The sequence below is a fragment of the Acomys russatus genome, chromosome 11 (assembly GCF_903995435.1).
Source record: "Acomys russatus chromosome 11, mAcoRus1.1, whole genome shotgun sequence".
NCBI lineage: Eukaryota > Metazoa > Chordata > Mammalia > Rodentia > Muridae > Acomys > Acomys russatus.
The window spans coordinates 22,745,018-23,898,450 of NC_067147.1; the positions used below are offsets into that span (position 1 = coordinate 22,745,018).

The following is a 1,153,433-nucleotide window of genomic DNA, read 5'->3' on the forward strand; positions in this document are numbered from 1 at the left end:
TAATTTTTAAAATAAAAATTAAAAGTCATTGATACAGCAAAAGAAAAACTTCCATAGTATCTAAAAGTTAACAAAAGTCATTTAAGACTGTCTTAGAGAAAAAAAGTTAAATCGCTTATTGAGATGGTTATAAACAAATGGGAGAAATATCATGTGGTTGGTAGAAAAACTAATCATAGTACATATTTTCTGTTTTGTTCATATTTATTAGTGAACTCAGTATTATTCTAACAATCTAAAAATAATTTTCTTGGAGCTTGCTTAATTCAGATGGAATAGTGAAAGACAAAGAGTAGCCACAATATCTTAAAAGGAAGTGATAAGAGGAGCCATGCTTTTTACTCTAACAGGATTCAACACTTACAAATTGTCATTGTTAAACCAGTGGACATTGATATTACATTATGTGACTAGGTCAAATTGAAAAAAAATTTAAGATCGACAAATAGGCCTATATTTATTTAAAACTGTTAAGGAATGAGTTTTCACTGTAGTGAAATGTTGACTTCAGTATACAGTGTTGTGACCAAATCATTATATAACTGGAAAGAGTAAAATAATAGTCCCAATGTGTGCCTTATTTTCACAAAAATTCAAACATACATTTTTTAAAAGCACAATTTTACCTTAGGTAAAATAATTAGAAGATGGTCTTTATGACACCAGGTGATGAAAAGTTTATTAAATAGGATATAAAATGCACAAGTTGTAAGTGAAAATACTGATTAATTTCTCTGACAAAAGACCTAAGTGTGAAGATAAATCACAGATTTAGAGAAAGTAAATGATTAGTATGGGAAACACAAAAGCTGTCTATACTACCAGAAAAGCAGCATATCCATCCATCCATTCATCCACTCATCCATTTGTCAACCCATCCACTTACCTATTGCCTGTGATTCTAAGAAGATGAATAACCAATACACATGAAAATATGTTCAACTTCAGCACTTTTCACCAGTTAGGGACTATCAAGAGGGCATTGTCCTATCAATTATCTGTATGGGGGACATTTTAATATAAAAGAACCAGTGAAAATAGGTTAAATACTAAAAGAACATCAAGAGGATCTATAGAAGTCACATCTCGGGTGAGCTCTCCTTCTGTCAGCACAGTTTCTCCCTCTCCCCTCTTGTTCATGCTAGAAACACTAGTACTGGGTGACCATATCTGCTCCGGCCACACCTTTGGTCTCTGACCAGTGCTGGTGAGCTACTGGAAAACGTTGCACCAAGTCTGTTAAGTCAAACCTTGTTCTTGGGATGCCTTGGACAGGTCACTGACTTCTACTATCTCCATGGGAATGGTCCATATTTACCATCCCTCTAGGCTCCCCTCTAGGATCCCTTCTGGAGAATTTCAAGTCTCTCTGCCCACATTAAGGGCTGCTAAGCTTACATACCTCTGCAATAAAATTTGGTCCCAATACCCCTTAAATGGCGGATCCAAAGATCCAAAATGGAATTTTTCCATTATGGCCAGGAACTGGGAAAATGGAAGGAGGCACCCTATGTTCAGGCGTTTTCTCTTCTTCGCTCTCCCAAACTTTTCAAATGTACACCTACAGGGATTTTTCTCCCTAACCTACTTTGTCTTCTGCATATGTATTCTGCAATCCCGCCAGACTTCCTATAACCAAGACAGTGCCAAGGCAGCTACTCACAGGTCCTCCAGTCCAACCTCACAGATTGTGCCAGCTGGACCTACATTGCCCCTCTTAGCCACAGATGTTCTCTGACCCTGAACAGCTAACCCAATAGCCTGCTCTTCCCAGACTTGGCCTACATTTCAGCCTTTGGCCCCCTCTCTGCAGGAAACAGGCAAAGATGATTGATTCCTTCACTGCTTATCCATTTGTTATCAACAAAAGGCTGGAATGGTGTGCTTCAGAGCCAGGACAAATAGCTCCAGGTTCTCCCAGTACTTCTCGGTTCCTATTTGCTGCAGGGCATTGCTGGCATTCCTCACTCTCTACCTTGAACCTTCCTGGACAGGGGCTTTTCCTTTCCCTTCACTGTATAATCCAGACATTCATTTTGTTGGTCTCTCTCTCTCTCTCTCTCTCTCTCTCTCTCTCTCTCTCTCTCTCTCTCTCTCTCTCTCTCTCTCTTTCTCTCCTTCCCTCCATCTGTCTTTTTCTCTGTCCACCTGAGGCACTCATCTATCCCTCTTCTTTCTCTCCCAACACTTCTACAATAAATATTTCCATGTCATATCTGTTACATCTTTATATATTTTTAATGATAACATCTTGGACTTTGGCCTGGAACTTAGAGTGGTAGGGGAAAAAAAGGAGTGGACAAGCTGCACATAGTCAGTTAAACCAAGAGACCTGAAACAGAGTGATAGGGGAACAAAGAAGTGGGCCAGCTGTACTTAATTAAGTCAAGACAGGCAACACATTTATGACTTGTGTACCTTAGCTTAGATAAAGGGTAGCAGTGACTTTCCTCTTATACCCTTTACTGGTTAACAGACGAACATGACATACCCGAAGAAGCAGGAGAGGAGCTGGGTTAGGGTTAGGGTTAGGGTTAGGGACCTTGCCAGAAAGATGAAACTTGTTCCTGAGATGGCTGGACCAAGGAAACTGTCTCCCAGCAGAATATTGATATGTTATCCCTGCCAACAAAATAAGCCAATTCGAGTCAAATTGAAAGTTTTAAAAGGGCAGGTTTATTTGGTACTGGGGAGGAGCTCCTGGGGGAGTCCACCAGCCTCAGGAGACGAAGCCAGAGGAAGTCTGCACCCAAACTATGGTGGGAAGGGTTTTTAAGAATTGTAGGTGAAGGAAAATGGTGTGTCTGCCACATGCTGGACTTGTGCCCACAAATGGCCATCTGGGGTGGAGGGAAGTTGGCAACTCCACATGAGGGGCACTGGGACAATGTCCAGAATGCCAGGAGTAAGGAGCTAGGCCTTGGAGGTTTCCTCAGAGGTGGCAGGGTTGGAGAGAGAAAGAATGACCACATACCATCTCCACATGTTATAAGAGATTGTCCCCAAGGAGGAGGCTTCCAAGTCATTTCCCGTTCTTTTCTTCCAAGACCTGTGCACAATAGTGTCTATCAGTAGGGTATTACCTTTAAGTTTTGAGAGGGAACCAAAGGCAATAGCAATGTCCCATATTATTTTGGGAATCTCTTTAACTCCCCGGACCAATCTCAGTGGGAAGGTTCCCATGCCCAGCACTGTCACACTCACTTTTGTTAGTCTATGGCTTTTAGGAGAGGTATGATCACCTCAAGTGGCATAACTTCTTTCAGCACAATATTTTGTGTATTAGACACACATAAAATGATGCTTCCCTATCCTTACTCAAACACATGTATATTTAAATTCTTACAGAGAAGCAGAACTATTTGAGATGCAGAGCAATATTCACAATGGAATTTTATCTAATCAGTGATGAAAGTCTGTATTTAAGAAGAACTTGGAATGCAGTTGTTTCTGTTATTGCTTTGGTGGTAAAAAAAAAAATATGAGTAATAGAGAATAATGCAAAAAGAAAAAAAAACTTCAAGGTGACAGCCTCATTTCAAATGGAAGGAATTCTGAGGATTCGTTGTGTCTTTGTTGAAGGTCACAGAGCCTGCTTTACTTATGTGCAATATAATGCAGATGGGCATTAAAAATGAGTAGTCTTATTTAATTTTAATTTGCTTTACCTTTTATTGCAATATCTGCCATGGAAGTCATTCTAAAGGTGATTTTGAAAATATGGCCAAACCAAAAATAGAGATCATTATTATAATGGCTAGCACATTTTCGAAGAGGTCAAAAGCTCTTTCAAAGAATTAATTAAAATTTGTGGCTCTCTAGAGAAGTAAATAAATATTATTCCTCTTATGGAATAGTAATCTTGGCCAAATAAAGTATTGTGTTGATGTGAACTTTAGATAAGAGTCAAATGGTCGACCGTCATCTAGAGTGTTTAGAAAACTGAGTATTCTTCATCATGTTCCCTAGTATAGCTACCATACACATACATTTCTGTGGGTTAGTAAGTAAAAACACACACACAAAAAAAAACATAGTGGCTGGAGAGATGGTTCCATGCTTAAGAGCATTGGCTGCTCTTTCAAAGGACTCAAGTTCAAATTCTAGCACCCACCTGACAGTTCACACTGTATTTAATTTTAGTTCCAGGGGATCTGACACTCTCACACAATCGTACATGGAGTCAGAACACCAATAATAATGATAACGATAATAATTTAAAAATCAGGTAAAGAAAACACAAGCAAAGCAATAAAACAACAAATGAAGCTTAGCACAATGGTTTTAATCTTTAACTATCTATTGGTATGTGTGTGTGTGTCTGTGTGTGTGTGTTTATGTGTGTGTGTGTGTGTTGAAGATGTTGAGTGTGTGAGTGTGTGCATATCCCTTGTAGGACCTCACAAAGGCCAGAAGTCAGAAAAGGGTATTGGTTATTCGAAGGCTAGAGTCACAGACCTTTGTAATGTGATTGACAAGCAGTCAAGAAAATGAACTCAGGTAGTTTGCAAGAGCAGTGACTACTGTTGAGCCTCCAATCTGACTTTAATATTTAAAATAAATCACTTTCTTGACTTTGAGCGTTTTGTCTATTTTAGCTACATTTTCCTGTTCTAGCCTTTTGTTCTTATTTCTTTGAAAATGATTGTGAATTATTGCTAAGTATCTATAGGCATTTTCAGTTTATGTTTTGACATATAAAAATATTTAGCTGTGTGGAGAAACTTAGTATTGAAATATTGAGTTCATTTCCAAGGAAGTGAGTAATGTATGTACCCACGTAAATGAATTGCTGATTAAAAGCATGTGTATAGTTATGTTCATTGAAAAATGAAAAACATTTCAATGAGAAAATTTAACAGTATACATAAACATTTGGAAAAATGGTATTTTAGAACACTTTAAAGTGTAAATCACCATATTTCAGGGTAGGAGGTAAGTTTTTCAGGTTCTATAATGTATAGTACATAATTATTTGATTATATTGCAACTATGAAAAATATACAACTAATCTATTGAAAACTATAGCATTTTCACTATAAAACATGGGCTATCTATCAATGACACATTTTAGTGGTGATGCAGGAGTTCACATGTGTCTAAAAATGAGAGTTTCCTAAATTTCATGGACTAGATGAATTAATTATTAACATAATAAAACATTGGGCTTTGTTTATGGACTTTACATAGAAATTCATTTTTATTAAAAATATTTTACTATTGCTTCAACTAATGTATAAACTAACTACAAAATCTAAAGAGTAAATCCAAAATATATCCATTTTAGAGTGTAATTTAACAAATTTTTCTCAGAAACCAATTTAATGGACTATTGCTGGACCACATTTTTTCTCCTGAGAATATTATATCAAGATAAAGAAGTTAAGCTATTAGAGTTGAGATAGGATAGATTATTGAATTTCATTCGGAAATTTAGACCCAACAAGACAGGAAAGACACTTTCTTCAAACGGGACAAATGCAGATGGCCAAGTCACTATGAATGTAACATGTATAGAACTCATTATTCTCATGATTGTCACATGGTTCTCACTGATGTACGTAGTTTGTTTTATACATGTGCAATAAAGTAAATGTATCATTAAAAAAGAGAACCTATACATGGTGGGTACTGATAGCAATAAGTTTAATTAATATAAAACAGCATTAATGCAGTGGTTGAACCACAGAGTTGGCAATATCCATCTCTACACTTACCCTGCCAAAATCAGCATCCCATAAGTGCGTTTGTCAGCTACTTCTGAATCGGGGAATTTCTTGTCAAGATTTCTTTGGGGGAAAGTTTAATTTCCTTTTTTAAAAAAAATGCAATTTCTCCATTTACTCAAGATAATTGCTTCTGAAACTTTGAGAAACTGTAAAACTCCATAGTCATCACCTCGACCACATACTTTATTGCTTGTCACTGAAAGAGGATGAACGGTTATGATTTTCACTGTATTGGAGAATTTCTCACTTCTGATGTGAAGTCTCCATTTCTGTTTTTTATTTCATACACGTAGTCCAGCAGTTACTACATTGTAGTCAATTAATACATCCTTCATCTCACATCTTTTGTATGTGGCAGGAGCATGTCAAATCTACTTTCTTAGTGCTTTGTAAGCACCTGATTTGCTTTGCAGTCTCCATTTTATCCTCTTCTTCTTGAACAATTTGTTTAATGTCCTCCACCCTTAACCTTTAAGAATTGACAGACCTATCAATTCATGGTGAGTGAGAAGCTGTTCCCTGAGCAAAACAGGTTCCTTCCCTATGACACTTCGCTCAGCATTACATGATAGGTCTGTGGTTAGTCTTCACTAGAGCATACCTTCTGTTTGAACTGCCAACCAGCTTTCAAATGCACAAACTCTTAAACTAGCCCGAAAGGAGAGAAGTCAACCAAAACATCATGAATTTTCTACCTGTGGATTCATATGGACCATTGAAACTGTAGACCATGGTTGGTTAACACAGACATGACCATCTTCACCAAATAGTGTGAGCCACAAGTCACAAATGAAAAAGTCTAGATTTTAAAGATGCATAACGCATTATTTTACAATGTCATGTATGAGACTATTCACATATGGATCTTGCAGTAGTAACAAACAGTAATACACACACACACACACACACACACACACACACACACACAAAAGCACACACACACTAGTTGATTAGTTGATTTTCTGTTGGTGGCTGTGATTCTCCCTCACATATCATCTATGTCCAGGACTCAGGTTTACAGAGTAGTTGAGATTTACAATGTCAATGACTTAGTTGCAAAGGACAAAATGCAAGTGTAATGAAAGAAAATCAGATACTTCTTTTTTTTCCTGACCCTAAAATTTTATTTTCTTATTGTGTCTTTCTCTGGACCCATTAACAATAAATTGGCAGCATGTCTTGAATTCTGGGCTAATTTAAGAAGTATTGCTCCTGAGGGAGATTTCCTCCCCCTATGTATTCTCATAGGGTATCAAGTCTCTTCCTGGTAACCTGCTGTCCTTCCTCTGAGTGCCACCAGGTCTCCCCCTCCAGGGGACATGGTCAAATGTGAGGCACCAGAGTTCATGTGAAAGTCAGACCCCACTCTCCACTCAACTGTGGAGAATGTTCTGACCATTGGCTAGATCTGGGTAGGGGTTTAAAGTTTACCGCCTGTATTGTCCTTGGCTGGTGCCTTAGTTTGAGTGGGACCCCTGGGCCCAAATCTGCCTTTCATAATGTTCTACTTGTAGGTTTCTAAAGGAGGGTAATAAGGGGAAAATGGGAGGGAGGAAAGAATGGGAGGATACAAGGGATGGGATAACCATTGAGATGTAACAAGAATAAATTAATAAAAAATTAAAAAAAGGAAAAGTGATCTCAGAACTCTGAAAAAAACCAATAAAATTGTAATTAAAAACTGTAAAAAAAAAAAGAAAAGAAAAAGAAAAAGAAGAAGAAGAAGAAGAAGAAGAAGAAGAAGAAGAAGAAGAAAAAGAAGAAGAAGCAGCATTGGACACTGACACTGCTTAAGGCTCATCTCTAGCTTAAATTCTTATTACTCAAAGTTTGGCCCGGTGCCCAGCACCTTCAGAAATGCATTGGAGCTTAGGAGAAATATAACATCTAAGGCCCCAGCTAAGAGCTATCAAACACAAAACTTCTTTTTAAGAGGACCTTTAATTTTTAAGTACATTAAAACTTGAGCAATAGCAATATACAAACACATTCTCTCATAATTATTCACTAAAACTCTTGATGTGACAAAAAGTGGGTCAGGAAAATATCCACCCACAGGAAGATATAATCAGTCACATGGAAATGGGTAAAGATAAATAGGACTCTTAGGAAGGCACCAAGAAGTAGGCCCAGGAATGCAATTTATAACCCAGAAGCTTGTGTTCATGCCACGAGCAATCATTTCCATTGTTAGACATATTCACTAATCTAGTTTTACTCATGGGTTCCACTTTTTTCCTCTTTAGTAAAGAGATGTCTATGCTCTATTGCATATAACTTGTGTTCAGCGAGGTAAACATATGACCTATACTTATCTCCAAGGTTGGGGTAAACATACCACCTGTGCTCTTCTTGGCCATCGCTAGCTCTAGTGTTTTTCTAATTAGGCATTCTCCTCAGCATCTCCCCTGGGGTTGTCCACTCCAGGATATCTTAAACTTTATTCACTCATCGCCCCTTTCACCCAAGAAATCTTTACATGACTGCAGAAACACAAAATAGGTATATAAAGCCAATAATAAAGAATATATAAATTTAAATACTTTGATTTACCATTTATTAAAGACCATGAGAAAGTTACATACAAATATGATGGGATGGGAGTGTTTATTTGTTTTTACAAAAATATTTAAGTCTTGAAAGTCTACTTGATCTATGAAGCGTACAGGCAGCATCTTCACTGTTTTATTTTCCAGTGCAGTGTTTTATTTCTGGTTATATTTTTGCCAAGCTCCCATGCACCTTTGAAGGTGCTGGGCATAAGACCAAACTTTGGGTGAAAAAGATTTTTATATTAGATGTAAGCCTTAAGAAGGGTTGAACTCTAAAGCTTCTCAAACTAGTCAATAAAATCAAAAGAGAAGGATGTTAACTATTTACTTTTCATGAACTCCAATAAGGACACAATAAGAAAATAAACATAGCAGCTAGAAAAAAAACTTGATCAGTATTTTTTATTTTATAATTATCACTTCTTAGGATGCCACATAAACACACACTGAAAAATGGCAAAAATGTTTAGGACCATTTCAGATGTTGCTGGACAGGCTGTACTCCAAGCCAAAAGTCATTGAACATTAAAACAAAACAAAACAAAACAACCCCCAAAACTCAAGTTAGCAACTTAAATGGCAATTTTTCAAGTGATACATTCTAACACAACACTATCTCAAAGCACAGAGTTTAACACACTGAAGAAGAACAGTAGGAAAACATTAACAGTTTGTTTCCATAGTTAAACCTTTACAATTCTATTAAAACAGAAAATGTTGTGTGACCACACAGTAGTAGTAACCTGAAATCTGATAGAGGGGTTTCGGGTAGTGTTTACTGGCTTGACATGCAATGTGCACATGTGTGTTCAGAACCAAGGGGCACTGAAGTCAGGATGAAACACAAACATCACCTCAGATTTGCTATGTATATGGTTTTAAATACTCTTTTAGTCATTGCACACCTGGAATCATTTTACTATTGCCTTGTTTTTAATTGCTTACCCCAATATTCATTAATTTTTTGTGGGGTTTCAAGTCATGGTTTAAGAATCCTAGGTCTTTCTGCTCTCTTTGTATCCCTGTGTGAACCAAGCTCCTCAGGTTAGTGAAAATGGAATCATATGACTTTTGCCATCTGAGAATAATGGGATTCCTTAATTAGTATTGGTGGGGATATATCACACTACTTTTTAAATCTGGACCTATCCTATCTTTACAGCAGCTGTGTCACACTGTAGACTTCTAGTATGTCTGGGTCACCATTCCAGGGCTTTGTCCACTTGTTTGTGGATTTTTCTTTTTGTTTTGCCTTGTGATTGTGGTTCTAGGGTCTAATGCATGTACCCTACTTCTGACCTACAAAGTATTTTTTTACTAAGCCCTTTGGCTATTATTGTTACTTAGAATTTTTAGTTAAATTTTTTTTGATACTTTCATATTTTATATTTCATATTCATATTATTCATTATTATATAAATTTCATTTAATTCATCTTGAGTATACTCCCTACCTTTACTTTCCTTTGTCGATCTTCTACCTTTGACAAACACCCCATTTCTTCCCAAGAAATATTTTCCAATTCATATCTTTTTGCTTTGTTTTATGATCTACTATGTTCAACCAAGGCCAAACATGTGACCATAGCTTTGAAATTATCCGTTGTATCCTGGCATTCTTGCTAGTCAGTACGCAGCACAAGATAATGATTTCTCTGCTCCCAGAATCCATCAGTAGCTAATATTTCAGAATCAAAGTGTAGAAAACCACAGTTACTATCTTCATCATGACTGACTAGTAATTGGGCCAGTCTTGTGTAGATCCACTTCAGGCATCCATAGTTATTGAGCATGCATTCCCTCTAATGAAAAGGGTTTCCAATACAATGAAAAAGTCTGTTGACTTTATAAGCATTGCACAACTATCTTACATTGTACTGTAGCTTATAGTGTTCCTAGCTAGGTCAGTCCATAGATTTCATCTCTTTCCTATACCTTGCTTAATACTAAAACTGTCTGGCATCAAAGTCAGCCAAGAGGGAGGAAGCTTCTAGCTCAGTTTCAGCTTTCCTAGAGCTTTAAATTGAGCTGCCATTGAGTTGCTATCCTGAGTCCAAGAAATTAATTATTTGAAGTTGATATTTAGAATGTAAATCAATTCTTACAATTAATACTGTGAGGTTAAGCTTCACATTATTTTAGAAACTGGAGATATTTTTTTAAATTATTGATTCCATTATTCTACACATTTAATATCTATTCCAGTTTCAATTCATGTATTATACTTTATACAATGAAATCCATCATTTGCCAAAAATCCTTCATTCTAATACCATATTTTTAAAAAGAACATACTTATATTCCTTTTAGTACATTCTAATATTACTTTTTATTGGATCGCTGGTAGATAGATAGATAGATGTAGATAGACAGATATATACATAGATATTTTATTATTATTATTACTATTATTATTGTTGTTGTTGTTGTCATTTTTACAGGATCTATAACTACCTAGAAGATAAGTCTATGGAAATTACTACAGGAGATAATTACCTAGGTCAGGTTAGCTGAGAAGATACATTCTAACTGTAGGCAGTAACATTCCGTAGGTTGGGGTCCTGGACTGAATAAAAAGAAAGGGAGCTGAGTATAAGCACCCAACACTTTCTGCTTCCTGCCTGGATACAGTGTGACCAGCCACCTCTTGTTTCTGTTGCCATGCCATCCTAGCCATGATGACTACGTCTCCTGAAACTGTAAGTTAAGATTAAGGTTTCTTCCTTAAGTTTCTTCTTGTTGGGTATTTTGTTACAGTAGCAAAACAAGTTACTATATAGTATATGAGAGAGTCATGTTAAGGAATTGGCTTACATGATGATGTAGCAGGTTCGAAATCATTTGGAATAGTTAATAGGCTGGAGATCCAGAGAATAGGTCATGTTTCAGTAAACACTAAAAGGTGACTGCTGAAAGAATTCCTTCTTGCTCAGAAAAGGACCATCTTACTTATTAGGCATATGAGAGAGGTCAATGTATTCCATTTGAACATGCCAATTGGAATGGTAATCTCATAGTAAAAAATAACCCCAGAAAATATACTGGCAAGCAGACATAAAAATAACCACCTCATTTACTCCTATGTGCCTCAGTTGGGAGGAGCTATGCATTCGCAGGAGATAGTTGCTATTCTGAGCTCTAAGTCTTGAGGATTTCTTCTACAATGCTTCTGTACTCCTTTAATGAAAGCAAACTCCCAGAGAGTTTGGCAAAGCTCATGAAGTTTATATCTTGATCCATTTTTACTTACTTGTTACTTGAAGGAACCAAAAATTGATACATAGATCTGAAAGGTGGATGAATTAAGACATGGATTTTATGGGTCTTGAAAAAGAATTTGACATTTTGTCAATTTGATCTCTTATATTACAAGGGGAAGTTGATGGCTTTTTCAAATAGGTGGTCAAGTCATTAAGATGTAATTAATGACAACACTGTCTTTGAGACCTGAAATGATGTGGCATAATGTGAAATCCTTTGTTAATATTATTTTTGAGAGGTTGAAGCATCCATGTGAAAGGTTCACCAAGGTAGGTGGGAAGATCTATAAGAATAGACTTCAAAGCAATAGTTGGGAACATTAGAAGGCAGTACTTTAAAATAAATAAACTTTGGACATGTAGGGGCAAGAGAATTCCATGGACTGTCAGAAAACTCTTCCCTTCAGGTTTGTCATGTCAGGTGTCCTGCCACAAAGATGCATATTTTATAGGAATCCTTGTACAAAACTATTATATCACTCTTGAAATTAATCTCATATACAAGCAAAATGCAAAGTTCAGGATCCAGAATAAAAGATGCCCTCTTCTTGATCTGCAAAGACAGATCCTTGCTGGCATGCCAATGGAAGAGAGACATGCTTTGCCTGGCTACAACATTCTAAAGAACTCTTTATGATATTATATAAGAGAAAGAAGCTTGAGGTGGCTATTTGGAAATGCTACAGAGTGAGTGACAAAGGCCAAATTAGTTGCCTTTGGTGGGACAACTTTAGCTCATGTTTGGCTCTCTGTTGTGAACACCAGCGAAAACCGACTCTGTTGATCAAATGAATAATCTGGATATAGTCTCCAATATACTCTGCCTTCCTTCAATATGAGCTTCCACGTGTACTGTCTGTTTTAGTCGGTGTTCTATTCCTGTGAAGAGACAACACGAGCACGACAGTTCTTATAAAGGAAAGCATTTAGTTGAGACTTGCTTCAGAGATGTAGTCCATCATCATCGTGGTGGCGAGCATGGTGGCATGCAGACAGACATGGCATTGGAGAAGCAGCTGAGAGCTCTATATCCAGATCTGTAGGCAGAACGAAGAAAGAAACTCCAAAGCCCATCCCCCAAAACAGAGTTTCTCCACCAAGGTCACACTCTCTAATCCTTTTCACATGGCACCACTCCTTGATGACCATGCATTCAAATCTGTGAGCCTATGGGGCCATTCTCATTCAAACCATCAAACTACCTTAAAGTAGATCTTACTTTTCAGAGTAGTCTTTAGATAGATTATGTGGGCAAGATGAACATAAAGAAGGTTCCTTTTTTTAAGTGTAAAATTGCCATTCTCTGAGGATATTATGAAAATAGTGCTTGTGGGACAGTAGGGGCCCTCAGAAACTGTCATCAGCCACATCTTTTTCTCTATATGTCAGTTTTCTATTGATTCTAAAAAAATTCAGATATGTCTTCTTAGGCCTTTCAGAGGCATTAGGGTTACTGGGGAAAGAAAACATCCTTTATTTCACTGCCATTAGCTTCGCCCATATAAGTATAGTGACAGTTGGGTGCTAAGGTATTAATTACACAGCAGTGGGGTCACTTTGCTTCTCCCCAAACAATGAACCCAAATATCATCCCCCTATAAGAGTTACAGCAACCATGAGTCCACCCTTCCTCCCACGGCAATGAGAATTTCCATTATAATATGCCTTAATTTTGATTTTGTGATTATTTTCTTCTGAGCATCACTTATTCATTAACTTCTCTGCATCGCTTATGTCTCTTATGATTCTCCAGCACCATGTTTTCCGGCCTTCCTTCTTCTAATCAGCGAGGCCTAATTTTTGTTTGTTTGGTTGGTTTAGGATGCCTGTGGCTATTGACAACTTGATCAATGCAGCCTTCATCAGCAGATGAGGCACTCATCTGTAGGACCATGGTCAGCATTTTCCTCACTTGGCAGGATCACTTGTTCATGGATTGTGCAAGCCACTGATGATGTGTTTACTGTTACTAATTACTGTCATGGTTTGCACACATTTGGCGTGATGCTGCTTACTGTGTGTTTATTCTGTGCAGACACTGTACAAAACACCCAAGGTATGTCATCTAATTTAACTCCTTTGATGAGCTCTGATTTGCAGGTATTATGTCCATCTTTATGAAGCATCTGATAACAGAAATTTAGTAAAAGCTGATCCATTATTTTAGCAACATTACAAGACAATCTCTGTAAGAAGGGCACTGTATGCCCTAATTTTTATGCTGACTAGATAGTTTCTTTGGTCACTTGTCATACATTATTTTAAATGGGACTACACTGGAAAGCTACAAAAGGAACATCAATTTCTCTAGTTGACATACACTTGCTTCAGTGGACTCCTGGTGACCACCCCCAGGACAAATTTCAGAACTCTATGGTGGCTTCTTTATAATAGTAGATTCTGTACCAAATAATTCTCTGTTGAGCATCCAAAACCCACTTTCTTTCTATCACAGGCACCAATGTGCATTCAGACAGCAGTTTCAGAGAGCTTTAAAAGTTAAAATACAGTTGCCTTTAAGGTTCTGTCCTCTCTTCTACTGCAGGGTTTAGTCTCCATAGCTGCCTGTGAGGTTTGGCTCGTCTCTGTTGCACACCACTTAGTGTGTAGACCACAGGTTGGGTTCTCCTGTCTTCTCGCTTCATCATTACCTTTGAGACGTGGGCAGTCTCTTCAGTGCCTACCAATCTTAGTTTGTTCCTGTGGAAAGTGAGATCTACAATGGAATTTACCTCATAAGAAGTAAATGCGTAAATTCCAAGAAGTTCAGCGTATAGGTAAGAGTATGTGACCTGGAGCTGAGCCAGCTTAGCTAGCAATATGAACAGGTCTGCCTGATCCTGCCTTACACATCTATATAAATAAGATATAAGCATTCATATAACACACGAGAGCAGGAAAAGATGATTTGAGCAGGATAAAAGGCATAAAACATCTAAAACTGAGTGTCTACCAACAGTGTTATTCTTACCACAAAGCCTTCCCTCCTAAGTCCACCTAGCAGAAATGGCTTCTCCTCTATACATGTAGAACATATACTTTAGGTAAGCAGATAGATATGTATTTTAAATTGTTATATAATTTTTCCAGTTTTACAAGTCTCTCAAATGAGAGTTCAAGTCAACATTACCATCTAGTAAAAAATTCTTACCTTTATCTCCATTTAAAAGCTATTTGCATATGTTTGTTTATAGGGCTTACATGCTATATAAATATGGCTGCTCAGAGATACCAGCAACTTATTCTTATTTAGTTATTCAACACACACACACACACACACACACACACACACACACACACACATTGAGAGCCAACTGTATACCACTACTGCCTTAACATACGGCACTATCATAGCAAACAAGATGTGAGGACTCATGCATTTGACTCTGTCAGCTTGGGGTTAAGAAATGTGCTGGTGAGATATGACAGTGAGATGATAGAAATGGAAAACACTGGCATTGAGTTGGTAAGCTAGATCATTGGGAGGTCAAGATGTTAATTATTTTAGAAGGAGGCCTCGGGTATTCTTCCTTCAGTCCTGTTCCCTTGAGAAGCTTAGGTTTTTGCTTTCCTGTCTCATTATAGCTATCTGCCCTTGGTTTGCCCATCTCCTTTGACCACTCATCATGCCTGTGGCATTTATTGGAACTTTTACTGTATCTTGGACATTTGCTTAAATTGTGTCTCTCCTTTAATACGTACCTCATATTTTCATTGGGGGAAATTGTGAGAAAGAAGTTTAGCCATTCTTAATATTAATAATTATTGTTTAGAGAGGTAATCTGTTAAAGATAAGGAAGGCTGTGCTAAGTCAGCCCACTGTTTATATTTATATGATAATCATTTGTATAGTTCATAAAAGCTAATTATCCCCAAAGTGTCAAAATATGTATACAGCTACCTCTAGGTCATTTGTATTCTCTGAGCACTGTCTTTGCAGGAATGAGCATGAAGAGGAGAGATTACTAAGCACTGAGAGCTCCATCCAAGAGCAGATGATACATAAGCTGCTGGCGAGCCAGGAATTAAAAAAGGCTTTGCTGCTGGTCGCTCTCCAAAGAAGGCAGGATCAGTAAAAATCCTGCAGAGAGACGCTGTGCTTTTTTTTTTTTTCCCCTCTTTTTTCTTTCAGTATTTTGGGGTAGACATGCTCTAAGACTGTGGTTTTAACATATTTTGATGTATTATATTATCCACTGACTTGATCCTATTACTTATTGCATCTGCCAGCTCCTGTGTCTCTAGTTATTTTTCATGTATTTCTTTTTTACCTTGGGACTCTGGGACCGTATATTCAAAGCCCCATTTAACATACTGTGGTAAAGTTTATTGTACTGAACACCATCCCTATTGGGAACGTTGCGATGGTTAATGACAGAAGCAAAGAGACTGGATCACCTTCAACTTCTGAATCAGATCTAGTCATCCCAGACTTCCTTCTGACATGTAAACTAAGCCCTTTCCTTTCTTCTGACCCTTTTCTACTCCTTGTAAGCTTAGATAACACCTACAAAAGCAAAAATTCCAAAGCAGAACAAAACTAATTGTACATCAATTACACTCTCATTCCTCGCTTGTTTGTTTTTACTAACTTTTTGAGATGGGACCTCTTCTAGTCTAGGCTTCCCTGGAATCCAGCCTGGAAGTCATTCAGCAGCCCAGAGTGGTCTTGAACTCATAGCAACTTTGCCGCCTCAGCCTCTTGAGTGCTAGGGTTACAAGTGTGTGCCACCGTACCCATAATACTGCTTAGCTGAAGACGGTGGCATGCCTAAACATTATTCTCACACAGCTGAATGTGTCTGTAGCATATTTTATAGAATTGTATATTATATAATTTTAGAAGTGTTTCTAAAGCTCACAGAAATCACAGAGACAATCATAAAGCCAAGCACAGTACTTTTAAAGCAAAGGCAAGACAGAAAGTTGAGTAATAGAAGTTAATTATCTTACAGGAAATCCTAGCATGCCGTTAGCCACAGATAGTTTCCAAGTATTCACTAGTCTACTTAAAGTATTGATGTTTGTAAAATAAACTTAGAATCTTGGGGTGAGAGTGATCTTGACAAATATTGAAAATTTTCCTTGTTTTAGACATTGCAAAGTTAGGGCTGGAGATATTCTGTTTATAAAATCCTAGTTTCTCTCTCTCTCTTTTTTATTCTAAGACAGGTTTCTTTGCGTACTCCTGGAACTCACACTGTAGACCAGGCTGGCCTTGAACTCAGAATCTGCTTGCCTCTGTCTCCAAGTGCTAGATTTAAAGACATATGTCACTACCAGGTCCTAGTTGGGTTTAAGAGTAGGATCATGAAGGATCACATTTAAGCAGGTAAAGGTTTTATTTGAGGCCTCAGCTGAGTAAATTGGCTGATAACATCTTCAGTGAATTGTATGGCTAAGATTTGCATACTGTTTTGTTATGTTATGATAATGGTAATAGAACTTTATAATTTCTAAATGAATTTTTAAAATAATTTTTGGTATTAACATAAATAAATTTAAAAATAAGAACTGAAATGAAGCTTCAAGTTATCTACAAGGTGCTGCTGTACCTGCAGTGTGGCCCCTTCTGCTATTCATGATGTCTAGTGGGACACACAGAGGAGTCCAAGACTCTGGGGACAACAGTCATGGCACTGTCAAAACAAGATGCATAGACTAGGGGTCAGAGGATACACTCCAGACCCAGCTAAATGCTGTCCCCTCTTCCCACACGAAAGAAATACAAATATTTTAAAAGGTATTTAACATACTAAGAAGCTAACTTTTCAATAATAACACTAAGTGACCATGTGCTAGTGATTGCTAGCAGCATCTCATGAATGATTTATCTAACAGCATACGTTGTCTTAATGTTTGGCAGCCCTAAATGATAGAACCTCACTGAAACACGGGTCCTAAGTGTCACAGTCTCAGGAAATGTCTTTGAAGGGTAGTACCTACTTGTAGTGCCTGTCATTTTGATTATTGTTCTTAGGTGGTCATTAAGCAACAGAAGCCGGTTTTATTGTTGATGTTTTTAAGCACAAAGAAACTCACAAGAATATCAGTCATCAAAATGCCATGCAAGGTTGTCTGCTAAAGCCAACTATAAAGAGTTAGAGCTGTCACAGGTAGACTTGCTACCTCCAAACAGGGGCAACGAACGATCTGGGCCATCACAGTCATCCATTATTTTGCCTAACTGAGCACAGTACATTGAAAATAGGAACAGAAAGTGCAAGGTGGGTGCTATTGTGGAAAAGACATGTGAGATCCACTCTCTTCATCTTGTGAAAAGTTCCTTTCATTCCGAGGAACTTGCAGACTTTTCAAAAGCATTTATACCATGTTCATCACCAGAGAAGGCTGATCCTGTTCAAGATTTGACAGTCTTCTAAAGACCCATGTCTGTGACAATTTGTTTCCACGAAAGAGGAATGGTTATATATGTTAGTGTCTGGGGTGTTAACTGTCAGTTTCTATAAATTATACCATCAGGTTCTAATTTTTTTTTCTTGCAACTTGCCAGGTGATATCCTTGGAGCTTATGTTCTTTCTGGAAAGTACAATGTACAGTGTAATGTAACTTAGAAAACAAATATAAATATAAATGCTTCCACAAACATTACTGCTTAACTGGCAAAGCATGGCTCTGTCACTTAAATTACCAAGAAAGTATTCAAAATAATTTTTAAAAATTATTTATATATTCGTTGTCTGCTACTGCTTTGAAAACACTTCAAATATCAGTGGCTTAGATCGACAATAAAGTTTTGATCTCTTTCTAAGTCAAAGGTTTGTAACAGGCTCAGCCAGGCAGGTCTCTCTTGGGATCTGCTGTGCAGCTGCAGTGTCATTGCAAGGCTCATTCTAGGCTACAGGACTATTGTAATGTGCATATATTAGTCATGGTTGTCTAGAGTAACCGAAGTTATATGCTGAATCTCTCTCTATATAAATCTATGTAGAAAGAGGATTTATTAGAATGACTTAGAGGCTATAGTCCAGATAATCCAACAATGGCTGTCTGAGAAGTAGAATCCAGTAGTTGCTAATTCCATGAGGCTGGATGTCTCAGCTTGTCCTCAGGACATGCTGGAATCCAAAACAAGTTGGCTTTAATGTGAGTGAAGGACTGAACTTGATAGCAAGGTTAGGGCAAGCAGGCCATGAACAGAAGCATGTCTTTCTATAGGCGTCTAGCAGAAGGGGTGCCCCAGATTACATCTGGGTTTGAAGATACTGATTAAAGGTATGCCTTTTCTCAGCTCAAATAATCTGGATTAAAGATGTGTCTTCCTTCCTAAAGATCTGCATTAGAAGAGGGTCTTCAGACATCAAATTCCCTGGTAGGTGTGCCCCTTCATTTTGGGGTTTTAGTTCCAGATGTAGTCAAGTTGACAAATAAGAACAGACATCACAGTGTGTAACTGGCAATTTGGTGCTGGCTGCTTCCCAGAGACCTCAGATCCTTACACCCAAGTCTCTGCATTGAGTCTCATTGATGTCTTCAAGGCACAGTGACTGGCTTTCCATAGACTTACAAAACCCAAGAATCCTTGAGTGTCTAGGCAGAATTTTCATGTGTCCTTCGTAGGCTAACACTGAACTTCACACTGTACCTCCCATGATATTTCAACAGTGCCAGGTCTGTTTCAGTACAACAGAGTTCTAAAAAGGGCATAGAAAGTAAAAGATATGGGATCATTTGGTGCTTTTGGAGGCTTGTTATGGTTATTAGCTAAAATGTTCCTAAAGGCTTTGTTGAGCGCTGATGGAATTTGGGGGAGTTATTAGGTCATAAAGACTCTGATCTAATCAATGTACAATTTCAAAAGGTGAAAGTATTATTGGAATGTGGTAGAAACTAATGGATAGGGCTAAGTGGAAGTAAGGTAACTGGGTCAGTTTCTTGCAACTGTGTACATGTGTTTATTTCTTCATAACTGAAGAATTGCAAAAAAAAAAAAAAAAAAAAAATCCTGAAATCTGCTTCATTAAAGAGAATATAACCCCAGATAAAAATAAATGGTTTGTTACAAGGCTGGCGTCAATATTGTTGCAATTTACTTTTGTCTGTCTTTCTACCTTTTGAAAACAGCTACTGCTTGTAGTCAGATCTTACCTATTTCTGTATTCATCTGCTTCCTGGGTGCCATGAGGTGAGCAGCTGGGCTCTACCACGCACTCCCCTCTGTGATGCTCAGCCTCACCATATTCTAAAAGCAATGGAGTCACAGGCTGAACTGTCTGAAACTGTGTGATGCTATTTTGGGGGGAGGAGATGAGAACAATCATCTACTCATCCTAGATAGGTAAATGACGATAAACCAAAGTAATTATCTCACCAAAGTACGATATGGTGAGCCAATGGGTTCATTGGAGTTGATTACAGGAGCATAGATAACTCAACATTAGCCACAGCACTAAAACCCCATACTAGTTACAGTGACAAGTCACAAAAACTGGAACCCAGCAGCTCTCTTCAAGGCTTATATACATCTCAACATGTTTAAGAGTCTCTTATACTTAGTAGTCTTTTTTTAAAAAAATATAACCTTTGGAAAGGAGGGGTCTTGTGACTCTTGTAAATTTCAGGATGTACTGAGACTTATCGGTGTTTATTTGTTTATTAATTTTTTTGTTTACATGTATTTGTGTGGCCATATGATAAATGTGTGGGGGCATCTTTGGAGGTCAGACAACATGTTGGAAATCCTGGAGCTGAAGTTACAGGCTGTTGTGAGCTGTCTGATGCAGGTTCTGGAATCAGAATGCCAATTCTCTGGAAGACTAGTAAGTGCTCTCCAGACTCTACTTCCTAAAACTTAATGAAGTTCCTTTTAGAACTTCTTGGGTCTTAATGAATTTTCATCCAGAATGGAATGTTTCTATTCAGAGGAAATTGCTATAGAGTGAACTTTGTTCCAAAGCAAATATTTTTTCCTCTAATATTTTATTGTCTAATAATACATCATAGAAATTGAAACATTAAAACACACAGAAAACTGATACTAGAATGTAGGATTGTTGCTGAATTACTTGACAATATGGTCCAAAGGTCTTTGAAATTATTTTTTTGTTTGTTTTTTGTTTTTTGAGCAATCTGTAAAAGTTTAGAGATGTAGGCAAAATCTAATGTTAGAAGCAGAGACTGATGGGTAGTTCTCATGAGAACTTAGAAGCCCCACGTGCTGATATGAAAATAGAGAAAAAAAGAGTATTTTCATAGAGTTTCTGCTGGGAATTGGAATAAAAGCTATGTATATTATAGTTTATAAATCTCTGAAGTGTTGTCTCTTAAGGAACAATTCACACAATAAATGGAGGCATACTAGGGGAGATGCTGTGTAGGGGCTGCCCAAGCCCTTTGGGCTTTACTTGGTGATATTACATGCTGCAGATGCCAGAGGTGGAGATATTTATTTAGTATTTGGCCTTTTATATTTTCATATTGCTTTGATTTCCTCCTTTCTTACTGTGTCTGCATTCCTCCCTTTTGGAATAAGAATATTTACCTTGTTATGAAGAGGAAATGATATGAATAAATAGTCTATATTCTTATGTATGTCGAACACAATCAAATTACTAAACTATGATATGCTGGTTAGTAGGCACGTTTGCCTAGAAACTGTAAGACTCTTTAGAAGTAAAATATTTGTGCTTAAATGAGCTGATTTCTTCCCACTTGTCAAAGTCCCTAAACCTTGTATTAGGAAGGCAAACATTTGCCAAAAACTGTCTGAAGGAGTGGTTACCATAACTATCTGGACTAAGGCCATATTGTGTATGAACTGCTTGCTAAGAAAGAAATTCTTTTTATTTTTTTATTTGCTACTTACAAATATCTGTGTACTTTTATTGCCCCCTGCAAAGCATTTACCTGCAGAACTTTCATTCCTGGGATCTCTGTTCCTGTTAAAATGCCTGACCCTGATAGAAATTCTTTTTGGTGGGTGTAGAGCTCAAAAACCACTCATAACCAGACCTATAACAGCTATAAGAAATTGGAGAGGGGAGGCGGGTGCTGTTGCTGGACTTTCCAAAGCATTGCTGTGAGCCTCAACCTGCACGTGAATAAAGAATTTCTCTTGTCTCCTCAAGTATATGCCCGATTCTTGCTGTAATGTGCTCTTTGGTTTGCAAGGAGGTTCAGAGCTATGGGTTTTTCTTGAGTCTCAAAGGAGACTTGGGGCTTAAAGTCTTCATCCATGCTGAAACTGTTATAATCAACTATGGGGCTCTTTGGAGATTGACTGAATGCATTTTGCATTTTGGAATCACCAGGACCCTTTGGGAGTCAGGATGGAGTATTGTGATTTGGATATGTGATGTCCCTTCCCCCAACTCGCCCCACCACCACCACCCCAGCTCACCAAAGGCATGTTATTGAAGCTTCGGCCCAGAATTAGTAGTGCTGAGCGGTGCTAAGAGCACAGTCATAAACAAATATGCTACTGAGAGGTGGGGTCTTGGAGAAAGTAGGTACCTGGGGGCTGGGTAAAAAGGAGAGTGAAAAATCTGTGCACTAGCATTGTGCACTAATCCATTTCTTTCTGTCCGTGAAAGTGGATACAATGTGACTAGCAGCTCAATTTCTTACCACCTTGGCTTCCCCACACTGATGGATCATGGCCTGCAATTGTGAGCCAAGTAACTTTCTTCTTTAAGCTGCTTTCATTACAATTGCTTATCACATCAACAGTAAACACAAAAAAAGTAAAAATGGAATTGCCATTTTACTCGATTAAAAACAATAGCAAAAATTATACCACATTTGTTAGCAAAAAAAAAAAAAAAAAAAAAAAAAGAACCTTGAAATGATTTGGAGTTAGGAATTATGAATAATGATACTCTAGAACAAGAGCATGGGGGAAATGCTGGGTGAATGAAAACCCATTTCCAAGGAAAGCACCATGATTCTCGAAATGATCTTGCAACAGAATGACGATGTGGCCAGTCTCAGCAGTGATGGGCTATAAGCAGAGAGGACCAGTCCCAGTATGGATGGGCTGCAGCCTAAGGGGGTAATGATTGGGGGTTGGAAGAAAGGCAGCAGAAACGAGTGCCACTTCAAAGGTCCTCTTGGATCCTAGAATTTTTGAACTATAAAAATTGCCATGGACAAATGATTCAGATTTAAAAAAAAAAAAAAAAGCAGGCTTCTCATTTTCATTATATATGCTTTCGTGTCTTACAATTTGAAGCAGAGTGAGCATAATCTATTTTAAAAATATATTTTATTAATTTATTTATATTACATCTCAATTGTTATCCCATCCCTTGTATCCTCCCATTCCTCCCTCCCTCCCATGTGAGAATAATCTTATGAGTGGAAATATCAAGCTCTTAGAATCTGTCTGTGGCTGTATATAAGGCATTTAAGTGTGTTGTAAACACAAAGCCTATTTTCACTAGGGGGAGGTTTTATACATCATTTCTATGTTGACAGATATGTGAATGTTTACAATTTTAGAGGATATCTTATATATAATATCTATTACACTATTTTAATTATTATGTGTAATTACTAAATAGCTATGTATATGGAACGATCTATTTTATTTGTATATGAGATCAATTTGGAAACTTTCTTACTTGTATAAAATTTTTTTGTAGATGTTATAGCTGAAGTCTAAGACTTTCCCCCTTTATAACAAGTATCCATTTAAAACCCTAAAGTAAGATATGATCTGTTGCTTAAAAAATATGTATGCTATTTTATTGATTTTTGTAATTCAATGACGGTCTTTCTCTTTCGTCTTATCCATGCAGAGTAAGTTACGGTTAATTCCCAGAATTACCTTTTTTCACTAAGCCAGAGCAATTACTGGACTTCTTTGCATATGGTACAGACTGGCCCATTTAATGTCATTCTGTCTCTCTTCTTTTTGACCTTCCTATATTACCGAAGCTGCATTATGTGTTGTCAACTCCCTTACAGCTGGAGTTTTGCAGGTGTTTAAATATCTCCCAATAGACACTTGGGAACTTGGAGGAGGATGTGAGAAAGGAATAGAAAAACACCCATCAAGTCCTTGGTCCTGGAAAGCCTCAAGGTGACTTTAACACAGCTGCACCATTTGTCTTATGTTAAAGGAATTAAGTTAGCTGTCTTATTTAAAAGAGATTATAATGTGACATAGCATATCAACAAAGCAGTTCAAAAAAAGAGTGGGAATTCTACCTCGGCATTAGCAGTGGAGATGGTGAATACGGTTAGATCCTGGCTACATTTTAGAGCTGATCCAACTAGTCTCATAGATTGAATAATAACAACAAGGGGTGACTCTCCTGTTGGAAAAGGATGTGACAAAATTGTCATGTTGTGCTCACTCATGTGAGATCCCACCCATAGTTCAAATAAGAAGAGGATGGAGAAATCATAATTGGCTGGTGGTTGCGATAGGTGATCTTGTTAAGGATAGTTATTACGATGAAGTTGAGCATAAAAGACAGAGATATGGATTTAAGAGAGTTAGTAAGAAATAATTTGTGATTGATCTTAGCCAAAAGATTGAGAAGAGATTAGGAGAACAATTGACTCAGAATTTTTGGTTTGTTTGTTTGTTTTTGTTTTTAGAGACAGTGTTTCTCTGTGTAACCTTGGCTGTCCTAGACTCCCTAGGTAGACCAGGCTGGTCTTGAACTCACAGTGATCCACCGAGTGCTGGGATTAAAGGCATGCGCCACCACGCCTGGCTTGACTCAGAATGTTGATAATGCTTTCAAGGCACAAAGTCTAGGAAAACATGATATTGAAATTTATTCCAAGAAATTTATGTATTGGTCTTCATTCCTACTTCCTGGCACAGAGACCCTAATCCTGTTGGAATTTCTTGTGTAATAGGAGCCTCTGTTATTTTCTAGAAGGCATTTGCTTATCAGAAAGAACAAACTCTAATTAGAAGTGTTTTCTGCCCTTCCCCAATCTTCCTGAAAGGTGAGAGAATCTGAAGTTTGAGTTAAGAAATGCTCTTTCCTACAGGATGAAGTTTTCACTAAAATCTTTACTGGGTTCAGAGAGCTTCCAGATTGCTGAACTACCAAAGGTCTGTAGAGATAGTAGTTTGGTAGGCCATGAAAGCCCAGTGGTCCTTCCTCACACCTTGTCCTGTGTGACTGTTTTCCAACTTGATTTTCCTGGGCTTTGTCCTTTTGTAACAAATCAATAATCTAGAATCTAGTGGGACTCTACTGTTTGCATTGGTCTTGTATGGATGGTCCCTTAATATGTGGGATCTAGCAGTGTTATTTCCAGGCAGATGATGTTACAATTGAGTTAAGCCATATGACACACAATGGATGTGGGTGGAAGAACTGAATTGGGAATTGGTGTGTGTGTCTGTGTGTGTGTGTGTAAACCCTTGTGTCTGGAGTCAGAGCAGTGAAATAGGAAGTTTTGAGAGTATAGCAGCAGCATTTGTTTGTTTTCAGTACAGAACTCAATGTAATAGAGAGCTAAATGGCAGTAGACAGGTGGGGGAAAAGGTTTATTAAGTATGCAAGAAATAACCGTTCCCTCTAATGTACTTAATTAGTGGATAAACTGGATGATGATGTAGAATAGAGTGAAAAGACCTATTTGAATGATGTCCTTAAGTAGAAAAGAAGGACTAGACTCCAGTACTCACATAGATGGCTGACTTGAAATGGGCTCAGAGGTAATTGGTCATTAGTAGCAATCAAGGAAGCAGTATACATATGTAAAAGTACAGGTAGGGGCCGGAAATCTCTATTCTAATTAATTTAATTTTATCAGTAAGACCAACGATTGAAAATTAATTTGAGATGATTAATGGATTAATTAATGAATAATAGGTAAGTGGTACTGTTAGAGTTTTACAAGCTTAATTAAGGCCCATTTAGGGCTCCATTCAGTGCGTAGACACGATTACATCAGAAGTAGGGTGGTTGGTAGAGAAAACTGAGGCTACATTTTATTTTAGGGAGGACAACAGTAAACTCTAGGCAAGATATCAGATCCTCTAATGGTGAAATTATCAATTGAACACAGCCTGGAGTCACCTGAGAAGAGAAATATCATTGGGATTCCATCCCTATCATTTTGGCCTGTGCCTGTATTTATGGAGAACTGTCTGGATTGCCTCAGTTGATGTGGGGAGACCATGCGAATTTTAGGTGCCATCATTTCCCAGTTTGGAGTCCTGAACTATAAAAGAATGAAAAAGTACTTGAGTAGTAAGCACACGTGCATTTATTTACTCTCCTTCTCTGCTCTTTAGTAAGAATGTGATGTGGGCAGCTATCTCCTGCTTCTGCTGCTGTGACTTCCCCAAAGTGGTAGGTTGTAATCTTGACTGGTGAGGAAGCTTATTCTCCCCTAAGTAACTTTTTGCCATGATATTTTATCACAGCAACAGAAATGGAAGCAGGACAGGGCCCAACACAACACTTAAGGCCTATGATGAGCACTGATTGTGGTTGTAAACAGAACCAGAAAACCAAACCCAAGCCACAGAGAACAGCTCCCCTTGGTCAGTGTGGTCTAAGCATAATCAGATCCCAGCAGAAACAAGAGCACTTACTTATCCTGCTTCTGATAGTCTGTTATGGTATCAGGAGGGGTAGACAGATGCCTGGATGCCCTCTATTTCTTGGAGCTTGAGATGTTGGGGTAAACTGCAAAGTATGGAAACCAGCTTATTTTTCCTCAGTATATACAATGCCAAATTGTGGACTGTTTTATATATATATATATATATATTCAAGTGTTTGTGCATACAAGCAAGTATTTGTAAGCAAAGAGCTGAATCTTAGACTTCCGCCAACATGGTCTCTGACTTTTCAAAATAAGGGTATAATTTATATAAAAGAAATAAAATCCCAAAATGTCATGATAATGTATTCTTTTCAAACAGTTAAAATGTTTCTATGCACGATGCTCTGTTTATCTGCAAGGCATATAGCATTATATTGGGTAAGAAATCTGTGACAGAGACATGGAATAGCCACAGTCACAAAGCATTGAAGGGCAAATTCAGACCCCAGTTTTGATTTGGAGTCTATGAACCTATTGAGTTATATTGTTTTAGATATTCCAGAGAGCTTTTATTTTAATTTCCTTATTTATAGCTTTAGATACTTTCCTAGAAAAAAGAAAACTGTTAGTTCAGTTAGTTAAAGCCTTTATAACAAAATGCTGAAGGCTTGATGGCTTATAAGCAACTAATTTGGAAATCAATTATAAGAGGCAAGAAATTAATTCTCACAGAGGCAGAGAATAGGCATCTAAGATTAGGAGGCGTGCATCATGGTGTGCTGGCTCAATCCCTCTTCCAGGTTGTACAGGGCAAAAGTGTCCTTACACGGTAGCAAAATGTCTAGAGCACTCTCTGGGTCTTCATTGTAACGACAGTACTCTCTCACATGGATGCTATGCCTCATGATTCAATTACCTCTCTAAGGCTGGCCTACAGTGCTGTCTCTTCTCATTAGAGATTAGAATGTCAACATACAAATTTAAAGGATGAGACAAACAACCATTCAATTGCAAAGGCTATCCTGAGAATCTGTCCAACAGCAAAAGAAATATTTTTCTTTAGCTCCATGTTGAAAAATAATACCCACATCTTATAGTCATTGATACCTTTCCATCAATTTTACTAATAAGTAAGTGACTTAAATTGGCAAGTGTTTCCATTGGACATGCTGTAGCTATTTCTGCCTGGGAATTCTAATACATTGCAATATATTTTGCTTGAAACAGAATTTTCCGAAAGACTTTTATGCAAAGAAGAATATTTTCAACTTGATTGCCAACAAAGAAAATTGTTGATGTTGGTTTAGTGAGGCAATTTGTAAAAGAGCAACCATGCCCCACCATTTCTCCACTGAATACTCTATTTTTGACTGCAGATAAGTGTGTGCATAATGCAAGCCTAAGAGACAGGGAGAAATTGTGTCTCTCTTGCACCTGTATTCGTCTTGTAGGCAGGTGTTTATAAATGCTTTAAATGAGTGTTCGTATAATATGGTGTACTTTTTCATCACTGTGCCAGTGTGAGCAATCAGGCTCCAGAAAGAGATCTGTGCTTAAATAAACTTGTCAATACGTCGACAAAGTTGATCTCATAAAAAGCTAATGGGCTTCACTGTTGAAGTGTTTGCTTGGAAGACCATTATGAAGACAAAACTTCTAACAATGCCAGTGGTAGTGCAAAAGAAAGCTTCAATTATTTACTATACTAGTGTTTTAAGATCAATATTCCTTTAATTTATTCAGTTTGGAATCAGGCTACAACTTGCATCCCACTAGTTCACTGGTCTATCCGGAAAAGGTTGTTTATAAAGAGTGTGTGACAGTTTGTAAAGTTCATCAGAATGTGTGAGATCTGGCCGAGGTGACAATAAAATACAGCAAATGCCTTTGTTAGCAAGCACGGAGCCAGGAATTGGTGGCCTTGTTATACTTTATTGATCAAGCCCTCTGATTTCCCTTTTTCTTACCTTGTTGCTTTTCTGAACCGGAATAGAGTAGTGCAGGTACCAGCAAGCAGAACTGCTTTAATGAAAACCTAAAACAGAAAAAACCTCAAAGGATTTTTTTAGAATCTCTTATTTCAAAGCCAATTTTCTGTTCAAAAAGCTAAACAAACCAGAGTTTAAGAGACTATTGGCCCCACTGCTAAAATAAAAAAAAAAAAAAAAAAAAAAAAAGATAGATTTTAATGTTTTGAAGAAAAAACAAGGACTTCTATCTTATTCCTTTAGTTCCCATGCAGTTTCTATAATAATTTTGTGCTTTGAGTGAATAATGCTTTTTTATGCTTAAAAACAAAATAATGTTAAAAGGTGTGAGTTGAATTAAGTTTTGGACACATTAAAATATAACTCTCACTTAAAGTTTATTTTGGAGCCAAATATGAGTGACCATATCCTAGGGGCGCAGATTCAGGTCATATCAAATTCCTTGCACCATCATGGTAATAGTTTGATGAAAAAACTTTTTTTATTTTTATTTTAAAAAACTTTGGGAGATGATTCTACAAATGCACAATTCTCCCTTCTCTTTTTATAAAGACTTTTTACAACAACAGAACAAAGTAATGGGTGAGTTAAGGAATATTTCAATGACTTTGGTTAAAACATGAAATAGGTGCATTAAAGCCTAGTGTAATATGGCTGCTATAGGCATGGGATGCTGTCGCAGGCCATGATTAGTTCTTCTGGTTGTTGGAGGCTAGTAGTCTGTGACATTAATCCATTTCAAAAGGTTTACCGATTACTTACAAAGATGACCATTTCTTCATTTGTTCCTTATGCTGGTCTGAATCTTGTGTTTTATAATAAATTTCATCCTGGAATTTGACCTTAGAGAACTTTCTACAAGAATGTGTAAAGGATTTTCTTCCTTCCTTCCTTTCTTTTTTCACAACTGTGCAATGTTCTTTTGCGTAGTTGTGGCATTATTTCTCCTGTTAGAAAGCATTGAGGTTGTGTCTAACACTTTCTCAGAGAAGTCATTGATCCTATAATGAGCAAGGGTTTGTTGCTATTTCATGCAGTGAAACTATATCTGTGAAGTTAATTTCCAGACACTTCATCCTTTCAAACTCACTACTTCTGGCCCTGCTGCAAGTGAGCCAGATTTCTGAAAAATGTGTTTGAACATGTGCACCGTTATGAGTGTATGCCACGTATGTGCAAGTGCCTATGGATGTCAGAAGAGCTTCTTAGAACTCCTCAGGTGTGAGCGGCCTGATGTGAATGCGAGGGCAAAACCTGGGTCCTCTGCAAAAGGAATAAAGAGCACCTAGATGCTGTGTAGGCTAAACTGCTGAGCTACTTCTCCACATCAACAAATTATGTGGAAAAATGTCTGTAAGCAAACTGTTTGAGTTCAACGTGGAAGCATGAATATCATCTGTTCATATGATCTTCTTACCTCAATAGAATAGTGTGTGAAACTTAAAAAGGGAGAAGCTCATAGGGTGCTCTCCACAACGGATGGGAAGGCCCCATCGCTAAACATTACATAGATGTTACCCTTGACCTTGAAAGGCGTTCTGGATGCTACCAAAGGAAAAAAATTGTAAACACCAACCCAGGCGCAATCCCTTTGAGATAGATCAACGGTGTCCTGTCTGCAAGATGTGCTAGGACACAGAGCTTGTGGGAGTAACCAAACAGTATCTAATTGTTCTTAAGGCTCACTCCACAAAATGGAACCCATACTCAACACTGCTTGGGAGACCGAGAACCCAAGACTTGATAGCCCAGGGACCTAGGATAAAACCAAATATTACTGTTAAAAACGTAGTATTAAAAGGACTATTAGTGAAATTGTCCTATACTCATAGACCAGTGCCTTGCTCAGCCACCACAAGAGAAGCTTCCTCCTGCAGCAGACGGGAACAAACATAGAGACCCTCAGTTAGCCATGCGGAGAGGGAAAGACTTTAATGTACTCAGTGTAAACATAATGTCTCCATCAAATCTCTCATCTAGGGCTCCAAGAAACCCACAGAAGGGGAGGTAGAGAGCCAGAAAGGATGGGCGACCTCCTGAAAACAAAGACCTCTTAATTAACATGATTGATGCACATGTGAAACTTCAGAGACTGAGGCAGCATTCATGGGGCCTGCACAGGGCTGTACCAACTGGGATCCTAGAACTGAAAACAGAAGTGGACAAATGTCCTCCTTCCTGACCAAGAAGCAATCTCCAATTGGTAACCACTTACAAATAAAAACTGAGTTTCCTCCAAGGGAGTCTCATTGGGAAAATAAACTTAAATGTAGGTTACATGCCCAGCAGTAGAAAGCCAACAGAAAATGGACTCAATGGCATTTTTGAAGGTTCTTTTTCTCATAGGGTCATGTCATGGCTCTTCTTTTTAAAATTTGATTTAAATTTTATTTTATTTATATTTGTTTTCTTCTCTCTCTTTTTCCCTACAGGTCATTTGTGTACATATTATGGCTTCCAGCTTAGTGTTTTTATGTGATTCCTGAGTGTGTGAAGAAGCGAGCCTCTGTTTCTTGTTTCTTCTGTTTGTTTGTTTCATCTGTTTCCAATGTGTTAGTTTGTGTTTTGTCTTAATACATTTTATTTATTTAAATATTTGTTGTTATCCCATAGAAGCCTGTTTGTTTTCTAGTGAGAGACAGAAAGGGGGTGGATCCTGAGGGGAGAGAGGGTGTGGAAGAGCTGGAAGAAGTAAAAGGAGAGGGAGGGAAACCTTCATCTGAATATGTTATCTGAGGGAAAAATTATGTTTGATAAAAGAAAAAAAGTCTCAATAGCAGCTAGAAAACAAGGAAACATGTTGGGAATAAACCACAGGTTTCCAAGATGCTGTACGGAGCAAGGCAGGTTAAAGAAAAAGACCACAGAGAAACACATGGTTAAAAACAGGCTGCCGAGGCACGAGTAGACACATGCCTTAGCTCACATAAGAATTACTGGAAGCAGAGAAGAATCGGGGGTGGGGGGGTGGGGGTGGGGGAGTCCATAATTCTACTTTGCATAATTCCAGAAAGCACAAGGCTGACTGAGTCACTTCCCCTTTAAGATTCTCCTTTGGCCTCATTTGCTTTCAAAATAGTGTAAGATCTTTAAGGTGGCAACCCACCTGTTTTGTTTTCTTCTGATTATTTTCCCCATTTACTCATCATGTTCCAGTCATATGACCCAATCTGCAGGCCCTTTCTACAGGAGATACCTGCTCCTCATCTTTTACACCTCAGCTCAACTCTTGCATTCCTAGAGAAATGTTGCTGACATTAACCCTAGTCATGCATACCGAAATGTTTTTCCTGTACTCTGCTTTTTGCCCTTGTTACACCCACCACATCTGCAATTCGATCCTTTATTTATATCCCACCTCTTCTCCAAAACTGAAAACTTCACGAGGCCATGAAAAGAACTTGAGTTAGGACAGAAGAACAGGAAAATTATGATGACAGGGGAAGGGAGAGGGCCCCTTCACCTGGGGGTTTGAATGAAGCTTTTGCTGGCTGAGAAGGAACAACCCCCGCTCAATTAACATTTACTAGAAACTCTGCCAGCAGCATTAATGTTCCTGTCACATATAAGTGTCTTGTGTTAAAATAGTAAGAGCTGAGGTTTAAGCCCAGGATTGAATGTGACCTTAGTCCTTCCACTGGATAATGAATGAGAATCCCAAGAAAAACTTAAACTAAATACTAAAGGACAAAATCAATTGTCAATAGTGATGGAAGAAATAATGTGCCCCTTGACAAACCCTTGTTTTCTATTGCTTTCTCACAAGCCTCAACCAACCCACAGTATTTTATCTTCTACTCCCTTGATTTTATTACACAAAGAGGAATATTATAATTAGACATGGGGAAATGCAGCCTAACATTAACAGGACTTAATTTATTAATTAATGTAATTAGCTTAATTTATTAAGTAAACAGAACCATGTATTAAGTAGAAGATACATGCCGTCCAAAATTAAATTAAACCAATAAAACCTGAGGTTTGGTATGGTGGTCCACACACCCAGTGTAGGAGGATTGGGAGCTTGCCTTCAGCTTGAGTTGCACAGTGAGATCTTGTCTTAAAATGATATGTTCTATTTAACTGTATTGGTTTTTATATTTAAAATAAAATCAAATGATGGTCTAAATTTTTAAGTTAATTTTAACATGGGAAGAAAATAATTGAAAGTATTTATCTCCTACTTTCACTGCATGCAACTTGATAAACCAAAGCTGGTAGGTATCCATGGGAGGCCTCCCCTTTTCCTAAGAGAAGGGGTGGGGAAAGAGGGGAGAGCGGAGAGAGAGGGATTGGGAGGAGAGAAGAGAGGGGGACCTTCATCACATATAAAGAATAAATAACTTAAGCAAACAAATCTGGGGGTAGTGGTGAACAATACATATACTCACATTTGCATCTGAATATCAATAAGCATTTTTTAAATTTCTAGAAGAATATGTTGAAGTAAAGACTAAGACAAAGCTGAATACATAGCACCTGGCAGAAAGACTCCATTTTCCTTGCTTCTTTGCAGAGAGACTTAAGCCATGTGGTTCAGAATAGGATGGGAGATCTTCAGGAAGCACGGGACACTAGGGGGAGTCCAGATTCAGTGCACAAACTTCAAAACATCTTGTCAAGCTTGGAGACTGCACCTGTGTGGAGCAAGAAATAGATCCCCGAGACCCTGGGGGAGGGGGTTAGGACTAAGAGTAGCTGAAGGGCCAGTAAAAGCTGCCAGAAAATGTTAGCAGTTGCCTGGACGCTGGGAATACAGCTACAGGGTTGGTCCCTCACAATGTAATAGAATTTGGAAAAAAAATCTCAGGATTTCTACAAAACCCTGATGATGGTGGCTTAGGAATAAGAGCCGACTCTTGAAAAGCTAAAGGGGGCCACGTTTCAGCGAAGTTCGGAAATCCCATTCCCACACTGCCACGGTGCTCCTCTACTAAACTAACTCCAGATGGAACACAACTCAGTATTTTCTTTTGTTTTGTCTCCACGTCCCGGTCCCCCACCCCAAGATGGTAGCAATGAGTCCCACAACCCTCATGCAGGCTAACAGAAATAAAAGAGATCAATAGAATGGAAAAGTTCAGACACAGATGCAAATAAACACAGGTAGCACCAGGCTTAGCTGCATTTAAAAGGAAAACAGGCTTCAACATCACAATGGCTCAAAGGCTCTAAAATGAGTCTATAATGTTTAGTATAAAGATGCTGTCTCCACCTGGTCCTGCCTGTTCTGGCTGTAACAATCTTTCTACTCCTGCAGTGGTCCCTAAGCAATGAGAAGAAGGAGTATGGGATAGACACTCCCATTTATGGTTAAGCAAATCACAGTTACTTTTCTCTACACTTTACCCAGTTGTGCCTTTCTGACTTAACCGCCACCAAGGTGCACAAAGCAAATTCTATGATGAGGATTTACAGTCTGATCCTAGTTCTTGCATGCAGAGCTCTTACTGACTGAGCCGTCTTTCGGGTCCTACGCTTGTTTTCTTGTGTGGATTCTAGAGATGCAAACTCACTTGGGTCTTCACACTTTTTCAGAAAGCATCGTATCAGAACATCCATCTCCCTAACCCAAATCTTCATCCTTATATGTATGTGGTATGTATCTGTGTAGGAGCATGAGGACTCTCACTTATATTCTGAGGCAGGCTCTCATTTGAACATTGTCAATTTGGCAAGTCTAGCTAACAAGCTTGGAGATTGGGGAAGTGGAGGTGAGTGTAGTATTGTCTCAGCCTCCAGATCACCATGAGTATGGGAACTGTGTCACATCCATCCATCATTTGCATATATCCCAGAGATCCAAACTTGGATCATTGGGCTTGTACAAGTGCTTAACCAACACCCCAGATCCTGTGTTCATCTCTTGATACAACCTCCTTAAATTAAGATTTCAATATGTGAACATAGGTGTAGATGTGGGAAGGAACACAAACATTATGACCACAACAATGTTCAAAAATCATAGTTCTTCCACAAACTGCATTTTCCTTTTATAACGAGCATGTGGATCATTCCTCCCATGGTTTTGGTTAATATGTTAAGTGACTATAAGGTGGAATTTCAAACACTGTGCAAATATATCATATTCTTGGTCAAGATAATTTTATACACGTTCATGGAGATGTACATGCTGGCATAGAATGCCTCTAGCTATACATTTTATATGACAGAGCTATCTGAAGTGCTAGAATTATAATTCATGTCTTTCCCACCCCCCTGGGGGGGGGGTTCTAGTAAAACTGAAAAAACTTAGAGACATTTTCTGTTGACCTTTTTGGGAACCTGAAGTGTTCTGCCCAACTCTTTGTTGTTTGCTTTTTTGAATAAACAATCTGTCAGAAAATGAAGAGTTACTATTGTGTTGTGAGTAGCACCCCAGTCGAGCTGTTCCCCCAGCTAAATAGGTTTCTGTGGGCTGGTCTGTCTGTGATTCTCAACACTGAATGTAGGAGAAAATGCATTTGGGGTTCCAAATAGCATTCCTAGGAATAAAAACTGTGGTAGGATGGGGACTTCATGTTCTGTTCTAGTCTCTCTGTCCCGTTGGCAATCGCTTGCTCTCTCAGGCCATTCTGAGGCTCTGAACAAATAGGAGACAGTCTGTGTTCATACTTTGAGTGGCAAGTTTAATTTGGACAATCTGCAAATTTGAGAACAAGATTCCACCAGCTCCTTCTGAGCTCCCTTTCTCCTCAAAGTGGCCACAGCTCCTCTAGTCAGGCCACAGTCGTGGTTGGATTTAGTGTGTGTACACAGAGCTGTTGGAACAATTCAGCACTGGTTTCCACTGGAGCTCAGAGTCGATTGTTAAGCCCTAGAGAGCGCCTTTTAAAATTGCATCTCTGGTTTCCTGGGTGATGTACACATCTGCAGTCATGTGAGAACAATACACAACGTTGTTACTCAAAGTGTGGGCTACTTGAGTTTGGTACAGGAAGGAAGAAAATGAGAAGCTGTACAGCATTTAGATTAAGCTTCCTGCCGGAGAGGGAACATTGGGAATATGCTATTTTGCACAGCGTTAGAATTGAAACCCCATAGGGCCAGCATACTCAAACCTCAGTGTATGAATAATTCTTTCACTTCTCTTCAGGATGGAAACAATCCTCTAGCAGATAACCACAGGCACTTTGAGCTACTGGTGTTTGTTACAGGGAGTTCTTACATTGCACAGCAACACAGGAACCTTACGTGTTTGTGTACCCTGAAATCATGCAAAGTCGTCATAATAACAAATGGGCAATCTGTGTTTGTTGTGTGGCCTTTAGAAAGGATAAAAACATTAAAATATCTTACTGTTGGTTTTAAATATAGAAAGAAAATAAAAATAGTAATATGTGTGTTTAGTAAGTTTTAGGTTAAATTTTAGAATCCTTAATAATGAAACGGTTTGTAAAAACTTACCCAAGGTCATTCTATCTATAGCTATGGGTTGGAAAACACATCACATGAGAACAAAACACAGTTGGTATGAACATACATCCAAATGGACACTCAGAGTGGCTTATTGGCAGATTTATTGTTATTTTTGACTAATCTGGGAGAAAGAAATATTTTTTTGGAAAAAAATGAAGAACTGGTTTCATCTTAAGAAACGCGGATGTGTTTTGATTACAGCAGGCCAGGAACTGTGACTAAAACATTCTTCCATCTCTTATGCTTCCTTTGGGCCACAGTGAATAATTTTTCCAAAGTGTATGTATCCTTCTTGCTATCTTTTATATTAGTGCCACCCATAGGTCCATGTACTGAAATCCTGGTCCATGGCATATGACACTTTTGTGATGTGGTGGAAATTCTGAGAGGTAGGGATGAGGAGAGGTCTTAGGTTACTGGGGACTGGCTTGCAAATGGCTTTTTTTTTTTTTTTTAAATGTGTAGAACTGTGTGCGCGTATTTTTATTATACTTCAAATTGCTCTGGTAAGTCCTCTCAGAACCACCTCAACTCCCCCACCCTTTTCCTACTCTCTCAAATTTTGTGCCTTTAAAAAAATTCTTAACTCAATAACTCACTGGTATCAATTTGTGTTTTCCATATACTTACAGTGTGGTGTATCACCTGAAGTGTTGTCATCCTACCAATGCCCACACTTTTAAATAAACAGACTTTCACGAATCCCTTCACGTTCCATGCTGGAATATTGGCTGCCTTGGTCCTGTGCAGGTCCTGTGCAGACAACCACAGCTGCTGTGAATTTGCAAACACAACAGTCCTATTGGGTCCAGAAATCATTGTCTGGCTTTGGTTGTCCCTGAAACTGACTTCGACAATCATTCTGATTCCTCTTCCAAGATGACTCCCGAATCCTGGGATAAAGATATCTTATTTGTGGGTGAACATTCCAAAGTCACTTACTCCCTGTACTTTTACCAGTTGTGGGCTTCCACAGCAACCCCTATGCCCTGTGCAAAGTAACTTCTCTGCTGAGATGGAGAGCTGCGCTAATCCTGGTTCATGACTGTTCACCAGCCCTGCTCACCACTCCCTCAAAGGGTACTTTGGGAGCCATTTCTTTCTCAGTCTCTGTTTCACCCCACAGCTGCCAAGCGAGCAGCTTGTCCCGACACATTCCCTACCATAATGTATTTGCTGTCTTGACAAATGCCCAAGGCAATGGGGCCAACTAAGCACAGAGTAAAACCTTTGAAACTGTGCGCAAAGAAAAGATATGCTTCCTTTAATTTTATTATCTGAAATGTTTTCCTACATATTAGAAAGCTAACACACTGCTGGAAAAAATTAAATGCAATTAAAAAATTAAACCCATCTTCTTGATGGCTAATATAAAATCTGAGGGAAGGATACCTTATAATAAGTAGAATCAAGATTATCTACTAAATGTGAGAACTTTTTTTTTGTGCAGGCTGGCCTTCAATTCAGAGATCCACCTGCCTCTGCCTTCCAAGTGCTGGGATTAAAAGTGTGTGCCACCATTGCTCAGCTTATGTGAAAACTTTTTTAAAGGAAGTGGTTTATGCTTAGCTGGTAGAAATGAGTTTTTAAATTGATTTTAGACCATGAAATAATTTGTCAAAGTAGCTTTTAGGAAACATAGCAAGAATGCATAAGAATAGTAAAATAAAGCAGATCAGGCCCATGTTTAACACATTTTATGAATCAAGTTTGGTAATTATTAAAGGCAAGAATTCCACATAACATACAACTTTTTTTGTAGAACCACAGAAGATAAGTAAATACATTAATTTATTGTAGGAAAGATGACTATAAAAATGCCTTTATAGAGAGAAACAGTAAGTGGTTACATTATGGGAAAGGGTTAAAAATAAGTATATTTATCAGCAGTGTTTTCTCTTTGCCAATATCATCACATTTGTAGACAAAGAGGAAGTGGCTCTGTAGATGAATTTTGCTAGGATAATGGGTAGAACAGCTTAAGAATTGGATTGATTTCCCAAAATGAGCTTAGCTGGCGTGAGGAAGAATGGTTGGGAATATAGCAATCTGCTGACAAACTAAAGCCTGAGATGATAAATGTGAGTCAGTCCAGTTAGAAGAAGAAAGGAGCTTGTAGGAAGCCTCAGCAATTGCTGTTTGATATGATCATAATTAGCATATTTATTAGGAATCTGGATAAGAAATAAACACCAAACTAATGGAACAGTTGAAAAATGAGCTAGGAAGATCAGTTTATAGTAGTGACGACAAGAAGACACAGGTGAGTGGGACGAAGAACTGCTCTAGTAAAAGAGACACCAAACAAAGGAAAAAAAAAAAAAAAAAAAAAAAAAAAAAAAAAAAAAGGACAGGTCGTTTCCAAGTGGGGGAGGTTACTCTGAAGCTCACTGATGCAATATTCGGGAACTGTATATTAACTAAGGGTACCTGCGAAGACAATAAACTTGGGCATTGCAAATTGTCAGGGCTTTGCCAGCCCAGTAAATTATTATGCCTGCCTACACGTAGATCTCATTTTTTAGCAAGAAATTACTGGAATAGGATGCCTGGATTGCAGTCTCTGTTTCTAGACTATCGTATGTTATGTCACACATATATACAAATATGGGATATTGAAAGCAATAAAATTCTCATGAGTTATGAAGTAACGTAGATACTCTTTTTCTGATGACAATGTACTCACTGCAGTTCATCCTAAGTACAGATGGTGAGCTCTATACCATGAGGTTTTGCAGGTGAGCCCCGAAGGAGCTGAGGACTTCTATGGTGAAAATTGAAGAGCTCTGCTAACTAGCTCTTTGCCTCTTGCCTTCTTCTTGAGTGTTGTCTGTTAATTCTTACCCCATAAGTCTAGATGCCCAAAAATACTCATATGATGATGATCATTTTTAAGTTAGAAATTCTCTTTTTTCATTTTTGAAATTATCTGACAAACTGTGAGCCAACACTTCAGTGATAATCATTTCCAGTGGGAGGGATTTCATGGTCTTTTAGTGACCATGCAAGATATCAGCCACCAGTAGTTGTTATTTACCCAAAGTGCAAAGGTCAATGAAGTTTCTAGAAGTGTTCACCTATACCTAAACATCTATGTTCACTTGGGATATAAAATGGACATATATGTATTGATTAAACTGGAAAGCTAATATCCAAACCTACAAGATCTTTGGAGAAGACTCTCTTAGTCCCTCAGCAGAAAGGCAGCCCTGTGAGCAAATGAAATAGAAATAAAAGGGAATAGTTTTCTTACTTAGTCTTCATGGGAAAACCTTGCGTCCAAATTTTATTATTTTATTTTTACACTCCCAAATGGTTCAAAATTACAGTTATGAGAGCAATTGCATCTACTTGTCCTGATGGCGAAGACACTCAAAGCTATTTAAATCCAGCTTCCACCTAAGACTCGTTCTGCTCACCACAGAGCAGGAGACTTCCGCACCCTGACAAATCCTGACAACGGACAACTTCCTTGTTCTTGAATGAGGCTTATCTTAGTTAGTGAAATGGTTTCAAGAGCAAGTCTCGGAGCACTGTCAGATCTTTTTGTTTACACTTGTGTGGAAATTAAAACCTCTACTGAGACTCAAAAGAAAAAAAACAAAAACTTGAAACAAAACAGGATCCAGAACTAAATACCACAGCAAGTAACAAACACTGCTGCGGAACACCAGCAGTGTGTAAGCCCTGGCATTCAAAGTGTGTGTGTGTGTGTGTGTGTGTGTGTGTGTGTGTGTGTGTGTGTGTTTGGGGTATAAATTGAGAACCAAAGCCGAAATGTTTTACTCCTGTAATTTTTACGATTTATTTACTTTTGCTTTTTCTTATGGATGTTTGGCCTGTATGCATGCCTGTGAACCACATCCACATCTAATGCCAACAGAGACTGGACGAAGACATCAGACTCCCCTTGAAACTGTTACACATAGTTGGGAGCTTCCTTGCTAGAAATTGAGCCTGGGTCCTGGAGCTGCAGTCAGTGTACCTAACCGACGAGCCAGCTCTCTACATCCTCTTTATTCCTTTCTCATAATGTGTATTGTTTAATAGCAACCAGTAGTTGGCGTTAAAGACTGTTGATATTAACACGGAGACTGTCTTTTTCTCCTTTTTATCCACCTGAAAATGTGAATATCCATTTATTTCAACCATATTAACATATTTAAAGGCACAAAATATATCAGAGACACTAGTTTCATGCAACGACTTTGATGCTTTAAATAAACAGCTGAGTATATATATATATATATGCATATAAACACACTCACATATATATAGATATATATATGTGAGATATGACAATTTTGATTTCACTAAAGTGTGCTAGATGCATTGGAAGTATGTTTAAAGGGGATTTATTTAAAAAGTTTCTACTTACTCTCAACATTGTTTTTCCTGTAGAAATAGAATTACTTCAAAAAGGTGGGAATGTTAGAAGTTCACATTTTATTTTGGTGGTTTATTTGTGATTTACATAAGTTAGTTGGAATTATGCACCTCAGCAGCTGAGTGAGTCTCTTTGAGTGTCTGCTTACATTTCTCATTATTGTGCATCACTGTGAGTGAGAAACTAGAGAGAGGAGTAATTTGTTACCAGTTTACATAGAAAAGGAGAGAGGTTGAGAAAACGTCATAATTTTCCTAGAGGTATATAGCTTAGCTTGGGAGAGGAAGGGGTGTTCTTTTGTGAGTGTGTGTGTGTGTGTGTGTGTGTGTGTGTGTGTGTATGAATGTGCATGTGTGTGCCCAAGGTTGATGTCTAGGATCTCTTTCAATCTCTTGTCACCTTATATACCAAGACAAGCTCTGTCATTTTAAACCAGGGCTCATTGATTTGGCTAACTTAACAGCTGTCTTTCTCTAGGGATCATCTGTCTCTGCCCTCTCATGTACTGGGATTACAGGTAGGCTGTGACAACTCTCTAGGTTTTACATGGTTGCTGGGGATTCAAACTCCAGTTTTTATGCCTTCATAGCAAAGACTTTACCCACTGAGTCATGTTCCTCGCCCCGAGAAGGCTTTGAAGAACATTTATTTATCCAGGTGTGTCCCACCCAACTAGTTCCCTTGTGTCCCGTCTATGGAACCCCATAGTCAAGAGCTCTTAAAACATCCCTCACTTGATTAAAGGCTGTAGGAGCAACATAACAAAATTCTGTCTGGAATTCACACAGCTGAGGTTTAGTGATACCAAGCATATCCCATGAGTTCACTGCTTTGTGAAACACAGAGCTCCATTGATGTTAGGACTTCTGGTTGCAATTTTGTCTTCTACAACACTGGATGAATGGCTCCACTGTGCTTCTCCCTCTGCAGACAGACAGATGGCTAGTGTTCAAATTTTTATTAAAATATGGCTGTCAGAAAAGTCTCTTGCATTCTGCTGGAAAATAGTTAACTGCTTGCCACCAGCCCTTTTCATGTCTTCAGAGTCCTTCCTCAGTGCAAACTGAACTACCCCACAGAATCTACCCCTGTCTTCAACAGCCTGAAGACTGTTTTGCCTTGGTGACTACAGAACAATGATTTCCCAGAGATACAAATGTGGCAAAGAGTCAAACCCTTTCCTCTTGAACCATCTAGCTCAATCCCTCTTTAGCATCTTTTAGTAGCCATTAACCATCAGCCTTTTGTTTGTGACCTAATGTCTGCCTGACTCCTGGGAAAAACTATTGGACTGTATTGCAAAACCTCACAAAACTTTAGCCTCTACCAATGCTAAAGCAAAGACGTGGTAGCACTTAACTAAAGAAAGATACCATCCACATCTCACTGAAACAATTTGCCTGCCTCACTAAGTCCCCTTAGCCTTAGCTGTACTTTGTTAAAACAGTGATTTTGGTGACCATAAAAGGTCCTGTAACACTTTGCATGTTGGAACATGCCATTCAGAAGAAGTCAAAGCCTTATTTTTGAACCATGCTCAATCATAATTGTCTCAGAATATACTCTTTTATTTTTTTAAACTCCTTTAAAGTAAAGTGGTGATTTTACCTTGACACTCATATAACGTGACATAACCATGCATATGGTGTCCTGTATATAACATCCAAGGAAGAGGGAGTTATGTAGAATGTGAGCAATGAGGGTTGGGATCTCAAAGGAATCTTAGACTTCACTGCAGGAGCTTTTACAGAGTGTCTGTTTCCTCCTATATCTTACAGAATGGGGCAATACTGATTGATTGCCATGTATCCTAACAAAGCCATAGCCTTCCCACAGACTTGAGAACCCAAATAGCAGTAATGGGTTGTGTTTTTTTGTGTTTTGAGAAACACTTTATTGCAAAGAATGATCCTTCCTCACAAGATAGCCTCAAAGACACTTCCTTTATTTACCTCTGAGAAAGCCGAGGGCCCCGAAAGTCCCCATTCTTTGTCTCACAGGAACCAGCTAAATTGTTTTATTCTGAATCATCACCTGGAAAATAAAGTCCATTAATCAGACTTGATTATGCTTCAGTTAAACTTTCTCCTTATCCAGTCTGTGAACTTTGGTCCAGTTCAGCCCAAGCCAACATAATTTTCTCCTAGGAGGGCCCTTCTAAGAAAAGGGTGACTGATCTCAGGGCAAAGCAGGCTTTGACAGTTGTCCTCTGTCCTGACACCTCCAACCTTCATTCCTTCACTGGGTTTTCTGTCTGGGGGTTTGCGCAGCCATGCCTACTCTTGCTGTCAGCGAACTCTGCTGCCCATGATGCCTGAGATCCCCCTTTCTTCTGAGTACCTCTCTCCTTTAGTCCTCTTACTTAAAATCTATATTAAAAATGCCTTTTAATAAAATTTTTTTTAAAACCTCTCCTTCAAAACAAGAGAAAAGAAAATCCTTTCTGTCTAATGAGCTGCCCCAGGTCTGGTAGTTACTATTATCTTCCAACTGTAATAGCGCTTTCCCTACTTCTAACAGCACTAACCCTTTCCAGTAAAGTCTTTCTTTCCCCAAGTCCAAATTTGTTCTCTATTTGACACATCTATGCCCTTTAAGGCAGCTTTCTCTTCAGCTAATGTGAATAATTTCTTAAATCATTGCTCTGAGAGTAGGACAATTATCCTTGTGTCCCTGGCTGCTGTGTGTGCACTGAGACAATGCCTGAAGTGAGTCATGCAGAAATCTCTGCACTGCCATAGTCCCTTTTCTTGGAACAGCTAATTAAAATTATTCCTCTCAGACCTCAGTGAATTCAATCTGGTTATCTGAAATTAATACCAGGTTAAAAATTGGGGCTAAATGAGAGACGCATGGGAGAATAGCAAAATAAAAGGATACAGAGGGTCCTAGAAATCTACAAGTAGAACAATATGATAGGCAGATTTGGGCCCAGGGGTCCCGCTCAAACTAAGGCACCAGCCAAGGACAATACAGGAGGTAAACTTTAAACCCCTTCCCAGATCTAGCCAATGGTCAGAATATTCTCCACAGTTGAGTGGAGAGTGTGATATGACTTTCTCACGTACTCTGGTGCCTCACATTTGACCATGTCCCCTGGAGGGGGAGACCTGGTGGCACTCAGAGGAAGGACAGCAGGTAGCCAAGAAGAGACTTAATACCCTATGAGAATATATAGGGGGACGTAATCCCCCTCAGGAACAGTCATAGGGGAGGGGAATAATGGGAAAATGGGGGGGGGGGAGGAATGGGAGGATACAAGGGATGGGATAAACATTGAGATGTAACAAGAATAAATTAATAAAAAAAAAAAAGAAAAAAAATTGGGGGTAACTTCAATTTCTTTTCTTTCATTCTATTTATTTTCTGGTTGTTTTAATTCTCTGTTGCAGAAGACTGAATCCAGGGCATCACAAACCCTAGGTGTTTTAGTTAGGGTCTCTATTGCTGTATTGAAACACCATGGCCAAAAGCAGTTTGGGAAGGCAAGCTTTTATTTAGCAGACATATCCTGAATCACAGTCCATTGAGGGAAGCCAAGGTAGTAAATCAGACTGGGAACCCAGAGGCAGGAGCCAGTGTGGAAGTAATAGAGGGGCACCACTTAGTGGTTATCCGTTATGCCTATCTCAGGCTGCTTTCTTAAAGCACCCAGTGTCACCAGCCCAGGAAGGGCATTACTCAGTATGGTCTGGAACCGTCCTGTCAATTGCTAAATAAGACAAAGCCTTACAAGCTTGCCTACAACCTTATCTTGCGGAGGCAATTTCCTGACTGAGGTTCTCTTCACTCAGATAGCTTTAGCTTGTGTCACATTGATGTAAAACTGGCCAGCAACTTAGGAAAACTAAGCTGGGATTTTAGGGGAAACAACCATTCAATTTTATTAACTCTTCATAGATGGACAATAGAATAAAATTATTTAACTTAAAAATATTTATTTTATTTGTACGTGTGTGTGTGTGTGTGTGTGTGTGTGTGTGTGTTCTCAAACTCATTTGTGCATGTGTGGGTGCTATGGAGACCAGAAGAGGGCTTCAGATTCCTTGGAGCTGGAGTTACAGGCCATTTTGAGCGACCAGGAAAAGGTACTAGGAACCAAATTCCACTCTTCTGGAAGTGTTCAGTGCTTTTTACTACTATTTAGATACTAGGTTAAGATGAAGGATGTGTATTCCTTTGCTTTGGTCATGTACTGGGACTCGTGAGTAAAGCAACAATTTAACAAATTCATGACTTTTATGTGAGTTCTTAAGAGCTTTTTTAGGAAATAGTAGTTACACTCTGGTTTCATTTGAGATATTTTTAGATTTTAATGAAAATGGGTTTGAAATTATAGCTATGATGTTTTGTACGTTTTCATAAACCTAAACATTTTTCCTCTGTTATAAAGGCACTTGGTCTGGCTACCATCACATTATTTAATGACCAACTCTACCATAAAATGTAAACAGAAGATGCCATTATTAAAGTTAATAGGGTATATCTCTTTGATGTTGAGTAGATTAAATTTTTCAAAAATTGAATTGATAAAAATTTTAGATTAATTTATAAAATTATACTTGCCCTTGGAGTCTAAACATTTTGTTCATACTTTAGCAATTTCATTCTTACCAATAACCTCAATTTGCCCAAGTTAGGGATTTAGATGGTGAAACAAGATTTATGTTATCAAGCAAAAATCTAGGTTTTTACTAAATTGGGTGGCTAGCATTAAACACTTGACTTTAACGTGAATAATGTAAATAAGTATGGCTTTTAGATGGACAAGTGAAATAAAAAACAATCAATGTAATATATGCCTGATTTAAAACTCCACATGTTTTCACAACTACTAGCAAGGTAGAAAATTATTCACTAAGTTAATGTGTGGTGTACCACATGTTAGCATATGCTCACCAGCAATTTGATAAAAGTTTTGTTTTGTTTTTTTAATGGAAAGTCTGGCAATTAAATGGATCCATGTCAAATCTTCAGATCATGTTATTACAATCTTAATTTATTTTATTCATAGTTTAAGATTACATTTAAAGATATTAAACAACATTTAACTATATAAGACAACATGATAAGGTTAAATTATTTGGATTTTGTATATTGGTGTACTGGAGCATTCTACAACTCTGAATCTCACTAAATCTGTCAAGTCAGATAAAAACCTTTTGGAATGAGAAAATGAAATCGTAGCCTAGAAGGGTTTCTGACACACTAGAATAAGACAGAAACGATAGAATCTGTTCCTATCACGTCCTAGGTCTCCAGCTTGTCACAGAGATGCCTCTGCCCATGGTTTCTCTTATCTTTGTAGGCCCTCTATCCTCCTTCTGGGAAGATATGGGGATGAAGCTAGCTCAATCTCCTAGTAACAGGCATCATGGAGATTAAGGAGGACACCCTCTAACAGGACTCCTAGTGGAGGGAGGAAAACACCAACTCACCCACGAAAACTTCAATTAAAAAGTACTCTGTCTATACTATGTGCAAGGATAAAGATAGAGCAGACATTGAGGGAATGTCCAACCAATGCCTGGTCCAACCTGAGACCCGCCCCATAAGATAGACTTAAACCCTGACACGATTAACTATACTCTGCTATGCTTGCAGACAGGAGCCTAGCAGAGCTGTCTCCTGAGAGGCCAGCAGCAGATCCAAACAGATGGGGAGATTCACAACCAAACATTTGGCATAGGTTCCCTAAGGAGTCTTAGGGAAAAGTGGGGGGATCAGTAAGGGAACCTGGAGGTGACAAGAGCTCCACAACAAGACAAACAGAGCCAACTAACCAGGGCCCTGAGGGGCTTATGGAGACTGACGCACCAACCAAGGACCATGCATAGACTGGACTTAGACCCCCTACACAGATGTAGCATATGGGCAGCTCAGGCTTCATGTGGGTCTCCTAACTAGGGGAGTAGGGACTGTCTCTGACATGGTCCAGTCCCTGCTTCTTGATCATTTTCCCCTAATGGGGCTGCCTCACCAAGCCACAGGGGATGAGGACTTGCTCAGTCCTAATTCAACTAGATGAGCTGGGGTGGTTGGGTGGGTGGAGATCTTTTATATGAGGAATAGTGGAGGGAGATGGGAGAAAAGGGAGGGAGGGTGAGATTAAGAGGACTGGAAGGAGGAGGCTATGATCAGGATGTAAAATAAATAAATAGATAAATAAATTTTAATAATTAAAAAACTTGAGGAATGCATTTGCAATTAACAGTAAAAGGAATCAACCATTTTAGTTAAACTGAATCAATATTACACTTTATTATATACTTATGGAAAATTTTTTTGAATTATTATTTTTTAACTTATTTATTTTGTTAAATGTTTATGTAATTATATGTGGATGTATCTTTGCCTGCCTGCCTGTATGTTTGTCGTGTGTGTGTGTGTGTGTGTGTGTGTGTGTGTGTGTGTGTGTACACCCAGGGAAGCTAGAAGAAGATGCCAGATACCCCAAAACTGGAGTTATTATAGGTGTTGTGAACTTCCCAGTGTGGGTGCTGGAAATCAAACCTTTGTCCTCTCCAAGAATAGAGAGTGTTCTTAAACATTAAAATATCTTTGACTTCATATGAATTTATTTTTGTGGAGAAATGAAGGTTGTGGTTAATTAAAGCAGAGATTTTGAGATAGAAATCTGAATTCTCCAAAATAACTGACTTAGCAGATATCAATTTCAAATGTGTATTCATTAGCTAAGAGTAAAGAAAGTAAAAATGAGATTGGATCTGGGTAAGAGAAAGGCATCAAGATAGTAGCAGTAATGTGAGTTTGATCATTTGCAGGCAAAGAGGGGATTGCGGGCTGCACTGTAAGGTCTGCATAAAAGAATCCATATGAAGTGTGACAGAACTGGCTGGATCCTGAACTTGGAAGTCATGTTGTAGACATTGTCACATCATCATACTTTTTTCGGATAAAGATTAATATTTATACTTAGTAACAAAACACCATGTATAATTTATTAAGACATTATTGACATAGAAACAGATGTACACACTTTCTGTATATTGCTTGAGCTTGGAGGTAAGTGCCTGTATTGCGTTTCTCATCTCTTTCACTTTTCACTTGTTTACACATCTTCTAACACCGACTCCTGTTCAGAGACCTAGAGATATTTTACTCTAATTTCTCTTTCAAAATCAGTCTTTCTAAGTTTATATGCATCCATATGTTCACTAGTTCCTCAAAACCTCGGGATATTTGTCAGTTACGAATACCTCAAAGTCTCTACAGACTACCAACGTATCAAGGTTTTGAGAAAGGAAAACAGTGAGCTCTTGAAATCCCAACCCAGTTCTGCTGCTCACAGGTAGGCTTCATAAAATGATGTGGGAGAGGTAGGTATCTGTAATATAAAAGCTGCCGGGCGTCACAAATATAGGTCAAGACAAACTCAGAGAATATCAGTTTGAGAAAAGGTCACTTCGGATGAGTATCTGATTTACCTAATAGTAAGATTTTACCCAGAGGGTCAACACAGTATTCAAAGTTCACATGGTCTTGAGATTGATATCTAAAATATACACAGGCATGCATGCACACACACACACACACACACACACACACACACACACACACACACACACACAAAATATTATGCATTATGTAATAATAATATATCCCTCTGATATTTTGTATATATTCCTAAGCTAAGGCTATCAGCCATTATGTTTCTTACAGCATGTTAAAATTCTCCTGCCTAATACGAAAGCAGAATAAAGGCAGTAATCAGAAGAGCAGAGGTAGACATGCCAGCAATGCCTGGGGTTCTTCCCTAGGATCCCCGGTTTTAGGTGAGTATGCAGCTTCACACAGCTCTGACCTGGTTGGAGTTAGGCTCTTTAGCTCTTGCTTAGATTCTGGAGAATCTGTTTCTTACTTGTTAGCTGATCCCTATTTATATTCTTCTGCCTGCTTTATTCTGACTTTCCAGGCCCAAACACAAAACCAAATAACAATAGCAACCACAAAACCCACCTGGCCTTGACCACCAACTCTAGTTTTGGTACAGATCCTTGTGAGTTTATTGTGGATGTCGGCAGAGCTGTGTGTCGAACATGCTAGAAAAGAACTACACCACTGGGCAGCACCACCAGGTTCCAAAATGTAAATCATTTTGCATCACTCACATCTACACTTTACACTAGATCTTTCTTTAATGTTTCAACCAGTTTTAACTGTGGAAAGATACTGTAAATGGGAAATTCCTTTTTGGTGGTATACACTATTCTTAAAGAAATAGAGTGGGATGTCCGCAGTAAGCATCATATACATTTTACTATCCATTTTTCCTCCTCTTGACAAGGAAAAGAAGATGCCAATATTGAGCTAAATAAATTATGTGCAGGTTTGTATTTCTAGTTTTTTCCCTAAAGATACACACACATTTACATTTAGTATTTAAGGTCACAGCTTTGCAATTTGCAGAGAAAATAAACTGGAGTCTCATTAAATAGAAAACGAATGAGCATCACTGACACATTTGCTTTGTTACTAGAATTGTCTTTTATCTGGAAAGAGACCCTTGGTGTTAGCTCAATAAATGAATCCAGGAGACAAGGTAAGCCACATCTTCATATTTAGTTACAAGCTACTTCTCATCCTGATGAAAAAGGATCTTGTTATTGCAGTAAATTAGCTATTGGAAAGTCTCATGGTTTCTGCCAAAGGGGAGAGGAAGTAGCCTTGAGGAAAGGAATGTAGATTAGCTGAAGTTGAGATGCTGAGTGTTGTAATGAGAAAACAATGACTGAGTCAATGAATGTAGTTTCCTTTGATGGTATAGTCACAAGCAGTGTTTCCTGAAGCAAGAACCTATGATTATGCTCTTACATTCTTATTTTAGTTACTCTTTTCAGTACTGTGACCAAACACTGGGCAAGAAGTAAGTTAAAGGAGGTCAGATTTATCTGGCTTAAGATTTGAGAGGACCATTCTTTCATGGCAAGGAAGGCAAGGCAACAGGCAGGAGAGAGACAGCGGCAAAAGGAGAAGGCTAATTAGTCATGTTGCATCCTTACTGAGGAAGCAAAGAATGATGATTCCTTGTGCTCAGATCACTTTCTACTCTTTAGTCAACCTGTGCACGAGTCCCAGAAAATTATGTCCTGTGTTTTTAAGGTGGATCTTCCCACTTGAATTAAACTAATCAAGATGGTCCCTTAAAGGCTTCACTGCTAGAGCCTTTCTCTCCATCTCCTGTATCTGTCTGCTCCCTCAGCTTATGCGAAGATGCTCTGCTGGGACCTCTGTCCTTTAAACAGCTTTTTTTTTGTTCCCCTGTTCCTAACAAGATCCTTGAGCTCCTGGAAAAGCTAGTTGGCTCTGGGGATACAAAAGAGACTGCATTTCAGCTTCTCCAGCACATAGGTATCTCTAGTCAAAAACTATCAGGAGGGAAAACTTGATGTTTTGACAGTGTCCTTGTCTCACATCCTACAAAGAAAAAGATATTCTCTCTAAAAACAACCAGACTTTCTTCCTTTATCACCTTCAGAAACTATTAAAAATCGTATTTGAATTCTTTGTCCTTGGAGGCCTGTAAGTTAAGAGTGGCTTGTATGTGGGATCTGTCTAGTACCCCTGCTGGGTAACTGAGCAACACTGTGACATTTCAGAAGCGGCAGCTCAGATGAGTGCTGCAAGATGCTGTGATTTATAAAAGCCTTTTGGTTTCTAATCTTCATGATGTAATATGTAGTGCTTCATGAATGACATTTTTACTAGCCTGTGTAATAAAATACATAACCATTTTGCTTGACACGTGTTTGTGTGGTAGATAAATGCTTCTGAATATATTGTAATTATTTATCATTATTTAGCCTTGGTTGATCTCTGGTAGCATCGCCATTGAAGAAGACATGGTCTGTGTGCTTTAAAAAACTGATACTACGTGATTCAAACCACATATATCCATATGTAAATTCTGGGGGCAGGCGGAAAGTAAACAAACTTAAGGTAAACTTACATTTAGTAAGTCTCTATAAATATATATGTGTGTGTACATATATACACACACATATATATGTGTGTGTGATATGTACATATATCACATATATATCAGGTTTAATAGATATATATCCACGCTTGTTCAGGCTTCTTTCTGGCCATTATTCTCCACAAAATTAATATGCCTTCTTCACTGGATTTCAGGAAGTTACAAATGTAACCTGGAAGTCTGTATTTCCTGTGTTCCTTACTGAAGCCTCCACACTTGCATAGCTCATGATACAATGACTTTCTGTTAAACAAACAACATATTTATAAATTTAGGTGGGCTGGTAATGGAGGATGTATCTATGCTGAGTCAGGGAAATGAGACAGTATGGTATGTTTTGGAAACTTCCCTATAGCCGAGTACAACTTCAATTCACATATCTTCTTCTTTAAGTTAGATCATGCAGGCATCTCTGACTCAGCAACTTCTTCATATAGGGTTAGCACGCACTTGAGAAACAGTAATTTTGTAAAGAAACCCTCCCAATTAATCAAAAAGAAACACAAGTGCATAGAACTTGAAAAATAGCTATAGGCCTTATTCTTTTTATGAGTCCCCACTTGTTTTGAGATAGATAACAACCACAGATCGGGAAGAGGGTAGGAATTCATTCTTATTTCAAATTAAGATAACCATTACCAGTTTTTTTTTTGGGGGGGGGACCTTACTAATGTTCCATGCATTTGGAGGTTTTTGCTATTAGTTTCTTGTTATAGTTACCTTTGAAGAAAACTTTTAGTAGTGAAGATGAGATTTTAACAAAGGAGGTGGGGCAGGGACTGCTCCATCTTTACAAATGTTCTGGTGTCTTGGGTACATGAGTTTTTAATAGCAACATTGGTAATAAGAAGCCAGAGATACAGTTTTGTTTCCATCCGTAGGAGTGAGAGCCAGAAAACTATAACTATGAACATCAGATGTCTCCTTACAGAAGCCTAGTCACAACTTTATAACTCAACTGCCTTACTTAGCAATGCTCTGATAGAATGTATGAGTCTGTTTTAGTCAACATTGAATATTACTGTACAAAAGCAACTATTTTAATGTGCATTTTTATTCAACAGAAATACTAAAGGAAAATGAAGTGCTCAGTTAAGAGGTTACAAAGACATTACAAACTACCATGCAGGTGATTAAGTTATATATATATATATATATGTGTGTGTGTGTGTGTGTGTGTGTGTGCATACTTGTGTGTGTGTGTGTCTGTACTCGCATATGTTGTACATATTTCCATTGCATGTGAGCAGGTCGGAGATGGGCAGTTCATCTCTTCTTCAGTCACTCCCTAGCTTTGTGTTTGTTCTTTCTTTTGAGGCAAGGTCTCTCAGAAACCTGGAGCTCACTGGTCTTTCATCTAGACTGACTGAGCAGTCAGCCTCAGGAATCATCCTGTCTCTGCCTGCCAGTCCTGCGGTTACAGACAAGTGTCACTACCCCCTGCTTTTGAGGTGCTTCTTGGGGATCCAAACTTAGTCTTTCATGCTTGAGCAACAAGCAAGTTATGGAGCCTTGAGCTTGTTGAAGATCTATTAGAATGATGGAAGACTATTTCCACTGTTTTAATTTATATGTTTTCCTTGTGTTCAGCTTACCCCTGTTATATTTCATAAGCCCACACATTCACCTTGTGTGAAAGGAAAGGGACTTCATATTTGACACCTGTTTGAACAAAAGAATGTCAACCCTGAGGTAACTCCTTTTGTTCATGATGGGATCTTTAGATCCTCACAGAAGAAGATGGAAGAGTAGTTTAAAATATTCAATGTTTTTTTGGGGGGACAAGTCACCCACTATGGTAAATCATACCGCATATCTGTTGACTGATACAAGATGAAAGATAAGGAAACATGATAATGATGATAAGAGATATTTAAAAAAACATGTTTTTCCTTTTGGAGTTTAAGGAGCACTTATCAAAATAAAATCTCAGTATCCTCCTGGCACCAGGATGAAGAGATTAGCTCTCAGTTTATTTAATTTTAAAATGTATGCATGCCTCACTACTCTTCAATCTGTGCCCTTCTATTTATGTTACCAGTCATGAAGGGGGAAGGATATCAAAGATAAGCAGAGGCCATGCCTACTTAATTTGGTATTCTAAACTGAAGATACAAATTAACTCCAGATGAAGTGCACAAAAGTGAAATTCCCTAAAGAGGAAAAAAACAAAAAACCAACAATCTTCTGCCACATTTTTACCCATTCTGGACTTCCCTAGAATATGCCACAAGTGTGCCTCAACAATGTAGTAGTAAGTTTTCAGAAACAAATGGATAAGCTGACCTGGAGAGATTTTATTTCCAGCTATCATTTTGATATTGTATTTCTTTTTGAGTGGAATTGATATTTTTTTTTGTTTGTTTCTGAAAATTAGCAAAGAGGTACATAAAAGTAGGACTTGCAAAAAAAAAGTGTTTGAATAAATGAATAAATACAAGATCTGCCTAGCTGCAAATTAGTAAGTGGCTGAGGTTACAAAACGGGCATTGGAGACAATTTCTTGCTGTTTTACAATCACCTCCAGGAGAGCAGCAGTAAGGGAGGTCGCAGTGCCAAGCAAGCCCTTTCCTTTGTCTTATCTTTACAGAAAAATAAAACATGTTGGCTTTAGTCTTGATTTCATTAACTGTATGTTACTGGAGGTTCTGTCTCTTATTTTTAAAAACAGTTTGTTATTATTATTATTTTTTGTCCTGTACCCATACCCACAAAGACTGTCAATTAGTGCCAATTAGCTTGTCTCTAATAGCAGGAATCTCATTGATCCATTTCTAGTTCGAGTCTTCTTTTGGAGTGATCTATGTATTTTATACAAAGCTCACCTTTTTACCTTTTCTTGAAGAAATTTCCTGATGAGAACATAGCCTTGGCTTGGATCAGTTTGACCCACCTGACATCTTTTTCATTGTGACACTTACTTATATGCACTTTTGTTCATATTCCATGCTACCATCTTTACCAAGTCTTATGTGAAATCATTGACATATAGTAAGCCACAGGCATTTGAAACATACAGTTCATTAAGTTTTGACATATGTGCATGAATGTGAGACCATGACCAGAATAAAGTGATAGAGTATATCCATTACCCCCAAATTGCTTTTTGATCCTCAGGATGATTTTCTGCAGGGTACTAGCTCATTCCTGAAAAAGAATTGATGGAAAAGAGTGCACTCAGCATTTGTGGTTAATCTCCACCCTCTCCACCCACCTTTATTCTAGGGGTGCTGTTACAACGTATACAAGAAAATGTATTGTTACAGTTGAAAACCATTTTATCACTTCTATATAACAGTGCTGAAAAATGCTTTTGTTTCTTATACCAGAAACAGGTAGCTACCAATGTCCATTCTTTTACTCTTCCCTCCGTAACAATTTCCTGGAGATTTTGCTGGACAGAAATATGCTCTTCCTACTGACAACCTCATTTCCAAGTTTCCTCTGCAGTTAGAGGTGATCCAGCTATGCCCAATAGGGTGCGAGCAGAGGTCTGAGTACAACAACCTATGGTTGAAGAGGAGAGTGGATGTGTGTTCTTTGATAGTTTGACTGGCTGCGGTGGAGTTCTGATGGTCCCTGAGACCCTGAGAGAGAAAGTGTGTATTGAAGGTGGCAAGACAAAAATGACAATGGATTTCTGAAAGTGTTCATGGAAGTATAAAAACCTAACAATGTCACTGAAGATATTGTAACTTCCATCATTATGTTATTGAACACAAAACTATATTCTAATTCTATTTTCTTGTCCTCATCTCCCTACACTCTATTTGTTGTAATTGGAACATTTTTCCTATGGTGGGAATATTTGTGCATACTCCCTAATTCAGATGTGGAAGTCTAACCTCCAGTGTGTGGCAGATTAAGAATTAAGGAATGCGACTTGGGGAATGGATGGTGTCACAAGGTCTCTCTGTTCATGACTGGAACTGACACCCCGGGATAGAAGACTAAGAACCTTGTTCATTTCTTTAACCAAGTGAGGTCATGCCACAGGCTCTGTCTAAAGACACTAAGCTCTTATCAGAGTTATGGAGTCAGCTAGCTGCTTAGTTTTGGAATCCTTAGACTTTCCAATGACAAGAGTATACTTTTGTTGTTTATAAACTACCCAATTTATGGTACTTTTTATTATAGAAGCAAACAAGTTATGTTTCATAAATAGGAAGACTGAATAAGTGAATAAAACACGGCTTTGAGTCATCTTACTGTAATGATCACGTGCGTCTTCTAAAAAAAAAAAACGCCAACAATAAAGAATGGACTGTTTGAAGTTAGTTCTAATGCATGTCATGGAAGTGTAGCCATTTCTTTAGAAGTGGCTTAGCAAGATTGGTAACTGGGAATATAAAGACTTAGACGCCAAATTTCTCACTGAAATGTAATTCTGTGGAAATCTGTTCTTAAGACTTATTCTTTGAACAGAACTTGGGTATGCACCTTTCTCATTTATTAGATTCACAATGTTAATATTCTTACTTCTTGAGGCTATTGCTATGTTACCTTCATGTCAATGTCAGCTAGAAACTTTTAAAAATCCTAACAAGACTTCATTTGATACCATCAAGTAAATAGCCTGGCAGGATGCTTTTACAGGGCTACGCTATGAAGAACTGAATGTTGAATATACCATCATCCTATACTTTCTCATATTTAGAAAGCCTAATTTGACGTTATCTTGTCACCACAGCTGCACAGATTTTCCTTGTTACTGTCACAGCCCTAAACATTTGAACCACTTTATTATACTGGTAGATATTATGTAATGAACATAGTTTCAAATGACCATAACATATCAAGACATTTACTGCTGCTGAATTGAAATACCAGGCTCAGCAGATGAACAGGTTGCCTAGCAACTGATACTGAAAGCTCCAGCAACTGCTCATGCCCACTGAGATTGACAAGGGAGCCATCACTGGATGCTCATACTTTGCTTTTTAACAATTCTTACAGTGAAACGAAAGCTACCAAAAGGAGATGTTTATGATTAAATATAAAATTTGAGGAATCTATCTATCTATCTATCTATCTATCTATCTATCTATCTATCTATGTATCTTCTAGATTGCCTTTAAATATATAGTTATAAATATAGCCAGAAAGTTTTCTCATTGAATTTCTTGTATTAATTAAAATGGGATGAAAAATGCCCCAGAGAGTGAAGTAAGTAGAAAAACTAACATTTGAGCAGAATAATATACAAAATGAACTTACTGTGAGTTTCAGTTTCCCGATTTGTACTGGGGTCCAATTTAGTTTGGCTGTGAGTCATAGTTTGTGCATGCATGACTAAGCATGTCCAAAAAATTTTACCTTAGAATATAATACCATGAGATGCTCCCTGTATATCTGCACAGGTGGAGTCCTGCGCTGTTCACTGCTCTGAATGCAATCATGTTTGTGTGTCATGCTCCAGTTCCCAAGCATTGCAGCCTTCTCACTTGGAACTGCAGGCTTCTAGTCACTGGGAATGAGATCTTTTTAATAATCCAAGTAATTCACATTTAAGAAACCATCTTTTTTCTATGTTATTTCCTACTCTCTAGGGCTTTCAAAACATGTAAACATGAAGCACCATTTAGAATGTATCTCCTTAAAGTGCTTTTAAGGTCTTATTATTTATATAGCAAATTTTGTGACATGTTCAAGCAAAGAATTGTAATAGTCTTTGTTTTGGGGAAAAATGAATTAATTCATCTTCAGGTCCTTCATATTTCAGAAGCAAATTATTAATTGTAACTACTACTCTATTTCAAATAATATTAAATTAATAATTTGGTATAGATTTCATCAGGAAATTAATATTTTTATCTTCATGAATATAAAGTATATTATACAGTTAGCATATTTTAAAAATACATGTACCTTTTGATCCAACAATTATACTAATAGGAATTTATCTTCAAATAGGTTCACTATAACCAGAAACAGAACTTAAGGATATTCAATAAATATTAATTATGAGAGCAGAAACACGGTACCCTAAATTTCCATTAATTGGTACCAGTGCCACACATTTTTCTGTAGCCTTGTATCAGTGATTTTTTCATCATTTAGAATACCCAAAAGAAATAATTTGAAAGAAGGAATGATTAATTTAGAGATTCAGTTCATAATTGCTTGAACCATGTGTTGGGCTGGTCATTGGATTTTGCATGGATGTTTAGTAGGGGACAAGAAACAGAGAGAGGAGGGACTTACAACAATATGTAACTCACAATAAGACATTCAGACTTAACCATTTTCAACAGCTGGGCCCCATCTCCCAAAATAGTGCTAATAGAAAACTCCTCTGTCACTCTACAGAGGAGTTTGAAGCAGGGGCAGAGGCGGGGGCATTTTCTTCTCAACTTACAAGGAGCTATAAAATAGAATACAAGATATCTATGACAAGAATGATACAGATATATAGTGACACAAATATATATATTTGGTATGCATATAAAAATATATCAAATTGGTAAAGACTGAATAAGATAATGTAAACAAAGTTGCCATTTGTGTTAGTAAAAGTACCAAACACATGTATTTACGGGTGAATACATGTTTCCATAGCAGTTACTTTTAGGGGAAAAAGTGTTTAAGGTAAATGGAATGAAAGGTAAGATCATCTGTTATTTTCTACAAAAGATTTTACCTTTAATAGACCAAACAAGCATGGGCCTTTAGAGATGGCTTTGTAGTTGTGAGTACTAGTTGCTCTTGCAGAGGACCTGGGTTTAGTTCCCAGTACCAACATGGTGCCTTTAATTCTAGCTCCAACTGATCTCATGCCATCTTCTGGTGTCCATGACTACTGCATGTAGATAATGTATTTAGTACATACCGGCAAAACACACATACACATGCAATTTAAAAATACAACAAAATAATTAAAATCCCAAACACATACTTTTTTTCCAAGGCAGAGTTTCTCTGTGTAGTCTTGACTATGCTGAACTAGCTTTGTAGAACAGGCTGGCCCCAAACTCACAGAGATCTGCCTGCCTCTGCCTCCCAACTGCTGCGATTAAAGGTATGTGCCACCACCACCTGGCAGATACTACTATGCTCCAAAAATTCAGACTTCTGTTTGTTTTCTGCATATATGCATGAACTTAATTTCTTTTATTCCATTTGCAAAGCATCGTTTTTATCATTGGATCTCTAATAATCCTGTTAGGAAAATGATTACAGTCATTGTCCCTAGATCTTCTGCTGGTCTTATGTGTGTTTCCAGGGTCTTAAGCAAATTAACTCATGAACTTTCAGAATTACAAGCAATTATCTCTTGAGAAGTCCTGAGAAGAGTAAGGGATTAAGAACCAGCAAATGTAACACTGATCTCTCGTTTTCTTAAAGCCCAAAGCCAGTATCTTAATTAGCCCCTATTAGGTTTATTTCACCCTTCCATATAGTAATGAAACTTGTGTCAAGGAAGTAGAGTTATTGGCCTTGCATTACCTCTTATACAAACATCGCCTATACAAGAACATGCTGAACAAGCATTCTGTCAGAGTATGGCATGCATGCTTGCTTTGATTGGTAGTTTCCACCTGACGTGCCTTCTTCAGTGACACAGCACTTACATGTTTGTTACATTAAAGACTACTCCAAGAAGTTGACAGAGGGAAAGACTAGGTTAACTATATAATGGTTTCCTAATTCTGGTCCTGAAAAGGCAATGCATAGAATTAGTTTTGATTTTTAAGGGTAGCAAGAAGGGCTGGTCTGGGGTTATCAAATGATTTCTTAAATGTGGCTCCTAATTTTGATGTGGTGGAGAACACATGGGAGGCAGAGTGTGTGAGTTGTTAGTGATTGGCCCTCTTCTGTCTTCTCCTACTATTCTGTCTCCCCTACTATTCTGACACCCACCCCTCTGTCTTTCACCCTATTGGATGAAGAAAGCCTGAGTATTTTATGTTAACTTTCTTTTCATTAGTAAAGTGCAAGCTGATCCTATTGTATCTTTCCATCTTTCCATCAAATTTTTGGATTCCAAGACCTATGTGCTCCTCATTGTTATGCTCTGGTACCATGAAGAGTCTTCTGAGAATGTTTCTCTACCTCTTGTTTGTTGTCCAACTCAGAGTAGTCATCCCTGGAACATTATACATACAGACAACAAAAATAGATGCAGTAGGTTGTATTTATATATGTATGTATACATATACATATATGTGTATATAAAAATGATTACATAAGATAAGGAGACTATCAACCTGTAAGTGGTGGAGAATGGGAGGGGTTGGGGGAAGAAAGGGTAGGAGGGAGTGATGTAATCCTATTTCAACTAAAATTTATTTTTAAAATGTGAAAAAGGAAATGTGGCTCTGGTATCTCACATGTTGAATAATTACAACTGAAAATTACCTCCTTTAGCCTACGCTCTGTATATCCATTAATTAATATAGCCTAGTGTGCCGTGTGCTGTTTAAAATACACCATCACAAGCTCACATTAGTGAGTCCTGCTTAATAATTATGTGACCCCAGAGTCAAACATCAGATCCATCCTTACTATCTATGTGACCAAAGGCTAAACCGTATGTCTCAGTTTCATAATCTGTAAAATGAGAATGACAATAGTATTGGCATGAGCATAAAAAGTATAGTTCATGTAAATTATTTAGCACTGTTTTAGTCCATATTAACTATTGAATGCAAGTAAGCTCAATTGACACAAGTTGTTATTATACACTTTCCATTATTCCCCATTGCCTATCCTACTGTAACAAAAAAAACCACCCGCATCTTCAAATTACTCCTAGCCCTCCACAGATTAACAACTAAACATGGTGAAGCACAAGGAAAAGCACCAAAGCCAATGGAAGCCATTTTTTTTTTTTTTCTTCTCATCCGCACTACTTCTTGATTTCTTGGTGCGGAGTGTCTGACTGTCCAGCAACACCCTAAATAAATGTCTTGCTCTTATTTCCATACAATCCCTTGTCATTATGAATCCATCTGAACAGTATTTGTATTTTATAGGCATAAAATAAAATAAGAATTAAGGCAGCCAGGCAGTAATGGTGCACACTTTTAATCCCAGCACTAGTGAGGCAGAGGCAGTTGAATCTCTGAGTTTGAAGGCCAGCCTGGCCTATAAAACTAGTTCAAGGACAGCCCGTGCTAAACAGAGATACTTAGTCTCAAAATCAAAAGTAAAACAATAGGAAAGTTGTTTTCTTCAAGGCTGTCAAATACAAATAGCCAAGACACTAAGAATGTAAACATCTATATAATTCCTGATTGTGTCATGGTTCCTCTTGCTATAGGTAGTCTATTGTATATATGTGTAATAACATAAATATATATGTAAAAAAATTAAAAATGTTTAAAATAAAATAAAATGAAAAATAAAACAATAGCAACAAAACTGCGCTACTGCTGCAATCTTGTTATAAAAAGACAAACGAGCAGGGAGGTGGCAGCGCACACCTTCAACCCCAGTAGTCAGGGGGTGGTGTGGTGTGAGCAGAGGCAGGTGGATCCCCATGAGTTCGAGGCCAGCCTGGTCTACAGTGCGAGCCCAGGACAGTCAAGGCTACACAGAGAAACCTCATCTTGAAAAACAAAACAAAACAAAACAAAAAAACAAAAAAAACCCAAAACCCAAATAAAAACATAAATGTGACAATTATTAATCTGCCTTTTAGGAATCAGAGAAGACATCTCAAAAGCAGTGCAATTTGAGTAAGACTGACATGCAGCAGCATTATTATTAGTGTCAGTGGTCATTATAAAGACACAATTCTACGCTCCAAGGGAAGGCTTTATGTTAAGGCTTAATTAATAATTTGTTTTACGTAGAAGACTTAGTGATTAGTATGTATGGAGATGTGTGCATGTGTGTGTGTGTGTGTGTGTGTGTGTGTGTGTGTGTGTGTGTGTGTGTTCCTGTAAAGTTAGGGATGGAGAAAGAGGCAGAGAAAGGAAGAGAGATAAGGCTGGACAAAGCAGAACTCAATCCTAGAATGCTTTGAAAGCTTTATTAGAGACTGGCAGCATGGAACCATGGAAGGTTTCTTAAAGTATGGCTGTGAAATAATTAGACTTTTACTTTAGAAAGATAACTTCAGACGGCAAGAGAAAGAAGACTGAACTAGGACAGCAGCAGAGGGAGTGAAGAAAATGGAACGGACTGATTGACGGGAATTTCAGAGGTGGTATCAGTCTAACTTGTGGTTGATGGCAATGAGAGAGGGAAGCAGGCAGATACTGGGCAGTGTGATAAGGAAGAATGGATGGAGACGATGGCACCATTGACTAAGGCTCCGTCTGAGTTTGTGACAGAGAGCAATATGGACCAGACAGGTGGAAATGCTGTTGCTGGTTGAGACTAGTGAACAGCGCACCGATCAGTGGATGACCATCAGCAGCTGTGTAGGCTGGAATGAGGCTTGGAAGCCGGCGTCTGCAGGCGGTGTTCCTCACCCAGCTTACTCTTTCTGGGCAGCAGCATTTTAACGGCTGCTATAAGGAGAGATCTGCTTTCCCTGGGTATCCCCAATCACAACAACAACTACCAGGGACCTTTCCTTTGGGGTTTAGGAAGGTAACAGAAGAATGAGCTGACACAGCTACCCACCCTAGGCAATGAGGGACAGTACAATGGATTTAGCCGAATCAGGGGACGTCTCTATAGAATGATCTCAGGGGTTCACCAATCTATAAATGTACTTTTTTGGTTTATTTTATTTTATTTTATTTTATTTTATTTTATTTTATTTTATTTTATTTTATTTTATTTTATTTTTTGAAGCCAGTGAAGTTCTTCAATCAAATGTGGTAATGATTTCTTTACTTACAGCTTTTTACTGTTCCTGTTCCAGAAGGTACTGTTCATAAATTGATCCATAATTGATCAAATTTCAGTTTTACCACAGAGCCATTAGTGTGGCATTCAGAGACCTTTATTCTAAATGTATTATACTTAATGCGTGTTTTTAGCTGTTACTTAATGATTCTTTCCCATGTGATTGGCCTTTCTTCGTCTCCTCTATAATTTAACCCCCAACATGTGCTCTAAGTTTAGTTTGAGGGGTGGAAGAAGGAAAGCTGGGAGAACATTCTGTTGAGAATTGAAAAATAGTCTGCCTCTCCTGACAGGGAGACTCACTGTCTCATGCTTTCCAATTGGAAATGGTTACTCCCAAGGACTTGTAGTGTGTCTACTAGCCTTCTCCCTGAAAAAACTATATTAAAATACTTTACAATTATTTGTATCTGAGGAATTTTACCAGGATTTTTTGTTAGCTATTGATTAAATAAATGGAAGGAGCTAATTGGTGATGAAACTATATTATAAAAACGCAGGTTTTTTGAAAGCAGCATGGGAGGGGAGGAAAAGAGGGAGTGCGCACTGGAGATGCAGGTAGCAGGGAAGGAGAGAAGGTAGGGAGGTGGGGAAAAATAAAAAGGGGCCATGGAACCAAAATGTTTATATAGCAAATCTCTAGGAGAGGGGAAGCCCTGCCCTAAGTAGAGGGCAGGCCTTGCCAGCCACGCCCTGCAGCGGGACCTAAAAGCTATCATTGAATAATTACTCTTAAACTATAGATAAGATATTCAATGGAAGAAAATGTGCAGTCAGCAGAGAGGCAATAGCAAACTGGTAAAGGATAGTGTCTGGGGAAGAGAAAAATGGTAAGAGGACAGTAAACAGTTACAGCATTCTACTTTGGCCCATCACCAAGTCACTTCTTTGAAAGATTTTTTTTCCTTAAATGTTCACGAGCCATTCATTTACAAATCTAATCTAGAATTCTCTTCAAAATGGATGCCAACTCACTGTTCTATAGTTTTTATAATTCCTGGGACATTTGCCCATCTCATATCTGGCGTATATTCCAAGCTGTGTTGTCTTCACAGACTACACAGAAATTCTGAATTCTTCTCTGCTGTCTCTTGGCGTTTCGAAGCATTTGCTTTCCTAGGTTTGTGTGCATTTAAAGGGACTTGGTGATCTGTCCCTATCCTTACCTCTCTTCTGAAATCTAAAATATGAAATTTCTTCCTAGTCCTAAAAACTCTTAATTTTGTATTATGAGATAGGTTATAATAAGGAAAAAGGAGATGTGGTTAAATATTATGGAAACCAAAAAAGTATATATAATAAAAAAACATTATTATTGGATGTACCAGTATAGAACTTAATACTTAAGGCTTGTTAAATTTTCCCCAAAATGAAGTATGTTTATTCCATTTAGCTTATTGTTACTTTAGAATATTACTCTTTAATTCCCTTTACATCACCTCACCTTTTAGGCTTCAGTAGGATTTTTATCTCTGCTGTAATGCCTCTCAGCTTATTCCTTAAGTTGAACTCTAAGGGCAAGATGTGTATGGTAAGAACCTACCAAAGCAATAGAATCATCTAGATACCATATTTGTCCTCACAAGTGGACAGATTCAACTGGCAGATAAAACATACCAAGAAGCTCTGAAAATTCTCTCCTGGTGGTTCTTTAAGCTTAATGGTTAACTTCTTACATCTCAACACATGGAAATTTCAACCAATAGGAACGAGAGAGAGGCAAAAGAAAGCCACTTTTATCTATAAGGAGACTTCTTAGAAATTCTTATATTATTCAGGACTTCTACTCATACCACAATCCCTAAATAGCTAGCTGTAAGACATCAGAGTGACCAGTTATTTGACTGGATATCACTATAAATAGTTAAAAGTCTTGACTTTATTTGAGGCAAAAAAAAAAAAAAAAAAGAAGAAGAAGTTACTGGCAGGAGAAAAAGTTGTCTTTGACTTTTCATTGTTCTGGAATTCATATTATACTTATCAGTGATGTTATTTATTTATAATTGATTTTAAACAGCCTTCTTTGTTGAACTTGAGTGCATTTTTAACAGTATTATACTTTACAATACATAATTCATGATTCATAGTTCAGCACAGAATGTTTCTTTAAGTATATCAGTACCAACTTTTCTCAGTACAGCTCATTTGTGTTTCATAGAAGTCAAGGATATTGGCGGTTGCTTTGTGCGACTTCATCTAGATTTTGCTATTTATGGCTGTTTCTGATAAGTGCCACATCCCTACTGGATTTGATTAAGCCTTGAGAATAAATCACTAGAGAAGAGCAACTTTGCAAATCTCACTACAGATTCTACTGTTTGTTGATTACCAGGCCAATCCTGGGAAAACATGCTGAATGTCTTCTCTTCTCAGTGGAGCTGCTACAGAAAATTGTGCTGCTGGGACCCTACTATGTTCATTCTCCTTCTCCTTTTGTCTGGTTGGTCTTGGGATGAGTCCCGGTGCCCTCACTTGACTTCCTTATTGTATATTAGAAGCCACGATTCCTACATTATTGGTAAATCTGCTCTGTGGATGATGTCTATTATTCATGTTCAATGATTATCCCTCATGAGCAGATGGGTGGCACATGTGTTCTCCAAAGCAAGACTTCCTGGGATACACTTATTCATTAATATCCTCTGTTAAATACATTCTTACTCATCTCCCTGTCTACATCTTCCTGAAAACGTCTTTAAAAACTCCAATTAAACTCATGTTCTGCAATTCCTCATTCTGCCTTTAAACTTGGCGCTTAATGTGTTGTCTATACAATAGTTACTGCCGCCATCCATATGAATGCCCAATTTAGACATTGTAGTCATATTTCACAACTTCCTTTTCCTCCTGCCATCTACCCAACCAAGCATAAGTACAGGTAATTTGACTACTTAAATAGCACGTTAATCAGAACACGTCTTTCTAAATGTATCGTGTCCTCTAGGGAGACAGGCAGCTCTCATGTACTATGCCGCATCCTAACTTGTCTTTCCCATCTACTCTTACCTGGTCTATTCTTCTCATGTCCAAAATCTAATGAAGTCAAAAGGCAGACCGGAACTTCTCCGTCGAAACGTTTCAAAGCTTCTCCACTGCTTCCTGGAATAAAGACAGTGTTTTACATTATGGACTGCAGCTACAATGCCTCATTCAGTGTGGCCACTCTCAAGCCACAAACTCAGCAGCAGCTCTCATGTGTCCTACAGTACGTGGTCCTCTTCAGACAACTCATTGTTTTTGTCCATCCAGTCACTAAGCTTTTGTACTAGACCTCAGACCACTGCTCATTCGGTGCTAACAGTGGACATGAGGTTTAATTTGCAGTCAAGTCAAATTCTCTGCTGATGTTTTCTCACATAGCACTGTGTCATGGCCCTTCTCTCCTCCATAGAACTTGGTTATTTAATGACTTCACAGCTGACTGTGATCTCCACAATACTCCATGCTCCACAAAGCATAGATTCATGCTCATTTTCATGTACTACCATGCTCTAGTTCTCAGCAAAGTTCTTGACACACAGGAAGCATCTGGTGACCGGTTATTGAATAAATGGATGAATTAATGATGGGAGTAAATCGTTTAGGACTCAAGTTCCTTTATAGTTCAGGTGGATTTTGTTTGTAGCCATGAACAACAAGATGTCTGTCTTGCCTTTGATTTCTCCACAGGAAGCTGATGGTGCAGAATCGATTATAAGCCTCATTGCTAAGGCTCATCTGCCCTTTCTGTGTGCCTTGGCTGCATCTGTTTCATTTCCCTTTTTGTTTTCTTCCGATAAACTTTTCTCTTTTGGTTCAACTGGGAAGCAAGAGACAGGAAATATCCACTTAGCCTTGACTCCCTCTGCATTTCCTCACCTTGGTATTGACCCCTTTCTTCTCCTTTCTAGAAGTTGCCTCCTAATGAAATAGATATGGCTTCGAGAGTGCTCATTTTCACATTGCCTCGCCATCTATTTTCTGAGCTTTGGTTTAAGAAAAGAACTGTCATCTTTCTGGACTAAGCTGTTGGCACATCACTCTCAGGGCCTGTGAATGGGTAGGAGGACTAGTTCAGTAGTCATTGGTATTCTCCAGGACCCCGCCTATGAAGGCTCCTGCAGAGACTTTTCTACACAGGGTACAAGGCTGACCAAAATCAAATGCATGCTTTGTTTGCAAAGTCATGTGCCCTGTGTGTATACCTTCATCTATAAACATCCTTCTATTTCCAAGCTTATACAAAGTTACCAATGGATAGAAACCTTCAGTTATGCAAGATAAATAATTCTAGAGGTGTTCTATAGGAGGTAGTGCCTCCTATAGATAATTCATTTAACACAATGTGTTTCATTCTGAATGGTCTTTCTGGCCTAAACAAGAAAGAGAGGCGCGCGCACACACACACACACACACACACACACACACACACACACACACATACAAGCTCTTGGAGGTGATATATCTCTTTATTTTCTTGATCACAATAACATTTTCACACATATGCATGTGCCCAAACTCATCAAATTATATGTATTATAAATTTGAAGGTTTTGGTGTCCTGTACCACCTCGATGAGCTTTTGTCTCTCTTGGGCACTGCCAAGTCCATCAACTCCAAGTAATAGCGTTAACTCCTACCAATTTACCTGGCCTCAGCCCAGGCTCTGAAATACCAATTATGCTGAGGCCAGTGCTTAATGTAAATTGTGGTACCATCTCTCTGATGGAAGATGTTAGCTAGAGAATGAATTCTCTGACCTACTCTACTATGGGAGTGAAAGATCACACAGCAGTGGCTGTCTTGCAATACACTGAGGTAACCACAAATGAAGCCAAAGCCAATGGGTTCCCACTAGCATCTCTGGATCACCATCTTCAATAGGGTCTTTTACTGCCACTCCTCCTACCAAATCCCCATACTACAACCTGTACCCTGTTCCTTATCTGCTAGCTAGTATATGGCTGCAGAAGTATCAGACCAGTATCACAAGCTGCATACATCAACAGGGATTGGGGGGGGGGGGCTTGGGCCCTCTAAAACTGCAGACTTGGGGTCCAGGCGGGGCAGGCAGGGCAGGATTACTCTTTCCTGTCAGTGCCCACAGCCCTGTTATGATTGATTCTGATCCCATGGATGAAGAGTTGCTGATGTCTCTGATGTCCGAACTGGGACTTCACTGAGCTACTGAGCTGCTTAAGCTGTAGCTGGGGCAGAAAGAGTTTGATTTCAGTGCAGATTTTCCCTGTGGCTGCTAATGCCAAGTGTTCTTAAAGATTGAGGAACAAAGAACCCAAGTCTGTTGTAAATAAATGTTACTTGCAAATAGAAAAGAAATTCTATGCAAATAGAAAAGAAATTTTCATACATGCATCAATAAACCTAGTTTAAAAAATAGTCATAAGAACCAGAGCCATGCTGTATACTCCAACCTGTCCTCTTGTGAGGCCTTCAGTCAGGCTTCTCCTGGCTTGACCTTTCACCTCTTCCTGCACCATTTTCAATACCTTTACCTAATTTGTTTTGTTTCTTCCTCAATTCCTGTCCTGCCTTCCTTCCTCTCATTCTTTCTCTTCCAACCCTTGAGTGTATATTTTCCACTAATTTTTAAATATTAAATTCTTATTAAAATATTTTCATTGTTCTTATTAAGATGATACATGCACAAGACAAAAATTCAGATAGTTCTTTAGGGCTTATCATGAAACATAGCAACCTTGACTATTTTGTGTCACTATTTTCTGTTGTTCACTGAAACTCATATTCAAAAAGTATGTTCAGAGAATCCTCTATATGACAAACTCTCTAGTTATGTGGGATGCATCAGTAATAAAGTAGATAAAACCCCTGTAATTATGAGGTTTCTATTCTCTCAGCTAGGGCAAGAAAAAAATAGAAAAATACAGAATATATATATATATATATATATATATATATATATATATATATATATATATATAGTGTGTGTGTGTGTGTGTGTGTGTGTGTGTGTGTGTCTTTGATTGTGATGGAAACAATAGAGAACAAAAAAAAAAAAAACAACAAACAAAACAAAAGATGAGGATGATGAACATGGGAAAGAAGTGTATACTAGTGCTCAAATGAGTTTCACAGAGAAAGACCTAAGGGAATGATGAACTTAGCTGTGTGTGGTCCAGGCTGATATGATACCATGGACTATGCCGTGATGCCTGTTGTGTACATGGAAACCAATACAGCTAGAGCAGAGGCAGATAAAGGCAGCACAGGGGATGATCAGATAGGAGGCCTGGCTCCTGTAAAGCACCGAAAGTCAAAGCATTTCTTCACTCCCATAAAGTTTCTTTGGAGATTTATCATACCTAATAGACAAATGATGAAATTTTTAGCTTTAGATTGTAGATAATTTTTTTAAATTAAATTTATTTTTATTCCATATGTATGTACTGTATTTAGATCATCTTTTAGTCTATTTGGCTCTTATTCAAGAAGTATTTTCTCTTGCTACATCGCCTCTTCTGTCCCTCCTGTTCCCATTCAGCTTCAAGACCTTTAAAAATTATTATTGAACACATACCAGAATAAATATATAAATACAGCCTGCTGAGTCCATTTAGTGTTGCTCATATGCACATGGCTTTATGGCTGACTACTTAGTATTGGATTGCCAGTTAGTGGGATTACCCCTGGGGAAAGCTAACTCTCCCTCCCTCTCTCAGAAATCCTTAATTGTCTGTCTCCCTTCATCAGAGGAGGCTCTACGAGAGCTCCCCTTCCACACTGGCATGTCAGCTGGTGTTATGTAGTTGGCCACATTGTTGGGATTTTGCTTATGTAGAGAAGACACACTGTCCCAGCTGACTTGCCGGTCCTCTGCTCTTACAGTCTTTCTATCCCCTCTTCTGTAATGTTCCCCAAGCCTTAGGTGTAGAGGTTGTATTGTAGATGAATCAGTGACATCAGGGCAGGCCATGGTCAGTTGTTCTCTGTATTTTGACCAGTTGTGGAAATCTGTACCAATCACCACTGTCTTTTTCTTTTCCTTCCTCCCTTCCTCTTTCTTTCTTTTTCTTTCTTTCTTTCTTTCTTTCTTTCTTTCTTTCTTTCTTTCTTTCTTTCTTGATGAGGGATGAGCTATATACTTATCTGTGGGTATGAGGATATGTATTTAGAACACAGTTAAAAATGGCAGTGGCTTAGGAAAGTGACAGTAGTAGATTCTCCTCTTTGGCACATGACCTCGCTAGGTATGCATAGCTGCCAAGGTTTGTAGGACTAGTTTTCATCTCCCTCTTGCTGAGCTGGTCTTAAATCTGGTTTGTTTCTTCTCATTTAAGGAGAGCTTAGTCTGTAAGGCATTAGTATACATGCTGTTCTTTTCCATTTTCCAAATAGTTATATTGTAATTTCATTTATTTAAAGTAGCATCAATTACCCCAGTATCTTAAGAAGGCAAATGATGCTCACAGTTGTTCTCTACTGTATATTTGTCCTTCATCATCTGATCACTCTCTCAGTGGTTCTCAGTTTGTGGTGCCTGAGCTACAGGGGTTGGTTCCCCAGACTCTGATGTATGCTTAAATTTAACACCCCTTTATCATAGTATTTGTATTTCCTGCTCTGTTGGCATTTGCCAATGTTACTAAGTTGTTACTTATTCCTCGGCACTTTTGGTGGGGGAAGGGGCAGTCAGAGAAAACCAAGAAACAACATAAAGCTAGGTTCCCAGATAAACCATATTAATGAACTGCACAATTGATCATTTGTATTAAATCTCCATCCAGAAATACATGCCCCTTTCTTTTCACATACAATAGAAGAGGCAGCACACACACATCTCCAGCTTGTGAGAACACCGTGGTAGTCTCTGGATACCTCATGTTCCTTCTAGCACGTTGAAGAGAGCATCTAGATTTATTTTTACAAGTCTGGTGTGGTGCTGCACTCTGGGTGATCTCAGCCAGGTGTATGGAGACTGCCAGTTTCAGGCCAGCCCTAGTACAAAGCCGGACCTGTCAAAAAACAAAAACAAACAAACAAACAAAACAAAACAAAACGAAAAGACAAGAGCCCGAACAATCTGAACATAGTGAACATGGCTTATGGTTGAAATCATGGCAGTTGAGCAGCCATGAGTACAGCTGAAATCCAGTAAACACAATTTCTGGTGTTCTGTGGGGCTCCACCCTCTGTGGCTCAAGCTTCCGTGTTGGCTCTACAGCTGAAGTGGAACAAAAGTTTAAATCAGTTTGCTAGAAACTTTTTTTAAAAATACCTTTAATTATTCTTTTACTGTTTTCTTAAATATCTTTCCGTCTGGGGTACATGATAATTCAGAAGCAATTTTCCTGTCAGCATGTTTTCTTTCTTGCTTTATTTTAATTTTTTTCAAGGACTTGAGTGATCACGAGGGAGGTAGTGCATGTACTGTGGAAAGTTTTGTCCTAGAATTAGTTGAGTAAGTCCCATTTTGAACTTCAAGTGAAAATGTTAATTTTTCTCTAGAAAACTGGAGAATTAAATGCAGGGCTCTGCGGGTAAAGCAATCTCCACAAAACTCTGATTCCAGACAGTCGATGCAAGACAAACCGAGACCATGGCTCTGAGGTGAACGCATCTTCTTAGCACTTGGCTGGGGTGCTTGATTGCGGCAATGCTTACCTCCGATGGTTATAGAAAGGGCAAAGGACTTTGATGAGTTTTAATGGTTCAAATAATTCAAATGATTATCTGTGATGTAAACATAAGTTTGGTTAAAAAATGCTATTATCTGAAATCTTCAAGTGCCCCCGAATGTCTTAGAGTACAGAAAACCACCTATGCCTTTTCTCTTTTCAATGAGATCTACACAGAGATGTTGAAGCAATTTCAGTGATCTTTATTATCATGTAGTTAGGTCACTTTATGAAATTCCAGCATGGGCCTTATTACAGGACAGAAAGTGTCTGAAGGAGAATTCTTTGTGTTATTTTACTAGTTCAAGGTACAACATGGCTACCTACAGGTAGGTTTTCAAATAAACCCAGGCAAGTGATTCTTTTTGTTCCTATTCTTTCTGTAAAGAATAGAGGTCCTCTGTTCCTTTTGGTAACACTAGATCAAACTCTCAAGCTAAAAAGCAGACACAGTTGTAGTATGGGCTCAATGTGCTTCTGTGTGAGGGGAACTTAAGTGTGCCACTGCCCTCGGGAAACTCTTTTAGAATGCTCCCAAAGTTGGTATGGCAGGCACATGAGGCTGAGCACAATGCAAGATTATAAGCTTGTTGCTGATTGACCCTGATAGGTCTATAGAGGAGGAGCAGGGCTCATGCCAGGAATTGGCTACAGGCAGAAATCAATAAATAATCAATGCATAATGAATATATATTGAATGCTATCATCTCATATTAGAAGACTGCTTTGGCTTGGGACCTAAGGAAGTAAAAATCTCTTATGAAAAAGGCCATGATGCTATCTCACTAGGGTTGTTATCCCACTACCAACTAATGGAATCAACAGGTTGTTTGGTTACTTCTTATTTTGTTTGTTTATTTTTTACATTAACACCCTAATCTGCCCTTTTCGTTATTCTGGTTACATCAAGAAATATCTCTGATAGCTGAAAATGTTTCTAACAAATTGGTTCCCAACTGCTTTTGTTACCTTAGTCAGAAGAGGAAGGAAGATTGGTTTGTTTGTTTGTTTCCTTCTTTGTTTTCTTCTTTAGAAAAAGGAATGTGTTGCTGCTGCAGGGTGATGGTCAGTCTTACTTGCTTTTAATACTGTCTGTTCTTCCAGCAGAAAGGAAGAACTTCAGACATCTAGGGTTAGGTCATTTTACCAAGTGACAGATGCAAAGCTGGCTCCTGTGACATGGTGGTTTGCAGTGATTACCATGCAAAACACTTCTCTCTCTTTTAGAGATAGTTGTAAAGCATTCTGTAGCATTCAAAACAAAGCCAAAAACCTCTATCATTCAAAAGCAACATTTACTAAGTGAGGGAAAAGTAATGGCCTAAACTATGTTTTTTTTTTCTTTTTGTTTGTTTGTGTTTTTGTTTGTTTGTTTGTTTTTGTGGAAGAGGAAAATGAGGAACACATCATTGTGAATATCTCCCGTTAAGAGGAGCATAGACACACTTGAGCAAATGTCGTTGTTGTGTGGTGGAGCATCTTTCGGGTATATGCTCAGGAGTGGCATGACTGTGTGTTGAGGTAGAACTATTCCCAATTTTCTGAGAAAGCACCAGATTGATTTTGAAAGTGGTTGTGAAAGTTTGCACTCCCACCATCAATGGAGGGGTGTTCCCCTTTCTCCACATCCTTGCCAGTGTGTGGTGTCCCTTGAGTTTTTGATCTTAGCCATTCTGATGGGTATAACATGGAATCACAGAGTCCTTTTGATTTGCATTTCTCTGATGACTAAGGATGTTGAGCATTTAAGTGTTTCTCAGCCATTCGATATTCCTCTGTTGAGAATTTTCTGTTTAGTTCTGAACTCTATTATATTAGCCCTTTGTCAAATGTAGGGTTGGTAAAGATCTTTTTCCAGTCTCTAGGCTGCTATTTGTTCTGTTGACAGTGTCATTGGCCTTACAGAAGCTTTTCAGTTTCATTAGGTCCCATTTATTAATTGTTGACTTTATAGCAGCCTTATCCATAATAGCCAGAATCTGGAAACAACCTGGATGTCCCTCAATCAAAAACTGGGTAAAGAAACTGTGGTACATTTACATTATGGGATACAACTCAGGTATTTTTTAATTATTTATTTTTATTTAATTAATTTATTCAGATTACAATTCAACTGTTATCCCATCACTTGTGTCCTCCCACCCCTTCCTCCCTCCTATTCCCCTCCCCTAGGTCTATGACAGAGGGGGACCTCCTCCCCCACTATGTGGTCATAGGCTATCAAGTCTCATATTGGTAGCCTGCTTATTCTTTCTCTGGGTGCCACCAGGCCTCCCCACCAAGGGGAAGTGGTGAAGTATGGGGCACCAGAGTTCATGTCAGAATCAGTCCCCGCTCTCCACACAACTGTGGAGAATGTCCTGTCCATTGGTTAGATCTGAGAAGGGATTCGATGTTTACTGGTTGTATTTTCCTTAGTTAGTGCAGTAGTTTAAGCAGACCCCCCTGAGCCCCAATCCACCCATCAAGATGTTCTTCTTATAGGTTTGTAGGACCCTCTGGATCCTTCTATTTCCCCCTACATTTCTCTCACCTAGAGTCCCAATAGGATGGCCTCACATCTATCTGAATCTCCTGTTAAGTGAAGACTTCTATGGGGCATCCCTTTCGGACTAGTGTCCAATTATAAGTGACTACTCAGCTATTAACAACAAGGAAATCTTGAAATTTGAAGGCAAATGGATGGAACTAGAAATGAGTGAGACAATCCATACCCATAAAGACACACATGGTATATACACTCACTTAAAAGTGGATATTAGCCCAACATGGATGTCCTCTGAGAGTCTTCACGCAGTGGAGGATCAGGAGAGATCCTGAGACTCGCTACTGGACTCTAGGTGAAAGTGGTATGGAAGAATGGAGATATAGGAGAGCCCAGAGGGTCCAGAAGCCCCACAAGAAGACCATCAGTGCTGGTAGATCTTGACCCAGGGTGGCCTGCAGAAGCTACTGTAACAACCAAGGACAATACATGCAGTGAACCTAGACCCCTGTTCAGATCTAGCCAATAGACAGCTCATTATTCTTCATGGTCGTGGAGAGAATGGGGACTGCCTCTGACATGAACTCTGGAGTCCCCTATTTGACCACCTCCCCTTGGTGGGGAGGCCATGCAGCACTCAGAGGAAGGGGAATGCAGGCTATCTGGATGAGACCTGATAGGCTGTGATCATATGGTGGGAGAGGAGGTCCCCTTCTGTCAGAGGTCTAGGGGAGGGGAATAGGGCAGAAGAGGGAGGGAGGGTGGGAATGGGAGGATACAAGTGGGCGATAACATTCAGGATGTAATTTGAAGAAATTATTTTAAAAATTTAAAAATTTAAACATAAATAAAAGTGACAAACTTAAGAAGAAGAAGCAGAAACAGAAGAAGAAGAAAGAAGATGAAGAAAGATGAAGGAAGAAGAAGAAGAAGAAGAAGAAGAAGAAGAAGAAGAAGAAGAAGAAGAAGAAGAAGAAGAAAGGAGAAGAAGAAGGAGCATAGACCTATGCAGATTCCTTCCAAGCAGGACTGGTATTACTGCAGCATCCCATAAAACTTAGGGCTTAGTAGCTTTTACTATGGTAATACAGGAACATTCCTTCATTGATGTGCATGTCCTTGATATTACCTTCTAATATAATGAATCAGGGTGTATATCAATTTTAGGAGTCAAATTCTTCATCAGAATTAAAGACTCTCATTTAGACCCTCAGGAGACCACAGATTTATCATTTGGTCCTCTACATCCTACCCCTAGAAGCAAGAATGTACCCCTCCTGTTCTTTGCCTTCTTCCTTTTCTTCTGTGCCTCAGATTCCTTGTCCAACAGATTCTTTTAATCCTTCATATGTAACTTATCAGAACAGTTACTCTGTAGCCCCATTGGGAATAAAGCTCTTGCTTTTATGAGGAGTCAAGAATTGGGCCTGAATGGTCACATGCTTAATCTTGATCACAACTTAAGCAAAATATAGAAAGAAGATGGGAAAATGGCATGATTTTTTTTTTCTCCACACACTCGTATATTGTTATGGCTCCATAAGGTTTTTACAATTATATTATATCATGTATTAGAGAACCAGTTTTCTCTAGAGATATAGACCTAAATTCTGTGTTAGAAAAAAAGGGAACTTCATTCATTTTAATTTCTCACAATAACAATTGGTACACAGCTGGAACGGCCCCAAGGCCAGCCTTTGAAAGCACCCCTTGGTAGACTATCCCTGCTGGTGATTTATCTTCACCTCTATCACCTGGACTTTTCTTCCTATTCCACTGCACTATGGCGCCTCTTGAGTTTTCTTAGTGTTTCTCCACAGTGTGGCTGCTTTGTGGTTCCCAAGGAGTCTTACATACTTTTGGCTAGGAGAGGAGCATACAGCTTTTTTGTCTCCAAATTGCCTTCTTTATATACCATGTGTGTTTCTTTCAGTTCAACTCTCAATTCTTTCTTATTCTTATTTTCTTCTCTCCTTAACTCCTTCTTTCTCTATCTAGTCCCTCATTCATTGATCTCTAAAAATAATGATCATGTTTATTGACTATGTTGCTGAAAATAAAAACAAAAGCACCTATTACCAAGAAGAGTGTTAAATTGATTTTATTAGAATATAATTTATGTTTTTGAAACCATCTTTTCTCATGCTATAAAATAAAATCTTTAGCAGAAAACTGTCTAATACATAGGATTTTGAAATACTGATATTTATGCAAGTATAATGTGGGGCTTAGAAGAGAATTCATTTCTATATGATCTTTACTTGAATCTGTGGCTACAAACAAGAAATGGAGTATATTGTTTAATTCTTCAAACTCAACCCATCAAATATTTCTAGACTACCCAGTGCTTGACCAGGGGGCATGGAAGCATATATAATTTTGCAGGAATATTACATACAGCTAGATAGGTGCTTGTGAATGTCTATGACTTTTCTTTGGACGAAGAAATAAATCAGGAGAATTTCTCCCAATGATGAAATAATATGCAGAGGTTTTTTCTGAGTGCCAAATAAATTCTGGAAACTCCACTGTAAAACAGGAAGTTAATGATACTAATTAAAACAGGGCCAGGAAGGTCCCTACACAGCTGTGCTGAAGCAAAGCTTTTGGAGTTGTAGGCGAGGCATCCTGCTCATAAACACATGGCTGTCATAATGTCGATCTCAACAGAAAGATGTGCAACCTCAGCTCTGTGATGTCCCAGAAACATGTTGCATAAACAGTGATGGTCTCTGCTTGAGTTCCTGAGAAAATATCTGAGCCGTATGGCTACTGAGAATGCTATTATTTATTTCATTGGACTATCTTTTAAAGGAAATTATATGAAATGATCTGTAGGATCTGATGCTTTGGGACCTGCATTGAGAAAGAACATTCACTACTTAAAAATTCATGTATTTTGAGAGCCTAAATGTTTTTCATCAGATAAATATTCTGCAACTCAATTAAAGCAAACAGTGCTAATAACCAGTGCCCCGTCCCTGCTGAGGAGGACCAGAATGGATTTCTGTGAAGTGCTCTCTGGTTCTCTTCCAAACTTGGCAGAGGTAGAGGTTTGTTTTGGCTTCTTCCTCTTCCATGCTTCTCTGCAGTAAGGGAAAAGCACTTGGCTCGTACTAAGACCGGTGCTCCATCACAAGCACCTCTCATGTGAGTTGCCAGAACAGGTTTTTATGCACCTACTGCCATTCCTCTCTAAGACAGCTGACTAAATGATCTTCCTGGTAAGTGAGTGTGCAGGTGAGTAAAGCTGAGAGCCCGTAATAGTGCTTGAGACTCTCAGTCCAAAGTATGACAAATGGCAGGCCTAATACTTGCACCACTCCATGAAGAAAAGTGGGAGTAGATTTCAGCCAACTGACGACAGTCCAAGGATGAGATTACAGAAGAGATGCTTTATTCAATACCTCTCATCAGACAGGGCATCTGATATAGCTTGTTTGTCTGGAGATTGGATCTTCAGAACTTTGAAAATAGAGGAAAACAAACAGTTGCTTACAAGTTCACCATACCTCAAGATCCGAAAGCAAAAGCAAGGTATAGTTCCTAGTACAATGGCCTCATAATCAATCTGATGAGAGTCTCTGAGAATTTTCTTGCATTTGGAAAATATGGTATCAGGATCTTTCTGCTGAGTAATGAGGTCACTAGACACTAACGGAAGATGTGGCTTTGCTTTTCTTATTCTACTTTTCAGACATGTGGGTCAACGAGAGGATGGGATTGTTAGAGCAGGGTCCTGTCAGTTGAATCAGGTGCTCAGTTTCCCTGTGATCTAATAAATGAGAAAATGAGTAGGGCAGTCTTAGAAAATTCTTGTCAGACTCTGGCACAGAGCTCCCTGGGGAAAAAATCTTAGCTGTTGTAGTTGAAGACAGCAGGCAGCCAGGGTTTGTGTAGAAATAGATAGAAAGGTTGGAGACAAAGAAGGTTAGAGGGGAAAGGGGTTATACACCTCTTTAGACTATTTCTTGTTGACTAGGGGTATTGAGTTCCCTGGTATAAATCCGGTCTTTGTTGTCAGAATATCTCCAACCAGAAATCCAGAATTCCAGAAGTCCAGCAAACAAGAAATCCAGAAATCCAGCAATAGCAAACATAGCAGGAGGAACTAGCAGCAGCAGGAACCAGGAGCATCATGTGCAGTAGCACGGGCAGCAGCAAGGGAAGCAGAAGCCACCATAGGCCCTCTCTGGGCTCTCTTATTTGTACCCTCTCAAGAGTCTCCAGAATTCCAAACATAAACTATCTGCAGCTGGCAAAAAAAAAAAAAAAAAAAAAAAAAAAAAAAAAAAAATCAAGTCATTCCTAGAGCATGAGATGAATTATGATTAGTGGCTGTGGACAATGTGAAACAGCCCCATATCCCACACACCTGGGATTAAAACAAAAACATATTCAATTAACATAACTGGGTTTTTAAAGAAAACAAAATTCTAACTACAGATTTTATTTTGGGGAATGGCACTTTATTCTATATAAAGAATTAAAATTAGTGGTTTCTAGGCGTTGCATTGAAAAGGTGTGGCAAGGTTGCAGATGCAGTTGAGCGGTGGAACATTCACCTAAGTATGACCAAGGTTCTTGCTTCAGTCTCTGGAACAACAGCAACAACAAAAACAAAAGTGCCACAATTGGGCTTAGAGCATTATTTGATCAGATTGCTGCTGAGTTGTGGGCACAAAGATCACCTTTCTTTGATTGCTTCTACATTCTCCCCCTGCTTTAATAACAGTTCTACAAGGAGAAACAAACCCCCAAATAAATAAAAACTTTCCTCAGGACAATATGTACCTTTTATTTGTGGTTATTTGACTCATATATAAGCTGTCTTAATTATACCTCAAAAGTTGAAGTTTTTGACAATGTTCCAAAGAAATACCAGACAATTACTCACTATGGGACAAAACCAACCTCTCATAGCTTTTCTCCCTATTAATGATTTGCTATGATTTCTTGATGGGTTGGCTATGTTATATTCCTCCCCAGACAGATGTGAGTCACCTCCTGCAGCATTCTTCTCTCTTTATGACATGATTTTATGGCCATGAAATAAAATGAGTAGACTGGACCTCTCATCCACTAACAAAAAAAAAATCACAAACATAATATTAAATTCATGATTTTCATACCCTGCTTGTCTGAGTAATCAATACTAATTACCCTGGATTATATTCTGAAGTTAGTTTATCCTGTACATATCAGTGCAAAATTGCATCACTTAAAAGTCATAGGCTCGGCAGGGAATGTGGCTCAGTTGTAGAATGTTTGCTTAGCATGCCCAAGGTCCTAAGTTCTATCCCCGAGCAATGCCTGCCTACATAAAATACTAAGTGTATCTTGAATACTAACCTTGAAGAGAAAGTGCTTTTGAATATATAATAATACTATAAACAAACATTAGCCTTTTCTCATTTTATATAAACTTTGATATCTCTGTCAATTGTGCCCTCACGTTGAACCAAACTCAAACTTGTGCTTTGAGGACCAGCTTAGTCGTTCTTCCACAGTCTTCTGCCGGATTCTTCTAGTTATTCTCTATTTACTTAAATCTCATGAGAGCACAACCAACCTTCCCTTCTTCCTAAACATTTGTCAGTCAGATGGGGGACATAAATGCAGAAGCTTGCCACTGGTGTTTTGTCTCAATTGATAATGGGTCTTTGCTATACCTCCTGTTTGATATTGGAGAAGTTAGTCAGTTCTTTCTTTTCAAAATAAAAGTAGTGTGAGAGAATATTGCTATTAAGTTCATTTTTATTACTAAGTGAACATTTGTACACATATCATAACCATTTGAAAGGAGATTAATTTTTGCAAAATCTTGGTTTTGAGCATTCATAAGCATGAGTGAATTCCTGATGTGGACCAGACAGAGAAAGTCTCCAATTTTATTTGTTTTGTTTTCTATCCAGATTTTCGAGGGGCATTTGCTTTGGCTGAAAATGTTTCCAATCGCAATTTGTTGTTATGCATTTAGTTATATCAATCAGGTTTCCCTGGAAGAATAAGAAAATATGTGTACACATGGAAAGAGGGAGATTTACTATTAAGAACTGAGTCATGTGATCATATAGGCTGGCAAGACCAGTATCTGCAAGGACAATCTAGCAGCAGGCGACCCAAGAAAGAGCTGCTGTCATAGATCTAGTCTGGACCCAGTTAGAATGAAGACTCTCCTTCTAAGGGAAATTAGTCTTTTCCTCTCAGGGTCTTTAACTAATTTGATGAGGCCCACCCATTCTATGGAGAACACCTGCTTTACTCAAAGTCCACCAATTTAAATGCTAATCTCACCTTCAAAAATACCATGAAAGCAATGTCTAGGCTCCTTAAGTGAACACTAAGTTTATGATTTACTTATGTTGGTTCCTAAGTTATAGACCACCTTGCTCTGTAAGAAATGACATAAAGATACCTCTGTAAAACTCAGGAATGGTGTAATGTTGCTGCTGCTATGTACAGGAGCCTGACACTTCTTAGGAGGGTCTTCCTGGTTGTCTCACAGAGGAGATGCTGGTGTTGATCTCAGAGACTCAGTGAACTGCACAGCTAATTGCAGTTTCTATATTTGCACTGGTTGCTTGGAGCTCAGATCCATCACGTGGCACAGCCCCAAGACTGAATCTAGGACCTCACGGCAGACATTTGAGGGCTAGCATAGCTCTGTCACCTTGATTCCCCTTCTTGGTATCTTTTATTTATATATGCCTGGACATTTTCCAGTGTTCTCCTAGCTTCCTTCCTTCTTTCCTATGCAGCTATATTGTGTTATTAAAATTCCGTTAGCCTGTGTGCTCTCAGTGATGCGAAGTCTCTTGAAAATAGGGGTTGTTTCTTGTTCATGGTTGAATCACTAGTTCTTAAGGATGCGGACTGCCTGCCATGGGTTTGAAATAAACGTGTTGAATAAATTAATGTATATCTTTTTATATGCCACCCACTTCTCCAGTTCAGAATAGAACACAAGTTTATTATTATTTGGGAGAGGGTAGCGTTTTATTCCAGTACATACTTATGTCCTTCAAAGCATGAGTCTAGATTTTTGAGGGGAGTACGAAAGAGACAGATATTAGTTCAGGCACTTTTGTTTGTTATTGAGAATGGACACAGCTCTGAGCTGTCAAATAGAAAGCATGGGGCTTGAGGTGCTGATGCTGGACCTGCCAACTGTGCATCTTTCCTTTTGTGGGAAGTCACTCCAGAATGGAGGTCTGTGCTTCCACTGTGGGTGGGCAGTTTTGACTCAACAGTGGATCTCCAATAGTCTTCTTCACGTGCTGCGTGGGTGGTCTCTAAGTGGAGAACTGTTTTGACACAGCAACTTCTGTTCTAGATGCCAAATGAAGAATTTCAGATGTTCTGGCTGCATTGAGGTGACTGGCTTTGGACCCCTAAGTTTGTGGCAGGTTTCTTCAGTACAGCTCCTTTTCTGGTGCTGTTCTAGTAGTCCGCTTCCTCCAAGGGTCTTAATGTCCTCCCCAACATGACTAAACTTTGGACAAGCCCCTGCCTGCACGTCTCCTTTGTGCTCATTTTTCTTTTATTTTATATTTCCTTTATTTTAGAAAACTTGTAAATTCTTTATCTGCCTCTCTGGGATGTAAAGTTTTAAAAACACATTCATGGCAGTTTTACCTGCCAGAGGCTGTTTCTCAAGGATGTAGGAACCATCCCTTTGAAATACAATATTCAAGGAAGAATGTATGTCTAGTTTGTAATTCCATGGGAGACAGCAGCCTCGTTCTGCAGGACTCTTGCTGGAAATTTAAGCTTTGTATGTCCGAACATAAAAATATAAGGGATTTTTTTTTTTTTTTTTTTTGCTGTTTTTGTTTGAGAAATTTACAGACACCCCGGTCCCTTGTCTTAAAAAATGTTCCAGTCCTTTGTTTCGTTCCGACCGATTTGTAGTCTCTTTTCTTACTGCAGCACCCTTGCCAGTGTGGCATTTTGCTTTGTCCCTGGATGTAAGGGCTCACTGACCTTACACTTTAAGGACTACTGACTTCCAAACCAGAGTTGCATTGCTTCAACATGTCGGCGACAGCATCCCAACACCACAGAAACAAACAGGACATTAGGTTAAGAGGTGATTGGCAAGATCAGATGAACAGCTTGTACTGGGGCTGATGAAGTGGCTCAGTGGTTAAAAGCACTGGCTGATCTTCAAGAAGACCCAGGTTTGATTCCCAGCACTCACATGGTGTCTCGCAACCCTACATATGGTGTCTCACAGGTGTCTGTTATATAGGTTCCAGGGAGTCTCTGCCTTCTTCTGTCCTTTGAGGGCCCTGAACACACAAATGCTGGTAGAACACCCACACACATAAAATTAAAGAAAATACATCTTTAAAAACAAAAGCAGGTGCTATAATTTTCCTTGTAATATTTATCACTGTCACTTTAGAATCAGTTTTGTTAAAGTGCCATATTTTCTAACCCAAGTTAATGCTTTCTCTTAATCATTGTTGGCTGAACAGTGGTGATTTTGAAAACATTCCTCTCACTTCAGAGGGCTTAATTTCTATCCCTGTGATAATGTTCAACTATATCTGAGTCTATATATATGGACTCATCTTGCATTATGGAATCCACTGTTAGACATAACTGCACTGATTGTCACCTGAAGTGGTTTTCTCTGTTAGATCTCTAGAAAATTAAAATACATAAACAAATTTAGAAAAGTGAGGGTTTTACAGCTGGACAAAGGCACCATGAGTGACTCTGATGTTTTTGTAAGAGAGCACAGATGCCTTTTGGCTTGGATGAAGTACGCTTTTATCCTGATCAATCTCTCTCTCTCCTCTTTTGATTCAAATCCTACTGGTCTTGCTGACACCCAGGATCATGCTTTCGGAAGTCTCTCCCTAATCCATCTGCCTCTCTGCAGTCTCATAACATTCCCAGCTTTCATATACTGGGCCAGATTGTTCTAGAATCGTATGCATATGGAAAACTGCAAATGCCAGGAAATTGCCTAACCACTTGTGCTCTAGAGACTACTTATTACAAAGATCTCCTTCTCTGCACGTTTCTCAGATGACCCTGTGGATGGACTCCTTGTTAATGGGTTCCATGATGAGACCAGACAACAGACATTCTCAATTCCTAATCTTTTTTTTTTTTTTTTAAGATTTATTTATTTTATGTATACCATGCTCTCTGCCTGCATTTACACCTGCAACCTGAAGAGGGCATTAGCTTACATTATAGATGGTTGTGAGCCACCACGTGGTTGCTGGGAATTGAACTCAGTGCTCTTAACCTCTGAGCCATCTCTCCAGCCCTCAATTCCTACTCTTTGTCCCATAATTGAACTGTTTGTACCTACTACCAATCTGAACAAAATATTAATAATTTAGTTAAACCGTAGTTAAGACAGCTTGCTTTCTTCGGGCCCTGATCTTTGAATTATCCTTGAGTTTTAACAAATTTAAACAAAGTTTAATCAAGCTCTAGGAGGTTAAAAAACAAAAAACCTCCTCAGAGTTGACTCCTCATAAGAGACTTCCATGATTTGTTGAACTCCCTCCCATACCTCGATTTTTATTTTCCTTTTTTTTTTTTTTTTGGATAATCACAAAGGAAAGTGTTTCTTGCTGGACCCCGAAGATGCTTGTTCTGTTCATCTTGCAATAATGCCCTTGCTTCCAGTGCAGTATTTTTGAATGAGTCTTTCTTTCTCTATCTCTGCGATTGCAACTCGAGAGATGAAAATGATTGCCCTCTCATCGATTCCCAGGCTTTGTTGTTGTTGTTGTCTGTCCCTACATTCTAATTTTCCTGGTCCTGAAATCTATTTACTGCAGCACTTATCATAGCTACAAATCTCACTGTAAAAGGATCTCAGGGACAAGATGGTTTTGTCACCATGGAAACCTTTGTGTCGACCGAAACACCAGAGACACATTAGTTTATTAACTTGCCTGGACTGTGGGAAATTGGTAGAATTTCATTAGTCGATGCTGACATGAATTGTGAGGAACTAGAGCCTGACAGTAGTTTTGAGAAACTGAGAATTTTACATCGACATGCTACACTTTCCTGAGCGTTGGTTTAACCGCTGACTCTTTAGGCTTGATCACTTGTTTTTACAGATGGGCTGAAGATAATCCGAGAGTTTGCATTCGTTTATCTCACTGGTGTCCAGTTGCAATGAATTGGCGATAATAAAACCAGTGTAGTATTATCTGTACCTAGATCAAATATAGGTAAAAGTACACCTAGGATGTCGGGAAGGTCATCTTTAGGATTGCCTGCCACTCTGGATAGACTCCACAGTTCTAATAAAGTAGCTCCTGCCCTCCTACCCCATGACAGCTGGCATGTTTCCATTTTAAAGCCTTTGTTTCTTATCTGAAAATACTTCAACAGAACATTTACAGTTAAATCTGAGAACTTCATAATCCCCAGTATTGGGGAAATGGCTGCAGTATAGGAGCCAGTACACCTTTGCTCACATACTGGAGTGTTATTTATTTATGGTGCAATATATATATATATATATATATATATATATATATATATATATATATATATATATGGCTGTATAGTGTGGGTAGGTGTGTGTGTGTGTGTGTGTGTGTGTGTGTGTGTGTGTGTGTGTGTGTGTATAACCTGTAGAGGCCAAAGGCTTCAGGTATCCTGAGAGATAGAGTTATATGTAGTTGTAAGCCACCTGATATGGGTGCTGAGAACTGACCTTGGGTCTTCTAAAAGAGTTGTAAGGGGCCCCTTAATGTTGAGCCATATCTCCAGTCCCATGGGTTAATTATTCATTGACTCACATGCTATTACTAATAACAAAAAGAAGTGATCCATATTAATAAGCCTTTAATAATACTTAAGTAAAATTGCCTATTTTGCCTTAGTGTTTGGCATTTCTAATCAATTCTCAACTACCTAAAACACAGATCCTTTGGAATCCTAACTGCTGGAGATAGTAGCAGATCCATCATAGTTGCTTAATACTTAGAAGTGTGTGTGATTTGATGTGCATGCCTGTAAAAAATACTAAAATAAATACCACAAATAATTTAACAAACATTTATTGTGTGAAAATTACTGTGCTATGTCCCGTAAGAAATACAAAATGGACCTGATATGAATTCTGCCCTCTAGGCACTTACAGTCTACCAGAGGATGTCAGAAGTAGTAACAAGATAGAAGGTCTGAGAGGTCCTAAGAGGAGTACAGAAATGGTGTCCAAAGCGGTCACAGTAGAAATTGATTGTAGCTCAGAAAATCATGGAAAACACCATCAAGATGAAATATTCATGTTTTACCTGAAGCATAATTAAAATTTAGATGTGTGTAAAGGGTAAAAACCTCTAGTGTAAGGGCACAATGACCTGGAAGGCTAGGAGTACAGCGGGCGGGGAAGGAACTGCCCAGGACTCATCCCCATGTAAGGGACAGCTGCAGTTAGCCTTGAAGATGTGTTTGTGTGTACGCTCACAGGTGTGTGAAACAGTGGGACACAACTTAAAAAGGAATAGATTAGAAGACGTTTCCCTGACCCGCCTTATGATTCCTACATACTCTCCACCTGGATTTAAAAATATAGATGAAAAAACAAAAATATAAAAGGAGCCATGATGATATTTTTGCAAACCTCCTAGCAAACCCAAACTTCCAGTCACAATATTTTGGTAAGCAATTTCTGGTTAACTGCCATGTAATATTGAATTAGTAGAAATAAAGAGAAAAAAAAAACCTTGAGAAATATAAGGATTTATATTAGGACAGCCACTATTTAGAAGAAATAGTAATCTAATGTGTTGAGTTTATGTATGTTTAAACCTACTGAATTTATATTTTGAAACACCTGACTAATGCGATTTTTCAAAAACATTAAGATTGTACAAATTGGAGCGAGTGGCTTTCTACACAGTCTTCATTCATAGTGATAGGCTTCTGAGGTGGAGCAGAGAACCATGGATTTCAATGTGTGCGCACACACACAAAGAGACATGTGTACCTATGTACATGTATATGTAAGAGAGGAATGCAGGGTATGAGACAGAAGGAGAGTTATCAAACTTTCCTTCTCACCCCAAAAAATCATGTTATAAATTCAATAGACTATGCAATTATATCATAATTAGCATTTAATTTATTGAAAAATCTTTATATTATACTTTTTCATAGCGATACCACTTTTATCTTTAAAATCTGACTAAAAATATACTTTTAACCCCTTGACACTGAGAATGTTTTCAACATGGGACAGGGGTTCTGCCTGAGCTGTGTAGTTAAGGCTCCAGCTTAGGGTCGCGCTTGAAGACTGAAGGACCGTGGCCTATTCCTCTCGTCCTGTGTGCCAGGGTTCTCCAAAGTAGCCAGGAGAAGGAACTGATCTACATGAGTTCCAAACACGGAGCACACAGCTCAAGCTTAGCTAAAAGCTAACCAAACTAACACTCTGGGACAACTGAGGACACTCCCACTCTTCTTGTTACCTTCAATGCCTTGGGCTACATGATACACTCTTTCCAGACACCCCAAAACCCTGGCAATTGCTCAAGTCCTTCTTGGCCTTGCTGAACATGGTTCTGAATAAGCGAGAGACAGCACTATGAGAGGGGGCACTGGGGGCTTTCTGTGCAGTTAGCTCATCTCAAGCTTGGAAAGTTCCAATCAGGGGGAAGCACATTCGTGCTCCTTTTCTTTTTGCTGGGGAGGGTGCAGATCGGATAAGTAAGGTCCCGGATATATTCATTGATGGTTATGCTATGAAGAACTCTGAAGGCAGAAGTAGTTTTCTGTGAAACGTGCAGCAAATGGAATCACCAAAAACACTTGCCCTGCATCGCTTTCCGTTTAGTAGCCTACTGTTCTCTGCCCCTTGTCATTATGCCACAAGTCAGAAAAGAAGAGGACGTTATGAAGAGATGATGGTCGCAGATTTCCGACACCCGGTTTACATGGTGCATTGTTCCACAGGGCATGTAAGTAGGAAATACAGAAGCACTATACAAACTATTATTACATTGAGAAATCATTAGGTTTAAAAGAGTAATAATGGTATGCTTTTGAAACTCTGAATACATTTTCAGTGTCGGTATTGAAAAAGAAAACTTTATAAATATGTAAATTTCTGCTCAACAAATCCAAAATAAAATGCACTAAAAAACTGATATGTAGACAAAAGTTTATTTACACCATACAACATTTTAAATATTTTATACACATCTGCAGCAGAGAAAGCTACTCAAAGCCTTCTAGAGAAAACTGCAATAATAAAGATGTGAAATATATTATTCATATAAAAGTGAGATTATTACTTTATTGCATTTAAAGCAATGAAGAATGTAGCTCAACAAACATTCATTTAATGACAAAAACTTTGCTTTTATATTATAAAGTAAAAAGTGTAGTAATGGCCAAACAGACTGTTATAAACTTTAAAAACTGCATAAATATGTACATTGTGCTTCATGGTGAAGTTTTCTGAAAACTAAACCACATGAAGCTGTTACAACATGAATTGTTGCTTGAGGTTTATCTAGAAAGATTACCTTACAAATCCATTCCACGGGTACTTACAACACGGGGTGGTGAGAACTGTACACTTGGCCTTCTTTCTACTAGCCTGACCAGTGAGCATTTACCATACGAAAACACTGATGTTGGCGCAGGAAGGTCCTGACCGAGGAAAGTCACACTGTCCAGGTGGAAATGCCAGGCTTCCCAAGTCTCAGTGTCAGTGCATTTGATTGTGTCTCCACCGCAGTTTGCTTTGATTGTGTTACACTTCTGTTTGGAAGTCACCTTCTTGCACATCCAGAGGCAAATTCAGACACTTCTCCCACTCTGCAGGCCTCAGCTCCAAAGCATCCTTTGCCTCCGTGTCTAAGACATTGATTGTGGTGTAATGTTGGTATTCACTGGGGGGTTTAAAAGTGTCCCATGGATTCTTGTTTGGTGCTGGGTTTTCCTGTTGAGGAGAAAAACAGAGGTGATTTTTTTTTTTTTTATTAGTATTATTCTCGCCATGAAGAGAGTATGCAATTTCTAGGATTCAGAGATGATTTAAAATTGAGGGTAGCTACACAGGGAAGTTTCAATATAACTTTTCTTTCAAGGGACGAAGTAATAAAGTAATAATCTCACTTTTATATGGTCACTGAGTTGTTCTATAGAGTTCAGGAACTGAAAGATGTGAACAGTACCATGAAAGGCAAAGCAGATGATATATCCAAATGTCATTATGGATGTTTGTTACAAAAAAAGACGAAGAAAAATTAAATCATTGATAAGAATAGATGTAGAAAAATCTAAAGATTGTGGCAGAAATTTTAATAAACAAATGTGAAGATAGTTCTCAGGACATATTATTTAATGCTAAATAGTCACCCAACCCACCCAACCTAGTAGCACTTCATTGAGAAAAAAACAAACAAAAAACCAAAACAACAACAACAAAACTAAATCATTTTCTTCAATAAATTAGCATATTTGAATATTCATACATTGCTATACTGTCTCACTTCGTGGGTTTTGGATGTTTATTCTCTACCCACGATATTCTATGTAGTTGGGTGATACACCCATTACCTTTTCCTTTAAAGATCACAGTCATATGGAAAATGTATCCAGCAGTACAGGGGAATATTTCAACTTGTGAATACTCACCATTCATAATATGCACAGAATACTCAGTAAGCTTTAGTGCACATGCCTCCTATTATCTAAGACTTGGGTTTCTCCGACTTATGTGTGCCATCATAGCTGCCATTTTGTAGGGCTCAGTAAGCACATGAACAAACTCCCACAGTAATGCTCTGTCTGATATTTTGCTATGATTTACTAGTGAATTTGATTTATTTCAAATCAATGTGATTTAAAGGTTTCTGTGAGTGGAAGGGTTTGAATGGCCCAGAATCAGCTGAGTATCATCGAAGAACAAGATGGAAATCACAACTGGAAACTCCTTAGAAGAAAATAAAACCCAAACACTGAAATGACTAGGGGGTTAATCTGATGAAAGCCAAATTACATAGAGTATTGATCAAAGCTGAGTTTACTGATTGTTGCAAGGGGAGATGTCAAGTGAGGGTTGACGCTTTTACACTAATCCTGGCTTTAATTTGACACAGAACGTCATTAAAATGTATCGTTATCCATGAGAGACAATTGAACTCAGCTTCACTAGATAATTTTCGCACTCTTAGTCCTTTTCCTAGCTCTTTTTAATTTTGATTAGCCCTTGAATTTATTCTCCAAGATTCCTAAGATTGCTTGAAATTTTTTCTCAGTCGTTGTTTATAGGAGACTCTGATTAATAAAAAAAATACTCTAGCAGCCATTAATGTCTCAATCCTCCTCCCCAAATATAGTCTTCAATCCATTATAGCCAATTAGTGAGTGGAACACAAAATTATTACTTGTTTTTATATTGGTTCTACACAGTGCTTCAAACCTCATATCAAATCATACAAGCAAGATCATCTATAGAAATACTTATATCTACAAATAAAACCCTAAAATCCTGAGTACATCACGAATTAGTTGTATTATGAAGAAATCAAAGAAAAGTAAGATCTAATGAAGAGTAAACTTTTAGGATAGATGAAGATTTGCTTAGCTCTATATGTTTAAAAAAATTCATGCTTCATCTCTCCTTTCTTCTCACCTGCTTTCCCTCAGCTCATACTCTTTACCAGCTGCTTTTCACTTCCTATTATATTAAGTTCAAGGGGGGAAAATAATACAGCTCATCTGGAGAAGCAGAACGGTTCACTAGGAACCCAAGATTAAAAGTCTGATACGGCTAGGTCCACATACCAGTTCTTTCATGCAGTATGAACTTGGAATTTATTTTGTAGACAGAAATAAATAGTTGAGAGTCTGTAGGTGCTGTGGGTCACTTGAGCTTCCAACCACCAATGGAAAGGCTCACTGTTATTAATTCTGCTGCAGCAAGCCCAGAGTGAACCTATCTGCTTTAGACAAGAGCAGTGTTTACAATAGTTTTCAGGGACTCTTTAGTGTGATGAAAAAAATCCAATTAATCTGATGCTGACTGGACTTCAGGTATTCAAAATGCTAGCTCGTTTGCTGTTATTGGAACAGTTGGGATCCCCTTCTGGTTTTAAAAATATGTTAATGATCAAACACAGAAACTAAAGTCACTGAGTTTAAGCATTGGCACAATATCTAAATATCATTTGTATAATTTTTTAGCTTAAGATCAATTGAATTTCTGTGGAGTTCAAGTATTAAATGATAACTTGAGTTTCTTAACCATTTCTGTTATTATTCTAAGACACTGCCAAGTTAACTCTGTCTTCATCCCTACTCACAAATATGTGGTAGTCCCTTTGGCCTGAAGTCACCTGCCCTTCCATGAGGAATGATTGCTGGACCCAGCAGGCAAAGGAAACAGACCTGCTACAAGCAGTCAGTGAGCTAGTGGACAGGGTAGGTGGCCACAATCTGCTCATCTGCACGTGTGTTGGGTATAGCATAGCAGGAGGGTAGTGTGTAGTCTCTAATAAGAGAAAGAGCCTTATATACTCTGTGGCTCAGGTGAATAGCTGAAAGGGATCATTGAAATCTGCAGAGAGAGAGCTACAGAGGCTTCGGAAGGCTTCAGTGGAGGCCTGGATATAATGGTACAAAATGATGTGACTTTTATAAGTTCCTGAGTGTATGTTCTTGATTTTGTTTTTGTTCTGAGTTCAAGTTCAGGAGAAAGAAGAGACAATTAAAATGAAGTGTAATTGGTAAAAGCCTAGTAATTACAGAGCTACTGTAATCCAACATATATAGTTTGTGAATATGCCAATTTGGCTTCAGGACACATCAGTAGTAGCTATATTGGGTGAATTTGAGAATTAAGAACCATCCCAAGCATAGCAGATGCCTGAACATTTCCAACAGCTGATGTAGCCAGGAATGGCATATAAAGGTCCAGCAGGGTTAAGATGCTCTAGCTCTCTTTTCTATTTTGTTCCTTCTTCATTACCACAATCCTCTCTTGGCTTCCTTCATTCTCCCGACCTCCCCACAATTTTTGGCAAAGCAAAAGAGAGAAGGATTATTCTAAATGATGATGAATTCCTGGAAGCTGCTTGGAAGAAAGAGATTTTGACTAAATTGTGAAACCATTCAAGGTAGAAGAATTTTACCTCTGCGGATCACCTAAAAGCACCCATTGCTTTATTGGCTATTGTATATATCTTCCTGCCTAGAAGTAAGAAAAAAACACTAAGTGATATTTCAGTCCCCTTTTGATTTTTCTGGTTGTTTTATTTTGCATAATGACCACCATTAGCAGTGTTGGGCAGGTGGTGGAAAGAGGCAGCCCTCCCCAAAAAACAGAAAAACTGTTTCCCTAAAAATGTCTGTCTTCCCAATTATGCAATTTTTCATTAGCAATGTATCCCTACAAACTATGTGACTGAATTAAGGATAATGAACTCATTTGCATGTTTGTTATTAATCAGGGATGAATAAAGAACCCCTTTTTTTCTCTTCTCAGATATTTAGGACAATAGTCATGCAGCAGTAATGGCCGTGTCTTTCCCATTCCCAAACTCCCAAATGATAAATATTTATAAATCTCTCCTAGAAAAGGTGTACCACCGCAAAAGTGTGGTGTGATTAGCAGACTACTTTGGCTCTTAGGAAACAGAGATACAGACATTTGTGTCATTAATGATTTAATGCCCAGACTAGTTGTTGTAATTTACACAACAAGGGGAAATTACAATCATATTACAGCAGTCAGTCAGCTGTAGCTAGTGCATAAGCCTTTCAGCCTTGTAAACACAACCTCTACTTAAAAATGAAAACACACACAAAATGATGTTTCGATGTTTCTTCAATTTATTTTCATGTTAGCTTTCAATATTCTGAAATGAGTAGCTAATGTGTTTAGGTCTAATCTCAGTAGTGTCATTCTCGTTTGCTGCTCGCTAAAAATTGATGATTTAATATTTGGAGGAGTAGAGAAAGAATCACTCACAAAACATGAAGTTTAAGTATCTTCTATATATTTAGCATTTCTTTATTCTTTGGAGAAAATAGTTTGATACATATACTGTTTAGATTCTAGTTAAGAGGCAAAGTATGTAGCATTTGAATAACCTTCATTTTAAAATCATGGACTGAGCTATTACTGCTGTGAAATAAATCCATAGTTATCACTTACCAGTAACTTACCATGTCCAACAGTGCATAAGTACTAGGAGGAATGAAGGAAAAATACAAGGACATATGTGTGTTTCATCCCTTACCTTTTCATTCACTAATTTCATTAACCAGTTGGCTAGGACTAAGATTCATAAGATACACGTGGAAGAATCAATAGAAGATGATCAGACGCCATGTTATTCATACATATGGAGATTACAAATAATATTAGTATAAGTAATATAGTATATCTTTCATCTGTATATATAACTGTCTATAAAAATTATTTTACTATCTATACCAATTATCTCTATTTGCCTCTATCTATCATCTATCTATTTATTTATCAATCAATCTATCTATTGTCTAGCTATAATCTATTATATATCATCTATAAATCATTATCTATCATCTATTGTATGTCATCTATAAATCATTATCTATCTATTTTATCTATCTGTCATATATCAATCATCAATCATCTATTATCTATCATCTATCTGTTTATGTATCTCTCTATATCTATCACCCATCTCATTTATCTTATCTATCTATCTATCTATCTATCTATCTATCTATCTATCTATCTATCATCTATCCACACTCATTTATATATTGATCATTCATCTATTACTATCTGGTAAAGAAGAACCATCCCCAGGCTGCATTGCCTGGGCAAGGAACACCACATGTGAACTGAAAAGCTGGTGCGAGGCAGCTGACCCAGCATACCTCAGTGTCTTCGCCTTTGTTTTTGTAATGTTACAAGGACGGAAGTCTGTACACAGCATTCATTGCTGTGCTCTGTGTTTCAGGTAAGAGAAAGTCAAGCTTTAGGAGTGAAGAGCTGCAAGACCCGCTCAAACTCAGGCAGTTCGTGGCTGTGCTGTCAAGTACTTCAAACTCCTAGAGTCCTGGCACAGTTCACTTACCAGTCATTGCAAGGCCTTCTCTGAAGCTATGACTGTGCCAGGCACTGAGTAAGGGCACAGAGTTAATTTCATGGAGCCCTATACTAAAATGGTAGTGGTATGAATGAATGAGAAGGAAATGGTTACCACCAACAACCCAAGTTCCGGATATTGGCTTTCATCCAAAACTCTCCTTTCCTAAACAAACAAATCTTCTGGAGATAAAATTGTGTTGTTCTGATTTGAGTTGTATCATGTTTCTACTGGTATTATCTTTTGTGGCCTTAAAATGGCAGGCATTAGAATAACAATGGAAAAATTTAGCAAACTATTTAGAGATTTGAGCTATCTGAATTTTAACTGGTGGTACAATGCCCACATGAAGCCAACCTGTCTTTGATACATAATTAATCCTAATTAAAGCTTATCAGGGAGTACATTTTAAATGAAAATGAAATACTTAGAGATTCTGTGATTCTTAGTAAGTCTTCTGGTCACCTCTCCCAGGTGCATTTTAGGCTTGTTAATTTCCCTGTGTGCACTAGTTTTCATTTTTGTTTTTCTTCTACAGTTGTCCTGGAGGGCAAGGGGCATAGCTGCCCCCGGAAGTGGCCCAGCTGGCTGTGGGGCACCTAGGATGCAGAATATACTCACCATACCGCTTGTATTTGCTATGTCCCGAAATCTGTCCAAAGTTTGAAACTTCTGATTTAGTTCCTGAAACAATTCCATGTGCCTCTTCCTTGTGTGCATGACCTTCTGCAAGAGAGAACAGGGTGGCTCTCATTCCTAATTTGACTCACATGTTCTTAAAAACTGTTTAATACTGAGGCTAATCCTGGCAGGGCCCTGAAGTCCCCAAAGACATCACATATGCAAATGACATGTCGCAAATCCTTTTCCCTATTCCTAGTTCTTTCTAAAAAAGAATGGGCCTTTTCTTTCCACTTGCAAGGTTACAATATATAATATATATATATATATATATATATATATATATATATATATATATATATATATATATTTTTTTTTTTTCCCCTTCTTTTTCTTCTTGTGGCCATCATTCTTGTGTAAGATTTTTTTCATCCCTTAAAAGTTGAGTCTGTTCTGCAAAAAATGTTAGAAATTTGGACTTTGTAAAGCACCTGAGTCCTTGATGTTTGTCATGGGAACTATTGCTTCTTTATGTCTTCTTTCTATAAACAGAACAAACAGCTCACTGCACTAAGCGGAAACATAATCCCAGGCACTGCCATTAATGCTGACTCACAGCTCTAACGCGCCTGAAAGACATGTGGGATCTAAACTCTTGCACTCTCAGTGAGAATAATGGCTGAGCTTTGCAGAAGGGAGATCTGGCCCATAGGTTCCATTTACTTGCTTACTGGCTGGTGCAGAATGCCAGCAGTCACAGTTTGGAGTATTCATTGTGTGGCGGATGAGCTATTAACATCACAGGTATAAGTGTATTAATTCCTTTCCTCCCTAGTTACATGCCTTTCTCTCTACTTCATTATAACCCAGCAAATGGGCTTGCAGGTATGAATTATCTTGGGAATTTGGAGCTGAATATTTTTCTAATACAAAGCATTTAAGGGACGCTAGCAGCAGAGTGTCAGGGAATGCGCTGTTCGCATCTCCAAGCCCTCTTCCGAGATGTTCACTCCCAAAACTTCAGAATCGGCATTTTGATGACTCTCCAGCACTCTTAAAAGTTCACAGTATTTTGAAACCTACACATCTGAATGCCATTCGCTTCTATGTTTTGCATGAGGCTATTAGATCTGTGTCCGGGCTCTGATTTGAACTTTCATGAGACAATCACTATCTCCATTAGCAAATATTTTCAGATGGAAGGATTTGTTGTGTGTCTTTGGGGAAAGGTTGGAAATGCTTAGTTTTCTTCTAAAAAGATGCTTACAGAAAGGACAAACAGGGAGAAGGACAAATGGAAAATTAAACTGAATATTTTAACATATTATAAAAGCCTGTCCCCTTCTCTGCAGACTTTAATTTCCTAACTTAATGAATAGTGTCATGGCAATCACTGTTATGTTAATATCTTTTTTTTTTTCTCTCTCTCTCTCCCAAAGCCCTACATTTCGGTGAGAGAATCCTGCCATTTTAAGTCGTGCAGTAACCAATTTCCATCTTGCTGCTGGAGTTCTGGGACTTGGCTGTTGAAGAATCAGGTGGTTGAGGATGAGAACACGGCAGCATGACTCATGATGGGACATGAAACATAGCAAGCAATTACCGCGCCATTAACTTCCCATCAGTCTCAAAGAGAGTACATGAAACAGGTTCGCCGGATTTAGAGAGAAACACCAGGCAAACATCATTTGACTAGTGATGGCTGATGGAGATTTATGAGAGTGAGGATTTAGACAAGCAATTCAGTAGAGGATTTTTGAGGACTATGTAGCTGGCAAAGAAATTCAGTATGCCCTAAGCTTGGAAGACAAGTAGTTCCATGTACTATCAGGTCCTAAGACACTCATTAAATTACTGTCCTGTGACACACAGAATGCTTAAAAAAACACCACATTATCACAGAAATGAACATTACTACACAGTCATTTATTTTTATGTAGAAGTGATGTCATACCACCATCCTTTCACTAAGCACACTTCATTGCATCGCTTAATGCATACTTATGAACACCACACACTGTGCTAAATGCTTGAGTAACAATGGTTTAAAAAAAATATGGCTGAATTACTACCTCTGGGTAGTTCAAGGTCTAATGGAGAACAACAGAATTAATTGCATTGTAATCCAAAGAAATGGAAATTTATAGCTGTGATTAAAAACATGAGGATACTAAATAAGTGAGAAGGGAAGCTAAGAGAAATGCAAATAAGATAACCTCCAAGTGTTTACAAGTTTATATTTAAATAAAAGGTATGAATTATTGTTCGGATCATCCTCTGTCTCTCTCTCTCTCTCTCTCTCTCTCTCTCTCTCTCTCTCTCTCTCTCTCTCAGAATTCTGATTAGCTCAATTTTCAACCATGCCCTTGAATCCCTTCTTAATGAAACTATCTTTCTTCAAAGACAAGAAACACACTGTCCTGAAGCTTCCTGGTTCCAAAGGCACAACACCTCTGCTTGGCTGCAGGCATTTGATGATTAGGTTTCTCTGGCCACTTCATTCATTCTTTTCCTTCTGAGCTTATTTTGACTGTTCTTTGACTGAGCTCTCTTGTCCCAGGTTGCTGGGAATGTCAATCAAATTTACTACTGTTCCCTGGCCAAGAGCTAAATTAGTTCATGTCTTTCCAACAGGAATCTTTTGTTTGTGTTTGTGTCTTATTCAAATTTTGTAATAATTCTTGTAATCAAATACCTTCATTATGTAAAGAATATTTAAAAAGCAAAGCCTGTGTCAAATGAATCATTGAGAAACTTGATACATTAACTGATTGGAGGTTTTATGGAAAGAGTCTTTTTGAAAGAGCAGTACTTGATTTTGAATTTGGAGGATTTTATTTTTAAAAATTAGATTGATTGTACATACTAAAAATATACAATGGAAAAACAAAAGTTGTAGTGGCTGCCAATTTTATATAACCAGAGATCGTTTTGAAATATTTCACATAGTTCCATGAAAGGTATTATAATAACAAAGCTAAAATATCCTGCAATAAATATGGAGGCCAATGACAATTTGGATGCTGAAATATAGAGCCTTTCCTACTCGCAAACATTAGTTGCAAATATATTCTCTTGCCAGATAATCATTTTGAATTGAAGTGGCAACGGTGGCACTGCCAGAAATCACCATAGTGATAATAGCCTACGTGCTGGAAGGGGCATCAATTATAGCAGCTGTAAACAGCTCACATCGTCACACAGACTGTTTGGTTTTATCCACACAATTCCATCTTCTTCATAGATAGCCTCAAGTGCATCTTCATATCTCTGTAAAGAATGAGGTAGCTTCCGTCCATAAGAACGCCAACTTTACAAGTGAGCGTTGCAGGATTTCTACCCACTGATGTTCTAAGTTTAAAACTTATCTGTACTTTTAGGTTTTTTTGTTTTGTTTTGTTTTACAAGATATTAAGTTTCCTCTTACCAGCTTCAGAAACCTTTCATTTGTGGCATTTATACTTTTGGTGATCTTAGCCACCTAAGTAAACATTTTCATGCTTATGAATTTTATCGGTCCATTTTTATGACTATTCTTGGATGTTTACTAACTTAAGGTTTTTGTTTATTTGTCTGTTTGTTTACTTCTTTCTTTCTTTTACGACTTAAATCCTGTTTCCCAAAGAAATCAACATTTATATAAAATTCAATTTATACCTCAATGTTCTAAAATCTTATAATGATGATTAAAAACTCTAGCATATACTTTCTGTGTAGAGACACAAAAAATAGTCTGTTGGGAAGTATATACATAATTCAGTTACTTTTATTGAAATCCATTGCAAATACTCTAGAGATGTTTTGTAATTAAAAATCTGTACATAGTAATGCTCCTTTGCACTCAAATTAATATCATTTAACACTGTTGTGAAGGATGAATTAACCTTTGCCCCAAGATGGCTGCCAGGCTGACTAAGTGGATATATGCTCTCTCAAGTAGTTTGGTTCCTTATTTCTTCTTCATTTTTATCAAAAACAATAACAACAGAAACAACGACAATGACAAATAAAATCCTCTTTTAGAGATGGAAACTCTTTTCTTTCAATTTATACTTTTATAACGAAAAAGATGTGCCATCGTTGGAACCTGTTAGCTACTGACATTACAGAAATAGTGATACGTTAAGGGCGTATTCATTATAATTTGGACATTTTTAAAAATGAGATTTTAAGGCACCTGATGTCTTAAGCACCTATTATTTTTTAAGAAGTCTTAGAGGCCCTTTAAATTCTTGGAGCATGCCAAGTCTGATAGCTCTGGACAAGGAGACATTTCATCCATCTCACTCTTGGTGGCCTGAAGCATAAACTCTAGCTGTCCTGTAGCTACAGCTTCAGCAGTGAGGCTGACCTTACAGGCATATCATGGAGGCTGTCACAAAGGATGTGAAGCCCTAGACCACACAGAGGAATGCCACTTAAGACAAGGCAGCCATTGTTTCTCTAATGCCTCATAGTAACCCTAGGAGGCAACAGCCATTACCCCCATTTCATTGACCAGGAGGCTGAAGCTCAACTTTGCTTTTGCAAATGGTGAGTGGGCTGAGTCCCCACATCAGCTCAACATGCTGCTCTTTTGAGTTTATCCCAGAGATTCAGAGAGCATTCTTCTGTAGACTGCTCAGGTTTTTAAATTATGCTCTGTTCAGATGGGAGAGAAGTGAAAACTAGGGGAGGGCTTAGGTATCCTCTGTAGTAGGTCCCTAACTCTGGATTGGGAGTTCCTTTGAGGTACTGCAATGAGATTTCTAATGCTGGCACTAATATTTTGTCTCTGGATTCTTCATAGACAGTGATCTCCTCCTCTGTGAATCCTTGACACCTAGCACACTGTCTGGTAGTTAGTAGCTGCTTAGTGAATGCTAACTGAATAAATAAAATGAATGAGACAGCTTAGGTGTAGAAACAAGAAGAGTGTCTGAATCATGAAAAGCTATCGTAAATTTTATCTTTTCCTTTCATTAAGTACATTTCCTCATTAGAAAGGACATTTACTTTTAAAATTTTGTATGATTTTGAAATTGTGTGTACATACGTGTATCTGTGTAAGGGGGCGTGCCCATGAGTATAGGTGCCAGCTGAGTCCAGAGGCGGTGGATCCCCCCTGGAAATGGAGATACAGCTGGTTGTGAGTCATGGATGCTCAGGCATCTCTTCAGCCCCAAGGAGCATGTGCGGTATTGGCTCTAGCCAGGAGACATGCCTTCTCTTTCTCAGCCTGCTACGCATTCCCACCCCCTCCATAAGTGGTTTTTGAGGAACTGAGAGTAGATTTGCAATAAACCAGTGATTTTCACTTTCAAATTTAGAAGTGTGAATCACAGAGTTGTATTTGAACTATAGAGAAAAAGTCTGAATTATAAAGAGAGGTTGTACTAGTGCATATGGGTTCTTTGAACTTACAGAAATTGTCAGAGAATGTAAGAAATTTTTTCTTAATTCAGCTTAAGAGCGAGGGGCCGGGAGACCCTATGCTCACATGAGTTATAAACAAGTGTGGTGAATCACCATTTTTTTTATGCCTAGACTTGCATTGCCTATATCCACCTGGATAGACCTAGAGATGTTTTTGTTCATTACTCCTCTGTAATCCTTTCTTTTCTCTAGAGTGGCCTTTTGAAAGTGACCTTTAAAGAATGCCAATACTCCTATTGATAACGAATAAGGTGAATATTGAACAAATTAGGCCTAATTCTGAAAGCCATATTGTGAGGGGCTGATGGTTAATGAATCATTACATCGGGAGTGTCAATAATCTGCATCCCCAGGAACCACAGCATCTGTGTCTGAAATATGCTGAGGTAGATAAATATGCACCGTTGTTTTCAAATAAACTGTACAGAGGTGTAAGAAAACCAATTGAGTGATATGTTTTGTCAGTGCCAGTCAAGAATATATTTTGTTATAAATGTATTATTTTTTGAAACAGTTTAAATGTAATGATATAGAAGTGCTGGATACAGTCTAGGATTAAATTGTTCAAATTGCTTGCCCTTCAAATGTGTGCTTTAAAATAAACCCTGATTGTCTAGTACTTTGTACCTACTCTAAAGGGTTCAGGGACAAAGCGGGAAGGAGCCTGTTTTGAATAAGATGTTTCTTTCAATTGGTGTGCTGTCGATTTAGAAATTAATATAAAGCATGCGTTATAGCTTAGCCTTGTTTCTAGTGATATCAAGTAATTCTAGTTTTTCTCGTGCTTATTCATGTGCCCCCAATTCTTCCAATAAAAGCCAAGCCCTGTGAAGAGTGGTCCTATGATCCAACATATATGTCTGATCTCACTCCTTGCTCACCACCATTGATGCAGTTCAGTGAGGCGCATGGATTTGGTGGCTATGTGAGAAACAGCCTATGACATTTCAAAGAATACATGATTCCAGTGGAAGAACAAGACAAGGGTTATGTCTGTGTTTTGGAAGAGAAGATTTAAAAACTTTCTCTCTCTCTCTCTCTCTCTCTCTCTCTCTCTCTCTCTCTCTCTCTCTATATATATATATATATATATATATATTAACATGGAACAGATACCATTATGCATGGCAATTTTATAATAGTTATTTGCAATCATGTTTCCAGGAATTCCTTGAGCTGTTTGTTTTCACCAATATGAATAGTTTTATCTGTCTGAGTCTTCGAATCACACTAAGCATCTTCATGCCAACACCACACTGGAAGTCATCCTAACCAGTTGTCCATCTGCTTTGTTGGTTCTGTTTCCCATATATATAAAAATGCAAGCCATCTTTGTCCTGCCGTCCCATGTTCAATTAAAGAGCAAATTTGACAGATTCACCTGTGATGGCCAGCTCATCACTTCCTTCCTGGGTTAGCCACTTAAACCAATAACTTCTTATTTTACCCTCTCCATCTATCCTGAATTTTACTAACATAGTCATCTTTAAATTATTAGCCATATCATACCAAATTATTCTCCAATAGAAACTAATAAAAAATCTAAACAACGTACAGTCAAATAGGCTTAGCAGTTTTTAGCAGCACATTATTTAAAAACTTCTCTTGTGGGGTATAAGATTTAAAATTACTCTGTTTATTTCTTTTCCACTGACCATTGGTTAATTGATTTTTGACTTCTTGTTTTGTGAGCATTCCATACTTCTGCAAGCCTCTGTGTCTTTTCTTTTCCTTGGATTTGAACTGCCATTTCTATCCTTGGGCCATGTTTGATGTGATCATTTTGCAGCCCAGAGTGGATACCTTTGAAGTGCTTCCTCCATAGTCGCTTATGGCGCAAAAGCTGTTTGTTAAAGCATACTTCATTGAAAATCTGCTGTTTAATTTTTAATCATCTGTTCACCCTACAAAGAAAGTTAATGCACTCTCACTGAATATCAGGATCTCTTCTAGAAGCTGGTGTACTAACTAAGGAAGACATTTTGTCACATAAAATAGAAGAAGCATAATCATATTTTCTGTATACTTTCCAGAGCATAAGGATCAGCACTTCTCCACTTTATTTCTAATCTACCTTTCTTTGGTCAGGAATGCTGTCTTACCGTGAAGGTCCTTTCAGTGTATCCCAGCTATAGTAACTAACACTTTTAAGAAGGCTATTGTTTTTATCTTCATACAATAATTATGTCTCAATACAATAGTTTTCAAACAAAATTTGTGTTTGTTATTTCCTTCCTCACTTCACTCCCGGGCCTCGCAGCCCTTTGTGCCTTCAGCTTTCCTGTTCCATGTGTCTCCCTGTAACACTTCTATTTTCCCTCTTATGGTCCTCTACTTAGTTTCATAGTCTCCACTCATCCCCACACCCCTTATTTATATGCATAAAATATTAAAAATTAGAATGTGCACGTAAGAGGCAACACATGATTTTTTTAAAAATCCGAGTCTGAGTCACCTCACTTAATGCAATGATTTCCAGATCCATTCATTTTAGTCCAAATTTCATTTTTCTTATGGCTTAATAAAATCCCATTGTGTGTATGTATCACATTTCCACTATCCATTCTTGTGTTGATGGACAAAAAGGCTGGCTCCATTTCCTTGCAAATATGAGTAAGCATCAGTAAACATAGGGCATGAAGTACTTTGAATATACATTCAGGCATGGTATAGATGGGTCATGCTGCAGTTCTGTTTTAAATATTTTTGAGAAATCCTCATGTTTTAAGGGAAAAGAATTAATGGAATATTAGAATTGTATATGAGCCTTGGGTGGTGTGTACTTCTGATGCTTTCAGGAGCCCACAAAGCAGCTTGACAAGGGTAAAAAATGTCTCTGGTGATTATTGTACGATAAAGCCCATGCAGGGAGAAGGCTAACATGGATCTTGACATAAGTCAAACTAGTCTAGTCTCTATTTAGTAAGGGAGTAGGGAATTAGCTTGCTCTTCATTGGCTACCCTAAGTTAAAAGTACATATATTAGCACCATGAAAAATTAAAAAAAAAATTTTTTTTTGACAGAGACTTTGTCACAGCCCTAGAATTGTACACATGCTCAAGAAGGAGGAATTCCCAGTGGTCCACAGGGGGAAGGTAATGTCTCCGAGCCCCGCCCCACCCCCACTCTGCCCCACCTCGGAAGCTTCATCTCCTACCATAATCATTTAATGACTATAGCAGCTAAAGAGGTAAGGAAATCAGCTCCTAAACTACAACTGTTCTCTCCTAACAGCTATCTTTGTTAACACTCTGGTTTTATGCGTGAAATACAAGGCATAGCATCTGCTTAGGGAAGCTGCTAGCTGTTGCCATAGAGAGTGGATGGAAAAAGGAACATTTTCCTTCTAACATTCTCAGTGACACAGTGTGATTTAATTTCCTTCCAGTTTTTGTTCTTCCCATGTAACTCGGGCTGGCCTGGAAATTGCTTTGTGGTCCAGGCTGCCCTTAAACTAACAATAGTCCACCTCTTGAGTGCTAGGATTTGTTTTCAGTGTTTAATTTTGTCGTTAATAGCTTGTTGATTGAGTGAAGCTTAATATCAGATCTAGGTTTTTATTGTATTTTTTTCATTGAAGTCTAGTGGGTTAATTTTTATGTTCATCCTTTTGTGATAACAAAACAGATTATTGCTTTCAGGAGTACACATATGCACACACACATACACACAAACACACACAACTTCCTTTAGGTAGTCACAAGAAAGGTCATGCTGTACATAACACATAAAAACAGAAACAGTTTCATTCTTTATTCTTTCGCTGTCTAATGGATTAACACAGTATTTAATCATTAGAGGACACTGGCAGCTTCAAATGTGAAGACTGCTAAATACTTTTGTTTGATTTAAAAAAAAAAAACACAACGATTTGGTACTTTTGCTTGAAAATTTAGGCTTCGGTGACAAACATATCCCTAGCTATGTGGCTATAATGTAGTTGCCTACATATTTGTAATTTAAGCATTGATGCTGGATTCTTCACGACTATCTTGTGGCAAATTGAGCTACTACTAAGCAAAATCATTTTCCTTGGACACTTGGCAGGAAACTAACCATCACAATGGATAAAAGTCACCCTGTGTCATACTGATGTGCATTGTTCATCGCAGAACCACAGCATTCACTTACACAAATGAAATGACTGAAGCGGAAGTTTCCACACTCCAGGAAGTATCAGTTAAGAGTATTGAGCTCTGTGTATGCATCACAAGGGTACAGACATGTTGTAGAGATTTATCATATATTATACCCAATTATGTCAGCAGGCTATGAATCACATCCAATTATCAAGATGCATAAGTGCATTTATGTGATACTTAAACACCATTAATTTTGTGCTTAGCACAAGCTGCCCTAGACAGTATCATTTCAGTGACTTCCAGCACCAATATCACAGGATCAATATAAATTCAATGCAGAATGGAAAAATGAAACTCCTCATCTTGTTTATATCTGTAAAAAGACATTGACCAAACACAGGCACACATTGAATCAACACTAGCTAGCTATTGGAAAACGGACCACAGAGAACCTAAGCACAGGAGTCACAGCACAGCAAAAGCCAGTCTCAGAGCCTTGCCAACTAGCCAAGCCATCCCCTTGGGATTCCTGCAGGTCTTCACGAAAGTAAAACTGGAAAAATTACTTAAGTTAAAAAAAATCAGGAAATTGCCATTCTTATATTTAAATGACCCAGATTGGTTGGTTCCTTCCCATATAAGTTACATACTACCAGCAGTTATAAAGTAAATATTTAGTTGAAAAGAAATATCAGGCAAGCATTCCTTGGAGGAGTAATTAGAACTCTAGACCATTTACTTTCAGACACATATAATGTAAGGTTCCTGATTTTAGAACGTTGGCTTCCTTAAATAGTGATTAAATACTGACAGAATTATATTCACAGAGCTACATATGGTGCTGTGTTTGAATAGTTATAAGACCATCTTGAATTAAGCAATTAAAAATTATAAAGTAATTCATAGGAACTTACCTCAAAGTCAAGGTCCGAATACCGTGATTTTCTTCTCTGTTAGTTCATTTTGAAAGAAGGAGAAAAGCAATAACATTATGTTTAGTCAGTTAAACCAGTGGAAGTCATTACAGTCAATGAAAATAATCCCAGTTCTTTGTGTTATGCCATTTCACTGAGATTATTTTCCTGATTTCAAAATATTCCCAAACCTCTTTTAAAATTGAAGGGTATAATCACACATACACTTTCCACCTTGAGTCCTAATGCCTGGGTTGAGTGAGGAAAGCTGCTTCCTAAGACAGTCCACCTGCATTCAGCCTTGAAAGAGGTTCTAGTTCTAACATAAACACTTTGCAGGCATATGGGATTAAATGTGCTATCAGTAAAATAATCCAGATACTTTGAGACCTCCCACGAACAAATATCCAGATTATTTGTTGAACAGGTTCTTGCTATGTAGCTAAAGCTATTCTTGAAATTTAGGGTCTTCTTGCCTCAGCTTCCAGAATGCTGAAACCACACTTCATGGCAGGCAAATCCTGCCTGCCTGTCTGTTTATCCTCTGACACACACACACATTAGTTCTGTACAAATTTTTCACACTTAGGTCATCTCTTGCCAAAGTATTTCTTGTTACTAGCTCTTAAGAACTACATTATTATTTTTTAAATTCCCACTTGGTCAAACAGTGCATAATCCACACTCAATCACAGTGTCTCACAGTGTTTCTCTCTGACTCTAAATCCGTTAAACATTACCCAAATCTACTTACAGACACACACACACACACACACACACACACACACACACACACACACACTGATGAAATAAAGTAATTAGGCAGTGGGCTTGATAAAATCAGGAAATGTGATTAAAACAAAATGAATGTAAGTTCATATGACCATGCAGCGTTCATGATATCAGTGTGGGGATGGTATTTTTGGCATCTGCTCCAGGGAACCACCAATTCTTAAAGTGGGTGAGGTGTAGAGGGAGATGCCTGCAAACATATAAAAAGATCTCATCTTTAGAAAACAAAGAAAATTTCCGTGCTTTCTCTTTAAGTAGATTTCCTCCCCTTCGAGGGAGTGGGGGAAGAAACATAAGGGGAAACCTGCAATCTTTCTAGCCAGATTGTGTTTCGTTTTTCCCCTACTCCCATCTCCATACCCATAACCTTAAAGTCACTAGCTTCTCAGCATCCTGCCAAACTGCAGATCTAGCGTCTACTGTAACTGCTCGCCAGGAAAAGGCAAAAAAGTACCCATGAACTTTATTGAAAATATGATTTTTCTGTAGCTAGAGCTAAAAGTGTCACTATAAAAGCAGAACCCTTTGCGCTGCCTACCCTCAGAAAAGGTGTCTGCAGACAGAGGGACTAAAAGAAGAAATAGGGACAGTTGTGACATAACCTTATTGTGGTGAAACTGCTGAGCACGGGGAATCCAGGTTTGAAGGGATACCGAGGAGAGACAAGAAAGAGGAATGCCTTATTGAAATGGAAACTCACACATGATCCTCTCGAATTTTTTTCTTGCCTCTGACAGCATGCTACCTTCATGCTGGTGACATCCAGGAAGAGGAAGGAGTGTGAGAACGCATTCAAATAGATCTGGTTCTGTACGGCAGTTTGCAGCAGTTGGCTAAACTAAATGTCAGGGCTTCTACTCTTCTATAGATATTCCACCTTCTTGGCACTGTGATTTGGCAAGATTTTTTTTTTTTTTAATAAATATGTGTTAAGCAAAACTCTTTATTAATACAGCAAAGTCTAAACATGACATCATCTATCTAAAAGCAATTATTATAAAATATTAGTCATGGGCTTTGCATTCCATCTGAAAATTAAATGGTGGAATCTTACAAAATGGGTCAGTCAGCTAGAAGACAGAGCGAGCCTTCTGCTGCATGCTCTGAGGGGCTCTCTGTTGCCAAAGGTGGACACAACCATATGCTGCTGCATTTGTTTTGGATCACAAGGCAGTGCTACCTAGGAACTGAAATTTTTGATGCACATATGCTGCAAAAGGCTCCATGTTATAGGAGCAAAAGGAAAAAATGGGAACTTGAAGAGCCCCAGCAACCGTTCCCAACTCTTCATACCAATGTCCCCTATGTCATCGTGCAGCACGGAAAAGGAAATGGATGCTCTTCTACAAACCGTGCGCTCTCTCTCTCTCTCTCCTCTCTCTCCCCCCCCCCCCCCCCACTCTCTCTCTCTCTTCTCTCGCTCTCCCCACCCCCACTCTCTCCTCTCGCTCTCTCTCTCTCTCTCTCTCTCTCTCTCTCTCTCTCTCTCTGTGTGTGTGTGTGCTTCCTCACAATAATGTTTCGACTTTGTGCATCTTATAAAGTAGTTTCTATGGAATGGTTGGGAAAATAGTGTCATTTTGTGAGTTAATGCAACTGAACGCCAGTGGACTTAAAGTAATGTGAGCAAATCACTCAGCAGGTAAGCACGTGGACTGTGATGAAAACTCGGGTCTGTTTGAAGTCCAACCTTTTCTGTGTGAGATCTCACTAGCTCAGCCATGCAGCATAGTACTTTACACACTAGTTGCTTGTGATATTTTGTAAAACTCTTCTGGAACTTAGCAAGAGTAATACTAGACCACCCACTGGCCATCCGCATTTCATAGCAATGGAACTGAAATGTTTTGGAAGCATAAAGTAAGGTCAGATGGACTAATTTTTCCAAGCAAATTGTATTTTGAAGAAGAAGAAGAAGAAAAAAAAAGTCAATTTGATGATGATTATTTCACAGAAAACCTGTGTTGAGTAAAAACAAAACAAAACAAAACATAATGTCCATTCTAATAGCTAGATAATGGGCAATGCTACAATAACAAACAGGTGTGATACTTGCTACTGAGAAGGTCAGTCTGCAGGTGAGCAATCAGAAAAACCCCAGCACATTTGTTTTTGTCTGTTTCTGCCCTATGTGCACATACATGTTCTGGAAAGTGTTTTGAGGCTGAAGTTTGCTGAGACTGTGACTCACATGTTTGTTTACATGGCCTCCTGTGCCTTGTAGAGTGCCACCTTAAGGCATAAAAGTGGTTAGAAATAAGGACTGTTGTTTGCTTGGTGTGTGTGTGTGTGTGTATGTGTGTGTGTGAGTGTGTGCATAGGCATGTGTGCGGAGGCTAAAGGACCTCAGGTACTGCTCATATTTTGGCTTATTTATTTATCTATTTATTTTGGGACAGGGTCTCTCAGTGGTCTGGACTTTGCCGAGTATGGTCCTCTGGCTGGCCAGTGAACTCCAGGCATCTGTCCATTTCTACCTCCTCAGTGTTGGGGTTTTAAACATGTGACAACACTGTGCCTAAGTTTTACCTGGGCTCCAGGGGCTGAAATGAAATCCTTATGATCACAATGCAAGCTCTTTACTGACTGACCCATCCCCTCAGCTCCGACTGTATGTTAAACAAAGAGAAGTAAATGTGGCCAAGCCACTTAATTTTTTTTTAATAATGAATAATTTGAAATTTAAAAGAATGTTACATGTAAAATTAAAACAACGTGATGTAAAATATTTTGCAAGGATATAATTCATTCTGTCTATATAGCCTTTTCTTCCGAGCAACATCCTTTTCCTATGCAGTTTCATTTTTTGTAATATGCCACTTAGAACTCATCCCAACTGCATTATGCTCTTAACACTCCATTAAAATTCTTGTCAAAGGCCTCTAATGAGCTCCATTTGGACAAACAGCAAGGTCAATTTTCCACCCTCATCTCACTGGACTCTCAGAAGCTGTAGAAAGTTAATCACCTCCTCATTAGAGCACTCCTCAGCTCTCGGTTTTTCTCCCTTCCCCCTTTTCTCTTCTTTCATTGACTGCAGCTCCTTTTGAGATGTCTTTTGCTGGCAGCTTCCTATGCCCCTTCATTCCAAACATGGAGCTCCTGAGGTCTTTTCTGCCCTAATGCTCTCCTGGATTACATGGCTTATCCCTTATATTTTAATGCCATCTTTCAATATGCAAATATCGCATTTTTGCATGGCCTTTCTCATCGCAGATGATGTTAATAACTAGTCAACCAAGACAAAGGCTTAAAACTGACCCTTCTTTGCACATTACCTTCCTCCTCCATATAAATCCACCTATGGGTCGCCTATTTGATCTCTAAAAGCTCTGTCTGTTCCCGTTTTGCCACCTACACATCCACTTCTCTAGTCCTCTCTTAATTATATGTACAGCTCTAGCATTTAGAAGAAGATATGTCACAACAGTTTGCAGTCGCAAAGTTATTGGTGAATGTTTGAAGGGGTGTAATATGACAACCCCAGAATTCAAACCAATGTGACAGCTTTTATTGCTCCTGTTTTAAAGAGGGAGAGTTTGGTTAACCAAGTGACATAAATACACAAAGAAAACCACCTCAAGTAGACAGATTGGCAGCTAAGAGTATCAGAACAACTTATTAGGAAGGCAACCCTTTTACTGATAGGAGGGAGAATATTTTTTTTAGAATAATTTAAAAGTGAAAAAATGTGCCATGGTCTCAGGCTACTCAAGAGGGCCACTTAGTGCACATGTGCCTGGAGAGGCCTCCACATGCAACTCTTGTAGAATGATGAATAATTTCACAGAGGAGCTAGGTCATTATTTGTGTCACTGAAAATTAAACTGGACAGGACACTAGAAGATTCACAGCAAGTAATGAATTCCACTGACTAATGAACGGCAATATGAATGCATTAGAAGTTTCTATTACAGGATGAGCAATGGACTCACTCACAGGGAGAAAGCTTTGATAACAAATCCATTAAAAATAGCAGTGCCAACGAAGTCTGCGAATAATTAATTTTCTGAACTAGCTTTTATTCAAGCTAATTTTGTTTGTATGCCTGCATGAAAGATAAGATTCTCTAATCCAAGAGCAAAAACAAAGCAATAAAGAGAGATTGTTTTCTTTTTACCAGATTGACATGAGTATATATACGTGTGTGTGTGTGTGTGTGTGTGTGTGTGTGTGTGTGTGTGTATGAAGCATGGTTTCTGCACATGGTCAGTTTTATATGGCTTCTGTTTGAGACAGTGTCTCCTGGTTCCTAAGTGAGGCGATAACATTCTGTGTAAATTCCTGAATCTCTATATAGTAGTAATTGAGCTTCTTCAAAAACACTCAGAGTGTGACACTAATGACATAATCATAATACAACCGTACATCTGAAGTGTTGCTCACATTCTTCAAAAGGTTTTCGTGTAATGTGGTCCCCATGGCAGCCAAAGAGAGGCACCTAGGAAGTGTCATTATCACTAAAATATTTTACTTTCGGTAACCAGTAGGCTGAGTGCTAGTATTCTGTATCTGGGGTGGGAGGAGCCTAGAGAGGTATTTACAAACACCCCTTTACAAATGCGGTGAGACTTCTCTGAGGTCACATCAAGATAGATATTTTGTGTTTAAAAGCACTCAGAGACGTTGGAGCAGCAAAGGTTCTGTGTACGGTAAAGTAATGTTGTACTGTACTATATAAACTTTTTTCCATTTCGCAAATGTTTTGTTGATAAGCGGCACTAAGGCAAGACTTGACAGGGGAGTCACAGAAGTCACTCTGGCATTACGTGAGGACAACATGTCAAGTGGTAGGGAAGCAGAAAAGGCACATAGGGAACCATAACGTGCCCGATGGATTAACAGAAGAAGCCAAGAGACCCCCTAACACGGATGGACAGAGGAAGATGAGGTGAGACTTAATCTCAGGAGTGGGGCATCTGGTAGAACGTGGAGGTGCATGAGAGCTGTGGCACAAACTGACGTAAAATAACCCTGAGTCCAGATCTGGGAAGGGGTTTAAAGTTTACCTCCTGTATTGTCCTTGGCTGGTGCCTTAGTTTGAGTGGGACCCCTGGGCCCAAATCTGCCTATCATATTTTTCTACTTGTAGATTTCTAGGACCCTCTGTATCCTTTTATTTTGCTATTCTCCCATGCGTCTCTCATTTAGAGTCCCAATAGGATGCCTTCCCCTCTGTTCCAGTTTCCTGGTAAGTGAAGGCTTTCGTGGGACATGCCCCTTGGGCTAGTATGCAGATATAAGTGAGTATATGCCATTTGATTCTTTCTGCTTCTGGGTTAACTCATTATGATCATTTCTAGCTCAATCCATTTATCCACAAATTTCGGGATTTCCTTGTTTTTAATAGCTGAGTAGTATTCCATAGTGTATATGTACCACAGTTTCTTTATCCACTCTTCTACTGAGGGACAGTCATAGGGGAGGGGAATAATGGGAAAATGGGGGGGGGGGAGGAATGGGAGGATACAAGGGAGGGGATAAACATTGAGATGTAACAAGAATAAATTAATAAAAAAATAAAATTAAATTAAAAAAAAAAAAACCCTGAGTCCAAACCTAGACTCTAGCCAGTGCTTCATGCTGGCTGAATCTTCCCAGAAGTCAGTGACAAGAGACTTGTGCTAACCCTGAGAGATCATGGAAAAGGAGTAAAGGATGGGTCATGACCAAACAGATGTAGGTCATGCACAGTCACAAGCTGTTCAATACACACAGCGTTTCAGACTCAGAGAAAATGCTGGCCAACCTTGACTGCCAATAATGCACATATAAATTGCCAATAAATAAATAAATAAATTAACGAACAGGAACTACTGCAACCCAGAAATTAGGCTGATCTGCCCTTTCAAGATATATTTTAATTAATTCTTTGAGAAATTGTATTTTGACCATACTCATTCTCCATTTCTCTCCCTAACCTCCCAGATCCTTACTCTTCACTGCTCTCAACTTCACGCCCTCTTTTTTTTCTTAGTAGCTTGCTGAGTCTAATTTGTGCTGCCCATTGGCTCACTGTGGGGCCATCCACTGGAACGTGGTCAACTTAAGAGGGGCACAGCCGTAAAGAAAACATACTCTTCCTCCTCCAGAAGCCATGGCCATCAACAGCTTCTCACCTAGGGCTTGAGCTTAGGACGCCTTCCATGCTAAAAGGTCTGGCTTTTTCTCATGTAGGTCTTATGTGGGCAACCACAGCTACTGGGAATTCATGAGTGTGGCAGTCCAGTCGTGTTGACAACTCCACTTGTCTTTTTTTTAAACAATAATGAACTTAAAATTTTAAGACAATAACTTGAAAGAACTACGTTCTAAGACTTGAACTCTGGTGCTTAAGATCATGACACCATGATCCATCCTCGTCACTGTTCAACTTTACTCCATCTCCCATGTACACGCACGCACTGTGTACCTGATCTATTTTGTTTTCTGAAGGTGAATATTTAACGTACTGAAGACAATTTTATCTTCACCTTAAGGGAAGTAGTTAGAGGACATCTTGGGCCAGATTTTTATGAAAACCCAAATTCTAAGAGTTTTTAGAATTGGTTTAACAGGATCATTCTGGAAATAAACACAGTTAAGGCAATGTAGAATGTAATAATAATGGGCATGGAAAAAAAATCTGGATACACTTTTGTGCCAAGGAACTCCGTGAATGTCTTAAACATTTACACCCAATAATTGGGGGTTAGCAGAACACGCTCCCAAGGAGGCTGGAGTCTTTTCTGCTGGCACTGCAGCATTTGGGGCCTCCTCCTTTCTTTGTTGCTTCTTGCTTACTTGAATAGCTGCTCCCACCCACTCACCCACTCAGGGCTCTTTGCCTTTCTTTCTTTCTTTTTTTTTTTTTTTCTACCTCAACTTGTGTCTTTTCTTGTGTGCAGTTTTCCTGTGACTACTGAATTCCGTGCTATCAGCTAACAGCATTTACCCTTCTTGTCACCTTTTTTGGAAGAAAACTCCTGAGTTAATCTCACATCTTCACATTATGCCCATGAATAGATCATGCAATGGCTTGTCAACTTCTGCTGCCCCAGTCTTCCAGGATATATGTCCCTGCATATATAACCTCCTGTTTTATAAAGAGGCGTCAGAGATTTAGATTTATCCTTAGACATTGGATCCTTAAACAGACGCTTTTACTTGAAGATCATAACAACTTATTTCAGTGCTGTGAAGATTAATTAATTCATGTTTTTAACAGGATTTGAGAATCTGCTAGTGAAAAATTCTATAAAAATCCTAATTTTATTATCCACTCTTTCATGTATGTATTTTCTTCAGTTGTTTCCTAAAAGGTCACCTAAGCAGTTACTATTAAACACTTTCAAAGAATGAATGGCAATTAACCTGGGCCCATGAGGGATCACAGAGACTAAACCGCCAAGCAAAGAGCATGCATGGACTGGGCCTAGAACTGCCCCCCTTCACATATATGAGCAAATGTGCAGCTTGGTCAACATGTGGGTCTCCTAACAATGGAAGAAAGGGCTGTCTCTGACTCTGTTGTCTACCACTGGATCTCTTTCTCCTAGGAAAGGGCTGCTTTATCAGGCCCCAGTGAGAGAGGATGCACTTAGTCCTGCTGCAACGTGGGGTGCCAGGGTGGCTTGGTACCCCTTGGGGGACTCCCCTTCACTGAGAAGAAGAGAGGGGAATGAGAGGAAGGGGCATGTGAAGGTGGGACTGGGAGGAGAGGGCGGAAGGGACTGTGATCAGGCTGTAAAGTGAGTAACTTAATAATTTTTTTAAAAAATAGAATGAATGAGGAACTAAGTTTTATTCTGAATTCTGAATTTTGTTTTCAAAATATGTTTTATGATCTCTAAGTCACTGAAATGTAGATCCATTGATGACTCATATATACATGTTTATATACAAACACATATATATGATTTTTAAGCTTAAAACATATATTTGATGTTTATAATTAAAAATAGGGATATAGAGATTTGAAAAAAATTAGAAGGTGAAGCAATTGATACTTGGAAAATATACACTCTTGTACAAGTACACAAAACATGCCCAGTAGCAGACTCAGTTGGATTCTAGATGTTAAATGGAAAACATTTTCACAACACTCAAATTATTTTAGCGTAATTCCATTCAAATTTCTATAGCAACTTTAAAATAGTCATTGTATAGAAAAAAAAACTCCCACACTGTCATTGTTACTTTTGATATTATATTCTTATGTATATATTTACTTGATCCTCTTAAAACCCTTTGCCATTCTGTATGAACATTTTGTAGCTTGTGTTTATGTGATAATTATTATAGTGGATACACTAATATCTGTGAGTTATGATTGGCATAGCAGTAGCAATTGTAGTAGTTTAGAAAAATGGATGCTTCTGTCCAGAGGGCACACCTGCTACTCTGGAGTAGAATTTGCTTTGCTGTCTCTATCTACACCTTCGATTCTGAGAATGATTCTTACATGGATTTGTGCAGACTTAAGACTTTTTCGTTTTGGACTATATTTATATTCTGGTTTTGTTCGAGAATTTTCTTGTCCTACTTGTGAAAACTAGAATTATCTACATTTAATGGTCCATTTTAGTTTGGACAAAGTGAAAGCCACAGCCTTGGGGAATCTAGAGGAGCCACTGCCTTAAGGGACTTTTGCATTTTAAAACATATGTTATCAGAATAATTCTGATGGAAAAACCACATGAGCAACTACAGTAGTTTTTCTATTAATAGTAGATTATGCAATAATATAATACATTAACTCAACTGGCTATATATGTATATACATGTACATATACAGTAAATAAGAAAACATGTGGGTTTTTAAAATATAGACTCTATATCTTAGTAATGGGTTTATAGCAAGACTTCAAGGTTAATGGTATATGTCAGTAGAAAATCAGATATGATTCTTGAATCCAACTTGTGTAAGTCTAATACAGTAGGAATGATGATGAAAACAGTGAGTGATTCTCTACTACACTGAGATGAAAAAAGATGAAAGTAGTTTAAGTTTTTATTGCTGGTGGCATTATGAAAGGCAAAAGCTGTTGTCCTGAGTCTTAGTATAGTTAGAATATACACTTTTGCATTTAACAATTAAAGACCAATACTTTTAATGCTCACCACTCTATAGGATCAAGAACAAAACATTCATTCTAAATAATATTGATCCAATAAATAATAGTTAGTTTATAGTCAGTGTAGTGGTACACCTCACGCAAACATTTCAGCTTCATATTAATAGATGGCCTTGTAGAAGATTTAGATCTAGCTTTGAATTTGCAACACAATCCAGTTACTACGTTATGTTTCAAAACGCTCTATCATATCAGTGAAACCTCAAGAGGACCTGCTGTATTTTCTTTATGAATGTCACACATGAGTCCCGGTATAAGAGAATTAGGATTGATCATTATCATTTTAAGCACCTTGGGACTGTTTAATAACATCTTGAGCCAGGAGATTCAAATGCACTACTAGATAATCTTTATGGTCAGTTATTAATAGGCAACATACCAGGAACTCTGCCAAAACTAACATGTGTCATGCCCAACACCAATATGACATGAATCAGGTTGTATGCCCTTCAGATATCAAGGACCTCTTTAACTTCTTACGACTCACCTCTAGAGAGCTCATAGATATCGTCGATCCTGTTTCACTTCTTGATAGTCCTGTATTGTCATCCAACTCAGAGGCCATGAAATTCTTCACGGCCGTGCGAGGCTCAAAGGGTAAACTCTGCATATGTTCCTGGGGTGCGAGATGCTGGTCTAAGTTCATATTAAACTGGTCCATGACGGGGGCATTCATATTGAATTCAGGATTCACTTTGTAGTGCAGTAGCCTTTCATGCGGCAAGGTCTCCATGCCAATATTCATCTTGCTTTCCTCTTTCATCGATGGCTGGGTATTTACAGAACTTCTAGGCATCACAATATAGTCACTCTCCATCACTCTTTCCTGAGGGTGGACGATGTCCATATCAGCCCCTCTTAAGTTGTCATCCGTGCATAGGTACACAGTTCTCCGCAATTCAGTGTTCTCTTTTTTCAGACACTGACTGCTCAGCTCATTCATGCTCATGGGCATGTGCAAGCCTGTGGGCTGCTGGATGATGACTTTGGAAATGACATTTCCAGGCAATGTTGAATAGCTTAGCCCTTCAGGGTTTGTTCCCTTTTCTTCCTCATCATCATTTAGAGAGATCCGAGAGAGTGTTCCTGTTATTGTTGCTGCTCGGCAAGGACCGATATCCTTATGCAGCACTGCAATTAGAGGACGGAAATTAATAAGAAGCAAGTCTTTAGTTTTTAATCATTATTCTATATCATGTATCTTCACACTAAACAGTAAAGTAAAAGAAAAGTAATCTTTTAACAATTTATTTGCATTTGTTTGCCTATGGTCCAGATTACTCAGATGCTACCACAGATCTTAAGTGAACCATAGATAAAGCATATCTGAAAGTTCATTAACTATCTTTCCAAAAATCTCAGTGTCCTGCCCTGAAAAAAGTTCTGCATTAATTTTCAGGTAGAGGTAGATTACCAGAGAAGATCTTTCCATCAATCTTCTTCAAAGCATTTCCATAAAAATAGAGATCTTGTTCATACAAATTTGCTACTTTCTTTCATCCGTTGTTCTAAAGTTTTCTAGAAGCTTTGTTCATTAAAAGAGCTTCTCGAGGGCTGGGTGTGGTAGTCCGTATCATTAATCCCGGCACTTGGGAGGCAGAGACAGACAGATCTCTGTGAATTCGAGGCCAACCTAATCTACATAGTGACTTTCAGGACAGCCAGAGCTACGTACAGTGAAGCTGTCTCAAAGCAAAATTGGTGCAGGATGGCCACTTTGCCCACAAGGCAAAGCAGAAAATGTCACCTGTACAGGTAACTATACAACATATAGTTCTGAAAGTGTGAAAACTTTCGGACAGGAGGAATTTTGCCAATTGTCCAAGTTTTGAATAGAAACCTAATTGTGAATTAGCACAGAAGTTCAAATATAGGAGATTATGAATAATTTTGCTACTGTGAGGAAATAAAGCCTTTAAAATTGCCCAAAGCATGAGCCACTAATACACTAACTGCTATCTTTAGGGATGCTTTTTATCTATTATCGAATTATTGCCTGCTTGTTTCCTATATCGTGTCATGTTAAGTATTCATATTTTTTTTTCATGAATCTACAATGTGGTCATGGATTTTTATATTTTGGATTATTAATATATAAAAATATTAGAAGTCAAGCTTTAAGATGTTATTTCAAAATCTGGCGTGGGGGTAGTATGCAATTACAGCACTTGGGAGGCTGTGGCAGCCTTGGCTACTTACACTTTATAAAAGCAAAAAGCAGCATCAAAATAAAATCTAAACTTCTGAAGATAGTAAGAGAGCAGCAATACATTGCAATTTCCAGAAATAATTATAAATGAAACAGTAAAGGGTGAAGTTTGTTAGTTAATTTAACTGTAGTTGAAATTAAGACAATGTTTAAAAGCATTTCCAAATTCTCAGAATCATTTTAGTTTCCAACATTACACACAAATTAATCCAAAATTAACAGCACTAAAATTTAAAGAAACAAAGCCGGGCGTGGTGGCACACGCCTTTAATCCCAGCACTCGGGTGGCAGAGACAGGCAGATTTCTGTGAGTTCGATGCCAGCGTGGTCTACAAAGCGAGTCTAGGATGACAGCCAAAGCTACACAGAGAAACCCTGTCTCAAAACAAACAAACAAACAAAAAAAAAACCAAGAAAACAAAAAAAAAAAAAAAACCCAACAAAACAAAACAAAACAAAAAACCCAAAAAAAACAAAAACAAACAAACAAAAAAAGAAACATTATAAGAACATATTGTATTATATTAGGGATATATAGATGTTTTCACACCTTTGCTAATAGATTATAAACTATGAAGGAAGCCTTGGGGTAGTAAGTATTGGTATTATAATCTGGATGCATGATACATTTAGCTTTTTACAATATGATCTGTTTATTAAATATCTGAGAAATGTAATTATTTTTATGTCCATGTTTGTGTCCACAGTATGTGAGAGATGACCTGCTCCTTTGATTTGCTTAGCATGTAAACAAGCCTGGTACGTGCACCTCCTGCACAAGGCAACAATGTTGAAGCAAGACCTTCGAGAGAATTTAATCAAGTTGTGAACGGCGGAACAAAAATCAAATTTAAGTCACACAGAAGGCAGCCTGAATAGCTAGCAGAAGCAGATGTACACTCCAGCAGCTACACAAGCAGTTTCCGAGCTTAGAACGGGGTGCTCAGGGCTTATGAACGCAGCCTTTCACATTTAGTACATTTCAACACATGCACAAATCCCATGGAAAACTGAAGAAAGCAGCTGAAAAGCTCAACTAAAAAGGCCTTGGCTGAAAATGAAAACAGAAACAGAAAAATGTTGTAACTTGTTTTTGAATAATACAGCGACACTGGTCTGTGTTTAGAAGGCTTAACCCAAGACTCCAGTGCAGACTGAGGAAAAAGGAACAGTTGGTGAAAATACACCCTTGTGCATGCTGAAAAGCTGGGAGCTGCATCTCTGGGAAGAGGATCTGACATGAAGATTTTCAGCCATCACTGTGCATCACTCTGAATGGCTTGTAACAATCCTGGTTACTGTGTCCTCAGCCCACAGTTTCTGGCCTAGAAGGTCTAGGTAGATCTTCAAACACTGCATTTCTAGGAGGTGTTGGGTGAAGCCAACACTGCCTGTTTGGGCACCACACTCTGACAAGCACTGGTTTGATATGAATAGCTGTTAAGGAAAAGAAAAATAAAATGTTCTCATTCTTCCCTGTCAAGAACTCTAAAGAAATGAAGAGAGGAATGGAAGCTAGATTGAGGACAGGCGATTATGAATTAAACACATCCCTAACCATTAAAATAAACTCCAGCCTCCCGACACAGACAAGTTACATTCTATAAATGGGGAAACTTGCCCCATGGCTTGTGAATTGTAGCAGATGGCTAAGCCGAAGAAAAGTATTTTACCAGCTAACTTGTAGGTTCATGAAACTAAATACCAGTGAGACCATGCCTTGGCAACATTTTGTTAGATTTTTTTTTTTTCTATAGGAAAAGAAAGGTTGTACTTCTCTCATAGGCCCACTATGGGTAGCCAAACCATAGCCACTAGCTTAGGGCTGCTGTGGCGGTGCCCCACCCAGGGTGTTTTGATTGAATTCAGGAATACAAGATTAGTTGCCCATGTGCTTGAGATTATGGCAAGAAATATGATTTGACATTTGCCCAGATTTTAATGGCTCTGAGTTGAATCTGAAAACAATACATAAGGGAGCCTGGAAGGTAGGAGGTGGGTGCCTTTCCCAACACAGCAGGCTCTGTAGTCCTTGTCATGACATTTAACTCCTTAATAGCCAGTATAGATGGAGACTTAGAAGGTTCTGTTTCAACGGTTCAGTGGCTACACAATCTCAAATGGATGCTATCCAGAAAAAAGTTAAGATGACAGCTAACAGAGATAAAAGCAGAGGGTTTTTTTTTCTAGGAAAACATACCAGAAGCATAAATTTTACATAATCGTAGGAGAATCCTTGACAGCACCTAGAAAACACCTTAGGCATTTAAGATGACAAGCTGACACTTGCACTGTAACAAAAAATCAGAGGTGAACGTAGACCGTATCCATACAAGTGAATAGGCAACTGTGACGAAAGATGGATGTGCATGCATTTGTATGGGCACTATAATTTAAATTTATTGACAAATAGGGGGCTATATTCAGCACTAGGCCTGGGAAGATGAAAAAAAAAAAAAAAAAAAAAAAAAACCAAAAAACCAAAATACAAAAAACAAAACACCAAACCAAACAAAAATCAACTAACTAAACCAAACCTACCCCAAACAAACAAATAATACATGCATACTGAGCTAAATGATAGTCGATTTCAAATGTTTGGGTGGATATACAGATTAAGTCTGTATATATACTTTTATTAAGAAGAAGACAACACAGAGAACAAGAAATACAGAATGTGTGGCAGCATGTGCTACATCTTGATGTGCTTTGCAATACTATTTCCCAACTAGTGAAAAACATACAAAATTGAAAATGTATGGTTTTCTTTTAAGCTTACAAGCCCTCTTTTCTAGTGAAAAATTAGCAGTGGCTAGAGGGCAGCTACTATTAACACACATGTGCACACACACACACACACAAACACACACACAAGTGGTAGTTCATCAGTCTAGTGATTCATGGTCTATATATGATAAAGAGACAGGCTATAGTGATTTGCCTTATGACTGCCCTTATTCATGCAGATAGAAGCTTATGGCACATGTAGTGTGTTTTGATGCTGTGGTGCTCTTAATAATTCATTCCTTATTACTTCTCATTTTTCATTCCTTCTTTCTACCCTCTATGTATAGATACCTGATGTTATGGTGATTGTCATTGGAAGATGCCACCAGTCACCCAGATGAGTGTGACGCAAAACACAGCATTTAAAAAAAAAAAACCTTCACAAAATGATTTCACATCTTTACAGATTATATTTTAAAGGCCAAAGTGTTCTTACCTGATCGACAAGCAATGTCTACATCCTTTTCGAAGTCTGTCTGTAACAAGAAATAAGGCATTGAATCATCATTTAAAGAAGATTTCAAATGTTTTTGATATTCCTATTTACTGACTCTTATACATAAATGGCTGCTACATATCATTTATTGTTTTGTGCAAAAAAGAGTATTCTCAGGGAATAATCAGAATTTCCTACAGACAAAACTGTATATAAAACCCATGGACACTGGGATAGTTTTGATATGGTAACATAACCCCTTACAAAACGATGGAATTTTATTTGAGACTTTTGGTTCCAGTGGTAACTCTAGCTACTTGGGAAGATTAAGTATGAAAATTACACATTCAAGGCCTATCTGAGCCAGAGAATGAGGTCAAGGTCCATGAGACTAGGCTCAATCCAAAAAATTTTAAGGGGGTAGGAGACTGTTTTCTTAGCATGCCTGAGGCTCTGGGTTCAATCCTAGTACTGGATAAATGTGGAAGTGGTGGCATACATTTGTAAGCTAATGCTTAGGATGGTGAAGGAAGGAGGACCAGAAGGCACACTATTGGGTACCTAATAAATAACGATACATATTTATTTATTATACATACATGTCTTTGTTCTTTGTATTTTATACTTCCGGTTTCAGTGTGTTACCTGTGATATTCTATTATGTAGCTTTGCTAAAGTCACAACTCTGCAGAATTATATTCCTCCTACCATTATAAAAGGCGCTCAGGTGCACAGATTAAAGCTGGTGGTTAACCATTTGTTAGTGTGGCTGGCCTAGAATCTTTGAGATGTTAGCCTTCCCTTAAATTCTTATTTTAAACAAATCAAGTTATTTTTTTAATGGTAAATCAAATTAGCCTGTTGTAAGGAACTTCTGTCAACACTATGCCTTTCTTTACTAATGTTAATTTTAAATTATTATTACTATTGTTGTTGTTCTATGTATAAGCACACATTGTGTTGGGGTCAGAGGAAAACTTTGTGGGGTTGGTTCTTTCTTTCTAAGTTGAAGTGGGTACTAGGGACCAAATTCAGATCACCACGTATGCATCTGCTATACCATGTAGCCATCTCACCATCAGCATCTTAAGGATTTTTATGGCCATCATGTTTTTGTAAAAAATTGGTTATTATTTCTCAATTTTTAGCTGCTAACATATTACTTATGATATTCTTAGGTTTCAAGTGCAAAAATGTTAATAATAAATCAGTTGTGCCACAGAAAACTCATTCCTACTCGGTCATCCTTCTCTGATGTTGTATGGTTGGCCGGTTGTTTTGTTTTGTTTTGAGACAGACTCATGTTATGCAGTCCAGGGTGCCCTTGAGCTAGACTCAGCTTGCCTCAGCCTCCCAGTGCTGGCATTCCAAGCATTTGCAGCAACTCCTGACTTCCGTTTCTGATTTGATGAAGGTGATTTTGTCTCATTTAAAGCTTGCCAATGTGTTTATGCCTACAGCAGCCTTGACTCCAACAGTACTCTGGGCTTGTGTACTGTCTGGACCTATCACTGGAAGGGTGCCTTTTCCTTGTTCTTTCAGTCCCTTGGTGCTCTCTTTAGGCTGCATAGGAGAACTGCCATTACCTTGAGGCACCCATAAAGTTACATATTTAACTGATCCAAGTTACAACCCCTCTGAGGACTCTATAATTCAGCTAAGTCTCAGTTGGTTGAGGGAGCATGATCAAAACCTGCTTAAGGAAACTCTCAAAAATTAATAAAAAGAGAGAAAGGAAAGAACATACACACACACACATACACACACACACAACTAGATGTGAAAGTCCATAGTGTTCCTGTTTAGAAATCATTATCTTGAATTTTGACAAGATAAAAAATATTATCATTCTAAATACTGCCAAAAGCAGACCCTTGATTCGAAGGCAATCCATGATTAAAATGTATTAGGTGTTAAAGTATAAAGTATTTATTTTAAAGATTTGTTTTATGATTTGTGTGTGTGTATGTGTGTATGTGTGTGTGTGTGTGTGTGTGTGTGTGTGTGTGCATATACTCATGCATGCAGGAACACATAGAGGCCAGAAGGGGGTGATAAACTCCTTGGAGCTGGAGCTACAGGTAATCCTGTGGGTGCTGGGAACTGACCTTCAGTCCTTTTGAAAGGCAGCAAGTATTTCTAAGCACTAAGTCATCTCTCCAGCTCCCAGAATATTAATCTTAGAGAACTAAGGCCAAATTATGATTTTTTATGCTATTTTATTAACAAAGATTTTGTTATATAAGTTCTTGAGAAACCATGAGTTAATTATCAACAGGAAGGAAAATAAACGCTCACCATGATTTGAGCATGCCCATTAGGAAAAGAACTTGAAGAGTCAGCATTGATTGGATCCTGGCAGTTTCTCAATCGGCATCTAAATGCATCTTGTACCTGTGAGGAGAAAAAACATTAATTTTCTTTTTTAATCGATAATAACTAGACATTGCCTATATTGATAATCGATTATGAGAAAATGCTTTCTTTGCTTGTATGGTATAAGACTAATTTTGTTTCCTTTGTTTATTTGCTTTTGAGACAGGGTCTTGTTATGTATCCCTGGCTGGCCTAGAACTGACAATATACATCAGGCTGGCCACAAACGGAGATCTACTTACATGTGCCTCCCATTACAAAACCTCAATAGAGGTTAAGGACAACCACTGTTTTCTGATCACATGACACTTTAGCATCAGGATGCACACCTCACTTCCTCACTTCCTGTGGTTCCTTATAGGCCCCTCATAAGTTGATGACTATGTCCACAGGCTGCTTATCCCAAATCTGTGGCTAGGTCATGGATTTTTTTTAATGCTTTATTTTTCAGACTTCATGCATTTGATATTCTCCTTCCCCTCTACCACAGTCCATTTTACTGTTATTAAGGGCACAGCTGATACTGTGTTTTCTCTATGTTGAAACATTATTATAGAGACTGAAGAGTAAATGCATGTGGATCTTGTCTTTTGAAAGGCACAGCTGTATAGCATCCTGGCTCAGTTTTGATGTGAGATGTGCATAATGTAATTGTTGGCCAGGAAACAAACAAACACAAACCAAACAGAATAGACCAGATCAAAGCCTACATCCATTAGTACGTTTTTGTCTCCCTCCTACCTACTTTTGAGTCATCAATACTCTCCCCAATTGCAGTTTGGAGCTGGAATGTGGACCAGAGTAGTCACCACCACAGACCGCTTTACAGTCCATGTAAGAGGTCTGCACACACATCTCCCCCACTAGGGTTCGCTGCCAGCCTCCGTGACTGGCTGAGAGCAGGTGCCCTCTGATAACGTCCATTCTACGATGCTAATATTGCTGATCTCATGTCCCTCCGAAAGAAGGATCAGTTCTCTGATACATTTCTTTCATCTACCATATCAATTAAGAGTCCAGCTGCACTAAAATCTACTCTGATTTCTTTTCTGAGGACCCAGACGAACAGGAGAACTGACTCATCAGCTTCTCTGAGCGAAGCAGACAGGCCCAAGGCAGAGTAAATGGTTCCTTCTGTGGAAATGTTCTCAAGAAACTCTGTTTTAGATCAAAAAGTCATTGTGGGTTATAAAATGACACATTAATGATAGAAGATTGGTAATAAGTTTAATGTTTATCATTATTTTTCTGTTACTCACAAGTCTGAATTAGGAAAACTAATTATTGTATGTTTTCTTCCTTATAACCCTACAAACCACTGTCAGAAAAACAGTTCCATGCTCAATTCTGTATTTACCCCAAGGTAACAGTTAAAGTACAATTTGTAAAGGAAAATAAATAATGTTAGGAACATTGTCTTTTGAGAGCTTGTGACATGAAACGTTCCTTCAAATCTATTTCTAAATACCGGCATATATAAAATGTGAAACACTGCAGTGGGAATGAAAGTTCTCATGTAAATTAGATGAGGGGGTTCCCTGAGTTTTGTTGTTGTTGTTTTGTTTTTGTTTTTATTTTGTTGTTGTTGTTTTTTTACTGTCTACTTGATGTTTCCATTGATACAGTTTAGAGGGGCTTTGATTTGTAACCTTCTTTAGCCTATTACTATAAAAACCTCAGTAAAGTGTTATTGTGTTGAAACGTGGAATTGTGACTGATATAAATATGTGTTCCTGGGACCTGGTCAGTCTTACTTGGTTCTAAGATAAGATGTTTCTTATCTCTTTTGAAAGGGAGAGAGTTGTGCGTGTGCACTGACTGTAGCAATACAAAACATTAATTTCACCACTCCTTGTTAAGTGTTCTTTATTTTGAAGCCAATGCCAAATAGTTGTCAAGGATCTTATAGCTGATATTAAAATATATAAAATCAAATTCTGTAAATTTCTCATCCAAATCATTGTCTGGATGATTGAAAGAGATATAAAATAAGTCTCTTTTTCAAAACATACACTTAGACACACACAAAAACACTACATTCATCTAAACAACTTCCAAATGTGACAGAGGGTCAGGACATGTCTAAACTGGAGAAAGGCAGCAGCTTTCTCAGTCAGTTGATACAGTTTGGAAGAAAGAGAAGACAGGAAAGCACACACATTTCCCACTATGTTTAAGGTCATTTTAAAGTTCTTATGGGTACCATAATTTACGAGTTAGATTTTAAGACATTTTTTAGTGCAGAACTCTCATTCATAAGGGTTTCCAGGAGAAATTTCATTTGATTCCAAATGCTTTATTTGCTTTTTTTTTTAAATCAGAAAATACACTGAGCCCATCTAGATGAGTTGGCATTAAATATTTGCTCATCTCTGTGGGAAGAAACGATGAGACACAATGCACAGGACTCATCTCCTTACCACAGAGGGCTGAAGGGAAGATAGTATTTGGAAAATGTTCCAGTCATGTGCAAACATTTTGATAACTGGTTTTTTGTTTTTTGTTTTTGTTTTTTAGCATGTAAGCAAAGAGCTTTATCCTTTGTGAATTATACCCATGAAAACTAGGGATTGTTTAAAATTCAAGTTCTAGAAAAACATAAAAAATAACAAAAAGAAAAAGTAGACCATTCTATGCCATACCATACTAAAATTAAACCTCTCTGAATCTCCTATGCCAAAGTTATAGTTACAAGGCTATGCTGTAACTGTCCTTGATTTACTATTTATAAGGAACTAACTTCTTACTTTAGTTAACAGTTTTATTTAAAGCTTACTATTAGATATTATTACAAATCTGAGTTCCTGCAAAATTAACATTTCAAAAACTTTTTGGAAGCCAGTAAACCCAATTTTTAAATGAATCTGTGGGGAACAATGAAATATTTAACATTAATTATGTCACACTTCATATCTAGATTATAAAATGTCTTCTCTTTGAGATATTCTGAAATAGGTCTGTCATTCTAACTGATGATCAGCCAGGGCTAGAAGTAAGAGGGAGTAGCAAGGAACAGATATGTAACTAACTTTTAAATATTTATGAGACTTTAAGAGAGTCTGATGGTCTGTAATGAGTGAGATAAAGACAAGGGGACAGAGAAAGACATCTTTAGGAAGAAGCAATGTGATAACTACCGGTGCTATCTCCACTAAGTTTCAAACTGCAGCTAGGGGCCTGCTTAAAAAAAAAGAAAAGAAAAGAAAGCTACGTTTGTAGTGGTATCAATGACTGGAGACTCACAGCTGAGGAAGAAGGACATAGAAGGCTTCTGTGGCAGCTCTTACCTCCACCCATATCCTGCCAAAGTTAACAGCCTACACAGGAGAGCACAGGAAGAGAACCCTTAAAAATGGCGATAAAGATGCTAAAGTGTAGCTCTCCACGACTGAGGGCTTCTGGTGGTGGTGCTGCTCAGGAAAGACCCAGTTTACTTTAAGAGGCTGGCTACTGGGAGTTTGTCCATGCTTCAGCAAGTATATGGGCACCACAAATTGGATGTGTGTGTGTGTGTGTGTGTGTGTGTGTGTGCCTTCTTTTCCTCTTCCTTCTTTTCCTCCTCCTCTTCTTCTTCCTTTTCTTCCACCACAAAAATATGTGTTGAAAATAAAACTGCCAAGAGAAGGAATCAATCTTTCCAAATTCATAGTTTCCTGGTTGAGAGCTGATTCCATAGCAGTTTGCAGGGGGGAATGTCTCGCTCCTGTCTCTCCCTCATGGGGCGAGACATTGGGTTTTCTCAGCAGCAGCAAGAAAGAGAACTTCTCAATTGGAACTCACTCCAGAGGCAGCTGGCAGAGAGTCACTGTGCAAAGCCCATGCCAGATTTAGACATTGCGGGAGAGGAACACCCAGCACCATTGGCTGTGTTACAAACCCCAGAAGCCTCACAGGGAAGAGTCGCACAGTGTTTAGCTGCTGATCTGAGCTCACCCCAAATCCCCACCTCTTATAAAAATAAGACAGTTTTACCCCAAGCTGCTCTTTGTGAATTCTTGTGAACTCACGAGATCATTTTAAGTCAGGAATACACAAGTTTTACTTTTGTATTCATTTGTTATCATTATTGGGGAAGAAGGGTTTTCTATGTGCTAAGTCTATAATCACCACTATTGTTTCATACTTGAACAAATGGCACAGATATTTCAACGTAATATTGTATTTCATATTTAATCATTAAATGAACAAGTCTCAGTTTCATAAATATGCCAATTGACATAAGTAATATGAATGACTTGACATTTAAAAAAATATTACTTGACTTTCCTCCTATTGAAGCTAAAAAAGGGAAAGTTTGTCCTTTGCTATACAATCAAAGACACAGAAGGAATTCTCAGATTCCAGCCCTGATGGACCTTTATTGGGACCGCTCCTCCCATGCTAGAGGATCTACCAACTGCTCTTTGAAATTTCCATCCTTTTGACCTTCAAATTAGCTTTTTAGATCCATCTTTGGGGCATGTGGAAATTTCTTTAGATGATGTTTCAAACACATGATCTGAAAATGTAGCGCTGCTCCTTTAGTGTGCAAATGTGAGAGGAAAGAGAGGAGAATTATATGCTAGACACCATGCCTCGCACCTTCACAGGAAGCATTGCAGTTCAGGCTGGCGTGGTAGCCTTCGAGGCAGACAGGCTTGTGATGCACAGAAGAGCAAGTTCACATTTGGACACTGTAAGACTCTTGCTCAACAGAATCACAACAGGTGACAGAGAAGAATGTGGAACCAGGTTTCTTGCCTTGAAAGTCCTCGTTCCTGCACATCATTCTGTTTATATCCTTCCAAATGTACTGAGCAGAGATCGAAAGACTTTAAGACTAAGAATGAACCCAAACAAACAAAAAAGATATTTAAAAAAGAAATAACCTGAGTATACAGGGAGTGCAGGTTACATTCTCTATATACTCAGGTAATTATTTTAGTCCTTCTCAAGTCCCTGATGGGGTTGAAGACCAGAGAGTTTAGTTTTACAATGAAGTTTAGATGGTTAGGGGTTAAGAGGTTTTTAGGTCTAGATAGATGTTTTAAGTTGATAATGATGAGGTATGATAGATATTGATTTATATTCAGAATTTTAGATGCACCAAAAAAGGAAAGCTGTTTTCTTCAAGGCTGCCAAATACAAATAGTCAAAACACTATGAATGTAATATTTATATAATTCATGATTGTTTCGTGGTTCTTCTTGCTGTGGGTAGCTTACTCTATATATGTGTACTAATATAAATGTATTTTATATTTAAAATTTAAAAATTAAAAAATTTAAAATAATAATAAAAAAGGAAAAGAATAGGTAAATAAAAGGAAAGAAAGATTCCACCTTACACCAATCAGAATAACCAAGATCAATAAAACAAATGACAACTCATGCTCACAAGGATGTGGAGTAAGGGGAATGCTCATTCATTGCTGGTGGAAAAAAAAAAAAGAAATAACCAGGTAAGTTTTCATTTTATTTCTTTAATCAACACACATTGGCAATCTGTACCAGTAAAAAAGAGCCGCAAGGCGAGATCTTGAGGGCATAAACAGGTGAAAGTGGGAGCTGCCTATCAACCTGCCAGTGTCCAGCAGCCTCTGCTCCCTGCCATAGCTGCATGATGCTATTTCCCCCCACTCCACCCACAGAGTAGGAAGCAGCTGATGGAAAATGTTAGTGGAGGAATTTAGAGTAACCATAACTCACAGTTGGATGCTCCCTGGCAGCCATGACAGTGTATCAGGTTGTGTTTTAAGCTCCCTGTGTCTGAACTTATTCACTGAAGCCACTTTTTTTTTTTTGTCAGACTTCACAGCTTTGTTAACCTCTTCTGCCTCTGTACAGATACATGTATGAAGATTGAGAAGGATACAGATGCTCACCATATAGCTGAAATGATGACAGCCAGGGCAAGCCCAACCTAGAAGCAGCATGATTTACACTTCCTTGCCTAAGAAATGGGATGCAGAGTGGGGTGAAATAGGTGGCTTCTAAGGAAATGGTGTTAAGACCAAGAGCACATTGTCGTAGACTGTGTCATGTCCATGTTCACAATTGAGGCTTATTCTGTTGCCTCTTGCCAGGCACATCAAGGCACATACTTTATTTTACTAAGAACAAAGCAAAACTACAAAATCTTTAAGTGATTTTTCCTTTGGAATTTTCAATTCAGTATGAGAGGTATGAAGGCGTTAGTTAATTAATCAATTGTCTCCTAAACCCTCTGCCCTCCAACAACATGTGCCAATCAAGTAAGTCCTGATGCTCTCCACACTTGGTCACTTACTCTGTTTTTCAGATGCAGTACGAAGTAAGTAACTGTCATCAAGGCCACCAAATGCTCTAACTAGAAGTCTGACATGAGGGAAGGAGGGAGGGAGGGAGGGAGAGAGAGAGACAGAGAGAGACAGAGAGAGAGAGAGAGAGAGAGAGAGAGAGAGAGAGAGAGAGAGAGAGAGAGAGAGAGAGAGAGAAAAGGAGGGAGAAAGTGACACACACAGAGAGAGAGAGTCAGACAGACAGAGACAGAGACAGAGCAAGTCATGTTTATTTTTAAAGATTTTCCTGCAAAATTGCTTCACAGGTTTGAGTGAATATTTGAGGCCTCATGTGGTGCAGCTTCACCTTTACGCCAGACCTTGGGAGAGACAGGAGAAGACCTTGGCCCTGGTACTAATGTCACGGAACCGCCACAAGATGCTTACACCCAGGCTCAACAGGACCATCCATATAAGGCTCAGATTTTAAACACTTCCCCCCCTTCACTCAGTGGCAGGGTTTCTTGTAGATTATTTTGTATCACAATCTTGTTATTTTCCCCATCTGATATCAAGCTGTAAGACTGTCTTCGAGCCTGGCACAGCCAGAGACAGAGATGAGAAGAATGTGCAGAAACCAAGAAAGTGGTTTCCTAGCAACAGGAACTATTTCAAAGGTTTCATAACTCTTGTGTAGTTTCATTTCCATAGCAATGAGGAGAATAGTAAATAGTATGCGTTCTTATCTGTTCATTTAAATGAATTCTAATCAACAAATGCAGGAAACATCTATACTTGTTTTACTAGATTCAATCTGATTAGCTAGAGCACATGTTAGCAACTAGGTTGTACGTAATATTTTATGATAAATCGGATACCTAAATATATTTTTATTGTTTTTATCGTTTTTGGCTTCATTTTTTGTTTTCCATGGAGACATTTACTAAAACAACTCTCCAGACAAAGGTATTTTAGAAGAAGCAACTATAGTGTTCAGGGAAAAAAAAGGTATTCAAATACTATTTGTCAGGCCTAAAGATAAAGAATAGGTATTTAGATGTATTCATATTTTTTATTATAAAATAAATAAGGCAGTGGGGCAGACAGCTCTGTGGGTGAGTCTTTGCCTTGCAAGCAAGAGAATCTAAGTTTGAGTCCCTAGTGTCTATGTCAAAAAACCCTGCAGTCTTAGCTCTTGGATTGGAGGAGGGGACAGAGGTGGGAGGATACCTAGAGCTCACCTGCCAGCCAGCCCAGCCAAAAGGGGAGCTTCTATCTTAGTGAGGAAGTCTGTGTCATGGCAATAAGGCAGAAAATGAGAGAGGACACTTGAATCCCTTCTTTGGCCTCATATATGAGCACACAGGCAATGCATTGTCACCTTAACATATACCACAGCCATACAAACTCATTGAAGTGAGCTGTCAGCTGTCAGCACCAGTGCAGTTGTTTCTCCCTTGTTTCTGGATTAGAAATTATTTTTTCTTTTAAAATTGAGCCCATTGAAAGCAAAATCACACTTAAAATACTCTGCATATTACAGTCTAATGTCATAATTACAGTCTTCTATTCCTCCTGTAAGCCAAGGCTATCTTTCATTCTCTTCCACAAAGATTGGACAGGTCAAGATCAGTGAAAACAGCAACAGAAAAAAAAATACCCAAATTATGTTAAAGTGTAGAAAACATACAGAAATAAAATTATGTATGCACCCAGTCTCCAAATCAAAAGTATTTCCTACATTGGTTGTATATTTTCAAGAAGAAAAAGTTATAGACAAATTATATGAAACTATTCTGGAGAAAATAGCAGAAAAAAAAATGGTGAAAAAAGCAATAAAGACAGAACTATGTTGCTAGGTCTCCTGTGGATTATCAGGGTTGAATGACAAGTTATGAACTTAAGAGTTAAACATTACAATGAAGGGTTTGACAAACAATATTTATGAGCTTTGCTTTGGCATATATTTATGGCAATAGTCCTGGCAGAAAGCTGAGGAGGAGGAGGACATGCAAAGGCGTTCCTTTTCTCTTACACTATAGTCAGGGTTCGAGCAGAATGATCCCAATATGAGCCAGACCCTGCCAATGTCTGTGACTACACATGTAGACTACAGGGAGGCTTTCCTTTCAAGGAATAATGATATAATGTATTTCATGTAATGTATAAAATGGTTTAAATAATAATTTTTTTAAAACTTAGTTATTTAATAACAAAATTTCTCTTAGGAATTTTGAATGACTTGCCCTTAACTGAAATGTATGAGTTTTAGCAAGGTTACACAGTGTTCAATGAAAAAGAAAAAAAACCATAGGAAAAATGTTCATTGTAGTGTTAGAACTAAGGAATGCTATAACAACTCACTATGACTTTATCAGTAATACAGTTATTCATTTTTAATTGCATGCTGAACAATATCAGAGAAAATGGGCTTGCTCTTGCTCCCATTGATAGAGAAAACACGTATTTACAGACATCTTATTTAGTAGAAGTATTTATTTTATGATTGGACTTAATTGCACTTAAATCATGCTTTTGACAGTTAATAGTCTAATTAGAAAGCACTGAAAAGTTTTGATGGGCATCAAGAATTTTTCTGCCAAATATATTTCTCCCAGTAAGTAGCAAAAATTTGATAATAAGCTATCATAATATCTGTCACTTAGAATTCTATTTATTTTGAGCATAGCCTAACAGCATCTAAAAAAAAAAAAAAAAAAAAAAAAAAAAAGACATGGGCTAGGGATGTCCCTCACAGGCAGAATGCTTGCTTAGCATCCTCAAAGCTATGGATCGAGTCTCTAGCATTGCATAAAACTGACATAGTGAGTCTGAGGTTAGCATAGGTTACATGAGACCATGTCTTCAAGAGAAAAGAGATATTTCACATAAAAAATAGAGTGCTGTCCATTCTTTAGTAATTAGGGCATTAGTTTCCTCTAACAATTGAATGCCCATGGATGTCTTGCACCTTGCTTAAAGCCGAATAGGCCATCCTTAATTCTTAATTGAAATGGCTCTATGTCTATTAATTTAGAAGAATTCTGTGAAAAATACTAGAGGAGTGTTAATACAGACGATCCACAGGATAGTCATAATTGGAAAAAAATTTAATCTAAATTATCATTTAATTTCTTTTTAACTTTTATTACTTTGCTATATAAAGACCTTGATATTTGGGAGATTTCAGAAGTGGTATTTTTGGTAGAAGTTGGTGAGCAAGGCTTGACAGTTGTAAGCTACTTCAGACTTTGAGAAGTGGTGAAATATCTTTCCTTTGCAAGATGAAGTCACACTGCGTCTGTTTTCATGGGTTCTCATAGAATATTCTTAGAATACACCTGTGAGTTTATTGCTGACATCTGTGCCTTCTTGAAATAAGGCAGAAATACTGTTCTTCCCACCTAATAAATCAGGTTAATGCTTTCTGTTACCTTCACATATCACTGTAAAACAACGGGGTGTATGAAAGGAAGCACCCACACTTTATGGTGTGCACGGCACAACAAACTAGCTAATTTGACCCAACAGTCGACTGTTCTCGAAATCACTCACATGGCATGGTGTCAGCATGTTCTTTAGTTCCCCACTTATCCCCAGAGTAAACACTGAAATGACTCATAAACCTTGTAAATACCATGTCGGTGCTTGCAAGCACTCGGAATAATTTTCACAGTGGTTGGAAAACAATATTTTATCCCTTAACAACACAAATCTTTAGTCTTTCACTGCCTCTTAGTGTCTCTAGGCTCGGGAAGACTTCCTCCTCCTTTTCCTGAAAATAAACTCTAGACTGTGACCCAGAGATATTCTGTGAATGTGGGCATACAGGTCTTGTGGACAATCACTGCGTATAATGACTAACAATATGCAGGTACTGTAGTTGTTACCATAAACATCCACATCTAAATCATTTATCTCAGTAAGTTTAAAATGTAATCTATTGGCATGTGAAGGGAGACTCAGCTATTAAGGACCAAGAACATGCTCCATGCAGTAGCATAAACAAGAAGATAGGTAGCAATAGCTCAGTATGTGTATGAACAGTGCCGTTCCAGACATGCCCACCTTACTGTTTCTGCCCCTAGCTTCTCCAGCGTACCTCTATCACTGCACCTGTCTTGAATCTGGTCTTTCTGGGGTCTTGGCACCTCTGGACGTGACTTTCCCTCATGCAAGCCCATGTCTTTCAATCTGTCGCTTAAGGAGTGTCAAAACCTCATACGTTTTTGCCTTAACATTTCTTTTCTATTTTGAATCTTAAGCAGTTGTCAGTGGAGAAGATCTTCTTAGACTGAAGACCAAGGTTACAATCAAAATCATTCCAGTAAGTTAAGACACTCCATGCCTTCCTCTGAGGTGGCACTCAGAGGAAGGACATCAGGCTACCAAGAAGAGACTTGATACCCTATGAGCAAATACTGGGGGAGGAGGTCCCCCTCAGTCACAGTCATAGGGGAGGGGAGTAGCGGGAAAGCGGGAGGAAGGGAGGAATGGGAGGATACAAGGGATGGGATAACAATTTAGATGTAATATGAATAAATTAATAAAATATTTTTTAAAAAAGACACTCCATCCCACTTTCACTTATCTCTTTCACAAACAAATTGCATTTCTCACCTCTCTCCGAAGAATGCAATGGACCATGACTATCACAAAGCCTTGCAATGAATCAAACACAGCAAAAAGTATTTGAAACAATATGGAACGTTTATCTGTCATGGCCAGAACCGCAGACATCCATGTCAGAGCCAGAAGGGGCAGCACCACACAGGAGCTCCAAAGAGACGCCCTGTTGAAAGAGAAAAAAAAGCAGTATTACGTAGTTGCATGTCAGGGTCCAGGCCATAACCAAAACCCCCATTCACTCTCCCACAAAGCACTCTTGTGCGTGGCGCCAAGACCATTAACTTGGAAACCACAAAACAGATAACACTTGAGAAGCTTTCATAGACTATCCCACAATCATTATAAAGGTAGTTGCCAATTAAAAATAGTCAAGTATTAGCAAACACATTTTTTTTTCCATCATAGCATTTTTTTTTTCCACATGCACTGTAAAGATCCGTAGCAAGAAGACGTAAATGATGGGACTAACATGGCGTTACTGGCGGTGGTGGCTGATAGAGCTGTCGTAGAAACTACTCCACACTTGGCACATTTGAGCGTCAAACCGCTATGAGGCTCGCTCATCTGACTGCAAACAAACAGAACACCCACAGAAAGAACAAAAACGTTGAATTGTCACCAAAAACGTTGCAGCTGCAAGTTCATTCTTAAATACAATTTCATGCAGAAAAAGTATACTTATCAAGGATGAACATTCTAGATCATTTTACAGATGCAATTACAGTATATGTCCTCTCTGCAACATTCAACCTTTTAACAGTGTGGGCCTTTGTAGTGGCATTCAAAGTATGCTTCCATCAGTCACATTACAGATGGCCCTTTATCTGTAAACTGCAATTGGCTAAGACATTAAGTTAAATATATGTATATGTTTGAGTAGCCATATAGTGATAACCCTTTATTCAGACCCACGGTAAACAAACATGTAGAGATTTCCAGCTTCAAAGGTTTTTGTAACCATCTGAAGAAGTTTCAAATGTCAGAAAGACCTCCAGAAATATTAATATTTATGACAGGAAGTCCAAGAAAGTAAGGCATGTATCATATACATGCATATATGTACTTATATATTCTTCAACTGTGAGAGATGTACCTCTCCAGATTCTTATTTTGAAATTTTTACAGCATAAATATATATTCAAATTACAGGGTGATCTGAATATAAGGGCTGATGGAATTTGATGAAATATTATCTAACAATAAAGGAGTACTTATTTTCTGCAATAATAAACATTTATCATAGGAATTAAGTTCAAAGCAAGAGGCTTCAGCCATACAACATTTAACAATCCATGCTGGTCTAAGACATTTTGCAGGGGAATTCAGATTCAAATGCCGTGGATCTTACTGTTACTTTATGGAAGCAAAATGGGGCTACATAGACAAACTTCACATACATTGCCCTTACGGAAACTTGCATTGTTCCTACAACATTATGTGTTCATCAAAGTATAACTCTTCTAGGAAAACCAAAAAGAAGTTACTTAAGTCAAAATTTGAAACATCTTGAAAAAATTTTCTGTGGTGTACTTCTGTACTGCATTCTCATGTGATGTTTATATCCAAAACATATTTGCCATCTAAGTTTTTAAATTAGTGTTATAGCAGAGCTTATTATTGTGTATAATACGGTCGATGAATGAGTGCTTGATTTCTTTTCAGTGAGTACACTCATTTATAAACAGTGCCTACATGGGATAATAAACTTGAAATATATTATAGATTGATCAGAAGATTTCATGAGAAAAAAATCAAGGGTTTGGAGTTAGGTTGTAAATTCTACATTCATAAAAATTATAAATTTAGGTGATGATGAAACACAAAGTTGAATGGCCCATATCTTCTGATAGATATTTGTGCATCAGAGTACAAGACCCGGGCTGCTCCCCCACTCTCCTCATGTTGTCTGTCTGCTCCATTATCACCACCATAAGACTTGAAGCCTGCTGCTCTTGTTCCCTTCTCAACTCTTTCTGTTACTTTCTGGAAAATTTCTTTGACTCTTTTAGCGTTAGTATCTAACAGATTCCCTTAAAGTAAGTATTCTCTCCTCTACTTTAAGAAAGTTCATGAAATGTGTAAATGGCTGTGTGAAGCCGTGCTCCTTGATTTCAAGTAGGTATGACAGTAGTTCAAAGCAGTATGTCAGAAAACCCCATAGCAAAAAAAAAAAAAAACCGAGAAAATGTAATTTTTTAAAAAGTTCTTAAATTTTGTTTGAAGATGTTTTTGTTTTAAGATGTACATTATAACTTTGTTTTAGTTATTTTGACTTATCATTTCATGTAATATATATTTTTATTTTTAACAAATGACCCTTGGTAAACATATTTTATATATTAGAAAGCATTTATAGTTTAGATGTTACACAGCTTGTCAAGATTTTTTAATTATTTATTAAACATTTATTCATTCATTCCTTTATAAATATTTATTTAGCACCAAAGATATGCTTGAATACTTCTAATAAGTGATTATAAAGTATAAAAAGCAATAAATTTAGAAAGAAAAAAATGAAAGAATGAATATCATGGTCCTATATTCTACTTTCAATCATGTCATCTAGATTCAGAAAATATGATTTCTCTATATATGCATATATAGATATATGTATATGTATATATTCAGCCAACCTGAAATAGTTATCTTTATAATTAGTGAATTCAATTATTAAGCCAGTCTATATCAATGCTCAGTGCTTTCTCAGTGCATCTGATTAAAGTCCTCACTGAAGTCTTCATTACTGTCTTCACTGTTTCTCTGGGCACCAAAATTAACTTCACACATTCACAGTAATTTTAAAGTTTCCTTTATTCACACTTCAAATTAGGGAAGAAATTTGAATCTATATGTAACTTATCTAAGAATTTCTATTTGACAAATGTTGTTTAAACTTGATCATTTCCTCAATAGCTTGCCTGTGCTTGGGGCAGTGATCAGAATTCTACACGTAGAGAGACTTGAGTGTCTTTGCAGATGTCTCTCTTTGGAACAGAAAGACATGGACTCAGATTTGCCATTGAAATTTATGTGACTTCTAAGGATGCCTTTAGAATTAGAGGTTTCCAATGATCGTTATCGCTGCCAATATAAAGATTAAGATGAGTGATTTAAACTTATGCTGCGGCAATGGTATCATTTAAGTCTCTGTTTACCACTTACAAAGAAAAGTGTGATTCAAACTTGACATGATAGACAAAATAATGACGTGTGAAAAGGAGCACTGGCCACAAGTTTGAGGACTCTTCAGCATTTTAATGAGCTCATCTTCTTTTCTGACCTCACTGTCTTGGGTGATGAGGTCATAGAGAACTTTATTGCTCATGTTATTTCATGCATCATAAGATCCACTGTTGAGTAAGGCTTGCCAGTTGCTAATGCTCCTGTGAAATCATTATATGCGTTACTTCATATAGGTAATGAGGCAAAGAAATTTTTCTATTTAATGGATGAGGAGACTGGGTTTCAGAAAGACAACTTAGCGTGTCTGGAGACAAATGCGTGCAGCTAGCGCACTGCAGAGTTATGACTTCAGATAACTCCTTCAGAAAATCTTCATGTGCTAGTATCAGAGCTCGCTTTCTCTACCCCGTAGAGATCAACAGATCAACAGAAATCAACAGAGATCAACAGAAAAAAATGGATACTCTATTCCAGCTACATGTGGCAAACCAACAAGGGTGTGTCCATGGAAAATGACACAATGGAATTTATTGTGTTGACAGTAAATTTAGGATGGTTTAAGCACTAATCTCTAATGCAAAGCAATATGTAAATTAAAAGTGAGCCTGTGTCAGGAAGGGCCATCTACAGATGCTTTCATTATGCCATTGTAGTTTTAGGGTTTTATGTAAACAATACCAAATTTATTTATTTTTTAATAAAAATCCATTAAATTTGGTTTTTTACCAGGGAAAAGAACTACCTGGGGTACCTTACTTTATAATCATCCCATAAAGTATAAAAACAGAAAGATCTTTAATTCCTCACTACTAAGTGATCACACATTATAATCTTTTAAAAATACCATAAGTATTTTAAAAGGAGAACAATTATAAAAATACGTTTTGAATAAATGTACTTTTTTCCTAGAAAGGAGAATGTTATAACATTTTGTAAGAAAAGACCCATGAAGAAATAAAGGGAATTAATATCTTATACAAGTATTTAGAATGGGGTATTACTGTAACCTAAAATGCACCTATAAGTCTATATGTGAAGTGCTTGTTGACATAGTAATAACAGTAAATGTGAGATAGTTGTTTTTATAGATTGTATAAATGGCTAAAATGGACAAATAAAAATTACCAATAACTGTACTAGTAAATTACATTTTAAATGTAAAAGAAACACATGTGATAAAAATAATCTTTGGTAAGCATTTATTTTAAGTGATTAAGTAAGTTTTTTTTGGTCTATACAATTAGAGAGAATTCCTGCCTGCCGCCACCCCACCCCCCAACCCGCAGCACTATTTTACTCTATTTAGTTTTGTTCCAATTTTGTCCTGTCTGAAACTAACATTTTATTTAATCTAACTTCTGTCTTTTGTGAGACAGGACAAAAAAATTTTGTGGTTTGAAATCCCTTCTGTTAAAACAACTATTTTGAATCTAGACTTAGTGTACAATCCTATCAGATGGGCAAGCAATATGCACACACATTTTATATACTGTTATTTTCTTATTATTCCACATACTATCTTCTTATACTATATACTGGTATTTTCAATAATTCACCCTTGGCAAATCTAAACCTACATATTAGATTTATTTCTTCTACTATGTAATATCACATTATATAAGTTAAACCTTAAGCGACAGCATCTACCAGACATACTAGCATATCAAGAACAAAGCTCAGGGCACAGCCCAGCGTGTGACAAGGCAGACCTGGACTATAGGATTTACTTGTAAAGAACCTTCAAAATCCACCAATGACAGCTTACCCGGCTCTGTGTTTGAGCTTTTTATCTAGGATCCCATCTCTGGAAACAAGTTTATTAAATACCAGAATGCCAATCACCATGTTGACCTGTCAAATAGAAAGAAAGTTGACCTTTCAACGGTACTGAAGGGGATCAGGTTCCTGTTTCTCCAGAAAGCAAACCTTAAACCCCACACGTAGGTGCATGATTCTGAAGAGTGATATGAATAACTTCTTAAAGGCACAATGAGCAGTTCAACAGTGGTGTGTGCCTCTAACAATTAAAGTCCATTAAACACATTTAATTTCCATGGTTTGCAGTTTAACATCGCAAAATTGACCTCCAGTTGCCTAAATTTTAAATAGTACCAAACTCCACCAGCATTATTCTTTTTAATGAAACTTTGACTAAAACAGTGGACTAAATGAGTTTAAAATTGAGCTTAAACTTTAAATCTCCCAGCAAGGGGCTGGGCTGAGGGCAGGGAAGACAGAATGGCTAAGTCCTCTAGTGCAGGTGGGGGATGGGGATGGGGGTGGAGGGTGATTTCTGATACTCTTTATTTTCCAAAAAACAAACAAACAAACAAAAAACCCAAAAGCCTACTCAATCTCCAGATTCCTTCAGGAGATGGATACTGACACCAATTCTTAAAATACACTCTCCTGGGTGCTTTTTAGTCATTTCTAAGACTTCCTAACTCTCACTTACATGGCCTTTTGCATAATATCATCAGAAGGGAAATCAGTAAGAAAATGTTCTCTTTCAAGTAAGATTGTTAAGTCACTGCAGTAGTTATTGGTAGAAGGTGATGACTATGAATACCCACCCCAATAGGAAGACCAAGAAAGTCAAAGAAGAACCTTTTCTTTTCACATAACTTAGCCCTTTACCCTCTACTAGTGGGACCCAGGATCTCCTGCCCCTGTTCTTCCTCTGCTAAGAGAAGGCACAAATCTATCCATTTTCTGATATGTGAAAGATTGAAAGCATGTCTGTTAAGGTATCACTCTTAGTGTCTCAGCAAGATACCACTCAGTCCAGAGAAAGAACACTGTACTTCACTTTATCTGAACTAAGAGAAAAACCTATACATATTATGTAGGCTTATGTATATTAACCTAGCAGCTTATGAAAATAACTCATTAATTTAATTCATTTAATAAGAATCAATGCAACAAACGGACGTGTTCCTAATAGTTTTGATGTCCCTAGACTCTTCTGTGACACTATTTTCTTCAGTGGTCTGTCTATCTATATGTCTGTCTGTCTATCTGTCTATCTATCTATCTATCTTTCTATCTGTCTTTCGGTCTATCTCTATCTACTTGCGAATCCTGGGCAATTGCTGTTCTCTGTTACAGCTTAAAAGAAAGAACATTCTGCAAAGGAAGAAAGACTAAATAGTTATTAAGAAAGATGTTTCCAGCTCCCAAGTTATTGAATGAATCATTCAAAAACTGAAGGGGAATTATCAAACTGATATTTAATTGAACAGTGAAGTACATCTTTGTATTTAAGTTATATAATTTAACCCCCCTTAATTTTCTTCAGATTGACAAAACCAAAATGATGAGTATGAGAGAGAGGTTGGGAGAGAATATGGAAAAGTGGTAGACATTTATGCATGTTATAATTTTTAAAATTAGGGAACCATTTTGTTATTCCAAGGGAAAAAATAATTAAAACCTTTGTAACTAACATCTAATGGTGGTTTTAACAGAATTATATTGACCCACAGGGAACTTCAAAATATCTGGAGATGTGGTAGGCAGAGGGAGGGGATGCTACTGAACATACTAGAATAATAGGACTGATTATGGAGCAATGAAATGTCCATTGTAATGTGGTGCGTGCCTGTAATCCAAGCATTTGGAGACAGAGACAGGCAGATTTCTGTAGCTCAAGGCCAGCGTGGTCCACAAAGCAAGTCCAGTACAGTCAAGGCTAAACAGAAAAATCCTATCTCTGGAAAAACCATCCAACCAACCAACCAACCAAACAAACAAAAATCCATTCTAGAATGTTTGTATCATTGAGGTATAAAAACTGATGTGTATGTTTGTATGTATGTACATACGCATCTATGTATGTATGCATGTATGTATGTATACATATGGGTAAATGATAGGTAAAGGCTTTTGGGAGTGGACATCTTGAGTAAATCTCCCTATTCATATATAAATACATTAAAAATAATATAGAGGTGCAATGATAGTAAGCGTGGGATTTTTATCTACTGTAGAGGAGGAATTTATTGAAGTTCACTAGAGCTTCTTTATCTGAAAAGACTGTAAGAGGAATTCTGCTCTCTCAAGTTTAATAATCTTTAGTACTTAAAAATGAATATTTTAGAGTAATATACGATTGAATGCAATTGATGTTAAAAATTAAAGTAATAAGTAATTGAACTTTAAGATTTGTACCCACCAAACACTTCATCAAAATTGCGACCCTAAGTGAGCCACTGTAATCTTTCTTTTGTTCTACGCAATCAAGTAAATGAATTCAGAGTTTACCAGGACAACAGCGGCTGCAGGTCCAACGAAGGCATAGAGCAGTCCTCCTTCAAGAGACAGCCAGCAGCTAAAAATAGCATTAGATAAAACTAACAAAAATCAGTGATAAGCATCAGAACAATGAATTGTGATGCAAACAGCATAGGCAGTGTTGGCACCTTTCAAAGATTCATAACTTAAATCCTAGAAGCTGTAGAAAAACCTAGAAGTAGAGCATTTTATGAGAAAGCACCAGTTCACATCCCTCACTGGAGAGAAAAACTAATTGGGCTTTATTTTGTGGCACCTAAACGATTTTAGACAAAGTATTTGCATATTGCAGCTTCTACTTTTTCTGTTTTGTTTTTATCGCAAAGAGATTATTACCTAACAAATGCTGCTCTGTCTCCCTGGCTGGCTCTTTCACTGTGTTTAGAAACTCTTAGAAACGGAGCTTACCTGCTTTTCCCCAAGACCCACTGAGAAACCGAGAGAAACCGGTGTACCAAGGCAGGAAACGGAGAACTCATGTTTACATGGTTTCCCTTTGATTTTACCATTTTCCGGACTACCAAGAACAGTCACTGGGACAAGACTGTGCATTAGAATGAGTGCAGCTGTGTTTGTTCCATGGAATAAGTTCACCAAGAAATGTAGGTTTGCACTGATGGAGCTGCGGAACTCTTTTGGGTAAAAATGTTCATTCTCTGGAGCAAAAGGAAATGAGGAGGCCCGAGGGCACCGAGCGGATGTCTGCAGGCTGCAGCATATGGATGCCCATGCCCAGGAGAGCGATGAGAAGAGGGTGAGGGGCAATATCTACAGCTGCTCTGCAGCCAGGCCATTACCTCCTGCAACAGTTTTTCTGATATTTGACCCCTCGGACTGTTGCAGTCCATGCAGCCAGTGAGCTGCCTTCAAAAGCTGCAGCATGGAACAGTGACTGGTCCAGGGGTCTTCTAACACTGGGCTGCTCTGTAATTATTGAGATAGGGTTCCATATTGGGTGCATTTACCAAAATTCACAGAAAAAATGATACATTTAAGAGCATAAACGCACCTCTCTAAATTATACCTTAATTAAAATTTTAATCTAGTAGTTACATATACATAATGAAATATTAGTATATGCAGCTAAAAATATGTGTGCACTTACAGATCAGCATGTGACTTGGTATGCTTTGACCTTTACAAACTCAAAAGCAGGAAACATAGTATCTACAATACCACTCAGGTGCTTTACAAAGGCCTGATTTACACCAACACAGTTACTTTAATAGAAAAAGTAATAACTTAAACCACTGTGCTATAGTAAATAGAAGTCTTTAAATCAATGCATAGAATTTTCTTTCAGTGATACTGATTCCGTATAAAATCAAGAACTCCAAAGATACGAGTGTCTCCACACCTAAGAAGGTGTCACTGGGATAAGCAGGGGAAGTGATGTCCTTTTATATACTCTTCATTTGGTGAGTTCAACATGTGGCTTAATTATCAGTAACTCCTAATTTACACTTGGAGACACTCTCCGCATCTCATTTATATCTTCAATATAAAAATGGGCACATGAAACCATGAAAGTATATTGCTTTAAATTACAAATATTAAAATTAATCTTTACTATAAATTTCCTCATAGGGTTTGTGAGCATCATAGGCATAAGATGGACCATCAAACCAAGTTCTAATTTCCTCGATAGCCTAGGAAACTTCTAAAATGGAACTTGGCCCCTGGCCAATCAATTCCAGTATAGTATGACCATAAAACAGCAACAGAACCTGAAGTAATAGCTAATGGTAATAGACATAGACATCAATGATACTTGAAGCTGATAGAACAGTCACTGAGTAAAACATAATAGAAAAATAACATCAACTTTTTTTTTTATCAGTTCTACCAAGAGTATTTAAGTTTTGACATGTACAGTACATATTGATATTATCTTTAAAGGGGAAAAAAATCTTAGGAAGAACTAGGAACAGAAATGAGGATTCTGAAAAGAGCTGCATTGCTTTCTCTTGTGCACACAGGTCACCTTGTATCATTTTTCAAGCTTTTACCACTGTGAATGACTCCGAGACAAGGTGAACGGCACCAATAGACAAGAAAAGGAAACCCCTTTTGATCACTTTCTTAGTTATCGACATGGGCAGCATTCCAGATGGACTTACTAGTGATCTGTGCCGTATCCTTTCGTCCTGGTGAAGCCTACAGACGTGGCCACTACTAAAGCTGGCAGCCCTGCAAGAAAAGCAAGGTGACATTTCATATGAAGCTACAGCCACTGTGGACACTTGCCTAGGATAAGCATGGACAAACTCCACATACTCACAGCAACTAGTGTTGGGTGGAGTAGGGGAGGGTCACCTCACAAGGTATGTTTAAATGGAAAACTTTCTTTAAGTGCAAACATACAGATAGACAGGTGGATTTTTTTAACTTAGTGCACTGCCCTGGTGTTGCTAGGTTACCGTTGCATTTGCATGGCTTTAAAGTAATAACACAGATTTACTATATCTTTTAAGTTATTTTTTTCTCTAAGGTGTTTGCACTGTTATAAAAGAAATTTATAGTTATAAGACCAGAAAGGAAGAAAACTGGATACCCTGATGGGGTGGACTCATAAGAACAGAACACTCAGGTGGCCATAGTTTGATCCATATCAAGTTCAACCTATAAATAGACTCCCAAAATAAATTTTATCACTTAACATTTTTTTTTCAATTTACTCATGACAACATGGATATAGGAATAGAGAACTCAATTACCTGAAAATCTACACCAATTCTGAACTTAAGACTTATTTCCCCACATACATTAACAAAAATGGACATTTCTAAGAAGACCATGTTTTCTTTTTCAGTTAAAATAAACTATACCAGTTAATCACACTCTTATAGCCCCTCTGCCTGTCCTCTCTCTTCTTATCTTCTCCCATACTTACTGCTATTTTCTTTCTTCTGGGAGTCTGCTCTACTGACATTATATACATTCCCCACATATGAAGACAAGAACTATGAAGACCACATCCAGGAGAGTTGCTTTTTTTTTTAAATTAATACAGAGAGCTATACATTTATAATATTAATTACACTTGCAATCCTCTTAGTCCTTTCCCCTCCTCATCCTGAATGCTGTTTGTAGACTGAGTATTTTGATAGAATGGATTGACTCATTAGAAAAAAACTTCTACCGTAAATGATATCTAAGAAATTAGTGATCTTTATTTCATACAAATTGGACTTCTGTTGTTTTATAAATTCACTGTGTGTGCTTCTCTCCACTGAAAGTCTATATAATTTTGCTACTCAGAGGATTTTGATATTGTATCTAACTTTGGAGGTGAACTGCAAATATTTTCTTCAAGATCTTTCTTTAGTCACAATATTAACTAAGGTGACTATTGATTCCTGAAAGGGAAATCACTCTTTAAGACATAACTTCCTGTACTCGCACTCTCTCTTCCTTAGATCTATGGTCCTATTTCACAAGAAACATGTTCCTTGGCTCAATACTGCCTTAATTTCAGAAGATTGTTGACATGGAATCTAGACAAAAGTCTTATGAAACTCACAATAGAACACATTCTTCCATTGCTTCTCTAAGGAGTCTGAACACATCAGCTAAATATGGATGTTCCCCTGCTGAACGCTGGCAGATAATCTGTCAGTGGTTTTAATCCTGTTTTCCAGGATGAACTATTCTAGTTTTGTAGTGAGTGCATTAGCCTCTAACTACCCAGGTTCATTTTCACATCGGACTCTCATAATCTGATGTAGTGGCAGCAGTATGTGTGCATGTGTGTGCAAATGTGCATGCATGTTTATATGCGTACAGATGTCTTTTTTTGTGTTGCTTCAGTATAGGAATTTTTAAACTCAAAGACAAACATGAAAAAAAATCCTGTGCTTTTTCTAAAACTAGCTTAAAAAATAACTTTGTTTTCACTCAAACTGGTCCAATGAAATCACCATATTTAAGATATCTATGCCATGAAGCAATTGGAAACTTTCCCCATAATGATGGACAATGAATTGATCAATGGTCAGTTTGGTAGTAATTGTATGTTTCTACTATGGAGCCACTCCTTAATTATGTTTGAAGTTTCATTTCCTCACTAATGGTTCCTTCTTTTCCCTGTGGTGTGAAACAGCTTTATTCCTTAAGAGTTTGGAGATTTCTTGGAATAGAACACTTGAGGTTTCCCAGTTTTTTTGCTACATGTCCAATGAACATCATGATTGGGGGCCCGGACAACTTAAAGCATTTTGCATTTTCATAAAATATCAGCTGAAAACACATTGTCTTTCTAACTGTAGGTAGCTCAGGTCTCAAGGTATGCCATGTGGGTATATTTATTGTTAGCTTGCTAACCAAAACTTTTGGTACTTATTCCCTTATAAAGTTCCAAATGGACTTGCAAATGTTCATAAAATGGTCGCTCTTATGCATTTCTGCTTCATAACCTGGGTTCAATCACTTTTTACTATTTTATGATGTTATGTCACTTCAGCAAAGCATGAAAAGTATGTTAATATGCTTACCCCATCCAAGGCACAAAAAGCGTTTCCTTATAAGCCGGGTCCTGATTTTTCCCGTTACAGCCATATATGACTGCCACGCTTCTGTCAAGACCCAACAGAACGAAGCCAAGAAGAAAAAATGCAAGAATGCAGTGGTGGTTGTGCAGATGCTCTGTGGAGACAGAAAAAGGGAGCATACTCAACCTGGGCAGGACCTACGCTTCAGAGGATTGCAATACTGGTCCTCATCTCTCCTTTGTTCTCACAAGACAGGAGGCCCTACTACATGCTCCACACAGCCTTTAACTTGCCATCCTCCTGCCTCAGCCTCCTGAGTTCTATGATTACGGGGATCTGGTACTACTTTCCACTTGAAGAGTTTGAGTTCTGACCGGCTTTTATTTCACATAGTCACCTTCTCTCAGTGTTACAGAAACTGTTTGCAGAAATTAGAAACCTTATTGTCTCTATACATTACACAATCTGCGCGACACAGAAATACATGCCCTGATTCCATTTGTGGTTTCTGTGTCTTTAATGAGGAGAGCCCACACTACAAATTTAAGCTCAAGGAAAATTAAAATTACTGCCTTAGTTGTTTTCTTTTTTAAATAAAATTATGGAAATGGTCCTTGTTTTAGCTTAAGTTGCAGACATCATGTATAATTGTTTTGGCTACATTTTTATCTTTCTTATTTAACCAAGAATTCTTTTTTTGTTGTTGTTGTTGTTTGTTGTCCGTGTTGATCATAAGATTATACTAGCAAGCTCAACAATTTTTCAAAAGAAAGAACGAACGGACAACTTCTTTTTCTATGTGTCATATGCAAGTTATAACAGCAAAATACAATGTAAGATTTGGCTAGTAGCCTGGAACAAAGGGAATGTACATTGTAAAGTATTTAATAGTTGCACGGTACACTACTACATGGTCATGCATGTCTTAATCGAGTAATCTTGAAAAGCTAATTGAGTCACTGGCAGTACACAGCTATGATTTCATCAATATTTTTCTTCATGGAATCTAATCATCCTAAATGTGTGGACCATTAGCCGTGCCTTGTCTGCAAATGACCAGCAGCTTCATTTTATGCAGGCTGCTACTTATTTCCCTATTGGTATGACTTCTTTGTGTGTATCTTGTTGTAACACAACTCCTCATAAGCCAGAACCAGCAACAGGATCAATTTCTTGCTTCCTCAGTCAACCCTGTTCCAGAAGTTGAAAATAGACAACAATGATGCTAGGCTGCTAATTAGAGGTTAGTAGACTCGGAGGTGCTAGAGCTATAGTCCCCCCCTCATCGTCACTGGGATTTAAACCAAGAGTCTGGACATGCAGAAACCCAGCACTGATCAGATAACAGAAATCTGACCCATATTTCTGGCCCAGGGACAAGATTTGGTGGGTTGAACTGCCCAATTGATAATTTGTTCCAAATAGTCCTGATCATATAGGGTAATTATCTAGCAGGAAGCTTTCTGATAAAGAACAAAGACAAACCGTTACACTCTCTTTTAAGAGTCAATAAAATGGGCCTGTAATAGCAATTTTCAAGTGACTGCAATAATTTTACGTAAATATTATCAGTTTCCCCAGGCATCATTATTCTGATGTGTGTAGTTTAGGATTATTCTTTCATTTTCCCATACACTCCACACTTTACATCAGCAACCCCTAACAATCGTGTGCTCTCCAAGTCTCCTAGTACTAGGGCTTTCCCACTGGTGAGTCTCAAAGTCTAATTAACTCAGGCTCCTATCTGATATGCTTTCAGTCACTGTGGTCACCTGACTCACCACAATGACTTCTGGCCACAAAGCCCTTTCTTTGCATCCTCTTCTAGTGTACTGTTAACTCCCATGACAGTTGTGCCCTCATACATCACAATTCTGAATTTAAGACTCACTAGCCTCTCAAGTTCAACATCAAAATTTGTTTTCTCTGTCTTGCCTAATGCAGCTCAGCTCCAGAACTGTCACAGCAGATACGTGCTTCATATTACGAAAGTCAAAACCATTTTTATTTAGTAAATTGAACTCTGTTTATAAGTTCCATGATGCAGCCTTTATCTCCAATTGGGAACAGAAAAAAATAATTTCTGAAGGGAACAGATGAAAATGTATTACTTCTAACAAATCAGAAGCTACAAGAGATCCTAGAGAAAAATTAAAAGTAGATGAAATCATATTGAAGGTAGATACCTCAGCTCTGAGCTGGGTATTTGGAGTAAGGAGGACTCAGAAAAAAAGAAAGAAAAGTATGACAATATGTAAATGTCATGGACACTCTAATAAAGAGATTGAAATAAATATGGCATTTAAAGAAATATTATGGAAGAACTCTTCAAAATTTAATATGTTCTTGGTTATAGGATAGATTAATCAGGAAACAGAGAGAGACAGAGGAGGGAGGGAGGGAAGAAGGGAAGGGAGAGAGTGGAGGGGGCGCAGGGACAGAAGCACACATTCCTTGATGCATTGTTGTGAAATCCATTAACATCTGTTAGCATTTGAAAGTGGTCAGAATTAAAAGAATGATTGCTTACAATGGAATAAGAATCTGAGTGATATTAATGTTTTTGCGAACTATGCTGGATCCAAAAAGGAAGTGAGAAAATGTCCTTATTCTAAGGAAAGAGAACTTTGAAGTTAGAATTCTACACCCAGCCAAACTATTATCCAAGTGACAGGCAGAAATATATTTTTAGAATTGAAAGGGACTTTGAAGTTTATTACTTTAAGGTTCTCTCTGAAAGAACTGCTAGACAATGTGAACCACCAGTAAGAGCTTCAAGTGGAGAGGATGGAAGTAAGTCATAGACAGCAAGCAAAAGCAATAAAACATATTGATTCTAAATAAATTTTTTATTTAACATATTCCATATAATCTTAAAAATACAGCCACCTAGATACAAAAATTCAAAATAACACCATCAAGGATCAAAAGACTCGAGACATGAGGGCTACAAAGGAACAGAGGAACAGAAAGACACGCTAAGGCTCTGTTTTCCCCTTCAGGTATGTTAAGAGACCAAGTAATATATGACAGACATATCTGAACACTTACGATAACCTTGTTAAATTATGACAATCATTATAAAATAGAAATAATATATTTGTGAGATAGGAAAGGAAAAATAAGACTAAGAGACATTGATAAGAGACATTCAATTAAAGATAAGGAGAAAGGGAGCAAACAGAAATTATAATAAATAGAAAAATGTTTCCCAAAATATCGGAAGTCATAATAATTTTAAACTCACAGACAAAATGTCAAAAAAAAAAAAACCACATTAGTACTTGCTATATATGTGTATGTATGTGTATATATACATATATACACATATATACATGTGTGTGTGTGTGTTCCTATAATGGTTTTGTAAGGAAGTCTCCACCCAATCCTACTGGCAAAGGAAGATAGAGAATAAAGAGATGGGAAGAGTCTATTAAGGAAATTCTAATACCAGATATCAGATGTGACAGTGATCACATCAGAAAAATCATTAAGTGGGATGGAAACAGACTTTTCATCCTTATATAAGTAGCAAGCTATGAAAAAGATTTATAAGTAACACAGCTTAGGAAACCAGTAATGATTTGCTGAAACACTTTGACAATTGAGGCAGCCAGAAGGAAAGCAGATTATACTGAAGGACTGGGGGTACCAGTTGTCAGTCACAGTCAAGTGGACTTGCAGGGTACTGCGGGTCCTTACCATCATTGGGTCCTTACAGTTCCACCATTCCCATGGTTCAACGTCACTTTTTCTTGTCTTTATGGTGTGGTATCATCATAAAGAAGTTTGAGAATAAAAAAAGCTACCTCACAAATTGGCTATAACAGCTAAATATATCATTTAAGCTCAGTGTGGTGGCACACACCTTTAATCCCAGCACTGGGGAAGCAAAGGCAGGCTGGTTTCTGAGTTTGAGACCAGCCTGGTCTACAGAGCAAGTTCTAAGACAATGAGAGCTACATAGAAAAACCCTGTCTCAAAACAAACAGACAAAGAAACAAACAACCCAAGCACCATACTTGTCAAACAGTTATTTTTGGTGGAAGGATAAACTTTTAATTGTTATATCATGAGATGTAGTACACATTTTACAAGTATATATGCTTATTGACAACAGATAAAACACTGCATGTTGCAAATGAAGTCACCCACATAACTACAAACACATCAGAATGTACAATGTTGCCTGCTTGCCAGTCATTACTCTTCTTCCAAGCGTATCCACTACTCTGATTTTTATTAATAGAAATGCTAATTATGCTTAAGTACACATTGGTCAACTTTACAGTCTCCTTCAGCTTAGCCTACAAATAAATGTGTTGAAATACCTCTTTTAAGCCAAGCAAAGTGCCTTTTTGTAACTTTTGTTTTGCTTCTGATTCCAATCTTGGCCAGATTTGCTAAAAGTCTAAGCTGTACATTAAGCTCCTTATGACTTGCTCCTATCTGTTCATTATGTCTGAAATATCCTTGAATTCTGCTTCCACAGAAATTCCCATTTCCAAAGCTCCTAAGTGGAGCATTTAGCACCATGCACCTTCACATTCTATTTAAAACTACAATTTTTTTAAAAATACGGTCTTTAAATGCTTCTTTATCTTGAACGGTCTAAAATACTATAAATCATCCAATTCCTGGGGTCCTCCTCAAACTAAGGCACCAGCCAAGGAGAATATAGGCAGTAAGCTTCGAACCCCTACCAAGACCTCGCCGACGAACATGATATTCTCCACCGTTGAGTGGAGAGTGAGATCTGACTCTCACACGAACTCTGCTGCCCATTTTCTGACCACGTCCCCTGGATGGGGAGGCCTGGCAGCACTCAGAGGAAGGATAGCAAGTTACCAAGAAGAGACTTGATATTCTAAGAGCATATAAAGGGGGAGGAGGTCTCCCTCAATCACAGACATAGGGGAGGGGAGAAGGGGAGAAACGGGAGAGAGGGAAGAATGGGAGGAAACAGGGGAAGGGCTAACAATTGAGATGTAATATGAATAAATTAATTAAAAAAAAGTAAAAAAAAAAAAGAGAGAATGGAAAAAAAATAAAAAAATAAAATAAATCATCCAATTAAGGATATCTCAGCCGGTGCTTCATTTCCTCTTGAGTTAGTTTTGATAATTTGTGATTTCCAAAGGAGTTATCATGTCCTGTATATTTCAGTGTGTTAGAATATAATTTTATATAATATTTTCTTACAGATTAAACCATTTTATTTCTAATGTTGCTTAATCATGCTTTTTCTTTCTTCCTTAGTTGTTATTCATTTATTTATTTGCTGAAACAGGATCCCGTTTAACGCGTTTTCATCTTCTGAGTCCTGGGAGCACGGGGTAGGCTTGCTTTTGATTAGATTTATTAGAGGAGCCTATGTTCTCCAAACCTTAACTATTGCTTCGTTGTACTCAAAAATAATATACAGTTCCCAGGGTGAGTTTCTTCGTGCGAAATGTAATCTTTATGGCCTTTTATTTGGCAAAGCTTTCAAGAAACTAATAAATATGCAAACTAACATGTTTTCCCCATCTCCAACACTCAAATGGGGAAAACATTAAGCTTGTAAATACTTTTAAAATCTAAAAAAAAATGAGCCTTTTAAAGAGGGACACAAAACGCAAAATTCCATGAAGGATAGAATGTAGAGAACCTTAATATTGCTAAAGGTTAAAGAAAAACCAGAATAATGAGATGAAGTGTTTCAGCATAATGTCTGAAACTAAAAAGTGGCAGCCCATGCGAGAGGCACCTACAGGATGTATTGAATTATATAACATTTGGATACATGAATTGAAGTATGTGATATTGTATGGATTATCCTACTGATTTTTTTGTTTACAAAAACAATGAAACTAACATCAGTCTTGAGATTCACACAAGTGGGGTATAGACACCGTAATCTTGTAATATAGGCATGAGGGCGCAACCTTACTAACCATCATAATGAGCTTGAGGGTAGTGTATTTACATTTTTCAAAATAAGGTAGCTCTTATAAACTGAGTTATGGTGATGATAAATAAGATAATGGATGTAAGGAACTTTAAACAAAGATAATATATATTCTATGAATTCTAATAATTACATCACATCAGCTTAGTCAGTCATATGAGCTGAATTTTTAAAAGTTTGTTTAATTAATTAACTAATTAATTAACTAATTTTACATCTCAATCGTAGTCCCCTCTCTCCTCTCCTTCAAGTCTTACCCTCACTCTCTCTTCCCCCGTCCCCCTCCCCTACTCCTCAGATAAGGGGAACCCTCTCCTGACAACCCCCACCAGGACAGGACTTAGCATATCCTCTTTCCATGTTGCCTGGTAAGGCAGCCCCGCCAGGGAGAAAGTGATCCAAAAGCAGGCAACAGACTCTCCAACCCAGAAAGACACAGATGATATGTATTCACTTATAAGCAGTTATTAACCATAGTGTGCCAGATAACCATACTACAAATCACAGACGCAAAGAAGATAAGTAACAAGGAGGACCCAAGGGAGGATGCTTAAATATCAGTCAGAAGGGGAAATAGAATAGACAGCAGAAGCAGTTGAAGAGAGGGAACAGGTCGGAGAGGGAGCTCTGAACTGAGTTTTTATTGGTGAAACAAGCATGTCTGAAGATATCTGACTTCTTCTTAAAGCATGATTGGGAAAGTAGCCTATCAGAGACGTATTTCAGCTTAAGCCCTGATTTTTGTAGCAACAGTGAGATGGAAATGTCTTACAAGGGAGGCAGAGGATGATGCACTGTAAAACAAATAACTGAAGATACATAGGTTAGAGAGGAAGCGCGTTATGCTCTTTTAACTACCAGGTATAAACCTGTACATCGAAGAATGCTGACTATTCTAATGTTGACTTGCACACTGCTACATCATACTTCTTGAAGTCAATCCAAACCATTTTCCACATAGAGTGACTACAGTTGTCAATGTGTCAGTGTACAAGTGACTATCATCAAAGGCATCATTAACTAAAACAGATAAATGTGCCATTTTCAGGTGTAATTTTTTTGGTTCTGTAGATGCCACCAACATTGTCCCTTGAGGTCACCTGGGTAAAAAAACCTAATCACAATGACACAACTCATCAAAGCCAATGTGAACAAAGCTCCATCATTTCATAAAATGAAGAATCTAAATAGAGACTTCAGGTTTATGTCATGTTATCTAATTTCTCTTATTCCATAACTGCGGTAACATATAACACACTGATGATAATATTATTTAGAGGTATTGACAGTACTTCTCCTAGATCTAAATACTTAGCCTGTGCCTTGTATTTTCTCTTTTCAGTAATGGGAGGCAGGAACATAAGAGATATGATGAACTCTTCCTTCTTGTAAACTCTTGGTTCACCATTAAGCACAGTGTGAAGGGCAGAGACAATAGGATCATGGGTCCATAGTCAACCTAGGCTACCTTGTGGACCCTTGTCCAAAAACAAATAAAAAAACAAACAAAAATGAGCAATAGCCCAGATGGATAAGGAAGAAACACCATCATGTCTCCCACCATGTTCTTTGTGATATTTGAAGGACATTATTTTCTGCATAATCAAGATCCCTACCAGAAGACAAACTCTAAGTGTACAAAATTGCAAAGAAAGATAGTTAAATATAACACAAAATAATTGGATGAATGAATTGAAGAAACAGTGCTAATTATAAGCATCTTGAAAACCTTATTTGCTAGTTTTTGTAATTTCATATTAAAATAAGGCAGTGCTATTAAAAACACAGATGCCAGATAGGTGTGAACAGAGATAAAAATCCTGTTCCATAAATGTCAAAAATACGAGTCTCAAAGAAAGCAGGCTGAAGATTTGAAGACTTTGAAAAGATTATTATACAAGTCAGAAATTTTTAATTTTTTGAAATACGTATTTTGAGAGTCTAGCCATTTGTGTATCAAACATATTAGGTGCCACGTTATATTCCATTGTTTTCCAGTTTGGGAAAATATCAGTCTTATTTAAGATAAAATGAAATGAAGGTTACTTGCTAAAAAGAAAAAAAAAGACCACAGTTTAACTAAAAATTAACTAATAATTTAAAATCTTCAAAATGTCTTATAAGCTCTAAGACAGGTCTAGGGATTGATTTACCCTGAATTTTCTGTCTGGAGAAGAAAGCATTTGTTAGTGGGTTCATATTCTGGCTCAAGTACTCCTTCCTAGCTATACATGCTCACTTACAACCAGGGACAATAATGATGCAAATAAAAATTGCTTTCTCATGAGCTCAACACAGATGATAGCAGCAAACATGCCAAACTGGGTGTTGAAACAGCTGTGGGGCCTCATAGGTATAGGCAGCTATAAACACAATAGCCTCTACAGGCAGCTGAGTAAAGCTGGGAGTAGGACAGGTGGTCCTCCCCAGGGCAGAGCACACCAATCGGTTGTCCCATGTCAAGTGAGCAGCCCTAAAAACATACATACAAATAAATACATACATATATACTCGTAATAACAACGAGTGAAAAAAGATGCTATGAATTTGAAGAAAAGCAAGAAGTATATGGGAAGATTTGGAGCAAAGAGGGGAAGGAAGAAATGTGTTGAGAGAGGGCAGTGAGCCCGGGCTCCCGTTCCTGACCAAGACAGCTGTCTGCAACTGATACCGCTTGCAGGAAAGATTAGTTTCTTGGATAGAGTCTCACTGGGTTTAGGACTCAAATGTAAGGGTAGATCCCATGCCCAGGCCAGTGCAAAGTGAACTCAGTGGTATTTTTGCAGACTTTTTGTTTCATCTTGCTTTGTTTGGGCATTTTTTAGTCTTATTGGTCTTTTGCTTATATATTTTGATTTCTGTTTCTGTGGGTTTCTGTGTATGTGTTTCTTCTTGTGTTGTTTGTTTTTAAGAGAGAGAGAAAAGGGTGTTGAGTTAGATGGGTGAAGAGGTGGAAAGGATCTGGGACCAGTTGGTGGACTGGAAATTACTAAATGAAAAAAAATTTAATGTTGCTTTCTGGGCCAGTGACGTGGTGCATGGGGTAAAGGCAACTGCAGCCAAGACTGACAACCTGAGTTCAATTCCTGTAAACCCCCATGGTAGAAGGAGAGAACAGAATTCCATGCGTTGCCATCTAATTTTCACACATGTGCTATGTCATACACACAGAACAAATACATGCGAAAATCATATTTTTAAAAAGCACTTGAAGTTGCGTACAACTTGTAGTGTACACAGCAAACAAAATACAGCACAGTAGCTGGAATAGCTAGGCTTTGAAAATGTTTCTCGGATGACTTGTAAAGGAGAATAGTTTTTCAGCCCAGAAGACATTTATACTGTTTATCATATTTTCTCAAGAGTCCTGTTGGAGCACGGAATGAAAGTATGGTTTTGTTTTTAGTTTTGTGTTTTTGAGGAGATGATGAGAAAAGATCCTATGTTTTAGTAGCAGAGTAATGTGTTTCGACCTTGCCTGGACACTGTTATCACCGGGCATCTCTAAAATGTATGAGCATGTGTTAGTGCCACTGCCTTGTCTTCAGGATGCCGTCATATGAGTGGAGTTTAGCCTAAGCTGTAGAAGTACCAAAGCTCCCAGGTGGTGCTAATGGGCATCCACGGTTCGGAATCAGCAGTTTGGCCATAAGCTGGCCGTTGCCAACAGAAGTTGCCAAATGTTTGCTCTTCCACTAACTAAGTACCCAGGGTCTCACAGCCTCTACTATTTATCTGTACAATGGGAATGGAATTATCTACTATGGATAGCTACTGTACTTAGCACCACAAACTTCTACATGGTTGACAGAAACTCAGTAAGATGAACAAGAGAGAGTACCATGCATATTTTCAGTTTTCTTATAGTGCCTTGACTGGACTCAATTCGTAAAGTTACTCTAGAAAGAATAAGAGAAATGAGACATTTGTTTTTTTTTTTTTACTTCATACTTTCATTTAGAATGCCATTTGAATGGACAAATTTTCTTACAGAACCTGCTAGGAAAGCATAAGTGAATGACTAATATTCACAAGAATTGTGGAACAATGAAAACTATGAAAAAGCAGCCAAATTATAGTAATCCTGTCCTTGCTGGCATGCAGGAACAAAAGCAGACAACCGGCTGACTCTACTTTGGCACTCTCAAAGCCTGTGGGAGGAAATCCCTGTTGCTAACCAACTGAATTATGCTACATGCTACCATCGAACATAGTCTGGAATCTTCTGAGTGGCAGTTAGTGGAGAGAAACCATTTCCAAAGTATCAACCTGAACCCTGAGATTTGTTCTTTCTATTTTTGATTATCTTCCACAATCCTCTTTACTTACATCTGAGCTAACCAAATTCCGATATTTCAAATCCAACAAGTCAAGTTTCTAACAATGAACTCCTTCACTTCCCTCTTAAACCAGTGCCTCCTTCTGTAATTGGTAGCAATGAAGGAACCTTATTAAAGCCAATAGGATGCTATTTTTGTAATGTTTCATCAGTTATCAGTTCCTACTCAGTTATTTAATAGTTACGCATCAAATCCACGGTCTCTTTATTCCCATCACCCTAACTGAGGCTATCTCTCAATCTTCCAAGGAAAATCAACAGAAGAGGAAGATCTGCACCAAGAAATTCCCTCTGTACTCCTTGTCCATGGTTCAATCTCAGGCAGCCAGAGTGAAGAGAAAGCTTCTAAACTGGGCAAGCCTTAATGGGGTCCCCTGGATCCTGCTCTCAACAAATTCATAAAAGAATGGCCATAGGATATGTCTGGCATACACCATGTACTTAATCACTCTAAGCTATGGTTGTCAGAGTTTTTAATAATTATTGGAGGGGAGATGGGCATGGGGTTTCTACATTGGACAATTCTAAATGTGTTTAAATATTAAGTGAAGAATCAGAGAGAAGCTTGTAAATCAGAAGAAAGGAGTGATAGCCACAAGCTCTGTGACGACGTGGCAGCACAGAAAATGGAATCCGAAGCACAGAAGGATCAGTCCCCGATAAAGGAGAGTTTGGGACAGAGGAAAGGCAATGAATGAAGGATGGGTGTGGAAAGAGATGGATTAGTGCTCTTTATGGTTGAAAGGTGAGATGATCTCAATTTGTGATGGCTTACGCTTTTGTTCTTCAAGTGGGAATAGGATGTGAGAGCTAAGGGTGATGAATCAGAGGTTTGAATACATGAGAACAGAATAAAATTTCTTTTGCACAATTGGAGGGTGGAGAAGAGAGAGGAGACAGACGGAGAGGGAGGGGGAGCTGGATGTTTGGTGAAGCTCTTTTAGCTTGGTAAGCATGTTTACACCAGTTTGTTCCCAGTGGATAAGTGACTCATGGTATAAAACCACATATTTTGGACCTCTCTTCACAGGAAAGATATATTAATTTGTTCTTCTGTTTGGGAATTCCATTCCTTGTTTATTTATTCATTTTATGTTTTTGAGATAAGGCCTTTGCAACGTGGGATGTCCTGGAATTTACTATGTAGACCAGGCTGATCTCAAATTGACAGATTTGCCTGTTTCTGCCTTTTGAATGAAGGGATTAAAGACATATGCTACCATACCTGATGATTCTTCTCTGTTCAATGATCCATCACAATGCACAAATCCGTCCTTTACTCTCTGACTTCTAATGTACCACAAAAGATATAAACCAGCACTCTGATGCCTTTTAGGCAATCAACAGAAACAAAATCAAATTTATGCCCACTGGTAGGGACATTCTGAACTCAGCTGCAGAAAATCCCTTGTTCTGAAGAGATATTTAAGAGATGTCTCAAGCTGTTTGCTATCTTTTAATAAACAATTATATTTGCAAATTTGGTGCCATTATAGGCTGGGCTCTCAGTTTCCCAGCACCTGGGGAAAATGGCTATGATCAGGGTTCTATTAATCGAGGTCAGAACAAAACAATACCACCAGAAAAAACATGAATTTTTGTTTTGTTTTGTTTTGAGACAGGGTCTTACTACATAACTCTAGCTGTCCTTAAACTCACTATGTTGACCAGGCTGGCCTTAAACTCACAGAGATCTACCTGCCTCTGCCTCCTGTGTGCTGGGTATAAAGATGTGCACTTCTATGCCCAGCTTAGCAGCATTGCTTTTCCAAGTATGGACTATAGACATCTTTGAAAAGATATCCATTTAATGAGTAAGAATGGTGCATGACAGAAAAACCCTAGGTATTCTTTTTACTATGTCTTTAAAGGTTCTGTTGTTAAGAAATTTAGGGTCAAGGTACTTATTGTATACGCAGTCTCAGAAAATCTTAAATTAAAAAGGTTATATGTGTTCTACTCAAGCGTATAAATGCAGAAAAAACTATGTGATTAAAAAAAAAAAAAAACACCTGTCAGCATTTATAATACTTGTGTGTTCAGCTCAGGTAAGTGAGGTCAGGATAACAAAGACACTTCTAATTTTAAGTTTATATTACTGGAGATATATTACAGAAAATAGATCATTCATATTACCCAATTTCTTTTATCAATACAGAACATACCAACATTTTATCATTATAACTCACTTCTTAATCTAGAGCCTAAGGGGGATAATAAAAAGTTGACTGAAAAAGAAGAAAGGAGCCAAGCATGATTTTATATTATTTCAGAACATGGGAAATGAACAGGTCACCATCCATTGGCTTCTCACTTGTTTAGGGATGGTGACAGTTGCATCACATTTGTGGCTGGTAACAAAGGTTTCTTTCTTTCTTTCTTTTTGTTTTGTTTTGTTAATTTTCTTATTAAGAGCCTTTGGCTCCGTGATGACGTACTATGCATTAAGCCATGTCCTCTGATCGCTTTTGAAATTGACTTGAAGCCAGAGCAGGAAAAAGTGTCAATAAGAAAAGAGAAGCCAACTCCAAAAGACCATTTGGTCAAAAATAGATCTTAGAAAATATTTTAAGTACAGTCCTTTATTTTTGTATCGCAGCTTTAAATTATACCGTTTAAAGCAGTTCGGATGAGTTGAGAAACTCCCTCCACTTTTAGTCTCAAGCATAAAAGTAGTGTAGAGACAAGAAAGCTTTCTGAGCCTCAGTTGAAGGGAAGAGGTGGAGAGGGGTGGAGAAAAAGGGGAAATGTGTTCCCGGTCTTCTCAGGAGAGCTGTAATTTCCTTCTCCCATTTGAAGTGAGTGAATGCCCGTTCCTATCACCCCACCTCCAACCTCGCCCCATTCTCTTCTCTCCCATGCATTTCTGTCTTCAGAAGAGAGGCGTGGTCACAGCCTGCCTCATAGCAGGGAAGACAGAAGAGAGGGGATTTGTCCTATTGCGGCCACAACGCTTCAACTCTAGAACGCCGTGGGAAAGGGTGCCTCGCTACAGTGTCCACCTCTCCCAAGGAACCCAAAAACTATGTAAATAACTGAATCCGTTGAAAGCAGGCGAATACTTTGAAATGAATATGTGTCTCCTTATCTAGTTCACTCCATTTGATCCCAAAACACTGTGTGTATATTTCTGTGAGAAATTAGATTATGATTCATATTCAGCTCTCAATTATTACATCCTCTCAGGGGATGAAGCATGCCTTGTTTGTGAATGAAACACTTCTTTCAGGGAAAGATACTTTTTCTCAGGTACCTTAGGTGATATTTGATGCCTGACAACAGCAAATACTGATTGTATCACAAAAATCACACACTCTTTTGTTTTCCCTTCCTACAGGGCTATAAAATTGTTTTCTTTTATAGTATCGTACTTTTGCTTGGAAATTCTTATTTTTATTATTATTTCATTGGTTACAGCTTCTAAAGAGAAAGGATGACTGTTTCCTTTTTATGTCCAGTGTAGTATCTGGTACATGGGTCATATCCAGCACATCAGCTCTGCTATCAGTAACTTCAAAGAGGATTTTGGTCTGAATAGATGTGCTATTGCCTCCAGGTGATGGAGACATGTTCTGTAATCTCTGTAGTGGAGAGGGCTGCTTTCCTCCAATAATTGTTCTCTTTGTTCTCATGATAGGATCTTAAAAGCACTCGGTTCCCTGTAATGAGCTGAATTTTCCTCTATTTGGGTTAAGGTCATAGGATTAGAGACCTGATGTGGCAGCTAAACAGGACAGTATGGGAGATGGCAAGGCACAACATTCTCTCTCTTCCCATTTTCCACTGTGGATGTAGACATGATGGCTGGATCTGAAGGAGTTGTGCTGGATCCAGAATAAAAATCAGAAGGAATTCATTCGTTCTTGATCATCATAGAGCGTCCTGCGCTTGTGTGAGAGAAAAACAAATCTGCTCTTCTATGCAATGACCAGTTTTAATCCTGTCAAGATTAAACCGAACTGGTATACTTGGCATCAATAAATACAAAAACAAACATTTATTATCTTGTCCCAAATTAATAAAATACTGCTTACAATGCTTGGGCAAATGTAACCTGTGAATCAACTAAAATTAGTAGAATCATTTGTGATACTCTTGAAATTAAACCAAATACTGATATATCATTTAACAAATTCAGAGCCATATTGTCTTCATTTCTACAAAATTCTCCTTCAGTTTCTCAAATAATTAATGATATTAGTGAACTGTGGTAGTTTTACAAGACAGTTCAATACATGTAATCTCATTTCATCCATATGTTCCATAGGAAAGTAGTGTAATTCCTATGACTAATTTTATGGCTGAATACAAAAGTTTTACTAAAACTGAGAAACTTTTTAAAAGCCACACCACAGCATCAGAGGCATGACTTATACTCACATTTGCAGTTTTGTGACAGGGCTCACGTGCTCTCCTGTACAAGTGTGGTCACAGTGGGTATCTGTGAGCTAGCCATTGCTTTATTATCTAATGTTATTAGACTAAAGCAGATCCTAGACATCTAAAGCTTCACACTAATACAAATTGCTATCTTGGTCCTCCCTACCCTCCTGAAATATTCATTTCAAAGTCAACGTGTGGATCCAAAAAATACTATACTTTGGGAGTTAGCCCAGACCCAGAACGACAAAGGCCTGATGGTGCCTCACCTCCAAATCCTTAGAGTCAGTATACCTCCAAAGAAACAAAAGAAGCAGAAGTGGAAAGAAACTATGGGGAGAAGTGTCTAGAAGGAACTCTCGAGATAGGGTAAGTAGGGCACAGGTGGTATAAATAAAGGAAGGGGAAAACGAGGCTTCACCAGGCCAGGGGATGCAGAATGCAACACAGAAAGAGACAAAAGACACAGAGATAAATAAGACTAAGGATCATGGTAAAAATCATAGAGAAAGATTTATTTTATGAGCTTAATTAAATATATACTACATATGTGTTTACTTATACAGAGCCACACACATATATACATATATGTAATTTAAGTGGCATTACACCACACTGGGTGATAATACTTTCCCCAGGAGTCACAGGCTAACAAATATCTCAGAATCAAGCAAGGGAAAATTACTTCCTAGGCATTGGACAGAAAAGTATAAGAGATCCAGAAAACAATACAGGTTACTACCATTGCCCTTATCTATCCCCCAAAACTTGAAGAGAATACCCTTATTGCTGAGGATAAAATACACTTCAGACATAAGACATGGAGGAATTGAGCTGTTGCTGACTTGGAAGCCTCTTTTCAGAAGGTACTATGCACAGTGCCAGGGAAGAAAAGTAATCAATAGTCCTACTTAGCTGCAAAGCCTACAGACCACAACAATGACTGATCAGGAAAGACATCCTTAGCTGGTAAAAGCAGTAGCACCGATATCTGGAGGGTTAACCAATAACTGCCTAATTGGACTTAAGGTTTACTCAATATGAAGGTACTTGGGCCTGATATTATAAACCTAGTCATCTACCAATATTTGGAGAGGTTGTAGATCCTAGAGGACTGACTAATATTGACATTTTCTTAAAGCAAGATTGCTTCTAGCTGTATTATAAATACACACCCTTATATCCACAGATAAGTGTGACTATCCTTCTTCATCAAAGAAGCTTCTTTTTGCAGTAGATGGCAGTTATTACAAAGAACCATGGTTGGTGCATCTGCTGCACAGCCCTATACCTAAGAGTAGAGTAATTTTAAAACAGTAACATGGCTGTTGTGACAAGAGATCACATTTACAGACTTTTTAGTTCTATGTAATTGGCTGGAATACAGGAATGGCCTTAGTACATATCTTCAATCCTAAACAATGTAAGCGATTAGTTTATAGAAGGAAGCAGGCATGTTTGAAAGTGATTTCTAATTGAGGGGCAGACAAGTGACAAATCAGAGAGAGACTTGACAGAATGAGTCAGAGATATGTGGTGCCCACCTCTCATGAGCACAGACAGGAAGGAGTGGCTACTTAAGAAGAGCTCAGGGAGAGAGAAGGGAGTTGAGTTTGGCACAGTTCAGTCAGAAGCCAAGAGAAGGGAAACACTCTGGGCTCAGCCAAGGTTGGAAGCTTCCAGCCTCCATGCGATCTAATTCTCTGTAAGCCTGGGAAATTGAAAGTTTCGTCTTCCAGCCTTCATCTTCTGACCTAGGCCTACAATGTTTTCAGTCTAAGACTTACTGCTGAATAAGCTCACCCTGTCTAGCTCTTTCTGAACACTGGCTGGCTGTCTCAAGTTAGCTGTTTTGGCTCAAACTCCTCTCCAAGCTGACTGATTCAATCCAGCTTCTGTCAGCTCCTGACTGAATTGCTCTTCTTGAAAAAAAAAAAAAAAAAACTGCCTCTGAACTCCATGAACTGAACCGTACTGAGTGCACAAACTGAACAGAACTGCATGAAGTCAACTGAACTCAACTCTCTTCTCTCTCCCAGCACTGCTCTTAAGTAGCCTTTCCTTCTTCTCTGTTCTTCTAAGAGTTGGGCATATCTCTGACTCAGTCTGCACCCCAAATGAGCATCATTGTTTAGAATTAAAGGTGTGTACTAAGGGTGTGTCTGTACTCCAGCTGGATCACACAGACCTAGAAGGTTTTTGAATGTGATCCCTTGCCAGAGCAGCCATTTTGCTGGATTAAGATTCCTCTACACCTAAAGCCAAAAAGCAACAAAACACAACATAACAACAACAACAACAACAAATCATCGCAGAAGTTGCAGAAATTTTGTAAAAGGATCAGAATGCCTCCTATGAGACAATATCTTTTAGGCGTATCAGGGATGCTACACCTATGAAATCTGAATAATATGACTCCCTAATCAAAACATAAATAATGACTACACAACCTGACAGGCCAATGGGGATGGGGCAAATCCACAAGGCCTTATCACTACCTGTAGATGAAGAAATACAGGTAGTTAATGGTTGCTGAGAAGGGCTTGATCAATTTTTCCCAGAGACAAGCCCACTGATAGGTTATGAATCCCAAGTAGGTAAGCTATAGACACACACATATATTGTCAACACCAAATGGATTCAGCAGTGTGTGTGTGTGTGTGTGTGTGTGTGTGTAATAAGTATAGTAGAGGTCAGGCAACTTGGAGGTATGGAGAGGAAGAGAAATGTTTGAGGTGGAAGAGAGAGTGTTTTAAACATTGTAATACAGTATATTCATGTATGAAATATTTTAAAATTAAAAAAATAATGATCTCAGCATCCTGCAGTTGCCTAAAGTACTTTGTGTAGGGTTACGGCTCTCTGGGTTTTCTATATCCATGTTACTATGCCTATAGTTAACATTTCTATTATTGTCCTTATTCAGATCATATTAGACAGCCATGCTGGTGAGACTTTATGGGTGTCTTGAAAACATATATAAAAGGAACACTGTACAGACTAAGCAAGCTGTACTTAGAAATATGTGTATTTACATATATACATTTATTATATGTATATTTGTGTATATATCTATGTAACAATAGTAAATGGGAAAAAAAGGACTGTGGATTTGAAAAAGAGAGATTATATGGGAGGGTTTGAATGGAGAAAAGAAAGGGAGAAATGATAAAATTATATTATTTCCAAAAATTAAATTAATCTGCCAAAAAGATCTTGTATATTAATATCCTCTAAGGTGGCACATTCCATCCTAGAGAGAAGCTCTTTAAGACTCCGGATATAGGCAGTCATGGTGGTGCATGCCTTTAGTCCCAAGCACTCAGAGAAGCAGACACAGGCAGATCTCTGAGTTTGAGGATAGCTTGGTCTACAAAGCAAGTAAGGACAGCCCAGGCTAGACAGAGAAACTCTGTCTCAGAAAGAAATAATACTCTGGATATTCTTAAGAAAGGCTTCCTAAGAACCAGAAAGTAACCAACTCAGAAGCATCAGGAGGTCTTTGCAACTCACCATATACACTAGATTCTTCCATCCCCAGGCTTTTAGGAGCGACAAGGACACTGAAAGACACTCTTAGGTCCTATGTGCCCCGTGGAAGAGGCAGGAATCTGACAAGCTGTCTGGAAGAGACACTCTAACATAGAGAGCTGTCTGCAAGCTGTGCAGTGTGCTCTATGCTCCCTGTTTTTGTTAGCTGTGCCCCAAGTGTTGGGTGGGCTTTCTCCCACGCAACTGCCCTTAAATTGTTTCTATCCTGTAAGTAACCCCTCATTCATACTTCTCTAACTGAACTCCAATAAGCTCATTAGTTCACCAGGTTCAACTTGTAGCATCAACACTTTGTCACTGATTCCCTAATTGGTGTGAGTAGACACTTGTTCAAGTTCTCCCAGGAATAGTGTCATACAACACAACATTTCTAAGCCCTTGAGTTATCCTTAGTAATTTTTCTACTAGAATTTCCTCTATTCATATCTGAAATCAAACAAATCCATGCACTACTTGAGAGTGAGGAGTTGATGCCCTAGGAGTAACTACTGTACCAGCCATGCCCTCTGACCACTTCCCTTAGTTCTCACATTGGATGCTCAGCCAGCCTAGGCAACTGGAGCAAATTAAAATAGCTACACTTCAATCCTGGTGTCTTTACCATTCTTCCCAAACACAGGACTGAGATGCTCATGGGAAAACAACAAAATTCTGCTCTTTGTGAATACCACAAACACCAGACAGGATGCAAAGAAGTGAAGTTTGGGGAGATGCAAGGAAACAGACACATCAAACAAATCTCGTTCAAGTAGGTATTTTGACAGTGCTAGAGAACGGGAAGGAGCCATGCAGAAGAAATGCTTACATCTAACCTCACTCACCTGCTACTCAAAGAGGGCGCTGCAGCAGCTGTGAATGGATCAATATTCAAATCACTGACAAGGCAGAGAGACTACAATCTTTCACTTTTAAAAGACTTGACTTATTTAATGTAGAATGCTTAGAATGGAAACATCTTAAGTGTGCTTAAAAATGTAGCATTTGGCATAGTGTGATTCTGAAACCCATAGGAGATTCAGTTATGATACATATTTTAGTCAGTTCAAGTGGGCCCAGATCTTTACCATCATAATTTTATAGATGATAATAATATGAGGATAGATTTTTCAAATCAAGCCCCACACATGAGGAAAAATGAACGAGCTGATATTGGGAAGATAACAGCCCTGTATTTAATACCCTAACTAGAAACTAGATGAGCTTAGGGAAATGGCGTGAAACCTGACAGAAAAGAAATGTGGTTTTTAAGACTTGTAGCTACTATAATATCTTGAACAAAAAACTGGAAAGGAAGGAAGTGGCAGGCATGTAAGTTATGAGTGCAGTACAACATGGCTCCAGTATGTAGTTCCAGCCTCAAGGTAAACAGAAACAAACTCAGTAGATTGTGGGAAATCTTGACCTCCAAATTTTGTGACATGCCCTCCCATCATTCACAGGACCTGTGGCTTCCTGTGAGCACCATTAGTAAATTCCACTGTTCATCATCACATTCCCATACATTCCCCACCACATAGGTATTTAAGATGTAAAGACCCAAGGTAGACCTTTAATTTGATACATCTGATGTTACTGCTCATCAGTGTAATCTCAGGGTAACCCACGGAGGCTGGATTGTGTTAAAACAGAAGGTTTCACTGCAGAATGAGTGAATGACTATGTGGGTAAACTACGTGCTGGATGGAAGCTTTTGGGTTTTGTATTGCGGTATGCATAGCTACTGGAGGAGCTGGCTCATATCCATGATGTAAGTTTACTTTCTTCTTTTTATCACCTCTCTTTCTCCCTCCCTCCTCACTCCTCTCTCTTTCTCTCCCCCCTCTGTGTGTGTGTATGTGGGTAATGTTCACCTATGTATTATATTTTTGCATGTATGTGTGTGAGTACATGAGCACATGTATGGACACGCATGTGGAGGTCTCAGTTTGATATGGGGAAATCAGGTGGAGGTCTCAGAAATCATCCTCCATTGCTTATCTACCTTATTCATTGAGGTAGGCTCTCCTAGCAAAACCCAGAGTTCATTAGCATGGATGGGCTTATTACCTAGCTTGCTCTTGAGAATCTTGTCTCTGTCTCCCAGGGGTGCCACTAGGGCCACCCGGCATGGACATGGGTGCTGGGGATCTGAACAGCAGTCTGCATGCATGCATGCATGTGCAACAGTTGCTTATCTGTTGATTCATCTCCACAGTATCCATAGTGAGAGCCTCTTGAAGCTCAGTACCCAAGCCATTTCTCTCTACAGTGCTGTGCCTGGTACTCAAGCTCTCAACCTACTCAATCTAGAAGTGAGAAGCAACAGCTTATTCTATGTGTAACAGACCCTAGAGACTAAAGGCATACCACATGATACTGTCAGTGCACCTGATTTATATATATATATAAAAAGCTATATTTGGAGTAGTGAGTCATCCACACATGACTGAGTGTGTGTAGATAATGTTATGATGGTGGCAGATTTCTATGCCATAAAAGGAAACCCACAGTAGTTTGCTGATATGTACTTCAATACAATATGTATTTAGAATCAGTTATAACTCTTAGGGCTTGAACACTGGAACAAGTCTATGTTAAAGGAAAGAGCCAGTGTTGAATACACACAGGAGCCAGACTTCATCACTAGTTGAGCTAGAATTCCACAAACTTTGCAGTGTTGTAAGCCTGTTCCCAACATGAACTATTTGTTTTTGTTTCTGCTCCCAACTCTAATCATGAATACTAACTGATTAATATATTTTTCTCTTCACTTTGTTATTCATAATTTATTCATATATCCTAGATTAATCATTTTATGAGATACTTTATATGAAGCAAAAATCGGTGCTTAATGAGATCATTCATTCAGTTAAGTGTCTCCATAATCAGTATACACAACATTGGTCTAAACACTTTCTTCATATTGTTTTGTAATAAACTGTTGGCCCCAGCTTCAGAAAATCAGTAGTTTCTTTTCTATATAAATTTACCTTTTAAGAGACATTATAGAAACCAATTTGTAGAGCACCTTTTTTTCCATAAGAAGGCCACTTTCTTCAGGCTTCTTTTTGGTGTTTTTTTTTTTTTTTCTCATTTCTTATAATAAGTCTCAAAATTTTGTCCCATTTTCTTCTCTGTATAGTATGAATCACATAAACATAGTATACACACTCCTCTATTGATGAACTATGTCTAGTTTCAGACATTATGAAAAGGGATGGTATGGACTTTGGTGATATGTTATTGTTGTTGTTTTCTATTTCCTCACAATATGTCTGGATTTTGAAGTTCAAGATAAAACTTTTACCTTACCTTGCAGCCAAGTTAATAATACACTTTGAGAAAACTAAGATTATGCATTTATCTACTGTCTCATTATATATTCAGCCCATTCATGTTTAATCTGCATTGAAAAAAAAAAAACAACGCAAACAGCCTTGGTGTGCTGTGGGTTTCCCATGTAATTCATTTTTCCAACATTAAGGTAAGTACATAGTTTCAATATTAAACTGTGCACTCTTCCATGTTCCTGACTCAAACATTATGTGTGTGTGGGGAGGGGCGGTGGCAGTGGTGGTGGAAGTGATCATTTGTGAAAAGCAGCCAACAGGTTGAAAACAATGTCAGAAACATAATTATCTCATAAATGTTAGAAGCAGCAGGTGGAGTGCTGAGTGCTGTTCTGGGTCAGTTGGGTCGGCAATGTCACTTCTTTCCTTTTAAAACTGTTAATTTTTGTGTGTGTGTATGTGTTAAAAACTCTTTGTTCCTTTCCTATGCATCCTCTTCTTCATTGTTTAATAAATGCAGAGTAAAGTCCTTTGTCAGAGACAGGCAAAACAGACAGGCATCAAAGGCAGACAAATCAGACACACACAATGGACAGGCAACACAGACAGACCTCAGACCACAAACTACAGAAAGATGGAAGACAAGGAGATAATACATTCAAATTTGGGCTCACTCTTGGTTAAACTACACCAAGTAAAACTTTTTAATTTTATCCCTTGTGTGACATTGACGCAATGGATGTCTGTATACCAGTATTTGTGTGAACATAAGCATTTATTTCTCTTGGATAAACATTTAAGAGTAAAATTACTGGAAAGACTAGGTTAATATTTAAGGTCAGCTTTAGAATCACCATGGAAATACATCTGAACAATGTTTCTAGAAATGTTTTCCTGAGAAAGAAAGAATAACCATGAATGTGTGCAACCTCATCTCATAATCTGGGTCCAAATCTAAGTATGAAGCAATGGTTTCCTCAAAATGATGAACTGTGCCTTCAAACTGTGAGCCATAATAGGCCTTTCTTAAATTGCTTTTCTCAAGTGTTTTGTCACAGCAAGGATAAGAGTAATTAATCCAGCTATGTTCCATGGTCTGTGCATGCATAACTTTTCAAGAAACTGACAGTTTTCACATTTGACTACAGTAGCATTTTACATTTTATAACGCTATAACCTACAGATTTCAGCGGGTTCACATCTTGAACAGCACAGGATGTGGGCAGTTCCATTAATCTCAGACATTCAGTGCATGGGTATCCTTGCCTGCTCTTTGTATTAATGTGTGCTTTCCTGATTATTAGTAAGGCTGAGCATCTTTTAATTTATCTCTACAAAATTCATGTATAGCTTATGTGATCTGGCACACTCATTTTAATTTATACCACAGCAAATGTGAATATATATATATATATATATATCTCATCTTGGTTCTAACTAAAGCACCCATAGCACTTCAAGAGTATGTTCTTTATAGAAGAGGTTGAGGGAACTTCCAATAAACAAGACAGGGTGTCATTGTTCTGTTTGTTAACAATCTGTATTTACTAGAAAAGAAAGCTTCGTGAAAATAGTATTAGTTATTATAATAATCTTCATGGTACTGGCACAATTTGAACACCATTTGACTAGGGACAGGAAGTATTAGAAGACATTCCTTTGTCTTCGGGTCATATATATGTAGGATTAATATGATGTACGGAATTTCAATTTCAATATCCATCTTGCTCGAGTTTTTGTCAGTTTGTTTAGAGTGCATGCTGCATGGCAGACACTGTGCTAAGAGTTTTATCTGCATCAGTTCCAGCCTTCACAATAATTCTTCTAGAAAGTACTGTCATTTTTTTCATTATCATATAAACATGATAGAAGTGAGGCTGAGATACACCGAGCTACTTCATGACACTATAAAATCTATGCACCGTGCTGACAGCCATGATGGGATGAGATTATTAAGTGAAGGAAACAAAAGGTTAGGAGTAGAAAGTGTAAGATATACTTACGTTAGAGTCAGAGGGACAGTGGATCCTCGATAGCACTCCAGCCAATGAAAACATCTTTCAGGATGAGCCATGATTCACAGGGCAAGCTGCTATTGAGCTAGTGTCAGTCCTATTTAATGTCTACATAAAATCTCAGACTCTTAATTAATAAAAGCCTCTTTTCTCCGCCCTCTCTGTCACAGAAGGCCCTTTAGAGAGAGGCCAATCTCCTGTGAGACTTTTACATAATGTCTGTTAATATGTCAAGAAGATAGATTAAAATAGAGCAAAAGAGAAGATAAGGAAAAAATATAATTACAGATGAAATCCAGAGACTGGACAGTCTGTAGATAGCTGAACAGATACCCCGTGGAAGTTGAGTGCGAGGTACTATCCACCGACACCACAAAAGGGAGGGGTAACCTGAGTCTTCACTCTCACTTCAATTGGATAAGCATTCAACAGGTTTCTTCCTGATTCCAGAGCACAAGTTCCATTTACTTGCAGTGCCTAGTTTTAGAGAATTTGCACCTGTAAACTCTATCTGTGCACTTTTGAGACAAAAGCCTTCTACAGACCAGGCATGTCCTACTCAAGGACCCACAGACCTTCACTTTGAAAGGAATTTGTCAATCTGCTGCCATACCTCTAAGTCTCTGCAGAGTTCAGGAGTCTCATAATTAGCAAATACAGATGGCCCCTCAGGCTGATCGCTCTATTCAGCAAGTATTTTATTTCAGAAAAGTTGTGTCCAATCTACCACTCCTACTGCAATAGTCTCTCTCTCTCTCTCTCTCTCTCTCTCTCTCTCTCTCTCTCTCTCTCTCTCTCTCTCTCTCTCTTTATATATATATATATATATGTCGTTGCTTGAGGTAATGCACAGTGGAAGGGAATAAGTCACCGGAAGTTTATCTTGAGAATGTGTCATCTGCCTTTCTCTTTGTTTCCTTCAAGCAGCTTTGTTCCATCATGTCCTTTCTACCATGATGTTCTTACTTGCCTCAGATCAAAGCAATGAAGTCAATTTACCAGGAACTCATACTTTGAAAAAACCCAAGGATAAATAAATAATTTCATATTAAATTATTTATCACAGATATCTTGTCACAGCAATGAGGAAATAGCTAACCTATCAACAGATAGCCTTCTTGGTTCAAGTTGTATGGTTCAAGAAACCTTTTGGAAATTCTTCATTCTCCTTTATTTTATTTTCTGAGCACACACACACACACACACACACACACACACACACACACACACACACACACGCATGCATGGACACACACACTAAATATATATTGTATCATATATTACTTAAATATTAACTATAAAATATGCAACTTATGCATGGTATATAATATTTATAATTGGCTTAATGTATTAGTAAACTATCTCTACTGGAAATAAAACTCAGATTCAACTTTTACCACGATGACAGAGCACACAGGATCTGCAGTTGTTCACAAACTGCTACAGTTCCACTGCTAATACAATTCTCTAGCAAACATTTCACATGTACCTCTGCGCAAAAGTGTGAGGAAGATGAGAGTCTGTCCACACATAGCAAGAAAATTCGGCTGTAATATCAGCTTTGCTTTTATCTTGTCGACATCCACTTTAATATGTTTCATAAAAAGAAGCAATAAATTTTCACACTGACAAGTGTTAGTAAATTAATCAATCTTCATCCTATTGTGACTCTATGGATCCAGGGGTGTCTTGAAGGTGATCCCAAGTACAGATGGTTTGGACTTCCCTGATGAAGATTCCATAAAATCCCATACTACAGACTCTATCTCACCCACAGGAATGGTGTGATGACAATACGACACAATTCAAGTGAATACATTTTCCAATAAAAGTCTTTTAAGTGAAGAGAATTATTTTTATTACTAAGAAAGTGGCCATCTGTTTCTGAAGAATTCAAGTGAGAACACAAATATCTACTTTACATGGAGTAATTTTCAGATAATGCGTTTTTATCGCCTCATGTGCTGGAACACGACTCAAGCTGAACAGCACTCTGTCCCATAATTTTTTTTTTTGACATGTGGAGGGCTATAATTATTTCCAAGGGAGGAAAAATTCATATTAGCATGTGAAAAATGTTGCCGTGCCTCAAAATGTACATTTGGGAGATGAGGATCAGTGGGATAAATAAGCAAACATGCAATAAGTGGTTAAGAAAGGATGCCGTGGAGTCTCTGCAGTGTCTTCTGATATATCAAGAATAGAAAATGTTCACCCTCATGAGGGAGTCACAAGAATGAAAGGTTCAATCTCTTGAAATAGTCACTGAAATCTTACTTACGACAGCTGTTAACAATAACCCTATGTATCCTTGACTATCCAACATCTTGGCTAACCTGAATTTTATAAGAAAGGGTTCCACATTTGATATGGGTAACTGACAGCATAGCTGCTTAAGTGCCAATTCAAGAAAAAAGATGACATGGCTACACAGACCAACTGGAAAGGGATACAAACCGTCTGTACGCGCAACCACGCCGTTACTAGTTTATCAGCATGCACATAATCTCTCCTATTTCTCCCAAGATGTTAACAAGATTTACTGATTCATAGACATATGCTGATCCTGTCTCAAAAAATGAATAGTGGAGGAGATATCAGTGTTTAGATGAGGATGAACAATTGGAGACCATGGAAGAAAAATGCCAGCTCTCAGTTGCACTGTGGTTAGTTATATCGTTTTTTTTTCTTCTTCTCTGATAGCATTAAGAATGTTGCAGCCACTTTCGGAAGTAAAGTTGGATTACCGCATACCATTAGTCGCACGTGGACAAGAGTCAAGAGAAATAGTGCTCCCTGCCTAGTGATGCCATGTGATGCTGCTGTGGCCAGGAGACAGCTATGCTATCCATAACACCTGCAGTGGCTCTCATTCTCCCCTTTCTCAGTTGTGTAGTTTCCAGGCCTTATTATTCCTAAGTAGAAGGACCAATCTTTATTTATTATTATTTTTTATTTTTTAGCTCAGCCTTTGGAGGAGGCTGACTGCTCCCCTCTCCCTTCCAAAGGCTTGTCCCTCTGTTGGGAAACATATTCACTATGTGCTTTTGTTATATTACCCAGGAAAGTAACTTCAATTTTAAATTGCGAGGGGCAGCTGCATACCCATTTCCTTAAGAATGACGCCCAAATTCTTCAATCTAAATCTAGCAGCCTTAATAAGGTTCGACCTGTTTTTCTAGTTTAGACATTTTAACTGAAAAAAAAAAAAAAAAAAAAAACTACAGGGAAGTACAGTAATGTTTGGTCAAATAAAACCCCACAGTTTTGTTTCTCTTCTTGCATTATAATTTACAGATGAGATACGGATTTAAAAGACCCTTGCATTTACTGACATGGCTAATTGAAAGTTGGCTGCGGATTTTAGTAACATCAGGCAATGGATGGAATACTTTCCCTTTCTTTCCCCTGCCAAATCTCTGCAGCGTCTGCTGCATCTGCCAGAGCAGACTTGCTGCCGTGGGAGAGTTACAAGCATGGAAACCTAAGTGGCAGAACAATGCCAAATAGATCCTTGGTTTCCTCATAGCAACAATGTTACCGGCGATGAATTAGAAAGGGTGATATCACATTATGTCGTCAACACAGAGCTTAAGAATTTATTACTGAAATCAGGATACCTAAACCAGGAAACCTTATTTGTTAGCAGAAAGTGGCAAGGAACAGAAGTCTGATATACATCAGATCCTTGTGCCTTCTAGGAAAAACCGACCAACCAAATCTAACCTAGGAATTGAATTTTTGCATAACCCAGGCAGGATCTCTCTTCAAGCATTATCCAGAGACCAAATTTGAGTGTTTCCAGTCCCACTGCACAGGTTTTGTCTTCATTATATAAGTGCCATATGTGTAAGATTTATTTTAAGAGCTAGCATTGCACTGCCCTAGTAGAGTGACACGTGAAAGGGATCCAGTGTGGGAAGTGTTGGAGCGGAGTGTAGGGGACCCAAAGGCTGCAGCTTGCCATCAAATGCTCTACATTGGGTAAAGCACAGCATTTAGTTGAATCACTATCACTTTCTTGCCCCTCTGCTGGGAACGTTGAAATATTCCCCTTCTATTTTTCTCCATCTGTCCTATTTATCTTGTAACTCCATATGTAGATTTAGGTACAGCTAAACGCACAATGCCTTATGGAAAATGACTTCTGACATGCACATGTGTTAGGAAAAAAAACTTAGATTGTCAGAAAACATTTTCCTCCTCCGAATCTATCTTTGTAACAGGGATTATTCTCTGTAGTTTAGATGAAACCAAGTAACAGAATAGAAAATATTACTACAATCTGTATTTTATGTTTTTAATCAACTTACATGAACTGGAGTATAGCCATGGAAACTGGAACTCTAGTTGTTTCAAAAAGAGGATTTGAGAAAGAGTGTTAGTTGAGCATGTCAGTGAAGAGCTGAAGAAATGCACTGGACAGTGATGGAACCAAGAGACTAGCAAAATCAGAACGATACTGCCACACCAGGCTACAGAACTTCCAAATCGGTGCCACTCTGAAAGCAGTGGTCTTAATCCGCACTTTGGAACACCTCCCTCTGCTCCTGCCAGTCAGGTTTGTAAGAAAGTGGGTCAGGAGAGCATAAACACACAGATGCTAGGATTCCTTTTCAGACCAGGCTCCTGTCCCAGCTTGAGTGGTCTAGTGCTGTATCCTGACCATGCCTTTCCCCTAATCCTATCTTGTCCCTCCCGAGAGCAATAGAGAATCACAGAGCCTTGACATGGCCAAGAGGAAGCATCTGTTTCTGGTGGGAGAAGAGAGAGGTCAAGTGCACGTTCTTTAGTGCCTCAGATTTGGGAAAAACAAACAAACAAACAAACAAACAAACAAACAACAACCATGCTCTATGCCATTCATTCCTAGACAGTGGAGTTCTGGAAGGATGAACAGAGGGTGAATAGCCAAATCCCACCCCTTTGCCTAATGAGTAAGAGGAAGTTGTTGTTCATTTTGTGGATTACCAAGCAACTGATTTTCCAAATATACAGCGTTTTGAAGATGTATTTATCAAACCAGAAAAAATAAATAGACTCTGTTTTCGTCTTGCTTTTTTTTTTTTTTTTTTCATATTGAGTACATGGATATGAGCTACTCTATGTTCTCTTACGCAGAGACTGCACATACTGGGACAAGAGAGACTGAGCCCAGAAGCCGGTCCTATCCAACGGGCAAAGAGATTCAGGGAGAGCTTCCAGATGGGAAACAGACAGTGGAGGAAGCTAAGGCGGAAGCAGAATCACAAAGCAGGACTCAGGCTGTCCTGGCTGCTCACTGCCTCCTCTCACCATCCACTCTCCACCACTGCGGCACACTGATGTTCCTTCCCAGCAACAAGGAAGCAATAGAATCTTACTAATGTAGTTTCCTATAATCTGGAGGAGGCACCGGAGAGGGAGCAACACAGAGTGAAAGCAAGAAGTTGCAGAAGATGCCACATAGAACAAATAAATGCATTCGGCCGAGGGCTGTTTGATCTGGCTTATAAGCTCTCTGAGGGAACACAAACACCTAATCAGTAAGAAAACAAGTAATCCAATTACAAAATAGGCAAAAGGCCTGGATAGACATTTCTCCAAAACCCAAAAGGAATATGAAACAAAAAAAGGTTCAACGTTCCCACATCACCAAGGAAATGCAAATTAAAACGACATTGAGCTGTTATCTTTGCCCCTATTAGAATGGGCATTAATATGGGGATGAAAGATAAATGTTAGAGCTGATGTTAAAAAAAAAAAAAAAAAAAAAAAGAGGGGTAGCATTGGACACTGTTAGTAAGAATGTAAATTAGTATAGCTATTGTGGAGGCTCTATGAGAAATTAAAAATAGAACACCCACATGATCCAGCAATTTTATTACAGAGCATAGTCAAAGTCATGATATCTGTATGTCTAAGTGACAGCGAGTCTCCCGGGCTAACGGCAGCAGTACTACATGAGCCAACATACAGAATCAACCTAACTGTCTACATTCTTTGAATGTGTTCTGCATAGGTATGTACTAGAACAGGGCAACACTGTTGGGAATTTTAGCCAAATAGAAAGCAATTAGGCTAGGCAGGCAGCATGAATAGACCAAGCCCAACACCAGGTGGGTAAGGGGGGGTCTGGCCTCCCTTTTACTTCTTCTTATACTATCTTGATTATCTACCATGGGATGATATGCAAGAGGCTGGTTTCTTGACGTTACACTTCCTATCTTTGGTCTTTGGGTATCACGAATAAATAAATTTCTAATTATTATAAACTACTTTTTATAAATATATATATATGCATATATATATTACTCAATCTTGGCACTATATTGTAATACAACAAAATAAACATAAGGCATTGTCAGTTAATGGATTAATTAATAAAGCAACTATGAAACATATATACATTATAGAACACTTACTAGGCCTTGAAAAATAATGAATCCTATGAATGGACATGGAGGATACTATGTAATATGAAATAACCCAGGCACCGAAAGACAAACACTACATTGTCTTTTATTGTTTTGGAATACAAAAACATTCTTGCATAAAAGTAAAGAGCGGGTAGTGGTTATTGAAAGCCAGAGGAAGAGTTTGGATAAAGAATACAAACATTGCCAGGCGTGGTGGCCCATGCCTTTAATCCCAGCACTCTGGAGTCAGAGGCAGGTGGATTGCTGTGAGTTCAAGGCCAGCCTGGTCTACAAAGTGAGTCCAGGACAGCCAAGGCTACGCAGAAAAACCCTGTCTTGAAAAACCAAAATAGAAAAAAAAAAAAAAAAAAAAAAAAGGAAAGAACAAACTTTTCTGTTAGACAAGAAGAATGAATTGATTGTATTCAATAATGACATATTTTATTTTAATAACTGTGAATAGCCCAGGCTGGCCTTGAACTCCTGATCCTCTTGCTTCTGTCTCCTTCAGCAAATTGGGAAAAATAGAAGGATCCAGAGAGTCCTAGAAACCTACAAGAAAAACCATCAAGGCTGTCGGATCTGGACCCAAGGGCTCTGCTCAAACTACTGTACCAACAAAGGACAATGCATGCAGTAAATCAAGACCACTATCCAGATCTAGCCAATGGACAACACATTCTTCACAGTTGTGTGGAGAGCAAGGACTGAGTCTGACGTGAACTTTGGTGCCCCCTATTTGACCACTTCCCCTTGGTAGGGAGACCTGGTAGCACTCAGAGGAAAAGTAAGCAAGCTACCAGGATGAGACCTGATAGGCTGTGATCATATGATGGGGGAGAAGGTCCCCTTCTGTCACAAACTTAGGGGAGGGGAATAGGATGAAAGAGGGATGGAGGGGGGAATGGGATGATACAAGTGACAGCATAATAAATGAGGTGTAACCTGAATAAATAACCTAAATAAAAATAAATAAATAAAAAATAAATACTGTGAATAGTAGATTTTAAATATTCTCAATCCAGAAAATTAATGCTAGTATAAGAAGTAATTCATGTTAATCAGCCTGATTGGATATATGTGTGTATATATTGTATTTATAATTTATATGTATATAATATATAATTATATATAATTTGAAAGCTTCACACTACCTGTTACAAATACCTTCAAAACCTTACTAATTAACAGTAAGAGAAAAACTCTTGATAAAGAAAAGCATTTAATAGGCCTTCTTTTTTTTTTTTTTTAACCTTAAACATCAATTGTTTCCTAAACAAAGAAGGAAATTGGAGGTGATCGAGTAGACAGTTAATAGGACCTCACCAGACCTCATAATAGTACTTATATATTACTATTTCTAGAAAATATTTGTATTGGGGAGGAAGTATGAATTTTTTTCTGGGCTCATGGTTAACACTCCTAAAACAAAAGGTGGCCTAAAAAGGAAATAATATCTTTATGTTACTGTAAATACCATATGACATGGAAACCCTCATAAAATATGATCCCCAAGAAACACCTAAACTACGTATTTTTGTGGTAGGTTTAAAGAATGGGCAGTGGTGGTCAAGTGTGACAGGGCAGAGTTTGAGCTCTTGGTCATAATCTGAGGGGAGCTCATCAAACCTATTGTTCAGATGCACAACATCCAGGGTTGAGTGAAGCGAAGATGCCCATCACACTGTTAGTCTTATGACCTCCTTCTCGGGGAGAACCTGGGAGCGCTGCAAGGTTGTACATCTTGCTTCAGGGAGCAAAGGCAGAGTGGAAGCCCAGACATTCACGCTCATTTCTTAAATCCCTCGGGTGTAAACCATTTAATATTGTACCAATGTGCTGTGCATAGCAGTAGTGTGTCAGGAAGCTCGTCATTTACCATGGGAGTGGCTGCCATATGGGCATTCCTCCTTGAAGAAACCATGATGTAAGCAAGATACGGCAGCTTTTTCTAAGCCAGGCTTCCAGCCAATGAACAAATATTTTATGCATCACTCAATTCTGAACAGCAGTACAAATACAGTTACTTAATGTGAATGGGGTACATGAGGCTGGGATTTACACACATGAGCAAATGCATTTTAAAAAGGATAAGACATTTGGGGAGGGGGAGCACAGCAGGTTTCTACTTCACATGCGAGTTGTGATGCTCACTGGTGGTCATTGTTGGGTCTTCAATGAGACCCTAAACCCCCTCTGTCTTACTTTTCTCACTTTCAAGTAAGGGTAACAATAGTAGTGCATTAGTCATTTTATAATCCAGGCATGTACTGTAACATATGCCTACCATATAGGAGATGCTCTAGGGATCTTAATAAAGATGGAGGCAGCAACCACACAATCATAATCAAGCAAGCATTTGTAGAACTCTGAGACTCATCTGAATGAACGCATATACCCATTCAATTAGCCCTGACTATAAATTCCTAGCCAAGCAAGTGAATGCTATAAATGAAGATTCTGCATCTGATATCAAATATGGTAGACTCACATGGTTATGAAATCATTACCTATGGTTTGCATAGATATTTACTATGAAGTTGACTTACAAATTAGTTTGACATATTAATATTTTTATCTTAGTCTTTAATGCTTGTCAGAGAATACTGGAGAGGTAGAATTGTATGACTGTTGAGTATCATGGATTCTGAATGTAAGGAGTACTAGTCAGACACTGATAAATCTAATGAAGGACTCAGAACTTGACTTGGAGTGACAAGCAGCTATCATTTATTACAACAGTAGCAGAAAAACTTGATTTTCCACCATAAAAGACTCATGACCTCCCATCTCTAACCTTAGTCAATAAAGGGTTATCATTAACTGCTATGAGATCAGACCCTATTACTAATTCTTTTGAGCCACCAATGAAGCAACTTTTGCTCAGTGAGATTAGTGCTTTCTGTTTCTGAAACTCCCTTCTGTAATTAACCTTGCTATTATTAGCTGCAAAGCATAGATCCCGTTGCAGGCTGCTTCAGGATTCTACTTTATATTTCAAGGGCCAGTTACTATCAAGAGTTTCTCCTAAGAAGGGGTCTATAACACCCAGTTATATTAATGAAAGATGACTCAATCCTTCCCTATCCTCTCCTCTCATTAGCAATCTGAACTGAGATTGTTTATTCATCGTCAGACCTGGGGCCATTATGGTCTGGAGATGTATGTGCATCCATAGCCAATGAAAACTGGTGTTTCTGTTAAGAATTTCATCACCTGCAGGTTTTGAACAGACTCTGTCCTCTCAAGCAATAGGCTGCCTGTGAACTGCTCAGAAGTTATTTGTCCAGTGCTGTGCCTGACATTGTTTCCGAGTGTAGCCACACACTGATCCTGGGAGAGATATGTTCCACATCAAAATACACAGCATGGTACAGTCCGGCAAGTCTGGGAGGGACATCACTGAAGTATAATGCAGAAAGCAAAGGAAGAGACGGCTCTCCTGGTTCAGGCTGTGTAGGTATCTATCTATAGCAGAGGCAGTGCTGGGTGGCAAATGATGTTTATGGGAGCTGAAAAGTACACATTCCTTTGCCAAAGATCAAGAACCTTAGTTCTGATTTGTCATTTCTCTGTACACCCAGCCAAAGCTGTCGTTGGTGCCAGGGACAGACAGGTGTGTGGGTGAGGCACAAATGGGACTATATAATTAAAGAGTTAGAGATAAAATAAGTATGGTTGCCTCAAATGTGAGAGCCCAAACCAAAGGGGCAGAGGTAAGAACAACCCCATATCAATTATATTACATGCGTAGTTTGTGGTTGTCTTTAAAATTCAGGCCTCTGCCTCAGAGGAATAATGTGTAAGAAAACACAAATCTCTCATACCAAAATATTCTTTTTTTTTTTTTTTTTTTTTGGCTTTTTGAGACAGGGTTTCTCTGTGTAGCCTTGGTTGTCCTAGACTCACTTTGTAGACCAGGCTGGCCTCGAACTCACAGCGATCCGCCTGCCTCTGCCTCCCAAGTGAACCCACACTATGTGGCTCATATCCAGCTCACGGCATTAGTTTCATTCTTCTGTGCAGATAAGTTGACCCTGTCTTAGGATGTCTGGAATGTTCTTTCATTAGAAAGTGTCAGGCTTTCCTCCCAATTATTGTTGTCTTTGTTAGGGCTATTGCTATGAAGAGACATCATGACCACGGCAACCCTTATGAAAGAAAATACTTCATCAGGGCTGGCTTACAGTTGAGAGGTTTAGTCCATTATCATCATGGCAGGAAGCGTGGTGGCATGCAGCAGACATGGTGCTGGAGAAGGAGCTGAGAGGTCTAGCTCTGGATCGGCAAGCATAAGAAAGAGACCATGTGCCACAGTGGGTCAAGCTTGTGCACCTAAGACCTCAAAGCCCTCCCCACAGTGACACACTTCCTTCAATGATGCCATACCTTTTCTAGCAGGGTCATAGTTTCTAATAGTACCACTCCCAAAGGGCTTGAGGGGGCCATTTTCTTTCAAACCACTGTAGTCGTATAATTTAATTTGTTAGCTACATTTTTATTTTTAATACAGATAAGGGCGTGATAGAGGACAGAGATGATTCATTTTGGGGCTTCTGGCGGAAATGAAATGTCATACGAAAGCAAGCATGGAACGTGATTGACAAGTCTGTGACTTTGAAGGACACCCAGCTTTGTTAATGCCAATGATCATCTTGACACATAAAGAAAATGCACCATAGAAATGATTTTTTTTGTCTTCTATCGTCTTTTTCTTTCTTTAGCGATATGTGTGTGTGTGCATGTGAGTTCAGGTTCATGTGTGTGGTTGAGTGGGTTATGGGCATATGGAAACCAGATAACCTCAAGAGCTAATCCTAAGGAGCCACCCATCTTGTTTTGGGGCACAGTCTTTCATTAGCAGAGTGTTTGCCAATAAGTCAGGGCTGGCTATCTAATGAAGCCTAATTTCCCATCTTGGCCTTCCAAAGTACTGGGATTACATGTGCATTCTAAGACTCTCAGCTTCTTATGAGCTGAGAATGGAACACAGGTCTGCGGGTTTGCACAGCCAGTACTTTACTGACTGAGCCATATTCTCAGACTCTTATCATTTCTTTATATTTAAAAAATATTTATTATTATTACTCTATGTATGTATAATGTATTGTGTGCATGTCATACATGCACATGCACACTTCTATTTATGTTGGTGCACACATACAGGGATACATGTATGGAGGTCAGAGGAGGACTTGCTAGAAGTCAGTTCTGTACTTCCACTGTGGATTCCAGGGTTCGAAATCCAGTGGTTAGGCTTCCAAGGCAAGTGTTTTTCCTCACTGAGCCCTCTTACTGCCATATCTTTACACACAGACTTAATTATTAGCCTTGTATAACATATCAAGTTAAGACATCAGTTAAAGAAAAATGTTGCCTATGGTGGCATAAGCCTATAATCCCAGCATTGGTAGGATCAAGTCTACTTGGAGTCACATAGGGAGTTAAAGGTTAACGTGGGCTATATGAGTCCCTGTCTCAAACATACAAACAAATATACTGGAAACAATAAAGCCAAACATTTGTCCAAAGCGTAGCAGTGTTTATGCTAGCAGCTTTCTTAGGGAGGCATATGTGCAAGGATAGCCATTAGTCTGTGAAGATCTAAATCAGTTTATCAAGACATAACAATGCAAAAAGATTAGAGTGAGATTTCAGTTGCTAGACAACAGAAGGCAATGAACTTGAAGAAGAAAAAAAGGCTGTTTCAATTGCAATGTAAAAGGTGCTCTCAGAAACCAAGCTTTATGCTTCTACAAATTTCATCCTCCCAAACAACAGAACACAGAGGGAATTCACATCTCTCCTCTTTCTATGGGTTTAGATTTCATAGGAACCTTTGACAAATAACAGAAAACAGTACAGTGATCACTGGGAATCCTCAGGATACCACATAGCAACAGAAAATTCTCAGGTTAAGTTGAAATTCAGGCAATCATCTGAGCCACTTTCTTCTGCCAGGCCATTTGGGCCTGACATCAGAGGAGAAGCTGAGTGAATTCGTACTCAGGTGGTGCATGGAATTAAAAAGAGCACAAGCCGTGGAGTCTAGGGTACCTTCATTTGACTCTCAGCTCTACCACTTGTGACACTGGCCTTCTGCAGCCTCAGTTTCCTCAAAAACAGTTACACTGCCTCAAACAGTGGAATTTCAACAAATCAGCATTTGGCAAGGTACATAGTTTGGTGCCTACTACTTAATAGATTCTGGTGTTTTGTTTTGTTTTGTTGTTTTGTTGTTACTGTGATATTTAGTTTAAGACAGGGTCTCATGTGGTTCAGAGTGGCCCTAACTTTGTGATATAGCTAAGGATGCTATTGAAAGCCTGATCTTCTGCCTGCCCATTTTGGAGTCTGAGATCAAAGCATGCACCACCATGTCAGTTTGTCTGGTGCTACGGACCAAATACAGACCTTCATGCATACTAGATTAGGACTATATACTAACTGAATTATATAACTATCTTCCTGAAATAATTTATTCCTTGATTATAATTTATTTTTACGATAAAAATTCACATTAGTCTTTCAAGCTCAAAATCCATATGCATTTGGAGACTGAAGTGATTTTTTACCCTTTCTCACATTGCAGCCATTCTCCACGCTGTACATAAGTGTTAAAGTGCTGGCGAAGAGTAGTCTCAGAAGTTAACACAGGATCTGCACAAGCCTGAAGTGAACATGTCCACACACATGTGACTCACAGAGGCACAGACACTAAAAATAAAACTTTAAACTTCACACTGTTCCTATTTTCCTTTTGAATTAGTGTTAATCATATGATACAAAGGGCATATGATCCCTAGAGATACAGACTTGGAAATCCCTTTTCAGACAGAAGACTTTATTACATGCTGCAGGACTTTGTGTATCAAGGAATTTGGCAAATAATAATGAAAATCAGCAATGTGTTAGCCATGCTAGCCTTAATCCATCAGAAAGGCTAGCATAGTGTCCATTAACATTACATATTTAATAGCATGGGTATTCATACACATTTAATTCTTAATAAGAGATTCAACAAATCAACATAATAGAGAAATTTTAATTATTTTTAGCTACAATATTCTTTTTTCTTTCCTTGCAATAGGTTGCTCTCCATTGACGAGTTGGGCCTTGTGATAAGTTTAGATACAATGACTTTTAAAAGACTATTGTTTTTTTGTTTTAAAATTCAGGCTTCCATTTTTAAAAAAGCCCAACATAGCTTCTCTCCAGTTGGTCTAATATTTATGGTGGTAACTGCTGCATTCACCCCTTGGATTCAGCGACACATTTTGGCAGGGATTCCATTGGACCTGTATGGGCTAGGCAGCTCATTCAAGTCCCCTCTGCCAATCCTGTCTTGGTGCACCTGGGATGTCTGGCACATACTTTAACTATTGGTGACATGACAATTAAGAAAGGATAGGTAAATAGTGTCTCCTTTGAACAGTAGGGCTCCCCCACTGTGATCAGAAATAAGCCCTTGAAGGTGGGAAGCAAGACAAGGCGCTCCAGAATGAATGTGGAAGGAAGTAGACTGGAAAGTGGGAGATAAGAGATAAGAAAGGAGTGAGAAGAGTCAAGTCAGGAGAGAGAGAGAGAGAGAGAGAGAGAGAGAGAGAGAGAGAGAGAGAGACAGACAGAAAGAGACAGAGAGAGACAGAGACACAGACACACACACACACACACACAGCGCGCGCGCGCGAGAGAGAGAGAGACAGAGAGACAGAGAGACAGAGAAACAGACACACACACAGCGAGAGAGAGACAGAGACAGAGAGAGAGACAGAGAGACAGAGAGAGACAGAGACACAGACACACACACACACAGAGCAAGAGAGAGAGAGAGACAGAGAGACAGACACACACACACACACACACACACACATACACACACACACACACACACACACACACACACAGAGAGAGAGAGAGAGAGAGAGAGAGAGAGAGAGAGAGAGAGAGAGAGAGAGAGAGAACCAGCAATGATTAATCAGATGTTCAAGTGTTCAAGAGAGACAGAGAAACACACAATGGTTAGACGTGAAGGCTGTATTTCTGAAAAGTATCTGCAACTAACTAAAAACAAAACTTGTTATTAATGAGGACTGCCGGGGAACATTAACCAATGTGAGACTCAGGGCACACTTTCTTCTTAAAGGGTGGCTCAAAGTAACAGGAAGGCCAGCTCTGGAATGAGACCTGGGCAGGTGCCACACTGGGAAGGGGAGGACTCCATTTCATTAAGGAACCCTTTAAACAGGGTAATCCTCTGGCTACACCTAGGTAAACCTGTGCCCGTGGTAGAGGCTTGGCATCTAGCTGTAGGCAGTGGTGCAGAGACCAGATTCAAGGATAAGTTCTGTTATGGGAAGCCTGTGCTAAAGCCAGACGGCGTTAGAGTATGGAGAGGGCATAGGAAAACCTCAAAATATGGATGGAAAGCTACAAGTTGGTTTTGAGTGGGCGGAGACTGTTACAGTGAAAAAAACTATTTTAAGATGATTACTATGGGAAACAGGTGGAAGAAGGTTTGGCCCAAGTACATGGCTGTTTAATGAGCCAGGTTTGTGCAGACAGAGTCGAGGAGAGTAGACTACAAATGAATTCATCAAGGGGCAGTCTTGCAGGCTAGCTTCTGTTCTCTTTCTAATGATGCAGAACACGGGCCTTGGCGTCCTTCTACAAAATTCCCCTGCTAAGCTTCTTGACAAGGAAACCAGTATCACACATCAACCCTTATGGTTTATTCAAGCTTTTATAGCTCTTGGGCAAACAAACTCAAAGTAAGAACCTATAAATTCTAAAGCTTTCTTGGAACATCTTATTATGCCCAAAAGGTGCTGTATGTTTTTTAGTGCTAACTTTAATCTTTTTTTTTTTTCATTTTCAATAAATAGCTATATTCTTAAGGCTTTTCATTTCTGGATTATTTTTTGCCAAATTTATGTTAGAATCTCAACTTTTTACCTAAGTATCTTATCAAAAACTTCCTGATTCTCCCTACACATATTCTATAAACTACCATAAATCCCATCTTAATATTTTTCTGTCTTCTATGTTTTTTAAATTTCAATTCAATCGAACAAGAAAAAAAGGCTTGCATATTAGTGACCATGCATTTGAGAAGGCACTTTAGTTAGTTGTCAAATTCACTGTCAAAGTTCATATGAACACCATGGTAACAGAAAGGAAGTCCTGTTTCAGCTCACACTTGCATTCCTTTAAGAAAAATTCAGGTAAACAACCAGATGTTAAAGAGCAATTTCCAAGGCTTCTTGCCTGATTTCACACAAAGCCCCACAGCTTTGGCCTTGCTTACCATTCGTTGTGCCCTTGCATCCGGTTCAAGTTAGATGCAGAAATATTAATGCTAGTGCCCAACAGCATCAAGTCAGCTGTTATGGTTCTATTTTCTGACCTTTACCAAGAACACAGCCAGGATGGATTATTTTTCTTGCTCGATGGAGTCCACAGGAAAGCTGGGCTACAAACGTAGTGGGGGGAAGAATGTGATGACTGTGTAAAACATACACACGAAGGCAGGGTGCCTGCCAGAGAGAAGAGATGAAGCATGGTTTGTGAGGTAGGATCAACAAAGAGAGGCTCAGGGTTCCAAGTCCAGTCAGCACTGCCAGGTGAGGTGGAAGGTGACAGATGATCTATTCTCTCCTGCCTCTAACCAATCTGAGAGCATAAATCTTAAGAACAATGGGCTCTGGGGCTCCTTCAACATTTGAAAAAGCTTAGCAACAAAGGCAATTTGGGCCCCTTTTGAGAAACAAGTTAGCAGGCCTATGAGTCATGGTTGTTTTCTCTTTTCAAGGAAGAGCTTGCAGAGCACAGTAGCCACCTCTTGGCTGCTTTGATTTTTGTAGTAGGGGAAACTTATATACGCAGCTCAGCCTTTCCCTCGACACCACTGTGCCTAAACATCCTAAACATGCTTTGTTGGTGCAGTAACATAACAGTGCAAAATGCTAATGACTTAGTGAGACTTCCTCTAGATTATCTGTGAACCTACACGAGTGTGTCCAAAGAAAAGCTGAATGCATGTTAGTTCACACACACACACACACACACACACACACACACACACACACACACACACCTCACGAACACAAATTGCTCATGACTCTGTTCCTAATTACAGCTACAGACTCACTGACTTTTTACCATATGTCAACCAGTGTGCCACCTTTTCTTCACAAGTCAAAACTGAGGTATAAAAGAGTCATGTGGGCAAAACCCCCATAATCCCAATCTCAACACATGCCCCACCACCTGGAAACACAGCCATGGCCAGAGTCTCCCCAAAAGATCTGCTGCTGTCTATTGTAAGAGGATCTGCTCTCAAAACAAAGCAACAGTTATACCATCCGCCTTTGGAAGAGGGTACTCCCCCTCAGTCCTGGAAGAAAGGGGTTGACCTATGAAATTGTCCTGGGTGGGGGTTGGTTGCTCACTAGGGTAACCCTTGGTTATCAGTTTTATTTGATTTTCATCACAATCTAATAATCTCTTCCTGAAAAACATTTTCTAATTGTGTCACCACCCTGTTACAAAACAGAAGTGAAAACAAATTTCTTTTAATATGTCTCCCAGCCCCCCTGGCAGTTTCCTAGAGCATAAGTTTCCAATTACTTGCCAGGTTCATCTTCCTTTACTCCACACTGGACATCCTAATCTTGAGTAACAATTTAGCGTTCACAATTGTTTTTTTCTTACCTCGTTTTTCTCCCTCCTCTTCAATGCATGCATTAAATTTAATTATGTCGCTCTTCCCCTTAAACTTATAAACCTTGGACTATAATTTGAGGGCATTTTCTTACTGTCTTTGTTTTGTTGTCTAGGACCAGCTTAATCTCACAAAGCCCATCTTACCATTTAGTTCCGGGAATAGACCTCAAGATCTTTTTGCTTTTTTTCCAAACAGTGGGTGGGTTTCCATGTAAACAGCTTTTGAATTCAGATGCTAAAAATGCTGATTTTCATCATTCCTGTGGCAAATGTGTTTCATTGGGGATACATCTCTCTTGAGGAAAAATAGGTGGGAAGCAGAAACAACACCCCTTGAGGGACTGGAGGGGTACAGTTCCTCATCCTGAACTCAAGAACAAAGAGAGCTCTTTGGTGAGATCAAAGTGGGAATCTGCTGTTTCTCTAAGTGAAATCCCTGGAGCTAATCTCAGGGTTTGGGAAGTTGCTCCACTTGATGCTTTGTCTTGTACCTTTCCCATTGCCATGACCAAATCAGAATGACATGAAATTCTAAAGGAAGGGGCCTGATCACCAAGGAATTCATTCTCTTCCTTCACAGATTAGCTGTATGATACTAAATTAAATGTGTTTTATTGTATTCCTTGTCACAACTATCCATTATGTAGTTTCAACTGGCTCCTAGCAACGAGTAAGGCTTTTTCATTTGTCTAAAAGAGAGTGGATTCCCCTCAAATGAGTCATTTACCATGGCCCCACTTTTCTAATCCTGGATCTTGGCAGGATGAGCTAAGACTCAAATTAAAGTGGCTTTGCTAGTACCATGGAAAATCCATATTGGGTGAATCTATACCACTGCAGGGGGAGGCACAGCAGGTGTGGACAGGCTAAGAACCTAACCCACTGGAGCCAAAGCCAGGGGCTTGTACAGAGAAAGGCGACCATGCTACACTAGGGTGCAGCTCCGTATCCGAGGATTCCATGGGCAGCAGAACAGTCTTCTTGGGTTCCCATTTGCTTCAGGTCCTCTCCGACCCCTTGTCTCTGTCTCCAGTCTCCTGGACCATGAGCACATCAGCTGCTCTTGTTCTGTGTGTGAATATCTGCATAGGAAGATGGTTTCTGGATCCCTAATACCTATGGACAAGAACCTAGGAGAATCTCTGTTGTGCCTACTGTGTAAGCAGCTTGTGGTACTTGCTCATCTCTTTCTGAGCACATATGACAGGCAGAAAGGGGCTTCTGCGGAAGACCTGTTCCAGAAAACATGCTCCTATGCAAATGTATGTTCTAAATTACCAAAGTCATTCCATGCTCTATGGCTTAATCATGTGCTGCCAGGCTGACTGAGTTGCTCTGTTCTCCAGGAACCATTGTCCTTTTGACTAAGCTTTCTTACTAATTAATTGGCCCGCTGATGTATTTCAGAAGGGGATTTTGAACGACTGGTTACTAGGACATTTCCGTTTGGTAGAAAAGCAATCTACGGAGATTCTGTTTCCTGTTACAGAGACTGGGAGAAGTTATTTTTTGCTGTTGTTGTTTTGGTTTTTGTTTCTCTCTCTCTCTCTCTCTCTCTCTCTCTCTCTCTCTCTCTCTCTCCTGTGTGTGTGTGTGTGTGTGTGTTTATAAATTTACCTAATTTTCTGCCAATGAACTTTGCCCTAGGTTATTGGTTCAGAGTCATTGGAGCTTTGAGAACTAGGCTCAATACTTGAAGCATGTGCTAGGCCTTGTTCCTGTACTGAGGTTTGGGAATCAGAAGACTGATTAAAAACTGTTCCCATCTCCTAAGAAATGAAGGAAAGTTTTGGAAGACTCTTGTTATGTTCCAGCTAATTTGTGTGCTTTTTGTTGCTGTTGTTGCTTCAAGACAGGGTTTCTCTGTGTAGCCCTGGCTGTCCTGAAAGTCACTCTATATAGACCAGGCTGGCCTCAAACTCTCAGAGACCTGCCTGCCCCTGCCTCCCAAGTGCTGAGATTAAAGGCTTATGCTACCAAGCCTGGCCATTTTATGCATTTTATGATTGTTATTTTATTGAACTGTGACAAGGTATGACAAGGTAGATTTAGTTGTAGTAGCATTCCAACTATTTAGATAGGATAATTGAAGACAGGGAAATTGAAAATGTGCCCAAGGTCACACAGATAAGAAGTGATAGAGTCAGGATTCACAACATGGCACTCACAGGGATTCTACAATAGAGCTGGGGCCTGCAAAGACAGGCTATTCTACGTATGATGTCAGTAAAAGCCTTTCAAGTCCATATTCAACAATGCTTTATTGTTTTGTTGATCTCCATTGGGAACCACAGGCTACCAAGCGTCAGATTTCTGCTATAATGGATTATTTTCTCTTTCATAGATTGGGATTTAGAGCAAACACGAATTCCAAATATGCATTTGTAAAATGTCTCCATGGCTTGCCGACCCCTCCTTGCTCAGGCTGCCATCTCTCTTTTGAGGAATTCATCTCCTGCTGGTCACCTGGGAGCCCAGCCAAGAGACAGGAGCACTGACACCTCACAGCTGTGTGAGTCTGGTGACCACAGCAGCTGAATGCTGTAGGAGGCTTTCTGTAATACATCTTTTTCTCCTTGGAGGGTTACCCTGAAGAGACAAGACACAAAGAGAGAGCCTGTCTGCCTAGTGTAAGAAGAGAAAGCCCAGGCAGTTTCAGAGTAAGGAAACTGAGCAGGTCTCTCTTCAGACTTCCCTGTAGCTCCGAATATATTTTCCAAGTGGAGGAAAAACTTGGCATACTTCCTTAGCAAATCTGGAGTTCATAGACAAGGAGAGCAGGTGTGACAGGCTAAACATTGTCCTCATTGAGTTTAGCCAGTCAAGACAGAAGGTATTACTATTGAAACTGGTGATGTTAGAGTTAAGTACATTTTTTTCCCTAAAACTTCAAATTACTTATTTGTGTGCAAATATATGTGATATACAATCAGTATCTGTTCTGCATGGACTAAGTAGTGTCAGTTTTTAAATATAGGTAAGAATTTGTCATTAATTAAGAAATAATGTTATAAGAAAAAAATCGATAAGGAAAAAGGTGGCCCATGTGCAAAAGAAGATTGGCATGGACAAGCATAAATGTCTCTAAGTGTAGAACATTGTTCTCAGTATAGAACAACATGATAAAAAAGTAGTTACAAGAATAGTTAACATCTATTATCACATTCTTACCCATGTGCTAGATACTTTTAAAAGCAAGTCATAGAACTTAACCCCTCTACACCATCATGCATAGATTCAAGGAGAGAAGACTTCTGAGACATAAATGGTTAAATACATTTCATTGGTGTACACACATCCTGGAATGTACTTACAGCAACTAAGAAGGCTAGGATGTCATTAGGCAACGTTATCAGATGAGTTTTTCAATCTGTATGTGATCCACTATTGTCAGAAGCGCATATATATATATATATATCACACATATAACACTCATTCACAAATTTATACATAGGTGAGTGAGGTGCTGTGGAAAGAATAAAACAAGAGGCGAATACTTGGAATGGAATTCTTACTATTTCTATGGGAATGCAAAATTGGTAAAAACATGTAAACAAAGTTTTTATTTTTTTTTCAAACATTCTCTGTTGCTCTTTCTAGATTATATCTAAATGTTGTATCCATCAGCTAAAATACAATAAGCACTTTCTGCTGTGCACGAACTGCTAGTTATTTCATATTCTTCATTATCTTTACCCTCAGGGTAACCCTCCAAAGCAGACAATGTGCTTGCTACCATTTTACAAAGGATGCAACTAAGCCATGTCAGATGGAGTAGGAAATTGAAAGCACAGTAACACATGCACGGAACCCACATGTTCCCTGTGACAAAACTTTGGTTCTTACTGTATATTGTGAATAGACAGATGCTCACTGTTTGCTCAGTAAACATGATTGTCACATTGTAAGTCCAAAAGAGTCACATATATAGAAGAGTTGATGTGACAGTTGTTGAAATGTGCATATGAATTAACTATCAATGCCATTCATTAAAAACAGATTAAATGAGATGAAGACAAGGACAAAGTACCAAACAATGGCAGGGGGAATAATTTGTGAGATTATGGAGGGAATTCTAATACCTTAATTGTTATACTGAATTAATTCATCACTAATACATTACTGTTATGTTTTCTGTGAATTGATCAGAACTCAGTTAATTAAAACCTCTGATGTTTAACCTTCTTTTAGTATTTTGCTGAAACGAGGAGGTAGTTACAGCAAAGTGTTTTTTTTTTTTTTGTTTTTTTTTTTGTCTTCTCGTAAAAGCAACTGATCAGAATGTATGAGTGCCTTTGTCATCAGGGCAGATTAGAATTGCTTTCCTAGGATGCCTTGTTATACAGAAACCACTAAGAACAATGTGTCACAGGGTGCAATGACATTAGAATTCTGAAAGTATGGTTATGAATCTTGTATGTCAAAGCTCCATTCTTTAAAGGCATGCTTTTGCCTTCCTCGGAATGCAGCTCCATAAGGAAGTAATAAGAAAATAGAATACTTTGTGTGAAAGGTGGATTATTATGAACCAGCACAAATGTCTCCAATGACTGCACAGAACGTTATTCTTGGTGTGTATCACAATTAAAAAAAAGTGGAAAATAATAGTTAGCAACATTAATTCCTTGTTAACCTGCCAGATAATTCTGTAAGCATGTCTCTTGTATTTTGTCACTAAATACTTACAATAAGACTACAATGTGAGTACCAGTGTAACTCATCCGCATTTTACAGATTTTTGAAACTACAGCCAGAGTGTCCGAATTACTTTCCAAGACTCAGAAAAAAAATTAGAGCCACGTACCTATCCTCTTGGACTTGTGTTTTTTCTAATAGCATTTATTGTATTGTATAAAAATAACTTGGGATGGGTGGCAGAAATGGCTCCATGGGTAAAGTGCTTGCTGTGCAAGTGTGAGGACCTGGGTTTGAATCCCCCGAACACATGTAAAAGCCAGACTCAGTAACATACACATCTGTAATCCTAGTGCTCCTGTGGTAAGATGGGAGACAGAGACAGGAGAATCTCTGGGAGATCAAGGGACAGCTTTCCTGCATACACAGACAGCAATCAACAAGAGAGACCATGTTTTAACCAAGGTGAGAAGCTATGGGTCATACACAGAGTTGTTCTGTGATTTCCATATGTGCACAGTCACGTGCACACACACACACACACACACACACACACACACACACTGGAGGCAAAGGCAGCATTAAATCCATGTACATCCTTAGGAGGACTGCTTCTATAAAGGAGGTTTCCTGAAGGCTGGCACCATGGCAATTTATGAGCCCACAGCTGCAGAGCCCTAAGAAGTTCAATGGAAGTGCTGACTCTTCAGATCTATGGCACACCCCTAAGCTGTGCCAGCTCCATGAAGACAATGCAGTCTGGTATCCCGTGTTCGTGTTCGTCAGTGTGTCGAACTAGTGTTTATGCTGAGTACCTATGAAACATACAGTCACAGGACAGGATGTCTGTGAGAGGGATGTTGGTAACAGATACAGAACAGCTTCCAAAACTCAGTGTTTGAGTGAATGGGTCAATTCAGAATGGACACTATTGTCATGAATTTGTGACCCTGAAGTACCTTTTACAATAAATAAGAAGGTTCCATTGGGCCAAAGGATCCTTAGGCTGATGAGCTACTGGAGTTAGACAGTGAGCTGAGCTAATTTTATACCATCTGTATACTGTGCCTTTAAGAAGTCCCCCTCCCCAAATCCTCCAAAAGTAGCTCAGATCCTCTTCCCAGTGCCTGGAAAAAGAAGGGTTGAATTAGAAATCATTCATATATATATATATATATATATATATATATATATATATATATATATATATATATATGCACTCTTTGATGCAAATGTGTTTGAGTGTTTCTCTTTCACAGAGAGTTTCTGCCTCCCCAATAACCCCCCCCAGGAATGCTGTACTTTAGACTGATTCAGATTTGGAATGACGTTAATGTGAGAGCTTGTTTACGTGCTACTTTCTCCAAAACTCACTGAAGTGTTCCCTGATAGAACCTGACCTGAGGAGGTTATGTGCTCTGATTTCTTCCTTCCAGTCGGCCTGCTTGTTGATGCCTCAACCTTTGCCATCGAATGTGATGAAGATTCTAGCCCCCAGTTTCTCCTAGTGCTGTCTGTTCCCTTTAGTCAAAAAGCAGGTATGGTTGCAATTCTAAGACAAACCTTTTTGTCACCTTCACAGCCAGTGGCAATCTTACCACAGCTTTTCCCGGTGAGAAATCCAGTGTTTTTGATTCAGAAAAGTGAAGGGAAGTTTGATTATTTAATGTAGAGAAATGTGGTAAATGCGTAATTATCATGTGGGTACAGCAATTAAAGAACAAGAGAACGGCTGGGCTTCCCTTGGCTTTGGTGATGGGATAGCAAGCCTCAAGGCAGTTGTGTATAAATGTGAGGCCTTTCTTATTTTGATGAATTCTCTTTTCTTTCAGAGAGAGTTGGCCCCTGAAAGTCAGGCACAAATCATTCCATTAACTTCAAAATACTCAGAGGACACCATAAATAAGTATTTTTGTAAATCCTTTGTACTAAGAAAATAAGTGCAGGCCTACAGAAGTGTTTAGAGTCATAGCTATTCTCAGGCATTATTTAACATATAATTTTGATTTTTTTAAATTTTTAACCAAAAGAAACATTTAAAATTCGGTTACATATCATTTCTTTTATTTGATATAAACAGATTTTCTGAATATTTACTGTACTGGTATGATTATATAATATATGGTTTATGTCTTGATGAAAGAAGGAATAATAATAAATTATAATTATCTATAATTAATCCAAGTTCTGCTTCTTTCAAACAATGAATGTATGATGCTATAATAGGGATCTCTAAGACAATGAGGAATTGAAATTGTTAAAGCTACAGCACATATTCCTATTTTTGCTTATTTTAAGTGAAAAAAATGAAACACTTTCCCCTACAGAGTTTCACTTATGTAAATGTGGAAGAAGCTATAAAGAAAATGAGAGCTCTTAAGCACTTTTGATATTCAGCATGAGGAGGCCAAGTTTGGGGATCCAATTCAGTGTGGTGGGTCTGCAAGAAAGTGTCAGCACGCGATGTTCTTTACACCTCTGCTTTACATGATAGACTTGGAAAGCACACCGAAGGAATGGGGGTTCCCTCTCAGTACACTCATGGTGTCCCAATCATCCCCTTTGATATTTTCATCCCATTTTTCCCTGGAAAGAAAGCCACCTCTCAATTAAACCTGTGGGGAATGCGTGACACTTGACAACATGCTCTATCAAATGAAGAATGCTAACTGTGCGTGTGTGAGGCAGGCTGGGGCACACAAGGAGAACACCAGGGCATTTCTAAGCTCTGTTTCATCATATTTTTCCCACTGATGCTTTTTTCCTGCTCTGTTCAGACCCTCCCTCCTGCAACAAGATCCATCCAGCAAGATGTACCAACAAGAAAACATTTACCGATCCCCCTGGTGCCTATGGGGGTTTTGCTTTCACCTTTCTATCGAACTAAACCTAACATTCTACCATGACAAGAAAAATGAAGGTGAAATAGAGAAGGGAAAGAAACATAAAGGGAGGGAGGGAAGAAGGTTTGGGAGGAAGCAAAGCAGAGAAAGGGGAGAGGGAGGGAAAGAGAAAAGGAGGAAAGAAGGAAGGGTAAGAGAAAAAGAAGGACAAAGGGAAAGAGAAAGATATGAAAGATCACTTTTTTCCGTTCTGAACATATTATTTCCCTGCTCTTCTATAATGAACTCTATAGGTTCTGCTCCTTGGCATGAACACTACAAGTCAGATAAAAATGTTTTATTGTTTGTGACCTGGTGATTGAAAGGTAAATCCCACAAAATTGGTTTGGCATTGAATCCAGAGTGTTTGTCTAGAGGTGAAAGGCTTGTGCACTAGCGTAACACTGATGTTTCTTTCTCAGACATTCTAAACCACAGCCTGGCATTGTGAACACTGCAGCATCTGGTCACCTTTTCATCCAGGAATCTTTTCATCTCCTTGACCCCGTCTTCCTCAAAATGCTTACTTGATCTGTTGGTCCTAGATGCCTTCCACTCACACGTTTTCTTGCCTTCTGAAAAGCATCCAGCACTACCACCCCCATCCACTTTCACATTCCAGAGGTATCTATTTTTACTCCAGTTGGATGCATCATCTGTATCTCAGGCAGCTGGTGACTGGTGAAAATTTACTCCTGATGCACATGATTTCAATCAGAGTCCATATGGTGGACACAGAGACAAAGCTCAAAGACCAGCAGGTCCTCCCTCCCATCAGCAGCAGTTACACACTGCACCTGAAGCCTCTGTGAACTCTCCCTAGGCACTGGATGTTGTCTTTTGTTCCCTCAGAACAGGCGTTTTGTGGAATCACACAAAGAAACCTGAAAGCTACCATGTTATTTTTAAGTGTTTAGCATGTGAACACCCCCCCCCCCCCGCCCAAATGGACGTGCAGAGAAAACGCTGCAAGCCACCAAGGGAAAGTGCCTTTAATTTGCATGTTGTGTGATTCCCCCAACCCACGGCTTTGTCCGGGGTTAATACTCATGTGAACTTTATGTTTCCTCCCTACTACAAAGACTCAGCAGAAAGGATTTTCAGACTATAATACCACCTACCCAGAATTTTAAAAATGCATTCATTTAAACTGCAAGAAATTTGTCTCCTTTATCATGATGTGTGTGGTCAGTAAGAGAGTTATCCTAGGTGGTCATGTTGGTCTTAGAGAAGAGAACCGAACATGATGAATGAAATTTTCATACAGTTTCCTAACTGTAAATAATCGTTGGCAGAATGGAGCCAGACCCCAGTGTCCAGAGAACTAGATTTCCAAGGAAGAACACAGTTTAAAACGGAATTGAGACAAATATGAAATAAAATAGAAGAGGATAAAATAAAAGGGATACTTTGCCATCTTGAAATAATACGGACATCATGTATTCTGGCCCTGGCTCCCACTTCAGCCAGGACACTGGAGTCTGTGCTCTCGTTCTGCTGCCCGCTACAACCGCCCTGCCTCAAAGGCTGCCATTTCTTTCCCACATGCTGTGCTTCTTACGCGCCAGCTCTCCACATTCAAATTCACCCCTCACAGTAAAGCCAACCTTGTCATAACTTTGGTTCCCGTTCTCCATCCTCGTGGCGAGAGTGGGGGCCCACCTTGGGCCAATCTCAGAAACCCCCTTGCGGCCCCTCTAGACCTGGCTTGGAAAGCCTTGCACTGGCGCCACTGGCTACTGGCCACCTCGTCGTGTTTTTCTTACTTCAGCAAATTCCAGTTTGTTTATAAGCTCTTTTTCCAATTCCACTTCCTGCTGGGGCTTCCCCAAGCTGTCACCCCCCCCCCCCCCCACATTCCCATTTTATTGTGTAGAGTTAGACCCTCTCTCTTCTCTTGAGCGGACAGCAACCACGCCTTTATAGTCATCAGCCACCTGGCTATCTTTAAAGTGACAGAATGAGGATGCTATGAGACCTAGTTGTCGCTCTACTGGTCTTGGTGAAGAGAGGGACAGAGAAAGAAAATCTACCAATCACAGAACACATTTCAAAGTAAGATGGATAATCCTGCATTCATTGAAACCATACTTTCCTATTGCTACCTACTGCTTTCTCTCTCTCCCTCTCTCTCCCTCTCCCTCTTCCTTCCTCTCCTCAATTTTACATGTTTTTACTTTTTTGATGTAATTAATTCTTAATCCCCTTGTCATTTTTATTGAGCTACTTTTTCTCTTTCAAATAAGAGATGCACTATATGCACAGCAATATGGAATGCTTTATTCACTGTAATTTTGTTGGTACAAAAAGACTCAAATATTTATAATATGCTATAATTAGAAGTAAGTAATGAATGCTCATATTTTAAAAGGCTGAGGCCAGCAAACTGAAATTTTAATATTTCTTCATTCAATATTTCTTTAATATCTTCTCTCTCTCTCTCTCTCTCTCTCTCTCTCTCTCTCTCTCTCTCTCTCTCTCTCTCTCTCTCTCTCTCCCCCTGTGTGTGTGTGTGTGTGTGTGTTTGGTGAATCTGACAAGTAAAAGAGAGATACAAGATAACAGAGATACAGGCAAAGAAAAAAAATTTTTTCTCATTCCAAAATGTTTATATTTTTTAGTTGAAACAAGTTAGATGATGTTTTGTTTAGGCTTCAAATAGAAAATATATGTTCAGAATAAAATGCCATATAATTAAAGAAACTTAGCTGCTTTCTTCTTAATTAAAAAAAAACACTTTCCATGTTTGCTTATAAGCAAATAAAAATAGTTACTGGATGAATGCATAAATTATTCTTTTTCTTATTTTTGATAAGGTATTAGATTGATCATAGCCCATGGCTTGTGGCTCATCTTTGCCACTAATGTGAGCAAGGCTCTCTTTTTGCAATCATCAAGTCACTCATGTATGTAATATATTCTTGTGCCCCAGCCCCCAGCATGAGAGATGGGAACTTGGAAAACCTCTGCTTCAGAGCCAACTCATGATCTTCTAAAAAAAAAAAAAAATTGAACTTGCTCAACTAGCAGGAGCCACCAGCCACCATGCTGACCATTCCTTCTTCACATTTAAATATTTCCCTAGGTATTCACATGCATGCTTAAAGGAAGATTTTTTTCTTATAGAACAATCTTGAAGAGCTCCTTCATTAACAATACTATTTAAAATGTTTCCAATTTAAGAAAAATGTATATTCCTTTATAGAACCTGCGTGTTTAAAGGACAATACTGTCGTCTAATCTACAACTAATGATGGCGAGGCTGAAAAGATGGACTAGCAATTAACAGTGCTGGCTTCTCTTCCAGTAGACCTGGGTTTGGTTCCCACACACATGGCAGCTCAAAATTGTCTATAATTCCTAGTCTTCTTTTGGTCTCCTCATGAACCAGACATACATGTGGTCTAGCGATGTGCATACACGCAAAACACCCATATACACAAAAATTTGTAAAATTTAAAACCAATGAAGAGAACATTGTTCTTTCACAAGCACACTGGTCTGCTTGAAAAAATATGGCTATTTCTCTAAAAAAAATTCCTTTAAAAATGTTCTTAGGCTCAAAAGTGATTCACAAACTATGGAAACAAAGTTTGAAAATAAACTTAAGTTGCTTTTCATCAACTTTGTAAGTTATAGCAAACGTATTGCTAAAAAAGTTATAGCAAAGATTACCAAAAAAATGGCCTAAACTTCAAAAGAAACTCTAATCTTTGATAGACTCAACTGATTTGGATTTTAGTTTGTTCTATTCTCAGTAAAGTATGTATAATCACTTTGGCTTCCTTTAAAATAAACAATTTGATTGTTTATGTAGTATTTTAAGATAATATACAGCCATATATGTTATTGTTATACTATTGGGTAATTCGGTTAGGTCACACCCACAAGTCTATTCTTTTTTTTTTTTTTTTTTTTTTTTTAAGTCTATTCTTTAACAGCTTCTAGAGTTCATTTGAGAAACCTTGGTCAAGTAGGAGCTAAGACTCAAAGAGCAAAGAGAATGTTCCACATCCTCAACGTTTTCTCTTGACAGACTTTCCTTTTGTTGCTGTGTTACCAACTGTATGCTTATTTACAATTAATGCATTTAACTGATGAATGTACTTGACATTCTGCACCAAACTCTCTATTCATAGAAAGCCCAGTGATCTGAAAAACTAGTTTTTGACAAGCATTCACGGCTGGAAGTCTCATATCAAAATGTCAGCCATCCTGGAGTGAGCATGCTCGTTAAGTGTAAGTCCATCAACGTCTGCAAAGCTGGCTCAGCTGAGTGTGTGACTTGTGCAGTTGAGCAATGGAGAAATGGATAATGTTGTACTTTTTTCTTTATCCATAGAAAACTGTCCCTTAATTATCAAAAAATCTCCAAGTCTTTAATTTTACATCCTTTATAATAATTAACACTATAAATCTCGTTAATATTTGATGAAAGAAGGATCATGTAGAACTGAAATATAATGTAGATCCTACAGTTCATGTGATTTTTTTTATTTCACAAAGAAGCTATAATCTAGCATCTATCTAGAAAATCCTACTTGATAAAGCTATGCCAAGAATATAATACAGCCATGTGGATTTTACTACTTGGTCCACCTCTTAGGCATACCTATAAAATCGTATGAGAACACCCAATGGCCATTTGTGTGCCAGTGAGCAACAGACACGATACCTCTGGATTTGACATGTAAGTGATTTAGGGCTAGAACTGACTCATGTATAAATAGCAAAGCTTAATGCTAACTAAAGGAATGCAAAAATTATTGGCTAGATTGCATATTTATGTAATTCCAGCTCTGATTAAGGAGAGGCACTTGAAACGTAATTAATCCTGAATGCAGAGCTACAAATGTAAGCTACACACATATCCGCTTACTTCAAACTGCAAAAGAAACTTCAATTTAAAGATGGCGTATTTTTTTATACTGAAATAATTTTGATTATTCAAGAATTTTAATACTTTATGCTCTCTAAAGAAATCTCAGGGAACACCAGCATTTTATGAGGGCTGTCCTCAGATTTAATTCTAAATAAGCATTTCTTGTGTTGTAGCTAAAATATTGTTTCAGCAGCTACAAACCTAAATTCAATATTTGGTTCTTCCTTGTATTGGCTATGGGACCTAGGACAAGACATTTAACATTTGTAGTATCTAACCTTAAAAAAAAAAAAAGATTGGTTTGTATAGTAATGTGATGACAGACACACAAGGCTTAGTACCTTGAAGAAGAAATGATCAATTAAGTGTTAGGAGTAACAGCAATAGTTAGGATGAGGGTGGCCCTGCCAATAGCAGTAGGATTCTAGACAGTTCAACCTGCATATGCAAAACAGTCACTGGGCTGAATCTCTTTAGTTAGCAGCTCATCTGATTCCGTGGGAGATAACAGCAAAGGCAAAGGCAGTTCAGAGCCAATCCTGGGATGTCAGCTTTTCCTCTGTAAAGTACTCTCACTATAACTAGCTCAGCCCTGACTCCTAGCCAGCCTATTTCAGAACTGGACAACAAGAGAAGGCCATGATAAAGTCAAGGTGAAAGGAGGCTTTTCTCTAATGAGCAGAGACTGATCATGCATGACAGAAGAGGAAAGTTAAATCACTTTATTGATTGCTCAGAAAATCAATATGAAGTTTCTATCCAAAGGCTCTCTTCCATGCTGAGAACAAGAAATTTCAAAGCCAGAAGAAGGAAGGGCTTGGACCACCTCCCTCCCCCTAAGCCAGGATGTGTCAATACTTGTGTGTAGATGCTGGAAAACTCTAGGAGCCTGAAAGCAAACCTTCCCTCTGGCTGCTTTAAAATGTTAGTGAGGTCATGCTGTCAAAGCAGTGAGTGCTCAGAGACAAGTGTAATAGGAACTGGAGTAAATGCAACTGGATACAGTGTCATGACTGTTCAATGTAATCAGCTGGCCTGACCTCATTCCCATGCACAAAGAACCTTTTTGAGAGTCTCGTGTCAATGATAATGCTTGACTCTATTATAAAGAGGGTTTTATGATTATAGTTGCACATTATGGAACATTGCAATGCTGACATGAGAAATATTTAAGTATGCACAATATGGTTCAAACCTTGTATACCACATCACTATTCTAACAAGATCAAAAAGTCAGAAAAATAATATAACCCAGTATGACATGTATCTTAAGAGTGTTCTCATTGCTTTCCAGCATTAGTAAAAATAAAAAGAAATCTCAATATTAATAAATACCGAATAAAATAACTTTGAATTGGTCTTTGTATATAAATGCTTTGCACATTCATGACTATTTTGAAACTGTCAGTAATACACAACTATTGTGAACCAAAATGTATATTTTTAATGAAATTGTCAATATCATTAACCTCTTCACGCTCCAATTCTCAAAGCTACATTAGGAAGGACAGCAGGTTACCAAGAAGAGACTTGATACCCTATGAGCATATACAGGGGGAGGTAATCCCCCTCAAGAACAGTCATAGAGGAGGGGAATAAGGGGAAAATGGGAGGTAGGGAAGAATGGGAGGATACAAGGGATGGGATAACCATTGAGATGTAACAAGAATAAATTAATAAAAAAAAAAAAGAAAGAAAAAAAGATTTCACAGTTGTCAAAGTGACTGACTGATGGGGACAGGGCAATCGTTTTACTGCCCAGGAGTTGGACAGAAACCTGAGATACTAATGCCAAGATGACATGATTCCCAAACCTAGTTACAAAGTGCTGAATTTGCATCTCATTGAAAATTAAATGGAGCTAAAATCAATTTTCAGTTCAACTTTAAATAAAGTTTACTCAACTATGGCTATATTTTGAGCCCCAGGTATGTTTTATATAAAATGAGCTTCTCATTTGGAGAATCCAGTTACACTGCCTACATTACATATATGTATTATGTATGTATGTTTGTTCACAGTGTAAATGCAGTCTTTAAAAAGTCTATTGCTCTTGCAATGGCTCAGCACATAAAAGTACTTTCTACACAAGCCTGATGCACTGAGTTCAGTTCCATAGGTTCCATGATGGAAGAAAACAAACTTTCCCCCAAATTGTTCTCTGATATCCACACATCCGTGTAGCAAATGCAAGCCAGTACTGAAACACACACACACACACACACACACACACACACACACACTACTGCTACCACTTATAATAATGATGATGATGATGATGATGATGATGATAATGATAGTAATTGTAAAATTTTTATTTTACTATCGGACTATGACTATTCTTATTGGACTATGAAAAGTCCAATAAGAAAGATTATTTGGTATGTTACTAAAACATAATGAAACTAGTAAACATATTACCAGATTTGTAAGCTAACAAACTTTTAATTTCATTGTACATTTATTTGTTACTTTGTGTTTGTGTGTGTTTGAGTGACTGTGTTTGTATGCAGGTGTGTACAGGTGTGTGTGTGTGTGTGTGTGTGTGTGTGTGTGTGTGTGTGTATAGTGAAGTCAGGGACAACCTGTGGAGTTGGTTCTTTCCTTCGACCATGTAGGTTCTCGGTATTGAACTCAGGTCATCTTGCTTGGCAGCAATACCTTTTACCATTTGGATCATTTTGCCAGCCCAAGTTCAAACTGCTCTTACATTCTACCTATTATAAGAATCCCTTTACAGGCTGAGATGAAGCATTTGGGTGAGATTTCTAGCTATATAAAACTGTGGATTGGAAAAAAAAACTATGGATTGGGCCACTAGGAGGAGGATGCTTCTATATCCAACTGTCATCTCTACAGAGACTGAGCTGTTCTCTGTCCATGTTACAAATCACACAGACCCAGTGGAAAACTAACAGTATCCTTATTAATTAAAAGCAAGCAAACACACCATGTTTTTAAAATTCAGTTTCCTTTTGAAATTATTAAAATGAATCATTCAATAAAGTAACAAAATTTGATATGAAAATTTCCTTTCATCAAGAAAATAATTAGTACTTCCCCTGCCCCTCCCCCCCCAAAAAACCTCTAAGAACGCTCTTTTTACCTGCATTTCTTGACTTCAATATCTTTATATTTTTTCTGAAATTTGAACCATTTCTTTAATTTCCTTTCAATTATTCAGTGTGTTCATCACAGGCAAGGACTGGAGCAGGGACAGAAGGAAACAACCCTGGCTGCCTTGAAAGCATTGTCTGGCTTCTGCAGAAGAGTGGGCCATTACCACCCGTGAGGCTGCTTGGCTCGTGTCAGCCCACCACAGAACTGGAGTTTGCTAATGGAAATGTTCTCCAGGACACATGTGGAGACAGCATTTGAGGAAAACAACAAAGTAGAAACAAAGTGCCCAGTGGCATTTTCTATTTTAAAATTATCTAAACATTAAAGTAGATGAATAGTATTCTGGACTTTATAGATGTTGGATCAAAGTTGTTGTTGTTGTTGTTGTTGTTTCATTTAGGAATTATAATTTGGTAGCTTTCCATCGAACTCAGATTGCTTTGAGAGGTAGCTTCATGATTAAGATACGTATAAATCTAATTTAGATTTTTTTCTTAATCTTCTTAAGAAAAGCCAATAATAGCACCAGGCAGCTTTTGCATCTTGAACATATCAGGTAAAATATAATCTACAAGACTGCTATAAGAATGAAGTGTGTGACTCAGTTCAGTTGGGCCACTGAAGAATTTTGGTGAAGCTAGACTTTGTGGCATTTGCCTTAATCCCAGCACTCAGCACTCAGCTCTCAGCACTCAGCACTCAGCTCTCGAGAGGCAGAGGCAAGTGGCTCTCTGAGTTTGTGGCTAGCCAGGTCTACAAAGTGAGTTCTGTGACATCCAGAGATACACAGAGAAAGCCTCTCTCTCTCTCTCTCTCTCTCTCTCTCTCTCTCTCTCTCTCTATCTCACACACACACATACACACACACACACACACACATATACACACATACACACGAAAAGGTCTTGTGGATGTGAAATTTGGAGGATGGAGGGAAGAGGGCTTGTGAAGATTGTTAAATTGAACTGTATGGGCAGCTGTATCTTCCTATGTTGACCCACAGATTATTTTATAAAGTGTCCTATGGTCTTCAAACAGCCCTTGCAGGACATGGGAAATGGGGACAGGAGAGGATAATGGGGCGAACACATTTGCAGCTTATGATATACTTGAATGAAAATGGCATAATTAAACTCACGATACACACCAATAACAATAAAAAAGACAAATACATAACCTACTTTGGTATGTGACTACATTTGTGGCCTCATATCAGTGTTGTTTGTGAGGGCTTTCACAATTCAACTCCTGCACCTTCCCCTCAAAGAATCTAACTCAGCCAGCGTCACTGTCAGTCCTGGGGCTTCCAGCCACAGAGGGTTCCCTGGGGGAGTCTGGCTGGAACAGGGTTGAGAACCACTCTGCATAAAATAACACTCCAGTTTGTTTCTGGAAAAGGAGATATTATCTGAACTCAGGTGAGAGACACAAGAATGAGAATATGTGGAGCGCGCTCAGGCAATTATAATTTGGATAGTGATCATACTAGGAGAAAGCCAATGGGGTGGGACCATATTTCTTGGGCAATGACTCAGACGTTCCAGAAACTTAATTCATTAATAAGTTTAATTTGTGCCCACAATGCCCATTTCTGACATACTGTCAGGTCTCTACAAGTACTCTAATTTTAACACGGTATGTGAAGCTAGGATCTGCATTACATAGTACATGGGGCATTCTTGGTTTTGTGAATGGGTTGCCCCACTTGGTATATAATTTTTACCATTCATTTTCCTGCAAATTTAATAGTTTTACAACTTAATAAAATTCCATTGTGTACATGTACTACAATTCCCTCTTCCATTTATCAGCTGTTGGACATCGAGGCTAGTTCCTTCTTCTGGCTATTGTGAAAAGAGTAGCAGTGAGCATGGATGCACCAATATCATAGAGCAAGTTTCAGAGGGTTTGGGGTATATTTATTTATGGAATATAGCAGATTTATTTGTAGCTATCTGAAAAATGTCCACACTGATTTCCATAGAGGCTGTGTTAGTATACAGTCTTATCGAAATGGAGAAGATAGAAAAGTTTAAGAAGAGACAGGAGCAGGGAGGCAGGGAAGAGGGGAGGATGTGGAGGAGTGTCAAGCAAAATTAAGTATTATGAAAAATCCCCATGGAAGTCTAGGCTTTTGTTAGTCTAGTAAACAAACAAACAAAAATCATAAAAGGTGGCCCAGTGGTTGAAATATTTCCTGGTCCTGCAGAAGACCCACAGCCAGTTAGTTCATAGCACACACACGGAGGCTCAATTGTTAGTATTTCTGTCACTTCTAGAAAATTTGACTCCCAGTTCTGCCCTGTTCAGGTAGGTACATACATCATGCATACATACATACATACATACAAACACACATACAAACACACATATATATATAATAAAAATAAATGCTTAAAAAAAGCTTAGTGTGCATGTGTGTGTGTGTGTGTATGTGTGTGTGTATGTGTGTGTGTACACATGTGCACATGTGCACCAGGAAAGGGTGTTGGTTAACACAGAGATTCACCACTGCTGCAATTTGTGGCTTTGGAGCAAGGGCTCCAGTTACTACACAGCACAGGAAAGGTGTCTACAGAGTGAGTGAGACAGTTCCGTTCAAAGGAATTGGTAAAAAGCATGGAAGAGACAGCTAGGAGGAAAAGTGTAATGCAACTAGCATAAAGGCACAAAAGAATAGATGAGGTCCAAATGTCCAAGGTAAGAAAACCACACTAACGACTTTAGCACATGCAAGGAAGTCTCTGTGGGCTTGGGGGAGCATGGAGCTTTTAGTGTAAATCTTCCCCAGTTGTATTTAATTTTTATGTTGCAAGAGAAGCAAACATCCTAAGGAGATTGTGCCTCACTTTGTAAGTTTCCTCTTTTTCCAAGAAATTTTATTTGTTATAGCTTTATCTTAATATATGTATATATTATTATTATTACTATTACTTATTATTATTTATTACTACTTCTTATATTTCTTCTTCTTCTTCTTCTTCTTCTTCTTCTTCTTCTTCTTCTTCTTCTTCTTCTTCTTCTTCTCCTTGTTATTATTTATTTGGTTAGAAGTGGAGACTATCACTGAATAAGGATGGTGATATTTGCATCTCCCAGAGCCGAGTACATCTCTTGGCCTCCTTTCACAACTTGTCTGCCATGAGATTCAAGGATGCTTGTGTGGAGAATGGAAGACTTGAAACCTTCTCTGACAAGATGATCTGGAAATGCTATCCATCATGGCATCTCACATGTGGAGGAAGCTGTTTCTCTTTTTCAGTTGTGCCATTGAAATTTGCTTTCACTGGGACTCAGCAATTTCAAAATAGCAAAATTAAATATATCAAAATTAGCATATTTTATTGCAATTCTTATAACATCCTGGAGTATGTCTGAGGTCATGCCTGTTTTTTTATTTGGTGCATCTGATCACACCTCATGCTAGATGAACTTGGATTCCAAAGGAATATATCTCAGTTTTTTTTTTTCCCTGAGAAAACATACAATTTTTTTGTAAGCTGAACTTATGGCATTTCTGAAGTTCTATCCATTTTAACAGCTGGAGACAGTTTTCTTATAGAAAACATGTTTTTTTCCTGAAGAGTGCTGAGAAGTTTCCCAGCAGTACTTGTCAGGAAAGGCCGTCGTGATCCGTTAGCCTCGCTGCCATTTGTTTTTTTGTAAAGTATTTTTATGACAATTTTCTATTCCGCGGTGTAACTGCCTAAAATTATTCAAGTACGAAGGTTATTGTAAAAGAATTGGAGATGATGCAAACACTCCCACAAGTGAATGAGCTGCTATGACGTCAGGCACACTCCTGTCTTTCACGGTAGTCTTTCATAATTTCTATTAGGAAGCATTTTCGTGTAAGAGACTGAGGGTAGATCGAGCCCATAGCAGGGAGATACTGTTCCTTTACACTTCTTAGACTGCTATAGATTCATAACCAGCAAAATGATTCCATCTTTACTTTATCAATGTATCATTGTTAACTGACAGCAAAATGCAGTAGCAGTTGCAGATGTTTCCTTTCTATATATCAGGACATAACAATTTTAGAAATTATTAATAAAAAGAGAATGTTTAGCATAGAATATCTATTAAAAGTTATATTTGAAACAGTGGGGAGAAAAGAAACTTCATTTTTCCTGTGGGCAAGGACTTAGGACTATAGCATGGTATTGAAATAGAGATGGTCTGTTCATAGCGGCCTTAGTCATAATAGCCAGAACATGGAAACAGCCTAAGTGTTCCTAAGTACAAGAATGGATAAAGAAACTGTGGTACATTTACACCATGGAATACTACTCAGCTATTAAAAACAAGGAATTCCCAAAATTTGTGGACAAATGGATTGAACTAGAAATGATCATAATGAGTTAAGCCAGAAGCAGAAAGACTCAAATGGTATATGCTCACTTATAACTGGACACTAGCCCAAGGGGCATGTCCCATGAAAGTATTCACTTACCAGGAAAGTAGGATAGATGTGAGGTCATCCTATTGAGAGAAGTATGGGAGAATGGGGAAATAGAAGGATCCAGAGGGTCCTAGAAACCTACAAGAAGAACATTATGATGGGCAGATCTGGGCCCAGGGTTTCTATTCAAACTATGGCACCAACCAAGGACAATACGTGCAGTAAACATTGAACCCCTACCCAGATCTAGCCAATGGACAGGACATTCTCCACACAGATGAGTGAAGAGTGGGGACTGACTTTCACATGAACTCTAGTGCCCCATATTTGACCACATCCCCTTGATGGGGAGGCCCGGTGGCACTCAGGAGAAGGATAACAGGCTACTAAGAAGAGACTTTATAACCTGTGATCATATACGGGGGGCGGGGGCGGAGGTCCCCCATCAGTCACAGTCACAGGGGAGGGGAATAGGGTGAAAATGGGAGGGAGGGAGGAATGGGAAGATAGAAGAGATGGGATAACAATTGAGATGTAATACGAATGAATTAATAAATAATTAAAAAAAAAAAAGAAAAGAAATAGAGATGGTCTCCATTCCAGCTCCCTTAGCAGAGGACAATATTGCTCACACTTAACCTCAGCCACCAAGTGTCCAATAAGCGATGTAAGTGACTCCACAGATATTTCTATTTTACTGTTAAGGATATAGGTGCAGAAACAGGCTAGATGACTAGGCCAAGGCATCTTTTACTTGCAGGCACCCTTTTTTTGCTGTAACAAGTTGAGTCAGAATTCATGACGATGAAGAAGTCCTAACACTAATGGAAGTAGCCTCACTTATATGCGCTCTCAGGGAGGAATGACACCCTCTGGGCAGTGCTCAGAGAATGCACAAGCACTTGGGGCATGTTGAGGACCCCTTCTGGGTGTCCAAATTGTTGCTCTTTAAGCTTGGTGAAGTTACACAAGTATCTGCATTCTTCACATAAAAAAAGACAAAAAAACCAGCATTCCCGAATGCTGTATTTATTCAGTCTCATATTATGCATTTAAATGGCAAAAAAGTACACTACTAAAATTTTTATCAATATGGCTAGTAATATATTCATATCCTATTTTCCAACAAGAAATGGAGAATTACAGAGAGAACTGTAACAGATTTTTCACCTCATACACATTTGTCCATTGACTTATAAGCTTCATGGTATTTAAAATTATCTCCTTCGTAGGCTCAGCTTTTGTTGAAATCTCTCTGCCTAGAACTAGGAACTTGCATCAATTTATAATGCTCTGACTCACTTTCTTATTAGGCAAATTTGAAACAATATGTTATTTTTGGCTTTTCTGAGTTCCTTTCTCTCGATATCTTCTGCTTCCTTTTTTTAGGAAGGTCAAAGAGTTTAGTAATCCTTCTGCCATTGCCGGGGTGCAATTTTAACCTTATCTGACATGCAGTCAAGCAGAGGTAAGTAGATCACATGGGGCCCACCTACCCAGGATAGGTACTGACAGACATGCTTCTATTTTTTTTTTTTTTTTAACCACGCTTCCATTTTTGGTGCAAGCTTCACTTGCAGAGGTTCTTAACTGGAATTCTTATCATGGCTTCCTACAAAGCAGTTTCAATCTATTCCTATCCATCCTGGAGGCAGAGCAGACTGTGAGAGTGTGGGGCAGGTGGGCCAGGAAGTCTACAGGTGGGGTCCCCCAACACTCAATTCACTTTGCTCTCATTAGAAACATCGTGTCTTGTATCTATGTGGAATAATATAAATGTATATGTAAAAAAAATATATAAAAATTTTCTTTCAAAAAGAAAAAAAACTAGCAACAAACAATTAGAGATCCCTGAAGATAGTTCTGTGCATTAGCACATTAAGAAACAAATTAATATACCCCATTAGTAATACATATAATGTTTATTTTCTGTTGTAGTTTAAATTTTATATCTAAATTTTAGAATAAAAATTTTTAAACAGGGGAGGGGAGAAGGGGAGAAATGGGAGAGGGAAGAATGGGAGGAAACAGGGGAAGGGCTAACAATCGAGATGTAATATGAATAAATTAAAAAAAAATTTTAAACAATGAACAAAAAGGAAACATCGTGTCTGAATACCGTTCCATATTTATGCAGTCTGGTTCTTGAATATACTTCCCTTAATACGTGTCCTTGTTGAAATGTTTATTCCTGAATCATGTCTCTTTCCTTCTTTAGAATTACCGTTTTAGCACAGAACATGTCCAATACGTAAAGGTAACTGATATTTCTAATAGTGTTATGCTTTTGTATTTGTATTGCTGAATAAAATAACTTTAGTGCTTTTGTAATCTAGATAATTGCATGCTGCTCACCTCCATGAACAGTATTGTCTATATCCATGTAGATGTAGTACGCAGACACTCCACACAAATCTTTGTCAGGATTCCACGAAAAGGGACCTCTAGGTAGCTAGCATGTTATTTATGTCCTTTGATTTCCAAGATTAACTAACTGCCACACAGAAGGAGAGTTCGACAATATGAAAATGGTCTCCCTCGCCATCTTACTTTCAGCTTGGTTTCTTACTAGTTTTTCTTAAGCCAAAGACTTTTTTTTTTTTTTTTTTTTTTGAACTTTTCTTAGAATTGTCCTTCACTAGCAGAAAATAGTTGTGCTCCTTCTTAAATCTTTTTCTGTGAATACAATTTCATTTTTGAAAATGGAACTTAAGTATTTCCTTTTTGGTGTTGTTTGCTGTAGAGATCTCATTCAAATTCTCTTTTGTTACTAAATAAACCTCAGAAGCTTAGCAAATATCCTCTTCAGACCTGGGCACAAGAGTTGGGGAGGTGCATCCCTACATTCCAGCTCTCACCAGTAGAGACTAGCAGGCATGTTTCTACAAATAGATAGGTCTGCCAACAAGCATTAAGAACACTGTCATGAGCTCCCCTGCAGGAGGTTTCTGGAGAATCTAGGTTTTCCTTGGTGTGCATAGCTAAACTTCATTATCACCCAAAGAAATTACCAGCAAACGTTCACAAGAGAATGTGCCCAGAAAAATCAACTTCTCCCTCAAAATCCAGAGTAGCTCCCTTTGAGACACTAATGTAGACCAGTCATGAAAATCTTGAATATAATCAGGAGACAAGATGGAAAATAATTAACTTTTTCTCCATCTGTGTAATGCATTTTTTTTCAATTGAGTTCATCATCACTTTCTACCTGTGAAAATAGGTATGCAGAATTTTGTTTACTTCAAATAGCATTCGTTTAAAATAAATAGCTAATGAGGCCAAATGAGAAAGTTGCAACAGGTACAGAATGGAACACAGATGCCTTTCAAAATAAAATCATTTTTAATTGAATAAGTAAAAACATTCAATAAGGTTTATCTGTGACATGAGTGTAAGATTTATACCACCAGGATTTAATGTTCAAAGAAAATATATTAATTTTCTTGGAAGCATATAAGGTTAAAAAAAAAGATAATACAGATATAATTATTTGCATACTCAGTTTCCATATCACCAAAACAACTTCATGGACAAAATAGAAATGCTATTTAAGAGTAAAACAAGCCTGGTGGTGATGGTGCACGCCTTTAATCCCAGCATTTGGGACGCAGAGGCAAGTGGATTACTGTGAGTTCGAGGCCAACTTGATCTACAAAGTGAGTCCAGGACAGTCAAAGCTACACAGCAACAACAACAAACAACAATGAGTAAAACAAAATCCATATACCACAGATGTCTCCTCCAGTGTTTGAAAAGAAACTAAGAAACACATGCTATTATTTCATTAGTATAAAGACCTGGGTTGTATTAATAGCACATAGGTAAATATCTGAGTTTAACCTCATTAAGATTGTATTAATAAGCAAATGAACATCTGTGTTCAAACATTTGGTTACTGGTCAGTTTAGAAATAGTTGGCTACTGATTATCTCCTTTCTATAATTTCACTGAAAAAATTTAGCCTTAAACATCAATGGCTTGAAGACTGCATATTCACTAATGGGATTAAAATTTGCCACTCACTAAGAAAAGTAGTAGAATGCTTGCTCAGTCTAAGTTCTAGTCCTTGACTTTTTGAACATTTTTCTTCATTTGAGAACCACTGTGATTCCATGTAAAATGTGCATCACCAAACTCTGATGGCCTGAAAGTTCTGTCCATATATCCTTCTGTGTCTAGTTGCAGAAGATATGCATTGCACATACTAACAAGAAAAGGTGTTCATGTGTGTTGGACCTGAGAGACAGGCTGTTCTTTAGCTGGTCACGAAGAAGCTCAAGAAAATGAAGCTACTCTGTAATCACACCAGGTTTTGATGCAATAGAATTGTGCAGTGCTCTGGAGGACAAATGTTCTACTTGGAGAAGAAAATATACATAAGAACTAATCATGTACAATATCAAAAAATATCAAAGGATTTAAGGACAAGAAGAAGGAAGATTTTATCTGTATCAGAATAGTTTTTTTCAGCGCGGAGAATAGTTCTTTTATGGGGTTGTGATTTCCCTTCAACTATTCACCAGCATACACCATCATAAGATGCAAATGCAGATTCATGATGCACCTTATTCCAGAGTGTTTTCCTAAGTGTTCTTAACTGGTTACTTACTCTTCTGTGTAGTAAATCTATATGCACTTTCTATAGATGAATAATAACAGTTCCTAAAAATGAGTATCAACTCTGTAAAATCATGTTAAGATTAAACACAATGCCAACAAATTTGAAGCAATATATTTTAAACCTTATGCAGATGATATTTTTATCAGGTATATCTTTCACATGAGATTTATTTATTTTATAATATTTTTATTTTTTACATATACACTTACATTATTATACACACATACAACAAACTGCATGCAGCAATATTTTTTAACTGGCAAGTTTATTTTTAAATATTATTAGAATGTCCTAAGGACCTAGATCTGGACAAAGAGATTTAGATGAAATAAAATGACCTTGAAAATGATGAATGACTTTGTAGGCCATAGTAAATGAAACATTACTCTTGGCATAAGGATGAAAGGTATATAGGTCAACAAACTAAAGGTTCCACAAGAAGACTCTCACACATAGGTGTTTGATTTTCACAAAGGGATCAAACAATTCAGTGGAAAAGGAAACTCTTTTAACATCTCATATCAGTAAATAAAATAAGATGAACCAAAACCCCACTTCTATAATATTCAAAATTCAAAATATGATCTTATATGAATCACCAATCTACACAAAGGCCAAGACTCAAAGGAAGGTTTACAGAAAATAATTTTGATAATATTTTATGCTTTGGAGGAGCAAAATTATCTCTTGTAGAAAGGTCACAGAGCACAAATTCAAAAAGAAAATATAATATACAGGGGCTATAAACTTCACAAATTCTTTGCTGGCTCTTTTGCCCTGCTCACTCCCTCTCTCTTTCACTCAAGGTGTCCTGACCTCTCCACCCAAGGGCACTCTCTTTCATACAAAGTCTCTCTGTCTGTTTTTCAGAAAACTTTAATTCAAAAAATTCAAGTGAGGAAAAAAAGAAGAGAGGATGGAGAAGGTCAGTAAGTAAAGGTGGTTGAATCCCCCAGCTCTGAGGCAAAGGCTGTGGTGCCTGAAACCTCAGTGTTTGGTGGCGGGATGCAGAAAGATTCCATGGGATTGGTGACCATCCAGTCTGAATAAAATGTCTGTTTGAAATAGTGAACTCCACGTTGTCTCAAAAAATTCAGTAAGACAACCATAAAGGAAGACTCCTGAATTTTAATTGTGGCTTCTACAGGTGTCTTCATGGCTGGCTACACACAAAAACTTGAAGAAAAAAAAAAAAAGCAGCACCAGGTGTGGTGGCACACAGTCTTGGGAGGCAAAGACAGGTAAATTTTTCTGAGTTCGAGGCCAGCCTGACCTATAAAGTGAGTAGTCCAGGACAGCAGAGTTACAAAGAGAAACCCTCTTCAAAAAAATCAAAACAAACACCCCAAACACCAAAACAAACAAACAAACAAACAAACAAAACAAAAGAGCAGAACTCACAGCAGAGAATGTAGAGTGGTTGGTAAGTTTTGACAAAGTGATAACTCTCATCAGTTATTAAAGAAGTGTAAATGAAAATGTTAGCAATGGCAAGAAATGCTGAGATGGCTAAACATTTCTGGAAAGGGGACTAAATGATGTGACCATGGTGGCAAACAGTGTCTATTTGCTTTAAGTTAAACACACTCTAGTGTTGGTCTAAAATAGCACTTTTAAGTACTGAACCCAAGAAAAAAATGAAAGCATATACTATATTTAAACTTTTATAATAATTTAAATTTCATTTATTGATAATAACAAAAGATACATTGGGTTAGAAAACACATGAAGTGTTAAGGAGAAGGATAATGGGAGATGTAGAAGCAATCATGTACAACATCAAAAAATATCAAAAGACTTAAGGCCAAGAAGGAAGCCTTTATCTCTATCAATGTGTTCAAAGCACATTATATGCATGTATGAAATTCTGAATAAAAAATTTAAAGGATAACATTTCTAAGTGATAATCAATTGGATGTGGGTTCGTAACCTGCTGCTATAACACAATATAATAATTCTTGTGAACTAAGATAAAAAAGACTATTTTTATTCAGAAAATAAAACAATTCACTATTGATAAGAGTAACATGATTACATTTCTAAAGGAATGTTATTAAAAGATCTAGAGCAATGATGGTAGTCATCTTAGGATTCTATTAATATGAAATGATAAAATTAACCAAACTATTATAGGAAGAAAGAAGTCAACACTGGTAGGAACTGACTGAAAGGAGACAAGCATGAACTTTCTCGAATGTAGGAATATTCTGCACATTGACTCTAGGCTATAGAGTAGATGTTGGTCAAAACCCATGACATTATTCACTGCAATTTAACTACATGTAAATTTTACCTCCATTAAAATGGCATAAACTTTCACTTGCAAGTTGAATAGGTTCCAGAGAGCTAATGTACAACGCAAAAGCTATAGCTGATAACTACACATCGTATACTTGAAATTCACTAGTAGTGTGAATTGCACATGTTCTTAAGTCAAAAATATTAACTGTTAGATGACAGATATGTTAACTGTAAAATTCATCTCACAGGGGCTACTTTTAAAAATTAAATAATAATGCCAACATCAATTAAGTTATTATGAAGGTGGAGAAAGAAAAATAAAAGACTGGTTCTGAGGGTAATGGCAAAACCATTACCATGTTTTAGTTAGGAAGAATGAAGTTTTCGAGAATAGTTTCTATGGGAAAACTGGATCTGATCTGTAGGTCACTGGCAAGTGAAACAGGAAAGGGATAGAGCAGAAGATGCCCCATGGCATAGTGTGTGTGTGTGTGTGTGTGTGTGTGTGTGTGTGTGTGTGTATGTGTGTGATGTGTAAAAGTTCGGAAGTGGAAAAAAGAGCTGCTTGCTAGGCAAAGTGCTAACTGACAGAAAAGTTTTGAAAGTGACTGTTGGTAATTGTGCTTAGTAAGTCCAAATCAGGAGTATGGCCACCACGCTGGTGACTTAGTGAACATAGCTACATTAAAACTGAGAGTATAGCCAGGAATCGTGTGAAAGAAAGGAAAAGTAAGGCTTTTGAGGTAATGAGGTGGGAGGATATGGGAGCCAAGACTTGTGGGAACTTGAGGACAGTGTTACAGGTTTTGGATTTCATGCTGACTGTAATGAGGCTTCATTTAGTCTGAGGGTTTTAAACAGGCGTCACAATCTGATTTACAATACTAAAAGAAGAATGCCAAGACTGGTTGTGGCAAACAGTTAAGTAACCGGACAAATGGCACAGAAGGTGGTAGAGCTTACAGCCTCTCAATGCAGGTCCCATTTCACCTGGAACCATTAGTCCTGCTGTCCTTGCCAGCCCAACCAAGCCTTCAGACCACTGCACCTAGGGCCTAGCACTGCAAAGTGGCCAGAGACCCTGGTTCAGTCCAGCCAAACCAGTCCTATGTATACAACCCATGGAAACAGCAAAGAGAATGTTCACTGCTTTTGAAAGCCACTAGCATTCAGGGAACTTGTTAGGTAGCAATCATTAGCAAGTACAGGTATACCTTTCACTGAAAGAAAGGATGCTTTCTGTGCAGCATAAAGGATTCTTTTCTAGCTTTATTTCACAGGTTGGAAAAGAGTCCCCATGAGAGCCTAATCAGTGATATAGTCACTATTATCCCCAACCAGCACAACAAAACAGAAATAAAAATCTATATGAAAAAGAGAACAAGAACTAATTTGTATGTTGCAAAAATAATAAACATCATTCTTATCCATTAGGAAAGAGCCCTTTAAAACACAAATAGAATCTAATTGCCAGAGGGAATTTTAAAGAAATACAAATCATATTCATTTGAAACTTCTGCAGTTCTGCTTATGTACAGATGCCGAGATGCATCATCACTAAAGACACTCCATGGAGACACAGAATACAATGTGAAGCCATTTTTTTTTTTGTCTGACACAGCACAGAGGGCATCTTGAGCATTAATGAATTATATCTCTATTTGTATTTCTACTGTTAACACTACCCACTTCCTCTTTACAAAACAGCTAAATCCTTAACTTTTGATTCAACCCAATAGCCTAGAAAAAAGCACACATATTTCAATGTGCTCATTTTTGAATTTCATGCATATTCAATTGTCCTGGTTAGGAACGGGCTGTAGCCCAGTCCTATGTCACCGCTTTCTTTAAGGAGTAGCATTCAAAAATGAACTGACTCATAGAAGTTCAAAACCAGACTCTATAATCTTCACATTCAATGGTACTTAGTCTTGTCCCTGATTATAGTTCCTTAGCGCTTACCCTTGCTGTAGCAATGTTTGTGATCTAATATACATAACAATATCCAACTTTAAGGACGAAGGATGGCTAGAGAGGCCAATCTGGACTCTGTTGGGGAACAAAGTGGCGATTAGCGGTGCTCTCCTTTTTGTTTCTAATATTAGTTTCCTGCCCAAATTGTCAGATGAGAGCTTTTCTCCAACACAAGACTTAATGCTTCATGCTCTACTTTAGGAAGTTTTCTTCTTCAAAGAAAGCAAGCTTTATTGCCTGACATATTGGGCATTTGTTAAGTACTTTCAGCTTCTTCCACTTATAAAACACCCTACTTGGTTCCGAGTGATTTGATTCAAGCTTTTGTATTTTATACACTGGCAACCAATAGTCACTACAAGTGAAGGAATCTGTGTTCAGGTGTTGCTCTAAAAAGGGAATTCAAAGTGGTTTTCACCCTTTTCATCTCTGCGGAAGCCTTTTCTTACATTGTCATTGGTGCCCCGTTCCAGTTCTGCAGGCTACGTGGGCTAGCTCTTAAGTAGATATTTCAGAACTTGAGGTCATTTTTACATAAAAAGGCCAGTTTAAATATAGGCTGGCCTGAACTTACACTGAAGTTCTTCTGTTTTCATGTACACCGTTACTTTTGGAAAATTCACATTGCCTACAGTTGGCAAACTGTGACTCCCCATCCGACCTAACCACATTCCCCTTCGGGAGAGTGTACAGTGAGAGCTGCTTGAGTGGAGTGCAGTAGATTCAGCAAAGACGGCCAAAGCCAACACAACCTAGGATGCTTACCAGGCATCTGCTTATACCAAAGTTCTCGAGCCTTGCATGTTGGTTCTGGACTGTGCGTGCAAAGGGTATTTGCTCTCTTACTCTTCACATCTTTTCAATCTTGAGTGAAAATGCCATTAGCATATCAGATCACTGAAAAGTCTGTTACAAATGACTAAGGTGAGTGTTAGAGTCCTTCGCTAGCCTGGGTTCAATCGCCAACACTGTAAACAGCCTTTAGTGTTTCTGTTACCTCGAGGGCCTTTCAGGTTCCTTGTAATCATATCAGATTCCTGTGGTTTTATGTAGCACACTGACATTTTACAGTGCATTAGAGATTGTAAGAAGTACCCATATTTCAGCATATCTTTACAAACACTAGCCAACCTTCATAGCCTGGACATAGGAAAAGGTTAAAACTATTATATATAGAAGTTTATTATATCTTTACTGGGTTGGGTGTTAACGGGACAGAAAATCCGACAATTTTCAGCCTCTTTAGAAAGGCTCTCAGAGAGCCACTCAAGTTCTCAATTGCATTTCAGATAAAAATCTGATTCAAGTCAAACATCTACCATCAACCCAGGGCCTTAAAAGTATCCGCTGAGTCTCTAGAGCTTAACTCAACTCTCTTATCTCATCAAAGAATGGCAAAAATATCAACAAAACTTAATTGGGCTGCAGTTATTAGAAGTCGGGCCTCCAGTGTTGAAGTAGCTTCAGTTTTGTCACTGTACCCCTCAGTCGTACGGCCATACTTCATTCATTCATGTGACATAATTCATTTCATGGCATGTATAAATAATATTATTCTTAGGAATTTTAAAGTCTAAAAGTAGAAAATCTTATCTCTAGAGAATTACAGTGGCTAGTGTTTATCAGCAAATAAAGTTATAAAACAGTGGTTCACAATCTTCTTAATGCTGTGACACTTTAATACAGTCCCTCATGTTGTGGTGACACTGCAACCATAAAATTATTTCATTGCTATTCCATGATTGTCATTTTGCTTCTGTTATGAATTGTAGTATAAATATCTGATATGCAGGATAACTGATATGCAACCCACACTAGAGTTTCAACTCACAGGTTGAGAAACTGCTGCTATAAAAGAAAGCGATTGTTCTAAATGTAGAGGGATGGTACAGATTGTGTGGCATGTTGAAGGAACATTAGTGAGAGAGTTCGGCAATGCCATTTTCTAAGGTGTGCTAGAAGTTTGTCAGGCAAAGAAAAGGAAATGCTGGATGGTCACAGTTCCTGTGACATGGATCCCTGTAGAAATGCACTTCTTATGGTCATGCTAGAAATCCAGTTCTTTGCCTTAGCAGCTGTGAGGGAAACAGTTATTTCATAATTCATCTCCACAGAAAGACTACCTTTTAATTTTCCACAAAGCTGACTGACATTCCAGAAAGAGGCCTGAGTGTGGTGGTGTTCACACTACTCCCTGTAGAGGAGCAAAGAAGAACTTTAGCAGATGACCAAATCAAGTGCTTGTTTTCCAATAAAATTAAGAACATTCTCATGGCAAGTGGAAGATGAATTGTTACAAATTAGAGGGCCAGGAGCAGAACACAGACTGGCAATAATAATCCAAATGAGAAGTTCTGAGGGCCAGGTCTAAAGTGGGATGCAGGGATAGAGCTGTGATTGCTGTAGTGGTTCTCAACCTTCCTGATGCTGTGACCCTTTAATCCAGTTCCTCCGTGTTGTGATGGCCCCCAACGATAAAATTATTTCATTGCTACTTCATAAATATAATTTTGATACTATTATGATTTTTAATGTAAATATCTGATATGCTGGTTATCTGATATGGGAACCCTATGAAAGGGTCATTTGACCTCCCAAAAGGTTGTGACCCACAGGTGGAGACCCATCGGCTCAGGGCAAGGAATTTCTGTACTGCACCACTTCCCGAGGACCAATGGACAGTTGGTAATCAGAGTAGACTTGACATTCTCAGCTGCTGTCTGACACAATGCCCTGACGTTTGCTGAACGAGGTCTCCCTCTTGGGTAGTTTTTCTCCGTCTTGATGCTGGGCTCCAGAAACACTCACTGAATGCCCAAACTGGCTTTCTTATCTTTCCATGTCTACTCCTGACATCGGTACAAGTTTAGTAACTCCTGTCTGTCAACCAATTCCACCTGCATCATCCTTGCTTGTCGTGAACCCGTCCTTTAGGTTGATCTTGTGTCCTATTTTCATGTGGTCCCTGGCTTTTTCTGAATAAAGTTGGACTTTTAAAACCAAGACATACACTTGGTTACAGTTAAAAAAAAAAAAGTATTTGAAATCCTATCGAGGGACAAAATAGTCCTTGAAAGCCAGGCATTGGCAAAATTAAGAAGTGAGCGAACTGATTGCTTTCTTAGTTTGAAAAATTTTAAGGAATTCCTAAGAACCTCAATAGAGGTAGCAGAAGGCCTCAAAATAGACTCAAATGGATTATACAGAAGGATTACATTTAAATCCTTCTATAAACACCAAAGCCAATCAACAAATTAGATTTTAATAAATCTAAATAAGAGGCTTTTGCTTCTTCCATTAGAGTCATATATATCTGAGAGATCATAAACACACATTTGGGAAATTATTGGCAGGCGTTGTCTTACAGGAAAAGTATTTTAAGTAGGTATGCTTTGAAAGGCTATAAAGATGATTTTACGACTTATCAAGGAAAAGATCCATATTTGTTAGGTGTTAGCATCTCTTTGACTAAAATCTAAGAACTAGATTTTCATCACAACATGCTGTCTGTCACTTGGAGCTGGAAGAAAACAGCTCCTGAGGAAATACAACATCGTTATCATATCATCTGAGATACTGTCCAGAGTAGGAAATGCTCATCCTTTGTGAAACTATTGCTACAAATGCAACAGACCCAAATGGTGGATTTCTGTAAATTCTTGTATGGGTTATCTGTTTGGGCCATATGACGAAGTAGCTGAACTAAGCATTGTTAAAAGGGAAAGACTTAGTCTAATTCCTACTTTTAGATGTTTCAATCTACAGTCCTTGGTTCTATGAATCTGAGATATGGTATCCTGCCTGCAGATGCATAACAATGGTGAGGCTGTTCACTTGAATGCAGGCCAGAAGGAGAGCAGCAAACTAACGGAATGTGTATGAAAAGATGCATCACCCAACATAAAACACCACTGACCCATTTTCTTCATTTCAGACCCATGTTTCATAGTTCTAGTAATTTTCAAAAGTCTATTCAGATTATTTTAAACCAGTCAGCAGGTTAGAACACTCATTAAATTGTAGCCCTTATAATCTAATTATCCCTACGAATGCAATCAAACACAAGCAGAGGAAAGTTTTACCAACCTTTTATGTGTTTTAAATCCACTCAGGTTAGCACTTAAAATTAACCATCAGAATTTATTCATGTAATAAATACGTGTCATATGCTGACAATACATGTACTACATACTGGCAATAGACTTAGGGATGAGTATAACTACGTCTTAACCCCAGAGGTGTGTAGTGAGGCTCAAAACAAGTAACAGAGCACAGGGGGATAGGTAAGCACCAATGATAAATGTATCCAAATATAGAAATATACCCAGTACATATGCACACAACCTTGATCAAGTCTTCTGGAGCAATGGCTAGCATGAAGTACTGCATGGAGCAAGAAACCATCAAGTGACTATGGTGAGATAAAAGCAGTGTGGTGTTACAGGTGTGATGAAATAAAACCCAACAAAATAAAGTGAGAATGGAGTGGTCAGTAGAATCATGTTAATATTAAGGCAGGTTTATAAGTTGTAGAACTCTTAAGTAAAATTTATTTCTGAGATCTGGTACATCAGTGAAGAAAAATTAGTGAATAGAAACTTTGATTAAATATATTCCGTTCCCTTCATATGGTCACGTTTTGAATAATCACTTCTGAAGATAATTCATAAGGGCATGGGTCAGATTGAATTCTACTTCTGTGAGTTGAGCTACGGAGTAGAGTGGGTTAAGTGATGCTACAATGCAGCAGCTGTATCTGACAGAGACAGGGCTATGTTTGAGAACTGAGGATTCAACAGGCATAGGCAGAATATGTACTGGCCTTGTATCAGGGTGACAGAGATAGTGAAGATGATTTCCAAAGCTCTAGCATATATAGTTGGTTAGAGATTACCCAAAAGGCACTCAACGTTTAGAAGTGTGTCAATGTGGAATGAGGACACAGAATGACGCTAGTAGAGAATAGGAAATTCCACAAGAGGAAATATGAAGCCCCAAAATAGAACACATTCAGAGGTACATTTGGCATTGTTCATCATCTCCAGCGTAGTCACTGCAGACACTCAAGGAATGTGTACCAAACGCTGGGCTCTGGGGTCAAAATGTCACAGGTACTGGCTCTTGAAACCTTGCCAAGAAACTATGGAATAAGGCTATGGACCAATTTCCATATCGTATAACCAGAAGTGGAACATTTAGAATACTTAGGCTTTCCTCCTGAAGATGCCTTTAACTACCTGCATCCTAGAGAGAGACTGGTCCCTCCCAGCAAAGGATGCAGAAAAACAAAACTCAAGGACCAGGAATCTGTTCCATGTGCCTCTCAGGGGGTACAGAATGGAAGCTGTGAGGCACACATAGCCAGCTTTCCTGGAAGCTGAAAACACATAGGCAGTCACAGGCCCATCGTTTAGGTGAATGTGTGAATAAGCTGTGTCTTTGGTCAAAGAAAGTCTTAGGCTAATTAGGAAAAAGAGAGAGGGCTTGACACAATTTAAGATATCTGAATGGAGGACTACAATTTTAAAAGATATAGGTACGACCAATGAAAAACTTCTTCCATTGCCCATATCTTTCTAACTTGGTCAATCTTTATTAAATGTTCCCTTAAAAACTACATAATTAAAATATGTCAAGTGGACTGCAGAGATGGCTTGGCTGTGAAAGGCAAATCTCATAACCAAAATTCATCATGGTTAGAAAAATAAAATAAGTACACAATAAAGAGAGGCAACTTTGTAGAGTTTAAGTGTTATGAGACAGCAATTTTCTGTTTCTTTTACAGTTTTTCATAAAAGACATAGCTAATTACACACTCCAATACTATATATATTAAACATTCATGAGATCAAACTGCCTAAATATTATTGAGCAGATAACATACATACCACGTAGTTTACAAGTTTCCCTTTATCAGCCAATGAAGACTTTTCATTAAATTCTAGTCTTCTAAGACTAAAGCTATTGCATAATTTTTCCCTCATGTATTTAAGTAGTTTTCAAAACTTTATACTTTTGTACTGGATAGAATGGCCTAAGCTTATTTTATCATATTTTGGTATTTTCCCTATGATACAATAGTTTAATCTTTAATCAAGTAGGGGTCCAGTAATGTACAAGTCATAAGGATCAACTGGCATTGTTTTCAAAAAGTCCATACTTCTGAGGTGGCAGCTACACTCCCTTCCAATCTAGTTTTATCTATAGATAACCAACACACAATTCTCTACCAAACTCAATGCAAAAGATTGGCCTCAACTGAGATATTCGTTTTTGGGTAACTGTTATACAATAATACGCTCTCTTTGGTAAAAATACAGATATTCAGTATATATGAAATAATAAACACCATTAGTCATTTCTTACTTTTGATTTTTTTTGTTTGTTTTTGAGATAAGATTTAAGAATCCCTGGCTATCCTAGAACTCCATAAGTCTAACAGGTTGCTCTCTAGCTCACAGAGGTTCCCCTTTGCCTCCTGAGCACTGTAATGAAAGGTGTGAACCACCATGTGCTCTGTACTTCTATCAGTTAAATAAATTATATTTAACTTTCCACTGAGACATGTATCCTGGACCTCTTAGAGAAAGGGCCAAAGCCTTATGCCCAACCATTCTGTACTAGACATTGGGTTAGGTGTATTTCTGACTGAGTCTTGTTGACTGAAGGCCACAGAACTCTTCTACAGAAGAGCATTATATCCACTTTCAGAGGATATTTCATACAGAGTATTGACAAAGTATCCAAAACCACAAAACACATGAGCTCTGCCTGAGTCTCCAGAACAAGTTTTGTTACTGATTTGTTAACAAGCCTTGATCCAACAACTATCTGTTGTAGGTATGTCATTTAATTATAACCTAGTAGTGATGTTGAGGATGAGAAGCTATCTAGAACTATCTCTGAGTATACTGAAATTCTTGGTTGCTTGTGATTACTCAACCACTACTACCATATAACAAATTGAATTATTTTGAATAGTATAAATATTTTTGTCCAATTTTCCTTCCTTCAGTTGAGTTCTATGAAATCTTTGAAATGATAAAGCATATGGGAGACTTTTGGAACAAAACAAAATTATATTTGGGGAAATTTTAGTAATTAAGTAAACCATTTCATTAGTTTGCCTGTATCTTAAATGTTCCTTGTTGCAAATTAACAGCATCAAAATTAATCCACAAAACTACGCAATTACACGTGCTTACTTTATGGTATAAACCTATGGCCAGTAAATCTGAGTGAAATATGAATATCCTGCTTGAGGTTTTAAAATGCATAAAGAGATCAAAAGACAAAGCTTCTTCATGAGAAAAGCTCAAAATATAATGAAGCAAGTTATAATTAAATTTTACAACAATATTTTAAGAGGAGAGATAAGATGGTGCATTTGATTCCGTATTTTACTGCCAGCCATTGAATCTACAGTTTAAATATTGAGTATATTCACTATTTAAACAGTGGATTATTTTGGCTTGTTTCTTCCCCAATTCAAAAGCAAGCAGAGAGCACAGCATGATAATCAGGTCAATTATATTTTAGCAGATAGTCAGGAAAGACTACACTTCAACACTTCAGCATGATTCTGGACAGCAGCAGCAAATGCCAGTTTTCACACAAAGTAGACAAGACAGTAGTACCAAATAATTTGCTCATCAAGAGTCTTCTCATATGTTTCCATTTTTCAAGTGGTGAATACTAAAACACTAGTCAAAACTTGTCAGGAAAGTCAGACGTAGGAATCTGACCATTACAACTTGTCTATAGTAGCTAAGAAATCCTACATACAACTCACACAAAACACAGTTGGTCACCAATCAATATTTTTACTTTTAACATTTTACTTCCTTGGAGCTTATATGGATTATATCTACATAAATTATACATCTTCATCTTGTTTATGGAAAGGTGGGTATAAACATTCACATGTCAAACACATATAAAATCAAATATGACCCATTTAATTAAATTCAAGTCTCACACATAATTGCTGCCCCTTAGGAAATCTGTTATTGCTGAGAATGACTTAGAATAAAATTTTATTTTTTCCATTTTTATCTCCTCTTCACTCTAATATGAATTGTCTTAAGCTTGTAAGAACAACAATGCCAAACCAATAACACAAAATTAATGTAGAATAAGAGAACACCACATAATCACCACCACCTACTATCCACGCCTCCCACGAGCATCAATAACTAACAGCAAAAATTAGCATAGTCAATCTGGAACAAGCCCACTATGGTTCCACATGAAATCTATTCTGTAGTTAGTTTCCTGGGGAGAAACCATACCACATTAAACTTTTCTTTAGTTTTTAATAAGCACACACCAGCCACTTCTCACAATCAGAAATGAGAAGGAAAACAAGACTTGTCTCATCTTGCTACAGACATTGAAAATATTTGGAAATATCAAAAAGATATGTTTATTTATAAAACAAGGATACTAAAAGCTTGCAAAGGCCAAAGTGAACAACACATAAGAAGTTTTTTGTTTGTTTTTTGAAGATTCTAGTTTCTGGATATTGCTAACATTTGGATATACACAATCACCACCTGGCTGTCATTAGTCATGTGACACCACTGAACTATTGAAATGCAGGTAGTAATGAACATTGTAACAAGTTTTATTCCCCTAGGTGTGCTAGTAGTTCCATGTTCCACCACATGAGATAGCTTTAAAAGCACAGTCTCTGATGAACCTCACTGTTCACCATAGTCCAGAGAGAGGCATAACCCTAGAATTTAGAGTGTAAAAGTGATGGGCAGTAAGCGTTTTATACAAAATTCTTTAAAGGAGGCTCAACCAAACTTTAGCTTTATTTGCTTTTCCTGGCTCCTGCTTTAAAGGGAAGGGCTTCTTTTGCATGGGGAAGTTCAAAGACAGTCAGCTAAAGGACTGCTAGTGGGAACTAAGTGAGCAGAGATGACCAGAAGCCCTGCACATGGGGAGGATTAGAACGAAGACCCAGGATGGGAGTTCACGTCCTCCCTCTTTCCTTCTCTCTGTTTCCTTCTCCTTCACTTCTTCCAACTATTCTGTCTTTCTCAGCTGAGCATCATGGTCATCTTTATCTTTTCAACTGCAGGTACCTCTGTGTCTTCTTTCCTCTTCCCATCTCTAATTGGTTTTTGCTCTTCTCTGGTCCTTCCTCTCTGTCTGTTTTCTATTTTGCTATCTACTTCTTTTTTTTTTTTTAAGTTTTACATTAATTGTCTTAAAATGGCCATGTGCTTTATTTTAATAAATTTCTCACTCTTTTGTCTCTTTATTAAGGAAAAGAAACAAGAAATGATGTATTGAAAATATTCAAGAACATGAAAGTAGTTTTTAGTTTTATAGGTTAATGGGATAATGTTTTGGTTTGTCTTCAGGGTCAGTGGCTTCCCCTTGGGTCTTTTGGCCTAGAGCAATGGGCCTCAAAGAGGAAGATGTACCTCTAAGGTCCTATCTAGACGCAGAATAGGAATTGTGAATCCAATCAAAGTACCCATAGTCTTTATCGATGCTATGAATATCTATTGAAAAAGCTTCTAAAAAGAGCATTTGAGTTTCTAATTTTAACTATTGATTTTGGTGTTTAAACTAATAATTTTAAAAGGAAATTACTACTAAAACATTGAGGCCTGGGTAAAGTAATATGAGGCTGGGTTTCCTGAAATATCATAGAGAACAGTTAAGTAAAGATAGTCATTTATGGAAGGCAGTAAGGGCATTTAACAAAAAATATATTGTTCAATTCCTAAAAATGGGAGATGTAGTTCCACAACCTAATAAAAAGTGGTTATATGCTTAAATAACTGCAAAATTGCTTAACTATCAAAAAGCTTTCAGCAAAGAAAACACTCCGAAAGGCCTAAACATAGATGTAGATAGATCCTGTGATTAGTGTGTATAAACCCTTTGGGATATAGGTTTTGAGTGATGTGATTGTAATTCATTGATATAGTCATTTCAGTAACTGGTATGTTCATAAAGTAGACTTAAACACAGACACTATATTTGATTCTGGTTGAACACACTACACAATTGGGACAGTCAATAAAAATATGTGTTGTTGGTGTCTCAAGCCTTTGAAGACATACAGATTTGAATAATACTTAACACACATTCTGATTATTATACCGTCTACACCACTACAGATGTAAACCAATGGGATTCGTAATAAGAAGTACATTAATTCAGAAACAAATGTGACAAGTAAAAAAAATCATATATTTCAAAACAAATATTAAGGACAAATACTTAGGCAAACCAATAACCAACTATATGCCAAAACAAATGCACAAACATAGTGAGAGTGGGTAACAGTCATACCTTATTGTGTGTCTGAGTCTGTCCAACGAGGATGAGGATATTGGATGAGATGATGGAGAGGCAGAAGTTAATCAGGATTATGGACCTCTCAGAGCGGATGTACCTAGTCACAGAGAGAAAGAAATATGACAAATTTCATATTGTGTAATTAGTAATATTAACTGTGAAAAGAACCCCTGACCCCAGACTTTATATAAAGAAACAGAGAGCCATTTCTTCATAAATCTTTTTCTTAGGTTCCCAATTTTAGAGTACATAGCATGTGTAAGAAACCTTTAAACTTATTTTTTTTCTATAATATGTCATGAGTGACAGAATGTAAGTTGTACATATGTGAGAACAATGCATTATTTTGTCTAGATAAATAAAATTTCTTGGAAATACTTCAATTATTGTAATATGTTCTTATGCATGTACAAATATATTTCCAATATCTACATTGACCAGTAGAAACACAGGCCCAACAGTAAAGCTTCCCCAAGATTTTGAGGCAACTCTCCTGTATACTAGAAGGATGTGAAGCCATGAACATCAGTAGCCTCTCAAGCCTCTCTTTTTTTTTTTTTTTTAATGTAGCTAGGCTGGTTCTTATGTCCTTGGGTATCACTTTCAAAAAAGAAAAAAGCAGCAAAAGTATTTAGAAATAAAAATGAACACACTCCTTAAATGATCATTCACCATTAGACTGGGACATCCTCAGTGACTGCCATGTTTTAGTCAGAAAAAAATGTGCATATATAATCTATTATATAATTATAAAGTGCACTAAGAATGTAAGTAACACCAAAAAAAAAAAAAAAAAAAAAACCCAAAAAAAAAAACAAAAACAAAAACCTGTTCAGAATCAAGTGTTCCACCAGCTATTTACCCTGAAAGGGTAGCAGCTATTTTCCTAACTGTACCCTGTGGTAATCACTGAATGACAATAACTGTAAGAGAACCTTGTACTTGCTGTGTGTTTCATCCAGTTCCATTTGTATAATAACATTTCTCATTCCAAAGCACAGGCATAGGATTTTCTGTACAATGGTAGATGGAGCAACCACAGATCTGGAAGTACTTTTTAAAAGCTATAATCTCACAAAGTTCTTTCTCTCTCCCTACTTTGTCATTGGATAGTATGCAGGCAGCAACCCCGTTCTCAAAAAAAAAATTGAATCAAAATAATAAAAAGAAAACCAGGAACACCAAAACACAAAATTAGGTTTGATAATGTTAGAGAATTACTCTTCACAAATAAACCCAAATTGGACGAAGTTAGGCTGACAGCACAAAATGGGCTTTAAGTCTTGTTGGACCTTTCTCATGCATTCTGAATGGCTAACTATGATAAAACACACACTGGGGTACTAAAGGTATCAACGAATATTATGTTGTTCCCTTTTAAGGATGGAGGCTATAAATTTTTTCTGATTTTAATGGTTTCCATGGTAGTACAAATACACATCTTGAAACTATCAAAAAGCACTTCAGTGACATTTTCTGCTTATAAATAGAAAAAAAAAATCACAGAGTAATAAAAGACCAACTGGCTGCACTGCGCACTGTTGAGATGTTTTCTTTTCTCAGCAATACTGAGTCATATTGTTGTTTTAAATACTGCTAAGAAATGTCACTACTTTCAACATTGTCATACGACATTCTATATTCTAAAGAAAAAATGTGGACTCTTTATGTTGATAAGTTGGCTGAAAGGACATGCTAAGTTGCTTCTTGATGTAACAGTGCATTTCTCCCAGTTGTATGGGTGGATGGAAAGAAAACAGCTGCCTGTATTGTTACTGTCATAATCATCATCATCATAATGATAAACATTATCATAATTACCAATAGTGTTAATAGCAAAGATAGTAATATCTCTAAGATTTGAGCCTAAGAGTATTACACATGCAAGATGAGCAGTGCCACTGAGCCATGCTTCCAGCCCTGTAAAAATTTTAAAGAATACTTTTTAATAACTACATCAATCATCTATACACTTCAAAATAGCATGAGATTTATAATTTACATGCTAATACATTTTAGAAATCACTATAAACATATTAATCCTAAATTTTTTTATTAGAGAAGAAGGCAGGAGGATCCCAACAAATGATGCATTCCAAATCAAATTGTTTTCATGTGTATTTGATGTTTATAAAGTACATTGAATGAATCATTGTATAAGATCCACTTAGAAATTCATGAGTCTTGACACTTCTTTCAAGTTGTAATTATTATTTCAATTTTTCCTTAGATAGATGATGAATTGATGACCACTTAATTCTCAGGAATCTAGGTTTGTGCTGTTTCTTGGTGGTCGCTTTGGTAATTCTCAACTTCAGGATAAGTTTGGATAGATTCTTTAATGATTCTCAGAAATTCCTAGAATTCTGTTGTAGTAAATGACTATGCTGCATTTTCTGAACTTTAGAAAGCCTCATGTGGATCATCAAATATATCATATACTCACATATATTCTAGGTGTGTGTGTGCATACATGTGTGCCTGTGAGTGAGTGAGTGAGTGTGTGTGTGTGTGTGTGTATGTGTGTGTGGAGAGAGAGAGAGAGAGAGAGAGAGAGAGAGAGAGAGAGAGAGAGAGAGAGAGAGAGAAAGACAGAGAGAGAGACAGAGAGAGAGAGAGACAGAGAGAGAGAGAGAGACAGAGAGAGAGAGACAGACAGACAGAGAGAGACAGAGACAGAGACAGAGGATGAGAGGATTCAACAGAAGGTGGAATTTGTACCTGAACAGAAACTGCTGAAAATGGAATTCACTTCTAAAGGATCCAATGGGTATGAATTATAATGTTATCATGATTACCTAGTATCTTAGCCAATCCCTTCATTAACAAAAAGGACATGTCTTTCATGCTCTTTGAGAAATTGTAGTCTTCCAAGCATGTCAAATCATTCTTATAAATCAACAGCCTAGTCAAATCTGGAACATACATTTCTGTTGTCCACAATGTTATATTTGCATCAGGCATTTTTCATATTTCTTCTCCTACAGAATCAGCATGGCTACTCTAAAAGTGTTTCCCTGGTGGACAATACTACTGTAATGTACCTGGGCCAAAATGTACACACATTTTTTTTTTTTGCACAAAGCATAAAACAATATATTTGACAATTTAAATGTCTTTCACAATTCATTCTTCCTTACAAATGAGCAAAAGCCATAATGGACAGTAATCTTTTATTTAAATGCCAATGTTAATCTAAATAAATATCTCTTTTACTAAATAGCAATTGATTTTTAATTTTTCTGCTGATACCATAAAACCCTAAGTAAATATAAAGGTTTTTGAGGTAAATAGATCAACTTTTGCAGTTATATCAAATATTTTGCAAAACAGATCATATATTCAGGAAACACTAGGCAATTATCTGCATACTAATGGGATATTGCATTCTTGACCACTTTAACAATGACAATGGTTATAAAATCCATTAAATAGTTTGGCCATATGGTACATATAAATCGTCAATGCATGAGTAGACATACTAAATCTCACAGGCCCAATTCTTAGTTGTATACTAAGAAGTGCCAAAGAAATTACCTAGAAAAATATTTAATTTCCATGGACTATTAAATAATTACAATTTAAAATATGGGAGAAAAAATTCAATCATTTCCCTCTCATATTTTTATGATGTCCTTCTTTCAAATTTGTCAAAATTTGACTCATGACAAACACTGAAGTAAGTGACCTTTTGTAGAGCACTTTGGAAATTTGTTAATTCTTTTAACCTCAGAGAAGGCTTTACTCATTGTACAGAACATACTGAAAGAATGTTTGGTATTTGAGAACTTGATATCTATTCCTGTAGAGAGAACGCTGAGTTCTGAGGTTCAGTGACAACCAATATAAACAGTATCCACACAGAGAAGAAACGAGGCATAAGAGAGTTGTGTTTATATGTAAAGAACTTGTCCAAGTCTATAGTCATATGAGTTAGAAGAAAAGTATACACACAGTTTTGTTTATTTATTTTAACTATAGGCAAATATGGCTCATTTTCTCCAGTTCTATCACAAATGTTCTAATTCTGTTATAACAATGCTCCTTTCCGTATGTGATGAAGATAGTAGATGTTCATTACAACCATGGCTTTAACTCAGAGGAACTGAGTTCCCCATCTCAAGTCTACCCCCTAATTACATACCTCCATAATGCTGCATAGACAACAGCTAGAGTGATCAAGGCCAGGCAGGAGAGGCCGCTGCCTACTATTAGGGTAACTGAAGGGGTGCCAGAGGATTCCATGACCTTTAAATTAGGGGAAAAAGAAAAGAAAGAGAAATGTTAGGTGGCTAATAGTAAGTTCTAGACTCAGAGCAACTAGGCAATCACTCAGGGATAGCATAAATAGTTGTTATAGTTACCAGATAATTACCCCACAGAACACTCGGTTCACACTCTCTTCAGCTCTAACATGACTAATTCTAGCTCTCTCTTCTCTCACACTGTGAAGCAATAGAGTCCTTAAGGTTGAAAATGCTTGAGTCCAGCCCATTACTTCAAGTTTTCTAAAAGATCCCAAACTACAACTTGGTTATCATTCACAGTTGAAATTTTCTTGAGTGAGATCTGAAGCAGCACAGTTTTTTATTTTCACCATATGATTCTTGGTAAGATTTATTTTGCTGCTTCCATTTATAAATAATTATGTTATCCAAATGTGGCACACAGTTACTGAAAAAAAATGGAAACTTTCTGACTTTTGACAACTTTGTTCTGAGTCAAGCATTCTCCCATTAAAATTTACTTGCTTGGTTTCCTATTATACAGAAGAAAATAGAATGCTATACTTAAGACCTTCAAATATATTTTTCTTATGAGCAAAGTATGTGGAGATAATTTGCATAGTATCAGTCCCTAAAACCATGACCTTGAAAAATAAGCTTATACCTTTAAAAACGTATATAAATAGTACAAACATCCACTGATCCAAATGGCTCTTCAGACAGTAGCATGGCCATAACTAATGAAATCAGATGCTTTTCATAAAATTTATAGTAGAAGTTTGAAGCAATATACTGTAAAATTAAGTGTGTCACAAAATCTGTATCAAATCATTAGATATATGTTATCATCAAGTGAGTAAAAGGAGTGATACTTTTTAGGCCAGGTTTGGTCTGAAAGTCATATTTGTCATAATATTTACTTGTTATTACTTCAATTTTCTCAAAATACATTTGGTGAGAACATTATTTTTCTTTTGGACTGTTCTGTACAGTTCTCTCTTTCAGAAATGATTTCTCCTTTTTTCGCAAGAATTCACATGCTTTTAAGGAATGATTTTACTGTTCCAAACAACCATGTCTCCATGAAAACTTAATTTGATTTAAAAATACATATGTATCCAAGGACACCCTCAGAAAACCTGTACTGAAAATATCCAATGCAGCTATGCAATGTGTTCAGCTCTGGTGTCTGGGGTCTTCATTCCACTCCTAACAGCATTGTCACAAATTCCCCCAGAACAGCCTTCCAGCTTTAAAATAAACGTTGAGTTGGCAATTATTTTTATTTGAAAGTTTGCAGAATATTAGCAATATCAGAGTACATCTTTAAAACTATACTGCAGAAACGCCAACTTATAAGACATAAAATTGAGTAGAATTTAGTTATTGAACACCAACTAGAATTCATTTCCCCCCAAGCTACTGTATTTGAGGAGAACCCGATTTTGCCACCCTGCAACCTTTTCTATTTCCCCCGTTTGAAAATGCAGTTCCCTGGAGAAACACTCGACACAACGTCCCTGCCTTTGCATTAAAGCCGTGTTTTCCCTTTGTTACTTACTATTTCTCTAGGTTGCTGAGCCAAAATGGCGAAGGTAGAGAGCCGATCACATAAGCATTTCGTATGGGATGCATCGGTAAGCACAGTTTTACATCCCTGGGTGGACCACGTTCCCAAAGATTCGTTCCTGCAAAGGGGGTGGAGGGGAGATCGGGATAAATACGCCTGACAGCCAAGTCCGTAAAGAAGAAAATGCAGTTTAATTGAGAGAATCGCCTACTGTAATTCCCGTACAGGAAAAAAATCTACTTGTTGTTGAACAGGACGTAATTTAGATGCATCTCCAGTAATGCAAAGCGAGAGTGGGGAAAAAGCAAGCAGGCAGTGGTGCGGCGTGCAGGGAGCTGTCCAGCGCCGGAGGTGCTGAAATCAGGACTAGCTCTGTCCAGCCCTCTGCGAGGAACAGCGGCGGCGGCAGCAGCAGCAGCAGCGGCAGCCACCGAGCGTTGGCAGACACTTGCTATGCTCATCGGGTCGTTTCAAACACCCAGAGTGTAAAGAGGCTTTTCATATTTTCATACCAGCTCTGATTCCAGGCTCGTGGTTTGGACCGTAAATGCTGCCTTTTAAAATGCGGGTTTCTCTGAAAAGCCTGCCTAAAAGGTTACATAGCTTGGGGTTGGGTGATAGGATCTTCTCTGCTGCTGGTAAGGGATTTTTCTTCCCTTTAGAATTAGCTGCCGTGAAAATTTCACCCTGGAAACGGGAAGAGGCATCAGCTGGTTCCGACTCTCACTGCCTTTGCCTGGTATCCAGGGGAGGGTGGGCTTCAGATGTAAGCTTCCCACTCCACACTTCACTTAGTCCAATGCTCTTCTAAAGCCCTGAATATTTCTTGCCCCCAACTGCCTCTTTGTCCAGGCGCAGGAACATTAAGCTAACCTAAAGTCCGCTGAATATTGAGAATAAACCCACCCCAAAGTCCAGCAGGATGGGGGAGGGGATCTGGTTCAATTTTCTCTTTGGTGTAGCCATTTAAAATGCTAAAGCATATGGTTTCTTTCCCACCCCAGCAGAACAATAAAAATGGTATCAACCTACGTCTTGTTAGTAGAGCTGGTGGCGATGGGGGGGGGGAACCCTGTCACCCCCCTAGCTGAACTACTCTACAGAAAGAGAAAAAAAGGGGGGAGCTGCAAAGCTCAACCAATCAACTTTATTATCATCACACGTGCTCTGTCTAGAATGCACCAATTGTCACCTCCCCTCCCCCAGGCATGGAAACTCTCCAGCTAGAAAACCTGTATGTATGAGTGTATTTAAACATTTTAGCCAAGTTACTATATGTGTTAAAAATGGCTCTGAAATTCGAAGGATGAAAACCCACATGGCTTAGTGTTAGTTTCTATGTACTTTTAGATTTCTTAATGCCTTAGGGCATGGGGTTAAACGTGCATATAGTCCACTTCAGATCAATGCGGTTTTCTCTGACACTGGACTTCCAACTTAAACTACAGAGTACTGTGTACCCCATCCCTTTTGGGTGTCCATAAGCAGCATCTTTTTAATATTCACGAGTTGATATCAAGAAAGAACACTATATTTGGGAACCATTAAGTAAAACTCATGCCCAATTTTAATGAAAAATCTCAGATTGCTGGACACTTCAAAAATTTGTAAGTCTTCTACAAGCATTACAAATTATCTTTTAAATCTAAACCTAGGTTTATTTCTAGATAACTGTTTCAAATTGTAATTCTACCTAGTCATAGGCATGTAGCAAACAACTTATGTCATTAGCTGTCTGTCTCTTTTTTTGTGTGACAAACAATCAAGGCCAAATGAAAAACATTTATCTCAGGTGGCCAAAGTGTAAAGGAAAAAGATATACTTAAACACCTGATATGTTTAAAACACACACACACACACAACAGCGGCATTATTTATTCTGGTTGACAGGCTTTCTTTAATACAATAACTGTTCTCTCAAGATGGCGTCTAAGTACTTCTGACTTCAATATGATGAATTTATGTCCAATAAATGAATTCAGTATCTTAACAAGGAAAAGAGCTTTACTTGAGAGCAAGTTATGTATTTATACACATGTAATGAGAGTTCATTACTCAAGGTATTAGCATCTCATATATATATATGCTTTCATATATATTTTTTTTCAGATATAAACTCTAGATTCATTACAGTGTTGCTAGACTCTGAAGATCATGCAAATCTTACAAGACATCTTTAGAAAAGTGGGTCAATTTGCTTTATTCTGTGCAGTGATTGCATGGCTGACCTTCCCTAGCCCCAGGCACAAGTGAGAAGTAACTATCTCTGGTTTCTAAGAGATAACCTTTCACTCTTCCCTGGCTCCTTTCAACATGAGATGCTCCATGACTTCTCAATGTGTATCCTCTTGAAACTATATTACCTTTGTCCTGTCTCTAAAATAGCACCCCTATAATGATTCTGTCTTATTCACAATAATGTATGAAATACTACATATGGACTAACATGTATTAATTCTGGCAAGACACCAGAATTTGGAATATATAGTAGAAGAGATGATCTAAAATGCTCCCGAGAAGCTGACGATTTCCACATCTGCTTACTATTAAAAGTTGAGTTATAAAGGAGTGAATTCATCCTGATGCTAAAATACATATTATTTCATAAAACATCCTGCCATATTATAACCAAAAATTCCTTTATTTTTGCAGCCTCCTACATAGGTCAAGCTGGCACTAAACTCCCTATGTAGCTGAGGATGACCTTGAACTTCTGATACATACGCCTCTACTTACTTGGTGGTGGGATAACAGGCATGTGCCATCATTCACAATTTATATAGTGCTGTTGATTGAACTCAGGGCTTTGTGTATGCTTTGTAAACATACAGAGCTACATCTCCAGCCCCATAGTTGGTGTTTCAATTATTAGCATATCTCTAACTGTTACTATAAACCTTTTGGTATGTATTGCCTGTATTTTCAGACTTTCCAAAGCTTATTCTCACAGCACAGCAATCTTAAAAAGCATGGTACACATGTCTGATTGATTTCAAGGGTATCTGTAAAGCAAACTGCTAAGTAAGTGGTTGAGTTAATGTAAAGTAAAACAGCTGTCCTATGCTGCATAGTGAATGTTTTTTTTTTTAAATACATGTTCACTGTTCTTGCCATCACACTATTCCTGTGTCATAATTTTGCATGCTACAGTAAAAAGTGTAACTGTATTTTTTTTATTTATGAGGCTTAGGTTATCATTCACAAAGCAAACATTAGACACAGTGAAATGTATATACAGAGATATAATAAGAATAACATACTAATGATATCAAAAGTATATGCAATGATGAAATGGGCATCCACATAATACTGAAAACCATACATTGCCTTTTCACAATGTCTTTTTCTTTTTACATTTTGCCGTTTCCCCCAAATAGTCTTTAAACATAGCCATGCTTGCAAAAATTCTTCACAACCAGTGAATTCTTTGTTGGCTACACCTACATTCATCAGTGCTAGCTATTAGCTGTCACCTGCACATGTCTTTCTTCCTATTATTAGGCTGGCTAAAAGAAGGAGAAGGATTTAAAAGCGCACCAAAATGCAACAGAGTAGAAGAATGAAGATTCAAATTGTGTTTATGTTATAACTTAATATTTATTTGAAGTCTTTATCCAATTCTCTAAGCATTTACCTAGATAATTTTTGGACCTGAGTACTTGTGGCAAATTTTAAATTCATTTTTGAACACAATATAACATTTGTATATATCCTCTATTGCTTAAAATTACAAATAACTAAACCAAAGGGGAATTTATCTGAAGATTCTAACAAAAATTTGCTTAGTTAAAAAAAAGCAAAATTTGTAGTGATACATTTCAAAACTGTTTAGAGTATTATGGATTTAAATCTATGAAAAATCAATACAAGCAGATATCGTGCTTTATTCTTCCACAAATCAGCCATGCTTTTTCATATATCTCAAGATATATGAAAGTTTTTAACATAATGAATTCAAATTTAGGAAGTTCATTGACAGTATATTGAGCCTATTTACTTGAAAACCAAAAAGTACAAGAGTAACTTTTTATACAGTTTCTTATTACACTCCCTTCAGAGGAAGAATTTTATTATAGTCTCTGCATTTTGGGACCCTGTAAATGCTAAGACTTTGCTATCTGTAGTAACTGATACTTTGTCATAACAGGATGAACTATAAAATCAGAGTTTTGCTACAAGCTACCTGAGTGACAATTTGGAACACTGGTTTTTCAACCTTTGATATTCATTCAGACTACATAGAGAGCTTTAAGAATTGGCAGTGGGTGGACCTTGAGCATGATTATTCAGCAACACTGGTCAATCCTGAGCACTTAGATTTATGGATATATATGTGTGTGTAATATATATATCCAAGAATTCTCAATGCTTTGCTGACCTTTAGTGTTTACAGTTAACATATTAGCTGATCAATTCATCTCACTTTTCTTGTTCATGAGGTTAACCCCTGCTATGCCGCATTAGAATTCTTGGTGCTTTTGAAATTTTCATCTTGTTTTGAATTCCTGATTTGCTGCTTTTAACTTAGTGGAGGCTTAATGAAAAATGTTGCATCAAGTGTGTAATTTTTGGCAACTTTATAGAAGCCTTTTAATGCTGGTAGTGTGTCTCAGCTCTAACACACTTGCTGTCTTTCAGCACAAAACAGAGGAGTATAAAATCTGAGGGGTATCAGTGTCTCTTAATAGAGACATCTATTTACCTCTGGCTTCAGTCATCATTTAATGATAATATCTGAAAGCTTCAACATCTCTCTAATACTCTTTTTCATTCCAATAGGGAGACTAGCATCAATACATGTTAACTGAATGAGTTTCAAAGGCTGGATGAGGGAGAAGACATATAAAAATAAATAAATATAACTTTTAAAAAGAAAATTGTAGGAATGACTAACAGTAACCTTAGAATATGTTTTCTGCATTATTAAGTCAACAAATTATTCCAGAAAATAAAAGTCAGCTCTACCCTCAAGGTCTAAGCCACCCTTATCTCTTACTTGACTCAATCTCCTTCCTGGTTTATTGTTTCCATTTCTGCTTCCTCTCTCAAGTCCAACCAAAGAGAGAAGACAGAAAGATTCTAGTGTCAAAAATGACAAATTATGTCACTCAATAAAAAATTCTGTCCATTTTTTATTTGTCATTTTTGCCCTCTAGTTTACAATATGGAGTTCTTACCAATGGTCTGCAACCCTAGCAATATTTTACTCCCAGTGTCTCTCGGCCACGTTTTTTAAAACATTCACTTTTGCATATCTTTTCCTACTACAATGAGCTCCTTGTTGGCTCATATTGGCATGCTGTGCTTGCTGCCTATTCCCTCCGTTCAGAATGTACTTTTCAGTTGTAAATACACTGTTTCCTAACAGCCTTCATTTCATCCTATCTGTGTTGTGGTCAGTAACTGGCCAGCATAAGGTAGTAACTCTCTATCCAGAGTTGGTTAAAAATGTGTATAAATGTGTATAAATTTACATCAAGAGGAGGGATTTGTTCTCTCACCTCTTAAGGACAGCACAACTTATGACTCTGATTGGGCAATAGTGAAAGTGCTGTGTGATTTCTGAGACCTTTCCTCAAGAGGGCTAACAGTTTCTTTTGTGGTTGTCTTAAACTGGTATCGTGATGTCCAATAGCCCAGGCTAGCTTTACTGAGGCTGAGAGATAGCCACCATCTAGTAGGCATGTGTGCAAAGCTATATGAACTCATGTGTCCCCATGATGACCCACAAGATCGAGCCTTGTGAATCACATCAGATGAGCAGAGCTTAACCCAATATTTGAAGCAGAGAATCATGATAAAGAGTTGTTGTAAGCCACTGACACTTGACGGAGTCTGTTCGACAGTAGTGGGAGAAGCACTCAGTTTTCTTGAGATCTATTTTGCTCTTAACTCAGAGTTGTGTTTCCCATATGCACATCACATCTGATTTTCATATGAACACAACTCGTACTGTGCTTCACACACAATGACATTTATTCACAAATTGAACCCTGTATCAAACACTTCACTTGGTATCATTTTCCAACACCTCAGATGAGCATTAGAATTTTAAGATGTAATGTTATTTCACAGTATCAGTTATAGTATAATGTAAATATAATGCACTAGGAACCCAAGAATCCTTGTGTGCCTTAACTTTGCTTTATTGTAATGATTCGGCACTAGATTCACAATTATGCAAAATTTTGGTGTTTTAAAGGTGGTTTTGGTTGTCTTTGTTCACTAGACTAAACATTTTATGTTTATTTCTGTATTCTTATCCTAAAATGGCCATTGATATGCACATGGCAGCTGCTTAATGGATATTTGTTGAGTGAATACTTAGTAGATTCTGGACATTTTTTACTTAATTCATTTATTCATTCATTAAATAAATATTTATTCTGCAGACTGTGGGCTAAGTTATTTTGGGGTGCTACATTTCCACTTTGCCCTTTGACATCTTAGAGCTCAATAGAAATTTTCTTTCAGGTGCACTGTCACTGCCTTTTTGTCATAAAATACACATAAAACAAAAAATATGTCACTCTTGATATAGCCCAACATCACTCACAAGAATGGTGGCACCAATTTTACTGCCAGTGACATATTTTTTTTTTTTTTGTTACTGTTTTAAACTCAAAATAATGAGAGTAGAAAGGAGTGTGGCATAGCACTCAGGAAGATAGGTTATAAATATGTATAAGTACTTCAACATGATTTATTAATAATTAAAGGTTAAAATATGCTAGCTGTCATAATTAATTATGCAATAAGCAAATAATAATAATAATAATCCTATCAATGAAAATAACAGCTAACATTTATTGAGTATCTACCCAGTATTAGGTACTCTAACCGATATGTAAAAGCATTTTTAAAAATTTCTTGTATTGAAAATAGACTCTTTTCTCATAAAATATATCACAACTAGAGTTTCCCCTTTCTCTGCTCCTCCCACTTTCTCCCCATCATCCCTCTTCTCCTGACGCATACATCCTTTCTGTCTCTCATCAGAAAACAACAGGTTTCAAAGAGATATGAGCCCAATATGACAACATGGAACATAATAAGATGAACCAAAAGCTATAATATCAAAGTTGGACACCACAACCAACAGGAGGATAAAGAGTCCTAAGAGCAGGTCCAAGATTCGGAATCCTCACATAATATATATTCAGAGAACCTGGTGCAGATGTAGGCCACATGCTTGCTGCTTTGGTCGGTTAGAGCTCATATCAGTGGTGGCAGGTTAGAGCTCGTATCAGTGGTGGCACATGCCTTTAATCACAGCACTCAGGAGGTAGAGGCAGGCAGATCTTTGTGTTTGAGACTAGCGTGATCTATAGAGTGAGTTCCAGAACAGCCAGGGCTACCTGGAAAAACCCTGTCTCAAAAACCAATAAATAAATAAATAAATAAAATGAAAACTGAGTGGTATGTGGTGACGGATGATGCCTATAGTTGCAGCTATATTCAAAGCTGCAGGTAGAGGATCATTTGAGTTTACAAATTTGAGAATAAACTTGGCAACAGCATAGTGAGACTCCCATTTCATCTCAAAGCTTAGGGGCAAAAATGGTATTTTGATTTTGCTACACGAAACACTGAGAAAAAAATGGAGTTCCTGCCTTCATCTAGGATCTGAAGACATCAGAGACAACAGAGTCTAGAGTTAAAAGTTGTTTGAATCTCTCAACTAGTTAATATGCATACAAGAGGCCTGGTTTGCCTATCTTTGGTGCTATTGTTTTGTTTTGAAAAGAAATAAATGGAGTCAAGAGATTGTGACTTTCCTAGGGACATCCAGCTGATAAAGAGCTGTGCCAGGATTTGAGGCCAAGGCTGTCTACTCCCCAACAGTTCCCCCCTCCTCTCTCCTGTCAGTATGAGGTAGACATACTGAGAGAGCACAGCCAAAGTTAGAAACACAGGGAGACTATTCCAAAGGGAGAAAAAATATTGGGAACTAAAATCCTGTAGCATATATACACACACACACACACACACACACACACACACACACACACACACACACACACACAACACATACACATAACACACACAACACACACACACACACACACACACATATCTATGGAGGATTTCATGAACAAGTGAGCAGTCAAAGGTCATATTATAGACTTAAAAGATGTAGTCTGAGAGTGATTAGTGTGAGCATGGAGGAGGCTACCGAGATCACTGAGAGAACAGTTTTAGTAGAGAGGTCAGACAGAAATTAAATTGCTGGAAGTTACAAAAAGACCTGTAGGATATCAAAGAGTTCAGCAACAAAAGAAAAAAGACTGCAAACAAGTCAGGTATCCCAAAATGAAAAACTTGTGAAATAAGCTTTTCCTTTCTGATGGTGTCTTATTTACTTTTCTGTTGCTGTGCTAAAACAGCATGGCCAAAGGCAGCTCATAAAACAAAGAGTTTATTTGGCCTTTAGAGTCCAGGGGATGAGAGCCCATGACCACAAAGGAGGCATGGCAGCAGGGGACAGGCATGGCAGCAAGGGGCAGGCAGGGCAGCAGGAGCAGGAAGTTTATAGATCATACCCTCAAGTGAGAGCACAAGCACAGAGGGCACTGGAAGAGAAGTGAGGATTTAAACTATCAAACCCTCCTGCAATGATCCATTTCCCGCAGCAAGGCTGTAGCTCCAGTAACTTCCCCAAACAGAGATACCAACTGGGATGTAAAAACACCCAAGTTTATGGAGGATATATTCTCATTTAAGCCACCAGAGGTAGGTAACAATATCCTAATACCTCAAGATACAAACTAAATTGTCACCAAGAAAACAACACCACCAAAAACAGAATGCTGCAAGGATGAGAAAGAACTTTCCAATTTGAGTCAGAGTCATGGTGACAATGGTAATGTTTAAAAAGAGAGAGAAAAAGTTATCTTCTATTGGAACTAGGATGGGAAATATATATATATTTTTACAATAAGATAGTAGAAAATCCAATAAGAAAGTTTCACCTTCTCATTTTTCATAGAATTTTCTGAAGCTTGTATAGCTCACTTTACAAAGCACAATTTGGACCATGGAGGAAAAAAAAAAAAAACCAAGAAAAATAATTTGCAAGTCGAAGTGTTAATGACATTGAAAATGTTAGTAGATTTCAGCTAACTGAATTTTGAGTGGCATGACTAATGAACGACAAAATACATTGTATTTCTATATACAACTAGAGCTAGCAAGACTTTCAAAGTTGTTCTTGAGTGTTAGTGTGGGCAGGAACAGGCAGTAAATTATTTTATTTATTTTCAAAGAGTTTTAAAATGCTTGGACATTGAGTGTTAGTTAATCTCAAAATCACAAAACAATTCACTCTATTTGGATTTATTTCCCTCAAAAAAGCTGTTTATCTGGGCTGGTAACCAATTTTCAGCCTGACATAATTTGCAACAGCTGAGATCTACAACCCTGAAAAAGCAGAATTATTGAAATAAAATAGAGCACATTTAAACATATGTCACTTTCCCCACTACTTAATAATCTGGACAAAAAGCCAGTCCTGGGTATGAGTAGACCATTGTAAAATAGTAACAGAGTGCATCCAAGGTCCCGCTAACTTAATATCAGCTCGCTTATTTCCCGATCCTAATGGCTTTCACTTCATATGCTTTTTGGAAAGGACTAATCCCAACTTTAATACACATAGAAAAAAGAGTAGAAATAATTTTGAAAAGACATACATATTGGTTGCCTCTGGGTACCAAGTTACAAGTATTACTATTTTTTTGTTACTTTGTACTTTTCAGGCTTTTCTGTTTATCACACATAGCTATATTATCATTATCATCAGACACTCTTGAAATTCAAAAAAGGAAAAAAAGAAAAAGGGCCAAGACAAAATCAGGTTAATATTTTACATTTATAGAAAACAGATTCCTTCTGAAGAACTTTTATGACTTAAACCAAATTGTCCCTTCACAAGAAATTAAAAGATGTATTTTAAAAGAGAGTATTAATACATCTTTCAAAATGTTTATGTCTTTTGAGGGTTAGGAATGTGTTTAAACATTAAATAAGGTCTCTCTTTTATTCTCAAGTATTAAGTCATTTTGTAGTATGTCGATATTTTATTTTATACAACACTAGTGTTATGGTGTGTTGAAGTGATATAACAACAATTTGGTTCATAAGTGTAGATTTATTTTTATTAGTATTGCTTGTATAAGATGACACATCATCAGAAATTAATCTTTTTAAGTTATAATCTTTCCCCATTTACAATGATAAGGCAAACCAATAACTCTTAAGTCTAGCTGTTATTTCAATATCTAGAAAAAAGCTGGTTAAACAGACTATCTAATTTAGATGTGTAAGTAAGGTCAATAATTTTTCCTAAAAAAAAAAATCTGTGCTGCACCCAGGCAGGGTGATGCAAGCCTTTAATCCCAGCATTCACGGAGGCAGAGGCAGGTGGATCTCTGTTAGTTTGAGGCCAGCCTGGTCTACAAGGTGAATCCAAGGCATCCAAGGCTACACACAGAGAAACCTTGTCTTGAGAACAAAACAAACAAACAAACAAACAAACAACAACAACAAAATCTGTGCTGCATAACTTAGAAAGAGACTACCAAAGCTGTGGCTTTCCCATAATTTCTAGCAACTCTATGCAACTCAGTCGTCTGTTAAACATTAGCTCCCTAACACACTCTGAAAGCATTTTAACAAAGCAGCAAAAGTTATATCTTATGCTTAACAGCCTTTTATGAGTTAAGAGTTCATAACAAGGAATGCAGCAGAATCACTAAACAAGAATCCAAGTAGTTTGTGGACATTACATATGAGTGTGCATGCCTGTGGTACTCATCCAAATCTGGAAGAGGAGTTTTAGCTCTAAACAGTTTGCTGCTCAGACAAGGAATCACTCAAAATCTTTACATATTAGATCTGAGAAGGCCACCAAAATGCAATCTTGGTATCAGAATTCGTCTTGAAAAAAGTATAGATTTTAGATCTTGAGGTAATCATTATTTAAAAATATGATATATTGCCTTCAAAGAAAATGCAAAAAAAATGTTCATTGGTCATTTGCTTTGATGATGTGACAATGAATGCAACATTACTCTTTGAACACTGAGTAGGGCTTCCAAGTTTTAGAGAGCTGTGTCTGTGCTCACACTGTTATGTCCGTTTTGGGAACCTGGGTATTAGTGGGGACGGAACAAAGATGAGTGGAACAGCTGAACAGAGTATTAGTATTCATGAACACATAGAAACAATACAAAGTGGGGCCTAACGTCCTAGTAGAATGTTAGCTAAGAAAGTAACAGGCCACCCAAAATGAGTGTTTCGTAATCATGCATCTATAACTAACACATTCAGCTTATATTAATGCTAATATCCCTCATTTGCGAATATTGAATTCTTTAAAAACAATAATCAATATTCCAGCATTGCAGGGTTCAAAGTGTAAACTCATCCAATACAAGGCAGGAGGCAAATGTTTTTGCATTTATTGCACAACAGAGATCAGTTCAACCACCCAGTGAAAAGTTGTAACAACAGTTTCAGTAAATCCCAGAGATAATTCTTACACTTTTATTCTAATTCAAATTGTGTTTTGGATTTGCTTATGGTTTCTTTCAAAAGTACTTCCTCATTTTCAGCTGTGATATAGCATCTGTAGAGTCAATAGGACACTAAATGTCTTTCTTCTGCATAAAGATTTGTTTTTAATCATTGTTTTGAAAAATCACAACTGAGGAAACATGTTTTCTAATTTCATTTGTGCCACTAAACTACCACCACCTAGAATGTGTCCGTGCATAACCTGAAATTGTCATCCCTGTTACCAATTAGACACTTGCATATTGTGCTTATTACAGTGACATTTGTGATCAATAAATTCAATGGGTTAAACATTCTTGCCAATTATTTATTTAATAGTTCTATCTGTTAAGTATTATTAAGAATAGTGAAAATACTAAACTCTGCCAAGACAAGGTAAGCAAGTCCTCAATAGTTCCTGCCTCACAAATATGTCTGTCAGATATATTGAGCCAGAAGGCTGAAGATGATACTCCATTGTGACAGAGTTTTGGGTGACTATCTAGGCAACAAACAATCTCTGTCATTTTTTCATTTTGGAAGCTGCTGACCTGCACTTCCGGTTTACTCAGGTATTTAAGTTTTATTCCTTCTCAAGTCTCTGATGGGGTTGAAGATCTAATAGTTTAATCTTAAAATTAAGCTTATTTGTTTAGGGGTTAAGATGTTTTTAGGTCCCACCAAGACCCAGCTATTCCACTCCTTGGAATATACCCAGAAGATGCTCCAGCACACAGCAAGAAAATTTGCTCAACCATGTTCATAGCAGCCTTATTCATAATAGCCAGAACATGGAAACAGCCTAAGTGTCCCTCAGTAGAAGAGTGGATAAAGAAACTGTGGTACATATACACTATGGAATACTACTCAGCTATTAAAAACAAGGAATTCCCGAAATTTGTGGATAAATGGATTGAGCTAGAAATGATCATAATGAGTGAGTTAACCCAGAAGCAGAAAGAATCAAATGGTATATACTCACTTATATCTGCATACTAGCCCAAGGGGCATGTCCCATGAAAGCCTTCACTTACCAGGAAACTGGGACAGAGGGGAAGGCATCCTATTGGGACTCTAAATGAGAGACGCATGGGAGAACAGCAAAATAAAAGGATCCAGAGGGTCCTAGAAATCTACAAGTAGAACAATATGATAGGCAGATTTGGGCCCAGGGGTCCCGCTCAAACTAAGGCACCAGCCAAGGACAATACAGGAGGTAAACTTTAAACCCCTTCCCAGATCTAGCCAATGGTCAGAATATTCTCCACAGTTGAGTGGAGAGTGTGATACGACTTTCTCACGTACTCTGGTGCCTCATATTTGACCATGTCCCCTGGAGGGGGAGAGCTGGTGGCACTCAGAGGAAGGACAGCAAGTAGCCAAGAAGAGACTTGATACCCTATGAGAATATATAGGGGGACGTAATCCCCCTCAGGAACAGTCATAGGGGAGGGGAATAATGGGAAAATGGGGGGGGGGAGGAATGGGAGGATACAAGGGATGGGATAAACATTGAGATGTAACAAGAATAAATTAATTAAAAAAAAAAAGAAAGATGTTTCTGTTATGATTCAATAAATGGAAAGTCCTTTTTAGCAAAAAAAAAAAGATGTTTTTAGGTCTAGATAGATGTTTAAGTTGATAAAGATGAGATATGATAGATATTGATTTACATTCAGAATTTCGGACTCACCAAGATAGGAAAGATGTTTTCTTCAAGATTGCCAAATGCAAATAGCCAAAATACTATGAATGTAACATTATATAATCCCTGATTGTTTCATGGTTCCTCTTTCTGTATGTAGTTTATTTTATTTATGTGTAATGATATAAATGTATATGTAAAAAAAGAAAACAACAAAGAATAGTGAAAATGAGGTTGGTGTGTTGGCTTGTGCATGTAATCAAAATCAAAACATATGAGAACTTAAGGAAAGAGGAATGTCACAGTTTGAGCTATACACTGACTTCTAGGCAACGCCACCCAAAGTATGAGGTCCTATTTTTAAAAAAGGAAAAAGAAAGAAACAAATAAAAACCCGCAAAACAAACCCAAATCAACCAACCAAACATTTCCCCCAGAAGAACAAAACAAAATGAAAACAAAAAAAAAAAATCTAGTTCTATAAAAATGTAAGGTATCATCATGACATTGTAGCACAATTTTAGGAGGACAAGGACATTATATTCAAGGATCAAGTAACGTGAACAAGATGACTTTCAGAATTCTCTAGAGTGGGGGTGGAGATGTAGCTGAGCTGGGAAATTGCCCAGTATGCAGGAAACCCCAAGTTTCATCTCTAGCATTGCTTACATAGCAGAGCATGCCCATGATTCCAGGATTCAGAAGGAGGAGGAGAATCAGAAGTTCAAGGTCATCACGGGCTATATAGGTCGACCAAAGATACATGAACCTCTGAAATAAACAAAAAATTCTCTAGTAATATGAGAGTCTAGGTCGGAAGCATTTAAGTTTAAAAGACATGAGTAACTAATGCCCTTTATGAAGAAAAAGGGAAAACAGAAAAAAAATTGATTTCTCCCTATGAGGTTTTTTTTTTTTTTTTTTTTTTAAGTTACTGTAAGTATACCAACAAGGAAAGCAAAGTCTTGAGTTAGCAAATCTGTTTGGGATTCTATTAGTGCACAACTAACAGCTAAATGATGTTTTAAGCAACGGGTGGCGAGCATAACATCAACAGAAAAATTATATACTACCAGGGGAAAGAATCTATGTCATGTCCTGGCATGAAACTTAAAGGATATAATCTTTTTATCCTCAAACACTACAATTACCAATAGTCTATCAATGGAAACCTTTCATTCCAAGTTTGAAAACAATATGCATTTAACATAATAAACCAAAAAGTATGACTACCCAAAACTATACATAATGCTTCATGAAATACTAAATGTTATAGACTTCTGGCTTTGGGGAAACTTGAAGACAGCTCTCTTGTTGAGAGTCCATAATTTAGCTACTCTGGCTAAAACAGTAAGATGCTGTCACTGTTAGGGTTACTATTGGTGTGATAAAACACTAGGACCAAAGCAACCTGGGGAGGGCAAGGTTCATTCTGCCTATGATTCCATATCACAGTTCTTCCTCAAAGGAAGTCAGGGCAGGAACTCAAGCAGGGCAGGTACCTGGGGGCAGGAACTGATGCAGAGGCCATGGAGAAGTACTGCTTCCTGGCTTGTTCCCCATGGCTTACTCAGCCTGCATGCATATAGAACCACAATGGATGGGGCCCTCCCCAGTCAACCATTAGTTAAAAAAAATGCCTTATATCCCAGATCTTACAGAGGCATTTTTCTCAATTGAGTCTCCCCCCTGCCACCATTTTGTTGTTGTTGTTATGTGAGTCTGACAGAAAACTGGTCAGTAGAGATGTTAAGAAAACTAGGAGAAATATAAAATATTTAGGGGTTACTCTAACCAAGCAAGTGAAGGACTTGTTTGAAAAAAATTTCAAAACTCTGAAGAAAGAGATTGAAGATGACCTGAGAAGCTGGAATGATCTACTTGCTCATGGATAGGGAGAATTAACATAGTAAAAATGGCCATCCTGCCAAAAGCAATCTACAGATTCAATGCAATCCTTATCAAAATACCTACACAATTTTTAAAAGACATTGAAAGTTCAATTCTGAACTTCATATGGAAAAACAAAAAACCCGGAATAGCTAAAACAATCTTGTACAATAAAAGATGCTCCGGAGGAATCTCCATACCTGATCTCAAGCTGTACTATAAAGCAATAATAATTAAAGCAGCATGGTACTGGCACAGCAACAGGCTGGTTGATCAGTGGAATCAAATCAAAGACCCAGATAGGAATCCACACACATATGGTCACTTGATTTTTGACAAAGAAGCCAAATCCATTCAATGGAAAAAGGATAGCATCCTCAACAAATGGTGCTGGTCTAACTGGAGGTCTGTGTGTAAAATAAATGCAACTGGACCCATATTTGCCACCTTGCACAAAACTCAAATCCAAGTGGATTAAAGACCTCAACATAAAAACAGAGACACTAAGTCAGTTAGAAGAAAAAGTGGGGAAGAGCCTGGAACATATTGGCACAGGAGACAACTTCCTGAACAGAACACCAATAGCCCAGACCTTAATGTCAACAATTAATAAATGGGACCTCATGAGGCTGAGAAGCTTCTGTAAGACAGGAGACACTGTCAAGAGAACAAAGCGACGGCCTATAGACTGGGAAAAGATCTTCACCAACCCTACATCTGACAAAGGTATAATATCCAAAATATATAAAGAACTCAAGAAATTAAACACCACCAAACCAAATAACCCAATTGAGAAGTGGGGCTTGGAACTAAACAGAGAATTCTCAACAGAGGAATATCAAAAGGCTGAGAAACACTTAAAGAAATGCTCAACCTCCTTAGTCATCAGGGAACTGCAAATCAAAACAACTCTGAGATTCCATCTTACACCCATCAGAATGGCTAAGATCAAAAATTCAAGGGACACCACATGCTGGCTAGGATGTGGGGAGAGAGGAACACTCCTTCATTGCTGGTGGGAATGCAAACTAGTACAGCCACTTTGGAAATCTATCTGGGGCTAACTCAGAAAACTGGGAATAGGGCTTCCTCAAGACCCAGCTACTCCACTCCTTGGAATATACCCAGAAGATGCTCCAGCACACAACAAGAAAATTTGCTCAACCATGTTCATAGCAGCCTTCATAATAGCCAGAACATGGAAACAGCCTAAGTGTCCATCAGTAGAAGAATGGCTAAAGAAACTGTGGTACATATACACTATGCAATACTACTCAGCTATTAAAAACAAGGAATCCCCAAATTTGTGGATAAATGGATTGAGGTAGAAATGATCATAATGAGTGAGTTAACCCAGAAGCAGAAAGAATCAAATGGTATATACTCACTTATATCTGCATTCTAGCCCAAGGGGCGTGTCCCACGAAAACCTTCACTTACCAGGAAACTGGGACAGAGGGGAGGACATCCTATTGGGACTCTAGATGAGAGAAGCATGGGAGAATAGCAAAGTAGAAGGATCCAGAGGGTCCTAGAAACCTACAAGTAGAACATTATGATAGGCAGATTTGGGCCCAGGGGTCCCGCTCAAACTAAGGCACCAGCCAAGGACAATACAGGTGGTAAACTTTAAACCCCTACCCAGATCTAGCCAATGGTCAGAACATTCTCCACAGTTGAGTGGAGATTAGGATATGACTTTCTCACGTACTCTGGTGCCTCACATTTGACCATGTCCCCTGGAGGGGGAGGCCTGGTGGCACTCAGAGGAAGGACAGCAGGTTGCCAAGAAGAGACTTGATACCCTATGAGCATATACAGGGGGAGTTAATCCCCCTCAGGAACAGTCAAAGGGGAGAGGAATAAGGGGAAAATGGGAGGGAGGGGAGAATGGAAGGATACAAGGGTTGGGATAACCATTGAGATGTAACAAGAATAAATTAACAATAATAATAAAAAAAGAAAACTAGTAGAGAGATGGCCTCTGCTAATAAGGTAGAGTTCTCAGACATCCCACAGATTCCCTTCTACTCATCTAATAATTGAGTGGTTTCCCAAATCATAAGCTTTTGACTCAATGGCCACTTGAGCACAAGGGTAAGAAGGCATTGGGAGCCCATGTGTACTTATCGAAGAAGAGACAATGTGTGCAGAAAAGAATACTGAAGATATAGGAACAGTTTTAAGTGGGTTATACAGCATGGCTTTTTAGAAGAATCAGTTCAAAGTGCTTTATCGACTGTAATGAAAAAATTGAAAGGGTGAGAATACTGTATTGAACTACTGGTAGGTGAAACAAAGGGTTTTTACATATCAATTTAAGTGTCCTGAAATACTTTCATAATTTAAAAAACTATGTTCACCTTCCTGTTTTGAAAAAAAAATTAACTGCTTTTCTTTCTATTTTGCGTTCATCAGCATGCTAGGGGAACTGAGCTTTCAAAGATTGGAAAATAAATCCAGATCTTGTACTCCAGTGTGGAGTCAAATCCACACCTTGCGGACAATAAACACCTATTAAGAAAACTTTAAAATCTATAATCCAATTAGAAATTGTAGAAGTGTGACCAGTGTTCTGGTGATACAAAGAAAGAAGCACAGAAACCCATTTCTCAGAAAGCCTAAAGTAGTACACATTGCAAAGTAACTAAGCATGCCCTGTCTCTTACTGACATGCTCTTTCTCTTGTCTTTTCTTGCCAGCTGATTCTTCAGTTTAATAAATAAGGCAGACAGTGAAAATTCGTGGTTGAACGACAGCACTGAACCCTCAATGGCATAATAACATTTTAATGAGCAGTCAAAGCATTTTGTGTTTTGGCTCCTAACCATGTTTGTCTCTTGAGTGGATCTCAATGTTTTGAACTTAGAAAACAAGGGGATTCCTTCTGTGAGCTTTAAATGTGATCATTCAGGCCATAGTTTCAGTGGCTCCCTGCTTGTTCCATTGTTAAGGATTTTCTCTTGTGGATGAGAAGCCAATGACACTTTTCATCTCTGTTTCTATTTTTAGCATTTGCAAACACAGCAGCCACAACTTTCACAATTCAGGAATAGTGAATATTCTATAAGTGACCAAGTAATTACGAGTTCTCATTTGTAAGGTGCAGTGGGCTAACTTCTACTTGGGAACAAAACAATTCACAGAAGAAGCACTGGATAACATTTTGTAATTTAATTATTTGGAAATCAAACTGCATAATATTCCTATAGCAAGCAAGAGAGTAGATGCACATAGTATAATAAATTTAGATTTTATCATGCTGAGGGTCATCCTAGCAATGTTCACATTCTGAATTCCTAACTAGGGTCCTAAGCCAATAGCCCCAAGGCTGCTCACCTGTGTGACCTATCTTAGCTGAAAGTCAGGTCCAGTTTCTGATAGAAGTCTCTGATTGAGGGTCAGGATCCTGGGGGAGACTCTTCAGCTAGAGGACAGATCAAAGCGGTACCTTTCCAGATGTGCAGAACAGAGCACTGTTCTTTGTCTCTGCTTATATACATTCCATGGGCATCATAGGGTTCCGGGACTGTTTGAGTGAGTGATGTGACTGGGCTCTTGTTATCAGGTGCAGCCTTGGGTGAGGTGGGGGATCCTGACTAAGCTATTTTTACATGTCTTAAAGGCATTTATTTACTATGCTCATTGCAACTTGAAAGTATTAAATTTCTTCACTGGAGAGGATTTTGAAGGTCATTAAAAAGAAAGAAACAAATAATTTGTTTGGAAGCTTCAGAAAATAAAGTATATAAGAGCAAAGTACCAGTGTATAGAAAATCACTTTTATTTGAGGATAAAAAATTTTCCATAAACACCAAGCACCAATCTTTTATTTCTATTACTAGAAAACAACAACAACAAAAGCACTGTCAAGAGAAAAATTCCTTTGGGAAAATTTTAAGCATCTTAAAATTGAGGTTTCTAATTAAAAAAAGCCTCCACTGTCATAATTAACACATCTCCACTGAGCTACTTCTGTCTTCGTAATTCATGTTTGATTGTTCTACATCCATTACTAAAATATAGAATAATACATAACACACTATAGGGTTTATAGTCATTAGGTAAGAGTGGAGAATCTAACAAGTTTGACATACTTCCCAGTGACCAGAAACTACAATTTAAGTTTTCACTAAAGAAGATGTGGACATTAATAAATCCACATAGATATTGAAGTAGCTTGATGACTGCTTTAATTTTGTTAACTGGTTTAGTCATAAAACCAAAGACACCATGCCCAGTTACCTGTGAGTCACACAATCCTTTCAGAGCTGCAGACTCCAGTCCTGTTCCTTGTCTCCTTCAGTTCTGGTTTTCTCTTAACCATAGTCAAAGATATTTCTCAAGTTAACATGTAGCAATGCCTGCATATTTAGTTGATTGATTTTATGAATAGTTGTCACATGGTTTCTGTCACAGATGCAGACTTTATATTGAGAATGGGACCACAAGTTCCCCTCAGAGAAGCAGATGACAGCATAATATCTCCAAATATAAACAGCCCACTCTGTAAGCTAACTATCAAGGATTCATGGACAACTCCATAAAAGCAGAGATTTTCCTAGTGAGGATACATTTGGGAAGACTGGTGTGAAGATTGTTTAGTTTTACAGTAGAACATAAAACTAACTTTGCTAATAGCAGATTTTCAACTCTACAGTGTCAAGACAAAATAAAAACAAAAACAAAAAACAAAACAAAATTACCTGTGTTCAAACATCTCTAAATGAGGTCATTAAATGATGGCTTCGAGTTTTAATGGTGGTCGTTTTCCAGGGCAGACTCAGATGGGAGACAGCACTGAGGAGCAAAAAATATCCTGGAGCATATCCTGGAGCAGCCACGTTCCTGCTTCAATGTGAAGTGCCCCCCCTGCTGGCTCCTATGCTGAATGCTGGCTTCCTGGGGTGCTATTTGGGGGAATCTCTGGGAACTTTAAGAGCTTGGCATCATTGGAGAGAGGCATAGGCTCCAGATCGTGGAGGTATACCCTCTGCTTCCTCCTTCTGGCCACCTCTTCCACATGTCTCTGCTGTTATCCTCTTCTCCCTCACATAGGCCCAGATTAAACGAAGCTAATGACACCTCCAGAACTGTGAGCCCAAACAAGCTATTTTTCCTCTATGTGTTTCTCTCAGGAATTTTGGCCACACTTATGCAAAAAGAAATACAACTAAGGTGGGTTTGTGTGTGTGTGTGTGTGTGTGTGTGTGTGTGTGTGTGTGTGTGTGTGTGTGTGTGTGCGCGCCATCCAGCATGCAAGAGAAATGCAGATAGAAGTGTATATCATGTGATGGTAGTTTTGATCCTATGAGCTAAGTGCAGCTTTGGGGAAAAGATTCATGAATTCCACTATGTGTGATCACACAAGTTCTTCTTCAAATTTAGTCTGGCGACAACAACTTTCCTTCCTTTCCAGATTTCTCTCTACCTAGCTAGGTTTGTTTTTCCCTAGCATATTTGTAGAACAAAGTCACCTATAAACTAACCTGGGCCCTATGGGGTCTTGCAGAGACTGAACCACCAACCAAAGAACATGCATAGACTCGACCTAGGCCCCCTACACATATGTAGCAGATGAGCAGCTTGTTCTTCATGTGGGTCCTCTAAGGATTAGAGCAGAGGTTGTCTCTGACTCTGTTGCCTGCCTTTAAGTTCCTGTCACATAGCTGGACTGCCTTGTCTAGCCTCAGTGGGAAAGGATATACTTGGTCCTGCTGCTACTTGATGTGCCAGGGTGTGTTGGTAACCATAAAGTGAGCTGGCTTCCCTTCTCTGAAAATAAGGGGATAAGGGAATGGGAGACGGGCTGTGAGGGTGAGACTGGGAGGAGAAGAGAGAGGGATGCAGCAATCAGGTTGCAAATTGAATTTTAAAAAGAAAAAATAAAAACAGGCAGCAAACCTACAGGAAGCCAAGCAAAAGGAGGAAGAATTTGCTTTTTGAGGCCCTCTGTCTTTGAACTTATAGTGAGTGCAAACATCCAATGGTAGTTTATTTATTCATATCTTGAGAATGAATGTCTTTTATGTGACAAGTTAGAAAAGACTGCTATTCACAATCACTCAGGTTCTCTCTTCTTCCCTTCCTCCTTCCCAGAGAGACAAAATACAGATGAACAGAATTCTGGTTTGTATATCTAAATAAGGACATAATCTTCTAGAGGCTGTGGCTTATCTAAAATCCCAATGTAGAAGAAGCATTAGAGATGGGCAAAATGGAGTCTAAATTGGACTGTTGGTTAAAATATGAGTTACTCTTGTGCTAGCAGAATTAGTCTTGGCACTAACGGCTTCCACATATTCAGCTGTATGTATCTATAGAAACACTGAATGAAAGGTTTCATGCTAATATCTCAAAGGCTATTTCCTTTTGCACTGTAAGATTGGTTTTTTTTTTTTTTTATCATTCTTTCAGATGGAAATAAGGGTTCCAAATAGTCATCAAAGACATTGGTGTTGTGTGTAGAAGTATCCACCCAAGATCTTCTGTCTTGGATATAAGACGGTGTTTGTTAGCTAACGTGAGCTGTAGTAAGACAAACTCCATGTCAACTATTCTGGACCCATTTCCTTTCTAAATGACCAAACCTATACAGAAAGGAGTAGGACATAGCTATATCTCTAGTGATATTAATTCTATAGTGATGTGAATTCTGTCTGGTCACAGTGTTAACTCATGCATCCTTAAGAAGGAGGCAAGGATCGAGAGATAAAAACCTGACAGCAAAACCTGACTGCCAAGGGAAATAAATCATGTTTTTTTTTTTCACTCAACAACAGAAATGTGGAACATGGTAACACATCTTTTTCATCTGCTACTGTGTCTTTCAGGAAAATCAAGTCCCAGCTATAGTCAAATTGAGAAGCACTGCAGCTCCTGAGCTACTGGCTCACATCATGCTTACTCTTCTGGAGCCACCTTGAACAAAGTGCTGCATCCTGTTGTATCATGGCAGCTTCCTCCCGAGCCATGCTACAGACTTATAGATAATTTATGACTGAATCATCCAGACATAAGGGACAGAGAAGGCGATGCTCAGCTGAGTTTTGCACTCTTATTCTGTGTGCTGTCTATCTCTTCATGCTTTTAAAATATGTCTTTTTTCAGTCCCTGTTAGGTGGCCCCCTCCTGTAATCAGCTTTAGTGCTCATCTCATCCTTCTCTCTTAAAACATGTATTACAAAGAAAATGAAAGAGTCACAATTATTCTCTGTGGAAATAAAAATGCCATGGGGCTGGAGAGATGTTTCAGCAGTTATTACTCTTGCTGAGGACCTGAGCCATATTCTTAGTACCCCATACAATGTGGCTCACCATCTTGTGAAACTCCAGTTCCAGGGATCTGACTGCCCTCTACTCACTTCATGGGCACCAGGCATGCATGTGGTACACATATATACATGTAGGCAAAATACTCATATGTAAAATGAAGTAAGTAAATATTAAAAATAAAAATACTTGGAACTATCACTTGAAAGGAGGGTGAAGCTTATATTTTATGTTTGTGGTAGAATGAGTTTGCTTTGAGGCTCTGTAGCCCAATATTCTTCCTCTTCTCAGAACTCACCAGGGGTCTCTGAACCTAAACTTACTGTTCTGGTTTTACTTACAGGCACTGCATTGAGTAACTGATTTAGCCTTATTTATGTCTCCACTGTCCTTTTTCTTGGACCAGAGTAATTCACCTGTAGCCACAACAGAGCTCTGTAGGTGACATAGCATGGTTTTTCAAGTAGAGAAGGCTTTATAATTACTTAGCTTCTAGGTAGGATACCTGATCCTGACTCAAGCCTTGAGACCCCTTTTTTTTTAATCCTGGCTACTCAATGCAAATGACCCTAGGCAGTAGATGGGATGTAGCACTCTTTAGTCATACCAGGGTCTCTGGGTTGAGCTTTCACTCATTTTTCTTAGTAAAGTCATACTATTGTCAGGCATTTACTGTGTTACTAAAACACAATGATAATATTTAAAATATTTTCCTATATTTAGTAGCTTCATAAAAATATAGTGGGTAAAATAAGCATCATTTAGATCATAAATTCTTCCTAGGAAGAAGTCAAAGTAGAGAAAGCAGTTCAAGAGACTTGAATTATTTCTCACTGTTAGGGTCAACCATAGGAAGGAATTAAAGGGGTTATCCATAGCCTTCTGAGGATTATCAAGACTAAGAAACTCATTTCCCTATGTAAAAGACAGCTAAGTATGTAGATACTTAATAAGAAATCAGAAAATTTTGTTTTCACTACAGAAAGAGGCCTATAAATCATCTGTGGGAATATTACTATGATGAAAACATAAGGCCTAATCAAATAGCTTTAGAATGTTTTATCTTCCCACTGAATCTCTAGGACATTTCCAAAGAAAACTATAGGGGCAGGCTACTACATCCTGTCAGTCTTACAACTCTTAATTTGAAGACAGAAAACAATGAATTTAGTTCATATTTTCCTAAGAAGGATGTACCTATGTCCTGAAAACAATGGACATTTGTTTTATAGTATAATATGATAGAAATATGTATTACATAATTATTCCAGGTTTTTATTGTCCTATCCTGTTTTAAAAGATAGAACTAGAAAATAAAGAAAGTAGGAGACTCTAGGACATGTCTCCTTTCCTTTTGAGCATTTTATTTTAATAATCTGGACAACAGACATTTGCATAAATAGTGTATGAAATTCCTGAACACCCTTGACCCAGCTTTTCCTATGTTTTAATCTGACATAACCACCGTACAATTAGTCTACCCTATAAAGTTAATATTAGCAGATGTTAACTCATCCCCAAGCCTTGTTCTAAGGTAACTGTACCCCCGTGTCCTCTTGTATTACCCAGTATCTATTCTAGGACTTTACACTGCATTTACTTGTCTCAGTTTGTTTTTCTTTGTTGAGACAATGTCTCATTATAGTCCTGGCTCACCTGGAGCTCACTATGTATATCAGGCTGACCTTGAAGTTGCAGTGATCCTCCTGCCTCTGCCTCTTAAGTGCAGGAATTTGAGGCATGAGTGCAACTGTGGTCTGCATTGACTTGCCTTTTTATGTACTTACTGTCCAGTCACGGAAAGTTCAAAGTCTTTGATTCATAACATTGATAAGTTTTATTGCAGAATGTTCCTTTATTTTTGTTGCGGTGTGTTTCTCAATAACAGTTTGAGGTTATGTGTTTTTGGCAAGAATATCCCAGAATCAATGTTTTGTTTTTCTTAGTACAATATATCAGCAAGCACATGATCTGTATTATTCACATTTCTGGTGATGTCAGCTGTGAATGCTTGATTAAGATCGTATCTGGTAAGATTGCCAGGGTTTCTATTGCTGTGAGGTAACACTACGGCCACAGAAACTCTTAGAAAGGAAAGCATTTAATTGGGACTGGCTTACATTTGAGAGGTTTAGTTGATTATCATCATGGAAGGAAGCATGGTGGCTCGCAGGCTGACATGGTGATGGAGAAGAAACTGAGAGTTCTACATCTTGGCACGCAGGCAGAAGAGAGAGACTGAGACACATTTCTTCCAACAAAGCCACATCTACTCTAAGGAGGCCACACCTCCTAATAGAGTCATTCTCATGCACCTATGGGGGCCATTTTTATTCAAACTACCAGAGCAGTTTTCTTCACCTTTCCCATCTGTACTTAGTAAGTGGATAGTATGCTGCTTTAGGTTTTTAGGAGATGCTATATCTGGAACTCTTATGATAATAAGAAGCATTTTATTCCTTCCTGACACCCACCATGCTTCAATGCCATTGCTCAAAAAATGTACCACACCACCCCTTTCACCAATGTTTAGTCTTAAACCTAAAACATAAGCATATTTGGATACACACACACACATACACACACACACACACACACACACACACACACACACACACACACACACACACACACCCCACATTTGTTTACTTCTTTTAGGTTGATCTTCGCCATATTTTCCTTCCAGTAACATAATAGAGCTCTTAATTATTGCTGCATTAATGTAACAGCTATCTCTGTCACATGAAGTATGTCTGAATCAGAGAAGGCAAGAGATGCCTTAACTCTTAGCTTGATCAGGTATCACAGGGAAGAGCTGCTGAAAATCTGCATTGATATCTCACATGCTAATTTATAACTATGCTAATGTCATGATACAATACTACTTCCAATGACAACTGAAGGAAAAAGGGAGTTTTTATACCCAACAGATATATTCATGTCCAAGCATATTTTATTTATTATCTCTTATTCTCCAGTGCATGGTATAAGAATTTCTTCCCAGGCCAGGTTACATACCCTCTCTTCTGTAAAACTTCTCTTGATAGTTCAAGTTGAGCATTGCTCAGGGCTCTTTGTGCTTTGACAATATTTTTTATATGTATTCCTTTATAGAACGATTTTATGGCATTAGGTTTGGTTGTAAAAGTCCCTTTTCCATTACTCAATTTTCAGGTGTTTAATACCAGAGACTTATATCGGTCTACTCAGAACTACAATGTATAGTTTTGAGCATATTTAATTGTAAATAAATGGTCAGTGAGCTAATAAGCCAAACAAATACCAAAGCTTTAATGTAGTAAAGAATGGTTCATGTTCTTGGTATTGATTTAATCCTAACAATCCGTCCTCTAATATAGCTTTATATTCTTGATAAAAGAAAGATTTAGGACACTGCTTCCAAGCACCCCACTCAGTACCCAGGCTTTTTATACCCTCTTACAGGGCCTACAGTGGTGAATTCCCCTGATGTCATCATTCATGTCTTCTTCATAACCCACCATAAGGTCCCATAACCAGTGCCCTTAACTAGCCTGACTACCCCTTTCTCTGGTACAGCCAACTCTTGGCTTCTGATAGGACTTCCCTACCTGAAACAATCCACAGGTCTCTTTTGTAACCCTTTGTCCTGATCTATGGTCTCATACAGGGTGTCTCCCTGACATCCCTATCTATAGCTTTTCTACAAACCATTGGATTAAGGCTGAGTACCACCACCAATGTACCAGTCCAGTCTGCTCTCCCTTGATTTTAGACCAAAGGAGCTCAAGGCTTCAGTAAGGACCCTCCCTACCTTTTCTACAAAGCACAGGACCCTTGATACTATATACAACTTTTCCACACAGCCAGATCTACCCCAACAGCCCAGGCTTGGACCAGGAAGCACATCATGTACATTAGCCCAGCCCCCTCTTTCTGATTTCATTCGACCCACGCTTTTTCCAACCTCTAGACTCAACCCAACTGCATATCTTCTCTTCTGACGCAACCTAGTCTGTCTCTAACAAACTCAGAACTAACAAAAAGTCCACATACCCAGATCTCATCACAAAACTATCAACAATGTGAACGGCCAAGCCAATACTGTCTCTCAAAAAATTCTACCAATCCTGTAGAGCAGTTTGCCAATAAGAACTACCTAAATGAATTCCAAGGACACATAATTTAAAAAGTCATTAAGGAGTTTGAAGAAGAAACAAAGAAACATCTTCAATAAATTGGTAAGAGACAGCTGACTCCATCTTTTTTCCTCGTTTAGCCTAATGTTAGTGTCTGATTATGTCCAAAAATGAAGGTCAAATTGACTTTTTGTTTTGTTTTATTTTGTGTTTGACTGGTTCTTCCTCTATAACCCTGTGACTTTTATGTAATAATTTCTTTTCTTTGTTTTATGATATGTTCCAAGAACTGACTGACCATAAACCATTTCATGGTATGTTCTGATAACTATATGACCATAAGTCCATAACATGTATCTTTTCAATGATCATAAAACATTCTGCTACCAAGGGAGACTGTCAGTGTGGCCTGGTCATAAATAAAAATTTTACCTTGAAACATCTCAGCATTAGCTCCCAGTTTTAGACACCATAACAATATCAAGGAGTAAGTTTAAAGAGAATAAACACTGGAGTGATTTCCAAGTCAACATAAGGTGGGTGTAAATAGCAAAGATAATCCAAGACTTGACAATGGAATTTAATCAACAGACAGAAACACTGAGGAGGATTCATGCTGAAATGAGAGAGAACTGAACAATTCAATAACCTAGTCAGAAAACTCAAAGGAAAGCCTTCTAAGAGAATGGTGCAAATGCAAGATAGAATATCAGGACTTGACTATAGAGTAGAGGCTATATATCATTAAGGAATATAATAATAATATAATATAATAATCAAGGAATATGAAAAATTAAAACACAACACAAACAGGATAGGAGCACACAGGAAAAGGTGGGACATTATGAAAAAAAGACCTTTTGAATTACAAGCATAGATGAAAGAGAAGACCCAAAGCCAATGACAGAGGCATTGATCTTTAACAATACCACTGGAGAAAACTTCTCCCAAAGTAAAGAAAGACATACCCATACAGATACAAGAAGCACACAGAACACCAGATGGACAAAACAAAAAACAAGTCCCATATGAAGCAAGACATATCAGAATTACAGCTGATTTCCTAATGGAAATTTTGGAAAGCCAGTAGAGCATGGAACAAAGCATTTCAAGTCCTGAAGGACTATGATGGCCAAGCTAGAATAACATACCCAGTAAAACTACCTGACATGATTGAAAGAGAAACAGAAACATTTTTTTTAATATAAGGAGCCTAATTTGTTTGTATTCAACAAACTAAACCTAAACAAAGTACAGGAAGCATTATTTTGTGCTGAAGAGGGGAATGAGCACAGCAGAGATGCTGTGAAAAGAAATACAGAGCCATAGTGATTCAACTATAGAATGCCACTGAGAACACAAGCAGCACCAAAAATCAACAACATGATGACCATAATGCAAACATGTATAATTTTAAATATCCATGCCCTTAATTCTCTAATCAAAAGACACAGGCAGATTAAGATACTAAATATATCCATTTGCTGTCTATAAGAAACATATTTTAGTTTCAAAGGCAAACACTGCCTTACAGTAAAAGGATGAATGAATGTACTCCAATCAAATAGAACCAGGAAGCAATCAGTTTTGCTATGCTAATATATGACAAAATCAACTTTATACTAAAACCAATTAGAAGACATAAGAAGGAAGCAGTCAAGGGAGCAGTTCACCAAAGAGACATTACTATGTTAAACATATATGCACCAAACTCTCAGGAGCTCAATTTTATAAATTAAAAAAATCTATGTCCAATGTCCTTAGTTATTAGGGAAATGCAAATTAAAACAACTCTGAGATTCCATCTTACACCTACCAGAATAACTAAGATAAAAAATTTAGGTCACAGTACATGCTTGTGAGGATGTGGAGAAAGGAGAACACTCCTTTGCAGGTGGGAGTGCAAACTAGTACAACCACTGTAGAAATCATCTGGCCCTTTCTCAGAAAATTGAGAATAGTGCTACCACAAGAGCCAGCCATAATTTATTTATTTATTTATTTGTTTGTTTGTTTGTTTATGCTGGGGGATGGGAAAGTATGGTCACGATATAATTTATGAGAGAAGAATAAATGAAGAGAAAAAATTAGCTGATTTTATTATTCCACATTCTCTAATAGACAGGTGGTTGGGACATAAAAATAAAGAAACATCAGCATTAATTGACATCATATATCAAACAGAATTAACAGATACCTACTGAATATTTCATCCAAATGCTAAAGAATACACATTCTACTCAGCAGCACACAGACGCTTTTCTAAAATAGACTACATCCAAGGACACAAAACAAATTTTACAATAAAAAGAATTGAAATCACTCTTCACATTCTATCTGACCACAATGCAATAAAACATAAAATTAACACCAAAAATAAAAACTCTACTAAATATCAAAACTCACGGAGATTAAACACTGAATGATGAATGGTCAAGGAAGAAGTCTAGAAAGAAATAAAACATTTCCTAGAATGAAAGAAAAATGATCTTATATGGGAAACAAAAAGGGTGGCTCTTTAGAGAATATGGAGGTAGTTAAATACAGAAAAAGCAAAGAAAGGTAAAATAACATTAAGTATGTTTGAAAAAGTCATAAAGGATAATAACATTAGCTATTTACCTAAAGAAACCTATAATACATGTGATTCTGTGTATAGATAAAAATATATAGTTTTAATAAAATTTACTTACCTGGGTTAACAATGTTGGTTAACTAACAACCAAACACCAAGAACAAAAAACCCCAATAAGAGACATGACAAGCCCTCTACTGAATTGTTAGTAAGAGCTGTTCAAGAGGCTTCCAAAACACACAGCCTACTGCTATTGTCCTTGGTGGATGCCAGAGGTAGAAGGTAAGAACCTCTTGCTGAAGATACCATCCATGTATTTCCCAGAACCCTTGAACTGGAACTGATTTAAATTCCTCTTCCTTGGTGACAGATTTACATGGTACATGAAGGTGTAATCCTCCAAAGAACGAAGACAACCAACAGTCCTACACAGCTAGGATGCCTATGAACCACATCAGTCACCAGCATGGCATTACAACCCTAAGAGTGGGAGTAGCGACACACATACCTAGGTGTTAACCAACAGCTTTCTAATTGGATTTAAGAGAAGCTCAACATGAGGAAAACCACTCCTGGTAATGGAAACCAAGTGAACTAATCAATGCTAATGAAAACATAGATATTGAAGGAAAACCTAAATCCACTGCTTGGGTAAACAAATATAATCCCTAACAATAATCTATAAACATTTATCCTTTTAACCACAGATAAATATAGTTATCATCCCTCATTACAGAAAATTCTCTTTGCAACAGATAGAGACCACTATAAAAAAAAAAAAAACATAAAAAACTCAAAATACAGAGTTGAGGAGCCTCATTCTAAAACATTGGAGCTACAAACACTTTTCTACCTATCGCTAAGGAAACATTGCTGGAGAAGGGGCAAACAGATTGTAATAAGTAAAGGATCACAATGTTTAAAAACTTAAGACTTCTTAGCTACAAAATACACTCAGACACAAACTCATCTGTGTGGTTGTGTCTGTTTGTCACATTCTTTATTTCTGCCCACCGACTCTTGGAGAACTCCCAATTCCAAGGACCTATCCCTGACTGAGATGGTCCATGACATGCTGTGAGGTTGCATCTCCTAGGAGTGTCAGAAGCTATATCCACAAAGTCTCACAAGCATGACTGCCTAATAGTGAGCTGAACAAGGGCATCGGTAGACATGCCAAAACAGATCAGGAAAATCCCACAAGGCTAAATCCTACACAGTGGATTATATACACATGGACTGAGGCATGCTGACAATGGGAGAAGAAGTCTTCCACAGGGAATAACACACCAATTGGTTATCCAATACCAAATGATCATCCCTGAAAACATACAAGAAACATATAAATGAACAGGTTATATTTAGAATACATATTTATCTACATATACTTATAGGCAAGTACTAAGAAAAACAGAGGCCATGAATATAAAAGAGAACAAAGAAGGAGTTGGAGGGAGGAAAAGGAAGGAAGAAATGTTGTAGCTATAATCTCAAAACTTAAAAGAAGTAAGATTTTAGGTGCCATGTAGAAACACAATAGAACATAAAAATAATGTTTCCTTTAATCCCAGCACTTAGGTTATAGAGGTATGTAAGTTACCGAGTTTGAGGCCAACCTGGTCTACATAGTTGAGTTTCAGGTCAGCCAGGGCTTTGCACTTTGACCCTTCCTCAAATAGACAAATAAATAAACAACACACACAGATGCTGAAGATACTAAAAAGAAAGCATGTGAGGAAGGAGCTAGGAATACATTAGGCAAAATACTTTGTACTATTCTCTTGCTAGAGATGGAGGCTAAACTAAATGCTTGTAATAAATATGATGATTATAAAGTAAACTCTGATAAGTATCAATAAACAGTTCTATAAATATTATGAACCACACAGGACAATACAACACAGCTGTAAAATATGTTCTGTAATTACTTCTATCAATATATGGAAAATAGTTATTTCAAAAGAAGGAAAAAGGAGGGTGAGAATGATGGCACAGGCATAAGAACCAGAGTTAACATCCCTGACATTCATGTAAAAGTCCAGCCATGGTGGCATACATCTATGATCACAGTGCTGTGGTGACAGACACAAGAGACAGTGGCCATTCACTTTAGGCAGTCATTGATCTATAGGTTCAGTAAGAACCCTTTTCTCCAGAAAACAAGGAGAAGAACAATTGAGGATGATACCTGATGGCAACCTGTGATGTCCACATGAACGCATATTTATTATATGTTACTGTATGTGAACCCCCCCCACATTAACAAATGTGAGAATCCTATAGTAATAATTCTGAATCATATGTTTGTGGTTGACAGTCAAGATTTGCTGAAGCTATGTGTACACATGTCTCCTATTTACATTTGTGATTTTGAATCAAAGCTTCCTGGAAATCAAGGCAATCCATGTACCATTCATAAGGTAAACACAATGCAGGAATTAAGCACATATTTATAAGATTTTTCTCTTTCCTAAATTTTATATATAGAGATAAGAAAATCATGATCATTTGAAAATCAGGTACAAAGGGGTGAATTATATGTGAACAAATTATCTAAATTTTGTCATGAGAATGCATTTTAATTTTATACTAAAATTCAGTCATCACAAAATAAACTTTTACTATGAAATACATACTTCAGCAATAACATATTTGCTCACATATCTTCATTAAATTAGTGGGCTAAACTAAAACTTTGCTCATAATCAGAAACAATTTTTATGTTTCTGTCAGAATATATGTGATAGGGATTCATTAATATTTTCATATATATATTTCATATATATTTTCATTAATCCTATTCATCACCCAGTCACCCATTACCCTACGTTATCGCCAACTCATTGTCACTATTCTCCTTCCTATTCTCAAAGACTCTTTCTTTTTGCATTTTTGTCTTTGTTTTCATTATGTAACGTGTTTAATTAAGGTTATTTACAGAAGCACAGGCACCTTACGGCGGCTGCACAACTGCAGAAAATTTTTCTCCCTTTTCCAGCAGCCACCAGCTATCTATTGATCCTATTGATACCTATTGTCAGTCCTTCCCACTCCAGGAACACTTGGGCCAACCTATAGATTAGGCTTACTACCCAAGATAACAGCTTACTCCTTTGGTCCGTTTTAAAATTTAAAACTGAAATAATATCTACTGCCTCCTTCCTGCTACCCTTCGGCTGGGACAGAGAAGTATCTCAGGCCCACAGGTCAAGGAAACGTTCTAAAATAAGAAGCTTGTTTTGATTGTTGATGAGTGTGCATGCAAAGACCCTCAATTAATCTCTACATAGTCTTTTAGCACGTTAAGTTTCCTTACCAAATCAGTAGTTTCATTGTCTGTGGTGGGATTTCAAATAGGAATAACTGGTCAATTAAATATTTCAAATGCTCTGCCTTCCAAATCAAGGAATGGCCTAGACATTCAAGAAGTATGATTTTATGAGTGTTCATTACAGTAAAGGGAAGAAAGAAAGGAGTATATGCAGTTTCTATGGAGGGGAGGGGGCAGGTCAATTTTTTAAATCTGTTTTTTAAGGTGAAAATTTATTGAAAAATAAAATAGAAAACCATCTTTGACCTTAAAATGGTTTTTAAAATACTGTAAATTGGGTCTTTTGTTTGGTCGTTTTTTTTTAAAACATCCAATGCCCTATGCAAAACAGGAACTCAGTAGACTGAATAACTCTTGAACACAAGGTCTGGTGTTTCTCCCATTTCAGTGCCTCCACTTTAATTTTTAAAATGTTGCTCCCTGTGATTTATTTTTTCACTAATTCAGCAAAACTAATTAAAAGGCAGTACTGGGAAAGGTCCTCACAAAGCACATTTTATGGGCAAATCAGCAATAAGGGTGAGTTGATCATTTTCAAACTCTGTAATATTCAAAGTGAGGTTACTGTAACTTTCATTCCTGCAAATTCATTATAATCATCCTGGAAAGTAATTGTCTTTCACATCAGGATTTATAGAGGTTAGAAAATATTAACCTTTTTCTGTATTTAGGAATCAAAAAGAAGTCCACCATGAAGAATAATTATTGAGTTTCTTTTTTTTTTTTATGTACTTGCTGGATTATGTAATACCTAAACGTTTATACCACAACAAAAGGAAGCTATGACATGCCAAACTCATGTAGCATAGTCTATGAAGAATTGAAAATAAAGGATAAATTAGTGACTAGTCACATGAATTAGTGGTTAAAAGATGGGTGAGGTTGGAGTCATCTACCAAGTACTGAACAGATACTGTCCCAGGCAATCAATTGTGAGTTAAGGCATCATGGTAGTAAGGTTGCTGTCTAAATACTCACAAGAGAAGCATGTGACACTATAGTTCAATAAGTACCTACAGTCATTGAATTGAGAACAGGGGAAATGAGTGAGTAGTGACAGAGAAGACCTGGGGCTTTCACTCGCCAAGTTGGCCTCCTTAAGGCTGCTTTTACATCTTTTATGATTCTGCTACATCATTGAGCTGGGATAGTGGAGTAAAAAAAAATACAATGCAGGTAAAATGCTTAGGCAGGGCTTGGCACTTGTATGCACTTAAAAACATTAAAGATTTACAAGTTTAGGTTTGGCAGAAGTCCTCAAAAACTATTCTTTCCCAAATAAATCTGGAAGGAGGGTAGGAAGGGGCCAGGATGGTATTTCACTGTGTCAGGAGCATAGGGCCCTTCTCTTTTTATTGTTCTCTCCTGTGTGACCTCTGATTCAAACCCCAGAAGGATGGGTCCAGTTCCCAGTAGCCCAGTGTCCTTTCTTCCAGTGAGCATGGAACAAGAAATGGGAAGATGGTTTTCTCCCTTCACTTGAGATCTTTTCCAAAAGGGCCAAACATCATGGCTACTTGTATCACTGACTAGCTCGCTTCTGATTTTTTTTTTTTCAAAAAGGCTGGATAATATTGTCCCTTTTTAATTAATGAATTTACACTAAAATCTGGAAACTCTTATTTAGTTTTACCATAAGGAAAAAAGGAAGGCTATTGAGGATATTGGTGGTGAGCTCAGCTTCTGCTATATGAGACTAACACAGCTCATGTTTAGCTGTAGGCCTGGAATGTCAGTCCATCTAGACTACAGTAGGATTGGTACACTTCACTTCTATTACCTTTGTAGAGGGCAGAGGCGTACTCCAGCAGTGGGAACCCCAGATGAACTGAATTAAATAACACATTCTCATGGAGTCTGGCTATTAACTACTTCAGCCAGTGGTTTGACAACAGGAATGTTAGGTAATATTCTGGCCAACATGTCAACACTTTTAAAAGTGCTCTTTAAGGCAATTGTGTTTTAATGAGGCCTATTAAATCTTAGGCTTTAGAGATGTTTAAAAATATTTTATAATTTGGTATTAAGTTGAGTGATGTTTTACATGAAGAAAACGTGAAAAATTTTTAACTTAGGATGAATATCACATTATTATACTAGGTTTTGCTGAATATCACATTAGTGCTGTGTGAAGTGACACAGCGTGATTTTTTTTTTTTATCTGAAAATGCCACGAAGTATATATGGCTGAGTATTTCTTGGTAGGTATTACTTAACTCCTTCTATTGCAACCGGAGTCATTAAAAAACATGGTGAAAACTCCATGCAATTCCCTAGCTTTACAGTTGTGGTAACTGAGGACAGACATGTTAACAGAGTTGCTAAAGGAAAATCAACTGATGGTGGCATCTAGGAAGCAGGTTGATTTTCAGATGAACTGCTTTGTAGCAAGCAAAAATATCAACTAGAAAAAAAAAATAAGTGAACAGATGGATTTTATGAACCCAACTCTCACTATCCTTAAAAATAACAGATTCAGAAGCAGAGCAAACACAAGACACCCAATTATCAGGTTGGTACATATATGGCTGAATTTTGTATAGATGGTTTTTTTGAGACATTGAAATTCTTCAGATTTTTTTCAGATTAAGTATTAAACATTTTTATAACTGGCATAAGAAAAATGTGGTGTACATAATAAGCAAAGAGTACAAAGTAAAATGGAGACACTTTTGCTGCATGGAAGAAGGACAATTATTTGTATAGTCCTGGACTTGCATATTCCACACAGAATATACATGTTGGAGTCACTGCCAAGTCTCAGGGAGGGTTCTAAGGTGAAGTTAGTGTGTCTAGAATAAAGGTTATTGTGCCTTCTCAGTGCACCACCGCTTGGATGTTAGCTGGCAAGCATCGTTTTAAAAAACTGATGTGTTCATATGCTGAGCTCTGAGAATGTCAAAAAAATAAAAATAAAGGCTAGGTCTTTTTCTTTGATCAGAGCTACTATTTATCAAAGATGACAGAGAACGCTGCCACATGAAAAAATACTGCATTGAAATAAAATACAAACATATATGAAACTCACGCCAGACCATGGGATGTCTGTTCAGCAGAACAGAAGGACTACTGGAATTGTATTCATAGATAAAATTTTCATGGTGAGCAGGAGGAAATTAAAGTATGAAATTGCAAACAATGTATTTCATTAAGAAGGATTTCCAGGTTGTTGGAATGGCATATGGTGCCAGTTTGTGTGGGTTACACATGACAATATCAATATGAGTGTTAAGTTAGGAGAAAGAGTTAGCAAAAAGAGTAGGTGCTGCAGAGAGTTGATTTGTGTGCCAAGGAGTACAAAGTGTCGTGGCTGAAGAAATGGGCAGGAGATATATAGGGAAGGTGGTTAGGTGGCTACATTTCCAATAAGCATATTTATTTTTTCTTATAGAAGCTGTACAATATCTAGGTATTTTGAGAAAGGATGACATGTCTCCAATAATTCTAGATATGTGTACAATCTTAGTGTGACTAGAAATATGTAAATAAGAGTTAGGAATGGCCTCTTAAGGAAGGAACAGAAAAAAGAAGAGGAGATAAGAGTTACTTTCTTTTCCTATGGACAACGCTCTAGAGCAGCATTTGCAGTCTGTGCGTCGTAACCACTTTGACAACTCTCCATCTCCAAAAATATTTACATTATAATTCATAACAGTAGGAAAATTACGGTCATAAGGTAGAATTTGGTCAGGGGTCATCACAACACAAGGAACTGTATTAGAAGGTCTCAGAGTTAGGAAGGTTGAGAACCACTGCCCTAAAGAATCTGTGTGGCTGACAGTATACAACAAGATGCCAAGAACCTACTTAATGGTGAAGGAAACAAAACCATGACAGTGATGACCAGATGAGTAGCAGCGCCTGAACTTCAGAAGATTGGAACTAGCATTCAAAACGTATGCACGTCACCTGGCACGAATTTCACAAGTACTCCTCCTTCAGCCCCTGCATTTTTAAAATATGCTTTTAATTGAAAGGGAATTTTAATATTGCCCCTCCCTTTGCTTCTTCCAGTTCCTCCCAGGTGCCCTCCTCGTTCCTCTTTCCAAATCGATAGCCTCCTTTTCCTTGATTATCATTGTTACACTATGCGCTTCTTGGACCCCAGCACTCTATCCTTCGGGGATTACGATCACGATGCAACTGCCACAAAACTATCCATTATGGCATTCATTTTCATACAATATTTGCTGTTATGATTATGCTCTAGAAGCTGGGAAGACTAATTTATTACTCGGCTCTTACTTTTGAAGGTTGTGTAGCTCTAATATCCTGTGAAAGCATTTGATTACCTCCTGCGTCCTCTGCCAGAGATGGTCCTCTGGCAGCTCTTCAGGCTTCTGTCTAATTTATATCACTCTTTTCAACCACTGATGTTGAAGTTAGTAGGTATTTATTCCTGACTACTTTCAGTGACGTGCCCTGTGTTGCCTTACCTAGCGCTTCTTAATTCAGCAGTTGTAATGTATATGTATATATAATTGTATATATGTTTATATAATATGTATATATATAATTGTAACACACATATACACATGCACATACACACACACACATATATGATGTTTATAAAAATTCTGTTACCTCCCCACTCAGCTATCACATATCAGTTGGAGACCTAGTTCCAAATAGTACTTTAATTCATAGTATGCTGGCTTAGTTTATGGATATAGAAGAATATTTTCTGTTCTACTAATACAAATGCCTTTTAATTCTTTTGATATAAATTAGTGGATGGCTTTGAGACAAGGGTAGGAAAAATCTACTATGCATTTCTTTTATAAATGGAGTTGGAAATATAGATTAGGTTATTTAGGATTTAAGGTAAATGTAATAAGGAAATTGGTTACGTGTCTAGATTAAAAAGAAAAGGCAGAGTCTATTTCAGTATAGAAAGGTTTAGAGGCTAGAGAAATCTTTTATGAGTACCATTAATAACTTCTCAATTAGATACTTGTTTCAATCTAAGAATTGCTGTCAACATAAAAATAGAACTCTAAAATATTAATTTCATAAGACAGTTTGCCTATCACTGTTTCCATATTTGTAACTAAATCCTGGCTTTACAAGTGGATTAATATTTAATAGAAACAAGCCAGCTATGGTAGTACACACCTATAACCCCAGCACTCAGAGAGGCAGAGGCATCTGGATCTCTGTGAGTTTGAGACCAACCTGGTCTACAAAGCAAGTCCTTACCAGCCAAGGCCACATAGAGAAAGCCTGTCTGGAAAAACCAATAAATAAATAAATAAAATAACAGAACCAATATATTATCAAGCTTAAGTTCAATTTTGAGTGGTTGAGTGGTTCAGAATACTCATGGGTAACTGGAAATCATACCAGCAGACCGGTTTAGGAGGTAGAGATAGTGTACTATTGAGGGGCACAGTTTTAATGTAGTCTTAACAAAAGGATGCTAAAAGAGAACAGTGTTTTCTTCAATAGTGTGTTCGATTAATGACAATAACGACATACTTTTGGATAGAGTATTTGTGCAATTTTAAATAGTAGGGTTTTTGATAGATGAGATGCTGGAACAAATAGCCATATCAACCATGAACTCACAGCAGCTGTGCGTACTGGCACAGGATACCTAGACGCTTGAGTCTCCTAACAGGCAGATATGGGTGGAAAAAGGATTTTCTGGGCCCCACCACATAATGTTCTATTGGCAACCACCAGATTCTGAGAGAGAGGAAGGCTAGTGTCTAATTGTGTCATCACTGGTGAGGCCATGAGGCTCCAACAGTTAGTTCTATACTCAGGGTCAAATAAATAACCTCAGTGAAACGTGGGACACTAAGCAAGACCCAAAGTAGTAGACAGGGGAGTGAGATAGATAAGGCTCTCTCTCTCTCTCTCTCTCTCTGTCTCTGTCTCTCCTTCTCTGTCTCTGTCTCTGTCTCTGTCTCTCTCTCTCTCTGTGTAATATGTAAATGGGAGGAATAGAAAAGGGGCAGTAAAAAAACCTTCGCAAAGAAGATTAAGAAAAAATAGAGACAGTTTCTTATAAATAGGAAATTTATACTACCTGAAAAAGAAGAAAGAAAACAAGCCAGGGAGAAAGTGAGGGTAGGAGTCTGAGGAAGCGGCAAGTGGCAAGCTAGCAATCATATGAAGACTTTGCAATGGAGGATTACAGAAATGGAGTTGCGGCATCAACAGCAACAAGAGAAAGTAAGGGAGGCATGCAGATTGTGCTGTCTTGTCGTTGTGTTGTTTATTAAGTGGGAAATAATCCAGGTAGAAATGTCTGAAAATCTAAAGAGAGTAACAGGTGTTTGTTTTATTTTTTGAATTATTTTTCTTCTTTTACAAATACATTTAGTTTATTATACATATATACAATAAACTGCCTACTGTAAGAAGAACCATGAAACAATCAGGAATTATATAAATGTTACATGCATAGTGTTATGGCAACCAAGGACCATGAATGATGTGAACCTAGACCTTCTGCTCAGACATAGCAGATAGGCAGCACAGTCTCCTTGTGGGTCCCACAGTATGGGGAGTAGGGACAAGTTGGGATGGGTGTTTTATAAGGCATGGCCGCATGTGGGGAGAGAACTGAAGAAAATACAAGTTCTTATGTTAGAGCTGTAAAGCCATATCCTCTTATTAAATCTATTTCTTTTTTCCCATTTCTATACCAAATCAACATACACTGAAAATGTCCTCCTAAAACTGCAAACATAAGGGGTTGTAGCAATGGCTTCAAAAAGCTTTCTTGTTATTTCTTCTTTTTATCTCTCCGTGCTTTTATTATTTTCCTTGGAAGAATGAGGTGTTGGTGCTTCCCTTTTTCCCTAAAGCTCTTGCTTTAAACTTCCTAACTCTGAAAGCCACACAGGAAGCACAGTGGAGAGGCCTTGCATGAGATATAGCCTCCAGAAGGTCATACGACCCGTTGTGTTTGTACAGATGTTTAGGTTCCATTTGAACAGAAACATAGCTTCAATCAGAACATTTAGTGGAAGGAAAATGGCATGGAGAGGTCCAGTTGTGGTTCAGAGTGTGGCTCAAAACATGTCATACAAGGTGTCACCAGGGTTTCTAGTCACAGGCCCCCTGTTTCTTCCTAATCCACACATGCCCTTTTCCTAATTTCATCTGTCAATGTGGGTTTAATTTCATTTGTATACCAATGACAACAGATTGATGTTATAAAATTAGCCTTAATGTTCCCTCTGCCACATCTGTGCTATACGCTTGCCAAACTAATGTCAGACATAGGGTATCTAGAGATTTTCTTCAAGTTACCAGAGCCAAAATAGCTGCTCTCACAGAACGAAGGAATTGTTCAAACTATTTGGTTCCTGCATTTCAGTTCTAAAAAACATTGTATAAGTCAATACTTCACACAAGAATGTACCAGACCCAATATGCATTTCTGACTTTTTGAAAATTAAATTAATTCCGGTGAAAATGTTCATAAACTAGAAAACCGGCATCAAGTTCTAGCTATCTTAACAGAGAGATGCTTCATTTCTGTTTCAGAAAGAAAGTGACAGAACCAGATGATGCTTCCTCTCCTCTTCCATCAGTGTGCATTTTAGTATATACACACATGGGTTCTTGGGAAATTTGCACACATAATCACTTGATTTTTATAAACCCTTGTAGGTGATGACGGTGGTAATGACAATGGTGATGACTCTTATTTTGTAGCCAAGGCCATGAAGATTAGAGTTCAAGAAATCCCCAATGATTCATCAGTAGAGCAGATAGCTAAGAAACAGCTCAAGCCATGTCTTCCCAAGATCTGTCTGCAGTCCCACATTTATCCCAGGCAGCACGCTCTTGATTCTGAGAATGTTCCAATCTTCTAGCAGAAGCATGTTCTGTGTGAGATTCTAATATGAGAATAAGATAGAGTGTTCTTCTACAAAGAGACGCCTGTAGAAATGATCATTTTAAGATGCAGTGCCAGGAAAATGTTCTATTTTTCCTGGATACAATGGGGGGGGGAGGGGAAACTCATGTTTCTTGAACCATTATCTATAACAGGAACTCAAAGTGCTGTGAGTGCATTGTCTCATTAAATTCTCAAAGCAATGTTATAAAAATCATTATCAACTCCACTTCAAGAACACGGGGACTAGACAATGCTAATTTAACTGTGCAAGGTCGCCCATCTTGCTGCCCAAGTAGCCTTAACTCTGGAGCCTGTGTAGATAACCTCAACAAAAGAATACTCAGAATGCAGCTGGTCTACCAGGAAATCACTTCCATCCAAATAGTAATGTAGGAGAAAGTGTCCGCAGACACCAGCCGGAAATAAAAGACAAACTAAGCAGCTAGAGTTTTCAGAGTCAACAGGTACCGACTGACACCCAGCTCTTCCAAATAACACCTTCTTTGGGCATATCTGCAAGTCACCTCCAACAGTACCTTTGCCTGCTCTGGCAGGACCTAAGAATGGGGCTGTGTTCAGTCACATGTTCTGTGGTTCCCATCCTTTGCCCCAATGAGCCCATGCTTGGAGCAGTTCGATCCATGTTAAATGGTCAGATTTCTTTTGGGTTTTGATAGATGGCATAACTAGGTTATAAAAAATGCTATAAAGTGGTACAAATTTCACACAGACACACACAGACACAGACTCACAGACTCACAGACACACAGACACACAGACACACAGACACACACACACACACACACAGAGACAGAGACAGAGACAGAGACAGAGACAGAGAGACAGAGACAGAGACAGAGACAGAGACAGAGAGAGCCTTACCTAGATTTTTGTAGATTTTGACTGGAATTAAATGAAATATTTGTGCAGGGTGGTGGTGGCACACACCCTTAATCTTAACACAGTGGAGAAAAAGACAGGTGAATCTCTGTCAGTTCTAGGCCAGCCTGGTCTCCACATTCTGTGACCCCACCCCCACCTGCAGATAAGTTACTTGCAAAAACAGCCTAGGATTTAAACTGACAAATTTTTCCTTAACAGACACGCAAACTACATGTCTCCCACGTCAAAAAGTCTTTGTAACCTGAATTGCGGTGTCACTGCACTAGCAACTGGCTTATGCCTCTAAACGTGAGCTATTTTCACAGGGGACAGGTGGCAGTCACACCAGATGCAAGAAGACACCAAGGACTTACAGGTGACTAAGTACATGTCAGCTTAGTTGGGTGCACAAAACTCAAAGGCTAAATTTCATATACTGAAAGGGTAACCTTAATGCCTTTTCTTTTGCTCAGGGCAATTGGATTGTCTTTAAAATGAGATACATTTTCTTGGGAGACAGGTAGCCTATCCATCAGGCACCATAGAGCCTAGAGAACGACATTTAGCTTAAAAGGTGGAAGCGTCCACCCCCTATGGAGAGGAGATGTGAGACAGAAACACCTGCAACCAATGTAAAAACCCAGGTACAAGATGCCTCAGGTATGCATAAGTTTATTTAAAGCTTAATGCCTCTTCTTTTGCACAGGGCCACCAGCTTGTCTCTAAAATGGCATACAGTTTCTCAGGAGACAGGTAGCAGCCTGGCCTATACATCTGATGCCACAGAGCCTAGAGAAGGGCATTTTAAACTCTATAAACTTGTTTTGATTTCAGCTAAATAATGATTGTATGTTCTTTGGTAATTGTAATATATACTTCCTCTTTGAAAGAAGTCAAAATAAAACAGACCTGGATGAAAGGGAGACTGTTAACTCAAGTGAGTTTATACGTACATGAATTCAAACTACAGAAATAGCCTTGATTGCTCTGTGCATCCTGCACAACTCATGCATTTATAGTTTTAGAACTGTAAAAGCTTGTGAGAAATTATATATTTCAGAACAAAAGTACCAGACACTGATGCTGGAAAAGACCTGACAGGATTCATCCTCCAGCATGCTGAGATGCTGACATCATGCATTCCTCAAGTCCCATCCACAAGTGCTTCAGTTGCTGTTCATCATCAGAACAGAACATCTCCCAGGATAGCTTCGAAGTAAGCTCCTGATTCCAATTGGTCCAGCATTTCAGACTGTCCCACAAGGACTTTTATTAAGCCTGAATTTCTCATCATTTAGAGAATGGACCACAAATGCTATCTCTAGCTTGTTTATTTCCCGGTTTTATTTGGGCTCCTACAAAGGTATTACTCGTCCCAAATCATCCTGAAGAAGCCTTAAAAAGAGAACGTCATCCCATTTCCCTTAAAGGGGTATGGTTTTGGACTATGGATGCTTACTTTCATTGGGAATAGGTTAAGTTATTATTGTTTTTATTCAGAGAGAAACAAAGTTGGACTTGGAGATTTTTCTCTGAGAATATAAAATATATAGGGATGGTAAGACCAAAGGAAGATTATTGAATCTACTCTTCAACGTAAGGGCTTAATTGTTATTCACAATGCTATCTTTAACATTGGTAGAGAATATTACATATTGATGTAAAATAATTTTATTTTTAATTCATTGTACTATTCAACTTTATCACAAGAATATATATCCTAGGTTCAATAGCTAGATAAGATAAAGTATTTAGATAAGGTCTTCAAAAATCTCAGAGACCTACAGAATATGGCATTTAAACAAATATTTATTGTTTTGAGGATTCTTTGAAAATGAGACAGGTTGACTCCTGGCAACACCCAGCCTGCTTCAAAGAAGGTAATGAGCATTGAGGAACCTCCTTATGGAGATGGCTTCAGATGTGGCAAACCAGCCACTGGACAAAAATGTCCCTGTTTTCTGCCACAGACAGAATTCTGCCTGAAATGGGCAATTTTGGATGCAGGTGGAGTTGACAGCCAAACTCTGCCAAGGCAGAGCAAGTCCTCAGTTGTACCTGCTTCACAAATATGTCTGTCAGATATACTGGACCAGAAGGCTGAAGATGATGCTCCAATGTGTTAGAAAGTTTTGAGTGACTGTTCAGGCAGTGAGGTGTCTCTGTCATTTTTTTTTCATTTTGGAAGCTGCTAACCTGCACTTCCTATTTACTCACTAATTATTTTTATTCCTTCTCAAGTCTCTGATGGGGTTGAAGACAGTGAAACATCATAAGTATAACATGAATATAACGATTGTTTTGTGGTTCTTGTGTGTGTGCGTGTGTATTGTAATTGGTGTAATAATATAAATGTATAGGTAAAAGAGTCTTTCAAATTATTAGACCAAAAATGGGGAATTGTGGAGGAATGCCATGAGTGGATGTAACAGCTGTCAATAAAGTGCTGTTTAGCCAATCAGTGGGGCAGGAGGACAGGAAGTAGAAGGCAGGAGAAAGAAGACTGTAGACAATTGATGAGGACCCAGGGAGAAACAGCCCAAGGATTATAGTGGCAAGTGCTTGGGATGTATGAATCTTATGAGGTTTAGAGTAGTTTGTTTAGTTTATGAGCAGATTTGTATCAGTTTAGATTCTGCCCAGCTTTGAAGTAGGTTTCAGACTCTGAGTCAGTTATTACCTCTGTAGGCCTCACCAACACAAATTATTGTAACAGTAATCACTTGAGAGTTGGCTGTAGAACATTCCCTTGGATTCCTCTATTGCTCTCTTCTCATTAAATGTGCTGAGTTTTATCCTGCTTTTGCACAATGGAGTTGCTGTTGTTTAGTTATAATGACTTGATTCCCAATCCTCAGATTCTTCATTCTTCATGAGGAACATACCAGCATCATCCTGAATAGTAAGTGGCTTACTTAACCTGCCAATCTTGGGTGCCTAGTGTTTTCCAGTCTCTGCTTCCGATTCCGAGACATAATTATAAACAAAAACCTGACAAAATTCTGTTTATGTTCAAGTATAGAAGGCTAATAAAAAGCTACAAAGGTAAGTATTTATTATATCAAAAGCAATGAGTTAATATACTGAGTGCCATCCTTAAGTAACTCAAAAATGACAGAAGCATAAAGTATTTTGGCTTTGATGGACGTACAGTCATATTCTTATAAATGAAAATTAATCAATGGCATAAATATGCAAATTACCAGAGAAGAGTTTGGAGTTAGGGAATCAAAAGAGAGAAGTCTCAGTTAAGAGAAGACAGGGAGGATAGATGAAGACAAAGAGGAATGTTTCTCAAAGAACTCCAGGAGTGGCTCAGTCCTCTAAACTGTTATTTCTTCCTGACTTCCATATCATTTAGGTTTCTTGACTTTAGTTGACACTACACCCACATCGATGAAACATGTGCACTTGATAATAGTGTTGATATAAACGTTTTAGATAACACGTGGCTTCTGATGCCCATGTCTCAGCTGTGGAATGTGATGAAGCGATCCAGAAATACCAAGCTTAAAGCAGGTGAATGAATCTTCAAAACTCTAAATGTCAGTGCAGGGTAAGTGGAGCATTTGATGCACTGTGTTAGGACTTGACCGGGAATTAGCATTCTCAAGAATATAAGTGGTTGTGAATATACATTTTTGTATTCTGAAGCACTAGAATGAGTTAATATCTTACCACCATTTCTCATTTAATTTGCAAGTGAAATTCTAACAGCCTTAAAAAGCATCCTTTTAAACAATGATCATAAAGCACTTTAAAAATTGTAGGCCAGCTAGGTGTGGTGGTGCACATCTTTAATCCCAGCACTCAGGGAGGCAGAGGCCAGCCTGCTCTACAATCCAGGACAGCCAAGGCTAAATGGGAAAACCTGTCTTGAAAAAAAAATATAGGCCAAACATAGTTCTTTACACAGCATAATATAATATGCAACATTACAAGAATTTACCATATATAAATACATATACATATATATATGTAGTTAACCAAAAAATAGCTGAATGACACTATTACATATAAATGCTGAGACTAATAAACTGATCAGTAAAATTTCACTTTAGACTGGAAAATACTACCAAAACTTTGATTATGCATTGTCTGTCTTGCACTCGAGGGATACCAAGTCTATATAATGTTAATATTAACAGTGTTATAGGAGACACAACACATACAGATGTTGCTGACAGTGCTAAACATAATTATTTCTAATTTCTCACAACACTCAAAAGCGTAGTATCATCTTCATGTTGCCAACAAAATATTGGAGCTTGCAAAGTGTAATAACCCATGTGCAGTAACAATTCGACACAGATCTGTCTGACCCCAAGTCCTATGCCGTTTTTACTATATTTCACCTCCTCCCATATGATAAATCACCCTTTAACAAACCAGAGAGGTGCCTAATCAAAGAAAAACAAAGCACATGAGCCAGAGAGCTTCATTCTCCCATCATAAAAGTGATACAGATTGAATCATGCTTCCCTAAAATTCATACAGTGATGATGTTTCACCCCAGGACATCACAGTGAACCACAAAGGAAGACTGACCAGCCTGGTACTTATGAAGACTGATGCAGTGCCTGCAGTACTACATGGATCTCCCATTAGGATGAACCCACATGAGATTGGAAAGGGAGGCTCTTGTTATGCAAAGGCTTGTGGTTTCATGCACCTGTGCATTACATCACGAACAGCAGAAGACAAACGGAGACCTCTGTTCAGAAGTAATTTGATATTCTCTAGGCAATCTACAACTTTTATCAGAATATTCAGCATTTCTTTTAAATCAGCACTTGTTTCTGGAAACACAGACTTCAAAAGATAAATAAGACCTTGCTATGACATATTTACTTTCGCAAGAGAGAAACAAAACAAAACAAAGCAAAACAAAACAGGAGCTAAATTGAAAATGATGTCTTGGAAAGTGGTGTAGATCAGAGAAAAAGAGCCAGGGCCTATGAATAGTGTTGGATTCTGTTTGGTCTGGCCTTACACACATAAACCTCTCTGTGTTAATTTCTCCAGTATGTAAAACTGATAATCTCCCTCAGGGGACTCAATAAGAAGAGGCGGTGGGGAGGAGACTGCGGTAATAATTGTAAAGCTAATTCAGTTACATTGTTTCATACACTGAAAATGTGGTGTCTTCAATGTGGGGAGGAAAGTAGTCCCTGCCATTTTATAGTTTTGAGGTATTTTCACCAGTGAATCTTGGAACATAGAAATGCTTCCGGTGTTATTTTTTTCTACAGTGATCTCATAATAGGTGAGGAGGCCTACCCATCAGTCCTTGGGATATCTGGTTGTCTTTCCACCTTCATTGCTGCTCATACATACTGTGGTCTGTGTTTCTGCTGGCTCAGAGTTTCTACAAACACACGTTGTTCTCTAGCCATTTGTGAACAAAATAAATGTAGCAGGTAACATGTGAGCATGTGATGTGTACCAGGCACTTCATACATAGCAGCACATTAAAATGTCATAACTTTGTAATGCTGTTATGCTTTGCACTACTGAAGTGAAAGATTCTAACTACTGAATGCCACACAAGCCAACTACTTTATGGTTGATCTTAGATCATTTGACCACTAAAATCCTTTTAGTGAAGTTAAGAGGTTAAACATTTGGATAGCATCACATTTGTAATATACATGGTAGGGCCATATCTAGAGGCCAATGTGACTCTCACTTCCATCCTCATTCTCACAGATTCAAGAAACTTATAGTAACAAGAATGGAGCTTGAAGTATTTACCTCTTTGTCTTAAGCTGCCAAATTATGTCTCCACCAAGATGGAAATAGAAAAGCATTTTAAAAAGGCATAATTCTGGAAAACATAACAATCCTGTAGTCAGATTTTCCAGCAGTAGTGTTCCTCGCATCCATGGAACTATGGAACTTAGTCAGCATCACCTCCCCTACGAGGAGCACAGTGGTCACGACTTCCTTACCAGGAACACGTAAGCATAACCCTATATATCCTCAGGCACACCCTGTTTGACAATGTTATGCCCCAAGCTCTTTAACTTAGGGTAAGATTCTTTCTCATTTCCACCATACAACTTAGAACAGTGGTTCTCAACCTTCCTAATGCTGTGACCCTTTAACACAGTTGTAGTGACCCCCAACCATAAAATCATCTCATTATACTTCATAACTGTAATTTTGCTGCTGTTATGAACTGTCATGTATATATCTGATATACAACCACCCTGGGTGTCATGAGCCACAGGTTGAGAAATACTGACTTACAACATTCAAGTAATGAAAATGAAGGCCAGAGAAGACACTCAGTATTTATGAGTGCATAAGGACTTGCAGAGGACCTAGGTACAGTACCCACACTGGGTGGCTCACAGCTACTGATAACTGCAGCTTGAAGAGATCTGCCACCCACATCTCAACTCCAAGCACCTGAACTCTCATGCTCATATTTTACTTTCACCTCTCTCTGTATTCACCTAGTTAACAAATCAAACATTTAAAACACAGAAATGAATCCATCTTCATTTTTGCTTTAGGAGTATATGTCACCCCCAAGAATTAATACAGAAACAAGAGAGAAAAATATGAGATTGAATTTGATAGATTGAAGTTTTACAAACAGAAGCGAGCAGGCTGAGAACAACAGGAAGGAGGAAGCTTTAGAAAAATGAGTATTTGGATGGGTACACCTGGACAATGGGGAAGGAACACCCAGAGCCAAGCAGTAATCTAGCTAGAGCTGCTTTCTTTTGTCCTGGCTCTGTTTTCTTCTTCCTACCAGCCTGAGTTTCTCATGCTCTGAGCCCTGAAATAATTGTCTCCTAATTTGTGACGTGCACTCTCAATTGCCTTTGTTTTTTCTTCATGGAAGACACCAGCCATCTAGCCATCCCATTCTTTGTAGTCACATCCATCCAATGGCTACAATCAAGAAGAGGACTGACAGCGATGAAATACCATGTCTGAGAAAGGCCTGGATAAACATGGCGGGTGAAATCAGCTGTATGATAGAATGGGAAATATGGAATACAGAACACAGGCATGAGCTATGCTGAACACATGACCAGGGTCCACCATTGGGTTTTAGAGAGCAAGTCTATGCCTTTTCTGAAAAGCAAAGAGAAATCAAGTTTAGGATAACTTACCTCGATGGCTTGGGACCCTTGATATTGAAAAGTAAGATGATGAACATCCATCAAGCTCATGTCCCCTTGTATATGCTTATGATGTTTATATATGTTTGGGGACATAATCTGGATAATATTATTTTCCCAAACACTAACTAAAGTGAAACTAAAATGGTGCAGTGTGAAAACTCATGATATATAAACACAACAAAAGTCTCTAAGTATGAGAGGATGTTTCTGCCTGCTTGGATCACTGCAAGTAATGCAGTGGTGATGTAGTTGCCTAGGACTGTCCAGGCTGTGTTTCAATCACTAGCACTGAAATCAATATAAAGGATATAGAATCAAGATCTCACAAGAGATTTGTATATGCATGCAAAGAAATTAATAGCCTAGCTCTGCCTACATAGCAGTAAGAACAACAAACCCCCCAAAGGGCCAAAGTTTTGCTTATATTGCTGGTTGATAAAATCAACGAAAGATAACTCATAGGTTAAAATCTATGAGGGTCGGGATTATAGCGACAGATTCTTAGGTCATGAGGAGATTGCCTGAAAAAAAATTATTCTTCCTATACTCTCTTTAATCCTTTTTTTACTTCTCTACATTACTTAGACACAGAAGCGTTAATTCATAGCTACTGGTCAGCGCTCATTTCCTCCTTTCCAAACTTTTTTTTTTCATTTTTTTTATTAATTTATTCTTGTTACATCTCAATGGTTATCCCATCCCTTGTATCCTCCCATTCCTGCCCCCCCCCATTTTCCCATTATTCCCCTCCCCTATGACTGTTCCTGAGGGGGATTACCTCCCCCTGTATATTCTCATAGGGTATCAAGTCTCTTCTTGGCTACCTGCTGTCCTTCCTCTGAGTGCCACCCCTTTCCAAACTTTTAATACTGATTAATTTGATCATAACATTCAGTGTATTGAAATGATCTCTTCATCATTTTTTTCATTTGTTTTGTTTTATTTTGCCCCCGCCCCCCGTTCTCTCATTATCTCTACTAAATTTGCAGCTCTGTACACAACAAACTAATTGGCATGTAGTTGGCCGTCCAGTAAGTTACAGCATATTTCCAGTGTGCTCCCAATACTTCAGATTTCTTCTGCCAGGTCTATATTGCACAACAATCTAATCAAAGCAGGAAGTAATTATTTAAAAAAAAACATGACAAAGCATCTGTGATGTAACCACACTGCATAATCGTATGGCTGTTATTATGAATCATGAAGAAGTAACACATTAGAGTCACTTCCTTATTTTACTACACCAAAAGTGATTGTTTTTCTTTTTTAATACTAATGCTAATTTGAAAAGTCAACCCAATATGCCTGTACTAATATATATCAAGGAACAAACAATTGAGCTACAATTTCCATTACTTGTATGGGTTTCAGATGAAGGCTATGAGTTCTTAGCCACCCATCCTGAAACAAATTTCTTATATGTGAAAAAGAATCTCAAATTATTTAGTTTGAATCATTGTGGTTGATTTTAAGTAGAAGCCACAAGTCATTATGCGCCATGGAACCGAGAGTGAGACACTATGGGTTATAGGCTAGGGTTCAACTGTGCTGTGTAGTCTTAACTCATTGCACATTAGTAGGAGGCTGCTATCTTGCTTTTAACTAGTAGGAATACTTGTTGGTGGATCAGATGGAATTAAGTACATGAACATATATTGTAAACCCAACACAACCATATAAATATGAGACTTTATGGTTAGAGTCTACAAAGGATCTTTCTTTTCTACAATAAAGTTACATCATAAATAGCAAATTAAATTCAACATACTGTATGCATCTTACAAAGTAAAGACAGTCAAATTTTATTGATGAACAATCTAACGTCAACTGCTGACTCACTGAGGAAGAAATTGACCTAAATGATAATAGATGTTCCTGTTTAGAATTCTGAAAAAAATCCCTAAGGACAGTCATATTGAGCTAGATGGAAACTTTTTTTTTATCAGACAGAATTCTGATCAGGAATGAATGTGAGTATCATTGTAAGCAGACCTGATTGGCGTGGCATTAATGTTTCCACAGGACATCTCACAGAGCAGCAACAACAGCTCATCCTCTTGAGCTGTGTGGGTAACGAATCCTCATATCTCTGGCTGCTGATGCAAAGCCACGATTGTCGAACAGCACCACTGAGGACAGACAGTGGAAGATGTGCTGCACAGCAGAAGTGCCGGTGTAAATGCCCGTATTAGTGAACTAGTAATAATCTGTGGGTGAAGAGTCCCAAGGCAACCAGCTCACGGCAGCACAGCATATACTGACCAGCTCCCCAATTCCTATTCTGATTCTATCATAGAAAAGCGATTGCTATTGAACTTAGCAGTTTCTGACATTCGCGCAGTATCTCCAAATTGTGAAACTGTACTTTTGCTTCCATTTCCAAGCCTTTTGGAAGTACACACAGTGTTCCGGAAAAAAAAAATAGCTCAAAGAATATAATGTCACAGAGTGTATCTGTGGAGAAAGAACATCAGCAAAGGATACTTCTTGTCAATTAAGTCTAAGTTTTATCTTTTCCTATAAAATACCAAAGAGTTCATGATGCTTTTTTATATCCTCACACATAGGCTATGAATCTTAAATTTACTACATATGAAGGGGCATCTATAATTACATTTAATTTATTTGTGGAGCCCACTAAAGACTGAAAATGAATGGCTTCTCCAAAATATGCACATTCTAAGCAAATTCACCAGTCATAATTCAAATAACTAAAAATTATATTTTTAAGGCTGCACATATTTATTTGGAAGTTAGTTTCATGGCCCATAGTCTTTGTTCTTAAGGCCTTGCATATGCAGTTGGAACAAATGTATCTATAGTAGAAATTCATGGGCTATAACTGAAATGAGCAACTCTACATTGAAGACACAGTGAAAATACCTTGGAAGATTTCTTAGATGACAATTTTAAAGAAAAAAAAAAATACCTCATGAAAGACTACTCAATTTTCTATCTGCCTAGGGTAAAGGCAAAATATGCACAGAAATATTTAGTTTCAGTAGAACAATTATTTCATGGTTTGAGACTTGACTCTCAAATTCTACCCAGAACAACATTAAAAATAATCATATAATCATTTAACAGCCACGTAAAGAAGGTCAAGAAACTATTCTTTAAGAAAATCATATCTCCATATGATTTCCAGAAGTAATCAAAATCTTTCATGAACTAAACACATGCTGATGCCTGAACAACATACATAATAATTTCCTTTATGAAGGAGCACAAGTTAAGAGCCCTCAAGAGTCTTGCATCGTAATTGGTGATTTCAGGACTAGCTGGGGAAGCAGAACTGGATCCCAAGCTGCTATCTACCTCCTGTGACATCTCTAGTTGTTTCTTCCCTTTCTTGTCACTTTGTCTCCAATTTCAACAGCCTTCTCCCTCAGAAGCCATGAACCATCATAGAGAGGTGAGGCCTTGCAAGACCCTGTATGGTGAATGTCTGCACAGAAAACATGTTCCTCCAAGTTGTGCCAAAAAAGGAGCCACTGATTCTCATTCTGCTTTTTAGTCGGCTGAGCTCCAGGAAACACATTTACTGGGTAATCTCTTCAAAAAGGATGATAGGCCACCGCATGAATAGTGGTAAATGACATTATCATGGAACGCACATCACCGTCTGGATTTGAATATCCTGACTTACATAATTACATTTTCAATGAAACTATCATTTCATAAAGACCCAGTCTAAAATGGGCTATTGGCTATTAAACCTGTCAGATATTATCATTATGCAAATGGCCCATTATAATTTTAGTACTTCAGTGGACACTTCACGCAAACAAAAAGTGTTCTTCATTAAAACCTCGTGTCTGGCAAAATTCTTACTCATTGCCCTTTAGTCTTCAGCTTCCATACTATAGGTAAATATTTTAATTAAAAATGTTACGTATTAGTTCCAGCATTTAGCATGCTAGTTTTTGTCTGATAGCTTAATCTAAATAGTGAAGAACCAATTCAGGGGCATACATGGGATTAAAATCCAAACAGTAGACAGAATTTAATTTTATACAAGTATCTGCACTAACATATTCAAAGATATGCTGGACACTCTTGGCTTTTCCAAAAAATTGAAATTCACTTGGTTCTTTTGAAAACCCAAACAGTGTCTTTTGGTGACATTGTGGCCAATGAGAAAGATAGAAAGTTCAATTGTAAAGTGTTGCAAGGTAAACCAGGACAGATTTTGCCCTTTCACTTGCTTACATACTTGAAGAATTACTTGCTGGCTCCTGGAGGATACTGTGTTTCTTTTGCTTCTCTGAGCAAGCTTTGTTCTGGTCTTCTGCCGGCAGACATCTTCACCGAGGGATCTGGTTATCAATCCCCTTGTTCCTATCACTACTATGCCCCACGTGGTTTTAAATCTAGAGCTCTCCTTGCTTTTCTTATGCTACGTTGAATCGCTTTGGCCCTTTTTGTCCAGGCTGACTTTATATTCCTTACTAAAGCATATAGACTTAACCCACAGATACTTCATTGGAAACACAAATTCAAAACCCATTTGACATCAGATTCTTGTATAAGGCTGTCATTGACCATTTGGGAATTCACAATATGCTAATTGCCTCTCAGCAGGTACAGGAGTCATCCTGTATTCTTCACAATTTAAAAGTCAATGATAAGAAAGGTCTGCCTTTGAGAGATAAGATGCATCCACATTGTATTTCCTTCAATTACAGGAATTGAGACCTAAATACAGCCACCTGAAATAAGATCAATGTACATTCCTTGTAAAAGACGTGATAAGAACGAATGTAGTCTATGAGGAGTTCAGAAAGCATTTCAGTGTTCTGAGAACATGTGGTGTGGATGGCAAAAGACAAAATGAAAGCGGCAGTTCTAAGAAAAAGTGGGCTCCTACTTGTACAGGTTTGATGTGTCCTGTTCCACGTGAAAATGTTTCTGGAGCTGGTCTACATTGGCACTGCAGTAGCACAGTAGTTTTCCTTTCAAACAGGGTGTGTAGGGGTTTAAATGCTGTCCAAGCGGCCCGATGGGCAGGAAGAGCTATAGCCAACATTTTAAAGCAACATGTCCATGTACAAGCGTCTGCAAATCTGCAAGATGAATTTTCATGCCTCAGTGTTCTCGGTCCCAGCCAGGTTATCTATATTTCCTCAGTGATAGGGCTAGAGAAGGTAACTTATTCATACACTAAAACTATTAGATTCTGGATCTTCATTACAGTTTTTTTCCCCCAAACATGTGAAACTGTATTTATATCTTTTGTTTTTCCAAATGCAAGTTGCTCTTCAAAAAAGCAAATTGAAGACTAATCCTATCTTAGAAAATATGGGGGAAAAAAACTTATATAATGTTGCATTAAAAACAAAAATAAAAAGAATCATCAGGATGAATAAATGGCACAATAGTTAGAGAACTTGTTGCTCTGGCAGAGGATCATAGTTCAGTTCCCAGAGGCACCCACATATTGTGGCGCAAAACCTCCTGTAACTCCAGCTCCAGGACATCCAATGTCCTCTTTAAGCCTCCATGTGTACCTTCACACACATGCACATAGACACACACACACACACACACACACACACACACACATACACACACACTAAACTTATTTTTATAAAGTATGTAAACCCTTTGGCAAGTCTTATTCTATGTGTATATAATACACAGGCCTTTATGCAAGTTAAAAAGGTCTTTACAGACAGCTTTCTTTTCCTCCGTTAACTTTGAATAAAATAATTTAGGTCAGATATTTAAAATATGAGGTGCCAGTGTGGATTAGTACCCCTTGGGACCATCTCTTTTTTTGAGAAGAAGGAGATGGAGGAATGGGGTAAAAGGGTATGAGGGTGGGACTGGGGGGAGAGGAGGTAGGGGCCTGGATCAGGCTGTAAAGTGACTAAATAGATAAATAAATAAAAAGAAACAAACAAACAAATTCTTAAGTAATTTCAAACTAACATTTACAACATTACTTTCTATTCAACAAACACACCCCCAATTAGAACTATGAATTTTAGGTAATACGGACAATTATCAAAGTATTTTCATTTTCCGTATTTTCCCACTCAGTATACATTTCTCATCTAAGCTCATATGAAAGCGTCTTGTATGTTTTGCAAAGAACCATGCGTGTCTCTGCATTTATAAAGAAATCACACAGGCTAAAATCTTTTAAAAGTCAAAATAGAGTCAAAAGTCTCAATTAAATGATCAGCATCAAGCCAGGTTGCAGCTTCAGTAAAGATTCAAACAATATTACTTGAGCATGTTATAAATATTTGAGCGTGCTGACTTTGGTTTAACAGGAAATCTCATGTAGAAATAACACATGCAAACAAACCCGAGATGAGTCCTCTCAGTATGCGACTTAAAATTATTCTTATTCTGGTCCGTTTTTGGAAGAGTTGATGGTTGTTGTGGTAACTATAAAGGGAGTGGCTTTCAGGGGGTGAGGAAAACAATACACTTATATTTTCTCCCTCAAGTTACATGAGAATAAATAGGCAAACTGTCACCACAATCTGTCTGACTCTCGCAGCAGTGTGTGCCAAGTGATGGAATGGTGCTCAGAGTCAGCAGATGGGGACCTATTTCTTTGTAATAGATGGACCGTCTGAGAACCACTGATTTCAGTCATAACATACCATAGCTAGAGATGGTGGCACCATGAACCCAATCAATCTATTTCTTTGCTGGAGAGATAAATATGAAGGTCAGCAGCCTCCACTCGTACTTGAGTTATGAAGATTGAAAAAGGCTTACTCCCTTCTGTTGTCTATGCATGGTAACACATTTTAGAGTTGTTATGCATGAGTTTTTGAGAACTTATTTTTATTTCAATTTCCATAAAACTACTGTAACATTTCCTTTTTCATATAAAATATTATACAATGCAGGGAACATTAAGACCACGGTTTGTTTACATTATTAGATCTATGAAACATAAGACATCTTATTAAGAGCTTTTCTTCATTAAAATTGGGTTTGTTCATCCCTGTCAAGTTTATTTTCATTCATATCTTTCCAAGTCTGTCGTGTTTCAGAAAACTCTGACACAAACATATATATTAGAAACAAAAAAATTTAGATGTAATTTGACATGGAAGATTAAAATATGGATCTTCTTTTATTCTTCATACTTACTGTTCCTAATTGCAGAATAATAAAAGTGTGGAATCAATAATCTCTGCATGTCCTCTTGAAGAGCTTTTCGTGTTTTATGCATATTTCATTAAGAAATTCTGTCCCGAAGGCCTGGGTCTATAGCATTCAGCAATGAAAAGTTATTACAGTCCTTTACAGGTTGGAATGTGAAAGAATGGAGCTTTCCTAAAGACCTGAAGCACTCTATTTTTTAAGTTCACAGTCATTACTACTAATAAAGAGAAGCACTTATAACAGAAGGAAAAAAAGTGCCACAGTAATTCCAAATCAGCATGTATAGTGTAGGGCAAAAGGCACAAAGTACTTGTAGCTTTTCTGTTTCAACTGAACTCTTTCAATTTGAAATCAAGTCAATGGGCTCTCATAATACGGCAATTCAAAACATACTAAGTAATCTCAAAATTAACCAAACTATGGCAAGATGAAAGGAATATAGTTAGAGTAATGCATAAAATCATAAAGTAATATGACTCCTCAAAATTATAAGAGGAATCTAAGTTGTCCTAGAAGTTGTTTACTTGGTACGAAACAGTAGTCTCTGGGTAGAAGGTAACATTCACATGACAATAATATGAACCTTTAATACAGTAGCCCAGAGAGTCTTTTGAAGTTGCGTAAGGAAGAAGTTTTTAAAAACAAGGGGAACTTATTGAGGTTTATTTAACACTTCATTCCATGATATGTTGGAATAAATTCATACAAGATTGTGAGTCAGTTGGACACCTCTTCTGCTACTGTTTCATTCTGCAGCCTTAAGTTTGTAGTTTCAAATTAGCCATAGTATGGGTATTTACATAAGGACACTTAGAAATGCTACAAATTAGGGCCTTTTCCTTAGAAAGTCAATTGTTAAATACACTAGTCTTTGTAACGGGATCTGTTGGTTATAGTGAGTGGAGGAGAAGCTCACTTAGGTTGCTTCTAGCAAAGTGAGAATAATATTGTTGATGAGAATAATAAGGGAAAATTATCTACAGATGAAGAAAGGGACCTGAGTCAAAAGAAAGAGCAGAAAAAAACATGCAGAAGACTAGGAGATTCTCTGAAATATCTTTATGAGGAAATGATAAACAAAATTATAACATTTCAGTAACTCAGAGAGGAAGGTGACTCCAGGGTCTTTGGTTGTGGTTTTGTGATTTTTTTTCCTTTTGAGACAGGGACTCACAATGTAACTCTGGCTCACATAAAATTCATTATGTAGACCACGCTGGCCTTGAACTCACAGAGATCTGGTTACCTCTGCCTCCTAAACACTGGGATTTAAGGTATATGTCATCATGCCAAGCTTTTTAAAAATGCTAGCCAGTGCTACCTTCCCTGGACTTCTACCCATGTATCAACTTTTCATGTTATAAATTGCTTCTCCACTCTCTTAGTTTTTAACTATCACCTTTGTCATATGCAGTTCCATTTGTGGTTTTTGACCCACAAATCTATTTTACGTGTGTCTCCTTAGGACCCCTTCCTATGTGTATGCATCCCTGTGTGTGCATATCTCCATTTTCAGTCTTTATTGACAAATAGTTTCTTTCCACATCATTGAAGTCAAGCTTACTGAGGTTGGGAAGTCAGCTAAGTCAATTTTCCTATGCAACATATACCATCATGTAAGTCTTATTAAGAAAAACTGAATTTTATACATTTTATTTGTTCGTTCAGTATCTTCTATATTAATTACTAGAAAGAGCATTAAATAAAATTATACTTATATTAGAAATTATCATTCTAGTTGGTTTCAAACAATCTATCAATCTTGCAAAAATGAAACAGGTTGAATACAGGAAACGAAGAGGAGTAAACATGGTGTATGGGGATTCATCGGAGGGAGGATGCATTTCTGGCTATAGAAAGTCAACTTCCAGCCAACTTATTTTATATGGATTTCATGGACAGATAGCTATTGATAGAAACAAAGCAAGATGCCATTCTGACAAAAAGAATCCTGATGTTGTTGGAAGAAAAATTCTCAGTGATCATCTTATGCTTTGGTACAGCCTAAGAGCAGAGCAATGATCCTCATGTTTCCCAGAATGTGTTTTCAAGACAGATAATGTCTGTCTTCTGGGATGAAGGAATATGAATCTTCCCAATGCATTATAAAAGTCCCTACACCGTAAGCTCGGCACTCTTTCTGCTAACACAGCCCACTTTGAACACAAGCATCATCTGGCACCTTTCATGTCACCACCTTGAATGACAGTTAGAAGAGCTGGCTAAAATATTGCTGTGACGCTAGCTCTTGTGTCTGTGACAAGTTGTATGTCTCCCATTGGCTCAGATCCAGCCTCTTTCAGTGCAGTTTCAGTGTCTGTGGAACAACAGGCCAATGTGATAGTCTGCATGCAAGTAAGGAAGAATCTCAGATACCTCAGAAGCCTTGACACAAGTGAAGCATAGCAGGGCCCAGACCCCTTGTATTGGCAGGGCTGCAGGAGACACATGGAAATTCTAGGAAAAGCTACTATGGACAGCTTGGTGTGTGATTGCTAGGATGAGGTGTCTGCACTTAGCTGAGAAGTGTGAGTAGAGAAGGGGCATTAGAGGCATCCTTGGAAGAGTCAGTATGGTGGCAGTTTACGTCTTACATGGCTGTCCTGGAACTCACTATGTAGACCAGGCTGTCTTGGAACTCACAGTTATCCGACTGAATCCTCCTGAGTGCTGGGATTAAAGTCTTATGCCACCACACTCAGCAAGAATCTTCAAAGAAAATTCAAACATTGGATAATAGAACTACGGTTCTTCTAAACTTGGTGAATTTTATTGTCCTTGATATTGTCATAGTCCATAGATAGTATTTTAGTCTCCAAAGAGATATTAAAAATAAATAAATATGAGTTATTAGTTAATCTGTATAACTGAAAAATGTTAATTTAAAAACAATAGAAATTCTGGAATCAAACGTATACGTGATGGATAAAATGCCAATAATAAAAGTAGATAAATGATTTTATTTAAAGTAATGAGCTATATGTGTAAATCATAGATATTCAATAAAAGTAAAATGAAAAAAGTAATGAGCTATATTGTTTGCTAGTAACTGGCAGAAGACCAATTTCTTCACCTCTTCGAGAAATCTGTAAGAAATGTTTGGGTGAATATTGTACATGAGCAATCTATTTTTTGTTTTTTATATTAATTTTCTCATTTTTTACATATACATTTATATTATTACACATATATACAATAAACTACCTACAGCAAGAAGAATCATAAGCTAGTCAGGTATTATATGAGTGTGTAATGGTTAGCATTCTGGACTCTTGGCAATCTCTTGTTTGCCTACTTCCTCCCTCACTTTTCACTTTGGCCTTATCATGAAATCCTCCCTGCAAGCTCTCATCACGGTTTCCTTTGCTTCTTGTCTCCAGGATGCTGCTTAGGAATCCTGATAGTTCTCAGACACTGTCCCAGTCCCTGGACCTTTTGGACCTGTCTGTCATTATTTAGCCTACTCTTCTTCCTGCTCCCTGTGGATCATATTCTCTGCAGAGGGCGGACAAAAATGGTAATGACTTACAATCAGATAAAAAAAATCAATTTCACAAGGTTAATTATTGTAATATCTCTCCCACGTATCCAGTGTTTTACATTTTTAGACATAAATGTGCCTATCGTCATTTCCGTTGCCCTATCAAGTTTAGCCTAGCATTCCTGTGTACTTAGAAGACTGCAAATAGTTATCTTATGACTATCTTACTCATTAAGTGTGACCGGGAAAGGCAAATCTGTTACAAAATTTTAAAAAATAAATAAACAAAGCAGGCCTTCTTTTTTCTGATTAAAATAATTATCCACGGGCTTCAATGCTTCTGCAAAAATTAATTCAAATGCATCTCCCATTCCGGAGAGTTCTGTCTGATCAAGGGCATGTTTATAATTCTTGCTTCTTTATTTCCTGTCTTTTGTTTTCACTATGTCCCAGAAACACTGGCAGTCCCCCTGGCCTTCACTTTATCTGTTCTCAGAGCCTGAGGTGACTGGGCCAGATCTCCAGCTCAAATTCTTCTGGCTGTCCTGAAGACCAAAGCCTAAGTGTCTGTTCCTTGTGGAACTTGCCCTGACAGTAAAAGGCATCCCTGTTCCTGTCTCTAACACACACACACACACACACACACACACACACACACACACACACACACACACACATACACACACACAGACACACACACACATACACACCAAACAAACCATAAACCAAAACCCAAGATAACAAAAACAAAAACTCCTTGTTCTTCTGTTACTTATTAGCTCTATGCAGAACTATGTTTTGTGATCTGTTTATATTGGTCCTTATTCTGTTAGAATGCTGCTTCCGACTAGAACTGCTTATAACGTTAAAAAACAAAATATCCGTGTTTGAGGAAAGACAGATGTTTGTATCTATTTTGTGCAAAGAAATAGAGAGATAGCTGCTCAAATACAGAGTGAGATCCCATGGTCTTGCTAAGGACACAGGCTCAGATTTTTCTACCCCTTTCTCTTCATTGCGCACCCTTCAATTTCAAGGCCACAACACACCCTGGAGAGTTGTTATAGCTCTAGTCGTGATGGATGAGGCATCCAGCAAGCCAGATGCTACATTCCCCTTGGATCTCATTGACAAGAATTAGTCATATGACTACACGTCTCTGAAAGGGGGCTATCACTTGTCATATTTGTTCTGTATGATGTGTCAGAATTAAGCAAAAATATTGCCGAGGAAGGAGAAAGTGGAAAATGGACTACATCCTCTTCTGTAAGATATGGTATCCCAGACATTGTGAAGTGTATTGTCCCTATCATGTGCACCTCCTCTTCCTGCTGTCCTCTCAGGCTTTCCTTCCAAGTAGTTGCAACATATTTGCTTAATAGTCCTTTGTTTACATCCAGGAAATGGCAGGGAGAGACAGTATACCAAGTGGCTTTCTTATTAGAAAAGGATACTGTACCTGCCATACACCCTAGAAAAATATCCCCTCTAATCTCATAGTGCATTTCAGAATCAGTAATTGGGCCCAGGGGAACGTTTGCCTGATCAACCTGGGACCAAACCACATGAACATCTATAGAACCCAGAAACAGAATTACTTTACTCTAAAGCAAGTGAATTTTAGGAGGGAGATATGAGTGCCTTGTTGGCAATCAGAGTAACTTAGGAGATCAGAAGCAGAGAAGCTCTTTTAGGAACACAATGTATTTCTGAATTCAGATCACTCAAAATATTAAAAAAGAATTCCAGCTCCCGGCTTTTGTTTATCACCATCCACTCATTCACATATTAGTTACACTTACAAGAACACCACCACCCCAGTGAAAGTCACCAGTCATACCTTGCTATTGAGCATTTGAAGGGTAGTTACTAGGAATTGAGATTTGTTGGAGGTATAAAATCCACATGGGTTTCCAAAGATTTATTACGAAAAAGGAGATATAAATAGCTCTTTAATAACATTTAAGATGACTGCCTGTTATAATGATAATATATTGGCCTTAATGAAATATGTTGCGAGAATTAAATTTATTGTTTTTCTTTTTACTTTTAAAAATGGTTACTAGATAATTACAAATTATGTAAGTTATTTCTATTCTATTTCACCCAGACAGCACTGACAGAAAGGTTAATGATTACCTTCTAATATACTCTTTCCTGTATGCGTTCTACTTAGATTTCCTGTACCTTTAAGTAAAATTGAATTGCTGGCAACTGTTATGCTCTCACTCCATGCCTGAATAACTCATCCAGCCTTACTTTCCAAGGTCTTGCTCCATCCCTTGCATTAATTAATTCCCAATAGATAGCCATCGTTTGCCATTCTCCGATACAACACAGTTTTACCAGGATAGGTTTAGGGCAAGGAACAACCTTTGCTTTATATTACTCAGAAGTGTTTGTATGTTTTCAAAAGCTTGATCAAATTCATGACTACCTTATAGGGCAGAAATGACACTTCTGGATCTTTCGATATTCCCTGACCCTCTTGGCTCTGATAGAAGTTAAATGACCAGTGTGTAAGGAAATGGATACTGTTGTGCTAGGAAACAAGAGACAGATAGACCTGTTCAGGGTGATTCAAACAGGAAGGATGAGAAATTAGAATGTGTGCCTGAGAAAGAACTGGTTTCCCAAGTGGTCTTTTGAATGTGATGAAATACTATTTGTGTGGCATGAAGTAAAAGAGAAAACACTTACTGTGAATGCCAAAAGTATTCTGTTAAGAATCTGAACCATTTGCAAAGTGCAGATCTGGGGTCTTTTTAGCAAATGCTTTATTTTCAACATTCACTTGAGCTGGAATGGTTTAAGGCGGAAGTCTCATACCTGGCCATGCTATAAAAATTTAGAAAATTACTTCTGAGTATCTCAAAGCAATTCAGTCTAAAGTACTAGTAAAATGTTCCTGACATTTCAGGATTCTGTGGTCCCTCAAGAGCAAGAGTAAAGAAAATCCACCCCAAACTTCTCCTTGGGGTCAACTTCCCCTCATGAATGGTCATTAGAATTAGTAGTGCCACTGAAATCCTGAATAGACCTCTTGAGTTGACTTCCTGGTAACATTACAATGGCCCAAGAGTACACTAGAGGGCCTTCTGGTCAGTTCCAATTTTGCCTGCACTTTCCTGGCTAAGTACCTGAAGGCTGTTAGGACTGCACAGAGAACCATAAGGATGCAATTCAAGGTCAGGCTGTACACTATCATCTCACCGGCCATCCTTGCCAGGAAAAAGTTCATGAGCTGCAATATTTGTAAAGCTTGAATCTCTTCTAGCACTTAAATTGCAAACCAGTAATTAAAGACTATTGTTCTTCTTTTAGTCTTTATTCTGAATCTTATGTTTACCTTTAGCCTAAAAACCATTATCATCAACAGATTTAACTGTACTCTTGGTAAGGCACATAATTCATCAAATTTATAACACAACTTATAACTGAAGTATCATGAAATAGCTTGCAGCACTGATATATAAGATAAATTTAATAAGAAATATCAACCAAGACAATGAAGGTGGTGAGATAGTTAGCTTCAACTGTAAAGTTGATGAGATCCAGAATCACCTAGGAGTCAGGATTCTGGGTGTGCTTGTAGGGGTTTATCCTGACTAGGTTCATTGAGGTGAGTAGACCTGTTCACTGTGGGTGGCACCATTCCCTGGGCTAGAATATTGGATTGTATGGAAAGGAGAAAGTGAACACAAGCAATGGTCCTTTTCTGCTCCCTGATTCAGCACAGTGTTACTAGCTGTGACACATTCCGGTTTGCAGTACTTTGCAGCCATGATATACCATATTCTTGAACTGTGAGATACAATAAAACCTGTCCTCCTAAGCTACTTGTGTTACACCATGTTGTTACAGGGACAGGAAAAGTAACTATTACAAGTAATCAAATTCTACTATCTTGAATATCTCATACACACCATGAAAGCCTATATATTTACTAGATGTGGGCTATATGCTTTCAAATGAGCTGTGTTTCTAGGAAACCAGACCAAGATGGCACGATGTAGATTTGTAATAAGCAGATGCCTGTTTCCCTATTCTATTTTCCTCTCTCATCATCACTCACTCCCTTTTAGCATGTGTTTGTTTCTAGGTGGGATGGTTATGGAGGAACTCTGTTCTGTCTCTCATAAACTGTTCTTTCTTGCATAAACTACTGACTTTTGGTCAATAATAATTTCTCAAAAATGATGCAAATAATTCTGTATTATTACTAACAGAAATTTCACAGTAGGAGATCTTGTGAACTTTGAAATTGTTGATCATTTATTTTGGACCTCATCTTTTTGTGTAGCCCTGGTTATCCTGGAAATTGCTATATAGACCAGACTGGCCTTGAACTCCTTTTGAGTGCTGTGATTAAAGCAGTTCTGGGATTAAAGGTATGTGCCATCACACACCTGCTTTGATTTACTTTGAAATTAAGCCCTAAATATACTATGTTGTATGAACCTTAATAAGTGAGATAGAATGACGAATAAAAAGCAGTTATTCTATGGCAAGGAAAATACCTTTCATGAACTGTATGTGTGTGTGCACTCATATTGAAAAGGCTTGTTAATAAATCACTAGTTTGTCACAATACTATCATCTATCTATCTATCATCTATCTATATATTAATTTGAACAGTGTCTTGACTTATTTTCAGCTTGCTATATAACCCATGCATGCCTCAAGGTTGTGATCCTCCTGGTTCTACTTCCAACTTCTGATTTAATGAGTGTGCTAATATTTACAGATATTTATCTTTTACAGTAACCATTGCCTCTTCATCTCCCTCATAATGAATTTGGATATCTGACAATTAGCATACCTCTACATTAATTTGTTATGTAGCCGTATTTGTGGTTTCTACATAGACATGCTCTTAGTTCTATGTGTAATTATTAGGTAACTACAATCCCAAGAGTCTAAACCTGATTTCTAACTTGTACAATTGAACCTATTTACCCTGTCCTTGTCTACTTACCAAACTGCTATGGCACACTATTGATTAAAGCATATTCACCATCATTTATTGGCTTCTAAATTCAACAGGAGGTGCATGTAGTTTAAATTAATGATATATATGCTCCTTTCAAGTTCTGAAACATAATTCCTAAGGCATAAGTCTCAAACCAGCACTCACACCCCAGGGATGTATAATCTTTTCACATGACTGATTTGAGCATTGCACTTCACTGAACAGCTACTCCCAAGCCAGTTCCATTTCTAGCTATATTTTTGTTATTACAGATATTGGAAATAGCTCATGGTTATAGAAAATCCAATCAGGGGCTGGAGAGACAGCTCAGAGCTTAAGAGCACTGGCTGCTCTTCAAAGGTCCTGAGTTCAATTCCCAGCAACCATATTGTGGCTCACAACCATCTATAGTTGAGATCTAGTACCCTCTTCTGATATGTAAGTGTTTATACAGGTGGAACACTGTATACATAATAAATAAATCTTAAAAAAAAAGAAAAGAAAATGCAATCAGGCTCCTTAGAAGAGAACCAGATCAGTCCAGTTCCCCTGTCGTTGGTACCATCCAGTATGATCTGTATTATTTTGATGGAGATCCTCTGCTCAGACCAAAGTTGGCCAGCAGTTTCTGTTGTCTGGCTTCTGTACCTCACTATAGAGCAAACCCAAGGTATGAGATATTTATGGGTTTTCAAGAATGTGATGTATGACTCTTTTATTCCTATACTTCCAAATATATTTGAGGAATTATTATTTTTCCTTTCAAAAATATTATTTTTAATTGATGTGAGAGGGAAAGAAAAGAGCAAAACTTAACCCTTGTTAATTCAACTAATTAAGATTTCATTGTTTAAATTAGAGTTATCTGACTTAGGGAAAGGGTTTATTTCTTGTAAACCTGAGGTTTTTCTTTTGAAACTTCTCTTTTCTAAAAATATATACTAATTATGTCACTTCATGTCCTAAAAATTTCAACGATTTCTTCCCAAATACAGAATAAAGTTCATAATCTTCACAGTGGTCTTCAGAAATTTGACGTGGCACAGTAGCCACACATACTTTCTCTAGACACAGTGACCTATTGCCAACCTGCAAACATGTACAGAAACATAGTTTTGCTCCAGTTGACCACTGTACACAGTGGTTGTACTAGCAGTGAGGGAGCCAAGAGCTCACAGAGAGAGAAGTAAGGCTTGATATTTTGTAACGTTAAAAATTTAAATAAGAATGCATTTCAACATATAAGATATACAATATTTTCTTAAAGAAACAGAATAGCATCGAATCAAGACGTGGGTTCAGTGCATCACTTCTGACAATCATTTCTGAGCCAAGATATTTAAAGGGATTTTTAATAAACTTAATAGCAAAACACAAAATCATAAAATGGACAATAGACGTAGACATTTCTTGAAAGAAGGCCATGCCAACAGGTCCATTAAACTATTTTCACATCACTAGTCATTAGGAAATTGAAAATAAAAATCACAATTAGAAACTGGTTTATCTTGGTAGGAGTGAGCTTTATAAAAAAGACATAGGATTATAGTACTAATTAGGATGTGGAGGGAAGAGAACTCTTGCATGTTGTAAGTTAGAGTAAAAATTAGCACAGACATTGTAGGACACAGGACCGAGAATCCTCAAACCACAGTAAAAACAACCACAATTAAATTTCTTTATATTCTAGCAACCCTAATATTAGACATTATACTAAGAGTTGAAATTTACTTGTTTAAGAGACAGCCATAATCCTACGTTTATTGTTCCATTACTTACAAGAGTTAAGAAGTGAAAACAACTTAAGAGCCTAGCATTAGATAAATGGATAAGGAAAACACAGGATGCACTTAGGGTGGAATGCACATAGTCATTATATGAATGTGCTTCTTTCATTTACAACATTTGTAGAACTGAAGATAACGTTGATTAAAATAAGACTGACACAGAGAGATGAGTAACCCCATGATATCATTTACATGGTATATATCTTGTTTTCATGGAAGTTGAGAGTGAAATGGTAGTTATTTGAATGTGGTGAAAGAAGGTCTGTAGAGACCTGGGAAAGGTTGATGAACAGCACTGAGAGTTATGAGTAATAAGATCTGATGCAACATGGCACAGAAGGCTCGCTACATTTGTACAGTATGTCTCAAAGAGTTAGAAGCAAAGAAAGGATTTTGGTCATTTTCACAATAAAGAAAAGATAAGTGTATGAAGAAAATTGTTTAACTTCATTTAAACATTACACAACGTATAAATGTATTGAAACATCACCACAGTGCACCAGAAACCTGTGTCAGTTCTTAAGTATATATGCGTCCTTGCATGTCTTTTAAAAAGAATATTCTCCACAGTTGAGTGGAGAGTGTGATACGACTTTCTCACGTACTCTGGTGCCTCACATTTGACCATGTCCCCTGGAGAGGGAGACCTTGTGGCACTCAGAGGAAGGACAGCAAGTAGCCAAGAAGAGACTTGATAGCCTATGAGAATATATAGGGGGAGGTAATCCCCCTCAGGAACAGTCATAGGGGAGGGGAATAATGGGAAAATGGGGGGGGGAGGAATGGGAGGATACAAGGGATGGGATAAACATTGAAATGTAACAAGAATAAATTAATAATAAAAAAAGATATATTTAAAAAACAACAACAACAACAAAAAAAACAAAACAAACAAACAAACAAAAAAAAAAGAACAGAAAAAATATATAGTCATCACCACTAGCAATGGTAGAAAACAAAAGACGGTATCTTCCCATGAGATAATAACATGAAATCACTTTGCTGCTGTTCCCATGCAGGCACAAATCAAATCTAATCATAAGGAAACATTTGATAAAGCAAATTTAGGAACATTTTGTATGTGAAGTTCACAATACCGTAAAGTTAGAAAAACAAGAAAATACCAAGGAGCTGGTCCTGATTAAAGGAGGCAACAGAAACACAATAGCTTACAGAAGCTTCTCAGCCTCATGAGGTCTCATTTATTAATTGTTGACATTAAGGCCTGGGCTGTTGGTGGTCTGTTCAGGAAGTTGTCTCCTGTGCCAATATGTTCCAGGCTCTTCCCCACTTTTTCTTCTAACTGACTTAGTGTCTCTGGTTTTATGTTGAGGTCTTTGATCCACTTGGATTTTTGTGCCAGGTAACAAATATGGGTCCAGTTACATTTTTTTACACATAGACCTTTAGTTAGACCAGCACCATTTGTTGAAGATGCTATCCTTTTTCCATTCACTTACTCTGGTGCCTCATATTTGACCATGTCCCCTGGAGGGGGAGACCTGGTGGCACTCAGAGGAAGGACAGCAGGTTACCAAGAAGAGACTTGATACCCTATGAGCATATACAGGGGGAGGTAATCCCCCTCAGGAACAGTCATAGGGGAGGGAATAAGGGGAAAATGGGAGGGAGGGAAGAATGGGAGGATACAAGGGATGGGATAACCATTGAGATGTAACAAGAATAAATTAATAATAAAAAAAAGAGAAACACAATAGCTAATGAGAGCTTAGGTTATTTTCTTTCAAAATGGAACTATTGGCGCAGTTCTCTAAACCCTGAACAGTGTCTGTCTATAACTAGGTAGCTTCAATATATCATTCTAAAGCTCCTCTCTTCATTGATATTATTGTGGTTGTTTAGAAAAATTACATTAATACATGTTGAAAATATTCTCTTATATATTTAGATAATTGAAATTTTATTAATGGCTTGCTCACATTGCTCAGAATCAAAATGCTCTTTAATCTTCTCCTCTTATTTTTCAGAAAGGTTTTGGTGTTTTTCAAATAAAAGTGCAGGGGGTAGGAACACACACACACACACACACACACACACACACACACACACACAGTACATCTCTCTCTCTCTGATGAAACCAATTCAGTTATTAGAACATATATCACTAAACAAAATAAAATTATTAAATAAAAAGCAGAGTGAAAAATCAACTGTGGAGAAATGCAAGGATCAACCAGTGACTAGGAATCTACTGTTCTCCCTAAAGGGGTATCCTATAGTCATTGTTAGTATAATGAGGAAGTTGTTTTCATATAGAAGATGGAGAAATATGGATATCGGCAGAAATGATGAAAGTTTAGTGTTTAATGTCTATTGACGGTATCATCATTGTTTTTTTTCCTAGTCATCATTTTGTCTCTTGGTGCCTATGGAAGTGAACTACACACAGAATACTCACCATTAATTGGAAAATAAAATTTTCATTTTTATATCACTGATTCTCTGTTGATGATCCCTAAACACACCAATATTCAAATCTATAAATACAGAGTGAGACTGCGTGATAACAAGGTGCACTCACTGTGAGTAGTGAATGTGTGTGTATATATACATATATATATGTATATATACATATGCATTGCAGAGTATCATATAGTCAGGTTTTCCTCAGATAGCATGCTTTTACCACAGTACAAACATTAATCAAGGTGCACATCTGCTGAGCTCTTGTTATCATCATCTCCCAAATAAGCCAGTGTAAGATGTGATCTTAGTCTCTCTCCTATACATTTGCACGTCCAGATTTCCTTGTGTTAGGGAACTGATTAGATGGTCTCATTCCTCCCCTCTTAACATTATAATATAATTCCTTTTTTCTTGAAATGTCTTGAATTCAAATGATGATGTAGTGAGCACATCCAAATATACATTAGGAGATTCTAATGCTCTGAATTAGTTGCTATAATAAGCACTGTTTTATTAATGTTCTGATATGTATAGCTGTGTACTTCAATTCCTTAAAGAACAACAATAAGAAATTCAAAAACCTGTGTTTAGATAAAGCTCTTAGCTTGTGGTAATGAAAGTTCTGTGCTTCAGCTTTGTTATCTACAAAATAAGTATAATAATACCCATCTTTTAGAATAAGCAACTAAATAAAAAAAAAAGATGAAGAAAAGAAAAAGCAACTTGAAAGTTATTTGTAAAGTTCAGAAGTAGCCAGAAGAGGTAAGAATGGATGTTATTAGTGCTTATAGCAAATGGCAGAATGTGGACTTGATATTGAAGGGTGATTAAGATCCACCAAGTTCTTGGGGTGGCCAGAAGAGACAATCAACAGGAGGAAGATACATGGCATTTTTGGAAAAGTAAGCTAACAGATTCTGACTTTTGCATAAATAGAAGGCTGATGAGTGTCTGCTGCAGAAGAGAGGCCCAGAACATGCTAGAAAAGTGATGGATAACTTCAAGTTAAATGTTTCAATGTTTTTGCCCCTGGGGCTCTTAGGGTTAGGCTCCTAGACCATTATTTGGTTTGGAACTGGCCATGCCCTACTTAGCAATACCTAGAAATGAAAGTTCAAACATACATAGTGTAGAGAGATTGTAAGTGGTAAAGTGCTTCAGTTTTCATCGGGTTTTAGAAAGGATCCATGTCTCAAAGTGAACACCTACCTGCAGACATTTGGGGAGTTTAGAAGGGATAATACTTGGCTTTACAGTATCTCTAAAGTGAAAGTATGAGGAAACCAACAGGGACAGATTTGGAGTGAGAAGGAAGAAGACTTGGTAATTGGTTCAGACAAAATATAAGCCTGAGGGAGGAGGCAAAGTATGTGGAGATTGGAGACTATATTCCAGTGGTAGAATGACTCATTCATTTTCCAAGGACCCATGGGATGCTTAGCCTCTGCTAGCCATAGTGATGGCTGCTAGGAATAGCAGTACCCAACAGAGCTGTGAGACTAACAGAGGAAACTCAAATGAGTGATTACTAATTTAATTCTAATTATGTAAATGCATGCCTTTTTCATAGATCAATGCTTCCAGACTTCAGACTGTGTCTTGCCTTTCTTTCTTCTTAGTTGTCCTAGAAAGTGTTCAATTCATATCTATCTGATGGCATACCCTGTATTATTCGTGGTAGTATGAAGGAAAATGGCCCCAGAGGCTCATTTGAATATTTGGGCTCCAGTTGGTGGAACTCTTTGAGAAGGATTAGGAGGTATGGCCTTGATGGAGGAGGTGTGTCTCTGAAGGTGAGCTTTGAAGTATAAAAGCTCACACCATCCTCAGTTAGCTCCCTCTGCCTCATGAGTATACATCAAGGTGTATGCTCCCAACTCCTGGTATAAAGTCATGGCCACCTGCCTGCCACCATGGTGGTAATGGACTCTAATGCTATGGAACCCGGAGCCCCAAACTGAATGCTCTTATTTCTTTCAAGTTGCTTTAGCCATAGTGTTTCGTCATGGCAACATAAAGGTAACTAAAGCAAGTCTTTTGATGTCTGAATACTTATCTTTCTTAATAAGAAACATGCCTTGACTGGTACTATGCCTATCTACTTTTAAAAAAGAATAACCTATTGACCTAAAGTGTACAAGTCAGAAAGGAATAGCTGCATTTCTTCAGGTTCTGCAGGTAATCACTCCAATGCCTGGCACCTGCTGGCCTCTGACACTTCACACTTTTGGTCAGCCCTTTAATGATGCTTTTATTTTTTTTTTTTTTTGATAAGAAAAAACGTGCATGCTAAGATGACCTGTCCTGCTCTGCCTTGACTTTCCCTGATATTTCATTCAGCAGGTGTGCTCTGCTTTTTCAGGTGCCAGGCACTCTGACTGGTTCAGGGGTGAGAAGAGAAAGGAGCCATTGTTCCTTCCCATGAGCATCCCTTGCCTTAATTGCAATTGATAAACAAACAGATGCCAAGGAAATTACCATCAAAGGTGATCGAAAGCAGAGGTGAGAGGAGGGATTCCTTTCTTCAGTGGGAAACATGCTGAGGACACAAAGCAGCATTGGACAAATCCTGTCTCCACAACGTCTCAGGAGGGATGGTTTTGCAGTTTCTCTTTACCTCGTGGAGAACACTACAGGATCCTGAGGCAGAACCTGAGAGATGTCTCATTAAAGACTGGGAAATAATGACTTGGAATGTCAGAGAAAGCTGGGGTCGAAACTAGAAATGGTCCTATCAAGGCAACTCCTGAAGGGGAGTGCGTTGAACCCAACTGTAGAGAATTTCAAAGCAGAATCCACTTTGCAGATGCCCAGGGAGCTTTCTCCACACAACCATTACAAGTCAGGTCCATACGAAATATTGGCTGCCTAATCATTTTAAATTTAGCAGTGCAAAACTTGGAGGGTTTTTGTTTGCTCATGTTAAAGTAAGAGGCATGGTAATGGTTACATTTCAACCAGCCTCTTAGTGTAGCCTGAGGCCTTCTTGTTGACTGGTCCCAGATGCCTGCTCCATTTCACCTGAGCTTAGGTTCTTCTCAAAGCAGTTTGCTATACCTGCAGCTCTCTAGCTGAACTGATTAGCATTTGTAAAACTCGGCTGAAAAACATTGCTTTAGCGTGACCTAACATTTTTTCCCCATAATGGTTTGCATGGCATCGCTTGCTGGTAAATAGTATTTAGCCTTTTCAAAATTATATCTACTTGTACTTTCCTAAGCCTCCGTCATTTATTCCATGCCAGTATAAGAAAAGCTTGACTAAAGTGGGAGTCGGGCATTTGATAGGCTTTTGAGTGTATGAGCTAGCTTTTTCATTGTCGTAGCTGGAGCTGAAGTCATGGTAAAGAAAACAGTAATTTTCACTAGAGCTGCTGTCTGGGGAACAGATGACCTGGAGCTGTCATGGACTGATGTGATGGGTAATAGTTAGGGCATCTCTGCCCCTTTCTCTCTCTTTGAAATGATTAAGAACATTGATAACATGGTGAACTATATGTCAGCCAAAAAATCGATACTCGGGAGGTAAAAACAAGTTGAGGCCAGTGAATTGACTTCAGACAAATACTCAGGCCAAAGGAACAGAATCCCCACTTGGAAAAGCTAAGCTGCTTCCTGGTGCAGCAATGAATCATTAAACCTTCTGTTGGAACGAGATGTCACCAAGTACCAGAGAAAAGGTGGGAAGGGTGCTGGGGTCAAGCGGATTCCGTGCCCTTCTTGGCGAAGAAGAGATCTTCATGTTGCAGTCTCAACCAAACTGGCAAGCTTTTGAAAGACACAGCGTACCACGTATCCCCTGCTGAACACAGCTCTTTAAAGCTGAGACTGAATCAGCCTCATTTTCAGTTTCTTTTGTTTTTAAAATACATCACTTCTACTTGTCCTGTTTAATTTTTTTGGATTTTTGAGATAAGTTCTCATTATATGTCTCAGGCTGGCCCACGACTTAGTATGGAAGCCAAGCTGGTCTTGTACTCATGGCACATCTCTTGTTCCAACCTTACTAGTGTTGGGATTGCAGGTGTCAATCTCACAGGTGGTTTCTAGTTTTGTACTAAAATGATTTACAAGTGTTTTTTATGAAATATACTCTGTTTTTTTATGTTAACACTCCCTGGCAATTTTAATAGTTCTTGGGGCCTTGATCTTATTAATTTACTGGGTATCCTAAGCTTTCAGATAAAGAGAAAGAAAAAAAAAAATAAGGGTAGAGGGTGAGAGAAAGGAAGACGAGAGAGGAGTGGGTGAAACGAATGTCTGGTCTTATATATTTATAGCCACCAGTTGCTGACAACTTGTAAAAAGTTATTCCAGGCTGCAGGGTGTTTTCATTTAAGCATGAGCTTAATGGTAAAGATGCAAGAGGAGAATGAACTCTTTAGTGGAATTTAGCTCCACATAGTCTTGCTATAGCTTAAATATTAGTTTCAGTATTTCATTCCTGGCGTCACAGCGTAAAGGTCTACGTCCCTTCATACTCACACCACACAACCCACCTTATGCACGCAAGTAAATCAATTAAACAATAAATAAAAATGTAATCTTATTCTTAGATGAGGCTTAAATGAAAACTTGGAGGTTAAATGGGTAAAATAGTTATGAAAAGTGTATTGATTTTATAAACATAAACTAATATTAATTATGTAGACATAAAAGTTATCATTCAGCTATTGGCGATAGCTTCCTCCCTAAGTGGCACCAGCTGCATTATCAATTTTATGTGTGAGATCCATCTCTCTCACCCAGGTGCTTAGAAAAATACAAAGCAACAGTTTACAGATTACAGATTAGCCTCCTTAGCCTTAAACCAGTATCCTGGCCAGTCTTATCTAATCCCCTCCATGCCACTGAATGTAAGTTAAAGCTCATGGTTCACTTCTTTTAAACAGAATCAAGCAGATACAATAGCATGTTACCCTCAAAATCAGCTACACAATGTTTGTGGCTTTTACTTGAGGCCACATATTCTTCTGCTTGCTTGCTTCCTCTGAAGGAAGCCAGCTGCTCTATTGTGGGTTGCTCTATGGAAGTATCTAGTGACAGCCTTAAGCTTATCTTTAGCCCCCAACCATCAATGAACTAAGGGTAACAGATGCAGAGAAATCCATTCCTGTCAGTAATCTCACGAGTGACCTTGGAGTAGGTGTCCCTCCTCCCAAGCTTCAGAGAAGATCAAAGCCCACACTGACATCATGACTGCAATATGCTCTAGGACTCTTGATTAAAAAAAAAAAAAAAAAAAAAACCTGTGAGATCATAAAAAATTTGTTTTCTTAAGTCATTAAATTTTGAGATAATTTGTTAAACAGCTACAAATAATCAATATATCTGAAATGTTTTAGTTGTATAAATTATGATGATCTATTTCCTATTTTCCAAAACAGAACCTCTGGGAGTTGGGATAGGTAGTTAGGGTTTTAATCAGTCTCATGGACAATTGTGGTGTGCCTAAGTTTCAGAGCTATTTGTTTACAGTATGAACTCTAAAATCTGTAGTTCAGCTTACAAGGGCCTTCCCAGGACAATCTCAACAACAGCACAACAGCAACAGGTAAGAGAAATAAAAGTGTCTTGAGACTAGGGAAAGGCAGGACAGTAGCATGAGTGGTAAATGGAAGGGAGAGGAATGAGACCGTGTGAGGACTGAATGTGGTCTGAGAATATGCTATTATATATAATTAAAATGAAATGCCACATTTGGACCAAAAAAAAAAAAAAAAAAAAAAAAAGAAAGAAAGAAAATCAGAAATAAACACAAATGCAATATTAGTTCCTCCAAACCAAACTAAACGAAACCAAAGAAAAACCTTTGCGTAATCCTGCACTAATCATGCTAAGAATTTTATATCATAATCAGTTTATTAAGATTTGTCTATAGTTGAACATATTCTAATAGCCACTGAGTACCTTATTAGTGTGAATATTTCATTTATTAATGAAAGTAATGAGATGTGCTGCACACTACATACCAAGTTTTATCATAAGCACTTTCTATTTAATATAATAAGTTCCTAACCAAAACCTATGAGATTGGTGATATAATTATCTCTGTGGGACTCTGCTGGATAAGGTTGAAGGTGGACCAATTGTTGTTTTGTGCTCAGTCTATGTAGGTGGACTCCCTTTCCTAGCAGGGTCCTCACTTTACCTGATCTGGTAGCCCCAGATTTTGTCACATAGTCCTAGATAGGGGTCCCCTCACTAGGATAATCAAGTACTATTTTCTCCTTCCTGTGAAAGTCTATTGACTGTAAACAAGGCACTGTATGGAGATGAAGTATCCTGGCAACCTTAGCCCTAGGGAATCAGACACCCTCACAACCCCTCCCCTTACTCCCATCACCCCGGGTTTATCAATACCTGACTCACAAATAATGTTTGCCTTGTTTTCTTAGTCCACCACCACTGACCCAGACTTGTCATTCCTGGAACAGAAGGGCTCCTGCGGGACATGCCCAGCTTCCAGGACTTCCCACCATTTGCTGGCATGTGGAATTACTCACTACAAGTGGCAAGACTGGTACTCAACCTGCCTTCAGGAGTCTGCCTTCTTCCCCTGCCTGCCTGAGAGCTGTAATACTGTGGCACTATCTCAGGCCTTTGGAATCCCGAGTTTCCATTGCCCTCTGATACCAACAATTTCATGGCCCCTTGGCTGGTTTTGAGCATTTGTCCACTTTTTATACTCTGATCTCAGCACAAAGAGCTATAGCACTTTTAGATCTAGTGGGACTCCTGAGTCTCCACTGCCTATTGAGAACTCTAGTCTCATTCAAAAAAAAACGTAATTGTAACACCTGGTGTGGAAACTCATTTTCCACCACCCCCAGAAAGGCTGGGAAGCTGGCTTTGTGCCCAAGCCACAGCCTCACCCAGAAAGTGCACTAGCTGCCCCTGAGTGAGAAACATTCTCATCCAGAGGCAAGCAGTACTTGGATCGACCCGCAGCAGGATGTGGATGCAGACTGACCACCAGACGGAGAACTACAAGCTTCTGAGAAATAAAGCAATTTGTCTGAAAGCATATGATGCCTACCTGGTGAGGCCAGACTTGGCATAAACCTCACCTTAAACTTGGCATTTTGACCTAAGGAATTACAAGGTCTCCCAGAACATAATTCCTTAAATTACCTCTGGCCTTTCAAGTGTGAAGACCTCTTCCACAAGTCTAGGTTCAAACACAACGCCGTTATGTCGCAGTATATATACATTCATTATTCATTTAAAAATATTCATTATACATCACTGGAAATTTTCCAGATTGTGCCAATTTAGCATTAGTAGAATGAAGAAAGAAGAGAGAGAAAAAAAAACCCACTGCATTGTAGTTTATATTCTAGGGGTCAGAGAAACAATCTCACATAACTTGATCTGTTGCCAGTGTTGCCCTGTTGAAAATTTAGTCCCGAGTGTGGTAATCTTCAGAAGTAAATCTTTCAAAGGGATTAGGTCATGAGAGCTCTCCTTCCTGGGTAGATTAATGTCATTATTTTGGAAGTGGGTTCCTTAACATGAAATTGAAGAAACAAATACCCACTCTTTATAATTATCCAAGCTCAGGAATTTCGTTACAGTAGCACAAAGTAATATAATAGCCAATGATTATTCTAAAAGACAAGAAAAGAGGATTACAAACAGTGGAAGATTAGAGAGAGCCTGATACTGATAAATGGGGGTTCTAATATTAAACAGTAAAAGACAAGATTTTCATAAAAGCAGCTTCTGACATGGGTAGAATGCCATGAGTAGATATCGTGGAAATTCCTGGTTAAGTGAGTACTTAAAATTTTCAAAGAACATCAAGAGGGCCTATGTGGTAAAAGAGGATTTCGAACTTTCTTCTAAAGTATTAGGAGGGATGGGAACTTCCTATGCATGAAATGGAATCATGGAAGGTTCCAGAATAGGAGCTATAACAAGATTCAATTTCAAGCTCGGTAGCTTATTTTTATTCATATCTTGGAACTTCCATGTATGGAAATGGTGGAATCAATAAGATCAATTAGAATACTCACAAACCTATTTCAGTCCCCAAACTGCCATGCCATGAAAGCTTGGGCTACAGTGATGGGACAGAAGTGAAAACAGATGACAAAATTCTGGATACATTGTGGGCAGAGCTGGTAGTAATGATAGAAAGACATTATTTGTGATATAATAGAAAAATAAGCCGTTGTCTTAGGCCTGTGTAGAAGAATGTGTAAATCATAGGCTTTTCTTGTGGCTGGAGGAGGTCAGCTATTTGAGTACCGAAAACGCTCAGTTTTTAAGGTTTTCCAAATGGAAAACCAGATGCACAAACATTCTGAGGAACGAGTGATGCGAGGGATAAAAAAAAAAATGTAGCAAGCATGGCTTACTCTTAATACTTAAGACGGTGAGACTGTGAAATCTTTAAGGGGATTATTATTGTGTGTATTAATACTGAGGATCCATCAACAAAAGCCCTTTCTTGATTGATTCCCCTTCCCCCCTTTTAAACACTTACTAAATATCTACTGAATGTCTGGCCAACAACCAGTTCTGGATTGTCTGTGTGGCCACTTTTCTTTGCAAACAGAAATGGGAAGTAGAGTGTGCTTATAAGTGATTTTATATTTTAGGCGCCTTGTATACATACAACAGAGTTCTGGGCCATATTGTTCAGATAAACCATTAAGACTAACACTTGGGTAAGAAAATAAGATATGCAAGTCAATTACAGACCCTCCTTGAGCAAGATAACCACAGTTTCAATAGGGATGGGATGTAGAGGAAAGTCACACATTTTCCTTTGCAATTCCTGAATCTTAGTTAATCATGCAAGACTTCTTTGGAAACGTAAACTAAAAATAAGGCAGGAAAAGTCTGGAAAGAATTTGAGGGACATTGAGAGGGAATGCACTAGAGTTAGCTGAGACCCAGTTACCTGTGAGTGTTATACTGTATTCTAGCTAGGAATACAAAGGACTCACATTGGATAAGAGTCATACTTTCTCAGTGTTCAGTGCCCTGAGAATCAGAAGACAGAGAGTAGGGAGCTGAAACCCCGGAGAAATAAAAGAAGCCGAATAATGCAATAAGAAAACTATGGAATTAGGGGTTCAATTCGGTCTTATTCAGATCTTCAAAAAGACTGAAAATTTGTTATAATCAAATGACGTTATAGCATGCATTACTGTATTTGTCACTTTGGAGCTGCAAGAAGACAAGCTTACTCTGGAAAGTGCTTTTAGGTTCACTTTGAAGTGTATGAGAAGAAGATGGGTGGAAGCAAATGAAAGAACCTCGTGGAGAAAGTTTCCACAGTACTGAAGGACTTATGATGTACAAACACCCTCCCCTCAAAGATTTCCATGAGTAGGCAGTAATAAAGAATCTGTATCAATAACGTAAATTCAAAATAACTTTCCCTTTTCTTTTTCTGTTTTTATGAGGCCGTATTTAACTCCAGTGAAGCATAATTCTTAGCAGAATGTCTTTCAATTAGAGCAATCCGTCTATTCACATTGATTGTAAGACTGCTCGAGTCTCACTTTGAATTGCCTTTTTTTTTTTTTTTTTTAAAGTGAACATTAGTGTGGCGTGAGAAAATTAATGCTTAATGTAATATGTATTGTCTCAATCTCAGTTTCATCATGGTATGTTCTATGGAGTCATAGCTAAAAGAGATGAGGAAAGGAAGATGCAATTATCCAAAGCTATTGGATATACAACTCAATAGGCATTAATCAAGTTTATTTGGTGCACAGGTGTGAAGAAAGAAAAAAATAAATCAAGAAAAAAAAAATCCCAATTCCAGCCTATATATGAGATGGCAGGGAGGAGTCACAAGAGCAAACACTGAATAAGAACACCAACACAAATCCTACAAGGATTTATGTCTCTTCTAAGCAGGAGTTCTGCACGAGGTAGATCTAATTAAGAGTTTGGATGAATGGGGAGATTACATCAGTCAGATTTATTCTCCTGAAGAGGACAAAACATCAGTCCATAGACACTTAGGTAGCATATTTTCTTTAAAACTCACATTTAGAAGTATTTCCGATGATGGAGATTATACACTATGGGTGGGCAATTTAACAATTCCTACAGTGTAGGAGTCTAAAGCACACAAAGACTTTTCTTCATGATCACAGTTACTTGCCGTCTACCCAGCCATCAGTTCCTCACAAGCAAATCACCTACTCAGGATTAGCATGAGTACAACCTCTCCTTTCAGAGCAGAGAAGTCATGTATCCAAATACATCTTTTTCTTGTGCCACACAGACATGTTCCCCAATGCTCCTTGGGGCTTTGGTTGTGAGACATGTGCTCTATACTCTTCAAAAGGAAAGGAAATGGTTTGGGGTAGGGGGGCTAGCAATGGTGCTTCCAGGAATATCAAGCTATTTCTTGGAATGCTGTGTGTAGCTCCCACTCCCTGATACTTTAAATGCATTTCTCAAGTGTCCTAGCACAATAACTCCCTGCCCATCTATTTTATCCATGTCTTCAGAACGTGATAAGCACGATAGATATATTTGCTACATCTGAGCACTAGCATCTCGCTCTTTTAATAATTTTCATATGTTAAAGGGGTTGTGCTGTGAATATTTATTTGCTCATGGAACCTTCATTCCAACCCAGCTACAAGTTACTTTATTATCAAGATGTCTTACAGATGAGAGACTGAGCTTCAAACAAGGACAAGTAACTTGAGAGCAGTCCCACAGCTGGGGAAGTGAGGAGGGTTTGAACACAGCTCATTCCCATGTAGAAGGCATGCCTATCCCTCCCCTGCTGAGTCTCCTTTCTGTGGCAGAAGGAAGTCTGGTGTCTTGCCTGAATTGAAAGCCTTCTGGAAATCAGGTTCTCTAGGAGAGTAATAGATTCCTGATGGCACAGCTTGATACAGCCTTTCTCCCATGCCCAGCTTCCCTGAGCTTTAGGTTAGTTTAGTGACTTTGGACTTTTGAGCCTCTTGCTTCCACCTCCCAACTGATAGAACTGCAGGTGTGTACCACTACACCTAATTTGTGCGCTGCTGGAAATAGAACCCGGGACTTGTGGAACATGCTAGGCAAGCACTCTCCTAACTGAACTACATCCCCAGGCCCCTTTCTACTCATTTGGATGACACCACAAATCAGTCATCATAGGGCAATTGTTGAGATCACTAAAAAATTTAACCAATAAGCCACCCAGATGCATTAGCAAAAAAGCCCCACGTTCCTTCTCACTGTATTTGAAAATTATCCAAATGTCCTACTTTGGCCTGAAAATTCTGCACCACCCAAAGTCTGACTAACTCTTTTCTTACTTAACATGTCCCAGCCTCAGAGCTTTTTTGCATTCTTAGATGAGTGAAGGCAGTCCCAGCCTGGAGCTACTGTCCTGCTGTGGGTGCAGGGCACTCCTGGACATGTCTATTCATTTCTTTACATCACTTTATCTCATCACTCAGACTTTACATTGAATGTCACTGACAGTGGCCTTCCCTGACTAGGCTGCCTAGCATCCAGCCTTCTCAGCTTAGCTGCTATGATGACAAAACCATCCTCATCACACATTCCTACTTTGCTTTTATTTCCTGAATTTATCTTGTTAACTTGAGGTAAAGAACAATGTCTATGCCTAGAGGAGCAATCTATATTGAAGCAGATCTTCTCATTACTATGAAAGACAATTATAATATGTCGGAGAGAAATTAAAAATAGAGTATGATTGTTTTTGTTATGGTTGTATTCAGGATTTAAAGCACCAGGCAAGTATACTATCACTGAGCTACATCCACGGCCCATCAACCAACTATTTTTAAATTAAATGAATAAGCATAGATAAAGCAAAGCTACTGTTATAATTATGCTTCATGTTTATTTTATGACTTTCATTAAACTCCTACAAAAAACAGCAGAGCATATATAGAAATATATAGAAACTACTTCAGGAACAAGGAGCAATTTTCTTTAGATGCAATTGAAATAATACTATTAAAATAATTACTATTACATTTCTCTTACATTTCCAAATGTGGAAGAAGAAAACAAAACAAAAACAGAACAACAACAACAATGACAAAAACCACAGCCATATTTCTTCATTGCATGGGACTGTTACCCTGTTCTTCTAAATGCAGTTGAAATGGATGTGTTTGGAGATGCAGATTGGCCTATGAATGAGCATTCCTTAAGAGGGATCTCTGTGTTGGAAGAGTGTGTGGGATAACTGATTGAAATTGATGGAGGGAAAGGGGTTCACTGCTCTGAGAATGATTCAGTGGATCCCTGACTCTAAAAATCCCTTGAAACTACTACTGTTGGCTTTAATTTGCCAGTATTTACAAACTGTAATATATCTTTCTAAAGAACAAAAGGTATTTGCTGAGGCATCTAGAGGCATATTTCTCTGAATTCTTTTTCTTTGTTTTTCTTGGAAGCAAACAGAATATTGTGAGTTATTATTTCCAATTTGGAAAATGTAAACAAATGAAACCAGCCCAGTAGCCTATAGCAGCATGTAGATGTTTGTCTTGTCTTATAGTTAATGTAGGTAGATATGTCTACCAAGCCAGCATCATCAAGGTACCAGGCACTCAGTTTATTCCTTCCTCTCTTATTATATATATTGGACATCTCCTTCCACAGGAGGTAATTTTTCATATTATGTTATTATCAGTGTGAAAATTAGCTCTCATATCTAACTTAATAAATCAGGTCAGGAATTTCAGAATACATGTAAGACCTACCAAGCATTTCTTTGCTACTTAAATAACCAGAGAAGGAAAAAATACATTTTCAATATTCTTTGCTTAGTTTAGCACTTTACACTGTCAAAACTACTGCAATTTAAAAGTCTTTAAGCCAACCATCCTCTACTTATAAGACTCTGACATCTTAGAAAATAGCAAGGACTGTGGTAAACACTGTGAAAACCAATACCTGCTTGGGCAGATGAACGAGACATTGTAGAGATTGAGGTATATGTGTAGTTTGGTTCAATATATGATGAGAATCTACTGTGAATTAGGCTTGGTGCTTGGCACAGGGAATCAATTGGGCACACATTTGAATTTTAGTCCTATGTTCTACAAAGAGCTGCCAATTACACAATTTCTTTTACCATGTGTTTTGGAGCTATAGGTTAAGAAGTGAGATTGTGACCAGAATTGGTCAAAGAGAAAAGTTGACGTGTATGGAAAAAGTTCTTCTTGGCATTGGGAACTTGATAGATAAAGTAGTGATTCAGCATTATGTTAGGGGAACCACAAGTGGCCAGCTACTGTAATGACAAGACAGAGGTGTGAAAAGGGAAGAGTTGTGGAAGAGATATGAGGTTGATCCTGGGGGGTCTCATAAATCATGCTGAAAAGAAAAAAACCCACTTGTACTTAATCTAACGAATTTGTAATGAACTATTGAAAGATAAAATCTGTTGGTAGAAAAATAGAAGATCTATGTAAAAGCCAAATACCAGGGGTCAAATCATGTTGCCTCCTTTGATTCTCAGAGCAAGTTTCTCATCATCATAAAAAGTTTAAGCCATCCTTAAGCCTTGACACTGAACTATAACAGAGACAATGGGCAAGTACAAACTCTGATCAAAAGAGGTGTATATATTAAATGTGACTACAGTCTGTGAGTCAGTGTTGGGAGAGAGTTTTGATGTTTGACTCCAGTGATCAGCTTTAGTATTACTTCATCATAGTTCATTTTATTCAACTCAACTATGCAAAAGCCATTTTTATTATTATGACTGTAAAGTAGTTTGTTATTCTCTTAATTGCAATATTGACCTATTGACCCTGATTTTCCGGGGCAGGGCTGTGTTTAAGAGGGCAGTTCTGGCAGAAATCAAACGACATTTATCTTATACATCCTACTCAAAATGTCTCATGTTCATATATACCCAATAAATTAAATTCAATTAATTCTTATTTAGGATAAACCTGTATTTTATATCACGAGGAAACAACTTCCATTTTCTTTGAAAGACAACAAGAGCCACACTTTTAGGGTCAAGATATCAGCCACTGGCTATTATCCACTTACTTTCAACTCAATCTATGCTTCTGATATTTCCTACCTAACTTGTCTTATGTTAGTGCATCTGGTTGCCTATCATTCAATGTTGTGAGAGTTACTAGCCTGAGAAATTACTGTAGTATGATTCCCTGGATGGCCAAAGCATATATTTAGAAGCAGGTGTCCTCAAAGAAAACTGCTGCTTATTTTTCACCATTCATTAGCTTCTAAACTCCCACAGTTTTCTGTCTTTCTTAAATATATCCTGCCTTCGAAACAGATTTGAGAATTGAAAATCTTTCTTTATACAGTCTCTCTGTTTTTTAGATGTGGTGTGTGTGTGTGTGTGTGTGTGTGTGTGTGTGTGTGTGTCCATGTTGTGGATGCAGGATCTGTGCCTTTGTGGGCCAGAAGAAGGTGTCTGATTCCCTGAAGCTGTAGTTACTGGTGGTTGTAAGCCTCACTACATGGGTGCTGGGAACCACTTCAGAGTTTTCTTTATCTTAAATCGAATACCTAGTACGTTGGAAGACCCTTCATGCAGAATTCACTTACATTGTTCCATGTTATTGACTATGACTCTATGCTCAATTCTTGAACATGCTTAGTAATCTTTCCCTAGCACTATGATGTGTTTAATAGAAAATAAGTGAGATACTAAATCAAGCATCCCCTTACAGTTTCAGGGATACCATAGAGATACAAGGAATTTTTTTTTAGATCAGTTAAGATTGGTCATTGTGTCTGTATGTAATGCTATTTTTCAATTTATTATCAAATTCTAATACTTTGCTATAAAATAGGTCATTCATACTTCTTGTAATACCTTTATAATATAACAGTGAAAGATGTAAAAGATCACAATTCTTTTGCCTATTACACCAGCTTTTAGATATTCAGCCTAATACTGCTGGTAACATCATAATAAGATTAAAGCTCAGTGTGGCTCAAGCCTGTAATCCTAGAACAAAGACATCTGTAGTGGGAGGGCTGCCTTCACTCCAAGACTGGCCTAGGTGATACAGTGAGGTCCAGGTCAGCCTGCACTACAGAGCAAGGCACTGTATCAAAAGACCTCTTCCCCGTCAAGAAAAAAATCCATGCAAATTCCATATGCATCACATCTCTCTCTCCCTACACACACACACACACACACACACACACACACACACACACACACACGAGAGAGAGAGAGAGAGAGAGAGAGAGAGAGAGAGAGAGAGAGAGAGAGAGAGAGAGAGAGAGAGAGAGCGCAGCAAAACATCAATTTGATATTTAGAAAACCAAACCACACTCCTACTTCTATGATGTTTCAGGCACTAAACATGCTCGTGGATTTAAGAACTGTGTACCCAACACAACTGCCCTGTAGCTGACTTGGAATGCATGGAATTAGCTACTTGTGTTCAGCAATGAGGGGCAAGTCAGTGACAGCACCTGTGATTAACCACCTGCTTCCCTAATTACAGAATTGCAGATTAGATATTCTACAAAGCAACTCACTTTCCACCATTTCAGATTAAAGGCACAGATTTACATAATAGGAGAACATTTATCCCACTAAAGGTTTCTAATAAATTCATACTTGATTTGCATTAAGGAGAGTTACATTTGGGACATGAATTTAAACACTATCGTTTCAAGATTTCTCTCTGGATGCTATAGTGCTATAAGAAGCAATGGCTCCCCAAGAGCAATCTATTTTGAGGGAATCATTATAGAATAATTCATGAATTTCATAAACATATCGGATTTTGAGCTTGAAATAACTAAGATTTCCTAGTAAGCTGCTGTTAAGAGTTCTAGAAAGAAGGGTTAAGAAATATGAGCTTCATGTATCTAAAGAAACATCTGATGAGCACTGACTTTGTGACAGGCAGTGTTTTAGACAAAACAGTGAAGAGGAGAATGAGGTGTGGCAGAGCATAAAGAACCCTAAGGCTCATATTTAAGGATGTAGCTTTGATGTGTGTGTGTGTGTGTGTGTGTGTGTGTGTGTGTGTGTGTGTAGGCTGGGAAGATATTTGTATAAACACAGAAACACACACAGACCCACACTCACATGCACCTCTCAAAGTAGCAGGAAGAAATTAATAAAAAGACTGAACAAGAAATATGTACAGTTTTTGGGCAGTAAATGCTAAGGAAAATAGTTTGAGATGCAAGAATGAGTGTGTGTGTGTGTGTGTGTGTGTGTGTGTGTTGGGAGGTATTATTTCATAAGGATGCACAGAAAATGTCTGAGTAATCAGGTAACAGAATGAGAATGAAGCCACAGGTACCTCTGCTCAGCTTTCTAGTAGGAGCAGAGGTACCCAGAGCACCTGGTACATGAGGACATGTTAGGAAGTAGAAATGACCTGAGAAGGTGAGCAGCAGGAAGCCAAGCAGAGAGAGAACAACGCTGGGGCAGCTCAAGCGAACATGAATAAGGATGTAGTTTTTGCTTTGAGTTACCTGTAAAGGACTGTATATGCTGATGGCAGGAAAAAGAGAGAAAATTCACAAAGTTTTAAAGTGAGAAATGAAGAAATTAGGATGTCTTCGTAATGGGCACATGCACGTACTCAATCTAGAGTCAAGGAAATCACCTTTGGATTTGTACATGAGCCGCTAGCAAGAAGAAGGTTGGACTAGCAGCTTAATCCTAACTGCATTTTACACACTGACTTAAGGGTTCATAAACTCTCCCCAGGCAGGGATGTCTTAGCTTCAAGGAGACATGAGATCAGTATTGATGGGTTCAGCATCAGTGACTCTAAGATGACCAATCATTAACAAACTGTTAGAAGAAATTAAATTTTTGAACATTATCCTTCGATCTTGATTTCGGCAGGAATTCCATTTATTGAATGTCATTAATCCAAACATGTTCCACTAGGAAGATTTCAAGTAGTTAAATTGATCTGCCCTTATATATAGATATTTTTTTTTCTTTGTGGGTTAATTTAGAATGGCCTCAAAAATTGGCTGTGGCCTATGATAGCCCTCTGTGATTTGCATAAGGCAAGGGCATCTGTCTTTTCTCTACTGTTGTATCTGCTTTCCATAGGCAAAGCCTCATGCAAAAGACATCTATGGTAAATTAGTTTACTGGGTTAAAGCTTGAAGCTAATTAAGTGACAGCATGAGTTCTTCCCTAAGGGAGCTTGGCCCTTGGTCCAAATACAGCTGTAGAAGACATCCCAAGGCCTTACCAACTGCCCCCCAAAATGCATGCTGTTGGTCAAAACAAGAATAGATCCCCACAAGGAAATTGCTGACTATGTGCAGGATTTTTCACAGCAATGGTGATTCAGTGGTATCAACCTAACATTCCAAGTGACATCCTGAATGGTCTTCAATTGAGTAGGGCAGGGCAATCCCTTGGCTCATGACAACCAAGTCAAATGAGCAGCAATTATCTTGATGTGTCTCCCAGGACTATAGAAAGCTGAATTCTTAGTAGGCACCTTTGTGCAAGTGTGCATCTATCCTAATCCAAAACATAATCATGTAAGATGGCATTTTCTGTTTGTTTTCTCCAACATTCTTTATGAATGCTGAATACAGCCACAATTATCATAAACTGATTTATTTATGTGTCGGGGTCTTGCAGTAAGCATATAAACTTATTGTATGCCAATTAGTATGTTGTTACTTAGTTTCTGTTCTTTCCCAGTTTTGCAGGCTGCTATGCTTGCATTTGAGATGCTAAGATGCTGAATGGACAAGTTTGGAAAGAGAGCATGTTGTAAAGTGGCAGCTGTGATGAATCACTGAGTTTCCTTTACAGGGGGCAGCTTGTGATGCAAGCAAGAAAACGGACTCTTCGGCTCTGTGCCACACTGCTAAGCAATTAGGTGACCTTGAAGTAGAGACACCTCATTTCTATATAGCTAATAATACAACAAATAAAAGAGGTATATAAGATGATCTCCAAACTGAGTTATAAACTCCCACTCACCACTGGGTAAAATTCTGCAATTCATGTAACTTAAAAAACCTAGCTCTTGATTTGTAGAACATAAGCTTAAAAAAACTTAATATTTTTCTAAGATGGTTGTTAGTAACATAAAATACTTATAAAGGTGAATGTCACTTATGAGTCAAATAGGAACCTATTAGTATCTGTTATTCTCATTTCTACATACTATAATATATAAATTATTTCTTTAGTGATTTAATAGTACAACCAATTCTTCACATAAAACAAAGACATATCAGGAAGATATATGGTCTTAACAATGAGGATATGCAAGAAATAAAACTGTTTCTCAGTGACATATGCTTGAGACACCTGCATTGGCAGTTATTCTTTTCTACAGACAGTGCCAAAGGAGCATTCCTCCTATCAGTGGGTTCCATATACATGCTGCCATGTGAGTATCTGTAGACACCTTCCCTGAGGGAGCAGCCCCAGGGTATATGAGTGTTGTTGGTGGGGAGTGATGAGTTAATAGATGTCAGCAGGCACAGGAGGAGGCTAACCAAAGGTTGGAGAAAGCCCTGCCTTAGAGACTCCCCACACAACCATGTGCAATCAAATGTTGTAGATAATGAGAGGCAGAGGCAGGGACTCATGAGAAATTCTGCCCAACCTAAAAATACCAGGCATTGCAGAAAATAACCCTCCTGCTCCCTCTCTCAAACATATACCACAAAACTGGAAACCAAAATATACAAACAAAAGACCAAATAAGACGTAGAAATGCCCAACCAAAGCAATGTGAGAAAATGTCTGCAAATTACCACTGAGTTCTTTTGTGTTGGCTATTTGTGCAGGGGGATGAGTATTACCTGCAGTGTGGTTAATATATTCAGTGAGACTCCAATGATAGAGACTAACTTTTCCTTTGCAAGGGGCTTTCAATTACAGAGAGCCTCCACTTGCCTCTTCTCAGTGCTGGGACCCCTTCTGGCTTAAGCCTGGGGACAAAGACTCTGAGTTCATTTTGGCATTAGTCTTGCTATGTCAGGAGGGCACTGTTTGCTTTGGAGTTGTGATGCCCTCTGGCTCTTACTGTCTTTCTGCATCCTCTTCAGCATAGGTCCTTGAGCCCTGAGGAGAAGGTTTGATGAAGGCAATCCATTTGGGATTAAGTACTCCAAAATCTCCCCCTTCCTGAATATTGTCTAGTTGTGGGTCTCTGTGTTCTTACTCTCAACTGCTAATAGTTTGTTTTGTGTATTTGTTTGTGTTTTAAAGCCAGAGGGAAAGAAGGGTGTGGAGTTGAGTGGGCAGAGAAGTGAGAAGGATCTGTGAGGAGTTGGTAAAAGTATGATTACAATATGTTGTGTGAAAAATGTTTTTACATTCAATTTTTAAAATGTCAGGTGTATTTTAGAGTTGCAAGACTGGTAAAGAGGTCTGTTTTATATCCTTACACTCTATTTGTGTTGAGTAGTTCAAATAGAAATTCTTGGGCTTAGAGTAAATGTGTAAACTAAGACTTGCTGCCTCTGACTCCAGCAACACACTAGTTAATTTTAGAGCCAAGTAATAGAGTTCTCTAGTGTCTTTTGATGGGTATAAAGCATTTTTCCTCACATTAATATATTTCCTCTTATAACCTTTGCTTTCCTTTGAATTTGAATTATGATGTGAGTATCTTCATACAGATCTCCCTTTCAATATTAATGGCAGCTTTACAATGGAACATTCTTATTTCTCATTATAATTCTTTAAACTTAGCATTTTATAAACTTCATATATAAATCTCATTAATTTAAAATGCAAGGAAGAAAAAAATTAGCACCTCCAATAAAAAAGCACTCATTGTATCTGATAACTCATTTTAACCACCAGAAACCTGACAGTGAGCCAACTTCCGCCTCCAAGGTAAGAAATCATGAAAAACTTGAGTAACTTGCCACTGCAGAGGGCTTATTCAAGTTTGTTTTAAATCTCACTCCAACTTTGGGTGAATGTTTAAATATTGGCTGCCACTGAATAAGTTTGCCAGCCGTCTGAGAAGAACAAAGGCAGTAACCTGCCAGAACAGTGACAAAGAAACACTGGGCCCCCCAAGAACCTCGGAAATTGTCAAGTGGGTATACTGAGGCATGCTGGAAACCCCGACATGGGTAACCGCAAACTGCAATAGAGCCAATGGTTTCTTCCTCTCCTTTTCCCACTCTGAGCCATCACTGTTGAAAGGAGATGTGGTAGATTACAAGGTATCCCCACTTCTCTCTTCTTCTAAAGTTCATCGAGGTTTTCAGATTCTCCCTTGACGTTCAATATGGTCACATGACCTTTAGAACCAATAGTAAGCACGTGGAAGTAATGGATGCCTCATTTGTGTCCATGCCAATTCAACCTCCCATATTTGCTCTGACGAGTCACTCTCTGCTTCTTAAATGCATCTGAGCAGAAAGCAAACTTCGGTGGTGACTGTAATATTGTCAATGTTTCCATCATCAGTCAGGGTGTTCAATGCCAATTTGGAGATACAGCACCCTATCAGCCTCTCGCCTACCTGCTCTATTTTTGGAAGCAGAGAGATTCATATTGAGAGGCTATTTTAATAGACATTGTCATAGTGTTATTAATATACTCAATACCATAGATTCAGAAGTGACACTGAGATACTATGATGGATGTGTATGTGTGTTTATTTTTAACTTATCAGCGAATAAGGCAGTCAACCTCAACACCAAACCAACCACAGGAAATACATTGTTGGAAGGTTCACTGTAACAAAACTAAAAACTGCTGAAAATATATTTAAATACAACTTTAGGAAAAGAGTAAAAACACACTTTGAAAGCAAAATAAGTCTGTGTAAAGAAATGATAAAATGACTAAGATAGTGCATCAAGCTCAGAATGCAGTTTGAAGTGACTGCGTGTCCATCGATTTTAATTTCACATTTGAGGCATAAGGAGAACTTACTATAAGAAAGAAAAGGAAAAAAAAAAAAAACCAGAAACATGGTTATATCAGTTAGATGGTGAGGAGAAGAATACTTTTATTGGAAACCTTTGTTATTTTATGAAAGAGGAAAAATAACAGATAATTCAGATATGTCTTTGAGCTCAGTGAATTGGCAGCCATAACCACAGCTTATATATGCAGACACACTTACATATGTGCATCTCTAATATTCACAATTGTGTGTATTTATTCATAGTGAGTATATTTCTAAAACTCTTACTGTTAAGAGGGCATGCTAGGAAAGTGACATCATACATTATTGATTTTCAGTCTCTGTCATTGTATTCCTTCTTTATTGATGAAAAAAAATCAAAGTTGGTTCTTGGTATGTTGTTTCCTTGCATTTCAGATCAACCACACAGAAGATATCTTGCAGAGCAAAACTTTGTTTTACTTTCTGCTTATTGCTACAGTCTAACCTGTTATGGCTTTTATAGATTTAACACTTGGCACTTCGTACCCCTTAGTCCTCTAATTGCCCCTATAGTTTCTTATCCTGTATATTTTGGACATTTTATCCTCAAACAGAGTTTCTGTTAACTGGTTTTTTTTTGTTTTGTTTTGTGGTTTTTTTTATTATTTTATTAATTTATTCATATTACATCTCAGTTGTTATGATATGAAGTGGCACCATGATGAAGGCAGCTCTTGGAAAGGAAGGCATTGAACTGGAGGCTTGCTCATAGTTTCAGATGTTTAGCACATTGTCCTCATAGTAAAGAGCATGACCACACCTGGAGTAGTAACTTAGAGTTCTATGTCTTGATCTGAAGGCAATGGGAAGACAGAAAACTGGGACTTGGATGGGCGTTTGAAACTTCAAAGCCCACCCCCCAGTGACACTTTTTCCAACGACACCTACTCCTCCTTAGATAGTACCACTGCCTTAGGACTAAGCATTCAAATATATGGGCCTAATGGGGCTGTTCTTATGAAAGGCATCGCATTGCTGTTCTGTCATCATTTAGGAACCAGCAACTTCAAATTCCAACTCAGTATGCTTTAATATGCCAAGTTCCTTGAGCCAACACAAGAAAAATTTGAATATATATACATAGTGATATGAGAATATAATGCCATTTTGTCTGTGTTTACAAGTTAATGTATAGAAATTAATTCAGGCATAGTTTTTCTTTTGGTTAATATGATGATACATTTGTTTTGTTAAACTAGATTTTTTTAAAGGATAACTACAGGTTTTTTTTTTTTTGTAATAAATGGCTTATAGACAATATTTTCATGAACCTTATTGGAATCAATGTTACCAGTTGAAAATCTAAAATCACACTTAAGTGTCTGTGAGGATGCATCAAACTTCTTAGCAAATAAAGTATAATTGTGATCTTTGGTAAATAGTATTTACATATATTAGATTACTTCCAGAAGAAAATGGAAAATAAAAAAATTTAAATGGTCAATGAAAGTCATTTTATTTTTTTCCTTTTGCTTTTTTTTTTTTTTTTTTTAAGTGATTTCTTAACACAGAGGCTTTACCTATTTGGAATTTAAAGCTTTCTCTTATTTTAACATCTATGTGAACATACACAAATCTCCAGAGAAGAAGAAAAATGACACTACACACAAGGATGTTTTGCAAAACAACACTTAACCTTAGAAAAAAAATTATTCCCTAAAACCTCGCCAACCTCCTCTCTATGTACTGTAGTTTATAGAGATGTTGCTCTTCAAATTCTCTCAAAGCATAGCTTGTATTTTTCTACTGTCTATATACTGAACACGTGATTTTAAAATAAATCTCCCATTATCTTTGAGTGTCTCCCCTCAAGGAAAGATCCAATCTTATTAGCTTACGGGCAGATTTAGCAACAACAACAACCACAACCACCACCACAACAAAGACTGTCCTTTTCCTGTCCCACTTTCCAAACTGCTTAGCTTTTGAAACACATTCAGAGTCATTTGTGTGAGATGATACATGAAGATCTTTATGATAACAAAGAAATTAAAAAAAAAATACAGGTGTGTCCTCACGGTACAAACTGCAGAATATTGCAAATAACAGTAGATGACACAACAATAAACATGTAATGTCCAGCATAAACAGTTGGGTCTCTAAATGCCACAGGGAGGTAAATTGATGAAGAAGAGGTATCTGGAGAAAGTGAACAAGAGAGTCCCCAGGGAAAGAAAAGAGTTGAGTTAGTGGTAGAAAGCATACATGAAGAAAACATAAGACTCTGAGTCCTTGTTCGGACACTCTGATCACATGTGCAGAAACTGGACCACTTGAGACTTGTTCCAGAGACTTGGCTATGGTTTACAAATTGTCTCTGCCCATCAAAGCATCATTGCTAGAAGGTTGGTCCCCAGTGTGGCTGCTAAGGCAGTAGGCCCCGTAAGAGGTGTAGTCTGGAGGAAGGTGGCTAGTAAACTGGGGTTGTGGCCCTCTGAAGAGGTTGATTTAGTTCTGAAGACTTCAGTTAGTTTCTTTGGTGGGCTGCTGTAGAAAGAGAGTGTGTTGGTGTCTCAATACCTCTGAACACTTCTGGCTTCTTGAGTTGCTGAGGATCTCTTCTACAAATTCTTACCACCATCGTGCTACCCACAATGAGACCCTTACAGAAATTAACTGGGAAGAGTATGCCCAATTAAGAACATTTACTTGACTTTAGTGAAAATGCCCAGAAGCAGTTTTGATCTTAGACTTTCATAATCCAAAAGTGTGAGCTTCTCAAGTAACTCCATACATTCCATTATAGAAACAACAACAACAACAACAACAACAACAATAATAATAATAATAATAATAATAATAATAATAATAAAAAGACTATGACAGACTTGAGTCCAAATTTTTAAAATTTCCCTTCTCTTTGGTTCTATAAATAATGAGATTATTCATTGTCATATCATCTTCTTATTTTAATTAAATATTATTTTCAATATTAGCTTTCATTACTCTATTTGACCTCTATAATAACTCCATGATTTCTAATTAAATATCTTATACTGAAAAGCGTTGAGTTAAATACTCCTTTTTCCTAATTTCAAGTGAATTTATATTAGATTTTAATTTCAAAATAATTAATGGCTTTCTTCCAATACTTGAGATTCATGGCTTCTTTTCAGACATCTTTCTGTTTTAATGGTTCTTAATTTTCTTCTGGATATTTTATTTTCATTAACATGCCATAAAAATTGAAGAAAATTAGCTCAAAGTCCTATGTCTTACAACATTCAACAGTGAACATTGAACAAAAATATATTTGGACAAAAGACCAAGAGAAGCGTCTTGTAGTTTTTCTTAAGATAAGGGAATAACTAAAGGATGTATCTCAAGCAAAGTAAAATGGATTCATAGGCATGAGTGAACTATGAAGAAATGATGAGCAAGTGAATATGTTAATAATCTGTTCATAAATGTAACATTTAAAAACAAAAATACTGTCTAATAAATTAGAGTAGCATTACAAAAGGTAGATAGAAAAATAAGGAAAATGATAGTGGGCAAATAAAGAGGTCATGAAAACAGTTAATGGATGTGCAGAGAAAGTGTGGGGAAACTAGTCCACAGTTGACTTCATTAAATCAAGTTTACAACTGAAAATAAATGGGTTAATTATGGTTTAAAAAAACCCAAACAATCCAGTACACAGAGCATCTAAGATAAGATTTGCATTAATTTTTGAACCTATACATTTAAATAGGGCTGAGCTGTAATTCAGTACTGGAGTGCTTGCCTAGTATGCCAACAAACGCCTCTAAGTGCGAGCCCCAGCACCAGAGCAAAGCAAAGCAAAAGGAAAGGAAACAACTAACTAAAAGGAAGAAACATCCCTGGTAGCGTAGTGTTTGTGGGGGGTGTCCTCTTAGTTCAGAAGAGTGTCCTCTCCCTTCCTGGAAGAAGAGTTATGTCAAGCACATGGGCACACAGATATGCTGTGGGAAGGCATGACTTACAGACTAGGCACAGTGAAATAGAGTAGGCTAGATAATGCTTCTCAAATTTTTTCTGTTTATCCCCTGTTTCGCATCTGTTGTTCCCTTTTCAAGTTCTTTTTAACGCTTAATTGCCAAGCAGTTCTCTCACCTTGGCTATTTTTTCCTGTGTCATTTGTTAATACTTTGTCTTTCTTTGATGACCCTTTCCAACTTCTTTGCTAACCTCTTTCTCTTCTCTGTTTTAATCTCATGTGCATTATCTACAGCTTCAAGGAGTTCCATCGGTTTCCATGGAAACGTGCTTGATTCATGAAACATGCTCTGAATCCTTGCCACCCTCTAGTAAGTAGACAGCAGAAGATGCATTTTAAGAGCTTCCCTGGTTCAAAAATTTTATTATAATGTGCCTTCACTCTCACTTTTATTTTGCATGTCAGCCTAGCACACTTATGAAGTCGACGCCATAGCATGCCTACCTAATGAAGTTGTAAAGGTGAACGCAGAGGAATACAACACAGTTCCCGATGAACAAGGAATTTATAGTCTAGTGGCATTCCAGAAAGCTGAGCTGCCTACTCTAAGAAGGGCCTGGCTAAAATGAGAACCACAGAGACAAGATTGCTAACTTAAAAAGAACTGGATTATCAGTTGCAAGAAGCCTTAGAGAGAGATACAACTAACAGAATGCCAACTCAGACCCAACTAACGGAGTGCCAACTTAGACCCAACTAACTGAGTGCCAACTCAGACCCAACTAACGGGGTGCCAACTCAGACCCAACTAACAGAGTGCCAACTCAGACCCAACTAGCAGAGTGCCAACTCAGCGGTCTGGCATGGAACATCTATCAAGCCGATCCTTAGATATTAATCAAGGCTGGGTATTGTAAAACTTCAAGAGATGTGGGTATTAGAAGTAATGTGAAACTAGGATATGAAGACACCTTAAGTATCCAAATTCCTTAAAGATGATCTGAAAATTAATTTAAACAATGCCAAATTTATACTTTAAAATATGATCTTAGGCCAAAGTAGCACCATTCCATTTACATTTTTATTGTATACTTTACTGAGAAAGTACTAAAAATAGATTGCTTGGCTTCAAGCCTGGGATCAATGATTTCTCAAGGTTTTTTTTCCCTTGCAGGGAAAGCTGGTATACATTTATGTGATCTACCAAAGTGCAGAAAAGAATTAGGAATAAATTGCACTTATAATCACCATACATCAAAGTCAGAATTGGAACACTTTAAATTATTTGCATTATTCTTAAGCAGTAATCATCTTTAAATCATGGACCACCGAGTTTGATAACTTCCTCTTTCTCTTAAACTTCAGCCTTAAATATTAATAAATGACTTAAGCCATATATTTTGTCATATTGCTTTTGGGTATTAGATATTTAAAGTAAAATTGATGTGGTGAAAATCCAGAAATACATTTGACTTTCAAATAAAGTGATGGCTCTTAGATCTTTTTCCTGCTGAGCAGATAGATTGTCATTCAAATGACAATGAACTTTAAGAGTATGTCCTGTCCAGCATGGTGAGGAGTGCTCCTGTAAATCCAGCATTTGGGAGAGTAGTCCTAACATTTGGTATATTGAAGGGGAAAATCACAAATCAAGGCCAGGTTGGGCTATTTATTAGCAAACTGTAGTCTTTCTGAATTGTCTGTTGAGAGCCCATCTCAGAAAAGTAAATGGAGTCTTCAGGAAGTAAAGAGTTTACTCAACTAACCTTGCACAGAGTACACACAGCCTGACTACAGTTGCTTACTGTTGTTTGGAGAGCAGATTAATTGCTTGTATGGAATCTGATGCTGACTCTTACAATTTGTGCTCTTTCCTTATTGGCCTAGAGTATCTCTGGGGTTGGGCTAAAGCAGGACTTTGAACAACACATTTATGTCCAAACACTACAGCAGGAGATCTAATCTGTGGCCTTTACTTTATACTAACTCTCAGGCCACCACAGGACTCAGGTAACAAAAGTTTTAACATTTACAATGTAAAAACCTGGTTCTTGTCTTGATATCATGATGTCCTAACATTAAGGATCTTCTGAAAAAAACAAAACAAAGAAGATGACAGCTCAGCAAGCAGCAAGACCCCAGCCTGGATCTCTAATACGAAATAAAGCCTTGGTGTGGTGGCAGATGCAGGAGGTTCCAGGGGACTTATGGGCTAATCTAGATGAAACTGTGAGCTTCAGGTCAGGTGAGAGACCTTATGTCCCCTTTAAGCACTTTTCACTCTTAGTTGTCTGTGTTTTTGCTCTACCTGTATGGATGCACATGTGCTATAACACATAATGTGGAAATCAGAAGCCCACCTCGTAGAATTTGTTATATCCTCTCTACTTTATGTGGGTTTCAGGGATTGTACTCAGGTCATCAGGTTTGCATAGCAGGTACCTTACCCACAGAGCCAGCTCACCAGCCCTGTCTCAAAATTTAATGTGAAAGTAAGAGAGGGAAACACCTACCATTATCCTTTGTCCTCCACATGTACACACACACACACACACACACACACACACACACAGACAGACAGACACAGACACACACACACACACAGACACACACACTCACACTCACACACACACACACACACACACACACACACACGGGTTATAAGTAATGAAAGTTTTGCCTCCTTTAGAATAATAGTTCATTTCTTTAGCAGAAACAAAGGAAGAAAACTAACCATGAAGCACTAGTACTTTTTCTTTTTTTTTCTCATTTACTTCTATGTACACTGGGTGGATAATAGAACACATTCATTTTATAACAGAGAAAAGTAAGCCACAGAAAGGCCAAACAGCATCTCTCCAGGCTCTTCACTATTGAATAACAGAAACCAAACAAGAAGCTGAATTTGCAGTTTTCAACCACACTATCAAATCTCCATTTGTTAGACAAATAAAGAGTTGGATTAACTAATTGAATTGTTTTCAGGCAGTGTGGGAAATTTGCCAGAATGACAGATCCTACTTTGTCTTCAGTAGTGCACAACTTTGATACATAAATAAATGACAAGAATGCAACCACAGTTATTTTCTTTAGATGAAGTAAACGAAACTTTTGTTAAAAGAGTTTTGTTAAAAGTTGGTATCAGTATTTAATATGTAAAATGAAAACATCATCCAGCTAAAATAAAAAAGGTATTTTTCCTCTCGTAATATTTTTCAAGCAATATAGTCATCGAGACCTGACATAATTATAAAAGAGGTAATTACAGTCTGTGGAACAGAAGACACAAAGCAGTTTTTTTGGGGGGAGAATTTAGAAATTATCTGATATTAAGGCTCATATCTCCAAAACAATTTGTATAGTATATGGGTCAGGTTGACCTGCATATGATCAAATTTAATAGGAGTCAGAGATCAAAAACAGACATAAAAAGCCTGAACACACTTCAGACACTGCAATGACAGAGACAAATGGGTAACTTTGAACCCAAAGAATATTTGCATAGAGTACCAGGCACTTCATTTTTCATATAACAGATGACTAAAAATTCAGGCTTGGGATTGTTATTTCAGAGGGGAAAAGACGATTCCATGTTCAAAGAACACACCACTCTTTCAGAGGATCAGAATTTAACTCCCAGCACTCAAGTCAGACAGCTTACAACCATAAGTAGCTCTAGCTCCAGGGGGACCCAACTTCCTCTCATCTATGAAACTCTGCACTCACACAGAGACATAATTTAATATAGTAAAAATTAAGATTAAAAAAGAACACCATTGTAGCGAACTGAGTAAGAATTGCCCCTGTAGTCTCGTGTATTTGAACGCTTGGTAACTTTTCGGAAAGCCTTGTTAGAAGAGGTGTGGCACTGGAGTAGGCTTTAAGGTTTCAAGAGCCCACACCAGGACCATTTTCACTCTCTCTACTTCCAACTTGTGGATAAAAATGTAAGCTTTCAGCTACTGATCCGGCACTAGGCCTGGTTGCTGTCATGCTTTCTACCAAGGTGATCATGGACTCTCTGAAACTATAAGCCCACCCCAATTAAATCCTTTCCTTTATAAGCTGCCTTAGTCATGGTGTCTCTTCACACCAATAGAAAAGTAAATAAGATGACCACCTTTAATAACACATGCATACAAAGAAATTTATGTGTTATGGTGGGGCATGGTGATATACAGCTTTAGTCCCAGCATTAAGGAGGCAAAAGTATTTCTGTGAGTTCCAGGCCAGCCTGGATTATACAAGGAGGTCCAGTTCAGCCAGAGCTACCCTGTCTCCATAAAGAAAAAAAGAAATGATTTGTTTCAATGATATCCCCGTGAAAATAGTTGTAAACACAAATAGATGTAAACACATCCAATATGAAGTGAATTTATGGGTCATGGTCAATATCCAATTTTTTGGATATTTAAATGAATGATAATAAATATGATACATTGGTGGCTCATAATCACAATGATAATAACTTGCAAATGTTTGTTATTGGTGACGATCATGGGTGTTTGTTGGGTCTTGTGCATGCTAAACATGTGCTCGACAACTGAGGTACAATCTCAGCTCTGTTTTCTGTTTTTATAGCTTTGGATTTGATGGGTGAGATATGTTGTTGGTGATATGTAATTAATTTGTTGATGAATGTATCTGACTAAGTGTAAGATGTTGTACAGACACTTACGAATGATTATGACAGTCTCCAAACTTAAGAAGAGATGGAGACATGGATACATTATCTCATAGAATGAAAACATAATTATTTTAAATTAATTATCAATAAAATACTTTATTAGGAAGCATACATAAAGTGTTTTCCTGCAATATGCATTAATATAGTATTGAAATGTCAAAATTATACACTAGATGCAAAGCTCTGCTTGGGCATAAAATCCTTTATAGATTTCTTTCACAAATATCCCTACTCTTATTTAATATGGTCTCAGCTTCATCTAATACTTATTTTTATTGAAAAAAAAAACTCAACGGCAAACATTTGAATTTTTTTTATATCTTTTGGAGACATACCTATTATATCTATTGGAGACCTACTGTTTCTCAGTCAATTCCAGTTTGAAAACCATCATGTATCCTGGATAAACACATGTTTATATTCAAACATTACCATTTTTCTCTATTAAAAACTTTCTTCTTCCAATTTTCTTCCCTTCCTATTTAACTGAAACCTCTGTCAAAGCAGTCTAAAGCATAGTCATAGGAGGTAGTCTGGGTGCATCAAAGAAATGGTAAGAAGATGAAGGCTCTAAGGTGAGTTTTATTCATTTCTTATTTTCCTGTCCTCATTTATTATGACCAAAGAACATGTCCCAGAGTTTTCTTTGCTATTGGTCCCATTCAGAGGTTTAGGGGCATCTGACTAGTTTGTTCCTTGTATAAGTCCCTGACTTAGTTCCTTATCCTGAAGGTTGATAAGAAATAGCATGTTTCTGAAGCTCACCCTCCACCCCATGTGTGTGCATGTGCCTGTGCATGTGTGTGTGTGTGTGTGTGTGTGTGTGTGTGTGTGTGTGTGTGTGTGTGTAACTGAACCCACTGCCTTTCAGTTTACTCATACATTACCCACTGTCTAACTGGGTATCACCTTGATGCCCATGCCACCTTCCATGAATATTTCTCAGCACATAGAAAAATAAAACACTCCAATCATGCATATTTCAATTTGCAGAAAAGTGAGGAAAGGGTGATTTCTAACTATTTCCATTCATTTCTTTACTCCGTCACCCCTATAATTCTTTTATAATGCTGTAGGCAGTAAGATGTCCTGCATTTAAATAAATTGACAGTGTTTGGATAATAATTTTTCTTTTCAGTAGAAATAGTGAAAGGTGACACTGAACCATACCCGGTACCATGGGTAGAAATGGGAAGTTAGGTTATCTCGCATTTGTTTCCCACAAAGTGTTCTCAGCCATTTCTTCCTTTATCACAAGCCTTCAAGCCAATTTTGCTTCTTCCTATTTTTAAATTCCTAGTATTAATATCAGAAAATAAAATATGCCTAATGTTTAATAAAAGAAGAGAGCAACACAAGAGTCACAAATTGAGAGCCATGGACTTGACTATGGCTCAAATGGTTGGCAGATTAAAAACTTCACCATGCTTTGGTTGTTTTCCCCAATTCACCAAAATGGTATACAATCTATTTTTAAAAACAGGCCCTAAGAGACACACAATAACTCCGGGAAGTGGATATGGATGGAAATAGACTAAAACAGAAATCAGAGCAGAACAAAGTGCCTTCAAAGCAGGAGGTAAGCAGTATTGTTTCTAAGAAGCACTGGAAAACTCTCAGAGTCATCACTGAAGTTAAAGATTGTTGGGCCAGTTATGTACTTATTCCTCTTTAGCTACTGTCTTAGTCTGTTTGCAATGTGACAAGAAAACCTAATGGTCTATTGGCTTATTGACAATAGAACTTTCTTTCTTGTAGTTTTGGGGGCTATGGAAGCCAAGATGAAGGTACTGGGATTTATCTGTTGGATGGTTTGTAGACAGCACCTTCTAGCTATAACTTCAGATGGAGTAGGGCGCATAGTTATCCTATAAGATATCTTTTACAAAGATACGAATCTCAAGGGCAATAATTTACCTTCCTCCCTCTTAGAGGATTTAACTGCTAAGTAGACCTATAGACCATGGGAGATATATACAAAATAGTAAAGTCAAGCAGTCTCAAAAGAAAGGTGTGGAGAAGACCATATAGCATCTGGATGTCCACACATGGTGTAGAAATATGACAAAGGAGGAGATAGGTAGTACTCTCAAGGAAACACATTCAGCTGGCATTAGTCCTGCATGTTTGAGTGTTTCTTGAACATCAATTACAAGAGGAAGCTACTTGTCAGGTGTGGTGGGCACCATAGAAAACATCTCATACCAGAAGGTGTTATGATTGAGAAAAAGACTTGCAACACACACACACACACACACACACACACACACACACACACACACACACACACACACACACAGTATTCTCCATGCCAGCTATGTATATTCTTTGAACTCACATCTCTTCCTATTAATCTCTTCTGATTCAACCATCTCCAAGATCTTGAAAAAAAATTCATGGCAAAAATAAAAATAAATTCCAGAAAATGGAAATACAATAGCATGCTCTGGGGAAAACAGAAATAATTAATTTGAAAAGAAGAAAGAAACTTAATTTTTTTCCCTCAGAAGATTTGAAAGTGATGTTTCATCATGAAAAACAGGCTTCAATGGAGAAAAGATAGAGCTAACATTGAGAAAATATCCTTGAAACAGTGAAATGAGCATTGCCTTATGACTCAAGACATCTAAAAGGTAAATTGTAAATAATAGTCACAGTTAATTCCTACACCATAGGTATTGTTGTTGCTATCCTTTTTGCTAGAGGAAAAATAACTGTTGTGCAGAAAAGGAAGAATCAGCTGAAGGTTGAACAGAAATTATAACTTTTGTCCTCTTTAGTGTAGATAAAGCTTACCTATGAGCAATTATAAAAGGGAATATTAAAGACACGGAAGCATGATAATAACACCAGTCTCTTTTATAGGAACATTATGATGTATGCAATGATAGGATTTTTTTGAAACAATGAAATCATTGGGCTATAGGCAGGTCAGAATTTTTAATTATGTGACCACTTGTGGAAAAAAGAAAAAGACATTTGCTTGGAAACTCGTGTGAGTAAAATCTAAAAAGAAGGTGAAATATTAAACATTAGAGAAAACTGAAAAGACTGTTTATGATGCTACCTACTTATGAAGAAACAATGTTCCAAGTCCCGTGTAATGTCCTGCGACCAGCGTCAGTGATGCCCACAGAGATTATGGAGTAGATGTTATTAGCCCTTGAAGTTTACCCCTATATAGAGATCAATCAAGTGCAAATGTGAAAGGAAGACATCTCTGGAAGGCTTCCATATTTTTAAAGCTTTGCTTACTGGCCCCTCTTTTATTCCTTTATTTTATTTATTTTATTTGTTGTTGTTGTTGTTGTTGTTGTTGTTTTGTTTTGCTTTTCAAGATAGGGTTTCTCTGTGTAGCTTTGGCTGTCCTGGACTCACTTTGTAGACCAGACTGGCCTGGAACTTATAGTGATCCCAAGTGTGGGATTAAAGGCTTGTGCCAAAATGCCTGGCCCATCTTTTAGTCTTAGTAATTAGATTTTACAAAGGCCTACAAGATGCCATATACAATGCATGTTAGTATATTAATCTCTTCAGTTTTCTACTGCCACTCTCTGGGCACAAACTCTTTGTTGCAGCTCCAATGCCGCACCTGCCATAAGGCCATCTTGGAAAAATCTCTTCCTGCGGAATCTTCCTGGTTCACTTCCTTCCCTCCATGAAGGCCACACTCAGTGTCACCTTCTCGGTGATAATTTCCATCGGTATTATTTCTGACACTGTTTCCCTCTTATTTTCCCATCACTAATATTCATCTCCTTTATTTTACCTTTCTACACTTAGAGTTTAGAGATGTGACGCATGCCTGGTCTCGTTCACCTTCTTGCAGCATGTGTAATTTATGGGAGACCTGGCGTGGGCGCCTACTTAGTTCATTGTTATAATACCAGAATTCTGAAGGGGGGGGCCAGGCACACTCCAGGTACTCAGGACACAGTTCCTGAGTGACTGCTGAACAATGTCTTTACAGTTCCTCAAGTAGGAACAAAAGCTCCCAAATAATGAAATGAAGCTTGATTTGGATTTACTAATAGGCAGCAAACTTTATTTTTAAATACTACTTTATTATTTTCATTATGTCTTTTGTATTTGGGAAAATATAACTACACATTTCCATCTTCCTCCCTCTGAACTCCACAATGCACTCCTTTTTCTCTTTTTTCATTTATTGTTGCTCTGTGCATAAATGAAATGCATATGCATATGCATATAAATTCCTGTAATAACTTGCTCAGTCTGTGTAATGTTACTTGTATGTATTTTTTTTTTCAACGATAACCATTTGGTGTACTCTTCTCTGGGGAGGACTATTTCTCCCACTCTCAATTTTTGTTATTTAATCACAAACTATACATGACAGTAGAATACACACTGCATTATTTGTGACTTCATATTTTAAAACATATCCTGTAGAAGAAGTCGTCCAAAGCCTAAACCATTGCTTTTCTATTACATAGACTTACACAGCTTGAATATCTTCTCTTTTAACAAGATGAAAAGATAATGAGTTTTCCAGGGGAAATGGTTCTGTGTCCCACACTATTTTTAACTTGTCTGCAGACATCTATAAAAACATAGACATCATAATGTGTCTTTTAAAGTAAGGAATAAAAACTTAAGATTATAAACCAAATTTAAACAGATGTAAAATGATAACTGCTAACTAAAACTTGGAGAAATAAATTAGTTTTGAAACATAATTTTCTGTCTTGTAATAAAAGTACACACTATTCTTCATGTCAGGCAGTGAAGAGATGATCAGACTCAAGCCTCCATGCTTTCTCTTGGATCATACAAGAATAATCACCAGCATGCTGTCTGGAAAAACTAAAAAACAAAAAAAACAACAACAAACAACAACAACAACAAAACCCTCTACTCTTCCCCATGGTTAGTATTTCCTTTAAATTACATAAAAATGACAGAAAATTGTTTTTCCCACCAGCTTCCCCTGTCTACTGTTTCTTAGCCCCAGTCCCTGTCTGGTTGATTTGCAAAGTTGTTACACTGACCTGGTGCTTTATGACAGTTTTCATGTCAACCACTCCCTCTTAAAGTTATTCAATTAAAGACAAAGAGAGAAAAGCTTGCCACAAGTAGGTAAAAATCTAACTTGAGGTAGAATATCAATTGCTAGGCTCCACGACTAGTTTCTATTTGAATATATTGGGGATTGATTTCTACAATTTCCAAAGTGATATTGGCATCACCTACTGGGCATGTCTTCTGAACTTTCCAAGCCCAACTGCTGCAAAGGTCCTCATATTCACTGCATCCAACCATGCAGCCTCCTGCTCCTCCAGTCTAATGCCTGGAATGCTATTTCTCCAAATAATCCTCTCTGTGTACCTCCTCATTTTCTTTACGTCTGTGCTCAAATGCCTCTACTCAGCAAGCAATATGTTGTACAGACCCTTACAACTGTGTTCCACCTTTCCCTCTTTTTTAAATTAAAAGATCATTTTTATTTTTATTTATGTACATGTGTATTTGTCTTTATGTGTATAGGTGTGCATATATGTAGGTGCTCTTGGAGTAAAGAAAAGAGCCATCAGTTCCATGTAGCTGGAGTTCCAGGCAGTTGGGAACTGGCCTACATTGGTGTTAGGAACCAAACTTTGGTTCTCCATGAAAGCAACACTCTTAACCACTGGGCCATCTTTCTAGTCCCTTTTTAGTTTCTTAAAGTACTTGTTACCTTACAGAATTTCCTGCTTCCTTACTATACTTCTTGTCTATTGTCCACACAGGCTAAAATAGATGTTCCAAATGGACAAGGACAATCATTTTGCTCACTGGAATATTTTAAGGCACTATTAAGTGTGTCATACATAGTTATTATGGATAATTGTTTGTTAACTGTATAAATATTTCATATCAATGTAACACTTCATCATATACTAATGTTTCATGCTAATAATCATTAATCATTCACTCCATACTTTCTCTGTGATATATTTCTATCTAAGATAGATATATAAAATAAACTATCAATGCTTTCTGATATCTATGTAGGTCAGAAAATTTCTATGACAGTTCTTAAGTGGGAAAAAGATATCTATATGTTCGTATCTGAACTTAAAACCCAATTAATAATACAGTTCAATTTTGTAAAATCTATAATGTAAAGAACCAGTGCTTGTCAATTATTGTCTATTTTTTTGTGAATGGAATAAAATATGAAAAAAAATTATAGCTATATCATGTTAGACTCTTTTCTTTTTTTTTTTTTTTTTTTTTTTTGGTTTTTGGAGACAGGGTTTCTCTGTGTAGCCTTGGCTGTCCTGGACTAGCTTTGTAGACCAGGCTGGCCTCGAACTCACAGAGATCCGCCTGCCTCTGCTTCCCGAGTGGAGTGCTGGGATTAAAGGTGTGCGCCACCACGTCCAGCTTGTTAGACTCTTTTAAGACACAATTGCCACATATTTTGCATTTCATAGGAAATATTTAGAATGCTGTTATCACGAAGTAATATCATTACAACAGATAAAAATATACGTTCTCTTCTTAATTATTAAGCAGTATGTTTTAAAAACTTATATAGCAATATATATTTAAATTAAGTCTATATTTTCTATGAGGTAGAATAAATTTCGACAAGGTAGTTGTCTTTCTTTTTAGTACCAATGTAGTACTGAGCATATTTGGGACTGTGGTCTGATCTCCTTAGCTTTAACCCAATCTTCTGTTTGTTCCGATGACTTTTAATTTGGATGCTAAGATTCTGAAATGTGATATAAAACAGGGATTCAGACAAATAAGGGTCCCGAATATGGCTTGCATGCCTACTTGTAGCCTGAACGTAGAACTAAAATGAGTTAAACGATAGGAGCATCAGGGTGCACTTTTGCTGTATTGGGGGATACTATCCCTGGATCATTCATCCAATAGCCCGAGACTTCATATTTTGCAGGCAGCTTTTTCCCCCCCATTAGAACAGAATTATTGGTTGGCCAGATAGCTGGCCAAGTTCCATGTCAAAGATTTTGGAGTCTCTTCTCTACATTCATTCTAGTCGATCCAATAACTTGTTTAATATTTCACATTTAATTTGCTAGAGTGGACTGTTTCTTGGCATTTGACTTTAATCACTACAAAATCCCAGGACTCATACTTGGTCAACAATGCAGTACATAAGTTAGATGAAGATTCTCTGGTCTCCGTGAAAAATCACCACTATATCATCGTCACTGTATGTTTCAAATGGTGACACTGAGAGCTAGCTGCTTTTTCAATTTAATTGATAATAGAGCCAAGTGCCCCCACGGACTCCTGTCTTATTGCTGTATCATGTAGCCTACAGACTAAAAACTATTAATTAGGAGGTTATCTTTATGACTTTGGAAAATGAATATCCTGATAGAAGAATTTTTTTTTTTTAAAAACATGGAAGAAAAGTTTGGTTGTTACAATTAGATAATACTGTTATCTTTACATGTGTTGAGATAGTAATGCTAAAAATGAATAAAGCAGCCCTGTGCTGTGGGTATTAGCAATTCATAAAGCAAGCATTGGTAGGGGAACGTGTGCTCTTTAGAAATTGTTGCATAATAAGCTCCCAGACTTAATTTTAATCTAATTCAATAAAGCAAATCATACTCAGACACAAGATGACAAGACAATAGTTAGAGGGCACTGAAAATTTGTCTTGGCTGTGGAGTCGGCTGCCTCAAAGCTAAAGATAATGAAAAATTTAAGCATGAAGTGTCCTTGATTCATCACTCTTGCTTCTGAACTTGAGATAATGAAATTTTAAACTAACATTTACTTCTAAAGTATTACCCACTGCCTCCAAGAATTTTTGCTCAATGTAATTCTTATTAGCGGATGATAATTTAGAGTTTACTAGTGTATTTTTTTTTCTACCCTTCAAGTTTACAGATAGGTATCCTGACAGCTACAAAGTTTCAGGAATGTGTGTTTTAGAGAAATAACATACTTTACCTTTTATCAGTGAATTATACTACTATTGAGCAAGTTAAGGTAATGGAATTTCATTCAGCCCTAAAAACATCTATAGCATGTAAATCAACAAAGATCTCTACTAATGATATAATAGATGAAAAGGCAGAGTATAAAGGAGTATTCAAGGTCCTAACCCATTTCTAGTTATATTTTACCTGTATATAAAGCCAATTTCACAGTAATATTCATACTAAGTTAGAACTTTAATTAAAATAGATTGTAATGTTGATGGTGAGATTAAAGCTACAGTTTACCTATTATTTCCCCCTAAATTTAAATCACAGAATATGTGCTTCTTTTTCAATTAAAAAAAAAAAAAACAAAAAACCTTAAGTTACTGGTTGACAGGAGTAGACGTTTCCCCAGGGCATTAAGTTCTGAAGTCAGCATAGCTCACGTGGAAGGCAGAAGGAGTCTTGGCAGCCATGGCTCACCACAGGCTATGCTGGACTTGCAGAGCGAGTCCCCATTGGCAGGTGCTAATGAAGCATGCACATCAGTGGCACATTAGCAAGCCCAGCATGGCCACTGCGGTAATGTGCTTCCACAAAGCTCTACCCCAGGCAATGAGCCACCTGCCCAAGGACAATCACCTTGTTAATGAAAGCTCCTTCTGGAGAACTCTATACCTTCATCTCCCTCTAACCTTAAAGAAGGCACAGCTGTGCTTTAATATTACAACCTTCAGAAATTCCACCTCCTTAATCCCACCTGGGGCAAGAGAATGCCTTCAATTTCTACTGCAACCTATGGGCATAGACATTCACAATCCCTTATCTTTTTCCCCCAATTCCTCTGACTGCTTATCTGGATTTCATCAAAGAAAGGCTTATTTATTTTTTCATGCCTTCCAACACAATCTGTCTTGAACACTCACACTAATGTATAATCTCCTGGAAATCCTACACGAAACCTAAATACAGTTTCTTTGATTCTGTTTTACTTCTGTGTCATTACATTCAAACAAGTGCAGGGAAAAAGCAGGTACGTGAGAGAGGGGTTATCTGGAAAACTACTATAGTTAATGCGTGTCAGCCGGGCTAGACTAACCACTTAGCTGTTTGGTCAGTCTCTATGCTGCTGTTGATGTGGTCGACATATAGAGTCAGCTGACTTACAGAAGAGTAAGTTGCCCTACATACAACAATGGGCCTCATGAAATCGGGTAAAGGTGTTAGGTGTAAAAATGGAGGGCTCCTCGTGAAGAAGGAATTATTCCTCAAGGCTCTACATAGAATTCTGTCTGATTTATCACATGTGGACATGTCCTAAAGATTTCATCTCAGGAGTGCACTATGAAACATTATCTGCCTGGGTTACAGAATTTTGACTTGCCAGCTCCAAAATCTTGCAAGTTAAAACAAAAACCTCTTCCATATGTCTCTTGCTATTAAGAGATTAATTTTATTTGCATTGAGGTGTGTGTGTGTGTGTGTGTGTGTGTGAGAGACAGAGAGAGAGAGAGAGAGAGAGAGAGAGAGAGAGAGAGAGAGAGAGAGAGAGAGAGAGAGAGAGAGAGAGAGAGAGAGAGAGAGAGAGAGAGAGAGAGAGAGAGAGAGAGAGAGGAGAGAGAGAGAGAGAGAGAGAGAGAGAGAGAGAGAGAGAGAGAGAGAGAGAGAGAGAGAGAGAGAATGTCAAAGATTGATTGATTCTGTGTGGGTATGCTCCAGCCAGTGCAGCTCCCAACACAGTCCCTAAAAGGGTATCATCTCCCATGGGGTTAAAGTTCCAGGTGGCTGTGAGACATGAAACATAGATGCTGACAGGGTTCATCTGCAAGGCAAATATTCTTCCTTCGCCAATGAGCCATCCCAACAGCCTCCCCATATTTAGTATTTCTCTGACTTTCTGCCTCTTTTTCTCTCAAATTTGGTATAATTATCATGGATTCAAGTCTGAGGAAAGAAGAAGAAATTCTTGTTTTCTTTTATTCTGAACAATTTTTATCATTTAGCAAGGTCCCAGCTTTCCTATCCGCAAGATACTGGCAGTGGCATTAACCATAGAGCTGTCAGAAGTGGAGGGCGTAGAACACTTCTTGTGACAAGCCGAGTATTAAAGGAGCAGCGATCAAAAACTAAAAGTTATGCAACCCAGCACAGTAGTACTGGGATATTTCTTCTTTTTCTCCCAGACTGATGTTACTTGTAACCTCTGCTGCCTTTCATATGCAAAAAAACTATAAGACTTAGACTCTGGGACCTAGTAGGGTAGGTAAAACAAAGCTCTGTCCTCATATTCTTAAAAGAAAGATCCTTTGCTTTCTGAACTCAGTCAACTCATCTGACTTCCATGATATCAGTAATGTGTATTTAAGTCACACTGAAAGTAATAGTCATTCAATCATTTGATACTACAAAACATTATTAGGAAAAGGCAGAGATTAAAAATTATTCCTACTGCTCCTAATAAAAAAGTTTGAATAAATAATTTCCCAGAGGCAAAATAATAGACAAATAGCCCCACTCATGTAAATTTGTTTTATCCCATATTCATGCCATAAAATGAAAACAACAACAACAAAATGCCCGAATCCAAAAGTTTCTGAAACTAAGAAATAAGCTGAGATTAGGGCTGGGGTGCTTGTTCCTCAGTTTAGAATACTTGCTGCACTTGCTGAAAATCTTGGTTTGGTTCCCAGCTCCCACATGATGGTTCCCAACCATGTATAATTCTAAGAGAATACCATACCTTCTTCTAATCTCTGTGGCCTCCATGCACATATATGGCACATATGTCTCTCTAATCAAGCAAAACATCCATACACATAAAATAAAAATTTTTTCAAAAATATGTTAACATATTTATTTAGTCATTTTGAATGAATACAATCCTTTGAAATGAAAATCATTCTTTCCTTCTTAACTTACTGAGAATTATAAATGAACTGAAACTTTTACTGGCTATAATCTTATTTAGTTTCATATTTTAGAAATTGAGTTGTCATTATTTTTGTTATACCATTTGAGAATTATAATTCCTTTATGAAATAACCAGGGAGGGATGTGTATGTACACACATATAGATTGATGATTATAGATTAATAGGTGATAGACAGAGAGATGATAGACATACAGCTGTTTTATAAGAGTATTTTCTCAGTTTTAAGGAACTGGAGAAATATCCTTCTGCTACTCATCCGGCGTTTCTCCATGTTGTACCTCTATACTAAGACACCAACAGAGAACATTCTTTAGAAGTCACCTTCCTTAACACTGAATGCATCTAGTCAAGTCACAAATATCCGCCTAAGTGTGGCCATTGAGACTTTAGTGAACACAAGCAAATGCCAAATCATATTTTGTAAAGTTAAACAGGTTTTTTATACTTTTTTTCTTTTCTTCTGTGGGCTCAAAAAGGATAGAGAAGAATTGAAAGCCAAATAAAAGATGACAAAACAGGTCTGCCAGACATAGGAGGAGAGGGTATTCAAGTGTTCCTCCCACCCCAGGACTAGAGCTAACTATTGTTGCTGGACTTCTGGTCTGAGCATGGATGGTTAAGAAGGGAACACAAAAATTCCTTTTTGAGATCCTGAATTTTTAACCTCTGTTTGCAGCAGCATCTGTATCTATTCCCTAAAAATCACAGAGGCCACTTGCCATCAGGAGCTGTCTGCCTGCAAGTAATCTGGTCCATGAGAAGATTCCAAATTAGTGTAACTCTAAATGATTGTTTCAAATCCATTGAAAATGATCCATATCCTAACACATGCTAAATATGCCATCAAACTTGTAAACTTTTTTTTTTTTCTAACCAGATTATCCTGGAGAAGATTTTTCCCCTCAGCTATTGGCTCATGCATGTTCTATTGCTCCATTCCTCATGCTCTTTCCACAACTGAGGTGGTACAGAATTTTCACCAAATATAGTTCATGGCATCAATTACAAGGACTTTGGAACCATGTCCCAGAAGACTGAACTCAAAGTGACTAAACCAGACATTACATAATTCAGCTGAAGAATTAGCGTCCTGGTTAGTTTTTTGTAAACTTGACACAAGCTGGTTATTTGAGAAGAGGATACATCTTTTGAGAAAATGGTCTCACCAGATTGGCCTATAGACTAATCTGTGGGGGCATTGTCCTGATTTATAATTGATATGGGAGGGTCCAGCCTAATGTGGGAGCTGCTAACCCTAAGTAGGTGATCATGGTATAAGAAACTAATCTGAGCAGGCTATAAGAAAGCAATCAAACAAGTAAGCAGCACTCCTCCATGGCTTCTGCTTAGGTTCCTGCCTCCAGGTTCCTGCCTTGAGCCCCTCACCTGACTTCCCTAAGTGATGGATGCAGTATAAATGGAGAGTTGTAAGTGTAACAAACTATTTCCTTTCCAAGTTGCTTTTGGGAATGGTATTTAACTCCAGATGTAGAAACTGTAACTGTGACAACTACTGAAGCTAACTTCAGGTGGACTGGAGTCTGATATTTTTCAGTCGGCAAGGGATGTGTTTTGTTCTGCTTCCTCTCGTGGCTTCAACACTATCAAGTCCTAATGCTGGCTTCTCAAGGTTACAAAGGACCTGGAAGCTGTCATTAGGACTAATCACTGTGTTATACATGACATCACAAAAGGAGATTTGTTGTTCTAGAAAAAGTCATGAGCTGTGGCTTGAATGAGCAGACTTAAGCCATGTACCTACTCCCAAGCAAATTAAATCATTAGTAAATAAACAGATACATTGCTTTTATTAGAGACAAGGCCAAATACATAAAAGCAAATGACTGTGTAGAAGGGTAAGTACTTTTACTGACAGTTGTACTTTTATTCCCAGAGGAAACAGTATTTACTCTATATATTGAAATACTACTTAATATAATTCAACTCCTATTGATTTTGAAATTCTCTAAGTGATTTTCAATGTGCATAATTTGAATATGATGCTAATGTTTCTGCATGAGGATATCCCATTTTAATTAAACAAAACCTTTTTATCAAAATACTTCATTAAAGCTAAATAAAAAAGTGAATCTGACTCCATTTGATATCATGAATAATGGCACAGTAAATGACTTAAGAATACGTATTAAATTAGGGAAGATTCCAGTTGACACGCAGTTATGGTCTGCTAGAATTTCAGGAAATAAACTGAAGAAAATCAAATAACAGCTATCAGAAGAAGTAGTGAGGGCTAAAAAACATCTACCTAGTTTAATGGCAAAATGAAACAAGAAGCAATACAAGGAAGAAATCCAGAGTCTGCCCCAGTGTGATTGACAGGTCTGGGGAACTCTCCCCTCCCAGGGATGAAAGTGAGTAGAGCCATACTTAAGATAAAAACATACAGATAATCTGCCACCAAACTCTCAGTAGCAGAGAATTTTAAGCAGAACAACAACAGCAAAATGATGAAGGCAGACCACACCTGTGTGGTGCAGCCACAGAGGTACAGGATGCTTGGATAGCCACTGTCCCAACACACAAGCAAGAACAGTAATCAGAAATCACTTCAAAAGACCTGCGCTGTATTGTAGATTGATAACCCTGTATCTTTGTGAACCACGTTTGTAGAAAACCTAAGGCAAATGTCACAACACTCTGGCATCTACTGAAACCTGGTTAATAAAATTCTTCCAGAATATGGGGAATAAGCTGAATGAGAACCACATGACTAAGGTAGAAACCTGCTCATGGCAGGAGTCTTAAGAGAATAGGTGTTAGTGACTGTGTTAGGACTAGCTGTCATCTATGAGCTAACCTGTGAAAGAACAGTATCTATAACCCAACTATTCCTGGAACAGCCAAGAGGTGTGACCAGCTCTATAACTTTACTTGTGGAAAACCACCCATTGACGGGAACAGCACCTGTGACCTGGATCTCACAAGGGACCATCTAGACATAAGACACTCATCTTGCAGACCAGTGAGGAATGCTAAGTTAAGGCTAGAACAAGACAGCAGGTCATACTGAACTCAGCCTCTATACCTCATAGTTTTATGTGACAGCCTGACCAAGCTAGAGTTATCCTGGAAGAGGGATCTCAGTTGAGACAATGCCTCTAAAAGATTGCTGGTAGGCAAATCTGTCTTCTGTTTTCTTACTTAATGACAATGGGTCATTGCCTGTGTTGGCAGGTATCATATACCTGGAGGTATATGATAAAGCCAGCCGAGAGACTCATGGGAGCAAGTCTATAAGCAGCTATCCTCTGAGGATTCTCCTGCTTCCAGTTCTCTACCTTGGGTTCCAGCCCTAGCTCCTCTCAGTGACAGGGTGTGACCTGAGAGTTGTAAACTATAAGGGACCCCTTCCTTCCCAAGTTGCTCTTGGTCAGGGTGTTTTATGCTGGCAGTAGAAACTCTTAAGGCCTAGGAAGCAACAAAAGACACAATGTTCAGAAAGTAAACAAACTTCATAGTCTGCAAACTCACAAAGAGCACCCCAAGGTTATAGACACTAACAATTCCTGGAAAGAGGAGGGTCCAGTCTTCCTGCAAGTCTATCAGCAAGGTCCAGGGATCCAGCCTTCGTTGGTGAAGCAGCTGCCTTTGAGTCATTTATGCTGTTTTAACTCTTCTCCTATCCTGCTCTAAGTAACATCAAGAAACTAATTTGCTCACTAATCTAGACCTGATGGAAAACTTTCTTTCTTTTGTAGTTGGTGTCTTATCTTGGTCAAATAGATGTTTGCTCATAATTTCCTGGGTAAAACTCAACAACAGGTCAACACTGTTCTGTGGTCTGAATATCTCCTCTCTTACCTTTTTCTTCTTCTTTTCCTCTTTTCTTTGACATTTCCCCTTGGACAGGCTTTCTGACAGCATATAGATCATTGCAGTATATAGGGTGGTGGTAACTTAGCACCCAGAGATACCTGATTCCATTTCTTTACCACTCTCTTTTCATTCAGGCTTTAGCCCAAGTTGTCTCATCTTCTGCCAACTCACCTCTACTTCCTCCTTGTATTTTTTCTCTCCTCTACTTTTTCTCTGTTAACTCAATTCTAATCACTAGTTTTACGGTGTTCTTTTTTTTTTTTTTTTTTCCTACTTGTATCCAAAAAAACAAATACCTTGGTGCACACAATATTTATCCATATTTCCTTATTTGATAAAATAACTTGTATTGAAGTGGTGGTTTGTTCTAATTAGATTATTCCTGTAGTTTCATAATAGGCCTTCTTTCTGACAGTGATGGTATTTGCAAACAAAATCTACTCTAAGGTATTTTTGATCCTCTTCCCCAAACATCAGTCTAGCCAAGGAAAAAGATATATCCACTCTATTACAACCCAGAACACAGTCCCATGTGGACACTGCAAGTACACATATTGAAAGAACAAGAGTGATTAAAAAATAAGTGCTCTGGCTACAAATACACACTAGCTTCTTCCAATTAGAATGAAGTAGACAAAATCTCAGGTGCAAAAGTTTAAAGAATGATAAGCAAATATATAAAAATAAAGCAAAAAGGATGCAAATGCCTGAATGAATTCCAAGAGAAGGCAAACACAGATGAATGAAATAAGGAAGTATATATAAGACATGAAGGTGTAATTCAATGAGGAGGTAGAAATACTTCCAGAAAGGCAAACTGAAATATTGAAAATTAAAAATTTAATAAGCCCATTACAAAACCTTCATCAACATAGTAGCTATTAAATGATAAATTTGTCATCAAAGAAATCAAGATTGAAATAAAAAAAAAACTAGAGTCAAATAAAAATGAAAACAAAACATAACAAATATTATAGGATGTAATGAAGCAATCCTAAAAGCAAAGCATAATAGGCAAGCTCCTCCATTAGAGGTCCACTGAAAGACTTGCCCCAGCAGATGATTGAAGCAGATGCTGAGACTCACAATCAAACTTTGGGGTAAAGTACAAGTCTAATGGAAGAGTTGGGGGAAAGAAAGACCTGGAGTGGACAGGAACTTTCCAAGAAGAGTAATGGAACCAACAAATCTGGGCCTGGGGCAGAGGCATCAGGGGGGCATTCACAGACTCATGCTTTAACCAAAAACCATTCATGGTGAGGACCTATACCCTATACTTGGATGTAGTCAATAGGCAGCAAAGTCTCCTTGTGGATTCCATAACACGAGGAGTCAGGGCTACCTGTGACAGGGACTCTGGACCCCCACATGTTGGTCACTTTCCCCTGGCTGGACATCCTTGTCAGGCCAGAGGAAGAGGAAGCAGGCAGTCTAGATAAGACATGATAGACTCAGGTTAGATGATAGGGGAGGAGGGCTCCCCCTTTCTGACAGCTAGGGAAGGGGGAGGGTAGAGGGAGGAAGGGAGGAGACTACAATTGGGATGCAAAGTAAATAAAAAAAAAAAGTCAGACAATCCAAGATGGCGCCTCTGAACACACAGATTATCTGAGCTGCAGGAGACTATGGTAGCTACAGACCACAGACCTGAAAAGCCCTAGGTGAGTAGGGTCTGCAAAGTACAGAGCACAGATGGCACTGGCCTCTTGCCACCCAATGGCCCAAGGAGGACCAGTGCAGTCCCCAGAAACCTGACCCATACCCGCCAGGGAGCTGTTGCATGCCCCGAAGTACAATGTAACTGCATACCCAGGGACTCCATATCTGAGACTGACCTGTGGCGATATAACTCCAGCCCATAGCTATGGGCCTGGAAAAAATGCAGGAAAACGTCAGGGAGGGATTCTGACCTCAGACCGTCCCAAGAGTTCTGAGAAAGCCCCAGAGGTTGGTGACCACACAGGCACAAAATCAAAAGCCCAGGGCAGCCGAGGTTACTTGTGGCTCTCTGTATCCCTCTCTGGCTGATCTGTGGGATGGCTGGCCCAGGGGGACCAGAAAGTATGGAGCTGGGACCACCAGTGTACAGAGGGACTCAGGGCCTACATGGGGGCTCAGGCAGCTGTAGACACACTCTACAGCCACAACTCCAAAGCAACACACTCAAGCTGACTGATATGAGGCTGCTCTGGATGATCAGATAGGGCAGAAACCGGCATCCCAGCGGTCTGTTCCAGCACACCTTGGCAGAACTGATTTGCCCCAGAAGGACCAGGCAGATGCCTAGCCAGCCAGCACAACTCAGCTGGGACTCCCACACTCTCAAGAGGGTCTGAACTGGCCTGAGAGGGATCAGGCAGAAAACTAGTCACCAGCTCCAAAGCAGGGAGCCATTCCAGCAAGCTCTGGCACAGCTTGAGCAGTTCCTGCCACCCAGCGAGAGTGCAAGCACAAGCCCAGAGGGGACTGAACTGCCCAAAGAGATAGGGCAGAAGCCCAGCCAACTCCCAGAAGCCATAGGGTAGTATCTGTTCTCTCAAGTGGGACTTATCCTAGGCCCCACAGCCTAGAAGGAGCAGGCAGAATCTTAGCCAATACCCACAAGCCAGCAGGGATACCAGCACTCTAAGGCTAACTGAGCCTAGGCTCCCAAAGCCCCAGTGGCCTAGGGAAAGGTTTCCAAGCCCAGCCAAAAGGGGGATAACTAGCTTTATCTACACTACCTCAAACTGATCCCTGGGCTGCAGAGCACCAGCCCCAGCCTTTGCTGACCCAGTGGAGAGCCCAGAGTATAAAGTACCCTGGAGCTGAAACCAGGTCACCTGTCTGATTCAGGGAAGGACATCAGAAACTACCTCTCAATGAGACAGCAGAGACAACAAGATGACTAGAGCTCAGCATAAAATCATAAATGGCAAAAATCAAAACAATATGGCATTTCCAGGTTCCAGCTGTCCCAAAGAAATCAACTCTGAGAACTCAAACACAACTGAAACACAAGAAAATGACCTCAAATTCACAGTAATGAAGATGATAATGGAAGAAACAAATAAAATCCATAAACAAATGCAAGAAGATGCAACCAAACAGATTGCATTAAAGAGGTCTATAGTGAGGCACTGGAAGAAATTTAGGAAAAGATAGACAGATGAAGGAAAGCAATAAAACAGTTCAATATCTGAAGGCCCGTAGAAAGACACTGGAAGAAATTCAGGAAAATGCAAACAATCAGATGAAGGAAATCAATAAAACAGTTCAGAATCTGAAGATGAATATGGAAACAATGATAAAAGCACAGACAGAAGAAAGCTAGGAACAAGATAACTCAGAGAAGGAAGACAGTAATGCAGACCTAAGCATCTGTAACAGAATTCAAGAGATGGAGGAGTGAATTTCAGCAGTAGAAATTACTATGTTAGAACTAGAAACAACCATCAAAGAAAATGCTAAAATATGAGAAAATCCTGACACAAAACATCCAAGATATCAAAGACACCATAAAAAGACAAATCTGAGGATAATAGGAATTGAGGAAAGAGAAGATGCTGGGCTCAAAGGCCAAGAAAATATATTCAACAAAATCATAGAAGAAAATTTCCCTAAGTTAAAGAAGGAGATGCATATAAACATAGAAGAGGCCTATAGAACACCAAATAGAATAAACCAGAAAAGAAAATCCTCCCACCACCTAATAATAATAAACACAAAATACACAGAATAAAGAAAAAAATATTAAAAACAGCAAGGGGCCAAATAACATATAATGGCAAACCTATCAGAATTATACCCAATTTCTCAGCAGAGACTATAAAAGCCAGAAGGGCCTGGACAGAGGTCCTGCAAACCTCAAGAGACCACAGATGCCAGTAAAGACTATTCTATCCAGCAAATCTTTCAATAACCATAGATGGAGAAAACAAAATATTCCATGATAAAAATTAATTCAAACAGTACCTAACCACAAATCCTGCCTTACAGAAGTTACTAGAGGGAAAACTCCAACCCAAAGTGACAAACTACAACACAAATACTCTACTGTAACCAACATCAAAATCAAGGGACTTGATAGTCACTGGTCATTGACATCTCTCAACATCAATGGTCTGAAGTCTCCAATAAAAAGACACAGACTAACTGAGTGGATGCATAAACAAGACCCAACATTCTTCTGCATCCATGAAACACATCTCAGCCACAAGGATAGATATTACCTCAGAGTAAAAGACAGGAAAATGGTATTCCAAGCAAACGGACACAGGAAGCAAGCTGTTGTAGTCATTTTAATATCTAATAAAATAGTTTTTAAACCAAAATTAATCAAAAGAGATGATGAAGGACACATCATACTCATCAAAGGTTAAGTCAACCAAGGTGACATCATAATTCTGAACATCTATGTTCCTAGTACAAGAGCACCCACATTTGTAAAAGAAATATTAACAAAGCTTACTCCGCACATCGACCCCTACACATTGATAGTGGGAGACTTCAACACCCTACTTTCACCAAAGGATAGGGCAATGAAACAGAATCTAAATCGAGAAACAATGACATTAACCAATGTTATGAATGAAATGGATCTAACAGATTTTACAGAACTTTTCACCCAAATATGAAAGATTATAGCTTCTTCTCAGCACATCATGGAACATTCTCCAAAATTGATCATATAATAGGTATAATAGATACAAGAAGATGGAAATAGTACTTTGTATCCTACCAGACCAGAAGCTGGACTTCAACAACAGCAGAAACAACAAAAATCCTACACATACATGGAAACTAAACAACTCTCTACTTAATGACAACTGAGTCATGGAAGAAATAAAAAAATTAAGGAATTCCTAAAATTCAATGAAAATGAAGGAAGGACATACACAAATTTATGGAACACATTGAAAGCAGTGCTAAGAAGGAAATTCATAGCACTAAGTGCCTTCATAAAGAAACTGGAAACATCTCTTGTAGGCAACTTAATGATACATCTGTAAGCCATAGAAAAAAATAAGCAGAAACACCCAAAAGGAGTAGACAGCTGGAAATAACCAAACTCAGAGCTGAAATCAATAAATTAGAAACAAAGAGAACAATTTAAAGAATCAACAAAATCAGGAGCTGGTTCTTTGAGAAAATCCACAAGATAGATAAACCATTAGCAAACTAACAAAAAGACAGAGAGGCACTATCCAATCAATAAAATCAGAAATGAAAAGGGAGATATAACTACAGACACTGAAGTAATACAAAGAATCATAAGGTCCTATTTCAAAGGTTTGTATGGCACAAAATTTGAAAATCTAAGGGAAATGGAAAGCTTTCTTGATCATTTCTACTTGCCAAAATTGAATCAAGATTAGATAAAAAAAATTAAACAGTCCTATTTCTGCTACAGAAATAGAAGTGGTTATTAACAGTCTGCCAACAACAACAACAAAAAAAGCCCAGGGCCAGATGGTTTTAGTGCATAATTCTATCAATCCTTCAAAGAAGAACTAATAACAATACTCTCAAGCTACTCCACAAAATAGAAATGGATGGAGCATTAACAAATTTCTTCTATGAGGCCATAATCACCTTGATACCTAAACCTCACGAAGACCCAACAAAGAAAGAGAATTTCAGACAAATTTCTCTTATGAACAGTGATGCGAAAATCCTCCATAAAATACTTGCACACTGAACCCATGAACACATGAAAGTTATCATTCAGCATGATCAAGTAGGCTTCATTCCAGGCATGCAGGGATGGTTCAATATAAGGAAATCCATCAATGTAATACACCATATAAATAAACTGAAAGAAAAACCACATGATCATCTCTTTATATACTGAAAAAATATTCTACAAAATCCAACACCCATTCATATTTAAAATTTTGGAGAGATCTGGGATACAAGGAACATACTTAAAGAAAATAAAGGCTATATGCAGCAATCCAATAGCCAACATCAAATGAAATGGAGAGAAACTCAAGGAAATTCCTCTAAAATCAGGTACCAGACAAGGCTGTCCATATCTCTTCAATATAGTTCTTGAAGTTCAATATAGTTCTTGAAGTTCTAAGACAACAAAAGGAGATCAAGGGGATCAAAATGAGAAAGGAAGAAGTCAAATTATCCCTATTTGCAGAAGATATGATAGTGTACATAAGTGAGCCCCAAAATTCTACCAGAGAACTCCTATAGCTGATAAACACCTTCAATAAAGTGGATGGATACAAAATTAATTTTAAAAAATCAATAGCCTTCCTGTATAAATATGAAACACATGCTGAGAAAGAAATTAGCGAAACTACACCCTTCATGATACTCACAAGAAATTTAAGGTATCTAGGAATAACTGTAACTGGGCAAGTGAAAGACTTGTCTGAAAAAACCTCAAATCTCTGAAGAAAGAGATTGGAGAAGATATCAGAATGGAAAGATTTCCTTTGTTCATGGATCAGGAAATTAACATAGTAAAAATGGCCATCTTACCAAATGCAATTTACAGATTCAATGCAATCCCTATCAAAATACCTACATAATTTTTAAAGACTTTGAAAGATCAATTCTCAATTTCATATGGAAAAACAAAAAACCCAGAATAGCTAAAGCAATCCTGTACAATAAAAGATCCTCCAGAGGAATCTTGATTACTGATCTCAACCTGTACCATAGAGTAACAGTAATTAAAAATAGCATGGTACTGGCACAGCAACAGGCTGTTTGACCAATGGAATCGAATTAAAGACCCAGAAATAAATCCATACACATTTGGACACTTGATTTGTTACAAAGAAGCCAAATCTATTCAATGGAAAAATGATAGCATCTTCAACAAATGATGCTGGTCTAACTGGATGTCTACATGTAGAAAAATGCAAGTAGACCCATATTTATCACCATGCACAAAACTCAAGTTTAAGTGGATTAAAGACCTCAACATAAAACCAAAGACACTAAATCAGTTAGAAGAAAAATAGGGAAGAGCCTGGAACGCATTGGCACAGGAGCCAACTTACTGAACAGAACACCAACAGCCCAGGGCCTAATGTCAACAATTAATAAATGGGACATCATGAGGTTGAGAAGCTTCTGTAAGGCAGAAGACACTGCCAATAGAACAAAGTTAGCCTACAGATTGGGAAAGGATCTTTACCAATCCTACATCTGACAAAGGTCTAATATCCAAAATATATAAAGAGCTTAAGAAATTAAACACAACCAAACCAAATAACCTAATTGAGAAATGGGGCTCAGAGCTAAACAGAATTCTCAACAGAAGAATATTGAGTGGCTGAGTAACACTTAAAGAAATGCTCAACGTCCTTAGTCATCAGAGAAATGCAAATCAAAACAACACTGAGATTCCATGTTACACCCATCAGAATGGCTAAGAACAAAAACTCTAGTGACAGTACATGCTGGCGAGAATGTGGAGAAAGGAGAACACTCTTTCATTGTTGGTGGGGGTGCAAACTTGTACAACCACTTTGGAAATCAATCTGGCACTTTCTCAGAAAACTGGGAATAGGACTACCTCAAGACCCAGCTATTTCATTCCTTGGAATATACCCAGAAGATGCTATAACACACCAAGGTCATATGCTCAGCCATGTTTATAGCAGCCTTGTTTGTAATAGCTAGAACATGGAAACAACCTAAAAGTCCCTCAAAGAATGGATAAAGAAACTGTGGTACATTTACACTATGGAATACTACTCAGCTATTAAAAATAAGGATATCCTGAAATTTACAGGCAGATGGATAGAACTAGAAATGATCATCCAAAGTAAGTTAACCCCAACCCAGAAAGGCTTATATGATCTATACTCACTTATAATTGGACACTAGCCCAAAAGGGATGCCCAATGAAAGTATTCAATTACCAGGAGATCAGGATAGATGCGGGGCCTTCCTTTTGGGACTCTAGGTGAAGGAAATATGGGTGAATGGGGAAATTGAAGGATCCAGAGGGTCTTAGAAAGCCACAAGAAAAAACATCATGGCAGGCAGATCTGAACCCAGGGGGTTCTGCTCAACCTACTGTACCAACGAAACATAATACATGCAGTAAACATTGAATCCCTATTCAGATCTAGCCAATGGAAAGGACATTCTCCACAGTTGCAGGAAAGCAGTGATTGACTCTGACATGAACTCTGGCACCCCATATTTGACCATTTCTCCTTGGTGTGGAGGCCTGGTGGCACTCAGAGAAAGAATAAGCAGGCTACCAGAATGAGACTTGATAGGCTGTGACCTTATGGTGGGGAACAAGGTCTCCTTTTGTCATAGATCTAGGGGAGGGGAAAACGGTGAAAGAGGGAGGGAGGGAGGAATGGGAAGATAAAAGTGACAGGATAACAATTGAGATGTAATCTGAATAAATTAATAAACTAAATTTTAAAAAAGAAAAAGAAAAAAGTCAAGGAAATCCCAAATAATTTAATAGTGTATGTAGGGCCTTAAAAAACATGAACTACTTATCAAGTTAACTCCATAAATAATTAAGAGAAATTAATGAAATGCAAATAAAAAGTTAATACAGTTAATGAAATAACTGGTTCTTTGAAAAGATAAAGAAAATCAACACAATTTTATCCTAACTAATAAATATATAGAGAAGACCTACATCAATGAAGTAAAGTATAAAATTGGAGGGATTATGATACCAATGACATTCATAAAATCAGAACACAAATGTATAACCCATTAACATAAAACCAGAATAAATCAGAGGAATTTCTAGATGCATATAACCCACTAGAATTAAACCATAATGACATAATCAATTTAAACATATCTATATTGAGCAACAATTTTGAATGGTAACGCCAAAAAAAGTTTTCCAAGTAAAAAAGAGCCTAGGCACTAATGGGTTCACTGCTGCTCTCTACTACACTTCTAAGGAAGAATGAACACAAAAGCTTGTCAAACTAGTCCATAAAGTAGAAAAGAAAGGAATGCTACCAAACTCTTTATATGATGCCAGTATTAACCCTATGTAAAACTTGCATAGAGACATAACAAAATAGAAAATTAAAAATCAATCTCATTAATACACATGAATAAAATGGTAAAATACTTAGAAACTGATTTTGAGAATTCATCACGAAGATCCCTCATTGTAATCAAGTTGTGCTCATTCTAGAGATCCAGCTATAGCTTAATGCATGCAAATCAACACATGCAATATTGTAAAGAAACAGAACTCTCAGTGTAATCTTAATGGATGCAATAAAGACATTTGACAAATTCCACTATCCCTTCTTGTTGAAAGTCTGATGAGACTTGGAATACAAGGGACACATCTCAACACAATATAAGCTTTCGGTAAGTCTACAGACAAAGTCACATTAAATAGTGAAAAATTAGAGGCATTTTCAGTATAATTGTGAACAAGCTAAGTATTCATATTCTCCATTCCTATTCAACATAGTTCTTCAAGTCTTTTTTGTATCAGTAAGACAAAAAAGAAAAGCAAAATATATAAATAGAAAAGGAAGAAATGAGATGTTATTTTACATAGGAAACCATAAAAATTCCCCTAAAGACTTTTGACTGGAAGAATTGACGGCCGCTTTCCACAAAGATAGAAAGATAGAAAATTCTTATAAAGAATTTAGACACTGTCATTTACATCAAGTGCATTATGTACTTTCCTTTTTGCTATGATAAGATATCATGACAACAGTAGTCTAAACAAGAAAGCATATATTTTGGCTGGTAGTTCATGGTACTGTCTGTCCATCCTAGCAGGGAAATCAAAGTGGCCAACAAATTATTGTGCTCATATCACCTTTCCTTTTTCATACAATCAGAATCCCATCCCAGGTAATAATGCTGACCACAGTAGGTAGGCTTTCTATCCCAATAAATCTAATCAAGACAATCCATCACAGGCATATGCATAGGCTTATCTAGTCTACAAAGTCCCTCACAGGTATGCCTGTAGGCTTGTGTCATAAGTGCTTCTAGATCACATCAAACTGACAATACCAAGCAGTATAATTGTACCCCTTATCTGCTTTCTTACTCAAACACAGTACTTTAAATCATATTCTCCCATCCCTTATCTCCAGTTTCACTTGTGTCTTATAATATAAAATATAATCCAACTTCAAAATTCCCCATAGTCCTTAAGAATCTCATCAGAAGCTTCAAGTATCAGCACCCTAAACTCAGGGAACAAACTCTACTCTCCTAACATTTTAATGACACTGAGCAAACATTCCTGCTTCAAAGTAAAGAACCAGGAATAGCAAGGAATGACTTGACCAAAGCAAGACCAGAATGCCGCAGAGCAAACACCAAATCTTGCAGCTAGTATCGATATCCAGGGCTCTAACAACTTCACTGTATGTAAGCTCTCCCTTAGGCAAACTCTACTCTATGCCTGCAGCTTTTATCAGCATATGTACATGGGCCCGGCACCTCCAATTCTCCAATATTCTGTAGTCTCCATTGCAACTCAAGCTTTCAAACTCACAGCTCCACCCAATTGTCTTTCATTGCCCCCTTGCAGAAATTTTGGCCTGACACACGCTGCCTAGATTTGGCTGCTGTCAGAGCTTGTGGAACTGTATTCTATGAAGTCCTTGAGGTTAGGTTGAATTGTCAACTTGACACAACAAACAAATACTTTGAATCTCTTGGGGAAAGTCTCAGTGTGGGATTATGTAGATGAGGTTGGCCTGTGGGTGATTGTTTTGCTCGCTGATGTCTGGATATCCAGTCCATTATAGGAGGTGCATGGTAAGAGTGACGAAGGCTAAGAAAGCAAGCGAACATATATGCACTCATTTCTTTCTTCTCGTGACTGGATGTGGTGTGACAAACTGCTGGAAATTCCGGCCTCAATGTCCTCACAATGATGGTTTGTAAATTGGAATTGTGAGCTGAAACTGCCCTTTCTCTGTGGTTTCTTTTAGGGTATTTTATCACAACAACATAAATGAAACTATAACAGAGATTGACACCAAGGAAGTAGGGCTCTCAGTGAGATAAAATTGAATATCTGTTTTTCGTGCCATCTGAACTGTTACTGGCTGGAGAAGAGTTTGGAACTTTGGGTCAGAAAAGTCACAGAGTGCTGGAAGCTGGGCTCAAAGCACAGTTTTAGAGGAAGCTTGAGAAACATGAACGCAAAGAGAAGTGTGGACAGTGAAGGGCTCACTTTTGAAGTTTTGGAGAGGAACAGAGGTCTTTCATTAGACACAGGGATGGTACTATTCATGTGATACTTTTGGCTAAGAATCTGTGTGGTGATCAGCCTGGGGCTGAAGAAGCAGCGGCAGCAATTGTTAAAGACAGCAGCAGTACTAAAGGGAAACTTCCTCTGGCTCATTGGCACAATAGGGAAGAGTTTCCTTGGGGTCAGCACACCTAAGCTAACATGTCAGTGGTCCAAGGAGACTGGGCTACATCTTGAGCTAGCAGAAGAACTTAGCAATGTAAGCATTGTCTACGTGTACTGGTTCTAAAGGTATTAACTATTCATGATTGAGGTGGTCCTAGACAGAAGCCGAGGCTTAACAGTGTGTGGCAAAGTTGGAGTCTCTGTCCTGAAACCCTGAGGGACAATTATTTGAAGCTGTGAAGGGGAAGCCTCAATTGCAATGGAGCCGCGGGATATTGTAGATGCTACAACTAAGGACGCTCGGCCAAGGAGGGTTGCAGGTGTGGAATGGAGCCAGCCTCAGCCTCTGAGAGGAGCCATGTGTGCTTCAGGTGGCACAGTTTGATGGGTGGGGCTACACAAGCTTTTTGAGCCTCAAAGGTGAGACCCAGATGCTGCACATGAAGTTACAGGATTTGATCATTGCTCTGATCTGGGTTTTATTTTTATCTGATTGTTCTTTGTAATGACCTGTTTTCCCCCCCACTTATATAATAAGAATATTAGCCTGAGCCATCATATGTTTATATATTAACCGCCCCCCCCCTTTTTTTTAAGAGAGCTGGTCTGTAGCTTACATTTTGAGTTTGCGGGAAAGAATAGAAGTTTCTGGTTTAAAAGTGCTATGTTTGTGTATTAAGGTGATGGTTAGCTTCAATTATTTACTTGTTACAGTGGGTCTCAGTGCTTTATTGTCTACCTGAGGCTGGCCTACATGCCTGTAGGGAGGATTGTTTTAATTAAGCCAATTAATATCTAAAGACTCCAAATCAAGGGACTGGTAACAGCTACAGAGGACACCTAAAATAATAACTCCCCACAGGCATGTGCTGAGGCTGTCCTTCTATACAAAATCACCCAGAGTTATGCCTGAAGGTTTCTTTCCTAGGTGTTATTAGATTCTTTCAATTGGACAATTAACATTATCTTAGTTGGTATTTCTATTACTTTAATCAAACAACATATCCAAAAGCAAACTAGGGAGGAAAGGGTTTATTTCACACACATACAATTCATCACCAAAATCTTTGAATATAACTAAATGAAAGATATCAAACAGTAGAGCACCTTTTTTGTTCATGGGATGCAATTGTGAAAAACTGTTTAGCTACTCAAAGCCAATGAAATGTCCATAAAAATTCTGAAACCATCTTTCATAAATTAATTGAAAAAATTAGAATTCATGTGGAAATGCAAAATAACTTAGATATCCAAATTAATTCTAAACAGAAATAAATGAGGCTCCATCCTTGATTTTAAGTTATGAAACTGAGCCAATGTAATGAAAATAACATAGCACTAGCACAATCACAGATAAGAAAATCAAAGGAATAAAAGAATATTCACGTAAAACCACTTCAAGCTACATCTATCAGATTTTTATAAAGATTAGAAAAATATACATTTCAGGAAAGATAGCTTCTTCAGCCAATGATATCAGGAAAATAGCTATCCGTATGTAAAAGTAGAAAACTACATCATCCCTCCTCACCATGTACATAAATCAACTCTAAACAGATAAAAGACCTGAATGTAAGACCTGAAACTCTGACACTATTAGCAGAAAAATAGTAATAAGACAACAGAATGCATAGGCATAGGCAAAGAATTTTTTAAATGAGACTCTCATCACTCAGGAAAAAAATGTCAAGAATTGACAAATGGGAACTCATAAAATTAAAATCATCTACACTGCAAAGAAGTTGGTTAGTTTGGTAAAGACATTTTTTTTTTTTTGCAATGGAAGAAAATATTTGCTAGTTATACATCAAACAGAAATTTAATATCTAGAATATACAAATAACAAAAAATGAGTAGAAATAAAAAATAGAGAAGAGATAATAATCTGTTTTCAAAATATTATATATAAATAAGCAATAAATATATGAAACATATGAAATATCAACTCCATTAGTTATCAAAGAAATGCAAATTAAAATCACAGTGAGGTTCCACTTCACCCAGTCAGAACTTCAATCATTAGGAAAGTAACAGGTGGGCTTCAGGGATGCCTAAGAGCCCATATCACTCTTACAGGGGAGCAGAGTTAGATTTTCTGGACTTAAGTGAGGCATCTCACAATCTCCTGTACATCTAATTTTATGAAATCTGGTGGCTTCTGGCCTCAAACAGCACCTGCAGTCACATATACAGACCCACATACAAACACATAAATAAAAATAATAAAGACAAATCTAAGTAATAGTATAAAAAGCAACAACAAATGCTGGAGGGAAGGTGGATGAAAGAACGCTTATATATTGCTGGCAGGATTGTAAACTAGTCTAGCCTTTATTGAAATCTGTGTGGAGCTAAAAGAATAACAACAACAACAACAAATAGAAAAAAGAAAAAGAAAAGAAAATATGTCTGCCATGTGACCCAGCGATACCACTCCTATTTACTTACCCAAAAGAATCAACATTAATGTTTTACAGAACCTCTCACGATAGCTAAGTAGCACTGTGCAAACATAGAAGGATGCAAAATAAAACATGGTATTTATACACAATGGAATATTTTTAAGCAGTTATACTATTTACCACACAGATAGATGCAACTGAAGTTAATCACATAAGAAAATTAAGCCAATTGAACTAGAAATGATCATAATGAGTGAGTTAACCCAGAAGCAGAAAGACTCAAATGGTATATACTCACTTATATCTGCATACTAGCCCAAGGGGCATGTCCCACGAAAGCCTTCACTTACCAGGAAACTGGGACAGAGGGGAGGACATCCTATTGGGACTCCAAATGAGAGAAGCATGGGAGAATAGCTAAGTAGAAGGATCCAGAGGGTCCTAGAAACCTACAAGTAGAACATTATGATAGGCAGATTTGGGCCCAGGGGTCCCGCTCAAACTGAGGCACCAGCCAAGGACAACACAGCCGGTAAACTTTAAACCCCTTCCCAGATCTAGCCAATGGTCAGAACATTCTCCACAGCTGAGTGGAGAGGGGGATATGAGTTTCTCACGTACTCTGGTGCCTCACATTTGACCATGTCCCCTGGAGGGGGAGACCTGGTGGCACTCAGAGGAAGGACAGCAGGTTACCAAGAAGAGACTTGATACCCTATGAGCATATACAGGGGAAGGTAATCCCCCTCAGGAACAGTCATAGGGGAGGGGAATAATGGGAAAATGGGAGGGAGGGAAGAATGGGAGGATACAAGGGATGGGATAACCATTGAGATGTAACAAGAATAAATTAATAAGAAAGAAAAAAGAAAAAAAAGAAAATTAAGCCAGTCTCACAAAACCAGGTACCATGTTGCTTCTCACATTATATACATGTCAACAAGCATATATATATAAAGTGAAGGTGGAAGCAACACTATGTAGAGGAACAACAATGACTAACAGAGGGAGCAGGGTTGGGGCAGGCGATGGTAAAGACACCGTGAGGAGTGTGCTCCATGTACAATATTTCCATGCTTTAAAATATCCTCATGCAATGCAGTGCCCTGCACAGCGAATAAACACAATGAAATAGACGAATTGATTGAGCACATAAACAGTTTATTTAGAAAGATTTTTGTATAGTGCCTCTTATTTTTGTGAAGTTAAATATTTCTACAACAGGAAATTGTGAGCGTGCACGTTCTGAAGGGGAAGAACAAGATTTCAAATGTAAAATGAAGATGATTATAATAAACACATGAAGGCTGTTATTTCTTGTCTTGCTTTCTTTACAAACTCCTGAATTTATCAACAATCAAAAATAATGTACTAAAACAATCTTTATATGTTTGAGAGATTTGTATTATATATAATAGATGGCTGTTAGTATTTAAATAGGTACTTCAAATTCATATGAAATGATTTGCTGTTGTTGTATTAGCTTGTTTGTTGAGAGTAGCTGTTATGGAACTTACTATGCTACTGAGGTTGGTCTAGAACACCTTCTGGCCTCAGCCACTTGAATGCCAAGACTACAGGTGTAAGTGGCCATGCCTAGATATTTTCAGCAAACATCATCACTTGTGTAACTGTGATGAGAGGAGAATTTTGGTATCACAAGCATGATAACAAAGCAAACTTAGCCCTTGCCCATTCTCTCTGCATTTGCTTTTCATTATAAGGTGACACAGCTAAAGGCCTTTGACAGATGTAGTGCCCCTACAATCTGTGGATTTTAAACAAATTGTGGTCACTATAACGTATCCCTCTGTGGTATTCTGTTATGCAATTACAAAATGAAATAAGATGGTAGCATTAAAGCTATATTATTTTTACAAATAACTTATCTTCTGCAACATTAGAACCAAAGAAAAGAAGATAAGAAGAGAATATTTAACAGGAAAATCATTTAAGGCTTGAGTACATATTGTAAAATTAATTCACAGCTAAGATTCACTGGCTAAGAGGAGAAACTTTTTCTTCAGTGGGTTAGCTATAAGTAAGATGTCCCTAACTCTGTCAACAGCTCTCCCACTCATCCACCTCTGAAACTCAGTGAGTAGTCAAATCAAATCAAATCAAATCAAGTCAAGCAAACAAAGAAAGACAAACAAAGGTAAGAAAGGGAAAATAGGTGGTGGTGGGGAGACTGGTTGGGAAGAAAAAGCAGACCTGTAGGAGTTAGAGGAGGATGAGAGGGTAAAAAGATTATTGTGGTGAAAATACATAAATACAGGTATGCAAATGTCTCAATGAAACCCTTGTGTATACTAAATATGTACTAATAGAAATGATTTCAATTATCCAAAAATTAGGATGTACCTAAAAAAAGAAAAAATTATAATTTGACAAATGTTAGCTATGAGTTCACTGCAGTAGAAACAGCAGAAGGGAGAAATGGGACAGACTAGACCTGCTTTGATTAGAGTCACCAGAAGCATTTACCTATTTCCTTTCTACTCTTTTTTTTAATTAAATATTTTTACATATACATTTATATTATTGCACATATACACAATAAACTACCTATAGCAAGAAGAACCATGACACAATCAAAAACTATATAAATGTTACATTCTTAGTGTTTTGGCTATTTGTATTTGACAGCCTTTAAGAGAACATCTTCCCTATCTTGGTGTGTTTAAAATTCTTAATGTAAATCAATCTCCACCACATCCTTGTCATTATCAAGTTAAAACATCTATGTAGACCTACAAACATCTTAACACTTAAACAACTAAGCTTTACTGTAAGACTAAGCTATCTAGTCTTCAACTCTATCAGAGACGTGAGAAGGAATAAACTTGATTACCTGAGCATGCCAGGAGTGCAGGTTAGTAGCTTTCCAAATGAGAAGATGACAGAGACAGTTTGGTTCCTGAATAGTCACAGAAAACGCTCTATGATGTTGGAGCGTCATCTTCAGCCTTCTGGATCAATATATCTGACAGACATATTTGTGAGGCAGGAACTATTGAGGACTTGCTTACCCTGTCTTGGCAGAGTTTGGCTATCAACTCTACCTGTATGTATCGAAGCTTGCCCTTTTTTAGACAGAATTCTGTCTGTGGTAGAAACCAGTACATTTTTCCCAGTGCCTTGCTTGCCTCATTTGAAGTCATCTCCATAAGGAGGTTCCTTGATGCTCATCGTTCTCCTTGAGGTAGACTGGGTGTTACTAGGAGGAGTTAACCTGTCTCATTGTCAGCGCATCTCTTAAATAATAAAAAAACATTTTAAAACGCCATATTCTGTATGTCTCTGATGTTTTTGAAGACCTTATCTAACTATTTTACCTTATCACTCTATAGAATCATATCTATCTATTGCACTAAGATGTATATTCTTGTGATAAAAATAGACTAGTAATAGACATGACCATGATTTTATCAACTAGCAATTAACTTGTGTAACTTATTTATCCTAAACAGTTTGCAATACACTTTCAAAGTATTGGAAATAAACCTTGAATTATAATTGAGTCAATGGGTACATTACCTCATATTAGAGTAGAAATGTATATATAACATGTGTGTGAAGAATAATCTTACATTTGAATTCTATGCCACTGTATCTAAAATTAAACTTATTTTGCATATATATATATACAAAATTCTATACCAGTGAGTTAAAAATAAACTTATGAGCCTTTCCACTCTTACGATTCATTATAACCACTCAGAGTAGCCACCGACTTGCTGTCTCAAGTGTGAAGAGTAGAAACAGGAGCCATTTCATTAGAATCCTGGGGACACACTTCAGTAATTTACTTACTAGTTACATGATTATACAAGTCACCTATATGCCACAAAGACTAATATTTTTCCATATAAAATAAGCTTAATAAAATCTACCCTGTTTCTTATTTAAATAAGAATTAATAACTGTTATTTATTTTTTGTATTCTGGTTTATAGTCTGCATTGTGGTGTATTCAATGACTTTTCATTGTTGTGATAAAATATATTTTAAAAAACCGAGTCAGTTTAAAAGAGGAAGGATTTATTTTGGTTCATGGTTTTAGCGGTTTCACAACCCAACAGGCGGGGACCAGGGCTTTTATTTCAGATAAAACAGCCTGACAGTGGGAGGAGCCAGTGCATTCAGATCATCTTTTGGTACCCAGGAAGCCAACGGAGAAAGATAGGAAGGGTCTGAGGTGTCAGCCCCATCAAAAATATGTCACCCAATGACTTATTTTTTTCCATCTATATCCCACTCACCAAACAAGCAATATAGTTCGGATCCATATATTTGCTTTCTTAATACTGCCGCCAGTTCGGGAATGAAATTGAAACACATGTGTCTTTTGGGCTAAATTTTATATCCAACCTATAAAATATGGCTAATTAAAATTTCTTTTCTGTTGGGTCCTTTAAAGATTAGTAGGGCCACATATATAGGTGAAATTGGACAAAGAAAGGGGGATCTGGGAGAAATAGGGCTAGCTGATCATGCTGATGATGTATTGCTCCTAGCCCTGCACCTGAATCTAAACCCTGCACTTGAAAAGGTGCATCTGAGGACACTTTACATCTGTGTTTGAAGTACAAATCAGGTGTTCCTGCCATTTTTCTACTTATTTCATTAACGGAACTATCACTTTGGAAAATATTGACCAAAATATCAACTGTCTTTAATTTGGTTAAACTAAGAAAAATAGTATCAAACCAGAATCTTCTAGGGCTAGTAGAGGGGCTATTTTTTACTAGGATATAACTCAGATTATATCCTATGGTTGAAGGTCCTTTAGAGGGCTCCCAGTGCCTCAGGAAATGCAAAGGACTGAGCTCTCTGATGGTTACTTAGCATGTTGGTGCAGGTAGGTGAGAATTCCAGTTTATGCTGCTTTTCTTACATAATTAACGTTGTGTCTCTCTACACAACCTCCTTCATTTAAAATTTTAAATATTTAAACTTAATATTCATATTTCAAGTATTCTAGTTGGAACACAAGTTAAGAACACACCCTCTAAAAGAGACCCATATCCCGCCCCTTTTCCATCAATCTGCCTGCAGCCTCCATTCTGCTTCCTGCCCCAGGACTCACAGCTGTCATGGAAGCCTCAGCCTGATTTCATTTCTTAGAAAACATAACTTAGTGGGTGTCCCTAACTAGAATGTGAACTCTATCGCATCCTGCTTCCTACTAGCACCTTGGTCCTCGTTGATTAGTCCTTATCGCCATCCGCCATCACATAGAATCATGTGTGTGCAAACATACACATGCACACAATGAATTGGATGAAGTGACAAGTTTAACTATGACATTTGAGTCCTGTCCCTTCCAAATCCAGTATCGGCTTCCTTTCCCACAAGTCAGAAAACGCATTCTGGGAAACACAGACTTTCTAGTTACAAATGGAACTGACATTAGAAATCCCTTCCATTTCACTTCTTATCCCATGGATCTGTTGTCTATCTAAGAGTTCAGGTAAACACTTTCCCACTGTGTAAAGAATTAGCACTATACTCTGTGGTTCCTAGGCATCCATCCACTCTGGGTGACACCTCTTAAAAGAAACCTACCACCACAAAAAAGATAAGAGAAAAATAGCTAATCCTTTCATGCTGAACAATATTTCCAAATAAGACAATAAACAATATCTACTAAACTGTGATTTTTTTTTAAAATCTTAAGGTGAATTTAATATCACATATTAAAATAGCATGCATTTGAAACTAATCTTTACATAAACACTGAGTGAACTGGAAAAAAACTTCAGTTTTAGGAAAACTGTCTTTTTAAAATCCCTTGTTTTTATACCTATACAGAAATATATTTAAGTTTTTCTCTTAAAAAAGACTAATTGTGATGAAAATGCACTTACATGCACCATGTAATTTTCTTACAGAAGCTTAACAAAGAGTAGTCATACTCCATTGTTTTCTTAGTTAGAATTGCCATCATAAATTTATTTAGAAATTCTTTGGGGAAGATAATTATTGCACAGATTTATATGTAATAATAGCATGCAAATCTCTGATGAAGTAATACGAGGTTTAAAGAACTGAAAATTTTAGCCAGTTATTGCTTAAACCTACTAGTGAGACTAGGACAAATTTCTCCTATTTTGATTTTTAATGGTTGGAAAATACTACCCCTGCTGTGCTGCCCTACCAGCAGCCTCTGAGTGGATTTAAATAGGGTGTCAACTACCTTCAGCTACTTACACATTCTTCTCATGTCTCACACAGCAACAGCACAGTGTTCATCTCTACATTAGAAATCAGGCAAAGAGGAACATTGTCCCAGCTGCACAATCCTTCACTATTGACATCCCTTGAGAAAAGGGCCTTTCCTGCCTTTATAATCACAGGACATGATGAGAGGCTCTAGAAAACTGCTGAACCCACTGGATTCTCCTGGTGAACAAATGGCTCTGACCGGAGATGACAAACGAAATGGATTGGCTGAAGAGCAATCCATTTCACTTACTTCGAAGAGTGATTTACTTTCTTTTGCAGGTTGGTAGAGGACATACAAATGTATCTTACTGTGTTTTCAGTTTGGGCAGAGATAGCAGAACTAAGACGCATAAAAGTGCTAGGTAGCAGAGCCCAACTGCACGCAAGGTCTGTCCGACTACTTGTACCATCTGTTAGTTAAATGTTACCCTTATTCCTGCAAATGCACAGCTCGACAGTATGTTGCATATACTAGCAATAAATGCAAAATAATGGAAAGTTTTTTTCTTCTAAGTTTCCTGTTCTCATAGCATTTGACTTCTCTATTTTTAACTAGATAACTAGAACATTCAAGTACTGTACTCTTCAAAACTGCCACTGAGTAACCATGTAACCTTGGGTATAATAGTCAGCTGGTCCCTTAGGTAGTCATCCATAAAAGGGGACAAAACATATAACCCTATCATGGGGTTATTTTTAGTATTAGACAACTTTTCTTTTATTAAACTTAAATTCATGGAGGGAAATTGCTAGAATAGACAAATGAGGCTTGGGCTGGGGGAGAAGGGGAAAAGGAATAAGTGAAGAGATGAACTAGATACATGGGTCTGAGGGTGGAGTTCCTGAAATTTAAGGATGAGACAGAGAACCATGGGGACTGCGGAATACCCCCGTTTATCATGAGCAGAAGAAAGAAGGACAGGGGAATGCTGGGAGGTCTCTAGTGTGCCTGAATCACACAGTAAGCATTTCTTTTCCAAGAAGAGTAAAGGGAGAAGCAGAGGGGACAGCACGTTCTTGGTAGTTAGTGAAGTGGGTATCAATGGAAGTTCCCAAGTGCCCCACTGATTTCCTGTGCTTTTTGTAGACTAGAATGAAGATACAGTGGATTAGGGTCTGGAGTCAGATTACACTTGCTCTTGAGCATTTGCTGCATTTGCAAATATACAGAATAGTTCATTGACTGCATGTTATATCCATTGTATACATATTCCTTGATTACTTGTTGCTTTTATTTGAAAGGACTGAACTTCTGCTTCACCTATGTAAGGGTCAATTTTTGAGTCATCTGAAATTATCTGCATTAGAAGCGTGTTTACTCTCTAAATGTAACCAACGTCTCAAAAGATCACATATTGGTTGTGAAATCATATATTTCCCAACAATAAAAAGATTCTTTTGATTAAAAATGGACCGAAAGTTTAAAAAAAAAGTAACAAAACATACACATATTTGCCAATTTTTATTTTGGCAGATTGCAAGTTGATTTTTTGTTTATCCTTAAATTACTGAGCTCAGCTCAGTTTTCACGGCTCCTGGACACTCAAGTGATTATATTTGTAGCCCCAGTCACGCTAGAGGAGCTCTATGATCTACAGGTGGCAAGGACAGCAGTGAGACCTTAGAAACCAGGAAATGGTTCTGGAAGATGGCCAGATAGGAGGCCAAGGCACTTTAGAACTAGTTAAGTGCACTATGACCCACGGTGCTCACAGTGGCTATGTCTCTTGGTGTAGCTATGCTCTTTTAATTTTGCCATTATTTTAATGGAATCAACATGGCGCAATGATGATGGCCTATATGATTTATTGAGGGAAAATATTCACTCTCTGATGTTTCTCTGTTACATGCCTTCTAGTTCACTGAGGAGGCTGCCAAACAAAAATTTGTACTAGGCATACAGAGCTTTTCATCTCTGACATTTGAGATTGATTCTTTGCCAGGGTTGCCGTCTCTCAAAGCAGTTTAAATTTTAAAAAAATTAGTTCTTCTTCATGGCCACCCCTAGCTATAGCCTCTTGGAAGTATTCAAAGCAAATTCTTTTCCTGAAACCTGATGGGTGTACAGATTTTGGATTTCTTGATTTTAGGATGAAAACTGGGAATAGTTGTAAAACGGTCCCTTTGCAAGTATTGCCACTCTCTGCAACTACTATTTGAGGGGACTCTCTGTTTGAACCTTACCTCTGTCCCAGGGGCATCCCTTCCAGCTGTGGAGTCTGGGCATCAAATCCTACAGTATTGTTTTCCTTAGTGTCCTACTGTCATAGATCTCTGCATATGATTCTGGCTTTCTACTGTTGATTCCAATATTTTCCTGGGGTCACTCATGTTAATATGAAACTATAGCCTTTTTGCTTTGGCTCTTTTTTGTGAAATATCCAGTAAGTGATGGGTACTTCTAGTCAGCCATTTTACAGTTCTTAGAGGACCTATGTATCTTTTAAATATATGCAGCTTTTTATAAAGACTTTACACATTTCAAAACTTTTTTTGGTATTTTTTTTATTAATTTATTCTTGTTACATCTCAATGGTCATCCCATCCCTTGTATCCTCCCGTTCTTCCCTCCCTCCCATTTTCCCCTTATTCCTCTCCCCTAAAACTTTTAAAGTAACTTAAGCTGGGTATCGTGGCACATGCCTTTAATTCCAGCACTCCAGAGGTAGAGGCAGGCAGATTTCTGTGAGTTGGAGGCCAGCCTGGTCTACAAAGCTAGTTCCAGGACAGATAGGCCAGTTATACAGAGAAACCCTGTCTCAACCCCAATCCTCCACCAACAAATAACTCAAAACCAACATTACTTTATTTAGTAATGCTATTCTTAAGAATTGGAGAAGATATTCTAAGATAACAAAAAATGTGAACCATGATAAAATATTAAATATAACTTTTACAAGAATGCAACAGACAAAGAGACAGAGAGAGAGAGAGAGAGAGAGAGAGAGAGAGAGAGAGAGAGAGAGAGCGCAAACATCAATCTAGCATAAACTATCAAACCACAAAAGTACAGGAGTTAAAAATAAGCAAATAATATACTAAATGACTAGGAGAAAATCAGTAAAACAACTGACATAAACTGAGATTTTATTAATAGTTTTAAATGTAAATAATTTCAACACTAGTTAAAAAGTGCAGATTTACAAATTAATATCATCCTGCCAGCAAGAAAAGCGATTCTGCAGTAAAGGAGTCAAAACCAAAGTGGAAAATGGTCTATTATGCCATCATGGACAGGTATAATATGATAAAATAGACTTTAGAAAAAATAAGATGGGATAAACAAGGCTACTACAAAATTCTTGTCATAAATATATGAAGAAAAAAATGGTGATAAATGTATATGCACCCAGCAACAGAGCATCCAGTTTTGTGAAACAAAAGTTACTGGGCCTGGGATATGGTCTCCAGGTCACAAGCAGTGGGGGATTTTAGCATTTCACTTTCACCAATGGATGAAAAAAATCAGACACCCACATCACATGGACATAGGAGATATGTGAAAAATATTCTATCTACCAGTGATAGAAACAGTCATTTGCTCAATGTATGGAACTTTTTCTAAAGTAGGGCACATAATAGTCTAAAACCAATTCTTATCAAATTAAAAAAAAACATTGAAATTTTATCTTGTATATTTTCTGATTATAGTGGATAGAAATTAGAAATAAAAAACCTGGGGAAACTATACATGTTATACACATTTCCACCGCTTTGTGCCAAGATCTCATCACTATAAAAGTTAGCAGAAAAGTTTAAACAATTCTTGAAACAAATGAAAATGGAAATATATACATCTACACCTCTTGGATATAGCAAAAAAACAGCACTAAGGAGGTTTTACAGGCAATGAGTGACTACTTTAAACATATTTAAAAAATAAAAAACAATCTGATGATGTACCTTAAACTTCAGAAAACAAAGAACAACTCATAATCCAAATTTGCAGAGGGAAAAATGCAAAGACCAAAGCAAAAATAGTTACGCAAAGTTTCAGTGAAAATAGAAGATAGATTGTATGGAAAATATTCTTTAGTTTGAATAAACAAAAAGGAAAGAAAGCACTAAGGGATTAAAATCAGAGATAAAAAGAGAGATATTACCATTGATACCACAGACATTCAGAATATTGATAAATATTCAGAAAAGCTATATGCTAATACCTTGGAATTCTAGAAGAAGCACGCAAAGTTTTGAACACATGTGACCAACAGTTTCAACAAATAAGATACAATAATTTGTAGAGAATAATAAATAATGAGGCATAAATAAGTACCAAAACATCTTTCAACAAATACAAACACTGCCCTGAACTTACTTTCTGATGATTTTTACTAAACATTTAAGTAATTATCACCAGCACTCCTCAAACTACCCCACAGTACTCCTCAAAGCACTCCACAAAGAGTTGAAGAGAAAATAATCCTATTCCAAACCCATTCCGTTAGGCCTGCAGTTACCTATTACCAAACTGGATAACCAAAACAAATTTAGGTTAGAATTTATAATGAACATAGATATAAATATCTCATGCAAATAGAAGTTAATAAATTTCAGTGGCACTCCCAGAAAAATTCAAACCTATGATCAAGTTGCTTCACACCAGGGATAAAGAAATGGATCACCATATAAACATCAGTAAATATATTACACAATGGAATGAAGGGCCAAAGTCATGTGATGAATTAAATAGAGCCACAAAAAGTACTTGGTGGAATGAATCTAATAAAGGCCAGAAGTTTTGAAAGGGAAAGCCTCGGGGTAAATAAAATGCTTTTCTGGATAGGACTCTGAAAGCACAAGGGACAAAAGAAACATTTTTAAATTTAAAACCAAATGTTACAGTATAGCAGAGAAAATAACATTGGAGATAGAGACTATGGCATGGAAGAAAATATTCATGAGTCATGGTACTAACATTAATAACATATAAAAGACTCAGAAAATGTGACAAAGAAAAACAAATAATTAAATAAACTCAAAAGAGATAAGTGACATGAACAGAAAAGTGGTAAAAATAAATGCAATTAGGCGTTAAAATGTGAAGATATTCATAGTATCATTAGCTTTTGTGGAAACATAAATCAAACTATAATGAGATTTCATCTTACCCAAGTGACAATGAATCTTATCAAGCATAAATAAATGCTGCCTAGAATGTGGAAATAAAGCAACTCACACACTTTGGGCATGTAAAACCACTACTGTGAAAACAATTATGGAGGTTTAGAATGACACTAGAAAAAGAAGTGCCAACTCATGGAAGTGGCTTACTTCTATAGATATATTCAAAGGATATGAAGACAGACTATAACTCAGACACCTGCACTCCCATGCTTATTAAACACTAAACACAATAGCTAAGACACAGAATGAGCCTAGATACCTGTCAACACATGAATGAAGAAAATATATCATACATACAAAATCCCATATTACTTAGCACTAAAGAAGAATGTAAGCACATTACCCACAAGAAGGTTGATTGGGCTAGATTGGACTTATGTGCAGGGTAAAGAAGAAATAAGACTGAATGAGCACACTAATAATTGATATTTGTAAACATGGAAATATCACAGTGCATGCCATTAATTTGTAATATGTAGTATGTTGTAATAATAACATCTGTGGACCCTTCTGGAAGATCGAAGCTTGGAGTTTCCTGAGAGTCTCTAAGCTTGGCAAAAAACAAACAAACAAACAAACAAACAAACCAAACCAAACCAAAACCAAACTAAATAAACCTTGGATTCCCTTCCTCAGTGGGGTCCCTTCTTTGCCGGATCTGCAAAGCCCTAGACTTTCTAATGAGGGTCTCATAGCCCTCATGGAAGTTAAGAAACCCATTCAGTAAGCACCTGGGGAATCCTGGAGATAATAAGATGTCTTGGCTTTCAACGAATGGCCTTTCAATTGTACCTGGAGATTCTCCCCTACCCATAAGATAGTCAAGTACTGTGCTCCCTTCTTATAACAGGGCTGTTTTGTTACATCTAGATGAAGTATCCCTGGCATCTCTAGCCCCAGCAAGTCAGACATATTCACCCTCAAACCCTTTCAGTGTCCAAGGTTTATAAATCCCTGATTCATGAATAAAAGTTTGCCTGCCTTGCTCTCTCACTCCACTCCTCCACCATGACCATCTGAGCATCATTATTTATTCTGGATGCCCAGGGCTTGACTAGTGGTCAGGCAGCAATAGTGGAACTGCCTTGGCAGCTGCTGTAGCCCACTCCATCACTTTGAACTCAATGCTAACCACCAGAGAAGCACCTGCCTGTCGTGTGTCTCACCTGACCTGTCTTCAGGTCCACTGGACCTGTGTCTCACCGGACCTGACTTCTTCCAGTTTAGGGCATCCATCATTTGCATCCTCTTCCATGCTTAGCCCAGCACCTTAACTAAGAGCTTTAATACTTTTGGTATCACCACGGGCTTTTGGACCTCCCAAGTTTCCACTTCCTTCTGATGGCAGCAATCTCAATTTAAGAGTGAATTGTAACACACAGTGGAAACCTTATTTCCACCTCTCCTGGTGAGACAGAGAGCCTCGCCTATTGCACAGGCCTCATCCGGAGTGCTCTCTGATGCCCCTGAGATAGAAATGGGACTTTTGGTCCCGAGGTCCTCCTATTCTCGACCCGAAACAAACTGCCATACAAGAAATGACAAATGTCACTAACAATAAATATGAATTTTATCTTAGCATTCATATAAAAGAATTTCCAGGAAATTAGAAGATGCAGAATGGTATATTAAATTATTAGGGAAGAGGCCAAGATTCTGCCGAAATAAATGTCATTGATTTGCATATGCTATTTCACAATAAATATACAAAGGTGTAATAAGCAAAAATTCCCCAATGTCTATTCAACAAGCAGACTTTAAGCACCATCTTAGATCACTAGGAGAGTAAAACTTAATGTCTCAGACAACCTAGGGCACAAAATAAATAGCAGGCTAGTGGTAGTACATGCATGCAAATCCAGCACTGGAGAAGTGAGACAGGATTATTCCAAGTTTAAAGCCAGTCTGAACGACATAGCAGGATCTTGTCTCAAACAATAACAAAAATCTCAGCTTCATAAGTTACTTTATAGGATCGTGCATATTAATATAAAGTGTAACTATCAGTTAGGAAAGCATTGAGAGACAGAGGGAGTGTGACTCTAATGAGTTTGCCTACAAGGTCCCCAGTGTTGCTGTCTGACAATTCTTAAAGTCAAGGGCTTGAGATTTATGTCTTTTAATTTCTAAATATGTTGATATATAGATGGATAGAGGAGCTGTCAATTTTTTTTTTTCAAGACAGGGGTTCTCTGTATATCCTTGACAGTCCTGGACTCACTTTATAGACCAAGCTGGCCTGAAGTGCTGGGTTTACAGGTGTGAGTCACTGTGGTTGGCTCAAAAAATGATTTCATCTTATTTTTAAATTATGTGCATGCATCTGTCTGTCTGTCTGTCTGTCTGTCTGTCTGTCTGTCTCCCTCCCTCCCTGTCTCTCTCTCTCTCTCTCTCTCTCGGGGTGTGTGTGTGCGTGCATGTGTGTGTGTGCACCCTCAGAGGCCAGAAGAAGTTATTCAATCCCTTGGAACTAGGGCTGTTAGTGATTGGAAGCTATTCCATGTGAGTCCTCAGAACAGATCTCAGGTCTTTGGCAAGAGTAGTATGTGCTTTTAAGAACTGATCCATGTCTTCACACCCAAGAGAACATTTGTGAGACCAGATGCAGGAGAGCCATACAATGACTCATGCTCAGTACTTTCACCTTCCTTACAAAATGGCGATAAGGATGAAAGCCTCAACAATGGCTGTCTAGTGTGCTCCAACCATTTTGTGACAAGAAAGGAAATCAGATTAAAGCCATGAATTTATTATAATAAAAACATCCAAAAGTTCTTTTTCCAAAGGAAACTTGCTTTTTAAAAAAAAAAAACAAATATATTTGTAAATATGATGATTTGGAAAGAACGTTAGCATGATTTACTTATGAGATGCATAATGAACTCTATAAAAATAAACTGGTTAATGTAGTCACCTAGGCAATACACTAAATTAATAGAACACTTTTCAATACTTACTTTGATTAACAAAAATTAGTGTTTCCTTATCTATTGGTCTGGTCTAAATTCCATTTGCACCAATACTGCAACCATTGTGTAGTCGTATATCATATTTTTTTCAACTGAACAAGATGAAATTCAGCACAATAGAACCGTTTCGGCTCTCTGTGGTTGAGTATATCTGAAATCCCTGTGTTCATTCTGCAATGAGGCTTGTGCTTCTCCCCGTGTTGGCCTCAGATTCTTCAAAAAGTTGTTTAAGACATCTGAGCGTTTTAAGATTTTCATCTTGAGAATACCATGAAGTGAAAGCATTTCAAGCATATTTATTTTTCTCAGAATTGTTATCAAGAGAATAAATATATGATATAACACAGAACTTTATTGTGAAGCAAAAAAAAAAAAAAAAAAAAAAAAAAGATGCAGTAGGGAAGAGGAAATAAAAGAGTAAAATGAATTATATCTTTGACTCTGTGGTTGTCTATTCTTACAGAGAATGGCGATCAGTCCAACAAAAAATGATCTCCCGAATAAAACAGAAAGCTCCATCATGTTAATTTATTCATGACTCCATACGTGAAGCCTATCAAAAAGGGTTGTGACTTGCTTTGAATGAGGTCAGCTATACCTGGACTTTCATTATAACTCCAATCTGTTCCATAAATCAGATGTGGCACCAGATAGACAGTCTTTTCTACCAAGTAATCAGTAGAACATTACTGCAGCTCTATTTTCCATTTGAGTTCTACCAGCTCTACTTTGCAGCCCCGCTGCTCTTTGATCCATACCTTAACATCACTGTATATGCCTGTGACACGAATGCTTTAGCTCCTGGCTGGTTCAGGGCATGTGGCCTCAATTACATGCCCCTGAGCCCTTAACTCATGGATTTTAACAACAGCTGCTTCTTAAAAACTAAAACACATTTTAAACTTAGTTTTTGAAGACAGCTTTTAGATTTAAGTTAGAAGCATTGATAATATACAAAGATGCACATGTCTGCAAAACATTGGAAAGCTTGGTATCCTGAGGACTTGTCACAGTGATTTGCTTAGCTTTATTTATACAAAGCCAGGAAAAGTCAGCTTCCTGGGGTCACTATGAGAAAAGAGAAAGATCCCAATGTGAAGGCTCCCAAGAGTCTGACTGTGCGCAGTCTCAGTTAAATGGTATCTAAGACATCAGAAACACTCCAATATGCATGTTGGAGTGAATTCTGTTCACCTTCCATCCTCCTCTCTCTAGCTTAAGGATTTTGCGTAAATTTTATAACTCGGTGCTTCATTTTTGTTTCAGAGAAACAGTCAGAATAGTGACTTGCAGACAGACAATATCATACAAATTTCTCTACACAGTATGGAAAATTCTAGACACTACCATTTGTAAAAAAAAAAAAAAAAAAGGTAACCACCAGGCCAACAAACTGATTAAGTGGCCAAAGATACTTGCCACCAACCCTGTCATTGGACATATGTAAGCCAAATCAACCTTTTACTCTCAACGTCTCTTTGCTCTTGGTCTTTTTCACAACAATAGAAAACAAACTAAACATTTCCTGAATTCAAAGTCTGAAAACCACATGATAGAGGAGGAGAAATGACTCTGCCAAATCGCTTGCTTATCTTGATTTGGGCACGCGCATGCACGCGCGCACACACACACACAAATACATAGATTTTCTAAACTTAAAAGAAAAGATAAATGTCAGGAACAACCTAAATAAAAGAATCCAAGAACTTTTCAGTTTTTCAGTCCTGTGCCATTTCAACATGGACACCTGAATTTTTCTCTTTTGCCTACTCTCATACAATGCAAATATTTGATACTATATCTAATATTTTATATTTATAGCTTATTACAGCTCTCCAAATAAAATTCTTAATATAATCAAATAAAATTAATTTTAGAGAAAAATTCATTTCTTTGCAATATAAGCCATCGAAGGCAAGGTGTCAACATTATCCCTCTACCTGACTACAATCTGTCCTTAATTTGGGGGGGGGGGTTGGTTTTGCTTGTTTCATCATGAAAGAACTTTAATTGTCTGAAGACATTTAGAAACTACTAAAATGTGGTCATATTGCATGCTCTTTGCCTGAGTCAGTTTCGAAAATGAAATTCATTTTAATACTGAGAAATTATTACATTTTTAGCTTCTAGAATCACAATATTATCACGAGTTACCAGATGCCCAGGAATGGTTGTCATATACACAAGTGGGGCTCAAGCCTCCTCCTCTTTTCTTTCTCCCCTCCTTGCCTCCATCCAACCTCCCTTCTTCTGTTTTAGTGACACTACTATTTCTAGGAACACTGATTTCCAAAGCCTTAATGGCAAAATGTTAACAGTAATTATCTTTTTGAAGTTACCATATAAATTTAAAGTATATTAAGGAAAGTTCTAACAATTGGAACAGTAATAGACCTTTCGTCTTTGAAATAAGAACTGGGAATGTGGTTAAGTATATTGTGTTCCCATTGACCAAATAGCCAAAGCGTAATTAACATAGGACAGTCGGCTGTCTCAGTCTCAGGGAAATCATGACCTGCCAAGTTCCTAGGTATAAAATGGGAAAACTTAGTTTTATTTCTCACTCTACAAAAATATGAATGAGAAAGAAAATTTCCCTATTATACAAAGACACATACACATACACACACGTATGTATATCATATGATTTGTTAGAGTCCTTTCTCTCCCTCCATTATGTGGATGTTAGGAATCAAACTCAGGTAAGGTTTTTGTTTTTTATTTTTGTAATAAAGACCATGACCAAAAGAAACTTTGAGAGGAAAGGGTTAACTTGGCTTTTGGTCATAAAAAACATTACTCTATAAAAACATACATATTTTCATATTTTGTGCCAGTCGTTCACAGATGAGAACATGGATGTCTCTTTCATTATGATTCTGAACATCATGAACTGGTTATGCATTGCACCAATTGGATGCACTTCACCACATCTACATATACATAAGACATATATTACTGTTGCAGGTTAATGAGCATAAGAGTACAAGGAAGTTTGGGACTTATTTTTATGATACTACTTTCCAAGAGGAAAGACAACGTTTTATTTGTTTTGTATGTGGGGGATATATTTTAGTTACAACTGTCTATGTGGATGGTGATTACTGTCTTATTTTAGAGTATAAAGAATAGTAATCAACAAACATTTCAAAGCAAGGACGGCTGGGTATGGTGATAGATATGTGTAGTCTCAGCTTTTAGGAATCAATAGAAGTCAGAGTTGGATGCTAGCTTTGGCTTTCTACATAGAAAGTTCAAGGCCAGCCTATGCTATAGCAGGACTTTGTATCAGAAAGAAAAATAAAAGTGAAGATTAAAGTAAAGAAAAATTTAAAAGCATAAATGTACACAGGATTACTTACAAATATGTCCTTTTTAAATATGAATGTCTACAAAATTTACAGAAAACTGCATCACAATAAAATAGCCACACACACACAAATCACACACTCACACAGTCTTATATAAATATACACCCTCCAAACATTAAAATAACTGCAGTAGAAAGTTCAATGGGAATGAGGGACAATATATCCAAACTTATGGGCCACAATGAAAAAAGTGCTAAGAGGAAAATTCATAGAACTAAGTGCATTCCTAAAAAATTTGGAGAGATCTCATACTAGCAACTTAACAGATCACCTGAAAGCTTAAGGAAAAAAGATGTGAACACAACTAAGAGGAATAGACAGCAGGAAATAATCAAACTCAGGGTGGAAATCAATAAATTAGAAACAATGAGAACACTGTAAAGAACCAAATAAACCAAGAGCTGCTTCTTTGAGAAAATCAAGAAGATAGGCAAAACCTTAGCCAAATTAACTAAAAGGCAGAGAGACAATATCTAAATCAACAAAATCAGAAATGCAAAGGAAGACATAACGGATGCTGAAGAAATCCAAAGAATCATCACATCTTACTTCAAAATCCTGTATTCCACAAAATTGGAAAATCTAAATGAAATGTACAGTTTTCTTGATAGACTCCACCTGACAATGTCAAAACACGATCAGGTAAATGAGTTAAATAGTCCTATAACATCTACAGAAATAGAAGCAGTCACAGAAAGTTTACCAACCATCCTGGGAAGATATCAGCAAAGGAATTACAATCAAGATGTAATGTAAATAAATTATAATAAATATTAATTTAATAAAAATTTCTCCCAACCAAAACAAGCCCAGGGCCAGATAGTTTCAGCACAGAATTCTACCCGACCCTCAAAGAAGAGATAATACAAATAAACCTCACTATTCAACAAAATAGAAATAGGAACATTGCCAAACTCATTCTGAGGCCACAGTGACCATGATACCTAAAAGATCATCCACCATGTTCAAGTAGGCTTCATCTCAAGCATGCATGGGTGGCTCAATATACAGAAACCCGTCAATATAATCAACCATATAAAGAAACTGAAAGAAAAAAACACATGTTCACCTTATCACATGTCAAAAATTTGACAAATTCAACACTCTTTCATGTTAAAAGTCTTGGAAAGATCAGGGACACAAGGCAAATACCTAAACATAATAAAGGCAATATACAGCAAGCCTATAGCAATATAACATTAAAGGGAGGGAAGCTTATAGCAATCCCATTGAAATCAGGAACAAGATAAAGCTGTCCACTTTCACCATATCTTTTCAATATAGTACCTGAAGTCCTAGCCAGAACAAGTAGACAACTAATGGAGATCAAGGGAATACAAATTGGTAGGAAGAATTCAAAGTATCACTATTCACAGATGATATAATAGTGTACATAGGTGACCCCAAGAATTCCACTGAAGAACTCCTACAGATAATAAATAACTTCAGCAAAGTGGCTGGATACAAGATTAATTTTTTTTAAAGTAGCTCTCCTATAGAGAAACAACAAATGAGCTGGGAAATAAATTATGAAAATAACATCCTTCATAATAGTCACAAATCAATGTAAAGTATCTTGATGTAACTCTAACCAAGCAAGTCAGAGATCTATATGACAAGACCTACAAGTCTATGAAAAGAAACTGAAGAAGACATCAGGAGGTGGAAAGATGTCCATGCTTATGGATCATTAGGATTAACATAGTAAAAATGGACATCTTAACAAAAGCAATCTACAGATACGATACAATTCCTATTAAAATACCAACACAAATTTTTATAGACCTTGAAAATTCTAAACTTCATACGCAAAAATCCCAGAATGGCTTTAAAAAACCCTATATGATAAAAGAATGTCTAGAGATATCTCCATCCCTGACTTCAAGCTATACTACAGCAATGGTAATAAAAACCGCACAGTATTGGCATAAAAACTGACTGGCTCATCAATGGAATAGAATTGAAGACCCAACAATAAGTCCACATATGTGGACACTTCATTTCTGACAAAGGAGCCAAAACCATACAACGGAATAAAAAAAGCATCTTCAACAAATGTTTTTTGTCTAACTGGATGTCTACATGTAGAAATATGCAAAGAGATCCATATTTATCACATTGCATAAAACTAAAGCACAAGTAGATCAAATACCTCAACATAAAACCAGATACACTATATCTATTAGAAGAGAAAGTGGGGAAGAGCCTTGAACTCCTTGGCATACGAGACAGCTTCCTAAACAGAACACCAACATCTCAGGCTCTAAGATCAACAAGTAATAAATGGGACATCTTGAAACTGAAAAGTTTCTGTAAGGCAAAGGATACTGTCAACAGAACAAAATGGCACTGTACATATTAGAAAAAGATCTTCACCAGTCCTACATCTGATAAAGAGCTAATATCCAACATATATAAAGAACTCCAGAAATTAAACACCAACAACCAAATAATCCAATTTTTAAAATGGAGTACAGAGCTAAACAGAAAATTCTCAACAGAGGAATTTTTGAATGGCTGAGAATCACTTAAAGAAATGTTCAATGTCTTTAGTCATCAGTGAAATGCAAACCAAAATGACTCTGATATTCCATATTATACCCATCAGAATGGCTAAGATAAAAAACTAAAGTGACAGCACATGCTGGTGAGGATGTAGAGAAAAGGGAACACTTGTCCATCGTTGCTGGGAGTGAAAAGTTATACAACCACTTTGGAAATCAATCTGATGCTGTCTCAGAAAATTGTGAACACTCCTATCTTAAAACCCAGCTGTACCACTCCTGGGTATGTACCCAAGATGTTCTATCATATAACAATGACAGTTGTTCACCTATGTTCATAGCAGCTTATTCATAATAGCCAGAATCTGGAAACAACCAAAGAATGGATAATGAAACATTTATACAATGAAATATCACTCAGCTACTAAAAACAAGGAAATCATGAAATTTGCAGGCCAATGGATGCTACTAGAAAAGGTCATCCTCAGTGAGGTAACCCAGACCCAGAAACCCAGAAACCCAGAGAAACACACCCGGTATGTACTCACTCATATGTGGATTTTAGCCACCTAGTACAGGATAAATATACTACAATTCACAGTCAAAAAGAAGCTAAGCAACAAGGAAGGATCAAGGGAGGATGTTTAAATCTCACTCAGAAGGGGAACTAGAATAGATGGGCAGCTCAGATTTTTTTTGTGGGTCCCCTATTAAAAGGAGCAAAGGCTGTCTCTGACCTGGGTGCTGTTGATTGATTTTTGATCACTTACTCCTGGTGAGGCTGCCTTACCAAGCCACCAGGGGAAGAGGATGAGCTCTGTTCTAATGTGACTTGGGTTGAGGGGGCTGCCCTTCTGTGAGGAGTAGGGGAGGGAGAAAGGATGAGGGAGAGAAGGTGGGAATGAGAGGAGAGATGGGACTATGATTGGGATATAAAGTGAATAAATAAAGTAATTAATAAAAGAGAAAAATAACTATAATAGGACTGTTTTCCTACAGGGAATACTTTTACTTAATTTAAGTAAATATACATTTTTATACGAATAATAACATAGTCTTTAAAGTTACTTTCAGTATGTTTAATTATCTCACCTTTTCATTTAGAATGGTTATGAAAGGGCCAAAAATATCCTTATAGAGAAGCAAATATTCAAAATCCATGTTTCTCATGTAAATACACATATATATATATGCATGGTGTCAGCAAACCTTGCCACATGATCTTGGTAAGGGTTGGTTATACAGAATAGTCCCTGAGAGTAGAATACCATATTATGTTTCTTACGTGAAGATTGCAATTTTGCTCTGTGGGAATAATGGAAATCTATTTCCATTTTAGACCCCCATTTGAACAATTCAAATGTATTCAGGGCTGATATTTTGGACTAATTCCTTAATGAATACTTAGTAGTAACAAGTAAAGCATAGTAAGGAGCAAGCAACACTATTATTTTTGTAGATATGTTGGGAATGAGCACAACCTCCCTAGGGCAGTGTACAAAATTTTTATTGCAAACAACTCAGCACTAATGCATATGCAAAAGGGAAGGTCTTTATGCCCACAGTAACACAGCAGAAAAATTTGAAACATAGTTAAATTAGAGAGAGATGAATGTAGGATAAAGGGAAGTTTTACTAGAATCTGAACACAGAGAAAGCAGAGAAACTTTGTATCAATCAGAAATAAACACCCAATTTGCATACTGGCTCTTATCAGTGCCTTTCATCACCTTGCTAATAAGGATATTTTTGTTGTATGGTGGAGCATCTTTCTTAATTATGTTCATAGTAGCTTTATTTGGGACATGGTCAAATGTGAGGCACCAGAGTATGTGAGAAAGTCGTATCACACTCTCCACTCAACTGTGGAGAATATTCTGACCATTGGCTAGATCTGGGAAGGGGTTTAAAGTTTACCTCCTGTATTGTCCTTGGCTGGTGCCTTAGTTTGAGCGGGACCCCTGGGCCCAAATCTGCCTATCATATTGTTCTACTTGTAGATTTCTAGGACCCTCTGGATCCTTTTATTTTGCTGTTCTCCCATGCGTCTCTCATTTAGAGTCCCAATAGGATGCCTTCCCCTCTGTCCCAGTTTCCTGGTAAGTGAAGGCTTTCGTGGGACATGCCCCTTGGGCTAGTATGCAGATATAAGTGAGTATATACCATTTGATTCTTTCTGCTTCTGGGTTAACTCACTCATTATGATCATTTCTAGCTCAATCCATTTATCCACAAATTTCGGGAATTCCTTGTTTTTAATAGCTGAGTAGTATTCCATAGTGTATATGTACCACAGTTTCTTTATCCACTCTTCTACTGAGGGACACTTAGGCTGTTTCCATGTTCTGGCTATTATGAATAAGGCTGCTATGAACATGGTTGAGCAAATTTTCTTGGTGTGTGCTGGAGCATCTTCTGGGTATATTCCAAGGAGTGGAATAGCTGGGTCTTGAGGAAGCCCTATTCCCATTTTTCTGAGATAGCACCAGATAGATTTCCAAAGTGGCTGTACTAGTTTGCATTCCCACCAGCAATGAAGGAGTGTTCCTCTCTCCCCACATCCTCGCCAGCATGTGGTGTCGCTTGAATTTTTGATCTTAGCCATTCTGATGGGTGTAAGATGGAATCTCAGAGTTGTTTTGATTTGCATTTCCCTGATGACTAAGGAGGTTGAGCATTTCTTTAAGTGTTTCTCAGCCATTTGATACTCCTCTGTTGAGAATTCTCTGTTTAGTTCCAAGCCCCATTTCTCAATTGGGTTATTCGGTTTGGTGGTGTTTAATTTCTTGAGTTCTTTATAATAGCCAGAATCTGGAAACGATGTAGATGTCCCTTAACTGATGAGTGGCTAAAGAAATCGTGGTACATTTACACAATGGAATACTACTCAGCTATTACAATCAAGGAAACCATGAAATTTGCAGGTAAATGAATGGAACTAGAAATGATCCCCCTGAGTTAGGTAAGCTAGACCCAGATAGACACGTATGGTGATCACAGCCCTAAAGAAGCTAAATAACAAGAAGACCCTAGAAGGAATGCTTAATACTCATTCAGAAGGGCAAATAGAATAGACACTTGAAGCAGGTGAAGAGAGGGAACAGGACCAGAGGCTATCACAGATGTTCCTGGAAAAACTCCACCCAGTAGGGGATCGAAGCAGATGCTGAGACTCACAGCCAACCTTTGGGCAGAGCACAGGGAGTCTTACTGGAGAGTTGGGGGATAGAAAGACCCAGAGGGGACATGAGCTCCACAAGGACACAACAAAGCCAACAAATCTGGGCTCAGGGGGACTTGCAGAGAATCATTCACCAACGAAGGACCATGCTTGAAGAGAACTAGAGCCCCTGGTCAGATGTAGTCAATAGGCAGCTCAGTTTCCATGCCAGTACTCTAATATGGGGAGCAGGGGCTGTCTCTGACATAAACACTGTCACTTGCTCCCTCATTATTCATTTCCCCCTGGTGGAGGTGGTCTTTCTGGGCCACAGAGGAAGAGGAGGCAGGAAGTCCTGATGAGAGTTGATAGCCTGGGGTCAGATGGTAGGAGACGAGGGCTCCTTTCTGAGGACTAGGGGAGGGAGGTTGGGGAGAAGAGGGAGGGGGTGGGCTACAATAAGGATGTAAAGTAAATAAATTAAACAAATCATCATAAAAGATATTCTGAACCACATCCTTCTTGTTTCAAGACTGTCCTATTGTAGTTTGTGACAATGCATGCCTAGATTGTAGACTATATGCCAGAGCACACCTACTCTATTAAGACAGACTAAAGTGCTTACAGACATTGACTGATGTCAAAAAATATCTGTGACTCTCTTAAAAATATTTGATGTTGGTATCTAAATTGCACACATTATATTTTTACAGTTGTAGCTATTTAAATTAACCACAGTATTGTCATCTAGCATTTCTCAGAGAAGTAGGTTGTACTGATAAAATTTCTTTGAGGTTCGGTGCGGTTACATACACTTTTAATTCCAGCACTGAGAGGCAGAAAGGAGGATCTCTGTGAGTCTGAAGGCATCCTGGTCTACAGAGTGAGCTTCAGGACAGCTACATAGTAAGAACCTGTCTCCACAATTTTTAAAAATACAGTAAAACTAGAAAGATAAAGAAGAAATTATTACATTTTCTAAGCTAAACCAAACAATTTTTGTGGAATTTTAAAAGTAATTTCATGTTAAACATACCCTTTCATTTATAACATACCATATTATTTTACATTGTATTAGGAAAATAAGTACATATTCATACTTACATATAGCAAGTATTAGTTTATATACATAATATGATTTTATTCTTAAGTCACTTAATGTCATCATAGATTCTTAAAGTAATAACATGTGACTAGTGGTTTGTGGTTTATTTCAATTATGATAGAATCAAAAATGGCAAATTCACATTATCTGCATTCTTATTTTGCACACACACATTCTCTCTCTCTCTCTCTCTCTCTCTCTCATACACACACACACACACACATACACACACACACACACACACACACAGTGTGTTTGTATAAAAGAGACAGAGATAGAGATACAAGGAGGAGTCACAAGTGAAACACAGCACCAGGAACCAACTGGGAAAGCAACGCTGAGGGATTGTTGAAGTCAGAAATTCTTCCCTAGGGAATATGGCATTTCTTGGTACTGTGGTTACATGCTGATGTGAGCTTCCTGACATGGGTGCTGGGAGCCAAACTCAGGTCCTATGTAAAAGCCACCTCTCCATCCCCTGCATGAAGGACTTTACATATATAGAATGACTTACACATCCATTATTGATAAGCTCTGTAATTGATAACAAATGAAACCAGCCTAGATGTGCATCCAACATATAAAGAAATGTGCTGTACAACAAATTTTCTTCAGTTAGACAGAAAAATAAAATCACAATTTTAGGAAACTATAACCTGATACTATCATGTTAAGCAAAATAATCCAGAAACAGAAAGACAAATAGCATGACTTTTTCTCACAGGTGATATACAGATTTTAATGCACATATGCATATGTGTGTGTAGGTCATGGGAATAGTAAAAAAGCATACAAGGGCAGAAATAGATATAAAGGATGAGCAGGCAAGGGATATACAAGACATGAAACCAGAAGCAAGGGCTATTTGTGGGGTGAAGATAACTAGCAATAATAGGTGAGGAGTCCATGGGGGGGGGGATGGTGGATAAGCAGAAGGTATAAGGCATGCATGTATGAAGCCATAATTAAAGCCACAATTTTATGCCTACTTAAAAAACTGAATAAAGACCCAAGGAGATGAATCTGTGTATAAAGAAAGTCCTTGCTGCCCAAATACGAGGAGCTGAGTTGGGATCCTAACACTGGGTTAAACGCTCTATTGTGTGATTGCATGTACCTGTAAGCCTAGTGTCTGGGGCACAGAGCCAGGGGGACACAAAGGATTTGCTGTCCAGGCATCTAGCCAGTTGGCGGGCACAAGTGTTAGTGAGAAACTCTGTCTCAAAAATAAGGTGAATATTCTCTAATATCAGCCTCTAGCTTCTATGTACATGTGTATGGGCAAACACACACACACACACACACACACGCACGCACGCACGCACGTACGCATGCACACACACACACACACACACACACATACACACACACACACACACACACACACACATACACACACACACGCACGCACGCGCACACACACGTGAGAACTTTTAATAATGAATAAAAAAGCATTCTAGAAATTATTCAAACTACCTGGTATATTCAGAGTTTTTCGATATCTGTGTCTTATAATAGTACAGCTAGCTCCAAAATGCATCCTGAAGATGAATATGTCATGGGATTAATATTGGAGATGATTGTGAGATGTAGGAGTTTTGCTACCACAGGATAGGAACAAATCTCAAACACATCGTGTTGGTTGGATAGATGTGCTTCATTCACACGCAGGAGATGCTTCTCATGACAACACCAGAAGAGCTATCATCATCAAAGACCAATGAGAATACAATGCGCTTAAAGCGCACAGTCGGTTACTTTCTGCATGTTACAGTACATACCGAAGAAAAACACCTCCTCCTCAGGAAGTTGTTTGACTTAGAGCTGTTCATCTAGTCATATCATCTGGCTGAAGTGCTTCAACTCAGAAATAATGTCTTGTGTTCTCATTAAGCGTGCAACTGTGTACATCTTGATTTTAGTCACGGATATTCTAATCTCAGGACATGGTAAGTGCCATCAGCCTGACCTATCCTTCAGCATTATTGAACATCCCAAAGATTAAAATGAAACGGAATGTAATACTTAATTCTCATTACCAGCGACCGCCTTACCGTGAATTTGGTTTCCTCGTGCCCTTCTTTTGGTTTAATGTTAGAGGACAGCAGGACCCGCTTCTAGTATTTACACAAAGCAAGACTTTAAATAGCTAACTCACACAGAAAATGTGATTTCACTTCCTTCAAAAGACTCAATGCAAATTCCATTTGGATTCCTGAGAGACCTTGAGGGCTGTTTCACATTTCTCCTGAAACACAGCATGGCATGAGGTTGACACAAAGGAGAACAAAGTCTCTGTTCTCTCAGATTGAATGAGGCCGATATTGAGGTCACAAAGGCATTGCTATATACGACAGTGAAGCTGGGGCTGAAAGTCTGTGTTCAGGGAGACTGGCACTCTGTAACGCTGATCAACAGGGTCACAGAGTCACATGAGTAGAAAGTAAAACGATTTTGATAGAGAAAAATGTTTAGTACAGGAAAAAGGGTATTGGCTCGATTCAGGAAAACCAAGCTTTTAAATAAAGCCTGGAGCTTAAAGACTTTAAAACAGGCTTGGGAGAGCTGATATTTAGAGACTTTTTTTTTAATTTAGGAATATTTTAATGGTGTCAAATAGGATAATTGCCTATGCTTTTTGTACTCCCAGGGAAAATGCAGATAATGTCGATGATGTGTTTAATAATGATAAGGAAGAAAAAGCAAGAAGCATTCTCCCACAGGCAGAATGCAATTGCCTTCAATTAGAGCAAGCTCACACAGCTTTGAGACTTCTGTTGCTTTTACATCCTTGAGCTATACATCATGGTCAGAAAATGCTAAATTACAGTTTAAACTGTTGACTATAACGGTTTATAAAGAAAAATTGGGAAAGCTAAAATATTGCTATTTTAGGGATACTCCAGCTGAAGTATTTTAAAAGTTCAGGAAGCAAAGCAAATTCCAACCAAAGAGGCAATGGAAGCCATAGAAAACTCTCAAAAGAAACCATGACTACAACTGCTTGCTTTAAATCGCCTTTCAGTGTGTTCCAGGTCTCTGTTCTTTCATTAGGCTTTTGTTCATCATTCATAAATGCTTCATACTTATACATTATTAGCCAAGAAATAATCTTAAAACATACAGAAAGGCAAAAAGCATAGTATGGAATAAGCAGCACAAATAAGCAAGGTGTATGCGTATTAATGGCTATGTTTCTGCCTGCATTGTGCTATCCTATGATATTGAAAGAATAAATTTAAATAGCCATCTCTGCCTATTTCCAAAAACTACTTCCTGATGACTTAGCGGTGAACAAATCCTTTCCATATTGCTAGAACTTGTGAACAAACACATGAAAATATCTCAAAGCACTATCTTTTTTTTTTTTTTTTTAATACAGACAAGGCTATTAAAACAACTATATTACTCCACTGAAGATGCTCTGAGAACATCATAGAAGCAGAATCATAAAGAATGGAAGATACAGAGGTTAGGGAGGAGGGCTGTAAAATACTGTTTTCTGGACATGATGTGGCTATTGGACTCATGAACTCACAGCCAACTGTGGTTACCTGCACTAGCCCTGGGTTTGGCACCATATGTCAGTTAAAAGAAAAAAAAATGTCAAGTACATATAGAAGAAGGTGATTCAGGAATACCCTTCAAAAGAGCATCCTTGGATGTGTTACAGGCTCATGCCCATAGAGAGCCATGAAGAAGCTTCAAGGCAGAAGACACTAAAAGAGGTAGCCAACAAATATAGAGCATAATGGGAAACTGGGACTGAAGGAGGCGGACCCTTCTCTTCCTGGGACTGAGGACGTTTCCTGCTCAAAAGCTGCCAGGGGTGTGAACAACCTTCATAGCAAGTAATGTAGCCTGAGTTAGCCTATGTGCCAGGACTCACGGGGCAGGAGGGCACTGGGTAAAAGTAAAGCTATAGTTCAAGCCTGTCCTGGACTGCAAGGCCATACAGCACATATGTTGCTGTGTAATCCTGACCAGAGTAAGAAATGCAGTAAGGCATGGGGGAGAAGAGGTCCAGGAGGTAGAGAGTTCATAATCTAGCAAAGACTTGCATAAGTGTAGCTTGTCATCATTTGATCCTGCTTGGCAGAGGCTAGCGAGGGTCCACTCTGTTCTGAAAACTATTGGAGTTAATAGCTGCCAGCAGAAAGGGGCATCATTTTCTTCAGCGGTATTGTACTGGTAACTTGTTCATGCGCTAAGAAATAAACACCCATCCATGCTCATGAAAAGTATCCTAATTAAACTCAGTGGGTCACAAAAACAAACAAACAAACAAAGATATGATGATAGTGGAGTTATGGAGAAAAATAAAAGGTTAAGCAAGTGTGGGAATGGAATAAGAGAGGGTAATTGGGACTGAAAATCATCAAAATATAATCTATACAGATATAAAATTGTAAAAGAATACAATACAACAGGGGGCTAGAGAGATGGCTCAGTGGTTAAAAACATCCACTCTTTTGCCAGAGGCCCCAAGTTTGGTTTCCAGCACCCATATAGCAACCCACATTGCTTATTATTATAGCTTCAGGGCATTCAATGTCCTCTTCTGGCTTCTATGGGCACTGCACGCACATGCACATACAGAGACACATAAAACAAAAATTATTAAGAAGAATATAAGAAAATAACTATCTAAACTTAATCATTAACAACAAAACAAAGCAGCAAGGCCAACTGAAAACCTTCATTGCTAAACCCGATCTTAGCTTGATCCTTAATGCCACATGCCTTTCATACTAGTTTTTATTATTTCCACCAAATACATTGGTTGTGCCTTTGAATAAGTTATATCTCCTTCCCATTACGGGGGTCACCATCAGTCAAATGGACCAGTCTCATTGTTATTGGTCAGAGTGCATGACACTCTAGGTTTGTAAGATCCAGTTAAGGATTCTTCACCAAAGGCCTCCCATAAGCCAATGTTCCCACGTTAACTTCTGTTTAAACTAATAAAAAAATTTCAAACACAGTTCAACAAAAATCCAGTGCTCATTCAATTTTCTTGCCCTTTAGTCTGGTTCCTTTTTCCATATCAAAACAATCTGCCATCACAAGTCAAAAACTTCCTACAAATAACCATGAGTCAAAGATGGACAGGTTTATCCAATTTGATTTGTAACAATTAGGAAAAAAGGAATACATATCCAAGAAAGCATACACTTTTTGTACACTTGAAAAGATCCTAATTTAGAAAGGCCATATTGATGTCTTCTAATAGTTTCATTGATTTTGTACTCACTGATGGCTTCAGTCAGATATACCTAAAATCTGTGTCTTCTTATGGCCTCTTCAAAGTGTGCTCACACCTCTATTTCCAAATTATCTAAATAAATATTCAGCTTTATGAAATTGATCTCTACAAAGAGCAAAGTATTTACAATTTTTCCCATCCTGTCATTTCTAGGGAATTACATTTTTAGCCTTTTTTGTAAATAAATATATTAAAATACCTCCCGTCTACATGGTTATGGTGGCACATGCCTATAATCCTAGTATTCTGATGGCTGAATGATGTTTGCAAGTTGGAGCCAGCCATGGATCCCATCTCAATAAATGAAACCACAAATAAATAATGTTACTACCCTTTACAATCATGATCTTCATAGAGAGTCAATTTTTATGGTGTTAATAATACATAAAATTGGGTCAAAAGTATTGGTAACAAATTTTGTATAACTACAATGTTAAGTATACAATGATCAGTGCTTTGAAAATTGTATGAGTAATTCAGTTTTTCACATTTTGGATATTACTGTAATGTCAGGCTGATATCTAAAAGGTGATATTAATTAGCACCAATTAATCTACTGTTTGTGCTAAAAACATAAAGCAGTTTGGCAAAACAGACACCACTAGCACCTTTGTTGACACAGTCACAATTCGTAAGAGAATAACTTTGGAAAGAAGAAACTAGGCCTCCAATTGTTTAAACGATTACAGACTGCATTATTTTGGTGTGCAAGCAAATAAACCAGCAGAGTTTCCATTGCAAAGTGATGCTGGAAATTGATAGTTTGTTGAAAATCTCCCAGGACTAATTTAAGAATTAAAATCTTTGGTCAAGTCAGTTAGCATATTCTATTGAATTAGGTCATAGGTATCCTTCTAACTGGTCCATACCTATTTATACCACCTTTATATTTACTGTCCTTTTAAACTGCAGTTTTATTCCTTTTATTGTCTACCCTAAGTACCAGTAAGAGCCTGGAACAGTTTCTTTTCTGTATTCTTGATTCTTCTTTCCCACTTCCATACTATTACCTAAGATCGCATTTTTTTGTTTTATTTTATTTTATTTTTTGTTGTGGTTGTTGTTGTTTTAATGTGCACCCTGATGTATTTCTCTGGTTTAAGCAATCTCCTGGTTCGTCATCACTTTTAGGAAGAAGTTAAACTCCCTGTCTAGGGATAGATATAAGATCCTTGAAACGTTTAATTTTTAGGGTATCCCACAACCTGATTTTCTCAGCCTAGACTGTAAGGGTTCTCCACGGACATAGTAGCAGCTTCCTCTACAGCATCACTGTGCTGTACATTCTGTTTTGGACAGTTTCTCCATCATTCTCCTCTCCACCTCCCAGCAACCGTTGGCAAAGTGTCTTCAAGAAACAATGCAGGCATCATCCCATCTGAGAAAGCCCTCCCTGGTTTCCAGCTCTTCCAGCCTCCCCTCTCTATAAGTACCTGTGTGCACTCCTTTGCTTCCCCTCTGTTAGGCACTTACTCCTCACTTTTCAATTTAATCACTAAAGGTACCGTCTCAAGGATCTCTGTCTGGTTGGCATTCTCGATGCCCGCTGCACTGACAAGCACATTACGCATTATCAACAAATCAAATCCCCAAAGCCTTCCTGGGTTATTTACTCTGTGCAGAGATAGCCATGGATTTGAGATGGAGGAAGAGGTGTGACTACTGAAAAGTAAAATTGAGGCTTAAAAAGATTAGAAATGTTACTGCAAGTAAGTCACTCCATAAGCAGACAGGCTTAGAGGCCCTGCAATGTCTTACTTTCCAGAAGAGACAAGCAGAGGGAGAAGGATGCTGCTGCTGGGGCTTTTCAGTATTTGAAGAAGTCAGCCATTGCCCTTGAGGGTTTGAAGGAGTAGGGCAGAGGACACAGGTCTGAGACAAGACCTACCAAATTACTGGAGTTTGAAGGAGTTTGTTTACTTTTTATAAGCTTTATCGTAGTGAAGCAGGAAAAAGCAGTGGAGGGCAGGGCTTACATAATCTGAGAAAAATCATGTCACTGTTCAACTCAATTGATTATTCTCAAAAGAATTTAAAAATTTTTCCAGTCTTATAAAAATATTCCAATCTCCATCATAATACTTTTATTTCAAATTGATACAAAATATGTAAGTCTACATTTTAACATTTTTATATGTCTAAAATTGAAATATTACAACGATTTAATTAAATTCCAAAAATTTCTTTTCCCTAACAGTAAAAATATAGGAGATATGTTTATAACACTGTTAATTTTCCCTATGGCATTAACTGTGAGCAGAGCACACATTAAACATTAAATCATATTTCCTCGACTGCTTGCTATTTCCTTTGCTGGGTAGATAAGTTGCTAATTAAGCTTCTATAGCTGGTTGGATAAGTTATAGCCTCTGGCTAATGAGAACATAGTCTTCATTTGATTTTGTGGCTGCATATCTACTTTTAGGCACTATATGACATATCTGCTATCTTGTTCACTATATTTTACCAACAATCAATAAATTGTCAATGCAATGTAGGTACCCAATGAATGGTGGTCAAATACATTAAGTAATGACTGCATAAGTCAGCAATAATTGATTAAACCACTGAGTTATTGAATAGGCTCTTATCTCCTCACTACTGTGGTTGTATTTATTTGTTTTAAAATTTTTATACATATATATTATTAATTAATTCATATTATGTCTCAATTGTTATCTCATCCCTTGTATCCTCCCACTCCTCCCTCCCTCCCTCCCACTTTCCCCCTTACTCCCTAAATTTTGAAGTTGTAAGTGTTATATTATTATACTGGATGTATGTGGGGTGTGTGTGTGTGTGTGTGTGTGTGTGTGTGTGTGTGTGTGTGTGTGCGCGCATGTGTGTGTTTTAGAAGAGGTTGGAAGGCAAAATTGTGGAGCCGGTTCTCTCACTCTACCTTTACCTGGATTCTAGGGGTAAAAACACAGGTTGTCAATGTCTTGTGTGGCAAATACTTTCCCTGATCAGTCATCGTGCGAGCACGATTTATTTCACTAATTTAGAAAATTCATCATCTGAACTTCTAGGAAAGAATGGTTTGTCCTATGACATCAGTTCACATATTTTTAAATACAGGGCATCATTATAGTCAAATTTCAGCATGAGTAGATTTCATGCTAGGTTTTGCATTACTACCAGACATACTGAATGCATTTTTGATTTTATGGAGTGCCTATCAACTTACTTGGGAAACTACTGAAGAACACACAGAAGTAACGAAAACCATGATATACATAAAGCTTAATATTTGGCTACTTTATTTTCTATCTAAATAGCAAAAATCAAAAAAAAATCTATGAAGTCTCCTTACTAATAATTTTAAAACTTAGTGTTTTCGATACAAAGTACAATATCTACAAATCTTGTCCCATATATTTTGTTTTGCCTGAACCCCTTGCTTGCCTCTGTACAAGCTGGAAAACCTTATCATCCCTTCTTCTACCAACCTGACCCTCACTGGGAGGCCTGTGAAGAAAAGAATGGTACCAAGAAGACAGTTCTGCATTCTTGGCAGTTGTCCAACCTCCTCCCATGATACTTCCAGCCATCCAAACCTTTACCTAAGTGCTCAGTTCTTGACTATTCTTGAACAGAAAAACAGCTTATGGCTGAGATGTCATTACCCTGCTCTTTGAGAATGATGACTCTGCCCCAGAGAAGTGCCTAACAAACCTGCATTCATCAGTTTGTAATCTGGTCTAATCTGGCTTATATCCACCTCAGACAGTAGATTTAAGGATTTAAGTTGGGGCCATAATCTTCATTTTTGAATAAATTCTTTTTAATTATTCTCAAACAGGGATAATTTTGCTCCTGTCAATATACAGGTGAATCTTCCAATATTTGGAGTCCTTTTTTATGATAATGCCTAGAATAGTTACTGTCTTCCACTGAGGAGAAGAAAGCCATACTGCTAATACCCTATAATGACTAGACTGAGAGACCAAGAGATGTAGTGTGTAGTGGAGAGACATAGAGGGCAAAGGCAGTGTTGCTGAGTCATCCTACACTCCTGGACTGGCTTCATGACAGACAGAGAAAAGCCAAATCAGACTTGAAAAAAATCTCAATTCAATGTGAAGGATTTTTACAATGGTTCTGCAGGAGGTGTTCCTTTCACTAGAATTTCCATTACCAGAAGTACTTTGTTTTACAGTGGTGCTGGCTGGAAATATCAGTGAATCATCAATTTACTTAACACTATAGGCACATACAATAGCTAACATTTCTAAGAAACCTGAAATGGAAAGAGCAGCTCTGAAAAAATTAAAAAAAGGAAACAAATCAAACTAACAATCCAATTAACCAACCAACCAAAAACGGATGCAAATTTTCATTTCACACAGTTCATAAATAGTCTCTTAATGGCTGGCTATGTAGTTCATTATTAGTTCATTATTATTATTATTTGCCAAAGAAATGAGGTCTAAGTTTTTATCTCAATACTGAGAACACACACACACACACACACACACACACACACACACACACACACTTTAATATATAGTTATATATACTTGGAATATGATCAAAAATTTAACATAGTACACTCTTTCTTATCGCCTGTTGATTTTGACAAATTTAATTATAGTTTCATCTGATTTCTGCACTGCTAAGTGCTGGGAAAATGGCTCAATATTTAAGAGCCCTTGATGCACACTCATGAAGGCTGGAGTTTGTATCCTAGAATTAAAGTAGAAGATGCACAGCCAGCAAACATGCAAGCCTGTCTCTGAGGAAGACCGTGGAATTTGGAAGATCACTGGATCTTTATGGCTTCCAACTTAGCCACCAAAAAAAAAAAAAAAAAAGGTAATTTTTGGATTCCGGGAGTGACTTTGCCTCAAATTAAATCATGGAGGATGGTAGGAAAGCACACCCAATGCCTTCTTCTGTCATTTCTGCATAAACACATTCACCAACACACACATGTGCATATACTCACATAAACACACACAAATAAATAAATAAATAATAAATATTTTAAAAATACATCTCCCATCTGGGGATATGGGAACTGACACTCAGAAGTAACACATGGATTTAGCATGTACAAAAGTCTAGGTTTGAGCCCCCACTGTCCCTAAAATATATTTTTGCCTGAATATAATAATTTTAGAAATATGACTCTAATACACATTTTAAAATAAAATGTAATATGACAGTGCTCTTTAGAGCATCAAATAGCATTCACTAATTAATCATTTGTTTCCGTAAAATTAAATTATCCTCTAGTGCTTCAAGACAAACGTAAGCCTCCTTTTCTAAGCCTTTAATATCAATGCACAGGAGTCACTTTTTTCCCCAACTGTGGTTGATTTACCGTTTAGCATAACAAATTAAGAACTTATCAGTAATTATGAAAATAATTTCCTTCTTATATTGAAATGGTTTGCAGTGCTTCATTTTAGCAGATCATTATTCTGGGTGGTGTAGGTGTTGTTGAAAGGCAGTGTGAAAATAAGACCTGAATTATGAGTTTCTGAACACTGGATCATTTTGTATTTTCTGTGAAGAAAACAACTTAGTTCTCCCTTAAAAGAGTGTAGAACGAACATTTTAATTTTCAGTAACGTATAGCAATGTGTACAGTGAATACACTGACCTATGCAACTATGCATTTGAAATCATATCTTCTATTTTCTTTATCATTTCACTTATTTTGTTTAACATTTCTATCAATATAGAGAAGGGATAAGGCTATATAAATGTGATATAATATTAGACAATCCATTCCATTTCAATTCAGTAGACATTTATTAAATACTCTGGTCCAGGCACTGTGGCATGTATTCAAAAAAACTGAAATGAGTTCACAAAGCAAGGGATCCAAAGAAATCCATGGATGAAGACAGCCCTCCCCAGGAAAGCTAATGAGATCTGTAAAAGTTATATTTATAAAGCAGTGTTTGTTTCTCTTAGCTTATTTCTTAACTTAGCTTTCAAATAAATAACTAAGACTTTTTTATATTTGTTTTTGAGGTTTTACAACACAATCATGAGAAGTTTAAGTCTATTCTTAAAGCTCTTTGCTATCCTGACTCCAACTTTGCGAAAATTTCCAAGTACATTCCTTTTTAGTTCTTCTTTTGCTCCAGCTAAATCTTCTTTATCTCTCCCGCACCCCTGCCTGTGGCTGGATCCCCTATTTCTTCCTCTAACTCCTCCTTCCCTGGCTGGCAGGAAGTCCAGCCCTATTCTCTCGCCTCATCAGCCATTGGCTGTAAGTTGCTTTCTTGGCATACAAGGTGGCAATTGGGAGCCGAGTTTATGCAACACTGAGATAGGAGATTCTCAGAACAAGGCTTGCAACCAGATATTGGGGCTGCGGAAATGAGAATTTGAATTATACAACATCTTTATGCCTACAGTTGTCAAGGCAAATTTTATGTGAATGAAACTTCTCCAAAACAGTTTTGTTTTGTTTTGTTTTTGTGTTTAGTATTTGAAACAGAGCAAACATTTCAAAAAAACTTTTAGGTCAAGCTGAACACTTCATAAATATAGGAACTAGACTTATAGTAAAGGACAGCTGCTCTTCTACGACACAGGCAAATGATTACTCTGGCATCTTTCTAAGTAATGGTTTGCATTTCTTTTATTAGCAACATAATCTATTCATTTATAGATAATTTTCCTGAATTTTCCACATGTATTTTCTTAATTTCATTTTGTGTGCAGAAGTCCCTTTACTTTCCCATTATGTTTGTCCATTTGCACAGCTCTAATAGACTGGGTAATTTCTAAGCAACAGAAAGTTATTGCTTATTGCTCTAGTGGCTTGAGAAATCCAAGGTCAAGGTGCCAGTTGGTCACTGTCTGACAGTGGTGCATTTCTCACACACCATGCCTTCTTCTGTGTACCAATTACTGCTGTTGGTGCTGCAGCAAAGTATCTGGAAAAAAGCAACTCAAAGAAAGAAAAAAATAATTTGGATTGTGGGTTTAAAAAGGTAGACAAATCCCTTAAGGTAGGAAGGCAAGGTGGCTCTCATTTATCCCATAGCAAGTCGAGAGATGAACGGTAGTGCTCAGCTCACCTCCTCTTACTTTAAATGGAAACCCCAGCACATAAAAGAGTGCCACCCACATTCAGAGTGGGTCATCCTTCCTCCTTTAAGCCTTTCTGGAAAAACCTAAAGGCACAGCCAGAGACTTGTTTCCATGCCACAGTCACTTTGACAATGAAGACTAACCATCACACATCCAAAAGGGACCAAAAGTTTTCTTGGGACTCTTAGAAGGTATGATATATTGTTCCTATACTATTGTGTGCAGACTATTTCAACACAGAAAATTTGGGAGAGGCAAATGTCCCAACCATAGCACCAATATCCATTCAGTACGACAGTCATAGGACAACCAAATAATCTATTTGAAATAGATTTCTGTATGTTCAATTGATGCTGATTAAAAAGTACAGTCAATACCTTCTAATTCTTGGCTATCTTGTTTGGAGTCTTTTTTTTTCTATTATAGAATACTTTTTTATTATTTTTCTTTTTTACATTTGCATTTATATTATTTCACATATATACAATAAACTGTATACAGCAAGAAGAATCACAAAACTATCAGGAATTATATAAATGTTACATTCATAGTGTTTTGGCTTTTTGTATTTGGCAACCTCGAAGAAAACATCTTTCCTATCTAGGTGCTTCTAAAATTCTGAATATAAGTCAATATCTATCATATCTCATCTTTATCAACTTAAAATATCTATCTAGACCAAAAAATATCTTAACCCCTAAACAACTAAACTATCTGGTCTTCAACACCATCGAAGATTTGAGAAGGAATTAGCTAAGATCAAATGTTCTGAGTCTTCAAGAAAATAAAAGTGAAACACAACTAGAGAGAGTCTTCTTATAGCTAACAAATATTAAAGTGGTCTAGGTGTCTTTCCTATCTTCCATGTGACATATATATATATATATATATATATATATATATATTCAATTTATAAGCCACAGAGGATCCATGCAAGGTCTAGTCCCAGAAGGAAGCTGGTTGTGTGTAGAATTTGGTAGACAATATTTTGCTGAAATAAATAATGAAGGTGTATAGTACATTATTATGACTATATGTCCAATAGAATGACTTACACTGTATGAAATGAAATGTTCTCATAATGGAGTCCATTTATTTATAAAATTCTATGTGTGTCCATATGCAGCAGCTCCTGTGTGAGTACTACTATGATCCTTGACATGGTTGAAAGTATCCATGTGTATGTAGCATTTCTTTAATCCAACTTCTGTTTTTGACTTCCCATTCTTCACATAATCAACACAACAACACAACAACCAACCAACCAGCCAGCCAGCCAACCAATCCACCAACCATCTGACAAGCAGAAATTCTGGGACCAAGTTTCAAGTCCTTGTCTGTTTTTACAAATAACGTTTTGGAAAACCTAGTAAACACAACTTCCTCTTTTGACCATAACTGTAATCTTTGAGTAACAAGATGTCTTGCCACCCTCCTAAATGAGTAACAAAAACCTGATTTTTCTCCCTTGTCGTAGCCTACTAAGCACACTACCCAAGATCAGCTCTGCTTTTGGGATGTTTGTAGGAATTCAGGACAATGAAACTTCTCTAATTATCACCAGAACGAAGTTCTAGTGATAGCATTTTAAAAAGAAATTGTAAAATGCAAGTTCACATGAAAAAAAAAAAACTGTTTGTACAAAGAAGAAGAGTGGGCACACAGCCTTTATGTACTACATTGTGCAGATAGTAACATATTTTAAAGTAGAGATTTACAAATTACTTTCTACTCATAGACTGTGTCTTCATATATCTTTAAATGTTTTTGGAGGTTTCAATATCTTTGCAAATTACCATTTGTGATAACAACTCAGCTTGACTCCAAGTGTAATTTGCAAAATATTGTGACTTGATTTATAACCCTCAAGTGTAATTACTTGATGTCTATTATGACAAGAAATGAAAAGGATTAAACAGAATGATTTAGATTCTACCCAAATTAATACCACTACATGTATTCTTAAACCTCTAATCTTGCCCAGAAGCCCTCTAACTTAGATATATAACTCATGATATTTTTAAGCAAATGTAAAAATAATTTTACTGATCTCATATTAATGACTGTTCATCCAACCTGCAATTTACTTTAAAAACAAAGAATATTAGTCAAAATTCTAAGAGATACATATAAACACAGACACACAGATATGTGTGTGTGTGTGTGTGTGTGTGTGTGTGTGTGTGTGTGTCTGTGTGTGTGTGTGTGTGATTACCTGCTGCTGTGGTTTGGATATTGTTTGAATATAGGCTCAAGATTCACATTGAAGCTTTCTCTCAAGTAAGATGGGGTATTAAGGGATGGGTCATTAGCTCATTGGGGAATCACCCTTCTATTCTGCTACTGTCAAGTCATCTGTCATGAGGTCTTTCCCAGTGCCAATTCTATTTTGTTTAGGCATTCAGACATCAGAATTGTAAACTATATAATCTTCTCAGCCTCAAGTATTTTTTTTAAAGTAATTAGATACTATTCAATAGTATCTAAAATAATCATTAGCTAAATTTGATTATTGAGAATTTATAACACAAACTTGTAGTTCTTCTCTATAGCCCAAGTAGACAATCCTGAGGCTTAAAATACAGGAAGCAAATGGCAGATTAAATATTAAGGAAGATATCCTGTCTGTGTTTATAAAATACGTAAGTCAGGTCTGATCCAATGTCAGTGTCTGGTTGTTTTGTTCTGAAAGGATATAAATTCTGATAAGCATTATATGGTCCTAAAATTATAAATCTATAAAAGATGTGCATGATGCATGGAACAATTAAGGCTGGCTTTCTGTCTTTGGATGAGCAGAAAAAGAAGACATCTATAAATCTTCATTCATGCCATATGAAGAATTGCATCTAATAGTAATTCATAGGGGTTCTTTAGTCAACAAGAATGATTGTCTATGTCTAGACATTCACGTTTCAGCCAGTCTCAGAGCTAGTCCTATAAGGGTGGGATTAGCCATATAAGTTACCTGCTTGATAAGTAAAGAACATTTTAGCTCAAGTCATCCGTATGGCAAGACAAGAAAAACAACAACAACAAAGCCCCCAAATAGCTCTAAAAATATTTAATCTAAATTGCAAGAATCTTATCTTTCATGGTTTAAAAATTAAACCACAGATATTATTAACTTAAAAAGCTTACCAGGAGCATGTCTACATGTAGAAAAATGCAATTGGACCCATATTTGTCACCATGTACAAAACTCAAGTCCAAGTGGATTAAACACCTCAACATAAAACCAGAGACACTAAATCAGTTAGAAGAAAAAGTGGGGAAGAACCTGGAACACATTGGCACCGGAGACAACTTCCTGAACAGAACACCAACAGCCCAGACCTTAATGTCAACAATTAATAAATGGGACCTCATGAGGCTGAGAAGCTTCTGTAAGGCAGGAGACACTATCAAGAGAACAAAGTGACAGCCTACAGACTGGGAAAAGAGCCTCACCAACCCTACATCTGACAAAGGTCTAATACCCAAAATATATAAAGAACTCATGAAATTAAACACAACCAAACAAAATAATCCAATTGAGAAATGGGGCTCAGAATTAAACAGAGAATTCTCAACAGAGGAATATCAAATGGCTGAGAAACACTTAAAGAAATGCTCAACATCTTTAGTCATCAGAGAAATGCAAATCAAAACAACTCTGAGATTCTATCTTACTCCCATCAGAATGGCCAAGATAAAAAATTCAAGTGACACCACATTCTGGTGAGGATGTGGAGAAAGAGGAACACTCCTTCATTGCTGGTGGGAATGCAGTCTAGGGCAGCCACTTTGGAAAGCTATCTGGCGCTATCTCAGCCAGAGATAGGAATAGGGGTTCCTCAAGACCCAGCTATTCCACTCCTTGGAATACACCCAGAATACGCTCCAGCATACAACAGGGACATATGCTCAACCATGTTCATAGCAGCCTTATTCATAATAGCCAGAACATGGAAACAGCCTAAATGTCCCTCAGTAGAAGAAGAAAGAAAGAAACTGTGGTACATTTACACTATGGAATACTACTCAGCTATTAAAAACAAGGAATTCCCAAAATTTGTGGGCAAATGGATTGAACTGGAAATGATAATAATGAGTGAGTTAACCCTGAAGCAGAGAGACTCAAATAGTATATACTCACTTATATCTGGACACTAGGCCAAGGGGTATGTCTCATGAAAGTCTTCACTTACCAGGAAAATGGGATAGTGGTGTGGACACACTAAGGTGGGAGAAATATAGGAAATAGGGAAATGGAAGGATCCAGAGGGTCCTAGAAACCTACAAGAAGAACACTATGATTGGCAGATCTGGGCCCAGGGGTTCTACTCGATCTATGGCACCAACCAAGGACAGTATGTGCAGTCATCATCAAACCCCTACCCAGACCCAGCTAAGGGACAGAATATTCTCCACAGTTAAGTGGAGACTGGGGACTGACCTTCACATGAACTCTGGTGCCCCTTATTTGGCCATGTCCCCTTGATGGGGAGGCCCGATGGCACTCGGAGGAAGGATAGCCGACTACCAAGAAGAAACTTGATACCCTAGCATCATATTCAAGGGGAGGAGATCCCCATAAGTCACAGTCATAGGGAAGGGGAATGGGGTGAAAGTGAGAGGGAGGGAGGAATGGGAGGATGCACGGGATGGGATAACAATTGAAATGTAATATGAATGATTTTATTTTTCAATTAAAAAAACATTAAAAAAATTTTTAAAAAAGGAGCTTACCAGGAACATGCCAGTAATCCTAGCACTTGGGGATATAGAGGCAGGTGGATCTCTATTACTTTGAGACTAGCCTAGTCTGCAAAGAGAGTCCAGAACAGGCAAAGCATACAGAGAAACCTGTCTTGAAAACCCACGTACTCTGGTGCCTCATATTTGACCACGACCCCTGGATGGGGAGACCTGGTGGCACTCAGTGGAAGGATAGCAGGCTACCAAGAAGAGACTTGATACCCTATAAGCATATACAGGGGGAGGAAGTCCCCCTCAGTCACAGTCATAGGGGAGGGGAGTAAGGGGTAAATGGGAAGAAGGGAGGAATGGGAGGATACAAGGGATTAGGATAACCATTGAGATGTAATATGAATAAATTAATAAAAAAAAATTAAAAAAAAAGAAAAACCAAAAAGAAGAAGAGAGGAGAAGTAGGAAGAGGAAGAAGAGTAGGAGGAAGAGAAGAAGGAAGAAAAGGAGGAGGAAGATGAGGAAGAGGAAGCGGAGGAGGAGGAAGAGGAGGAAGAGGAAGAAGAGGTGGAGAAGTTGTTGTTTACAAGGGGCCTATCTTTCTATCAAGCGCCAGGTTATTCTTAATAATAGTATGCCTATTAACATATTAATAGCATACATTTTACATTCTGTCAAAAAGTCTGTTGAGTGATACCTCAAAGACCCGAAGAATAATGTAAATTGCTATTAAATATGAGATAGATTTTAAATTTTGTGATCATTGATTTTAGGTAACATTTAGTTTATGCCAATACTTTGAAAACAGACTTCAATGACTTTCTGAAGGCGAACGAAGACTAGGAAGGCAGGAGAGTGCTTCTTCCCACGTTCCTTTGGATCTGGACTCTGAGCAGAGACCCTGTGGCATCAGAAATCAGCTGACTGACACTGCCTTGCAACTGAGAAGCTAATGAATTGGACACCGTAGGCATGTATCAAATGCTAATTAAAATTCCTGTGCTGTTCTAGCCATGGAGCACTTCTTGAGACCATTATTACCATTCTGTGAAATGGACAGTTTAATGACTGTTTTGATTTATAGACTAATGCGGAACAAAAAGAAATAATGCATTTGGAGATATCACTTGTTCTATGCATGACTCTAATAAGGAAATGGTTAGCCATTGTTCACTTACATACTGTTAAGTAGATAAGCAGCCTTGTTTCCTATCAGGTTTTTTACTAATAATGAAAATGGCATTGAACAGTATTACTCACATCAAATATTGTGGCCTGTCCAGATCATTATTAACCTGGCAGGCAACAGACTATAGAAAACTATTATCTGCATAACTGTGCTGTGTGTAGATATGGCAATGCATATGGATAAGTCTAACCTGTTTCCACCTACGCATTTGATTTTACTTTTTAAAAAGATTCAATATGAGTTTTGTTTGTATGTGTGTATGCACTCCACAAATGAGATTAGGGCACAAAGAGGTCAAAAGAGAGCATCAAATCTCTTGGAACCAGAGTGTAGGAAAGTTTTGCTCTATCATGTAGGTACCAGGAGCTGAACCTGACTCTTCTGTAAGAGCAAGAAGTGCTCTTAACAGCGAGCTATCTCTACGGTCCCTCAGCTATGAATTTTAGTTCCATACAATACTATTAAACAATCTACCCCTTGATAATTTAAAATTTTTAACACATTAAGATTACTGATTAAACAAAAAACTATTCTTTAAAAAAATGAATAAGTGAATAGACAGATGATAGATAGATAGATAGATAGATAGATAGATAGATAGATAGATAGATATTATTTTGGCTAAAGCTTTTACCTGTTTTGGGATCAGGCAATGTTTAGTTTTCATTCCATTATTTATCTTTGCCATTTTCCCGACATTACTCAATTTAATTTAAGAGTTAGAATAATGATCACTATAGCGCCTGGGAAGAAGACATTTGGTGAGTAGACAGAAGAAAGCAGCAGTAAAGTGAGTGGATTGGGAGAACTCCATAGTCAAATGTGGAGCTGCTTAAATGGCTCAGGAAGTCAGCAAAAGGGTTTTGCAGGGAACTTGTAAAATCAACACAACAGCACCGTAGAATAAGTCCAAGGTAATGTGACTACAATAATTCCACTAAGCAACATTCTTTATTCTTCTGATCTTATACAACAGTATAGTTTACCTATGATGGTTCTATTTGTATGTCCTTCCCACAAACCTGCCCCTATTTAAGGCCTACATGGCAGGTGTTTGAGGATGTTCACTGAAGCGTGTCAAGGTTTTCAACAGTGGAGCATATAACAGTTCTCATGAAATGTGTGTCAAATGAATTAGTGAATATATATAGAACACTTTTGCAAAAGTCTAAGTATGTAAGCAAGAACTTACAAATATTAACACAGCATACTTATTGTCTTCAAATACTTAAAGACAAATAGGAATTTCAGACTGCTCTAATACTAAGGAGAAAATATAATGGTTTTGAAACATACATCCCCAAGACACTTTGACGTAGTATTTCCTGAGTGAAACACTATGTGATACCCATGTGCTGTTTAACTGAGGAGTGAAGAGACATTAGTTTCAATTTCCTATTTTCAGAAATAAGATCTTTCAAGAGAAAATTTGGCATTTGAATTCTGCTAAAAATTCTGGACTACAAGTAAAAAACATGATCCTACCCTCTAGTGGGCATGCAACTTGTATGTGCAACATAGAAGTCGTCCAAGAACACTGGTCTCAATTCAGTTTGAGGCATCCTGAGTGCAAGTAGTATCACCAACCCCAGAACTATATCAATCAGCCTTTGGGAACTATGACCTCATCCACTGTCTCAAAAAGTTATCAGCCATAATTTGGAAAGGACAATTAAAATCTCATAACCTAGTACACTAAAAAAAATAAAGTATTATGAATGAGTGAGAATTTGAAGAAAAAGGAGAGAATAAATGGATATACAAGTAGTTTAAGTACAAATTTTTAGTCAGCATATGCAATCTACTGTATTTAATGAGTTAAAAAAAAACACAAACATTAATAGGTTTGGACTGAAGATATGGCTAAATGGTTAAAAGTCCTGGCTGCTTTCCCAGAGGACCCAGGTTCAATTCCCAGAACCACAACTGGTGTCTCAAAACCATTTGTAAATCCAGACTTAGGAGATCTAATACCCTGTTTGCCCTCCAAAGGAACCATGCATGCACATGGTACATAGACATACATGCAAGAAAAACACCCACGCATATAAAATAAATAAATTAAAAAATTATACACCTGCAGAAAAAGAGGGACCTCTGGAAAGTAATGGAGCAGCTTAAAACCCATCAAATAAAAAAAATAAAATAAAATATAACTACATACATAAAAAACATCAGATAAAGTTTCTAGAAATGATAAAATTATTATTCATACATAAGATTTGTGGATGTTCAACAGTTTGGACAAAACTGAAAAGAAAATTGGTGAATTGAACATCCCATTAAAATAGATAAATTAGAGACTATATGAGTGCCCTTTTGCTTCACTATAACAATATATCTGTGGCTGGATAACTTAATAAACAATAGAAATTTATTCAGGGAGAACAAGGTTAGCAGCCTGTATCTTATGATGGTCTGGCAGCCCTGAGATGGCACAGGTATCACAAGGCAAGAGGCGTCATGCAGCAGGCTCTATTTTTAAGAAGCCACTAGCCTGCAAACATGGATGCTCACTGAGATGACATCATCATACACAAAGATCCCCCTCCTCTGAGCCCTATAGGCAGTGTTTCCACTGTCTATGAGCAAAAACTGTACCCAAATCACTGCAAATGAACAAAAACAAAACAATAATAATGTGAAGCAGAAACATCAAAGAGAGGTTATGAGACAAGGAGGTCAAGAGAAACATTGAGATTCAAGATGGAAATGAGACAGATTACAGGAGCAGCTGTGTTTGAAAAGATGATGGATTCCAGAGTTGATGAAGCAGCAATCCCCTCTACCCTGGAGTACCACAAGCTTGCAAACATTTTCACTAATTATCCTAATGTGAACTATAATCAATACTTTAAGTGTGCCAAAAGAGGAAAAATGCTTGACAGCAGTGTTTTAGGTAAGGGTGGACAGTTTGTTTAACATATATAGCTACATACTTTAGTACTTATGGGCACTGTGGCTTCTGCCCTGGCTCGGCTCTATAGCTGTGTTTAGCACAACAACCTCAAAAAAATATGGCGGCATGGCCAGCCTCACAAAACTTCATTCACAAAAGCACAAACAGAACGGAGTCATGCTACAAGCTGGATTTTCCTCACCTGTGTGGTAGATGGCCAAAGCAAGGGAAAAAAAACATGCCAGCGTTTCACTCCTCGTAGGATGAGATGAAAGAACTATGCTAATGACCACAATGGGCTGTTATTATTACAGGCACTTTTATAACCTTTGGCAGCTAAAAAGGTTTCATTTATGTACTTACAAACTTAAGAAAACTTCTTCAGGACGTTAGATACTTAAGGGTTAATAATATAGAACTCTATGTTTCAATGTAAAACTTTTTTTTTTTTTTTAACTTTTTAAGGATCAAAAGAAAAAGTTTCCCAAAGAAAGCTGAAACAAGGTCATTTTGAATCATGAAACATGTAGTTATGGTTCCTCATCAGAAAAGAATGCATAGTAAGATTAAAAAACAAAAGTAATGACTTTTTGTTAAGCTTATTTTATTTGGTTTTCTTCCAAAGGAGCTTCAATCTTATAATTTTGAAAAGAAATTAATATTTTATATTGCCTGCCTCCTTTTCTGAGACAGGATCTGGGCTGGAACTTGCTATGAAGACCATACAGGCAACTGTGAGCCATCATGTGGGTTCTGGGAACTGAATTCTGGTCTTCTACAAAAACAAGCGTCCTCACCTGCTGAGCCAACCATCCAGCCCCCATTTCACTTTCAAAAAGAAGCATCTAAATTCTATCATAATTAGTGAGTCAAAGAAAGAACAAATTCTGCTTCAAATGGTCTAGATATGCAGTTTCTAATAACAAGGAAATAGATTATTTTATAAATAAGATTGAAACAAGATGTAAGAGGCTAATGTATGACCTGTTCTCTCTTCTAGTAATTGTTAGAAACATTTCTAGACAGTTAAGGCAAAATAGAGATGGGAAGAATCCTTAACTAGAGACTATACCTAGGATGCAGGAGAGCCCTCATCTCTACACAAACCTAGAAAGCCGGTATTTGTTGGATATATAATGCCACAAGCATGCCTAGCAGGAATTGAAACTGTAATACTTAGGGAATAAAAAGCTTGTTTCTTAGCGTGCCACAGAAAGACAAAAAACCCAGATAGTTAGCTAACTATGAAAGTAGGAAAAATGGCATGACTGCCAGAAGACCAGGTAGTCTGACCTACGACCTTCCTCACTCTCTTATTACCCCAGACCCAACTCTCAAGGTCACCCATAGCACAACAGAACACCAGGGGCAGCTTCCCCTCCTCCCTTTCAGGGCATCCTGTGGATCCCTTAGACCATGTCTCCCTCTGGCTTCCTTTTTTTTTTTTTTTTTTTTTTTTTTTTTTTTTTTTTTTTAGTATTTAACCCAACAAGCATTCCCCCATGAACACATCAGGCTAGTAGGTTAGTAAAATAGGCAACACTCAGCCAACACACTCTCTGAAAATCCATAGAGGAAACAGATATACCAAAGAAAAAAGTTCCTGCCCAAGCAAGAGAAACCAAGATATAAGCACCCAAACCCAGATGCCTAGAGGCCAACATAAGAAGACAAGCAATAATATCAAGGGCAATATTTCCTTACAAGAGTCCAGCTATCCTACCACAGCAGGTCCTGAAAGTCCCAACATAGTTGAAGCACAAGAAAAAGACCTTAAACCCAACTATATGAAGATGATAAAATTCCTTAAAGGAGAAATGAATAAATCCCTCAAAGAAAGCCAGGAAAACACAAACAACTGGAGGAAATAATAAATCCCTCAGAGAAAGAAAAAAAAAGTTAAAAGAAACAAATAAAACAGTTGAATACATAAAAATAAAAATTGAAGCTATAAAGAAAGTACAAACTGAGTGAATCCTGGAGATGAAAAATTTAGGAAAGTAAACAGGAGATACAGAAGCAGCTTCATCAACAAAATACAATAGATGGAAGACAGACTCTCAGGCATTGAAGGTACAATAAAAGAAATGGATATATCAATAAAAGAAAATGTGAAATCTAAAATACTCCTGACACACAGCATCCATGATGAAATCTGGAACACTAGAAAAGACCAAATCTAAGAATAATTGGAATAGAGGAAGGAGAAAAATATCAGCTCAAAGTCCCAGATAATTTCAATGAAGAAGATGCCTATAAAGGTACAAGAAACTTACAGTACACCAACTATAATGATACATAAAAGAAAGTCCCCTTACCACATAATAATAAAAACATGAAACATATAAAGCAAAGAAAGAATATTAAAAGCCTCAAAGGAAAAAGACCAAACAACATATAAAGGGAGACCTATTAGAAATACATTTGCCTTCTCATTGGAGACTTTAAAAACTAGAAGGGCTTAGACAGATGTACTGCAGACTCTAAGAGACCACAGATACCATCCAAGATTATTATATCCAGCAAAGCTTTTAATCATCAGAAACTGAGAAAATAGAATATTCCATGATAAAGTCAAATTTAAACAATATCTATCTACAAATCCAGGCCTACAGAGGTGCTAGAAAGAAAAATCCAAACCAAGGAGGTTAACTACACACAAAAAAAACATAGAAAATAAATAATCTCACATCAGCAAAGCCAAAAGAAGGGAAACACACACACACACACACACACACACACACACATACACACACACACACACTCGCAGACACTACTTCCATCACTACTAACAAGATAGCAGGAATGAACAATCATTGTTCATAGATATATTTCCATGTGAATAGCCTCAATTTGCCAATAAAAATACATACAATAACAGGATGGATAAATAACAGGACCCAACCTGCTACATACAAGAAAAACATGTCAATATATAGGATAGATTTGCCTCAGGGTAAAGACTTATACCAAACAAAATATACCAAGTAACCCTAACCCTTTCCCTAACCCTAACCCTAACCCTAATCTTAACCTTAAACCTAACAAGAAGCAAGTTGCTGTAGCTATGTCAATATTTAGCAAAAAAGACTTCAAATAAATATTAACCAAAACAGATGGGAAGGACACTACATACTCATGAAAGGAAATATCCAAGAAGATGGAGTTTTTATTCTTAACACCTACATCCCAAACACAAGAGCACCCAACTTTAAAAAAAAATCACTACTAAAGCTTAAATCATATACTGACCCTCATACACCAAATAATACAAGTCTTTAATAGCATATGCTCACAGATAGACAGATGATGCAGACAACAGCTAAACAGAAATTGTGGAGCTAACTATTGTTATAAACTAAATGAACCTAAGAGATATTTACAGAACACTCCACACAAAAGAGTACATCTTCAAAATTTACCACATACTCAACCACAAAGCAAATCTCAACAGATACAAGAAAATTGAGGTAACCCCTGTGCCTTATCAGACCACCATGAATTAAACCTGGATACCCACAAAATCAGAAACAATAGAAAGCTTATAAACTCATGGAAACATAACAACTCTACGGAATGAAAAATGGACCAAGACAGAAATAAATTAAGAAAATGCTTTCTAGAATTCAATGAAAATGATTACACAACATATCCAAGCATATGAGCCACGATGAAAGCAGTGTGAAGATGAAAGTCACAATGCTAAATGACCACATTAAAAAAATGGAGAGATCTGATACTAGCCACTGGAGGTATCATCATTCCTGATTTCAAGTGGTAATACAGAGCTAAAGTAATAAAAACAAATGTGATGGTTAATGGAATCAAATTGAAGAGGCAAACATGAATTCACACTTATGCACACCTGATTTCTGCTAAAAAACAAACAAACAAAACAAAAACCAAACAAACATAAATACACACAGAGGAGAGAGGCAATTTCAACAAATGGTCCTGATCAAACTAGATGTTGAATGTGGAATAGTGCAAATATAGCCATAAGCATCACCCTGCACAAAACTGAAGTCTAACTGAATCAGAGACATCTACATAAAACCAGAGACACAGCCTTATAGTAGAGAAATTGAGGAACAGTTTCTGAACAGAACACCAACAGGTCAGGTACTAAGATCAGCAATTAATAAATGTGATCTCATGGAACTGAAAAGCTTCTGTAAGGCAAAGGACACTGTCAACTGGACAAAGAGGCAGTCTATGGAATGGGAAAAGAGTTTTACCAACTACACATGTGATAGATGTCTAATATCTAAAATACATAAAGAACTCAAAAACTGGATATTAAAAAGCCAAATAATACAATTAAAAATGGGACACAAATCTAAACAGAAGATGATTCTTAATAGAGGAATCTCAAATAGCTGAGAAATACCTAAAGAAATGTTTAACACCCTTAATCATCAGGAAAATGCAAATCAAAATGATTTTGAGATTCCATCAGAATGGCTAAGATCAATAACACAAGTGACAGCTCTTGATGGCAATGATGTGGAGAAAGGGGAACACTCCTCCATTGCTGTTAGGTAAATGTTAATCACGCTACAATCCACAGACTCATAAAGGTTGGGTAAGAGGGAGAGGTACTACAGAGTAGAAATATGGATTGCCTTGAGAAAGGGAAATAAGATAGGTTTTGAGTGTGGACTGTGAGCCAGTGGGATTGAGAGTGGGAGGAATCAGGTTGTGTGGAGGGGGTGGGGAGTGTGGCTGGAGGAGAGTACAGAAAGACAGCTGGAATTGGGGGGAACTTACCAGGTGGTATAGAAACCTAGCGCAGTGAAACTTCCTGAAATCTATGAAGGTGACCTTTTAAGACTCTTCATGGAGAATATGGAGTCTGAACTGGCCATTTGTAGCCTGGCAAGGCTTCCAGTGTTGGGACCTGATTCAGTTATTGGCCAAGAAGGTCCCATTGAGGCCCTAAACAACCCAGGATGATACTAGGACATAAGGTCATTCTTTTAAAACTATCAGTAGAGCCCCATTGCCAAGGACAATTTCCACAAAACTCATTGCATTTAGAGAAGTTCAGCTGATGCAGGCTTGGTGCCTTCACCCCTAAGTCCTAGTTTCATTTGTACCTAAGAGAAGACACTCCATAGGCTACAGAATGAGAAACCTGGACACCAAACCAGGCATAGAACCCTCCACCTAAAATCTGTCAGACCTGCGAGAAGTGTGTGTGTGGGGGGGGGGGGGGGGAGGAGATGGAGGCACAGAACTTGTGTGAGTAGCTAACCAATATTTGGTTTAATTTGAGGTCCATGACATGAGAGTGAGCCCATGTCCTACACTGCCTGGATGGCCAAAAACCGAAGATGAGATAGCTCAGAGAATAAGGTAGACCCAAACAACAAGCCTGGGAATAAAAATCAATGAAATGATTCTGAATGATATTCTGCTATACTCATAGGTTGGTGACATTCCAGTTGTCATCAGTGAGGCTTTCTCTAGCAGCAGATGGGAGTGGGTACAGAGACCCACAGCCAGACATTATGTAGAATGAGAGAGGAAAAAGTCTAAAATGGAAGTCTTCACTGGGTCCCTCCCATGGAAGAGGAAAGAAAAGATTGTAAGAGTCACAGGAGGTAGAAGACACCAGGAGAAATGAATCAACTAAGCAGAGTTCACAGGGGCTCACAGAGATGGAAAAGGCAAGCACACAGCCTGCATAGGTCTGTACCAAATCTCCTGTATAAATGGCATGCTCTTAGCTATGTGTTTTTGTGGTATTCCTAACAGGGGGAAGTATTTCTCTGACTCTTTTGCCTGCTCTTGAGACTCTTCCCCTCCTTTTGGATTACCATGTCCAGCCTTGAGATGAGGGCTTTTGCCTTGTCTCATTGTGTCTTGTTTTGTCCTGCTTTGCTGTTCCCTTTTGAAGGCTGCTCTTTTCTTACTGAAAATGAATGGAAGGTGGATCTGGGGGAGAGGGGAGGTAGTGGAGAGCTACAAGGAGTGGAAATTGTGTTTGGTATGTATTATATGAGAGAAGAATCTATTTTCAATTAAAAAGGAAAAAAGCAGAATAGCCAAGAAGAATGTAAAATAGAGTGATATCAATAGAACAAAGACATGGAATAAGTGGTCAGAGACATCCAAAGGAGGAAATACAAGGGAGAATTTAGAAGCAGAGTTTACAGGTAAACAACAACAAAACCCAAAACAAACAGAAAATCAACAACCAAAACAACAAGAGCAAAGTACCCCACTTCACTAGTTCTCAATACATTCATTCTGTGGTACTGTGATTTAATTTTCTACTACTGAGCTTCACATCCAAACTTTGTTTTACCTTTTATTATGAGACAGAGTCTCACTATATTACTGCCCAGGCTGGTCTTCAAAATTCTGAAGTCCAGACATCTTAAACTTGTAATTCTTTTGCCTAAGCTTCCTAAAATAGATGACGTTACAGTCCTGCATCCATAGCAATGAGGAACAGGGCCCAATATAGAGAATATTATTTAAATTAGGAGATGTCTATACTATGTAGCCAGTAAGAAGGATTCAGTGAAATAGTTAAATTGAAACACTTCCAAGACAATTTTATTTAAAATTAAAGCTTTCAATTATTACACACAGTGTTAACACTTCTATAAAACAAGTGTTGATATCTATGACTGTATATTCATGCATGTATATAAATGCACTACAGGAGTGACCTTGGTGATGAGTAAATATAGTGATTAAAAGTGAGATCAATGAGACTTTATACCTTAGCAACATACTTTAAAGTTGTGCAAGTATACAATTATGCATTGGTTTCGCTTACAATTTTAAAAGGTGGAGATTTGAAAAGCCAAAATAAAAACACATCTTATAATCTCAACTTCATGAATAGAATCTTAAAATTATTACTTAATTCTGGGTATGGTGCATCAATTCCTGCATTTGGGAGGCAGAGGAGGAGTTTGAGAAAAGCCTAGTCTAAACAACTAGTCCCAGATCCATACGAACATGCACACGCATACACACATACACACACAAACTAATGTGTCGTTTATGACATTCCTTTCCCATATAGGAAGAAATATAATTTTCTATCCACTATTAACTATCCTTAGAAAATTTACCTTCAAATTTAATAATTTCATCGCTAAAATTATTGTACATCTAAAATTGAAATACAATTAAATTGAATAGAAAAAAAAGCTATAGAGTTACCTTGCCCTTCACTGTTTATAAAACTTACTAAATGTGAAAATTAAAAAATATTTTAGCAAAAATAAACACTCTGAGAAAAAATGTGACGAGATAAATTCTGTCACTTTGGAAAACTTTTTGATCCTTTAACAGATTTATCGAGGAAGTAAGTAAGAAAATACTGATCTCCTAAGATGATCTGTTTTGTGATGCAAGGAAGTGTACATCCCCTTAACAGTTTCCTCAAGGCCCATGGGCAAGCCTGATTTGGTCAAGTTACTTGTGGGAACCCACGCCAAATTCTGCCATGTCAGAAATCCTGTGCTTAGGCTGTATGCTGTGACCTTCAAGTTGCTGACCTTTACCTCACCAAGAAGTCTTGTGTTCTAGGCTATCTTTGGACTTTGAAAGAAATAGGGAAGTCTCAACATGGAACCACCCAGAGGATCTAGGAAGTTCTTACAAGGAACTACTCAGAGAACTAGGAAGTTCTACAGGGAGCGATTTAGGCTATTGGATTCTAGCCCGGGGGCTAGGGTGAGTGAGATAAGAATAGATCCTATTGACCTTGCCCTATATATGTTCCTGCTAGTCAGCAATAAAGTGAATCTTGATCAGAAATGTCCTGACTTGATTCGTTATTTCTCGCGTCTCTGTATCCTACTTTCAATCCCCGCTCCCTCTTTCAGGTAAGCCCTGATTCGATTTTTTCCTGTGGGCTGGGACGCGACAGTTACTGGTGTTCTTTGAGATGAGTAAGAGTCAATTCACAAGCAGACGCCTAGACAATGGAATGTGATTGACTTCTGAGGTTTACCAAGACCTCAGACACCAACAGCTTTATGAATTGAAACTAACACCTGCTTTCTGAAATGAAACTAAAAGAAGATAGCAACCCGGGGACGCTTCCTGTCGTGTTGAGCGTCCCATTAGTAGTCTTAATGAGGTTTGTTGTTGTTTTATTTTCAATTAACAGCTTTTTGGCATCAATACAGAAGTATATTCTACTCAGTAAACAAAAGTTAAAAAAAAAAAAATCAAAGTTGCTTATTACTCATAGACATACACAAATAGTTTCAGTAAAGAATATAAAAGAGCATGCATTCTTTTATTTTTTTTTTCTTTAGCAGAAAACATTCATTTAGATTTTTACAAACTTTTATCTTTCCTCTGGACACAAAACATACCAAGTAGTCTCTTCGAATACCCAACCAACGTTTTCTCTAGCATTTGTTTAAGACAGCAAGGTTTTGGAAAATCTTACTATGATAAATTTCTCAACAAGTTTAAAAAAATGAAGGCACCAATGCTATGTATCAGAGTAGTCTGCCCATGCTATCACCAGAGCAAGCAAGCTTGGTTTCTTCTTATGGCCCTAGGGCTCCAAGAAGACAACAGCTAAAATATAAGCAACTATGACCAAAATAATTTAAATGCTGATTTTGTCCTCACTTGAAAAACATTTTAAAAGTTTCACCAAGTACTCTAGTGCTGAGTATAATTATAATTACTTGAATTCTAAGAACATTACACTTCAGACTCTCTAAGGAGAGATTGTAACATCATAAATATCTTAGAGATAGATCATATTTAGAATTAATGACACTGAGAAAATGCTCCAAGAACACACATCTGGCAATATTATCTGTGGGATTCATTTGGCATTTATTGGGCATTCATTTAACAAAACAAAACAAAAAAGAAAAAAAAAAATCTGGAATACACCTGAGTCCAAAAATTAACCATGCATTTTTTGCCACCCCACACCAAATCCTCAGAGTTATCACTGAACTGATGATGAGCTTAACCAGACACTACAATAAATTTTAAGAGTAACAATAAAAAACATGGAAGAATCCCTAATGTGCACTTAGTGTGATTACTTTTGTTTGTCTGCATGAAATCATAAAACATGTGAATATTAAAACTCATCAAATTTAATAACAGCACACTTTGGGATGTCCATATATATTTTTAGTACTCTGATAACATACCCGATTCATGCATGATTTTGTTAAATGACCAGAGGTTGCTGTTTTCTGATATGATGCTAACCTGAATTACTAAGGCAAAACATAAAAACAACATTTGAGATTTTATAGCCCTGAAATATCAGAGCTTAAGAAAAGCCCCATGGAAGTTGCATCCCAATATGTCTTACACATTATATACTCCTATATGGAGAAGTAACTGCTGGTGTTGTCATCATACAAACACATTGAACACGCTGCCCCACAGGCTGAGGAGGAGAATGTCGTCAGAGTAAACCTCACGTCCCACTCAATTATAGTCCAGTTGACCAGCAGATAGCTAAAATAGTTTAATTCACTTTGAATATTTATCACAATATAATATCACAAAACATCTGCCACTTACGATTTTGAGTCATCCCATAACACACAATAGGGATTCAAAGTGCCCTAAAAATAAACAGAGAATAAAATATGCCATGAGTACGCTTATAAAAATTGACAAATGATGTGAAATACAAAAGTAAAGATGGTTTTATAACTATCACTACAGTAGTAAAGGATATGTTGAAGAGATTCCGCAAAGGTTGTTTTTTTTTTTTTTTTTTTTTTTTTTTTTTTTTTTTTCTGTAAGAAATTTACCTTTTCTTTCCCATAGATTTAGTGACAAATTTTGTGAAATTTTAGCAAAACAATATCTTTACTCCAACTCTAAGTGGTATTTAGATTGTTGAAAAGGAAAACCAAATGCCTCGTGCTGTGGTGACTTCTTTGTCACATGTATTTCTCTGATTATAATTGCTCAGTTACATTCTTTATGAAGACCAAAATATTTATGACATTTATACCAGAGCGACATGCCCTGATCTGCACTTGTGAACACTCAACTGTGTCATTTTCTAGTTGACTTTTCCTAGAAAACAGTGGATTGTGCTAGCTATCCATTTTCAGCGTCTAGTAACAAACAGAACTTTAATCAACCGGTCATATTTTAGTGAGGTTACATGTAATGAAACTCTAAGAAAAGGTGTTGTTAGATTTTATGCATTTGATATACTAAGCACCCGCCATGACCATTAGGTTTAAAGCTGGGTTTTCTACACTGAGTCTATGCAAGTAATTTATTTTGAAGAGTTCTGATGTTGGAAAATGCTTTCTTTCTTCTTGTTTTATTTGTTCATATTGGGCTTTTTTTTTTTTTTTTTTAAACCTCAAAACTAACTCAATTCTTTCTTTAAATCTAAACATTCTGTGATGCTCTCAAAGAGTAAATTATCTATTAAACACATCCTGTGGTTTCATGTTCTCTGGTTCTTTATGACACACACTTCCTGAAACACATTTTAAAAGTCCATTTATGGAAAGCATCCACTTGAGTCCAATTGTGCAGAGCAAAGTGGCATTATTTTCTTTCCAAACATGTATAATAGAAAACATTTGTAATAATGCAAACTAAAGATTATATCAGTGAGTTGGTAATCTCTTCCTGAACTGGAGAGGTATTACTCATATTAATTCTTACACCGAGAAGTCTACTGGGATCATATACATTTTGATTTTGGCATCCCACACATTCATGGTTGTTTCTAAGCTCTGTATCATGGCAGGACTAATTTACAATTAAGTCATTGGTAAGAATAGTGAACAGGCTAACACAGTTTAAAAGTACAGTGTTGGGCTGAAGAGATGGTTCAGTGGTTAAGAGCATTGTCTGCTCTTTCACAGCTCATGAGTTCAATGCCCAGTAACCACATGGTGGCTCACAACCATCTGTTATGGGATCTAATGTCCTCTTCTGGCATGCAGGTGTGCATACACTCATATGCACTAAGTAAATACATCTTTAAAAAAAGTACAATGCTGATACGAGCTACTGGGCTCCTTTTTCAAGTAATTTGTTCCTTAAGAAGTAAGCAAGGCTAATCCAATCTTTAGGCCTTGAAGTTCACAATTACAGAGATGAGAGAATGTTAGGAAAGAGGCATTGTAGGATGAGTGATAATTGTTAGATCAACTTTATAATTTTATTAAAAATAAAAATCAGTCTCACTAAATGTTATGAAATCCACTTAACCTCATTTATATATTATCTATTTTAATAGCTATCTTTCATAAACTCCAATATTTGCAACATCACAATTTTATTCAAAAAATCACATATTCAATAGATCTTGCTCCTCATCAAACTATCAAACCTAGACACAATGCTTTGAGGCTCCACCTCATGCATCATAAATAAACTTCCTTTGCTGAAGGAAGGCCACAGTCCTATAGAAGGTACATAAGAAACATGCCTATGAAAACTTCTGTAACAAGTGGAGAGATGCATATGTCATCACAGATCAGATACTACTGGTACATCATAGTCTGTGCTAACCAAAGCAGGCTTTATGGAAGGCACAGATCCTCCTTACATTTTAAGGAAGGGGCACAACTGCATATTCATGAAAGGGTATTGAAATGGTGCACCACATCGATATTTTCTTCTCTTGTCAAATCTTCTTAGATTCATAAATCTATTGTTTTCTGATAAAATCTAAGTTGTTAAAATGATATGTCACATAGTTATATTGTATTTGTCTAATATTTTGCTCAAAGGGGCTCATTACTGTTGGCTTACCACAACAGTGTTAGGAACTGAGAAGAGTACATTTCATGACTGCTGGATTATTTCAAAATTTTATGTATATGAATGGTTTGTCTGAATGTATGTTTGTGCACCACATGTGTGTCTGGGACCTGCAAAGCCCAGAGCCAGGCTTTGGATTCCCTGGAACTGGAGTTACCAACAGTTGAGAGCCATCGTTTGGGTTGTGAGGCTCGAACCTGAGTCCTTTGGGAAAGCAACCAATGTTTGTCATTGCTAACCCATCTCTCTAGCCTTGATATTTTTAAATTATTTAAAATTGTTGCAGGTCAAAGCAAGAGAAAATAATACTAGGAAACAAATGCAATCTAATCTTAAAGCAAGCTTTAGATAAAACTGTAAAGATGGGATTGCTTCTTGTAGTCGTCTTCCACATCCTTGTCTATACTCGGTTTCATCCTCTATCTTTTCCACCCTGTTACCTCTTAGATTCTATTTCATGTTCCTTCACTTTCTGTCCTTATTAAAATTTTAATACCACCCAATGAGAATTAATATTGCCCTGAAATGTGCCATGCTACCAGGCATGCACCGAGTATGCAAAAGCCTCTCTGGGTGGGTCACATAGTCTAGTTGCAACTGTGCAGACTTAGGCCCTGTGACCATTAATTAATCAGTTGAAGTCATCCTCATACTCAGGTAGACCCCGTTATATAAGAAATAAGAAGCAAGAGCAACAGGGAGAGAACTCTGGAAAACCACAAAGCAGCCATGAAAACTGGATGACTGGTTCTGCCAAGAACATACTTGCAAATGATTTGTTATAATTTTTAGATACTTCTGTCCAAGGGACACTGCCACAAGATCTGTTCTGAGCTACTTGGGAAATCAATAATGGAATGGGGAGACGTACAGAAAGCAGCAACAAGCAGATGTATGCAAGCTAGGAAGGAACCTACACAAGCTGGCTTCAAATTCATTAAGAAAGTTGTCAGGGACATGGGACACACGGGCTAGAGACTAATTTACCAAACTGTCTATAAAATTGGCACTTAAGTGCACTGAAACTGCATACATCTGATAAAGTTTAGAAAATAAATACTGTTATTGTCAAGCTTTCTTTTTATCAAAACAAATGAATAAACATGATATAATTCAAATAATTTTAAAAACTCTTAGCTACACACTTTTAAACTTTTTTTTTTTAAAGCACGTGGCTCAAATTTCCTAATTATAAGACAAAATGGAAAAATGGGGGAAATTATAGTTCTGCTGGGAATAGAAATTACTTTCTCACTTTGGAGTCTGATTTAAGCCTCTGGGCCCCTGAGAGTCAAAAACTCCAGCACAATTAACATTTGCTTGCGGCCTTTCTCTTTTTCCCAGCCATAAAAATGGGATGTACTAGAAATCTCACCAGAAAGTCCTAAACCCCTTCTGCAACCCCAGTGACTTCTGCTGTAGGAATGAAGCATCTTTTAGAAGCCCATTACACCACAAAATCCAACAGTTTTCCAAAATTGTAAGTTCATCACTAGTACATTTGAATTGTTTTTCTCCGCCCCCCCCCCCCCGCCCCGAGAATCCAGTACTCACACATGGATCTTGTTCCTTACCTGAGTGTATTTCCTCTAACCTGTTTGCCTAAATATACATCAAAAATGAGTTTGGCAGCCTGGATGGAAGGCTCAGCTGATAGAGAAATTACTGCTTTTGTAGGACAGGAGTTTGGCTCCCAGGACCCTCATCAGGCAGCTCAAAACTACCTTAATTACAGAGTACTGAAATTTCCCTTCCAGCCACTATAGGCACTTGTATAAAACAAATTCAGTACACACACACACACACACACACACACACACACACACACACACACACACAGAGAGAGAGAGAGAGAGAGAGAGAGAGAGAGAGAGAGAGAGAGAGAGAGAGAGAAAGTAAGTCTTTGAAATGTCTTTTAATAAACTGAGACTCATATTTGAGAAGCACACACACATGTGTGCTTCATCTTTTCGTCATCACTTTCTTTCTATTTTAATTAGACCTCAGCTGTCTCTTACACCGGCCAAAAACATCTTTCCTGAAACTATGACACGGACCTTATTATACCAGTAGGAAGGTCTGAAAAGATGAAAGGAATACTTCAGATGGAGGTGATGGGGTGGAGCGATGATGTCTTTATGCTGCTCTGACAACTACTGCATATATTCTACACTCTGCCTAAAGTGCGTTCACCAGTTTTGTTTACAAGATTCCTCTCTGTCGACACGAACCAACATGTGTATTTATTTAATCATGGAGCATATGGCCAACATGGCCAGTGTGTTTCATTTGAGTTATTCTCTCTTTTCTTTACGGTGTAGAGAGGATGTGATATCCTCCTGTACTGCTAACTGCTTCTACAGTGGTATTCATAATTGGAATCTTTGCCTCAATGTAATGTTTTAAACACATCTGACTATTGAGGGTAGAGGTGAGGTCAGAGAAGCAATACAGCAACACATACACAATTAGGTTGTGAGGAAAGAAATCTGTTGGCAAACAGAATAGGTGGAACCTAATTTACCTCCCTCCTGGTCAGCACCAAGGATGGCTGGTACCAGTTGGAGCCACTGGCTCAGATGCAGAGGCATACCGCTGTGTCTAAAACTCAATGTGACTCACTGTATTACTAAAAGTTAACATGGGGGGCGGGAGGGTGTAGTGTTTACATACCTTATAAGTCATGTGATCATGAAGTTGCATGTAGAACTTCATGTGAAATATCTGAAAAGAATCACACTGTGCAACCGGCATGAAAAACACGTACCGTGTGACATAAAACGCTCATGCTGCTTGCAGCCGTTATTCAAGAATCCAAGTAAAGATAGAAAGAGCTGTTTGCAAAATTTGTTTTCTGATCTCCCTACATGTGCGATGGTGTGCCCCTCTACATAATAATATATTGTTAAATATTTTTAAAAGAAATAAAAGGATTCAGGTTTACATTCGCAATCTACTTGTCCAGCAATGTGGAGATGTGCAGTTTATTATTATTGACCATAGTCACAATTACGTGCACCAGATGACTGAAATTCATTTTTTTTCTGTCTAAATGAAACTTTGGGGGGTTATAGATGTGTTAATTAACATGATCTAATCAATTTAGAAGCACACATGCATCATACGTCACTTTGCAGTCCATAAATATACATCATTATTACTTGTCAATTACAAATAAACTATATGGCTCATAGCTAGAAAACCATTCCATTCACACGTAGCATGAGAAAGAAGTAAGGATACACCAGAACACTTTAGGACAGAGCTCCTCTTCCTGAATGTCAAAGTCAACTTAATTAGATGTCTCTTTTTCTTCTAGGTATTTCCTTTCAATATGGCTGTCTCTCTTTAACAGGGAAAGGTTATCTACAGAACTGATGCTAATCTTTTTTTTTTTTTTTAACATTGAAAAAAAGTTTATTTAAAAAAGTTCTAGCAGCAAGAACAGTAACAAAACAAAAGGAGAGATGGAAAAACAAAGCAAGAAGGAAGTTGTGTCCTGTGGGGTGTCTCCATTCTTAATCGAGTTCTTATATCGAGCAAACGTAACTCTTCGAACAGTATCTCTGTAGGTCTCATTGGACTGTCTCTTGCTGGTTCTTCCTAGGGTGCCACTCCCAGGCCCTCTCATCCAGCCTTCAGTCTCCTCTGATGAACCCAGTCCAGGATGGCTATATCCCAGGCCTGCTCCTTTCCTCCAGCCAGCGGCTGGCTGGGCACAGCCTCCTTTGCTACTAGTGGCTGATGCTAATCTTATCATAATTACTATTACTACTTCTAAAAATAGTGAACTAGTAAAGTTAACATTAGAATAGCAAAAAGAATGCTCTCTGAAAGTCCAGGCTTATTATAACTTTTGGAAATATAATTGTATTCTATTAAAATGTTCCCTAAAATAAAAAGTAAAAACGAAAATACAAAAAGATACATAAGTATTGGCAGGCAGCTAGTCAATTAGCAGGCTTGCTGGCCACTAAGGATGAACTGAACTCACATTTTGGACACCTTCTCTCTTCCCCTGATAACACACCAACTTATGATTTATTCTAATTGCTCATCTTAGAATTCATAATGCCACAGGCAAGGCAAAAAATGACCAAAGATGCATACCTAAAGATTTGAAATACCATTAAAAAAAACTGGGAGAAGCAGGCCTTTGTTGAGTCCAACAAAGGTCTCCTTGAAAAGCTATATTTTGTCCTGGTAAAGCATGGCTGTTATACAAATTTAAATTTTCTTTAATTTTTAAAATCTATCTAGCTAAGCAGCAGTGATGTACATCTTTATTCTCAAAACTTGGGAGGCAGATCTCTGAGTTTGAGGCCAGCATGTTCTACAGAGTGAGTTCCAGGACATAGAAACCCTGTCTTGAATAACAAAACAAAATAAATCTAAAATAATCTGTGTTGTAAATGTTTTGGTCAAAAGCATGCAATCTAATTCATTTCTCTGGCCCTGGTGGAGACATGAAATTCTAAACGGCCCACAAGATTAAAACATTACAGAAAACGGCTTGGGGACTACCCCTCAAGGAGGATTAACTCTCCCCTTATAATGTGTGGAACTTCCCATATGGAAAAGTCCTTCCTCATTACAGTTGCCTGCAGATCTTCATGGCTATGGTTGCTTGGTTTCTAAGTTCTAACTGCAAAAGTGTTGTTTCTTTCCCTTTTTATAGCTCCCTTGTTTGGATACTAGCCAAACCCAGAGCTCAAGTTTTCTGATGCTCACGATGCTCCTTCTCTCACTAAATTCCCCAATCCCGTGCAAGAGATGGCAGAATTATCTAGAATGTGAAACACTTGACTTTCTCTCTTACTCCATTTCCCTCCTTCAGGCAGAGTCTAACATTTACCTTTCCTGCGCTGTTTTTCTCCCAAATTCCAATAACATTGAATGAGAAAATTTTTTGAATATTTAAAACAATAATCATAATTTCTATGAGATTAAGAACCAACAAATAGGGGGCTGTGTTCCCTAGTGACATCCTGGTTAGTCTGTTTTCATTCAGACTTCCAAAGATTCATACGCATAAACCGTATACACCACAGGAAATTGCCTATCAGAAATGGCTCAACTTTTGCATCTTTCATATTCCCTTGAATCAAAACAGCCTTTGCCTTTGAAAACAATGCAAGTAAACACATGAAGACACAAATAGCTAAAGACATAAAGAAGGGAAACCATGAAGGACAGTGATTTCATCTTAACTACCTTAACATTCCCAGTGCTCTGGCTCAGATGTCCATAATAATTATTTCTGTCACATTGTTTGATGCCATAGACATTAAGTTCTTCAGTGTGCATGACAAACTATTCAATGTACACTGTCCTAGCTCTCTTTTATTTTTATAAATTTAAAATAAAGCCTTAAATAAAAATATCCTGTTAGAGAGTACACTTAACGTGTAAGAATCTATGCTCAGTCTTCAGTGCAAAACAACAGAATGAGAGAAAGAAAGAAAGAAAGAAAGAAAGAAAGAAAGAAAGAAAGAAAGAAAGAAGCAACCAAACAAACAAGAAGACACCCCCCACAACACACTTACAGAACACCTACACAACACACACATACAACACACATATACTACACATACACCACACACACGCATTCACATTAAAACATTCACTTATTACATACCACACACGCATATTTAACACACATATTTGACACACATTTACACATATTTGCCAAATACAAAAATATCCCATTGACAGATAATATAAAATAATCATAAGCTCTAGCAGAGAAAGAGCTAGACATTTTAAATGGTCCTTTATTGTGCTTGCCACATGGAAGCTAAATCTGCCCAACAGGCATATCAATTTATAAATTCTATTTATATATGTCTATAAAATATCTATATATTTTCTGTGGCTTATTTCAAAATAATAGCATAATTGAGTACATATGACAAAATAATTAGGCTTCCATGTATGAAATATTTACTATCTACCTCTTCACTGAAAAAAAATTTGCTGATCTTTGTTTCAATAATACCACAATTATTCTAAAATACTTCTGGAATATATCAAATAGACGTTGTAGATAAAAATAAGCTAGCTGAGAAATTGAGGATCCTTGCTCATATTGAGCAATTGGGAATATAATGCAAAGAAGCAAGCAGAGAACAATTTTCATTTCGCTTTTAGCTGTTGGCAGAGCATCTGTCTCCTTGTCTAGTTAGCATTTCAAGATTCCCCAACAAAACAATCATCAGGAGCTTTAAGCAGATAAAATATCAGAAATTGCTTCCAAATAGACAAAAGTTAGGAGAGAAAAACAATTGAAAAAAAATAAAGCTTGTGAAAAACATGGATTCAAAGACTCCAGTTTCTACAGCTTTGGGAAATGATTTTCAATATTTTATTGTCTTTGATAATTATGAAAATACTGGTGCATGCTGGGATTAAACGTTATTGTCTCTCATGCCTATCAATGGCAAAAAGCACTGAACATTTCTACCATGTTTCCTACTACGATGTACAAATGACATGGCTGGTCATCAATTTTCATTCATACACATATTTCAGATTTTATCATTTGTTAGCTTGATGTGTTCTCATGTAAGAATATGGCAAAGGAAGTAAACACAGGCCCAAATTCTCATGATAATTTTCACATGCGTCTGCTTCAGGAACTACAAATCACTCTGTAGATGACACCCAAGCATGAAAAAAGCAGTAGCATCCTGCCCCAAAGTATGGTTTTGTTTAGACTAGACTGGATTGCAAAGCAGCAAGATTCAGACAATAGCTTCACCTTAACAAAAAAACCATACAAAACTATATTTTATTTAGATAAACAGTAAATTTTCAGATTTACAAAGTTGATACACATGACATAACTACAATGCATTTATTTTCTAATTTTCTAGCTCATCTAAATACAAGGGGGCCATCTATCTTAAAAAGACATTCAGAGTGAAGGTATGTACATGTACTCACATGTATACATACATGTACGCTACTTTCCTTATTAATTATTCTCAACATATTTATTAACTTTACATATATCTCATAGAATGCAAAAATTTTGATTGTAAAAATTAAATTCTGAATGACAACAGTCATATATCGTCCAAATTCTTTTTCTCAGAAAGTAACATTGATAAAACTAAAAAGCAAGTGGTTGCTATATCTAAATGTTAAGCATCAGAAACTTTTACTACATAGCTCAGAAGGGTGAAGCTTAAACACCGAGAAAGTGAACGGAGAACGGTGCACTGCTCATTAATCACTACGCTAGTTAGAACCGCAATTGACTTTGCTAAATAGCATTTGGAATGGCACGGCTCCATATTCTATTTCTTATTCCTGCGGGTTCCCATGGGCCTTATTATGTTTAACATACTATAAATGCTATTTGTGAAAAGGCTTTTAAAAAGGACAGATTTCATTTACAAAATGTTAATAGGCTTTTCCCTAGACTCACTATAATTTTTAATTCCCATCTTTGTCTTATTCATATGACATATGAAGCACAGTCCATTTGCAAGTTGTTATTCTTTGCTGAGCTCAGAATAGTATAGGAGATACTTTTGCTATAAGAAAATAGGTAAGTATAGAAAGATTTGCCATTGCTCATTTATTATATCCAAAGTAGTTCAATTGCAAAGATTAAATCAATGTATATGCAGATGTATTTATAAATAGGAAGCTTTAGCTTATTTTGTTTCATTGTTCATATTAAAATCCATTTTGTTACATTCTAGCTGAGATTCACTATTTCAGCATAGGTTATTTTATTATCTCCTTAATGGAAACAAACTTTTATCAGTATATGAAATTCCAGTGTATGACTATAATAAATATCAAGATATTCAGTAAATCAGTTACATACTCTCTCCTTCAGTGAAGAATAAAATGTTTTACAAAATCAAATTTGATAATAAAAATATAAAAGCAATAAGCATTAGTAATCCAGTACAGCAAGCCCAAAAGGCTATATATACTGTACAAACAATGCAATGCACATTTAAAGTACAAGAAGTGTAGAATTTTCCAGGGAGGCACCTATCCATAGACACCAGTTGGAACATGTTTTGAAAAGATGACCTCCTCAAAATGTAGGTCAGCAGGACTCGAAATCATGCCCTCTCCTGTTTTGTTGTATAAGCTTTATAGACTGCAGTTCTCTCTTCATCTCATTTGTTCAATATACTTGTTTACATATCCTTCAATATGGATATTTGCAGTGGAGAAAATGTGGGGGTAGAGCCTGATCCATTTAATTACTTAAAATGTTAAAAACATTGAGCTAATTCTAAGTGACTTAGGATCATTGTCATAACGTACTTCTTTGCTAATTTCATGTAACTTACAGAGTCTAGCTGACACATAATAAAAATTATCTACAATTTACTGATTCCCCTACATATACAATGATTTTTTATATATGGTTTATCTTTTTTTTATTGATTTATTCTTGTTACATCTCAATGGTTATCCCATCCCTTGTATCCTCCCATTCTTCCCTTCCTCCCATTTTCCCATTATTCCCCTCCCCTATGACTGTTCCTGAGGGGGATTACCTCCCCCTGTATATGCTCATAGGGTATCAAGTCTCTTCTTAGTAACCTGCTGTCCTTCCTCTGAGTGCCACCAGGTCTCCCCCTCCAGGGGACATGGCCAAATGTGAGGCACCAGAGTATGTGAGAAAGTCATATCCCACTCTCCAGTCAACTGTGGAGAACATTATGATACGCAGATTTGGGCCCAGGGGTCCTGCTCAAACTAAGGCAAGGACAATACAGGAGGTAAACTTTAAACCCCTTCCCAGATCTAGACAATGGTCAGAACAGTCTCCACAGCTGAGTGGAGAGTGGGGTATGACTTTCTCACGTACTCTGGTGCCTCACACTTGACTATCTTATTTCTTTTTAAAAAAAAAATCAACCAACAAATATACATTTTCATGGGAGTTTGGCTTAAATAATAGGCTTGTAAATATACAAGACAATGCTATGGTTTGAATATGAAACAGCCCTACAAGCTTGAGTATCAATACTTAAGTCAGCCAACAGGAGGTTTTGGAACCTTCCAGAGGTGAGACCTAGTCAGAAGCAATAGATCAATGGATGGTATGCCATTGGAGACTATTACTGTCACCTAACTTCTCTCTTACCCTCTGCCTACCAAGGAGGGAAGCATACCTCCTACTCTCACCACCCTCAAGTATCTAGGGATTCTACCCAAGCTCATGGGGCCACTTGAATTTGGCCAAGATCCTCTAAACCCAGGAAGTAAAATCAATCATTCCTCACTGAAGTTATTTTGTAAGGTATTTATCCATAGGGAGAGGAAAAGTAAATAATATAGTTCCACTAAAATTATATTTTACAGTTATTCTTTTCCAAATTATCAGAAGACACCACTCTAAGTATTTTTGCATAAGAAGCAAGGTATATATTCTAATTTGGTACTACTTATTTGTCAGTCCTTGAATTATGCTGTAAATAATATATATTTATAATATATAATATCTAAATATATTTAGATTAGAGTAAAATTAATATATTTATTCATAATATCTCTTCACATATCTGCTTTAAACTACTTTCTGTAACTACACAGACATGTCCACAAGAAACTATAGCAACAACAACAACACAAAAATAAACCTCAGGGAACTTTGAACACATGAATAAGTCCTTTTTCTTATTTAAAAACAGATTTGTCTCTCCCTGTTTTCAGTAGAGTAAGACAACAAGGAAGTAGACCCCAAGAATAAAGCATCATCTTGGTTACATGTTGCCAAAAGTAGGAGAGATTTAATAGTTTAAATATTAATTACAATGTTGAAAAGTCATTGCAGAAAGATTTGTAGTTTCATTACACAGTCTCAAAGCCTGCAGCATCTTATAATAATGCAGTTCCCTGAGAAGATGATTATCTCCTTCTATAAAATTAAGGATGATATCTGGGGAAACCAGAAATTATACAACAGCAAAAACTAGTGAGTTTTGTAGCCCAAGGAAAGTGGATGAAAATTCTCTTATTCACTAACTACACAGATTTGAAAAACAATCAATTCAATCACTGTTTTTTAATACAAAAAAAAAAAAAAAAGACTTCATAGAAGCATTTCAATGGGTAGTGAAAAAAATTAAATACATGCTACGGTGTGAAGGCCTTTTTTTTTTTTAAATACAGAGGGGAAATAGGATTAAAAGGAGGGTCTTAATAGGAACTATATTTTGTGCCCTGATTCATTAACTATTTAATTATCTAATTAAATGTAGAAATTATAGGGAGAAATTTTACACTTTTACCAGATTGAATGAGACCCAGATGTGAGACTCAACTGCAGCTGGATTGATTTAGGGAAAGGTTGTCATTCTAGCATGGACAGTCACAGCTCAGATCTCTCCAACACTTGGGCGATTTTAACAATTCCTTACAAGAAGTAAGGGCAGGAGTGAAAAGATTAAAAGTAAATGTATTATCAGTGTTACACTCCACCCTACATATTTAATCTATTAAAAAATACTTTATGTTCATTAGTGTTTTGCCTGCATATATGTTTCTATACCATATGAATTCATTGGGGTCAAGGCAGCCAGTAGAGGGCATCAGATCCCTTGAAACTTTTTTTTTATAAAGATGTATTGGTTTATTATTATGTATACAGTGCTCTGCCTGCATGCACACTTGCAGTCCAGAAGAGGGCATCAGATCACAATATAGATGGTTGTGAGCCACCATGTGGTTGCTGGGAATTGAACTCATGACCTCTGGAAGAGCAGTCAGTGTGCTTAACCTCTGAGCCATCTCTCCAGCCCCAGATCCCTTTAAACTTGAGTTACATGTCATTGTGAGTGTCTATAGATGCTGGGAATCAAATCTAAATCTTTCGGGAGAGCAGCCACTACTGCTCTCTAGTCCTACTATGTCCTGTGTTAAAGCAACATCATATTCTTTTCAGTCAACTCCTAGGGTTGGCATTTTTTTTTAATAGATTTGAAGGCAAATGTATTTTAAATCCATACTACTTTATCCCAGTACATAGAAAGATAAATTCTTTTTTCATTCTGATTCCCAGGATGTAACGAAAATTCAGTAAACATGAATGCACAGATAAATGAATAATTTATTTATTATCATCTTGGATAAACTAAGGATAGTTTCATCATGAATGAAAGCATAGAATTATGTGGCTATCTGCTTCTATACATGTTCACAACAAATAAATTCATCAGTGATTATAAAAAGACACAATATGAGTTCTGTTTACATTGAATAAATAATGATCATTAACCTCACGCAACGGTAATTCTGTAAACAGTCCGGTGGCAAGAGCAGGATACTTACATTCGCCAAGTGAGCTAGCTCTATCTCCAAGAACGAGTCAGTTGTTTTGGGTTCGGGCCTGATTGTAACCACGATGATTTTGGAATTAACGACCGTATAATTTCTGAAACAGAATAATAACGATTAAAAACGAGAAATGATGGCTGAAAACTTTGCTTCAGGCTGCTCCATACCTGTTGGGATGATATTAGGTAGTTCACCCTCAGTAAAAATGTAGGAGCACCTTAGTCACTGAAAGATAATGTCATTTTACTCTTATCAACAAGCATCTCAGGCAGTAGAAGTTCTGGGAAGAACTATAGGCATTTTAACATTTCATATGGAGGAAAGAGAAAAATATACACAGTACTGGCAACCTTCTCAGTCCTTAAGTCCAATTCACTCTCCAAGAAAGAATAAACCATGAATTGAAAGCACCAGCTAATCTTTGACTCATTTATCTCAAGGAAGACATCACAGCCCTATTCTCCAGGAGACAAAATATTCTCTTTGCCAAAATTCATGATGGAAAACTGGAATGTGATAGAAGATGAAAGCATGCAGAACTCCAACAGAAGGTCCTCAATCTGTGAAACACCTATCTCCTGAAAGGTCCTTCTAGGAGACACTCAGACGTTCTGTAATATACATATTTAGAATATTATCAATAGATGTAAACATATAGCTAAATAAACAGAGTATAAATTTTTCATCTAAAATATACAAACGTTATAAATCATCTACTCTTTATAGATTTAAAATATTGACTGTAGTTTTTCACATTTTGAAGAAATAGGTATATTCTTGCCTCATGGATGGTTTGAAATAAATTATTTGTTCTTTTAATAAGCAGAACCTATTTTGGAGTTTTGTATTTATATAAGTATCAAACATAAGCTATTTAAAGAAAACTCTTGTTTGTTTTTCTGTATATTATTTAAAACCTGCCAAACCTAATTATATACTTTAATGCTTCTGCATACCACCATGCAAGTAGTACGTGACATTCATCAAGAAAGATTTCTCCCTGATCCTAAGCAGTATCCTTGAATTCGTTGGCAGATGATCCTACCATTTCCATGGCATCAGACAGGCTTAGATGTATGATTACTATAAATTTTACTTTGCCAGCATATAGCATACCTACTTTTGTGTTTGACTTAATTCACATCATATTTTTGAAATTCATAGATATAATTTTTTTTTTTACAATTGAGTAAGGTCACCGGTTAGCCATGCTATAAGTTCTCTAATCACCAATTAAATAAGCTCACTCTGAACCATTTCTGGTACTTTGGCATTTATAGACATTCATGGGTGGCTATTAGGAATAACTGTGATATGTACTTTCTACACACACATTTTAAAAAATATATTTTATTAATTTATTCATATTACATCTAAATTGCTCTCCCATCCCTTGTATCCTCCCATTCCTCCCTTCCTCCCATTTCCCCCTTACTCCACTCCCTTATGACTGTGACTGGGGGGGGACCGCCTCCCCCTGTATATGGTCAAAGGGTATCAAGTCTATTCTTGGTACCCTGCTATCCTTCCTCTGAGTGCCACCAGGCCTCCACATCCAGGGGACGTGGTCAAATATAGGGCACCAGAGTTCATGTGAAAGTCAGTCCTCACTCTCAAGTCAACTGTGAAGAATGTCCTGTCCATTGGGTAGATCTGGATAGGGGTTTGAAATTTACTGCACGTATTGTCCTTGGCTGGTGCCATACTTTGAGCAGAACCCCTGGGCCCAAATCCACCCGTCATAATGTTCTACTTATAGGTTTCTAGGACCCTCTGGGTCCTTCTATTTTCCCATTCTCCCTTGCTTCTCTCACCTAGAGTCCCAATAGGAAGTCTTCCCCTCTGTCCCACTTTCCTGGTAAGTGAAGACTTTCATGGGACATGCCCCTTGGGCTAGTGTCCAGATATAAGTGAGTACATAGCATTTGACTCTTTCTGGGTTAACTCATTCACTATGATCATTTCTAGTTCAATCCATTAGCCCACAAATTTTGCAAATTCCTTGTTTTTAATAGCTGAGGAGTATTCCATAGTGTAAATGTACCACAGTTTCTTTATCATTCTTCTACTGAGGGACACTTAGGCTGTTTCCATGTTCTGGCTACTATGAATAAGGCTGCTATGAGCATGGTAGAGCAAATATTCTTGTGTGCTGGAGCATCTTCTGGGTATATTTCAAGGAGTGGAATAGCTGGGTCTTAAGGAAGCCCTATTCCCAGTTTTCTGAGATAGCGCCAGATAGATTTCCAAAGTGGCTGCCCTATACTGCATTCCCACCAGCAATGAAGGAGTGTTCCTCTCTCTCCACATCCTCGCCAGCATGTGGTGTCACTTGAGTTTTTTATCTTAGCCATTCTAATGGGTACACACAGATTTTTAATGTCTTGGGTAAACACCTGGGAACTGCTTGCTCCTATGGTAAGGGCATATTATAAATTTATGAGTCATTATTTTCTGAAGTGGCTGTTGGTATTCTAAAATTATCATATTTTTCACTATTTGTGGAAACTGTTCTTTCTGTGATACTATTTGGTGTACCATGTCACCACAAACAAATGCTAGACTGTTTGGTAGCAGAGGGACAAGAAGTATTCTGTGTATGGGATACTATTTTAACCCATTTCTTATACACTTAGAACTTTCAAATAATGAATTTTTAAATATTTTTAAAGCTCAAGAAGGCATCCAGTGTGTAGAAAACAGTGCAGGCAGAAAACAAAAACATGGCATTAGTATATTTTACTTTCCTGATGGGGAAAGTGATTACAGAGAGAGCTGGTTTATTATTCCTTGTTTAATTAACATATCAATTAAAGGCAAACTGCATTGGAAAGGATTTACAACTAAATGATAAAAAATCAGGAGAGCCGGGTAATGGAAGAACCTGGAGGATTCAGGAGCCCACAGGGAGACCAACAATGCTGATGGATCTGAATGCATGGGCATGCACAAATAGATGCACCAACCAAGGACAGTGTATGCAGAGAACCTAGACCCCCTGTTTAGATATAGCCAATGGAGGGCTCATTCCCCATGGTTGATGTGGGAGCCTGTAATTTGATCACTTCCCCTAGGTGGGGAGGCTCAAAGACACACAGAGAAAGGGATATGTGCTAAGTAGAGGAGATTTGACAGTCTGTGATCAGAACATGGGAGCCCCCACCCACGTCAGAGGTCTAGTGGAGGGGAATAGAGCTGAAGAGGAAGGGAGGGTGGGAATGGGAGGACACAAGTGAGGGGATAACAATTGGGATGTAACACGAATAAATTATGATAAATTTAAAAAGAAGCTACCTGTCTCAATTATTTTGCTCTTTGTGGGTCAAAGTTACCATGGGCTCTGGTGAGAATTAATGGAAAAACAAATCTGGAGAAGTGTCAGGTGAGTGAGTGATCACATTAACATGGATTCTGGAGGAACTTGTCTTTCAGGACCAGAAAATAAAGGTGCAAGATTCTCACAGAGCAATTGCTCTGGCCTGAGCGTGCAGATGTAAATTCATTCTCAGGTTAGCCTGAATGTTTATGAGTTCTTATCTGATTCCGTGGAAATAGACTACTGCTAGATTCACCAAATTCCTTTACTAGAGTTCTGCTTAGAACTCTTCCCATGATAATAAAACTCAGGCATGATCATTAGGTAGTTTTTGTAATAGGGATGCATTTGCATCACATTCAATCGGTGTAGATCAGCAGAGTACTGAAAATGGATGTTCTATGTATGAGTTTGAGATTTTTGGTAAGATATTTGTGATTTCTCTTGCATTTGGAAATGTGGGTGCAGATCAGTGGCAAATAAAGCAAAGATGAACTCTCTGTAGGGAGCTTAGCTGAGTCAGGCTCCTCAGTCAGCTGAAAGGTACCCCCTCCCCAAGAGGAGGGCACTTGTGTTACAGCTTTGAGGTAGTGTGGATATTATAGCATACTTGGAATTTATTTGATAAAATGTGTGTGTCAAGTTATGTTTATCGGTATATCCGTCTCATTTATGTGACTATTCCCCTGAATTATGCATCACACAGGAACATGCACTGAGGTTTATTATAGCAGCCAGCAGACTTACATGCTTCCTTCCACAGGATTCTAAACTCAGGGATGACAAGAATGACTACCACTATCTGTATGTTTTCATGTTCGTTACATTTTGCCCCTTGCCATGATCAAAACATGTTTAAATTAGTTTGTTGAACAGCACAGTAAAAATTTAAAAAGTTGATTTAAACTGTAATGCCAGTGTCCTAGTAAAATGCCTAATTAAGGGAACATAGGCAGATTTACATTATGCAATGGCTACTTTTTTTTTTTACAAGATGTATATATTGTACAAAGTTGGCTTTAATTTATTCCATCAACTTATTATAATTTGCATAAGTGAATAGCTGGCTTCCGATGTGCCACGTCAGGCTTGAGATCTCCTAATGCTTCCTGGCTGGCTGCACAGTGGTATACATTGCTAAGGAAGCACATCTTACAGCCAGATGGATTTCATGACTAAAGCAATAAAGTTGTTCTCTGTCCTTGAGGTTTGCATTGGTATTTACTCAAAAGTGAGGCAACTTATTCTTAAGGACAGTAAAAGTGTGCTTTAAACACACTGCAAATGTATATAAAAGACACTTTCAATATGATATGGATACACTGTAAATAAGAGGATGAAAAAATTCTAAATAGTAACTAAAAGAAAGCAGTCTTGGTTAAACTAATGCCAGATCAAGTATATATAAGGTTGAAAAAGAGTAAGGAGAACATTAAATAGAGAAAAAAGAGTCAATTTACCAGTGATATTTGGCAATTATAAATTCATATGCTCCTATGAGTAGAAGACACAAATAAACAATGTAAATACTGACAGAATTGTATGGAGAAGTAGACTGTTCTATAATAATCACTTGAATAATATCTAGATAAGGACTAAAAAGGAGCAAGAATGTATAAGTAGCACTGTAGACCAACTGCTCCTAGCAGACACAGAAAGAACATCCAATGCATTTTTAGAAGAACACAGACTTTCTAAATGCTCATTGAGCATTCTTCATGATAAATCACCCATGAAGCTACATAACAGGTCTTAGTAAAATTGAAAAAAAAAAAAAAAAAAAAAAAAAGAAGAGAGAGAGAGATTGAAATCATATCAACAAGTAAAACCGAAAATCAATGTCAAAACAAGACACTTTGAAAATATGTAAAAAATTAATATACAGTCAAGCAGTGAAAGAAGAAATTACAAGAGATACTAGAAAATTATTTAAGGCTAATAAAAATAAAACAAATTAAACTTATGAGATGCATTGAGAACAGTATTAAGAATTAAATTATAATGACAATTAGATAATGAGAAGAAAGATCTCATAAATATTAGGATATAATATAATGCTTATATAAGATGTGGAGAAAATAAACTGAAAACACAAAAATCAACAAAACTAAAAAGATATTATATAATATCAGCACAACTTGCAAACTCTAAGCTAGATATATTTTTTAAAAGGAAAGATCTTTAAGAGTAAAAAAATCATAATCTAAGGAGAAAATATTTCATCTTGGCTACAAAAGAAATGATGGCCGGAGATCCAAGATGGTGGCAAGCAGTGTGGACTGTGTTTAGAAGTTCCAGTAAATGATTCAGGAAATTGCACAGAATTCTTAACCAGGAACACCAAGCACCTCAACCCAATACAGCAGGAGTATTCCACAGTTCGAAAGGACCAAATTACAGAAAATCTGCATAGCGCTGCACGTGGGAGGAGCACAGATGTTCTCTGACCAGAGCAGCAGCAGCAGCAGTGGCTGAGGTTTGCAGCTGGAAACCCTCTGGCAGAGATTGGTGTGGTGACTGGTAGAATTGCTTTGGGAGAGAGGATTCAGTGCAAAATTTGTTCCCCGTGACCCTACCTGAACTTGGTTCATGGTTTGGGCCCTGTGACCCAAGTTCAACTCGGTGTATGGCTTGTGCTCTGAGACCCAAACGGATCTCAGTGCATGGTTCAGCCCCTGAGACTCTGGTTGGACTTGGCCCGCGGTTTGGGTCCAGAGTCAATGGCTGAACTTGGAGGGCAATTTGGGCCCAGAGAACCTAGCGGAACTTGGCAGGCAGTTGGGGCCCAGAGAACCTAGCTGAACTCGGTGGGCAGTTTGGGCCCAGATTCCCTGGCTGAACTTGTCATGCGGTTTGGGCCCAGAGACTCTAGCTGAGCTTGGCATATGGTCCTGGCCCTGAGACTCTGGCTGGATTCGGCTAGCAGTCTGGGCCCTGAGCTGAATTCGGTGAGCTCAGTGTGTAGTTTGAGCCCATGACCCTGGTTGGACTCAGCACTAACTGGACTAAGTGCATGGATTAGACCCTGAGACCCACTTGGGTCCAGCGACATGAACTGGACTCATTGTGTGTGTGGTTTGGGCTCCGTGACACTAACCTGAAACACTACCAGGAACTACAGACCAGTGAAGCATCAGAGCTCCCGGACTGAGGAATCTCGGAGCGACAGAGAGTAGAGTGGCCATCAGACCCCCTCCGCCCGACCTGCTTCCATCCCTGGAGAGCTCCTGTGCCACAAGGGGACCCAGAAGGCTGGGGATATTTGGGCCTGACTCAGCACACATTCTGAGACCCATGACAAGTACAGGGGAGCTGGGGATCACTAGCTGTGAGAGACCCAAACTGCAGGGATAGCCTCCTGTCATCCAGACCAGTGAAGCATCAGAGCCTCTGGCCTAGAGGAATCGTGAGAAAATGGGTGAATCTATCCTCAGACTCCCTCCACCCAACTCCAGAAGCTACCTGCCAAAAACAGAGATGGAAAGAGGAATAAAGGACAGTATAAAGTCATAGGCAAAGAAAACAACAACAACAACAACAACAAAAACAAAAAAAAAAAAAAAAAAAAAAAAAACAATATAGCGTCTCCAGATCCCAGCTATCCTAAAGAAAACAACCTAAAGAACTCAAACACAACGGAAATACAAGAAAATGACCTCAAATCCTTAGTAATGAGGATAATAATGGAGGAAACAAATAAAATTATTAATTAATTCAGGAAGACACAGCCAAACAGGTGGAAAACATAAAAGAAGCCTATAGAGAGGCACTGGGAAAAATTCAGGAAAATACAAACAACCAGATGAAAGAAATCAATAAAACCATTCAAGTTCTGAAGGCCTATAAAGAGGCAATGGAAGAAACCCAGGAATATAAAACAATCAGATGAAAGAAATCAATAAAGCAGTTCAAGATCTGAAGATGAAAATGAATTCAATGATAAAAACACAGATAAAAGAAAAATGGAAACGTGAGAGCTCAGAAAGGAAGGCGAGCAACACAGAGGTGAGCCTGTCTAACAGAACCAATACATGGAGGAACGAATCTCAGGTCTAGAAGATACAATAGTAGATCTTGAAGCAAACAATAAAGAAAATGCTAAATCTGGAAAAATCCTGACACAAAGAATCCAAGAAATCAAGGACACCATGAAAAAAAAAATCTGAGAATAATAGACATTGAGTAAAGAGAAGATGCCAGACTCCAAGGCCCAGAAAATATTCTCAACAAAATCATAGAAGAAAACTTCCCCAATCTAAAGAAAGAGATGCCTATAAACATACAAGAGGCTTACAGAACACCAAATAGAATTGACCAGAAAAGAAAAACTGCCCATCACATAGTAATCAAAACAAAATATACAGAACAAAGAAAAAATATTAAAAGCTGGAAGAGAAAAGGGCCAAATAACATTTAATGGCAAACCTATCAGAATTATAACCGACTTCTCAGCAGAGACCATAAAGGCCAGAAGAGCCTGGACAGAGATCCTGCAAACCATAAGAGACCACAGATGCCAGGCCAGACATATTCCATGACAAAAACAAATTCAAATAGTGCCTATCTACAAATCCAGCTTTACAGAAGGTAATAGAAGAAAAACTCCACCCCAAATGGACAAGCTACAACCAAAACTACACAGGAAATAGATAACAACACCATCACAAAAACACAACCACACAAACACACTACTGGAATGAACATCAAAATTAAGACTCCTAACAGTCACTGGCCATTAATATTTCTTAACATCGATGGTCTCAATTCTCCAATAAAAAGACACAGACTAACAGAATGGATGCATAAACAAGATCCTACATTCTTATGCATTCAAGAAATACATCTCACCCATAAAAATAGACATTACCTCAGGGGAACAGGCTGGAAAAAATATTCCAAGCAAATGGTCACAAGAAGCAAGCAAGTGTAGCCATTCTAATATCTAACAAAATAGACTTTCAACCAAAATTAATCAAAAGGGATGAGGAAGGACTCTTCATACTCATCAAAGGTAAAGTCAACCAAGATGACATCACCATTATAAACATCTATGCTCCCAATACAAGGGCATCCACATTTGTAAAAGATCCATTAATGAAGCTTAAACCACACATCGATTCCCACACAATAATAGTGGGAGACTCCAACATCGTACTCTCAGTGAAGGATAGGTCATTGAAACAGAAACTAACCCAAAAAATAACATCATTAACCAATGCCATGAATCAAGTGGATCTAACAGATATCTATAGAACTTTTCACCCAAACAAAAAGGAATATACCTTCTTCTCTGCACCCCATAGACCTTCTCCAAAATTGGTCACATAGTAGGTCACAAAGCAAGCCTCAACAGATACAAATAAATTGAAATAATACTTTGTACCATGTCAGATCACCATGGTCTTAGGCTGCACTTCAACAAAAACAGAAATAACAAAAAGCCTACACATACGTGGAAACTAAACAACTCTCTGCTAAATGACCCCTGGGTCAGGGAAGAAAGAAAGAAAATAAGGACTTCCTGAAATTCAATGAAAATGAAAGAACAACATACCCAAATTTATGGGATACATTGAAAGCAGTGCTAAGAGGAAAATTCATAGCACTAAGTGCCTTTAAAAAGCAATTGGAACATCCCATATAAGCAACTTAATGACACAGCTGGAAGCCCTAGGGAAAAAAAGAAGCAAAAATACCCAAGAAGAGTAGACGTTTGGAAATAATCAAACTCAAGGCTGAAATCAATAAATTAGAAACAAAGAAAACAGTCCAAAGAATCAATAAAACCAAGAGCTGGTTCTTTGAGAAAATCAACAAGATAGATAAACTGTTAGCCAAACTAACTAAAAGGCAGAGAGACAGCATTCAAATCAACAAAATCAGAAATGAAAAGGGAGACATAACAACAGACACTGAAGAAATACAAAGAATCATAAGGTCTTACTTTGAAGGCATATATGCCACAAAATTTGAAAAACTAAGGAAAATGGACAATTTTCTTGATCAATTCCACTTGCCAATATTGAGTGAAGAATAGATAAACAAGCTAAATAGTTTCATTTCCCCTATAGAGATAGAAGCAATCATTGATAGTCTCCCAACCAAAAAAAAGTCCTGGACCAGATGGTTTCACTCCAGAATTCTACCAGACCTTCAAGGATGTGCTAATACCGATACTCTTCAAGCTCCAAAAGATAGAAATGGATGGAACATTACCAAATTCATTTTATGAGGCCATAGCCACATTGATACCTAAACCTTACAAAGACCCAATAAAGAAAGAGAATTTCAGACCAATTACTCTTACGAACATTGATGTAAAAATACTCAATACAATACTTGCAAAATGCATACAAGAACACATCAAAGATATCATTCACCATGACCAAGTAGGCTTCATTCCAGGCATGCAGGGATGGTTTAACATACGGAAATCCATCAATGTAATCCACCATATAAACAAACTGAAAATAAAAATCCACATGATCATCTCCTTAGATGTAGAGAAAGCATTCAATAAAATCCAACACCCATTCATGTTTAAAGTTTTGGAGAGATCAGGGATACATTGCACATACCTCAACATAATGAAGGCTATATATAGCAAGCCAATAGCCAAAATCAAATTAAATGGTGAGATACTCAAGGAAATTCGTCTAAAAGCGGGAACAAGGCAAGGCTGCCCAGTCTCTCCATATCTCTTCAATACAGGACTGGAAGTTCTAGCCAGAGCAGTAAGACATCAAAGGGAGATCAAGGGGCTCCAAATGGGAAAAGAGGAAGCCAAATTATCCCTATTTGCAGAAGCTATGATAGTGTACATAAGTGATCCCCAAAATTCCAACAGAGAACTCCTACAGCTAATAAACACCTTCAGCAAATTGGCTGGATACAAAATTAACTCAAAAACTGAGTAGCCTTCCTATATGCAAATGACAATCATGCAGAGGAAGAAATTAGGAAAACCACTGCCTTCAAAGTTAGCCGCAAGCAATAAAAAATGTTTAGGAGTTACTCTAACCAAGCAAGTGAAGGACTTCTTTGAAAAATAAATTAAGAACTCTGAAGAAAACAATTGAAGATGACATGGATCGGGAGAATTAACATAGTAAAAATGGCCAGCTTACCAAAAGCAATCTATAGATTCAATGCAATCCCTATCAAAATACCGACACAATTTATTAAAGACATTGAAGGTTCAATTCTCAACTTCATATGAAAAAACAAAAAACCCAGAATAGCTAAAACAAACTTACACAATAAAAGATTGTCTGGAGGAATCTCCATACCTGATCTCAAGCTGTCTATAAAGCAACAGTAATTAAAACAGCATGGTACTGGCACAGCAATAGGCTGGTTGATCAGTGAATTTAAATTGAAGACCCAGATATGAATCACACACATATGGTCACTTGATTTTTGACAAAGAAGCCAAATATAATCAATGGAAAAAGGATAGCATCTTCAACAAATGCTACTGGTCTAACTGGATGTCTATATGTTAAAAAAAAAAATGCAATTGGAACAATATTTGTCACCATGCACAAAACCCAGGTCCAAGTGAATCAAAGACCTCAACATAAAACCAGAGACACTAAATCAGTTAGAAGAAAAAGTGGGGAAGAGCCTGGAACACATTGGCACAGGAGACAACTTCCTGAACAGAACATAAATGGCTCAATTATTAAATGGGACTTCATGAGGCCTAGCAGCTTCTGCAAAGAAGAAGACACTGTCAACAGAACAAAGTGACAGTCTACAGACTGGGAAAAGGTCTTCACCAACCCTACATCTGACAAAGGTCTAATATCCAAAATAGATAAAGAGTTCAAGAAATTAAACACCACCAAACCACACAACCCAGTTGAGAAATGGGGCTCAGAACTAAACAAAGAATTCTCATCAGAGGAATACTGAATGGCTGAGAAACACTTAAATAAATGTTCAACTTCTTTAGTCATTAGGGAAATGAAAATCAAAAGAACTCTGAGATTCCATCTTACACCCATCAAGACGGCTAAGATAAAAAATTCAAGCAACAAACACCACATGCTGGCGAGGATGTAGAGAGAGAGGAACACTCTTCATTGCTGGTGGGAATGTAAACTAGTACAAGCACTTTGGAAATCTATCTGGTGCTATCTCAGAAAACTGGGAATAGGGCTTCCTCAAGACCCAGCTATTCCACTCCTTGGAACACACCCAGAAGATGCTCCAGCATACAGCAAGAACATTTGCTCAACCATGTTCATAGCAGCCTTATTCATAATAGCCAGAACATGGAAACAGCCTAAGTGTCCCTCAGTAGAAGAATGGATAAAGAAACTGTGGTACATTTACACTATGCAATACTACTCAGTTATTAAAAACAAGCAATTCCCGAAATTTGTGGACTAATGGATTGAGCTAGAAATGATCATAATGAGTGAGTTAACCCAGAAGCAGAAAGAGTCAAATGCTATGTACTCACTTATTTCTGGGCACTAGCCCAAGTGGCATGTCTCATGAAAGTCTTCACTTACCAGGAAAGTGGGACAGAGGGAAGGACATCCTATTGGGAGTAGGTGAGAGAAGCATGGAAGAATGGGGGAATAGAAGGATTCAGAAGGTCCTAGAAACCTACAAGTAGAACATTATGATGGGCAGATCTGGGCCCAGGGGTCCTGCTCAAACTATGGCACCAGCCAAGGACAATACGTGCAGTAAACTTCAAACCCCTACCCAGATCTAGCCAATGAACAGCACATTCTTCACAGTTGAGTGGAGAGTGGGGTCTGACTTTCACAGGAACTCTGGTGCCCCATATTTGACCACGTCCCCTGGATGGGGAGGTCCTGGTGGCACTCAGAGGAAGGATAGCAGGCCACCTAGAAGAGACTTGATACCCTATGAGCATATCCACGGGGATGAGGTCCTCCTCAGTCACAGTCATAAGGGAGGGGAGCAAGGGCAAAATGGGATGGAGGGAGGAATGAAAGGATACAAGGGATGGGATAACAATTGAGATGTAATATGAATAAATTAATAAAATACATTAGAAGAGAAATGATGGCCACAATTCTATAAGAAATTAATTCTGTGCCAACAGATGGTATATCCTGTACAAAATAGGTCAATACTTAGATATGTGCAGTCTTCTAAGACTAAATCATGAAATAAATCAACATCTTGGAAGACCTAATGTTATGGATGTATATAACTACTATGAAATATATATATATGTATATGTATACATATATATATATATATCATATTATATACAAATATCAAACTAATAAGATTTAATTAGATAAAATAGTTTTTAAATACAATCGTGAAATCTCAAGACCAGATAGCTGCACTGGAGAATTATTGGATCATTAAAACAAAGACAAACAAACAAAAAACACTTTAACACCGATTCTTAAACTTTTCCATGAAACTGAAGTTGATGGAAGGAGAGGTGCCTCAATTTTCCAATAAAAAACCCTAGAGACCCATTATACCATAGGTGGACATGTTTAACTACGGACACCTGAAATATTTGTGATGGAAAATTTTGTTATGTTATTTTTAACAACAAAATTTAATGTTTTGTCATAGAAAAACTGATGGAGGGGCAGTAAAATAGATAATACATGCAAAGTGTAGCCCAGCATGATATGAAAAAAATACATCAATTGATTATTGACAGTTATTAAAATTCTCATAGTCATTTTCTAATTTACAATTAGCATTTATGTAGGTTCAAAGACAAAATTTTTACTTATTGCTTTAAATAAGGCCCTCAATTTAGATGCACTGAAAACATAATAGATTTGACATAGTATGGTATCAAAGCACTTTATCAGTATAAGATAAATACATTTACTCTTAAAATTAAAATCAGGGACTAAAGAGGTGGCTCAGCAGTTATGATCACTGGATGTCTACCAGAAGAGCCAGGTTCCTTTCCAGCACCCACAGGGTGGCTCACAAACCTGTAACTCCAGTCCCAGTGGATAAAGTGCCCTCTTCTGCCTTCCACAAGTACCATGCACACATATGGTACACAGTCCTGCATGCAGGCAAAACACTCATGCACACACAATAGAACAAAATAAGTTAATCTTTAGATATAAATTAAGTTAAGTTAGAAGACAGGTGGCTTGCTTAGCAATTACAAATCAGAAATTCAGTGTTTGGAAGTTCCAGACTTGGTGGTGTGGGTGAGGAGAAAGACTTGATTTCAGGCTTGGTTTTCTACCAGATATAGAAATAGAAAATGCTAATGACCTAGGATGTAAATTCTGTTTTAAAAGGCTTGGCTAAACAAAACCTAGAATTTCTATGCATTATGTAATACTATATTATTTTATATACTTAGTCATGTCAATTTGATATCAAGGATAATTTAAATATCAAATGTCTCTATGATGGTCCAAAGAAAGATTGAGAACCTCACAAAATGAAAACGACCTTTGCACACTGAGAATGAAGTAGGGTCCTAAGTCCATAGTCTAGGACTTGACACTATGGGACAGTCATTCCTGAGGAAGCTGGGTGTTCATGGTCTTCCCTGAATGCCTGGGGGTATAACTGATGGTCTTGGTTTTCCTTTTATATTACTAATATTTAGATAATTTTCTTTTCTCATTTGTGTTTAATTCCTTTTCTCAAAGATAATTGTCCACGACTAGTGAAAATGCTGTGTTTGTTTCTTCCTCTTTCTTCTTCTCCTCTTCCTCCTCCTCCTCTTCTTCCTCCTCCAACTCCGCCTCCTTCTTCTTCTTCTTCAATCTTTGGCATTCTATTTATTTCATGTAGTAATTTTTAATGTTTGATGTTATTATCATTTTAAAAAATATTTGTGTTCATGTGTATCTGCATGTGGGTTTGTGCATGTGAGAGAGACCAAAAGAAGGCAACTAGCTGCTTGAGTTTTAGCCAATTTTGAATCCAGTGCTGGGAATGAAACACCCATCCTTGATGAGTAATATATGCTTTAACTGCTGAGCCATCTCCCCAGCCCTTTTCTATAATTTTAGTATTGCAATGGAATTTAATAAAAGTTAATAAGATAATATTAATACAATTTAATAAAATGGAACTTAATTAAAGTTCAGTTAGGCACCTTTTGTTATCTCAACATTAAATGCACTAAAACAGGATCTCATTTCTCCATGTCTTAATCACTCTTCATATACTCAGAAGTAATGTGGGTTCCTTACAAAACATGGAATCTGAGCAATTAAAAGACTGTTTACAAGTATTTGTAGAATCTGTGGCTTGATGTATGCTTCGATATACTAGTCTCTTTTCTTAGACATAATTTTCATAAGATAATTTTTAGAAGTTGAATTGCTACATCAAGGAAATATATTTCTCAGTTTCTTGACATTGCCAAATTGGCCTCTAAAAATGTAATGGCAAGATATAAACTTTTCACAGCAGTGTCTGAGATAGCCAGCCTGTAGACTTCAGGATTTCTGGATATGGAGTAGCATTTAAGTACAGCTATGTCACCTTCCTCATTGACCCTGTTGTCTAGGCTAGCCAAGTTAGCTTCCTAGTCTCTCCCCGAAAAAAGGCAAAAAAAAAAAAAAAAAAAAAAAAAAAAAAATCTTGGCCTTGCTTATATGAGGCCAGATTGTCACCAGCATGGAAACACAAGATTGCTGATGGATAATCCTCTCCTTCTAGGACACAAGAACGAGATGTATGCTTTTTTTTTTCTTTGATTCAGAGCTCAAAGTGGCCTCAAACTCTCAATACTCCTGCCTTTGTTTCTTAAATGGTAGAATTACAATAGTGTACCACTATACCTAATTAGGGTGCCTAACTTTTAACTGTGATAAGTTTTTTTTCAAAAACAATGAAAGTGGTGTGCAGGGATGAGCACTTGTGTGATTTAGACTCAAGTAGAGCATACTTCCTTTCCTTGAGGGAACAATTCTAATTTTCTTAATTTTATATTCTGTTTTTGAAAAATGTATTTATTCATTATGTATATGTGTTTGGGTATATGTGTGTGTGTGGTATGTGTGGGTTTGTACATATAGCGGCATCCATGTAGAGGTCAGAAAAAACTTGCAGCATCAGGCCTTTCCGACTATCATGGTAGTCCTGAGGTTTGAACTAAGGTCATCAGGATTGCTGGCAGGTTGAGCTATCTCATTGGCAGTGGACTTTCTCAATTTTAAAGGGGAAGACATAGCTAAGACATAGAAAAATAAAAATTATAGGTGAAAGGATGGTGGATACACATTGGCTCAAGAGAATTAAAAATTACTAAAGTAAAAAGAAAAAGTAACATACAAATTTTAACTGTTCTTATATGAAGAAAACTTTATTAATGATGTTGATTTGAAACACTATATTTGATCATCTTTCATAGTTTCTAGTTATGTTTGAAAATAATTATACCAAAGTACAAAATTCAGAGATATTAATGCTTATCTTACATTTCTGGAAGAATTTTTCAAAAGTGGAAAAACACCGTGTGTGCTTAGGTGATACATTTCAGATATTAAATAAGCAAAAACAAAAAACAAAACAAAAAACTACCCAAGAAATCATAAACACTAGTATTTTTGCATTCAAAGATTCTATTAGCAGACATCTCATGCTGAGCTTGCTAGTAACTTTATTTCTAGATAATGATCCACACATAGTGTCTCCTACAACCATTTACTAAATAACTACAAATAATGCTCTAAACAACTTTCCTTGACCTCATTGTTAATGTTTATGAGAAATAGGAGAATCTGTTCCCATTCTGTTTCCATGTGTATTATTCAAACAGAATAATTGGCATACTGATCACTTTCACAATCAATACTTTGTGAAAATCAATAACTTGTGAAAAGAACATTTGAAATCCTTTCTTATACTTATTTTTAAATATTCATTGTTTATTGTTACCTATAGTCAGCCAATTATGCAATAAAACACAGTAACTATTTCTATATCTCCCTGTGATTTGTACTTGTCATACACTTCTTATTCTTACACAAAGGTTACTAAAGGCTTTGGTGTGCAGAAGATGTATTTACTTTTTACAATAAAGTAGAATATTTGAAGCAGAAAAGAACCTTTAAGATCAATTGCCATATTTTACATAGTACTCACTGTCCCAGGCTCTACCTAATCCATTCACAGCACAGAAGGTTATGAGAAACAGTCTTCCACATGATTTTCTGTTCTGTTCATTTAATAACTTTTCATGAACACATTATTTCAGTTATATATCATCAGGAACACAATTTTAAAAATTTTAAAAAATTTGAAACACTAATAGTTTTCTCTTTCTTTCTTTCTTTCTTTCTTTCTTTCTTTCTTTCTTTCTTTCTTCATTCTTTTGAAAATGGTATGTACATGACAAATTTCCAATTTTTTTGCTACATTGATTTCTCAAACTTGGAACAATGTGTCTCCCACTGTACATGTGAGGATACTTAATTAATTATATTATACACAACAGAGTTAACCATGCAACTCTGTTGGCCTTTCTAGGAAAGAAACAATCAGGCAAAGTGTTCTATGATCTTACGTTAATATTTACTTTGTCCTCCCTGTTGACTTCAATAACAAAGAGTACAAACATCATAGAAAGGGTTCTATTTAAGTTGAGCTCAAGGCAGTTTAAATAAATTACTGAGTGATTAGAGAAATTTTGGAAGCTTTTAAGATGTTCAAGCAAAATTCAAACAAGTCACCTGATAATGTCTAGACAAGAGTCCTTCAATTATAAATGTCTCTAAATGACCTCCCGTTGGAAATAAGAATCTAACTTTATCTGGGCAGTTTTGAATCTTGAGAAGCCTCTCTTCTTTTGGCCTTTATAGGCATGCATATATTTTATCTGTAGGTGTGCATATGAAACCACTGGAGAGGTTTAGAATAAACATACTAGTCTCAAATTACGTTCCCAGCAGAGCATTGTCCAACTCTAATCCATACAAATTGAGCAAATCTAAGTTCAATCCACAGAAGGGTCCTTGTGGTTGGGAGAAACCAGGGTGACCTACAACCTACATTAATAATAAGCAGAGAGGATGTCACTGAAGAACCCCAACTAATTTCTTCTATCTTGTTAGGAGGCCTTTTGCCTTCTGGGTTCAACTCTAATTGGGTTTATTTATGAGACCATTTGTTATGCCTCTGATAAAACTGCGCACAACATTCCCATGCTCTACTCCCTACTGATTGGAAGACTTTATTTATGAGAGCATGCGGGAAGAGCTCACAGCAAGTATGGTTCTGTTAAACAAAATAAAACGTTGTCTTTAATCCTCCAAATGAAGTGCTGTCAGGAAGTAAGTCATTCTGAGTAATAAGATCACTATGCAAATAGATGCAAATGATATTCCCTGCGAGATTTAATAAAGTGGGTGAGACAATAGCACACAGGAATGAATATTGGTGGAATTCTTAATCGAAGTTTATTTTTAATATCTGAGAGCAAAGAAATAGATGGATTTCCTCCACAAATAGTCTCCTTTAATTGAAGAGTATTTTTTTCTTAATGTAGCTGTAATTGAAATTTTATTTTGGAGCAAACTGAGTTTTTATGCAAATGAAGTAGAAAACCATGATTTCCCAGCTACTGTTGTACTCTAATTTCCTATGATGTCAGTGAAAAGTATTATTAAGTGGAAAGAAAAGGAGAAGTCAGATGAATTTTACGATGACCCATTCTATTAGAGAGCAGTGAGGGTTTTTTTTTTTTTTTTCTTCTTTTCTTTTCTTTCTAATCTTCAGGTAAGTCCTGATTAGTAACAAAAGAGTAGTGGAGCTTTAATCAGACACCAAAATTGTCTTGGGTAGTTGTTTTGAGATACGTAATATGACAATAACCTATTCATTAAATTGCTCTTTTCTGTTTCATTTAAAAAGCCCTTTGTACTACTAAAGCTAGTTTGAGCATTTCGTAGAATGAGCCATAATCACATTTAAAATAATTTACAAAGATTACAACAGCTTATTCCTTTGTAGCTTACCTCAAAGTGGGCAAAATTAGGTCCAAGTTTTTGTATAGGACTGCTCCAAGAACAAATACAGATGAGTCATCCAATTCTGGGAATAATAAAGCAAAAAGCTGTTAGTAAAACCACACAAAAATATAACAATACAAAACGTTAATCCATTAATCACATGGTTATTTCAACCCTTGCCCACGCGCAAAGATAAAGCCAGACAGAAGAAATTCAAACATTCTCAACTATGCCTAGGTAAGTCAGCCCCACCACCTTGTCTTGCCCGGGTAGGTTTAGACAATAGTGTTTGTGGTGGTTTTATATAAGCTTCAGTCTTTTCCCCGAGAAGGCTGAGATTAGGTCCTTCTTCACATCCATTTAAAAGATTTCAATTAAGTTCTGGATCAGCAGTCTGAGAATTAAGATCACAATGCCTCTCCTGAAGCTAATATAAGAAGTTACCTGACATTAGCACAAATAATTGTTTTCTTATATGTGATATTTACACCAAAATAATATCTAGTAATAAAAGTTCATTTTAAGGAGAGATTTAAACAACAACAACAAAAGCAACAAAAGGTGAGATATAAACAAGAAAAATAACAACAAAATTACTTTGACTTGAAGAAGCCATCACATTTCACCATCTAAAGGTAAAGGATTATGCCATGTGCTTTATTCCGGGAGAAAATTGTTAGTACCAGTAGCAAAACAAGACCACACCACGCTGAGGTCACTAGTTTGTGGTTGCTTTCCCCCACTTTAATACATCTTCTTCTTAAGTAACTTACAGACCAAGGGACAAGTTGTCTACCTTTACAAAATTACTTTACAACCATGTTTGTAAAGGATTTCAATCTTAAGTGATATATGAAGGATTATACTTTATGCTTTAATACCTGACCCTGTCAGAAATGTTTGTACACAGCTCATATTATTTCTCATTATTACCTTTTGATGACACAGGAGTAAAAATACTTTTTGGAATGACGACTCGATCTTCTGAATTCCTTGCCCAATCTACCATTCCTTTCCGACCTTTCATTGGGAAGTTGATGTCTGTTAGAACAGAGGCGGCAGGAAGCTTCTGAATGCTAGCCACTATATGAAAAAGAAGGAATACTGTCAGAAATTCTTGCTCGAAATGTCACTGATGTAAAATACATCAAATAATTCTGCATAGACTCAAAACTAAATTTTAAGGTAAGTTTACATTTAGTAAAGCATATATATATATATTATTTAGCATTATTGGGCATATAATATATTAGCATTATTTAGCATACAATATATATATTATTTAGCATTGTTCTTTAAGGCGGGGGATTTTTTATTTACCATTAGGTGTCTTCAGCTTTGATTAGGAATAGTCAACAGTGATGTCAGTTTCCTGAAGGGACCAATGGGAATAGCCACACTTCGTGGTCATGCTAGCTCTCCACTGCAACTTTTAGAAGCCCAGACTGCATTTTTTATTACATAGTTTAGCATACTTATCTGGTAGGTGAAATATTTAAATTCATATTTTGTCTTCAGAATCTGATTTCCTTACATAATTATTAGAATAATGTTGTATGACTTAGGTGCGTCCCGTGAAGTGATGAACAATAAAGCAACCACCAGAGTCCAAGTAGTGCACCATGATAGCAATAATGACACCATAACAACAAGGCAACCTCATATACAGAAATATCAGTAACTTTGTAACCCAACTGCTTTTTCCCTAAAGTTAAAGCTGTCAGCCACCATTTGAGAGTTAATAATTGAACCCATGTCTTTTTACAGAGCAGCAACAGCCAGTAGTCTTGACTGCTGAGGTATCTCCAGCCCCTATAAATACACATTTTATTATCTATTGAAAGAAACGTAAATGATACAGTTTGGGAGGTCTATGAAATGGTACTATCTAAATTTATATTACATGTACCTGTACTTATAATAATACTCACAATAGGGGTTAAGATGATAACTCCTTAAGCACTTATAGATTATACACATTTTAAAATTAAGAAATATAATTTGTAAAATTTTACCTAGGCTCACGCATGTTCTACAGTAATGCTTTAAGTGTCTCATGGAAATGTAAGTGGTAAGATGATGGGGAAACTATAAAAAGCTATCACAATAGGATAGCGAAAGTAAAAACCATTAGGCTCTTCATAAGTGGGTTTTCTTCTAAAGGAACTTGTAATTTAAAACCAGAGAAGACGAAATTAAGATTTTAACAATATTAGTTGTATAAATATATTACTGCACCTCTGGCTTAGTTTCAAATTAAATTGGTTATGTATTATAGCAATGCACCAGTGAAATTATACTTTATGAAAGCTCTTTGTGGCTATTATACACATCCATTATCAGCACAGGATGGAATTTCACTTGGCCTGCAATTTGACATATTAAGCTTAAAAAGGATTTGCTAACTAAATGTTGAAGGAGAAAGAGGCACTGGGTAGAACATAAATTGGTTATGGATGTTAAATGCCTTTTTTTTTTCTGAATAACAACTGTAATTATTTTAGTTTCTTTTTAATTTTTAAAACCAAGATGCTTTTTCTTTCTATAAATAACTGCATTCAATGTGCTCAAGGACACAAAACTTTGGCTGTATGCAGAAAAACAGTTGGTAAATATACATCCTTGATTCTGGAATTAGAATGTGTAAAATTACATTCAATGTTTTTGACCCAAACTTCGATTGCCTTGATTTAGAGACAGTGTATTCTGATAGTCTGCTCTAAAAGTTGATGAGAAGACAGGAATGCTGCCTTTTCCATACTATTTTTTACTATCATAGAAATTAAACATGAATTAAATATCTGGGCCCTGAAGTCTAATCATTTATTTAATTATTTAAACACTGACAGGAAACCAAAAACAAACACAAAATAGTTTTTAATGGAGGATATTTGTATCTGCTAGAGATCATGTTACGCTGGGTAAATGTAAGCTTAACCCTGTTATTTATGAATATGTAAGTTCATTTGGTCAAACAGGCATTCATTTTGCCCTTCAAAACTTAGTCTTTCATGAGAAATACTTTAATGGTTAAGTTATTACTATATAAAATAGATTGCTAGTGGTCAAACTAAGTCTATATAGGATACATTGTACTTAACACAGTATAGAACAAAGGGATATAAAAAGAGGCTAAAGTGACTAATTTGTGCAAAAGTCAGAATTTTATAATCTCCTGCATAAAGAGTATCTAAACCAAAAAATGACTCATTATGTATTAGGAATGTAATTTACACACATGTGCATATGTTTGTATACATTTAAAATTGAGCTTTTTGTCTAAATGGTAGCTCATGTATATATATGGATACATATATATATAAATATATATATATGTATCCAAGCTGAACTAATTATTATGTCCATAACTAGAATTAGTAATAACTTTCTAAAAGCAATGTATTTCTTTTAATATGATGAAAATTTCAATACACGCATTATATAAAATGATATTTCAACAGGATTATGTCATTCAATGTTTAGCCTCAGAATTATTAATCTTTAAAGTTATAATTTTTAAAAACACAAAGTGTTTTAAATACCTATTTACACCAAATCTACCAAGGTGGATGTTTAAGGCTGACATTTTGGTTCCTCATGAGCCTCGAATGATTAAGAAAACAATCTAGAACATGGCAAAAATAATTCAAGGGTGCCTTTTTCCCTTTTTTAAGTTCTTGTGTATGACATTTGGATCAAGCCAGTTCCCAATGCCTTCCCTTCTTCACTGAGTTTAACTGATCAAACCCCTTATATAAATTTGGAATAAGGAAATGGGATGAGTTACTAAGGAGGTAAGACCCAAAAATTAATTTCTTAAACTTCAACTTAGTAAATATGTGAGTTTTGCTGATAAAGACAAAAACAGATGCATATTATATTCTGTGTTTCTATAGTAACTGCTAATTAAATCCAGCTATTGTAAGCACGTAGAAGATAAGAAAATGTTCCTTAAAAAACATTCTTTTACAGATTATGGTGCTTAAATGGAATGAGAAAGAATACAGTGTATCTGATAAATACAAAAATCTTCAAAGCTCTAAGAATTGCCCTAAATCCAGAGTATTGTGTTTTCAGTATAAAACTAGATTCGATTCCTTGTGGAAAAAAACAAAAACAAAAACAAAACAGGTGACTCATCATGGTAAACTTTGGAGTAGCGCCCTCAGAGTGGGTTAAACATCACACCTCTTATTCATCTAATTCTAAAAAGATCCTGATTCCGTGTATATGTTTTCCTCCTTCTTTACAGTATTACATTTACTTTTTCCAGATTTTGTATATGTTTACAACGTATCTTCATCATATCCACCTCCACCCCCTTCCTCTAATTCTTCCCAGTAGCCCCAAACACATCTCCCTGGAAACCTCATGTCTTATTTCTCATTATCCCTCTTTCTAAGGTTGTTGATCATCAGCAACTCAAGGGAATTTTTCTTGGTGAGTCCAAAGTGTATGAGAGATCGTTTTCCCTTCACGATCCTTTTGCTCCATCCTCAGGTCGATGATGAGGTTTTATCCTTTGTCAGTGTGGAAGGCAAAGAGTACAAAGATTCTACCTTACACACCATTGTAGTGAGTCTGTTCCATGAACAAACTGGAGTCAGTAAATTTGATATAGCATCTGAACTACAGGCATGAGGAAAGGAAAGACTTGAGAGCAAAGGTATACGGATGGCAGTGGCAAAGATGAGCAAAGTGGTCAAACCAAGCCTAGTAAAGAACATCTGGTTTTACCTTTGAGCCCCATTTCATAGTTTCATAGACGTGCTTACAGTTTGTGTGTAGAGTTCCCTATCTGTCTCAAAAGTCTCAGTCTGAAAATAATTGTCAGTGTCTGGGGATGTAGTTGTTTGCATAGCAAGTACAAAGCCTTGGATCTAACGCCTAGCAAGACTGAATGAAGCTGGGTGGAGTGGCACCTACTTGTAATTCCAGCATTAGGTAGGTGGGGTCAGTAAGATCAGTAATTCAGTGACAGTCCGAATGACATGGCAAGTTAGACACTAACCTGGACAACATGCAACCCCAATCTCAAGAAAAACAACAGCAGCAACAACAACAATAACAACAACAAGCAATAAAAATATAAATAAAGACAAATTCACATTCATTCTACAAACTGTGTGGCTGAGTAAACTGGCTGCCTTAATATCAGTCCCTTAATATCTTCTGTAACATACTGAGCTATGAGAGAACTAACCGAGTGTCCATCAAAAGCTCAGACTAGTTGATGCAGAACTACACCCAGAGCACAAGCTATTACTCTTGGAGCTAATCTTCATGTAATTATGTTTCAGAAAGCTACTACATGGTAGGTTATGCATCATAGTAAAGTATCTTAACTTTTTCTACAACATTATTTTTGCTTTTCTTTGAGTGACCCCAGGCAAGAGATTATGTCCTGAGTGTTTTATGTTAAGTGGATTCATACACCCACAGGCAGAAACTGCACTGAAAATAAGCAGAGCTCAAATTGGAGTGCTGAAATGTAGCATCCAGAGAGGCAAACAGGAGTGCTGTGCAACTCTATCTTGTTTATTTTACCCTTAACTTTTTTTTTCTCCATTTTTGTTTTCTTCTATTCTTTCTCCCTCTTCTTCTCTTTTCTGGCATGAACTTTCCAAATTTGATTTTAGGAGATATAGAAGATAATAAAAGGTAAAACATACTGCTTCAATAGAGAGAATAAGAGCATCATGAATGACACATTCAGTATTCCCATCGCAGCTAAGACCACAGACAGGGAGGAGCCCTTCAGAAGCATCATCCTAAGTGCTCAACGCAGTGAGTCCCATTCTGGACCACCAGTGTGAATGATCAGAAGAACCAGGCAGGCAAGGGAGATTGGGAGCCACAAAGAAATGTGCAAAGGAACACAGACATTGTTTCAAGGTTCTCTTAAAAACTGCCCTTTCCCTTGTTTTTTTTTTTTTTTTTTTTTTTTTTTTTTTTTTTTTTTGTTGTTGTTGTTGTTGTTGTTGACAGTTCAAACATACTGGAAGTTAACATCATTTTCACATTCCTTCGGAAGAAGCAACAGACAAGCTGGGCCTTCAGGTGTCAATGTTAGAAAGTTGTCCAGTGATCAAAATGGAATTACTAGTGGAAAATATCAGTCAAGACTGGTAAGTGGTCATCTGCATAGTTTCTCTCAGAAGAGTCCAGGGCAGAGGAAAATGATGCTTTGTGTGGGTATGCTGGCGTATACCTATTGATTTTGTTAGTATAATCACATGAAACAGACTACTGAGTGGCACATCTGGGCCCATTCTGAGGACTTAGCAGCTAAAAAGCTTGTGGTTTGGATTTATATAGCAATGTTGAATACTTAGCAAATCAGTGAGAGTATCTAGGAACAAAAGGATGGCTCTTTGTCTAGCACTTATTGGACAATTGATAGGAGTCTGGCACTTTCTCTTCATCGCTTAATTCATCAAACAAGTATTTTGTCAAACATCTCTTCTGTGCAAGACGTTGTTTCTAACATGACATTGAGCCAGAAAGCCTAGACATGATATCTCATTTAACATTCCTATCACCCCAGCAGGCATTATTGTCAGTATTTTTACTGCTATTATCAGAGCCTTCATATTTACAAAGGAGGAATCACATTCTGTTTAAGCTACTTCAACAAGGTTATAAGTAGTATCATGGGGGATTCAGATCCCAGTTTGTCTACTCAGATTTGTGCTGCCTGGTGTAGTTTGATTTTATCTAGTAAATTAACAACAAATGTACTCTGCTTCATTGTATTGTTTTTCACTAAGAACAAAGACAGAGTTAGTAATTTGGTCTGAGGCAATGAAACACTTATATGTCCATCAAATCAAAGCTAGCTGTCACTGAAGAACAATGGTTTTTAAAATACCACATGTACTTTGTACAGGCTTGATGTTCTAGCTTTTCCATGAGAAATTCTATTTTAAGATTCTGCGACTGTAGTCTGTAGGAACCGCTCAGGTAATTCCACAGATAGAACTTCAATTGTTCACTCCAGCAGCACTCCACTTTGGTCCCCTACCACCAGGGGCTTCTTTCTCAAAAGGTGAGGATTAGACTACTGAGGGCCATAGAGAGAGGAACAGATGGTTGGGGTGTGATGCTCTCTGGAAACAGCAGTAGTGGGCAGGGCAGGCTTAGGACCAGTGAGCTCCATCATTTCTATTGACACAGCCAGCATTACAAAGTTTAAGATGCCCAAGTCCTACTGACACTATGCACAAAGTTAGGTGAGAAATCTCCTTGCTCAAGTTCTCAATTTTGCTTTAAACAAACGGGGTAGGGGTCCCGTGTCAGTTAAATGTAGACCAACTAGATGGGACATCAAAAGTAACCATGTAGGGTTTTTACTAATTTTTTTTTCAGCTTGTAAGTCTTAAATATTATATGCTATACTGAATCTAAATAAGTAACTATTTTTCATATTCAGTTTTGTTGCAAAATAGAAACTTTACTAAAGTATTTCTATATTAGTAGTTTCTTGTTCTATTTTTCATTTTCCATTACCCATTTCAAGGCTTGGGAGCTGACAGTAGAATGTTTTTCTGTTTTGTCTTTTGTTTTTGTGTTTTGCTTTCTAGGCATAGGTGCTTTGGGGGGAACTCCTTCCATGTCTTTGCATGTTGCTCCCATTTCTTCAGCACTAAGCATGCTGATGCATGAGGGTAGAGACAAGGCCATTCACTCGAGTCTTGTACAAGTAGAAATGTCATTACCAGAAACAGCTAAATTATAGCCTTCAACAAATGTGTCCCCTTTGTTATTTTTGTATCATATGCAAACTAAAAAAAAAAAATGTTTTTTTCACATTTTTTTGAACAATGAGAACAATCAAGAATAATTCTTCCTGGAATGTGAAAATTATATAAAATTAAAATTTTAATGGCTGTAAATTAAGTTTGATTAGAACTCAGAAACCCCTAAGATTTCCTTATGGCCATTCATTACTTTCAGGACACAATGGCAGAGTGGAGTAGTTGCAACAAAGATGGTGAATCTAAACTATTAATACCTAGGTGTTTACATGAAATGGCTTAGCCACACTACACTAGACATATTTTGAGGACACTATGCTTTAGGATGTCTGTTTTTCCTTAACAAGTAGAAAGTAACTTTAGTGTCACCACTTACTGCTGTCTATTGCAAATCCTTTCTGACTACTGTGTTCTTTCCATACTTCACATAATGCAGCTAAGAAGATGCCCACTGATTATACTATTTCCTTTCCATTTAAAAAAAGGGTGTGTCTATGTCCTTTTAGAAAACACACTCACAAATGTTCATTTTGTCTATGGAGATAGTTTAGAATTTTAATCCTATGAGGAATACAAAATTGTCCATGTATGCTTAAGTAGTAGAAACAATTTAATTTAGAACATACTTCAGATTAAAATCCCATTCTTTGTCCAACCAGTAAAATTCTGAAAATATTTTCTATAGAAGGAACATTCAATTATAATTAACCAAGTCTAAAATAATAAGGAGCTTGGAAATGCAGCATTAATATTTTTCTCACTCTTTTTTATTAATTTGAAGCTAAAGATTGCCTAAACCTCATCAGAACACAAGCCCAGAACCTCTGAGGATCCAGAGATCAGCAATACCAGGTCTCCCTGGATAGTGATTCACATATTCCCTGAAGAGCAGCAACCAGAAGTACTATATCTTGATAGGAGTAAAGATATCACTACAGACTTAAACAACCACTTGTGAACATATCCATCCAACAAACACCCATTATACCCCAGAGTATTCTAAGAACTGCCCGACCACTGAAATGTCGTGACTGAACAGGAAACACGAAGTCTCTGTCCTTTGAGAGCTAAAACCTAGTTGAAGGAATAAACCCAATCCACAAGGGGAAAGGGCGATTCACAGTATCCTACGTCGTGAGAACCGCCATCTTAAAGGAAATGGCTGATGAGGTGGACAACAGGAAGCAGACCAAGAAAAGCCACTCTGAACAGGGCTCTCTGTGGTTGGTCTAACAGTTAGGTCTCAGTTATGGGGGAAAGAACTTTCTAGGAGGGCCCAGGGCCTAGTAAAGGCCAATACCATTCCAAAGGCACCAGAACAATACAGAGAGAGGAAGAAAAGAAAGGAGACATTCTGAATAGAAGAAATGGGTGAGAGATAAAAACGCTTTTATATCCCAGGGTAACAAGGTATTAGTATAAATAGAATTAATTGCTATTATGTTAATACTAAGAGTGACACCACATTTAGAGGGCAGTAGGGTACAAGGCTGAACATGACCTTGTAAGTTACAAGATCTGGTCTGGAAACTGCTTATATTTAGAATATAGAAATCTAAATTGGATGCCATCCACGGATGCCATCTCATGTTAGAATAAGAGGTTGATATATAGAGAGAGGGAAATGTCTTCCAGCATGGACAATGTTGGGAATCTAATGACATGGAGAGATCTTCATTCAGCAGCACTAACTGAGGACCAATTCTATACAAGAGACAGTTACTGGTACCGGGGACGCAGCTGTGAGTAACAGTGCAATCACTGCCCTTGTAAGACTAGCATGGGAGATACAGAGAAATCTCATGGGTGCTGTGAGAAATTAGTTACAATCTAAAGTTAAAATGTTTAAGACAGGACATTTCAATTGTTGTCTATGGCCATACTACCTAGAATGCCCCTGATCTCATCCTGTCTCTCGGCCTAAGCAGAGAAGGGCCTGGTTAGTACATGGATGAGAGAAGATTTCTGCAAGGCACAAAAGCTCCCAAATACTGTCAATTATAGATGAGACCTTAAGAATCAGGGACATAACTAGGTGTGGTGGTGAATGCCTTTAATGCCAATAATCAGGGAAACAGAGGCAGATGGATCACTGTGAGTTCAAAGCCAGCATGGTCTACAAAGTGAATCCAGAGAAACCCTGTCTCAGAAAAAAAAAAAAAAAAAAAGAATCATTGATAGGGCCATTTGACACACATATAAAATAAACAATAAAATTTGGCAGACAAATGTTTAGATATCATAAAGTTAAATCAGAAAAACTATCTTCTAAAAATAACTCAAGGGAGCTGCAATTTGACTCATGACAAATAAATGCATGGAAGAGTCCCTCCTTCAGACACCAATTGCCGTTGAAATCCTTATGTGTGTTTATTGTCATTATACTCCAGAAGGCAATTGTGCCATATGCTCCAACTAAAACACACAGCACATTGTTTTGATTAGCTACAATATCTGCCTAGAAGTATAACATCATTCTCCTCATTGCAAAGTGTGTACCAAGCATAATATTTAGATTTTTAAAAAAATTTACAGGGTGACACATTTTAGTCTCAGTCCTTAAGTTTTTAGGGGAAAAGACTATGGTCGAGGGAATGACATAATGTTACTGTAGTTACATAGCCGGTCCGTAGGAGAACCCATAATTGTCCCTTCTTGAGTATTACAAAATAAAAGCCCTTCCTATTGCTTGACAGCTATCAAATACATGTAACATATAATCATGCCAGTTATTTTACTTTGGAGGGAGCATCAGAGTTCTTTTAGTCCTCTTGTAGAAGGCCTGTTTATCATTGAATGTGGTTAGCCATGTGTCCAGTCTAAAGCCAGCACAATTTATTACTTTATTTTCTTATCAGGTAGTTCTTGCTATGTAGCCCAAGCTGGTGTTGAATTCCCAATCATCCTGGCTCAGACTCTGGAGTTCTGAGATTACAGGAGTGTGCTCTCATACCTAGCCAGTATTTTTGGAAAGATACAGAATAGCATCCCCAGCCTGCCTCCCCACCTGCAAGAGTGTTGCTTTCTAATCTGAATCTGTTTTTCAGTTTGCAAATTTAGAACAAAGCCTCATACTGAGTGAAGGGTATTTTGGTGAATTGGGCGAAGTAAACACAGATATCTTCGCATAGGAAAATAAAGCAAGATTTTGAAAGCAAGGACCATGAAAATAGAAAAAAATAAAAATAAATTGTTAAAATGTCTGTGTTCTTTACATAGTTATTAGAGTCAGACCACTATTGTCATAGATATAGGCAATTATTGCCATAGAAACAGCTAAACCAAGATTAGTTTTCATAGTGAAACAGATAGTAACATCCTTTTACTTGAAGAGCAAAATTGCAAAGACAGGCACAATATGTCACTTTTACTAACTCTAAATGGTTACAATATCATATAGACCAGTAGAGATCAGAATAGTTTAAAATTTTAAGTCTTACTTTCATAGGATTTAGAATTTATCTTTCCATTTATAATCACAAGTGTAAATCTACCAGACTTTAAATGAATTTATCTTAAACGAAAAGGAAGAACTCACCACAGAAAGAGCTACGATCCTGATAACTTTTAGATAGAAGTTCTCCATGGAAACAAAAACCCATCTCATGTGCCAGATGGCCCTTCTGCTCGCTCCCATGTCAGAAAGCATTTCTCTGGCTGCAGGCCCTGGAAGATCTCCTGGACTGGGAATCAAAGCCACTCACGCTTGCAAAGTCCCTCTTTGTATCTCTCAAATGCTTAGAGCTCACCAACAGATTCATTGAAGACACTAAAGACAGTTGAGTTGAAAACTTTTATGGCCTGGTGTATGCATCAACGTATAAGAAATTCAAGAGATCTCCTATGGTCCATCAGAACCTTTCCTATTGAGGTGATGATTCTCTGTTAAAAGATAACTGCCCAGAACACTAAATATACATTTCTTCATCTCTGCTGCACTCAGTTCTTCCCACAGCCTGCACAACTCCTTTCCTCCTAGGCATGCTTGCCTTTGGTAGACATGAAGGTTTCTACATTCTTTTTTTTTTTTTTTTTTTTTTTTTAACCATTGCTCATCTCAAAGCTCTTGAAAATTATTATGCATTCTCTACCGCTAGTGTTGTAAAGGATATATGTGTGTCCTGAGGTTCTAGAGATCAAGAGGTTCATCTCAGGATGCATATCTGCACAGCAGTACGCTCAATGGCAAAAGATACAAAATCTAATGTGAAGCTCCATAGTTTCCAAGTGGCTTTCCTAATAATTTCATTAATATGTGTAGATTTTGAATCTGGTTAATTTTAGTGTGATGTATAGCTTAATTTTAAAGTTTTTAATAATAAAGTTCATAAAATAAAAAAATTAAAGAAATTAGTAAATACATAATAAATAATATGTGGTAGAGACAGAAAGCTGTTCCTAGGGCAACACATTCTCTGTTGTACAGTAACTATAGAAGAGGAGACTGAATGAGGATTAAGTTCATAATATTCCTTGGCTAAGATGCATTATGAAACACTTTTTTTTATATAAAACATTTCTAACAAGATTAATTCAGTTATCCTTTAATATGTACAATTAGACAGAAAAACAGTTTAACATTTCAATGAAATATGTATTTATGACTACTGCTACTACAAAAGAAAACAAATGTCAGGAAGAATTTAACAATGATGTGCAAAAACAGGACCTATGTGTCAGTTTCCCAAGAGTCATATTTTAAAAAGAGAACCTTCCTGATGTTCTTAACATAACAGAAGTAGGCTAGAGGATGTTTGGCTGAACAAAATAAAGAAGCAAATATTTAACTTTAATTACCAAGATGCACAGGGAAAAATCATTAATTCTTAAGGTAAGTTATCGATGTACAGTAAAACATGTGAGTTCCCTCCACACTCACGTGGCAAGGGTGCCAAGACAAAGCGCATCATGAATACCTGGGCACCATTAATTTGGGAACTGCTCTAGAATATGACCCAAAGGAATGATAAAGTCTATGGAATGAAGAGAAAAACTAACAGACACTTTTTCTATGTACTGTATTCAAATGAGACTTCTGAAAATAGGATTTTGGGATACTAGTCTCTATCTGATGCTTTGTTAATTTCCTTAAAATGTGTACGAGGATGATGTGAACATGCAGTACCGCAAAAAAGTCATCCTGAAATTTTCCGTTATTTGTTGGCGGCAAGCCAAATGAGGAAGAAGGAGTAGAAGTTTTATTAAATAGAGATTTAGGAACAACTATATAAGACAGTCACAGCAGAGAAGCTTTCCAGATTAGAAGTTGAAATAGTATCAGGATAGCATAGAAACATTGAGGAGATTTGGGTTATTTAAATAAAGACTGGATGCTTATTCAAATGCTTTAAAGATTTTCAGGAACAAAAAGATTATTGAATAATAAGTGGATGAATAATTGTGTCCTTAAGCATAAGTGCATAAAACAGAATAGATAAACATGAATGGTTATATAACTACTTTTCAGCCCAATTTGCCTACTGCAACATGATAACTGGATTAATATTTTCTATATTAAGGTCTAGAGTTCTAACTGTAACAATAGTACTGCTATAGATAATTTTTTAAGCTGCAGGGATATAATACGTTCAGACATGTATTTTAATTATATAACAAACTTTCATATATTTTTAATCTTTTAAAACTTTTACTTAAATGGAAAATGTTTTTACAAAGTATAAAAAAAGTATAAAAATCAAACAAACAAATAAATAAACAAACAGAAAAGGACAAAGTGTAACACAACTGACTAGCTCTTGGTTGGACATGTTTGATTTTTAAGAGTTCTTCTATTATTGAGTATCCATGACATAAATATAAGAAGATATAGCAACTTTTCAGACAAAACATGGCTTATTGCATTCCAACCGATAGAGAAATACAACAACATTTCAAACAAAATACGGCTTATTTCATCCCAAGTCATAGAGAAAGCATGGCTTTTTGAGGCATGGTTTTACCAAATAATTTTCATGATTATTTTCATTCTGTTTCTTGCCCCAGGATTCAGATAATGCAATAGTGGGAGTATGGTGATGCCTTCCATGGATAAAATTTATCACTCTCCCTGAGAATACAAGTGAAATAGCATAGACATTGGGAGTAAGGACTTATTTATAAATGAAGAAAGATGTATTCCATTTGTCTGTGCTTGTGGTCCATGGTCTATATGTATTGCCTGTCAGTTGTGTGTGTCTGATCTGCCTGCCTTTGATGCCTGTTTCTTGTACCTGTCCCTAACTAAGGGCTTTGCTCTGTATTTATGGAAGAGTGAAGAAAACACAGTACAGGAAAGGAACAAAACATTCTTCACAGAAAATTTTAACAGAATTTTACAAGGAAAGAAATGACAGTGCCAACCCAACTGACCCAGAAAAGTACTCAACACTCCACATGCTGCTTCCAACATTTATGGGATATTTATATTTTTGTGGTTGCTTTCAACCAATCAGCTTTTAGTAAATGATTATCAAAACACACATACATACAAACTTTGGACTCAAAACTTTAGAGACACTTGAATAATCACATAACAGCTGTAGAGAAATGTCCTTGACCCTCTATTTGTATCTCTTGTTTTCCCCTGAGACAATATTGAATTCCCAAGCTCTTGAGATCTTCCTGTATCAGCATACACCATGGCCAAAATCACTTGGATGCATCACTGTGCCAAACTAGGAACTTCTTCTTTTGTTCATACCCTACCCAAAGTGTTAGTAAAAATCTGCCATACCAACTGTCAAGACTTCTTACCATTTCCACTGTCACCCTACCCTCAGGTCCTGTATCTTCTTACTGGTCCCAGCTACTTCTGCTCACATGCCACATAGCCTATCATTTCTACTTTGTAGTGATAATTATCCACTGAAAAATCAATTTATGTATTTTTCTCCTCAGATCTGCAGTCTTTTTTTTTTTTTCACTTATTTTTAAATATCCAGTCTTATGCTACCAAATCTCCCTCCATGTCACCTGTTTGATAGCCTTTATTTTTTTTTCATGGACACACACAGCCACTTCGACATTCTTGGAGTTCTCCCACTCCTCTGCTGTATAAAGCACTTGAGTAAAACTTGGTCTTTACCTACTGCTTTTATTCTGTTGGAAGTCATCTGACTATATGTGCCACAGCAGCTCAGAGTCTCACAGCCCTTCTGCCATTTCAAATATCACTGGTCAGAGGTGACCTTTACTGACCTTTCTTCATGACCTGTCTTCACTCTGTATTTCCAAACCTGGTAGACTACTCTTTACAGCAATTATAACCATTGAGTATTGTGGATGGCCTTTGCTTGACATGTGTCTCACTGATATGAAACATGAATTTCACAATTCCACAAGAGCAAGAGTTTTGTCAGATTCATTCACTGACAAAGCCTTAGAACTGAGAACAGAACGTGATGTGTATGTAATGAGAGACTGAGACAAAATAAGGTGAATCAAATATGTGAATCATTACCAAACTACTGTACTGGGGAACAAGTAAAATCGGGCTCTTAGGTTGGTACACTAAAGCCCATCTCTAGGCCCTTAGTTTTTTCTATTGCTTATACCCAGAAAAATTGAAGGGTTTTTTGGCATTAACCTACCCACACTTCCCACACCCAAACATTTGAAATAAGTGGGTCAGTCAATACTGTGTGAAAACTCCTATTAAGAAATAAGAAGCAATCTAAGAACTCAATAGTACATATAATTCTTTTGGACTGTTTTCTTGAGTCAAGCTGTATGGTAATACTATATAAATAAACTAGCCATTTATGTGTTTTGCTTTCTGACTTAAGGAAAATTTCTCACTTATTCCCTGTGTCTAGCAAGACTGGTAGAGGGCTGGAAGGTGGGGGAGAACCTTACAAGTTTACTCCCTTGTCTAGCTAACTCAACTGACGTCAGTAATAGAAAATAACAAAATAGATGCAAATTTCTCTATTTTGGGGGCTTGGTGTCAACATGTGTCTTGTTTTTTTAGAAAGGAAGCTAAGAAAGTGATGGAGACATGTGAAGCCCAAAACTAAGCCGTGAGATGGGGGAAAATAAGCTTAGAAGGAGAAGCCAGGCCTTCACCACGGCTACAGCATAAGACTGAAATGCTGTTGTCCTCAGTTGAAGACCAGGGTATTATACCAAGTTAGTCATCAGATTGCATAGAAAAAATTTTAAAATTTTTTATGAAAACACATTCTGGAGGGGGAAAAGATGTTGGTATTGTACATCTTTATTCAGATTAAATTTCAGAAAATATCGAGTAAGGATGTTCATTCTGAAAGGGACACTAGTCTATATTTCTAAATTGAGATTAAATGGGATATTTAACTTGACAAAGAAAAATCTGTTTACTTTAGTGTATCTGAGACACCTGCTTTACTGGTGCACTGGGGAAGAAATGGGTCTACATTTCTCAAAAGTCTTGTATTTCAGGAATAACACATGAAATTCTTTACAGTTGAGGATTCTAACATTCTGTATTTAAAGATATTAGCAGCCTAAAAACAATTCTCTGCTTCTCTGATATTGTCAACATTGAATAATTCCTAAGAACAGTTGTGAGACAGCAGTATGTGGGTGCAGCAGCATGCATCTGTGCCAAGCACATCCCTGTAGACAACTGAATCAAGCATATGACCACAGAAGCCACCCAGGGTAAGGAACTTAAAGTGCTGCTTACTGTGTCTGTAGATTTCCTTAGAATGCTCATGTTATGCTTTCAATAATTAAATCTTTAAAGAAACTCTAACATGCTGACCTTTATTAGTGATAGATATTAATATACATATTATTTCAAAATGTTTTCCTGTTAATTATTTGACACTAACACATTTCCCTTATTTCGGGAATTCCTGTATAGACTAATTCTAACCACTCATCCTTTCACACCTGACATGATTACTCCCAAGAAATAATACTCTGAATATTTTCAGAGCAGGTGCTGCTTCACTTTCCCTTTTTTGTATATCACACTGCTGTCCTGATCATTGAAAACACATACACCACTTCATGCATTATTTCTATGTAGTTGACCACTGTCTATGCTTATTGATTTGCCTTCTGTTCTAAGATCCAAGATCTCATTTTTGGTTGTCACTTGGAGAATGCCCTTTTCTAAATATCAATATTATCAATATGCAAGAGATAGTTCAAATGTTTTTAGACTAAACACAATCTCAATTCCTCCTCTCTCTCTCTCTCTCTCTCTCTCTCTCTCTCTCTCTCTCTCTCTCTCTCTCTCTCTCTCTCTCCCTCTTTCTCTGTCTCTCTCCTTGTCTCTCTCTATATATACTATGAGTTATTCTAAACTCAGATAGACTCTGAAATCCGTGCTCACACTTGGTTTTGATTCATATATTACTAATTCCATTCTTCATTATTGCCACACACTGACTGCAGTTAAAGCCTTTGATCTCCATTTATACTGATGATGTCTGCAGTCTTTCCCAGTAGCTGTAGCTCTATTTCCTGCTCTAACACCCTTCCTACCAGAGCAAGATTCTTATTAAGTCCTGCTTCAGTGATTCCAAACTTTCCTTAGAATTCAGAAGCCTTTCTCATAGTGACTCTCATTACTTTCATAAATAGTAGTGGTGGGTTGTATTTTTTTCTCTTTACTCAAACAAAGTCTTATACCTTAAACACAATCTCGACTTAGACACCTGTCCTAGTTTTGTACATGTTGCTGTGATAAGATATCTGATCTAAAGCAACATAGCAAAAAAAAAAAAAAAGGTTTATTTTAGTTTAAAATTCCATTTTAGAGTCTATCATTCAGGGAAGTCATGGCAGGAGCCCATGTGGGGCTTGAAGACATGCTTGCTTGCTGTTCCACAAAGCATTACCCCTGACTAAGAAACTCACCCCATATCCAAAGAAATGCAACAGGAGCCAGAGGATGTTGTATGCTGCCTGTTTGTCAGGGAACCACATGCTATCTACCTTTCTTATACAGTTCAGGACCAGCTGTCCTGATAGTGCCATCCAATGACATCCTACAATTAAAATGGGGATTCCTCCACCTCCATTCCCACCCACATTCTCAGAAGTCCTCATAGTCCAGATAATTCTAGATCATAACATGTTTTTATTCCCCAGGGTATATTTCTTCTCTTTCATATGTATTTATGTGGTCCTGAGTATATGTGTGTGCACCATATGCAGGCAGATGACCATGGAGGCCAGAGGAGGTCATTGATCCTCTAATGCTGGAGTTATAAAGAAATACTTTAATGCTAACCAGGACAGCTCTCTATCAGCTTTGATTAAAAAAAAAAAACAACAACAGCCAAACAACCAAACAAAACAATGGTGTGCAACCTAGCGATTTGCTTGCTAATCACTTTCTTCATTTGAATGGACCTCCTCCTTGCCAGCAAACCTGGAAAGTCTATCACAAATGATTAAATACTCCCCTCTCTAGGACTATTTGCTGTTTACCTTTAAATGCTGTTTACCTTTAAATGCTTCATTTCTAGTATTTGGTTTCAATGCACATGGAAGGTTACTAAGTGTTTATTTATTTATGTAATTTTAAAGATATTTTTAAAAATTATGTGTACATGTGCATTGTCTGCATTTACATCCATGCACACATGTATGCCTGATCCCCAGAGAAGCCAGAAGAAGTCATTAGATCATATGGGAGTAGAGTTACAGACAGCTGTGTGCCACCATGTGGGTGCTGGGAATTGGACCCAGGTCCTCTGGAAGAGCAGACAGTGTTCTTAATCGCTGAGCCATGTCTCCAGTTGCTTGCTGGCTACAACTCTGCCTACTTCTTAAATTTTGGCATCATCATCTTTGTCTGACTTTACATTGTACTAGAATCCACAATTCTCCTGCTTCTGATACAGTGTGCTGGGGTTGCGGGTAAACATCACAGTGTCTGAAGTAATTCATCTGTAATAGTGATGCCAATTTCACAGAAAAGTGGGAAAATGTACTCACTTTTTTGCTTAGTAAGGAAGAATTTTGGTTTTTTCATTAAATGTAATCTATAAAGTAACAACAAATGACATATAGCTGATCTTTGGATTTGGGTCAGTGAAAACACTTCTAGTTCTAAGTAAAAAACTAAAACCACTAATTATAAAGAATAGACTAGGTTTGATTATGCTTTAGCAACACATACATTAAAATTGGAACGATGTGGGATTAGCATGGCCGCCCAGTAAGGATGACACAGATTTGTGAAGTGTACCATAGTAAAGAAATAAATGAATAGGTTAGTCTTGATAAGGCGAATAAATATAATATGTTACATGAAGTTATTGTGAAAATTACATCTTAAATGAATATTGAGCTGACACATGAAGTTTTGTGAGGTTGTAAAGAGAAACAAAAACTAGTTTATACCATTTTGGCTTAACTCTTTTTTTATAGAATTATTTTTCCCACTGCCATAATAAATACCTTGATATTATATATCTTCTGAAAAAATAACTATACTTGGATATTCTCCTTACATTCTTCTAATCATAGAAACTTTAGCAAAGAATACATCTTTATTTGCCAGAAAGTAATATACATAGAAATACTTTTTTTATTGAAGATACATTGAAACTTTTTACTTAAATTATTTTTGAAGAAAGCCATTGCATGATATATTGGCTGTTTCCCTTCGAAGTTAATTGGAATGTACAACCTTTTTATCTTGATGAATTAAGGCCATGATTTTAAGCATAACTTATAATCAGTATTAAGACTACCACTTTCAAAACTGAGGTATTAGAAATCAGTTATAATGCTAAAGGTTCTAAAGTCCGACACAATATTCCAGCCCACTCAGCAACTATTCATGTTATGTAATTTGACACTAGTAGGTAAAACTTGGGAAATTCCCATTTGTATGGAATATCTCCCAGTTCAAGCCACTAAGCTAGAATAAGGGCCTAGGCAGTATTTGGATTCACATCAGTGGTACATAAGATTTCTTTTCAATGGTCAGTCAGTAATTTGGGATTTTTATTATTCAGAGAACATAAGGTTAGATTATGGATAACTACATAAGTGATCAGACGACTGAACAGTCATAGTCTTCTTACACAATGCTAAAGGCAATCAAGTTCAGTGATATAAAAGAAAAGAGACAGCAGATCTTATTGCAAATGAGATATTAAAAATATTCAAATAGATAATAGTAGTGAATTTAAATAAAGGTATGCAAAAAATATTTACTTTTAAGGCAGGAGACACTGTCAAGAGAACAAAGCAACAGCCTACAGACTGGGAAAAAATTTTCACCAACCCTACATCTGACAAAGGTCTAATATCCAAAATATATAAAGAACTCAAGAAATTAAACACCACCAAACTGAATAACCCAATTGAGAAATGGGGCTTGGAACTGAACAGAGAATTCTCAACAGAGGAATATCAAATGGCTGAGAAACACTTAAAGAAATGCTCAACCTCCTTAGTCATCAGGGAAATGCAAATCAAAACAACTCTGAGATTCCATTTTACACCCATCAGAATGGCTAAGATAAAAAAATTCAAGCGGCACCACATGCTGGCGAGGATGTGGGGAGAGAGGAACACTCATTCATTGCTGGTGGGAATGCAAACTAGTACAGCCACTTTGGAAATCTATCTAGTGCTATCTCAGAAAAATGGGAATAGGGCTTCCTCAAGACCCAGCTATTCCACTCCTTGGAATATACTCAGAAGATGCTCCAGCACACAACAAGAAAATTTGCTCAACCATGTTCATAGCGGCCTTATTCATAATAGCCAGAACATGGAAACAGCCTAAGTGTCCCTCAGTAGAAGAGTGGATAAAGAAACTGTGGTACATATACACTATGGAATACTACTCAGCTATTAAAAACAAGGAATTCCCAAAATTTGTGGATAAATGGATTGAGCTAGAAATGATCATAATGAGTGAGTTAACCAGAAGCAGAAAGAATCAAATGGTATATACTCACTTATATCTGCATACTAGCCCAAGGGGCATGTCCCACAAAAGCCTTCACTTACCAGGAAACTGGGACAGAGGGGAGGGCACCCTATTGGGACTCTAAATGAGAGACGCATGGGAGAATAGCAAAATAAAAGGATCCAGAGGGTCCTAGAAATCTACAAGTAGAACAATATGATAGGCAGATTTGGGCCCAGGGGTCCCGCTCAAACTAAGGCACCAACCAAGGACAATACAGGAGGTAAACTTTAAACCCCTTCCCAGATCTAGCCAATGGTCAGAATATTCTCCGCAGTTGAGTGGAGAGTGTGATATGACTTTCTCATGTACTCTGGTGCCTCACATTTGACCATGTCCCCTGGAGGGGGAGACCTGGTGGCACTCAGAGGAAGGACAGCAGGTAGCCAAGAAGAGACTTGATACCCTATGAGAATATACAGGGGGAGGTAATCCCCCTCAGGAACAGTCATAGGGGAGGGGAATAATGGAAAAATGGGGGGGGGGGGAAGGGAGGAATGGGAGGATACAAGGGATGGGATAAACATTGAGATGTAACAAGAATAAATAAATAAAAAAAATGCCAAAAAAAAAAAACCTAAAAAAAAAATATTTACTTATGATATTTAAATTGTGGACATAGTACTTTGCTAATAATAATAATTATAATGATTAATAATAATAATAATAATTTGATATGTTATTATTCTGAAACAGCCTATATTAAGCCAAAATTTAACCATATTTGAATCCAAAACTATTGTTATTTCCTTGCAGTGGTTCTCAACCTTCCTAATGCTATGACTCTTTAAGATAGTTCCTCATATTATTGTGATCCCAACCATAAAATTATTTTTTGCTACTTCACAATTATAACTTTGCTACTGTTATGAATCATAACATAAATTTCTGTGTTTTCTGATGGTAGTAGGTGACCCCTGGGAAAAGGTCATTCAACTTTCAAAGTGGTCATGACTCACAGTGTGAGTGAGAACCACTGCTTTATAGTAATTTTAAAAGACATTCTCAAAAATGTCTGATATTGATCTGATAACACACTTTATTATTTATTTTTGGACAGACTTTAGATCAGGCAATGTCTCAAACACCTCAGACAAATGCTGAGATTAGTAATAATAATAACATCTTATTACCCATTACTCCAGTGTCTTTATGTGAAGATAATTGTACCATGGCAAATAAAAGAAAATCTTTCTGAATCACTGTAAAATTAAGGCAGGAAGTATTAAGGAAATAATAAAACTGTACTCCTTCATAAAGTCAATTTCTATAATAATTAGGAAGACAATTTCTTTGTTCTTTACTAATTTTCATCTGCAAAGAGAAATATGCCATTTGCTTAATACAATTACTGTGGCTCAGTAGAAAACACTGTGTGTGGGTTTTGCTTTTTAAAGATTCTCATGAAATGCAATGGTGACAGCTAAAATGAATAAACTCGTGTGTGTGTGTGTGTGTGTGTGTGTGTGTGTGTGTGTGTGTGTGTGACTTTAGAACACATTACAAATATCTGAGTAATCTATTATGTCCTGGAAGATATTTCAGAAGACCACTGCAGTAGGACAGCCACAAGTCCCTCAGAAGCATTCTGAAATGTTCTACACAAATCTAACATGTGTTCAGGATACTTAGTAAGGAAGCAACTCAATAACCTATGGACAACGCAGTTTCATTGTTTATAAAAATCACTGATGTAGCTACGCAAAGTGGCACATGCCTGTAATCCCAGTACTCAGGGAGCCAGAGCAGGTGGATCTCTGAGTTTGAGGCCAGTCTGCTCTACAAAGAGAGTCCAGGACAGCCAAGGCTACACAGAGGAATGCTCTCTTGAACCCTTCCCAAATCACTGATATATAATATTCCAAATTATATTTGATAGATAGCAAGAAACAGCAAATGAAAAAATAACTATGTATTAACTTTTACAGAAACACACAGTGGGCCTTTGGACATTAATACAAGTTCCTGTAGAGGGAGGCATTGTGTGAGTGATTGTGTGTGTGTGTGTGTGTGTGTGTGTGTGTGTATTTTCTGCTTCCTTTGCATTGAAATATTTACTCATGGATGGAGGTGGGAAGAGTATAAGACTCAGGATGATGATGAAACTTACAAAGCTAAGGAAGTATGAAAGCTTATAAGATTCTGGAATTCAGATATTACAGTTCTCACAAGTCTCTCTATAACATTGTATAAGCAGCAGATCATTGCAGGAAGGCAAGTTCTTCTGTGAGGCGCTTGCAGGCTGGGCAGAGTTCTAGGAGTGTACTGTTAGCAAGTTCTGTTCATGGTGGGGTGGGCTTTTGTTATGCAGCTGCCTTGGATGAACCTCTAAGCAAGCCTTTCACCCACATTTTTGTAAGTAAGCCTAGTAAACTCACTGGCTCTCCAAACTGTACTTCCGTGGGAACACTTCTTAAGCCTGTCATCGGTGCCCTACCATCTCAGTTGCACTGCCACTTGTTCACGTGTCTTCAGGAAAGGTTGTATAACACAACTGGAGTCTGAGGAAGGAGCCACAGAATCAAGGATGAGTTTGGATCAGCTGATTGCTGCATGGCTCCTAAAACAGGTGCTAAAGTACTGATGCTGGAATGTTCACGGACAATATCCTAGTAGGGCTGCCTTTACACAGTTGATATGAGGTACATATCTCACTGATGTGGTGGGGGATATGAGCACCTTGCCATGGTATTGTATTTATCTGGCATAGGCCGAGCTACGTGAGAACAGAGCACACTGGGGTGGGAGAGATCCCATTGTGGCTATCTTGCTCTATGTGGTATTGCAGTTTTCATTTGATCACAGGGATATCCCCCAAATGACTATACACTAGAAAATATATTGCAACTCTTGGGGATACCATAGAGAAGATGGGATTATAAGCAGGCTCTGGTAGCAACTGCACAGCCCTTCCTCTGGGTCAGTGAAAATATTTGTAACTGAGGCTCAAGTTTCTGCCTAGAGAGAACTAGTATACAGAAGGAAAGAGTAGAAGTGGGAAACAGACACAGAGACATTAATTTTCTGCACTAAGCTGATTTAGAAAGAAGAATATAGAAAACAGAGGATAAGATGGAACTCTTGGCTTGCTGTTTCTTATAGCCAGCTATATGGAAAGCTGGAAGTGTACATGTTATACCTATAATAAAGAGTCCTTTGTGGTATCCCTAAACACAGAATCTTGAGAAAAATCAGGTGGAGATAGAGATATAAATGATAGAAGACATCTCTCAAGTCTGTTCTTTAATACAGAAAGGGAAAATTCATGATCTACTGCACAGACTTGGGCCTTACTAATTGTCCATATAGGGAAGCAAGGGTAATTGTTTGGATTGTGAAAAGCTTTTGAACAAGAAACGGATGGTTTTAAAGTTTGGCTCATGTGGTTGTGGGGCGTAGCTGTATGCGATCTGAGTGTCATGGAGGAGAGATGGACAATGCACTTATAATCAAGAGCCCCGGAGGGCTGGCTTGAGAAAACCATTAGGGACAGTTAGTTATGGCCAGCTGAGGTCACCAAGAGTATCAGGGACTGGGTGATAACAACAGCAATAACAAAACCATTAGTGAGCAAAATGTACATGTGACAGGGAGTATTTGGTGCCCAGTTCACCTCGTCTGATGGAAATGTGGACTTAGGAGAATGAAGAAGATAATTCATCCGTGCCTTTACAACTTTCACAATGCTTCAGTGGCCCTGATAAATATAATGGGGTCTGATCTTTATACAAGGTAATGGAGTCCCTTCCAGATCTGGGTCATCTGCACTCTGGAGCATATAAAATATTTTTCAAGATATAAAAAGGAGAACAGAGAGTGGAGCCTATCAAAGTTACTCAAAAGCAAGTGTGATAAGTTTTCTATTGAACTGGAGTTGCCACGTAGAAAATATGCTTATGATGGATGTGCTTAAGGGACACTTTGGCTGCCATATGTGATCAAATGAATGTTTGCAGCCATGGTGCTATGGCTGGAGCCTCTCAGACTACAGGACATAGGTTCAGCTCGGGGAAGAACAAGCTATATCATAGCCTCGCTCCCTCTTAGTCCTGAGCCATGTCAAGCTGTTTGAGCCAGCCCTGTCATGACCATTGGGGATGGAAAGATAAGTTGCAGCCACATAGTTGTGCCCCAGAATGACAAGGCTGAGGACTTGCCACATGTAACTGTGAGTATGCAGGGATGGATAGATGGAATACTGTCCATATGTACACCTCTGTATCTACCAATACTCTTTGACGAAACAGTTAATATAAGTAACACTGCGTTGAATTTAGAATTTTAAAAAAAACAAAAAAAAAAAAAAAAAAACTTTCTTAATTCCAAATCCTCAAACCCATTGACATTTGCTTAAAGTGCCATTGGTCAATCTGAAATCGTGTTCACACTCTATAAATTGCTTCATTATATAATGACAGCCGTTACATGTTTTTAGAAATTTGGAAATGTTTAGAATAAGAATACAAACAAACAAACAAACAAAAAGGAGAGTTTGAAAGCAGATACACTGTCTTGTTGGAAAGCGACACTTACAGGAGGTGTGAGGTTATTGGGTGAAGGTCTGCCAGAAGTATTTTACCTCTTTTTAAAGCCCTCTAAACCATAAAGGCTATTGAGATGAATGGTGGTTGCGTACCAGAATTACACAGTAAGTTTTTTATTGATACAGATACTTTAATTGTGTTTCAGGACATGGAGAAATGAAGCTGTAACTGATACAAAATCCCCTTCTCTTTGGAGGGAAACTTACTCTTTTTCCTTGTGCAGTGGTTACTATACAGGAAATCAAAACTATCTAAGATGCTGAGAATAAATTAAATGACTATTGTGTAGTCTCACGGCTCCACGTTCACTCAAAATGGGGACAAAAACAATTAGTCATCCAAATCACCCTCTTCACAGTTCAAGGAACAGTGTGGAGGAGGAGATAGAAGCTGTATAAGAGTCAGGAGGAAAATATTAGGTAGGCATTTGTGTCAAATTGAAATATGGAGGGAGGAGAAAGAAGGGAGGAAGAGAGATCATATGATTTACACAGCTAATGTAACGTACAAGACTCAGGAAACTGAAGAAAGTTACAAAACTCAGGGAGCTAAGAAATTTATACTGCTCAAGAGGCCCCGCCTTCAGGTTACATTCATTGAATAAATAACTGGGAGAGGCAGGAGGAGACTTTTTGGTGGGATTGCCTGCAATTTGCATAGGGAGCTCCAAGCAAGCTGCTTTCATAAGTTGTCATCTATGCTGGGGTAGGCCTCTCGTTGATTCAGCAGCCTTTGAATTACCTGTTCTTTTGTGAGTAATCACTCATGCAGGATTTTATAAGTAGATATAGGGAATAAATTCACTTACCAAGTTAGATTTCGGTGAAATAATTTTGTTTTGTTCTGGAGTTAGTGCTTTACCTGGGGTTTAACAGATGTTTGCTTATCTCTCCCTAAGGAAAGTCATGTAATAATATATATTTAAATGGTGGTATGTATTTCATGTATATGGGGCTTGGTCTATCTAAAACATAGCCAGTAAATTCCCACATTACATTTCTTCACATATACGTAAAGGCATGAACAAGCACATTACACTTGAAAATGTGTAGTGTAAACTCTGGCATTTAATTTCAGTAAAGTTTTGAGGAATATTCCTATTTCTTACCTACATTTCCAGTCATTAGGTATGAATTTTGAAAGTCCATCATCCCCATTCCAACAATGTGTATAAAATCTTCAATCACCTGCATTAACTCTATTGAGCCTGGATAAATCTAGAAAAATAAGTGCAAGTTAGACTTGACAAGAAGGTCATATGATAGAGGTCATAACTAGAAAGTCAGTGTTCTACATATTAAATACACATTTGAGCTCCACTTATTTGGAGAAATGCCTACAGCTGGAATCATCTGTTATATTTTAAATTAATGGTATAATCTGATACCATGTGTCACACAGCAAGAGCTTTGGAAGTGACACGATACACTAATCACCCCCAGAAGTTAAAGAAATTGTAAAATGACTAGTAGATTGTCTACACACAAATAACATAACTTTATTTTTAGTAGAAACCTAGGTTTAAATAATAAAACACTGAAAACTGGACTCAGCATTTTAACTTAATAGCTACATGGAGAAACATGAGAAGAAAAATACTAATATAGCTATATAATGATATGTAGAAATAGTAAATCCATATTTCCTATTGTATAGTAAGTACCTATGAGAAGCATTTACTTCTAATAATTGTATTTGTTATTGCACAAGCAGAATTAGCAATAATTATAGCACTATAATCATAGCTATAATATAAATAATTTACATATGTACATGACAAAAACAAGACTGTGAGAGGTTATTATACTTATTGAAGGCTAAAAATGAGTCTCAAGGAGGCAAGCAATATATCTGAAACCATATTGTGCCTCTGCTAGTAACAGAGGTAGTATCTATTCATTGTCATAACTGTCATCTATCTATTTCTGTACCTGTGTTTTCCACATGTTTACCTAGTTACCTAACCATCTACCTATGAGCATGTCAGTTTACCTCCATGTTCTTCATGTGTTAGACAATCCCATGGGACACACAAAAGGATCTGTTTCCTCAAAGACACTTTGCAAAAACTTATACTGTATGTAACATCAAAGACATCTAAGAAAACATATGCATCTTATCATTGGTAAGCATGTGCATCCCAGCAGCTTCTAAACATAAGAAATAACTGATATAGTTATAGTTACTTTATTTGTATAAATGCTATCATAGGAGATTAAAAGACCTGATTGAATAAGGCAAGGGCTGTGAGAGACTGGAAGAGGTGATCAGGAAAGGCAGTAAGCCTATATGTGTATTTTATAGAAGGCTATGGCTATTATATCTAAAAATCAAATACCACACAGATGAAAAATTCATCTATCCCCCCATTTATACATATTCCACACAAAAGTGCAACATTTAACATGGGAAATATTTGGGAGTGCAATCTTTTTTCTCACCTACACTATTGATCATTAATGATGGGGATTCTATAAATCCACCAACCCCATTGGATGAACATGAATAAGGCTCCTATGGGCTGCAAAGCATCCTGATTCTACTATATGCTGCTTGTGTCCTCGTGTAAGCTTGCTGGTGAGTGCTGTGTGATAGAGGAACGAATGCAAGTTAAGAACAAGAGACTAAATTTTCACCCTTGGAAATGACATGTCCATCTCCCTTACCTTCACTTTTATTAAAGCATTTCCTTTAGAAAACTAGTAATCATAAGAATCGGTCAGCCTCTTTGAAATATTTGGAAGTCTTTTTTTAAACAACACTTCCCATCATCTTAAAGATCCAGTAATTTTTTTTCTCTGTGAAATGAAAACATCAAGGGAAAATAGTGTCTCTGTCCCTTGGTGTCTTAAGAGTATGGGGGCCTAAGTAAATGATCCCGTGAGATAGGGTTTTAAGTTTCAAAACTGTCTCCATTTCAGGCCTATAAGTAGCTTTCTTTCCCTTTGGAGAAAGCAAGAAGATAGGTGGCCAAAGCGGTTTTTTGATGATATGTGTGTGACACAGCAGAGCCTGTGAAGGGTCCTACAGCAGTACCGGTTACTGTCTAGACTGAAGCCACATACGTGGTGATGTACCTCTTGGCTCTTTAAAGGGTGAAGCAGCTCCTGTCTCGGAGGCCTGCCTGTATCATGGCCGACTTCCGACTTCATACTTGTTCAGCACTAGGGTCTTAATTCTCTTCCATCTTTGTTGAATGACTGTTCATGTTCGTAGAGGGCCTTATTATTATTTATATTTCCCAAACAGTCATAAATTATTACAGAGGGGTTAGCAAGATTTTTTTATAAGGGCCTACTAGTAAGTATTTTACATATTTCAGATCATGGAGACTCTACTGAAATGAGTATTTTCTGTCCTTGCTGCAGAGTGGTTATTGGCAACAGGTCGGGGACAGTGTTATTTACATAGTAGTCATTGGATGGATTTTGTTACCTGGATGCAGTTTGTCTCCTCCTAAGCCAGGGACCTGAGGGTGGACTTTGTAATATGAATTATATAAAAATTATATTATATAAGGCCCTGTCCCCCCCACCACCACAGTGTTGGTGTATGGGTGTATGTATGTGTGTGTCCATGCCATGGGAGTGGGGTGGGAATACTGTTATAAAGTATATTCTTTCACTTTAGTTCACTACATGTTCAGCAGGGGTTTTCATCTAAATGCAGTTTGAGTCTTCCTAAATGGGCTTGGTGAATAACCAGTGAGTTCTGTGAAGCTGCATTTTTCATAAATGTACATACACGTTTTACACAATTCTGACGTCAGTTACTCATTTAGTTTACAAAATTCACATAAGGATCTATTTTCAAGATTGTTTCTGTTAAGTCTACTTCTCCTAGATAAAGAGAGGTCACAAGGCTTAATTTTGGTAAGTGTTAAACACCTTTTTAAAAAGAAGTCACCTTTTGTGCCACACACGCTTACCATGTGGCTGTAATTCTAATAACCACTTTTTAGTAAAAGGTACAAAATAACCTCTTTTAACATTCCAAACTGTCACTTTGAAAACATCACTAAGGGCCATTTTAACTGTAAAATTTGTTTTAAAAATGAGAATAGAATTCATTCCAAATCACAACTCAACATACAGATTAGATTCCTGTTTTTTTTTTCCCCCCCATTGATGAGAATGCCTGATAGCACACCATTCATCATTAGCTCATGTTGTGACCTCCGGTAAAGAGCACCATGTGATGAAATGCAGCCTTGTTTTAAACAGAGTATCATACATTCATTCTAAATATATCCATAAGTAATAGCCTCTGGCATTCTGGAAGGGTGTGTTCAGTTCCAACAGCTGTATTCCGGGTGAAGATGCCACTTTCTAACAGTGAGGGAACAGGTTACCCTCTAGATGAAGACCAAGGACAAGTGTATAACTCAAAGGAGCGGAAGATGATAGAGCAAGGTTTTAAAGTAAGAGGTGATTTCTTTCCCCCTTGCATTGGCCAGAAGCACAGAAATGGTACCTAATAATGAGGCTGGCCATGCTGTGCTATTTATGGATTTCCTATCATACCTGGAATAAAGCGTATGCCTCCCTTCTGAAGGCCTCATCTGTGATTTTGTATGAGAAATGGAGAGGACAGTTTGCCTGAACATCATAAATGTTCATTCTGTGTGTCGAGAGTGCCTTGATCTTGGGATAGTTTTTAAAAAGTGGAGTCAAGTAGAAAACTTACAGAAGTTGCATGTTCAGTTGTATTTAAATTCCCATAGTAATTTAAAAACTATACTTCCCACTTCTTTGCCTGTAAAATCCTTTTCTGTTTTTAGGAAAAAGGTCTCATAGCAGATAAGTTAATATAAGATGATAGGGCAAACCATTTTTAAATTAGATAAGTCAGTTAAAAAAAAAAAAAAAAAAAAAAAGAAGCTCACTAACTAATAAGGCATGGCAGAAAGAAAAATTTGAACATGATTATTTATGAGAGTTTATGTTAAAAAATGAGTAAGAGTTCACATCTATATGTATGAGACAGATTTGGTGAAGCATGAATGAAGTTTAATTGATTTTCTCACTAGTAAACAGCACATCACGTCCATTGAGGTATATTCTATCAGATAGTTTTATTATTCCCATTGTCTGTAAACCAAAAAGAAGTCTATTGCTAAATTACATAGCTATTACATATTAGTTTTTCAAAGTTGCAAATTAGCTGAAGTGTTCATTTTTTCCACTTATTCACAAAAATCCCTCCCATGAGATGATATTATAAATGATCATTTGATTTCTATAAAATTATTGCTTTGTCATCTAGAATGATTTCTAAAATAATTTTATACTCTTGGAGAATCAAACTACTGACTTTTCATGTATTTTAAAAACTGTACCTAGCTAACTTAATTATAAATTTTAAAATAATCCCAACCTTACCTGTTGTGCATCTTCCCATTTCTCCTTGTTTTCTTCATCTAGAAGGTTGCTAACTATTTGAAAGAAGTTCTGTAAATTAAATTAGATAAAAAGTTTAGTATTATAGGTGAGAATGTACTTTTCAAAACATCCATTCCGAATGATTATATCACAGGAATATTTGCGGCACCGCTTTACATCCTGACACATCCTTGTTCAATGAATCTTTTGGCAACATAATACCAAGGTTTCTACACAGCTTTATATCTGCATCTCAGAAGCAACCAGATTAGGTAAAATACTTCCCCCTCCCCCACAAAGATTTGTTCCATTGTCACCTGTATTATGCTCCGAAACACCATCATATAATTATTCCTTACAAATGTTTCAACCCTTCTCTAAAGAAGGCACTTGTATGGGTTGATCACAAGTTATTTTGCGAACCAGGACTGCTATTTCATTGTTTCTAATAACAGTATATATAGTAAGAGCAGGGCAAAGGACAAGCCTGACTAGACAGCCCTCTCAGCTGAAATTCTTGTTCTGCCTTTCCCGACTATAGTATTTTGGCTTTTCAACTATCAATTCAAAAGAGTAAAGAGACATTCAAATTTTCTGGCAAAGAGCATGTGTAGCAATGTTTATCACATCTTTGTAAGTTTTGAATGACTAGTTTTTAACCCCTGACCTTCTCGAATGGGTCGACACATCACATGTTCTTTTACAGTTCTAAATCCTAGCCTAGCATCCTCAGTGCTAATGGCAAACGACCAATTGGTTTTTAATCTTCCTCTGGAATTATGCAAGTGATGGGCTGGTTTTCTCTTTCCAAGAACACAAGCCCATTCTGAGGTCCATTTTTCATTCTCTATGAGCACACAGACATTGCATTCTGCTCAGGTCTGCTACAGATAACTTTGCTTGGGTGGTGTCTCCAGAAAGACTTGTCTCTATTCTCAGATTGTGCTGTGCCGTCAAGATGCAGAAATCAGGAGAAGCAGTAGGAAGTGGCCATTGAACGGTGGCCTGAGACCTTCACAGTGTCTAGTAGAGGCATGACACACAGAGGGCAGCTGTTTGGTCATATCCTCAGTTGGTTCCTCGGTTATAGTCTACCTGACTGGTTTGTAGGTAATTAAGCAGGTACACTGCAGCAGGCCGACTCACTTGCTTATGGCAGGACTCCCTTGTGGGCAGAAATAATATTAATTCGTCAGTTTTGTTTGTCTTCTCTACATGCAGCTTTTCAAAACAAGCATTTGCTCTCATTGCAAATAAAATCGCCTGGGTGCTTTTAGATGAAAAAACAAGGCTGTTTCATTTCCTCTTCTGTGGTTTGAAGCTGTTAGTATCTATATTTAATTGCCCTATTTGTGCTATTTATTTTAATAGTTCCTGGCAATCACATGGTGGGAACATGTTTCAAGTTGTAACCTCTGCAAAAGTTCTAGAATATTTTATGCAACTGTTGGAGGGGTGAGTACTAAGTGTGCTCTAAGTCCATTTTCAACTCATTTAACCTTTCTGTACTACCTGCCATTTTTATCACTTAAAATTCCTTGCTTGGAGTGTTCACATTTTAAGGGCTTAGTCCATTGAGCTGTAACTCTACCTATGAGCAGAAAGAATTAACCTTCAGAGTTCTCCAATTGCCTATGGCTGGTTAACTCAGTAGGGGACAGGGAGCTAATGAGGCAAGTGCTGTAGGTGTCATCCCTGTGCATGCGAGATGGCCATGTTGAGGTCTATGACCTTGGTTTGCATCTTAACCCCTCCAGCTCTCATGCAAAATGCATGCTGCTGCTAACAAGAGGAGCTAAGAGAAAGAGGAAAGCAATTTGTGCAAATGCATCTCTATTTCTGGAAAAACACTTCACAAAGCATGTTTTTCTGACAGTGGGTCAGTGACTTCTTGCTATACACAAAGGCCACTGTGTGTGCGTGTGCATACGTGCGTGCGCATGCACGCGCGCGCGCACACACACACACACACACATACACACACACACACACACACACATACACACACACACACACACACTTCTTTGATGAAAAGATTAAATTCAGTATTCTTTTTAAATAACCAAAGGATAAATATAAAAACATCAATTCTTAACCGGAGTCTTAAACTTGGCAAACAGAATATAGCTAACATTTTGTATTATTTTTCAGGGACAATAAATGGGACTTTATTGAATCAGAGTAGGAAGGCAGCTCAGATTAAAGATCCCCTGTGATCTCATTACTGATCATATTTCAGAAAAATCAACAGCCATTTTCTGACTAATGCAGGCCATGTAGGGCACAGTAAGATGAGTTAAACCTCATTGTCTAGAATGATGTGGAAGGCCTCCTTGGTGAAAACGAGTCTTTTTTTTTTTTTTTCCTTAACTCTTGCCCATAGAAGATAGCTAATGAAGTTCAAAATTAAAGGAAAGAGCTACAAAGCCAGAATGCCTTTGATTCTGCATCATTCCTCTGAACTTGATAGCTCTTGCTCGTCTTAAATGTACTGAAAAATACATATATTAAATTTGGTTATTACTTAATTCACTTTAAGTTTTCACACATGTGCAGGCTGGTAGAATAGAGCAGACCAAACAAGACAATGTTTAGAACAGGAGGCTGGCAACATGTCTTGCCACTTGCTTGCTACAGAGTTCCTTCTTTTGCTGGTGAGGGGATCAGATCACTTAGCCAGTGGCTGATATATACAACACAGGAGTGTTTACTTTTAGTGCATGGTGTTCGGAAAGAGCTGTGCAGTCCTGACCAACCTGGAACCTGCTCTGTAGACTGTGCTGGCATAGGGGTGATCCTTCTGCTTAGCTTTCTGTGTGCTATAATAGAATTTATGCTTTAGCACACTGATCCCACGTCTTAGACTAATTTCATAAACGTAAAGTCCTTGGAAGAAACTCAGTTGTGTGAAGACTGAAGTAGCAGATAGACACTAAAATCTCTTTTGATTTTTGTTTTAACTACATGGTGCTGTCCCACCTTAGTTCTCTAATATGTAAAAGCCACTGACGGAGATATATAAATTTTAGAGATAATTCCTTCCTAACCATGTTCCTGTTGCTTAATGGAAAGTGCTTAACATATGGACCTTTTATGATTGAATTTCTTCAATATTATCTTTTTATGATTTATCACATAACTGCATTGTGGCAAATGCACCCCAACCACGTTGGTGAAGACTTTCATGCTACCTCCGCCCTGTTGAGAAATATTTCTTTCGCTTGCAGCAACACAGAGAAAATAGAATCAATTAAATACTGACTTCAGTACCTATAACTTTTCAATAGAAATCTCTTTTCTTAGACTGTACCTGGTAAGAGGGTTTTACAGTGTAGTTATTACTAAATGTCTGTCTAGTTAGAGCTGTTTTAGCAAATGGCTGTAGAACAAGCTTGTCAAACAGGCAAGGCTGTGTGTGTTTGTTTTTTTTTGGGGGGGGGTAGGAAAAAAAGATAAACAAATGCATAATGTACAGAGAAACACAAACACTTCTGTGATTACAGAAGAAAAGATCCCAGAATGAAAAAAGAAGAAAAACAACAACAAAAAGTAGTCAATAATCTTGCTGTACTTCTGAATGGCTACACTTGGCCGATTTCTGACAGACCATACATCATTTTGCATAACTTCATGAAATCATCTTATAGGTTCTATTTGTATGAAAAATTAAATATAGAGTTGTCTAATGATTTGATTATCCCAAGGCATAGGAAATGTTTTTCTCCCATCCTAAATTAGGAGCAAAACATTTGCACTTGAAAGGACAAAGGTAAATCCCTAAAGGACAAGAGTCCATAATGGATAGGTGAAGGTTTGGTATACATCTCATTGGCCTGGGTCAGGAGGGTCAGGATAACTCTAGGAAACAATTGAAGGCTACACAAGGAAGAAGGGACCATTTATTACTATAATGATGGATAGGGTAGAATAAACAATTGAATGTAAACCTAGAGATGGGGTTATAGCTGCAAAGCCATGTGTGATGTGCGCTCTTTCTGTCTTCATCTCTTTCTTTTGCTTCCTTAGTTTGTCTATAGGCCAGGTGTATCAGACTTCATCATGCATGTAACACTAAACAGTCTTGTTTGTAGATGAATACAGACAATAGCCCCGTTTCCTGTAACTGGCCTAGAAAACTTAAAACTATTCTAAAAAGACACTTGTGTCTCTCATTTCTGACAGACTATTGAAGCAATGGACACACAAAGAAATGGAAAGTTCCCCAGGAATCACATGCTAGGGAAAGGAAAGACTGCTAATCAGAGGAGAGCCTTGTCTCCCAGAAAGAAACATCAAGCAACTCTTATGACTTGTCATATCACCTTATAAGTTGAGGCTGAAACCCAGATAATGGTAAGTCAGTGGTGATCAGGACCATATTTTGTGTGGAACTGTTTAGATGTGCTGTCCTTGGCCCTTTATTTAAACATTGATCTTATTGCAGTGAACTGGAGGTGCCCTTAGGACTTAAGAAGTTTGCTGGAACTCTTTGACGCTCTTCCCAATATAGCCACTTTGAAAGAATAGCTTTACATATTCTCCTTCCCTCCCTCCCTCCTTCCCTCTCTCCATCCCTCCTTTCTCTCTTCTTTCTTTCTTTCTTTCTTTCTTTCTTTCTTTCTTTCTTTCTTTCTTTCTTTCTAGTTGACCAATTGTGAACAGACATTCAAGCCTTGTTTATTAGAGTTGCCAGGGCCCATTTTTTTGTCTCTGAAAACTCTGGTAACACAGATATCCAAATATTGTCTTTAGATACGAAGGCACAATAACAATTTTTAAATACAGCTTCTGGGCTAAACACAATAAGTATTGCTGTGTATCTAGCTTTACTTTACTGGCTACCATGGTGACTATTGGAGGGCTAAATAAAAGGAAGGACATAGGAATGTAAAGCTGAGAAAAGGCACTTTAGGCAGAACTCTGCTACCTTGCCATGCCACCTTTGCCATGTGTAAATACAACATTCTTCCATTTAGAAGGATATAACAAGCAGGGGCCATCTAGGAAGGCAGAGAAATTCTCACAAAAACAAGTGAATTTCATGTGGCTCATCTGGGACTTAACTTCCAAGACTAGAAAAAAACTGTTCCATTTTCTCTTACCTACTTGTGCAATGGCACAAGTTGCCTAAGAGAGAGATGAACACGTAGCAGAATGTGGGAAAACATGGAAGGCAGAAGGAAAGAGAAAGGAGGCAGGGCGGATGCAGGAGCAGTGGGGAATGAATTGGGAGGGAGAGAGATGCAGAGGGTGAGAGAGGAGGGTAAACAGGTAGGCGAGAGTCAGAGTGAAGAGAATGACAGACTGTGTGTGAGAGAGAAAGTCACAGACAGTGGTGCTGGTTATTAGCTGCTCAGGAGCAAAGCCTTTCTCTGTATGATATCTAACCTAAGACCATAATGATGAGGTGACTGCCTTAAAAATGATAGTTTTTCTTTCTAAAGAAAAAGTGAGAAGAGAGAGTACATACTTCATGACTAAAAACAATCTAAACAAACGTTAGAAACAGAAAGAATGATATAATATTTCTAAACCCATCTTGAATAGGCTGGAGAGGGAAGACAATGCTGTTCATATAGAGGAAAAAGAACAGGGTCAGGTAAACTGAAACTGTCAACTTACAATGGTTATGTAGTACATTTGATTAAAAATAAGATCTTGCTTTTGGATGCAGAATAACATGTAAAGTGCAGTAAAATGAAAGTTAAACTAGATAGTGTAACATAGTTTCAGTGTAGAGGGTAGAGTTGGTGGGAGCTTGGTTTACAGAAACAACATGCACAGTGACAGATTGCACAGGTGAGAAAGCAGAGAATCACACAGCCATCTTTGGTTTTTGGCTCAGGATATTTGGAATTACAATGAAGCTACATATGCTGCAACATACATGAGAAATAGCTGCATAAGACAGATGGACAGAAAGAAAGAGAGAAAGAAAGAAAGAAAGAAAGAAAGAAAGAAAGAAAGAAAGAAAGAAAGAAAGCTTAAATTTGATCTGGAGAACATTGGGAATCTCCAATGCATCCAAGTGAAGACACCCAGGAGACAGGTTTGACTTAAGTCTAAATCTCCAAAGACAAAAGTAATGTGAATAATTAATCATAGCTGAAAACAGGAGTCCTTTGGGATAAAAAAAAAATATGAATACTAAGAATAGAGTTGAATAGGTAAAGTCAAGGTTAAACACTAGAGGTAAGCCTCCTAGGAAGAATAATAAATGAGATAGGTAAGGGAGGATGAGCGGCAACAGTGACAGGTGATAGAATAACACACATTTAAAAGATGCTCCATGGGTGAAATTAATTCTAAGACACACAGACTGTTCTTCAGCGAGGCATACACTCAAAGACAATTCAAAGTACAGTACACTAGAATTCTTTTTTTTTTAAACTTGTCTCTTCATGGATGAGCACACACATAGCACCTATGAACACAGCCACAATAAAGACTAAGGCATGGACTGCAGGTTCTTCATGATGTGTGAAACTATCTTAGTCTCCTATAGAAAAAAACTGATTCCAGGCAACCTTACTGCATCAATTAACTTGAGTTTGTTCTCTCCTATTTGTTTTTAAGTGATCAGCCCCTTAAGCATGGCATGAACAACATATGCATATTTTGCAACAGATGAGTAAGCAAAATAATTTAGAATGGACCAAGCCAAAAAAAAAAAAAAATCACAATGTACGTTAGAGTTTTGTACAGAATATCTATCCTAGCAGCATGACTATTGACTTTGGGCAATTAGAAGCTATCACGGACTGGAGATTATCACCCCAAATCATCCTATTGTAGGTGTCAGGGATGAAGACAAAGGGGCCATATGATTCATGGAAAGAAATTAAGCACAAAAAAATTAAGCACACTAAAAAAACAAACAAACAAACAAACAAACAAACAAACAGGAGAAAGGCTAGGCTCAGCTGAGGAAGAGCGTTCCTAGCTCTAGAGTATAAAGCTTCCAGGATTTCCTGACCTAATAGAGCACAGGTCTCCAAAATCAGGCATGGGTGCCCCTGCTGAATCACATCAATTCCTCAGACCTGGAATACGTTGAGAACAGACTGTTGACATCATTCTCCCAGTGTGTGCTTGTTTAGATGAAAACAACAGGGTCTCTAATGACACATTTTGTTTTTCCTTGCTCTTCTTTTAGTCACATCCTCACAGAAACTCTGACTCATTTTGAAAATAGCAGAAGGGTGTTGCTCTAGGACCCACTGGGTATGTTTCACGCTATTTTTTTTTTTCCCTGCTATGAAGCAAAACAGCTTGACCTACAAGTGCTCTTAGTAGCCTGAATAAGCCATGCTTCCATGATGCTACCAGTCTCTTTGGGATAAATCTGGGATCAAATGCTCCAATAAGGGATGTCTACATTTGAGATACTCCAGAAGTACAGTGAAAGAAAGGGCTAGTCAATCCTTGTGCTTTAGGGTAGATACTTAAGTACTGTTTATCCAGTCTTCATTTAAAAATGGAAAGTAAAGAAGTTAGCCTATATAGCTAAATATGGAGTGTTTATTATTCACCTGTAGGCAGCAGGACACAAAAGTCAATATGATATATTGTCAACACTTAGTACACGTTGTATGCATGTACAAAATGTCACAATGAATTCCATTCACCTACAAATTAATTTGAAATGAATGTTATTATTTCAACAATTACCTGGCATCGGCTAGCTAATAAGTTGCATTGTACAGGTTCAATACTTCTCTGCCTTCTTTTCTCTTCCCACCTAACTGCTGTGCCCTTTGCACACGGAAACTTGTTATTTCCTCTCAGTCAGCAAAGACAGGTATTACTAGACTTAAAGGCCATGCAGGCCAGATCTCTCTCTCATGGTCACCTCTGGACCTCCCCTCTTGTCTGTTTCTCTCATAACATTAAAATGGAAGCAGCATAACAGCCTCTTAAGATTTAAATTGTCATATAAGAAGGTGCAAGTTTCAGGGCCTTATTGAGGATCAGTAAGACAAATTTTCTCCTTTGTGTTCAAAAACAGATAATTGGCTTTTGGCCCTGGGTAGAGGTAGGACATTCTGATCTGCTCTGTAGACTAGATCATTCTTCTGTCTCTTCCCTTGAGTGCTAATCTAGCTGGGCCTACCAATCTCCAGAAGATCACTCCATCAGGAGTGGATTCCTCCGAAGACATGTGATGGCAACAGATGGACTAAGTATCCCCTTGGTGAGATAATGTAACTTATTTCCACCCCAAACCCCAACCATATATAACTGTTCTTCAGTAGTCTCCATGCACGTGTGACAGAAGACTTTAAGAATTACAAGCATTTAAAAATCAGCATACACTTATACAAAAGATGTCATACATTACCAAGACAAAATAGCCTTTTGTTTACCGAGCTTTGAAATGTATTGTAAAAATTGCCCTGGCAATTCCTCCCCCTCTATCTTACCTAGTCATCTGTCACAACCTACTCTCTCCAGGAGACATTCAGCGGTACTTCCTCCCACCTCCCTTTGCCAATAAATCTCTTTGCTTGAATAATTCTGCACTTCTTCTCAGCAATCAAGAACCAGCGATGCAAAGACCCACAGCAAAACATTAGGCAGGGCTTGGTGAATCTTTTGTAAGGGGAGATGGGAGAGGAAGGATTGAAGGAGGCAGAGAGGTCAAAGAAACTACAAGAAAACCTACAAAATCAAATAACCTAGGCCCATAGGATTCATGGAGACTGAACCACCAACCAGAGAGCATCCATTGGATGGTTCTATCCACCCTCCCTCACATATGTGTAACAGATGTACAGCTTGGTCTTCATGTGGGTCTTCCAACAGCAGGAGCAGAGGCTGCCTCTGACTCTGTTGCCTTGATTTGGATCCCTTTCCCCTAACTGGCCAGATTTGTCTAGTCTCAATAGAAGGAGAGGCTACCAGTCCTACTTGATATGCTAAGGTGGATTAATATCCATGGGAAGTCTCCCTTTCTTAGAGAAGAGTGGGTGGGGCATAAGGGAAGAGGAAGGTAGGTGAGAAGGTGTGACTGGGAGGAGGAGAGGGAGGGGAAGTTTCTACCAGAAATGAATGTAAATTAACTAATTAATAAATTAACTAATGAATGAAAAAGAAAAGAGAAAAAAAATCTCAAGCACAAGTAACATGTCAAAGACCAGATAAAAAGCTGTCATGATTATTTTTCTTAACAAAATAGAGAAGAAAATATCATGTATATGTAATAATATAGTAAGGTGCATATCACTTTAAAAAATCAAATATTTTATTAAATAGTTCTGTAAGTTGTGTGTCTTAGGATGAGTCAAAGGAGAGGATAAAAAGTTGGAAAATACTAAGTGAAACCAATACTTGTTGTTTAGGCTCTCATGATCCTGAGGAAAGGCTAGCCCTTGCAATCAAATTGATTTGGTGATCCTGGCATTTGATGAGTCCCTCCACAGAATGTAGAGTCTTTCAATAATTTCTTTCTGCTTGTGATGATTCGAACAAGAATGGCCCCAACAGGTTCATATGTTTGAATGTGTGGTCCCCAATTGGTGGAACTGTTTGGGAAGATATTAGAACATATGGCATTGTTGGAAGAAGTGTGGCCCTGAGGGGAACTCTGAGGTTTCAAAACCCTACACCATTCCCAGTTAGCTCTTTCTGCCTTATGCTTGCAGATATGACATAATCTCTCCAGATTCTGGCTATTAGAAATGAAGCTGCTAGGAACATAGTTAAGCAAATATCCTTGTAGTATGGCAGAGCATCTTTAGGGTATATGCCCAGGAGTGGTATAGCTGTCTCTGAGGTAGCACTATTCCAAATTCTCTGGGAAAATGCCAGACTGATTTCCAAAGTGGCTGTACAGGTGGCACTTCCAACAGCAATGGAGGAATGTTCTCTTTTCTTCACATCCTTGCCAGCATGTGCTGTCATTTGAATTTTAGCCGTTCTAGTAGGTGTAAGATGGAATCTCAGCATCATTTTCAGTTGCATTTCTCTGGTAAGTACAGATGTTGAGCATTTCTTGAAGTGTTTCTCAGCCATTCAATATTCCTCTGTTGAGAATTCTCTGTTAGGTTCTGTACACCATTTTTTTTAATTGGGTTAGTTTGTTTGGTGATGTTTAATTTCTTCAGTTCTTTACATATTTTGGATATGAGACCTGACAGGCTGTGGTCAGATGGTCGGGGAGGAGGGATCCTCCTGTCAGAAGTCTAGGGGAGGGGAATAGGGCAGAAGAGGGAGGCAGAGTGGGAAAGGGAGTGAGGGGATAACAATTGGGGTATAATATGGATAAATCATAATGAAAAATAAACATTTTAAAACTTAAAAAAAAAAAAAGAAGATGTAAGCTCTCAATTACAGTCCCAGAACCATGGCTGGCTGGCTGCTGCCATGCTCCTGACAATGATAGTCATAGACTCTAACCTCCCAGAAGGTTAGGCCCCAGATTAAACGCTTTAGTTTATACATTGCCTTGGTAAAGGTGTTTTGTCATGACAACAGAAAGCCAAGACCATATCCCAAATAGATACTCTCACTAGCATAACTTTCTTTCAAGATTTCTCTCTCCTGTTTTCTGGATCACTATCCTTAAATCCCTCCTTTTCCCCCTTTTCTCTCTCTATGTCTCAACTGCCCCATTCCCTGGCCACCACCACTACCATGGGATTATCCGTCCGCTAAACACTGTTTCTTCTTTTATTCATCCATGTTATCAAAATCTGCAACCTGTTTTTTTTCTTAAAATATCATTATTTTTTAGGAATCTTGTTGATAGAGAATTAAGTCCAAATGTCATTTACTTGATGAGAGGGGAGATATAAAAAATAGAAATTTAACCTTCCCTTTGACCTTAACACTATTGTGCCAATGGATGGAGGAGTTAAAACTCCTTTTGGAATTCCATGCTGGGGGAGGCCAAAGGCAGAGAGCCTGTTTCTACTAGAAACAGGCTTCACAATTTTGACAACTTATCTGGTCACCTTGTAGGACATTCTGGAGCCACAATAATGACAGGCAATTGATAGACCAGGCCACATATTGACCAGTTCTACTTAACTATGCGTATATATTGGCCTTGATTTAAACCTAAACCTTATATCAGTAACGCCTAAAATAGACTTGGAAGCCACAAGATTTTATCTGTTCATCTTCCCAATGTAGCCACACTGCACAAATCTCCTTTCTCTGTTTTCACTATAATATTCGTTTTCATTGGCATATGGGGATAGGCAGTTGAGCCTTGCTTGTTAGGTACTGGCAGGGCACTGTATTTTACCATAAAACTCTAATAATACAAACTCTGCTTTGCTTTCATGCCCTGGCCTCAGACACTGCATTGTCCATCCTGCAGCCTACTTCCTACAAAGCTTGGTCCGAATGTTCAGTGTGTATACTACTGCTGTGCTTTTCATAACTCCATCTGATTATTTATTGAGTGTTTCTGTATAGTTCTTGCTTCCTGAAGTTTTTTCCTCATGTCCTAAAACTCACATGAATACTTTATTTAATGTTGAGATCAGGACTGTATGCTACTGGAATTGGGAAATGCTAGAATTCTTCCTAAGATTGGGAAATATCTTTTCCCCAGGACTACAATCTAGCCCCATTCAAGCTATTTTTTCTCAGTAATATTGTAAGCAGCTTGAGAGCAAGGTTCGCCTTTTAAGTGTGCATTACAAATTAAAATGCTGACAATAAAAACAGTATGGTGCACCCTCTGTGGTAAATCATGTACTTAGACTTTAGTGTCACAACAATCCTGAAGAATACACATATACAATCTAAATTACTCACAACCTCTTGAACTGCTATGTCAATGTATTTGCTTACTAAAATGGAATTGTAACTCACAAATCATTACAGTTTTGTCATGTTTGATCGTGGACATGTTTGGAGATATCTGCAATTTTGATTGCCTAAAGCACACTCTTCAAGCTGGGGCGTCTGAAATGGTCATGCTTTATTCACTCTTTGTTTCACTCCTAACTCTGTGAACAAGTGTTTTCTGCATGGTCTATGTAGTACCATGTTACACACACACACACACACACACACACACACACACACACACACACACACACACACACGGACAGTTTCACTGTTTAAAATGGCCACAGTATAGCGTGATGAAGGGCTCTCCAGTGATATGAAGAACAAGAAGCATACCGTATGTTTTCCACTGGAAGAGCTTAAACTGGGTGCCTTTCAGCAGGAAAACAAAGCAATCAATGGTCAATGTACAATAAATTCATGAAAATGTTGTGACCAAATTCTCAAAGAAACCTAATCCTATGTTTGGCTAGAGACAAGGGATTCAGTGGCAATTCAATGCTTGCTATTGTTTTAGTATAATTCCAAGAATAATGAAAATCAGCTGTACTTTTGTATAACACTTTTATATTGAACTGCAAAGATGAAGAAATGTATGAAAATAATGCCAAATAAGAACTTACACATATATGCTTTAAATTTTCACTGGTTAAGTGCTATGTTTCCCGATGAGGAGCATGTAAACTCAGTCCTCCTTTGATACAATGAAATTTGGTGTGAATTGTTCCAATGGCAAAAATTATAAATAGAAACATTCTGTCTCTGAATTGGAGTGTGTGTGTGTGTGTGTGTGTGTGTGTGTGTGTGCGCGCGCACGCGCATTACAGAAGATGTGTACTATTATTGGTATTAGCTCATCCAAGGTGAAACATACTTTAACTGTGATACCCAAAGAGGGAAGTAACATAATTTTATGAGGAGCTTCATTTTTCCACATTCTCTTGATGAGGCAGGGTATGCCTGGCATGTACCACATTAAACTACCCTCATTCAGAGGTGGTGAATTCTTGTTCATAGCACTAACATTCACATTTACACTGTTATATTGTGATGCTTCTCTCAAGTGGTGTTTCAAATTTTTGGTATTAAAAATTAAAGACTAGATATTATATACATTTTGATGACTGACATTAAGATGCAGCTGCCAAAGAGAGAAGGCAATGGCGGGCAGTGGCCCTGCTTTGGAGTTAACTCTATTGCATGTTAAGATAACTATAACTACCCATTTTAATACATTGAGTTGATATAGCCAAGGAGTAAAGGGACATAGCAATGGTTTGCTTGAAAATTAATGGCAAATATTATTTATACTTATGATAAGCAAAGTATAAAGTTTATCAAGTCCTTATTATCTTAATTTGATCATGAGAAGCTCCATACAATTCAGAATAATGAGTTTTATAGTTTTCTTGCTTTTACCTTTGTTGTTAAAGGCAGATCATGAATAATAAAATAGACATTTATTCTAAGGACATAATTTTATATGGTTGATGTTATAATAATGATATTTTAAGTAAGATTAATAAGCTTGGACATATTTTTGTTTCATAATTTTATGGATTCTTTAACAGAATAGCAATATTATGGCTTAAGAAGTTGTTTAGCTACACATCAAAAGAAAAGGTTTTTAAAAAGTGAACAAAATAGGGAAAGCTCACTTAACAGTGATTAAGCTCAGTGAATGCTTTTCCAGAGGATCCGGGTTCAATTCCCAGCATACATATTGTGGTTTATGATCATACATAATTCCAGTTCTGGGGAACCAGATACCTTTCCTCTTCTCTCTTCTCCAGGTGCTGTATACTTAACACACAGGTATTCATGCAGGCAAAGCAGACACACACACACACACACACATACACACAGTCTAAAAAATGTAAAGAGAAGGTTTTTTCTTCACATTAAAAGCAGAAATTTCTGCATAAGCTAAAGAGGGAAGGCAACAACCATGTCTTATGTATTTCAAATATTTAATGGTAAGTTAATAGTCCTATGGATTTTTCTTTAAAAATATTTTCATTGATTTCTCAGGTCCTGAACTCTAATTATTAAATGAGTAAAGATAAAAATGTAAGAATACAATGTTCTCATGGTATTTAAAAACTTAAATCAAAGCAAATTTTTGTGGCTAGGTTTCCAGCCCAGACAAGACTGTAATAGGTGATGGGGACACTCTTCCTTCAACATATCAATTCAATCTTTTGTTCATGTCAGCATTTCCAGCCATTTCAAATAAGAGTTCTGCATCTAACTGTATTCAAAGGCATTGTACCTTCATAGACAGTTTTTAACTAATCAGCCTGTAAGCTCTGGCCATTGTTTCCCAACTCCAGGGTGGAAGATGAGGGTGATGAAAGCAACCCAAAGACAATTATTTCAATATCTTATTTCTTTTGTTGTCATTAACTCAATAAATATTTGCTGTTTGTCCCATGGTCAAGATTCTATACTAAATTTATTGTGGGTGATGGGAGGGAGCATTGCTATGATGCAAAAATTTCTTTTATTTATTTGATTTTTTTTTTTTTTTTTTTTTTGGTCCATTGAGTGCTAAGATGTAATGACATGCAAGGAGAAGATGGTGGGGATTTCTGGAAGTGACAGGACTCAGATTAATTCGCAAAGTCGAGACAGACCAAGGTTGTCTGAAAGCAGAGGAACTAATGTCACGAGGAAAGAAGAACATGCAGTACATCTGGAAGACAGTAAGTGGTTTATTTGACTAAAGCGGTGGTCAGTGAGGGAGATCCACCCGTGCCTGAATAGGGACAGCATGTGATGAACATAATCAATAGCGTTCTAGCTCGCAGGGTCCAGGTTGTCACTCAAAAGGACATGGAACTTCTGCTGACACAACAAGAGCTGTCCCAGAGCACCTACCAGGAGAACAGTGTGCATCATAGGTACACATTTAGACTAAGACGTGCAGGACAAACAAAGGAAAGAGGCCACAGAAATAACTAGGCTGAGATGATTAGAAGCTGGCTTAGTGACAGTTGGACTATGGATGAAAGAGTGGCAGCAAGAGGATTTCTAAGGCACACCCCACAGGAAGGGAAGATTAAGGAAACCTAAACAGTGTTGGACATATTGCCTAGGAAGTGGTGATTTTATAATAAAGAGCAGGAAATGCATGAGCACCTACATTTCAGGGTAAAAAAATTAGTTCCTACCATATTAAACCTGTTGTGCCACATCATGAAACATGCCCAGGAGATCTCAGCCATGGCAAGCTGAAGGGCAGGGGAGACTGAACACAGCCATCAACCCGAGTGTTCAATGAAGCAAAGAAGACAATGGGTATACGCAAGTTAGTTTGTATTAGATTCTTAAAAGTAGAATAAGAGAGATACAATTTCTCGAAGTACTTGAGGAACTAAAATTAATTCCTAATGAAACTGGAGGGAGGCTTGCTAAGCTGGCATTTGAAACGGCTTTTAAGTTTTGAGCAAGGATTGGGATAGGTTAAGGAGAATTCCAAAGAGGATGGTGGGTATACTAGGCAGCTGATAAGATACCAGTAAAGACAGTAAAATAGAGAAATGCATCATCTTCGTGAGGGAAAGAGGAAGACACGTGTGCTTAACACTCTTGTAGACATATGAGATTATAGAGACTTTCTATCTCATAGAGAAATGAAGAAAGAGGGAAGCAATGGAAGATCATGTCCTGGACTACACCAAACGACAAGTGACCCAGGAAGACTACTTTATGTAAGTCAAATCAACTAATTTCATGCCCGGACATTTGGATAAATTAAGTGTTGAATAACTGAATCCAAATGTTTCCAGAATTGTCTGGTGTCACATACTTTTCATGCCAGCTCTTGAGAGTCAGAGGCACACTGGCATCTGAATTCAAGGCTAACATCATATACTCAGTAAGTTCCAGGTCAAGTAGAGCTATATAGTTAGACTATGTCTCAAGAAAAAAAAAAAAAAGGAAAGAAAATAAGAAGAATAATAATGTTTCTAATATAACCCATAAGTCTTACTTTTTTTTGAAATTTAGCACTAAAACCTTCAAGTCTTATATTTTTGACAAATCAGAGACTTTAGTGTTATGTTCTACATGGTAATTTTTTTCTATGTATATGCTTCAGGTTTTTAAAAATATATTTAATTTTATTTTATGTCAAGGACTTCAAACATCTTTTCTGTCAGTACTAATAGAAATTTTCAAAGGGTAAAGATGCATGTGGCTCACTTAGTTTCTTATGAAAGTAGACTATTTTATAAGAAAAGTACTACTTCAAAATGCTTGAATGATTTTAATTTTCTATCAGCACCTCTTCTATTATTGCCATTTGCAGGTAACCATGGAGTTGGCTTGGCCTACCTGCCTTGAGAGGCATGTATCAGTGGTTTTTCTGGTTAGAGTCCATGGCTCCTGGGGCAAATGTGTCTTCCAGTTCCTGAGAGACTTATGTGTTCCCTGAGGCAGTGAAGTGTTCAGGCCACTTTCCGTTTCTCTGTACATTCCCTTGGTAGTCAAAGAAGCATGGAAACTTGGCAGGACAATTGGTCTTAGACATTAATCTTGTGTACCCTTGATAACTTGCAAACTTCATTATATCCTGGAAATTACAATTGTATTGATTCTGGAAAATGCCATTATATTCAGTTTCTGATAAAGCTATAGAAACGATTGCACACAACAAAATTGCCACAACACCAGTTGTGCTGTGGCCCCTTTAATCTGGCCTGATTTAATTCCTCACAGCCATATCATGTGACCCAGGCCCAGTTAGTAAGTGCAGGTTCTGGCAGACACTGGTGCTATGGTATGGACCTCAGCATGGAGGACTCCTTCGTACATAGACTTTCCTCTGTATATGGGATCATCTAAGTAATATTCATACCTGGACACAGGCCAGCACATTGTTGTCATGAATGAATGACTCCATCATTCACACAACCGTTCCCTGCCTTCCAATAATTAATTTAGCAAAATCCAATAAACCACCCCCCCCAAACAAAGAATAACACCCTGTTCGGCCCCAACAAAACACCTAATTTGGCAATGCTGGCAAACTTACTTTAAGGAGGGTTTTTTGTTTGTTTGTTTGTTTGTTTGTTTTTTGAGATAGCAGAGTTGCATTCATTTTTCTGGAAATGCAGAAATCATCCTAGCATAACATTTTAGTCTACAGCAGAAATGGAGTTAATCTGAAGTACACACTGGCCTTACATTAAGCATGTTGTTTGCCACGCTTTGTTTTAATGGCAAAAGGCAACCCTCATTGGGCTGAGTACATAGCCTCTATTATGGAGGTGAATTATGCTGCTCTAAAGCCTTCCAGAACAAGGTCAAAAGGGCTGCAAGGAGCTGCTGAGTTTCTTATTTTTCCATCTGCAATAATCCTCTATGTGCCTTATACTTTCAGACAAAATAGTTCTCAATGTTAAATATGCTTTCCATGTTTCCAATAAAAAGTCACCACACAAATGTTACACTATGTCTTTTTTTTTTTTTTTTGCATGCTGTAGATAATATGCTTTCATTATACCTAATGCACTTTTAATAGTCTCCTATGGCAAGATGGTGATATTAAACGTGGGCATAAAATATCCATGATATCACCCTGAATCTGCAATAATGGTTTTTATTCTAAGGTTCAAAGCACTTCACACATATGCCTATTTGGTCTTTCCTTGAGCTTTAATGTGAGCATTTTATGCTTAGGATATCAAGGTGCAGCATTCCTAAGGGGACTGAGTTCTCTGCCAGAGTCCACATTATACACAGTAAAGATGTTTCTACAAAGCCATAAACATTCTTTCCCTCCAGTGCGGCTGCCTCCAAGGTGAGTGCACTGCTGTCTGGGCATGGGGGACAAAGGGTGACCACACTTATACTGGTCTTGGCCTTCAGGGTTCATTTTTCTTACCTGGACACCATCTGATGCAGGGATGTAACTTGCCCTTTTAAACGTGTCTGTCACATTTCTGAGGATTTCAACAGACACTAGAAGATCACCTGCATAGAAATTTTTTCTCTGAGTTAAATCCAATAATGTCTTGGTGACCTGGGACATTCCATCACCTGCCAGCATCCGCTGCCCCTTTGCAAGGTGCTCTTTAATCTGTATGGTCAAAAGAACAAAAAACACATCAGAATCTTCATTACTGTTTCTATTCATATCTTCACGCAAAACTCTTTGCTCAGCATACTTTAAAACAGTCTTGTGATACTTTGGATTTAAAAACAGTAAATTCTGTATATCTTACAGTTTGATGGGTTAACAACCCAGCATGCAAAAACTAGTGTGGAAATTGTATAGCTCCTTCATAGTTGACAGACTTCTTTTTTTTCAATTAGAGTGTATTGAGAAAGTATCTTACAAGTGTAGAAAAAGTTTTAAACTATTCCTACATGTAACAAGTATGGGAAGGTATTTAGGAGGGTGTGATCAAAGATGGGAGAATGTAAGTACTTTGTAATAATTGTTCTCAGCATCAATTTTGGTAATATCTACTTTACCATCGTAGAAGGGGCTACCAGTGCTTCTCTAGAGTGTAAGGATCTAGGTCTTATCCCAAGCACACCACACATCCCCAGATAAAGAAGAAATAAAAAAGAAAGCACATCCTGGAAATCCTAGCAAGTGGGAGGTTGAGGCAGGATTGTGAATAAAGGCCATCCTGGGTTGCCTGAATTCCAAGCAAGCTCAGGTGACATAATGATCACACACAAAGTTACGAACACAAAGACGTGTCACAGAACAATCTTAATACCTCAGTTTAAGAAAAAAAATATGTAAATATTTGAGGCTAATTATAATGCAATAGAAAGACAATGTTATATTTTGTTTTAAAAGTAATAAAGATGCCAAAACAAACAAAATAAAAATAATAAAATAAAACAAGACAAAAGCAAAAGCCCTCTTAACAAGGTTGTTAGCAGGAGAAGAAACTTCTGAGAGATATAATTTCAATGAGTGTGATGGCCAGAAAACAAGAGTGTCAATCTTCATGTGCTGCTGGACTTATAGTGTACGAAGAGAAAAGCTGTATATACTATGTTACATTGGCAAAGTATGGAGGGGAGGGAGAGCAAACATCCAAGAATGGCTAACGTTTGTCATGGCAGCATTGTTCTCCTCTTTGCCTAGTTGTAGTCTTAATGTCAGTTTCTATGGCATGAATCTAACATGTTAAATCACAACACACATACACACACATACACATGCATGTTCACACACAAGCATATACAATCATACCCACACACACAGAATTTAGCCATAGATGGGCACTATTCCTTGGACTAAGAACTCATTGTTATACCACAATAACACATGGCCACACTGACGTACAGTTCTCTACCTAAACTTCTGAGAACTGTGGGCAATTTTTTGTTTTGGTCACATGTTCCATGACTTATTTTTTTTTATCATGCTATGATATTCTATCTTTTCCTTCATTTATCTCTTACTAAGCACTCAGATTTTTTTCCTTAAGATTCTAAACAGACAAACAACATTAATAAATTCCTTCCTGACGTCCTTTCTTATACATACACCTTTCTTACCAAATTGAGTATTTATTATTTATTGTCCACCTTTCTGTTACACACAGTATAGCGAAGATGCATCAGAGTGGATTCAGTTGTTATGCACTAAATATTCCTCTACAGTGTAATGCACTAAAAAGAGCTTCAGAGGCGTGAGAACCGAGACTGTGAAGCATGTATCTTGCCATTGGTAGGAAACTGGTTTACCGTTTCTCCTACAATACTTGAAGACAAATAAATCTGTGTGGTAAAGGGCCTATAAAATTATTGTGTCGATCAAATGAACTTATACAAACCTGAGATAATCATCAGCATAAACAAGACAAGGAAGGTTCTTTCTTTACCATGAGCTGAGTACCCCATGGTAGGACTCAAGACTCGTAATCTTCATCCTCATTTTCTGTGGTCTAGTCTCTCATCCTTTCCTTTTCCTTATGGACAGAAGAGTACACTCCTGATCCTGGACCTGTGCGTTTGCATTTCCTTCTGTATGAACTAGTGTACTCTTTTTTTTGTGACTTTTTCAGAGAGCTTTGATGAGAAGATGCATAATGGTCTCTTTCTCCTTCTCCTTCCCAACAACCTTAATCTAGCCAAATATATTCAGCTTTACCTGACATATTTGGTTCATTTTGTTGAGTGTTATAATTTTGTCATTGACATGACTTCATGGATCAAATATTGAATGAATGAGTTAGATGGATGAATGAATGAGTCACCTTCTAGGTTCACATCATTGCTAGATCCTAGGAGTACAGCAGTAAAACTGAGATCCGTCATATCTCCTTCCAGACACTGTCAACTGCAAACACTTGTATCAAAAGCGTGAGCCAAATCGACAGCATGTGATAAATAACCCTCCTGACTTGCAAAGATATTATAGCATGAAGGCTAAAAAAATTGGTGCTCATTAAAGGAGGTTTAGAGAGTTTTGGAGGGGCATGAAGTGAATGGAACCTAGCCTGAAAACGCTACAAGTTAGGCCTTCAGTTTTGTACTTGATATGTGCAATTCAGAGGAGAAAAGGGCTTAGGTTTTTCCTCATCATGAGCCAGAAGCAACAATAGCTACAACTGTGAATACGGTCTGACCGCTTTCTGTCTGGTATTTTACAATCTGCCTGTGTATGGGAATCTGAGAAGATGTGTGTGTCAGAGATCTTACGGGTGTTTCCCCTCAAGAAGAAGCATCACAGAATTAACTTGAACTTTTAAGAATAAAACATTCAGGCATCCATCCTTTCTGCTTTCTGGAGACCCAGTTATAGGAAGCACTGGATGAACCATCCAATCAGAGCTAGGAAAGCTAGCTTTTCTCTTCTGTGTTAGCAACACATCTAGCCTGACTCAGTATTAAATTAGCCTTGCTGCCATCTGACAGCTGCTTAGCAGGCTTATCTGAAATGAGTTGTGCTCAGTCCAGTTCTTAGCAAACAGTTGCTCAGATCATTCCAGTTCTCACAATTGGCAGTAATTAGCATCCTTTCTGACATTGTTACTGAAAAGTACCCAGCACAAATACCTTGCAATACTTTTACATGCTGGTGTAGACTATTCACAGCATTGACACAGAGAATAAAGAGTGTTCAGAAAAGATTCATTTCTTTCCAGAACATGTTGAGTTGAACGATGCTTTCTAGTTTACCGATTGTGTGTGCAGGGTGCAATCATTCTTCGAAATCTTGCTATCTACTGAGTTTTCAAAATAGCTTCAGGTATAAAACCTAGCCTGTAATTGTGATTCTCTCACTTATTATTTATGAAGATTGGATGAATTTCTGTTTTCTAGGATCATTTATTTGTCTGTCAAAAGGAGGGAAGTCCCTTTGTTGTGATTGTGTTAATAGATTGCTCTTGTGAGGATTTAATTTATTTCTGATTCCTATTTTCTCTTTGATCAGATAACATTTACCGCTCTAGAACTTTGTCTTTTACATCCAGTTCAGTAATTGTTTTTCATCTGGCCTTAATGGGCTAATTATTCTAGTTATTGACAGCAGCGAGAATATATCCAATTTTGTTATACTTTGGATATAAAATCCCCCTTACCCACCTGAGCTCAAATATGAGACAGCTTCTAGCTTGTGCTGGTATTTTAGAAGCTGCTGGAAATTTTAGGAGGTAAGACTCAATGGATTGTGGTTTTAGAAATGTCAGGGAGAATGTGTTTGGGACATTTGTTGTTAGTGGCACAATCATGTCTGCGTTCTAGAATTTTTATTTAACACAAGATGGGCAGATTTATTGCATCCAATGGTCCCTGTCATAATCGTGGTGTTCAGCTCTGGGCAATAATACCAGAGACAACCACGGTGAGAAACTGAGCCAGGAGGGTTGTTCCTCATTCAAAGCGATGCTTCCCCAGATATTTGCCACAGCAATGGGAAGCTCAATTACATATTACTAAATGTTACACTTAATCTTTTACATTCCCTTCTAATATTTAACCATGTTTTCTAGTCTATCTCTCATCCCTTTATTTAGACACACACACACACACGCACACACACACACACACACACACACACACACACACACACATATATATATGCACACCTCTAGCTCTCCTGATTTCTACATGTGCTGGGGTTTCTCTATGGGATGCAGCTAATATGATGTATAATTACTGTAATCATATGGAACGTTCTCATGCTTTGAGACCCTAATCCAGGGTTTGTAAAGTATCTTGTGGACCAGTTGCCATTGTGTTTCTCCAGCAGGGGAGCCCTCAAGCCCACTGGATGGTCCTATTTCAATTCTTGCTGAATATCATGCTAATTCCATCTGCTCTAAGTTCAGGCTAGAACTTTCCGTTTCTGAAAAGTGATTTCTTTTCTTTCTCTTTCTCAAATCTCTGAGTCACATAGTTTATAGAAATGCTCTAGGTCTGAGAGTTCACATAGTTTTTCTTATCTCTCAAGCCAGGGTAACAACAAGGTATATGGTTATTGCTGGAGCCTCAGTAGAGTCGCTCTTCTTCTGTAGAAGATGATCCAGCAAACATTTCCCATGAGGGAACCTTAGCCTCCAGCAAGTGCCCAAGGCTCATACTCTGCAACTTACCCTTTTTTGTTCTATTTTGTTTTGCTTTCTCCCTTCATGCCTCCTGAAAGTAATCTTGCTTTATCTTATATTGTTGTCATTTTTTATCATGATCTCATCCATGCCACTAGCCTCTGAACTCCTGAAGGTCTTGTAGTTCAGTCTTTGAGAACCCTACAGTCTCGCTCATGCAGTCTGTCACAGAAGTGCCTGTTTATGTGCCTGCTATAAACTAAGTAAGGGTAAAGAAAGGTTTCCTTTTGCTTTGTGCAACTGTGAGACTAAAGTGTTTACAAGGTAAAGGTGGCAGTTGATAACCATTCAATGCAAAAAAAAAAAATATATATATATAATATTGGAAAACATTTCCATGACAGAATTGCCATTTAGAAATAGTCTTCTCAAGAGAACACACCAATTAGTTATTCCATACCAATGATCTTAAAAATGTATACATATAAGTAAAATTATACAAACAGAGCAGTTGTATTTATGTTTTTAGACATATGTAGTATTTATGTGTATATATATATATGTGTGTGCGCATAACAACAATTAATGAAGAAAATGGCCATGAATTTGAAAGAGATCATGGAGTTGTGTATGGGAATGTTGAGAGGAAGAAAACAGAAGGTAGGAAACGATAGAATTATTCTATAAAACCAAAAGATAGAAATAAATTAATTATTAAAAGGCATCCAGCCATGTGCTTAGATTTAGAAACTTGGGAATTTGGAATTCTGAGTTTATAAAAATGTAAGAGCCTAGACTTAAGGTTATTTACTTTCCATCTTTTAAAATAAATATTAGAAAATATTACACAATGTGCCAAGTACCTTCCATATGGCCAGTATGTGACTAGAAATGCTTTATAAGAAATTTAGGTTTTAATGTGATTCTTTTTAAAAGTAATTTTTTCAGATAACATCTCAATTGTTATCCCGTTGTACCTTCCAGTTCTTCCTCCCTCCCTCTTTCACCCTATTCCTCTCCCCTAGGTCTGTGATGACAAAAGCGGACCTCCTCCCCTGCCATATGATCACAGCCTATCAGGTCTCATCCTGGTAGCCTGCTTCCTCTTCCTCTGAGAGCCATTATTGTGATTCTTAAAGGTACCATAGGCATACACAGTTCTACATGTAGACACAGAAACCCAGTCATATTAGCTGTGTAACGAGACTCCAGAGCTCCTAAGTAGCGCTTGTATCAAGAAATTACTAATAGCAATCTGAGTTAAGTCTATCTCTTGGATATTATCATAATTAACATATAGTTTACAATATAATTTTATCAAAAATTACTCAAACTCCCAAACCATCTAATTATTTAGATATCATTCCCAATTCTACATATTTCAAAAGGATTAAATATATTTCACTTGAATAAACAACACAAGAAATATAAAACTTTAAGAAATATACTACCCAGACCCAGACAGGCACACATGGTATGTACTCACTTGTAAGCAAATATTAGCCACATAGTACAGGATAACCATACCTCAACCCACAGACCCAAAGTAGCTAAGTAAAAATGAGGGTCCAAAGGATGTTGTTTGAATCTCACTCAGCAAGGGAAATAGAATAGACAGTGGAAGTGTGAATGAAGAGAGGGAACTGGGGAGGAGATGGTGTGGGAGAGAAATGATGGTGGGGATCAGAAGTGTAGAGAACAGTGGCAGGAGATGAGAGGAATGGGAGAGAGAAGGGAAAAGGAGGGGGTCGTCTCTAAGAAAACTAGAGATCTAAGTCTGGATAAGCTCTGGTATGGTATGGAGGGATATGAGAGGGACTCTAGCAGAGATTTCTAGTAACAGGGGCCATAGAGACTGAAGATTATACCTTCTAACTAGACAAGTCTTCTAATAGAGGGAAGGGAACACTAACATACCCACCAAAATTTCTAGTCAAAATTCACCCTGCCTATAAGATGTGCAGGGATAAATATAGACCAGATATAGCAGAGATTGAGGGAAAGTCTAACCATTGCCTGGCCCAAACCGAAGAGCCACCCCATGGAAGAAAACAACTCCCTGATACTATTACCAATACTCTGCTAGGCTTGCAGACATGAGTCAAGTAGAGCTATCCTCTGAGAGGCTCTACCCAGCAGTCCCTCAAAACAGATGCTAAGACTCACAGCCAAACAATGGGCAATGCATAGGGAGCCTTGTAGAAAAGTAGGGGTGGGGAGGAGAAAAGAACCTGGAGGTGACAGGAGCTCCCCAAGAAGACCAACTGAGCCAACTAACCAGGGCCTGGAGGGGCTTGCTGAGACTGAAGCACCAATCAAGGACTTTGTATGAACTGGACTTAGGCCCTCTACAAAGATGTAGCTGATGGGCAGCTCAGGCTACATGTAGGTCACCTACTAAGGTGCTCTCTCATGGACTATCTTGACAGCTTTTCAATTATTCCCCTCATGCAGAGGGCTGCCTTGCCAGACCACAAGGGAAGAGGACATGCTCGGTCCTGACAGGACTTGATGAGTTGGGGTGGATGGGATGGGGGTCCTCCCCTCTTCTGAGGCATAGGGGAGGGGAGGGGGGAGGGATGGTGGGACAGGGTGGTGAATAAATAAACAAACAAATAAATAAATAATAAACGAGGTAGCGGAGCTTGAGAGACTGGCCAACCAATGCCAGACTCAACCTGAAACCTACCCCATGGTAGGGAGCCAAACCCTGACACTATTAAATATACTCTGCTATGCTTGCAGACAGGAGCCTAGCATAACAGTCCTCTGAGAGGCTCCATGGAGCAGCTGATCAAAAGAGATCCTGAGACTCACAGCGAAACATGGGGGGAGCTCATCAAGCCTTGTAGAAGTGTATGTGGTGGGGGGGTAAGGATAGACACAGAGGGGAAAAGAACTCCACCAGAAGACCAACAGAGTCCAGCTAACCTTGGCTAATGGAGGTTTAAAGAGACTGAAGCACCAGTCAAAGAGCATGCATGGTCTAGACCTAGGCCCCATAACGTACATACGCAACCGATGGGCAGCTTGTCCCCTTTGTGAGTCCCCTAGCAAGTAGAACGGGGGCTTTTTCTGACATGGAGTCTGTTGCCTGCTAGTGGATCACTTTCCCCTAGCTGGACTGCCTAGCCTGGCTTCAGTGGAAGAGGATGCACTGAGTCCTGATGAGACTTGAAGTGTTGGGGTGAGTTGTTAATGGGGTGGGATAGGGCTCCCATTTTCTGAAAAGAAAGAGACAATGGAAAGGGGGACGAGGATGCAAAGGTGGGGCCAGGAGGAGAGGAAGGAGCAGCTGCTGTTGGGATGTAAATTGAATAAATAAATAAACTTAATAAAAAAATTAATACAGTATTTAAATAAATACTTGCCACTAAAAAAGAAATATACTACATTGTTGAGGTACTTCTAATTATGTAAACAGTAGTAACAATCTTGGAATATGGCACTTAAATATTTATAAAACTATTTGTCAAGTATATTTTTATATGTAGTTTTATGCAATAAAATAGGGTGGGGCAAATAGTTCAATTCCTATGGGAAATAATTATAAATCTCCTTAATTTAGCCATCAATGTCAGAAATGTTGTGTATGAGTGTGTGTGTGTGTGTGTGTGTGTGTGTGTGTGTGTGTGAAATTTGGTATTCTCATTTAGAATTATAAGTATCAGTAATCATGCCTGTTGACAGTGTAACACTGAGAGATACTTGCTTCAAAGACAAACTTAACAGTTGCAAGAATAGGAATACATATGAAATTGTTGGGTTTTTGGTTTTTTTTTTTTTTATAGTTCTGAACTAATCCTTCTTGGTCTTTATATAGAGGGCAGTGATGCAGGATGGTCATGGTTTAGAGAGAACCATGTTTCTACAGTAAATTGTTTATGCCACTTTCCATTTTATGCCCCACTGGCAGCTACTGTTGCCTCCATTGTCTCAATCCTAAAAAAAGGGGGGGGGGAGGCTCTATCTTAGTTACTCTTTGTAAATGACACACTTGATATATCAGATATTTATATATTATTTCATCAGCAACTCCTACAGTCCATCTGTAAGTTATATTAAAGGTTCTCAAAATTCTGAGTGCCTTCAACTAACAGATAATTATATACAAAGATTCTTTCCATAAACAATAATCTAAATATATTTCTTTTAATTCAATTAATGATTTAGCCATATTTTTAAGATCAAAGTTATTCACTTGATAGTGCTATTGAGTTACTTATCTAACTACTGGGCATCTCATAATATGGCATCCTATGTTACAGTATCTATATGCTGAAGAGCTAGGATGAATGTTTCTAAAATGCAGATGTGGGTCAGCGAGGTGGCTGAGTGGGTAAAGGTGCTTGCTCCCCAGCTTGATTATGTCAGTTAGATCCTGGAGGCCCACACGGTAGACACTGAACTTCTGTACATTCTTGTCTGACCTCCACACATGATAGCTAGTGCTTGTGTACAATGACACATGCAATACACACACACACACACACAGACACGAGAGATACAGAGAGAGAGAGAGAGAGAGAGGGAGAGAGAGAGAGAGAAACTCAAACATAATACACATAAACAAATATAGGTGTTTAGCTTAAAAAATAGAATACACAGAGGAAGGGGGAAGGAGTGATGCAGGCTATCCTGGTGAGACCTTATAGGCTGAGGTCAGATGGTTATGGAGGAGCCCCCCCTCCCATAGAGGTCTAGGGGAGGGATATAAGGCAGAAGAGAGAGAGAGAGAGAGAGAGAGAGAGAGAGAGAGAGAGAGAGAGAGAGAGAGAGAGAGAGAGACCAGGGACAGGAAGATAAGAGCAAGGGGATACCAATCAGGATGTAACGTGAATAAATTGTAATACATTTTAAAAAATTTAAGAAGAAGTTATGCTTTTCAGCTTTCTTTGGCATTGCTGAATACTGTAATAATTATGTGCACTCGAGGGGAGATAGAGCAATAAAATGCTTGGTTCTCAATAGCACAAGAGTGTCTATGTACCTTTAAGAGAGAAGAATGCAAGCATGAATACGTGAGTGTAGGTGACAATCAATGTTGTAGTTAGTATAGATAACAGTTGACAATAACAGACTACATACTATAAACTGATATCAGCCCCAGCTAATGGGCTTCAAGTGATGTCTTATTGACCCAGTAATGAGAACTTCTATATGATTATAACGCTTAACAAGCGTCACTACTGATCAGCCCTCTTAGGTAATGTGCTGAAAGGTTGGCAAGTTTGTGACATGTGTGTGTGTGTGTGTGTGTGTGTGTGTGTGTGTGTGTGTGTGTGTGTGTGTGTGTGTGTGCGCACGCGTGCGCGCGTTGGTGGAGATTGTGTCAATGAAGAAAAAAATTCACCCATAGATAAAGAACATGAGGGCAAAACACAAACAAATAAAACAAAAAACGAAAAAAACAAAACAAAAATAACCCCCAACAACCCTATTCTCATGCTCTATCTTTGTATATTCTCATCCCCTGTCTTGGTTTCTCATTTTTGGTCTGATTCTTCTCTGCTCTAGCTCTCTAGCTCTCTTTTTAAAATACAATCGGTGAAAGCAGAGGAAAAATAATGCCCTTATATCAAGGCTCAGACTCTTAAATATCCCTTACTAGGGAGCCAAACTTTCAATGACAAGATAAAGCATTCAAAGTCGATGTGTATGTTTAGCAACAATAGGAACAGAAATTCAGGAACAGAATTAAAACAACATTCTATACCTGTATCTCCTATATCTGTCTAAAGGGGCTTCCATTACAATACATTTGTTAGACTTTTTCAGACCTTCTTCATGCCAACATTCATTCTTTTACAGGAAAAGGGGAGTAACATATCTGCCTGATAATTTTAGAGAAAACCTCGGTAAGCATGCTTCACTCCCTTTGCTCTAAGGTTCATTCACTTGAAAGGATATACATTTCAACAAATCTCTAAAGTCTGGTTCTTCAGGGCCGAGTGTTTGTGTGTGTGTGTGTGTGTGTGTGTGTGTGTGTGTGTGTGCAAGGAAAAGAGATGAAAATGAAAGAGTAGTGTATGCATATGTGTTTATGAAGTCTAAGAAAACATTTTAATAATGAGGTTTCCCTTTGAATCTCACAAGTCTCTAAGAAACCTTCATAGGTGTTAGTTGGTAGGGGCCATTCTGGAACAACCAAAGAAGTTCATCGTGTGGTGATGCCAGTTACTCTGAATTTCTACAAATTATCGGACTGAAAACAAAACCTGCATTTGTATGGTAATCTGTACTAATTTCAAGGATTAAAAATTACTATGAAGAAAATGATACATCAGAACTCATAGGTTACCAATAGCTCACTGTAAATAAGAAAATAAGCCTTTTTGGAATATCTATACTCTATACTAAGCACTGTATTCTACATTAGAAAATAATGACTAAAATGGCCTGCCTATTACTACTAAATTAAATAACTTAAACTAATTGTTCAGCATGATTGATCATTGAATTTATACTTTAAACTGATAAATGGACCAATTTTGTCTGTTATAACCACTTATAGTTGAGAGTATATAAGACATACTCAGCTATTGCTTATAATGATAAATTTGCATCTCAAAATGAGCCTTTGCTTCCTTATTAATGAAACTGGTGCACACATACACTGTGCCTATGTGTGTTTGCAACATATACTATTATTTATATGTTGAAAGGTTAGAAAATATCATCCTATCTATTTCAAAGAAACCCCTGCAGTATACTATGAATAATTGATTACAATTTAATTGGCCTTATTAATATAAAAATATAAGAAATAAAATCCATCAAAGGCTAAACACTGAAGTGATGAATTCTATGCCATCTCTAGAGTAATTATGGCTTGTGGAAGTCTCAACTGTTCTATACCATAAGCACTATTGAGCTTTAATTCTCAAAGTTGAGCTTAGGGGCACAAAGGAGTGTGAGTCTTAAGAGAACTTGATCGCCTCTCTTTCACTGACTCTGTATACTCTGGATATTGAGGCTGACTGTAAGACAAGTGTCACATAAAACACAGAAAGATCCTTCATCTTACATAATCTGAACATGTAAAAATGAAAGTCAGGATACATCAATAAGCATTAGGTTGTGTTCATATGCATCTTAAGTCTGTATTTTTATATTTATAGATAGTATATTTATGCACTTATACCTATGTGTATTCTCATATATATATATATATATATATATATATATATATATATGTAATCATAATTTATGTGTCAAATATTTGCAACATCAATCTTTGGTCTCTCCTCTTAGTTTTCTTTCTTTTATTGTTGAATGTGGACTATCTTGAAGACATGCTGCATTCAATTCTATAGTCTAGGACAGATGCTTTCTAATCAAAATCTCACATGGTTATGTGACTTAAATCAGAGAGACTAAGTCTTAGAACAATTGTGCCCGGGATGTAACTCCTCTTCTCACCTAAATAGATTGCATCTTGAAGATCTTCACTTTCTGAACTAAGAGGGGTTAACACATAGTTGATGATGGTCTCTTAACAGGGAAATATATGCACAGATGGTTATTAGCTTTTTAGATGTGGTATTTTTACAGGATGCATAGTTTTGAGATGTCATGTCTTTTACTTCATAGAGTGTATTGGCTTCCATTATTGATAATCTGTACTTAAAGAATGTAAATCATTCATTGCTCTACACAAAAATACTGAGAGCAAAAATTCACTATGAAAAGGTGATATTCATTTTAACTAATATGTAAGGATTGTCTTATTATTTATTTAACTCCTGCACTGTTTGATTTACTACCACATTAAAAATTGTATTTAGACATATTTAGTATTTTTTAAGCTGGTGATATCACACATTGGTAAACATATGCCTAAAGTGTATGAAGTACTGAGACCTAACCTCAGTATTATTGAACAAAAAACAAAATAAAAACAAATAGACATAAATAAAAAGAAACAAAGAATCCAACCAGATTAAAGTAGTATATCTAACATTAGGAAAAGATAACTCATGTAAAATTAATTGATATAATTATTTTGTTAATAATTCTAGAATATAATGGTTTGAATCAGTGATAGATATTATAGAAAGAGAGTTTACATATTATAGCCATATATTCTGTCATAAAATTAACATATATATTATGTTATATCTATCATTATGTATAAAAGTATATATATAGTACACATGCTACAAAAACTACAGTTAAAAATTGCAAAACTGAATGTATTGTAATATTTTTACATATTAAATCAGCAACAGAATTTACATTTATCTGGTTATATAGAAAACAAAAAAATTGTGTATTTTTTATTATATATTTAAATAGCATATAAATAAAGCTCCATGTAGCCAAATAATAACTTAGTTATATATTTTATAAAGACATATTTTGTGTGTACAAGAAATATAAGACTTTATGCATTTAAATGATTATCAATTACATTTCCCTCCTCTTTTTTTTTTCCCCCCCTTTTTTGGTTTTTCGAGACAGGGTTTCTCTGTGTAGCCTTGACTGTCCTGGCCTCGTTTTTGTAGAGCAGGCTAGCTTCGAACTCACAGCAATCCACCTGCCTCTGCCTCCCAAGTGCTGGGATTAACGGCGTGCACCACCACTGCCCAGCCATCAATTACATTTCTGATAATTACTAATTTGATATGTGAACGCAATGCTTTAGACAGCATTTGGATTTAGATTCTCTAAAATTATTATTCTGTTTTTGTGGTAATTAAATAAGAATTTATTATATTAGTTTGGGCAGTTATTGCATACTATACTCTTTTCATATAGAAGCAAGAATATTTTCACTTTGTGTGATTTTTTTGACCTACAGTGAGAACATGAAAGGAAACATAAGTCTAGTAAAGCATGGAGGCTCGTAACAACACTGTGCTTGGTTCCTGCTTGGTTTTTCTTTGTATTTTCCACAGTGTTCACCTTGCCTCTGTGTGGAGGACTTCATGCTGCCAGGATGAAATGACAGCAGCCTCTGAATAATGACAATGACTTGTACTTGAACCAGACCAAGCAACACTTAATTGCGCTCAAAATATCCTGCACCATTGGCATCAGATAATCTTCTGGCATATTTCATAAGGAGCTAGAATTTAGAATACAGGAAAGGGATTGCTATTTTGAATATCATATTCTGTGAATAATTCAATGGTTTCTGGGGGGAAAGATCCATTTTTAGAAAAATTGGCCACATGATCCATTGTGAGTAATTATTTATGGTGCAACGAATGATCACTTTCTTCATCTTTTAAATTGCATGAGAAATTTGGTACCTAAGTAACCCAGCTTTGTCATTCTTCAGTTACTGAAAGGGAAAAGAGTTTAACTTAAAAATGTAGTGTTTTGAGATAATCATGTAGTAATTAATGAAGACTTGAATCAATCATGATACTTGGTTGATCTCTTACATATGAATCTGAGAAATATTTTTGCTTGGGCCTTTCTCCCATCAGACAAGGAATAAATTTTAGATTTTCATTTAAACTGCCTGCATCCGTAAAAACCCAAGCTCGAGGAACAAAACAATTTAGATCAGAGTCACAGATATCAGCTTCCTAACACATCCGTTTTTCCTTGGGGCATTTCTTCAGAGATTTTTACTGATTTGATTATACAACAGAAGGCTAAATTCTCACATAGTGATCATTATGAAAAAATAAACAGAGCAAGTACTAAAGCTGGCTTTGCACCTACTGAATGCTGCAAGTGTCTGTACTCATTGGATATGCATCTTGCAAAGCTCGGCTGTTCCCAGAAGGCCACTCCATGAAGACTGAGAGAGCAGCGTCTGCTAGTGGTGCCTGCGTGTCACAAAGAACAGAGAGAAGCATTATAGCAGGATGCTAGAAGGCATTGCAGGCATTGGAAGGCAGGCTACAGTCTGGGTTTTCTTTTTGGTTTAGGAAACATTCACATGAAATTGTTGTTTTGAATATTTTTTTTATAATTTATGAGTTATACCGAGGAAGCAATGCATCAGCAACATTTTTGAAGTCTTCGTCAACTCCATTTTCCTAAAACTGTTCTATCAACTGCTTATTAGACGGATTTATTTATAGAGCAAGGACAAAGGCACGACTTGCTAAGCAAATGCAGCATGCAGTTCTGGGATAAAAGCTTTATTTGGGCTGGGTGGGTCATCTTATTGTACCTGTGGCATTCAGTGGACACTGATTGAATGCCAGGTCACCCGCAGGAGTCCTTTTCCACACCATTGATATAAGGTAATCTTCTGGGCATATCTCATAAGGTGCTGGAATTTAAAGATACAGAAATATGAACGTCAGCAGTGTTTATGTTTTCAAATGTTGGTAAACAAACATTTCTCAAACACCTTCCTCAAATGTGGAATTCTTTCCTTTCTGTAAAGAATTTATTTACTGATATGTTCTGGATGTGCTTATGAGGGAACCACTATGTCTCATTTAACAGTCTCTAAACCCTCACAGGTTCTTTAAAAGCTTCATAGTGTACATGTGCTTATTGAAGTGTCAATGGGGGTTTCAAATAAATGAACATATACAGAACATTAATCAAAAAACTTTCAAACTGCATTGAACTTTTAGATGCTACCTCTCCAATAAGTCAGTTCTGCTTTGAAATTGTTGATGACACTAAGAAATAGGTACACACACACACACACACACACACACACACACACACACACACACATACCAATCTAGCAATACTAGGCAGGTGCTTTAACACTGAGCTGTATCCACAGTTCAAGATACAAAAACATATTTAATTATGCCTTACTGATTTCATAATATCAATTTATTTACAGAGCAAATATTTATAAGGGAAAATTTAATAATAATATATAAAACTGAATTAGTATTTTAATTATTTCTTTTATATTTTGAGTTTATAATATAATCACATTATTTCCCCCTTTTGTTTTCTCCATCCAACTCTTGAATCTATAGATCGCCTTTCTTTTTCCATATTCATAGTCTCCTTTCCCATTAGTTGTTATTACAGATGTTTGTATGTGTGTGCACACAACTTTTCTAGTCTGTAGAATGAATAATGAAATAATGACTATCAACAATGTACATTCTACTCTAGAGTTTATGAACCCATTTTACATTTCAGTATTTAGTTTATCAAAAAAATGCACTTGCACGCATTAGATCTCGAAGTTGTATTTTATTTGCAACCTGTGATAATTTGGAGTCACATCCTTCTATCTCCTTTCCAGATAAGGTGATGGGGCCACAAGGAAGAGGGCCCCTGTGGTTCTAGATCAGGGTTCAGGGAGGCATCAGGAAAAGTTGGAGCCTAGTGTTCTGACTCCTCAGCAGCCTCCTTTGAGCTTTCCAAATACCTTCTTTGTTTCTTTAAATCAGACAAGATATTCTTCTCCCTCTATAGCGAATACGTGTTTCTTCTCGATTCTCACTAAAGCGCACATGCTATTGTTTTCATTCTACGAGGTCTTCTCATCGTAGATGATTCAGACGATGTATGTGTTCTACCAGCCTGTTATCAAATGGTACCTTCTTCGTGTCACCAATGTTCTGCCACCAGATCTAATATGTTCATCTCAGTCTGAACCCACTGGATGTTCCCTGAAGCACTTTAAACTTTGATTTATTCCTTCTTTTGGAAGTTACTTTCTCCAGGATATTAGCAAGCTTTTTTTTCTGTCTGGCATCTACCAAACACTTTGTGCCATTTTTCCTGTGTCAATCTTCTCCACGTTCTCTGCAAGATCATCAGTGTTACCGGCAGTGCTCTCTTCATATAATTTCCAAATTAATAACAATTGTCATCTTTTTTTTTTTGCTTGAGTCACAAAGCCCTTATTTAGAGTTTCATATCTTGAACTCATTTAATTTCCCCAACTATGAATTAGAGTTGCACACTGCTCTGATATACCATGTGGAAAAACAAAGTTGAAGAGGCAAATAAACTTTTAAAAATTCAAATGTTCTCTTTATCAGACGTTAACTTTAGACAAGAAAACAAAGGAACCCAGGGGTGACTGCATGGAAAGAAGCCATCTGGCCAGGGCATGCTGTGCGCTCTTCCCTATCAGGCATGAGACCACATCTTCCTGGCCCCTTAAGTATACCAGCTGTTTCACGGTGAACATGTGTTGTACTGGGTCGAGCAGGGTCTCATCCTGGGACTCAAGAATGGGTTTTGTCATTGAATCTGTTGTGAGAATGATAGGGACGCACAGATGTGGGTCTATCATAAACACAAAGAAACAGTTATTCACCCCAAAATGTACAATGTAAGGAAGGATGGGACAGCCTCTCTGCACCTTTCTTTCCCCAGGTAGTTCAGGAAACAGCAGGGGGATCACTTACTGCTGCCATCATCATCCAAATAGCTAAGACTACTGGCCTCCAGAGGCAAGCCATGAGACTTTCACGACTGCCGGCTTTAGCTCCTAACGCATGGCGCTAATGTGCTTCCATCTTTGACTGCTTCTACATGTTTCCCACAGCTGGCAATAGAAGTCCAAATATGTGTCTCCTAAAAGGAGGCCACCCATCAGGAAAGGATGGTAAAGCCAGATGAAACCACTATGGAACTATGTAATGTTTATTTTCAAGCCAGAAAAAGAGACAGATACAGGAGAAAGAGAGAAGGAGAGAGACAGGGAGAAAAAGAGAGAGACAGACATACACACACACACACATACACAGAGACAGAAAGAGAGGGGGGAGGGAGAGAGATATGATGGGAAAGAGAGAGAGAGAGAGAGAGAGAGAGAGAGAGAGAGAGAGAGAGAGAGAGAGAGAGAGAGAGAGAGAGATGATGGGAAAGGGATAGTCAGGAAATTCTAAAACTGCATTAAGAAGACAAGCTGAGGTCTGGATCAAAGCTTTTGCTTGGGTTCCTGTGTTCATGTGAGGACACAGGCCACCTACCTTCAGCTCTGAGGCAGAAACCTGTAGTTTCTGTCACTTTGGTTCAGATGTCTTCTGTGACTTTTGTTTGTTTGTTGTTTGTTTGTTTTGAGGCAGAGTCTCATTGCCCCAGCTGATCTGGAATTTGCTTTGTAGAACAGGCCAGCTTTGAACTCACAAAGATTTGCAGGCCTCTGCCTCCCTAGTGTTGTTGTTAAAAGCATGTACCACCACACACAGCCCTACCTCGTCATGGATTACAGACAAGCAAATCAGACTACTGGGTCTGTTTTTTATTTGGTTATCAAAAATTTTTTTTGCTGACACTCAAGACTCATCCACAACCCATGTCACTACTTTTTCTTCTCCCTGTATTTCTGAACTCTGAGAATTATATGTCAAACTTTCCCCTATGATGCAAAACATCAGAGAAATGTCTACTCGCCCTCCCTCGCACTGCCCTTAGTCATCCTTTCTACCTTGGCCACCTACCCAAGTACTTCCTCCCTCCCATTGAATTAGGGGACAAAGCTCACTGGTTTACTGCTGCACTTCCCTAGCTTGTGCTAAGCCCTGTTTAAAGAGAACCAACAGTATGCAAGGATAGCAGAGGAAAGGAGACTGTGCCATGGCTCTTTCAGTCAAGGGGAGAAAAGCCGAGAAAAAGTTAACTACAACTAGAAAAAAATATTTCATACGTTAAACAGAAATTTCCATTTCAATCTAAAAACCTGAAGGATTGAAAAGTAAAAATCTTCTGGGAAGAAGTGACATTTAATTGAAATGAGCAGTGTGAGGTCCGTTAAGTACTCCAGACAGAGGGTACAATGGACGCAAAGACCATAAACACCATCATGACTGTAGGGGCAATAGGATGAGTAAGAGTGGTGCAATGGTGTGAGACGGCAAACCTGCACTGTAGGTGATGGAGCTACCAAGTAGCCAGGCAAAGGCTGCAATACTTCAGTTTTCAAGCTTAAGAGCCATTTGATTTCATGTAAACTAGATGACAAAGACCTTTGCGGAAGCTAAGGCAATAGCACCATGATGGTTGAGGAACGATGGTTGGGCTGACAGTAGGAAAACAACTGGAGTATACAAAGTAAACTCGAGAGTTCAGTGAATGATGAAGAGGAATGAGGAGGACCCAGGGATCAAGGACTATGCCTGCTCTCCCTCAGAGCTGAGGAACTAGGTACAGAGATGCCACCTCATGGCTTGACATTCCCCCATGGCACTGCAGGCATGACAGGACAAAGGTATGTGTGTTCACTATGACAAAATGTTGCTGAAGGCAACTTTAATCTATAACAACTCCAATTACTTTCCAATACATTCGCTGCACAGGATGAATGCTCAAACCCAAATATTCCATGCTCATATTTTTCTACCTTCTATTTAAAATCATCTCTCTTCTCCCTCGTGAATGTAAAATTCCGTTTTCTGTTTTGATAGGTGAACATGCATAGGCAAGTCTTATAGCCACAAGTTTCACATAGGTAGTACATAAAAAAGTTATTAAACATCTCATATCCGTAACTCAGGTTTGTTTCTGAGCTTCGTTTAATGATACCACCTTAGTTTCTGATAACAGCTAGCTGTGCCTAGGTACCTCAAAGGCAAATTTGGCACCATCTCTCCCTCAGCACTCTCTCCATCAGTTGCTGGCGGTAGGGGTGTAGCACACTGGGTGTTGGTGTTGAAGCCTCACTTTTATATTCTCTTCCTCTGGCTTCCTCTCCTCCAGCACTGAACTGGGCCTCTCTACCTCCTCAGTAGATTTGGAATCCACCTCCTTCCTATAGGTACTTCTTGTGAATGCTTTTCCTTGCATCACAGGGAGTGGTCCAGGCCTCTTGGATTTAGTCTAGCTTTCCCTCAGCTTGTTCTCTAAGGCTCAAGTGTAACACTTACAAGTATAACACACCTCCTTTGTGCTTAAGTGGTTGTTTCTCCAAAAAGCCTCTCTCAGTGTCTCAGGCACAGAATAGACAAATTTAGCATTTTTCACAGTGGACTGAAAGCATTTGGCTGTGCATGTATCACTTCCAAGATAGTACTTTTTGGATGGTAAATTATCTTTGTTTATTTCTTTTATATGCTATTAAAAACTTCAAGAGTACTTTACATACAGTAGGTCCCAAAACTATGTTTATTAAATCATTTTCAATGAGCAAGTACTTCTATCTAGAAATATCAGTGATGATAGAATGCCCCTTATTTTTACTGTCTAATACATTAGTCACTGACAAAATTCCACGAAGGAGTTCCAGAAAAATGGTTAGTGGATATGAGCAGTAGATTTAAATGTTAGCTAATAAAAACTTAAGTAGCTACCACTTTGGGCACTATTGTTAATAGATGATTATTGTATTTATGTATATCCACCCCCAATTGAATAATTTAAGATAGATAAATAGAATAAGTTTTAAAGTCCATAAAATTTGAGTATATTACATAATAGAATACTGTACAAAATAGCTAGTCTGTTTTAAGTGTGCTGAGGATAGTTTATCTAACAAGATGATTACACTTGAATGTTTTGTTCTGCCTGTACTGTCCAGTTCTTCTCCAGTTTGCTTTTATTTATTAACTTTCACTTTTCATTTCATTTGTCTCTTCTGTTTTCAATGCTTTCCACATCAAATTTCCTTCAGTTCCTCCAAGGACCTTTGGAATACATTTTATAAATTCTATTGCTATAGCTATTTTCTGATTTAATCTTTATATAAACCAATAGGGGTGATTTTGAACACTGAGAGATTTCTTGTCCTTGTAGTGGTCTCAGAAAGCCTTTTCACTTAGTGTTATGGGAAAGGCATGTCCCTTCAGTGTGTGCCCTTTCCTGCAGTCCACTGTGTGGTCAGAATGTCTGGTCATTGCATATATTAACCACTAGATGGCAATGGTGGGCTAAGAGGGACAATTGTTTTACTTTTGCATCTGTTATCTGAATTAATGTTCAAAATCAAGGTGGGTAGGTGTAGCAGCTGTCTGCTGGGGGCAAAGGGTGTCAATTCTTAATGTTTTGAAAAGGCCTACTGCTTAGGGAAAAAACAGATCGTCTTATGTTTATTTAAGTATAATAGTCTTTACTTGGGCTGTGACAATAAAACCCTTGGGACAAGGCTCCCTCAGCTCAACTTCCTCATCTCTGCTCTTACTATTATTCTCCATTGCTACACTGACCTCCTAACAGTGTTCTTGTCTGGTACTCCCGCCAGGCCTTCACATCACACCTCACCCACTGCTGTTCCTGTATTACCTGCCCCTCCTCATTGTCCTGGGACAGCTGCCTGGCTCATACCACCACCTTCAATCCTAACTCGAACCTCACTATCTCAGTCACTTCCTGCAATACTCATCCCAACCTCTGCTTTTCCATTTTCCAAAGCACGTGTCTATCACCTTGGTATGCTAATTTTTCCCTAGATCATTTATTTATCTGTTCTGGCTAGACCTATTTTTCAATAGTATGAAGTTCTACAATAACAGAGATTGACGGTGACTCATTAAATATAGATGGTGCACACATGTGTGTGTGCACATGTGTGTGTGTGCACATGTGTGTGTTTACATGTACAAAGTGGTATTACAGTATTCATTCTACTTAATAGCAGAAAGAGAGGCTGCCTACTTAGTCCAAATATTTCCAGAGTGTCAAGTATTGACTTAGGGTTTATAGCTGACCAAAAGTCTGTGGACTCCTGGGTAAAATATCTTGATGTGATTTGCATACATTCTAAATAGGGTAAAGGATAAAGTCACTTAAAAACTATTTTTTGGTGCAGTCACAGTACTCAATTCCTGACTTGCTTAGTGTTTAATTTATAATCATAAAGCAAACAAATAGAACTATACCAATATTTTTTATGCCAAGGGAGGTCAACAGATCCCCTGTTTTCCTCACTGTAAACCACTGCAGTCTTGGATTAATTGCATTCACTGGTGACAGAAACCCAGCACACAACGGATATAAAAGAAAGAGGGTGGAGTCCAGTGTTTCCACGTCTGACAATGTCAAACCAATTTCTCATGTTCTTTGATGGTGATAGACATTCAGGTGTCCTCACCAGGAATGATTCTTCTTACATCAAAATCACCCCAGCAGAATGAGTATGTTCTACCCAAGTATATTATTTAAATTCATCAAATATCTTGCTAATTTTGAAAATAACTAAATCATTTTCTTCATTTTAAATCAGAAATAAATGAAGACCCATATATGCATACATATTGTGTGTGTGTGTGTGTGTGTGTGTGTGTGTGTGTGTGTGTGTGTGTGTGTGTATGCCCTAGATGTCCTGGACTCGCATTGTTGATCAGGCTGGCCTCTAACTCATGAAGATCTTCCTGCCTCTTTCTCCTGAATGCTGGGATTAAAGTTGTGCACCACCATTTTTGGCTGATGATTATATTTTAATGGAGTCAAAAAGCAAATTTATCTGTGTTAAAATACAAATCTGAAGACCCTTAGCCACTGTACTATCAATTTATTTGTCTTACCTTAGTTGTACTTCTGGAATTCACTCATTCAACAAACAAAGAAACCACTTACTGAAGCACCTGGGGACTTTCTAGTTTCCTTTCTATAGCACTGATAAAATACCCTGACAGAGAACAATCAGCGGGGAAAGAGTTTATTAGGCTTCTGCTTCCAGGTCATAGTCCATCAACTGAGAGAAGTCAGAGCAGGAACTCAAGCCAGAATTCCAAGGCAGAACTTACCAAGTGATGCTGCTTTGCTGGCTCTCCGGCTTGCTCTGCTCATACTAAGGGAGCTTTCTTACATAGCCCTCGACCTACCGTGCGCCTATGCTGCTGCTCACATTAGGCTGCTCCATCCCACATCAATTACAATCAAGACAATTCCTTGAAGCTAGGCCAACAGGTCAATCTGATCAGGGCAATCTCTCAGTTGGGACTGCCTCCTCAGGAGGCTCTAGGCCTTGTCAGGTTCACAGTTAAAGCAAAGCAGGACTTTCTAAGAACTTAGGCAGTTCAGAGTAGGTGGACTGAAAAGTTGGGCAGGAGCAGTCATGTATTAAGAAGTCAGTGAGTGCAGGATGAGGGCCCATAAAGATGAGGCTATTGTGAAATAATGATTAGCATATGATTAATTATTATATTACATATTAATTTTATATGTTATGTCATATATTAATTATTTAGTATATGATGTTATAATATATTTTATTAATGCAATATATATGTACATAATATGTAATATAATATATTATAAAATAATGATTAATTATATGTCTTGATGGATTAATCAAGGAAATGTATTATATTTTAAGTGCTACACTTGAAGTTTGGAGACTAGGGTGCAGGAAACCAAGACTGAAGACCAAGAGGCCTGGAGTATCTCCATTATACTACTGAAGTGGAGACAAAGGATCACAAGATGTGACAGTAGGACATTGATGGGTTCCACAGGAGAGTAGATGTTCAGCGCCATGGACGAATGGATAGGAAAGGCAAGAAGGCATCATAAATAAATAAAAAAAAACTGTCTACTCTGCTACATCCTGAGCTCCAGTATGTGACAGAAAATACCCTGGGGAGGATATGATGACAATAATTTTCATTTGAGATGTCTGAGCATATCAAAAGATTATAAAAATGAGTTGCAACAGATAGAGACTATTTAGAAAACCATAATTGGTTAAGAAGCAGAGCTGTGGAGCCCAATCACAAAGGACACATCTGAAATACAACTGCTGAACCTCAGCCTCAGGGAGCACTGTAGAAGAAGGGGAGGAAAGACTGTAAGAGACAAAGGAACGAGGAGTTTGCTGAAAAAGAAGGTTTTCTAGAAATTTTAGACTCTACACCCAAGAAGTCTCCCCAATATGGCTGCCTAAATATGAGTTGAACAAGGACAACACTGATAGTCATGCTAATGTGGAAGGAAAGGGTGTGTGTGTGTGTGTGTGTGTGTGTGTGTGTGTGTGTGTGTGTGAGAGAGAGAGAGAGAGAGAGAGAGAGAGAGAGAGAGAGAGAGAGAGGGAGGGAGGGAGAGACAGAGAGACAGAGAGACAGAGACAGAGAGAGAGGCCCTTACACTCATACAGAGAACTACAGGTAGCTAACAAATTTGGAAAATAGGAACAAATAGTCTTCCCCAGGGAAGAACACACCATTGGTCATCTAATACCAAATGGTCACCACTGGAAACATGTACACCATACAAGTAACTTCATACATTCATAGTATTGAGTGTGTGTGTGTGTGTGTGTGTGTGTGTGTGTGTGTGTGTGTGTGCATTTAATTAACTAAGAGGCCAGTGATATGAAGGAAAGTAAGGAAGTACAAACAAAAGGAAAAAGATGGGAAATGGGTTATGTTAACTACATTATAACCTCAAATCATAATTTAAATTTTCAGTTGGTTCATAGAAACCATGCTCAGGAGGAAATGAGGAGCTGATGGTTCACATTAATTATTGCTCTTGCATGCTATCTGTGTTTATCTTATGGATTAGAAAATACCAGATCGGGCTAGATATACAAATAACAGTAAGGATTTTAATATTTTTCTACAGTATGAAGTGCTCTTGTGTGTTTAAGTCTTAACACACTGCAATAACAACTACTACACATCAGCTGCAAGATCCACTGCTTAGCAGCCTTAGGGCTACAGGAAAATCTCATTTGTAAGACACAACTGCACTTGGAAGTCACAAGTATGTAGTTAGCATGCTCCCTTAAAACAAGGTAGCAATTACCTAGCGATTAACTGTTAATGTGTCTATTCAAACTGATTTTCTGTCTTTTAAAAATAGCAGAAATTATACAGGGCTTAAATCAATTTGATGTAGAAAATTAGTTTTCCCTTCATGTGCTAGAATTTCAGCATTAAAGAGAAATTGATTCTAAACTACAGAGCTGGCATGCAGAAGAAAGAAAAATACTTGCACTACTCATGACCCCCAGTTTCAAACTGTACTTGCTGGCAAATCATGAAGCACTGTCTTTTGTGAGTTCTTTGTTCCGCTGGAGGTGGAGGTGAAAGAGGTCAGTCTGAGCTCATAGGGCTCCCTCCTCTTAATTCAGACCTGGGACATAGAACCATGAAGAAGTCAATCTGTTGCTAAGGTCTGAAGTAAAGGAGTTTGTGAAGTTTGATGTGGTGTTGTGTTTGTTCATTTTAAATAGAGTCATATACTATGTAGCGCAATTGGAGTTGGAGTGTACGGTCCTTCTGCCTCCACCTCCCAAGTGGCAATTACAGACACATCCCCCAAGCTGTAATTAGTCTTCTTGTAGTAAATTCTCTTTATCTGTTTTAAGTTATGTGCCTGTAACACTACCAGGAATGACTCCTCTAAATACATTAAGTATTGAAATTTATCAAACATCTTGCAATTTTGAAGAGAACTGAATGATTGTCTTCATTTTAAACAAATAATCAAAGTAGAAAAAAGGTACTGAACCTGAAGCTACACAGGAGGAAGTGGAGACCCATGGTCAGTCAAGCAGCTAGGCCATGCTCAGTGCAGATATTTGCTTTGTCTCCAATTACAGAAGCATTTTAGTATTCTGGTGAAAAATCAGTTGTATATTTTTAAAAGTTATCGTTGAGTGCAGAAGTGAAAACACCACAGCCTTTGTGTGTGTGTGTGTGTGTGTGTGTGTGTGTGATTATAGACTGCCTAATTGAACTCTGGACAGTATTTTACCAATGTCTGGACCAGTACTAGGTACTGTCTGGACAGTATTCTAATACATGTTGCAAATTCTGTACTCTGTGTTGTTTAACTCCATTTCAGTCTAGCAAATAAGTTTTCTTTAGTTTTAATTTCTTACCCAATTTAATAAAAGAGAAACTAACTTTAATATTGAAGGTCTGAGAGCACACAAAAGAATTTCCAAGAATATTGGATTTGTTTGTCCTAGTATATGATCTTAGCAATGGCTAGTTTTAAGTAGGTTCCCAAATGTACTCCTGTGGTCACACACGTAGAAAAATAATGCTTGGTGGTGCACCAGAGTAAGTGGACAAAACTACTTGAGATTTGGACTACTGGTCACATCTCCTTCTGGGAAAATGCACTCAGTTCTTCAATACAATTTTAGACCTATGGGACCAATCCCAGCTTGACAGGTTACTGTATACTGCCTTGAAGTACTCTAATGAAAGAGAATAAGTGAGGTTGAGATTTGGGGAAACTGAAAAACTGACTATGGAAATTCACATATTTTTCCTATCTCATACCTATCATTTATATATTTATAAAAGAACTAGATAATTTTGTAAACTATAACTATAAAAATATAGATTTTATTTTAAAAATCCATGCAATGAATTAGTCTGAAAGATAACAGAATTCTTAGAGAGTTAAAGATTACAAAATAGTAGGTATTAAAATCATAGCCACTGCATAGTTTATTGAGATGATGCCATAGAAATGTTATCATCACTCTAGCTATTAATGTTATGAAACATGAACCCAGTGATCTATTATGGCCAAGAAGGCTCAGCACAATTATAAGATGTTAGGCTAAAAAGACACTGTATGCATGAAATGTGTTGGAATTGAAGCTAACATAATCATTTTGACTATTAATAACACATAATGAGAGCACAGATTACCTTTATAGGATTTCCATCAAAAAAATACACTACAAAATGAGGGAAAGTAGAAGAATCATTGATGGATGGACTCCCAAGAGAACCCCATCACAATGGTCAAAGTGGAGGAAGCAGCAACACTAAGGGGGTTAATAACAAAACTATAATATGAAGAAAGAATATGTACCATTGCCACCATAAGACAGAGTCTGTATAAGTTTAACTTCATCACATATATATGTATATACATATACATACATAATAGTACATATTTATAATTGAGTAGAGAGAAGTAGTGTTGAAAAACTAGTGAGGTGACATCACTGGGATACAGAATTTCTGGACTCCATGGTATGCACTAAATTTGCCAAGTAATGAAAATTTATGCAAGGTTTTAAACCAGGTGAATCATATGACTAAGGCCATAAACAAGCCACAATAATCAGACAAATCTGTTCAGAAGTGATAACGTGGTTATGATGATTTGAGTGGCAAAGTATTCACCAACTGCCATTTATCATCATATTTAGTTATAATGTTTTATCACATTGAAGCAATTCTTTGTACCATGTTGCTCCTATTTTAGGTGTGAGGTTACCAAGAGAAAAACATCCACTATTTCCTGCACTCCATACTCCGCTGTATTTTCTATGTTACTCTACTAACAGGTGTTGGTAAGGCGCATGCACAGGGCCACCTGGGAAGGAAATAGATGATCAAGGGTCTGTAATTAGGACAGTAACTGCCTCTATCAACAATCCGTTTGACTGACACAGAGGGTTTGCTAGTAAAACAGAAAAACTCTCCCACTCTGTAAGAGCCTAGTAGATGACTGCTGATAAACTCCTCTGGGACTCTGTGAGAGAAGCAAGACAAAGTTATAAAACTGCCGGCATGTCCCAAAGAGTTGACTACTGATGATAAGAAGAAAACAACAAAGTGTGGGTGCTGAAGCTGAGGGTCCCTCATGTCAGGACGTGCAGAAAATCATGAGGAAGAGAAAGGTTACATTTGGTACTAGGGCTGTTGCCTCTGTGTGCATCAGAACAAAGGATTTGCATTAATTAATGATGTTCTCATTGAAGATAATTGTTAGATGCATCTTAAAATGTAATTTTGTTTGGTTTGGTTTGGTTTAGTTTGGTTTTTTTTTTTTTTTTTTTTTTTTTTTTTTTTTTTTGTTTTTTTTTTTTTGAGACAAGGTTTCTCTGTGCAGCCTTGGCTGTCCTGGACTTATTTTGTAGACCAGGCTGGCCTCAAAAATCACAGAGATCCACTTGCCTCTGCCTCCCTGAGTGTTGGGATTACCAGCGTTCACTACCACACTCATCTTAAAATTTACTTCTTTTACTATGAATGGAAAATAAGTGAAAAATAGTAATATGTACTTCTATACTTTTCTTCTCAATTTGAGGATGTTGCCAAAATATTTCTAAACCAGAAAAGGTAGGCAAATAGAAGATTAGAACAAATTGATTTTTAAATTTCCACCCTGGAAGAACCTATAAGAGTTTCCCCAAAGTCTTCTCTGATGAGCAATCTGAGAAGATAAATTATTGTAATAGTTTATCACCATAGCAACAGGCTCGGATAAAAGACATGTAGTGTTATCTAATTCGAACTCTGAGTCCTTTGCCCCTCAGTGATTTTCCCTAATTTTGTTCATAAAATTTAGCTGCTTTGTCCCAGAACTGTAGATTATGTAAAAACAAGCAACACTTACGCTTTTGGCAGGATTGAATACTGTTTTAGGTATTTATTAAGCAATATCTCTCATTCAAAGGTGATCTACCACATCTAATATACTTCTCTGCTCTTTACTATGTACCTGACACACTTGACAAGAACAAACAGATGTCAGTACCTACTGCCATCTACTGTCAATACGTAACTCAGGGTTTGATTTTAGGTGAATAGCTGGTGTCAACACTTGGGTATGACATTATTTACTATTATTTATTATAGCCAGATATGTTCAGTTAGTACCTTTTTATTGTTCAGTTATTCCAACCTTGTGAAGAGCTCACCACATAACAGCGTAATTGCTTATATGTTTTAAATATAACTGGTAATAGCAGAAACTAATGAAAATCCAGGGGATTTCACATGCACTCATAGCAACTTGGAAAGAGGACAACTCACGGCAGCTTGTAAATGCTTCTACAAGTTTCCTCCTTGGTGAGAAAATGAGCACGTTAAACTGACATATTTGGGCTATGAAAGTGATTACATCTAAGGTCAAACTGAACTGGAACAGTCAATGTGTAACTGCTTAACGTGCCCTATACTTGTCTCTCAAAAAAGGAAAAAAAAAAAAAAAACAGTTTTGGTAGATTTGATTCTCAACTCTCCAGTCTACTAACTGGCCCCTAAGGAGAAAACAAGTGAATGCACTGGGTATCTCCACCTTCCCTATGCTGTCTTATACCCGGTGCATTTCCATAGTGTAGGTTTTCACTCTGAAAGATGAGGAACACTGCGGATACGCTCCTGCCTGTGAAGAGGTGTGGGAAATATCTTTGCTTTCTACTGTTATGATAAGGACACCATGATTCAAAGCTACTTGGAGAGAGACAAGGGTTTGACAAAAACTTCCAACTAACAGTCCATCATGAAGGGAACTCAGAGCAGGAACCCATGGGCAGAAACTGAAGCTAAGGTTTTGGAGGTATGTTGTTTACTGGTGCAGTCCCATGGATTGCTTGAGCTTGCTTTCTTATGAAACATAAGACCACCTCCCCTTCTCAGGACTGGCACTTTCACAGCATGCTGTGCACCCCCCCACATCAACCATAAATCAAGAAAAAATGTTCTAAAAGCTTTCCTATAGGCAAGCACATGAAGGAATTTTCTCAAGTGCAGTTCCTCTTCCCAGATGACTCCGGTTAGTGTTAAGTTGGCACAGGTGCTAGCCAGGACACAGAATGACTGCAGTAGGAATCTAGAAACCTGCTCCCTGGCACTACAAATTTTACATTAAACTTGTTCTAATGATAGTTATTTTGCTTTTTTTATGGAGCAGAAGAAATGAGAATTGGAGAACAAAGCGTTGAACAAAACGTGATCCTTTATGCTGAAAAGTCAATAGCCCTGCTTTTCTTTAAATGGTTGCCATGAGAGGCTTTATCTACATTTGTATTTTCAATGTGTTACAGCCAGCAACCTCCCTCATCAGTGAGGAAGCATGAGTTAAGTACAACTTTGCAATCTTGCAGGCAACTTTCACCAAGCTGACGTCAAGGAGTGCATTTCATTTCCCTGATAATTTTCGATCACAATTTTATTATGAAGAGTTGACTTTAGTCAGTCACTAAAATCTAAAAGATGCCCTGGAGGCCATTCTCATCAGCATCACCTTGTAGCAATTAGAAATGTAAATTCTCAAGCCCACACAAGCTCTACCTAACCAAACCTCTGATATTCTGTCAAAAATCCACAAGCCCCATGCCTGGATTTTAAGCTGACTGCAGGTTTCAGAGTGATAAGTGGTCCCCTGCAAAGACACAAGCACAAAGTAAAGTTCTTTTCTTTATTCCTTTTCTTCAGACAGTCTTACTTGAGTAAAAATAAAAAATAAAAGACGAAGTCTGTCTGAAGTTTCAATATCTTAGGAGATATCAAAAATTATGTGTGTGGTGTGGATGGTTGTTGGGGGATGGTCTGATGTATTTTGATGCTAATTACCGTTTGTTGTGCTGTGAATCTCTTGTTTAATAAAAAGCCATTCCACTTGAGCTGGACAAAGGAAATAGGTGAGTTTTAGCGAGAGAGAAGGATCCTGGGAAGAAGAAAGACCACCACGAGGAGAAAGGAGAGAGACCTAAAATGAAGAGAGGAAGGTTGTCATGGGTTAGATAGAGGAAAAGCACATGGCCGGTGGTGTGGATGGAGAATCCAGCCCAGATAAAGAACATTAGCAAGTATTTGGGATTATGGATGGGAGGTAGCTTGATAGAAGTTATTGGAAACATTTGGCATGGAACTGAGGCAGGGATCTCATGCTTGTCCCACTATGGGAGGTAGTTTATAAGATTGACATCTGCCCTGCCCTAGGTTAACTAAGGCTATTTTAAAATATAACAAGTGTCTGTGTCTTGATTAATTATTAGCCGTGCCTACAGGTTATACAGATAATTTTAAAGACAATAGATTGGGTGGAGGAGTAGGGCAGAGCAATGGTGCTTATATTTATGATATGATGGTGTGCAGGTGGTTCATACGAAAACATTGCAATGTGGAAATTACACTTTGCGCTACTACTGCTATTGCTGCCCTTGTTTGGCATGGAAATCTAGAGATAAGTACCAGAATTTATATCTTTGGCTTCTCTGCCTCCCTGGAGCATCATGCCTTCATTTAGATTTAGTGTTCCTGAGCACAATCAACCAGCAGGCTTCCCTCATCTTGGTAGACAAAGCAATTGTAATCCCAAGAAGCAAACATTATTTGTAGATTAAAAGCCATATGTGTGTGTGTGTGTGTGTGTGTGTGTGTGTGTGTCTATCTATATACATATACTATTTGTAAGTGATAAATTTCAACTTAGCAACAAATGGATAAAAAGATAGGATATTAGTAAGATGGTCCAGCAGGGAACCAAAAAATTAAATCTAGCCAGGCCACCAGTAATATTTGAAAGATTGTTTCACATTATAATAGAAAGAAAAATCAGTAAAGTCCTGACCATGCCCATCAGAGCCTGAGGGTGTGCAATACAGCTGAGATAAATGAAATCATTATTTGGTGAGTTTGCCCAATTTAAAAATTGGGAAACTTAATGATCTTCCCTGGAGTGATTCTATTTCCCAAACAGTAGTATTCTTAAGTTTTGGTCACTATGATTCTCCTTTCTTATTAAAAGAAATGAAACATCTTCCTGGGGGAAGGGGGAGTCAATGGTGCTGTTTTATAATTGCCCTAGACTATTTTCCCATAAAGAAAAGTCCTAACATTGTAGGACATTTTTATACATTTAGTAGATAATTTGAATAAATCTAGATAATTAATTTTCTTTTTCTTTTTTTTTTTAGTTTTCGAGACAGGGTTTCTCTGTGTAGCCTTGGCTGTCCTGGACTCGCTTTGTAGACCTGGCTGGCCTCGAACTCACAGCGATCTGCCTGCCTCTGCCTCCCGAGTGCTGGGATTAAAGGCGTGTGCCACCACGCCTGGCTAATTTTCATTAGTTATCTGAAAGATGTACATATATTTCTCCTTCTTGACAACAGCCAGTCCCTGGACAAGGTTGATTAATTTGTTTTTTAATTCAAATTCAAATTATGAAGCATAAAAATAAAGACTAGTTTTTCTCAGAAACAGTCCCCCAGCAAGAATTAATAATATTAAAAATAATACAGGTAACAAAATCATAGTTTCAAGAAAAACATTTGTTGAAGCTCTGCTACTGACAAAAAAAAAAAAAAAAAAAAAAAACAAAAACACAAAAAAACAAAACCTTAGTAAATACTAAGGTGATTTGAACACTTCCCAGTGTGTTCTGTCAATGTGTGTACCTGAAGCAATGTCTTGGCTTGAATTAGGACCGCTTATTCACAAAAGGAATGATGGCAACCAGAATGGAGAAAATAAACAGGGTTAGGGAACTCTAAGACATAGAGCTTAGTGTGTAACTCAGTTTCACCATGTACACCTATAAAATAATTAGTTATAATTGCTGCTTTCTTAAAAAAAAGGACTACATATATGATAGTAGGTAGATACAGCAAATATTGTGATAGAAACATCCTATCCTTCAAAGACACTAAATTTTGAAATTAATAGTTGTGAACAGCTTTTAATGTATAATGTTATTGTGCAAAGTATCAGAACTAGTTACAGTGAAGTTCATTTGATAAAGCTGTGTGTGTAAATGGGAACTTTTTTTTGTGACTTTATAAGCCGTAATCTTAAAAATATTTGGCTGAATCGAGAACAGGTTTCACCTGGAAACTATATATTTGTAAGTTCATTGCTGTTGTTTCCCAATCACCTCACTGAAGAGAACTGAAAATACTAATACCAAGAAATATAGCATTCCACTACACCTGTTTTTTAGTTTTATTTGATAAGCTATTAATCTGTCTTAGACCATGAAACCTAACAAGCCAACGTAGCAAATAAGATGTAGACTCTTTCTCTAAACAGATCTGTAAAATGTTTTTCCAACAGCAGGTGGCAATCTTTGTAAATCTGATTGCCGCTGCTCTGTTTTTACCTATGCAGATGAAATGCACTTGTGGTCAGGCACTAAGCTTCAGGCACTGAGACTGGCTCAGACACCTTCCAATATCAAGAGGGTCTTGCTTCATCACGCTCTACCGTTCTAATGGAATTGCTCCTTTGGCAACACACACGTTTTTGTTTAAGGCTTGTTAATTCTCAGGCGGTGCAGGGATTTCATTGTTAATCTGCCTGGGCATCCTTCGCAGCAGAGTTTCTGCCTGCTATTTGTCTCTTATCGTTCTGAATTCACATGGCCTGAAGAATTAGCAAAACTAATTTTAGACATCAGGCCAGAAGAAAACCTGCTGGCAAGTTGCAAAACTTGAAACTAAGTTTCTAGACCAGAGAGATGCTTCCTTGGGTACAGGTGCTTGCTGTCTTGCCTGAAGACCACTCAGGGAGGGGTCTCTGAGTTGCTCTCTGCCCTTGGTATGTGTGTTGTGGCAGGCCTGCAACCCAGCCCAATAATATAATTAAATTTAATAATAATTTAAAAGACACTTTTTTTCTGATGCAGTTATTAGTGGTTAACTGAGAGAATTCTTTTAACCTATTACTTATGGAGAAATGCAATGTTTTGACTACTGGTAACTCTTAGAGCACTTGCCTTTTTAAACTGTGGTGGTCATTTTAGATGTAAGCCAATAGCTGTATACTGCAAAGACATAGCAAAATTCTGTAACCAGGTAGCAGAAGAAAATAGGAAACCTTTGCATTGTTACCTGTCCTGTTGTTGTGACAGAACGCCCTGCAAAGGCAACTTAAGGAATAGAGGGTTTAGTACATTCCATCATAGAGAGCTGCCATGGCACCAGGAACCTAAGGTAGCTGTTACATTATATTTACAACCAACACGCATGAAGAAAGCTGTGCTCAGCTTTCTTTCTTCTTTACATTGAATCAGGGAAATAGAGTGCATGTTCCTGCCCCAAATTACCTACTCTAGTAAATTTCTCAAAGACATGACTTGAGATCTGTCTCCTAGGAGATTCTACATAGTGTCGAGTTGACAAATGTAAGCCATGTGTGTCTACCATTTTCCTCGCTTTAACACAAAACAGACCACTCTCAATACATAACCTCTAACTCCTGTCGGCACAGGCTAATGACCCTCTCATAACGCAAGATGCATTTAGTCCCACTTTAAAGTTCCTATAGCTCTAATCAGGCCTAATACTGTCCAAAAGTACAAAGTCCAAGTTCACCGGGGACACAAGGTGATGTCACGATGGCGAGCCCCTACAAGATAAAGAAATGCACACTTGACGAACAAACTAGCACAGAGAATTATCCATAATGCAAAATGAAGAATGGAAGACTCGTAAGGAATGATCAGACAAACCAATGTGGCAACCTTCAAGTGCAAACTAGAAACCCTGCAGCTCCTCAGCTGCCACCTAGGGATTCAGAGAGAATCATGAGAGCCCAGAAGGCCAGCCCTTCCTTCCCTGCTGCCTGTAGCAAACCCTGCCTCTCTCCTGGGCTACTCCCATTTCATGTCTATCTACAGCCTTCTTTGGTCGATGTCTCATGGTTCTGGCATCTGGGACCATCAGAAAACCCCACTACAATGTAGGCTTCACCTTCACAGCTTCATGAAACACAGCCTTGGGTTATCAGCTCTCTGGAAGGACGCAAGCTTCTGTGACTGCTCCAATGCATTTCTCTAACATCTCCTCAACCAGGACAAAGAGAGTTATACTGCCAAGTTTGGGTTACCAGCTCAGGACAGAGACATGGCACACAGTCAGATCAGCTTTCGTGAGCTGACACCAGTGAGAACGTCACAAAGGTTCCTTTTCTGCAACTTTTTCAGTTTAGGCAGTCTCATTCAAATGAACCTCCATTTTCACTGGAAAGAGCTCCGGATGGGTGAGGTCTTGCACTTAGGACATCTATTCTGTTGTCCCAGTGCAGTGTCAAATCAGTGTCACTAATATCTTCAACAATGACAGAATGTTTTGTTGTTCTTGTCCACATTCTCCTTCTGAGAAGGTTTAAATTTGTCCACACATTTTCATCATCAAAGTGCATGATTTTTAATATCTCTCTGCTTCACTTAAAGCACTTCATCATCATCACTTTTATTACTATTGTGTATGTATGTCTGTGTATGCTTGTGTGTGTGTGTGTTTGTGTGTGCATGAGGCATGAGCTTCTGTTATATGTGTATGCCAGTACAGTAACATGCGAGTCATGGGGTATATGCAGAGATCAAAGAACAGACATTGAAGGGTAGGTTCTCTCCTTCCACTGTGGGTCTTGTGGCTGGAATGCAGGTTACCAGGCTTGCATGGAAAGGAATTTTACAAGTGGGGACTCTCCATTACTTCTTGTTTCTCTCTGTAGACTTGAATGAGAGCAGTAAGCAGGAGCCGGTGCCTCACATTTAAAGCTATCCTGTCTGAAGTTCCTTCCACCGAATACATCAGTCTGTCCTATGTGACCTCATTCAAGTACTCAGAGCTCGGACAGGATACAGCCATATCACTTGCAAGATATTCATGCAGAATATTGCACGAGTGGCCTCTATTCCAGTTTCTGATGGTGCTCATGTTCACCTCTGAAACTGATGGGTCCACATCTCTCTCCGTCTTCCATTTTTCTAGATTCTCACCAGTATGGCAAAAAGCTATGTTTATACTTTTGGGGGTTCTTGTAGGTAAAACATTCAAAGCTATTCCATATCTCTTCCACTAACCAGTTCCAAAGCCCTAAGAACTGCAAGGTCAATTTTATCATGACAATGACTCTACTTCTTGATAACACAGTCCTCTGAGAAAAGCAACTTAAGAAGAAAGGAGTATATCTTGGCTCACAGTTTGATGTAGCTGGTCATCTTGTATCCACAGGCAGGAAGCAGAAGTGCTGGGGCTTGGTTTTCCTTCTCCTTTTTATTCAGGAGCAGTCAGGATAGGTCTTCTCACCTCAGCCTAATATAGGTGATTTCTCACCAACATGACCAGCCCAGAGATTTGTCTCCAAGATGATTCTACAACCCTTCAAATTAGAATCAACCCAAACTAACACACCTATAGAATAAACACAGTGGGGCATTCACATTCTCTGGGTTCACGTCACTAGGCAATTACAAGACCAACCCCCCCCCCACTCTTTTGCATGTTTGTATCAGTCTCACCTATGGTATCATGCTAAAATTACGATTTTTTCACTTATATACTGTGTCACAATTATTTTAAGGAAAGAATTTAGTATTGTAAAGGAATAAAGAAAATATGTATAGTATATGAAGTGTTATCATCTGTGCTTACATGCATACTACATTCGTTAGCCATAACACGTCATATTTTACCTATAGTGATCTTTTTAAAGATTGAATATTGAAAAAGAGTGGGTGAATTGAGATGTCTAAGGTCATCCATCGTGGTGATATTAAACAGCTTTAAAAATGAAAGCATATGAATCTCAACAGGACCTTCTCATTTGATTTGCTTAGTACTTAAAGCATAAAGATTTAAGAATGTTTTTGTATTCTCAATAAGCAAATTTCATAAAAATAGTAGAAAATATGCCGTGATAACATAAATCGTACATGACCTAGTTATTATCCTTTGAGACTACCTTTAACTATCATGTATTTCAATGTCACTTTACAACAAATAAATTACAACTTATGGAACTATTCTGAAATATCAGGAGAATTTGGCATATATTATTTTAAAAACAAGTGCATTGCCTTTTATTAGTATCAGTATTTTCATTGAGAAAGTGGTCACCCCACACACACACACACACACACACACACACACACACACACACACCAGTTTCTCCTTACCTGGACACCGCTGCTCACTACACCTTCTCACTTCTTCACCGGTTCCTTCACACTGCTGTCCTGTTACAGCTGCACCCTGACACGTCCTCATCCTCCTCTCCCAGCCTCCATCACAGGACTTGGAACATCCACTCCAGTGACCCCACTGATTCCACTGACCATTGGCTGAAAGAAAGGGGTCTTCCTTAACAGCAAGCTTAACGGTCACGCACTGCATTGGATATGTGTAAAACTGAGGATGTTAAGTTCCCTTCTATTATTATTAATTTACTTTCAAGAACAAGCTTTTTCCAAATAGTTGACGTACTGTGCATTTTGTGATTAGAAAAATTATATTAGCGTGTCTATTCACAGGGAACCTATCTTTTAAAACCATAAGCCTAGCGCTAAATTTTATTAACATAGTGGTTATTCAATCTCAGAATCTCCTGACTTCTATTTCTACAGTATACAGTAAAAGAGAGTAACTAGTTTTGTTCATAATATTATATAAAACTTACTTCCGTTTTATAACTGTCTGGTGTGGCTCTTTAGGTCTTATGAACTGTAGTGTATTTGTACACAGGAACTGGCCTTACCTGTACAATCAGGGTTGTAGCACTCTCTGCTTTCTGCCCATGGCCCTCTGCACTCAGAGCCTCCATGAGCAGCTGCTGTGCACTGCCGGCTCCTCTGCTGTGTCCCATTAGAACATGTCACTGAGCAATGGCTCCATGAACTCCACTCCTGCCACTGTCCATCAACTACCAAAGGAGAAAGAGACAGCATAAGATGTTCCAATGCGGAAGGCTATGCAGGGAGCACAAGGTAACAGCAACTTGAAAGATGAATGCCAAGCAAGGATTCTGAATATAATTGCAGATCACACTGCATGAGATTCTATTACTACTCCACAAGATATTACTGCCTTTTTTTTTTTTTGCTTCTGTTTCATTTTACATATTTTCATTTATGATGGTTGACCGTGACTACCAACTTGATGGGATTTAGAATCATGCCAACAAATATCTGAACATGTCTGTGAGAAAATATCTAGACTTGGGTAGCTAGGCTGAGAAGACACACCCTTCATGTGATTAACACAAATGTACTGACTGGGGTTTGGGACTGCATAAAAAGGAGAAAGGAAGACAAGCTTATTTTTTTGTGTCTTGACTATGGGCACAATGAGATGAGGAAACGCCTGTTCCTGTCACCACTCCTTCCTTCGGAAAGTAAACACTGCTCTTGATAACTTGATTTTATCAGGTATTGTGTCAAAGCAATAAGACCAATAACTAATACCCTTATTTCTACTAGCTTATGCATTAAAAAGCTAAGACCTTGAGCTAGACATCAGAATACAGAACCAGGATAATGTGACCGAAGGCGAAAACTTGGAAACACATCACACAGATCATATTTTAGAATATCAGCAACTAAAAAGAAACAATAGATGACATGCAAAATAGATCAAAGTTATACAGTGTGTTGCACAGGATAATTTCAGACTACTGTGAGATACAGGTCCTGAGGGACTGGGACAGCTTGCTGCCTAATCTGGTACTCCAAGGAATCATTGAGAATACTGAGAACACAAATAGGAAAAGAGCTGTCTGCAAAAGGGTACAGCAAGGTCTTTAACAGAATAAAGGGGGGCATTTCCTAGAACAAGACACAAACTGTTGGGAAGGGAATCCAGAGATCCAAGTGAAGAGAGGCATCAAATGAAGTTGATCATCAACATAAAACCAGAAACACTAAATTGGTTAGAAGAAAAAGTGGGGAAGAGCCTGGAACACATTGGCACAAGAGACAACTTACTGAACAGAACACCAACAGCCCAGGCCTTAATGTCAATCATTAATAAATGGGACCTCATGAGGCTGAGAAGCTTCTGTAAAGCAGGAGACACTGTCAACAGAACAAAGCGACAGCCTACAGACTGGGAAAAGGTCTTCACCAACCCTACATCTGACATAGGTCTAATATCCAAAATATATAAAGAACTCATGAAATTAAACACCACAAAACCAAATAACCCAATTGAGAAATGGGACTCAGAATTAAACAGAGAATTCCTAACAGAGGAATATCGAATGGCCGAGAAACACTTAAAGAAATGCCCAATGTCTTCAGTCATCAGAGAAATGCAAATCAAAACAACTCTGAGATTCCATCTTAGAACCATCAGAATGGCCAAGATCAAAAATTCTAGCAACACCACATGCTGGCAACGATGTGGAGAGAGAGGAACACTCCTTCATTGCTGGTGGGAATGCAAACTAGTACAGCCACTTTGGAAATCTATCTGGCGCTATCTCAGAAAACTGGGAATAAGGCTTCCTCAAGACCCAGCTATTCCACTCACTGGAATATACCCAGAAGATGCTCCAGCACACAACAAGGACATGTGTTCAACCATGTTCATAGCGGCCTTATTCATAATAGCCATAACCTGGAAACAGCCTAAGTGTCCCTCAGTAGAAGAATAGATAAAGGAACTGTGGTACATTTACACTATGGAATACTACTCACCTATTAAAAACAACGAATTACCAAAGTTTGTGGACAAATGGATTGAACTAGAAATGATCATAATGACTGAATTAACCCAGAAGGTGAAAGACTCAAATGGTATATACTCATTTATAATTGGACACTAGCCCAAGGGGCATGTCCCATGAAAGTCTTTACTTACCAGGAAATTGGGACAGATGTGAGGATATCCTCTTGTGACTCTGGGTAGAGTAGTATGGGAAAATGGGGAAATAGAAGGATCCAGGGGGTCCTAGAAGCCTACAAGAAGAACATTATGATGGGCATGGGCCGATCTGAGCCCAGGAGTTCTGTCCAAACTATGGCACCAGCCAAGGACAATACGTGTAGTAAACTTTGAACCCCTAATCAGATGTAGCCAATGGACAGGACAGTCTCCACAACTGAGTGGTGAGTGGTGACTGACTTTCGCACAAACTCTGGTGCCCCATATTTGACCACGTCCCCTGGATCGGAGGCCTGGTGGCACTCAGAGGAAGGCTAGCAGGCTACCAAGAAGAGACTTGATACCCTATGAGCATATACAGGGGGAGGAGGTCCCCCCAGTCATAGTCATATGGGAAGAGAGTAGGGGTTAAGCGGGAGAGAGGGAGGAATTGGAGGATACAGGGGATGGGATAACAATTGAGATGTAGTATGAATGAATTAATAAAAAATGTAGTTGGTCAAATATTGCAACCAATTTTTGCATCTGGGTTAATATTGTCGGCCACTGTTCTCAGGCAACTAACTAAGCTTTGAAGTATTTAAATGGAGGAAGTTCTGGTAATAGCTAGTGCTGTGTGGGAAAAACAAATTAGGGAAGAACTGAGGAGCATCTGATCTTGGATGACAGAGAATTGGGAAGAACAGAAAGGTGGTGCTCAGAGCAATGAAAGAAAGTCTCTGGGAACAAAGCAGAGAAAACGCATGGTGACTCCCAGGTATCTTGTGCCTGATGGCTGGAATGCGGACCACTGTACTTGGCTCATCCTTAGAGCTTCATTCTCCTGCTCATTCACTCATATGATGTTAAGAACAAGTTATCCGATCTCTGATTGAAGCTGATGAGAGAAATGAGACGCTTAAGTTCCAATCTCAGCTATCATGGAAAATATGAAATTATACATATAAGCAAGTAAATGTTCAAAGGAAAAAGGTACTAGAGGTTTGCAGGACTTCACTGGATCTTATCTACATAAAGGATAATCGATAGGTTGGTGAGATTTGAATAATTTAATCAAAAAGAGACAGACTGACAAATGCAAAAAAGTAGAAGATTAAAGCAAAAATATCTTATTAAAATGTACAAATTAATATATGAATGCTATAAATATGTTCATAGCTCAAGGGCTACTTTGTCTATTACCACTCTGTGTTCTTAGTTAGTTTGATCATGGCTGAAAGGGAAGTTAATATCACACATAAGTTCTACCAGAAGCTAATATTGCTGTGAAAATACTTCCAAGTGAACCAGATTCTGACAGAATGAGTTGATAATTTCAAATCTCACGTGTAGCTATTATATTATATTATATTATATAGTGTTTTTTAATAGATATCTAGCTCTACTTAATAAACCTCATGTGAGATTAAAAATCACAAAATACCAATTTAATCACATTCATGTAATTTCAGCATCTCATTTTGTTGTAAGTACCTGATACAATCTTATCTGACCATGTAGTACACTTGTTAGACAAAATGAAAATTCTAGTGAATCAATAGGACATTATAATGTATCAATGTATCCTCTGGTTTTAGCTTTCAGGAGGAATGTAGTTTTCATTTCAGGTTTTGCTTTAAAAAAACAAAAAGAGAGCTTTGAACCTTTTATGAACCTTTGCTATTCCAAGCAATTTGAGAATGACCTGAAACATTAAGATTGATGACATGTATCTTATGTTTTAATTGATAAAGGGTATACAGATTGACACGTAACTCTCAATACTCAGAAAGCAAAACTAGTGGAGATAAATTAGATGATATCAGTTTAATTAAGCCAAGACAGGACTGGGTTTCCTGCAGCACCCTTAGAGGTCCCAATTTGAGATAGTTTTCAAGCATGTTTCATCATGACGGTTATAGTTACATACTCTTCACCAGACCAAAACAAAACAACAAAAAATTAAAACACAACACACACACACACACAAACAGTATATTAAGCAAAGAAGTTATTGAAATAAGAATGAGCAAGTCAAGTGCGAGAATGAGAGAGAAGATAGACTGTGGTTGGAGTTTTGTTTCTATAAGAAAAACAAAAAGGTCTTGCTGAAAATTAATTGGGAAAAATTGTTGTATCTGTTTGTGCAAAGTTTGGTTTAATTAGGTTTTTACCTCAAAGAAGATGCTATCTTCCCATTAGCTAAAAATTAAACATGTCAATGTTATACATTTTTAACGTGAGTTGTCCAGTGTTTGCTAACAGTGTACATATTTTTGGGTTACCTAATGTTCAAGCATGAGTCAATATTAGAAACATGAAGGATATTTTCAGGTTAAACACTGTCAAACACCCATAAAAAACATGTTTGAGATGCGACTAGTTTTGTTTACAAAATCAGTTACAACAAAATATAATAAAATTGAAGATATATAAATCACTTTTATTAGGATTTTTATTTCTTTTTTATTTCTGTTATGTATTTGGAGTTCATTTTATCGGATATTAGCTGAGATGTTCTGAAATAATTGACTTGATAAAGTAATTCACTGTATACACAGAGAGAGAGAGAGAGAGAGAGAGAGAGAGAGAGAGAGAGAGAGAGAGAGGAGAGAGAGAGGAGGGGGGAGGAGACAGAGACAGAGACAGAGAACTTAATTCTTTTAGTGTATTGGCTATATTACTATATAAGGAGAAATATAAGGAGTGATAAAAGATTGACATATGTCACAGATATACATAAATTTCTTTATTGTGAGAGTGAGGGATCACCATATTATAAAATTTTCTGCTACTTTTTTTTTTAGTTTCATATCTCATCTTGGTATTTTAAAATGTTAATTATGATGTTCTTCTAAGGACTTCTGCTGCTAGGTACTCCAGGAGCTGGTAGTCTCATTTTAAGGAACATGAGTTTCTGGGAAGAAGTTAATTTCTCTTTTGGACTTTTAGGCATCCAAAATAAAGTGTACATTATATTTCAGGTGTGAATGCTGGTATATTTAAAGCTAAGCACCGTTTATTAAAATACAGGTTTCTATTAATTTAAGAATAACATTCTTCTTGGTACTAAATAAAGTAAATGGATAACTGTGTTATCTGAAGCTTAACTGGGGAAACAAGTAGTAAAGAGATGAACTCTCTCTCAATACCCATGCTGGTGGTGCACTTGATTTGCTCTAGTAGAAGGCAGCGGAAAAGCAATGCCTCTTCTTCCCAAGAATCAGTTCGATAACTTCTGGGAGCTTGTCACCCAGATAAGATGAATCTCACTGAGTCATTGTAACCTGAGAAAGCTGGATGATCTCAATGATTTTCTTCCATTATAAAACCATTTCTGTGGAACTGTGATTCATATCTTGGTATTCTGACATGAAAATTGTTCCCTGGTAAGTTAGTAAAATGAAAAACTCTAAAACCCTAATGAAAGCTAATAATGAACTATTAACTGAAGGGTCCTAGAAAATTTATGGTGTCACTGGAGTTGTTCTTCTGGATTATGGAACAACTGTGGTTGACAAAAACTGCCCAAAATTTGATTTCATGATCTTATTTAAGTGGCTATGAAAAAATGTACATAAATGGGTGAGGAGGAGTTTCATCTTAAAGGTGTGAAAACAATGTGATAAGCTGGGCACCACCGCAAGGAATCCCCCAGCAGTTCTGTTAGGACATAAAAATGGCAGATTCCCAGTCACTAAAATGAGCCAGCAATGCAAAGACTACTGTAACTATATATAACTGCAATCTCTCCAGACCAGGAAGATGTGGGAGAAGAGAAAAAGATAGGTCATATCACAGTATCAGGAAACCAGAACATGTACAATATAGATTCAGGTAATATATGGGACCCAGAAGTTATGTGTAGCTATGAGTGAATTTGTAAGTAGACACGTGAAATAATTTACATTAAAGCTTAAGTAAGTTTGTTGTTTTCTGAAACATAAATTTTCATGGGCAAGAACACCTAAAGTCAAAGGAATTATGGGGTCCTATGGTTCAGGCAAAGCTAACAGTAGGTCAGATTCTCTGGATGGTGAGCTGACGGAGACAGTAATAAAGAAAGAATCAGATTGATGCTTTTGCTAGCACATATAGGTAAAAGGAAAATTCTTTTATTGGGCTGTTGACAAGTTTCCAAACAAGTGAGAAATACCCATCCCTAAAAAGAAAATTTCTATGTTTATGATATGGAATTTAGAAGTTCATTAGAAATTTTGCATCAGATGAACTTTGTTTAAAACTGTGTCTCAAAAGGAGAAATGACTGAACAGTTAAGAATGCTGGCTGTTCTTGAAGGGAACATTAGTTTGGTTTACAGGTTCTATGACAGGCACCTACAACTACCTGCAGTTCTAGCCATAGGAAGATCAAACAGCTCTGGTCTCTAATACCTGCACACATGTACACATGCATGTGTGTGTACACACTGGCATACGCGTGCACGCACACACACACACACACACACACACAAAGCTAAAAATTATTTTCATTAAATTTTAAAAAGGATGTCTCTATAGACTAAAAATAAATTTTAAATACCATGTTTTGTTTGCAATTAGATCATTTTACCTCTAAAAGCTTGCATAGGCTGAAAGTGAAAGATATAATACAATGTTCCGTAGAGTGTTTTACAAGGGAGTAGAAGTCGCCATACCTCAACCAAATGAAATAAACTGAAATCAAAATTGGTTTTCAAAAGGCAACAGTGGGTCAAGCATTAAGTCAATAATAAATTCTAAAAATTCCTCAAACAATTGAAGATAAAGATACAATGAAGCAAAGCCTGACACACTTAAAGGGAGAAGAAGAGAAAGCTGATAGAGGTCAACTTCTATACCAAATAATATATGAATTCCTGAAATAAACAGCATAGCACTGCAGCTCAGGGCAGTAAACAAGGGAGAACTAACTAACCCCATAGTTATTAGAAGGAAGGAAACAACAGGTATCTTTGCAGAAAGAAATGACAGAGTAAAATAAGGAAAGAAAATTCCTTAAAACTGTGGCGCTTTTAATAAGAACCACACCAGCAATACATTCATTTCTTTATTTGAATCTTTAGTCACCAAGGTGTTAAACTCTTTAAAAGAATTAGAAGGATTAAAAGGTATGTCCTTGTTGGAATAGGTGTGGCCTTGAAGGGGAAACTGTGTTTTAGGTTTCAAAACTATGCCAGATCCAGTCTCTTTCTCCCTGCCTACAGATAAGGGTGTAGAACTCTCAGCTAGTGTCCTAATGCCCTCTTGTATGCCACCATGCTCCCTTCCAGGATGATAACGGAGTAAACCTCGGCAATTGTGAGCAAGCCCTCAATTAAATGCTTTTTCTTATAAAAGTTTCCTCGGTTTTGGCGTCTCTTACCAATAGTAGAGCAACAACGAACACAAAAACATTCTATGAATCTGCCAGTACACTACAACTTAAACTAGAAAAGAACACACCACTGAAAGAGGTTCTCAGCCTAATACTCTCTTTCGCATATAGATGCAAAATTATTCAGCCGAAATATTTGATAATACAGAAAATCAATTATAATAGCACATTAAAATTAATTAACATCCTCAATTGGATCCATTCTTATGATGAAGAGCAGGTCAGCATAATAGAATCTATAAACGTGGCATGCCACATCAGGAGAATGAAGAATAGAAGGCATACTATTATCTCAGCAGTAGCAAAAACATTTGAAAAAAAATCCAGCATCCTACTGGACAGAAACTTAATATATCAAGTATAGGAGGAAAGTATCTCAAGATAATAGAAGGATATTACCTTAATAGATAGGAGTGGACCTTACATAATAAAAGCCACATAACACAAGCAAACAGATGAAATAGCGCTAAATGAAAATGGGAAGTTGAAAGCTTTGTCTTTACTATCTTTAAGAAGACAAGGGCATTAATATTCCCTACATTTATTCAATATATAGTTGGACGTCTAGACAATCAAGAAAGCGTAAGAAAGAACATATATACTGGGAACAAATAAGTCAAATCCTTACTGTTCACAGATGATCTTATTTAGTTAAAAAACCAAAGATTCTTTCAAAAATTAGGACTAATAAATGGATTAATAAAGTTGATGATAACAAAACCAACATATACACATCGGCAGCGCTGTTAAACACCAGTAGCAAAAAAAAATAAATAAATAAATAAATAAAATAAATAAAAAATAAAAATAAAAAAAAAAAGAGTGAACAAACCATTCTCATTTACAGAAACCACAAAACAATATCCAAGAATAAATTTGACTGAATGGGTTAAATGAAACTTTTAGAACACTGGTGAAAGAAACTGAAGAAGACATACAGAAAATGTAAGACATCTTGAGTTTGTGGATTGGAACGATGAATATTGTCAAAGTGTTCACATCATCCGAAACGATTTGCAGTTGAAAACCAGTACAAACCTTACTGTGCTGACTAATACTGAGAATCAACTTGCTCGGATCTGAAATAACAATGAAAAGATGGGTCTGGGCGTGTCTGTGATGGACTATAATCCATCCTAAAAATGGGCAGGACCATTGCACAGACAGAATTCCTGGACCTAATAGAAAAGGAAGAAGTGCATTGAGTATTAGCATCACCGCTCTCTGCTTCCTGACTGTAGACATAGTATGACCAGCTGTGTCAAGCTCCTGCCACAGTGAACTGGGGGCTCTTGGGGGCTAGAAAACATCCTCAATGCAGTGGGCAGAGCTTAATGCGTGGGTCTGGAGTGAGGTTGGAAGGAAAACATGAGGAGGCAAATGTGAACCATGGAGCCCCTCGTGTGGTTTAAAACAGATACAGTGGTTGTACGAGGACCTGGGTTAAGAGCTACGTATGTGTACGCTAGTAAAGAATCTAGCTGTATTTAACCCATGGCAGAGTACTTGAATAACACTAAATTTAGAGGGGACAGACTTGTTTATTTGGTAGAGAACATTTCAAGATATGTTACTGTTCAGGCAGTGTTATGATTAATGATTAATGCTCAGTGCTCCGGGGCAGAGGGGGGGGAGGAGGGAGTGAGTGAGTGAGAGAGAGAGAATGAAAGATAAGAAATTTGTGAGTTTGGAAAGGAAAGGTGTTAAGAGTAGGTTTGAAGATTTGAACAAGAAGGGTGCGGAGGACTAAACATCTATAATTTTTATGCAGATTAGTGTAATAAATGAAAAATAGTGTTTTATGGTACCTGTGTATTCTTTTATAGGAGTTTATTTTAAGAGACTATTTTAAGGCTTAGATGAAACTTGCGCTCTGCGCTTACAAACGTGCTGTGAGATATTGTCTAGATCAGCTGATGTGAGGTGCACAGATCCACCTTATGTTTAGAACCATGGGTATAGGTCCTAGTTGAAAATAAAGGAGAAAGCAAGCTGAGCAATAACATTAATCATACTGTTTCCTGACTGGGGGTGCAACATGACTAGCTGCCTCCAGCTCCTGGGGAAAGTAAGAATTTCCCCATGATATACTACTGTGCCAAAATAAAGTCCTCTGCTATAAAGTTTCTTTTGTTGTTTTCTTTTTCCTTTTACAACAAATAACTGATACACCTAGCAAAATACCAATGCTACTTTTCATAGAACTAGAAAAGCAATTTTAACATTTCAATGGACCACTAAGTCACAAATAACCAAAGCTCTTGATTAAAAAAAAAAAGAACCAAGCAGGAGCATTATACAATGTTTTAAAAATGTGTTAGATGACAACAATAATCAAAACCGTACAATATTGGCATAAACACAGACTAATGGAACAGGAAACACACAGATAGCCTAAAACTAAATTCATGAATCTACTGCCAAAAGAACTTTTAAATACATTCTAAGAGAACAACTGCTAAAAGGATACCATCATTAAGAAATAACAATGAGGTCTGACTTTCACACGAACTCTGGTGCCCCATATTTGACCAGGTCCCCTGCAGGGGGAGGCCTGGTGGCACTCAGAGGAAGGATAGCAGGCTACCAAGAAGAGACTTGATACCCTATGAGCATATACAGGAGGAGGAAATACCTCTCCGTCACAGTCATAGGGGAGGGAATAAGGGGAAAATGGGAGGGAGGAAGGAATGGGAGGATACAAGGGATGGGATAACAATTGAGATGTAATATGAATAAATTAATAAAATATATTAAAAAAGAAAAAAAGAAAAAGACTAAGAAAAGCCCAAATCAAAACTACAATAAGATATACTTTTCATCCATTCAGAATAGCTCTTATTATTCCGGTGAGAAAAGAAAAGAGTTTCATGGAATACAAATTAGTACATAAGCCTTTAAAAAACATAACAACAACAACAACAAAAAAAAAATAGGAGTAGAACTATCATACGATCCAACAATAGGTAATTTGAAGAATCACCTGTACCCCTCTGCCTATTGAAGCAGTACCAGAAGAGGCAGGAGCCAAGAAACAGAAACAATCTGTTTATCAAGTGATGAATGACCCAAAAAGTTGTGGTGTAAACACAATGGAATAGTACTCATCAGTAAAGCAAATGAAACCTATAGTATACAACATGATTCAAACTGGAAATCATTATGTTAAATATTTAAATAAATAAATAAGCCAGACACAAAAAAGATACATGTCATGTGACATTGTATGTGTAATATAAAAATACTGATCTTAAAACCAGAATGATAGTTATCAGAGGCTGATGGACACAAGGTGAAAGATATACTGATGGATAATGGATTATATTTAGTTAGGAGTAAGATGTTCCGATATGCTTTACACAGTATTGTATGTTATAAGAATAATTTGCCAAGCGATGGTGGTGCACGCCTTTAATCCTAGCACTCAGGAGGCAGAGGCAGGCAGATCACTGTGAGTTTGAGGCCAGCCTGGTCTACAAAGTGAGTCTAGGACAGCCAAGGCTACACAGAGAAACCCTGTCTCAAAAAAGCATAATAATAATAATGATAATAATAATAATAATAATTTGCCATCATATTTTATTGAAAATGTAACCATTTCCTTTCTTTTCTCCCCCCCCCCCCCATAGAGAGCCATTTTTCAAATGGTACACCATATCTAATAATTTAATCTAGGAAATGCACACATTTCAAAGTCATCATTTTCTAAGCCCCTTTCAGTTCCTTTCAATTACATGACAAGCACTCACAGATTGACTCTTTTTATTATTATTATAAATGTTAATCTTCCAAATTAAAAGCTCCTGTTTCTTTATGGGCCATTCTACAACAGCAAATAAGAACAAAGGACAAACAGGCTTTATTTTGAAGCAGGAAAAATCTGATGGATCGAACAGTCTAAGCACTCTGCAGTGTATGCCCTTCCACACTGAAGTCACTTCGGCAATACGACAAGCTACCTGATTGGGGCCGGAGGAGTGACACTGGCATGGGCTGAATTTTCAGATCTCTGACATTAGTGTTGAAATAGGGACTTCATCCTGCCAGACATAGCCAAGCCAGTGTGGTAGAAATAATAACTCTCTCCTATTAAATGTTATATAATATCATAGTAAATGTATTGTCTTTAGTCTATTTTCATAGCTAGATCGACTTGTTAAAAATACAGCGCAGGCAGATAGATTATGTACCCATGCATTGAGTCTTGTATATTTTGGATACCAAAACTATGACTTCAGCAGTGATTCCGCTTGAAAACTGCTGAATGAGTAAATCGGACAGAGAGGGGACTTGTGAGCAGAAGAATCCTGGCACTTGGCTGTAAAACTGTCTGACTTAATGACAGAAGCGCCAGAGGGCGCAGATTCAAATTTAGCTAAGAGTCACCAGGAATCTGAAAGATCCTTTCATAACACAAGGTTCAAATGTGTGGAAATAGCCTGACTTCTTGCCTTGGAAATAAACAGAAAAAGAACAAAATCTATGTTTCCTATGTGCTATTTTAAAGTGAACTATAAGGAAATAGGGTTCAAATGCAATATAACTTTTAGAAGTTACAAATGAGTGTGATACAAACTCTTATAAAAGCAATGTACACTTGATAGAAAAATTATTACTGGCATAATGACATATAGCAAACATAATCAGCATGAAACAGACTAGAATATTAAAATACCAGAATATATATATTAAAAAACAGGTTAATGGGGCAACAATTGAATGTCAAATTGTAGCATCTTCAAGCAGAGGGATTAGCAGACCTTTGAACCAAATGCACACAAATGCTTAGCATCATCCTGTTCACTGTGCCACCAGAAGGGCTCCCCGCAGAGGGACAGACAGGCTACTCTCCTACGAATGCCAAGCATCAAAATGTTAGGTCAGTAGGACACTGAACCCCGGGCGTGTTTCAGGTCAAATATCCTTTAGCTATAGCTCCCTGCCAGGATTTGCAAAAATATGCAAATGTGCCTGGAAACTAGACCTGGGGAAACTCCACAGTGTGTTGTCTGGGTTCACAGGAATGCATTTCTCAAACAGGGTATCAGAATGACCCTTTAGCCTGCCCCAACAGGCACAAGCATTTGGTGAATACTTGCACAAAACAGTGACAAGAGTCTCATACTCTATGGAGAAGGCTCCAGGGCTCAACAATTACACCTTGAATTTATTTGTCGTATAACCTCCAAAAGATCCAAATTAAAATAATATCCTTGTACAAAGCTGGCTAAATATCTTCCACTCTACATTATTTTATCCTTTTCATGTTTCTTCTGAACTTTAATCAGATCATTTCTGTCAATATAGATGCTGGGGTCAATTTATAAATGAGAAAAATGAGGAATGTTAAGGGCAATAGTAAGTTGCATAAGTAAGCATCATTAATTAAGAATTGGAATTGAACGTATTCTGGCTTCCAGAGCACTTGTTTCCTACTAAATTGAACAATTAAATTTGCTTGTACATAGTATGTACATAGAATCTTATGTAGACACTTCATGTATTTTGGACTGCTAGTGGTGATTCACATGTTACTTGTTCCTGGTCTATTTTATTTGTACTTTACTAAAAACTGTATTTCAGATTGAGAAATGCCAAAGCTGAAACAAAAAGCAAGGAGAATTTTGAATCATTGGTTACTCTAATCCTCAACTGCTAATAGGGAAACATTATCTATAATGTAAATTAGGTTTGTTAATTTTGAGTTTTTGAGTTCAAACCTTAAGACATTATAAGCAATTGTCTCAGTTCAGAAGAAGTGATTTTATTCTGAGGCTATCGACCTATATACTTTTCAGGTTGTGTAAATAAAGTTAGTTGGAGGCGCCTCACATCTGACATAATTCTGTAGCTAAGTATCAATGAAAGCCAAAACCACCAATGACAAGGTTTCCCCATAGGAGTAGTCCAAGTAACAGGACAATCCAAAGATGGAATTGACATAGTTAGATCCTACCATTGTTAGCAGCTTGCCTATAGTTGACCTAGGCTGTGTTACCATCTGAACAACATTACTGCGAGACACATTCACTTCCATGTAAAGACCAAGGTTATATAACTAGTCCAACCCTTCACCCAACAACTCACGGAAACTGATGCAGAGACCCACAACCAAACATTAAGTGGAGCAATGGGTATCCTGTGGAAGAGGAAAAGAAGGACTGAAGAGCCAGAGGGGTCAAGGACACCACAAGAAAACCTACAGAAGCAACTATCCTGAGCCCATCAGAGCTTGTAGGGACTGAACTGTCAACAAGAGCATGCATGGGGTGGACGTAGGTGCTCTGCACATATGGAACGCTTGAGCAGCTGGGTCTTCATGTGGGCCTCCTAAATCAGGAGCTGTCTCTGACTACATTGCCTGCAGTTGGATCCCTTCCCCTAACTGGGCTTCTTTGCCTAGCCTCAATAGAAGATGTGCCTAGTCTTCCTGCAACTCGATATGCCAAGGCTGCTTGATATCCAGTGAGGCCTCCCCTTTTCTGAAAAGGGGGAAGAGGGACATATGGGGTGAAGGCAAGGTAAGAGGGTAGGACTGAAAGGAGAAGAGGGAGGGGTAGCTGTGATGGTGGGGGAATATAAGATAATTTAATAAAAGACATAATAAAATGAATAGTACAACTACACACAATACAAACTATTCGTTTCTCAGTTAATATGAATGGCTGGGATTTATTACAATAACAGGAAATCTCTCCTTTTCTCTCGACAATGCATATGATATCCAGTCAGAATAATCCTCCTACCTGACAACATGCAATCCAGAACAGTGTTCTTCCTTCTTCAACTGACATCAAATTACTTAATGCACAAACCAAGTCCCTTAATAAGCCCTTTCTAATTCTCTCAAAGGTCTCATTGGAAAGTTTCAGAGAGCAAGAATTACAGTAAAAGATATAAAAGAAAAAAATACATCCTTATGAAAGCAAAAAAATTCTATCATGACATCACATTAAGATAATAAAATGTTTGTAGAAAATATAACTAAAGAAATTATAATGAGGTTTAGGAATTTGTGTATATATGTAGATGTAAGTATATAGATATATGAAAATATATTTTATAGATGACATATACATATATATGAAAAAATACATTTACTGTAATTTGTTGGACGAATACCAAAAGCCAATATGTTTAAATAAGAAGGAAACTGAAGAGAAGTTCTATATACTTAAATATGTCAATAGTCACTAACATAGATTGAATGTTCAATTAGTTACAAGGACAAAATTTCAGAGAAAACAGTAATTAAAACAAAGTAGTTTGGACTTTGTTTTATGTTTGTTTAGATGAGAAAGTCAGACCAGAAAGACAATTAAGCACTCAGGGTGCACACAAAGCCTTCCATAATAACTCTAAAGAAGCTGATCCCCACTGCTGCTCCACTCATCTGCTCATCTTCCCCATCAACAGCAGGCCCTGTTCTCAGACAAGACTTTAATGCAGCAATGGTGATGGTGTTGGTTGTCAGCTTAGCAGAGTCTGCAGTCACCTGGGAGAAAAGCCTCAGGGTATACCTGGGAATGATTAAGGTTAGCTTTGGAATATGTCTCTGAAGGATTATCTTGATTGCATTAATTGATGTGGGAAGGCCCACCTTAATTATTATCAGGATGATTTTTGTGGTCAGGGGATCCCACACTGTATAAGGTGGAGAAGCAATCTGAGACCTAGCAAACATTTATTTATGATGCTCTGCCTATTGATAAGATGCAATTTCACCAGATTTAAACCCTTGGTGCCTTGACTTCTTGACCATGGTGGGCTGCACCTTGAACTGTGAGCCAAAATAAGCCTATTCTTTAAATTAATTTTGTCAGGATATTTTATCACAGCAACAGGGACAGAATCTAAGACAGTAACAAATAACTGAAGCACAAAGGCAGCATCTACTCTCTTTTCTTTCTTCCCTCCCTCTTTATTTTGATGTCAGGCAGAGGACTTTCCACCCTCTAAAGAAGTGAGGGAAACTGAATATTTCCCACGGAAAGCAGCAGATGGGATATTAACTACTTGTAGTTTTATACCAAACTGCATAAGTGAAAAATACCTCATTATTTGATGACCAATGTATGTCACCCTTACAGTGGCTTTACACAGCTTTACACACATTTATTTAAAAGAAAGGGTTTGAAATCCTTTTCTTGTGGTATTTACTGAAAAAAATAGCACCATACACACTACTTCAGCTCATATGTTAAAGCTTGAAAGTAGTAAGGATAGACACAATTTGTGGGTTTGTGTGTTTCTTCTGTCCTTGTCTTCACTACATCTCAGGTCAACCCAGGAGACATACTGTAGTAGTGACCATTTACTTTACACTTGGGACACGTCCTATCGCATCTATATATCATAAGATAATGTCTAAGCAAGCTTGCAGAGGAAGAAATTAGGAAAACCACACCCTTCACATTAGCCACAAGCAATATAAAATATCTAGGAGTTACCCTAACTAAGCAAGTGAAGGACTTGTATGAAAAAAATTTCAAAACTCTGAAGAAAGAGATTGAAGATGGCCTGAGAAGATGGCATGATCTTCCTTGCTCATGGATCGGGAGAATTAACATAGTAAAAATGGCCATCCTACGAAAAGCAATCTACAGATTCAATGCAAACCCATTCAAAATACCGACACAATTTTTTAAAGACATTGAAAGTTCAATTCTGAACTTCATATGGAAAAACAAAAAACCCAGAATAGCTAAAACAATCTTGTACAATAAAAGGAGCTCCGGAGGAATCTCCATACCTGATCTCAAACTGTACTATAAAGCAATAGTAATTAAAACAGCATGGTACTGGCACAGCAACAGGCTGGTTGATCAGTGGAATCGAATCGAAGACCCAGATATGAATCCACACACATATGGTCACTTGATTTTTGACAAAGAAGCCAAATCCATTCAATGGAAAAAGGATAGCATCTTCAACAAATGGTGCTGGTCTAACTGGAGGTCTATGTGTAAAAAAATGAAACTGGACCCATATTTGTCACCTTGCACAAAACCCAAATCCAAGTGGATTAAAGACCTCAACATAAAACCAGAGACACTAAGCCACTTAGAAGAAAAAGTGGGAAAGAGCCTGAACATATTGGCACAGGAGACAAGTTCCTGAACAGAACACCAACGGCCCAGGCCTTAATGTCAACCATTAATAAATGGGACCTCATGAGGCTGAGAAGCTTCTGTAAGGCAGGAGACACTGTCAAGAGAACAAAGCGACAGCCTACAGACTGGGAAAAAATCTTCACCAACCCTACATCTGACAAAGGTCTAATATCCAAAATATATAAAGAACTCAAGAAATTAAACACCACCAAACCGAATAACCCAATTGAGAAATGGGGCTTGGAACTAAACAGAGAATTCTCAACAGAGGAGTATCAAATGGCTGAGAAACACTTAAAGAAATGCTCAACCTCCTTAGTCATTAGGGAAATGCAAATCAAAACAACTCTGAGATTCCATCTTACACCCATCAGAATGGCTAAGATCAAAAATTCAAGCGACACCACATGCTGGCGAGGATGTGGGGAGAGAGGAACACTCCTTCATTGCTGGTGGGAATGCAAACTAGTACAGCCACTTTGGAAATCTATCTGGTGCTATCTCAGAAAAATGGGAATAGGGCTTCCTCAAGACCCAGCTATTCCACTCCTTGGAATATACCCAGAAGATGCTCCAGCACACAACAAGAAAATTTGCTCAACCATGTTCATAGCAGCCTTATTCATAATAGCCAGAACATGGAAACAGCCTAAGTGTCCCTCAGTAGAAGAGTGGATAAAGAAACTGTGGTACATATACACTATGGAATACTACTCAGCTATTAAAAACAAGGAATTCCCAAAATTTGTGGATAAATGGATTGAGCTAGAAATGATCATAATGAGTGAGTTAACCCAGAAACAGAAAGAATCAAATGGTATATACTCACTTATATCTGCATACTAGCCCAAGGGGCATGTCCCACAAAAGCCTTCACTTACCAGGAAACTGGGACAGAGGGGAAGGCATCCTATTGGGACTCTAAGTGAGAGACGCATGGGAGAACAGCAAAATAAAAGGATACAGAGGGTCCTAGAAATCTACAAGTAGAACAATATGATAGGCAGATTTGGGCCCAGGGGTCCCGCTCAAACTAAGGCACCAGCCAAGGACAATACAGGAGGTAAACTTTAAACCCCTTCCCAGATCTAGCCAATGGTCAGAACATTCTCCACAGTTGAGTGGAGAGTGTGATATGACTTTCTCACGTACTCTGGTGCCTCACATTTGACCATGTCCCCTGGAGGGGGAGACCTGGTGGCACTCAGAGGAAGGACAGCAGGTTGCCAAGAAGAGACTTGATACCCTATGAGCATATACAGGGGGAGGTAATCCCCCTCAGGAACAGTCATTGGGGAGGGAAATAATGGGAAATTGGGGGGAGGGAGGAATGGGAGGATACAAGGGATGGGATAAACATTGAGATGTAACAAGAATAAATTAATAAAAAAAAATATATATATAAAAATAAAAAAATAAAAAAAAAAGACGACATAAATACTCTAAGAAAGAGTGTACATGTTGCTCTATGATATTTCTCAGAAAATGTTGGCCGTTTTCTCATGTGATCAGTGACAAATTCCATCCCTTGACTGAATGAGTGTGAAGTGAAAACACACAGAGAAACAATCCTAAAACAGGTCTTACTAGCAATACCCAAAGGTAACAACTCACCTCAAGACCTGAGAACTCTGTGATTCTTCACAATGGATAATTCTGTATAAATGAACCTTTATTTTAAAACATTAATGTATATATAGAGAGCAATATAGGAAGATGAACATCAAATTGGTATCACTCAAGAAAATGCCTATCATTACAAACATAGGAACCGGGGAAATTACCCAGATAAGAGGCAGTAATGAGAGGGAATATTTGCAGCAAGGATCAAGAATTGTTGTATGCTTTCTGTATGCCATGTACAGCAGGGACAATATATGAAGTACCTTAATGCAAGCTTCAACAAATATCAAACCAAATATGCTTACCTGGGCAGAGAGCAATATTACAAGGCTTGTGATGTGTTTCAGGTCCTTCACAGGGCCTCCCTCCATACTGAGGAGGTGTGCATGACCTGGTTCGTGTTCTTTGGCCTCGGCCACATGTAAACGAACATAAGCTCCATGGTGACCATTCCTCCCAAACTCCATGTACTGCAATAAAGCAAATGAGCTTCAGCCACAAAGAAGAGAATCAAAGTCAAAGACTTCTCTCTGTATAATTAAGAAAAGAAGTCATCAAAGTATAAAGATATTTTGAAAACTCTTTCACTGAAATTCTTAGACATTAGCTTTTAAATTTAATTTCAAAATGTATTAAAATAATAGAAAACTATCTTGCTTCTCTTCTATATTTGAGCCATGAGTTTTAAACTATTCCCCCTTTAATCTGTTTAAATGGAAACTCCCCTTTCTTTTGATGGAAGATGCATATGTTATTTTAAAGCATGGTCACTTATGATGAATAAGAAAAATTAAATTTCTCATAACAAAGCTGAACTTTTTGGAACTAAATTTGTATTTAAATAGCTACGGGACCATTTAATTCTAGTACCTGTGAAGTTGCAGGAATATTTTGTGTCAGAATATTAACAAAAAATCTTCCCTGAATTTTGGTTGTAAATATTTAAAATAGATATTTTAGAGTGAGTATTTAAAAATTGTTTTCTCATATAAAACTTTGGCAGTAAATTCACCATTTTTTTGAGTAAGAGAATATTTCAACCACTGTATCTAATCTCATCGGGTCCTCTCGGTTCCCATTTCAAGGTGAGCACAAGGATAGGTTTCTAAAAGCCATGGGGCTAGAAGATGATCTTCCTCTTCTGACATTTTGATGGAATTGGAAACTCTCCCAATTATATTTCTAAAACAACAACAAGAACAAAAACTAAGGTATATAAAAGCAGACTTAAAGTAACCATGAACATACCAATACTTCAAATATCCCATTAGCCATAAGACTAGAAACAAACCAGTGTTTTCCTTCAGAATGAGTATTGAATGCTGTGTAAATAAATATTGGTATATTTTACAAAAGCTCAGTGGACCTCAAAGTTTAAATCCCTCTTCTGGTTGCCAATTACTGGTCTCCTCCTAATTATTAACATAAGGTATTACCTCACAAATAAAGCGAGCACAAAGAAGACAGGAGAAATGTTTGGTTGAGAACGTGCTCTCTTGATGGTGAGCTTGTCTCTGCCTTAAAACAGTAAGAATGTCTTGAGTTGGCTGAAGCTACTCATGTGAGGGGGGAGGGAGTATAAATCCACAGGACAGTAGCAGAGAGAGAGGTTCGTTTTCCTCCTCCAGCTGACAGCTCTAAGCACAAGTCCACATAAAATGTCATAGGTACCTTCCAGGTAAATATGATATTTCTATATTTTTCTCTATGTATATGTTGACCATGTTCTTATTTTAAAGCTGAAATCTAGCTAACTATCCAGTGCATGACCACAGGTTGTTATCAGCTTTCTGGTAAAATGCACTTAACATCTGCTCCTTTAAGGCCTTTATAGAATATTATATAGTTTTACAAACTATGTGAATGGTTAATTATGCCAGAGTGTATGTACATATACTTCAAACTTCCAAGAATACAATTTAAAACACAATTTTACATGGAAATTTAAATGATCCATGACTAAATTTCAAAAGAATTTCACACACTAAAAAGGACACTTCAATATTTGGGTAAACCATTATTGCAATAAGTGGTAAAAATGTATTCAAATACTTTAAAAAGCAACTCAGAATATTATTCAATAAAAATCATTTACTGATTCTATGAAAGTCACTGGAAAATCTTTTTAAAATAATATATAGGAAAAGTACCATAGAACAAGGAAAACTAACATTTATTCATCGACCTTATGGTAATTTAGGAAACCCAAAGCTAATTTATATCTATTAGTAACAATATCTAATGTCTGCATTTAGCTATGTACACATAATTATTATTTAATTTTTGAATATGTATATATATATATGTTCATACATCTGTGTACACATCAATCAAGGAAGGATTTCTCAAAGAAATCTATATGAATATATTTTATTCTTTTATAAGTTTTTAATCTATTTTTGCATTTTTTTCCAGCCACTAAAATTTTCCATTTAATGATTAAACTACTCCACTATATAACATATTAATGACACTGTATGATTTTTATCAAACTACTATAGTACTCAATGTACATAGAACAATACTAGAAAAAAATTAAATAGCTAAATTTGCAAATTTTTCTTTGTGAACCACAAAAACTACCAAGGAATTTAGCAGCTTAGTTAAATAATCATACGGGAGGGATCAGAAAATTAATGCTATCTAGCCATTTTAAGTAGTCTTTACTGTTATGCCTTGAAGTTTTGTGACTCAGTCACATCATTTGAGATGTTATCTTGTTTATGGGACAAGAAGTTATTAATAATTTGTCATTTCTAGAGACTATTAAGTTGGCAGAAAATGATAGCACATGCTTTATAATGTTTACATTCTAAAAGATTTATATTAGAGTGGCTATTCATAAGATTTTTGTTAAGACCAGGTTTCAATTTAAGTAAAAGTGTTATATAAGGTCTTTTATTTTACAGTAAAATAAAAAATATATATTATCTAGTAAGTTTTTTTAAAAGTACTAATATAGTCATTTAATTTACATCAATTTCATCCAGTTTTATAGTTTTTTTCTTAATCTTTGGTACCAGGTATATTGTCATATCTCTACTTGGTACAAGCCAAAGATAAAATAAAATATATACAATATATAAACATTATCACAAGATTTAGAAATAAACATCTGGAAATACTCATATGAATTAGGTTGAAATATATATAAAATAAACCCTTTAAGTGTAACGGTACTACGCTGGAAATAAATGAATATCACAGTTTTGACATGCATTAAAAACACATCTTAAGCCATTCTGTAGCCTTTATTAACTTTCACAGATTAATTTCTGCAGAGTAAAGATCAGTATCTGTATCATCTGGAGGTAACTCCTCCCATGGGGACAGTGGTTGCTATCTGCAGATGGTTTGGGTTGTATCAATTTATAAGGAAATGAAGTGCTACTGGCATCACATGGGTGAAAGCCTGAGATGCTGAGAAGCACTCACATGAGCAGTAAGGTCCCTGCGAAACAAAGATCTATCAGGGTCAAAATGCTGGTGTTTAATCAACAGAGGTTGAGAACCCTGGAGAGAAATATAGAACTGAAATTCAGCTGGGACAGTTACTACATAATTAAATATTGCTCTCTGCCTCTCTTGTTTTACTTTAAGAATATCCCCTAAGTTTCTCCTCTGTAAAAGCCAAACCAAGCCAAGCAAACACACACACACAAAAAAAACAGTCAATAAAAAAATCATGTCAAATAAAAACAATTTCCATAAGGCCCAGAGTGTGTCTGTATTAGAGGATCAGAATAAAAGAAAAACAAGTGAATAAATGAAAATTTACTTGTTTGTAATGAGCTTCCTTCATTGTACAAAAAGCTTGAATTCTCTCACTCCACATATTTTGTAGAGAGATAACTTAATAGTCAAGTTGTCCTTTTCTTGTCACATGTTCATTAATTAAATAACACAAAAATTACAGTTCTCCAGCGTCACAGCTGAGATAGTGAGTTTATATTGACACAAATACTTCTTAAGTTTTAAACCACTTAAAAAATTAGTTTTCATTTTGTATTGGTATCACAATATAGCATATTAAAATAACATTTGACAATGCAGTAAACAAAAAACAACATATGAGAGAAATCCTATTTTCTGAAACTACGTGCTTATCTGAAACTTTAAAATAAAAGAGTTGATTTTTTTGTATGTGTAAAATTAAAAAAAAAAAAAAAGATCCTTAGTTCAACAAAATGAAGTTATAACAGTGACATCCTTCTTGTGAGAAATATTCAACCAAAATTGAAAAGACAAATATTTTATATACATGAAGGTGAAAGCGAGACTTAAGAAACCAAAAAAGCCAGCAAATGAGGCATTATTCAGTTTTCTTCGCATGAGACACACAGAAGGAGAATTTAGGAATTCCATGTGTGGGGAGATCTGGGTCTTCCCAGAGAAGTGCTAGGTTTCCAACTAAGGGCCTAATCATCCCACTCTAGTAGAGGATGAAGATTTCCATACATCATCCTTACCAATTTGTGTAACTGATGATTGGAACATAAGCTATGAATGACATCAGTGGGAAGCACACCGGAAAACAATCAAATTGCCACTTGAGAATGAAATTGTCATTAGATTCTATTATTGTCATGTGCAAATGATTTCGACACAAAATACTTATTTATAAGATAAATTTATTTATCAATTGAATCATAATCCTTTACTGATACTTTTTTTTTTAAATGATCAGAACAGGGAAGTAGACCCTGTAAATCATCATGTAAATACTGGGATTAATTCCCGGTTAATAATCTCCCAGAAGACCCACTATGTTCATATACATTATGCTTGGTGTCTGCAGGTTTAACTATGACACTCCAAGCCTCTATCTCTCCATGTCTTTTTTTTTTTTTTTTTTTTTTTTTCAGCTCATGTCATCGAAATGTGTTGGGTCTATCAACCCTGCTTTTACCCTTTTGTCATCTTTATCCTTTCAAACTGGCTTACTTTTTTTCCCTTTAACCATATTCTTTTTATTCCATATTCTTTCTTTTCTCATGCAATCCCAATTGTCTCCTACTTATTTTCCATAGTAATTATTGTCCCTCTGTTGATAATTCTGCCTTCCTTTCCTCATAGTCTTAGTTTCTGTTGCCTATTCTTTCATTCCGATATGAAGTGTTCTCATAATTTATTACATCACTCCTTCAATACTCCTCCTATTTCTTTCATTTCTCTTTCCTTGGAGATTTTTATTTTTGTTACAAAAACCCACATAACATAAAATTGTTCATGTAAACTATTTTGAGTTCATAATTCAGGAATGTTGAGGATATTCATGTGGCAGTCAAACAGATCACTGGAAATGTTCTATTTTGCAATTTTGAAGCATTATACCGATGAATCAATAGCTACCCTAGAATGTCTTATTATTACATTTGCCTGTTCATAAATTGGCATTATTCTGATCCGTCTCCCACGTCCCTCACTCTTGTTTTTAGCAACTGCAGAATCAGCTACCTCCAGAAATGGAGACCCCCCCTAGGAAACATTTAGGTATGACTTGAAAGTCGCAAGGCTTACTACAGTGCTAGGCTTTTTTTAAAAAAGAACATCTCCCTTTCAGATATTTCTGTACACTATACATGTGAGTCTAGTATCAACTGCTGCAATATTATATATCGTTAACAGTAAACCCTTATTCAAATGATGGGGACCAACCTAAACTCTTTGCTTTGGGTGTGATTCAAGTACAGTCCTCATTGCTTTGCAAGTGTGAAACAAATACAAGAAGACCATGTGCATCATTAAATAAAACATTTTTGGTGTAACATATATTACCATAACCAACTCCCTCGCTGGCTTTTATAAAATTATATTGCTGTGATGAGAACAATAACTTCAAGGTAGTTCATGAAGTAAAATGAGAGATCAATTTTAGGTCTACTACACTTATTTTTTTCTGATAGGGTCAGATGAATGATAGGGGAATCCATGACTAGAAACTATGTCAATCACTGAATGGCTACATGTCATATTTCTACTATGCTTGAAATTTTAATTCAGCCTCATATATGCAGTTGGATGCTTTTACCACCTAAGATACAAGAAAAGTAACTGAATTTTTATACTCTTTGAAGTAGATACACACATTTCGATCCCATTTGCAGTCGAGATAGTCACCTATCTAACACCCAACTTCTCTGAAAGAAGAAATAATCACATACAGAGTAAAATATCACAGTTAAAAAGAATTACATGCTAATAGACTCTAATTAAAATGCCTATAGCCAGTTCACAGGAAAATAACAAATTGTTCCAAATGCGTAGCATGACACAATTCAAAACATCCATAGTCGTAGTTGCTGCTAACACTACCTGGACAGAGGGCAGTGTTATTGCAAACCCTTGATTCTCTTAATGGGCCGCTGCAGTGTGTCCCGTAAGGTGATACACAAGTTCTGGTTCGCACCTGCGACCCTTGACCACAAGTAACTGAGCATGTGCTCCACTGGGACCACTCTTCCACACCAGATTCACCTGCATGCAAGACAACAAATAATTATGAAATACTGTCTTGATTATTCATCTCATAAGCATATACCAAACTGACACAATGACATGCATGGATAATTTCAATGTAAATATATGACAGTGCATCCAAAGGTACAAGACATTTCATAGGAAAATGAATTTAGAAGGATGTATGCAATGCCGATACAAAGACTGTTCATCATAACCTTGTTAGCAAAACCATTTTCACAAAGTCCACTGTGCTATCAACACTGTGAAGGAAGAAATCAAGGGTTTTCTGTGGGAGTAATTGCTGAAGGAGTCTTCTTCAGGCCTATTGAGGGTCATGTATTTCATGTGAAAAGAGACAGACTGTATGCCTGTTCATACTCTGTGGCTTTGGTGAGTATGGATTCTTGACTTGTTCTTATCCTGGTCTTTGTTGAAGAATGTTCTTTCTATTATAAAGACTGAGTAACATGATCACTGTACAGATTGATAATTTATTCCAAATATACTCCTGAATTTTCAACCTATGATAATGATTTACCTTGTGGTAATTTATTAATATCTACCTGCTCTCCATTTCACCCCTGACCTAAGAAGTGATTTTTTTTTCTACTTCAAATGAGTGAAAGTATATATATTTCTATTAGCTGAAGACAGAAGTAAAATTTACTTCAAAATAGGGCCCTCAGAAGCCAATTAATGGCAAGTTTCATAAAATTTCTGGTACTTGGCATTGCATTGAAACTATGACTAGATGCTTCCTTATCTAAAGCCATGTCATAAAAACATAGGAAGCATCAATTTTTCAAACCATTGGGGTTTTAATTATATTCTGTCATCATGTCCAGGCTGGATTTTAAAACCTGACTTGAAATTTTGCCATCGCTTTGCACCAAATTCCAGTCAAGCTATATCTGGCTGAAAGTGTGTGTTTAAGTTAAGTATGCATATCGTTGTCAAAATGTTTCACAGGGAAGGGGTTTCCCAGAAATGTGTATCACTGATAATTCAGAGCAAGAAGAAACTTAGCTCCATATTGTATATTCTGTCCACAGTAATTCCTAGGAAGACAACTGAAAGTACAGAAATGACCATCCACTTGTCTCTCTTGTTTTGGAGACTCAGTCAATGATTTAGAAAGTGCATTAAGTGCAAATCAGGGCAGCTGATTAACAAACTAGTTCTGAAGAAAAGAATGAATTTGCACCAAACTGCAAGGCAAGATATTCTTCAGAGAGAACCCCATTCTAAAAATGAGCTTACCGCTTCTAAAAATGAGCTTACCGCTTGAAAACCTCTTTGCTAGAGAGGTTGATTTTACATTCTGGCATAATCTGCTTATTTTCTTGAAGGCTCAGAACAACCAGTTTGCAGAGAAACACTGCTCTATTGAAACTCTGTTAGCAGGATCTAGAAGAATGTGTTCTTATATTATGGTTTACAGTTATGAATGAAGAGGCATAGATAACAATTCATTGGCACCTGGCTATCTATCGTAAGGACACATGCTGGTATTTTGAAGGACAACTCACATTAATTAGGGATTCTTTTAAATATTGACACATGTTTAGCGTGGAGGTGCAGTAATAGATCGCTCATGATAGTTAGTGTTTTTACCTTTACAAATATTATATATTACTAACTTGATAAATATCATCTTGGATGGCTGTTTGAGTAGTACTTGAAATTACATCTTGTAATTTTCTCTATTATGTTGAATATTTTAGCAAAATAAAAGTCATAATTTTGTGAATGCAATAGTATGGCAATGGTTAAAACTATCTACATATGTACATAGGCATATTGGGAGTAAAATCTTGAAGCTTAAGATTAGGGGAAAGTAATGTACACTTAATGACATGCCCAGCTGCTTGTGATTAGACTGAGTATAAATATTATGGCTATATGTTATTGAATACAAACCAGAAAGTTAAGAGCAATGTGAACTCCAGAGGTGAAATGACAAAGGTTATAAGAAAATTAGTCATATTTTGCCACAAACATAGTTTTTTTTTCTCTTTTGCATTGTAATGATGGAAAAATTTTTTAAATTAAACTTAGCAGTGAATTCATACTGAAGCCCAGTTTAAAACAGAACCTTTCACAAGTATTAGAAAATCTGAGCTGTCTCTAAATCCATGATTCTGCACAACACTGAACATGGTAAGCAGTGGTGCTGGGTCATGAGACATCAATGGTGAATGGTAAAAGCTAAGCCTTCCTCACAGTGCATGTTGAAGATGAAAAAATTAAATAAAAATAAACCCATGAATAGGAAATTTTACTTCAAATTTAAGAATCAAAAATTGCCACTAAAATAATGGTCTAACCATCAACTTGATCCTGTATCTCAAATGATATTTTCACTGCAATGTTTATATTATTTTCCTTTTTTCCCTAAGGTGTGAGGGTAATCTAGTAAAGCATACTGTGAGCTATGTTAGAAATAGTTAATATGCATTATAAGAAAGATATTTTAATGGCACTTAAATAATAATATTTCAACTGAGCACCATGTTCAGTATATGTATCTCTAGAGATAGTGCAAACTGATCTCGACAGCATGCAGTTTAGGAGACAGGCCGAAGAGTCTTGAGATAAGGCCCTTTTGAGGCTCTTTATCCTGAACCTAGCAATGGAAGAAAACCAGGATGGTTTTCGAGTCAATTCTATATTGACCCTGGAGCCTTGAAAAGCTCCGTTTATTTTTTGAAGCTCTTTAATAATTTGTCTACCTCAAAAGCTACTTGTTCAAATTGAGTGAGATCACTGGGGTAGTGAATTTAAAGTTATAAAAAAGATTTTAATATAATATTTGCTAGTGTGTTAAAATCATGAATTTAGAAGCAAATTTAGTGTTATATTCCTATTTTATGTCACATTTTATATATTCCCAATATAGTTTTCCTCGTGTAATAAATGATTACTTTTTAAAACCTGTTTATAAATTCACTTCATGCCTATGTTGCTAAAGAGTAAGAACCATTAAAATGTGTTATTCTGCCTTATTGGCAGTTAGCTTGCATGTATCCCTTAAGTAGGCATATTTATTACTTATTTCACTTTCCTTAACTATACATATAGATATCCTACTTAAGTTGTTACTCTATTTTATCTTATTATGCATGATACAGTTTGGCCACATTATGAACGCAGGCTAGACGAGGGTGTCAGATACCCTAAAACTGGAGTTAACAGATGGATGTGAGCCTCCATGCAGATTGTGGAACTTACCATGGTGCCTCGGCAAGAGCAGCAAGAGTCGTAATCACTATGACATCTCTCTAACCTTATCTGAGGATTTTATAGTGACCTACTCAATGTTTAGACTTGCTTCAGTTATTAGTACTTTCAAGAAAACTCTAGTTATGATGGTAAAATAATGCTACCTCATAACAATGTAATTTAAAAATATCCACCCACGCTGTCTCCATATAGTAAAGTTTATTTTAACATGAAAATATTTAGTGATTGTATTGATTTTGCAAACTAGTTCACTTATTTGAGAAGAAATAAGGTGTGGTAGCTTCTGATTTCTTTTTCCATTATTAATATAACATAGTCTGACCTTTTAGAATTCTATTATTTAATTTTTCTCCATTGTATCTGGTTTTTTTTTTTTTTGTTTTCAAAATATGGTTAGCAATGTTTCATGACTGTTTGTATGCAATATTAATACCTTGATTTGAGAAATAAACAAGTTCTATAAATAAAACTTTATTTTATAAAATGTTATTGTTTGACACTTCTATTAATTTAGTCTTTTTGGCTATAAGCACATAGTATTCACTTATTGATCTTAAAAATACTTAATATAAATCATTCCCTTTCTACTTCAGCATGGTGATGCTACACTAAGTAGCTACAATGCACATCGTTATGCTTTCATATACAACTTTGGTTCAATATGAATTTATGGATCCTATTTCTGATAAATTCAAGCATCACTCCATAGTTTTAGAACTTTAATTTTGCAGGGTCCTCCAGAGTTGTTAACATTATGTGTAAATGGTTTTAAAGTTGATCACAGATCTATTTATTAAGTGTGTCATCTACTTACCAAGTCACTTGTTAGTGAAAAAATATACATAGTGTAGAAAAAAATAATGACTTGTAAAATCACAAATAAATATAAAAATTATGACAACCAATTCCTCTTTTAAAAGTCAACATTCCTCACCATTTAAATTTAAATCTGTTAAAATACTTTGGCAGAAAAACTGAATATTCTTAATGTACACAAACATTAAAAATGGAATTTAAACAATGTCTAGATTAAATTGCATAATATTAAATACACAAACTAATTCTACTAGATCACTGGAAACTTAAACCTATGTTTCTCTATTTTGCTCCTCCTTGATGACAAGTTTTAGGATTTGCAGTAAAGAAATATTGGCTACGTCTTCTGTATAAAAGAAGGACACATTTCTCAAAAGGCATATGTGTTCTCACAGTGAGATGCCTAAGTGACAGCATGCTCAGGCCGTGCTTCATCTTCATTGAGGGCAGAAATTGCTGGATCTCTGCTCACTGTATCAATTAGTTTGCTCATGGTATTAGAAAAAAAAACACATTTAGAAATTTGGAGATTCATTTAAACCCTGTAATAAATTTTAGACCTGAATGAACCACTGACTAAACTATAAATCTCCTCTTAAATTAGCTACCCCAAAAACAATCCAGCAAAAAAATTCTCTTCATACAATATTTTAAAAATTTATTCTACACTATAAAATTTATTCTACATATTCTGCTTTAAGACGCTGCTGCAATTAATATATTATATTATTCCTATCATCTATTTTGAAGAATGAAATACATTATCAGTATTTCAATTTCTGAGTAGTCAGATCAGGTCAGGTAGTGTTCTAAAAAAAAAAATAGCACCACAAAGAAAACATGAGCTGAAGGAAGCACCCATTCTTTTGGACAATTTCATTCAAATCAGTCTGCATATCATGTCCCAGATCTGACCATATGCTCATAGTTTCCTAATAATGCTGAAACAAATAAGAATTGAATGCAAATGGTTTTATAAAAACACAGGTAAACAGAGTTTCCAGTTTTGAAAAACAAAAGCAAATGCTGAGCATGTTTGCAATGCAGCTTTGAACATCTACAACTAGGAACAATCTCCATGCAATGTTACTGGGCAGAATTCTGGACCACTTTCTAAAGTGGTCAAATCAAACCCAATGTAATTGCTCAAACTCTATAGATTATTAAAGCATAAACTCTGCATGGGCATATCTATTCATGTATATTTATTAATTTCAAAAATTATGTCAAACTTTTAAGTCACTTTCCAATTTGTAGCAATGTTTTAAATTTGTCTGATTGATGTAGGAATAAAGAATTTTATAAGCCAGAAAGCTAATTTGTTGATACTTAATTAGATGGTCAACTATTTACTATTTATCTTCTGCATTAAAATTATTTTCAAATAACATATTAAATTATAAAAATCCCAACTTTTATATATTTTAACAATCAAGCAATATTTATAGATAATATGTCATTTAAGAGAGTAATGTATCAAATTTTGTTAAGTTAAATTTCATCATCTGAGTCCTATTTAAATTATAGTTCTTGTAAGTTCCAAAAATAATAACTGCTGAAAAGGTAACTTTATTGCTTTCCTTTGAAAGTGTATTGACACATTCTATTGGTTAAATAATATAAGGAAATATAATATACAAATTCTAAAGTGTCTCATATCAAAGCAATGTAAGTCTTACACATTTTCTCTGTGTAGTTTCATTCACAGCTACTTTATTTATGGACTTTAACTGGTGACAAAAAAATGGCTAAAAAAAAAAAAAAATCAGCTCCAAAAACTGACAAATGTGCAGCAGAAGACCATGAAAACATGCAGTGGTTTCATTAAATTAACAACAATAAATAGAAAAATGTAACTAACGTATTACCAGTTTGTGCCATAAATTTAGCAGCATCAGCTTGTTCCTGAGGGACCCTTTTTTCATGGACTGATCGAGGTCGCTGACTTTTAATTGTATGATCTCCCATCATTCCAAATTCTAAAGACAGAATAAAGGTATATGAAAGCCTGCGTGTAGACATTTCTCACAAATTACATTACTGTCCCATGCAATATGTTCCTACACAGACCTAGAAGTTATGGACAAATACACAATTCTAACTTTTCTATGCTGATCTACTTGGAATATGTCTAAACTTTAGCCAGAAAACCTGCAATCATGACCAGCTTTCAAGAAACAATAACAACAGTCAGTAAATGATACATCCGATGTTAAGTCAACTCAAGTAACAGAGCATATATTACGCTTCTCTGATAATGTTCTGAAGTCACATATCAGAAGGAAAAGATTCAACCGCACTGTTAATTGTTGTCCCTCAGAGAATCGTGAGTAGGTGTCTGCTGCCTCTGTCTAAATGTTTGTCACCCCCATAAGGTTTCCTGCACCTTCAAAAGGAATGGGCAGCTCTGTAATCTAATTTTCTTGGTCAAAAATGTCTGTTAATTTTTCATCCAAAGATGAGGTAGCCTTGGTGTGCCTCAAGGCTCACACACAAAAAAATAATAGTAATAACGGTAGCCTCAGTAATTCTGATTCTTATTTTCCTGATTTAACGAATACCTCACTCCAACTACATATTAGCAATGTTTTCTTTTTAAAATTGTATTAAAAATGAGTCTAGGTTTTTGTATTTAAATGTCCCATAGTAAAGCTACTAATAAAAACAAAAATTATCCTTGCCTAACATATAATTAGAAAGGAAATGTGGAGATGAAAATTCTGTGTAGCATGTTTCCAAAAACTCATGTGCTTAAAGAGGGTATATGCTCAGGGCTCCTGAATGGCTTTGTTTGCTGACTTGTTACAGTAAAATTATCTAGTAAAAAACATGTCTGGCATATGGAGTATTTGATAGCTCTAATTACTAATAGTAAGCTAGGAAAAGGAAATTCCTAGCAAGAATGAGACTATGAGGTACTTTCTCTTACATCACACATGTTCTAATCTCTGATACTCGAAATTTAAAGTTGAGAATCAAATTGTCACCAAAAGTTTTACAACTTAGCTTTTTACTCATCAAATCTTAAATGTTCTTATGCTAAAATACAATGTATTTGCAATGTACTTTGAAGGCAGCAATTCTGCCAACTTATGTCTTTTATGTAACAGAAAGACTAGCATGTTGTCTGTCCAATCAAAATCCCAACCAGTTATGACCCTGGACAAACCAACTTAAAAGAAATTCTTACTAGTGCATCCACTAAAGAGTTCACATCCTGAGATATCTGGAAAGTGTATATGTTTGTCTCTTTTTTTGTCAAATTGGAAAATATCAAAGAATAAAAAAATGAAAGTATTTATAAAATGTCAGTTTACTTCATAAAATAAAATCCATCACTATTTTTCTAACCCTGCCAACATTCTTTCATGCATTCCTGTGAAACTATCAGCTGTGTAAACCATTTCTCCTTGAGCATATAAGAAGTATCTAATTACTATTAAATTTACTATTTAGAAAGTTTTAGCTATAGTTACTCCCTATATGTATTTAAAATTATTATGTAATTGCAATGTCATTGTATCTTCAATAACAAACAAATAATGATGTTTAAGTTTTATTAACACTATACATCATTTTCTACTTAAAAATTATAATTTTACTTGCAGGTTTTGCAAGTTTTTATCACTTTCAATATTTATAACAGAGTATATCTTTCCATTATATAGTTGGGGCTCTAATGCTCACACTAAGGTAGGTTTGGCACAATAATGTGAAGGATGAAAAAATTTTATCCCGTATATACAACTTTTAGGTTACAAAGTAATGACAGAACCAATTTGATGGAAGACCATTCATAATATCAGTGGCAGCATGACTGTTATAACCTGTAATCTATCTTCTGAGGAAAATATTGTGATGCTAAAGCAAATGTGATTCTGATGCTTAAGGTTGTGGCTACTGCCAATTCACTACTGAGATACCACAAAAAATATAACATGAAATTTCTATTTATTTCTCTAATATAAATATGTTAAATATTTATTTTGGAAAAGGATTTAGGCTATTATTGTGTATTATTAGCCAAATAATTTGTATATTTCAAAAATATTTACAGTACAAATGACACATCTACCTTCAACTTTAGTGACCACTTGCCATCAATTTTTATGTCCATATGAGCATTAGTGATGATGCTTCACGCTTGTGATAATATTTAAGAAAATAAATCCTTCAAATATTTATAGCTTTAATTATGGCATAAACAAACAAATATTTAAAGTAGAATTGTTGCTTATTGTGGTAATAAAATTTAACTGGAAAATTTTTAAAGATGAGAATTGTGAGCCTTTGTTTTGTTTTGTATCAGAGATCAAATCCAGTGTCTCAATATACATTAGACAACTTCTCTGCCACTGAGATATATCTGAAGCCCAACACAACAATATATGGCCCTGATATAGATATAGCATCTATATTATGTAGGGTTTACCACTGATTTCTTAGAATGCAAATGAACACTATAGAAACATCTAAAAATATCTAGGCCTATTAGTCCAGATTACAGTTATCATTGAAACTGAAGCATGCTATTATCTAATCAAGAGAGTGCCTACCCAACATCTCCATTTTATTGTTAGAAAATATACATTCATTTTGTCTTACTATTAATAAAGAGTAAGATTTTTAACAACAAATTAGCATATCTCACAATGTATTATTTTCAAAACATTTATATTGCCTTTCACACCTTTCATGGTGGCATTATCTTTGTTTCTAATGAAAATAAAGGCCAATTTGATCGTTCAAATGTAAGAGACAAAGCTATTATACTGGTGTGCTTTCCTGTGGTCAATGTAATCTGTAGTAATATGATTTCTGGATAATATAAAGTCTTTATGAATGATTGGCTCATATTCATACAAGTCTGCATTGGCAAAGATAATATACTACATTAGTTACAAAGGAAAATAACCAAATTAAAAGATGAACTGCTTTGGTGAAAGCAAGGAAAAGCAAGTTACGAAGTCAAATGAAAAAGTACAGGGTAACAGGACATATATGCACATGGCACATGGCTTATGGAAACGAAGAGTTACTTCTTCTGTCTTTATGTTGATGGCATTGATGAAGTGGTGAGTAAGCAGCTATTTATGTAGAAAACCCAAAATGACTGAAGATGACTTGGAAGCTTCAGGGTTTTTCCCTCAGTCATCTGCTCAGCTTCTTGCTGAAAGCAGAAGTCCCAACAGTTAGATGCATGAAAGAAAGGTTTTAAACATCGTTTCCCTCAAGTCTAGGCCGATGACTTGATTAAGTACAAGATCCCTTGGAAATCCCTACGGATCCAAATAGACTTTAGACTTTTCTCTTGAACATCAATCATCAGTTATGGGAATTTTGTTCAGAGAGCAAGGAAGACACTGATAATATGATTTAATTTATCAAAAAGTTAAAACATGTCTATTCATTATTTTACTATGTGTTTATTTTAAATATATGGACAAGCATATGACACCGAAGAACAGGCATTAATATTGGCACTTAATATACAGACTGGCTTCATAACGTGCAGACTTTCCTTTGCACTCCCAACAACAACATAGTACAGGCCATAAATGCTTTTCCCAATGTTCCAAGAGTCATGCCCTAGTTATAAAGTGTTCCAACTGTACTACTGCTTGCCAGAGAACTATACTTTTGCTCACCGTTTTCTCCAATAGAAAAGTCCCCTCCTACAGCAATATCCTAGTAAAGGCCCTTTCTATTCTCAACATCAGCAATAGCACCAGGTATCACTTCCACATCAAAGTATTAAGGAAAAGCACTTGTCTCCTTGAAATACTAATTTGCCTAGTACTGCAAAAGGATTTGTATTTTATCTATTATGTAGATATAATTAATATATATATATATATATATATATATATATATATATTTTTTTTTTTTGTTTTTCGAGACAGGGTTTCTCTGTGTAGCCTTGGCCATCCTGGACTCACTTTGTAGACCAGGCTGGCCTCAAACTCACAGCGATTCGCCTGCCTCTGCCTCCCAATGCTGGGATTAAAGGCGTGCGCCACCACATCTGGCTATAATTAGTATGTTATATAGATATATTTTATTTTTCCTATCATATACAAAATTTTTCCCATTTTCTTTATTTGATAAACTATCTCATGTACCCCTGACTGTCCTGGGACTTGTTATATAAGAAGAGATAAACCTTAACTCTACCACTGTACCACATACCCAGCCCCCACAATATAACTTTAAGAACACACCTAGAAAAATTAAATGAGATTTTTTTTTCATCAAAGTATAACAGGAGAGAATATCAAATACATTTCTTGTGGGCAAATGAAAAGTCTATCATTTAGTTGCCAAAGATAGTATAGACAAGTAGATTCTGTTAAGAAGCATTAACATTATCTTTGAGGCAAGTTAATTTCAGTTAATGTATTCTAGGTTCACCTCTGGGCTAGAATATCATTACCAAATTTCTCATTTATTTTCATATTAGTTAAAATAGTTGGCACAATTATTTTGTGTGTAAAAAACTTTTCTGCATAATAAAGTTGAAAAATATGTAGACAGTAAAGAGAAACTCAGATCACCACTATGAGAATGTATTTTTGATCTCTGAGGTTTTCTAATTTGTCTAACTTTTTTGTTATTTTCTCATTTCATAAGCATTCATTAAGTGCTTATATATACAAACATTTTATGAAAATACAGAGGAGAAAAGTGCAAAGATTAAAATTTCCACAATCAAAAGTGTTTCTAGAAATAGCATGCATTATCAAAGTATATATATTGTATTTTGGTTGTATTTGATAACTTCCCAGATTAATTCCCATTCTTTTCTGACATATATCCATATTAATTTGAGGTCATTTTTCTGAAAATGCACTAAAATTACTTATGCTTTCCTGTAACTTTTAAAAATGTGGATAAAAGAACACTCGCACAGATATACACTACTTAAGCACACTTATTTTATTATTTTTTTTTTTTAAGAGGCAAAGTGGCTCAAATAGGAACAAAGCTCAAAAACCGAGACAAACACCAAATAAGAATGAAAATGTTAATTTTATCAGTCTGTTGCTCCCATCTTTTATTATTTGTTTGTGTTTTAGACAGGGTGTCACTGTACAGCTGAGGAGGGACTGCTGGAATTGCAATCCCATTATCACATCCAACTTCTTCTCTTTCCAAGGTATCTGAACGCCCTCAGTGAGTCTGCCTTTAAACTCCTCCAGTATTACAGGAAAGGCGGCTGTGGATGGACTTATTGCCGTAATTAGAATCTTGAGTAGAGAGGCATCATAAGGCAAGTGAGCAGCACCACTGGGTGCCCTCCATGCCCACACTCCAGTCGGAGCAGGCCACCTGGGCTGGCTGAGCTCAGAGGCCGACCTGCAGCTTGTAGGTCATTCTTAATTTATTGGGTTTTATTTTGTTGCATATTTGTTTGTTCCACAATTTTGTAAGTAGGGCAAGGTTCAATTGGTTTAAGATTGTTTATCCGCATCTCAAACTGTCTTACTCAAGTATTTTCATCCTTCTGAACATATACTTAATTTTCACCTAAGATTATTTTAAAGATATGCAGTAAGTCAGCTGAAAAGACAGGTGGGACACAGGGCTAAGGAGTGCCACCACCCTTGGGCATGGCACTGGTTGAGTGAGTAGCTCAACGGTGGTAGGCCAGACCACCTGCTACTGAGTCTTCTCCAGGAAAGACTTGCAGCCCCTAAGACGCTGCTGGACAACCACCTCGCACTCAGACTCATTGCCACCATAGGGATCTTCAATAATGAATTGTTTCTGTGGGTCATAGCTCCCAATAGCTGAGTTCTAACTTTGAAGTTTTTAACTTGATTGCTTTTTCTATTCAAATATCTCAGGTTGCTCTCATCCATGTGTAGTATATAATTGAATGTGGCAGTCTTCTTTTTTAATCTGCCATGCTATGTGATTCATGGAGATGCCATGTTTTCTCATGCAGCTCGGCCCTTGATAGTCACGAGGGTTCCCCACTTCGCAGGTGGATGTAATCGCACTGTCTATCTTTCAGTTATCTGAAACACTTCCATCAGCTATCAAATCTGAAAACTGCCTCTGCAATGGATGACCGGCAAATGTTACCGAGACACGAACAGCACTGACTTGGACCCAACCTCTGCCCTCAAAGGCTATAATTTTAAGTATGTAAATTAGGAAAATTTATTAAAAAGCACTTTAACAATACTTACTCTTCATTATAACTAATAGACTCCAAAGCACAGAAAAATGACTGGAACACAATTTTAAATGAACTTGAGAGTAAAAGTTGCATAATAATTTGATAAATATTAGAAAATATTTAAAAACAAAGACATTATTAAAATACAAGGAACTTGAGGAATTCATTAAAATTTGAGATATCAGTGAGGAGTCCTTACTATACATCATTTTAAGTTTAATTATCATATTTACATATTCTTATACCTGACTACAGGGATAAAGATGTTACATCTCACACTTATAAAACAGCACCCTACTTTGAAAATACTTTGGCTGAATTACTTTATTAGGGACCTAAGATGCTTATAAGAATTGGTAAAGCCTTAACGAATCATGTATATGCTACTAATACGTTCAAAGATGAGTTCATAATGTTCAGAAGTATACATGAAGTTGTAAAATATCATTTATGTGATATGAAAATATTTACTAAGTTACTTACCACATATGTGTTATGTGTGTTAATATATAAATGTATATTATCAATGCATATTTGTTAGATATATATGTGTGTGTGTGTGTATGTGTGTATTATCTTTACAGTATAAACTACTGAATTACTGTAAGCCAGTATTGGAGATTGCTTGAGAAATATTTTATATTGTTTAGTAATGAAGAAAATGGACATATGAACACATACTAGTAAATGCAATTCTACAATTCAATGGTAAACTAGTAGTTGAATGTATTTTCTTGTTCATTTACATCAGAGCACCAGGGCTTTCCTCGTATCTACTTTAGTACATTTTGCTGCAGACAAAAACCTATTATACTATGGCATTTTAATAAGCTTTTTTACTAATATGGCCTGACAAGATCTTAAGAATCTGAAATATATGAAAACAGAGCTGTCTTTAGATAAAATTATTTCTGATTTTTTTCAAACTAGTGTAGAGATTGATTTTTTGTTTGTTTTTTCACAAAGTTTGTGACATGTCGAGGAGTCCTGTGTGAAAAGGCTTCAAAGAGAGCAACCAAAAGATTTGTCTCTCACCCTTCACTGGAAACAAAGCAGCAAAGCCAAGCACAAAAGGGAACAAGCCAGATGTTTTCTGGGAAGCCAGATTTTCTTAAGGGGAAACAGACTGGCCTCAGAAGTGATTGAGGAATTAAAGCTTTGGTTAGAAGATACAGAGATTTGAAGATTAGTTTGATTCATTTCATCTGTATCACTGTTTGTGTGTATTTATGTGTACCTCGTGTCTGCAGTGTCTAAAGAGTCCAGAGGGGAGTGTCAGGTCTCCAGGACTGTAGTTTTAGAGAGTTGTGAACTAGGATACTGACTCCCTATTGTCTTATGTCTAGGCTCAGCACTGGAATTGGAGGTCCCTGTTGTTAGGCCCTTAAAGTGTGTGCTGTGCATCTGAACAAGGGTCTTAATCCTTTCTCACAAGCACTGTGCTGACTGATCATCAACAAAGAGTTTCCATGGAGAACTGTATTCTTATTTTGTTTTCTGATTTTTTAAGGCATTCACTAGTTTGCCATCTTGATAAGTCTCACCCTCATATAATTATGATGATATATATTTTCTTAGAAATTGTGAAAAAATTATTCTTCTAGATTTTAAATTATAGCTCATATTATATGGCACTTTAAACTCGCCAAGTTATTTCTCATTTATAATTTTAACAGCAAGCCATAGAATAATTTGATTTAAAGAAATGTTACTATGTATAGACTTACTGGAATTTTTATGAGATATTCCATGAAAATCTTACATTACTAAAGAGATTTATTTAATATGATCCTCCAAAAATAATTAGTATATTATACTATAAGACCCTTTGCCTTTTTGTTATAATACTAATAGGAAATAAATTTAAAATATTTAAGTATTAAATTTAAATACCAAGTTTAAAATATTATATAAATGGTTGTTTGATGAAAAAGTAAATATATAAGCTATAGGTAATAAAAAACATATTTTCTTTCCCATAGAAAATATTCGCACCTAAATCTTGAGTTGTCAGCTCTCAGATTGTGCTGTATTTTCTGAAGGCGAGAAAAGGGTTTATTCTGTCTTTGATGTATTTTTGTTTTTAACCTCATTCAATATATGGATGAAGAGATGTATGTTTCGGGGTCCGGGAATGACGAGTAAGTGGTTTGGGTCATGTCTTACTAACAACCCTCATATGTCCATCACTTACTGCAGAACATTGCAACTTAAAGCGGTGCTGTTAGCATAACATCTACTAAAATAAACATCAGATTCTCAGATACAGTGTCTGTGCTTTCTAAAGTAACCAGGATGCTAACTCAGAGCTTCCCTAATCTTGTAGATTATTTTTCAGAGACAAGTAAAAACACATGGTTTATTATCTCTGCACTTTCCTAAGACATCAGCTAACACCCAGTCAAGCGGACTTCAATAAATGGGCTAAATTGCTAGCCAGGTCCAATTCGGTATGTCAATCTAAGAATGATGCACATTGGCAAAGCAGTGGCTAAGATGCTGACGAAAGTGAAGGCCACTTTAATTGGCCTGTACCCTAAGAGTCAGTGTAGATGAAGGGACAAGGAAATTGGCAACTAGGAAATGCAGTTCATATTTCAGAATACCATGCCTCAGCCTGGTGCAAATGCAAGTGCAGAAAATCCAGGCCCCAGGTTCTCTTTATGTTCTATGATTACACTTGTTCTGAATTCCCAGGTTGGAATTCAGTCCGTGAGTGCATGGATCAACTCACCAGACCAAGAGGCCTAGACACCTGACCAGGGCTGATTAAAGGTTTTGTAGATTTACACACGTCTTCAAGCCTGTGATTTTTTTTCAGTACATTTGTTTGGCTGTTTCAAAACATTGTTTATTTAATCAGCATTTAGGAGCCTTCTTGATCCAGTTCTAAGTATTGATGCAATGTTTGTCCAGCCTGTAAATCTCCAGACTTCACAGTGTACACTTGAGTGAATTTTGCAAGTATACTCTTGTAAGATTCCACATTGCAGGGAGTTCTCCCAGAAGGGGAGTAGTTTTCAAATGTACTTGAGAATGGATGGTTTTTACTCATTCGAAAGAAATTATGCATCCACTCTACTCCATATGAGACTCTAAATACTGGAGCTATGGTGATAAATTAAAAAGATAATTTTTTTTGTTGTAATTGGCTTTGCAATTGCTCCTATTCAGATTTGTAAAACGTAAAAATATATAAATATTAACTATACAACATTACCCATCAAGAGTTAATCATCAGTTACCATATATATTCAGATTTATAACTTTTGATTAATGCTTTATATCAATTTAAAGCTAATGTAAATGTATACTTCAAAAATATTATTTGACATCTTTGTTAAGTGAATATTAAAATGAAAACCATGGGCATGATAGTCATGTCACCACATTTCAATTTCCTCTTTTTTAATTTCCTGATTTTGTCCATTGCTCAGTTAATCTTTTTAAACCTCATTAAAAATAATTTTCCATCCTCATTTCTTATTTTCATATAATTTAATTATTTTGTTTCTTAAAAGTACAAATGGAAACATACCGTAATACTTTGGGCGTGGTGATAAAACTTTGTAATTGCAGTATTTGTGATGTCAGGTTGAGAGAATTACAAATTTGTGGCTAGCCTGAAATAAACAGTGGGTGTACAGCATGGTGGGCATATATAGAAAGAACATATATCAAACAAAATAACACAACAATAAAGAACAAATCTGTATCCTTAGATACTTGGGACATTGAGAAAAACAGATAGGAAATTGAAAGTCAGCTGGGGCAACTTAATGAAGCTCTTCTTCCAAATAAAAAAATAAAAGAAGGTTGGATCTAATAGATAGATAGTGGATTGCCTACTTTACTTCTTGGTGCCATAGGTTCAGTGCCAGTCCCAAACACAACACAAGAGCATATATCTACTTATGTACATATATATGTATGGTTTTATAGCTGTATATATGTTATATATGCATATACATATATATGTACATATACTTCCAATCTCTTTCAAATATTTATCCTGGTATACTTGACTACAAGTAGCATAGTAAGGAAAGGCATATATTGTAATCTTCTTGGTGTATTTGATGCTTAGGAAAGTTCAGCCTCCCTATCTTGGTTAATGCCTTTATGCCAACTCCAATTCTGTCCCACACTGAGTACCACTCTTCCTTTTTGCTCCCTGTATCTGCTCTTTTAACCCTTTGCTGTGCATTTGATCTGGTCCTAAATATAAACAGAGTTGGAGTTTTAAAATCATATGTGACCTTCTTTCTCTTAATAGATGTGGTGGTTTGAGAGCTTAGCCATAGGGTGTGGCACTATTAGAAGGTGTGGCCTTGCAGGAGGATGTATGTCACTGTGGAGGTGGGCTTTGAGGTCTTATATACACAAGTTATGCCCAGTGTGGCACGCAGTCTCCTTCTGCTGCCTGGGGGTCAAGATGTAGAACTCACAGCTCAAGCACCATGTCTCCCTGTGTACTGCCATTCTTCGTGCTATGATTGTAATAGACTAAATCTCTGAAATTTCAAGCCAGACCAATTAAATATTTTTCTTTACAAAACTCATCATTGCCATGGTGTCTCTTTACAGCAATAGACCCCTAAGAAATTTAAAGTGATTATAATTATTAGATGTATTAAAAGGTTAAACCTGCTTTTACTTAGTATGAGTTTGTCTTTATTAAGCCTCCCTACTATTTCACTTTTCTGTTTGTAATGTCTTTTAGATTGGTAGGAGTTTTTTATTATATTTTCTCTTAGAAATTTTAATGTAGGTTTAAAAATTTTTCAATATTGAATACTAATTATTTCCTATGCACAAAATAGTGCATTTTTACCTGATCAGAATCTGAAATAAGCATCTATGCTACCTTACACAAAGCCAGAAGTTTAGAAGTGTTGTCCATATCTCTGCCTTGACCCCGGCATGAGGGGTATGAAGGATTGTAGGAGCCAAAGGGGTCAAAGACAACAGAAGAACATGGCCTACAGAATCAACTTAACAGACCTCATAGGGTCTCACAGAGATTGAAAAAGTCAATCCAGGGGCCTGCATGCTTCTGAGCTACTTCCTCTACATATATGTTGTGGTTGATTAGCATGGGGTGTTTGTGAGATTCCTACCAGTGGGAGTAGGGCTGTCTCTGACTCTTTGCCTGCTCTGGGATCCTTTTCCTCCTACTGTGTTACCTAGTAGGCCTTGATATGAAGGTTTATGCCTAGTCTTACTGCATCCTGTAATGCCATGTTCAATTGATATCCTTGGGAGGCCTGCTCTTTCCTGAAGGGAAATGGGGGGACAGCAGTGGATCTGGGGCAGAAGGGAGGTGGTCAGAGAGAGATGAAGGAGTCGAGGGAGGGAGGCCATCACTATGATGTATTATATGAGAGAAGAAGAACAAATACACCCGTACCCCATGTATCAATACTCTAGGATGGACTGTTAGGTCTAGCTCCCTTGACTGTATCAATACTCTAGGATGGACTGTTAGGTCTAGCTCCCTTGACTGTTCTTGAATCCATTTACCTTGATTTCCCACTTCATATTAATGCTAGAAAAAAAAATAGATGATTAAAATTGTTCTTCCCCCTAAATTTGAACATACTTTTTTACCTTGATCAGTTTCCCATGAAGCTGTTTCTCTTGATGAAAGCAATTTTTAAAAATGTCGTGAACTGAAATCAGCATCTCTAACATGCAAAGCACAAGCCACGTCACCCCCACCCCACAAAAAAAAAAAAACAACAACAACAAAATAAAAAACAACAACAACAACAACAACAAAAAACCTCCAGGCCTTGGATTTTTCCTTTTATTCATGGAGTTCTAAAGTGTTACTAGCATGTGTCCAGGCATTCCTGTTCATTCAGCATACATGCATGGAATGTGCCCTTGGAATTCAACACCAACACTTCCATAGTGCACATGGAGTGTGTTCATCCTAAATAAATTTCCTATTTCTTTCTGTTTTTTTCCTATGTTGTTGAGCTTATGAATGTCTCCTGTACTTTCATGCCAGCTCCTCTACACTCATTAAGAAGTTTCTTTAGGACAATTGAGGTCCTGATTTCTGATTATTAGACAGTGAGTATAAAAACTAAGACAATCTTTACTTTTTATTTCCCTCTCTGAACAATGCTTGTAATAGAAAACTTTCACAACACCATTGTCAGTTCACGTCCCACTCACACAATAACATCAAGCAATGTGACTTCAGATTTTTTCCTCAAACAAAACTCTTGAAAGTGAGTTGTCTTTAGAAACTGCCACATTCATTGGATCTGCATCTGACACCCTTCCACTTTTCTCTAGCCCACAACCTTTCTTGCAAAGCTCATCTCCCAGGCTTGCAAAGCTGGCAGACTTGACTTAATTCTCTTCCTCTTCAATTCCGCCTCCCCTGCCCTCCCCCCACTTTGATTGTCATTGCCTAGGTAACCCCTCATCCACTACATAATGTGCTTACTTTGGGTTGTGCTTCAACATTGCACCCCAAAAAAAATCCCACTCAACCCCACACAGTCAAATATGGCTTTCAAGCACACAGCTGTCTTTGATACAGCCCACTACGATCTTTCTGACTACCTATGCTAAGTATTTGCATATTCTGTACGCAAACTTAGCATTTATGATAACAAGTTAATTATTTCTCTTAGGCCAGCTGCTTGTGTTGTATGTTTTAAATTTCTGCTTAACAAACTTTCACTTCCCCAAATAAACATTTGATGAATAAATAAGTAGCAAAGTAAAAATAAGTTGAGCAAATAGAGTATAGAAAATACCTCAGGCTTATCAAAACATCATGCTGGGCCATTTGTGCATCTTTAAAAAAGCACTGGATATAAATCTGAAAAGCTGAAGATTAAAGTTTGTTTTGCCTAAGAGAAGATGATGATTATAAGTTGGCTGAGGTTGCCAGTCAGAGTAGCTAGATTTCATGGGGATAGTTGAAAGAGAGCTAAAGGTTACGAAATATTTAGGTAGAAGAAAGGAATGGGTGTAGAAAAATCTGGAAAGTAAAAATAGAAGAAGCTATAAGAGATGCATTCCTGAACTTCAAAAATTATGTTAAAAATAGTGATACTTAAAGATCCAAGATGGCGGCGCTGATCTCACAGTGCTTCTGAACAGCAGGGAAACCAGGACTGCACAGTGACCTAAAGACCAAATTGAGAGCTACAAAACACCCGTGCTGCTGATTCCCAGATGAGAGGGATCCACATAGTATGAAGCATGTGTGAAGGCCCTGGACATCCAACTTGCCCACAGAAATGTCCCGGGGGACAACCTTCATTAGCTGCCATTTTGAGAAAAACTGTGAGACACCTGTGCAGCGTTGGGCTCTCTCCGCCTGTCTGCTGCTTACAGATCTGGAACACAGAACACACAGGCAGAACTGAGCCCCAGCATGACCACCCTCCACATTAGCTGCCATTCTGCCAGCAGCCTCCAGCTCGGATCGATCTCTCTCTCTCTCTCTCTCTCTCTCTCTCTCTCTCTCTCTCTCTCTCTCTCTCTCTCTCTCTCTCTCTCTCTCTCTCTCTCTCTTTCCGCCCATCAGCTGCTTACTGGTCTAGCCCATCTGCATTACAGAGCAGATAGGCATAGCCCTGCCATCTCAAAAAGGCCTGTGGAGCACCAGAGCTACTTTGGGTTCCTATTTCTCTCAGCCACCCAGCCACTTACCCGCCTGGCCCTCTCTGTGACACAGAGCATAGAGGTAGAGCGGAGTCCAGGTGCCAGCCATAATCCACATTAACTGCCATCCTGCTTAAGAGAAAGTTGGATCACTGAAATTCTTTAGAATTTAATTTAAATATGGCTATCTGTTCATTTTGTATAGTTTCTTTCTACAAAATGGATGTACAGCTATGTAGCATTTTTATAGTGGAGACACCCAAATATAATTAACATAGAATTAGGTTAATGTTGTTCAGACTTTTCATCTCGGCTGCAGGTTCCCTCTAAGTGTTTTGTAGGTTTTTATTTCATATATCATGGGAGGGAACTATGCTAAATAAAGAGCTTCACAATGTGGAGTGCTGGTAAGTGATGTTTATATTGCATCTTCCCTCTTGCTTCCAACATTGACAACCTAATGCTTTTGTAATTTTGCCTCAACTGGGAATATCTTCATGGAACATGAATAAGATACATTATTTCTCAAACAAAGCACCAGAGAGTATAATTACTGGGGTATCTTAGACATATTTTGGAAGAAGCATAGAAATAATAGACATACATAATATATAAATTCTTTATATTCATAAGTTACTGATATGGAATTGGCATTAATTCTGGTGTCCTTTGAGATCGCAATGGTTTTAAACTCTAACTTTTGTAAAAGACTGTAACTGCCAGAGAAATTCTCAATTCTTCTTAGTAAATGGCTGAGATAGAACTGAACTCCCCCAGCAGACAATCTGTTAATCACTTACAAAGGTCATGGTTGAATCACATAAGAATTTAATTTTCTATGTAACAGTACTCTACATTTTGCTCAAAGCCTAAGGTCTCCACGAACAAGACTTTCCCATTACTCCAAAACACTAGATGGATCTCCAAAACAATCCTGGAAAAATATTCTTCCAGACATTAAAAAATGAAAATAAAAAAAGAAAGAACCACAAGCAACTACCACATGATGCTTGACATTTCAGAATGACCTTTGTGTAGAATAAAAAGTCATTTTCCAAAAAGCCAACATTCAAACTTTCCCAGAAACAAATTTGCAAATGAATAGACATTATAAGCTAAAAAAGGAATTACTGCCCTTGATATATATATAATTTTTTGCCAACATTACTGAAAATCAGTAAAGGTAAGTGCCCAGATTGCATACAAATATTTCATCCATTTTCACATCACTGCTACAACACTGTTAAACCTGCATTGACAACTCTGAAAATGTAAAATTTTTGACAACTCTGCAATTTTTTTTTTAAATTTCAAAACCTTCCACCACAGCCTTCTGTGATACCAAATATATCCTTTCCTGGTATCCAGACTGTTTCACTGAATTTAGTAATTTCAGCATTCAAATCAAGTCTGAGACTCTCTGTCTTGACCTTGATGCTGCCATATGATTTCCTTGCTGGTCATTCTACACAAGTTTTCTCTGTTCTTCAAGCAATGCACAGTCTCAACACAGATTGATCAGACCCATTCAGCTCCTTTCATGAGACAGAACACTAAGTGACACACAGGACAAAGTTACCATGAAAATTGTCATTCTAAATGAAAACTCATAGCTCACAGAAATCTCAGTATTTTCTCCCATCTGCTTTTAATAGAGGACTGTAATGTTTCTTTAGCTTTCACTTGTCACTGTTTTTGGTAAAAAAAAAAGGTGCAAATTGTTATACCATCTATATATGCATGCTGTTTTATCTATTAGAGTTGAAAATTTTAAAAACACAGTCACTGTTCTTAAGAGAAATGTGTAAAGTGTGAAGGAAGCATGTATCCCCTGTTTCTAAATCCTACGTTATTCTAGATTCTAAGTTATTCTAATTCTTTAACATGATTTTTCTGTAGCAACTTTTAAATGTTAATTTTAACCTAGTCAGTCATTCTCTTCCACATGAGTAAAACAATAGAGATGTGGCCGATATGTATAATTATTTATTACAGAAGTTTTCTGGACCAACAAGTGATTAGAAAAAGTAAGCAGGAACTAGTAATAATAAAATTGATTTGAGAATTTATTTTCCAAGATGATTTAGGGGCTAAGAAAATGCCATTGCACATTTGATCCTACAAAAAAAAAAAAATGACTAAAACTAATGAAACGTAAAGGCTATAAAAATAACAAAAAATGCGGCCATAAATTATGTTATGTATCTTTGTCGTTTAATGATTTTCAAGGATTTGAATAATGATTACAGGTCATTTTTAAAACCAGTAAAAGAATCTTTAAAACGCTGGTGGTTCGCACTATCCTAGACCATTTCAATGAGAGAATTACATTTGTGTATCTACATAGATATTGATGAAATGCAGGCAACAGCCAAGTTTTTGTTTTTTCTATACTTTTGTGGAAAGATAGAAGCAAACTGGGACAATGGCTGGAGGGAAGATTAGAGTGGAATATTTGGGAAACTTTTTAACCTAATTTGGAAAACTCATTTACAGTTTGTAGATAATCAAAGCACTGCTGTGAAGCAAGGCAACATGGGGCTGGTCCCTTCTCCACACATTCCTGGGGATAGATAGCAAGGCTGTAGATGGAGGTCAGGATCAGCCTGAAGCAGGCTGACTCTCAAGTAGGACACAGGTACTCTGCTTGACCAACCAAGCAGAAAGAGAGGTCTGCTAGAGTTGTAGTTGCTACCAAAATAATAATAAGCACATTCTGCTCTGAACTGACTCAATCTCCATGTGACTATTTAATCTTTTAGTCCACAATTAAGTATTTTTGTTTAGTTCTATGATGGACAGTAAATAGAGATGTTTTATATTATTTTTTAAAAAAACAGACATTATTATTATTAACACAAGAGTCTCAGAAAAGGACTTGGTATTCTTGTGATCTAGAGGAAGAATGAACTTAACAGTAACAGTAAAAACCTGAAACTTAATGGGAGAGCCTATGCAAGCACACTAAACGACTACTGTTTATTGTTAGACACGATGCCTTAATAACCCACACCATGGTCTCAGACCAACTATTTGGGTTAGTCATGCAAATGGAAAACAATATTCACAGTCAGGAAATGTAAGACATCGAGGAAAACTCCAATGATCTTGTTTAGGTCATCTATTGTATATATGTGTAAAAATATAAATATGCACGTAAAAAGATAAAAATAAAAAATAAATATGCTTTCTTTCTCTCTGCCATTCTGTCATTCTGTTCTGCCCTGCCTCTGTCTGTCTGTCTGTCTGTCGCCTGCCTGCTTGCCGGCCTGCCGGTCCCCCTTCCCTCTTCACATGTGTGGGGTATATGGTATATGCACATGCATGTGTGAGTGCCTGCACATGTGGAGACAATGGTTCACGTCAAGCATTTTTCTCTACTGCTCTATATCATATCATTTTAAACCTTTTAAATTTGATGTCGTAACACATAAATACCAGGGAGATTTGTGAAACCACTGGCAATATAGTAAACCTTCAAAAATGTAACAAACACCAGGTTCCAGTATTCATTATGTACCTGGGATCATTTTATGTTATTGTAGGTCAAGTTTTTTTTTTTTTTTCCAGAGCTGAGGACCGAACCCAGGGCCTTGCACTTGCTAGGCAAGCGCTCTACCACTGAGCTCCCTGTGGGTCAAATTTTGATGCTCATTGTTGAGATTTGACACAGCACGCATCACCACTGTTTAACACCCAAACTCTTTTCATGTGAAATAATTGCCTGTTTGGATAAGTGAGATAGAAAACAACAGAGGAGAAAATTCCGAATGTCCAGAAGGCACACATTCCTTCTTTGCTTATCTGCTGTGCTTTCTAAAACATTCATTTACTATTTCTTAATAGCCTGCATATGTCAATAAAAAGTTGATTAACACCAAGGACACACAAGAGTCTACACTGCCATAAGCCTAAATAAGCATAATGACTGATTATTATTTAGGTTATTAAACCCAGCGATAGCGTTGGAAGTGATTATTTAAGAGGTAGGTGTTATCAGACTGTGACAGAGAGAGAGAGAGAGAGGTTATTACTGCAGGAGGCTCCAATGCAAAGGCCATCGCATCACATAGCACTTCTCTGGCTTTGGAAAGCATCGAGTTATATCCGGGCTCACTCAGCTTTCCAGTTAAGGCCAAGAGTCTCGCCAAGGCATGGTTACTTCTACAGACATCATAAAGTGGACCACCTGCTTGTACCACACTGACTGACACAGTCTCTCAAAGAACCGCAGACTGCGGTTTTTCAAAATGATAATCTTCATGCACGAGAACCATTCTTCTTAATGTCAATGATTAGAAACCACCATACGTGGTTGTATGAGATGAAAACATCTAGGCGCAAGTTAGACCTAGCTCAGGGTAAAGACATGGTTCATAAGAGTTCATGTGTTATGCTGAAATCACTACACAAGAAAGGAGCATTTTCAGAGAAGAATGAAGCATTCTCTACATCGGCCTATTAGGGTGCATTAGCTGTTGTCCTTTCCATCGGCTTTCATTTTCTAATCATTAAAAGCACACTATATGCCTGTGCCTTTAAATCACTGGTCTAGTAAAAAACACCTACTGGACATCTCCAATATGTACATTAGGATATAATGCAAGCACACTGAGTCTGAATCTCAACTGAAACACCTCTGGAGTATGCAGTTTTAGCAAGCATCAGGCAAGTCACAGAAGCATCACTGTTAAAGATAAACCCTAACCATTATGAAATGTCATACAACATCTGTATTTCTGTTTTCTATTTCAATATTAGAGTACTTGACAGTGCAAATGATTATTAGACATGTATGGTAAAAAACAGAAAGCAAAACAAAAAAAAATTATCTTATATGTATGGTTTTCCATCCTTGGTGGCACCTTGAACCCTAAAGGTTTCTTTGTGTGTTTGTTTGTTTGTTTTTACCAGTTTTATTAATTTTACCTGCTAGCAAGCCCAGGATTTGGGATTTTTTTTATATATGTGCATAATATACCTCTTCAGTCTTATAAATCAAATCTGATATTCAAACTTCTGACTGAACTTAGACAAAGTACATCTTATATATGCCACTAAAAGCTAGCTTTGTGAAGGGAATCGTATTAATTTATCAAACGGTAGATGAGAATTTATTAAATATTTTCAGGTGGAATAAATAAAAATGTCATAGTCACCAGCCTGAGGAAGGGAAAGGACTGTAAATGCTACAGGTGTTACAGACAGAATGACGGGATGCTTGCACCAAGCTTTGGGTTCTCTTCTACAACAGGTCCAAGTAGAATTTACTATTGAAAAATGCTATTCAAGATTTTTATGGGATATTATCACAAAACCCCTACTTATCTCTCTTTTCATTATTTAATTAATTTATTCAGATTACAACTCAATTGTTATCCCATCACTCGTATCCTCCCGATCCTCTCTCTCTCACGCTTTCACCCTATTGCCCTCTTCTAAGTCTAAGACCAAGGAAGACCTCTTTCCCCACTATATGGTCATAGGCTATCAAGTCTCATCTTGGTAGCCTGCTTATTCTTTCTTTGAGTGCCACCAGGCCTCCCCACCCAGAAGATGTAGTCAAATACGGGGCACCAGAGTTCATGTCAGAGTCAGTCCCCACTCTCCACATAACTGTGGAGAATGTATTGCCCACTGGGTAGATCAGAGTAGGGGTTTGATGTTTATTACTTGTATTGTCCTTGATTAGTGCAATAGTTTGAGCAGACCCTCCCTGGGCCCCAATCAACCCATCATGATGTTCTTGTTATAGGTTTCTAGGACCCTCTGGATCCTTCTATTTCCCTATCTCCTATATTTCTCTGATTATATCTGTGAAAGAAAAAGAACTTAAGCCTTATATGTGCTAAGCACATTATCTGCCATGGAGGGTACCCCCTATATGGGTTTCTAATATTGTCATCACCATTCTTGTATGGCCTGTTCACTATGGTTTGAAATTTTTAAATAATGAGAAATATAGCAACAGAAAAATGCTATATTGTGACCCACAATAATTATATGAAATATATTTTTTCATTTCTATTAGTGAAGTTTTATTGGAACATTGTCATATGCTTTATTTTTATTGTTGTTGTTGTTGCTCATTTTTGGGACAGGGTCTTATTATGTATCTCAGGCTGCCGTTAAATTAATGATCCACCTGATTCAGCCACTAAAGTCCTAGGTTTATATCTGTTTATATGATGTAGATGACAAAGGTAGAGGTAAGTAGTTGTGACAATGCTTGTATATCATACAAAATTGAAAAACACTCTGTGGCCCTTTAAGGAAAAAAATTGTCAGACACTTTTAAAACCAAAAATATTGGAATTGTTTGGAATGTCAATAAAAGGTGAATAATATAATCAAGTGTTTAAAAAATTTTTTTTCATGGGAGTTGTTTGCTAAAAAAAAAGGTTATTTCTTGATTTAAAATTATAAGGGATTTAGAGATACAATAATATACAATCATATTTTTGTTATTAAATTTTGGCCTATCATATGTTATAAGTTACCATCATTCTTCATTGGCTTTTCCTTTGTGATTTATTTCATGGTTAGATTACTAATCCCACTTTCTAAGAAGCTCCAGTGAGAAGTGAAATATATGGGAGATATCCAACATTAAGTATTCTATGCCTAAAGCCACATCGAAGTTTATCAGAAAACATAGACCCTTTGTTTGTACCTGTCAGATGCAGCAGAATTTGACAGAAATTAGAGAAGTTGTACATTGATCTTAGCAATTTTTTAAAAAACTGTATCACAGCATAGCCAGTGAGTTCAGAGTAGCTTTTGTCCAGAGTTCAGCACAGTCACACTATTCAGGCCAGCAGTGACTGTCTGGCAGTACTGAGATCACTGGGGTGTGTTGTGTGGGGGTTTGCATTATTTGCCCATCAGCTCAAGAGAAAATGAAATAATTATATTTAAGTAAACATGATTTTCTTTCACTTTTACACCAAGACATAGAGTTAGTCTCTCCGAAGTCATATTTACTTAAACATTTGCCCCTTTGCCAATATTACACAACCAGTTACATAAGGCAAAGGTTTGGTGTTAAAATATAAACAAGCCATTTGTTTTCTGTAAAGTTAATCTGTAGAACCTCTGATTCTCTGTATATTTTTATTAATAAGTTACTTATTTACTTTACATGCTGATCACAGCTTCCGCTCTCTCTCCTTTCAATTTCTACCTTTTACTCCTCCCCAACTTATCCACCCCTCCTCCCCTTCTCCTCAAAAAAGGGGAGGCCTCCCATGGACATCAAGTAGCCTTGACATATCAAGTTGTAGTAAGACTAGGCACATCTTCTAGTGAGGCTACACAAGCAGCCCAGTTAGAGGAGAGGCATCCAAAGGCAGGCAATGGAGTCAGACACAGCCCCTGCTCGCACTTTAGAAGTTACACGTGAAAGCCCAGCTGCACAACTGTTACATATATGCCGAGGGGTCTAGGTCTGTCCCATGTATGCTCTCTGTTTGTCAGTTCAGATTATATGAGGCCCAATGGCCTCGGGGTAGTTGATTCTGTAGGTTTTCTTATGTTGTCCCTGACTCCTCTCGCTTCTTTAATCCTCCCTCCCCAGCTTCCACAGGATATCCCAATCTCCACTTAAGCATTGTATATATTTACTTGCAAGTGTGTATTAGTCATAACATACAGGATGACCATGCTATAAACCATAGACCCAAAGACACTAAGTAACATGGAGGGCCTGAGGGAGGTTGCTTGGATCTCACTGAGGAAGAAAAATATATTTGTCATCAGGGGGTGGATGGAAGGAAGAGGGGGACTGGATTGGGGAGGGGGTGGATATGGAGACTGGAGGGATGAGGTGGCGGAAGAACAGAGGAGAGAGTTCTGGGAGAAACAACTGGATTCTTGGCGGGGTTGAAGGGCATCTCTAGCATGAGCCAGAACCCTAGAACAATGAAAACTCCCAGGAATCAATAAGGGTAACCCTTGCTATGACTCCAAGCAATGGGGAATATGGAGTGAACCAGCTATATCCTGCAACTAGGCAAGGCTTCCAATAGAAGGATTAGATACCAGTCCAGCCACAAAATCTTTGATCCACACTTTTACCTGTCTACTAGGTGTACAGGGGTAAAAATGGAGCAGAATTTAAAGAGAGTCTAGCTTGAGATCCTTGCCATGAGAGGAAGCCCACCCCTGACAATGTTAATGATATTCTGCTAGACTTACAGATAGGAGCCTAGCATAATTGTCATCAGAGAGGCTTCACCCAGATCCTGATGGAAACTGATTCAGAGACCCACAGCCAAACATTCTACATATTTTAAAGAGAAAGCAGTGTCTTTCTTTCCTCTCTCCCTGTCTCTCCCTGTCTCTCTCTCTGTCTCTGTCTCTCTCTGTCTCTGTCTCTCTCTCTCTCTCTGTCTCTCTCTCCTCTCTCTCTCCTCTCTCTCTCTCTCTCTCTCTCTCTCTCTCTCTCTCTCTCTCTCTCTCTCTCTCTCTCTCTCTCTCTCATAACACCAGGGAAATGAGAAGCTAATAGCTTTTGTGTAGTGGTTCATAATGAAAAAAGCAAACAATCTCCAGTCTACTGAAGAGATGACATGTTGTTTTGTGTATAATGAAAGATAAATTAAAATCATTTGACATTGCCATATGCTAACCATCATTTCCTGAGCAGAAAGAACATTACCACAGATGGCTTGATAGATTGTCCTAAAAAGGTTGCAGGGAATAAACCCTCTGTTCTTATAATTGTTGGTGTGACAATAGACACAGTCTTCAGTGAATAAGACTGCGGAGTGATTATGGCTATGTCTAACATTTTTAATCAGAGTTACACAATACAAAACGCACCCATTTATTTGGATACATCATGTGTATCCTTGTAATCTAGATGATAGATCTTAATGTTGCCAATAATCATGCATGGACAGGAAGCCATTCAGACTTTCAGTCATGACACTTAATATACAAATTTTTAACATGGAGCCATTCAGAATTTTAGTCATGGCACTTAGTATACAAATTCTTAAGATAATTTTTTATGTTGAGAGCATGATACTCTTTTTAATATTAACTACAAACAATATGTAACAATTTCTTATTTTCTAAGCATTTTTATTATGAAAAGCAGAATTACTATGTTCAAAACATCTGTACCTTATTATATGAAGTTATGTCCATTGATATTTGTAAAAGTAAGGTATCATAGGTAATGATAAAAGCAGGAATTGCATCTTTTTCCAATTATTTTCCATTCACTACTAAGTATCATCCAAAATGGCTCTCAGTGCTCTGATAAATATGTCTACATACACTAGAAATACAGGGCAAGCAAAGTGAGCATTGAATTAGGATAATCTAACTTAATGTTTTATTTTTTTCTTTTTCAAATTTATGATGGAGGTCATGTGAAAGTAGAGGACAAGATGTCCTTGTTCTCAGACATAAGACCAGGAAAAGTTAACACACATGCTTCTGTGTTGAGAGGAAGGAGATGTTTACATCACCTGGGATGCTGGGAGAGGAAGTAGTTTACAACCTAATGATCTTTTGCTATCTGTAGCACCAGGCTTCACCCAAATCTCCCAGGATTTATGTTTGTTTACTCCAGACCATTCCTCACAAATCTTAAGCATTGCTTCTCAGTCCAAAAATATCCATTCGTATAAGAGATATCATTTGTATTTTATAACAGTCTAAGGACTTTCTATGTTATCTTAGGGAGCAGGCCAATTGGGCCTCTCATGGCTATTATGTTTACCTTGGTTATTCTCCCTATATCTCATCTTGAAGAATGTCTAAGTCAATAGACCCTATCTTTTTTGTTGTTTCTTTTTGACCCTATCTTTATGAAAGAAGACACATAAACTTTGTAAAAGTTTCAAAATAAGTATGTCTTGAGGTTGGATGTATACTCAAGGTGGAGCTAGTCAATTGGCACCAGAAAACATTGCAAAACTGTGCTGAAATTAAACGTGTTAAACCAGCCAGTGTCAGACTCCGGAAGTTTGAACCAGCACCAGCTAACTAAAGCCATACTGAACCAAGTTTCATTCTTGTCTTTCTGCTGATCATTTTGCTTCTGACCATGAGGCACCTGCAGGGAACACACACAGGTGATAGAGAGTCAACAGAAGCCACACTTCAATCTGATGGTGGACCTCAAGCGAGGTCCATATGCAGGACAACACCAGATATTGGGCAGTGGCAGCACTAAGCAGCTCTTCCTTGTCATGCAAGCATGACAGGGCGGAATCAATGTTTTCCCCCACTCTGACTTGCTAAGTTTTCAAGTTTGTATGATAAGCATTCTTGATTTACAATATTTTCAAAAAAAGTTGGCTTTGTAAATATGCAAAATGAGCTTAAATTAAGAGGCAGTTGTGTCTATATTAGTAAAAGGTAATACCATCTCTATTACCAAAACAGTTGAAGAATGCTGTATTATGGGCACACTATTAGTCTCTATTGGTGGGAAATAGGCCCTTAGCATAGAGCTCAGTCTGACTATTATTTGTTGCTAAGCTCATATATAACTTCCCTCGTTGTTAAAATCGTTATAATGTTACTTTATACATGAGTAAACTGGGAAATAACAGAAGAAAGGGACTGTCTGAGTTCCACAGAATGGCTCACTCAATTTACTGGTGTGATAACTGCCTTTACTGGTGGAGTCATTCATTGGTGAGCATTCAATAATGCAAATATATTCATATTTGTGTCTACTTACATACCTTTTCCTCTGCCCTGCCCACTATCAATATTTCAATCATGTTTTTTTAAAGAGGTTTTATGATGCTAGGATGGAGGTCCTCGCTCTTACTAAATGTGTATTTTGTTACTGAGGGACAGTTTACCTCTAGCCCATCAACCATATGTTCTCTAGTCACTTAAAAATTTGCTAAGTAGGCTTTACTGGACTGTCATGATATCTACCAATCACATTAACTTAAGGAACGTATTTCAGAGCTCCTTAGCATACACCTAGTGTATTTTTGTTTTCTTATATGCAAATAAGAATATCATTTTCAGCTCGATTCCCCCTGATAACCCTTTAAACCGGTTTTCTGTTATAACTGATATATGTATTTGAGATCCAAATATGTTGATTCATGCCTATGATGGATAATAACCAACTCACACAAATTAGCATACATACCACCTTAAATATTTAAGAAAAACAGATATATTTATTTGTATTTCTCTGTGTATGGGTGTTTACCCTTATACTTAGGTGCACCGTGTGTGTGTGTGTACTACCTGTGGAAGATATAGGAGGAAGCTGAAAGCCCCAGAACTGGAATGGCTGACATCTGTGAGCCACTATGTGAGAGCTGGGAACCAAAATCAGAGTTGCAAATTCCACTAAGGCATTTCTGCAGCGCCAGCTTAAACTTTAACAACTTCTCTCTCCAGAGTATTTACAACCATCTCCTTTATGTTAGGAGTTATAATGTTGATTACTAACTCTCCTGTGCTACTGAGCACTAAAATCTATTCTTACTAACTCATTCAGCCATTTGCTGCTCTCCTATAGCATTACCAGTACCTTTAAAATGGGCCTGAAATGGGATTTTTTTTTGTTTGTACATTTATAGGCTCCAATTCCTCAAACCATATATGAAAATTTATTTTCCTTTGGCTGTTTCCACGTTCTAGTTATTATGAATAAGGCCACTATGAACATGGTTGAGCATATGTCCTTGTTGTGTGCTGGTGCATCTTCTGGGTATATTCCAAGGAGTGGAATAGCTGGGTCTTGAGGAAGCCCTATTCCCAGTTTTCTGAGATAGCACCAGATAGATTTCCAAAGTGGTTGTACCAGTTTGCATTCCCACCAGAAATGAAGGAGTGTTCCTCTCTCCCCATATCCTCGCCAGCATGTGGTGTCACTTGAATTTTTGATCTTAGCTATTCTGATGGGTGTAAGATGGAGTCTCAGAGTCTTTTTGTGTTGCATTTCTCTGATGACTGAAAATGTCAACTATTTCTTTAAGTGTTTCTCAGCCATTCGATATTTCTCTGGTGAGAATTTTCTGTTTAGTTCTGAGCCCCGTTTCTCAATTGGGCTATTTGGTTTGGTGGTGTTTAATTTCTTGAGTTCTTTATATATTTTGGATATTAGACCTTTGTCAGATGTAGGGTTGATGAAGATCTTTACCCAGTCTGTAGGCTGTCACTAAGTGTCCCACAGTAGAAGAATGGATAAACAAACTGTGGTACATTTACTCTATGGAATACTACTCAGTTATTAAAAACAAGGAATTCCCAAAATTGGTGGACAAATGGATTGAACTAGAAATGATCATAATGAGTGAATTAAACCAGAAACAGAAAGACTCAAATGGTATATACTCACTTATAACTAGACACTAGCCCAAGGGACATGTCCCATGAAAGTCTTCATTTACCAGGAAAGTGAGATAGACGAGAGGACATCCTATTGGAACTCTAGGTGAGAGAAGTATGGGAGAATGGGGAAATAGAAGGATCCAGAGGGTCCTAGAAACCTACAAGTAGAACATTATAACTGGCAGATCTGTGTCAAGGGGTTCTGTACAACCTATGGCACCAACTAAGGACAATACGTGCAGTAAACATTGAACCCCTACCCAGATTTAGCCAAGGAACAGGGCACTCTCTACAGATGAGTGAAGAGTGGGAACTGACCTTCACATGAACTCTGGTGCCACATATTTGACCAGGTCCCCTTGATGGGGAGGCCCTGTAGCACTCAGGGGAAGGATAGCAAGCTACCAAGAAGAGACTTTATACCATATGATCATATACATGGGGAGGAGGTCCCCCTCTGTCCCAGTCATATGGGAGGGGAATAGGGTAAAATTGGAACGGAGGGAGGGACGGAGGGAGGGAGGGAGGGATGGGAGGACAGAAGGGATGGGATAACAATTGAGATGTAATATAAATGAATTAATAAATAAATAAATTTTAAAAATCATTTTCCCTAGACAGAAGGATGTTGAAGGTATTAAGGTGTATTGAGATGTGTCTTTAGCAGAGTAATTTTTTTATCTTTGATGATTAGATCAGGTGATCATTTTGATAATTTAGCTTTAAATTCCAAGTGCAACATCAAAGGTTCAGTGTTCACCTATCTCCATTTCATTTTCCTTACTCTTTCCTTCTTGCTCAAAATTAGGAAAAGCCCCATGGGTTGATGTCATTGAAACTTAGATAATTTATATGCTTCTACCTTTTGTCCTGTGCTTAAAATGGCAGAATAAGGTCATAAAAAGGAAAAATTATAGGCAATTAAAAGAGAAAACTAGGCTTTTAGTGAAATAAAAATGCTCTCAAAATTGCTTGAAGTATTATTTCAAAATTTGCACCTTTGAAAAATAATTCTGTTAATTATCATTTCAAAATATAATTGTTAATATTAGAGATAGAGAAAACATGTGCACACCATCTTGACACTTTATGACCAAATCAAGGTCATTTGCATTTTTAATGTGCTCTCCCTTCTACACAGAATGGGTCAGGGGATGGAAGATACCCAAACCCATATTAAGCTCTTTGGTTCTTTATAGCATGTTTTCAAAACTCTGCAACCATCAGGGGCAGCTCAACACCTTACTTGAGAAGCTTATTTTCAGGAATTATCTGTACATGAATCTTCTCCGATTCTTCATTGTTTATGTATAATCCTTTTAAAGGGAGCTGATCATTTATTTATTTTACACACACGCACACACACACACACACACACACACACACACACACACACATACACGAGCACTAGATAAGTGGTATTCTTTTTAAAAAATAATATTTTATTAATTTTATTCATATTACAGTTGAGATGTAATATGGATAAGTTGTATTCTTATATCTACATATTAAATTTCTCAAATGAGGCTACTATTAAAAAAATACCAGGTATTGACTTTGTCATTTGCCCTCTGCTCTATATCTTTATGTATTTTTTAATTAATTTATTTGCTTCCTTAATTTTTATGTTCATGATATCTTTATGTGCTTTTGACCATATTTACAGTATCTAGCATGAATTCCCTTATATTTTAATAACAAATCAGATATTTTGTTTACAAATTAATACTCTGTCAGATTTTTTCCTCATAGCTAGTAGAAAACAGGTTTGTTACAGCAAATTAGTTAAGAATCTACCTATGGACTAGGCCAACTCTTGTGATCTACTCCTGTAGTCACAGCACTTGGGAGATGGAGGCAGGGATATGGTTGTGAGTCAAGGCTAGCTACAGCAAAACAGCAAGATTTTACCTAAAAAGGAGAAAACCATAGGCACATAAATAGTTATGTAGGGCAAAAAAATATCCTGTGAATTCCCAAGTAGCAGATAGAGCTGGGCTTTCAAGTTCTATGGATATGTGATGGATCTTGATATTTTGTGTTTTAATAGATTAACCCCTGATTTTATTCATCATGAGATGCTTCTTTGAATAGCTGGCACATGGTGCAGAACAGAATGGTAGTTCATCAATGTAGAGTCTTAAAAGCCACACAAAGTTTTATATGTTCATTTTAAAAAATAGGAAATATTTGATATAAGAGGTTTTAGTTTTTATTTTCATCTTCAAAGAATGTGACAAATATCCTTCCTTCCTTTCTTACATAGAAAAAGCAGATTGGTGCAATAATACAGAGACAGAGCTGCTCAACTGCATGCACTCTCTTCCTTCATCTTTCTCGAATTTAAAAACCTCTTTTTTTACTCATTGTAAATCTTTTCAAAGCCCTGAATGCTAAACGTGCACTTACTAAATGTGTAAAAATAAAGTCAAGGAAATACACAGTACAAAGGACCTCATACTTCAAGTCAGCAGGACCTCTTTGAAAGCTTTCAATTGGTAATGTAATAATCTGCACAGCATTGAACTGAGTAAAACTCAACCTCAGTAGATCCAGCAGCAGGGACAATGGGATATTGAAGCAGGAAGAAATTATGTTCAAAAAATAATGTGTTCTGAGAAAGATGATAATTTTAATAGCTGATATGAGAACAGAGTACCCTCTAGAAATTTGGTCCTTGTCTTTAAAAAGTAGGCTTAAAACCATTTTATGTTTTCTACCAATATTCTATACCAATGTATGAATCTTGATTTTAAGGACATCAGGGTTTCAGGTTTTGTTTTCTTCAATAATAATGCTTTTTTTTTTTGATAACTTAAGACATGTAGTTATTACAATATAAAAATGAAATCTTGTCTTATTATGGGCACCAAAGACTGAAATAAAAAAAAAATCTGTTAATTCATAAAGCAAGTGGGTTAATAGTTATTTGAAGTTACAAATTAAGCTTGTATCTTAACTCATACAACTCGAAGTGAAATGTTTATGCCAAATTACTGGGGCACACCACATGCTCCTAAGACTCCTTTAAATATTTCAGAGGAGGACAAGTTCATGTTTTGATGGAGCTATCTAAATAGTTACTTCATCTGCATTTCACAGGAAGCCATTAATGCAATTTTTTTCATACCAACCAATCCATCTGTGTATACAACATGAGTTCATAAGGTAATTATCTGCTCTCTAATATGCCCCTTTGGGCAAAGCAGCAGATAAAGGAACCACTTGCAGTCACTTAGGGACTCATTCTGTAATTGTCACCATTTGGGACTCATCTGTCTTTTATCTTCTTAAGTTCTCTCTACCTATGAAGGCGTATCCTAGCAACAAATTAGAGGCAAAACTTTGTAACCAATTTGGTGAGGGAGTCTTTAGAAGAGACATCCTGGAAATTCAACAAGAATAACAGAGAAAAATCTTAAGCAGCAGTATGTGGTCCACATAACTATTCAGAATGCTGGGAGGCAGGGACCTTCCGCTTCCGCTAAGCAAGGGCTCTCAATAGGAAATGATATGTTCCTACTTTGGAAGTCTTATGAGCAAGCCTCTATTTCAATACATTCCACCTGCTAAACAACTAATCTTGAAATAAATTACGTTGAACTCTGTGGGTGGGGTAAATGGAGAAAGAAGAAATGGATTTCAAGAAGAAAGACATCCCATGGTATCCCTTCCCTTGAGAACTATCTACAATTTGTGACGAACTCTTCCAGGATCATTTTTATATTTGTATGCTTTATTATATCATGGCATCACTTAAAAGTAAATCCCAGGTTATCTAAGCACATATCCCCTATGCCCACTTAAGATCTGTTACGATTCCCACTAGACTTGTGCAGATATCCATTGGGAGAAGGGGCAGATCATAGGTAGATGAAGACATATGAAAATTTAAACAGAGATAGGAGGGGAATTGGTATTTTTGAAATTCAATGTTGTTTCCCAGGTCCTCAAAATTACTTGTAACTATGCACAGACACAAATAACTGAATACACTCAACTTAATCTTCAGCTTGGACACATGGAAGCAACTTAACATTTATTAAATTCATAATTTAGGGAGAAATATCAGCATGGGGTATTTATTTCTATGTGTAGTTGCTACTGTTTTCTTCTCCCCTGCCCAAGTCACCTAAGCCAGTCATTAGTCTCCTCTCTCTCTCTCTCTCTCTCTCTCTCTCTCTCTCTCTCTCTCACACACACACACACACACACACACACACACACACTTCATAGCTATAGGATATGGAGAATCACACCTCGTTGTCTTGGAGACAGATTCCCTATTTGCCTGTGTCAGAAGATATATAGCTTTGCTTCAAATGCTAAAGATGTTTTCCCTTTGTATAACCCCTTTTATATTTAACTTTAAAACTACACACCTCAAACAATGCCTTATTTTAGAAAGCTTCAATGTTGCACCATCAATTTCATTCCCAGTATAATGAAATTTATTAAAAATATCCTGTGCCTATTTAAGCAATGGAATCAGTTCAACATGCCAGTTGCTGTATTTCACTCATACAATGACAGTAAATAACTATTTTTTTTCCTCGGGGAATAAATTGATCCTTATTTCTCCTGCCTATCCAAGCCAATAACAGACTATTTTCTCTTTCTCTACATGGTAAATGACAGTGGTTTTTGCATTTCGCCATGACAAAAATTCCAGAAAACACCCTAAAGTGAAGTTATCCAAAGCTTCAACAGCCCACACAAAGGTAAAGACAGCCAGTGAGACCTCCTGGTGAGGAAAAAGCTAGAGTTGAGTTTGACCTATAGAACCTACCTAGTACACTGATCTCCATATGCATGCTATGTTATTCATATGCACCTCCCCTCTCTCACAACACAATAAATAAATGTAATAACATTATCTCTAAATAAGTCTAAAGAATAAATCTATATAACAGCAATAGTCAAGAGGCAAACTTACTTTATGTTAGCAATAAACTCCAGTGGTACCACAGGAACAAAGGCTTTAGACTTGATATGTCATAAGCAACAAAGTTAGGTGACTTTCATTCCTATTAATTACTACCCAAATAATATCTTTTCCTGGGCTTTTCCAGGAAAACTTTGATATTCTGTTTAAGTTTCTCCAGGTACTCTGTGGCTGAGATTTACACTTACACACACACACACACACACACACACGTATGCATATGTACATATGTTTTTTAACAACAAAGCTAATATGTCAAAATCTCTCTTTAATAGCTATATATTCTTGGATCTGGCCGTTTGCCTGGTATGTATAGATCGCAGTCACTCCATAATAACTGCTCTATACCACAGACAATTGTATATAGGCATGAGAAAGACCAGTTTCAGAAGCTGTGGGAAATTAACAGGTAACAGTTATAAGTTATATCCAAAGAAAAATAAGTAAATTGAGTGTCAAGTTCAATGGCAGACTCTTGGCTAATTTAGAATACAGGCTTAGGGAAGAGCTAAGAAATAGCACGCAAACAGACATGTGAATGAACTAAAAAATGAGCCCTGTAGAAATTATGAATAGGTTGAGGGAAGCAAGTGATGTGTAAAAGGCCTATACCAGGAACACTGACATGGCCGCGGCTTCTCTGGGGACACTGGGATCAGAGATACTTTCTAGGCACTAGGCATTTGGTACTATAAAAATCAATAAAGCAGGAAAAGTCTCTGGCCAATTTTAAGTAAATGAATTATAATAGAGATTTCACCTGATGGCCAAGTAAAAGCGACTGATGTGAGACAAAAGCACTGCAGTGCTGGAGAGATGGCTTAGAGGTTAAGCATCACACTGCTCTTTTAGAGGATGCGGGTTCAATTCCCAGCAGCCACATGGCAGCTTACAACTGTCTATAATTCCAGATCTGACAACCTCACACAGACATACATTCAGGCAAAACACCAATACGTATAAAATAAGAATAAATAATTTTTTTTTTAAGAAGAGCACTTTAACATTATCTGTAGTTACATCTATCAACCCAGCACTTTGGGTACATATTCTGGATACCCTACGGGCAGTAAACACAGGACACTTCCATGTTGCAGGGATGGTTTCCAGGCAGTACTGCTCTAGATCAGTATCGATGTCTCTCTGGTCTTTGCTTTTCATGTCTCTACCTTCTAAACGCAGGGAGCAGCTGTAGAACCTCTATCCACCTTCTCTTCCTCCATTTCTCTGTGATCACTTCTGACCACACCCTTGCCAGCTCCACCATCAGCACCACCTTCTCTTCTACAGAAGATGCAGTTTCTCAGCAAATGACTTGACAACATCGTAGGACTATTACGGAAGCAATTTGAATCCAACCTTTTATAAAAATCTTTGTTTCCCTGTGTGCATTCAAACCTCCTGCCTCCTCTATTGTTTAGGAGGGATTTTTGCCATTCTCCTGATCATCATCTGGAAGCCATCTAATCTGTCCATTTCATTCCGGCAGTAATTCAACAAGGCCATCCAACTATATATAATCTATACTAACAAGGTTTAATATACTTTTACTTCTATTCTCAATCAGTTGGTTATTACTTAAGTTACTTTAACTCCTCTAGGAAAAGTGATTGTAAATAAGATTGGTTAGAACACTATTCTTCCAACCAGCATTTTGATAAAAAAAAAAAAATCTTACAGACACACGTCATTTACACTGTTGCCATAGAATACTTGCCCTTTCAATTTCATTGTTTTTCTTTCCTTTTGGCATTCATGGTTTTGTTCCAGGAACATGACCCCTTCTCTTCCACTTCCAAGTTTGCTCATACCATTCTGTGTTACTCGCTAAGCCACCCATCTCAAATATATGAACGTATTAATTACCTTTATGCCACTGTGACCAAATACTTGACAGAAAAAAACTCACGGGATGATAGACTCATAGGTCCCAGTTTCTCAGCACAATGTGTCAAGGAAGGCACTTGTGAATGTGCAAGTTGACGTGAAAGGAAGAGATTCCTCACAGGGCAGCCCTAGAAGCAGTGACACTGGCTGGAAGGATGAGTGGGTACTGCCTTCAGGGATCCACCCTTAGTGACCTACTTCCTATAACCACACCTCTTGTTTGAATGCTCCCATATCCTTCAAAACGGTGTCACAAGGAGAACCCATGGAGGACATTTCAGACTCAAAACACAGTCTTATTACTATTTATAAAAACTGATTTAAAGGTGATCACCAGCACTTCTTGCTCAATGGAGTCTTATATTAGCTTCAAAACTAGTGTCTTATAGAGATTCCTTCTGCATTTAAAAAGCTCAGCTTTCTCTCTTAGTGATTTATTTTCTGAGTTTGCATACCCCTGCATTATAGTGTTGATTAATGCCTCATAATTCACACTAAGACCAAAAATATTGTATATAGATTTATAGTCTTTAAAGTATCTAATATGCTAATTGGATCTTTATAATATATAATAGCACTAAAGGTATTAGAAACTTGATTCATTTTAATGAAACATCTTCCCTTGACTTACAAAGTATCAAAATGAGTCTAAAGTCCCTGTTAAGGTAGCTCAGATAAAGCTATGAAGATGTCTTTTTAGAAAGGTTAGGGGAACTGAAGCCTGTATTCAAATGGAAGGCACTCCAATGGATTTCTTTTACCTGTGGAAATAAGCATAAAATGTTCTGTTTTGTCATGGCAAAGGTATTTGCTAAAGATAAATTGGACATCATGTGTAAAATTTTCAAGTGACTGTACTTACCTGGAAGCAAACTTTTGCCAACGTTTCACTCTCGGATTCTGTAGCCCAAATTGATGCCTGAGAATGTCAAACCATGGTTCACTTTTCAACATTTATGATCTCTCTCTTGATAGGTGGGGTAAAAACTAAAAGAACTAATTCACTGAGCTATTGAAGAACTAAGCACTGTTTTGATATTTGTCTTAAAACTTAGTGAGAGCAGAGGTTTCAGGAATGAAGTGCCTTTCGAAACTTGACCATAAACTGCTTGCAAAAGAAACATGAAGTATTGGGCATCTAATGCCTGAAAATATTTTGAAATACATAATCAATCAAAGGTCCCAGTTAGAGTCCCACAGCAATACTCATTACTAGTTATAATTTCCATCGAAATGCAGTCACTTCTCAGTCTGAAAGGATTGGTTCTAGCCACACCCAGTCACACGGAAGTATTTTTCTGCTGGATTCCCTTGAATAAAATGGTGCATTATTTACAACTAACCTATGTGTAATGCTGTATATTTTAGGTTGCTTATACCACTGGAAATAATGTAAGTCCTAGGTAAGCATTCATTACTCTTTAGGAAATAATGACAAGAAAGGGAGTGTATACATATTGAATGCAAGGTGTTTTTAACTAAATATGTTCTATCTTAAGGTGATTGAACTCATACACGTAGGACCTACTGATATGAAAGTTTGGATGAATATGTCTCTAAAATCTGTATGTAGTTGGGACGTGGTGGGAATTATGCTCCATAATTTGGACTTACTCGTATAAATATTATCAAGAATCGATTTCATTGGCAAACTAATAAAACTTATGAAAATAACTTTTAATGTGTTAACATGAGCATGTACACGCTTGTCTCAGGGCCTTCCCTTATGACCTCCATTTGCCTTCACTGCCCTGCTAGAGGCAATGTTGTCCGTTAGCTATCAGGGGTGCTTATCTGGCATCACTGGAAAATTACATGGGATGCTTTTATTTTTGTTTTGTTTGAGGTTTTTCTTTCACTGTTTTTTAAACTTTTTTATTTTTTTACATATAAATTTATTTTATTACACACACACACACACACACACACACACACACACACACACACACACACACTAAACTACCTATAACAAGAAGAACCATGACACAATCAGGAATTATATAAATGTTACATTCTTAGCATTTTGGCTCTTGGTATTTGACAGCCTTGAAAAAATCTTTTCTATCTTGGTGCATCTAAACTTCTGAATGTAAATCAATCTCCATCATATCTTCTTTTATCAACTTAAAACATCTATCTAAACCTAAAAATATCTTAACCCCTAAGCAACTAAGCTTCATTGTAAAACTAAGTGACCTGGTCTTCAACTCCATCAGAGACTTGAGAAGGATCAAACTTGATTATCTGAGCATGTCAGGAGTGCAGGTTAGTAGCTTTCCAAATGAGAAGATGACAGAGACATTTTGCTACCTGAACAGTCACCCATAACTCCCTATTATGTTGGAGCATCTTCTTCAGCCTTCTGGACCAATAGACACATTTGTGAGGGAGGAATTATTAAGGACTTGCTTCATGGGATGCTTTTAAACAATAGCATTCATGATAGAACTGTTGTGAGTCAACACAACATGTAAAACCAAGAAGGGGCTTAAACATTTACAAAGGTCGTGAGAATGGCAGTTTTCTCTCTGTTCTCATTCAAACCCCAGCAAGAAAAAAAAAAAACAAAAAACAAAAAAACCAGCAACAACAACAACAACAAAAAGAAACTGAACTGAGATGAGTACGCCATGGAAAGTATAAGAAGTATCAATCTTTGCAGCATATAAAAGGCCACATTTCTGTTACAAAATTTGAAATTTATTTATGATTAGGATATAACTTAGAAGCATGTTGATGAATATTAGTAGTAGCTAGTTATGTACAATATGATGATGGCATGAGTTTAATATTAGTCATTTATGCTATTTATTTTTTAGCATTGAATTTGCTTATATGCTTCTTTTCAAAAACACTTTAAAAATTGCCCCCCCCCAGTAAAATGAAATTTTTGTTGTAGAAGATTTTATTACAGTATTAACAATTATTTGAAAATGAAGTATTGTTATGTCTAACTCCAATTGTGGAAAGATATTAATGAATAAAAATAAGGAGGAAACATACATAGAAACACATACATACAAATGAAAGTCTGTGTTTCTGATTAATAAATGTTCTTCTTTTAATTTGCAGGCATTGACATGATTGACAGCACTGAGGTCATTCCTGCCACCATGTACTTTTTAGACTAGAGATGCATGGAGAATTACACTAAAAAAAGTTTGGCCTTTCAATTGAGTATTGCATTCTGGACCTATAGACAATGACATTTAATAGGATGTGGGGAACAAATGACCAGAAAATTCCCATCCGCTGCCCTAGCAGGATGAAATAGAACTAGCCAACAGTGAGGATTCGGGTGCATTGGGTCTGGAATGCGCAATGGTAACACTGCTGTTATAAAGCAACTGAGAGCAAAGCCGCAGGATAGAGAGTGCTTCTAGTTAGCAGGCCAGCTATGCATTTTATTGGTAAGTGCTGTTATTGATTTTCTGACTCACAGTTCATCAAACATTCCAACTCATTAAATAGTCACAAAAGCCTTCCTGAATTTATGAAGTGCAATCTTCTACTTATGTTGAACACCTCGGTTTTTTCTTACATATGTAATTTTGTAATCCTGTCTTTTCTTGGTTTGTTTTTTGTTTTTTGTTTTTTTGTTTGTTTTATTTCTCATTTATTTGATCTCTCTAAATCTCCTTTCCTTTCCACTCTCATCTCCATCATCCTATGCTTTTATGGCCTCTGGCCAGGATTCTGACTGTACATTTGACTATTCCTGTCCTCTAATCTTTGGCCAGGCTTTCACTGTATCTGTGCTCTGTCAATTTGATTCCACTGTTTGTCTATTCTGAGGACTCCAGCATGTCCCCACAACATGTATATTATAAAACAGCTATCTTACTAAAACTGTATCTTTTGAAAACAGCCCCTGTTCTTCCATTCCTCCCCTCCCCTTCCTCTGGGAAGACCCATCCTATCCTTTGATTCTAAGTTCAATTTTTCAGATCCCACATGTAACTGAGATCAGTTCATGTCTTTCTGGGGCCAGCTTATTTCACCTAGCATATGATAAACAGTAAAACACTGCATATTTTTTAAATCATTGAGTGAGATTTTTAATATTTTTACCACATCAAAAATGATAGGAGTCTGGGGTCATGGATCAGCTGTTAAAATGCCGACTGTTCAGTATAATGGTGCCTTTGAGGGAGAGTTGTATCAGCATGGAAGATGCTGAAGCTCCCTAGCCCACCAGCTTAGCCCATCACCAAGTTTCAGGGTCAGTGAGAGATCTCATCTCAGAAAGCAAGACAGAGAACAATACAGGAAAAACATAATGGCAAACTTCGTCCTCCGTACATATGTACACTTGCTGAATGGCACACAAAAATATAACCATCAAACATGAATAGAAATGAAAAATGATTAAGAATTTCATTTAATGGACTTGACAGGTAGGTTTATTATCACTCAACAAAGCAAATCCATCAAAGCATCACACTGTATCACAAATCATAACTATATATACAATAACAATATACATTATAACAATGTTATGGTTATGATTAATATAATTATAACTATATTACTGACAAATTATAAATAAAAGACAAAAAATCCTAGATATGAAGTCTGGGCTCTATATTTTTTGTAATCATAGCATCCTTTAATCCTGTCACCAAATTATAATCGCTTCAAAATAACTCGAAATTATCCCCTCTCTAAAATTCCAATAATGTTAGTACCAGACTTGCATACATTCTTTCAGAATATTAAAATGCTCCCTCTTTAAAAGACCTCACAGAATTCTTTCAGCACCACGAGCTTCTTGCTAGTCTGACTGCACAATGATTAAGCAATTATCTATGACAATTATGCGCGGCTTGCATAGTACACTGCCTCTGCTTCGCCCTGCACTGCTATTTAGTCTCCTGGGGGTGAATTCTCTTTTCATGTGTTGAGCCAATTTTTCCACCCGGCTCACAATTCTGAGGATAGCAATGATAGAAAGCACAGTAGTAGTCTTAGACTCAGGGTATGGAATTATGAATAAGGACATTTCGAAATCCTAAAATCGCATTTGATCCACTAGGACCAACCTTAAGAAAAACCAAATTACCAAACAACAATAACAGCAAGTCAAGCATCTAAACCTTATGAATTTTTTTCTCTTGAGTATTATCATCTTCTTCCCCAGCTCCACCTCACTGTGACAATTGGTCTCTGTATTTAGGGTAAAAGCTCCATAATTTGCCTTAGTATTTCTCTGATATCATTTGTCTCCTATTTCTCCAGCCTTATCCCAGACCATAGCGTGGCCGCCTGGGGGATGAGCTTCTGGGCTCCTCCCCAGCCTCTTTGTTGATCTGTAGCATTAGGCTTTGGGTAGTTCTCCACAGGCTTTGTCGTTCTTAGTCTTTGGGTTTTAGTGTAATGGGCTTACTTTCTGAGGGAACTTGGAGTCCTGACTCTCAGTCTAAATTCATCCTATTTTTTCCCCAGATGCCCTTCATGGTGTTTTTCAGCACTTATCAGAGTTCCTATTCATTGGGGTGGTTATGTAATGTCTGTCTTTTCCTGGACGCTAAGACCGTGAGCAAAGAAACTGCCTATCAGTATGTCTAACATAAAGAGAAAGTTCACACAATATCTAATTAATATCATAAGCCATCTGAAAGAATATATTTTAGTTTACATTGATGCTTAAAAACCACTTTTTTGTTTTGTTTTTATAATTAAGTGACCCATGAAGATTATACAAGTCAATACAGTAATTCATTTTAAGTTTGGAGGAATTTGGTCCCATATTTAGTGACAGGCAATCCAGAAACAAAAGTGTAATATTTTAAGATCCAAGCAAATGCTTTTTTACTTCTGTTTGATATCTAATATATTATTACACAAGTACCTACTGAGAGAATAACACTGAAGGGAACATGCATACATTCTTGTTTCAGTTCAAGCATCATTAGTAAAATTTCAATGTAACAAATTAACTGGGTAGAGTGTTAAAACCATCTTGCTTCTGTGTCTCTCTCCAAATAATGGAGATAAGAGCATGAGAAGAATGGATGATAAAATACCTATATATTTTTAATTTCAGTACCTTACGAAGAACGAACCTTGTATTTCTTTTAATCATTTCCCAAAAGATAAAACATTAAAGATAAACATTATACCACTGTCAATTATGAAATACTTAAGAAAATTAATTCCTCTTCAGAGCCTTTTTATATGAGCAGTTTCAAAGAGTATTTAGAGAAATCGGTCATCATAATCATTTTCTTGATCTGAGACTGTTTTTCATTTCTGACTTAAACATCCTCTAATAGAAATCTCTGTTGAAAGAACTGCACCCTAATCTAGCTAGTCTTCCTATCAGAATTAATATTAAGGGCACTTTAGTAGAAGCTTTTTTTCAATAGGCCTTATTAGTTGTTTCACAATCTGTTTAATATAAAGCAGGAGATATGTGTGGGTGTGTGAGCCTGTACCCTGTTGCTTGAGAAACTGAGGTGGGAGAAACTGTTGATCTCATGAATTCACTCCTCAGGAAACATAACAAGAACCACTTCTGAGAGGTGGGGGGGGGGGGGAGAGACAGATAGAGATACAGAGAGGGGGGGCTAAAGCAACCACTCAGTGCATAGTCCTTACCCTGAAATAATTTTCACTAACTACAAAAACTGAATTCCTACTTGTGACAAAGACACACAAGAGTCCAGAGATCACCAAGGAGGAGGAAGACAACTCACTTAGAGAGAAAAAGGGAGAGATATATAAGGGTAATTTACAGAATAAGATAGGATGATGTAATGTGAAGGAAGTTTACCAATCTTTTAAGATATCTGAGTTAAAAAAACTAATGATACCCAAATGTTATGATTTCATGGTACTGTTTAATAAAATGAGACAGAAATACATAGCTTTTCAGAGGATTGTTCCACATTTACATGGAAAACTGCCAACAGGAAACGAGCAGCTCAGAATCCTGTGGCTTAAATGCTACCCTCAACAGTTTAATAGCTATTATTTGTATGCAAACTATACACATTACCAATATTGAATCACTACTTCAGAAGATTATTTTGTGAAATATTTGGGACTCTATAATCCAAATGTCTTTTCCCACATGGTAATAGAGCAATTATCTATCCATAATTTTCAATAGAAATAAGATACCCATATTATGTTCCAAGCCTAAGAAAAATATGAGAGAATATTTATAAGATGAATAGAAGAGTAACATTTCTAAATCAAAGTCAAAGATCCATAAAAGAACATTAAAGTTTGCTAATAGCTTTAGATTATCAGCATCTGGGAGGACATACTAGTGTATGAAAAGGGACTCAGAGATGACACTGGACCAATGAAGATTAGATTGTTATGATCACAGACCTATGCACACAAAATGAAGGTGTAACCTTGGATAAAACCTGAAATTATAGTAATATTTAAACATATCAAATATATTTTTACTTTAGGTAGAACAGATGAATATGGAAACGGAATTACACTAAGTCAAGATACATATGCTAGGCATATCATAAAGGAAACAGCAGGGTTTGTTCATTTATAAAGAGAGATGAGGCTCACTTTAAAAGACAAATATCTCCTCAAACATGGAGGAAAATGTATTGCAGCAAACAGGAATCTTTGAGATTTCATGATCCCTCATTCCCGAGGTGGAATCCCCATCTCTGCTTGTTTATATCAGACTCTAACTCACATATATTACTTTACAATGGGATGATGTGAAATATGAGTCCTGCTTATCCCAAATATTCAAGTATATTAAAGAAGCAGCTACAGCAAGACTGATTGCATCTTCCTGGACTGTACCCAGCAAGTCCTTGTATGACAATGCTTACTCAGGAAATATCTGACGAGCTGAACTGAGTTCCCCTACTCAATATATATCCACATGTATCAATATTATGCTAGGCACTGAAAAGGCAAAGTCCTTGCCTCTACAGAGGCCATGTGTTAGACTGGAAGTATTAGTATAATTTCAGTGGAATGTACTGGAGGATATGCCATTGGATGTGGACTGAGGAGTGCATCACTGAGCCAGAAAGAAATGCTGTTCTGTAGGAAGACATAATGGCAAAGACAACCTTGATGAACAACAACCCAGGAATGTTGACTGTAGAGTGCATGATTAAAACGAAAGCGTGTTGCTTATTAGAAGAATGGAAAGAAGATCAAAGTAACAAGACACAGAGAGGGTGGGGTGAGATATCTGAAACCAGGCTGTAGAATTGAAATAGGATAAACCATAAAGCACTTGCTCAGAAGTCTGATAAGAACAAGCGGCAGATATGAAGACACTGAAGGTTGAAAACTGGAACAGTTACCTAAATAGATTGGCACTTGAAAAAGTTCGCTTACAGCACTGAAAAAGATAGAAAGGGAAGGGAATGAGATACGTACTTTTTCATTTGCAGGACAGTTGGCTTGATACTACATACAGAATTTTTTCATACACCTTTAAGTATACCTCCATAAACCTTGTAAGAAGTGGCAATTTTAAACACTATTTATCTCAAATACCCTCAATATACAAAATGCCCTTTCTTGCAAGCATTTCAAATAATTAATGCAGAAGGCACTGGGCATTTTAAACCTTGTATTTCTCGGTTTCCTTTTTTCAAAGATAAGGCACACATTTCTATGAGAAAGAATATAATGTCAAAACATTGCCTAGGGTATGTTATGCAACTGATCGTAATAAAGTGAATTTCTGAACACACTGTTTCCTTTTCAGAGACACTAACACTCGACTTTGTTCCTCCAGGATGCGCTCCGTGTATGAAGGCCCCGTGATCTATTTGCGCTGTAGAGTTGCCTTTGGAAGCTCTTATACATGTCTCCTTCTTAAAGTAAGAAGCTCTCAAAGTGCTCTGACCCAGAACTTATTACAGGATACCTTGTGTTAGGAGGCCTGTGGTTCCCTCAGAGTCACAGTAGCCCTGAGCAAACACAAGGTAACACTGATACAATATGAGGTAGGGAGGGATTCATGGAATGGGGAGATGAGGAACACAGTGTTTTAAACTTAATACTTCCTGTTATTTGGCATGTGTTATCCCCTGTTACAAGAGAGAACACCACACATTTACTTATGGAATTCGAGGCTTCAGTACAGCAGTTTGATGCCATGTATCTCTTTGGCTGCAGGAGTCACTGGAAGATGGGGGTGCCACGCCTTAAACATCTTATCCAGTCTCTACAATATACTTCCATCTTCCGCAGGCAAGGTTTCTCTGCTTATCTCTAGTTCAAAAGTCAGGATTTGGGCACACCAATCTTTAGGATAATATGCCAATTTCTAGATTAAGATATAGCTTTATTTTAAATGAATTTCAAACAACCTGGTCATATCTAGCCACAATTATCAAGGATTTTGTTTTGTTTTCTCCTCTCCCACTTTCCGAGATGGCTGTTGAGGGGAGGTCCCTCACTAAACCAGAACCGCGTCCTTTGGCTAGGCAGCGGGGCCAGTGAGCTCCTGAGCTCTGCCAGTCTCTGCCTTCCCCTGCTGGGGTTACAGGCACAGTAGCCAGCTTGGCCTAGCTTTTTACATGAGTAAGTGGAGTTGAATTTAGATGGCTTTAGTTACACATTATGTGCCACCTCAGCCTTTGTTATCAAAGTTTAACAGCAGGTACAATACTAATTATTAGAACATGGTTTTCGTTTCACCTTGGTGGGATGACCTGTTGACGCACTTTGAATATGACTGTGCCAGGCTCAAGTGCCCCAAGCAGGACTGAAAAGCCTCAATATCCGCTCTGTCCCATTTTTCCACAATGTTGTAGAATACACGTGTCAGCTGACACTGTCAGATGACTGAGACAGGGCACAAGTTAAAAGGTACATTTGAACTCAGAAATTAGTTTCTTCACTTAGTATTCTGCTAAAACTTTCTAGCATCTCACAGGAGCTTTCTTTAATCGATACCTTCTGGAAAAGGAAAGTGTCAGTTTTCTCCAATAAAATCTCACTGGTAAATTAACCACACCTCAGGGCAGGCCCCATGCTCAGGAGAAGTTGCTCAACACAGAATAAACTTAATATTTATTGTAGGCTTTTTGTTGCATTTTTCTATCTCTGGAAATTTTACTTGTTTGGTTTTGCTTTATTGATCTTTTCATTTGCCTGTTTATTTTGTTTTGCTCTTTTGTGGGGTTTTTGTGGGGGGGTTCTCTTTTCTTTTCTTTTTTAAGAGATGGTACATAAGGGGGAGGGGAATAGGGGGAGGGGAAACATGATCAAAATATGTTGTATGAAATATTTTTCAATAAAATGTTGAATAAAAATACAACAGGTTCATTGAAATAGAAGTTTCCTGAAAAATAAATCAGGACTAAAACATGAGGTCACTTAGAAAAAACTATAGTCACCCATCATTTTCACATTTTTTTCTCCCATTTCAACATTCTATCTCTATCACTAAGTATATCTCAATCTCAACATTTTTCTAAATAAGAGTTTAGAATCTGTGTGGCCTAACTTATACTCACCTGAAAGTCATGGTTGGTTTTTATTTAAAGAGCATACTGAGTCGTTTAAATGTGCTTAATGTATATGGCATTTAATTTTTTTATATTTCCGTGACTGTGCATTGCTATAAACTTTTAAATTTTTATAAAAGGCAGCATATTCTATTCCTGTTTTACTAAATAGGAAATTACACTTCATAGTTAGGTTTTATAGCAAATCCGAAGCTCCATGGCAATTACAGTGAAAGGAAATATAGAGAGAAACCGAACATTCTATGATTGAATTACTTTAAAATATCCCAATTTGGAGACGATTCCCTTATGCCATAACTCCCCTTTTGCAAAATTATATTTGCACAGAAATTGTAAGCGATAAATATTTTAAAATATTACACCAGAGCTGTGCCGGTATTGCATTATGCTAATATAAAGCTGATTAGTGCAAAGCCATGACCATCAAACTAAACTATTTTAAATGCAGGAGAAATATAAATTCAGGTATGTTTTAGCAACATAGAAATGTGTATTATATATAATATGTTTAATATTTGATTTCATTACCTATTTATTATGAAATTCATGAGCAATTAATTCATACATCTTACTTCTAATTTTCTCCTTCAGTAGAATTTAATTATCACCTAATTTTAACAGTATTTAATGAATCTTTCTTATTGTTGGCTCTTTGGCATTTATATGCACTTAGGTTTTTTTGTTTTGTTTTGTTTTTATATTTATTTAGGATTTTAAATAAAGACATCGTTTTTTTTTTTAGGAAACCACATTTACTCTTTCTTAGTTCCTCTTGTCTGGATTAAACTAAACCAAATTCTGACATCTGTTTTGGCCTTGCACAGAAGTCATTTGTTTTGTAAAATCATAGTTAAGAGTCACTTCAGCATGACAGGAAGGTTCAGGATGACTCTAGCTCAGTTTCAGGCAAGGAATAACTTCCCTAGAAGTTTCACTGAGACCAGAAATATGCTGTTCAGAGTGGCAGGAACCTTCTTCGCCATATGTTGCAAAGGCTTAATGAGATGTCTTCTAGTTTTAGCTACTTGTCTGTGAGTAGGTGTCCATGAGTGCAGGTGCTTCTGTGATATGAAGCAGAGTGATATGACCAGCCCTAGTTGGGTGCTGGGAACTGAGCTCAGATCCTCTCCAATAGCAGCAGCACGTGCTCTTAATTGCTGACCATTCTCCCCAGCTTCCAGATTAAATGAGAATGAAGGCACCAGAAAGAAAGGAAAGTACAGAAGGGGGCAGGGGCTTGGGGCTAGATTTCTGACATTATTTAAGTATCTGATTGAACCAAGTCTTTAGTCTCTGACCTTTTCAGTAAATGTCGGTTAATCCTTTCCCCTGTTTGAGCCATTTTTAGAAACTCATGGAAATAAAAGAACCTGACAGAAACCTAATATGTTACAAATGCCTTTGTAGTTAAAGTGCATCCATGAGAACTGCAGGCACCTTATCTACATAAATTGGCGGTATATCTATTCTGTATGTTCACATCTTTAGATACACTCCAATTCATTAATACAGCCATCATAAACACAAGCATCTGATTATAAAATTCTCAAATCATTAGATAATATTACACAATGAGATTTATAAAACAGATTTCCAACAATCCATTAATGTCTTTATAAATACTTCATGTTCAATAAAACTAATGCATTAGAGGATCAAAGCAAGCATTCTCATTAGTCTTCTGTTTGCCTACATTTATAAACAGCCTTAATTGGGTTACTTGATATTTAATGTGTATCTTATGTAAAAAGTAGGCACTTAAAAGCCACTGAACTTAAATCAGGATAAAAATATTAAAACATTTTTCAAAACACCTAAGAATCACAGGTGAGAGAGAGAGAGAGAGAGAGAGAGAGAGAGAGAGAGAAAGAGAGAGAGAGAGAGGAGAGAGAGAGAGGGAGGGAGGGAGGTGGGGAGAGGGAACACATTATTTTATTTTAAAGTTATCCTAAAAGATTTCCTGGAATATAGTAAAATAAAATTGAGGTAAAATAATTTATAATTTAATATGATAAAAATTAATGATATAGAAATAAGAGTTGAAGTCATGAAAAAGCTGACATAACCCTACCTAAAGTATAAACACTCAAATACTACAAAAGGCAATGGATTTTATTGAGGCCAACATTTCCACTCAAAGTGTTTCACATTTAAACTGATTGCTTTACCATAATTTTTGAAAGATAAGACAATGCGTGAATTAAAGATCAGACAGACAAAGTAATCTACTTTTCTACAAAACTGATTTCCAGTCGAGATAAACTATTTATTAACTAAAATGGATTATTAGCCAAAAGTCTTGATATCAGTGAGTTTTGAAATGTGTTTCCCTTTTCATCTCTCACTACATAAGTAAAGTACGTTTAAGCCAGTAATCACAATAGAAAACTGATGCAATTTTATCTTCAATACTCCAGAAGGAATGTTTAGATATGTCTAATTATCTCAGATATATTGTATCTGAGTCCTGAAAATGGCATTTCAAAAATTATGGTTTTTTTTTTTTATGGGAATAGAGTACTTTATGTGAACAGGCAGGTATTTTACAGTGTTTAAATTATAAACCTAAGCTAAGGCTGCATGAGATATTACACTGGATTAAAATTAAACAGTATACATCTAAACTCTTTCTTCTCAAACCAGGTAGTATTTTATCATTTTCTAAATGGTGGCAACTTTTTATAACTCTTCTCTAATGCTGCCACCTAAAGGTAAAGTTGAGAATGGCTTAACAATGTCTTAAAAAACTATAGTCACTTAAAGATTTATATATTTTCAAAATTGAATCATCATATTATAGCCAAATATTAACTGTGTGTTAATTCATACCATAATAAATACCGGATGAAAACAGAAGTTTAAGACACTAAATAATTAGTAAATATTTTATTAATTACTTTAGCAAAAGAAAATAGAAGCTTCAAATACCTTACACATGAGGCAGAATAAAATAAGTAATAAAAATTTTTTAATTACATGACATTCTACAATAATAAAGGCGTGTAAGTTTGCACTTGCCAATACCATTGCATTGATCCCATTTCTGTCAGTTCGCTATGGTCTATACAAAATAATACTCTCAATTTGACATAAGGTAAGTAAAGGCAGTATATTTAAACCAGTTTAAACTAGCACCTTTAAATATATAACAAACTTTGCATATATTTTGTGGAATCCAAAGTCCCAGATCTAATCAGGATTAATTGGATGTATCCAGACAAAGGCAATAAAGAATGTAATTCATAGCTTAATTAATATTTTTAAGATTTATTTATTTTTATTTAGACGTGTGTTTTGTGTGAATGTCTGTCTGTCCAATAGGTGGGTGTCTAGTTCCTCTGAATGCTACAAAGGAACACCAGAGGCCTTAGAACTGAAGTTACTCAACCTAGAATGGAAATTATTCACAGTTGGGAGAAGACAGGTGAGTGCTGGGCAACTAACCCCAACTACTGAGTTATTTTTCTGGGCCTCCCTTAATGTTTTCAGTAGTGTTTAGCAACTAATAAGAAACACAACCATGAGCTTGGTACAATGTGCTATCTAGAACCTGGGAGGGTGTGGCAGGGGGATCTGGAGTTCAAGGCCAATTTCAGCAACATAGATTTGAGGGCATGAGATCTTCATGCAAATCTAATGATAAAAACTAGACACAATGGTCTTTTTTTATTGTTGTTGTTCTTTTGGGATTTTTTTTTTTTTTTTTTTTTTTGAGACAGGTTTTTCTCTGTGATGTCTTGGCTGTCCTGGAATCCCTTTGTAGACCAGACTAGCCTTGAGCTCAGAGATCTGCTTGCCTTTACCTCATGGAGTGCTGGGATTACAGGCATGTGCCACCACGCCCGGCTCTACTGTAGGAATATTTCGATAGTTTCTCAATAGTCATCACTAATAATATCAAGGGAAAAAATCACTTAGGTCAAGAAAAACATATTTCAGGCATAGATATGAACAACTTTGAAAAATTACTCATTGATAACCACTGATAATATCTGACAATCTCCTTGCTTTGATTATATATCTACATTCAAGTATTCACTTTCAATCCGAATAAGTTTTTATAAAAATGTTGTCTACTGTCACCAGCGAGAGAGGAGCAGAACACTGGTTTGGTTCCTGTTCCCCTGTCATATGATTGTAGTTAAAATGATTCTGCTAATCACTCTGAGCCATCTCACTAAACTGATGGATACAGCTAAATTCTTGTGCCCCAAAGAAGACTGTATATTCCAGCAAGACAGTGTAGTAGGAGTGACCTTCACAGAACAGTGAATCAAAATTCTGATGACATTTTTGTCATTTGTAATTTAACTGTTGTAATAATTTCCATGAGAGCACAGGCCCCCTCCCTCTCCTCACTTGCCTCTCAGCTCCATGTTTGAAATACTTAAGAGATATTTTGAGTTCATAAATTATTTATAATACAATTAAGATCAGATAGTTCCTTATTATTACATTATACATTCATAGAAACAATAATAAAATACAATAAATTATTTTTCCCAAAATAACTTCTACTAAACTTCATTGTAGTTTGAGCATTTTAGAAAATACTAACAAATTAATCTTTGCTGTGTAGTGTTTAGACAGTAATAGCATTTGTGATTTCACTTGGCAAATACAGTACACATTAATATATGCCCCATCAAGACCTTATAAAATTAAAACTGCTGTCAAATATTTTCAGAAACCTTCACTTTAAAATTTTGTGTGTGTGAGTGTGTGTGTGTGTGTGTGTGTGTACACAAGCTTGTGTATGTGGGGAGTTATGGCACAACCCAGTGAGTACACTCAGAGGCCAGCAGAGGGTATCAGGACTCACAGGTAGCTGTGATCCTGTGAGAAGTCAAGGGTTGTGAAATGTACTGTGGTCCTTCATAGGAGTAGAGATTGTGTTTAATTGCTGAGAGCATCCTCACAAGGCCCAAAAAACTTTTGACTTTTTAACACCAAAATTATTTACTTAAAAGTGTGTGTGTCTCATTTTTTTCTTTATCTTTTTCCAACATGCCTAAAATAGTGTCAATATCATTAGTACTAAAAATACAAGAACACTTTACATGGAAAGCTTGTCACAGACCTTCCCACCCTACTGAATAAGAAGTTACAATTTTTATTCTTAAACTCGAATAATCCTGTTGTACTCAGGTAATATGGTGGGAACAAACTCAAACAAAATTAAAGTACATGAACCATGCCAAGAAGACGGTCCAATAAGTAAAACTAAGCTGTTTAGGAGTCTGGGAAGTAGCTGAACAGTAGAGCATGCTGGATGTGTGCACAGCCCTGGGTTCTATCCTCAACACTGAGCTCTGGTATGCTACATTTAAGGTTCTTACTGGTCATGTGTATTTGCTGGTACATGTGATTTTGGTGCCACAACTTTAACTAAGGAAAACCACTTGTTTCTATGTGGTATAGATGATTTCCTTGACCTACTTAACCCTATCAAATATATCAGGTGATTCAGGCCTTTATTGATTAAAAGTGGAGCCAAGACTCAATAGTCTTAGGAAAATAGAGAAAAAGAAAGGCAGTAATCAAAGGCTCAAAGAAACAAGAAATGCTCATGATCTCAATGAGAGCATAAGCAATAACATACAGGTCTTCATGGATAGCCTGAGGCAAGAGCCAACCTCTGCTACCTTTTATGATTGGGGAATTTTGCCCATGCACCTGATAAGTTTTGTATCTGGGTGGGATTACAGCTTACATGAGTTCAGGAGACAACACTCTTGTGTCCATATTTGCATGACAAGTGAATTTATCTGCTGAGCCATCTTGTCAACCTTGATGATACTATATAAGTCAAAATTTAAAATTTATCAAAATATAAACCTAAGTATATCCACTCATTTTGAACTAGTTTAAAAGTATACTGAAATTTGTATGTATGATGAATTCACAACTAAGAGGCCAGGATTTTACCCAAACTACATAGTCTTTCAAGAAAAGAATATTTAAATATGTGTTTAAGAGTTAGCAGTTTATAATTAATAATCCACAATATATACTTATGAAGAATTATAGCATGAAAGCCAAGTCCTGAAGTGAAGTTTTACCTGGAAATATAATAATAAACCATGAGTGCATACATGTTATTCTCACAATGTCATGATTTTAAAAATAGTGGTAATATTTATACGAAATCATACATTTTTCGGCTCAGCAAGAGTACATTTTAAGGGATAGCCTTTAATATAGGAAACCTTCTTTCTGTGGGTAAGAAAGCCCAGCAATGTGAAGAATGTTCCATGATAAATTTACATTCTTGAAAGTCAAATTTCTGCAGTTAGGAAAGATGAGAAAATAGGCAAAAACTGCCCAGATATCTTAGGTACTCAACAATTATAGTTATACTATTTAAAAACCAATATAATTTTAGAGTTTCATTTAATATTTAGGCTATTCTGAGTTATATTAACTAATTTAGAGTGAAAAAATGATATATGCTAATTTGTTAATAAAATAAAACTCTAGTTCAAACACTGAATTACCTTTGGGGAAGTGTAATAAAAGCATTTTGAATATTTAATACCAATTCCGAGTATAATAAAGTCATCCTAATTTTACTGTCCCTCTTATCCCCACCCCATGAGCCAATATTTTATTAATATTATTTCTGTGATGAAAAACCATATACACTGTACATATTATTTGCTTTTTCACTATCAGAATCCATAGTCAACCCCTGTCTGTGGCTCTTAATACTATTAGTTAAATATTAGTAAATATTATGAGGGGCTAGGGAGTCAGTAAAGTGTTTGCTGTGTAAGCAGAAGGACCAGAATTGTATCCTGTGAAGCAACACAAAAAAAAGAAAGAAAGAATGGCACCACATATATTTGTAAGGCCAGTGTTAGAGAGTCAGAAACATGTGACCATATGGCCAGCACTCTAGACTAACGGGTACCGTGTGCTTATGCACCTCCTTTAGCAGGTTCACACAGGGATACACATATACACACACAAAAGGGAAGGATGGAGAAGGTGTGGAGGCAGAAGCTAGGCAGTAACTAGTCAATCATTGTTTCCTTTAGAACAAACAATCCTTATGTGTGGGGTTCAATATTCCTTATTTTAATCTCTTGCCTAATGTACTGACTCTTACTTTATCCCTGGCACATATAGAAATCACATCTGTTGTACAAACTGCTGCCCTAGTTCTTTCTTCTCTGGGGATTAATGGCATTACATTCAAGGGATTTTCATTAGCTTCAGAGAGAAAAATACAGGAACTACGGCTGTAATCCGAGCTACAATCTCACAAAATGCAACGAAGCCTAAAGCCAGAATATGTGCACCTGCTGCTGAGAAATGATTGTCATTTGATCTTCACTGATAAGCCAAATGGGAAACATTATTTCTATTATATATTAAGACCACATGTTTTAGGCTACCTTGAAGGACTTGTAACAATTCTTGAAATTTCAAAATTCTTAATTTATAAGTTTCCACTTTGGTTCTTTTTCTTTTCAGTAATTCTTCCTTGGAATTGTGAAGATTGGGGGACGATCATTCTGCAGTGACTTAATGTTTTGTCAGTCGGCTAGCCAAGTGTCAATGTGTACTCCCTCCCATATTCTCATCTATAATTCTTATTAAGGGTGTCCTTTAAAAAGTATCTGGATCAGAGAACAGTAAAATTGATCATGATTCCAAATGACACTCTAGAATTTGTCTAAATGTGCTACCACACAGGGAAGTTACGTACTTGATGTCCGCTTGAAATCATATTTAAAGACAATATAAACATACACATCACAGCAACAGTTGTCATTAGAGTTTGGCTACGTTATTTCAAGACGTAGACATGTAATCTTCCAGATTAGACAGAGTACATCACAAGATCAATAAAGAATTCATTTGCAAAGGCCTTATTTTTTGCAACTCATAATAAGAGAGAGTAGAGTCATCCTATTACTTAAGGTCAATAAAGAAAAATGAACATTAAAAATGGCTCTCATTTTGAATTCAATATATTGTGCAGTCTATTTTTACCTCTTCTCATACTTACTTTGAAGTTAATTATCTTACCCTTTTCTTCTGTTCAAATGGTAATACCTCCTGAACAACTTTTATGTTCACAGTTTCTTTACTTTTTATATATTCTTTTCAGTAAAATCTTTACTCTAAAGAAAATAAAAGCAGGTGACTATCTCATTGCATGATGTTTTATCATGTTAGCAAATGCCAGCTATCAAGAATTTGTCTTTGAAGATAATTTTGCATTTTATGGAAACCAACAGGAGTTGAAAATGTCGTATTAATGTTTCCGGAATAGAATAATGTTATGCCTCTACCTGGTCTCCAAGTACCAAAGCTTTGCACATACAGAAACTTACACGCTCTCTGAATATGAAAGCTACAGTAAGATTACATAACTTATATAATTTATCCACAAATGATAAATTTTTAGAATAGTCCAAGAAATTTTATTTTACTGAAAGAGAATGGAGTTGCATAAATTGGTAATTGGATTGCATTTCCAATATATGTCTGTTGAACACAATTTCCCCTTTATGAAGAACTTCATGTTCCTTCTGCTAGATAATTGACTTATATGTAAACAAGTGTCCTATTATTCTTTCCATTGGTGCAAAATGCGAAGCATTACTTTGTAAAGAAAGCATTCTAGCTGGTGATCAGGGAGTCATGTCAACCTGAAATTAATATGTGGGGTAAGGACATTTGGGAATGCAAATGTTCATCTCTTGAACAACAACAAGCTTAGCAACAAGAAAATGCTAATTTTTAATGCTATATATAAATGCCTTTTAAAAATAACATGGAGTTATTTTTTCTTAGTGTGAAATTATTTTTAACCTCCTCACCCAAAAGAATCTTTCTTGATTGTGAAGTATGTAGTTCTAAAAAAGCCCATTAACTCCACCTGACAAAGGTAATGACTGTGTCTAACAGGGGGGGAATGCATCTTCATGTCCTCACCTCAGACGGAGATTTGTTTCCTGGTTTCTATAATGTTAATACTAATTACACATTCAAAGAGAAATTTAACAAAGCAATGTTTTACTCTTTTAAGTGAGAACCGAAGGTTTAATTCAAAACTCATGTGTCTAGCCCAGTTTTTTTTATTATTATTATTTAAAGGAGTAAATTGTTCAGAACAATTACACTGTTATCTTTCTCTCTTTTTTTTTTTTTCATTTCTCTCCCTCTCTCTCCCCAATCCCTCCCTCTCTTCCCCTCTTGCTTTCTCTCTGATAATTGAATCCTTTAGTAATGTTGACCAACCACAGTGGTAAAAAGTTGGGATCCAACAGAAACACACAGATCAGTGGAAGTCTTTTATTTTTATAGTCTTTTGAGGAGAGAATAGTTCTCTAAGCTTAGAATAGAGGGGCTTTCTGAGCTTAGAGGAGTAAAGTCTGAACTCAGCAAAAAGTGAAGGTACTGGACAGGATTAAAGGCAGTGAGTTATAATGTTTATTCAACATTGCTTGGGGCTGCCAGGAGGTAGGAAGTTCATGAAAGGTATGAGATCGACATGAGGCCTGGTTGGTATCTACCATGGCAACTTTCACCCAACATTCCAGCTTTTGTTTGTTTGTTTGTCTGTTTGTTTTTTGAACATGTTAAAAAAGGAATGAAACTTCACAAAACTGATGCTAGATGCAGGTTGGGCCCTCAGAGCTTATGGGCTCCTACCTTTACTCTGTTACTTCCTGCTGAAATTGTAGCATTGTAAGAGTCAGGTTCATATGCCTTCCCTCTTCATACTCTGTCAGTTGATTGGCTGGTGATCCTAGAGTCAGAGGCTGGCATCCGTATTTCCACACCCAGATGTGGCCTATGTGAGTCCCTGTGACATGCTGGTAGGTGATCTGGGGGACGTAATGATAGGCTGGAGTAGAAAGGCGTGGTTGGTTCTTGAATAATAGTTTGAAGTCCCCAGAAGGTCAAAGAAATAGGTGGAGTCAACCTACTGGCAACTTTCTAACACTTACTCCTGGTGGATGGGGTCAAAAGTTGAGCACCTGTCAGGTTTAAGTGTGAGCTCTGCTATTCTGCTTCAGAAACTGGATTTATCCTCCCAAGAACGATGCTTCCGTACCACATTTTTGAACAATGAAGATTCTTGAAAATAGATCTCTTAAAGATAAACTGAGGCTGACTTCAGATAGATGGTCATCTTTTAGAATGCTGGTGACACAGGGCAGGAGAAGAGAGTAACAGCTCCGACTCCTCCACATTTTGACTTGGGGCGTCACCTAGATCTCTCTGGCCTAGAACCGGACATGCCGCTCACGATGTCAGTGAACTTCCGCTCCCCCCTGCTTCTCCCTCCCTAGTTCTGGGATCCTAGGTGTGTGCCTCTCCACTTGGTTTTTCAGCTGTGAAAGATGGACTAAATCAAGGGTCAGACAAGCAAATGTTTTCAGATGCCGCAAAAGTGAAGTGAGGGCAAGCCGCTGTTTGAAAGTCAGTAAGTAAGCTCGAAGAAATGGTCCCTCTCGTCAGCTGCCTGGACACTCGGTCCTAACTGATGGCTAGAGGAGGAAACAGCATGTTCAAGACCATCACGACTTCTGAAGACAAGCACAGAAGCTAGAATCTTACCTGTAATTTCCAAATTTTTACTTAGTGTGCCATAATAAGTGTGGTGAGTTCTGACAGTTGGTGACTGTCACCAGACAAGGTCTAAGGCTTTGTCCAGAGCTGTCCCTCCAATAGCATCATGAGTTTGCGGCAGAGTATTTAGCTGTTGTTCCAAATAGGAATTGAATTCTCACACAGGAAATGCAATGAAAATTATGGAGCTAAATATACGAAAGAAGATGAATTTCTCTTTCACAGCAAAATAATTTTCCTTTTTATTTGAAGCTATGTTTATGTGCATCCCTTAGATAAAAATAAGAAATAAAATAACAGTTTATGTTTTTTTTTATATAGGAATGCATCTACAACTCTAAATAAATGGACTCATCCTTATTTTCTCTGTCTTTATAATGCTCTAGAGTCTGCTCTTACTTAGATTTATGAACCAAGTGATCAAACTGATTTGTGTATACAAATCTCATTTATGAGGTTTTACTGCCAGCTTTCTTTTTTGTGCTTCCTAAATGCTTAAATTATTATTCAATACTCTTACCTTTTTTATTTCATTTTTCCAGTCTAGCAAATATAAGTACCCATAAATTTAATTATTAGTCTATATTTGAAAAACGCATTTTGCATACACAAAATTATTATCATCTTTAAATTTCCTACTATAGAAATTCTCCAAGTAATCATAACTATCGTTGTATAATTATAAATTATCATAAATTATAAATTATTTTAAAGTGATAAGTTTTAAACAACTACAGATTATTTACATTTCTCCTAGGATTAAGAATTGTTTAATTGTTATTATTATCTTATGTTTAACAAGTGAAAGATGCATGCATTTGAGGATTTCAAGTCAAGTGTTACAGAATTAAAAGGCAAGCGTCTTGTGGTTATTTCCACCACATATATTTCAGCGTCCAGCTGACTGGGGAGAAAGACAATCTTGAAGTCAAATATATTACTTTGTTGGGGTCTACTAGACAGTACTTATTTTCTTTTGAGATGGTATCAAGAAAACTAAAGCAGAAAAGTTTAGAGATTGTTGATATGAAGTTAAAATGCATGCAGGTGCCCACACATGTACACAAGGAGACACACAGTGCTCTCTGTAGCTTGTCTTCCATCCCGTATTCAGAAATTATAATGTTTCATGGTTATAACTCTTCCTACGAGTCTGCACTATGGTACTACAGGGTGCATACCATCACACATCTGACATATGCCAACACAGAAATATTGTGTAAATATGTCTCATAATATTTATTAAAAACATCTAGGAGAAAAATAATAGTTATTGGGCTTATAAAAGTTCCCCACACTAGATTATCCTATAAATAGCAGCATTTTAGATTCAGTGGAAAAAATATTTGTTTCAGGGACAAGGGAAAATAAATGTGTATATTTTAATGTCTGTTATAAAACTTATAACTGCTTATACGAATTTTGTGTGTTTGATTAAGAATAATTTTGTATGTAATAAAGTATGTGATTCATTCTCCTTCGGGATTACCTTACTAGAGGCAACAGAAGGCTCACTGGGACTCATGCCAAACCCTGGACCAGACAATGCTAAAGTAACTTGCCTTTGAAGTGAGGTGCAAGTGCATCAGCTTCATCTCCCACGGCTTTTCAAGAGTCAAAAGATTAGAGAATTGTTCTTATCCCTACCTTGTAAAATATGGATGAAAATGCCATATAATTAGGATACATTATGAACATATTGTGGTATCTCCTCTCTTGGCCATGCTGGAAACTAGTAGGAGAATTCTCATCCTACTGGTGGGTAGGATATCTATTTAGGTAATTTGCTAATTGAATCATGGTTGTTTGAGGAGAGGGAGCAGGATTTCTCTGAGCAATGATATTGTTAATATATTGAGCAGGGGAGGATGCTGTTTTCATACCACTAACTACATTCACTTATACTAAATCTAGTCCATTAGAAGACAGGTAACATAGAGCAACAATAACAGTAAGTATAGGAAAAGGGAAGTCACTGATTTTGTCCCCATTTCAATGGCTCTGTAGTCGTTACTACACTATACCTAGGTTGCGATCATCACCCACTTCAGGTATACAACTTTTTTTTAGTTCTTAGCAACAGGCTGGAGAGAGGGCTAAAAAAGCCACATTGCTTCCTTTAAGCTTTGCTTTGAAACTGGGACAATTTGCTCCTATGTCATTGTCTCAAATCAAGTCCTCTGATAGCTCCTTTTTAGCCATTGTGGCCTCAGCAGAAAATGTTAAGTTCTACTGTTTAGCTTAGAAGAATAAAAAAATGAAGAGGAGCAAATATTCACTTGCTAATACATCAGTTACATGATAGAGTTAACTGTACCTACATATATACTTTATGTAGGTATAACACTAAATAATAGATGTCTTAGCTCTGCTTCTATTTCCATAATAAGAAAACGTGACCTGGGAAACTTATTGGGGAATGGTTCTAGTGGGTCTTGCAGTTTTAGAGGATGAGCCCACAATTGTCATGGCACAGAGCATTGCAACAGGCAAGCAGGCTTGGTACTGAGGCAGCTAGCTGATGAGAGCTTACATCAGAACCACAAACAGAAAGAAGAAGAGGACAGGGAGAGACAGTGGGAAAAAAGGAGTTGAGGAGGAAAAGAGAACCCTATTGGGGAATGACATGGCTTTTGAATTTTTGAGGCTATAATTGTTTATTTACATGTATTTAAATATGTGTTTTTATTGTGTTTCAAAAGTCTGTTGCACAATCACCACACCTGTGGATACTGAAAAATACTTTGAGTTCATATTCTAAAAGCAGGCAGGAAAAGTAGTAGCAAAACAGCATTCATAAAAGAATTACTAACATATTAGTAAAACAACATTCTTAAAAGAATTACTAAATAAATTCCATGTCAAACCATAAAGAAGGAAGAGGAAGATAAAAAATGAGGGAGAGAAGGAGGCAGAGGAAGAAGAAGAAGAAGGAGAAGAGGAAGAAGAGGTGGAGGAGGAGTTAGAGGAGGAAGAGGAAAAACCAACTTTGGGCATGAAAGAAACATTTTTTTGTTTGAATAATCTTGGGATCATTTTTAAATCTACAAAAATTGTCCTTCTTGGGTCTAACTCCTTAAGAGAGACAAGTATGAGCAAGAAACTGAATGTAAAAATATAGGAAATGAGGTTCTGAGATAAGAGACCCTACAAGGGCAGTAATAACCAGCTCACAGAGCTGCACAGAATATTCTGCCCAGACAGAGACGAAGAGAAAGCTGGGAAAGACTATTAGGTCTTCAGATTTTGAAATAAAGGGAGCAAGGTATCAAATCACAAAGAGAAGTGGTTAATACCATGGGGAGGAAGATGTATCCCAGCATTGGTATCCAAGAGAATGGAGCTTGGAATAAGACATGCGGTCTGTAAAAGTTGACCTTTCAAACCTGACAGGTATCAAGTGTTAACCCAGCAAAATTTTCTCGATAGTCCATCTCTCTGTTTAATAAAGTAAGGGAAGTTCCTTACATGGTCATTTATGGTCCGGATACTCACTTCTTCAACCTGAAAAGATGCGAAATAAATAGAGGAGACAATTCCAGAAAACTATCAACCCTGACCAGAGATCTGCCAACACATTTCCCAGCACCAGGAAACAAACACAGGGCTTGATCAAAAAAGATGCCAAAACTTTAGAATGAGTGCAAAGACCATGGAAATGGCAGGTGTCTTAAGAAAATAAAAGATCTTCATATGAGTGAAAATAAAAATTAAATATCCTTTACACATCCATGGTTTGGGATATCAATCCTTTGCTCCTTGGTACTAGAAATCATAGCTTTCACATTTATCGCCTTCACCTTTACTTTAATTTAAATGAGCATTATAAAAATCATTATCTGTGACTTCAACCATTATTGTATAATTTTAAGATAACTTTCTAAAAGATTTACTCATAAATATTAAGTATGATTGAAGTAGATCTCGAGTTAACAGCTACTTGTTAACAAATAATACAGGTACTAACTGTACCACTCATCAGAACACACAAACACACACACACACACACACACACACACACACACACACACACACGCACACACGCAGAGAAAATGAATCAAGAATCAAAATATCTTTATGGTTTTAACCCATTTCATCATTGCTCACAGTTACTATGTTTAATAACATTTTATATTATTTCCATTAGTGATAATTGTTTCATTTTCACTTCAGAAGATAAGAAACATCACAGAATAAAAAACATTGTAAATGCTTTGCCAAAAAAAAGTATGAGAATATTCACTTATTTCAAACTTATGGCTATTGAGAATCAAGCTCTAAAAAGACAATGCAGGTTATGAAATTTATACCCAATTATGGTGTATGTTAATTGATTTTTCTTCAAGATGTTTTTTCTTTGTCAGATACTACTATACAAATACAAATCATAATTTGTTCTGCTTTGGCCTATTATGATTAAATGAAAGATTAATATTTTGCCTGTGGATAAAAAATATATTATAACTATTAATGAGTAAGGTTCACTGGAGGAAAAATTTCAGATTCCTGAATGCATACAATTAATTCTAGACATTGTTTCATATATGGGGATAAACAGCAGGCTTAGTAAGTAAAGACTTTTTGCTTTTAAGAAGTGCACATGTCTTCCTATTTAACATTCCAACCTCAGAGGTGAAAAGGTCCACAGAGTCTAAAGAAGTAACTCATTATTCTATACTCAGGGCAGACATTTTCTACTCCAGACAAAAAATTTTAAAAACTTAACATGATTCAAATACAGCATTAATTCACTTCCAATAAAATTATTACTTCACCTTTGACAGCCTGTGCTTGTACTGTGTGCAGCATCGAAGGCGATAGATTTCTATTACAGGAAAAGTGTTGATAACTTTAAAAACAATGAGGGATGTTCATATAGAATTTATTTTGGTTGCTTACATTATAAAAATATTTTAAATTTTATATCAAAATGTATAATGAAAGCAAAACCTACTTGTTTACCTCTGAAGAAGGCGAGTATATATTTTCCTCAATTTTATAATAAAAATTTAGTACTTTAATAAATACATATTACAATGTTTCATTTCTGTTAATGTATTCAATATATGATAATTTTATTATATACTTGTTTCTGACCTCTTAAAATCATTCAATATTCACTACAAAGACACAAATAACAAACATTATCTTTATGAAGTGTTCAAGACTATCCCTGAATAACCAGATGCATCTGAGTATTCACAAATAAGATACATTCCTAGCCAAGGACATAAGATACCATGTTTAACCTCTTACAGGAGATAAAAATTGATAACTTTTTATGGATGCAGTAAATTAACAGCCATATTAAGATGCAAGGGCTTAAAAGCCCAGAGAAGTAACTCAGAGTGGCCAGTGTTGGAACATATAATTCATCAAGAGATAGAAAGTGTTCATTAAAAAAATGAAGAAAACCCAGCTCCTGGAGTAACTGCAAGTTAAATTCTTAGGTCTTTATTAATTGACAATTGTAGAAAAAGAAGTACTACTTCTGTGAGATCAACACATTCACTGCAACAACTATTTACTGTGTTGAATGTTTTTAGAAGTATATTACTTCTATGAAATAAAGAGGAATAATTCAGAGATCTATTTAAAGACCATTCTAATGTAACACAGTATCTTTCTATTACTAATGATAGATGCTTTAGTTTTGTAGGCCAGGCTGTCACTGGATCATTATCTCTTAGCCTTTTGAGTGGATTGCTGGCATGTACCACTATTCCTAACTATTGAGAGACATTTTAAGAATGAAATAAATATTTTTGATGCCTTAAATCAGCCAGCATAACTGTCTCCGAAATTTGATAATCATGTAAACTTAAGTTTTATCTGTGGGAAATCATTTTAAAATGTATATCCAGAGCCTAAAATATCAACACAGAACCTTTTGGGTTAATGTGGGGGAAAAAAAGCTCATAATGTCAGAATTTTCTTTACCAAATAAAATGAGCAGAAACAATTTAAGTGGTAGAAATACACTCTAACAGATGCAATTAGGACTCATGAAAACTATAGAAGAATAAAAAAAATAATACTAGTAAGAAACAAAGCTGAAGACAAAAATAAAGGAGATACACAGAGAGAGGGCATATGCAGACCATAGTTTTGAAGGACAACTTGTCTGAGAGACACAGGAAGGAGGTAAACACACCATTAGTATTTTTCTAGAGCAGACAGAAATGCTCTACAGAAATGTGCTATAAAAAACAGAAAGGCCAAGATTGCAACAGAAGAAAAATAAAGCATGGCTCAAAAAAAAAAAAAAAAAAAAAAAAAAAAAAAAAGAAAGAAAGAAAGAAAGAATTTTCTACAAGTATTAGCATTAAAAAAATGTACTAATATTATGAACTATACAAAAATGAACAAGTACAAAGTGAAACAAGTACGTAAAATTAAAACGCAAGTCTTATGAACAAATATTGACAATTGAATCCTTTTATATAAAAGTACACAATTAGAGATATTAGAAACCAGATTAACTTGATTAAAGGTCAAATAAGTGATATGAGGACACTGCTGGGGTTTATATAGCAAGCTATGGTTTCATCATCATTATCATCATCATCATCATTATTAATGAAAATGCTTAGCAGGGCTAGAAACAAGCAGCTAGATATGAAAATGAGACAAACGGAATACCACAAAAATATAATTGTATACAAAAATTAGAGACTCCACATACGCAAGAACTGTATTTTAAACCTGCGCTCATCCCAAATAAAGAAATGAACAGACAAGGCCATAGAGAGAAACCCTGTCAAAAAACAAAAACAAAAACAAAAACAAAAAGAAAATAACAAAATAAAAATAAAAGAAAGAAAAAAAGAGAAACAAATCAAGATGCTTAGCGAAGTATGAAATCCAACCAGTTATAGGAGAAATGAACAAATACGCAGGGACCCAGGCTTCACTGTGGAAGGAATGGCGAAGCACCCTGAATCCAGTTCCATAGAACTACTTACTAATAAAAGAAAATGTAATTGCCATACATTTGATAAATATAAAAATAGTGCTTAGTATCATCCACATGAAGAGAAGGACTTATGTGTAAAAATTAGAATAAGCAGGGTTAAAATTTGATGAGGCAACTGAAAAACTGACCCTCATAAAGCATTCTTGTACTTCCTTCCCTTTTTTTGACAGCCCGTATTCTTCAGATTGCTTGTCTCTCTCTCTCTTACTGAGCCATCTTCTCTACTTGTTCCTGTCATTTCTCTCCAATTTAGCAGTTTTGAATAACTCAAGTGAAGCTGAAGTGTCTATATATCTTCTGAAATAACATGCATATTTGTGATTTCCTCAAAATCAACCAACCCTATATCTTTATGCATGCATCTCCCTGAACATATGTGCAAAGATCTTGTTGCAGCTTTGACGACCTGGGTAGGATTGGGGTGGGTAAGAGCAGCAGAGATGGTATTTATCTAGTGTTAAAATAGTGGCGTTGGAAAGGAGGATTTACCTTTGCATATTTTATATCTCAATATACATGTTTTTTTTTTTAATTAAGTATATTTTGTTTAGGAACAAGAAGGAGCTCGTGCTCCAGTGTCCAGTAGCTGACCTCAATTATTATTTACAATTGTGCTCTGTGTAATTCAGGTGTTGCCCACTGATGCACATGTAGCTCAGCTGCTCATCACTGCATTTGCCTCTGCTCTAGATAACAGGAGGCGAACATCAGTGAACTTTTAAATTGTAAGTTGAAGTATGTATGCTAGAAGAGAGACTTTTCCGTGGCCTCTCCTGTAAATCTCCTACAGAAAGTCTTTAAAGATATTACAAATTATGATTCATTTCCACTGGTGACAATTTAGTTCAAGGACACCGAAATTTTCTTGCATCCCCTTTGCATGATTCAAGGCCATTTCTCACCTGCAGATCAAAGCAAGTATCATGCTTTTGCAAAACCTTAGCAAACAACTCAAACAGTTCAGTCCTGGCTAAGCTTCAGCACTTAACTTATCTATTTCTCAATAATCAAGTGGGCCAAGACACCTTCTGTGCCTTTCCGGCTCTCCTCAAACAAACCAGATAGGGCCTTTTCCTTTGCAGGGAAGATACATCAAAAGTCAAGAATATCTTTGAACTGTCAATGCTCCACGATCAATGGGAAACCTACAGAATACTAATAAAATCTCAAGAAGTTGACTATTTGCTAATAAGTATTGGTTCCTAAGCTTAATACATTTTAGAAAGGAATGATGACATAAAATATTAACTCACAAGGCAAGCAAAATTTTGGCAAATGAATTAAAAATGCTGGTTGTACAATTTTGCTCTTCGGTGTGAATATTTCTTTTTTCTACTGGCTTAAAAATCATGATTTAATATATCATACTGAAAAGTCTAAACATGTTTTGGTAGAATTACATTAGATTCTATGGGAAAATATTATGGGTCTAAGAAAGATTCTAAACCCACAAATGAAACACTGTAGATGGCTCTCAAGCAATACAAAATAACACCATCTTATTACTGTGATATTTTTACTCTTGAGACTAATGTATTTTCATTAAAAGACATTTTCCTTCTTTATTCATATTTTATGTTTATGATGTATAGGTTGTGCATGTACGGCATTCCCGGCTCTCACAGATAAGCACTAGGGAATCCCTGAGTGCCAAACACTCAGAGTGGTGCCTTCAATGGAAGAGATGAATAACCTGTGTTCCACCCAGAATCTTGGGAAAGAATATTTTTAATAGGCCAGTGAGTTCTGCTTGCTATAAGTTGGGCCAGACCACATCTAACTCTTGCAGACCCTTTACTTTAACAAAGACTCTTCCTCCCAAGACCTTTATTCTACCTATCGTTTTTTTTCAGTCAATAGAACCCATCCATAGGGAAATTTGTCACAAGTACTTTACAATAGCCCATGTGGTCTCTGTGCTAGGTAGGGTCAGGCCACACCTGGCTTCCCCAGACTCTTATGTTTAACTCAGTTATTCTCCCTAAACCCCTTATCTAGGGCATTGTCAACAGAACACATCTTTTTTTTCTTCTTCATTGATTTGTTTATGTAAAGGATTTACACGCTGATTCTAGTTCCCTCCCTCCTCCATCCACTCCCTCCCTCACTTCCCTCTCCTCTCATCCCCTCCCCTCCTGCCTTCCCTCCCCTCCCCATTCTCCTTCTACTCAGAGAAAGGGGAGGCCCTCAATGGGTACCAACCCACCCTGGCACATCAAATCACAGCAGAATTAAATGCATCTTCTCTCACTGAGGCCAGAGAAGGGAACCCAGCTATAGGAAAGGGATTTAAAAGTAGGTAACAGAGTCAGAGACAAGCCCCTCTCCCAGTATGTCCCGACCAACTACTACAATTGTTAGAGGACCCACATGAAGAACAAGCTGCACATGTGTAGGGCCACAGTACACTCTTTGGTTGGCAGTTCAGTCTCTGTGAGCCCCTAAAAGCCCAAATCTTCTTAGGTGTTGTAAGAAGGCATGTTTACTTTGTAAAAAGTTTCAACATAAACATTCTTAAGCTTTATAGAAGACATTGGATTTAATTTAGTATCATCTGGTAGCTTTTCTACAAATTGGTTCTATGCTTAAACATGTTTAAAAGGAATGGCTTGGTATCAGGTTTGGAAGTTTGAAACAGCACTGACTATGACTCTTATTAACCTGATTTCCTTCTTGCCTCCTGAAGATTTGGACTTTGCTAGCCCTGGTGTTTGCAGGGAGCTCTCCCCCTGTCCAGACATACAGCACAAGTACATGTATGTGTATGTTTGAGGTATAGAGGTCAGAGATTAACCTCTATTGTCTGGATGTATGGTCAAATGCCCTGCAAGCTTCCTAGGAATCCCCTACCGCTGTGGCCCATCTTCTTGTAGAAGGCTGCACCAATATTACAGAGGCCACTACTACTTTAGCTTTTCTGTGGGCTCTCCTCAACCCTAATAAGCCATTTTTAAAGAAATACTTTTAAGATGTGAATTCTACAGTTTTCTTAGTTTCATATTTCTTCAAAATGAGATAATTTCCTTCTGCATCTTAGAAACAATGTTGCTACTATTGTTGTTAGTAGCAAAACTGTAATTACTCTTTTGTATATATTAATCACAAAGGTGCAAGATAAATTAAATAGAACCTTGGACTCAGTAACTGGCAAGAAAGATGTATGGTTTTCCTCTTACAATCTCTTACTGCTTTTTCTTAAGATAATTAAAAATAATTCCTATTCTTATATGCTTAAAATGTATGCACATTTTACTTTTATTTAACAACTGGTTATTTAGGAGTGCGATATTAACATTAGCTTATTTTTTAAAGAATTATGTATATGATTGGATTCAATTTCTTGGTTGCATAACTTAAATTATTCGTGCTTTTAATATCACTTTTTCATCTTTTTCATTTTCTTTTCTTCCTCCTTCCTCAACTCTCTCCTTGTTTCCAAAAGCAGTTCTCTACCCATTCCTTCTGAACTTACCTTCTAGAGATGACCTAGTTCTTCTGAGCATAGAATGGTACTTTACAGAGAAATATGGTGGATTGAAATTCCAAAGAGGAAAGAATAGAAACTGTCTGTGTAATTTACATTATATAACAGTAAAATTATATCTTTATATTTTATAGCAGCAAAAACAGAAATATTCCTAGTTTGGACCATTCCACTGATAGCTAGCCATAAGGGGTAGGGGGGTTGTTGAGATAAAGCAAGCTTGTATATCTCTTACATTCATGACCATGTAAATTAATGGATATTTTGGTCACTTTTAGTTTGTTCATTTTTGTTTTGTTTGTTTTGGTTTGGTTTTTAACTTCTAGGAACCAGCCAATTTAACTCCACTTTTCCTGTTTAGGTTTTTGGTTGTTGTTGTTTTGCTTAGGTTGTTGTTCGTGGTTTTTTGGTTGGTTGGTTGGTTGATTGGTTGGTTTGGGGGTGTTTTGTTTTGTTTGGATACAGGGTCTTGTAATATATGCCAAGATGACCTCAAACTTGCAGTGGATCAGCTAGTAATGCATACCTGCAATTCCAGTATTAGGGTGCCTGGTCCACCGCAAGTCATTGTTGTTATGTAATTTTGATTAGTATTTTATGCATCTTTTAGGACACTTCCAAACGATCCTTTGATGACCTGAGATGTGTCATGGAAATAAATGCAGACATAGTAAGTAATCTGTAGCACTTGGTTCCTATAGTATTTTGAATGAGATGATGCTCGTGGTCTCAATCGTTCACATACTTGGTCCTTAGGTCGTGGTTGTTTGGGGAGGGTTAGGTAGTATGAGCTTGATGAAGGAAGTACAGGATTTGAGAGTCTGAAGGCTCAGGCCATTCTTAGTTCTGCTTTCAGTTTATAGTTTGAAATGTGAGCTCTCAGCTGCTGCTCCAGCCACTATGCCTGCCTGCTGCCATGCTTCCCCTACAGCGTTGCTGATAAAGTCATCCCTCTGGAACCATAAGCCCAAAATAAACCCTTCCTTCTCTAAGTTGCCATGGTCATGCTGTTTTAGCACAGCAACAGAAAAGCAACTAATACAGTTACTCGAGCTGAAAGATCAGATGCACTTGGCATGTCAGTGTAGAATTTAGAATAAAGACACAATCTGTATAAACCAAACCGGCAAACTGATGAGAAATCTACAACTCAAAATTTGGGATCCCGATCCCTAACTTTACAATCATTTTTTTTCTCTAAAATCATTTGACTCGACTATAACAACTTATTATTAATAACAAAATTGTTGACTAACCAAAATCATGTTATTACTTTTTCTAAGCATGTGGCTACATTTGGAAAAAGGTGTCATTATAGACAAAAATAGAAAATGGGGACTGTAGCAAGTTCATGAGCAATTTGTTTTTGTTTTGTCATTGTTACATCCTGTAATACAAATAAAGCCATCCTTCTCTACTTGCAGAGCGAACTTTTAATTCATCTACTTGTTAGAGTGAGGCACTATTTATCTCCATACATAGTCTACTCCCAATCAATCGGTGATTATTCATCCATTTAAATAAGACAGGGGAAATGAGTCCTAATCATAGCTGTGGCTATAGTCAGCATTTACCCACACCCTGCAGAGTTGCTGGCTTTCCCCTTGAATTTTCTAGGCAAACATTTTTCCTTGTACATGTTTTCTTTCCAAATACTGGGCTTTTTTTTTTCCCCTCTCTGGTTATCATTTTTTTTCCTCCACATAAAAGTAGAGACTTTAGTGTTAAAAATTCAAGATCCAGAATCTAGGCATTGACTATCAAAATGGCCTTGGAAATTCACTTTGATGAGCTTCCTCTCAGCTCAGCTGAAGATAAGGTTTGGCAATTGTTACAACAGATATATTTTAAACCCTGTTAAATCCTTTTGACTGTGGCATTCTGCTTGACGAAAGATTGGGAAGTAAAGTGCCTGGGTGATTCTGAACTATAAATCCACTCAGGGGGCAGTTTGGCATGCAGAAACCCTGCGATGACCCCTTAGGTTACCAGAGCACTTTTTCAAAGAAGAATATAATCCCAGCTTGGAAAAACCTGCTTTAAACCTGTATCTATTTCTTCAGGTTGGCTATAAACTATCCCTGAATGATGGGACTTGGTTTTTAGCCTACACAGATCATCAAAAAGAGCAAATGAAAGTTTTTATCAATAACTCTCACTTTTATCCTGTTTCTTTATAAAGGTCATGGACTTTCAGAGTTTCTCCTTTATCTACTTCACATGATGAAAACCAGATATTAACTTTAACATATTATGTATAAAGATATGACAATATTGTATAAGCAACAATTTTATTACTAGATATGATAAATGTAATTACAAATTTAGCAATAATATAACAAATTAAAATTTAAAACTATATTAGCTACTGCTTATTATTCTTACTGTCTAGTTTCCTAGTTTACTAGTATATTTATATTTATATTTTGAAATACCTCATGATGTAGTTAGTATGAGCCTTAGAAGCCAGGGCAGTTGATTGTTTTGCACACATGGGGAAAGGTTTATCATCGAAAGCTAATTACAGAGAAAAGGCTTTAGCTGTTGTTGTTTATTTATTTGTTTCTTTTTTTAAAATACAGATCGTGATATTTGTAGTATGTATGATAATTGTGGGGAGTGCATTTCTTCATTAGAGGATTTGAGTAAGGTAGACCCAGGAGAGGGCCAGTAGTTAGACTTTAGGCAGAAGTTGCCCAATGAGAAAGCTTAATTTCCCTAAACTGATCTCTCAAAGGGAAGTTACATTTACTCTCTTGAAGTGATATAAACTATTAGGACATTTAACAACTGAATGAGAAATAGTTTTGAAGTTCAATACTCCATAGTTTCATATGTAATTTCCTAATTTCCTCCTCAGACATGTTACTATTAAATTATGTAAACAATTATGGAAGTCAAAGTTTATGCATTGTGTCTCTCGACCAAAAACTTTTATTAGTACACCTGAATTTAAAATGACACTATAGTTAAGCATAATCCAGAGATTCTATTTAAAGACGGTGAAGTAAAAGAATCAAAAATGGCTTCTTTTTATAAAAAGGTGCAAGTAAGAAATTCCCATCTTAAGTAACATGAGAAAATGGCTAGAAATAAAAAACACAACTAGGACAACATGTTATGAAAAAACAATGAACATTAGACATGGTTAAGAGAAAGGGTTATTGTAGGATATCATATTTTCAGATCATAAGTGGGAAGCCATTATAACGCAGCTCTCAAAAACTCTTTAGAGCTAAACTTGTGTCCTTTGTCTAGAGATGTGAAGTCCAGGTATGTGCACAGAAATGTAAAAAAAAAAAATCCCTGAGACTCTTATTCTGACCCATAAAGTAAAGCTGAGTATAAAAATATGTCAAAGACATTTCTAATATAAGCCATTTTTTTTTCAGTTTAAAATATGGAAAAGCTAAAATCACCTCTGTAGCTGCACTCCTGATAGAGTAAAACAATGAACAAGACACAAAAATGTGAAATGCAAAGCATTACACTGCCTATCAGACTCTCTAAACAACAACACAGCTGGTCTCCTATCCGAGTGAAAGGCACACAGGCTTACATATATGGGGAACACTCATCTCCAACCAGCTCATGCCAACATTGTCCTTAAAACATCAAAGCCAGTACAAAGAAATACCCTGCACTAAAATATGAAATACTCTAACAAAAAAAAAAAAAAACGAAAATTATGAGAGTGGTGGTGCACATCTTCAATCCCAGCACTTGGGAGGCAGAGGCAGGTGGATCTTTATGCGTTAGAGGCGAGCCTGGTCTACAGGGAGAATCCAAGACAGCAAAGGCTATATACAGAAACCCTGTCTCAGAAAAAAAAAAAAAACCTGTAAGACAAAAAAAAAAAAAGTGAAATATAAAGCAAAATGAAAATTACATACAAGGAGCTTTTCCTACAATATGACAACAGCTTTAAGGAGACATCTGTATAATTGCAGCAGTTGTAACCTTTGTAAAAGAAAAATCTAAAATACTTGCAAATACCCAAAGAGAAAAACATAGCAAATGAGCTATAGAGCCAAAACAAAAAGAAAGAAAGAGGGGGAAAGATAATGGGCTCTTACCCCTTGTATATGTGAACTTGGGATGGAATTTGGTCCCTTAACATAATTCAAAATCAGTTAAAGGTCAGTAAAAAATAGTGTTGGAAAAGAAAACTTTCTTTTTATAAGGGAGTGCATAGTCTTTCGTATATAATTTGCTATTTATGAACTCCATCAAAAAAGGCACATCAACTACTTCATATACTATGTTTGCCAGTTCAATGTCAACTTGATGCAAAAAAAGTCTTTAGAGAAGAGGAAACTCAACTAAAGAAATACCCCCATCAGATTGGCCTCTGGGTAATCTTATGGTGCTAGGCTTAATTAGTGATCGATTTGTGAGTTCCGAGCTTACAGTGGGCAGTGGTACTACTAGGCTGGTGGCCCCAGGTACTATAAGAAAGCAGGATGAGCAACCCACAAGGAGCACCACAGCATCAAGAGCACTCCAGGGCTTCGGCTTCAGTCCTTGTCTTTTGGTCCATGCCTTGAGTACCTACCCTGATGTGTATCAGTTAGCGACAGAATGTAACAAAGAAACCCTTCCCTAGCTGCCTTTGTCATGATGTTTTCTCTCAGCAATAGAATACTATCTGAGTCTGAAAGAGAATGCTGGGCCACAGAGCCCAACCCCTACTGAGACTGGGCAAGGCCTTCTCACAAGAAATTAGCATCGACACTGAAAGCCTTTTAAATAATGTCCACTTATTTTAACACATCTATTGCCCCAAGCATCTTACCTTACAGTCTCATTGTTTAATATCATAGCATAAAGTGTTCTGAAGTTGACAGAACTTATTGAATTTTCTGCCCAAAACTGTCCTTGAGTAGGGCATGTGGAAAATTTTTAGGGCTGAAATTCTATATATAAATATGTTAAATAGTAGAGTTTTATTTATCTCTTTGAGTGCAGGGAATTGAACTCGGGCCTTGTACTTGCTAGACAAGTGCCCTACCACTGACCTACATCTGCAGTGGAATCTTGCAGTTTACTTAGTAGACAGTGCTTCATGCGCCTTGCTAAATTCAGGCATGACCTTCGTGCTTTCCACTAACTCAGCAGATTGGAGCTAGTGGCCGCAAATAAATATAAGCATCCAGCCTGTGTCTGCACCGAACAGATGGATATCCACGAATACACTCAGAACACCGAACTTGGAAACTTAAGAGTGAGAAGCACTGTTAAAGCTTTCTGTTAGCTGCAGTTTTCTGGGTTTCTGGTACCACACAGGAAGTGGCCCTTTTGTTCTTATTTTAAGTTGTTTTTCTGTATATCTTTGAATCCAGCTCAGCTATTTACAAATGGGAATGACTGCCTTAAACCATTTAGACTCTGGATTTTCAAAAGTAACTTCTATACTTCCATATACATGCATATGATCGCAATCACAATATTTTTGTTATACTCACAGTATCCTATTTTACCCAGGTTTAAACACTATTGGCCCCACTCAGGCAATCATGAGGTTGAATAATTTCTCTTCCAGTGTTGGCTTTTGGTTTTGTGTTGATTCATGCACACTGTCACTTACTTTGACCTCTCCAAGCTCAGAATCAAAGGTGCAGCGCACTGGGGATCTCTATGGCTTTCAAGAGAGATACAGGATACGAAAGTTTAATAGGAGGATCCCAGAGAGTTTAAAACTTAGCCTAGGTTTATATGTTATTTTTCTTTACATAGCATGATCATATTGATTGGAAACAGGAGTTTCTTTACTGACTATGACACTCATTTTTCACTCATTCGAAATGCCTTACAGCTGCATGTTAATATAAATACTGCATAAGGGAGGAAAATAATGCAGAGAACAGAGCAGACAAAGCTGAGGCTCATACAGTTTCTCTTGTCCATAAAGAAAACATTTTCTATTGAGTTGGCTATGTTAATTTTTGAATATGTCTTAAGTCCCATATGATAGCTCCTTTCATTCTTTTGGGTTTAATACATACAAATGCTCTCCCAGTAATGTTAGTATTATATCAATTTTAAATTGTGAATTTATTTTAACAGTGGCTGTTGAAGAAATGGGATTTTTCCTTATTTAAATAAATTGGAACATTATTTGATAAACTGATCTCAATAAAACATGAAGAGAGATTCTGAATTCAAACACCTTGAAGAATACTTACCTAGTAAAATAACAAGAGAAGTTTTTTATTTTCACTGCTTGACAATAAACAACATGACATCTTATTTTAATTCTTATAATTTCAAGGCTTCCTAAAGCCACAAGCTAACTTGACATACTGTGTTACTTTCTCACAAAATGGCACTTATGTTACCAAGAATAAAACAAACAAACAAACAAACAAAAGCAAGGGAGCTGGAGAGATGGCTCAGAGGTTAAGACCACTGTCTGCTTTTCCAAATGTCCTGTGTTCAATTCCCAGCAACCACATCGTGGCTCGCAGCCATCTATACTAAGATCTGATGCCCTCTTCTGAAGTGCGGGCATACATTCAGTGAAACACTTATCTACATAATAAGTAAATAAATCAGTTTTTTAGAAACTATAAACAACTAAAATATTTTAAAATCCTGCAGTCTTCTATACTCATTCAGGTGTCAATTTACATATATGCAGTAAACATAATTTTTAATAATTTTTGTATTCTTTGTGAAGTCAGCAAATGTTTTACTTGTAAAATAGTTTCATTAGACAATTCAAGATGAAAAATTGCATGTAGGAGAGTGACTCAAGATGCATATTAATATCTTTGGGTTTTTGATTGTACACATATTTCTATACAGAACAAAAAATCATATTTTTATAAAAGGCTGAGAGCCTTTGAAATAAGTGTTTCTGTAAAACCATCCTCCTTAGATGGTCTTGTTATAGATATACCTTTACCTTGTTTTTGACCACTCTGTTGGTAATAACAAGAGAAGGGTATACAGTGAGCAGATATTAACAAGTCAATGTGTGTGTGTGTGTGTCTGTGTGTGTGTGTCTGTGTGTGTCTGTGTGTGTCATCAATTCAGGAGACTCAGATTGCAAGGCTGGGAGCAGGAATACTGCATTATTCCTCAAGATCAAACAGGCTGCTCATACAAACAGAATTGACAATAATCTATCCTAGGGACATAAAGGAGCTAAGTCTTAGTGATTTTTCCATCTTGAATATATTCATGTATTTTATTGTTTATACTATCATTATACTTCTTTTTATGTGCTCCTGGGGGTCACCTGAGGCTGCACAGCACATATAGGAAGCACTGTACCAGTGTCCTAGGACCCAAGCCCTTGCTTCTTGGAGATGGTCTTGCTTTATAGCTCAGGCTGGTTTCCACTGAGTCATGATCGGCTTCTGCTTCGAACTTCTGGAACTCTCATGAAAAGTGCAAGGAATATTGTACAGATGCAAATGCAGCCAAGATATTAGTGAATAGATGGTCAGGAGACAAGGAAACATATTACTTAAACTTCAAAGCATTAATTGCTGTTAGTGTCATAAACTGACTTATCTACTATTGTAATGATGTTAGGTTGAACAATACTATTAGAAAAATTAAATACTAAAATGTGAACTATAATTGAAAGAATAGAAAAATGATCTTATCAAAGCAGATATATGTTCTAGAATATTTGCCAATATGATATTTGTGAAAATATCTATTATGTCTCCACTTTTGAATTTTGGATCTAGAATCAAGCAATATATTTATATCAGATAAATATGCAGATATCTATTATATGTGTATATATATGTGTGTCACTGATTAATTGTTACCAAGAAAAGTGAGTCTAGTGGAAGAGGTAAATGGCTAGTCTAGTAATTTATAGGAAGGCAGAACTTTGTATCTTTAAATTTTGTTTAAAATAGGGCATACATACATTCATGTTTCAGTATACAGGAGGGAGTCAAATGACAGCGTAATGAATTTGTACTCTCCTATAACCTTTCCAACCTGCATCTGGCTTCAGAGAATTGAACTCGGGTCCATGGCCTGGTGACATAGTCCTTAACTCTCTGAGCCATCATTTTCACCCTGAGAAATGGTATTGTCACTAAAACAAGAATGACACAACATTATACGTGAATGAAAATATAACAAAATTTTATTTATTCATCTTTACAAAACATCTATTTTAACAAGTTGAAATAATAATAACTATAAAATTTTTCCTAAATGTTTTTATTTTATGACAACAATCTTAGTAGTCTCTATGTTGATTTCGTTGAGTATTGCTAAATCCCATACACACTGAATGTACAGTTTGAATTTAAAATATATGCTTTCAAGTATGTGTTGGCAATTAATACACCATGATTTTATTTAAATGGCAAAAAATGAAGTTTTAAAAAGTAGCTGAGCCCTTGCATAAATACATGTGATACTGCTAATAATATTACCACAGCAGCAGTATGTCTGTTATATCTCAAGTAACCGTAGTGTAAATGAAAACACTTGATGATGGGAGAAAATTTTCATAGAAATCTTAGTGTTTGTCACACTAACCATGAGGGGTAGAAATACAATTTTGGTCAAAGCATGTAAATCAGGATAAAATTAGCATAATAATATTCCCCTATTCTTATTGTCATCTCTTAGGATTTCTACAAAGATCTGATACTTTACCTACCCTCTTAAGATGATTTCCTCCTCAACTTCTAAATGTTTCTGTGTCCTCCGCCCACCTTACTGATGACTGTTTAATAGTTTTCCTAGGCTTCAATGGTACATTAAATTCTAAGTTATAGTGAGAGTGCATTATTGCTGACTTTCTTAACACAAATAATATGAGAAGGCATGAGCCCAGCAGAAGGTCCAGGTCCCATATGTTGTTTGCAGACACAGAGTTGGTTAGATGAAGAGCCTCCGAGAAAGGAAAAGTAGCTGCAAGTGGCAAACTCCAACTCTGAGTATGTGTGTCAGCTTGCTTTGAGTTTGTCTTCTCTTTCCCTTTATATCTAGCATTTTACTGTCTATGTGATAGTAAAGGACAAGACATTTCCAATCCTGATATGACTATAGATTTGAAAATGTCAAAAATAGCACTTGCTAATGGTGACTATTAAGTGACTCTGATTATGGAAATGGATTCATAAGATACAATACTAAAATCAACCTTGTCAGAACCATTTTTTTCTGAAAATGAAAATTCAAATACAACATTATTACATGCCTTGTAAATGAGAGTTTAGGTACTTACTGCTTTCCTTCAAGAAGGTATAATTTGAGTCTCTGACAATTTGGGAAAACTCAGTTTGTCCAAACAACAGACAGCTGTTTGTTTCCAAATATTTACTATTATTTGGATTTTATTTCTGATTCCAAAAATCAATAAATGATACTCAGAACATTATTTTTATATTTTAACCAAAGTAAAAATAAATTTGTATACAATAATGCAATAATGTAATTATGAATGTAGACATATGACTGCAGATGATCCTGAAAAGTTTGACACTTTAGAGAACTCCTGATTATATTTTGATTGAAATCATTTGCCACAAAAGGAGTATATATACATATATACATATATATATATATATATATATATATATATATATATATGAGCTTACTAAGTATGTGTACTAACACTTGTCCTGTTTTCTTTCTTTCTTTCTGTGTATGTGTGCGCACGCACATGCACATGCATTTGTATATGTGTTTAGCCTTAGCTGTCCTAGACTTGCTTTGTAGACCAAGCTGGCCTTGAGCTCACAACAAACTGACTGCCTCTGCCTTCTTCAGTCGTGGGATAAATATATGTGCCACCACACCTGGTACATGTGTCCTGTTTTATATTCATTAACATAGGTCTGGCATAGTAACTCTTTTATTAAAATAATAATAAATAATTAATATTTGTCTTGTAACTTACTAAATTACTAACAATAAATCACTAGTTATAACTCTTTGGAATATTGATGGTGTTTACTTTGCTTCAACACATATAAAGACTACTCTGCCACATGGCCCATCATAACATATAATAATCATATATAAGTATATCTTAGAAAAATGATGAAGTCTTCAAAGCACAACAATGTAAATCTGATTGGCTCAAACTAAGAAACAATTAAAATTATGACCCTCACCAATACCCATGTGACATTAAAGGCTTACATTAAAGACCTAAGTGATATGCAATACCCTACCCCACCTTATTTTCCTCATGCATTTGATATTACATCTGAAAAACTCTTTGTTTGTGATAAAAACTACTTTTAAGTGACAATCTGTCTTTGGCACCATGGTCATAGCATTGTAACAGTTAAGTGGAAGGGGCATTTATAAAGACTTCTCTGTTCTACTGGAGACTCAGGAAAATTAGGACAGCAGCTAAGATAAGGATATGGGTCTCAAATTTGCATATTTATGGTATTAAATAACAGTGGGGGTCATGAAGACTTAGCAACCTCCTTCTGTGCAACACTTTATATTTCTATTTTATAAATGCTAGTCATACGGTGGCCACACATAAGTCACTCACTTATGCTACTGATGCCAGAGTTTTGCACAGCCCTGTTGATGATCACACAAGGCTCAGAAATGGGTACAAACATGTTCATATCATTTGATTCCTAAGCTCTTTGATTTTAACTGACAGTTTCCTGATTTCTTAATATTGGTGAATATTAGCTACCTTCCTTAATTCTTGCTTTATTGGTTATATACACATGAGTAGATGTATTGAGTGACTGATACATATTTATTTTACTTAATGATTTGCATCACTCTTCTTCCACAGTACTTCCCACTTTACAGCAGGAACATCACCACGATCACCAACATACTTTCAGAAACCAGTGAACGTTTTACTTTAGCGAGTAAAAATGTAAGTATTTCATGTGGTGCTGGGTCAAAGTTATAGGAGCATAGCTAAAGGTTCTAAAATTTAAGCATAGCTTCAAATGTTCCCGTGACATTTCTGCATGCACACAGTTTGCTCATTTTGAAATAAAAAACTCAAGAGTATATCTTTTGCAACATTATTTTCTGACTTATTCAGATCACAGTTGGCTTACTCATGTTATCTCTAGAGCATTTCAGATTTATAATGATGATTTTGTCTAGACTCAGGCAGCCAAAATCAGGGACAGGAGCACCTGCATTAGTCATCTTTTGCCACTTAACAATACATTCAGTATATTTCAAAATGTTTAGTTAACAATATGCTTGTCAGATTAGTTGATTCAGAGACAGCACCACCAACCAGAGAGCAGCCATATGATAGATATAGGCCCCCTGCCCCTACACAACTATGTAACAGATGCACAGCTTGGCCCCTCGTGTAGGCCCTCCAGCAGCAGGAGCACAGGCTATCTCTGACTCTGTTGCCTGCCTTTGGGTCACTTCCCCCTAACTGGGCTGCCTTGTCTAGTATCAATAGAAGAAGATGCACCCAGTCCTACTTGACATAACAAGGTAGGTTGTCTCCTCCCTTGTCTGAGAAGGGAGGAGTGAGGATAGGTTGGGGAATGGGAGGAGAGGAGAGAAAAGACCCCATTGGCATGTAAAGTAAATTAATTATATATTTTTTAAAAGAGCATAAAAATAAGCTTGAAAATCATCCAACCCACTTTTGGTTATTATTATCCTGTAGAGATGACATGTCTTTAATACACTTCAAAAGACTTGGTCCTGCCCTTTTGACTAAACGTAAATGATAAAGACTACTGTTCATCAACTGAGAACATAAAGAAATAGAATTAGATCTGTGGAATATATTAAGACGACCTAGATAAAGCCATGGAGAGGCTGCCATATGAGACAGAATGCACAAGGACACTATGGTGAGTCTGGGGGAGGGGGAAAGAATGCAGTAAATGCAAGTCCTTGTGACTGGACTGTCACAGGAAAAGGGCAGGATACACATGCATTGCTGCATTAACATCTTCCTTACTCACAGTCTTTCTGACAACATTGCAGATAGCACTAAAACATTAAGTCAAGACTTGCTTGGAAATTAGGAGATGCCAGTTCCACAAACCATCCACTCGGATTTGTGTATTCCAAAACAGAACAGCTCATCCTTCTTTCTCTTGCATGAATTTTTTCCCAACTCATTTTCTTCACTCTACATTCTCTTTATTTTTAATTAAAATTTTTTTAAAAACTTGGCTGTGAGTCTCAGCATCTGTTTTGATCCACTGCTAGGTGGAGCCTCTCAGAGGACAGCTGTCTGCAAGATTAGCATAGTATTCTTAATAGTGTGATGGGTTGACTCTCTGGCCAACATTGGGCGAACCATAGGGAGTCTTGTGGCAATATTGGAGGAAGGACAGAAGAACCTGGAAGTGATAAGAACTCCTCGGGAAGACCATCATAGTCTCCTAACCTTGGCCCATGGGAGCTTATAGAGACTAAAGCACCAACCAAGGACCATACGTGGACTGAACCTAAGCCTCTACACATATGTAGAAGATGGGCGGGCAGCTTGGTTTATGTGGATCCACTAGTAAGGGGAGTGGAAGCTGTATCAGGAATGGACTCTGTTGCCTGTTTTTTAATCATTTTGGCCTGGTAGGCCTGCTTCACAAGGCCATTGGGGAAGAGGATACTCTCAGTCCTGATGCAACTTAATGTGCTAGGATAGGTTGGTAGGGGGCCTTCCTTTTTGTGAGGAATTGAGAAGGGGGTATGTGGGAAGAGGGAGGGAAGGTGGGACCGGGAAGAGAGGAAGGAGAGGGTTATGATTAGAATATAAGGTGAATAAAAGAAATTAATTAGGAAAACAAAAAATTAAACTTCATTATTTTCATGAAAATTGTAAAGAAAATACATTGCACTAAAAAAAAAAAAAAAAAAAAAATCAACCAGACACAAGGTCTACACAGGTCAATAAACATCTATGTGGTTAAAGTAGCCATTCTAAACTGAAGTCATGGGGTTTCACATTGGATTTTGTATTTTCACTATGAAATTTGTATTATTTTCAGGTATCCACCACCAAAAGAAGACTCCGTGACTGTATTAGAACTACAAAAACAATAAAATAAAATAAAATAAGATAGTAATAACCACAACAAAAAAGTTTTCTATGCTCTTTCATAGCCCATGTTCATACCTGCATACCTTTATTCTTCTTTTCTACACATTATAAGGTACCTGCATGTATATTTGTTTACATATACAAACATATTATTGCACAGATTTCTCATTTAATGTTGAACATGTATGTGACTCCCTTGTTTTTATATTGTGAATTAAAAATGTTTTTTTTATCACATCTCCTCTCTAGCTATGCTTCATTTTACCCACTTGATTAAAAGAGAGAAAATCACCTTATTCCTTCCCATTTTTTGATGAATATGCTTCAATTAGCTTTTTTTTTTTTTTTTTTTTTTAACCTGTAACCAAATTACAGTTATCTTCAAGGTACAACCTCTCAGTTACCCAATGTTTACCACTTGACACACCTGATCACTCTATCAAAGTCCTAACTTCTGGGATTCATTCTCTATCTAATGGGGTGCTTAATTTCACTCTACTTTTCTGCTCACCTGGCACCTTGTGAGGGTGACCATGGTGACCATAGGAGCTCCTCGGGGCTCTGCGATTATGGTCCTTCTCTCTATTCATTCATGTGTGATGTGTGTGGGGAGTGACTGCAGCATCACAGTATAAAGCAAAATCTACCTACTGATCAGGCAAATTTACATCCCCTAGCCTACTCTTCCTTTCGATGGTCTAGTTTATTTATTTACGTTTGTTGCTTTGTTGTTTTGTTGTTGTTGTTTTGTTCTGTTTTGTTTTTGAGATAAGGTCTTATTATGCATCATGGGTGGCCTGGAAGACTCTGTGTAAAATAGGCAGGATACCTACCAACTCATAGAGATCTGCCTCCTCTGCCTCTCACGTGCCACCACACCAGCCTGAATTGTGTATTTGAATCTTGAGTAGGATTGATTCATAGGTACCGCCAACCTATTATAACCAAAACTCACTTCTACAAATTCTTCCCACACTGTCTTTGTTCTCATTCCGCTAGTGGTACATCCAACCTAGCAACTGTTGCTAACGCAGTATAGTCCATCTCTCCTCCCTCCTTCCCTACCTCAGTTCTTCCCAACCTTCCTTCCTGCTTGTTTTCTTTCTTCCCTTCTTTCCTCTCCTACCACCCTCCTTTCTTGTTTGGCCATTTTCTTATTTTGTCATTCATTCTTTGAGACAGAATCTTATTATATAGCCCTGGTTGACCTCAAATTCATGATATTCCACTTTCAGATTCCTCAGGCCTAGGATGAAGTAAAGGATTGTGTCACCTGGCCTAACTCACTGTAGTCTAATACTTCAGACTTAATGTATCAAAGAAATGCTGTAGGCTGTGCCATAATTGTACTTCCCGGACCTCACCAGTGCTCCCTTGCACTGCTGTGGCTCTTGGAAAACCACCATTGTATTTCTCTAAATTGCTATTACTGGTGTGTAATCCTACTTTTTCTCTCTTTTTTTAAATTATAATTTGTTCAGATTACATCCAGATTATTATCATCTCACTTATATCTTCCCATTCCCACCCTCATCCCTCTTTAGCCATATTCCTCTCCCCTACACCTCTGCCAGATGGGGACCACCCATATGTCACCACAGCAAATCAGATCTCATCCAGATAGCCTGCATCCCTTTCTTCGGTGTGCAGCCTGGCCTCCCACCAAGGTGAAGCAATCAAATTAGGGGCACTAGAGTTCATGTCAAAGGCAGTCCCCACTCTCCCCATTCCTACTTTTATCTTGGACGATTCCACTTGCCTATAATAGAGCAATGAGGCAGATCTCTTTTAGCTTAAGTCAAAGGAATAATATTTCTACCCTAAAAATATCTCAGGCTTCTAAGACTCCCAAGCAATAATAGCCAAATTTCTCTCAATGTCGGCCTTCCATAATTCTCCCTGCCATCACTCCATACCAGTCAAGCCCAGTCAGTCCCCAGTGTTCCCTGTCTTTAGCCTATACTTCAACACTTTTGGCTTTACTGCCTCCTCTTTCAAGAAACTTCACTGCTCACTTACGTATATTCTTAAGGTCTTGCTTCTCACTTAAGACTCCATGCATTCTCTTTTAAGGTGTAATTTCTGTCCCTAGTGACACTCTTATACTCTCACGAAGTTTTTCAACATAGTTAGCTTACAATTTATATAACATCTTTTTTACCTGTTGTCATTTCTAGAATGGAAACTCTCAAGGCTCAGGAGTTTTTAATGTTTTACACACGATTGTCAGCATTTAGTATAGTATCTGGAACCTCCTGGCCATTTAGCAAATATGTGTTGAAAGTATGAACAGACAGAGCATTTTGTGGCAGGAAAAAAAAAAAAAAACTCTAAAGAAACTGAAAAAAAATTTGGATAGTTGGGCCCTAAATATTATCATAAACACAGATCATGTAAAATTCTGTTGTTCAATCTATAAAAAGCTAGAGGTCACATTGTGTGAGTGTGGGTATGTGTGTGTATGTGTCTGTGTGCACGTACGCCACCATGCATATGTGGATGGCAGAGGAAAACTCTGAGGAGTCATTCCTAAACCTCCACTTTCATGTGGGTTCTGGGAATCAAAGTCTCATTTTGTGGCTTCCAGGAAAAGTACTTTCACTGACTGACCTACCTATCTCAGTCCAGAGGATTCTATCTCATTACTATTCTATCTCATTTTTCCCATATATGTTGATATGTGTGCACATTCTCTTTCACATATGAAAACTGCATATATGTAAAACACGCCTCAATAACAATTTTTCACAGTCTTCAATACTTATGGAACACCTTGCAAAAATATTAAATGAGCCTTAAGATATGCATCTATTTATCTACCTAACTAGGTGGGTCATAGATGCTAGTCAATCAGCCCAATAAACTATTTCAGTTTTAAAGAAAGGTTAAATTGGTTTGTGCACCAAAAGCGTTAAAATTCAAAATAAAAACAAAATTAAACAAAAGTACAAACATTTCCACAGTGATATGGCTTAATTTTTTTTCAATGAATTAGTTTTATAAACCACGTAGTGTATAATTCTCAGGTCTTTCCTTTGTAATAACATTATCATCACCAGTAAGCATCTTTTAGTGATTTTACAATATTCATTGAGCAATTGTATATACAACACCTGCTTCCTATTGGCTGAAGGCATCTTCTGTTACAGTGAGTTATTTGTCAGTAGGCGTAACTGCAGTTAGTTTTGTGCTCTACATTTATTTTATGCGTTTAGGTTTCTAATAACAGATGCAAATACTGTCTGCTTGTCATAAATAAACACAGCTTTTTTGGGGGTATAAACAGAAAGATGTGCTTCCAAAATATCGAGGAGGCAACACAGCTTCACAAATTGTCACTAACTTAAATGACCAGAGTCATTTCATCCTGATCCTAAAATGAAGTGCCTCATAAAATGCTTGGATAACAATTTCCATTTCTTAATATCATTTCAGGGTTCTTAAGCTAGACTTCAAGTCTCTAAAATGGAAACATTATGTAATAAACTTAAAAAAAATCTTCATGATAGCTTTTCCTTCAGTGTGAGATCTTATGGTTCAAAGAGACATCAGAAGGACCTTGGAAGGCAGCTTATGAATTTTAATAAGAAAAACTGCGAAGCACTAGGAATTCTGGCCTTTAAGAAACACAATAACTCTAATTGAAGTCATTTTAATCTTATGTCAGCACACTCACTGAAATATACAAATAACTTACAGGACAGGTACTGGACAAAAGAGGAGACAGAAGGAGCTAGAGCTGGGGGAGGACACCAAGGAAAGAGCATCTTCTAGACACAGCAGGACTGAGGCACATATGAACTCACAGTGACTGTGAAAAGTGTGCACAAGACCTGCACAGGTTTAAGCCCAACACTGGAGACAAGTGGTCACTCCTATTCTCATAGCTATTTGCAACAAAAAGGGGGAAACCCCTTTCTTTTCCAATGGAGTGTTCCATTATATAGGAATATAATAAATACATTCCAGGGTAGGCCTTACACCCAGAAAGAGTGGGCAAGAAAATACATAATCTCGTGTGTGTGTGTGTGTGTGTGTGTGTGTGTGTTCACACTATTTTTTGTGTTGTTTTATCTTACTGCTTTAAAAAAATGATTTACAGCTTTTTGTCTTGCATTGTTTACCCTAATTTTTTAAGGAGGGGAAGTAAGGAGACTCTGGAAGAAGTTTGGAAAGTGAATAAATATGATGAAAGTACATTTTATGAAAAAATACATGGTATGCAAAAAGAGAGGAAGAAGAATATGTCTGAAAAGGAAAGGATATAGTTATTATAATCTCAAAAATAAAAGAAAGAATTAGAACATACCATGTGAAAAATTGTTTAAAAAAATAAGGAAAAACCACAATTATTTCATGTGGAAGAACAGGGAAAAAAATCAAGCAAAGGAATCAGATGCTCTGACAGCGCATCAGCACACCTTTGCCTGCCTACCAAGGGGCCCGCAATTGTGTCTGCTCTAGTAAACACTGTAAGTAGTGTTCCATTCAGATGTTCGTGTATTCAGTTGCATCAGAGATATAAGTGGCTTCATTTTCCATAAGATAAATATAAAAATGTGTAATTAGCTATGCGACAGGAATTTATGTAAAACGATATCGTTTTCCTGTAAAAATGAGTTTGTTAAAATCAGCACCTTTCCCAATTTTTTTCAATTTATAACAACATTGTAGATTTTAAAGAAACATTAAAGTATAGGGAGCTAGAATACATAAGTCGACAACTTCTTTTATCCTCTCTGCCTCCTTCCCTTCCCCTCTCCATCTCTCTCTGTGCTTGCACATGTATGTGCGTGTATGTTGTACAGGCCGATGAGAATGAGGGTGCACATACCCATGCACACATGTGTGGATATCAGAGGAGGATGTCTGGTGTCCTGTTTTTTAATTCTTTAGCACATTCCCTTGAGATTAGATCTCTCACTGAACCTAGAACTACTAAGCTGGTTTGTAAATTTTAGCAATCTGTCCTTCCCTGTCCTCTGTATTCTGTAGTTATAGGTGAATTGGAAGCCATTCCCATGTTTTCACATGTATCCTATGATCTGAAATTACTTATTGTAACATTGCAAGCGCTTTCAATCTATCACATAATTAAGATCTATACTAAAATCACACCTGGGTGTAGCTTAGGGTCAGAGCACCTAGCGTGCATTCCTTGGGCTTAGCACCCACTCTACTATAAAATTCAACATAACCTGGTCTTAAAGTATACGGAATGTAAAACAATTTTAAACTTGGCAAAAATTATTGTCTTTATGAACTTTGCATTCTTGCTAGAGTTTGAAATGTATGGCCAAATGGTTAAAAAGTTATTCCTGAAAAAGCTGATAGTCAAAGAAAATATTTGAACAATAGAGGAAGACTGCAATGGATGGCTCCACACAGTTTAGTGCTCTTCATAATAAGGAATGCAGCTGTTAAGTCTCAGTCTCTCTCTCTCTCTCTCTCTCTCTCTCTCTCTCTCTCTCTCTCTCTCTCTCTCTCTCACACACACACACACACACACACACAAAGATAATACTAAATTGAAAACTAAGTGATGGGTCATAGGATGGTTCAGCAGGTTAAGATACTTGCCTTGTTGTCTGACAACCCGAGTTCCTTCAATAAACATACATCATGAAAGAAGAAAACTGAATCCAATCCGTAGGGCTGCTCTTTCTCCTCTGTATGTGTACTTTGGCACACGTAAGAACATGCTTATCACACATGCACATACATGCATGCACACACCCTAGATAAATATGTAAACAAGGGTTTCCTATGTACATTTAATGATCAAAAGCTACTAATAAAACAAGAAAATTAAGACAAAATAAATTTCCATATATGAGACGCATTTTGCTTAGACACTTTAAGCTCTGAGGTATATAGTGGTGCCCCCGGGGAGGGGGGCAGGAGAGCACAGCATAAAATACAAGCTTTTGAGTCAGGAACTCTAGACATACAAATAAAACTAGCTTTATGGTGTTGAGTGAATACACCAAGACATTTTGCATGGATGTGGATCATTTGAAGATGTAGTTAGGATGCATATGGGAGCAGAAGGGCAGGCTATTAATATAGAAAAGGAGCAGGAAGTGGGAGGTGGAGTGAAAGATGACCATGTAGGGGAAATCACAGACTTCAAAGTGGGGAAGCACATTATACAAAGGACAAAGGTACAGAGACATTTATGCTGGGGGAGATGAACAGTGGCCCAGGAGTTAGACAGCCATTCAAATATGCACTAGACCTTTCTATGGAGTTAAATACAGACTACTAAGGGGTGGATGTGAACGAGTTCACATCTACAGGGTCATAGCACTTAACAACAACAAAACAATTGGTATGTCCTTGCTTCCAGGCATAAAGTTAGGGAAATGAAGCTTATCTATTAACTAAAGACTGGATAATTTTCTGCGTGGGATAAACAATATTCCACTCATTTAGCAATCATTACCGCAGCAGATGACAGCTGTGGATCTGCACGATAAAGAAGCATCTGCCTTGTGTTGTTTCTTTTTATTCAACTGCTTCACAGAGTAAAACATGTGCTTGTCAATCTTTCATAGAAATACTGTACTTCTCTCTGAAATTTATCTTTGCTCAGAGAGTTTGTTTTTCTTTAAAGTCTTGAGAAACAGTCTGAGAGATTATGTAAAAACATCAGGAGGCTTTCTCATCCTTGGATTTTCTTTATTTCAAATTTTTGTATTGTCAAAATAAAATAACTTCGTTTTCTGTTTGTTTGCCTGAGGGCAAGATTTAGAAGCCTCATTTTGGACTAGATAGAACTGCAACTGATAAATAATTAAATCTACTCTTCATCTAAGAGAGTAAAAAAGAGAACAGTTTATATATATATATATATATATATATATATATATATATATATATATATATATAAAACGTGTGAGGGCCCAAGAATGCATAGCTCCGAGGACAAAGGTAGAGTGTAACTTCTTTTCCTTTTATGATCAATCTCATGTTGAGTAAACAGGGACTCAAAAGTTAAAATTCCAACCAAGTTAAGCAGCTGCCTCTCTTAAGGAGTACTTTCACACATCAGGGCAGCAGGGTGGAGAGGGAGAAATGGGTGCCTTCTAGATACCTCTCAGAGTTGGGTTTCTTCCTTCCTCAATGCAAATGCTATGGGGGCCAGCATTTCAGATGACGCTCCAGTGACATTAAACGCTGGGTTTGAAGGTCTAATTCCCAACACTGCTTTTTATCACACTTGAACTATGTGGGGAGTGTGCAGCAGGAAAAGGTGAATTCACACCCAGAGAACCGTACATTCCATGTGGCTTTCTCATTTCCTTAACAGTGTGTGGGTTGAGCGCCTCCCTCTAGCAAACTCTGAGGGAACTGGTCTTGGTTACAAGAACAGACAGCACCTCCATTCCCTGAATTTACTGCTAATTTCCTGGATTGGCTTTGGTCAGAGAAACAGCTTCCTCTTCCTCCTCCTCCTCCTCCCCATCCTCCTCTTCGCCATCCTCTTCCTCCCTATCCTCCTCCTCCTCTTCCTCCACCTCTTCTTCATCCTCCCCCTCCTTCTCCTCCTCTTCTCTCCTCTGCTCTCCTCCTCCTAGTGGTGGGTAGCAGTTGCTATAGAGATAATTCTAAAAACAAGTAAAGGTTGAATGCTCAGCCTTAAATGGCACATCTCTATCACTCCAATCAAGACTCAAGTAATGAACAAAAGATACAGAAAAACGTTAGAGCCAGAGGATGTGGAGAAGTATTTTGGAATGCTGTCTTCCACACATGATGAGCCCATTGCACTCATGAAACCACAGAACTTGTAATTACTTCCAGAGGATCTGCACAAGAATGACCCATCAATAATTTCATCATCAAGAGACTTGGGAGCTTATAAAGCCCCACCTGTCTTTGAGGATGTATATGCTTAATGTTGCTGGAGATGAGGGAGACACTTCCTTCAAAGGTGCGCCTATTAGTAAGTTGTCTAGGATCTTGTAAATCCTACACATGCTAGAAACACTAACTCATTGAGTCAACACACACACACACACACACACACACACACACACACACACACACATAAATGAAAAGAAAATTAATAAAAGGCATTGGATAGGAAACAGTTGGTATGAGGAAATGGATCATCAGGAATGGAATAAGAAAGGAGGTATAAACGTGATTCAAATACATTATATACATCTATAAAAATGTCATACTGAAAGCCATTGCTACATATAATTAACACATGCTAATCAAAATAAAAGAAATAGACATAAGGATGGTAATCGATCTGACCATATTCACTTATGCTATGACTTATTTGTAAAGTGTCCCCAGTTTGCAGTTTTGTTTTGGAGGCTACGAAAAGAGTTGGAGCCTCCATGGAAGAAGTAGGTCAAGGGAGCCCTGGGTATCCTGCCTGAATTTTACACTGGTCTATTGCTGTATTACCTCTCTCTGTTTTCTCCATTATGATGTAAAGCTCTGCACCACATCCTCCATCATAAAAAAGTCCAAGCACACGGGGGCAAGTGACCATGGACTAAACTCATTGAGAACACCAGCAAAAGTCTTTTACTTTAAGTTTTTCTCAGGTATTCATCATATCAATCAGAGAGTTGATTAAATACCTTTTCGCTTCTCTGTTCACCAAAGACACATTACTCACTATTTCGGATCATACAACATTAATCACATACTATCACCTTACTGTGAAAATATGTAAAACATAGAATCTTGAATTTTATATGTACAAGGACAAATTGGTGGATGAAATACTCTTTATCAATAAATCACTCAAACTTTATAAAATAAGCCATTGAAATATATATACATACATACATATATATGATAAACTGTAATATATATCATTTTTAATTATTTGGGAAATTTTTATAGACTACCAGGAAAGTATAAGCATAGAGTGCTGGTGGTGTTAGTCCATGAATACTGAGGAGAAAAAAATGTTTCCAATTTCAAAGATTATAACGAAGGAACGAATGAAATAAAAAGCAAACATGTGCAAATGTCCACATACGCATGCATTACATAGATGTCTCGTCTTGTGAAGGGGTATACAAGACTGACTGGACAAGAAACATCTCTAAATATTTCTCCAAGAGTATTTGAGGGAATCACATGAAGTAGGCACATATCAGATCAAGGAGCTGGCAGTAGAAAAGCATTAATAGAATAGAAATGGGGTCCAGCATAATTCGGTTTCATTAGGGCATTGGGAATCAAGAAGGTCAAAGTTCAAACCCAGGAGGAAGAGGAGAAATTTCTAGGTGGTGTTGAAGATGCTGATGTAGTCTGTGCCTCAAGAGGCTTTTTGTGTCTGAAGAGGACTGGGGTAGTGATAAATGGGAAAAAATACTTATAAATTCATGCTTCCTAACCTAACTCAGAGTTGAGTCTGTTTTTATTTTCATTGACTCACTGTGACCTTTTGTAATTACACTAATACTTCTAAGGCAAAGAATTACAACAGAAATCTCCACTGGATTGAACACAGGGTTTGGGACTCATGGCTCCCTAATGATAAATAGTGTATTTGTTTTGTAAATAAGAATTTGTAAACCAAAGTCATTATAGCAGAGAGAAACAAGCTATCCTTATGAATAAGGTTGTCATTAATATAGCAGAATTATTTCTGTACTCCTGTAGATAAAATTACAAATCAATTTCATATAATTAGTCATTAATATTCTCCACTATATTCTGTAATAACTCATTTAACAGTGTCGTAACTCAGAATAGATCCTTAATCATTTTAATGAAAATAAATAATCATATTCTTTATTCCAAGAAGCACTTGCTACTTGTTCCAAGCTAAATATTTCTGGGAGTATATCATAATCAATGTGTTTCAATACATTAATGAGAGTTTAACTTAATTACTCAAAGTAAAATTAGCTTATTTATTAATTTAAAACAAATCAAACAACAAAATGGTTCGTTCATACTGCATCAGCTAGTGTTTTAATTTTCCAATAGACGCTTTTATCCATTGCATTTTTTTATCATTAACGGGACACAATTGTACCTTCAGGAATGAAAATGTTTGATTTCGTTAAGACTTCTGAAAGCTTTAAAAATGGGCAAAGATGTTATAAGACACCACATCCATACATCCTTACATACATGCATATATACATGATGCTAATTCAAGACATTAGTTTTAGCAAAAACATTTCAAACAAACAGAATAATACTCCTCAAGAAGACCAACAGAGTCAACTAACCGAGGGCCATAGGGGCTTACAGAGACTGAAGCCCCAACCAAGGAGCATGCCTGGACTGGACTAAGCTCCTGACACTTATGTAACTGATGGGCAGCTTGGTCTTCATATGGATCTCCTGGCAAATGGAGTGGAGTGCGGGGTGGAGGGAGTTGTATCTGACATGGACTCTGTTACCCATTTTTGGATCACTTTCTCCTAGCTGGGCTGCCTTGTCTGGCCTCAGTGGAAGAGGATGTGCTCAGTCCTGATGAGACTTGATGTGCCTGAGTGGGTTGGTGGTGAGGGCCTCCCCTTTTCTAAGGAAGGCAGAAGGAGGGAAGGCAGAAAAGGGTGGGATAGTAGGCCTGGGATGAAAGGAAGGAGACGGCTGTAATCGGGATGTAAAATGAATAAATAAGTAAGTTTAATAAAAATTATAAAAACAGACACAGAATAAAAGTAGAAGCCAAAGCATTATGAAGGACCTATGATAAGAGCGTCTTATTCCTAATCTTCTTAGAAAAATTGTAGCGTCAAAAGTTGAAAGTCCCCCATTATGTTATTTTTAAACTCATTTTGTCTTAATTTATATTGACATATTGAAATCATGAAAATTTTTAATGAAACTACCAAAGATTTGGATCAATTAGCCCTGAGAATGCCAATCTGGTCTGAAAAGCTTAATATTGATATAAAATAATGTAAAAGTCATGTGAATAAATATATCATTCAGAGCACATTATATATGTAAAATATGACATTCAGAATACACATCCTAATTATTATAGTACTACAAGAAATACACACAGCATTGTAAATGTTAAAGTAGTTTTGAATATTTTACATCTTGAGCATATCTCTGGAGGGCAAGTTACACATGTAAAATGTATTCAAAACCAATAACTGTACCCTGGATGAGTTTTGTAATTCAAGATGAGTTTTTATGTTATTACATTTAGCAGGATCTCTATAAATGTGTATTCTGTATATACATAAATATTTATAATAATCAAATCAATCTTAAAAGTCCTATGTTTACCAGCAAAGGTGGTAAGTACTAACAAGACAGTACTAAGAAAATAGATTTTTCTCTTTGCAAAGTAGTTAAGATAGGTGTGCTACAAAAATCTATTTCAATAAAACTATATAATGTGCTGCTGATAGGTTTTTTGGCATAAACATATATGATTTTGGTACATTTGAACAACGTTACTTCTTAAGTAATATTTCGGGGCTCTAGTCATGTTACACAGAGACAAAGGAGTCAATCAGGCCCATCAGAGATTTAGTATAGAGTTAGTTATTACTAATATAAAACATTCATGGTTTGTTAGTATTATAAAATTAAAAACTGCAGTTAAGCTTGTAACTTAACTCTAGATTGCTCACAGAAATTGAACAAGTTTTTCAATACAAGCTAAATTCTTCCTGTAATGACAAGCATATTTACCTTAGGCTCATAAGCTTAGCCTACTGCAAGCCACAGATGTGTTCCCTGAGTAAAATCTCCATCGTGCTTTCCCCCAGGCTTATTTAAACGTATTATATTTGTATATAGCATATTTTAGATGTTTTACAACCCAGCCATTACCCTCTCTCACTCTTCCTCCCTCTCAAGCTTAATTCTTAAAGAGTCCTGGCTGTAACCTTGTCCTATGACATTGTGGGAGCAACATTCACAATTCAGTGTCTATTAAATGAGTTCTGTGTTGAAAAGAAACATTCATGTGGAGGCTGTTTCACTGTATAGCTACTTCCATGGGCATTGGTCATATTAGGGGGGCAGAGCTGAAGAATAGTTTAACAGCATGTAACCAGTATTTACAAAGTGTTAAAAACACAGGGTTTTTCTGTTACTGTTGGCAATATAATCACCTAATTAAAATATTTACACTCTAAAAGATACATATTTACAACAATAATTTTTTAAAAAAATAAATTAGCTCAGAAGTTAGACTGTAGATTAAGTGAACCTCAAGTGCATGCAATACTGTCAACATTTATATTATCCATCCAATCATGACTGTTTACAGGACAAATTTCAAGTATCTTTGTTTTTTTCTAACATTTAAAGCTCCTTGTTACTGATTCCTGCCTGCCTTTACCATTTTGAACATGAGACTTTTGAATGAATCCATTATATCATTCTACATAAGGTCTCCAAAAACCACACTATAAGATAGTAATTAATATTTTTATTCATACCATTCCCTTGTACTCATTAAAGAATCATGTCCAAAGTAAGCATGATTCAAGTAATTCTAATTCTGCTATTACATAGTTTCCCTCTTCTACAACCCAAAGTGATTTTTTTACTGCTAATTTCTTTTTTAATATATTTTATTGATTTATTCACATTACATCTCAGTTGCTATCCCATCTCTTGTATCCTCCCATTCCCCCCCCTCCTCCCATTTTCCCCTTACTCCCCGTCCATGACTGTGACTGAGGGGGACTTCCTCCCCCTGTTATGCTCATAGGGTATCAAGTCTCTTCTTGGTACCCTGCTATCCTTTCTCTGAGTGCCACCAGGGCTCCCCATGCAGAGGATGTGGTCAAATATGGGGCACCAGAGTTCGTCTGAAAGTCAGACCCCACTCTCCACTCAACTGTGAAGAATGTCCTGTCCATTGGGTAGATCTGGGTAGGGGTTCGAAGTTTACTGCATGTATTGTCCTTGGCTGATGCCATCGTTTCTTAAGAGTAGCCACTGACACACTTTCCAGATTAAATGTAAGTTGTAACAGATCCCTGTATGTGTCTGTCTAGTTCAATCATCTCCCATCACTCACAGAATCTAGAAAAGTGCCTTGTCCATTTTGATGTACTGTTGTACCCAAAATAGTTTCTTTGGATGAGAGAATAATCAAACATCATGTAACTTAAAACCCATAGAACATATAAGTTTCTTTTTAAATTCTTATGTGTGTGTGCGGGGAGGTGGGGAAGGCAGGCGGGGGTTGTGAGGTGAAAAAGGGTGGAATATGATAGATCTCAGTATGCACCGAGTACACGCATATAAGGGAGTAAGTGAAGTCCTCAGTGCATGTGTATTGTTGGCTTGGACAAGGCCACCTCAAGGGCCAATGCCTTAGGCCCAAGAGAAGGCAAAGCCTTTCCTGGGTTAAGCTCGCAGGGAATGTTCACAGTATGGTCGGAAAATGCCCACAGTTCTCCGGCCCCCCAGATATATATGGCCTGAATACTGTTTTTCTATAGAGACTGCTCCTACCAAGATTATCAAAGCCTGTTTCCTCTTCAACCCTATATTTATTGTAGTTCTATCTCCTTCTTATCGTATGTGATAACCTGTCTCTTGTTTATCTATATGTGATAACACTGCCTCCTTGTTCATTTATATTTAATAACGCTGCCTACTCATTTATCTGTATGAAATAACCCTGCCTCCCTCTTCTTTTAATTATATATAATATACATTCTGGGCTCCCAGGATGCTGAGGCTTCACCATCAGAGTCCAGCCACCTGATCCCAGCTCTTCTGGGTACCAAAGTGTTCATCCTTTCATCACTCCCTTCCCATCCAGGTTAGGCCACTCCATGGAGTTGTGCAGGAAAACAAATTTAAGGAATGAAAAGCATCTTGTGTCGAAAACTAAAACTAATGAGCCAAGGCTTTGCTACTTACAGGAAATGTTGAAAAACTGTAATTAAAATACATAAAAAAGATATACTTTAGATACACATTTTTATATAATTGGATTAACTTACTTACAGAAAGCTCAAAATATGCTACATGCTTTGTTTCTGTTGATGTGGGAATCAAATGGCATCAATTTTCCTGTTCTTTTATAATGAAGCTTTCATTTGAACCAATTTGCTTATTGTTAAATCTGCCTATTTTCTATGCCAAATGCTTCATATTTTAATTTTAAATATTTTTAAAATTGCCCTTTCTTCAACTTGATGTACTTTTAATTTAAGTCTCCAATTACTGTCTATCTCATCACTGTATATATTGGCTTTTTTATGCCATCCATGTTCATTTTGCAACCTTTGGAAAACTAATGTAATAAAGCAAAACCTACCTCAAGCCATTTTTCAAAGGATGAAAAAAGGCACAGGAAACATCTGCTGGATTTCTCAAATTTAAAGTCCCGACCTGAATCCAGTCAGCTAACAATCTTAACAGCCATTTCCCATCATATTATGTGTCCACTGAATCTCACTATGATCTAAGCATTTTTGCTAAGTACTTACTTCATGGTAGGAACTGTTAAGGAAAACTTGGCCAAGGTGATTCCATTGCTGATAGTGACCAAGGTCAATATTTTCAAATTTGTCTGTTGTAATGATAGTAATGTTGATGATTGTTTTCAAAAGCATTTTTGTTACATTTTTAACTAGAGACAAACATACTCTATTCATCTAAAAACTTGGACATATTCCACCAATTAAAGAAATCATGATAATTATTAGTCAAGTGTAAGGTGGCAGTTTCCCATTTTCGTTCATATATAAATGATAACAGTGTCAGCAGCTGATACTCTGATGGAGAAGCCATGGTAAGGAAACACAATTAGTACAATGCCAGAAAAAACAAATATTACCATCTTTGGGTAACTGCAAGGACATTAAATGCTCTGAAGCATATGGCTTAACCAGAGACCATAAGATTTCCTCTAAAGCTTACAACACTTTTGCAGAAAAATAAAAATGAACTTTTCATGAAATAATGTATGCTAAAATATGTATTTTTTGACATTAAATTTTCAGGGCTTTGGGAAAGAACTGTCTTGATTTGCATAATCTACTTGTGTTACAATTCTACTCCAAACACTGAAGGGGAAAAAAAGGAAGAAAATAATGTTAACACAGATTAAAATGCACATGTCAAAAAAATCAGCTTCATAAAAAGTCTATTTTTCATTAATTAATTTTAGCACTTGAACTTGTAGTATTATTTTAATGATGTAACTATAAATTACCAAGTGACCTACGGGACTAAATTCATCTGCTACTTCGTTACATTATTTTCCCTAGATATGAAAATTTCATTTAAACTACATAAGTATAAGCATAATCTCAGGAGAGTTAATTAAGATATGATCTTAAATATGTACTCTATAACTTACAGAAATCAATATACATATCAGTCAACTGCCATTATCTATTATTTAAACTATATTTACAACTTTTGTCTGTGATAATATGTATCAACATCAATCACTTGATAGGAATATTCTGACATGTAAATAGTGAATAGTTTCCAGAGTCTTAAAATTTAGGTGTTTGTCTATACACATTAATTTGTTTTTACTTAAGTATTTATCAAAATCACCATTCACATAATATTAAAAATACAAAGTAAAACCATTTGTGCCCTAATGACCCCTGCTCCTGTTATCATTTCTAAGAGCAATGAACAGTCAAAATGTTCCTATTAGTTTTTACTCCAATGCATTCACCACATAAGTTTCTTTTTCAGATTTCTTTTCTTAAAGTAATGAGTTTTGTGATCCTTAAATGTAAACTATTAGCATGCATAGATTTTTTAAAAGCTAATACTATTTTAGAAAAAAAGAAAACCTAAAACAGGCCAGAGGTCAGAATTCTCAATTAACTTTAGCCATTAATGGATGCTTAACTTCAGTAGGCCCACAACTCACCTTTAATATTTATTAAAAATACTGAACAATATAAATTATGGTGTAGCTTGGTGGAGTACATGCTTAAAATTCAGAAGGATATGGAGTAGTATGCACACTAGCACATATGCGTGCACAAACAGAAACATGAGCCCCATCAGTATATAGTAGTACGTACAGGCTAACAGGCGAGAGTCTCAATATTCATCAGGTACAATTTTACCCATCCTCAAGGGATCTTGTGATCACAATTGGAGAAAAGCCACTATTAATAGCTATCTGCTAATAGCTATCCGCAATCACAATAATAAAAAGGCCTCCACTTCTTTGTTGGTTGTTCATTATTTTTCCTCCTCCCTCGTAATCATCCCTTCCTTTCTCCTATTCCTGAAAATTTCTACCACTAAGAAATGCATTGTATATGAGTCTTCAATTATAAGACATTTTAGAAATATTAAGAGAATATATCTGTTATGTGAAATTTAATTTGGCATTTCCATTTCATCTACTCGTAGCATATAGAATAATATACTCCCCAAACCTTTTCTACACTGTATTTGATAGAACATAATTCAATCTGCATAGCTTTGAAGCTGGCTAGATCTAAACATCACCTTAAATATAGCAAATAGACAGTTAATGGAGGCAAAAGAAAGGTCCTGAAAAGTGAGGGTTTTTCTCTTATTGGAGTACAAAGTCCATGCATCCAAACTGTTCAAATAATGCTATCCGAGGTAGAAGCACATTGTCTACTCTTTCCCTAGATGACAAAGTGATGGATGATATTGCCACAGCAAGCGCTCCACTCTTAGATTGAACTTTTGAAGCCACTAAATGCAGATCGGAAACAACCATATAGGAATCCTGGGAGTTTGATTCAATTTTATGTACCTTTATCTTTCCCGGAGTAAAAGGAAATTAGATCCATCTGACCTTAAAATATTATTATTGAACTAGTGCTACAAACATTTTAGAGCTTTGTAAAGGCAGTTGTGATGGATATTAAACTTGGAGAACTCAAAGGGGACTACACATACACAGGACATTGTTCGATAATATTCAGTTTACAACAGTTTTGCAACTATTAACAAATGATTAGCTCAAGCAACTGAGCTGTGTCCTATAGTTTCACAGCAGATCTGTTTTTCACTTGAGTGGAGTAGATACAAACACTTTAAAAAATACTCAATCTGGGGACTAAAGAGATGGTTCAGTATAAAGAGTTCTTACTACTTTTGCAGAGGACCTGTGTTTGGGTTACCAGCCCCCAGTTTGGGAACTTACAAACTACCTACCTGTACTTCCACCTTTAGGAGAACCTGGCCTAGGCAGGAAGTTACTCTCAAGTTCACATACTACCCTTCACATACACAAGTAATTAAAAATAAATCTCAGATGATTAATTTGAAAGAACTGTGTACACATTATTGACAGCTGGGTGCAGCTGTTTGAACAGCATTAAGCAAGCCTCTAGAACTTTCTACTGTTCTGAATATATGATCTACAGGGAAACAAATGTTATATAAAGAATCAGTGTTGGGATCTGTTCTTTGTGACATGGAAAGGGTCAATTCAGCATAACTCTTAGTTAGCTGATTAGACATTATGAGGCATGGAGAACACTGGGAGTCCATAGAACCCCCATCATAACCAAGACCATGGAAAAGACAAGACTTAACACATTCAGGTGACAATTACTGGTCAAAAGAGGGAAAAATGGGTGCCGTCTCTGACCCAGAGAACAGCCTTGGTATCCTCAACTGTCTTGTAGATCATGAATAGATAACTATCTCAACCTGGATCCAAGGGTGCTAAATCATAAAAGCTTATTACATGTTAATAGCAGGAGGCTTTTAGGTAAAGAACAGAGACTTGTTATTGTCCCTCCATATAGTACTGAATTCCAATGGTCCTGTCAATCATCTGGACATGAGAAGACACTTGGCAAGAGTTGCTAGTTTTAGAGACTTCAGAAATAGCATAAAATGTAGATAAGGCCATTGTCCATTCTCAGTTCTTGAGAATGTGCTCTGCTTTTACATGGCATCTGGTGTATCTTCTGTGATGGAGAATATAGACATGAGAGAAACAATGGGAGACCAAACTTTAATCCCAGAAACATAATCATTATCTTGCACTGCCTGGAGCTGAAATAGGGCTTTCTGTGAATACAATATATTGTAATCAGTTTGTAAATTATGTCCATTCTGTTATTATTTTGCCTAAAGAGCACATTTAAATGTCCAAAACATGTGTTACAAACTTGCTGCTTGAAATATAATCCTGTATCAGCCTTCCGGTGGTTACTCACTAAGTATAAACACCACCTGACATATTTTAATATAAGTCTAAAGGTTATCTTAAGCAAATACTGTTATGTGACAGTAAAGATGCTTACTATAAGTTTAAAGTAACAAGAAATAAAAAAAATACCTTAAGTTTATTTATTACATTTTACATACTAGTTTATGTACACATGTGTACATTGAAAGCATGTGTAATAAATAGTCTACATGTGAAGGCCAGATGACAAGTTGAAGGAGTGAGTTCTCTCCTTCTTCCATGTTAAGTGCCACGGACTCAGTCAAGTCCCCAGTTTTAGTGGCAAGTGCTGTTAGTCACAGAGTCATTCTTAAAATGCATTAATTAGGATATTTTTAATTATGGCATAGTCTATAAAGAAAATACCATATAGATAACTAGGAAGTATCAATTTGAAAACTGGTCATAATATAATAAAATGCCTTATAAAATATATTTTATTATGAATTAAACTATCATATGTGTTTATGTGTTTGTGTTTATATTCATAATTGTTTAGATAGAAAATTAAGATAAAAAACTTAAACTATTCAATAATTGCCCCAATAGTGACACTTTTTTTCTGGGAGGTCAAAGTAATAATGTCTATTTGTAATTTTGGCTGTTTGTTAGTTATAGTTCTATAATAAACTCAAAATGTTCTTTTTCAGTAAGTACATCATAGCATAAAAATTTGAATATCAAATTAGACTAATATACCATGAAAATATTTTGGCAACATGGAAATATCAGAATTACCAGGAAGAGAAGATGAAAAATGAAAACCAGTGATTTACAGAGTTATGGATTTAGGGTTATATTTGTTCTTTCCCACATTAAATGTTAGCAATATTGCATAATGATGTTTGTAAAACAACTTTTTAACCGGTACATGCATGCAAAGAACTAATATGTAAATATTAGATTTTTACAGAATGCACATACTCATTAATTCTGTATATCTAGTAAATAGGTCAGGTCCCAGCAGACTACAAAGTGAGAAATCTGAATTTGACTATGTGAGATACAGACTACAAAATAAAAGTTAAAAATTAAACCACCATGGGCCCTAAAGCCCCACTACAGGCAATGTATTGATGGGTAGTAAGTGCAAAAATGTGTCTCTGAAGGTACCCAAGGTACTGAGAATAAGTGTTTACTGAGAACTCAGTCATATACACAACATGGATACCAGTCTTTCTAAGGTCAGGGGACACAAAAGAGTTATCGGAAAGAATGGGAGAGCTGTGAGATACTTAGATAGATTTTGAAATGTTTTCTTCAGTCACTGCAAACACAATTCACAGCAAATGCTTTTCCTGGTCTGGGACTACATAAGGCTGGGCCTATCAACAGTCAATTATAGATTGAGAGAGCTTCATTGATTCCTTTTCCTCTGTATTGCCCCACTGGTTACTGGTATTTTTTGGAGAAAAAAAAAAAAAAAAAAGAAACAGTCATTGTCTTCAGTATGTTCCCAATGGTGAGGCCACCAGGCTCTAGAGGATTGTTCTGGACCTATGGGCACACAAATGGTTCTAGCTTAATAAGGTGAGTCCTGACATAAAACAAAAATACACACTGGGACTGGAGAGAGGCTTCAGAGCTTAAGAGCATTGGCTGTTCTTCCAAAGGTCCTGAGATCAATTCTCAGCAACCATATGGTGGCTCACAATCATCCATAATGAGACCTTGCACCCTCCTTTGGCATGCAGGTGTACATGTAGACAAAACACTGTTTACATAAATTAATAATTCTTAAAACAAACAAAAGACACTGACATGGGAAAGAATTTGTAGAAGGAATGGGTGATGGAAGGAATAGTAGAGAGATAAGAGAAGTTGGGGATTGATAATAATCTGAAATCATTATATAAATGTATAAAATTATCAAGTAATAAGTGTGATAATTAAATACAAAAATAAAAAAGCTATTTTAAATTCAATGCACAATGTTCTATCAAATCCAAACCACTGACTTTCAGGTATCCTCAAAGTCTTAAGGACACAGGAAGTAGACTGTTATGAGCCTTTAAACTCCACCACTCTCATTCATTTGCAAACATTAGTATACTGCCCAACTCTTCATGGCTTTAGCACATCATATTAAGTCTTAGTCAATCATAGAAGATAGGGTCTCTGACATTTAGGCAGCAGGTTCTGGTAGGCGAATGCTTGCTACAAAAGCCTTTCCACAGTTAGTGTGTGGATATTCTGAACTTTCAGCTCTGGTCTCAAGGCCTGTGGTGAATAACCATCCTAGAGTGTTTCTTGAAGGATAGGAGTACTGGTTTGGTGGATGAAGGTGAAAAAGAACTGAACTTACATTCTCTGTGGGCTTACTGAATCAGTCAATTATGCCACCAGAGAGATGGAGTTCAATTAAGTGAACAAAGGAAAATTAGAGTGCAGAAAAATGAACTTCCAACTGAGCATTCCTTATTTGGGAAAATGAAACCCTGTAAAGTGCTCACATTCATTTTGTGGTGATTTCAAAATGCTGGCTCAGGTTCCTTCTAATACCCTAGCCTTTCAGAACTGTACTTGACACATTTTAGTACAACATGTAAATCCAGAGGAAAGTTAGAGATATCAAATTCAAATAATGTGGAAAATAAGAGTAACAGTACTATTTTGAATGATCAGACATATGATGTAAATATTGTGGAATGATGCTTTGAAATATCAATTTTAATATTTAAATTTTGTTTATACAAAAGTTATCATCTTCACCCATTAATGCAAACTAATTAAAACTATGGAAATAATTTTTAATAAATTTCTTTTTCTTATTTATTTTTATAGAGATAAGCGATAAAGAGAGCTATTATAGAATTTCCTCATCAAAGAAAGAAAATAAACAATACTTGGTGGTAGAGGGAAAATCTTACACTGCACTCTGCAGTGTGAATGAGATTATTTGCTGTAAACACTTACCTAAGTAGGAACTCTGTAACCTTAGCCATCTGAGAAAATATTTCAGTGTATGATACTTGACAATTCTAAAGCCTTCTAGGAAGGCAAGTGGCACAGTGGGGAGATACTGGGGAGATAATTTGCCGATAAGCATGGCGTTCTAAAGTTGTAAGGGTGAAATAGCATTTTAGAGAGCAGCAACTGCATCTCCAATGCTCGTATAATGTGTGTGGTGTTTTCAAGGCCTTTGAAGTGGCTCCTCCAAAGGCTGCATAAAAGGCAGATTTGCTAAGACTGTGGAAGAGAGCCACGGCCAGATTCCATGGTTAGAAGGAAGCTCTTATCTGTTCTCCAGTCAGATTTTAAGCCCCTAAGAGACAAGACAGGAGTTAAAACAGTAAGAGATCCAGGTCTTCCCTGAAATAGGGCCGTCTCCCTGCCTGTAACCAATTCTTACATTAGCTGACATGCGAAGCGAATGTTGGAAGATACCGTAGGAGCATGAGAAAATCATTAGAAATGTATCCCAATATGGTTCTACCGGAAGGAAGAGTGTGACATAAGCCACGGAAGTTGAATTATTCAAAAACAAGTACACAGTGAACATTAGGACCAAGGGGATGAGGTGGGGTTAGAGAAAGTACAGGCAGACAGAAGATTGAGAACAGGGTCCTCTGGCAGCTTAGGCAGATAAGCTGAAGTGGATGGCATAACTGTCACGTGAAGAACTTTGAAATCCACTCTGTAGGAAACAGGACACAGGCAGAGTTGTTGTTAAGGCAACTGAATTACTCTGGTGGGGGAGGGTATACAGATAATTCTCGAAGCAATGATAGGACCCAGAGTGGAATGATAGAGACTGTATTTATCTAATTACATTAAGCCATGGTCGTACATACACAAGCAACTTCTAAAAGCACAAAAAATTTATGCACACAGTTAGGAGTTCTTTTCATTCAGCTGATTCATTATCAAGTGATTAGTTCATTTAGATTTATATTAAGCTGATCACGTATTTCAATAAATACAAATCACTTTGTTTAGTTATTCTATTAAACACCAAGGATCTTTCCCCACTGTGTTTGAGGATATTCCTGTGTGCTGGAAAAACCAGTCTGTTTGTCCAAAGTCACTCAGTGTCTGACACTATTGCCTGGCTACATAGTCCTTTGCCTCCCTTTCTCTGTTTAAGCAGACTTTCTACTGTGCTCCGCAAACAGCAGTGCGTACCTGTCATTATGAACAGCAATTTTGTCCATGCAGATAGCAGCTTCTGTGAGCTATATGACTAGTTCATTGAGTGGGTTACGTGGCTTAATTTGTAAACTTAAAATGCCTCAATGTTTTACCAATGACATCTTTCACTAGGATTGGGTGTTCTTAGAACCTCGCTCTACTTCTATTTGCATTACTGAAACAGATCCAAAGGTTCCTGTGTCTGCTTTCTTCTCAGCATCCTTTGCCAGCAGCCACTCCCCTGCCCTGCTTTGCAGTCTTCCTCCAGTCTCAACAGTGCTCTGCGGCTTCCCCATCTGCTAAACTCGCCCACTGGAGGTGATCTCATACGCTCGTATGCTCATATACCCAACATCGAATTCTCCAACAAGAACTCTCTCATAATTTCAGAGGATAGCAGATTCCTTTGTTCCTGATTTTTTCCTTGTGCATGCTCAGGAGTCACAGATTTAATATAGTCTTATCCGACTTAATGTACCATCTCCCATAATTCCCCAAGTACGCTCTTAAGTCCTCAGTACTACCTAAGTTCAAGGCTTGGTTCATTTTAATGGACACAGACACACTTTCTTGCCATTGCAATGCTACTTCCAACATTCCTGAAACTCATTTCCTGTAAAACACACACATACACACACACACACACCTCTATCTCCTAGCTTTAGTTTCTCTACCTATATCTTTTTTTTTTTTTCTGCTGTTAGAAAGAAAAGAACAAAAATACTATCCAAGGTAACTTGAAGTGAAAATGGGTCACGTGGCTTATAGACACACGCAGTCAGTCTTTGAGAGAAGCCAGGGCAGAAGCTAAAGGCAGGAGACAGGAGACAGGTTGTAAACAGGACCCTGGAGGAACTCTTGTTTCCTTTGTCCATCTTTTACAGCCCAGACCCCGCCTTTTGAGGGGCCCCTCCTACAACAGTAAGCCAGTAAGAATGGCTCACAGATACAGTTCTAGGCCACTATGATCGCAACGCTTCTGCACTCACAGGACTGTTTGTGTAACGTTGACAGCTGAAACTAACAATGACAACTTTCCATGGGAATATCTCTGCAGAGAGCACTGTCTTTCAGGTCATCCCATGGGGATGTCGCCTTCACTTCTTCTATTACATATTGCTTCTTAGAGGGGCCTTTCATAACCATTTTACCTGTAACATATTCCAGGCTCTGCCTTTTCTCTACTTCATCATATACCTTCTGTTTTCTCCAAGACACAGAACCTTCTGAAATTATATATTCTTTCTGACTCTATTTTGTCCATAGGGAATTGAATCCCTATATAAATATAGTGTCTGGTTTGGTTTTATATCTCTTACTCTCAAATAAATGCTGGAGCACACTGATTACTTAGTAATATTTGTTGAATAAATAATGACAGTTGCTTCCAAGCCACTTTATTTCCTGGATGGTAGGTTGTACTTGTCTACCTTTTCCTGAAAGGTTTGAAATGTGGAAGTAATCTTGTACCGCGTCCCCCTTTTTTCCCAAATGCAGTGTGTAAATTGCTTCTGACAATTTCTCTCAAAACTTTCTTCCCTGCCTCACTTCCCTATGGCACTGCTGTAATAATGTCTATCCTTCCAGTATCCACTTGAACTGTGCTTTTGAACTCTGAAGTTGTTTTCTAATTTTTCATCTTTTCTACAAATGTATACTCCTTGCCCTAACCCATCTGCTAATACATTTAAAAAATACATGATTTCTTTGTTTAGTCCTTGTTGTCTTGGAACTCATTCAGCAGGCCAGGCTAGCCGTGGTGGACTCAGAAATCTGCTTGTCTCTCTGCCTAACAAGTGCTGGGATTAAAGGAATGTGCCCCTACTTGCCTAGCTTAGATTATTCTTTAAATTGAAAAGCACTTTTGTTTTCCACAAATGTGTCCAGGTATCTTAACTTTAAATACTTCCTTGTGTTCCTTGGCCTCAGGCATGAACCTTGAGGAAGCTGTTCTATATTAAAGTCATTTGAAATACAACTTTACCAGAACCCTCAAGCTTATCCACATTTGGAGCTTCAGAAAAGCCTAGTTAACATTTCAGAGTACTTTATGCATTTCACCTCCACCCAATGCCATCGCACAGGATGCTCTTTCACCTTGAGTAACTTATACACACTAACCTGCTCCTTTAGAAGGCAGCCTTTCACTTTTCATTTACTTACTTATTTGCCAATGTTGGGGCTTACACAGCAGGTTCCACATATGCCGGGTAATCCTTTGCAGTTTTTAAAACATAATCTGATTCCCTTTCTCAGGATATAATGTTTCCCATAGCTCATTTGTTCCTATGTCCTCTCACTGGACAGGGGACTGTCTTATAGTCTCCCCCTGTCTGTGCCAGAAGCTTCTCGCACTCTCTTTGACCCATGCTGGACATGGAATGCACGGGTAGAGTGAATGGATGCAGGCATGGCAAAGATGGGTTATCTTTGTAACTAATCCAGTTTTGAGTCACGGGCTACCCTTGGTTACTAGTTGAGCATTCAGACAGGAGGGGAATATATTCCAGCCAAAGAATGTGTTCCCCTGAAACAAAACCAGAACACTAGGGAAATAGGCATTCTTCATGTCTCTGGAGATAGTTTCCACATACTTTCACTATGACTTATGGGGCTCTCTTCCTTAAGTTTGCAAAGGACAATTATTAGCACAAAAATAAATTTACAAGAATCTTAGCCTCTACTACTAATTTGCTTCTAAAATTATTGCCTATAATAATCCCACTGTGGTCCACAAATACTACTTTTTCTTTCTGTATGAATTGTGCCAAAGCTGTTATAAATAGACAAAGATTCTCTGGAATAACTGCATCTGAAGTGATAGAAGCAAACATTTCATTTGATAGGCTTGTGAATTTAGGTCCCAATAGCCGCACTGTCACCAAGACAACACAGACCTGCCCAGTGAACAATATTCCTAGGATGATCCAAATTAAGAAAGTACTTGATGGAACGCTTCCATCAGAGGAGAAGTTTTGAGAAGTCCCCTGGCATGATTGGTAACACAGTTAGTATAGACACTCTGGCACAAAAATACGAATGTCTCAAAGGAATAATGAAAATTATGAGGACGCTTGTAACCCTAGAATATCAATCACACATAGACTCACAATAAAAGAGTGGAAGGTTTCGAAATAAAACTTTTGGAAGAAAATCAGATGCAGAACGCTCGAAGGAAGTAGAGTACACAGAAGAGGGTGCTGACAAAGTAGGAAAACACAGACCATATTTAGACTCAGAGGAAGCTCTTCGTGGATACTGCATAGTGTCAGTGTGCAGTAAACATATCAATCATTTAATTCCCTATAGTGTAGCTATAATAGGTATCAGTAAAGGTAAAGAATGCTGAGATTAAAAAAAACTCATGGAGCTTTGACCTAGTTGTAGAGAAATTGTAGCGAAAAATCTGAACTCAATTCCACAAATTTACTTCATGCCAAAGCTTTCTTTTCTTTTTCCTTATTCTCTCTCTCTCTCTCTCTCTTTTTTTTTTACTGGTTCTTAATTAAGGTTTTTTTCCTTTTCCAACAGAAACAGAAGGAGTTTCTGAAGATGGAATCTGAACGAACATAAGAAAATTTTAAACAAAGCCAGTAAGATACAATAAGCATGACATCATTAACCAAACTAGGGTTTTTTTTGACATTTATTTTTAAAATAGGAGAGAGAAAGAAAAATAAATCAGTTGAAAGAAATGGTAGCTAAGTTAGGACTCCACTGAATATGTAATAAACTGTGAGAACTTTCTCTTACATCGACTTGCATTTTAATTCAAGATGCCCATTGACAACTTCAATCCCATTCACAAACATCCTGCATTTACATATTATTTAGGTCAAATTTTTTCAGGCACTCCTGGTGATTTTAGCTTTTAGATTTCCCCACAAATATTCAGATTTTAAAAATTAAAACTCGGCTGAGAAAAATTCTCAGCTTTTAATTTGCAGTAGAACATCTATTCTACCTCTAACTAGCTCAGAGCACTGTAAAATTTAGGTTTGGGTGTCTTTCATGCTTTTAAAAATATAACATTGATTCAGATTAAAGGAAGAAAATTACAACTGCTCTAGTGTATTTCACCAAAAGTATTAGCTTCGTGATCTAACTAAATGTTTAGTCTTTAAAAAGGAAAAAAAAAATCTCATTTGTCTTAAAATTCGAGAATATATGTCATATTTTCTGCTATTTCAAGATTTTTTTTTCTGGGATAACTTCATTTACTTATAATTTAGCAGAGATAATTTGAATGTTCTGCTATTACCTCTCATCTTTGAAGATGACACAGAGTGCTAACAAGGCTGAAGACTGTTGCTTGTGCATGGGAGAGCATACAATTGTTAAATCACTGCACCTACCTGACAACTCAGGGGACACAGATTCAAAACATTACATGTGGTCACTTCCCTTCCATGGCCCTGGGTGTTTTATCCTTACTGCCTCTTACTTGATCCCATCTATTACTTAAATATTTTAGATCATCTCAAAAGCATCCAAAGGTGACTAGGGCTAAGATAACAGCCCTTATAAGTATAGCTTTAGAATTACCAGAGCCCATCAACAAGAGCATACTGGTTCAGCTGTGTCAATTGACCCAGGAAGCTCAGTATCCTGTCATTCCAGCACTTACCAAGGTGTAAAGTATTACATCAAAATATCAGTTTATATTTGGCCACATGAAAAGATCAAACTAAATTTTGGTGATGTGATACCAATATATTTCTGCATACCAACCTCTGCAAAAGATTAATTTCCAATGCCAGATTTATTTAGCCTTGTACTAAATGTTGTCCCTACCATACTCGTTGGCCCTTACACTAGCTGTAATTTCCTTTCAACTACGGGGGGAGTAGACCACTAAAGCTGACTACCAGATTGTAGGTCTGTCATAACATCAATCAGTTACTTTATTTCTCTATTTCTTTCACCTCACATGTAGAAGAAAAAGAACAATGACTTACTTGCAGAGTTGTTATGTACAGTAAAATTAAACACATCAAATGGTATGTGCTATGGGTACAATGTGCTGCAGCCATTTCCACTGCATTTTTCTACCCCAGTTTATGTATCATTTTGTAAAGGAGCAAAATGAATGGATTTTCTTTCAATTTGATTCTATTTCTTTACCAATTCTTGCATTTTACTGACCTATCCTTAACTGGTACCATATCAACTAAGTACAAATTGTGTATGTACTGCATATGTACAAATGGCCTATATTACATGGCTCTTCTTAAAGGGGTTATATAAGCAAGGTGATAACTATCGAGATGTAATATAACAAAATAATAATAAATAATAAAAAATGAAAAAAATATTTATTCTGGCTGTAGCTTCTAAAATTTAAAGAATATATAACATTTGCTTATATACCTAAGCAATGAATATATCTACAATGCACGGTATTGCTTTGGTTATATTGTGAAAAATATAATGAGGATTTTTTGGGGGGGTTATTCTTTTTTTTTTTAATTTATTCTTGTTACATCTCAATGTTTATCCCATCCCTTGTATCCTCCCATTCCTCCCCCCCCCCATTTTCCCATTATTCCCCTCCCCTATGACTGTTCCTGAGGGGGATTACCTCCCCCTATATATTCTCATAGGGTATCAAGTCTCTTCTTGGCTACCTGCTGTCCTTCCTCTGAGTGCCACCAGGTCTCCCCCTCCAGGGGACATGGTCAAATGTGAGGCACCATAGTACGTGAGAAAGTCATATCACACTCTCCACTCAAGTGTGGAGAATGTTCTGACCATTGGCTAGATCTGGGAAGGGGTTTAAAGTTTACCTCCTGTACTGTCCTTGGCTGGTGCCTTAGTTTGAGCGGGACCCCTGGGCCCAAATCTGCCTATCATATTGTATTTGAGCTGAAAGACTGATTCTCCTTTTTAAGCCCGAAACTATGAATAACATTTAGATTTCTAATAAGACAGAGTTATGTGATTCACCAGAAGACAACAGTTCCAATGGTATCTTGTCACAGATGTAAGGGCAGCAAAAAAAGTCAATTTCAAATGTTAAAATATGAATTATTTTATCAGTAATAAAAAAATTACAAATAATACAAATTACTAAGTAGGATGATTTTTCTTAAATGAAAATCGAGAATAGTGACTGTGTCCTTGGAGAAAATTATGAATTCTAAAAAAGTTTAATTCATGAACAGAGATAAGAAAGTAATTCATACCATACATGACCATAAAACAGATAATCTAAATACATAAATTATATATGCAGTGTACACACAGCATACACACTCACAGGAAAAATACAAAGGGTAGGGGCTGTGAGCCTATTTCAGTCCTAATGTGCTAGCCTAGTTAGGAAAGGGCCTAAGTTCAAACTTCAGCACCAAACAAGAAAAGACTCAAGCTTTGCTTGGTAAAAGTGGGCAGCACATTATTGAGATAGAAACCCAGATATGACCCCACATAGCAGAATAAAGGCATCGGTGTAAACTTGTGATATGCAAATATCCCACAGGACCTACTCCATGCACAGCTGTGCTACCTCCATCCACTTACCATGGTTTGCTTTGCTTCAGCTACATTCAGGATCTTACATAAATCAAAAAACTAATTATTTTAATGTTATAACATGGGGGAAAACCAAGAAAATACACGAGGAACAATTTTTTAATGATGTGGAAGGAAAAAAAAATCTCAGTCTCAGTCTCAAATCTACTTTTGAAGGTATAAACAATTGACCAGTGTTTCTTTCCTAGCTGGTTTTATGTCAACTTGACGTAAGCTAGAGTTATTAGAGAGGAGAGGAAGGAACCTCAACTGAAAAAAAATGCCTCCATAAGAACAGGCATTTTTTAAAATTAGTGATTGGTGTGGGAGGGCCAGTCCACTGTATGTAGTTCCAACTCCAAGCTGGTGCTCCTGAGTTCTATAAGAAAGCAGGCGGAGCAAGCAAGCCAGGAAGAGCAAGCCAGTAAGCAGTACTCCTCCAAGGCCTCTGCATCAGCTCCTGCCTCAGAGTTCCTGCCCTGTTGGTCTTTCTGTCCTCACTGCTTTTAATGAGGAACTGTTATATGGACCAGTGAGCCAAATAAACCCTTCCCTCCCCAAGTGCCTTCATTTGTGGTATTTCATCACAGCAACTAAGACAGTTTCCTTTTCTGAATCTGTTGGTTATGTGAACACTGTCCATTCATAAGCCTAGGCATTCGCTATATCTGACTGAAACACACCACATGCCAAGTTTCTACTAAATTGTAGTGGTTTTTGTATAAAAACTGAAGATTATTAAAAGGAAGTTGGAAAGGTAAGAGAAAGCAGTGCAGGGAAAGAAAAGGAGGGCACCTGACTGCACTGTGGAGTGGATTTTGTTCCTTTATGAGTTTTTGTTCTGTTTTCCTGCTTCCCTAATCCCTCCAGAGCAATACCTTCTGTAGAATCTGTGACAAAAACAAAACAAAACAAACCCCAAAAAGAAACAAACAGCAACAACAAATAAAACAACAACAGCAAAAACCAGAACCAAATGTAAGGAATGTCCCAATAATGATGCACCTGAGCTGGGAAGAGCTAGAGAGCCATCACAGATGGAGGCTGTTTACTGGGACAAAGAATCACCGCAGTGCACTGCTGTCTAGCAAAGGTGTGTATATTCAGCTCAGGCTCGAGACATCAACAAGAGCATTTTCCCCAAGAGCCAGTTAACGTGCAGGCCCCTTGACAGCAAGAGGACATGCTGATAGCGCACAGTAAGTGGAACTTTAAAAAAGCACAAACATCCACAGGAAGGAATTCAGGTGTGAGACAGAGAGGCTCTCAGAACCACGGGGCATCCAGCACTTTGTAGATCATAGAGAAAGAAAAGCAATGTCTCACTGGGAGTTTTCAGATCAGGTAATCAAGGGACTCCAAGCTCGGCAATGAGAGCACTGGCACCTACGGCAGGCACGACACTGGACAGCCATGTGAAATTTCCGGTTTGGTTTCATTTCTTTTGCTGAGACCAGTCTCCTACACCGCAGACCAGGCTGTATCTTGTTATGTAGTACGAAATCATCGTAAAGTCCTGACCCTCTCGCTTCTATCAACCAAGTGCTAGAAATACAAGCAAGGGACACTGTACCTGGCCACATAGTGAGCTCTGAATGAAGAAGCATTCTCTCCTTGCTCTTAGGTGATGTCGTGCACATTCCTAGGTAAAGAGGACACATGTATTCCTGACAACTAACTAAATTCTGGTATCTATATGATGTAAAGAACTAGTCCCTTAGAGATATAGGTACACTATTCTTCTTGGAGTAAAATAGCCTTTAAAGCCCCAGACAGAAGAACACCATATTATAATTCTGTTAGGCATGACAGTAGACCTCAAGTGTATACAGGGAGAAAAGTAATACTCAACTCTTCACCAAATTCTTAGCAAACATTACTTCAGGATAAGCTAAGAGCTACACTAATATTATCTCCATGCCATTTATTCAATTTTATATCCATCTTTCCAGGTTTTAAAACTATAATGTGTATTTCTCTATAACCTTTATTAAAACCTTTACCATAATTTTCTTGCCTTGGGTCTAAAAGGACTTTTAATTACCACAATCAATTAAATTTTAATTTGTCCGTTCTAAATAAAAATGATTTTAAATATGCAACTTAAAAATATCTTTAATATGACCATCAAAATCTTGTATGTGCAGCATTTAGTCCATCTTCCAGAAAGCTATTACAGACTATGAAGATATGAACACAGTTTTCTACATATGGAAAATCAGGCAGCATTTCATCATTAAATATCAGTTAGCTATTCTGAAATGCAGAAACACAAGTGAGGTACACATTTCTAATTTGGACTTCATCACTTCATGATGATCAACTTAGAAACCGAATTTTCTTAACCAATTTCCATAAAAACAGCACATAAGGAAAAGTAACACACACACACACACACACACACAGTATGTGTGTTCTGCTAGTTTTCTTCATAGTTCCATTATGCATGTAGTCATTACATTTACATAGTATTTACTTATATAACACATAATCATCATCTTGATTTCTTTTCCAGTTGCTATGTTTAAATGTCTTGACAAAAGCTCCTTAAGGGAGAATAGACTTATTACACAGCGCACAGGGCACAGTCAATCTTGGAAAAGTGAAAGCCTCAGCATGAAACAGCTGACCACATTACTTTCAAAATCAGGTAGCAGAAAGGAGTGAATGTAAGCGGCTACTCAGTTGCTTTTCTCCACTCACACAATGTGGGATCTCAGCCAGAGAACCATGCACAGTGGGTGGATCTTCCCACAATTCAAACAATCCACATTACCCCCACAGACATGCCCAAAGGCCTGCACGCAAGGTGACTCTAGGATTTGTGTGGTTGACAGTGTGTGGTTGACAGTTTACACTAATCATCACACACCTTTTACTTTTGGAAACAATTATTCTAGTCTTCAGCTACATTGTCATGATTCTCTATAAATATGCCTATGGATACAAGTATGGAGAGATATGAATGATTATTGCATTCAAAGTCATAATGCTGACAATCGACATTTTCCTCTGAATAAAACCCCAAGGCAAGGTCACAAGAATACACAACTAAAATTTTATTAGGTTAAGATATAAGTTACCATGTACACAAGCTTTTATGAATAAGCAATTATGCAAAATCACCAAGTGTACACAATTAGTTTGCTATGTGGGTAGTACTGACAAAACGTCAGGAGAATTGGGGGCTTCCAGAGGCAGCCATTCTTACAGTGGTACTACCAAGACCATGCCAAAGGAGAGGTTCTGTACCTTTATATTCATGTACTTACTAACTGAAGTTAAGCTAAGCCATTAAGCTCTTCTATTCAAGTAAGCTACTTTGATCATAGCATGCTATAATGATCCAGAAAATTTTAACATTCAAGTAAATAAAATGAACACTATTAAACTGTGAATAAATAGAAACTAGGAAAAGGAAATGGACTATTTTAATAACAATAATTCTCTCTGCTTTGCAGATATGAAGCTACCCCATTTAAATACAAATGAAAGGCTACAAAAATTAAAATCAAAGAAGGAAAGAAAATCATTTTCACCTGTTAGGAAGCAAACAAAAAAATATATTTTTACTCTTAAAATACTTTGCAATACAATGAGAAGCAGGTGAATCTAAGTTTAAAGATCATATAACAATATTAAATAGCTTTTATACTTATGAATAATTTATATATTTGACAGGTAGCCTTCTGAGATATAGGTGATTCCTACTAAAATTTTAGTTGCAGCATAAAATGAATTACTAGAAATAATGTAGAGGTAATTTTAAATACAAATCCAGCATACAAAAAGAACTGAATGGGGAGGACATGGACGTTTGATTTCTTTAAATAAGCATATAACATAACTAGAATGCAGTAGGAGAGGTAATGTGAATCCCATCAAGGTGGTCTATGCACGATGCCTTGGTGATGCCTATTGTCTTGGTTCTGCCTCCCAGTAGCCTCACGTTGGTTGCTTCCCCCTTGCTACTGCTCATATAGCTTATCTTCAAATGCAGAAGAAGTCTCTGTGCTGGTAAAAGGGTTATTCAAGAATCATCTGCAAATATATATGTAAAACTTTACTGAAACAGTAATCATGGAAATGCAATGGTACTGTTGTTTGAATGTTGAACCAAATTAGTAAATTTCTGTAATCCTGTTCTCAGACACCTAACAGAATATCAGGATAATCATCACTTCTAGTAACGTAGAAGTTAAGTCAGGGCCATAAAATCTTAGGCAGTGCTGGGGGTCCTTCCGACTACACTGATACAACACTTAAGCAAAAGTCCCCCTGTGTCTATATAATCATCATATGCTCACCAAATGTGTCACCAAATATCGTGGCCGCCTTATGCCATAGGAAGATTGGTATTTCTAAGGCAAATCTACCCAGAACTCTCTGCAGCACACGGTAAGAGCAGCTCACCACTGTCTACAGTTGGGAGGAGATACTGAATGTGACATGGCTTCTAACAACCTCACTAAACTTGCTTCTTATCAACATCGCTCCTCCCACGCACTTCCTATGCTTCTCTAGCGTTAACCAATAACTGCGCTCAAAACGCAAGACTTCTTCTGGCTGATGCTGCTGTTCTGTTTGGATGGCTCTTAACAATTTGGCCACATTTTAAAAAAGTACAAATTTGTGCTATAGCTTATTCCTCATAGACACATAATCACAGACCATTTAACTGTTCGTTATATAAAGAGACTCTGTGTACCAGTATATCAATGTATAGCCCAGGCTGGCCACCAACTTAGAATCCTCTGGCCTCAGCTTCCAGTGTTGGGATTACAGATATGTGTCACCATGCCATGCTCTATAACATGATTTTATGCCATGAATTACACAAATAGAACATTTGAGCCTTTATTTTTCAATTAGGAAAAAACATATTTGTTTTACCAGTATTCTTCTAAAAGGTAATATTCTTCTAAAAGATATCATTCATTGGAAAAAATGCCAGAAATTTAATGGTAGTATCATGGGAAGATCATGAAGTATGTGCCTGTAATTCAGATGACACGGATAGAAATGGTGGAAATTATGATTTTAATGAAAACAAATACCAGAAGACATCCACTTTAAACCTTGCTTCAAGCTGAAATTTTGTGGAGAAGCAATCACATTGAACTCTACAAAAAGCCTGCAATTGACAGTTCTATTATTCATTTATTTGAGAGTGACACAAAGGCAGGAGGAAGGCAAAACAAAAGAGCTGAGAGCAAGGCATTCCTCAAGAAACTCTAAATTCAAGCAGAGTTCTGTTGTGAAATAGGACTTATAACTTACAGACTAAAACAATAATAAAGAGATGCTAAGTAATATCATCAAAATATGCAAAATTGAAAGATCACAATAAGGTCTATAACTAATAGTAGATTGCCAACCTCAATTTTGTCATTTTGTTAAAATATTCGGGTTATATAAGATATTAGCACTGAGCAAAGCTGGGGGAAGAATGCACAGGAAGTTCATCCTATTCTTGAATCTTCTAAAATCATTTTAAAACTTAAAAAAACCAATGCCTATTATATGAGAATGAATTAGAAAGCTGTAGTCAAAATTTTAAGCCATAATTGGATCATCTACATGAAACTGGAAATATAATTATTGCTTTGTTGCATAACTACGAACACAGTCATGCTCTATATTTCATTAGGCATTGAATATGATGTAAGAAATTCTTTCTTGCATCATTTTCAACTTTGGAGATCTTCTTTACTCAGTTAAATTGGATGGTGCAACGCCAGGGATCAAATACACTCTACCATGATTCTGTATCCCCAGCTCTCTATTTCTTTCCAATTGTGTTTTAAATTGGCCATAGGGTCCAGGTATCTTAATTTCTTTGTGGACGTTTATTCCATCTCATGAACATTCCATGAAAAGCTGTTACCAAATCCTCTACAACTCAGATATCAAATGAACTAGCTGATCATGGACCTATGAGTCAACCATGGGCGTTGGTCACTGCTCAGTAACATCTACAATTTGTTCCCATGATGATGGAGTAGTTAGACTAACAGCACTGTTCCATCCCCAGTTATGCAACTCTTAGGAATGGACTTTGATTCTCTTAGGAAGTAACTCCATGTTGCGTCTGGATATCCCTAAGGTACTCAGAAGAATGCGTCAAACCCTGCTCTTCCGTAAAAATCAAAATCAAAGCCTAAACCAAAGCAAACGCTTTGTAGCAATTTCTTTCTTTCATCTTTCTCCAGTTAAGAAGAATTCATGCATCTCTTTCTCAGATAAAACAGAATGTTTCAACCTTAACGATGACATTTTCTTTCAAAGAAACAGGAATAATTTTAGGAAAAACCCTCTTCAGAATATACTTGTGGCATTTTATCTGCCTTCAAAAATGTTAGTCCCACTCCACAGGTGCAGCTCAAAACAAGTAGAGCCTTTTCACTAGACTCTCTCTCTCTCCCCTCTTTTTATTTACTTCCCCATATGCAAAATTATCCAGGTATGCAGCATATGTCATATAAATGAATTCTGTATAGCTCTGAAAAGTTACAATTGTGACCCCTATTATTAATAACAGTCCAATTTGTTTGGAATATTTGATTAATTTGGATGAATATCACATAAGAATGAGAAGCTTCTTTCTTTCTAAAAGACAAGATGCCAGAGGCACTTCTCAGAAAAAAAAATCTTATTCCTTCTCATTGGTGCGGGTTTGATTCATGGTCAGTAACATCAAATTACTTCTGGGTACTTCCTCCAATAGGAGCCCACTGTCCTTCACTTAAAGTGTTTGACAGTGGTGACAGGATTTCTGAGGAGAACAGGCATGTAGCAGCACACATAATGAGCCATCTGGGCATGTAGACACTGCGTTACCTAGGCAGCATCATCTATGGCCAATATGTGATCTTATTAGGTACTATAGGTAGAGAGGTGCATGAGCAGGACTCTAAGAAGAAACTAAATGATTAGCAGATGTAGAAAGGGGAAAAGAATTTAAGACATCTGGGGCACCTCTTTGTTGCTTCATTACAATTCTATTGTGATTTTTCCTTAATTTATTTAGTACAAACATTATGCCCACAATGTACAATCACATATTTATAAAATTTGGCTAATAAATGAGAGATCTCTGCTTATGCTATGTGCCTTCCAACTAACACCCAGTCACCCTGAAGAATGGCTGCTATAATTGTTACCAAGGCCTCCATTCTTCGTTTGCTCATCTTCCCTTGAGACAAGAAACAGAGCTCCTGTTTTGCTTCTACATTGCTCTATGGGAAACTTAATTAGAAATAAGACAATACATTTTGGTTAGGTTCAAACCAGAAGTGCCTTCCTGGTTCCACCAGATGGCAGTCCTGCACTGAGACCCGGGTAAATATGGAGGTGCAGTGGGCGGGGGGAGGTAATTCTTTGCATAATAATAATGTATAACTGTGATATTTCCTTAAGAAAATATCTGAAAAGTGTGCAGGTGGGTTCAGTAGGAAACAAAGTGTAGGCATTTTGTACCAACTCGCTACAAGTGTGATGCAAAAATTAAAACAAAACAAAACAAAAACCAACCAAGACTGGCTGAATAAAAATTATGTGATGACTAACCTATTATTTTGTTACAAGGCTATGGAAAAAATGAAAACAAACCTATGAAACACAAGAAATGTTTAGACTTTGGTTGTAGTAATCCTATGCATGAAGTTTGTGTTCTAAATATATTTCTTCGAGCTGGAGTTTTGGCTCAACAGTTAAGAGTAAAAACTGCTTTTGTAGAGAAGTGGAATTTGCTTCTCAGGAACTGTTTGGGGTACTTCATAATTGCCCTCAACTACTTCTCTAGGGGATCATAGGCCCTCTTCTGGCCTCAATGGGTAACTGCACTCACATGTATATATCCAGCACATAGATACACACACAGACACAATTTAAAATACATTCATGCATACATGCTCACATACATACATATATACGTAAATTAGATTAGATAGACTGGTATTCTATTTTTTAGTTTAACGTTTCCTTTTAAAAAAAATTGGAAACTGTCATCATGATAAAACACTGCTGGCAGAGTTAAGGGAGAATATGGGTCTGTGCCTGATCATAGGTACTGTGAGAAAGAAATTTTAAAGCCTAATTATGTTTTGGGCGGGAATGTGTGTTTGTGTGTGTGTGTGTGTGTGTGTGTGTGTGTGTGTGTGTGTGTGTGTGTGTTGTTGGCTCTTGTTTGTTTTGTTTTCAACCACAAGGGACATATGAACATTTCCCATTTGTCTCTCATATCAGCCTTTTCCGTATACTAGACTAGATAGTTTTCCTCTTACTTCTTGATGAAATCCAGTCCAGAGTGTTGTACATAGCTTCTATGTCACTATCTTGGCTTTGATCCAGACCTATGCCACTTGCTGGCAGTAAGTGATGCTAACGAAATAGCATCTACTTCAGGATGTCTGACATGTCCATCACTCCCTAAAAGGCCAGTTGCATAGCCAGAATACATAGATTTCACATTTTCTTTTTACCTTCTGAAACACAGTGAATGACACAGTAATGCTGTTGGCTTAGGTGATTGTTTAGAAGAATGGGCACATTAGGGTGTGTTTTGGTTTGATTTCTATTTTTTCTTTGCTAACCATGGAGGTTTTCTTGTTGTTTTGTACTGTTTGGTTTTGTTTTTTATTATGTTTCAGAATTAAGCTAAAAGTATTTAACAGTTTTCCTTGTACCATCCTCTCTTCCCAGTTAGGAATCAGCTTTAAACCCTTTGATAACTGGTTAGAAATGTTTTCTATAGATATGCTATCATATGAGTTCATGAGTAGCACATTTCTTAGCTTTCAAAGAAACAGTGACTGTTCCTATCCCTTTTGCATGGTTATTGGTTTTCACCAATTAAAAAAAGAACACCATTCTTGTTTACATCATTTACCATCATTTTTGTGTGTACATAGGCATTTGTTCTCCAATCTTGGCTTTTAATCCCCAAGCCAAGTTATTGCTAGTGGGGAAAACAAGTTTGTACTTTGGCTTCTTAATAGAATATTGTTTTATATGGCAATGTCAGAGCAGGGAAATATTTTGAAATAAATGTAATAAAAAGTATTTTCAGAACTTTAAGGCAGGCATTTTTTCTATTTAGAATATACAACCAAAAGCTGAGCATGGTTGCATAGGTCTTTAATGCCAGTATTCAGGAGGCAGAGGCTGGTGGATTCCTATGAGTTCGAGGCCAGCCTGGTCTACAAAGTGAGTCCAGGAAAGCTAAGGCTACACTGAGAAACTCTGTTTTGAAAAACAAAAACAAAAACAAAAGAAAAGAAAGAAAGAAAGAATATGCCAATGCTTAAAAATATTTGGTAATTAAATCACAGTATATGTGAACTGTTGTCAGCTAAGATAACCACAGTTGGCTGGTTGGCAATAGTAAAGTGCTCTCTTACTAGGTTTTCTGAGATAAAAAGCAAATATATACAAGGGATCATGGTGAATGGTTCAATATATGCTGCATAGAGAAGAGGGCGTTAAGTTGCAACTCATCAAAAATCTATATTTTACAACACCTGGCCTGCAATATAGCACAAAACAGACCTCAAGTTATAGATTCAATCTTACCTAGATTTTCTGTAATAAAGCATCTAAATAGGTCACAGTGTAATAATATTTCATATGTCTTTCTTAACCCAAAGGCCATGTAGAACTGACCTAATTAAGGATCTGTAAAAAGCTTCTTAATTTTTCCACTAAAGTGAATTTTGTTCAGCTATGAATTGCAGTTTGAAGATTTCTTTTTGATATTTTCATACAAAGACTTTAGGGGAAAGAAAAAATTAACAGCTTTAGAGGCAAAAATGAATCTTATAGATGACAGAATTTCAGTCTGCCTATTCAATATGAGCTGTAATATCATTTTTCTTACATTTATTTACTTTCCATTATTCGTAATTGCTTCTTTTAATTGGGCCAAGCTAGCTTCATTTAAACTCCCCTTGAGAGTGATGTTGGCAGAAATGATTGGCAGTTCTCTCTCCCACATGATGCCATCCTGAAAATGCAAATGTCAGTTAACAGGCTTCTCTCACCAGTATTTAAGAGTGGGTGTCTGCATTAAGAAGAAAGAAGTCTGGGTACACATATTTCTGAATAAATGCATATGAAATTATGCATTCAATTTGCAGAGTCAAAGACTGAAAGGAAATTATGGAGGTCATACGGCATACATACGACAGATATCTGGTTATGCCATCATTCCTCGGTTACCCTGGACAGATGTAGCAATTTCCTGCTTATAAAGATCAGCTCATGTAACCCTTCTTCAGTTGTCTATGGTAGATGATTGAAGACTGTATCAGGTACATTAGGTTGCAAGGAGTTATTTTTACATCACATCTTTTTGTCCTGAACTTCCTTCTAGAGTTTCTCACACTGGATAAAACTGGCAATGTTTAGTCACTTATTTCCTCACATTCACACCTAGTTAAAATGTGAAGATACTGAGTAGTGTGATGGATGGCAAACTGGAATAGAGCAAGCCCAAGCTCATACAGGAATCTCCTATTTTAGTGTCTGGGTTATGACTAAGTAAAGTGCTCCTGGCATCCTGAAGCATAGAAAGAAAACTCTCGGCCATGCTAATGAAGTGACAATTCTACAGTGGTTGCCCAAATTCTCATTTGTAATACTGATAAGAAACAATTAAATGCAGTTCAGTATTTAATTAATGCTGAAGGAATAAAATGGCTTGACAATAAATTATCTGGCTGTCCCTTTCAAACACAAACAAAGACAAGAAACAAACTTCATTTGGCGTCTATTGAAAATGTGTTGAGACAGAGAAGAGAGGAAGTTTGTTGCGGTAGAGTGAACTAGTGGTAAGGAAAGACATTGTGATTGCATCAAGTAAAAGATGCAAGGGGAAAAAAAAAACCTGAGTCCTGTTTTCTGCTAGCTTTCAAGTCTCTGAGATTGCTCGTAATGGATGCCATCTGTGGACATCAAGAAGAGACATAGGGAGCTTTCTTCTTAGTAAGTATGACATCAAACCTCTTCTGGTCAGATGTCCAGAGGTCACTTGTTTAGAGAAATGGACTAAATATGTTAATCCTACTTCTTTTTCCTTGCAAGAAGCACCTTTTGTCCACCTTGTTCCTCTCTATTGACCTGCAGGTTATGAGGCACAACAACGTCCCCTGATATACGCAACAACAGCAATGGTGATTCTCTGGATGTAGAGACATTCCTGTACCTGCTTGGACCTTTCTTCACTTTGACCCTTCCTGACCACCCAATGACATTAGGAGCCACAGGGAAGTGAAGAATGTAGAAAAGCTTGGGAAATCCATGATAGCAAGGATTTCATGGAGCTCATCACCTATAATCCTGTCAAGGAAGTCTCTTACTGTCATCACAGCGGTCACACCCATGAGCATATTCAGAAGTGCCAGACCTCTCTGTGGCTCACCCATTCAACCTCTTAAAATTTTTTTCCAAAGTAAACTTTTCCTTCCTGCTTTCCTCCTGCATGCCCATCTATGCATTATGTGTATGCAGATGAGGGCTTTGGATCCACAGGGACTGAAGTTACAGATGGTTGAAGGTTGTCATGTGGGTATTATTAATTGAACCCTGGTCCTAGGGAAAAGTAACTAGAGGCCTTAGCTTCTGAGTCATCTCTTCAGCCCCTCAAGCCAGTGATTTTGTTTTATTACAGAAGTATTTACTTCTATTTGATATAACAGTGCTTTAAATTGACCTCACGTTATGGTTAATATTTCATAACAATATATTAAGATTATAAGATATATTTTACATTTTAAGGAATGGTTCTTAATAAATCCTATACAATTAATGTGTTACATTTTTAGTGAATAGAAATATTATTTTTGGAAAAATGCAAAGACAAAGGGTTGCTTCACACAAACTGACAGTGGGGTCCCTTTGCTGAGGACAACATCTACACGACTCATTGGACATGGGGAAGTCGAGCTGGTGCCTGCATGGAGCCTTCACCCCTGTGTTCTAGTCCCTAGACCTAGTCCCTAGTCTTCCTCCAGTGGAAAGTTACTCCACAGGTTACCAAATAGGAAATGCGGACAACAACCCAGCCATAAAAACTTCTCTCTTACCATCTGCCCTGCCTGCAAAATATGCTAGAGCAATGGTGGTGGCACAGAACTTGCAGGAGTAGCAAGCTCCCGTCTGATTTGACTCAAGAGCCACTCCACTGAGAAGGATCCCATCCCCATACTGCTTGCGCCAACAAGAACCAGAGACTAGATAATCCAGAGACCTAGGGTAAAACCAAAATCAAATGGTCTAAAAAAATTTCAATAAAGTGATTCCTAATGATATTCTGCTATACTCAAAGATCACTGCCTTGTCCAGTCACCATCAGAGAGGCTTCCTCCAGCAGCCAATGCGAGCAGATACAGAGGCCGATAGCTGGACATTACATGGAGAGTATAAATTGAAGGTCCCCATCCAACTGTTCCTCTCAGAGCTCAAGGAGTATTGTGGTAGAGGAAGCAGAATGACTGTAAGAGGCACAGAAGATGGAGGAAACCAGGGGAGCACAGCCTTCAGAATCAACTAAGCAAGGTGCATATGAACTCACAGGGACTGAAACAGCAAGCACCAGGCCGACATGGGTCTACACCAGGTCCTCTGCATACATATTATAGCTATTAGTTTAATATTTTTCTGGGACTTCTGACTTTGAGAGTGAGTGGGTCTCTGACTCTCTTGCTTACTCTTGGGATTATTTTCCTCCTGTTGAGTTGCAATGTCCAATTTAAATATAGAAGTTTTTGCCTTATTTTATTTTGTCATGTTTGGTTGCTACCTCTTAGGACTCTGTTCTTTTCAATGAGAGACACAAAGGGAGTGGATCCTGAGGGGTGGGGAGATGCGAAGGAACTCAGATGAGGGGAGGGAGCAGTAGAATCAGGATTGATTGTATGAGAAAAAAAAAAAGTCCAATTTTAATTTGAAAAAAAATTTACTTAAAAAAATAAAATAAAATAGTCAAAAAACTAAGAGTGTAACATTTATATAATTCCTAATTGTATCATGATTTTTCTTGCTACACGTAGTTTATTGTATATATGTATAATATAAATGTATATGTAAAAAGTAAAAATGTTTAATCAAAAAATAATTTTTGTCCAGTATTATCCTGTAGAAGGTATAGGCTGTTAAGGAATATATAGACGGCTTTCTTGCTCAAAACTGGGAATATAAAACATATGTTTTTCTGCTTAAAAAAAAAAAAAAGAAAAGAATGGATAGCTGAATGAGCAGACATGACCACACCGTGCACTTACTGAGTTGGCTCAAGGTCTGTGAACTGAGCAATGCTACAAGATGTCACCATTTCCACTGGTTTTCTAGATCTGAGCAGTTGGAGGTGATCAAGAAAAGATCAGTGCCTCTAACCCTAGTGTAGGACAGGCAGAGACTCCAGGTTTGTCTTCAAACTGGTAGGAACAGCCTAATTTCAGTCCTAGCTCAGCTACAGGCAAATGGACAACTTGAGGAAAACCAGTTCAGTTATTTTAGCCCCAATTTCTTTCATTTACAGATGTAACATAGCAAGAGACTGTGAAGCCACAGGGCTTGGAATAAAATTCAGGACACGCTGCTTACACGGCAGCTCTATTTGCTCTTGCAAGGCATAAAAGCTGTTTGTGTGTGTTTATTACTATTGCTCTGTAGGAATGTTCTTTTTCCTACATGGTTAAGTAGTTTTATTCTTTTCCAATTGTTTTGAGTGTATTTGTTAAACAGAGTGTTAAAGTAATAAATTTCCTAGAGCTGATTACAGTAATGATGACTCATTATAGGTAGATGAGAAAGAGAGAGAAAAAGAGAGAGAGAGAGAGAGAGAGAGAGAGAGAGAGAGAGAGAAGAGAGAGGAGAAACACAGACATGTGCCCAAGATGTCCCATTATGAAATACAGCATTTTCACAAATAAAGACATCTGCATCCTGAACTGCCCACCACCTGCAGGAGGACTGCATCAATACATTAAAATCAAAACCTGAAACTACGTGTCTGGATTCTAGAAACACACTCACCATGTCCACATTTCCCTCTCAGCTTAACCAACCCTTCACTTCCTTGGGTCCTAGGTTTTAGAAGCATCTCTGGTCTTCCAGCCTTTATGCCTTGACCTTTCCCTACTTCCCTTAGTGGGTCTTTACGCTTTGTCCCTGCAGACCTCCACATCATCTGAACTGCAATCCCACTACCCGTATGCAGAGAATACTGCTCAATTCCCATTCATTGTTTTGGCTACTTTGGGTCCTTTGCTTCTCTCTAGTTCCTCCTGTACCCGTGCTGATGCAGCAAGATCCTACTCTGGCAGGGAAACTCTCTGCACAGCAGGGTTTTGCTTTATTTTTTGTTTTTGTTTTCTGTTTCCCCCTCCCTATAAATAGAAGCAAGCAGTAAACAGAGCTGTTAATATCATCCTTCTTCTCCCAGGCCACTTCTTACTAAGCACTCAAAATCCCATGTGGCCTGATCACAATTGTGTCTAAAGAGCAATCACTTTCCCTCCTAGTTCTGTGTATTTCTTTTTTTTTTTTTTCTCTGTAAAAAAGATGGTGAGATACCGGGCGTGGCGGCGCACGCCTTTAATCCCAGCACTCGGGAGGCAGAGGCAAGCGGATCGCTGTGAGTTTGAGGCCAGCCTAGTCTACAAAGTGAGTCCAGGATGGCCAAGGCTACACAGAGAAACCCTGTCTCGAAAAACAAAACAAAACAAAACAAAACAACAACAACAACAACAACAAAAAGATGGTGAGATAATTCATTCCTTGCCCATCTTAATATGGTTCGCCACGGACGTGTCAGTTGGTATCTCTTCACAGTGTCACACATCAGCAAATCAATATAAACTTATGGTAAAAGGTTAAGATAAATATTAAAATAATTCATTATGAACCATTAAATGTTGTAGTTTCCATTAGCTGTAAAGGAAGACCACTGGTATCCACTGACTAGGAAAAATATGTTTAAGAAAATTATTAAAAATATTTTAATTTATTGTTATTTATTCAGATTAAATTCCGATTATTGTCCTCTCTCTTGTATCTTCCCTTTCCCACCCTCCCTCTGTCTTTCACCCTACTCCTCTCTCCTAGACTTCTGATAGAAGGGGACCTCCCTCCTTCCTCATAAATATGACCTCAGTCAAGGGGAAGTGATCAGCCTTTTTTTTTTTTTTTTTTTTTGAATGCTCTATGGTGGTCACCCTGCCCATATCACCATTTTGAATTTATAACAACCTGAAAAGACAACTTAGTAAAGCTAAATTACACCATGGTGCCTAGTAAGGAATATAATAAGTATTTGCATCGTGAACAGGGGAATTTCCTCAATGTCACCATGAAGGAATCAAATGTACAGTGTGTACAGCCAGCAGTTTTGACGGCAGGACAGTGTCAGTTCTCATGACACACTGACCTAAGCTCATGCTGAGAGCGCAATGTATGGGCTCCACAAGAGCCTCCCACAGAACTGCATTTTCCTATTTGCCAAAACATCCAGTTCCTCTCATCTATTGATAACAGGTGGAAATATCTGAGAATTCTTCTAGTTCAAAAAATAATCTGCTATTATGTGACATCATGCCCTTGAAACTAAGAACAAATTCTCAGGTTTAGACTCTAACACAGGCATATTCAAGTGACAGAAAGGGAGAGTCCAAGTTCAAGTTTTGCCATTTATGAACTACATTATGTGAGTAAAGATAAAGTTATTTTGCCTAAATTGTAGGAGGGTTCTTCTAGATAGTGATAGGGTTAGTACAGTTCACATAGATGAAAACCAGGATGTTTCCTAACTATGCTAGCATGAGACTTTGGCTCTCTGATACAATTTCTCTCTGTCTCTCTGTCTGTGTCTGTATCTGTGTCTGTCTGTGTCTGTGTCTGTCTGTGTCTGTGTCTGTCTGTCTGTCTCTCTCTCTCTGTCTCTGTCTCTCTCTCTCTCTCCTGTCCTCTCCTCTCCTCTTCTCCAATCCCCCTCCCTCACTCTAGACACTAATAAGAGAAAGAAAAGAAAAGCAACATATAATACAGAACATGGATAGAAGGTCTGCATTCTGCTAGCCTTCCATCTGGAACAAAGATGTACATCACCAAAATTACAACATCAGGGATTTTGCCAAGCACTTATCAGGCAGAGCTGTTGCTCTCTTAATGTATTCCTTCCAGAGTCCTGTCTCCCTGGCCGAATGATCAATAAGAGCCCTGGGATAAAATGAGAATGAAGACCCAGAATCCAATTACTGAGGTTTGTATATAAAACAGGAGAAATAAAGTATGTAGATTTCTTTTTCTCATTCTATTAGGATAAAAAAAAAAAAAAAAAAAAAAAAAAGGCAATGGTTGTCAGTTGAAAATGAATACAGCCTGAGTAACTCAAAACACTGCATTGAAAGCATGAAGATATGCCATGGCATGCTTTTAATTTTAGCTTCACTTAATTTCAACAGGAAGTCATTAAAAATCTGGGACATTCTATCCCACTGATGAATCCAAGACATCCTTCATCTTCAGCAAAAGAAATTTAGAAATATCTTCTTACCTATTGACCTCCAGCTCCTTCTAAATTGTTAAGAAAGCAATTTAAATCTTCTCCTTGGGAAATTTTCATTCAATAAACTCAGTGTGTGTGTGTGTGTGTGTGTGTGTGTGTGTGTGTGTGTGTGTGTGTGTGATTTTAGTGCACAAAAGATTTTATACTACTTATCTAATTGGCAATGTATTTTCATATAGATCTTCTTATTCTATATCACATTCCATAAAGGAACATTAGCATGAGATAATCATATGCAGTTTCTTTTTCTCTCTTCTGGATTGTGAAAATATAAGCTATATGAGAAACAATGACATTAGCTATTTATCTTACCTGAGATGGTCTTAAAGTTGAAATTTCCTGCTTTGGAAATAATTTAAACAATTATGTCTCATAAAACATGGAAGTGGTCTTGGCATACTTCAGTTATTTCTCCATCAGTTGATGGATAAACAGTAACTCAAAGTACACACTATAACTTGTGATTAAGGATCTGAAAACAAAGACCTTTAAGATGACACTGTTGTACATAGATCTCAAGTTAGGGATAAAGGCAACACATTTATTTTGTATGACACATAAAGAGATGATCATGTGTTCAAACTATAGATGATCACTCAAAAAAGGACTGTCCTGAGAGTATAATATGGGAATCCTGGCCTATACACTTGCATATTACTATTGTATAATTGTCATTATTAGCTTTTATTGGAAATTTATCTATATAACACTAGTTTTGTGATTAGAAATATATTTTATCCATTAGCATGGGCTATACACTTTTTCTTTTTTACATACACATTTATATTATTACACATATCTACAATAAACTGACTACAACAAGAACCATGAAACAATCAGGAATTATATAAATGTTACATTCATAGAGTTTTGGCTATTTGTACTTGGCAACCTTGAAGTAAACATCTTTCCTATCTTGGTACGTCTAAAATTCTGAGTGTAAATCCATATCTACCATATCTCATCTTTATCAACTTAAAACATCTATCTAGACCTAAAAACGTCTTTACCGCAAACAGTCAAGATTAATTGTAAAACAAAAATATCTGGTCTTCAACCCAATCAGAGACTTGAGAAGGAAGAAAATTAATTATCAGAGTAAACAGGAAGTGCATGTTAGCAGCTTCCTAAATGAGAAAATGACAGAGACAGTTTTACTGCCTGAACAGAGACCAAAAACTCTATAATGTTGGAGCATCATCTTCAGCCTTCTGGCCAAATATATCTGAGAGACATATTTGTGAAGCAGGAACTATTGAGAACTTGCTTACTGTATCTTGGGATATCAACTTTTACGTAAAGAAGTATTTTACATAACTGTCTTTATTTAAGAATTATTCAAGTGTATCTCTTATTGTAAAACATCTTAAAGAAGACCTAACAAGTCAAAAAAGTTTTCAAAGCTTTTCCAAATTGGAAGATTTCAGTGTAGTTGTTAATTTAGAAAAACTGCGTGTAAAAACAATAAAAATATAAATTAAATAGATATGAAACTATAGTTAAAGCACTCTTGTTAATGAAATCCAAGCAAACACAAAAACGTGAACATGCTATGTCTTTTTCTATTAAATTAAAAATTTCCTATAAGTTCTATAATTCTAGATATAAAGAGTAGAAAATTCCATTCAGTTTTATTCCTCTTCATATTATGAAGCAAGAATATTTTACTAGGTATGAAATCATACGGAATATCTCTAAGGATATTTTTAGCCAAAATAGGATGTGGAATATGCAGAAATTAAAAACTAATAGTAAGATCTTCCAGTGAATTAGATAAAAATGAAACAATAAACACAAAAATATAGGGTAAGAAAATTAAGACCAGTAATACTAATTTTAAAAACTAACAATAAAATTACAGTTGAGTTGACTAATGAAAATAATATCCTATGATAGCAAATGCAGAGACAATGAAAGGAAAATAATCCGAACACATGACATAATGCTCATGGCTTCTACAAAGCAAATGAAACAATAAGTGAATGAAAAGACAAGCCATAGAATGAGAAAAGGTATCTGAAAACAACAAATCTGATAGGTGATTATTATACACAATATACTAAGAACTCAAACAACTCAACTTAAAGTAAATAGAGAATCCATTTTTTAAAAAGCCCTGGTCATAAATAGCCTTTTCTCAAAAGAAAATATATTATTATATACTTAAGACAAATTTGCTGTCATAATTTATACATCCAGCAGGACTTTTGATACAATGTAAAATTTCAGAACAAGACATCTTCTGCTATTGCTTTTATGTTATTTTTTGTTCAGCTTTTCAATTTTCTTACATATGATTTTCCTGTGGATATAAAACAAACATAAGGAATAGTTAAAGGCAAGAAGAAGAAGGAAAAGAAGGAGGAGGAGGAGGGAAGGAAAAGGAGGAAGAAAAGGGGGGAGAGGAAGAAGGGGAGGAGGAAGAAGAAAGGGAAGAGGAAGAGAAGGAAGAGGAGGAGGAGGGGGAGGAGAAAGAAAAGAGAAGCTGAAGAAACTAGACAATGGGAAAACTTCCCATGTTCTCAGAATGGCAGAATTAATAACGTGAAAATGGCTATACCATTAAAGGCAATCTACAGATTCATTGAAATATCCACTACAATTCCAATGGTGTTCTTCATATAACTAGAAAGGAAATCCTAAAATTCATATGGAAACAGAAAAGATCATGGAAGGCCAAACTAATTCTAAACAGAAAGAGCATAGTGGCATAGCATTACCTGACCACAAATTATACTACCCCATGGTACTTAACAGCAAAACAAATAAATGAAGAAAATTTAATATAAGAAGAGCTAGCCTCACACAGTTATGATCTTTTTGAGTTTTTACAAACATAGTAAAAACTACCTCGTACAATAAAGACAGAAGAACCTACTCATCAAAAGTGCTGATAATAGAAGAGGGAGGCAGGGGGAAATGGGGAAGCAGGAAAGGAATGAACCAACATGACATATGTATGAAAATTTATAGGTAAACCTATTCCTTTACAAGCATATTTTTTCTAAAAATATCTCTTGTGTTAAAAGAGCTTTTGTTAGACCTTGCAGCTAATTTTAATCACTTAAGACTTATGTATGGAACCTGCTATTCTACTGTGCACTCAGGTTTAACTAGCCTTTGAGAGAACAATGTAGCCAACCTTCCTATGTGTTGGATTTCGCATGAAATCACCTGCTAAAGTCTAAGCCAAATGAGTAGCTCTCATCTTCAGCTATATATTCCTCCACGTGTCTGAATCAGAATAATCACGGTGGCAATCATTGGCTGAAAGCAGCCAACAGATTGAAAGCAGTCTTCAGCAGCAAATATTTCATAAATGTTGAGAGCAGTATGCAGAAATAGGTAATCCCATCTGTGGTTTTAAGTGCTGTTCTGGGTCAGATGGGGTCAGAAAACTAACTTCTTGTGTAATTCTGTTAAAGTGCTCTATAAAAATTATTCTCATACCATGATCCCCATGCTCATCAATAAATTTAGAGCAAAGAAAGCCCTTTGGAAGGGACCGGCATGAAGGAGAGATCACCCAGACACAACATACAGACAACAGGGACAAATGATACACACAACACAGATAGGCCACTAAAGACAAAGCACAGACAGATGGAAGACAAAACAAAGGAGAAACAGAGAACTGAAAATTGAGCTCACTCTTGGTCAAACCTTCTCAGACAAATTTTGGTCAAACATTCTCAAAGAGAAAGTCACTCTTTTTTTTTCCTTTTCATTCTTTAATGTGAAAGCAACACTGAAATTATGAAACAGAAACAAAACAAAACACCCAAGCACCACAGAACTGAGCATGGCTGCCTAAGATATCACAGCAAAGCTAATGTAATCCTAGGCCATTCAGTGGGAAATACAGTCAATATACAAGCCACATTTAAGGCCAAAGTAATATGCAGAAACAAATCAGCTATGTCTCAGAGTAACTATTAAGAGTTACTGGTTGAAAACCTGATTAGGATCAAAACAGGAAAGCAGGTGAGGTGGTTTAGGGCTTTTATATGAATATGTGATTCTAAGTTCACTTGATTGAGAGTAATGTCAGCAGGGTCTGCCTCTTCCATCTTCCTGCTGCCTTTTTGTTCTTCTCTGCCTGAACAGTGCATGCGGGCTGAGCTAGGACCACAGGGCTTGCGCTGCTGCGTCTACTGTTTACAAGAATCAGCAGATGTCCTGTCTATTAAGAAAGCCAAGGAGAAGTGAGAACACCCACTGTAGGAGGTAACAGGAAAGGATGTCAACAAAACTAAAGTTTTCCAACATGGAAATAACCCAAGTTATTTAGTTAAAAGGGCAGATTAAAAATGGTGCTAAAATAGGATGCAAGCTCTAAGTTTAGCAAACATAAAATTATAGTATTTGTTTTCCTTTAATTCCCACTGTGTGCCATATACCTAAATGCAGTCGAATGCAGCTGACAGATTTACTCAGAGAGCTGGACATACTACTATTACAGTGTCCCATTGCGGGCTTGGTAATTGGGCACTGAATCGAGCAAGAATTCATACCCAGTTATGTTTCACCGAGGGTAAATTTATCCTGGCAAATGGCATGATTTTCCCTAGCTCAGACACTAAAAGGGAGGCAGTCCACCTGCATGGACAGCTGCTACTTCAGGAAACCTTTGCCAGGAGCCACTATTTAATAGAGCTGTGCAGGGCATTATGTATGCTGCTTTCCCCTGACAAAAGGCAAGATGAGTTGGGCCTGAGATTTTGCTTTGATTTGTTTTCATGCTCTTTAATTTGTTCAGAAACAAGGCTTGGTAGTGTCATTTTATTTGATCCTGTCCAGAGCAATGCTATGATTCTTTATGAATTACTTATCTCACGCTAATAAGGCTTAACATGCAAAATTACCTTCTATACATTTCTAATTAGTTTTTAATGAATTTTAGCTTCTCTTTTAGGAAAAGATCTATTCAACTAACTACTCTGAATTTAATATCCATTACTGAATCATATGACAACCACTCCTATGAAAGAACTCCCCACCGCAGATATGTGTGTGTGTGTATGTGTGTGTGTGTATGTGTGTGTGTGTGCGTGTGTGTGTCTAAAAAAGGCTAAATTGGTTTTAAATTACTAAATTATCCTTTCTATATAATAATAAGGATAAAATAGCTTTATAATGTTTATCTATACTCATTTTTTGTTTCTAATTCTATCATATGTTTTAAAACAGCCGAATCATATAGTTAAGTACAGTTTTCCAAGTAAAAGATAGTTTCATTTGAATAAAACTAAAGGCATAATATGATACTCAATCTAATTTCAAAACAAATGATTTCAAATAATGAAGATGAACCTTTACTTACTGAAAAAAAATCTCATGAAGTTTCTTAAGCACCATTTTATTAAAAATCTGGAAATGCTAAAAAAGATTTTTCTTTATATTTTCTTTTAACTATAGATAACATATTTATCTCCCAATTGGCATAGTTTCTTTTTTCTGATGTGAATTTACATTTTACATACTAAGAAAATTTTTATTATCTTTAACATTAGTTTATATTTAATTTAAATATTAAAGTTTTTACATTAAACAAATACATTTCTGGAAATATTTTGGGCACAAAAAATTAGTTAATGTAAATACATCATAAGGCCACTTCTTAGAGCACGAGAGGATGTCAGAATAAAAAATAATTACAGAATAAATAAAGCAATGGATTGTGGTTGTGCACATAGTGAATGGATAAAAAATAAGAGAGGATAACTAGAGTGTTCAGATGGTGAAAATGGTTGCCACCCAACACCCGGAATTTGACCTCCAGAAGTCATGTCAAGGTTGAAAGGCAAAAGTGATGCCACAGAGTTGTCCTGGAACCTTTACTTGCACCCATATTTACACATGCACATAGGATAATCCTAATTTCTCTAACTAATCCTAAATAAAAGAGTGGAAAGCTTTGAATTAGTACAAGCAACTGAGACAAAAATATTAGATAAGCCACACAGTGAATGAGAAGGAAGTTATTTCAGAGAATAATATATGAATTACATTTGAAATGAACAAAATAATAAGGCTCACAGAAATATGCGTTCTCCAATATAAACAGAAAATTAACTGAAATACTGCAAAATAGGGGTTTTTTAAATCTTTAATGTGACTCAAATTTATGAAAACTATTTTGATGGCTGTGAAGAACTCTGTGTAGATTCTCTATGCTAGTAAGCCATGAGCCATTGCTTAAATAGAATAGCTCTTCTGCATCTACTTTCTCAGCAGGTAAAGAGATTGCCAATGAATATGCTTGTTATATGACATTTTATCACTGGTAAATCTTCTAGAATGATCCTTGATGCCTCTGATCAAGACCACGGAGTTCACGGCCAGGTACTCATATCCCACACTCTGGCTGATTTAAAAAGCCGTTGGGATTGTGTTTTTATGCTTCTTATAAAACAGTGCTTCTCAGGAAGCATCTTTGAGGTACAGAAGGTATCTAATTTTAAAAATGATTGAAACAGTAAGGTTGCTTATAGGATTATGAGGAGAGCACACAGAGCAGCAATTGATTATGTTACAAAGCAGAACACTGTAAATGCCACAATGTTATAAAAATGTTGAATGAACATAGAGGAATATACAATTATTCATTTCAAAATGGGGGCGTAAAATTACTTCACAATGCTAATAATTTAACCAGACTGCAGGTACAGAGTACATTTATCTTAAAAAAAAAAAAAAAAAAAAAAAAGATTTATTTATTTATTTTGTATACAGTGCTCTGCAGGCCAGAAGAGGGTATAGATCACAACAGAGATGGTTCTGAGCCACCATGTGGTTGCTGGGAATTGAACTCAGGACCTCTGGAAGAGCAGTCAGTGCTCTTAACCTCTGAGCCATCTCTCCAGCAAACAGAGTACATTTTTCTACACAGGCAAAGAACCAAAATGGCTTAAGCATGGGGTGTAGGGAACATGCATTAAAAGTAAAAAAATGGCTGTTTACATGGCATTTATGATGTCCTGGGAGGAACTGTATTGCAATGGTCTTCACAGGGAAGTCACAGAATGATTTTTTTTTTTTTTTTTTTTTTTTTTGCTGTGTTTACTACTGTACTAGAAGCTGAGGAGAAGCTGAGGAGGTAGAATAAGAAATTAACAATATGATTAGGACTACGATGAACCATGATCTAGTTAATACAATGAGGTTGACGAATTGTTGATTACAGAAGTAATTATCATGACAGAATGGTAGTGGTAATAGTTATAGTTGAGAAATTTGTGGAGTTTTTTTTTTAAACAAAAAGTGTTAAGTATATATGTTTTTGTTATAATCTCAGGTGAGGGCTATGGGGCTGCTTCAGTTATGTTCACCTAGAAGCTGGCTATGATTCATCTCATGCTCTAGGAGGGGCATGCTATTGCCAGCTTAAGAAAGCTTACATTTGGAATTCTAGGGACTCTTGGGAGCATATAAAAGTGCCAGAGACCCAGAGGCTGGCCATCTAATGCTACGTCTGTTGCTCCTTGTCGTTTGCTCCTGCTGCTGTTGCTGGTTGCTGGTTGCCATTTGTCGTTGTCTGGATTGCTGGTTGGAAATAAATAATAATAAATGACAACAAATATCAAATCTGTCTCAAGGAACTCAATGCCACTAATCAGTAGATAGAAATGCCAGGATACCAACCTTTTCCTCCTCTAGATTTCCTTCTTTTCTACCTAGTGTTGAGCAGTTGGAAAGGATTGCAGTGATGTAGGGAGATAGAACCATTCCTTTCCTACTGATGAATAAATCAACCTTAGAGGCACTAGTGAGTGAACTCTCCTAAGGTCACATAATATTGAGGCCAGAACAGAAAGGTCAGTTTCTATGGCTGCAAAGGTCAAACATTTAGACTTTCATTCTAAATGAATGGCATCATTGATAGGAAAGAGACACTGATTCTCAAGTGAAGTACACGGTGATGGGGAGTAGGCAAAAGTAGGAGTTAGAAGTGCCATGAAAATATGCTGAAGTCAGTAACTGTGGAGAGGCATCCTCATGCTAGATAACAAGTATCTTAAAGGTTAATATGGAAACCAGGCTACCACTGGTTGAAAAAAGAGTGATATGTCATTAATTGTTTTCCACATAGCTAAAAAGAAACAAGGTACTATTTTCTGAGAAAAAAGATTAAATGGTTTTTTAAACCTGGCAAAATTTTTGCAGGCTTATTATGATAAGAAGCTGAAAGTGTCTTCTTGGCTTAACAAAACAGCAATAAAAGATTCTGAAGGTATTTTCAGGAGAGCATGGGAAATGAAGAAGCTCAGCACTGTAAAAGCAACACTGCCCATGCTTAAAGGTATAGGTATGTGAGGTAGCAAAAGCAATGGGCATAGGAGCTATAGAGTTTTATTTTCAAGTTAACAATTTGGCTCAGGGAGAACCAAGTTAAATTCAGTTGAACCAGGTTGTGGAAAGAAAGGCATCCTCCAAGGGTTCAGACATCATCTTCAGTTGTTCTGCCTAGCATAGAACACCAAGCATGAAAATAAATCGAAATTTTCTCAGAATGGTGGTAGATATATAATCTTTATAAAACTGAAGGTGAGAAAAGTAAAGCAATGGGGAATTCAAGAAAAATGATGCTCTTAATTCTACCAGCACCTGAAGTTCAGGGCACACTCCTGATCAAAAAAGAAAAGAAAAAAAAAAAGTTATGGTCAGAAATGGACCAAGCTCTTCCATAGGAGAACAGAACAAGAGAGAAAAATAACAGACATATTTGTCACTCTCTACAAATAGACTTAACTTCTCAACAGTGGGATTCAGGACTGTAGGAGAGTGTGAAAATGTGCAAGGAGCTGCAAAGACGTGGAAGCAGCATTTTGGAGAAATGAAAGTGTACCACCCAAAGGATAAGTGGAGCTGGTAACAACATTGCAAATTTGGCCGAATGCTCCATGGTATTTTACAAGTGGATGGAACAGGCTAGGTGATTAAATGTCTGCGATCACACCAGGAAGAATGCTGTACTACACCACTTTTAATCATGCCACAAATATAAAAATATGTTCCACACACAAGCAGCCTATATGCACCTCTTAGACCATCAACGGCTTAGGAATGAAACAGTTTCTGTTCCTTACAGCAACTTCTTCCAACATTAGAGGCCATATGATAAGCAAAACAGCCCCAAGCTCCCATCTGGTCTCTGTGTAGCACAGGAAGCCCTTGTGGCTTCTGAGTGATTTTTGGTTTTTTTGGTACAGAATATGCCCCGCAGTAATATGAGCACCTGTGCTACAGGAGAACAATCCATCCATACACTACGAAACAGATTTCCAAAAAGGGAGCCTGTGCTTTTTCTGGGTCTTCTCCATTTGTATTTTGGTACTACCTTCTTCTCCAAGCCGAACTTCCTGCATTGCCACATTGCATCTGCACAGACAAGTCCCATTAGATTTAAAGTGCTCTGTGTACTATATGCCCTTGAAATATTATCTCATTAGATTGTTTTTATTATTAACTCTTGTACTCGAGGGGTAGATAGGAAGGAAGTGGTATTATTCAATTATAAAGTAACTCTCTCCTTAACCAAATGCTTTAAATTAAACCAAGGCATTTTTTTTCCATTGGTGGCATTTAAATGGGAGTTATATACGGCTTTCTCCTGGGGCACTATACTCTGTCCTCTACCCTTAGTTTGACCCGAAGAGATTGCCCAGAGCTGAGCTAGCCAGCAGGTGAAGGAAGGGGAAATACAACAACATGCCCATTAATCAGAACTTTAAGCTTAGAGAAACAAATATATCAATATTTGCTAAAAGCTCTGCCAACAGGGCCTAATAAAGGTGGAGGAATTTTTTTTTACTTTACCTGAGAATTTTGTTCCATATAGATGCTTGTTTTTGAGAAAAAGGAAAGAGCAGAACAATAGTGTAAAGCTAGATAAATGAACCTTGTCTGAACTAAAGGCCGTTGCAAAACTAGACAGTAAGAACAATAAAAAAAATCATCCATTTATCAGAAACTATAGTCTTAAGGGTCATATATCAAAACAAATGTCTCATACTCAATCCCTCCTCTTTTTTTTTAAATTGTATTTTAGCTTCTTTTTTATTTAAAAAAATTTTTTAACTTTTTTAACTTATATTTTGTATTTATTTTGTTTATTTTTTTCATTCCTTGCTCTTATCTTTGCTGTCAGATGCTCAGAACCTTGGTCCTCTCCCCCAAACCTGCTGAGGAGGCTGCTCCCTCCTTTCTTCAGACAGTGAGAGTTGCAGTCCCTCCTGGCTGATCCCTGGCCCGTCTCCTCTCAGACCTCCACCATCACCTCAGCAGAGGTGTTGTTCTCTCGTTCTGTTCTGTTCACATCAACATCGACATCAGTGCCAATGAGTAGCCTTATCTCAAGATTCCCAAAGCAAACAAAACAAAACAAAACAATACAGCAGCTATCGTATGTTGAAATCATTCCTAATGCTGCCTCTACTTCAGTCAGTACCCTTCCTAAAGCCTCCTTCTCTCCGGAATTAGTACCACTTTCTGCTGAGGGTTCTCCTCTGGTATCTCCATAAATGGCAACACACACACACATATATATTACACATATTATATATGTATTACATGTGTAATATATGTTATATATAATATATATTATATGTGTGAACACATATTATGCACTATATATTCACTTATGTTTAATTATATATAATAAATAAATATAAATGTATTTAATTATATATATATTTGTGCATGTGACTATGAATGTGCACGCACACAGATTGTATGCACACTGTAACTGTGCGAAGAGGTCAAAGGCAGCTTTACATGCCTTCTTCTATTACATTCTAAATTACCTGTTGAGACAGGGTTTTTCACTTTACCTGCAGCTCACCAACTGCCCAGACAGTCTGGCCTCCGAGCTCTTGGATGTGCCTGTCTCCACCAACTCTTTTCCCCCTCACTCTGGCCCTGTTTCAGTGGTTTTTGACTGTGCAACCACACCCAGCTCTTACGGGAGTGCTGGAAATACAAACGTGGATCCTTATACTTGAATAGCAAGGATTTTACCCACTGACCCACTTCCCCAGCTCCTTCCTTTATATCTTTAAATATGATAATGCTAACAAGAAGAGAATTTTCTACTCCAGAAGTCAGGTCAGCTATAGTCATTCTTTCTTGTGGCCTTTACTGGATTCTCAGGCCCATGGCTATTAGCAGTACCACAGCCTTAGAAGTGAAGTCCCCTTGTCTTAGATGTCTAGAAGCTGTGTTTATCTGGCCAAAGATAGTAACATGCAGTCATAAACGGGCACACATGCATCCGTCTCCTGTTCTCAGTATTCTCTTTCCGTGTGACTGTACTGTACTCAACTCTTGTTAAGTATCATCTGCTCTGGTTCATTTGATCATCTCTCTGAATGAAGCTCATGCCAATCAAAAATGTTGATGCCTTCTCTGCATGCTCTGTGATGCAATTGGCGTTACTCTCAACCTCTCAAAAGCTGGGCTTTTCACATCACTGGCCCTTTATTCTTCTTATACAAATTCCTCATGAAATGGGGACTCACAACCCAGTGTAGGTTTTATGAATTATTAGAGCGCTAGCATGGTACTTATTTTGTTTGGTATATTTTTAATTATACCAGGTTCTTATTATATCCAGGTTTACCAGAAAGACAATTTGTATATACCAAGTATTTGTTATGGTTAATTTTGTTTCAAGTTGATGAGTTCTGAGATCAACTAACCTAATCCCATCTGAGTATGTCTGTAAGAGTACATCTGGGAAGATTAACCGAGGGAGATCAATGTTCTCCAAAGGTGGGAAGCATCTTCTGGCCTTAGCTAAGAAAGGAAAGAGTTCTGATGAGGAAGCATTGCTACTTCTGTTCACACTCAATCACCTACTAGTGAGTGCATCCAACACCATGAATCCCCATCATGGTGGAATGTACTCTAAACCAAGAGACAAAATAATCCTCCCTTCAGTTGGCTAGTCATGAATTTTGCTCTAGCAGTAAGACAAGTGACTAATACAATATTCAGATAAAATGTATTGGCTATCTATCATGAGCTTAGCTGCTGAAAAGAGAAGATACATTGACCTGCAGTGCAGTTTCAGAGTTCTCAGGCTAGCAGGAGCAGTCACAGAGCTGAGCTGTGTGTCGAGTATGCTATGGCTATGGGCCATGGGTAAAGACTCTTCTTCTTCCTTCTCAGTGTCCACGGACAGCCTCATTCAAACACCCACTCCTTTACATTTCTAGGTTCCAGAGCATCCCCATTGTAAATTTTATGAGACCAATTTCCTTAGCCAGCATGAAAAGAATACCACCTTGTCAAACCAGCGACAAGTGTGGGGATTAAACCTATATTTTATTTTAAAGCAATTTGTACATTTCCCTCCTTAACTCTAATCTCTGACTTCTGAGAAAAGTTATCTTACATGCTACCAAATAAGGGATTTAAATATTCAAATACAAGACAACACAAGTTCGTCCTTTATTTTTCTTACTGAATCAAAACTTCCTCTGGGTATTTTCTTCCATCTGATATTTCAATAAACCACACAGCAGATCCTAATCACAAACTCTTTATATAGAAAATTTAAAATGGCCGTATGTTCACAAAGATTGTATCTCTAATAGCCTAATAAGCATATCCACGTGAAATCATTCCCACACCTCAAACCACTTGCTAGGATACGTTATGGACATAATAGCTCCTCCTAATACTCTCCATTTTGGTGAGAGGGAAATAAAAAAAAAAATGTTGTTCTTGACTTTCGTATTTCTTGTTTTCAGATAGTGACATTACTTCTTAAAGTGTTCCCTAATCTGTCATTTTTATATTATTACTCTCCCCATCGACTGGCAGAATCATTTAGACTCGTATGATTATATAAAAATGCTAAATGTACCTATAATTTCTACTTAGCGAGTAATGAAAAGTTAATCATGACTCCCCAAAATAACTTTCCTATCAGCATTAATTTGTAAAGCTTCTCAGAGACATTCAATAGCAGAATGTTGAGGCCCAATTTCTATGGCTGCCTTCTTCTGTCTCTACCTAGAATGATTCCTACAGTGCTTTCTTCCTTTGACATATGCCTATTCCTGTTTTATTTTGGGTTCCATAAAGGTTTATGTCAATTTCAAAGTTGCCCAAATTTCTTTTAAACCAATCTCTAATGGTGAACCTGTGTTAATCTTATGGTATAAGAAATCACTACCCCTGTGAGTAGCATATGATATGTTATCACACTACGTGGGTACTTTTCCCATGAATACCTCTTCCATAAGTACCTCTCCCTGCTATGTTCTTGTCAAATGCCATCATTGATGCAACTGAACACGACTTTTCACCAACAGTTCCTTAAACATTTTCAAAGCTAATGATTCAAAGTCTGCATAATCCTTTGAAATTTGATTCGATTTCTCTCCTGTTTCACAAGTGGGCACCACATTTATCAACAAACAACAATTTTTAATCAGTTGACCAACCAATAAATACTAATTTTTGTGTGTTTGCTCTGGACCTAGATTTAAAATATTGCTTCTTGAATTTAATCTGGAAAGTTCAGTTTCATGTTTAAGTGTACTTTTTCTTGATTCCTTCTCATTTCAAAAATTTGAAATACAGAGCTGTGTTTAAATGGAGGGAAATGTGTTAAAATTATGTACATTTTCACTGAGACAGTACATGACAAGATTGTAAGCAATGAATAAATGCTCATAAAGGGATTGAGTTTTGCTCTCTTTCTCAAAGAGTCTGAACGTAGTCATACTCAGACATATGTTATCATCATTCTTGTATTTTCAGGCAGCACTGTTAATAAGAACCACCTGAGATTTTTCTTCTCACATATCTGTGCAGCTGGATTTATGTCGACTTGACAGGAGCTAAAATCATCTATGACGATGGAACCTCAATTATGAAAATGCTCCCATAAGATCAGGTTATAGGTAAGCCTGTAAGGCACTTTCTTAATTAATGCTTGATGAGAGAGAGCCCAGCCCATTGTAGGTGGTGCCTTCGCTATGTGGAGACTTGAGGAGACTTGAGGAGCAAGCCAGTGAGGAGCACTTCTCCATGTCCTCTGCGTCACCTCCTGCTTCCAGGTGTCTGCCCTATTTGAGTTTCTGTCCTGACTTCCTTTGGTGATAAACTGAAATGTGAAAGGATAAGCTGAATAACTCCAGCCCTCCCCCCCCACCCACCCTAAGTTGCTTTGGTCATGGTGTTTCATCACAGCAATAGCAACGGCAACTAGAACAGATGTTCCTCTTCAGTTGTTATAAGCAATTTAATATCTCATTGATTCTAGAGCTTCTGCTAATCTAGGCTCCTCAACACAGCTATAACTGTCCCCATTAGTCCGTAATATGTTACTTAATACGGCTGGTAGAGAAAGCTTAACTCCATGTGTGATTATTTCTCTTATTCATCTGTAGTCACAGGTCTTGATATAGAAGTCCATATGGTCCTTCTTTTAATGTATCCTTCAACAGTGTCATGATTATTGTTAATAACATGTTAAAATAGGTACTTATGGTAATTAAACCTGAACACTTACAACTTTTAATAGTAGTTTATTTTTTTTAATCTACTATACTAAACTAATTCATAGTGCCATGAAACTTAATAACTCAGCTGGGCATGCCTATAATCCCAGAATTTAGGGAGGCAGAGGCAGGCAGAACTCTGTGAGTTCAAAGCCAGTCTGGTCTACACAACCAGTCCAAGACAGCCAAGGCTACAGAGAAACCCTGTCTCAAAAAACCAAACCAAACAAAATACAAAACAAAAAAACTCAATAATGTTAAGCTTATTTGAATGTGTTTTATTAAATATTATAAAATACAACTAATTTACAAGAAATATGGCAAATATCCTATATATATACACATATATATTTCCAAATAGTACCAGACGTATCTGTTTCCAAGAAAATTCTCAACGGACATTTCTAGAATTCCAAAGCTCCTATAAATTATTCTTCACATTTTTATATCAACCTTTTCTACTCTATGTTTAGCAACAAATTTGCAAATGCAATTGCCTGAAATGATTCCATTTAAGTACTTAAATGAATTGTATAAGCATATAAGGAAATGCAATGCTCTGGTTTTGAATCTACCACAGGGGGTTCCCTTTAAGCTTGAAAATGCATTTTTGTTAATGTTCAAATGTATAAAAACCATACCGAATAAGCAGGCTATGTAATTTCAGACAACAGAGGTCATTGCCGGATTGATTGACACTTTCTACTAATGTAAATGCTGCATAAATGTTTGTGGGAGATCTCACTGCTGTGCTTCAGTAGCACATATTTAGGTGGTTCACTGCTCTCTAGGATGCAATAGAACCTCCCCCCACACACACCCAAATGCACAGTCTTCATCAATTAGATAAGTCAGTTGAAAGATGTTTCTCAGTAGTTCTTTCAATTTCTCACACACCTCTTTTTCTTATGCTCTTGTCCTACTCTTCCTCCTCTTCATCTTCTGTTTTCTTGAGACAGAATTTTTTTTTATAAACTACTGCCTGGCTTAATATTGAGTGTTTAGTGGAAACTGGCCTCAAATGCTAGGCAATCCTACTCTACTAAGGACTAGTATTAAAAAGAGCCAATCATTCTAGACCAGGCATCTCTTCCTTGAGAGTAAATATTTCTATCCTTAAAGCATCTGTCTTCCTCTCTTCCCTCTCTGTCCTCTCTTCCCTGCATCCACTATATGTAATTCACAGAACTCAATTGTATTTTACAAGAGATTAAGTGTCTCTGTCATAAAACATTGCAAATGCATGCTTCCTTAATAAGGTAGTGATTTATGGAAGTTACACAGTGACTCTAAGGCTGCTGCTTTTATGACCAATATGGAGTGGTCAAAATAGAAAGTAACCCTATAACTGAGAATATATAACAACCGACAAGGGAAAGAAAATTGACAGCAGGATTAAGAACACAGGTGAAATATTAGAGGTTGGTTATAGATTTTAATGTCAAAAATTAGTAAAGAAATCAAGTAAATGTTTTTGAAGAATTAAAAATGTTATAGAAAAATACTATATACGTAACAGGGAAAGTCTATAAAATGCTCTTCTCTAAATGGGAGTGACAAGGCAAAACAACTTTATGCACAGTTGAAGAATGTTAATGCGCCTTTGAGAGAACATTCCTGTTACAAGGCACAATGGCACGAACAATAGTAAGATGCAAGAAACAGGATTCTAATTACAACATGGTAGCATATGTACTTCCACTTTTAAAAAGTCCAAGCAATTTTAAGATTGTTTTAAAAGAAAATTGCAAAAAAATGATTGTTAATGGACAACAACTAACCTGAAAAAGAACTAGGTTTAATGAATGCATGAAACAGAACTCAACATATGAATAAAAGATATTCAAAATAAATAGAAGTCATTCCTATTTTTTCCTTTTCTGACGCTTAGGAACAAGCTAGGTCATTTTATATTGAGCTATGCACAGATAAGCATGGCTCTCACCCCTCTTCAAGGATGCAATTATAGAAACACACAACTCTACTCACAGACTGTGGGATATGTGGTCCCAATAACACATCTTCAGTACAACCCCCACACCTTGGGCTCATTGTCGAAGAGTGGGCAGGATGAGCATAGAGTTAGAGGCTCCAGACTTCTATAAAATAAGGACACTTCATCTATGGTTTATCAGCCATATTATAGCCTAGCAAGACCTGCATAACTATAATATCAGCCCACATGCCAAGTCAGATAGAGGAAATATTACAAGGGCCCACCTGTAGATAGAGACTGACAGGCAGTTGATGGCTGCTGGGGTAAAGAATCAGTATTCTCCAGGCAGGAGACCCACAATAAGTTATCCAGTCTCAAGTGGTCAACTCTAAACACATACAGATGCAAGCAACACTAAATGAACTCAGTAAGGAGTGTGTGTGTGTGTGTGTGTGTGTGTGTGTGTGTGTGTGTGTGTATGTTTGTGTAAATGTTAATTACACAATTAGAAAAGAGGAAGTCAGGCCTTTGAGAGGAAGTGGGAGAAGAACAAGGGAGAAGTAGGAGACACAGATTGGTAGAAGTGATGTAACAAAAAACAGTACTTGTATAAAATCCTCAAAACTCCACATTAAAAGCTGAAGTCACTAGTGAACATAAGAATATACTTTCACCTCAATAATAAGATAAAATAAGATCACACAGACAATAATTTTTAAGTATATCAATAAGTTACTGAGACTGATATTTTCTACAACTGAGTATACTATAGCAGAAAGGATAGTCCTTTAACCCTTTTTGGGTTTTGTTTGTCTGGTTTTTTTGGGTTTTTGTTTTGTTTTGTTTTTTTGTGTTTTTTTTTTTTTTTTTTTTTTTTTTTTTTTTTTTTTTTTTTTTTTTTTTTTTTTGGTTTGATTTGGTTTTATGACACAGGGTTTCTCTGTGTAGTCTTGGCTGTCCTGGTTCTCTGTAGACCAGGATGGCCTAGAACTCCCAGAGATCTACCTGCCTCTTCCTCCCAAGTGTTGGGATTAGAGGCATGCACTACCACCGCTCAGGTCAGAAAGCGTATTCTTAAATTCTTTGGAGGTTATCCTGGCAAAACTCATATTTTTAAATGGAAAGCAAGGCAAATAGCCCCTACTCACTCACTCCTCAAAGGTTCAAATAGCCTTTGTGCCTCCCAGTTAAATGAGTGGTCTCACTGAAGCTGTCCACAGTGAAGGCTGCTTCTTACCTGCCTACCACCACCTGAGGGCTCTTTCACAAGTGGCCTTCCCTCTGCCATTCTTCCTCTCACTTCCTCCCATCTGGATCCATTGGCAATACCTTTGCAGGCCAACTGCTCTGGGACAGGAGGAAAAACGGAACCCAAATGATATCTAATAATTTATTATTATACATCGATATAATACAAGATTCAACCCTTATAAGAAGTTTGTAGTTAGAATAGACTGGACTAACATGGAGACTGGCAACTAGTCAAGGTTAAGCGAATAAGAGACTATGTAATGCTCACCTATAAACGAGAATTCTACATCATATCCCCACCTACAAGATTCAGGTCTCATCTTAGGAGAGGGGACTGACAGAGTGTAAGGGCAGGAAGCAATGGATGGCAAGAAAACAGTGTTTTGTGGACACAGCATGGCAGTTGCATATATGCACTCACAGAAAATTTAAAAGCATCCACAGCATGGAAAGGGGAATTAGATGAAAAGTCTCACCCTTCGGGATGTGCTAGTGGAAACTGATAGTTTCTGCAAGAGGGAAAGTCAGCTTTCTTCAAGAGTGTTTTTCAGGGTGGATGAACCATACATCCAGTGATGTGTGGCTAATAAAAATAGGACTGCGAGAACTGGGCTGATTGATTTTAAAACACACAACATACACAGAGCTGTGTGGTAGGCAAGAAATAAAAAGGGTAAGATCTAAGAGAAATTCATGGAGGGGTGAATATGTCTAAAACACACTTTATCAAGTTTGCAAAGAACTAATAATAGTAAAAGGAAGAAAATGCAAAAACAAGGTTCATAAAAACTCATACACCATACTCACTCACAAACCATTCAACACAATGTAGGAACTACATTACTAGAAAGTTAATGCCCAATGAAATTAAACTACTCAAGTCACAAACACACACCTGAAGGAGGAAAAGCCCCAAAGCACTTAAAGGGTTCTGTGTTCCTCAACTAATAATTTCTGCATATCTACCAAAAAGGAGCAAGGAGAGGATTTATTTGCCTGCCTTAAGGGATAAAAAGAAATGATTAAAAGTGAGGATAGTCATTGCTGAGACATCCATACAGAGACTCCAAGACAATGGTGCCGGGAACGAGAAGGAGACAAGCCCTGAGAGGCTCCCACTCACGGAGAAGGAATCCCACGTAAAAGGAGCAGAGAGACTATGCCACAATTAACAACCAATAGCAGCACAATGGATAGAAGCACTGTTTCCTGATATAAAAATATATGATTCTGTAATCAAAAAATCTCACAAAATCCAAGCTAGTTGTAATAGAAAATAAATACATAGTTAGTCATATTTGGCCTGACCTACAGCAAACATAAATATTCCCTATCAATGCAGTAAAGGGAGCAGAAGTGCTGCCTATAGGATATAATTAATTAATAAATATGTGAAATATGTTTTTGAGAAATTAAAGAAAATCATAAAAATGGGTTAAAAATGACCCACAATATAGTCATGTAACATAAAACATTTCAATTTTCAGAATAATTTTAGGGGTTTTTTTTTCCAACTAAGGAAAAAACATTAATGACTAGATGCTCATATGTAGTTGTTTGCTTTTTCTAATTGTATCCTGTGACATCAAATAATGTATCTTCATAATTTAATAATTGAAGTGGTTGCTTGTTGATTGCCACATAATGCATTCAAATGGACATATATATCCTTCATCTTAATTTAAATCTTGTAGACACCCTATGTGGTAGGCATTCATTATTCTCCTTTATAAACAGTGACCCACGGAGTTTGTAGAGGTGTGAGGAAGACAATCAAGAACTCAATTTCTAATCTTGCAATTCTAAATCAGTACACTTTCAAGTATACTAACTCAATTTTCAAAGAATGAACTTTATTTCTCAGAATGACTGGCATAATTGGTGTTGTTATTTTTTTTTTTTCTCTCTCCTCTCTGTCAGAGTCAAGTCCCAGAGGAAGTAGGAAAAGTGTCAAGTTTTCTTTAAAATGTATATCACTTGTCATTGGATGAGTTGGAAATCTCCTTCCCAAATCCTTTATGTTGAAATAAAGCACCTAAACAGTTTGCTTAATTAGAATCTGGAGAATCTACAATATATGCTGAATTTAAAACTATTTCCAAGAAGCTTCTCATTAGCTATGATTTGCAATAATACTGAGAAAAATATGACAAGTAATATACCTTCAAATTTCTCCAAAAGTCAGTTACAAAGCAATAGAAGTCAGTCAAAGACACGATGATTACAATTCTTATTGTAAAAAACATTGTTATGATTTTACTTCGTTTGGGGGCAGCAGGAGAGATTGTTCCATATATATGTGTGTATATGTATATAGGTGGCCCCTAACATTTCCCTCAATGATTTGCTTATTTGTTCATTTTACAGCCCAATCGCAAGCCCACTTTCTCCTCTCTCCCCTGTCCCACCCTCCTACCCCCTCCTCTCCCCTTCCCCTGCCCTCCCCGGCAAACCCTGGGTACTAACCCACCATGGCACATCATGTTGCATCAGCACAAAGTGCATCCTCTTTCTCTGAGGTAAGACAAGGCAACCCTCCTAAGGAAACAGGTTCCAGAGGAAGGCAACAGAGTCCCGGGCAGACACAGCCCCACCTTAATTGTTAGGGAACTCACTTGAGGACCAAGTGGCTGTCACTTCAGATGTGCAGAGGACCTAGGAGCCACCCATACGCATTCTTCAGTTGTTGGTTTAATCTCTATGAGTCCCTCATGGGCCCAGGTTAATTGCCTATGTAGATCTTCTTGTGGTGTCCTTGACCTCTCCAGCTCCCTCGATCTTACCCCTAACTCTTCTACAAGACTCCTTGAGTTCCTCCTAATATTTGGCTATGGGTCTCTGCATCTGTTTCCTTTATCTGCTAGATGAAGTCTCTCAAATGACAGTTATGCTAAACTCCTGTCTGCAAACACAGTGGGGTATCATTAATAGTGTTAAAGGTTGGGTCGCTCTTATGGGTTGGGTCTTAAGTTGGGCCAGTCATTGGTTGGCCATTCCCTCAATCTCTGGTCATCTTTTAATCCTGGACATCTAATAGACAGGGTCCAGGGTTTTGTGGGTGGATTGGTGTCCCCCTCCATCCACTAAAGTCCTGCCTGGCTATAGGATGTGGCCACTTCAGTGTCAGTATCCCACACTGCTGTAAGTCTCAGCTAGGGTCACCCACATATTGTCCCAGGTGCCTCCCCCATTCCAGCTCTCCAGCTTGTGCCAGAGATGTCCCAACACTAATTTCCCTTCTCTTTCCCAGCCTTCTCACCCCCATGCCTGCTCTTCCCACATCTGAGGGGGTGGAGAGGGGTGGCCTCTGAATTTTTAAAATTTATTTTTAATTAAGTGTATTACAGATTCTCAGCACCACATAGCTGCTAACAACAGACTGTGACTCAAGTTCCAGAAGATGTGATATCCTCTTCAGGCTTCCAAGGCCACCCTTGTGATTCAAATGTACAATCAGGCAAAATATCCACAAAAAATAATATAAAAATAAATACATGCAAAAATAATGCTTTCCTTCATTACTGATATTCATTTTCTATTTATTGCTATGGGTTTGCAAAACTATAGACATTTGAATGTCTTCACGAAACATATCGCACTGTATGTAATTACTAGCATGCATTTCCACTCTCAAAAATATAGTGTGAGATTTGTTTTGAATGAATTGTTTTTTAATGAGTAGAGCAGAAAATACAGAGGTGGTAAGACAGGTTTAATCAAGTGTATGATAACTCAGCAGATGTGTCAAGAGGGTCTTAAGGTTCCCCAGCTTCTGAATGATTGGTGACAGTCATTACAGTGGTACCTACTACTGCTGAAGTTGGGTTAGGACAATGCTAATTAAACATCTCTTTTAACACGCTCCAACCTTTTGCTATCATTAGTCAAGAAAGTTAAACAAAATCAGAGAAAGTTAATTAAAACTAAATAGTTGGGGTAATAAAAGTAAATGAGTAGTGTTCACTTAGGCTCTACAATCAGCTGCATGGATGGTTGGACCGCTACGGATAATTAACTTACAATTTGAATATGCAAACATCCTTGGCTTACTATTAGAGCCACTGAGAACTAAGGCGGAAGTTATTTTTCTCATCAGCTATTTATCACCTTAGCTCTCTCCAGATAGCAACTGTTTCATGCACTCATACTCAGCTTCATTATATCTCAAACTACGAACAAGGAGAACATCACACTGTTTACTCACACCTCCCTTCTGAGTCAATAGGTTTGACTTCTCTAGTCTCCCGCTACACTCCTCACTGAAGAAAATACCCACAACTATGTTTGACCTACGTTCCACTACTTAGGGACATACCCTATTCTCAGGATCTAAAAGGACATGGGGGAGGGAAAGAATATGAACAAAATATATTTAAAGTAAAAATTGTTTTAAGTAACAAATATATATTCATTGTACCTCTTTCCAAATAGTTACTTAGCATATAAAGCATGGTAATCTTTCTGGAAAATGACCCAGGCATGATGGGGCATGCCTGTAAGCCAAGAATTACATGGACAGCAACGAGAGAAGCAGGAGTCCAAGGCCGTCACTGGCTACATTGTGAATTTGAGTTCAGCCAGAGATATTCAAGCCTATCTCAAAATTATTTCACTTGGCCATGCATATTTTGTCAAGATCCAGTTCATTTGTCTTTTTTCCAACAAAGGTTCTAGAAAGATCTGCATACATCTCTTTTTCCCCCTTAATTACTATCCACTCATGACACTCAGACTTCTGCTTTTCAAAACAACCCCAGAGGCATTCCTGGCAAGTTCACCAGTAAACATTCTGGCTATGAGCTAGAAATCATAGGTCTGAGCCAACTGTAGAAGTGTAAATGTTTGTTCACTCTGCAGGTTCCCTATCCTATACGTGCCATGAAGAACTCCACCATATTCTTAGGTTTTAAATATCAGACATGCCTATGTCAGTTTACTCTCTTCATGACTTCCATCAGGGGTAAGCATGAGCTTGGATGTGTAATCATGTGTGACCGCCACATATCTGAAGGATAGAGGAGAACATCTAAGGTTGGTCACCACCTTGAATCATATTCCAAGCCAATTTTCTTTTATTTCTACGTGTTTGTTTGTTTGTTTGTTTTGATGGATATGCCCGGCCAGCTGGCTTGTAAGCTTCCAGGATCTCTCTCTGTCTCTCCTTCCCATTTTCATTTTGGAGTGTGGGAAACACATAAGCTGTTTTATTACACTAGCTTTTAAAATGATGAGGCCCCAAGAATGCAAAGACGTCATCACATTTGCATGGCAAGATTTCTACCAACTGAGCCATCTCCCCATCTCCCACCCCATGTTTGACCTTAGAAAGTCAGAGGCCCTAATAATGTAGTCCTTTTTAAAGAATTTACAATCATTGTCTTGATAACAGCCCGAGGTGTCATAATTTTAAGTTGCTACTAACTACTTATGGATATGTATATATGGGTACTTATGTATGATTGGAACTCCTCTTCTGAATTCTAAATTGGTATTTTGTTTGTTTGTTTGTTTTTGGTGTTTCTCACATTTATTAATGCCACATTGTAAATGGTACTTAGACAAGTGTGCAGCGATGTTCCATGTCTACCTAACACAGTTTGCTTAAGCTTGGTGGACTCAGAGAGCGGTCAATGATGGCCATGGGCAGGTGCAGGACTGGAGTCTTTCAAAGCTTTACTTCTTTTATCAGTACTCCTGATTTTATAAAGGATGAGGGTCATTAACCCCATTCCTACGCAAATTTCCTAGTAAACCTGGGTATAGTAGGGTTTCATTGGGACCCAGACATTCTTAATAAGGCTGTAAGGCATCTCAGCGGAACAAGGACACAGACCATACAGTATTAACTAAAACTAAAAATCTCCTTATTTCAAAATAGAAAAAAATTTCAGGAATTTGTCTGTAATAAGGCCTTATGTTAACGTGGTCCTCTTTAAAAGCAAACTATATTCCACATAATGACAATTTTAAAAATTACAAAGAGTTCATGGTAGGCATGGTAATAGGAGAACCCTTACATGACCCAGGTCACATGTCTTTTCTCATGAGTCTGTATAGTCTAAATACCAAGCATATTAAAATGCTCCAATTTTCTTTTTTTTTTTTTAAGTTTTTTTTATTAATTTATTCTTGTTACATTTCAGTGGTTATCCCATCCCTTGTACCCTCCCATTCTTCCCTCCTTCCCATTTTCCCCTTATTCCCCTCCCCTATGACTGTTCCTGAGGGGGATTACCTCCCCCTATATATTCTCATAGGGTATCAAGTCTCTTCTTGGCTACCTGCTGTCCTTCCTCTGAGTGCCACCAGGTCTCCCCCTCCAGGGGACATGGTCAAATGTGAGGCACCAGAGTTCGTGAGAAAGTCATATCACACTCTCCACTCAACTGTGGAGAATGTTCTGACCATTGGCTAGATCTGGGTAGGGATTTAAAGTTTACCGCCTGTATTGTCCTTGGCTGGTGCCTTAGTTTGAAATGCTCCAATTTTCATAAATTAATTTAATTAGACAAATATATTGTTATAAATTCATTTACTATAGGAAAAGCATAAGATCTTAACAACTTAAAAATATTTCTCAATAAATGAGTATGTCTTTATTTCTAATTTTAATAAGATGTTTCCCCTTTTCATTTGTATTATAATCAAAATTGATTACTTTCAGATTCTACCAAGTTTTCAGTTTATTATTAATCATAGAAAAGTTCAATATATTATCTATTTGAAATGCTAATCAGTCTTTTAGAAACTAGATAAACATATTCTTATGCCAAGTTTGTTTTAGACTTATTTATCTAGATATAAAAATTAAATATTCTATTCAAACATTATCTTAGAATCTAGCCTAATTGTTCATCCACTCAAGTAATATTTCAAACTTTGTCTTATTTTATATATTTACCATGTCACAAACCCTGGCAAGTGAGTTTCTGTTGACTCTTGAAGGTAACAAGCTACACAGAGAAAATTACTAAGCAAATGCACATTGTATAATGAAGGCTACAAATATAGTTATAAGTCTATAACCAGTGACTAGTTAAATACAGATGTTTACAGAGAAGTGAGCACTCTGAGAGAAAAAGCAAATACCGCATGATATAAGAAATAAGTGGAATTTCTAATAAGTGTAATGAGTACTGATAGGTTGGAAATAGAACGACAAAAGAATTCGATTTGAACTAGATGAAGATAGAGAAACAAGATTACATTTTTTGTTTGTTTGTTTACTTGTAATGAGAACCTGAAGATTTTAAATTAGGAATAACTCTGTTGGTGACCCAATTTTCACAAGTTCAAATTTTTCTGTGAACCTCGGTGTTAAGAGTGTGTCATTTTTCACAGCATGGCTCGGCTCTGTGTGATGTCCACTGTTATAGCTTAGCATCACGTACTCAATTCTGTGCTTCCTCACAGAAGCCCAGCTCTTTCAAGTAGACTCAAATGGTGACCTCTGACTTCCTAAGAAGGCTTAAACTCTATTTGAATAAAATCTAGGTTTCAAACCCCAGGCAAATTCCTTTAAAATGTCAAGCTTTAACTTTCAGTCTTTGCCAGTTTTCTGTTATACTAACAACACAGCATTGTCTTCATAATTCCTTCCTCTGTGTATGAAACCTACGAGTTAGACAGCTAAGTAACCACTTCTCATTTACTCCTGGCTTGTCACCTGGTAATGCAACCCCTACTCCTTTTATAACCATCTTGCAGTGTTCTGGAAATTTCTCAGTGTCCTTACAGAATCTATTTTCTTCTGGACTGGAATCACACAGTATAAAATCTAAACAGCTAAATAGCTGGCCAGATTCACATAGATAGAAATCGTAGGCTACCTCTTATTTGTAGGCTCTAGATAAAGTTTGTTTTGTGTGTATAAGTCTGAAAATAAAAAGGGACAATTAGAGGGAAGCAGGTGACCTTTAGAGGAATAGACCTGAGGTTGGCTGGGCACTGCCTGGGGAAAGTTGAAAGTGACAAGTAACCCTTGGAAATATCATAATGAAACCATTACTTCATATGCTAATTGTAAACATTCATTCCAATGAAGAAATAAAAGAGATTTGATGTTTCTCTTGTATTCTTCCATTCTAAACAAGCTCAGGGGTTGAATCAAATCATAAGGAGAGAGAAAACTGCACCGCCCTGATATCTGAGCCTTTATCTTCTGGCCTGGGAGCTTTGAGGCTCATATTTCTCAAAAAATTGAAGTGGTGATAGGAAAACCTAAGAAAATTTTACTTTGGGCAAAACTATGTACTTCCATCTATATGAATGCCATCCAAGATAAAAGGGCAAGTGCTTAAATTTCAAGTGTGGATCTCTAAGTATGCCTAGGGACAGAGAGCTGAACAAAGAGAATCCTTAAGTTTGTGGTTTCCTGCAAGAAAGGAATATTTGAAAATGAAGTGTTCAGATCCCCATCCAAGCGTCTTAAGGGGGCTGCCCTGACCCGTTGTCTACTTCATACCCATATCCTACATTCCCCTGATACGATGCACCATGAAAACCCCTTAATTAGCGAGGTCCATGTGAAATTCACCAGATTGAGTTTAAATATATTACTATAAATGTGGATCCATTTTAGTCTGTGTGTTTATGTCCTAACTTACAATACCAACTTCTTCCTTGACAATTTTGCCAAAACACTTGGTGACTATGGCTCCTTCTACAGAGCTCTCATAAGGAAGGTGTTCGGCAGTAGTTCTTAAGGAGCCTCTCCAGAACACCACCACCACCATGCCTGGGAGTGAGGGAAAAAACAAAACCTCTTGCTTCTAACCTGGTCCTACTGAATGAGAAATTCTAAGGTGAGACCTGTAACCTCAATGAAGCGTTCTAGGTTAATCTGATATAACGCTCTCAGCATGTTTCATTCTAAGACTATTATCAGGAGCAATAGAGATGCACAAAAGCTATCTTTTAAAGGATATATATAAGGATATAGAATTGGATATGTGTGTGTATGTGTTTTATGTCTCTCTGTGTGTCTGCCTATCTTTGTCTCTCTCTGTCTCTCTGCCTCTCTCTGTCTCTGTCTCTCTCTCTCTCTGTCTCTCTCTGTCTCTCTCTCTGTCTCTCTCTCTGTCTCTCTCTCTCTCTGTCGTGTGTGTGTGTGTGTGTGTGTGTGTGTGTGTGTGTGTGTGTGTGTGTGTGTGTGTGTTAGGTCATCCTCAGATTTTCAGTCTTCCTACCTCATACCTGAGATGGCAGATGTGAGGCCGCTTCCCTTCTTTGGATTTCGTTCTTTTGTTCTAAATATTTATGTTATTTTTAAAACTTGGAAATAAATAAAAAATGTCACATGCCCAAATCAGCTATACCTAATTCAATAAACTGTGATACAATTAGAATCAGCATTCAAAACAGAAGCTGTCAAGTTTCTAATTAAGTTTTACATTTTCAGTCTCAAAATATATCTTCTGCTCTTACCCACTATACTATAAAAAAGAAAGAAAAGAAAGGAAAAAACAAAAAAAACAAAAAACATGAGAGAATTAGATTTAGAAAAAAGAGTTCGCTCTACCTATATAAACTCATGTCCTTTAAGTGCATTTAGTCCTTGTGCCTCCCACCATATGAATCCTTTCATGTTCTCTTTCTGTTCTACTTTACCTATGTGCACACATATGTACATGTGTGATTGGCTATACTTGACATATGAGAAAGAACATGTTGTATGTTTCTAATATTGTGTGACCTTGCTTAGTGTATATACTCTAAGGCCATCAACTTTCCTGCAAACTTTTAAGTTTCATTTTCTTTGGAAAGTATTTTACATAGATATGCTAAATTTTCATTATTCTTTCATTTGCTGATGCACAGGGACTTTCATTCTAATCCTCTGCTAGAGTGATTAAGTAATAATAAACATGTGGAGAGTGACTTGTACACTCAAGGCTAACTACTGTAAGACCTGTATCATAACGCATGAATCATCAGGCTCCTTTTCAATCAGGAGTTTGAGCATGCTTTTTATAATCGAGGTGTTGAGAACTATGAAATTTATCATCTTGACTTCTACTTCCTTACAACCATCTTTTCTTTTGTTTAAGTTACAGGAGTACTGAGCTGGCAATGATAATAAACAAGACATAATATGGGAAGATTATATAATACTTCATAAGTCATAACTATTTCTTAGTTTCCCAGTAAGCTGCATGTAAATTCCTTCCATATGAGTCATTTTAATACTAATATGCCCACAATTCCTAATTTGTTCTGACTCATATCATTTGTGTCATCATCTGTACTGGACATTAGAAACATACGTGTCATAATCCCACCTCAAAATGCTAATTTCTAAAGGAAAGTAACACTATGGCACCAAGACTAGCTCTGAAACTCTCGATATTAATAATCATTTTACACATATAAAATATCATTTCTCTTAATGGATTAATTTTGTTCTCTTCTGTGATGGTTCATCAACCTCTTTGGTAGTGCCAGGAGTTTAGAAAATGGGAATGGCTTTCATGAAGCTACATTATTAATGTTCAAGGATAAGAATCTATTAGTATTTTAATTTTCAGTTTATCATACATTTAACTGGATATATGAATTTATTCACTGGTTCCAGCTTTGGAGAGCTATATATGCCCATGCTCTGGAAATAACATGATAAATAAGGCACTAGCCCCATTTTCTAGCATTTTTAATAATCGTGGAAACAGATGGAGAGAACTCTTGTTTGCTATGATCCCTTGCTTTAATCTTCAGTCAATCGTTTATTACTAAACTGTAAGTCATCCAGGGTAGTAGATATTCTGACTCATCTTTGTATCCTTATATCTGAGACGAGAATTCTACCATGATAATTTTCTGGCTGCCGGAAGTGGGATAGATACTGTAAGGATATTGGGGGGGGGGGAATGTATTTAAATGGAGAATCAATATACCAAGGAGAAAGTGCTTACCTCATCTCAACAGAGATGTTAACTTTTGAAAAGTGCAACTATAAGGGCAAGAGTGTATACAACACCATACAACAACAAACCTTTGGACCTAATTCTGTACAAATTTCCCATGTGCAAAAGTTTCTCAGGCTTTCCTCTATGCCCCTAGTCTGGCTCAGTATGCTTCATTACCTGTCTGATAACCCCCCACACACACACATACAATTCAGAATATTCATCTACAGAAGTCAAATTCCTCCAGGATTTGCTGCACACTGGACATTTGCAGAATTCACGCACTGGCTTCAAACCTACTGCCAATCATCCTCTCCAGCATGAAACAAATTAGATGTTTTGTAAGGTCAAGACACTCTATGTCTAAAAATGTTTCCCTCATCACTACACCATTTCAGAAAACAGGAATTTTGGGTTTTTTTTTTTCTGGTCCTGTATTACAAGGCTGGATGGATGATGAGTTTCTGTATGCCACTAACTGCCAAGAATGAAATTTGCATACATAAGTCTACACACAGGCGATGGACTGAACATTCTCAAATATCACTTGGATATATAGTGACCGTATAGCCTTGGTAGCTAACTGACTTCAGGAAATGCATTTTCACACTGCAAAAGAAATCAAATCAAATTAAAATGCCCCTTCAGTGTACTTGTCAATATTTTTTTTAGAATATACTCCATGTGTCTAAAAATTCCTTTTTTCTGTTTTAACTTATAAATTACAGGTCATTCCTAGAAAAGATTCAGAACTATCAAAACAAATATAATCGAATAAAAATACCCAAATACAATAAAACAGAAGAAACTTACACTCAATCTAACAAACAAACATTTGGTCGTGTACTTTTCAAATATCTATTAAGGATTCATCAGTATTTGATTGTGATGGGATTCAAAGGGTTGGGGAGAACTGTTTTGTTTTATGTCATCGAACTGAGATAACAACCATTTTACCTCCCAGAAAGGCTTGATGTCAACTGGACATTTCCGTGAAATCAAGCATAGCATTGTCATAACCAGTTTTGTAGTTTGTCAAATGGCATTTGAGATGTATATATTAGTATAATACAAAGCCTAGATGTTCTATAGATGATAAAATCTTAACTACGAGGAAGTCTGAGCAAAAGAACATAGTCTTTCAGTGTTTCTTTACAGTGATGAACGTTACCCAGAAAGTGACAAAGAGGATCTTCAGTCCTAATCATTATGGGCAACAAATAATTAGACTAGAGATAAATCTCTATTTGTTTGTTCATTTTACTTAGTACACTTTTATGGACTTTTCAATTCTTATAATCAATGAACACTGAATCATAGCCCCATACAATTGATGACGGTAACTTTTCATGAAGAATTAATGAAACGTTTAATAAAACTTACTTGACAACAAAGCTTAAAGGACGAACAAGATGAGAAGTAAAAAAACCCAAGTGCCCACAGAACCAGGACAAGAGAATTAAAGAAATGTAAGGCTTTCTAGTTACCTACATTACGATCCTCCAAAATGTGAGGAATTAGCTCAAGAAGTCTTCAGGAGGGCCTAAAAGCTCTCCAGCTTTATACTTTGGTTTAATTCAATAAGGAAATTCACCCTCTTTTAGGACAGGGTGAATAACATTTTATATATCCTATTTTCCATATATAGAGATAACCAAATCTTGCTCTTTGTGCATGGTCACTCCAAATGCAGCACACTGTCTCCATTCCTGTGGGTCCAGATTGAGCTTTAAGACAGATGGCAGCAAATGATGCAGAACATTTCTTCCATGACACAGCTCATTCGTTTTTCTCTGTATAGAAATGACCTCGAGCTTTCTGCTCATGGCATAATGGATAATGTACTACAGCAGGAATCATAAGACCATACCCAGATTTGGTTTTACAACCAACTATGTGCACATATTGGGAAGACACTTAACCTTTTTAATCAATTTTCCTCCACTCCAAACTGACTAGGCTGATAAGACAAGCTACATAACCATTTTGCATAACTTTTTTCCTACTTTTATGGAGTCATATATACCTTTACATTAAAAAAATTCACTCAACTGATCACAAGAATGAAAAATTATGTAATAAACATTTGTCAGTATATAATGTTTGGACAAATGTCTTTACCAATTATAATCTGGACGAAATAGGAATTCTCCAATACTTACCCAATCTAATGAAATTATATAATGCCTGACCATACCCTGGAAGTATAAGTGAAAATGCATAGCTTAACCTAAAAATAACATTTGCCTATTATTATATTCCTATCGTCAAAAGTTTTCTTTCATGGTCTTTTTCTTACAAAATCTATAAAAATCTGATAGCATTATTTAGCCTCTACCCTTCCATTTCGGTATTAACTATTGTGACAACCTTCCTGCAACCATTCTGTAATTACTTCATTTCAGACTCTTGGCTTCTTTTACTAGACACCCCCTACCCTTAACCTTCTGTCAACCATTCCTACTTTCATGCCCGGGCTAGTATTGAGTCAGCCTCTTTCCCAGTCAGAACCACCACCTGTTGCTGTTAATAATTCTAATCTTCTACTCTAATTTCTCCCCAGTGATCTCATCAGTTTTCCCCTAAATATTGTTAGGTTATCAAAAGACTGTCATTCTCAAGTCGGTCCTCCGATAGACTCTGGAACCTTGATGTTACTCATACTGAAATCATGACATGCTCCTAAAGTTCATGCTTTACTTTCCCATGTCTGCAATCACATTGTTCATCAGGCCTTTCAATTCGTGGTGACACTGTTGCTTGACTACATCCCCATCTGGTATGTTTCTTTGGCATATGTATTACTGCCATCCCCTCTTAATTAATTTCTGTCAAGCTAGTTTTCCTTCTGTCTAATCCATCATCTGAATTATTGTTGAAATTCTCCTTCTGAGGCAAAAATAAGATTATGCATGTCATTGTTACTTCCTTGTAATTTGGCAATGAAAATTTTATAAAGGATAAATCATGAATTTCATAACACATCCATTAATATCTTTAGAATTCTAGATTTATCTTCCCCTTCTCCTAATTTAGTAAACTAGGAGAGGAACACAAGTTTACCTGTAATAAATATATGATATGTGTTCACTTTACAAAAATACTTCAGATTTCCCAATCATATCATAATTATGTGAGGTGTTCTTATATACACAAGGAGACCAATGGCACAATTCTCGCTCATCAGCCCAGTCACATAATTTGGCAAATATAAACACACCTATGAGAGTAGTAGCTTGGTTTACTAAACAATAAGGCCTTCTAAAAATTCTTTAGTGCAAAGTAGCTGTATGTTGCCTTTGGCATAAAATTTGTGAGATTTCTTCTGCCAAGAAAACAGGTCATGTGTTTCATTAATCTATAGTCTCATGAATAATAAACCAAGGATGTAATAAATAATAAAATGATGCCCACAGTTTTTTCATAGTGACAGAAATAAAAAAAGATAATAGAAAAGTCTATTCATAAGAATTCCCCCAAAAAGCAATTCACAATAATACACGTGTGCTTTATCCTTTAGTTACCATCTTGGACTGCCAAGTTCCAATCTCAAAAATAAAGGGACAGTGGAGAAAGAGAGGAACAAGAAAGGATAAAAATGCTGAATGATTTTGGTCCTAATATCTTTGACTGTATGTTATATTTTATCTAAAATAAACCTAAAATGAGTGTTTAGACTAAAGGATAGCCATTTCACAAGTACTAACTGTTTAGTTCTTGTCCATTGCTATAAAACCTTCCAAACCTACAGCAATTGACTTCCTTGCTTATACATACCACAATTTCCGTTTTAGTGAGTTTTTATTGACAGTTCCCCTAGGGATTTACAATCTTACTGCAAGTGTGAAGTGCAATGGCCACCATTAATAAAACTGTCACCTTGGCAACAAGATCAAAGCCATAAAAAGTCATTTTAAAGACAGCTCCATGGACCCTTTACTGGCCAGCTTTGTCTGCAATTTCACTGGATGCATCATTATATGGGGATAAATGACAGCAGTAAAAGAAGAACTGCTCAAGTTCAGAGAATAATAAAAAAAAAAAGTCATCAAGTGAAATCTGGAACTAGGGGATCAAAGTACTCCTTATGGGTTATAATTATCCATTTACAACTCACATCTTTACATATATTCTCATAAAGCAAAACATATAGAAAGCCAAGTGATCAGACGTTTGCTGGTAGAGCAAAAAGTCAGAAACACATAATTCAGTTACGTGACAGAATGTTTAATATTGTCAAACAATTAACTGAGGACAAGGATGTGTATACACAAGTTCCAACAAAGGAATATCACCACATGATGCTCGGGTAACATCCCATAGTGACATCCAGAGACCGACATGTCACTGGGGATTTTTGCTGCATATGTTTCTTTCACAAAATTTTACCATTCTCTGTTTCTTAGATAAATATCACATTTTAAATGAAATATAAACCAAAATATCCCTTAGGGAAAAAACCTGCCCTTGCATTCGTCTTTAAAAGGCAATATTTAATTGCTTCTTTTAAACAAAAGGAAATCATATGGAAAATGCACAACAACCCAAAACACACAAAACAGTGACTTCCTGGGACACATAAGGTTAATATATTAAAAGAAAAGTTAGAAAAAATAATGCAAATTGACTCCATATTCAAGACATTATAGACTAATGTTTTAAGTAGCAGTGCCATTAGTGGTACCAACATATGTATACATATATGTGTAGCTTAGGATATATCTTAAAATCCCTCTGTTTAGACAAGAAATATACAATTTGGAGTCATTAATATAGATACAAAAGCTAATACGTTTCAAGTCTTTCAGTGGGAAGTAAGGACACTTGTACGGAATATCTTAAATATCTTAGATACCATGATATAAAATAGATGTTAGTTTGAGAAACTCCCACAATCCTAAAAAGAGGAACCTCCAGTCAGGACTGGTGTCGGACATGAGGGAGGTTCGTTTTGTATTCATACCAGGCACATGAATTTAGGGCTGTCTTAAAAACTGGTGCTAAAAGACCTATTTCTCCCTCACATTCCAGTTTATCAGCTTAAGAAACACAAAAATCAATTTCCAGAATGACTAATGCATTTTGTTATAAGCTATCTAGGTCTCCATTTTCTTTGCCAGGAAAGAGGACCACATGCCTTTTAAAATCACATATGCATTTTATAAATCATTGGGATTCATTGTACCATTTTAATACATGCACACACTATGCATTGACTGTGTCTCTTGGCCATTGTGCCACTTTTATGGCTCTCCATCTTCTGCAATCCTACAGTCTATAGTTAGCGTTCTTTCAATTTCAAATCTTCTGTGCTGGTTTCCATATGATAGAGAATACATGGTACTTATAATTCTGCCGTCTGCCTTTTCTGCTTAACCTGACCTACTCTAGTTCTAGCTGTTCTATGGTAGAGGACAGAACTTCATTCCTCCTGGGAGCCAAATACTACCTGATAGTGTACATATCATATTTTAATTAACCATTCTTTTTTTTTTTTTTTTTTTTTTGATGGACACCATGTCTGGTTCCATTCCTCAGTTAGGCTGAGTAGTGCATCAGTCATCATGAGTAGAGAAATATTGCTTTTGTATGTTTACTTCATTTCCTTGAATAAGTACACTGGAGTCCTATAGTTGGATCTTATGGAAATTCTTCTTTCATTTTACCGAGAAAATTCTATACTGTTTCAAGGGTAATATATAAATTCACACTCCATATGAAATTTTATGGTTTTCCTTATTCTTTCCATCATTGGTTTGCTTTGTCTTCTGGTTTGGGAATTAAAAAAATTTTGTATGCACCTTACACTAATGTCTTTGATCTATTCTGAATTAATTATTGTACAGGATGGAATAAAATATCAAGTTTAATTTTTCTATGTATATACATGCAAACTTTTCAGCATGAAATTTTAAAAAGAGGCTGTCCTTTCTACAGCACATTGTCAGTAACTGAAAAAAACATCAGTTGGTTGTGTTGACTTATTTCTGGCTTCTCTACAGTTTGCTATTGGTCAGGGAATCTGCTTTATGGGGGAAAAATCATGCTGTTGTTACCATGCCTGAGTATTATGTCTATTAATCAGGAATTGTGACAACTCCACCTTTGTTCCTCTGCTCAAAATTGCTTTAGCTATTCAGTCTTTTTGTTGCCATAAAATTTTAGGACTTTGTTTATTTCTGTGAATAATGTCATTGGTATTTTGTTGGAAGGATATTCCATTTGCAGATAATGTCATACATTATGGAAAGTTTAAGTGAGATAAGATTTTTTTTCTAACAAATAAGAAAAGAAAATGATAAACTATCCCCCTACTTGTTGATGGCATTTTGCAGTATGGCGAAAAACCTCTACTAAAAACTATCTACTACTAAAAAGATCTATTAAAAATTATTAGAATTTATGCATTAATTCAACAAAGTCGCAAAATCCAGACTCAGCATACAAATACTGGAACCTTTCCTGAACATCATTAATAAATCAATTGAGACAAAACTAACATGAAGGAAACCCCATCCATAATAGCCACAATGATGAATAGAAACACAATTATAAGAGGGAAAGTTCTACACCATGAAAAAACAACACAGAACCCATAGTAAACATTAAAATGTAGAATGATCTCTTAGAGCAACTGAACGGTTCACAACTGGGCCTCTTTAAAAAGTTATATTTTTCCACAGCCATAATATCCTTACCTAATATGGTCACACAGGCAGTGAAGTTTAGCTGAACATCAGCAAACATGGCTACAACAATGATAACTATACAATTATGTTAAGGAAATATCCTAGGTGATAACTCCCAGGACTCTCGAGTAAACTCCTCTTGCATCTTTAGTACTCACTGCTCAATCAACGGTAACACAACAAAGGTAGAACTTATGATATGGATCTTTAGGTATTTCAAGAAATCTTTTACCAATCCCATCTTCCAACACTCTCCCATCTCCAACGGGTGAGCGTGTTTTATATTTTCCAGACAGCATCTGAACTCCTATCCTTATGAGCTCCTCCCACTTCACCTGAGATTGACCAGGACTACAGGTGCATGCCATTGTGCTTGTGTTTTGGCTTCAATAGTTTATGAAATGATGAACACTTAATAGCAAAACTATCACAAATACTCAGTAAGTGTATTTTTGTCATCCCCATATACTCAAGAGTAATGAATAATATGAAAATAAGAAATGTAACTAGATATATTTTAGTGAAATTTTAAATTAGCATATAAATTTTAAGAGCATTATCCAAGATACAACTAGTGATCAAATTTTCCCAAAGAATAACTATTAACAACACAAAAGCATCAGAAATTTCTTACAAATATTTTATAACATAACAAATTAATTCCTGCCCCTTAATTCTTGTTACAAGATGTGTCTCTCCAGTGGAAATTACACACACACACATATATATATATATATATATATATATATATATATATATATATATATATATATATATATTTGTTTATATCGACATTGTCCAATATGATAGCCATTAGCTATCTTAGTTTAATCAATGATATTAACTAAATTTAGTTATCCAAGTATATTTGTCATATGTCAAATGCTTCAATGGCCACATGATCAAACAGCTATCACATGGACAGGACTGACATGGGGTATTTTCCCTAGCCACAGAAGTCATAGAGCACTGGATGAACATCAAAGACAAAAGGAATCAAAACCAAACTGAGTCAGGAAAGCAAAGCTTTTATAAATACAAAATTCTCAACTCTTCATTCTTTCACTATTTATTTAAATAAAACAACAGAGCAGCAGAATGTTCATATATAATGACTAACTAATATCAAATACCCTAATTTAGAGTTTGCCAAACTAAAGAACCACACAGCAAATATTTTAGGTTCTGTGGACCATTCATCCCTGTCAATACGACTTAACACTGCTGCCAGAGTGCAAGGGCTGCTTTAAATGATGTGTAATGGAATAGACATGGCTGTGTTCCCATAAGACTTCATTTACAAAACAGGCAGTGGGCTGAACTTTGCCTGCAGACTGTAATTTGCCAACCTCTACTCAGGTTGATAGATAAGCACTTCCACGCAAGGTGAAGAATTCTACAGAGGTACACTATGATAAATGCTAGAATATGTTCAGAATCTATTGGGACACAGGTTTGAAAGGCAGATTTTTGACTGAGCGAACTGGCAGAAATTTCCCAGAAGAGGTGAGATATGAAATGAATATGACCTCGGTAAGCATGGAGAGAAGAAATTTCAGCAAGAGTGAACAACTCAAGAGAAGACAAAGGGCTTAACAGCATAGGACTTGTTCAATGAGTTGGTAGTAGATCATTGTAACTGGAGTTGACAGTGACACAGAGTATATATTAGGAGGAGGCAGTCATGCTTTCTAAGTATAGATGAGGCTGTCCTTTTTAACACCAACAAAAAAAAAAAAAAGCTGTATTTTTCTAGGTGATCAATGGTTTACCCACATTACCAGAGAGATTTGTTAAAATGAATTCTTGGATCATAATCTGCAGAACGTGCAAATTCAATAGATTTGTAGCCGGGAACAATGTACATTTTGAACAATCGTCCTGAGTCTGAGCCTAACAGTTAATTGAGGACCACTGAATACACGGTTAGCTTGAACACCTCTAGCTGCACTTCCTTAATAAATTAAGACAGGCTGAACATCTCAAGTTATTAAAACTTGTTAACCACTTGAGACAGGCTGAACACAGTTGGAATTATGTTAGGCCTATTGTCTAATGTTAACTCTTTCTCTGGAAAAAAAAGCCCCAGATGTGTGCAAGTCACTGTTTAATGTAAACGGTTCCGTTGCCTGGCAGGCTACCTCATCTCAGAGACCTCAGTCTCAAATATGTTCATCATGCTCTGGTGATTAGTATTCAGCCTTGAGATGTCTTTTCTACTTTCAAGGCCTCTGATTTCTAGTACTAAAGAAATACTTTTCTTTAGTTATTCTCGTTTTATTCCCCTTTGGCATGTTTTGATCAAATCATCTTCCTAGTGGAACGTCTCATATTTGTTCTTCATCCACATCAAAGAAGTTTCCATGGCATGGTAGTAAGGCTTTGTCAATTCACAGTGGCAGAAAGAAACATTATTACATCTTTGTTAATTCAGTGGATAGTTTAATGAATTATTGCAATACACCAAATTCTTTAAAGCAACAAGGAAAGGGAAACTAGCTCCTCTAAGTTCTAGCTCAGTCCAGGGGCTCTCTCAGCCAATTGCATTCCAAGTAGACCCACTTTAACCTAAACGAACATTTCCATAGTAAAATTCCTTTCACCTTTCATATTCAGAAAGATTTCTTCCTTCCTTCCATCCTTCCTTCCTTTTTATTATTTTCAAGACAGTGTTTCTCTGTGTAGTCTTGGCTGTCCCAGACTCACTTTGAAGAACGTGCAGGCTCATAGTAACCCTCCTGCCTCTGCCTGCCTGAGTACTGGCTTTAAACACATGGGCCACTAAGCCTGGCTTCCAGAAGATTTCTTATAAAAATAACTTAGAGTATCTAAGAGACTTGTAATCTACACTTTACCTTGATGTGACATCCTACAACATACCATTTTAAGATCAATGTGATTTATTAACTACAATGTGAATTGGAGATATTATCATCTATAAGTGAAAATGTAAATATAAAATTATAAAATGCTCTGAATTTTTCATAGATCTATTCTTATGGGGCTTTCACAAATATAACATTGCCTGCTGGAAAAAATCATATTTTGAGGAGTAAAATTCAAAGTGAAAACGTTTCTTTAAACATCAGTGCATTCCTTCTTCATAAGTTTGCACGCTGGGGAGAGCACAAAAACAGTGTGAAAAGAAACAGCAGATACCTGCTAAAGAACCAGGGCAGGTACCAACTAGAGTTGGAGAGAGGCTATTGTTACACTCCCCAGTGATTTGTTCATGTCTCCGAGTCAATTTTCAACCCATAGAATTGTAACAGTTTTTATATTAAAGTCATTTCAAATTATTTAACTATCAGATAATACTTTATTCCAAGCAACTGCCCTTTATCATGAAATAAATAGCTTCAAGGTCATTTATGCTTTGTCATAAATAAAAGGCAATTATTAAATGACAAATTTTAATCATGATAAAGATAGCTATCCTGCACATTAGAGCTCTTTGTTAAAACACATGGTATGCACTAACTCATCTGATTGTCCTCACACTACAAATGTCACATAGAGTATATTAATCTTATTTTATGAAAATGAATAACAACTTAACTCTGACAACTTATTTTCCAAGGATTATAAAACTGCTGCTTTCAGAAGAAGAAAAAAAAAACCTATTCATTTAAACATTTGCTTTTTATTTTCAATAGAAGATAATTGAGGGCATGAAAGTATTCACGTACTTGATTCAGAAATGACTCAGGCCTAAAATATTCACAAAATATACAATTTATTCTCTATCAAATCTAAAATCTTAGGAGCCCTACAAAAATTTACCCTTTAGTACCACTGTCCATACATTAAAGTTGAAAGAATCTCCCACATACATTTTAACATGGCAACTATAGCAGGGTGCACGTAATATTCCGTTGGCCCATGCTTCTCTGTTTGCTCAGTATTTCTAATTACTTTGCAGAACCATGAGGTAAAAACAAATACATAATCCTGAGAGTAGTGAGTATACATCTGTACAGACTGATCCTACTGTCACCACATGCTGACAAGTCTTGGAAACCGACATGAAAACCTTATGATTTGAATAGAACAAATCTACTTGTGCAATAATTTCTTGAATTCTCACAACTGGCCACCCTTTTTCTTGTGCTATATCTGTTCATGCTGTGATCTGACATTTTGCATTAACAGCTTGCCTACATTGCCAGGAGACTACACCAAGTAATATTCCCAAAATTTAAAAATAATGTAACATTGATGTTTTTGACATTAAAAAGACTATATCAGAAGTTTGGCTCTTAAGTCTAAAATAAAACTACCAAGTAAATCAACATTTTATAGAAGGTCCTAATTAGAAATTCTTATCTTTATGTATTGCTACATAATGCTTAGATTTTACCTCAAATTTTTCTTTTAAAATGTGTTACTTACCCTCCTCTAGTCAATTAAATATTTAATAGCATTCTTTCTGTGTAAAAATATTATATTTAAATATATAGGACATATTAATATATAATATGGCCATATTGTTAATTAAATGTTTATGATATAAATATGACATTAACCTAATATTTATGACATAAAATTTAATAACAACTATAATTGTCAGATAAATTATTCTAAGACAAGAGGCACTAATTGGAATTTCATAGGATTAAAATATATTTTTAACTTCTATATTAGGATGGTTTTACAAAAAATTAAAGAATAGAAGTTTATCTTTGAGGTATTACATCCAGATGCTAGAGAGATGAAGAGATAGTTTAGTCAATAAAGAATTTGCAAGACAAGCAAAAGGTCCATGACAAGCCCCAGAACTCACATATAAAAGCAAGGGTAAAAGATTGTGCTTGTAATCCAAGCTATAAAGAGGCAGGGTCAGAAGGATTCCTGATCCTCATTAGTGAGCTAGCCAGTCCAGTTCATTTGACAAGTTACACACTAGTAACAGGCCATATCTCAAAAAAAAAAAATGAAAGGAAGGAATGGAGGAGGGAAGGAGGAAGGGATGGAGGGAGGGAAGGCAGAAGGGACAGATAGAGGGAGAAAAAGGGAGAGAGAGAGGAAGGAGGAGGGAAGGAGGGAGAGAGGAAGGAATAGAGGGAGAAAAGGAAGGAAGGAGGAAGGAAAGGAGGGATGGAGGGGAATAATGAAAAATTGATCGGTGATAGATGACATTTTTCTCTTGTCTTAACATGTATGCTCATGTGTGTTTGTATATCCAAGTGCACCTATACATAAACACACACACACACACACACACACACACACACACACATAAAATCATATATACAAAGAAAATATGCTAGACAAGAGGTAATCATATAAAACTAAGGAGGGGATAACCTGTTAACAAAATATTGCAATAAAACTAATGTGGGTAAATCAAATATAAGTGAAGTTTGCTCAGCAAAAAAAAAAAAAAAAATATTAAGGTAGAGTGAACAAATGCATACTCGTTCAGAAAGTAATATATTGTCTGACCAAAAATACTGAGGTAGAAATTCATAGACCAAGACCATGTACACAAAAGAGCCTGGGTGGTCACTATAACAATGATTTTGATTTGGATACCATATAAAGGAGTAAAAAACTGGAGGCAATCTGCTAAACGATCTAGGGAGCTCCCCAGTAGATCATAGAAACCCCAACAGCCCCCAGTGTCCCTTCAGACATCCCTCTCTTTCAATAGACAAGGCAGTGACTGCCATTAGTAGGAAGGCAATTTCCAAATATTTCCTTCTAGTCTACAGCTTAGCCCTTCTACACAACTTTTGTTATTCTAGAACTAGAAATCACTAATTCTATAAAGCCAAAAAACAAACAAACAAACAAACAAAAAACTGCAGAGTAAGGCACATCTAGATATTGAGATTCACACAATGGTGGGAGTAAGTGGCCAAATGCAAAAAACTGTGATTAGATTCAGAATAACATTCTCACAGAGGTTGGATCACAGATATTGGAAACTGGCAGAAAGTACCTAATCAATTTATCTCTCAGCCTCTCTGTTTTACCAAAGTGTCATTTTGTTATTGTTGCCTACTGCCATATGCTATCCCTAATTAGACCATATAAACCTGAGTTTGATTTGAAACCAAAGGCTGAGGTGGAAAAAATATCTGCTGATGTAAAGCATAACCTTTCTCTATTTGGGTACAAGTCATCCTTAGTAATCTAAAAACAGGCGTTGCTGCCAGCATTTGAATGTCAAAGAGGCATTTAAGTACATATAATAAATGATCGACATCTCTAACAACCCCAAATGAATTTATTAAAAACATTCCCGTCACCAATAAAGCCGGCAATATTTCAAAAGATTGTGAGAACTCTAAAAGGTTCATACAAAGTGAGGACAGCACACTGCGTCCACAAGGTTAATGGACAAGCAGTGATGATTCCTAGGTTAGTCAGCATTTAATCACACTGACTACACAACTTAAACAATGAGCTGTAAGAAGGAAAGATGTGCTTAGGCTTGTTGATTCAGAGCTCTTGGTTCAAGGTCAGGGTGCACTGTTGTCTAGGAAGTGGTGAAGCAAACTATCATCTCTTATGGATGTACAGCTGTTGACTTTATAAGACTCAAGTGTGTGTGTGCATGTGTGTGTGCACGTGCGTGTGTCCACTTGCCTCCCACTGTAACCTCCAGGCACATCAACTTGGCTAGACTTCCTGCCTAGGAGCCCCACAGGATCCTCCTGATACTGCCTCACCAGAGTCGATATTATAGGTACGCACAACTGTAGCCAGATTTTTATACTGCTGCTGGGGATTTAACCCAGGTCTTTGGGATTATGTAGCAGACACTTTCCCTATTGAGTCAGATTTCCAGCCCAGAAAGTATTTCCTATTCTAACAAGAAAAACAAAAATGAATCAAATTTTATTAAGCTAATTTCAACATACAAAAAGATAACCTACTAAATTTTTCTTTGATGTTTTCCTCATTACTAATGTGTCTAATTTGTTGTGTCCCATCCTGTGATTCTACCTCTTTCTCCGTCGTTGTCTCCTGTCCACAGGATCCCTTTCCTACATCCACCTACATCCCTACATCCTTTCTCTTGACTTCCAAAAAAACGAAGGGCGATCATAGGTGAAAATACGGATTTCTAGTGATTCTGACAAGAGAGGAATAAAGCATGCCGGAGGCAAATTCACATTTGCATTCTGGTGTTAGAAGAAAAGCTATTAAAATTCAAAAAGTGGGTTTTAAATGAATTTGAAATAGCAGCTATTGAAATGCCTGTGGTGTAGATGGAGACCAAAATTGCTAATATAGCCATGCCCTTTGCCTTCTCATTCACAGTCACCCCAAATCGCTGCCTCTTTATTTATGAGAGGATTTTTATCTCTGTTGAACTTAGATAAATTGTGAAGTGATGTTCCACACATAAATTAAGCTCATGCTCAACTTCCTGCTTCATAAAAATTTTAGTGCACTTTGGAAGTCAATAAATTTATTAATAATATTTTTGCCCTAAGTCATTATTTTTGGAACTTTAATTCCTGCTTTTAAAGAATATTTATCCTGGAGTTATCTTTTGTTTCCACAGCATAATATTTCAAGACCAGAACAGTGAGACTCTTCTAAGACAGAGTGATAATAAAACCATGGCTTTCCCAGCAAAATACCTGCGACTAAATAGGACCCATCCCAATCCTGTCTCTTGTGGTTGGATATCTCAAGAGAAACAGTTTTCCACTCCCAGGAAATGTTAGTGGCAATTAGACTTATCCTATGAAAGAGGAAGAAGCATAGACTGCGTGTCATGTCGTGATCAACTAACTGTACATAAATAAGTTTAATAGGTTTTGAAGTCATGAGTATGAAAGAGTAAATCAAAATGTCCACAAAAATGAAAAGAGACCTAGACATTATTTTTGTTGAGAGAGTATTAACACAAGACCCAGAAGCCAAGTCAAACTCACTGTTGAAAAGGCTAAAAATAATGATATTGGCTTTATTGGTCTAGCTGAATCCTTCAAATAAAAAATAAATATAAAATAAAATATAGATACTGGCAAGGAAATATTCACAAAGAAAAGTAAGGTCAGGGCAGTTTCATGGAATTTTAGAAAGCACATCTAACTTTCATTCCCTTCTGAATTAAGAGTTGGCATACTGTCGGCATCTTTGATAATCAGTATTTGCAGACATTGTCAATTTTGAATGTGTTCCTATCAAGTGTCGGTCCTCATTTTAAAAAATATTATTTCGTTATCCTAGAAACATACCCTTTGTGGTCATAAACTACAAATAGTTTGCTGGCATTCTAGAATTAAACAGGAAAATGTTAGCTTCAAGATGAAATCTACAAGCAGGTCACGCCATTGATAGCAGAAAAGAAATAAGGTCTTGTGTTACACACGCAGGATCTGAAAGATAAAGATAGTGTCCATTGTCCTCATTCCATGAGGATGCACAGACTTGGAAAGGAAATATCTGCCCTAAGTAGAAAATGAAAAAAATACACAGACACATAAAGAGACCTACTTGGATCAGTTTCACAGTATTATCTGAAGAGGAAAAGAGGCTTCTCTGAAGCAAAGTCTACAGCAGAGATAGAGGGAGAAATGCATGAAGGAGAAGAGGTCTGCACAGAAAACAACTGAGTCATCCCCTCAGAACTGGGAGTGAACAATTCTGGAAGTTTGGTTTTCCTTAATAGCATTTAGTAGAGCCTAAAGGAAAAAATGATAGTAAAAGCTGAACTAATAACTATATCCAATTCGAAAACTCTGACCCTGTCGTAGTGGGTAGGGAAACCTTGAATCATCCACATTTTCTACCTTGAAGGCCATTGTATGTGTTGATTCTACAAGTAGGCTGGTACATTGATACCATTTCCAACTCATCCCAGAAGAGTCCCATAACAGGATGAAAGAAGGTTCTCCTTAAACTAGAAATGTTACAAAAACAGTACATATTGGGAAACAAAAACAGGTCCTTAACCATGAGCGAAACACACTCACAACCAGGAAAGGAGCCTGGTAACCTCAAATAAAATATGACACTAGTCCTCAAGAAATAGTAATGTCAACACACACAAAGTATACACAAACCACTAGCTCAAAGAAAGAGCTGTAGCAGAGTCTGGGGAACATGGGCAGCCAGAGAAACAAAACACAAAGTCCACATAAAACAGGCAGTACTGGGGTGAAATTACTAAATGTCATTGCAGAGGAATCAGATAAATGAACGAGACGTCCACATACCTTTTGTTAAAGCACAAGTTAATTGTTGTATTACCGACACTAAAGTGATACGTACATCTCTAACTATACCTTCCTACCATCTTCCACTCAGTGAACTTGGCTGCCCTGGGATGCTAGAGAGTTTTGGCACATGAGCACAAGAACTACACTAGGTTAAAAAATATCCTACATGGACCACATACTACATATATAGAATAAACTACCTACAGCAAGAAGAACCATGAAACAATTAGGAAATATATATATATATATGCATGTTACATTCATAGTATTTTGGCTATTTGCATTTGGCAGCCTTAAAGAAAACATCTTTCCTATCTTGGTGAGTCTAAAATTCTGAATGTAAATCAATATCTATCATATCTCATCATTATCAACTTAAAACATCTATCTAGACCTAAAAATATCTTAACCCCTAAACAACTAAGCATATTTGCAAAACTAAATCATTTGTTCTTCAACCTCATCAGAGACTTGAGAAGGAATGAAATTGATTACCTGAGTATACAGGAAGTGCAGGTTAGCAACTTCCCAAATGAGAAGATGACAGAGACAGTTTGCCGCCTGAACAGGAAGTGCAGGTTAGCAGCTTCCCAAATGAGAAGATGACAGAGACAGTTTGCTGCCTGAACAGGAAGTGCAGGTTAGCAGCTTCCCAAATGAGAAGATGACAGAGACAGTTTGCCGCCTGAACAGGAAGTGCAGGTTAGCAACTTCCCAAATGAGAAGATGACAGAGACAGTTTGCCGCCTGAACAGGAAGTGCAGGTTAGCAGCTTCCTAAATGAGAAGATGACAGAGACAGTTTGTTGCCTGAACAGTCACCCAAAATTCTCTGTATCTTTGGAGCATCACCTTCAGTTTTCTGGCCCAATATATCTGACAGACATATTTGTGAGGCAGGAACTATTGAGGACTTGCTTCCCCCTTCTGTCAAGTCGGCCTGCATCGAAGTGTGCCCATTTTTAGTCAGAATTCTGTCTGTGGTAGGACTGAGGACATTTTACCAAGTGGCTTGTTTGCCACATTTGAAGCCATTGCCATAAGGAGGTTATTTGATGCTTATTATTTTCTTTGAGGATGGCTGGGTGTTGCCAGGACTTACCTTTCTCATTGTAAATCTATCTTTGAAATAATAAAAACATAAAAACATCTTTAGATGTCATATTCTGTATGTCTCTGAGGTTGTTGCAGACCTTATCTTTCTATAGAATCATATCTATCTGTTACACCTAGGATGTATATTCTTGTTATTAAAGTAGACTAGTAATTGATAAGACCATGATTTGATCAACTAACAATTAACTTCTATAACTTACTTATCCTAAACAGCTTACAATAGCACTTTCAAAGTATTGGATGTAAACATTTTATTATAATTGAGTTGTATGGGTACAGTAGAGCATATTAGAGTAGAAATATATATAATGTATGTAAAGAATAATCTTCAATTTGAGTTCTATACCAATGTTTCTAAAATTAAATTTATTTTGCATCTATATACAAAATCTTATACCATTAAATTAAAAATAACCTTGTGAGTAATAATTAAGGCAATAAGTTGAGGAGTATATTCATTAAGTATTTAGGTCATTGCTATGATCAGAAAGTTCCCTTTGCATATGTAATTTAATACAAATTATGTACCATAGTTTAACATTTTAATATAAGGCATTATGTTCTTGCTGGAAATTATATTCCTTCTAAGAAAATGAAAAAAGAAAGGCTCCCACTATTTGTAACTCTTTCTGCACCATCTATATATCCAGCCATAGTGACAGCTCTATTCTTCTTTTAAAACACAGACACATTTTAAAAACTGAAATGCCCTGAACAATGGAAAAGCTCATGATGAGCCCACAAACAAACCCATCAGTAGAAAAGCATGCACTTGTTATTCAATAATCTTATTATTATGTAAAATTATTTTCTAAAACCTGATGGATTTTTTGTAAGGGAGGAAAGCAACATGTAATATAATCATCATTAGTTTTGCCGAGTTAATTTAAAATAGTGTGATGGAGACTGAGACATATTATACCTCTTGTAAAACATATTAGAATATGATTAGGATGCAGTATTCCATCTCAACTGGAAAGCATTATGGAAAGAAATCAGTGTGACCAATGGAAATGTTACTTGCTATTAAGTAGCCGAAACACCAGCAGGTCTAAAGTACCTGCATCTCATTTTGATTTAATTATTGCAATAACATCTCATTTGCTTCAAGGTATTACAATTATCTCCTGTTTTAAATTGAAAGGTATTTTAGAATGAATGCAGTTAATGAAGCAAAAGGTTCAAAATGTCCAGAGCACTGCGCTTTAAAGTGGAACAACCTACATTTTAAAAAATTGTGTTTGTGCATGCAAAATGCATTTCCTTTCATCAGAATCCACCCATGCTCCAATAAAGACAGCACAGTGATTTTTTTTCTGACTTAAATATTATTAAGGGTTTTTTAAAAATGGCATCAAGTATAGATTAAAAATAGGCATTGACATTAATCAAGGCCCTTTTAGAAAAATCACATTATCAGACTTTCATAAGATGCCATGTATTAGTAAAAACTATTCTCTAAATTTTTGTAAGGCATACCATTTTAAAATTTAATTCAAACAAAGTTTCATATCTGATATGCACCAAGGTCGGCCATGAACCTGTTTTCTATATAAATCCTTAAAACAATTCCACATATTCCTTATTTATTGAGCACAAGTGTCAGGAGCTGGAATCTTGTAAATGCTAGGACTCTAATTAGGTTCCCTTTCAGTCTTGTTTTCTGTAACTCTAACAGTGAGGCATACTCCAAACATCTGTCAACTTCATAGTATTTACTCATCCACAGGTTGAACCTTTAAAAATTGTCCCAGATGATACTATTTCACCCTGGGCACACATAACAGGAGTGCTGTTCAGTATGAGGTGTATGCACAGGAACCATGGAACCTAGGGCCCACGATAATTCAAGAACCGTAGAAATATTTTAATTTCTGTCTAAGAAAGGACAAAGGGATGAAAATAAAATGGATCTAGCATGTGTTGTAATAATGAGGTTGGGAGAAATTAATCTCTTATTTTTCAATGGAGAAAGGAGCCTCATAGCCAAAATTGTGTAAGAAAGTTTTACTTATTCCTGGTCAAGGACTGGAAGAGCTTCTTACATGAATACTTACTTCACAGATCTGCCTTGACTTAGTACCTCAGAAGAACCAGAGTATTTTGTGGGCTTTAAAGCGGGAGGGAGGGAGGAATGGGAGGATACAAGGGATGGGCTAATAACTGAGATGTAATATGAATAAATTAATAATAAAAAAAGGAAAAAATCTTGTTTTCACCCTGATCAATGTTCAAGGCTGCTTATGCTCTTGCCTGCTTTGCCTCAGAGCTTCCTCATTCACTGGCACAGGATCTTTGCCTGGAAGACTCTTTGATAATCTCACCTTAACATCACTTTTGTACTAATATTGTATATATTTAAAATCTCTTCTGAATACACATACACACATGAGGCCTGAGCCCAGAACCATCCTGAGCATTAACAAGCTCTCATCTCTGACAGTCCTGGCACTACTGCAGATAGAAAGTGGTGTACTACAGTGTTGGGAGCACTGAGGGCCTAGAACTCACAGGTACGTCCTAGGGAAATCAAGAATGTTGAACACATGGGATTGTCTCATAAAAGGAAGAGATGTGTAACCTGTATTGTGCCCAAAGGGCTGGGTATGTTGTTGTAATAGTCTAGGTGACCTCTATGCTTTCTGTATGAGCAAGACCCTAACAGGTCTTCCTATAGACCCTTAAAATAACACATGTTGGCTATCTATAGTGATCCATAACTTTGAGGTAATTATGCCCTAGTGTGCACATGGGATTGTGTTACACCAAGAAACTACTATCTCTAAATATACCTAAAATAAACTGCCCGGCGTCAGACTCTAGAAGTTTGAACCGACCCTGGATACTAGGTCATTCTGAACCGCATTTCCTTCTTGCTTCACATGAATCATTACTCTCTCAATCTTGGTCTTTGTAAAGTCCCTCACACTTCAACTAAGCATTTATTATGTTGGTTATAATGCATTGATCAATTTGATTTGATTGCTAACATATGTGTAACAATTTGATGACCCTCAGATATGCAAGAAGTTATATTTTAATACTATCTCATTTTATTAAATTGTAAAATTGAACATGTACAAAAGTGAAATTGCACTCACCGTTTTTTCTGTGTGCATCACTGTCATACCAATATATTGTTTGTATTTGAAATCTCTTTCAAATACACATAAATGATTGTACATTGCTATGTATGAGATATTTACTGAAATGATTCTAAGACATTATGAATACAGATGTGATCCTAGAAATAAGCATATCTCCAGAGCGTGTCATTCCCAGAATCTATCATCCTAACTCTATTTCAGTTTTGTTTTTTAGCCCTTGCTTTGATTCAAAACTTGAGGCAACTTTATGGTTTGGCTTGGTTTTGATTTGTTTTGGTTTAGTTTGGTTTTTGCTTTTGCTTTTTGATGCTAAGATAGTCATAATAAGAAAATACTCTTATCAAAACAATCTTAGTAACTGAATCAGCTATCAATGTAGCATTCAGAACTGATGTAGTTCTACAGTGGGGACCCTTTAGCCATGCTGTAATACGACTGAGTACAATCTACAATTGTCACATCACATACCAGCTCTGTCATTTTATCAACAGTAGTCCATGTATGTCTCTCTATTTTCGCTTGGTACACCAACTCCTGTGTAAACCTCTAAGTGTCCACTTCATTAATTTCTCTTTAACTGAATTCTCATGATGTATACCCAATTTCTGGAATATTGCTGACTGGAACGGAGACTTAAGATTTTAAATACCACTGTTTAACTCCATCATAATTCTTCAAATAGATACAGACACACAACAACAACAAGAACAGCAACAACAACACATGGGATGCCCACACTAGTTCATTCCATTTCAAGTTACTGACATGATGACATAAACTAAAATGATCCTTAGAGAAAGGAGTCTTCAGAGCATAAGTTCAATGTCCTAATTTATCAGTGTTGACTTTGAATGGAGAGAGAGAAAAAAACTACAATGAAAAAGCATCAGGTAAGTCCCAGTCACTGACTACTTTTAGCTACAAATCTATAAGAGAGAAAAATACATGTAAATATTGTAATAAGTGCTGCAAAGTGCTATATTAGAAGTGATGATCTGAGTCAGTCTTCTGGAATGAGGGAGAATCACACCAACGAAATGATGACTAATCTTGTAGTTAGAAGTGAACAACAGCTGGAACAAGCAATGAGAAGCAAAAAGCAGTGACCAACTAAATAATCTGAGACACATATTAGATACAATATTCCAAGAGCAGCATTTTTATGTGTCAACTTAACTTAAATATTGTCACCTTAAAATATTTTCAGTATTTCCATAAAATCACTGATTATAATCAGTGCATATTAATGTTATTAGATATGGATCTACTGTGAAAAAGATTAATTACTGACTATATTTTTATGGCTTCCGAAGATTATTTGTGTATTTAAATTGAAGACAAACTTATACCTCCTCTGGTAGGATTTTATTTTAAAATGGAATTTCAAGCATTCTTCCTTAAAAGGAAACTTTTGTTATAAAGTTTGATTTTCTGATGACACAAATAGTTAGCACTAATTTATCAAACCAAAGCATAGTATAAATTACTGGCAGGTTCCAATTGAATGCAACATTTTGGAGATTTTGCTTGTTTGCCTGCATGACAAACCTGCTTGCGCTATTTCTTTATCAATGCTTCTTTTGAACTGACAGGATCAGTTCTCATGAATTTAATTGAAGGTAAAATGCAAAGGTTTTCCAATAGAAGACTGTGAACTGTGACCTCAGTGGACTTAGAATACAAAGCTTATACTTAGAAATAATTTCTAAAAACAGCAAAAGGCTTTAAAGTAGGTGGATTCAAATTTCGTGCTGTTAAAAATAGCTGCCTCCTAGAGCATGCTGTTCTTGTCTCCACTCTTAATGAACTCTGGAAAGCTCACTTGAGAATGATAATCAGGTTGGCATTATTCTCTAAGTGTCCCACATCTAAAAACAGAACCAAACGCTTGAACAATGGGGACAGAACACATAGGGTGACAAGCCTCTGTGCCTCAACAGCGGCATGCTAACCTCAGTAGGCCAGGACTTTCTTATATTTAATAATATAATCAGACAATCTTTGAAATAAATGTATACATGAATGCATTCCACTTTACATTTATAATGATGAAGTGGTATTCCGTAGTAAAATACAAAGAATCAAATAGTTATCAATAAACTTTGGGGACTTTAAAACATTGAACACATCCCATTTATGTGCCTTAAAATGTAGTATCCTCCTTGCTTGATAGCGAATGTTTAAAATTCCAGTACTTGGGAGATTGAAGAAGGCAGATAGGAAATGTGAGGTCAGCATGTGATAAATGACAATCAGGGACACACTGGGTTCCATGAAATGCCTATCTAAAATTGAAGGAAATAAAAATATAAAATTAAAAAGTGCAGTAAAACAATGATCAATAGCAACATAGTAGTCTCAATGAATTATGCTTTCTCAGTTCACAGAAAATCTACTAAAATGTTAATTTAAACATTGAAACCATAAGGTTTTCTTAAATAGCCATAGATTCTGAAGCTAGTAATCAATAATGACTTTCTGTAGAGTGATAATTTTTAGAATTTCAAGCACAAATCTGACCTTTACAGGATAAAATCTTATACCAAAACTTCAAAGGTATAGTTCCCCAATTCCCTGATGGCACTTTGTGAGAGCTTGAGCTGTATCTAGATTTCCTTTTTCTTTTCTTTTCTTTTCTTTTTCTTTTTCTTTTCTTTTTTTTTTTTTTTTTTATTTTATAAATTTAAGTTTGGAAAAACATTCATTTTTTTATCTTAAAATTATTGATTTTGATGAATAAAAATAAAATGTGTTGTTTCCAAAATTACACTCTCCCCTCCCCCATATTTTATTATGGCCTTTGGCTAACACAGTTGGGAACATCTTACAGGAGATGGGTCTACTCATCTACGTCATCTGATATTAACATTTTACTTTGTGTTTATTAATATCCACTCATTGTTACCCATTCTAACCAGTAATCAATAAATTTCTTTTTTAAAGTTGTTTTGTATAAATAAGTATTGCTAAATTTCTAGTATTCTAAATATTCTCAATTTAAAGTATTCCCAAAGCAATATATATATATCTTAAATACTAGGAAATTATGACCAGTAACACAAAGTATATGTAAGTTACAGCTCTATATAAAATGTATTCGAGGAATAACAGCAAGTCTAAATCTTTGTATTATCTTCAATTATGTCAGCAAATGGTCAATCAAGAAATCAAGCTACTCTGATCACTAGATAAATAGACAAAATATAGGTTTCAGATGATGATGATGATTAAGATATAGAGATGAGAGATAGATAGATAGATAGATAGGCAGATAGGCAGATAGATGAGAAACACACAGTCATATGCATTACCAGGAGAAATGCATTGATTCTTTTATGTTGGTTTTTGGTTTATTAACCATTTCTTCACTTTTAAGAACATGCTCATTGATGTGACTGGAATGTTAGTCAACTCTGTCCTTTGGAAAGCATTTTATGCCAATCCCTCTGCCATGCTAGCCTCTGAACCTCTATGACTACACTTCCAGCTCCATCTTCCAAGCCAAAAAGACTGACTCCTTCAGTCTGCCTTGCTAGGACTCAAGTTGATGAGACCAGAAATAGTTTTATAATGTGAAGCAATGCTGCCAAACTATTTAACTTTAAATTATGCAGGCTCAGAAACAAGTTATCAGTCCTGCCAAAGCAGATTGTAGTTGTGCCTGTACAACCTCCTTTGTTTCTCCTAGTTTAAGTCAACTAACAAAATAAAAATCAACAAACGTAAAATAAAGCCTCATATGTTTATGAACACCATTTCTATCTTTAAAGAGTGTTCGGATGACAGACAAGCACAACAAACAAGACGTTTTCTTTTCTCGTGCCACGTGGCTGTAGCATTTGGCTTGGGGAAATTCTGAATTCATTTTTTCTTTGAGGCAGAGCAATAATAAGAACCAATTAAAATAGCTTTCAAAGCACCATAGGAAAATGTGCTGGCTTTGGTCCTATTCTGCAAGTTGTCCATCAAAACAAGTAATGAACAGAGAGATGTGATAAAACATTAAGAAACTAAGAATGCTTTCATTAAGATGTCCTGTTATCTGACATGAGGAGAAACTATAAAGGTAGTCACAAGTAGTCAGCCAGTGCATTTTCTTTCCTGTCTTTCATCTTATCTGCCTGCTTTGATCAATTAGCAATGAAACCCTCTATTGAGTAGGTTTGTGACTATCCATTTGGACCAGGTAGGGAGAATGCTTGACTAATGATAAATGTCGGATGTTGGAAAGGATAGAAGAAACTAACAGAGAGACATGTTTGCTTATACACCTTGGCAAAGACAGTATCTGAATTCTGTTTTAGTCACTGGCTGTGAAACATCAAGGAAGTACAATTGAAACTTGGTTTTCATATGGTGTGGTTTTTCAACATTGTAGTCAAAGTAAACAGGAGGCGCCTAAGGGTAATTTCCTAGAATTAGCTATTCAAATCATTGTGAAATGTTCTTCACAACTTTGATTATGTTTATGCTTACCCTCACACAGTCTCAAAGGTATTCATTGAAATATTTAGACTTTTCACATGTCTTATAGAATTCGTGGAATAAATTTTATAAATTTTATACCTTAACTACAAAGGCAGTTATCAAAGCATCCTTAACAATCTTGAAGGTTTATTTATAAAGTGATTTGAATTTATTATTCTTATACTGAAATTGCTTACATGACAGTGGACAGAAGAAAAAAGACATCAAAATATCACTGAATCTATAAAACTCTTTCACTGACAGGTTTTCAAGTTGAAACTGTCACCATGTCTTTGTATTTTCAAATCCCATCATCATGACTATGAAACACTAAATTTATTCCATTTTTATATATTCTGGTTGATTACAGTAAGTATAAAAAGAATATAGATACGTAGGTAGATAGATAGATATATAGGTGATAGATAGATAATAGATAGATAGATAGATAGATAGATAGATAGATAGATAGACAAAATAAAATAAGAATGAATCACTTGTTTGCCTTTAAGGAATACAATTAATTAGTAGTTTTAGAATCATACACACACACACACACACACACGCACAAAACTCTCTGAGGCACAAGAACTTAGGTCATGAATCTTCTGCCTGTCTCACTGTTAAGGAACCTTCTCCTCACCCCACACCTTTGGATATCTAACACTACACAAAGCTGGAAAACATTGCTCACTGTTTTTGTCCCCTCTAGTTTCTGCTTTGTTTGTGCATGTGTGCATATGATTGTTGTCTAAGTTACCTAAAATTGGTCAATAGATATCCTCAATACTCCATGGTAAAGAAATAATTGGTGTCACAGTGTTAAAGATGAAAATGTCTTTGAAAATAGGAAGCATGCCATGTTTACCAGTGCAAAAAAACCACCCTATTTGGAATCACTGCCCCCATAGTCCTCTGTTAAATAAAACTCTACTGTCTCCTATTTATTCAGGGTACCACCATCTCTTGTTTAAAGCTGCGTACAGGCAGAGGTACTGGAGAGTGGCTGATCATGATGGGTTTCACCTGGCCTCATGGCCTTTGCAGCTGTTCTGACTGATGTCTCCTGTGGCTGTTCATGACGGATATCACCTGGCCCTTAGCTTATGCCGCTGTTCTGACTGGTGTCTTCACTCACTCCTCTTCATATTTCGCATAGCTCTATGGGTGTCTACTCTATCTGTGGTTGTGCTAATACATTCAAATCTAACTTGAGTCTCTATATAAGAGATTATTTTCAATTCCAAAAGATTCTTTAGGATATAGAAGGAAGAGACTGTCCAAGCAGAAATGAACATGGCCCATCTAACACCATGAACAACTGAATATACTATTTAAAGTTCTACAGCGACAGTCCCAAATATCAACTCTGGCTAGCTAAACTACAGATTCTTCCTTTTACAAGTATCCAAAATAATTTGCTACGTCACAAGAACTTATCTAGTTTTATGCAAGTTTTTTGAAATATTGATCTCTGAAATATTCCAGGGAAAAAACCATCTGGATTTGTCTTCTCAGTTTTCCCTCATTTACAAAGCTGTCTTTTCCTTTGTCACAATAATAGTAATTTACACATATAAAAATGCCAGTCTGGTCAGACTTACTGGTCTGAAATATCTGCAAATTATAGAGTGCTTCCTCACAGAATAAGTTTCTCTAATTCCTGTTATGAAGGCTTATGTCCATTAGTAGTGTAGAATTAGATGTTGGAAGAGTTCCTATTCAAAATATAAAAAAAATTTTTTAATGCTTCTGTTATAAACGGTGTTTGTTTTTTAAATAATAGCTTAGAGATCATTCATTTTTATCTGAGGAAAAATTACAGAAAAGCTCACGGTTTCTATGTGGACATAAAATGAGCTCTAGATATAAATCAAAATTACTTGAGAAACATGGTACAGATAGCACCTGGGCTTAGATGCACCACCTGTTAGAACCTTTGAGAGGTTAAGTTTAATATAGCATCATTGATGCCTTTGTAACCTGTGACTACCACACATGCCCTTCTTGCTTTGCTTTATATAAAGTAACAAGGAACACACCACTGTTTGCTTAGATAATCTTCCTCAATAAGTATTCTGAAATAATAGCCTTTTCTGCTTGCTTTCCTAGATTCATTTTTCCAACTATATTTTTGCCTCATTATCAATAAGCCTTTTCTCGCCAGTTCCTTAACTTTGTCTTACTGCCCCTCTGAAGGAGAGATGCACATCTTGTCCATCACATGGGAGATATATGTGCAGTGATAGAAACCAAAATAACTGTAAAGGTTGAATAGTATGGGTGAAAAAAGGGTGGATTACACAAGTAAATAAAATAACATAAATTGGAAAAATGGATGATCCTATTAAACTCTTTCTGCTTTGTGAGATTTAAGCTTTTTTAAAAAGACTTTTTGGTCTTTCCACATTTTTAAAACTTTCATACTTCTAACTGATTATTGTGCTATTTATAGTATCTCTAATCTTGTTTTCTCTCTCTATCTATCTATCTATCTATCTATCTATCTATCTATCTATCTTTCTCTCTCTCTCTCTCTTTCTCTCTTCTTTCTCTTTCTCTCTGTCTCTTTCTCTTTCTCTCTGTCTCTTTCTCTTTCTCTCTCTGTCTCTTTCTCTTTCTCTCTCTGTCTCTTTCTCTTTCTCTCTCTGTCTCTCTCTCTCTCTCTCTCGTGTGTGTGTGTGTGTGTGTGTGTGTGTGTGTGTGTGTGTGTGTGTAGGTGTGTGTATGTTTGTTTGGGGATGCTAGTTTGCTTTGAGCTTTCCCACTCCTGACTGCTACAACACTACAAAGAGCGACAGTTATTCAGTTTGCAAGAAGCCAGAGGATGCTTGCTAGAGTGAACACCATCTTCCAGGGCCAAGTTAAATGGATCATTCTAGTATATTGACAGAATTTATAAGACAAGCAGTATAGGCCAATACTGAATAGTGGTCATAAAGGCCTTAATACACACACACACACACACACACACACACACACACACACACACACACACACACTGTGAAGGAGATATATGCTCAGAAAAAGCAACTCATCTGCCATTCAGACTAATAAAAGAAAGGTTATGTGTAACCAAGGTCACAAACAAGTTATGCTTAACATTTCCTTTCAATGGGTTATTGAAGAGGTCCATCTTTAGTATAAAATAAAGAATAGTATAAAATAAAGAAGATCTATTGAAATTAAAGCAGTCATTTCAAGGTAAGATAAAACAACATAGGAAAAATAGTATAAAAACCTCTCAAACAAAAATATGGGATGTCACATTTCTTAGTACAAGATCGGGACTGAACATTTTCATCTCTGTTTTGGTCCATCCCACACAGTTCTTCACAGCATCCTCGTAGGATTATCTGTGGTTCCCTGGGGTCTCTTTATTCTCTGGTCTGACTCAAAAGCACAGGTGATAATTCTCAGAAGAGTAAGAAGTACTGCTCAGTAAGAGAGCTGCACAATAGGATCAATTTGCAAGGATGTAAAATCCTTTAATTACCACTGGAATCAGGACTTTCCAGATGTTTCCTTATTCAAGTACTTATATAAAAAGCAAACTACAGTTGTCTAGTGCTGTTTAAATTTGACCTCTTATAATATAAAGAAAAAAAAGACAATTTTCTTGACTAAAGCACTACCCTCTCCAATCATTTAGTGTAAATTTTACCATGAGGCTGCATAGCTTCCATTCTGAATGCCTGTTCTACCTGAACGGTGTTCACTGACTTGCATTGGCTGCATCTGGTTAACTTTGGTGGCTGATATTTTTATTTATTTGCAGGCTTTTCACAGTAAAGTTTATAAAATTACTAAATGGACTTCATTCGTTAGAATATAAAATGTTTTGTTGTCCAATTACCTGAAGCCATGAAGGGACACAGGCTTACAGATACTAAAGCTTTCTCTAAAGACAGGAACTTCTGATTTGAAGAGCAAGATGGTAGGAAAGGGGCAAACAAAAGATATGGGGGAAAGGAACAGTAGCTGAGGCATCAGAGATCTCACATTACCTTTTTAGCCTATTATGGCCTAAAACCAACAAAACCATTACCAACCCTGCAAAGAGAGAGTGTAACAGACCTTACGGGTTAAACTAAAGGAATACAGCATGCATCTAAGGTAACCAATAGGAAAAAATAAGTCAGGGCCATATGGGATGGTGGATATCTCAGCAGACATCTGTGTGTGCAGGCAGAGGACCACAAAACAGGATGGATTAGTCTATTTCACACATTTCCTACAATCCACTTCCCTGCCAATGCCTTGACAATACCCAGGCCCTGGAAGTAGGCAAGATCTCACCAGAGAGAAGTGAGGTATGTATGAAGCTCATTATTACTGGATTACTCTTAGCCTGAGAAACGGTAGTTTGAAAGTGCTCTCTGTCTCACTGCCCAGGTTGGTGAAGGAAATGATGTTCCTGAACTATATGGTCTCTTATAACAAACAATAAGTCGGTTCACCAGAGTCCTGGCATCCTGCCCCTTGCAAAGAAAAACTGCCCATTTTGTCAGCAATCCCCAATTCACAAATGACACTTTTGAGTGCTTTCCAAATTTGGGGGTAGATGCCATGTGTTCCTGGTGATTAATGTGCATCTAATTTGTCAATTAGTATAGAACATCCAGTCCCTGCTATGATAAGTTTGGATGACAATTTTGTTTTGGTAATTCATAGATATAAATATGTGTGAAAAACAAGACTGATATACACAACAAAAAAGGTGTCAAAAATAAAATATATCTTCCGTTACTTCAGTTTAGCAACTAAAATCCTTTATAAGCCTTTAGTGATATGAAAAAGCAGTCTTATGCCATGTTCCCATAAACTCATTTATCTTAGAAAAATTGCAAAGTTAGAGTAATAGGTTTTCAAAACATGGGAGACCACCACTAACACTTAGAGCCAGGCAAGGTTTACTTCACTCATTGAAAAGCACATCTTAACAGTGGCTTTACAAATTGTTTCATTCACAGCCAGTTTTATAGTTAATACCTGAAAGTTTAAAACACACAGTTGAGATCACGTGGAAATCCAGATGAAGTAACATCTACTGAACTTACAAAAGAATAAACTTTTAAAATTTGACCTCAATCATTTACCGTCATTTGTCCCTGTCACTTCAATCATTTAATGTCACTTTGGAACTGAAAAATATAAATATTTACCTTCCAAGTTTTTTTTTTAAAGTTGATTCTATAAAGCTGAGTAAAGTTGCAAAAGTCACAGTGATGCCATCATAGTAGCTTGTGCTGCAAAGTGTGTGGCTTTAAGTGCCTTAGTGGTCACATTATTTCATTGTTGACATTTTCAGGGAGTCGGCTCTCTTAACACTAGGGGCTAGCATTTTCATTACTCTTTACAACCCCCCTGCTGAAGGAAAAATCATTTCTCCATACTTTGTAAATAGAAGTGAGAGGCAAAACATAAAATTTTAGAACAGTGATATTGAGTTTCAAAATTCAATCAATTTCAAACTCACAACAACATAACACAGCAGAGACAAGAAGCCTTCCATAGACAGTGTTGGTCTCAGACACCCACTGGGAAGCATCTGGAGAATTCACTGATGCTTTCCTTTTAGTATTATGTAAGGACCATTGCCATTATGCATTATTTCCTGTGCATAGGGCTTCCTAAAGTATAGGTTTAGAAAAAGTCAGGGACATTTCTCTTTATTTTTCAAACCAAGATACAGAGATATGGGATATTTCAATAAATATTCCTCATTTTCAATTCAGAAAAATTTTAAATGGCAAGATCTCAAGATGAGAAACGAAATATTCTTTAAGATGAACAGCTTTTGTTTGCTCAATATATTAGCCTTCTATAATGCTGTCCTTCATTTAATGTACCCATGTAATTTCAAATGTGGGAGAAAGAAGATGTTGTTGCTTTAAACACAACATTGTCTTTCTAAGGGATAATAAAAGTAGTTATCCCATATACAAACATCACATTAAATGGCACCAATATTAGTGAGGTCTTAAAACAATTTTGAAAGACTTGACATAGTTACTTCAATGGCAAAAATATTTACTCTTCTATAACCCTTGGGTGACCATATTTGACGTTGGTTTTAGTTGTATTAAATACTTGCATAATTATAATGTAGTATAAATAGTGTGCATAATCTACAACAGTTTTGTATACAAACCTGAGTTTATATCTATACAATAGCATACATTGGATACACATGACAGCTCTGGTCAATATTTCATACTCTAGCAATAGTTTGTGAATTAACGTTTACCTTCCAGACAAAGCAGTAGGAATGCACTTGTAGTCTGAGCTACTCAGCAGGGTGGGGCAAGAAGACTGCTTGTGCCAAATAGTTGAAGCCCAGATTGGGCAAGGCAGCAAGATGTCACTCTTTAAAACATAATTTAATGTCTTTCATTGAATTCCTTAGGATCTCTTTAGGGAAAAAACATAATATATTTGGAATTTACAACTAACCAGGATAGCAATCATTACTGGAACTTAAGTTTACATATCTATGTGGATAGATGACAGGTAAGCCCTTTTAGTTATGGCTTGGGTCACTATATGGGTAGAGAAAAATAGTAAGTGAAATTTGACAAATACTATAATATTGCCAATTAGCTGTCACTATTAATACCCATCCTTGTTACGGCTAAGGAGCAAAACAACCCATGGGCTAAAGGTCATCCTGTAAAACTGCATTTTAGTGGTATGAAAATGTAAACTAAATAATGGTTTGTGTCTTCATGATCCTCATAGTTTCAAACATTGATAGGGAATAGAGTGACAACTCAAGAATCAATGTATTCAAACGTGTTATATTTAGGTGTTTGCATAATGTTTTGTGACTTTATACACACTGTCAGCAATGGAAGGAGTAGACTAACTGAGATACTTAGCACTAAAGAAGCCCAGACACCAGTTACACATTGCTTTCAGCCACAGCCACAACCACAGCCACAGTCACAGCCACAGCCACAGCCACAGCCACAGCCACAGCCACAGCCACATCAATTTCAAACGTTCCCTGAGAGAGATAAAACCCAGACATTGAATATTCATCTTTCAATCAAGCAATGTCTGGCCCTTGTTTCATGGCTATGACATGATGGTGGGGAAATGACTTAGCACTCTTACAAAGTCAGCAGCCATTGAGAAGATATCACACATAATTAGAAATCTACCACTATGTCTAACACAATTCAGTGAAATACTCTGTAAAGCATTGAGGTTTTCTATGAGTAATTCAAATGACCATCTGACTGCCTAAAGACTAAAATGGATGGATGTGGCCTGCTTTATCCTAAATTCTATAGCCAAAACAAATGAAATCAAATGCATAGAATGCATTTATCATGGCTATATGTTTCAAAGAATGTAGCATTGTTGTTAAAAGCTGTCTCTGAAAATATTACAATTATTTTATGAAATTAATATTAGCACCTAAAATTGTTTAAACCAATTTTTTCTTGGAAAACTGCAATCTAGGGTGGTTCTCTGTGAAATAAATTATAAAACGAAATAATAAAGCATATGAAGAGCATAAAAGAACTGTTTTGATGGCAACCATATGCTAGATATCAAAGGTTTAACCTATAGAATTTTATATAATCCTTATTGTAGTTACTGCTTTCAAGTACATTTTACAGATGAGGGAAATTAGGCTCATGTCACAAAATTAGTAAACTGACTCAGACTTAAGGCATTGAGTCAAAACTGTGTGCTTCCTACAACCTCATGGGAACTGATATAACCAAACTGTTGAAGGATTGGAAATGGGAACGTTTCTTCTTACATTTCTAGATTACTTTTACTAATGTATGTGTGTATGGGTGTGTCTGGTGTGTGTGTGTGTATGTGTGTGTGTGTGTGTGTGTGTGTGTGTGTGTGTGTGTGTGTGTGTGTAACTGTGGGTAGCTCCCTGATAGGGGCAAGGGAAGTTGAACTCTAGGCCTCTGGAAGAGCAGTCTGTGCTCCTAAGCACTGAGCCGTCATCTCTCCAGCTGATTTTCTTAGTTTTACTATGAAGCTAAAATGGATATACTTACAGGAGGATGGCAGAAACATTCATATGACAACGAGCATCAATGTATCACAAAGGGGAGTAACCACTGTCATTGACTTAATCTTTTGAGAGGAGGAGCCTTAAAAATCTTTAAATATAGATTTAAGCTGTTTTTCAGAAGTACACAAACTAACATAAGTTTATTATGTTTCTAAGCTTTCTAGGGACAGACACACAAAGAGTTGCAGTTAGCACTGCACTGTGCTTCCTGCAGCTTTCTAAGTAATTCCTATGAGGAGTCCTTCCTTGGGAAGCTGCCTTCAATAGCTGCAGACAGAAGGAAAAAAGAGCTTGTCTCCCACTCACTTCCTGGAAGGCAGCACTGAAGCTTCTGCCCAGAAGTGGAAGAAGCTACTCACATTCACAGCCATTCAAGCCCATGAGCAATCACACAATGGACAGGGACCAGCCTGAATTTCTAAAGAGAGAGTGGTTTGTAGGACGCTCCTGATGCAGAAGCTGTAACAGTCAAGGCTTCTAAGCATATGGAGAAGAGGAAGGCCCCTTGCTTAAGACAGGGATGTAAAACATTGAGGGGGGGGGCGGGGAATTATTTGTTTGAAAAGGAAATTTATTTAGTTGATTTTCTGATTTGTTTGTTTGTTTGTTTGCAGAATAATGTATTTGATGCTTAAGCTACAGTTGGCACACACTTGGTAAAAATACACATTTCATAAGCATGCTTAGTAGTGGAGCTAAGCCTTGCATGCTTCAAAAAATTCAGAGCATGTATAATCCAAAGAGGGGCCTCCCACTCTCTTCTCAACTCCTCACAGACTTTTAAAATGGCTATGTCCCTTTTTTCTTCTACCCACAGAAGTTTAGCTACTAATAAGGAGATTTGTAATAATCTTAGAAATTTATAAAGACATGTACCCGGCTTTATAATAGTGATTGACATTCCCCACAGACCAGTTGTTAAAACCACTGAAAGGTCGCCCTAGTGATATCATCCCCAGCACATACTAGCTCCTAGGTTCACAAGGCTGAGCTCTGCTCTGAAGCCTGGCCTACACCTTGAGTCCCCCTCCTAGCTTGCTATTGGCAGTAGCCAGGTGGAAGGTTCCATAAGGATACTGGGGTATCCCATGCTCTTAAGCTTATCTTACTACTCTTTTTCTTTTTAAATTATAATTTAATTATAATGCTGCAGGATTTCAATCATTTACATAATGAAATACAGCTCTAAATGGGACCTCATTGTCAAATCACAGCACCCCCACACTCCTAGGCCCACCAAGGCTCAGAGAACGTCACCAAAGAGTAGGCAAGAGAAATGTAAGAGCCAAGGATAGAGAGGAGTGCTGAGCAATGCTCCCTTCTGTGGTATTTTCTATCATGCTCAGGCACTCAGAGTAGCTATGGTTAAATATGTAAGTTTAAGCCAGTCAAAGCTCTGGCATAGATAGGGGGGATACTCCCAAAGCCTTGCTCATTACTGATGGCACATGAGAGCCATTTAAGGAGAAAAACAAATCAATATTTTTTGAGGGTGTGGCTGTCCTAGGCTTCCCACACTCCAATGGATGGCCCCATGCGCGTGTAATTCTGAGCAGTTCTCTAGACTTGGTGGCTTTTCAGTGCTCTTGTGTGGCTACATAGCCACATTTCCTCTTCCATTTAGAAGCCTGAGTGTTCTCCAAGCTCCAATACCACGGTGGTCTCTAGACACTGCCTCCAGAACATGGCGCATGGGTCCCTCCTTAAACTTACAAAGATAATCTTGGTGAATGTCATTAGTTTCAGGCTTGAACCCTTATGCACTTTGTTCTGAAAAAAATTTTTTTCGTGATACTCTAACATAAAGAACAATTATACAATTATAAATCATTGTACGGAAAAATTGAGTCTTCGAAATAGCTTCTGATTTGGTCTTGTGGTCAGTTCAAAAGGTAGTTTATGTATCTGATTTAAAATTTCAGAGGTCAGGGGCCATTTATCTAAAGACAGTGTCCTTAAGCTGTGGGAGCTTTACCTGCATGGACTTTCAAAGGTCTCTGAAGTCCATGAAGAAAACTAGCAGTACATTTACCTGTTAACTTCCTTTTATGAAAATGTGCATAAATAGAATATTTCAGCTGAAACCAAGACTGCTGTCCCTTGCCTCTACATTGTCCTCCGGGACATCTTCTGTGAGCTGTGATAAAACCTGACCAAAAGCAACTTGAGGCTGTAAGGGTTAATTTGTCATACACTTCCACTTCATAATACAGAAGCTAGAGCAGACACTCAAGGCTCAGGACAGGAAGCCAGAAACAGGAAGTAAAGCAGAGACCATGGAATAGCATCTCTTACAGACTTGCTCAGCCTGCTTCTAAAGACTTCATGGCTTGCTCCACTTGTTTCGTTATACAAATCAGGATCATATCTGCACAGAAGTGGGACCCAACTTAAGACGACCCGACAGCAGTGGAACTTTCTGAAGTGGGCTAGGCCCTCACACATCAGTCATTAATGAAGTAAACGACACACAAATTATAACATGGGACAATCTGATGGAGACAGTTCCTTAATTGATGTTTCCTCTTACCACGTGACTATAGTTTGTGCCAAGTTGATACAAACTATCCAGCAATACTATGTAGAGTGATAATTGAAATTCCAGATATAATTTGACATCAAGCTACAGTGAGAAAAAGTTGGGGCCTATAAAGTTTGGATTTTATGGGTACTATTATGAAATAAAAAAATCACTGTGCACGTAAACAGGTCTTATTCATAAATGTCTTTTTTATGTTCTTCTCTGGACAGATATAGGTTGCTGAAGTCTTTGTAGTGATCGAAGTCATAAACGGAGTAGCATGAAGACCTCACTGTCAGAATGTCCCCATGACACAGGGTGAAATTGGAGTACATGATGTGACATTCACAAAGAATCAGTGAAAAGTTAAAAAAAAAGAATATATCTTGTCATGCTCAACCATGAAGGTGTGTGGGTAATGGAGAAGAAAGTGATTTTGACATATGTTGGCGTATTAGAAGTAAGATCTGTGAAAAATATTAAGATCATCAGGACCATACAAGTTTAAAAACTAAAACAAAAATTCAGAAGAAAAAGCTCTTTTCTCTCCTCCAGTGGCACACACTTCATTAATATACTATGCTTTCCCCCACTCTCTCATGGAATAGAATTTATCAGCACCTTGGGATTTGTAAATCATAAACCTGGAACATTCCTGGAAAAAGGAAACTTGTGAGCAACAGCAGAATACAAGTTAGAGGAAAGACTAAATTGTCTTTCTATTTTCTTTGGGGAAATAAAACGAAAAATCAATTCTGTAGGATAAAGAATTGAAAAACAAGAGAAAGGTATTTTAAATACTGAAAATAACTACAGCAAATACTAATATTATTATTAATTTTCTTTTTAAAAGCCTACTTTTTAAATTGTTGTCTAAAATAAAATTCCATTATTTTAAACAATTTTTGCATTCTCTTTCAGTAAAAGTGTCTTTAGAATTGAATAAATTCTCACACCTCATAAAATTTCTAAATCTTGATTGTCCCATAGTAATTATAAAACTAGAGATTTCTCAACTAAATTAATTTCTTCCCTTCTCTTTCTCATAAACACACATGAATATACACATGTACACACAAAGTTAGTGAATAATAAAATATTTTAAATAGAAGAATATGAAAACAATAATAACACTAGAAAAATAAAGTTAAAAGTCTTTAAATATAGGTACATTTACTTGTAATGTGTTATTTCTGCATGGTACTCTGAGTATATTTTTCTTTTGAGTGAAAATTTTATATATATATATGTGTGTGTGTGTGCGTGTGTGTGTGTGTGTGTGTGTGTGTGTGTGTGTGTGTGTATACACATATATCACTAAAGACAGGCCCTTCACTGAAAAATCAAAACAGAAACACACAGGAATTTCCATGATCATAAACTGGAACATATGACTGCAAAAGAATCATGGAAGTGAATAATCTTTATTATATATAGGCTTTAAGAAATGGAAATATTGTGGCATCTGGAGCAGGGATAACTGGAGTGGGTGTCAGTGTCTTCTCTCTTTTTCTAAATAGAAATTCAATTTGAGGAAAAAGATGAAATCATAAATTAAACAAGTTATCTGAGAGATTTTACCTGTTCTGCATAGACTTTGGAATTTCAGAAAATATTCAATAGTTAACCTAATTAAACATAGGAATATGAAATAAAATCATAATCTTCTATCATATCTGCAATATAACAAAAATATTAAAGCTGCTCTTTCACTTGCTTATTCTTTTGAATAGAGTAAATCAAGTTTCCATTATTATTTTTTTTTTTTGGTTTTTTTGTTTTCTGGTTTTTTTTTTGGTTTTTCCAGACAGGGTCTCTCTGTGCATCCCTGGCTGTCCTGGACCCGCTTTGTAGACCAGGCTGGCCTCGAACTCACAGCGATCCACCTGCCTCTGCCTCCCGAGTGCTGGGATTATAGGCATGAGCCACCATGCCCGGCAAGTTTCCATTATTATTATGGATAAAGAATTAAGTTTTAAACCATGAAATATTTGCTGTTGACATTTTTATATATATAAATACACCCGTGATGCATAAAACTTTTGACAATACTACCTTTGAATCAACAAAGCAACACGGAAGTTGCTACGTTAAAACGATTAAGTTGTAGTTTCAAGCATGTAAAACGAGCTACAGACATTTCAGAGCCAAAAACTTTGTAAGTTGAAACAAACACTTGGAAAGATATTCTTTATACACATTCTTTATAAAATGTACCTAAGTGTTAAGTTCTAGCATGATGTCATATATGTCCTATCTGCAGATGTGTGGAGTTTCAAATGAAGTCCATAACTTCTAATGACTGACAGTCTACTAGAACACACACACACACACACACACACACAGAGAGAGAGAGAGAGAGAGAGAGAGAGAGAGGAGAGACAGTGAGAGAGAGAGAGAGAGAGAAAGACAGACAGAGACAGAGAGACAGAGACACACAGACAGAGAGGGAACAAGAGACAGAGAGTTAGAAACAGAGACAGAGAGGGGAGCATGCATCCATGCCACTATTATGAAGAAAATCCATATGAATAAACATGTGAAAACGGGTACATGACAACAGAGCTCCTCTGAATCTTTTTCTATTTTACATACCATCAAAAAGCAAATGTGTTTAGGATGTAGTCTGGCAACTACGGACTTTGCCACATGATAGGCATGCTACTCTGTCTGAGGTTTGTTTGTTCATTGCTCACAGAGCCATCTTTTACTAGGAAGTTTCTGGACTGCACTCTTCTGGTTTGGACACGTATCACCATGTGGGACTCTACAAAATCCTTCCCTCCTCTGACTACTTGTTTCTGGATTTCATACCTGCCTCTTCCTAGGTACCTACTTAATTTTCCTGTCCATCACCTACCAGCTTCCTGAGGGGGGAAAAAAAGTGTCTGAAGACAAAGTTTTGTGCTTTTTCATAATAGAAAATGTCTTCAGTCAACCTTCAAGTTTAGACTGATTACTTAGTTGGAAATAGAATACAGGGTAAAAAAAAAATCATTTTAGTTTTCATTGTCTGTTTGGTTACAGTTTGGCATGAAGTTTAGATCCAGATAGGGTGCTTTCCTTGTTTATGAAATACCTGCTTTGCATTTTTTTGTTGTTGTTTAGTTTGTTTTGCTAGAAAGTCTCAATATTGTCGTTCATATTCTGCCCCTCACCAATTAATGGCATGATTGCATAATGGTGGTCTGAGAGAGAGAGCAAGGCAGAAAAGGTGAGAGTGCTCAGGTGATGGGTGGACCAGCAGAAACAGACTTCTCTTCTGAAGGCCCGGCCTCACTGAGCAGCCCTTTTGATTGGGGAGATCAAAAGCTATTTAACCCTTTGGGGAGTAGGTAGAGGCTTTCAGGGTGAATGTTCATCACTGACTAGGACAAAGGTCCCAGAAATGCCTTATTTGCATAGACAGGCATTCCAGGTGCTTACTGGCCATAACCTTATAAGGAGAAAAGAAGTTTAACCTATAACCTGGCTGCCAGGCTATGTGACCTCCATCAAGGGTAGCAGAGGTGAGGGATAAGTGTGCCAGGACATGCAGGCCCAGGGCGGGGAGAAAGGAGTCCTGCTCCTTCAGGCTTCAGGATGAGGTTTTCAGGGTTTAGACACACCTGGACCTCACTCCTGCTCCTGGCTGGCACTCCAGGCCCCAAACAATACCTTGTTTTTCATCTCAAGAATTAATAGATTTATTTTATAGGCAATGGGGGCTGAATTTGGTTACTTAATGTCCTGCATTCCATTCCTCATTTATAAGTTCTTATTCTATTTTTTTGATTATTGTGGTTTTCTATTTTTGTATGCCTTTATACACTGGGTCATGAAGATTGTTGGAGGTCATCAAATTTGTGACACCATAAAATATACTCACTAACATTCATTTAATAGGCCACAACGAAGTTGGCAAGGCTTTTTCTACAGTCTCCAAAATCACCGTCTGAAGCCCACTCCCACTCTGCTTGGTTCGTGATGATAACTGAATGTTCACTTTTACGTTTTGGGAACAGGTGTTCTTTAAATTTCATTTTCTCAACAGGGAGGACCGAGGCAGCATTATTTCTACCTATTCTTTTTTTTTTTCCTTAACTGACTATTTTCATGTTTCTCTTATTATGCCCTGCTCCTCAACAACGTGAACATGCACAGGCTTCACAAGTGCACCTGTTAAGGTTGGTGTAGCTGCTGGTCTGACTTAGTCTCTGGTTATAGTCACCTTTGCATTCCAGTAGAGTCTCAGTATAGGCAGTGAGAAGACAACTGCATTTAAAATCTTGGCTTTTCCAACTCCATATCTTACCTTTATTCTTTCCTCTAAATTTAATTTTGCATTTTAACCTCATATATTGCAAACTTATTTGGGCTTGCATATTTTGACTTACGAACAGATCTTCTTTCTCTGACTCGTCAAGTAAAATAAAAAAAAAACATATTTTGTTTCAGAGATGCAATACATACATTTAATTTAATTGGGATAGTAATTTATACTACTTGATGTATCGTTTTATTCCCCGAATATCTGCCTTCATCTTCATTTTTCTATTTTATTTAAACTCTTAATATTAGGTTTTCCTTAAACTTATTTTTCAGCAAAGCACTGAAGTAATTTATTAGAAACTGCCCATCAGTGTGTGATGTGCCTAGACTTACAGAAACACAACTTTCCCACTGGAGACACTAAACACTGAAATATGGTCTGGCTTTGTTCAGTTCCTACTGAGTCTTTCCCTGCAGGTGGGTGCTGCCAGTGCTTGGGATCTGCTGAGCAAGAAAGAGATGCACAGCCTTCCTGACTTCATCTTCATCCTGTAAGAATTTCTAGTGTAGCCCTCTACCTTCCTGTGATTCTGGAGTGCCCAGTCTAAACTTCCCCCTGGTTCTAGTAGGCCAAAGCACGGTCCTCTTTTTAAGAATCAAATGTAGATGGTCAAGTAAATAAATAGGAAGAGTTTTAAAATTAAATTGAATTGCTATGTGGAATATAGCTCCAGTTTCTATCAAAAATTAATAAGGATACACTACAGCTAGTGTGTCATAAAACCATGCCCAAAATTTCTTTGGACAATGTCCCTTGTATTAACATTAGAATCTCTCATAATTGAAATTTATAACATAGTGCTCACAACTTTCTCCCAAAGGAAATCAAGTCCCCTTAATAAAGGGTATATTAAAAAGAGAAGGCCTAATTAAAAGTAGGACAGACATCTCTATTCAGATTTCCATGACCCCATTATAAAATGTGAGATTAAATCTCAAGAAATAATCATGGTCTGTATTTCATAAGTGTCAAGACTCCAAGAACTACAACTTTTTAAAAATCTCTTTTGCTTCTAGGCTTACTAGCCTTGATTATCATTACAAGATTATCAGAAAATTCAGAATTGGGGTCTATTTTTCCTTTTATGACAAACTTTGTGAACTGTAGCAGAAAATACAGTGAACTGAAGACTGAGATGTAAATGTCTAGGAACACTTTCTGTGTAACAAGGCAGATAAAAATAAGACAGACGGGTAGCCAGAGAACACATCATCCAGAGTGACAAAGAAAACTGGAAGGTAGAGATGGTATGAAGGTACCCATATTATTCTGGACCATTACAAACCCTACTGCAGTGTGGTTGAAAAAAAAAAAACCAGCTTTCAAGCAAACATTCAAAGGGAGAACTATTTCATGTCTGATACCATATAGCTCAATTTTTAGAATCCCTAGAAAAATGTAGCTTTAAACTTTCTTGATAACTTGTCAGACAGTTAGTACTTGATTCCACCTTCAAAGAGCAGGAGTTCTCTGAAGCTGGACAGTACATGTACTCCGCCCTTACAGATGAACCCAAAGTACAAGCATTCCCTAAGGGACCCTAATACACATTTCCATTTTATCTGCACTCTTAATACATGTGGGCCAATGTCTTTGATATAGCCAACTTCAGCCATGTGCACAGAGGAGCACTGCCTTAAAGGCTTCTTGAACAATCCATTCCAGGAATCTATAAACCCATCAGGTGTTGCCACTTCCTCGCTCCAAACTCCTCATTGATCCTAATCTCAAAACAAATGAAAATCAAAGTTGTAATATTGACACAACTCCAATTGCCACAGTGTAGAAATAATTTTGAGCTCAGTAACCCATTGGATATTTTCTTAACACAAAGTAAGACATACAGTAGATACATGTAAAATATAAAACATGAGGTAAACTCATGTAACTCCATTCTAAACTACTTGCTTAATTTAATTCATAGAAGATTTTTTAATTTACTTTATAAAAATAAGACAGGCACTAATGATCCAAATTTGTAAATCAGAAGAACACTGAAATTCTATCTTCTGTTAGATTATTACTTAATTGTCTCCTATTTAACTTGCAAAACAGTATATAATAAACTATAGCATCATATATTTTTTATCATATTAGATTATCTCTGTGGAATAAACTGCAAGCCAAAAATATAAATCAACGTATTTTAAATTTCTCATGCAAATGACCTTACATTATTCTAGCAGTACGTAAATTATGTCATCTAAGTGGGACAGGATATTATTTAACAATATTTATTTAACACATTTAACTATTTATGTGGCCTCTATTACTTATTATATTTATCATTATCAGCATATACATTTTCTAAATTTTATAGATGGGTAAAATTTTAAAACCCAGTAATTTTTCGAAAGAAAAAAAACTTATAGTTCTGATATGTGATCACTGATATACTAGAGCTGAGTTTTGAAGCTATTTTTCTGATAATGAACTTACGTCATAAATTACATGACCAATAGAAAAAGTTAGAGAAGCAAAAATTAATTGACGTATTCTCGGGAATTGAGTACATTTCCTTTTGATTTTTATGTTTAGACTATTGTGATATTTTCTTACTTTTCAACTTCAAACAGGATGTACCCTGTGTTGAGGAAAACAAAATAAGACAAAATTACTTCAAATAAAAATAAACTAATCCCCTAAAAGACTCTACCCAGTGGTGGACTGAAGCAGATGCTGAGACAGCCAAACTTCAAGGTGGAGCACAGGGAGTCTTCTAGAAGAGTTGAGGAATAAAAGGACCTGGAGTGGAAAGGAGCTCCACAAGGAGACCAATGGAGCCAACAATAGCGCGTCCAGGGTGTGGGGTGAGGTTGTGGATAGGTGAGAAACTGATGCACCAACCAAGGACCATGCATAATGAGGAACTAGACCTTCTGCTCAGATGTAGAAGATAAGACAGCACAGTCTCCTTGTGAGTCCCATAATATGGGGACTAGGTGCTACCTCTGACATAGATCCAGGTGTTCACTCACTGATCACTTCTTCCTGGTTGGAAAGCCTTGTCAGGCCACATAGAAAGAGGATGCAGTCTGTTCAGATGTGACTTGAAAAGCTGGGATCAGATGATAGGGGAGGAAGGCTCTGCCTCTCTGAGAGCTAAGGGAGGGGGAAGGGGAGAAAGGGAGGGAGGGAGAGGAGGACCAGGAGGATGTGAGGGAGGGAGATGTAACATAAACAAATTAAAAATTATAATAATAAATGGAAGAATCTTTGAGACAGCACTTTCCATAACTTTTTTCTCCCCAGACTCCAAATATCTAGATGCTAAAGAGTTGAAGTTTCTATAAACCTGGCTTATTAACAGAAATAAGTCAAATTTAATTTGCATAATTGTAACTTATTTTGGAAAGGCTATTTTAATAGTTGAAAGCAATAACAATTTATGGATCACAGTTTTGTCTTTCAAATAAATGAAATATAAAGCAACTGGAAATAAGAAGTTTTTTTTTTTTTTTTTTTTTTTTTAGTGAGGGGTGAAAACTATACTTATCTATGTGTATAAGGATAAGTGTGTAAAATACATGTAGAAACTATATCGAATTATGAAAATGGCAGTGGTTTATTCACAATTGATTGAATGTAGAGAATAAATTACTACGAGGAGCCCAGCAACAAAATGTACCTCTGTAATACAATCTCTACAGCTCAGATTTAGGGAACACCACAGAAGAGGGGTCCAGAAAACCAGTGAGATACTGTCTTCCAGACATGCTACCCACAACCATGAAATCTCAACAGTATGGGCAAGTAAAACCTACCTACATGATATATGTCATTGTGGATGGAGAAAATTTGACAGACCCTCTATCTCTAGGTAAATAGCTACAGATAATCTATGGCTGCTGGGAAGGCAGAAACAGAGCTCCCCAGGACAAAGGAAACTAACCTATTAGGGACCCTAAATATTCAGTCTCAAATGGTCAGTCCTAAACACATGTAAAATGGCCAACTCTAAATGGATTCAATAAAGTGTGTGTGTGTGTGTGTGTGTGTGTGTGTGTGTGTGTGTGTGTGTGTGTGTGTGTGTATAACAATAATCAAGAAAAAGAGGTCATGAATTGCAGAGATAGCTGGGCAGGGGGTGCGAGATAGAGTAGGAGTTTTAAGTGGGAGGTAGGAGGGATAAAAATGAAGTAAATATAATACTGGTGTATGAAATCCAACAAATTTTTAGTGATCGTAGCTTTGAAAACGTCCTAATCATATTTCCAACTTTGTGACCCAGATTATTTTACCCTTTAAGCCAGAAAAAAACAGCAGCAATTAACTTGTACAGTGCTTACGCTTCACTGGATAATAGAGTATTAAGACTGAAACGGTTATTGAAGTGTAGAAATTTCAGGTAACGGATAGCTCATTTTAGCTGTTAGTAAACAAAGCGGACTTCAGTGATTCAATGAGTTAAGGCAGGGAAAAATATCTTAATGCCTTGAGGCGCTTTCCCTTTCTAGTTGCTCTAAAATGTTCACTGAAAGTGCTATGGATTGATACCTGATGGCATGTCTCAGAGTAAGGGGAAACTATGACCCAATTGTAACAGACTCCATGCAGTTCTTCTGGCTTCAGTCCCAAGGTTTATAAATCAATTTATATCCTGTTGGCTTTCTCTAGTATTCCATTCAGAGGACACTTCAAAGGCTTTAGGATTAAAGGGGTTGAAGAGCTCTCTGTCATGGATAGCCAGCACCACACACGTTAGAAATGAGTCCACAAAGCTCTATAAAGCTCGTTGACAAAGAGCCTAACTGAGCCTAACCTCTAAACTTGCCTTCTTGTATGTGTCTGCTGTGGACCTCTTTAATTCTCTTTTCCTGTTCCATTTGCATAGTTTTATTTTCACTATTTCCATCTTTTTGGTTCTTTTTTTTTTTCTGTCAAAATTTATTGGAGTCTTTTACTTGTTGTTGCACTCTTCCTTCATCCTGTATTCATCTGACAGATGAATTAACTATCCCTTTTAGACACCATACACTGGCTACTTGAACAACAATTGAAATGTATGTCTCACTCTTCTAAGGTTAAAAAGCCCTCATTGAAGACAAAGCTGATATTATTTTCTGGTTCATAGACAGCACCTCCTAGCTGGGTCAAATATATCAGAAGGGACAAAGTGTCTCTTTCTAACACAAATGACATTCATAAGATTCATTTCTGTACACTAATCAATTCTGAAAGGTTCTGCCTCTTCATTTCGTTACCATGAAAGTTAAGATTTCAACTTAATGCTAGAAACCCTTGCAAAAGTAATACATTTGCATACTCTAAAGTGCTATATTTCATGTTATTTTGCAAGTATTTAATTTTATGCAAAATAAGCAGTACTATTTAGAAATTAATCACAAGATAAATATTTTAAAGAGAACTAATGGAGAATAATATTCTTTTCTGATCTTTAGAATGGAATAAGCAATTTAAAACAAAATGAAGAAAAGCCATCATTTGCATACATGTACATAACATCAAAACGTCTTTGAGGTTAAGTCATTAGACAACTCAAAATAATAACCCCGTTGAAATGCTTTATTATGATGATATCCTTTTGATGTTCAGTAGCATTATTAATATTATTGTTTTAATTTGCAAATCCTAGATTTTTATCTGACTTAGAGAATTAATGGGGTGTTACAACTTTATAATGAGGGTAATGCTTACAATCTCGCACATTACCACTCACAATTCATAAATTTCAATGTCTCGTGAAAAGAACATATGCAGAATTGCCTGTACAATAGAAAAAGAGCTCCTAAAACCAGGACGAACTCCTCAGTTTCACTGTTTACATCACCTTACTACTCTGATTATGTCCATTCTATCAGTGGAAGTGTGGACAAATTTTAACTCTAAGGACTCGTTTTTGTTTTCTTCCAAATCACAACATCTATCTTTTATAAGCTCCAGAAAAATAGAATCAAAATCTAAAAAGCTCACAGAGGCTCACAGGTGGCATGTGGGTTATACTTATTGGGCTAGGTAGGAGTCCTGATGAAACACCAGAGTTTTTTTGCACAGAAAATTGACATTTAACTTGTTTTTCTAATAGAAATAGGTTGACTCGCTACTTATGAGAGCCACTTGGCCCAGAGCTGAGCAGATATCAATTAAAAGCAGGCATTAATGTTAATAGGAAGGTCTGTAGAAGCCAATTGGTTGGGGAGATTGTTATCTTGGTGTTTTTGAACCTTCTAATTTCCTTGAAAACTACATAAAATCCAGAGTTAAATGCGAAATTAGTTAAAATTTAAACACCTAGGAGGTACGTAAAATATGTTACATACATGTTGTGATCTATGTTCTAAAGATTAGACCTATTTATTAACAACTGAATGTTTTTGATTAATGGAAATGAAGGCACAGAAATGTAAAAAGCCATTTGGAGGGTGTGGAGAGGTGGCTCAGCTCTTCCAGAATATCCAGAGTCAGTTCCCTGCACCCACTCTGGAGCTCACAACCACCAAAGCTATAGTTCAGGGGATCTGATATCATCTTCTGGCCTCCGTAGAAACCAGGCATGAACATGGTCCACATACATACCTACAAGCAAACATGAATATGCATAAAATCTAATTTTTTATACTAAAATAAAAGAAAGATATGTTGGCTTCTCGTTTGACTTACTGTGCCATAAGGAAATAAATTATTTTTAGAATTATTTTATCAAGTGTGATAGTTCATTGGCATTGTTCCTCCTTTCCATAGTTGCTTGTCACCGTATTTTTGAAGCACACCTGTGCAAAAGGGAAAATAAATGGAACCTGGATGCATGTTTTTTCCTAAGACCCTCTGCAATTACCTAAAATTTCTGCCAGTTCCTATGATTCTATTTGTATCAGTGAACTCAGAGTGCTCTGTTGAAACATTCAGGCTGCAGGGGGGAAAAAAATTGTGAAATAGGAATGTAATGGCATCTCAAGAAAAAGATCCTTGGTATAGTTCCTTCTGACAGTAAGAAACAACCTACATGACTGCTTCAGACACTGAGCTATCAGAAGTGCCCTGTACCCAAGCCAGAGTAACTGCCGAGAGTACAGTTCACCTTCGTCAAGGCAGGACAGAAACACATAAGCAGCATAAAGAAGAATCTCCAGGTTCATGTGTTCTCCTTGTTGTTTTGGTTTATTGTTCGGCTTTAAAGAAATACTAACATTGTAATAAAACGACCGAAGCACGCCAATATACTAAGTATACTCAAGTATACTCGCCTCAGTTTAATTAATGGATGGCATACCCACACTGCCAGAAAAGAAAATGAATATATTTAAAGTAGGATTTGTTTATGATTCCTAGAACCGAGTAGAAAAATATAATTATGGCAACATTCTAAAAATGTTGATCCTAAAGTTATTGTCATTCTTTCTTCTTCTTCTTCCTCAAATTAGGTAGGGATGATCACAATTCAGAAGGTTCTCATCTTTTTTAATCGAACTAGATGCTTTAAATAAGTGCAGATTAACTTGACAGCCTTGATAACCTGAAAACATCACAGGATTCCTTATACTGTACAAGCACTAGATCACAAATGCAGCACACATTCATTGAAAAACACATTTTACTTAGGTCTATACTCAAACCTACACAGGCCGTAAAAGTATTATGATACTGTCCTTGTCTTGGGGGATTTTACAGTCTACTTGAAAATACAAGACTCTGGAAATATTGGTGAACCAAAGCAACTACATAAAACTGTAACTGAAAGGAGATTCACAGCATAGGTAGATACTTAAACGGCAGCCTCTTGCCGTGGATTAGCTTCATTACGGCTTCATTACTGCATTAGCATTCAAGAAACGTAACACCTTGCACACAGTGGCATGCTTTCATTTAGGAAACAAACAAAAAATATTGCAGGAGGACTTTACGCTTATTTGTTTATTTATTCTAGAGACAGTGTTCCCTATTTAGCTCAGACTGGCGTGAACTTGCCCTCCTTCTGGTTCAGCTTCAGAAGTGATGGAATTTATTCTTTCATTTGAAGTAGAATACCATTTAGGTCAAAATATTCTGAATGAATAAAGTAAAAGCCTAATATGTTGGATTCAATCGAGAGAGAGAGAGAGAGAGAGAGAGAGAGAGAGAGAGAGAGAGAGAGAGAGAGAGAGAGAGGAGAGTTTATGAATATCCTGAGAGAGAAACACCATGTATAGTCTTCAGTTTCTTCAATAGTACTTGACTTGGAGTTTGGCGCCTATGCTAAATTACAAATACCTTGTGAGAAGCCGTGGCTTTAAGGCATAAAAACCACTCTAGGCCAAGAGTCTTCCACAAACACCTGGAAACTCCCTCACAGGGAGGGCAAGGAAGGAAAATTGTCCTGTTTTTGTTTTTGTTTGGTTTTTGGTTTTTCGTGTGTGTGTGTGTGTGTGTGTGTGTGTGTGTGTGTGTGTTAATTTTAATTTATTCAGATTACAACTCAATTGCCGTCGTCTCATCACTTGTATCCTCCCATTCCTCCCTCCCTCCCCCCACCTTATTCTCCTCCCCTAGGTCTATCTATGTCCAAGGGGGACCCCCCTCCCCCACTATATGGTCATAGACTATCAAGTCTCATCTTGGTAGCCTGCTTATTCTTTCTTTGAGTGCCACAGGGCTCCCCACCAGACAGAGTTTCTCTGTGTAGCCTAGGCTGTCGTGGACTTTCTCTGTAGACCAGGCTGGCCTCAGACTCACAGTGAGGCACTTGCCTTTGCTTCTGGAGTGCTGGGATTAAAGACATGTGCCACCACGCCTGGCTGTAGGAAGGGAAATTTTCTAAGACAAACATGTCTCTGCATATTTTTCTTTTATTCATTTTAACTCCCCTTTTCATTCTTCAGCCTGTATCTTTAAATCTTCTGCTTGTCTGTAAGCTGCCTCTTTTTTTCTTTACACCTTCTGCTTGTCTGTAAGCTGCCTCTCCTTTTCTTTACACCTTCTGCTTGTCTGTAAGCTGCCTCTCCTTTTCTTTTATATATGATTTAGCTTCTTCACTTTCGTTTCAATGGATTTTTCTTGTAATATTTCTTTGCCCAAAATATAGTATTTGGAGAATATGTCCTACTATACTAAGTTTCTTTCTTTCCCCTTCAACCTCCCCTCTCATCTAGTCTAAAAACTATTTCTTGCTGGATTCATTGCTCTTTATTTCAAAATTGATTTTTAAGACCGAGCTTAAATTTTATGGCAATAATTTGTTAATTCATTTTTGTTTCCCTGGTATTCCCTGTTCATGCATCGATGGACAGCAGATTCAAGCTTAGTAGAAGGAGTAAAGGAATCAATTTACTAGCTGAAAAGGAACACTTCCAACTTGTTTATTTCTGCTACCCTCTTCCTTTCCAAACTTGAGATCAAAAGATGGAATAATTTCCTCTCCTAATAACAATTGCACACAATTGAACTGCATCCAAGTTAAGACTCATGTAAAAATTTTAACATTTGAAAACATACTTTAGTATAATATATTTAAGGTACCAAATAATGGGTTTATTTTGACATTTTCATATGTATTTGTCATTGTGCCTCAATCATAATAATCACCATTACTTTCTACTGGTCATGACTTCATTGCAAAGTGTTTCCTGTTCTACTTTCATGTCATACATATATAAATATACAGGTATACACACACACACACACACACACACACACACACACATCATACACTACTTTTGATTTGTTAATCTCTTGGTGACTATCTAGGCTCTTTCCATATCTTAGCTGTTATAAATCTACATCAATAAAAATTACTGTGCAAGTATCTCCATGGCATGCTGGCTTAGGTATAAGTATACAGAATACAATAAGTACACTGACAAATGATATGGCTTGATGATATATGGATTAGGATTTGTCAGGATTCTCTAGAGGAACAGGACTGATAGAGTAAATGAAGGAATAAATACATACACACACACACACACACACACACACACACTTATATTTGGGTTTAATAGAGTGACTTATAGACTGTCTTCTGGCTAGTCCAACAATGACTTTCTCAAGACAGAAGGCCAATAATCCAATGGTTATTTAAGTCACAATGATGGATGTCTCAGATTGTTTTCAGTATACTTTGGGATTCCGAAGAAGACCTTCTATACCATTGAAAGGATGCTTCAGCATCAAGACAAACAAGCTTTCCAGTGAGAATGAGGCCAAGCTAACAAAATGTACAAGCTTCCTTCTTCCATGTGCTTTGATGTAGGCTGCTACCAGAAGCCCCAGACTTCACGTGGGATTTCTGACTTCAAATGACCCATATTTGGCTCAGTCTTCTCACTTCCATCATCCCACCAAGAAAACATCCTCAGAGGTATGCTTAGCTGCTTGGATTTTAATTGATTCAGGGTGTAGTCAAGTTAACAAGTAAGATTAGCCATCACATATACTTTTTGTTTAAAGTTTTCTACAGAATTTCCACACTGATTTCCATAATGGCTACAGTAATTTCACTCCCCACCCTCTCTTCTAGTACCCCACTGCCCATTCTCCACAGCATGTGTTTGTTGTTTTCTTGATATATCCATTATGACCAGGGTATGATGGAACTTCTGTGTAGTTCTGATTTGCATTCGCTGGCGGCTAAGAATGCTGAATGGTATTTTATATATGTATTGGCCAGTTCTTTTGAGAATTGTATAGCTCATTTCCCAATTGATTGATTAGATTGTTTGGATGTAATGTGTCATAACGTTATATATTCTGGATATAAATCTCACTAGATATATAATGCCACAGCTTTTATGCTTTTCTTTAAGCCAACTTTGTCTTCATAATTTTCTTTGCCTTGAAGAACAATATTTGCAAGCACATGAAAGAACCTAATATGTACCAATTAGCTACAATCAAGACACTCCCAAAAACAGTCCAAAACTCTTGTTATTCTGAAGCACAGTATTATATTTCAACTACAGCTTAATCTATGGACCTACAGAACGTTTCTCATGATTTGGAGCTACAAGTTCCTGGTTTTTAAAATATATTTTATTAATTTATTCATATTGCATCTCAATTGTTATCCCATCCCTTGTATCCTCCCATTCCTCCCTCCCATTTCCCCTTACTCCCCTCCCCTATGACTGTGACTGAGAGGGACCTCCTCCCCGTGTATTTGCTCATAGGGTATCAAGTCCCTTCTTGGTAGCCTGCTATCCTTCCTCTGAGTGCCACCAGGCCTTCACATCCAGGGGACGTGGTCAAATATGGGGCACCAGAGTTTGTGTGAAAGTCAGACCCCACTCTCCACTCAACTGTGGAGAATGTCCTGTCCATTGGGTAGATCTGAGTAGGGTTCGAAGTTTACTGCACATATTGTCCTTGGGTGGTGACATAGTTTGAGCAGGACCCCTGGGCCGAGATCTGCCCATCATAATGTTCTTGTAGGTTTCTAGGACCCTCTGGATCCTTCTATTTCCCCATTCTTCCATGCTTCTCTCACCTAGAGTCCCAATAGAATGTCCAAGTTCTTGATTTTAATTTTGCCTTTTTATTTAACTAATCATGGTGTTCTGAACAAATTACTGATGAGCTACTACTTCACATTAGGGTCAAATGAATGTAATTGCGCTCCCTCTTGCTTGCTGTGCCTCCACTTCTAGGAGAATGCCAACAGAACTCTATGAAAATCTCCATTGTGCTCCACGCAAGGCTCAGAAAATACCTACTATTTAAGTCATTTTCCTCTTTGTATGATAAAACAAGATAATTCCATTTCATAGCTCCTTCAAGCGGCATTTAAATTAGAGCACTTTTAACATTTTCTTTGTGATTGTATTTACCCTACCATATGAAGTTTTGATAACAGAAAAATCGTTTGTGGTAAATAGATTATCCTTTCAACTAAGTCTTATATCTTTTATTTTTAAAAGATTTTAGCTTTTTAAATCATGTTATATTGCAAACAATTTTCCAACCAAAATATTCCTGCAGAATTGCAAACCATAGCAATAGCAATCATAGGAAGTACATTATTAATGCTCAGAAACTTTCCCTCTCACTAAGACAAACTCAGACACAATAAAAAAAATACTATCTATCACAGTATATCTTAAGGTCATAAAATGCTTTCAGTGTTAAAAAAAAAAAGAGTAACAATTCTTTCCAAGGAATTTATAAATACTAACAATGTTTAGAATTAACTTTATCTTGGATATTAAAGGGTATCCCTTATTTTATAACATAAAAAAAATCCAACTCTTCAAAATCTACATTCCTCAAGGATTATATAGGTTAGGTAACCCTTCCATTTCTTTTCTTACTCAAAGACATAAGTGTGGAGCAGACGGGGCAGCAGTCAGCTTAGAACAAAAGTGTTGTGCTAGGCCAGTTGCAATGATTAATCTTCATTGTCAACTTGGACTGGATATAAAATCGCCTTGAAGAGGCATGGGCATCTCTGTGAGGTGATGTCCAGAAATGCTTAACTGAGGCGAAAAGTCCCACCCTGAATGCCAACAGAACTGCTCTGCGGGCTGCCATCCTGAGCTGAGTAAGAAGGGAGAAGCACATGAAGTCCAGTACTCATCTCTCACTCTGCTGCAGGGATGCAGTCCCAGAGGGACCAGCCGCCTCACTCATCTCTCACCCTGCTGCAGGGATGCAGTCCCAGAGGGACCAGCCGCCTCACACTCCTGCCACCGCAGCTCTTATGATCACAGCCTCGCTCTCTAATGAACCCTGTCCTCAAACAATGAGCCAAGTGACACCCACCTTCACTTTAGCTGCTCCTTCTTGAGGATTTTGTTGCAGCAGTGAGAAAAGCAACTGGTAAAAACAAACCCCAATAAAATAACCAAGGTTTTTCTTGCCTTAAAGAGAAGTGGGTAAGCAATTTGAAAGAAAGAGCATAGAGTCTCTAAATTCACTGATGAATAAAAATAAATGTCTAAAGACCAAAATAGAACTAAGAAAAGTTTCAGAATCTCAGCAGTCCATGACCAAGCAGAAAATAAATAAATAATAAATACATAAACTAACGCAAACACACAAAATAAGATAAAATAAAACACTCTCTGCTACTAAATCCAAGTGACAGCTATACTGGCTTCCTAGTAAATAATTCGAGATATATGAAGGTGTGACTAGGGCTATGCAGAGTGACATGCCTTATTTCTCAGCATAGTTTCACACTATACGGGACTATATCTTTATCTTCTCAGGGAGTGAGTTTCTCTGGCTCAGTGAGAAAAATAGCTAAATTCATTTTCTTGGGTTTATTTTAGAAATAAGATATTATTAGTAAGTAGAAATCTCTCTACTTAATTCTGTCTGCATTTGAGTCAGTCAGTGTCCAGTATCAACAGGCTGTAGAAGAAGTGGCCTGAGTTGAAAAAGAGTGAGAAGGGAAGTAATTTTTCTTTCTTTCCTTGTTCCTTTTTTTTTTTTTTTTTTTTTTTTTTTTTTCCAGTTTTTCAAGACAGGGTTTCTCTGTCTTGGCTGTCCTGGACTCCTTTTTTAGACCAGGCTGGCCTCGAACTCACAGCGATCTGCCTGCCTCTGCTTCTCAAATGCTGGGATTAAAGGCTCGTGCCACAACCACATAGCTTAGAAGGAAGGTAATTTAGTTTCAGGAAGTGGCTACAGAAGTCAGGTTTCAAATCTGTAGGATATTCCCTCACAGCTGCAGAAGCAGACAAGAGTTGATGTAGCTTAAATAAAGGCAAACTGGATAAAAAAAACAAAAACAAAAACAAAAAAACAAAAAAACAAAAAAAAAACTTTCCTCCTTAAGAAATCTGTCTTTTCTCAAATTGTCTTCAACTGACCAGGTTATATAATCAACGATGCTACTCTTTTATATGTTTATCTAAGTATCCATCACACCTAAAAACTATCTTTAGTGTAATCAGTTCTTTGACAAAAAGTTGGATCCTATTGTAAAGCCAAGTTTGCATACAAAATTAAACATTGCACCCGACACAACATGCGCAAACCATATTTTAAGGCAAGCTCAACTCAAGGAAGATATCTCTTATCTTTTTTTGTCTATCGGGGTGCCTGTGTCCCTTAGCAAATGCAGACAGGACTATTAAAAGAGCTTGGAATAGACTACAGAAAGTCCTATTCATTAATCTACCTACATTTGTGCAATATTTTCTCACTCCTGTCTCTGCCGAATATTGCCCTGCTAAAATTAACTCCTCTATCCCTTTTCACCAGACCTTTGGAGGAAATAAAAAAAATCATTATAGAAACCTTGTGTTATAATTGCCTTCTCTTACTATAAAAAGGAGTCTGATTTTGGGGGAAGTTAGAGAAATTCTCCCTCAGAAAGTGTATTAAGAATGAGAAGACAAGTATAGGTATATGTTAATTACATTGTATGAGTAGAGAGAAGAAAAAGAAAGATCCTGTTGGTAGAGATTGGAAAAGCCCTGTGTGAGTGAAGACCTCAGTGGATGTGTGATATTGGCATGGGCATGGCCGTATCCAGGAACACATTAACCTCAGACCCATGGAAAAGTGGCAAACCCCACCTCCACCTCCCTGAGCGAAGCTCAGATGGAAATGTAAAACCTTCCATTCTGGTCCGTCTCTAATGTGGGTTCAGAAAATGTGCATCATAACTCTCTTCCTCTAAACATTTAGGCCTGAATACCCCTTCCCTACAGTCACTCCTCCTACTGACATGAGCTAAAACTCTTTATTTGACACAATGGTATAAAATAAACTCAACAGCCTTACTACCTGTAAATAATAACCCACAGCCTTATTCAGTTGGATGCCCTAACCCAGCTTCTCATTCAGTTCTAACAAGCTGAGCTTCTGCATGCCCAGAGGACTCCATCTGAGAGTCCAAGTCACCTGATCCAGCTATTCCTGTCTTTAGATCTGTCTGCCATTTCTCCATTCCATAGTCAAATCTAATCCCTAGTGTTGTGCTAGATACAGCACCTAGTAAAGGGAAAGACCATATGCATGATACTGGAAGTATTAACAAAAAATGTGGCAATAATGAGACCTGGAAAAAGGCTACTACTTTTTCCTCACTCCAAAGCTAAGGAAATTGTAAGGAATTTTATCTTATAAACAGATCATTATTTGGAAAATAGTATCATTCCTACATTCAAAACCAGTACTGGTTTTACATATGAAATTACATTTAAAAGATTTATTTTATTTTTAATAGTATGTGTCATTCTGCATGCCATGTTTATGTGTAGGTATGCACATGTGCGTGAAACTGTTGGCGGCAGAAAGCAAGAGCCATTGGATCCCTGAGCTAGAGTTATGAGTGTTGAAAACAAGGGCAATCAGAAACTCTGTCAGAGCAGCAAGGATTCTTAACTTCTGAAATTTCATTTTTAAAGTCAGAGAAACAATACCAACTTCTGAAAGAAAAAAGATGCTGACTGCCTTATACAAAATAGAGTTATGTGGATTAAAATAATAACTGCTCATATTTTCTCAAGATTGTATGCCTTGAATATATGGTTCTTCTGATATGTGAACAGTTCTATTAGGTAGGATACACACATCTCTAGATCTACGGCTTGTAGGCAAGGATGGCCAGATTTAGTTAAGACCGCTGGGATTGCAGGGGTGGATTTCTGTGACCTTTTATTTTCCACAAAGCAAGCCCTAACTGTATACTATTTTTTTTCAGTGTACATTGGCTAAAGAAAAAAAAAACCTATGATATAACTCATTGAAAAATGGCAATAATTTTTTACAGGCCTTCCCATTAAGAGTCTTGTTCCTCTCACTCTTAAATCTCTGCTGGTCTCATTATTATTTTGACAGATAGAACAGGGCACCATAACAGGCAGTCTGGAACTCTAACTATAAAAATGCCTTGCAGTTACTGCAAACTTTCTTTGGAGCCCTGTAACTCTGTACTATGAGACAATGTAGCTACATGAATCTGTTATTCGGTGTCAAGCTGTGTTTTCAGGTTACCTTAAATACTTATTCAAAATACATGATAATTCTAAGCCTTATTTTTATTCTCTAGAGCCTATGGATATAAATTCAGATTACAGGGTTCCTGAAGTTTGTTCATGAGTGTTTCTTTAGGTTAAACAGAGACTATAGCACTGCTGACTCCAGGCAGAAGAAGATCCATAAGTTGGCACATTCTTATAAAAATACAAATTTAGTAAAAATGAAGGCAGTGGTTTGATATGTTTCTTAAATGTACAATACAGCCACTCCAGTTACTTTGCACTATTAACAAACAATTACTTTAAACTTTTATCAAAGTCTTAAGAAACAATTTTTCTCAGTCACTTCATGGTACAGATTTTAGCTTTAAACTGAACTCAGGTAAGTTTTAACATGTTTTAATTCTGCATATTTTCCCTACAAAGTTAAAACAATGCTCCAATTGTGTGTGGAGGCCTGTATTGAACATGAACCAGTTTCACTACAAAATAACTTATGAGAAATATTCATTTGTAGCTCCAATTTTCCAAACCATATTAGTAGTAGGTAAAGGTTATATTTTAAAATATTGAAAATAATCATAATGACTTCAGTATGACATTTTTTAAAGAATACAATTTTCCTTCTAAAATGATATTACTATGTTAATCATTGACTGTCAAACTTCCAAGACACTTAAAATCAACATCACTTATCATTACTTTGTGAGTTAATCATCTAACTATACCTATGAGGTTCAACTTACTTTCATATCCATATTTCAAAAAACTTACTCCAAAATAAAATTAGCAAATAAAATAAATAAAAAGAAAAGATAGAATTTCATTCTGCTATTGTATTCGCAGAAGATTAAGAATATTTATTTTATTTTTGAAATATCTTTACAGGCTGTAAAATCATGTATATCTATGCTATTCTTTGGTGCGTATACTTGACTTAGATGGCAGCAAAATAGAAAAATCAATTTTCCTCAGCATCAAAAATGACAATTACTGGTCCTCATCTAAAAGAGAGACAAAAGTAGGAGCTGATAAGAAAACCTGCCTTGCCCAAGATTGTTCCAAAGAGTCACAATCACAAGGATGCTGACAATTTCAGTACTGGATGCAACAAAAAGAAGGTAGGTCCTACAAACAAAACCTCAGGTTCCTTTGGAAGTCACATACCTAATATAAATATACAAAGTGACCACGTTCAAGCCAATTTGACAAGTAGAAAAGGGACTGACTAGAGGCACCCCCTTTTCTCAAGGGAGATTCTAATCTGCTGTTTCCTCACCATGAAATCTGCCTCTCAGACATTTTAACATAAAAAAGCCTAAGATTCTACGGAAGGGCATACCTTAACTAACTAGGGCCCAGGATGAGTAAATAATAAAAAATAAATAAATTAACCTTAGTTTAAATACACATGCAAACAATTAAATGACAATATTTTAAATGAAACAACACATTTTATCATTTGATGCCAAATAAACTTTTAATAGGCCGGATCACAATGTTAAAAATGAGTACAGACGAATTGGATATCAAGGAAGTCTACATGAGAATTCACTACAGCGTACACAGTCTAAAATAATGTAAAGCCTCATTACATGAGCATAACGGTGCACAATTATACTAAAAATATTAAGCATAATTTATGGGAAGTTGTCTTATTTCACTAATAGTGCACCAAGAATAACATATGTGCGGAGTTGTCATTTTTAATTAATTCAGAACTTAAAATTAGACATAAAAATATATCCGGCACTGGCATTATTAAGCATCAATGCATGATGCTATTGATGCTGATGACAATGGTCCAGCACAGAGCCCTAGACAACTAGTTCATAAAAAGGACAAAGGTTAGAGCGGTTGGAGTGTAAAGAGAGAAACACTGGGAATTAAAATCTCTAGTTTTGTTTTCCCAGTAGGCAAAGGAACACCAAATATTGATATATGCATTCTAAACCATGTACCAAAAAAGAGGAAAGTTAGTTACAAAAGGGTATAAATTAACCCTATGACCTCTTATAGAAGCTGCCCCATGTACGTGGCAGTGGACTTATGTCAATATATAAATTATTAGTATGACAAAACATTCAGATCACATGAATATTTTAACCCAAATATAAAACATATCTTAACATTTTATTTGTTCACAAATATAGTTTTTGAAGCCGGGCGTGGTGGCGCACACCTTTAATCCCAGCACTCGGGAGGCAGAGGCAGGCGGATCGCTGTGAGTTCGAGGCCAGCCTGGTCTACAAAGTGAGTCCAGGATGGCCAAGGATACACAGAGAAACCCTGTCTTGAAAAACAAAAAAAGAATATATATATATATATATATATATATATATATATATATATATATATATATATATATATATATAGTTTTTGAGGGTGACGGCTCATAAAGAATTGTGATGGTAGTGAGAAAAATGTGACTCAAATCACACTACCCTCTACATATTTAGAAAACACCAGGAAAATGAAGGAACAGAGGAAACAGAAGAGTTTCACTTAAGATGCTTGTTTGCACTTAAAACTAATCCGTTTATCCTATGAATGGAATTTTCATATGTAATCCTTGCTGACATACTGATTTTTCCTTTAACAATGATGCTTTTAGAGAAATTACATTGCAAGGAAATCACAACACTGCAGACGATTTCCTCTATGAAATACACATGGCATAACTAACTTTACCCTGAGATATCTAAATCTATTGTACTAAAATACTTGAACCACCTTTAGTCTTTCCATCGTTAATACAGTGGAGGGCCGAATTCTTTGCCCAGTCTTTGATTTAACTACTGTTGAAATCGAGGGAAGTTTTTCTTCGGTAGCTGTAAATTTTCTGTTCTTTCAAACTGCTTTCTGGTCAAAGCTATTAATGTCTATGGAAGAACGTTTTCCAACTGCACAACCAATGATGCACAGAACGCACAAAGATCCTAACAGCCGGTTCCAATATACATGAGCATTTTTTTTTAAGGCACAAAATTAGTTGCCTGACCTAGATGGATTTATTTATCACTTTGACTATAATGTTGATTCAACCAACAGGATTACTTTTCAGTACTGAAAAAAAAAAACTAAACTTAACAACTCAAACTTAAAATTTCAAAAATAGTTCATAAAATATAGGGGCTTTTTTCAAGTACTGAATTGGGACTCTGTATAATCTATTGTATAAGCATTTGTTAAAACAGAGTTTTTAAAAATTTGAAAAGAGCAACTTTGCTCAGAAAACAGAACTGATGAATTAATGCAGTAATAGTATATAGTGGACAAAAGTTACAGCTTGTTTATAAAACAAATTTAACTTTTTGCTTATGCTAGATGTCTGGGTAAAATTAAGGCAATATCATTTAGTACAGTGTATACTACTGCAAATGGTCATGGGCTTTATATTGCTCCCTTTGCTTTAAAGGCATTTCTGAAATATAAAATAATTAGTAATATGAGGTAATTTGCAGAAATAAAAAGACAAATAAGGACCCTTTTAAAAAGCTCTTAAACTCTAGACTTCTTTGTAGCTATTTATGAAAGTTTAGAGAAATGAAATGAGCAAGTTTTGGTGATACATTCATGTAATTGAAGCTGCTTAGAAGGTTGAGGCAAAAGGATCACAAGTCTGAAGCTAGCCTCCCCTGTAAAGTGAGTTCAAGGCTAACCTGAACTGCATAGCAAGATTCTGTCCCCAAAATAAAAAAAAAGTAAATTACTTTAAAAAAAAATAGAAAAAAAAATGTTACTTTTTTTCCTCCTAACATTGTTACTGACAATGTAGATGAAGTATATCTAGAGGGACGTTACTGTCCATTTGACAAGTTCCCATTGTACTTACAAGAGACCTTATATTTTCATAGTATAAAAATATTCACTTATGGAAACATCAAGATTTATTCTGATCAATTTTCACTTCTCCAATAATTGTTCTAGAATTGTAACTAAATGCCCAAAACATCATTTTCATAATTCTATGTGATAGTTTGTAGACATACATAGTGTTGTTTAGTAAGTCTTTAAATGATATCTTCATAGATTGTGGTCTGAGTTTCTGTCATTAGATTTATTAAGTAAAATATAATTTTCAGATATCCTTTTATAACATACACGCTTGCCATTTCTTTGTATAGGTACGAAAATTTTTGTTTAAGAATCATTGACTGGCCAAATAGATTTCTGTTTTGGCCATTCTTGGCTCTCTGTGAACTGCATAGCCTTTCCCTGCAGGGTTGAAATAGAGTATTCTCAACGCTTCACCTCAATTCTCTACTTAGCTTACAAAACTGCCATTTGCTAATACAAAACGTTTATTTTCTGTCACCTTAACTACTTGCTCAGTTCATTCACAATTTCTCCTAAAGTTATTAGGTACCAATTACACAAATGGAAAGGGTATTCATTATGCTTACTGAATCCCTACTCACCATCCCAGATGCTTTAATTCAGCTTTCATTCAATTTGCCTTTCATCCAACCTTTACCCTTTTCATTATAACTTTTATCTACTCCTTCCTACTTCTATCACAAATATCCTTATTGGAGACTCTGATGTAAGCATACTTCTGGGAATAAAAGTCAATATAAACCTGCAAGGTCAGCAAGGAGGGAGCTTACATAGCAGGCAGGACTAAAGTGATTACATCTAGGCCAGAAAAATAACTGGTCTACCTCAAAGTAACATTAAAGATGTCAGCAGCATGTTACTGACATGGGCAGCTTCAGAGTCTAGTCTCAAGGTTCCATATGCCACTCCTCATTTTATTTTGTACAGCATGCTGAAAAACAATTCTAGGAAAACCAGCCCAGAATAATCACTGAAGGCTTATGTAGCCAGGTTAAGGTCAACTCTTAGGCTGTTTACATGTCAAGAACTGTACCGCTGTGAACTGTTATGTGCAAACATACATGTTTCCTTACACAATAACCTTAGGCTAGCAATAAAGACAACACCAAGAATCATGATCCTTCAGCTACTTATCAAACTTATTGCATACCATAATCTGATTACACATATATTATCTACTGCTACTGTGACTCATCCCGACCTAAAATAACTTGTTGCCAAACTTTTGCAGTCTTGTTTTAATCCGTTCAAAAATCACTTACAAAATGGACTGAGTACAAAAGTATAATTACAGAACAATCTGAGTCTGTTTTCTTTTATTACTGGAGATAACAATAGCAGAAAAATCTACCATGGTTCAACTTCACAAGGTTTTCTATTTATCATTACATATGACTTTTCAGTCATACAAAATGCTTACATATTTCAATAGTAGGATTACACTTTCAAATGGGAAGAATGCCCCTTAGATTGACTTTGGCTGATATGTAAACGAGAGGGCTGATTTGGAGATGCTGTTTCTACTGTTCTATATAAGGGAACTGTTATACTTTTACTTATTTTTAAAATTAATTGTTTTTCAGTGGGACCTGAGGAGGGGAAGCTCTTACACATTTTCAATTGAATGCATCCCAAATTTATCAGTTCATTAAATGAAAAGAGAATAATTGAAAAATAAAATATACTTTCAACTGAAACAGTAAAAATGTCAACTGTTGAAATATAGATAATTTTACACATTATCTATTACAAAAGTTATAATCTAACTAATATCTTAAACACCCTAACAGAGTAAACTCAGGTTTTTACCATCTAGTCAATTCAATAAATAGATTCAGCAGAATAAACCAGGGATTATTGACACAATATCATTTGGGGCTTAAGTGTGTTCCCTGAATTAACAAAAGACTTTATCACAAAAAGTATGTCACCCGTCAAAATACAGTACTCTCCTTGTAAATTATATTATGCTGAAATCTGTAGTTAATCAGGACTATTCCTAGTTCACATATATTTTAATGACGTACTTATTAATTCTAAACCTTCCCTTTAGAAGAGAAAATCTCTCTGGACAGAGAAAGCAAGACTTAATAGTAGTTAATCCTTTGTAGAACTTTGTATGGACAGGGGATCAGTGTAAAAATAGTCACTGCTGTGTTGACTTTCATTACTCCAGCTGTTAAGCAGATGTCCAAAACAAGTAAACTGCTCTAGCATAGTTTTCTAAATTCTTTTTAATCTGATAAATTCTACAAATGCTCAAATATGTCTAATCTTGTACCTATAAATTTTTATATACAATAAGCATAATATAAGAATTTTAGATTCATTCAAACAAAATTGCTTTCCAATGATAGGATATACAAATAATTAGTATGATGGATATATGTTTCTGATTTAATATAAAGAGAAAGCAAAGAACATTAAATTTGAATTACAATCAAAATAAAACTTATTTCTGGGAGAATATGTTTTTATCTTAAGTTAAAAAAGATATTCAAATAAATATAAGTGAAAATAGAAAAGTTTTCTGATGTACTTTTCAAAAAATTTTATTATTTTTGCCTGCCAAAGGGCTACAAATAGTTTCTAAAAATCTTAAAGTAAATAAATAGTTGTCCTTCTGTAAAAAAAATTAAGTTTTAATTGCTTTCATTTAAATGTTTATATTCTTATAATAGTGAATCACTACTACTTAAAGCATAAAGCTTGGATCAAATTGATTTTCAATAATTGAATGTAATTATGGTCAATATCATTTATCAATTAATACTAAGCATGGCCCAAAATTATTTTCTTCTTCCTAAATGAGAGTATACCATTTTGACAAACAGCCAAACAAAAGCTGAAAATTAAAAAGGAATTTAATAAAATATTTAAAAGAGAAAATTTAAATAAACTCTTCTCTCAACTAAGGAATGAACTTTTTACCCCTATTTCTTTTTATAGTTATCCTGTATCTTTTCCCATTACAAATGCCGAATCTAACTATATTTTTGTCGACTATAAATGACACATATTAACAACTTAAAATCATTACTTTATACATGAAGAGGTAATTGTAATTCTATTTTATTTTGATCTTCTCTAATTATAATTATGGAACAGATTAAGCACCTAGTTGTGTTAATGTGGTGCTAAGTGAAGTTCAAAGCAATTAAACGGCAAAGCCTTTGCTCCTGTAATATAAAACATTCATATTTTCCTGGAACAGAATATTAAAATTAGACTACATTATACCTAAGTGGATATTTACATTAATGAAAAACATAAAGTCTTTGAAATTCATATATACGAATAAAAGCTATTCATGGGCTCTGTATGGTAATAGCTGGTAAAAAATTTTAACCACTTTCACCTTTATTACTAAGGAGGAGTACAACCTACTCATTAGGAAAGATAAAAATATTGGATGAAGCATTAGAAAGCCAAGGCTGCCGTGTCTGGTTTAAGAAATATACTTTAGAAAGCTTAGAATAAGACTTCGTACATTTTTAACATCCCATAGCAACAAAGGATTGACCAGGTTGGTTATCTTTTGAATTATTAAAAGTATCAGATTGTATTTGTCTTGACAGAACTGTAGACTTGTAGTATGTGCTCCTAGTTAGCTTTGTCTTCTCCATGTCCCAGTTTGCAAATGTGGAAGATAAACTTTAAAGTAATAAGTATCTCTCACAGGGCTCAGATACACAACACACATACACATAGACACATAGACACACGCACACACACGCACACACATAGACATACACACACACACACACACACACACACACACACACACACACACAAACACACACAAAGCATTCATGGGCATATTGTAAAATATGTAATTAAACAGTTTAAAAAAAAACAGGCTTAAGGGACTGTTCTGTTCCACTTAGATTCTCTTTACAACAGCCAATTTGAGTAAGAAATTTCTGTTAATAGATTTAACTATGCTAACCACTGCCCAACTGCTGCCTTTATTGCACAAAAGGGCAGTTGTATCACCTATTTGTATCTATTGCTATCTGATGTGATCTAGTGATCTAAATGTTAAGCTGTTATTGTTTGATTTTTAACAAGTCGTGAGAAAACAGAATAGTTCATTTCAATGCTGTCTTTGAAAACCCACCTATTAATATTTTAGCGTTCCTTCAAAGGAACAAAACCACATGCTTCGACAAGGTGACTGTGAAGTAATTAGGTTTGTCAAAGCTCTTTAAAAGGTGAGCATTCCGGAGGTAGAAATCTTTATAAGCAGATGTTCTTCCTGGCTACGAAATTTATTAAGAGATCCAGAACAGTAGTATATGAATTGATTAAGCTAGTTTTCTAACATAGTCCCACTTTTGCCATTTAGAGAAGTCTTATATGTACTTTTTTGAGGACTAATTTCTAAAATAATACTCTAAAACATTTACAAAGCTTTACTGTAATTTACCCAATTGGTATTCCTTAAATATTAACACATATAATTTTTAATCGCATCATCTGTCACAAAGATGAGTGCTTATTGTGTAGTCTTTGCCTCCTAGAGAGAGCATTCCTGTAACATTAAAACTCACAGTCATCAGAACAAGATTTTGGTGAGTCCATCTGTTCTCAGTCCCCTCTACTATTGCTCTTGACTCTTCATGGGGAAAGGATGTGTTTATTTTTAAGCAACGTGTCTGGTTGATGGGAGACTGGAAGCTCATTGTGAAATGATTCATCAAATTTCTGATCTTCAGCTTCAGATGAATAATGCCAAAGATGAATAAAGCCAAAGTCATCATACACCACTAACTTGGAGGAGCCTAACTTTTTAAGTTGCTTAAAAATGTAAATTTCGAGAGCAGGCTACTCCTGAATACCTGTGCAATAACTGCATTTTTATTGTATAGACTACATTTTTACAATGTGAGCCTGTTTTGAAGGGACAAAAAGTATGCACTATGATGCACACTGGCACTTCACAGAAATAGAGCAAGTGACAGATGAAACCAAGCACTTAAACTATTTCCACATGACGTCAATACTCTCACCCATGATGTTGATTATAGAAACTAAAAACATCTTAACAACACATACGTCTCCTTCAAGAATCCCAAGCATATTTAAAACCATGAGATTTACGATACTTGTCATCATAGGAGAGGGCCTTGTGCCCGAAGCATGCCCACCTATGAGCTGAACAATTGAAATAAATAACATGGGTTTATGTTGGAAATGATGAAAAATAGCAACATTTTTTGGTTGCTGATATAGATTTCCCAGATGGCTCTTAATGTGAATGATAGTCTCCTTGTCATACAACCCTGTGAGTCACAGTGGCCTTGCTAAAACCTGGCCTGAAGATACAGGCAAATCTCATGCACAGAACTGTCGCTTAGTTTCTAACTAAACTGGAGAATTGAACTCCAGCACTGGCTGGCATGTTTGTGACATTATTCAAAGCTAAGGTTTTTGATTTCTTTCTTTTTGTTTTGCTGGTTCTATTTTTTCTTAAATGGAACTCAAAAGAGTTGATCTTTTGGGAAATCAAATGTGCAGTTATATTTTATTACTGTTTTCCTTAATTAAGCCTAAGAACAAATGTTAGCAAAGAGCCTGAAATAAGACACTGTTTTAAAGGAAACTTACTCTTCAGAAAGAAAAAGATTGATGGAACACAGACAAAAGTGATAGTTTGCTTCAATACATGCACTAGACTTGAGATTTTAACTTGATACAACTAATAACATGATAATTCGTTTAATTCAAACATTATCAAGAAAAGGCTGACTGGAAAAGTACTAAAGAAGATAAAGTTGTTTTCATGGCCAAATGTAATTAAATATAACTGACTAATTCATTTTAAAAGTAGAAGAATAGTGATGTGAACAGAATGGTCCATTTTTCAAATGAGGAGTAATGAAAAACAGGTATGTCAGATTGACTCACTGATTTCTCAGCAGGAAGAATCCAAGCAACACATTTCCATACACTGAACACTAGAGGAGATACTTTAATTTCTCTGGGGTCTGTTAAATAAATGGATTACTTTTTATTAAGGATCAAAATTTCATTTGGTGTTAGCAAAATCTCTAGCAGAATAAAGAGCGTTGGGGTCATCCAATTGATAACATTTAGCATTTACCGAGTTTGTACTACAAAGCCCAGACATTGAAAAAATGCCGTGTGTATGTGATCAAACATCGAGCATTGTCTCTATCCCAATATCCTAATTTCTACACTAAAATACCTCTATGAAGACTGAGGGTAAGATATCCTGATTTTTAGAGAGATGTATAATATTCTAGAGTCCATAGAGCCAGAAATGAAGAAGCCAGAATTGGATCTGGGCAATTGGACTCTGAACACAATGAAATGTTGCCTATTAGAAAAAAATTCACTTGATGGTAAAATCAGCAACCATAAGAAAAATCTAAAGGCTGAAGCTGAGAGCAGAAATGCAGAGTCTATGAGCTCTAAGACATAAAATGTTCCTACAGAGTGATCAATAGTTACAGGGGATTTGATAGACTCTAGTTTTCTATATGTGGTGTATGCGATTTCATCTGAGCTCTCATGTAGGTTGTTTTCTATATGTGGTGTATGCGATTTCATCTGAGCTCTCATGTAGGTTGTTGTGTTTTTGAATGGAGAACTGTCTTCAGATTTTTAGAACCCTACTTGACAAATTGTCTATTTTTAAGTCCTATGTAGAAGTGACCAATTCTTATATCTAAGGAGATCTATCTAATGTTGTCTTCATAAAAATACTACAAGTGAATCTTCAAAATGCATGAAGTCTTCTACTTCAAAAAGCCTTCATTCCTGTCACTGCTCTGGGTTCACTAGATTCTCCAATGGAGAAGTCAGTATGTGCCAATGCATGGGGGATATTCTCAAACTATTGGAAAATGTTAATCATTTCATATTATAAGGACGCATGTAATGCCTGTAATCATTTAATTCCACATAGTTATATAACTATATGTGTACATCTCCATGTTACATATCACATATGCACTCACGTGTTAAAACTGAACAAATAATTTGCTCCATCCCCGGATTTTCTTCAAAATGCATAAAGGGAAAAAGGCAGATAGTATTCGATTTCTCTTTTAGTTTCTCAGTTGTTCAATGGATTACATACTCTCCCACTGACTCCTGGAGTGTGATTCTTATATTAACGAGCATGCCATAATCCACATAGGTTGAGGATGAGAAAACCAGGAAATTGAGGCACTTGACAGAATTGCACTAGAGGCAAGAGGAACTATTCTCTCCCTAGTAAGGAAGCCTGAGACATCTTTAATGGTCACGTGCCTTCCCTTTCCCTCCCACTTCTCAGCGGAGGTTAAGAATACTCCCCTAACAAAAACCCACCTACTCAAAGAGGAGGTTAATTATCGCTACATAATTAGCCTCACAAGAAAATTGCTAAGATTAATGAAGCAGTGCTTACTAAGTGATTACAAACTCTCCAGGAACTACTACAGAAATATTTGTTTACAAAGACCATTGCCATGTATATTAATAACAGATTCTGTGTACATTGCCACATTGGTTAATCGATGGACCAACATTTGTAAATCACACGCTGTGTATTTGTTGAGAAGTCGGGGAACAAAGGAGGAAAGAAGTGAGAACAGAAAAAAAAAAAGGAGAAAATGCGGTAGAGAAAGGCAGATCAGCAGAAAAGGAAAACTTCTGTGTGCATCAACTGAAACTGCCAGGCTAGAATAAATACTTTTTACTTGCTTAGGTAACAATACAGCTCACCAAATGATAATATCTTCTGTTTAGTTTTAAAACAAAGGAGACCTCAAGTAACTTTTAAAATTAAAAGACACATTGTAAATCAGTATGAGGTCCTCAAAACAGCAAACTCAAATCTCCCTTTTGACCTAGCTATACCATTCCCACATATTTATACAAAGGACTATAAATCAACATATCATAAAGACACTTGCACACTGAAAGGTGCTGAAGTCACTATACAGAATATCCAAGGCATGGACTCAAACAAAGCATCCGTCAGTAGAGAAGTGAGCAAAGAAAATGTGCTATGAATTCAAAATGTGATTTAATTCACCTATAAAGAAGGAAAATTATGTCATTTTCAAAAAAATGGATGCAACTGAAAATGATCATATTAAGCATATTAAGTCAGGTTCAGAAGGACAAATACCATGTTCTCTTTCTTTTGTGGATCCTGTATTTTACATAGGTACATAAATTTTGCATGTATAAGACATGAAATAAGCCAACATGTTTAAAGACATAAGGGATGTAACAGGAGGAAGAAGTGTAGCTTGAGGGGTAAATATGATCAAACAGCATTATGTACTTGTATGAGGATGCCCTCAGGATGCTCAGTGCCAGCACTATAAATATACATAAATAATGGTTTCCTTAGAAGACAAAGTTTTCATAGCAAATCAGAGATTTGCTTTAAATAAACCAGAGAAAATTTTCTGATAAATAACTAAAGTGAGTTTCGGGGTGACATGGACACAAAGTGCAAATACAGCTTACTACAGTGTTGTGCATGTGTGACTCAGTTCCTTTTCCCAAAATACAGTGCAAGGTCATGGCCATCTTACAACTACCTTGAATTACTGAGCACATCAGCAGTGAGTCATTGCGCCACTGAACACAGCACCATGATTATTCTACAGACCTTCTCACCCGATGTTACCTGGGTCCTAGTAGACAGGTTAAACTGCAGCTCCAAACACACCCTTTGTATTAAGCCACAGAGATCCACCTTCTCTGGTGATTCTTGGCCATCTTAGATTGATCAAGTTTCAAAGTGAGGGTTGCTCTCGGGCATTAGCCCCTTCAGTACATGCAAGTCTTCATGCCAGAAACAGGAGACTTCACAGCCTTATAGCAGCCAATAAGTGAGTGGTGTTACCTTTGCTCACACGTGACTGAATTAGTGCTACTCACATAATCCATGCAAAACTAGTGGTCTATACATATGGTCCCATTAAATGCCCCAAATGGTCCATGTCTAGAATTACATGGAGGAGAACAGTAATGATACCCCAATCACCCATTTGTATCAAAGGAATTCCAATACTAATAAAATTTTTGGTTTTGATTTAATAAGATTTCATCAATCACAGACACACACTGTGACTTAAGTGCATATCATTCATATACACTTCATATTTAATCAGAGTAAATCGTCAGAGAACTAAAAATAACAGATAGCTTGATAGTTTGTAAGTAACTAAAAGGTTAACAAAACAATAAAAAAGAAAACCACAATGTATCTACCACAATGTCATCTGTTTACAATTATAGATTTTAGATAGAATTTGGGGACTGTGGAGACAGATCCTCTGATAAAACCCTTGCCATTTAAGCACAAGGTCCATAGTGTAGTTCCCCAAAGTGATGTAAACGCTAAGCATGAATGGCAGTCTAAGTACAATCCCAGCCCTCCAGAGGCTAGAAAGGGGAATCCTTGGAGCAAGCTTGCTACATAGCCAAACCAATTTTGTGAGCTCATGGGTCAACAAGAGACAATGCTTCAAAATATACGATGAAGAGATTGAGGAAGTTATCTGCCATTAACCTCAGTTTCCCACTCCCCACACACACTTGTGCACTCACATATTGAGGACATGTATGTACAAGAATATTAAAATGAAAAAATATTTTAAAAATGGGCCTTTTGAATACTTAGCACTTAAATGAGCTAAATGTGTCTGAGATGAGTATTCATGATTATGAAGGAAAACCAGTATGTGAACAAGATATACACTTGTTTCAGGAAGTCCTGTGGGAAGAGAGATGATCTGAAGTCTAAATAACTAGAAAAACAGAGAACCTCGGTGTCTTCTCTCAAATCCACACACTGTCAGGCTCCATACAGTAAAGGAAGTGTCACATGGCAAGTATGACAAGTAGGTCATGAGAGGTTATTTCATTATATTTTATTTGTACTAAAATGAAACAGAGTAAGAGGTGATCTCATCTTTGGCATAAACCTACCATGGATTCTATACTATAAAGCTGTGCAAAGCAAACCTAGAAATGACTCTGTGGCCTGATACTTAACAGTATAAAAGTCAATCAGAGCAGAGGACACGTGGTAGAGAAGTGACAGAACACTGGTGGGTATAAATATCATCTGATATATACAAGGGGCTACAGGATTGTTGCACAAACAGTGGGTGTTCATCCCATACAGGCCTGTGTCGGGAGGAGCATGTATGGAAGGAAACGAGGAGAAGAGACTTGGGCCATAGGAGTATGGATCCTGCTGCACACAGAGCAGAATAAACACAGAATATTGGTTCTCACATGTTCTAGGTGATTGTAATATTGAAATAGTTTTATAGAAGGAAGTGCATAGTACTGACCTTCCCAAATTCTCTTATAAGCAGACTGAGATGTTGTAGCAGCTTTTCAAGTGCATTGGCTTCTGGGCTCAGGACACAGAGAAGGGAGGGACTGACTAGGAGCACCCTAGGCCTGACTGCTTCAACTAAACATCTTGTTGGTTGGTTCTTCTTTAAGCTTTTATGGGTTGATTTGAACTTAGAAAAAAGTAGAGTCACCCACATTAATAAAAATGTGTATGGTTGTACATTCTGCCACTTACTTTTTTTTTTCATGCCTTCATCAGTTTAGCTATTTAGAGAATCAACTTTTACTCTGTAATATTATTGCTCCTCTTTTGTGGTTTCTGTGGTCTCATGACAGAGATCAGAGGCCACTACATGTACTATTTATTAAGCCTAGAATTCATTTATGCCCTTTACAAGTAATTCAACACCAACATACGGTCATCACAAAATTCCAAGGAAACCACAAAAGGATAAAAAGTCACATATTTTTAGGAGAGTAGATTCTTGACACACTATAAGCTATGATTTAAAAGCTGTTTTCTGGCTACCTTACTACATATTTGAAATTAAAGCTTATTAAAAACAGAGGGCTACTGTACTGTATTAATTTCTTAGCCATTTTTAATCACTTAAGCATATACACTGTTTAGCTTTTAAATTACAAAAACTAAGGCCAGCCAAAAGTAACTAACCACAGGCTGAAGGATCTGTGAGGAAGCTGACCTCTCTGGGAAGCCAAAATACACTGAAATATCTCAGTCTGCAGGGCACTAGCAGGGTTTTGAAAGCTTGCCAGATTAATGTGGAAATATTATATAAAGTAAACAGATTTTTACTTTCCTTCCATATCACCATTATTTTGCATAGGCAACTTAAAAATATTTGCCCAATATCCATTGGATTCTAGTTCACAAATCCTCATAAAGCTATATGAATAAATTTAGAAATGAAAAAGTCAATAATTTCCCTTTACAGATTATTTTTCTCCATATGAAAAATGGCTATATAATGAAGAAGAAAGAAATATAATATTCCTTATTCATTTTTAAGGGAAAACTTCAAGCTTTTTGTCACTTTGGTACATCACAAAGAAGTGTAGGAAATTGTGCATCTTTGCTTTTCTTGTGCTTGAAGGGACACAGTTGAGATGAATCTGCAAATTAAAACTGAATTAGCAACTGATTCTGGTTTCGCTTTATCCTTCCATTTTCTCAATGACATCAGATTAGAACTAACTTCATATCTGATTTCATTTTGAAATTTTGAAGCTATTTGATTTTTGTCTGTCAACCTCAGAAATATTTTCTTCAAATGTCCAGGAAACTTTAAATGCCCCAGTTTCACATTACAATTTAACATTGAGCCAAGGTAAAATGGTCAGCCAGAGAAGGCAGTTGCTGTGCAGGCATAATGACCCACATGTGGCCCAACTGCAAACCCCATGGTGGAAGGAGACAACTCCTGAAAACTGTGCTCTGATCATACACACTCTCCTGACTGGATACCAGATAGCCCTTTTCACATTGGAGAGATGTTACAGGATGCATACTCTGACAATAACTGTATTCAACTGAAGCAATCTTCTCATTACATATTTGCAAATAAAGGTTTTATTAACCAGGCAATGGTAAAAGATTCTTACAATTTGGAGAATGAGAGATTTAGATACAAGCTTTCCCAAAACTCTAAGAAACCACTAAGACTACCAAGTTCTTGAGCATTTCATTTTGTCTGGTTATACTATTATTGTTTCTTGGTTTGTATGATAAAAAAATGGTATATCATGATATTTAGGCCACATAATATTGGTATAAATAGCATAAACCCCACACAATCATTGCCTGAGGTAAAACTCTTCACACTGCCACTTCTAGATTGAGAAATTTAGTTGTATTACTTTAACATATGAAGTGCTTACGCACTTTACTTCTTAAACAAAGAGTCTTTCAACATTCAAAACATAGAATGGAAATTAAAGTATTAAATTTTTCAAGATACAAGTACAGAATTTATGTTCTTTTTCCAAAAATTTATCATTTTCTAAAATCATCTTAAAAGGAACATCAGGAGAAATTATTCAGAAGGGTAAATATTTTTGTGACACTTTATCATTCACTCATATTAATTTTAAAAACATCTTTTTACCTTTACAGCTTTCTGTGCTAGAGTCCAAATTTCCTGTTAATAATGTCTATGCATATTTTAAAAACATTGTAATCTGGTCCAATTGGTGTTCTAATGTCATTTGCATGCCCAACTTCATTATATTTCTCCAAACAATTTCAGTTCCCAGAGAAACTTTTGGTGTAAGAAAAACTCTTGGAATATTATATCTTAGAATCAGGTCAGCAAGTCAGTTATTTCACTTCACATAATGCAAACACTGTTTACATTCTGTTTGATGACAATGTCAAATAACACTGTCACAATACTAAGTAACATTGATTGACATCGCTTTCTGTACTGCTGCAATAAGATACTGACAGCAAACAACTTCGGGGAGGAAAAGGGTGTGTTTCATCAAACGCTTTCAGGAAAATAGTTCATCACTGAGGGAAGTCAAGGCAGGACTTCAGGCAGGAAGCTGAACCTCAAGGAACATTGCCAACTGCCTTGCTGCTTTCAGCTTGCTTTCTTACTCCCATGGGGCTGCGTGTTCAGGGTTTGGTATTGGTCAGGGTGGTGGGGCCCTCACACAACCAAGAAAATACCCTACAGCATGCCCAGAGCCCAACCTGATTGAAAAATTCCTTGGTTGAGATTTCTTCTTCCCCCATGACTTTAGTTTGTTTAGTTTGTGCTATGTGGGGCGGGAGTGGGGGGTGGGAAGGTGTTCATAGAAAACAGTTATGACCTAGGAAAAGAACTGCTATTTAGTCAACTGATTCCTATGCATTTGTTATTTGGTGAACTTTCTTTATTAAATGAAGATGAATGAGTAATCTTTAATAACTAGGTAGCTGGCTTACTCTCTGATGGTAGACTTTTTGGACCACATTTTAAAGGTTAGCTCAACAGAATTATACAGACAACATTTTATAATCCTGCTTTAAGAGCATTTCAGAATCTTCAGATCAATACTAAAACAACCCTCATTGTTTTCGTACTGATATCCGAATATGTAAGAAGCTGAGGGGAGGGGCTCACTGTCCTATTAAAACTGGTCACATTTGAGTGAAAGAAATACCAACAAAGCCCCACTATTCTTCCAAATGATTTACAGCAGATTTGAAAAGAATCCTTTGGCATTTGAAGAGAACTCCTTTGCAAGGCAAACATCCAAATATAATCTTCATTTCGTATAATGCAGCAAAGATTAAAATACTTGGAAACAGTTTAACTTAAATAGCTTGCTTGCCTATACGCAAAGACATCCAAAGGACGGCTTTCCAGGCTGAGATGAGTCACGCACCACTAGATTGATCTATTTGAAGTATTAGTCATGCCTCCATCAATTTAGAAAGCCAAAACTGCTGCTTTTTCGTTATCTAACTCAAAATGTACACAAACTCACGGCTTAATGGTCCTTTATTAAATGCCCTAAATTAATAGACAAGTTCAAACAATTATATCACAATCTAAAATATTATCAATTCCCTATGGTTATTTGGGGGGAACAGATTTTTATGGATTTCAGAAACCCCAGTTGTTTAAAAAAGAATATTTTAAATGAATGTATAACAATAAAAATGGAAAAGATAGTATAAGCAACCAGATAAATAGAAAAGCATACACTGATGTTATACAAGAGATAACGCTTCAATAACTAAAACTACAGCAGCTGTAAAGAGCAGTTCTGCCATCAGTGTGTGTTAAACCTTAATGGAAAGGTGTCTCAGGGAAAAAGTATTCCACTCATGATGCAAAGTGTCTAAGACTTCCATGCTTGCTGATGGATCACTCATCAAAATGGAGTGCAACTACCCTTGCTCTGCATTACACATGACAGTTCACGGCATTTGTTAGAATTCTGTTTTGGTTTATTCATATCTCAAGCGTGTTCACATAGAAATAACAAAAACCTTTAAATTTCCAAATTTCCAATTTAATTCTTTGATTTGGCTTGGTTTTGCTTTACTTTGGTTTGTTTCTTTGGTTTGTCTGCAGAAATACATTCACTACAGAATTTCGCATACCACACTCTGAGAACTTGGTATCCTCCTGATCTTGAAGTAAATACTTGGAAATCAATAAATTTGCTGAAAAAACAATGTTTCTAAACCAGTGGTATTACTCTTTTATACACACACACACACACACACACTCACACACACACACAGAGAGAGAGAGACAGAGACAGAGACAGAGAGAGAGACAGAGAGACAGAGACAGACAGAGAGACAGAGAGAAAGAGACAAGTGTGGGAGCAAGATGGCTGCTGATGTTCCAGCTTCAGCCTGCTGGTAGTTTTAGGTAGTATCCCTCTGCCTTGTTTATACTCTCTTGTCCATCAGGAAGAAACAAAGGGCAAGTTTAGCCTTTTCAATGGAAATTTAAAAAACAAAAGGCAGCAACAATAACAAAACCTATTGACTACTTGACATATTCAGTTTAACACTGAGTATTAACTTATCTTGAGCTTAAATTATCATGTCTACACTACAGTGCACAATTATAAAAATATTGTTTATCACATTAGAAGAAACTTTATAAGAATCTATAAATCCCTGAACTTAGTGAGTTTTAACAACAACAAAAAAATAACAGGAAAACTAAGCCACCAAATGGAGAAGTTTGAGAGAGAGGAAAAATACTAACACTAATTAATGTTCTAACACAGCTTGAGAAATATGCTAAGTATTAATAGGTGCGATCTCATCGAATACAACTCTTTTATCACAAGTATAATTCCCAGCTTATTAACGACTCAGGCTTAGTTACTTGTCAAAGGTGGCTGAGCCTTTCTATGGACTCGGGTCCGAACAAACCACACTACTGCTTTCACTTCAATGAAGTGATACAACTAGAGAGTTTTAATGTTTTTCTGGTATTAAATAATGAAAATATAACTGCTATATTAAATGAGAACATTAGTAAACTAAATTAAGAAGTTTTCATAGAGACTGATGAAAGCTAAACTATCTAACCATTAATCTCATTTCTCACTCTTATATTCAATATAATTTTTCTTGTATCTTGAGCAATAAGCAGTACCAACAGTTGCAAATCAAAGAAACAAAATCATTTTATGTCAAATGAAAGAACAAAAGATAGCTTCATGATCTTTTGGATTCATAAACTGAAAGCCCAGAATATGCTACTTTAAAAAAGAAAAGCAGAAAACTGTGTGCATGTATACGTGTGTGTGTGTGTGTGTGTGTGTGTGTGTGTGTGTGTGTGTGTGTGTGTACATGTGCATGTGTGTGTGTGCCTACTAGGCTTCTGGGGATTGAACTCAGGTTTTATGTGGCAAACATTTTAGTGACTGATCTACCTCCTTAACCCAGAAAAACGGTTGTTTTTTCTTTATTTTTTTTTTAAATACACTAATTCTTGACTCAAGAGTAAATTGAGTTTTATAGGCAATGTAGACCAGGCTAACTGTAAAGGAAACTGTATTTCACAAGACAGCTATGTCACAAAGTGACTAACAATATAACTGTTAATGAAGTAAAATTCCTTCCTCATTTTTGAGGAACCATAATTTTAGTATATTATCCACAACAGTCACAAAGACCTACATGCTGCCTGCCTCAGCCATGCATGTATGACGAACAGGCACACTTCCCTTAATTTTCAAGTCTTTTACTCTTAAGAAGCAATGGCTTACAAAACCGCATTGCAAGAGTTTTCTTTCATAAACACTGCCTATGCAAAGTATTTCCTAAACTAATATATTTCTAAAATTGAAAAAGGAATAATTTCAGCATTTTGTTTGACTAGGCCTTCATTTTTGGCCATATTCTGCCATTAACAGTGTGTATAGTTCCTAACTGAGAGTTAATAACACAGGTGAATGTGGTTTTCTGCATGAGCTCACTCTTTAAGGGAAGACATAGGAAATGTTCTGACTACACAGGTCATGCAAGAGGCAGAAGAGAAACACAGAGATGTGAGCAGAAAAATGTACCAACCTTATTGTCATTTTCTAGACCAATGTTTTTCCACCTTTCTAATGATGTGATGCTTTAACACAGTTCCTCATGTTAGGATTACCACAAACAAACATAAAACTACTTTTGTTGCTACTTTATAGCTATAATTTGCTACTCTTACGAATCATATCAGTGTTTTCTGATAGGCTTTGGTGGTCCCTGGTAAGGAGTCATTTGATCCCCAAAGGTGTTGTGACCAAGAACCACTGTTCTAGATGGTTATATTTAAGAAGTTATGCTTGTCATTCATACTTACAAATAAATATGAAATAATAATAAATGCCTGCATTCTTCTTGTTCTTTTCAATGTGTTATTAGAACACACTGGAGACCAGTCTCTAACATCAGCAATCCATTAATGGAATTGGAAATGTTGTGAATGGAATTTATCTTCTCCCAGAAGATTAAAAGGTGACTGCTTTCCCAACGTGATTCATCAATAATCTTTTGGCTGCAATCAATACATCAATATGTTTCCTTTTTAGAACGTCGTTGTTTTGATCTCTGAACATTTATTTCAGCTGTAGTCACTGAAATTCTGTTAAGATCAGGCTAACAATTTTAAATCCAGGACTTTTAAACTCAACACAAAATCTGGCAAAGAAGGAGAAGGAAATATAAATTGGAAAAATCACACTACGTTGTGGTCAAGTGTTAGAGCAAAACTACAGTGCTTACAAAGGGCTGTAGGAAACAGCAAAGAACAGGACAAACCTCAGGGTGTTTTCTCAAACAAATATGGATGCACTTTATCTTGAGATGAAGAAGGTGCATTGGTAGCAATTATTCACAAAGGGATAAGAGGGAAGATGACAGGTGAGTCAGTAAGTAAAATAAGGGCAAATAGGGCAAGAGAAGAAAGACTTAGAATGACAGAGATGAAAATCCCTCAAGACTACACACACACACACACACACACACACACACACACACACAAGCTAGAGTTTACACAGTCACACAGTGATTCTTCCCTTGGGAGCTAGAATATTCAGGATTCGCATAGCCAAACTTGAAAGACAAATGAGTAAGTGTGTACAGATTTCCTGGAATCTATACAGGGATCCCATTTCCCTCCACATAAGTAGAGCCATTGATGTTAGCGGCAAACAAAGCTTCCTTTAAGAGTTCTTATATGACTTGGACATTCTGCTCTGGAATTCTTTCCAAATTGTTTTAATATTATCAGTTTAAACTGTCATAAGATCTCACACCAAATTCTAACTCTATAGTCCTGAGTCATATTTGGTAATAAAGCATATTTGTGAAAATGATTTTGCCAAGAACTGTCTATTCCCAGAATTCTAGCTGAAAATAGCTGAGTGCCAATGTTAAGTTTTATTAAATATATATCCATATATGTAACAAGACTATATTTTATTTATATTTATATAATCTATATAATTATGATTATATAGTTTAAATTATATAGTTTATAATTTATTTATTTAACATATATTTTATAAATGTCTATAAAGTATTTTATACATAAATATATAAAATATATCTATGTATGTTCATGATATATAGTTTTAAAAACCAAATATTGTCTAAATTGTCAAATCACTGTTTTTAGGAAGTGTCCCTTTTTAAAATTAATTTTCATGATTTAAAAAAAAAGAAATAATCAGGGTGAATGATAAGGCAATATTCTGTAAGCAGGTGCGACCCTCCACTCTGTCCAATATGACATTAAATAAGATTCTTAATGTTCTCAGACGAGATAGAACTCTAGTACAGGAACTTGCTGTGTGCTTTAGTTTATAATGGCTAGTGTCCTTAGAAAGAGTAATAATTTCTGCATGTTGATGAATAACATTTTAGTACAAATCAGCTTTTAGAGTAGAAACCCACTGTAGAGAGTCTACTCTTTCCTCAGTGCTAACTTGGTTCCTGTAAACACAGTAGGCTACCTTGGGATAGGCAACATTGGGCACATTTTGTCATGAACATCAGTACCACACAAAGCAAGCTTGAGTCGTGTCTACTAAGTTTGAGGCAACTGCTGACAAGTCATTCCCAAGTCTATGATATAACTCAGGTAGATATGCTCAAGACAGATCTTCATCACTACATACACAATGAATGAACAGGAAGTCCAAAACTGTTCCAGAGGATAATCTTGTATTGAGTTTTTAACAACTTCAGCAGAGGTGAATATTATTCCATAGAAAATATGATCATAAATAATATACATGTAGGTGAAAATTTTAAAAGCCCATATTATAAACAAGAATCGCAAGTTATTGCATGAAATGAGGAAACCATAAATTGGATATAAGTAGCAATTCTGTATGTAATGATTAGCCTTAATATCTAGGTGTTGTTATATTGTTTATTTAAAATGTTATTAAATAAATCATTCTCTACATAATATTTTCTCATATTACCTAAGACTTAATATACTTTGCATAAATGGTACAAAATCAAGGGTCTAAATTTCCACATTCTTTTTCTACAATGCATTTTAAACAAAAAGGCCCTCTTTGAATGAGATAAGGTAATCTTTCACACATATTTTATAAGAATGACTTGTGACTGCATCAACTAAAACCTATCAGAAGGAACTAAAATCCCTCACATTTCTAACTCCAGGCACCTAGACAATCAAAAAGCACAAATTCAGACTACAAAAAATATAGCTGTGCTATTTTATTCATACAGCCTAAATATGATGCCTGATATAAACTTGGTAGTTCATCTCCCATAACATTATAAAATACAAGATGAGCATATATTTGCCTATGCAAGTATTTCCTCCTCATTTTTACAGGATTAACAACATAAAATATGTTTTTTTTCCACATGCTTTACAAATACAACCCACTCATCTGCAAATCAAATGTGAATCTCCTGCAGCTTCTACACAGCCCATGCTTGCAACCAGCAACATCCCTGAAAAGCATGCATAATGAGCTCACAACTTTTCTTCTGTTACTTCCATTTGAAAACAGGCTGCAAAACTAGACTAATTCTCCACATTCAATCTGATCGGGGATCAAGTTTGACCACCACGGAAAAATTATATTTATAATTCTCCTTCAAATGACAAGAGGACGAGCAAAGCTTAGCTTCTGATGGTAACATTTTCTTAGGCAGCTTGTGGCATCAGTTTGTGTGTGTACTGTAGTTCTTATTCTAGGGGACACTAATGAGTTTTAAATGGTGTTAAATACCATCCCTGCAGTTGTAAGTGCTTCTCTGGGATTTTTACTAGAGAAAAAGAACTCCCGTAATTTAAAACTACTTTGTTTTCTTCAGTCAGGGCTCTAACGGAAACACTGACCTGTGGAAATCTGAAAAGATTTCCACTCCTCTCTGGTTGCTGTTGGCCTGCACTTATTTTCTAACATTTTTCCCCTTTTGCCATTGCTCTTCCATAATTCCCATCCCCCAAATTGCAGCCAGCAGAGAAACAGCATTAAGCTGTCGAGGCTCCTCTAAGCATCCCTCCCCCCTTCCTCTTGCTGGCTCTACTTTCCTACAAAGCCTTGGCTACCATTAAAGAAAATTCTCCAACAACGTGTCAATTTTATATTGGCCACAAAGACAACTTCTGTTGGGGGAGGGAGAGGAAAGGGGGACTGGAGCTTGGCTGTCCCTTTTCACAGACTGGGATCTTTGTGGTGATCAGAAAACATTTCCTGCATAAGAAATCAACACACTCTCTGGTCAGAGAGCTGGGGGGACAAGAAAGAATATGCACCAGCTCTGTCCTCTAACAAATGGAGCACAGCTATTAACCTCCCAAGCGCAAAAGTCGTTTTCTCAAAATATGCCATGCTTTCTTGCATTATTAAAAATAATCCACAATCTCAAATCTCCTTCTAGCTCCCCCTCTAAGGATGGCTGAAAGCTAGAAGTCACTCTAATACTTGGGATTCTTCGTCCGCATTTCCGTTCCACTGTTTCCCCCACCATTTCTGAGTCTCTCTCTCTCTCTCTCTCTCTCTCTCTCTCTCTCTCTCTCTCTCTCTCTCTCTCTCTCTGTCTGTCTCTCTCTCCCTCCCTCCCTCCCTCCCTCTCCCTCTCCCTCTCCCTCTCCCTCTGTCTGCATATATCAATAAGGAAAAGAAAGTAGCAAGACTTGCAACATGGAACTCAGGTCTTATAGAATCTATATGTCCTTTAATTTCCACCACCCCCACCCTTCTGCTGGGGTGCTGGTGACTTCAGAGGCAGACACCTAGGGAATTCTGGCTTCCAATGTGTTTCTCTTGACAGGCCAAAGACTGTGCATATGGATTTATTGTGCAAGATACTCTACACAAAACAAGGACCTTGGTGAAACTGGTCCCACTTGACTTCAGAGACAGGTCATCTCTGAGTCCATGCAGGCTTTCTGGTGAATGGTTTCTCAAGCCAGAAAGAGGAAAAGAGGATAAGGCACAGGTGAAAGGAAAGGAAGAGGGAATTTGCTGGACTTGATCAGAAAGAAGCCTGCATATTCTTTTCACATTTGAAGCCTGTGTAGATTTCCTGGGCTGCAGCCTGAATACAAGCACACATTTTTTTTTTCTGCCTTACCAACCCCCAACACAACTCACTTCTCCTTTCTGTATCTCTCTCCTCTTGAACATTCAACCCATCTTTCTGTAGCACTTCGCTAAGCTGCCCATCTCCCCAGCTTGTCTCTAAGGTCCTGAATGCGAACACTAGCTTAAGAGCCCTACATCAGTGAAGACCACAAATCAAATCAATTCAAAGTTGACAGAATAAAGAAGCAAGGATTGCAAAGCCTCCCCCACCCCCTAACACCAGTTTCCCCCTTTCTATATGCACTTACCTTCTTTGGGTGGTCTTCTAGCCTCTCTGGTCAGATTGCAGACTTGAGTAGTTTGCAGCTCCTGGGTCAGGCAGCCCTCCGTCTGCTCGTTCAGGGGCAGCACGACGTTATTCAACAACACAAGGGACTGCTCATCAATCCCCCAATCTCCCAAATGCTGAGGGCAGGTGCACTTTGTGTACATGATTCCACAGGACTCTGTTCTCCCATTTTCTGATTTTAAGCAGCTCTCCAGCCAAGAGCACAAGACATGGCAACCAAACTGGCTTGGGCTCACCTTGTTCAAGACCAAAAACTCAAAAAAAGATTTCTGATCTTCTTCGCCCTTTTTCTGTAATCCTGGAAAATCACTTGGAAATACTCGGCGTATCTGAATAAAATTTTTATCATATTGTAGAAAAACAAAAGCATTCTTGGAACTGCAAAGTTGCATTATAGAATGGTTCTTTCTCAAAAGATCCTTTATTTTTTCATGGGAAAAATGATCAAACTGATAAGCCAGAAGAGAAAAGTTAGAGCAGCTAAGGTCCTTTTTGGAAAATTTCAGGTAAATGCTGTATTTGGTTGGATCTGGATTTTCCAGTGTCCAAGTGCAGTTTGTAAAGTTTTTGGGAAACATTTCACTTACAGAATAGGATCCATAAATGACTCCCTTCACCAAAGTTGAACACCAGAAGTCTTGGGCAGCATTAAATCCAAACATAACCAGGAGATAGGTGGAAAATATATAAATCAGCAGGTTACGAACAGCCTTCATCCTATGTCATTGGGCCTGTAAAAATGGCAATGGAAGTGAAATGCAAGCAGGAGACCACAGGCATTGAAAAAACAAAACCCTTCCAATATTGCAGCCAGCTGTTTTCAAGAATTCAGTAAAAAGCCCTTTTTAAACGAAGGGCAGGTGATTTTTATTTTATAATGCTAGGAAACTATCAGTTGCTGTGTGAACAGCGCCCTCACGTGGTAACTGCTTATGGACAAAGTCTCAACATTCAATTTAAAAATAACATTTAATAGATTATTAATAGTTATGTCCTAATTCATCCACGAGGATTTCCTGCACATCCATTATCAGTCTATCAAGTGAAGTGGGAAAACAGGTTTTTGGAATAGCAATAGCCTACATATTAATTGCTAAGCTACTGACTCAAGCTACACAACCTTTCCTCTCCCTCAGTCTTCTGCCTGCAGTAAACACCATCACACAAAATCTAATCTGATAATCTGGAAGCAGATGTCATCACATTATTTCTTTTCTCTTAAATGTGAAAAGTAATCATGATAAATTATGGCCACAGCTTTGCAAGCACAAATGATCATTTGTGCCAGATGGAATATCGTCTCCCAAATGCCCCTACTTGCCTTTGCAGGGGCCACCATAGGAACTGATGAGAAATTCCTGTGCAAAAACATGGGCATTCGTGGGGATTCATATAATGTTAAAGCCGTTACCTAGGAAAGGGCACACATGAGGAGATGTACAGGAAAGACTTGGTGTTCAGCATCACCACTGAGTACAAGATTTGAGGCAGACATTTCATATGACATGCCCTCCTGGGATGCATAAAGTGGATCACTGTATTAGTATATGTGTCCAAAGGCGATGTCAGAGGGAAAAAAATCCCAGAACTGCAGTAACTGAGCTTGCCTCGCTCTTTTTTTTTTATTATGGTAGTTTAGCTAGAGTTATCCCTTATAAATTAGGATTTACATATGGAAGATGAAAAATATTAGCCTCCTTTCTTCCTCTAGTTGATTTCAATTACTGAATTTATGCCTTTCAAACAAGTGCTCCAGAGCTCTTCCTTTTCATTTATTTTTGTCGTGGCCTTGTACAACCAAAGCATCCTTGATTATATTTGCCTCTATAAGTTGTTGTCCAAAAACAACTTGAATATTTTTCAGCGCTAACGTTTAGGAAGTTGTTTCTCAGAATAAATGACAGTGCTTTTTTGTTGTTGTTGTTATTCAGCCTTTAAGCTGATAAAAGTGATGGTCAAGTTTATTTTAAAAGGCTTTGGGCTGATGTCTCTTCCACCATTCAATAAGCAGAGACAGACAGACAGACATATAGACAGTTAAGAGTTCTCATGCTTTCTCTGTCTGGTCCTCTTTGAACCAAAGCACAAAACCCTCTTCTTTGCGATTGCATAACCCACCAACGCATGCACTCCCAATCCAGTGACCAAGTCCCTGAACAGATCTGTGTTTTAAGGATTGTAATTCAAATACTATGTCTTGACAGAGGCCAAACAGCACCGACTGTAAATCCCTACATAGGAGCAGTTTAAAATAACCCCAGAGCTGATATGACTATCAGAACAGCATTTTCTCTTTCAAACACACAGCTCAATGAGTAATGCCTTTTCCAGTTAGGGGAAAAAAGGCAATGATCTTTTAGAGGTTAAAATATGTGGGGGTTTTTTTAACCTGGAAATAATATCTCTCTCTCTCTCTCTCTCTCTCTCTCTCTCTCTCTCTCTCTCTCTCTCTCTCTCTCTCTCTCTCTCTCTCTCTCTCTCTCTCTCTCTCTCGTGTGTGTGTGTGTGTGTGTGTGTGTGTGTGTGTGCGCAGCACTTTGCAGGCAATGCAGGTCTGCGCAGTGTTCTTCAGGATAGAGTGTAGGCGTTGAAAGCCAATGTGACAGTAAGTGTCTAAATTAGGAATTCCAACCACGAAAGGGGGCTTCATTTTATAATCAGGAACTCAAAAGGAGGTCGTATTTCTTTTCCTTATAAAATCTGTATTTCTGCTTCCATTTATGTGACAGTGAATGTCTGCAATATTGTGCTTATCAGTGATTAGAAAAAATGGCAAATAGCTGATTTCACATATCTCTTGAGCAGGCGCCCTTCATGTAACGCTCTTAATTTTAATTATCCTTGGTGTATGAAGTCTTGTTTGTTTGTTTTTAAATAATGATAAATATGAATCGTTGAACTGCCTTTGCTCCCACCCCCACCCTCAATGCAGGGCCTGTTCAAACAACTGTACATCTGTCTAAGGAAAATAATGGGCCAGGGCTTGGCTAAGGGATGGTCACCGAGGTCTCCAGGATGTTGTACTTATTTATTTATTTATTTGGCTCTTGCTGAGAGGCAAACCAGCACTGAGTTTAGCTATTCTCAAAACTGATCTCTGGGTGACACTTTAGTTTAGCCGAACATAGACGGCGCCATCACTCCACTGATTTTTCCCCCCATAGAAGACCCATTTCTACTCTAGTCTAACTTCCTTTTAACGTACCCCCCCTCCCGCCCCCGCTAAAATTACCTCAATCACGCTGGAGTTGCTAGATTTTCTGGGTCTCTCTCCCTATTCCTTCCTATCCAGCACACCTTTTCAAAATGAGACTTGTCTTAACTTTTCAACTGCGGCGGTTAAGTAAGCTCAGAACCTCTCCACCCGCCAGCAACAGCCTTGACTTCCTTCACCCAAAACTGAGCCCAAGCCTCTACGGGGCGACCCCCCCAGAAGACAGAGGTGACCCCTAGGCTTGTTTCCTTACCTTCCACTCCGAAAGCTCCGGGAGGCTCTTGGTCTAAGACACCAGCACAGGCACGCGTCCCAACAACAGTGACGGAGAGACTCCCCTTCGGTCCCAATCACCGTTGCCCATTTTTCCCCCGGCTCAGCTTCACATATCAAGATTTATTATTGGGGGAAAAATGCATGCATACAAGAAACCAAAAGAAAAAAGAAAACTAAAAGGGGGTGGGGGTGGTGGTACCCAGTAGCCAGAGGCTTGTGCCTTATCCAAGTGAATGAAGCCTTCAAAGGAGAGGCGGGGAGAGGCCCCCTGAAGGGACACTCGACAGAAACAACAAACAGAAAAATGGAAGTGGATAAGAGCGCTGATGTGTTTTCCCAAACCCACCCCCCCAACAAACGGATTGGCCAAGAAGCCAAGAAAGCACTGAGAAGTGGCCGGCGGTGGCTGCTGAGGCGGCGGGCTGGGCGGCGGGCTGGTGGCAGGAGTGCTCTCGACTGGTGGCGAGGCTGGAACTGGAACCGGTTGCTTGGTGCACCCTCCTCCCTGACCCTCCTCCCTGCCAGGTACTGATGGACGAGCCGCGGCTGAGGAACCGGGGGTGAAAATCCTAGGCTGGCGACGTCGGAAAGCTGTTTGAATGCCCGGCGAGGAGGGAGGCGCGCGAGGGCGCGATATAGTAAAGCTGTGTGTCCGGCGTGCGCGCCGGCGCGCGGCGCTCGCTCTCCCCGGGGCTGCGCGCGAAGGGGAACCCGCGCGTTCCTCCGCGCGGGCGCGCACACGCCGCCAGGCAGCACCCCCCCCCCCAGCGCGCGTGCTCGTGGGTACGCGCGCCCCCGGCGAAGCGCTGCGCTGGGGTTGGAGTCTGGCGTCCCCGGCGGGCGGGCGCGGGAGCGAGGCGGGAGGGAGCTGCAGAGCCCCGCGCCCCGCTACTCAAACAAGAGCTCGTCTGGAACCCGGTCTTTTCTGCGTCTGGGAGGTTTTCGCATCCTCATTTTCCACCGCTGGGACTAGTAGCCACCAACTGTTGGAGAAAAGTCCCCAGGAGGAGAGGCAGGGGGGCTCGGAGACAGGAAGGCGACTCGGAGGGGTAGGAAGTAAACGCTGGACTCGATGAGAGATCTTTTTCTGCCGTTCAGTCCCCGCCTGAAGCAGCGGGAGGGCTGTCATTTCAGTACCGGGATTTAGGATTGATCCAGTTTGCAGCTGAGGGGCTAAATCTCAGCTCCCACTGCTTCTTGCCTCCGAATGGATGCTGGAACTATATAGTTGTTGGGTTTTTTGTTTTGTTTTGTCTTTTTTTTTTTTTTTTTTTTTTAATCAGAGCCAGGCTGCAATTAACATCTTATTTGTTCTGGCTCCAAAGAACCTTTGCCAGGACCACTGGGCGGGCTACCGAGGTCAGGCGATCTGCACTGCTGTCTGCCTGGAGATGGGACAATAGTGCGGGTTCTAAACTTTTGATTCTTTCGCCTTAATGCATTTATGCCTTGTCAAGTCTCCCCTCGTAGCAAGTTTGGGTAAGTGATGGGAAGAAATGAGGAAAAACTACCTTTGCTGTCCATTGAGAGGGAGAAAAAGAATAAATCTCTACACGCCTCAACCTTTTTATTTACTTATTGTTTATTTCGCCTCTTGTACAGACAGCTGTCTGAAGAAGTATCTGATTGGCTTTACGTGCAGCAACAACTGGTCGTTCGCCTGCTCGTTATGTCTTTACTAGTAGCCTAGGTTGGTGTTTTGCAAAACAAGTGTTTGAATAGCCTACTGGTGCGATGTGAGGAGGCATAATAATGGGAAATGCGTTTGCTCAGAGCAGAGAGTCTTCCTAAGGGTGAGTTGCCTGAGCGGCAGGTGAAGTTGAATGAAGCAATTTTCCATCATTTGCTCTACTCTCTCATTTGCATTTTTTATTCCTCTTCTTGTTCCTCTCCCCTGGGGCAATTGCATAGCCAAGAACACGATTTTCAAAGGAGGGCTATCAAGAAACCAGGAAGGTGCTGATGATCTTTTGTGCACCAGAATTGTTTGAAATATTAAAATTGGCTCGATGGCTCTTTACATCTTAATACATATTAATAGAACGACCCTCTTCAAGGCTTTCTCTTTTAGGAGAAGAATGGAAGGAACAACCTGTTAGGGAAACAGTTAATCACTCTCCAGCAGGCTTCAGCTATGTTCCCAGGAACAGATCACCAGGGAAAGCAGCCTGGGTGGCATTTTGGTTTTGTGTCATTTCTGGCTCATTACAATGCTTTTATTCATTTAAGGGAATTTGAAAAGAAAATGGGTCTTATATGTCAAATCCAAAATCCAAATCATAGTGAGTATAGTGAGCACATTGTGTTATAAAAAGAAAGACTATTCTGCGGTACAAAAAAGGAGAATGTTTCACTCATTTTAACTTTCAGATATATGGTCACAATTTTGCAAGACATTTGGGTCAACCAGTTATTTTTTTTACCTGGAGGAAAAAAATCTTAATAAACGTGCAATAAAAATGGAGAATAAGAAAATACTTCGCGTGGGTTGTAAATAAAGAGATAAAATAATGTAGGGTTAGTTATAATTCTCACACAGTAGTTCTCACATTATCATTTAGCACTGTGAATCCCTAAAGTCATAGCACTGTGGAGTAAGAAAAACAGCCTAGGGGGACAATTTAAAAAGGCTTAATCCTAAATGGAAAGAGGCACTCTTTCCCAGGATCGTTTTTAATTCAAGTGGGACCCAGGGCTGGGTTAGAAAGGAAAGCCACTCTTAATAAAGAAAGCGCTTCACCCTTCACACTGTTGCCCATAACCTTCATAAATTTCAGGCTACTGAGCTGGCCTGATGATGATCCTGCTGGGGTATATTTATAGCAGATGATTTGTAGATGATAAATATGCCAAGCAAGACATGGCTACAGTAACCCGGGGCTCATCTGACTTCCTCTGGGGGGTAGGGGGTCACAATCAAGAATAACAGGAGAAACCATATAAGGAGAATCTGGTCTCTGGTCCCTGACAACGAGGTAAGCCAAAGCCAACTCAAGAAGGCATTACTTTGTTCTGTGCCTGCATGGAGTTCCGTGGGAAAGCTTTGCTGTCATTGACTCAACAACAACAACAAAAAATAGTGTACACCATGAGCTCTGAGTCTTCAGATGATAGTTACCAGCTCTTACCATCTAAGTCATTTGTCCTTGTGTATATTCCTTATATATTTCATATTTCACAATGTACCTATTATATATGTTTATATATGCATACATTATTTCCTAATCTACACGCACACACACACATACACAAGTATTTCTTTTGATCATGTTTGGAGGGTTATATTAAATTGTTTATCTATGGCAAGTAGCTTATTTTAAACAAAAAAACTATCAAATTAATTGTACAACTAGATTTTATCCATATCCTTATTGACTTTCAAAAGGAATAATGGGAAATAAGTTTTAACATACCCAAATCTAGACTAATACTTTATTATGGCATTGCCATTACTCAAATTGGCCAGGGTATCCAAGATTCAACATCTTCACAATATATCACCTATAATTTATCTGTCTCATTAAGACCACTGCAAAAAGTGTTTCTATGTATAGTATTTTTAAATTTACTTTTTCACCTAACTTTAAACGTTCTGCATTTGACAATAACGCCATTCTCCTAGAGTACTGCTTATGATTGTGTCATCTGTATATACGTCATCAAATAGTAAGACACTTCTAGAACACCTTTAATGCATTTAAACTGTTTTAAAGTTGTTTGTTTTATGTGCATATGTATTCGCATGTATGTCTGTAGACCATGTGCACGCAGAGTCCTCAGAGGTCAGAAGAGGTGTTGGACCCTGTCTAACTGGAATTATAGATGTCTGTCAGTTGCCAAGTGAATGCTGGCAACCAAACATGGGTGCTTCACAGGAGCACTTAGTGCTCTTAACCTCTGAGCCATCTCTCCAGCCACAATTTTACAAAAAGCTTTCCCTTGCCCTTCCTCATATAATATAATTGCCACATTCTCATTATTACTAAAAGTTTTGAAACATATATATTGTATGTAGCTTATTCTCTGTTCTTTCCATGCTTTTTTTCCCAAGTAATTACTTTCTCTGCGGATGTGCACACAAGATTTGGAAATAAATTCTCCTCCTCTACCGTCTCTTCCACTGTTTCCTTCCTATTGTCTAGTATCTCCAGAGATATAAAAATCTAACCATGTTCTTATTTACCTAAATTACCAAACATTTAAATAATCATATAATAATAAAATCTTCAAACATTACATTGTTATGCTAAAATTAATATATTCATCCCAAACAGACAAACTCCCCCTCTCCTCCTCTTAAATTGTTTTTCTTAAGTTATTTTTCTTAAATAACATAGTATCTCAGTAACCAAGCTGAGTATTGGTCATTTTCCTCTTAGCCAGCCTTGAAGAGAAAGCACAGGCCAAAGCAGTGGAAAGTAATGGGAGGTAGGAGATGCACAGGAGAGTTCTGTCTAGGTTAGTCAAGCCTCATCCAGTGTAGGGACAACCAGAGTTGGATTGGCCCTAGTATCATTTTTCAACTTTATTAGTGTTTCCAAGGATAATGACATGAGTAAGAAGGTCAGCTCATTGGTAGTTATTGCCTGTGAAGTTCTATAGTTTCACTCATTGCATTCCAGGAACACGTGTGTTGTCACATAGATATATTGCGGAACTTGAAAAACATGGACTGTAGAAGCTTAGACTAGGGCGTGGAGAGATGCCTCCGTGGTTAAGAACACTGACTGCTTTTCCAGAGGACTTGCTTTCAACTCCCAGCACCCATATAGCAGCTCACAATTGTCCATGACTCCAGTTCCAGAGCATTCACCAACTTTGCACAGACATGAATGCAGACTAAAACAGCAGTGCACATAAAAGGTAAAAACAAAAACAAACAAAACGAACTTTTTAGAGCTCTGAATAAAAGTTTTCAGCAAAATATGAACTTATCCCAAAATTCTATCAGTTACTATTTTGTTTTTGTTTTATTTTTGTTTTCTTTGTTATATATTTATTGTAATTATGGCATAATATTTCATCTATGCAAATTCATTTCACTAGAAGTGAGATATTTTATTCTATTCTGTTTTTTGTTTTGTTTTGCTTTGTTTTTTGAGACAGGGTTTCTCTGTTTAGCCTTGGCTAACCAGGCTGGCCTCGAACTCATAGTGATTCACCTGCCTCTGCCTCCCAAGTGCTGGGATTAAAGGCGTGTGCCACCATTACAGGCATTTTATTTTAACCTGGAAGTTAACATTACTTATTTCCTGGTTATGAACATGAAGCTGTGGCTTCTCTAGTCTTTTTTCATAGGAAAGGGAATGGATGAGTAGTTGCTATTTTTTCTAAGTGAAGAAATGTGTCTGTTGTTCAGGTTTTCCTGCTGAGAGGTGAACAATTAGATGTTCTCTCCAGATAAGGCACCAATGACAGACCAAATGAAAGTCTCCACTAAGTCTAGCGTTGTGGACCAATGTGTTTTACTAGGGTGAATTGAGGGAGAGGTGACTTACAAGAGCAGTAGCAACTCAAAAACAGCTCCTTTACCTAAAAGCCCATGTCTCAAGGAAGCTCATTGTCTGACTCAGTACTGAATCTTCAGGGATCTCCAGCAGAAGTGCCCTCTCTCCTGAAACTGCTTACTGCTTTCATGGGCAGGAGGAGGGCTCTTGTCAATCTGTAAATTTCTTTCTTTCTCGAAATAAATTATGGAATAAAAGTTATTGAATCACACTCAAGAATCACACAGGTTATTACAGTCAAGAAATAAGAGATGAATAATATTGGTAGTAATCTAGACTTTAAGTTTGTTTGTCTAGAGACAACAATAAGTACAACACCGTGAAAGGAAATACAGCTTAGTTTATATTTAACATATATGTATAACAACAACAATAATAAAAATGTGTTTTCAATAAATAAAACATTCTGAAACAATCAAAGTGTCTGTTTATAGTCTCTTATAATAATACATTGTAACTTTTAATATGAACATATCCTTTAGGACGAGGAAGATGACTCAGCCGGTAAAACACTTGTCACTCAAATCTGATGACAGAATTTCATCCCCAGAGTTCTCATAGTAGAAAAAGAAAACTGTCTCCCAAAAGTCATCCTTAAATCTCCCCATATGCACCATGATTTGTGCCTGTATGCCCATGCTCACAAGCAGTCACAGACACATACACACAGGATAAACTTTAAAAAGTGTAAACAGTAATTTTTCATATTCTAAGTTTTTGTGTGAGTATAAAATGTAAATTGAGCATGCCCTTCATTGGAAGAGTACCCTAGCCTTCCTGTTTCCACACTCCTCTTTGTAACACTTGTCTCTCTAAACAGTTTACTTCTACTCTCATGACCCATACCATACATGATTTTATATGTTTCTCTTTCTGAAATGGTTTTAATTCACCTAATATGATTTTTTCCAGTTGCATCCATTTTCCTACAAATGGCAAAAGTTACTAAGATTTATCACTGTGCATGAATAAAATATTTTCCTAATGTACTCGTTAGTTATTGGACACCACAGTTGGTCCCCCAGTTTTGCTATTCTGAATAGCACTGTTGTGAATAGTACTGTAGATAAACATTAAAGTGCAATAATCTCTGTGATAACATGGTGACTTGAGTCTTTTAGGTAAGTACCCAGAAATTATTAATGTATGGGAGATGTATGTGGGGTGTTGTTTTACTGGTTTTTGTTGTTTGTTGTCATTTAATTTTTAGATTTCACCAAGTTGACCTCCACAGTTGCTCAATGAGTTTACATCAACACAGGAGATGAACACATTTCCCTGTGTTTCTACATGCTGGTCTTCGTTACCAGTATTACTCTGGTATCAAAGCTAACAAACAAAACACAAATAAAAGTCTCCACTAAGTCTAGCCTTGTGGACCACAAGCTAACAAACACAACAAACAAACAGAATGGCCACACCGGGCTGTGACTCAGATCAGTGTCTTGCTCAGCCATCAACAAAGAAGGTTCCTAGCACAGTACTTGAGAGCTAACCCAAAGACCCTAAAGTGGGAGGTTATGACACACTCAGTCCTAAATGGAATGTCTTCCTTAAACCCCTCAACTGAGAGTTCAAAGAGATATGCTGAAAAGGAGGCAAATAAGGGCTGGAGATGGATGGCTCCAAGAAAGCAGTATCTGTCCATTACAACAGCAAAGATGCATAGCTGCTCTAACAGTGACTGTGGCAGTGGGCACAGGCCTGAGCAATTTCAAGCCAGCTATGGCTCCACTGCTGACAGGGGAAGAAAATGTGGGCTCCCATTCCTAACCAAGAGACTATCTGAAATTGATATCTGTTTTTTAAATGAAAGGAGTTTTTATTTTTCCAATAAAGTCACACTGGGTATATTAACTACACTTCAGCGAGGCCCCACACCCACCAATTGATTGCCAAGATGGCCACCATAAAACAACTTTGTACTAGCTGGTTTTGTGTGTCAACTTGACATTAGCAAGCTAGAATTATGGAAATAGAAAGGAGCCTCACTTGAGGAAATGCCTCCGTAAGATCCAGCTTTAAGGCATTTTCTCAGTTAATGATCAATGGGAGAGAGCCTAGGCCACAGTAGGTGGGGCCATCCCTGGGCTGATGGTCCTAAGTTCTATAAGAATGCAAGCTGAGAAAGCCATGTGAAGCAAGTCACTAAGCAGCATATCTCCATGGCCTCTGCATCAGTTCTTGCCTCCAGGTTCCTGCCTTGTTTGAGTTCCTGTCCTGATTTCCTTCAGTGATAAACAGCAATGTGGAAGTGTAAGCCAAATAAACTCTTTCCTCCCCAACTTGCTTTTGGTCATGGTGTTTCATCACAGCAATAGTAACCCTAACTAAGACAGATTTCAAAGTTATTTTGGTAGAATTTTTTTTCATTGCTTTATTTGGGTATTTTATTTGTGTGTGTGTGTGTGTGTGTGTGTGTGTGTGTGTGTGTGTTTTGTCTTACTGGTCTTTTGCTTAAATTTTAAAGTTTTTGATCTTGAGTTTTATGGGTTTTGTCTCTCCCTGTCTCCCTGTCTCCCTCTCCCCCTCCCCCTCCCCCTCTCTGTTTCAAACTGGTGTTGTTGTTCTTTGCCTTTTTGTTTTCTAAACAAAGAGGAAGAAAGAAAAGTCATGCAGTTGGGTAGATGAGGAAACGAGAGGACCTGGAAATAATCTATGCATGAAAGTTTACTTTTTTTTATATAATTAAAAAACAATAAAATGATAGGTTAATACCTCTGATTAACATAGAGGCAAATGTCTTCAAAGTTCTTGCAAACCAAATTCAAGAAGAAATATTGAAAATTAAAAATATTCACTTACTATATCAATAAATGTAGCAAGGCAGACAAAAATCAAACATCAGTTCATGAAAAAAAGCCTTGCAGAGACTAGTAATACAGAGATCAAATTTCTACACCATGAAGGCTGCATGTCAAAGCTATAGGAAATATTATACTAAGTAACAAAATCTCTCAGTATTTCCACTTATCCAGGAATAAGTGAAGGGTGTCTATGTTCTCTATTCTTATTTTTTTTAATATTTTTTATTTAATTTTAATTTATGTGTGTTGGTGTGAGAATGTCAGATCTTGGAGTTATAGACAGGGGTGAGCTGCCATGTGGCTGCTGGGAATTGAACTCGGGTCCTTTGGAAGAGCAGGCAGTGTTCTTAACCACTGAGCCATCTCTTCAGCCCTCTATTCTTATTAAACACAGTACAAGAAGTCTTCCTCTGAGCAGTAAGGTAAGAGAAGGAAATGAAGAAATACAAATAAGGATCTTGCCCTTTCAGAGATTCCTGAACCCCTAGTTGACTTCAGTTCCATGAACCTCCCACCTCCTTCCAGAACAGGATGTTTTAATTTGGAGAACATGGCTACATATCAGCACCTTTAAAAATGGAATCTATCAGGACAGCCTGCTCCCCCATCCTCTGTATGCCACTAGCCCCCCCCCCACCAAGGGGAAACAATCAAATCAGGGGCACCAGAGTTCATGTCAGAGGTAGTCCCTGCTCTCCCCACAATCATGAAGAATGAGCTGTTCATTGGCTAGATCTGAACAGGGAGTCTAGGTTTACAACTGATAGGCTGTGCTCATATGGTGGGGTAGGAGGTCCCCTTCAGGCAGAGGTCTAGGGGAGGGTAATATGGCAGAATAGAGAGGGAGGGTGGAAATGGGAAGATACAAGCAAGGGGATAACAATCAGGATGTAATCTGAATAAATTATAGTAAATTTAAAACGTAATTACTGCAAATAAATGGAATCTAGAAGAGAAAAACGTGGCAAATTTCTGGGCTAGATAATAATTGCAACTGTTCCACTCAAATCTTGGAAATGTCTGTCTGTTTTACCACAGTTTCCAAAAACGTCAGACTCTTTCAAGCTTAACCACTTCTTTTTCTCATCTACTCCTGCATAGAAAAATTCTGTTTCTATTCTTCTCCCATTCAGATCAATTTTTACTTAGAGTATAATCCCAGGAGTGTGGGATAAAACCAGAAAGCTGCTTCTGGCAGCTATGTTATGACAATGATAACGGGATGCCCTTTGCAAACTTAAAGCGTATAAGTAACGGTTTGCTAACTTGGGAAGTTCTTTCCTGTAGGTTGCTTCTCAGCTACACCGGTTAGCATGCTACCCAGAAATCCTGTGGAGAAGTATATCTAAGTTTATTATGATACGACCCTCTGAGTAGCTCAGAAGGAGTCCTGAGATATGTCTTGAGATAGCCACCACCAGGCTAACATCTAGGTTGTAGCTACACAGGAAACTTTGAGCTAAGCCACCCAGCAAAGATGATCCTGGATTTCTGACCTACAAAAAAAACTTAAGAAACCCAAAATTTGTTTATAATTGCTATATTGGGGGTTATCTGCTATGCATCATTAGATAGCTAATGTGCACTCCATGAATTCAATGCCCATGATTATAATAAATAATGTAGCAATGTTCACCAAAGTATAATAATACTTAATTGGCTGGATACTGTACTGTGCAACAGCCCTTTCCGATTGAGGACACATGTAACAGAGCATCCTTAGACAGTGCTGTATACTTGTGCACTCCCAACCACCAGACAATTGACCTCACACATCTTCAACTTTATTTTGGTAGTACTTGGGTTTGGCGTATGCATTTTATAATGGAACCATATCCCTAGTCATCCTTCAATTCTTTAATTATAATTTATAGCTTTTCTTTATGTTTATCCTAATATCTGTCTTGGTGTATAAAATTGTATCAAGTAGGAAGACATAAAATGTTCTTGTAAAACTTACTTTAATAATCTAAAAATTTCTAAAATAAGTGGGATACTATGAGATGATAGGTGTTATATCAGTTGTAAAGGAAATACTTATTTAAATTATAGTTTAATAAATTCAGAATTGGTATCTGAACATTTTATCTGTTCCTACTTGATACAATTTAATACACCAAGACAGATTTTAGGATAATCATGGTATAAATAAGAAGAATATTTATTCTTTCCTTGATTTATTGATTATCATTTCATTCAACCACGCTTGGTCCATATGTTTAAGATTAAAATATTATCCCTTTGTTGATTCAAGGAGGAATTTAGGTAAGAATTATTTATGTCCTCCTACTCTTATCATGAAGCCTTCTGTGCCATGGAAACAGAATATTTTCTAAACTTTTTGTGCTTCTAATTTGAAATTTTTTGTTTTCATTTAATCCTTCTTTCTCTGGCCTTATTTTAAACTTTTAATATCTTTAATTTTTGTCTAGCCATTGTGCTGAGTGTTACAAATTTCCTATTGCCTTTGTTTTAATTGACAATAATTTACATATAATTCCTTTACAAATATGTATTTCCTTACATTAAGTATTAATTAATAAATTGCTCTATTAGAAATTGCAATACTTTTGAAGGACAAATTGTTTTATACTCTTCATATGCATCCGAAATTGAATACCATGAAAAGCATTAACTTTTAAACATTTTTACTGATTAATTGTGGAAGTGACTGGGCATGCGTGTGCATTTGTGTAGCATAGCACACATGAGGATGTCAGAAGACAGCTATCAGTAGTCTGTTTTCTTCTTCCGTCATGGGATCAGGAGATCAAAGTCAGGTCATGAGGCTTGCGTAGTAAGCACTCCTAGGTGTGAACCATCTCACTAGCCCTATGGCAGAATTTAACACTTATAATTCATCGAAGAGTTTGTTGAGTAAATTAATCTTTGCTTTTGGCAATTAAATCTCAGGCAACTTTGGAATTTCTGTTAAAAGCCTATGGTCACCTTTATTGATTCCTTCCATATCAACATGTGAATGAATTTCTGTATGCTTCAGAGCATATTCAGTTAACAGTATTGTGAAGTGGAGACTCCATTTGGCAAGTAAAAGACTCATATAGCATATTAATGCTTAGGTTATTAATGATAAAGCAATTTTCTGTGAGTCAAAAATAAGTAAAAGAGTCAGGGCCATGGGCTATTTTTCCTGGCATTCAGAAAGCCCTGAGTTTGATTCCTACCTCCATATCAATTGGGCATCATAGCATGTGAACAGTGGAAGAAGATGCAGAATCATTGGAATTAAAAGGTCATCCTTGACCACACAGTGATTTCATAACCAGATTGTGATAATTGAGAATGCATCTCAAAAGGGGGGGACTCTCCGCTGGTAAAATGCTTGGTCTTGATCATGCAAACACAAAAACCTAATATAAAAAACATTGACCCACCTTCAATTACCCCTGAACTTCCCACATATGTTCACCTCTCTTCCTCCTCTTCCCTCCTCCACTTTTTCCTCCTATTCTCTCTCTCTCTCTCTCTCTCTCTCTCTCTCTCTCTCTCTCTCTCTCTCTCTCTCTCTTTCTAGTAACTCACCAACTACATTTAGTGCTGCACATATAGGCACTGTCTGGGACCATCCACTAGGACACAGACATACCAGTAGCCATACTCCCAGAGAGAAGAGAATCTTCCTCCCTTAGCAGCTATCAATTGCCAGGACCTCCTTAGGATGGAGTTTCCTCATCCAGGCTAGAATTTTTGCTTGCTTGATATTTTGCAAGTCTTATGTAGATAAGTACAGCTGCTGTGAGTTCATAATACTATATCTTGCATGTCCTAGGGTGGGGTTTCACAGCGGGTCTCTCCATCCTTCAACTCTTACATTCTTTCCACCTCCTCCCCGTCTTCCCTATAGCACCATATAGATGGTCCACGTAAGGACTGCACACCCACAGTTCCTTATTCTCAGCACGTTGACCAGCTGTGAGTCTCACCTTATGTATTTGGTGATTTAATAGTAATGATTTTAATTCTTAAAAGTTTTACAAAAATAGATTTAAGATGTAAGCTAATAAAGTAAATTGCATTATATTTTTATTTTTGAATTAAGAATTTTATTGAAAGAAGCACTGTCTGTAACATTTTATTCTAAGATGAGGATCTCCAGGTAATGCTAAACTGCCTATAGTCTCTGAAAGCCACTCAAAGAGTAGAACTTGTCAGGGTAATTGAGCGCTTCCATTATAAGGTACAGGTAATTGGGAAATTAAGTTTCCATTCTGTGCTTGCAGTAAATGGCAGATTGTAATATGCATTAAAAACTTAGTTTGCATGAATTAAAATTTAAGGTTAAGCTCTAGCTGATACCATGTATTAAAGTTTTATAAAAATGTATTTAGTGGTGTTTGAGGGTCATTTTGGGGAGTTTCAAAATTGTTATGTTCTTTGCAAGCAATTACTAGGTGTACGGGATGAATCTAATACAACAACCAACACTCTCATTTCCTACAAACTGTTAAGTGTATCAATTACTTTAATGCAAAAAAAGAGAAGAAGAACCCATGGGGACTTTTAAAATATAATATTTTTATCAATTATTTGAGGCTTTCACATAGTGTAGTTTGATCACATTTTCCTTTCCCACTTGCTTCTAACTGCCCCTAATTCAGTCTCATGCTCTGATCCATTCTCAATGGCATGTGCTTTTCTTTTGTCTTTTTAAACGACTTGATTATGTTGCTAATATACTCGTGTGTGTTAGGCCAACCACTGGAGTATGGTCAAGCTACAAGGCTCCACAGACTTGAAAAACTGTCCTTCTTGCCCCAGAAACCAACCACCAACAGATCCTCAGTTACAGATGCGGCCTCATTATCTGCCCCTGGCCCATCTCTGTGCTGTGTTAGAATGTTGACCCTATTGACCTTGTCCAGGTGTTCTGCTGTCAACTCACTTGTACCGTGAGGTCAGGGACGCAGTGGCCTCATCATGTCCAGAAGACATTACTCTGATCCTTCTGACTTATAGATCTTAAAATAATTCTGCCTCCACCTTATTCAATGCTCCCTGAGTCTTTTGAGGGGTAGTATGTGTACTGTGTTGAAGTATTATGCTGTGTGGCAAGTTATTGCATTTCTCAGTCTCTAAGTATTTTGCAACAATATCAGATTCTTACATCAATGTTCAAGGAGCTCACAAGATTGGAAAATTCCATCAAAATTCAATGGGGGATTTTAGGCTTAGATCCCCTGTTCCATAATAATAACAGAGTTTGACATGTGAATAGGGTGTCAGACTCACATCAACAATCTAGTGGAGTTTCACAACATTTGGTACTTCACTCATCTCTGTTGAAATGGAAACAGGCTTAAGATTAAAAAAAAAAAAAAAAAAAAAAAAACCAACCTGAAGGTTTTAATAAAATCTTATGTCATGTTTTTGTCACTTTGACACTTTTTACTTTCTTTTAAAAACATGACCATTTAAAATAAGCGTACAATTTAGTGGACCTCACTGTATATCACTGTTCTTTGTTCATACTCCCCGTTACCCTCTACTCTCTCTGCTTAGTCTTCCCCCACTGAACCCTTTTCTGCTCTCAAATAGTTTCCTTTTTGCTTTCATGTCATATACATGTACACTTCCTAATTAAATTTCACATATGGAAAAATACACTGCAGATATTTTTATGCAGATGTTTTACTTTGGTCTTTGGTGTATGCACGCTCCTGTGTGCTTGTGCACATGCACATGTGTCTGCATATATGTAGAAGACAAAGGGTTATAAAGGATGTTGTCCCTCGGGTTCTGTCTACCTTGTGTTTTGAGACATGTTCTCTCATTGTCCTGCAGTTTACCGAGGACATAAGGATGGCTTGTCAGTGAGTCCTGCCTGTCTCGGTCTCCACAGCAATGGGATTCAAGTACACTGCATCATGTGGTGACTATCTTTATTTTAACACAGGTTCTGATTAATGCACTGAAGTTTTTATACTAACAAGGCTAATGCTTTATGGACTGAGACCTTGATCTTTTTATTAGTTTGCTCAGCTATGGACTTATATCAAAGATGGACATGTTGGATAACATTAAAGGGGAACTAAAAACTAACATATGCTCATGAAATATATAAATGAACAAATTCTTACTGGTGAGACTGAGTCACAATGTTAAAGGAATTTGTCAAGGAAGCTAGTTGGAGGTTTGATATCTTGGCTACGTAAGTGAATAGGGACTAAGGAGACAGAATGTCAGGATTCTCCTAAAATCTTGGTGGGAATGCTTTTAGGATGCCAGTTTCATGCCCAGAAGTGATTGTGTCACAAACCAGCTAATCTACAAGACAGTCACAACCCTCTCCCCAAAAGACACCCCCCTTTTCCATGTTTCTCTAAGTGTCCTCCCTCTCCACTAACAATGAATACAAAATTATAGGATTTTTAAAGATTCTTTGTAACTCTACTTTGAAGCTTTGTCTCAAAATTGCTCAGAATGTTATTTCTAAGTTTATGTATTCTCTGAGAAGTGTTTTGGTGCCTGGTATAGTTAATTAATTAATTATTACTTCAGAATTCTATTATAAGATTGATAGGAGCATTAGTATTGATATTGGTAATCCTATTTTGCCTATTGAATTGGCTAATGGAGTAAACTTTGTGATCAGAATACTGGATTTAATTTGAATTAGTAGTACTTACTTAAATTCCTTAGCTTTCTTGAGTTTCAGGTCTGTCATCAGTAAAAATGGGTGAACAATGCAGAGCTTCTGTACTTGCTATGACATTAGCTGCCTGCCATATTTCATCAGAGACACTTAGCTACTTTAAATACAAATTAGAGATGATCATTTTACCTGCTCTGTAAAGTTATCATGATGTAAAAAAAAAATTTTAATGCAACCCCCATGTTTAGTACATTTCATGTAACATGTTAGTTAACAACATACCTTATTTCTGCTACAATTAACGATAAGCCAACACAAGCCTTCCATACACTATCTACTTAATAAAGGCACCAATTAGTTATAACAAATGATCCTTAGTCAAGACAGTATTTCAAACAGTATTTGGTAAACAAGTCAAAACCAGAGAGGTTATACTTTACCACCCTTAAAGCATTGCCTTCTCCTATGTCATCATGTTCAATCTGAAAAAATAATGTTTTTAATAGACAGATAAACAGAAGATTTTGTTGAAGAAAAATATATGCTCCATTTAATAGCTTTGGATTTTCAAACCATTATTTGCTAGTACAGCTTTCATGAGCAAAATCAGAGAATCTATGATGAATGTTAATTACTTATCAAGGTATCTATTACTGAATTATAGTGATGAGGGATGACTTTCATAGCTTATAGAATAATTGTATAATATATGCTACTCATATACTAAGTGTATATTACAACTATACCTTTGACAAAACTAACATAGAGACCAAAAAAAAATTGTAGCAGTCATGGGTCAGTAATGTGGCTTAGTAATCACTTTTTTATCTAGCACTGAAGGTTAGGGTTCACTTGCCAACATCAGGAACACACACCCACATACCACACAAACACAAACACACAAACTCTGAAAGTAAACTCAAATATTTAACATAAATCAGGATAAGCACTGTTTTATGTATCATATAAGAATATTAAGCTATATCAAGGATCTCTTAAATTATAATCAGAGTGGAGAGTGACTTGAGCAGTATAAAAGCAATTTCTAGCTATATAATTTGGCTAGAGTTTTACCGAGTTCTGTAGTTCGGCTCCTGGAGCAGTGACCTGGAGATAACTCCTGAAGGTCCTTGCTTATTAAAATGATTTGCTATTATGGCAATAACACGCTCTCTCTCAAGACAGCATCTGAAAGAATCATTGAGATCCTAGTGTCTTGCTTCCAACTATAGTTTTTTTTTTTTTTTAATATGTGGCTATATTCTCCTGGCTAAGTTCATATCCTCTTGGTTGAAGGCCAATTTTTAATTGAATTCAGTTAGTTTAATTGGTCCTCAGAGATGTCCATAAAGTGCGCTCTCCCAGATTCCCTAGCAGAAGTGCCATTGTCTTAGCTCAGCATTCCCAGGCAGACAGGAAAACTGCTATCCTGCTCAATCTTGCTCAACAATGACTCTTTAATGTGGTCTTTTTGTGTGCTTTGTATTTCAATTATAATTTAAAATGAATTAAAATCTATTTAAATGGATAGCATCATCTCTTAGGACTCTTGATAGAAATCCACTTCAGAACATTCTATGTCCTTAAGGTAGCACACTAAAAAAAAAAATTGTCATATTTTAAATCCTTAATTTTGTATCATTAGTCTTATTTCTTTTCATTATTTAATCCTGCATTTTCATTGGTTCTTATTAACCAAATCAAATATAGTGATGCATTTTGTTACATACTCTTTGTAGATTAATGATTAATATTTGACACTTAAAAACAGCTTTTATAGTCTAAAGTTCTGTATTTCAATATTATGGACAGCTTTAGAAACAGGTTACTCATGGCGGCAAGTAGCTTTACTTTCTGTGGTAATGAAGGACCATCATATGATGTTTCTAAATACAGATATCTCATGGAGTGATAACGAAAACTATAAAAATATTGATAACATGCGAAACTGTTGCAGCTTACAGTGTGTGAGATTGTTCCTTTCTAAGGTCCTGACCAGGTACATCATTTCTGTAAAAATGCCAGGATTGGCACTGCTATTCTTCCTTTAAAGGTCAAGGATTGGAAAGAAGGTCCATAGTACAAATCTAACTGGTGAGCTGTTTGTAGAAATAAAATTTTGTTGGATCGCAGCTGTCATCATTTATATATGTTTTATTGTTACATAAGGTCTATGAGGACAGAGTGGGCTAGTTGTGACAGAGACTGTACAGTGCTTAAAGCCCAAAATATTTCCTATTGGATCCATCACAGAAAATTTGCCAACCTTCATTAAGAATGCCAAAACGGTGGAGCTGGAAGAAATGTTTGCTGTTCTTTTGTTTTTGTTTTTGTTTTTTTACTTTATGCCTTTTTTTGTTTTTATTTTGTTTTCACTTTTACCAAAGGAAGTGTTACCTTTTTTTCAATATAAAAATGGCACATGACTTTCAATATGCAATATTATATATAGAACAAATATCTATTCAATTGCTATTCTTTTTTATTTTTTATTGTTTCATTTTTAACATGTGCATTTATATTACTACACATAAATAAACTACATACAGCAGGATCAACCACGAGACAATCATGAATTATATAAATGTTACATTCATAGTGATTTGGCTATTTGTATTTGGCAAATTGAAGTAAACATCTTTCCTATCTTGTTTGGTCTAAAATTCTGAATGAAAATCAATATCTATCATATGTCATCTCTATTAACTTAAAACATCTATCTTGATCTAAAAACATCTTAACCCCTAACCAACTAAGCTTAACTGTAAGACTATTTGCTGTTCTTGCAGAAGACATGGATTCAGTTCCTCGGAGCCTCCCAGAGGTTTACAACAACCTGTAAGTGCAGTGAGAGGTAATCTGACTCTCTTTTCTGTCCTCTATAAACATTGTACATAGATGGTTTACATACATGTATGTAGGCAAACACTCACACCCACAAGTTAAAAACAAATAGCTCTTTTAAAGATACATGAAGTAAAGTTGCAAAGTATGTGGTTAATCATCCAATGTATATGTGTAATCTATTGTATATATGAGATGATTTAAATAGAAATCCAAGTATTTATAACTTAAATCGAAAGTTACCTCCTCTTTAGTGTCATAAAGATATTATCAGTAGCCAAATCCATCAGTAATGGAACGCCTCCTGATATATATTTTTATTTGACTTGAGTGTACAGAGGCCATTCGAATGTACATCTATGTTGTCATGTGAAATCTATAAGGAATAGACAGCATGTAAGCACATCACACTCCAGTCTATGCTGTTTTCACCACTGGAGCATGCAGCTTTGTCAAAGCCAAGACTTGAGAATCAGGTGGCTGGAGGTAAGAACGTGGAGGACGGAAAGAAATACTCTGGTGGGAGAGTATGCTGAGACTCTCCTTCATCAAGCTGCAAGAGATTCCAGTGCATCCGTGTAACTCAGCTTAGATAAACACCTGAGATGGTCAGTGTCACAGCTCTAATACAAAGTTTTACTTTTTATTCTTTCTCTTCTTTCAATTTTTGTTAGTTTATTTGACTGCTCAGATCATAAGTGCCATTAGAAATATTTCCTTTATACTGTGAACAGAACCTATCATTGTTGTGTCTGCCAAAGAGGTGTTTTGGTCTGCTTTGAAAAAAGATAATGTCTTTTATAAGATAATTGAAGTAGCACTTATATTTGGTGAAGTAAACTAGATTGTTATTACTGTATTGTAGCTACAGTCGACCTCTTGCATTTGTCACATTCTAATTCCTTTCAGGATTGATACGACTCTCAATTTGTCATGAAATTGTGATTTAGAAATAAAAAGACTTTTCAATGCACAAATACTCCTGAAAACATAGAGTAAAATGGGCTACATTTATTGTTTTTTGCATGGTTAGAACATAGATAAAAAGTTAAGGAGTACTTTAATTTGTTTTATTATATTATTCATTTACATTAATACAATTACATTCAAAAGAAGATGCATTAATTAATAAAATGTAATCAGTTTTGAAAACAATAATTTTAACATAGGAGCAAAAGACAGCATTCAAGTAACCTGAAATCTAAATTGTAATCCCGTGCTTTTTATTGCTGTTTATCACATATAGGCTCTCACTTTGTGATACCATTTGAACACTCACAATATTCTAGAAATTATTCATATACCTGAAGATGCTGCCTTGAGCAGTGTAGAAGAATCCCTTTCTCTGCAAGTACTTATATGACATAATGTTAATTCTGAGATTTGAAAGTAAATCTAACCACAGGAATAGAGAAAGACAGAGTAGATGGAACAGGTGATTTATACAGGTGATCAAGAAAACACTCTCTATTCTTTGGAAAGAAACTAAAAAATACTTTACTGAGTATGCTTGCTTTGACAGAATCTACAATAACAAAGTGTTTTCTTCCAATCCTTATTACTTGCACTTTGAGAAAAGTCTAATCCATTTACGTGCCTTCAAGAACAGGATACCCATGTCCACATATCTAGCTTCCCTATGGTATAAATCCCAGGGTTTATTGGTTTGGGATCTGACAGCTGTACTCCAATGTAAACTGCATAAAAAGGGGGCCAAATATTTCCTGGAAAACTTTCTAGGAATTAGAAAACCAGCTTGGCAAAACTTCTTGGCTTGTGAGTTGAACACTGTTTTGACTCATATAAATGCTTAGCCTTGTTGCAGTAAAGCCAATGGACTGACACCTGCTCCATAGCTAAAACCCGAGTCAAGCAAACATCTGAAACCAAACGTCTTCCACTTTAAATCCTAAGTACCAAGGCCTGGGGTAGAAAATACTTGCTCTGTTTTTGAAAAATCCAAGAAGCTTTAAGGAAAGGAGGAGTTGATGGGAGATGCAACCTAGAGAACTATGTGCCCATAGTTTTTAAAATAACTTTTTTATACAGTTTATAAAGTCTCTTATAAAGAGAAGAAAATGATTCGTGTAGTATGACTGCAGTAACAACAGTATTGGGTAGATTAAAATATAAACTAATCATATTGGAGTTGCAAAGTGTGGAAACCCACAATCTGTGCATTAGTGCCATTTGCTCTTTATGATGGCTATTAAAAAAAAGTACTTGGATTTGTGGGGATGGATCAGTAGACAAAGTGCTTGAGACTCAAATCTGAGGAATATATTTGTCACTTCTCCTTTGGTATTTACACATAAGTGATATCCATCTTCAGTCTGGAATAAATTTGCCATTATTTCTGTCTAATACCTTCAAAGTTTAATCTTACATAGACACATACACACAACACACACACACACACACACACACACACACACACACACACACACACACCTCGAGTGTGGTGGTTTGAATAGGTTTGAGCCCACAGACTCTTATAATTGACTACCTGGTCTATAGGGAGAGGTCTATTAAGGTCTATTAAGAGGTGTGACCTTATTGGAGGAAGTATGCCACTGTGGGGGGTAGGCTTTGGGGGTCTTCCATGCTCATGCTATGCACAGTGTGGTGCACAGTCTGTTGCTTAGCTGTGGATCAAAATGGGTTAAAACTCTGAAACTTGAAGCCAACCCAAATTAAATATTGTCCCTTATAAGACTTGCTGTGGTCATTATGTGTCTTCACAGCAATAAAACACTAACTAAGACACATAGCCTACATTGTATTATTTGTAGATATGATGATATCACTCCAGCCACTGGATTCAGTAATAAGTCAAGGTGCATACATAAGTTTTATGTACAATCAGCTGAATTTAAGATAATAAGAATGGTTATCTTTAATAAGCACAACCCAATCAAATAAGTACTTTATAAAATGTCTAGAAGATAAAGGTGAGAGAAAGAAAAAAGGTTCAAGAAACCACAAATGTTTTGAGTAAGGAGCGTTCTGTGCAGTGGATATTGGATGGCCTGTACCAAAGAGAGTCTTACCACTGTAGCTGCCAAGCACAGAATTCTGCCAATAACAACTGGGCTTTAATAAGGACAGGAAAAGATCATTAAAATATCCATGTATATTTCTAAACTAAATTTCATTTAACTTTTCTCCTTTGGTCTGATTGTGCTCCCTCCAAAAACCAACGACTACATTAAAAAAAAAAAAAAAAAAAAAAGACAATACTAGCTTTGAGAATCCCACTTTTTGGTCATTCCCCAGGGTTGCTTGAGAGACTCTCCTAAACAAGCCAGTTGCTGTTGCCTTCTAGAAGTTAGGTCTCTATTGCTGAAGAATCCATGTTATTCAGACATAAAAACAGAGGCCTCAAGCTGAAACTGACCTGAATTTTTCCTCCCTGAGGGCTAGACTCCATGGTACCAGAGGGCATCAGAAAAATTTATGAAAGACAGAGGCAACCAACAATCTCTTCCAGCTATAATGCCTATGAACCACATTAATGACCAGCATGGCCCAATAACCCTTAGAGTGCACTAATGGCACACCTCTCTAGGTGGTAACCAATAGCTCTCTTATTGGCCTTACGACTGGGTCAACAAGAGGGATACCATGTTTAGTACTGGAAATCTGGACATTACTCGTTGCTAATGAAATCATGGATATTGGAAGATAATCAACAACCATTAACTTATTACACCTTCATGATCTCTAATAACAATCTATAAACATTTGTCTTTATACACAAAGAAATGTGTAATCTTAACTCACCAAAGAAACTGCTCTTTGCTGTAGATATATTCCATCACAGAAAAGCACAGCCTATCAATAGGCAGAATTGTGGAGTCCAGTCCCAGAGGACACATTTACAAAACACTCTTCCACCTAAGGCTGAGGGAGCATTGCAGAAGATGGAGCAGAAAGATTGTAGGAGTCAGAAGATCGGGGAATGTGCAGTGAGATTGTGTTGTCCCCTGTTAACATCAGAAGCTACACCCATGATTTGTCACCAACAGGACCATGCAAACATGAGCCGAACAAGGAGAACACCAACTAACATGTCAAACTACGTGGGAAAAGCACAAGGAGCTTCAACTACACACAACAAACAAGAGGTAGCTGAGTAAAGCTGGGAGTGGAAGAGGTGGTTCTCCCCAGAGAAGAGCACAATAATTGCTTGTCCAGTCTCAAATGGTCAGCTTTGAAAGTATATATATGTGTAACATTGTACGGATGGAATCTTATATCTGGGAATAAACAGGCATATACAAATACATTTATTCATGAAGCAACAATTGCTGAAAATAGAGGCCATGAATTTGAAGGAAAGGGCTGAAGGGAGAGTTTGGAGTGAGGAAAGAGAAGAGAGAAATATAATTAAAATACAACTTCAAGAATAAACAACCAGAAAAGTCAAATGGTCAGTTGCTAATACAAAGGGTTAATTCTGGCAAAAACACATGGCTCTTGTTTTACCAAAGAACATGTTTTTTGGGATTAGATTATACTGTGGGTGTGTAATTTCTGATGTAGAAAAACCAGAAAATGGCACGGTAAATGGTTAAAAACAAAAGGCTGGTGGACTGACAGGAGGCCTGCATATCAAGATTATGCCACAGCTTCTGCTGGCCTCTTCCTTTTAGCTCTGTAATTAATACTGCTCCTATTTCCCAGAGTGCTTTTCCCAATGCATTATTTTAGAATATCAGTCTCCAATGATGCTTAACTGTATAAAATGCTAAATCAGATTAATCTCTCCAGATTTTTATCATCTTTCTTCACCTTATTCACTCAAACACAATTATTCTTTTCTAGAGAAAAAAAAATGTTTATTGTTCTAACCTGTAATTGCATCATGATATTTTTCTCTCCCACTCTTGTACCAGGCCATGTACTTACCATACATTTTCCTAGGTTTACATATGCATGCCCTAAGTTGCTCTCTTTGTAAGACACTGTGTGAGACATTGAGATGAACCATGGATCACTGCTTAGCAGAATGTCTATCTCAGGCTACCTGTATGAAGGCTCATGCAGAATGATAGCTGGTCAACATAGGGTTAACTTCATTTTTTTTGTTGTTTGTTTGTTTGCTTTATTTGTAGGCTTTCTGGGTTTTTTTTGTTTGTTTGTTTGTTTGTTTGTTTGTTTGTTTCTTGGGTTTTTTGTTTTGTTTTTGTTTGTTTTGTTTTTGGCATTTTGTCCCTTACTGGATTTTTGTTTGTTTTGGTTTTCATTCTTTTGCTGTGCTTTGTTTTTGTTTGTGTTTGCTGAGAAAAAGAGAAAGAACATGAAGTTGGGTGGGGAGAGAAGTGGAGATGATCTAGGAGAAGTTGAAGGAGAAGAGAGCATGATTTAAATATACTGTATGAGAATTAAAGTTTAAAAATCCTTCTCATCTCCATATGCATGCATTCTTCTATGTTCTACACTTAAAATTTTTTTTTTGCAGATTCCATTGTACTTTGCTATTTTTAATAGCTAAGCTATATATACAGCCATACCTTGATGACTATGTGCAGCTCTGTGGCATATGTTCAATGTATAACGATCCATTACATTCATTAATGTGTTCCAAACTATACAATCAGGAGGAATTCCTTCAAGCTGTCTTTTGTCTTCAGGTGTTAAGAACTTGTTGCATAGCAACTGTATATTCTAGACTTACAAAACTTGTGCTTTAAAAATACAATTATTTTAAATCATGTGCATATGTTTGTGTCTGAGTGTGGGCTGGAGTATGTAAGTTCAATGCCCATGGGGACAGAAGTGGGTGTCAGATTCCCTAGAACTGTATTTATAGGTGTTTGTGAGATGATTTCTTCATTCTGCTCTTAATGTCCTTTGTTATACAGGAGAGTTTTATTTGAAGTAGTGCAGTTATTAGTGCTTTTGTTACTTAAGTTTTTATTATTATTTTTGACCATATTTTAAAAAGTCATTGTTCAGGCTCATGTCATACATAGACTTTTGTGTCTGTCTTCTATATTTTCTTTTAGTGGTTCCATACTCTCAGGTCATACATTTAATACGTTATATATTTTCTACCTTTGTTTCCTATAATGTGTGAATAGTTTGAGTTTTACTCTTCAGCATGAATATATTCAGTTTTACTTGCATAATTTTTAGAAGAAACTTTCCTCTTGTTGTTCAATTTATTTCTCCAATAAATGTAGTTTTCTGTAAAACTTTTTCTCAAGACTAAATTTTGTCTCTAATTATTTAAATATTCTTTTTATAGCTATGACAAATAATAACATTTTCTTAAATTACTTTATATAGTTCATTTTAATGATTAAAAACACTAAATATTTTATGCTGGTTTTATACAATACCACTTTACTGAATCAATTTATTTTTGCAAGTTATTTTGTACATGCAGATTCTTACATAAGGTTAATATGCCTCTCTCTCTCTCTCTCTCTCTTTCTCTCTCTCTCTCTCTCTCTCTCTCTCTCTCTCTCTCTCTCTCTTTCTCTCTCTCTCTATCTTCGCTCTCTCCTCCTCAATCCTCGTCTCTCTCTGTGTGTGTGTGTGTGTGTGTATCTGGAAAATTGGAAAAACAAGAATTTGCATATTGGTTGGCTTCTGTCTTTTGTCTAGTCACACTGGTAAGGACTTCTAACATCATGTTGAACAAAAACAAAAAACAAACAAACAAACAAAAAAACCTGTCAGTATCAGTTATGATGTAAGCTTGGACTTTCCATTGATGGTGTTTGTCTGGTTCATTTTTCTACATGTGGTTTGTTCGGAAATTTTATCATGAAAGGATTATTGTGTTCAAACCACGTTTTCACAGGCCCATAATAAGTAAGAAGATTGTTCAGTAATAAAATATAAGTCATAGACGTGAAAATCCCAAGAGACCCAATGATTTCCCTATTGGGTTCTTTTTTTTTTCTTAATATTTAATTTTTATGTGTCTGTGTCTGGGAGAGTTCACGTATACCACATGCACTCCTGGTGCCCATAAAAGTCAGAAAGTCACTGGATCCCCTGAACCTGGTGTATAGATAGTAACATGCCTCCATGTGGGCAGTGAGAATGGAACCCAGGACCTCTGGGAGAGCAGCCAGTGCTCTTAACTGTTGATCCATTACTACATCTCCCCTGCTGAGATCTACAGAGCATCCAAAATTATTTGTAGTATTTATCTTCTAAAGCTTTGCAAAAAAAAAAAAAAAAAAAAAAAAAAGTAACCCCTACAAAACCAACAATAATTTAATCAAAAAATAATAAACTGAAGAAGTAGTAATTCTTTATATTCATACATATATTGAGTTATTTTCATATGTTGAGGTGGGTTATGGATTTTCTTGATATACATAAGTGATTTGTTTCTTCAAGCATGGATATATTCTCTTTGGCCCTGGTAAATAATTCCTTCTAACATGATTTACTAACAAGCATTTCTTGAGTTTTTTTTTTTTTTTTGTATTTATAGTTAATAGGACCTGTAATATTTGCCTCCTGGTAGTATCTTTCTTAGTTTAATATAAGGGCAATGTCAACTTAATAAAATGAATACACAAATACACCTTCTTTTTCAGTTTTTTAAAACAAAATTTTAGAAAGTATTATGACTATTTCTCGGAATGCTGAGTACAACAAGGATTAAATCATTGTCATGTGGTTCCCTTGGCTTTTACTGGTGTTATTTTAACAGCTGGCTAAATCTCCTTATTCATTATGCACCTCTAAAGATTTTATGCTTCCTCATGATTTTTTTTTTTTTTTTGGCAACTTATGTCTAGGAATTTACCAGTTTCCCATAGCCTGTCAAACTTTTTGCCATGGAATTGTTCATAATCGTTATTTATGATCTTTTGCATTATCATTCAGACATGTAATTCTCTTTTTTCATATCTGATTTTAAGTATAATTTGTCCTACTGGCCTAATTATATGTGTTAATAGTGTTTATTCTGTTGTGTGTTAGTTTATTTGTTGACTCACTTAGGAAACACAAAATAAACTCTTATATTAGCTAATTAGAAAACAATGAATTTCATGGCATTCAAATACCTAGATAATATGGATATTAGGAATTTCACCACATAGATAAAAACACCAAAATCATTTGGACAAGGTGACTGAAATGAGTAGTGGCAGAACCATTACTGAAATTCAGACAATATTTTTGAAGACGACGCTCCATGTCATATTTCATTTGCAACTGTAGGTCAGACACTCACACCTGAATCAGTGTTTATGTAACTACTTTCTATTGATGTTTGTTTGTATAGACCCAATATGCAAACAGATTTTCATGAAACAAAATGATTAGGCAAAATATTCTATCAAACATTGAAACTGATTGATTGCCTGATTTGTGTGTATATGTGTGTGTGTGTGTGTTGTGTGTGTGTGTGTGTGTGTGACAGAGAGAGACAGACAGAGAGAGAGAGAGAGAGAGAGAGAGAGAGAGAGAGAGAGAGAGAGAGAGAGAGAGAGAGAGAGAGAGAGGGGGGGGGAGAGATTCCTGTCAACCACAATGTTGAACTTTTTTTCTCTCTTTTTTAAAATTAATTTACTCTTGTTACATCTCAATGGTTATCCCATCCCTTGTATCCTCCCATTCTTCCCTCTCTCCCATTTTCCCCTTACTACCCTCCCCTATGACTGTGCCTGAGGGGGACTTCCTCCCCCTTTATATGCTCATAGGGTATCAAGTCTCTTCTTGGTAGCCAGCTATCCTTCCTCTGAGTGCCACCAGGTCTCCCCCTCCAGGGGGCATGGTCAAATATGAGGCACCAGAGTATGTGTGACAGTCATACCCCACTCTCCACTCAACTGTGGAGAATATCCTGTCCATTGGCTAGATCTGGGTAGAGGTTTGATGTTTACAGCCTGTATTGACCTTGGCTGGTGCTATAGTTTGAGCAGGACCCCTGGGCCCAAATCTGCCTATCATAATGTTCTTCTTGTGGCTTCCTAGGACCCTCTGCAGCCTTCTACTTTGCTATTCTCCCATGCTTCTCTCATCTAGAGTCCCAATAGGATGTCCTCCCCTCTGTCCCAGTTTCCTGGTAAGTGAAGACTTTCATGGGACATGCCCCTTGGGCTAGTATACAGATATAAGTGAGTATATACCATTTGAGTCTTTCTGCTTCTGGGTTAACTCACTCATTATGATCATTTCTAGCTCAATCCATTTGTCCACAAATTTCGGGAATTCCTTATTTTTAATAGTTGAGTAGTATTCCATAGTGTATATGTACCACAGTTTCTTTATCCATTCTTCAACTGAGGGACACTTAGGCTGTTTCCATGATCTGGCTATTGTGAATAAGGCTGCTATGAACATGGTTGAGCAAATTTTCTTGTTGTGTGCTGGAGCATCTTCTGGGTATATTCCAAGGAGTGGAATAGCTGGGTCTTGAGGAAGCCCTATTCCCATTTTTCTGAGATAGCACCAGATAGATTTCCAAAGTGGCTGTACTAGTTTGCATTCTCACCAGCAATGAATGAGTGTTCCTCTCTCCCCACATCCTTGCCAGCATGTGGTGTCGTTTGAATTTTTGATCTTAGCCATTCTGATGGGTGTAAGATGGAATCTCAAAATTGTTTTGATTTGCATTTCTCTGATGACTAAGGAGGTTGAGCATTTCTTTAAGTGTTTCTCCACCAGTTGATATTCCTCTGTTGAGAATTCTCTGTTTAGTTTCAAGCCTCATTTCTCAATTGGGTTATTTGGTTTGGTGGCGTTTAATTTCTTGAGTTCTTTATATATTTTGGATATTAGACCTTTTTTATGTGATTTCAGGAGATTGAATTCAGGTTGCCTGTCTGGTTAAACTACTACTTGGAGTGTACCCTAAGGTCTCCATATCTTACTACAGAGATACTTGTTCAGCAATATGTGTTGTTGATCGATTTATAATAGGCAAGAACCTGAAATGACAAAGAAGTCTTTAAAGTAGTGAATGGATGATGAAAACAAGGTACATATACACAACAGAATTCTATTCAGCAATTAAGAAAAATGAAACCATTACATGAGCAAGTAAATTGGTGGATTGCAAAGTACTATACTTAAAGAAGTAACCTAGACCCCCCCAAATCAAGTGCTGCTTGTTCTCCTTCATTTGTAGATCTTGGTACCAAATGTTTCGAGTATATAGCCTAAGGGAAGGAGAGAAATAAAGTAAATAGAAAAAGATCATGGGGAGTGGGTAGAACAAGCACAGGAGAGAGTGATGAGTGGACCCAGGTGCTATAAAGGTGTGTGAGAAAATTGGAGGGTGATCTTAGCTGGGTGATAGTAAAATACAGAGAAAGGAAGGAGCTATAAATAATAATAATGTTTAATGAGGCCAGGTATGCTCAGGGTGGCATGGCCATAGATACTAATGATGTTTGAAAAGCTATCGATTAATACATTCTTTTATAAGCTTTTAAAAAACGCACATGTATAATGGGGTTGTGTCACACAGAGTAATAACGTTCCTTCAAAAACTCTAGAATACCCAATACATTCACTTGCTCCAGACATGGGACACATCCCTTTGAGTTGTTTGCCAGGAAACCAAAAACACTCCCAAAACAATATAGACAATTAATATTGATATTTTCTGGTTCTAGCAACTTGAAGGTAAGATCCTGTTGCTGAAGACACCACATAATTGGGACACAAATCTTGGAGGAATAAATAGCAATTCTTAGTATCAGAAGGTGCTATAGAAGCTGCCAAGAGAGAAGAGCAATCAAGAGTCCTACCTACAAATCACAATGACCAGCATGACAAGATAGTCCTGATGCTGCAATAATGGCACGTATATATTAGGAATAACCAAAAGATGTACCGTCTAATAAATAACGAGACCTGTAAAGCCCACACAATAGAAGAGAACTCATGCCTGCCTGTTGCAGGATGTTTGATCCCAAGTCTTTATTGGTAAAACCGAACATTTGAGATTTAGTAAACAAACAAACAAAACAAACAACAACAAGAAAAATAGCATCTGACACTATAACCAGAGATAGTACCCCATGGCTAGAGAGGTCAGAAACTCTAGAAGTAGAGAACCTCCTATTGCTAGTTTCCTAAACCAATACAGTTTCTAAATTCGTTTTAAATACTTATCCTTATAGCCCACAGATAAGTGTAGCTTTAACTCCTATCAAATAAGCGTCTCTTGACATCAGACAAAGGCTGTAACAGAGATTTACAACTGGTCAAAAAACAGTGGATAAGCCACTGTGTGATGCCTCACCCTAACTGACATATTTGCAATGTAACTCTATTACCCAATGCTCAGGGGATAGCATTGAAGAGGATGTGGAAAAGCCGTAAGAGCCAGAGGACTAGGTGACGGTTGCTCATTATTTCTGTTTACAAAGAGGGAGCTCATGTAAACTCAATATTATGGCCAACTAAGGAAGACCTACATAATGACAATAGTAGTTAACATGTCAAAATGGGAGAAAATTCACAAGGGCCCTGGATGAGGAGTTATGGACTGCAGAAGAAGAAAGGGCGATCAGCTTTTCAATGATGGCTTATCAGATGCCATTTGATCAGCACTAAACACATGTGCATGAGCAACTGGACCCAGGAGGACATACATGCAATAATAAAAATAATAAGAGTTCATGAATGAGGGATGGCATTGGGTGACTTGGGGGAACATGTCAAGGGATGGGAAGTGAGTAAAAATGATGAAAATATAGTATTTGTGACTGAGATTCTCAAAAAAATAAAAGAACAAATTAAAAATTAATAAGTTAAGGGGAATAAGAACACAACCCTTATTTTACTATGTATTGTTAAATTTCACACCTCTTTTATACTCTAAAATAAAATTTGCTGGACTGAAAGGAGAAAACAACCTACAACATTGATGCAATCAACTATTTTGTAGTAGGCACCTATTAATATCCTGTATATATACTGGATATAGAGCAATGTTACTCAAAGATATTTATGCTTTACTGCCTCACACTTAATATACTATAATATGTCAGTAGTAATGTATATGAAGGAAAATGTAGGGAGGGAGACTGTAAACCAACAAAAACAGGCAACCTCTGGAAGATGAAGATATTGAAAATACTTTCTGAGCTTGTGTGAAAGAGGACACCTTTTCAACGTATCACAGTGGTGACTTAGTTCCGGCTTCATGAGATCTCTATAAAATTTCTGATCTTCAACACTGCAATAAATTAATATTGCTCAGCCGCCTTGGAGAGTATTTCAAAATAGTAGTGTGAGACTGAGACAAATGGCTTTGTAGTTAATTTGGTCTTATCTGATGGCCGTTTTTCCTTTTCTTCAGTTTGTGTTGCAGTTTTTCCTCCTGGCCCCAAGCTCCTAGAATAATGAGACTCAACATATAATTACAAATACATAGGCCATATAGCTGGGCTCTTCTCTGCCTAGCTCATAACTTAAAATAACTCATTATACTAATCTACATTTTTTCACCTTCTGTCTTCTGCCTCATTAGCTTTTTACTGACAGGTGATGCTTTCACACAGACACAAGAGATTCCTGCTACACGTTTGCTTACAAGTCCTAGGAGGGTATTGATGCTACTATTAGCTCCTTTTCATTGAGGAAATTATTCTGTGAAATAAAGGGGTCTTATTATTTATTTTGGTAATTTTTTTCTAATGGAATCCTAAAAATAAATAAAGAAGTTTCACGACAGATAGATTTTAGAGCAGTGGGTCTCAATTTTCCCAATACCGTGGCGACTCTTTAATATAGTTCCTAACATTGTCGTGACCCCCAGCCACAAAATTATTCTCGTTGCTACTTTATAACTGTAATTTCACTACTGTTCTTATGAATTGTAATGTGATATCTAACATACAAGATATCTGGTAGGCCACAGGCAGTCCGGTTGAGAACCGCTGATTTAGACGTTAAGTGCACGGGCTGCTCTTGCACAGGACCAAAATTTGATTCCCAACAACCATGTCTGGTAGCCCAGAAGCAACGATTACTCAAGCTTCGGAAGATCTAAGACCCCCTCAATTCCATAGACATCTTAACTGAGATGCACATATCCAAACCCAGACACAGAAACACTCATAAATTTAAACAGACAAATTTATTGCACCGTTACACATTCAGTGGTAAAAAATGTCTTTCTTTTAGAAAAAGAAAGTATAAAACCATTAAAAACATTGCAAAATATCTGCCATGCAAAAATGAGAAAATGACTTATTTTGTACAATGAATAATAGGAGGTGAATAATAAAGTAACATATTCATGTGGGAGCTAAAATTTAAGGAAATATTCTGATCATATTCTTTTCCCTCCCCACGACTTCTCCCAGATTCTGTTCACTGCCCTACTCATCCAACTATTTCATGCTCTTCTTCTTTCAAAAAAAAAAAAAAAAAAAAAAAAACCCCAATGAAAATAATAGTAAAAAAAACAAAGAAAATGAATAAGACAAAATGAAAAAAAAAAAAAAAACCCAAAACAAAAAGTATACACACACAAATACCATGGAGTCCTTTTTGTCTTGAGCAACTATTCCTGAGCACAGAGCCTTACTTGGATTGTAGTTGTTGTATTAAGTGACACTTCATTAGAGAATATGACCAAAGTATCGTAACAAATAATTGACAAATATGTAGAAAATACAAATGGCAAAAGCTGAGACTATTTAGAGCAGTGGATACTAAGGAGGAAGTAAGGCCAGTGTGTTAGAGTAGACAGGATTGATTTTTTTGTGCTTGAAGCAGTACATGCAATGTGTATATCGTTTCTTTCCCTAAAATTGTGACATTTTGTGTGCATTTCATTGCTTTGTGGTTTTTCAACTGGATTAATAAATAACTGGTGCACTCAAAAATGTAAGCCGATAAAATGTCAAATCTGAGGCTTTTGAAGACTTTATCTAACTATTTTACCTTATGTGTCTATAGAATCATATCTATCTGTTAAACCTAGGGTGTATAATCTTGTGATAAAAATAGACTAGTAATTGACATGAACATGATTTGATCAACTAACAATTAGTTTGTGTTACTTAATTACCCTAAGCCGAGTAGAAATATATATAATATATATAAACAATAATCTTAAATTTGAATTCTATACCAATGTATCAAAATTAAAGTTATTTTTAAACGTAAAGTTAAACATAAGTTAAATTTCTATACCAATGAATTAAAAATAACCTTATCTCACATTTGCATGTAATACTTTAAAATTGGTGTAATGGAGTATGTACCAACAGGAGATCACCTGAAATGCAGTCTACCATGACTCCTCAATCAGCCTTCTTTAGGACCACCCAATATGGATTTGCATGTAATTTTCAAAAGTTCTTTTTACCTAAATAAGTAGGATGAGGATTAGAAAATGAACTGGCTTTAACTTTCATTTACCATATGAATGAATGAAATTATTGCCTAAGCAAAGAGAGTGCCACTGTAGGATTATCTAATGTATACTACTAAAAAATATTACTTTCCTTCTTTATTAAATGAAGGCTTGTTAAAAAAAAAAGAATACGAAGGGAAATCTCTAATCGTTTCTTGTTTACCATGACAATGACTGTTATTCACAACAGAGGATCAGGCAGCCTGCCTCTTCAAGGAGCTCCATTTCAGATGTTAAAAACAAACAAACAAAAAAACTCAAACCAAAAACAAAAACAAACAAGCAGACAAAAAAACCCAAAAACCATTCCCATGACACCAGGAGTTAATAGTTACCATCTCATTTGAAATATTTTTTTTATTTATAGAAAAAAATCAAAACATATATTGCCATATATTTTAAACTGTACACTAATTAGAAATAGCCATGAGGAACTTTAAATGTTTAAAGAGCATCACTCTGAAGGATTCAACACATTGATAACTAGTTGTTCTACAGAGCGGTCTTATTAGCAGCCAATTTGGACTTTAGTGAGGCCAGTGCACACACGGCTGTGTGATGATGGCATTTTGAAAACCAGAATAATTAGCTAATTCTGTGACTATAGGTGGAGCCTGCACTGAAATAATTGGAAGGGGATGAGAGTCTTCTGCTTGACCTAATAATGTACTATTTTCTATCTCACAGTTTGAAGTGAAACTACGGAAAATATACTAGTATAAGTTCAATTTTACATAAAATTCCTGCTGCTTTGTTTTTACCATTTTCAAACTAAACTGAAGGACTTGGGTCAGACTGTGTGGGTAGCACTTTTCTCCGGGAGGTGGGAATGCACTGAGGGCTTTAAAAAGAAGTAGCAAAAGGCCCTAAGGTCTCCGAGATATCTCTTTTACCCTTTCCTTCCTGTCTTCACCTCTCTCCCCCTCTTCCTCCTTCTCTCCTGTCTTTTTTTCCCATTGATTTTATTTTTTTTGTGATTTGTAATATTGGAGCTTAAATAACCAAGGGGAACATTGAACAAGGCGGACATTTAGCATAAATGTGGCCCTTTACATCATTATTACCACAGCTACTTCTTGATGGACCCATTTCAGCTCAATAGAAAAACAGAAGGAAAATAGCATATGCTTCAAGTGTTAATGGCTACATGTTTGGGGGGGGGGAATGTTTCTGTTACCATGTGCATCATATGAAGAGATTGGAGTTTATTTTAAGTACCTTCTTTAAATCAAGACAGATTGGCAAAATAAGGACTCAAGGAATGGCTGCATTAGATTAGCTTTGAATAGAATCCCGTGTTTATAGTGAAATGATGAACAGAGTTCAGAATGCTGCAGTGACTGCTATCATCACCAGAGCTTCTGGTGGATAGGTTATAGAGTCACAGATGGTTCATTTTGTAATCTAGCTTTTGAAAGTGCCTCCAATTAACTCACTGTCCAGGGTGAAAAATAATTTACATTGTGCACACATTGCAAAAAATACAAGTTATATACCCATTTTAAAACCTTGGAAGTCTTCTTTTTCCTTTGAAAGAATAACAGAGTTTCATATTTTACAGATCAAACTGCTTTTATGAATTCTATTCAAAGTTTTAATTGAGGTCACAGGGAAATGGAAACAGTAGAGTTTAAAGATTTTTCTATTGCAAAACAGCTTCACAGCACTAACCGAATGTGGTGCTCAGGCAGTAAATGATGCACTTACATTAAAAAGGAGGCAAATTCACCAAGAAAGTGTGCATATGTTTTGAGACTCTACAGGAGCCTGACATCAAAGTGACATTAAGCGCAGGGCAATGAAAGGAGAGTCAATTTTTTTTCAGGCTTTAGAATGGACAACATATTTTCAGATCATAAATTCATGTCTAGGAACCCCCTATTTTGTGAATATTAAAACTTCCTGAATGATATATTTAAAACATATGCATCGTGGCCATCTGGGAACAACTATGTATCATTTCCTCTTGCCAAGTGAAGATTATAATAATGACCACCCCTGACAATATTTATACTATGTACATATTTAATCTCTTGCAAATATAACCAAATAATGTCACAGGTAAGATGACATTATTACCATTGTTATTACCTGTGTATTTTCAAAAAACTGGAAACTCAGCAGGAACTGTCTAATGGTCACATAGTAAGTGATGTGTGGATCTTAAATGTCCCTGGCTCTAAGCGTTTTTCTTTTCATCTCACTAAATGACATCTCATAAAATACTTAGAAAGATGTACTTTTTATTTGTTTATATAATGGAATATTTTAAGCAGAGAAAGTTTCAAAAGTTGAGCAAGTCTTTTAATTAGGGGTTGTAGCATAGTGAAAAGACACTGAGCTGGGCACTAAATTTGAGTCCAAGTTCTGAAAACATCAAGAGAAAATGTGATTGACACTGGTCTGCCTTTCACAGATCATGGCTTGATCATTTATAATGTTGTGATAAATGTTGTGATAAATATGTCTACCAGTTACATTTCAGGAATATTTGGAGAACCAAGAATCCGATGCATATTCTTAGGGATGTAGAGACCTGAAAAACCATCCTCCATATGAGATAAAACCACAGATTGTATGCTGTTTCCTCACTTATTAAAAGATCAACAGAAGTTGCTAAGTTAGATTTGTGAGAAACAAAAGACAAATACTTATTTGATTTGAAAATATCTCCTGAATAATAGAATGATTTCTAAAAAAAAAAAAAAAAAAACTTGGGGACACATGGATTGAATCCATAAAAGGGAGACATTTTATGCCTTCCTCGTTTCTAACCCATCCCAAATGTTTTCCCTTTAATATTCAGTGAAAGAATTCTGGATGACAGAGGTCTGTAACTGACAACAGTTGGTGTCTTACCCAGACTTGTGATGATCCTTTGGAAATGATTCCTCCAACGCTTCAATTTACTTAACCCTTTCCATAAGAACTATCTTGGGCTCCTGGTACTGCCTCACCACCCACCAGGCGGAGGGCCAACATTACTGAGAGACAGACTGTTAAACACTTGAGTTCAAGTGTGTGTTGGGGGGTCGTGATGAGTCTAGACTTCCTTAGGAACTGTTTTTGCTCTGCTAACCTCCCCAGTGCTTTCTCTGCACTCCCTTAGAAGTTCTTGCTGAGGAGATGCTATGAATAACAAAATAACTGTTCCCTCCAAGGGTCTTAAGAGGGAACTTTACCTAAGATAAACTGGGATACTCATTAAGTGATTCAAAACTTCTTAAAGGAATGATCTTTAGAGTGGTTTTTAGTAGTGGGTGTACTGATTGTGAGTTAAAAAGTGCAAGAAATCACACACACACACACACACACACACACACACACACACATCTTACTTGATTTAGGCTAAAAGTAAAATCTAGGGGTACTTACGAGTCTACTTCATAACTGTGTTCAAAAAAGTAGAGTGAAGATAGATCTTCAGTAATATTTCTTTAAAAACATTATTCAATGTCTTTATTTGCTGTTGTATATGTCAACATTTTGCTTGCTTGTATATGTGTGTGGACCACGTACATGCCTGAAGAGTCCTGAAGAGGCTTTGTAGTACCTGGAACTGGAGTTACATCTTGCTTGTCATATACTAAGGGAGTTGCCAGAAATTCAAGATTGGCCTCTGGAAGATAATTGTACTTAACCACTGAGCAACCTTTCCAGTACCTTAAGTTTATTTTTGACTGGAAATAAGATCAATTTATGTTTTACAGCTATGATTATAGAAACAAGGAATTGCTAATTCTTACAAGCAATCACTACAGTTTTAAATGTGGTGTTTACAAACTGACTACCATGCATTCTTTATATATGATCATATCAGCTCAGCTTCCTTTAGTTTATGTGTCATTTCACCTTCTTTTGCAATTGAATACTCCAGTCCATGATAACTATCTACCCATGCTCCTGTCTCCAATATCAATAGCTTATTAGGATACAGAGCTCTCTCATTCCTTAGTCTGGTTCAGTGATTATGCTCTCTCAACATCATACTGTATTTTAATAAATGTCCTTAGGAAATAGTATTTATATTTTGAAAATAATAATGCTATATAAAACCTCATAACTGTAATTCTCCTATAACATTTAACAATAAAAATGGCAAACTATGTAGCCATTCTCTTTGAATGACCATAAGAAGGCATCTGTAATGTAAAGGAAATAAGAGTTGAGGAAATGTAGATGGAAAACATGTAAACGAAACTGTTTGCAGGTGTTGTAACAGCTTGTGGTGGTTTGAGAACGGCCTCCATATGCTCATATATTTGAATGTTTGGTTATCAGGGAGTGGCACGATTTGAGAAGGAACAATGTTCAAATAGGCAGATGAGTGAAGGAGGGGAATCAGGTCAGTGGTGGGACAAGGAAGTTATCAACATGGAGAAAATTATCAGTAACTTAGAGGAGAAATTCAGCATGGAGCAATAAAATTTTGAAAATAATAAATACTACACAATAAATGTTAACATCATGAGACTCAATGAACCAAATGAAACATGTAATGAAAAGCATTATCAACAGGCAAGACCAAAGAGTATGGTGACCTATAGAAGACAAGACTGCAACAAGACATTCATAAACATATAATGAAACAAGTTTTTAAAAGATCACCATCATCATCAACAACAGCAACAACAACAACAACACACACACACAAAATAAAATGAACAAACAAACAATCAAACAATCAAACAAAAAACTCTGCCAAAACTTGAGGTCGAAGGAAGTTAGTGAAGGACACTTGGCAGGGGCTTCCAGAACTTCCAAGGCATACTCTGAAGACACATAAATGCTTTAGAAGAGATGAGTGGCATTGGAATATCTCTTGATTTAATTGCAGCATGAAAGAATTCCAGAGAGGTCAGCCTGGCTTTGTGAAAAAGATGTGAACCCCCAAATTCGAGGACAGAGTCTGGCTCAGAGAGTCTGCATGGGACTTGGAGTAAGGCACATTCTGCGCTAAGGGTTGTTGCTAAAAGTTCGCCAGCAGCAGGCACAGCTTTGCCTTCTTGTTCATGAGACAAAGCCCAGTCTACACTATATTGGTCTTCCTATTTTTGTACTTGGACATAAATGGGAGTAAAACTGAATAAACTCTAAGTTTTGTGGTCATTAGACAGAGGAGAAACTCAATCCATTGTTCAGAGAGGCAAGGTTCTCTGGCTGCCAAGTAAATTATTAAAAGAAGCTTGTGCACAGCCCAACACAAGGAGAGTCCCAGGGGACTAAACTATTCTCTACTTTAGCTCACATTGACTTCCCCTGAGAGCCCTTTTTCCCTGTTAGGGGAGTTGAAGGCAGAAGGCTGGTCTCCCAGGAATTTTTTCCTGTTGAGTAGGGACATAGAGCTGAATAGGAAAGATTTTAGTCTGTCCTTAAGCTGTTGTGTACCCTGGAGCCTCATTGAAGAGCATCAATGGAACTACATAGTATTCTGGTCTAGGGTTTAGTAGACATTTCTCATGAACATTGTCACATGTATTGCTTCTGGTGGAAGATGTTAGTTACTTATAAGTGAATATGTTGGATAAACTATAGAAGGCTATTGAGAAGATGGAGACCAAAGGTAATCAAAAGAATGAAGGGCATACGGGAACTCCCTAGGGGAGCAGCACTGACAGTATACAGGTCTTTGATTCTGAAAGTATAGTGTTAAGATGTCAATTGAATCTGATACCCTGTAGGATATTTTTTAGAATGTGATAGGCATTTTTAAAGATTTGTCTGCATAAAATGATTTCCCTAATGATCATAGAGTGTTAGGTCACAAAAAGAAGTATACAGTAATGGCTATTTTAGAAGGCCCAAATTATCTCAGAATAAATATCGGCTCCAAGCCTATAGCATTTTAGCTTTCTATAATTACAGATGTTCTTAACAGCCCGCCAGCCTTGTAGAAAGTTTAACAAAGCTCATGCTACCACTTTGAACCTTCGCAGTCCATCAAGGTGGCCAGGGATGGCATTGCGTTTGGAGGCTAAAAGTTGTTTCATGTTTCAAAATCTAAGAAGGCTTACCCATAAAATCAGGCACAGATGAGGCTAGGGGGAGTAGTTGGAACAGTCCTTAAGAAGGAAATCTTTGAATGCGTGTACATCTTTTGACAGCATAGTCGGACTTTACCCTGTTGTTGGCTCAGAGGAACATCCCTGACCCCCCATTCGTTGGCATGGTTGCCATCTCTGTACTGGATTAAGCAACTGCTCAACCACTGCAGCTACAGGCAAGGTGAGGATGCAGTGTGGTCACTCTTTTGTTTTCTTGCTTATTTTGTTTAGGTCCCAAATGCATGAGGAAGTGAAGGCAGACATTTTCAAGAGCTAGTAACATTGTATCAGCATTAGTCCTGTCAGCCATCACAGGCACAGCCAACATGAAAAGGAGACTCAATAACGGAGACATTTTCAGTAGTGAGAAAGGATACAATTTATCATCTCCCGCTGGCTGTCCCACAGAATATGTTATCCATGGTGAAGGTATGGGCCTAATTATTTCAGTTACTTTGCATTTTATTGAAGAATGAAATAATAGCACACACAGATTAGAAAAGAGGGGAGAACATTTTCTACAAAAAACAGACCACAAAATGTCCCAAATGGGATGTCAGTACAGATAAAGTATGTTCAGACTTCTCTCAAAGAAGAATGTACGTTAGTCATATTATAATTAAACCACTAAATATACAGGATAAAGAAATTATAATGAGAATAACAAGATAGAAACATCAACCCAAGTATAAAAACAAGACCAGTTGAAAGAGATTTCTCAGCAGAAACTTTAAAAGCTGGGAGAGCTGAGAGGGAGAAATGGCCACACTACAGAAGGGATTGAGAGCACTGACTGCTTTTACAGAGGACCTGGTTCTGTTTCCCAGCACAACAGCTAGCAACTATTTGTATCTCCAGTTCCAGGGATTCTGATGCCCTCTTCTGGCTTCTAAAGGAACTGAATGCGCAGGATGGATAGACAAACCTTCAGGAAACCCACCCATACACATAAAAGAGAAATAAATAAATCTTTAAAAAAAATCAATTCTTAACAAAAATAATAACACTAGAGATACCACACTTACCTTATTTCATCTGCTCTCTATTATACTGTTGTTCTTCAAATTTTAATATCATGTCCCTCAACTTCTCAATGTTCTTTTTCAAGATATTACCATTGAAACCTACCTTGTCCTCTGTATTGTTGTATATTCATCCCTCTTAGTAGTTTCTGTGCATTTCTAATGTTTAAAACTGTCTCAAGTTGGGCTGGAGGGATGGCTCAGCCATTAAAAAAGGCGAGGCTCACAATCGAAAATGGCTGAAATCTACTTGGCTTCACGGTTTATCCCTTTTCCCCATTACTACACAGCACCCTAATATTCTCTGTTGCTAATCGTTGTTAATGATGGCCCACGAAGTTGTCAGGACAGACCTAAACTAGTCATAATTTATGTTCTGATAGAGAACATTTTTTTTATTAATTTATTCTTGTTACATCTCAATGGTTATCCCATCCCTTGTATCCTCCCATTCTTTCCCCCCGCCCCATTTCCCCATTATTACCTTCCCCTATGACTGTTCCTGAGGGGGATTACCTCCCCTTGTATATGCTCATAGGGTATCAAGTTGATAGAGAAAATTTTATCACATTAAAAATTACTGACAGAATTGTAGAATAGTACAGTCAAGTGTCCCTTGTTTCTGTGCTATCATTTCCTAAGTGTTTAGTCTACAACATCATTACAAAGTAGACATCATTTAAATTTTAACATAAGAAATCTGGATGAAAAAGAATTAAAGAAATACAATATATAGTTCTCTGTTAAAAACACACTTTTCAACTATTATACATAGCAAATATTGCTTATTATAGGGTAGCTGACTCTCAACATGTTTCTGACCCAAATTTTCAATTGCTTATTCTCCTGAGGGTGATGGAATTAACAGTAAATATAGACTGTGTACAAAGGTTGCTCAAACAACCTGACAAGTTTCCACGACTTCTTCCTATTTTTGAGGAATTCTGATAATGAAACATCATGTATGTTTCTCCTAAAAATTTATGCATTTCCGAAGCCCTAAATATTTTTTTCTTTCACTCATTATCTGATCATATTCTTCATTGTTTCCCACCACCACCACCAGCTTTTAATGTAATTTTTCTCTTACACTAAAGTACTTCATCATTGAGGTACTTTTTTCCCGGTGATCTTGTAAAAATCACTTATTCTAGCTATTGAATGCGATAGCAAATTTTAATTCTATGAAGGTTGTTTTATGAAAAATCAGAACGACATTGGAAAGAAAGTTCCTTTGTGTCCTGTAATCTCTTTTCGAAAATTTTTGAATATTTCAGAATCATTAAATATAGAATTTGTTCTTTGCTATTCTGTGGTCATTAAATGCACATGTGTTCCTTTAATTTACCTTGTGAGCTAGTAGAATTATATTTGGATCATAGCTATTATACCTCCCTATGTAGTCTTTTAAAAATAATTAAAACCAAAACATTAATATTTGAGACAAAGAAGAAATGTGGCAGTGGGTGGAGACCATGTCATTAAATTGTAATTGCTAATCCAAGGAAGTGAAAAGAAAAATTTCCATTTTTCCTTGGAAATATAGGAAACAAGAGTTGTGGTATTTGTCTTACATGTTCTCCTCTGTTACAGTTCACAAAAGAAGTTACCCAACTCCTCACAACTCTCACATTTGGTAATAAAGTAGGTAGCAATAACTGCATGCAGGTTAATCCCATGTTTCCACTGCAACAGGAAAAAAAGTAAAGGCAATATTCTGATTTGAAGTATTGCATGACTCAGAACATAAGAGTTCACAGAGCCATAGTATATGAGTGACCCTGTAGGAGTAATGCTTACCCTTTGTGATGTCATAGCTATCTAAGGGGAAGAGAAGGTCAGGATAGCATTTTGCTGACTCATTTGAAGGTGTTTAGACACACTAAGCAATTTTCATAGGATTTAGTAAATAAAATTTATTGTGTTGTTTAAGCAATCATGGGTATAATAATCTGCATGATTTACCTAGAAATAAAACATTCTTTAATTCGCTTTTTGTTTTTGCTTGCTTTTGTTTTTGCTTTTTTGAGACGGGTATTCACTGTGTAGCATTGGCTGTCCTGGACTAACTTTGTAGGCCAGCCTGGCCTCTAACTCACAGAGATAAAATTTGAACATCTGGTATTTAGATTTGAGCAGCTTTGAAGTCAAACTATACATTTGGATACAAAGTTATTTTTATTTTTATACTGTAATATTTCAAAATCCTTAACTTTCTTTCAAGTGCCCCTCTAAAACCTGCATTTCTTTTTATTTTTTTTTATTTTTTATTTTTTTATTTTTTATTAATTTATTCTTGTTACATCTCAATGTTTATCCCATTCCTTGTATCCTCCCATTCCTCCCCCCCCCCCATTTTCCCATTATTCCCCTCCCCTATGACTGTTCCTGAGGGGGATTACCTTCCCCTGTATATTCTCGTAGGGTATCAAGTCTCTTCTTGGTTACCTGGTGTCCTTCCTCTGAGTGCCACCAGGTCTCCCCCTCCAGGGGACATGGTCAAATGTGAGGCACCATAGTACGTGAGAAAGTCATATCACACTCTCTACTCAACTGTGGAGAATATTCTGACCATTGGCTAGATCTGGGAAGGGGTTTAAAGTTTACCTCCTGTATTGTCGTTGGCTGGTGCCTTAGTTTGAGCGGGACCCCTGGGCCCAAATCTGCCTATCATATTGTTCTACTCTGTATCCTTTTATTTTGCTATTCTCCCATGCGTCTCTCATTTAGAGTCCCAGTAGGATGCCTTCCCCTCTGTCCCAGTTTCCTGGTAAGTGAAGGCTTTCGTGGGACATGCCCCTTGGGCTAGTATGCAGATATAAGTGAGTACTTCTGTAAGGCAGGAGACACTGTCAAGAGAACAAAGCGACAGCCTACAGACTGGGAAAAAATCTTCACCAACCCTACATCTGACAAAGGTCTAATATCCAAAATATATAAAGAACTCAAGAAATTAAACACCACCAAACTGAATAACCCAATTGAGAAATGGGGCTTGGAACTAAACAGAGAATTCTCAACAGAGGAGTATCAAATGGCTGAGAAACACTTAAAGAAATGCTCAACCTCCTTAGTCATCAGGGAAATGCAATTCAAAACAACTCTGAGATTCCATCTTACACCCATCAGAATGGCTAAGATCAAAAACTCAAGCGACACCACATGCTGGCGAGGATGTGGGGAGAGAGGAACACTCCTTCATTGCTGGTGGGAATGCAAACTAGTACAGCCACTTTGGAAATCTATCTGGTGCTATCTCAGAAAAATGGGAATAGGGCTTCCTCAAGACCCAGCTATTCCACTCCTTGGAATATACCCAGAAGATGCTGCAGCACACAACAAGAAAATTTGCTCAACCATGTTTATAGCAGCCTTATTCATAATAGCCAGAACATGGAAACAGCCTAAGTGTCCCTCAGTAGAAGAGTGGATAAAGAAACTGTGGTACATATACACTATGGAATACTACTCAACTATTAAAAACAAGGAATTCCCGAAATTTGTGGATAAATGGATTGAGCTAGAAATGATCATAATGAGTTAGTTAACCCAGAAGCAGAAAGAAACCTGCATTTCTTTACTTATTTTATTTGTGGTGACTGCATGCCATCATGCATGTATGGAAGCTAGGGAAAACTTGCAGGAATCACAAGAGAGATCATTCTCCTGTGGAATCTGCTGCTTAAACTCAGGTTACCAAGCTTGGTGTCAGGAGAATTTACCAACAGATTTATTTTCTTATTGTACTGTAGTTTTAAAAAGTTTGTTGTTGTTTTTCCTGTTATAAGGATTAAACTCACACATACTAGGCAAGCACTCCACCACTGGCCTGTATCTCCAGTATTTGCTTTTTCTGGGTGAAAACTACAGAACAGTCTAAAGTCTGTTAATTCACAATAGAAAATATGTATCATTTACAACCATCAAGAGATCATAATTAAATGTGATACTTCCTCTCAACCAGGTCTGGGGCAGACTTGTACCAGTTCTTTCTAGGGTTGTAAACCTATGACCATTATTTCACTTACCAAAAGACAAAATAGGATGATGGATAAAAACTCACATGAATTTACAGTTACTGAGTGTCAAGATTTTCATGAGAAAAGATGCTGTTTAAAGATTTAGAACTTACAAGAAGGAATATAATTGAATAACTTATGGTACTATTAAAGTCATTAGTTATAGAAAATATAAACAGTTTGAATGTGATGATGTGGTGAAAAGGTCATCTTACAAAATATTTTTTAAAATCTTGCAGAAAATTCAGTATACATTTAATTTTCCTGCATTAGGAATCTTATTATTCTATCATGAATTAAAATTTGATCATTTTGAAAAATTATGATCATGTACTTTAGGCTTATAACATTTTCTATGAATTGCTTTGTTTGTCATGTTCTTTCACACAAAACTATTCTGATTGACAGATAAATTGATATCTTTCATGTTGTTATGGGAACAACTTTCAGAATAGGAACAGTGTCGTCAACCTTGGTGTTTATCACTGGAATTAGCAATTGTCTCATCCACTAAGTATGCATTTAATAAGTATCTTTTGAACTGAAAATTTGAGCCATTTTATTGACTATACTTTCACAGAACTTAACAGGTTTAAAACTTAGAGCTAATGACTTTGTTGGAAATAGAAATATGCTTAAGTGTATCCATACACACCTCTGAAATATGCACAGTATACATAGACACCTATGAGAGGACACCCACATGTGTGTGCTTGATGGACACTGAAAAATGAAAAGGAGAAAATAATCTTAAAATATCTATACCGCAGTTCAAAATTATTGTTTTAATTATATCTATGAATTCAGGTAAGATTATGTGTGTATATGCCTATTTGTATAAATGAGATATTCTGAAATTATGGGCACATCAATATATCATTAGGAAATATATGAAATATGTAAGAGGTTATTTTCAGGGCTATGCCTGAATTCATTAAATGAAATTATGATAATGAGAAAAGTTATATCCTTCGCAGACTTATATATGTACAAGAAGCACCCTTAAAGAACTTCAGTCAAAAGCAGTATCTAATACATAGATGTAAGTTTATGAACACCTTCTATTTCCTTTCTGAAAATGATTTGAAATGGAAGATTTAGGGGGTAGGGGATGAGAATGGTTTATGGACTGAAATGGGACAGCAGTTAAGCACATGAGACCAATGTTAATTTAACTTGGGACTGCTGGAAAACATTACTACCTATTTCTTTTTTTTCCTTTGGAAACCATGGAAACAAAGACATTTGACTCAGTTTTAAATTACATTTGAATTCTGGCTGTTGCTAACTTAATGCACTTACTATCCTGACATGTTATTTCCTTCCTCCTCTATTTGAGAAGACCGTGGACACTAATCAAGCCACCAACATCCCCCCACCCCCCTTTAAAGTTCATTGGAATGCCACGCAAAGTACAGAAAAGATCCTGTACATTTCATTTACTTCACATAGTATGTATGACATGGACCACTCTTTTACAGATGACTTAACTTTTCCATGAAATACAATGACATGACTTTTATTGTGCACCAGTCACACTATCTAAGGTTGTTATCATAACCAGGAATACACAATTGCTTAAGGAAGCAGGCGATCTGCATTCTCCAGGCTCCCATGCTGACTCAGTCATGCAGAACTAACTTCCTGGCGGTCTTTGAATACACACCAAGCTGCTCTGTAGCTGCTGCTGACAATGAACTAGTGACTGGAAAAAGGAATCTTAAACACAGTCACATCTCCAGACTCTTAAAATCCTGTTCACAAGGCACGCTGGCCTAATACGCTGCACGGCAGGAAGACCTTTAAAGAAAATGTCTGAACAGTATACAAAGCGTCTCGTCTATTTTTTTTTTTTTTTGGGAATTTGCTAGGCAACTAAAATGTTCTCTTTACATATGTATATATGTCCATTGATGTGCTACAATTCTATTGAGCCTTTCTAATGGATAATTAAATAATAAACATTTCCTGATTCTATATTAAATGTTCAAGACATGCCAAATGAGGTAATTGATTTAATTTTTTTGGGACCATTTTTGGAAAATCTTAAAATAAATGGAGCAGCTAGTTTTATAGGAAAAGTGTTAGTATTTGATACACTGGAAAGAATAGACCACTTTAACCAATTAGTACCCTAACTTCAGGGGTTGGTTTTCTAGTTCATATTTATTAATTGAAATTAATCAAACGATTGGGTTTTGTTTAAGGTGAAAATATTGGAACCAAATTTATTTTGCAGAAAGACTTCAGTAGTTGGCAGGAAACAAAGCTGAGAGCTACATCATTGCAGCTCAGCACACAGTGCTGCAGGGGCTAATCATGAGGGTGATCTCTTGGCGTAGAGCAAGCCCTCTGGTAACAGGCCCTGCCACGTCCATTTGGGAAACTTAAGTGTATTTAGGAACTTCAGTGCGCTCTAGCATATGTGTGTGTGTGTGTGTGTGTGTGTGTGTGTGTGTGTGTGTGTGTGTGTATTAAAAAAGTAAAGATTAATTGAAATTTGTTAATTTTGAAGATAGCATTGGATAAAAATTTTTCCATCATCTGTATTTTAATAATTAGCATTAAATCTAATTAGCATGGAGTTAAGTTGGATACAGACTTTTAGCCAAGTGCTATTGTCTGTATCATTGGATACAGACATGGTCAATATCTTCTAATCAGAATTAATCTTATTTAAAGGGTCATGGTGACATATTTTGTATCTTGAAGATGTGGTAAAGATTGAAACTTGAATCTGGTCCTTAAAAGCACACAATTCCATTGATTAAGGTAAATTTTTTTGAGTTTGGTATAATCACTATATGACTTATTTATTGTCTTGGTCATTAATTTTAAATATAAACAATTCTTTCACTGAATCTGGAAATCACAGGACTCATTGAATGTCTTTCTTTCTCTAGTTCTTGCCTCAGCAAATCCTGGAAACATACTTAAAAGATGGGCAATATTTAAAATATATTCATTTTAAAGTATTTTAAAATAATTAACATAAAACTCACTGTTAATATGTAGTTATAGACAGTATAATATACATTCTGGAAGTGTAAACATTTTTTAAAATCTGTATGCTCCAGTTTATGACCTCTCCTGAAAATGTGCTATAAATAAATAAAAAGTAAAATTTTGCTAGGCTGTAAAGTTTATACATGTAATTTACCTTAGTATCATGTTCATATTTTCACAGGATTTGACATAGAAAAATCTTGTTTTATTACTTCACTTAATTGTCATTATGGTAACTTCTCATTTGTCCATAACAAAATTTCAATTTACATTTTAAAATGTGTTAGTTACGTTATAAAGTTCTGAACATGTTAAACTTTACTGGTAGGGTTTGTTTACATTTGTTAGTTTTGAAATGTTATTTTGTTTATGTTAGTTCACAAGCTGATCTGCAAGCCAGAGAGCTGACCTGATCTGCCTCTAGGTTGATTAGCAACATCTGACGTCATAATCGGCCTCCTCCCCCCCAACCAAGTGTGTGCCAAAGACACCAGGAATACAAGGACAAACCCACCACCTGGTCTCCCTCTTCCCCCCACCCTCTCTGTCTCTCTCTAAGGGGTCTCTCTCTCTCTCTCTCTCTCTCTCAGGGGTCTCTCTCTCTGTCTCTCTCTCTTTCTCCCCCTCTCTCTCTCTCTACACTCATGGCCCACTCAGGCCCTAACTCTTCTCCCCTTCCCTTCCCTCAAATAAATCTATCAATATCAGATCTGTTACACCTCACTCTATTTTAAATGATAACTGTTTATGCTTTATGCATTTTGCTTACTGTGTGAAAATTTCATAATACATTCTTGCCATTGTAAACAATGGTTAAATATATCTGTTGCTGATTTGCCTTTGTCACTTTCTCTTATACAGTTTGCCTCATTTCACCTTCAGGTGCCATTAATTATATATTCCTTTTTTTTTTCTCCCCACAGGAGGGCACCTGTGATCCCACAGACCTAACTAGTGATTTGGTCAGAAAAAGGTTTCTAATCTGTGAGATTTTTTTTGTGTGTGTGAATTCTTCATGACTAGGGTATTTAAACTTATGGCTATAGGTTCACATGTCTTGGTGACCATCTGAAGATTATGAAGGAGTCAAGTCAACACTAAAAGATCACAGTAAGAGACTGAGAACCACATATTTTCAGAGCATCCTCTAGTCCCCAAATCTCTCCATATGGGAAATAGTTCTACTACACTTTCTTTTCCACTGAATGTGCTCCAAGATTTGAGTCCTGACCCAAACGATGACATGTGTTGTTTTAATTAATATTTACATATTGATATGCCAACTATGATATTTATTTAAAGTAATTTATGGTATTTAAAAATAAATTTAGATGATGCTTCACACTGATTTAGGTGCAGATCCAGGAACTACATGGATAAGTTTAAAGTGTTGGCCTCATTATTTCATGACTGTGTGATTGACAGCACTATGCACCTATCTTCAAGAGGACTGAGAACACCTATCTCCTGAAGTTCCTGTGAGAAGTCAATATGATTATGTTTAAAGTTCCAAGAAAAGAGCGAGGCACATACATGAATACACACAGAGCCATCAATGTTTCCTTTTTTATTATGCAATTTCTTGTTTCTTCCTGTTTTCTGTAGTATGAAGATCTTTCTATTTATGCACTTTAAAACAACCTAGAAGCAGTTTGTGTATACGTTCTTTAAATTTTTAAAGTTATTTCTACATAAGCCTAGACTGAGTGTAATTTCTCATAACACGGTCAGCACATTCTACAAAAAAGGTTTTGGCCCACAGAAACAATTTATTATATTAGTCTTTAGAATATGCTGATGATTATTGCATTGGCTCTATATTAATTCTTCAACAAAATCTATAATTCATGAGTTATTTGTCTTCTTTATGCACTTTTTCAAAATTTTTGGTTTTAAATTTCTCTCACATGTATGCAGTAAAGTGTCAAAACACAGAGTGAGGATGGAGTTGTGTGAGAATTCTGGGTGCTTGTGAGAAAACTCCAAGAAAACCAGGCAAGAGTGTTGTGGCTTCAGTTTCTTCAAAAATCACAGAATTGTTCTTGGACTGTGTTTTGGCACCTCTCCCAGGTATAGCAGAGAGAAGTGAGTTTACTTCGTGTTATTCATTATTACCGGCTATTGTCATTCGCTTATATGCCTCTATGGGAAAACATGTATTCGCTATGTGTGGCTTGTCGTTGGGATTGTACACTTTACTCCCGTGATTCCTCTTATTCCTGAGACTTTAAATTGTCTAGTGCTCTGAATATAGTTGGCTATTACATAAGACTTTAGACCACATCATTTTAGGCTCTATTATCTTAGGTGCCACCATCTCAAGAGCAGCGAGCAGAGCAGCTTGGTCATTGTCATACACATTTCCTTTCTCCACATCCCTCTGCCCCATAACATATCTCACATCTCCTTCCTAAATTCGTGTCTTCTAAAGGTTTTTTTTTTCTTGTTAACTTTAAAAATGTTTTGTAAAATTGTCATTATTTATTTATTAAATATCTTCACTGTTTAAACTTTAATTTCTTAGATTCTTAGGACGTTTGTTCATTATGTCACTCATTCATTTGAATTTCCTTTTTAATAAAAACTTGCTGAGAACTTAATTTTTAAATCTCATTTTAGCTAGGTTTCATTCCTTTTCTATATTGATAGAAATCTCTTTATATTTCTTGAAACATGCTTCTTAGTAAACACAATATCTTATGTTTGTCTTATAGCTGTGTAAGCACAAGGATTTCCACTATTTATTCTGTTGCCTGTAAAAATACTTATTAAAATTATATCATTTTCTTTGTACTTCTTCTCATATTGTAGGTTATGTTTTTTTTTTTTCTCACTTGCCAGGCTGTTGCTTATTTATTCATCTTAAAGTAGGAGCACTCTACATAGGGATTGATGTTGGCCCACGGACAAAATGTAAATTCTACTTGATGTATATTAATGTTAGGCTGAGTGGGATCAGGCTATTTTTCAGTGTTAAGCTGCCATTTAGGCATGTCTGAACACTCAACACATTCTCATGAGCTTACAGTATTCATAGAAAATGCTTTACATGGCTAACAAATAACATTTTGATGCCCCCAACTTTCTGGTTTCCTTTGTGATATTAAAAACAGCTAACATGCAACTTTTGTTTCTATTTTTCCTAAAGTGAATGATATCAACACCATAGTTGACAGTCTCAGTCTTCATTGGAACAGAAGTCTTACTGCAGATTTAGAAGAATGTGTACTTTCTTCATCTGTGAAGCTCACTCAGCTGCGGATGGAGTAAACTCTGAATGCTAGCTCTCTCAACATTATGGTGATGAAAGCACTTAAACGTTCTAAGTAGTCATAAGAAGTGGTAGGTTCAGTGTGTGATCAAAATAGAAGAGAAGACAGCTCTCAGGCTGTGCCCACGGAAGAAGGAATGACTTAGAATGGCTCTTAGATTTTTCTAGTCAGCACTTTTAAGAACTGAGCTCAATGTACCCTCAAGTGATGCATGTCTGAATCAACTGCTTCTGAGTTAAGGATAAGTCCAACATGAAGCATGTCTGAGCCAGTCAGTCGAGCTCTGAGTGAAAGGAGTTGGAGGTCAGAGGTATGTTCTTTAAGCAATTCCTTGTTGAGGAAATGTCAGCCTATCATGACATTCCAGTGCTATCACGGCTTGTGATAGTTTGTGAATCTTCATAGCTATTAATGTTAGTTGTATTACATGTCAACTTGTTATGAAAGCAATAGTGTTTATGTAACTTTTCAATAAAAAAGTTAATTCTACCAACTATTGGGCGATGCTGGATAGATTTTATGAAAGGTTTGATAATGACCACTAGGAAGGTCAAGGAACAGGAAATTGTGAATCTGAAATAAAATAAAGAGCTAGTTTGTGAGTAGTGGCACATTTGAAGTAAAAGTGAGGTCATCCACCTGGTAATAGTCTAACAGTAACGGGTTTGGGTTTTACCATCTTCTTGGAAGAAAGAACAAAACATTGCTTGAATGCACAGAAGGTAATGGAGAATACAAAAGGAACAGCAGGCATTAATTTCTTCTGGCGGGAAGAACAAGCTTTTCCCAGCACTTCTGTTTACATTCAAATTCAGAGGGAAAAGGTGTGGATTTCAAACTCATATGGCTTATAAAACAAGAAGTCGTCAATTAGATAAAATGTATCTCTCCCAGGGAGCACCTTGTAAGTCTAAAGAATCACAAAAGAAGCAAGATCACCTCCATTTCTGTTACATTTCCCACAGATCAGCTTCCTCAACATCAAGTCAAGAGATTCATGCTTCTTCTGGTGATAACTGTGTAACCTGATGCAACTTCTGGCACAGAACAAATGAGAATGTGGGATAGACGCAGATTTTGTTTAGATACGGCCTGAAATTGATATTAAATAATTCATATAAATATGTTTACTAGTAATGTGATGGAGGAGAGTAATTGATCAAGTTAGAACAGGTGTGCACAGAAATTATCTACTCTGGAGAAAGTTTTCTGTTTTGGAGGAAAATAAAACTCTGACATGTTAACAAACACTGATAAAGATAAGGTTGATAAAGAAAAGAGGGAAGTGACTAGCAAGTGTCATATCCTCTCATATGCTCTCAAAGAGAGCAAAGGCAGCTCTCTTAGAGTAAAGGTTATGCGAAAGTAGAAATGACTTAACAGGGACTGTAGCTCAGCTTTAAATCATCTTAGTGAGCGAGGTTGGAATGCAGATCTTCCAAAATTATGATTCCCAGGAGTCGGGCAACTAGGCAACTGCCTAGTGAATTCTCTATGGAAGAAAATAACATTATGCAAATCTGAACTTTTTCTCCGTTTTTTTTTTTTCACACAATATTCACCACTCAATCAAAATTAACCAGATATGTCAAGAAATATAATAATGTGATTTTTAGCCATAACAAATAGTGGATAATTGAAACAGAACCATGGGGGAATTCAGATAATGGAGCAGATAAAAGAGATATGAATGCTTAATATACATAATGAGATATATGCTACAATCAGATTTTTAGGCAGATAATAGGAAATCAAGCACTAAATAGAAATTCTAAAGCAGAAAAATGTACTAACCTACATTAACCAAGTGGAGAACGTGATAAAACATGCCATGGTTATCATCTGTTCTATGTTTTTAAAATGCATTTCAGGATTTATGAATTAATCTCATATTTTTAATTTTTTCTAGTATATCATATCTTCATTTAAAACATATTTCCCAGTTTTAAAACTATTTTCCTACATTTATAGGTATGTTCATATATTTATTTCCACAGCTAGAATATATGTGTGTGTGTTGTGTGTGTGTGATTATGTATTTATTAGTCTCAGGCTTTGTTTCAAGAGACATGTAAAATTAGATCACTCATATGATTTGATACTTCCTAAGCATGTAAATAACAGGATGGGAATATGTGGCATTAATTTCATGTGCTTCTTAGTGATAATTGTCACTGTTTCAATACTTTTTGGTAACTCATTATAACAAGTGTTGGGTTCTTTTCTATTTTTCATTGTGATAGTCACTGATTACTATGCACAGAAGTTTTGATGATGAATACAATTCCCTTGAAATGATGCATTATGTGTGATAAAGAAGATATGTTTGGTAATGAACAAATAATCAAATGGACTTAAACTGTATATTTGGTTCGATTAGAAGGTTTGAGATTGGAATTTATTCAGGGATCTGTTACATAGTACAAAGAGAACAACTTAAATTTCACTGATGCTTTTCTCAATCCTGAGTGATGAGTCCTTAAGGAGAACCTGGAGACAAAGGACCAGGTGAAATGTGTTGATAAAGTGAGAAAAATCTAAGCGTGATCTTAAGAGTCATTAGCTCCATTTTTATTATTAGATTCATGAACATATTCAGCATTTTAGGGACGGAAAAATACTACAAGTGATATTCTTTCCAAATTCACCTGGATGTAGTATATTAAAACTAAGGCTTATATTAAAACTAAGGCTTTTTTTAAGCTAGACAATTTGTAGACACAGTGCAAGAAATGGATGTGGGGGGTTGATACACAATTACTAGATATTAAGTGATGAGCACACCTTTAGGAAATATGAAAATGGTGGAAATATGGGACCATGAAATAGCTGAATATAGAGAAACACGTTACAGATGCCACAAACATACACTCCCCATCCTCTACTTTTACAGTGTGTAGCAGACTTGCTGAGGTAGGAATTTCTGGACATGGAACAGGTTTAGAGAAATATGTAGGCTGAACTGCAATGATTTTGAACTTGAAGAATCTGTAATTCTTTCTGCTACAGATATGAAACAGGGAAGTTATGATTTATGGTCTTAAAAGACACTTTTAATAAAGAGTTTAAATTTGTGCTTAATCAACATAAAATTGAAGGTACTACATTGGTAAGAATTTCTCAAATTGTGATTTCACATAATGAACAAATAACTTCTTTGTAAGCCATACGTAGATTTGAAGGACAAAAATACACTTTTAAGTTGAAACAAAATACCATAGACTACACGAATACAGTCAAGATAGGTATTATCTTACAAATATTTAGTTTACATTATTTATAAAGCATGCATATATATTTTCTACGCTGCAAACAGGTTTTAAAATGATTTTACTATTGGTCATGGCATAAAAATTTAAAAACAGTGACCTGGAGTTAGTAAATTAGCGACTTTGAGTGTAGCTAGCAGTTATACTACTGATAAGGACAGTGCTATGCTGATACCACGGGAGGGTTCTCTAAAGGAACTTGAGAAGAAATAACCAGAGAAGATGACATTCTAAAATCATATAAACCGTAATAATGCTGCAGGAATTTTGATGCTATTTCTGAATACCTAGGAAGGAAATACAAGGGACTATGGAGATGACTCAGTAAAGGGTTTGGGTAGGAGCATGAGGCTCTGAGTTCATATACCCAGCCCCCACATGAAAAGCCAAGAAGAGCTATGAATGTTGAGTCCCAGCACTGGAAAATTAGGGTCAGATATATCCGTGAGATTTGCTGCTTAGCCAACCAATGCAACCAACTCGTTTCAGTGAAAGACTTTGTTTCAAAGAGAAGTGGAGAGAGTAATTGAGGAAGGTACCTGATGTCATCATCTGGCCTCCACACATGCATGTCGGCACAATACATGCACACATATGTTAATATGCCTACACACACAAGGCAGATACAGAAGTAAGCAGACAAAGAGGTATGCAGATAAAGAAGTAAGCATGAGGATATTTGTTGGGTTCAGTGGAAGATTTTGTTTCAAAAAATGTGGAGAGATTTATTGAGGAAGATACCTGATACCAATTTGTGGCTTCCACATACATTCATGTGTGTTAGCAAAATACATGCACACATGTATTAATATGTCTACATGTATAAGGCAAATACATATACAAAGAAATAAGCATTAGAATATATATTGGTTACAGCAGTAAACAATCACAATTAGCTGATTGTTTTTATTGTTCAAAGCCAAAACAATAATATAATTAATAACTTTATCTCATGCACTACATTCATGAAATTCTATTGACTTTCAAATTGGTACTGTTTCCACCAACATGCCAATCCCAGAAAGAACATGTAGTCAGTGCCCTCAACTATTTTTAGGCATGCTTATGTGTCCTACCTGCTAACTTCTATCCATCATGCCTCCAAATTAATCCTTTCAAATAAAAATACACACCAGGCTAACTTAACATTCCTGTTAACACACGATTTTCAATTTTAGATTAAACATGTGGTTATAATTATGAATTCTAAATTTTGTATGATACAACTTTCACAATCAACTGTATCACACTTTAAAACCATTATTTGTAATTCTACTTGGCAAATTTTAACCACATATATAATTGGGTACATTGTAATATATCTCGCTCTCTCTTATTTCTCTCTCTGTAATGATTAGATTATGATAAGTTCAGGAACTTACTATTTTTATTGTGACAATACAGATATAGAATTTATTCTCATAACCCTTTTGTAACATGGATCATTATTAATTACAATCGCTAGACTGTAACATAATTATAAAGTACATAATCAGAATTGATAAAAACCTGCAGACTCAATATCTTTATCTTTGACAAGTTCTTAAAACCCTCCCAAAGCTGTTTCTAGTAACCTCCAATCTAGTCTCTATTTTTCTAGTCTGGTTTTAAAGTCCACACATAAACAATTCAGTGTTGGTATCACAGATTCTGAAGCTGTTTCCAATTTGTCCACTTATAGTGCATGCTCATACACATGTTTATATGGCTTGTCTTTGACCTGACCTGAATACGCATTTAGAAGTCAATTGAGTGAACACCATAATATACCATTATTTATAGTATAAATCATATTATTAAATTCCTTTTAGATAGGAAATAAACACATTTATAAATACACTTTAGTAACTAGAAAAATCACATCAATTTATTGAGCTTCTCAAATCTAAAAATATATCTTAAAAATCTTTAAGCATTTTCACAAGTTACAAAATTTATCTCAAGTGTTGTCTAAATCAATTTGATTTTGTTCTCCTCTCTTTAATATTCAGAGTTGTTCTTCTATTCGTCACAATATACTGTAGCAACAGCTCTTGAAAGGCCACAGGTGACATGTTGCTTGTCAATCAGTGGCTGCCTTTTCTGCTTTGTGGCATAAAACCACTGAAATTTGTGAGACAATGTTGCCTTTCCCTTCCTTCTGAAACATTCTTCTCTGTTGTTCTCATGACACTACAGCATCTTGCCTACCCTGTTCTCCAGAAATCCACATTGCCCACATCACCTTTTCGTTCACGTGTGTCCACCTGACAGGCTGCAGACCCCTAGAATCCCAGAAAGCGACGATTGTGACCCAGAACAAAAGCAGAAACGTACTTAAAGCCTTATGAGAATTTTGGATGGATTTCCTTCTGTAACTCGATAATACAGTTCTCAAGTGTGAACTTTGTTGATGACAATATCATGTAATGCCAAAAGGTTGGACCTGCCTGCTAGCACTTACCTGAAAAGCCTGAAATATTTAAAACTCGACATAAGCAGTAATAACCATTTTATAACCTGCTCTAACCTTTATTCCTTGCCCTCAAGCTTGCTGCTGCTTTTATATCTGCCTATATTTAATGATAAATTCTGTCAGCCTCTGCCTGGTTTCCTTTAGCCTTAGCAGTTCTCTACTGCTCACTGGGTTGGCCACAGGCCTTCTGTGGAACCAGTTTTGACTAAACCAAAGAAACGAGCATAACTTTCAGAAGTACACATAGGAAGTCCTAACCTATGCTAATTCCTCAAAATGTGCAAAGCCTTTCCTGGACCGAAGTGTCTCTGCTGCATCATCTTTGTTGAACATGTTGCAAAATTAGATTTTCGAATTTGCCCATAATCTAGACTGTCCAAGTTTCTTTGCCAAAAATTCTATTGCATTCTCCTATGCCTACTGCATCTATGGAAACTAAATTAAAAATTTCTAAAATATTCATCTGCTTTAATTTTATATGATTTTTAAAATCACATATTGTCTGTATGTGATCACAAAGATTCAAGCTTTGATTTAGATGCATATGCTCCCAGTGCTCTCCTACTGGCAGGCAGATATAAAAGAAGCAGCAAGCTTGAGGGCAAGGAATAAAGGTTAGAGCAGGTTATAAAATGGTTATTACTGAGCACTTCTTGTTGATGCAGATATTTGTAGTGGTGTACTAGTTAATCCTGGAAACATATTATAATCTTGTTGTAAACAACACTAATATTATAACCTGTTTACCTGAGCATGTTTCTAACATAGTCATTAGAGTTGATACATGATCATTAAGAACAACATTTGAATGAAAGGCATAGCACGATCTAGGATCAGATTTCATTTGTGATCTTATAGATCTCTTGAGGAGCCTGCCTTGGAGATCCCTGGGTATCTAGACATTGGAAAGAGTATCATTAGCCCAGTAACCAGCAAGTTTAGAGTGACAGGTATAAACTGACACTTAGAAAGTATATAGTAAGGACATGTTTAGTTATAGATGAATGGTTGGTATGTAAAGGTCAGAGAAGCAGGGAGGACCTGGTTCAGTAAGTAGGAATAATTCCTCTGCCTAAAGGAAGAAGAGAGCTTTGACTATGGGAAATAAGTTGCTAAGGCAAGGCTGCATATTATCCATGAATTAAAAATAGGATGCACAGAAGAGACCTAATTAGTTGGGAGAGAGACCTTTGTGACAGCAAGGAAGCAGAGTCTGATGAAATTCTGTAGGCTTGGGACTGCAATTCAGTTTAACCTTTGAGAATCATCATGTTCACGGGGTAGGGAGGAAATCTAACGATAACTGCTCATCTGCCCTGTATGAGATTAATGGCTACAGCCTAATGTTTAAAAATGGCCTCCTTCTGGACATCACCTTTCCCTCGGAGGGATCGCAACTTCTTATGAATGGCCAATTCTCCTTTAATTTGTGAAGTATAAAAAGTTGATTATGCTGAGGATTTCATCAGAGAAGTCCACAGTACAAGGAGAATCTGACCATGCACTAATTAAGTCTGAATTCCATGGTGTTGAACTAAGCATGCAATACACTATTAGGCATGGTCTATAGAAATCAAATTTACAGGACTGTATCTCTCTCAAAATTGTAAAAATTTTACCTGGAAAAGATCACACCATAATAACTAAGTGGTATTTTTTTTACTGTTGCCAATGAATAAATTATTGAGTTGGAGCCTATGTGCTTAAAGATAATAACTATTCTAGAAGAATTAACCCAGATGCTGACTTGGACAAAGGGGAATTATGTAATTGTGACAAATTTATTACACATTTTACAAAGGCCTATATATGTGATATTTTAGAAACAGTGCTATAATCTTTAAAAGACAACATTTTAATATACAAACACCTTATCTCTTTACTCTCAGTAGCACATTCATAGGTCTTATGGTGTCTTACATAGTGCCCACAACTAGCTACAGTGTGTGTGTGTGTGTGTGTGTGTGTGTGTGTGTGTGTGTGTGTGTGTTTCCAGATAAAACATTCATAGGTAAGGAAAGAATGCCTTCATGGTTTTAAGAGGTTGGTATTCCTTAACAATTTAGGCTGCGTTTAAATCTCAGTGTTATGGCCTGTAAGAAAAGGAGATATGAAAGGCTCTCATGTATGAATTGCTCAAATAAGTAAAATTATAGAATTCCTAGGTTGATATAGGTAAATAAATGTAGATATGACATTTATCTATGTTGTCAATACAAAAGAAAAGCACACTCAATGCAACATAAAAAGTGTGTAACAAAGTAATTTAAAAATATATCATAGTTAGTGATTTCCATATTTCTAGGTTCTGATGCCTATTACTTTTTAATAACTATCTTAACTAAAATATAATTGCATCAGTTGTCTCTTCTATGTCCTCCCTCAAGTCCTCCAATGTCCCCTACAACTAACTCTTAATATGTCACCCCAACAGCTCTCAAACTAATGGCCTTTTATGATCATCACTGTTACATACCTTTAAATGAATGTATTTCTTAAGTTATATTGCAAGAAAGAATGTTGATGTGGTTCTAGCTTAAAAATGAAAACAATATTCTTGTATAAAGAATTGCTAAAGAGGGGCTGGAGAAATGGTTCAGGGGAAAAGATCATTGTCTGTTCTTCCAGAGGTACTGTGTTCAATTCTCTGCAACCACAGGATGGCTCACAACCATCTATACTGGAATCTTATGCCCTCTGCTAGCATACGGGTGCAATACAGATAGAGCAACTCATACATAAAATAAATAAAATCTTATAAAAAGAAAATCTACAGAATTAGAAAGTTTGCAAAAGTCCACAGATACTTTTTATAAGCAGGTTTGCAACCCCATCAGAGACTTGAGAAGAAATAAAATTAATTAGCTGAGTATACAGGGGGTGCAGGTTAGCAGCTTCCCATATGAGAAGATTACAGAGACAGTTTGCTACCTGAGCAGTCACCCAGAGCTCTCTCTAACGTTAGAGCATCATCTTCAGCCTTCTGACCCAATCTATCTGACAGACATATTTGTGAAGCAGGAACTATTGAGGACTTGCTTACTCTGTCTTGGCAGAGTTTGTCTGTCACCTCTGCCTGCATCCAAGCTTGCCCATTTTTAATTTCTGATGAGGTTGAAGACCAAATAGTTTAGTTGTACAATTAAGCTTAATTGTTTAGGGCTTAAGATGTTTTTAGGTCTAGATAGATGTTTTAAGTTGATAATGATGAGATTGATAAATATTGATTTACATTCAGAATTTCAGACACACCAAGATAGGAAACATGTTCTCTTCAAGGCTGCCAAATACAAATCCAAAACACTAAAAATGTAACATTTATATAATTCCTGATTATTCATGGTTCTTCTTGTTGTAGTTTATTGTATATATGTATCATAACAAATATATATGTAAAATATAAAAAATTAAGATGGAAGAAAAAATAACCAGGTTTTCATTAATTTAATAACATGGTATATGTTAATTCACTTGTCAGTGGGTGATCCTGAAGTGATAGAGTCCTGAATTAAACAACAAGCTTACATAATAGTATCTATTGCCAACTCAATGACTAAAAACTAGAGGATTTATTTTTCTTGACTGGTTCTGGAGGCTGCAAACCCAGAGTGCACTGTTCAGGGATATGGTAGCACTGAAGGGTTGAGGACCAGAGCTCTCTTTGCTTCCTCCTAGCTTCTGGCTGCAGACAACACTACCTTTCCTTAGTTTATGTGGGAAATCACACCAAGCGCTTCTATTTTTATAAGGCTGCCTTCCTTGTAAGTATCTTTACTTCCTTTTCTTTTCTTGGGAGGATAATGGTCATATTGGATCAAGGCAATGGTTTTTGACCTTCCTAGTTGAGCACCAACAATAAAATTATTTTGTTGCTATTTAATAATTCTAGTTCTGCTATTGTTATGAATTGTATTGTAAATTTGTGTTTTCTAATGGTCTTACATGATGCGAATGAAAGGGCCCTTTTGCCCCCAAAGACGTCATTGCCCACAGGTTGAAAGCCGCTGGATTAAAGGCTCAACTTACTTATGAAATATGTTGTGTAAACTGATCAATTGCTCTACAATCATTTTTTTTTTTTTTTACCATTGAGTTACATTCTAAAACCCTTGGAAGGATATAGAGATTATGTGAATACTCTTTAACCTAGTACCCTTTCCTAACTTTGCAATGTTACAACAGTCCTTTTGGGGTGGGGGAAACAACTTAATCTGATAATCATATGATCAAAAATTAAGAGATTTTGATTCCACATTTAAGTAGCAGTGAGTTTGTTTATTACAAAATTAACAAAATGTTAAATAATGATGCTGTGTGCTATTTGAGAGAGGCTGAGCAGTGTATAAAAATCATTAATATAAGGGAATGGAGCCATTTACTATACTTGCCTTTATGGGTTTGCTAAAAGAGAAATACAATGTGGGAAGAAGAATAGATGAAGTATTAAATAGGAAAATCAATGTGCTTATGGGAACTGAAGTAGAGATAAACAACTTTTAAGTAGTCATAACCACTTAAGGCAACTAAGTGAAAAAAAAAAAACTCCTTTTTTAAAAAATCATGAGAAGTATACTCGAGGTTAAGAAACTCAAGTATATTTCAGGGTAACTAATTCTATCCTCTTGTTACTTAATAAATATTTGTTGAACAGCAGTTTTGTGGGCAGCTACATTTAGGCACTATGCAGTATAGAGAGAAATGCAAACATGACTTACATTTATAGTGCAAATTTCTGAGGGAGCAGGTGTCCTAGAATCTCTGTTGACAGCAATCTGTGTTATGAACCCATTTTGTGTAATGCCTTCACAGTTCCCTCAATTGAAAAGTATTTGAAGAATTTCATTTACAACGATATAGGAAAAGATCAGAGGAAGCAGTGGCTGTAATCTTTTAAATTTTATGTCTCAAGTCATATGTAAATAATATTTTTAGAGTTATATTGATTGCATATTTAGTTAGAAAATAATGAATAGTTAGGGGCAATTGTTTTATTTTTGTTATTTTTTTCCTGGAAATCACTGGTCAGAGCCTTGAAATTTCATTTAATTCTGACAGCTCTTGCTGACGGATTTTATGGTTCATTTAGGGCCTGATAAGTAAATGGCACATCTATAACTTTCTTTCTGTTTTAGCCCATTCTTTCAGTTAGTGAAAACTTCTGGAATTTACGTTGGCTATCTTTGGAGTTCAGGCTTCCATTTAATAATTTCATACTTTAGAAAAATTTGGAGACAACCAGGCTTGGAATTGTAGAGGAAAGTATCAAGGATTGATTGATTTTCTTTACATACTCAATTTTAAGTTTTGTCTTTACCAATGGCAGTGTTTTGGGAAGTATGCATTTGCATTTTTCCAGCTCAATCAAAAGATTAATAATTACGAAAAATTAGTGCTGGAAATACTGAGATAGCTTGCATTTGTCATGTGACCTAATTCAAGCAGGCATACAGACACTCGCATTTTATTAAACAGAGAATTAGGTTTACCATGGAAAATAAGAAGGTCATTTATTCAGTAATTCTTTATTTAATAAATATTAAATAAATGAATATCTATTGAGTGACTGAGGCCCATCCAATTCTCCACACTTGGAATGTATCCATGGGAAGTTTCTTCACTGAGGAGCTTCTATTACTGCATGAATGATACAACAAATGATAAAAATGATGTGCAAGATGATTTACTCTGTTAAAACACATTTTGGGTACAATAGGGAAAGGATAATTAAAATGAAAAAGAAATTGAATGTGCTTTATTAAATAGTCTAGATAGACTGATTGGGAACATGGATTTTGGGGAGACTGGGAGACTATTTTGGAAAAAGGAATAGGAAACAATAGAAACTAAAGACCTGTCTGAAAGCATAGCAGATTATAATCAATAGCGTCAGGGATTGACTCTCTCCCATGGGGTCAGTCTCAAGTTGGGCCAGTCATTGGTTAGACATTGCCCCAATCTCTGTTCCATCTTTCTCAATGCCTTTCTTATAGTTAGGGTAAATTTTGGATTGAAGACTTTTGTGGGTGATTTGGTGTCCCCTTCCTTATATTACAGGTCCTACCTGGCTAAAAGGTGATCACATCAGTTGCCATGTCTAGAGCTGCTAGGAGTCCTAGGTAGAGTAACACCATATCCTCCCAGGACCCTACCTTGTTGTAGGTCTCCATCTTCTCTCAGAGATGTATCCTCTTGGTTTCCCTTATCTCTCCCAGTCCTCTCCCCGTTCTGACCCCTGCCCCTTTGCACATCTGAGCATAGCATTACTGCCCTCTGAGTGGCTCCACTGTGCAGCAGACAAAAACAGATGCCAAAAGTCACAGCCAAACATTAGGCAGAGCTCAAGGAGTCTTGTGGAAGTGTGGGGAGAAGAACTGGAGGCGATAAGACCTCCACAAGAGAACAACAGAGTCAACTAACCTAGGTCCATGGGGGCTTACAGAGGTGAATCACCAACTAAAGAGCATGCATGGGCTGGACCTAGGTCCCCTACATGTAAGTAACTGATGGGCAGCTTGGTCTTCATGTGTGTCCTGTAGCAAGTGAAGTGGGAGCTGTCTGTGACATGGACTCTACTGCCTGATTTTGTGTCTTTTCCCTCTAGAGGGTTACCTTGCCTGGCCTCAGTGGAGAGGATGAGCTCAGTCTTGATGCAACTCAAAGTGCTGGGGTGGGATGATGGCAGGGGGCTCCCATTTTCTGAGAAGGGGAGGGGGAAATGTGGAAGAATGTGTAAAGGTTAGACCAGGAGGAGAGGACAGAAGGAGCTCGGTTTGAAATATAAAGTGAATAAATAAACTTATTTTTTTTACATTTTTTCAAATTTTTATTAATTTATTCATATTGTACTCAATGGTTATCCCCTCCCTTGTATCCTCCCATTCCTCCCTCCCTCCCATTTTCCCCTTACTCCTCTCCCCTATGACGGTGACTGAGGGGGACCTCCTCCCCCTGTATATTCTCATAGGGTATCAAGTCTCTTCTTGAAAAAAAAGAAGTAAACACACACACACACACACACACACACACACACACATGCAAACATGGGGGGAAAACAAAAGTCCTTAGGCAGAGTGTTTAAGATGATCTAAAGTCCTTAGGCAGAGTGTTTAAGATGATCTAAAGTCCTTAGGCAGAGTGTTTAAATTGATCTAGGCCAGCAATGCTGTCAGGCTGCTCTTTGAAGAAGTACTGAGAGGATCTAGGATTAGTTATGGGTGGCCCAGTCTATGTAGTCTAGAGAGAGACCATCCATTGTAAAGATACTGTCTAAAATGGGGGGCGGGGTTTATGCAGATGAGTGCCTGATTCTTACACATGTTCTGCAAGAGCCCTTATCTGTTCCTAGGGACAAGCAAACATAAAAACACGGGCCCCATGAAAACAGTAACCGCTGGCAGGGTAGTGGTGACATGAAACCAATTCATAGTGATGGTGGAGACTTGTCAGTGGTTGAAGAGTAGAGGATTGAGGACTCCAAGAAGAATATTGCTTTTAGCAGTTGGATCAATGGGTTTTGCATTAGCGGAGACAGGAAGTCTATGTTTCAGGAGGAGTTTCAGAGAGAATTTGTTTAACTGTGGAAGTTAGATTTTTCCAAGAGGAAAGACAAATCAAGTTGGCACAGGGATTTCAGTCTTAATTCAGAAAACCAGTCATAGACAGCAGAGTATAGTGCAGAAAACAACAGAAGTAAATAACAAGAAAACGGTTAACGTCTAGGGAGTGTATGAGGCCCCTGAAGATGCTGTGACAAGTTATCACAATACTGATGTCTTAAATAACAAAAAATACTCTGATATCTGGATATAGATATCAAAAATACATTTCTTTTGTGCATATCAGGCATCATGAGAGATGCATACTCTCTGGTTTAGATTGGGAAGGCACTTCTTATTTCTTCCATTTTCTGGTGTCTACCTGCATGCCTTGGCTTGTAGCTTCATTACTCTAGTCTCCGCCTTTCTGTCCACACTGGTTCAGCCCAATCTGGCTGTATCAGTTTTCCTGTGTTACCAAGGAAATTCAGGGTGATTTTTGTATCTCAAAATGTTTAACCATTTCTTCAATAACTGTTTTTCAATATAATATGCCCATGATCCTCCTGCCTCTGCCTCCTTCAGCAAATCCTACCTGCATGTGCCACCACAACTAGCTATCCTTTCTGTATTCTGAAGAATAATATGTTAATGGGTCAATAGGTAAGTTTGAATTTTCAGAATTTTTGTATAATGAAGTTATGCAATATATACTATACATGTTGAGGGTTGTTTGCCTTGAGTGTCTTTCAAATTTAAAATAAATACAGGTATGACCAATGAATTAATATCAAGAACTGGTGATGTTTATTAGCCACTTTCTTGTTGCTGTGGCAAAATGTTCCGAGGAAAAATCCATAAAGAGTAAAAGGTTTACTTGGTTTCACATTTCCAGGATCCATAGCCCATGTTGCTGGGGAAACAATGGAAGAAAGAGTCTAAGGCTGGTCACATTGCATTCACAGAAAGCTGAGGGAGGTGAGAGGCCATGCCCTGTGTCCTTCCTCCTTGTTTTTAAATTTTTTTTTAAAAAATTTAAAATTGTATTAATTTATACAGATTACAACTCAATTACCTTCCCATCATTTGTATCCTTCCATTCCTCCCTCCCTCCCGCTTTCACCCTAGTCCCCTCCCTTAGGTCTATGATCAAGGTGGACCTCCTCCCCCACTATATGGTCATAGGCTATCAACTCTCATCTTGGTATCCTGTTTATTCTTTCTTTGAGTGCCACCAGACCTCTCCACCATGGGGAGGTAGTCAAATATAGAACACCAGAGTTCATGTCAAAGTTAGTCCCTGCTCTCCACATAACAGTGGAGAATGTCCTGTCCATTGGGTAGATCAGAGTAAGGGTTTGATGTTTACTATTGTATTGTCTTTGGTTAGTGCAATAGTTTGAGCAGACCCCCCAATCCAACCATCATGATGTTCTTCTTGTAGGTTTCTAGGACCCTCTGGGTCCTTCTATTTCCTCGTCTCCTATATTTTTCCTACCTAGACTCTCAGTACGATGTCCTCACACCAATCCCAATCTCCTGGAGCCTAAATGCCCCTCAGTTGAAGAATGGATACACTGTAGTACATTGACACTATGGAATACTACTCAGCTATTAAAAACAAGGAAATCCCAAAATTTGTGGACAAATGGATGGGACTAGAGATGGTCATACTGAGTGAGTTAACACAGCAGCAGAAAGACTCACATGGTATATACTCACTTATAACTGGGCACTAGCCCAAAAGGCATGTCCCATGAAAGCCTTTATCCTTTTTAGTCTGCCAAAGATTCCAGCCCATTGTAGTGCCATTCCTCCTCCTCCTCTTTCTTCCTCCTCCTCATACTCTTCCTCTTCTTTGCCACCATCATCATTTTTTTAAAGACATAATTTCTTTGTATAGCCTTGGTTATCTTAGAACTAGATCTCTTGACCAGTTTGGCCTTGAAATCACATAGATCTGCCTGCCTCTGCCTCCTGAATGCTGGAATTAATGGTACATACCACCACTGCCTGGTTGCCTTTAATTATTAAGTGGATCTTCTCAACTCAAAATAATGTAGATAATCCTTCACATCTGTGCCCAGAGGCTTGTCCCTTTAGGTAACTCTAGATCTTGTGGAGCTGGCAATGGTTATTAACCATTACAGGCTTTTAGGAGGTACTGGAGTAATGATAAGCCCTCCTTAATGAAAGGAATTGCCGGTTCTTACTAACGATGGTTCATGCAGCATTTGTTGTGCTTGTTATTCTAGTTTCTGCCATAGGCAAAGACATCAAAAAGGTCTACAAAATATGTTACAGTGTGGAGTTCCAAAGTTGAAGCTCCAATTGAGAGAAATAAAATTCATTATGAATCACCTAATCTTGGGTGTTTTTCACAGAACCTCAACAGGAACAAAGTTTCTGTGATAGCTGTCTGCCTTCTTTCACCCAGCATGTTTACTTCATTTCATGTCTTCACTGAATATATTGTTTCCTTCTTTTGTGTTGCTGAGTTAGGTACCTTGTAAAACTTCATTTTGTATATGTAATTTTATTCCTTTCTAGTATTAGTGTTCTGTCAACTTTGAATAATTTCATCAGCTATATGTGACTCATTTTTAGAACACTGGTGGTCTCTCAGTCTTATATACACATTTTGTGAAAAGATAACTCACTTTTGAGAACTGTGTTTTCATTATGTCTTTATGTTTTATATTATAAATCCACCTCCTTGTTTTTTAAATGTTCAATATAGTTTTTTTATATACTAGACTTGTACTTATTTGGTTGACTTCTGAACTCTAGTAACTTTATGTAAGTTCTATAGGGTCCTCTAATAAGGAAGTCCAACTCTTTAGAAATACGGGGCCATAGGCTGTAGATATTACACATTTTTTTGGTTCATTTTCTTGCATTACCAAGAATGTTTGAAATGGAACTATTATTCATTGAAAACAGGATAAGTAATCCTATTGAGAACTGATCCTGTCCTGGTATTATAGTGTGTCTTACTTCTAGTCATAAACACTAACCAATCCTTCAGATAGGAAAATGTGTATGTCCTCAACTTAAAATGCCTGAATGCAACTTTAGCTAGTAATACACGTGTTTTTAATCTTACTACTGCTTTCTTTTCCTTTAAAAAGTCTGTTAATAATTTCTAGAAATTTCTGGAAGCAATAAGATCTTTTATCCATCACAGACATATCCACTTTCCTGCCATCATGCCATTCCAGTAGTAGGTCACAGGTTTAATCATCCTAAACCTATCTCCAAATAGTCCCTCATGTCTCCCTAATCCCTGAGCTCAGTTGTACAAGATCTGTCTGATCAGAATTCAGATTCCTTATCCAGAATACAACTTCCCTGGACTTTACAAACACCTTCTATACAAATGTCTATTTTCCTCAATTCTTATCATGCATAGACTGCTATATTTTCTGAATTTTAGCATTTATAAACTGTAAGGCACTTGTTTGAAGATCCAGAGAGTAGTTGAAGCTTAACTTTTTAACAGAAAATAAAGGTGTATTGCTTTTCTGCCTGCTGAAATATTTTTAGCTCATTATTTCTCATACATAAAAATGGATACTGTGATATATATATATAAAACACACACACACATATATATATGTAATTTTAAAGAAATAAGTTTCAATCTTGACATGGTTACTTATATGCTATAATCTGACTAATACATAGGTTTTAGAGTGGGTTGGAGCAAAATTACCATACCAACTTGGCAAGTTCTAGAGTTTTGGGATTTTATTTTATACTAATGACTAAAGATTGTTAAAGATGAAGCACTGCATAAAAGGAGTAGAGAGACTTGCAGGAATGAATAAAGGGTGGGTCCTCATGGGATGTTTCATGGGCCTATGATAAAGTAATGATTTTATAAGTTTATGAGGGTCATTAAATACTTGACATTAGCTCAATTATGGGTGGTCATATAGCTGGATTACTCACAATAGGGCCAATCAAACACAGTATACTAACCCAAAACACCAACGAACAAACCATATCTGTAGCCTGCTTTTGCTACTTTGTGGGTTCTTTTTTCTTCTACTCTTTCCTACCCCCTTTCTTCCACCCTTTCAACCACCTAACACTAGATATGAAAGAACACTTGATTTTTGACAAAGAAGCCAAATCTGTTCAATGGAAAAGGATAGCATCTTGAACAAATGGTGCTGGTCAAACTGGAGTTCTACATGTAGAAGAACGCAAATAGATCCATATTTATCACCGTGCACAAAACTCAAGGTCAAGTGGATTAAAAACCTCAACATAAAACCAGAGACACTAAATATATTAGAAGAAAAAGTGAGGAAGAGCCTTGAATTAATTGGCACTAGAGACAACTTCCTGAACAGAACATAAATGGCTCAGGCCTTAGGTCAACAATTATTAAATGGGACCTCATGAGGCCTAGCAGCTTATGCAAAGAAGAAGACACTGTCAATAAAACAAAGTGACAGTCTACAGACTGGGAAAAGATCTTCACCAAGCCTACATCTGACAAAGGGCTAATATCTAAAATATAAAAAGCTCAAGAAATTAAATACCACCAAACCAGACAACTCAGTTAAGATATGGGGCTCAGAACTAAACAGAATTCTCAACAGAGGAATATCAAATGGTTGAGGAACACTTAAAGAAATGCTCAATGTCTTTAGTCATCAGAGAAATGCAAATCAAAACAACACTGAAACTTCATCTTACACCCATCAGAATGGCTAAGATAAAAAACTCAAGTGACTATATTGCTGGTGAAAGTGCAAACTGGTACAACCACTTTGGAAATCAATTTGGTGCTTTCTCAGAAAACTGAGAATAGGGCTACCTCAAGACCCAGCTATTTCACTCCTTGAAATATACCTAAAAGATGCTCTACCACACAACAAGGACATTTGCTCAACCATGTTCATAGCAGCCTTATTGATAGTAGCCAGCACCTGGAAACAGCCTAGATGTCCCTCAGTCAAAGAATGGATAAAGACCTTATGAAGATGGCTTCAAATGTGGCAAACAAGCCACTGGGCAAAATGTCCTAATTTCTACCACAGACAGAATTCTGCCTAAAGAAGGGCAAGCTTGGATGCAGGCAGAGTTGATGGCCAGAAGGCTGAAGAAAATGCTCCAACATAATAGAAAGTTTTGAGTGACTATTCAGGTAGAAAACTGTCTCTGTCATCTTCTTATTTTGAAAACTACTAACCTGCACTCCCGGCATACTCAGGTAGTCAAGTTTATTCCCTCTGACGTCTATGATAGAGTTGAAGGTATCTTAATTTTTCAATGAAGCTTAGTTGTTTAGAGATTAAGATGTTTTTAGGTATAGATAGATGGTTTAAGCTGATAATGATAAGAGGTGATGCAATTTATGTTACACTCCAAATTTTAGATGCACCAAGATAGTAGAGATGTTTTTGTCAAGGCTGTCAAATACAAATAGCCAAAACAATAAGAATGCAACATTTATGTAATTCCTGATTGTTTCATTATTCTTCTAGCTATAAAGGTAGTTAATTATATATATATATGTGTAATAATATGAATGTATATATAGAAAAATTGTGGTAGATTTACACTATGGAATACTGCTCAGCTATTAAAAACAAGGAAATCTTGAAATTTGCAGGCAAAGGGATGGAACCAGAAATGATCATCCTGAGTGAGTTAACCCAGATACAGAAAGATACACGTGGCATATACTCTCTTATAATTGGACACTAGCCCAACAGGGATGTCCTATCAGAGTCTTCATTTAGTAGGGGATTGGAATAGATGCTGAGACTTCTTAGTGGGACTCCAGGTTAGAGAGGTATTGAAGACTGGGGAAATGGAAGGACCCTACAAGAAGACCATCAAGGCTGGCAGGTCTGGACCCAGGGTGGGGGAGTCTACTCAAACTCCTGTACCAACCAAGGATAATGCATGTTGTAAACCTAGAACCCCTATTCAGATCTAGCCAATGGACAGCACATTCTCCACAGTGGTGTTGAAAGAGGGGAGTGACTCTGACATGAACTATAGTGCCCCCTATTTGACCACTTCCTCTTGTTGGGGAGGCCTGGTGGCACTCAGAGGAAGGGTAAGCAGGCTGCCAGGATGAGACTTGATAGGCTGTGATCATATGGTGTGAGAGGAGTTCCCCTTCTGTCACAAACCTATAATAGAGGAACAGGGTGAAAGAGGGAGGGAGGGAGGGAGGCGAGAATGGGAAGATAGAAGTGAGTGGATAACATTTGAGATGTAATATGAATAAATTATTTAAATAAAAAAATAAAAATACATAAAGAACGGAAAAAGGATGGAGAGGAAAGGGAGCAATGTTATCAGTAGACTATTTCTTGCTTACTAGGGGGCATCAAGTTCCATGGGGCAAGTTTGATCTTTACCATCAGGGTATCTAACTTCTTTTTTTTTTTTGCACAATTACTTGACAAACCACGACCAATGGCAACCAACAGCATCCAATCACCAACCAGCAACACACACCACATCTTAGGGCTCTAGAAATTATATACCCTCTGGGAAATCCCCCAAATTCCAAATGTCACATACTTGCAGAAACTGTCTGCAGCTGGCAAAATCATGCAAATCATAGTCAGCTGCTGAGAAGCATGCCGATATCTCCACACCTGGGATTAAAATGAAAACATGTTCCCATAAAATTTTTTTTGTAAAAGAAACCAAAATTAGAAAATTCTCACCACATATTTCTATCATTTGGACCATCTATTTCACTTCATCATTTTTTAAAAAAATTTCTTCTAAAAGTTAACATAGCTTTGAAAGTGGCAACATATCCATGGACAGTGCCTATAGTTTGTGATACAACAGCAATCGCTCATTTCAGTTTTTTAGTTTATTATATGTTAACTGAAATAAATAAAACGTTTAGTACAAAATGCCCATGTCCTGCATCCTATGAAGTTTTCCCCGTGCACATAAGGGTCTACAAGAAGCTGAAACACCTGTGTAAGGAAGGTAGATTGGCAACACCCAATTTCTTATTCCCAAAAGGTGTTGAAGGAAAGAAGTCTAAAACCAATAGCAGCATCCACCTGCTCTAAATGGCAAGCCCATTTTAGCTGCAGAAGCAGACGTTCTGGGCATCACTGTTGTGGGAAGCATATGCTAACTAGGATCTGTTCATGTCCAAAGAGCTTAGTGTCCTGATGGTATGTGTAGCTTTTCGACTCACAAAGTGGAAATTCATGCATCTCTTTTGTAAAACACAAAATAGAATTTTATTGCTAAAGTTCTGAGATATTTCAGTTACCTAGACACCAATGGGGCAAGAGAAAAAAAGAAATGGAAGAAAAATGTTGAATAATAAATATTTCATTGAGCTATAAAGCCTTATCTCTTTCACAATGAATATTTCATTCATGTAGTAATGTATTTGTATATTTTAGAATGTTCACATATTAGATCATATTATACATTTTATTATTTTTCTTTGTTAAACATTTTTCTTTCTATGCTAATTTGAAGCAGAGAGCAAATACATGGTAAATAAAGCTTTTAAAGTAAAGAAAACAAAAGAAAAATGAATCCAAAAGGACTTTGAGTCAATTGCTTGATTCTTTTTCCCTGTTCTAAATTTAAAGAAGACTTAGTCCCGGGATGTGTGTCAATGTCTGATCTTTCTGTGGTTCTCCATGATATACTTTGGGGCCTTAATGGAAGGCGATCTCCCTTTACTTTTGGGACGTCACTTTCAAGTTAGTAGAAGTTTTCAAGTCAGTAGATGATAACTAAAAAACAAAGATTCCAGAATCCTGACACAAAGCCCCTTATCCACTGTGGGTTTTTTTTTCTTCCAGAAATGTGGGCTATACTGAAATTCCAGAAACACAGTATGATTACAAAACACAATTTTAGAGAATTTTATGTACTTACTTAAGTTTTGCAAGTAGTGTAGGGCTGATTTCTACCACTGAGTTCAGAAGACAAAAACACCTACAAGAGTCTCATGCTTGTTTTCATCCTGAGTTAGTTAGGAGTGTAGTAAATCACATTTAGAATAAGAAAAAGGATTTGAAACAATGACTACTATTGACTGTAATTCAAAACTCAGTAGTATTCTAATGTGAGAAATACAAATTAAACAAAATGATGACTGATGACACGATGTTCAGGATTGTATGTATGTATGTATGTATGTATGTATGTATGTATGTATGTACATATGTTTGTATAATACTCCTTACATAGTATAAAATATATATTTTTCAAAGAGCATGATTCAGAATGCTTGAACGATAATCACGTATAAAATCTTTTGGTGCAACAATGATGAATACTGAAAATGCTAACAATGAGAATAAAAATGATGCACAATATACTATGATTTGTGCAATGTCTTACACCACTAGGTGATTTGATGATTATGTCCAGAATTCTGGAAAGAAATATCAAAATCTGTAAATGATGCTATGTTGCTATAATTTTCCTCATGTATTCTGGGCATGGTAACAGTATTTCAGCTACTTCTTCAGAGTTAAGAATTTGAGGTTCCATTGGATGAACTAACAGGAAATTCCCCCACAAATATTTGGCCCTTCAAGCATAGATTGAATGGAAAAAGGTTTGCAAACCTTGGGAGAAAATTGTGAATGAAGATAAGAGCCTGGGACCTCTCTGGGTCTAATGAACAGGTTCCTTTCCCTTCAATTCCTGCACTCCAGATTGCCCTGTTTGATATGTTGACTCACATTACTAGTATGCCGTTTATTTTGTATAACACACAACTGGAAACAATTTCTGTAATGTTTCTGAGATTCTGGAGTATGTACCCTTAAAGTGCAACTAACTTCTACACCACAACTCAAATCACACATTCCTGCTTCTCAAGCCTAATTTCTAGGAGGAAATATAGTTGCTTCCAAAAATAAATGAGAAAAAAATGTTTTCCAAGATTACCAATGTTGAGATGATTCTGCATCTTGGATTCTTGTAACATTTCTGTTCCTTCAGCAAACCTAAAACTCAAGCAAGATCATTTGGTTCATTCAGATACAGGCCAGTGCCTTTGAAATCAGAACAGCATGTTCAGTTTGACAAACTGATTCAAGTTAGTCTGACCTTAGTAAATGATCATATCCCAGAATAATTTACAGACCATTTTAAGCTCTGAGTGAGTTTGATCCTTACTTCTGTAGCTTTTTCAAGTTAAAAGTAAATATGAAAAGGAAATCAAATATCTTCAGACCTGAGAACACTTTACATCTAATACAAAAATGAGACGACGAGAGATGATCATTGTTTGCATAGTTAGTCAGAGTAAAGTATTGTTTTCAATTATAATCATTACTGTTTAATCCATTTGACAAATTTCCAACATTTTCACATGTCCGTAGGTGACACCACCCAGTAACATGGGCTCTCCTATATCAATCAACAATCAAGACAAGTTTTCCACAGACTGGTTTCCAGGCCCATCTATTCTTAAAATGGATCTTTGCACAGTGGGTACCACCATCCCTAGTGTGAAATCTATGGATCTTTCTCTCCCCAAGTGTCTGTAGTTTGCATCAACATGACAAAAATATAAATGGGTATACTTTATTATTATAAAATTTATATATTTATTTTATTATCCAAAAATACTTAAAAAAGAATATTCTATTTAAAAAGCAATATGGCATTTTTTCAATATATAATTTTCCATGGTGACATACTTTATTCTCATACATTACATATAAAAATGAAGTTAGTAATACCTTTTATTTTATAATTAATATCTGACTATTATTTAAATGAAGCAGTAAAAGACTTTGGGTAAGTAATATAAAATTGTGGCAAAACACCAACAGAAGCCAATTTCAGTTGGGGATAATTTTGAAAGTTGACTTTTTGCATTTTGTGATGATGAGGCTCCCCTCATATATTTCCTGGACATTTTCATGTTACTGTAGGAGAAATTAGTCACATTCTCCGATAATTTTTGTAATCAGGTTATTAAATTGCCTTTGAGATGTAGATCTTTACACATTTATATATTTACCACCATCTATTATGGCTACAAAATGACTTCACCTATGACATCTGTTGTATTATCACTCTGTTGGTAATTTTCTTCTCTAGCAAAAAATATTTAGTTTAATGTACAACCATTTCTGATAATTTCTTTGTCGCTTGCAGCTTTGGTGTTACATCTGAGAAATATCTCAGTGCTTAGACCTGAGTAATGAAGCTTTCTCAGTATGATTTTCCAATCAGTTTTATGGTTTTACATCATACATAAAATAAAAGTGACCTTACATATCCTAGGTTGGTTATAACTACCTACATCTGTATTCATTTTAATATTTATATCTGCGTCTACCTATATCTCCATTTGTCCTGGTTAAAATTTTTTTTGAAGCTGTGTAGAGACACTTGGGATAGGGAACCTCAACTCAAGCTTCTCCATCAGCAGGTCCATCTGTAGCCTTGTCTCTGAAAGGTTATCTTGATGGATGATTGATAGGAGAAGATATAGTTCCACAGCGGGTACCACCATCTCTAGTCTGAATTGCATAAGAAACATGAGTTTAAGCCAGTGGACAAGCAGGTGAAACTGTGTTCTTCCACACGTTCTGCCCAAGGTCTTGCTTGAGTTCTTGTGACCTAGAAATGTAAGGTGACATAAGCTGCTTTGTCCCCTAAGTTGTTTCTGGTAGTAGTTTTTATGGCAGCAACAGAAATCAACTCAATATAGTACCCACCCCCTCCATGTTTCTGAGAATTTGGAGACCTGGGAGCTCATTTACACTACTGATAAAAATGGGAAAATGAGAGGCACTACTGACAAAAGAAGATTTTGTAAAATGTAAAACTAGACCAATTGTGCCATTGGCAGTTTCATTTCTAATTACAGAAGAATAGCCTTTCAGCTAAATTTGTATATTGAAAAGGCAACTGTACTTCTCGGTATGCCACAGCACTAACAATAGCCAAGGTACAGATATAAACTCAAAATGGATGCAAGTCCTGTCATTGCATTTGATAATGTCCGAATTTTAATCACGGACAAAGGTTGGGAATCAGTGAGTGGCTAGACAGTTAAGTGTTCATATGCTCCAGCATGGGACCTGAGTTTGGCTCATACCTACCTGTACCTCCAGCTCCGGAGGATCCTGAACCTACTACTTTATTCTGTGGACATACAGATACACTTAAAATAATTAAAAATAAATATTAAAATAAGTAGGAAATTATACCATAGACTTTGGCCTAGATACTAGGAATTGGTCTCAGGGGTTAGTACTGTGAAGGTAATATTCATTTCTGGATCCAGTCTGGGATTTCTTTTATGATCTGCTAAGATATGGATAAGCCAGTACAGAAGGTCCTCTCACAATGGATGGGGTGTGTTAAAACTGTGAACGAAGACAAAGGTCTCCCTTTTAGTTGCTTTTGTCAAATAATTTGGTTACAGTGGCAAGAAAATCACTTAGCACATTACTTCAACCTCTTACAATGTTTAAAATCACCTGTTTCTGTAACCATTTGTTGGGTGTTGGCATGAATCTACATTTATTATAGTTAGTTTTTAAAAAATATATTTTATTAATTTATTTATATCACATCTCAGTTGTTATCCCATCCCTTGTATCCTCCCATTCCTCCCTCCCTCCCTCCCATTTCCCCCTTACTCCCCTCCCCTATGACTGTGACTGAGGGGGACCTCCTCCCCCTGTATATGCTCATGGGGTAACAAATCTTTTCTTGGTAGCCTGCTTTACTTTACAGTTAATTTTTAAAGATACTTTTGAAAGTATGATGTAGTCAATATAAAATGAAGTTTATTTTGAAATCTTATGCATTTGTGTAAAATAGTATGGACCTCCAATCACTTAACTACCTTTTGGCTACAGAAAATGGGAACATAATTTTCTCAGTTTGGTAAGGCTGTTTTTAAGTTTATTAATTTTGATAAACTTTGTAAGCAAGTAGTTATTGCTTCACTGATTTTCTCTATCTCATCAATTTCTGCTGCACCAGTTTTTGCTATTTTTCTGTTACTTATTTATTATCATTTGTTTTTCTCAAGGAACTGCCAAAATAACTAAATTTTACCTTTTTAAAATTTACACATTCATATTTACTGATATGATATTAACTTAAGAACTAATGTTCTTTATTTTTACTTAGAATTACTGTATTTATTCACAAATGATTACTTTTTGTATTTCCACATTAAAATATTTTAGAAATTTCCTATCTATTTGTAGATGTATAGGTTACTTTTTTTAGTATTTTCTTACAAAATTTATGTATTTTTATTTTATTTCTATAGGAGATTGCCTGCATGCATTTCCAGAAGAGGCATGAAGAAGATTGCAGATTTTTCTGGAACTGGAGTTAATAAGTGTTGTTAGCTGCCCTGCAGGTTTTGAGAATCAAATCCAGGTCCTCTGAAAGAACAATCAGTACTCTTAATTGCTCAGCCATCTTTTCTGTGCCTGTATTTTCTACATAAATTCTGAATACTGAATTTTGCTTTCAACTCAACACAGTTAGAGAACACAAGACATGATTTAAATCCCTTGAAATTAAGAATATTACTTATTGTTTCAAGCATACATACCAGAGGAGTAAGCGTTCCACAAATGTTACGTCTACTGAGGAGGTTCCTAAATAAGGCATAGGTCCTATGTAAATCTAAAATTTGTGATTCAGTAGCTCAGGAAAGAGTGTAAATCCTGTATGATACTGCATTTATGTGCTTTCCATTCACTGTAATTATATTTTATCATTGGAGGAAACCTGTTAATTCATATGTTCACTCTTATAATGTTATGACTTCTCTATTATTCACAGACCATACCATTACCAAACTGTATTCTTTATCACAGGAGGATCTACGTTTTTGTTTATGTCTGTTATTACTAGAGCCAATCTGGTTTCTGATGATTACTGTTCCCTAGAAGCTTTTTAATGTCTTTGAGCAACACCTATTCGTCTACATATATGAAGTGTGGTATTTGCTGGTTACTATCTACTAAGTATAGTAGTAATACATTTACTGCTATAAGTATACTTATATTTACTGTAACTTATAGGGATGATTAATACTTGAAGTATCATTTTTTTATGTCTTTATTTTCTTCTACCTTTTTGTCTTCTTGGCTAAACTGATTTTATTTATTCTGCACTATTTTTTAGCATTCCTATTTACACATACTTATTCTAAAAATATCCATATGTATGGGCACAAATACAAAATTGTATGTCTAGGAAACTTTATGACTAATTTTAGATGAAATTATGGATGCTATATTTAAAATACAAGTGACAGACTGCATATTTCAAGGTGTATACTTATTGCTATTTAATTGAAATAGTGCCCTACTATTTATTTCATTAATTGAAATGAAGGCTTAAAATCTGAACAAGATTATTTAAACATTATTTTGGTATGTAATAAAACACAGAATAGTGTTTTATCTATATTTATTTCTTATAGGATTATGCTTTCTTATCCTCAAATCTTGTGCTGCCTACAACGGATTTATATTTGAGGGACATTATCTGTATTAGGTTTGCACAAAGTGGCTGTTAACAATTTGTTTAGACTTATCTAAGGTTCTTGAATGTCCCACTGGGAACATCTTATCAGTTTATTGTATACCTTGGTGACTAAATGAGGAAATAACTCCTGTTTTCAATCATTTCCTGCTAAAAACGGTAATTTATTTCCTGGAAGTATTTAGATGACCTATGCGATTAAAATGAGTACCACCTCATAGTAAAAAGTAAGCAAGAATTGAAGACATGCATATTTTAATTTATTTTTATTCTCTCATACAATACATCTCAGTTTCCCTTCCTTCCACTGACACCAGATCGCTTTCATCCTTCCTCTCCCCCAGAATCACTCATCTTATGTTTGCTCCTCAAAAAAGAATAGATCTCCAAGAGACAAGAGAAACAGTAAGATATAATATGACAAGGCAAAAGCTCTCATACTGAGGCTTGATTAGGCAGTCGAATAGGAGGGAAGGAGCCCTAAGAACAGGCAGAAGAGTCAAAGATACACCTGTTAGCATTGTTAGGAGTCCCACAGAAACACGAAGCTACCGGCTATAACTTGCAAGCCGAGGGCCTGATACAGATCCTTGCAGGGCCTTTGCGTGCTGCATCAGTCCCTGTGAGTCCATCTGGTCCCTGCTTAGGTGATACTGGGGGTCATGATTTCCTGGTTCATATAATCTTTGTACCCTCTGATGCATATAATCTTTGCTCCCCGTTTTCCGCAGAGTTCTGGATCTCTGAGGGTAAGGACCCAATGGGTCCAATGTAGATAGATACTCTTTCTGTATATATGTCTATCTTTGGGTCGGCTGCTGGAGGAAACCTCTCGGATGACAATTGGACAAGGCACCTAACTATGAATATAGCAGAATATCATTAGAAATCATTTAATTGGTTATTGGTTTTATTTATTTATTTAAATTTGTTTGTTTGTTTGGCTAGCCATGTGTGGTTCTACCTTGGGTCTCCGAGCTATCAATTCTCCCGTCCCTGGCCACCCCGGCAGGGTAAGGCATGGGCTCACTCATGTGTGCCTCAGGTTAAACCAAACATCGGCCACTCCCAAAAGGTCTGTACCACCATTGTTCCAGCACATTTTCAAGAAGGACAGTTTCTAGGTCAAGGGTTTTCTGGCTGGGATGGTGTCCAGGTTTCTCTTTCTGTATCCTGCAGAATACCTTTTCATGCTAAAGAGACTAGAACATAGTGATAAAGGTTGCATGCAAACACCAGCTTGACCTCTCTACATTCAGTGAGTTGTATGGATGCTGTCCTCAGCGATGGGACTCAGATTTCAGTTTTCACAGAGTGACTCTTTGTCCTAGCTTAGGTTCTTTCTTTCTTTGTTTGTTTGGTTTGGTTTTTCAAGACATGGTTTCTCTGTGTATCCTTGGCTTGGCTGTCCTGGACTCGCTTTGTAGACCAGACTGGCCTCAAACTCACAGCCATCCTCCTGCCTCTGCCTCCCAAGTGCTGGGACTAAAGGCGTGTGCCACCATGCCTGGCTCAGCCCAAGTTCTTTAGGGATCTCCACAGGGTCCCCTATACCAACAACTCAATACAATGCAACTTGCAACCGACTTCTACCAGTAGGAATTTTGCGGGGCTAAAGAACATGGTCTATTCAGGCTCCGTATTTTCCATTACTCTCTAAAGTCCCCCTCATACGTTCTAGGAAGTTTCCTCTGCACTAGTTTTCCACAAAGGCCCCTAAATGCCCACCAATTCCAGTCAACTCTTTCTGCACTCTTTGCCTGGCCCCTCCCTCCCCAATCTGATCCCTCCTGCTCTTATCCCCACCTACCCCAAATCCACCTGCAGAATCTATTCTGTTTTTCCTTCCCAGGGAGCTCTGAGCATTCATTCCCCTTAGAGCTCTCCTTGTTACTTAGCCTCCTTTGGTCTGTAGACTGTAATGTGTTTATTCTTTACTTAAAAACTACTAATCCACTTGTAATTGAGTACTTATGTTTGTGTTTCTGGGTCTGGCTGCCTCATTCAGGATAATTGTTTTTAGTTCCATCTACTTTCTTGAAATTTTCATGGTATTGATTTTTAACAGCTGAGTAATAATCCATTGGGTAAATGTACCACATTTTAAAATCCATTCTTCAGTTAAGGGACATCTCGGTTGCTTTTAGTCTCAGCTATTATGAATAAAGCCACAATGGACATAGTTGAGCTAGTGTCCTTATGGTAGGATAGAGCAACTATTGAGTATGTGCCTTAGAGTGATATAGATGCGTCTTGAAGTAGATAGATATGCAATATTTTGAAGCACCACTATAATGATTTCCATAGTGGTGGTACAAGTTTGCATTCCCACCATTAATGGAGAAGTGTTCTTCTTGTGGCCCATACACACTGCCTGTGCTGTCACTTGAGTTGCTGACTTTAGCTATTTTGACAGGTGTTAAATGGAATCTCAAAGTAGATTTCATTTGCATTTCCCTATTGGCTAAGGATATTGAACATTTCTTTTGATATTTCTCAGCCATTTGTGAATCCTCTTTTAAGAATTCTGTTTACATCTCTACCCCATTTTAAAATTAGATTATGTGTTTGCTTGATACCTAAGTTCTTGAGTTCTTTATATATTATGAATATTAGAGCTCTATCAGATATAGAGTTGGTAAAACCCTTTTTCCATTCTGTAGGCTTTCCTCTATGTCTTATAGATGGTGTCTTTTGGCTCTTAGAAACTTTTCAACTTCATGATGTCCAATTAATTAATCATTGCTCTTAATGTATCTAGTATTCAAATATATACACATGTGTGTGAGATCTTACAGTATTCTTTTTGCTTTGTTTGGATTTCTTTATTTAGTGTCTTGTTATCTGGTCTGGTCTTCCGGGTTTTGCATACAACAGTATCTCCTTTGTACTTGTGGCTGGATCTGTTCTTGACTATAGAATATACAAGTTTCCTTTCCATTCTTCCACTGACGGACATCATCAGTCTCTATAGAAGATAGTGCACTTGTATTCCAAGTTTCATTTCAGCTTTAAGAGCATCTCACACTTTTCTTACATGATTTCTTATTATTTTCCTGGTTGTTTTTATATGAAAGCTTTTTTTAAAATGAAAATTAGAGGAAACTCCTGTATTGCCCACCATATTTCCCACCATATTTCTGTTATTTTTATTCCTCTCATAGGTTTTCCTTCTGATTACACAACAAGTTTCCTGATTTTTTTTTGTATATTTGTTACATTTTACCTGTACATTCTTCATGGTTAAAAGTAGTTTTTATTTAATTTCTTTAAAATTTTTTATATTTGTACTGGCATGAATTTACGTTGAGAATCAATTAAACATTTTTGAAGCTTGACAGTCATTTCTGCATGCTAACCTAAGTCCAGATCAACCATTGTTCTGGTTCTGATTTAGCTTCATTTCCAAGGTGTTGTATTTTACGTATTATTATTTAGTTACCTGTATGAGAAAAATCTCTCCATTCTAGGCAAACGTGCATCACTCTTGAGTACTTGAGCTCTGGAGTCACTTGAGTCTATTACTTTTTTCCTACCTACATGTTCAAGCCAGGAACAGATCATCCATTCAGAGGCTTGAAGATCGTTCTCTACTTGAATTCTCTCAGCCTTAACTTTGTTGAATTCCAGTATTTAAACCTTGTGTTCACTGAGATGTCAGCTTCATTATACATGCTACTCTGTACAATGTGCCTGGAAATTAACTCCGGGGTGTAGCTGGGGAAATTACAGGCCTTTCTTTGTTTGAGTCAACTCTATGCTTCTCAATGACAAACTGAACAAATTGCTGACACATGCAATAGTTTGGACGCATTTCAAGCTCTTGCGCTGAGTGAGAATAAAAGCTAATTTTGAAAGGTCATATGTGGTACAATTCAATTTATATAGCATTCTTGAAATGACAAAATTATAGATGTTGAAGGGAGATTAGTGGTTACTAAGGAGGAGGGATGATGAGTGGATGTAATTGTAATGAGGAAATATGGCTAAAATTTTTGTGGCAACAGAATTGTTCATTCCTTAGTCATTCTAATGGGTCTAATGGATCTCAGTATATGATAAGATAGTGAATGACTGCATGTAGAAATTGTATAAATCTTAGTTTTGTGGTTTAATATTTTACTATATTTACTAAATAATAATATAAATTACTAGAAACCAGAAAAAGAGTAGACAAACTCCTTAATAATTTTGCTAATTTCTGTGAATCTACACTTATTTAAAACTTAAAGAAAAATGCTCCACAGCACAATAAGGATATATGCTCAACCATGTTCATAGCAGCCTTATTCATAATAGCCAGAACCTGGAAACAGCCTAAATGTCCCTTAGTTGAAGAGTGGATAAAGAAACTGTAGTACATTTACACTATGGAATACTACTCAGCTACTAAAAACAAAGAAATCCCAAATTTTGTGGACAAATGGATGGGACTACAGATGGTCATACTGAGTGAGTTAACCCAGAAGCAGAAAGACTCAGATGGTAAATATTCACTTATAATTGGGCACTAGCCCAAAAGGCACGTCCCACAAAAGTCTTCACTTACCAGGAGATTGGGATAGATGTGAGGACATCCTACTCAGACTCTAGGGAAGAGAAATATAGGAGATGGGGAAATAGAAGGACCCAGAGGGCCCTAGAAACTGGCAAGAAGAACATCATGATGGGTGGATCGGGGTGCAGGGGGTCTGCTCAAACTATTGCACTAACTAAGGACAATACAATAGTAAACATCGACCCTCTACTGTGATCTACGAAATGGACAGGACAATCTCCACAGTTATGTGGAGAGCGGGGACTGACTTTGACATGAACTCTGGTGTTCCATATTTGACCACCTCCCCTTGGTGGGGAGGCCTGGTGGCACTCAAAGAAAGAATAAGCAGGCTACCAAGATGAGACTTGATAGCCTATGACAATATAGTGGGGGAGGAGGTCCCCCTTGGTCATAGACCTAGTGGAAGGGAAATAGGGTAAAAGTGGGATGGAAGGAGAAATGGGAGGAAACAAGTGATGGGATAACAATTGAGTCGTAATCTGAATATATTAATAAAATTTTTAAAAATTAAAAAATTTTAAATCATTTTCATAAAAAACTTTATGTTGTTTCCTTGGTAAAATATGAGTAAACAATAAGAAAAACATTTATTTATTGTTTTTATTTTTAGTTTGGTCACTTTACATCCCAAATGTAGCCCCCTCCACCGTCACCTCCCTCATTGCCCCTCCGCTAGTCCTCAGAAACGGGGAGCCCTCCTCCCCTATCATCTAACCTCAGCCTATCAAGTCTCATCTGGACTGCCTGTATCCTCTTTCACTTTGGCTTGGCAAGGCCACCGCACCAGGTGAAAGTGATCAATATATGGGCACCAGAGTCCATGTCAGAGGAGGCCCCTTACTCCCTATATTATGGGACCCACAAGGAGATTGTGGTGCCTATTTAATACATCTGAGAAGAAGGTCTAGATCTTAGGCATACATGGTCCTTGGCTGGTACATTCAGTGTCTGCAGCACCCTTGCCCCATCTAGATTTCTTGACTCCGTTGGTCTCCTTCAGGTCTCCTATCCCCTCCAGGTCCTTTTATGCTCCATCTCCTCCAGTAAGACACCCTGTGCTCCACCTCGAAGTTTGACTGTGAGTTTCTGTTTTGATTCCCCGCTTGGTGGAGTCTTTCAGAGGACCTCTATGGCAGGCTCCCATCCTGTTGCTTCTCTTCAAGTACTACCATTGTCTAATCTATTTGTCCTTGTGAATGAGAATTAAGCACTCTCCCTAGGGTCCTCCTTGTTATTCAGCTACTTTCGGTCATGTATTTTAGTATGGTTACCCTATATTATGTGGCTAATAACTGCTTATAAGTGAGTATATATATATGTCTTTCTGGGTCTGGGTTACCTCACCCAGGATGATCTTTTCTGCTTATATCCATTTGCTTACAAATTTCAACATTTCCTTGTTTTTAATAGCAGAGAAGTACCTCATTGTGTAAATGTGCCACAGTTTCTTTATCCACTCTTCAGCTGAGAGACATCTAGCTTGTTTCCAGATTCTGGCTATTACAAATAAAGCTGCTATGAGCATAGTTGAGCAAATATCTTGGTTGTATTGTGGAACACTTTCGGGTATATGCTCCAGAATGGTATAGCTGGGTCTTGAGGTAGAACTATTTCAGATTTTCAGAGAAACTGCCAGATTGAGTTCCAAAGTGGTTGTACAAGTTTGCACTCCCAGCAGCAATGAAGGAGTGTTCCCCTTTCTCCACCTCCTAGCCAGCGTGTGCTGTCACTTGATTTCTTGATCTTAGCCATTCTGATTAGTGTAAGGTGTAATCTCAGAGTCAGTTTGATTTGTATTACCCCGATGACCAAGATGCTGAGCATTTCTTTAAGTGTTTCTCAGCCATTCGATATTCCTTTGTTGAGAATTCTCTGTTTAGTTCTCTAACTCAATTTTTAAATAGGATTATTTGGTTTGTTGGTATTTAATTTCTTGAGTTCTTTATATACTTTAGATATTAGCCCTTTGTCAGATGTAGGGTTGGTGAAGATCTATTCCTAGTCTGTAGGCTGTTGTTTTGTTCTGTTGACAGCATCCCTTGCCTTATAGAACTGTTTCAGTTTTATGAGGTCCCATTGTTCTTAGAGTCTGAGCTGTTGGAGTTCTGTTCAGGATGTTGTCTCCTGTGCCAATGAACTCAAGGCTCTTCCCCACTTTTTCTTCTAACAGATTTAGAAGAAAATCTGTGTCTGGTTTTATGTTAAGGTCTTCAATCCACTCGAACTTTACTTCTGCGCAGAGTTATAAATATGGATCTGTGTGCATTTTTCTACACATAGACATCCAGTTAGACCAAGACCATTAGTTGAAGATACTATCATTTTTACATTGTATAGTTTTGGCTTCTTTGTCAAGAATCAAACGTCCATAGTCATGTGAGTTTATTTCTGGGTCTTCAATTCAATTTCATTGATCAACCAATTGATTTCTATGCTAGTGCTCTATAGTACAGCTTGAGATTAAGGATTGAGGTACCTCCAAAAGATCTTTTTTTTTTTTTTTTTTTTTTTGGTCTTCTGTCTCATTTTTATTTACTTGTCTAAAGTGGCTCTTACAAGTACCAAACAAGCCACAATTGCCAGGAGCAGAATATAAAATTAAAGGATTTCAATTAATGAATAAGTAATGACACACTTAGATGTGCATGCTAGCTTGCATCATTTCTGAGACATTGAGGCTTATTTTTTAATTAATTATTTTTATTTTTCACATATATGTTTATATTATTCCACATATATACAATAAACTACCTACATAGCAAGAGTAACCATGACACAATCAGGAATTATGTAAATGTTACATTCTTAGTGTTTTGGCTATTTGTGTTTGACAGCCTTGAAGAAAATATCTCTACTTATTTTGGTGCATCTAAAATTCTGAATTGTATAGGACTGTATTACTTACTTGAAGTTTTTTGTTTTTCCATATGTAGTTGAGAATTGTTGTTTTGAGGTCTGTAAAGAATTGTGGTGGCATTTTCATGGGAATTGCATTGAATCTGTAGATTGCTTTTGGTAAGATGGCAATTTTTACTATGTTAATACTACCAATCCATGAACATGGGAAATCTTTCTATCTTCTGATATATTCTTAAATTTCTTCAGATACTTGAAGTTTTTTTTTTTTCATACACATCTTTCATTTGCTTGGTTAATAGTTATACCAAGATACTTTATGTTTTTTTGTTGCTATTGTGATGTGTGATTCCTTAATTTCTTTCTCAGGCTATTTGTCTTTTGTATAAAGGAGTGCTACTTATTATTTTTTAGTTGATTTTGTATCCATCCACTTTGCAAAAGGTGTATATCAGCTGTAGGAGTTCCTTAGTAAAATTGTGGGGGTCACTCATGTATACAATTTCTTCTTTCTTCCTCCTTTTCTTTCTTTCTTTCTTTCTTTCTTTCTTTCTTTCTTTCTTTCTTTCTTTCTTTCTTTCTTGTTTTCTGTGTATCCTTGGCTGTCCTGGAACTCATTATGTAGACCAGGTTGGTCTCAAATTCTAAGATCTGCCTGTGTCTGCCTTGTGTGTAAATATTGGCATAAAAACATATGCCACTGTTCCTGGCCAAAAATAACCATACAGAAATTAATTGGAATAGAATAAGAGAGAACATTCATTTTGTGATATCAGATTATTTTGACATGCAAAATATAAGACAAAATTCAGAAAAACAAAAGTGACCAAGCAAAATCTTTAACGAACTTGCATATAAATAAGTTAAGACTCTACTGAAGAATGCCATAATATTTCAGCTGTATGTATTTTTTACATATAATAAATATAACTTGCTCTCTATATGTATATATTTAGTATCCATAAATGTAGTTTATCCCATGAAAGACAGGTTATTCCAATACTGAGAAAACAAAGAAAATAATCATAAAAATTAAGAAATTAAGAGGAACACTTTGATATACCCCGGTATAGATATTTAATTAAATTCAATATATGCTATTGACCAAATATTAAAGAAATTGATATTGGAGAGAATATTTGTAATATTTACAGACTATTAATTTCTGTAGCTAATATTCTTAGTTCTGATATATTGATTGTTTTTTTTTCTTTTTTTAAGTTCAAGACCAAAGCATGCTCCTATCTACTGTTCACATTCGATTTCAACAAATTACTGTAGATCTTAGTCAATGCAACAAGAAATCTCCAAATCCCAAACGGCTAAAGTTTGAAAGGGAAACATACCATGCATTTATTTTTGAAAATGTAGAATGTATATATATATATATATATATGATGTGTTCACAGAAAATTTTAAATTACTAGGAAAATTAAAAAATTTAATAAATGAAAGTGTATTATAAACATAGATTATTGGATTGTAAAATGTATATTTATATTCATCAATTAGTGTGACTTCCAGCCGTCATTGAAGTAAGCTTACTTTTGTAGCAGATGACAATCCACACAGAGGCTCACAACTGGTCAACATACAAATAATAAAAGACCGTGGGGGACTCATTCCTAAATGAGATATCTATATCACACTCCTTTCCCCAAGGTTCAAGATTCTTCGTGGAAGCCAGGGAAGAAAGGATTTAAAAGCCAGAGTAGAGGACTGGTGTGAAACTGTTTTCCACACATAAGAGGGTCATTTCACACGTGATGTCACAGTGGCTGTGACTACAAATCTGGATCAGAATAAGATGAAAACAGTATAAATTTCCAGCACAAATTGTGGAGGGAATTCAGTATTTTCCACTCCTGGGTGAGAAGATCTTGATAATCGATTACTTCTGGGAAAGACAGAGTTAGTTTTATATTGAGATACAATACAGACCCTGATAAGCTGCCCATGTTCCAAGTCCATACATATATTGGCAACACTAAGTGAGCTTAGTGGGGTTTTTTTTTTTTTTAAAGAATGACTGACGTGGAGAGAGAAAGCAGTGAGGGTATATGAAAGAAGTTGGAGGGGAGGAAGTAGGGTGTACATAGATCAAAAGATATATTCATGTGTAGATTTACCAAACAATAAATTATAATAAATAACAATGAAAGCACAGAATAATGTAAACTCAAAGTATTCTGTAAATAGGTGTGAATTGTTATATTTTCTTTTAAAGCATTTACTTATATTATTATTAAGCATGTGTATATGTGGGTATAAGTGCACATGAATAAGTATTTGCTCAAAGAATCAAGAAAGGCTGTGAGATTTCCTGGAGCACGTATTTACAGGCTGTTTAGAGGCCTCCAACATGGATTCTGGGAACTAAACTTAGGTCTACTAGAAAAGCACTATGTGCATTTAACAGCTAAACATCTTTCTAATGAGAGATATTTTCTTAATTTTCAGATTTCAAGCAATGATTATTCTGATTGTTTATATGATATATTAAAATATTATTTTAAAAACATTAAGGAATTTAAAAATACTAGATATATTAGTTGACACATATCGTGATTCACATATTATCGTCATATATCATGTGTATTTATATATATGTATATATATGTGTATATATATTTGAAGTTTGAGGTGACTATATATATGCATATACATATATACATATATATGTGTATATTAAAACATCAGTTACAGGATAGCTTTTTGAAGATGCGTCTCAGAATTCTCTAACAGATTTTTGATTAACTTCTTGCCACTAAAAATAATGAGTGAAAAAAATAGTAACATAAAATTGTGAGACACAGACACAGAGGGAGAAATGGTTTTGAAAGCATTTTCTTTTCAAGTACTAAAAGAGAGAGAGAGATGCATAAGAAATTTCCATTAATTATGATCACAGTCAAGTAAAAATTGTGAGGAATTTTGTTTTTCATTTCTCTTTGTGTTGAGTGTGTGTTTGTGTGTGTGTGTGTGTACTTGCCTGTGGATGCTAATGTGTGTTCCCATGTATGTGTCTGTCGGTGGAAGCCAGAGATCAAGCTTACATATCATTTCTCAAGAGCCATTTTCTTTGATTTTGAAGACAGATCTCTTACAGGACCTCAGTCACACTGCTGTGTCTTGGCTGTTGGGGCAGGATTCTGTCTGGTTTCTTTTTTTTTTTTTTGGTCATCCCAGCACTTCAGTTGCAGCTGCACACACCAAGCAAACAATCCACCCCTAATAAAAGAAAGAAAAATAAAGAGGAATATTTACATACAAACAAATACAACAAAACACAAAACTAGAAATAATAATATAATGAAATCTACCATCAAGATTTTTTAAAATGCTCAAACAAAACAACAAAGACCAAAAAAAAAAAAAAAAAAAAAAAAAAAAAACCCTCCAAAAATAGTATTGAGTTTACTTCTTGTTGGTCATGTACTGCAGGGCGTGGGGCCAGCCCTTAAGTGTGGTTTGGAGGCACAGTGAGATGCTGTTGCTACCAAGCTTCTTGTTGCTAACAGACAAATAAATCAATAATATAGCTTACTGTAACTTACTGTTCCTTTGTGATTTTTTTTTTCACTATTTGCAGATAACCGGTGGTAATTAGAAAACAAAATTTTCTCCACACATTTCATTACCAAGATCAAAAGAATATTTTCACAACATGACTATGTAAATTTCCTTGCAAATTAATGCTTATTGGAAGATCAAAGAGTTACGAATGTTCTCTGATTATAACACCAAAGCTAATCACTCTGGAGTCATGTTCTAAATCTCTGTATTGTAGAACACTCATCTCAGCATTTAATTCCGTACATGAATTCTCATATACTTTGCCATTTCTGGGTATTATTAGTTTCTGCGTAACCAGAACACTTAAAATGAAATGTCAAAAATAACATTCATAAACACTAAAGGATAACCGTAAGAAAATGTACCCTGAAATTTCGAACATTTATGTCATCCTGGGGAAATGATCCATTACAGTTGACAGGACCTACTCAGCTGAGAGCATTTGGGCAGTCTGCTCCAAATGACACTGTTGGAAACTCTGCTTTCAATCATTCACTTACAGGGTGTTGTGTTTCCCTGACTATAGGATTCTTATGGGTTATGGGAAAGGCAATTTATAAATATATGCCAGAAAAAATAATGGAATGAAGTGCATTGAAAAGCCAAGGTCTGTCATACCAATTTGTTACCAACCAGCTCTTTACAGACCGAATATTGATAATTGAAGACAGACTTCCTTCTGTAGTCTTAAAGGGATTCAGGTTTAAAAGATCAGGTAAGATTTATTGGAAGAACAAAGGCACTATTGACTACTGGATGCTAAATTAACAGATATCAAAGGTTAATATTTGCTATTTGATTGACCTAACAATAATGTAAAATTTTATGAATACAAAGTCAAGATTTCACTCATGGAAAGAATAAAGATTTTAAAATTATAGAAATATTGATAATTGTTTTTAAGCAGAAGCGGAGTCTAGCAGCCAAACTCTGGGCAGAGCATAGGAAGTCCCAAGATGGGGCTGGGTTGGGGGTGAGGGGATAGAAGGACCCAGAAGGGACAGGAGCTTCAAAAAGTAGTCCAACAGAGGCAAAAAATCTGGTCCTGGGGGCGGGGGTGGGGGCGGCGGAGACTGATGCACCAAACAAGGACCATGTATAGAGAGGCTTAGGTCCCTCACTCAGGCACAGCTGATTGGCAGCTCAGTCTCCATGTGGGTCCCCTAGTAAGGGAAGCTGGGGCTGTCCCTGCCATAGACTCTGTTGCCTTCACTTTCTCCTGCTGGGGTGCCTTACCAGGCCACAGAGGAAGAGGATGCAGGCAGTCCTGATGAGACTCGATAGGCTGTGGTCAGTTGAGCCAGGAGAAGGGCTCTCTATCTTGGTGGACTAGGAAAGGGAAGTAGAGGGGGAGGAAGAAAGATGGGACCAGGAGGAAATGAGGGCTGGGCCTACAGTTAGAATGTAAAGAAAATAAAAAGTTTAAAGTAAATTAAAATAAAAAAGAAATATTGATAACTTAGTACGTTTTAAAGTGGTAATTGAAGGAGCTGGAGGGATGGCTCAGTAGGTAAGGATGAAGACAACTTTTTTCAGAGGACCCATGTTAGGTTAGAATTCATGCCAGTGCCTCACAATGACCTGCAAATGGAGCCTCAGGGACTCTGACTGCCTCCTCTAGATTACTTAGGCACAAGTACTCACAGGTGTGTACATACACTGAACCATAATTGCAAACAAAATGAAATAATTGAGAAAGTATAAATGAAAATATTTACTAGCTTCACATCAAAACTGGAAAGAATATATGCGGTTTTCTTTCTTTAAGCTGGAATCATGCAACAGTGTAATTTTTATATGTTTTATATGAAAAAACATCACCCCCTCTCCAATGTGTAAAGACAGGGGTTTACTCTGTATTCCCGGCTACCTGGAAATCACTGTAGAGCCTAGGCTGGCTTTGAGCTCCTGGCAATCTCCCTACATCAGCCTCCCAAGTACTGAGTTTAGGTTTGACCCATAATATTTTAATTAAAATATATTTACTGTATATAACTGATGGATCATTGCAAGTGTGAGTGGCTACATTTCTGTACATTTTCTTGGACTGTTTATACTTTTATAGACGTGCTTCAGGAATTCAACTAAAAGCCCCAAACTGACAAATATACCATTAATAATTTTTAGAATGTTTTTATATGTAAAAATAGCAGTGCTATCAAGATTTTAGTAAAACTCTTTGAGAATACCAAATCATTCATTATTATACGTAGAAAAGGTACTTTATAGTTATTATTTATAAAAGAATGGGAGTTTAAAGTATTATTGCAATATGAGTAATTTAATCTAAAGAATACAATAATTTTACTTAATTTAATACATGCGTCATTGGCTAAATATCTTATTAGTTTAGTTTTGTACAATATTACGTCACAAAATACTCTGTCCCAGAATCCCTCACAACAGTGGCTGAGGGAATACAAAAGAAAAAAGAGCAAATGATCATGATAGTAAAGGCATTCTTGGGACTCTAGATGAGAGAAGCATGGGAGAATGACAAAGTTGAAGGATCCAGAGGATCCTAGAAACCTACAACAAGAGAAACATTATGATAGGCAGATGTGGGCCCAGACTTCCTGCTCAAACTATGGCACCAGCCAAGGACAATACAAGCCGTAAACTTCAAACCCCTACCCAGATCTAGCCAATGGACAGGACATTCTCCACAGTTGAGTGGAGAGTGGGGACTGACTTTCACACATACTCTGGTGCCTCATATTTGACCACGTCTTCGGAATGGGGAGACCTGGTGGCACTCAGAGGAAGGATAGCAGGCTACCAAGAAGAGACTTGATACCCTATGAGCATATACAGGGGGAGGAAGTCCCCCTCAATCACAGTCTTAGGGGAGGGGAGTAAGGGGAAAATGGGAGGGAGGGAGGAATGGGAGGATACAAGGGAGGGGATAACCATTGAAATATAATATGAATAAATTAATAAAAAAGGCATTCAATGTTAGTTTTGCCAAGAAAGTTTAACTACAGAATCTTTGTTAGTCCCAAGTACATCATTTCATAATCTTAATTTCACTCTCTTTCTGCACATTGACATGAAAAACACTTATCATATAACATTAAGTATGTGAAGGAAGGATGATGGGACACGGAGACAGCCAATAGCATCACATGGTGAGGAGGCTAAGGCTGTCCCATACACGCTCCTCAGGACATAGAATACAAAACTCGTTACCAGAGAGTCAAGCAGAAGAATGCGTAATCCAATGTCGTGTGACCTAATCATCTGAGACCACGGATGCCCTTATTTGAGAACTGTTAGTAGTACTGAAGAAAACGTCTAGCCAACTGGTCCTGGTTAGGTATAGTTAGCCATAGGATATTGATTTGGCAAATTCAGGAATACATCACGTGCCTTGGAATGTAGAAGGGTCGATAGCGCAGAACTGAATAACAATAAACAACAGAACCAAGCCAATCAACCACAACATCGAAACGTTTCAAACAAACAGTGAGGGCTTGTGGGATACAGAGTTGCCTCAGTACTTAAGAGCACGTTTTACTCTTGCAGAGGATGTGGGTTCCCAGAACCCGCCTGGTCGCTTACAAACATCGTACTTACATCCTATGGTCTCCAAAGAGCTCTTCTGGCCTTGGCAGCACCAGGCAAGCTCACTGCGCGTATGGGTAAATGCAGGCAAAACACTTATACACATAAAAATTAAAATAATGAATTTAATTTAAAAAAAAATTTTTTTTTTCACTCTTTTCAGGGAGAGAGCTGGAGAAACAGTCCAGAAGTTAAGAGTATCTTTTGCTCTTCTGTCCAGAAGACTTAAGTTTCTTTCTCAGAACCTATATGGCTGCTCACAACCACGTCAACTCCAGCTCCAGGGAATCTGGCGCCCTCTTCTGGCCTTTATGTGCACCACCGTCTGTTTAAAAGTTTAAAAAGGAGAAAAGCTGGGCATGATGTCACACCGTACAACTCCATTCCTTGAAAGTATGAGATAAGACCATGGATTTATGACATGCATTGGCTACATAGAAAGTCCTTTACTCAAAAATATGAATTAAATTAAAGTAACTAAGTAATAAAAAAATGGAGTTGAGACATTGAAAGAGCCTTTGGAGATGGGAGAGTTACCTAGTTTGTGTACTTCTAGGTCCTCCAATGGTACCCTAGTCCTCCACAGAACATTGTTTGTCATTCAGACTCCTTGGTGTCTGTCTCACGAGCCAGTATTATTTCCTTTTAAAGTTTGAGTGAATAATTTGCTACTTGTGTCTGAGAAAACTGTCAGTGTGAGGGATGCAGAGTTAGAGGAGGCTGTGAGTATCCCATCTGCCGATCTGAAGTGCTAAGAACTTTTCTTACAAAGGAGCAAAGCACTTGGTTAAATAGGATATTTGACACACAGCTTGAGGTCAAAGAGATGGCCAGCCTTGAGAAACTTGAGAAAATGTCAACATTGCTGGAGTACTGAAGTTCTCACCAAGACTGGAACACTTATAATATCCTCAGACAAGTTGTACTTCGTATCAGCACAAGTATTCAGTTTTCCCTTACCCATGTTATTGAGGTGTAATCTGCCTGTTTGAGAGGTGAACTTCAATTAGTTAAAAAATATATATTGTCACAGTAGTATGGTCAAAATACACAGTATGTCTGTCATAATAAAAATTATTTTTATTATAGCAAAATTCCCCTTATTCCAAAATTGATTTGCTTTCTGCCACAATAGATTAGGTTTCTCTTGTTCTAGATGCTTCCATGAACAGAGCAGCACAGTGCACATTATTGTAGCCAACTGCACTTTGATCTTTGTATGATATTGTTGGCGCATGTCTAGCATTGATTTCCCCTCTTTGTAAAAAAAAAAAAAATACCATAAATTGCTTCCCAGTAACAAGCTAATCAAATTTAGACTCCTTTCTGACTGGTAGCTTTTAGAATCAAACTTCTACAAATAATCTCCATGAATATTGCTTTTCAAACTCAATTTTACAATGTTCTATTATAGGAATTTTCACGCAGACAAAATTATTGCATGTCTATATAGTCACTGGTCTAGTCCTGTTACTAATGTGTTATTAAATGGACTTATCATTGCACACCAATCCACTTTATTATTTTGTATAATTTCAAATTCATCTATAATATCAAATAAAATCATTATAAATATTTGGTATGTAAATTATGTAGATATATTTCCATGTTTATTCGCAATCTTTCTTTGAGAATCAAACTGAAGTAATATATGTGAGTATGATGTGCATGTTCTGAGGAGTTTTGCCAAAACTATGTAGCACGTGGTTCGTTACGATCACCTAGAATGTCTGAGCCTGCGATTTCCTATGGTAGCCACAGTTAGTGGTATCTTTTCAGAGTCTTTCTGCCAGAGACTCTTTTTTTGCTTTAATTAAACACAGATAAACGATTCAGAAAACACAAAAGAGGACCCAAAAAAACCTTTACACTGCAAAATGATTTTTGATAGCTGCACGTTATTATTTTATGTGCGTAAGTGTTTTGCCTTTATGTATGTCTGTGCATTGTGTGCCTGCTTGGCACAGGAAGAGGGTATCGGAACAAACCAGCTTTATAGATGACTATGGGCACCAAGTGAGTGCTAGGTGTTGACTTTGGATCCCAAAAAAGAAAAAGCAGCAAGTTCTCTTAATTGCTGAGGTATCTCTCTAGTCAGACAGTTGTCTGTGTCTTGTCATGAACCCATTCCTTTTGAGTACTGAGTGCTCATTCTTTCAAAGCACTACCACACAAAGCTTTGTACCTGTCATTCAGTGGTGGTCATCCCTTCCTGCCAATGTACATGATCACCAAAATCACTTTTTACATGTGGTATATAGGCATATATATTTATTTAGGTAATTATCCAGAGATGAAATCTTTGTTTCACAGGAAAGAAACTGTTAGCTTGGTAATGATTATTAGCTTTTTCATAGGGAAAAATTTGTTAGCTTGATTACTTTCTTTCGCTGCTCATGGCAGCTCTTTCCACCACTATTAGGAGACTCGTTACTTACTCTATATCCTGAAGCATGTTTGGTAATATTTGCAATAATGTGTAACATTTTAAATTTGTTATTTACAATTCTTTCTTTTGTCGTTTTTTAAACTTAGCTTTCTGCTTCCTGTACTATTATTAGATCCTTGCATTATGTGAAACAACAACAACAACAACAACAACAACAACAACAACAACAACAGCAATAAGAAAAACCAAAAAACAAAAGCTGCTAGCAGGATAGGTGATATTATATTGAGAACATGTGAATTATTTAAATGTTTTTATTTCATTAATATAGTATGTATTTCAATTATGTGTTAAATGTTTTCTCTGTATATATAATTAAGGTACAAAACATGATATTTCAATGCACTGACATTTTTATTGTATCTTCAGTTATTTTATTTCATTTATTTTTATTTTTAACATTTTTCATTTTTACATATACATTTATATTATTACACATATATACACACATATATAAACTACCTATGGCAAGAATAACCATGAGACAATTAAAAATTATATAAATGTTATATTCTTAGTGTTTGGCTATATTTTACATATAGTGAAATTACTAGCATAGTCAAGGATATTAGGTTGCTTCTCATCTTGTATAATTATCTTTCTCTTTAAATTTTTCATTATTCATTTATTTTTCTTGTTTACTTTTTCCTTGGAAATATATTTTTCAAACAATGTATTCTGATCATGATTTATCTGCCCCCTTCTCCCAGATCCTTCCCACATCCCCACCCATCAAACAAACTACATCTCTCTCTCTCTCTCTCTCTCTCTCTCTCTCTCTCTCTCTCTCTCTCTCTCTCTCTCTCCTCAGAAAACCACAGGCAAACAACAATAACAAAACAACAATGAAAACAGAATTAAGAAAAGTAAAGCACAAAACCCAAACACACACTCATAAAAACACAAAATCAGAAACCATAATATATAAGGAAAAGATCAGAAAGATCAGTAAGATAAAAAAATGTCCTGGTGGCACTCAGAGGAAGGATAGGAGGTTACCGGGAAGAGACTTGGATACCCTATGAACATATACAGGGGGAGGAGGTCCCCCTCAGTCACAGTCATAGGGGAGGGGGATAGGGGGAAAGCAGGCGGGAGGGAGGAATGGGAGGATACAAGGAACGGGATAACAATTGAGATGTAATATGAGCAAATTAATAAAATATACTAAAAAAAAAAAAGAAAAATAAAGCACAAAAACCAAACACGCACTCATAAAAAGACAAAATCAGAAACCATAATATATAAGGAAAAGATCAGTAAGATAAAAAATGTCCAAACACAGGATTACGAAACAAAAAGAAATCTACAAAATACTACTGAGTTCATTCTGTGTTTGTCATCTACTGTGAGTTATAGGCCTTATTCATAAGAATGGTTATGACAGCCAATAAGACTCTGTTAGAGAAACCTATCTTTACTTTGCACCTGTGATCAAATAAAGTTAGCTTCTTGGTTAGGGATGTCCACTTCTGCCTCTCAGAGCTAGGCTCCCATCTAGCTTTGACCTTGCAGGCTCTATGCATGCTGCCACAGTCTCTCTTAAGTTCATATGTGTCTCACCCTGTTGTGTCTGAGAGATACTGCTTCTTTGGTGTCTTCCATGACCACTGCTTCTCACAATTTCTCTGCCTTGTTCTTCTCATAGTCCTAAATGAGAATTCTTTATCAAATCCTTTCTCTCAGGGATTAGAGCACTGAGTGTCCCAAAGACCAACAGTCCCCGTATATTTTACAGTTATGTATTAGTCTCCATTCACCTCTCCTCTTTTATTTTCACTCATTTGAACTGAAATAGAACGATATCACTTTCCTTCACCCCTTTTTCCTTTTAGCCCCCGTAAGATATGTGTTCTCTAGTCCTTCCATGGCCCCTCTCAACTTGATAGCCTTTTTTCCTTTATTACTATTATTACACACACACACACACACACACACACACACACACACATGCATGCCCAAGCATATAAGTACAGCCTACTGAGTTTGTTTCAGTTTTTTGTATGTACATCTGTGGGAGGCTAATTTCCCATGGATGCTGACTGTTCCAGTTTTGTTTTCAGTCACTTCTAGGAGAGACTGTTTCATGGGGGCATTTTCTGGTGTTCTTACTCTTAAAAATCTTTCTGCCTCCCCTTCCTTGATGATCTCTAAGCCACAGTTGTGGGAGCTGTGGTCTAGATGTATCCATTGGAGGTGGACACCCCATGATCAATTGATTTCTTTTATGTGGCACTGGTAACAACTGTCTCTACTGGCTCCATTTCTTAGTAGTCATTTTAAGCTTTCAGAGTTTAAGTCTTTCAAGAAAGATTTCACTTCTGATGTGGCTGATTTTACTTAATCTAGTAACCTATAGAATTATCCACATTGTCCCAAATGGTAAGATATTCTTATTTATAAGGTTGAATAATATTGCATTATATATACAAATTAAGCCATGTATCCATGATACCGGGAAGAGTTTTGCTTTGTATATTGGCTTTCTGCAGCTCACGTGCAGATTCTTTTCTAGTCTTCAGAGTTTTGTGAGTCATAAAACTATTTTTAAACTCACTATCTTTCTCATGTTTCTTATACTAACTGTGAGAATTTTAAACCAATGAATTTATATGCTGTCAGAATATTAAGATAATTGAAAATTGTGCAATTTTTAATTAATCTTTATTATAGTTTAGAACAAATGGGGGAAAAAACCTGAATTTCCCTAAAGCAAAAACACAGTCAAAGGAACAGTTATTGGAAACATATATTCAAGTATTTTCCAACATCTGTTATTATGGTTTTGAAATAGTCAGAGCTCATTAATGTCTATTGAACACTAGAGAAGGAATACTGTGAGTAATTTTGTGTGTTTCACATTGAGAAGAAAAGGACATTAAACACCTAAGCCAATTTTCTTCAAGGCATTCAAAATTAGATGACATATATGAGGTATATTGCCTATTTTACCCTTTTATTTTCCTTTAACTGCAAAATAACCTCCACTGTATGCTTATATCATTAGTGGCCCATGAATATCAGAGAATAAAGAGGAGGGATTTCATTTCCCCACACTTCTTTTAGTCTTTATGTCCTAAGGAAAATGTCGAACTCAAATAATAAAGCAGCTATTTAGATATCACAGTTTTGAATAAAACATATATTATGTTCACATCAGTACATTTTCATGATAAGCTGCTCATTTTCTATGATGCCTAGAAAAGAATGATTAGCTGGTCTTGCTTTTTGTTTATTAGCTCCCTGAAAATATTAGACATGTGAAATGAAAAGTGGTTTGTTACTCTGCTTTGAAATTCACTTGAAATGAACACCAGTGTGGCAGGTCCATCACTCTGAGATCACATCTGCGTGTAATTCTTGTGAAGATCAGTAGTAGTACTCAAAATAGCCTGGCATATTTCACTGGGATATACTGTTTTATCTGAAGTCTTAATGAAGCCACTCAGCTGCATAGATCAATCAAAAATTTGTTTAATTCAGACAGAAAAATAGATGTAGATTTTCTGAGTCTGTTAGCCAAGACAGCAAGTCTACTAAATGTGTTTATGTAGATGTGTGTGTATGGTGGGTGCAGTGTGTGTGTAAAACACAGTAAATAAAAAGGAAAAAATAAAAAACAGTAGATTTACATAGACTTAGCAACATAATCCAGAATCAAAATTAAATTACCTTTTTAATCTTCCAGTAGTTGTGTTTTTATTTTTACTTCAAAAAAAAAAAAAAAAACACATGTGCATATTAAAAAAAAAAACAATTAAACAAACTGTGATTATGTGTGGAGCTGATTACGTTGTATTTTGTCTTTCTCACAAGCTCCTGCTTCCTACCTCTTTTCTACAATAACATTTGTAATGCTCATAGCTGGCAGAAATTCCAAGAGGCAAGAGTTATCATGTCCTTGTCTATGGACACCAGTACATGACTTACCGCATATATGCTCTTATTTCAAACAAAGCACAAACTGTTTGGGAGATGTTGTTATCAAAACAACCTCTTTGCGTTTTCTTTTCTTTCATATTAGCTGGAAACTGAATTCAGAGATTAAATGTATGGTAACATTGTTGCCATTATTTCAGAGTCACCTCGTCAGAGATTCGTTTGATTTTTACATTAAACCTTAAAATAAGTGGAAGCCTTTAACACTGTGTTATGCGATAGGGCTACACTAAAATTGATGAGGAAATTTAATTGTTAAGAAACATGAGAAGATTAAAATTAACTTTAAGAAAATAACCAAAAAGCACTACACAGCTCGACTTTCTCTTCAGGAATTTACACTATCTTCATGGTATACAGAATAGAGAGATAGAGGTTACTATATAGCACAGTAAAGTGGAAAATATTTTATAGACAAATTAATATTCATTGTATTCTGAAAATCAGAAGATAATTGATAATGCTAGTATTTCTTCCATTTATAAAAATTAGAGACCCAGAGGGATGGCTCAGTCCGTAAATCTCATGCTATGGTCATATGGTGGAGGGGGAGGGCCCCTTCTGTCAGGGGTCTATGGGAGGAGAAGAGGGTGGAAGAGGGAGTGTGGAAATGGGAAGCTACAAGTGAGGGGCATAATAATTGGGATATAATCTGAATAAATCATAGCAAATAAAAATTTAAAACAAGTATCTGGATCTGAATCCAAGTGCTCAGAGCCCATGTAAAAAACTGAGCATGATATACACCTGTAATCTCAGCTCTGGAAAAGTAGAGACAAGAGGAGCCCTGGGGCTCAAGGACAGGCAGCTTAGTGCAATCAGTGAGCTTTGTTCAGTGAGAGACTCTGTCACAATAAGTAAGACGGAGAACAACTGAGGAAGATTCATGGTGTGAAAATCTGGCATGCAGTGCTACACACGCACACACACCTGTTCACACACACACACACACATCCACACAAGCATAAAAATTAAATAATAATTTCAACCTGTGTATAGATAAAGTGACATGCAAAAATTCATAAGATCTACAACTCTTTTCGGGTATGGAAAGCAGCTGCATGAAAGGCAAATGAGAGAACATTATAAAACACCCATTCTGTGGGTTTATGTATTTACTGCTTTATAAAATGATTAGAACACTTACAATTGTTTTTTCTTTTTTGGTGGTGGTAAATAATGTTGTTCACTTAAGTGAATGTTATGAGTAGACTATTAGAAAATAGATCCAAGCCTTACATTTTTAGACCTGGGAGAATAGTAAGAAGACTGGGAAGTTGTCTATCACTGGGTACAATACTATAAGCAGTAAAGAGAAAGATAATTTGGTTGCTATGGAACAGAATAGGCATATAATAATTGATTATGGATTTCCTAAGAGTTAGAAAAGAATTTTAAATATGCTTAATGTTAGTAAACTTTAAATAGATGGCTAAGTTATTTGTGTTAAGTGATCCTTTCCCAAAATATTCATGAATCAAAATGTTACATTGTACCTTATAATACATAAAATATTCAATGCTAGTAAAAACAGGAAAGGTAAAGAATTTTTTCTTTTTAAAAATTTATTTATTAATTCATTCACATTACATCTCAATTATTATCCCATCTCTTCTATCATCCCATTCCTCCCTCCCTCCCACTTTCACCCTATTCCCCTCCCCTATTACTGTGACTGAGGGGAACCTCCTCCCCCTGTATATGGTCATAGGGTATCAAGTCTCTTCTTGGTAGCCTGCTATCCTTCTTCTGAGTGCCACTGGGCTTCCCCATCAAGGAGCCTTGGTCAAATATGGGACACTAGAGTTTGTGTGAAAGTCAGTCCCCACTTTTCATTCATCTATAGAGAGTGTTCTTTCCTTTGGCTAGATCTGGGTAGGGGTTCAATGTTTACTGCATGTATTGTCCTTTTTTTTTTTTTTTTTTTTTTTTTTGGTGTCATAGTTTGTGCAGAACTCCTGGGTCCAGATCTGCCTGTCATAATGTTCTACTTGTAGGTTTCTAGGATCCTCTGGATCCTTCTTTTTCCCCATTCTCCTATACTTCTCTCACCTAGAGTCCCAAAAGGATGTCTTCACATCTATCCCACTTTCCTGGTAGATGAAGACTTTCATGGGACATGTCCCTTGGGCTAGTGTCTAGTTATAAGTGAGTATATTTGAGTCTTTCTGCTTCTGGGTTAACTCACTCATTATGATCATTTCTAGTTCAATCCATTTGTCAACAATTTTCAGGAATTCTTTGTTTTCAATAGCTGAGTAGTATTCCATAGTGTGTATATGTACCACATTTCTTTATCCATTCTTCTACTGAGGGACACTTAGGCTGTTTCCATGATCTGGCTATCACAAATAAGGCCACTATGAACATGGTTGAGCATATGTCCTTGTTGTGTGTTGGTGCATCTTACACGTATATTTCAAGGAGTGGAATAGCTGGGTCTTGAGGAAGCCCTATTCCCAGTTTTCTAAGATAGCGTCAGACAGATTTCCAAAATGGCTGTACTAGTTTGCATTTCCACCAGCAATGAAGGAGTGTTCCTCTTTCTCCACATCCTCGCCAGCATGTAGTGTTCCTTGAATTTTTGATCTTAGCCATTCTGATAGGTGTAAGATGGAATCTTAGTGTCGTTTTGATTTGCATTTCCCTGATGACTAAACATGTTGAGCTTTTCTTTAAGTGTTTCTCAGCCATTTGAAATTCTTCTGTTGAGAATTCTCTGTTTAGTTCTGAGCCCCATTTCTCAATTGGGTTATTTGGTTTGGTGGTGTTTAATTTCTTGAGTTCTTTATATATTTTGGATATTAGACCTTTGTCAGATGTAGGGTTGGTGAAGATCTTAGGAAAGGTAAAGAATTTAATAAAGGAAGTGAGTGAAGTGGTTTACAAACTGGTTGAAATATTTTATTGTTCTACAAAGGCATATGAATCTCCCAGTCCTTTTCTTTCTGTGTAGAAAAGACTATGATTTACTTCTCCAATTTTCACATTCTTGTGTTTAATATTGCCCAATGCTTTTAGTATTATTTTATTTTTATTTTTTTAAAATAATTATTTTATTAATTTATTCATATTACATCTCAATGGTTATCCCCCCATTATATCCTCCCATCCCTTGTATCCTCCCATTCCTTCCTCCCTTCCATTTCCCCCTTCCTCCTCTCCCCTATGACTGTGACTGAGGGGGACTTCCTCCCCCTGTATATGCTCATAGGGTATCAAGTCTTATTATTTTAAAATAAATAATTTTTCAAATTCTTATTATTTTTAATTCATATATTTTATTTGATAAAATGTTTAAATAATTTTTTTTCATTTAAAACATAGATTGTTTGATTTCTTTTCATTGCCTCTTAAGTTGATTTTTACATAGCTTCAGTTTTTTTCTTTTACAATTTCATATGTATGTCTAATGAAGGTTGGTTACTCCAATATCTACTCTTAACTTTCTTTCCTCCCACTCCTTCCACTCACTAATGCTTGCTAGTCTTTTCCCTGCATTCATGTCTTTTAGTTTGTTCTTGTGACCCACTGAGTTTAACCATGACTGGCTGTGTGGCATTGTTAGCACTTTATGAGTTGTTTAATCATAAAATACTTGTACACTCTGCTGCCTGGCAGTTAGTTCTCCTCACAGTGCTTTATGAGGAAAGAAAGTAGTTTTAGGACCAAATCCATTTTGATATTCTGTGAATGTTGCATTTTGGAAATATCCTAAAAATCTCATTGAAACTCCCTTTAACAAATTATTTCCTTCTTTACATCTGAATTTACTTATTAAATTCATTTTTGATTGTGGATATACAATTGTTTCAAAAGTATTAAAAAGCAATTGTCTACCAAATTGACTTTGTTCAAAATAAGTTTCCTATACATGAGTTGCTCTTTGTCTAATTCATATCCACTCCTTTCGTTTCTCTATTGTTATGATGATAAACTATTCCTATTGCTGTCATCTCTACGACAGTTTTAGTGTGTTGTTTTTCCCTTTTGGCCTTCAGTTTGTTGTTTTGCGGTGCTTGAGGCTGTTGCTGTTGTTGCTGTTGCTGTCTCTCTCCCAAATGCCTTCGAACCTTAGCCACACCTGTACCACTTGCCCTGCCTAAGTATGTCGGTTTTTGTTGTTTAAACAGGAACAAGGTTTTAGGCAAGGTTACAAACATTTTGGGTTATGTGAGTCTGCTCACTTGGGCAGAACAGATCAACCTCGAACATACAGGGATTTAACAAGTTATGCAAAAGAGAAAATTAATTTTCTCCAGGGAGAGGCCACTTAATTAATTATCCAATACCAAGTGGTCAGTCCTAGAAACATACATCTGAGCAAGACTACATGAACTCATTTGGGTTTCATACATAAATGTAATATAAATGTGTGAATAGCAAATAAAAAGATGTGATGATTTTAGAGAGAATAAACTATGTGATGGGTTAGAGGAAGGAGGAGAGGGGACAATGATGCAATTCTATTTGAATTAATATTAAAAATTTACAGAGATTTTGTGTGTGTCTGTGTGTGTGTGTCTGTGTGTGTGTTTGTGTCTGTGTGTGTGTGTGTCTGTGTGTGTGTGTGTGTGTGTGTGTGTGTGTGTGTGTGTGTGTGTGTGTGTGTGTGTGTGTGTGTGTGTGTGTGTGTGGTTGGAAAATGACAGTGATGTGGAAGACAACCTTCTGCCATTCCAATATCTTTCTGAACTAGGAGAAGGAACAATGAAAGTATTGATCCCCAGAAGACCCTGTTGTTTCCGAAGCTCTGGCTTCCATTGAGGGCTGTGTTATTGATCTGAAATCTACAAAAGTCCCTCAATTATTAAAACGTGCTGGGGTGCCTAAATTTGGTGGTTTGGTTTAGAATTACATCGTAGGTTAAGAAAGTAGTTTTTTCTCTTGGCTAAATGTACCTCAAAGTGTCTTGTGGGACAAAAATATTGAGATAGTTTGGTAATGAAAATTGTAATAAAATGGATATGAATTTTTAATCTGTTCTCTTTGGAGAGCATACAAAACAAGGGTTTTGTATAGTTATTTCCATACATGTATATCATTATGATTTGTTTCTATTTGTACACTATATATGCATAAGAATATACACATATGTACAGGTAAATATGTTTTTGCTGTGTGTTTAAAAGATATATACCATATGAGTTCCATGTGTGAGAGATAAGATCCACATGGGTGTCTGTTCAGAACACCCTTGCCTATGCCTAGATCGGGAAGTATTTCAGTTGTCTAGGTCTACTGCATTCTACTTAATACTAGAACCTTCATTTCCAGCCATTTTACTTTTAGATCCAATTTACCTTATCCCTTGAAGTCTAACTAAAGGTACACTGCGCACATATACCATAATTTCTACTTTCTTTACACATTTATCTGTGCATGGACATTTCATTCATTTTCTTCTTTAATGTGTTGTGAACACATACCTCCATGATTCACTGACTAAGATTCCTTTGAAAGTGATTTAGTTCTATCATATGATAATTGTTTGAGTTTTTGAAAATTGTCAATACTGGTTTGAATAGTAACTATATTTGCTTGTATCACTGCCAAAATGCTAAACGGTTCCTTTGATCCCAGTCTTCAGTCCATGAAGTTTCACTTTTTTCCCCTTTGGTTTTGTTTTTTCATCATGATAACTATTCTGATTGTGGTAAGTTGGAATTCAAATACATTTATAATTTACATTTCTCTGATGGCAAAAACATGTTGATCTCTTAAAAATATATATTTATTGTCATCTGGGCTTCTTACTTTGACAACTCTGTTTAGCTGTGTTGCTGTTTAGTTGAATAGTTGACCTGTAGGGGTTTGGTATGGGTATTTAATTTTAAGTCAGTAATATAATATGGATGTCAAGCTTCATTTGATTGTATCATTGACAAATATTTTTTACTGTTGTACATGTAGTTTATTCCTTCTGGTGATTTTCTCCTCAAATACCCAGAAGCTTTTTAATAGAAAGATTTTATTTATCAATCATTATAATATTTTCCTGAGTTATTGGAGTCTGTTTGGAATACCTTTGCCTATTTACAGATCTTGAAGTATTTCACATATTTTCCTCTAGTCATTTCAATTTCATGTATTACATTGACATCTTTGATAAATTTTGATATGATTTTGTACAGGGTGATGGATAGGAAACTATATTATTCTTCTGCCTGTAGACATCTGAGTGCTCCAGGACCATTTGTTAAAAGGGGTAGTATCATTTTAATGTCTGATTTGTGCAACTTTGTCAAGAATCAAATGGATGATTTAGTGATGTGAATATGGTTTTAAGTCATCTACTGTTACCATAGTATATATGGAATACACCATTTTGTCTACTACAATTTATTTTCTGAAATCAAATATCTATTCTGCATATATTCACCATTGTTATAGCATCATCATAGATTTGGCCACTAACTTCCACTATCTGTTTCGACTAGTTGTAACTGGAAATTTACATTATCAGGTATAAGTATGTCTTACTTTGGTTGGCTAGGCTTCTATTTGCTTGGAACACTGAGATCTTGTTTTTCACCAGTCCCTGTGTGTATCTTTATTGGTGAGGTGCACTTATTGTAGACAAAAAAATATTGCATCTTTTTTTAAAGCTCAATCAGCCTCTTTGCTTTCTTAGGATAAACAATTAAGTTCACTGACATTTGAGATAATTATTGAGATAGGCTTGCTGATTTACTGTGCTAAAGATGATCAGTTCTTTTCTCCTTCACCCTTGTTAAACTATTTTGCAAAATTTTTTCTTATATTTAACTAAGAATTCTTTTATTTATTTATTTATTTATTTATTTATTATAATTTATTCAGATTACATGCTCATTGTTATCCACTGACTTGTATCATCTCATTCCCAGCCTCTTTTCCTGTTTTGCCCTATTCCCCTCCCCTAGACCTTGGACAGAAGAGGACCTCCTCCTCTAACCATACAGCCTATCAGGTTTCATCCTGCTTCCCTTTTCTCTGTGTGCTGCCCGTTGTCCTCCCCACCAAGGGGAAGTGTTTGAATTTGGGGACACCAACGCCTTTGACATGAACTGTGGTGGAAAATTATTTATTTTTCAGTGATTTCCATGATGGTGGCTGTATTCCTTTTCTGTGTGTAGGAATCTGCATACTACTTTCATTAACAGAGAAATTCTAGGCATGAATTGATAGTTTGTGCTTTGCTTGAAAAATATTTATTTCTCAGTGAATTTTAAGCCACTTGCAAGTCGCATTGCAAGATATAGCAATCTTGACAGTCAATTATTTATGCCCTTGAACTGAAATTTATTATTCTATGATTTCCTGAGTTGTAGAGTTTTTTGCTGATTATCTGTTATTGTTCTGCTATGTCTGCTTCTGTGTGGTGGTTGTGGCTTTTTTCCCTTCATTTCTAATACTTTTCTTTTGATTTTAGTTTGGGCAACCTGATAATCATGCATAATGTGAAGGTTATTCTCTGGTCATGTCTATTCTGGGTTCAGAAATTCCTTTGGTGAAATGGTCACTGGCCATGCCACATTTGGAAACATTTCTAACTTCATGAATGGATTTCCTAGGCCTTTAGTTTTCCATTACTCCTCCTGTCCCACAGGTTACTTGGGTTTGAATTCTAGAAAATGTCTATGAATTCCTGAATTTTGTGAACATGTACCTTCAAATAATATTGATATCTCAACAACATGGTGTTTCCTTAGTTGTGTTTTTTCTCCCCAGTGTTCTACTTGGTGCCACTTTTTAGGGATGACTTCGACTATAATTTTGATTTGATGAGTTGAGTTTTCTTTTCCGACATTTCCAGTTGTTGTTGTTCTCCAAGATCTTAGTTTCCTTGCTAGATCTAACATGCATTCATATTGCTGACTTTCAATTTTAAAAAGCAATTTCAAGAATTTCCATTTAATTCATGACTCAAGGAGTATCTCAAGAACAACGCGATGCAGCAGCAAAATAAATTTACCAATTTCAACTATATAAAAACAGTTAAAAATTAATCATGTTAAAAGTGACAGTTACTACTCCCTTCTGTTATCTGCTATATTTTATTGCACCAATATAAAAAAAGGGAAAGTGTTTTCCTATTATCTTTTTCTTTTTAATATATTTTATTAATTTATTCATATTACATCTCAATTGTTATCCCATCCCTTGTATCCTCCCATTCTGTCCTCCCTCCCATTTTCCCCTTACTCCCCTCCCCTATGACTGTGACTGAGGGGGACCTCCTGAGGGAAGCATGGGAGAATGGGAAAATAGAAGGATCCAGAGGGTCCTGGAAACCTACAAGAAGAACATTATGATGGGCAGATCTGGGCCCAGGGATCCTGCTCAAACTATGGCACCAGCTAAGGACAATATGTGCAGTAAACTTCGAACCCCTACCCAGATCTACCCAATGGACAGGACATTCTCCACAGTTCAGAGTGGGGTCTGACTTTCATATGAACTCTGGTGCTCCATATTTAACCACATCCCTTGGATGGGGAGACCTAGTGGCACTCAGAGGAAGGATAGCCGGCTACCAAGACAGGAAATTAAATTTGGACAAGTGGCAAATGTGAAAAGTCACACCAAATTGTAGTTACAGGCTTAGTGTGGTAACAACTAATGCTTCCAATACTACATTCTTGAAACCTAGTTTGAATTCCCAGCATCTCATATTCTTCCATTGCTTGACTTTTAGGGACTGTGAAGGCACATGGTCACATGTTAAGACTCAAAAAGTGATGCCTTGCTTTGGGGAATAGAAATAAGTAGTGAATATAAATTTACTCTCAGCCTGGTATAGGCAGCTTCTTTGCCTCTCATTTCTGAGTGGCCTAATGAGAGCTACAGCCCCTGCAGTGAGAGACTCAGCACAGATCATAGGCATGTTTATTTCAACCTGAACTCCATTAGAAATGGGACCCCTAATACTAGTTTCTAGAAAGATTTCAAATAGAGCAAACAAACAACAAAAATAAAACCCATGTGTTTGTTGTAGGTTCTCCTCCAAGGCTCATGAGTTCACTAACCCTGTGGTTGTTGACTAGATTTGCAGTACCAAGTATGATTTCTCTCCTACTAGGCAGGTCTTAAGTCCAATTAGATTAGCTGTTGGTTACTGCCAAGTTAGGTATGACTGCAGCTTTAGGAATAAGTTTCCATGTTAGTCACTTGGTTCATAGGCATCACCACTAAGTAGGCTGTTGGTTGCTTGAAAAAACAAAAGGCCATGAATTTGAAGGATGAGTTCAAAGGGAGGAAAGGAAGGGGAATATGACGCAATTGTATTATAATAAAAATACATTTAAAACACTGAGCACAGAGTATATTTGGGTGCAAATTTAAAAGCTTTACCAATATTTAAGCGTGTGCACACACACACACACACATACACACACACTTTGAAGAGTTTTTTTTTCCAGTTGCCCTTAAAGGTGTCTATAAGTTTGTTAGTAAAGTGTATAGAAGGAGAAAAGATGTATAGAAAAGGACATTCCTAGTTAGTAGCCCTGCCACGTTCATGAGGAACAGGCCTGTTCTAGTATCCAGGTGAAGCATAATTGGGGAAGGCTTCTGACACTGTGGCTTATAGTTTCACTGAAATTCTGAATACCACCCAGCTCCATTGGCTTTTGAACCTGAGTATGAATCGGACCTAAAAAGCCAGACTGAGTACAGGGGCTAACCAAGAATCCTGACACAAGATTTTCTACCAACAGACACTCTGTGCAACCTAATCATTTATGCTTCTGCTGAAAGGGAAGCCAAGGAGTGCTGCCAGTGGCAGGCACTTGAAATCCAAGTGTTTTCAGAACAAAAACAATTTGTAGTAACTCAGAGAAATAATATTCCCACAGCTTGTCAGACCAGAAAAAGTAAGTTGTTTTCCTACTTACACATAAAATAATCAATTCGCTCTCTAGAAAAGGCTGGCTTTCAGGCATGTATTTCTTTAAATGCCCTACTTCACAAATGACTGAACTTTCTTACATATATAATTTTATCTCCCTTCAAATAAGTCTTACCACGGTCTCAAACACGGCACTGAGCTTTATCTTCAGTTCTGTGGCCTTCTTTCTGTGTATCCAAGCCTGCTGGGCCTTGGTCTGCTAGAATTTCGTTTGGTGGTCTGTGGTGTGGGAACTCATCTGGGTAGCTGCAGAAGGCGGGTGGCCTATAGGCTGCTGTGCTCTGGCTGACTAGACAGGTGTTCTACCTAATCCAGGTCAGTGTCTTACTGAGCTGTTCTTACTTATGGCACCTGAGCCTCTCGGGACTGTTAAAAAGGATCCCAGTCCAGATATCTGTTATGAGTGCTGAGATGAGAGGCTGCATCACTCCCATATTTTGTAGTCTATAGTGTGGATTCCAGGGAGCCCGCTGCTAAGTGAAAACATCTTCCCTTTTGTGAACCTTGGACTAGAGAAAAGTCACATCAGCGTGGAATCTACTACAGGAGTCTACCGTATGCCTGCTTGCTCCACAAGCCATTCATCATTTGCCTGCCTCAGTGGAATCTAAAACTCGAGTTCTCTTGTGAGTCCCTTCTGTCATGTTTTCCAGAAGTCTTGGGCTCCCTTTCTTGCTTGGCTGTGACTCCCATGGTCTCTACCAGCATGGAAGTATCCACATCATAACCTACTATGTTGATCTAATTCTAGCTCTCTAAGCTGTTACACTCCGTTCTGGATGCAAAGTGAAATCCCAGTTCATTTAACTTTCCCAGAAGTTAATAGTGGATTTTTGCCACATCTGTATCTGAATTCAAACTACATGCAGTATCATTAGCAGGTTCACACCAGATAACCACTATTCCAGACAAATCAATGCCATCACTTAACAGGCCTGCCATGTGCTCTCCCTCTCTAGGGTCTGATTGCTGGAGCGCAGCCCCCCCTGGGACCAGAGAACTGAGCTCTTATAGGCAGAAAGGTCGTACCACTCTTGGACTCAGGAGATGGCTACTGCATGTCTGGAATTGTGCATGTCCAGGTCCTGGGATGTCCTCTCTTGGCAGGTGTTGGAGTCAGCAGCTTATTCACTGTAACCACAATCTCTGATCTTCTGCTCTCAGACACAGAACACCCTGGTTGATGCCATCTTTGAGGTGGACATTTAACTCCTGATCGTCCTACTTGTCCTTTCTGTGTGTGGGAATTATAATTCTGTGCCACCACGTCAGAGTATATATATGCACTTGATTTTTGTTTTTATTTTTGCATATATTTCTAACCACCCTTCCTTTTATTCCTGCAGTCCCTTCTATTTACTCTTCTTTAAACCCCTCCCATGCCTGTCAAGTCTACAGTTGACAGCCTTTTTTTATTTGATTATATGTATGTGTGCAATTGTGTACATGTATATAACATATATTTTCTATATGTGTATATATATATATATTCTGTTGAAATCATTTTGTGTGTATATATTGATTCAATATTGACCACTCTAAGTTGGACAACCAGTAAGGGTCTCATCCACGAAAGAGGCTGAGTCTCCTTCTTTTGCAGTCAATAGGTGCCTATTTTTCTTGTATCAGCTGTGATTATCTTTCTGTTGCATGGTCTCTATGTACGCTTAGAGAGTTCTTGATTGCTACCACTGATGTGTGAGCACTTCTTACACCTTTATGCATACCTTGACATACTGGGAATTGTCCTGATTCTTGGCATCACAGATGGGTAGGACTATTTAATTGGTTGCCTGAATTGAATCTTGCATAGTATCCTTTGGAATAATAAAAGCTGGGCTGGAGGAATGAGGTTCTCATGCCAGACCCAGCTGTAGTAATCCAAGTCCATGTGCTAAGTATGCGGTCTTCAGCAGTTGTGGTAGCACTGTCAGCCCAAGTCGCTTAGTTTCCCTTTTCTCTCTCTCTCTCTCTCTCTCTCTCTCTCTCTCTCTCTCTCTCTCTCTCTCCTCTCTCTCTCTCTCTCTATATATATATATATATTGCATATATCATTATATTTTTATATATTATTTAACATATAAATATTCATACATATATACATATATGTTCATCTAAAACATATGATTTATTGTATATTATTACCCATATTTCATATGTTATCAATATATTATATGTAACCATTTTAGATAAATATAAATAATTCCTTGAAGCTTTATCAAACAAATAAAATTTAACTTGCACACTGCTTCTGATATAATGGTCATTTCTACAATATTATTTTTATTGATCTGTGAACATGATGTGTATTTTTATTTTCTAGTGTTATTTTCATTTTAGAGGTCTTTAATATCCTTGGTCAGGTTTATTTCAAGATATTTTATTGTCTTTCATTCTACTGTGAATGTGAGTGTGTCCATAATATCTTCCTCAGCGTGTTGTTTTGGTGTAAGAAAAGTTGATTTTGATAGGGATTGCATTGAGATGCTCCAGCACACAACAAGAAAATTTGCTCAACCATGTTCATAGCAGCCTTATTCATAATAGCCAGAACATGGAAACAGCCTAAGTGTCCCTCAGTAGAAGAGTGGATAAAGAAACTGTGGTACATATACACTATGGAATACTACTCAGCTATTAAAAACAAGGAATTCCCGAAATTTGTGGATAAATGGATTGAGCTAGAAATGATCATAATGAGTGAGTTAACCCAGAAGCAGAAAGAATCAAATGGTATATACTCACTTATATCTGCATACTAGCCCAAGGGGCATGTCCCACGAAAGCCTTCACTTACCAGGAAACTGGGACAGAGGGGAAGGCATCCTATTGGGACTCTAAATGAGAGACACATGGGAGAACAGCAAAATAAAAGGATCCAGAGGGTCCTAGAAATCTACAAGTAGAACAATATGATAGGCAGATTTGGGCCCAGGGGTCCCACTCAAACTAAGGCACCAGCCAAGGACAATACAGGAGGTAAACTTTAAACCCCTTCCCAGATCTAGCCAATGGTCAGAATATTCTCCACAGTTGAGTGGAGAGTGTGATACGACTTTCTCACGTACTCTGGTGCCTCACATTTGACCATGTCCCCTGGAGGGGGAGACCTGGTGGCACTCAGAGGAAGGACAGCAAGTAGCCAAGAAGAGACTTAATACCCTATGAGAATATATAGGGGGACGTAATCCCCCTCAAGAACAGTCATAGGGGAGGGGAATAATGGGAAAATGGGGGGGGGAGGAATGGGAGGATACAAGGGATGGGATAAACATTGAGATGTAACAAGAATAAATTAATAAAAATAAATAAATTTAAAAAAAAAAAAAAAAAGAAAAGTTGATTTTTGTAAGTTTGTTTTGTGCTCTGACACTTTGCTGTAATTGTCCATTGTTTCTAGAACATTTTTGATGGAATTTTTGAGATATCTTATATATGATATCATATCATCTAAAAATAGACATATTTGAAATCTTCTTTTCCTATTTATATCCATTTAATTTTTGTAGGCTTTGAACTTTTTCAAACCTACTTTATTTGGGTTTTTTAAAAATGCTTTTACCTCCCTTCCAATCTACCTCCCCTACATAGAGAGAAAATAGTTTAACAGGAAAAGAAGAAGTAGATCTTTTTAGACTCAATTCCTTGGAGACATAAAAAACCATGTTTATGTGCACTACAAATTCTCATCTTTGGCCTTATTTTCCCAGGTAGTGCTTCCAGCCTTGTATTGAAAAAAGCATGGAGATAGTGAACAACCCTGTCTCATTCCTGATTTTAATGAGGAGGCTTTTGCTTTTAGTTTTTTTCCCACTTAGACTAATGTATTTTTGAAACTCTCAACTTTATACACCTTGCAGGTGTAGTGAAAGTCTGTTAGAGTTTGGGAAACAAATGTGCAGGTCTAAGATCTGTTCAAGCTGAAATTACTGTCAAAACCTATGCACCATTAAACACCCTGCTGAAGAAGGAGACTGTGAGTACCAAGCCATTTTCTGGGGATTCAGAATTATCAATGAACCTTCTAGAAGATAAGAGACTCAACCGTCTTACCCATCCATGGACAGCCAGCTTGTGGCTATCTGCTTTTACAGTTTTCTTCCGTTGATTATCACAGCTCGTAGCAGGTGAGAACGAGGTTAATGCCTGGGTGTTTTAGTCACTTTTCCATCACTGTTATAACACACCATGGCCAAAAAATTTATAAAAGAGCACCCTTCATTTGGGGCTCGAGCTTCTAGAGGCTATAGTTCATGACCATCTTTTTGGAGGACATGGCAACAGTCAGTCAGGCATTGTGCCAGAGCAGTAGCTGAGAGCTTCTTTCTTTTTCTGCAAGTAGGAGACCAAGTTAGCTGACTGGAAAAAGCATGATCCTTTGAAACCTCAAAGCCTGCCCCATAATCCATATCCTCCAATAAGGCTTCTTATACATTTTCATCCAGTTCCACCAACTGGATGATTTAAATATATAATTTAAATATATGGAGGCTATAACCATTCAAAACTGACTAATCATGCCCATCATTGCCTGAATGGAGCTCTCTGTTGCCTGAACTCCTTGGCAGCCAGCATCTAGTTATCTGCTTCTCCATGGTGGCCTTCCACCCTAGGCATGTTGAATTAAGGCTCCCTGCCTTTTTTGTGGCTCCTGGTTATAAGGCCATCAGGTAGCTCAGTGTTAAGCAGTAGGCTATTCTTCAAGGAGCTGCCCGAATCCAGCCTCTGAAACAAAGGTATTTTTCAACATGGGCCCTATTCTAAGTTACTGCACACCCATGTAAAATGGCAGCCCTTCAGGCTGTGCTTTGGCAGGAGACTTCATTTTACAAGCAGCTTTTGACTTCATTTTGAGTAGAAACACAGGTGCAGGGTGACTCTGTACATTGGTGGGAAGATAAATAACGCAATCTGTCCATACCACCCTTGAGGTGCAGACTGATGGATGGCTTAATCTCAAACATAAAAAGGGTGCCACCTCATAAAGTAAAAAACATTTATTAGCTTCTTTTAAACCTGCATGGTTCCTAGGTTGTAGGTAAATGGTGAATTTGCTTTATTTTCTGTAATCTTTTGGAAAGCTAATATTTTGAAAGTACGTTTATTTTGTAGTTGTGAAGTTTCAGTTAATTGAGGTCACTGGGAAGAACTCTTCTACTAAAAACAGAGCAAAGATATAGTAATCAAAATAGTTGGCAGCTGTCAAATGCCTAATCTAAGAATTATACACTGATCAACTTATTGAAGCCAATGGCTCCTCCTATGTCCGGGTCCATTATTGTCCTTGTTTAAAAAGAAAACTGAATTTGAGTTTAAAGAGGTTAATAGACTCATATAACTGCACATGCCTAACAAACATGGACGCAACAGACCTCAGCTCTATTATCATACTAATTTTGTTCATCTATCCACCTCTATGCGAATTGTCACAGAATTTCAGACTTTGGGATATGAGTACATTTTGGACCGTGCTTAAAAGATAGTTTTGTAAAAAGAAATAAAGATTCTTATAGCATGCCATACTGTCTTTTCTACATGAGGAATGTAATTTAACCACACAGTATAGAGAATGAGTTAATTTTCCTTAATTTTCTACTGCTGGAAAAATGGTTCAGATCACGGTCATGCTTAACAAGGAGGCATTCTGAGAGATGGAGTTCTTCATTTTTTTTTAAATTGGGCCCACTAGGCCTGCAGTGTTCTATGTATGTAGATGCCTGATGCTATTTTTGATACTTTGTGGTATTCAAATTGATGTGTTTTTAAAAACATTTTTTTTCCTGAGAGAAATGAATGAGCACATTTAACAATATTGTAACATAAGCAGCTCATCAACATGACATTTTTGAAAGACCTACTAATTCCTGGGTACACATAGTGAAACACCATTATCATCGTTGGTTCCAGTGGAGAATAATAACTTGTCCCCTGCTTCCTGTACTCCCACACTGTAGCAATGAATCTAGTTATACTAATGGCCCTTTTAATTTTATTTAGGATAATGAGAGATTCCCTCTTTTGAATGAAGCAAGCTTTTCCACCTCTGGTTGACATGTATTCTACTGTTCTCTAAACTTGATTTTCTACTGATAAAAAGCAGTCAAATTCAGGGAAAGAATGACCAAGCAAAGCTTGGAAATTCCCAACCACCCTGGCTAAAACTGAATTTAATTTAGTAGATTTTCTAATGATTATCAGTATCTAATGCCAAATAGCTGTTCTTATCTGACTTATATTCATGGATATCTTGATAATTGTTTTATATTTGAGACTGGAAAAATATATCTTGAGTTAGGAGCATGTACTATTCTTTCAGAGGACCTGAATTTGGTTCCCAGTACCCAGACTCTGTGGCTTACAGCCCTCTTTAACACTGCTTCATAGGGGTCAGAATGTCTGGCACTGTGGACATCTGAATTTGAAAGCACATAACCACACACAGGGACATCTAACTTAAAAATTTAAATAAGTAAAAAAAATTTTAAAAGATTATCTCATTAAAAAAGTTTCCTATGTGTTTCTTGTATGAGTTTTGGTAGTTTGGTATACTTTTATTTATCTTACTAAATGGCATTGGAATGTAATCATCTATAATTTATATTAAAATGCACATACAAATGTGTAATAGGTGAGGTATCAGCGCATAGAACGAGAAGACTTCCTAGATTAAGCAAATCATTAAACAAGTTTATCTTTCCAGAATGATTTCCAGAATTCTGAACGAAGGTTCATGGTAACAAAGAGAAACCAGAAATGCCCTTGAGTTGAGTTCCAGTTAAACGGCCTCTTACCATTCTTGAAATTACTTCTATTTGATAATTTCTGTCTTCTCAAACATATCTATGCTCAGATTTTCTCACTCAAAATGGAGATGACTTAATGCACAATGGGGTTTAAGGCCGCAAATTATCTTGTAAGCTGATTTGAACTAATTTAAATGATAAAGTTGCCAGGGATAGAATTTACATTGGGCGAAAAGAGTTGTAAATGTTAACTAGAAGATATATAATTAAAGAATTCATATTTGTATGACAACATTTTATTTATTTATTTATTTATTTATTTATTTATTACTAGAAAAGAGTGTATTTCAGCTTCCAACTTTCAGGTCACATTCCAATGCTTAAGAAAGTCGGGGCGAGAATTCAAAGAAGACAGGAAATTAGAGGCAGGAGCTGGGGCTGACGCCATGGAAGAGTGCTGCTTACTGACTTGTTCCTTAGAGTTAGTTCAACCCGCTTCCTTGTAGAAGGCAGAACCACCATCCCACATTTGTTACTGATTAAGAAAATGCTCTACAGGCTTGCCTGCAGCCTGATTTTATGGAGGGATTTTTTTTTTTTTCATCTGAGGTTTACTTTTTTCAAATAACTCCATTCTGAGTCAAATTGACATAAAAATTAGCCAGCATGCAACCCACTTACCCCAACTAGGAAAAAGCAGGTGATTAAGGTGTGGCTTAGCCAGCCTTACACATACCTTTAACGCAAGAGTTTTCTGTACACAGGATTCATTAAAGTTAACTTTAGGTCAAGAGGTGGAACAAGAAACCAGCTGAGAGGAATTAAAAAGTAGGAGTGACTTTGCGTTGAAGAGTATTTAAAACTGTGTAGAAGAAGGGGCTCTTGAGCTCCTTGGGTCTTTGGTTCTGGTTCTTTGGCTCTGGGAATTTTGGTTTTCTCCTCCTGGGCTGCCTACTGAGATAGCAAGCTTTTGGTCATGAACTTTTGGTTTTTAGCTTTGGGCTTTTTTTTTTTTTTATTAATATATTCTTGTTACATCTCAATGGTTATCCCATCCCTTGTATCCTCCCATTCCTCCCTCCCTTCCATTTTCCCCTTATTCTCCTCCCCTATGACTGTTCCTGAGGGGAATTTCCTCCCCCTGTATATGCTCATAGGGTATCAAGTCTCTTCTTGGTAACCTGCTATCCTTCCTCTGAGTGTCTCCAGGTTTCCCCCTCCAGGGGACATGGTCAAATATGAGGCACCAGAGTACGTGTGAAAGTCATACCTCACTCTCCACTCAACTGTGGAAAATGTTCTGTCTATTGGCTAGATCTGGGTAGGGGTTTGTAGTTTATGGCCTGTATTGTCCTTGGCTGGTGCCATAGTTTGAGCAGAACCCCTGGGCCCGAATCTGCCTATCATAATGTTCTTCTTGTAGGTTTCTCGGACCCTCTGGATCCTTCTATTTTGCTATTCTCCCATGCTTCTCTCATCTAGAGTCCCAATAGGATGTCCTCCCCTCTTTCCCAGTTTCCTGGTAAGTGAAGGCTTTCGTGGGACATGCCCCTTGGGCTAGTATGCAGATATAAGTGAGTATATACCATTTGAGTCTTTCTGCTTCTGGGTTAACTCACTCATTATGATCATTTCTAGCTAATACATTTGTCCACAAATTTTGTTTTTAATAGCTGAGTAGTATTCCATTTAAAGAGGTTATTTACTTAACAATTAATTCAATGTATTAATTTGAAAAGAGAGTCTTGCGATGTTGCTCAGGTTCTCCTGAAACTCACCACATGTTTCTGGCAAACAAATGTTTCCTCTTCTTCTCTTCACAGATTGACAGGATTATAGGCTCACACTGCCTCCTCCATTAGGCTCTAGCATGCCAGAAGCACCCTGCTCAGCTCACTGGAGTCTCTGAAGATAACATGGATGTAAGGTATCACTCCTGCAGGTGCATATGATTAAACTTTTAGTAAAAATGAGTAAGTTGCTCTACATCATGTAAATCAGATTTAAGCTTGTCTAAGTTATGGGTAACAGAATCAATGTAGTAGGAAGATGCTGTGGCAATCCAGAGGCAGTCTATAGCAAATTAGGGAAAAAAACAAAAACCTGGATGGCAAAGCAGTCAAAGGAATCCTTAGGGAACAAATTGAAGTCACTCTGATAAAGCATAAAAACATAATTCCTAGAGTTCTGCATGAAGTAGAGATTTTCGCAGAAGAAAGTATGAAAAGAATCTAACAAGGCAGCTGTGGGCTTCAGGAAACTTCTGCGTGCCATCTCTCCAGTACATTGATCAGCAACATTCTCAGTGGCTGGCACGATGCCTGCTGTGGAGGACGTCAGGAGCTATTTGTTCAATCGACAAATAAATAGATTGTGTTAAATTTGAAGTGATTGTAAATCTGAAGTGGTAGATTAGTGGGATGCTTTGGAACGAGTGCTGGAGCGAATATATGGATTCTGCAGTCATTAAAATCAAAGTCGTTAAAAACATGAAAGAGAACAGAGTTGCAAAGGGAAGCATGTTTACAAAAATGTGTGGGCCTGCGTTGGTAGACTAAATGAACATAAGGTTTAAAGTAGAGACTCAAGTCATACAAAGTGACAGGCTTTGGAAAATCTTAAGTTTTGCTCTCAATATTAGCATTTTATATCATTACTCACTCTGTCTCTTCTGCTGTCATTTCCCACAGTATGCATTTAGAAAGACACAACTACACAACCATGATGACACCATCATCACAGCATAGTACTAACTTTGATGCAGATTTCATTAAGGGAGTCACTTATGGTTCCTAATATATAATTTATAGTCAGGTACTACACTACAACCGGGAACAGTGGTTAATGATTGTGCCCATGCTTACTTATAAGGATGATCACTGAGTCAGTTATCTAACAACTAGGAAGCCATCTGGGTAAGCAGTGAGCTAATCTTCATTTCAATAAAATTATTTTACTTACTCAAGAAACCCCTCATCCATTTATTAGTTATGTGTCTTTAATATATTTAGGTAGTTTAATCTAAATTTCTTCAGTCTTAATTTTCATGGTGTTGGCATATTTGAAGATTATAGACCAATCATTTTTTATTACTTTATTCAGATTACATCTCAATTGTTATCCCATCACTTGTATCCTCTCATTCCACCCTCCTTCCTGCTTTCACCCTATTCCTCTCCCCTAGGTCTATGCCTAAGGGGGATCTCCTCCCGCACTATATGGTTATAGGCTATCAATAGACCAATCATTTTTAAGATAGCCCTTCAATTTGGGGTTTAGTGTTTTCCTCAGTCATAGGTTCCATTCATCATGCATCCTGGGACACAGCAACTGTAGGTATAGAGTGGAGCTCAATAGTCAAGAATGTTTCCTGCTTTTGCAGAGGACTTGGGCTCATTTGCCAGCACTAGGATGCAGCCCCAACTCCAGGGCATCAAGCCTCTTCTGGTGTCTATGGGAACCTGAACTCATGTATACACATAAACTTGTACATGCATGCACAAACACGGGGGCAAGAAGTACTTAAAAACTAAAGTAAAAATTATTTATTAAATATTTTATTTTTTCACATATACATTTACATTATTACACATAAGTACAATAAACTACAGCAAGAAGAAGCATGACACAATCAGGAATTGTATAAATGTTATATTCTTAGTGTTTTGGCTATTTGTAGTTGGTTGCCTTGAGGAAAACATCTTTCTTATCTTGGTGTGTCTAAAATTCAATATGCAAATCAATATCTATCATATCTCATCATTATCAACTTAAACATCTATCTAGATCTAAACACATCTTAAGCCCTAAATGACTAAGCTTCATTGTAAAACTAATCTACCTGGTCTTCAACCGATTCAGAGACTTCAGGAGGAATACAATTAACTACCTGAGTCTACAGGGAGTGCAGTTAAGCAACTTCCCAAATGAGATGATGACAGAGGCAGTTTGCTACCTGAACAGTCACCCAAATGTTGGAGCATCTTCTTCAGCCTTCCTCCCCAATATATCTGACAATCATATTTGTGAGGCAGGAACCATTGAGGACTTGCTTATCCTGTCTTGGCAGAGTTTGGCCGTCAACTCTGCATCCAAGCTTAAAAGGGAGAAACAGCAGCTATAGATATACTGTTCTTTCCCACTGAAATTCAGTTAACTACACGCTAAATCAACTATCTTAAAGGAACAGTACCTGTAGTAAGTGTTGGCCAACTTGCTAGACAGGGAAATGATCAGTGAGTGAGCCAAACAGAACAGTCTACTAAGGGCCAGCGGCGACCTCTCCACCAGTTAATAGTCTCTGGCTTACTGTGAAGCTGAGACTAGATTTCTGAAAATTCTGAACTAATTCTTTTTAGCTTAACTTTTTTGTGTGTCACACTTATTAGAACAATCCACACACATTTCCTTATATGTGCATGTTTAATACTCACTAAATCCTATTGAGTATTAGATCTCAAAGAGAAATCTAGCTCCTTATTGTTTTTCTTTGTAATGGGTATTTACCTTTTACGTTTATATGACATCACTGTCTTTTGGACACCAGGTCCTTTATCTTTTCCTTGCCTTGATAATCTACTCTTGTGTATTTCTTTGTATTTCTATAGTTATCTGATGTTGAGCCCACAGCCATGATTCATTTCCACCCATTTTAAAATGTCTAAGCAGCAGTGCTCATCAACTACAGACACGTAAGTACTGTTAAGAGTAACAATGTTTTAATTGTGAATTTAAATAGTGTGACCCACGAAAATGGGCTTAAAATATGAACTTCCGACATTTAAAAAGTACTCTTTGTTACATAAATATTAGCTAATTTAGTACTATAAGAGTAAACATTTTCTAAAATTATATATATGATAAATAATATATATATTAGTAATGTAAATTATATACATATAATTGTGTGTGCCTTCATTGTTAAGATTTGTCTTTATTTAACAAGAGTTGTTATTTTGTCTATGTTTCTTTCATATAACAGATTCATATAGAAAAATATATCTTGAGTGTAATGCTAAATTTAATTGTTCATATTAGAAATTATTGCTTTTAGTTGATTTAATTTATGATACAAATGGTAAAACTGCATCAGCTATGTGGTCATCAGTAAAATTAGTTCAAATTATGATGCCTATTCATCTGCACACTGTTGCTTACCTTAGTATACACCTGCTTGAACAATTATATAATACATTCAATTTAAAGACTTACATTACAAATTATATGGAAAGCTAATCTGGCCAAAAGCCTCTCATTAATATAAATAATAAATGACTGAGGTTATTATTTTGTTACAGTGAAAATAATTTGGATTCACTTGTTTGCTATAATAATATTTTGTTAAGTATTTAATTCAGTGTTTTTCTTTCCGTGTTGATATAATATATACTTTATCTCAGCAACTGAATTCCACTCCATGGTGTTCGTAACTGTCTCCGATACTCACCATACTATATACTTTAATTTGCATATATAATAAAATAATCATGCTTTATTATAGTTCCATTCTGAGCTATTTGTTTCCTACTGCTGCTGGTCAACATATCTTAAACACACAAAGACCAGCTTCCTCTGTGTTTTACTTTACTGCATAGAATTCTTTTGTTGACATATCTGCAGAGGTCTTCTGCCTCTGAACTGAAATAACATTTTACTATAGAAGAGGTATGGTATTTGTTTCACTGTATACCGAAATGGGGTTAAACACTGAGTATTTGGCTTTGAGTATCACATGGTCTGTTTCCTCAAGAAGCTGAGATATTTAAAACACATTAAAAACTTAACTTATTCCCAAGGTATGACATGTTATTGCAACTTTAAAAGCTAGTCATCACCTTCTGAATTTGGCATCAGTTATTTGTAGAATTGAGAGATCATATGTAAATATAAATGTGGCTGAAAGAGTGAAATAAAAACGTAACTTTTTCTGCATTTGGTTGTATTGGAGTTAAACTCTTTAACTCTGGTGAGAGGAACTAGAGAAATTGCAATTTAACATATTATTTAAATATGATATTTTCAGACTTATTAATGAGGCAATTCTGAAAACAAGGGTGTGGAAATGGAAAAAAGTAAAAAGAGTATCATCATGTAAAACAGGATGTTTTCATATTCTTAATGATTTATAAGGCAATCTAATTACAAGAAAATTCAAGAACTGCAATATTGAGGTGATTCACCTTTTATGTGCACCTTTTAGATGCACCTTTCATATGAGTGGTTATCCAAGTGATAACTTCAGGGTAAAAAGAGAAAGTATTTGAGGGGAAATGGAGTTTGTGTATGTGTGTTGGGGACAATACTTCGGGCATCATGAAAGCCTTGGTAGGACAGTTTGTTAGGACAGAGCACTGAGAAACGGCATTGGGATCTAAAGACTGTATGCAGTGATTCCCAGCACCAATTCAGCTCCATGGAAGAGCAGAGCAGAGCAGCCACAGCCACAAGGTGAGGCAGTAAGACCTGAATACAACAGACTTGCATTTTTAGCTGCAGAAACCACAGTGCTCAAAGGCCAGAGCCTCCACTGGAAGCTGGAGTTTGGAGTCCCAGTGATTCCTCCATGTACCAGGCCACTGCTGTAGAAAAAATGTATTTTGTCAATCTTTGTATCTCTGAGAGTGAAAGCCTCAGGACAGTTTGAGAAAAGAAAATTTTAGTTTTTGAAGAAGCTACTTGTGGGACTTGAAATCAAGAAAAAAAGTGCACTTGTGTAGCAGTTTCTTCTGAGAATGCCACCTCTTACGTTAGAGAGCAGCTTTTTTAAGACATAAAAGGGAGATACAACTACAGGATGCTCTAAACTTTAGGGACGTAAAATATTCTATCCTGAAGGTAAGCTCAGTAAGTTCAGGAAGTAAACAACTCAAGGAGTTCAGGAAATCCCTAATACTGACCAGATATATTAGGTCCTTCCCTCTCTAAGTATATAAAAAACTGCTCTGAAACATTCTTTCAGCCAATCTAATTTGCTTAGAAGAGGCTCAGAGCAGCCAGGCTACCTGGAAGGGACAGAGAGGAGCAAAGACTCTGGGAAGAAGTTGTGAACAGTAGGGGTTGCCCAAAAGAAGCAGAGATCAGCTAAGCTACCCAACAGAGCATCAGATCCCTCAAGTGGCCTGAAAGAGACATAGCAATCTGTTGGGCTGCTTGTGAATTATGCAGTGTGTCCAGGGTTTCCAGCTTTCAGGAGCTGAGAAAGCCCCTTCTGAGGTAGGTTTTCTAGTGATACAGCTGTCTTTTAGGCATGCATGTTCCAGTATGTAAAATTCCACCAATGCTCCTGTAAGTAATACAAATAATACTCTGGTTCACCAATTGAACTTTGGTGGTATCCATACTTTGGTTTGCAGCTGGTTTCTTGTCTGCAGTGAATCAGAGATGTTTTCATCTCCAGAGAGACAGTAATGCCTAAGAAATGACAAAGCTAGTGAGCACTCTTGAAAGGAATGACTAAATTCTAGGCTCAGATTCCAGAGGACTGAGAAGGAAGTTTTGCCAATTCCTTGTCAGTTTTAATTTTTTATCTCTTTCACCTTCTCTTCCATCTTTTTGCTCCAGTTTTGTATTTAGTATTATTTTATTTTCAATAAAGCTTTTAAGTCATTTCCATTTCCTAGTTGTTGTGAATAGAGCAGGAATGAACATGGCTGAGCAAGTATCTTTAGAATACCATGTAAAGTCTTTTTGCAAGCAAAGTCTTTTTGCAAGCACCTGTAGAGCAGTGGTATAGCTTGGTCATATGGCAGTTTATTTTATTTTATCTTTTATTTCTCCAAATGGCTTTTGAGAATCAATAGATTAGTTTGCAATCCAACCAACAATGAACCAATGTTCACTGAATTTGTTTTTGTTTTGTTTTGTTTTGATCTTTGTCATTCTGACTATGGTAAGATGAAATATCAAAACTGTTTTGATTTTCTTTTTTTAATATATTTTATTAATTTATTCATATTATGTCAATTGTTATCCCATCCCTTGTATCTTCCCATTCCTCCCTCCCTCCCATTTTCCCCTACTCCCCTCCCCTATGACTGTGACTGAGGGGGACCTTCTTCCCCCTGTATACGCTCATAGGGTATCAAGTCTCTTCTTGGTAACCTGCTGTCCTTCCTCTGAGTGCCACCAGGCCTCCCTATCCAGGGGACATAGTCAAATATGGGGCACCAGAATTAGTGTGATTTTCACTTTCCTAATTGCTAGGGATATTGAATATTTTTGAAGTATTTCTTAGCTATTTTTATTTCTTGTTTTAAGAATTCTGTTCAAATATCAAGCCCATTTATTGAATGTCTCATTTGTTTTTTAAAATCTTTGTCTTATGAGTCTTTACCTATTCTGGATATTAATAATCTGTCAGAAACAGATGACAAAAATTTTCTCCAATCCTATAGGTGCCCTGTTTGAGTGTTCAGAAATTTTTTAGTTCTAGCCAGTCCCACAGGTCAACTTTTTGCCATAATTCTTGTGCAAATGATATTTTATTCATAAAGCCCATTTTATACCAATATCATGTAGAAAATTGCCTTATTTTCTTCTATCAGTTTCAATGTTTCAGGATTCAAATTTAGTTCTTTGATACATTTGGACTTAGTTTTTGGGCAATGTGATAATATAGGTCTCACTTTATTTGATGTGGACATCAAATTTTCTGAGCATCACTTGATGAAAATGCTTTATTTTCTCCAGTGTGTGTTTTTGGGTTTGTCGAGTATTAAATGTATTAAATAACTGTAGCTATGTTTACTCATGTTTTTTTGTTTTGTTTTTTTAAAGTTTATTCTGATGGACTACATGTCTGGATTTATGCCAGTATCATATTGTTTTAAGTAGTATGAATTTGAAATGGATAATGAAAATATGGTACATATACACTATGAAAAACTCTTCCATTTTTAAAAAATAATTTTATTTATGAAACTAGAAAAGATAATTTTTGGTGAGGTAACCCAGACTTGAAATGCCAAATTCACATGTTCTCCCTAATTTTATTTTCTTTACTCTAAATCTTCAGATGTATATACATCTCTAACTGGGCCTAAGATCTTCTCAACAATAAGAAAAACATGCTTAGTACTAGAAACTTAGTCAACTCCCTAGAGATAGTCAAGTCCTGAATCTTGGAGGAAAACATACAACTGACACTTTACTAAGCCAGCATAATCTCTAATTGCCTTCTAAATATTTATCTTTATACCACAAAAAATAAGTTCTCATCCCTTATCAATGAAACTTCTCTTTGCAACAGATAGTGATCATTACAGAAAACTAAAACTGATCAAATATAATTGTGAAGCTCAGCCCCAACTGATACATATACAGCACGACTCCTAAACCCAAATAAAGCTCCAAAACTAATATATGATTTATCTATTTCACTCCTACGTATACCCAGTAGAATCTACTGCAATGCATGATAAAAATACATATTCTCCATTTTAATGCATTATTTGTAGGGAGTCCATAGCATTAGGGAGCGATATGCTAAATTAGAATAAGCTAGATTGAAAATGACAATTTTAAGGGTGAAGATGAGACAGGCTCAGAGCAAAAGAATGAATGTTACAGAGAGTAAACAGAGATAATATAAATGTAACTATAGCTGTGCAATAGTTTGCAAGACAGGAGACAAAGATAGCTATTTGTAGCAGTCATAGTTGCCTGCAATTACAAGATCTATAGACTCTGACTGCCTGTGTAGGTAATACACAGTGACATTGTTAACAAAGAAAAGACATAAAGTTCAAAACGTTAATAGTAATTCTTTGAAGCTACTAAGACAAATAAGCCCAGAAATGACTGGAAAAAATAGATATGCAAGTACAGTATGACATAAAAGTTTACCCTGAACAATGATAAAATACAGAAAAAATAAAGAAATGAGATAAAAAATTGACAAGTTTCAAGTACATTTACTTAATTAACTATATAGAACATTACACCCATTCATGTAGATTATTTCCCTTTTCCAATGCACTAGTAAAATCTTCAATTTGACCATATACTAATTTCAGCCTAAGCTCAAGATGTGTACAATTTTGCCCTTAAGAATGTGAAAAGGTACTGAACAGTATTAGTTATCAACAAAATGCACATGGAAACCTCCTGATAACATTATGCAGTCACTAGATCGGCTACAGTGAGAAAATTGGAAAAATATATTGGAGTGGGAAATTTTTATATATCATTAAGGAGCAGATACTACAACCGCATTAAAACAACTAGAATATTGTTTGTGAACCTAAGATGTTTAAATGACTCATTTATAATTGAAAATAAGATGTAAAAGTAAAATGGAATTTCTCAAGGTTATATACTACTATGTTTGAATAAGTCCCCAATGGCTCTTAGTGATAAAGGCTTAGTCTCCAATCCATTGGCCTTTCTAGAAACTGGAACACTTAAGATGAAGAAAGTCTTTGTACATTTCTGGTCACATGGAGTGTTGCTCCTGAATGTGTTATTTGGAATGTGGCCTCCCTTCCTCTAGTTTTCCTATGTCACTATGAGGAGACGCCAACTGATCCATCATCCAAATGTAGCCATGATACACTTTCTAGCCATAAGCACAAAGATAATGGAGCCAAGTGAGCATGAACAGAAACTTCTGAAACTATGAACCAACCCACCTCATATTCATAGTGTCAGCATACGGGTTGTTCTGCTGGCCTGCCCTCAGGGCCCTAGCAACTGTTAATCACATTACCTGCTGCTGCCAGGTGACAGGTATCTGCTGGATAAAAGGACCCAACAAACCCCAGCATTCTCTGTGTCCAGTTCCTCTCTCTGTGATCCAGGTTCTCTCTGTTCCCTCTGTTCCAGCTCTCCACATTTCTGTCCTTCTCTGTGCCCCGCCCCTGCAGCCATGGTTCTATTCCAGTGCATCTGCCTACCTACGCGGGCTAGCCCCCTGCCACTATGTCTTCTCCACACCTCCCTTTCCCTTCCCACAAACAAACCTCTGTATGCTATTATCTGTTGTGTGTTGTAATGTCTCAGGGTTCACACCTTGGCATGGGCCTGCCATGGCACTCCCTCGCTACCACATCATTATATAGCACAACAAATAGTCTCTTATATTTGTTGCAGTAAGAGAATACTAACACATATAATTCAGAATTCTTAGGTCACGAGAAAATTCAGACCTCTTTCTTACAAGAATCAAAATATTGGAGTTTGATAACTATGAAGATATAAATTATGGATTTCTTTAGCAATTACCCTATATAAAGAATTGATGCAATATATAGCTTAATACTTTCATCCACCCACATTTCCACTGTGTTGTTCACTTATTGGGGAGACAAGTTTAAGAACACAGAGTACACAGACATGTGCTCTGATTTCTCTCAGTGTGGTTACCTAGAGAACCTAACACAGCTGTACGCACCAGTGGATAGATGGAGTGGCATAAGAATGTTGCACAATTTGATAGCATCCCTTATTAATACAAGGTGGTAATTTTAAATAACAGAAAGGAGTCATTCTCCTTCAGTTCTCCTGCTTTATCTTTAGAGATTTGAGTACTTTACTTTTGAGGAGTAGTTTTCACATGAAGGTAGAAAAGCAACAGGTCAACGTTCACTTGTATATGCAGGATTCCTGATTTTCAAAGAGCTCAGAAACCTGAAAAGGTATGCAATTGTCCAACAAACATCAAAAAGTGAGTCCATTCTGATTTTACTCCACTCTGTCTGAAGATAACTAAAATAAATTAAGGCATACAAATATGCACATAGAGAAATATTAATTAACCTATACTTAATTAATTAATTAATATTAAAAAGCCAAGTAAAATAGCACTGGTTCCTAGAACAAAGACTTAAAACAGGAAAACAAAGCTTGATATCTAAATTATAGCAGCAATAATGCATGAGATTCAAGCAACCATGCTGCATAAGAGAGAATCCTAGCTAATTAATGTTGAATTTCTTCGGTGTCATAAGGTGCAGAATTTTTCATAAGGTGATGCTTCAAAAATGTGTTTCACAGAGTCATTAGTTCTAAGGTATAATGATTATTTCATGAGACATGTTAGAAGAGCTTGAAAGTCAGTAAACCAATTTAATTCTTGATTTCAAGAAGAGCCGTATGTACATAAAGTTCTTGTTAGATATACAATATGTTACAGATAATCAGAAAATGGTATATAATCTCCATGTCAGAATGGTGAACTGTGTTCAATTTTACAATTATATATAATTGTATATATGATGTCTATATATGTAAATATATGTATATCTATGTCATATCCAATTATAACATATACATTTATATGAATAGATAAATTATTTAATTCCAGTGGAGAAATAAATCATCTTTGTTTGCAGCATCAAGTATTTCTTACAGTATTCTAAACTGGCAAGAAAAGTTAAATCTGTGTTTTTAATCAATATTATAGGAGTCTCGCAATCTGGAATCCCAAAGAAGGATACCTAGAACCTGTCAACACATTATTCATCTATCAACCATCTAACCCACCACTCAGCCCGGGGATGATGCAGCATCCAGAAACCATGACCCCAGGTAGGAACCTCCAGGGAGAGTACACCCACCCACCCTCCTGCCAGACAACTTCCCTACTTGCCACACTACCTGTAGGCATCATGGCATATTTCAAACATGATTCTGTGTAGGAACACTAGAAAAAGTGTTCCCTTATAGCCTGACAGCCACACCACCTACTGCAGTACTCTGGGATGGAGTGGAGTTCTGCAAGAGAAAGTGACTGCCTAGCTACCAGTCATCCTACTTAACATACTAATGAGGATCACATGATGTTCAGCTGTCCAGAATAGGTGGTGATACCTGGGAGGGGTCTCTCAGAGCCTGTTACCCCATTAACTAATATATGTGTGTGTGTGTGTGTGTGTGTGTGAGTACGTGCGGGTGTGTAATGTTAAAGAAACTCAAACAGAATACAAATAAATATCTGAGGGAAGGTTGCAAAAACACAATGAAAGAAATGATGAGAATAATTCAAGGTATGAAGGCAAATATAAATAGAAAGAATCTCTTTAAAAAAACAAAGCCAAACTGAAATATGACTGAAAATGAAAAACTCAGGAATTCAAATAAAAGATTAGAGAACTTCACAAAAAGAGAGAATCTCGTTTTTCTAACAATAAATATCTTTCAATTATATATGTATGTATATATATACACATTTATATTATTACACATATATACACTAAGTTACCTACTGCCAGAAGAACCATGAAACAATCAGGAATTACAGAAATGTTACATTCATAGTGATTTGGCCATTTGCATTTGGCTGCCTTGAAGAAAACATCTTTCCTATCATGGTCTAAAATTCTGAATGTAAATCAATATCTATCATATCTCATCATTACGAACTTAAAACGTCTTAAACCCTAAACAACTAAGCTTAATTGTAAAACTAAATTATCTGGTCTTCAACCCCATCAGAGACTTGAAAAAGAATAGCATTAAGTACCTAGGTATACAGGGAGTGCATGTTTGCAGCTTCCCAAATGAGAAGATGACAGAGTAAGTTTCCTGCCTGAACAGTCAGCCTAAACTCTCTATAATGTTGGAGCAGGGCCTGGTTTGCCACATATTAAGCCATCTGCATAAGGAGGCTCTTTGATGCTCATCATCTTCCTTGAGGTAGGCTGGCTGTTGCCAGGAGTAAACCTGTCTCATTGTCAATGAGTCTTAAAATAATAAAAACATCTTTAAATGCCATATTCTGTATGTCTCTGAGGTTTTTGAAGACCTTATCTATTTTACCTTATCTTTCTATGGAATCATACCTATTTGTTACACCTAGGATGTATATTCTTGTGATAAAAATAGACTAATAATTGATATGACCATGATTTGATCAACTAATAATTAACTTGTATATCTTCCTTTTCTTAAACAGCCTGCAATAGTACTTTTAATTTACTGGAAGTAAACCTTATAATTTAGTTGTATGGATACAATACCCCATATTATAGTAGATATATATTTATACTGTATGGGCAGAATAATCTTAAATTTGAATTCTATACCAATGTATCTAAAATTGAACTTATTTTGCATCTATATACAAAATTCTATACCAGTGAATTAAAAATAACCTTGTGAGTAACAATTAAGACAGTAATTGACTGACTCACTTGAACAAAATGATCACTCTAGAACAAAACAGCGAAGAAACACCTGACACAAGAAAAAAAACCCACAGTACACCAGGATCACTATTAAAAGACCAAATCTATAAATGAAGAGTATAGATGAAGGAGAATAAACCCGATCAAAGGTATAGAAGACATATTAAAAAACAGAGGAAAATTCCCAAAATCTATGGAAAGAGTTAAAAGACTAATCCAGAACACCAAACAAAAAAGACCGAAAATGAAATTCCGTTTGTCACGTAACAAGCAAAACACTACCTGTACGAAACAAAGAAAAGAAATTGAAAGCCCAAGGAGAAAAAAGACCAAATGACACAGCAAGGCAGCCACATAAAAAAAAAAAAAAAAAAAAAAAAAAAAAAAAAAAACTCCTGACTTTCAGGATCATTTGTAATTGGCATGATGTTATACATGTTCTGAAACTCTACAGATGCCAAAGTAGATTATTATACTCAGAACACTATCAGTCATATAAAAAGAAGAAAGAAAAAACTTTCTACGATAAAAAGGGTTTAAGTAATTTATTTCCACTAAGCCAGCCTTAATGAGTATACTAGAAGGAATATTTTGCTCTTGAGAGGAGATTAAACATATTCAAGAGGGAACAAGGAATAAATAAACAATTTCAGAACAGTTAGTCAGAGAGGTCTAAGCATCTAATAGCATAACAACAAAATAAGAGAAATTAATGAAGATTATTCAGTAATAACTCTCAATATTAACAGTTTTGATTTTTCCAATAAAAGACAGCAGATGAACACGATATATTAGAAAACAGAATCCCCCCCCCCTTTTTTTTACTATCTACTGTCAGGATCCAAAAATCACTAAAGGATGACCCCAGACTCAAATCCATGTAAAATCAAAGAGCATTTATTCTGCAGAAACAGCCTGCATGCTGAGGTCAAGCATCCCTACAAAACGGCGGTGACCACGAGGGGGAACTCAAGGTCTCACTTATTTATATTTATTTATTTATTAATTATTTTCCCATCTCAATTTGTTTATTTATTCCCATATTAAGATACAAAACAAATCTCTACAAATTTAGGAAAACAAATATCTTGCATTCTTTCAGACCACAAAGAAATTAAGCTCTATATTAACAGCAATATCGACTTTAGAAAGGACACAGATGCACAAACAGTAAGCAAGATACTACTGAATGAAAACAGGATCAGGGAAGTAATTTTGAAAATGTGTAGAATTTAAAGAAAAGGAAAACATAACATTCTAAAATCTATGGGGCACAATGAAGGCATTCCTAAGAAAGTAGTTTATAGCACTAAGTGCAGAGAGAGAGAGAGAGAGAGAGAGAGAGAGAGAGAGAGAGAGAGAGAGAGAGAGAGAGAGAGAGAGAGAGAAAATATTAATAGTTTAATGATGTGCCTAAAGTCTTGGAGGAAAAAACAAACAGAACCAAAAAAGAATAGATGTTAAGAGGGCTGAAAAGAATGAAATAGAAACAAACTAGAAACAAAAAGCAATGCAAAGAATCAATTAATTGAAGAGTATGGTCTTTGAATTGGTAAAAAATGTTTGGTAAATGTACTGGGAAAGGAAAAAGAGAAAGATATAGAAGAAATATAGGAATAAAATTAAAGATGAAAAAGAAATTGATACAGCAGATATCAGAAAATTTTATGAATCAAAAGGACATACTTCAAAAATTTTTTTTTTGTTATGCAAGATTTGTTGAGATTTCATGGTGCAGTTTCAGTGTTGCTTATAGAAAATACCATTTCCAAAATAATAAAAACATTTTAAAATGCCATATTCTGTAGGTCTCTGAAGTTTTTGAAGACCTCATCTAACTATTTTACCTTATCTTTCTATAGAATCATATCTATCTGTTGTACCTAAGATGTATATTCTTGTCATAAAAATAGGCTAGTGACTGATATGGCTATGAATTGATCAACTAGCAATTAACTTGTATAACTTATTTTTCCTAAACATCTTGCAATAGCACTTTCAAGAGGAGCATCAGAGATACTCCTCATGGAGATGGCTCCAAATGTGGCAAACACACCAGGCCACTGGGCAAAATGTCCTTGTTTATACCACAGACAAAATTCTGACTAAAAGAGAGCAATCCTGGAAGCAGGAAGAGTCGATGGCCAAACTCTGCCAAAACAGAGTAAGCAAGTCCTTAATAGTTCCTGATTCACAAATATGTCTGTCAGATATATTGGGCCAGAAGACTGAAGATGATGCTCCAATGTTATAGAGGGTTTTGGGTGACTGCTCAGGTAGCAAACTGTCTCTGTCATCTTCTCATTTGGGAAGCTACTAACTTGTATCCTCTGTATACTCAGTGAATTAATTTTGTTCCTTCTCAAGTCTCTGATGGGGTTGAAGACCAGGTAGCTTAGTTTTGTTATGAAGTTTATTTGTTTAGTGGTTAAGATGCTTTTAGATCTAGATAGATGTTTTAAGTTGTTAATGATATGATAGATATTGATTTACATTCAGAATTTTAGAAGAACCAAGATAGGAAAAATATTTTCGTCAAGGCTGCAAAAACTAAAAATATAACATTTATGTAATTCCTCAATCTGTCATGGTTCTTCTTGCTGTAGGTAGTTTATTGTATAGATATACAATAATATATATGTATATGTAAAAATTAAAAAAAAAACCAAAACAAACAAAAAGAAAATACCATCTCTAAGCAGATGTCCTGGTTCTCTGTCTCTGATAATGTTTTTTCTCTCTTTTTCAAGATGCTCCCTGTGCTTTAGGAGTAGGAGTTGTATTGTAAATGTACTAATGGGGCTATGTATCCCAGACTCTATTTTTCTTTGCATTTTGAACATTGATTGATTTCTGTAACAGTGTCTACCTTCTGCAGAATCATCTTTTGTGAAGGGTGAGAGTTACACTTACTTGTGAGTTGTTTAGTTGGTTGATATAGCTGTGGCAATACAGTGATTAAAATCAAATTGAGGAGGAAAAGATTTATCTGGCTTACAGGTTACAGACCAGCTTTGAGGGAATCCATAGCAGGAACACAAGGCAGGAACCTTTAGCCAGGAACCAAACCAAAGACCACAGAGAAACACTGCTTACTAGCATGCTCTGAATTGCTCAGCTGTCTTTCTTATACAGCTAAGGGTAAGGGCTACTTGCCTAGAGATAGAATTGGCCATAGGGGACGCTCCCTCCTGCAGCATTCTTTATTCAAGAAAATGACCCACAGATATTCTCACAGGTCAATCTTACGGAGATAGTTCCTCAATTGATGTTCCCTTTTTCCTCTAGCCTGTGTCAAGTTGAAATAACTTAATAGCACAATAGCCATAAGGATAAGATTATAGAATGCAGTTAGAAATTATACTGGTTTAAGAAAGTTAAATTAGTATGTTCTTCTCTAAGGCTCTAGGACATCATCAGCTGTAGGTAGGTGGCTAGGTTTACAGTACCTCTCCCATTGAACAGTACAACATTAGTAGATAACCTACCTTAGATAGGAAAAATCTCACATAGCCTCAACTCTAAAAGAATAACTTTAGGCAAACAATAACTTCAGAGAGAAAGAAAACAGTATTCTCCATGGAAGAGCTCCCTGATAGGCTCTCAATTTCAAGTGGTAACCTTAAACATGTACACATATATACATAACTACATGGACTATGTCGATCTTATATGCTAGAAAAGACACATTATAAATATATTGCATGTAACATATATTATATTTAATTTAAAAAGACTTAAGTAAACTTATAATACCAATGAGAAGTAATAATTAATAGAATATCCAATCCAAAACCCCAGGTCTAGATGAATACAGAGCCTGGAATTCTGCCATATCTTCAAAGAAGAACCAATGTCAATATTCCTTAATTTAGTCAATAAATACAAAAATATCAATACTTCCAAATTATTCTTATGAAACTCTCATTATTCTGATACCCGAACCAAAACAAAATCAATAAGAGTACTAAAAGTTAGTCTCTATGCTGAGCATAGATGTGTATATACATATACACATCTGAGTACTTTCAAACCAAAGTCAAGAAAAAGATAACAAGATTATCTACAATGATGAGACTGGCTGTATCCTAGAGTTACAACGATAATTTGCATATGAAATCAGTACACATAATATAACAAATACACAGACCAAAGCACAGAATCCACGCAATCATTGCATTATATGCAAAAATGGCCTTTGACATTTATCATGATAAAAGGCCTGAGGAGAATAGAGATATGGGCATCATATCTCAGCATAATGAAGGCAGTCTTCATAATGCCCACAACCAACATCATATTAAATGGAGAAAGTGTCTATTAATTTCACTAAAATCTAAGAAGGAGACAAGGTTGTCCATTCTTTCCTGCCCTCCTTTTCAACATAGTGCTGGACATCCTAGCTAGAGGAATAAGACAAACAAAAGTGATAAAAAAGATATAAGTAGGAAAGGAAGAAGTCAAAACTATCTTTATTTGTAGATGATATGATCTTATATATTAAAGACCCTGAAGACTCCAAATGAAAAGTTCTACAGTTGATAAAAGCATTCACCTAAGTATCAGGACACAACATTAATACACTCAAATTAGTAGCATTGATTTATAACAACAACCAACATCCTGAGGAAAAAGGGTTAGGAAAAGAGTACCATTCAGAATAGTCTCCAAGGAATGTGTTTGAGAAGAGATTTAACCAAGGAAATGAAAGTCTTAAATAATTAAAAATTTAAGACATTGTTGAAAGAAATTGAAAAAGATGCCCAAAGATGAAAAAAAAAAAAAATCCACTGCTCATAGTTACTAGGACTAATATTGTGGAAATGATCACCTTACCAAAATCAGTTTACACATGCAACACAACCCTCATAAAATTCTGACACATTTCCTCATTAAATTGTTAAGGAATCTTAAATTTCATACATAAGCACTCACACAAACAAAACAAGCAAAAGCAAAATGAAACAACAACAAAATAATATAGCTAAAGCAATTCTGAACAATTAAAAAATGCTGGAAGTATCACTACCCCTGGTTTTATATTATGCTACAGGACTAAATAAGTAAAATTAACATGGTACGGACATAGAAACAGCATATTAGTCCAGGGAATAGAATAAGGATGTAAAAATAAATCCACACACTAGTGGAAATCCCATCAATAGATATGGAAAAAGTGTAGCATCTTCAATAAAAGATGCTGGTCATTTTGGTTGGCTTCATATAAAGAGTGAACATATCTCTCACTAACCTTAGCCCAAGACCAGGTACTCTGAGTAGGATGGAGAAAATAGAAAATATGCTTTAAGTCACTGGCATGGGAAAGAGCATTCGGAAGGAACAGGACCCTGGCAGCATAGGCACTAAGGCCAACAACTGATAAATGGACTGAAATGCTTCTGTGCAGCAAAAGACACCACCACTGAAATGCAGAGACAGCACAACAAATGGGGCAGAACATTTACCAGCTAGACAAGTGACTGAAACTGTATGATGTAGACTATATAAAAAGAACAAGCATTAAAAAATCCCAATCAACTGAATAAATAAAATATGAAGTATCAAGAAACAAACCACCAAAAAAAAAAAAAAAAAAAAAAAGTTGGAGCAAGGAACAAAATAGAGTTGTAAAAAGTAATGCAAATGACTTGGAAATATTTTTTTTTACATGCTACATCTTATTCATTTGTGAAATGCAAATCAAAGTACATTAGAATTTCATTTTACCCCAGTCACTACTGCTAAGATAAAGAACAAATTATCCTATGGGCTGAAGTGGATTTGGAGAAAATAGAATGACTAATTCTGCAGGTTGAAGTGCAAACTGGGGCAGTTACTCTTAAAAATCAATGTGTCAAGGTTCCTCAAAAAGCTAGAACTATGCCTACCACATGATGCATCTCTAACACTCTTGAGCATTTACACAAAGGGCTCCATATTCTAGAAAAGAGGTATTTGCTCATACATGTTTACTGTGCTCTGTTCACAATAGCCACTATATAAAAATAATACAGAGATCCGTTAACTGATCATATATGGAAAATATAAATGTTGTACATTTATACAATGGAATATTTTTCAGTTATGAAAAATAAAAGCATGAAATTTATTGGTAAATTGATGAAGCCAGATACAATCATCCCCAGTGAGGTAATCCAGAAATGTACCAAAAATATTAATTTTGTAATCATAAGTGGTTTATCTTTGACTCTTTAGATGTGTGTGCTTCATTTGAAACATACAAAGCAGTTAGGGATCTAGTAATTGGCCGTTGATGGGTCTTTCAAAGGAAGGGAGGTAGAATACAGTGACATAAATTGTTAAAGGGGATAGCATGCAGTGATATAAATTGATAAATGGGGATAATGAAACAGAAAGGATTCCTTGGAAAGGGCATGGAAGGATAGGTTAAAGGAGGGGAAAATGGGAGGAATAATTGACACTAAAGGCCTTTTGAAAAAGACATATAGAAAATTAGTACTGTGGGTGCTTACTAAGAATTTGCATATTCATATACACATATAGCAAGAGTTTAAATGGAGTTACTCTATACTGAGGAAGAATCATGCCTCTACAAGAAACTACATGCTTGCAAACACAAACCCAAGTAGAAGTGATGGGTTACTTCTTTTGGGGTTGTTGACTACCGAGTTTCCATAGACCCCAAACACTACAAACTATTTTCATTCCTCTTGATTATCTTCCTGGACCCCATGGTAAGATCTTATTTCAAAAGATGGCACTGTCTTGAGTCATAAAAAAAGAAGATACCAAGCTGGTACTGACAAGAAAACTACATCCCTGTTGGCCAGTTTTTACAGTGTAGTGGGTGCTATGCACACCTTAGGAAGCAAAAACTCATTGTCAAGTGGTAAGACTTATGAGTTATAATAATATATGTTTTGGAAAGGCAAGACTCCCGGCAAATAGTGGCACAAATGTCATGAAAATTGCCAAACATTTACTGGGTGGATATACAGCTGGCTGCAGGGGATGGAACACATGCATAGAACTGTTATCAGGGCCCAAAACTTGTGACTGGATGGATCATAGATCCTAAGGAAGCAACCAGTACAATTAATTGGCTAAGTTGATACAATAATAAAATGGCTTCTAATTGCTCTGTCCACAGATTGGGGCATCTCTCGACTCTCATCAGGAAAGCCTCTTGGAGTAGACAGGATTAGCACATAGATTTAATGGTCAATGTACTGATAATAAATGTTGCAGAATGCTCAGCCCTAAATAAGGTATCTATCTCACACTCCTCCCTGCAAGTCTCAGGTATTACGGAGGGTGAAAAGACTGGCAATTTATGGGATCCAGGAGTCATATGCTTTTTGGCTGTAATCATGTAGTTGCACATATGATCTCATTATGGTAATGGCATGCACAGGACATGCACAAGATCACGCCAGAAAATGTCTCATAATAGATCAAGAAGAGTGGTCATGAAGTTCCTTCCCTTTCTGAGGAACTTTTGGCCACTGATAACTCTTGGGAAAGGAGCATCGGGTTTTTCGTTTGTTTGTTTTTTGTTTTATGTGTCACTTCATAGTTGCACCATTTCTTAGAGTCGACTCTACACCCAAGAGGGGTTGAGTGGCCAAAATTGGACTAAATAAGTTTTAAGAGATTAACAAGATAAAACAAAATGTGAGCAGAAAATTGTGTAATAGTGAGATGTTGTGTAATCTGAGAGGGTTTTGGGAAGAGAGAGTGTGGGTTCAAAATAAATTGTATGAAATTTTCAAAGAATCAATGAAATATTATTTAATAATATATTCCATATCCACTTTTACTAACATCTTAACTTTTGATGTGTCAGTGTTTGGGAGAGATAGTTATCAAGCATGTATTTTAATTTGGTTGTTTCATTATTATTATAAAGAAGTAGCATTGGTGATTATGAAAATATGTCATTTCTATTTTCATTTGGGATCAACAAAATTATTACTTGTGCACAATCTCATTACAGTGAGAAAAAAGTTTTTCCTGGCATATATTACTTTATCTTTCTGAAATATGGAAAATTAGTGTATAGGTCTATTATATAAATAAGTATATTAATACTACCAATTTTCTAAACAATTTCCCATATATGCATTTTAAGCTGTACTTTGTTGTGTTTAGTCTATATCTCCCTTTTCTTTGCACATGTTAGCTATTTCTCATTAACTTTAAGTAAACCAATTACAAAAACATGGATCATACTAAAAGAGAAAGGAGTATTATAGAGACTAAAGCCAAGAAGACACAGCAATAAATACAATTGCATCACGTCTCCCACATATATTATGAAGACGCTGCATATATCTTCTTTTTAAGACAAATGGAAATGAATTACTGAAATTAAAATTCATTTTATACATTAAAGACCGAATTTAAAGTACTGTTTTCAAGCGTTCTTATCTGAAAAAGTTTTGAAGTATTGCCAAGTTCAAGAGAAGGGGGCATGCTTTATTGGATGATTATTCATTGTTTTGAGATGAATTTGGAAACTCCTGTCCTGTGTACTTCTATTAATTCAAAATTCGCAGAAATATTGATTGATCCATGAATAAGATATATAAGACAATAAAATTAATCTAGAAATACAATAATGTTTATGTGAAGAGGGATTTTAATCCAGCAAATGGCTACTCTTGCTGGAATACAGACATCCCCTTAGTACACACCTTTAATCCCAAACAATTGAATTAAAGTTAGTTTGTAGAAGGAAGTACCAATATTTGACAGTAATTTCTAATTGAGATGCAGACAAAATGATTTATCACAGAAAGATATGACAAACTAAGATAGGCCCAACTCTCATGAGAAGAGAGAGGAAAGAGAAACTACTTGAAAGAGCAGAGTGAAGGAGAGACAGAGAAGGCAGTTTTACCAGGAGAGTATCACAGAGACAGAGTGAAGAGAAGACTAAGTAGACACAGGTGAAGATGGAACCAACCAGAGAACGTGAAGGAGCCAGAAAATTAAAACAGAATGTTAGAGTTAGTTTCAGGCCAAGTGGTGCAATTCAGGCAGAAGCTGAGAGAAGCCAGGATGAATCAGTCAGTTTGGAGAGGAGTTTGAGCCAGAACAAGTGAGTTGAACCAGCTAACCAGAGTCCAGAAAAGAGCTAGACCAGGTGAGCTCATTCAGCAGTAAGTCTCAGAGACTGAAAACCTAGGTAAGATTCTAAGGAGTCTAGAAGTTTCCGGGACTAGGCTAAGTTAGCTGATGGAGGCACTAAGTTTCTGAGATGAAAATTATAAAAGGCAAATAAAAGTTACTTTTACTTTTACAAGACACCTCAATCATAAAGAGTCAATTTTTTTCCTTACATGGTTTTAGGACATAAGTGGCAAATATCACTGTGAGGATATGTCTTCAAGTAAACTGAACAGTGTATGTGGGTTGTGTGCCATATTCCCTTGTGGCAAAGGATGGCATGTTGTTAGCTATAGGCCAGCATTGTGCATCTGCTTGCTTTGCATCACATTGCAGTGAAGTAATCAGAAGCATGTGCATTGTCAAGCAAAAATTGTGAAACACAAAAGTTTACATCAATTACAGTGTCTCAGGGTGATGTACACACAATTCTGACCTCTGAAAACAGAGCTAGAGGCTGAGAAGAAAGTGAGAGGAGTTCATTCACTACACAGTGAAAAATTGGACTTTGAAAATATTGTACCTTACTAACTTTGTGGTCCTCAGGGGAATACTCAAATTCACTTATAGTTTTATAATCTGCTTAGGGTGGTGTGCTTTGCTTTTTCATGTCTCTCCATTTTCATATAAAATCTATTATGCTTATTTTCCTACAATTTAAAGATTGAGGGGTACATAGAAATATAACTGTTACCTTGGGTCTCTGGGTAAAATTTACTTTCCCAAAGAATATTGTTATCAGTACTCAAGGTAGGAATAACTTCTCTTTTGACTCAATGTAACTATTTTTACCTTTTAAATTGTGTTGCTTATCTCATGGTGCCGTGCCCGTTAATATAAAGGCATCCTAATTAAAACCACCTCCAAAATCTTTTGTGGTATTTTAAATTGTTTGATGATGTCACTGCTACCTTAATCTACTACACTTGTCTGAAGGAATTTGTTATTTTATCCAGCACCTTCAGAAATTGCAACAAAATGATAGTTCGGTTATTCACAAATTGCTGAAGACAAAACCATTATTTTAGTTATGCGAGTCTTAGTTGGCTACCATGTCTCAGGATTGAGCAATATGAGGATGGTTACCTGTGCTTCTATATGCTATTGTTTGTGGTTGTTATTTGCATCCAGGAATAGTTAAGAACTAGTGCTTTATTTACCCTCCACCCCACGAGTCAATGTCAGTATTACTTTGAATAGTAAAGGAAACAAGGGACATTATAGATGTACTAATTTTAATACTTTTTTTTGCTGTTGCCAGAATTTTCCAACATATCTAAAAACGGAAGACACAGCAGAACCCTGTGCTTAACATCTACATCAAGTCTGTTCTACTAAGATCTGATTACACGTCAAAGAATGGTAAATGGCAATGAACTAAACAGAAATATCAACAAAAGTGCATCTAGATGTTTTAACTTATTTCTGTATTTTATAATGATTTTATTACATATGGCAATTATTTCATTGTATTTTTCAACAGGAAAAATAGTATTTTCACTGTGACAAAATTGAGATATTAGTTCTATACAAGGAGGTCCCTGCACTTCTTTTCAGGAACTAATGACGTTGCTTGAGAATGTGATGACATGTGGTGTTGTTTTGTGAAATAGCAACAGTAAAGTTGGTGAACGTCATGATTTTTGTTTTGTTTTGGGACAGGGTTTCTTTGTGTAGTCTTGGCTGTCCTGGAATTCGCACTGTAGACTAGGCTGGCCTCGAACTCACAGAGATCCACCTGCCTCAACCTTCCTGAGTGCTGGGTTTAAAGGCATGTGCCACTGTGCCTCCTCACAGTTCTGGTTTTTGAGCACTGACTCATACTAGTGTCCTTGAATAAAGAATAAGGTTGTGTATAATTAATAATTTAAGTTACTGAGGAAACAGTTTTTGCTTCTTGAAAGAGACATAAACAATATTATCATGTTTTGAGCTTCCTTGTAGAAATGTTGTGTAAAAACTTCAACTATTACTAATTATAGTAATAAATGGAAAAGAGAAAACAGTCCACAAGGATCTCTATAATATTAACACAAAAAAGTCACCTCTAAAGTCGTGCCTGGGAACTTTCTATTCTTGTTTCTGAAAGACACACTAACTGCCCCTTTTATACTAGTTATCCACATGAAAGGGAAATCCTGGTAAATAAATTACACACAGAGATGTTGATTAATTAAGCAAAGAATGAACTCTATGTCTGAATAAAACTGTTATCTTAAATATCATTTAAGTATGACAATTCTTTATACTCAGAGGGGCTTTTGTTATAATAAACTTGAAAGTTGCAATGGAACTTAAAATTAATGTTCAAATATTTGAGAAAGACTGAGTTTAAATACATCACCCATTCTTGGATGTTATAGGTAAAGGTCTGTGGTCAATAAGTGGTTATATCAGCAGAACTTCAACAAAAATTAGACTATATGTCCTATTATAGCAATATTATTCGCAATTAATGATGGCTGATCAAAAAGCCCTTTGAATTTTAATATTTAGTTTGGGTGACATATTATATTCAAAGGTGTAATGTAAGCTCAATTTTCTTAATATATATATAATATATTTTCTTAATATTATATATAATATATATATATAAATATATTTTATTACGAACTTATTAACCGAGAGTACGTCACTGATAACCCAACTAACTGAAACAATAGAAAAAGAGGATTAAAGACTACAATAACAAAACTGTAAGAATATCAGTTCTGAGGAACAATTCTCCTGGTGTAGTCAGCAGGATTTCTTTTGCTGGAACCTGGAGCAACCAAAACTCAAAACCTCAGCAGGAGCCCAGAGCCCTTGAGTGGTTCTCCCTAGGAGCATCTCAAAGTGGAGCGATGAACAACCCAAACTATCCCAATTCTCCAAAAAGTCCTTCCTCTTGTTTCTGGCTTACTTATATATCTCCTGCCCAGTTGGTTTGCCTTCTAGTGGATTAATATCTCCTCTTCTCTCACAAGACCATTTCCCATCTCACACTTGGGATCATAACAAAAACAGGTTTATCTCTCCTCCAGTGTAATGGATTTGTGGAATTATGTATAGAGAAAAAAAGTGCAAGCAAGAATTCTTAACCCAAAATAAACCTCAATCTTAGTTTATTTCTTTTCTTCCTTAGTTACGATTTTCATTGCTGTGAAGAAGCACACTGACTGAGACAAGTCTTATAAAGGACATTTAATGGGGACTGTCTTACAGTTTCAGAGGTTTAGTCTATTCCTGTCATGGCAGGAAAGTAGCAGCATCCAGGCAGACACGCTGCTGGAGGAGTCAAGAATTTTACATCTTGATCCAAAGGCAGCCAGGAGGGGACTGGCTTGCACAGGCATCCAGGAAGAGGCTCACATCCACATTGACTGGAGCATGAGCACAGGAAACAACAAGGCCACACCTCCTAACAGTGCCACCTCCTGTGGACCAACCATTCAAGCACATGAGTCTATGGGGTTCAAACCTATTGAGCCACCCAGACAATGAATTGACTCACCTGTTCATTTCAAAGAACAGAGGCATGCATCCTCTTCTATAAAATTGGTCATGTGTTAAAAGAAGGGGCGGGGCTGATATGACAAGTAATATGGGATATAAAATTATATAATTCATAGGTTTTTAGGAAAATATATTTCCTCATCGGACATTAGACTCTGCCATATGCAGTCTCTGCTCTTATATACTGTCTTTGCTTTGATGAGAAAATGCTGGCTGGCCAAGTGGTTTAGATGCTACATTAATGCCTGTGCTAAATTTTTTTTTTTCAGGATGATTTCATTTGCTTTTTCTTTCCTTTAAGTGTCGTGTGTGTGTGTGTGTGTGTGTACACACTATCGTATGGTTGCACATTTGTGTAGTGTGTGCAATGTATGTGAAAGGCTGAAATCATCCTCAGTATCATTCTTCAGGATCCAATCACCTAATTTTTGAGACAAGAGTATCTGCTTGGGGGGCAGGAAAGAAGGCTCAGAGGTTAAGAGCATTGGCTGTTCTTCCATAGGTCCTGAGTTCAATTTCCAGCAAACACATGGTGGCTCACAACCATCTGTAATGAGATCTGGTGCCCTCTTCTGAAATGCAAGTGTATGTGCAGGGAACACACTGTATACATGATAAATAAAGAAGTCTTTAAAAAAAGAGTATCTGTTTGCTCTGGGGCTCTAGCCATGGGTATCTGTCTGCCTTCCCCTCAGTGATGGGACCTGGAACACAAGCCATAATTCTTCTGGATTTTATGAGGGTCTAGGGATCAAGTGTATGTCCTCCTGCTTGGAAGCATTTTATTTCAGGACTGACCTCTCCTCCTAGGCAAGACTTTCCTCTCTTGATCTAGTTTTGCTTCTCAATAGCTTCTTCAAATGACACTTTAAATGGCCATTTGCATATCAGAACAGCGTAACCTGTGTGTTGTTAACTGGACCACCTCATGAAAAGCAAGTGCTTTAACACGTGTACCTAATATAGCCCCTTGCTAACATTTTCCTTTCCCAATAAACATGCCTGGTAATTTGAAATATAAAAATTCCATCAAGAGTGTGGACCGCGTTTGGAGGCTCCAGTGAACAATTCAGGGAATTGCACAGATTTCTGAGCCAGGAACACCGAGGTCCGAACATCACGGCAGCGGGAGTGCTCCACGGTTCGGAGGGACCAGGGTGCGGAGGACCTGCGTGCCCCTGCACACGGGAGGAGCGTGGTTTTTCTCTGATCGGAGCGGCAGCGGCAGAGGCGGCAGCACCAGCGGCACCAGCAGCGGCGGCTGAGGTTTGCAGCTCATAGCCTTCCGGTGGAGGCGATTGGTGTGGTGGCTGGTGGGAATTGCTGCGGGAGAGGGGACTCGGGACAGGATTTGGGTCGCGTGGAGCCTTTGGACCCAGATTGGACTCGGCGGACAGTTCGGCCCCAGAGTCCCGGGTATTGGCCTGGCCCAGCAAACCATTCTGCCTGAGGCACTAACTCAGCGTGGCCATAGCTCCCCTGCTGTGGCGCAGGCATAGTTGAGCACGCTGCTCCACACTAGGCACTACCTCAGCTCAGCGGCAGCTCCCCTGCGGTGACACAGTCTGGGCAGAGCACTTGGTTTCACCACAGGCGCTAACTCAGAGCAGCAGCAGTTCTCCTGCTGTGGCGCAGGCTTGGTGACGTGCTCGGTTCCATCCTAGGCACCACCTCAGCTCAGCGGCAGCTCCCCTGCGGGGACACAGTCTGGGCGGAGCACTTGTCCCACCACTGGCGCTAACTCAGAGCAGCCGCAGTTCTCCTGCTGTGGCGCAGGCTTGGTGACGTGCTCGGTTCCATCCTAGGCACCACCTCAGCTCAGCGGCAGCTCCCCTGCGGGGACACAGTCCGGGCGGAGCACTTGTTCCACCACTGGCGCTAACTCAGAGTAGCCGCAGTTCTCCTGCTGTGGCGCAGGCTTGGTGACGTGCTCGGTTCCATCCTAGGCACCACCTCAGCTCAGCGGCAGCTCCCCTGCGGGGACACAGTCCGGGCGGAGCACTTGTTCCAACACTGGCGCTAACTCAGAGCAGCCACAGTTCTCCTGCTGTGGCGCAGGCTTGGTGACGTGCTCGGTTCCAGCCTAGGCACCACCTCAGCTCAGCGGCAGCTCCCCTGCGGGGACACAGTCTGGGCGGAGCACTTGTCCCACCACTGGCGCTAACTCAGAGCAGCCGCAGTTCTCCTGCTGTGGCGCAGGCTTGGTGACGTGCGCGGTTCCATCCTAGGCACCACCTCAGCTCAGCGGCAGCTCCCCTGCGGTGACACAGTCCGGGTGGAGCACTTGTTCCACTACTGGCGCTAACTCAGAGCAGCCGCAGTTCTCCTGCTGTGGCACAGGCTGGACAGAGCTCTCGGTTCCACCAACTCTAAGACTCTGGTTGGACACAGTGTACAGTTTGAATCCAGAATTCCTGGCTGAGATTGGTGGTCAGTTCGGGCCCTGAGTCAATAACTGACCACAGCACGCACTTTGGGCCAAAAGGCCCTAGTGGAGCTTGGTGCGTAGTCCCAGCCCAAAAATTCTGGCTGGGCCCTGTGTGCATTTTGGGCCCAAAATCCCTAGCTGAGCTTGGCAGACGGTTCAGGCCCTGAGAATCTAGCTGAGTTCTGCCCGTGGTTCGGTCCCAGTGCTCCTGGCTGGACTTGGCAGGGAACACAGAAGGCTGTGGATACCTTGGCCTGACCCCAACGCTCATTCAGAGACCCAGAACAATTGCAGGATCCACAGCAGAGAGGGACTGAGGATCACTGGCTGTGAGAGACCAGAACAACAGGGCTAACCTCCTAACATCCACACCAGTGAAGCTTTGAGCTCGCAGCCTAGGGAAATCGTAAGAAAACAAGTGAATCTATCATCAGACACCCTCCATTCAACTCTGGAAGCTACCCAACAAAACAAAGACGGCAAGATGTCTAAAGGACAACGAAAAAGCATACGCAAAAAACCCCAAAACAACATGGCGTCTCCAGTTTCCAGCTATCCCAAAGAAAACCACCCAGAGAACTCAAATACAACGGAAATACAAGAAAATGACCTCAAATCCTTAGTAATGAGGTTGATAATGGAGGAAACAAATAAAATTCGTAATCAAATGCAGGAAGACGCAGACAAACAGGTGAGAGACATAAAAGAAGCACATAGAGTGGAACTGGAAAAATTGCAGGAAAATGCAAACAACCAGATGAAAGAAATAGCTAAAACGGTTCAAGCTCTGAAGACCTATAAAGAGGCAATGGAAGAAACTCAGGAATATACAAAAAATCAGATGAAAGAAATCAAAAAATCAGTTCAAGATCTGAAAATGAAAATGGATTCAATGATAAACACACAGACAGAAGAAAAACGAGAACGTGAGACCTCAGAGAAGAAGGCGAGCAACACAGAGGTGAGCTTTTCTAACAGAATCCAAGAGATGGAAGAACGAATCTCAGGGCTAGAAGATACAATCACAGATATTGAATCAACCATTAAAGAAAATGCCAAATCTGGAAAACTCCTGACACAAAACATCCAAGAAATTAAGGACACCATGAAAAGAAGAAATTTGCGGATAATAGGCATTGAAGAAAGAGAAGACATCAGACTCCAGGGCCCAGAAACTATTCTCAACAAAATCATAGAAGAAAATTTCCCCAATCTAAAGAAAGAGATGCCTATAAACATACAAGAGGCCTACAGAACACCAAATAGAATTGACCAGAAAAGAAAAACTGCCCGCCACATAATAATCAAAACACAAAACATGCAGAACAAAGAAAAAATATTAAAAGCTGCAAGGGAAAAGGGCCAAATAACATTTAATGGTAAACCTATCAGAATTACACCTGACTTCTCAGCAGAGACCATAAAAGCCAGAAGGTCCTGGACAGAGATCCTGCAAACCCTAAGAGAACACAGATGCCAGGCCAGACTACTTTACCCAGCAAAATTATCAATAACCATTGATGGAGAAAACAAAATATTCCATGACAAAAACAAATTCAAACAGTACCTATCCACAAACCCAGCTTTACAGAAGGTACTAGAAGGAAAACTCCATCCCAAAGGGTCAAGCTACAACCAAAACTACCCAGGAAATAGATAACTATCCCATGGCAAAAACACAACTACACAAACGCTCGACTGGAAACAACATCAAAATTAAGACTCTTAACAGTCACTGGTCATTAATATCTCTCAACATCAATGGCCTCAATTCTCCAATAAAAAGACACAGACTAACCGAATGGGTACATAAACAAGACCCAACATTCTTCTGCATCCAAGAAACACATCTCACCCATAATGAAAGGCATTACCTCAGGGTAAAAGGTTGGAAAAAAATATTCCAAGCAAATGGTCACAAGAAGCAAGCAGGTGTAGCCATTATAGTATCGAACAAAATAGACTTTCAACCAAAATTAATCAAAAGGGATGAGGAAGGACACTTCATACTTATCAAAGGTAAAGTCAACCAAGATGACATCACAATTCTGAACATCTATGCTCCCAATACAAGGGCACCCACATATGTAAAAGATCTCCTAAAAAAGCTTAAACCACACATCGATCCCCACACAATAATAGTGGGAGACTTCAACACCCCACTCTCACTGAAGGATAAGTCATTGAAACAGAAACTAAGCCGAGAAATAACATCATTAACCAATGACATGGGTCAAATGGATCTAACAGATATCTATAGAACCTTTCACCCAAACAAGAAAGAATACACCTTCTTCTCTGCACCCCATGGAACCTTCTCCAAAATTGATCACATCGTAGGTCACAAAGCAAGCCTCAACAGATACAAGAGGATTGAATAATACCTTGTATCCTATCAGATCACCATGCTCTTAGGCTGCAATTCAACAACAACAGAAATAACAAAAAGCCTACACGTTTGTGGAAACTAAACAACTCTCTGCTAAATGACACCTGGGTCAGGGAAGAAATAAAGAAAGAAATCAAGGAGTTTCTGAAATTCAATGAAAATGAAGAAACAACATACCCAAATTTGTGGGATACATTGAAAGCAGTGCTAAGAGGAAAATTCATAGCACTAAGTGCCTTTAAAAAGAAATTGGAAACATCGCACATAAGCATCTTAACAACACAACTGGAAGCCCTAGAAAGAAAAGAAGCAGAAACACCCAAGAGGAGTAGACGCCTGGAAATTATCAAACTCAGGGCTGAAATTAACAAATTAGAAACTAAGAAAACAGTCCAAAGAATCAACAAAACCAAAAGCTGGTTCTTTGAGAAAATCAACAAGATAGACAGACCATTAGCCAAACTAACTAAAAGGCAGAGAGACAGTATTGAAATCAACAAAATCAGAAATGAAAAGGGAGACATAACAACAGACACTGAAGAAATTCAAAGAATCATAAGATCCTACTTTGAAGGCATATACGCCACAAAATTTGAAAATCTAAGGGAAATGGACGATTTTCTTGATCAAGTTCACTTGCCAAAGTTGAGTGAAGAACAGATAAACAAGTTAAATAGTCCCATTTCCCCGACAGAAATAGAAGCAATCATCGATGGTCTCCCAACCAAAAAAAGCCCAGGGCCAGATGGTTTCAGTGCAGAATTCTACCAGACCTTTAAGGCGAGCTAATACCGATACTCTTCAAGCTACTCCAAAAGATAGAAATGGATGGAAAATTACCAAATTCATTCTATGAGGCCATAGTCTCATTGATACCTAAACCTCACAAAGACTCAACAAAGAAAGAGAATTTCAGACCAATTTCTCTTATGAACATAGATGCAAAAATACTAAATAAAATACTTGCAAAACGAATACAGGAGCACATCAAAGATATCATTCATCATGACCAAGTAGGCTTCATTCCAGGCATGCAGGGATGGTTTAATATACGGAAATCCATCAATGTAATCCATCATATAAACAAACTGAAAATAAAAAAACCACATGATTATCTCCTTGGATGCAGAGAAAGCATTTGATAAAATTCAACACCCATTCATGTTTAAAGTTTTAGAGAGATCGGGGATACAAGGCACTTTCCTCAACATAATAAAGGCTATATACAGCAAGCCAATAGCCAAAATCAAAGTAAATGGTGAGATACTCAAGGAAATTCCTCTCAAATCGGGAACAAGGCAAGGCTGCCCACTCTCTCCATATCTCTTCAATATAGTACTCGAAGTTCTAGCCAGAGCAATAAGACAACAAAAGGAGATCAAGGGGATCCAAATGGGAAAGGAGGAAGTCAAATTATCCCTCTTTGCAGATGATATGATAGTGTACATAAGTGACCCTCAAAACTCCACCAGAGAACTCCTAAAGCTGATAAACACCTTCAGCAAATTGGCTGGATACAAAATTAACTCAAAAAAGTCTGTAGCCTTCCTATACACAAATGACAAGCTTGCAGAGGAAGAAATTAGGAAAACCACACCCTTCACATTAGCCACAAGCAATATAAAATATCTAGGAGTTACCCTAACTAAGCAAGTGAAGGACTTGTATGAAAAAAATTTCAAAACTCTGAAGAAAGAGATTGAAGATGACCTGAGAAGATGGCGTGATCTTCCTTGCTCATGGATCGGGAGAATTAACATAGTAAAAATGGCCATCCTACCAAAAGCAATCTATAGATTCAATGCAATCCCTATCAAAATAACTACACAATTTTTTAAAGACATTGAAAGTTCAATTCTGAACTTCATATGGAAAAACAAAAAACCCAGAATAGCTAAAACAATCTTGTACAATAAAAGATGCTCCGGAGGAATCTCCATACCTGATCTCAAACTGTACTATAAAGCAATAGTACTTAAAACAGCATGGTACTGGCACAGCAACAGGCTGGTTGATCAGTGGAATCGAATCGAAGACCCAGATATGAATCCACACACATATGGTCACTTGATTTTTGACAAAGAAGCCAAATCCATTCAATGGAAAAGGATAGCATCTTCAACAAATGGTGCTGGTCTAACTGGAGGTCTATGTGTAAAAAAATGAAACTGGACCCATATTTGTCACCTTGCACAAAACTCAAATCCAAGTGGATTAAAGACCTCAACATAAAACCAGAGACACTAACTCACTTAGAAGAAAAAGTGGGAAAGAGCCTGGAACATATTGGCACAGGAGACAACTTCCTGAACAGAACACCAATGGCCCAGGCCTTAATGTCAACCATTAATAAATGGGACCTCATGAGGCTGAGAAGCTTCTGTAAGGCAGGAGACACTGTCAAGAGAACAAAGCGACAGCCTACAGACTGGGAAAAAATCTTCACCAACCCTACATCTGACAAAGGTCTAATATCCAAAATATATAAAGAACTCAAGAAATTAAACACCACCAAACCGAATAACCCAATTGAGAAATGGGGCTTGGAACTAAACAGAGAATTCTCAACAGAGGAGTATCAAATGGCTGAGAAACACTTAAAGAAATGCTCAACCTCCTTAGTCATCAGGGAAATGCAAATCAAAACAACTCTGAGATTCCATCTTACACCCATCAGAATGGCTAAGATCAAAAATTCAAGCGACACCACATGCTGGCGAGGATGTGGGGAGAGAGGAACACTCCTTCATTGCTGGTGGGAATGCAAACTAGTACAGCCACTTTGGAAATCTATCTGGTGCTATCTCAGAAAAATGGGAATAGGGCTTCCTCAAGACCCAGCTATTCCACTCCTTGGAATATACCCAGAAGATGCTCCAGCACACAACAAGAAAATTTGCTCAACCATGTTCATAGCAGCCTTATTCATAATAGCCAGAACATGGAAACAGCCTAAGTGTCCCTCAGTAGAAGAGTGGATAAAGAAACTGTGGTACATATACACTATGGAATACTACTCAGCTATTAAAAACAAGGAATTCCCGAAATTTGTGGATAAATGGATTGAGCTAGAAATGATCATAATGAGTGAGTTAACCCAGAAGCAGAAAGAATCAAATGGTATATACTCACTTATATCTGCATACTAGCCCAAGGGGCATGTCCCACGAAAGCCTTCACTTACCAGGAAACTGGGACAGAGGGGAAGGCATCCTATTGGGACTCTAAATGAGAGACGCATGGGAGAACAGCAAAATAAAAGGATCCAGAGGGTCCTAGAAATCTACAAGTAGAACAATATGATAGGCAGATTTGGGCCCAGGGGTCCCGCTCAAACTAAGGCACCAGCCAAGGACAATACAGGAGGTAAACTTTAAACCCCTTCCCAGATCTAGCCAATGGTCAGAATATTCTCCACAGTTGAGTGGAGAGTGTGATACGACTTTCTCACATACTCTGGTGCCTCACATTTGACCATGTCCCCTGGAGGGGGAGACCTGGTGGCACTCAGAGGAAGGACAGCAAGTAGCCAAGAAGAGACTTGATACCCTATGAGAATATATAGGGGGACGTAATCCCCCTCAGGAACAGTCATAGGGAGGGGAATAATGGGAAAATGGGGGGGGGGAGGAATGGGAGGATACAAGGGATGGGATAAACATTGAGATGTAACAAGAATAAATTAATAAAAAAAAAAAAAAAAAAAAAAAAAAATTCCATCAATTAGCCACATTTAAAATTTACATCTTTACAAAGAAAATCATCTACATCAGTGCCGTGCTCTGTTGCCAGAGCTATATGCCCACATCTACATGATGCAGTTTTAAATCTGTTCTCACAGCAAGTATTTAGCTCCGATGTGGTGGTCTGTTGGGCCTGACAGTTTCAATTCCTTTTTAGAGTTTATGTAGCTCCATAAAGTAATCCCAATGAATGCTCAGGGAACTAAGACACTAGGCAGTGTTTCCAAGGATTTTAAATGGCTTCATTTTCTTTTCTCCAAGAAAATTGTAAAACATTCAGCTTTCCCCTTAATCCCACTAGAGATTTGATCTTTCGATGCAGGAACACAATGAGGTTGATTTTCTCACTTTGCTTAGGTTTTTTTTTTTTTTTCCCTTCTTAGCTGAACTGTTGCCTAAAAATATTTTGTAAATTCCTCCTTCTTGAGCCCTGTGAATATGCTTAAAGATATTTTACTTACTTGACAAAAGTTAGCTCATTATGATATTTATGTCATTTTATTAATTTCTATCGATATAAAATTAAAACGTTAATATTTGAAACAATGTAAATTAATAACATTAATGCCTATGTAAATGCCAAAAATTTACTAATTTATACTTGTATTTGGCCTTCAGTTCACAGATTTTAACAAAAGGAAAATATAAATGAGGCACCATAGAGCATATGTTTTACACATATGCTTTATGATTTAATATAGTTATTTAATCTATTTGGTGCATTTAAATTGTTATATTCTGTGAAATTTATACTATTCTTTAAACAATGATTATATTTTATAGATATGGATGTTCCTATCTTCATGTATGCCTATGCACTATGTGTGTGCCTGGTGTCAGCAGAAGCCAAGCATCAGATTCCTCCAGAACTGGAGTGATGGAAGGTTGTGTGCTTCCACGTGGGTGCTGGGAATCTGACACCTGTCGTCTAGAAGAGAACTGAGTCATCTCTCTGGCATCGTGCTCTATGAATTTTTAATGAGGAAAAATGTATAGCAATAAAAAAGAATTTCCTAAATTCCTGATGTTTATAAACATTCTATTTTTCCTGATATATTACTTCTCTGGTTTGGGGGTAATATCAAGGGCATTGTTTATACTCACTACATAGAAATTTGTTGTGTTCTGTTGGCATTGGGTTACTTTACTCTGTGCTGTGAATTGTGTGGCTCTCTTGTCCTCATTTATATGTTGAAGCCTAATGACAAATTAGCTGAAATTTGGAATTAAGGCCTTTGTTGTCTATTCAAGCCACAAGGACAGAACCTTTATGAATGGAATTACTGTTTGTTGTTGTTGTTGTTGTTGTTATTATTATTACTCACTTTACATCCCTGTTGCAGCCCCCTTCCCTCCTCTCTTCATGGTTTTGCCTCCCCCTCTATTCCCTCCCCCTGCCCCCTGCACCTTCTCTTCAGAAAAGGGAAGGCTCTCCCTCATACAAACCCACACCAGTACAACAAGTTGCATTAGGACTAAGTACATCCTTGTCCACTGAGGCCCAATAAAGCAGCCCTGCTAGAGGAAAGTGTCTCAAAACTAGGCAACAGAGTCTATGTCAGAGGCAAGGGTGGGAGGTGATGGGGAGAAAGGAAAGCAAGTGTAGGGGGAGAATCTCTGGGAAAAGCTGGAATACTGTCTTAATGTGGTAGTTTGAACATGAAATGTCCACCATAGGCTTGGTAACCAGTTGGTGACACTTTGGGTGGATGGTGGAATATTTTAAAGTAAACAGGAAGAGCATATGCCGTGTGTGTGTGTGTTTGTGTGTGTGTGTGTGTCTTTGTCTGTGTGTCTGTGTAATTTGAGTGTTTATAGTCTTGCCACACTTTCTGTTTTGTCTGTCTGTCTGTCTGTCTGTCTGTCTGTCTGTCTGTCTGTCTTTCTCTTGCTCTCTTTCTCTCTGCTTCATGAACGTGATTAAGGATGGGAACTCCCAGCTTCCTTCTCTGTAAGCTTGCCTGATGCCATGTTCCCAGCCATGATGGATCTCATCTCTCTGGACCCATAAGTCAAAATAAATTCTTTCTTCTATAAGTCTGCCAGGTATGATTTATCTAAATTCTCATTTCAATGTCATGACCAATCAAACTATTACTTTTTCTCATTGTTGCTTGTTACTTCCGTTTTATTATTCTTTGGTAATTTCACTAACAAAACATTGCCTCTTATCATAATAACTATTACACAGAGAAGATTCATTTCCTAGAGGAAGACATAGCAGGCTGCTATAGGTAGAGCCCAGAGTGAAGGCTCCTATGAAGAACGTTGACCATACTGGCACCCTAATATTAGATTTCCCTCATCTAAGATATTAAAGAGTTAATAGTTGCGTCTCCAACCACTCTATGTTTTTTGATAATTTTTAACTTGTTAAAGATGCCTTGCCTTGTCATAGCTGTGTCATATCCCGAGCCAATGTGAATATACTTAAAAATTTTAATTTATGCTTTTATTATCATTATTTTTGTGTGTGATTTTGTATAAACGTAGAGGTGAGTTAAAGAAGAACTTGTAGGAGTTAGTTCTCTCATTACACCATTTTAGTCCCAAGGATTGAACTCAGGTGGACAGGCTTAGCAGCCAGTGCATTATCTGGTGCCTCATCTCACCATCCTGATGTGGAACTCAACTCTGTCAAAAGGAAGAGCCTCTTTATGGAACGTGACCATCTTGTATTATTGGTGAGATATTGAGGGAAAGTACCATAAAACTTGTGTAGTAACCCGAGGTTTATGTTTCTATGAAAGCTTCTCTATCTCTATCTCTCTATTTTTAGCTCTACATCTACTTATGTCTATCTATCTATCTATCTATCTATCTATCTATCTATATCATCTATATCTATATTTATATCTGTCACTCTGTTTATCTAATCTATATCTAGCTCTCTCTATATATTTCTATTTCTACATTTATATCTATCACTACTTATATCATATTATCTCTATATAATCTATCTATCTATCTATCTATCTGCCTATCATCTATCTTATTTGTATCATCTATATCTATATCTGTATCTATCTTTTTATCTATATATATGTATAACTATATCTAATCTATTTATTAATTTGTAATTCCTAGAAAGAAGTAACTGAGAAGGGAAGGCACATCCTGGTTTTGAGTATCACCAACTCAAAAGCATAGACCCACAAAAAAGAAAATGGACAGAGTCCCAGCATTCATCTCTCTCTGCTTCCTTACTAAAGACGCAGTGAGATCAGGACTTCACTGCTATGATGGAGTAGATTCCTCTGAACTGTGAGCCAAAATAATCCCTTTCTTCTCTAAGTTGCTTTTATGGCATGTATCTGCTCACAGTCATAATAAAAGCAACTGTGTTGGGTGGTTCTGCCAACTTAACACAAACTCAAACATATCTGGGAAGAGAGAATCTTAACTGAGAAAATGCCTCTATCAGATTGCCTTGGGCAAATCTGTAGGACATTTTGTTGATAAATGATTAATGAGAGAGGGCTTAGTCATGTAATGGTGTAGGAGAGGAAGCTGAGCGGAGCATAGAAGAGCATGCCAGGATATAGTGTTCCTCCATGGCTACCAGTTCAGTTCCGGCCCTTAATCCCTCGGTGATAAACTATTACTCAGTTTATAAGAAAACATAAATGATTTCTTCACCAAGTTACATTTGGTCATCGTGTTTTTTCACAGCAACAGAAAGGCTAAGATAAAAATAGAGGCTCCTCACAGGTACTTAAAATACTAAAGACTATTTTGAGGCAGAAAGACATGTTCTAGGCTTGGCCTTTTTTCTTCACTTGGCACCCTTGTGCCATTGTGTCGCTATGCTGACAATATGTTGCTGCACTTCTAAGGACATGAACTCCACTAAGGGATTTTTGTTTTTGTTTTCAAATCTTGAATCTCCACACTGCAGCATTAAGTGTGGATATTCTTTTACTCCTTTAATATATTTCATGTTTTTGATTGTTTATTATTCTCTGAACCTACTAGGCCAAGGATATTAAATATAACTCTTGCTGTTACATTACCCTTAGCCTTTTTAATCTTAGGTTTTGTGTTTCAGTTAGTTCCACAGTACCCTTTGTGCCCAAGTGGAGGCATGGCTAAATAAGTCAGTGACCAATGTTTTGTCAAATAAGTTAATCTATTAAGAGAAAACTACGTAAAAACAACAAAAAACAGTGCAAATATTTAATGGGTGATCTGAGTTCTTGCAGACTATCAAATTTTGTTTGTTTCTAAAACCATTATGAAGTCAAGCTTGCTCTCCATGACCGCTTTGCTGTCTTCCTTTGGATCTGAAGAGTGGAGAGAAGCAATGGGAGAGACTGCTATTGGTAGGAGGAAAAGTACAACCCCCCTGCTGTATCGTTATCTCAGCTTATCCATCATGGATGGATTACATAACTCAAATTTTAATGATCAATTATTTATAAGCCATATTTGATTGCCATCGCTACAGTCCCATCTGCAGGATCTATGCACTGACTGCCTGTCTCTACTATTTTTGGAACCTACAAGCTAAAATAAAATTTCTAAAAGTGGAAGGTGAAAAAAGAAATTTTACTAATACATTTTCCATCAGCCTTCTTTCCACAGGGTATATAGATTTCCAAAAGTATATAAAAGTCTATGTAGAAAAACAGATTTTTAGTTTAATTTTTTTCTTTCTGTGAGTGTGTATATGTGTGTGTATGTATGTATCCGTGTGTGTGCTTGCATAAATCTCTCTCTCTCTCTCTGTTTGTGTTTGTGTGTATGTGTGTGTGTGAGCATGCTACAACATATATGTGATATGTGGAGGTTAGAGACAACTCACTGTTAGTTTTTTTCTTCACGTGTCTGGGTGTTGGCCTGAGACAACTCACCAGCCAAGGTGGTTCCCCATGATGCCTATTTCCGCATTAATGCAAAGTGTTCTACAAACACAGAACCAGTATGGTGGTGCTGTTATCCCAACATTTAAGAGGTGCTGTGGAAAGATCAGAAATTTAAGACCAATCTCCAATGCAAGGAGATTTCCAGAGTAGCCTGGAGTATGTGTGTAACGATCTCAAGAAACAAATGTCTATAAACTACAGACTAAAGTCATGAAAAATATAATTTCTGTGATATTTTTATGGAAATATGACGCAATCATACATGCATTTTCTTATGCTGACATAAATCTGCTTTGGCATGAACCTATATATTTGCCTTCTCATTGCATGCATGTGACTTTTGGTAGTGAGTACATGCCTTGAAAAACATTTCAAGAGTGTTACTTACATATTTCTATAATTTGATGTATTCCACATTAGAACTGCCATTTTTTTTACTTAAAACATTCTAGAAGTCATTTCTAGAATCCCAAGCAGTGTAAATATCATTCAATATCTTATAAAAATCATGACAAAATTACTTTTATCCATGTAATGGGTTACAGTCAAGAAAATTATTTCTAAGAAAATACCAACCAGAAAATGTGCTCCTTTCTCCTCTGCAGATTTAAAAAGCAAAATGACTATTATTGGGAGCCATTGCAGTTAATCTGAATTGTGAAACAGGTGCATCCATCATTTCATGTTTAACACTGTTTTTAAAATACTCTAATTTTGTAACTTCACTTATATTTCTCAGTCTTATTTGCTGTGTTTCAGCGTTATTTAATTCATTAATTCTCTCTCAAAGCCATGACAGGGGAGTTCTTTTGTTTATTCAAGGCCAGTGGCACTTGAGCTTTTCACTTCGGCTGCAGGTGTTGTGTCTCAGAGCCCATCACTGAAACACTGCAGAGCAATAAATGTTTGTATTGGCAGCTACCCCATCCTCCTGTAATTAGACATTTCAAACATTCGATTTCAGATTTTCTTCCAAGCAGGAAGAGCCTGACATTTTGTCCCTCAATTCATGGTTGCCGTTACCATTCTAATTTAGTTTTTTCATTTCCTAATGTCAATATATAGCTTATCTGCCCGGTATGATTTGTCTAAATTCTCATTTCAATGTTATGACCAATCAAACTATTACTTTTTCTCATTGTTGCTTGTTACTTCCATTTTTATTGTTCTTTGGCAATTTCACTAACAAAACATTGCCTCTTATCATAATAACCATTGAGTCAAATGCAGTGTAAATAATATTAACCTTTTTAACCTGCTTTTCTAAGTTACTGGAGTGCACACAAAGCTCTGTAACTTGTTCACAGATTAATGTGAGCACTCAAGAGAAGAGGAACATTATTAAGCATAAATAATGCCATTAATAGTAATTACTATTTGTTCAATGTGTACCATTGTGTGTTTAATTTTGAGTTTATACACAATTACATTACCATATTTGGTATTATTAGTTCTGCCTTAAAATTATTGACTTAAAAGTTTACTCAAACACTACATCAACAGTCAATGCTTTATGAGAAATCAGTGATCTCTTTAGTACAATGAAGTGTACTAATAGCCAAAAAAGACCCCCCCAAAAACAAAAAACAAACCTCAACTTAAAATGTTGACATGATTAAAACTACAATATAATACTAATCAATATTACTTAAAATGCTTGTATGATGATCTTTGAAAGGAATGACTTTTTTTCTTGGCTCTTTCTCATTATCTATATCTGATTATTTCCCGCTTCTGAATACATAAACATTTTCATGTGTCTCAATAATCTCCAATACTTAACAGGTGGTGTATGTATGTGTACATATGTGCTTTTGTGTATGTATGTGTCTGGGTGTGTATGTGTTTATATGTCAGAGTGCATAGGTATATAGGCATGTGCATTTGTGTACATATATGCTTTTCCATATGTTTCAAATTTTACACTCCTCTTGTAGATGGTCGCTAAAGTATTTTCCATATTTTAAAATAATTTTGATTGCCTTTAAAATTAGTACTGTAAGGTATAATTTTAAAATGGCCAAGTAAGTTTGTACCCATTTTATCTTCATTTTAACTGCTTCATTTTAAATATAAGGGAACTGATAATTAGAAAATATTTTTTCAATTTTAATTTTATTAATTTATTCAGATTACAACTCAATTGTTATTCCATCACTTGTATCCCCCTGTTTCTCCCTCCTTTGCACTTTCACCCTATTCCCCTTCCCTAGGTCCAAGACTGATGGGGACCTCTTCCCCCACCCACTATATGGCCATAGGCTATCAAGTCTCATCTTGGTAGACTGCTTAGTCTTTTTGGAGTGGCATCAGGCCTCCCCACCCAGGAGAGGTGGTCAAATATGGGGCACCAGAGTTCATATCAGAGTCACTCCCTACTATCCACATAACTGTGGAGAGTACTGTCCATTGAGTAGATCAGAGTAGGGGTTTGATGTTTACTACTTGTATTGTCCTTGGTTAGTGCAATAGTTTGAGCAGACACCCCTGGGCTTTTGTGTGAAATGCCTTTTTGGCAGGTGCCCAATTATAAGTGAGTATATACCATGTGAGTCTTTCTGCTTCTGGGTAACTCATTCATTATGATCATTTCTAGTTTCATCCTTTTGTCCACAGACTTTGAGATTTCCTTGTTTTTAAGCTGAGTAGTATTCCATAGTGTAAATGTACCAGTTTCTTTATCCATTCCTCAACTGAGGGACATTTAGGCTGTTTCCAGGTTCTGGCTATTATGAATAAGGCTGCTACAAACATGGTTGAGCATATGTCCTTTTTGTGTGGTAGAGCCTTTTCTGGGTATATTCCAAGGTGTGGAATAGCTGGGTCTTGAGGAAGCCCTATTCCCAGTTTTTTGAGATAGCACCAGATAGATTTCCAAAGTGGCTGTACTAGTTTGCATTCCCACCAGCAATGAAGGAGTGTTCCTCTCTCTCCACATCCTCGCGAGCATGTGGTGTTGCTTAAATTTTTTATCTCAGCCACTCTGATGGGTGTAAAATGCAATCTCAGAGTTGTTTTGATTTGCATTTCCCTGATGACTAAGGAGGTTGAGCATTTCTTTAAGTGTTTCTCAGCCATTTGATATTCCTCTGTTGAGAATTCTCTGTTTAGTTCTGAGCCCCATTTCTCAATTGGGTTATTTGGTTTGGTGGTGTTTAATGTCTTGAGTTCTTTATGTATTTTGGATATTAGACCTTTGTCAGATGTAGGGTTGGCGAAGATCTTTTCCCAGTCTGTAGGCTGTCGCTTTGTTCCCTTGACAGTGTCTCCTGCCTTACAGAAGCTTCTCAGCCTCATTAGCTCCCATTTATTAATTGTTGACCTTAAGACCTGTTCTGTTCAGGAAGTTGTCTCCTGTGCCAATGTATTCCAGGCTCTTCCCTACTTTTTCTTCTAACCAATTTAGTGTCTCTGGTTTTATGTTGAGAATTAGAAAATGTTAATGGATATTTTGAAATTTTCAATTAGGAGACATGTATGTGCAGTATAATATAAGGAAAGATTCATACCAAAAACCATATTCTGCTTCAGCTGATATTCTTTGAAATAATTGCTTTCAGGCTATAAGGCAGATAAATACAACATTATTTAGTATTAATATAGATGAAAAAATTGTTTCTTCACTCACATTTATGTTCAAGAGATTCTATTCTGATACACCCTAATATGATTCTAAATGTCCATGTGAAATAGGTTTCTTAGACATAATATTATGGCTTTGATAACAGCCAAGAGACAAAATGGTGCCATGCCAGGTAGTGCCTTGTCAACCTTGAATGTTCTAGGCTTATATATGTTTAGTAAATATTTTCTTCATTAATAATATCATCCCACGCAGGTTTGGGCAATGTTTGTGTAGAGATTAGAGAGCAATAAGAAAGTCTTGAGCATTCTGGTACAATTAGGAGAACAGCATAAATCTTTATTTAAATCCTTATACAGTTTTTACTTTACATAGGTTTACTCAACTTTGACTATGACTTAACACTGTAATTGTAATATAATTACACTGTACTCATTCAACTGTACAGTTTCATGTCTTTATTAGTTACTTTTGCTTAAGTGTGACCAGAAAATCTGCGAGGACAATTTTAAAGAAATCTATTTTATCTCATTTTTTCCAGAGGGTTTGGCCCACAGTTATAAATGTTATTAATCTAAGTCTGAGAAACACTGTATATTACTGTTGTAGCATTTGAAAAGAGAGGCTGTTCACCTCGGGATAGATTGGGGTAAGACAAAGGCACTAGGAAAAATGGATAACCATATAATGATGCTCTTCGTGATCTGTTTCTCATCTTACCTTGTAAAGGAACTATAACTTGACTGAATAGCATTACTGTTGCTATTGACACATTTCGCACATGAGCATCTGTGTGTGTGTGGGGGGGTGTAGCAGCACATTTTCCAATTAAATCACATGATTGCTGATTTCACATAGAATCCTTTGTTCTTGAATTTTCCTAAAAGTGTTGAACAAGTGCAGATTCCTAGAACTGACATAGACAGACACACATGTGTTTTCTTGTGTAGACAGTTTCCTTAAACCAAGTGAGACATGAATGGCCTTGTCCTTTGTTAATGAAATGCTGTCAAAGGGCATGGTTGGAAGAAAGCAGGATAGAGGTAGAGATGAGTCATGAGGACAAGGCTCCCAAAAAGTCCATTACATGTGTAAAAAGAAATGTCTTTATGGCATATCATGTTCCCATTTTTATCAGTGGAAATACAGAGTAATTCCATTCTCTCTGGTGCCAGCTGTTATCTTGGTTGTAGTTGTTAGTGGTAGTTTGCTTTGAGTTCCCAGAGTAAATTTCATTTATTTGAATCCCAAGCTTATGTTCAGTGTTTTCCCTGTCCCAGTATAGCTTGCCTGTGGGTAGTAATAGTTGTTATTTTTCAATTGTTCTTCACTCAGACTTTCTTTGGTGGTGACGTCACCTTCCTGCAGACATTGCCAAATCATCCCTTAGTGCCATGTTTCTAGTTTCAGGCAACCTACTTCTGTGCAATACTGTGATAGAAAAAAGTAAGAGAGCATCATTTTTATGTAGGATGAAGCTCATGAATTTGTTGTTTAGATATTTCCGTTGTTGATTTGCACTGCAGGCAATTCCAAGGTGCAGCATTTCTGACCTCAGGGTTTTCAAAACTGTCCAAATCACCTAGACGCTCAGGTTACATGGCACTTCTCCTAGCATCCTGTACTTCCAAAAGCAAGAGGCCTATTAATTAGATACACAGGGGCCATTCACAGGTTGAATCTTCACTTTCCTTGTCAATGTGACTATGGCGTCTTCAGCTAGTCTACTACAAACACCCTGTCCTTTGTTAAGACTGAATATGCCTCATTACTAAAAGTTTCTTAGTTACTCTGGAGGAATATGAATTTATTATTATCCTTCTAGTATTATTTTAATTATGGTAGAAACACAAGAATCAGTAAATTTTGGTGCTTGCTTATTAGTTTATTGGAGAAGTTTTGTACAATTTTCTATTGTTTTATTACCTACCTATCACTATTTCCTATGTTTAGTAAATGCCTACAACTAAAGTATGTTTATAATTACACTTCCATAGTAAATTTATTAAATATACCTTTATAATTTATTTGTAAGACATATTAGTATTTATATTGAAATAAAATAAATGCAATGTATTTTAATCTGTAATTCATATACACTGATCAAGGTAATTTAGACACCCACTTTGAGGACCTCTTAGTACAATCTTATTTATTTCAACAAAAGATGAATTACAAATATTGACAGATTGCTCTTGTTAAATTAGACCACTAAAATATGTAGGAAATCAATGTTATAAAAATAACTCTATTTTGATGTGTTTACTGTATGTAGTTGTACACTTTATTGGAAAACTAATTTATAATATATTTGAAAAATAAGGGAACATTCAAATAGACTGTCAAATTTATTTAACCAGATGTCTGTAGAATCTACTTTTTATATTGTCATTTAAAAAGATTTCTCTTTTGAACAGATAGAACCTTTCATTTATTTTCTTTATTTCTGACTTACTTATGTCAGAAATGTAAAGTTGTAATATTAAAACTGAATAATTTAAACCATTATATGTTATCAAGTCTTTTTTAGAACTCATGGTAGCAAAATAAAATGCATGCAATTATAAGGAACTAAAGTTTTTATATTATAGTATCTAAGTGTTCTAATGAAATATTGTCTAATCATGTATCTTTAATACATAAACAGTTTAGCTCTGTTATTTTACAAGACTTCATAAAGTAACTCAACCTACCATGTGTTTTTAAATGTAAAAGTATATTATATTTCTATAGAGATGATAAAGAATTCTGAAACCCTAAACACATTACTAGTGCTTTGAGAATGGGTGTGATGAAATTAACATCACTTTATTAACAAATGTTTAAAGACCTAAAGCATACTTCCTAACCTTAAAATGTTTTATGCAGAAAAGAAATTTTCTAAAGTTGAGAAATAAAATGAAACTATAACACACATACATATTTGCTTTAAAAATAATTTTGAGATTTGATTAGAAAAGAAATGGATGTGTAGAAATGCATTTTAGTAAGTTTTTTAAACTACTAGTACACATTGTAAAGGGAGCTTAACAGATTCAAAACAAAGCAAAATTAAAATAAATATTCTGATAAAAAATTTACACAACAAATAAATATGGTTAATAGGTTAAGTGTACTCCTAAAAAAGCATAGGCTGCCTTCATCTTTCAAAGGAAACAAGGGAAGCAATTAACAGGACACTGTGCTCATTCTAGGTTTCATTTAAAGTATGAATGAAAGCACCAATTTTAATAATTAAACATGCACAGATATCAGAAAGTCTTTAACTTATCATAGCCTCCAGTAGTAATCTGTTAAAAGTAAATCAACAACCAAGTTTACAAACAATGATCTGTATCCAAAGAACAAAGAACAATAATATTATTATGCTCACTTATAAACCAAAATGGTTATTTTTTAAAAAAACCTTGTAACTGGGAATTAGTAAATACACTATTTTATTTTCAATGGTGGAAATATTAATTTTTACAGATATTCAAGGTATTACTAGTTTCTCAGTAACTAGAGGTAGTTTGAGAAGGGAAGATATTGATAATTATGTGAATAAAATTTCTATGTTTGGTTCTGAAAAGCACAGATTGGTTTAAAAAATCCTACAGGTGTGTGGTACTTCCATGAAGTCAGTACTCATTTAATGTGCCCAAATACTGGAATGTTGGAGTATATAAACAAGAAAATTAAGTAGTCACTTATGAAGTATAGAAAGCAGCACTTAAGATACTGTTACAAGTGGGCATTGTACAGAAAAAGAGGAGAGACTGTGGAGTATTCTGTCTTAAGTTGCATTATCGAACCCCTTCCCTCAAGGCTCAGAAATCTATGAAAAAGAGGACACAAAATGAAAGAGCAAGAGGAGAAGGATGACTCAATGGAAAATAGTGTTGTCTAGGCTCAAAAGGACTGATGAAGTCACGTAAAAACTTCCAGAAGTCACTCTGTTTCAGCATGCCCAAGACCTGCACAGGTTCAAATCAGATTGTGTCTCAGTCCAGAGAGGGTGGGCACAAGGTACCATCTCTAATAAAGAAGCTATTTTTTAATCATGTTTTCTTCTCTCATACTCCTCTCAGATTCTCTTCATCTCTACCTGCCCAAGATTATGTTCTTTGTCTCTGTATCTCAAAAATATAAATCAAAACAAACAACAAAAATTCAACAATACATATGAAAAAGGGATGGAAGAAGAGAGGAATGGGAAGGAGAGAAAGAGAGAGAGAGAGAGAGAGAGAGAGAGAGAGAGAGACAGACACACACACAACAAAAGAGAGAGAGTAGAGAAGAGAGAGTACCTCAAAATGAAACACGTTCATCCTCCTACTCACAAAACACAAAGAGCCTACTGTTTGGACTTGGCTGGTGATCACTGGGCATTGTGGCTGCCCTGGATTGGGGTTGACAAACATAGTAAAATTCCACTAGAGAAAACTGATATTCTCTCTCCCAGCATGTATCAATGGTTAGCAGTGGGGTGTGGTGTACATTTCCCTTTTTCAGATACACACAACAAAATTTCCCAAAAACCAGTATCTGGAACATTGGTTATTCTTGCCCACGATAGGAAAGGTCACTTAAGATTGTCTAGAATGGATTCCTCACTAGTTATGAGCTCTGTGTGTTGTTGCTGAAAGGAGCTGTAATATGCAAAGAATGAATTGAGATACTTCATCTGAAGAATTAAACCTAAAATGATGTAACTAGAAAATTACGTTGAGCAGAAACAAACTTAGCATGCCAACTTACTTTTAGGATCATGGGGGAAGAGATACACAGTCATAATAGAAACATGGGCCTAGATTGTGTTTACTAAGGAACTATTATTTTCTGAAGCTTACGTTTAACTTCCCAGTATCTGTTTTCTTTGTCATTCATTGTCATCATCTTTAGATTTATTCTGAAAACAAGGCCTATGTCTTATAATAATCCATGGGAGTTAGAGTGAATTGGAAATTTCTGGCCCTTAATATCTAGTTTTCCCCAGAAAAGACTATGAAAGAAGAAAGATGTGATTGCATTTTCCAAAGGGAAGAATCCATGACAAAATCGTTTTCACAGTCCTGGTTTGTGGGATGTATGTGGGATAAGACTTTTTTCTGCCTGTATTTAAGCCTCTGTAACTTCCCCATATATACTTATGGTCTCCTGCACCAAATATACTCTATTGAGGGAACAGTTATTGCTGTAAAATGTTTCATTCTACATTCCCAGCTGACACTTAGCATCTTACCGTATACACCCCCAGTCTCACCTATCCATCATGCTGCCACGGTGTTTTATCCTAAATTACTAATCCTTTATGCAAACATATATTCAACCTCAGGTCACTGGTATTGATTAGATACACATCATTCAGCTGTTTTCCTACAGCTTCCAAAAAGTATGATGACATTGTAGACTTTTAATTGCTAAAATGTCATGACAGTTTTTGCTTCTTAAGGGAAGAGTGATCCTACAGAGCCAACGTGATTATATGACACATTTATCTACCTGTGGCTATTTCCTGAAGCATTGTACTCATCATCACAGAAGTATTTTTCTCCCTATGCAAAGAAAATGTGCAGTTTCAAAGAATAAAATGGGATTTAGAAAGATTGTTTATGCATATACAAAACAGCATGTGTACAAGTGAAGATATGTACTGCATTTTTTTTCCTAGGTCCTTTACCTAATTCACATTTTCTTACTGTTTAAAGAAACACTTTTAAAGATAGACTACAACTGAAACTATCAATTTGTCATATTAAAAATATAGATTTCCCCCCAATTTGTCATGTTTGGTTGATACCTCTTTGAATCCTGTTCTTTTTAAATGAGCAACAGAAAGTGGATCCAGAGTAGAGGGAAAGTGGAAAGGAATTGGAAGGAGTATATGGAGGGAAACTAAAATAATGGTATATTGTATGTGAAAGAACCAGGCAGTGGAGGCAACTATTTAATCCCAGTAATTGGGAGGCAGAAGCAGTAGGCTCTCTGTTAGTTTGAGGGCAACCTGGTTTACAGAATGAGTTTCAGGACAGCCAGTTCTACACAGAGAAACCTTGTCTCCAACAAACAAACAAATAAACAAAACAAAACAAGACAAAATGGAAGGACTGCAAGGGTACAGAAGCCCCAAAGGGAGATCATCAAGGCTAGTGGATCTGCACTCAGGAGTGCTGCACAAACTGATCCCCCCACAAAGGGCAAGCCATGCAAGGAACCCAGACCCCTTTTTCAGATACAGCTAATAGACAGCTCATTTTCCAAGGTGGGGGGTCGGGGTGAGCTGGGACTGCCTCTGCCATGTCCTCTGGTGCTCCCAATTTGATGATTTGATCACATCCCCTCGGTGGGGAAGCCCAGCTGGCACACAGAGCAAGGGGATGCAGGCTATCCTGATGAGACCTGGAAAGCTATAGTCAGATAGGGGAGGAGGGTCAGCCCTGTAAATGATCCGGGGGAAGGGAAAAGATAGGAAGATGGAGACACGATGGGAAACGGGAAGATACAAATGAGGGCTAACAATTGGGATGTTAATATGAATAAATTATAGTAACTTTTGAAAAAAAACCCCAAAAATTTAATGAGAAAAACAAAGAATCCATTTTCAAAGGAAAAAGTAAAAAAACCAAAACAAAAACAAAAAAACTACTTTGATAATAATTTAATAAAATTAAGTTAAACATTTATGTATATATATGTGTGTGTGTGTGTGTGTGTGTGTGTGTGTGTGTGTGTGTGTGTGAGTGTGTGTGTATACCGCATATATGCAGGTGTAGAAGCACAGAAGAAGGTATCAGATATAATGAACCTGGAGTCTCAAGGGCTGTAGACTTCTACATATGGGTGCTAGGAACTGAACTGTGACCCCTTGAAAGACCAACAAATCTTTTAACCACTGCAATTGTAATTATTTTCCCATCAAATGTCAAGGGGTGGGTTCTCTTTGATGTAGAGCCAGTAGAGTATAAAATATCCGGAGACATAGGTACAAAAATGCTGATAAATCTTTATATTGTTTGGCTTGTCAGTATTTAAGAGGTGTAGAAAGGAGATAATATAAGATCCAAAATAGCAAAGTAGAAGGATCCACAGGGTCCTAGAAACCTACAAGTAGAACATTATAATAGGCAGATTTGGGCCCAGGGGTCCCGCTCAAACTAAGGCACCGGCCAAGGACAATACAGGTGGTAAACTTTAAACCCCTACCCAGATCTAGCCAATGGACAGAACATTCTCCACAGTTGAGTGGAGAGTATGATACGACTTTCTCACGTACTCTGGTGCCTCACATTTGACCATGTACCCTGGAGGGGGAGACCTGGTGGCACTCAGAGGAAGGATAGCAGGCCACCAAGAAGAGACTTGATACCCTATGAGCATATACAGGGAGGTAATCCCCCTCAGGAACAGTCATAGGGGAGGGGAATAATGGGAAAATGGGAGGGAGGGAAGAATGGGAGGATACAAGGGATGGGATAAACAGTGAAATGTAACAAGAATAAATTAATAAAAAAAATTAAAAAAAAAGAAAAATTAAATTAGTGCCTAAAGGCATTTAAGTGAAAGAAAAAAAAAAATAAAAGTAAAACAAAAATGGCCAGCAATAAAAATAATTATAGAAATTTTCTGCATGCTTGGGAGCAAAAATATTAGATTTCTAAATATTCCATTATCCACATAGGCATATATATTTTCTTTTTATTAATGATTTGTCATCATTTTGTTGGGAATATCTGTGAAAAAGTGTTCTTATAAAGAAACGATGACTGCAGAGACTGATTGACTAAGAGAACTGTAGTGATATGGAGAGCAGGGAAGGTTGCAGGTGCACAGCATAACTACTGGGCTAAGAGACCAAGTCAACTTTAACCCCATAAACAGCCATCCCTTACTCAATTGTGTTGTTCAACATCCTGGTGACTAATGTTAATCCTTTAGGAATTTGTTAACTTGGAGGCCACTAGCTTGCACCAACTCAAAAGCTCCAAATGTCATATGTTAGCATTTGAGCCCTGCAGGAGAGGGTCTTTCATTTAGCCAAATGACATATCCAATGTGTTAACAAACATATTTTAAGAAATAACTTCCTTTCTCCTCACTCATGCTTTCCACAAATATGCATAGAGTACCTACTACGCTTTAGGAACCTACTATGCACTGGAGAACTGGCATGAGCATTTCAATGTTCATCCTTCAAAAACCCTAGGTGATGAATTCTCCCACTAAGCAGATATATAAATTGGGGTATAAGAGGATAAAGGCACTGTTGAATTATGTAGATAATAAGTAGGTATGTTGACATTTGAAGTTATACTCTTCTGATCCTCAAACATAAACTCTTAACCAGTAAGGTATAAGATGTAGCACTATTTAGTTTTAAATAGCATTGAAGCTTTTATTATATATAATACATATGTTATATATTTATAGTGTATGTATTGATGCTAATAAATAGGATAGGCTCATGACGTGATACCATACAGTGGTTCCCAACCTTCCTAATGCTCCTTACCCTTTAATACAGTTCCCCATGTTGTGGTGACCCCCAACCATAAAAATTATTTTTGTAATTATTATTAACAATTGCATAATAAAATGCTAAACTATTTCGTAACTGTAAAAATAACTTGCTTTGTAGCTTGTTATGTCCCATTACTATAAAACTTCATGAAACTGCTTCCATATTGAAACACGAAATTGGGCTAACGTGAATTGGTGTTCCCAGTACATGGTCACTCAAATTTACCTCCAGAATAAACAGTCTTATTCCAAGTTTTTGACACCAATGAGGGAATAGTCATAGGGTCACTATAAGTTTATAGGGAATAACTCTGTACCACTCTTACTTCAGACTCCTGAATGACAGGACTATAGGTATACAACGCCATGCCTGGCTTTATTAACATTCTATCTCTGTAGTTGGTAAAAGGAAAACACGAAGAACAATGGAATTGTTATCATTTAGTAGTTTAAACTACGTCAACTGTAAATTCCCCCCTACAACAAGGTGAATTAATTGAAATGATGATAACACTAATATTCAAATTAATGTTAGGGGAAATGTGTAAAACGGAGTCTGATACATTCTTGTTTTTGACAAATGTCATTTGTTAAAGCAATCATTTAGAAAATTTTCTAGAAACAAAACTATACCACAGTTTTGTTTGCAATTGCATTGGTCTTAAGGATTTAACTACTGCTTTATTATGCATCATAAATATGTGTCCTCTTTAGTATATGTAAGCCACATACAGGCCAATGAATATGTTGAATAACTCATTTTGCCTCACTAACCTTAATAATTAAGTTATTTTGTCTTTGTTTCCAAGTATCAGTAAAACCTGGTTGAATGTTGGCTTTTGCTCCAGTAGTGTATTGTCTGTTATTTTTACCTCAGACAGTTGGCAAGGCCTAAGCCCTTCAGTAGGTGGCCAACACATGATGAACTCCATAATATTTTCAGGCTTTGTTTTGTTTTATCTCATAATGCTTTTTTTAACCTTAAAAGTCTTTTGCTTATATATATATAATCTTTCCAGATTTTGTTTATAGTTTTTTTTGAATGTGAGAAAGTGTATGTCTGTGGCTCAGTGTCTATTTGTGTTTCTTTTACTTTTTCTTTGGCTCTTATGTTTCTGATCATTTGTGTTGTCCCAGTCTCATTTGTTTGTTTTTGTTTCATTATTTTTATTATTATGAGGATGGTTTTTTAGGACCTTCTAATGAGAAGGAGAAAGAAAGACTATAAATGTTAGTGGGTGAGGAAGTAGAGCTCTGGGAAGAGTTTGAGGAGAGGAAACATTAATCAGAAATATGGCATGAAAAAATATATTTAACAAAAATGACTTTGACAGTAATATTGAGCTGCTCATGTTTGCATGGTACTGGGGGGGTGCTGAACTTCAAGTATGTTCATGAAAATAGTTAAGGCTCCCATCTAAATATGTTAGAGGAATTATGAATCAAAGATCAGCAATGTGTGAAACATTAAGATTCATAAACTACTTCATTCTTTATTCCCTACTCATACTTTCCTACTCAAAATAGACTTTAGGTACTCAGACTGAGCAGTGGCCATGCACACCTTTAATCCCAGCACTCAGAAGGCAGAGATAGGTATTTCTCTGAGTGTGAGGCCAGGTTGGTCTACAGAGCCTGCCAGGACATCCAGGGCAACCCAGAGAAACCTTATCTTAACAGCAGCAGCAGCAGCAATAACAATAGCAACAAAACCAAACAGCCAAATATAAAAGAGATAAATATAATAATATAATTAGCCCACTACTTTTCATGAGGATTTACTCAAAGAAAAGTAGGAAGCCATCAACTTTCCTTAGCTCTGTTTCGTTCTCTGACTTTACAAATGTAGTGCCTTGAAGGGAGCTAGGTAGAGGGATGGTTCTCATCATAGCAACCAACAACATCCTTTATAAAGATTCAGCATGAAACAGAAATATATTCAATAATACTTACAAATTGATCAACTCAGGGTTACTTTTCTGCAATAGTCATCACATAACAGTAACAGTTATTTTTGTCATTTTTATTTGCAGAAAATATTTTTAGAGTATATTTAAATTTTACAATATGAACTAATCACATGTGAATGGTGACTTAATTAAGCTTTATTCATTAGCAATATTGCAGAAGATTATTTATCCTTGAGTTCCCTAACGTGATAATATGGCATGAGGGAATCTCCTTGATGATAACATTGCATACTTAATAAACTCACTTTTTCGCCATTTTTTCCAAATCAAATTGCCAAAACTTAGACTTCTAAAGGCTCTATTCATCCACCAGCCTCATTATAAAAAAGCATTGTATATAGGGTAAACGTTTATATTTTGAGATTTTAAAGAAGATGCAAAGTGTAGACAAATACAATCAAATGGAGCTATGATCACAAGTTTAATAATTTATTAGGTAATGCAAAAACAAACCAGCTATTGGCACACTAGGAAAGTGCAATCCACTCCTGTTTCTCCTTTTGCCTGTTATTTTACGTAGTGATTCTTCTCCAGAATTACATTTCCTGATGAATCATTAGGGTGCTACTCTCCTTAATGAACTGATCTACTGATTAGTTCATACTTAGTGATTTATTAGGGCTTGACTGGAGGACTATGCCATTTTGGGTAGACGCCTTTTCAGGAAAAGTTCTGTCTGTGATTTTTTCTTTTGTTTCTACTGTGTCTTTTCTACAGCAATATGGACAACTTATCTCTGAAGCTACCCCCAGTATTTCAAAGGACTGCCTGGTATGCAGAAAAATATGGATGGGAGTGTCAGAGTCTTTGAAGAAATCTCCTGAAAGAGTAATGTATAAAACTGTGGCATCTAAAGATAAAATGTATACCATAGAAAGTAAGAGATGCTTGAAATATGCAGCATTTCCAAGGCATACCACAGGCAGCAAGCATAGCTATCTTATGAGAGAGACCGGAGGCCACATGAGGTTTGCAACTCTCAATTCCATAAGGCATCTTGGAAATCATATCATACTATCATATGATTTAGATGCCAGGCATGGGGCTATAGAATAAATGCTTTGTGGAGCTCAGGGTTTGTTTGTTTGTTTATGTTTTTTAGACAGGGTTTCTATGTCTGGCTCTCTCCTGAACTCTTGTTGTAGACGAGGCTGCCCTTGAACTCACAGAGATATTTATTTATTTATTTATTGTCTATATATCTTTCTATGTTCTTCTTTTAGAATGGGAAAGTGGACCTTTTCCTACCATTGAATATTAGAATTCTGTAATTTTTCTTATCCCCAACAGAGACTCATAGTTAACAGCTTGCCTTTAGTCTCAGAGAGGACTTTAAAGTTGGGAATTCTTAGCAATTATGTGATTGTTAAGCCTATGGGTACTCTTGAAGACAGACTGAATGCCTTTTACATGATGAGACACACAAGACTCTTTTGGAGGCTAAGGCAGAGTGCTAAGATTTAAATGTCAAGGCTCCTTCAAAAGCCTCAGGTGTTAAAATCTCCCTCCACCTGGAGGTGTTATGGTGACGTAATTAGATCATGAAAGTGATAACCCATTGTTGATTATATACTGCATGGTCATTACAGGATTTGTCTGGTTGGAGAAAGCAGATACATGAGAAGTGTTTTAAATATTTTTATCTTCTTCTGCTTTCTTTTCACCCCATGTTCTAGATGCCACAATATGAGCAGATTTCCTTTCCAATGCCCCAGTGCTATAATGGCTCTGCTTTATCCCGTCCCTGAAACAACAGAGCCAGCAATACATGAACTGAAATATGAAGAATCATGGACGAAAGTAAATTTTCCTCCCTAAAGTTGTTATCTTATATAGCGTGTCACAATGACAAAGAGTCTCATTGTGAACTCCAAGAATGTGTACTGGGAAAACTCGTTTTGAGTTTGGTTTGGCTCAGCCCTAGCACACACCCTTAATCAAAGAACATTTTGTTTATTATAAGCATGTGGTTGTGGTGTGGCTCAGCCACTGCACACACCTTTAATCCAAAAGAATTTTGTAAACAAGATTAAATAAAGTTAAACCTAGGTCAGAGGAAGAGAAAGCAGCCACTAGACAGGAAATGAACAGGAGCAGGGAACCATAGAGAGTGAGAGGAAGTCTAGAGGATGGATAGAGAGGCACAGCAGAAGTAGGAAGGAAGGACATTTGGTTTGAAGGGCATTTAAGACAACCTGAGCTGAGTAGGAAGAATTAGTTTCTTCGGGGACATGATCTGAGTAGGAAGGTTAGCTGGGTGATTTTTCTGCTTCTCTGACCTAGCAGGTTTTCACCTCTGTCTGCATCTGGCTCCTGAGACTTCATTGATAAAAATTAAAAAAAAAACTGGGATTTTGTTTTTAAAAACAACAATTAACTAACAAAAACATTGGCAAAGTAATTGCCAGTCTAATTGTAGACTTTTTCTTTATTCCAAAGTTTTTACATTAATATAATTTTCCCAATTCAGGATGCAATCCAGATCACCATGTTGAATTTAGCCCCAAATTCACTTAGTTTTATTTTCTGACTTTTTCAGTTTTCCCTTGCTTCTTGTGTGTCTAGAAATTTTAATGGTAGTTGTTAAGTATTATGTAGGGTTGATGGCAACATTGTTTAACCATTTCTCATTGCTACACTAAAATTATGAATTTTATAAAAAGGTTATTGAACTGAAATATTGTATTAGATGATATAAATCATTAACACAATTTGCTAATATCCAAGTATGTTAATGGACATATACAGCATTCAGCTTTCTCAACTTGTATATTTATATACTTTGCCTATATTCTATTCCTTGGAGACTGCAGATTAAATCTAATCTACTGGAGTTATTGCAAAAGTGACACCTTTTCCTGAATTATGTAATTCTATAAACTTATAAATACAAATTTATTTGAATTCTTATATGTGGTGAAATACTTTTTTGTAAATATGTGAAGATTCAATAGAGAAATAAAGTTTTCCCTAGATGCTTCTGAATTCTAAGCAATGCTAACAAGGACTTCAAGAAGTTAGTGTTGAATAACAGGTCAAAAGCACAGAGAATGACAAGAACTTGATTTGTACAGCAAAGGAAGCATTTCCTAAGTGTCAGGCACTTTTGAAAACTGAATCAATTCCTACAGAATGTGAGAATACATTTAGTATCAGAAACATTACTTTACTCCCATGCTCTAAAATTATTGTTTGGATCAAGGTGGAAAAGTGTCTAATTTGCTTTCAGGTAGCAGCTTGCCTGCAAGAAGAACAACTTCTATTTCAAAGACATTTTTGTTGCATTAGGCAGCAATTCTCAAATTATGGGTTAGAGTCACTTGATGCACTGTAAGAAAGTCTCAGTAAAATAGAAATGTAGACACATATATATTCTTTTATGGGTAGTTTATTTATTAATATTAGGTAAATTTCGAATGACTACAAAAGGATGCAGGATAAACTTTCTTTTCCCAGAGTAGAAACAAGTGTTTTATATTGCCTTTTTATTTTCATTTGATTCCCAACTTCCATCAGCTGGACTGTTTCAAAGCATACATGCACGAATTACCTGTTTCAATTTGAAGTTTTAAAAAATAGTACACCTGAAAATTGATGTGAATATTGATATCACTTTCATCAACTTGTTTCAATTAGCCATCACATTTTATTGATTAACTATTTCAAATTATGTTTTAATTTATCTTTGCTTGTGATCTTACTGATTTTATTTTATTGTAGTTCTCATATCTGAACTAGCAAAGACTCTCCATCCTAACAATTTTCATTATTTTCTCCCTTTTTATTATGTATTTGATACGCTGTCATCACAGAATATTACAAACTTATGTGAAATATATATACATATATACATATATATCTTAATATTTCTTCCTATTTATGAATATCTCATGCATGTTGATATCATCCTGCTATTATATCTCATAATTTGCAGTGAATATTTCTAATTTCTTGTCTTATTTTTATTTTCTCTTAAAAACTCAGCTAGTATGTCTTACGGTAAGTATATATTTTACCAGCATACACTTGTTCTTCTATAATTATCTTTCTTTTAGAAAAAAGTCTGCATTCTCAGTCTTGTTCTGAACGTCCATGATTTAGCTTCTAGTAATGTTTTAATAGATCAAGTTTATTACCTTATAATTACATCTACAGTTAATTATCAAGGAATAGACATCCTGAAGAACTAAACCAATTACATTCCCCCCCCCCCACCCCAGGCTTATGATTTTAACTTAAGCAAAGATACCTGAAACAATTCTAAGAGCAAACTTGAAAATAAGAGGACTAAAATAAACTGATGTTTACTGTATCTCCTGTTATTGAGAGAGTCAGCATTAGGGAACAAAGCCAAGAGAGAGTTAGGTCTTTAAGTATTTACGACTAAACAGTATTCTGGTTCTTTGTTGTAGGAAACAGATTGAAATACAATGGATTTCAAAATGAGCAGAGTCAACCATGGAATCAGTTTGAAGGCGCAGCATGTAGATGCTTGATATAATCACTACTATTCGCATCCCATCACTTGAGCTCACTGTTGTTCCTACAGCAATGAAGTTTCCACTTCCAATTTCTTTCAATCACTCCAGACTTGCCCATCTCAGGGTGTAGTATGCACGCAGGTTACCAAAACTTGACATGAGCAAATGTTTGCTTTTAGATTATTGATGTCAGAGGTTAATACTATTTCTTAGTGACTATCACAGAGTGGTAAATTTCCAAATATTTAAATAAATCAACTTAGGGGCAAGTCAGATGAAAGAGTCCATTCAGTAAGGATTCCAGTTCATTTTTCTTTCTACCCATGTCAGTACTGGGGATTTCTATTGCAAAAAACAAAACAAAACATAAAACATTCTTTTAGACTGACTCATTAGTGACATATTAATTAGCGACTGAAAACATCTTTTAATGAGTATTTACTTGCATATATATTATACATTATGTATTATATATATATATATAATGTTCATTCTTTGTTTCCTTAGAAGCTGTAGCAAATGAAGTGTTTTTTATTGATTTTACAAGTAAATAATAAACAACTTGAAGAGCTAATGACATTTGTAATTACTCAGAGGCTGCCCTCTCATAAGCTACCCAATTAAATAATGAAAATGCAGCCATTTATGTGCAACTTTTTATTTTATATAATATTATGTCACTTTTCTATATCATGTTTCTTTCCAGACATTCTTATTGCTTTCACAAAGAAGGATGAGGAGTAGGAGGAAGCTGACAATCAAGAGAGACAACTAAGACTAAAGACATTTTGGATAGTCATATGGAAATCTATTACTATGGAGTATCTATAAATTGTACACATTTATGAAAAAGGTTTTAATGATGTCATCATATGATGAGGGAGTGAATGCCTCAGCTAAACAGTAAAACCTCCAGCGCCAGAACTGAGTTGTATGTTACTGGGTCATAGGCCAATGGGACCTTCTAATCATTAGACTACATTGCCAAGTTTAGTTGTTGGCCTGCATTCCCTGATGGTAAGGCCTTACTGCTTATCGTACAATTTAGTTATGCCACTGGGCACAGAGAAATGGACCTGATATCCAACTAGAAGCTTCATCCCTTTGACCAGATTTTCTAGAGCTGGGAAATATTTTGCAGGGTCCTGAAAGAAAAAGCAATCATCAATATCACTTCAAACTCATGGCCCGCAACAGAGCCCTGGCTGTAAGATAATACTAGTTCAATAATGACACATATATTATGGAAGTAACCAACCACTTTAAAAATATTGTTGTTTTTTTTATTTGGATATTTGGCCCACTCCAAGAATAAACACATATTTCTATAGTGACTAAAACCAAAAACTGTATAGATCATAACCTTTCTGTGAAGATATATTACTATTTTTCTGTTAAAGTAACATAGCAACAAGGAGATTATTAATGAAATATTGCCATACCCAGAGATCAATGCATTCATAAAGTCTCACCAGAGAAGCTTTGTAAAAATAATAGTAACGAACACAGAGACTCACAGCTGGGAAACTGGACAGAGTGAGAGAACTTGGAGTACTCAGTCCCAAATTTGATATCCCTTTTGTTTGTTTGTTTGTTTGTTTTTGAGAAAGGGGTTCCCTGTGTAGTCTTGGCTGTCCTCGACTCACTTTGTTGTCCAGGCTGGCCTCACACTCTCAGAGATCCACCTGCCTCTGCTTTCCCAAGTACTGGCATTACAGGCATGAACCACTGTCCCCAGCTAAATTTGATATCTTTGTCAAACCCCTTCCTATAAGACTTCAGTGATCTATGAAGACCGGAGCCAGAAAGATTGTAAGAGCCAGAGTTGGTGGTCAATTCCATGGAAACAGCATTTTCCAGATACAGCAAGGCTCAGGAGCATATGAATTTCATAGAGATTGTTACAGTATTCACAGGAGCTGCACAGGATCAAAGCAGACAAAATCCAAACACAGAGAAGAGGAAGTGGACACAATGTCCCACCTCAAAGAGGCTACTCACGATTGATTTAAAATGGAGAGGGTTTTTGTCCAGCAGACTGTCATTCGGTATATCAACATCAATTCAGGGCAGGCCCCATGACTGTGAATACTTTTCCCAAACAAGATGGATTCTATGTTTGGTTTCGGTGAGTTTTTTTTTTTTTTTTCATTTTTGTTATATTTTTGTACTTTTTAGTTTTCAAGGTTTTTGTGTCTGGATTTTTATCTTGTGGTGAGGGGAGACAGGAAGAGACAGAGACGCAGAGTAAGTGTGAGAATTAGGTAGAGAGTAAAGATGGCTAGACAGGGAAGTGTGGATGATCCGGGAGAAGTTGTGGGAAAGGAAAATATGATCAAAATATATCATAAAAACATCTTTTAAATAAAACTAAGTTTAAAAAAGTATGAACAGCTTTCAGTTTGCAATGTCTTTTATCTTAAAAGCAATTGGACTTTAATTTGTTTTGGTCCCCCATCAGTACTCTGATAAATAGAGATATTTAGAAAACTATTATCTTGACAAGATTCTTCAAAGTAATAATTGGGTTCAAATGAAGGTTTCGGGCTAACAAGGATGTTAACCTGGCTAACTAAATTTAATGCAGTTTATAATTTTTTTTTCTACTGCTTCTGTTCAAATTAATAAGATCCTGTATTTGCTCTTATAGCTTGCTGCCTGTTGGATTTCCAATAACGTTTTTGAAATAGAAAAGTAGTTTATTCCAATACTTTTAGCTATCTCACATTCAAACTGAAAACTGCCAGTTTTTCCTGAACTCTCACCGGTAATCTTCAAACTGTCTGTGAATAGCCTATTGAATTTCAAAAATACTCATTTTGGGACGTGAACTTAAAAAGAATAAAGGATACTCCACAGAGAATGCAATATGTAAAATTAAATATGCTCTAGATTTTTTTTATAGTAAACACGGCTTTAGTAAATGTCCCTGGAATGTAATAACTATTTTCTTGTTGTTACTAAGAATACTACTGATGCACTTTTCTGTATTTTAACATTGGAACATTACTATAAACACAACACCTTTTATCAATATCTATGAACCTCAGGACACCAAGTCAACATACTGCAGAAAAACATCACAGCCATATTTATTGTGCTATGACTTGTAATAGCGTATGTTTGGCACCAGCTTAATTGCCCATCATTAGGCAGTTGGGGAAAACAATATGGTATGTGTGTGCATTGGATATTTTCAAAATAACAAAAATAAAATTATGCTTTTCCATCTCCGGCCGCCGTAGGGAGAGGAGCCGCCGCCATGTCCGCGCATCTGCAATGGATGGTCGTCCGGAACTGCTCCAGTTTCCTGATCAAGAGGATAAAGCAGACCTATAGCACCGAGCCCAGTAATCTGAAGGCCCGCAACTCCTACCATTACAACGGGCTGATTCACCGCAAGACCGTGGGAGTGGAGCCCGCGGCCGATGGCAAAGGAGTCATCGTGGTCATGAAACGCAGATCCAGTCAGCGAAAACCTGCCACTTCTTATGTGAGGACCACCATCAACAAGAATGCCCTGGCCACCCTCAGCAGCATCAGGCACATGATCCGGAAAAACAACTACCGCAGGGCCAGTGCCATCCTGCAAAGCCAGAAGCCTGTGGTGGTGAAGAGGAAACGCCCCCGCCCCACCAAGAGCTCCTGAGCCCCATGTCCCAGAAGCAATAAAGAATCTGCTGACCTTTCAAAAAAATAAATAAATAAAATAAAATTATGATACTTACAGAAAATTAGAACCGAAGCTACTTTTGTTAAGAAAAATAAGCCAGTCTCAGAGAGACAAATATGTCTGTATCTCATACGTGCAATATAGATCTACAACTGTATGTATGAGTGTGCCTTTGTGTGTGTGTGTGTGTGTGTGTGTGTGTGTGTGTGTGTGTGTGTGCGTGATACAGAACCTCAGAAGGGGAGGAGAAAACTCTTAAAAGACAAGAGAAAAGGAAGGGTAGTGTGGAGTACATTTTGTGGTGTTTTGAATGAAAATGCCCCCCAAAGTCTCATAGGGAGAGACATTATTAGAAGGTGTGGCTTGTTGGAGTATGTGTCATGGTCATATCAATTACATCTATATTTTTTTCACCAGATTATACATCCTAGGTGTAATAGGATGTGATTCTATAGAATCTATAGATATAATAGATGCGATTCTACAGAAAGATAAGGTAAAATAGTTGGATAAGGTCTTCAAAAATTTCAGAGACCTACAGAATAGGACATTTAAAGATGTTTTTATTATTTAAGAGATTTATAACCTACAAGTAGAACATTATGATAGGCAGATTTGGGCCCAGGGGTCCCGCTCAAACTAAGGCACCAGCCAAGGACAATACAGGTGGTAAACTTTAAATCCCTACCCAGATCTAGCCAATGGTCAGAACAGTCTCCACAGTTGAGTGGAGAGTGGGATATGACTTTCTCACGTACTCTGGTGCCTCACATTTGACCATGTCCCCTGGAGGGGGAGACCTGGTGGCACTCAGGAAAGACAGCAGGTTACCGAGAAGAGACTTGATACCCTATGAGCATATACGGGGCGGGGGCGGGGGGAGGTAATCCCCTTCAGGAACAGTCATAGGGGAGGGGAATAAGCGGAAAAGGGGAGGGAGGGAAGAATGGGAGGACCCAAGGGATGGGATAACCATTGAGATGTAACAAGAATAAATTAATAATAAGAAATTAATAAAAAAGAGATTTATTGATAATAAGACAGACTAACTCCTGGCAATACCCAGTCTACCTCAAAGAAGATGATGAACATCAAAGAACTTCCTTATTGAGATGGCCTCACATGTGGCAACCAATCTACTGGGAATAATGTCCTCATTTCTACCACAGACAGAACTCTGCCTAAAATGCAGCAAGCTTGGATGGAGGCAGAGTTGAAGACCAAACTCTGACCAACATGGTAAGTAAGTCCTCAATAGTCCCTGCCTCATGTATATGTCTGTTAGGTATATTGGACCAGATGGCTGAAGATGATGCTCCAACGTTCAGAGAGTTTTTGGTGACTGTTTAGGCAGCAAACTGACTCTGTCATCTTCTTACTTTGTAAGCTGGTAACTTGCACTTCCTGTATACTCAAGTAAATAACAAGTCTCTGATGGGGTTGAAAGCCACATAGTTTAGTTTGACAATTAAGCTTAGTTGTTTAGGGGTTAAGAAGATTTTTAGACCTAGATAGATGTTTTAAGTTGATAATGACAAGATATGATAAAGATTGATCTACATTCAGAATTTTAGACTCACCAAGATAGAAAAAAATGTTTTCTTCCAGACTGCCAAATACAAGTAGCAAAACACTATAAATGTAACATTTATATCATTCCTGATTGTTTTGTGTTTCTTCTTGCTGTAGGAAGTTTATTATATTTATGTGTAACAATATAAATGTATACGCAGCAAGATAATATTTACCAGTGAGGACAGTGACATGTTGGGGCTTTATGGTAATGCATGGCATGAACTTCTTTCTTCTGGATTTTCGTTCCATTGATCCACTTGTGAGATTTCATCAAACTGCACACTTGTTATTGATGAAAGTATTAACATGTATATTTTTATCCAATAAAATAATTCTGAAATAAGCATAAAATGAGCATTGAAAGAACAAAATATAATGGATATACTTTTTTTCTGCACACAAATGTTGGAGGACAATTAGTCCAGAGTAAGATGGCTGTGTTAAGAAAGACTGAAAATTGAACAACTCGTTATAACTCTATGTCATATCTATGATAAGAAAAAAATGTTGACAAAAGGTCTTGTATGTTTGCTTGTTATTCATATGTGTTTTGTGGCTCAGAGCACAAGGAAAGGATCAAAAACTCTGACAAATTACTCTATCAACCTCTGATCTCCTGTTTCTGATGCCTCCTATGCTCCGATGACATAAACACAAGGAAACTTTATGGAAGGGGAACCTGAGTTATGATTCAGAAGCCAACTTTTCAGGTACAATAAAGAGGATGAGTCAAAATACAAAAACATAAAACTAGGGGAAATCTAGTACCTAGTGAGAGGCTATATGCCCAAATACATTGGTACACCTAACAGTTACAAAGAAAGCATAGACTTCTATTTATTTACTTGTAATTTATCACAGTCACCCAAGTCCCAGAACTGGTTATAAGTTAAAAAATAACCACATAACTGTAGTTTTAAAGTGGTAATTTTGACCCTGTACTATTTATTTGTGCTCATTTTGGATTCTGGGCTCATTTTTTTCATTGTAGAGGCTTATTTTTCCCTTAGTTACCTCTGTTTCAAAAATACTTTCCTAAATTAAGATGCCTCAGTGGAACTGCCAGCAGCTGGAAATGTGTATTTAATTATTCTTCCAGGAGAGAAAATATGTTGCACCCATCCCATTGGGACCATTGGCTTGTGTAGCTGGATGGTTGACCGCATTTAATTGTGTGATTTGTGTGGAAGAAGAGCTTTGTTGGTGGTGGTATTGCTTTTTTTTTATTCAGAGCTAATTGTTTCATACAATTAGATCCATAACCTTGTGCAATTAACAATTTTCTTAACAACCAAGAATCAACCTGTACCCTTTCACTTAAATGGTGAGATTTGGTATGATTTCCACATATTAGGTAAAAAGTTTGATCTAAGAGATAGATTAATGTGGGTTCCTGGGTTTAATTTTAATGTTTGAAGCAAATGAATATGAATGCATACTTATTTCATAAGTATAATTTTTAACATTTGTTTATAGATATTTTCCTTTTCCTGTTCTATTCATGTGAATTCTTATAAGGTTCTTCTTTCAAGGTCTTTCCCCACTAAAATCAAATTGCCAAAAACAACTATACACACTCATTTTTATAAAATATTAGTTTAGATGACATAGTATTTTTTTAAAAATATTTTTATTAATTTATTCTTGTTACATCTCAATGGTTATCCCATCCCTTGTATCCTCCCATTCTTCCCTCCCTCCGATTTTCCCATTATTCCCCTCCCCTATGACTGTTCCTGAGGGGGATTACCTACCCCTGTATATGCTCATAGGGTATCAAGTCTCTTCTTGGTAACCTGCTGGATGACATAGTATTTATCTGGTACTAATAATGCTTATGAATTCATTGAATAGACTTATGAAGTAAGTTTTCATCCATCTGCATAACAGATTGATTACAATTTTTGACATCAAACTTAATTCCTGCACCATTCATAAATATGCATCTAGATTTACATCTTAATATTTCTCTTAAAAATTATGCAAAATTATAAAAATATAAAAACTACAAAGTTGTAAAATGTATTTATATACTCACAACAGTAAATAATTGCACAGAAAATGTAAATTTACCTAAATATGTATAAATATATTAAAGTTATCCAAGTTCTATGCTGAAATGTAATTAAAAATTATCAGTTGAAATGTTTCATGAGCAAAAATATATTACACATTCATTTTTAAAGATCCAGATCATCACTTTTCAATATTAAATTGAAGTGCTAATAACACATTTCATTTTTATCTTCTAGAACATTCAAGCCATATCAACAACAGACATGTAACTTAGGGCCATATCCAAATACAAGGTCTAATTTACTGTGTGTTATTCAAGAATGAGGATTTGGGTGTAATAGGTCAGGAATATTGTTTTCCTGTTTATATTGTATGTATATAATTCACAAATTTTCTTCAAAATTGTTCCTTTTAACTAACCAATCTGTAAGATATGAAATCCTGTTTAAATAGCTATAATTGTCCATACTTTCCTTTGGTAGTTACAGTGCTATGGCCCCCACATCTGAGGGAGAGAACAAATAGATCAAGATTGCGAAATAAATATGAGTAAACTGAACAATTTCTCTGAATTTTTTTTTGTCAAACACTTGTTGATATTTTATTTTATTAAGCCATCATTTTGTGGCTTTTTAGGCAAGTACGTATATCTCTGGAAAGCTTTTTATAGCAGATTTTATGGATAAACTTTATTTTATGTTTATCAGTTTATAAAATTATTGATCAAATTTAAAGCAGCATTCAGTATGTATTAAAAGCTGGTCTTGAACTCATTACTCTCCTGACTTTGTATTCAAAGGGGTAGATGACATATTTATTACAATATACTAGTTGTATTGATTATTAATATGTTTGGGTAATAAAAAATGATCATATATTGTATATTATAATGTAGCTAATGACCAACTAAAATTAATGTTAAATAATTAAAATGGCAGCTAAAATACCACAAATACTTCTTAATATAATGTAATTTTTACTAAATACAGTGCTGTCTATAAAATTAGAAATTCAACATATTTTTGTATAGACTAGTGTATTAGTCAGGGTTCTTTAGAACTAATAGAATGAATACATATGTTCAGTTATGGATTTATTCATTTATGGATTTATTACAGTGGCTTATAGGTAGTCACCTAGCAGTCCCAACAGTGTTGGTATACCAATGGAAAGTCCAAGAATCCAGTAGTTGTTCAGTTCATGAGCTCAGATGTCATAGCTGGCCTTCTGTACACACCAAATTCCTGAAGAAGTAGACTTTAAAGCTAGTGTAGGAGTGCATTTGCCAGTGAGATCCAGATCAAGAACAAGCAGCAAAGCAGAGCAAGCTTCCTCCTTCTCTGTTTTTTATATAGTCTGCCCTCTGATTTGACTTAGAATATATATATATATATATGTATATAAAAATATACATTAAAAGTAGTACTTCTACCTAAATATAAAACCACATGGACTGAGTCTGATAGAAGAGAAAGTATAAAATAGCCTTGAACACATTGGCACAGGACACAACTTTCTGTTCAGAAGCTCAGACATGCTGTTCATAGACTCTTCATTTGTAACAACCGGAACTGGAAACAACATATATTTCCCTCAACCAAAGAATGGGTAAAGAGAATATGGTAATATACACAATGGAGTATTTCTTAGCTCTGTTAAAAAAAAAATGGCATCATGAAATGTGCAGGAAAATGGATAGAACTAGGAAAAACATATCAACTCAAGTGAGGTAACCCAGACCCCAAAAGACAAACATGTCATATACTCACTTATAATTATACTAGCTCTAAAGTAAAGAAGAACCATGCCACAATCCACAGACCCAGAGAGGACAAATAACAAGGAGGGTTCAGGGGTTGGAACTCATGGATATCCCTGGGAAGGGCAAACAAAATAGATTTTATGAGTTGACTGTGGTCCAGTGGAAGGGGAACTATTAAGGTTATTTTTGCAAAACTATGTTTGTTTTTTAGTTTCTCTTTTTTTTCTACTTATTTTTTTTTATTAATTTATTCTTGTTACATCTCAATGGTTATCCCATCCCTTGTATCCTCCCATTCTTCCCTCCCTCCCATTTTCCCCTTATTCCCCTCCCCTATGACTGTTCCTGAGGGGTATCACCTCCCCCTATATATTCTCATAGGGTATCAAGTCTCTTCTTGGTAACATCCTGTCCTTCCTCTGAGTGCCACCAGGTCTCCCCATTCAGGGGACATGGTCAAATGTGAGGCACCAGAGTACGTGAGAAAGTCATATCCCACTCTCCCCTCAACTGTGGAGAATGTTCTGTCCATTGGCTAGATCTGGGTAGGGGTTTAAAGTTTACCACCTGTATTGTCCTTGGCTGGTGCCTTAGTTTGAGCAGGACCATAAACAATTGAGATTCTTTCATATTTCTTAAATAGTAAACTTCAAAAAACCATAGCTGAGCAGTTTTTACTCTACCCTCTAAGCTAATCTGGCTTCCTCTCAGCTTACATCTCAGGGATACCTGTACCTTGTAGCTTTTCCTGCTCCAGCTTTCTCTCCTAATTTCTCCTGGACATCTACCATGCCTGAATCCCCTACCCCTTCCTCCAACTCCTCCTCTCCTGGCTGGCAAGAAGTCTAGCCCTATTCTCTCCCCTGATCAGGGATTGGCTGTAAGCTGCTTTATTGGAATATCAGGGTACAGTTAGGGAGATGTGTTTACGCCACATGGAGACAGGAAATTCTCAGAACAAGGATTGCAACCAGATATGGAGGGTAAAGAAATCAGCATTTGAATTACACAGTAACTTTATGCCTACAGAGAACAGAAGGTTTCAAGTTCTGTGGGGTGGGGTGATCTGTTAATGGAGGGAGATAGTACTGGAAGAAACTATCTGGAAGAGACTAATGCATCTCTGGGATAAGAGGGAAACCTAGGACAGTGAGAACTCCCAGGAGTTTATAAGGGTGATCGTGGCTAAGATTCCTAGCAGTGAGAGATATAGAGCCTGCACTTGGTATGTTCTGTACCAAGGCAAGGCTTCCAGTAGAAGAATTGCTATACCAACTTGGCCACAAAACCTTTGTCATTCAATTTGCCTTGCCTTCAATAAGGACTGGGGTATAAAGCTGGTACAGAAATTGTGGAAATGACTAATCCATAACTGGTCCAGCTTGAGATCCATGCCATGAGAGGGAGCCCAACTCTTATACTGCTTGGAAGGCCAGGAATGAGAGGCTGGAGAGCCCAGAGACCTAGGATAGAACCAAACAAGATTGGCATAGCAAACAACACCAAGAACTGACAAACAAACATGTCAATGAAATTATTTCTAGTGATATTCTACTATACTCTAGTTCAACTGTCATCAGATACAGAGACCTCAGCTAAATATTAGGTTGAACAATGGGAATCATGTCGGAGGACAGGAGGAATTGTAAGAGATAGAGAGTCCAATGTCAAAATCCACACAACCAACTAACCAGGGCTAACAGAGCTCAAAGGCATTACAGAGACTACACTGACATTCAGGGTGCCTCTGTGGGTCTGTCGTAGGCCTCGGCATATACACTATGGCTGTAGAAGTTGATGCTCTTGTGAGCCTCTTAAAAGTGAAAATGGGGGCTGCTTCTGCTTTTGCCTGCTTTTGGGACCCTTTTCATCCTACTAGTTTATCTTTTCCAGACTTAGTATCAGGGAGAAGCCTAGTTTAATTGCAACTTGACATTCCATGTATGAATAATAACCCTGGGAAGGCTGTCCTTCTGGGGAAAGGGGGAAGTGATGGGAGGAGGGGCTGGGAGGGGAAGAGAATGGAGAAACTGTGGTCTCTATGTAATATGTGAGAGAAAAAGAAATAAAAACAAATACAGGAAGAAAAGCACTTGACAGTTCTTCAAATGGGTAAGCATGCAGTTCTGATGGCCCATTAGATTTATACCTCCTATATGTGTATACAGGAAGAATAAAAACCTATGAGAATTTAAAAATAGGTCTTCTCAGTTGAAATGATTTAATTAAGAAAAACAAAAACTTACAAGTGTATCCACCCTCTTAGGTTCAATTCGTTCCAGACATAGTTTAAACTGACAATTAAGAATAGCCATCACAACTAGGTAACATAGTTTGTACAAAGAACAGAAGTGAAAAAAATTACATAAGGTTTATGATTTTGTAACTACAGCATAGTTATAGTTACAGTACCTTTTATGTTTTGAAACTTTATTATTATCTTTTGTATGTGTGTGGGTGTTTTGACTCCATGTATGTGCGTGTCATGTGTGCAGTAGCTGTAGAGATGTTGGGTTTCCTGGGACTTGAGCCACTGATAGTCGTGAGCCGCCTTGTGGGTGTCAGGAATCAAACCCTGTCCTCCGGAGGAACAACCTGTACTCTGAAAAGGCTGAGCCACTTCTCAAGCCCCTTAGTAGTATTATTAATGCTAATTCTCTTCTAACTTTAAAAGTAAACACTTTGTCTTGCTTTGCTCTGTTTCCTTTATTGATAACCTCATCCTAAGGAGGTTTTTAAAAGGAGCATGACACAAGTGGCTAAAGCTACTTCGAATTCTCTCCAATTTCTACATCTTCTTGAGATAGTCTCTGCTCTCTTTCATGTGCAGATTGGATTGAGTGCAATACCAGTGGAAATTAATTTTCTTTGTTTTTGAAGCTTAGTGCTGTAGTCAAATCCCTTGACATAGGTACAATGATGCTGTGAAAATGTCAACCACACAATGGGTTCAGTTTGACCTACTTAACTGTGCTGAAATGATTTTTCTTTTCATCATACAAACTTTTTAGTTCTGAAATTGTAGGCCAAAGGTTAAAATAATAGAGAAGTTTAAAGAATTATTACATACATATTTTGTTCTTCTACACCTTTGAAAGGCTCATCTTTGCAGAATCTCAGTAAAAAATATGAGTGTTACACTGTTTTCAAAGCATGAATAAATTTTAAGTATTGCTGATTTAACATCCAACTATAACCCATTGTAGAATAACTATGAAAAGAAAGATGAGAATAACTACAACATTTGTGGATTATTAAGTAAGTGCATATGACAGCTCTGTTTAATAATTCTTATAGTTGATTTTATAGACAGCCTTCAATCATTATCAAAGTATTATATTTTCTACTTTAAAATAGTTTTCCAACTAGGCAGTATTAAACATAATTAATGACATACTTAATCTTCTACAAAGCTATCAGTCACTAGACTTTTATTAGTGTCTTCTTTTATATATTGTCTATAACATGTCACGACAAAGGAAGAGCTACATCAGACAGCAACTACTAAAACATGCTATGCTGAAGCAAGGAAGCCTAGTAAACTGTTTGTTATTCCAAACAAGCTTTCTCTCTAGAATACTTTAAAAACCCAGGATGACCTTTTAAAGCCTGTAAATATTTAGGAGGATGGTATTGGAATCACTTTATGTGATGCCACATTTCCTAAGATTGAAGTATGCTTTTCAGGTTGAAGACTTTTATCAAGAAAATGTGATCTTAACATGTCTCAATGAATAACAACATGATGTTATGCTAAAATTGATGATGATGATGATGATGATGATGATGATGATGATAATAATAATAATAATAATAATAATAATAATAATAATAATAATAATACAGCGGTATTTCTCTAATATAGGAAACAACAGAAACTTAAAACCAGACCAAGAAGGCAGAAGAAACCTGTGAAAGAAGAAGGCTATCAACTAATCTAAGAATGTAAACACAATAAAAATCTAGAGAATAACTTCCTCTTTCAGTAGTACAGTGAATGTGACAAACAGAAGTACTTCCTCTTTTGAGACTTCCAGAAGTGAATGAAAATAAATAAAGCCAAACATTCTTCTTTTACCCATCTGAGCTCATAAGACAATTTACAACTTCCACCCTGAACTAAACAACAATGAGACTAAACAGCAGAGTGGTTTTTTTTTTTTTTTTTTTTATGCATAAGCTGATGTTGCAGAGTTCCATATAGGGCTTACTCTCTGGGCAGGACTGACAAAGCCTTGGATTCCTGTAGGGAGGGAATGAAAGTGATTTTTACTTAAATTCAGAATCCTCAAATGGAAACACCAGATGTCTGTCTTCTGTTTTCTCTTCCAAAACATGGAAATGTATCTTGGCCTCTAGTTTTTCATTTCGTATTTGTCAATTACTTTTCTACAAGTTAATTATATGTTTTTGTGGTTAGTTGATGACAAAATGAGTGTTACCATAGGGCAAAACACAGGAGAGGAGACTTACAAAAGACCACCACTTGTTATCTACTTCATAAACTACAGGAAAATCACATATTCAGATGTTAACTGTCTTAGCCATCTAGATGGAGAGTCTCTTTGTAAAATTTGGGAGACAAGAAGGATACAATTGAGAGGAGGTGCAAGCTGTAATATCCAAAGAAACAGCCTTGTTAGATGCATGCTGCAGGGGACAGCACTAAAACCATGGATCCACGCCCACATATGAGAATGAATTCCTGACACCACAATAAGACTGTAAGTCAAAAGCAGCTTTGCCCAGACCCCTAATTCTTCAAACTACATCACTACAGCGAGGAGTCTGGATGAGTTTGAATTAGAAGGAAAGAAAGCTAGGGACCAGATAGGCTTGCAGTTGAAGGATCTAGACCCATCCCAGCAAGAAAGAAATGCATGCTGACATCACAGACTCTACCTTGAGTCTCCATCACTGCCACCCTCAGAATGGATCTATGACTACCTCTTAGCCTGTTCAGGTTTTTCAGACTGTGCTGTGTGAGGATTTTCCTTGACTTGAAACACATTTTCAAAAAGGAGAAAGGTGACTCATACAACCCTGGAAGCTAATGCTGCCACGGCACAATGTCAAGAGCAACCCATCACTTCGTTAGCATCCGCAATTCAGTCCTGTTGTAGCAATCCATAAAGAATACTAACTCCCACCCATGCTACTCATGATCACTCATCAGTTAAGGGTGAGGCCTTCTGAGGCTTTCTATCTTTCATGGTGGAATGTTGACAGGTATCCTTTCTGTAGGATTTGTGTGGAAGCCATGTTAGTATGAGTTAGTGGTTGTAGCATCACTGTCCTATTTGGCAGTACAATTTTCCTGGCCCCTTTGCTTTTACAATCTTTTTTCTACCTCTTCCATGATGTTCCCTGAACCTTTGATACAGTATAAAATTATGTTTTCAATACTCATCCTTATACACGTCAATGAATTAGCTCTCATCCCTCATTAGAAATTATTTTTTTTTTTGCCACAAATAGAAGAATTACAGAGAACCAGATCATGTCAAAATGCGTAGAAGTTACCATTCTTTTATTCACTGTGTACTTTTGGGCTCCTTATCAAAGATGAGGTGTTGGTAGATGTCTTATGTCTGGGTCTTCAATTCTATTCCATTTATCATATCTGTTTTTGTGTCAATATCATGCTGTTGTTATTGCTATGGCTCTGTAATAGAACTTAAAAGTGAAAGCTACCTCATAAAGTTCTTTATTCAAGATTTTTTTTTTTTGGCTGCTCTGATTTTTGTTGTGTTGTTATTGTTGTTGTTGTGTGGGCATATGTGTGTTTTCTTATAAAGCTTAAAATGTACATTAAATATTTGTGAGGAACTGTGTTGGAGTTTTGATGGGAGTTGTATTGAATGTACAGATTATTTTTAGTAGGGTGGCCATTTTTTACTCTGTTAATCCTACTGATTAACAAGCACGGCAGATCATTCCATGTTTTGGTATCTTCAATGACTTGAAGTTTAATCATTCAAGCCCTTTACTTGCTTGGCTAGAGAAAAGCCAAGATATTTAATATATATTTGAGGCTATTGTGAAGATGTTGTTGAGACCAACAGCCACATATCACTTGGAGATTAGAGACTGAGAGCCCTTATAGTGCTCAGTCCTCAATGGGACATCTCGATCAAATTCTTCCCTTCAGAGATCAGAGAACCCTGTGGAAGAGAAGGCTGAAAGACAGTAAGAGTCAGAGGTGATGGAGGATACGAAGAAAACACAGCCCCCCTAAATCAACTTAGCAAAACTCATAGGGACTCCCAGAGATTAAAGCAGCATGAACAGAGTACCTGTCTGCACCACATCCTCTGTGTGTATACCTTGGCCTCAATTATAATGTTTTTATGCGGATCCTGAGTGAGTAAATGAGGGAGTCTCTGTTTCTTGTGCCTTTTGATGGGAGGAGGGATTCTTTATCTTTCGTTGGTTCTATCTTGTTCAACTCCAAAGTGATAGTTTTTTTATTATCTTATTACATTTTATTTTTCTACATAAAAAAATGGGTGGATCTAGCCACTAGAGTAAAGGGTAATAACTGAATTCTTACTTATGCTTGCAGGAAAGGGAAAATCAGCTTTTTTCAATAGAGATAGACTGTATATATCAACCACTCCAGGACAGGTCTCAGGTCCAGAAATAGTTGACCAAAATTTAATGGACTCCACAATCTTCTTCCTTCTCTCTCTCTCTCTCTCTCTCTCTCTCTCTCTCTCTCTCTCTCTCTCTCTCTCTCTCTCTCTCTGTCTGTCTGTCTCTCGTGTGTGTGTGTGTGCACGTACACAAATGCATGCTTTTATTTGGTTAGAGTTTGGTGTTTTCGTTGGCGAGTGAAGATTTTATATTTTGGTTCTTTGGAGGGGAATCGTTGTATTGTGTTTTTGTTTGTTTATTTGTTTTACAAAGAATTTAACATTAGTTGGGTAGGGAGGGCAGAGGATCTGGAAGGACTAGAGTGAGAGGAAGATTATCATAAAAATATATTTAATTCTGAAAGTTGTCATTAATAATTTTAAAATATAATATAATATGCCTTTAAAAGTACAGCGAAGTATCAAGTGCCCATACACAAATAGAAAACCTTTGGCCTAGAAGACTTCTAATGTTTTTATTTCCTCAGACTAATATGTCAAATTTTAATACTAAATTAGTACACATGGTCTACAGGTATGACATGATATGTTTATTTCATTACTTTTTTTTAAACTCAAATTTCCTTAGAATACTTTTCTTCCTGTGATGCCCAGACATTAGCTTTTACATATAGAACATTTCAGATCATAAAGGCCATTTTAGCCTGGAGAAATTACTCTTCAAAATTTAAGTTTTAGTCAGAATTCATTAGAATGATGTAGGCATTGAGTACAGTGTGGGCAGGTCCACTTTCTTTGCAACAACATTTTATACTAAAGAAATTCAATAGAAAAGCAAATACGTACAAAACAGTTACAGAATGACTCTGACATTGCAATCAGAATACTCAGAAGGTTCAGTAAGATTATAACTGTTCAAATCACAAATGACTGCTTAAAATACAAATTTATTCAGGTTTCTTATCAAGTCTTTAATTTTTAGTTATTATTATTATTTGTTAGAATAATTTTCCCAGTAATATTTTCAGACAATTATTACTATACTTTGTTCTCACTACAATTTTTTCTCTCATTCCTTTTTAATTCTTAATTTCTCTTTTTAATTGTTTCCTTCTTTTCACTAGACAGTTCTTTCATCCATGGAATAGCATGCAATACATATCACTTGTCTTAATTTTGTGACTTTTATGTTCTTTTATACATGACCAATAAATCCATACATAGTGAAATTTTCATTGGACTAAACTTTTTTATTGAGCTAAAAGTTTTATAATAACATAAAGTATACTTTAGCTAGTGCTATTGTCAATAAATTCAATACAACCTCCTATGGTGCCCGTGAATGAGACTCAAGGACAACTTTTACATTATACAGTGATGTGACTTTCCATGTTTCACATTTCATATTTAAAGCATATGGGTCTTGTGTTAATAAACAGCAGAATTTCTGCAAGAACTCAGAAGAATATCTGCACTGACTGACTAAATTCTAAAATCTGCCAAGAGTTGGAAAAAAAAAAAACTTGTGAAATTCAAGGAGAAAGATTTTAACAGATGAATAATCTATCTTCTCCTTCCTTTTTTGGTCATGCTAGAGACTGAAACACATTTCATGTGTGCCAAGTCAGTATTTTACCAGCCTTGTCTAAGAAGTCAGGACAAGTGCTGATAAATCAGATAAAGTCAAATAATCATATTGTTCAATTCATAATATTTTAAAGAAAGCATCAATTAACTATTGTCTTTAGTCTTTATAATAGTATCCATATACTAAAATTTATTGAATATTCAAAATGCCTAAGACAAAGAAAATATCTTTCAATTTATTAATTAAAACCTTGGTAAAAAACCATGTAAGTGTCTAATGGAGCAACACTATTGTGCATTTTGAAAAATTGAAGCTAAAGGTATTTTATATAGTTTTGAATATTATAGCACAAATAAAATATATATAGTAAATTTCTATCTTAAATAATTAAATACAGATGTTTGAAAGAGTTAAAATTAGGCCAATGTGCAATAAGCATAGCTGGTCTTCATAATATATAATTTCCCTGCTCACTTTATATTATTTTATTCTGCTTCATATGTTCATGCATTATATATTGCATTACATTCAATATTCATTCTTTTCTGTACAGAACATACATTCTTAACAAATATAGCAAAATTAACCTTAGTAACTTGCTAATATTCTCAGTGGGAACTCTGATTTTACTTATTAAAGATATGGGAGTGTAATTTTGCATTTTTACATAGGAATGTATCATTAAAAGCAATTTTAGTTCTATAAAAGGAAAATAATTATTTCTCATAGCTATATATCCAATTAGTGCATTGAATATACAATCATGTAGATATTAATAAAGATTTCAAGCAACACACAAACACACATTTGTGATTCCAGACATAAAACACCTAACTATACAGAATAAGATTGGTCCTTTTAAATAATTATACAAGGTCACATAAACATGTATCTTTGACCTTTATATTAAGGAATGATTTTGCTGAAATAACAAGTATACTTATAGTGTATATCTATAAGTATTTAGGAAGGAGAACAGATTACATATTTTTAATGTATGTATCAGTTATAAAAAGAAACAAAAGAAAACCACCATAACAATGATAATCACAAAACCAGATGCATTCAGAAAATGCTCAAGGAATGATGGGTATCCTACTGGTTTGTCTTGTGTCAAATCGACTCATAGACTAGAATTATCTGAAAGGAGAGAACCTTAGTTGGAAAAAATGCCTTCCTAAGATCTGGCTGAAGGACATTTTCTTAATTTGTGATCGATGGGGGAAGACCCAGCCCACTGTGGGTGGTAGTTGTGGGCTCTGTAAGACAGCAGCTGAGCAACCATGAGCAGCAAGCCATAAGCAGGACCCCTCTATGGCCTTTCCATTAGTTCTTTTCTCTAGGATCATGCCCTGTTTGAGCACCTGACCTGATGTCCTTGAATAATGAACAGTGATAAAGAAGTGTAAGATAAATAAATACTTTCACTCCAACCTGTCTTTTGGTCATGGTCTTTTTTCACAGCAATAAAAAAAAAAAAAAAAAAAAAAAAAAACCCTAATTAATATATGTGTCTTAACAAAGGGACATGTGAGAGGCTTAAAGTGGCCCCTATTAGCTGAATCTTGGACAATGTAAACATAAAGTTTGTACTGTAGAAATGACTATAGAATATTGAGTAAAATTTATATATTATTTTAAAATGGAATAAATAAGTGAAAAGAAAAACTTTTGAATACTTGCTGATAATAGAATGTCTAATGTTGAATTGGGAAGAATTAGAGCCTACTTCTTCATAATTCCTGCATGTACTGAAAACCTGCTGAGATACTTAGCGTCATAGACTAAACTAGAGACGCATGGGAGAACGGCAAAATAAAAGGATCCAGAGGGTCCTAGAAATCTACAAGTAGAACAATATGATAGGCAGATTTGGGCCCAGGGGTCCCGCTCAAACTAAGGCACCAGCCAAGGACAATACAGGAGGTAAACTTTAAACCCCTTCCCAGATCTAGCCAATGGTCAGAATATTCTCCACAGTTGAGTGGAGAGTGTGATACGACTTTCTCACGTACTCTGGTGCCTCACATTTGACCATGTCCCCTGGAGGGGGAGACCTGGTGGCACTCAGAGGAAGGACAGCAGGTAACCAAGAAGAGACTTGATACCCTATGAGAATATATAGGGGGAGGTAATCCCCCTCAAGAACAGTAATAGGGGAGGGGAATAATGGGAAAAATGGGGGGGGGGGAGGAATGGGAGGATACAAGGGATGGGATAAACATTGAGATGTAAAAAGAATAAATTAATAAAAAAAAAAAAAAAAAAAAAGAAAAATCATTTTAAAGATTAAAACTGAGTCTTTCCATTTCAAATGATTTAATTGAAAAGAAAATTCCTTATAGCTATACCCAGCCACTTGGGATTTAATTAATTTCAGAGTAATTTCAGTTGAAAACCAAGACTAATCATCAAAAGAAACAACTTGTAAGTGTTGAGAGGATGAGAAATAATTTTTCTAATGGTGTGACCTTTAGTTGTTATTCAACACTATGTGGCTATCTCTGAAATCATATACATACAAGGAACATTACACAGTACACAGTCTGAGTAGGTTGCAATTATATGTTGAGGGACACACACACACACACACACACACACACACACACACACACACACACACATAAATCACTAACAACTAAAGAAAAAGATGCCATGATTTCAGGAGAGAGCAAGCAAAGTGTCCATAGGAGGGGCTTGAGAGAGTAAATGGAGTAAACAGAGAGGGGAACTATATAATTATATTTAAGCAATATAATTATAATATATATGTAAATATATATTAACCCAAAGCCCATTGCCTCAACTCTCATCTCTCATGCTGTAGTACCCATCTTTGCATATACTTGTATTCATTTTACATTTTGAAACCTTTGCTAAAATGAACAGATATTGTATTTTTATATTATGTGCAACATAATCTACTACATACATGTACTTATGGAGTGAATAAGTCTGCTTGACTATACTGTCTCACATAATTGTATTTTTTGACATATGTCCATGACATTCACCATCTTTACAATTTTGAAGAATATATATGTATTCATATATATATATGTTTGTATGTATATAAATATATGCTCACTCACTCCCTGTCTCTCTCTGTCCCTCTCTCACGCACACAAACACACATTCTCTCTCTCTCTCTCTCTCTCTCTCTCTCTCTCTCTCTTTCTCTCTCTCTCTCACACACACACACACACACATTTTTCACTGACTTAAATCACTCAAGATTTATTGTTCTTCTATATTGTATTCATTGAATAATATAGTAATACATTTACATGTCTACACAGTCAGTGCTTTTAAATTGTACATGAATAAGGTCATGAAATTCTTGCCTTGGTTCCTAGTTCAGTTAACCTACCACTGCGCATATGTCTAAGAGAAACTGAGCTTCAATATTAAAGAGATATTTTGATTCATTTGTTTATGGTTGTATTATTCACAATAGCCAAAGCTTTATATATGTGTCCAATAAAATGAACTGCATGAAGTAGTTATAAATATAATGAATAATATTAATTTAAAATAAATGAGATCATGCCATTTGTAACATGACATTGCTATTTGTTAATGACATATCAGCATTTAAAACAGAAATTCAGTTGCTTTGTGAATTTGTTGAACTATAGAGGTAGGAGAAAATGTATATAAAATTAATTTTCATAATTATGTTATATAGAGAAAGCATTGAGAGAATATTTTTGGAATTATGACTAATTCCTGAGACTGGAATTAGCATGAATAAATTTCTTACCTGAACTAAATACTAAAATTTCCTCTAGCAATTAGTATTCATTTGATTCTTTTATTTAAAACACTTTAGTATTGATGTCATTTCCTTAGTAAAGCTATGATAATCTCTCATCTGAATTTTGTCTAACAATTCTTCATGTTTCCTGTAAGTGTCTGGAAGAATTACACTTACAGTCATTCTTTATCTGTGTGTCCCCCTCTGTCTTCTTTCATCAGCCCTTCCATTTATACAGTGTATTATTCAACACCATAATACCTCTGGTGGTTTGAATATGGATATGCCCCACCTTTTTGCATCTTGAATGCTTGCTATTCTATAGGGAGTGCTGTTTGGAGAAGTATCAAAAACTCTAGAAGGTGTGTCCCTCTTATTGCTGGAAACTTCTAAGTGAGAAATCCAATAACTCCTCTTAGCGATTATTGATTGTCTGAAGCTTTTCCCAAGTGATCACCCCTTAAAATATATGTAAAATTAAGCGTTTCTATGCCCATCTTAGCTCCTGATTGATGACATGGAGAACTAATACTTACTTATAATAGCTTCAGGCCTCATAGACGGGTAGATATTGACTATTCTTAGCATCTGTGCTGGGCCAGACTGCTTTGTCATTACTTGCCATCTTAGTCTTGCTCTGGCTGCTCCTTGTTCCTTGGTGTCCTCATAGAGACTCCCTTCCTGGTGACTCTCTCCTTCTCTCCATTATCCCTCCCTCCCCCACTCCTCTCCACCTGGAACCCCCTCACTGCAATCCCACCTCAACTCTCCTGCCCAGCTAAAGGCTGTTCAGCTCTTTACTAACAAATCAGAAGATGGAGAACAGTTTTTACACAATATTGAGATAGGAGATCTTTGTAAAAAATGATAATGCCAGTGTCCAGATGGCAACCAGATCTCTGTGTACAGATGTCACAGTGTCACATTTGAATACACAATGCATAATACATCCTCCAACATGCACACACATAAAAGAAACACTCAATAGATAGAACAGAATACATACATGATAGTAATTAAAGAAGAAATAGTCATGAAGTTGGGAGATAATTTGGTGTAGCACATCAGAAATGTTTTGTGTGTGTGTGTGTGTGTGTGTGTGTGTGTGTGTGTGTGTGTGAGAGAGAGAGAGAGAGAGAGAGAGAGAGAGAGAGGGAGAGAGAGAGAAAGAGAGACAGAGAGAGAGAGGGGAGAGAGATAGAGAGACAGAGAGAGAGAGAGAGAGAGAGAGAGAGAGAGAGAGAGAGAGAGAGAGAGAGAGAGAGAGAGAGAATATTCTGGGGTGAAAATGTCCTAGGTACTCATATAGGAATTTTTCAAAATTAAAACTTAAAAATAAATGTTAAGAAAGAAGGTGGTATCAGTCTGGAAGAAACAGACCATTGAAGACTGAAGGCGTTTCCTTGAAGGTTGTGCCACCACTTCCTGTCTCTTTCTGCTTCCTGTCCACAAGTGAAGTTGCACTTTCCATTTGCTGCCAAATACATAATGTTCTCCCTCAACAAGGGCTCAGAATCAACAGAGGCACAAAATAAATCCTCAGAACCGAAGCTTCCTTTAATTAGTTAGTTAATTAAGTCATCTCAGGTATCTGGTCACAACAATAAAATCTAACAGCAGTTTGCTCACTTCTTCTTTGACACACAGGCACACATTGGTGGCCATACTCTGCTACCTATTATGGGCTTACTTCTGTGGAATTTTTCCTAGACCTCTAAAATCTAATCAAACCTCTCCATTGTGCCTGTACAACATTTTTATATTTTTCAGTAACATTGATCTGTTGTTTACAATAGTTGAATTCACTTTCAGTTTTCTGTTTAGCGATCATACGGCATCCACTTTAGAACATTTCATGAAATCCTACAAACATTGTCAATATATTATCTCAGATCATTTTCTTCATGTGAAAATCTCTTATTCCTCTTAGCGGCTGCTCCACATTCTTCCCTTATACTAGCTTTTGACAACCATTAGTATATAAGTGGTCCTACATAAATGTATATAAATGTACATTTGTAATGTAAAATGTAAAAAATGTAAATATAAATGTAAAATTCTCCCATGTAACCTTTATTTTACCTCTCTCATTTTATTTAGTATTTATAAAGTCCATCCAGGAGAAAGAAATTTTAGTACTATCTTCCTTTGAGTGGTAAAGTAATAGTCTATTGTGTAAACCTCGTTTTCTTTTTCTTCTTAGCTGTTAAACAGCAAGACATATTGGTTAGTATTACTGCATGGAAACTATGAATATTGATGCTATGATCATCTTGGTACAAATTTGGACTAAGATGTGTGTTTGCAATTTATAGACCTACATAGGAGTAAAATTGCCAGATCATGTGGTAACTGTGTGTTTAATTTTTGAAGAACTGCCAAAATTGCACCGACACTGTGCTTATCCCTTCGATGACTGCCATCCTAGAGGAGAAGCAGTAGCTCACGTTAGTTATGAGTCATATTTTTCCACATTACTGACTCTATCTCTCCTATCCATCTGTCTGTCTGTCTGTCTGTCCATCTATCATCTATCTATTATCTACCTATTATCTATCTATACTGTGTGTAATAAAATGTAGATTCAAATATTTGACAATTTCTCAGTTGAGTTACTTTTATATGGTTCAATAATAAGAGTTAACAGTGCATACTAGATATGTAAGTTCTTAGAATATATGGTGATTTGCAGACGAATGTGCTCATCCTTTGAATTTCTAGTCCCTTTTACTATTATGTTCTCTGAAGTATAAGTTAAAGATTTGATCTTGTGTAATTTATCTTTATTTTGCTAACCCCTGTTTCTCCCCTCTATTTTGCTTTTGCAGTCATTTCTAAGAAACCATCCACTCCTCTTAGGTGCTAAAACTGTATAGTTCTGTTTCTCTTTGTAGCCTGGGACATATGATTTATTCTGAGTTTCATGTCAGCCACCTCCATGTTTTGAATGTTGATATCCACTTTCCCTAGCACTACTTGTTTAAGACAATTTTCCCATTGAATATTCTGTCATTCTTTTTAAATTTAATTTTACTAATTTATTCATATTATATCTCAATGGTTATCCCCTCCCTTGTATCCTCCCATTCCTCCCTCCCTCCCATTTTCCCCTTACTCCCCTCCCCTAAGACTGTGACTGAGGGGGACTTCCTCCCCCTGTATATGCTCATAGGGTATCAAGTCTCTTCTTGGTAGCCTGCTATCCTTCCTCTGAGTGCCACCAGGTCTCCCCGTTCCGGAAACGTGGTCAAATATGAGGCACCAGAGTATGTGTGAAAGTCAGTCCTCACTGTCCACTCAACTGTGGAGAATGTCCTGTCCATTGGCTAGATTTGGGTAGGGGTTTGAAGTTTATGGCCTGTGTTGTCCTTTCCCATGCCCTACCTTGCAAATGCTTTATCTCACTGTGCTACTTTTTTTGAACTGATATATCAAATTTCTATAGATTTGTTTAAGAAGCACAATTTATTTTTTCTTCGTTTTAGTGGCTGAGGTCCACAGATCAAAGACTATGAGTTACATAGTGTCACTTTTGAGTGCCACTGCTGATATTTATGCTAATATTTTAATGGAGTGTATATGTAAAGTCAGCTTTCATACTGTTCATTTATTTATTGTACTGCTCAATACGCATTAATTGTGTGGCTATCTATGTCAATGACTGAAAATATATGATTTGAAAAAAAAAAAAGGTCTTCCATTTGAGGAACGCATACCAAGCACATAAGAGACTAAATACATAAGCATGTGGTAAGGTTTGTCTGTACTGTATACACAGTAAGGAAAGATAAGCAAGTAAGTGATGACATTGTTTGCTATGTTTTCAAGAAGAAGACAGAAGTAGCTAGCTTTTAAGATGAATAAAAATTTATGATTAACTAGAGAGAAACAACTGCCTGTGGAGATAAGAGAAAAGCCAGGGACAAAAATACCTAATAATTAAAGGTATAGGATATACTGTGTATTCAAAGGGAAGTAACAGCCTTAAGATCTATAAAGCAGGCTTTGTGAAAGAGGTAGAACTCCATCTAGTTTCTGCAGAGAAGTTAAAATGGGGTTACTGACAGTGGAAATTTGAAAAGACAATGAGTAGTCCTAGAAGACTGAGATCACAGAAGAAATGCAGCCAGCAAAGCCCAGCAAAGCAGGAATAGTCAGAGCAGGATGATCACTCCAAAATGTCACTGACCTCTCAGGAGGTAGGGGCAGATTGAACAGGAGTGGAGAAGCAAAAATTTCCATGGAAGAATCTCCCAGTTGTTAAGTGAAGTTTAGGAGATTGGACCAGGGCCTCCAGCTCCCAGTCTCTAGGAGTCATGTACTGTTGCCTTCATGAGCCACTTCCAGAAAAAAATGAAGACTAATTAAAATTGTGTTTTATGACAGTATTGATATAGTCAGTGGACAAGAAGGACAATCACTGTTTAGAAAATCTAAAATGAATCACAGGCTGTGCTCTAGACCTCATTAAAAAAAAAAAAACAGAATCTGAAATAAATGAGATCTCTAGGCACTACATAGCACATTGAACTGAGAATTTTTAACAAATGTATAATTGAATTATTTTATAATTGAATATATAATGTATTTTAAATTAAAAATACAGCTGAGTTATTTTATAATTGAATTAGTTGTCATGAAATAAAATAAGAAAATGGCTTATCTCATTAAGTATGGGAAGGAGAGTGTAGTTAGCATGAATATAATAACTTTGCAATCTGTCAAAGTAAAAGAGATAGGAAGATACTGTTTACTTGAGTTGTCTTTGAGTTTGGTTATAAAATATCATCATTCCACAAATATCTAGGCTGAATCCTAGTCCCTAATGAGGAGGTGTTAAGAGTTTGAGCCTTTGCAAAGTTAGTATATATGTCATGAGGTCAAGGCTCTCATAAATGAGATTAGTGGCCCAGAAAGCTGCCTTCATCTTCATGCCATATGAACACAGTTAGAAAGCTCAATCTATAAACAAACAGGGACTACTCAGGCACAACATATGCATCAATTAGTATTGAGAGAAGTAAGTAACTGTTGTTTGTAAGCTACTGGATTGATGGCATTTTTTATAGCAATCCAAACTCTAAGATATTCAAGTCAGAAATATACAGAACTATTCAACCCTTTTAAATAGCTTTGGGATTGAGAGAAGTAGCTGCTCAAAAACTCACAAGCCTGAGAAATCGGCTTTTACACAGTAAGGTGGGACTAGAGTGGGCTGTAACTAAGATACTTTAGTGCTAAGCAACATCTTATTTTTTTCCCCAGAAGTTAGGAATAGGCTTAGAAACAGAGAATTCAGAAACCCGTAGAGAAATAGTGACAAGCTTTGAAAAGAAGATAAGGGCTAAGCTTGCTCATTAGAGAGTAATGGTAGTAAGGAAATACCACAAAGTGAAAAACATCACTAAGAATTGAGCAAAGTAGTATTAAAGGATGTACATTAGAGCTGAGCTGTAGTAGCACATGCCTTTAATCCTAGCACTCTGGAGGCAGAGGCAGGTGGATCACTTTGAGTTCAAGGACAGCCTGGTCTACAAAGCAAGTCTAGGACAGCCAAGGCTACACATAGAAACCCTGTCTCGAACACCCCCCCCCAAAAAAGAAAAGATGTACATTGCTGACAATGAAAAACACACTTAATTTCTAGTGAGCTAGAAATTATTGAGCTAGAAATTATATTGAGCTAGAAATGATCATAATGAGTGAATTAATCCAGAAGCAGAAAGACTCAAATGGTATATACTCACTTATATCTGCATACTAGCCCAAGGGGCATGTCCCATGAAAGTCTTCATTTAGCAGAAAACTGGGACAGAGGGGAGGACATCCTATTGGGATGCTAGATGAGAGTAGCATGGGAGAATAGCAAAGTAGAAGGATCCAGAGGGTTCTAGAAACCTACAAGTACAACATTATGATAGGCAGATTTGGGCCCAGGGGTCCCGCTCAAACTAAGGCACCAGCCAAGGACAATACAGGTGGTAAACTTTAAAACCCCTACCCAGATCTAGCCAATGGTCAGAACATTCTCCACAGTTGAGTGGAGAGTGGGGTATGACTTTCACATGAACTCTGGTGCCTCATATTTGACCATGTCCCCTGGAGGGGGAGACCTGGTGGCACTCAGAGGAGGGATAGCAGGTTACCAGGAAGAGACTTGATACCCTATGAGCATATAAAGGGGGAGGAAGTTCCCCTCAGGAACAGTCATAGGGGAGTGGGTAAGGGGGAAATGGGAGGGAGGGAAGAATGGAAGGATACAAGGGATGGGATAACCATTGAGATGTAACAAGAATAAATTAATAAAAAAAAAAGAAAAGAAAAACACACTTAGAAATCTATAAGAAAAACAGTGAAGGGATTATAAATTATACTGAAAAAGAACTCTTGAGGAATTTTAATTTCTTAGATTTAATGAATTTAGGATTTAATAATCTAAACTTTAGAGAATAAACTTCTAAGCTGAAACATTGCCGATGTGTGTGTATATATACATACATATATATATATATAGGGAATATTTTTGTCAAAATAAAGTATGTGAGGTTTGTTTGTTTGCTTGTTTTTGTGTTTGTGTCTGTGTACCACTTGCATGCCTGGTGCAGGTAGAGACTGAGGAAGGACATTGGCTTTCCTAATGCTAAAGCCATGATGGTGACGCGATGCCAGGAATCCTTTGGAAGAACAACCACCACTTCTGACCATTGTATCTTCTCTGGAGGATCCCGCTTCTGTTCTTACTCTTTAATCAGAGCTACCAGAGTGCCAAGGTGACAGTGGTGAGGGTTCAGCCCCCTTTTGTGGCCACACCAAGGGAAGAGTGTGCGCAGAGAAAGCAAGTAGCCATGTGTTCTAGAAGAGGTGGCTCTCACCACTCACACATGGATAACTAAAGTTATAAAAGTTCTAAAGACCTGTAGATGCATGCTCAACTTGAAACTAAATATATGAAGAGGAAATAGCAAAAGAAAACAACAAAAATCCTCCAGTTCAGATATTCTATTGCATTCTGGAAAAGTGGCTTCGTTTTAGCCCCTAGATCTAAAGAATAATTCTACAGGAAGTTGAAAGATACATCAAGTAGTAATGCAGAGGGAGGGACTCCAGATACGTAGGACAGAAATACTTAGGTGTTTGGAAAGTTTCTCAAGTCTGAAGACATTTTGAAAGGCTGAAACCAATTCCTATATCTACCCAAAAATAATATACACTGAGTTGGGCCTGGTGGTGCATGCCTGTAATCCCAGAAGTCATGGAGGCAGAGGTAATTGGATCTCTGTGAGCTCAAGTCCAGCCTGGTCTACAAGGTGCATCCAGGACAGCCAAGGCTGTGGCAGCTTCATGACATCTGCGGGGGAAAAAAAAAAGACATGATAACTCTCTGAGAAGCTTCCTTCCTTGATACCAGTGATTCAGAGTTTGTTAGCAGCATCACTGTCCCAGGCATAGGTTTAAACTCCAACAGCCTTCCCCAAGCCAGGAACTTATTCATGCTTTGTGCTGGGACTCTTGTGTCTTTCTTCTATGACATTTGTACATAATATATATAATATATATATATATATATATATATATATATATATATATATATATATATATATTTCCTATTTAACTGAGATCCAACTGCTATCCAGTTATAATTGAATGAAAACGAGTAGATACGAATGCTTCAGTGTATGGTTGAGGATCAGGTTTTTTGTCGACATGAGGGAGAGCACATCCAGAGGCATTTGGAAGGCTCCAGATTGAACCAGATCAGCTGACTGAATTGGACCAAGAGAAGAATGAGGGAGAGGAATGGGGTTGGGGGCAGCAAATGGACTAAGAGAGATCCAGGAGTGGAGGCAGCTCAGAGTCAAGAGTCCAAGAGACCAGAGTAACCAAAATGGCTGGGTTTTATAGGAATCAGAGAAGGTGGGCAATAGAAAGTTCAGGCAATGGCTGGAGAGTTTAGGGTAGGGGTGGAGTATGCAGGCCAGGATGTTTCTGTAACAGGTAGTTGCTGAGAACCTGGCAGCCAGCATCATCTTTGACAGTTAAATATGCATCACAGTTAGCCATTTGTTCTGAATTTGAGACAAGCATTCCATCCTGTTGATGGTAAAGATTAGATCACTGTGAGTTCGAGGCCAGCCTGGTCTACAAAGCAAGTCCAGGACAGCTAAGGCTACATAAGGAAACACTACCTCAAGCCTCCCTCCCCAAAATCAACATTTACTACCAGACCCAGTGGTGCCTGCCCTCAGGGAGGCAGAGGCAGGGGCATCTCTGTGAGTTTGAGGTTAGCTTGGTCTACAAAACAAGTCAGTACAGCCAAGGCTACACACAAACACCCTTTCTCGATAACCCTCTCCCCCCCAAAAAAAGTTGATCTAATTTTATTTATAACTACTTCAGCACCAGAGAAATAAACAATAAATAAATAGATAAATAAATAAATAAATAAAAGGAATTGAAGCCATGATACTCCCATGTATGGATTGAAGAGAAGGTTTATTGTAGATATGAGGAAGAAAACAGCTAGAAGCATATGGAAGGATTCAGACTGAACAAGGCCAGCAGTCTGAACAGGGCTATATTTTGGAGGGGGAATAGTGAGGGAGGGGCAACAAGAGAGGAAGAGAGAGATGAGGGAGCAAAGAAACCCAGAGACCAAGAGGGCAAAAGACTATGAACCAAAGAAAGGGAGAAGACCCAAGAGACCCTGTGTCCACAATGGCCGGGGTTTTAAAGAACCAGAGATTGGCAGAAGGGAAGCCCTCGCCCTGGGCTGGAGCTTTTAGGGTAGGGTCATGGTGAGAAGTACTGGGAGGAGCCAAGACTACGAGTGATACTCATGGGGTTTGAGACCTAACATTAATAAGGCATCTTTGTATTTCCCCCAGCACTGTACAAAATACCGTGTTTAATAGATATTCGGTGAGTACTTGTTTCTTAAATGCACCCCATGTTCTCATGCTCCAGGGCAATGTAATCAAAAGAGCAGAAAGATGGTCTTGAATTAAAAACTTGGTATTCATTCAAGAACTAGTGGAGAAAGGTTTGTTTATTAACCTGTTCATGTGATGGATTGAACCAGACCAGAACCAGCCAGCCAGCCAAACAAACTAACAAAACCTAGCAAAATTCAGTTTCTTCCCTTTTATTTAGTGCCTAATAGGCATGCTCCATTCATTGAGTTAAATAATATAAATGAGAAAATCATGATATATTTTATCTGTCAAATACTGTTCCAGAACTAAAATTATCATATGATATCAAATAATATATATGTTGTGTTCCTTAGCAATGCTTACTGTTTAGATATAAATATAAATATATATATATATATATATATATAATCTTCAACCAATGCTGTTCATTAATTTATGTCAGTTTTTTTGTTTTCATATGATATGCACTTTAATAGCAATGTTCTTCAAAGGCAAATTTTTATTTGTCAGAAATATATTTTCTTGGAAATGACAAAACCAAGTAATCATATACATTTATTTTTCTCGCTTAATAGAAAGTCTGACAATACAAAGATCAAAGGGTGTATGAGCTCAGGGATGCTTTTTTGAACTAGAGCTTAAAAAGAATTGGAGGATCATTTGTAGGATGTTGCTCCTGGAAAAAAAAAAAAAAAGGAGAAAGCTGTGAAAGATTAAACAAACACCTGCCACTTCAGTCTTTTGTAAGAAATCATTCTGCGACTTCTAATCACTCATCTCCTCTTTTATTGGGCTATCCAGAACTAGCCCAGCATCCACTCCTATACTGAGTACATCCAGAGCTCCCTGTATAAAAGGGACTTTACATGAAGGGAAGATTATTCTTGTAATCTATTGGCAAATGGAGCCCTTTACATCTTATCTTTGTGTTCAGCAATATTCCCTTCTGATATACAAATGGTTTTCAATTCACACATCATGTTGCCTATTATTTATTCAGGTTTACCCATAATTTTGATAATCCTCCTTTGAAAACAATGAAAATATCAATAGTCTTTCATATCTAAGAAGCATTTACTCAGTGCTTTACGCAATTCTATGCCTAACAGTCTTATTCAGCATCCTTAATTCTGTGAGCAGTCTAAGATTATAGACAGAGCATGATATGAGATGTTAAAATATTCCGACTTTTGAATTTGGTTTAATTACATATTAGACCCCTTCCTCCTCCTCCTTGTTTTCTTTTCTCATCCTCTCTCTTTGTTATCACCACCATCATTTATCCTTAAAGAACATTAGAGGACACCATTGCCTGTCAATGAAAGTGTGGATTTAGTGTTTAAAGTTTCATGGGTCAAAAGTAGCTTTATACTTAAATGATTTTTTTCTTTTGGTTTTTGGAGACAGGGTCTCTCTTTGTAGCCTTGGCTGTCCTGGATTCACTTTGTAGACCAGGCTGGCCTTGAACTCACAGTAATCCGCCTGCCTCTGCCTCCCGAGTGCTGGGATTAAAGGCATGTACTACCATCCCGACTTACTTAAATGATTTTGAAAACACTCTACAAAATGGAGACAGACCTTCTTTTCATCAAACATTTTATAATCGTCTCAACAGGTGAACCATGCATCTCTGAGAGTGGTATGGAGTCTGTCCACCAGCTCATATCTGTTGCTTAGAACAAAACACAACACAAATACGGACTTTCAATGATTTCCTTATTAGTCTATTGAACTGATGAAATATTGCAGATAATTCGGTATTTGAATCTCTGCTTAATGAAAAAATTACCATCGTTTTATTTGGGATATTCTCTTCGTAATATTTTAGATTAGCACACAGATCAATGGGTTTTCTTAGGATGCTTTCATAATGTGTGTTGTCGTAGTTTCTTTTCATCCACACACTTAAGAACTCTTCCCTGCTCCCTGTTCTTCACTATACAAGTCTGTATGTGTTAGTTTTTGAATTTACAACACATAATGAATTCACAAATTTCCAAAACATAAAGTAATAAAATATGAGTCTTTTTTCTTTTTTTTTAATCTTTTTTTTTTATTAATTTATTCTTGTTACATCTCAATGTTTATCCCATCCCTTGTGTCCTCCCATTCCTCCCCCCCCCCATTTTCCCATTATTCCCCTCCCCTATGACTGTTCCTGAGGGGGATTACCTCCCCCTATATATTCTCATAGGGTATCAAGTCTCTTCTTGGCTACTTGCTGTCCTTCCTCTGAGTGCCACCAGGTCTCCCCCTCCAGGGGAATAGTCAAATGTGAGGCACCAGAGTACGTGAGAAAGTCGTATCACACTCTCCACTCAACTGTGGAGAATATTCTGACCATTGGCTAGATCTGGGAAGGGGTTTTAAAGTTTACCTCCTGTATGTCCTTGGCTGGTGCCTTAGTTTGAGCGGGACCCCTGGGCCCAAATCTGCCTATCATATTGTTCTACTTGTAGATTTCTAGGACCCTCTGGATCCTTTTATTTTGCTGTTCTCCCATGCGTCAAGTGCATCAGCATGTTTCTAGGTGTTCTTACTGTGGAAGACTCCAAGGTGAAAATAACTCGTCGGGGGAAACGTCCTACCAGCTGACCAAATGACTTCAGTTCCCTTTAAAATAGGCAGAGAGAACTAGATAATTTTCAGGTACACTAACTAGCCTTAAAAGGTGTTGCCATCCAATAATGTAAAAATATCTTACATTCACCAGACATCTCAGGGGCTTACTGCTGAAAAAACAAACAAACAAACAACAAAAAAAAACCCATCACTCTTTCAAGCTCTTTCTGAACTCTGGCTGCCTGGTTCAACTCAGCTGTTCTGGCTCAAAACTCCTCCCCAAGCTGACTGATACTAAGTTGTTTCTCTCAGCTTCTCACTGGAGTTCTCTGCCTGTAAATTGTCCCCAGAATTCCAGAAACTAATCTGTACAAACTGAATTCCGTTGCACTGGCTCCTACCTGACTGCTGAACTCAGTGCCACTCTACTATTCTTGAGAGTTATGCATATCCTGCTTCTGACTCATTCTGTCAAACAATCTATTGATTCATCACTTTGTCTGCCCCTCAATTATATCACTTTCAAACATGGGTGCTTCCTTTTACAAACTAACTTTACCTTTGAGACTAAAGGTGTGTGGCCTGGACATGTCTGTATTCCAGCCAGAGGGATTGAAGGTATGTCATTCCAATCTGATCATAGAGGCCTAGAAGGTCTTTGGGTGGGATCCATTGCCAGAGCAGCCATGTTGCTGGATTAAAATTCTTTTACACAGTGATGAGAGGCTCTAAGTCAAGCCTGGCACTAAATGTAGACTTTGGCAATATTGTTTTAAACTCTGATTAAGTCTAATGAGTGACAGGAAAATTAAATAATTTTCTTTTGGAGAACATTGTAGTTAAATATAAGTAGTAACTACTGTTGGGATTTCCTACAGTATAAATTATGAATATTTTCATTAAAATCAAATTTGATATTATAATCCTTTGTTAAATTTAGCAGGGATTAGTTATGTATATTAAACCCTAACATATAATTCCATATATATGTATCTATGTTTATATATGCATATAAAACATATTTAAAACTCCATTTTGTTTTTGGAGTTGATGTCTATATATTTTGCTTTCTCTGTAATAGAAGCATTAAAATTTAGGGGTCTTCATCTGTTGCATTTTATCTTTCAGTTAATGAAAATTCTCAAGCTTGACAATGTACAATGGGGAAAATCTCAAACACAGCAAACAGAATAAGACAGCATAAGCGTAAAAAAAAAATCTTTTATTAGGGTGAGTAAACAGCAGTGGGGGTGGGGGTTGAGGTATGTATGGGAAGCCTATGCTAGGCTGTTCCTTGGGAGCAGAAGGATCTTTAAAGTTTTCCTCACATAATTTAGCATTGTTCAGTTTTGAGAAAGGATAGCTGACTGGCCCACAGTTGATGTTTAAACATGCCTGAATTTATGATCTGATCAGGACTTCAACTCATGAAGCCAGTTCATCAGCATTGGGCACTGCTGGTGGGAGATCACAGCTACAGTTTCTTTGTTTCAAGCTGCCAGGCTTTTGTCTCAGGTCAGCAGAATGAGGAAAAAGAATCCATTCACTTCAGAAACTCATCATTGTTAACTATTAATGGTATCAGGGAATCTGTTTAACTCCCCCACCCTCTGAAGCATGTTCATTTCTCATACATCTTTGGTCTTATATTTTCACTAAGACACAGAAGAAAGGCTTTGGACATGGAATGCCCTAGTAGCTGAGTTATAATTCTAGAGTGTTTGACTTCAGAATATAGTGTAGTTTTTTTGACTCTCAGTTCCCTTGTTAAATTAGAGGCATAATAACAAAGTGTTTCTTTTTTTTTTTTTTGTGAATTCATAATACTTTACCTGGCTAATGGTCAGAAAGTAAGATATAACTGAACAGAGCTAATCAATAAAACGTATATCCAAGGCTAAGATCACAGTGTGGGGACTTGAATAATTCATCATTTCATTCATTTGTTCATTTTGAATGCCAACTACATTTAGCATTGAGAAATTTTTAATATCCAGACTTTAATATTTGCTTCATCTAAAGTGAATTTTCCCATATAATCAATTGACTGACTCTATCTTCTCTGATCATCCTGGAAAAATATCACCTGAATCAGACCTCTCTTTATTTTTACCATTAATATCTAATAATTTACATTTATTTCCTTGTCATTTTATTATCTATTTTCACCATTAAGACATAACCCTTACAAATGTTGCATCTTTGTTTATGTCTGGTTAAATCATTCCTTGAGTAATTAGATGTGCTAATAAATACATTTGAATAAATGAATACATAAAACATTCTATACAACATGTGTTGATTCCATTTCCCTTGCAATAAAATATTCCTTTAAAATGTTTTTTTACTGTTAAAACGTTTCCATGTTTATAAATAGACTATATTTCTCTGCCTTGTTTACATTCAGAACATTTTTACTTAAAAGAATGCTACAACTGACATCTTTATGCATGAATGTCAGCACATAATAGCCTGATAAAATGACTCATGTTTTATAGTTTCTTAAATATTCTGATAGGCATTGTGGATTCACTAACAACAGCTAGTAGGATACATTGATGATAATGACTCAGGAGATATTTGTTTCATTGAATATCAACTTTTAGAAAAAGAAATTAATGAGCTATATAGAAAAAGCTCAGAGAAATTAAGTGGGCTAGGACAGTATAGAGCAAGCAATTGCAAACAAAGGTTGCAATCATGAACATGACCAGTTATCACTTATAATAATGGTTTAAGTAATGAGAAGAACTGTAGAATGGTATGACCTTTAGTAGGTAGAAAATTAAAGTTTCAAGTGCTTTTGGGCAGTCTTTGGTTTATGCATGAATAAACAACAGGGTATGATTTCTAGGTGACTAATGTGGTCTAATATTTAGACTTGAAAAAGCTGTGATTAATATCAATATAAAGGGTGATTTAGTGTTTGGAGTATTTAGTCTGTAAAAGTGTGTGTAAACTAAACTGCTAATTAAAGGCATCCGGCATGCTAAAAGTTGTATCACAAGTACTTTTTTTTTTTTTAAATATAAGAATGTATATTTTTCTCATTTTATATTCTTAATAGACAAAAATGAATATTTCTTAAACATTATAAGGTTTCCTAAGCATTAGACTAGTCTCAAATTCACTTATGACAGCTAGAAAATTAACATTTCTTCATTGTATATTTACTGTGCACAGGAGAGGTGCAAAAACAGTGTGCCAGGATTGATTATTAGCCCAATTATAGAGCACATGCTTAGAATGTGTGAGGCCCTAGGTTCAATTCTAAACACCGGAGCAAAGAACATATTAAAAAACAAACAAACAAGCAAACAATAAAACTATGTTAGTTGATATTTGAGATAAGTCAATGTTCTCCTCCTTTGCAAATTTAATGTCTAGGCTAAGAAGAGATGGAATGATAGAAATTAGCAAAACAAGGATTGAAAAGATTCAAATGAAGAGGAACCAGTGCATTAAAAAGTGTTAATACCCCAACAGTATAGATAAAAATTTAACTTGTAAATTTAAAATTGAGAGAGGTAAGTAAGTTTAAAGTTTCATGGAATATTGATTTGGAACAATCAGTCGATGAAGGTAATGAGGTAAAAATAATAAGAGGCAAACCTCCAAGGAAACCACAAACAAGAAGGAAACCAAATAAAGCTCATCTCATGGGGAATAAAATAGTTTGTAAGAAGATGATGCATGGTAAATATAGAGTCCAAAGTTCATGATGTTGGAAGACACAATAAAATAACCCAAGGCATTTAATAAAAATGACAAAACCTTGACGGTGTGTTCTTAAATGATTTAGCCTAAGCTTTGTGCTTTGACATTATGACAATGATCCTCATACTCTCATAGAGAATTGTGAAGGCAAGGGGTTAATCCATGAATGAAGCTAATTGACACTAGGTTTTTTTTTTTTTTACTTCAAAGGAGAAGGTTCATAAAATATTCAGCCTTTTAGATCATCTCTATACTGGAAGTCCATCGAAGAGGAAGCTGAGCAAACACTGGGACAGACCAGAGTAACTAATGGGCTAAGAACATTTAATAAACACAGAGGTTGTGACTCAAAGCCCTGTTCTTACAGTTAACACAGTATGTGGTATTTCTGCATTAATTCCTCTTGTTATGAAAGAGCTATTTCTGACAAGTCTCCAGGGGATCTTATAAAATCAATTGAATAACAACAGTTAGGTACTTTGAGCTTCTCAGAGAGAAAACTAAATCTTATAATTGCCTTCTTCCACCACCTTCATATTATTTTATAGAGTGACTTAGAGTAAATATAAGATAGATTAATCTTTCATCTCTTCATTTTTATCTCAATAAATTGTGAAAAAGAGACAGTAACAGATTAATGCAGTGCATAGACAATATTCATTAATGCTAAACATGATACAGCAAGCAATGAAGTCATTCTGTGACACACAAGAAATCAGTGAAACTTATATATAATAGTACCTGAAGCTATGAATTTATGTCATACAATTTTAAATAAAATATGACATAATTTATGTCAGAACTCACTTTTAGAATGATTATACTGCCAGGTATGGTGGCACACACCTGTAACGCCAGCACTCAGCAAGGCAAAGGCAGGTTGATCTCTGTGACTTCCAGGCCAGACTGGTCTACAAAGAATCTAAGACAGCCACCATGCAAAAAAACATTGTCTATAAAACAAAATACAAGCAATAAAAACTGAAAATCCAAGAACAATGGAACAACAACAAAAAAGAAAAGAACACCAAAAAAATGATTATATGTGTAATTTTCCAACTGTACTCACAGCAAAGGTTTTCAGAAATTATCTAGTATAGTATAAATATCTTGTCTCTGGGCCGAGAATATTTGTCTGTGTAGGACTAATGCATTTATGAGATCACTGAAGGTTCTTAAAGATGTTAAATAGTAAGCAATTCATCTTTGCTTATTTATATGCCAAGGAAATTTATTATGAAGTCTCCTATCATTCCAAAGCCAAAATAATATTAGAAAAATAGAGTCTGTGTAAGGTCAAGCACGTTGAGGTCAAGCACATTGGCTCCATCAATAAGAAATCCTAGATGTCAAAGCTTAGGCATCACCATCAACAGTCCTCATTATCTCTGAAGTTCCAGCTTTGCCACCTGTCTAGGATCAATTTTTTTTCTGGGATATGCTGTGTCAGATTGACCCTTGATGAATCTCGCCTTTAAATTAGTTTGTGCAGAGAACATACTTGGGGCTTCAGTGATGTAAGTTGGATGGGTCAAGCTGTTGGGTAATTAAATTACCATATGAAATCACTCCTCATGAATAAACTCTTCTCCACTATATGCTAGCAGGTCAGAGAGGAAAAAAAATTAAATACCATATTTTCTCAGTTATTTGTAGAAACTAAGCTGTTAAGTGAAGACAAAAATTGAATGGTTATCTCTAGATCCTGGACAAATCAGAAGGTGATGGAATGGAGGAACGTAGAAAAAGGACACTGAGGAAACAAGAACTTTTAGTTTCTATAAACAGATAAGGCAAAATATCAGCTTCAGAATATCCATGTCATGGTTGGGCATAGCTAGAAAGAGTTTTAAAGTTTACAGGTTTGGTAACTGTTGGATGATAAGTAAGCACTCTCTACTCTGATTTAATTATGATATGTGGCATACCAAGTTAATTATCTCACTTTACCCCCAAAATGCAAAACATCTTTTAAGTTTTAAATGTTTTGAAAAATATAAAGAAATATGGCAAAATAGCTAAATTCTATTATATATTAACATATATATAGAGAGAATATGCTCTAAAAACTTACTAAGGTATAAGTATAAAATTTAGAGTAGATAATCTATAATAGAGTTAAATAAGTATTATAGAATAAGTTAATACAATTTCATATATATTACTTTTTTATAAAAGGTTTTTCAGCGTATTAATTTCTTTCTAAAAAAAATATAGCCAGAGCAGAGTTGGAGAGGAGTATCTCAGTATTCCAGGGAGGTGTTCTCTATAACCCCTATTTTGAGGGTAGATCATAGTTGAGAATTTTTGAGTAAGGATAAAAGAAAACAGACACTATTGATGGTGCTATGGAAATAGATGAGGGCTCACTCAGCCCAGCAGATGCTGCCCCTTTACAGACATGAAACTGTCACAAAGCAAGATGTAACAGCAATGTGGGGCTTGAGATGCCTGAACATCTGCTGGGAGTCATGTTTTGCTTAAAGCAACAACTCTGATAAACAGAAGAGTGGTAGATAACATGTTCTCCCTGTACCATCTCGCTGTTCCCTTTCACCGAGCCATCTCCATCCTAAACTATCCACAAAAGAACGCCTGTCTCATCTAAACAAAACCCCTTGCCAGGCTATAGAGCATTCTCTCCTCAGCTAGCACCAACTTCTTATTCTGCAACAATTGCTAGAATTTTCTTTTGTAAGATTTTTTTTTTTTTTTAGTTTTTAAATTTTACTTTTAAAGTATAGTTTGGTCATTTCCATTCTTGTGGCCTGTGAGCTCCTCAAACATGTGTTTTTGGCAAGATTTATAGTACTAGTCTTATATTTTCTCTGATAAACTGGCCCTTAGAGCTAGATAGAGAGTGATTGGTTACTCCATAATGTGTGTACCATTATTTCACCCTTAGGCATATTTTGTCATACTTCTTGTTATCGTAGTTCACAAATCCACAGCTGGGAATATTACGCATGTGTGTGTCTATGTGTGTGTATGTGTGTGCACATTGAACAAACACACACATTCTAGCAGTCTGGAGTGCATTTTCTAGTACTAAGAAAGATTCCATTCTTCATATGGCACAAATGAAGACTTATAGATGCCTTTTTTCCCTGCTCACACAAAGAACAGAGAACCAGCCTTAAATGCTCTGTGCATCACGCACACCTTGTACACTTACAGTTTTAGGAATGTATAATGTTTGTGAGAAATTATATCCTTTCAGAACAAAACAACTGGACACTGACATTGCATCAGACCTGACAGGGTGCATTGCTCTCAGCATCCCGGACACTGACCTCCTGTATCCTTCATGTTCTAGCATCAAGTATTTCAACTGCTGTTCCTCATCAGAACAAGACAGCTCCAAGGACAGCTTTGAAGAAGGCTTCCAGTCCCCAATGGTTCCAGCCTCACAAATATGTCTTTCAGATGTATTGGGCCAGAAGGCTGAAGAAGATGCTCCAATATTATGGAGAAAAAAAGGAAAATAAAGAAAGGTACTTTGTTACGTCCAAGCTGGCCAAACTAGTTCTAATAAAATATGCCAAGGCTACTTTCTTTCCTATTATGGACAGGTTAGTGATATTTCCATGTGATTTCTCACCCAACAAAGTATTAACACTATTAATAAGGCAAATATGTCATTCATTGTAATAATCATGGGGTATGAAATATTATGCTAAAATCTAGTGTAATGTGTACAATTTTGTTTTCAAGCTTGCAATAGGTTGTTTTCTTTGGAACATTTGTGACTGGCCATGCCTCCATTTATAAATTGTTTTTTACTTTGTGCTTATTGTTTTTCTTCCAGAAATGGTCTTTCTAGATCTGGCCTGTAACTTTCTCTGTGTCCCAGGTTATTCTAAAGCTCTTCAACACCCTCTTACCCAGTGAGTGCTAGGACTACAGCTGTAAGTTGTCACATCCAGTTATTTGGTATCTATTTACAGATCTGAAACTATTATATTTGTTTTAAAGAAGATTAAGACAAATATTATTTTTAATATTATAAAATAATATTTACTGAAAATAATAATGATGAGGAATCTTTAGAATTTTAATGTTTTGTACCAATAGACACTCAAACAGAAAGTAAAATGCATTGCTTATATAAAGGAGGTCTGGTACTTAAACAGAATCGCTGAAGAAAAATAGATATGCTTTCTTTTTTTCTCCATTATTTGTATTTCTATATTTCTATTCTTTGCCACAGTTACTAGATTGCCCTTTCATCCCAGGTCTAAATGCACACACAATAATAGCAGAAGTAAATATGGTAAGAAATAAAACCATATATTTTCAGTAATGCATTCTTGGTGCTTCTGAAAAGATGAGCTCTCATTGTATATAATCAATGTAAACAGTGATATGTTTCCCTTATTTTCTGAAATGTTAATTAAATAATTTCATAATGGATACCAGCCACATTTTCCCTCAGAAAAATAACATGACCAAAAATAGCAACAGCACCCCCATCGTCACCCCCATATACAAATAGGTAATAATAATAATAATAATAATAATAATAATAATAATAATAATAATAATAATAATGGGCCTGACTACTCAGGCACCAGAGTCTACAAGCTTAAAAATCATCAGCTCTGTCCTACTCTGTGGAAGAACTGTCTCAGTAGAATAGTGAAAACATGTTCAGTCTGCAGGATAGGGATGTGTATTTTAAAGAGGAGCTGTGCCATCTATTAGATGCATGAACCATAACAACTATCAGCGTGGCATGATTGCCCTGAGAAGTTATAGTGGCATGCATACTTTAATGGTAAACAACAACTCTCTACTTGGGCTTAAGACCTGAAAATAGGTGGAAGGACATGATTCCTGGTACTGGAAACCCTTTAAGAACTACTGAAGTCATAGATGTTGGAGGTGAACCCTACTACTCCTGCTTTACTGAAACAGAAGAATCTCTTAAATACGTCCTAAATGGCTGCCGTCATGCAGACAGGTAAGTGTACTACTCACCCTTTGTCAAATACACTTTCTGCCACAAATTGAGAAAACCACAACCAATCAAAACGCAGCTTTCTAGAGTCCAGTACTGATGAATACATCATCTACAACACCGCTACTACACCTCATGCTCAGGGAGTATCATGGAAGAGCCGAGAGAGGTGGGGGTGGGGGTAATACAAGAGCCAGAACATCAGGAAGTTGTTCAGAGACAGTGTCTTCTAGTAATGTCAGAAGCTGTAGCTGCAAAGTCTCCCCAACCTGAATGCCCAAACATAGGCTGAACTGTGAAAAATAACCTAAGGCCCCAACCTTACATGAAATAGTATCTTCAACTAAGGCTTGCTGTAAGTGGCAAAATCGTCTCCCCCACGGAAGAGCACACCTATTAGTTTACCAGTACCAAATGCTCAGCCACCAAAACAAATATACAAGTAATATTAAACACAGTGACCAGGTTATATTTAGGCTATCTGTAAATATGTGCATATATGTATAAATAAAATGAATATAGTTATATTTATTTAATGTATATAAAATAACAAAATAAATGATATATATCATATATAAATACACTCATATTTATTAATGTATATAAACATAAACTATATATTGATACATATATCACATATTGTATACATGAATATTTATACTATATATTTGTGTGCTATATGTGTTTGCATATAAGTATCAAACATTAAATTAAAAATAGTTTATGAACTTGAAAAGAACAAGAAAGATATATCATTAAGGAGTTAGAGAGAAGAAAGGGAAAGGGAAATGATGTAATTATAATTTCAAAGATAAAACAAATAAAAAGAAAAAGATCTGTGGGCAGAATAATAGTGGAGGAACTTACAGTCATGGAAAGAGTGGAATTTGTTAAAGATTTCTTTCTATACATAAAACAAGAGGTTCAGTCCACCACTGTTCCTTGTCTGAGGTAAATAAACAATTTAGATGAGAAATTTGTTTCTCTACAATGGATTTATCCAGGAAACTAGCTGGCCTTCTCTGTAAGTTTATTTTGTTTTTTTAAAGTACTGATAACCCCACTGGTGTTTCTTGTGTTACCTTGCTCTGGAAAAATCAGGCAAAACACTTAGAGAAGTAATTTAATTTGTTTCTTTTTCCTCTGAAGAGGAAAAGTTGAGAGAGCCAAGGCAGGACAGGAGCTCTACCTCAGGGAACATATTTCTGAATAATATGCCAAATTTCATTTTGCATATTTTCTCATATATTTAAAAATGCACTCTGTATGCACCAAAAATATATTATTTTGTGCTTTAATATAGTTATAACTCTGTTATTGAAAAAGAATGCTCTCTGTAATCCTCTAAAATACCCTCAAAATTACTAAAGCCACAAGGGCAATAAATTTACTTTACTCATGGGTAAATATCATCTACTGGACAATCTCACTTATTTTAAGTATATTAACTACTCCAACCTTTTAGCCATTCTGGGCATTTACTTTGCATATTTTCTTCTTCCTTTTTATCCTTGTCCTCCTCCTTCTCCTCCTTCTCCTTCTTCTTCTTCACAATTTAACAATTTGTGGCTGGAGAGATGGCTCAGAGAATAAGAGCACTGGCTGCTCTTCCAAAGGTCCTGAGTTCAACTCTCATGGTGGCTCACAATCATCTATGCACTGCATGCATAATAAACAAATAAATAAATAAATAAATAAAATTAAAGATTTTAAGATGAAAAATAGCAGTTGAATTTTTCTTTTTCTTTTTTCATTGAAAATAGTTTTTTTTTTTCCTCACACAATACATCCTGACCACAGCTTCCCCTCTCTCCATTCTTCCAAGCTCCCAGCACTTCCCCAGTCACTAAGATCTACTTCCCCCCAACAGTGTTTCTTCTTCAGGAAAGAGCAGACTTCCAAGAAACAGCAATCAGACACTAAAAAACACTGTGCCAATAGCCAAGACAAGAATTGACAGCGCAACCAAGTAGGAGGAAAAGGATCTCAAAAGCAGGCAAATGTGTCAGAGAAACACCTATTGGCATGTTAGGAGTCGCACTAAAACAGTAAGATAACACCCATAAAATATATGAAGAGGTCCATATGCAGACCCATGCAGGCCCTGTATTTGCCCTGTCAGTCTCTGTGAGCCCATGTGAGCCCTGCTTAGTTGATTCAGGGGGCTATGTCCTCCTAGTGTCCTCCATCCCCTCTGATTCCTAAATTCTTTCCTCTTCCTTTCCTGCAGGCTTCTGGAGCTCTGAGGCAAGGGATCCAATGGAGACTCCAATTAAACCACCTCTGTGTAAAATGTCTAACCTTGCATCTTTGCAAACATTCTCTATTGCTGCTGGAGGAAGCCTCTCTCATGACAACTGGACAAGGCGTGAATCTATGAACATAACAGAGTATCATTAAGAATCATTTCATTGCTTATTCATCTATCTATCTGGCTAGTCTTGTTTGTTTCTACCCTAGGTCTCTGGACTATCCTGTCTCCAGTTCCTGGCCACCCACGCAGTGTAAGTCATGTGCTCACTCACATGTGCCTAAAGTTAAAACAAATATTAGTTGGACAGTCACACAAGTTCTGCATCACCATTGTCCCAGTGCATTTTTCAAGAGGGATAAATTCTAGGATGAGGTTATCCTGAATGGATTAGATTACCTGAAGTGGGTCGATCGATATTGACCGTGAGTGTCGTTTCTCATTAGCTAGAGTACTAGACTGAATACGAAGGGAAACAGAGCTGAGAAACAACATTCATTGAGTGTAGTTGTAATGTGATCAGATGGCTTTGTTTTCTGCTACCATTCTGTGCTCACAATGAGGGACTGCATCTTTGAACCATCAGCCAAAATAAACTTTTTTTTTTTTTTTTTTAAAAATACGTGTTTTCTTTGTTAAATTGTTTAGGTTTAGTGTCTTGTCAGCAATAAGACACATAACTATTATATTATGCATTTGTTATACTGTTTTGTTGTACCACTAATGCTGAGAGACTTGGATGAATTAAGAAGATTCAAATTAAGCAGTCGTATATAAATAGTATCTTTCCTTCTTTCTATTATACATAAATACGTCATAGATCCAGTCTTGCTTATGCTGTTTTCCTCCCTCAGTATTTTCATTTCTTCAACTTCTGCCTTTTCTTCTTTTTCTATTGTCCTATAAAACTATGTACCAGTAAAAGAGATGTTGGGAATAAAAGCTAAATCTAACCTATTTCTAAATTAATTTATTTTTGAGCCTGTCAGTTATTTCAAAATATGTTATGTCTATCTAAGTTAATCCTCTAAGTTGACTGAATCTTTATAGTTATCCACATCCGGAGACAAAGCCAAATGGTGATTTAACTAATCTCTTCCCTTAAAGTTTATTATTCTTTAAATAATCAGCCAAACAAAGACACCTTGACATAATTTGTAATCACTTATTCCCTTATGTATATCGGATTTTAAAAGCATTAAAGAAATTACAGCATACCCAAAATATAATCTTCCAAGATATATCTATATATAAAGTATGCGTTAAAATTCTCTTGTTAGTTCTCTAGTGTTTTCCTATTAAATATAAACTGTGAAAATAATATATCTGTAGTTTATATCATTGAACATTTAAGAAACTGATTTGGAAAAATCTTACATATCAATGCATATGTACCTAATTGATCAACTGTAAGATACAATAGTAGAGTTGTATTCATTTATTTATTTATTGTTCTCACTTTGTGTTGTCCTTGAAGATCATATCCATGGAATCATGACGAGGATCACTTCATTATCCCTGTATCCATGCTGGAAAGAAGCATTGCCAAGGAGACTTAGATTTCTTAATATTTGTATCGACCACAGGCAACCTGGCTCTGACCACTGCTCAGCAGCCTTGATATTTCTCCCTCATTGACTTCTTGGCTCTTCACTCTCAAGAATGTTCCAAATCCCTTTAGCCCATAAGTTTCCAACTCCTTCTCCCCAATTCTAGATAATACAGATCTCACTTATCTGTAAATGCTGTACTATGTAGAGAGAGTCCCCCTTGTCCCAGTAGTCCTTGTGCCCTTCTATCACTTCATACACTTTTGAGTAAAAAAAAAAAAATCATCATTTTGTCCAAAGTCCAGAACTCTGTTTTTTAAATTTGATATATTTGCATCATAGAAGCCTGAATACATGTTATTATTGCCAAATTTTACATCATAAAATTTTACATCACCTAATTTTGAAACTCTATTCTGTCATGCAATTAAAAACTATTTTGCTGAGGGGCGCTTATTAGACTAGACTACTTCTTTGCAAAGGAAAATGGACAGTGAGCTCTGGTATAAGATTATAATATTTAAGTGAATGTTCTAAATGTGGTGAGTAAATTATGAGAATTACTAAATATTACGTTGAAGTTGACTATAGCAATACATTGTAGTAAATAGAAACCTTAATGAAATAAAATTTTGTGCAGGTAGTTTTATACATGTATTACTTCTATAACTGTAACACTGAATGTATGAGAGTACCTCCTTAAATCCATAACTTTCAGATTCTAGGATATATATGGAAAATTAAGAATATCTAATCCCCAATTGGGATGTGAATAATTTAAACTGCAGAACAAGCAAGTAACTTATATTGCTAATCCAACTATATATGAATACCTCTGAAATTGGCTGAGACATTAATGTCTAGGCATAGGCAATGCTTCTTGTTGGCTACAGAACCCCTATGAATTATTATTAGGTGCCACTTTTAGAATGGCACGAATGAAGATTTACAGATGTCTTTTTTTCTGCTTATACAAAGAGCAGAAAACCAGTCTTAATTTTCTGTGCATCACTCACACCTTATAAATGTATAGTTTTAGAACTGTATAATGCTTGTGAAAAATTATATGCTTCCAGAACAAAAAAAGAAGACCCTGACATTGGATCAGACCTGAAAGGATTCATTCTTCTCAGCATGCTGGACATTGACTTCCTGCATCCTTCATGTTCCAGCACCAAGTGCTTCAGTTGCTGTTCTTTATCAGAACAAGACAGCTCCCAGGACAGCTTTGAGGAAAGCTTCCAATCCCAATTGGTCCAGAATTTCAGACTGTCCCAGAGAGGACTCTAATTTAGCTTGGAATTTCTCAACATTTAGAAACTGTACTACGAATGCTATTCCTAGCTTTTTAAACCATTTCCCTAATTTTATTTGGGCCACTTAAGAGAATGATGTCCCATTTCCTTTAAAGGGTTCTGGTAGGATTTTCGTTGCTGTCTTGGGCTATAGAGGATTATTATCAATGGGAGTTGGTTACAAGTTATTATAGGTCTTATTTAGAGGGAAAAATCTTAGACTCAGAGATGTGTCTCTTTCCTTTGTCTTACATTCTTAGGTTTGGAGATAGGGGTTGAAAAGAAAGAAGAGGGAATATAGAAATATACAGGGAAGATAGAACAAAAAGTAGATCATTGAATATACTCCTAAACTTAATGCCTTGTCACTCACAAGATTATTTTTAATTCACTGGTATAGAAATTTGTATATAGATGCAAAATAAGTTTAATTTTAGATATAGTGGTATAGAATTCAAATGTAACATTTTTTATATATATATATATATATATATATATATATATATATATATATATATATATATATATATACTACTCTAGTATGAGGCATTGTACCCATATAACTCAATTATAATACAATGTTTACTTCCAATACTTCGAAAGGGCTATTGCACTCTTTATAGGAAAAATAAGTTATACAAGTTTCTTGTTAAGTGATCAAACCATTTAATATCAATTGCTAGTGTATTTTAATCACAAGAATATACACCTTAGGTGCAATAAATAGATATGATTCTATAGAAAAATAAGGTAAAACAGTTAGAAAAGCTCTTCAAAAGCCTGAGAGGCATACAGAATATGGCACTTAAAATTGTTTTTATTATTTTAAAGGTTCACTGACAATGAGACAGGTTAACTCCTGGCAACACCAAGCCTACCTCAAAGAGGTTAATGAGCATCAAAGAACCTCCTTATGAAGGCTGTCTTCAAATGTGGCAAAAAAGCCACTGGGGAAAATGTCCTCTTTCTACCACAGACAGAATTCTGCTTTAAAAAGGGCAAGCTTGGGTGCAGACAGAGTCGACAGCCAAACTCTGCCAAGACAGGGTAAGCAAGTCCTCAATAGTTCCTGCCTCACAAATATGTCTGTCAGATATATTGAGCCTGAAGGCTGAAGATGATGCTCCAATGTAATAGAGAATTTTTAGTGACTGTTCAGGCAGCAAACTATCTCTGTCAGCTTCTCATTTGGAAAGCTATTAAACTGCACTCCAGGCATACTCAGGTAATAAAATTTTTTCCTTCTCAAGTCTCTGATGGGGTTGAAGACTAGGTAGTTTAGTCTTACAATGAATCTTAATTGTGTAGGGGTTAAGATATTTTTAGGTCTAGACAGATGTTTTAAGTTGATAATGACAAGATGTGATAGAGATTGATTTACATTCAGAATTTTAGATGCACCAAGATAGGAAATATGTTTTCTTCAAGGCTGTCAAATACAAATAGCCAGAACACTAAGAATGTAACATTTATATAATTCCTGATTGTGTTATGGTTCTTTTTGCTATAGGTAGTTTATTGTATATATGTATAATAATATAAATGTATATGTAAAAAATAAAAAATGAATGTGCATAAAACAAAAAATGTATAAATGAGTCTGCCTGGAACGTTTTGTTTCATCATCTTCCTGATTGACACTGGATTTAGACCAGAATGTACCTGAGTGTTTCCCTATATTGCTTGACAAGAAGCTGCATGAGGTAAGGCGAAATATTTCATATTATTAGTATAAAAGTGGTATAGTGTAAAGGAGCATGAAGTAGAAAACAGAAGTGGTAGGAGACTGTAATGGGAAGATTTCTGGGCCATTAACCACTATGTTGAGTTTTAATTTCATATTAAAAGTAACTGGGGGCCAATACAGTTTGAATGAAATAACTTACAAGGTCAGACTTGCATTCTTTACTTATGATTCCACCTAGAATTGGGGAGGTGAACAAACAACCAACAAAACTTCACTAGGAAAAGCAGAAATAGAAGCTTGACAATTGTTTTCATTATCCAGGTGAGAGGTGATTAATGAGAGCCAATCTGAGCAGTGGCATCAGCACATATGGGCCTGTGCTTCCTTTTGGCTCCATGGTCTACCAGCTGTGTGACTTCAAGCTTATTTGTAGTCATTGTAAAAGGTTCTTAAAATGGTACTTGGATAATTTATTTATAAATGTATTAAATGAGTATATTATATAAGCCACATAACATAATACTAATTTTTAAATAATCAATAAATTAATGCTGACAGTATGAATGTTACATCTATTTGTAAAATTAAGACCAATATTGACACTGGGGAGCAGTCCATGGAAAATGAACATGACTTTTTAACCTTAGAAATTAAGAGTACATTTTCCAGTTGATGGTATAGGCTCTCATACTGGATGGCAAAGATTTCAAGACACCTGTTTATCAGAAATGTAGTGAACATGCCTAAGCTAGATATCATTCTAAATCTCCAAGGCTTCTGCTCATACAATAATTTACTTCTGGTTCTAGTGGGAATTCCCCCACATGGGGCCCCTTTGTTATTAATCATCTCAGGAAGATCAATTCCAAACATATATAATAACTTCCTTGGACCTATATGCTATACAATAATATGATAGAAAAAGATTTTTAAACTTTTTCAGAACACTTCTGAAGGTAATTTTAACAATAGTGTATTATCACATGATACTGTGCTCACAACCAACCAAAGAAGCTCTATGGTTTTCCTTCATCTGTTCATGAATGTGTCCATGTACCCAGGGTTCCTATATAGGAGGTATGTTGAACCGGGTACTGAAAGCAATTTTAAAGCCATGGCAAAGAGCAGAAGAGTAAAATCTTACCCTCTATCTAAGACTAGAACCTGCTGCACCTGGCAAATCAGATGAAGTCCTGCCCCATATATCAACACCTTCACCACCTACAAGCTGCCCCACACAGACCTTTAATCTTTATTTTATTCTGGAAGTAAACTATCTAGGTGTGACTTGTTAAAACAGCAAATTCCAACATCGGACATTAGTTGCTGAATGTTGGTGGGAGCTTTGGTTCTTCACACAGAGACACTTGAAATCACCACTCTGATGAATCTTCACCCCTACCCTGCCCAGTCCCCTGGGTTAAAAGCTATGAAATGAATGCTAAGGCAAAATCCATGAGATTGAAATGGCATAAATGTCTTCGGTGATGAGAAAAAAAAATATGTCTTTGTAAAGGAAGTTTCAAAACTCTCCTATTTTAATAAGAGGCAGTGGTTAACTCATAAGCCTCTGTGAGCTCTGAATTCTCCAATTGCTCTATGTAGTTGAAGGAATCTGAAAGGAAGAAGATAAGGTCAGAAAAGAGCCTTTGCCACACAGACAAGGAGACACAAAGTGGAAGAAGACTATTACTCTCTACAGATGATTGTGGAGGTTAGGACACAGAGGCTTTCAGGGAGCTGGGTGTGATGGTGTCAGACATGGAAGAGGTGAATATAGCGTCTAACTTCAGTTCTGGTCCTGCAGATGACAGTGTCACTTCTCCAGATACCTAGCACTGGGGTGAGTTCCAGTGATCTATTTTGCATATGCTAAATTTGAATAATCATAAAAGTAACACAACACAACAACACAAGAAGACCTGTGAGTTTGAATATTAACAATTCAATGAGATGAATGAATTGCTTGAGTGTAGGGAAGGTTGGTAAAAACATAAAGTGGATGAAATCTCCTAGGGAGACAAAGAGAGTATAAAGAAAGCTAGGAGTTTTTCCTTATAAAGGAAAAAAAAATCTGAACTGACTATTTCAAACATTGTATTGTTTCTCATTCATATTAATGATTAAAACATCTTTTCTGTGCAAGAGTGCTTATTCCTATTTTTTAAATGGTTGGTCACTTATTTCTACATATATGCCCAAATTAAAAAATTTATATCATAAAACTGAAACTATACATGTAATCTTTCAATGACAGTTATTGTCATATAGTTTTTTACTGCTTGCTATATGTAAGAAGACCATTTTGGTGTTTTATATAGTTACTTCCTGTCCTTAGGTTAAAAGAGTTTAAGAGAAAAAGGAGAGGGAGGAATTCACAAGACCCCACCCTTCCCTGAGGAGCTATTGGCAGAAATAGTTGCTGAGAGAATGGGAATCCTGTTCATTAGAGGTGTAGTTCCTGGTAAGTTGTTCATCTACTCGACATAATGGTCATCCCCATTCTCAGGTGAGCAACCTGATTAAACCTAGTGGAAGAAAGACATAGAGAAAATAGAAAGGAATAAACCTATCCTTTAAAGTATTTTAATGTAAGAAAATTCAAGTAAATTTAAATTTATGAGTTAAGAATGATACTAAGAAGAATTTTATCAGGATATATTATTCCTAAATATATATAATGATTATAAAAAATAATTATATAAATATGTTTTCCTAATTAACATAATTGGCTTGGTCCATATGTTAATGGTATAGCATATATGCATATGATTTCAGGGCTGATACCTTGATGTTAGGTAACTATTTTGATGCCTTTTTCCTCAGGAGGACCATTTCTTCAGTTCTCAGCATTCCTTAGAGCTTTGTCTAGGGTTGGGGCTTTCTGATATTTCCCCCATGCCTAAACAAAGCCCGAACAAGGAAGAGCCCAAGATGAATGCTAGGGTAAAAGATGATTTTTTTTAGACGACATAGTGGTGATAAACAACAGAGATTAGAATGGGCATTAAGAGCTTGCATCATTTTATGCAAGCCTTCCATACTAAAGCTAGACTGATTTGTTGTTTATAACAACAAAAAAGACCTGTCAGATTTGATTTCTTTCTTTCTTATTTTAGTTCTCATGTTTCTATGCTATTTAATGCTACAGATCCATTATTTATATTGTCATAATCTGTTTCAATTTGTGTGGTAAACTTTAGGAAAAAATCTACAAAATATGAGAATGGCAGAATGTTTCCATTCCAGAATTCACGACACTTTCATTGCAGATCAATCAGTTACTACAGCAGAGCCAGTGGCTGTCTGTGTAAGACTGGTCTTGGCTCATTTAGACTAGGGTTCAGTCATTCAAAATTGTTGTATTATAATGAACGCTAATGAGTAAATCAGAATCATAGGCAAACTGTGAATTCTCCAAGTGCTAGGTATACTGGAAAAGATCCTGTAAAGAAAGCATGCGGGTGGAATGAAAGCATTTCTACACACAGCCCAGGGGGTCACAAAGTTTGGTCTGAATGATCTTCCTGACTACAATGAAATTTCCTCCAACTTAAAATGCCAAGAAACTTTATACCAATAGGATGTGTGTGTGTGTGTGTGTGTGTGTGTGTGTGTGTGTGTGTGTGTGTGTGTGTATACATGTCTATGTTACAGTATGTGGTATATGTACTTCTTAGTTGCACATGTACATGTGGAGGATAGAAGTCAGAGTTTGACATCAAAGTTTCTTCCATTCGTTTCCACCTTTAGTTTTTGAAATACAATCTCTACCTGAACCCGCCTCTCCTCATTTTGCCTAGGCTCATCCTCCAATGACATTCAGGGTCTGTCTTCTCCTATTTCCAAAGTCTGGTACTAAGATGTGCACTGCCACATGGGTGTTCCATATCTGTGGGATCTGGGGAGCTGAACTCATGTTCTCATGTTTGTGCCGGAGGCATTTTATAGACTAGACTGCATTGTGCCTAGCTTTTCAAACTATATCTTTTGACATTAAAAATTGAATGCCAATAAATTGTTTGCTTTGTTTTGGGGTTATCAAAATAAGATAAAGTCCTTTTACCCACTGCATATTTTCATTTAGAAACAAACACTTCCCAAATAGTATTGTTATATTTTACTGTTAAATAACTTTTATTAATAATTATACAGCTTTAATATGTCAGCATACTTACTGAAAATTCAACTTTATATACTAACACAACCTAGTTTTAATTACCCAACATTCATTAAGAACACATGCAACAGTAAGAAACTTAAATGGACGTTTAAGAAAGTTTAACTCAGCTAGAGTCTAGCTGAGTCTCCTAGCAGCAGAGGACATGGAGACTGAGTAGGCCACCTTGTAGCTAGGCAGGACCTATAGTGATGAGAGGGGATCTGCAATCCTCCTACAAAACCTTTGACCCAAAATTTACCCTAACTACAAGATGTACAGAGATAAAGATAGAACAGAGACTAAGTGAATGTCCAACCAATGTCTGGCCCAACATGAAACCCACCCCATGGGAGAAAGGCAACATCTGACACCATTAACAATACTCTCGTATGTGTGCAGACAGGAGTTTAGCCTAGCCTTCCTCTGAGAGGTCCCACTCAACAGCTGATTGAATAAGATGCTAAGATTCACAGTCAAATATTAAGCAAAGGTCTAGATGTCCTGTCGAAGAGTTGGGAGGAAGGATAAAATGAACCAGAGGGTATAAGAAAGCCACAAGAAGTCCAACAGAGTAAACTAATGCTGACCCATTGGGGCACACAGAGACAGAAGCACCAACCATAGCGCATGCCTGGGCTGGACCAGGACCCCTATACATATATAACCAATGGGCACGTTGATGTTCATGTTGGTCCCCTAGTAAGTTGAGTGGGTGCTGTCTATGACACGGACTCTGTGGCCTTGCTTTTAAGTTACTACAACCTGGCAGGGCTGCTCTGCCTGGCTTCAGTGAATGAGGATGAGCTCAGTCCTGATGCTACCTGATGTGCTAAGGTGGGCTGGTGAGTGGGTTCCCCTTTACTGAGGAGAAGGAGAGGGACGTAAGGAGAAGAGGATGGGGGTGTTGGACCAGGAGGATAGGAGAGAGGGTAATAAGAGTGGGATGCAAAGTGAATATATACATTAAAAATAAAAAATAAAAAGAAAAGAAAGTTTCATTCTGTCCATGTATGGCAACGCTGACAAATTACTTTGGAACTGTTGTTAACATTTAGCACATTTACTTCTTCGATGTTCATTTGAAGGGAAATCTCTTAAGCCGTGAATTATAAGAATGACAGCCTGGAGCAGAGTGAAATATCTGTATTTTTTCCTATCAATTAAACACCTTTGATTTGAAGGTCAATGTCTTCAGTTAAGTCTTTGAGAGCTGTTAAAGCATTGTGTGTGCCTCTTCAATTACTCTGACTAGGCAGCTAAGTCTCCACAGGGGAAATTGTGTTTCCAATATCACTGGATGTACAGTTCCCAATTTTAATCCTGTTACTCATTACCTTTATTCCTTACAGTAAAAAATCTACCATGGAGGGAAGGAAGCATGCAATTAATCAACCATATATGGAACAGAACAATGGATCTCACCCCTCAATAGGGCTCCTGAATCGCCAATGATAAGGTAGAACAAAGACCAAGACTGGGCCAGATTAGAATCTGTATTTCTCACTTAATCACCACAGATGTTGCTGCTACAGTGCTTACTCTGGGGAGTCACACTTTAACAACAACTAGCAAGAAATATAAATCTATCCAATTGACTTTGTAGGCTTAAAAGTATCTTAAAACTGAAGATATTATGAAAATTGTACAAACTGATGTGGAATGTTGCAGATAGTAAGAAAGATTTTTAAGAGAATCAAAATTCATTAAGATGTTTAATTCTTTTCATTTCAGTATTTTCACAAAACATTTCCTCTCAAATCAGGTTCATAATGCACAATTAACACACTTTTTTGATTTCAACAAATATAGTTATGCACATTCATCTCTTAAGACTGGACAATGACACCTATATAACATGAGTTGAACAGGTTTGAGTTTCACAGGCAAGGAAAGTGGGAGTAAGCCTTCTTCCATAACAGTGAGTTAACATCAACAATTCTTCTTTTGATCAAATGATAGGGAAAGAGACACAGCGTAAACTTTTTGCCTTTAACAAAGGACACACAAACAGACATAAGCTATGCTGTGGTTTCTCAGGCATATAGAGAGATTTGTGCACTAAAACCATTGATGCAGAAAGCAAAAGCTTAACTGTAATGGTTCTCTAAAGGCTCATCGTGAACAACTCTTCAAGTTGGAATTCTAAGAAGCTGAAAAATTGGGGTATGGGAATGTAGCTACGGTATGGTGACATATACTTTTAAGAGTTCTACCATATTTCTTAGAGGACACTAGATAAAAACAATAAAATGTTCTCATGATTCTTGGAGGAGACACTGACAATACCCACTCTCAAGTAAGTTCGAACACTCTTTTCTTAATGATAAGATGGTTTCTGTCTCAGGAAGAATAGTTAACAAGACACAAACTTTCTTAGGAGACTGAATGACTTATAGAAAGAAGGAAATATACAACTCTATTTAGATAAAGCTACACAAGAAAAGGAAATATTTACCTATATAGTCCATTATATCTGTATTTCCCTTCAAAAGTAGAAGAAAAATTGAGAATCACTTGTATAGTGTTGACAGTTCCTAAAGAGAATTTCACCAACATATGCGATCAAACCATACACCTATGAAATCCTTTGCCTTCTTAACCCTCTTGTCAACCCTCTTGACTTCCATTCTAGAGAAAACAGTTGCTTTTACTTGAAATATCATGCCCACTTACCGAGTAAACATTGTGAACTTGCCAAAGAAGTGGCAGACAAGTTTGGCAGAAAAAGAACACACATTAAATTTGTACATAATAGAAAATTGTGCTTAGTCCATGAATCTGAAAAAAAAAACCCAAGATTAAGATACTAAGGACTACAGTGAGTGAGGAAGTCAGCATTCTTGCAAAGGTAGACATTGCAAGAAGAGAGATGGAAGTCTAAGAAAGAGTAAAACAGAGTATTGTAGAACTGGAAATAATTAGAGTTATGAAAGGAGCCTACGGAATGGGAGAAAATTACTGCCAACTAAGCACTCATGACAGGAATTAATAGAGTCCATGAACACTCTCTCTCTCTCTCTCTCTCTCTCTCTCTCTCTCTCTCTCTCTCTCTCTCTCTCTCTCTCTCTCTCTCTCTCTCTCTCTCTCTCTCTCTCTCTCTCTCACACACACACACACAAATACACACACACACACACAGAGTTGTCCCCAAGCTCTGAAATTTCAAATAAAAATGGCAAAATAATTTATTAAGCATTTTTCAAAATAAAAGGCAAATGGACAGCAATTATATGACAGAATGTTGAATGTTCTTGGCTGTTAGGAAGATGCAGATCACAACTACATCTTACCTCAGTTACTATGTCTATTAGAACAGGAGAAATAGCCACAAATGGTACCAGAGGGGATAGAAACCTTTATTTACTCTTGCTTAGAATGTAAATTGGTCCAGCTAGTGTGAAAATCAGTGTGGAAGTTCGTCAAAATATAACCACCAAATGGCCTTGCTATGCTCCTGGGTACATCCCCATGTGAATTCCAGTTAGCACACCAAGGAGATATGCGCCCATTCATGTTTATTATGGCACTATTCAAACTATGTAAATGCTTATCAGAAGATGAACGAACAAAGAAAACCTGGTCAAGTGCGCAGTTGGTATTCATCATGCTATTTTGAGATAATAGAATTGCATCACTTTCCCTATAGTTTTTCTCCTCCAAACCCTCCATGTACTCCTCCTTTCACTGTCTTTAAAATTCCCGGCATCAGGAGATTGGGATAGATGTAAGGACGTTCTATTGGGATTCTAGGTAAGAGAATTATAGGAGAATGGGGAAATAGAAGGATCCAGAGGGTCCTAGAAACCTGCAAGAAGAACATCATGATGGCTGGATCTGGCTCCCGTGGTTCTGCTCAAACTACTGCACCAACCAAGGACAATACAAGCAGTAAACATCGAACCCCTACTATGATCTCGTCAATGGACAGGACATTCTCCACAGTTATGTGGAGAGTGGGAACTGACTCTTACATGAACTATGGTAACCCATATTTGACCACTTCCCCTTGTTGCTGAGGCCTGGTGGCACTCAGAGAAAGAATAAGCAGAATACCAAGATGAGACTTGATAGTCTATGACCATATGGTGGGGGAGGAGGTCCCTCTTGGTCATAGACCTAGGGGAGGGATTGGGTGAAAGTGGGAGGGAGGGAGGAATGTTTGGATACAGTGATGGGATAACAATTGAGATATAATCTGAATAAATTAATAAAAAATCTTTCAAAAAATAAATAAATAAAATTCCTGGCATTATTTTCTTTAGTTGTGGTGACATTCCTAAATATATAAACACTACTTGTTTAATTCATATAATGACTGGTGTATATGTATGTTTATATTTTCAGTGTTGTGTGCTTAGTGTTAAATTAACAATCAGTATGTTTTTACCTGGGAAGGCAATCGGCTTTTATTCAGCTATGAAGAATGCTGTCAGTCAGGCTTGATGGTTGTGGAGAGTTCGGGAGAGAGGGAGGGATATTTAGACATCAATGAAAAGTGGATGAAAGGAATAAGATTAAGTTTAGGGTAAGAATCAATTAAAACTAAAGGTGTAAGGATGTAGAAAGTAGTCAGGTATAAACATACTACTTTATAAGGTACTTAAAATATATTTTAAGCAAGAATTCCAACAGAGATACCATTCATTAGTGGGTAGGTAATGCCAATCCCAGAGGCTTGAGATTATCATGTGAAAAATATCAACCATTATTATATGTTATTCCTAGAAGTTGCTGGCCAGGAAACCTCCAGATACCCCAAAACATACTGGTGATTGTCACAATACTTGATTTCCCACCTTAATTGGAAGGTAAGACACTATACACCTTGGTTGCAAATAAAAATAGAGAGTCAGAAAAAAATGATGCAAATGCTAAGAAAAGCAAGGGTAGTTATATTAATTGGAGGAAGAACATATTTCAAAATAAGTTGTAGTATTACGGTAGTGCGTACTATTTAGCTGTAGAGACATACATGAGTTCAGATTTTGTAGCCCTTAATGAGCTTTACCTAACAACATCATTTCCACCTATACACGGGAAAGGCAAATAAAACATCAAGAAGGAATACATACATCCACCATCAGGACTGGAGATTTCCAAATTCCTACCTCAGAAGTAGATGGAATGGCAAGGTTCTGCTAAGAGTAACACTCAATTCAGCAATATCATCAGTCAAATAAATATAGTTGAGACATACAAACTGTTACCCAATAATAGAGTCCACATTTTTACTAAGTTCCCAAGTCAAAAGCACCCCAAAGAAGGATATCCTAAGCCAGAAAGCATACCTACTTTCACTTAAAAGAATGAAAACCATACAGTATCTATTTTCAGATTAAAGGAAAATTAAAGTTGAAATCAGTAACAGAAAAACAACTTAAAAACATCTACACATGTATTGAAGTTAACTATATTTTTAAAGGAATTTATTGGCCAAACAATAAATCTGAGTGGAAATTTAAAAAAATTAAAATAAATCAATAAAGATAAATTGAATTACTATTAATCTTTGTAGGATGAACTGAATCTAGGGTTTAGAAGGAAATTCACAATTTCAAAGGATATTATAGAGTGGAAGAAAAGTGTAAGTAAATAATTTAATTTATTCAAAGCCACAATAAAAATAGAAAACTGAGATAATCTAAAAAGAATAGTACATATCCATGCAAAATAGATTTCTGAAAACATAAAACTAAGGCTAAAATAATTTTAAAACCCAGAAGCTAAAAGATAAATAATGCCAACAAAACCCATGGCCTATAAAGCACACAAACAATAAACAAATGGAGAAGATAACTCGGATTAATATTAGGAGATGGAGGAAGAAGTCACATGCTTCAAAAGGTTATGAATCTTAAATAAACAAAGCATCCACTAAACACCTCAATGCCTATAAATTTGAAAACCTAAAGAAACTGATGTACAGTGTGAAAATTGACTAAATGGATCCACATAGATAGAACAGGACATGAGAGGAAGGAGGCAGAGAAGAAGGGGGGAGGAGAAAAAGGAAACGGAGAAAAGCAAAATAAGAGGATAAAGGAAGAAAGGAGAGAGGAGAGAAAGAAGTGGGGAGACAGACTAATGTCCTGATCTCATTCTTTCTCCTTTACTCAAGAAAAAAATCTCATTCTTTTTATGGAAGAAATTTATTTTAAAGGAAGTTTTCATGACACTAGAAAAGAAAATTAAAACTGATAGGAAAGCAAAAGCATTTTCATAGACTCTCTGGTTAAAATATTTGCACACATTGAGGTCTTGAATAAATATGAGCAGATGAAATAAAGTCAGGCTTTATTTCCACTTTGTTATTGTTATTAAAATGCAATCGTAACATAACTTTCAAAACACTGCAATTTATTCTATTCTCTCTGACTCTTTTGTGTTATGGTGACTTTCTTTTAATGACCTTGGCTTTCTCTTTATCTTGTAATTTCTTTTGCATCTACCTAACTGGTTTCTCTTCCTGTGTCTAAATTTCCTTTTGTCCTGAAGACATGAATCTCTTAAGTTTCTACCTCCCATTAGAGTCTGAACACTTGTATTGTGTATTTTGGAGGGAAATACACTTCAGCCCATGAGATATGTGATTCATTTGTCAGCACTCACCTCCTAATTTTGATGGCCTTATTGTATTTATAGAAAGAAAGCCCCAAAACATTCATGTTTGCTACCTCCTAAAAGGATAATGTCAATCATATAAGAAGAAAGAAGATGGAAGCCTTAAGTGGTGAGTGGAAAAGGCATTGCCATGGAGCAGTGGTGCTGGTTGCTATATATGCTGCTTACTATGTATACTATGCATGCTTTGCTAGGTGCTAGGTTATATAGCTCAACTCAGAGCAGAAATGAGGACAGATGGAATCATAGCTATTTTCTCTGAATATGAAAGAAATTCTGGTAGACAGACAGAACAATACAGGAAAAAAAGACTATTAAGCTCTAGTTCAGAACATTCAATAAAAAGGAAGGAATTTTGATGCCTGAGGCATAAACCTTTATCTCCTGGTTTCTTAGGTGAATAACTTTAATTGATAAGAGATACCATTTTGCTGGCCATGGATAAACTGGAGGCATTAAAGTAGAGCATACATTCAAATAATTTCCTGGAGTCAAAAGTTAATTCACTGTTCATTAACAATTGGTGGCAGTTGAACAGCTGACAGTTGATATGGAGAAAACACCTTGTTTTCTTAATCAACAATCCTCTCCTTTGAATATAGCTATCAGCTGTTTAATTGCATGCAATATAATTAAGCGATCAATGTTTACCTGTGGCATGTAACATTCTAGAGATTATAGGACAAGCTTCCTAAAGCAAGGGAGTTACTATCTGGAAGTAAAGTCTTGAACAATGCTGATGCATGTTTAAACAAAGTCAAATGGGGCGCGGCTTCAGAAGAAGAAAGGCTTCCGAAGAACAGCTGTTACTGTGCTGTGCTTCCTCTCTTTCAGGTCATGTATACTACAAACTACAAATATTTTCCCTTCTGTTGTGTTTGCATCCATTTAAGCCCAATATAATAACTGCCTAAGATTTCTAGGACCCTCTGGATCTTTCTACTTCAAACTAAAGCAACAGCCATGGACAATACAGGCGGTAAACTTTAAACCCCTACCCAGATCTAGCCAACGGTCAGATCATTCTCCACAGTTGAGTGGAGAGTGGGATATGACTTTCACGCATACTCTGGTGCCTCACATTTGACCATGTCCCCTGGAGGGGGAGACCTGGTGGCACTCAGAGGAAGGACAGCAGGTTACCTAGAAGAGACTTGATACCCTATGAGCATATACAGGGGGAGGTAATCTCCCTCAGGAACAGTCATAGGGGAGGAGAATAAAGGGAAAAGGGGAGGGAGGGAAGAATGGGAGGACACAAGGGATGGGATAACCATTGAGATGTAACAAGAATAAATTAATAATAATAAAAAAAACCAAAAGCACTTGAGGAATCTTTAGAATTGGTAAACTCACAATATAACAAAAATGTAAGTTCTTAAAATGAATATTTAAAATAAAAATTTCCTTTTGCTTAAAAAAAATAACTGCCTAAGAGCATATCATTAATTTGCAGACAATTATGACATATTAGATATTTTAAGCAGAGAACTGGCACAATCAAACTTCTGACTTGAGGCTCATTAACTGTTTTAAAAGAAGTGAATTACTAAGTTAGAATCCCATTGGACTTTAGAAATCCAAGGCCATACTTTCTGAAACCCTAGGGTCTGAATAGAGCTATTCTTTATAAGTTTACAAAACAGTATTTATACAGTGAGACTTGTTTTGCAGCAAATCTGCCTTGTACAGCAAATCTAATGGGGATGTTTGTGCTTCATTAGCTCTTAGGCATTCTCTACCTATATCGATGCCTTAACCCTAAGAATGTGCAACACTTACCAGGAAACTGGGACAGAGGGGAAGGCATCCTATTGGGACTCTAAATGAGAGACGCATGGGAGAATAGCAAAATAAAAGGATACAGAGGGTCCTAGAAACCTACAAGTAGAACAATATGATAGGCAGATTTGGGCCCAGGGGTCCCGCTCAAACTAAGGCACCAGCCAAGGACAATACAGGAGGTAAACTTTAAACCCCTTCCCAGATCTAGCCAATGGTCAGAATATTCTCCACAGTTGAGTGGAGAGTGTGATACGACTTTCTCACGTACTCTGGTGCCTCACATTTGACCATGTCCCCTGGAGGGGGAGACCTGGTGGCACTCAGAGGAAGGACAGCAAGTAGCCAAGAAGAGACTTGATACCCTATGAGAATATATAGGGGGACGTAATCCCCCGCAGGAACAGTCATAGGGGAGGGGAATAATGGGAAAATGGGGGCGGGGAGGAATGGGAGGATATAAGGGATGGGATAAACATTGAGATGTAACAAGAATAAATTAATAAAAAATAAATAAAAAAAATAAAATGCAAATCTTTCAAGATGAGAAAAAAAAAAAAAAAGAATGTGCAACAGTGATCTTATAAATGGAAGACAAATACCTAAAATGTAACAAAAGGCTTTGGAAACCTAGGGGCTTTTCCACTTGATGACCTACTTATGCACTAGATGGAACTTAAACTGATGTTTAATTGATGAATGATTTGAAAGTACATAGAAAGACGAATAATGGGATTTTACAGAGAAGCATCGGTATTATATAAAGGTCCTCAAAGATAAGGAGTGTGTTGAGGTGACCTATTTTAATCATATCAAGAGTGAGTGTTTTGTTGCTTTTGTGTTTGGAGACAGGATTTCTCTGTGTAGCCTTGACTGTCTTGGACTTGCTCTGTAGACTAGGCTAGCACAGAACTCAGAGAGAACCACCTGCTTGTGCTCTGTGAATGCTGGGATCACATGCTGGGATCAGGCATGTATCACCATTACCTGGCTTCTTCTTTTACCTATTATACTGGACTTTTTTTGTGAAAGAATCTAAATGTTTTTTATTTCCTTAGGTGAGGGCATGAGATGGAAACCTACCCAAACAATATGAATGAATGGCTGAGCCCAAAGCCTTTCTTTCTCTGTTCTAACTACCCCTAGGTCTAGGCCTGGAAGTTCTAGCCTCTGTATAATCCAATTTTCTGTAACCGAAACCTTGAAGTCATTCATTTATAGCCTCTGTCTCCTAATCTAAGCCAAGGATGTTTTAGTTTCTGAGACTTACTGTTGAATAATCTCACCCTTGCTAGTTCTTTCTGAGCTCTGGCTCAGAGTGTTCTGGTCCAAACTCCTTTCTAAGCTGATGACTCAATCTGGCTTCTCTATCACTGTCTGACTGAATTACTCTGCATGGACTCAAACAAACTATGGAAATATGTTCTAATCTTCTGGCTCATTCTCATTCTCTCTCCACCATGTCTCTATAAAACTGTCTTGGTAAAACTTCCACACACTACTTCTACCACACTACCCCTCTCCTTCATCTCCCTATGATGCTCTTACGTCACCTCTTCCTGTGCTGTTCTTTTTGTGATTTTGCCATATCCTATCTCTGACTCATTCTGTAAATCTTTCTCTGATTTGTCATGTTGTCTGCCCCCTCAATCAGAAGACTTTTCAAACATGACTGCTTTCTTCCATAAATTAATATTACATTTATGGCTTGGAATTAAAGGTGTACACTTAGGTATATCTGGATTCCAGCCCAATCATGTAGACCTAGAAGGTCTACATAAGAACATTTGACACTCGGCTTAGAAGATACAACTATGTTGTGAGAATCACACGCCTATGATACAAGATATGGTGGTCATGCCTGGCCCACACATTCTGTGTTCCATCCCATTTTGTTGAGTCTGTCTACCAGACTTTAGCCTGATTGTACCCACCCCCCAACCTTCAGACTTAGCCACAGTCACACAACCAGAGCCCCAACCCAGTGTGATAAGCCACTCCTATACCTTCTCTAACCTTTAGGCTTCAGCTTAGACATATATCCTGGGTACCAACTCAACACCTTGTGCCTGCCTGGCCTTATCATGACTACACAATACTCCAATTTTCAGGTCCAGCCTGACCTACACATCTGTGCTCCAGTCAAGCCTGGTGAGTCCCCTCTGAACCTACTCTGTCTGCAAACCTAATCATTCGACCTTCCCCAGGTCTACAACTAGCGTCCTTGTTCCAACTGGCAGTCCCAACCAGTGGCTTTCTACCTTCCATGATTTTACTGACACCTTCTGTTTATGGGGATATTACTCTTCTAAAGCTGGAAAAACTGACTTCTGGGGTAATTTTTTAAATTCTTCCTGTTCCAGTGATGATCTAACACAAGAGGACCTGGGTTTCAAATAGGAATCAGACATTTAGCAAGACAGTTAAATAGATCATAGTATTTCCAGATTTATTTCTGTTGCTCAAAGATAGTGGTGTCAAAGCAAAGCTGATATCTCATGGAGGCTTTTTTTTTTTTTTAATTTCTAAGCTGCAGCCATAGAGTTCTGTATGAAGTTAAGGAAGGTTAATTAATATTGACTGAGTGACTTAGGCTATATCTACCTTAACTTGCATAGAGCTGTACCAAATACAATAGATTTAGAACATTTTTTGGGCTTCTTGACTCTCCTAACCAGTATGAAGAAAGCTGTGGTTCATAATATATTTTTGGCAAAACACATCCAAGATCTAATCTTACCGTATGCTTCCAGTTTCAGATAGAGAGCAGCATACCATTATTTTAGCCATGAAAACGCTCCAATGCTTTACTTTTTAAATCCCTGTTTCTAAAAGTGGCTTAATAATAGAGGACATTAAGAAATATCATCTCTATCCTTGAACTGTCAAAGCTAGCTTTAGTGTGGCAGGATTTAAAATTATAGACATAAGGAGTAGATGAAGATAAGGGGTTTCTTAGTTGATCACTATGTCGTTCTTTTTCTACTGGAACGATGATGAATGTGGCAGAGAGTGTCAAATGCAGTTGGCTTTCTTCTGTATTTCACAATTCATCTGAGGGTCAGGAACTGCCAAGACTCATCTGGGCCACCTTAATGAAGTTCCATGGTAGATGATCCTCACTTAAAACATGTTCAAGAAAGTATTATTATTGCCAGTGATTATGATCCAGTTTTACAAACCCCATACAGAGAAATAAATATGTACTACCACCATACTCAGTATATTAACAATTACAAAAGTGATGTATTTGACTGGGAACTTCAGTTTTGTGCGTGTGTGTGTGTGTGTGTGTGTGTGTGTGTGATTAAAAATTTTAAATGCAAGAATTAGTGAGGTTATAGGACTTGCTAATGAAAGGAGTGATACATTGAATACTTACGTATCTTAAATTTTTCTGCTGCCAGAGTAAACAAGAAGACTAGAAACATGACCAGGTATCTATAAATTAACTTAGTGTTAGTAAATTGGCTGAGGCTTAGTACAGCATGTGCTAGCTAAGTACTTAACAAGTGCCACAATCTGATCTTATTCCCATGACAATACAATATATTGAGTACTATCATTCTAATTTTACAGGTAAGGGAACTGAGGCATGAAGGAACTCTACATCGTGCCCAAAGTCACACACATCTAGTAATTGTCAGAATCAGGGTCTGAATCCCAGCAATCTGGCACTGGACTCTGTGTTCTTAATGACATTGCAATATTCATTTGCATCTCTGAATCTAGAGACAGTGGAGACTGTGCATGCCAGTGTGAGATGCCAGGAGCCAGTTCCAAGTGGCACAGAGTGCAAGAATGTCAGCTGTTAAGGACCCCAAAGGAATTGAAGCTGCTACTACTTTGTAGTGCAATGTGGGAGGATATCAGGACATGGAACAGAATCCAGGTCTATGTGGCCTCTGCCTTCTTTTAGTTGGGTTGCAATTTTTTTACATATACATTTATATTACTACACACACACACACACACACACACACACACACACACACACACACACACACAGATATATATACTGCATACACCAAGAAGAATAATGAAACAATCAGGAATTATATAAATGTTACATTCATAGTATTTGGCTATTTGTAATTTGGTAGTCTTGAAAAAAGCATCTTTCCTATCTTGGCGAGTCTAAAAATTCTGAATGCAAATCAATATCTATCATATCTTGTAATTATGTTGCAATTTTTAAAAATTGGAACTAAAATTTTATTTTATGTGTGTGGGTGTTTGATTTGCAAGTATATCTATGGAATACTTGGATTCCTAGAGTCCAAGAAAGCCAGAAAAGTGTGTAGAGTCCCTGGAATGTGAGTTATAGACAGTTGTGAGCCACCTTGTGGGTACTGGGGATGGAATCAGGTCCTCTGGAAGAACAGTCAGTGCTCTTAACTGGGGCTATCTGTCCATCCCCGGTGAGCAATGTTTACTGAAGTTTTCTTATAATTCATTTTCCTGAGGGCCAGTTGTTTTCTGATAATAAATGATGACAAGAAACCTATTCTCTAAAGGCTTGGCTTTTTCCATGAACATTCCCAAATCATCTTTAAGAAGGTTATTTGACCACTGTGTTGGCTCAGAGTGTCAGACTATGTGACGAGCTATTCATGAATCACAATGTATTTAAGGGACTAATTAGCTAAATCATTTTAAAATTGTAACTGTTTTCAGAATGAACCAGTGCTAAGTTATCCCTCTGAGTCTAGTTTTTCACATTCAACTATCTTGACCCTACTATTCAGAAGGAAGGTATTAATGTACCTAACAGATATTCTCTTTCTCAATACCCATGCCTTTCTCGTTGCTAATTACACTGAATATCACCTGAGTCCCCTTACTATTATCGTCCTTATTTAGTCACTGATTGTCCTTTTGCTTCTTTTCAAGAATTCTTTCTACTGAATAGAAAGAACCACTGCTCCAGAGGTGAACATCAGCTGTTCTTCTCTCTCCTAATCAACGTGGAGCACAGAACCCATGCTGCCCCTGAATACAGCCATTAGCATCAGTGTGAAAAGAAATGTCTCCAGGCTGTCATGTTCGATGGAGAGAGTTGATTTTGTAGCAAAAAAGGAGCCTGCTTTGCTCCTGAACATTCATAAAAGCTTGAACCTTTACTCTTTGCTAAAGATTTGTGAAGTCATCTAGATCAATGCCCTCTTTTCATTGGTTAGAAAACTAAGGTCTGAGTACTTAAGTGGGTTACTGAAGGTCACAGATGTTAAGAACAGCAAAGAATAGGGATATCAGATAAATGGTTGTGAACACTTACAGCCATACCTTCATGATCTTGCTAATGCATCTCTTCTCCTTTAGTGCACAGGTAGTATGCCTACTATGGGCCAACCTAAACTTACATTACATAGATTATCATTTCAATTTGGCCATCTTAAGGTATCTTGTATTACTAATTCTTTACAAATGAGAAATAATATGCACAGAAATGCTAAAAACTCATGAGGCATTGAGAAGGATTCATGAGCTGACCGTTCAGGCAAATGAGTTTCTGAGTTCATACTATGGTCTCTTTGATTTGTAATAGAAATTACTTCTTACTAGTCATTTTTGCTTAGGATCTTTTGTAGGATTTTATTGTTGTTGTGGTTGTTTGTTTAGAAATGTTTTTTTCTCTTAGCCCTTTGTTATAGAACACAGCTACCCTATAGATAAAGGAATGGAAAACAAGGAAACAGCAGTGACAATTATTTTCAGAGTATTTTATATAAAGAGAAAATGCTAATTAAATCATAACCATACAACTGACAACTAAAATACAGGTATAGATGCTAAACTTTATTCATTTGCCCCCAAATTTTTACTGCTCTGGTACTCTGCCCAGTGACCTGAGCTAGGTTATTGAACTGAGCACAATGACAAAGATTAGATCTATTGGAGTCATATATGCACCAGAGAAGAACACTCAATAAAAAATGACTAGTAGAGACCTGGTGGCACTCAGAGGAAGGACAGCAGGTTGCCAAGAAGAGACTTGATACCCTATGAGAATATACAGGGGGAAGTAATCCCCCTCAGGAACAGTCATAGGGGAGGGGAATAATGGGAAAATGGGGGGGGAGGGAGGAATGGGAGGATACAAGGGATGGGATAAACATTGAGATGTAACAAGAATAAATTAATAAAAAAAAAGAAAAAAAAATGACTAGTAGAAACATTTACATGTCACATGTGATGGTAACTACTTTCTTGAAAGACAAAGAGGAGACTGAGATTTGGGTTGCGGGCTTTAGAAGGAGTTTGTACCATATCTGTGTCATGTAAGGAACAAATATAAGCATTTTGGGGATTCTCATAGTGATAGGATTTATTGGCTAATGATAAACTCACAAGGCAATATAATTTTAATAGCAGCAAATATCTAGATATTCACTACTTGGTTTGGTAAGCTGCATGAGATGACTTCACACTCTTTTGTTTTACTACTAATTACTAATATTCATTCTCACACATACATATCACCTTGTAAATATATTTTCATACATGCTTGTATGTAGGTTACAGAATGTTGGCAAATATTTGAAGAGGCAGGGAATTTCAAAGAAGCCTGGAAAGGTAGAGCTGGGATACAAATAGGGATGCATGATTTTGTGTTTATAAGACATGGAATGTTTTAACCATACTGCAGGGAAGAAATGACTGTTGGCAGTCAGGTAGTTGTGAGTCACAGGTTTCCGATGAAATCTGATGTAAAGGTGAAAGGGCGGGTCTGGGTTCAGCCAAAGGAGTAAATGGATGGATGGATGTTAAATAGAGACGGGCAAACAGGAGAATGGACATTCTGTAGATGAGGAGGATGCACCAATAGCAGGGACTATGTCAAGGAACAGTTGCCAGAAGGGAGAAGGACAGGAGAAAGAAGAGTCATTGGGGTCCATTACATCCACATTATATAGAATTAGGAGCAATACACAGCCTCAGTGTATGGAAGAGGAGGGATTGCTCCATGATGAAGAAATCAGGGGGCAAGCTAAGTAAGATGAAACAGAACGTTAAAATTGAGTTTAGCACATGAGTTATACAGTTTGAGTTTAAAGTATCCCCAGATAAGTGATGTGTTGAGGGGTTAGTCTCTACAGTGTGAACCCAGTCTTTGAGAGATGATTGAATAATTTGTGTTCAGCATTCGACTGTCGGCAATCTATTGATAGCTTCACTGCTGGTGATGTTATTAAGAGGTGGGCCATTGCTAAAGGAAATGTCGTTAGGATCCTGCTTTTAGGGGCAGATGCTGTCCTTGAGCTCCGTCATCTATAAACAGCGTCCTCCTCCACAAGCTCCCATTACAGTGATGCTATGACTAACACCTCAGAAGTCATCTACTAAAACCCTTCTTCCATCCATTTTTTTTTTTGTATTATCAAAAGAAAATTGTTTAACAAAAACAGATATGGTCACAGTGACATATCTTATTCTCAGAGAAACAAAGGTAAAAGGTAGAATGCAGGGGGTAAAAGGGGTTGACTATAGAAATGGAGGATTGAGGACAACAAATACAACAATCTAAGGAGTATAGCTGTAGGTGTAGGGACAAAAGTAATAATTACTGTTCACAGGGGAACATATTTACATAAGTGAAGTGTTTGTATGGTTCAGCAAATTTCTCATTAAAATGAAAATAAAGATTGAGAAGAAAGTTATATTTTTAGAAGATAGAGAAATAAAGCTATGTAATAAGAAAATGAGAGATTAAAGAAAAGTTTTATTGAAGGGAAGAAAAAGAATTGTTAAGGGCATATCTTATTTCTTATATGATTTTTGTAATAATGCTTTAAGTTATATTCCTTATAGAAGTTGTAGTTTGAGTGTCACCGCATTGTTTACAATACTGGACCAAGTGACATGCATGTGGCGGGGGTATATTTAAGAAAATTGGATTCTAGTGACCCTGATAGCATATTGAGGATTGCTAATTGTTAGCCCATCAAACACATTCAAATAACATAGCACTATTTTTTATGAATTTATTATAGCTTAACTTCCAGAATTGGACTTGTGATAATGAAGCTCACAGAGAATACAAATTCATTTATTTAAATCAGGTACAATCTCTACTGACTAATGCTAGGAACATTATCAGGTTTTATCTTTTAGTTCCTTCCTTTTTATTCATGGTTTATCTCCCCTTTCTTCATATATTCTTCAATCTCTTTGAACACAGTTAAATATAATTATTTTAATGTGGGTTTCCTTAGTTATAGTCAAATCAAGTCATGCCTTCATAAAAGCATTCTCGGGTCACCTTGATCAAATTACAGATGTACCAAGAACACCTCTTAAATCAAACGATTTAGATAAATGTGCTGGTTATTATGCTTATTCTACATTTTGAAGCTCTCTAATTAATTTATCATAGCGTAAATTTTACTTCAGTCGTGGAGAAACTTTATATTCTGTAATGCAGTTCATGAGTTCTGGGAAGATTAAAAACAACAACAACAACCAAACAAATTGTGAACATTTTATATGTCAATCACTCAAAAAATCAGGTGATAATATTTTCCAGATGTCTAACACCCCCCTTTTTTACGTGCTTAATGAAGACTGTTCAGCATACAAATACTAAATGGGGCATATTAGAAAATAGTCATGCAAAACCCAGCATCATTTCTCATTCTAGTATTGTTATTAGCCATAGACACGAGAAAAATAAGCTTTGATATAAGGAAAAAAAATGCTGAAAGCAGTAGAGAGGAGATTTGGTGATTCTCTGTCTTATAACCAAACTATCGTTTGTTATACTTTGTCAAATAGCTTCTTTCCTCAAGGCCATTGCACGTGATTGCTCATGTGCACATTTATTTGCTCTAACCACCATAGCTCCTTCAGAAGCAGAAGAACAACAGAATCCACCCAGGTAAATCGAGCCCCTAATAAATATAGTTTATTTCAGAAGCCTCACTTACTTCCACTCATTCATCATTGAGCATAACTTGGCTAAACTAAAACAAATACAGCAACAACAACAACAAAAATCCGTAAAGCATTTGTAGGTGGCTACAATGCCATCTCTATGGACCTAGGTTTTGCTACAGAGAAGGAAAAGAATAAAGAACAGAGTTGAGATGTTCATTGCACGGTTACTGTGGTAGGACCAGGCCATGGATACCCAGTGGACTATTTTTCTATAGATGAGTCAAAGTAAGGATCTAGGAGGAAATTCTGTTATCAACCTTGAGAAGAGACTCAAAGGGCAAGTATGGGTTTATTAGGATTGGGAGGTTTAAGGAACAACATTTTAAAATCTTATGATCTGCGCATTGCTATTTTAATTTTATTTCAGTTATTTTATTGTAAGATTTTAGTTTTACTCAAAACTGTCTGAGTGGTTCTTGACATTTATTTATTTAGCTTGGTTTTAAGAAATGCAACTTAAAATATTGATGAGTTGTCTTCAAATGAGTTTTCACATACAGAATTTATTTTTTTATTTCTTTGACTATTTCCCTGGCCCATCCTAGTAAAACCTGTTCTCCTAGACTTACACTGTAAGTAAAATAAATCATTCATTTCATATATAGCCTTTCATACAATGGTTTTTATTTCTGCACTAGTTTTCTGATTGCCTATGCAGTCTATCTTCCCAAAATTCAAATGTTACAATGCTTCAATAGCTAAAGTTATCAATTTATCCCTTGAAGGTTCATTTTCCTTATAGTCTTCTTTCTAATAAAAGATAAAGTTTCCACTCAGGTGATCTTAACATTTTAGTGATTTTTTTTTTCATTCTAGTTTGCCTGTTGCCTGTTAATAACAATTACTTAATCTTTGAATTTTTATTGTAAGATAAAATAATAACTGTATGATCAGGGGCATTAAACCCAGTGTTAGTTTATTTTTTCATTAAGTACTTGCTGATTACACATGCTATGTCAAAATACTAACACTCTGCAGAAAAAAAAAACAATATTAACTCAGTTTTACTATGTAGCATCAGAATATTATGAAGTATACAAGTGAACTAAGAATGCAGACTGTTGAGTGTTGTTTATGGAGCCAGAGACAGAAGTGGCTGAATGTTGGAGTGGTGTCTGGATCAATAAAAGTGATGGCTTTCAAGGATCACAGCCTTTTGGATCCAACTCATGAATGAAAATACATAGAACCAGGGCCTTATTTGGTGAAACGTAGAGATATTTCAGCTGACTCTGAATATCAGATAAGGCCAAACATCATGTTAAAGAAAGTGATTCATGGGCTTATATGGAAGATTAGGGCAATGTTTCTCAGTGAGAGAACACAAGAGCGGTTACAACCTCACAAGGGCTGTCAGAACGGGAGGCGCAATGCACCATCAGGTGTGTGCAAAGATAGGTTAGACATTATTGCCATAAATAAGACATAGGCCAGAATCTCTCAGGTTGTGTTCATGACCTTAGGATCCCCATTCTTTACACCCCAGAATTTGTGAAAATATATGTTTGGGAAATACTGTCTATTACACTATCTTATTTTATTCAAAGTGCCTTTAAACTTACAGTGTTCTGATAGTCTTGCAGAAATGCATAGTTATATGCACTATTGCAGAAGCCTCCTGGTCCAATGAAGTGAGCTTTATTCCTCCTAATCCCAAGATGGATTTTACCTGATTGCCTAGGGAGCAGAATAAAGAAGCCACTGTGGGCTATGCAGAAAGCTTTGAATGTGGCATCAAAACCGATGTGATTTGTGCATCTCAAGATCAAATTTTGCAGTTTTATTAAGCCAGGAAGTTGGCGGTATTAGAATGAATGCAGAAACCAGTTAACAAACTATGTGCCAGTCCACAAAGGAGGAGCCTTACTGAAACATTGTGAGTGGGGCACCAGGGAGACTTTCAAAAGGCAGTATGAGAACATTTGTACAATAAGAACTAAGAGTTATGCACGAGCAGGTAAAGAAATCAGATCACTGTGGGAGAGAATAGACAACGCGGACAATGTGGAACATACGTCTTTCGAAATAGGGAAAGATGAATGCCTGTTACAGGAGAACAAAGTCTCTCGATGTGAAATGGTAAAAATGAAAATCGAATGTTTTAGCTTGAAATAAAATCACATCTGAGAACATTTGACTAGGATGCAAATTTGGTGAGGGAAATAGGATTTCTCACCATAAATAGCCATTCATAAATGTCTCAGCAGAATGCTAATTTCATCAGAGGGATAGTATCAGGTTGAGGTTGAGAACACGGTTATAGCCACCAGCTTTAATAAAGATACAATGAAATATTACCTGAGAAATAACATAAAAGTCAGTGTCAGTTTGAGGCCCCATTGGCTTCTCCCTGACAACTTGGGTGTGCCTATTTGTGTCATCCTTGTTCATATCACTTTGGGGCAGTCATATTGGTGATACTTTATGAGTGTAGTCTGACATGATTAAGAGACACAGTTTTACAGAAAACTCCCTAATCCTCTGGTTCTTATAAATCTCTGTGTCTTTCTTCTGCAAGGTGAGCAGTGGTATCCCAGAATGTTTGAAGGGAGAAGAGAGATGTAAAGATGTAAATGAGAAAATGATGCAAACATCTTATAATAACAAAAGTAAAAGAAAAGCCTTTAAAAATTCAAATAAGAAAGTGAGTGTCTTAGGAACAAGAAGATGAGTATGGAAAATTTTCTACAACTTTGTGTGTGTGTGTATGTGTGTGTGTGTGTGTGTGTGTGTGTGTGTGTGTGTGTGATGGAAGATGAAAAGTAAAGACTTTATAGCTTGCAGGACAATTTTATTTCTGTCACCTGAATAGAGTGTAGTTCTTCTAATTGTACAATATGGAATGACTAACAATTCATAAATCTTACCATTTATTTCAGATTATCTTCTCATTCCCTTATTTTTGGCATCAAAGTCCTCCTTTCTGCATGCTACCTCCAAAAGATTTTTAACAATAGTGATAGCTAGTAGCTGTTTGTATCAGAGTAATGACTTAAGATGCGTGACTATCATTTGAAATACTGTTTTATTGGTTTTTTTTTTTTTTTTTTTTAGGCACACTAAAACCAAAATCAACCATTCAGTATGTGAGTGAGTCTTGAATTTAGTTGTTTGAAAGTAGTTACCCACGTATCTATATGCCACATTTGAGAAAATAAAGGTTAATTCAAGACCCCTGCTCTTTCAAACATTACATGGATTTTGGGCGTCATTCATCTTAGTCTCTAAGCAAAAAGTAAGGTTAATGTATACCATTAGTGACTTAAATATAAGCTAACTACTTAATTCAAATACTAAGAAGTAACCCTTAAGACATGATGGTGTCAACACAGTTAATGAGAGTATCTGTTCTAATACAAATATACTTGACTATCTGTTGAATGTGTGCAGGACAGTGATGTGTGTGAAATCTTGGATGTTCTGTTTCATTTTCCTCTCCTGCTTTTCTGTTGATGACAAGGAGAAACAGACAGTTCTCTGAAGAAGGCACGGGCCATCTGCTTCTCGCTTTACTTTTTAATGTTTGAAAGTTTCAAATTAATTTTCAGACAATTTATAAAGCTGATCTAAATGAATTTTAATTTTCAGACTAGGCAGGGAGAGCAGAGTTAAAAATCCTGGCTTTCAACTTACTTTTGCTAAAGTGTCTGATAATGTACCATCAAATTGTTTCTTTCCAAAATGAAATTAGTATTAGCTTTGACACATCTTACTGATATAGATATACTAGAAGCCAGTAGAAAAGGAGCAGCATTTTAATTTATTTATGACATATCTATCCACATAGGCCCCTTAGTAGTGTGTAAATACAAGTTCCTTTTCAAAAAAACATTATCTTTTATACATGGGTTCCACAATTCACAATTATAAAATTAAATATGGATGTGTCTGTATTTTCTTACTTTCATTTGCTGACTGTCTGATCATTTAGAACAGTGGTGCTCAATCTTCCTAATGCTGTGACTCTTTAATATTGTTCCTCGTGTTGTTTTGACCCCGAATCATAAAATTATTCTCATTGCTACTTTATAACTGTAATCTTTCTGCTGGTATGAATTGCAATATAAATATCTGATATGCAGGATATCTGATACGTGAAAGGGTCCTTGGCCCCCCAAAAGGTTGTGACCAAGTGGTTGAGATTCACCGATGTAAAAGAAAAGACGCATCAGCTAATAAAAATTATTAACTCAATTTCTTTTTTTCTACTAAATTAGGCTATCAAAACCCAAAATTTCAGCTCATAATTTAATAGATATGAGATGTTTAGTTGGAATTATCAAACTGGAGAGTCAGAAATGGCATTAAAAATAGAGACAGGAACTGTCCTTTAAGAATTTGAATGCTTTTTGTTATTTGAATTTGGGGACTTCTGTGTAAGATTGTTGGTAGTATCTATAAATATTAGGTTCAATCCTTAGGCAAAAGGTGAACAGAAAATGACACAAGAAATAGAACTCTCTTTGGTGTGTAGAATCAGAGTATGAACTTAGATATTTCAGGCTTGCGCATTCTAGGAAAATGCTCTAACACCGATCCCTAGTCAAGATCCCATATCTTACTTTACCAACTGAATCACAAGGCATTTGTCTTGTAGACAAAAGAAAGACAAACCAACTATTTACCATGGTATCTGACAAGCAGGGAGTGCAGGCACCTAAGAAAGCACTTTGGGGAGCCTGGCACTAATGTCAACAGGTCCTGGGAAAATATTTTGCTTATCTCAGTGGCTTGTTTCATAGTATATATTGGGTACTATGTAGAAAATATGAAAGACACAGTGTGGTAAAGGGATAGTAAGTCTGATATTTGTTTAATTATGTGTAGGTATTCCGGAAGCTCATTCTGCACCACAGATACCATATTGCCAACAGACCTTCCAGAAATGAAGGGTGATGAATTTTGATTTCCACGAATGAGAGGATCTGTGTTTCTACATCCTAAATTCAGAAGTGGAATTTGCTTTTGTCAGTGGTTAGTGCCTTATCTAGAGTGAATAGACATGTATTCACATCTCTTCAGGAAAAGTGATACAACAGAAGGATTAATGCTGTCTGGTCTTTAGACTGCTAAACAGATGTTACAGTATGTTGCAATTAGTAAGCAAATGTTTGTTGTATATTCTGAGAGAAGCTGGCAACGGAAAACAGTGTGTAGGACACATTTAAGTAATATAAAGCCATTCATAAAAAGTTGAGAAGACTGTGCTTCAAGTTTCATAAAGGCTTTTTCAAGTATGAAGGTCATGAGAGACTATATGTTCCAGCTTTGGGAATAGAGTGCCTTGGAATTACTAAACTAAGGTGCACATATTCCATTTATAGTCACAGGTACTTCACAGTAAAGCAACTACTAATTCTTATAGAATTCCACATTCAATTCATTATTTCAAAACCATTTAAGCACAATTGTAAACCATTACTCAACCTGAAGAAGTACAACTTGCAAACTACATATATAATTCCAAATTATACAAAACATAGTAGGAAGACATTGTAAATAGCTTTAATGGCAGTATGTTCTAAGAGAATTTTTATATATTCCTAAATATTTTTTTAATATAAAGTGACATCTTAGTAGAAACTATCTAGGCATTTGTAAACTGATCAAATGTGGCTGTGACCCAGGTATATTACGTTATATCCATAGATCTCCATATATACTTTTCCCAAGCTAGAGATGAGACCCAGTCTTACTTATGCTAGGCAAGGGCTATAAGATATCTCCTTAGGTTTCCATCGTATCTCTAGTGAAATAATTTATCTCTAAAGATGAGCATTTTGTCCTAAAGGTGGAGAAAATTTTATTGATATGCAAGAATCTTTGAAAGCTCACATTTATTTTCAGTAAACTCTCATTTCTTGGTGAGTAACTTAATAACTTCCAGCATCTTGTCTAGAGGCTTCTTCAATGGTATATTGTAGTTATAATGTCAGTGCTGCATTTTCAAACATTGTGTTTTGCTTTTCCCTGATATTTAGCCTTAAATACTGCCATAAAGCTGGAATCCAGAGAGACCCTTTATAAAGGACAAGTGAGATTGCAAATGCTTGTGATAGGACTCTTCTTAATTATTTCCACTAAACTCTGCAAAGCTTGGATGGTGAATTGTGTGCTTTCAGCTCATCTGAGGTAGCCCCCTATTTCATGTTCACTCATCATTTCTAGTAGAATTGAAAGCACTGAAGAGACGGTGCCAGAAAGGAATGCTTTGATAACAAAAGGAAATCATCCCTCTCCTGAGTGCACGGAGCACTCCAGTGATGAGGCTGTAGCAGGGAGGAGGCAGGTCAGATGCACTGGAGTTTTTCAGCAGCCTGAGAAGCCCTGCTGGGTAATCATTCCCTGTATTTGGAGATGACAGAAGCTATTGCTACTGGTCCCAGAGAGTGTCTTGTGGTGTTTCTATATACAGGTAGGACAGGTACTCTGTCATCCTAAAAGTCCCTCTCTCTCCACACTCTAATATCTTTGAGATACATTATTTTTTTGAATTTATTCTTAACTCCTTGTGGTAAAGATATAATAACTAGGATTGTGCTTGTCAGACGTAAAAATACAGACATGGAATAATGCTTAAGCAGATTTTATTTCATCTTGCCTATCAATACCTCTGAATTTATTGATGGTTGATTAGTACTTTTATGCTCAATGTTAGGATGATGATCAGGGGGCATTAAGCAGGTTAATCCACTAGTTTGTTAGCTATTTCTTAAAACCTCTTCACACTAGAAATTATATGAAATGTGTATATGTGAAATATCAAAGATTGAAATTAAAATGTTCCATATTGATCTATAAGTGACACAAGACAGCACAACAATTAAAATTTGTAAGTATTACTGCATTAAATATGCCATTTACAAGGACGTTTTCAAAATTTGTAAAACATTAACAAAATTTAAGAACATGCAGACTTTAGCTATTTTCTATTAGACAAGCATTGCAATATTTATATTTTATTTGCTAATTTTTATTTGTATTATTTTATAGCACAAATCTATTGAAGATATTATATAAGAGGAACATATAATTATTTAGTAAAGACTTCATTTAATAATTCCAACAATTTTCTAGTTTTTATATTTGGTTACCCGAAGAAACATGTTTCAGAGAGGCCTAATTTCTCAAAATTATGTAGCCTGAACATATAAATTCCAAAGGTTGTCAGCTGCTCCACACTATGGAGAGAAAAGAAAAGAGGATTCAGTCTACTCTTTGATAAAACAAACCCATTTAAAGGCTTCCATTTCTCACTAAGAATCCATTTCTTTAAAAATCCTACTAATTGGAGTACTACTTATCTCATTCACATCCTGTGACATTTCTATCACTCCCAAGTGATAAGATGCCCCAGATAAGCATTTGTGTGATATTCAACTCCAAAGATATCCTCAAAAAAATCTGCCAACTGTATTTATAGCAAAAGTTCAAATTTTTTGGTTATGCAAGTTTCTGCTGCATGTTCCAAGTCTCGAGTTGGCTCATTGTGTTCCTAGAGTGGTTGGTTCATCTTTGTGTATTTAAGACAGCAAGGAAGGTATGGATTGGTCTTTGGTATGTTGTAATCCATGGAGTCATAGACTGCCAATGCCTGGAGCATTTCCTTCATGGCATTGGATCAAAGGAGGTTGTAACCAAATAGGATCTGGATGGCACAGCCAGCGTGGCCATTAGATACTCTGAGTATGTGCCTGATCTCCAGTGGACTTTTTCAAAAGCCCTGAATCGTTACAACATGTGCACTGAGAGTATGCAAGGTAAACTCTTTACATAAATATGGAGCTTACATCAATAAAAGTTATGTCCCAAATTAAAAAAAAAATTCATACAAAGTTTAAAGTCTAAACCTTGTTCACAGAATGCAAGGTACAGAGGAGGTCCAGATCATAGTTGAATTTAGTATAACAAACACAAATATTTTTACCTTTTGGTTTCCTGTACCCTTTCTGAATAGAATATAAACCAGACATTTATGACTAAAGAGCTGCAGATTATGAGACAGAATCTAACACTGTTTGTTAAGATGCTCAATAACTCCCCAGCAGTAACCTTAATCTCACATTTCAATATCTGAAGACAGTTTAATTTCTCTTCAACATTCAAATATGTTCCTTTATATTTTGCATCCCACAAATATGCCAAGCCCTTGATGGGTTAGGGACTTGGCAGGAAAAGTGATACAAAATGTAACACAAGCTCTTGAAATGCTAATCTCATTGCTGGTCTATCCTCATCCTTACACCACAATGATATTTTCAAAGAAGTTCAACAAAGTTTTAGGTTCAACAAAATTATGTTGTAATTTTTCTATATAAAATATACTTAATGAGATAGTATATTTATAATAATTATGGTTAAAATTGATGTTTATATTTGGTTTCTAAACATGTTTTGAGTTTTCTGAATTTGGTTATTCATTTATGTGTCTGTGAGTCTCTTTGTGTGTACATGCCATGTGCCTACAGGTGTCTGAGGTCAAAGAAGGGCATCAAATTCTCATGAGCTGGAACTTTAGGCAGTTGGATGCTACTCAACACTGGTATTGCTTGGACTGAACTTGTGACCCTCCAACAACTATTAACTCCTGAGGCATCTTTTCAGCTCCTAATCCTACTTTTGTTGATAGTAAATTAAAACTTTGTAGTTCCTTATATTATATGGTATTAGTAAAAACAGCACACATGTATTAATGTTGAAAGCAGATAATTATAGTTATTATTTAATTACTCATTACCTGGTATTTCGATATTGATATTTAACACATTTCAAATATCATTTTTGAATGTAATAGCTGATAAATAATAAATAAACATCTTAAACAGTGTATAAAATATTAATACTATTTTCTTTCATTTGCTCTACCTCAATATCTTTTCTAATATACCATAATTTGTCATTATCCAAGACAGCTAATTGTATGTAAACAATTTTAGGGGCTGGAGAAATGGCTTAGTGATAAAGAACACTTGTTGCCTTTAATTCCAGAACTTGGAAACCAAAGGTAGGTCAATCTCCGTGAGTTAGCAACCTTGTCTAAATATAAAATTTGGTCAAAAGAAGAAAACAAACAAATGAACAAACAAACAAAAACAGAAAGCTCACCATCATTAGTAAAACAGCTCTTTTGAAGGACTGGAATTTTGTTCCAGCATTCCCAATGGGCAGCTCAGAGCTGTCGGCTTGCTTTTACGCTTTAGGACTGTCTTAGTCTAAGCTGTGTTCCTCTCGACGCCCATGTTGATGACTTGTCTCAGTGTGGTGATATCTGGCAAAATGATTACATTTACAAGATAGTATGAGGTCAGGGACCATGTGATAGACACAGAAAGAAGATATCATGGAGCTTGATTTCTCATCTTCAGAAAGACTAGGTTATATGGATATAGCCATCTATGGTAGCCATCTGCAAGTCAAGAAGCTTCTTCGCTAGAACTCAGGCATGTTAGCATCCTAACTTCAGAAGTCTGTTGGAACATATCTATTCTAGAATTTTGCAGCCTCCTCAATCTTGTTACATCCTACTTGGATTCTACTTTCCCCTCTAGGTATTGCTGCAAACAGCTAACAGGTCAACCCTGGGACTTTGCAGTCACAAAGCATTGAATTCTACCTTTTATTGCTGTTGCCTGGAAATAAGGAAATCTGACTACAGGCACATAGTAGAAGATCACTAAGGACGATGTCTAGTGAGGTGCTACCTGCAACATCCTCTAAAAATGTGAAGAATTGATGCTCATCCTTGCCTACAAAACTGTAGCCCCTCCTTTTCATACTTTAAATTTCTACTGAGTTCTCTGTTTTGATAAGTCTATTACATTGAAGAATAAGTTAGCTCAGCTTTTACTACCCTTGCTTTTTTCCTATCTCAAACCTAACTCAGTATAGATTTTCACCTTCTTTTTTATTCTTTCTTTTTATTTAATTAATTTATTCACACTATAATTAAATTGTTATCCCATCACTTGTATCTTCTAGTCCTCCCTTACTGTCGCTTTCACCCCAGGTTAGAAGCTGTGGTGTTCCACCTCCTACACACTGCACCTGGGCTATAGAAGCTGGCTGCAGCCCCAGGTGGGTTCCATCCCAAAGTCTGGAGAGTGGGTTCCGAACCTCTGTGGGCTGTTGTTTGACCCGGAGCCAGGTCCGCCTATGGTCTGCACTGTGTGGGACTCACCTAGTGCTCTCCAGTTCTTTCAGTGTGTGGCTCTCAGTCTGGTCCCTGGTGTCCATGCTGTAGATCAGATACAGTGCATGATAGGTGCCGCCATCTTGGAACATCTCTGTCTTTCAACTTCTAAGAAATTTATTTTCTATTATTTAAACTGTTCAATATATGGTATTATGGCATGATGAACCAAAACAAATATCTGATTGTTAATTAAGAAAGATTATTATTGGGTTGAATGTGCTAGTTCATGCCTTTAATCCCAGCACTCAGGAGGCAGAGATAGACAGATATCTGTGAGTTCAAGTTCAATCTGGTCTACAAGGCAAGTGCCAGGACAGCCAGGGCTATTACACAGAGAAAATCTGTCTCAAAAAACAAGCAAAATATAAAGGTTATACTTTAATAGCCTTAGTGATAAATGTGCCATTTTTCCTACGTCTGGTAATGTCCATTTTGTACAGAAAACAAAAAAAAATATTATATGCTGAAATCTAATATCAAGGCAATGGCTTTAAGAGATGGAGATCTTTGGAAGATGCTGAGCCCAAGAGTGTGAAGCTTTCCTGAGTATTATTAGCAACCATCTCAAAGAGACCCTTGTGAAATAGATACATCCCTCCATTAAGTAAAAGTGAAGGTAGAGGTATTGTCTATGTGCTAGAAAGCCTGAACCAGACAGTGAGTCCTCTGCCACTTCAGTCTCAATAGGGGGAGGATGCAAGAATGAGAGGTGGAGCTGGGAGGATTAGAAGTGTTGTTTATACTTTTTAAAGACTGCGTGCAATTCTTCTCTACAGCTAATGGAAACTTTATGCATGTACATTTTATTTTCACAAAAATGCATTAGGAACAAATGAATGGGATACTCAAGTCCAATGTCATGTGACAGCAGAATTGGTGCCACCCGAGGAATACTCCTAATGGTGGATTGTAGCCTGGAATGTAAGCCAAACAAATCCTTTCCTTCAAATTTGTTTTTGATCAGTGTTTTATCATAGCAACAAAATGAAACTAGAAGACATAGTAGGTCAGTCCTTAGGTTATGAGAAACCTCCATACCGACTTCTATAGTGGGTGGACTAGTTCACATTCCCACTAGCAGTCTATAGTTTCCGTTGTATCTACACTCACACGAACATGTATTAATTATTTTCTTAATGACTGCTATTATTACTTGGTACAAAGGAATATACATGTAGTTTTAATTAGCACTTTTCTGATGTCCAATGAGGGTAAACAACTTCATAGGTTTATTGAACATTTGCATTTCATCTTTTGAAAACCTACTCTATATTAGGTTAGTGCATTTATGAACAAGGTTGTTTGATTTCTTGTTGATTAGGGTTTTGTGCCCTTTGTGTATTCGAGGATATCAGATATAAACTATAGGTAGAAAAGTTGTTCTCTGATTTTGTGTTTGCCTCTATATCTATCATTGTCTCTGGTCTTGTGCAGGACACTTTGAAGCTCATGACGTTCAATCTGTCAACTACTGACATTTTTCCTTATTGACTGAAATCCTAGTCAGATAGATTCCTATTCAGCAAGTCTTTGCCTATGCTTGTATCTTGAATGGGTGTTGTTATTTCTTCCCCTGATAGTTCACAGTTGTATATCAAATTTGAATTCATAGAAATAGAGATTAAGATTCATTTTTCTACATGGAGATTCTCAATACTGACGGCACCTCTTGTTGATATGGTTGTCTTTTTTCCAATGTATAGTTAGTTTTTACTTCTGTGTCAAAAATCAGGTTAGCAGCCGGAAAAACACTTGCTGCTTTTCTGGAGGCCTTAAGATATATTCCCAGTATTAACATGAGATTGCACACAGCCTGTAATTCAGCTCCTACAAATCTATCTCCTCTTCTTCTGGCCTAAGTGTGTACCCACATACACAATCATATATACACACCAAGACATGCATATTCAAATGAATGTTGAAAATTCAGGTAGATGTAGATTTCAGTGGTTTGGCTCTGTAGTAAAACCTACAATATTGTGACAACCCTAGAAATATTCTTTTTTTTTTTTTTTCAAATTGTCTTTGGTTGTGTGGGAATCTTTTGTAATTTCCTATGAATTTTATAAATTTTTTTGTTTGTTTCTCTGGAGAACATCACTGATGAGGATTGCACTGAATCTGCTTTTGATTTTACACTAATTCTTCCAATCTGTGAGAATGAGGGGTATCAGTTCATTTTCTAGCATCTTCTGCAATTTTTTTCTTCAGTGTTTAAGTCTTCACTGTGGAGAGATTTTACTTTGTTGATTATGTTTATTCTGAAAAAAAATTATTCTGGGACAAGTGTGAATGAGTTTGTTTTCCTGATTTCTTTCAAAGCATATCTGTTATTAGAAAATAGAAAGACTTGATTTTGGTTAACTTTGTATCATGTCACTTTGATGAAAAGTTTTATGGGATCTAAGAGTTTTCTAGTGGAGTCTTTTGTTTTTCTTAAATATAGAATCACTCATTCACAAACAAGGATATTTTGAATTCTTCCTCTCTTCTTGGTAACCCTTTTCTTCCCTTGTCTCATTGCTCTATATTAGACTTCAAGATGTACATTGATAAGAAACAGTATATTAGCTTGTCTTGTACCTGTTTTTAGTGGAAATTCTTTGTCCCCCCCCCCCCATTTACCATAGCTGTGTAAATCTGTGACATGGAGCCTTTATTGTAATGAAATGAATTCCTTCTATTTCTGGTCTCAGGCATTTAATCCTGAGATCATGCCAGATTTTGTCATAAGACATTATTTGCATCAATTGAGATGAATATTTGATTTTTGTCCTTGAATTCATTTATGTGATGACTTATATCTACTCATCTATGTGTGTTGAAATGTCCCAGCATCTCTGGCACGAAGCCAAGTTTATCATAATGAATCATTGTTCTGATCTGTTTTTGAATTTTCTTGGCAAGTAATCTCTGAGAATTTGCTCATTTATGTTCATAAAGGAGATTGGTACATAATCTTCTTTTATACCATGTATTTGCATGGTTTTAAGACTGCAGTAGGATTATTTCCCAATTGTTCTGGAAGAGTTTGAGGATCTTTACTAACATATCTTCTTTAAGGGTCTGGTAGACTTGAGTTGAACAAGGAGAATACAAATGAACATATCACACTGAACATGGAAAAAACCCTATATATTATGATATTATGTAGGTAAATATATATATATATATAACTTATCTATCTATCTATCTATCTATGTATCATCTCTTCTCTCTCTCTCTCTCTCTCTCTCTCTCTCTCTCTCTCTCTCTCTCTCTCTCTTTCTCTCTTCTGTCACCAAGGAAAGCACAGAGCATAAGGCATGGCCTTCCTCAGGAAAGAGCACAGCAATGATTGTCCAGTGTCAAATGGTCAGCTCTGAAAACACATATACAGACTTAACAAGGAATATATATGTATGTACAAATACATGTATGCCTGCAGTAACAATTAGTGAAAAAATGGGAGAGTCGGGGAAGGTATATAGGAGGGCTAGAAGAGAGGAAAGGGAGAAACGTTATAATTAAATTAAATCTTAAAACTTAAAAAGTAATATTAAGCAAGTGGCACACGCCTATAATCTCAGCACTATAGGAGGCAGAGGCAGGTGGATATTTGTGAGTTTGAAGCCAATCTGGTCTACAAAGGGCGTCCAGGGCAGCCAAGGCTACACAGAAATATCCTGTCTGGAAAAAAATTTTTAAGTAATTTTAAAACAGTGAATATGTTTTGTTTACTTATCACCATTTTCTCCTTTTACTTTAATAACTTCTTCACTCTTATTGCTTATTCTGGAGCTATATATAATTCTTATCTCAGTTTTATATAATTTTACTAAGTCATCTGTTTCAGAAATCTATTGATTTTTCTTTTAGAGTTTGAAATTTTGAGTTAGTTATCCACTAGGTAGTTTTCCATATCTTACTGATGTCTGTTGTAATCTCTCCCATCTCATTTCTAATCTTACTAATTTGAGAGATCACCCTCTTTCTACTGGTTTCTTTGGCTCAGGACTTTATCATTTATTTCTTTAAATAATCAACCCCCTCTTTCCCTCATTCTTTGTGATGTTTTTCATTTGTATTACATTAACTGTAATTCACTGATACCCAAAAACACATTTTATCACTTGATTTTAAAGTGAGGAAAAAAACCTTTGGTAAATCCTGACTTTGGCTAAAACTGAGGTTAGTCTCCTCCTCAGGCACATAACAGTACTGAGGGGAGCTTTTACTTTCCTGTGCTGCTTCTGTACTGAATAGGATTTCTGCTCCCTGATCAAACAGAAATACCATGGTAAAACAGCTGCGCTCTATTTTTATTAAAAATTTGCATCCTCTTATGCTTGCTAACAACCATGCAGCTACGTCAAGGAGATGTACCTTTATACATCTTGTATTTGTACCTTTATAAACCCCTGCTCACTAGGATCAAGGCCACCTCAGAGTTATGGTCACAAGAGTACAAACAGCCTGGGGTATGTGTGTTTCAGTGAAACTTCAAATGCATAAAAAGTTCACTCTGGTCTCCTTTATTTGGGTGAGAACAGCCTAGCTACAATAGTTCCTCCAGAGATTAGAAGGATACTGATTACAAAAAAAAAAAAAAAATCATTATGCATATAACATGTTTTTATCATTGAGATCAATAGTATAGTTTAGATTATTGATTTATCTATATATTGATATTTTTCTTTAATAAGTTGATTACATTCTATTAAGTTTAAATACTTCTGTTTTCATAGATATTCATATCATTTCCAAATGATCAACCAAAAAAATCAAGGAGCAATAATTTTCACATAAATGATTTAGATGTCATATAAAAATTTCCTTCAGATACATTTCTTGAGGAAATCCACAAATAAAATTGATAGGTACAGACTTTAGGAGATCAGGTAGGCTAACTGTAGGGTTTCTCCTCCTCCTGCTCCTCCAAATTCAATGCCTAATCTTATCCCCATATCTGTAGCAGACAACCAGCTGCAAGCCCTGCGTTTCTAGATTACGTGGATCTTCCTCTCCAAACTTCCTTTCCTCACTCTTTGGTTTATCACAGCTGGCAACACTCTCAGGCACTCCCTGGGACAAACAGGCCACTCTGACTGGGGAAGCAGGTGGGTTAAGTGCAGATCTCCACCACCTACTCCTCTGAAACCAATCCCCAAGTCTCATTCTCTGTAGCCTACCACTTGCTATAGCCACGACTTTGTCTCTGCCCCCATCTCCACCACAGATGAAAACTGGATATCAACAATAGAAACAACAGAAGGCTTACAAACTCATGGAATCTTAATGACTCACTACTTAATGAAAGCAGATCAAGAAGTTAAGAAATGAAAGGCTTACGTACCCCGGACGGGGAGGCCTGGCGGCTCTCGAGAAAGGATAGCTAGTTACCAAGAAGAGACTCGCTATTCTGAGAGCGTATATAGGGGGAGGAGGTCTCCCTCAATCACAGACATAGGGGAGGGGAGAAGGGGGGAAGTGGGAGGGAGGGAAGAATGGGAGGAAACAGGGGAAGGGCTAACAATCGAGATGTAATATGAATAAAATAATAAAATGAAAAAAAAGAACATTAAAAAAAAAAAAAGAAATGAAAGGCTTTCTGGAATTGAATGAAAATGAATACACAACATTCCCAAACTTAGGGGCCACAATGAAGGAAGATGTAAGGGACAAGTTCATAGGATTAAGTGTCTACACTAGAAAATAAATGAGGAGATCTCATACTAGTAACTTAACAGAACACCTGAAAGTACAAAAAATAAAAAGAATCACACCCAAAGGGTGAGACTTCAATAACTCATCAAACTCATGATTGAAATCTATAAATTAGAAACAAACAAAAATAATAACAAAACAGTACCAAGAAACAATGAGACAGAACTGGTTCTTTGAGAACATGGTTATGATTGACAAACCTTTATCCTGATTAACTGGAGACAGAATATTCAAATTAATAAAATTGGAAATGATAAAGGAACATAACAACAGACACAGAGGAAATCAAGGGAATCAAAATGACATGATGAAAAATATGTCCTCCACCATGTTGGAAAAATCCAGAAGGAATAGATAATATTCTTGATATCGTATCATTTACCAAAGCTAAATCAAGACCATATAACCAATTTAAACAAACCCATAACACTTAGTAAATTAGAAACAGTAATTAAAATCTTCAAAAAAATCACATGGTCAAGATTTTAGCACAGAATTCTATCAGACTTTCAAATAGGAGTTAATAACAATAGCCCCCAAATATTCCACAAAATAGAAACAGAAGGAACATTGCCTAATTCATTCTCAGAGTTCACACTTACTCTGATACACAATCCACATAAAGATGCAACAAAGAAAGAATATTACAGTGTAATTTCCTGTATGAATATAGATGCTAACATTCTTAATAATACACTGGCAAACAGAATACCAGAATATACCAAAAAATTATTTGCCATGATGGGCTTCATCCTAGAGACTCATGGATGCTTCAATATACAAGGGTCATTTAACATAATCCACCAAAAAAATAAGCCACCGAGAGAAAAACGAAAAACATACATGGTCATTTCAATAGAAAAGGCTTTTGACAAAATCCAATACTCCTCCATGATAAAACTCCTAGAGAGGTTTGTGGTACAACAAACACCCTTTCCTCCTTTCCAACTGTTTCCCACAACTCAGTCTGAGAATGGATGGTGACACACTGCTTGTCAACCTTAATTATTCACAAGGTTATTAGGGTATTAGTAACTTTCTTTGCTTGGATATTCCAATTGCTTTTAGCCTCAGAATTACCAGTCCAGTTCCTTTCTGAATCAGAGAGATAGAATCAGAGAGATATTGTGCTAACAAATGCGTCTACTATAATAATAGTAAATAACAACCATACATGCACATGGATACAAGCAAACATGTACGCCTACAATTTATTTAGCATTTAATACTCATATTTTGTTATGTGATAGCCACTGAATAACTCATGCTTCCTTTTTATTCTTTCCATCATACTGTAAGGAATCTGACCTGATTGTTAATAGATTGTTAACTCTAGCCTCAACTTTCTATTTGGGCTCTGAACAAGATATATGTTCCACATAGATTCTTGATAAATTGTAAACCCAGACAGTTCTTTTCATATATATATATGAATATATATATATATATACATATATAAGACAGAACAAAATAACTCATGCATCATGGAGTATAGGTTAAAAATTACTTTTGTCGTTGATTTCCATGGAACTTTAATGTGTCCCTGCCATCCACTTGAAAAAAAAAAAACTGTGATAAGCTAGAAAAATAGTTGGCAGGAAGCTATATTCATGTTAACTGAATGCTAAGTATTACCGTGTGAGACAGTGATTTCATGTGACTAAATTTAGAAGAATAGAAAAGTTACAAGAGATTTTGTCTCCTGGGATATTCTTTTTAAAGGTTGCACTTTATTTAATATATACTAAATTGGTAGTGTAAAATTCTCTTTCAGCAAGTTCTGTTTGCTTGTTACATGTTTTTAATTTTGCTTGTGAATATATGTGTGTGTGAGTGTGTATGTATGTGAGCAAGTGTGGTACATGTGTATGTGTAGAGGTATGAATGTCTGTGTGACAATGGAGACAGGAGGATGGCACCAGTTTTTCTACTCTGTCCCTTTGTGCCTTTTCCTTTGAGGCAGGACCTCTCCTTGGCCTTCCAGTTTAAACTCTACAGCTATGTTGTAAATCCAAGAAGCCACGAGAGGCAGAGTGCTGGGCAATGAAGTCTCGTCTACTACAGTGGCTCAGCATATTAAGAAAGAAATTCTTCCTTTTCAACTTTCCCTAAAAGAACAGCATATCCTAATGACATTAGTATGGCAATGGGTATCTGACATTTTCTAAAGCATTCTCCTGTTTACCGAAGGCATGTTTTCTCTTTCCTTGCTTCTTCAGATTTTGGCACCCATAGTTTTGCTCCCCTCAAGTGTGCTTCCTGTATCCAAATGAAGTAGCATGGAGTGAGTGTGGGTTCATCCCATTTTAAAAGGAAGTTACAGGAATAGAAAGCCACTAAGAGGAGACAGAAAATACATGCTTAAAGAAATGTTATGCAATTTTCCTTAAAAGATTAATCCACATTTTGAGGTATGAAAATGCAACAGTCCTTTAAATAACTTCATACTTTAACTTAATATGCTGAAAAATCTTCAAAGACTATAAGAAGCAAACTTTGTAGATACAAATTCTCTTTGTGAGCAATTTTCCAATATTTTTTCTGTATTTTTTTTTTTTTTGCCTTGTCTTCCAGGCTGTTGTTGAACTTACTATATTTACTGTGTGCTACTGATGCAAGGTTCTTTCAATTAAACTCCTTAATAAGAAACCACAATTTCTTGGGCATTTTCTCTGCTTTTTATGTAACCATGTCATTCTTCTCTTCCTACTCTTTCACATGAAATTCATAACATTGTCACCATAAATATTGTTTTAGTGAGAGGGCATTATTTAGAAAGTTATACAGCCCACAAGTGCATTGAAATAATTGGAATCTCATTTCCAAAGAATTGTCTCTATAGTGTCTACCATTAATCTTAACGATAAGACACACTTATTGAAATAAATATAAGAGAAAAAAAGAGGTACTGAATGAATATATTTTTTTTTCAAAAAGCATTTCTTTTGCCTCTCCTACTTCCCTTAATCTGGTTTCTTCTACTACAGATTAATCTGCATTTTCATTTTGTAAATTTTCTCTAATATTGCTTTGAAATAGAATGCATCTTGCCAGTATAAACTTCTTGCTTTATAATTTATATCGACTAAAGATTTGTAGTGACATCACTTTTATCAGATTTTCAGGAGTAGGAAATGTATGGTTGGAAGCTGGAGATGAGCAAAGGCCATAAATGATGCCAAAATGAAAGCAAGAAGACAGCAACATACGAGAAACTTAGAAACCTGGAGTTTATAGGATTTTTCCACCTTGGAGATTGATTTCAGTTTTCCACTTATGACTTTTTTAAAAATTGTAATTGGATTCCTCTCTCATACAATACACAGACCACAGTTTTCCTTCACTTCATTCCTTCCATCTCCCCCTTCTGCCTCCCTTTCCCCGGGATCTATTCCCCCTCTGTCTCCCCTCAGAAAATTTCAGGCCTCCAAGAGACAACCACCAAATATGACAAAAGAAAACAGGAGGACCTGGTGAAGACACTTGCAGGCCCGGTGCTTGTCTCTTCAGCCTCTGTGAGCCCTGTGCTCCCTGCTTAGTTGATTTAGATGGGTTATGTTCTCCTGGTGCCCTTCATCTCCTCTGACTTCTACAGTCCTTATTTTTTTCTTCCATAGGGTACCCTAAGTCCCAAAGGAAGGGACTCAGTATAAATCTTAAATTTAGACTGTCTTTCCACATAACATCCATCTGTGTGACTCTGTATCCGCTCTTATCTGCTAATGGAGGAAGCATGCCTGATAATGACAAGGCACTGATTTATGAATATAGCAGAATATTACTAGGAATCATTTCATTGATTTTTTTTACCAGTCATATTTGGTTCTAACGTAGGACTCTGGGCTATCCAGTCTCCAGTTCCTTGCCATCCAAAATGGCATAGACCTCCTCTCATGGGTTGGGCATCAATCAGACAATTGGTTAGCCACTCCCACAAGTTCTGTGCCAAGATTATGCATTTTTACAGTAACTGTTTACTTAGTCACCTTGTCCAGTGGATTTCTTTTCTCTATGATCTTGAAGTTCATTTGTACCTGCTATTTTTATAACCTTGGACTGTGATGTAACTCTGCGGCCTCTCTAACCTTCAATATAGCCATACAGTATACTTTTAAGAAATAATACGTATTAGACAAAAGAAAAAAAGGGACATTTTAGAATAAACTTCCAAAGAGGAGCATAAAGAAAAAGTGAACCCAGTACAGTGAGAGGAAAAGTGAGATTCCCTTTACAGAAGGGAAGTAGGAGGGTGTTTGGGGAGATTCTTGGTAAAAAAATCTCCAAATTTTCCATTAAGGAAGCAGTGGAGAAGCACGACAAAGTGATTTGGAAAGTGTTAGTTCTGGAAATGAATTAAAATCTCCTAAAATTCTGCAAGCAACACAAAAAGACAGAAAAGTCTGTTTTAAAACATTACTTGTGCTTTCACATATGTATACTTATGAAAGCAAGTGTACTGAGGTGCTCAAGCATATGGGTGCTAGAGGTTTGCAGGCTTTCACTAAATTCACCTGCCGCCAAAGCTGCCTTCATCCTCAATGGCACCTGTGGGAATGCTTTCACACCTATGAATACATGTTTGTGAACAGTTTTAATATCTGTAGTCCAGAAGCCTTGTTTTAACCCTTGCCTCTTCCACTAGGGGTGAATGATTTATCCATTTGTCCTGTGGATTTCATTTTTTTACATCTTCTTTCCTATGTGCAGGTTGTATCCCAAAACCTTGGACTCAGATTTAGGTCACTGGCCTTCTGACTGTTAGTGTTCATGTTTTTCTTTCTCCCTTGGCTACAATCAACCCTTTAAATTGAAGTTAATATATTTTTCTATGAAATCTATCTATCTATCTATCTATCTATCTATCTATCTATCTATCTATCATCATGTATCTAATCTGATGGTGGTAATCTACCTCTTCAAAAGTACTTGAGCGACTTGTTGATATTTGGAAAGAGTGAAAAATCTTCTCCTGTTACCTCTTCTCATTCTGAGCCCTCACAGTTGCTTCATGCCTACTGCTGACTCTCTGACACAACAAACACATTGCCCCTACTTGGTGTGGCTTCTCCAGTCTGTCGAATACACGCTCCCTGTGTGTGACAAGTACCAATCCTCCTTTGCCACAGTTTGCTCTCACTCCATTTGCAGCTCCTGGTTGCCATCCACTTCCTTCTGGAGACCATCAATTATCTTTTCTCTCAGGCTTGAGAAGGCCCTGTCTTCGTTTTTCTGGACTATCCCTATTTATCATGTCCAGGATTTATTAAATTGTGGTGTGATCATAATGTTTATTTGTCTTCTTTACCACACAGAAAACTGTGTGAGGAAGTAGACAATGTATTTCAAATTTCCATAAAAAGAAAACACTCTCTAACCTGCCAATAAAACAACAACAACCAGTAGGTGGCAAAAAAAAAATACGTTGTGAGGCAAAAAAAAAAAAAAAAAAAAAAAAAAAAAAAAAAAAACGTTGTGACTACATGCCATAATTTGTAATAAATATTTTTCAAAATTAAAATTTACAAATCCTGATCTTATACAGAATGGTTGATGAGGTTAGATAATGGTAGATAAAGATAGTAAGTACCATCCATTTATCCCTTACTAGCTACCATGAGATGGATTGACACTGAAACTACCTCAACCTTTTCCACTGTTTATCTCAGAATAATTTGCTACAGAGAACATCGTTGTGCGATGCGATAGTTATATACATATTTTGGGATGGACATAGACATCACATATGAGTCATTTTGAAGGAGTAAAACAGAAGGATACTTCTTTCTCACCCTCCCTTTTACTGGGAGAAAGCAATGATGCTATGTGCAGACATTTCTTTTTCTTATAGGTCTTCTATAAGACCTGTATACTGTGGCTTCTGATTTTGCTGTCTTTAGTGCAATTCTGTACGTGTTTCTCTGTCTATATGTTCCTTGTACTTCTTTTGTCTCTTTTATCTGCTTATTTTCTCTTTTCTGATTTTTGCTTGTTTGGTATTTATTTGTCTTTTTTTAGATATATTTTTTTAAAATGGGAAATAGAAAGAGTCTGGATTGGGTAGTTGGGATGAGAGATGTAAATGTCCTGGAAGGAGTTGAGGAAGGGGAAATCATTATAAGAATATATTGTTCAAATATTAGTTCTCCACAAGAAATATTTTAAAAGTGTGAGGAACATTTATATTCTTCTATGTTCAGTATTCATTCAGATATAAAATATTTATATTATATTACTCAGTGAAGTTGTATTTGTCTGGTCTGGATTTCTGTTTTTTGAGACTTTCATGGTTTGCTGATAGGAGGAGTGGATAGATTCAGGATGAGTGGATATATTCAGAGTCACTTTCCTGAGTAGAGACCTGAAAAATATGTGGAATGTCTTCAGAAATCAGCTAGGAATTATCGATGAATGAATGGTTAGTTATACTAGGATATGGCTCACTGCTGTCAAGAAAATAGATTGTTTTGTCAATTTAGAAATAAGTAGTCTCTTAAATTCTGGTGGTATGCTAATTGTTTTATCTATACGTTCTCATTTTTATTGAAAACTGTAATTATTCTGATTAAAGAACAAATGAAAAATGAGTCTGAATCATAACTAGTTTTAATTAGGAATAATTCATATGATTAATCTTTGATTCAGATTTCCCTGCTTCACATTAAATTTTGGAATGGAGATGTCTGACTTCTTGCATTTTCTAAATAATAAAGATGGATAACATTCACCATCCTTTTCTTCAAATATTGAAGTGTCATAGTGAAGAATTCATAGCTTAGAAACATCAGTGACCCAGGTATCAGTTTTTTCCCTTATATCATTGTCTTATATATGCTGATGCTGACAGGCAACTGGGACTCTTTTTATGTGTGATATAAAGTAAAATTGATTTGTTTCTCTATCTCATTGTTCTAATAATAGCTTCTAGTTATTGATTGTGTCAGGAATGTCACTGAATGTTAAAAAAAAAAAAAAAAGAAAGAAGAAAAAGAAACACTGGTAAACTGAATACATACAAATGTCCATCTAAGATCTAGTGACGAACAGTAACAACACTAAAAGCAAAGCAGTAGCAAAATTAGCTATTTAAACATTAACAATTTGTTAAATACATTGTTCAACACTTTTCCACTCTGTAAAATAAGTTGATAGATGGCTACATTTTATAGAATAGTTAGTTAAAACTCAAGATGGCAGCGCCTAATACCCACCTTGTTTAAGCAGCAGGTCAGCAGTGAATATTCAACAACCCCAAAACTCATCTGAGACACATACAACAATAGCACCAGTAACCCACAGGTGAGAGGGCACCAAATAGTGTATGGGTCCGAAGGCTAGAGCCACACATCTGGTAGGCAAGCAGCCACCAGGATCTTGGGTGTATGCCATATAATAGTCAAAATACTAAATGTACACCCATAAAAACAAAAGAAAGATAGCTCTATCTCTCTCACACACACACACTCTACCACTACCAACATTGAAATAATAGGAATCATTAACCACTTGTCATTAATATCACTCAACAACAATGGCCTCAACTCCTTAATGAAGAGACATAGGCTAACAGAATAGATGCAAAAACAGGACCCATCAATCTGCTGTATACAAGAAACACACCTCAGCAATAAAGATAAACATTACCTTAAAATAAAGCTGGAAAATGGTTTTCCAAGCAAATGGATGAAACAAACAAGCTGGAATAGCCATTTAATATCTAATAAAATACACTTTCAACGAAAACTAATCAAAAGAGATGGGGAAGGACACTTTATACTCATCAAAGGAAAAATACACTAAGAGGATGTCTCAATTCTGAACATCTTTGCATCAAATACAGGAGCACCCTCATTCATAAAAGAACCATTATTAAAGTTTAAATCACACATTGAACCCCACACTTTAATAAGGGGAGACTTCAACAACTCACTCTCACCAATAGATAGACATTGGATGTTGAGACCCTTCCGACCAGCGGAAAAATAAGGACACGACCTGAGCGTTCTTCTCCAGGCGGTTTATTCTGGAATTTCCAGCAAGCTTCTTCTCTGTACCCCAGCGCCCCTCTTATATCCTCTGCCTCACCCAATCAGCAGCTCTTACGTCGGTAGCTCCAATTGGTTCCCGACAAGGCGGGATGCATATGTCAGAGCAAAGCGCGGCCCACAACCCAAATAAGGACTTGTTTACCAGGAGCAGAATTGCACGTCATTTTGCCTGGCAGGTTGCCAGGCGCCATCTTAGTGAGGGCGATAGCTTCAGCTTCCCACAATTGGAAACGAAATGGAGAAACAATGAAACTATAGACATCATAGGCCAAATGGACCTAACTGATATCTGCAGAACTTTTCACCCAAATACAAAAGAATTCACCTTTTCTCTGCACCTCACAGAACCTTCTCCCAAAATCGGCCATATAATTGGCCACAAAGCAAACCTCAACAGTTACAAAAAGATAGAGGCAATTCCTTGCATCCTATCAGACCACCATGGATTAAAGCTGGATCTCAATAACAGCAGAAACAACAGAACACCTACAAACTTTTGGAAATTGAATAATTCCCTACTCAATGATATCTGGGCAAGGAATGAAATAAAAAACTTTCTAGGATTCAGTGAATCCGGAGGAACAACATACCAAAACTTATGGGTCACAATGAAAATGGTGCTAGGAGGAAAATTCATAGCCTTTATTAAGAAATTGGAGAGATCCTATATTACCAAATTAACAATGCACCTGAAAGCTCTAGAGCAAAAAGAAACATACTCACCTAAGAGGAATAGATGGCTGGAAATCATCAAACTCAGGGATGAAATCAATAAAATAGAAACAAAGAAAACCAGGAGCGGTTTTTTTGGTTTTTGTTTTGTTTTGTTTTGAGAAAGTCAACAAGATAGACAAACCCTTAGCCAAACAAAGTAAAACACAAAGCTAGAGCAATCAAATCAATAAAATCAGCAATGAAAAGGGAGAAATAATAATAGACAGTGAGGAAATCCAAGAAATCATTAGGTCCTACTTCACAATTATATATGCCACAAAATTTGAAAACCTAAATGAAACAAACAATCCTTGATAGATACCAGCTACCAAAATTGAACCAAGATCAGGCAAACAAATTAAATAGTCCTAATATCTCCTAAGGAAATTGAGGAAGTCATCACAAATCTCTCAACGAGAAAGAGACCAGGGCCTGATGGATTCAATGCAGAATTCCACAAGACCTTCAAAGATGAGCTAATATCAATTATCTTTAAACTCTTTCACAAAATATAAACAGAAGGAACACTAACAAACTCATTATATGAGGCCACTGTCACCTTGATACCTAAAATACAGAAAGACCCTACAAAGAAAGAGAATTTCAGACCAATATCTTTTATGAACATTGATGCAAAAATGCTCGCAAACTGAATCCAAAAACACATCAAAAATATTATCCACCATGACCAAGTAGGCTTCATACCAAGTAGGTAGGGGTGGTTCAATATATAGAAATCAATCAATGTAATCCATCATATAAGTCAACTGAAGAAAAAAACAAAACCACATGATCATCTCCTTAGATACTGAAAAAGCGTTCAACAAAATCCAAAACCCATTCATGTTTAAAATCTTGGAGAGAATGGGAATACAAGGCACATACCTCAACATAATAAAGGCAATACACAGCCAACATCAAACTACATGGAGAGAAACTTAAATTTATTCCAGCAAAATCAGGGACAAAACAAGGCTGTACACTCTCTCCATATCTCTTCAACATGGGACTTGAAGTTCTAGCTAGAGCAATAAGACAACTAAAGGAGACCGAGGGAATAAAAATAGGAAAGGAAGAAGTCAAACTATCACCATTTGTGGATGACATGATAGTATACATAAGTGATCCTAAAAATTCCACCAAGGAACTTCTGCAGCTGAAATACACTTTCAGTAAAGTGGCTGGATGCAAAGTCAACTCAAAAAAATCAGTAGCACTGATCTATACAAATAAAAAATGGCTGAGAAAGAAATTAAGGGAACTGTACCCTTCATGATAGCCACAAAGGGTATAAAGTATCTTGGTGTAACTGTAACCAAACATATGAAATACTTACATGAAAAAACTTAAAGTCTCTAAAGACAGAAAAAGAAGATATCAGAAGATGGAAAGACCTCCCATGTTCCTGGATTGGGAGAATCAACATAGTAAAAATGCTCATCTTACCAAAGGCAATCTATAGATTCAATGCAATTCCCATAAAACTTCCAAGACAATTCTTCACATATATTGAAAGATCAAGTCTCAACTTCATATGGAAAAACAAAAAAACCCAGAATACCTACAACAGTCCTGTACAATATAAGAACTTCTCAAGGAATCTCCATCCAGGATCTCAAGCTATACTGTAGATCAAGAGTAATAAAAACAACATGGTACTGGCATGGAAATAAGATGCTTGACCAGTGGAATCAAATAGAAGACCCAGAAATAAAACCACAATCTATGGGCATTTGATTTTTGACAAAGAAGCCAAATCCATACAATAGCGAAAATATAGTATCTTCAACAAACAGTGCTTGTCTAACTGAATGGCTACATATAGAAAAATGCAAACAGACCCGTACTTATCATGGTGCACAAAACTAAAGTCCAAGTGGATTAAAGACCTTAACTTAAAACTGGACACCCTAAATATGTTAGAAGAAAAGGTGGGGAAGAGCCTTGAACTCATTGGCACAGGAGACAATGTCCTGAACAGAACAACAGCCAGGGCACTAAGGTCAACAATTAGTAAATGGGACCTCATGAATCTGAAAAGCTTCTGTAAGGCAAAGGAAACAGTCAAGAGAACAAATTGACACCCTACAGACTGGGAAAATATATAAAGAACTAAAGAAATTAAACACCATAAAACCAAATAGCCCAATCAAGAAATTGGACTCAGAATTAAACAGAAAATTCTCAACAGAGGAATATTGAATGGTGGAGAAACACTTAAAGAAATGCTCAGCATCCTAAGTCACCAAAGAAATGCAAATCAAAATGACTCTAAGATTCCATCTTACACCCATCAGAATGGCTAAGATCAAAAACTCAAGTGGAGAGGAAATGGAGAAAAGGGAACACTCCTTCATTGCTGGTGGGAGTGCAAGCTTGTGCAGCCACTTTGGAAACCAATCTGGCACTTTCTCAGAAAACTGGGACTAGGGCTTCCTCTAGACCCACTATTCCACTCCTTGGAATATACCCAAAAGATGCTCCACCACATATCAAGGACATATGCTCAACCATGTTCTTGGCAGCCTTATTCGTAATAGCCAGACTATGGAAAGAACCTAGATGCTCCTCAGTCACAGAATGGATACAGAAACTGTGGTACAACTACACTATGGAATACTACTCAGCTATTAAAAACAAGGATATCTTCAAATTTCCAGACAAATGGAGGGAACTAGGGACAATCATCCTGAGTGAGGTAACTCAGATCCAGACAGACACACATGGCATATTCTCACTCATAAGTGGATGTTATCCACTTAATTCAGGTTAACCAAATTACAGTACAGAGACTGATGAGCCAACCAAGGTCCCTGTGGGATGTGGACATGGACTTTCTACTCAGAACCCCTGCTCAGACCTCCTGCCCAGATGTAGTAGATAGGCAGCACAGTGTTCATGTGGGTCACACAATAGGTGGAGTAGGGACGACTTCTGACATGGGTTCAGGCTTCCTAATGCTGTTCACTTCTCCCCTGGATGGGTGGCCTTGCCAGGCCACAGAGGAAGAGGTTACATACAAGTAACACAGGAGACTCAGGATAAACAGAGGTCAAATGTTATGGGAGGAAGGCTCCCCTTGCTAAGGACTAGGGGAGGGAGGGAAAGGGGCTGAGGGAGAGGATGGGGTAGGGAGGGCATGAGGGTATGGGTGGGATAGGGAGGTGATGAGGGATGGGGCTTTAATCAGGATGTAAGGAATTCAAACTGCAGAAAAAGCAGGTAACTAATATTGCTAATCCCCACTACATGGGAATAGCTCTGAGACTGGCTGAGATATGAAGGTTTATGCACAGACAAGGCTTCATGTTGGTCATAGATTCTTTGTGACTTATAATTAGAGGCCATTCTTAGTATGGCATGAAGGAAGATTTGCAAATGTCCTACTTCTGCTCATACAATGAGCAGAGAACCAGCCTTAATTGCTCTGTACATCCTGCACATTTCGTACTATCACAATGCTAGAATTGTATAATGCTTGTGAGAAATTGTGTTTTCAGAATAAAAGAAGTGGACACTGACCCTGGATCAGACCTGACAGGATTCATTCCTCTCAGCAAGCTGGATGCTGATATCCTGCACCTTCCATGATCCAGCCCAGGTGCCTCAGTTGTGGGTACCCATCAAACAGGACAGCTTCCAGGACTGCATTGTAGAAAGCTTCTGATCTCAATTGGTCCTGCAGTTCAGACTGTCCCACACAGGACTCCTTTAAAACCTGAACTTTCACAACTTTTAAAAGATGGACCACAAATGCTATCCCTGGCTTACTTAATTATTTTCACCATTTTTTTTTTGTATGTGGGGGAGTACTTCAAAGGAATTATTCATCCTAAATCAACGTGAAGAAACCTTAAGAGAACGATGTCCCATTTCTTCTAAGGGGGGTTGGATAGGTTTCTGTTTACTCTCTTGGTCTACAGGTGCTTATTTTTATTGAGAGTTGGTTATAAGTATCATTGGTCTTTTACAGAGAAGAAACTAGTTTTGACTCAGGGATGTATCTCTTTTCCTTTATCTTTCTTTTGCAGGTAAGGATATAGGAGCTGAAAAGAAAGAAAGGGGAATATAAAATATAGAGGGAGGATAGAACAAAAGGTAGATTATTGAATCTACTCCTTATCTCAAGGCCCTAATTGTTACTCACAAATAAGTTTATTTTTTAATTCAATGGTATTGAATTTTGGATACCAATGCAAATCATCCTCATGTCAAAAGCTAGTCTAATTTTATCACAAGATTATATATATATATATTCTATGTCTAGTAGATAGATATGATTCTATAGACATATGAGGTAAAATAGTTAAATAAGATCTTCAAAAACCTCAGAGACCTACAGAATATGGCATTTAAAGATGTTTTTATTATTTTAAAGATTCTTTGACAATAAGACAGGTTAGCTTCTGGCAACACCCAGCCTACCTCAAAGAAGATGATGAGCATCAAAGAACCTCCTTCTGGAATTGGCTTCAAATGTGGCAAACCAGCCACTGGGCAAAACATCCTCATTTCTTCCAAAGAGAGAATTCTTCCTAAAAAATGGGCAAGTTTAGATGCTGGCAGAGTTGATGGCCAAACTCTGCCAAGACAGGGTAAGCAAGTCTTCAATAGTTCCTGCCTTGCAAATATGTCTGTCAGAGATATTGGGCCAGAAAGCTTATGATGCTCCAATGTTATATAGAGTTTTGAGTGATTATTCAGCTAGCAAACTGTCTCTATCATCTTCTCATTTGGAAAGCTACTAACCTGCACTCCCTATACACTCAGGTAATCAATTTTATTCCTTCTCAAGTCTCTGATGGAGATGAAGACCAGATAGTTTAGTTTTACAATGAAGCTTAGTTGTTTAGGGGTTAAGATTTTTTAAATCTAGATAAATGTTTTAAGCTGAAAATGACAAGATGTGATAGAGATTGATATGCACTCAGAATTTTAGATACACCAAGATTGGAAAGATGCTTTCTTCAAGGCTGCCAAATACAAATAGCCAAAATACTAAGATTGTAACAATTATATAATTCCTGATTGTGTCATGGTTCTTCTTGCTGTAGGTAGTTTGTTGTATATATTTGCAATAATATGAATATATTAGTAAAAAATTAAAAATATTTTTTAAAAAAATTTAAAAGTACCACTTCATTTACTCTATAAATTCTACATTAAGAAAGCATAATCCTCACGTAGGACTTCCATCCTATAAAACTGGCAAAATGCCTCTGTCTATTTAAATAACAAGAACTTTGCTAAAAAGCTTTCTTTGGTGATATTCCTTTGATCTTCATCTCCTGTACAAGACTTGACAGAGCCAGAGATCACACCCCTTTCTTTAATTAGGAAGACTTGGTATAATACACTACCAGAGTCATCTCAAGGCTCTTATGTTAATGCACTGTGCCTGAATCTTTGTTGTTATCTGCAGGATGTGGGTAGCCTTATTCCATGTCTCATTGTTGTGAAGGGCCAAGGACCCAGTGGCAGAGAAATAGTTCTCAAGGTGGATGGAGCATCCTGAAATACATCGCTGTTTTTTGTCTTACCATGACCATCACTACCACCATTTAGAAGTGTGTACATGTATAGTTTCTGAAAATAGTTATAAGTAGTATATAAATGAAAGCTATTAATGTACGCACTAACATTTCCAAAGTAGCACGATTGCAGAGTCAGGCTCAGAAGAGTTTACTAAAGCACATATGCATATATGTATCTACATTTATATACACATACATGTAAAATATATATCTTGCCTCCATATACCTATGCCTTCATCACCAGGAAATTTAAACTACAAAGTAACCTTCAGTGGTTTCACCCTCTAAAAAGCAAAATTGCAAGTAGAAGTTCACAATTTTTGAGTCCTAACTGTTAAGTCTAATTCTGATTTGTAAGTCCACAACAGAGGATCTCTTCCAAACAGTTTATTGGTATTTCAGTAAAGAAAATTAATGCTTAAAAAAACCTTTATAGTTGTATTGGTCAAATTAGTGTCAGTCCAGAATGCATCTCTGCTAAATTTTGTTGACTGGCTGAAATTATACAAAAAAAATCATGATATCTTAATGAAAGATTAAGGCACCTGCAACATGCTTAGAATTTTAATAGTTCAACATATCTATAAAATAGTTACTAATGGTATGAAGGTTGTCCTCCTTCAAGCTGATCATTTTCAATTATACTGTTTTCCAATGTTAATTTTTATTTGTGGATTTTACCATGTAAATAAATGAAAGACTGGCTTTAAATTTGTGATAATACATTTAAAAATTATACATAAGATACTATTTTAATGTGTGATATTCATAAACAAATATACACAAAATCATCTTTCTTATATATATACCCTGATTATCAAAAACTACAACTGTACTATGACTTTTAATGTGTCTCATTAGAATGTAAGCTCATGCTATGAATTTGATTTGTTGACATTAAGCCCTGTATTTCATGAGCACATGTGGGCCCATGACATGAATGAACTATATCCTTTGTAACAAATGTTTGTTTAGGAAGAATTCACCAGCCAAAATATAAAAGCAAAATAAAAAGTCAGAAATTGATATGTTCCTTCAGATATAAAATTCATGTTAAAAATTTGCTTTGTTAATTAAAATTTATTGGTACTGAGAGTCATTGGTGTATGGATAGAGGACGGACTTTTTCAGGCACGAACACATGCTTACATATGTTTGTCTACTCCTCAAATTGATATAACTTAGAACTTGATAAAGATTATGGCTTCCTGACATATTGATTCACAGAGATCAGAAAAATATAACTGTATCCAATGTCTATGTTCACGTAAAAAGTAGTAGAAGTTATTAAACTATTTTAAATAAGATTAAGTGCTATCATTTTATACTGCATGTTAGAAACTTTTGATTCAATAAAATTTCAGTGAATACTTGTTGCAAAAACAATATTAAATTACTAAATTTAGTTTAAATATTCCTATTTTATGATGTGTTATTCACTTCCCAAAAGTAAAAATAAATGGAAATACCCATATTAGTATGTAAACTTATGTTTATATGTGGAAAGCTGCCAGTAGCATTTATACAAAAATATTTTTAGAGTATGAAAAAACTGACAAAATATATGCATACAAAAGTTATTTCTGGGCACCATGTTTGATAATACATAGCCATATGGAGCTGCTATAGATAGCTCAATTATAAATTGGACATTTCAAAAGTCATTTTGCAAAAGGCTAAAAATGAGGATAAAACTGCTTAGAGCTAGGCACTCGTTTTGCCAAAAATATTTAAAGTATTTCATTTTGGAACTATGTGTGATTACAAACCAGATAAATTTCTATCAGTTGTATCTTAGATATTTCTGTTTTTCTTTATATATGAAAGAAAATTTTGGTAAGAGACTTGTGTTAGATCCTGGTCCACTTTCCTTATTGAGATCTCTATTTGCCTCAGAGATGTTACATCTTTGGGTCATTCTGTAGGAATCAATCATTGGTCTGATTTCAGTCACTTTTACTGATGGATTAAAAAGTCGGAATCATTACAGTTTAGTAATGATGGCCAATACAGTCTGTGGCATTTGCCAACTGTAATCTGATATAGTGATTGAGGCTCCACTGTTCTTAGAAATAAGTTCTTCTTTATTTTTAATTTTTTAATTGAAAATAGAATCTTCTCTCACACAATACATCCTGACCACAGCTTTCCCTCCCTTCACTCTTTCCAGCTCCCTTTTACTTCCACTCTCCCTCAGATCCACTTCACCTCCATTTCCCTTAAAAAAAAAAAAAAAGCACATACCCCCAAAAGACAACAACCAAATGCAACAAAACAGATACAAATAGGACAAGAAAAAAAGCCGCATATTGAAGCTGGAAAAGTTCACCCAACAGGAGGATAAGAGTCCCAGAGCAGTCAAAAGAGCAAGGGACAGCGAGTTCACACTGCTAGGAGTCTTATAAAAACACCAAGCTAACAGTCATAACATACACAGAGGACCTGGTGAACCATTCCAGCACGAAGGTTGCATCTTGCTCTTATTTGAATAAGTTTCGATGGAGTACTATTGAATGCTGTGGGTAGAGATAGCAGCACTAGGCACAGCAGGGCTTCTTTTGAATGTTCTATGTAGACTCCTCAGATCTCCTAAGTATGCTTTTCTCAAATATCGTGAAGCTTGAACACAAAATAAAGATTATGGAAATAGGCATCATTTTAAATGAAATTAAATGTATCATAAATTCTGTGCAGGCTACATAGATAGCACTTAAGGGACTCGCTGAATATTTTTAATTGAATGTGTTGATTTATATAAAGTATGTAATAGTAGTAGTAAGGTGATTTGTTGTAATTGTAAGATTTTTAATAAAATATAAAATATACTTTCTATGATGTTTGTACCAGTTTAAGCCTCAATAAATTTAATTATTATTTATTCATTATGCTTATAATACCACCAATAATATTATGTATGGAAATATTTTTACCATTCTCTATCAAAATGTCAGTATTAAATATAGACATATAGGTGAGAAACTAGTCCAAATACACATATGCAGTACATTTTATGTGTTTAAGGCAGTATTAGTATCATTTTAGCTTTTGACAGTTTTGTATATGTATACACTGTTTCCACCCATTACCTTTCTTATCCCCATATTTGCGTGCCAAACCCTTCCTATCCAGAAAACCCACTGCTACTTTGATGTCTTTTGTGTACTTATTTATTTACCAACTGACTTTAATTATGGTTGCTTGCCCACGGTTGCTCAGTGAAGACTGAGGCCCCATGAGTCCCTCCCCCATGCATCATGAAATAGTGATAGGTTCTATTCTGGGAAATATCTTACAGTGGCAGCAAGTTTATAAGTGCAATGGCCACATCATACACGGAAGTTAACTGTTTTATAGCATTCCTCTACAAGTATGGTTCTTACATTCTTTTTACAATAGCCTGTGCACCCTGAAGTGGGCAATTTAGATAATTTATATAGAGAAAAACCTCTACTATCACTTATTCTTCACATCAAAGTTGACTAATTGTGGATCTCTGCCTTAGCAGCTACATGCTGCAAAAAAGAAGCTTCTCTGATAAAGATGGAGGCCAAAAGTAATCTGTGGATAGAAACATGAGTATTTAGAAAGCAGTTTGTCATTGTGCCTATTTAGCTGAGTAGTCATAGGTTAGCCCTTACCTATATAACTTCTCAATTTATAGGTTCCTTATTTTCCCAGACAGTAAAGAAAGTCTTCTATCAGAGTTGATATATGACACACACAAGGCACACACAGACAGTGCAAAGCAGAGGATGGTACACAAGAAAACAAAGCTCCAAGCCATGGGTTCTTGAATAAAGTTACTGTACTAGGTGTGAGTTCTCTCTTATGCAGTGGATATCATTTCTAGTCAGAGATCCTCATGCCTCTGCCTCCCAAGTGCGATGATTAGAGGCATGTGCCACCATCGCCCAGAAAAAAAAAATCATTTTTTTTTTTAGGTTTTACATGAAAAGTGATGTCATAATATCTAGCAGAAATATTTAAGGAGGATAATTGTTGTAAATGGTTGTTGATGATTAAAGGTTACTTAATAAATTCCTAAGCTCAAGATTCAGTGCATTGTTGACAAATTAGGAAAAAAGTATAAAAGTAGAAATGCAATATATTGCTTTCATGAAAAATATGTTCCACATCATCATTTAGAAATATGCCATGGCTATGAAATCAGAGAGCCATGTGCATGAGATACTATAAACCATCTGAAAACTTCTTGTATGGATAGAGGGGGTTTCTTTGCACTATACCATGAAAATTCTGAGCCATTCTTGAAATTCTGCATCACTACTCACATAAACCCCTTCCCTGAATTCAAGTGGACCTACAAAATATGCTAGTATCTAAATCACATAGATGTGAATCTTCTTAGGAGCTCAGAGTCATCTATTGATATATGTTGGCTATATAATAATTTTCCTCTGATTATAGGGGATGGAAAAGGTGGAGGGACAGAAGGAGGAAGAGGAAGAAGAAAGAAATGAGGAGAAAGAAGAGGAAAGTAGAGTAGGCTGGATGGGAGTGAAGGGGAGAGGGAAAATATCATGAAAATTTCCCATTGAAAATTGGATATAAGCCATTCAGATGAGTTGAGATGGTGGGGGAGGAGGACCCTATCTGTCAGAGGTCTAGGGGTGGGGAATAGGGCAGGAGGGTGGGAACAGGAAGGTAATATTGAGGGGATTACAATCACAATGTAATGTGAATAAACTATAATAAAAAAAGAAAGAAATTTGTTTCTTGAGGCTTGGTAGATCACTCTGTGGGTAAGAAATCTTGCTGTGGTAATGTGAGAAACTGGGCTTTAATCAAGAGAACATCTACAAAGTCATACAAGACAATGAATACCTGTAACCCTGGAATGGGGTGGCTATACTAGAGTTAGAATAATGGTAAGACACCCAAAGTCTTCTTCTGGCCTTTGGAGACACACAAATGGCTAAACACACACACACACACACACACACACACACACACACACACACACACACAGGCACTCGCACTGATATTTTTTAGAAAAGAGAACTATAACTGAAGTCTTCTCAGTTTTTTCTTGATTCTTTGTGAATTTCTCATCATATACTCCAGTTCCTCTCATCTCCCTGTCCTCCTATAACTGCCTTCTGCCCTTGTAACCTGCAAAAATATAACACACACACACAGAGAGAGAGAGAGAGAGAGAGAGAGAGAGAGAGAGAGAGAGAAAACAAAATATAACAAAGCATAGAAAATATCTCATGGTTTAAGGTGTAGTGTATCACAATGTGTCCCACAGTATATCTCTTTGTCCACACATTTTTACTTGCAATTGTTCATTGCAATAAGTATTGGCCTGGTTCAAATTCTCTGGCTTTCATGACACCTTCAATATTGGATCCTCACTGGGACTCCAGTCCCAGCACTATTGAGCTGCTCAGTCTTGGCTAGAAACATACTCTTCCAAGTGCTGCAGCCAGAGAGGGGCTGGCCTAGTTATTCCAGTCTCACACCCTTGGGGCTGGCACACTATGCCCTTGTCATAAGGGCCAGCTCCACTGAGTTGCCTAGGCAAGGTGTAGGGAATGCTATCGTTCAGCAGCCAATGAGGAGCAAGGACAGTTCTCCTGCTCTCATGACCCCAGGATCAGGTCTCATGACTGGCTCAGGTGATAAGGGAAGAGGGTTGGAGGGTGTCATCTTTGTTCCCAGGCCACCAACTGCAGATAAGTGGGGGTTCAGCCCTTCCACCCTCATGATTGCTTACCCATACCCCAACACAAAAGCCAGCTCCACCGTACTGCCTGAGCATGTACAGGGTCAACTATCCTGAGTACTGCTATTGGGGATAGATGGGACCAGCCCTACAGAACACCACAGCCACTGAGGGGCAGGGCCAGTTCTGCTCAGCCCCTGGATATGCATATGGTCCTAGGTGGCTGCCCAGACCAGGGATGTCCCTGTGTTCTCCAGTGGTAATATGAACCATAGATATCTACAGCTGCAAAGCTGAGACATGGCCCCCAGCTGCAGCAAGGGTTTGGATTTCGGATTTCACCATAGCCTCAGTTGGTAGAGCTGACTACTCTCAGCAGGCTATTCCCATACACCTGTTTTCATCTGTCTTCATAATGTTCAAACTTTCTGCTTCTCTTTTCTCTCTCATCTGTCTACCACAAACTTGAACATTTTAATGGATCCTAGTGCAGCAGACCACTCAGCTGGCAGGCCTGTGAATGCCCCTCTCTGTCTGTGCTGCACAGCATGGTGGCAGGTAGGGTTCTGTGTTTCTATTGACTGTCCATGACTTGGGGCAAGGACAGGTCTGTGGGAGTGTTTCGCTCTCTGTGCCTCTACGGCATGGCAGTTGGCAGGTCTCTGGCTGTCTTCTTCCTCCCATGCTGTGATACATGACTAACTGTAGATATTAAAGTATATTATTCTAAAGTATTTTTAAGTTGTGATTGGTATAATTACATTATTTTCCTCTTTCCTTTCGATACTCCAAAATGTCCAACCCAACTCCCTTTCAAATCGTCCCCCCTTTTTCAATACCAAATGATCTACTCTGACAACTACAGTCCTGTTAAAACATAATCCAAACATTTTATCATTACTAGAGTGTATTAATACAACCCATTATATTTATATTTATTCATCAAAATACATATTGTGTGTGTTTTTGGTGGAGCACAGATTTTGAGTAGCTCCAGTATTCCTCCCTCTTTACCTTTGTTTCTTAGTTTTGGCACTGTGGATGACTTTTTCCTATTGATAGAATATGAGAATGTTAGTGGATTAACAGGCTTTTCATTGTTTGAATTTTTTATGTACCATGTTATCATACAAAGCATGCAGTGTGTGTTTCTTTCTTGGTGGATCTGAAGAAGCAAGCTGCAACTTTTCCTACAGTTGCATGAAAACAAATTATGCCAAAAGTCTGAATGAGTTTGAAAGAGGGTTACTTCCTATATGAGCACCTAGATGGGAAGTCACTCTTGTTATCTCCTTCATTGCAATCTCACTGAAAGCACACAAGAAGGGTTTGTAATTTCCAATACATTACAGACACGCTCTCTAACTGTGATGCACACAGGACTAACAGCAACACTACCTGTTTCTGTGTTTCTGATATGACATGTCTGTGACTGTGATATTTTTAACCAGGCCTGCTGCTGACACCCTCATGAAGTTATTAAAAACTCACATTATTCTACTTTTTATTTCACTGTTTTTTATTCTGATGCACTTGACCTGAGTGGCTTTTGTAAGTTATCTCACATCCAATTCTCCGGGAGCTTGCAATCGTAAGGGATTCCTGAAGGTCACTCTACCCTTAGAATCTTTTGTATAGCTAAAACACAGGTGCTTGGGTAACATAGCAGACAACTGAATGTTTTCATTCTTGAAAACTTTTCACCAGAATGATTTGTTTTATATATTTGTCAGGAATGCATAAGTATGCTGTGTGTGTGTATGTGTGTGTGTGTGTGTGTGTGTGTGTGTGTGTGTGTGTGTGTTGTTTTGTTTTGGGGGTTTCTTTTTTAATTTTTAAATAGAGTAAAATGTAGCTAACTTTTTACTTTCTTGCAAACCAAATAAAACGCATTCAAACCATTAAACTGCACATGCTAAACACTTTCAATTCTGTTCTTTAAAACAGACACAATAAAACATTTTCAAATTATGCAAATGTTTATTTTTAATAGTAATGTCTTCTTAAGCCTATCACTTCAAAGAACATAAATCCTGTAGAGAAAAAAATTTAAGAATGAGAAAAATGCGCATCATTTCATACAATATTGTAGAAAATTGATAAATATGTTTCAGTGTCTTTAATAAAATATAAATATGTATTTGAGCCAAGTATTATAATATAGACCAATAAGTATAACCACATGTTATCTTTGTCTGTAGGAACAATGGCGCCATCATTCTCTGTGTTGTTGAAGCAGCGGCAAAAGGATGCTGAGCAAGAAGAGAAGCCCTAACCATCAGAGAAAATACACAGCAGAGAGCAACTTGCTAAAAACGTGACTCTTCTAAAAAGTGAATACCAGCCCGTTGAAATTCCCTCAGTCTGTTAAGGTCCTATAGCAGAAGTGCATGGCTTTTCTGTCTTATGAGAATTAGATGTGGTAACCATCCAGAAAAAAAGCAGACACATAGAATATACAGTACTCGATGCTAGGGTGTTTGGAGGCGGAGCCTCCGCTATTCTTGGCTGCCTGAACCCATCCACTTGCCTCCCAAGTGTCAATAAGGCCACTTGTTTTTACTTTGACTACAACATGGGCTCATGCTTCTGACAGAAAGTTGTTGAATTGTGTGTAATAAACCGGTGCAGGAATTTAGTCTTTAAACCTATTGGATTTAACACAGGGGTGGAATTAGAGCTGGGTGAAAAGTTTGGACCGATGATTAAGACGATCTAGTGAGCCAGGCATGGTGGCACGCACCTTTATTCTCAGCACTCGAGAGGCAGGTGGATTGCTGTGAGTTCAAAGTCAGCCTGGTCTACAAAGCAAGTCCAGGACAACAGCCAAACCCTGTCTTGTGGGAGAAAAAAAAAAAGACAACAGAACAGGGTCTAGTATGGCCTGGAGAGTTGAAGGTTGTTTGTTAATGGATTGTTCAAATGTGGTTTTGACCTTGAGCCATTTTCTGCTCTTCATTTGCATTCTGTGGAAATGAGTGACATGACGTAGTTGTGTACTGACGCACCCACGTAAAACAGTTGACCTTTTCTGTGGCGTAAAATTGGTCATGAGCTACTTTTCCTTATCCCGCAGTGGTTACTGTTGTGAATGGTGAAATAAGCATGCAACCGCAAAAAAAAAAAAAAAAAAAAAAAAAAAAAAGAAGGGGGGGGGTTGATTTAGTTATGACAGTAAATGTCTCTGCCTAACTCTCTGTCTTTTGATATTTCAAATAATTATAGACAATCAACTAAATCTTCAGGATTAAAAGAGTAAAGTGAATAACCTGCAAAACAAACAGGAGCCAAGTTATTTTTAGTCTAATGTTAACCAGGTAGCACTTACAGCTTAACCCAGCTTTAAAAAAAAAAAAAAGAAAGAAAGAATATTTAAATGGATCAAGTTGAGTAAAATAAAAATAAAATTCAGTTTTGCTTGATACCCAGTGCAATGCTTTACAATGTTTACCTTAAAAAAAAAATATAAGCCTCTGGGCAAGAAGTGTGTGCTCCAAATGTAATTCTCTGTAGGTGTTGTTCAGTTGAAAATAAGGCAACAATCCCCAGTGGCAGAAAAGCCTTCCCTTCCCTTCCCTTATCTAGCCCACTAGCCTTCTAGCTTCTAAGGATGATTTTGGAGGCTGTATTATTCACTTGTCTTCTCTGCGATCCAGCACATACTGGCCTGGGGACGTTTGCAAACTTTGGTTAATATTAATGAAACAATTTGGGACTATGAATAGGCAGGAAAAGAAACCATGCCTCCATTGGCAGTGTTACCTTCTTGTTAAGGATCCATGGGAGGAGATCTTTTTACATTTGACCACAGGGTCCTAAATCACATTTTCTCCCTCCTCTGCTTATCTCAACTCTTTTGGGATTAAAGAGGGAAATTAAAAGCCATATTTTTCTCAACAGTGTTTATTCTTCATGTTCAGGAACAAAATGCTATCAACCATCTGTAAGTAAATGAGTGACTTGGGCATCAGAGAAATATCATAATGTTCTCTTATGAAAACTTATAAATAATTTAAAACTTATGATCTGGAATAAAATTTGGATGCCTAAGGGCTTTTAGAGAGTCTCTCTGTGACATCCCATAGCAAAAAATAAATTGTTGAAGTATGTTCTTTGAACAGTTTTATTACAAGGTGTAGGGTAGTCCTGTATATATACAGTTATTTATTAACAATTTAGGGAACCAGATAATTTTTCAGAGTCATAAATATACTACTAATAAGAAAGAATCCAACCCTGTATTTAATAAGTAACTCTCAGTGCATTTTAACTTACAGCTTATAGTCCCCTGTGAAGGAAAGTCAGGGCAGGAACTCAAGCAGGAACACGAAGTAAGAATAGACAATGGAAGTGTGCTGCTTACTGGCTTGATCTCTAACCTTTCCTTACCTGAACATCTCACAAGTAAACTTTTTACTTCCAAAAACATGTTTCCCCCACAAACCCACCCTGAGTCCTATACTTCAATAAAATCTAATCTGTGCCCTTTCTACAACTAATCTTTTAAGCAGATAAAACTTATCTCTTAAGCAGATAAAAAATTAATTGGCTGACAATGAATTGCCATAGGGATCTGAATGTTTTCAGCTGTAACACATTGTATCTATTTAAATTCTGTGAGCATGACTGTATATATATACCCATAATATATATGGTTACATATACGTATATATTCAACCACCCAACTCTTCCCAGACCCTACCCACCAATTATGTGTACTTAAAAATTACATTAAAATTATTTTGGAAGTTTGTATACAAATTTTCTCCTCCAGTAAGTCCTCCATAGCCTCCCCACCTCCATATTCACCCTGTCCTTCTGTGTTTTAATACATCAAGACCAATTTATGCTGTCCAGTTTGACTTCTGTGTTCAGTGAGTCATGTAAATGTTGTTTTCAGCAATAGAGTCTTACTAATAGCCTCTGCAGAGTTACCAATGGCCTGTATTGTCTCCATAGGGCCCATTTTGCCAAAAACTCAATTAGATAGAACCCATGTCTGGTACTGTAAGCTTCCCTTGGTAATGAGAGATTCCAGTTAGGGTTCTGCCTCTTCCATTATTTGGTTTCTTCACTTAGATTGTATACATACATACATACATACATACATACATGCAAACATGCATACATATGTATATATGGAGGACTCTACTGCATTAGGTTTCCATAAAATCCATTAAATGGCCATTATTTTTAGTTTTATCCCCATATCCCAACAATTACCACCTTTCACCCCCTTTTTCAAGTGACTTTCCCATTACAGGCCTCACTCAGTCCCATCCATCATAATTATCCACATTATTTCTACTTGTTAGGGAGATCCAACTTTCCCCCAAGTCCCTTACTGTACACCTAACCTTGTGGTTATATGGCTTGTAGTTTGTTTACCAAAGACTTAACAGCTATAGTGCATATATAAATGAATACATAAAAACACATACAGTATTTGGCTTTTGGAGTCTGGATTAAATCTCAGATGATGATTTTGCTATAGCTCCTTCAATTAATGTGAGGATTTTAGGTGGTATGTTTACAAAATGAAATATTATCCTGGAATTAAAAAATAGTTTCATTCTTAAATACCAACAGGCTACCAACTTTGCTCAGCACCATATGTTGAAGAAGCTGTGTCTCTTCTCCAGTGAATATTATTGGGTTATTTGTGAAAACTCAGGTAGCTTGTAGGAGAGTAGATAGATTTCTGTGTGATTCTTTAATCCCATTCCATTGACCAATGAGTCCACTTTTATGTTATGATTGTGCTGCTTTCATTATCATAGCTCTGGAGTATAATTTTAAATCTGGGGTGGTGATATCTCCAGCAGTTCTTTTTGTTGTTTTTGTTTAGGATTGTTTTGGTTATCCTGGCTATTATTATTTCTCTTTGAAATGTAAGATCAGTTTTCCAGTTTCAGAAAAAATGGTGTGGGGATTTTGGTAGGTATTGCATTGATGTCATAGATTGCTTTTAGTAGGATGGCCATTTTCTCAGTATTAATCCTGTCAATCTGTCTGCGGGTATCTCCTTCAATTTTGTTTAGTGTCACAAAGTTTCCATTGCATACATCTTTTGATTTCTTTGTTATATTTATTACCAGACATATATTTTAGAACTGTATGGCTTAGTAATTTTTTTCTCAGTGTGTCTGTCAATTGCGAGTAGGAAGGCTACTGCTTATTGAGAGTTAATTATGTACTCTGCTACTTTGCTGCATGTATTTATTAGCTGTGCTCCTCTGTTGCAGTACTCAGAGTTCTTTGTATATAGAGTCATATCATGTTTAAATAAAGATATTTTAACTTCTTCCTTTCTTATTTGTATCAATTTTATCTCTTTCACTTAGCTGATAGCTCTATCTAAGAATTCAATGTCTATGTTGAACAGAAGTTGGCATGGTGCACCTCTTGTCTTGATCTAGATTTTAGTGGGATGCTTTTTAAAACACTCATTTAAATTAAGTTTCCTGTGGGCTTCCTGCATATACACTATATATTCCCTTTAATATGTTGAGTCACCTATATTCCCCTTCTCTCTAGAACTCTATTAATGAATATTGATTGCTACAAAGGCTCTATATTCATTTAATAGATAATTGTGTCTTTTAAAAATATATTTTATTAATTTATTCATATTACATCTCAATTGTTATCCCATCCCTTGTATCCTCCCTCCCTCCCATTTCCCGCTTACTCCCCTCCCCTATGACTGTGACTGAGCGGGATTTCCTCCACCTTTATATGCTCATACATTTCCAATTTGATGGAATACAGATTTTTAAAGTACATTTTATTATTTTATTTTATATATATATTTCATTTATTTATTGTTATGTATACAATGCTCTGCATGTACACCTACAGGCCAGAAGACAACATTAGATCACATTATAAATGATTGTGAGCCACCATGTGGTTGCTGGGAATTGAACTCAGGACCTCTGGAAGAACAGTCAGTGCTCTTAACCTCTGAGCCATCTCTCCAGCCCCTAAAGTACATTTTAATGATTCCCTAGATTTTCTGTGTCTGTTTAATATATCTTCTTTCATCTTTAATTTAATTAATTTGGATACTCTCTTTCTTTGGGTTAATTTTGTTAAATGTTTTCAGTTTTGTTAATCTTATAAAAGTACAAACTTTTTGTTTCATGAATTCTTTGTATTGTTTACTTTGTTTCTATCTCCATTAACTTAATCCTGATATTATCTCTTTCTACTTACTTTTATGGGGTAATTTTTGTTCTTTCATTCCTTTTTTAGGTATTTATGTGTATAATTTTTATTAATTTGAAATCACTCAAGTTCTTTTATGTAGGCATGTATTGCTATAAAATTTACACCTATGACTGCTCCCACTGTGTTCCATAAGTTTTGTTTTGATTTTTTATTTTCTTGAGCATTTTTTGAATAAATGCCATGCTTTGAAAAAAATCTCAATGCATGTATGTCTGCACATATTATACTTTATTAAAGAAAAATTTTATAATACTTTCATTTGATGTGAAATGGGCTTCAGCTTGGCTCCAGAAATCCCAAACAGAAGCAATTAAGTGTGCCATTCTAATAATGTTCTCACTAAACTCACAGTTTTAGAGAACCCTGTCTTCTCCATCCCTTGCTTACGTTTCTTCTATGTCTGCCAAGGAATGGTCTTCAGAGTCACCAGTCAACCAGAATTTATCCACTGAACTTTTCTTTGAACTGTCATGCATCGTTTTTGCTCTTAGTTCTTTTAAATACATTTGATTTCTCACGAAGCAAATACCTAAAGTATCTCCATTGTGTTAGTGATTCTGAGTGACCTAAAAAACAACACTGTATCTAATCCTCATATTGATCCTGCCTGGAAAAATTACTCATTCTCTCAGATCAAGTAAATGAGGTTTAGAGATCCTGGGTGAGTTTTCCAATCTAATGAAGTTTTATGACTGTGATTTTTCTATGTGCTTTGTTTCTTTTTACTGACTTATCTCTCTCTTATTGTGCCTCCTGAATTTCCTGTTGGTATTTTCTTAGTATTAGTGTATATTTCTTGAGAAGTTCTCTTTGTCAATGTTTTCTGTGTAGATGGACTTAAAACATTATGTTTTCCCCTCCCCACTTTCCTTTCTTCTACATATTCTGACATCATAGCATCAACACCATCTTGTCTTCTGTGCCCATGTGTCACCTACACTTATTAACTACAGTTAACTACATTTCCTTATATCTGGTAAGCTGTTAATTCTACTTGAAAATTCTTTCCACTAAACCACATTTCTTATTTGCTGGCATGCATATAAAATGTATCAAATCTAACTGTTTTGGCCCAGGCTATAGCAGAACACCACTGCAGACATTTTAGGTACTGTACTTAGTTTTAGGTAAGTCTTTCTAATACACATCTGTCTTCAGGACATTTTCTTGCTTATGAATGTCTATGAGCTTGAATCTTAAGGCAATGAATTTCTTTTAAGATGGCAGACAATGCTTGCCCCACATATTATATTTGATAGTTTTAAATTAAATCATAGAAAATATTTTAAAAACTAGAATTACACACTTAGTTTTGTTTGTTATTGTAGGAGTCAAAAAAAAAAACTCACTTTAAAATATATTGCTGAGCATTATAAATCTTATTTAATGAAGCATATCAAGTAACCATATGTTTCCATGTTGTCACAATACATGATGTTTGTTTAGAAATACTGGCTGTTCCATGTTTTAAAATGCATTATTGCATACATATATATGCATTCAGTATCAAATAGTACATATAAACATATGTTATCATGATTAAACAAGAGATTTAAGTATATTTAAACACAATGTGGAAACAAAAGAAATTTGAAATTGAAGTCAATTAATTTCATCTAATTGGCTTATGTATTTGGATTATTTATCTCTGTGTTTAATGAGCCTTGGTAATTTCTCTATAGAAATTGATGTTCTCTATAAAAATTCATACTTTTTCTGTGTATGTAAGTTTTTGTATATATAATGTATAATTAGAATAGAACAGACAGTGTGAAAATGAGGAGGAAAGAAAAAGAAAAATGAAGCAAAGGTCTTCTATTTTAAAATGTTGGGGTTTTTACATTTTCAGCATTTGTATTTTGAATTTAAATTACTAAATCTTTGGCATTGTCTATTTTCTTATATGTATAGCTATAGATGCACAATTATATATAGTGATTAAAATAAATTTTGATATTTTGTGTTAATGCAATAAGAAAAAGTAACTTAATTTTTTTTATCTTGAGACTAGCTCTCATTATATAGCAGAGCAATTTTAAAAGGGTAAAATAATCTTGTTTTAGCCTGCTACTTGCTTGTGTACAATGTCAGCCAACATGCTCAATAATAAATATTTGTGATATTATGATGGCATATCATCACAACAGAAAAATAGGATTCCATACTTCCAATTTGATGGCTTGTAAAAAAAAAACTATTGTGTGTATTTCTTTACATGTGTTAGTAGTTTTAAACCAGTAGGTTTTAGATATTAAACAAAATATTTGAAAACCCTAAACTTTCATGTCTTCTTCCTGACATATTAAGCATATTCTTAAAGTACAAACAGCTAAAACACCTGACATTCGTTTTCTTTAATATTTAGAAAAGATCTTTACTTTATAGAGTGCAACATTATAGGGAAGAGAAAAAAAACACTTTACCAGTAGTCCCTTTACTGGCCTCAGTCTCTCAGTTTTCCCTTCAGGCATCTTATTATTCTGGACAATAGTAATGAAAGACACGAAAGCTGATACAATTTTTAACTCTGAATAAGTTTTTGGTAAGAAGAGTATCATTGTAAAGGTAATATGAAGCTAAAGCAGGTTTGCAATATAATTCCTGTAATGTAAATATAACATTTCAGATAAAATAATTTCAGTGAGTTACCATATTTCAACAATTTAATGATGTTTATAGTTTAAATTACAGCAATAATCTATTGAAAATCATTTGTATGTGGTCTTCCATGTTACCTATTGAAAGCAAGCATTTCATCGGGCCCCAGAGGATGATAATAATTTAATAAAATTAAGTTAAACATTTATATAAATATATATATATATATATATATATATATATATATATATATATGTGTGTGTGTGTGTGTGTGTGTGTGTGTGTGTGTGTGTGTGTGAGTGTGTGTGTATATGCAGGTACAGAAGCACAGAAGAAGGTATCAGATATAATGAACCTGGAGTCTCAAGGGCTGTAGACTTCTACATATGGGTGCTAGGAACTGAACTGTGACCCCTTGAAAGACCAACAAATCTTTTAACCACTGCAATTGTAATTATTTTCCCATCAAATGTCAAGGGGTGGGTTCTCTTTGATGTAGAGCCAGTAGAGTATAAAATATCCGGAGACATAGGTACAAAAATGCTGATAAATCTTTATATTGTTTGGCTTGTCAGTATTTAAGAGGTGTAGAAAGGAGATAGTATAACATCCAAAATTCAAGAGTAGCCTTGGAAACATGTCAAGTACTACCTTTCAAATCATTTAAAACTACATATCTATTTGTAAGAAATGTCTTTTAAGGTAATCTTATTGGGACGGGCTGGTAAATAATTATTTTCATCTCATTCAAAATGTTCAGTGAACACATCTATTTAAAAATTTGTAGTTGTTATTGTTGGGTTTTTTGTTTTCTGTATTTTTTTTTTTTTTTTTTAGTTTAAAGTAGGATTTATTGCAAAGAGAAAACACATTCAAATGAAAATGAATGTAAAATCTACCCAAATTTATGGGACACATCAAAAGCAGTGCTAAGAGGAAAATTCATAGCATTAAGTACATTCATAAAGAAATTGGAAGTATCTTATATAGGCAATTTAACAATACATTGGGAAGTCCTAAGGAAAAAAGAAGCTGAAACACCCAAGAGGAGTAGATGGATGGAAATAATCAAACTCAAGGGCTGAAATCAATAAATTAGAAACAAAGAGAACAATTCAAAGAATCAACAAAACCAGGAGCTGGTTTTAGAAAAAAATCAACAAGATAGACAAACCATTAGCCAATCTAACTAAAAGGCAGAGAGACACTATCCGAATAAACAAAATCAGAAATGAAAAGGGAGGCAGAACAACAGACACTGAAGAAATACAAAGAATCATAAGACGCTATTTCAAAGGCTTATATGCCACAAAAAATTTAAAATCTAAGGGAAATGAACGATTTTCTTATCGATTCCACTTGACAAAGTTGAATCTAGATCAGATAAACAAATTAAATACCCCTATTCCTCCTACAGAAATAGAAGCAGTCATTAAAAGTCTTCTAAACAAAAGGAGCCCAGGACCAGATGATTTCAGGGCAGAATTCTACCAGCTCTTCAAAGAAGAGTTAATGCCAATACTCTTCAAGCTACTCTAAAAGATAAAAATGGATGAAACATCACCAAAATTATTCTATGAGGCCACAGTCACTTTGATACCTAAACCTCACAAAGACCCAACAAAGAAAGAGAATTTCAGAATAATTTTTATTATGAACATTGGTGCAAAAATATTCAGTACAATACTTGCAAACTGAATCCTAGAACATATCAAAGATATCACTCACCATGACCAAGCAGCCTTCATTCCAGACAGGCAGGGATGGTTCAATATACAGAAATCCATCAATGTAATCCACCATATAAAGAAACTGAAAGAAAAAAAAGCCACATGATCATCTCCTTAGATGCAGAAAAAGCATTTGACAAAATCCAACACCCATTCATATTTAAAGATTTGGAGAGATCAAGCATTCAGAGCACATGCCTAAACATAATAAAGGCTAAAAATAGCAAGTCAAAAGTTAACATCAAATTAAATGGAGAGAAACTAAGGAAAATTCCTCTAAAATCAGGGACCAAACAAGGCTGCCCACTTTCTCCATATCTGTTCATTATTAAAGTTCTAGCTAGAGCAATAGGACTACAAAAGGAGATCAAAGGGATCCAAATGAGAAAGGAGGAAGTCCAATTATCCCTATTGGCAGATGATATGATAGAGTATGTAAATGATCCGCAAAATTCCACCAGAGAACTCCTACAGCTGATAAACATTTTCAGCAAATTGGTTGGATACAAAATTAACTCAAAAAAGTCAGTAGCCTTCCTGTACACAGATGACAATTATGCTGAGAAAGAAATTAGAGGAACTATACCCTTCAGGATAGCTACAATAATATAAGGTATCTAGGAGTAATTCTAACCAGGCAAGTGAAAGACTTGTTAGAAAAAAACTTCAATTCTCTGAAGAAGGAGATTGAATATGACATCAGACAATGGAAAGATCTCTGGAGACCAGTCTAAAAAGTGCAGATCTAAATTTATTGTCCAGTGTAAAGGTCTTTCAAAGGTTAAAGAGCCAATCAGAGGCAATGTGGAAAATCTCCAAAAAATACCTTTACGGATTTTTTTATTTATACTTTTTTAAACTTTTAATTTTGTCATTTTACATCCTGATTGTAGCACCTACCCTCATCTCCTCCTGATCCCACCCTCTATCCTTCATCCTTTCCTGCCTCCTTCCCTCATCCTCTCACACACTAGTCCACTAGCCTTCCTTCCCTATCATCTGACCCCAGCCTATCAATCCCATCTGGACTACCTGCATCCTCTTCCTATGTGGCCTGAAAACAAGTGGGCACCAAAGTCTATGTCAGAGGTAGCCCCTACTCTCTATATTAGGGGGCTCACTGTGCTGCCTATCTACTACATCTGAGCAGAGCATCTAGGTCCTCTCCAGAGAAGCGGGGAGGTCCCTTATGGGTACCAATCTACCCTTGATTTGTATAGACTTTGTAATTTATTTGACTTTATACAATTGTATTATTTTTATATGGGGAAGATCCGTATCCATGACCCCTTCCTGAACTAGGCTGTGGTAACCACAGTGAGCATGGCAGAAGGCGTGGTTCAGCTTCCAGTGTATGCTAGCAGCATGTATTAACTTTCTTAAAACTTTGGGTCCTTAAACAAAGGCTAGTAAGTCATGGTGCTCCCCAGAATATTAACCCTGGTATCTGTGGCAGAAGTATCTCAGCTAGGTTAGAATTTATAATATTATATTTTATTAAGCATATACTATTATGATTAGACAGATACATTCACATTGAGATCCTGAAGAAGGAGAGTTCATAATTTCTGACCAATCTGTGTTCCTTCTCAGATATTTCAGTCATTTCTTTTTCTCATCCCAGTAATCTACATCAGTTTCTATTCTTAAAACCAACAGCACTGATTAATAACTATGGAAATTCATCATAGCAAACACTTATACTGTACTTTCTATGTACTAGACTTGGTTATACAGTGCCAAAATGTTCAAAAGATAAAATATACTGCATTATGTTTTTCTGCCATGAGTCTTAGGAAAGACCTAAAATGCCTTATACTCACCTAATAGATGCTGTTGGGGTTTACAGAATCTCTTTGTAAACATTGTAACAGGATAATGTTTTTCTTTGGTTCTTAATTGAAGCTAGTTTATTGAATTTTAATGAAGGTTTCACTTCTGATATTTTTCTTTTTTTTCTGCTTTTTGTTTTTTTAAAAATTTTTATTATTAATTTATTCTTGTTACATCTCAATGTTTATCCCATCCCTTGTGTCCTCCCATTCTTCCCTCCCTTTTCCCCTTATTCCCCTCCCCTATGACTGTTCCTGAGGGGAACGTTCTCCTTTTTTTCTGTCTGTGTGTTTATCATTGAATCCATTTTCATCTTCAGATCTTCAACTGATTTTTTGATTTCTTTCATCTGGTTGTTTGCATTTTCCTGAAAATTTTCCAGTTCCACTCTATGTGCTTCTTTTATGTCTCTCACCTGTGTGTCTGCGTCCTCCTGCATTTGATTACAAATTTTATTTGTTTCCTCCATTAATATCCTTATTACTAAGGATTTGAGGTCATTTTCTTGTATTTCTGTTATATTTGAGTTCTCTGGGTTGTTTTCTTTTGGATAGCTGGAAACTGGAGACCCCATGTTGTTTTGGGTTTTTTTGCATATGCTTTTACGCTGTCCTTTAGACATCTTGGTGTCTTTGTTTTTGTTGTGTAGCTTCCACAGTTGGATGGAGGGAGTCTGATGATAGATTCACTTGTTTTCTCACGATTTCCGTACACTGGAAGCTCTGATACTTCTCTGGTGTGGATGGCAGGAGGTTAGCCCTGCCGTTTTGGTCTCTCATAGCCAGTGAACCTCAGCTTCGCTGTGCTGTGGGTCCTGCAATTGTTCTGAGTCTCTGAATGAGCGTTGGGTCAGGCCAAGGTATCCGCAGCCTTCTGAGTTCCCTGCCAGGTCCAGCCAGAGACACTGGGCCCGAACCACGTGCCGAGCTCAGCTAGATTCTCAGGGCCTGAACTGTCTGCCGAGCTCAGCTAGGGATTCTAGGCACAAAACGCACACAGGGTCCAGCCAGAATATTGGGGGGCTGGGACTGCGCACCAAGCTCAGCTAGGGGCTTTTGGCCCAAAGTGTGTGCTGTGGTCAGTTATTGACTCAGGGCCTGAACTGTCTGCCAAACTCAGCCAGGAATTCTGGATTCAAACTGCACAGTGTGTCCAACCAGAGTCTTAGAACCAGGACTGTGCCTAAAGCTCCACTAGAGTCTCTGGGCCCAATCTGTCTGCCAAGCACAGTTAGGGACTCAGGCCCCAAACTGCACTTTGAGCTCCACCGAGTCTCCGGGGCGGAATTGTGCACCGAGCTCAGCCAGGGACTCTGGACTCACACTGCACGCTGAATTCAGCCCGCGGCCTATACTGCGTGGATAGTCCAGCCAGAGTCTTGGAGCCGCCAAGCCTGTGCGCACAGCTCAACTAGAGTCTCCGGGCCCAATCTGCCGGGCAATTCCAGCTAGGGCCTCTGGGCTGAATCTGCGTGCTGACCTCAGCCTGTGTTAGTGCCCCAGAACTGCCTGCTGAGCTGTGCTAGTGTCTTGGGCAGAACTGCTCCTTGATGTGAGATAGTGCCTCTGGTGGAGCTGAGTGCTCTGCCCAGCCTACGTCACAGCTGGACAACTGCGGCTGCGCTGAGCTGGGGCCTAGGGTGGATTTGTGCGCTCCGCCCAGCCTGCGTCACAGCAGGAGAACTGCGGCTGCGCTGAGCTGGTGCCTAGGGTGAATTGAGCGCACAGCACAGCCTGTGTCACAGCAGGGGAGCATGGCTGAGTTGAGCTAGTGCCTAGGGCAGAATTGCTTGCTGCGTTGAGACAGCGTCTCCATGGCACTACGCACTGAGCTGAACCCGGGACTCTGGGGCTGAACTGTCCGCCGAGTCCAGTTTGGGTCACAAGGCACCACGGTACCCAAATCCCATCCAGAGTCCCCTCTCCCAAAGCAACTCCCACCGGCCACCACACTAATTGCCTCCACTGGAAGGCTCAGAGCTGCAAACCTCAGCCACTGCCACTGCTACTACTGGTGCCGCTGGTGCCGCCACTGTTGCTGCTGCCTCTGCTACTGCTGCTCCGATCTGAGAAAATTCGCGCTCCTCCCGTGTGCAGGGGCACACAGGTCCTCCGCACCCTGGTCCCTCCAAACCGTGGAGCACTCACGCTGCCGTGGTGTGGGGACTTTGGTGTTCCTGGCTCAGAAATCTGTGCAATTCCCTGAATTGTTCACTGAAGCCTCCAAACAAGGTCCATACTGCTCGCCGCCATCTTGGATCCTCCACTTCTGATATTTTTCATCTCAGGTATGTGAGTTCACTTAAATAATGATTATATTTTATAATCTGAACTTTTAAAATAAGCATAAACATTAATTTATTCCATGGGGGAAATGAGAGGTATATCCTTCATCAACTTCATTCATAGAAGGAAATTCTTTTTGAGTTTGACAAATAAATAAATAATGTTTCTTTAGCATAAACTACATCCCTGGTTGTGCTCAACCTGTAGGTCATGACCCTCAAAGGAGCACCAGAAAACAGATATTTACATTATAATTCTTATCAGTAGCAAAATTAGTTATGAAGTAGTGATAAAAATAATTTTATGGTTGGTGGTCACCACAACATGAGGAACCGTAATAAAGGGCTGCAGCATTAGGAAGGGTGAAAACCACTGAAATACAGTACTTAGGAATAATGAATTCTATTCTGTTATTGTTGAAAATTGGTAAAAAAAATGCTGCAATTTGGTTTCTTTTTTAAGGATGATGCTGTCTGTGGATATACACTTATTCATATTCCCAACTGATAGAATTTTCTTTGATTTCAGAAGTCTGACTGACAAGACCTCTGATACCTAATGTATTTCTTCACAGTAGTCTGCTAAAAAGGAAGATACAAACAAAAAAGACATAACATGTCTTTGGTGCCATGTCACCACTAATGTCTATTGTAATGAGTGTAGGAAAAAGGTCAGAGCAATCAGTGTGACATTCTCTCAAGAACTGGGACTAGTTATTCTGGGACCAATGGAGGAATTTAAATTAATATTCTCATGTGTATCCTGGTGAGCCTGGCCCTCACTGACTATACACCTGCTTCTTTATGTATAGTCATGTCAAGCGTTCAGATCATCAGACACCAGTATGGAAGAATTAGATATTTTTATGTGGACAATGTGATTTACTTTTCTTTAGGTCATGTATGTGGTCATAGGCTATTCTCATTTGCCTCTTGTTTCTGTAATAAAACATCAATTAAAGTTGACTTAGAAAGAAGGGAATTTATTTTAGCCTATACTTACAGGTGATACTTCATTACATAGGGAAGTCAGGATAGGAACTCAAGGAAGAGAGGTAGCTCACGGAACAGAAGAATGGCTAATGGTTTGCTTTCAGGCTCAGATTCATCAGTGTTGCTTATATGTCCGAGGTCCTCCTGAATAAGGATCATACTGTTCACAATGGGTAGGACCACCCTTTGTAAATTAGCAATATAGAAAATGCTTTCATAAACATGTCCGTAGGTGTATCTAATAGATGTAATTCCTCAATTAAATTTTATTCTTCCCAGGTGTGTCAAGTTGAGAACTAAGATTAGGTGATTTGTAGGCTCTCTAGTTTTTTTTTTTTTTTTTTTTTTTTTTTTTTTTTTAAGAAGAATGTTTTAGTTATTTTTTTACATATACATATTTTTACGTATACATATATTTTTTACATATTTACATAAATATTTTAGTTTTTTTTACATATACACTTATATTATTACACATATATACAATAAAGTACCATCAGCAGGAAGAATCATGAAACAATCAAGAATTATATAAATGTTACATTCTTAGTGTTTTGGTTATTTGTATTTGGCAGCCTTGAAGAAAATATCTTTCCTATCTTGGTGAGTCTAAAATTCTGAATGTAAATCACTACCTATAATATCTCACCTCCATCAACTTAAAACATCTATCTATATTTAAAACGTCTTAACCTCTAAATAAACTAATCTTAATTATAAAACTTACAGTTGTAAGCTTAATTGTCTTCAACCCCATCAGAGACTTGAGAAGGAATAAAATTGATTACCTGAGTATACCAGGAGTGCAAGTTAGTAGCTTCACAAATGGCTTTCTCTCATTCTTAAGAAAAACCCTTCTTCTATCACATGAGAATTCCACAGAGCACCCTTAAGTGACTCCATCTTTTATTCCACTCATCTACTGGGGACTACCACAAAGTTTCTGAACCCTGACCACTTTCTATTTTCTTTGTCCTTTTTATTTCTCTCTCTCTCTCTCTGTATTTGTGCATGCAATCATGTGTGAGTGTAAGTGTCTACCACTTGTGAGGAAGTTCCCTAAGAGTTTTGGATGCTCTGGAGCTGAGGGTACAGGTAGTTGGAAACTGTCAGACATGAATGCTTTAGAACAATATTGAGCTCTTTTAGCAGCTGAACCACTTCTCCAGTCCCAGTTATTTTCTTAATATTTATCACAACAACATAAAACAAATGAACAAACATGCAGAACAGGTTTCTATGGAACATAACATATGACTTTCTTACCAGGCCTAATTAATAGACATTCCCTTATTGTAATACTTCATGATTTTCTAGTACCTAGATTTCTTGAATAGCTGTAGGCCTGTTTTACTTGAATTTCTATTAAATTTTCTGAAAATATATCTTTATTTTCTGTCATGTGAATTACTATTTAATACTAAGACTATGAGTGTTATTTGGTTATGGTTCAAGAAAAAACACATAAAGATGAACAAATAACAAATATTCTCAGAAATATCCATGTCTTGTCTGGCTGATCAACTCTAACTGCAATTTGACTGTGTTTTTATGGAATTCCTGGCATTCTGCTTAAGCAGGTTTCCACAGGAAGGCACTAGGCTGATGTTATCAGTATACAGCACAATATGCTTCTGCAGTGAATGTCTGTCGATATAATCTTGAAATGGGATTCTGTTAGTGTATCTACAAGTGGTTTTTGCACAACGGTGGTTATAATTTGTGTATGAAAATCAGAATAATAGTTTATTTTGGCACATACCTTTAATAAGAGTTAATTGGTTTGATGATCACCATTTTAGGCTCCCACTGCAATTAAAATAAAAAAAAAATGTTCCTTAATGTTTGTAGACCTTATCAAGGAAAACTGTGAATGATATTTATGTTTACTTCATTTTGTTTATAGAAGTAATGAAATGCTTATTTTCTTTGCTTACCTTACATAAATTTCTCATTTTATTAGAAAATCTATCTATTAGTTTGTTTGAGTGTTTGTTTGCTTTGTTGTTTTTTGTTTGTTTGTTTGTTTTGTTTTGTTTTTCGAGACAGGGTTTCTCTGTGTAGCCTTGACTGTCGTGGACTCTCTTTGTAGACCAGACTGGCCTTGAACTCACAGCGATCTGCCTGCCTCTGCCTCCCAAGTGCTGGGATTAAAGGTAAGTGCCACCACCACCGGGCTCATTTATTAGTTTCTTAATATTACTATTTTCACTAGTGACTAAGATAGTATTATTGGTATTATAACTCCGCCTACTGCTAGGTTTATCTTCAGGCTGTAAGCTTTTAAAAGTAAGCCTCTTTTGTACAGAAGTATTTCTGAGTCTGGTATTAATGACCAAAAATTCTGCATAAATTTGTGACTCAATATTTTTTAGTCTAACTTGCCCATAGTATACACCAAAAGGCTTGTGGTTTCCTTTCAGTTTTATTCAGGAGTTTTATGTATCTGTGTCTTATTCTGTACCAGTTATTATTTCCTCTATATTTCATATAATATTTACTAAATGTTAAGTGCTTTTTATGCACAGGGGAGCTATCCTTATTATCTTTATTTCCGAAACATAAACATAGAAGGCTTAAAGACTTAATGAAGAATATTGGTGATAGTGCCTTTTTACTTATCTATATCCATATAGCTAATTTGTATAAAACTCTGGTTCTAGTAGGACAATTTAATAGTACAGTTTAGGTACATGAGGAGCTGGGACATGCTTACATTTTCTCCTTCCAGGTTACACAGGACTCTACAAGAAGCTATTGGTAAAAGACCCTAGAGTCATTTGTGGGTAAACTGGAGAAGTATCTATTTCTAAGCTTGTTGAATAGTTGTTGGCAATATTTAGAACCTTGCAAGCTGTTGTTGGCTTAATTTCCTTGGCATGTGGCCTTCTCATGACAGCTTCCGTCATCAATCAATGTTGAGAAGGCAAAAGAGTCAGCTAGCGAAATGAGAGTTATAATCATTTTTAGTAATAATTATGAAAGTCACATTGAATCAACTTTGCTACATTATATCAATTTAGTAACTTCAGCATGTCCAGCCCATATTTCAGAAACTGAAATTTCACAGTCAGGACCAGGAGATGGGAAGCTTTAGACACCATCTTACATGTTTGTCTACCCCAGTGTAGGTGAACAGAAGTGTAAGAACGTAAATCCCAGAGCTCTGACAAGCTGCCGAAGAGTCAGTGAAGAACCACAGCCGCCAAACCACGTAGGATTGAAGCTCCTTAATCATTTGACAATGGTTCTAGTTTTCAGTCTTCTCATTCTCACAGTATCGTCTTCCAAGTGAAGAAAGAGAAGTATGTTAAGGAAGAGTAGACTATTCTTCAGGGTATGACAAACATTTCAATTGGGCATTACTATCAGATAAGTTTACTTACAACCATCTGAAGTTATCGTGCATGTTTATATATTTCAATTTCTAAAATATGACGCTATTATAGGACCTTATTCTAATCTAACAAAATAAATTGGGACACAAAGCTCTACAGAGGGTGAACTATGTTTTCCACGTTTAAAGTAATTTTAGCATATATCAATTACATATATTGTTAGCTTTCATTTTTTATAGCTCTATATAATATATTTTGACTACATACATTCTTTTTACCCTCCTTTGTGCTGCCCCACTCCCACTAATCTTTTTACCATATAGTCTTCTACTTTGATGATTTTTTTCCTGGGATGAACAAATGATGTGTTTACATTTGTTTGGGTGACCTTATTTACAAGAGAATAGAAACCTTACTAGTGGCTACACAACTGGGGGCTATCTCTCTTGCCCCAGTGATCAATAACATCCTATAGATCCTCACAGAGAGAAGAAGTCTTTCATGAACCTATGTCCACTCCCAGCACTAACGATCAATGCTATAGTGTCTACAGATCCTTACAATTGGCATGCCTCATAAGCAACTCTGCTCTCTGTGATGGACTGTTGACAAGCCCAGTGTTGGTAAGGTCTTGTGCAATTAAGCACAGCTGCTGAGAGTTTAAGATCACAAAAGTCTCTGAACCTTCCACCTGTCCTGACATTCTTCCTGATCCCCCTTCCTGAATGTTCTGTGAACCTTCCAGAGTTTGACTCAGATTATGTAATTTAAGGTGAGTGTTCTGTAGTCATTTATTCCTAGCACTTTAACCAGGAAGTTTAGGAAGTAACCAGTGCTCAGTGCAAAAAGACATTTCTCTAGCCAGTTCTGACCTTATCCCCATTCTATAGACATAGATTATAAGTATAAATATTTAGCAGGAGAACTGACATGTGTACCATGACCATTTAACAAGGAAACAAACATAGCTTTCCCACTAAAGCCTCTGACTTCCCAACCATGGAGTTATTGATTGCATTTACAGTGTCAGGCATGGGTAGTCTCCCAAACTGATCAGAAAATGATCCTCTACCACACAGTAGCAATATTACTGTTGAACCAATGGGTATACCTTTCCTGGCAGGTCAGTAATGTACTGTCCAGGGTCTATAGCTGAGTATAGTTGTTGTCATTTCTCTCCCAATGGTATGAATGGTACCTTACAGCACCAGGAAAGTTAGCTAAATAGGCATATTTCAAGTCAGTTCAGGCTTTATAGTTATTTGTCCTACAATCAAAGGATGTGTATATTTAACAATAGGGTCTTACCACCTAGTCGTGCTTGGCAGTCAGAAAAAAAGACAACAGCTTGTATTGTTTTAACATTATAATTTCCCTGCAGAAGAACTCATAGTGTGGTAGCCTACCCATAGCCCTTGAACTTTTTATTAATAACCATATTCTTCTGGAAGTGATTTTACTTACCATATAGAATATCTCCATTCAAGTTTTCTTTTTATATTTTAAGCAGTTTATATATGTATACATTTTATGTTGAGCACATGCCTTCTTATATTCCATTACTTTTTCTCTTCTTTCCATTCTCCACCTCCTGGCCCCTTTTGTTCTTCTAGAAACCTTCCTTCCATGTTACACAACACATACACAGACACACACAGACATATATACACACACACACATACAGATACACGCACACACAATTTGTCTGTATTAGTACTAGGGACAGAAACAAGAGAAAATAAGATATTTGTTTTTCTTCTCTTAGCTTAATTAACTTTAGGCTCTTATGTTTTCCCACAAGTAGTATAACTTTATTCTTCTTTATAGTTGAGAATAGTTCAGTGTGTGTATATAATACATTTCCATCGACCTTGCTTTAGTTGTTTGACACCTTAGTTGACTTCACAGTTCAACTACTGTCAGCACAGATATTTAATGGTAAGACTGTGATTCTTGATATAATTCAGTGATAAATTAATATTTTTATTTTGAGGTATATTCCCAATACACACACTCATATACTTAAAAGCCAAATAAAAGCCTCATTTCTCGTTAGTATTTGGTAGAATTCCTTTGTGTCACTCACTATACCTGGCCAGGTGCTCACTAAGTAACCAAGATTGGCACTGATTTCTCAACTGTTCTACTTCAGCCTTCCAAGTTCTGCAATCACAAGCACAAATCACCATGACCAGTATTCAGTCTCAAGTCATTATTTTGTCCTCTTAGATGTAATCGTGTCTTTGGTTATCTGTAGTTAAGCCAGTTGTCTTGAATGTATTCAACATTAGAGAGAAGAGCCAATCATCATGCTAGGATGTTCCAGTCCTAGGTACTATACTCCCTGAACTTGGGTTTCTTCAGTATAATGTCTACAACCACAGAACATTCATAAGATAATCAAAGTGAATGTCCTTGATGCCAGAAATTACCCATTAGATATGAATATTTTCTATGGTATTACATTAGACTACTATAAATAATGTTTCTATATTTTAATGACTTCTTTTTTAAATTAATTTATTCTTGTTACAGCTCAATGGTTATCCCATCCTTTGTATCCTCCCATTCTTCCCTCCCTCCCATTTTCTCCTTACTTACCTCTCCTATGACTGTGACTGAGGGGAACTTCCTCCCCCTGTATATGCTCATAGGGTATCAAGTCTCTTCTCGGTAACCTGCTGTCCTTCCTCTGAGTGCCACCAGGTCTCCCCCTCCAGAGGACATGGTCAAATATAAGGCACCAGAGTACGTGCGAAAGTCATACCCCACTCTCCACTCACTGTGGAGAATGTTCTGACCATTGGCTAGATCTGGGAAGGGGTTTAAAGTTTACCTCCTGTATTGTCCTTGGCTGGTGCCTTAGTTTGAGCGGGACCCCTGGGCCCAAATCTGCCTATCATAATGTTCTACTTGTAGGTTTCTAGGACCCTCTGGATCCTTCTACTTTGCCATTCTCCCATGCTTCTCTCATCTAGAGTCCCAATAGGATGTTCTCTCCTCTGTCCCAGTTTCCTGGTAAGTGAAGTCTTTCGTGGGACATGTCCCTTGGGCTAGTATGCAGATATAAGTGAGTATATACCATTTGATTCTTTCTGCTTCTGGGTTAACTCACTCATTATGATCATTTCTAGCTCCATCCATTTGTCCACAAATGTCAGGAATTCCTTGTTTTTAATAGCTGAGTAGTATTCCATAGTGTATATGTACTACAGTTTCTCTATCCATTCTTGCCTCCCACTGTACAAATTTCACATATTTCAGGTTTTGAATTTGTAGCTACTTGAATTAAGATGTTCATGTGACTGAATGTCATTTATACATAAATTATACTTAATTTTACTAGTACAGCAACTATATGATCTTACAGTAGCTTATGACTACGTTTTTATACTCAATCCATTTGGCTATAAATGCCAATTGTTGTCTCTTATGTACCTGAATATGCCATGAATCTATTGCTAAAATCAAGATGAAGCATATAAAATGTTGTGCTTTCATAAGATATTAGAATGTCAATTGCACTTGTTACTTGATTTTAAAGGAAAATTGCCCTAACTTTGGTATGACCTCTTTAGGTCTTGATGCCTTGTTACACTCGCCACTCAGATTATTTGTCCATCATTTCTTTTACTGCTGTTCTTTATCACAGATCTTCTACCCTTAACTTTCATATAACAGTCTGTGACATAATATTCCAAAAGAAGCAATATCATGCTTTACACTTATAAAACTCCACATTATCGTGATTTCTTTTTCATTTTATAAGGATATATTGGCATGTAACTATGTCCTCAGAGAGGTCCTATCTTAACTCTTCAATTATATTTCTTTGCTTTTAGCAAATAAAATATTTTAATTATTTTCTCTGACAAAATGCAGAAGAAAAAATATGGGAACTTTACTACTGATAATTTGCAAGCACTGCATGGACATAACCACTGTTTTTCTGTCTGTTTAGTCAGGGAATATTAGTAAATATGGCCATGAAATTAGTCAAGGAAGATAATGCTTAGCAACTCAAATCTACTTATGAATACAATATCACAATATGATTGATACCTTTAGCTAATATATTCTGAACAAAGCCTTTATTTTATAATTGCAACTGAAAGGACAATTTGAAGCAATCTTGCCTGGAAGCTCAGAACCCTGTGAAAAAGTTTTGATTTAGTGTAACTACATATGCTTTAGAAACTGTCTAAAGAAAAGTGCTCCTCCATTCTGTCCAACAAAAGGTTCAATTGAACCGTGGGAACATTAAGTTCTTTTTACAATGACCATTTAGGATATTTATCCCTACTGGTGCATTCACAGACTGCCATATGGTAATAAAAAGCTATTCAATGAACATATAATAAAACACTTTAGATCTATATTGTAACACCAACCTCATCCTGTAACCAAATTGTATGTTGTTTGAGGATTTTAAAAACTGTCCTCTTTGCTAGTTTTTGTTTCATTGTCCTTTTTGGTGATTGGGTTTTTGAGCTACTGGTTCTAGTTGTGTCTAGAAAAGGAGGTTTTTAAAAATTAAATATAAATATCAGATATTTTATTGAGAGCATAGAGAGCATATTGTGAGAAGGGCAAATCTATAAAAAAAGAATCCTCTAGCAAACTATCAATGAATTTATATAAAAAAATTTAATATGAAGATTTATCTGAATGAAAAAAGTACAATTCTTATTCCCATGTAAGCATTAGCCTTGCATTTTGAGCCCTGAAGAACTGAGTTCTAGAATAGAATGTTTACATTTCATGGATTTCGGATAAATTTAAACAGCCACATTTGTCATATATGTTCATGATTTTGGTATGGTGTTAGTTCCAAAACCTATTTAGTTTCAATGTATGTTGAAATAAATTGTGATTTCTTTAGATTTTGCCTACATATTTTGATCATATTTATAGATATTATTTGGAATAATCTATTTGTACTTAATAAAGTATAAAGTGAAATTAGAGGTTTAAGTGTGGTGACCATATCAGACATCTGATGGACCCTGACAGTGAAATACCCAAGTAGCTGGCCAAGTCTCCTAATTCAGAAGTAACTTGTCTCCAATTTAAAAACCTGACAGGTTGAAGCTTGATGAAGAACATTAGTAAAATACAAATGTATATGTAAAGAAGAAATAGAATAAAAAAATCCACTAAAATATATAACACAACAAAGGATGTAATTGAACTTAGCTGGTTAATTAACACATACTACCCTGTGAAACATAAAAATGTCAGATCACAAAAAACAGTTAATGTAAAAGATAAGGTGAAGATTTCTGCTCACCTAACTTTATAATAGGGATACCATGGTGGAATTTGTGCATGGTCCCAGTGTTGCTCAAAGGTATTTTTAAAAGGAGCATGGAGAAAAGAGTGGAGACTTGCTTTTCAGATTGAATAGATTTGATTTTGAAGAAATAAGAATAAGGTCATTCTTGTAGGAAAGCTCTAGAAATCAGGGTTGATGAAGAATATTAGAAACATATAACATAACAAAAAAGATAATTGAACTTAGCAGAATTTATCCATTAATTTAAACATACCAACCTTTAAAACAAAATTGTCAGATAACAAAAGAGAATTAACATAAAATGTAAGATTAAGATTTTGGTTCATCTAACTTAATAATAGGGAGTTCATGGTGAAGTTTTTAAAGAGTGCAAGAAGGGGTGTGTAGGAGGGTGTGGAGGGAGGAATGGGGGAGGCAAAAGGATGTAATTATATTACAATCTAAAAACAAAAGAATTAATAGAAAAATATAACTAAAATAGCCTATTGTATTTATAAGATGAATTTTATCTGCAAAAAAGTAAGTAACAATTAGATAGTTTGATACATGAAGTTGAAATATCAATCCATTTTCTAGATATTTTGAAACAGCGCTCCTGAATAGGATATCAGCAATCAGTTTACAAAATATTGTAAAGTGAAATTTTGATTAAAAAAAATAAATAAATAAACGCTTCTTGACTTCCATGGGGTTCTCTAGCCTTAGATGCGAGAGTGTTTTTTCTTTCTTCTTTTAAAAGTGCAACATAGACAATCAAGAGATGCAAACATGACCAGAGTATCAAGAAAAAGAGGCTTGGTCATGGTACCTAAATAAGACATCTACATTAGCCCCACCGCCATGAAGGCTCAGGGACATCAGGAATCCTGGCACCTTCTGAAAACCTATCCAAATTTTGATAGATATGGGAGAAAAATAGATAGCAGATCATTATTCAGATCACTCATTATTTGTCTCTGCTAATTTCTCTCTCTTTCTCTCTCTCTCTCCAGTATGTTTGTGTGTGTGTGTGTCTCTGTGTGTGTGTGTATGTATGCACATACTTTCTTGTTTGTTCTGTTTTGCCTTTCTTTGATTTTAATGTAATTATCTGTTTCCATGTACAACTTAAGATTTCTTATAGTCTATCAATGCAGGGAGGGGTGGAGAAGGGGGTGGGGAGTGTTCCAAAAGCAGGAAACCAAGTCTATGTCAGAGACAGCTCCTGCTCCTCTTACTAGGGGACACACATGAAGTCTGAACTGCCAGTCTATTACATCTGTGTAAGTCCAGTCGATGCATAGTCCTTGATTGGTGCTTCAATTGTTAGCAAGGCTCTCTGTGCCATGCTCTCTTGGCTCTATTGATCTTTTTGAGGAGCTCATGACACCTGCAGGTCCTTCTACCCATCCCCTCACTTTTTGAAAGACTTCCTAAGTTTCTCCCAATGTTTGACTGTGAGTTTCCACATTGGTTTGGATCAGCTGCTGGATGTGTTCTCTCAGAAGACAGCTATGTTAGATTCTTATCTGTAAGTATAACTGAATATCACTATTAGCTTCAAAAGGTAGCTCTCTCCCATGGGGCGGGTCTCAGGTTGGTCCTGGCATTGGTTACACATTCTCTCAATTTCTGCTCTATATTTATCCCTGCACATCTCGTAGGCACTGTAAATTTTGGGTCAAAGTTTTTGTGGGTGGATTGGTGTTTTCCTCCCTCCACTAGGAATTCTGTCTAGTTAAAGGGTGTCCTCTTTAGTCTCCATGGCTCTGCTATTGGTACTCTTAGCTAGAGTCATCCTCATGTCTTCCCCAAAGCCTACCCAGCTTTTCACAGAGATGCCTCTGCCCACGATTTCTCTTCTCTCTGCAGGCTCTCTGCTCCCTGTCCCCGCTCTCCCCAGGTCTGATCTCCACCTTGTTTTGTCTCTGTGCTCCCTCTCTTACATTGTTCCCTCTCTTTAACCACTTTCTTTGTCTATTCTATTTTCTCTTCTAAGTGAGATTTAAACATCATCCTCGGGTCCTCCTTGATAATGATTAGCTATTCTTTTCACTCAAACACACACAAGCGCTCGCACACACACACACATGTGTATATGTCCCAGATTCAATCTACATTTATAAATGCCAATTAATTTCCAGCCCTTAGTTGACGATTTAATATTTTTTACTCATTTCTGTTTATGAACGTAGATATGACTTTAAAAGTTTTTTGTAAAGCTGACTTAATTTTAGTGGAGTAAGCAAAAGAGATAAAATTGGGTACAAATTTGCTTTGTCAAAATAAACATTTATTTTTCTTTGTTTGCTATTTTGTGGATATGCCTAGAGGCACTGAGTAATTTCCATAAATTAAAAGCAACTCTGTGGGATCTTGAGACAGCAAGACAACATACCAACAGCAGCAGGGGTAGGGAATCTGAATTCCTTGTAATGCAGTTTACACATTCTAAAGTGATAGCAAGCTCATATTTTTAGCTGAGAATTTGTGAGTTTAAGTATTTGTGACTCTCATCATGTTAAAATTGTGTAATAAATGAATTTGTCTTTTGTTCTATCATAGAAATGAATAAAAAAGACTAGTGCAAAATAAATAATGGTGCACATATATAATTTGGTATTTTTAAAGATATTTGAAATATTGATTTTTTTGATATTGAAATTTTACTGAGGAAAATACTAGATAACTAAATATGGAAAATTTTTAGACAATTCCTATACATTTCCTGTCAATTATATAGAATTTCATTTTACATATAAGTTCAAGACTCATTAAAAGCCTCTATTTTATTTTATTGAAAGATCTATTATTAAACCAAAATTTAATTAGCTTGAAATATTCATCATAAGTTACAAGCAGAACAATGCCTATTTTAAATATCAGAATGTGCTACACAGTCCAGTATGATGACTCCTGCCTTTAATCTTAGTACTCTGTAGGCCAAAGCAGGTAAAACTCTGTGAGCTTGATGCCATCCTGGCTCATGTAAAGAGTTACAGGCCTGCCAGGGCTCCATAGTGTGACTTCATCATAAATATTTAAATAAATATGCTAAATACATGTACATATACAGAGTATATATTGTTTTCACAAAGAAGAAAACAAGATATTCCAGCTTGTGTAGTCTTATATTTATTTGAATAAAGTTAAGAATCTTTACTTCAATCTTGTCAGAGTCTCACTTTACCTTAGTATCAATAAATTTTCTAGTTGTCTCTTGATATTTTATGTAGTTTCTCATAAGCATTGGAAACAAAATTTGTGCATGTATTGTAGAATAAAAAAAACAAGGTCTATATTATGAAGATTATTCTGGAACATTATAATCTTCTTGTACCACTATGAATACTATAGAGCTATCATATACTAATTGAATAAATGTTTTAGATGGCTTTCTTTTCTAACTATTACTTTTAGTATGTTATCCAGGGTGTTATTAAAACAATAATCACCAACCTATTGGCAGCAATTAATGAATAAAACAAAATATGTCCTACCTACTTTTCCCAACAGCAGATGACTACTTAAGAACATATGGAAACCTAAATCAAATTTAAAGAAATAAATTTATTATGCATGATTTTTTTTATTTCAAATCCATGTTTGATGCAGATGAAATTAGTAGTAAGTGAGTACTTTGCAGTTATTGGGTCAAGGAATTGTTTCAACTATGGATAAAGCATGAATTCTAAAATATTCTGATACCAATCCTAGGTTAAGCTGTAAAATCCATATTAGTTCCACTTTGTAAATGTACATTGATATGTGTTCATATTTCAGCTTGCAATAGAATTATTTGCGCTAATAAGTCTACATCTACAATTGACTAATTACATTCAGAATCAGTGCATGTTAACAGCAAGAAAACAACTGATTAAACAATGAAAATTCAGTAATACATATGAAAATATCAATTGACGCTTGTTGGATCTAGGTAGAAAATATAGAAAAAGTCAAGGAAATAAGTCAAACTAAAGAATGTCACCTCCCAGACTAAAAAATAATACAGGGTAGTCTATTTTCCATTTCTGAGGAAAAAAGGACCAAGACAATTAACTTATGAGAAATAAGTTGTACTCTGGTTCCTGGTTTCACAGGTTTCAATTCATGATCTCCAAACCCTGGTGATGTAGGTCTCCAGTTTATAGCACTGTGTATGGGAAAATGCATGCTGGGAGAAAGCTGTTCATTTCCTGGCAGTACAGTTGACAGGGGCATAAAGGCTGGACTCTGGTACCTCATCAAGGGCACAAGCACAGTGGTCTAGTACATGTCACTTAGTCTGTACCTTCTAAAGGTCACTCCACATCAAAACAACACAAGGTGGGAGTAAAGTTTTTTAACACGAGAAATTTAAATGTAAGTTAAGATAGTTTTATGATACACTGTAAGAAATCCTAAGTTGTACATGGACACAGGTAATTAAATTAAAATAAAGGTAAACCAGAACAAACAAGAAAGAAAGCATGTGTATACATACAAACATACATACAGAGAGAGAGAGAGAGAGAGAGAGAGAGAGAGAGAGAGAGAGAGAGAGAGAGAGAGAGAGAAACAATTTAAAAATACAAAACAAAATATCCATTATGGGTTGTAAATTATTCCTGAGCAGGTAACTTGTATTAGGGTTTGTTTGATTGATATACACAATGTCCAATGTCATTCGACTGGAAAAAATGAATTTTACAGTTTCATCAGTTAACAATTACAAGTAGCTTCTTGAGTAAAAGTAGGAAGTGGTGTCTACTTTCACTTACACATGCTAAGATTTTTGTCTGATTTAAACTTGTGCAGGCCTTGTGTGTGATATCAGTCTCTGTGATTTTGTACGTGCATCCGCACTGTCGTATCCAGAGAATGGTATTTCTCTGGAGTCATCCATCCCGTCTGATTCTTATCCTTCTTTTTACTGTTCTGTTTCATACGTCTCTGAGCCTTGAGGGAAGAAGATATGATAAAGGCAGCCCATTTGGGCTGAGTCCTTCGAATGTCTCAGTCTGCATGTAGTGCACTGTGAGATTCTTTCCTAATTAAAATCTTCTGCAAGAAGCTTCTCTGATGATGGTTCAGTGATACACTGATTTATGAGTATAGGAATACGTTGTGATGAGTTGCTATATTGCCTGTACATTTAGAAGAATAATCGTAGTAAGTTTTACTATGACCTTTCTAGTATCAGGTTCTTGGCCTGAAAAACAATGCCAAATATAAATTCCATATGATAGGCTTTAAATCCAACTGAAAGATGACTGACTCCCAAAGCACCTGCACCACTATACAACCAGTGGCTATATCTTGTAGAAAGATACCTATTGTAGCTCACAGGTTTCTTACCTGGATGAGATTAGTGATTGGCTTTTCTCTTCCAGTTCTGTACATAGTACCTTCTATAACTGTGAATGCTAGTCAGTAGAGGTGAAGCTTCTACAATTATGTTTTATGATGCTGATTTCTTCAGCAATAGGGTCACACTGCCATTTTCCCCATTGTATCATGGTGGTTCTACCTGGGGCCTTATGACTGTGAAAGTTCTGATCTCTGCATTTTTGTCCATTAAGATACATGTTTGTAGTTATGTTAGTGTCACTTATTTCTTGAGACATTGTGTTTTGTGTACTTGCTTTACGTAAAACTGAAGTTAGATTTTAACAGAATATAATTTAAAAACAAGTATATTATTTCCAAATGATGTGTGAATTTTGACCCCAAATCTGTCCTTGTAATACTTTTGAGGCATGAGGCACAGATAAGGATCTTATTTTACAAGGTTTATGACTGATAATAGTAGAGTCAATGATCTTCAATGTACAGTGCCTTTGCAGAGGATGCACATTGAAATTAAAGACTCTCAGCCCATTTACTAATTAATGAAATGACCACATAGGGATCCACTCTAAGGGATTTAACTGTTGCCCATAGTTTGTGTGTATGGCTTCTTTTCATTTTAACTTTGAGTTGTGGATCCAGTTATGCTCTGTATTACAGTGAAAAATATATAAAAAAAGAAAAAGCTACTTCAAGGGGGAGGGAGGTCATTTGGCTTGTAATTCCAAGCTACAGTCCGTTGCTGTGGGCAAGTCAAAATGTGAATTGGGGTAGCTTCTGTGATACCAGTCAAGAGCAGAGAGAGAGAAAGAGAGAGAGAGAGAGAGAGAGAGAGAGAGAGAGAGAGAGAGAGAGAGAGAGAGAGAGGAGAGGGAGAGGAGGGAGAGAGGAGAGGAGGAGAGAGAGAGAGAGAGAGAGAGAGAGAGAGAGAGAGAGAGAATGGATGCATGCATAATTGTTCTCTGCACACTCTTTCCTTTTTGTGCATTCCAATACCCATCGAGTGTTATGAATCATTTTCCATCTTGGTCTTCCTACGTTAATTGATCTGACAAAGAGAATTCCCTACCCATGTGCATGCTCACCGGCCAAGCTAATAGACATGGTGGTTCATTGGGCCTCTCTCCCCAGGGGATTTTAGGTTGTTATCAAGTTGGCAAAATTAACCAGTGAGGATGCCTTGCCATTTGTTTCCTATACTCATTTCAGGTGTTCACAATTCCTTCATCTTGACTTAGTTACCTAGGAGAATATAAGAAAGATGAGATAAGTGACATCCATGACAATATTGAAAGCTTATTGTTCTATATGAGTGTGTGTGTGACACACATGAAAAATTTTTTTTATACAATGCGTGAAAAAGTCATCTAAATCCCTCAAATACTTTGAGTTTGTATTTGCATAACTTACATAAGCTCTTTTTAGTAAAGTATGAAACTTACATGCCTTATATTAGATTCCTTATATCTAAAAAGAAACTGTGGGCCAGCCAGATATTTTAGCTACTAAAGGCACCTTCCTTTAACCTGTTGACCCATATTTGAAACTTGTAACTTCTGTAATGGAAGGAGAGTACCAACTCCAACAAGTTGCCCCCATCTTCCACACATGCATGCATTTAAAAAGATATATCTCATTGGGTCACTTGTTGGTTCTGCATACTATTATCAAATTTATTTTAATTCTTTTTAAAACAACGGAAAATATTATACTAAATAGCTCCTTATCTGTCTGTGTTTTGGGCTGTGAATATTTAATACTCTAGAGGAGTGTTCTAGTTTCAGATTTAAAAATCTGACTATAATTCCAGTGACTCCAGTTCAATAGCATTACTGATCTAATTCTTATTACAAATTCAGTGCACAGCATGGATATCTTCTGATGTCAGTAGATATTGTAGATGTAAAATTCACTTTGTTGCTTCGGGTGTCAGATATCCTTGAACACGCTGCCAGGAGCATTGCGGCAGAAATTGATAAAATGTGCTTCCAATTTTGAAAATTACCAATAGAACATTTTGAACCTGCTGGCTTTTTTCCTTTTGCTTTGTTTCCCACCACAATACCCTTGCATATCTTGCTGGCAAGTAACCTTCAAAGACTAATAACTCATACTTACTCAATGGAATAAATCCATAAACCACTAGCCACTTTGATAGGAGGATATTCTCAGATAATGAAGCCGCTGTTCATTTGACTCTCTAGTATGGCATGACTCCGTGCCCTTAAATTGACTAGAAACTCAGGCTGCTAGCCAAGGAATCCACAGGCAAACTATGGTTTTCAGCTATCTCCCTGAACATATGTCTCTCAGAGGGTATATTTTTTTCTGAGTTCTAAAATGCTCTGTTAGTTCTCAATAGCTGTGTTAAAACTTCTATTATCGTCTGTTCTTTTGAGCATGGGCAACATATCCTGGAGGTCAGTCCCCCTGAAGGGTGGCTTTTTTTTATAAGACAACCACAGAATCAAATGCAGTTACAGGCAGTTTAAAACATCTCTATTTAGATCATTTGAACAACCCTTAATATACTGGTCCAAAAGGAGTTGAATTCCTAGTAAGGTTAAATGGTCATTTAAAATTACATGTAATAACCAATGTGAGAAAATCTTCAGAATTCACCTTAAATTAATGTCAAATATATGTTTCATATAACTGTTTAATACTATTATTACACTGTATTTAAATCATGTTATTAACATGTTTCTAAAGGGAACCTCATAATATTACTCATCATTTTAGGAAGATGTGTGATTAAAAGTTTTCCTGTTTCCCAATAAGGCAAAATACTTAGAGGGCATCATTTTTCTAGTGGAGAAAATGTGCTAATACCATAGCTGAATTCATATCTTCTGGAATAAATATCTGAAGATAGAATATGTGTGAGATAAAGGAGTCAATAAGAGCAAATATAAGAAGAGTCTTTCTGGAATTTTACCAGTTTCTTCATTAAAGGAAGTGAAAAGTAACACCATAGCCATAAGAAAGCACTGAGTGGAAGGTCCTATGTTCTTATATTCTCTTGAGGGAAGGAGTGCCAAGACTTTAGTCTGACCAGTGTGCAACTCAAAAACTGAAGTAGTTATTCTCCTGTTTTCTCGAGGGAGGATACTCATCTTGTTTTAAAGCACACATTCTTCCTAGGGCCCCTGTATTTTGCAATTGGATAGTGTATGTTTATTATTGTTTCTCTGTCTGGCAGAAACTTATTTCATTCTCTGAGTCTGTATTCCAGGAATTTGATTGAAGGTTCTATATTATAAAACTGAAGGTAATAGATAGAGCAAGATTTGTGGTGAGTGGTCAATAAGTAAGGGCTTAATGAATTGTATTTAATGTAACTTGTGCATGGAATGGTCTTCAGCCTCTGAAATAGTTTCAATTTGACATTTTCTCTAAAATATCATCAGCAATTTCAGACAGATAATATGAGACAAATTAATTTAACCAATATATTTCTGCTTTCTTTCATTTGAAAGTTTAGCCATGACAAGATTCATCCTATGATTATAATGAAGTGTGAAAGTTGCAGTCCCTCAGTCAGATTCAAAAGTGAAACAATTAAACATGAAAATACAGTTAAGCCTTGCCATAATTACTATTACAACCAAGTCATATGTAATTAAAACTAAAACTGAACAGAAATTATTTCACGCTTGAAGTAAGTATATCAAAATCCTCTTTTTGTCTGCTTTTAAAGTTTTTAGAATAATAATTACTTGAAATAACTTTCAAATAATCACATGAAGTTTATGAAATTAAAGCATGTTAATTGTTTATGGCAATTGCAGCCATACATTTATTTTGTGATATCATTGATTTTCATAAAACTTCTATTTCTCTGGTTCAATTTTCCTAAGAGTAAAAGATAAACCTCCGGGTGCAACATCTGTCACAGTGAATATAATAACACTTTCATCTAGCAAGAACAGATGCAGCAACTGTGAGGGCTTCTCTGGAGGAAACTACCTTGGGAAAATTCACCCTGTACACTCACCGTGGGCCAACATGAGTGCAAAAAGTTAAGCTGTTCTGCAATTTTAATGCATATGTGCCAAAAGAAAAGTTCCTTAAAAGAATATTTATGCTCACTAGTCATTAAAATAATATGCAAGTAATTTAATGACTATATGCATATATGCATAATTACCCTTTATGTCATTATTGCCCTTAAATTTTCCAGCAGGACCCTAAACATTGTTATGTATTATATCTCTCTAATACACTTAATATCCTGACCAGTATTCACAGAGTTATACGTACAACAATAAAAAGCACAAAACATTTAGTAATTCAAAGTTTGTATTTTTAAAAACAATTATTTACATATTATTTATACAGTATTCTACCCACATGTGTGCCTGCATACAACATTTGTTTTTTTTAATTAATTTATTCTTGTTACATCTCAATGGTTATCCCATCCTTTGTATCCTCCCATTCTTCCCTCCCTCCCATTTTCCCCTTATTCCCCTCCCCTATGACTGTTCCTGAGGGGGATTACCTCCCCCTGTATATGCTCATACGGTATCAAGTCTCTTCTTGGTAACCTGCTTTCCTTCCTCTGAGTGCCACCAGGTCTCCCCCTCCAGGGGACATGGTCAAATGTGAGGCACCAGAGTAAATGAGAAAGTCATATCCCACTCTCCACTCAACCGTGGAGAAGGTTCTCACCATTGGCTAGATCTGGGTAGGGGTTTAAAGTTTACCGCCTGTATTGTCCTTGGATGGTGCCTTAGTTTGAGCGGGACCCCTGGGTCCAAATCTGCCTATCATAATGTTCTATTTGTAGGTTTCTAGGACCCTCTGGATTCTTCTACTTTGCTATTCTCCCATGCTTCTCTCATCTAGAGTCCCAATAGGATATCCTCCCCTCTGTCCCAGTATCTGGTAAGTGAAGGCTTTCGTGGGACATGCGCCTTGGGCTAGTATGCAGATGTAAGTGAGTATATACCATTTGAGTCTTTCTGCTTCTGGGTTAACTCACTCATTATGATCATTTCTAGCTCAATCCATTTATCCACAGATTTCGAGAATATCTTGTTTTTAATAGCTGAGTAGTATTCCACAGTGTATATGTACCACAGTTTCTTTATCCATTCTTCTACTGAGGGACACTTAGGATGTTTCCATGATCTGGCTATTATGAATAAGGCTGCTATGAACATGGTTGAGCAAATTTCCTTGTTGTGTGCTAAAGCATCTTCTGGGTATATTCTAAGGAGTGGAATAGCTGGGTCTTGAGGAAGCCCTATTTGCATTTTTCTGAGACAGCACCAGATAGATTTCCAAAGTGGCTGTACTAGTTTGCATTCCCACCAGCAATGAAGGAGTGTTCCTCTCTCCCCACATCCTCGCCAGCATGTGGTGTCCCTTGAATTTTTAATCTTAGCCATTCTGATGGGTGTAAGAGGAATTTCAGAGTTGTTTTGATTTGCATATCCATGATGACCAAGGATGTTGAGCATTTCTTAAAGTGTTTCTCAGCCATTTGATATTCCTCTGTTGACAATTCTCTGTTTAGGTCCAAGCCCCATTTCTCAATTGGGTTATTTGGTTTGGTGGTCTTTAATTTCTTGAGTTCTTTATATATTTTGGATATTAGACCTTTGTCAGATGTAGGGATGGTGAAGATCTTTTCCCAGTCTGTAAGCTGTTGCTTTGTTCTCTTTTTTGTTTTTGTTTTTTTTTGTGTGTTTTTTTTTTTCTTTTTTTTTTTTTATTAATTTATTCTTGTTACATCTCAATGTTTATCCCATCCCTGGTATCCTCCCATTCCTCCCCCCCCCATTTTCCCATTATTCCCCTCCCCTATGACTGTTCCTGAGGGGGATTACCTCCCCCTGTATATTCTCATAGGGTATCAAGTCTCTTCTTGGCTACCTGCTGTCCTTCCTCTGAGTGCCACCAGGTCTCCCCCCCAGGGGACATGGTCAAATGTGAGGCACCATAGTACATGAGAAAGTCATATCACACTCTCCACTCAACTGTGGTGGATATTCTGACCATTGGCTAGACCTGGGAAGGGGTTTAAAGTTTACCTCCTGTATTGTCCTTGGCTGGTGCCTTAGTTTGAGCGGGACCCCTGGGCCCAAATCTGCCTATCATATTGTTCTACTTGTAGATTTCTAGGACCCTCTGTATCCTTTTATTTTGCTATTCTCCCATGCGTCTCTCATTTAGAGTCCCAATAGAATGTCCTCCCCTCTGTCCCAGTTTCCTGGTAAGTGAAGGCTTTCGTGGGGCATGCCCCTTGGGCTAGTATCCAGATATAAGTGAGTATATACCATTTGATTCTTTCTGCTTCTGGGTTAACTCACTCATTATGATCATTTCTAGCTCAATCCATTTATCCACAGATTTCTGGAATTCCTTGATTTTAATAGCTGAGTAGTATTCCATAGTGTATATGTACCACGGTTTCTTTATCCATTCTTCTACTGAGGGACACTTAGGCTGTTTCCATGTTCTGGCTATTATGAATAAGGCTGCTATGAACATGGTTGAGCAAATTTCCTTGTTGTGTGCTGGAGCATCTTCTGGGTATATTCCAAGGAGTGGAATAGCTGGGTCTTGAGGAAGCCCTATTCCCATTTTTCTGAGATACCACCAGATAGATTTCCAAAGTGGCTGTACTAGTTTGCATTCCCACCAGCAATGAAGGAGTGTTCCTCTCTCCCCACATCCTCGCCAGCATGTGGTGTCGCTTGAGTTTTTGATCTTAGCCATTCTGATGGGTTTAAGATGGAATCTCAGAGTTGTTTTGAATTGCATTTCCCTGATGACTAAGGAGGTTGAGCATTTCTTTAAGTGTTTCTCAGCCATTTGATACTCCTCTGTTGAGAATTCTCTGTTTAGTTCCAAGCCCCATTTCTCAATTGGGTTATTCGGTTTGGTGGTGTTTAATTTCTTGAGTTCTTTATATATTTTGGATATTAGACCTTTATCAGATGTAGGGTTGGTGAAGATTTTTTCCCAGTCTGTAGGCTGTCGCTTTGTTCTCTTGACAGTGTCTCCTGCCTTACAGAAGCTTCTCAGCCTCATGAGGTCCCATTTATTTATGAGGGTCACTTATGTACACTATCATATCATCTGCAAATAGGGATAATTTGACTTCCTCCTTTCCCATTTGGATACCCTTTATCTCCTTTTCTTGTCTTATTGCTCTGGCTAGAACTTCGAGTACTATATTGAAGAGATATGGAGAGAGGGCAGCCTTGCCTTGTCCCGATTTTAGAGGAATTTCCTTGAGTATCACCATTTACTTTGATTTTGGCTATTGGCTTGCTGTATATAGCCTTTATATGTTGAGGAAAGTGCCTTGTATCCCTGATCTCTCTAAAACTTTAAACATGAATGGGTGTTGAATTGTATCAAATGCTTTCTCTGTATCCAAGGAGATGATCATGTGGTTTTTTATTTTCAGTTTGTTTATATGGTGGATTACATTGATGGATTTCCATATATTAAACCATCCCTGCATGCCTGGAATCAAGCCTACTTGGTCATGATGAATGATATCTTTGATGTGTTCCTGTATTCGTTTTGCAAGTATTTTATTTAGTTTTTGCATCTATGTTCATAGAGAAATTGGTCTGAAATTCTCTTTCTTTGTTGAGTCTTTGTGGGGTTTAGGTATCAATGAGACTATGGCTCATAGAATGAATTTGGTAATTTTCCATCCATTTCTATCTTTTGGAGTAGCTTGAAGAGTATCGGTATTAGCTCGCCCTTGAAGGTCTGGTAGAATTCTGCACTGAAACCCTCTTGCCCTGGGCTTTTTTTGGTTGGGAGACTATCAATGATTGCTTCTATTTCTGTAGGGGAAATGGGACTATTTAGCTTGTTTATCTGTTCTTCATTCAACTTTGGCAAGTGAAATTGATCAAGAAAATCGTCCATTTCCCTTAGATTTTCAAATTTTGTGGCATGTATGCCTTCAAAGTAGGATCTTATGATTCTTTGAATTTCTTCAGTGTCTGTTGTTATGTCTCCCTTTTCATTTCTGATTTTGTAGATTTCAATACTGTCTCTCTGCCTTTTAGTTAGTTTGGCTAATGGTCTGTCTATCTTGTTGATTTTCTCAAAGAACCAGCTTTTGGTTTTGTTGATTCTTTGGACAGTGTTCTTAGTTTCTAATTTGTTAATTTCAACCCTGAATTTGATTATTTCCAGGCGTCTATTCCTCTTGGGTGTTTCTGCTTCTTTTTTTTTCTAGGGCTTCCAGTTGTGTTGTTAAGATGCTTATGTGCGATGTTTCCAATTTCTTTTTAAAGGCACTTAGTGCTATGAATTTTCCTCTTAGCACTGCTTTCACCGTATCCCACAAATTTGGGTATGTTGTTTCTTCATTTCATTGATTTCAGAAACTCCTTGATTTTTCTTTATTTCTTCCCTGACCCAGGTGTCATTTAGCAGAGAGTTGTTTTAGTTTCCACATACGTGTAGGCTTTTTGTTATTTCTGTTGTTGTTGAATTGCAGCCTAAGAGCATGGTGATCTGATAGGATACAAGGTATTATTTCAATCCTCTTGTATCTGTTGAGGCTTGCTTTGTGACCGACGATGTGATCAATTTTGGAGAAGGTTCCATGGGGTGCTGAGAAGAAGGTGTATTCTTTCTTTTTTGGGTAAAAGGTTCTATAGATATCTGTTAGATCCATTTGACCCATGGCATTGGTTAATGATGTTATTTCTCGGCTTAGTTTCTGCTTCAATGACTTATCCTTCAGTGAGAGTGGGGTGTTGAAATCTCCCACTATTATTGTGTGGGGATCGAATTGTGGTTTAAGCTTTTTTAGGAGATCTTTTACAAATGTGGGTGCCCTTGCATTGGGAGCATAGATGTTCAGAATTGTGATGTCATCTTGATTGACTTTACCTTTGATGAGTATGAAGTGTCCTTCCTCATCCCTTTTGATTAATTTTGGTTGAAAGTCTATTTTTCGATACTAAAATGGCTATGCCTGCTTGCTTCTTGTGACCATTTGCTTGGAATATTTTTTTCCAACCTTTTACCCTGAGGTAATGCCTTTCATTATGGGTGAGATGTGTTTCTTGGATGCAGAAGAATGTTGGATCTTGTTTATGTACCCACTCAGTTAGTCTGTGTCTTTTTATTGGAGAATTGAGGCCATTGATGTTGAGAGATATTAATGACCAGTGACTGTTAAGAGTCTTAATTTTGATGTTGTTTCCAGTCGAGCGTTTGTGTAGTGTGTTGTTTTTGCCATGGGATAGTTATCTATTTCCTGGGTAGTTTTGGTTGTAGCTTGACCCTTTGGGATGGAGTTTTCCTTCTAGTACCTTCTGTAAAGCTGGATTTGTGGATAGGTACTGCATGAATTTGTTTTTGTCATGGAATATTTTGTTTTCTCCATCAATGATTATTGATAGTTTTGTTCGGTAAAGTAGTCTGGTGTGGCATCTGTGGTCTCTTAGGGTTTGCAGGATCTTTGTCCAGGCCCTTCTGGCTTTTATGGTTTCTGCTGAGAAGTCGGGTGTAATTCTGATAGGTTTGCCATTAAATGTTATTTGTCCCTTTTCCCTTGCAGCTTTTAATATTTTTTCTTTGTTCTGTATGTTTTGTGTTTTGATTATTATGTGACAGGCAGTTTTTCTTTTCTGGTCAATTCTATTTTGTGTTCTGTAGGACTCTTGTATGTTTATAGGCATCTCTTTCTTTAGATTGGAGTAATTTTCTTCTATGACTTATTGAGAATAGTTTCTGGGTCTTGGAGACTGATATCTTCTCTTTCTTCAATGCCTATTATCCTCAGATTTCTTCTTTTCATGGTGTCCTTAATTTCTTGGATATTTTGTGTCAGGAGTTTTCCAGATTTCGCATTTTCCTTAATGGTTGCTTCAAGATCTGTGATTGTATCTTCTAGACCTGAGATTCTTTCTTCCATCTCTTGGATTCTGTTAGAAAAGCTTACCTCTATGTTGCTTGCCTTTTCTCTGAGATCTCATGTTCTCGTTTTTTTTCTGCCTGTGTGTTTATCATTGAATATATTTTCATCTTCAGATCTTCAACTGATTTTTTGATTTTTTTCATCTGATTGTTTGTATTTCCTGAGTTTCTTCCATTGCCTCTTTATAGTTCTTCAGAATTTGCACTGTTTTATTTATTTCTTTCATCTGGTTGTTTGCATTTTCCTGAAAATTTTCCAGTTCCACTCTATGTGCTTTTTTTATGTCTTTCACCTGTTTGTCTGCGTCCTCCTGCATTTAATTATGAATTTTATTTGTTTCCTCCATTATCATCCTCATTACTAAGGATTTGAGGTCATTTTCTTGTATTTCTATTGAATTTAAATTCTCTGAGTTGTTTTCTTTGGGATAACTGGAAACTGGAGACCCCATGTTGTTTTGGGGTTTTTAGCGTATGCTTTTACGCTGTCCTTTAGACATCTTGGTGTCTTTGTTTTTGTTGGGTAGCTCCACAGTTGGATGGAGGGAGTCTGATGATAGATTCACTTGTTTTCTCATGATTTCCGTAGGCTGGAAGCTCTGATGTGTCGCTGGTGTTGATGGCAGGAGGTTAGCCCTGTTGTTTTGGACTCTCACAGCCAGTAATCCTCAGCTCCCCTGTGCTGTGGGTCCTGCAATCGTTCTGGGTCTCTGAATGAGCGTTGGGTAAGGCCAAGGTATCCACAGCCTTCTGTGTCCCCTGCCAAATCCAGCCAGAGACACTGGGCCCGAACCATTGGCCGAGCTCAGCTAGATTCTCAGGGCCTGAACTGCCTGCCGAGCTCAGCTAGGTATTCATGGTCCAAAATGCACACAGTGTCCAGCCAGAATTTTTGGGCTCGGACTGCGCACCAAGCTCAGCTAGGGGTTGTTGGCCCAAAGTGTGTGCTGTGGTCATTTACTGACTCAGGGCCCGAACCGTCCACCAAGTTCTGGTGGATTCTGGATTCAAATTGCACACTGTGTCCAACCAGAGTCTTAGAGCCATGACTGTGCCAAAAGCTCAGCTAGAGTCTCTGGGCCCAAAGTGTCTGCCAAGCACAGTTAGGGACTCTGGCTCCACCCGAGTCTCTGGGGTGGAATTGTGCACCGAGCTCAGCCAGGGACTCTGGACTCACACTGCACGCTGAGTTCAGCCCGGGACTCCGGGCCTAAACTTCATGGATAGTCCAGCCAGAGTCTTAGGGCCACAGAGCCTGTACACATAGCTCAGCTAGAGTCTCTGGACCCAACTGCCCGGCAAGTCCAGCTAGGGCCTCTGGGCTGAATCTGTGTGCTGACCTCAGCCTGTGTCAGTGCCCCAGAACTGCCCGCTGAACTGAGGTAGTGCGTCACAGCAGGAGAACTGCGGCTGCACTGAGCTAGCGCCTCTGGTGGAACTGAGCGCTCCGCCCAGCGTGCGTCACAGCAGGGGGGCTGCCGCTGAGCTGAGCTGATGTCTAGGGTGGAAATGAGAGCTCTGCCCAGCCTGCATCACAGCAGGGAAGCTGTGGGTGAGGTGAGCTAGTGCCTTGGGCAGAATTGCTTGCCGAGCTGAGCCAGCGTCTCCATGGCACTGCGCACTGAGCTGAACCCTGGACTCTGGGGATGAACTGTCCGCCGAGTCCAGTTTGGGTCTCAAGGCACCATGCAACCCAAATCCTGTCCAGAGTCCCCTCTTCCACAGCAACTCCCACCGGTCACCACACCAATCGCCTCCACCAGAAGGCTCTGAGCTGCAAACCTCAGCCACCACTGCTGGTGCCGCTATTGCTGCTGCTGCCTCTGCCATTGTTGCTCTGATCCTAGAAAATCCGTGCTCCTCCCATGTGCAGGGGCACGCAGGTCCTCCGCACTCTGGTCCCTACAAACCGTGGAGCACTCTTGTTGCCGTGCTGTGGGGACCTTGGTGTTCCTGGCTCAGAAATCTCTGCAATTCCCTGAATTGTTCACTGGAGCTTCCAAACATGGTCCACCCTGCTCACCGTCATCTTTGATCCTCCGATGACAACATTTGTATTTTAAGTAGCCTAGAGTGATCCCTGTTCTGTCACTGAATTGTGGGTTCTGCCCAGAGTTTTAACATACTAGAGTGCAAATGCAGCTTCTAATATGTTTGCATTCACTATTCCTTTATTTCTTAGTAAATGAAAGGTTATATTTCTAGAATTCTTTGTAACAGGTATAAACATGTGACTCTCCATGGCAAAGAATTAGTTGAATATATAACACTTATTAAACAAAGCAGTTGTTTGATATGAGTTTCCCAACAGCAACACATACAGCAGAGAGCAGTAATTGGTTGTTAGATCCCAAAGCAACCCAGGAGTGTAGCCATCACCTAAGGAAGGCTTTCTGTTCCCTGAAAGCTTTGACAATGGGAGTTGGGAAGAGTCTGCATCCCAGGAGTGTAGCCATCACCTAAGGAAGGCTTTCTGTTCCCTGAAAGCTTTGACAATGGGAGTTGGGAAGAGTCATTCTCTATGAGTTCACACTTCACACTCTACCATATCTAGAATTTTAGTGTAGTTTCACCATATTAAGCAGATACTTACTAAAGTTTCATTCGGACATATTTTAAATGTAACAGTTTATTAAGTGTTCATAATTTAACAGGCAATACAAATATACAATTCCTGAAGAGACGAGAACTTGATTTTAAAAATATGGTTATTATCATGATTCCTAGAACATGACATTATATACCTCATTTGGCATTATCTTCTTTAAATGGTACAGTTCTTTTCATTTGTGGAAAATGGAAAAATTTAGCAAGAGCCTCACTACAGGCTTTTTTTTTGAAAAAAATAAATTAAAATTTCAATAATTATTTCTAAACTATTCTTGGATTGTCAGATAATAGTCTCAAGTTTTTTCTTATTGAGACTGCTACTTAGTGCAATCCCTTAATCATTTTTATATTGTTTGTGATCTTGTTATCTTCATAATTTTAGGGATAGAAGCAGACAAAGACATGGTGAATAGATCCCATGGAATCAATAGCTGCATTCCCTATATTTTGTTTATTATTTTCCAGTCTTATTCAAGAATATGTGAAACCCTGAAAGTACTTCCTTCTTGCCGTGCTCTCGGGATTTTCTTTTTTTTATGATTTTCAACATTTTAAATTATGGTATTCATTCTCATTTTGTATATTTAAAATCCAGTTGCACTTTTGCTTACATAAAGAAATAAACAAATGCAACATTCAGTTGATATGAAGTTACAAAAAGTCTGTTTCAGGAAGCAATGTGTCCCCATCAACAAAAATCCCACATGAATACAGTTAATGAGATAGGAATGAATGTTGTATATTGAGAAATTCTAGCATTGTCAGTGCAGAGATGATCATGTACTTTGAAAACTGCAAGCTAGAGCTCGAGGTCTAAAGAATGCTTTCAAGATTGTAAAAAACATAAGATATATTAAAAAGAATATGATTGGCATATAGTTAATATGAATTTTAAATGTTCTCCTCTTTATGAGAAAATAAACATAAACCCTCAAAAATCTCATAGTTCATTTGAGTATTAACTCCATAATGTAGGATCATCTAATATAGCCAGAAAAGCATTAAATGCCGATAACTCATAGTCAACACATCTCTCAGTTTCACTATTTGTAATATATCTGAAACATATTTCTAATATCTACTCTGCTGTCTCAAAAGTTCATCACTTCTTCTGTAACTATTGTTACACACACACACACACACACACACACACACACACACACACACACTACCCTATTGAGCCTACTTAGAGTCGTTGTTATGTACATGTGTTTAGGTCTGGCCAAGGGCTCATCCCTGGAGAAGACTGATTATTCCTCATCTCAATAGCCACTGATTGGCTGTAGCTCTTCAGCAAAGGGTGGGCCTTGTGAAATTCCCCATATCTTCATTGGCATGCTGAGTAGTGTTACCAGTTTGCAGTCATTTATGTACAATTATATTGTTGAGATTTTATTGTTGCATCATCTCTATTAAGTCTAGAAGCCAGTATCTCCCAGTAAGCAGTCTGGTAGGCTGGGTCCTACAATTTGTCCACCTGACTTTTGTAATTTTTTCCCCTGAGACTTAGATGTAGGTATTATGTTATAGGTGTGCCATATGAGCCTGGGCGCCTCACATTAGTGTTATCAGACTGAGGCAGTTAAACAGAAAGATCACACATTCAAGGCCAGCTGGAGCTATATAAGTACTCTTGTTTGAAAGAAAGAAAAAGAAAGAAAGAAGAAAGAGAAAAGGGAAAAAATTGTGTAGAAAAAGATTTGCAATTCTCTGCCACCATACTCATCTGGAAAAATTCCACCATCTTGTTAGGCTAGGACTTGATGCAAAACATGAAATCTGAGTTGCAGATGGGTTTGGGCAATAACCGTAAATAGCTTACTTCTCTGTGCAGGTTAGTTCAGATAGTCCAGGAAAGTCGAACTACGGAGAAATTATGTCTAAATTTATACTTATATAAAGCTGCTGGTCAAGAGCTGATGTGTTCATCTTGAGTCACCTTTGGACGTTAACGCCTTCAAGTGATTGAATGTGGCCCATGAGCATCACCCAACACTTTTGCTGTGAACCGCATCAGCAGATTGCTTTCATTGTAATATTTCAACTGTGTTAGGTAAAATAATTGGGTACTATATCCTTTCCAAGTTAACAAACAAAGCTAACAATCTCATTTTTCTTGTACACAAAGTGTAACTCTGGGTAATTCAATACCTTCCGTTAGGTCTTCAGATAAACAGCCTAAGGCTGACATTACTCTACCTAGGAACACTTCTAAGGGGAAAAGGTTATGATGCAGAAAAGATACCTGGGGCTGGACCTGCAGTAGGAGTGAGTGAGCCCCGAAGACAAGAGGTATGATTTTTCCCAAGTAGAGTCTGTGCACAAATGTGACAGTTTTTATATTTTACCTATTAACCAAACAGAAAGTAGCCATCATCTCTTATAGACAAGAAAGACAGGTGGTGTGGAAAGAGTTGGGTAGAACCACAGACATTTTTTTTTTTCTTCACAAACTTTTGGGAAATTTTTACTTTTAAAATGGCCAGTCCATTTTTTGAGGGTACTTTCTCCACTGGTTCGGAGCAATGATCCTCATGATTTATGCCAGCAGTTTCTTTAAACAACTGCCAATTATCTGAAATCACTGGGAACAGTGCTTAAGACAAAGGCTCCTTAGTAAATCCTCTTGGTTCAATCATCTCATATAGAACAACTCTTAAGCATATCCTGTCCAGTCTCCCAGGTATCTCCACAGGAATTGTACCCCAGTCATCTACTGGATATCTCAGTTTATTTCATCCTTGTGATCTACAGTTTTGTCTTATCATTTGTAATCAATCATGTAAACCCCAGGAAGTGCCTAGTAGTCTCTCTTAAGTTCCTGGAAGATAATGATTTTTAAAAATTACCAAAATTTTATCTAGGCCTATGAAAAGACAATGAAGCCCAGATCTTCCTGAAGAAATATACACTCAGGGTTTCAGACATGCTTCCTTCCTTCCTAGAAACTTCTCCTGTCTTACTTTTTATACTTAAGCTCTGTGTTGAAAGTATCTCTTAATGTACTTTGATACTGCTTCATGTGGGCTAGCCTTGAAATTATTTTTCTTCTGGTAAATTCACAGATCTATTTTTTAACCTAAATTAATTTCTCTAAAAAATTAAATTAGGTCTCAAACTGCTTTCGGTGATGGTGTCACTACAGACAGCAGGCTCAGTCTTCCCCTTATGATTTGCATAAAACATGCATATGTTAACATCTAGGAACTGCAAGATCTACCACACTAGACCTTGCACAAGGTGGGAAACTTTCTATGTCCTGAATGGGGGTTCACTCATAAAATATCAAGGCAAATAAGTGAAATACCCTGGAATTACCTATCTGCTCACATTCTTAATTTCAACTCTATAGAATTTGATGGGATCTTTCTGAACAACAGATTGTGTTAGGTGTTGAAAGGACAGCAGCTTATAGAAAGTACTAACTAAAATTCATCTGCGGGACAAATATATTTATAAAGAAATGACCTAGGTTAGCTGTGTTCCAAACCTGTCTTCGTATCTTAGCTAGGGAGGTTGTCATTCATGAACTGTGATGCAGTGGGTTAACTTTGGAAAAGATAGCAAGGAGGTCCATACCAATTTTTGATAAACAGTTATAATTCCAACTATAACAAAATATTTTATAAGAAAAGCATGTTACACTGCATAGGGAATTTGCAAAAAGTGAACACCTCTTTGTCTTTTTTTTTTTTTTCCTCTACAACATCTCTAAAATCTCAGTAGTGTGTTCTATCTTGGTCTTTGTAGTCCCTTCAGTTTATATCTTGTTTTATTAGCCTTTCTTCTTTTTACTGTCATCAAGGCATGCTTAAAAATCAAAGTCCAATAATGTTTAGCAGCCTAATTTAAAAATTTTCTCTTGCTTAATGAATACAAACGTGACAGAAAATCAGTAGCCTGGGAGTAGAGTCGCTGTGTTCTAACCATGTCTTCTTCTGGCATCAATGAGCTATCACCCATCAACTCTCCATACGCATTGCTAAGTGCAATTCAGAGAGACAGAGAAAGGATTTTATTCATTTTCTAGAGGCCCATGGCTGAAGACTATGAAGGATCTTACCTTTATAATCTTAGGTCTTGTAGTGCCTTTTTAAAGTATGCTTGTAATAAGAAACACAAACAGACCAGATAGGCTTAACATTTTGTCAATAGAAACCTTGATTAAAACTGGGAGAATACAATGAAATGTCTTCTATAAATAAATTTACAATAGAAGATTAATTCTGCTCTTAGTGCTGAATGGCATAATACTTTATATGTTATAGTTGTAGCCAAGCAAGTTTTGGCTTCCTGTGATGATGGTGTTTTTATCATTTGAGTATAGAGAAAACAATGAGTTTTTTTTTTAATGTTGAGAATAATTGAACAGAATCATGGACTCTGGTGCCCCATATTTGACCACCTCCCCTTGCTGGGGAGGCCTGGTGGCACTCAGAGAAAGAATAAACAGGCTACCAAGATGAGACTGGAAAGCCTATGACCATATAGTGAGGGAGGACGTCTCCCTTGGCCATAGCCCTAGGGGAGGGGAATAGGGTAAAAGCTGGAGAGAGGGAGGGACATGAGGATACAAGTGATGGGATAACAATTGAGATGTAATCTGAATAAATTAATAAAATAAAAATTTGAAAAAGATTAATTGAACAACAAGAAGGAACTAGTTGGGAGATATACTTCAAAAAAAATTAAAGCCAGGCTGTGGTGACACATAACTTTGATCCCAGCACTGTGGAGGCAGAGGCAGGTGGATATCTATAAGTTTGAGGCCAGTCAGGTATATAAAGAAAGTTCTAGGCTTTGCAGGATTGTTACACAGACAAACCTTGTCTCAAAAAACAAAACAAAACAAAACAAAAAACAAAAACAAAAAAACAAAACAAAACAAAAAAACAACATCAGCAACAGTACCACTACAGATAATGTTGTAAGAATAAATTGGCCATTTAAAATTAATGGTATATACTCACTTATATCTGGACACTAGCCCAAGGGACATGTCCCATGAATGTCTTCATTTATCAGGAAAGTGGGACAGAGGGGAGGACATCCTATTGGGCCTTTAGGCAAGAGAAACATGGTAGAATGGGGAAATAGAAGGAACCAGAGGGTTTTATAAACCTACAAAAAGAACATTATGATGGGCAGATCTGGGCCCAGGGGTTTTGCTCAAACTATGGCACCAGCCAAGGACTATACGTGTAGTAAACATTGATCACTGACCCAGATCTAGCCAATGGACAGGACATTCTCCACAGTTGAGTGGAGAGTGGGGATTGACTTTCACAAAAACTCTGGTGCCCCATATTTGACCACATTCTTTTGATGGGGAGGCCTGGTGGCACTCAGAGAAAGGATAGCAGGCTACCAATAAGAGACTTGATACCCTATGAGCAAATACAGGGGGAGGAGGTCCCCCTCAGTCACAGTCATAGGGGAGGGGAGTAGGAGGCAAGTAGGAGGGAGGGAGGGGGGGGAGGATACAAGGGATGGGATAACTATTGAGAAGTAATATGAATGAATTAATAAAAAATTAAATATTGTTTGCATTTCAACAACTAACCTTACATATTAGGTAAATAGAGGAAAAACTAGAAATTGCCTTGGCTGTTAAGATTATCTGTCTTTTGAAGATGAAAAACTAAAATTTGAATATTTAACATCTTCACTAGATTTCTTACTCCTCTCATTTCTGCCCTTTTTAATTTTCCTTTTTGGAGTTTAGTTTCATATTTTTTTAATATAAGAAAAATCTTTATCTGATGCTCAAATCCTAATTTTGTGTAATTATTTTATTTATTTACTATGATTGTTATTGTCAACAATAACTAAGATATTTATCACTAAGTATATTTTTGTTATTCCTGAATCCTGAACTTTCCTTTTAAAGAGCAAAACAAAACAAAACCAAAAATAAAAAAAAAAAAAACCTTGAATTTATCCTACCTAACTTGTGAATGATATTTTAGCTGGGAATAGAATTAGCGACTATTGGTTTGTTTGAGAATCTCAACTGTGTTTTGATAATTTATTCTTAATAATGTTTTTGTTTATATAATATTCATAATAATATAATCATATCTGTTTCTGTAAAATTTACTCTAAGCAAGGTTTAGTTTCTCTGTGCTTTTATCTACAGTGCCAGAATATTACATTCCAGAGATTGATCTGTCTAAAATGCACCACAGTTATCCATAATACTGATTAAGGTCTTTCAACCCTGATAGTCTGCACAATAAAATCCAAGACTCTCAGAGAAGGAAGTTGATCTGTCTTAATTGCCACATCCTTATCTCTCGCCATAGTGTTTCATATCCTTTGAGCCACAAACATAATACTTTTTAAAACCCATTGAACTATCCATATTGTTTCTACTACAGTGTAGGCTCATTTTCTGTTCTGCATGTTAAAATGTTTATTCCTGTAAACTTTCTTAACTTACCAATTTGTTTCAAGAGTAAAGAATTAAATGAAGTTTTAGTTTTAGTTTACTCTCATCTTTCCCTAGCACGTTTTGAGTGAGCTGACTGTACTTTCTCTAAAGTGATCCAGCTCTAATCCTGCTGGATCATGAGTTCTGTGGTGTCAGAGCCTCTCTGATACACTTCTCCTACCTATTATGTCATGGGACACCATGAACAAGGAGCAACTTATGTGTAAGCTGAATATTGAAATAGATCATATCTTTAAGATAATGCTAGATAAACAAAAGTGGAGTTTCATGTATTCATAAGTACTAAATCAAAATTCGTATTTACTTTCTCTGGGACAGTCAAAGGTGGCTAAATATTTGATACTGTGAATATTTTAATATTATGAACAGAAAACATATATTCCATAGTTCCTTATTTCTCACAGAGAGATTAAATTGTACCTATTTATTTTTAACTTACTAATAGCAAATTAATTTGCAAAAAATTATAAGAACCAATAATATTAAAATTCCTAGAATTATAATGATGTTCTTTTTCTGAAGCTTCAAAAATATATTCCCAAGTATTTTCATTATTATTTATTTTTGAATTGAAATGTTTTAATAAGATAATGAGATATTTTTTCAAGACAGAAGTATAGTGTAACATTGCAAAATAGCTGTGATAATTAAGTGAAATTATATTTTTATCTTCAAGAATAATTTCAAATCCACAGTTGATAAATTGGTTATCTTTTGATTTCAGGGAAGGGTTGGTTGCTTGCTTTTTGAAGTTGTTGTTGTCTTGTTTTGAGACATGGTTTCTCTCTGTTAGCTAAGGTTGCCCTAGAAACTCACTCTTTAGCCCATTCTGGCTTCATGCTCAAAGATCTGCCTGCCTGTGGCTCTCCACTGCTGAAATAAAAAGCATGTGCCACCATCATCTGACTGTTTTGTTGTGTTTGTTTGTTTTATATATTTGTTTATTTTGCATTTCTTATGCGGTCTTTACTATAAAGTGTTTAGGAATTCAATAGATTCTATTATTGCTTTCCTATAATTAGGAAATACATTGACATTATGACCTGGTCACTATGAGACATGAAACCTCCCTTTTTTTATACCTACCTAATTTATTTATTTTCTGCTCAATTTTTCAGTAAATATATAATAAGTACTTTACCAAGCCTTCCGTTAGTGTTTGACAATATGATTACAACGGTAAGTGTTCTAGTTTCTCTCTCTCTCTCTCTCTCTCTCTCTCTCTCTCTCTCTCTCTCTCTCCTGTGAAAAACACTCTGATTAAAATAAATCAAGGGGGAGAAAGGATCTAATTGGTTTACCTTTTCATAGTCCACCACTGGAGGAAGTCAGAGCAAGAAAGTTTAGCCAGAATCTTCAAATAGAAACCATGAATTTTGCTGGTTCATTCTTTGGACCAGCTCACTTAGTTTCATGATCCAAAGCACCTGCATAGGGAATGGACCTACTCATGGTAGGCTGGGACCGCCTACATTAATTAGCAATCAAGACTATAATCTACTGCCATACCCACAGACAGATGTGAAAAGGACAATTGCTTAATTGAGACATTTTCCAAGAAATTCTAGGATGTGTCAATTTGGCAGTCAGTGCTAACTAAAACACTAGGTAGTTAGACGATAAGCCTATCAAATATTTAGCTGAGATACACAAGCAACTATTTTACCACAAAAGAGTAAAAACTGGCTAGCCAAGGAAAGCACAGGGGCTATGGGAATAAGTCTTTAACAAGAGCTTGTTATTAATCAAGCAAGTGCCATGCTAATAGACACTTTGGAGAAGAACTTTAATACTGCTAATGAATTTGATGGAAAGAATATTTGAGGAGGGTATGTTCAAATACCTACCTATACTATCAAATGGAATTTGGTTACATCTGAGGTGAGTTTCCTTCTCTTCACCAAGATAAAGAAGGTAATGCCAGTCAAGGAAATAATTCCATCCAAGTCCAACTCATTGGATCAAAGAGTACATTGAGGTTTCAGATGGTGTGTAGGGAGTAGGAGGTTACATTTGTGAGCATGATTGACCACTGTAATAATGAAAATTCCACCTCATTATGGCAGCTAATAAAAGATCCCTGTGTAACTTGCAAGCTGCTACACCACTGAGAAGACCCCAGAGACAGCATTCTCGGGGTCTGGTTTTGTCATTCAGAGAGTCTTGTGAAATTTACGAGTTTCCTGAGCCCCACCCTTAACTTCCTGGAGGAGATTTTCAGTGGAGAAATAATTGATACATAACACGAGTAACATATATCAGACAAACATGGAAAGAGAAATTCAGAAAAAGACAGCAGGTTGCAAGGCATCGGTAAAAGAAGACATCATGAAGTTAAAACACAACTTCAAAATGTCTTCTATAGGTGTTTGGGATTTAGCTCAGTGGTAGAGCACTTGTCTCACAAGTACAAGGTATTGGGTGTGGTCCTCAGCTCTGAAAAAAATATGTCTGCTATAAAACATATGTGAGGGAAGAGAGAACTTATGGGGAGCATAACGGAGAGGAGGCAGAGGCTATGAATGATTATACTTTCTGTGTACAATAAAACAAGTTCAGAAACGAGTAACTTTCCCATGTTCAAAGATGAGTTGTTGGAAATACATTGCTGAATCATAGTATCCTGGCCTCCAGCCTACATTTATTGTATTCATATGGGTGAGTGACTAAGAGTCATCACTGCAGAGAACTGAATAAATCCAGGCCTTGGCTCATAGGATTACTCATTTTTTTTTTTTACCTTAGGATAAATAAAACACTTGAGCTTTAGCAGATCAATGTAGAATATCAAAACGAAGCGTTATCACCAATGACAAAGTGATCGTGGTAGCTTTTTTACCAAAGATGTCTTTCCTTAACAATGAAATATATTCCAGCTTATCATTTTCTGATGCAGTATCTGGTTTAGGTACTTTTATTGTTGCTTCAAGAAGAAGCTTAGACATGAAGGGTTTATTTTTGGCTTCCAGCTGGAGGTTGGAGACCATCAGAAGGCTTTTCTTGTCAACCTGATGGAATGTAGAATCGCTGACAAGACAAACTTCTAAGAATATATTTCACACAGTTTCTAGATTGAGTCTATTGAGGTATTTTAAGAAAACATTCTAGGTGTAGGTGGCATGTTGCATTGGTGAGAGTCCTGAACAGATAGAAATGAGAAAGCGAGCTGAGCACAAGCATTCATTGTTCTGTTCTCTGACACTGCAGAGAGTGAAACAAGCTGCCTCAACTTTCCACCATGACTTCGCCACCCTACGAGACCGTAGCATAGAACTGTGCACCAAAACTAACCTTTCCCTTATCTAATGTGCTTTTTTTCAGTATATGGTCACAGCTTAAGAAACATAACTAATACAGTGACCTTCCTTTAAATTTGAGATGACTTTGTGAGTCAAATTTTAGCCAATCAAATCTGGTGAGAGTGTCTGCCTTACTACATGAGCAGAAAATAAGAAGTCATGTCATCCTATGACAAACCAACGTCACTGGTAGATGCTGTGTGAGAACAGTCCGCTCATCAGCCTCAGATGATCTCTTAGAAAATAGTCAGCCTCAACATTTGATTACACAAGGAAGACATCTTTGACAACCAACACATTACAAACACACTATAGGCTGCAATTATCTGTAGCTCTGTTAAAGCCACTAATTAAGAATATACTAGCTAAATCTGGATATCGCCATAAAACACAAATAATTATTAATTACTGGTGATTCTTGCTAAATTTATTAAACTATGTGTATATTTCTAGTTTAGATATTAAAATAAAACTTAAGCTAGTAAATCTGTTGGTATTATAAAATCTCTAATTACTTTTATCTCCCATTCATGAGGTCTCTTATGCAATCATTGTTCCTAATGTCTAAAACCTACAGCTACCATTTGATATTTAGGAAATAAGTAACTAAAGCTATTTCTAGTTTTAAAATTATTTCTAACAACTCTAGAAAAAAAACTGTTTCCTGGCCTATATCACAAAAATTTATTGTACACACATATTTTAAATTAATACATTCACCAGAAATTTTTAATCATTTAAATATTAACTTAAAGCATAGTGCTGAAACAGTAAGAATTTTAACCTACCAGAAATGCCTTACCTTAAAATGATAAAACTATAAATAACTTGATTATACCCATTAGTAAAACACACATAACATTCAAATTTTAAAAAATTCCTCCTCAGAGTTCTGTAACATTTACTCTACGTTTTGATATGTGATAGGTCTTTATTATGTCATTTTAACTTTTCTGTAATATATTTTTGTCAAGTTGTTGGTTTAATCAATTCCTATTGTTCAAAGAGTTCAGCCACTTCAAAACATTCAAGTTTGTACTATCTTGATTTATATATGTAAATAATCCTGTAGTTCTGATGCTATGAAACCATCATTCCTCAACATTTTCACAAACATTAAATGCACTATTTTGAATCACTTTTGTTTGATGTATTTTAATATGATTATTGGTCTTTACAATGTAAGGCCAATGTACATTTTTATCACTTTTTCTGTAGTAGTGTTAATATTTTTCTGTGTCATTTTTACACTAATAATAAACATTAGAGATGCCAATTTTTGTCATTAGCTTTCCAAACGATTTACAAGACTTAAGTTTTGTTTTTCATTTTGATAAATTTGATTCCAATAGGTGTTAATTCTTAATTGTCATCAATTGCCACATTTTAGCTAACCCTATTAATCTTAGTGTACAGCCAGATTTCACTATCTGGTGTAATTCATGCAATATACATACTCTGTGCTATTAGAATGGGTAATAATCAACTTCTGAGTGTCACATAATTTCCATCTTTGAGCCAAATCTTACAGTGTATGTCCACATAAAATAATTGAGACACCTGTGCTGTTATACTACACAAGACTGATCAGTATTTCAACCCCAACAAAGTGTTTGAGGAAAGTCACCAATTCTATCTGTGGCATCTTCTATTTTTCTTTGGGAAAATCTGGGGAATCATGTAGGTCTTCATTTATTGAGGTGCCTCCTGTGTTATTTTACTTAATAACTATTTTGTCCTCATGCAGCTACAGTTGTGGATTTAGAAATGTCAATCCTCCTTATAGAGGATACAATTCTTTACCTGTCATGTTATTCTTAGAAAAGGACACCTACAGATGCCTTAATGATCAGAACATTTACAACTAGGCATCCATTGTTATTCAAGGCTGTTGTTCCTCTAAGAATTCCTCTGGATACCATTTCTTTTCAACATCACCTCGATGTAACAAGAGAAAATTTTGCATAATTCAATGACTGATCTCTCTCGCTCTTGCTCTCTCGCTCCCTCCCTTGCTCTCTCCTTACACACTTTTATAACATGTTGTAGAATTTACTCATACTTTCTGCCTTTAAGTGATTTCCACAATTGTTCATTAAATCAACTCAGAAAAAGAGTTTTTGCCTTTAATAAATTTATTCACAGTTATTAACAGAAAAAATGTGTTTTATTGTTCTGCATTGACAGTTATCAGTAGAAGTACTAGAAATAAATACACAAAGTAAACTTGAATTTAGGCTTAGTGAAATAAAAAAAGACAATGAAGAGTGAATCTCATATAAGTATTATTTCCTAGCTTGCTGGTTACTTTCTCTGCTTGCCAGCCTTTCTTTCACAGCAGGCACAGTACTACTGGCTATCCTTTACTTTCTACATCAAACATTTACCACCAGAAAAGAGTGGAAACAGATTTCTATAGCTCAACTTGAATTTCATTTTTAATGACTATTTGGTTCTCATTCACAACAGTATGGGTTCAGAAATACAGACTAAAGTTCTTGATCACCAAAGGAAACAACTTCAAATATTTGGGTCAAATAGATGGTATATCTCAGACCCTAAATGGATTCTAAACACCTTTCATTTTTCTAAAAACTACTCTCTTCTTAAAAATTGAAAACTTTGTTCTTACTGCACTTGGACACTAATAATTTAATAGTGTAATCTTAATTTTCCTCTATCAAATGTACATTGAACATCATACAATGTTTTAAGCTAGAAAGACCAACTGTTATAGGCTAAGATTATGGACTTTTACCCATTAGATCCAAAGGCTTGTATGCTACTTGGAGGATATATGTGGCTTGGGAAATCAACGAATCTCTCTGGTATCTATTCGTGCTCCTATGAAATGATGGTAACAATTCCTTGTATACAGGAATTGTTTTATTCTAATTAAATATATAAAGCAAACATCAGGAAACAAAATAATAGTTTTCAGTTATCAAATCTTATACTTAGTGAATGAAATCTATTAAGCTATTTTCTATCTAAGGTGGAAATTCACAGCTAAAATTTTTAGGTAAATTGTAATTATTTGTTTCTTGAATTCCATTTGAATTTTCTTTTAAAGTATTAATTTCATGTACTCAACATGTAATTAGAATAGTGTTATGGTCTAGTAAGCCCAAATAAACTATATATATTTTCTTTATCTCCCAACATCATTACTAAACTTAAAGATTGTCACAGACACAATGATGACTCTCTTATCTGTGACCACTGAGCAAAAATTTAAATGAATGATCTGCACACTAGATCTAGTGAGTGTAGGTACATTAAATATCAATGAATTATGCTGGTGTGAGTACCATTTAAATAAAATAAGTATCTGTGTCACCAAATCTTAAGGATTGACTCATTTTCTGTACATTGGCAATTTTTGCTTGGATTTCTAAAAGATTGCATCTACTGAAACCAGGCTTGCAAATACTTGTGAGGAGCCATGTGGACACTGGAAATCAAACTCGGGTTCTCTGGTTCTCTGCTAGAACAAGCAATGTTCATAACCACTGAGCCATCTCCCTAGCCAAGAACTGACTAGTTTTATTTGACACTGTATATACCCTGTGCTAAACATGGCAGCATACTAGGAAGTAGTATTATGAAAGAATTCTGAAAGTTCAGATTTTCGAAATCTTGCTTAAACTAGAGAAGTTATTTCTTTAGAACAACTAGCTAAACTAATGTCAATGTCTTTGCTTCTTAAAGCTCATAAATAATATTAAAATTGCACATTTTCTCACTTCTCTTTCTCCAGCTAAGGAGACAATTTTTTTCATCCTCATTCCTCAATGGACTCAACTATTTTGTGAGTTTAGAGAGACTTTTTATTCATCATAACTCAAGCTTACTTCCCCTACTATAGATTAAAATCACTTACACATGAGTGTACTTATAATGACAAAAAGCTATATATCTTATTGTTTGAAATATTGCACCATTAAGTTGCATTGCTGTTTTGTTGTTGTTCCAAAGCCAAGGATTTATGTTTGCCAACCTTCTGATTTAGCATCTATGAATATGATAGTTTCATGAGATAGAATATGTTTTTCTCCAGCTAAGATCCATCCAGGAAAGAGAAGCAGTTTTAGATATTTCACACTTTAAGTACCTGTGATTGGCCATCCTAGCTAGAATCCAAAGAGCAGTTAATAAAACCTGAGATGGGTGGCTCCTGTCTTATAGACCAGAACTAAGAAGGATACAGAATTGGGGCTAAATGGGCACCTATCACTTAAGAGGACATCACATGAAGACATTTCTGTAGCCATCGGGTGTGTGATAAACAGACAACATAACTACAGTCTGAGAGATTCCAAAAGGGTAAAGAAAGACACATAGCATAATAAAAGACACAGATGCAGAGTATAAGAGATGGTCCTGAGGTCTGATGTTTTCATATTTTTAACTTCTTGGCAGGTTTACTCACTAGAATGAAAAGCACAGTTTCTACTTCTATGTTTAAAACAACCAAGATAGCTATGAAGAATCCTAGCAGGCATAAGTGAGCACCACTGGAATTGTCTGCATTTTCTGAGATAGCAATTAAGGGTCAGACTGAGCCATAATGCCACCTCTGATTGGTTGTGGTCCTAATGATTCTGGGAAATGACATGAAAAAGAAACATACTCACAGAAATATGCTTCTCCCTGTACTGATGGGAGCAAAAATAAACTGCTTAGCAAATCCTTTCCTTATGCACAAGATACAATTCTCCCCTGTCACTTTTGAGAGCCAATTTCCTCTTGTCTTCTGTCTGCTATGAATAGATTTTAGGAGCACAATGTTGTTAGCTGAAATATGCTATTCGGTTTGACACTGAATTTGCTCTATTATTTCCCATCTTACTTTGGAATTGCTTACTCTTCTACATCAGTTTCTTAACCTTCCATAGGGAGGCTACCTGCCTGGTATTTGAGTTGTTTCATTAGCTGCAATGCTTTACCTATCTTTCCTTGTTAGTTACCTCATAATGACTCTGAAAGATAGCACTAGCATTCCAGTGTGTTTTTTAGATTTGTGTGGCTGGCCTTAGTACAAACAGCTCAGCAATTACTAACTGCCTCTTCTGGCTGCTCAATTAGCTTTACTTCTATATTGCTACTCAATATGATACATTTAGAAAAAAAACAATATGTGCTTTCCATACATTTTCTGTAACTTTATTTGTAATTAAATGGATATACAATTGAAGAAAACAGTTGTACACATAGCCACAAATATTATACTTCTGTCATGAAAAAATTATTATATAAATTTTCTTTAAAAAATAAAAGCCTTATATGTATGCTCAGAAATTCCAGCAAAAATTGAATCCATAAACTGCAATCGAAAAGCTACTGCCTTATTATAGAAATTCTGAGTAAATGCTCTTTTGTTCAGTTATGGCTTTAGAAAAAAGATTTCTGACAAAAATCACCTAAGAAAAGTGTGTGTAGACTTCAGCCTCTTTAACGTACTTTAAGACAGCAATACAAAAAGAATTCTGTGGTATTTTTGTAGACTTTTTGTCTCATGTTGATTTTTTGGGGCATTATTTTGTCCCACTTTTCTTTTGTTTTTGTATATTTAGGTTTCTGGTATTGTGTTTTTGTGTATCTCTGTGAGGTGGGGTTTTTTGTTTTTTGTTTTTTGTTTTTGTTTTTGTTTTTTTGTTTTTTGTTTTCTTTTCTTTGTTGGTGTTTTATGTTTGTTTCCAAAAGAGGGGAAAGTGGGTAGGTAGGAATGTGGGGAGGATCTGGGAGGACTGGCATTAGAATATCTGTGTGCACTCCAGCCAGGGAAGCAGTAAGCTAACTAGGGCTGTCACTTCTCCTCCCACACTGCTTCCAATCACCCAGTCCTTACCACCCCTGTAGCAGACCACCTGCTGCCACCTGCTGGCCCTTCTTTCCCCTCTACCCCCATCTCTCATGGATCACATAAATCTTCTCCTCCAAACTTCCTTTCCAACACATTGTTTTATCTTAGTCCCAGGTGTCAATAAGCATTCCCTAGGAACACAGAGCCAATAAATCCATGGAAGCACTTAAGATAATTTGAGATCTTCGCCTTTCCTTCTGCTCCTCCAAACCGAACGGCACAGTCTTATCCAGATCTGTTACAGAAAACTAGCATCACACTCCCACCCCTCCATCCCTACCATCTCCAGTGTCTCTCATAGCTGAAGCATAAGACAAGGACCTGAAAATATAATAGATACCCTTAAAGAGGAAATGACTGAATCCTTTTTTTAAAAATGATCTATGAAAACTCTAGTAAACAGTGGAGGAAAATAAGCAAATAGAACAGGACTTGAAAGTGGAAATAGAATCAAAACAACAAAACAAAACAGAAAAACAAACTGAGGTAAAAATGTAAATGGAAGATTTAGGAACTCGAACAGGAATGACAGAAGTAAGCCACACCAACAGAATGCACGAGATGGAGGAGAGAGTTTCAGGTATTTGTTTTACACATCTTATTGTATTATTTATGATATATATTAATTATTTGATAGAAGAAAAATCTTTTCACTTACTTTTGTGCAAAGGATATCTAAACAGGTAAATTAATTTTTTCTCAACTGTGTTTTCACAAAGTTAGTAATATCTCACCTGAGTACAACAACTTCTGAATACTTCTGAATTTTGCCTTTTACCTAAAATGTTTGCCCAGTTCATTTTTTATTTGAATATATCAGGAGTTTAGAAAACAAGTATATCGTAGGAAGATAGTTTTCTTTTCAATGAAAAACAGCAGCAACAAAAAGGACAATAATCTTTCCAGCTGTATTAGCAAATTCCCTTCCTGTCTGCTAAGAAATGCTTCTCAGGATTAGGTGAAATACAGTCACTTTCAGTCCCTGTGCTGTTATGTAGGTGATTTAAGTACATAGTTCTGTGTGCAGATTCCAACAACTCTCTGTATGAGCTCTTGGAAAAATTAGAGAAAACCAGAAAAGGCACAGTAGCACTGCTCATCAAAGGGTTTCTTCCTCAGTCTCCTCTAAAATTATATACCTGATGGAAGGCTACTACTTCTGAGAAGGAAACCTATCTACTAAAAGCCCAATATCCTATTGTGTAACAATTTAAAATATATAATTGTGCTCGAAAATAAATATATCACAACTGCTGAGAAGATATTATCTGTAGAAAACAAACAAACAACACCTATTTGATAAGCCTGTGACTTCAAGTGCAGTAGGGAGTGTATATGACAGTTTGTACTATTAAATGTAATGTGCTTCCTCAGTCCTCTTCAACTTGGCCATTCAAGCACTCTCATACAAACTCAGGGAATATATATTTGTTATGAGTGTCTTTAAAATGTGTTTCCGTACAAATTCCCCAGGGAAATAGTGTCTGTTCCCTGTGACTACTCATGTGGCTCTTCCCTCTCAGCTCTTAAAAGTTTCTTGCTTTTATTTCAATCTTTTTGTGGTACTTTGGCAGTTAATCTAAATTATTAGAGCCTTTCCCCTGTAATACAAACACTTAAAAGGTAGCTTTCACTTTCCAGGCATGCCTACACAATTTTTCTTTGTACATTATTCTTCACAGATAATATTCCTTTCTCCACCCAAAGTCTGAGACACACAAATATACCAATTTAGCTGTGTATTGTCATTTACCTTAGCTCACAGGATGTCAAGAAATTTAACTACAGAGAGGAAAGACTCGATGTGACATACCTGGGTTCCAACACTATAAAGCAAAATACGTGTAGCAGATATTTTTCTCTCTTGACTTTTATTTATTCTTTGACAATTTCATGCATTTATTCAGTATATTATGATCCTATCCAACTCCTCCATTTCTGACCTTTAACTATGCCAGTACCACTCCCCAAGATGTTTTCTTCCTAATTTCTGAATGTGGGACCATGCAATGAAGCAGCTTATTGGTGTTCCTAAATGTTTTCATTCAGACATAGCTGTGGCACTCATGAACTTGGTCTGTATCATAGGCAGGTCTTGAACTTTTGACCCTCCCACCACAGCATTACAAGTGCCTGGGATTCTTGGATGGTTTTAAAATGTTAGCATACATATAAGGATTTGAAATCAGAATGGTATTACCACTATCATGAAAACAGTCCATATTTGCAGAATATTTATATATTTTATTAGTTGTAAAATAACATTTCTGAATCTCATTTTTCCACAAATATAAGTGAGGGGTTCTTGAAAGTACTGATGGTTAGAGAAAGTCAAATATCTGGTCTGTAACAGGATACTTAATAACAGGCACTTAATAACTATGCTTCCTGCTGTTCTTGTTTGTCACCTTTCTATTTATATGGAATAAGATTGGCCATGCCTCTTGGAAGAAAACTGTTACATATATAAGCATAAATTCTAGACCTGGGAAAGGCCTTTAGGAAGTCCATTTTGGCTCTGAGATCTCCCTTCTTAGGAACTAGAGTTTTGAGCCTTTTTCTTTTTTAAATCCAAGCCTCTCATGCCTCATGCTTTGGCCTGCTTTCTTCCCTCATGAGGAAATGTTCTGCTAGATCCGTTTACTCATAGTTGAAAATGACTCATGAGACTGAATGCTCCCTGGAAAATTTGCATTTTAACAGAGCTCAAAATTGTCCAGTGTATGCAGGTTCCTTAGCAGCAGAATGTGGGCAGTCATAGAGCTCAGGGGATGGGAATTGCTTCCTCTTTAAATCTGGACGCTCCACAGGCATCGCTAATTTTACAAACTTGTTACACCTCTTATCTTTCATGCTTTCCTCATATGAATGGGATTCCGTACATTTCACTCCGAAGAAAAAGATGGTCACACGCATACCTTTATGAGCCATGCAACAGGGTTTTCGACTAATTTGGGAGTTAAGCATTACAAAGGCACAGTTGTCATGGGAAAGTGTTTTCAGTCTCTGCCCTGAATCATTCATGCATCTTCAGGGAAGCTAAAAGGTTTAAAACTCTCTGTGACTTTAACCTCTGGTTCATCTCACTTCAATGTATTCTTTCCTGTATTCTAATTTACCCTAAGATCTCTTCATCCCTTTCCCCCAGTCTTTAAGGTTTAAGTCTGCCATCTGCTTAATTTGTTTTACTGTGCAGGATTTAGCTGGAAGCGTTGTGAAAAGAAAGCACTTATGCTTAGTGGCTTTCATTTCACAAGTCACAGGAAAACAAGGTCTATAAAATCAGCTCAGAGCTGAACAACCTTAGAGGCAAATAGCAGAAGAGATGGGTCAGAAGTAGCACCGGCTTTAATGTGCGAAAGACAGAATTTTTCTGCTTGTTTGGAGAATGAGACGGAAGGAATAAAAAAAAAAAAAAAAAAAACAGGTAGAATAAAGATTGATGATAAGGCTATTTTTCTTAAAAATAGATATGGTATGAGCTCTTTGTATAAAACTGACTAGTGCTCACCCATGTAACTGTGGACTTGGCCCTTTGTGTACAAATGTGTCCCTCTGTGAAATGTGAATAACAAAATTGCCATGGGTTCCTCCTACTGCAGACAGCATTCTTTCATCATCCAGGCACACTGTTTGCTTTTACTGTGGTCCTGGCGGCTTTTTGAGTCAATGCATTCATCCATTTTACAGTGCTTCCCTGAGCTCTACAATGAACAAGTAATACTAATAAAAACATGGGTCCTTGGGCTCCTTGTGCTGTCTACAGTGGCTCCTGACTCAACTTTTAATTGTTCTGTGATAGAGAACAAATAACCACTGTGCACTTCATTATTTTCCTGTTTAAAGTAATGATCATCACAGTTCCCAGTAAGTACGTATGAAATACTCAAAAGGTAGTTCCTGGAACAAATTAAGCAATTAAGAGCTTTAAATTTTCTGTCTTTTCAGTAAGAAATCACCAGGGTCGATTTTCTTATTTTTTTTTTAAATTAAAAATCATTTGTCCAAGTTACAGAAGTGTGGTGGTCAGGAGGGAATAGCTAAGAAAATGAAACTTTTAAATGTCTACTTCTGAGTTCTAGGCTTTAGTGCTGGGGAGCAGAGAAGAGCGAAGGAGTGGAGGGTTGTCCTCAAAAAACACCTAGACTGAATCAGATTGCTACACAGAGAAGACACATCCATTGCAAGTAACATGGAATCAAGAATAGCTCCTAACTTTTAGGCAATATGTTTAGAACAGATGACACTTGTAATCCAGGACATCATCACACTTGAGATACACTTACTGTCTCCCCAAAGGTTGATAAATTGATGTCTCATTCAGTTTCTGTACTTAGTTCCAATATCGTGATAGTGAATGACCCAACTCACTTTTGTTTAGCTTAGATGTCGCTCTTGAATAAGTGTGCAAACTGTAACTGCATAAAAAATCTAAACAGTACCAAATGTCAAGTTCAAATTAAGCTTGTGAGCCAAAATGAGCATCCAAAAATTTTTTTCATATGAAGGAGAAGAGAAGGGCGAATAGTATACAGTGGCCAACCAAAGGCCAAAGGTTAAGGGAAGTGGGTCAATTTTTTAGTCAGCTTGTTCCCATTTGATATGCATTTTACCCCAGAGAAGTTTTAGAGGTTAAGGGCAGGATTTATTTTCTGGAGAAGCATCGTTTGGTAAATAACTTCCTGTTGGCTTTGCGATTGTTTAAGGCTTGGAAAAGAAACCAGAGCTGACATTCTACGACAAAATAATGCCTGAGAAAACTCAGAGACTTTTCTTCTCTGTTTAATCTCTGGTCTGGTTCCTCCCACCCAAACTTGATGAGTCTCAGTGTAAACATGAATTTCATTTAGTAGTTTCTGTCTCCTAGAAATGTAATTTGGTGGATGTGCCCGGGGCAGTGAGGCCACTGATCTATCCTTTAACTCCAGGCTGAATTAGGTTACACTATGCTTAATAAGAGTAACTTTTTTCTTTATTTTTTGGACAAGAAATCTAGAAGGAATGCTTGGGCTTAACCAGGCTTTACTTAGAATTTTGACATTTTCTTGAACTTGAATTTATTGCATTAGTTACATTTTGAAATAGTGAATCAATGTTGGCTATGGGCTTTCGGTATATTGCCTTTACTATGTTTAGATATGGGCCTTCAGTCCCTGATCTCTTCAAGACTTTCAACATAAATGGGTGTTGGATTTTGTCAAATTTTTTTTTGGCATCTAAGGAGATGATCGTGTGGGTTTTTTTTCATTCAGTTTGTTTTTTTGATGGATTGCATTGATGGATTTCCATATATGGAATCACCACTGCATCCCTGGGATAAAGCCTACTTGGTCATGATAAATATTTTTGATGTGTTCTTGGATTTATTTGTGAATATTTTATTGAGTTTTTTTGCATCAATGTTCGTAAGAGCAATTGTTCAGAAATCTCTTTTCTTGGGGGTGCTGCACTCTGTGTGATTCAGGTATCAAAATGACTGTGCCTTCATATAATGAGTTTGTCAATGGTCCTTCTGTTTCTATTTGTGGAATAGTTTGAAGAGAATTGGTATTAACTCTTCTTTTAAGGTCTGGTAGAATTCTCTGCTGAATCTATCCGGCCCTTACCTTTTTTTGGTTGGGAGACTTTTCATGACTGCTTTTATTTCCTTAGGAGATATAGGACTATTTAATTTTTTTTTTTTACCTGATCTTGATTCAAGGACTTTTGCTCAACTATGTTCATAGCAGCTTTATTTGTTGTAATAGCCAGAATCTGGAAACAACCTAGATGTCCGTCAACTGAAGAATGGATAACTGTCATACATTTACATAACAGAATACTATTCAGCTATTAAAAAACAAGGAAATCTTGAAATTTACAGAAATGGATGGAACTAGAAACAATCATCCTGACTGAGGCAATGAAGACTCAGAAAGACACACATGATATATACTCACAGTCACATAATACAGGATAACCACACTATCGTCCACAGAGCTAAAGAAGACAAATAACAAGGAGGACCCTATGGAGAATGCTTAATTCTCATTCAGAATGGCAAACAAAATAGACACTGGAGGCAGTTGAAAAGAAGGAACAGGACAAGAAACTACCATAGAGATCCTCTGAAAGACTCCACCCAGCCGAGGATTCAAGCAGATGCTGAAATTCACAGCTAAACTTCCCGGTGGAGCACATGGTGACTTATGGAAGAGTTGGGGTATAGAAGGATCTGAAGGGGACAGGAGCTCAACAAGAAGACCAATGGGGACAACAAACCCAGTCAGAGGAAGGGAAATAGGGTCTACTTCTGACATGGACTCTGGTGCTCACTAATTAATCACTTTCCCCTGGTGAGGAGATCTTTCCAGGACACAAAGGAAGAGGATACAGGCAGTCCAGCTAAGACTCGATAGGCTGAGGTCAGATCTTAGGGGAGGAGGGCTCCCCATTTCTGGGGACATGGTGAGTTGGGAGGAGGATGAAGGAGGGAGGGAGGGACCAGGAAGCGATAAAGGAGGGGGCTGCAATCGGTATGTAAAGTGAACAAATTAAAAAAATAAATAATTTTTTAAAAACCAAAATAAATCATAAAAATAAAATAAAATATATGTGGAAAATGGACTACTGAATTAAAATATAACTTTCCTGAATTATGGTTTTTTTTTTTTTTTTTTTTTTTTAAGTATCTCTTTAAATTTAGTGCCTGCAGGAGTACCTCAAACATCTCATACTGATTTTGGTCCTATTGAATGAAGCTTCCCAATTTTCTACAGCTTTGAGCATGTAATATGCTCTTTATTTATGTATCTACCTCCTTATTTTGGAGTAGCGAATTTGGCATTTTCATCTTGTATAACATGCTTACATAAACTTCAGCCACTCTGACCTGTTGGATGGCACATTAACATGACATCAGTTGTTTTGAACCAAACTGCTCTCTCTCTCTCTCTCTCTCTCTCTCTCTCTCTCTCTCTCTCTCTCTCTCTCTCTCTCTCTCTCTCTCTCCTTTCCTTCTTTTCTCTCTTTTTCCTTTCTCTCTTACTCATTCCTTTTTTCTCTCTATCTCCATCCCTCCCTCCCTTTTTTCTCTTTTCTTTCTTTCTTTTTTCTGTTTTGGTTTTTCAAGACAGGGTTTCTCTGTGTAGCACTGCCTGTCCTGGACTAGTGTTGTAGACCAGGCTAGACTACAGTGTACACTAGTTGATCAGGTTTGGTCAAATGTGCTTTGCTATGGCTAGTGGGATTAGTGAGACTGGACTACATTTCTGCAAAACAAAGATGAGTAAGTTCCATCCGGAGTCTGCTTTTCCTCCCAAGGTATCCTGGCACTGTTGCCCACCAGGCTGAACTGGAGTGAAGGAAGCTTAGCCAGGCAGATAGGTTAAGGTAGATCTCAGTTAGTGAGTGCAGGAGAAACAACCTTCTCAGGAGATGGTCTTCAGTGAAACAGCTTTCTTTATTGTGAAAAAGCAAGGGCTATATAAACCTTGGGCCATGGGTAGGGTTATTTGGGTTGAATGTACATCAGTGATTGGGGCCAAAATGCTGGAAATGCTTCCTTATCATGAAGAGGAATTCCAGGTGCTTGTTAGACATGTCCTTTTAGGGATAAAAGAAGTTTAATCTGAAACTTGGCCACCAGGCTATGTGCCCTGGGACATTCAAGCCCAGGGCAGGGAGGAAGCAGTCTTACTCATGCTGGTCTCAGGATGGACTTTCAGGGATTGGACATGTCTTGACCTCACTCCTGCTCAGAACTGGCTCCCCAAGTCCAATGGCTTACTAGCCCCACAAGTAAGGATGATTGTGAGTGATGAAGGGGAGAGGTACTTTTAAAGATGAGTAATGGAGAAGACAAATGATTGTCATTATTAAATTGATAGGTTGTGAGCCTAGCCTTTTTAATGGCTGAGGTGCCCCATATTTGACCACCTCCCCTGGAGGGGGAGACCTGGCAGCACTCAGAGGAAGGATAGCAGGCTACCAAGAAGAGACTTGATAACCTATGAGCATATAAAGGGGGGAGGAAGTCCCCCTCAGGCACAGTCATAGGAGAGGGGAGTAAGGGGAAAATGAGAGGGAGGAAAGAATGGGAGGATACAAGGGATGGGATAACCATTGAGATGTAACAAGAATAAATTAATAATAAAAATTTTTTTTTAAATTGATAGGTATGTTCCCTGGGAGGCAGAAGCTGCCTCTTCAACTATGGGTGAGCGAAGGCAGAGAATAATAGGATCAATTGAGGTAAAAGGTGTAAACATTCATGAAAGATGGTAGCATGTTAAAAGGAACTTTTCTATTCTTGTGGTCAGAGGAACATTTCTCTCTTCGGATGTGCTTATTTCTACCTTTGTTGTCTCAGTTCAAAGATAGATCAGGATTTTATTTTTCAGATGGTAGTTTTCTCTCTGCCATTAAGTGGTTCTAGTAAAGTTTGTAAAATGTGCACTGTTTGCATTGAGGAAAGTAGTAAGACTGTTACCTTAAAGACAATTATCATTCCTCCTGCACAGTAATTAGTACACAGGGAACATATTGAAATGCTTTGCATAAGTATAATTTTATACCCTTAATTCGATTTTGTATTAAATACAGTTACTTCTTGTATGTCTCTACTATTTCATTACAATCCTTAATAGCATTGCCATTCAAAATACTTGGCATATATCTGTAATTTTGAATAATAAAAAAGAGAAAATTGTAGGCAAGTACTGAACAAAACTGTTCTAAATGATTATTCTTTAGCAAATTTCAGTTGAGTACTTTAAATTTCATCAGCATGTATGAGTACATTTAGTTCAGAAATTAAGCAAATGTTTAAGAAGTGATTATATAAGCTGGCCTATTCTCCTGAATGTGTGTGTGTGGGGTGGGGGACAAGATGTCTCAATGGTACATAAAGCATCTTACACCCGACTCCCCCTCATCTTCACCTAGAGCTTTTTCTCCCATGGGCTCCAGGAACACATCCAGGTATGACTTACCTTGAACTGAGAAGGAAGTAAAAGTATAACTTGATGAGTCAGTTTTTGTGTTCGTGGGACTAATTTTACATTCAATTTTTTGTTGATGCCAACACCTTCCTTTTCCTTTTGGATACTTGTATAACCTGACTTTGCAGAGAAATAGAAAAGAATTGGATGTTCCTCGACTTACCCTTGAAGTGGATGCAATATTATAAAATTATGATTATATATACACTTGTCTCTTAAGAGGACTTATGTAATGTTACAGAATATTCTGTATTGAATTCAAGAAAGAATAAGAGCCAATCATTAGGAAGAAATTTGTTTTGAAAATATTTTATGTAATAAAGCAATGAAATTATTTGATTTCATTGATGCATGAAATGACTATAGGAGTTCTACACCTGGGTGTCTTTACAATGGAGCACCCTAGCTGTATATACTGCCAGAGTTTTCCACTTAAAAAAAGGGTACACCATGTGAGTAACTCCACTATTTTAGAAAAGGAATACAAGATTTTCCAAAGATATATACAATAATGACAATTCTCCAATTTTACAACACTATGGAAGGATGTGGCTGTTTTAAAGGTTCCATCTCTCATCTGTCATAAATCTCCAGTGCCATTTCTTTCAGTGGCAAGTGTAGGAACTAAGTCGGCTCACTGCCACATTTTTCTTTGTCCCACAATGAGGCTGGCAGCTCAGATTAACTTCTCCTCAGAGTTGCCCAGAGCTTACCACATTGAAATTTTCGAGTGTTATACAATTTTTCACTGGGTGACTAGCATATGGTATATGCTACTAGGTTTGAAATTATTGAAATGTTAATGAACAGTTTATACATGAGTTTTTAAAGGCCCCAGGCATTTAGAAAAGGCTGGTCTGTGAAATATCCATGAATGAAAATTACCCCAGGTATCTGCTTTTTACAAGGTCTATAGATGTGTGTATTATATAGTCAAATAATTAAATGAAAGCCAAATAATGCTGATTGTATGTGACATGAATTTGCTCATAATTTTGCTTAAATAAGAAAGTGACATACAGAACTTGTCCACAGCTTCATTATAGATGTGGTTAGACAAGATATTTGGAAAGAAAGTAATGTATTATTGAAAGTGAAAATGGCTCCTGTGAATTTTCCCTGAATGCTACTTGAATAAAATAAACATGGTTTCTTGTACAAAATATCGTTTTTTTGTTTTGTTTTGTTTTTTTTTGTTTTTTTGTTTTTTTGTTTTTTGCTTAACTTGGATCAGAGATGTCTTTCTCTGATGAAATTAATATAGTGAAAGAGGTTTCAGTTGATCTACAAGTATTATAGGAAATAACTTTCGTTACTGGATATTTTAATGGCCAGAACCCCCATTCTCTCTGTGAAAATATATACGATTTATATATATATATATATATATATATATATATATATATGTGTGTGTGTGTGTGTGTGTGTGTGTGTGTGTGTGTGTGTGTGTGTGTGTAATGTTTACCTATATAAAATGGTCTATATATTATTACTGGATAAGTGTGGTTTTTTTTACTATTGTGGTGAAAGTACTTATTAATGTGATATATATTTAGTATTTGGCACCATGTGTCAATTGGGAACTCATTATTTTTCCTACTCATCATCGAAATCGTTTTTTCTTTCATTAAAGTTTACTATACCACATCTAATTGGCTGGGTAGGGAGAATGGAGCAGAAAGACAGCTGTGTTAGAAGAGTAGTAATAATAAAAACAATTACCACTCGTTTTCTTCTCTGTCATTGAACACACAACTAGCTCAGTTTTTCTGAAGTTAAATGATTGTAAAGTCATAATAGTCCAAATTTAATAATTTCACACTGAAGTATATCCATTTGAGCTAATTTTTCATATATACTTGAATATAAAACCAAATATTCCAAAACTATTGTCCTCGGTGTCAGCCATATATTTCTTCCTTCTCATGTATCAAATGATTGAGAGTGAGAAATATCTATTTTTTCCCATATATTAACTACTCAATGACTTTATTGTTTTCTAACTTTAGTTTTCTCTGATGCAAGCATAGTGTTGGGAAATCTCCTCAGCTCTGGTCCTGAGAAAAGGTGTACAGCAGGAGGATAATGCTAGCTCTTGTAGTAGTGGGTGGGGTCTGTGAAGTGACTGCAGCCGGTTTGTGTCTTCTTTTTTGCCAATTTTTGAAATTCCAATCCAGGTCTCTCTGTTTTATGCATCTATCAGCATTAAGGACTAGTGAGCTTAATTTACTTTCCCTTGATTTAGGAGGAGAGTCAATCACATGTGAGTGGCATCCATTCTTCTGCATGGACATCCAGGTGATTCTGATCAAACCTTTGTTGTTTTCTTTGTTTTGTTTGGTTTTGTTTTTAAGATGCTGAAAACATACAGATGACTCGGTTGGTTTTAATACAAATCAGAATTTTTTTTCGAGTTCCTGATATTGATTAATCATGGATGAATATCCTTAAATAATTAAAAGTGTTTGTCTGAATTTAATGTAAGTCAGGAAACAGATTTTATGTCTTAAGTTAGCCATGGGAATATAGAGGCTTAGGTAAAATATAGTTAGTTAGTTAGTTAGTTAGTTAGTTAGTTAGTTAGTTAAAAGTATGTAGATAGAATAATTTATAGCTACACTTTTACCAGTTACTATGAAAAGTTCTTCATGACATATAGCATAGTTAATGCATGGATTAGCACCTCAGCTTGTGCTTTATTTGTACTCCCAAATGTATATGTATTTATAGCTGTAAAACTATATCTGTATATACATATAACTGTTTGAAAGATACTTTCCACTCTTTTCTGTCTGGAAAAGTAATATTCTTTAAATTACTCATGATAAGTTTCATACAGAGAAAAATAAGTTTTCATATATTATTAAATACTGTTTTGGCTTTTCTTTATCCACATTGATCTTCTCATTTCATAAAATAAATGATTTAATGTACAATCATAATGCCCCACATACACATCTAGAACATGTCGGCTGATAGAGCATGTTTGATAGAGTATGCTTCTGTCTCCTTTCATACACGGCATAAAATGGTTACTAACTGCTATGTCTTTCGAACTCAATATTCTGTGAGCCCATAACTATCTGGATGCAAATGTTTGCTCCTCAAATGAATAAATAAAGAACAGATTCTGAAAACTGGGCTTTCAGCTTATATGGCTTGAAATATTGTGTTTCTCAGGAGATATATTCAGGACTATTATTGTTGATTTCTTAACACTCTAATGGGAGCTTGTGATTGAAAGGAAATTGACAAATTGAACTATAAATTTAGATTATATAATGTGGTACATCTAAAAAATATATAGGTAAATAAGGCTTTAAAAAGCTTACAAAGTTAAAAATTCTACATATTTTAGAGGGCTGGAAACATGGCTCATCTTGTATAAAAGTTCTTGACATGTCAGGCTATGGATGTTGGATTAATCCCTGGAATGCTTGTAAAGGTGGAAGGAGAGAAGCCATGCCATTGAGGCCTGTGAATCCCCTCGAACAATAATCATAATAAACAAAATAAAACTTGTAAAATATTTTCCATGTACAAAAACTGTATGTTGCTTTTACCCAAATTTATCACACACTATGTTGTGTGATCAATCAAATAGAACAAATGAAAACCTGGATCATCTTTTATTCCCTTATGTTTCACATGTGCCTGCTTAAGTTTCATCATAAAATTTAGTGCATAAAGATTAAAATTCAGGAAAGGTTGGCTACAAATTACAAAATTATAATAGAAAACTAAAGCAAACAATAATGGAAGTAGTTTGCAATTAGTAAATAATAGAGAGATGAAGGAATATATTGAAGGTTTCTTCATAAGATGAATAACATTTTCTTAGGATTTAGATACATTTTTATGTATCTAAAATTGGCACAGATTTACTTAATAATTTTCTTAGTCTGTGTTCTATTGCTGTAAAGAGACACCATGGCCAAGGCAACTCTTATAAAAGAAAACATTTAAGTGGGGTTTGCTTACAATTTTAGCGATTCAGTCCATTGTCATCACGGTGGTCTGCATGGCAGCACACGTGGTGCTGACACAATAGCTGAGAGCTTCATCCTGATCTACAAGCCAAGACAGACAAAAGGGACTGTGCCTGGCATGGACTTTTAAAATTGTATAATGTGTAATAATGTAAATGTATATGTAAAACATAAAAATATTAAAAATAAAGAAAATGGTAGACATTGCCCAATATAAGCGAGAGAAAGAGTATACCAAGGACATTAACAAACTAGTTACAGAAAAATAAATATTAGGAGATTGAATTTCAGAAACAACCAAAATTAGTGTAAAAGGAAGCAGTTTGTGCTGCAGTTTGGCAATCATTACAAGCAGTAGAAAAGATACATCAAATAGTCGCTGATATTTGAGGTCTACATGGAGAATAACTGGTTCTATAATGTAAATATGCTAAACATTCTCCCACATCAAAAAGTATCCTATCCATTTTTGTGATCCATTGTACTTCTAGGACTATATAAAGAGGTACTTGCACCAAAATGTAAAATATAGCATTGTTCTAGAATTGAAATGTCTAACAACAGGTTGTTAAATTATAATTAATATATGAGATAGAATTTAAAGTAGATATTAGAACTTTATATAAAATATCTGCATTGCTGTGTTTACTTTTTAAAGCCAATTAAAGGTAATATTTTATATATATATATATATATATAAAAACCTTAGTGTTCACCCTCAGTGACATACTTCCTCCAGTGAGCCCACACCGAGTACAACAAGGTCAATTCTTCTCAAGTAGTACCATTCCCTGATGACTATGTATTTAAATATTTAAGCCCATAGGATGGGGGGCATTCTCATTCAAGCTCCCACATTCTACTCCCTGCCTGTAGCTATATCATAATGCAAAAAATGTATTCCATTTAACTTTTACTAGTCCCCACAGTTCATGACAGCTCCCAAGACTTTAAAATTCCAAAATTCAAAGTCTCTGAGACACATAAAATTCTCTTATATATATCCCCCTGCAAAATCAAGATCAAAAAGCAGATTAAGTATTTCCAACTTACAGCATCACCGGATGTATATTAGCAGTCTAAAGCGGGGGAAAGGAAACATAGTAAGGAAATATTGGACTAAAGAAAGTCTTAACAGCAGCTGCTCAAACTCCACACACGGCACCATGCCCCCCCACCCCCCACCCCATGTCTGATGTCAAAGCACTGCTCAGATTTCCAACTCCTTTCAGCTTAATTGACTACACCGCACTTCTCACTCTTGGCCTGGGTTCACACTATGTCTACATCTTTCCTCTGCAAGCATCCCACCAGGGGTATCTCCAGCATCTTGAAGTGCCCAACAGAATCTAGGCTTCAACTTCAAGGCTTCACATCATGGCCTCTCTGCCTGTCCCCCATGTCTCTTCACCCCTGACACATGCCTGGTCTCAGTGGCTTTTCTTATACATAGAGAGAGAGACTCTACAAACCCTTTCTTATATCCTTAACTCTAAAATTAGAGACATGTGGCTGTGACCGAGGCTGCCAAGTTCTGCTGCTTGCTAGGGCTGGAACTTGGTACCCTATTTCATTTACATCTACAACAGCTTTCTGTTGTTAATGATTCCCTTCACTGTCTAAGCTTTACTTTTTAAGTCATTTCGCAAGTTACATATTTAGCTGGCGGGGGTGTTTCCTTGAGGCTACCCCTTCCTTGATCCACTCAACAGCGTGGTTTCTTCAAGTTTATCTTCTTGAGCGCAGGACTAGCATTACCTACCCTGGTGCTCTTCATCTTTTCACATTTGGTATTTCTTCATGTTGCACTTCACTTGCTTCTTTTCATCGTAGATCTTTATGAGAGTGACTACTACTAAGCTACACAACATAGTCAAGACTAGGCTGTCTTAAAATCACTTCTGCCAAAGCCACTATTCCAAAACTCTTCAATTTCGTCCCATGGAGATCTTTAGGACAAGAGTAAAAAAGGAGTTACACACATATGTACACCTACACACCCCCCACACCCACACACCCACCCCCAACACACAATTTTTTGCCAAAATATCGCAAAAATTATATCCCAGAGCACTTGTTATTCTTCTTCCTCCTGAAGCCTTGTGAGACACACCATTGTAATCTACATTTTCCCCAGCAGCACTGTCGTCCATGTTCCTGCTAGTAAGGCCCATTGAGCCTACTTAAAGTATTTAACTGCTTTCCTAATCCAAAGTCCACATCCTGGCAGCAAACTGCGTGGTCAAGGCTGTGACAGCAATACACAGTTCCGAGTACCCAATTTGTCTTAGTCAGTATTCTATTGCCTGTTAAGAGATACCATGACCACGGTACCAAGAGATACCATACCAAGACCATGGCAGGTCTTATGAAAGAAAGCATTTAATTGGGGATTGGCTACAGGTTCAGAATTTTAGCCCGTTATCATCATGGTTGGAAGCATGATGGTATGCATGATGTTGGGCAAGTAATTGGGAGCTAAAATTATGATTCACGGACAGAAAGAGAAAAAAGAGAGACTGGGTAGTCTGACATGGTCTTTTGAAATTTCCAAGGCCATCCAGAGTGATACACTTCCTCCAAGAAGGACACACCTATTCCAACAAGGCTACACTTCTTAATCTTTCTCAAAATGCTTCTCTCTGCATTCAAATGTCTGAACGTATGGGAACCATTCTTATTCAAACAAACACAATACTCTTGTTTGTGAGGCTGGTGAGATGGCTTAGGGGTTCATAACAGTTGTTGCTTTTGCAGAGCATTAGAGTTCAGGTCTCAGTAACCAAAGGGGTAGTTTAGCCTTTCATAACTCCAGTAAGAGGAGAGCTGATGCTCTTTTCTGGCCTTTCTTGGTACCTGTACACACACATGTGCTCGCGCGCTTATTTAAAATACTCACTTTTCTTCTCTGTTATTATGCAAATTATAATTATTCCTATCTTATTATGACCATCAGAATCCTCCACACCTCAGTCCCCTAAAATGTAGTATCAGTGTGGGCTACAAAATAACCATCCATTACAGATATGACATGCTACCGTAGAAAAACTACACATGTTGTCATTGTGTTCTGTCTCCAAGTGGCTACCCAGAAGCTGTGTCTATGTGGTTGCTTTGCTGTAATGCATACTGTAATGAAGGCCAGATCACCACTTACTAATAAATTTTTGAACCAACCACTTGTATAGTGCTTTGAGGCCTTGCATAATCAAATAGATCTATTTTTCTACTACTTAGAGCTTTTTAAGTGTGTCCTTGTTTAATGTAAAGAGTTAAATTGCTAGATCTCAGGGCTTTTCATTATGTTCTACAATCCCACCCATCTTGTGTAAATATCTGGCTGAGACTAGATCCTTCAGATCATTTGGAGAAACTGGTGAGCTAGCAACCAATTCTCAAGTTCCAAAGAGAATGCCCAGAGCTTTCATATGCCACACAGGGACCAGAACCCCAGGGATGTCTCCACACAGCAAATTAGAGCTATTTCTTTGATACTGGTTCACGTTGTATAAATCTAAGCTCATTATCTTTTCTTTTAGACTTAATGTTTTTCACTTGGTTGATTTTTTTCCTGTACTTCACTTAAAGGAAGCAACATGCTTTATATAGAGAAAATTTTCGAATTTATAGTTTTACAAAAAATTCTGGAGATACTCAGGTGTAATGCTGCCAAGGAACATCCCCAAATCATCATTAGTCATCGAGGAGTGGGATTCAAGCACAGACACAAAATACATTTTGGAGGCAATAGTGGTAAGCATTTAATTAACTATCCTGTGAAAGTCAAATCATAATAGACACAGAACACCTTATCTCATATGCAGGCATTTGTGTACCCCAGGTCATCTTTGGTCCTTGTCTCTATATGACTGAAGTTTATTTAGGCCCAGTGAAGGTGCTGATTGTTGAGAATGCATCTTCTTCCAGATTTTTGCTGCTTTCCCCAACTCATATTTACCCTGCACAAATCTTTATTTGATAGCACTGAATCTAAAGTATGTTTCCAGAAGTTCATCTTTCTTCTTTCAGAAGCTTTATAAAACATACATAATATAGGGGTGATGCCATGTTCAGTGGTGTTAGGACTAACTGGATTTGCATCTTGGCTTCATCAAATAAACCGTGAGTCTTGACAAAACTGACTCAGGTGGATTAGCCTTGAATTCTTTCTCAGTTTGCTTTTTAAAAATTAATGCCTTACTGTTTTCATTCTTAAGGTTTTTTTTTTTCCTTTTTTTTTTTTTTTTTTTTTTTGGATAATGGATTACTTACCTGTTTAAAATTGGACTTCAATCCTTTCGTCTTGGAAAAATGATTACTTTTTTTTTCAGATTTTCTCTATGCATTAGTACGTATACATGTGTGACATATGTATGCTTGCACTTGTAAGGGAAGGTATGTCTTCATGCATATGCCAGTGGAAACTAGGGGTCATCAGCTGATATGTCTTCCTCTATAACTTTGCACTGTTTTCTGAGACATTGAATATGGAGATCTCATGAGTCACTAGACAAGCTGTGCAATGACCCCTGAAGATCTTCCTGTTTCAGGCTCCCAGCAGCAGAGAATGCCACCATACCTATCATTTTACTTGGGGTATGAGGATTTGCACTTAGATCCTCATACTTACACATACCAAGTGCTTTACCCATTTAACTACCTTACTAATCCTTTGTTCTGCTTTATTTTTCATGAAGGCTTGGGACTAAACTTGAGAACTTGTACTCAACATACTAGGCAAAACTTTACCTTTAAGGATACCTCAAGCCTTCTGCATAATTTGTACAGAATTATTGAAAAGGATCTCTCTCTGTTCTCTGTCTCCATTGGTTCACATTTAGTCTTGTTTTTGGACCTTCAGTGAAAATTTCCACAGATGTCTATCAAAACTGCTTGAAAATTTCAAGATTTCCTTGTTTTTGATAGCTGAGTAGTATTCCATTGTGTAAATGTACTACAGTTTCTTTGTACATTCTTTGATTGGGGGACATGTAGGTTGTTTCCAAATTCTGTCTATTATGAATAAGGCTGCTATGAACAGAGTTGAGCAAATGTCCTTGCTGTGTGGTGGAGCATTTTTTGGGTATATGCTCTGGAGTGGTATGGCTGGGTATTGAGGTAGAACTATTCTCAATTTTCTGAGAATGTACTAGATTGGTTTCTAAAGTGATTGTAAAAGTTTATACTCCTACCAGAAGTGGAAGAATGTTCTCCTTTCTCCACATCCGCACCAGTATGTGCTGTCACTTGCGTTTTTGATTTTAGCCATTCTGAGGGGTATAAGATGGAATTTCAGAGTTCTTTTGATTTACATTTCCCTGAGGACTAAGGATGTTGAGCATTTCTTTAAATGTTTACCAGCCATTCAAAATTCCTTTGTTGACAATTCTCTGTTTAACTCTGAACCCCATTTCTTAATTGTTTTATTTGGTTTGGTGGTATTTAATTTCTTGAGTCCTTTATATGTTTTGGATATTAGCCCTTTTTTAGATGTAGGGTTAGTGAAGATCTTCTCCCAGTCTGTAGGCTGTTGTTTGTTCCAACGATCATCCTGAGTGAGGTAACCCCGACCCAGAAAGACATGCATCATATATACTCACTTATGAGTGAATATTAGCCCAACACAGATGTTTTCTGAGAGTATCTACACAGTGTGGGATCAGGACAGATGCTGGGATCCACTGCTGGACTCCAGGTGAAAGTGGTATGGAAGAACTGGAGGATGGAAGGACCCAGAAGCTCTAGGGGACCCACAAGTTCATCAATTTTCTGAGAATGTACTAGATTGGTTTCTATTTTTGTGTATTTCTTTCAGGGACCACTCGACATTGGACAACCAATAAGTGGCTCCTACCCCCAGCAGTTACTAGTAGTCAGGAGCTAATGATCTGGAGCTGGGACACTGAGCAATTGTTGCCCATTACCTTGCCCATTGATATTGCCGTTGCTCAGTTGTTATTTATGAAGCCATTTCTAGGACCTTTCAGGCAGACCCCTTCTGTCTCCTTCTGAAGCTGTACTGTCCAGTGTGATACCTAGTAATGGCTAGTGAAACTTCTTTCTTTATAGATGATTACCAGAATTAATTTTTTAAACTGAAATTCACTTCTTTGTTTTAAAGCCTTACTATAGGCATTATTATAAATTCTCTCATTTTTAATTGATTATATGTAGAAATGCTATTTTTGGTTGAGTTAAATAAAACACAATAAAATTAATATAACTGGTTGCTCTAGTTTTGCTTGTAATATGTGGCTCTTAGAGCTGGGAGCATGGTCCATGCCTATAGGTTTAGTCTCTTAGGAGACTTCTTGAGGAAGAGGGTCTCTGATTACTTGAACACCAGTCAAGCCATTTTATGCAACACAGAGTCTGTCTGAAGCATGTCAATCAAAGAGACACCAAATGTAACTCCTGTGGGTTTGAAACTACAAATACATCTTATGTCATATGTCTAAAGGACAGAGTATTTATAATACACAGTAAGATTACTTTCATCTCAGAAACATTTGTCTTCTGAGGCATCTCTTTTGAGTTTTCATCCGTCATATATATTCACCATCATGTTCTATCATGTCTAGTAGCTCAAACTGAATCAGTCCTTAAGATTTCCTTCCTTGATCAGATTAGATATAAATCTTCCAGCCACATAAATTACTCTGTATATTTTTGTTTTATTTAAGCCACACTATTAATAATATTTCTTATTTAATTTTATTCTTAGTCATGATAACTTTGAGTATTATTACTTAGGTCACAAGTGATTAAATCAAATTGTGAAAGTAATTAGTAGTTGGGAACATTTAGTTTATATTGCTTGACTGGTTGAGTTACTGAATGGCTTATTGGTTCGCTGAAAGATCTATTATAAACCACATTAAATCTAATCCAATACTAGCAGGGACCCAGGATAAAAGAGAGTGTTTTTCAGTTAAGTGGGGTGGTGGTAGAGAGTATGTAAATAGCTAGGAGGAAGAGATGAATTATGATTTCATGTTTGTCACTTATGAGGGATTGGTGTCTGCAAAGGTCACATCTTAGTTCACGGAGTATTTTAAGCTGAGAACACTGAGTGCAAATGGCTCCTTTCAGCTTTTTCTCACTTTACCCCTCTAGAAGTTTATTTAAAATGCATCCTGAACAATACCAAGGAAATAATGGCAAAACAAAAGGTTTATACAATAATAAACTAAGGCCGAGGAATGGCTAGGCAGGTAAGAGTACTTACTACCCTTGCAGATGACCTGAGTTCAGTTCCTAGCAACCATGTCAGCCACCCCACAAACCCATGAGACTCCAGCTCCAGTGGGATGACACTGTCTTCTGATTTCTGTGAGTAGCTGCATTCATTTGAATACACCTGTGCACAGACACAGAAACAGGTACACACACACTCTCTCTCTGTGTCTGTCTCTCTGTCTCTCTGTCTCTGTCTCTGTCTCTCTCTCTCTCTCTCTCTCTTCTCTTTCTGAAGAAAAAAAAATCTTAAAAGAGAACATGTCTAAGTTGCTTCAACGTATTTCCCTTAGCTTATAACCCTTTTTACTATTCATTCTTAATTTCCCTACTCATAAAAACTGCTACCAATGTGTCTTCCTGGGTCACTTCAGTTTCATTTCACAAACCTTACATTAACTACATTTGGGGATCTCTTGTACCCCACATCTTAGTGGTGATCATAGATGGTTACCTTCACCTCTTATTCCCCCAAATGGACCAAAGTAAGGATTTTGCCACTTAAAAGTTTCTCATAGAACATTTGGATAATTTCAATCTCCAATAAATCATTCAATAAACTCATGCTGAGTTCTTATGCATCAGTGGAGATAATACAGTAAATCTGTAATTGAAACAGACTGTGTTACAGCACATATACGTCCATCTGTAGTCAGTTGCTATGCAAAGATTCCCATGGAAACTCCATGAAAGGGAAGGAAGAGGGAGAAACAGATTAATTCATTTTAGCTTCTCCAGATGATATTTATTCCAATTTTTTATGTATTTTTACTTGAGAGTATATATTTCTATTCTTTTTGAGCTTGATCAAAGTAATGTTTATCTTTCTAGATAATTGTGTGTGTATCTGCTGCTAATGTTTCTAATGAGCAAAGTAGTGGCATGCCAAACAGTAATACAAACCAATCAGGATGTAGAATCCTCTGATATATTCTTCAATTTTACATAGTCCTTTCCTCTTATTACTCCTTTGAGAATTTCATGCATTGTATTTTGATCATATTCAACTCACTCCCACACCTTTCACAATTTCACCCCAATTCCATACATACTCAACTTTGTTAACTGATTGATTTTTCCTTATAAACATATCAAGTACATTCAGTGTTGCATATATACTCTTGTGTATGTGTGGACAGCCATTGGAGCGTGTGAGACCTACTAGCTACCATACCCTTAAAGAAATTCAAATTTCTGTCTCTCCAATAGCCTCTTTGTTAAGGGTGAAAATTCATGCTTCTCTTGCTGCTCAGTGCTGAAATATTGTCTGTCTTGTGCTCTCATGTTTTGTGCTTGGTAGAACAATCACCATGAATTTATATGTGCAATTACCCAAGAAAACAGTTTCCTCGTAGTCATCCAGTGTCTCTGGACTTTATGAAATTTCTGCTGCTTTTTTCAAAATAATCCCTGAGGTAATGAAAAAAAAAAGATGTGACATAGCTGTCCCTTTTATAGTTCAGCACATAGAATAATTTATTCTAGGCACCTTTACCAGTTATAAGTCTCCGTTCTAATGAGATATGAGGAATGCACTAATCAGTGGGTATGTAGGTATTTAATTCTTCTTTGAAGGTCTGTTAAATTATATACTGAGTATGTTTAGCCCTAGGCATTTTTTTGGTAGATATTTTACATTACTTCTATCACAGTGTATATTATGGCTCTATTTAAATAATTTACTTCATTAATATTGAGCTTTGGTTATAGATCCAATAAGTACAGAAATTAGTCTTTGTCATATATATTTTCCAGTTTGGAGAAATACAGATTTTTAAAGTATGACTTTTTTTTTTTAATTAATTTATTCTTGTTACATCTCAATGTTTATCCCATCCCTTGTATCCTCCCATTCCTCCCCCCCCCCATTTTCCCATTATTCCCCTCCCCTATGACTGTTACTGAGGGGGATTACGTCCCCCTATATATTCTCATAGGGTATCAAGTCTCTTCTTGGCTACTTGCTGTCCTTCCTCTGAGTGCCACCAGGTCTCCCCCTCCAGGGGACATGGTCAAATGTGAGGCACCAGAGTACGTGAGAAAGTCGTATCACACTCTCCACTCAACTGTGGAGAATATTCTGACCATTGGCTAGATCTGGGAAGGGGTTTAAAGTTTACCTCCTGTATTGTCCTTGGCTGGTGCCTTAGTTTGAGCGGGACCCATGGGCCCAAATCTGCCTCTCATATTGTTCTACTTGTAGATTTCTAGGACCCTCTGGATCACTTTATGAATGTCCTCTGTTTCTGGTATAATGTTTTCCATTTCATCTCTAATTTTATTGATTGGAATTTACTCTTTTTCTTTTGATAATTTGGCTGAAGATTTGTCAAGCTTGTCAACCTTTTAAAAGAAATGATTGTTTCACGGTTCTTCCTGCTGTATGTAGTTATTTTACCCACGTTTAATAATATAAATAGATATGTTGAAAAAACATAATAAAAATATTAAATAAAAAATAAAAGAAATGACTTCATTTCATTTATATTTTAAAATTTCTATTTCATTAATTTCAGCTCTGATTTTGATTATCTCTTCCCCATTTACTTTTTTGATGTTTGTTTGTGTTTTCTAAAGCCTACTTTCTTTCACTGGAGTTACTTTCTGGTAAAATCACTTGGGTTGCCAAATCTATGTGCTTGCTTCCTAATTGTATAAACTGAAGAACTTCATTTTTTTTTTTTTTAGGTTTTCTTTTTTTTTTATTTTAATTAATTTATTCATATTACCTCTCAATGGTTATCTCCTCCCTTGTATCCTCCCATTCCTCCCTCCCTGCCATTTTCCCCTTACTCCCCTCCCCTATGACTGTGACTGAGGGGGACTTCCTCCCCGTTTATATGCTCATAGGGTATCAAGTCTCTTCTTGGTAGCCTGCTATCCTTCCTCTGAGTGCCACTAGGTCTCTTCATTCAGGGGACTTGGTCAAATATGAGGCACCAGAGTACATGTTGGGACTCTAGATGAGAGAAGCATGGGAGAATGGCAAAGTTGAAGGATCCAGAGGATCCTAGAAACCTACAAGTAGAACATTATGATAGGCAGATTTGGGCTCAGGGGTCCTGCTCAAACTAAGGCACCAGCCAAGGACAATACCTGCAGTAAACATCGAACCCCTACCCAGATCTAGCCAATGGACAGGACATTCTCCACAGTTGAGTGGAGAGTGGGGTCTGACTTTCACGCATACTCTGGTGCCTCATATTTGACCAAGAACTTCATTTTTTAAAAATTGAACAGTGAGTTTCAAAGTCACTCTGCATCAGCCACTCTCTACTGTGTTCTCAGTCATCTAGAAAAAGGGAAACCACACCTTCCATTCCCTTACTTTCCACCACGACTCCCTGTCTCACCTACTCATTCCCTGTTTCTTATCTTTTTTCTCCTCTAACAGACACAATGCCATGATTCACAATTTGAAACATGAGAGAGGATAAATATTCTTTACCCAATAAACATTTACTCTCTATAGAGAATGGTTCTTAATATTTTGAATCAGAGAAACATGAAAACATTTTAATTATTGAAATATATTAATTTTATGCTATATTTTGATCATATTACTTTCCTTATTCCAACTCCACCAAGAACCTTCCTACCACCCTTTTTACCCAACTCTGTGTTCTTTCTTTCTTGAAAAAGCAAAACAACAATAAAAAGAATCAAAAAAATATGAAAAGAAACAAAAAACACATAATCAAAACAAACTGAAAAAGAAAATCAATAATATAAAAAATACCAAGACCAAAAAAAAAGGAACACACAGATAAACAAAGACAGACACTCAGAGCCAAGATTATTTTGTGTTGGTCAGCTATTTTTGAGCATAGGGCCAGGCCTTGGGTGTACTTGCTATGCCACTAATACTCTATTGGAGAAAACTATTTTGTTTTGTTTTGTCTTGCTTGTCAGCAGTCATCAATTACAAATAGTATCCTGGCTAGCGGTGGGATTTTTGTTGTTGTTATTTATTTCTCCTTCTCTGTTATGGGTTATTTCTCTTGTTTAAACATATACATGTATTATGTGTGCTGTCACAGCTTCTGTGAGTTCACTTATACATCAGCTTTATTTTATCTGGAAAACACTAGGGTTTTGTTTGGCTTTGTTTGAGTGACCCATCATTTGGACCCTTATAATTTTTCTCCTTCTCTTCTGTATAGGTTTCTAAGCCTTGCATGAAGATATTTGATAAAAAAAAAATGATCACATTCACATTTAGTTTATAGCTGAATATTCCAATCTCTCACTCTCTGCACACTGTTTAGTTGTAATCTCTTCGTTAATTACCATACACTTCAAGAAAAACTTTTCTGGTAAGGATTGTACAATGCTCCTATGAGTAGATTGACAAATTGACAGAGTCATTTTATTGTATGTTTCTTTATAAGAATAGCGGTAGGAGGTTTACCCCCAGGACCCATTACCTAGTCTCAGGTTCATTACCAATTTTGCAGTGTAAACTATGGGTTCCATCTCATAAAATAGACCTAAACCCAATAAAAAAAAAATAATTGCTTACTCCCATAACACTTGTGTCACTATTGCACCTGTGTATCTTCAGGCAGAATTTAGGTCACAGGGAGCATAGCTGCATGAAACTCATGGTTAATTTTCTCCTCAAGTAGTCCACAAAGTACCTTCCAACACCCGGAAACTAGTCAATAGTGTGAAACTCTTAGCTGAGTAATGGCTTGATTTCTCCATGTTAAACTATACGAGTAAGTTTGTGTCTTCAGAAATTGGTTATGCACAGTAAC

At 37.0% G+C, this 1,153,433-nt stretch overlaps 2 protein-coding genes and 2 pseudogenes across 3 annotated transcripts; 1 reads left to right on the forward strand and 3 right to left on the reverse strand.

Annotated features, from left to right (window-relative positions):
- Positions 1-84,656: 84,656 nt before the first annotated feature.
- Adgrb3 (adhesion G protein-coupled receptor B3) lies at positions 84,657-792,514 on the reverse strand. Of its 2 annotated transcripts, XM_051153001.1 has the most exons (31): positions 791,812-792,513; positions 788,304-789,075; positions 556,377-556,487; positions 550,303-550,464; positions 544,293-544,457; positions 525,771-525,935; positions 525,193-525,357; positions 503,885-503,986; positions 503,428-503,534; positions 489,114-489,308; positions 471,419-471,487; positions 467,146-467,254; positions 441,742-441,891; positions 440,815-440,890; positions 422,533-422,635; positions 409,000-409,043; positions 227,912-228,038; positions 226,269-226,372; positions 222,119-222,221; positions 142,417-142,567; positions 140,044-140,113; positions 137,894-137,960; positions 135,396-135,481; positions 130,917-131,015; positions 130,439-130,610; positions 119,503-119,598; positions 117,205-117,244; positions 112,260-112,903; positions 101,865-101,900; positions 91,453-91,557; positions 84,657-85,685 (listed from the first exon to the last, which is right to left on the reverse strand). In XM_051153001.1, the coding sequence occupies exons 2-31, from the start codon at positions 789,058-789,060 to the stop codon at positions 85,497-85,499; spliced, it is 4,569 nt and encodes a 1,522-aa protein (XP_051008958.1). In that variant the 5' UTR covers positions 789,061-789,075; positions 791,812-792,513; the 3' UTR covers positions 84,657-85,496. The 2 variants fall into 2 exon arrangements, with proteins under 2 accessions (XP_051008958.1, XP_051008959.1); XM_051153002.1 differs by lacking the exon at positions 91,453-91,557 and having other exon boundaries at positions 791,812-792,514.
- Positions 562,168-567,936, reverse strand: LOC127195249 (low molecular weight phosphotyrosine protein phosphatase-like; annotated as a pseudogene).
- LOC127195543 (ATP synthase subunit ATP5MJ, mitochondrial-like) lies at positions 702,681-702,863 on the reverse strand (annotated as a pseudogene).
- A 175,153-nt stretch (positions 792,515-967,667) lies between the features above and the next one.
- LOC127195166 (60S ribosomal protein L28-like) lies at positions 967,668-968,059 on the forward strand. Its single transcript, XM_051152587.1, has one exon. It carries the CDS (start codon positions 967,673-967,675, stop codon positions 968,057-968,059), a length of 387 nt encoding a protein of 128 aa, XP_051008544.1. The 5' UTR covers positions 967,668-967,672.
- The last annotated feature ends 185,374 nt before the right edge of the window (positions 968,060-1,153,433 follow it).

What these genes read in the sequence shown, in the direction of transcription:
- Adgrb3 (XM_051153001.1), bottom strand. Translation starts at nt 789,060, where the DNA reads ATGAAGGCTGTTCGTAACCTGCTGATTTATATATTTTCCACCTATCTC. An exon ending in CCTAATGACTGGAAATGTAG is followed by an intron (nt 441,892 to 467,145) that starts GTAAGAAATAGG and finishes TTTTTCATATAG; the next exon opens with TGGCTAGCATTCAGAAGCTT. An exon ending in CTCAGCAACCTAGAGAAATA is followed by an intron (nt 226,373 to 227,911) that starts GTAAGTAACAAA and finishes CCTAATTTAAAG; the next exon opens with GTCATGGAATCCTCTGGCAC.
- LOC127195166 (XM_051152587.1), top strand. Translation starts at nt 967,673, where the DNA reads ATGTCCGCGCATCTGCAATGGATGGTCGTCCGGAACTGCTCCAGTTTC.